This window comes from Paroedura picta, chromosome 2, assembly GCF_049243985.1.
Source record: "Paroedura picta isolate Pp20150507F chromosome 2, Ppicta_v3.0, whole genome shotgun sequence".
NCBI classification, from domain to species: Eukaryota; Metazoa; Chordata; class Lepidosauria; order Squamata; family Gekkonidae; genus Paroedura; species Paroedura picta.
In genome coordinates this window covers 38,047,286-39,200,718 of record NC_135370.1, presented here as the reverse complement: position 1 = coordinate 39,200,718, position 1,153,433 = coordinate 38,047,286, and the positions used below count along the sequence as shown (strand labels likewise).

Sequence of the window (1,153,433 nt, the reverse complement as noted above, 5' to 3'; positions counted from 1 at the left end):
TCTCCTGGGATTGAAGGTCATCTGCAAACCATAGAGATCAGCTCTACAGGGGGAAATGGCTGTTTTGGACACATGCAGCCAGCTGGGTGACCTTGGGCTCACCACAGCACTGATAGAGGTGTTCTGACCGAGCAGTAATATCAGGGCTCTCTCAGCCTCACCCACCTCACAGGGTGTCTGTTGTGGGGAGAGGAAAGGGAAGGTGAATGTAAGCCTCTTTGAGACTCCTTCAGGTAGAGAAAAGTGGCATATAAGAACCAACTCTTCTTCTTCTTGAAGGGCGTAAGAGTCCATTCCTTTCATTAATTAGCATTGATATAAAGATGAAGGAAGAAACGTTTTACAATATTTTTGAATAGAGTTTTGCAGAACAAGAGTGACAAGAGGTGACAATTTTTGGCAACAGGAAGTCACATATAGGTTTAGGGTATCAACTTTTGAGAATCGGGTCCTAGGGCTGATTCTCTGGATGGCAGGTTGAAATCTCAAGGCAAACAGTTATTCCATGCATTTATTGACTGTTTTGTTTTGGCCTGCTTGTGGTGACTACTTCCTACTGAGATAGGAGACAACAGACAGTCTGGCAGTAACAGCGTTTAGCCCATTATTAATATTAGCAGAAATGTTTTCCTAACCTTTTGCAAAGAAGGTTGTATCTAAAGGATTATTTCTGCTTGTGCAGAACTGAGTGCCAGTGTTAGATTATTGATCTTTTTTTTTTTGAAATTTACATTTTTAATTTAATAATGCAGTTATTTAATTCAATAATGCAATGGGGTCCCTGCTGGGGAAAGAAGTACATAAATACTTCAGATGATATAAATAGATTTAAGGGGTGGTATTTCAAAGAAGGAAGATGTAAGCCCTTGTAATTGTATCAAAACTGTGCCATGCTCAGAGCTACTACTCATGCATTGATCCATTGGTTAACAGAGCACTGCTTAGTTGGAGATTTAGGCTAATTCCATCTACTTTGGATTATGCACTTTTTACCACCTGCATTTTGCACCTGCATTCTACTAGAATTTATCGAAGGCAGCGGTTCTCAACCGCTCTGAGCTGGTAACCCTGGCAGCAGCGGGGTCAGTATGCGCACTTGCACGGGCAGTGTGCATGTGTGAGTGTGCCCTCTGGCAGGCTCCTCCTCCTCGGGCTACCTCCCGCCGCTGCCACCTACCACCACTTGTGGCCGCCACCCGCTGCCACTTGCAGCTGCCCCTCGCCGTCATCATTTGCGTTCAGTACTGCCTGCCATTGCTTGCAGCCGCTGCTGCCCGCCACCACTTGTGGCAGCTGCTGCCGCCCGCTGCTTGCGGTGACCGATGTTGTTTGCGGTGGCAGCCGCTGCCGCCACTCACCATCACTGCCACAGTGGCAACCAAACAGGGGACCCTCCAGAAGGGGCCAGATGACCCCAAATGAGGTCCCGACCCACAGGTTGAGAACCACTGATCTAAGGAATCCCTTCCAGTTTGGGGAATGGGTCTATTTATGTAGCCTTTGCCTGGAGGTTATCAATCTAACCTGCAAGTTTTTAAAAAATTATTTCATTCTAATTTATGCAAGAGCAATTAATGGATAAACTATCTCCTCCTTTCAAGTTTCAGCAGCAACTGTGTTTTTAAAGTCGGGTAACATTAAGTTTATTTCTTCAGGTCTCTTACAAAGTCGCAATAAATAAATTACTGGGTATGTGTGAGGAGAATGAAAGAATCGTAAGGCTCAGTGATTAGATATTTAATCTTTTGTCTCATTCTTCTTATTGGATGTGATTATCCCATAGATTATATTAAATCTACAATTATTACTTCAGTATATACAACATAAGTCCTTGGGGAAGAGAGTTATCAACACATGATACAAAGATTCAAACAAGCTGTCGGTCTGGCTTAACACAATTCATCTAAAATGTGCTAAAAGCCTTATTTGCTCCTGCCCTTTTCTACTCTGTATTTCCCATAAGTCTCAACGCATTATTCATATTCAATTAAAAAGCCACAAAATTATAGTTCTACAGATAAGAAATCTAAGGGGTGGGTGGAGACAGTTCTACAACTGGCCTGAAATAAGCACATGTGTTTCAATTGCAGAATTTTTCATGTTGCAGAATATTTTAGTGCAGTTTCCCATATGCCTTTGGTATAGAATATCCATTCTTCAGCAAGTGTCCTGAATTCCTGCTTATCTACTCCATCTTTTGCCAGCTTAAACTGAGACCTTAGAAGTCAGCTAGCCATAACTTCCCATCTTCATTTTCAATTAGAGAACAAAAATTATTTCTCAGTAGCAGGATGAAAGGCCCTCTCTGCGGCTCCGGTAACGAAGAAGAACGGATCCATCATGCTTCAATTACCAGCTGAGATGAAAGGTTCAAATAAACTAGGTACACACAGCGAGCCATAACTTCCTATCTTAATTTTCGATTAGAGAATAAAAATTATTTCTCAGTAGCTCTATCAAGGGCTCTTTCTGAGGTTCTGGTTGAGACAAGGGGTTCAAATATCGTTCTCATTCCTTCCCCCTACTTGATGCAGTGAGATTCCGGAGGAGATCAGGGCCCTGTTGTAACTGGCACAGTTCCACAGGGCCTGCAGGACAGTGAGCTTCCCCCAAGTTTTGGTTGGGATCAATGGCCGTGTAACATCTATGCTCCCCCCAACAAAACACCTCCAGTAGAGACACCCAGCCTGGGAAGATCCACCATCAGTGACTAACGTCTGGGTGGTAAAAGAATAACCAATCTTGGTAATTGATGCTCCTAATATGTAACAGATTTTAAATTGTTGTCATGTTAGTGCTTAGTGTTGTATTGCTGTTTTAATCATTTGTTACTGATAAACTGTGTATGTACACTGCCCTGAGTGAACAAGGAAGGCCTGTAGAGCTGGCTCTCAGTCAGCCACATGGAGCTTGTGTCTTGGGGGGGCGGGGAGTGACGGTAGGGTCCCGGCAGCAGCCCAGGACCAAGCAATGGGATCATTCCCAGGCTGGCTTGGGAGGGGGGGGGGTGGAATTCCAGGCTTCCACTCTGATCTACCTCATCCCTATTTAGGTGGGTTGCCACCTGAGTCTCAACCTCAGTTGGTTCTGGCTCACCTTCCCAACTTCCTAAGGATGCCAGTTCCCAGGTGGGACCTGGGGATTTCCGGGAATTATAGCTAATCTCCAGGTGACAGAGATCAGTTCCCATAGAGAAAATGGCTGTTTTGGAGGGTGGACTCCATAGCATTATTTTCCACTAGAGGCAAACCCATTGCACCCAAGGAAACAATGGACGGTAGGACACATACCTGCACTGTGGCCTTCCTGGGGGCTGGCTACATGGCAAAAGCTTCCACCCACCACTGGACTCTTGAAGTCCCACCTCCAAACCTCAAAGAACATTCCTCACCCCAGGGGTCACCAACCTCCAGATATGGCCTAGAAATCTCCTGGAATTGGAAGTCATCTGCAGATCAGCTCCTCCCCTGAAATTGATGTTTTGGAGGGGATCTCTGCAATGATAACTCATCTCCAGGCTCCTGAAGATAAAAGGGCCTTCTTGGGAGGAGGGGGAGAACTCTGTGGCAATATGCCCCTGAGAGACTGCAGGATACCAATCTCTACTTGGGACTTGGGGGTTTGCTGGAATTGCAGGTCATTTCCAGGCAACAGAGATCAGTACTTGGGAGGGGGAACTCTCTTGCTTTGGATCCCATGGAGGTGCAGTGATGCCAAGCTCCAAGTTAGAAACAAAAAGAAATGCTGTGTGGCAATAATTGCCAACAATCAACAACAAATAATTCATAAACTTGTCACAGTTTCTTTCTTCAATGAAAATATTTAATTGATAGCAAAATTTGCTTGTACTGAAAAACTTTCAGTCTGTACGTTCTTCAGTTCAGGTCAATAGCACAGTAAATCAAAAACAGTTGTATGTTACAATCAAACATGAAAACATTGGTTGGCAAAGAACTTATGGGGGGATTCTCAATTATTGCCTCTATGTCTCAACCTTTTTAACACTGAGAAACTCTTGAAATATTCTTCAGGCTTTAAGAAATCCCAGAAGTGGGATCTCCAGGCCTAATGCTACTGTTCAGGGATGCCAGCCTACAGGTGGGACCTGAAGAAATCCAGAATGAAAGCTCCTCTCCATACTGCAGAGATCAGTCCCCCTGGAGGAAAGAGCTGTTTGGGAAGGGGATTGTGGGGGCTGTGTAGCACTTCCCTCTATACACACAGAGACAAAGAGAGACAGAGAACACAGAAGACAAAAGCATTCCTCCTGTCTCAAATTGCAAAACCTATTAACCACACAAACACCTCTCCATGTAGGAAAGACCTGATATTTGCCCTCCTTGTGTTGCTCTGAGAAATCATTGGTCAGAAAGTCCACATGGAAGAAGAAGGAGAAGAGTTGGTTCTTATATGCCGCTTTTCCCTACCCGAAGGAGGCTCAAAGCAGCTTACAGTCACTTTCCCATTCCTCTCCCCACAACAGACACCCTGTGGAGTAGGTGAGGCTGAGAGAGCCCTGATATCACTGCTCGGTCAGAACAGTTTTATCAGTGTCGTGACGAGCCCAAGGTCATCCAGCTGGCTGCATGTGGGGGAGTGCAGAATCGAACCCGTCTTGCCAGATTAGAAGTCCGCACTCCTAACTACTACACCAAACTGGCAAAGAATACCATAACAGTCAATGAGCAAGTCAAAAAAGACTCACATCATCCTCTTGCAACAGTTTCTTCTGTCTGTGCTCCAGCTACAAATGGCAATTTGTACAGCTTGATGTAGTGGTTAAGAGCACCTGCTCCTAATGTATGAGCTGGATTTGATTCCCTGCTCCTCCACATGCTAGTCACAGTCCTGTTGGGCTAGTCACAGTCCTGTTAGAAACTGTTCTCACTTAGCAGTTTCTCTCAGAGCTCTCCAAGCCTCACCTACCTCACAGGATGTCTGTTGTAGAGAGAGGAAGGGAATCCTCAGACTCCTTTGAGCAGTGAAAAGCAGGGTATATAAACCTACTCTTCTTCTACAGGGAAGGTGTTTTTTTTACTGGAAAAGAATGTCTCCCCCCTGCATATGTCCCCATGGCCTCATGGTGCTTCTGTGTCCCGTTCACAGTTTCCCCATCTTCCATGCCGTTGGTCTCAGATTCGCTTTGTTGTGATGGTCTTGGAAAGACCTCAGCAAGACCAAGGTGGTATCTGTATGGAAAGAGAAAGTCTACATCTTCCCAGTCTCACCCAGCATTATTTTCCCTGCTGCAATTGGCTGTGATGGTTACCCCCAAAGCATTCCTCCCTTCTTTGATTGCAAAGTCTCACATTCTACTGTTGTGTCATGTTTTTTCTGCCTTTGCCCCAGGGTCAACAAAGGCAAGATCGACACATTTCTATAATCCAACACACTAATTTACCGGTTTGTCCAAAGCAGCTGCTTCATGTGCTTTTAATTTGTTTTTGTGGGGACTGTTACCCATCTTTGGAGGGGGATCCTCCAAAGTTTGTTGTGTAAACTATTCCCAAGAGTCCATCTGCTAGGAATGCCTCCCCAGTATATTTCACCACAATGTAAACCACTGGCTCTTTCCTAAAGCCCTGCTTTGCTTCCTTGCATAGGTTCTGCACGCCATGTGTGCCTTTGGAATAATTTGTCTCTCTGATCACTTATTTCTTATCAGAAGGTCAATCTGATGTCTGCCTGCCTGAACGTTATTGTTGACGCATTAGACAGCTAATGCATCCCGAATTGTCTGTCTGAGATATGTAAGAATGGCGCATGTTGAAAATAAAGAAAAATTATCACCACAAAGGGAGGGGGAAATGTAGAAACGATAGCCGTGTTAGTTCATTGCTATCTTCAGGTCCTAACTCGTTCCGATAATAGCGCCATTTATTTCTCTTTCTCTCTGACAGCCCGATGGAAACACTGCTTATTGAGCTTTTCAAAATCTCTCACATTTTCGACATGCCTGCAGATCCAATCTCCCTCCCGGCTTACTGCCAGCCTCACACCACCCTGCTCACAACGGGAATGGAAGCATTGTATTGAAGTCAACAGGCACGGTCTTTTTCTCCCTTCCCTTTCTTTTGGAAGCAAGGAACCCATTGTGCTGCTTTTAAAGTTTGGTTGTTAGAAAGAAACCTGTCCTGTTGGTCATAGTCATGCCCTTTCTCCCACCTACCCTTTGCCATTCTCAGTGGCAGAACCCAAACTGTGCCTGAAGAAGGTCCCAGGTTCAGCTACTAGCATCTCTTTGGAAAGGATCTCCACAGGGCTGGTAGGAAACGCTGGAAGAGATCCTACAAATTGCTGCCGGACAGCCTGAAACAGATGAACCCCTGCTCTGACTCATTATTAAGGAGCCTTATTATAGAGCCTCTTGTGGCGCAGAGTGGTAAGGCAGCAGACATGCAGTCTGAAGCTCTACCCATGAGGCTGGAAGTTTGATCCAGCAGCCGGATCAAGGTTGACTCAGCCTTCCATCCTTCTGAGGTCAGTAAATGAGTACCCAGCTTGCTGGGGGGTAAACGGTAATAACCTGGGGAAGGCACTGGCAAACCACCCCGTATTGAGTCTGCCATGAAAACGCTGGAGGGCGTCACCCCAAGGCTCAGACATGACCCAGTGCTTGCACAGGGGATACCCTTACCTTTTACAGCTTCATATGTGAGACTGACTGGAGATCTTGACCCTCCTCCGAAAGTTTTCCCTTGTAATAACATCATCCTTGGAGTCTACACAGGTTGGGGGTGGGGGGAAGAAGGGGGGGTTGTTATAATTGTTGAGACTGGGGCGGTGGGGGTTTTAATGTGTTTTTATGGTATTGTTTTTATCTGTTGTTATTGCTGCGCTGTTGAGTTGGTCACTTCTTCATTCCCAGCCGCCACGACCCAGCAAGCTGAGAGTGGCAGCCTGAAAGTACAATGATAAACAAGCCAATAAAAAAAAAAGAAATGAGCGAGTGTTTCTCCACTAATATCATAATCATGAATGATTCACCTATTGAGGTACGTCCAGTTTTGACACAATTTGGCTCTATAGGGCTGAATCTGCACTTTGTTAATTCCGTTGTGGATCCTGCTGAACCCAGATCAATTTGAACTCGGGCCTTCTCTATCCCCTCCCCAATTGAACAGAAAAGTATTCTGCGTGTGGTTAGGGAAGCTCAGAAGGGGGGGGGGGAGCCAACTGCAGCAGGAGCCTCTTTCTTTTCTTGAGGGGGGGGGGAGGATTGGAGACAGCAGAGGAGGGAGAAAAAAACCAAGAGGCAAATCTCTACCGAGAGAAGTTAGGGCTTCGGTAGCTTCTCCGGAGAGAAGTTAGGGCTTCCCCTTTAAGGCAAGCTTGCAGCCTGGGAACAAGGAAGCCTTTGAACTGAAGCCTTGGCAATCAGGGCTTTTGGAGGCTCAGCAGCAAGTTTGGAACTAGCAGAGAGCTGCATACTTTTCAAATATTGAGGGCTATATCTACTCTAGGATATTGCAGGGGAAAGGTAGGGTCACTCTGGGTCAATCATGCTTGTTGCAGTGGAAAAATTTAAATCGGACAAAATCAAAATGGAAATTGCATTCAGTGGAGACGGCAGGGACTGAATTATTCTGGGATTGGAATAAAAGCTCTGTGAAGATTCAGCCTAGTAGGTTGACCCTTGGACTGCTTCCCAAACATGTGTCCACAGCATGGAAAAGTTTTGATAGAATGGGTCACTTGTGCATGGCAATCTCACCAAACCCTGGAGTTTACTGGCTTCTGCTCTGCCTCCAGTTCCTATATTATCTGGCTACTCTTTCAGCACAGGTGTGTTCCTGACATCAATTTGTGGCATGCTTTATCTTGATAAATCAAACTATAATTTGTATCAAGATGACAGTATTGGGTGGGTGGAAAGTCCTTAGCTTGCTTTCTAAGCTACATCTACAAATAGATACCTGGAGCATTTTTCTTGTCTTGTACAGCAGGAGTTACAAAATTCTGAATCATGAGACAGCACAGATGTCAAGGAATCATGATCACCCAGGTTTGCCCATATGGTTAAGCCATGGGAGGTCTCTCAGAGAGAAAGATAATTCATTATTCAAACCATGCGGAAACTCTGATAGAGCTGTAACAATGTCTTTGTGGATTTACTTTGTGAGGTAAATTATGTATATGTGGAATGTCATCAGGCAGTAAGTTCTACATAACAAAGTCTTTAAAATTAATCTCTCCTGGTTCAACATCAAGTCAAACAAAAGAACTGTCTTAAATATTAAAAAGGGGTGGAAGTTATCTTTCACAGTACTTAAAGGTACTATAGAAAATTGCTCTCTTTTTCATATAGGCTTGGTAGGCATCAATCTTTAAAACTCCTTTGTAAGTCTGCTGCAATGCAATGGAAACACAAGACTGTGTGGGTTTACTATGTGATATTTGTGTATGTGGGGATGGATATAGATGCAATCACTGGGCTTTCTACAGATGGACTATTCACCACAAACATTGTTTTGCTAAGTGAAACCTATAAAATGCAGGGAACCCAGAACCGATATTATTCATGGAGTTGTGCTTGTTATGCATGCATGCATGCATGCATGCATGCATGTGTTGGGTTGGTTTGATTCCCCACTCCTCCCTCAAATGCAGCCAGCTGGTGACCTTGGGCTCACCACAGCACTGAGAAAGCTGTTCTGACCGAGCAGTAATATCAGGGCTCTCTCAGCCTCACCTCCCTCACAGGGTGCCTGTTGTGGGGAGAGGAATGGGAAGGTGATTGTAAGCCACTTTGAGACTCCTTCCGGTAGGGAAAAGCAGCATATAAGAACCAACTCTTCTTCTTCTTGGTTGCAAAAATAGTGGTGCAATCGTCTGCTACTCTGTAGGCTTTTGCTGTGGTATAAGACATGTGCTCTTCTGGAATAAAGGTCTACTGTCAACAGATTGGAAACTCTGGATCACCACAATTTCATTTTTTTAATTTAATATTGTATTTCTATCCCGCCCTTTCCCAAAGGACTAACCCAACCTAATCCAATCCATACAACGGAGATACATACATTGTAAGTTTCCAAGTGAAACCTTGCTTAATACATCTGAAGTGGGCACTAGCTCATGAAACGTGGCAATACTTGTTATTTGTTTGTTATTTAAATATTTATACACCACCATTCCTTTAGGAATAATAATAATAATAAGTAGTAGTAGTAGTAGTAGTAGTAGTAGTAGTAGTAGTAGTAGTAGTTGGATTTTGTATGCCGCTTTTCTTTACCCGAAGGAGGCTCAAAGCAGCTTACAGTCTCCCTCCCTTCCTCTCCTCACAACAGACACCCTGTGGGGTGGGTGAGGGTGAGAGAGCCCTGATATTACTGCTCGGTCAGAACAGCTTTCTCAGTGCTGTGGGGAGCCCAAGGTCACCCAGCTGGCTGCATGTGGGGGAGTGCAGAATCGAACCCGGCATGCCAGATTAGAAGTCTACACTCCTAACCACTACACCAAACTGGCTCTCTGGGGGGAATGGCCTGTAGGTGGCAATTCGAGGACTATGCTTGACAAATAGGGACATATGAAAAATGCATAATCCTTTAGATATATGGTTCCTAGGCCATAAATGGTTTTAAAGTTCATAAACAACAACAAATTAGACTCATTAACAAAATGATAAAACAGGAAAGCCCATCTCCTAGGTGTAAACTGCACGGAGCTTTTATTCCAACCCCAGATCGATTCAGTCCCTGCCCTCTACACAGAATGCGATTTCCGTTTGGATTTGGGGCGATTTTAATTTTCCTTCTGCAGCAAGAAGGATTGATCCGGAGTGACCCTACTTTTATTGAGAAATATCTTGGAGTGCTGAAAATCCTGAATAAAGAAAGCTCCATAGTAGAGAACCTCTGATAGGCTACACCTGGTCATGTGAGGCGCTTGCCTTAAAGGAGAAGCCCCTAACTTCTCTCAACTTCTGTCGGTCCTGGATTTTCCTCCCTCCTCTGCCTTTTTCGATCCTCTCCCCCTCCCCTCCAAGAAAAGAAAGAGGCTCCCTGCTTGGCTCCTCCCACCCCCCCTTCAAGAAAAGAAAGAAAGAGCCCCCCCCCACCTTCTGAGCCTCCCTAACCACGTGCAGAAGACTTTCCTGTTTCAATGGGGAGGGGGGGAAGAGGAAGACCCGAGTTCAAAGTGATCTGAATTCAACAGGATTGACAGTGGAATAAAGAAAGTAAGTGCAGACTCTGCCCTAGACTCTGGACAGTATTTGGACTGTTAGTCTTGAAGGTGTCACCAGATTCATTATTTTCCCTGCTAAGATGGCTATTCTTCTGGAATCTGTTACCATCCAATCTGCTGGGAACATTTTGTGCTCAAGCCCCATTAAAGTGTACGGAAGCAATGGAAGGGCTTATTAATTATGCAGCGCAAAGCATACATTCACATCAGCGGCTCTTACGGAACAGATTTTTTAGTTCCCTTTAGACATCAGAACGAATCCATATTCTATCTTATAATATCAGTATGAAAAAAACCACAGGAAGAGTATATTTCAAAGTAAAACAAGATTAAAGAACATTAATATTTCTTTCTTCCTTTATAATTAGGTTTTTGTACCACCCCCTCCCCAAGACAGGCTCAGGGCGGTTTACAATATAAAACAGAAACATCAATAAAAAGAATAAAACAATAATTATAAATAAGGCCCCTCCTGCCCCCTCCATTCACCACCAGGTTGGTTGTTTTGCTGGTGGAGTTGTCTAGTTGGGGGGCAGAGTGCCAAATGGAAGAAAAAGGGAGAAAGGAAGGGAAGGAGGAGGCCCATTCAATTATAGGCCTCCATAGCCTTAACCATAGGCCTGGTCAAAGAGTGCTGTTTTGCAGGCCCTGCAGAACTCTGACAGTTCTATCAGGGCCTAAACATCACCCGGCAACTCATTCTACCAGGCTTGCTCTGGTCAAGGCCAGATGGACATCTCTGGGGCCAGGGATCACCAGCAGGTTGATATTTGCACAGCGTCAAGACCTTCAGGAAGCTTATTGGGAGAGGTGGACCCTTAGATACGCAGGACCCAGAGCATGTAGGGCCTTGAAGGGCAAAGAAAAAATGCAGATAAAATATAATTATTGATATAATTATGGTTAGTTAATTATTACTGAGAGAGTTCTCTTATTTGCTTTTTTCACTATAGACCAGCTGTATTTATACAGATTATCTTTCTCCACCTTTAATTAATTAAAGATGAAGAACTGAATATATTGAAATATTTCTTGGGATGCCACTGGACTGACAGCAAAGCTACTTTTCCCATGAACAGGTTATGTTCCTAATCGCTATTTCTGCTGTTAGATTTCAATTCTTCAGTCATATGTTGGATTTGAATTAATCCCATTTAAGTCCCTGCTTTAACTGCATATCTCACTGATGCCTGTTTAATAGTAGAGAAAGCTAGCAGAAGCAGAAACATTCCAAGATTCAACAGTTCTGAAGTATGAATATTTTTAGCAAACTAAAGGCAAAGGCCTTTGCACCCAGGGAAACAACAGGTGCTAGGATGCACACCTGCAATGTGGACTACCTCGGGGCTGGAGACATGGCAAAAGCTCGTAACCACCCCTGGACTCTTGAGGCCCCACCTCCAAACCTCAAGGAACATTCCTGACCCAGGGGTCACCAACCCCAAATATGGCGTGTTAAGGATGGCTGGATCCTGCTCCATAGTCTGCATACTGTCCCCATTTGCTATGTTACCAACCTCTCGAAAGCAATTCCTCACTCTATAAATATACACGTGTGTGCGTTTTTGGGAACAGGTATGAAGAAGAAGAAGAGTTGGTTTTTATATGCCGCTTTTCTCTACCCAAAGGAGTCTCAAAGCGGTTTACAATCACCTTCCCTTTCTTCTCCCCACAACAGACACCCTGTGAGGTAGGTGAGGCTGAGAGAGCCCTGATATTACAGCTTAGTCAGAACAGCTTTCTCAGTGCTGTGGCCATCCCAAGGTCACTCAGCTGGCTGCATATGGGGGAGCGGGGAATCAAACCCACCTCACCAGATTAGAGGTCTGCACTCCTAACCACTACGCCAAGCTGGCATGGAAATCTCCTGGAATTGGAGGTAATCTGCAGACTATAGAGGTCAGTGCCCCACGGGAAAATGGCGGTTTTGGAGGGTGGACTCTACAATGACAGCTCATCTCCAAGCTCCTGGAGATGAAAGGGCTTGCTTGAGAGGGAGGAACTCTGTGCAACTGTGCCTCAGGGAGGTTGCAGGATGCGCCTCCACTGGGGACCTGGGGATTAGCTGAAATTGCAGATCATTTTCATGCAAAAGAGATCAGTCCCCCTGGAGAAAAGGGCTACATGGGAGGGGGACTCTTTGGCTTTGGACCCCATGGAGCTGCAGGGATGCCAGGCTCCAGGTAGGAAACAAGGAGAAATGCTGGTTGGCAGTAATTGCTAATAACAATCAACATCAAATAATTTATAAGCTTGTCACAGTTTCTTCCTTCAATGAAAGTATTTAATTGATAGCAAAATCTGCTTGACTAACTAAAAACCTATCAGTTTGTACATTCTTCAGTTCAATATCATCAAAGTAAATAAAAAACAGTTTTGTGTTACAATGAAACATTTGAAACATTGGTTGGCAAAGAACATATGGAGGGGTTCTCAATTACTGCCTCTATTGTCAACTTTTCTCGACTTTTTTACCATTGATAAACCCATGAAATATTATTCAGGATTTGAGAAACTCCAGAAGTGGGATCTCCAGGTACCTCCTGGAGGCTAGCATCCTCACCATCTGTCAGGGATGCCAGCCTCCAGGTGGGACCTGCAGAACCCTGGAATGAAAGCTCCTCTCCAGACCGCAGAGATCACTTCCTGGATGAAAGAGCTGCTTGGGATAGAGGGCTGTGAAGCACTCCCCTGTACACAGAGAGAGAGGGTAGAGTTGGTTCTTATATTCTGCATTTTTCTACCAGGAGTCTCTAAGTTGCTTACAATTGCCTTTCCTTTCCTCTCCGCACCACCAACACAAGAGCAGTGGCTCGTTAAGAGCAGTGGCTTCTAATGTCATGCCCAAATGATCCCTTCACCAAAAATCTCCATAATCCAGCCCAGTCTGGAAGAAATTCACCTACCCACAGCAGCAATTAGAAATTCCCTACATATGTAAGGAAGGGCCACAAGAGACAAACACTGGCACTTGCTTTCTGCCCACCCACTCATAATCTGCCTAAGATGACTATCTCACCTCTGATTAAAAACTTTCAAAGGAGGAGAGCTCACCACCTCCCGAGTAAGCATGTTCCACTGAGGAAACGCTGTCAGAATGTTTAGCTGAAAATTCTTTTGAATTAATTTCAACCCATTGGTTCTGCTCCACTCCTCCAGGGCAACAGCAAACAACAGCCCTCTGGGGCTACATCTTTTTATGGCAGCCCTTCAATATTTGATTTTCATATCACCTTAGTTGCCTTCTCTCCAAGCTAAACAGAACAAGCTCCCGCAGTCTTTCCTCATATGACTTGGTCTCCAAACCCCTCACCATCTTTGTATCCCTCCTCTAGACATGCTCCAGTTTCTCTTCAGTGGTCCCCAACCTTTTTAGGGCCAGGGACCGGGGGGGGGGGAAACGGAGGCCTGGGAACCAGGGGGGAAAGGGAGGCCTGGGGCAGGGGGGAGAGGGAGGCGTGGGTGCCGGCACACCAGTGGGTGCACCTCCCCCCTGCGGTGCGGCGCTCGCTGTGCCGTGGGGGGGGGAGGCGCGCTGGTGCCCACACCTCCCTCCCCCCGCCACAGCCTGATACCAAGGGCTCCATGACCCAGTACCAGTACGTTGCCCATGGGTTGGGGAACACTACATCTTTCTTCAGTTGTGGTGCCCAATACTGAACGTCATTGTTCTGGTCTTGGAAAGATTGCAGCAAGATCAAAGTTGTATCCATGTAGAAAGGGAAAGTCTACACCTTCCTAGTTCCACCCACATCAGTACTATTTTCCTTGCTGCAATTTTCTATGACAAGCTACCCCAAATCATTCTTCCCTTCTCAGATTGCAAATCTCACATAACTTACTCATGAGTAAACATTCCCAGGACAGAGGCTTTCCTGGCTGCCCTGGGCCCCAGAGGGCTGTCAGGGAGCCATTTCTGGGCCTCCCACAGCCCCCCCCCGAAAGCTGCCCCAGGAGACAGCTTGTTCCCCCTGGTGTCCTCTGAGCTGAAAGAGGCCCAGAGGCCATGGTAACGTACTGGCATTGAGGGATAGTCTGAGGCCATCTTCTCCACCCAGCAAACGTCTGAAACTGGCAGGAAATTCAAGGCGGAGAGCTGATCTCTTATTAGCCCTTCCTGGCTGAGGGATCCCTCCTGATTGGGGCTAGACTATCAGGGTGGGCCATTCCGGGATGAGGGCCATCTCCTATTGGGGGAACATTTCCAGGAGCAGCAATCAGGTAGGGAGTGAGTTGTCAACTTGAGCTTTATTATGTTTAGTGATAGTGATAGTCTAAAATTAGTGAGGAACTAATTTTAGTCTCTTTTAATTTAAGAATGACTTGATGGTGGAAATGGGTCTATTTAATCATATTTATTTATTTAAATACTTACACTCTGCTTTTCTCACTAAGGGAGACCCATAGTTGCTTACAATCATCTTGCAATATTCTCTCTTTATCCATTTTAATGCTAAGATTCCAGTGTCATGGGTTAGAGAATAATTGCGCCAAGGTCACTCTGAATATTTCTTTGTGGGGGTTTGAACCTGGACCACCCATATCCTAGTGCAACATTGTAGCCTGTCTGGGCTAGCATGATTTTCAAGTTAGTTAACTGAACAAAGTTGGAGTCCATTGGCACCTTTAAAACCAACAAGATTTTATTCAAGGTAAAAGGTCTTATGTGCACACGCGCTTCATCAGATACAGTGAAACAGAATATCCTCGACTATTACATAGAGGTGGAGAGATGGTGGTGGTTGTGGGATTAATTTCCAGGAAGGGCTAGCTAGATTAAAGATGCATAAGAAAGTGGGTGATAATAACTGAGATTGGATTAAGGCAGTAATCTGTCTTAATCCAAAGTAAGATCTGTCAGTGGCCACAAGTGTTAACAAAGAGACAGGAGAGGAAGTTTGATTGGCAGCCCAAGGGTTTGTGTGAGTGGGAAATCTGAGGGAATCTTGGTCCATTTGAATTACCTAAGCCTTGGAAGTGATATAAGGGGGGAAAGCTGCCACAAAACGACTCTTAAAAAACGGGTAAAAAGCAACTGGAAAACGAGCTGAGTGCTGAAGGGAGGAAAATAATGCAGAGCAAAAAAGAAAACTTTACGTACATGCATGATAAAAGTGAGGAATATGCAGGATGAAAAACTGCTCTTTAAAAATGGGTAAACAGCAGCTGGAAAGCAAAGGAATATGCAGGATGAAAAAGAAACTCGATGGACATGCACTGTGAAGTGGAGGAAACCCTGATCATAGATGACCAAGGATTCTACTATGTAATTTCTGTATCATTTTATGTATTGCTTTTAGTTTACCAAAACTAGGGTCCTGCTATGTAATTATGTGTCAGTTAACATGTGACATTAAGACATGCTTATACTTTGCTTCAGTTCTGTTTCTGGATTTCTGATTGGCTCTACAACTCTAACCTTATTGGATTGTTAAATGCCCCTTCTTGCCCATTGTATTGGTTCAAAAATGCCTTGAGTCCCAGTGGGAAAGGCAGGCTATAAAGGATGTATACAAATAGCAACAAAATTAAAATAAACAGTGAAGTGAACAACATTAGGTGGCATTTCACTTTAAATCAGCAGGAAATAAGGATTTTTAAAGCATTCTTCATGACTCTGTAACTTGGTATATAGACTATTATGGAATTGGTCCAAAGTAATCAGAGAATGGACAATTTGAAAAGTAGATTGAATTTTGTCCATCTTAATTTTTAAAGTAATTTAGCATCAGTAACAAATAGAATACAGAACACTTGTGAAATAAAATTCATTTAAAATAGCTCTGGTGGTTGGTGAAGGCGGAATATGTTTTCATTTTCTATCTCTACCCCAGACACTGCTTAATTTATGCTTTCTCCATCCTATTTCTATGGTAGGTAGCTGAATATCTCCTAGAGCGTATAATTTCCTGCTTCTATGGAATGCATAATTCATGCTGTTTCTTCTCTGCTGTATTTCTATTTTATAAGATTTAAAAAAACACACAGGGAGAAACCTCAAAGGGCTCAAAGGAAGCAATCCTATGTGTACTTTCTTTCTGTCACCGAATCCCCATTGTACTGGGAGTGGTATTCAAGACTGGTGTAGAAACACAGAAATCAAGTTTACCCACTGGTAGCATTCTTTGTCATGGTTCTGTGTTATGCTTTAACCAACTCTGAGAAATCTGCGTACTTCATTTATACTCATTTTTTCTCCCTCATTGGATCCCCTAGTTGCTTACAACATCTTTCCCTTCTCCATGTTATCTTCACAATGGTCACACCATCAGATAAATGTTTAACAAATTTATATATATATATATGTGTGTGTGTGTGTGTGTGTGTGTATTAATTAACACCCACCCATTCAGGAAACCCTTCCAGGGCAGTCAAGAAACCCCAGGGTTTCACAAAACCCTAGTTGAGAAAGCCTGCTCTAGGTGCTGAATCCTAGTTTCACAATATAGTTAAAATAAACCATGGTTTTGTGTTATGCTATAACCTAGCGATCGACAACCTGTGGGCCACGGACCACATGTGGTCTGTCGACTAATTGGAGGTGGGCCGCAAAGGACACCTTCCCCCCCCCCTGGCCCTTTACAACACACTTTGGGTGTCTTTGTCTCCCATCACTCCCAGATGGGTCTATCTTGTTGTCTGTATCTTATTTTGAAGGGATGTTTAAACATTACCATAGAGATTAGAGAGCGTTAGGGCAGTGGTTGAGAGTAGAGGAGTAAACTACCCCCCCACTGGGCCTCAGTAAAATTGTCAAGCGTTGAGTGATCCCCGGTGATAAAAAGGTTGGGGACCACTGCTTTAACTAACCGCAAGAAATTTATTTGCTTACTTCATTAATACCCATTTTTTTCTTTCTCATTGGAATCCCAACAACATCCTTCCCTTCTTCCTGTTATTCTCACAACGCCCTTTGAGATAGGTGGTTAGGCTGAGAGCTTGGGACTAGCCCCAGCTCCCCCAGCAAGCTTCCGTGGCAGAGTGGGGATTTGAACCTGGGGATTTAAGGTCCTAGCTGAACTATTTAACTGCTACAGCCTGCTGGCTCTTGCAGGCCAGCTAACTGGCATGCATGCATGGAAGCCAGTTTTCATGTAGCTGGATAAAGATTCCACACATCCACACATCTCACTCTGATCTAGCTGTTAGAGCTTCCAAATAGTAGGACTTTTTTTTTAAGGAATGGAAGAAAATCTATACAAGTTATATCATAATGAGATTTTATTCTGGAGAAAATTATTGATTGGCCCTTTAAAAAACTGCCTGCTAAAGTGGAAAACGTTAGCCTTAAATGCTGAGACCCTCACGTACAATGCTTATTGGTTTTTCAATTAGGTTTTTAACTAATGCATTTTGTTATGGGATCTGCTCACATCACAGAATAGATACATGTACTTCAGTAGCCCATCTGCCTGTAAAAACACAAGTTTAGCATCCATTTCTTGAGTTCCTCACCTATGGCCATGGCATCCATCAAGACTATGAGAAGCCCTGCTCTAGGTAGAGTGGCATTGACTGGGGGTGGTGTTAGGACTTTTGGACTAGACTTGGTCCTAGGTCCCTCCAGAAAATTAGAGCTACAGAGTAACCGAGCATTTTGAAAATATGCAGTTATTTTTGTGGACGAGGCACAGATCCAGACTCACAGTGCTTTGAGGTTTAAAAGAGAGATAGATATCATATTCGTCTACTTCAGTTTCTTTACTGGAGCAGAGTACAAAAGCTTAAAAGATAGCTACAAAGAAAAAAAAAGCCTCTATGGCTTCACTGCAAGCAGCCTACATGCCATACATCAGCAGAGGGCCTTAATGGCTGCTCATTGTGTCTGCAAAGCACACATTGATCTTTTTTTCCTAAGGGGGAGGAAGTGGGCAGAAACTGGCTCAAACAAAGGGAGCTCTTAAACCATGTACTGGGGTTTTTCCACAGCTCATGGCTGCAATCCTAGCATCAACCACTTGACACTACTAGTCAGCACAGAGGTACAGCTCAGCTGCTTAATGTTTAAGCAGCTGAGCTGTACCTGTGTGCTTGCTAGTAGTACACCCTTCAAGGCTGACTTACCAAATTACTTGCTGATTGCAATTCCAACAGGTGGTCCCAGAGAAATGTGCTGTAGGATGACACTCTGTCTTGTGTTTAATTCTGGGGCATAGTGGTGGAGCAGAATTTTTTTCTAAAAGCTTGCTGATTCCCATGACTAATGGAACCCACAAGCCAAGCAGTATCATGAACTGGTAACAACATTTAGTAATTAACAGAATAGGTTAAAGGCATGAGGCCTACAAGGAAACAGAGCTATCATTTGGAACAGATTGTCTCCGTTGCCAATATAAACTGGTTCACTTATACTCTGATGGGATTCTAACAAGAGACATCTGAGGCCTCTCTGGAATCCTGTCATATGCTGTCTAATTGAACGAGTATGAAGAGAAGGATGAAGAGGCTCCTGTATCCTCTCCAATTCTGGTAATGGGTAGCAATTTTCACTCCTTGTGAAACAGAAGGGTCCAGTTACATTCCTGTTGGAGGGTGGGAAGCAACAAAACAAAAGGGATACTCCGGTGAAAGTTTGTTGGGGCTTTTGGTATTTTGTATTTCCGAATGCCTCCTGCTTGGGCAATGTGCTTTGGATAAACAACCCTATATCTTTTGCATGAGCTAGTTGTTGCTTGTCTCATTGCCACGATTTTTATCCCCACTCCAAATCCTGGCAGTTGAAGTCTAATTTCCATGTCTGGATTCCCACCACCACGAAGTGCACTTCTGGTTTTCAAAGATAGGTACATTTGGGAAATCAGTTTCTGAAACTTAAGCACAGGTTGTCTTGACTCACTCCTAGACACTGTTAACCTAGATGCTAGGACATTGACAGTGAAATCCTATACCGAATTGCTCCAGTCTAAGCTGGTTTATTTAGAAGGACTCCGGGGAATGGTAGAGGACAGGAAGGCCTGGAGGATCATTGTCCACGGGGTCAGGATAGGTCGGACATGACTTTGCACCTAACAACGACAACAGAGTAGGATCATATTGGTAAGTTCCGGCAACATACTAGCTTCCAGGTACTTAGCATTATTTACCCTGATTCCTAAATCGATTTTCTCTGGCCGTACATATCTATAAGAACCAGATGGGAGTCTTAAAATACCCTTTTCATATGACGATGAATAGAGATGTGATTTACAGCCTTGGGACAAGCACTCTTACAAAGCAGTACCTTAAAAGAACTCTGTAATACTTCGTGTTTTCACTTTGCTTTTTAAAATTCTCTCTGTTTTTCTAATAAACAAACAAGCTTTCCCCGTACTGGTTTTTAAAATCATGCACACACCCGCAGCATACACAAACACCTGTAGAAAAGCATTTATTGGGTCCTGCAGTTATATTGCATTTACTTCCTAAGGTTGCTTTTCCAACGTTGTAAATTAAGTCACACTGTAGCTGTGGTTTTTCAGTTACTAGGGTAGCTCTAGCGCAGGTTAATACGATGCTGAAGGAGGTACTATAATGATATGCAGCATAGTATTATTAACAGCAATTCTCCTAGTTCCTCTTTCCCAGTTGCTTTTCAAAAGCCAACAACCTGTATTGTCTAATTCTTTTAAAGGAGTTTGGCATCTGTTTCTAATTAATTCCATTCTGATCAAATAAAAAGAGGTCCTGCAAAATGTCAGAATTTCATTCCCTAGATCAGGGGTAGTCAAACTGCGGCCCTCCAGATGTCCACGGACTACAATTCCCACGAGCGAATGCTGGCAGGGGCTCCTGGGAATTGTAGTCCATGGACATCTGGAGGGCCACAGTTTGACTACCCCTGCCCTAGATGCTTAGAGGCAAGCAATGTCTTCCCAAACCTTCCCTATCCTCCTGCTAAAGCACCACCCTGGGAACAACGGCAAGGGCTGAAATTGCAAAAGGGTACATTAGTTTCTCTTCAAACAGAGAAACATGTGGTCCGTTGACTAATTGGAGGTGGGCCCCGAAGGACGCCTTCTCCCCCCCCCTGGCCCTTTACTTCATCCCCCCCCCCGGCTCTTTACAACACACTTCGGGTGTCATTGTCTCCCATCACTCCCAGATGGGACTATCTCGTTGCAGAGAAACAAGCTCAGGGTTCCCATTGATTTGTCCTTGTCATGAGTTAAAATTCCCATGAAAATAAAATGTTCCTTATGTTCATTGTTGTGGCGTGTCTGTATCTTATTTTTAAGGGACTTTTAAACATTACCATAGCGATCAGAGAGCGTTAGGGCAGTGGTTGAGAGTAGAGGAGTAAACTACCCCCCCCCACCGGGCCTCAGTAAAATTGTCAAGCGTTGAGTGGTCCCCGGTGATAAAAAGGTTGGGGACCACTGGTGTACATGATACAACAAAATATAATGTCCTACAGGTAGGAGTACCAGCTCTGGGCAGGGAAATACCTGCAGACTTTGGAGGTGGAGCCAGGAGTGGGAACCTCAGTGGAGTAGAATGCTATGGAGTCTAACCTTCAAAGCAGCCATTTTCTCCAGGGGAACTGATCTCTTGTCACCTGGAGCTGGGCTATAATTGCAGAGGATCCCCAGGTCCCACCTGGGGACTGGCATCCCTGCCTACTAGGGATGTGCACCAGATAATAAACTGCTAGAATTTAGATTCAGCACAATGATTCGGAAATTCCTGAATCACTCGAACCACAGTATTAGTGCAGGGGTTCAGGTGATTCGAGTATAGTCGAATCAATTCGAATTCCTGGGCATTTAAAGGGATCTAGATATATACTAAAAAAACATATGGTGTGACACCACCAAGTGTGATCAGTGGAATGCATTAGCCATAAACTTAGCTAATAATTAGAGCAGCCTTTCTCAACTTTTTTACCATAGAGAAACCCCTGAAACATACCACAGGCATTGAGAAACCCCGGAAGTGGCATGATTATGCAGAATATGGTTGGGAAGCAGCTGCATGCCCACCGGGAGCCCCTCCCTTTCCCACCCCCTCCAGGCCATCATTGGCTATTGGGGGGGGGGTCAACATGACCATATATGCTCATATCAACCGATAAATGTTTCACAATTTTAAAAAATATATAAAACATTAATTAACACCCACCCATATGGGACACCCTTCCAGGGCTGCCGAGAAACCCCGGGGTTTTATGTAGTCAACCATCACTACAGTCGTTGTCCTTCACTGTTCCTAAACGTCATTCCATTGACCTTCTCAATCTTAAGTTGTCTACCCACCCTGGGCTCATAGGAATGGTGGACTACACAAATAAAGATTTATTTCTTGGTCCCTGGATACTTCGATTAAGCACCTATCGTAGGAGAATCAAGGCTTTGATGTACCTAAATTCAACGAACTCTTAATTGTTGATATTCTGTTGTTTCAGACTTCACGTCCAAGCTCCCCATATATCAGAGATGCCACCTGAAGGCCACAGAAATTCCTTATCATGAACTCTAGGACTGTCCACATCTAGTGATTTTTTTTCGTCCTTTTGAATACACATTTTATCCCAATGAACTTCATGTTGGCACACTGGATTGTTTTGTCCACAGCACGTCAAGAAAAGAATGAAGAAATGTCAAGCTTTTTATAGCGAAGATCATTATAAAACCAATCAATTATAATTCAGATGTTTAGTTCAATGAACACCTGCTGTCATAGTGAGACACTTGGATCTATTACTAACGTGATTACTTGTCTTTGACAGCCGCACAGCCTCTGCTTTGTAAGCAGGAAGTGGAAAGTGCCATCAAGTCACAGCTAACCTATGGAAACCCCACCTTTCTCAACTTTTTTTTTTACTGATGAGAAACCCCTGAAACATCCATGAAATGGATTCTCTTCAGGCTTTGAGAAACCCCAGAAGTGGCATGATCATGCAGAGTATGGTTGGGAAGCGTAGCTGTGTACATGCCCGCCCTGGGCCCCTCCCCTTCCCACCCCTTCCAGACCCATTGTTGGCCATTTTTGGGAGGGAACCGGGTAAACATAACCATATCTGGTCATATCTCCTGATAAATGTTTAACAAATATTTAAAAATATATTACAAATTAATTACCACATGCTCATTCAGGAAACCCTTCCAGTGCTGTCAGGAAACCCCAGGGTCTCATGAAACCCTGGTCGAGAAAGCCTGCTGTAGGGTCTTCACGGCAAGAGATGTTGAGAGGTGGTTTACAGGGCTGCTGAGAGAAACCATGGGCTCCTCGAGAAAGATTCCACCTGGGCTCCTTGATCCAAACCAAATATCTTCACAAATCATTTTGCTTGCTGTTATCCTGAATCTATAGTAATAAAAAAATCGGCCTGTGAGTCTGATGGCCCTGCGACCTGATAAGGGTCCTCAGTCCTACTGCAACGTATCCAATTGACAAGCTTAACAGGAAAATCTTTCAATGGATTTTTATTTTAAGCTGCAGCAAAAAAAAAAAATAGACACAGGAGCAGTCTCAAAAACCTGTGTGTCCAATACAGGGTTACACTGAATGTTATACGCCCACATCATGCCTACCTCATAGAGCCAGCCCAAAGGCCTAAGTCAACACTATAATATCAAATGATCTCTTCAATAGGAGACTTCCTGCTTGCCTCCAGAACAGCAGTTGAACAGCCAAATGACTGCAGACAACAGCTAGATGGTAAAGTCTCCATCTCCTTTTGTACACGTAGTTGTTTGTCTTCAAGATAAAACTATTTATTGTTTCAAGCAGCCTGCTGTTCCGCTCTCCCTGCATATTCAAACTCTGCCAACTATGCAGCCTCAGGAAAACCTTCCCCTGTGCCTGAATATCTGGAAATATAGTTTCTGATTGTCACATCAGCGTTATATTTACAAGCAAACATTTTTTAAAACAAAATCATGGAGCCGTTTTATGGGATTCTTATGGTTTTGGGAGGATTGGATATCACCTTTTGAGATGGGGGCATCAAGTGTGCTGGTGTTTAAATTGAGCAGTAAACACTCCCCAGGGTCCATAATGTATTTTCTCACTGGGATTGTTGCTTTTCTTTTACACATTTCCTGGAATTATGGTCTCCTGCTACATGTTCTCAGAGAGAAGGAGACTTATAGATAGAGCCCTCTTGCTTTCACATTCTGCAAAAAGAGAAAAAAAGAAGCGGAGAGAAAAAGCAGCCTTTGGTGCTGTGTAGTGGCTTTTGTGTTCTCAAGGGGGGTTTTGAGAGTCAGGAGTCTTCTTTATCCTTTGTCCATGAAGTTCCAGCCTATTCTGACATACTCCTGTGTCGCCATCCAGAGTGGCCTTTAGAGCTGCCCACATCACAATCTGTCTCCTACCCAGCCAAGTCCAACCCACACAATCTCTGCCTTCATTCAGATGTCAATAAACTTGTGTGTGAAAAACCAGAGGTAGTCTATGGAGAACCACTAGCTTTATACACCAGCAGTCTTGGCTTCAGGGTTACATTTGTGTGGACAAGTGCGGACTTGGGAATTGGTTAGTGTATTTATTTATTTTATTTATTTATTTCTTAGATTTTTATACCTTCCATATGGCTCAAGGCGGTTTCCATATGACATCATGGGGGATACATGGAATGGCCTAACATATAACATAGTCAAACACAACAACAATAATCTAACAGTGGTTCTGAATAACATAATTTCAGTGATCTTAAATAACAATAATATAACAGGAACGGTAACTTAGCTAAGGCCCCTGTAATAACGGGACCAGATTTCCAGGGCCACAAGGCGGGTGGCAGCAGCGGCAGGCGGGCCCCCCTCCCTCCCCGACTGGCCTCAGAAGGGCGGTGGTGGCGACAGTGGTGGTGGCGACGGCGGTGGCAGGCAGGCTCTCCCTCCCTTCCTCCCTCCTCGGCTTGCCTCAGAAGGGCAGGGATGGCGGCGGAGGCGGCAGCAGGCAGCAGGCAGGCTTTCCCCCGCTGACTGGCCTCAGAGCAGCAGCGGCCTGGGAAGAGCTGCCTGTGGCAGCAGAGCCGGCCGGGAAGCCCCCCCCCCTGGAGCCCAGGCACCTGCATGGGGGCCTCCTGAGCCTGGGCTGCCTGCTGGACTGCCTCCTGGGAACGCGCCCCCCCATAAATAAATAAATAAAAATTTGAGAACACCGCAGGACAATTAGAAAATGCTGCAGGACACGGGGCAAATGCCTAAAAGCGGGACTGCCCCACCAAATGCGGGAAGGATTGTCAGCTTACCCTGGAAACATGGGGGCCATAGCACATGCTACATGTGCTACATGGTTAAACTGGTCCTGGGACCATGCCCTGTGAGGCTGAGGGACTGGGGAATGCTCATCCTAGAAAAGAGGAAGTTGAGTGGGGCCATGATTGCTGGCTTTAAGTATTTGAAAAGCTGACACTTAGAGGAGGGTAGAGAGCAGTTCCTGTTGGCAACAGAGGATAGGACCTGCAGTAATGGGTTTAAATTACATGTAGAACAGTACCAGTTAGCTATCAAGGGGGGAAATGTCACAATCAGAGTAGTTCAGCAGTGGAATAGGCTGCCCAAGGAGATAGTGAGCTCCCCCTCACTGGTGGTCTTTAAGCAAGGGCGGGACAGATATTTTTCATAGATGCTCTAGGCCAGGGGTAGTCAAACTGCGGCCCTCCAGATGTCCATGGACTACAATTCCCATGAGCCCCCTGCCAGCATTTGCTGGCAGGGGGCTCATGGGAATTGTAGTCCATGGACATCTGGAGGGGCGCAGTTTGACTACCCCTGCTCTAGGCTGATCCTCAGTTGAGTAGGAGGTTGGACTATATGGCTTGTATAGCCACACCCAACTCTATGGTTCTGTGATTCTAATACCATATTCTTAAACAAAATACAATGCCATGTTCTTGAACAAAACCCAAAAAAGGCCCCTATTGCCCCAGTTGCCATGCACGAGCACAAATCCGCGGTGGGTTAGGTGCAACAGGCCGAATGCTCCACTGTGTAGGAGCTGGAAGTGGTAAGGCAACCTGCCCCAGCTCAAAACGAGGAGACAGCCTGACACGGAGTCTCCCACGTAGTAAAGGTCTGGATAACCTTGGCCCAGTCTCTTTCTATCGCACCCTAACCTGCTTCACTGGGTTGTTATGCTACAGATGAAATGGAGGTATGTGGAGGGGAAATGATGTTGTAAGTCACTTAGGGAAGAAACATTAGGTACAAAAACCAAATAAATATCTCAGAATGCCGGCTGCCACTTTCCCATTGCAAAAATTTGCTGACATCTGGGTTAACTTGTCCTCTGCCCCCTTCCATGTTGCTTTCTCTCAAGTCCGGATTTATATATTTGTTTTCCATGTTAAATGGGGAAGAAAAATTGCTGGGGGGGGGAGGTTTTCCCACTCTTCTTCTACCTGCCAAATAATCTATCGCCTAAACTTCTTTTTAATGGGAAAGAATCCCATGACCCAGAAGTCTAATGGCTCTTACACTCAGTACTTCAGACAGCAATGAAAGAAGAAGAAAAAGTCACTGATTCTAATACATCATTACTGTCAGATTTGATGATTTATTTCAGATAATTTTTGTAAAGGTGTGATTTAATCCCTAAATTATCCACATCTCCCACTTCCCCTACCATGTTCAAAATCCCGCATGTCTGAAACAATCACCATATAAAGCAGGGGTAGCCAAACTGCGGCCCTCCAGACGTCCATGGACTACAATTCCCATGAGCCCCTGCCAGCATTTGCTGGCAGGGGCTCATGGGAATTGTAGTCCATAGACGTCTGGAAGGCTGCAGTTTGGCTACCCCTGATATAAATGTAGCATTAAAAAGTTGTTTCCTCCAAAGCATTTTAAAAAGAAAACTTCCTTCCACCAGGTGGCAGTGATGTAAATATGTCAAAAGCAGAAAGGAGTCTACCCGGTGAGGAAACAGATTGTGTGATAGTTATGGGAAGGTGTTATTGAACTTGAAGATGAAGTTCCCTGTTGAAAATTATTCCTGTCAGATGGGTTTTAGCAGCTGCCTACACATTCAGGCGGCCATTACGGAATTAATTACATTTTTGTTCACATTAAAAACGTATTTTATGTCTTTTCTCAATCCATGTCAGAATCAACGTCACTTTAAGCAGGGTCCAGCGTGCAGAGGGCCCAGATCTCTATGAGAGAACCCAAAGGATCACGTCTCAAAGCAATTTCAGTGGCACGTCTTATTGCCAGTCAAATGGCCCTGTTCATATAATAATCAATGCTAAGCAAGTATATTGCTGCACCATAAAGATGTACGTGGTAGAGTGACCTCTCTTTCTGTGCCATATCCTGTCCTCCAAGTGGCAGCTTTTGAAAGCTTTCTTACTGTACGGTTTTAGCTCATAACAATATTTGCCGTTCTACCCCTTCTCATCACCCTCTGATTTAGTTTAAAAGAAGAAGAGTTGGTTTTTATACCCCACTTTTCACTGCCTGAAGGAGTCTCAAAGTGGCTTACAATCACTTTCCCTTCCTTTCCCCACAACCTCCTCCCCTGTGAGGTAGGTAAAGCTGAGAGAGCCCTGGTATTACTGCTCAGTCAGAACAGCTCTATCAGTGCTGTGGCCAGCCCAAGGTCACCCATTTGCTTTATGTGGGGGAACACAGAATCAAATCCGGCTTGCCAGATTAGAAGCCACTGCTCTTAACCACTACACCACGCTGGATCTACACCAGGTTAGGCCAAGTGACTGGCCTACAATCCCCCATTCAGCTTTGTGTCTCAGTAGGATTTGAGTGTGGATTTACCAGTTCCAAATTTTGGGCTTTAAGCACTATGCAGCAGTGGCTATCACTGTGGCAAAGCTTCCTTCAAACTGACCTATGAGTCACTATCACCCACACCATTTGTGATTGAGGCTGCATTCACACATTGTGGGATGTTCCATTGTCGGTGTTGTACTGCAATTGTTCATAACTGGGACTGATTCCGCACAAGGAATTTGCCCCCAGGACAGCCTCTCTTTGCTCTCATGTTTTAGTGCTGCTTCTACATGATGTTGGCAGCAACCGGGAGCTCTCGAGTGGTTGGTGCAAGTTTTAGTCACATTTGCTCTGTGATGAGGGAAATCGCCAAAACTCAATATGCCACTTCTTGCCACACAGGGGAGCAAACAAGGCCAAGCCTGTATGGAGGGCGAAATGCACGACAGTAGTGTTTTGCCCACACTCACACCCACCCTCCCCTTTCCATTTCCTGATTGTGATTTTATTATTATTATTATTATTATTATTATTATTATTATTATTATTATTTGGATTTATATCCCGCCACTCCCCGTAGGCTCGTGGCGGGTCACAGCAGTCCTATGGTGCAATGCGCATTGCTGTGGGACTGCAAAGCTATGTTCCCCATGTAAGAATAAAATGTTTTCCTCACTGTACATGGTCATTTTGGGATCAGGCACCCAAAACACATTCCTGTTTGCATTTTCTGATGATGGGGTATGAACAGGGAAAGGGGGGCGTGAGATGAAGCAGCCCTCTCCTGATCAGCTAGGCATTTGTGCTCTCTGTTTTTAAGCTTTACTGTGAACATACAATCACTAATTGGGGTCCAGCTACCATTGCCAGCCAAAGAGAAATCTACCCCAACATAAATAGAGACCAATACAAGCAGAATTCTAAAATACAGGGGAATGTTTAATTGTTGTGGCGTTTCTCCATTGCAACATGGAAATGTTAGGCTTTAAAAAAAAGTTTTTGTGTTGTGGCGTTTCTCCATAGCAATGCAGAAGTGCACTTTATTTTTTTAAAAAATTTGGAGCTCAAGGGAGGAAGGAAATTTGAGTCTTTGATGCAACTGCTGTGCAGGGATTGGCGGCTTGCGGTGACTGACAAGTCGAGGAGCAGGGGGAGATGTTTGCGTTGTTTTCCCTTGACACCTCATCGGGAGGCAAAAAGCCACAACAAGCTGGCGGGAAAATGAAGGAGGGGGTCTCCCATTATGACGTTTACAAACATGCAGCTTACAAACGTGTGTTTGCAAGCAGGAGACGGCGCAAGTTTTACGCCTTGGTGCAGAATCAGTCTGGATTATCTTGCCCACACAGGAAAAACCCAGTTGTGAATAATTTCTGTTAGCTCATTCATGATAGTGTTGTGTTCAGCCATGTGTAGATGCAGCCTGACCTTTTCTCAGGTCTGAAGGGTAGATGAGATCAGATGGTCTGAAATCACTAGTTCTTGCAAGCAGCAAATGAACTGCAAACCTGTTTCTTGGGGGTACCGTTTCAAACAGGGACTGCTGGGAAGGACTGCTACTGGACTCAGGAAGAAGTACAGGATCTTCTGTCTAACACTCTAGTTCCAAATGCAAACTAAGGGAATGGGGATTAACAACAGCACTTGGTCGTTGTCGTTGACGACAACGTCTTCTTCTTCTCCTCCTCCTCCCCCTCCCCCAGTCCGAGGAAGGTTGCTGAGCTGTAAAATCTTCCTGTCCTCATTGCCTCAGCCCCCCCCCCAAATCCTTCCTTCCCAACCTTTGTCTACTCCCTGTTCCCATCCCATTTCCTGTTCCCTCCCTTTCCTCGTGAGCCCAGAGAACCTGCCTTTTTTCACTTGGCAATAACACTCTCAGTCACTGGTCTGACTCCCATGTGTGGGGCAAAAAATGTCATTTCACATGGATTCCTCCCCTGATTTTCTTTTTAAACATCTACGCTTTATTGCCATTTCTCTGCTTCAACCGTACATTTTCCTCATCATTCAATTTCATGGAAAACTACTCATTGCTGTCTCTCGATTTAATAGCACACTAGATGTAACTAGTATTCTTGCCTTTGCCTTATTTTGCGTTTTTGGGCTGACATATTTATTTCCCCCCAAGGAAAAGTAGATTTTCTACATCTCCGCAATTAACTTTGTACTCAAACTGCCTGAACCACTGTGCTTATATAGTTATACTGAATTTTCTTTCACTTCAGTGCTGCTGCATGCATTTCTCTCTTAATGGCTTTAATTGATCTTCTTTGATCAGAATGCAACTCCTCAGGAATATTAACACGGAGGCGGCTAATCTGGTTTGGGCTGCCTACATCACACGGCTACAAAGATGGCTCAACAAGGAGAATTCCCTCAAGAGCTGGTTGTCAAGGCACATAAGATAGTAAGGTTTGGTCCACTAGAAGAGTTCACAGAAGGAGACAGGTTATCTTTCTCCCCCTTTCCCTTAGATAAAAATCATATTTTTCTCTGTTCCACAGACACAATCTGAATGGGAGAAGGAAAAATGGGAGATTTCTCTCAGTTTCCTCCTCATCTCACTTCCTCCTTGTCTCACTAAGAGCCAGCTTAGTGTAGTGGTTAAGAGTGGTGGCCTCTCTAGCCACTGCCTGGAGGCAGGCAAGTCTGGAGATGTAAAGTGCTTTACAGTTTACCCAAACGTCTAGGAAAAAGAAGAGGAGAGCTGGTTTTTGTACCCTGCTTTTTACAACCCAAAAGTAGCCTATGATTGCCTACTCTTCCTCTCTCCAAAACACACACTCTGTGAGTTGGTGAAGTTGAGAGAACTCTGAGAGAACCATGACTGGCCCAAGGTCACCCAGCTGGCTTCATATGGAGAAATCAAACCCGGCCCTCCAGAATAGAATCTGCTGCTCTTAACCACTACACCAAATTGGTCATTGGCTATGTTCTGCAATCCTCCACTGCCTCAGCCAGCCACTTTGTGGCTGCCTGCTTTAGACCTCCTTCAGACCTCTGCTGCTGTCATGCCCTTGGCCTTGGCTGCTGTGGCCTCCACCACCACTGGTGCTGCGGCCTCCGCTGGCACTGCCACTGCAGCCTTCACCCTGCCCCCAGCTTTGGCTCCTTCATCCTGGTGGCAGTGCAGCAAGTGGCGAGCCTCGCCTGCCCTTTCCACCACCATCCAACTTCTGAGACTGGCCTCAGCCCTGGCTCCTTTGTCCTGGTGGCCAGCTACCACCGCCAGCTATCTTCCTCGACTGGCGAAGAGTCCCACTTTTGTCGCTGGCACACATCTACTGGCATGCTTTCTAGGGTGGAACAACAGATATCACATCCATTATCATTTCCGTTACATGGAGTGTGACAGTAGATGTGTTTCCACATCAATAAAGTAGCTTCCCCCTATGCCAGTCTTGGCACCCATAAAACCTTGCTACCCAGAGACATTTCTGGGGGATTATTGAGACAAATGTGACTCAGTCAAGTTGCTCCAAACTGGTCTCTTGGGGGATGAATATGATTCAGGTGGTACAGAACACTGAAGCCACAGAGAGTCTTTCAAAGGGGAGGAGGGGAAATCAGTGTGTAAGTGGCTCTAGGACCTCATATAATTCTGGAGAATGGGACTTTGGGTAGGGATTTCCAAATTGATTCCCACCGCAATTTGGTCACTGATTGACGAGGCATGCCCACTTGATTCCAGGTTCTGATTACTAGGACAAGAAAGTTTGAATGTATGAGGGGGAGAGGGAAATATGCTGCCGTCATTAAGAGGTTTCCAGATTGCGGTCCTGTCATTTCCCCATACAAATGATGCCGTACTACAGAAAGGATTTTAAAGTGGTTAATTGTGGTGTTTTGTGTTAAAAGGCACGTTCCTACCACCATCTCTCATTTGGGCGATTAGGCAGACCGGGTGACGCTGCTTGTGCTCTAGCAAGTCAGTCAGTCATCTTGAATAAAATGCTGCCGGCGACGATGACTGTGGTTTCGATTATAGTAATTTTATGCTAATTGAGGATTTGGGTTCAAAGCTGCTGTTGGTGATAAATGTGTGGCAACTTCCAGGACAGCGTAGCATAAAAACAGACACTGTCTCCCAGCATCTGTCAAATAAGGATTAGCAGATTGAAATGAGTTTGCCGAACAACCGCAGCATCGATCATTATTTCAATTTTGTGGCTGAAGCTGAATGTAAAAAAAAGAGAGAGAGGGAGATGGAATATCAGTACTGTACTACTCTGATACTCCCGTCCTAAATAGAACTGTTAGAAGAAGAAGAGTTGGTTTTTATACCCTGCTTTTCACTGGCCAAAGGAGTCTCAAAGCAGCTTACAATCACCTTCTCCTCCTTTCTCCACAACAGACACCCTGTGAGGTGGGTGAGGCTGAGAGAGCTTTGACAGGAGTCAGAACAGCGCTATCAGGACTGTGACAAGCCCAAGTCCCCCCAGCTGGCTGCATGTGGAGGCATGGAGAATCAAACCTGGCTCAGCAGATTAGAAGCCACCGCTCTTAACCACTACACCACGCTGATAACAAAGTCACATTGAAATTAGAAGAAAACCTGGGGGGGGGGTTGTTGTTGTTCCCCTGCTTCTTATTACCTGAAGGACCCTTGAAGCAGTTTCCAATCACGTACCCTTCCTCTCCACGCAACAAACACCCTGTGAGGTAGGTGTGGACTAGAGAGCTCTGAGAGAACTGTGGCAAGCCCAAGGTCACCCAGATGGCTGCATGAGGAAGAGGACTGGGGAATCAAAACCGGTTCTTTGGATTAGAAGCAGCTGCTCTGAAGCACTACACTGAGCTACCTCTTTCAGGATTACAAAATCACGCTTTACCTTTACAGAATTATATTCTCATTGGAACTCATCAACTTGAAAGAAATCCAGATTACTGGCATGAAAATTTCCCAAAATATCCCTTTTAGGGTTTATTTTATTTTGTATATTTTAAACCGCTCTTTTAACCCAAGGAATGTAGAGCACGGTACGTCATGGTCCTTTCCTCCATTTAATCTGTGCAACAATTTTGTGATGCATGTGATTACAGAGAGAATGATTGGCCCCAAACCCTTTTTGTCAGTGGGGATCTGAGCCCAGGTTTTCCAAGCGCTAGTCCTACACCCAAAACGCAGCTGCAAACAAAGAATGAGGCTATGGATTGTGGCCTCAGTGGACTAGGAAACTGGTAGGAGGAGTTGTGGCCTCAGCTGAGGCAGCAGGGGTGTCTGAGAGGCCTTTAGCTGGAGCACACTGTGCACAGGACAATGTACATGATGGGCATGGCTCTGAGAGGCATACAGCTTTATATCTGGCATACAGCACCAACTCCTGACCTCTTCCTCCCTGGGCCAGCTTCAGAGCTTCCCACCTTCCCTCCATCCGGTTGTTATGCATTGGGTCAGATCCTTTGTGGGGGCAGACTGAGGCCTGAATGCTGTCTCCCCCAGCATGGGGGCCTCCATAAGAGGTTGTGTTGAAGGCCACAGCGGTGCTCCCCTGGCAGGACTGCCTAGTGGTTTGCATTTCGGGGTGGCAGGGGGAAACAAGCAGAGGCCAACGCCTGTGGAGTTCTCCTCTAACCTGCCACTCCCTGAATTGCCTGCAGGTAGTTAGCAACTTGGATTCAAGCAACGAATAAGTTGTTTGATTGCTCTAGCTGGTGGCTTCCTCGCAGTTGGCTGTTTGTGACATGGCAAGACCCGCCCCTTGCTGTGCCGACGCTCATCTTTAACCGCTCCTAGCGGAGTGGATAAAATAATTAATTAAGAGCCCCGAGGGGGGGGGCCTGTCCGTGATGAGGAAGGGTGCCAATAGCCCCCTTCCCCCGGACTGACAATCGGACAGCCCAATCGGCAGGCTCGAAGCGTCTGTCAATTGGGCCCTCCGATTGACAGTCCGGCGGCAAGGGACCAATTGCAAGCCGCGCGCAGTGCAGCTTGCAATTGGTCCCTTGCCGCTGGACAGCCAAATCAGGAAGCGCAAAGCCCCACCCGATCCACCCCCCTTCCTGCTTGCCCGCAGCCTCCCAGCCACTGCCAGGGCAGGTCGCCGCCTCGCCGCGCTGCCGCGGCCTCGCCTCCAGCGACAACACGGCCCCAGGTAGGCCGTGCTGTGGGGGGGCCGCATGAGCCGCGCCGCCCCGCCCCATGCCCGCACCGACCCCACCGACTCCCGAGCCCCGCTAGCGCCCGCTGCATTCAGAGTGCAGCGGGCTTATTTACTAGTTGCTATATAACCGCTCTGAGCCTTCAGTGAGGGTGGTATATAAATATGAATAAAATAAAATAAAATAAAATGCAATAAAGCTGTGGCCTATTTATTGCCAATGGTTTGGTGTTGCGTCTTCTTTTAGGCCTCCAGCAAGCACTATATGATGCTAACTATAGTTTGTGTGGGGATCTTATTGGCTCTTTTTGCTGAAACAAGGGATGCGCATAGTCTCTCCTGAGACATTTCCCCTTTCCCTTTTACAAGCGGCTGAAAAAAGCGCATGGAAGAGATAGATAATGCTGAATTTGATAGACCAGTGGCCTGCTATATAAAGCAGTTTCACACGTGCACTGTTTCCAGTCCCAATTATTGTTCTTGTCCATGATTCATCTTGGTCCCTAATCTCAGATTTTCTTGTGCTGCTTGATGCTTTTATTCACTGAAGGATGCATAATTTGTGTTGGCAGAGTTTCAATAAGCAAAGTAGCGCAGAACTGGCTGCTTAAAGAATAAATAGTTTCATTGAGAATTGAGACAACTTTGTAAAGAAAGAGAGGAGACTCCTATCAGTCTAACTGCTCTTGTTCATCTCAAGGCAAACAGGAAGTGTGCTCAAAGGAGCAGGAAGTCACCAGTTGAGCCAATCAGGACACAGAAGGATATTATTTGAAAAATACCAGGAAGTATCTAAATATCCTAACTGTTATGTTAGTGGATTTGCCGAGGACCAAGCTTGAGGTCCAAGGCAGAATCCAAGCAGACATGTAATTGACCAATGTGCTGTTATATCTCGTCTGTTAGATCCAATCGGTTTAAACCTTGATCTAACCAATCATGTACATTGGCAGGAAGATCCATTGTTTGCTTATGTACAAATGTTGGGATTTTCTCTGGAGTTTCTCAGTCTTGTTGTCTAGTTCCTAACGTCATGTACTCACACTGAGATCACAATAAAGAGTTGTTTGTACAGCCAGTGTCCTTGTTTCCTCCATGAAACCAAGGATATAACGCTAATTACACATTTCCGATGCTCCTTGTAGGATATTTTTCATATATGCTTTGAGTTATGCACACTACAGGTCTTGCCTATTTTCAACAGTCTGCACCCGCTCAGAGTTTCTAGATCCACAAACACAAATTCTTCAGACTGTGAGCATAGCCTTCTTGGTAGTCAAAGGTGGCTCTCTTCTTACTTTTTAATAGGGTTGCCAGCTCTGCATGGGGAAAGGCCTGGGGATTTTAGGGGTGGAGCCTGAGAGGGTGGGATTTGGAGAGGGGAGGGCCTTCAGGAGGATATAATGAGATGCGCTCCAAATCAATCATTTCTTCAGGGGAGCTGATCTTGGTCACCTGGAGATCAACTGGAAAGCCAGAGATCTCCAGTTGGTACCTTGAGATTGGCAACCTTACTTTTAAAAAGTAGAAATGATGGTTAGAGCCAACCCAGAGTGTTGTCATTGGGTCTCCTAGGCACGTTTTTGTGGCTTTCATAGCTGTGTGTGATGAAGAACCCTAACAGCCTTTGGCATGCGGAAGAAATCACAGAAAAGAAATGGGCAGTAATTTGGTTTTGAAAATCTTCTCTGCTTGACCAAGAGACTATTTAAGGCTAGGGGGGCTTTTACCTGCCTGTTCCATTCCTGAGCTGGCTGCTGCTGCTGAGGTGACCTGGAGCTCTGGTAGAGAGACAGATTCTTTGAGTCTGACTCTGAGAGACTGCTGGTCCTGGCTTGATGGTTGGCTGCCTTGCTGCGCTAAACTCTGGAGGATCATCACTGGATAAGACATCTCACAGTTTGACCGAGGGACTCCTCTCTTCTCTAGCTTTCTCTGTTCTTCTCCCTCTTCTCCCTCCTCTTACCTGACTTCTTGTTTTCCCTCAAAACTAAAGGTTTCAAGAAGATTGGACCAGAGGGTCCAATCCTAGGGGCTCCCAAAGAGGATGCCCCCATCTCTCCACGATATCCAACGGAGAGTCTGTCCCATAGGACAGTGGTCCCCAACCTTTTTATCACCGGGGACCACTCAATGCCAGGGACCACTCACCGGGGACCACTCAATGCCTTTTACTGAGGCCCGGTGTGTGTGTGGGGATAGTTTACTCTCTACTGTCAATCACTGCCCTAGCGCTCGCTGATCGCTATAGTAATGTTTAAACATCCCTTCAAAATAAGATACAGACACGCCACAACAATGAAGTGTGTTGTAAAGGGCTGGGGGGGATGAAGTAAAGGGCCGGGGGGGGGAGGCGTCCTTCGGGGCCCACCTCCAATTAGTCAAAGGACCACATGTGGTCCATGGCCCACAGGTTGGGGATCGCTACCATAGGATATAGAATTGGGCCCCTTGGCCCAATCTTTTTTGAAATTTGGAAAGAAGTCACTGAAAGTTTGGAGGCTGTATCTTAACCTCTCCGAGCCCCAGGAACGGCAGATAAGCCAAAATTCCCATTAAAGTCAATGGCGCCATTGACTTTAATGGTTGTCGAAGCTCTATGGACGCTTCTAAAGCAGCTTCTGCCAAAGCTGAATTGGTCCGAGGCGGCTTCAACCAAAGCCAAATCAGTCTAGATCAAACCTTTAGTGTACAAGCCTACTTCAGACACCACACTAGGCAACATTTTCAGGAGCAACCCCAGAGATGGCCCCTAGGGCTAGCACAAAGTGGCTTGCCCCTTGAACATTCTGTGTGATATAAATGGCAAATGACCAAGCATCTATCCGAAAAAGAAATGGACCAGTTCAGCTTTACTTCCAGTGTCTGGCTGCAACCGAAATCTAAAAACAGATTATTTTAATTTGCCTTCAGAATATTTCTGATTTGCTCTAGCGTGGGCACGATATCTGAATTTTACAATTTCATTAACATTTCCTGACAAATGTTTGCCACGGGCACCTGTGAGTGCCTCATTCGATTTTCGCAGAACGAAACTCACTGCAATTTGGGATATCTTTGGGTGCTGCTTGTGTATATTTCTTTCCCCATGCAATTATTGGAGGGCATTCTAATTAACCCTGATGAAGTCAAGGTAGTAATGAAATTGCTTGTAATAAAAGCATGCAATCTGAGACACCCCCCCCCCCCATAACTATCCTTTGTGAGAAGCCCCAGTTATGATTGCTTCGGAATATGCAGTTGTTGCCAATGATCAGAGAAGTATAGTTGTGCTGATCCATTTGAAGTCCTTCTCCTTTTCATTGTACACACACTTGTTTGCAAAAGACTGCTGGGACAGCTGAAGAGCCCTTCATGCAGAAAGGCAAGGCTGAGTTACTTGTTTTCAGAGTATTTTTCCATTTGTATTCCACTTTCCCTTTTTAAAATCCAAGTCACCATTAACGCGAGGTCCCCCCCCCCCCACAAAAGCTCAGTGAAGCAGCTTGCATGGACCAATAGTATTAGGTCAGCTATACCCAAGGACCTTTGATGGTCAAGTAGGGATTTAAAGTCTGGTTTCTCCAGCACACTGTCCATGTTCTCACAGTGGCTCCCCTTGTAAAGCTTGGTAAAAGAAAAAAATCCCCATAGGCTAAAACTAGCAAAGATACTACTGTAGGAGTCCTCAGCCTGGTGCCCATACCTTTCTGCCAACTACTAAGTGCTTTTAGAAAGTGGGCAGAGCCATGTGGAGCTTTTACCCAGCAAAGCTTCTGATTGGTCACTGGAGATTTGATTGGCTGTACAGATTTTTTTTTTTTAAGGAAACATTGCTTTGGTAGCTCTGCCATCACAACACAAAGATCTTTACTGTCTGACTGAAGGTAATGCTATGTCCTTAACAAATAAGGAGGCAGCAGTTTCAAACAGGAGCACAGTTCAACGGCCACTTCTTTCTCAGTCTGGAGCTACAGTTAGTACCACTTCCTTTCTCCCTGTTTCTGCCCACACCAAGTCCTGGAGTGGACTAGGCAAAATATTGGCCTGGATTGAAGGAACGGAGTTCTCAAACATCACATCTCTCCTTATCCCCCAGACATGAAACTGCATCCATAAACAGAACCACAGCAACTTAAGATATCCCTATGCCTATAACAAACTTAGTAACTAATACACACACAGAGAGAGATTAATTTAAAAAATACAACAATCTTCACAAATGAACCAAAGGCAGCTTGGTGTAGTGGTTAATAGTGGTAGCTTCTAATATGGACAGCTGTGTTTGGTTCCCCAGTCCTCCACATACAGCCAGCTGGGTGACCTTGGGCCAGTCACAGTCCTGTTAGAGCTGTTCTCATAGAGCAATCCTGTCAGAGCTCTCTCAGCCTCACCTACTTCACACGGTGTCTGTGGTGGGGAGAGGAAGGCAACTGTAGGCCGCTTTGGGACTCCTTTGGGTGTTGCAAGGCAGGGTATAAAAGCCAACTCTTCTTCTTCAGTGTCTGTGCAGAGAGAGTCAAAATCCCAAATATATCTCAGTTCACATGACATAGTCCTGGAGGTAACTTGGAGCATGACAACAGGTCCTTTATGAGGAATGATGAGTTCCTGTTTCTGGAGCTGATGGTGTTTCTGGATTGTGTACAATGGAAGTATCAGAAGGGGTGATATTGTCACTGCGGATGAAATCGCCGTCACCGTCATCTGCTATGTGAGCCAGAGAACTATGAAGTATTTTAAGGTGAGGCGCATTTCGTGTGACTTTACAGCTTCTCCTCTGCACTGTAATCATATATATCCATGGCTAGAAGGCTGGATATCCATTTATATCCAGGATAGAAGGCTGAATGTTTTTTTCAAGAACCACGTCTCCTAGGTTGAAAGATACTACTCTGGCTTGCCTGAGTTGGTCAGCATATTGTTTCATTGCGAGCTTTTCTTTCTCAACACAATGGAATTGGGAATGCATCTATGATGCTTTCAACCTCTGGCGTATAATTTTACCTCAGAGGTTTGATCACTGGACTCCCGAGAGTTTAACCCTAAGAAACAGAACTGTTAAAAACTGTTTTTAGATAAAGTAAAGATTCAGAATAAAAATCAAGTGTGAGGCAGACTTTGTTATTTATATCCCATCAAAATCATTTCATCCAACTGCTTGTTAGATTTTATAGAGATATTAATACTTTCTTACTATGGGGATACTTCACAGCCTTGAAGTAACCCCCAGTGGTAGAACTGGGTCTGGAACACCTTCCCCCCTCAGGTATATAAAGTTTCCCTCATGGCTAGAGAAAAGTCCTCCTTTGACACAATATTCAATCTGGGGGGTTCATTGAGACATGGACCAACAATTTTAGTGGAACCAGAAATTCTGAACAACAATTGAAACTGTGGAATTTATATACACTTCTGAGATTCTCACCAAAACATGTGATTTGGCCCTTAACAGATGCCTGTAATTGGTCCATAACGTTATGTATGGCATGCTGTTCTTTCCACAACCAGTAGTACTGCTCAACAGTCTAGGCTTGTGCCAAAGCCAGATCTTGCAAACCTGACAAGACACCGCTAGGGACTACTCGCTTCTTTGGCTTGTCCTTCAATACAGGTTAGGAATGACAGAAAACTGCCTGACTCGTGCATTGCTCTCCTCCTTCTCCCCCACTCCATTGTATTGCTGATCCAGTGGCCTGGCTAAAACCTGTTTGCTCAGGGGCTCCTAGGCAAACCTCTTTGTCTCACACATATGAATCATGCTTGGCCCCTCTGCCAGGGAAATCTCTTACGCAACCTCAGCAACTAGACCTATTGAGACATGACGGTTCCCTTTCTTAGACCCATTAGCTCCTTTGTCTACGCCCATCAATGCCCATCTCTGGGTGAGGCCAGGGCATGGCCCAACATCCTGCTCCATGGAAAATTCTATCATGTGGTCACCTGGGTTACATTACATTACACCTTGTGCTTTCTGATTCGGATCCCTTAGAACAGTGGTCCCCAACCTTTCTGAGGCTGGGGACCGGCAGGGCATCGGGCCGCGGCCTCGCGGACCACGGCCGCGCATCGGGCCGTGCCCGTGGGCCGCGCCTGCATGGGCCGCGCATGCGCGATGCGCGGCGCTGATTCCCTCTCCCTGCCCTCCCGCAGTAAGAAGCTTCCCGGGCTGCAAACTTGAGGCCTGGGAAGTTTTTTACTGCGGGGGGGAGGCGGAGAGAGGGAGCCGCAGCCCGGCGCCATGGCCTTCGCGGCCTGGCACCGGGCCGCGGCCCGCAGGTTGGGGACCACTGCCTTAGAAGACCACTACCTTGAGGACCACTGCCTTCACGCTGATCTCTGCTGCTGATCTCTGCCTCTCTACAAGACCGATAGCTATATTGAAACCTCTTTTCCCATGTTGTTTCTTCCTATCCGATTGATTGCTGATGTGTTAGATATACTTTTGCCTATTTTATTATTTTCCTTCTAATAAAGATTGTTACTGTTTTTACTATGTACATGGTGTCTGCCTTGAGTTCTTAAGGGTGTAATCACCTGGTTAACATTAGCAAACGATCCATTTTGCCACGTAAACACCTCTCGCTAAGCTTATTCCCTACTCTTGAATACATACGTGTCTCAGGACACATGTGTAAGTGTGCTTCTAAAGGGTGTAATCTCCTTATAACCATTGGCAAATGATCCATTACCACCTCTCTCCAAAGCTGAATATACACGTTGCAGGGCACGTACGTAAGTGTGTTTCTGGTAACAATACGTCTGTTCTGTGATTGACTGTGAGTCCAGGGCCAGCGAATCCCAAGCGAGGGCTCAGGATCACAGCCTTAGGTCCAAGCTCAAGGTTTCTTACAAGGTCCCTTGAATATCACACACACAACACTTAGGGGCTTTACGCACCGGGATCTTTGTAGCAAATTGGTCACTGAATGAAAAATCGCCATTTAAAATAGTGGAATTCGTCGTTATGCATACCTGCCTTTGTAGTGGAATCCAGTTGCGTTTTGTAGCGTTTCCCACAGGCTTCCGGTCTCGGCAGAAATCGCTAGAAAGGAAGCGGTATTGCCAAGCTCGTCCCGCCCCTGGCCGTCAAGCAGCCAATGGGCAGCCGTTAGCATGCTCCCAAACAGCCCCTTTCCCTTTAAGAAAGATTAAAAAAAAAAAAACAGACCCATTGCAACGAATCTGTGTAGATTCGTTGCAACGGAGAGACCCATCCAGCTGCCTAGTGTGTTTGAGCTGTCGTTTGATCGTTGCCACGCTCCCTCCGAATGAAAAAAAAAAATCCCCCCCCCCCCGCTCTCACGGGCCCGATTTTCGGCTGAATGAATGTGTAAAAAATAAAGGGAAAATACATCAGCAAACGGGCTTTTCTGTGGTTTGTGCTTAGTGACTAAAGGGGAGGGACTGAAGCCAGGGAAGCCTCTAAACAGAAAGAGGCTCGCTGGTGTGTTTATCCCCGCTCGCTCAGAGAAAAAAATATGGCGATCGCCGGCAGATCAGAGAAGAGAGCCAGGGGGAGGGACTTTGTAGAAACCGCAACAATGTTAACGCACAGGTCTTTTTCGCTAGTGTTGCAGATTGGTTGCAGGAGTGTATCGCTTTCCGGAGGGTGAATCCACTTTTGGGGATTTCCCTGAAAGCGCTACAAGGAAGCGCTTTTTGCAGATTGGTTTCAGGTGTGTGGCACATTGTCGACGACATTGTGCAAAACAGCAAATCAGTAGCGTTTTCAATTGGCAACCATTGTGCTATTTTGAAGGCGTGCAAAAAGCCCCTTAGTTTCTCCAACTAAACTGGTTTCCATAGTTCTAAATCCACCCTTCTTCTCAGAGTTATCCTCTCTTCCCTGAATTCAGACTGTTAACTCCTTAGAACCTGGGCTGGGAATTCTTCTTACCTCAGAAGACTATCCCCCTCTAGGCACTAGAACGTGGTCCTTGCCCCAGAGTCCCTCTCAACCTGCTATCAATGGTTCTCTTAAGCTTTTTAGTGCAGGTCTATTCTCTTTCCCTGAATTCAACATTTCTCCTGAGAGCTTTCACTCCACATTTTTACTGTCTCCCACCCTTCTTAGCCTGTCACTTAAGTACACAGACTCTGCCAGAAATTAACCCTTTAAAGGCAGGGATCTGCATTGACATACACAAACCCTGACTTTTTTGTTTCTTTTTATCTTTTGCTTGTTCCTAATCATTGCAGTCTCCTGCATCAGGTAATGTTTTGAAAATTTGGTGTACTTTGCCACCTGCAAAATGTAATGGTATTGTCGTTTTGGTAGTGCAGTCATCTCCTTTCATAACAAGAACTACATTTTCCAACCTTTTTGAGCCAAAATTCCCATCTGGGCATCAATGTACTGTTAGACTCATGGACTGGAAAATTCAGGAAACATAGGGAACATGTTGAAAACACAATTGCTAATAGAAAAGCAGTTAGAAAAATATTCTGTAGGTTGGACTGAAGCTGCTGAGACAGTTTTCAAAATGGCCACTGCAATACTCGGGCTGATTCAGTACAATCAAGTGTAGTCTGCACATACCAGCTTGGGGGAGTGGTTGGTTAAGAGAGTTCTCAGAGATCTCTCACCCCCACCTACCTCACAGCGAGAAGAAGGAGAGGCAATCGTAAGCTGCTTTAAGACTCCTTTGGGTAGTAAAAAGCAGTGTACCATTAACAAACAAACAAAACCAGCTCAATGATGTGAGTACATCTACTCAAAAAGCTTTTATGGTTGTCCTGTTGCCAACAGGGGTAAATACTTTTGAGTAAAGAAGCGCTCTATGAGAAAAACTGTTGAACTTTGCAAAAGGGAAAAATACCATGTTGTATGTTCTTCCTTAGTTTCTAGCGATCTTCCCCTTCACAGACTTCCTGTTCAATGAGGTTCAGAAATATCGTGGCACAGAGCCAATTGGGGCATTTTAAAAACTGCCATGAAGATGAGATTGCATTGTAATGCAATCCCACCTTCATGAAAACACCACCACTTCCAAGTGTGGTGGAACCTCTCTGCCCCAGCTGCCTTGTGTGGAGGCAGTAATCCAGGGCGGACCGGGTCCGGCGGGGAAAATCTCTCGTCTGAACCTGGGAAGCAGAGGGTCTAACTGCCCCATCGCAAAGAACTGGCAGCAGCCACAGTGGTGCCGCCAGAGAGGAATGGGTGTTAGAGGGGGAGAGTTTTTTTCCCCCTCCAGGTTGTTGGGGAATCTATTAGGTACTTTCTCTCAGTTCAGCCTGCCTCATTGTTTTACTGTGAGGACAAAATGGGAAAAGGGGGATCGATCTATGCTGCTCTGAGCTCCTTGAAGGAAGGGCAAGATAAATATGTACAAAATAAATAAAAAGATGCTCTGTGCAAGGTATCTGTTCCTTGTTTGCAAAGCTTGGCAGCCATGAATCAAGCCTAGGACAATATCTTGGGCCAAGTATCCACATCTGAATGACTGTATCAGCTTGCAAAGGTAGCCTGGACAGAGATGGCTTGGTTTCAGTTTCCACCGGACACCAAGCCTGTGTTATTTAAGACTAGTTAGACACCCTTGGCTCTATGGAAATGTGTTCATTTTGTTTATGTTACACCCCAAGGCAATGAGAATGTCTCATTCTTTAGCTAGTGTCAATGCCTGGCTCAGATTTCTTTCTCCTTTCTTAGCCTTCCAGGGGGTAAGTGTTTTAATGTCCTCTCGAGAAAACCTTTGCTTGGTTCAACTGTACACAACGGGAAAAGGGTTTTCATCACTTTCCCGTGCGGAGATAAAAAGGGACAATGATTCTTTGTTCCAACTAATTGCATAAGAGGGACTTCTGAGGCTAATTAATTTTATTTAAGCGTTATTCGTTTTACTATTTCTTTCCTAGGCTCACAGCTGTCTTACATAAATGAAGATGTTTTGTCAAACCCCCAAATTTCAGCCAAACTCAGTCCTTTATCTGTACTGGAAAAATCTTCCGGGAAGGATTAAAGATTTACGGAGAGTAAAGAAATGCTATGTTGAAAAAAATTGTAATAAATAGCCTCATCTGCTATTGTCGTAATTATAATGAAAACAAATTCGTGACATTTGCCAATGTCCATTTCTCTTCCTTAATCTGCCACAGCTGCCAGACAGAGGTCCAAGTCAGAGGGAATGGAAAAGAGATAGGGGATAATAATACTGACAGGGTACCTTTCCTCTCATTAAATCAAACCAATGATTGTGCTGACAGGAAACAACAGAGCAGTGTTGTTCATGGCCATCCTATGTTTCTAAAACTTACTCCCCATCCTCCAAAATGTAACACCTGACCCTGTTCTCTGAGGGTCCCTCAAAGACCAAGACCAACTATGTAACACAGGCTTTCTCAACCAGGGTTTGGTGAAACCATGGGTTTTTTTTGTTAGTCTTGGAAGGGTTTTCTGAATGGGTGGGAATTAATTTTTATATATTTTTAAAAATTTGTTAAACATTTATTGAGTGATATAACCATAAATGGTCATATTGATCTGCCCCCTCCCCCTCAAAATGGCCACTGATGGGCCTGGAGTTGGTGGGAAGGGGAGGCGCCCCAAGTAGGTGTGTACACAGCTGTACTTCCTAACTTTATTCTGCACAATTGTGACACTTCTGAGGTTTCTCAAAGTCTGAAAAATGTTTCAGAGGTTTCTCAACGGTAAAAAAGTTGAGAAAGGCTGGTATAATGGCTTTGATTGGGGCTCTTGTTTTCTGTTTTTCTTAATTGCTTCCTTTCTTGAATCCCTGGCAAATGATAGTATCTGAGATGAGGTGTTTCCCAAAGGACATTAAGCTCTAGCACTCAAAATCTACTTGGATCCCTAGCCCTAAAGAAATCCAATAGGCCTGGTAGAACACTCTGCTCAAAGACATCAGAGCCCTCCAGAACCTCAGATAGTTCCACAGGCTCGTAAGACAGAGTTGTTCTGCTGGGCCGATGGTTGAGGCCCTGAAAATAACATCAAGAATTCTGCTGGGCTCCCCACACAACTTGATCCAAACTGGAAGACTTTTATCACCTACCCCCTCCCCTTCTCTCTCCCCTAAGGAGGCAACACAGGCAAATTAGTTTTAGTTTTAATTTCTGGATGTTAACTTATAACATTTTAGATTCCATTCTTTATATTTCTGTATATTTAGTAGATATATATGATTTAATAATATGTAACCCACTATGAATCTTTGAGGAAGGGACGGATATGAATGAACGAACGAACGAGAGCACTAATACATTTTTGGTGGGAAAAGACCCCACTGTGCCGCAGTCCTCTTGATATTGATTTGAGAATTAATGAAGGAATATAGCTTATCCAGGGGTGGCCATGGACATCTGGAGAGCCACAGTTTGCACCTGTACCACCAAGCACAGCTGAGAAAGAGACCAAAGAAATATTTCTTTACTGACCTGTCAGTGCTTGGCACTGTTCATAGCTAGACACCCCTGAGGTAAATTGCAATGGAGTATTGAAATCACACACTCTGCCTTTCCTTGGTAAACCCCCAGATTAACCCCGTCTGCTGTAGATTTCCCGCAAAAGAAGATATATATATATTTTTTAAAGGTTCATTTTAGTGGGAAGGAAAAGTAGATTACGAATGCTTACAGTCAGCTTTATATATACAAAAGTATGGATAAAGTAAGGTATGGAGACACAAGTTCTTTTGAGGTGATGTATATTTTCTGAATGGAGAGAATGCCAATAACTGGCTTTGCTAGTTGCTAAGTTTTTTCAAAGGTTTCCTAACCTTGTAGAGCCTTTTAAATGCACGCCTCAGACTTCTTCTGCAAGACTGATTAGGCTCAGATCACCACCTGTCTTCTTCTCCAAGTTATGTATGGAATCAGGCTCGGTCCAAGGCAGTCCCAGGGCTGGCTCAACTTGCCCTCTCAGTTGCCCTGCAGCAAGGGAATGCAGAACTTTTAAAAACCATTTTACCATTGAGAAATCCCTGAAGCATTCTTCAGGCTTTGAGAAAACCCAGAAGTGGTACGATTGTGAAGAGTACAGCTGGGACTTGGGGCCCCTCCACTTCCCACCCCATCCAGCCTCATCATTGGCCATCCTGGGAGGGATGGGTGGGTTGACATGATCATATATGGTCACATCACTTGATAAATGTTTAACAAATTTTTCAAAATATTAAAAATTAATTCTCACCCATTCAGGAAGCCCCTCCAGGGCCTTCAAGAAACCCAAGGGTTTCACAAAGCCCTGGCTGAGAATGCCTGCCTTAGACTAACAAAATTTGTGGCAGGGTATGCGCTTTTGTGAGTCACTGCTCACTTCTTCAGATACAGCTAGAATGTGAATCCATCTGTCCTATATTTGGGTAAGTAGAGTGATTTTGGATGCTAATGGTACTAGCATTGAGAAATCAGCATTGGCAATGAGACAGGAAACCTAGGTCTCAATTCAGTCCAGAAGGATGCAATTGTCTTGAGCTTCATTATCATTTGGAATTCAGCAGTCTCTAATATTCCATTGAAATTTCGTTGTAAGAGAACTGCTACTCTCAGTTCAACAACTGAATGTTCTGGAAGATTAAAATATCCCTTCCCTACTGGTTTTTGAATGTTGTGGTTTCTAATGTCAGACTTATGTCCATTAATTCTTGGTTGAAGGGACAGGCCTATTTGTCCAATGTAGTGGGTGGAGGGGCATTGCTGACACGTGATGGCCTCAATCACATTAGAGGATGTGCAGCAATATGAGCCTGAGATGGAATGGCTGATGTTGCCAGGACCATTGACAGTGTTGCTAGGTTATGTATGAGAACAAAGTTGGCATCATGGTTTATTATGAATGAGAAACTGCTCTAGGTTAGCACAACATATTTATGGGTTCTTTATTGGCCTACTAAGGAAAGGGCACAGGAACCTCTTGTGGCGCAGGGTGGCAAAGCAGCCGACATGCTGCCTGAAGCTCTGACCATGAGGCTGGGAATTCGATCCGAGCAGCCGGCTCAACGCTGCCTTCCATCCTTCCGAGATCAGTAAAATGAGTACCCAGCTTGCTGGGGGGTAAAACTGTAATGACTGGGGAAGGCACTGGCAAAAGCACCCTGTATTGAGTCTGCCAAGAAAACACTAGAGGGCGACACCCCAAGGGTCAGACATGACTCGGTGCTTGCACAGGGGATACCTTTACCTTTAAGGAAAGGGCAGGATTTATTCCCTAAAACCTATGGTTTAAAGAAATGTTTGAGGAGATATTAGACTTAAGTAAATTCCTGATTTCTCCTTCTGGAGTGTCGCCATTTGGAAATCGAAGTAGGAGTTGTCTTTCAGAAGATGAGGGGATCTGATATGTTTATTACTGGATAGCAGACTGCCATTCATACGGCTCACTCTCAGAGATGTTAATGCTGCTTATCACCATAGAGATGTACCTGCCACATGAAGATTATCCTGCTCTGAGGTCACTTCAGCTTTTGCTTCATTTTACATGACATTTTGCCAGTAATCTCAGTGGAGATTAGTGCTGTTTTCTCTCCTCCTTGACAAAAAAACAATCTGTATTGGACCTTTTAAAATCCACTTTGAATTCACTAATCAAAAAAAGGCTTACACAATAATCACAAGAACAGACGAGCCCTACTGGATTGGACCAGTGGTCCATCTAGTCCAGCATCCTGTCTCATATATTGACCAACCAGTTCCTTTGGAGGACAAATGACAGGGCAGAGAGGCCAGGACCTTCCCCTGATGTTGCCTCCTAGCTTTGGGATGCAGGAGTTTAGTGCCTCTGAATGTGGAGGTTCTCAGTCATCATGGCTAGTCACCATAGACAGACCTTTTCTCCATAAATCTGTCTAATCCTCTTTTTAAAATGTTTATTCCTGTTGCTGTCACTATACCCTCTGGCAGCAAATTCCACATTTTAATCACTCTCACTTTAAAGAAGCATTTCCCTTGTCTGTCCTGAAACTACTGCCCAAGTTGGGGGTTCGCTAAAAGTGGGCAAAAAATCATTAAAAACCCAGTATTGGGGGCGGGCTGGGGTTGGGGCTTGGATATACTGAACTCCCAAAATATTAGTATTTTCTGATATTCAAGAATGTCAGTTTTTCTCAGCTCCTTTAATTGGCAGCAAAGGCTACCTGCAGTAATGGGTTTAAACTATGTGGAGAACAATACTGGCAAGGTATGGGGAAGGCGCTGGCAAACCACCCCGTATTGAGTCTGCCATGAAAACGCTGGAGGGCGTCACCCCAAGGGTCAGACATGACTCGGTGCTTGCACAGGGGATACCTTTACCTTTATAAGAGAGGGAAAATTCAGTTAGTGTTTAGCAGTGGAATCAACTGCCCAAGGACACCCCCTGAGTGCCTCCTCACTGACAGTCTTCAAGCAGTGGCTGGACAGATATTTAAACTGGATGTTTTAGGCTGATCCTACATTGAGCAGGGGGTTGAACTAGATGGCCTGTAGGGTCCCTTTGAACTATGATTTTATGTTTCCATGATTATAGCCTATAAGGAGACAATTATAGTCAATGGTCTCCATAGTGACCATAATGGAGCATCGATCTAGGGCTACCTGGGGTTAGAGGGGGGCTGTTTTTATGAGATAGAGGCACCAAATTTGCAGCATAGCTGCTGATGCCTCTTCTAACCACCACCACCCCCCAGAAAAAGAGTGGACCAGGATCCAATTCTATGGGCCCCCAAAGAAAGTGCCTCGATCCTCCATTGGAAACAGGAGGAAAAGGCATTTAAACTTTAAAGGGAATGCAGTCCCTTTAAAATTTAAATGTCTTTTGCAAGCTGCAGTGGTGGTGCAAGTGAACTCCAAAGGCATTTAAAGAGCCCTCAGTCTCTTTAAATGTCTTCTCCAAACTGAGATCCCCCGCCCCCAGAAGGCATTTAAATGCACTTTAACTATGACTATCTGGTGGTGGGCTCGGCAATTAGGAATGCTGAAAAAATATCAAAAAATATTTCCAACTGAAAAAATACCCCCCAAATACCAATAAGGTATTTTTGGGGATATTTTCTCAGCTTGGATTAGCTGACTGCAACACATCTATATAGCATGAATAAAGAAAGACGTCAAAAACTATCACTACATTCAAGGAAAAATAGGAACTGATTTGATATAGTCACTCCAGCAAGTATAGACTTTAATATTTGTTTGGGAATTTTTAAACCCACCATCCATTGTTCTAGATGGATGGTGTTTGAAAGGTTTTCTGTCATCAGCATTTGCAGCTTGTCAAACGGGAAGTGAAGTGAAGTATTTTGATTAGCGCTAATGCAGGCTGGCTACTTTTCCAGCTTACTAGAGCAATAAGAAGGGATCAGAAGATAGCCTTTACCCAAACTGAGTGTAAGCTGGGGAGGAAACAAATTGGCTGCATTACAGTTCTGTACAAATCTCATTAGCTGCAAATATACCCAACACCTTACAATTACACCTTTTAATCAGCTTCTGGTAAGAAGAAACAGTGGAATGAATCAACAGAGCTATATTTCATGAACCTTCCTATCTGTCATAATAATGAATGGGTGCTTCAGATATGAAAGAAACACCTAGATTTTATTTTTGCGGCTCCTGCAGGAACTTGGCACGGAGGCCGCAGATTCATTGCTTATGCAGTGGTTGCTTTTGAAGCTAGGCACCTTATTCTGTTGATAACTATATTTATCAAAATCTGTGACATGGTGAACAGCCTCCCACTATTCTCAGGATTATGCGTTCCCTCCCTTGTGGATGGAGCTGAGAAGGAAGAGTTACAGGTTTTAAAAGTCTTTGATCTAGGCAAAATTGTCTGAATTCAGGCAATTACACATGAAGCTGTCTTATACTGAATCAGACCATTGGTCCACCAATATCAGTATTGTCTACTCCAGGGGTAGTCAAACTGCAGCCCTCCAGATGTCCATGGACTACAATTCCCAGGAGCCCCCTGCCAGCGTTCGCTGGCAGGGGGCTCCTGGGAATTGTAGTCCATGGACATCTGGAGGGCCGCAGTTTGACTACCCCTGGTCTACTCAGTCTGGCCGTGGCTCTCCAAGGTCTCAGGTAAAGGTTTTTCATGTCACTTACTGCCTGATCCTTGTAGACCATAGAGACATGGAGTAGTGCAGGTGAGGAAATGAAACTGGCAACATGTAGAGGAGGGGTGGGCAGGTAATTCCCCAAGTATGTCCGCCTCCTGGCCCACATGATATGAACCATATGCCCAGCTAAGGGGAGGTGGGACTTCTAGCTGCCTCACCTTAGAGCCCTCCTCCAGCTCAGCCAAGTGGTTGACAGGATGTTGGCTGTATGGCCTCCTTCACTGCTCCCTGGAGCCCAAGAGCTCACAAAAATGGCATGGGGGAGTAAGTCTGAGCTGTGTTTCTTTAACTGGAGGTGTTGGAGATTGAACCTGGGACCTTCTGATCTTCCCGAAGTAGAGGCTCTTCCACTGAGCCAGATTGCCTCCCACAATTCAATCCATCTCCCAATTCAGTTTCTGTTCCAATTCAATAAAGTGGTTTGTTCATTGGCCATAAACTACAAGTCAGTAGTTCTCAACTTGGGAGTCTGGACCCCTTTGGGGGTCAAATGACCTTTTCACAGGGATTGTGGCAGGGCAAGCAGCTTGGCTGGGGAGGTGCCATCCACACAACAGCCTTGCGGGGTTGATCGAGATAGAGTGTTCGTCTGTCTGGAGCAGTGCAAAAGAGCGAGATCAGCATGGTGGGACAAGAGGCAGAACTGAACTGAGAAACCCCAGAGAAAAAAACAATTTATACACAATCATGAACAATAGATCTTCGCACCATTGGTCAGTTTCGGTTTAATTTCCAGATTAAGCTTAAGGTTTTGGTAATCACATTTAAGGCCATACACAGTTTGTGCCCAGTGTATTTGAGAGACCGCCTCCATGCCTATACCCCCCAAAGAGCCTTACACTCTGCCACCTCCAACTGGCTGTGGATCCCTGACCCCAGAGAAGCATGTCGGACCTCAACAAGGGCCAGAGCCTTCTCAGTTCTGGCCCCCACCTGGTAGAATGAGCTTCCTGAGGAGCCCGAATTTCCACAATTCCGCAGGGCCTGCAAAAGGGAGATCCTCCATAGGAATTCTCTTGAGGCTAACTGACTCTAAACATCTGCTGTTCCCCACCTCAGACACCCCTTCTATGACTGAACAATTTGATCTCCCCAGGGATATGTCAGTGTTGTTATTCATGTTATGTTATGATTGTTACCTGATAGATTGTTATAATGTTCACTGTAATTTTGTGCAACGTTCCATGTAAACCGCCCAGAGCCGTAGGGAAGGGTGGTATAAAAATCCAAACAAACAAACAAACAAATATTGTTACCATTTTAGCTGCTACTGGACTCTTACTCTTTTCTACTGTTACAGGCAAGTTAACATGGGTACCCATATTGACCCACAAAAAATTGTTGTTAGATCAAAAATGTCTTCAGCTAGTATAAATGGTATACTGCGCCAAAAGATACAGTAAAGGTCAATAAGAGCTATGATGGAGAATGTCGGAAATGTTATAAAATAAATGCATCATTTTATATGTGGTGGACATGTCAGAGGGCGAGTAAATATTAGATTCTGATTCATGATGAAATGCAAATATACTGAAAATGAGATTTACAATGAACCAAAATGTATGCTATTAACTATGGTATCAAACAGATTTAAAATGCATAGTGAACTTGTTAAAAAAGAAGAGTTGGTTCGTATATGCTGCTTTTTAATACCCAAAGGAGTCTCAAAGCGGCTTACATTCGCCTTCCCTTTCCTCTCCCCCCAACAGACCCCCTGTGAGGTAGGTGAGGCTGAGAGAGCCCTGATATTACTGCTCACTCAGAACAGCTTTATCAATGCTATGGCGAGCCCAAGGTCACACAACTGGTTGCATGTGGGGAAGCACGGAATCAAACCCAGGTCGCCAGATTACAAGTTTGCGCTCCTAACCACAACACCAAGCTGCCAGGATTTTATAAGCATCAAAATGGAAAAAAAGAATATTTCCCAGATCTTACAGAATCATTAAATAAAATGATGGAATATGGGAAAACTTACATATTTGATGCAAAACAGATCAATATCAGATCTTAATAGAAATTGGAGTCCAATATTAGAATATATGAATTGATGAAATGGGATGGAAATCATTAATTGATTTCTATGAGCTATATGTAAACAATGTAAATAGAAACTCGGGGGGAAATGTAATAAGTATTTTGAAAAAATGTATAAAATATATTGAAATATATCAGCTTAATATTCACATTCATAGTTCTGTAACTGAAATAAATAGTATCTATTTTATTTTCTATATTAAAACAAATTTCTTTAGCTAGGAAGTCTTTATTCTCTGTTCCACTCTCTAGAGGAGGAGAGAAAGGAAGGCAGAACCGTAATTACTAATTTTGCCCCTGAGGCAAGAATATAAATTGCACCCCCCCATACTTTAATAGTACTTTTTTTGGTAAAGATGTAAATGCGTAAATAGCAATAATAGTAATAACACAACATTCATTTTCGTAATTAGATCTGCATACATAATAAAGTACAACATAAATTAGTATTTAACTTACTGTTTAAAAATACAAAATTAAACTACATCAGATATAGCCATTTTTTACAATTGCATTTCTTTTGGTATTAACTTTATAGAGAGTTAATACGCATTTATTTTTGAAGTCCACTTAAACAAGGGTTCTTATTGGTATACTTATGGCAGAAGATAGCTAGGTAGGTGGGAACCTTGCCCACCTACGATCACCAGTCTGATTGGTGTAAACTGGTCCTCAGGGGAAAAATTAAAAAGACAAATGAGTCCTTGTCTACATGCTGTCAGTTCTGACCATAAAGTTCCTGCTGATTTTTAGAGCTACCCACAAATGACAAAGGTAGCCCTAAGAATTGCCAGGCTCTCTACAGTAATATTACCATACAGTTTCTCAGTTACATCGCTCCTGATTTGCCACCCAGATCTCTCAAAGAAACTTTTCCTCAGGCAAAAACATCCTCTGCACCTTTTCCACACCGATGGCACCGTGCCGGGCTGCCGCTGGGTGTTTGCGACGGGGCAGTTTGCCGTGCTGCTTCCCGCATCCTCATAGGGGACCGTTTTGATTGGTGCATCCTGTCCACTCAGGATTTCTGCCTCCAGATGAGCCAGCTGGGGCAGCAAAGTTCCACCATGCTCCATGGCAATGCGGGGTATCTTTTGTTCATTTTAAAGAAGGTGGGATTACATTTTTTCCCCTTCTTGGATGCCGTAGGTCAGGGGAGGAGCCGGGCCTGGATGGTCCGACTCTTCCCTGCCAGACAGGCCTGGCCCGGCATAAGCCCCAATGGCATCCGTGGCACGGAAGGAAACACAGGAAGAATCTGCATGGGGGAACTGAGGGCCTAAGTCAGTGCCTACCTGAGCCTAATTCCCCATGAGGGAAAGGTACTGCTTGGCAACCCAATCTTAAGAAGACAAGGAGGAGGAGCTGACGAGGATACCATGCAAAGGGGGGTGCCAGGCCAGGCCAGTTCAAAATGGTTACTTCCTGGGTAACCAAAGGAGTAACCAGATTGAGGCCTTCTGAAGTATTTGCAGCAAGGTGGAGTAAAGCCAGGATGAGTTGTTAGCTTTGCTTTGGGGAAGAGGTGTTTTGAGGACGAAGTGAGTGTATGCCAGGAAACACCTCATCAGGTACCATGATATCATGGATCACCTGGAATTATAGTTCATCTCCAGACTAAAGGAGTCCATTCTGCTGGGGAAATGGCTGCTTTGGAAGGCGGGCTCCATAACTTTATACTCCACTGAGGCCCCTCCCTACCTCAAATCCAGCTCCACCCTCAAAATATCCAGATATTTCCCAGCCCAGAGCTGGCAACTTTAAACGGCTGCCAAAATCCCTGTTTTATTCAACTGTTAAGGCCAAGGACCTCTGTCTTCCTTCGCATTTGGTCTGTCTGTGTTGTATGTAAATTGTCAAAAGAGTATTTTGTCTGACGCTGTGGGGTGAAGCTCAATAGTAACAAGACTTTATGTGTTTTATTCTGCAAACGCTAGAATGGTGATAGCATGGGGGGAAATAAGCTTTGATTAATTGATTCTGTCATTGTACAGTGTTGATTGTTTCCATTTTCTGCCGCAATGAAATGGCTGCTGTTATAATAGCTACTGTTTTAAACAGGCCTCACCAGGATCTCTCTCTTTTCTAGTCAGCTATTTTCTATAGCTCATCCTCTGTGCCAGGCAATTTACATTTGCATACATTTAAATGAATCAACATCTGCAAATGAGCAATCTCCATTTTTATAGGGTAGGAGAGGCAGTCACCCTTTGGAGCCGGTACGTTGTAATTTTAACCAACAGCTTCAACACAATGCGGCATTTGTGTTGATTTAAATTACTGTTTGGATGACAGAAATATACTTCTTGCTAAAGAAAGGCTAACAAGGAGGTTTGGTTTTGCACAACACCTTATTCTCTCCACTTTTAAAAGAATTTTTCTTTTGAGGCACCTTTGTGCTTTTGAGATTTCAAAATCTGGTTTAAATGTATGATATTTTAATGCATTTTCTGTCTGGTTATTCTGAATAATTTAGCTCAAAAGGACTAGAGCCAGTGCATATGACAAAAGAATATTAATATAGCCAACTCGGTATAGTAGAAGAGTTGGTTCTTATATGCCACTTTTCACTACCTGAAGGAGTCTCAAAGTGGCTTACAATTGCCTTCCCTTTCCTCCCCCTACAACAGACATCCTGGGAGGTTAGTGGGGCTGAGAGAGCCCTGATATTACTCCTTGGTCAGAACAGCCTTTTCAGTGCTGTGGCGAGGCCAAGGTCACCCAGCTGGCTGCATGTGGATGAGAGTAGGAAATCAAACCTGGCTTGCAAGATTAGAAATCCACACTCCTAACCATTATACCAAGCTGGCTTTCCAGTAGTGGTTAAGGGGGGTGGCCTCTAATCTGGAGAACTGGGTTTGATTCTACACAACCTCCACATGCAACCACTCACAGTTCTCTCAGAGCTCTCTTAGCCCCACCTACCCCACAGGGTGTCTGTTGTGGGGAGAGAAATGGGAAGGCGACTGTAAGCCGCTTTGAGCCTCCTTTGGGTAGAGAAAAGTGGCATATAAGAACCAACTCTTCTTCTTCTTCTTCTTCGAAACTCCTTCAGGTAGTACAAAGTGAGGACAAAAAACCAGGTCTTCTTCTTCTATCTCTCAGTGGTTGAGAATATTTTCTCAATGGGTGCTCATTGGTAGGAGATGGTCTCCTAGAGTTGTCAAAACTCTGCACTCAACTACTGAGAACATCTGGAGGCTGAAGGGAAGCATCAATCAACACTGTGGGGCTTTCCGCACTGGGATCTTTGTAGCAAATTGGTTGCTGAATGAAAAATCGCCATTTAAAATAGTGGAATTCGTCGTTATGCATACCTGCCTTTGTAGTGGAATCCAGTTGCGTTTTGTAGCGTTTCCCACAGGCTTCCGGTCTCGGCAAAAATCGCTAGAAAGGAAGCGCTCTTGCCAAGCTCGTCCCGCCCCTGGCCGTCAAGCAGCCAATGGGCAGCTGTTAGCATGCTCCCAAACAGCCCCTTTCCCTTTAAGAAAGTTTAAAAAAAAAAACACACCCATTGCAACGAATCTGTGTTGATTCGTTGCAACGGAGAGACCCATCCAGCTGCCCGGTGTGTTTGAGCTGTCGCTTGATCGTTGCCACGCTCCCTCCGAGTGAAAAAAAAAAATCCCCCCCCCCTCTCACGGGCCCGATTTCCGTGTAAAAAATAAAGGGAAAATACATCAGCAAACGGGCTTCTCTGTTGTTTGTGTCCAAAGTGTTTGTGCTTAGTGACTCTGGGGAGGGACTGAAGCCGGGGAAGCCTCTAAACAGAAAGAGGCTCGCTGGTGCGTTTATCCCCGTTTGCTCGGAGAAAAAAAAAATGGCGATCGCTTCGCCGGAAGATCAGAGGAGAGAGCCAGGGGGAGGGACTTTGTAGAAACCGCAACAATGTTAACGCACAGGTCTTTTTCGCTAGTGTTGCAGATTGGTTGCAGGAGTGTATCGCTTTCCGGCGGGTGAATCCACTTTCGGGGATTTCCCTGAAAGCGCTACAAGGAAGCACTTTTTGCGGATCGGTTTCAGGTGTGTGGCAGATTGTCAACGACGTTGTGCATAACGGCAAATCAATAGCGTTTTCAATTGGCAACCATTGTGTGATTTTGAAGGCGTGCGAAAAGCCCCTGACATTTCTTCTGGATTTTTACCCAGAAGTGACACCAGGAGACTAGAAATCCCCCAAACTTCAGTCAACTCCACTCCCCTCCCATTTTCTGTTGAGCAAGCAAGGGGAACATGAGAACATCCACAGGAGGTCTTCCAGTGGTTCTTTTCAAGTATCTATATGAGGACAGAGAAAGTGACATCGTCAAGTTGAGTGGCAAGGACAAGTGTGTGTGAAAGAGAAGAAAACAGAAGTTTCCATTTGGAAGTGAGAACAAGAGAGAGCTATGATTTGCCTGAAATATCTGGAAGGCCTCTTGTTTTTAAAATCCATGTTCCTCAGAGGAATTCAATCATTCCTCAAGCATTTTACCCAGGCATAAAACCTGGAAGTGAAGTGAGCCTGAGAGTTCCTGTCCTAAGGTCACATAGAGAGACCCCCCTGAGCCTCCTGGGGAAGGGTGGGAAATAAACCTAAAGCGAAAACAAATAAATAAATAGATCATGGGAATTTGAACTCCTTAGTTCAGCAGCTGGGGCCATATTGTCTGCATAAAGCAAGACTGATATTTTCTGTTGGCCTATAGGTAAAGGTAAAGGTATCCCCTGTGCAAGCACTGGGTCATGTCTGATCCTTGGGGTGACGCCCTCCAGCGTTTTCATGGCAGACTCAATACGGGGTGGTTTGCCAGTGCCTTCCCCAGTCATTACCGCTTACCCACCAGAATACTACTGTGGATTGGAGCTTTTAGAATAATAGAATCATAGAATAATAGAGTTGGAAGGGACCTCATGTCCAACCCCCTGCACTATGCAGGGCACTCAGAACTCTATCGCTCATCCACTGTAACCTGCCACCCCTTGAAGCTTCACAGAACTCTCTGTCAGATTGCTATCCACCCTCTGTTTAAAAATTTCCAAAGATGACCACTTTGTAGAAGGTACCCAATCTAATTTTTTTGCGGAAAACCTACGGGAAGCCAAGCTATGTACCTTATGCAGTCTTATGCTCTTTAGGCAGATCTTTTTCAACTTTCTTTACCCCTGAAACATTATTCAGGCTTCAAGAACCCCCAGATGTGACAGAGATGGTTGGGAATCATAGCTGTGTACATGCACACCATGGTCCCTTCCCTTCCCTTCCCCACCTCCTCCAAGCCTATCATTGGCCATTTTGGAGGGGATGGAAAATGGGTCAACATAACCATATGTGGTCATATTACCTTATAAACAGATTTTTTAAATATGCTAAAAATTAATTAACTCCATGCATTCAGGAAACCCTTCCAGGGTTGTCACAAAACCCTGGCTGAGAAAGCCTGCCTTACAATATTTTCTCCCTTCCCATCTGCAGTATGTGCAGTATGGGGACAATAATACTCACCATCCTTGCAGGGTTCTTTCAATTAATGGATACCAAGGACCACCAGAAAGACAAATAAGTGGGTTCTTGGTCAAATTAACCTTCAGTTTTCCACAGAAGCCAAAACGACTAAACTGAGGCACTCATACTTTGGTCACATCATGAGAAAACAAGTCTCACCAGAAAAGACAACAGGAAAAGAGGAAGACCCAACATGAGATGGATTGACTCAATCAATTAAGCAAGCCCGGTGTTGAGCTTATAGTAATGGAGAGCACTGTCAAGCCACAGACAATGTATGGCAATCCTTTAGGGTTTTCAAAGCAAGAGAAAAACACAAGACTTTTAACATTGCCAGCCTTAGCCAACCAATTCTAGATTTTGTTGGTGGTTCCATCCAAACACTAACCAGGGCTGATTCTTCTGAGATCTGAGAAGCTTCTGAGATCTGAGAAGACTAGTTTAGCCTGAACCATCCTGATCAGAGTGTCTGTCACAAAACAACCTCTCAGTAGCTTGGCAATTCTGCCTTCTGATGGGACAATTCAGATTCTCCTCCATTCTGTGGGGACAGGGCAGCCCTAGTTAGACTGCCATGACCTGAAGCGCTGGTAGAGAGTTCAGATTGTCTGGAAAAATCATCACTCAGCTCAAATATAAAACAACACCTTTACTACATCTAATAATGCCCATCCGCTGTTGACCAGATTGCTGCAATTAATTATTGCAGTTCCTTGGGGGTACAGAGGAGAATCAAGAAAACAGCTTCGTGCCTGACCATGTTTAACTTCCTTTATTTTTAAATTAAATCATTTGTTTACTTAATCGAATCATTTCAATGAGTTGCAACAAACCATTTAAACCAGAATAAAAGTCAGAAAGACAAGGCAACAACACAGCCAACAGTGACAGAATCGATGGATGACAAAGCAATAACCATCAGGAAAAAAAAGCAGGTATTCAATCAGTCTCTGCATTGGCAAAACAAAATTAACTGTTCAATAAAACCATAAACCAGAAAGAATAACTATTTCCAGATCAAGGAAACCAGTCCAACTCCCTGGATGGGAAAGGATCTCTAAAAAGGTTTGTTTTCAGAAGCTACTGAAATCTTAGTATGCAAACGTCCCTCAGCAGTTACCCTTGTACTAATGTTATCACCCCAAGGGTCAGTCATGACCCGGTGCTTACACAGGGGATACCTTTACCTTTACCTTAATGTTACAGAGAACCTGTGTGCAATCCATCTACTATGTACACATGGTTTTGCTTTCTGTACACACATAAAGTAAATCTTGCATTACAACCAACACTCGTATGGCTGAGCATCTGATTTAAATCCCACAAATGGTTCAGGTACTGATGTCTTGTGAATCCATATTACCACATTCTTACAAACTGATGTATATCCAAGGTGTGCGTGGATTCACTGTGACTTGAGTCCATTTCAGATGTTACATACCACCCTCTCTTACTGCCCTCGAGGAGGGGCATCAAAATGTTAGTAAATTGGATCTTAGTTGTGAGGCATTAGAAAGCTTTTTCAGAGATAAAGTCTTGTCGCTCCTGTTTACTGGGGAGTTCCCCGAGTTGTTGCAGGAGGCAGTGGCCTGTCCTCTACTTAAGAAACCATTGCTGGATCCATGAGACCCAGCCAGCTACCGCCCAGTGTCGCATCTTGCATTTCTGGGGAAAGTCATTGAAAGGGCTGCTGCGGACCTGCTCCTGGCATTGTTGGATCAAACTTTGGCACTCGACCCATACCAGTCGGGCTTCTGTCTTGGCCATGGGGTGGAGATGGCGTTGGTTGCCCTGACAGATGATCTCTGATGCCAGCTGGATCAGGGCGGTTTAGCCATCCTTGTGATGTTATCAGCTGCATTTGATGTGGTTGACCAAGAGCTGTTGGCCCACTGCCTCATCAGGATGGAGATATGTGGGACAGCCATTCAATGACTGCTTTCCTTCCTACAGAACTAGACACAGAGGATGGCAGTGGGGGATGAGTTATCGCACCCCTTCCAACTTCCTTGTGGGGTCCCACAGGGGGGCGTGCTTCCCCCCCCCCCCACACACACACACTTTTTAACATCTTTATGGGTCCTCTGGCTCAGCTGGTCTGGAGATTTGTCATCAATATGCAGATGACACCCAGTTCTACCTCCTCATGGTTGGCCACTCGGACTCACACCCGAAACTCTTAGCCAGATGTTTGGAAGCTGTAGCTGGGTGGCTGCTAGGGTCCTCACGGGAGCATCTTGGAGGGCCCACATCTAGCCTGCGCTGAGGCAGCTCCATTGGCTACCAGTTGCTGCCTGGATCAGGTTCAAGGTTTTGATTCTGACCTTTAAGGCCCTTCGTGGACTGGAACCCACATATTTGAGGGACCATCTGTTGTTCTATGTACCCACAGGGCTTTACACTCTGTGGGTATCAACATGTTGTTGGTTCCTGGTCCCTGAGAAGCTAGCCTGGCCTTGACTAGGACCAGGGCTTTTTCGGTCCTGGCCTAAACCTGATGGAATGAGCTCCAAGAAGAACTGAGGGTCCTGTAAAGATCCTCCTGATACAGGCACTCACAACTTTGACTGAACAAGGGTGATGGACATCTTTTGCAGGCAGCTAAGGGTTACAAGTGCAGCAGGACAAAATTGGCTAAGGAAACAGAAAATTCCTTTTTTTTTTTTTTTTTGCAGAAGGGCAAACTGTAAATGGGATGGTGTTTTTAAAGGTCAAACTAACAAGGATGCAACATCGGGTAGTATTCTTGCCAAAAAGGTTATCTCTGTTGTGAGTCTAAAGAAGAGTGCTTGCACTCGAAAGCTCATACCCTGACTAAATCTTTGTTGGTCTGAAAGGTGCTGCTGGACTCTGATTTTATTGTGCTACTTCAGACCAACACAGCTACCCACTTGAATCTGTTGTGGTCAGTCACAGTTCTGTAGATTAGCGATCCCCAACCTGTGGGCTGCGGACCACATGTGGTCCTTCGACTAATTGGAGGTGGACCCCGAAGGACGCCTTCTCCCCCCCCCCCGGCCCTTTACTTCATCCCCCCCCCCCCGGCCCTTTACAACACACTTCGTGTGTCATTGTCTCCCATCACTCCCAGATGGGACTATCTAGTTGCAGAGAAACAAGCTCAGGGTTCCCATTGATTTGTCATTGTCATGAGTTAAAATTTCCATGAAAATAAAATATTCCTTATGTTCATTGTTGTGGCGTGTCTGTATCTTATTTTGAAGGGATGCTTAAACATTACCATAGCGATCAGAGAGCGCTAGGACAGTGGTTGAGAGCAGAGGAGTAAACTACCCCCCCACCGGTCCTCAGTAAAAGGCGTTGAGTGGTCCCCGGTGAGTGGTCCCCGGTGATAAAAAGGTTGGGGACCACTGCTGTAGATCACAGTACAATAGATCACTTATATGACCCTTACTTCACTTAAGGTTTACTGTTAGAGTTAAGTACAACCTCAGTGCCTGCCATTTTGTTGTTGGTCCTGCGATTAGGGAAGTCATCTTGTGGTTGTTCCACCTCATGTGGCAGCCATATTGTGTGTGTGTGCTCACCACCCTGTGTCAAAATTCCAAAGGTGGCTGCAGGGTCAAAAAGTTATGGATTAAAACCTCCATAACAGATCAAAACCTCTGTCATAGTAGGCATCAAAATGACTAAACATACCAGGACTGATTCAGAAAAAAGATTTTTGCACCATATTGGATAGCTTAATGTAATGGTTAAGAGTAGCAGCCTCTAATCTGAAGGACCGAGTTTGATTACCTGCTCCTCCACATGCAGCAAGGGTGACCTTGGGTCAGTCACAGTTCTCTTGGAGCTCTCTCAGACTCACCTATCTCACAGGTCATCTGTTGTAGGAAGAGGGAAGGTAGGTGATTGGAAGTCACATAGGGGTTGTATAAAGTGGAGTGCAAAAAACAGCTCTTCTTCTTTCTGGAGAAAAAGAACCTGTTCCTCTAGAGCAGTGGTCCCCAACCTTTTTATCACCGGGGACCACTCAACGCCTTTTACTGAGGCCCAGTGGGGGGGGTAGTTCTCTACTCTCAACCACTGCCCTAGCGTTCTCTGATGGCTATGGTAATGTTTAAACATCCCTTCAAAATAAGATACAGACACGCCACAACAATGAAGTGTGTTGTAAAGGGCCGGGGGGGGGGGGGGGAGAAGGCGTCCTTCGGGGCCCACCTCCAGTTAGTCGAAGGACCACATGTGGTCCGCAGCCCACAGGTTGGGGATCGCTACTCTAGAGTTTTCTAACTATATGTAGACTTTGTTGGCCACCTGTTAGTCTCTGTTAGCTGCAATGCATACTGTGGGTCTTGGAGAAAGGTGAAAATGCCTTAAATAAATAGAATGAATAAATAAAAGCAGCCTGTGAGTCAGATCAGATATGCCGCAACTGTTTGCTTAATGCTGCTGCTGGAAGCCATCCACAGCGTCATGCTCCATCTTAAAGAAGTGCTTTGGCACAGGAGGGGGGGGGGAAATATTTTTCTTGGAGATATCCAGCTACATCTTATTCAGTTTGCCCTCATACTTGAATTATAAGCACAGGATGTGAACAGAGACAGGATTGTACTTGTTTGCATGAGTCCTTTGAAGACAATAAGAATAATATATATTTTTAATGGTGCTCTCTTTTTCTTTAGATGGCACATTAAACATTGGTTGTGATACCAGCAATGGCTTAGGGAGTTGAGAAGTATTTATCCTGGTTTGCCAGGGTTAGAGGTGAAAGTTAATTCTTCTATTCCGGTGACCAGTCAGGGCTAGATTTAGTCCTTTCATGTCTGTTGAATGGCTATATCTCGCTCCTTTTTTTTTCTCACTGCCTCGAGAGATTAAATTTTAAGAGAAAGGTAGCAAAGATAAGGAAGTAATAAGGATTCAGGAGAGCATCTGAAGGCTAGCTCAGAAGAACTGTTTATTTTTGTCTGTCACATATCCAAGGCAAGCTCGGTAGCTCAGCCAGAGTGGTTTGTATGCTTCCGTAAATTTCTTTTCATGAGCAAAGCTATTGTTCCTCAGGATTTACCCTTTAGTTTTCTTGCTAAAATGAATGGGGGAGATTCACTGCAGCATTGTTTCTGACTCCATCAATCCTGACTAGAGGTCCCAGCCTCCAGGTGGGACCTGGGGTTCCCCCAGAATTTCAGCACATCTCCAGACTACAGCGCATCTCCAGATCCTGCGTTGAGCAGGGGGTTGGACTAGATGGCCTGTATGGCCCCTTCCGTGATTCTGTGATTCTGTGATACAGAGATCAGTTCCTCTGGAGAAAATAGATTTTTTTGGAGGGTGGACACTATGGCCTTATAACCTGCTGAGGTCCCTATACTTTCCAGGCTCCATCCTTAAAATCAACATGAATTTCCCAGCTTGGCTCTCGCCACCCTGCTGCTCCATCTCCCACCACTGGCCAGGGGGGACCATGAAAAATGTCCACTGTGCTTTCTTGCTGTTACCTCCCTGTGAGTAACATAGCCGGGAGATCCTATAATTGCCTGGCAGTCAAAGGTTGTAGCTCTTTAGTATTATTCAGGGGACACCATGAGGAGGCAAGCTAGAAATACAACATCAACCAGTAATCCACAAACTAGGGATTAAAATATCAGTTATCAGGTCTTTTCCAAGTCCACGATGGAACTTTAAGAGGGCAAATTTAAAAGGTTTAATTGAAGATATGGATAGGTGTCTTGAATGGGTTTCCCCAATGCGTAATAACTATCACTGATTTAATGTAGCTGTTATATCTATGGCCAAAAGCACATTCCTCAAAGATATCAGAAAGAATATATTCCTGGCTGGAGCAGTCAGAGAGAGAGAGAGAGGCTATGTCAAAATTTCCTTGATAGCAAAGATCTATTTATTTATAATTAGACTAGCAAGAAAGCCCATTACAACCTGGAGTACACTGAGCGCTAGGACCCAGGCAGGCGCAGATCTCTCTCTCTCTCTCCATAACAGAAGGAGCCATAGGAGGTAATCAGTGCTGTTTGTAGCAGGGAATGAGGGCTCTTTTGGGTGGCTCTCTCTCTCTCTCTCAGCAGGATCGATAGCAGGTAAGCAGGGCTGGTATGCGGTTTGGCAGGGCTCTCTGTGTCTCTCTCTCACACACTGGCTTGTGCAGTGTCTGAGAACAAAGTGGCTAGCGTCCAGGGAGGGAGGGTAAGAGCTACAGGTGCAGGACCAATCAGGGTGCAGTCAGCTTTGCTGGCTGCATCCTGATTGGCCCTATTCCAACTCGGACTGCTAGGACATTCTCCACCCTCAGGGCTGTTTCACAAATATTAAGAAGAACAATGGATAAGGATTGCTTGACCGCACCCTCCTTGTAAGCAAGCTCTAGAAGTAGAGGATGAACAGTAGCCTGCACACAGACAAAAATGGACTCCAACAATTTCAAATTGGGTTTTCAGGTACTCCAGTAGGAAAGACTGGAGCCTGCTGAAAAAAAATAGGCGCAAGTCCACCTGTGCTCTGAAGAAATCTTGAGGTAACATCAAGCCAGATAGTTGTAACCCAGCACGAGCTGGCTAGCTGAGAGTGGCGGGAAATAGATTGAAAAAATAAATAAATAAATAATAGTTGCTTGACTGTTATTCCCATCCAGAGCTCCAAAAGATGGAGATTTTACAATCAGAATAAAGAAAGAAAAGAAGAACAGATTTTGATATGCATCTGCACCTGACATGAAGCTTTCAAGCAATATCAGTGCTGATGAGATTTCCAAGGCACTGAAAGATATCAAGAGTGGAAAGGCACTGGATTTTGATTGCATCCACAATGAGTTCCTCATCAGTGGCATATTCACAAAGCAGTGGCTCATGAAGTTTCTCACTGACATTGAGAACAGGAAGACTTTCAGGGGAACTGAAGAAAGCAATAACAGTTTTATGAAAGCCTGGTTAAGAAAGCCTGGTCTGGAGGGATGGCCTGTTGTACAAGGTTTTACAAGTTTCCCCTACAGAATATTATTTTGACTCTTAAATAAAATGCTGAATGATAGAATTTTCCAAGTAATTATGTGTCAGTCAATTAGTAAGCAGAACAAACTGAATAATGGTTTATTCTAGGGCTTGGTCCTTGCTACAATTCTTTTTAATCTATACATCTGATATACCTGAGCTGATACCTAGGAAGTTTGCTTATGCCAATGACATTATATTTTTTTAAATTTGTATAAGATTTTACATGTATTTAAAAAATAAAATTGTGTATTTTGCACTTGTAACCTGTTCTGAGCACTCAGGAAGGGAGGGCTAAAAAGTAAACAAACAAACAAACATCTCTGTAGTAGGAAGGAAATTAAATTTGTCTGGGTACACTTCTGTTTTAAAAATATAATAAAAAATGAGAGATCCCCATGCGTGTGGTTAAATAATCAGATTGGCTGTGCTGACCTTAAATACCTACATCTACTATGGTCCACATACATGGAGCAGCCCTTACCATGGACTCAATAGATTGCATACAAAAGTTTTATAGGCACATAAAGTAATTGGAATTGCACTAGAGAACATCACCCTCCCGGCATACAAATACCCCTGTCTCTCTCTCTCTCTCTCTCTCTCTCTCTCTCTCTCTCTCTCTCTCTCTCTCTCTGTTTCCGCGCAACAGACTAGGCTCTATTTTATATTTGTTCGCATCCGGTTTCCCCCCCAGTTCTGCATGGAATCAGGCCCCATCAAGTAGAGTCCCAAGATTGTCCTGACTTGCCCCCTCAGTTGGCCCGCATCAAGGGAATGCTGAGAAATCCGTGTTCCATTTTTTGGCATGGACTCCAATGGGGTGTATGTCGGGGCTGAACCATGTGGACACAGGAAAACTCAGACCATCCCCAGTTGGGCATTCCCAGCCATTTCCACCCCCCACCACCAGCATCACTTCTGTCATCTATCCTGGCAACCTCTCCCACCACCACCACCCTTTTTAAAAGAAGACTGGTCGCTTTGCAAGACAATTTCAGCATAATGATAATTTATTTATTTTTTGGAACAGTGGAGCTGAGGAAGAGCAGTGTCCTGTGCAGACAAGCTTCACCCCTTTCCCCCCGTTTGTTTGGGGGTTCTTTAGTCAGAGATTACGTTATGACGCTGCGGGTTTTGACAAGGAAGGATTTTTTTTTGGTCTTTGGAGGACTGAAAACAAGAAAAGTCAAGCCACTGTGTATAATTTTTTTCCCAAAACCAACTACTGCAAATCAATAACAATCTAAGACATAATAAAGGACAGATACAATACAGCAGGATTAAATACATTAAAAGTAACAGGCACATCGGAGTGCCATTTCGGCTTGTTCCTTGTGTTCTCTATTTAGCTTGCAGGACTTCACTCACAACTTCTAGAATGACACCGAGGACTCTGGTTTAGAGTTTCTTGTTTTCTTGTTTTCAGTCCTCCAGGGACCAAAAAAATCCTTGCTTGTTAAAACACTGCAGCGTCATAACGCAATAACAATGTTTTTTTTTGTTTGTTTTTTTTAGATTTCATACTTGAAGGGGGGACAGTCAAATGCAACAGAATGGTGCTGGAAGATGTTTGGAAATTTTTGCCGCTTGACAATGATTGATAGGCAAAGAAAAGAGTGGGAAGTTTTTACTTCCTGCACCTCAGCTATTGCATGCAGACACAAATCTTGGGGCAAACGGGGGGGGGGGGGCAGGATAAGTGTTCCCCATGTGGACATGAGAGAATATCGAGAGCAATACCAAGGCAAAAAAAAAACAAAAAACAGGTGACAGCATGACATAACAGCTGGATGATTCCCCCATGTGGAAACAGTCTCTGTGTGTGTGTGTGTCAGGGAGAGAGAGAGGCATTTGTAAATTGAAGGTCAGCTGCAGTAAAGGAAAAAAAACATCATTTTGTAGATGTATTTGCAGTTACATTATGTCAAGAAAGGCAGTTTCCTTGCCCGGTCCATTTTAAAAGCATCATTGGTGGGAAGTGTTTACAACTCGGCAGTTAAAATATGATTTAGGAAGAAGTTGCATCCATAAGCACTTGCTGATATTTTCCTCCCTACCAAATTTGGTTTAAATTGGATTGTCTATATTTTAATGAAACCATTTTGCAGGTAAACATAGTTTTCTGGCACCCGGGGGGAAATGGAACAGATCATTTTTTATGTTCGCCAACCTCCTCTCACGGACACTTTCTGATATAGTTGTTCCGTTGGCATATTGTTTCGATTTTTTTTTAAAAGAAAGCATGCCAGTTTGTGTGCTTAGCAATCACTATAGTTATGGTTAGTTCCTCGTTACCATATGCTCAGTGTTCATAGCTGTGAAAGAACCTCTGAATACTGATATATTACAGATGGCCTTCTGTCCGACTGAAAAGGTAATTTACTAATGGATAACTGGTTTCTGTATAGTTTCCAACCTTCCAACTGAGTCTTTCTATGCCCACTATGCTGATTAACATTTGGTTGTGTGCTAGGGAACCCAAAGGCTTATACACTGTCATGGACCACAGGAACTGCCTCTGATAAACCCTTTAGATTCTTCCCCAGAGACTTGTAGACTGTTTCCGCAGGATGGATTAGGCTCCAGTTTTTATTTGTTCACGTCTGTTTTTCTTCCCTAGTTCATCATAGAATTAGGCCCCTTCCAGCGGGGCCCCAGGGCTGGCCTCACTTTCCCCCTCAGTCGGTTCACATCAAGAGAATACTCAGAAATCCACATTCCAATTTTTGCCGCAGGATCCAATGGGGTGTATGTTGGGGCTGGGCCATGCAGAAGTGAGGAAAATCTGGCTAACCCCAGCCAAGCATTACCCACTATTTCTCCTCCTTCTCCAAGCATCACTTCCAACATCTGTCCTCGCAATCTTCCCTGGCCTTTTTCTTTAAAAAAAGAAGAAGGCTGTTTGCGTTATAACACAATTCCAATATAATGAAATAGCACCCCCCCCCAATGCCATCATGTTTGGTCAGCACCTTTTCTTCTTCTTTTCTTTAGAATTCCTCCCAGATTTCCTTCGCAAGGGAATTGTCTGCGATTGTACCTCCAGTATTTCACTTTTGAGAAACTCCCAAAGGGATTCTACCGAACAAAACTTTATGTTTGTTAAAATTTGCTCTCCTGAAGTCCAGCATGCATGTGTGACTACATAAAGCTTTTGTCTTCCCCGTAGTCATAAGATCCAAAATCACATGGTCACTACAAACAAGCACGCCCACAACTTTTATCTCATCAACCAGTTATTCCCTATTGGTAAGAATCAAGTCTAAAATGGAAGACCCCTGGTTGCCCCTTCCACTTTCTGGGAAATGAAGTGGTCAGCAAGACAAGGCAAGAATTTATTGGACTTTTCATTTTTAGCAGAGCAAGTCTTCCAATAGATATCTGGGTAACTGAAATCTCCCATGACCACTAGGTCTTGTCTCTCTGAGAACTTTGTAATCTGGTCTTGGAGCACCTCATCCAAGTCCTCTGCTTGGCCGGCTGTCTCTAGCAGACCCCCACCATAATACCACTATTATTTCCTCCTTTTATTTTAACCCAAAGGCTGAATTCTCATAAACACATATATTTTGTCATTATATATATTCTTAACATATAGTGCTACTCCTTCCCCCTTCTTTATTTGTCTGTCCCTTTTAAATAAATTAGACACCTCAATCCTATTATTCCAGTTGTGAGAGTTATCCCACCAGGTTTCTGTAATTCCTATTAGATCATAGTACCCTTCCTTTATTAGGACTTCTAGTTCTTCCTTCCAGTTTCCCATATTCTGTGCATTAATATTGAGACATTGTAATCCTTCATATGAGTACCCCAGGATTTTCATTTTTGAACTTACCTATAAGTTAATAGTTCCCTGCATATGTGACAATCCCTTAAAATCTGCGGTGTTCCCATCTACAGTTATCGTTATCGAACTAGGCTTTGAATGTATGTATCGCTCCCCCATTGGACTTAGTTTAAAGCCCTCCTGACCAGGTCTGCAAAACTCTTCACAAAGATATTTTCCCCACCTTCATGAGGTGCAAACCATCTCCTGATAGAAGAGCTTCATCACGGTAGCATGATCCATGGTCCAAAAACCCAAAACTTTCCCAATGACACCAATGATATAGCCAGACATTAATCTGCATCATTTTTCTTTCCCTTCCTAAGCCTCTATCATTAACAGGAAGAACTGATGAAAACACAACCTGTGCTCCCAAGTCCTTCACTCCACCCCCCACGCCCCAGACTACTTAGTCTGGCTTCATATGCTCCATACTGCACTGGGCAGTATCATTTGTTCCCACATGAATGAGCAGGAAGGGATATCTGTCCTTTGACTATACAAGTCTTTCCACCATTTCAGTGACATCCTTGTTTCTCACGCTAGGTAGGCAGCATACCTCTCGAGACAACCAGTCCAGTTGACATACTTTGGCTTCTACTACTCTCAATAGGGAATCCCGAATTACCAGCTTGCTTGTCCTAGTCCTAACACCTGGAGATGGCCTGCTATTACAGTAGATCTCTACCCAACCAAGATCAATTCCCCTGAAGTAAATTGCTGCTTTGGAGGATGGGCTCTATGGCATTATACCCTGATAAGGTCCCTCCCCAAACCCCATCCTGCCCAGGTTCCACTCTCCCAAATCTTGAGGTCACTTTCTCAGTCAGGGTTCTGCGAAACCCTGGGGTTTCTTGATGGCCGTGAAGAGTTTCCTAAATGGGTGGGGGTTAATTATTTTAATGTATTTTTAAAATGTATTAAACATTTATTGGGTGATATGCCATATATTGTCATGTGGACCCCCCCCCTCCCAAAATGGCCACTAATGGGCCTAGAGGGAGTGGGAAGGGGAGAGGCCCTGGGCAGGTATGTATGCAGCTGTGCTTCCCAATCATATTCTGAACAATCATGCCACTTCTGGGGTTCCCTGAAGAATGTTTCAGGGGTTTCTCAATGTCAAAAATGTTGAGAAAGGCTGCCTTTTCTACTGACCTGGCTGGAAATATCCACAGAAGCTCTGTATGTTCATCAAATACATGCCAAACTCTGGTCTGGTGGAATAAGTACTTAATCTTCAGCAGAGATTATAAAATTGGTTCCTGCTGGTCATCCTGCAGGCTTGTATGGAAGAACAGTTTGTTTATCCCCCCACTTTTCACCAACCAAAGAAATCACAAAGCAGCTTACAATCACCTCTCTCCCCGCCCCCATAGCAGACACCCTGTAAAGAAGTGGGGCTGAGAGACTTCTGTGAGAACTGTTCTGTGAGAACAACCGTACGAGAACTGTGACTGGCCCAAGATCACCCAGCTGGCTGCATGCGGAGAAGTGGGGATTCAAACCCAGTTCTCCAGATTATCACCCCACGGTGGCTCTCAGAATGCCCTGTGTTTGTTTGTATTGTGTAAACCTGAAACCATGGGAAATTGTGGCCATTTTACTCCCTGGAAAGAAATGTATCTTCCCATTTCAAGACACTCTCATAGTGTTTCATATTAATTCTGCCTTGGTTCCAGTAAATAGACCACATCTGCCTCTTCTATTAGCACCAGATTGTAATTAGAGTTGGTAACTCCCAGTAAACACAATACTGATATAGTTAATCCTCAGTGGAAGAAAACCTACAAGTTTCTGGCTGTGGTGAAGAATGTTGCTGCCCAAGCGAAAGAAGCTACACCCACATCACAGAAGGAAGCAGGGATAGAAGGTTCCAGAAGAAAAAGAAGCGCCATCAGAAACACCTCAAAAAGAGAAAAAGCTGTAAGAAAACATCAATAATAATGAGGCACAACAGACTGACATCAAGAGTTGGAGAGAAAAGAGAGCATTAGGCAAAACACTCAGCGCGTGCCCGACGTATTTTAAACTGACAAGTGCACCAACCGGATTTCATGTTGTCATCCATTACCAGAACAGACACAAATGAGACAGCTACATTTCCCTTCACTCAAGAGATATTGGTAATTCATTCTTTGTTAGCCCTACTGGAAAGGGCTCAATAGAGAGAGACGGCATGTGAAGGACAGCAGCTGCACAAACCAAAATAGAGCGTATTGTGATGTGTCCTGGCATGGGATTGTTAGCTGGGTCAGAATCCCCCCCCCCTCAAAAGCTGCCGTTTGACTTGTACAACCAAGGCAACAAAAAGCCTTGAAAACAAGACTCACCCCACCCGGCTGAATCCACCCACAGTGATTTGGAAGGGTTTCCGTCTTCTATTATTCTGTCTGCTTGAGCTTGTCCGTAAAACCAAGGATGTAAAAAAAAAAAAAACAACTCAAATCTGCGTTATTATTGCATCTACAGGAAAGAAAAAAATAGAGAAAGTCTTCTATTATTCATGAAATTGTACAGCTTTCCGAAAGAGAGAGAAAGAAAGAAAGAAAGAAAGAAAGAAAGAAAGAAAGAAAGAAAGAAAGAAAGAAAGAAAGAAAGAAAACCTGACTCCCTGTGAATGGCACATGGATTTGGAGTTTGATGGCTGGAAAGCCGACAATGAAGTGGCAGAAAATGTTTTCATGCCAGAATTCTTATTTTTGAGAATACTGAAAAGAATTACGCGAAGATCAAAGAACAAGGGTAATTATAGAAGAAATCGATGGATAAGCATCCTCAAGGCTTTAATGAATAGTTCTCTCTTCTAAAGAAGACATTAATAATGGTTCTCAGCCACTATGACATCTTAAACCCAAGCCAATCTCTAGACACCTTGGATTTCATTTGTTTATCCAGGTCCTCAGGCTAATCAAAAAGTAGAATGATAGTTCCCTTCTTGAGTTTATCCCAGTTTTGTGTTATGAGTAAAGTTCTATTTTTTAACTTTAATTATAAGATGCACCGATGTTTTGATTGGAAGTCGAACTGATCAATGTGGACTGCTTTGCTTTGGCTGTGGTGTAATTAGTTATCATTGGATGCATATTTGGCAGACTGTTCTTAGGGTGCCTTGAGGCTTTTTTGGGGGGGGAGAGAGGGAAGGTATAAATATATGGTTTCAGAAATGAAACTAATCCCCCAGTTGCTTTTCATGCAGCACTATACACAGAAATGTATAATCCGAAGCAGTGTTTCTCCTTCAGTCTTGTGCCTCTGCTTATCATGTTACAGAGAAGTGTGTGTAGCCACAATTTTGTTACACCTAAGTTCAGAATGTCAGATTTTTAAAATTATAGCCCTTCAGATGTGCACAGCTACTGCTGTCACCCTTTTTATTTAAATGATGGCTTCAGTTTTGTAAGTTGCAGAGATCTACTGGACCCCTGTACAGCTCACTCTGTCCCCCTCATACAACTCAGACCTGATTCAGCCATCATCAAGTCACATGACTGGGTTCCCAAGGGAAACAGGTCTGCTGGAATTTCGTCTTCCTAAATCCCATCCCCCCCTGCTTGCAGCCAGTAGTGGTACACACATCTAATAACTGGTTCTAATTATTACAGTAGTCCCTTTTCTGGAACCATTGGCATGATAGGTTAAGGCAGTGGGCCGCGGCCCGGTGCCGGGCCGCGAAGGCCATGGCGCCGGGCCGCAGATCCCTCTCCCCGCCCCCCCCCGCAGTAAAAAACTTCCCGGGCCGCAAGCTTGCAGCCCGGGAAGCTTCTTACTGCGGGAGGGCGGGGAGAGGGAATCAGGGCCGGGCCGTGCATCGCGCATGCGCGGCCCGCGGGCACGGCGGGCGCAGCCCGTGGGCGTGGCCGGGCCGTGCGGGCGCGGCCCGATTCCCTGCCGGTCCCCAGCCTCGGAAAGGTTGGGGACCACTGGGTTAAGGAACATGAACTGCAAGGATGGTGAAAATACTGGCAAGGAGTCAGAAAGCTGAACGAGGATTCCTCACAAGACACACTTGGCTCGGGGGTTAGATCTCGTGGTGCCCTTTCAAGGCACTGATCCTTTGACTTCTGTGAAGTATGGCAGGACCCCTGCCTCTCAGACTGGCACACTGTCTTCCACAACCAGTGGTACACCTCAATAGTCTAGGCTTAGGCCAAAGCCAGACACTATTTAAGTCTGCCAAGCCAGCTCAGACTCCATCTTAAGAGCCTGCTCTTAGCCACAGGTTCAGAATGGCAGCCTCTGCCTGACAAATGTATTGCTTTCCTCCTTCTCCCCCATCCCATTGTATTGCTGATTCAGTAGCCTGGCTAAAGTCTGTTTGCCCAGGGTCTCCTAGGCAAACCTCTTTGGCTTATAAACATTCTCATGCTTGGTCCCTCTGCCTGGGGAAATCTCTTCCCCAACCTCAGCAGCTAGACCTATTGTGACATAATGGCTCATTTTTCTTAGACCCATTAATGTCTTTGTCTAAGCGAGCGGTTCTCAACCCAGGGGTCATGACCCCTCGAGGGGTCGTTAGGCCCTTTCCTGGAGGTTGTGGCAGTGGCTCCGGAGGTGGCCGCAGTGGCAGCCATGGTAGCGGCATGGTGCTGGCCTCCTCTACGCTGCCTCGGAGCTCATGGAGGCTGTGAGGAGGCCAGCACCACAGAAGCATCGGCAGCCACATTGACGGTGGCATGGTGCTGGCCTCCTCCGCACCACCTCGGAGCTCACCAAGGCCGTGCGGAGGCCAGTGCCACAGGAGTGGCAGATGCATGGCCCTGGCCTCCTCCATGCCGCCTAGGAGCTCACCAAGGCAGTGTGGAGGAGGCCAGAGCCACGGCGAGCAGGAGCTGGCCAGGGCATTGCCCAACATCCTGCTCCATGGAAAATTCCATCAGGTGCTCACCTGGATTACATCACATAGCTCCCCCTCCCCAAATACATATATAAACAGTGGCTTCAAAAGCCCACTTGTGCTTTCTGGTTTGGGACCTATTAGAAACACCCTTCATGCTGGTTCGTGTTGCAATTCTCTGCTTCTGAGCTCTTCAAGATCGGTAATTATACTGAAACATTTCTTCTCCACTCCTTCTTTGCCATTGTGCTAGATATACTTTTTGCCTGTTTTATTATTTTCATTCTAATACAGATTATTATTTTTACTATATACCTGTTGTCTGCCTTGAATTGTTAAGGGTGTAATCACCTCATAAGCATTGGCAAACAATCCATTTTGCTAGGTTACCACCTCTTGCTAAGCCTACTCCCCACAGCTTAATATACACGTGTCGTGGGACATGTGTGTAAGTGCGTTTCTGGTAACACTTCCTTTCATTAAGTCTGCTTCCATTTCAGAGGAATTTTTTTCTGAGCAAGAAAACTCTTTGTTGAGAACAGTCTAACTGTTGAAAGAAGAGTTGGTACATGGGAGTCAAAGAATCCAAGTTGGCGGAAGGGGGTCCCATAGGATCGAATCCTGTAGCTTCATGAATCCAAACAGCCAAAAAACACAATCCATGTAGCGCATTTCATTGGAACTAGTTCAGTGATACAGAACAATGTGAAAACTTTTAAGTGCTTCAGAACTCTTCATCAGGACAGATGTTACAAAACTTTTACTTAATTACTTCATAATTATTTTTTTAAAAATAACTATGATAGCAATCAATGCTGCTACTGGCTATAGATGCTCTTTTTAAAAAGGTTTAAAATATTTTATTATATCATTGTTTTCATCATTCGGTTATTAACTGTATGATGGCTCCCGGGAGGGCAGTACAGAAACGGAATAACTATTATTATTCGATTATTGATGACGATGATGATGATGATAGATTTGGGTAACTCAAAAGCTTGCACACTGTTGTGCATTTTGGAGTTGGTGCTATTACATGAATTGTGTTTTCGGCTTTTCCGGACCAATGCAGCTGTAAACAACTTATCTAGTGAATGCCATCATTATCGCTGTTTTATCATTTTTATCTGCAAACCTTTGTGAAGAGAATGGCCACCAGCACTTTTAAGGGTTTCCTCTTGAAAAACTCCTCTACAGACAAAATTATTAACTATTCCTTTTATTGGACTATGTATTGTTTAGACTTCAGCGTAAATTATGATTAGAATTATGTCATGGGCTGCGTGCTACATTGATTGTGCTTTATACATTTTCCTTATGTAATATATTTTGCATTGATGATGTGCCTGATTTCAAATATTGTCTCCTGATGCATGTATGCTACAGGATAAATCATGGCCCCTAATTGTGCTGGTAAAAGTAAACAATACTTCATTATGTGTGATGTATCCATTTCTGCTGCCTCGATTATTCATCTTATGCTAATACACACACCTTCAGCCTTCTCACTTTTCTTACAGGAAGCTAATCCACACAAAGTGTCCACCAGCATTCATTTTGTATCCATGAATTGCTGTCACTGTCAGTATAACTTTTAACAAGCCTATTTTAATTCTTAAGAATCAAAAGTGTTCTCTCCAAAGAACATATCTTAACACAGCCCGCGGCGCGGGCGCCGCGGACTAAATAAAAGGATAAGGGCTTGGGAGGCGGGATGTGTCTGTGATGAGGAAGGGTGCCGATTGGCCCCTTCCTCTGGACAGACTACTGGAGGGACCAATCGAGAGCGCGGCTCACAGTTGCTCCTTTGCCCGCAGCCTGACGCGGCGAGAGCCTGACGAAGCACCTCTCGCGGCTTCAAGCCGCCGACCAAGGGAGCCCCGTGCCACCCGCAACAAGAGCGGCTCGCCCGACAGAGAGCAGGTCGCCACTTACGGAGCCTCCACGACTGGCGCCGCCACACCCACCAGGAGGCCGGAGCCGCCAGCCCCTGAAGATGGCTGCTTTCCTTACAGGTAGGCGTGCCTCCCAGGGGGGGGGCTGCAAGCGGCCGCGGGTCGCGTCCCGGCCCATGCGCACCCTCGCATATGTGCCCAGCGGCCGGAAAGCCGGAGACGCGCCCCGCCGCTATCGCAAGGCCCGCTAGCGCCCGCTGTATTCGAGGTGCAGCGGGCTTAGTTTCTAGTTTGGAGAATAAAGAATAAATCTTTTCCCCAGACAAGAGGGCTTGGGGGGTTAAGTATTCAAGTATTATCCCATGCAAAAATGTTCTATGAACAGTCAAGGGGAAACAGTCAACTCCGCCCCCCCCATGCTACTTCTCTGTGTTCATAGATATTTTTGTGTACATTTCAAAATGATTTCCTAACGACAACCCCAGGTGGTGCAGTATAAGAAAAACCATCCTATTTTATTCTACAGCAGGCTTTCTCAACTAAGGTTTCATGAAACCCTGGGGTTTCCTGATGGCCTTCGAAGGATTTGCCAAATGGGTGGAAGTTAATAAATTTTAAATATTTTTAAAATTGTTAATCATTTATCAGGTGATATGACCATATATGGTCATGTTGACCTCCTCCTCCCCTCCCTAAAAAGCCAATGATGGGCCTGGAGGAGGTGGGAAGGGAGGGGCCCCAGGTGGCTGTATACACAAGTGTGCTTCCCAACCATATTCTGCATGATTATATTGCTTCTGGGGTTTCTCACAGCCTGAATAATGTTTCCTGGGTTTCTCAGTGGTTGAGATAGGCTATTTTAGAGACTGGGTTGGATCCTGCCAGCTTTTTCATTCCATTGTTCACTTAATTCTGACCTAGTTCTCCAGACAACTCCAGTTCCACATCTTTCATAGTATAAATGCATTATGTGGGCACATGTGTAGTGTTAGGACACAGGAACATGGCAGCATGCAACCTCTATAAGGTTTCTTCTGTGACTGGGAACTTTGAAAGAGGAATTACTCCATGAAGTTTCAAGTTAAATGGCAACTAGGTATTGATTTGTATCCAGCTGCAGTGTTCCAGCCTTAGAAGGGCACTTAAACTTGAGCTTAAGGTACTATTCCTAAATGTCCCTAGAATTGTTTATTACATGTAATAATATTTGTATGTTCTGAACATTTCTTTCTGTCTTTTGCTATAACGACAACAAAAACAGATTATTACGGTATGATTTGTACAAGCGCAGGGTCAGTTCTGAAGATGCCTGCATGGTTAATGACCAAAATCAAAGAAGCCATAAAAGGCAAGAATACTTCTTGCTTGCATAAACAAGAAGGAGCACAAGGTGAGCAAAAAAAGAAGTGAAGGTTAGGAGAATTAGGAGAAGCAGTAAGAATGTTTAACACCAGGCAACATGATGTAGTGATTAGGAGTGGCAGTTTCTAAGCTGGGGTGCCAAGTTTGATTCCCTGCACCTTCACATGCAGCCAGCTGGGTGATCTTGGGTTCATCCGGCCTTTCTCAATTTTTTATACCATTGAGAAACCCCTGAACCATTATTCAGGCTTCCAGAAACCCCAGAAGTGGTGTGCAGAATATGGTTGTGAAGCATAGCTGTGTATAAGCCCACCCAGGGCTCCTCCCTTTCCCAGCCCCTCTAGGCCCATCATTGGCCATTTTTGGGGGGGAGGGGATGCAGGTTGACATGCCCATATATCATCATATCACCTGATAAATGTTTAACAAATATAAAAAATATATATTAAAAATTAATTAACTCTCACTGATTCAGGAAACCCCAGGGCTGTCAAGGAACCCCAGGGTTTCATAAAACCCTGGTTAAGAAAGCCTGGACTCATCTCAGGTCTGATAGAGCTGCCCTGACAAAGCAGTAATATCAGAGCTCTCTCAGCCCCACCCACTTCAAAGGGTGTCTGTTGCGGGGAGAGGAAAGGGGAGGCAAATGTAAGCCACTTTGAGACTCCTTCAGGCAGTGAAAAGCGGGGTATAAAAACCAAGTCTTCCTGAAGCAGGAAACTGCCCCGGGAGGCAGCAGGGTGGGACTTTTGGCAAAGTAAGGTGGAGGAAGATTGCTAAAAGATGATAGGGTGGTTCCTGAGAAAGTGAATGAATTAGCTGCATTGGTTCTCTGCTGCTTTCAGGAAGAATGCTGGCAGAACTGAAGAAGACGGAGATGAGGAGAGATGAAATTCTTACATTAATGAACTAAGTAGTCACTGGATCCCAATGACTTATACCCAAAGAATACAAGTGTGAAATGGTTTCCCATGAGAAAGACATGACCTACATTGCAATCCAGTGCAGTTACAGCCAAAGCACACTGAGAGCTTAAAGACAGGGTTGCATTACCAGTATAATAGTTTTAAAATGATATACGGCGCAATCCAGAGCAGAGTTGCCCTGTGCTATGCCCATTGACTCGAACAGACTGAGAAGAGTGTAATTCTGCTTGGGACGGCATTCTTCATTTATTTACCGATTATAATGTTTGTTATTTTAAAATCTTGTTTAATATAATAAATAATTTTAGTACTGGGGAATTTTAATGAATCCCAGGCAATAATCTCTCTCCTTTGAAAGTGGGGGGTACCTGGAGATTTTGGGGGTGAAGCGTGGGGTGGGCAGGGTTTGGGAAAGGGGGGACTTTAGTGGGGTATAATATAGAGTCCACCTTCCAAAGTGGCCATATTCTACAGGTTAACTGATCTCTGTCACCTGGAGATCAATTATGATACCAATTTCCAGCCACAACCTAGAGATTGGCAAACCTAGCCACCGTGTGCATGCTTGAGGAAGAATCTTATTGATTTGTTGCCCAGAATTCTGCTCAATAGTAAATTATTTCCCAGGGGGAATGCTTAAGAATCCTGCTGGTTTACCCTTCGGGCTGCTTAGCAGTGAGCGAGCTCGAAATGCAGGCGATATAAAGTCTGAAGGAGTTTTTGAAAGAATCAGCATGAAACAAATCTGCTGTCCTTTCCGCTTTGCTGTTCATCTGTTTCTCAGCTAATTTCGGGAAACTTAAGTGTACTGAGTGCTAGTTGTGTTCTCCTCCTGGCAGATAATAAAAGTAAGCCTTGTAAGTCAACCTACTCAGAAGTAGATTCCCTTTTATCCAATGGGGCTTTCTCCCAGGACAGTGTGCTTGAATGTATAGCCTAAATCAACAAAGCCCCACTTCCATTGGGTTGGGAAGTACCTGGAGATTGGAGTGGGGTGGAGCCTGAGCAGGGTGGGGTTTGAGAAAGGGGTGTGACTTCAATCAATGGGGCATAATGTGATAGAGTCCGCCTTCCCAAGTGGTCATTGTCTCCACAACCTGGAGATTGGTAGCTTTAAACTCTGTATGTGTGCATACTCTTAAGGTAAAGATATCCCCTGTGCAAGCACTGAGTCATGTCTGACCCTTGGGGTGACGCCCTCTAGCGTTTTCATGGCAGACTCAATACGGGGTGGTTTGCCAGTGCCTTCCCCAGCCATTACCATTTACCCCCCAGAAAGCTGGGTACTCATTTTACCCACCTCAGAAGGATGGAAGGCTGAGTCAACCTTGAGCCGGCTGCTGGGATCGAACTCCCAGCCTCATGGGCAGACAGCTTCAGACAGCATGTCGCTGCCTTACCACTCTGCGCCACAAGAGGCTCTTGTGCACACTCTTACTTGAGTGTAAATTCCCATTGAATTCAGTATAACAAACTTAAAGTAAATATATGTGAGATCTGACTGCATGTGAGAATTGGCTTTTTAATCATGTGCATGCACCATAGCCCATGAAAACTTTCCCATTGATTATTATGGCTTTTGTAACATCGATTCTTTTATGCGGTTGCTTTTAGGATTTTAATGTATTCCTTTTACTTTGCGAGCCACTTGGAGCACATCTCTAGAGAGGCAGCATGGATATTTTCCAAATAAATAAGCAGCTATGCAACCGTCAAAGGCCTGAGTAGGTTTTAACTGCAAAAAGAGCAATGCTTTTTTAAGCATACTGGTTACATTTTTATATCACACTAGTAATCAAGCCCGCTGTATGATTAATACAGTGGGCGCTAGGCACTTACATAGTTGTGGGCGCAGCGTGGTGGCAGGCTGTTGGCGGGGGCTCCGTCAGGCAGCGGGGCCTCCCCCGAGCGGCGGGCTTTCGGCGGCGGCGGCGGGCTTTCGGCGGCGGAGCCTGCCCCGGGCAACGGTAATTTCTGTTCGACGTTCTCCTCGGCAGTGTTTTGTCTTCGACGGGGGCTGCCCTGGGCAGTGGTCTGGCGGCAGCAGCAGACTGACGCAGCGAGAGGCGCTTCGCGCCTCTTGCCGCGTCAGGCCGGGAGCAACTGCGAGCCACGCTGCGCGCGGCTCGCAGTTGCTGGGGCTGGGAATCAGAGGGACCAATCAGTCCCTCCAATTGTCTGTCATGAGGAAGGGTCCAATCTGGACCCTTCCTCATCCCGGACACATCCCGCCCCAGGAGGGCTTACTGTTTTATTTAGCCCTGGGCGGTGGTCTGGCGGTGGCGGCGGCCTGACGCAGCGAGAGGCGCTTTGCACCTCTCGCCGCGTCAGGCCAGGAGCAACGGCGAGCCGCGCTGCACGCGGCTCACAGTTGCTGGGGCTGGGAATCAGAGGGACCAATCGGCAGACTGGTCCCTCCGATTGTCTGTCATGAGGAAGGGTCCAATCCGGACCCTTCCTCATCCCGGACACATCCCGCCCCAGGAGGGCTTACTGTTTTATTTAGTCCGTGGCGCCCGTGGCGCCACGGGCGGTGTACAGATAATTGACAGATATATGGGCCTAAAGAATATATCATTTTTTCTTATTACATTGCCAGAGTTTATACATTGGATTTTCTCCATTCCTATTACTGGCACAGAAATGTATTTGGATCAACATTTCCCAGTCTCTACTATTTGGCCAACTCTTCTTTCTCTTGTTGTTTTTAATGGATATGAACCATTTTATTTAGACTATGAGCTACCATCATGTTTTTAATGGAGATGAACCATTTTATTTAGACTATGAGCTACCATCATGACAGTGTGAATATAAAGCACTCGAAAGCTCACGCCTTGAATAAATCTTTGTTGGTCTTAACGGTGCAACTGGAGTCTGAGTTTGTTGTGATACTTCAGACCAACACGGCTACCCATTTGAATCCATTTTATTTAGACTCAGGTTTGTCTGCATTGAATACATTCTACAAATTTCCATTCTGTGCTGTCCTGGAAATGTCATTGTTTGAGGTCACTGTAAGGTTTGAGACGGAGATTCCATCTTTTCATGTCCAGCCTTACCTTTGCTCTGAAAATGAAATGATTGTGCGAGGAGGAATAAGCAACATCTGATAAACTGCAGTGGTCATGAGGGGAGTGCTTTTAACTTCTGGGTCATATATTTTTTTCCATCCTTATTTTTTTTTAAAAGAAGAAGAAGCTCAGATGTTCGCATGGCTGCATAGGTTTGCTGCTGCAATGACTCAACAGTCTGAGTATTTCCAAGGTAAGATCGATGTGTTTTGATCTTGGTCCCAGGTTAGCAAAAATAGGCTTGTAAATAAGCCTGGAACTCAAGACACATGTTCCTAGATTTATTTGTACTAACCCCGTGTGCTTCATACAACGCAACTGTTGTTTACAAGCCAACCTATTTATAATTGGAAAAGCTAAGTTAGGTTTCGTGATGGCTGGTGCCGTGCAGGCTAGGGAAGGTGGCTCCTTTCCATCAGTGGACATCCAAGTTGACCACGAACTGCCTGCTTTCACTTAAGTACTCAACCTCTATAGCTGATTACATTCAATTAATTTTGAAGTCTTTGTTCCTTAATTGTCAGTTATTGCAAGTAGGATAGGGAAAGTTTTTCTCTCAGGGCAGACAGACAGATATTTGTTTATTTATTAGATTTCTATACTGCCCTTCCTCAAGGGCTAAGGGCGGGTTTACAACATTAGGGGTCCGTGGATGGCCCACAGGAGGTTCTCCTGGCCTTGACCAAGGTACAGTATTAAGACTAGATGTCAGCAATTGCTGGATTAATTTCCTCCCTCATGCCTCCAATGCTGACATAGTCTGTCACCTGTTGGTCAGTTCAAAGACTGCCTGGTTCCCAGTTGCCATTCCCTCACAAGACTTGTTTTTGCCCTCACTTATAAAGTGACTAAGCTCCAAGCCCCAAGCTTCTATGTGCCGAGATTTGCCTTTCAGATAGTCTTTCTCATCTCGTTCTCCCCCCCCCCCCTTGACTCGCTCAGGAAAAGAAAAATAAACAAGCAACCTCATGCTCCATCCCCACTCCCACCCCCGGGTTGCTTTGGCTGTAGAGGAGATGGCAGGAAATAAAACCCTCTCCAGCCTTGTGCTCCTTCAATGACAGATGGAAGACCTGGGTTCAGATCGATCTGAATTCAGTAAGATTGACAACGGGGGGGGATGGATATACGTGTAGAACCAGCCCCAGTTTCAAACCCCCACAATGCCAAGGGAATATTCAGGGTGACACTAGAACAATAACTCTCTAACCCACTTCACTAGAATCATAGAATCATGGAAGGGGCCATACAGGCCATCTAGTCCAACCCCCTGCTCAACACAGGATCAGCCCAAAGCATCCTAAAGCATTCTAAAGCACTAGAATCTTAGCATTAAAATGGAGGAGGAGAGAATGTTGTAAGATTACTGTAAGCCTCCTTTGATCTTCTTTCGTGTGAAAATGGTATTGTTTTAATGGGTTTTTATGGGATATACTGTTTTCATGGTTTTATTCTATAAGGCACCTCAAGGCAACAGTATTGTGAGAGGCGGGGTACAAATTTAGAAATGGATGGATGGATGGATGGATGGACGGACGGACGGACGGACGGATAGATAGATAAAAATGTGGTGCAGACTCATGCAGCCACTGATTTGATGCAGTGGAGGAGCGGGTGAAGGAGAAAGTGCCAGGGACATTGTATGCCAGTAGCAAGTGTGGCATGCTATTGTGTCATGCCCAGCAGGGGAGAGGAGGCACAGGCCTTAGTGCCTTAAAAGGCACCATGTGAACAGAACCCAGTGTCATGTGTGGCTGTACCCCTGCCTCTTAGACTGGCATACTGTCTCCCACAACCAGTGGCACCCCTCAATAGTCTAGGCATGGGCCAAAGCCAGACACTGTTAAAGTTTGCCAAGTTAGGTCAGACTCCATCTTAAGAGCCTGCTCTTAGCCACAGGTTCAGAATGGCAGCTCCCGCCTGACACATGTATTAGTCTCCTCCTTCTCCCCCACCCCTCTGTATTGCTAATTCAGTGGCTTGGATAAAATCTCTTTGTCCTAGGCAAACATTTTTTGTCTTTCACATATGACTCATCTTGGCTTCTCTGCCAGGGGAAATCTCTTCCCCAACCCCAGCAGCTAGACCTATTGAAACATGAAGGCTCCCTTTCTTAACACCTTTGTCTAAACCCATCAACATATCCAGACCAGGTCAGGGCATTGCCCCACATCCCGCTCCATGGAAAATTCCATGTGCTTACCTGGGCCATATTACATAGCCCCCTCCCCAAAAAACATATATAAGCAGTGGCTTCACAAAGCCATATGTGCTTTCTAATTCAGGACCCATTGGAAACACCCTTCATGCTGATTTGTGTTTCATCTCTCTGCCTCTCTACTCTTCAAGACTGGTAATTATATTGAAACAATTTTTCCCCACTCTATTTTTTCCTATACAACTGCTTGCTAGTGTGCTAAATATATTTTTACCTATTATATTATTCTCCCTTCAATAAAGATTGTTATTATTTTTACTATATACCTGTTGTCTGCCTTGAATTCTTAAGGGTGTAATCACCTCATAAACATGGTGAATGATCCATTTTGTTACCACCTCTCATTAAACTTATTCCCCACTGCTGAATACACACGTGTCGTGGAACATGTATGTAAGTGTATTTCTGCTAACACCGGCCCCTTTCTCCTGGAGTTGCCATGGGAACAGCTTCGCTCCCACCCACCCTGTTATGTTGTTTAATACTCTTTGTGCTTTTGTTTGGCCTAAGTGTCGACATTTGTATTGCGATTTTTGTCACAGCTGGCTCTTTAGCATGGGATGGAGCCTGTTTGGGGGGAGTTCGGTCTGCGCATCGGACTCCCCGGATCAGAGGCATCCATAAGAGGTAGTAGGTCTGTGAGCAGGTACCAACCTGGTAGAGGAGGCATAGGGCTTTGAGTGTCAGATGGATGGGGGTGGGACCAAAAGGAGTTCTGCACCTTCCCTTGGCCCCCCAGGTAGAATACTTCCCTTGGATGGAATCCCAGCAGCAAGGGAACCATGTGGGTTCCCCAGGGTACTGCTGGGGCTGGGTTCTTGTGGTCCGCTGACTAAAAATTCAGGCTCCCTCTCCCATGCCCTGCCACTATTCCTTCTGGAATTAATAAAGCTGTGGCCTTATGTAAGCCAGTGAACATATGTGTGCATCATCTGTGGGCCCAATATGTCCTCTTGCTAGTCAAAAGCAGGATATAAACACCTAGTTGGTGTAGTGATTAGGAGTGTCAACTTCTAATCTGGTGATCCAGGTTTGATTCCCCGCTCCCGCATATGCAGCCAGATGGGTGACCTTGGGCTCACCACAGCACTGATAAAGCTGTTCTGACCGAGCAGTGATATCAGGGCTCTCTCAGCCTCACCCACCTCACAGGGTCTCTATTGTAGGAAGAGGAAAGGGAAAGTGATTCTAAGCCGCTTTGAGACTCCTGGTAGAGAAAAAAAGCATATAAGAATCAACTTTTCTTCTTCTAAATAGATATGTGACTAAGGTATCTGACTAAGTGTGCATGTACACAAAAGCGTACCCATTACGTAAACCTTTGTTGACCTTAAAGGTGCCACTGGACGCCAACATTGTTTTCCTGGCCTGTGATTCAAGTGACGTTGTATCAGTATTGTGGGCAACAGCTGCACATTCTGACTGTTTCTAAACACAAACAGGCAAGTTTCTAAGTATAAATTTTAAATAGACCTTGACAATCCCTGCAGCTTGCTGATAAACCATGTCTCCATAGCTTATGTAGGCAAATTTGAAAGAACTACGGGAGGAATAAGCTGTGATGTCTTATTAAAGGACACATTCGTTTTAATAAGAAGGCTGCATTTGCACATAAATACGAACCATCTATTTCCGTCTTGATCCCTGCAGCAAATTACTGTTCCACTGAGTTTCACGTACCCTAGGGAAACACAGCAACAATAGCTTTGCAGTTGAATACTGGCAACTCTACCTTTACTGACCCTAAACGTTCATTTCTTCACCTGGCATTACTTCCTGTAAATCAGGCTATTGTTTATTATGGGCTGCTGTGCTATGATGCTTATTTGGGAGCTCACTCCTGCACACATGTGCATCGAATTGGACTCTGTGTGAAACATCGTATCAGGATGGCAAAAGCCTTTCTCAAAATGATTCTCAGTGATTGGAAAGTATAAATAGCAGTTTCTGAAGAAATCGGGCTACATGGTTATGGGTGTGCTCACTTAGGCTGCCGTGGTTTCCATGGAAAAAAATTAAGCTTGCAATTTATTGCGCCTCTAAAGTGTGTGTGAACCTTCGTGCTCAGCTGTTTGGGGACCAAAAGCCAGGGGACATGAATGACAGGAAAAGGGTGGGGGAGGGGGGAGGGGGGGAGGAAGGAAAGGTAGCAGAATGTCGTATCTCTCCCTCTCCCTTCCCTTCCCCTCCAGTTACTGATGGATTTTAGAGCCCTCTCTATATGACATAGATTGCATCCCGAGGCTGTACAGGCAGCAACCAGGGGCAAGCCCATGTGGAGGAGAAAAGGTGTCTGTAGAGTTGTCCAGCCCTCACACCCACTCTCCCCTCTCCATTTCCTGCTCTGATAATTTTTTTTAATGGCATGGTCTGCAGGACCACAAAGCTACTTTGTCAAAGTTAAAATAAAATCTTCTGTATAGTGTCCATGGTCTTTTTAGGTTCAGGCAGGCAAAACACAGTCCCATTTGTGTTTTCTGAATGAACGGGGAAAGGGGGGAGGTGCGTGATGAAGCAGCACTCTTTGGATCAGCCAGGTGTGCATGCTCTTTGTTTTTAAGACCATTGTTAACACAAAATCACTCTTTGGGGTCCAGTTACCATTTCCAGCCTCTCACAAATCTATCCAGACATAAATAGAGTCCGAAACACCACGAATCCCAAAAAGAGGGGGAGGGGAATGCTTTATCGTTCTGGCTTTTCTCCATAGCAACACGGAAGTTTTAATTTTTTAATGAAAAATGCTTCCGTAGCATTACCACATAGCAACGTGGAAGTACCTTTGAAAATAATTAATTTCAGGGCTGGGGTGGGAGTTTGAGTCCTGGAGAGAACCACTGTGCTGTGATTGGTGGCTTGCTGTGATTGACAAGCCGAGGAGTGGGCGGGGGGAGAAAAGTTCAGCTTACAGACTCATTGGAGGGCAAAAAGCCACAATGAGGCAAAAAGAAAACGTGGGAGGGGTCTCCTGTGTGGAGGCTTGCAAACACATGGCTTACTACTGCATGTTTGCAAGCAGGAGGCAGCGCGAGGTTTGCGCCTCTGTGTGGAATCAGTCAATGATATACCTCGTTGCTAAAACATGGGAGGATTTCAGCATGCTGTCGTGAAAAATGAAGTCCTGGAAGGTGTAATTGTCATTGTAAAAAGAGAACAAACCACTTCGCCCCCATAACACACTCATACCGAAAGGATAATTGTTTGTAAAAGTGAAGAAAGACTTGTCTTTACACAGATTAACCATGGCTTCCAATAAATAAAGTTAGGTGGATCAAGAAATCACAGTGATATAAAAGGAACGTGCTGGAAATGTAAAGCAAATTAGTTTGGATCCAATCGGTATAGTAATTCTTGGGCGGTAGAAAGTGGTCGATAGCGATCTCAGTGCCTCTTATTATTATTTATGGCGCTTTTGAAACTGTTCAGAGCGCTTCACGGCTTCTATCTTGTTCATCCTTCCCATTTCCCGGTGATCTTTATCATTTCTAATTTATAGCCGTGCAGCTGCTCAAGGTTACTGGACAAAATCATGGCCGTGCTGGGATTTAAGCCCATTTCTTCCCTACGCAAGTACAACATGATATACACTGCATTAAACGTTTACAGCTGCAAACTGTTGGAATGGGTCCCTTGAGCCTGGAATCATCATGCACTAATAATAATAATAATAATAATAATAATAATAATAATAATAATAATAATAATAATAATAATAATAGCAACTTCTTAACTCTGTGCAACTCTTATGTGATTTAAAATCTTCTCCTCACTGAGCCTCCCTTTCAAGCTATGCTGGCTTTAGGGAATTATGGCTCATCTCCAGGCATCCAGTTCCGCTGGAGAGAATGGCTGCTTTGGCAGGGTGGACTCCAGAGCATTGTACTCACTCCTGACTCCACCCCGGGAGTCTCTAGCAGTTCCCAACCAAGAGCTGGCAGCCCTAGCTGGCTTGGAAGCAATCTTTGAAGCCCTCTTCCAAACTAATGAATCTTCCTTCAAGACTAATCTTGAGCTTCCTGTACTTAATGTATTCTTATCCCAGCCCTTCTCCAAGGTCAAGGTGGCACATGTGGTTCTCCCCTCCTCAATTTCATTCTCAGAACCATCCTGTAAGGCAGTGGTCCCTAACCCCCGGTCCGGGGACCGGGACCGGTCCGTGGATCAGTCGGTACCGGGCCACAGCTCCTCCTCGCCCTCATCCCCGGCTGCTGCCTTGGGGGTTGCCCTGCCACTCTGCCGCTGGCTGACCTTTGGTGCTCTCCAGCGGCCGCCATGACCAGGGCTCCCCCTCGGTGTAGCAGCTGCTGCTGGCAGCACCCCCCAGCAGGCAGCAGGAAGTCAGGGGCACCAGCAAGAAAGCAAGTGGAACAGGGGCTCAGGCGGTGTTGATGTCCCTCGGCAAAAGACTACCCCCCCGGGCCTCAGTAAAATTGTCAAGCGTTGACCGGTCCCCAGTGATAAAAACGTTGGGGACCACTGCTGTAAGGCATTGTAGGCCTAATGACAGAATACATTATCTTCTGCCCCTGCCATCTCTACCACATATCATATTTATCAGACATGCAGTACAAGATGGATGCTCAAAACTGAATTCCCAGACAGCATGGAGTGTCGCAATCTGCCGTGGTGCTGCAGTTGTGTTGAAAATAAAGCGATAAAGAATTGCCCCCCCCCCATTATTTAGTGGCACTGCCATTTCTGGTGAAAACCTGAATGTGACATCATGCCTCTCTAGGAATCACTGGACACTCCATGGTAGAACCTAGAGCAATCTGACATCTAAACATATTCAAAGTATATTATGATGGACCCCCGCACATTTCACCACTGAGGTACATTTTCCATTTGTATCCTGGGACTGGAAAGGCCAGTTGTTCTTAGCAATAGATTTTCTATCACGAAGCTTCCAGATCTACCATCATGGTTTGTGACAGACAGTTCGAACATTTTTCAGATTGGTGAAAATCCCCCATGCCCTTTGAGAGAGAAGAAATATCCTTCTACTCAGGGAACAAAGACTTTGGATTTATTCCATTGCTTCTAGATCTAGTCCAGTGAAGAATTTAACATTTATACTCTGGCCTCTCCAGAACAAAGGGTCTCCACTTTGAGAAATCCTTTTATTTTTTAAGAAGTACATTAACTATTTAACCACCATCTCTTGTAAGTACTGTTGTAATAGTTAAGGACATACTTTGATTACTTGTTCTATATTTTATAGAGAGCCGGAGGCGAAGTTTTCTATACAGATATAGCCATCAACTGATGTCATTTCTAATATTTCTAATATTATTATTATTTTTAATCAATGTTAAAAAACATTTTATGCATTTATGAGCTGGCTACATCATTGCAGCGCTTCAAAAGTACAGGCAGTCAGTGCGTAAGAATGAAAATTCCTTTTTATTCTAAGATTTTTTGCCCCGCATAGAAGGCAGACTATCCATAATAATCCATTAGACCTGCCTTTTTAAAGGAAGAATGCAGTTAGCTAGATGTAAAAATAATTTAAATACCTTTGGGGAAAATAAATCATGTCTTACCATTTGGTGTGCTTCATTATGTGTTCGATAGCTGTATTAGTGGCTGTTGAATAACAGAATCATAGAGTTGGAAGAGGCCATACAGGCCATCTAGTCCAAGGCCCTGCTCAACGCAGAATCAGTCTAAAGCAGGGGTAGTCAACCTGTGGTCCTCCAGATGTTCATGGACTACAATTCCCATGAGCCCCTGCCGACGTTTGCAAATGCTGGCAGGGGCTCATGGGAATTGTAGTCCATGAACATCTGGAGGACCACAGGTTGACTACCCCCGGTCTAAAGCATCGGTCCACTGGAGAAGATAATTTGAAAATCATCAGGAAGTTCTTATCCTGTCTGTGCTAAATAGACATCTCCTCTGATGCCCCCTGCAGGACACCCTTTATATCCCGCTCCATTAGGCACAATGCAGATCTTGCCTACTCAAACAAAATGCAGCCCACCTTAAATGAGAGCCCTAATCGGAACTATGTAAATAATTCAGAATGACGGCTGTGCCAACAATAGAAATGAGAAGAGGCTGCTCCTCAGGAAATTGGAGACGGCCACAACGTGGACAGCTGAGCTTTTAGGATGCTTTTGTTAGTTGTGGCATAGGGACAGCATCTGTCAGGCTTTTAAAAAGTGAAAGTGCTATGCTTTCAGCTGTTTTCAAGAAGACTGTTTATTTCCCAGTCCTGATTAATACAATCATTCATACACAGGTATTCAAAGTCATTTTTTCCGTCAAGTAAACAGTCGGACCATTTCCTCATGGAGAGGTAAAACGTGAGTGGCTTCCTGCTTGCAAATGTGGGATGGTAAACCTTGTGTTTGCAGCCCTCCTCATGAGGAAACCCTTCCCACATTTTCCCTCTGCCCCATTTCAGCTTTTTGCCTCCTGATGGGAGACTGCAAGGGAAAGCAAAACAAACTCCCTTCACTCTTTGGCTTGTCAGTCATAGCAAGTCACCAATCCCATAACAGCACTTTTCTCTTCCCCCCCAACCCTGAAATATATATATTTAAAGGCACTTTTGCCACAACACAGATGAATTTTTAATAAAAATCAACACTGCTGTGTTGCTGTGTTGCTATGGAGAATCTCCAGAATGATACAGCATTCCCCCCTTTTTGGGATTTGTGTTCCTTTACAGTTTATTTGTCTGGGTGGATTTCAGAGACACTGAGGGGCTTTTTGCACGGCTTCAAAATCGCACAATGGTTGCTAATTGGAAACGCTATTGATTTGCCTTAACGCACGACGTCGTAGACAATCTGCAACACTCCTGAAACCGATCAGCAAAAAGCGCTTCGTTGTAGCGCTTTCAGGGGAATCCCAAAAAGTGGATTCACCCTCCGGAAAGCGCTACACTCTTGCAAACAATCTGTAACACTAGCGATAAAGACCTGTGCGTTACCATTGTTGCGGTTTCTTCAAAGTCCCTCCTCCTGAGCCTGTCCTCCAAACTTCCGGCGAAGCGATCGCCATTTTTTTTTCTCCGAGCGAGCGGGGATAAACGCACCAGCGAGCCTCTTTCTGTTTAGAGGCTTCCCTGGCTTCAGTCCTTTACCTTTAGTCACTAAGCACAAACCACATAAAAGCCCGTTTGCTGAAATAAAGTCCCTTTATTTTTTACACATTAATTCAGCCGAAAATCGGGCCCGTGAGAGGGGGGGGTATTTTTTTTTAATCACTCGAGGCAGCGTGGCAACGATCATACAATCAAACGACAGCTCACATTAGGCAGCTGGATGGGTCTCTCCGTTGCAACGAATCTACCTAGATTCGTTGCTATGGGTCTGTTTTTTTTTTTAAAAACCTTTCTTAAAGGGAAAGGGGCTGTTTGGGAGCATGCTAACGGCTGCCCATTGGCTGCTTGACGGCCAGGGGCGGGACGAGCTTGGCAATAGCGCTTCCTTTCTAGCGATTTCTGCTGAGACCGGAAGCCTGTGGGAAACGCTAAAAAACGCAACTGATTCCACTACAAAGGCAGGTATGCATAACGACGAATTCCACTATTTTAAATGGCGATTTTTCATTCCGCAAACAATTTGCAACAAAGATCCCCGTGCGTAAAGGCCCTGAACATGGTCCCTGTAGCCCAAAAAGACATTTTGTGCTAATGGTTGGCTTAAAAACAAAATGCTCAGACTCCTATATAATTGGGAGAAGGCTGCCTGATTACCTGACCCTTCCTCCTTTCCCAGCTCATTCACCACCTCCAGAAAACAGAAAAGGAGTTGCGTTTTGCCTGTCTGATTCCATAAAGACTGTGACACTTTAAAGATTTTATTTTACTTTTAACGATGTAGCTTTGTGGACCACACCATTTAAAATTTTTAAAAAAATTACACAGAGAAGGAAATGGAGAGGGTAGGGTAGTGCGAGGATGGGACAAAGCTGCTGAGACTGTTGTGCATTTCCCCCTCCATATGGTCTTATCCCTGGTTGCACACCAATGGGACATGTGATTTAGGGTGGTGAATCCAGTTTTGCTGTTTTCCCTCATTGCGAGTTAAAAATGGCAAAATCTTGATCCAGCTCTTGGAATGCCTCAGGATGCAGGTGACATTTGAAGGCTGTCCAGGGACAGATTCCTAATGCGGAAATGGTCTACGGCTTTATCGTATTATGAAGAATAGATTTGGCTGCAGGAAAAAGATATTTTCTCTGTGTAATGTATTTTTATCTCACTGTTCCTCCAGAGAACTCATACATATTCAAGTGTGGATGTCCATAAACCTGTGTGTTCATGGGTATGGGGAGAAGGCTTCATTACTCTGTGGGTTAAATTCTACCACGTTTTTTTATCCCACCTATCCTCCAAAGACCTCACGGTATTTTCCACTTGTTACTTCGCACTTGTCTCATTTTATCCTCTCAACAACTCAATGCTGGGATGGGTCAAGAGGTAGTCATCACCTATTGGGCTTCCTTGCAAAGCAAAGATCCATGGAGTCCCAGCTCCTCAGCTGTAATAAATGAAGGTCTTATTTTAATACATAAGCCTTAGAAGACGTAGCTCGAGTTTTAGAACAGGATTATAATAATCGCCTTGTCAAGCCTGGTGGTAGTGTTTTGTTTTGTTTAACTCAATAAACAATATATCTTCTCCAGTCTCCAGATGGTCTGCACTTTCTCCAGAGCAAGGAAAAGAGTACTTAGGCGTGTTTGCTTTCTTAGATTTCTAGGCACTAAACGCTTATCAAAATTTCCACTGCCTCTTTACAACCCAAAAGCAAAGTAGACATAATATTATTAAATACATAGTACCGATTACAGTTTGTTTGAAAAAAAAACGCACAAACATATGTTATCGCTTTTTCGCAGAAGATGCAACTATCGCAATCACTTCCAGGCAGGCCCCTCAATAAGTCACACATTCATATCCAGCTGTTGCCGGCCTTGATGGTAATGGGCTCTCGGAAGAACTAATAACCAGCTAATTAAGAAAAAAAATCCCTTCTGTTTCCCTGAAATATTATTGCACGTACTCTGAGAAAGAAGCATCAGATTCTAGAACCACTTACTTTGAAAAATTTACTTCATTAGAGTTTTAGCCTGCTGTATAGACTAAGGAGGGAGAATCAGAATACCTTTATTAGCATAAAAACTAAGAGGAAGTAAACCAGGGACTGACGCTTCCTGGAATGGCCAGGAATCATGGCTGGATTTAGGGAGAAGTGACTTTGGTGAATCCGGGGTGCTGTCATGGAGTACTGACTCTGAAGAGGGGTACATTAAGTTGAGAGCCAGTTTGGTGTAGTGGTTAGGAGTGCGGACTTCTAATCTGGCGTGCCAGGTTCGATTCTGCACTCCCCCACATGAAGCCAGCTGGGTGACCTTGGGCTCGCCATGGCACTGATAAAACTGTTCTGACCGGGCAGTGATATCAGGGCTCTCTCAGCCTCACCCATCCCACAGGGTGTCTGTTGTGGGGAGGGGAATGGGAAGGCGACTGTAAGCCGCTTTGAGCCTCCTTCAGGTAGGGAAAAGCGGCATATAAGAACCAACTCTTCTTCTTCTTCTTCTTCAGCACCACAGGCAACCTCCTGGGTCACTTCTTCCTAAATCCAGCTTTGATATCTGGCCATCCCAGGAAGTTACTAGTCTATTGGCTCAGCCACCCACATAGCAGCTGAAGCATAAAAGCACAAATGAAAGGAGTAGTGTGAAGAGTCAGTGGCTGTAACACTATTGAGTATTGGCCCATCCAGTGCTGATGCACAGCAGAATTCCGTGAGGGCAATAAATTTTAGTTATTAAAAATAGAAGAAGATGAGATTTTTAATACGCCACTTTTCCCTACCTTTAGCAGTCTCAAGGCAGCCAAATGGCATAGCGGTTAGGAGCACTGGCTTCTAATATAGTGAACCGGGTTTGATTCTGTGCTCCCACACATGCAGCCAGCTGGGTGATCTTGGGCTTGCCACAGCACTGATAAAGCTGTTCTGACCAAGCAGGAATATCAGGGCTCTCCCAGCCTCACCCACCTCACAGGGTGTCTGTTGTGGGGAGAGGAAAGGGAAGGCGAATGTAAGCCGCTTTGAGACGCTTTTGGGTAGAGAAAAGCGGCATATAAGAACCAAATCTTCTTCAGTAATATCAAGGCTCTCTCAGCCTCCCCTCCCTTACAGGGTGTCTGTTGTGGGGAGAGGAAAGGGAAGGCGAATGTAAGCCACTTTAAGACTCCTTCAGTTAGAGAAAAGTGGCATATAAGAACCCACTCCTCCTCCTCCTCTTCCTCCTTCTATTCCTTTTCACCCATAAAAGAGTGCCTTGTAAGGCTGGTAGGAGTGATGAATAATGGTCACTGGCCCAAGGCCACTCAGCAGGCCTCATGTGTCTTAACTCAGTTTACAATCACCATCCCTTCCTCTCCTCACAACAGGTACCTCGTAAGGTAGGTGGGTCTGAGAGTTTTGAGAGAACTATAACTGGCACTAGGTCACCCAAAAGATGCCATGTGGAGGAGGAATCAAAGCCCGTTCTCCAGATGAGAGTCCACAGCTCTTAACCACTACACTATGCTGGCTCTCAAGAACCGTAAACATAAAATGGCATAAAATGGTTAAGACTTAAGAAACTATTAAAAACCAACCTGCGGCATAAGAACAAATTTTCAGCAGCTTACGACAAGTCCCATAAAACAAATCTCATACTAGAAGAAGGCTATTAAAAACAAATTTTAAGAAAACTAATGCCTTAATTAAAACAGATTCAGGTGTTGGTTTGAAATAACAGAACAAAATTTGAACCCAGTGGCACCTTTACAGCCAACACATTTTTATCCAAGGTCTGAGCTTTCAAGTACACATTTCCTCAGACAATGAAATAGGAATCATCAGACCACAGCTAGGAGGGGAGAGTAAATTAGCAGTAAATTAGTAAACCAAGAAATATGCAGCATAATGATTAGAAGAGGAAATGTTTGTTTTCATTTGTTTATCAGATATTTGTCATTTCCTAATTCAGAAACAAACGAAATCTGCAAACGTGCATCAAAGATGTGGAAGTAGGACACAAAAGAGGTAAAAACTCAAATCGTTAGAAAAGCTGAACCAATGGAGAAGAATGTCAAAGATGTTCCTACCCTAAAAATTCTTTTGGCTCTAGACTTAGGGGTGCAAGGTGTTACCCCATTGATGCCTGCAAGTCACCTGATTTTCTGCAGAACTAGAATCTTGTTAAGGACTTTCCCTCTGACCATCCACAGTGGTTGCCATGAAACCTAGCAGAGAACAAACCAGCATCTCCTCTCTTTGGCAAGTTCCAAAGTAACCCAGAGAAGAAGGAATCTCAGTTCTGTTCACTAGAGTCTCTCATATCATATCATATCATATCACACACACACACACACACACACACCCTTCTGTCTTGCAGAGGTATACTTTTAAAAGGCTTTTTAAACACATCGCTAAAACACTGAACTATTTATTAAAACAAATCCCCAACTGAGAAATTAACCGTACCTGCTTCACCCCCAGTAACAAACTTTGAACAAAACAGCCTAAAAGGATCATCCACCAAGTGGCCTCTCTAATGACATATGAATTCCATGTGCCCATCAGAGCAGATGCAAGGCTCAGCAAAAGGGGCCATCATCTAGAAACTAGCAACAAAATTTGAAAGCCATATGACTCACTATAATCTTTCACTTTCACATCTACCTTCACTTCAATCAGACTCTTCCTTGAAGAAACTGGGCTTGTGATCTTCCTTAAAAAACCACAGTGTCAGCTGTTTTATCTTTGAGTGCAGGCTCTCTGGAAATCTCAGCGACACGAGAGTTCTTTCTTTCCTCACAGGAAAGCTCTACGGACTATGACAAGGCTGCTGACATATTCAGTTTGCATGAAAAGTTAGACTCTTCAGGATTTATTTCCTGCACCTGGCTGCACACCTGTGGAGCACACACTCTGATTGCCCTAGTATAACGGATGGGTACCTAAGAATAACAAGATTTTATTTGCCCCACAGTACAGTGAAAGTTCTTCATGAAAACAGTACTTGGGCCAGGATGGGAGCATATATGTCCATGCAGGATAGAGTATGAACCTTAAGTAAGGAAGTCAGCTGGAGTGGTTAAGAGTGGCATTCTGTAATCTGGAGAATCGGGTTTGATTCCCCACTCCTCCACATACAGCCAGCTGGGTGACCTTGTGCTGGTCCTGTCAGAGCTCTACTTCCAGAGTAGTTCTTTCAGAGTTCTCTCAGCCCCACCTACCTCAAGGGGTGTCTGTTGTGGAGAGAGGAAGGGAAGGCCCCTTTGAGACTCTTTTGGGTAGTGAAAAGCGGGGTATGGAAGTTCTGATGACCTCCCTCCCCCCCAAAGTAGAAAAAGAAGAGATTTTCATCACCATTGGTGGATAGCCGGCGAACTGGAGATCCTGCTGGACACCGGAAGACAGCCTCAGGGGCTTTGGAGTTCTTGTCTCCAGGGGGCATTTTTAATGGGGTTATTATTGATGATGATGATGATGATGATGATGATGATGATGATGAAGAAGAAGAAGAAGAAGAAGAAGAAGAAAAGTTGGTTCTTCTATGTCATTATTGATGTTTTATGTGGGGATTATCTGCAACCCGCTGCAAGATGGCTTGCCGGGAGCGGCAGGATAGAAATCTAATAAATAAATTAAAAATTAAAAAAATATATATATATACAAATTAACTCCCACCCATTCAGGAAAGCCTATTCTACGCTGCCAGTTTGATACTTTTAGGGCTTTCTTGCTGTGGTTACCGGCTTCAGATTTCTCACTTCTGTCTAGCAAATGCTGCCCATCCCCGATTGACCAGCAACCACCCCAATTTAATTTTCTGTTATTCGTCCCTTGTAACAATTTGTGCTGCCTGACAAGGGAAGCCTAATGGTGTTGGAATTTTTGGGGAAGTTAAGCAGCAACAGTGCTGCTTAGTTGGGAAACCATCTAAGGTCTAGAGTTGTTAGTCCAGGGCTGTTAACATTTGTCTCTTGTCTTGAAAAACATAGAGTCACCGTAAGTGGGCTGTGAGTTTACAGCATGTTCCCCCACGAACAATCTGCCCTGATTTTGTCCATTTTATTTTGGGGGAGGAGAGAGGTTGATGTTTGGGGATGCTTTTGTACTTGAATTAGAATCATAGAGTTGGAAGAGACCTCCAGGATCATCTAGTCCAAGCCCCTGCAAAATGCAGGAATTCACAACTACCTGCCCACGCTTGGTGACCCCAATTTCATGCCCAAGTGATCCCCCCCCCATACACACCAAAAATCTCCAGAATCCAACTTGGCCCGGAGGAAATTCACCTACCATCCCACAATGGTGATTAACAATTCCCTGGGTATCCAAGGAAGGGCCATAAGTGACAAATACTGGCAGAAATACCTCCCTAAGAACAGCAAGCCAGGAAGGATCTTTTCCATCCTACATTGATCTTGTTACCACTTACTCCTTTTGACATCACTCTACACCAACGGTTCTAAACCACCCTCACTCCACAACCCCAACTGCGACAGTGGCAGTGGTGGTGGCACGCACACATGCGTGGGTGGCATGCGCAGGCCCACAACAATACAGAGGCGGCCAGTGCCATGGCTCTGCCACCACTGGCCGCCACCACCCACCTCTGCCCGCCACCCGCTACCTTTGTGGGCCGCTGCCGCAGGCCACGGACCACTGCCACTGCTACAACCGCCACTATCGCAGTTGGGATCGTGGCGTGGGGGCTGTTATTACTGATGAAAAAGAGTTGGTTCTTATATGTTATTATGCATGTAAACGCCCACAAATAGTAACTGCCAGGCCATTGCTTACCTGCCATCTCATGCCTAGCCAGACAGTAAATGTGTGCCAGTTGGAGCTCATTTCATCCTATGAAAACCCATTTTGAGAGCAACCATTTCTGGGGAATGGTTATGTTCAGTTTACTGACACTTCCTGCTCCTAAGCCAGTGCAAGGCAAGCGATTGCAGAGTAAATGAATGCAAAAGGCAGCAGGTGGAGAAGAGCCTTCAGCAAAGTGTGACAGAGTGCTCAGCTAGTGAACCTTGCTATGAAAATAAGTGTTCCTGCAAATACATAAGCCGCCTGGTTTTTATTGGCAACATGATTTGGACACATGCACGTATCTATACATTTTGTACATTGGCATGCTGTGAGCTTGAGAGGGGAAATGTAATACTTCCACATCTCCGTAAGATTGTTTGTGCTATTTTGCCATGTCAGTCCTGTATGTGTTTTATTTCTATGTTTTAATGTGCCATTTTAAATGTTCCTTGCTGCGAATCTAGAGAACGTAGGCCTGTACAATAAGAAAGAGGATGACTGGATGGGTGAGTGGTGTGTTATGATGGGATGGTCGCTTTACCCTTAGGAACAGGGTTGACACATGTGTTCAAAGAGAAGCGTTGTATGAGAGTTAGTGCTGAGCCGTTTTGTGTGTGTTTGTGTAGGAAGGCGCTTGAGTGAGGTACTATAGAAGGGCTGTGAGAGAAATCTGCCTTTCTGTGTGGAAGTTATTAGCCCAAGTGGCAAGGGAAGATAATTAGTCTGTGTGAAAACGATTAGCCTTTGGTGGCAATTTGGAAAGTCAATCCCTGTGGGAATCAGAGTCCAGTGGCACCTTGAAGACCAACAAAGATTTATTCCAGGCGTGAGCTTTCGAGTGCATGCCTGGAATAAATCTTTGTTGATCTTCCAGGTGCCACTGGACTCTGATTTTGTTGTGTTGCTTCAGACAGACCAACACGGCTACCCACTTGAACCTGTGGAAATTATGAGCCCGAATGGCAAGTGAGAAAATAAGCCTCTGTGGAAAAGCACAAGGAGCCATTTTACTCTGGACCTGTTATGCTTATTATCCATAAAGAAATCATTGCACTGTTTTACTTATACGTACATTGGCCCCCTCTTCCACACGTCTATGTAGTTAAACACAGTAACACATACTGAACACTAACCCACTAATGTAGCGCAGCAACCTGTGTGTGTTTTTTGAGACACCTTCAGCTCCTTCCATTCAAGAACCCACAATGCTGGGCTGAGAGCGGGCTGTTAGGGGCCTGTATAATTTCATCCTGTGTTTCTTCCATTATGTCCTACCTATCAATTAAAAACAAACCCTCTCTGTTTTCAAACATCTTGCCTGCAAGCAGGATCCGCATTTAAATAAAACATAACGACGTAGGACAAATTGCAAATTTTCACCTGGCCAGTCTCCAACTAGCTTGATTGGGTTGTTTGCCTACTACACTGTGTGCTGTACCTCAGTGGCCCTGCGTGCATTTAAATGATTAGCATATGCAGGTGCTCAGTGGTCCATTTTCCCTTCTGTGAGGTGTAGCCACCCCGAGGATAAATGATCACGCTGCGAAGAGAATTGCCTGAGCTCTTGATGGCATCCGAATAAAAATTATGCACATACTTCCCCCTTCAACCTGAGGAGAAGTGAGCAACAAAACCAATCAGCGTACAAGCAAAATAAAGAGATGAAAACGGAGAGACAGGTCGCTACATTCACTCATCCTCATCTCAAGGTACCTTTCAAAGCGCGGAAAATTTATTCCTCGCTCCACTTTGATTTGGAAATGTTAAGAATGAATTACCAACACGGCGTTTGGATTTTAAGGGCACCGATGGCTGTTCCCGTAATCTACTGTAGCAAGTATATTAATAAATCAGCGAGTCTCAAAAATTTACCCAAAGGAAATGGATTGTAACTCTCAGTTTGAAATTCTGACATTTTTGGACCCGAGCTTTGTTGTTTGTATAAATAATACATTTCCTCCTCGCCAGCCAGTGTTGTTTATCGCCTTTGTGTAGTCTTCCCTTTAATGCTAAATTCCTACTCCCCACCTCACTACAATATCCCGCATTCTGACGCCTCTTGCCAGCTCTGCTTTCATTGTGCTCCCCAGTCAGTGTGAATCTATAATGCTGAACTCTTTTGAAAGTCAACCACAGAATAGAAAAGAATCAACACCCAATCGTATCTTTATATTTTGTGAGGGATTTTGTGGTAATGAGTGCATCAATATTCACCGCGGTACCATCCACATAAGCATCAAGCGGCTGAAAATCCGTCCGATTTCTTCACCTCAGGATACAGGTGTCAAAAGGGAGCTGGTTCACAAGGCTGAATCATCACTGCCAGTAGCAGTGTGTTTACTCTGAAACACTGCTTCCACAAGGACAAGCTAAAAAAAAGTAGGGTTTTATACCCCGCTTTTCTCTATCCTAAGGAGTCTCAAAGCAGCTTACAATCACTTTCTCTTCTACAAATATTGCTTCATGAACCATTAACTGATCAAAATTAATAATGAACTTTAGTTCATGAGCCTGTTCCTGCCCATTCCTAGTGAATGGGCTAAAGAAGGATGACTCTGCTTAAGAAGGTGATGCATATCTCCCTTAGAAAATTACCCTTGTCAATTTTTAAGGGAGCTTCAGCTCACACTTTCGGCAACAGATCATCAGGGCAGACTGGGAGGGGGGCATGACGCTGGGTAAGACCTTCAGCCTGCTCCTCTATGACAGGAAAGACGCCTGTCTCACCAGCCCCACAGTGCACATGGTTTGGCCAGGAGTATTTTCCCCTGTACTATGCAAGGCAAGGGCTGCAGGCTGGTGGTAGTGGTAGATTTCACCCACACCAGGCATGGAGAGGGCCTCCCATGGTTTGGTGCTGGTGTTGTCCCAGCAGGGATTGTTGGCAGGGTTTAAATATGCAAAGAGGAGTAAAGCCCCAGGATGCTTAAAATAATAGACTAGTTTTATTCAGAAGAGAAACAATGTTGTAAATAAAGAGGAGAGATGGAGAGTCCTAGCTGCTGTCTAACTGTTGTTCTGCAGTCATTCAGTATGTTCTGGAGGCAACAGGGAGAAAGGAGCAGGAAGACTCCAATTGACCAAACAGGACACTGGAGGAGATTCTCTGAAAAAGAGCAGGAAGTTCCTAGTCTATGCTGAATACACATCTCCTCTGATGCCCACTGTAGGGTTTTATTCATAAACTTCTGAATCATGCATAACCCAGATCTTGCATATTCCTATAGAGAGTACCTCCCACAGCCCATAGTCCTACCAGGACTTGACCCGGTGCCAAACTGCCCCCTTTGTCATGCAAAAGGTAGCATGATTGAACATCCTCTCCCCTTTCCATGTTGTAACTTGAAACATGAACCCATCTATCCAAAATTGCACTTTAAATGATGGAGGTTGATCCATAATATTCATGTAATATACTGGCTTTCTGCTTCATAATATTCATGTAATAAACTGGCTTTCTGTTTTAAGCAATCACTTTGCTTATTGAAAAGTCTCTCCTTCTGTCTTGAACCATCATTGCACATGACTAATAACACTTCAGCTGTCTCCCTTTTATTTTATTTTGCCGTGGAACATTATTGCCTGGCTTCAGACTTCAAAGTTTTCCAAAATGTTGGGTTTTCAGAACCACTTACTTAATAAAGGAATTAATAAAGCATGTCTCCACTGATGGGCTATTTTGTAAAATTACTGTTAATCTCCGAACATGTGCTTTGAAGAATAGGTGGGATGTAATTTTCTTTCTTCATTAATTTCAGGGATGCTCAGTGACCAAAATTAATTTTTAAAATCCTTACATTTCCCCCCACGTTACTGAGATCTTTCGCTAGGCTTTACTGCTATAGTCAAAACATTTTTAATCTATAGCATTTTATCAGCTTTTAGTCTCTATTGATTTAATTGCTACTTCTCTGCACTGAAATATGATGATCTGGAAACTGTTTAATGTGTCTGTGTGTGTTTAGAGAGAGAGTGAGAGAGTTTTAGAGTAGAAATTAACTTTATTCAGTAATTATTAGAAATAATTATCTAATAAGGAAGATAAATTAGAATAAATAATTCATAATTTGAGGTAAATGATTACTAAATTGCTTGAATGGTTAGATGGGCTAGAAAACAACTTTGGGGGAAAAGAAACATTATGATCTGGTTGCAAAAGTTTTGTTGATCCTAGTAGAAGATATTAGCAATGATATGCAGAGTTACTTGAGAGTCTAAGCCAGGGGTAGTCAAACTGCGGCCCTCCAGATGTCCATGGACTACAATTCCCAGAAGCCCCTGCCAGTGAATGCTGGCAGGGGCTTCTGGGAATTGTAGTCCATGGACATCTGGAGGGCCGCAGTTTGACTACCCCTGGTCTAAGCCCACGAGTTCAAATTAGGGTTGCCGATTCTAGGTAGGGAAATTCCTGCAGATATAAGGTTGGCATTTGAGAATGAGAGGGACCTCAGTGGAGTATAACACCATGGAACAAAGGTCCACAATCTTTTTGAGCTTGGGACACCTTTGGAATTTTCATACAGCATGGTGGGTGCAGCCACAAAACGGCTGCCACAGGAAGTGGAGCCAGTCACAAAGTGGCTGCCGCAGCTTACTTTCAACTGTACTGTGAAGATCCTTGAATTGTGATAGCAGATGCAACTGCACAGCCAAACTAATTTCCAATCCCTGACAGCCCCACTTGACTTGGCCCCACATACTTTTTAAAAATACATGGTGGGTACCTTGCTGCCAATAGGAATCACGTTGGATACTTCTACCATAGAGTCAACCCTCCAAAGCAGCCATTTTGTCCAGGGGAACTGATCTCTGTAACCTGGAGATCAATTGTCGTTGTGGGAGATCTCCAGGCCCCATCTAGAGGTTGACAGCCCTAATTCTAGAATGGAGTAACTCTACATAGGATCACAATTACCAAGGGGGGGGGAGGCTGTATCGTTCTGGTGTTTTACCATAGCAACACAGAAGTGTTGATTTTTTTAAAATTAAAAATGCATCTTTGTGGCATTCCCACATAGCAATGCAGAAGTACCTTTAAAAAAATGGGGGCTTGAGGGGGGGGGAGACAGTTTCAGTCTTCAAGAGAACTGCTATGCTGTGATTGGTGTTTTGCTGTAATTGACAAGCCAAGAAGCGGGGGTTGGTTTTTTTCCCCTTTGCAGCCTCATTGGGACGCAAAATTCTTCAATGGGGCAGATGGAAAACTTGGGAGAGGTCTCCCGTATGGAGGCCTGCAAACTTGATGTTTACCATCCCACGTCTGCAAACAGGAGGTCTTGCGTGTTTTACCCCTCTGTGCAGAAACAGTCTGGATCCTCCTCTCTCCCTGCTGCCTTCAGCTTTTCCTAACATTACTGCCTTTCCTCACGACTCTTCTATTTTGTTAGTGTGACCATACTATCATAGCGTCAGTTCTGGGAGAGTTTAGGCTTCGTTTGACTTATGTGACATTAGTAACAGTATGTAAGCTGTATTTTTGTAAATCAGCCTTTCTCAACTTTTTTACCATTCAGAAACCTCTGAAAAGGTTTTCAGGCTTTGAGAAATCCAAGAAGTAGCACAGTAATGCAGAATATGGTGAGGAAGGATAACTGTGTACTTGTCCATCCAGGGCCCCTCCCCTTCCCACCCCCTCCAGGCCCATCATTGGCCACTGGTGGGGGGGAGGTCGACATGACCATATATGGTCATATCACCCAATAAATATTTAACAAATTAAAAATGCATTAAAATTATTTAACTCCCACCCATTCAGGAAACCCTTCCAGGGCCATCAAGAAATCCCAGGTTTTCATGAATTCCTGGTTAAGAAAGTCTGGTATAGATTGATTATCACTCTCCAATAGCACTGGACCGCTCTGATTTGGGAGATGACGAACAGGCTTAAAGGCCATCTTCCTCTTTACTAGATCGCCCAGATTCTTGCTTTCTGGCCCTCTCACATGACTGTCATGGGTATTGGGCCCTTGAGTATTGGGCATTTGAGACTGTGGTCATTGTGAGATAGATACACAGACAATGCATTCCCACTTGATCTAGTTGCAACGCAGCATTGCACATTTTTAAAAATCACTATATGATGGATCTGCTTTGCCTCTAAATAAATATCTATTTTTCATTCACTTTTCTCTGGAGGTTAATTCCAATTTCTCATGCTATGCATTGGTAAGCAAGCGGCTCACCACACTCTGTCCATAGGCATTGTGTCTTTTCTTTCTTCTTAGGGAAAAGCTGGGTTTGAGCCAAAAACCTGATACATCCCCCCAGGGCTGTGTCTTACTGTAATAAATTCTACAAGCAGTAGGGCAGTGCCGAGGGAAAGAGACAAATCAAAAAGACATCCAACCAAATCTGAAGCACAGTAGGATGTTCTCAGTTTGAGACTAGCGGGAGCAGTAACTTGCCTGCAACACAAAGAAGGACGTATGCTTGTGAACATCTGCAGGTGAAACAGGAATTATAACTAAGATTAAGAATGCAATGTGAAAATTCAAAGCTTGGGAAAGGGAGGATAATTTTATACACCTGTTGGAGAGGCTCCTAAATGTTGATTTTGAGAGGCGTTGGGCATCCTACCAAGCTTGTATTTGTACTTCCATCCCTGATTCCTCCTCCTACTTCAAAGATACCAATCACATTAAAATTGTATGTTTTTTACAGAAAGCTTAAGTAACACCATAGTACTCAGACGGAGAAAAGGACAATTATCTTTCTTAAAGATCTACCCTCCCTGGAAATAAGGAACGATGGGACATAAAAATGCTTTCAATAAAAATAAACAATAAAGGCTACTTCCAGTGGTACTATATTAATAAGATTGGAGTACAGATTCCATCAAACTATCAAAAGGGGTAGAATGCCATGCTGGGACTGTTTCCACAGGTGAACCTCCGATACGGCATTTCTCATGACCACCTCCAGATGACATGGGTGAACCTGAGCTCTATTGTTATTTTCTTGTTGTGATTTTTGTGATAACAACGAGGTGGGCTTTTCTTTTGTGTGTGTGTGTAGGGGGGGGGGTTGTGCAGTTCTTGTGAACTGCAACAGTGAATCCATGGAACATGAGTTTTCAATGCTTTCTTCATCTAATCCCTGGATTAAGGGATGATCATATCCTTTGCATTTTGTAGGCTTGTGTGACCCCAACTTGGTGAATAAATCTTGCAGACTATCTTGTAAAGCTTAGAATGGAGTGCACAAGCAGGTACCACTCCCGCATCACCAGCTGTGATGATAATACCATGCAGTAACATTAAAATTATATTCCAGTGGAAGTCAAAAGTTCTGTCAATTCCGGAGAAAGAGATTAGCAGTGAAATGCTATATAATTTGAAAGTCTAAATCCACTGATTCCAAGTACTGTTGCTGCCTCCATGTAGGGGAATTCCTGGAGATATGGAGATGAAGTCTGAGGAAGGCAGGGTTCGGGGAAAGGAAGGCGCTCGGCCACAGAATATACTCTCCCAAGCAGCTATTTTTTTTCCAGGCAAACTAATATCTGTAATCTGAAGATCCATTGTAGATATGGGAGATCTTCAGGACACATTTGAAGAATTCCAAGAAGAAAAATGGGATGGTTTGAAGTAATAATACAACTAAGGAAAAAGAACCTGTCCCCTGGCTTACAGCAATAGATAATAATATAATAAAGTTTTTCCAAAATATAAGACTAATTTTTAAATTGTATATAATAAAGATATGCAAAATGAGAAACTTTCTTTTCTTTTATTATGAAGGGTCCAACCAAAATGGTCTCTAGATGTGTCCCGTTTTCACGAAGTAATTTTCTTCAGTGGTTGCTCTCCCCACGTTTGTTCAACATAACTGATTCCGAATAAGGCTATATAACACCTTTATTAGGCAGTTAAATACGTATTAAGTATAATGTGACCTTCGGCTCTGAATCAGTATGGGGACACGTATGCGGACTTTTTGAAAATGGGACACATCTAGAGACCGCTTTGTTTGGACCCTTCATAATAAAAGAAAAGAGACAAACTTCTTATTTTGCATATCTTTATTCTGTACAATTTCAAAATTAGCCTTATATTTTGGGGAAAAAACGTTTATTATATTAATATCTATTGCCATAAGCCAGGGGACAGGTTCTTTTTCACATGTGGAGAATGGCAACCCCAATTCCAATGTCCTTAGGCTGAAGTCTAATGTCATTAGACTGGAGTAACTCTGCACAGGATTAGCTCTGCATAGGCTTTGCAGACAAAGTTTAAGCTTGATATAAACATACAAACCAAATTCTTTCATCATGATTCCCCCTTTCAGGAGGTGTGTATGTGTGTGGGGGGAATGGTATGTTGCTAATGCAATCAGGAAAGTTGCTCAAACAAGTTGAATTATCTATTTGAGGAACCCCAATTTTTTTCTGATAAAAGCTGGCCACACATTCGCTCATCATCCACCAGATATCAGTCTTCTGAGTCGTTCTCTCCCTTCACTCCCTGAAAAACTGAAAATAGACAGCAAGGCATCAGCATTGTAGGCTCTGATTGTTATTGAGGGGCATTCGTATTTGCCTTCAAAAGAGTTCTATGGATTTCACTAAACAACAGACATCACTGAGGATGGATTTACATGAATCGATAGCCGTCTGCACATCCCTGTTTATATTCTGCCTTCCTTTCATGGAAATTGAGGAGGCATAATAGGATTTTCAAGTGGAATGGCATCATGGTACTAACCAAATCCAAACCTGGGCCTATTCTGCACACAATAGATAATGCACTTTCAATGCACTTTAGAAGTAGATTTTCCTGTTCTGCACAGGAGAATCCAGCTGCCAAAGCACACTGAAAGTGCATTATCCTATGTGTGTGGAATGGGCCCTGCTTAGCTTCCTATGCTTTCAAACAATGCGCTGTTCTGTGACAAAGTCAAGCATATGAGCCCTGTTCACTTGTACACTTATGTTCATTCATGTGTTGACTCATTCTCATGTTACATTCAATGCATATACACCTGAATGCATAGTTTAAACTCCATATTTATCTGGGCTATGGTCCCAAGTTTAATTTGTGAAGTCATAGTGTGATAGCCATAACTCACAAACAAGTATAAACACACATATATGTGGCATGTCTGCTCATTGACTGTAACTCGTAAACAAAAGCTGTGGAGGCCCACAAAATCACGCTGGTGTGTGTGTGTGACTGCTAATCAGTATTTGATTTTTTTTTCATTAGTGCAAAAACTATATTTATGAGTTTCTCAGAAGAAAACAACTCTAGGCATACAAGTGGTACGCAGCAGTTTAGAAAGAACAATCAAAAAGTGATTATTATTGGTTTATAACTTTATTAAAAATGCATATGATTTGTATTCTCTTGCAGGGACTCAGCGCTGTTTAATTTCTTCCACTGTAGGCTTCCTACTGGTAAGCGGACGGATTAATGATGGGCTCTAGGACTCCCTATGGTACTGAATTGTATGGTTAGACTAATTATACTCGGCTTCCTCTTAGAGTGAGTCTTTCTTATTATTCTTTTTACTATTAGCAGGGATAGCATTACAAAATCATTATGTCGGCCTCCCAGCTGCATTGGAATTCTGTGTATGTTGGGGTGAGGGAGAGGACAAACTGCAGCCAGGGTTCCATTCATCACCATTTAACTTTCTGGATCTGGGAGTAAAATTTATCCAAAGCAAGTGGATAAATTGCAGCTCTAAAACTGTCAGAATCTCATTCTGAAGGCAACCATATCAAATCCACTTTATATGTACGCATGCGTTGTCAAGTTGTAACCAACTTAGGATGACCCCAGCAAGGGGCTTTCAAGGCAAGTGAAAAGCAAAGGTGGTTTGCCACTGCATTGTTCCAGTTTGGTTTTTTGTTTTCTGTTCCAGGTGTACTGATTAAAACCAAAACACAAATACACAGAACAGACAGGTAGCTGTGTTCTCTGCAGGGCAAGGCTCCTGGGCTAGAGGACCCTGACATGTAAGCCTGTTTTCCAGAGGCCAGGTCTTCCTTTCCATCCTGACCATCGCAGACAAAGGTGGGTCAGTCCTGTTCCCTGGATGGGCCAGCGGAATGCTTTGTGATGTCTCATTTTTCCTTTCCAACTGGCTTAAGGTGACTTGCCCTGGCCCCCAGAGAGATGTGATGGACCTCTCTGCACTCTTCTCATCTGTGCTTGAGTGGACTGAAAACTCAGACACTGGTATGGAGGGGGGATTTGCTTGAACTGTCAGCATGACCCTTGTGCCTTCTAGGCTGCATGTTTTGGATGGAGGTTTGCTTCTTATGTGCAACTCTGATGTGTGATCTCTAAATTAATAAACAAATCAACAAATGGTAGGTAGGTAAGTTGGTGAGTTCTGATTTATGATTTTAATCTTTGTACAAATTTTATGAGGTAAGATGCTTGAGCCTGCTGTGCAAGGAGGGGCAGCCTAGACATTTAATAATAATACACAGACAGCCTTCCTTTGCCCACCACAGGCCTCCTGCGATACAGGTGAGGCTGAGACAGCTCTGAGAGAACTGTGAGTGGCTTTGGTCACCTTGTGGGTAGCCTATGGAGGAGTGAGGGAATCAACCTGCTTCTGCAGATTAAAGACAGAAGACCCCAGCGCTGTCCAACATCGGCCAGCACTTGCACAAATTCCAGTTTTTCCAATTTTCCAAAAGATTGTCAGCTTGAAGTCTGATATCACCCTTTGCATTAACATCGGAATACAAATGACTGAGGACATCAGTGATAGAACTTAAACTTTCCAAAACTACTTCTGTTTTTCTTCCACCAGCCAGTATTTGACTTTTGACTTGGGTTGCAAAAAAGATTTTAGAATTGGCCATCTATTTGTGGAGGATGAACAGAAGGTATAAATTTCATTAATCATGCCTAAACAGTTCACTGCATCAAGGCAGCATTCAACAACTGAACAGCCCACCAAATTTACAGAGTGATCAGCGCATGGAATTAATTACTGAAGAGTTGTTTATAGCAGTGAGTTATGGCAGCATGTGTAAAAAAAGGCCTATGACAGTGTAAAAAATATTATTCACCTTGGCTGTAGGCCCCTTAGATTTTGAGGCCCTAGGTTTCAACCTACTTAGCCTATTAGTAAATTCGGCCCTGGATCTAGCTGACAAAAGTTGAATACTGACAATTTTGGAATTCAGCCCTATCTAACACAGACAGAAGAACTTGGGGGAAAGTTGGCAAAGATGAATGGGTAGTTAGACAGAGACTCACATTTGGGCCAAAGAAAACTGATAGATCTAATGAAAGGAGAATTTTATTACCCAATCAAGCAAGGAGTTAGTTCTATAGAATGCAGAGTAGGGATGTGCACTTCAGGCTGCCTCAGCCAAAAAAACTCTAAGCACAGCTACTTCAGAGACAGATGACCCCAAGATGGTCCGAAGCACCAAATCCCATTGCCAGACAGATCCAAGGCGGCCGTTCCAAGGCATACTTCGGGGTGCCTCTGGCCACCTTGGAGTGCTTTGGGGCAATCCGAGGCACTTTAGATGTGGTCATTTGCCTTTTAAGGAAAGGTGGGGATGCCCCTCCCTCTCCTCTTTCCTCCCTCCCCCGAGAGGAGGAGGAGGACAATGACGATGCTTCTGCCTGCCCCCTCTGCTCCCTTGCCCGCCGCATGGCTCACCCGGCAGCCGGGCTCTGCTCCAGCGCGCAGCAATCCACCTGATGGAGGTCCTGGGCTGGTACTTGTGATGTACCTGCGGAATCGCACAGTGCCCAAGAGCTGCCCATGCCCTGATGGCTAGGTAAGAGAGCTGCTGCTGCTGCTACCACTGCCACTGCCACTGCCTCCATTCTCCTCCCCTCAGCTCCATGGCCCTCTACTTTAATGGGCTCTGAAGCACCGCCTTGGAGATCAAGATTTCAGAGATCTCCCGAAGCAGTCCAGATTGTAAGGTAAATGCACAACCCTAGTGCAGATGTCCTGATCTGGCATGGTTAGAAACTGCCTTTAGAGACCTTCAAAACTCAAGACGAGAACTGGTATTTCAAGAGTATTGGAACTGGTGTTTAGGTACTGGAAAGAACGTACCAGCCTTCTGGAAACCAAAGAGTCAAAGAATACTAAAATAAAAAAACAAACCCCAAAGTGTAGTGGAGTATTTGGGAAAAGATTATAAGTCATTTGAAACAAAACATAAAAACTAGAATCTGTGCATGTACTGGTTTTACTTCAAAAATGTCAACCCTTAATTTTACCTGACCTTTCCTCTCTATGTTAAATGATATATTTTGTTATTTTTGAATTTCAAATGCCTCAAGTATCTTTTAAGTTGTAGTGTGCTCCTGATTCTTCCCTCAGGTTCTTAGGCTGATCCAACAGCCAAACTATTGTACTGTGACAGGATGGGACAGCCACAGTTCTTCAGGAAAGGAAACAACAGATAACTAGGGGAGCTCAGTGAGTAAAGGGAAAGCAGAGGGAAATTCTTGCCTCAGAGGGAGGAAAGTGGACAGCACCATCATAGCAGCCCACTGGACTGCATGGCTTTTTGACAGGGTTGCCAAGGGTAGAGCCAGGGAGGATAGAATTTGGAGAAAGGAAGGACCTCAGAAAGCATAACGCTACAAAGTCCACCATCCAAGGCTGACTTTTTCTAGTTTGGAGAGGAATTGTGATTCTTGGAGATCTCCAGATCTCACATGGAAGCTGGCAACCCTACTTTTTGTCTACATGGGACATGCACCCTCATACAATTTAGCAGTTGCTGAAGGGAAGCGGAGTCTGGAGAGCTCTGCACAGCAAGTACTTTCAGCTCACAATTTGTTGCAATAAACTGAGGGTTATGTCCTTATAATCTATTTGATTAAGAAATAAATGCGTGAACTAGAATGATTTATGTCCTTTCACTGCCTCAAGACTATAAACATGCAAATTCACAACTTTATATGTACATTATACAGTAAGCATTATTCTTATCCTTAGCTGCAGCTTTTCTGCCATTGTATTCGAGTTACTTTACAGTTCAAAATAGCACCACTAATATAAAACACACAATACAAAAAGAAAAGGGTACAGAAAAGGAAGAAGAAAACAAGCAAATCCAGCTATATGTATACAATTCTGAGGATCATTCAATTAACATAATAGCACTGCCAGGCACAGAGATATGTCTTGGCAACTAGCAGGGGATGGGGGAAAACTATGGGGGAATGTAATCGTGATAATCACCCCTGTGAAATGATACCGTTTCTGGCACAATCTGGAAGCAACAGTGTCATGTGGAGGTGACCAAAAAACTCTATAGTTTCCACAGAGTAGCATTAGTAAATGCTTTATTGTATGTCTCACAAGATCGGGTGGAAAGAGTATGTAATTATAAATAAATAATGGTCTACATTAGGCTTTCTGAACAAGGGTTTTGTGAAACCCTGGGGATTCTTGATGGCCCTGGAAAGGTTTCCCACATTTCGGGTGATATGGCCATATATGGTCATGTTAACCAGCCCACCGCCCCATCCCAATATGGCCAGTGAGGGACCTGGAGGGGATGGGAAGTGGAGGGACCTGGGTGGAGGGTGGAGGCAGCCTCAGAGGCATAGTGGAGGGGAGGCCAGCCCAGCAACACACAGCACTGTGCATTGCTGGGCTGGCCCCACCCCCGCCAGTCTCTCGAAGCTGCCCCTCCCCTCCAGAGGGTGGGGGCGGCTTTGGAGGAATAGCGGAGGTGGGGTAGGTGAGGCCAGCCCAGCAACACACACCGCTGACCCCGTCTCCGCCAGTCTCCAAAGTCTGTTACCACCCTCTGGAGAGCGGGAACGGCCTTGGAAGACTGGTGGTGCCGACAATGCCAGAGTATTGAGCATACCTCAGTGCTCTGGCGCCGCTGCCACTGTCCATCCACTGGCACGGTCCCTGAGGATGGGACTCTAGAAGAAGAAGAGTTGGTTCTTATATGCCGCTTTTCCCTACCCGAAGGAGGCTCAAAGCGGCTTACAGTCGCCTTCCCATTCCTCTCCCCACAACAGACACCCTGTGGGGTAGGTGAGGCTGAGAGAGCCCTGATATTCCTGCTTGGTCAGAACAGTTTTATCAGTGCTGTGGCCAGCCCAAGGTCACCCAGCTGGTTGCATGTGGGGGAGCGCAGAATCGAACTTGGCATGCCAGATAAGAAGTCCACACTCCTAACCACTACATCAAACTGACATCACATCCATAGACTTCCGTTTGGGGGACCGCACCAGTAGATGTTCCACATCAAAAAGGTGAGCAGACTGACAGAGATTATAGGAAAAAATTGGAAAAAGAGTCCACTATGAGGAAGAATGTTTGCCCCTAGAAGGGGCAAGCACAGTCCAAATGTAGGTGGGACCAGGGTATCCTGTTTGATTCCCATTGCTGTATGGTAGCTTGTGGAATCTCAGGGCAGTTCACCAGGCAGGGGACACAGCATTTCACCCAGGCCTTGATATCCACATCAATGCCAGGCCACCAAACATGGCTTCTCATGTGGACCCTCATATGAACGATCCCAGGATGGCCAACATGCAGTGCCACCCACACCTGGGACCAGAGTTTGAGTGGCACTACTACTCGTTTCCCCAGAGCCATTGGGCACTGACATTTCATTCTGCCTTCTTGCAAAAGGGGCAAAGTCCCCTGCCAGCTTGTCCTTGGGCCATCCCCTCCACATCCAGTTAAACACACACGCCAGGACCTTGTCCCTGGAGGAGGGAGAGGCAATGTTGGAAGCATGAAGGGGAGGCTATGGCAAGTCTTCAATGAGGAGTACATGCTGTACCGGTGAAGGGTCGGTGTCAATTTCTGGAAGCAGGAGGTGGCTAAGTGCATCAGCCTAACCCACAGCCTTACTGGGACAGTGCTGCAGAGAGTACTGTTAACCATTAAAAAAAATGGACCAACCACTGCAGCATTCGAGGCAAAAGAATCTGCAGGGTCTGTTTCTCCGGCGTAAACAGGCGAAGCAATGGTTTGTGGTCCGAATAAATAGTAAAGGGGTGGCCAAACAGAGAGTCATGGAATTTCTTCACCCTGGCCTCAATTACCAAGGCTGCCTTATAAATTTGAATGTAATTGTGCTCTGGAGCAGAAAGTGTTCTGGAATCTTTGGTGGTTTCCTGAGTCTTCCTGAAGTGCTAGACTATAGGTGCTGAGACTCAGTGATTTCTGATGCAACTCAAATACTTTCCCATCCAAAGTATTCACTGCTGGTTCTGCGTGAGTGACTGAACAAGCATGTCTTTGTTTGCTCATTTATAAGCAAACAAACAGATGGAATTACATCTTGGAATGTTGGAAAGAAAGTACCAGTACTTATTAATGATATTCTTAAAATTATTGTAGTGTTTATTGTATGTTATCACTACAACCATTTTATCTGATTTTATGTTTGTGAATTAAAAGAGTGGACCATTAAGGGCCATCAAGCAACGAGGCGGTTTGCCATTGCCCTCCACTGCACAGCACCTCTGGTCTTCCTTGACGGTTTCCTATTCAAATATTAACTACAGCAGACCCTACTTAGCTTCCAAGATCTGACCAGCTAGGCTGCTGTCTCCTTGTGTCTAGGTTATTTGGGTGGAGGGAGACTTATACATGTTTTAAACAAATCAGTAATCTTAAATAAACAGTGTTTTAAAAAGATAGTCTGGCAGGCTCCTCTGCATATGTCTGCAAAACTTCTTTTTAATAGGTGTTAGGGTTGAAATCGAGAATCTTAAATTCTTGCAACCTCTGCCAACTTCATACATCTTATGTGTATAATAAAGCAACCTGCAGTGTCAGTTTTCCAGATCTCAGTTTTCCAGATTTCACTTACTCCGTAAGACATTTTTGGATCAACTTCTTTCCTCTGACATCCAAGCTTAAAATAGTCTATGCTACATATCATAAGAATCCTAATTTCGACAGACAGATGGCCTGCTTCCACTCTGGCATATGTTGTTTCATAGGGGTTGCCAAAAGCACTCCTAGCAAAGATCTAGGAAATTTATTGAAAGGAGCTTCTATGGCTGAATTTCCATGCCCCAACACCACATGTGGTTTACAGGATGACTTTTCTATGGGACACACATCATTGTCAAGTAACATTAGCGACTCATCTTTAATAATTACTAAGGAGCTCTACCAACTTTTAACATAGTTGCAGCCAGATGGGGCTTGCACAGCCATTTCTCTGATGTTTCGGAATTTCTCCCCAATTACGAATTTAGCTGATCTTAAATTGTCCATGTCCAGGTCTTGGACATTCTGAACATTAGCTCTGAATAGAGCCTCAGCTTTGTCCATTTGGAGATTCAGGAGAAGGTTCCCTCACTGCCTCATCCAGGGATGGATTTGAAGGAAATACAATGTTGGACCCATACTCCTCATCCTTGCATTCAGACTCAGAAAACTATTCTTGATGAGGAGCAGATAACATGAAAAAGGGGGCATGCTTCATGGAAATGGAGGTGGAACCAGGTGAGCCAGATGTAGCTGGAAAATACGGATCCAACCATTGTTGTCGGGAAGGTGGGTACTCCCTTCAGGGTCCTTGTTAGGTAAGCGACTGACAAGGTGTCCTCTATCACGGCTGTAGGAATGACTGACGCGGAACTGAGGGAGCTGGCACTGGAGACACAGAAGCAGAAGGTGTGAGGATGGTAGCACAGGTGTGGTCATGACCTCACCTTTGGATATCAAATCCTCCAGATCTAAGAGGGGTAGCAATAGAATGTGCGGGATGGGATCCAGTTGCTCTTTCAAGACTGTAGGGCAACCTTTTTCAACCTTTTGATCATGGAGGGGCCCCTGAAACAATTTTTCAGGCTTCAAGCAGCTCTGGAAGGGAGGTCAGCTGGCCACACCTCCCTGCCACTTCCCCTGGAAATAACCAGCGTTAAAAGGCAGGCTCACGGAGGAATGACGGGGAAGAGACAGGAAGCAGCTTAAAAGTGGGAGTAAACATGCAGGCTCCACCCCCTCTCGAGTGCAGAAAGCAGGTGAGAACTCTCTCAGGCTCTGGAAGTGAGTATGTGTTGTGTGTGTGTGTGTGGGAAATGGAAGCAGCTCATTCCCTAGTTTGTGGCTGAGTCCATTAAGACAGTTGGGGAAAGGCTGTGGACCCCCTCTGGAGCTCCTGCAGACCCCTGGGGGTCCCCAGAGCCATGTCTGGGGATTCCTGCTGTAGGGTCTTCAGGCTTCACTGTTTGACTGATCTGAAGGTTCTGCCAGTGTTGGAACTGAGCGGTTATCGGTGTGTTTAGACTTTGACTTAGCTTTCTTGGGCAGCAGCTTGGATGCAGTACATCAGAGCCAGTGACTGTAACTAAGGTAGAAAGTTCTCTCAAGAGACAGGCCTGTGCATGTACAGTCCTAAATGTGGAGTGGAAGACCAAAGACGAACAGTACTTCTAGGTATCAAAATGGGCATCGTGTGAAACGTGGATGCAAATGAAATTCACCAAAATTCATAGGGGATCATTGGAAGGATAAGAACAGAATATTTGACACAGCAAAACTATGAATCAAATATAAAGTCTTCCCAGTGATCATTATCACAATCATGAGTTGGTGGTCTGCTGGTGAAGTTGTGGCCATAGATCTGTGAGCCATAAATGGAATCTCTCCTAGATCTTATTAGTGTAGTGATTTTTAAAAAAATGTCCAAAATGTTTTAGGCAAGTATCTGCCATTATTTGGTCCTCTAAATCAATGTTAAAACCTTTTGAGTTTGACTGAACACGTACCAGCATTTACCAGTGCTGCTAACCTGTGATAAGTTTTAAATATTCCATTTTCTGATACTTCAGTCATTTCTCGTACAAGCACTTTTGGCTTAGTTTGTCTTTAAAAGTCAGGCTGGAATATGTCGGCCTATTCAGCAGAATTCGCTCTCTTTTTGCCTTACATTTATTATCAAAGCACTAAGCTATTACTTATGCACCAATATTAAACAGTCCATTCAGCTATTCTTCTCCTTGGTGGCCTTCATGAAAGACTTTCCTTCAATGACCATAAACTCCCCTTCCAAACAGCGCTTGTCTAAATATTAATTATATAAGCCTGAAAGAAATTGGCTAAGAATAACACGACATCCAGCTCAAGTAACTGGAAAAGCTCATTGCTTGTCATTGAAATTAGGGCTCATCTGGAAACACCGCGAGATATATTTCAATTGTACAGCTTGCCTGCTTTTCTTTTGGATTCCTCTGCCCTTTATCATTTTTTGCCTGGGTTGGTTGGGAACTGGGAGGAACACACAAAAGCTTAATTGACTGGAAATATTTTTAAACATTACAGGAGATTTAATAGAATCTGTGCTCTGTAGTCAGCTTTGTCCAGGCTCTGTTCTGTCTTCATTAATAATGGAGACATATAGCAGGCTGTGCTCAACTTTGGGGAAACGTATACCTTTAAGGTTGTTAAAATCACCCTTTTGTGGGACAAGGAAAGACTTTAACCCCACCTCTACAGGAACCTCCATCCACCTTCCTTGTAGAAAAACCCTGTTCATTAACCTTGAAACACCAAGAATGTTTCTTGGAGTATAATAAAATCAGAGCCCAGTAGCACCTTGAAGACCAACAAAGATTTATTCAAGCACTCTTTGCCAGACACTCGAAAGCTCACGCCCTGAATAAATCTTTGTTGGTCTTCAAGGTGCTACTGGGCTCTGATTTTATTGTGCTACTTCAGACCAACACGGCTACCCATTTGAATCTATCCTCTTGGAGTATGTCATTTATCCATGCACCTTTCTATCTCAGCTAGGTTGCAGGTTAGGATTCAGTATCTTATTCAAAGGATAAATTGTCATGGACAAGAAAGCAGACTCTTCCCTCCATAGCAGGTAGGCAGGTTTGGGCCGAAAGAGCACTTGGACACAGCAAACAAGTCCACAGCTTGGGAGGGGAGCTGTCCTATTGCAGTCAGCGGACTGTTCAGGCCATCTGTTCCCGGAGTTCTTCTTGCGGCTGAGGCGCACATTCGGTCAGCAAGCAGCGCCATCCGGGAACCACCCTGGGGACGGCAGCTGTTGGGTGCCACTGGGCGTGAGCCTCTGAATGATCACCCTCCGCCATCTGGCATTGAGCAGCACTAGACCGCCCCTGCCGCGGCCGACACTGCTCAGTGTGCATCCAGACCTTTAAAGAGGCCCCCATTCTAGGCAGTCAGTAGACTGCCAGGCCCTCTGTCCCCAGATGCCTTTCTGGCCACTGAGTCACACACTCAGTCAGCCAGCAGCTCCATTCGCTTTGACCACCTGGGAACCCCCTTGGGAGGCAGTAGCTGTTGGTCGCCAGCAGGTGTGAGCCTCTAGGTGGCAACTCTCCGCTACCCAGTCCTGCTTGCCATCAGGCTGCCCTCGGGGGAGCAGATCTTGCTCAGCATGTGACCAGTCTCTTAAGGAGACTTCCTTTCCGGGCAGTCTGATTGCTTTAGGATGCTTTGGGCTGATCCTGCGTTGAGCAGGGGGCTGGACTAGATGGCCTGTATGGCCCCTTCCAACTCTGTGATTCTGTGATTCTATGCACAGACTCAGACTGCCCACCAACAACAGCTCTGTCCATGCCCAAAACACAATAAGGGTAACAAAGGCGCATAATAACCAGCACAATGAGTGAGGGTAGGAAGCATCGCCAATGGGCCGGCTGGAAAAGGGGGGTCTGGCACACGAGCGACCCCTGAAATAAGGGATGCTGTCCGACTCCTCCTCCCAGACCCTCCGCCAGCGTGAGGGTTGGCCCGACTCACTTGGCGTCCCTGTCCGCCTGTGACCCTGGTGTGGTTTCCGGAGGCCAGGTGCACATTCACGCTCTTCCAGCCTCACCCACTGCATACTCAATGGCACGGCTCCCGGTAAGTCAGGGCCGTCCTTGTCAGGCAAAGAGGTGATGAAGACTCAGACAAGAAAGGGCTGAGCAAATGATAAAGAAGGCAGTTCAGGGCCCTTCAGGAACTCCGTTTGATGTGTAAGAGGAACCCGAGGAACCCTCTCACCCTGGGATACAGCCCAGTCTTCTGACTCGAACCCTGATCCTTCTGCACTTGAGATTTCTTCAACTGACCCTAAGCCTCACAAAGTCAAGGACCTCCCCAACTCCATCATTGACAGGTATAGCGTGTTTGGGAAATACTAGTTTGCTCCTTGGAGGGCAGGGCTTGCATCTACACTTCCTCCTCGCAGATATATTTAAGAGTTGCCAAACTCGGGCAAGTACTCCATGTTAAAAGGAAAAGCAACCCACATTGTGCAACAAGTAACTACATTCTTCTTGTACAAACATTTATGAGAGCATTTATGGTTCCTCTTTATTTGCATAATTTATTCTGTCTTTCTTTTTCGTGGCCTGAGGGACTAGAAGGTTGCTGTTTTCTACAAATGAAAGTGGAACATTACATGGTGCTGATTCCTTTGCTAGGTTTCTGCAGCCCTGAAAACATCCTGATAAAAATGGAAGTATCAAAAGTGCAGGCAAAGCTTTATAAGTATTCATCTACAAAACAGTTTTCATTTAACTTTAATAGGACATGTTGCCATGGGTAATTGATCTTCAATTAGTACCTTTTGGAGAATGAAGACAGCACCCAATAAACCATTCAAATATTTGTGTTAAATAAAAATGCGTTCACTGGCATCAACCTTAATTACAAAATGCAACAAAAAAACAAGAGCAAAAAACTTCAGCTGGCAACGGCTAACGTTAAATTGGTTTTTTGAGCATTGTTCCTACGTTCATGTCGTCATCCCTTTTTTATATTGTGTTGTTTTTATTCACCAGGGAGACAGTTTTAGAACTTTGTTCAGTGGCAAGGGTTACAGTCATGTGACACTGGATGTGATGTAGGGGAGGGGTAGTCAAACCTGTGGTCTTCCAGATAAAGGTAAAGGTATCCCCTGTGCAAGCACCGAGTCATGTCTGACCCTTGAGATGACGCCCTCTAGCGTTTTCATGGCAGACTCAATACGGGGTGGTTTGCCAGTGCTTTCCCTAGTCATTACCATTTACCCCCCAGCAAGCTGGGTACTCATTTTACCGACCTCGGAAGGATGGAAGACTGAGTTGACCTCGAGCCGGCTGCTGGGATTGAACTCCCAGCCTCATGGGCAAAGCTTTCAGACAGCTGCCTTACCACTCTGCGCCACAAGAGGCTCATGGCAGGGGCTCATGGGAATTGTAGTCCATGGACATCTGGAGGACCACAGGTTGACTACCCCTGGTGTAGGGTTCAAGTTTATAATCCCTCCGGGGCCCATAACCTTATGACTCCAGTTCTGTTGAACAATGCCATCCTCCTCACGGACGACAGAATTTCCAGCTGGATACAACATAACAGAGCTCAATATTTATGTTCCTGTTGGATTAAAATGCAGATAGACATAACAATTGTCATCAAGCCTAGGGGGGGAAAGAAAACCAGAACTCTCCGGGTGGCTTTTCTCTACCACAGCAGACAAATGCATTTCAAATCTATGCTTCAGAGCATTTAGTTCTCTCGAAACCAACATCAGCAAAAAAATTTGGAGCTGCTCCACATGCAAATATTTTGAATGTTTTAATCAAGCTGAAACAATAATGTCCTCTGGCATAATGCTTCCCCCACCAAATACAAAACGCATGCAAAAATGTACCTTGGCCCAGGTACACAGACAAGTGAGAGTTACCACCGGATTGTGGCTTCTACCATGGCTCTGTAGGTTGGAGACACGCTTGACTAAAAAAGGTCATGTAAGTTTGCACTGGATCCCTAAAGTGCTGCCATTATGAGACCTTTTGTGCGTAAAGCTTATAAGTATCATAGACATCTTAAGCATTCTGCTGCTTTTGCAAAAATGAAGTGCTCTGCAGGAAACCTGCTTCACACGACAATTGCCTGCAGGGAACTTTGTCGCTTTTCTCTAAGTTCTGGAAATGAACTTTGAAACACAACAAAAAGTAATATCTTCTTGCAAGAAGGCTGCAAAAATGATAATACTTAATATTGTTTCATATTATTTGAGGGGCAACATTCATTCTATTTCATCCTCCAGTTGAGTTGGACATATATGAGCTGGTTTTAAAGTGTTTCACTTTGCCTGAGTGATGAAATCAAGGATAATGGACTTCTTTTTTTTTTAAGTCACCCTGCCAAACTTTGAAATACAATAAACACCATGCTTGTAACATTCCTACTCTCATGCCAAGGATCATATACTGTCTTACATATGAATGTAAGGAGTCAGGTAGGTGGTTTTCTGGCTCAGTGGTAGAGCATTTTCATACAGAAAGTTCCACATTCACACCTCTGCATCTCTAACTAAAATGTGTCACTAGGTGATATCAAAGACTTTTCTACCTGTGACATAAGTGTGCTGCTGCCAGCCAGAGTATGCAATACTGCCATTGATAGACCAAAGGTCTGACTCACTGTAGGACAAGTTCATGTGTTATCTACTTCTGTAATATTGTCTACTCTGACCTGCAGTAGCTCTCCAGGGTCTCAGGTAGAGAGTAGATTTTCTCCACACCTACTACCTGAGATTGTTTCTCTGGAAATACCAGGGATTGAACACAAGACCATCAGCATGCAAAGCACTGTATTATGCCCCTCCCTCCCCAGTGGCTCACTCTATTCTTGGCAGTGGGAAACATGCCATGAATGTACAGCTCTTCTCTATTGATTTATATTTTAAATAAGATTACATTAAAGCCTCCAGACCAAACCTGTTACGAGAATGACACAAACAGACCATTGCGTGATTAAATAGGAATTGTTTATTGATCAACTCCCCCAACTTTTTTTGGAATATCTAAACTATTAGAATACGCAGATGAATTACCAATATATGTCCAGCTGTGTCTTTAGGCTTAGAACAGTCCTGAAGCTTTGGGATGAAACAACAGTTGGCCACTCCCTGAGAAACAAAACTGCTGCGTGCAGTGTTGCACAGTGGTGGGAAAACTCCCATAAAGCATATTGTTCTCGTAAAAGACAACAGCTAGGTGTCTGTGCTTCTCGTTTTTAAGCCTTACTGTTCACACAAAGTCACTCATTGGGGTCCAGGTACCATGGCCAGCCTCTCACAAATCTACCCAAGCATAAATAGAGACCAAAACACCAAGAACTCAAAAAGGGTGTCATGCTTTCTTGTTGTGGAGTTTCTCCATAGTTTTTTTTTTTTTTTTGATGCTTGTGTTGTGGTGTTACTGCATAGCAAGGTGAAAGTGCTTTTTAAGTTAATAACTTGGGGGGGGGGAGTAAGTTTGAGCACCCCAAACAACCACTGTGTTGGGATTGGTGGCTTTTGGTGATTGACAAGCCAAGGAGTGAGGGGGAACGTTTACTATGTTTTTCCATGCCGCCTCGTCAGGAAACAAAAAGCCGCAATGAGGCAGAAGGAAAACACAGGAGGGGTCTCACATCAGGAAGCCTGCAAACGCATGGCTTCCAACCACGCATTTGCAAGCAGGAGGTGGCGTGAGTTTAATGCCTCCGTGTGGAAATGGTACAAGAGTGAACATGAACATTGCAGGGTAGGACACGTCTGTGAGGTAGACCCTGCCTAGTTTCTGTGTATGCAAGAGAGGGGGTTGTGGCAGTGATTCCATCCAATTCCCCTTCCTTATCACGGTGCTCCATGCAATGGGGAACACAGATTTTTTTGTGTTGTGGGGAAGCTTGGGGGTAAAGGGAAAGAAGGGGAAAATATGCCTCCATAAGCAGAAAGCTCATAGGTAGGGATAGGTGTGCATTGCCTTATAGACTAAAGTTCACAATGAATTTTTGCCAGTTCATAGTTTGTAAAGTTCATGTCAGGAATTTTGTACAAACATTCCAGCTGGATACATTTCCAAACAGTCTCTGCTCAATCAAATTGTATACCCAACTTCAAAGTAACATAACTTGGCAAGCAAACACCTCCAAGGCATTCTAGAGAGGACCTGTGTTGCTACAATCTGGACTAGTTACAATTTCCAGGTCAGGGACAAGACCACATATAGCAAATTACAAACACCTTTCTCTTCTCCACTCAACAGACACTCTGTAAGGTAGGTGAGGCCAAGAGAGTTCAGGGGTCCCCAACCCCCGGTCCGCGACCCGGTACCGGGCCGCAAAGGCCATCGGAGCGGGCCGCCAGCGGCCGCGCCTGCCTCCCCCCCTGCAGCGAGAGGGGGGAAGGAGGCCAGCACGGCAGCCGGCGCAGCCGCTGGCGCGCCAGTGACGCTAACGCGCACACTGCTGCACGTGCGCGTTTGCACCCCCTGGTGGCCAAAACGCGCATGCACGGCAACTCTGCGCATGCGTGTTAGTGCCACCTGGTGGCCGAAACACGCATGCGCGGCAGTTCCGCGCGTGCGCGTTTTGAGCAACCGCGGCAGCCGGGCCGCTGGCTCTCCCCTACCCCTGGAGGTGGTCCCCGACCAGATGAAGGTTGGGGACCGCTGCTCTAAGAGAACTTCTCTCTAATGACGGCTCTAAGAGAACTGTGCCTAGCTCAACGTCACTCAGCTGGCTGCAAATGGAGAAATGCGGAATCAACCCTGGTTCTCCAGATTAGAGTCTGCCGTTCTTAACTACTTCACCATGGGACCATTCTATTGACTACTGTATGTATCATGTAGCACACTTTGTATTATTATATTTAGGGCACATTCTGTGGCCCTAAAGTACACATTTTCCCCTCCATGAGTGAAAGTTTCCAAAAATATAAATATGTGTAGAGAGTGTATTGTGATGCCTATAGCACAGCCTGCAACCAATTCTTCCCCCAAGAGAGGAAAAAGCACCTCATAATGTGGAATGTTTTAATGTAAACCATTTCTCCCTCCAACTGGTTTATTTTATTCTTCAGCTGCTTCTTTGTTTTATTTATTTATGAAGTTGCAATAAAATCAGAAGGATGTCCTGAGTTGAAGGGGGCTGAACCAACGCTAACTTCTCAGATCCAGGCTGGACAGACATGTAGGTGTTATTTCCATGTATTTCTCTCCCTCTAGCTTCGCACAGTCTGTGATGGGAATTGTCACCTGAAACTTTGCCTCAGATGACTGGTAGTTGGCAGCAGGAGAAAGGAAACACACACTGTGGTGGCTTCAACCTCGTGTGCTGTGTGTAAACAGACAGAAAAACTGGGAGCAAAAAATGCCTTTCAATTTTAACACAGAGGCATGTTTTACAAACGAAAGGAGAATAAATAGCAGGGTGCGTTATACGCATTTCATGAAACCAGCTACAAAAGGGCCTAAAATAACTTGTAAAACATTCCTATTCCTTGGAACTTAATTTTCTTAATAAATCAGAGCCCCAGAGGGGTTTTATCTTTTCCTTTCCAGCCACATGAAGTTGCTTGGCCTAGCCTTCAGTTAGCTCCTGTTCGGGCCTACAGAGGGAGACCAGCAAGGCCCTTGTCAGGAATCACAATCTCCATGGCAACTATTTCCACTCAGCTGATGGTGCCAAGATTATTAGGTTGTTAAAAAATATATATCACACTGATTTGGTGTAGTGGTTAGGAGTGCAGACTTCTAATCTGACGAGCCGGGTTTGATTCTGCGCTCCCCCACATGCAACCAGTTGGGGGATCTTGGGCTTGCCACAGCACTGAGAAAGCTGTTCTGACCGAGCAGGGATATCAGCGCTCTCTCAGCCTCACCCACCTCACAGGGTGTCTGTTGTGGGGAGAGATTGTAAGCTGCTTTGAGACTCCTTCCGGTAGAGAAAAGCAGTGTATAAGACCCTCCTCCTCTTTCTTCTTGTCACATTCCAGTCCAATTTCACCACTGAAATTTGTGAGGCCTTCAGGAGCATCCTTGTGAGCGAACTAACAGAGCCAGCTTGATTTGAGAGCCAGCTTGGTGTAGTGGTTAGGAGTGCAGACTTCTAATCTGGCGAGCCGGGTTTGATTCCCCGCTCCCCCACACGCAGCCAGCTGGGTGACCTTGGGCTCGCCACAGCACTGATAAGGTTGTTCTGACCAAGCAGTGATATCAGCCTCACCCACCTCACAGGGTGCCTATTGTTGGGAAAGGACAGGGAAGGCAAACATAAGCCGCTTTGAGACTTCTTCGGGTAGAGAAAAGTGGCATATAAGAACCAACTCTTCTTCTTGTTCTAAATGGAAACCACTGATAGGATGAGAGGCAAATTCATCCTGGATTCAGCCTTAAACAGTGCATAGAATTGTGAAGGTGGGAAGGCATCTCCCTCCTGCCAAGGCAAGACTTCCACAAAACAGTCCACACAGATCAGTCCACAGAAATGAAGCAAAAGTGATGCACGGAAAAGAGAAATATCACCTTGTCATACAGTCAGAACAAATAGCTCCAGAAACATGGGACAGGAAAGTACCCACAGCTGATTTGCCACAAGTTGGAAAGTTTACAGTAAGGTTCTCATAACCCAGGGGTAGTCAAACTGCGGCCCTCCAGATGTCCATGGACTACAATTCCCAGGAGCCCCTGCCAGCTAATGCCAACGCTGGCAGGGGCTCCTGGTAATTGTAGTCCATGGACATCTGGAGGGCTGCAGTTTGACTACTCCTATCCTAACCACTGTTTTACCCTTTTATCCTTCCTACTCTTATTCCAACCAACATTCCTATTTTCTTTGTCAAGGGGGGAAATTGGTAAATGGGAAAGGAGTAAGCATCCCCATCTGCTACTTTTCCCATACGTATCATTCCTCTCATCATCTTGTGGTGGTGGAGAGCTGGTGGTTCGAATTCTCAGCACCATGGTTGCCATGCTGCCCCACAGACGGATCATCACCTGCTGATCCGACTTTGCATCCCGCTTGTGGGTCCCCAATGGAGAGCTGATTTTTTGCATTAAGTGCTTTTGCATACTGGCCAAGATAAAAGCCATTGAGGCCTCCTGATCAAGGCCACTTTGCATGCAAACAACAAGGTTCAATCATGTCCAGTTCACGTGGTTAGCACAACGTTGCCATTTTCTGACACTGCTACGCTAGCCATTGCTAACTTCATGAAGCACTCTTTCTGTTTATAAATATTTGCAAATTAGGAATAGACAAGTGGGAGCCTGTGGGACTCATGGGGGAGAGAATCCTATCTCTCTCTCCTCAACACAACTCCAGGCCCCATCACCCACCTCATGCTCACTGCTGCTGTGACCAGGCCCAGAGTCTATCCTGGTGTCCTAGGCACCAAGCTGCTCCTGGAGCACACTGACACAGTAGCCGTGCCCATAGCCACTCATGGAGAGAACCATCTTGGCGTAGCGGTTAGGAGCAGTGGCCTCTAATCTGGAGAACCGGATTTTATTCCCCAGTCCTCCACATGCAGCCAGCTGGGTAAACTTGGGCCAGTCACAGTCCCCTAAGAGCTCTTTCAGCCCGACCTACCTGACAGGGGGACTCTTGTGAGGAAAGGGAAGGCAATTGTTAACTGGTTTGAGACTCCTTCAGGTAGTAAAAAGCGGTGTACAAAAAAAACAGCTCTTCTTCTTGGCATTTTCCCTGTTGAAAAATCACAATTTCTCAGAGAAAGAAATGTACAGACCTGCTGAAACCTAGCTGCTATATTCCGCCACAGGAGAGAGACTCTCTGATACCATTAAATAATGACATATGTCCACTAGATTAAGTAATCAGCAGCTGAAATCAAAGATAATTTGAACAAACTGTTCATTTGAAAGGCTTTCTACCAGGACATAAATTCTAATTAGGTCCATAGTTTCTTTAAATATATATTTTTGGGCAGGAATATTAGTTCATGAATGCTCAAAACTGCTGTCCTCAGTTTAGCTGCGTGATAACCTGACAGTTGTCATCCTTGAGTTTCTTGTTTATTGAATTTAGCCATTTAAAAACATTTTATGCCCCCTCTCAATGAACCTGCCTGAGATATCGTACAATTAAAACAAAATATTTAAAAAACATTCATTAAAATCCAGCACAAAAGAAAACCTGGTCCAGCATAAAAATATACAGATAATAAAAAACCAGAACACAGACAGCTTAAGATAACACTTTCCAGACTATCTTCTGGGTTATTATCACAATCAATTATCTGCCTCCTATCCAATGCCGTTTTGAAGGACACTAGAGATGATCAGGATAAAATGCGAGTTTATAATCCTTTTTGTGTGAACTTTAATTATATCAGAGGCAACAAGCCCTATGATCTTTGCTACATTTCCTCGGTAATGAATGACTGATTACACTGGCAGCAGTAAAAGCAAAGCTCTTTGGTCACGTGTCTAGGGCTCCAGAAAGTGATTGATCTCAACATCCTTTATGCCATTGCTTTCATCTGAGCATCTCGTTCACGTCTTTTCTTAGCCCTTCATCTCACTGCAGAGATTGCATTTAAAAAAGTAAATTGTTATGTTCATGAATTTGGCCTGCCGAAATCAGCCAGTGTAGAACATGCTACTGCAAAGTAAAGGAATACAAAGTACGCTGGGCAAACAAGGGCCCTGAGCAATGTATCATACTGTGTGTTATGATTGCTAGCTCCAGGCTGGGAATTTTTTGGAGATTTGGGGGTGGATCCTGAGAAGGGAGGGGAGGGACCACAGAAATATGCCACGGAGTCTACTCTCAAAAGCAGTCATTTTCTCCAGAATGAATAGCTGCATTCTGGAGATCAGTTGTAATTCCAAGAAGTCTCCAGGATCCACCCGAATGTTGGCCACTGAGCAGAACTTGGTGTGAGAAGAAGGCCATTACATGTCTGTAGTTGCCAGTTCTCGGTTAGGAAATACCTAGAGACTTAGGGGGTGGAGCCAGGAGTGGGTGGGATTCAAGGTGAGGTGTCATGAACCCCTTGTTCCTGCCCCACCATCCTTCTTTAAATGCAGTAATTTTCCCCAGCACATCCGGAACTCATGCCCCGCTCTGGCATCTTTTTATGCCCCCCCTCAATGAACCTGTGAGACCCACCCCTCCCCTTGCCTCAGCTATGCATTTCAAAGGCTCATCCTGCTTCTGCAGCTCTCCGCTATCTCCCATCCAAGGCTAGTCTCTCCAGCTAGGCAAAATAACAGATGCGAGAAGCGCATTTGCACTTTCCCATATGAAAGGTTCCTCTGATCCTGTTTTCCTGTGTGAATGCCCGATTCTCACCCCAAGTAGTTTATTGCCCTTTTCCCATAGTCCAGGTATATATGCTAAGCCACCCCATTCCCTGGTGTCTCTGTCAAAGACTCTGTCTGTGAGCATATGCAAAGTGCTGACTCTGGATGCTGACTTTCCAAATAAAGACTTTTGCTTAACGCTTCATCCGAAAGCCCAATAGTGATGTCTTCAGTGTGAGTTTGCAGGGTCTCAACTGCTTGGTTCCTGACATGGGGAGAGAATTCGGTGGAGTATAATGCTATGCTGTCCACCCTCCCAAGCAGCCATTTTCTCCAGGGGAACTGATCTCTGTTACCTGGAGATGAGCTATAATTCCAGGGGATCCCCAGGTTCCACCTGGGGCTGACATACTGTTGGAATTGCAGTCAGCAAATAATTTTATGAAGTGAGCCTTGAAGGGCTGTTAAGCTGTGTCTAGGGGCTGTTATGGATCATACAGTGTAAAATTTACAAGACCACAACAAAGACAGCTAAGCAGCAAGAGGATTTATTTAGGATACATGTTTGCAAGCATGGAGAGAAAGCTAATTGGTGCATTCTCTGAAGTCTGCATCAGTGCAGCTCATTTTTAAGACCTTGATACGTCATCATGAGGTATCCTGACGCTCACTCCCTCACTGTCCCTTTGACCAATCAGGTCGACGACGAAGGGCGTACAATCTGACCTATCACAGATGGCTATATATCTTATTACAATTTTCTCGCTCTATGTTTCAAAGAATACATTCCTTTATATGGAGGGATGCTACATTCAGGAGCTATCTGCTTTTGACAAACTCAAGGTTACTTTGAGAGACAAAGAAATAACTATACACATAGTGCCACAATGAACTCAAGATACATTCTGCCTGACCTAAAAATAAACCATAGACAGACTGTGTCTAAAGTGTGTTCCACAAATCTGTATTTGTGTTCTCAATTGTGTTCCACAAATCTATATAATCTATATCAATTCCCCCCTTTTATTTTTTTAACTCTTCTTTGTGGAACACATTAACATTTTTCTTCTATTATGGTTTCTCCTTCAGTTGAATCTGTGTTAGAGAGTGGCTTGTATTCTTACAGGGCTAATATTTTGGCCTCTATTTGTCTGGAGATTATTCTGCACACACCACCACCACACACATTATTTGCAGCAAGCAAATAATTTAAAGCTAAGCGATTTTGATAAATTGGTCCCTTGGCCCCAGATCATCTGTCCCACCAGAGAGGTGTATCCCAAGAAAGTACAAAATAATTGCTTTTATATACATATCTCTTTGTATGTTTTACCCAACCTTTTGCATGTCCCATATATTTATCATTATGTATGTATGTCAATTCCCATGTTAATTCTTTACATATTCATCCACCTCCATTCAAGTTAGAAACAGGGGCATCCAGGTAATTATAGTTATGTTAATCAGTGTTCCCCATTGATGAGTTTTGCATTTCTCAAGCCAATACCTTTTGGGGCTTGATGTCTGGGTTGTAAACAGAAAATATGGAAATTTCCCTGGAATCTAGAATATAGTGTTCTATTATTCACTAAAGGGGGAGGTACACTGATAGTGTTATATACAAAATGATCTGGTTGATTCGCTTGTAATCTTATGGAAAATAGTATCAGATATCCCAAAAAGTACCACTCAGGGTAAAACAAATTTCTAATTTGTTTGCTTTCATTGTGTATGTTCCTGTAAACATAAAATCTTACCTTCCACTTCTGGTGAAGATTAGTGTTTAAAGAAAGAAAAACAACCCTTCCCCAATAAGCATAAATAGCTGGGTCTCTCTTGTAGTCTTTCTAGATTTTCCCAAAATAGAAAGAACAGAAGGTACCCTCCTAAATCAATTATAGCCCATAAAGAAATAATAAACAATTTTTAAAAGCTCCTGCAAAGATAACATAATGAGTCTCTGGGTCATCCCCTTGATGACTTCTCATGAGTTCTGTGTTACTCGACTGAAAGGTAGTTCTGGAGATGGGTGGTTTCGGATGTTTATAATTCCTGCCATCCCAAGTTTGCACTTGCACGTGCGTTAAAGTTTTTATTAGGCAGCAATTTGTTCTTCAGCCTCAAAAGATATTGCAGCAGCTCACATACGGTAAAATGGACCCATTGTCTCTGGAATCTATTTTGACACTCATTATCACCAGTCAACAATATTTGGAAAGGAATTTCCACTTCATCATCAGTTTTAGTAATCTTGTTTCTCAGGACTTCATCCATACTTGGTTACCTGGTTAAGAAATAAACTGGAAAGTCATAGAGCAAAAGTCAATTTATAATTAACTGTGTCCTAGATCTTTAAAGAATTCTTGAAAAATCCCCTAGTAATTTCCAATTGTTTTTCATGCTCACACACCTAAGCTGACAAGAGCTATGGAAAGCTCTTATCAGTTTTTCTAAGGGAAATATTACTCATTTTCCCTTTGATTTATTAACATAAAATCACAGAACAATAAAATCATAAAATCACATAATTGGAAGGGACCTCCTGGATCATCCAGTCCAACTCCCTTGTTAGAATGTTTTTGCCACATTTAACTTCAATCCAAACATTTAGCTTCAATCCAAACATCCCCTCACAAGAGATGACTGAGGAATAGTTCGGCCCACTCTGCTTTCTGGGACATGAAGCTATTGACAAAACAAGTCAAGAAATTATTAAAGTTTACATTTTTAACAGAGTTGGTCTTTCAGCAGATTTATTAACACCTAAAACATTTTATACTATTTATCTATTATCTCACCTCTGTTCCAATATAATATATCTAACCAGATCCTAAATTACTGTTTCTTTTTATGTATAGACTTGAAGAACTCAGAGCAGAATAAAACAAAACAAACACATACCTTATAGGTATAATTTTTACCAGCCAGTGTCTAGATCCAAACACCATCCAATTTCTCTCTCCTCCTGTTTTATTAATCTTTCTTTATATTAGTGAGGTACACTTTATGCCTAATTTAAGGCACTTAAAATCATTTTGTTGCCTTGCATTCTGGTTTCTTTTGGCCTTTTTCAGTCTGGTGCCTGGTGTTGGCCCTTACTCAGATCATGGCCACTTCTTCAAGGTGTTCCATAGCCTGGAATAACTTTTAACAAAATCTTGATATGTTAATTCAGCCTCATTTGATGTGAGGGACCCCTTTTGCTATAAGTTTTCATTTGAACTTATTAACCCATGTCCATACTTTGAGTCTATATAAATATTTTTTTTCTTACCTTTTTCTCAGGTGTAAGGCTTATATGAGAGCCTAAACCTCTGCGGTCTCAGCTGATCATGCAGGTGGGAGAGGGTTGACTTCCAGAATGTCATTGCTTGTGACAACATCATAGTTTGTGATCCACTCTCCATTTCTTTAGATCCAGCCCGACCTTGGTGTTCACATCAATCCTATACTATCTTAATCAGGGGTCAGTTCTGTCTCCAAGGAAAACACTGTGGCTGGGTTTAGCCAGTTGTTACAGCAAGATACTTTCATAGTCCAACAGTCTCGAATTGATTAATCATTGCCATGTGGACAGTAGACATGGAGGGGCTGTTCCAAGATACTTTTGAGCCCCCTCCATCAAGGTAACTGCAATGGCCCTTGAATCTTGAGGCCATCCTCTAGCCATGAGGTTTATCTTGACTAGCAGGTCCAGTCTTACCATCAGAACTAGGGCTGCCAGGATTACCAGTCAGATCCTTGGCTCCAGGGAGACCAGGTTCACCTGGGCATCCAGCTTCACCGGGAGATCCTTTGGAACCAGCAGGGCCAAGAGATCCATGTTCACCAGGGGGATCCTTGAGTCCAGCAATGACATCTGAGCCAGGGAAACCATAGCCTCTGGGAACACCATGTTTGCCAGCTGATCCAGGCAATCCCATCACACCAGCCTGATCTCTTGCACTAGGAGGAACAGCAGGTCTAGTGTGTCCATCTGCTTGGAAAAGTAAACAATAGGTTGTGCCTTACCTTTCCATGGCTGAGTCTAAAGTACTGCAGCTTTGCTTTGGTGTTTATAGACAAACAATTAAAAAATCTGGCGGGCCCCGGGTTGGTGCTTGTTATAAATCTCTTGTTTCAGTTTTTTTAAGGTTTTGATTTCTTCTGGATTCCTCACAAGGTTTTCTTGTGTTTCTGTAACACACTTAACATAAAGCAGTCTGGCCTTTCCTTTAAAATCGCAAAATCTCTTTTGTTTCACAATTTTTTAAAACAAACTTACAGTTGCTTGAATGCTGGAATCACATATTTTGTAGACAAAACCTTTTTCCATGGGTCCTGTTTCTGTAAACATCTGCTCAAAAATAAATTGAAAATCAACAAATCCTTGGGACAACACGGTCTACCTGTTGTAAATCTTGATACCTGTTTATTAGGTATTTCCATCTGAAAGCAAACAGTTTCTTGAAACAAGATTGTGTAAGAGAGAATGAGAAAAACGCCCTCCTGGGATTTTGGTTTCCAGGCAGGTGGTTTGAAAAATATATGGATCTGACAAATTAATATTACCTTAGCTCTGAGATTCTATACCAGTCTATACATTACCTGTATTTCTTTTATACAATGATCAATATTGGAACATTATAAAATAAAATTATGAGGCTCTTTCTATCCAAATGTTACGAGCCCAAGTTCCTATATACCTGGTAACAAGCCCAATCCTCTCTTCAATAGCATACAATTCTAACCATTTTCCTTTTCTCTCACTGGCCTTCCTTGTCTTCTTCTTCTCAAACTTTCTTATCTACATACAATAACCCATCTATACCCCCTTTAGTAAAAATATATAAGCATGTAATTTACTCAATAAATCTCTTCCAATCAGCACCAAAGAACAGTCAGGTATCAGCAAGAACGAACAATTTATTTCATTCTCCCAGAAATCTACACTGTCCAGGGTTGCCTCCAACCCTCAATATTAACATCTTGACTCCCACAAACCTCTTTCCATTTCCCTCTGCCAGTTTTCCAGCTTTACAAACCCTTCAACCAATATCACTCAGTTTACCAAGACCCAACATCCTTTTAACAGCATTTAGACATTTTCCCGGTACTTCCAAATTTCCTCTGCCATTTCCCCACAACTTTCCCACAACAGGGTAATGTCCAGTTTAAAATGTCAGAGGAAGATGGAGGCTTATACAAATAAAGTCCCTGTTTTGAGACTAAGCATTTATTTAAAAAGCATTACATTAAAAGACTTCAGTCTAAAACAGTTCTCATAGGGTGAAAACTTAAAAACCTTTAGATAACAGTTTCATTTGCTCCCATTTATATCGTGCTCAGCTTTTACTTAATCAAAACTTATATTTAAACCCATAAAGACAATAGGTTATTTTAGCCCATGCCAGAGCTAATGTGCTTCTGAAAAACGCTGATATTCCCCATTCTCTCCCCCCTCTCTTGGGCAGAACTTTTAACTTTCTCTTTCTCTCTTTTTTTTTTTTTCTACCAGAGAAAGGGGGAGGGTTGGGTGACCAAAAAAGAATTCCTGTGACGTGATAAGCCCCTGGTTGTTATCTCCCGCCTAGGATTATTTTAAAACAATAAAAAAAACTTTCACATTACAAAATTTATCTAAAAACAAGTTGCTTTTGGTTATATCCAACCTAATTTACAATATACAGACACCTTCATTTCTTAGTTGTCAAACATAAACAAACCGAACCTGAACAGACATAGTTCAAAGCAGATGATTCAATTTTAAAACCAAAACAACCCCGAACATTTTACTTTCTAATAAAAAAAGAAATTTCATTGCAAAGACCATTTTTCAATCTCCCGTTCTCTCCCCCTTGTCAGATTTTAAAATGCATCTCCTAGATACAGAAACCTTGAGATTCCATTCCATTGCTGGACTAAAACAGAGAGGGGGAAAGAAAGCCTATTTTGGCTTCACTGAGCCTAATAATTTTTACTCCATTTACAAAATTGGGGTTTCTCATATCTTATGGAAGCCAACTCTTTGGAGATTTAAGAAACTCCCATAAAACCCACTGACTTATATAGTGGAAACTAACAAAGGGCAAACAAGAACTGTGAGGGGAGGGGGAGAACAATCTTGTCTCCCAGCCGCCTTTCATTTAGCACACACATAAAATTATCTCTTTGCACCCAAAATAAAAAAAACACATTTAGTTCTTACCAATGGAAATACACATACTATTTACCGCATTCAATATAGAGCACACTTGTTCTCTAACCAGAGATTCTCATAAAAGCCAAAAACTTTTTAAATAACATGATGATATGAATAACTTCAAGACTTATCATGTAGAGGCAGAGTTAGAATAAACATTGCTCAGTTAATAACACCTTTAACACATCAATACATTATTTCATTTGGTTTCTTGTAATACTACAGGAATCACAAAGGGTGATATGTTAACAGAAGGAAAACCTATCAATTTTCCCATATTTCAATACAAATATAATTTTTTCTCACTTACCAATTATGGATTTTAAATCCTGTCCAGGGTATACTCCTTTTAGCCTGCCTAGATATTTATGAACCCGAAAAAAACATAAAAGCAACAGAACATACCGATCTCTGATTCCGCCACCCCTCTTTCGGTTTTCTCTCACTTTCTCTTTTAGCCTGCTTTGCTTGGGACAAGTCCGTACTCTGTCTCATGATTTCCCAGCCAAAACCCTTTCATTTTGTCCCTTCCACACTCCTTTACCAGTACAGTAACTCTTGTACTGTTTATATCATCAACTGTACCTTTAATTTCTCCTTTTCATTACCTTTATTTACCAGACTCCTTGGTTGCCTTGCTCCTCTTTCAATCCAAACTTTCCTAGCCTATTCTATGCCACTATTAACCACCTCTGCCAAAATGTTGAATTTCAGTAGGTGTGAAAAAGGAAGGTCCCAAAAGCCAATCTAAATTCTTCTGGGTCCTCCTGAATTTTGGAAGATGCCCCCTCATTCCCCGAATATCAGCAGAAGTAAGGGGCACCTCAACATAGCCAATCTGGTTATTTCCTTGCGGAACCTGGCGGAGAGGGAACTCGGCAGCCATGTTTAATTTCAGGGCAGAAGCCTTCACATCAATAGCTGGCTGTCCCAAGGCTGCCTGCATTGTTCCATCTCCCCAATATTCAGTTTGATCATAAAGATCCCTAAGCTCTGCCAGCCCAATGATGCGTGCAGAGGAAGGGTTACTTCTCCCTGTAGGCTCCAGAGCGGGGAGAAAACCAGGATCAACTTCCCCTCCCTGGATCCTCTTCCTCATGCACAGGACCATCGGGACTAGGGGGTTGATAGGGAGGGGGAGGAGAACAAATGAGCGGATCCCATGTTTTATTATTCTGCTTGGAGGGAGCAGAGGGTTTGACTATTTTGTTTCTTACTGCCATTCAAGAGATGGCCATTTTACATTTTCCACTCTGCATTATTTCACTCCACAGCAGAACAGAAGGGATTCCCTCCCCTGCCTCCAGGGACCCTCCTCCTTCAAACAAATAAACACACAAAAGATAACAAACATACAAAAGATAACAAGAGCCCAAAGGGGGCACTTACAATTATTTTTCAAAGCATATTCTGGCCAGTTTCACGGATCCATCTCCTTTAAATTTATTATCCCATATTTCACACACCTGTCCCACTGGACCATCCTTAGGAATTCTTATCTGACTGTTCGCAGAAAGACCGGGACTCTTGCACAGTCTGACTGCCAGCAGACGGGGCGTCCCCCACAGAAAACCTATTATTAGACGTCTTACTCCCCATTGTACAATGTTTCCTTCCAGAGCCTGTCGTCTGAGTCTTTCGGGACCACAGTCCCACGGCTGGCAGCCTAATGCTTCTTAGTAGCCAGTCAGACGCCCGTTGAAAAAAACCACCCAACAAAATCTTTGGTGTACTTCCAGAGCCTGTCATCTGAGTCTTTCGGGACCACAGTCCCACGGCTGGCAGCCTAATGCTTCTTACATGCCAGTCAGATGCCCGTTAAAAATCACACCCAAATATATTATTGGAGCAGTGTTCTTATTTAACCAATCTACTCACCAAGAAATCCTTGCCTGTTGCTGCTGGGTTCTTGACTCACTGGCTGCGAAGCAATGGAACTCATCCAGGGCTAGTCAAAAGAAGACCAGGGCGCCTCCCCGAAATTGAGACCAATAAGTTCTTCAGCCAGAGAGTCAAAATGATCCAAAAGCGGATCCCACTTCTGACACCAAATTGTTATGGATCATACAGTGTAAAATTTACAAGACCACAACAAAGACAGCTAAGCAGCAAGAGGATTTATTTAGGATACATGTTTGCAAGCATAGAGAGAAAGCTAATTGGTGCATTCTCTGAAGTCTGCATCAGTGCAGCTCATTTTTAAGACCTTGATACGTCATCATGAGGTATCCTGACGCTCACTCCCTCACTGTCCCTTTGACCAATCAGGTCGACGACGAAGGGCGTACAATCTGACCTATCACAGATGGCTATATATCTTATTACAATTTTCTCGCTCTATGTTTCAAAGAATACATTCCTTTATATGGAGGGATGCTACATTCAGGAGCTATCTGCTTTTGACAAACTCAAGGTTACTTTGAGAGACAAAGAAATAACTATACACATAGTGCCACAATGAACTCAAGATACATTCTGCCTGACCTAAAAATAAACCATAGACAGACTGTGTCTAAAGTGTGTTCCACAAATCTGTATTTGTGTTCTCAATTGTGTTCCACAAATCTATATAATCTATATCAGGGCTCACTGGTAGCATCAAGTGGTCACTGGTGAGGTTGTAGTGGAAAAACCCCAAGCACATGCTGTAGGGATTCCTTTGTTTAAGGTGGGCCCTGCCCACTTCCTCTTTCTTCAAGAAGAGAAGCTCCATGTGCTTTGTAGAAGCAAGGAGCAGCTGCCATTAGGCTTAGCTCACTCCATCTGCTGATGTGTGGGCATGTAACCTGCTTGCAGCACAACCATAGGGGCTTGCAATTTGCTGCTTTTGTAACTACTATCTAAGTTTTTGTACTCTGCTTCAGTAAGGAGACTGAAGCAAATGAATACGGTATATGTATTTGAAAATAATCTTTCCAGTAAATATTAGTCTATTTTAAACAAAAAGCACTGCGAGTCTGGATCTGTGCCTCATCCATAGACGTAACTAATAAGAGCATACTTTCAGAACACTCTGTTACTCTGCAGCTCTAATTCTCTGGAGAAACTCAGGACCAAGCCAAGTCTAAAAGTCCCAACATATCTTTATACATGTCCTATAATATGGTGCAGAGTGATAAGCGGCAGAAATGCTGTCTGAAGCTGTCTGTCCATGAGGTTGGGTGTTCGATCCCAGCAGCCAGCTCAAGGTTGACTCAGATTCCATCCTTCCGAGGTTGGTAAAATGAGTACCCAGCTTGCTGCTGGGGGGTAAAACGGTAATGACTGGGGAAGGCACTGGCAAGGCCACCCTGTATTGAGTCCGCCATGAAAACGCTGGAGGGCGTCACCCCAAGGGTCAGATGTGACTCGGTGCTTGCACAGGGGATACCTTTTACCTTTATAATATTGTTATACATTTGGCACGAATGAAGCTATCATCATAGCTTAGGCAATAATTGCCTTTTTAAACAGGAGCTTAATAGCCTTTAGTGTTTTTGAAGTTTGGAAAGCTAACAGAAGCAGGATAGGGATAGGTGCCAAGAGGATTGAGCAGAAATTAGCTAAAGGTAAAATGTCATTAGGGCGCAACTCTTTTGGAAATCTGATACAGGAATAGTGGTTGTGTTGCCTGTGTTACTCAACTTGTAAATAAAAAAGCGTTCGGGTACCATGAGTCTTTAATGTGTTCTTTCATCCAATGAAACTAAACTTGTTGTTGGATTCGTCCCCACTTAAGAGACTGGGGTACTCATTACACTATTTAGGGGTTCCCTCAGGCCAAGCTTTCTCAACGAGGGTTTTCTGAAAGTCCTGGAAGGGTTTCCTGAATGGGTGGGAGTTATTTAATGTTTTATATATTTTTAAAATTCGTTAAACATTTATCAGGTGGCATGACCATATATGGTCATGTTGACCCCCCCATTGGCCAATGATAGGATCGGAGGGGGTGGGAAGGGGCCCCGGTGGGTGTGTACACAGCTATGCTCCCCAACCATATTGTACACAATTATGCCACTTCTGAGGTTTCTCGAAGCCTGAAGAATGTTTCAGGGGTTTCTCAACAGTACAAAAGTTGAGAAAGGCTGACTTAGGTGTATGAAGAGGTAGGAGAAAAGTAAAGAGAGACTTATTTTGCCATTGATGGTAGCTTCTGTTTTGCTCTCTAACTAGATTTCTCCCTGATTTCAGAAGTTTGCCACAGATGGCTGGATTTCTCTCACCATGAAAAACTATGAATGCTTGTAATAATAATAATAACAAAAATAAACAACAAATCTTAAACTCAAAGACATTTGGGATTTTCACATACATTCACAGAAGTCAATGGGAAGAAAGGAAAACTTGTTTATTAAGCGAGCAGTTGAAGCTCCAAATCCTATAAGACACTTCTTCAGTGTTCATTATTTTTGAAGAATGATATAGAAGTCATGAAACTTCATACCCCTAAGGACAATCCTTCATGCTATTGATTTCACTGAGAATTACGCTTTAAAATGGTACATAGGTTTTGGGCGAAAGCCATATCCTTCACGCTAACAAAACTCTTCTCTCGTGCACACTTAATTAGCAGCTCCAGTATTCTGTTTCCACACCTCGTATATTGTCATCCATTTTTAAAGTTACTTGGAGAAAATACAATATTTTTTCACAGTTCTAATAAACTGTTTATTTTGAGCTTGTAAACAAGAAAAGCTGTTTCCTTGCCACGCTGCTTTGCTTAGACAGGGGAAAACAATATGGTTAACCCAACGGATACTATTAAGTGAAGCTGTGGAGGTGAAGGACCAATGGAAGGCCTCATTTCAGAAGGAAATTAGAGTTCTAATACTTATTAGGGGTCAGATTCTTATAGGTGTCACTAAATTCTGTGACTCTCCCAGTTCGACTCGACAGCTGAAGCAGCTATGGTGTTTTATTGGCATCTGGAGGTGAAGTGGTCATCTTTTCTTTTTTCCGACCAAAAAACTTTCAGTCCTAAAGCTGATGTATAAACGATGTTAGCACGCAGCATAGTAAAAGTGGTATAAAACTGCTGGATTAGAAAACAGAAACCTAAGGCAAGAAAACTAGCAAATAAACAAGAAATAGCATCCTTAATTAGTGCAGTGTAGTGGTTAAGAGCGGCATACTCTAATCTGGTGAACCAGGTTTGATTCCCCACTCCTCTACAGCCAACAGCTGGGTGACCTTGGGTCAGTCAGAATCCTGTTAGAGCTGTTCTTGCAGAACAGTTCTCTCAGAGCTCTCAGTCCCACCTACCTCACACAGTGTCGGTTGTGAGGAGAGGAAAGGAAGGTGATTGTAAACCACTTTGTGAAAAGCAGGGTATAAAAGCCAACTCTTCTTCTTGTAATAAACATAGGTAGGGTGCTGGCCTCTGTATGGGTCAGCTGCCAGTTGCTGCAAGGAGAATGAAAACAGATGCCTAACTCAATTCTTAAAGCCAGGGTAGGGTTTACTTGTGGCCCTTCCTTGCCCTTTAGTACCTTGTGCAGGGCAGGAAGGAGCTCGTGGTTACCGTGCCACATCTAGAGTACTGATTTGCCCTCCCTGAGAATTCGACTTCAAATGGTCTTTTAATTTTATGACATTTTCATTTAAGGAACGAGAGCTACTTTTTATCTAGCTTAAAGGGAAAAGGTAGCTGAAGCTCAATGCCCAAGTAGAACTCCAGTAGCTATTTTAACAGTGCTGTTTCAAAAACCACCCACCAGACCTACTTAGTTCTACAAATCCGGTGGATTCTTCAAGATCACTATTATCCTTAACCTTTCGTGATCTCCCTCGTAGAATCCAACCTGTTGCTTAGTGTAGCTTTCCCTGTTGCCTCCCTCATTTGGATGGTTTATACTAGCTTGCCTTTCAAGACTACACAGTACATGGAAAGCCCCTTCTCGTTTTTCTTAGGATGGCAGTGGTAAGAGGTTTTATTTATTTTTTTTGTGCCATCAGCAGTTAACATTAGAACATCACTTCCCCACACCTCTCCGTCTTTGCTGGGCTAAGTCTGCAGCATACTCAGCTGCTCTTGACCTTTGCCCATGTTTTCCTGGCACATCAACCCACCCCCCCCCCCAAGAGAGTTCCTGAATCCCTGACACAGGAAGAGTGAGGAAGGGCCAACATTTGCATCACCTACTCTGGTCCTCCACTGCTTTTTTGGTGAACTTGAGCAGTTCAGTTCAAGTGGTTTGCAATACAGCTTAGAGGAACTGTATTAAAGGGTCGCGGCATTAGGAAGGTTCATCTGAGCCGTATTGGAAACCATTCAATAAACTTGAACTTGAACTGAACTGCTACCACCAACATGGAGTCCCAGTGTCTAGGCATCACCAAAAGCAGTGGAGGACCAGAGTAGGTGAAGAACCCACCCAAGCTACTGGCAAAATTCCTTCTCAGCTCTCCAATAGGTGACCAGCTAATGTTCTCAACCTTCCTAATGCCGCAACCCTTTAATACAGTTCCTCGTGTTGTGGTGACCCCCCAACCATAAAATTATGCAAGTGTTCTTTTACAGAAATTAAACCAAAAACTGACTAATGGTGTGAAGATCCATTGTTCATTATTGTATATAAATTGTTTTTTTTCCAGGGTTTCTCAGTTCAGCTCTGCCTCTTGTCCCACCATGCTGATCTCGCTCTTTTCCGCTGCTCCAGACAGACGAACGCTCTATCTCTATCTACCCTGCAAGGCTGTTGTGTAGATGGCACTCCCTCCTTGATCCCACTTGGGGGACAGGAAGTGGCACACCTCCCTCAAGCATCATGAAGGCTTGGCAAGAAGGAGCCTGAGCCATATGTATGCTTAGAGCCAGGGTGGTCTCCCCTGTAAATACAGGGATGCACGAACAAAAGGAGGCCTGACTATTCTGTAACCCACTACTGCCCTGCACAGCATCATATTTTGGAATGGGGTTTTGGCTTGCAGTGACAGATCCCCTTTGATTAATATCAACCAATAAATAAAGTTGGCCTTTTTATTATGCAACAGAACGTGTCGGCTCTCCTTATTCCAGGTCTGCATGCAACGTACGTGTTATGCGTAAATACAAGAGCATTAGCAAGATAAACTGTGGCATTACTTTAAGGCAGTCTTTCTCATCCTTCTGATCATGGAGGCTTTTTTCAGGCTTTGAGCATACCAGAAGTGATGTCAGCTGGCCACACCTCCCTGCCACACCCCCTTGGAAGTGACATCACCCAGATGGAACCATTGCTTTATTATTTGGTTGAGGCCAGGATAGCAACATATCCCATCCAGGGTCCCCCTGAAACCTCGATAGCTGGACTCCTTCTGCTGATAGAAGATCGTAGCTTGAATTAACCGTGATTTATATTATCGGTATTTATACTTATGTATCATGTTGCTGCTGGGTTTTTTTATGGGCGGTTTTAATGCACTGATTTTACTGTATACTTGAATGTTGTGAGCCGGCACAAGCTGGCGACCCCGGGAGTAGCGACATAGAAATCCAAAGAATAAATAAACAGCCAATAAACATTAGCGAGTTTTCTGCCACAGGTGAGGCACAACGTAATACGACACCTGGAATCACCAATCCGTGTGAAACCCATCAATAAGTATCTTTCACGGTAAAGACTAGCTTTTTTGGAATCACAGAAGACTTTTTTGAGCACACCAGAGGTGATGTCAAATGGCCACACTTCCCTGCCACACCCCCTTGGAAGTGACATCACCCAGATGGAACCGTTGTCAGATGAAACCAAGGCCCAAAATAGGCTGCGACGGGCTCTAGGCTGCAGAAAGCCTGTCTCCCTGCCACCCAAGGCCCAGAGCTTGCAGAAGGCCCGTCTGCCTCCTTCCAAGTTAAAACAAAACAAAACACAACACCCCCCCCCCAAGGAATCGTTGCTTTAAGGCAAGGAAGAGCTTGAATAAAGACAGCATGTTAAGAGAGTGCTAATACACAGAGGAAATTATTTTCTACAGGGAGGGCAGGTTTATTCCATTGTATCGTAATGAAGAAGAGAACACAATAGTCATTCAATTCCTTGGGGGAAACTTAAGAGGAATGCAGCTCTATTTTTTTTTATACTGGCAACTGTTCCCCTGCTGGGCTCAATGTGTGTTGGTATCTAATTGAACACCCTCGTCACTGTTGGTTCTCGGAAAATTAACAAGAATAATTTAATAGGCATCCTTCAATGAAATTTAATATACCTGCTACTTCGAGTCAGGAACAGTATTAGCTGTATCTGAATAATAAATTCGTATAGATGAAAATCACCCAAGTGACTAAAAAACCGACTGCGTGTGTGTGTCAATTGAACGAACTTTCAGCTACAATAGCCGCTGGGTCACTCGAGCACATACCAATGTGACAACTTGTGACTTTGTTGTTCTTTACTTGACTTACTAAATATATGACCCCTCCCCTTTACATTGTTCTCCTCTCCTCCCTTTTGTTCTCATAACAACTCTGTGCGGTGGGTGTGGCAGAACCAGCCCGCTTCTGCCTTGCAGACCCAGTTCCATCCTTGCCCACCCCCTGTTCTGGCTGGTTGCCAACTCCAGGAGGCTGGCAAAAGAAACTCTCAGGGTAATCGCTGCCACTACCTGGCTAAAGTCCAGGGTCGCAGCTGGGAGAGCCAGGACCCCAAGTTGCCCCTTCCACACCTGAGGCCTCGCCTCTCTGGGGTCTCCCACAGCCCCAGCTCCTGAGCACTGTGAAGGATGCGATACTGCAAGGGTCCACCCTTCTGGGTCTTCCCTTTGCACTTCTGCTAGCGTTCCCGAGGTGGGAGAGAACCGTGTGTCAGAGAACCATGGCCCACTTCCAATTTATAAAAGACTTATTAAAATAACCAGGTTTAAAAAGCAAAATTTTAGCACCGCACAGAGTTAAGCAAAAGAGACCAAAAGAAACCGGATGAAAACGCAGTCCTTCTGTCCCTCCGCTAAACATATCCTCTCTGATGTTAAATACAGGGCAGGCACCTTTGCTTAAAGAGGTTCCAAATTCTCATTGCCAAGATGGCTGCTCACCTCTTCTTCCAAGAGTGGGCTCCTTCCCTGATGATCAGCAGGCGAAGACCAACAGCAAAAGCCCCAAAAGGCCTTCCTTCCTGTGCTCAGGATTAGATATCCTCTTCTGTCCCCTCCCACAGGAAGCCCTTCACCTAGGAATCCTGGGAAGAAGAAGCTCTCCCTCCCCCCCATTCCAAGGCACCTGCTTCCTGGCCAGGTCAATTAACATGTGAAAGGGAAGGTGAACAGCCTCTCCCCAGCCCAGAGGGGAAAAAACTGTCCTTTTGAAATAGCTAGGGAGGCATTTCCTCACAGTAGGTTAGGCTGAGACTGGTGAGGGTCACCCAGCAAGCTTCCGTGCCCTACTTGGAACTCCCCAACTTAATCGCAACCATACGCTGCCTTTCATATGACCCAAATCCTTGAAACAATACACTGGACATACATAGTTCAGAATCATCAGTTTAACTAGGCTTGCCAGCTCAGGGTTGGAAAACACTTGGAGATTGGGAGCTGAGAATCCCGTTTGGCTTTTCTAACTGGTCTCCTTAGGCACGGACCTATTGTCTGAGGAAGAGTGCTTGCATTCCAAAGCTCACGCCTGGAATAAATCTTTGTTGGTCTTAAAGATGCTCCTGGACTCTGATTTGATTGTGCTACTTCAGACCAACATGGCTACCCACTTGAATCTATCATTATTATTAGTTAACTCTCTCCCCTCCCCTTCTTGTGATTGAATAGGCTTAGCCGACCTAGTGTGCGCTTTGTGGTTACAGACCCAACTGCTACATTACACTTGCATGGCACTTGTTCTATAGAAAGGAGACAAAATGATTACAATCTTGTGCTCTGTGTCTTGCAACGTGAGTTCATGCATTCCTGAATCACTGGGGCAGGGTCAGCCCAAGCTGCCCTCCTGCCATGTCACTGGGAGGTGGGAAGATGGTGCCCGCCTCTTTGCCTCCCCCCCCCCAGGCTCCAATGAGAAGCCGCTGTCCGTTCTGCTTGTCTCCTAGCTACAGGGCATGTTGGTTTCCATCCTCCTCACTCAGCAAGGTGTGGTGGGAAGTCTCCCCCCCTCCCAAGGCCAGGAAAGGAATGCTCGAGGGAAGGTGGAAAAGGTCTGGCCCAGGCCTCTGCTTTAACCTCTGATGGAGGGAGTCAAGGAGGGAGCAGGCTCGCTGTTGGACCCCTACTGCAGCCAGGGTGACCATTGGGTCTGTGGGTGGCTGGCTGAGGGTCAGACTGGTTGTCCCCTCTGGTACCCTAGGCAAAACTTATGCAAAATAGTTGCCTAGCGCCACCCTAGACCAGGGGTAGTCAACCTGTGGTCCTCCAGGTGTTCATGGACTATAATTCCCATGAGCCCCTGCCAGCAACTGCTGGCAGGGGCTCATGGGAATTGTAGTCCATTAACATCTGGAGGACCACAGGTTGACTACCCCTGATCTAGACTATGGTGATTAGCTAGGATCTGTTTCATATTCTCTATTATTGCTAGACCCTACTGGGAAGTTACAGATGCTTCCTTTTGTCTCCGGAAACATTGGTTTTATGAAAAAAGTACAAATATTAGTTCGAAAAAAGGGTACTTTTTCAACAGTTATTTTGGAAAGAAATAAAGATGAATACATCATTCTAAATGTTTATCCCCATAATGAAGTGTGACTAATTAAATGCTATCATTTCTGTTCTATGGATTTAAGAGAAGAGGCTATCTGCTATCCTCAGCTGTTTTTTTTCTAATGGACAGCCACTGTCCCTTGAAAGCTAATGAGTGTTATTTTAAGTGGGAATGAAGCACTATAATCATAAAACTATTACTAAGACAGTTGTAACACATTCTTAACAATATGCAATCCAACTGCACTTAATTTTTTTTTTATTTGCAAAATAATTGGACATTGGAACATGGGATTCGAGGCTGCATGAATAATGCCCTGAAGTTATCTCCCGGATATTTTTAGTATGATGTTGATGGTCACCTGCTGTTCACACATTTCAAATGGAATTATCTGCGGTTCCAATTAATATGGTCTTGCTAATTTAAACACTAGCAATATTATGAAAACCTGTTTTCAGTTTTATTTGCACCTAAGTAATTGAGAGCAAAAAAACAACCCCTAAATTTTGTATTTGTAACAAGCAGCTTCTGACTCCTGTATGCTAACCCTCCTCTATTTTATTTTTGGGGAAATAATTTGTGATTTATGCACCACAGTTGCTTGGTTCAGAGAGAGAACATATGAAAACATAAGAAGAGCTTGCTACATCGGACTAGTAGACCATCTAGTTCAGGATCCTGTTTCACATAGCAGCCAACCAGGGTGTAAACTGCACAGAGCTTTTATTCCAACCCCAGATCGATTCAGTCCCTGCCCTCTACACAGAATGCGATTTCTGTTTAGATTTTGGGCGATTTAAATTTTCCTTCAGCAGCAAGAAGGATTGATCTGGAGTGACCCTACCTTTATTGTGTGATATCTTAGAGTGCTTTTAATGCTCAATATCCGGATCGGGAAACCAAGCTCTGTGGTAGAGAACCTCTGATAGGCCACACCTGGTCATGTGACAAACTTGCCTTAAAGGAGAAGCCCCTAATTTCTCTGAACTTCTGTTGGTCCTGGATTTTTCCTCCCTCCTCTGCCTTTTTCGATCTTCTCCCACACCCCTCCAAGAAAAGAAAGAGGCTCCCTGCCTGGCTCCTCTCCCTCACCTTCAAGAAAAGAAAGAAAGAGGTTTGGCTCCCCCCCCCCACCCTTTTGAACTACCCTAACCACGTGTAGAAGACTTTCCTGTTTCAATGGGGAGGGGCGGGGAGAGGAAGACCCGAGTTCAAAGCGATCTGAATTCAACAGGATTGACAATGGAAAGTGCAGACTCTGCCCAGTTCTCTTAGAAGGTAGAGTACAGAGGTCAAGGCTGCTGTCTCTGAGCACTGGTATTTAGGGAGGGCATGAACTGACTCACAAACAAAAGTTCATGATGAATTTTGCTCAGTTTGTGGTTTGTGAACTGAAGTTCATGGCAGGTCAGCTGGTCCAAAAGTTCAAGTGGTTTGTGGCAGTTGGTGAATGGATATATTTCCAAACATTCAATCAACCAAACATTCCAAACATTCCAAACAGATAGTCTCCATTCAATCAAAATGTTTACCAAACTTCAAAGCAAAAAGGGAGATATTGCAGAGGGGTGGGCAGCAGGGTGAGGCTCCCTGTCTGCTTGCACTTTTGAACTTGTGCTGGACATTTTCCCCCAAAGTGCTTTCTTGGGATATCTTCTTAGGGGGGGCGTAATTTGGACTCCCTAAGACAAATCTGCACATAACTTAGAGGGCATGTAGAGGAGAATGGGGGGGGGGGGGTCCCCTGCATGTGCAATGCCTCGAGCTTGCACAGGAGCCACTCAATATGCTCCTGATCCCACAGCCATCATTTCTCCAGAAAGCATTTAAAAAGGTAAAAGGTAAAGGTTTCCCCTGTGCAAGCACCGAGTCATGTCTGACCCTTGGGGTGACGCCCTCTAGCGTTTTCATGGCAGACTCAATACGGGGTGGTTTGCCAGTGCCTTCCCCAGTCATTACCGTTTACCCCCCAGCAAGCTGGGTACTCATTTTACCGACCTCGGAAGGATGGAAGGCTGAGTCAACCTTGAGCCGGCTGCTGGGATTGAACTCCCAGCCTCATGGGCAAAGCTTTCAGACGGCTGCCTTACCACTCTGTGCCACAAGAGGCTCTAGAAAGCATTTTGGGGGAGCATAACTCAATCCCATAAATCCAGTCCTCACCAAACCTCAAGATCGGGTAGAGAAGAGTCAGCCCCTGTCAGTTGAGTGTCTCTTACCCAGCAGGAGACATTCTACCATGCCACAAACTCCCCAACAGAGCTCCCATTGGCTAGTTCAAAGTACTGCCGCTCTTGGCTCTTGCATTGCTGGGAAACATGTCTGTGCTCTGCCTGTCACAAAGACTGACTCAAACTACATTTGGGTAGCAGTCTTGAATTATTTTCTAGCTTATGTGCAAGGCTTGTGGACATCGTCGTTTCCCTTTCTTTCTTTTACATGTTAATAAAGTTCTGAGGGAGGGACAGCCTTTTTAATGTTGCAGCATGCAAGGGCCTGGACCAATTGGCAATTTTGGGGGACAGTAGGAATTTCTACTCAGACAGCAGCACTTCCCTACCTTCCCCTCATGCTGCAGGCCAAAATGTCCCCTGAAATGCTGCTCCAGGAACAGCATGAATGGGAAGTTTGAAGGTCTGCAGCAGAGGGGAAGAATCCTGAGGGGCTTTTTGCACGCCTTCAAAATCGCACAATGGTTGCCAATTGAAAACGCTACTGATTTGCCGTTATGCACAACGTCGTTGACAATCTGCCACACACCTGAAAACGATCTGCAAAAAGCGCTTCCTTGTAGCGCTTTCAGGGAAATCCCCAAAAGTGGATTCACCCTCCGGAAAGCGATACACTCCTGCAACCAATCTGCAACACTAGCGAAAAAGACCTGTGCGTTAACATTGTTGCAGTTTCTACAAAGTCCCTCCCCCTGGTTCTCTCCTCTGATCTTCCGGCAAAGCAATCGCCATTTTTTTTTCTCCGAGCGAGCGGGGATAAACGCACCAGCGAGCCTCTGTTTAGAGGCTTCCCCGGCTTCAGTCCCTCCCCTTCAGTCACTAAGCACAAACAAGAGAAGCCCGTTTGCTGATGTATTTTCCCTTTATTTTTTACACATTCGTTCAGCCGAAAATCAGGCCCGTGAGAGGGGGGGGTTTCACTCGGAGGGAGCGTGACAACGAATAAATGACAGCTCAAACACACCAGGCAGCTGGATGGGTCTCTCCGTTGCAACGAATCAACACAGATTCGTTGCAATGGGTCTGGTTTTTTTTTTAAAAAAACTTTCTTAAAGGGAAAGGGGCTGTTTGGAAGCATGCTAACAGCTGCCCATTGGATTTTCAGCCGAAAATCGGGCCCGTGAGAGGGGGGGGGATTTTTTTTTTTTCACTCGGAGGGAGCGTGGCAATGAATAAATGTCAGCTCAAACACACCAGGCAGCTGGATGGGTCTCTCCGTTGCAACGAATCAACACAGATTCGTTGCAATGGGTCTGTTTTTTTTTTTTAACTTTCTAAAAGGGAAAGGGGCTGTTTGGGAGCATGCTAACGGCTGCCCATTGGCTGCTTGACGGCCAGGGGCGGGACGAGCTTGGCAAGAGCGCTTCCTTTCTAGCGATTTTTGCCAAGACCGGAAGCCTGTGGGAAACGCTACAAAACACAACTGGATTCCACTACAAAGGCAGGTATGCATAACGACGAATTCCACTATTTTAAATGGCGATTTTTCATTCAGTGACCAATTTGCTACAAAGATCCCGGTGCGAAAAGCCCCTCAAAATTGCCCCCACCCCCCATTTGCAGAAATCCTCTAGTGCAGCAGTTCTCAATCTTCCCACCACTGCGACCCCCGCTGCTGCCACTGCTGTGGCAGCGGTGGCAACCCGAAGGGGGTCATAGGGTTGTGCGCTCTGGCACGCTGGTGATCATGGAAGACCAAGGTGGCCAGCACTGTAGCGTGAAGGGGAGTTGACCTCCTTTGGGTCACTGAGGCTGCTGCCACCGCAATGGCAGCAGTGGCAGGAGCCTCAGTAACCCCCCTGAAAGGGTCGATCGACCCCCCTGGGGGTCAATCGACCCCCAGGCTGAGAACCACTGCTCTAATGGATGCAAGCCTGGATGGCCAGCAGTAGGGCAAAAACTGATACCTCATTCTAGAGATGCATCAAAGGAAGCCATCTGGATTTGTTGCAACCCATGGTACTTTTTATTGCATTAAAATAATGGCATGGAAGGGTTCCAGATCCCCCGCTCCAACCTTTTCTGTTGTGCCTTACTGCATTGTTTACGAGTGTGGCTTTATGTTTTACAACATCAGTCATATACTCTGTGGTGGATTCAAAGATCCCCTCAGCACAACTGGAAAATACTGTATACTTGTGGAGGCCACAGATCTCATATTGAACATGTTCAACATCAAAACTTGACATGTTTGGCCTTGTTGATCAGACATGAGCTGGCCACCATGCCTGCTCAGCACAGGACAGCACTGAATGACTTGAATGCCCTGCCAAGCAGGCTTGCTTATTCTCTCCCCCCACCCACCCCCACTAGCCGATGAATAAATGCACAGTGAATCCAAACAGGCAGCCATTAATGTTACTAGGCTTCATCTTGCAAGATCTGAGCAAGGCTGTCAAGGATAGTTATTCTGGAGGTCATCAATTCACAGGGTCATCACAAATCGGAAGCAACTTGACCTCATGCAATACAAAACGGTTACTAAGGGCTACTTAGACACCAAATGGTAGGACTTATCTTAAATGCAGCATTTATGACTGACTTGTATGTTTTGTGACCAATTTAATGTCCATTTGTACAATTGCTTTGCCGATGTGGGGGGGGGGGTAGAACTTGATCAGGATGTGTGAGAATGGTCATGTGAAAAAGGCTTATTGCTGTGTATGTGCGTCTACTGAGGGCCAAGCTTGAGGTCTGAGGCAGGATCCAAGCAGACATGTAACTCACCAAGGTGCAGCAAGGATCCAGAATGCCTGATTCTATTAGTTTAAACCAGGGGTAGTCAAACTGCGGCCCTCCAGATGTCCATGGACTACAATTCCCAGAAGCCCCTGCCAGCATTCGCTGGCAGGGGCTTCTGGGAATTATAGTCCATGGACATCTGGAGGGCCGCAGTTTGACTACCCCTGGTTTAAACTAATCAATGATAATCTAGCCAATTGTGCACACGGACAGGGACATTGTCTGCTTTGTGTTTATAAGTTGGAGTTTTGTGTGTGTGTGGGGGGGGGTATCAGTGCCATCTTGGTACAACTTCTATCATGTTCTGGCACCAATAAAGAGCTGCAACGATTCCAGTGTCTGTGAGTCACTGACCCACAAGATCTACCATGAATCTAACACTTATTGTACTGCGGTGCTCTGTGAGGATGGAATAAAGTGAATCCACTGGCTGGAGGGCCAAGAATTAATGCACAAACAGCCAAAGAGTCTTTTGATAACGTGGCTGCTCAGGAGAAGCAAGCAGGATGTGAACGCAGCCAGCAGGTCTTTGAAGATCCCTATTTATGCTCATGCAAATAGGGGGGAAGGGTCTGCTTTCTGTAGATTTCCCAGTCATGCTGCATGCTTTGCATGTTTCTCTTAGGCCAAATAAATTTCACAAACTGACTTCAGTAAGAAAGTTTATGTATACGCGCAGAATCATAGAATCATAGAATCATAGAGTTGGAAGAGGCCATTCAGGCCATCTAGTCCAACCCCCTGCTCAACGCAGGATCAGCCCTAAGCATCCTAAAGCATCCAAGAAAAGTGTGTATCCAACCTTTGCTTGAAGACTGCCAGTGAGGGGGAGCTCACCACCTCCTTAGGCAGCCTATTCCACTGCTGAACTACTCTGACTGTGAAAAATTTTTTCCTGATATCTAGCCTATATCGTTGTACTTGAAGTTTAAACCCATTACTGCGTGTCCTCTCCTCTGCAGCCAACAGAAACAGCATCCTGCCCTCCTCCAAGTGACAACCTTTCAAATACTTAAAGAGGGCTATCATGTCCCCTCTCAACCTCCTTTTCTCCAGGCTGAACATTCCCAAATCCCTCAACCTATCTTCATAGGAGCAAAGCTTAGCCTTCTTTGGTGAAAGCCAAGTCCTTACTCAAAACTTGCTAGTCCAAAGCAGTGTTTTATACAGTTCATCCAGGAAAATTCCATCAGCTGGCCCTATATGCCCCAAACATACAACCTCCATACATCACATGTGCATTAAAATGAGCTCTAAGTCCACACAGTGGTGGTGATTCTACTATGCTAATAAGCCTAATTATACTTCTGCACAAGTGTCCATATCTGTGTCTTATTCACCTTTGTCCTATATCCTTATGTTTTTTCAGCATCTTTCCTGTCTAACTTGTAATTTGAGCTGTCATTTGACCTTAGCTGATAATTGGTCATCTATCCTCGAAACCATCCTGTTTACTGTTCCTCTCACCCATCTTGTTATCAGGCAAAACTGCTTGTGGTATACTGCTAAACAAATTCAGCTTTGACCCTTCATTATCCAAATCACTCATGTGCATGCACACCTGAGTAGCATGCACCAAAAGCATCCTTCTGCTAGCAAAGAGGACACATGTGTATTGTGGTGTATTAAGTATTGAGATCATAAACCTATGTCTACCAGGGTCGAGGTACACACCAACAATTCCAAAGAGATGAAGGGGAATAAGCTGAAACAAGAAAATGTGTTGTTGTTAGGTGCAAAGTCATGTCCGACCCATCGCGACCCCATGGACAATGATCCTCCAGGCCTTCCTGTCCTCTACCATTCCCCGGAGTCCATTTAAGTTTGCACCGACTGCTTCAGTGACTCCATCCAGCCACCTCATTCTCTGTCGTCCCCTTCTTCTTTTGCCCTCAATCACTCCCAGCAAGAAAATAACAAGAAAACAAGAAAATAAACTTATTCAATCGACAGAAAGTCAGGTAAATAAAAATAGACTGCCCGCTGCTAAGCAAGAAAATGAAAGGGGAGAATCAAAGACATACAAACCTGCTTCCTGAAGACAGCCAGTGGAGTTCCATGGGCTCGATTGGCTGAAAATCACTTAGATTTGTATGAGGTCTAAATCGCAAGGGATGGTTCAGAGTACTGAAGGAGAGGCACGGCTTTCCACTACATGGGTCTGCCCTTGTCTTTGCTCCGGAAATTACAGCTGGTACAAAACGTGGCTGCTAGGGTCCTCACTAAGACACCATGGAGGGCCCATATTTAGCCGGTGCTTCGACATCTGCACTGGTTACCAGTCTGTTTCCTGGTCACATTCAAAGTATTGGTACTGACCTTTAAGGCTATGCACGGTCTGGGTTCCACCTGCAGGACCACTTGGTTGCTTATGCCCCTTGCAGGGCCCTTTGCTTTGTGGGTATAAATCTACTCGTCCCGGGCCCCCAGGATGTTCACCTGGCCTCAACCTGGGCCAGGGCCTTTTCGGTCCTGGTCCCAACCTGGTGGAATGAGCTCCTGGAAGAGCTGAGGGCCTTGCTGGAGTTGCCAAAATTCCGCAGGGATTGCAAGACAGAGCTCTTCTGCCAGGTGTATGGTTGAGGCCAGGGTAGACTCCCAGTATTCCATCTGAATGTCCCCCCCCCCTCCAAGCTTCAGCCAGATATGATGCCTCACTTCCAATGGAAGAAGACTTGGCCTCCGGCTGGACGAGGAGGAAAGGGATTGGGAGTAATCAGACGGTTTATGTGTGATCGCCTGCTGCCTTTGTTGCTATAAGGGAGGATTTTACGGGGTTTTATTGTATTTTAATTATTACTGTGAACTACCGCGAGACCATTGGGAGAGCGGCGGTATATAAATTGAAACAAAATGAATGAATGAATGAATGAATGAGTCCCAAAACTGGAGTCAGAGTCCAAGGTCTTCCCTTGATGTTACCCCCTGGTATTCAGCAGTCATCTTGTGATGTGCGAAACTCTGGCAGTCAGGTTTCATCCTGCTTCACCATCATTAGGAAAATATAGTGAGTTCATCTGCACCATTTTCCGATGAGGAGGGGATACAGCCCACAAGCATGAGTACAAATGAACATTCAAGGTCAAGCACCAGGAACCTTAAAGCAGAAGCTGCTGATTTAAGCCATATTGTGGTAAATGCAAAAGCACAATACTCTTTTAGGGGATTTTATTTTTAGTCATGTTTTCTAAAAGTGCTATGAAGTGAATCTTGGCCTGCCTGTCAGGAGTAGCACCACAGAAGTCTTTTTCCCAGCATCCAGCCTCTCAGAATACAAAAGCCATTACACTTTGCCTCAGTAGACCTGCTAATTTGGCAACTCGAATAATATAAATGAATTGGAAACAATGTTTTTCTTTTGTACAAGGACTTAGATTTGTCCTCGGAGGGTTTGCGGGCTCATTCAATGAAACAAGTCACTTAATTTCAACGGCACCGTCTACGGAATACATTTTTCTTCCCATTAAATGAGATCATCCACTGCGTCTCCCCAGGGCCGTTGAATTTTAGCCTATTAAGCCACATTTACTTAGGGTTAAATTTTTATTTTGAGGTTTTTAAATTATGTGTGTGAACTCCCAAGCCCCACAACCTAAACGAGCCATTCCAGTTTTTCCTCTCCCTACCCTGTCATCTTTTCCCTCCCTTTGAAACACGTCTGCTGAATTGCAAGCCATTATTTTAAAAAGCTGTCTTGAGTGCATAGGAAAGAGCATAAAAATGTAGTGATCGTATCATAAATAGTTCATAATATGCTTTCAAGCTCTGAAAACCCTGCTCGGCCATTCAGCTACAGGCCAGCTCTAGTAGAGATGTGACCAGACAGGTCTTGGACTATGATCCTATGCTTGTTTGCAAGACAGGATGTCTAACATGACGCTGTCTTATGCATAAATAGACCAAGGTCAGGCAAGGTCAGACTGAGAGAAGATCTCCAGGGTCACAGGTATTTACATCCCCTCTGACTGCATCCTTTTAACTTGGGGACTAAACCTAGGACCTTCTGCATGCAAGTAGGCATGGTGCCACTGAACTATGGCCTCTCATGTCTTATGCTTCTTAGTCCCTTTTAGGGATGCCACCTACTGGGTACTCATACTGGGAGTATCTGTACAAGCACATATTATCTGTACAAGAACATCTGTACAAGCACATATGTCATGATCACAATCAGTGGTTGGCTTTTGGAAAGAAGGCATACGAGGAGGCATGTATCCTGGATTATACATGTCGCTACAATTCAGTCTCTGCATCCCTGCTGTCTTTATTCTCCAGATTAATTTGGTTTTATGTGGAAGATGCTGTGTATATTGTTGTTGTCGTCAGCCATTTGGTTGTGTCTGACTCTTGGTGATCCCATGGCACAGTTGTCTCCATGATTCCTGGTCTTGCACCCCCTCCTTCAGCCGTGCAATGGTCTGGCCAATGTTCATCTTGATTGCGTCCAACCACTGTGCCCTTTGTCGGCCTTATTAGCTTTTTCCACTGACCAATCCTTGCATAATTGCGTTCTCCATTGAGTTGGATCACATGGTCAAAGTTTGTGAGCCGGAGTTTTATGATTTTGCCTACCAGTGATATATCAGAATTTATGCATTGTAGTATTTCCTTGTTTGTGACTTTTGCTGTCCATCAAACTATGAATATTACCTTCCTCTTTTCAGTTGCCATACGCAAGGACACATAATAGTAATAAGGACTTGAAAACCTAAACAAAGCAAACAACTCACTGACTAACATTCCTTATTTCATCATAGGACTCTTCTTGTACTCAACTATATTGAGTACAGCCTTCGGGGGGAGGCGGGGTATAAATCTAAATCTAAATCTAAATCTAAATCTAAATCTAAATCTAAATCTAAATCTAAATCTAAATCTAAATCTAAATCTAAATCTAAATCTAAATCTAAATCTAAATCTAAATATAAATATAAATATAAATATAAATATAAATATAAATATAAATATAAATATAAATATAATATATGCTCATTATGGTGAGCTTCATTCAAGTGAACAAATGTATGTGTTCACTTGTTAATTTTAAGGGTTGAGGTTTTTATGTTTGACTGTGGGGATTTTTATTGTAACCTGCCTTGAGCCGGCTAGTCTGGGAGTGATGGGAAATTGATTGATTGATTAATTAATTAGGTAGTGGTGAGGGGAACTCACAGATTATACCTGCTGGTCTGTTCCATGGTCCTGCGTGCACAGACCACCCTATATATGTCACATGCCCTGACATCAGTGACATAAGAAAACGCTGGCCTCTCTGCCTGACCTCCCCAGATTGAAAAAATTGGCACTAGAGCTTTGTATGCCTCCCCCTCTACAAAGAAAGCACAATGCTCAATTGCAGTTATTTAATACTGTATTCATTATTTTAAATCTGTAATTTTAGTTTACAGCAGTGGTCCCCAACCTTTTTATCACTGGGAACTGGTCAATGCTTGACAATTTTACTGAGGCCCGGGGGGGGGGGGGAGAGAGTCTTTTGTCGAGGGACGTCGCCGCCACCTGAGCCCGTGCTCCACTTGCTTTCCTGCTGGTGCCCCTGACTTCCCACCACCCATTGGGGGGCGCTGCCAGCAGCAGCTGCGCAGTGCCACACCGAGGGGGAGCCCCAGCCATGGCGGCCAATGGAGAGCACCAAAGATGAGCCGGCAGCAGAGTGGCAGGGCAGCCCCCGAGGCAGCAGCTGGAGAGGAGGACGAGAAGGACCGGGGTTGAGGACCACTGGTTTACAGAATTGTTTTTATGAGTTTTATAGCCATTTGCTATTAATTGTATGAGTTTTATAGGGATTTGTATTATATGAAATTTGTAATGCGCCCTGAGATTCTGAAGAAAGGGTAGACTATGAATCCAATAATAAATGAATGAAAATGAATGAGTATACAGTACTTAAACTGAATATATGGGGGTGTCAAAGACATCCCTTTTGGGGAAGCTAGTGAGGCTACGATTTTGGAAGCCATCAAACTGTCCAGTTAAGTTGTTTGCTGGCTTTTAATTCACCAACAAGTTGGGAAAATTCATTAAATAGGATTATTCTTCTACAGAATAAAGAACTGCATCCTTTTTGTGGTTTTTTAAAAATGAAATATATGGCAGATTTAAAGAAAAAATACAGATAAAAGCACAGCAGACTTTAACATTATTTCAAGCACATATGCTCTCTCTCTCTTCATCTCCCATTGATTCTCCCTCCTCTTTTAAGCTAAACGTTCATGGGAACTTTCCATGAAGTTTCACAGAACATGCTAGGATATTTTGACTCTATGGGCTTAAACAGACAGGGATGGCGTGATCTCCAAAAACTCCACAATCTGTTTTCAGAAATGCTGAGCAAGGCTGTCACGCACAGTGGAAACTTTTAAGTCCTCAAAAGACTAGAGTAGTTAGGACTTTGTGGATATCCTAATGTGTCATACTACAGACAACTATGACAAGATCCTACATCCATTTGAGTGTGTGTGCATAGTTCATGTTAAATCTGTGGTGGATCTTGTGGGTCAGTGACTCACAGACACTGGAATTGTTCCAGTTCTTTATGGGTGCCAGAACATGATTCAGGTAGTATTAAGACCGCACTGAGAAACCCCCAACAAACCCCCAACTTATATACAAAGCAGACAATAGATCTGCCCACCCATGCACGTGATTGTCTAGATTAGCGTTGATTGGTTTAAACTGATAGGATCAGGCAGACTGGAACCTCACTGGACATAGGTCAGTTCTGTTTCAGCTGGGATCCTGCCTCAGACCTTGGCAGACCCACATATACGACACCTGGATACCTTTGCTGATCGGCACAAAAGCAACCAAGTCCATCATGGTTTCATGTGTTACAGAATTTGTACCGGAATGGTGCTTGTCATAAATTCAAATATATGGTAGATACAGTTTAGTAAAACACATATTTTTGCCCTGAAAATGAATGCTTCAAAGTGCAGCCATTTCTGTGTTCAAACCACTTCGACCACAGGCACAAAATATGTCGCTCTTCACTTCTTTAGTTTCATGTTGCACACACTGTAAATTATAGCTAATATATTTTGGTTCCTGATGAGAAAATGCCCTCTGGGAGTGAGAGGAATTTAAATTCTATTATCAGGAGCATTTTTATACAGGTTAAGTCCTTAACAGCACATTGGACCTGGTTTGAAGAAACTACAAATTATGATTGTTATTGGATGGTTGCTTTATCTCTATGTATATGTTTAATAATAAGTGATTAAAATAACCCTGTAAATAGAAATAGAGTTCTTATAATGTTCAGCTCCCCCTTCAAGGATCGCTGCCTTGTTGTGGCAAGGGGGCTTGCGTAGCTCAGTGAAGCTATGAGCTATGCCGTGCAGGGCCACCCAAGACGGACAGGTCATAGCTGAGAGCTCTGACAAAAGGTGATCCACTGGAGAAGGCAATGGCAAACCACTCCAGTATCTTTGCCATGAAAACTCTATGGACAGTTCCAAAAGGCATAACGATATGACGCCGGAAGATGAGCCCCTCAGGTCGGAAGGTGTCCAATATGCTACTGGGGATGAGCAGACGGCTAGTACGAGTAGCGCCAGAATGAATGAAGCGGCTGGGCCAAAGCCGAAAGGACGCTCAGTTGTAGAAGTAACTGGTGGCGAAAAGACAGTCCGATGCTGTAAAGATTTTTATTCCATAGGAACCTGGAACGTCAGATCCATGAATCAAGGCAAGCTGGACGTGGTTAAACAAGAAATGAGAAGACTGAACATCGACATTTTAGGAATCAGTGAACTAAAATGGACAGGAATGGGTGAATTTAATTCAGATGACCATCAGGTATACTACTGTGGACAAGAATCTCGCAGAAGAAATGGAGTAGCCTTCATAATCAATAAGAGAGTAGGAAAAGCAGTCTTGGGATACAATCCCCAAAATGACAGAATGATCTCAGTTCGAATCCAAGGCAAACCATTCAACATCACAGTGATCCAGGTCTATGCCCCAACCACTGCTGCTAAAGAGGATGAAGTTGATCAGTTCTATGAAGCCCTACAACACCTTATAGAAGCAACGCCAAAAAATGATGTGCTTATCATCATGGGGGATTGGAATGCTAAAGTAGGAAGCCAAAAGATAACTGGGATAACAGGCAAGTTTGGCCTTGGAGTACAAAATGAAGCAGGGCACAGGCTGGTAGAATTTTGTCAAGAGAATACAATGGTCATAGCAAACACTCTTTTCCAACAACCCAAGAGACGACTCTACACATGGACATCACCAGACGGTCAACACAGAAATCAGATTGACTATGTACTCTGCAGCCAAAGATGGAAAAGTTCTATACAGGCAATAAAAACAAGACCAGGAGCTGATTGTGGTTCAGATCATGAGCTTCTTGTTGCAAAATTTAGGCTTAAATTGAAGAAAGTAGGGAAAAGCACTATGCCACTCAGGTACGAACTAAATCATATCCCCGACGAATATACAGTAGAGGTGACAAATAGATTTAAGGAATTAGATCTGATAGACAGAGTGCCTGAAGAACTATGGACGGAGGTTCGCGACATTGTACAAGAGGTAGCAACTAAAACCATCCCAAAGAAAAAGAAATGCAAGAAATCAAAATGGCTGTCTGAGGAAGCTTTACAAATAGCTAAGGAGAGAAGGGAAGTGAAAGGCAAGGGAGAAAGAGAAAGATACACCCAATTGAATGCAGAATTCCAGAGAAAAGCTAGAAGAGATAAGAATGCCTTCTTAAATGAACAGTGCAAACAAATAGAAGAAAACAATAGAATGGGGAGGACCAGAGATCTTTTCAAGAAAATTGGAGATATGAAGAGAACATTTCATGCAAAGATGGGTATGATAAGGGACCAAAATGGTAGGGACCTCACAGAAGCAGAAGAGATTAAGCAAAGGTGGCAAAATTATACAGAAGAACTATACAAGAGCGAGCTTAACATCCCTGATGACCACAGTGGGGTAGTTACTGACCTGGAGCCAGACATCCTGGAATGTGAAGTCAAATGGGCCTTAGGAAGTCTGAGCAACAATAAAGCTAGTGGTGGTGACAGCATTCCAGTTGAACTATTCAAAATCTTAAAGGACGATGCAGTAAAAGTGCTACACTCAATATGCCAGCAAATTTGGAAAACTCAGCAATGGCCACAGGATTGGAAAAGGTCAGTTTACATTCCAATCCCAAAGAAGGGCAATGCCAAAGAATGTTCAAACTACCGCACCATTGCACTCATTTCTCATGCTAGCAAAGTTATGCTCAAAATCCTACAAGCTAGGCTCCAGCAATATGTGGACCGAGAACTTCCAGAAGTACAGGCAGGATTTCGAAGAGGTAGAGGAACTAGAGATCAAATTGCCAACATACGCTGGATCATGGAAAAAGCTAGGGAGTTCCAGAAGAACATCTACTTCTGCTTCATTGACTATGCTAAAGCCTTTGATTGTGTGGAGCACAACAAATTGTGGCAAGTTCTTAAAGAGATGGGAATACCAGAGCATCTTATTTGTCTCTTGAGAAATTTATATGCAGGTCAAGAAGCAACAGTGAGAACTGAACATGGAATCACGGATTGGTTCAAAATTGAGAAAGGAGTTCGGCAAGGCTGTATACTGTCGCCTTGCCTATTTAACTTGTATGCGGAGCACATCATGAGAAAGGCGGGATTAGAGGAGTCACAAATTGGGATCAAGATTGCAGGGAGAAATATCAACAACCTCAGATATGCAGATGATACCACTCTAATGGCAGAAAGTGAAGAGGAACTAAAGAGCCTGTTGATGCGGGTGAAGGAGGAGAGTGCAAAAGTTGGCTTGAAACTCAACATCAAGAAAACAAAGATCATGGCAGCCGGCCCTCTCAATTCCTGGCAAATAGATGGGGAAGAAATGGAGATAGTGACAGATTTTATTTTCCTCGGCTCCAAGATCACTGCAGATGGGGACTGCAGCAAAGAAATTAAAAGACGCTTGCTCCTAGGGAGGAAAGCTATGGCAAATCTAGACAGCATCCTAAAAAGCAGAGACATCACCCTACCAACAAAAGTGCGTTTAGTCAAAGCTATGGTATTCCCAGTTGCAATGTATGGCTGCGAAAGTTGGACCATAAGGAAGGCCGAGCGTCAAAGAATTGAGGCTTTTGAACTTTGGTGCTGGAGAAGACTCTTGCGAGTCCCTTGGACTGCAAGGCGAACAAACCTGTCAGTCCTAGAGGAGATCAGCCCTGACTGCTCTTTAGAAGGCCAGATCCTGAAGATGAAACTCAAATACTTTGGCCACCTCATGAGAAGGAAGGACTCCCTGGAGAAGAGCCTAATGCTGGGAGTGATCGAGGGCAAAAGAAGAAGGGGACGACAGAGAATGAGGTGGATGGATGGAGTCACTGAAGCAGTAGGTGCAAACTTAAAAGGACTCCAGGGAATGGTAGAGGACAGGAAGGCCTGGAGGATCATTGTCCATGGGGTCGCGATGGGTCGGACACGACTTCGCACATAACAACAACAATGTTCAGCTTAGATTTCCTGGCTGTAAAATGGGGTGAACAAGCACTTTCACAAATGCTGAATAAAGTACTTTCAACCCACATTCAATGCACTTTAGACATTGTTTAAAAGTGGATTTTGCTGTATGTAATATTGCAAAGTACATTGGAAATAGACTGAAAGTGCATTATTCAGCAGGTATGAAAGTTACGTGTAATTTACTCCCCTTTACGGACCACCATGACTTCTTCAGTTGCCTCAGCCTACATTCTCCCTAACCCCAGGCCCTCAAATCTGTAACTTGTGGTTGGCAGGGATATCTTGTTGTCCCAGGTTTGAAGATCTTTAACTCTGGGATTAAATGATGGAACGCCAGGCACATGCTGTGAATGAAAATCGAGGATATTATAGTCCCAGGCGCCAATTCATTTCTTGTAAAGGGAACAGAAAAATGAGCAAAAAATTCAAAGGATTTCTTCACGTGAAAAACTTCTCTGAAATTTATCTCTAGATTCTCATTGACTTAAAGGGAGCAGGGCAGAGCCAATGACTGGAACCAGAAAATGATTGAATACTGCCATACTAATAACTCTCCACCTCCTGAATGTGACTTGAGTAAGAATGTAGGTCACACATTAAACATGACAAATTTAGTCAGACAAGTTGGCTGTAATTATGATAAGCCTAACTCCACTATTATTGAAACTGGAATGCTCTTAAATGTGATAGAAACCAATGGCTGATAGAACCCAGACAGTGCTCATCAGTGGTTCATCTTCATCTTGGAGGGAAGTGACCCGCCAATCCCCTTTCTCCATGCTTTAAGGGGCCTGCGGTGCCAGCTAATTTTGTTTTTAAAGTAAGACTTCTCCATGGAAACACCTATGCACCTAATCGTAGATGCATAGTGCTTTTTATAAGTCCATCCCTTATCAAATCATGAGTCTGGAATCTTAAAAGAATTAATCTTGTTCCTAATTGGAGGTGGGACTTTAGAGAGGTATGCTTTGTGTTCATACTGTGAAAACTGTGGGGTAAATTATTTTTTTGCTTTGCCTGCACGATTGAATGCCTATTTGTTGCTCCAGGCAGTTTACATAAAAGAAAAAACACAACCCTGTTCCCGGGAGAAGGGAGAGGGAGGGAGGTGCGAGGGTGGGACATTGGAAGCGGAGATACTGCTACTTCACATCCATATATTTCCTTAGCGTGTGGCTTGCTGGTTGCTCTCCTGTAGCTCGTGCTTTTTAGGCTGAGGAATCCACTTTATGCAATTCCCCAGCTAGCGCTTTAAAAATGAAGGCTGTAGCTGCTGGTTTACTGCTTGGACGCTGGATGTTGGTGACATTGTATAAAAGGCCAAAACTAAGACGTCTTCATAAGGTAAGCATTTTACTATATTTATCAGGTCCGTAATGGCCCCAAATATTTTTCTGCCTTCAGGTGGGACCGGGACCAGGGAATTCCCTAGAATTATAGCTCATCTCCAGATTAAAGAGGTCAGTTCCCCTGGAGAAAATGGCTGTTTTGGAAGGTGGACTCCATAGTATTATACAACACTGAGGTCCCACCCCAAATCTGGCTGACTCCTGGCTCTACCCCCAAAGTCTCCAAGTATTTCTCAGCCCAGAACTGGCAGCCTCATGACAGGGTCACTTAACATCTGAGCTGGCTAGAGTTCACTGTCTGTTTCAGTGATCCAGAGATTGAGAGTAGGGGACTTTAGGTAAAGCTTCCAAGGATCCTGATGAAATAAAGAGAAGTTAAGGCAGTGGATGGGTGTTTCTGTGTGGTGAGGAAACATCCCAGATAAAGAAAATTGGACTTGACAGCCTATGTGCAAGCAGGGAGAAAAACCAGTATCACACTCTGGCTGATGGAGCAGGGATGCTTATAGAAGTCAGCACAATAGGATGTCAAAGAAATGAGGGTAAAATACAAGAATTTGGGGGTGAATCCAGGATGAGTATCTATGGATTTCCTTGCTCTGACTGAGGTATTGTTGCCAGGGCTTCTCAGAAGAGTGGCAAAAGGTGATTGCATCCAGGTAGGGGAATATCCTGGTTGGACAAGAGGGCTGGCAGTGCAGAGCCTGTACCCATGGATGAGACAGGCTGGTAGGAGACATTCAGGCAAGGTCAGTAAAGGTCATCAAGCCATCAAGCCCATTTAATGGTTTGATAGTAATCAGACCTTGCCCTCAGAAAGACTTACATTTGTTGATAACATTAACATTACTTTGCATTATACTAGTCATAGTCACATTACAATCTACTTGTTTAAATCAGTTATTCAAATTAAGAAATAAATAAAATAAAGAGGACATCTGGCCTTTCCAAGGGATTGTTAAGAATGTAGATTAGCATATGTAGTGAGATAAGAAACCAATATCTTCCTTAGGTTACAGTACAGTCTCCTAGCTCAAATCAATTATTTCAAAAAAGAGATAAATTAAAATATAGAGGACATTTGGCCTTTCTGAGGGATTGTTAAGAATGCAGGTTAGCATACGTAGCGAGTTAATAAAGCAATGTCCCTGTTGAGTCCTGGGGATTCCATTGTTCTGGGTGTTATAATAACTTGCATTTCAGCAGTTTCTCGTTCCATTCTGTTCTTGAAGTAATTTTGTAATAAAATGGCTACTTTGAGGTCATCTATTGAATGTTTTGGAAGGTTGAAATATTCTTCCACAGGTTTATCAGTCTTCTGGTTTCTGATGTCAGATTTGTGTCCTTTGGCATAGGGTTTGCCCTGTTTGTCCTATGTAGAGAATGAAAGGGCATTGTTTGCATTTGTAAGGTAAAGGTAAAGGTATCCCCTGTGCAAGCACCGAGTCATATCTGACCCTTGGGGTCTCCCATGAGGAAGGCTACAAATGCAAGGTTTACCATCCCGCGTTTGCAGGAGACCACATGCATTTTACTCCTCCGTGCGGAAATGGTCATTAAGTCTTAAGGAAATAACTAGGCTATCATAAACACTGGCAAAAGCTTTAGATTTAAATCTTGTAGATGAACAGCTGTTTAAGTATTAAAATATGTCATGGTTAGTGCATTATTGAAAGCCCATGATACTATTGAAGCTTAAGAAAGTATCTTTCTCATGAGGTTATTGCCAAAGTACTCATTGAGCTGAAAGCAAGATCAGACCCTTTTACTACTAAGGATTTAAACTCCTGGCAAGTTCCATATTGATTAGAACTGAGTCGTCCTTGTAAAAAGCATTCAGCAATAACTCCGCATTTGCTTAACGCTTTCCCCCCTCTCTTTAGGTTAAACAGTTTCTACAGACTCCTTCTGCAAGTTCTTTGTCTCCATGGCCAAGAAAGAATTCTTTATCAGTTACACATGAACTGTTTCCTCATTGTCTGTGGTATATATGCTCACAATACATTAATAAAAGAGAATTTAAATGGCCTTGCTATTTCCCCTCCTCCCATTTAATCATTTTTATTTCATCCCAAACTTGCACTTGTTTAATCCTGGTAGTTTTTCATGCCTTTTAATGGTTTCAGAATTTTGTCAGCAATAAAAATAGCAAAATGAAGAGGCTCAGATGAAGCCCATTTGTAATGCCACACGGAGACAAACATCAAAATAACGGGGTGATTTATGTTGATCTACTTACTTTTCCTTTGAGGCATGCCATTGGGCCTGACACACTTCTGATTTTCAGCTGCATTATGGCGACAATCCTGAGGACAATGGGGCATAAACCTCATTGAATAATATGGGGGTTACTTGTGAGTAGATCTGCTTAGGATTGCCCTTGACATAAAACACTGGAAGGAAAGAATAGGATTCCTTACAAATATTAAGCAATTAATTTGAGTCTTCAGGTCTTTTTCTTTTTGCAAAATTTTTTTTATACAAATTAAAAAGGCACAAAAAGAAAAAAATAGAAAAGGAACAAAGAACAGGTATAACTTCAATTCAACAAGTATCATATTCCACTACCCCCTTTTCTTAATTTATAAACAGGGCCACGTACCCTGGCGTAAACAGTCAGTGTCAGTGCAGTAAACGTCCGTAATACAATGCCCTCAATCCCACGTATCTTTTTGTATGTATAGATTCTACAGTCCCCAGAGTTTTGGTGGATGTACTGATTCTACACCAGTAGCACTACTCTAGGCCACCGCCGCTGCATTGTGGAGGAGCACCATGCGCCACAACGTCCTGAGTCCCCACGGGGGACCTATTTCAGTGATGCACACCGTCCATCCTGGATTTCTGAGGCCCCACAATGCAGCTGGAAAGTTTCGACCATGTGAGAGGGGAAGGTGGGCTTTATGTGCAAATAAAAAATTGCCCCATTTGGCCCCATGGTGCTGTGAAGCGCTGCAGAGCTAAGGCATGTTCTGTCCCCGCCGGGACACCATAAGAGGGAGCCCTGGAAGCCTCGGTTCTTCCCCATCCACAAGGACCTGCGGCTGGATAGGCCCCATTGGCCACCATGGCAGACTGGGGAATGTGGAAACATCCATGTTCCTTTACTGCGGACAATGGATTGCCTAAAGCATGCCAGCCCTGGGACGGGGCTGCGCTGGAGCCAATGTCGTGTGGCCGCAGGGATTAGCCTCACTGCTGTATGGGTGCTGGCCTGACCTTTTCTGCCCGTGTGGAATCAGTCTCAAAGAGCACTTCCTCCTCCCCCTCCCCTTCTTTCAGTAACAGAAAAGGTGGTTGGATCAAAGCCAATTTATACTTATCCTAAAGGTTTTTACCTGGTTGATGGCTGGAACTCTCTGTGTACACCCCCAACTTCAACAGAGTTTGTACCTAATCAACTGTATGTTGGGCTTCAGTGACCACTCAGAGATCTTCCTGTAGTTCCAAGTATTCAGTGAAAGGTCAGTGATAAACCAACACTACAGAGAGTTCTGGAGCACAGGATAACGACTTAGGGCTTTCTAGGCAGAAGAGAGATAGTCCATGTTTACTTGAGTCATAACTTTTCTTAAGAGTTCATTTAGCTGAACCTCACTGTTATGAATTCTGGAAAACTGAAATATTTTACTGAGGAAGTTATGGCATATACCTATTGTGTCAGCTTACAATATAGCCATCTTATCACACCACATGGTTGTCTCCCTTTATTTGACAGCAATCGGTGATGTTGTTGTCAAAGTTCATAATTATCTAACATGATTTGGACCACCTTGTGATGCTTGACTTTGGTACAGGTTAAGTGACAATTCTGCCAAAGTGTTTATCACCTTAGATTGTTTATGACATACCCGTTAGGTTCTGCCTCTCCCAGGCTAAGAGTGACCAATGGGAGCTGACAAAATATTTGTGAGAGGTGGCAAGTAAAAAAAAAGAGTTAAGTGAGAGGGATAATTGGCTGAGGGAAGATTGAACAGTAGGCCAGTGTGTAGCAGAACAGCAGCTTTGGCTGGGAGAAAACCAACTTGTCACAAAAAACGTCCTAAATACCTAAATTGAGCTCAAAAAATTCAAAAATGCAAGTGTAGAAATTTTGTAGTTGTCTACCCCATTGTCTTCAATGTTGAGTTTAAACCACAAATGTATATAAATTAATTTTTAAATAATCCAATGTGGTCAGTGGAGGCATTGGTATGCATGTATGCACTGATTTTATTGAAGATATAAACCTTGGGTTTTTAATTTTAATAAATATTAGTACTTAATTTTAAAGTGGTGTTCTACCCTCTGTAGGCTTGAATTCATTTCCCTTGTTTTGACCTTTTATGGGTTCTTGACTTTGATTTGAGTCAGGACATTTTCTCCTTTTTGTTTTGGACAGAGCAGCTTGCAACATTTATGGAAAAACATAGTTAAAATTATAAAATTTACAACAATTGAACATTTAAGATCCTAAACGTTTAAAATCATAGGAGTGCATTGTTTTTCTTTCCGTATGGAGGTGGTGAGGGGGTAGAGTGCTACAGTGGTTTATTCAGTGGCATACCCATGATTATCCTTTCATATCTTTAAATAGGACAGGGTCCTATTAAATAAAAGAGTAAGGCCACCTGGGGAGGAGTTAGGGCGGGCCCTGTCCAGGATAAAAACTCAGAGGGCTCAATCAGGAGCCGCAAAGCGGCTCCTGATTGGGCCCTCTGAGTGTCCATCCAGGGCCAAGCAGCCAACAGGGAGGCACGCAAAGTGCCTTCCTATTGGCCCCTCACCAGGACAGACTAAAATTCCATTCACCCAGCCCAGTCTGGCTGCCAGTCTGCTCCTGACCACCGCAGGGAGAGGAGGTCAGAAGGGCTGCCAAGGGGGATGGGAACAGAGGCTTGGACAGGCTGCGCCAGCCCTTTTCGCCCCAAGGCTGTCCTAACTGCCACGTCCAACTGCAAATGGCCTCAGAACCCTGACAGAGCTGGCAGGAGGCTGCAGAGTGCTCCCCCTCCCCCCCTTCAGGCCTGCTGCGAAGGAGCCTCTGACAGGCCCTGACTGAGGGGAGGGAGGCCTTTCCAAGAGCAAATAAGGGGAGCCTCAGGGCCTTCCTTTTGAGGGGAGGGGGGACTTTCCCCTTCTGCCAAACAGTTGCCTGACAGGGAGGTCACAGAAAAGCCCCTTCTCACTTAAAATACTGCTCTGGCTGGGGGTTAGACACAGCCATGCCATGTGTCTTTCTTCTTTGCAACTCTCTGCAGATTTGAGGCCACTGCACAGCGTTATTCTGCAGAGGAAGCTGGCTCTTTTGTCTCCTGTTTCATCTGCACAACAACCCTGTGCAGTAGGCCTCAAGTCTTTCAATTCAACAACAACCTGTGTGGGAAGCCTTAAATGTTTCTTCTCTACCACAATCCTGTCCAAAGTAGCCCTTTCTGCCTGGGGAGCTGATCTTTATACTCTGCAAGTGAGCTGTAATTCCAGGAGCTCTCCAGGCCACACCTGTAGGTTGGCTACCCCTGGGTTGGAAATATTCCTGGAGGTTTGGAGGTGGGACTTCAAAATCATACAATGCTTCAGATTCCAGCTTTCAAAGAAGCCATTTTTGCCTGCAGTTGGTAGGGAGTGGTGCAGGAGTGTCCCTCCTGGCCTATGGGTTATGGCCAGCCCTTATCAGCAACTGTTTGTATTCTGGGGCGCAGACAGGCAGACCAGCATCAGCCCTGTGAGTCTGGAAAGTGCAGGAAGATCTAAATAAATATTTACAGCATGAAACTAAATAGAGAACAAGTAAATGTCTGGAGACACATCGTAACTGAAATAGTAACTGGCAAATAACCTTTGCCTGGCAAATAAAAAAACAGTATTAAAAACCTTACTAACGTCAAGACTGCTGTGCACAGATAGTCTTCCTCTTAGGGTTGCCAGCTTCCTTGTGAGGCTCGCTACCCCACCTCCCTCATGGGGAGTCTGCTATGGGGAGAGAAGGGGAAGACGATTGGAAAATGCTTTGAGACACCTGAGGCCTGCTGGGTCACTGCGGCCCATTTCCAGTTCTCTCAGATCTCTCACAACCCTACATACCTCACAGGTTGACTATTGTGGAGAGACAAATGGAAAAGGTGTTTGTAAACTGCTTTGAGACTCCTTTGGGTAGTAAGCAATAGGGTACAAAAAACCGTTCTTCTAAGGAGCAACCATGAAAGAAGCATGTGGGCACATAACATTTTACCAACAGTGAAAATATGGGAGACAGAAGGAACAGGGTGGACACCTTTGTACTGTGACTACCCTATGTGTATTAGGGCAGAGGGCATTTTGGTGAATGTGGCCTAATTCACACAAGAAGGGAAATGACGCAGAACTGGGGGGAATTGGTTGCCATGTAATCTTCCCCTAAGAAGAGTCTCCAGTCTGATTTTCCCTTCACATATCTGAGGACATGGCTCTGGAAAGCTCATCTGTAACCACTATGCCATAATTCCCAAAGGTCAGTCCTCTCCCACAATCAACGAACATTCCACACCACAGGTTCTTGACACCCATATCTCCACACCCATGGCCTCATTTGCCACCATGCCACCACGCCACCACAACCTCCCACACGAAACACATGACAACCCCATGCCCTTACAGACTGGACAACTCCTCCCCTTCCCCTTCCCACTGCCAAGCTCTAGCGCCCGTTGTATTCTTGGAGACAACGGGCTTTGCCCCTAGTCTGTATATATTGTGTGTTTGTAGGGAGGCCAGCTGATTCATGGTATTTTTTGTGGCCTTGACCATAGACCCTTCTTTGTTTGGCCCTTTCATTTGAGTGTTTCTTCCTTTGTCAGCTGAAGCCCAGCTATAGGTAACCTACAGTCCATAGCAATTTATAACATTGTCTTCCTATTTTTAAAAAAATCCTTTCAACCTTTTAAATATCAAATAGCGCCGATGACATATCTGTAAGCAACGTCTCTTTCGGTAGCTACAGCATGCCTCTGGGCCAGAAGCAGAGGTGATGATCATCTGTATAGCAGAGTCAGCACTGATTCATGGGGTCTCCAACCCCTTAGGTGGCTGGCTCCAAGTCCACTACAGGTCAACTGTGTTTTTTTCCAGGTGGCCAGCATGGCTTCTTTGAGCAGCAACTATTCTAACTCTGAGCATCAATTTAGGCACCGAGGGAATCAAAGTACAATGAGATCTGCAAGTCTCATGAGGCTGGGATGGGAGGAAGGTCACGTGGTTGCTTTTGGAGGGTTGTCCACTTGGGTTCGGAAACTCACCCTCCCCAGGCTCCACCTCCAAGATATCTATCTTGGAGGTGGAGCCTGGGGAGGGTGAGGTTTGCAGGAGGGAAAAGATCTCAGTGAGGTACAATGCCATAGAGTCTACCCACTTAAGCAGCCAGGGAAACTGAATACTGTAGTCTGGAGATCCCTTGTAATTCTGGGAGATCTCCAGGTCCCACCTGGAGGTTGGAAACCCTTAGGATAGGTGGTATCCCTGGCTGTCCCTTTATGGCTAAAGAGAAGGAAGGAGGAGGCAGTTGGAACAGAAGATGTCTAGGGGTGCTTGTTGAAACTTCTCCTATCAGAGGCTGGGGCTTTTTGGAGACCGAGAGTGGATTGGGTGAGGTACTGCATACACCCCCAGAGTTGCCATACTCTCAGTGGCATTCCATTAACCAGTGGGAGAAAGCAAATAACTGGGTAATACCAGAGCTTTCTATGATTCCTAAAGAGGCCTGACGTTTGTTCTGGGGAAAACCTGGATGGGATGTCAAAACTGGGATGGTTTTCCTGAAAGCAATATCATGCCATTGCTGCTGGCTGCCTTTCATTTCCCCACCCTACCTGGTCTCCTGCTGGTTTAGGTTTGCTAATCCTGGATTGGGATATACCTGGAGATTTGGGGGGAGGGGCTGGGAATGGGCAGGATTTGTGGTGGGAAGGGAACTCAGTGGAGTCTAATGCTATGGAGACCACTCTCCAAAGCAGCCATTTTCTCCAGGAGAACTGATCTCTTTAGAATGGAGAGGAGCCATAATTCTGTGGGATCCCCTGGTTCTACCTTGGGGACTGGCATCCCTACAACTGGTTACCAGGGCAGGCCTAGAAATGTTACCCTATATAGCTATGGTTTTGAGGCCTAGTGTTTCTTGAAGATTTATGTGCATATAGAGGCGATAAGGTTAGATAACGCTATGGGGCACTTCAGAACCATATATTATGAGAAATACGTGGTTTTCAAAATTCCACATACAAAAGTAGCAACAGATTTTCTCCTAATACAGCCAGCATTACACATAGTGCCAAGCTTTTGGGTCTCATTATGTGCTTCTGTAAGGCTCAGCAATGACAGGCAGAGAAGTGATTGAAAGCTGGTCTCCAGAAAGAGCGCTTGAGGCAAAAACATTGATTTCACAAAAAGGTGGGGCCTCGGGGGGCTGCTGAAAGCGCAAAGGTGTTTTCTCTTCAATGTCCTGAAGTATCCTGAATCCATCTTGTGAAGAAAATACATTTCAAATAACAAAGATTAAGCATAGGTCATATTCCCTGTTACAGGGACTGTATGTCTTCTGAAATTAGAAGAATGACGGAATTGTGAGGAAAAGACCATAAACAAACTTGTGGTCTGCTAGGTAGTGGATAAATCAGCAATTTAAAAATAAAATAAAATAATAAAATAAAATAAAATAAAATAAAATAAAATAAAATAAAATAAAATAAAATAAAATAGGGTAGTGGTTAAACTGTCAGATTGGGATCTGAGAGAATCAAATTTAAATCTCTACTCTGCCTTGGAAGCTCATTTGGTCAACTCAGGGAAGTCACATCCTTTCGGCTTAACCTACTTCACAAGGTTGTTGCTGTAATAAAACATAGAAGTGGACAATGTTGCAAGACAAACCTACTTCTCGCAATGGTCGTTGTGAGCATAAAATGGAGCAATGGAGAACCATGAGAGCCAGTTTGGTGTAGTGGTTAGGAGTGCGGACTTCTAATCTGGCATGCCAGGTTCGATTCTGCGCTCCCCCATATGCAACCAGCTGGGTGACCTTGGGCTTGCCACGGCACTGTTAAAAAAGCTGTTCTGACCGAGCAGTGACATCAGCACTCTCTCAGCCTCACCCACCCCACAGGGTGTCTGTTGTGGGGAGAGGAATGGGAGGGTGTCTGTTGTGGGGAGAGGAATGGGAGGGTGACTTTGAGCCTCCTTCAGGTAGGGAAAAGCACCATATAAAAACCAACTCTTCTTCTTCTGCATGTTGCTTTGGGTCTTCAATAGGTAGAATGGTGGGATATAAATAAACGAATAACCATAAATTCAACTGTTTGGGATCTGACACATCCCACAAGAACCATACTAGCAAACAGGAACGAACACACACATACTCACCGATTATATTCAAAACAATGCCCGGATACAAGACTGTAGCCCTCCTTGTGTTGGAAAACCTGAACATTGAAAGCCCTGGTACGGAGCACTGCCCATTTTTTCTAGGAAATATGAGTGGATGGACTTGCTACATTTATTTTAAAATTGTGAAAATAAGCCCCTGTCAAATTCTGTGTGTATACAGGGGGAGCATCATCTAAAATCAACCTCATGCTTGGCTAATACAAAGGCTGTCATGCTTTCCTGGATTTCTGCACTCTGTCTTACAGGAGCCATGACTTCTAATTAGCACTAGAGACGGATTCGAATAACTGTCAGCTTTTATATTTCAATGAGGAAGTGGCCGTTGCTTCTTGTCCCAGCATGCTATTGGGCAGCCTGTGATCTTTCCACTAGGCATGCTAAGCACAAATCTATCTGCAAACAGCTGTTTCCCTAAGATTAAAATAATAAGGCCATTTGGTAGCAAGGATCGACATTGGGGCTAATACTATTTAACATATTCAGTTATGTTCTGAAACTAAAGATGAGTAGTGTAGTGGCTAAGTTTGCAGACGACACAAAATTATTCAGGATGGTGAAAACCAAGACTGACTGTGAAGACCTCCAAGAGGACCGCCAAAAATTTGGTTGAGTAGGTGGCAATGTGGAAAATGAAGTTCAGTGTTGGGAAATGTAAGGTGATTCATGTTGGGACAAAAAAAACCGCACACTTCTGCTTGCTTCTCTACAGCCTCTTCTTTCCTCTGTTCGCTCTTTACCAGTCTGCCGGTCTACCAATCCCCCGCTCACTCAGTTATGCCAATAATGGTGTCTGAAGTCTGAGTCCCCCCTGCCACTCAGTAAGCTTGTCCACCAGTCTGAACAGTAGAAGCACCATTGCCACCACCTGCCACAACTATTCTCCTGCCTCAAGCAATAGGCATGGTGGCTCCTCTCTTGCCTACCCAGCTCATGTGGCAGCTTCTCTTCCTGATACTTTCCTGTCGATGCTTCTCTGCTGCTTCTCTGCACTCCTATACCTACCTACGCACTTGTAGTGATGCTGCCTTGGACATCGGGCACCATACGTGCAAACTTCACTATTTGGGGGGATTTTACAGTCTCTTTGTGTGCTCTAGTTTTTTAACGCAAACCTGGAGGGGTCCCCAACATTTGCACAAAAATGTCCCTAATTTGTACATGACCCTCATCCATGGGTTTATGTATCCACAGATGGGGTCATGTTGACTAATGACATTAAGATATATTGATTAGCAATTTGTGAATCGATGGTGTAGCAGTGTGCTCATACAAATGTACTTACACACATGGGCAGACACATACATGCACAAACATTTATATATGGGCTCATACACTCCTTGAACAATGTGACTGATAGATATAACATTAGCCATATACTGACTTGGGCAATTTATTTGTTTTCTGCTACTTCTCCAAGAACCTGAGGGCAGCATATATAATTTCTCTGCACCTTTGTTGTATCCATGCAACAGTCCTGTGAGCTACATTATTGAACTTTGTGGCTCATCCAAGATTTTATGCCAGACATCTTTGGCTTAAGTCCTACACACACTAACCAATATACCTCAGTAGTATTGACACTGCTGTCCTGAGCAGAGTGTCACCCTTCTATATCCACTGGAGTCAATTAGCTTAGAAGGGTATACCTCTGCTTCCGATTGCATCGTATTACATAACACTGAAACTGTTTAATTCTTTCTTATTTGGGATGGCGTCTAAGAAAAGAAAAAGGGAAAACTTCATTTGTCCCCCAAGAGGCACCTGGCATCAAATGTGTGTGTGTATGGGAGTTGTGTGCACAGGTGAATTCCAGTCCTTATCCTCTATTAAAATGCGCGCTTTGTTCCTTTCTCTGCAGACTTTTGAAACAAAAGATGCCGCCTCCAGCTTTTACCACCATTAAATGTAAGGTGAGCGCACGAATACAGCCCAGAGGTATGGCAACCACTGGGCTTCTTTCCTCCAGCCCTTATTAAATAATAGATCTGCAAGACGAAGCTATAGGGGATTTGGTGTCTTGTAGCTGCTATCAAATGTATGTCTCTCCTGCCGGCTGTTGATTAGTTAAATGAATTGGTGAGTTAAAAAAAAAACTTTTTTAAATACCGTTTTTCCTTCAACAGGTTCATGACTGCTGCATCTGTCACAAGAGGGGACGCTGGGCTGAAAAGAACTCGCAGTGGTAAGATAAGTCTATTATAAATATGTGGTTTAATGGATTTCTGGAAATAGGTTATCCAGTGCGGTGCCTGATACTGTTCACCTAATAAATGAGAATGAGGAGATAAAAAAATAAAATAAAATAAACAAGTGCCCAGGCTCCAGTTTACTCTTCATGAGTATGAATAATGCATGCCTTCTTGTCCTTTCCTATTACATGAAGGAATGTGTCGATTTTTGCACACAAGGTGTGCCGAATGCTAATTGGGAATTAGTGCCTTGGGGTGTGACGTACCTCAGGATTACAACTGCTACTAGTACGGTGAGAGTTAATAAGAGCCACTCAATTTCTCACAGTTTAATTCTGCTCCTTAAAGAGAGATATTATTCCCACACTTACGTTTGCATCAGGCTGAAGCGGGGTATATAAAAATGCCAATCTAAATGAATGCATTTTGTCAAAACAGGATTATTTTATCATTTAGGTTTTTCCTGTGCTACATTAATTTTTGTAATGGCTTCCCTCTACCTCCCTTTCCTGCCCTTGCTTGATGTGACTTACAGAAAGGAGGGGGGGATTTTTAAAGCAGTTTTTTTAAAATGTATATATGGAGCCTCTAATTAATCACAGAAGGACTGCAGCTTTTCAAGACATGTAGACCCAGGTAAATCAGAGGGATAAGTAGCTGAGAAATGTATTGGCATTAAGGGGTGAGAATAAGAACACTCAAATGGGGGTCCAGAGAAAAGCTGAGGTAACAAAGAAACAGCAGATTCCTTCATAATAGATGGCACTGAAGAAAGAGATCAGCTGCCTCCTGTCTCTCTTGTTTGCAAACCCACACCGGGGAGAAAAACAACTGAGAAAGAGGTGCAGAGGAAGACCAGAACAAGAAGAAAGTTTTAATTGGGTCCAAGTCTGCAGTGTATTTCCTGTAAAGAAAATATGATGCCAAAGTGGCCTAATACTTCTTGAAAGGTCCTATGTCAGATGAAAACTGTATTGTTCAGAAAAGTCATTCTGGGATGGATGGATGGATAGATGAACGGATGGAGCTGAGCTCATGGATCAAGGAATGATGTGGAGTCACAGTCCGATTGTTGAGGGTCGTCTTGTTTTACAAGCAGAGAAGTAAAGTCCCAAATTCACTTTTTACAAAATCCAAGCAATAAGGCATTTCAGACTCTTGAACAAGACCAGGAATTCATTTGGATTTAGTGTCAAGACCAGACTCAAGCACTCGGTCTATGGTGCCTCCTGAAGTCCAGCTGGAAAAATTCCGCAGACTGTCATCTGTATTATGGACTGATAAATGCAGTCCTCAGTAGAACTCAAATATCCTTCGTAGTTTAAGAAGTCTTGTGTTCTGCACCCTTTCCCAACAAATCCCCAGCAAGAATGAATATGAGATGTGCTAGAAGGGGTGCAATATGGCTCCCCCCTTTTTTGTATGGATTTGAATATTAGACTGCCGAGCTAAGTTGAATTATGGTTGTGTCGTTGTCTTCATATATACATCAGGCTGTGACTCTTGACTCATCAATGATAAAAAATATATAACTGGGCTATGGAAATATTCTGTCAAAATGCTACAGGTTTGCATGCTCTCAGGCTCTCTATTTTAATTAACTCAAAAGCCTGATTTCTATAACCGCCCCTCCCAGTATAGCCAGCTTGGGATGGTTTACAGCATTTAGAACCATACAAAGTTTACAATATCCATAATGACGCCAAACAATACGGTGGTGGAAAGGAATGCACTGTTTTGGATGGTAAGTAATGCACCTTGAACTTTTCTTCCCATATGAAACTTCATGTAAAAAGAAAATTAGCATAGTAGTTTGTCATCCCCTTCTTTGCTTGCTAGGCTGTTTTTCTATTTTGGGGAGTTTTTTTAAACACAAATTTTCATATGTGAACCTCCATAATTATCACTCTGCACCCTGATGTGGTACAGTCCATTGTGCCCCCTCATTCTCCTGCCCATGTAAATCCAGTTTCAGAGTCTAGAAGGACCAATGAGTTCTCCTCATGTTTACATCAGGAAACTTCTGTCATGGCTTGCTGATCTACAGAGAATTGACAGGTACATTCATGCCTGTCAAAAATAATTACCTGCCAAAAACTGTATTGCAAAAAAAGATACACTCTCCCACTTAGTTTATATTTTTAACAATTTGTACTATAGTTCAGTGAGACTTCAGTGAATGTTAGGTACTACTCAGTCCTTTTACAATAATAATTTTATCCTGGCTGAGGCATGACAATAATTATCACAATTGCGTTCTTTTAAGGAAAGATGTGACTAGGGCCATAATCCTAAATATACTAAGCATAAAACTCACTGAAGTAATTAGGAGGCTTTGGAGGGGGGGACTAATGAGGAGAGGGAACAATATCTGTTGTATTTGGGCAAAAACTCTATGGTATAATTGACTTCTAGGATAGTGTTTTTGCCCAAATACCAGAGCATTGCCAAAATTTTGCTCATGTAATGATGTCACTTCCTGTGTGGTGCTGACAACAAGTATAAGGCCTTCTTCTTTCCCCTGGTAAGTCTTTTTGTCTGTCAGCTGATTAGCAGCTGGAATTGAGCCTTGATGACAGGGGACCCCTGCCTCCATGAGGGGGGGAAGCTGGCCATCCTAGAATAAAAATAGGATTCTGCTGCATAATGTATTGGCAACTAAAATTTCAAAGTCTGAGAAACTGATTAAAGGCATCAACCAGGAAACACATTCTCCCTCATGGCTCTGAAATGGTCGTTCATGAATCACATGATTAATATGAAATCTTGTGTAAGGTTGATACGTTAGGCTCTGAGATGAACATATGGAATTGGGTGAGTTAAAATACTCCAAATACCGGCTGTTACTGTTTTTAATAATAATAATAATACTTATGCTGGAAATGACAGAGAAACGATAAAATGGTGAAATTGCATCTTCAGCATATCAATTGGCACTCTAATTCTCTCTGTTTCCTAAATAGGGGTCAGTATTTTGTAGAGGTTATGGTGTTGGACAATGATCTGCATAACCCAGGTTCAAGTCCCCACTCTCCCATGTAGCTGGATGGCCTTGGGTCATGCTTTCTCTTTAGCCTAACCTACCTCACAATGTTGTTGGGGGATAAAATGGGGTAGGGAAGAATGGTGTATGCCGCCCTGAGGTTCTTGGTGAAAGAGTAAGATAGAAATGTATAAAGCATATGGGTTAATCAATTCTGAGGGCCTTTCTGCACAAGGACCAATGTTGCCAACTGGTCCCGCAAAGCGGAAACGGTATTTTTACAAGTGCAATCTCGGTGTTACGCATACCTGCCTTTTTAGTGAAATTCAGTAGCATCTCATTCGTTTCCCACAGGTTTCCGGTCTCGCAAAAATCGCTAGACAGGAAGCGATTTTTTCTGTGCTTTGTCCCACCCCTGGCCATCAATCAAACGTACAGCCAATGGGCGGTTGTTATCATGCCCCGGGAATGCCCCTTTCCCTTTAAGAACAGGTTTTTTAAAAAAAGAAAAACACCCGTTGCAACAAATATGCCTTGATTCTTCCTAACGGAGAGACCCATCTAGCTGGCATGTGAGCTGGCGAGTCATCATTACCACGCTCCTCCGAGTGAAAAAAAAAATCCCCCCCCCCGAATGGGCGCGATGTAATAAAGGGAACTTGCAAACGGAGCTGTGTTGTGCTTGGGGACTTAGGGAAGCTTTAAAGCACTTCTGTGGAGGAACTGTAGCCGGTAAAGCCTCGCTGGGTGAATGAAGGCTCACTGGTTCGTTGCTTTCTGTTCGCTCCGAGAAAAAAAATTGATTAGCCAGAAGTTCGGAGGAGAGAGCCAAGGGGAGGGACTTTGTTGGAACCGCAACAATGGGAACGTACAGGCCTTTTTCGCTACTGTTGCAGATTGTTTGCAAGAGTGTAGCGCTTTTCGGAGGGTGAATCCACTTTTCCCGATTTCCCTTTAAGCACTACAACGAATCGCTTTTTGCGGGACTGTTTCAGGAGTGTGGCAGATTGTATGCGACGTTTTGCGGAACTGCAAATTAGTAGCGTTTACAATTTGCAAGCCTTCTGCTACATTAAAGTCGTGCGGAATGGCCCTGAAAATGTATTAACAAAACACAAAGCTCAAACAGCCAGATGGAAGCAACACACAAACATGGCCTGTAGCCATGATTGCCTGCCTAAGAAAATGACATATCAATATACAAACTAACATGTAGTTCATTATTGAAATACACCTTACTTAAAAGTGTCACATAAAGTTATTTATAAATAACAATGTTTAATCACAGGTTGTAAAAATTTGCAAATAAACCCAAAATTCTAATTTGGATTAAGACCAAAGTTAAAATATCTTCCTTGTCTTCATTCTGACGTTTCTCCCCTTCCAGATGCTAAGGCTTTGCAAAATTTGGGAAATAATTAAAATAAATGTCATGCTAAAATGTCAAATCTTCATCACATAATTGAAAATAAATCCCCTATTGCTGTTTTCTAATGATTTAAGCAGCTAGGAACAGATCAGGAGAGTTAAGATTATTATTGATGCAAGAACTGAAGGGTGCAAAGAGGTAAATGTTAAGATTTTAACTACCTTTTCTAAAAAATAAGGTTTCCTCAGAGCTTTTTTAAGTGGAGGAAAAATTTAACACACTGAAGTTCGTATCCACTTCAAAAATCGTTTTAAAATCAGGTCAAATACTATGGTCAGATATATTGTTCATGTAGGGCCTTAGAGACACAGTGAATTTGTCCTTCTAATGGACAGCCATGGTTGAATGTCAGATTTATAATTGCTTTATAATTAAACCACTGAACCAAATATCATTTGTGTATAAATATCATGTTCTGGTGATTGGAAGTCAAACAATTTGTAAAGCATTGTTCAGTATTAATTCGAGAGATGTCCTGTCAGCAGGCGTTGATGGGGAATCTTTTACCAGTTCAAGCATGGATCTGAAGGAGCCTTGTTTAGTCCATGCCCACACTGACCTACAGCAACCAGTGACTGCATATTTTCCCTTGCCAATAATTGTAGATCCATCTAATCAGTTTGGTGTTGGGGTTAGGAGAGTGGACTTCTAATCTGGTGAGCCAGGTTTGATTCCACACTCCCCCACGTGTAACCAGCTGGGTGACCTTGGGCTCTCTACAGCACTGAGAAAGCTGTTCTGACTGAGCAGTAATATCAGGGCTTTCTCAGCCCCACTTATCTCACAGGGTGTCTGTTGTGGGGAGAGGAAAAGGAAGGCAATTGTAAGCCACTTTGAGATTCCTTCGGGTAGAGAAAAGGGGTATATAAGAACCAACTCCTCTTCTTCTTAAAATTCAGGACTGTGTTTGCATACTGGCTTATTTAATTCACTGCACCTCTAGTTAATTTAAAATGTTTCAAGCAGTAGTTGATGCAAAAGACCTCTGTCTTACATGTTGGAGAACTTCTACAAGTCACAGTAGACCTTGATAGACCAAGCAGATAGACCTTGATAGACCAAGTCCTTTGGTCCAGACTGGGATCTCTCAATTTCTGGACACACCTTGCTCCCCAAACCAGAACACCACAAATTGTTTGTTTTATTTACTTTTGTATTTATATACTGCTCTCCAATTATTAATGCAATGGTACTGATGTCACCCAGAGCACTACCACTCAAAGTCCCTGACGTAACACCATTACTACCAGGTGTTGTCAACGCATTCCGTTATTCCTCCTTACTCCCAGAAATTACATTGCGTTATTCCTCCTTACTCCCAGAAATTGCCCCCCATCCCCTGCTTGTCTGTCAGCACCTGGCAAAACGAAGGCCAAAGATCTGGCAAAGATCTAGATTATAAGGCAACTTCATAAGTTCAAGATCCATTTCAGAAATATGAGAAAACACTGCAAAAATGAAGTTGGTTCTCTACACATTTGTGATGGACAGTGAAGAGAACTTTTGGCAGAGTTTAAATATGCAAAGAGGTTTAGAGCACTAAGCTGCTTAAAAGAATAAAATAGTTTTATTAAGAAGATAAAAGTTTGTAGAGAAAGAAAGGAGTGAGATAGTCTTAACCATCTGCCTAACTGTTGCTCTGCATATGTGTCCTGGAGTCAACAAGGAAGGAAGTGTTCTCAAAAGACAAGTCTCCAAATGAGCCAACCAGAACCGTGGAGGAGGCTATTTGAAAAATATCAGAAAGTTCCTATTCTGAGTATGCTAAATGTACATCTCCTCCAATGGCCCGTATTCTTGATATCCTTTTGAATCATACACGCTACAGAACTTGCATATTCCAACGAGAACAAGTGTGTTTTCTCACTGATTAAGAATGATATACAGCAGTATTTCTCAGACTAAGGTTGGTAGCCTCTGAGAGAACCCAGAGCAGGGGTAGTCAAACTGCGGCCCTCCAGATGTCCATGGACTACAATTCCCATAAGTGTCATGGGAATTGTAGTTCAAGGACATCTGGAGGGCCGCAGTTTGACTACCTCTGGATTGGACAGAGGATTGGACATGGCCTATGACCTCACATTAGAATGTGTTGGCCTCCACACACACACACCATGAAAAGGGCTAGTACATGCCACCAGAAGAGAACATAGTCTTCCTCCTACAAGTGCTGGTAGGGGAACCCGGGAGGAGGACCGCCAGAGAAACCGCCTGTCCCACCTGCACCGCTTCTTCCCGGGGTGTCAGGAAAGCACTTACAAACTTCCCCTCCCCACAGTCCAGCACGCTTTCCAGTGAGGCGACAGGTGGCACTCACAGCCCCAAAATAAATTCAGGTGGGTCACCCCATGGGTGCTAACCCACAGAACCAAGTCTGAGTCCAGTGGCACCTCAGAGTGTTTTATCCAAGGTCTAGGACAGGGGTAGTCAAACTGCGGCCCTCCAGATGTCCATGGACTACAATTCCCAAAAGCCCCTGCCAGCATTTGCTGGCAGGGGCTTCTGGGAATTGTAGTCCATGGACATCTGGAGGGCCGCAGTTTGACTACCCCTGGTCTAGGATTTCATCAGATAAGGCGACAGCGCATAGACCTTGAATAAAACTTGGCTAGCCTTAAAGGTGCCCCTGGACTTGGCCGGTGTCTAGTCACAAAATAAAGGCGGGTCTTGTTCAGGAAGAAATGCCCCCAAGCCAAGCATCTTACTCGAAGGCGCCAACGGAGCGCTTTCATGGGGAGCCCAGCCCGAGCAACTCCCCCGGGATTTCTTTCCTGTGAAAGAAGGGGGAAGGAGCGCGAGGCCGGCAGGGACGCGCCACCCCGTCGTCCCCGTCGTCCCCGTCGTCCCCCCTCGAAACCCCAAGAGACAGCCGTGGTATTCATGGGGCCGATCCAAGCGCCTGGAAGCGCCTCCTTATCGCGCCCATCTTTGCCTCTCTCCAGAGGCACAGCCCTAAAGAGAAAGGGCGCTGCCCGCTGCGAATAGGTGGACAGGGTGTGGGCGGGAGAAGCAAGCCCCGGCGGGGATGCGAGCTACGCAGGGCTATCGGCTGGGCTTCCGATGCAGCGTGGCTCTTCCTCCCAAGCCGGGCAGGGTGAGAAAAGGGCAGGTCTCGCCGGTCCTAGCTGCCACCGAGATAAGCTGCTCTACGGCGCGCCGGTCCAGCCCGCCCTCCGCCGCGTCAATCAGCGGCGCGGGTGATTCTTTGCCGCGCATTCTTCCTCCGCCTTGGCTAACTAGCAAGCGGGGACAGCTCTGAGGCAAAGAAACTGTCCGGAATGTGGCTGGCAATGGTGAGGAGAAAGGGGGAGAACCTGAGAGTCTGGAGAAATGTCAGTCAAAACAAGAGTCCCCAGGTTGACTAGACTTAAAGTCATCACCATAACGAAGAATTGGTTTTTGTTATCATGATTATTATTGGATTTATGGAACTCTCCACAAGTAGTGTTGGGTTTACAAAATAGAAGCGTTTGGTGGCTTACAATCGCCTTCCCTTCCTCTCCCCACAACAGACGCCCTGTGGGGGAGGTGGGGTTGAGAGAGCTCTGACAGGATTGCTCAGTCAGAACAGCACTATCAGGGCTGTGACAAGCCCAAAGGTCACTCTGCTGGCTGCATGGGGAGGAGCGGGGAATTAAACCAGGCTCCCCGGATTATCCGTGACACCACGCTCTAACCTGAGGTCGTAGGCCATTTTTGTACTCCCAAATCCATCCCTACTCCACTACTCCAGGGCTCGCTCTTCTTCAAGAGGCATAACAAATGAGATCCCTGTAATCAAAGCTGTACCATAAAACTGTGCCTGTATCAGGTTGTGTAATGTGGGTAGAGCAGATGAGGGAATCTACCTTCTGTATCAGGTGTCAAATGGACAGGAGGGGTAATCATTTCTACACACCTTCATTCCATCCTTCACAATGCTTAATTCTTACTTGTTTACTGTGAGGGAAGGGTGGCAAACGGCCGGACTAAGTCGTACTCCAAAAACCCAGCCAGAAATACTGGAGCCTTATGCAGAATATGAACCCATGCCTGTATACTCAATTTTCTTTGATAGCAGCTGTCTGAAGATCTTAGCAGCTTGATAAACACAGGTAGCCTCTCTGTTTGCTCAAGGGATTCATTAACTAATAAATACTCTCCCCCAAAAAGTTCATTTTGTTATCACGGTGAAAATGAATAGGAAATTAAAAGATGTTAATTAATTTAAGTTAATGTCTGTTATTCTGTTTACAGGTTTCTTGGATTAGAAAGGGCAAACAGAGGGGGGAGTCAAAATATTTCCGATCAACAATCTTTTTTGACAGAAAAGAGGTTTGTTGATAGGTCTTTCTTTTCACAGTTTTTACAACTGTCACAACCAGGAGAGGGCCAGGCACCAAACCCAATCCATATGCTATATGCTATACCTTTATTTTTGTGAGGGAGAGGGGGCTAATGGAAACCTCTTCCTTTAAAAGAAAATTTCCTTTCTCTTTCTTTCTGCTGGTGAGCTTTATGTACGTTCGCCCATTAGAGCTTTACTATATTTGTCCCACCAAATTCCCTTACTGTTATAGGGAAAAGCAGAATCAGCCTAAGGGATTTATTTATTATTATTATATTTGTATACTGTCCTCTCCTGCAGCAGGCTTTCTCAACCAGAGTTCCCCAAATGGGTGGGAATTAATTTTTAATGTTTTTTAAAAATTTGTTGGCTTACATCACCATATATGGTCATGATGACCTGCCCCCCCCCAATAGCCAATGATGGGCCTGGAGGGGGTGGGAAGGAGAGGTGCCCTGATCTGGCATTTACACAGCTATGTTTCCAAACCAATTGTACCACTTCTGGGGGTTCTCAAAGCCTGAAGAATGTTTCAGGGGTTTCTCAATGGTAAAAAAGGTGTTTTTTTTTTGTGGTACTATTTAATGCCTGTTCCATCATGTCCCAGAGGGAGTTTGGCCTGGAAAAGGTTAATAAAGGGGTGAGAGTGATACCCCTTCATTTCTAAAATATTGTTCTCAAAGTGTCTATAAGGCATCCCACTGTTTATTGCTGTATTCTTGTCTGTTTAATGGCTGTTCCGGCCTGTTTCATGTGTTCTGAAGGCATTTTGGCCTGGTAACAGTTAATAAAAATGAGGGATTTCTGCCTTTTCATTTCTAAAATATTGTCCCCAAGTGTTGCATCCCAGTGTTTTTTGTGGTACTTCTGTTTGTTTAATGCCTGTTCTGGCTTTTACCCAGTCTCGGCATTAAACAGTAATACTGCAAAAAGCATTGGAATGCGTTAAAATCTCTCCAGAATGATGGTTAGTTTAATGCCTGTTCCTAGAAGGGGTTAAGAGCCTCTTGTGGCGCAGAGTGGTAAGGCAGCAGACATGCAGTCTGAAAGCTCTGCCCATGAGGCTGGGAGTTCGATCCCAGCAGGCGGCTCAAGGTTGACTCAGCCTACCATCCTTCCGAGGTCGGTAAAATGAGTACCCAGCTTGCTGGGGGGTAAACGGTAATGACTGGGGGAGGCACTGGCAAACCACCCCGTATTGAGTCTGCCATGAAAACGCTAGAGGGCGTCACCCCAAGGGTCAGACATGACTCGGTGCTTGCACAGGGGATACCTTAGAAGGGGTTAATAAAGGTGTGAGAGTTCCACATTTTAGTTTCTAAAATATTGTTCTCTAATATTCATAATACATCCCAATATTTTGCTGTACTATTGCTTGTTTAATGTCCATTCTGGGCTGTTCTGGCTTTTACCAGAACCAGCCAGCTTGGTGTAGTGATCAGGATCACCGACTTCTAATCTGGCGAGCTGAGTTTGATTCCGTGCTCCCCCACATGCAGCCAGCTGGGTGACCTTGGTCTCGCCACAGCACTGAGAAAGCTGTTCTGACGGAGTAGGAATATCAGGGCTCTCTCAGCCTCACCTCCCTCATAGGGTGTCTGTTGTGGGGAGAGGAAAGGGAAGGTGACTGTCAGCTGCTTTGAGACTCCTGGTGGAGAAAAGTGGCATATAAGAACCAACTCTTCGTCTTCTACCCTGTCTCCCTTCCTTCCTTACACACACCAGGGCCTGGTGCAGCCTACCTTGCTTAGTCTTAATGTGGAATGCCCCCCTTCCCCCAACAAATCTGATGGCTTCTCTATCAGAACTATTGTTTACTTCTTCAGTCCAGCCAATTCCCTAAAGAAGAAAAGTTTGTGATGAGTTGCAGTAGGGTACATGCCTACTTTGACTTTATGAAGCATTTGAACACTGGAAATGCATGGGGAGTGCCTGTGCACTTGATGGGTGAACACACACGCTTTTATATACACAGCTCGAACTATTGGGGGAACATAGCATGTTATAGTCTGCTTCTCTCTTGTCCTGGCACAATTTGTAGGTGATATGGGAATGGTGCAGATATTGGAAATTTATTCCAGTATTGTACTGTTCTAACAAAAGAATGTGCACATAAATAGTCCCAGCAGGAAGGCTCTTGGCAGTAAGGTTCTTGCCTGGATGAAGTAGTCCAGTTGTTAATGGGGAGCTGGCTGAAGTTGAATCCATCCAAGACAGAGGACATGTGGCTGGGAGAGACGGAGATACCAGCTGGAGAGTCACTCCAGAGACTTAGTGTTGTCCAGCTGACAGCTGTAGACTCTGTAAAGAACCTCAGGGTCTGTGATATCTTTGGACAAATAAATGTCCATGGTAGCACAGTAAGTGTTTTTTCACTTACACCTATAGCCCTGTATCTTGACAACTGTTTAAGATGATCTGATGAGTCAATGGTTTGCAGCTGTCAAAGATGAGCTAATGTCAATTGGTTTGGCAGCTTGTCTGCAGTTAAAGCTCAGGTAATTGGCTTCAGGTGCTTCCAATTAACTCTTACTCCATTCACCTGGGGACCATTAGCAAAGATGTATTTCACTGTAGTGGCTTGTGGGTCCACATGAAGCAACAGACTGGATCCATGCAATGCAGGTTAATACACTGCTTGGGAGCAACATTTTCTGCCTGAGCTGATAAACATTTGGAATGGACTAAATGCATGGGGAGTTGTTCTGCATATTGTAATTACGTAATGCTATAAAAAAAAATGCGCCCTCGCCATTTCTTACCTCCTCGCTCTCTCACTTTTTCCCGCTGTCTGACACTTCCAGGCACTCCGCACGGCTGATTCAAATGGCTGCAGAGAAGGACTTGCAATACTAGCAAGTCTTCCCCTGCCTGTCAATCATGGCAGGCAGCCAGCCAATCAGCTTTCTCCTAGATTTAAAGGGAAAGCAATCTTTTTAAAAGTAAAACTTGTCCATTGCTATGCTTATGCATATAATCATAGATGCATAGTGCATAGTTTAATGTCAGCCCGTTTTGGGCTTGAAAATGAACAGAAGTAATTTTTTCCCCAACTTATTTCGGGGGGGGGGGTGTTGAGAGTCATGCTTTGTGTGCCAACTGGTGAGTGGGAATTTTTTCTGTTCTGCCTATTTGGACCAATGTGTATCCATTGCTCCAGGCAGCTTGCTACAAAAAAAAGAGAGCAAAAAAGCCCCATTACAGGGAGAAGAGAAAGGGAGGCAGGTATGATGGCGGGCGCTGGAGATGATCATGCTACTTCTGGCCACTTCGGTTACACACAGCCATTTCACTACTGTTTGCTGGTTGCTCTCCTCCCACTTGCACAATATAGTTGGGGGAATCCACTATGTTATTCCCCAACTACTGCTTTAAAATGGAGGATGTAGCTGCTACTTTGCTGCTGGAATGCTGGATGCTGATGATGTCATGTAATACATTAAAAAAAAGCGTCTGCAAGAGGTAACCCTTTCACTATATTTTCTGGGTGTGGAATGTCCCCATATATTTCAATTTTCACCAAGACCAGGAAATGGGACCCACTTTAATGATTGATTAATAGGTTCAATGTTGATCAGCTTAAGATCTTCTCCTATTTGGGGATTCTGTTCTTGGCAAATTAATTAAGGGGGGAACATATTTTCAGAGTCATGTTAGTTAAAAATGTTGGCTCAGCATATTTCTCTTATTGGCAAATCAAAATGTTGGGAGTATATTTTCAGTGTCATGTTAGCTGAAATGTTGGCTCAGCATATTTCTCTTATGGGCAAATCAAAATGTTTTCTTTGATCAAAAAACATATCCTAGAAACTGATTGCAGTAGCTTGTTCTTAAGAGCCTGCTGTGTTTGCTCACCCCTGTCTTTTGATCTTTCTTTTCCAAAATCTTTCCTTCCCACCTCCCCATATGTCCTCTCTTAGTATCCCATGATATTGCAGAGCTTTCTTATTCACAAGATTGAATATTATACCCTTAGTGGTTCTACAGAAGTTTCTGAATGTACTTTATTCTGCTAGAATTTGCCCTTGTGGTCTGAATAGGATTAATACATCTTTTCATGTTTTGCTTGAGGTTTTTTGAGAATATAAGGGGTCATTATCTTAAGCCACTAATTGATCAGAATGTTTAATGATTATAATGTAGGGGATGTTGGGAAGAAAACACATCCTGTTTTATATTTGACTAGTAGTAAAGCCCATTGCATGCTGAAATACTGTGGGCACTAGCTAGTCGTTCGGTAGAAGATCATGTAGTTTGTGCATGACAGTGTCCCACTGTGGGTGTGGTGTGGGTGTTTGACTGTTATGGTCAGGACTCAATGTTGTGTTCTCTCTATTCCTTCAGGGGAGCGTCTGTACTAGTAGAGCAATGTCTCATCAGAATTATTGTGTTCCTTGCTTTAGTTAGTTTTTGGGGTTGATTGGTGATAGTTTTGTGGCAAGGGAACAGAAGTCAAGGGTAGGAGAAGATAGTGTATTGAAGTTGTGGCTGTTTTCTAAGGACTCAGTGTTGTGCTGTGTGAAGTCCTACTGAGATTGTTCTATCACCCATTTTTCTTTATTCATTACTCTCCTATGTAGACATATTTATTGAGGCCAAGATGTTTGCTGTATCACTGAAATGCAAATGGTGGTTCGAGGTGGGTCACCAAACCCTCCATTTGGAAAGATGAATGGGTGGACTGGCTGGGCTGGCAAATAGTGTGCCAAGATCAACCAAAATAACGCTGACCGGTTATTAAACATTTTCAGTGAAGTTTTCCTCAGTGGTACAACATATTGTTTATAAATTTAAAATAAAGATAAATTACAAAAAGTGTCAATGGTCATTATTATGAGTTACTTACTCAAATAAATACTCTACAGCATGATCTGTTTAGCCGGGTATCTTTCTGGCCCAATGTTTGAAACAATCTATAATAAATAAAGATAACCAGTTACAAGGAACCAGAACAAGTTCATATACATTACAAGCAAAAAATAGTGCACGTACAGAAGCAAAAGCATTTTGTTATTAGAACATACCCTAACACATTTATTCAATAGAATCTTCTTCAATATTAAATGTAGTGAACTGGGGGACCAAGTAAACGTGGCCATAGCCTACTATTTTCATATGTCCACCAAATTAACAACCGTGAAATACAGGAATTCCTGAAGCTGCTGAATCTTTCTTAAAGGAACATTTACAAAAAGCAAGTCAGATCCATAGTGGATCAAACCTCCATAATTCATATTTTAAGTGGTCTTAGGGAAATAACTACATACACGAGCTAGTATTTTAAAAGGATGAAGTTAATGACATTTCTCTTTAACTTGCTCTTTATCCTCTTCCATAAATCCACTACCTCTTCTGGAATCCCTCCTAAATCTATCCATAACTCCTTATATTTATCCTGCACTTTCCCAATTCTACACATTTCCTGTATCACATCTAGACTTGTGCGCTTTGGCCACCAAAGCGGCCATTCATGCCTGAAGTGGCCAGTGCCATGGCACGGGGGGAGGGGTGGTGCTGGTGCATAAGTCGGCATGCGCATACAGATGCAGAGCTCTGCACCAGCATGCGGTCACTGGGTCACGCGCCGCCACTAGTGCCACCCATCCTCCCCACAGCGCTGGCCACTTCGGGCATGAACGGCCACTTAGGCTGCTGAAGCTCACAAGCCTAATCACATCATCATCTGTTTGAGCTGTTCTATGCTGTCTAGTCAATCTCATCCTAGGCAGAACCTTTTCCGAACAAGCTATTCCATCTCGCAAGTGACAGTATAATAAACGTTTGGTTGCTGACTCTGGCAAATCATCTCTTTAAACAGACTCAAATTCTATCATCAAGGTTGTCTTGCTAATCTCAACATGACCTGAGACATATAGTATTCCAGGAATAACAAAATCCTTCACACATTCTACCTTCTGTCTAGGCTTTAAAGAAGTTATCTCAGTTTTCTTCGTCCAATCGTCCACCTGTTCAATAACACTTCCTCTAACTAATCCTTTCCATGGATCAATCTGTATCCCAAGATACTTATCCGTCTGTCCTGGATTAATCACATGAAGCTTCTTCTCTCCAGTTCTCCAAATTGAATGATCATTAACCACAAATATTTCTTACTACTCAAGCTGATATAAAATTCATGGCATTTTAAAACTTGCATCCTTAATCCAGTAATCATACAAAAAGCATTCACCACCTTCATATTTTGATCCATAGATTCCCAATCCTTGCTCAATAACACTACGTCATCAGCAAAAGCCATTGCCAAAAGACTCCTGGATTTTAATTTATATCCATTTTCTAATTTTTCAAGTTTGTTAATCAATGGATCCATAGCAATACTGAACAGTATAGGGGGCAATGTTTAATTCCAGGCTGCAACCTAATAACCTCTGTTCTTTTATCCTTTGTTTGGAACCTTGTGCTAGCTCCTTCTATTGTACTTCCAATCAATCTTATTCTATGATAATCTAATCTGCTATTTCTCAAGGTCCATAAAACATGGTCATGTGGCACTGTTTCAAAGGCCTTTGTAACATCCACCAAGATTACTAGTTTTGCGAAGTTTTCTTTTAATTAAATAGTAACATCCCCCTGATCTGCACCAATTCTATCAGCTGTTAGGCCCTGGTTGAGGTGGAATGCCAATCTACCCCATCCCCACAGTGACCTGGTCTATCTGTTAGACTAGGTCTTCCCCCAAAGCAGCCTTCCACAGGGGGGAGACCACTTCTTCCAAGTCCAGTGGTTAAAAAATGTAAATTGATATCAATTCCTAAGGATTAATGAGAAGGATTTCTTAGAAATTGGAAATTGGCATCCACTTGATATTGGTTCTGCGATACTTAGACCAGGTCTTCCCCAAAGCAGCCTTCCACAGGGGGTAGACTTCTTCTCCCAAGTCCAGGTCTACCTACAGTGGCTCATGGCAGGTAGAATTGTTTTTCTAGTTGCCAGGACATCCCATGAAAGCCTATCAGGGGTAGACTTGTTGTCCACAGAATGTTGTGGCCAAGGCATAGTAGACCAGGCCTCTAGAGTGAGCACTTGGACCTGGAAAGGTAAACCTGACCACCTGAGGGTAGACTTGGCCACAGGAACTGACTTCATCCAGGAAACAGAGCAGGTAAATCTGGCTTCCTGATGAGATTTTCTGAACCAAGACCCAGTAAATCTGGCCCCTGGGGTTGGGACAGGTGGGCATGGGCTCCCTGGTGAAGTTCCCCCCCCCTCCCCCAAGCCACAGTCAAGTTTTGAGAGAGAGCAAGAGAGAAATGTCCCTCCCCCGATGGGCCGGTCCTCCCTTAGAAGTATATGGAATGGATCACAAGAAACATTACGTCCATTCACAAGATATATTAATCCAGACCATAAAACCATTACAATTGAACTGAAATATGACAAGAACAGCACCAATTTTCTAGATCTGATCGTTAAAAAAAAAAAAAAAGGTAACAGCATTCAAACAGACACTTTCAGGAAACTCAAAGATGTCAACTCATTTTTGGCAGGTGACAGTTTTCACCCATACCGTTTAAAAAAGACTCTTCCCTCCTCTCAGTTACGAAGACTGAAAAGGAACTGTAGCTGTGTATCTGATTTCATCAGTCTTAAATAGCTGTCCTGCAATTGGCTGGGAGAGCTTATTCAGCCAGAATGTCGAAATACACTCTCTATAAGGCTAAAGAAACGCATAGATCCACTCTTTTAGTTCCTAAAAATAAAACCAATACTACAGATAAAATGGTTTCTGTGTTAATATACAATAAACACTACAATAACATTAAGAATATCATTAGTAAATACTGGTCCCTTCTTTCTACCATTCTGAGATGTAATTCAATCCCTTTGTTTGCTTATAAATGAGGGAAGAACCTCAAGGATATGCTTGTTCACAGTAGATTCTCCATCCCAGGATCATGGTGAGTACATTAGATGGGAAAGGATTACCAAGTATTTTTTTCCTTGCAAGGCCTGCCAGTATGCTGAAAAAATGTATAATTTTAAGAGTTGCAGTAATGATAACGCTTCCTTCATCAATCAATACATTACATGTGCAACATCTGGGGGTTTATGTATATAGAGAGTTGAAAGTAAATACGAACAGTGGATAGGTTTCCTATCTAGGCCTCTAAGGATAAGAATTCTTGAGCATTTGAGTTGCGTCAGAAATCAGAGTCTCAGTGCCCATGGCCCAGCACTTCACGACGACTCTGGAAACCGCCAAAGATAATTGGTTTTATGGTAGTGAGAAGATTTCAGCATCTACTAAACACCACTTATCTGCCTGGAAAAGAAGAGAGACTTTGTGCATATTTACTCTCAGGACTTTCTGCCAATTCTGTTGCATCCTCCTCCTATAACATTAAATTCTCTCCCCGTCCCAGTCAGTTAACCACCTTACCTGCCTTTGTACATGCACTGATTTCATGGGCACACAATTGATAAACAAATTATTATAGTATTTTCATAATATTTACATTTCTTACAGGGGACTATAAACTGATAAATGGACATTTTTCATCAGATCAATTCATATTGTCACCTTCAAAAATAAGTAAACCTGATAATTATATAGTCTCTTTCATTATTTATTTGAGTTGTTTGAGCTTGTAACAATTATCCCATTCTGTTATTTATATAGGTTCTCATTATTTATTTATTTTACTGGCTTCTTTATGTATTTTATCATTATTTGTGTGTCATAATTAGACCTCTGAGGAAGATCCAGTGAGGGTCAAACCATGTCAGGTCTAAGAAGGTCTGAGACCTAAGATTGTACAGTGCGCAGGATAACTTTTCAACAGTGGCCTATGGGCTTTGTGTGTGTTTTTAACTTGAAAGTTTTTTTAAAGTTGTGAAAAATAAATGTTCACATGTTTATAACTTATTGTCTAGTTCACACAGATATTCAACCTTTTAGGTTCTAACTATTCCAGTTAGTTTTTTTGTCTTCTGTTCTGTGGTGACCAGGCCTCCTGATTAAAACCAAAACACAGAAACAACAGAAAAAACCTCACTTTTGGCAGGTAGCCCCATCCTCTGGAGGGCAGGGCACATGGCCTTGTGGTCTCTAACAGGTAGATCTGTTTCCCAGTGGCCAGGTCTTCCTCTCTACCAGTGGCCAGGTCTTCCTCTGGGGGGGAACAGTGCAGACATGGGTGGGTCAGTCCTGTTCCTTGGATGGGCCAGCAGAATGTGAAAAAGAGTTGGTTTGTAGTGCCTCATTTTTTCTTTCCAAGTGGCTTATGGTCACCTGCCTTGGCTTCTGGAGAGATGCAGTGGAACTCTCCACATGACGTCATGTCACATTGTCCGACAGCCAGCTGCCGCCTGCGGCATTGTCCAACAGCTGGCCGCTGCCTGTGCCACCGCCTGTGGCATTGCCTGTCAGCCTTCTGTTCTAGAAAGCGACTCCTTCCTGCCCTTCTTTATATAATGAGGTCCTGTCTTGTTCACTGCCAGATCCACAGAACTGGAGACTTATGTCATAGTTACCATAAACTGAAGATGGGGACTGGGGACAAGATTTGCTGACCAAATTGTGATACAGTCTCCCTTGCTCATTGTTCTTAGACAACTAAATATTTTCAGTCATATGGACACAGTTTGATTTCCTTGGATGAACACACATGTACGAAACTACAGCCTACAAGACTGTAGAAGCAGGTGCTTCTTTGCAAAGATTCCCCCCTGGACAGGTGTACGTAGCAGGGTATTGAAAATTTTGTGCCAGTGTCAGCTCAAGATGATTCAGTTAGACTCTGCCAGCAAAGCCTGGGAAATGTGTAGGGTTGTTTATCTGTTGGAGATGATGTCTCTGTAGCCAGTTTTGTTGACTTAATGGATAATTGAGCAGTTCAATATATTTGCACATTGTTGCAGTGGATATATATATAAATGTGGTTTTGTAATCTTTTGATGCCTTATTTGAAAGTTGTTGATGTTACAGTCTATATATCGTTCCATGTAAGTTATATAATGTTCAATGTAAACCACCCAGAGCTGCAAAAAATGGGCAATATAGAAATCTAAATAAATAAAATAAAATAAATAAATAAATAAATAAATAAATAAAATATATATTTATAGTAACAAATGGTTCCAGAGCAGAACACATTAGAAATGGGCTAAAGTGTGAACTTCTCTAAAAACACTAAAATGGTCTTATTAATGAAATTAATTTAATTAACCATGAAAGAATTCCTTGCTCCTTAACTTTTATACTTGACAGTTATTCTCTGCAGGCTTCAGAGGAGTGTAACTCCACCTAGAAGTGCACTGAATAGCCTTTTCTCGATTTTATTTTCTCAAAACTGAAAATCCTCTGAAGTTGCCAGTTTTCCTGATAGATCTAGGGAACAATCCTTAACAAGTCTACTCAGAATTCTAGACCTTTAATGGGTTCTACTTCCAGCCAAGTATTATTAAGATGACACTGTTATTTTGCAGGAACTCCTAGCCATGGAATAAAATATCCGAATGATGAAATGTTATATTACTTTCCAGGATGAAAAGAGTCATCCAAGAGACATCCAGAAAACCCACAGGCTGAAATCGTTAGCACTGGTGAGTCTGATATCCACTGGTGAGTCTGATACTTCCATAAATTTTGACTATCTTTTTGCTTTCTTCTTCGGTACCTTCTCGAACTGATGTAATATTCAGTTTAGACAGACTTTATCCTGCTTCAGACAGAACTGGGATACTAGTGATATATGGAGAATTCTTCCCCAGGAGTAGAGTAACTCTGCTGCTGTCCAGTACCACTGAGAATAACAAGATCCAAATAAGAAAAAGCTAACAGTGACTCTCCAGCGGCAAGAAAAGTTCTTGTCCCTTACAGCCTTGATCAGTGGAGAACTTCAGCAAATCTTCACCCACAAGAGGATAACAGGAAATCAGCATCTAGAACTGTCCATATAAGTTTCTCTAGCAGAGTCAGCATCATGAACAAAGCTCCTGTAAAGAATAACTCCCAGGTTGTGGTGTACAAAGAAGAACCTCCCGGCAACCGCCATAGGATTGAACGCTTTGATATTCCCTTGGAAGATCTGAGGAGCCGTTTTGAATCACCCGCAGCTGGAGGCAAGAAGGTAAGAACTGGGCTGTGGGTTAACAAGAATCAAAAAGGCTCTCTATTTTATATTCCTGCTAGGAAAATGCATCTATTCTTTTCACTTTCCACTTGTACGATGTTCTACGGGACTTGATACCCAGATACTGCTAGCAGAGACATCAATCCAGATGATAAGGCTCTTCGTTGTATAATTCCTTCTACCTACAGGTCATTCCATGAGAGTGGGCAGGGGGATGATGACACAAACAGTCCCAATTAGGAGTTCTGTTCAACATTGTCTTGATACTGTTCAATAGTACCGAGAACAATGAGAAAACCATTCACTTGCCCCGATCCACTCATCGCTGCGCTCCTGAGAGTAAATGTTGAACCAAGATGTGATGTCAGATGCAATCATGGTTTAATGAGCAAGTTGGGTTTTTTTCAGCTGCATGAAGAGTCTTGCTGCTTTAGAGACAAAGAATTGCTTCTTGTCAAATCTGTTGCCTTCTATCAAGGTACTATAACAGAAGAAAGAATCTACCCTAGTCTACAATAAACATTTAAAAAAATTAACAATAAATAGAAATAGAAATGTCTTATCTCTTCTTTTAATTGTCATAGAACAACCAAAACGGCCTCCAGATTTAAACTGTTTTCAAAGGTATTTTTATCAGTGGTTCTTTTTCCAACTTAGTATTTGTTGGTGAAGTCCTTCACTAGGATCTATTCTTCACAGAATTTAAACAATACATATATTGGCCTTTGGCTCACAAGGTACTATCAAGGTACCGGCATGGCTTCAGTGTGTTGAATGACGAAAGAACAGTAATGCCAGTACAGCTTCCTCTATTGCTAAATGAGAGTTGGTTACTCTATTCTATATGTCCATTGAACTCCTGTAGATGCTGGGAGAAATGGTTAATGAACAGTGTTTGGGAATCATACTTAGAGACATGCTCCATTCCATACATGTTTACCTATAAAATATAAGTTGTTCTTGTATTCCTAGATGCCTGGGAATCCTGAGACAAAGGGTGCTAATAAGCATTAGTAATGCTGTTCCTCAGTCACTTTCTTTTCCAGGTTGTTGTTTATTAAAGGTTCCCTTTCTCTAGAGCTTCCATCATCAAAATTTCCACATGGACTAAGCTCTAGAGACAATTCGCAACCCTTGGCACGTATGATGGAGGCACATCCAGGGCCTCTACCAAAACTCTCTAGGCACTGGCAATACTGCTGTGGCCAGCAGGGTTGGAGAAGGGAGAAGGCAGCAGGCATGGCTTATGACCATCATCAATTATCAGACCTATGCAGCTACTAGCAAAGTCCAAGGTGAATCCCGAAGACACTGGCAGCTGCCAGGACTTGGCTTTACTCCAAGAGTGTTTGGCCAAGACCATCTCCCACCCACTCATCTTCCATTTTGTTTTCCAGAATATCTCAGGTAGAGGTTGCATTTTTTGACACTTGGGTAGTGCTGCCCTAGACCTAAGGGAAGAGTGACATAGTATGACATTATAAATATAAGAATTGTCTTACCTGGTTGGAGTTTAGACTGCTTCTGGTGTGCCTAGGTGGTCTGCAGGGATCTTCTTCTGTTGTATCTTCAAGGGAGGGAAAGATGATATGCCAGGGTCTCTGTTGATGTGAATGGCACTGGTTTAATTCATACCTTCTGTTTTGTGGACCGAATGCTACATCAGTGGCTGCCATGGGGCTAGGGATGCCAGTGAGACCTGACGATGCCCTGGAATTATATCTCATCTCCAGACTAAAGAGATCAGTTCCCCTGGAGAAAATGGCTGCTTTGGAGGGTGGACTCCACAGCATTGTGCTCCACTGAGGTTCCTCCCTGTCCCAAATCCCACCCACTCCTGGCTCCTCCTCCAGAGGCTTCAGGTATTTCCCAACCCAGAGGTAACAATCCTATGCACAGATAAGTTCCCATGGAGAAAATGACTGCCTTGGAGGGTGGACTCCATATTCTTACACTGCACTGAAGTCCTTCCCCACCCCAAATCCCATTCACAACTGGCTCCACCCCCCAAAAAAAAATCTCCAGGGGGTATTTCCCAGCTCAGAACTGGCAACCCTCTGTGAGACTGATGTCTGAGTGATCATAGGATTCAAATTAACCCCCTCTTTTCCCCCCACTACCCCCTATGCCTGTTTTTGCCTTTGCACTGGGAGGTACGATGCTACAGTAAATATTTTCTAACCTTTAATTTTAATTCACCTTACTATAGGTTGGGAAAAGGTCATTACCAGTGCAATCCTAAGCTCAGTGATACTTTTGAAGTCAATGAGCTCAGAAGAGTGTCACTTGGTTTAGGATTCAACAGGACATTACCTACTTCATAGTGATACTCGCACCGTAGTATAACTTGGGTGCAATAAAAGTGCAACACTGCTGTGAGTTTGGGATGACTTTCCACTCAGGCAGCACTTGCAGGTATAGCAATCTGATTCTCAGTGAGCTGGCGTAGGTCATGAGTAGGACCCACCTGTTATGTTCATAGTTAGTGGAAAGAACACAAGGGCAGAGGGCGAGCCCTGAACCATTCATTCTAACAGATGACACACGCGCTGGACAGGTTGGTCTTGCCTGCTCTAATAAAAGGAACTGAATGGTTTTATTTAATCGCTTGTTAAGTCAGTGCAAATAACATATCATTAGAACACCTGAAGCACTGCACAAATTCACAGTGGGATGCCTTGGCAGCATAGACTCCAGCCGCACAGGCGTAAAGAAAAGTTTTACAGGGTACCATATAGCAACTCACATTGTTAACTTGGCCACTTTATTTATGGAACAGGACAGGATTTTCTTTTAAGCAGCTCTTTTGATAGCCACAGTTTCCCGTTGCGCTTTGCAATAATAAGCTCAGATACCATCAGCTCAGGGACTATGTAGTGAACAGAGCAGGTGCGCTGCATTCCACAATAGCTCATGTGTTGTATCAGCCTTCAGAGATTGCTTTATTGAAGGAAGCTGCATAGGCTATTTTAAGTACTTTTAAAAAATTCTCTGTGAAGTTCCGTGAGTTCTGTTAATTCCCACCTGGACTGTCATGGATAGAGGAAAATATATTCAGGGGAAAGATAAGTTCCACAGAAATGCCTTCATCTGCCTTTTTAAGCCCTGTTTTCAGCAACAAGGATTGCTAATTCAACTGTAAGTATAAAAACACTGTTATTAAATTATTCTTTCTTCATTAAGAGCCGACCTGTCCACAGACAATGCTGTTAAGACGTGAAAGTTTGGAAAGGATGTAAGGAGAGGAAAATAGAGATTAAGTTCCCACCTGAACAGAAGTCATGTTGCCTCGGTGATATAATTTGTTTTATAACTAGTGTAACGTAGTTTTATAAAAACGTGCCTTTGGATTACTAAAGAATAGTGTTTGCCATGTTGACAGCCTTGTCTCTGTTTCTCTCTCATATATAATACAAAACTTGGCCTTTATTTCAGCTAAACACAGACAGATTATAAATGTATGGCCAAAGTTCTTTGCGGAAAACATTTGCATAGTCTTTAAATCCATTGGAGGCAGCTGCAATCTCATCTCATTTAGGCCTGTCACGCTGATATACAATAATTTGAAATGAAGTGTCAGCCACCAAACAAAGAGGCAAGGTGCTATTGACTTGCTTTCAGCTGAAAAAGCTGCTGTCAGCTCATGCCAGCAACATAACAAGACGGGCTAGGGGCAGATCAAGCCTCCCTTGACAACATAACATGGTTCCCCTCTCTGCATTCACACTGAGTCAGAAGCGTTTTAAGGGTGAAGGAAACGTTCTCCATAACAGGAAGCAGCTAGCTTTGCAGTGGAAATGGCCTGGAGGAATTAGATAGCTCTTATCCTGCCTTCCACGATAGCGCCTGTTTTGCCTTCTGGGTAACCACTAGAGACTTGCCCGATTTTAAAATGTTTCTGTTGGGTTCCCCTCACATGAGCCAATGAGGTGCAGTGGCTAGCGTGCCAGGGACCCAGATCTGGACCCTTATTCTGCCAAGGAAGCTTATTGCACAACCTTGGGCTGCTCACAGAATCCCAGCCTTACTTACCTCACAGGATGTTGTGAGGAGAAAATGGAGGGAAGGATGGTGATTTAGAAATGAAGTCAGTAAAGTAAACAATGAGTAAAAATAAGTCGGAAGCTGCTATTGTATTCAGCTTGGACTCCAGGGAATGGTAGAGGACAGGAAGGCCTGGAGGATCATTGTCCATAGGGTCGCGATGGGTTGGACACGACTTCACACCTAACAACAACAACAGTTGTATTCAGGTGCCGTGTAGGTTTCAGTACTCGCTGTAACTCCTCCTACTGATACCACCCGGCTGGGCTTATATTTCTTAAAGAAGTAGGCCTCTGTCCCAAATTTTAAGCATATAGAGAGAAATATCCAAATGTTAGAGGTCATTAAAATTCTCTTTTGTGGAGCAGGCACACAGAGGCAAATTTTTCCTTCGTCTCTCCAGCCTCTAGGACCTGGGTGTCGAAAGGCAACAGGGCTATTTTAAAACTGAAATGTCAAGAGGTGCTGCAAACTCTGAACTCGTACATGAACCCAGTGCCTTTGTGCCACTTTAATTCCCCTCAGCATCTTTCTTCTAGCAGCTGATACTAAAGTTAACTGACTTCCTGATAGCCAATGAAGAGAATGGGGAAAAATTTAATTCTTCAGATAGCATCAAAAGATCTAGGCAGGAATGAATTATACTGTCTTTTGTGTGGATGCTTAGTTTTTGTTTTAAAAAAATAACACATATAGATGGATATGAGCATAACTGGGTTCTCCCACTCTTGTTTGGAATGAAGAGATTCCCTCAAGGAAAGATTGACTCCGCCCTTCTAGTTCTTGTGGTGGAAGCCTCAGTCGTCTTTGCTCAGCAGTAAACAATGGAGATTCTGCTGCATTCTAGTTAGGGCTATAAGGGATAACACAAACACTTCTATCTCTCTCTCTATCTCTCTCTCTCTCACACACACACACACACAACCACAACCACCATCGAGATGAATTAACTTTTCCAAATGTACCTTTTTAAGTAGAATTCAGAGAAAAGGGGTGTAAAACCTTTTTCCAGTTTGGACATTGTGATGTGTAAACAACTGCAGCAACTTACTACTTACAGTTTACTTTCCTTAAAAAAAATAATAAAAGCATTGGAGTAAAAAAAAAATCACTCCCAATGTGTACACTTGTAACATTGGGATACCTCTCTACCCTTTGGGGCACGAAAGCCTTTCCCATGTCTCTGCTCCCGTGGACTCCTGCTCCAAAGGACTGCAATACTGACTACTGTGTACTTGAGTCTAAGTAATACTCTGTTGTAAAATCAAACTGAAGAGGCAAACATCATTTAACAGTAGTTTGCAAGAAGGAAATGAAGCAGTTTCTTATTGTGTCATGCTTCCCTTAAAAAAAAAAGATATCTGTTGCATAAGATGGAATATTTGTTTTACTGACAGGATAAATTAAGATGGGGCCTAGAGTTCTCCCATAAACTGATTTCCAGGATTCTATATTCCTTGGATTATGTCAGCTTTGGAGGTTGAGATCTGTGACATCAACCCCCTGCTGAACTTCCTCCCAACCCTAAATTGCGTCTTTCCCAGAGAGTGGGGATGGGCATGAACAGGGAAGATGTGGTTTGGTTCATGGTTTGTGACGTGCCCCATTGTAAACCACAGACGGTTGTGAAATTTTAGCTAACTGATGAACCAGGTCACTTTGTGAGGTTCATGAAGCATTAGAATGCCTACCTAGGTATGTTAGAGACACTAAACTCTCAGGTGATCTCTGGGTGACTCTTCTTTACCTGCCCTCCACGTTTGGTGGAAATTGGAATGATGGGATCCAAGGTACAACCTCTTAAAGAAGGTGCCTCCAGGAAATTGTTCTCTGGGGAAACAATCTCACTGGTTATTTTGACAACCTTAGGTTCAAGAGGATATGGGGTGAAAGCTAGAGGGGGTCTGGTGAAAGCTATGGATACCAAACTTAGAGGGTGTGTAGAGGAGCATCCAGGTCTGCTGTGAGTTTGGTGTTTCTAGCTTGCATACAGTCTGTTCTACACAGTACTGAACCTGTGCCTATCAAAATTACCAAGGTTCAGGTGTGTATAGAATGGATCCTCCACAAGCTAGAGATGACAAAGTTGCTGAGGACCTTCCCTGAATGCTCCTCTAGATGCTTTCCAACTTGTTGCTTGGAAGTTGGGTAAACATTTTGATTGAACAGAGACAATCTGTCCTGAAATGTTTCTTCTCAGGAACCTCCATGAACAGCTTGAAAGTTCATGCCAGGTGATCTGCCACAACCTTGACTTCATGAAGCATGAGTCAGCTGAAATTCAGGAATTTTCCAAGTTAATTTTCCAAGTCTAACACAGGACTATATGAACTTCTATGCTGCAAAGTTTTTATTCTTAAGATGTAGTTTTCAGAAAGTAATGCTGTCCTCAGGGGAAAGATTTGCAAATTTTAGCAAAAGTGCCACCTCTGCTTATATGTGAATCATTGGACAAAACATAAACCCAACTCAGGTCCACCTGTCAAAGAGCTCAGAAAGTATGCAGTTATTTTGCATACAATACTCCACTGTTCCTTTCTCACAGTAGGTGTACTAGCCAGGACTCTATTCTCCAAGTGGGACAGCTTGACCATTGGTGCAGCAGTACAGAAGGACTAACTACATCATAATGTCATTGTTCTTGACAAACTCATAGAACATATTCTGTGCTGATTCTCACGTAGTGAGAAAATCTACTTTTTGTTAATAAGTTTTTGTTGTACAGGGATCTTGTCTTCAAGATTTTTTTAAATGTCAGATAGCACTGGCACTAAATCTTTCCTGTTGTCCTTGACTCTGCTGAGTTACAGGCAATTATTTCAGTATGCCAAATTCTTAATATGGCCTCATCTGTGGATACTTAAAGCCAGGGACTGGAGCCATGAACATAAAAGTTAGACATTTTTCACTCCCAGCCCCCATACTTTTTTCTTTGGTCCTTTTTTGGCAAATATTGGTGAGTCAAAAGTATGCACAGTTCTTTCAACAAACTTGATGGACACCACAGTAAATATGCATGAGGGATGCACAAGTGCCACGTTATGCTGGAAACTGACAAATTGTCAAACATATCTAAATGGCTGCAGCAACCACATCAAATAATTCATTGTCAATAGCCAAGCCTTAGTCATATCTGCTTCAGCCCCTCAGACAGAGACGCTAACTTGAAGGATCTACAGCTGGCATTTTTGCAACTGCAATGTTCTTCTGATATGGTGAGAAGGATGATTGGAAAGGCCAATATGATACCCAGGGAAAGGCTGATACAAGACAAGTGCAAAGAAAATGACAACAGAACACCACTGGCATTCACATACAGCTCATAACTCAAGCCAGTTCAATGTATTATTAATGACCTAGGACTCATGCTGGGTGGTAGCACTTCTGTCACGCAGGCATTTGGCTAGGCGGAACCTTTTCTTGCTTACAGACAGCCTGCTAACTTAAAACTTAAAACAACTTTTAATCTGTGATGATAGACTACTTAACAGTAACATGGACTCTGGTACCAAGGCCTGCAACGAACCAAGATGCCAACTTGGCTCTCATAGACCATATATGCACTGGAGGTTTCATGTCAGGCTGCAGGCTGGAGTTTTAGTTGTGGCAGGTTGCCCCACCTCTTCCTGCACTTACAAGGGAGAGCATTTGGCCCAGTGCACCTCATCTGCCCCCGATTTGTGCTCCTGCACAGGGGCTGCGGCAGTGAAGTTCCCAGTGCATAAACGATCATATAGATCCTAGCAACACTATCTGTAGTCCCAGCAACATCAACCATACCATCCCAGGTCCATACTTCTGCTCATCCTCAAATGTGATTGATGCCATCACGTGTCAGAAATGCCCTTCCACCCTTTACAATGGACAAACAGGCCGGTCCCTTCGACAAAGAAGTCTAACATTAGAAACCACAACATTAAAAAATTATGGGTCAACATTTTAACTTTCAAGACATTCAGTTGCTGACCTAGCATTCTATTACAAATAAATTTCAAAAGGACATTAGAAAGACAGATTTCTGAATTGCAGTAGATAATGAAGTTCAAGACAATGCATCCTCCTGGACTGAATCAAGTACTAGGTTTCCTATCTCGTTACCAATGTTGATTTTTCCATGCCTACAACACCTCTGCATATCTCAACTAATCTACCCATGCCTGCTATGATCATTTACTTGCTTTTGTCATTTGGCATATGAAATCACTCCATGCTCCAATTTATAAGGACAGGTGGACTCACATTCTAGCTGTACCTGAAGAAATGAGTAGTGACTCTTGAAAACTCATACCCTGCCACAAATTTTATCTATTGGGATCTTGTTCTTTTCTAGTGGTATAACAGACTAACATGGTTACCCATCTTGAGCTTTATTATTTATTTATTATTGATGTGTAAATGCATATACTGGTGCATTCCTTGTAACATAAATTAATACGGACATGCCCCCGTCCCTTACTCGTGGGCAGGGTGGCCAAGCTGGAGTTGCTTTGGGAAAAAAAGCCCAAGTGGCTTGAATCTGGGTGTGATGTGTCTGAAGAGCCCTGCCTCTGGGGCTAAGGCCTACCAAGCCCCACCCATTTTCTAAAAACAGCTGGGCACCCAGGAAGTTGTTGGCAGGCATTGTGGTGCCATGTTGGGGACGCCTGTTTTTAAGTTGGCAAAATCCAGATGGATCAATGTAACAAGGTGGAAATACACGCAGGAGGATAATTACAAGCAGGGAAAAAAACTGTGTGGGTCTTCAGATCTTATCATCAGATTAGATTCCTAGATAATTGTTAGTTTCAAGGGACCCTGTGCAACAGTACTGCAGTACTTTCCCTCTGTCAAAATCATTGCTCTTCTGAGAACTGCTTTGTCTCCTGAGTTCATAGCTGCTGCTGGCCTTGGACTGGGCACCATACTTCCCTTGTGTTTTCAGTGCTTTGGATTCCACACACCATTTACTATTTTTAAAAAATTTCCTACATCTATACTCTTCCCACTGGGGACTTCAAGCAGCTTATATCGTTCTTGTGTCCTCCATTGTATCCTCACAACACCCTTATGAGGAAGATTATGCTGAGAGTGTGTGATTGGGCCAAAGTCACCCAGCAAGATTCCATGGCAAAGTAAGGATGTGAACCTAGGTTTCTTGGATCCTAGGTCAACACTTTGACCACTGTACTCCTTCCAGAATCAGTTTGTTCCCACATCATCTGCAACAATCTGATTCTTGGAATTGTTTAGATTTTTATAACCACTGCTCTTGGCATAGCCATCTCCGGGTGGTCTACAACAAAATATAATATACAATCCTTTATCTTGACAATTATTTATTATTTATTTATTGGATATATATAACCACTTCGCGCACTCCATGTCATCATGCGGCCAAATCTGACTGGCCACCAAGTGCCTGGATGTCACTCCATTCACTCTGCCTCAGTCGTGAAAAAGCACTCACAAAAACAAGCAAAAAGAAGACCTGAGGCAGACTGAAGCCAACAATGATAGTGAACAGGATTTTAAAAAAATAAAATATAAAATAAATCGCAACCAATGGCAGAAAACGAAGAGGAACTAAAGAGCCTCTTGATGCGGGTGGAGGAGGAGTTGGCTTGAAACTCAACATCAGGAAAATAAAGATAATAAATACGGAACAGATGTCACCACACAATGGCTGCCACAAGAACAGGTTTTTTAAGAAAAAGAAATGGCTGCCATAGGTTTCTGAAACCAATAATAGAATGTTGTGAGGTTATAAGCCAAATGTCCTAATAATGAAGTAGGTGTTTCTGAATGGGTACTCCCTGAAGATACAAAGGTGATGATGCCTTTTGGGATCGTCTGATGCCAATGGGCCCCCAGTAACTCATCAGAAGGGACCATTGTACATCAGGAGCTGTGCTGGGAATTACTGTGATAACATCTCAGCATTTCCATGCAGTTGGCACACATTTTTATTTAGATTGTAAATTGTGCTAATATCACAGATCACAATAATTTGCATCTGGAGCCCCCCCAAAGAATACAACCCCAATTGAATAAGAGTTGGTTCTTATATGCTGCTTTTCCCTACACGAAGGAGGCTCAAAGCAGCTTACAGTTACCTTCCCTTTCCTCTCCCCACAACAGACACCCTGTGAGGGAGGTGAGGCTGAGAGAGCCCTGATATTACTGAAGAAGAAGAGTTAGTTCTTATATGCCGCTTTTCCCTACACAAAGGAGGCTCAAAGCGGCTTACAGTCGCCTTCCCTTTCCTCTCCCCACAACAGACACCCTGTGAGGTGGGTGAGGCTGAGAGAGCCCTGATATTACTGAAGAAGAAGAGTTAGTTCTCCCTCCGGGTCAGGAGGACAGCTGGATGGGTGTTTCCCATCTCTCCTTGAGGGAGGCAGATCATTTGAATATTTTGCCTTCCTGTGGGAAACGCCCCTCCGAAGCCAGTCTTCTTCCTGCCTCGCGAGGGAGCAGACGTGATTTAGGGTCCCGTCTGTTGTGTGAGCAAGGCAAGGCTAGTTAGGTTTTTTCAGGACAGCAAAGCCGGCATCGTCGAGCAGAGCTCCCTCTAACTGCGCCGGATCGGGCAGAGAGGTCGAGCTCCGCGGCGGCGACCGCGTGGTCGGCTCGAAGCCGGGGAGCCCGTTCGGGCTGAAAACTGCAGAGGCCGGCGTCGGCGGGCAGAGCTCCCTCCTGGCTGCGCCGGATCGGGCAGCGAGGTAGAGCTCCGCGGCGGCGGCCGCGTAATCGGCTCGCAGCCGAGAAACAGCCGTTGGGCCGCAGATTGCGGCGGCGGTCGTTTGCGGGTCGCATCGACGAGCAGAGCTCCCTCTAGGCTGCGCCGAATCGGGCAGCGAGGTTGAGCTCCGCGGCGGCGACCGCGTGTTCGGCTCGTGGTCGGCGGCCATTTTGGAATCGCGCCGAAATGGCGGCGGAGCGCCGCAAGGGCGCGTTCTCCTCAGAGGATGAGGAAAGCCACCTAGATTGCTCCCTGGCTCCCAGTGGGGTGGTGGCTGGCACGAGCGGGGCCGAATCGTCGCAGAAGGGGGCAGGGGAGCAAGGACAGCGCTCCAAGTCTGCCAGGCCCGCAAAACGTGCACGAGGCCCTCCTAAGCCGGCTGAACCAGCGGCTGCAGATGCAGGGCCGGACCAGGGAGCCTCCACAGCGGCCAGAAGGCAACCTGAGGCGGAGGCTTCCACTTCATCTACACACAGCGGCAGACAAGAGACTGGTAACGTTGAGGCCAATTCTGGCCAACTTCTTTTACCTCCTGAATTGCTTTCTATGGTCCAAACTGCCGTGCAGGCTGAAATAGCTAAGGTGTGCCAACATATGTTACCCGCTGTGGATAGGCCTTCATTTTCGAGGTCTAGGTCTTCATCCCCTGAGTCTAGAGCTTCCAGGAGGAGTAGATCGCAGAGGAGATCTCCTAGGAGGCCTCGCGCCAGGGCTCGCTGGCCCACTAAGGCAGCGCAGAAGAGGCTCCATTGTTCCCCACAACAATCTCCTTCCTCGGAGGAGGATTTGGAAGCAAGAGAAAGGGACGAGTGTGATTTCATTACTGATGAGGATGAGGTGGAGCCTATTCAGGTGCCTCAGCAAACTGAGCGTTTCTTTAATGCTGAGGATTTCCAATTTCTACTTAACAAGTCCATTTCTATTTTGGAATTGAAACAGACAGGTTCTGAGGAACCACCTAGCAAGCAGGCTAGGAAGTATTATGGACCGTGGGGCAGTGGTGAATTTTTCCCTAAACCAGAGACAAATCTGAGGAATTTTCCCATGCCAGAATCCTTTGAAAGGAAGATTCGAGCAGAGTGGGAGAAGCCCTTAGTGTCCAAGCAGTTCCCTTCGTTTATTCGGAAAATGTATGCTCTGCCTGACTATGCTGAGTCCTTCCTGCAGGTACCGGTGATTGATGGTCCAGTGGCAGCGCTGCAGTCGTCAGGTTTGGTCTCGGAGGATGGCGAAGGACATCTGAAGGATGTAATGGATCGCAAGTCAGAAACAGCTTTGCGTAAGGCGCACGAAGCCATGGCAATGGCTATCAGAGCGGCCACCACAGCATCCGTGGTGGCTAGGGCCTCTATGGCTTGGTGTAGGAAGTTACTTACGCTAATTCCGGAGTCAGAAGGCAGACTGCAGGAGGGGACGAATAGGATTCTAAAGGCCTCAGCGTTTAGTGCGGATGCCTCCTTAGACATTGTGGTGTTCGCAGCAAGAGCCATGGCATCTACTGCAGTGGCCAGGAGACTTTTATGGTTGAAGGCTTGGCCGGCTGACGCCCATTCTAAGACCACTGTTGCGGCTTATCCTTTTCAGGGCGACAAATTAATTGGAGATTCCCTGGATAGAGTTTTGGTAGAAACCAGGGATAAGAAGAAGGCTTTCCCACGGCGTATTCGCAGGGATGGGAAGCCCTTTCCGGCTGCCTTCCGGAATCAAGGGTCTGGTCCCAGGTTTAGACCGGAAGGCAGGAGAGGATCTTGGGGCCAGTCAAGGCAGTCGTTTCGTAGAGGGGCGTTTAGCGCTCGAGGTGGCAGGTTCCGACAGCAGAGATCGGGACGCGCAGATACCGATAAAGGAAATCAAGCATGACTCGCAGCCCTTACCAGTAGGGGGACGGTTAGCGCATTTCCAGCGACAGTGGATGGATCCCGAGATAGATGCATGGTCTCAAAGACTGATAAGATCAGGATACCACATAGAGTTTGCGCAAGTACCTCCGGACAAGTTTTTTCCTTCCCCGATGTCCAAGGTTCCCGAGAAAAGGGATCGCATGTTGAAGGCAATAGAACATTTAATTCAGATAAAGGCGGTAGAGCCAGTTCCTCAGGAGGAGAGAGGACAAGGAGTTTACTCCCTTCTCTTCACCGTACCCAAAAAGACCGGGGATTGGAGAGCGATCCTCAATCTAAAGTTCGTGAACACGTTTATTCCCCTAAAGAAGTTCAGGATGGAAACGCTGAAGTCAATTGCGGAAGCACTGCAAAGAGGGGAGTTCCTGACTTCCCTAGATCTCAAGGAGGCCTATCTGCATGTACCCATAGCGGCGGAACACAGGCGCTTCTTGCGTTTCTGCGTAGAGGGGCGGCATTACCAATACAGGGCTCTCCCGTTCGGGCTCTCCACCGCCCCCCGAGTGTTCACGAAGTTAGTAGTGAATATGGTAGCCATTTTACGACAGGAGGGCATCCATATTCATCCGTATCTCGACGACCTGTTGATCAGAGCGCCGTCGCTCGAGTTAGCGAGCCAGTTCACGGACAGAGCAATTTCAGTTTTCGAACACTTCGGTTTCTTAATCAACAGGGAAAAGAGTTCGTTAGTTCCGTCACAGAGGATAGAGCATCTGGGGGTGGTTATAGACACGGTTCAATGTGCACTTTTTCTCCCTCAGAAGAAGATGCTGAAAATGATTCAGTTGATGGCCCAGGTGGTCCAGGCGAGGCGATCCTCCTTGCTACAGCTGGCAAAGACTCTCGGAGTGCTGGTGTCCTGCACGGAAGTCATACAGTGGGCCAGAGCTCGAGCCAGGCCTCTGCAGAGAACGCTCAAACCATTTCAGGAGCGGATTTCGCGGAAGAGGGATCTCTTAGTGTCTCTCGATCGCCAGGTCAAGAAGGAGCTGTGCTGGTGGACGGTAAAAGCCAACTTGAGAACAGGCAAGAGATTTCTGCACGATCAAGTTCACCAGGTGTTCACCGATGCAAGTCTCTTCGGATGGGGAGCAATGTACAACGGAACACCGGCCCAGGGAACGTGGTCGCAGACGGAGGCCTCAGAGCAGATAAACCTGCTGGAACTGAGGGCGATTCGCCTGGCGCTGGAGTTCTTCTGCAAGTCGCTCGAGGGCAAGCATGTTCTAGTGCGTACGGACAACGTGGCCGCAAAGGCGTATGTCAACCACCAAGGCGGATCAAGGTCCGGGAAGTTGCAGAAGGAGGCCGAGCGTTTGATGCGTTGGGCGGAGAAGCATTTGGCATCCGTCCGTGCGGAGCACATACAGGGTCTGGAGAACACACAAGCAGACTGGCTGAGTCGTCAGGAGATCCAGGAGGCGGAGTGGTCGATCAGCAGGCAAGCTTTTCACCTGATCTCGGTGCAGTGGGGCCGACCGGTCATGGACCTGTTCGCGACTGTTCACAACCGCCAGGTGGACAGGTTTTGCAGCCGGTTTTGGCATCCGCTTGCGGAGTTGACAGACGCATTGACAGCAGTATGGCCTCCAGGTCTTCTGTACGCATTTCCACCGCTTCCCGTCCTTCCAAGGTTCTTAAGAAGGGTGCAAGAACTGAGGGCAGAGGTCATCCTCGTCGCTCCATGGTGGCCCAGGAGGTGGTGGTTCTCGACCATTGTGCAGCTAGCCGTTCGCCCGCACTTCACAATACCAGTGTCTCCGGATCTGTTGTCACAAGGGCCTTGTCTCCACCCTCGTCCAGGGTGGTGGAACTTGACCGCGTGGAGACTGAGCGGGCGGCGTTGAGAGTGAAGGGCTACAGTGCTGCAGTCATGGACACCATACTAGCTTCCAGACGAGACTCTACCACGAGAATTTATAATTGTTCTTGGAGGGCGTTCGTGAGATGGTGTCGAAGGAGGGCGGTGTCTCCGTCCTCGCCAAAAATTAGTAGCATTCTGCAGTTCCTGCAGGATGGTAGGGCAGCGGGTCTTCGATCGGGTACCCTGCGCAGGCAGGTGGCAGCACTCTCCACGGTGCTGGGGCTGCAAGGGGGGATCCCGTTGTCCAGGCACCCGCATGTGGTGCGATTCTTAAAGGGGGCGTCTAGTCTAGAGTCACCTCCCAGGCACTTGTTCCCTACCTGGCGGTTGGGGTTGGTGCTCTCAGCATTGGCGAAGGAACCCTTCGAGCCCATCAAGACAGTGGGGTTGCAGTGGCTAAGTAGGAAGGTCATTTTTCTAGTGGCAATCACTTCTGCTAGGAGGGTTTCCGAGCTGGCGGCCTTATCAGTGGATAGGGAATTGTGCAGGTTCAGGAAGGCCAGGGTCATTCTGAGATTGACCCCTTCTTTCCGGCCTAAGGTGGATTCCCGGTTTCACTTGGCCCAAGAAATTAATTTGCCCACCTTTTTTCCCAATCCGGTCACAGAGCAGGAAAGGCAGTGGCACATGTTAGACGTCAGGCGCGTTCTCAAGGTGTACATTAAGAGAACGGCAGAGATCAGGAAGACGGACTCGTTGTTCGTCTGTACGTCAGGGACTAAGGTGGGAGGTGCGCTGACCAAGGCAGCTATCAGTAAGCAGGTCAGGTCCTGCATAGTGGAGGCTTACAGAGCTGCCGGGAAGGAGGTTCCACAGGGCATCACAGCACACTCGCTGAGGAGTGCTGCGGCTTCAGCAGCGTTCGCTAAGAGTGCTTCGGTGGAAGAGGTTTGCAGAGCTGCAACCTGGGTTACTCCTTCCACTTTTGTCAGACATTATAAGATTCATGATAGGGAGACAGAGCAGGCGGCATTTGGCCGAAGAGTTCTGTCGCATGTGATGGACACAGTTGGACCCTCCCTGGGTTAGGGACTGCTCTTGTATGTCCCATCCAGCTGTCCTCCTGACCCGGAGGGAGAACGACCACTGGTCTACATACCGAGAGGGGTCCTTCTCCTCAGGGGTCAGGAGGACAGCTGGCCCCGCCCATAGGGTGGTCCATCACAGCAGCATTTCTCTGGTGCCTTGCATGTTCAAGTTCTATGTTAGACGGGATGTGAGTTTGTTGGGGGTCTGTTGTCTTCCATGTTGTTTGTGCAAGTTAATGCAGATTGCTTTGTAGAGCCAAGAAGGTGATGTCAAGCTGGACGCTCCGGAAGTTTTCGACTGGCTTCGGAGGGGCGTTTCCCACAGGAAGGCAAAATATTCAAATGATCTGCCTCCCTCAAGGAGAGATGGGAAACACCCATCCAGCTGTCCTCCTGACCCCTGAGGAGAAGGACCCCTCTCGGTATGTAGACCAGTGGTCGTTCTTATATGCCGCTTTTCCCTACACAAAGGAGGCTCAAAGCGGCTTACAGTCGCCTTCCCTTTCCTCTCCCCACAACAGACACCCTGTGAGCTGGGTGAGGCTGAGAGAGCCCTGACAGGCATGATTCCAAAATACAGCTGCAACAAGCCCCCAATCAGCTTTTGTGAAGACCTAGTCATTCCCAAGATCAGTCATTCCCAATATCACTCAAGTAATATTACTCTTTGCAATCTCATACCACACAGAAGATGCTGGTGCCATTAAAAGCTGCTCAAAAATTCTAATCAGGAAAAAAAAATGCTCCCAATACTGCAGTTCATTCTTTCTGCAGATGTTGCACTAAAATGACTCCAAGAGGACTTTGGTAATGGGAAGAAACTGAGAAAATGGTTGTGACACAGCATTCTCATTTGCCAGAAAGGATGGGGGGGGGGAGGGAAGTGAGATATATGGTCTGATTTCACAGAAGCACTCAGCTAAATTTGAATGATCAAAAGGGAGGGAACTTAAGCAGTATTTAAGCAGCACAAGAAAACACACTGTGACCGTTTATGCAGAGGAGGTTTCATGCTGGACTGCTGGCTGGAATTTTAGTCATGGCAAGTTGCCCCACCTTTTCCTGTACCCACATGGGGGAGCATTTGGCCTGGTGCGCCTCATCTGCTCCCTATTTTTGCTCCTGTGTGAGAGCTGGGGCAGTGGAGTTCCCAGTGCGTAAACGGTCTGTGCTGATGTTGGCCTGAATGCTGAATGTATGTCAGCAAAGGAAAGTAGGTCCATCAAGCGTGTTCCACTGACAGCAGATATCTTGCGACAGCTTCTAAAGGTTACCATGCACCGAGATATTAATGTAAACAGACAGTGACTATTAAAGAAATTCAGGATGTCCATCAACCTGTGGCTGGAATCAAATAACCTGGAATAAAAATGGTTCAGTGTTTGCATATTATAAATGTTAATGCTGATGCTGTATTAAGATTTTTAACTTTATTATTTTATTTAGTTATTCATTTGATTTCTATACCACCCCTCACTGCAACATCTCAGGGCAGTGTACATGGAACAGCAGAACTAGTACAGTTATACATGCATAACAATATGAAGAGAGGGTGTCATAAACAAGTACAAACCAACAGCAGTCAGAAGTCAGCACAGGGTAATAGATCAGGCCAGGGAGGAGACAACAGCTAGGTGGCAGCTTTAGGTTGGGGTGAGTATAAGAGTTGCTTGACGGGGGGGGGGGGGTTGAGGGAGGCCCCTGGCGCCTGTCTCAACCTAAAGCTTGTCGGAAGAGCTCCATTTTGCAGGTGCTACTGTGAGGTTCTGATAGGGCCTTAATTTCATTGGGGAGCTCATTCCTCCAAGTTGGGGTGATGGAGGGGAAGGCCCTGGCTCTGGTTGAGACCAGGCGAATCTCCTTGGGGCCATGGATCACCAATCTGTTTGAATGGATGAAGTGGGTTGCTCTTTGGGGAATATAAACAAGCAGGCGGTCCTTGAGATATGCAGGACCCTGACTGCATCTGGCCTTGAAGATGAGTACCAGTACCTTAAACCTGAACCGGCATTGAATTTTTCATTCATGCTTTAGACAAATTTCATAAGTAATTATTCAAGGATGTAAATTGACAAAGTTATAACAATTAGTTATAGGCATACGAAAAACAGCTCTGTTGGCTCAGACCTCAGGTCCATTTAGCCCATTTCCCCCAAGTGGCCAACCAGATATGCTCCCATGAGGAAAGCTTGTATAATTCAACATTAGTGAGGGCGAAACCTTTAGCCACTTGCAATTCTGACTTCATCTTTTTCCAGATAGGCTCTAATACATTATCACGAGATGCTGTACTAACTCTTCTTCCTCTGCAGTCCTCTCACTTGTCTTCTGTGTTATTCAGGATCGTGGTTTCATCTCCAAGAGCAACATTTCAGAGGGCATAGTGGGCTGTAGTGGGAGGGAAAGATATGATTATCCTACTCCATGAGCTCAGCTGGAGGCTTTTGTGGGATGCAAGTAAATTTGTGTTGTAATATAGATAGCGGCAAACACATAATGTGTATCCTGCAGATAGCTTGTTTGAAAATATATTAGTGTATGAAGAACTGGGCACTTCTCAGAAGCATAGATGCCCAACCCTATCTAGATATAAACTGTTAGAACTGGATTTCAAGTTGACTTCAAGCTCTGTTTATATAATAGACTTCATGTCACTGGATTGTATCCAACAAATTACAAGGGACTCAAAACTCACAGAATGGGACTGTCCCCTTCTCCACTCATGTTGCAGTTCATTGAACCCCCCTGGATTTCTGCTTTGAGAGGGGGGAAGGGTCTAAGGGCTTTACATCAAAATTATAAGATGTCATAGTCCTGCTGTATTCTGTATTGGTCCAACAGTACTGAAGTACTGTGGGCAGTTCTGGAGGCCTCACTTCAAAAAGGCTGTAGACAAAATTGAGAGGGTGCAGAGGAGAGCGATGAGGATGATCCAGGGCCTGGGAACCAAGCCCTGTGAGGAAAGGCAGAGAGAGTTGGGAATGTTCAGCCTGGGGAAGAGGAGGCTGTGGGGACACGATTGCTCTCTTTAAGTTCTTGAAAGGTTGTCGCTTGGAGAAGGGCAAGGAACAGTTCTGGTTGGCAGCAGAAGATAGGCTATAAACTACTTGTAGAGTGGCAATAGAGCCTCTTGTGGCGCAGAGTGATACGGCAGCTGTCTGAAAGCTTTGCCCATGAGGCTGGGAGTTCAATCCCAGCAGCCGGCTCAAGGTTGACTCAGCCTTCCATCCTTCCGAGGTCGGTAAAATGAGTACCCAGCTTGCTGGGGGGTAAATGGTAATGACTGGGGAAGGCACTGGCAAACCACCCCGTATTGAGTCTGCCATGAAAACGCTGGAGGGCGTCACCCCAAGGATCAGACATGACTCAGTGCTTGCACAGGGGATACCTTTACCTTTACCTTTTTAGAGTGGCAATCTTTAACCTGCACTGGACAGATACGTATCATGGATGCTTAGGTTGATTCTGCATTGAGTAGGAGGGTGGGCTAGATGGGCTGTATGGTCCCTTCCCACCCTGTCATTCTATCATTCTAAACACTAGGAGAAAGCTTGGATCTGTAGCAGGAAAGAAGAATTGGTGAAAATCGTGCCGCTCTCTGTTAACAGAAGGATTCTTCTGTCAGTAGGCACCAATTGCAGAATAGAAATCACCTCGCTTTTAATGAGGTGCTGCTCTTGAATCTGTTTGAACAAATGGCCACAACTCTATGGATGTGGGTCAATGTCATTTTCATCTATTGAGGTTGTCTGCAAAGCTGTGTTTCCACTGGCTGTCTTCAGTGTGTAGCTCTCACTGCTAACATGGCCCATGAATTCTCTATTTGCCAGTAGCCATTTGGCAACTCTGTGCTGCCCTGCAATGGCAGCCTCATTAACAAGCTTACAACCCATTCTGCTAATTACCTGCTTGCGAAGGGCCAGCTCTTTGACTTATTGCACTTGTCAAGATCAGTGACATCCTCTCCATCTGCATTTCTCAGCATAACTGAGGCTCCCCTTTATCCGTCATCTTCTACTCATTTAGGGAAACTGAAATCAAAGAAAAAGGGGGTGATTTACGGTAATGAAGTAACATTCTTCATTCTGCACTGTATCTAACCCTTCTTGTGCAGTCAATAGCTTTAATTTGGCACTAATCAAAGCATGCACATAAAATATGATTACCTGTGTGTATTATACTGGAAATGGTTGTAATATAGTTGAGAAAGCTCCAGCTGTTTCTAGACACATAGCAAACCAATATGTTTATTTTACAGAGGCCTTAACTGAAAGGACTGTAGTAGCCATCTTACAAACCCTACCCCTGCCAGTTTGGTGCAGTGGTTAGGAGTGCGGATTTCAAATCTGATTTGCCGGGTTCAATTCTGCACTCCCCCACATGCAGCCAGCTGCGTGGCCTTGGGCTTGGCATAGCACTGATAAAACTGTTCTGACCGGGCAGTGATATCAGGGCTCTCACAGCCTCACCTACCTCACAGGGTGTCTGTTGTGGGGAGAGGAAAGAGAAGGCGACTGTAAGCCGCTTTGAGCCTCCTTCGGGTAGAGAAAAGCGACATATAAGAACCAACTCTTCTTCATTTTCTTCTTCTTTGCCTCACATAGTTGCCAGCCAACTCCTAGGAAACTGGGGAAAGTGGGACTTACCTAAATTGCATCTGCTGATGATATGAACACTCTTTAGCATTTACTCAAAACTCTATGGTAAAAACCATAGTTTTGGCTGACATTTAGAGCATCCCATGTCAAAGTGGACAGGAAGGCCTGGAGGGCCTGGAGGATCATTGTCCATGGGGTCGCGATGGGTCGGACACGACTTCGCACATAACAACAACAACAATGTCAAAGTGACAGCATTGGAAGTGATGTCACAGTGTTGATGGATGCCATTTCACTTCTTGATTTCTCCCTGTCACCATATGGAGCAGAGGCAGGAGACAGAACTGAGCTGCAGCCAAAGTGGGCAGCCTGCCCTGCCTACTGTCTGCTAGGTTTGTGCATCAGGCACCCAAACCAGCCCGATTCGGCTTCGGCACCCATTAAAGTCAATGGCGTCATTGACTTTAATGGGAATTCTAGCATTTCTGCTTTCTCGGGGCCTGGGGTAGGGATTTCAGCTACAGCCTCCAAACTTTCAGGGTAGCTCCGGGAGGCTCTTCCCTGAACCCCTTCAGAATTTCACAGCAATTGGACCACGAGGTCGACTTCCAGGGGCTCCAAAAGAGGGTGCCTCTATCTCTCCATTCTAACCAATGGAGAGTCTGTCCCATTGGATAGAATGGAGCATGGGGATATGGTAGCCAGAACTGTACCCTGTATTCCAAATTTGACTACACCATGGATCTATACAGAGACCTTATAATATTGGCTGTTTTATTTTCACAGTCCCTTTCCGAATAATTCCCAGAACAGCGTTTGCCTCTTTCGCTGCTGCTTCACTCTGGGTTGACATTTGCATTGATCCTAAGGCCTCCTTCATTCCCAGCCTCAGCCCCTTCAGACCGCATTCTTTCCTTTGGCAGCCATACTTTTAATAGTTCATTCCCATTCACTGGTCTGTCAGTGGTTTGCTGTTAGCTAATGGAATCACTAACGAATGGAAAGAGAAGATTCTGGAACTGGTGTTCCCCTTCACGGGCCTAGCCTCATAGATGAATGCTATTTTGTAGGCATGGAAAGCCGAGTTTAAAGTTAAAATGTAATGGCCTTTGGTGTAATGCATACATTCATTGCTCCTTCTGGAAGAATGCTGAACATGACTTTTCTTTATACGAACAGTGAAATTATCTACGCAATTTAAGTTATTTCACTGACACTCAATTACTTAATATGGTTGCCAATAAAGACAGGTGTAAAACTTGACGGTGGTTATTCCGCATTTTAAAGGGCGCACTGGAGTGCCAATGATTTTAAAAGGGTCCGTAGATATTTCTGCACTGGCATGTTCCAGCAGTTTAAAAAACTGGGGTTGCTATTTCTCCCCCCCACCCCCAGATGGTGGTTTTATGCTGTGAACAACTATAGGGCAACTAGAGGTTCAGCAAGCATAAAGATTCAGTACATTGCAAAGTGGCTGGGTTTTGGCTTGTCATGCAGTTCTAGTGGGAAGGATTCTATCTGGGGGATATGTGGCAGTCCTGTCTAGGTGTGTGAGTAAGTGGCAGAGAGAAGTTAACAGGCTGTTGATTAGCAGGGAGGCAGCTTGCCAATGAAGACGCGACTTGTTTTCTGGCATAAACATGGCCACAGGCTTTTATTGAATGCCTCCCCTGGAAAAGGGGGGGCTGGCTTGGCATGCTTAGCCCGAGGGTTCAGGATGAGGCGGGTCTGCGGCCCGCCTCATCCTGACCAGGAAAGCGGGCCCTCGTCATCTGTCTCCCTCACCGGGCATCCACCTCACTTTGGTGCCCCGTGGTCGCTTGGCTACGAGCCCCTGGCTTCCCAACCAGGTAAATCGCACTGGCATCCCTGCTGATCTCGTTAAGGAGACCCCCAGACCCCAAGGGCTTCCAGTGTGCAAACTGGAGCCCTGCCAGCAGACCCCTGCCATGCCTAAACTGCAGCTGTGACAAGAAAACATGCAACCCACGCAATCCATGGTTGACCTTAAGGGCTGGAGCGAGGGAACCACTTGGCCAAAGGTCCAGGCCAGAAGACTTGGGCGGGCCGCATGGTGCCTAGACAAAGGCATCAGCACCCCGCCCCCAGCACGACGCTGGGCTACACGCCTGTGCTCATTTGCGCGCTCCTTGGCCCACCCCCCGCTGAATCAGTGGCAGCCGTAGTGAGTCACAGACGCTAATTAACACGAACGCTAGAAAGAGAGCAATGTTTTCAGTTAAAATAAATGCACTGTATTCGCTTCTTTGAAGGTTGTAGCCATAGGCAATGATGTTCCTTCCTAATTCTCACAGGACCAAATGGTCAGAGAGCAGGATGGCCAGACCAGAGTTTGGAAGGTTTCTTTTTCCTGTTAAGGTCAGCCATCAGGTATAACATAGTCTGGCGTATACACCACCATTGCCTATCTATCAAGAACAGTCCCCATTTTATGGTATTTATTTAGTTCAGACATATATGTATGAATATTGAAGAACTGCTGACCATTACCTGTCTTTAGTTTTACCTGCCTCCCTTAGTCTCTGGAAGTTAATTCTCTGGAAGGGGTGAAGAGCTGTTGCCACTTGACTATAGTCAATATGTTATTGACCAGCCTCAAATGTTCCATTCTTGAGCAAAGTGATTGCATGGGTAGTGGCTAGACACCTCCAAGGTGTCCTGGATGAGGCAAATCATTTTGGTCCCTTCCAATATGGTTTTAGGCGTGGTTATTGGGCTGAAACAGTCACCCTGATGAATGACTTGTGCCAGGAGATGGACAGAGTGCTGATTCTCTTGCACCCCAGGAACCAAAAGAATTAGCTTACTTTCTGAGTATTTGGCTCCTTACTTGATTGGAGGACACTGAAATGGATGCTGAAAGTGCAAGCTGGGACACAATTAATGTTTGCCTTGGCCAGGGCCTGTTTTTGAGAATGTAGAGGCGTCCATTTATTTTATCTGGCTTGCTGGTTCACATATGTGACTAACAGTCCACATGGTGTCCACTGTCTATATCTGCTAACATTCTGTCTACACAAAGGAGCTAATATATTACAAAATTAATTTTTTTGTATGCCGTATGTTTATATACGCAGAAACAAAGAGCAGAACTGATCTTGGCTGTATAATAAAAGTCAATCTTTTGGAAGTTTTCTTATTTTGTTTTATTGCAAGAACACACTCCAAACGCCAAAATGAGTTTCTGGACAATGTACACTCATTTTCAATTTTCAGCTTGGTGTAGTGGTTAAGAGCAGTGGCTTCTCATCTTGCAAACCAGTCTTGATTCCCTGCTCCTCCACATGCAGCCAGGTGGGTGACCTTGGGCTCTCGACATCCCTGATAAAGCTGTTCTGACCGGGCAGGAATATCAGGGCTCTCTCAGCCCCACCTGCCTCACAGGGTGTCTGTTGTGGGGAGAGGAAAGGGAAGGCGATTGTAAGCCGCTTGGAGATTCCTTCTGGTAGAGAAAAGTGGCATATAAGAACTTGACTCTTCTTCTCTGTTTATAAATATATCATATATAAGAACCAAAATCGCTTGTGTCTATAGTCAAGCAATTCTCACTTCTGCATACCTTTCAAAATGACTTTCAGTATTCCAAATTGGATATATTCTTCACTGTCACCTCTAGGGACAATACAAAATATGATAGTAGTAGATTACTAGGTTTATACACATTCATGTTAAAACATGTCATACAAACTAATGCAAAATATAATAATATGCAATAATTACAGAAACCTTATGGCATGCCATGGCCCAATGGCTCATCACAGTAATGGAGATCCAGATTGCAAAATACACCCAAACGGATCACAATGAAATTTAAAAAGTGTCCGAATAAAAGCACTCTGTGCCTCATTGCTAGTTAATCCCAGCTGTAGCTCATTAACAATTAATTAAAGAGATACCATACCATGATTCCAGAACTTCCAATATTTTTCAGTTACAAAAAAGATAAATCCCAGGAGGAATTTAATCCATGGAGAGTGTATTACAACTAAAAATATAGCAGCATTCATGTTGTAATAATCAGTACTGAATATTGATCCTCTGATACAGTCCAACACAAACCTATTCCAATCCCCCAAATGATAAATCTTCTAAAGAGTGTCCCATTCTTTCCCAGTGGTTAGTGAGATGAGCCTCAGATATATGATTCTTTATCCTTGAAATATATGCTCCATAAATCTCACTTTCAGTGGGCGTGTTGAAATTGTAATATTAAGAAGCTGGCACAGACATCTTGAAGGCATATATGACATTTTAAGATCCACAATGAATGAATGAATGAATATTAATTTTGAAACCATTGGTGGGCACAAAAAAAAATCTATTTCTAACATTGATTCACAAGCCGCACATGGTCCACGTTTACAATTGCCCATTGGCAGATTCTTTAAAGACACATCATCCTTTGTTACCTGCAGTGTTACTAATTCACTGATAGTATGGCTGTGGTACCATGCTAGAATTAGTTTTTCCTTGCATCCTGGTATATGCGAAATCAAGTGCTAGTGCCTAAAAAAAAATTCCCTTTAACTGATTGGAAAATTGAGATAATTCAAATGAACAGGTAGGATATTTGGTAGCTTCTCTTTTTTAATATACTAACATTACCCCGTCTACTGGCAACCCACACTATTTATCTTGCCTGATTGTCCATTCTGGATAACTCCTGTTCTTTAAAGCCGTATCTAATTGATTACTGGCAGTTTCAAAATGCTCATCAAGTTCATTAATTTTTCTCAGTCTTAAAAACTGACCTATTGGTAAATTGGTTTTTAAATATCTGGGATAATACAATTGGAAGTGTAAAAGAATATTGTTATCTGCCCGCTTCTTATACAAGGATGCACTTATTGTACCATCCAAACAGACTTTAACCATTGTGTCTAAAAGGCAAATTGTAGTTTATCCTGCTGTGACACAAAATGGATGGTGTGATGTTGTTGATTTGCCCATTGCACAAAGTCAAATTTTTTTATTTGCCTTTAAAAAAAAATCGTCCAAAAGACATGTGAAAAATATCATTTGATCAAAAAAAGGATTTACCATGAGTTACATAATCAGATTTTTTCAATCCATACCATAAACATATTGGTTACTATAGAGGTGATGGCTGCTCCCATACCGAGTCCACTGATCTGTAAGTATAGTTGGTCTTCATATTCAAAACAGTTGTTCTCTAAAATAATGCTCAATACTGCCAATAATCAGTGGATGGGGGGATGTGGATTTGGGTGTTTGTTAAGATACTGTTCAACCACTAATCTTGCTTCCTCATGAGGAATATTTGTATACAGTGACACAGCATCTAGAGCGGCTAAAATGGTCCTCAAAGGTACATTATTATTTTAGAAATTTTGCCATATCCTATTTTCTTATAATATCTCTCATCATTCAACTGTTTATACATTTTATTTATTTTTATTTATTTATCATACTTATATACCGCCCTCCCCGGAGGCTCAGGGCGGTTTACATCATAACAGAGAATGATACATAAAACAGTCTGTAACATGTATAACTGATAACTAATAATTGTAACCAAAATAACAGCACAATATAACGGTATAACAATATAGTACTACAAACAGGTCCAGGGCTTATTGATGGGATTCTGAGGGGGGTGGTTTATTTATTGAATTCTGAGGGGGGGTGGGGGGGAGCAGGGGCCCTTGGTCGCTGTTGATTACGTCTGGTCTCAGCCAAATGCCTGGTGGAGGAGCTCCTTTTTGCAGGCCCTGCGGAACTGTTTAAGCCCCGTCAGGGCCCTGATCTCTTCTGGGAGCTCGTTCCACCAGGTAGGGGCCAGAACAGAGAATGCTCTGGCCCTGGTCGAGACCAGACGGACTTCTTTAGGGCCAGGGATCCTTAGCTGGTTGGTGGTAGTAGAGCGCAGAGCTCTTTTGGGGGCATAGGCGGGGAGGCGGTCCCTCAGGTACACTGGGCCCTGACCGCGTATCATTTTGTCATTAGAATCAGCTTTATTCAAAATGACAGTACCCCTGTCTGCTGGTTTTATCATAATATCCTTGTCTCTCTGTAATGTTTCAACACTGTAAATTCCTCCTTACTCAGATTTAAAGAGACAGGTTTTGATCTACTTTCCATAATCTTTAAGTCTTTAAGTATGACTCTTTCAAAGGTAGATATCTCTGCCACCTCATTAGTGGGATTGAATTTAGATTTTGCCCAAAATGTGTCACTTGCTGCTATAACTTTATTAGAAAAAAAGTGTTTTAATTTCAGTTGCCCGACAAGATGAAAATTGTCCACTCTAGTTCTAAAGGCATTATATTGACGTGATGGAACAAATCCCAAACTTATTCAATATACTTAGTCCAGAAGGAGACAGGGCTCTCTTAGATTATAAAACTATCTGTTCCTGTTCTGCTTCTTGCCCCCCTGAAAACTTGCTTGATATCTCTGTTCTTCTGAATCCTTGAAAGAATACAAAAATAAAAAATTCATTTGGGACCTCGGGTTCTTATATATGATATATGTTTATTAACAGATACGCCACTGAGGAAGACAATTGAAAACGAGTGTGCATTGTCCGGAACCTTGTTTTGGCTTTTGGAGGTGTTAAACGTGTTCTTGCAATTAAAACATAATAAGAAGACTTTCAAAAGATTGACTTTTATTATACAGCCAATGTCGGTTCTGCTCTTCATTTCTGTACTTTTATGTATGCCAGACCACTGTTGAAGGCAGCAGTGTTGAAACACATTTGGTCAGTGGCACTGAGACATTCATACATTTATAGGATCGGATTTTATCTTTGGGTGTTTTAAAATTTAAATTGTATTATTTATTTTTATTTATTTATTTAATAGATTTTTATACTACCCTCCCATATGGTGGTATAAAATATTAATAAATACTGGTATTTTTATAATTACATTATATTTTAGAAGGTTTGTGGACAGTATTTTTGGTTCCAGGACTCTTGTTTGGGTTAAGATTTTTCTCCTTTTTGTTGGGAATTCTCCTTGACCCCTCAGAGGCTTTCAGTTCCATCGATCATGATATCCCTCTAGAACACAGCTCTGGGCTGGGATTTGGAAGCACTGTTCTGCAGTCGTTCCAGTCTTACCTGAAGGGTGGGTTCAGAAGGTGGTGCTGGGTGACTGCTGTTCAGCCCCTTGGCCTCTGAGTCCCACAAGGTTCCATCTTGTCCTCTGTGCCCTTTAACATCTACATTAAACCACTGGGGTCTTCTGGAGATTTGGGCTGGGCTTTCTCTAATATGTATATAACACTCAGTTCATCGTTATTGCCCTGTGGGATTCCACATGGATTCTGTGTAGGCGCATAGGCCAGCCACTGGAAGATTTCTAACTAGCCTAGCAACAGCAGTTGAGGGGACCCTCCAATCAGAGCACTGCAACCACTTCCCGCCTAAATGGTCATGTGATCTGGGAGGGGCCCCCTCTTCTCCCTCAGTTCTTTCTTTGCTGCTGCTAGGAGAGGATCGTGTTACAGCTAGCTCCAGCTATCTGTGCTGAGGAAAAGTAAAAAGAGTAAGAAAATTATTCTTCCTGAGGTTTGTTGCTGTTTAAAAAGTCTATGACTTGTTCTACAAAGATGATTCTTATGGACGAGCATTCAATCTGTCTCATGTGACTCGGTGAGGCCCATAATTTGCGGGTTTGCACAATATGCCAGCATTTTACTCCAAAGGCCAGAACTGACAGATCAGCATGTTTAAGGCTGACTTGTGGCAAAAAGCCCTATCTGAGTTAGCATCCTTGATTGTGGCAGCATTAACCTGAGCTGATACTGGAACATTTACCATGCCTTCCATACCTCTGGGGTACCAGTCAGGTCCTCCATCGGTAGTTTCTGTGACATCAGTTCCAGGGTCGGATCCGATTCATAAGGGGTCCATATTTATTTTTATTATTTATTTATTTTGATTTTTATATCGCCCTTCCATATTGCTCTGGGTTCTGGATATACCATATCTTCAGTTCTAGAGGTTCATTCTGTATTGGAACCTCCTCCTAAGAAGCACAAGGCTAAATCTAAAAAGCATCATGTTGCCAGGTCCGATCCGTCAGATCCAAAGGCATCTGATTGACTAAAATTGCCTCCGCCTTTGCAGTCTGTACCGGAATGGAGCATAGTTCCGCAGATGCGTTCTTCACAGTCTCACTCTCCAGCATGTTATCTTGCAGTTCCAGAAGTTATGGACAGGGATCTTAGACATTATTCTCCATATCCCTACCAATCTTGGTCACCTGCTCCTTGTTGTCACTCTTATTGCTACCAACAACCATCTGAGTATGCAGGAGACTCAGTTCCACTGTCTATGGATTTGCCTTCCACTGTCTATGGAGACTCTGCACCACTATCAGATCAGTTTGGTTCTGAGGGAGAACAGCATTTATCTGCTGCTAGTTCTAAAGTCCTCTTGGAACCACCACCTTGTGGGTAATCAAAATCCTATTTCACCCAATGAGGATTACAATTTTTTTTCCAGAACAGATGGTTTGGATGGGGGATACCCTGGATATTACAGTGGTAGTGATCAATAACAAGCCAAAAGACAAGATTTTGGGACGTCTCCACCCTGACACTCCAAGTTCTGTAGTCTTTCCTGTCTTAGAAGGCTTGATAGACTTAAATAAAGCTGTGTGGGTGAGACCATCCTCCATGCCACCTACATCCAGGAGAGTGGAGAACCTCTATAAAGTGCAGTAAGAAGGCTGTAAATTTGTATTCATGTATCCAGCAGCATCCTCTATGGTTGCCAAAGAGATGCAATCGAAATATAAGTCAGGCTACCACTTGACGGCTGCTGATAAAGGACATAAAATAGATTCCATTAGTAGAAAAATGTATCCCTCCAGCTCATTGAATTTTCACATTGGCAATTATGAGGTTATAATGGCAGCATATCATCTTTTTTGGGGGTGGGGGAAGTTATCCCCATACTTTGAACACCTCCCTGAGGAACAGAGAGTTGTGATTAAGGTAACTCATACTCTAGCATTAAGATTGTCCAGACAACAATGCTTCCATCAGCCATGGGATCTGTTATTTTGCTAAGCAGGCACGTCTGGCTGTGTTCAACAGCTTTGCCACCTGAAACTAGAGACAGACTTGAGGATCTGCCATTTGAAGGAGGTACCCTGTTTGCAGCCAAGATAGATGAGATTGGATATTCTCACTATGCACTGGAGATTTTATGCTGGGCGGCAGGCTGGAGTTTTAGCTGTGGCAGGTTGCCCCACCTCTTCCTGTACCTACACAGGGGAGCATTTGGCCCAGTGCGCCTCATCCAGCCCTGATTTGTACTCCTGCACAGGAGCTGGGGCAGTGAAGTTCCCAGTGCGTAAACGGTCTATGTTTGTTCTATTATGTTACTGTTGTCCTGTTATGACTCTTTCACTACTTTTCAATTTATCATGTTATCTCTACTGTTTTTATTACAATTCCATGTAAACCACTCTGAGCCTCAGGGGAGGGGGGTATATAAATATACTAAACAAACAAACAAATATTGAAAAATATCAAGGAAAACAAGAAGGCAGCCAAGTCTTTTGAAGTGACCCAGACACAGCCTTACCAAACAAGACCTAGATATGGTCAGCATTTTCAGCCATCATACCAATGCTACCAGTACCCTAACTACCGTCAACCTCAGTCTTCACAGGGTTCCAGGTGGCATTAGAATTTCAAACCATACACATCTGCAGGAACCCAAGCAGGGAAAGATGTTGTTCAACAGAGCTATCAATCTTTCTGACTGGACGTGTTGTCTGATCCTGCTCCCAGTTTTGGAAATGGTTTTATCAGGAAAAAGTTTTTCACAGTCAGAGTAGTTCAGCAGTGGAATAAGCTGCCTAAGGAGGTGGTGAGCTCCCCCTCACTGGAAGTCTTCAAGCAAAGGTTGGATACACACTTTTCTTGGATGCTTTAGGATGCTTAGGGCTAATCCTGCGTTGAGCAGGGGGTTGGACTAGATGGCCTGTATGGCCCCTTCCAACTCTATGATTCTATGATTCTGTGGTTTGTCTGCCTTCTTACATGAATTACAAACTATTACATCGGACTCATGGGTGCTACACGTTTTGTGTTGTTTTCACCATAGTTTGCAATTGATAAGATTCTTCCAGAGCTGAGAATGGAGTTAAATTTGTTGTTGGAAAAAGGTACAGTTGCACCAATTTGGTGCATTCTCCATTGGGTTTATTCTCATTTCTTTGTTATCAATTTAAAAATGGTGATTTACATTGCATTTTGGATTTGAGGATTTGGATTTGAACGTACATCTCAATATTTGAAAATTCAAAATGGTATCTCTGCAGTCAGTTACACACCTGCTACAGACCTAAAAGATGCTTCCTTCCACATACTGATTCATCCTACAGATGGGAAGCATTTAAGGTTTAAAGTTCAAGGAACCTGTTATGAATACTGTGTTCTCCCATTTGGACTTGTCACTGCTCCAAGGATATTCACAAAATGTATGGCAGTTGTGGTGGCACGGTTAAGAGATTAGGATACTCAGTATTTCCTTCACTTGATGATTGGCTCTTCACTGTTATTTCTGAACAGGAACTTAGAGAACAGTTATCCCTATCATTACACATTTGACACAATTTGGGTCTGCGCATAAATTGGAAAAAAATCTTGTTAATCACCTTCTAAGGTAACTCCCTTCATAGGTTCTGTTTTGGATTCTAATTTGGGCAGGGTGTTCCTTCCTGCAGATAGAGTTCAGTTTATAACAGGTACAGTTCATCACTTTATTGATACCAAACTATTCATTCCATTCAGAGACTCTCAGGATTAATGGACTCTACAATAGCTATGGTGCCGTATGCCAGGCTAAAAATGAGACACTGCAAAATTGGTTCTTACAAGTGTTCAACCCTGTGTCAGATTCTCAAAATAGATCGCATTCTATTCCAAGATCAGTTTTAGGTCCATTGGCATGGTGGTCAACAATGTCAAATTTATCGATTGGGATTCCCTTTGGGGTGATTGCCCATGATTTTGTCTTGACTACGGATGCTTCCCTCCCTGGTTGGGGGGCACATTATGAGGGATTCCAGATTTGAGAGATATGGTCTTCTCATGAATTTACTCAACACATTAATTTATTAGAACTCAGAGCTATTTGTTTGTCCCTTACTTACTTCTCAGATCGACTCTGCAGGAACAACGTTCCAGTACAGAGCGACACCACCACCACCACCATGTTCTTCCTGAACAAGCAAGGTGGAACAACTTCACATGTACTCTGTCAGGAAGCTACACTAGTTTGAGAATTGGCAATTCCGCACAATGTCTAACCAATGCTTTCCTTGTTGTTTTTATGTTTTGTATGCATTTAATCTCTTTTAACTGTTTTAATAATGTGCATCTTAGGGTGTTTGATGTGTTTTAAATGTTTAGCTGACTTGGTGGCCCTTGTAAGACCTTGTTGTACAAATTTTGGAAATAAATAAAATGTATTTGTACATGAATGCAGAATGCCAGTGCAGCTACCAAAGTAAGTAATGTTTATGAGTTTTTAATGGTACTTTTATGCTAGAAACTATTGGCCAGCAATATTCAGAATAGGTAGAAATTATTGACAAGCAATAGTAAAACAGGCTTATTTGGAAGGTGGTGGATTCTCCTTCCATGGAAGTTTTAAAGCAGAGGCTAGACAGCCACCTCACAGAAATGCTGATTCTGTGAATTTAGGCAGATTGTAAGGGGCTGGGCAGAAAGAATTGTTTCCTTGCTTGGCTCCTGTGGCCCTTTCTTGCATGCTCAGGGAAATGCCAATTGCCACTTTGAGGTTGGGATGTGAATTTCCTCCAGGCTAGAATGGCCAGGGATTCTGGTATTTTTGGAGGGAGGGCATCATCTGGGCATGGAATTGGGGTCACTGTGAATAGGCAAGTAGTTGTGAATTTTCTGCATTCTACAGAGGGTTGGACTAAAGGTAAAGGTATCCCCTGTGCAAGCACCGGGTCATGGCTGACCCTTGGGGTGACACACTCTGGCATTTTCATGGCAGACTCAATACGGGGTGGTTTGCCAGTGCCTTCCCCAGTCATTACCGTTTACCCCCCAACAAGCTGGGTACTCATTTTACCGACCTCGGAAGGATGGAAGGCTGAGTCAACCTTGAGCCAGCTGCTGGGATCGAACTCCCAGCCTCATGGGCAGAGCTTTCAGACTGCATGTCTCCTGCCTTACCACTCTGCGCCACAAGAGGCTCCTTGGACCCTGAAAGTCTGTTCCAACTCTGTGTTTCTATGATTCTGTTATTCTATAATAGTGTTGCTAAAGACCAAATTAGACGCTACCTTTTTAAGTTAGTCAAGTCTGTGTTCCCTGATTTGGGCCCAGATCATGGCATGGGAGGGAAGTAGCTTCAAATATAACCGTGAACCCCCCCCCCCCCCCCCGTTTCAGTTTATGACACAGTGATAAATTATACAGTGTTTGTTTAGTGGAAAGACAATTGCTTCAACATTATCCTGTGTAGATTTCACCTCATCCCCAACAAAGCACTTCAATTTGCAGTAGACTCTGCAGTTTTCTGACCTATCTATGGAATGTTCAGTCTCATATGAAGAAAGTAAACAAATAATTTGTGATTACTAGTAACTGATCTGCCTTGTTCTCCGAACAGATAAAGCCATTCATCTATAAAATTTATAATATCTGCTGAAATCATTTCGACTTGTTAATGTGCTCTTAACTTTGACTCAAGAGGTTGAAACTTGGTATTAAAATACCATGACTGTAACTGATTTTTAGAACTCAGTTGTTAAACTTTCTACTCAGAATGTTCTTAAATAACACTGACATGGTTCATAAAGGACGTGTTTCGCTCTGTCTCTGTCTTCCTCCCAAAAACATTAGTCAGCCATTGAATTGACTCTCACTGGCAAGTATTTATCTCCAGACAATGGATAAAACTATATTATCAAACGTCTCGCTAATATTTCCATTAGGAATTATTTCTAGACCTTTTTTGTTTGCATTTGGAGGACATGGCTATTCAATGTCTCTGCACTCCACCCTCTTAACAATTGACCAGTTTGAATAATACAACATGCCCTACAGAAGCAAAGGAGCAAAAGATAGCAAAGGAGGGGGAACATGCTTTCTCTTCCCATCTATCCAGGGTCATGGCCCCACATCTGACTCCAATAAGGCATCCACATGTTGCCATGTCATCTAGCATGCCTACCTGTGGCAATAAGATTCTACCTTTTTTCTCACTTCTGGGACTTGAACTATGCATACAAAACCTATGTCCTCCAAACTGGAGAATACAGCAACATGTGAATGCCCATTGGTGTCAGAGCTGGGCAGGTGTACAGGAAGTAGGACATATTTCTCCCTTCTCTTGCTGCCAATCATGTGTGTATCCTGTGTGTCTTCTGGATTCCATGCTATGCCATGAAAAACTGAATTCTGTATCCCCCCCCAAAAAAATTATAAAGTTTGGTCTGATGTACATTATTTTTCCTATTGGACATAATTTATTTTTTTGTGCATTTGATCTTGTGATGGCCTATGGCTTAGTGCAATGAGGTTTGCTGCTATAATTTATTCTTTACCTTTTTGCTACTTTCATTATTTATTCTTTTTGCTTATCTCGTAGAGAATCACCAATCACTGTGAGACACTGAAAACATGCCCTACCAATGGAAATTTTATTCAGCTACCCTTCTGGTATCTGAGATTTCTCTTGGAATTGTACATGTTTCCAGGCTTATGTTTATACCTGTATAGCCTAGAAAATTTCTCCACACCCTAAAAAGTAAAATCTTGAGATTCTTGGGGTGATGGATTTCACACCCAGTACTCCTTTGTACTTTCTGTCCTTCTGCAAAATGACACTATACACATACCCCTGACCATAACCCAATGTGGATGTGAAATGCATTCGCACAGTAGATATTTTAATGATAAAAAAGCTATTATAATTCTGAATTGTGCCAAAGGTCAAAGATTCAGCCTTCCAAATACTGCTTTTTTTGTTCCTGAAATGTACCATTTTCCTTTGAACTTAAACCTGGCTTTCCTATGACTATTCTGCTAATTTTCTTAGATTCAGAACCAGATTTTCACTTGCCTTTGTGGCTTCCCTTTTTGCTTTAAACTGCATATGCATTCAAAGCAACAATGGGGCTCCCATGCTGACTGGTATGGGGTTGTGACATTTTTCTGTCTCAAAGAGCTTGTTTCGTAGAGGAGGAGAGAGTTTTTTCTGTTGCTTGGTCATGGCTAAATAGTGGAGTTTCAATACACATCAGCCACCATTTGCAAGTGAATTTTGCTATTTCACACAGTGAAACCCAGTTGCAAAGGGCATTGGAAGCGGGTTGAAAGCGCATTATTTAGTGTGGGAAAGCACCCAAATTATACAGTTTGCTTCTCTAGTTATATCTGAAGTATCTCTAAGTATCTGCCCCAGTCTGCAGCAATAAACATTACTGTATTAATTTGATTTATATTTTATTTCTTGATTAACATTCATGAATTTTACAGTATTGTGTATTGTTTTTCCTAATTATATTTTGGCAGTTTCTTTGTTTTCCCATAAAGCTCCCGTTACTAAAATGCTTGAAACAAGCTGCTAGGATAAAGTGGAAGGGAAGACTTTGGGGTTAGATGAAGAAGAAGATGAAGAGTTGGTTCTTATATGCCGCTTTTCTCTACCCAAAGGAGGCTCAAAGCGGCTTACAGTCACCTTCCCTGTCCTCTCCCCACAACAGACACCCTGTGGGGTGGGTGAGGCTGAGAGAGCCCTGATAGCACTGCTCGGTCAGAACAGTTTTCTCAGTGCTGTGGTGAGCCCAAGGTCACCCAGCTGGCTGCCTGTGGGGGAGTGCAGAATTGAACCCGGCATACCAGATTAGAAGTCCGCACTTCTAAGCACTACACCAAATTGGCAAGTGGCAAACCACTCATGCTGCTATTTGTTTACACCTAATACTATATTGGTCAGTGTGATGTAGTTGTCAATGTTGGACTAGGATGCTGGAATACAAGGTCTGATACCTCACTTCACCATGGAAGCTCACCCTTGGATTCCCTGTATAATAACTCCACAGTGCCCCCTAAAAAAATAACAACTGAACAGACCTTTCCTAGAACATAAGCTAGGCTGGCTGTGGTCCCTGCTAGGCCATAACCAGCCAGCACCAGCAAACCACAAGACAAGGGAAATGAAAAACTAAAAACTAAAACATTGGATCATGTTCAAATAATTATACCATACAGTACAGGAATGTACAAATGCACAACTGCCCATGATATACTACTCTGGGCCATCGTATTTTCTGAGTCTAACTTGCCTCACAGGGTAGTTCTGTTGAGGAGAAACTAGAGCAGGGGAAAATAATATTATATGTTGGTTGGGGTCTTTCTCGGAGTAGAGTGGGGGAGATGGTGCTGCTTGAAGCAGTTTGACCTCATGGGATCAGCTTCACTAATTCTTACAGACAATTTCTGTTCCAGATGGATAAAAGTTGTTGAGAAGTTACAACTCCCACAGTCAAACAGCATCTTGTGTTTTGGAGAGCAACTCTCCCCCCCCCACAGAAATATAGAATACAGCCCTCCATGCTGATAGGGCACAGACTCAAATTTACCTGGCAGCAGGGAGCCATGGCAAAATTTTTGTCCTGGCAGAATACCTTTGCATCTTAGAATTCAGTAAGTAATGAAGAATATTCACCTTGGCCTGTGGTAATGCTTAACCTTTAGTTCTTCTTGTAGGGTAGTGGTTCTCAACCTTGGAGTCACAACATTTGTTCCTTATAAAAAGCACTGGGTCATGGCTGACCCTTGGGGTGATGCCCTCTAGCGTTTTCATGGCAGACTCAATACAGGGTGGTTTGCCAGTGCCTTCCCCAGTCATTACCGTTTACCCCCCCAGCAAGCAGGGTACTCATTTTACCGACCTCGGAAGGATGGAATGCTGAGTCAACCTTGAGCCGGCTGCTGGGATTGAACTCCCAGCCTCGTGGGCAGAGCTTCAGACTGCATGTCTGCTGCCTTACCACTCTGCGCCACAAGAGGCAATTGTTCCTTATACATCAGGCCAATTCTATCAAATTTTTTTCAGATAGATCTGACAAGTTTTTATATGTCCCTTCTCCTTTTAGATCACTCTAAGGAAACACCTTTCATGTGGCCACATTTTGTGTTTCACCTAATACTAATTAAATAAGAAAGCATCTGGTTAAATCCTTTTGTGAAATATGCAGGTAACATGGATATAATGACATTATTTCTTTACCATATGTATTGTATTTCCTTTTATGTGTCACTAACTTGATTACATTATCTATGATGCTAAAAACATTAAGTATTAAGTACAATAAATAAAAAGGGGAACACCATCAACAGCCGTGACTGCATCGGCAAAAATTCATTTATATATTCCTTTCAAGCATTTCCATTCTGCCTTTCTATTCTAAAAGGAAACAAAACAAGATTAAGAATAATAAGCCATTTCTACTTTAGATGGCAGGAATGCATTAGCGATCAGACTGCAAGCCGAAATGAAATTTTAAGCAGACTTTTATGTATGTAGCCCTACTGATCTTCATTTTATTATTGTTACTGATTTCTACAGGACCTGTTCACGTGGCAGTGCCTAATGGCGGTAATCCTCCCAGCAATTATATGGTACGGGAGGAAAAATGGAAGCTGAGAAACTATGACTCACTCAAAGCCACCCACAGAATGCCTGGCTGAGTATTTTGTCTGTTCCATTCCAGTTATCCCTTACACCTCCGCGCTGAGCAGCCTGCGAATTAATCTAAAGGATACCGTTAGACATAACACCCCCTTACTCTCATAGTGGGTTTGTTGGTCCCAACTTGCCAAACAGGCAATTGTAATAATCCAGTTCTCTGCAAAATTAGTCACGTTGAATGCTTAACTCCATTTGATTTGCTGCTAAGTGTAAGTCAGGACATCTAGGAATTTGAACTTATAATCCTGGGATGGGGAACTTTTCTGTGCCATGAAGCCACTGAAGCTGTGCAGAGCACTGATGGCGCACACCAGTAGATTTCCCAGTGCCCATTTGTTTCTTCTTTCAAAGCAACCACTCTATCTTGGTTTCCTTCTGCCTCATTGGAGCAAGAGAATCCAGAAACAATGGACAATAGCAGAAGGGTGCCTGGCTTGCAGTGATGGCACACACCAGTAGATTTCCCAGTGCTCATTTGTTTCTTCTTTCAAAACAACCACTCTATCTTAGTTTCCTTCTGCCCCACTAGAATAGGAGAATCCACAAATGATGGACTTTGTAGTAGAAGGATGCTGGGCTTGCAGTGATGGCGCACACCAGTAGATTTCCTGGTGCCCATTTATTTCTTCTTCGAAGCGACTACTTTATCTTGTTTTCCTTCTGCCCCACTGGAGAAGAAGAATCTAGAAACGATGGACTTTGTAGCAGAAGGGTGCTTGGCACCAGTATCTCAAAATTCTACAAATGTCCATACGCTGGACAAGATTAGGGACCCTGTCATTGAGCAATTCAATCCCAGGGATTATAAGAAATTCTGAGCTTCAGAAAGGCTCCACCAAACAGCGCAGTCCATTGGTACTCTCAGGCAGGAAATAGTTATCATTTCCCAGGAAAGGATGGAAGTAGCAATATTGTCTGGTGCTGGTTTTTGTCTGTGGCTTTTTGGACTGCTGATTGTGAAGAAGAAGGAGGAGGAGGAGGTGGAGAAGAAGAAGAAGAATTGGTTTTTGTATCCCACTTTTCACTTCCTGAAGAATTCTCAACGTGAATTACAACCAACTTCCCTCCCTCTCCTCCCAGCAGACACCCTGTTAGATAGATGGGGGTGAGAGAGCTCGGAGAGAAACTGCTCTGTGAGAACAGCTCTATCAGGACTGTGACTAGTCCAAGGTCCTTGAGATCTTGTTTCCCTTGAGATCTTTGGTTGTAGTCTGGCAATCTTTGTTTGTGCTTTTTCTGGCAATCTGACCCATACATTTCCTTCTACTCTCAGTTCCTGGTGCACCATTTGGAAAATGTTTGACTTCTGATGTTCTGGCTTTTGATCTTTGGACTGGGTCTTGACCTTGTCCCTGGTTTCCTATCCTGGAATCTACCTAGCTGCTGCCCATGCCATAACCCTGGCATTCATAGCCTAGCTTTCTCACTGAGACACAAAGCAGATTAAACAGTGTAAAACCATGCAATTCAATTGCCTGCAAAGCGAAGCAAGAAAAATATCAATGGATCATAACCAATGCAGAAAACAGAGTGATGGGAGTAGAAGAGTAACAATGTGATAATATATAGGATAAATAGTGCAATGGACTACCATTCTCTACCCCTTGTAAAAACAGCCTTTTGAACAATTCCATTCTACTACAATCCTGTTGCCTGAATATCGTTATATATATAGTATATTATATGTTATACAGCATATAGTATAAAAGAAATATGAGAACCTTCCCGACCTCTTCAGGTAGACCATTGGACAAGATGAAAGTCACAACCAAGAATGCTGAGTTATGGGCAGCCGTTGCTCTCACCTGATTACAGCGTGGCCCCTGTTAGAAGGCTTTGCTCCCCCAATGCTGATGTTGCTTGCTATTGTGAAGTGCCCTTTGTATTTTATTTGCAGTTTGTTTGGGTCGCATCCCTGGGATCTGTTTGGATCCAAAGTCTTGTGTCCCTTCTAGCCTGAGAACAATATGAGAACAAGAGCAAGTGCCTTCTCCACCTGCAGATTTTTGGGAAGTCATGAATCCCTGGATTCTTGGTAGGGATGACAGTCCACAGGTGGGACTTGGGAATTCCCCAGTTTTACAGCTCATCTCCAAGCGACAGAGGTCAGTTCCCCTGGAGGAAGTGGCTGCTATGGAGGCTGGGAAACTCCATGCTACATAGGCTTGGGAGGGGAACCCCTTACAGCATAGGCTGATAACATCACACTCTGGGGATCCCAGGATGGCTGCCCAATGTTTAGACAGTAAAGTTTTATGACAAATTGAGACGTCTTGTCTTCTAGTTCAAGAAATTTGGACTCAGTCAGCAAACTGCAGTCTTAAGTTCATGGACTGCACTCTGAATTCCAGAAAGCCTTCTTTCCCTTACATATTAGCTAGGAAAGCTACAGCTTTCTGTAGCTGCCTGAATTAAATCAAAGTGACAGAGGTCACCAGGTGCCTGGTATCGACCCAGACAGTCCAGTATTTTCACTGACAGTGGGGGGAACGACGGAAATACTGAACATTTAGTTGTCCGGTATTTTTGCAAGGGGGCTTGCGTGGTGTCAGAGCTTTCCTGGCAGCCCAGCTAGAAAAGAAAACAGCCATAGGAGGGAAAGCACCAAAAGATGGCTGCTAAGCAAAAGAGGCTGACAACATCAATTGAAACGCCAAAAATATGGTGTCTGCAAAAGGTAAGTGACTCACTATATTTCCTGGGTGTGGAATGGCCCCCATATTTGTACTCTTGTCTTGCAAAGATACCGTTTTTGCCTGAGTGAGAGGCTCTTGGTATTTCTCTAGGACCTTTCAGCTTTGGTCTGGTCAGCAACTCTTCAATGGATTCAGCCTCAAACACAAGTGTTTATTACAGAGCAGGGGCACCATCCTTATGAGCTAGTTTGGTGTAGTGGTTAGGAGTGTGGACTTCTAATCTGGCATGCCGGGTTCGATTCTGCACTCCCCCACGTGCAGCCAGCTGGGTGACTTTGGGCTCGCCATGGCACTGATAAAGCTGTTCTGACCAAGCAGTGATCAGGGCTCTCTCAGCCTCACCCACCTCACAGGGTGTCTGTTGTGGGGAGAGGAAATGGAAGGCAACTGTAAGCCGCTTTAAGCCTCCTTTGGGTAGAGAAAAGTGGCATATAAGAACCAACACTTCTTCTTATCCATTGTTCCTTTTAATATTTGTGAAACAGCCTGGGAGGTGGAACATGTCTGGGGTGTCCGAGTTGGAATAGGGCCAATCAGGGGGCAGCCAGCAAAGCTGGCCGCACCCTGATTAGCCCTGTACCTACAGCTCCGCCCTCCCTCCCTGGACGCTAGCCACTTTACTCTCAGATGCTGAGAGAGAGACAAAGAGAGCCCTGCCAAACCACTAACAAGCCCTCATTACCTGCTATGGCTCCTACTCTGAGGAGGCGAGAAAGAGAGAGAGATCTGTACCTGCTGGTGTCCCCTGGGTCCTAATGCCCATTGCATTCCTGGTTGCAATGGGCTTTCTTGCTAGTGTCACATAATGTATAACTACTACAGCTATATTCTTCCTTTAAATACAGAGTGGAGAGCTGCTTCAAAGAGAAACCCAACAGAGGTCCCACAGCTCAATGGTCAGGTATATGCTTTGTATACATTGAGGTTGCCAATCCCCAGTTGGGGCTGGGGGATCCTCTGGTTTGGAGCCTCTCCCCTCATTTTAAGGCTCTAAGTAATGAGGGAAACGTACCAGGTGTGGGAAGGGTACATCCAGGAAGTAAACACATCCCTGCATTACCAATGTAGGGATATTGGTGATGTGGTGTGTGTGGGGAGGCCACTCTGGTTTTGAGGGAGAACTCTATGGTCAGAAGCTAATTCCCTTTTGTGAACAGTTAAAGAGCTGGCTCCAAACAAAAGGCTTCCTTATCTTGCTAAACCAGAGAAAGAGAATTATACTTGGCATATTTGAACATTTCAGATCAGTTTAATCGGAGATAAACTGTTGTTAATTAAACACAAAGTTGACACACGATCAGTACAGTTAACCGTTCTTTTCTAATGTTAATATTTTGTTGAGCTGTGACTCACCATGGAGATATATGTGAAATATTAGCAGCTTGCTCCAGTTGGGTTTGATTGCATTAGATCTGGGAAACGAATCTCGGCACTTTGCAGTTTGAAGGATCTTTGAGGGACTGAGTGTGTGTTGCTAATGATGCAAAACCTAATTTTCTTCACATTATAATATGTAACTTTCCTGTTAATGTACTTAATTGCAAGGAGATCTAGAAGTAATCAATACTCTTTTTTTATTTTTAAGGAAGCTAAATGAGAATAGAGTTGTATGTTCTGACAGTTCATAGTTAAAAATATTGATGGCACTTAAGCTGGAAGCTTGATGGGGAATTGCAGCTATAAAAGCCTTAATTACAGGGGACGTAATTATAATGAACTGGTGAATAATGAAGACTATATTGTTTAAAAGTGTTTTTTTTTTAATGGTTCATGCAAGTTTGAAAAACAGTGTTTCTTGTTTGCAGGCAATTTTTAGTGCTAAGCTAAAATTATTACAGATTTCTAAACCATTGAGGTGAATGTACTTGGCTCTATGTCTGTAACTGGATCATCTAGAATGTAACAGGATGTTTTCGGTGAGAAAGGGAACTGTGGGAAGGTGGCTGCCTCATAAGAAGCAGGTTAGTGTTTTCTCTTGTTGCAGGTACCTAGGTCAGGCCATGGCTGTGGTTTCATATTTTTGGCATGAGCCAAAGAGCTGTTAGGGTTCAGTTCTCAGCCCAAGAGTCATAGCCCGGAGCAGAGATTCCCAAACGGGGTTCCACAGAATCCCAGTGTTCCTTGGCAGCTCCCCAGGAGTTCTGTCGCCTTTCCCAGAAGTTTGTGTGGCCACTGACGTCACTGGAGCTCACTTCCCTTGTTGCTCTAGTATGGGCAGTTTGTGTGTGTTAGCAGCCAGGCGGCAAACAATTTCTCCCTTCCTTTGCCGTCTGCACCTTGCTGCGGAGAGGCCTGGCCCCAGCCCTCCCTCTGTTTGGCATCACTGTTGCCAGTCCCTTCTCAGTTAGTCCCAGCCCCTTCCCTATATATGGAACCGGTATTGCACTGTATGCTAGAGGCAGAAAGGCCTGGTGGATGTCTCCTTTTAAGTCATGGGGCACAAGAGCAGTCACTGACAACAGGCATCTCCCCAGCTGAGGAGGCTGTCAAGGGGGACTTCTGGGAAAGAATGTAAGTGAAGTCAGGGCTTCAAGCATATGAGGGGTGAGAAAGGGAAGCTACCATCCTGTTGGGATTTTTGAGTGCTACTGTCTTCCCTTTACCCTTGGAAAGGCGGTGCCTTGTTCTTTTTCCCTTCAGCACAAGGATGATGGGAGTCAGAAATAGTCTGGCCAGGTGACCTCACTATGCTGCCTAGCACTTATGTAGAAGTAAGTCTCGCAGACTCAATGGGACTTGATATGGTACCCACTAAATTACATCCTTCAAAATTCACTGGGCTTAGAAAGGTGAGACTGTTTAAAATTGTGCTGATAGTTTTGAGGAAATGTGACCTGTTCAAAGACAGGGCATTTATAGGGATCGTTTATATTTCTCTAAAATTACCCATGGCTTCTGCTTTTTTACATGCTTTTAGGTTATTAATAGTTTGGCAGGAAAGGCAGTTTTTTTGTGTAAAGCTGCTTTTATGTTTGGGAGCTAATACTCTCGTTTTTAGATAAATGGTTCTGATTGTGTTAGAATGTTATTACTTATATTATTTAAAAACGTCTATGATGCAAATTCCTTTGAGGGACTGAGGAGTGACATCACTTCTGGAGGCATGGCAGGAGTGTGGCCAGCTGATATCACTTCTGTCGCTTTTTGGGTTCCTTGAAGCCTTCCTTCCTCCTCTGTTGAATGAAGGAGGGAGAGTGCCAAGGAAGGGGGGCCAATCCTAGAAAGAGCAAGTGGAAATCCTGTCTATCTCCTGCTCCTCTTCCTGGACTGCTCTTCCATGCGATCATTCATGGTAGGGTGAGCATGTCACAGTGGTGAGGACCAGCCTTGAGGCAACAAGGTGCCACTTGCACGTGATGTGGAGGGGGATAAGGCAGTGGTCCCCAACCTTTTTATCACCGGGGACCGGTCAACTCTTGACAATTTTACTGAGGCCCGGGGGGGGGGTAGTCTTTTGCTGAGGGATGTTGCCACTGCCTGAGCCCCTGCTCCACTTGCTTTCCTGGTTGCGGGAATTGATAAGGAATACATGGATCTGACTTCCTGTTGCCTACTGGGGGGTGCTGCCAGCAGGAGCTGCGCAGTGCCACACCGAGGGGGAGCCCCAGCCATGGCAGCCACTGGAGAGCACCAAATGTGAGCCGGCGACAGAGTGGCAAGGCAGCCCCCGAGGCAGCAGCTAGGGAGGAGGCTGAGGAAGATCCGCGGCCCGGTACCGACTGTTCCAGGGACTGGGACTGGTCCCCGGACCGGGAGTTGGGGACCACTGGGATAAGGCCTTGCTGCTTGCAGTTCCCTGAACAGGGCAGGAGACAGACCAGGCCTCCAGTTCCCTGGAGAAAGACCAGGTCTTCTAAGGGGAATGTTGAATCCTGTTACTCTGGAAGATGCAGGTCAGGCTTTGGATGTTACAGTTGTACTACAGCAGGTCAGGTGTCAACAGGAAGCCTTGTCAGGGTGTTTGGGCCTTGGTAACCGTGTGTGTGTGTGTTTGTGTGTGTGTGTAAAGTGCTGTCAAGTTTCAGCCTATTTACGGTGACCCCAACAAGGGGTTTTCAAGGCAAGTGAGAAGCAGAGGTGATTTGCCATTAGTTTCCTCTTCAGGGTCATCTTTGGTTGTCTTCCTTTAAAGTACTGATCCCATTTAGCTTCTGAGGTGTGATGAGATTGAACTATGCCACCTTACCTTCCCATAGATCAGGGTTTCTCAGCCGGGGTTTTGTGAAACTTTGAAGTTTCTTGATGGCTCTGAAAGGGTTTCCTGAACAGGTGGGAGTGAATTACGTGTGTGTGTGTGTGTGTGTTGTTGTTGTTGTTGTTAGGTGCGAAGTCATGTCCGACCCATCGCGACCCCATGGACAATGATCCTCCAGGCCTTCCTGTCCTCTACCATTCCCCGGAGTCCATTTAAGTTTGCAACGACTGCTTCAGTGACTCCATCCAGCCACTTCATTCTCTATTGTCCCCTTTTTCTTTTGCCTCGATCGCGCCCAGCATTAGGCTTTTCTCCAGGGAGTCCTTCCTTGTGTCTGTGTATAATTTGTTAAATATATTACATTTGTTCAACATTTATTGGCTGATGGGACTATAATATGGTTATGTTGACCCCTTCCCGCTCCCAAAATGAGCGATGATGGGCCTGGAGGGGGTGGGAAGGGGATAGGCATGCACATAGCTATGCTTCCCAACCATATTCTGTGTGATCACACCACTTCTGGGGGTTCCGGAAGCCTGAAGAATGTTTCAAGGGTTTCTCAATGGTAAACAAGGCTTCCTTCCTCCTCTGTTGGAATCCAAGTGGAAACCCTAGCTATCTCCTGCTCCTCTTCCTGGACTGCTCTTCCAAGCGATCATTCATGGTAGGGTGAGCATGTCACAGTGGTGAGGACCAGTCTTGAGGCAACAAGGTGCCACTTGCATGTGATGTGTGTAGCCATGTTGGTCTCCATGAAGCTGGTCTCCATGAATGAGAGTTATAACCTGGAGGTGCACCCTCTTCATTCTTGCCTCAAAATGCCTCTATTTAAAGCCCCCAGCTCCTTCTTTCTGTATCATATTTCATCCCTGTCTGCTTCAAGGATTAACAACAGCTGAATGAACAGCTGTGGGAGCCCCAGAAGAAGCCAGGTCCGAGTAAACCCAATAGGCTTCCAGTTTTCTCTCCTGATAAAATAATTTTCATTTTCCTTTGTAGTGGAAAGTCAGGAATTCTCAGAGAAGGACTGACAAAGTGATTGATTTTTTCTTCTTCTGATGTAAGTGGCTCTGTTATCCCATTACAGTATTCTATTGGAAAGGAAATGAGGGTCCTAATTTGGTAAACAAATGCAAATGAATTGCAATTTTGATGGAGATTTCTACACTAAAAAACGAATTAGAGAGCTGAAATTATCAATTGCTGTCATATGTGACTTGCAGTGAGCAACAGAGAAATCATTAGTGGTTAATTTCCAAAAAGGGCGTTTCAAATGTGGTCTATTCATGGTCTGAGATCCTCCATTATGGTTTCATCTCTTCCAGGGCTAATATTTAGATTGTACCTATACATCCAGTTTGAGCCAGTTTGGTGTAATGGTTAGGAGTATGGACTTCTAATCTGGCATGCCAGGTTCGATTCTGCACTCCCCAACCTGCAGCCAACTGGGTGACCTTGGGCTTGCCACGGCACTGATAAAGCTGTTCTAACCGAGCAGTAATATCAGGGTTCTCTCAGCCTCACCCACCTCACAGGGTGCCTGTTGTGGGGAGAGGAAAGGGAAGGTGAATGTAAGCCACTTTAAGACTCCTTCAGGTAGAGAAAAGCGGCATATAAGAACCAACTCTTCTTCTTCATCATCATCCTGCCTTTCCTCTTAGTCCAGGGCAGTCTACAAACCACATGCAAAATATAATCGTAGATGACCCATTTCTCCCCGCCTTCCCAAGATGTCCATATATACTCTGTTAAAAGTCACTCCAATTAATATTTCCTTGCAACACCTTCTGAAAATGTCTAAAAATGGCAATCCCCTGACCTTTGCAGGGAGTCAATTCCAAACATTGGGAGCTACTACCTGACTCCCAGTAGGCTACATTAAATGGAGGAGCATCCAGTAGACTGAGGACTGTTGTTGACACATGGATAAGGTTTCCAGTCTCCGGGTGGTAGCTGGAGTTCTTCTGGGATTACAGCTCATCTCCTGGCAAGAGAAATCAGTTCATAAACAATATAAACAAGTTGACGATGGCAATGTGCCAAAAGTTTAGTAGTTCTTTACCAAAGAGTCCCAGGAACTATGCTTTGTTTTCAACCAAAACAGTCTTCTTTATTCTAAAACCACCAGTTCTAGGTTATTTCTTCCAATATATAAGTCTAATAGTATCACATGGACCTTATAGGTTCATATAGTCTTCAAAAATGGGGATCAAGTGGCCAAAGCTACACAATTGGCCACTTAATCCCTGTTTATGAAGACTATATATGAACCTGTAAGGGCAAAGTGATACTATTAGACTGTTTTGGTTGAAAACAAAGCATAGTTCCGGGGGCTCGTTTTGACTCTTTAGTAAAGAACTAAATCTTTTGGCACATTGCCATCGCCACCTTGCTTATCTTACTTGTCTACTTCGGCTGATGGGTCTCTCTGGTTGTTTAACAGAAATCAGCTCATCTGTAGAAAATTGTTGTTTGGAAGGTGGGTTCTTTGGCATTGTACCCTGCTTAAGTCGCTCCCCAACCCCCACCATCCTCAGGCTCCACCCTAAAAATCTCAAGTTAATTCCTAAACTGGAGTTGGCAACCCTACACACAGGGACTATATAGGAGGAGACTGTCTAACAATGCCATGGTGTTGACATTTCTGAAGCTCAGACCCAACTCATGTAAAATCCTGGAAATCAAGTTATTTGGAAATTACCTTTCAGTGTATCACCGATATTTTCCCTTAGAACAAAATATGCTGTGTTATGGATCTGGCCTGATTTTTCTGAGAGACAGCCAAGTGCAGGGAGCACCCAGTGCATTAAGCCATCTTTGCTGAAGTGAACGTATTGGGTGTTTGCCACGGAGCCATGTAATTTGGAAATCTTATACCAAGCTTGAACACAGGATATAAGTTCTGAGTGGGGCTGGAATGGAAGCTTAATTTGACTTGCAGAAATTACATCAATAATCGGTGAGTTATTTAAGAGCGTAGCAACGCCATCTGGTGCAGTATTCACCGGACACAAATCTTCTGCGGTCTTAAATGGCAAAATGTATTATATATCAAGAACGGAGTCACACTGGAGTTCTTCAGAAATAACTTTAAGGCAACACCAACCAAGAAGAAGTCGCAACTGGAGAAATAACATGAACAACCCCTCCTCCCCTGGGTTTTATAACATATTTTTTCTACACATGGGGAAGCTTTCTCCACCTCCCCGCCACTTCCAACACTTAAAGGAACATATAAATTCAATGCACTACAAAATGTTCGCAGATCAAGGGTCGGGATGTTTCCATAGGGGTGTTTCCACTGGCTGCAGAAGGATTTCTATTTGTACATTGTGATTTTCCTGCCTCCACCTTCATCACCAGCCCAAAAGGCATTCTGGTCTTCTTTGAGAGGCGTCAACATTCTCTTGTGCAATCTGAAGTCCTTGCAATTGTGAAAATGCTGAATCAGAACCAAACTCCCGTGCTATTATTTTCAGAATTGTTCACCCAGACTATATTCTGCACCCAAGCTCTAAAAGGTCGCAAAAGAGGGTTACATTTGCTACGATATTAATAATAATAATATCTGTTGTGCATTTTGAAAAATCTCAGTGAGACTTAACAGTAGACCCGCAAGGCAGGCCAGGATAGCCATATACAGGTGGTGGCAGAGTTGGAGTTTCCTTATTTTTGGCAGATGAGTTGTCCAATCAGAAGTAAAAAGCTTATCTCCTATGCTTATACCAACTCTCTACTGTTATTGTTATTATTATTAATACTTATTTTACGCCATATCTTAAGTGACTCAGGGCAGATTCCATCAATAAAATCACAATAAAATCACATCAATGTAAGATATAGCAATAAAATATGAACTATTAGGTTAAATATCTTAAAAGCTAAAACAAATTCAGTTGTCTCTCTAGTAGTTATTGTCATACTATGAATAAAGGAGAGAGGAATAGGGAGGATCTTCCCAGCCCTAGCTGTTATATAATAAGGCATTGCTGGGGAGGCCAGCATAATCCAGATGTTAATTACTTTGGGCCTCAACCATACGCCTCGTGGAACAGTTCTGTTTTACAAGCCCCGCAGAACCATTCAAGGAACCATTTGGCCCCGTCCAGCGCTCATCCAGTTATGGAGCTAATTCCCACTTCTGGATGACATTGTCACGAGTCTGGGGCAGACCTAGGCCTTGCGCGACTCAGGCTCTCGCTTGGCCTACAACAAATAAATCCACATTCCCTTTCTTGCCATGAGCCTCATTGGGACCTATGTCAGGCTGGGGATGTCAGGAAGGGGAAAAGTTGGACTGTCCTGGCCCAGCTCCTCCCCCATCGCCCACAGCACTGCGTTCCAGAAAATAAACAGAAATGCCCCAGGTGGCTCAGCCAAGTGCATGGTGCTGCAGAGCCGCCTGGGGCATTTATTTTTAAGAAACTGTGCTACATCATACTTCTTAGAAATAAAAACTTTCTTAGAAATAAAAACAAATGGTGCATGCCACCCCACAGCATGGCAGAGCCTTGCCTCTCTGGCTGCCTTGTGCAGGAGCACGAATCTGGGGTTCCCCCGGGCAGCAGCATGGCACCACGTCTGCTATGTGGTAAGGGTCAAGCTCCTGCTGCAGGGCTCTGGTCTCATTTGGAAGAGCATTCCACCAGGCCAGAGTAGGGTTTCCAGCTCTTGTTTGGGAAATGCCTGGAGACTTTGGGGGTGGAGCTAGGAATGGGCAGAATTTGGTATGGGGAAGAACCTCAGTGGAGTCTAATACTATGCAGTCCACCCACCAAAGCAGCCATTTTCTTCAAGGGAACTGATCTCTTTAGTCTGGAGATGAGGTACAATTCCAGGACATCCTCAGGTCCCACCTGAGTACTGGCATCCCTAGGCTGGGGTCAATCTAATCTGCCTGGGGCCAAGGGTCCTGAGCAAGTTTTGCTTGCAAGACCTTAAAACTTTCTTGGGACATGCAGGAAAAAGATTGTTGAACTTGAAGATATAATGATTTGTACATGAAGAAAGAAGGGATTCAAATTCCTCTTTCAAAAGAGTTTTGAGTGATTAACAATTGATTCAGGACAAAGCAATTGAAATATTTAATGCAACAACTAATTATCTTATGGAACTCAGTAGCTCTAGATATCAGCCCTTTTCTGTAACTACTGTCAACTACACTTAGCATGATCTTCTTGATATATATGACCTTACTATATGAGTTAGAAATTGTGTCCTGAGATATCTCTTGCCACAGTCTGCAGGAAAAGGAGATTCCTTACCATATTCAGTGAGATAGATAGAAATATTGACCATTCACCTTATTGATCTCTCTGAGGCTGTCCCTTTAATGCTAGATTGAGTCACTTAGGGATGGCTTCCTGTTTCCCTGCTTCTTTTCACTCCTCTCTCCCTCTCCTTCCTGCCTGCTTGTAGCATGGTGGGTGCAGAGATGTGTCCCTATATCTTTCCCGATCCAATTTGCTAGATTAGGAAACTGTCATCGTACCTTTCCTATCTAGAATGGAGTTCTTTAATAAACAACTGATACATTTCTTTAATAGCACAACCAGAGTCTGTGCGCTCTTTCATTGATGATTTTGGCCTACATGCACTCAGGAGCTTGCAATGCCGTGCTGTGCACAACAGTTTAATTAAGCACTATGCTAACTTTTCTGGGTATGGCAGACCCACACCACGGGTCCTATCACTCAATATCCATCAATACGAACATGGTAGCCCTTCCATTTTCCTGTTTTAGTACAACTGATTGGAAATTGCAGGGGTTTTTTTTACAGTGCCTGTCTGCATGTAGTAAAGCTGGAAAAGGGTGTCACCCTAAGTGTCCTTAAAGAGGGAAAAGAGGGAGGAGAGAGACTATAGCCCTGGTCCATGGGGGGGGAGGGGCACCACGCAGGGCCTCTGGAAATCTGGGGCCCGTAGCACAAGCTACAAGGGCTACATGGATAAAATGTCTATTTGATTGGAAAGCACATTCTTAATCAAAGAACTACTTTAATGAGTTGAACTCGGAGCATCATTAGGGTTTATATTCAACTAAGGGTTTGCTCATAGGGCAGCAATTATATGTTTCCCTTAAAATACATTACAGCATCCCAACTGAGAGAATGATGTTGTACTTACTCTTTTAAGAAACCATTCAAAGAGCTAATTAAAACCCATCTATTTAAATAATCCCTGTATATGTTCATTAAACAGAGTCCTTTGCCGAAAACATCTGAACTGCTTCCAGAGAGTAAATAAAAGGAACAGATGTGTGACAGACTGCACTTGTAAAAGCTCAGAAATCCTGTATAAAGGGATAAAGGACTGGGAAGGGTTAATTCTTCACAAAGCCCAGAGGTCTTGAGTGACAGACTGCTCCAAGCAATCTGATTGGTCAGCATCAATTGAGCAGAGAGAGATTTCTGAACTGAATCCTGCGGCAGATTCAGTCTGATTTCAGTCCTACCTGAGAAGAAGAAGAGCTGGTTTTTATATGCTGCTTTTGTCTACCAGGATTCTCAAAGCGGCTTATATGCCTTCCCTTTCCTCTTCCCACAACAGACACCCTGTGAGGTGGGTGAGGCTAAGAGAGCCCTGATATTACTGCTCAGTCAGAACAGCTTTATCAGTGTTGTGGCGAGCCCAAAGTGATCCAGCTGGTTGCATGTGGAGGAGGAGCAGGGAATCAAATCCGGCTTGCCACTACTACACCAAGCTGGCTCGAGTATTGACAGTTTCGGAACTCAGCCCTGACTGAGAGCAGTTTAACACACACAGGAGAACTGGAGGAAAGTTCGCATAAATTCCCATTTGGGCCAAAGAAAGAGATGTTCTAATGAGAATTTGAGGATAATTTCCCTACCCAGTTAAACAGGGAGCTAGCTCAGAGAGATTCCTAGTGATCAGTATGGTTAGAAACTGCATTTAGAAACATTAAGACCTTTTCGGCACAGGGATATTGACCCCGGTCCAGAGCTCATCTGGTTGCAGGGCTAATACCCACTTCCACAAAACATTGGTGCTGGCTCAGGCCTGTCCTGATTCTGCCCCTCCATTGCCCTGTGGCAAGGGAACACAGATATTTCCGCATTCCCTTTTCTGCCCCGGGCGCCAACAGAGCCTATGCCAAGGCAGGCCCACGTATCGGGGAAGATCCAGACCCATCTCCTCCCCTGCCCTGGGCTGACTATGGTGTCCTGGAAAGGACACAGAATTCCCTAGGTGGCTCCACGGTGCTGCATAGTACTTCCAAGCTGCCTGGGGCATTGCTACCGCATTGCTAAACAGGAAAAAAACAGCTCCCGCCATCTCTCTGCGCCCCAGCTGCCTCATGTGGAGGCAGAAATCAGGGGCAGACATGGTGCACCGCTGGAAACGTTCCCCTGTGGAACCCGGGTCGACTCCTCCACTGGTTGAATCAGGGAGGTAAGGTGATATAACGCATAGTCTAGTCTTCTGATTGCCATACTGCGCTCCCTCATGAAGCAGGAAAAACACTGAAGAGGAAGAGCGTTTCCCAAGGGAGACAGGAATTTCTCAATTTGGACCTGCCTTCCTCAAGGATAGGTGGGAAACACCCACTAGGATGTCCTCCTGGCCTATGGGAGAAGCAGCAGTACAAACTGCCCTGTTGTAGGCACCTGGCGTCCACCCAGCGCAATGCTGCCAGAACAGAAAAGATATGAGAGTCAGTCAAAAACTTAAGATGAGTGCTGGTGTTTCAAGAAAAGGGGTTTGGGAACTGGAAAGAGTGTAGAAGCCTTCTGGGAAAACAAAAGAGAAAACTACAGAAAGTGTGCTGCAGCGTTTGGGGAAGATGCCGGAACAAAAGCCTCTCAACATAAAGATTTCAGTCACTGTGAAAAGATGAAGAAACTCGCAGTAGCCTGAAACATAAGAACTAAAGTCTGTGCGTGTACTAGTTTTACCTCAGAAATTTTCAGCCCCTGATTTCATCTGACCTTTCCCTGCTGTGTTCAATAAAATACTTTGCCTTGAGTGCTGTTTAAGTTGTTTTAGTTAAAGCAGGGTCCCGATCCTTCCCCAGGTCCCTGGGCTGAGCCAACAGCAAAATATCATACTGTGGCAGGGTGGGACAGCCAAAGTTCTTCAACAAATGAGAAAACACATCACCAGGGAAAGGAAAATGGAGGGAAATTCTTGCCTCTGAGGGAGGGAGGTGGATGGCACCATCATAAGATGTTTAATAAAGAAGATTGGGCCTGTTTTACAACCGTCCTCTTTCCTATCCTAAGCCTTGTGAGAAGCATTTATATTAAGTTGAATTTTAAACATTATAGTTTAATCTTAGGGTCGAGAGGAATCAACTCATTTCAGCGTTTCTCAAAACTTGCAGCCATTAAGGGATTCTCTTCACATCGGTATGCATATCACCCATTCATCCTTTCTCATTGCACAGGATTCTGGGAATTGGTTCTAGGATACTCTGGAACATGGCCAACATTTCTCGATGACTGGAGGCAAGTGAGCTTTCTTCCAATAAAGGTTCTAGCACACTAGTGATTTTCTCTTTCACAAATTCCTAAAGTGCTTTCTCAGTGATATGGTCCGTCCTGGTGATTTGGGGATAGAGCTTAGGATGGAGAGGGAGCTCAGTGGGAATTTGATACCCTAGAGCAGGGGTAGTCAAACTGTGGCCCTCCAGATGTCCATGGACTACAATTCCCATAATCCCATGCCAGCAAATGCTGGCAGGGGCTCATGGGAATTGTAGTCCATGGACATCTGGAGGGCTGCACTTTGACTACCCCTGCCCTAGAGTGTGCCCCCCCAAAGCTGCCATTTCTTTCAGGGGAACTGGTCTCTGTAGCCTGGAGATCAATTGTAATCCCAGGAGAATTCCACCCTCCACCTGAATGTTGGCAACTCTTATTCTATTATGGCAGACAACTCATCAATCAACTCATGGACAGCCAGCACAGGTGTAGTGGTTTAGAGTGATGGACTCTCCTCTGGAGAACTGGGTTTGATTCCCCACTCCTCCACATGAAGCCTGCTGGGTGACCTTTGACCAATCACAAGACTCCTTTGGTAGAGAGAAGCAGGGTCTAAGAGCCAAGACTTTTTCTTCTTCTTCTTCCCCTAAAAACCACTATCTAAACCTTCCCTTAACATTTGGCTGTAGAATTTCTCCAGGCAGTTTTTTCTCTATGATTCTATGTTACTCTGTTGTTAAACTGATTGTAGCTTTTTTCTGACAGTTTATTGTAGGGTGAGGTGTTTTTTACGGCCACAGAAAGTGGGGAAATATTTCTGAGTGAATTATTGATGCAAGGTCAGACTGGTGATCTTTCCAGCCCAGGCCAGAGTACCTTGTGATTCATCTAGGGTTGCCAGATCTGGGTTGTGAAATACCTGGATACTTTGAGGTAGAACCAGGAGTGGGCAGGATTTGGGATGGGGAGGGACCTCAGTGGAGTCTAATGCTATGGAGTCTCCCCTCCAAAGCAGCCATTTTCTCCAGAGGAACTGATCTCTTTGTCTGGAGATGAGCTATATTTCCCAGGGATCACCAGGTCTCACCTGGGGGCTAGTATCCCTAGATTCCCCACCTGTGTTGGTGACTGCATTTTACAGCCTCACTGTTTCAGCTTCAAATTCCCCATTTTAATTTCTGCTTTCACATCGTGCAGATCCTGAGTCCTTCGCTTTCATGCCATTTGCTGCCTCCTGTAAAATTTATGCTGCTTTTAACATGAGTTTTGCATCAATCAGGTATGATTTGGCATAAATATACATATATGGGGAGGGAGAATTCGAGCAAACAAGACGGTCATTAACATTTTTGAAGTGAAAAGATTCTCAGCAAAATGAAGAAGAGCATACCTATAAATCCCAAACACCCCAGGCCATATACTATACTGTCAGCCATGTATAATGGTCTGTTAGGTGCTTGGCAACCTTCCAGTGAAATCCCATGTAGAATTACTCCCCTTAAAGCCCAGTGGAATCCATGGGTTTATACTGGGATTACATTCTTTGTCGTTGTGCCAAGTGGGCAGGAAAACCAGGATTATAGTATCACTAGTAATCAAGCCTGCTGTACCTAAAATACAGCGGGCGCTAGGCATGGGAGCCCCCCACGGCTGCCGGGGGCTCCCTTGGTCGGCGGCCTGACGCGGCGAGAGGCCGCCGGGCAGGGAGCCCCCTGCTGCTGTGCGGAGCGTGACTGCTGGGGGCTCCCTTGGGCAGCGGCCTGACGTGGTGAGAGCCACTTTGCACCTATCGCCGCGTCAGGCCGCCGGCAAAGGAGCAACTGCGAGCCGCGCTCTGCGGGTTGGCCCGGCCGATGGTCTGTCCGGAGGAAGGGGCCAATTGGCACCCTTCCTCATCCCGGACCGAGCCCGCCCTAACTCCTCCCACAAAGCCTTTACAGCTTTATTTAGTCCACGGCGCCGCAGGCTGTGTTCAGATGATTGATGGGAATGTTTAGCTTGGAGAATTTCCTGGGTTGCCACCTCTGGGCTGGGAGTCATCTGTAGACTTTGGGGGTGGAGCCAAGAGTGTTCCAGATTTGGGACAGGGAGGGACCGCAGTGGAGTTTAATGCTGTGGAGAACACCCTTCAATGTAGTCATTTTCTCCAGGGGAACTGAGCTCTTTAGTCTGGAGATAATTCTAGGTGATCCCCAGGTCCTACCTGGACACTGGAAGCACTAAGAGTCAATACTGTACAGGCCTAATCTAGACAGAGAATGACGGCCTAAATTACAGGGCATCAGTTCTCAGACAAAGGCTCTTTCCCTCTTTTCAGCTTTGCTGATTGAAAACGTATGTATGTATTCATGATTTGTCACTTGGACAGCCTGTCTTTCTGGGGAGAAAAGGCACCCAAGGCATCTTATAAGAAAATAGCACAAGAGAAAAATTATTTGTTTAGTACTTTTGCATTATGGAGAGTCAGAGCAGCTCATGGGATTCTCCTCTTCTCCATTTTATTCTCACAACAACCCTTTGAGGTAGGTGAGTGTGATATCTGCTGGTTCGGTGAATACAGACTCAAATTTCTTCAGAAAACAGGTCTCCTTATTAGCAGTCAGCTCACAGCTCCCGGACAACCGAACAACACCACATGGGCAAACCCCAACTTATATACATTCTAGGAAGCCTGCCAAAATCCTGACTGGCTTGGTCCATAATAGTCTTTTAAGATTTTAGCCCATTTGTCACTTTCTCATTGGAGAAAATTGAATGCATACAGTTCCATTTTGCATACTGTTCCATTGTTTCTTATTCTGTCCGCATACATTACGGTCCGTATGAAAGAAGAGCTGAAGAAATAAACTGTTTTTTATACCCCGCTTTTCACGACCTGAAGGAGTCCCAAACCAGCTTGCTTTCCTCACAACAGACATCCAGTGAGTTATGCGTGGCTGTAGGAGTTCTGAGATAAATGCAAACATCTTTCCCTTTCTCTTCCCACAACAGACAACCAGTGAGGTAGGTGGGGCTGAAAGCAGAATTGCTCTGTGAGAACAGCCCTAAGAGAACTGTGACTGGCTCAAGGTCACCCAGCTGGCTGCATGGGGAGGATCAGGGAATCAGAGCACGCTCTCCAGATTAGAATCTGTCGCCCTTAATCATTACACCATGCTGGCTCTCATGACAAAGTCCCCTAGCAAGCTTCCAAGGCAGAATGGGGATTCAAATTGGGGTTGCACAGAACCCAATTCAACCCACAAATTACTATAACGCGCTGGCTAACCCTAGCAGTGAACTAAACCAGGATAATCAAAACTAAATAAAAATGGAATGAAACAAATCTGTGGAACTTAAAACCCTACGCCTCGATTTGTCACATAAAGCAAAACATGAACCAAAAACCCTCAATTAACTTTACCACAATGGTTCATTTAGTCTTCCTCATAGGTTCTCAGGGGAGGGAAAGGCCTTAAATGATCACCTGTCGATCATCAATGGGGAGGGGGGGTAAGGTGACCAGATTGTCCCACTTTTGGGGGGACATCTGGGGGTACCTGGCAAATTGTACCTATGTTGAAATTAATATATATATATATATATATATATATATATATATATATATATATATATATATATATATATATATATATATATTACAATACTATTTTTGCGTTCTATGTGTTCTATGAACATTTTTGTTGCTCCATATAGACCAAATTTTAATTAAGAACCACGCCCTTCCCCCCCCCTCCGGTCAGTGGTGTCCCGCTTTACCAATGTTGAAATCTGGTCACCCCTTAGAGGGAAAGAATTCTCAAGCTTGAGATTACTGTAGAAAAGGCCCTTTTCTGTATCCTGAATCAATGCACAAAATACGCTTGCCATTGGCCCATTGGGTGCTAGAAATCTCCTTCTTCCAGTTCCTGTTTTCTGGCACTCCAGCTGATAGCAGAAGGGGGGTAGGGGGAAGGTCACCATCTGACAACACCTTTCCATCACATCTGAGGAAAACTGCTGGAAGTGCCTGTTTAGGAATTTCAGAAACTCTATGGTACCATTTCCCTGCACTTTAGACTCCCACCACTGGCTGGCGGACCTAACACAAAGAAAGCCGTATTGCAGAAGAACTCCGGCTTTGGGCAGGTTATAAGGGTGTACTGAGACCCAAGGGTACCCTAAGATCCAAGGTCACTGAAGGTTCAACAGTGCCTGGAGCGGGGAGGGAATAAATTAATCTCCTATGCATCCACGCTTTAAAAAGCAACATGCTTTAAAAAGCAACATCCATGCTTTAAAAAGCAACAGGCTACCACTTGAAGCAGGGGTAGTCAAACTGTGGCCCTCCAGATGTCCATGGACTACAATTCCCATGAGCCCCTGCCCCTGCCAGCGAACGCTGGCAGGGGCTCATGGGAATTGTAGTCCATGGACATCTGGAGGGCCACAGTTTGACTACCCCTGACTTGAAGAGTTTTCCCCTCTTCCTGTCAAGGGTTTTGTCTGCATGTTATGCTGCTGGATTATCATTCATCATACATTGCTATTCTGTTTTTAACATGTTCAAAATCCTAGCTAGGCCTTTGCTACAGACAAAGAAAAAAAACACACCTCTCTTGAAACCACATGTATTCTTTAGAAACGCAATTGACTTTTAGCATGGAGTCCGTAATTGCTGTTTCCTAAGCACTGGCATTTCCTTTCTCCTTTCAAATGTCAACATTTCAGAGAAATCACCTTCAGCTTTCAAACAATCTTTAATTTCCTGTTCTTTAGTGTGCTGTTTCCCCTCCATCAGAGTGAGTCACTTGTCACAGTCTCACCCTCGGGGGGCATGCCCAAGTGAAAACTTACTGCTCAAGTTCCAAAAGTCATTGTTTGCTATCTGAGCATTTCCCAGATAAACTATATATTGCATAAGAGAAATAACCTAAAGGTGGTTTCCCTTCTAGGAACAGGGCCACGATGAAGTATTGTTATACATTAAGCTGTAACGTTCTTAAGACATAACAGAGAATCTGGGAAACAAGCAACTCTTTTGAAGTATGGAGGGGTTTTGTAAGCCACTTTGAGACTTTTGGGTAGTGAAAAGTGGCATATAAAAACCAACGCCTCCTCCTCCTCCCCCCTTCTCCCTCTCCTCCCCTCCCCCTTCTCTCCCCCTGCTCCCCTGCTCCCCCTCCTCCTCTTCCTCCTCCTCCTCCTCCTCCTCCTTCTTCTTTTCAGCCTGTGGGCAATACAAATAGTATCATGTCTGTCTAGCAAACTTCTTGGCTCCTAGTGGTTCTCCACATGCATAAGACTCTTGTTGGTACGACTGAATTTCTTTCCGAAAGGTGGAATGGGGAGCTGTCAAAGCTGCCTTCTGAAGATAAGGAAAAAGAGAACTTGCCTTTGAGACTTGACAGAGACAACAGTTCCCGTTGTTTACCACTAGGTGGCAAATGCAGCATAATTCTCACAAGCTATCCAGGCTTGTTATTGTGCGATTGTACTAGGTAACTCTGCTGTTCAATACTCGGTTAATTCCTTACCTAAGAAGATCCAAATATCCCAACTATTTATACTGTGTACATATTCAGACCTGTGGTTAATATACTATGTAGCAGATTGCATTGGCCTCTGCAAAATAAAACTGCAATCAGACAACGTTGGCTCAATGTTAAAGGAAGGACCTGAAAGTATATTAAAACCGATCCGCAAAACTTGGCTTTCAGGCTGTGAAAATGCTAGATTTTGCTAGGCTTTCCACAGACCTTGTTTGTCAGGCTCTGCTCGAATGGTTTGGGGTCCCAAGCATCATGGCTTTTCCAGCTTTTGCCATCTGTTCCCAATAAATTGGGTGTGAAATGATGTACAGCAAAGAAATGTTGTGGTGCAGGGTAAATGGTCAAGATCAGAATAGATCACTTGGAAAATGATGGGAGAATGGAACATTTTGTTTTGGTTGCTACCCTGGCAGCCTTTACTGTGATATGGAACAGTAATACCTTCTTAGCAAAAAAAGAAATTTTTTTTTTGCATGTTCCACTTAAGATGAAGAAGAGCTGGTATTGTTTATCCATTTTCCAAGACACTTAAAACACCATGTTCGTATTTCCTGTTTGGTTTATAGAGTTGAAAGTGGTGGTATTATATCCGGGGGTTCAGGGTGGACACAGACACTAGAAGGGATTTGAGCTCCTTATTAGGACCCCAGCATGGTACATGGCACTGACCCCCCCCCCCCAAAAAAAAATCCCCAGCTTATATAAATGCACAGACAATAGGATCTATCCACCAGTGCATATTATTAAAGATTCTCTTTTAACTGGCAGGCTCTTGCAGCTGGGATCTATCTGCTCATTGGCTAATTTCAGTGCAGACTTACGATCCTGCCTCGGACCTCAAGCTCGGTTCTCAACAGGTCTACAGACACAACAGGTAGTGCTGTGTGTGATTTGAGTGTGATTTGAGTAAGGCGAATTCAGTGAACACTGCGGGTAAGAAGAAGAGCTGGCTTTTTACCCCCCACTTTTCACTACCCAAAGGAGTCTCAAAGCGGCTTACAATTGCCTTCCCTTCCTCCCCACAACAGATACCCTGTGAGGTAGGTGGGGCTGAGAGAACTCTGACAGAACTGCTCTGTGAGAACAGCCCTGTGCCTAGCCCAAGGTCACCCAGCTGGCTGCATGTGGAGGATTGGGGAATGGAACCTGGCTCTCCAGATTACAGTCCACCACTCTTAGCCTTTACACGCTGCTGGTGTGATCTACGGAGCCAGTGTGGTGTAGAGGTCACAAGTGTCAGACAAGGCCCAAGAAACCCCAGGTTCAAATCCCCACTCGGCCATGGAAACTAGCGGAATGACCTTGGGTTAGTTACACACTCACATCTGAACCTCCCTCACTGGAGTTATTATGAAGGTAAAATGGCAGAGCGACCAATGTAAGCATCTTTATATCCCCATTGGGAAGAAAGGCAGGTGGTAAATGATGCAACAGATAGACAATAGTTCCTTTTAGATATTTAGGTGTGTGCAGGTTCACCTTGCATGCTCTCTGCATTTTATTTGGGGACAAAGGCTACTAGATGGTCATAAAGGATAGGGTTGACAACCTCAAGACGGGGCTGGAAGTTTCCCCAGAATTATGAATGATCTTCAGATTATAGATTTTGATTCCCTTGGAGATAATGGCAGCTTCAGAGGGTGCATTTGATATCAGCTTGCTCCCGCCAAGCACCCTTTCCTACTTGGAGTACTTTTTCATCCCACTTAATGAAATTGTTATTAGTATAGAACACCACCACCCCTTTTGCAGTGCCAGGGAAAGCTATTTATGAGAGCTGGTTGGAACCACTGAAGCACAGGGAGAGGAGGAGCTCCTTCCTTCTCCATGTACTGTTTTTATGACTCCTAATAGTAGAGTGGTGTGGGGGGGGGGCAAATACAGCCTCTGTCACTAGGGCTGCCAGTTCTGGCTTGGGAAATACTGGAGACTTTGGATGTGGAGCCAGGAATGTGCAGGATTTGGGGTGGAGAGGGACCCCAGTGGAGTATAATACCTCCAAAGCAGCCATTTTCTCCAGGGGAACTGTCCCTCATAGTCTGGAGATGAACTGTAATTCGAGCAGATTCCCAGGGGACTAGCATCCTTACCTGACACTGTGGTGGGTTGGAGAACTGGGCCCATTCTGTACATGTTGGATGATGCACTTTCAGTGCACTTTATAAGTAGATTATCATGTTCTGCATTAAAAAATCCAGCTGCAAAAGCACACTGAAAGTGCATTATCCTATGTGTGCAGAATAGGCCCTGGTCTGGAGTTGGGTTCTTACAGAGCTCTGAATCAGCTGTCACTAGCACTACTAAATAGAGGCCTATCCCTGGAGTGAATCAGGAGACAGAATCACACTTATTTTATTTATTTATGTTTCGATTTATCCCCATCACTCCCAAAACCAGTTTGGCTTGTGGCGGTTTACAATAAAATAATAAAATACAATATGCCCTGAGGAGTATTTTAAAGCATGTGAGGGGGTGTATTTACTGTATTTAATTCTTGCGGAGACTCAAGACAAATGACAAATCTATCACAAGAAATGGAATAAAACAGTGTCACAGAATTAGACAGTACCCTGTTGGACCATACTGAGTTCTGCAGGGTTGAGACCAAGCCCCCAAGAACATCCAAGATCCCCCCTCCCCCTTGAAACACACTCTGGTACCATCTTGTTTTGGCAACTAATGTGGGGAGCAATGTGGGTGACATAGGAAGATTGGGATGAGGATTTTTAGAAAAATGTATAGGGCTGTTTTTAACCATGATAATGTTATTTGGTGTACACCACCCCAAGATGGCTGGGCTGAGAGGAGAAGTCCTATAAATCCAATTATAGATAAATAAATGCAGTGGTACAAGACACACGATAAACTTGGGTTTTCAAAATTAGAAAATGATGTAAATAAAGGCACGGCATGACATGTCATAAAATGCAAAACTGGATTCCAACTTTATCAGTAGACACTGGGACTAGATCCTTCCTGATCATGGTATCTTCACTACCTACCCAACCCCCCTACACATACGCACATGCTAATTGTCTGGGGGGCTGCATTGAGCTGTTCCAGGAAATGTTACTGCACCACTGAATGACTGATAGAAATGGGCCCTACACTCCTAGGAGCCAATCGGCCATGTAAGACAATTGGCATTTTCACACAGACTAAATAATGCGCTTTCAATACACTCTGCGTTTTGAAGAAGAAGAGTTCGTTGTTATATGCCTCTTTTCTATACCAGGAGTTTCAAAGCGGCTTACATTCACCTTCCCTTTCCTCTCCCCACAACAGACACTCTGTGAGGGAGGTGAGGCTGAGAGAGCCCTGACATTACTGCTCAGTCAGAACAGCTTTCTCAGTGCTGTGGCAAGCCCAAGGTCAACCAACTGGCTGCACATGGAGGAGGAGCGGAAAATCAAACCCGGTTCACCAGATTAGAAGTCCGCACTCCTAACCACCACAGCACGCTTCATGGAATGGCAAAATTATTATTTTTATTATTATTATTATTATATTTATATTTATACCCCGCCTCCCCCCGAAGGCTCGAGGCGGCTTACATAAACCCGTCCCCTAAAACCATAAAATGACAATAAAAACCAATGATTTACAATAATTGTAACAGCGATGGCGTAGCCTACTCATTTGCTCTCCGCATCCTCATCTACGGTGGGGGGTGACGCTCTCTACCACCAGTTTGTGAGGGGGGGGGCTGATCTTCTTTCCGCCCGGCCTCAGTTATAGGCCTGGCGGAAGAGCTCCGTCTTACAGGCCCTGCGGAATGCTGGTAATTCCCGCAGGGCCCTCAGCTCTTCCGGGAGCTCATTCCACCAGGTTGGGGCCAGGACCGAAAAGGCCCTGGCCCTAGTCGAGGCCAGGCGGGCTTCCTTGGGGCCGGGAACGACCAGTAGGTTAGCCCCCGCAGAGCGTAAAGCCCTGCGGGGGATATAGGGCAAAAGGCGGTCCCTCATATATGCTGGGCCTAGACCACGGATGGCCTTGAAGGTCAAAACCAAAACCTTGAACCTGATCCGGAAGGCGACCGGTAACCAATGCAGCTGCCTCAGAACTGGCTGGATGTGAGCCCTCCATGGTGTAGCTGTGAGGACTCTAGCAGCCGCATTTTGGACGAGTTGCAGTTTCCGGATCAAGCCCAGAGGCAGGCCGGTGTAGAGCGAGTTACAGAAATCTAGTCTAGAGGTGACCGTCGCATGGATCACTGTGGCCAGGTGTTCAGAGGACAGATAGGGCGCTAGTAGCCGAGCCTGGCGAAGATGGAAAAATGCCCGGCTAGCTACCTGTTTAACCTGTGCCTCGAGTGTTAGTGAGGCATCGATGGTCACCCCTAAATTCCTGGCCTGAGATGCGATATTAAGTTGCGTCCCGGCCAGAAAGGGTAAGCGCGCTTCCTGATCTGCCCCCCTACGGCCCAACCACAGAACCTCCGTCTTGGAGGGGTTGAGTTTCAGGCGACTCTGCTCGAGCCATCCGGCTACGGCTTCCAAACATCTGGCAAATGGATCTGGGGGGGAGTCCGGGTGGCCATCCATGAGGAGAAAGAGCTGGGTGTCATCAGCGTACTGGTGGCAACCCAGCCCATAGCTCCGTACCAGTTGAGCCAGAGGGTGCATAAAGATGTTAAATAATGTAGGAGAGAGCACCGAGCCCTGTGGGACCCCACAAGGGAGCCGGTAAGGGCCCGATACTTCCTCTCCCACGGCTACCCTCTGTGTCCGGTTTTGGAGGAAGGAGCGTATCCAGCGTAACGCTGTACCCCTTATCCCCGTACCGGCAAGGCGGCTCGCTAGCAGCTCGTGATCGACCACGTCAAACGCGGCCGACAGATCTAAAAGAACTAGCACAGCAGAGCCACCTCGGTCAAGCTGGCGACGAAGGTCATCCAACAAGGAGACCAACACAGTCTCCACCCCATGACCAGGGCGGAAGCCAGACTGGTATGGATCGAGTGCCGAAGTATCTTCCAGGAACGCTAGGAGCTGGTCCGCCGCAGCCCTTTCCACCACCTTACCCAGGAACGCTAGATGCGCTACTGGGCGGTAGCTTGCAGGGTCATGTGGGTCCAGGGATGGCTTCTTGAGGAGAGGGCACACCATCGCCTCCTTCAGCAACTCAGGAAACTCCCCCAACTGGAGAGAGCAGTTAACAATATCCCTGAGCTGCTCACCTATCCGTCCATCCCTCCCCTTAAGGAGCCAAGACGGACAGGGATCAAGGGGGCAGGTGGTTGCCCTCATCCTCCCCAGCAACCCGTCCACTTCGGATAAAGAGAGCCGCCTGAAGCCATCAAACGTTACCTCCAAAGGCGGCCAACGGGCCTCTAGTTCATTAACTGTATTAACTGTAGCTGGAAGGGAGTGGCGGAGCGACAAGACTTTATCCGCGAAATGGCTCGCAAATGCCTCACAGCTGATGGTCAAATTCCTACTATTTTGGCGCCCATCTTCCAGGGCGGTAAGAGATCTAACAACCCTAAATAGTTGAGCTGGGCGAGAGCTAGCGGATGCAATTTCCGCGGCAAAGAATTCACGTTTAGCCGCTTTCACTGCCATCTCATACGCCCTCATAAACGTGCGATGAGATGTTCTTGTAGCCTCGTCACGGGCCTTCCGCCACACTCGCTCTAGTCGTCTCAATTCCCTCTTCTTCTCCCGGAGCTCCCCAGTATACCAGGGTGCCCGTTTGAGTCGAGGGCAGAGAAGACGTCTAGGAGCAATCTCGTCTATGGCAGCCGACAGGCGGGACTGCCAGTCCTCCACCATGGCCGCTAACGAGATGCCGGGAGGTTTCGGGTCCCGCAGAGCATTCTGGAAACCAATTGGATCCATGAGTCTCCTTGGGCGGGCAAAAATGCGCCCGCCGCCCAACTGGGGAGGGGGTGGGGTCTTGATCCGAGCCCGCAGGGCATAATGGTCTGACCATGGTACGGCCAAAGCTGTATCCAGAACCACCTCTATCCCTGCCCCAAAGATCAGGTCGAGGGTGTGGCCGGCCTGATGGGTGGGCCCAGCAACAAATTGCGAGAGCCCCAGCGTCGCCATGGCCGACACTAGGTCCGAGCCAAGTCCTGAGGGCAGCGCGTCCGCATGGACATTGAAGTCCCCCAAGATTATAAGCCTGGGGTACTGCAAGGCCCAGGCGGCCACTGCCTCCAGCAGGCTCGGCAGGACATCTGGTTGGGCGTTGGGCGGACGGTATACCAACCAGATGGCCAAACTCTCGACTGAGTCCAACCCAATACCGACGCACTCCACTCCCCTGATGTCTGGGGCCGGGAGAGCCCTGTAGGAGAAATCCTCCCGGACCAAGATTGCCACCCCCCCTCCCCTCCTATGGACCCGGGATTGGTGCAGGACCGCAAACCCTGGGGGGGCAAGTTCCTTTAAGGCGACTGTTTCGCCACCCCTCGCCCAGGTCTCAGTCACACACGCAAGGTCGGCCCCAGACTCCGCGAAAAATTGTTGCAGAGTTGAGGCCTTGTTGTTGATTGACCTTGCATTGCACAGGACCAAGACCGGGTCCACCCTTGCCTCCTCCCCCGTATATCTGGGGATGGGACGGAGGTTAGAAGGGCAGCGAGCACGCCTCGGGCGTCTGCCGTGTAACCACGGCTTGGCCCAAGGACTAACACAAGTGCTCTCTGACCTTCTCTTGTCTAACCTCCTCCCCCAGCCATATCGCCCTTGACCCATTATGGACGAGATCCCGGCCCCAACTTGGGCCCCCCCTCGTGGTGGTACCCCTCCAATCATACTCCCAGGGGAACAAACCCTCAGCTAACTAGCTGCCCTAGAACCCTAGCACTAATACTCCTAGGTTGCACTGAATATCCCACCCTAGCCCCCCCAACCCAATTCCACCCACTAAACCCACCCTAACCTCCCTCCCTAACCTTATCTCTGCAAGCCAGCAGTCCTATTTCACCAGCAGGCTAGGGCCTAGTCAGATCCCGCCTCGAGGGGGTTCTCTACTTGCAACCAGTCGCTGGAGTGAAAGAGGCAAATATCTCAGGGGTGGAGTGGTCCGGAACACACACCTTTCTCTATTTCAGCCTTTCTCAACTTCTTTTACTGCTGAGAAACCTCTGAAACACTCTTTAGGTTTTGAGAAACCCCAGAAGCAGTGCGATCATGCAAAATAGGGTTGGGAAGCATAGCTGTGCACATTTCCACTTGAGGTCCCTCCCCTTCCCACCCCCTCCAGGACCATTGTTGACCATTTTGGGAGGGGCAGGGCAGATCGACATGACCTGTTTAAGATGGCACTGTAATGAACAATCATCGGCTTATCGTGTGAAGGAGCCCTACTGCATTTGGGATTTGTGTAAATGTTGGTCTTGTCATTTGTCAGCCTTATTCTCAGCCCAATTAAGAGTTCCTACTCAAGAAATCCAAGCAGGTAGCCATTTGCATTGAACAAACAATTGCATTTTAAAGGTCACGCAACAAAATCTATAAATAATGGCATCACACTATATCTGAATGCTGTCTATGGGCCTATATTCTATTAACAGCTCCCTCATTTGCTTGAAGCTGGAACATGTAACAAAAGGCTAGGGAAAAGGCAGGCAAAAAGATTTTCATGAAGAAAACATGAAAGTAAAACTTAATAAACTTCTAGCTACACGTTCAATAAACTGAATTTTACATTCTACTCCCATACCTAGTAATGGAGCAGAAAGAGGCTTTTTACCTGCTTTTTTGATGGTGTTAACTTGGAAACTGATAGGATTTATGGATATTAGTTTCCGAAGCTTTGCATATAAATCTTTATGGCCACCTTTTGAAGCTGCTTAGCCCTACCAAGGAATATAGATATAAATCCTGAAATAAAGTAGGCAGAAGTACAACTATGTCACCCATTGTGAGATGGTTTTTTCCCCCCAATAACATAATGTTTGACAGTTCTCTTCTTGCAGAAAATGGGACTTTGCCCAGAAAGGTCTCCGAAAGATGTTAATTTTAGCTTTCATCTTTGAAAACTGGCAGGGTTAATACTTGATGAATAGGTTTGGCCTTTCATGATGAAAAACAGTCTTGGAAGTGCATTGTTTTGACTATTGGATTTGGGTGTGTTTCTGTGTGGCACATTCATACAACATGATTCCCCCAGCTGCAACTGACATTTCAAGGACCCTAAACACCTAGGTTTATTTAAGAATAAGTTGCGTGACTGATACATACTGCCAAAAATGTTTTTCCATGGGTAAACGTCCAAAGAAATGCAGTGTTTCATTTGAGACAGTCAATAGATATTTAGACAATTATAACAATACTAGCAAAAAACCCGTTGTATCCCTGCATGCAACGGGTGCTAGGCTGCTGCAGGCCAGCCAAGTCTTGGAGAGGCCTCGGTAAGCCTTTTCGGGGCAAGGGGAGGTGCTGGCGGGCAGTCTGTTCCTACTGCCACCCCAACAGTTCTACCAAGGCCTGGCAAAGCCATGGCTGGAACCGCTTGGGGTAGTGGGAGCTCTGGCAGGGCCTTCCTCCCCCCCCCCCAGCCCACAGATCCCGGCCCTCCCTCCCAGCTCCTGCTTACTGGGCTGGAACTTTTTCCATTTGGAGGGGGATGCAGCTAGGGGTGAGACATCCTTCCTGACGAGCCATTCATTGGACGGCCAGCCAATCAGGAATGGGACAGCCAACCTGATTGGTGGCTAGGCGGTGAGTCCCAGCTCCTCCCAGCACCCCTTGCTGGCTTTATTAATGGTTACAGATATAAAACTTTTCATCTTTCCATGATTTGCACCTTCTCTCTTCCCAGCAATTCTCCGTTTATCTCTATTATACATTATTTCTTATTCATCTGAGACAGTCTTACATAGCTTGAATATTGTATGGTTATCACCTCAGTTCATGATTAATTAATAGGCAGATCAATATGACGAAGTCTGACTCAAGTATTTCAAGATTATTTTGCAAATTGGTTTGAAAAGGTAATTATCGACCATTAATAGGAGCTACTTTCCTTCATTCATGATCTTACTTGCAATAACCTAATTTGTGAAAAACATACAAATTATACTTTCAGGCTGCGAATACACATAGCGTACACATCTCCATAGCTGGGCTGAACTGAGAGGTCATGGCTCAAAAGAAGAACAAGTGTGTGGTGTTTTGCCCTTCTCTTGGTCTTGGCAGCAGCAAACATGATCTCCAGTGCTCCAGGGTATCAAGGCTTCCTGCCCATGCACTGTTTTGGATAACAGTGTATAGCCAATGAGATCTGGCTATATGGCAATGACCAAAACCTTCATATCGGCATCCTTGGTTAAAAATGAAGTGGAAGGAGTGGTGCCCAGCCATGATTGTTGCCATTGGCAATTGGGGGGGGGGGTATTTCACCCTTTTTCACATTCCTCCCCCCAACTGAAAATAGAAGGGTCCTTCTTGGCAGCCAGATGTGTTTCAGCCCATTCCAGTTCCATGTTATAAATAAAATTAAGGAACAAATACTTTTTAAAATGTTTACAGAAGTGCAAAATCTTGCTTTGATAGAATTCTCAGGCATAAAGCAGTGTCTGTAATTCCACAGTTCAAATCTGAATACCGTTGTTGTTTTTAACTGAGTACTGTTATTTTCATCTGCTCTATACTGAGGTCCATTTCATCCAGTTCTTCCACAGAAGTCTTGGTTCAGCAACTGATTGGACCGGGGAAATTTACCATGTTGACTGTATACGGTGATGTTTCATGATCATGGGAGCTCTCAAAAATGCTCCTGGGAGAGGGAAAAGGTGACTGTCATGTCATACCACCTCACAGGATAGTTTCTGCATGCCATTGTGCGGGTCTGCACATTTCTAGGCGCCGCAAAACTCTGGGGAGGTGATACAAGACAGTTGGAAGGATTCTCGATTGCTCAGTCAAATTTGTTTACAACTCTAAGGCTGAGGGATGTGTCTCTCAGAATATCTCTTCCCTTTATAACTTTTGTGCCACTGAGCCTCTCACTGGATATTACTTTGGTGAAGCATAGTTGGTCAGGCATTCCCACCTGAAGATGCAATCATCAAGTACTGCATTATTCAGAGGAATAGAAATGAATTCATATATTCTTCTGGGTAGTCAGAGAAAAGACAATTTGCCACTGAAGTTGCTGCTTCAAAATGCAGACTGAACAATTTTCAGGAATGACTTAGTACGGCTGCTGTTGCCTTTTTTAATGTCATATGTTGGCACTATGATCCACATCTCTCCTTTTTTGTTGCTGTAAGGCTATTTTTGCCATTTATACCTTATGCACCATTTACACATCACTGATAAAGAAATGATGTTGGAATGCGTTTATCTTAACAGGAAAAATTGAGAATGAGGAAAGAAACCATTATCAATATATCTAATTCTCAAGGCAGCCCCATCTGTGGATACTTAAATCCAGAGACTGGAGCCATGAACAGACAAGGCACAAATTCTGCAAACCTAAGGAAAATCCCCAGGTTTTCGGAAAAATTTGGAAGTCTATAAAACAGAAACAAATACTCCCCCCAAATGACAGAAACAGCCATTGTGGCTTTAAGAAAATCGTATACTCTTAATGCCTGTTACTAGGCAACTGAAAGCATATGGCCAGCCTTTAAACTTTGGTTTCTGCCAATAAAAGATGGAACTTTTCCACCAGACTTTTGGTTAGAGCCAATGACATGGTAACATATAACGGGCCCCACCCACCAATCACTTATTTTTATTTTACCACCATCATTAAAAGCCTCAGTCTATATCAGGGGTAGTCAAACTGCGGCCCTCCAGATGTCCATGGACTACAATTCCCATGAGCCCCTGCCAGCAAATGCTGGCAGGGGTTCATGGGAATTGTAGTCCATGGACATCTGGAGGGCCGCAGTTTGACTACCCCTGGTCTATATCCTAACTTCAAAGAAAATACAGGAAACCCTTCCAAATTGGGTTATACCACTGAGTTAGTTGCCCTGTCATTAACCAATGCTTTAAATTAATTTTTTTCTATCTTATTTAATTTTACTGATTGTATTGTTGTACACCTCCCTGAGCCAGCCCTGCTTGGAGGGCAGTATAGAAATGGAAGGAAGGAAGGAAGGAAGGAAGGAAGGAAGGAAGGAAGGAAGGAAGGAAGGAAGGAAGGAAGGAAGGAAGGAAGGAAGGCAATACAGTGAAAAAAACCCTTGACACCCTCTGCCAGCTACCCCAGATTGGAGATGACATCATCAGATGAAAATAAACAAGTAGGAGTAGCCAAGAGGAAGTAGATGGAAGGAATACTGTTAAGCTTCAGATTGCTCTGGTCTCAATTGTAGGCTAGGAGCAATACACTTGTTCAAGCATCTGTAAATGATTCATCTGAATGTATGTGGAAGGTGCAAAGGGAATCTTTCTTGGGGTCTCAGAATGGTAGGAATGGCAGTAAAAGGGAAGAGCTGCTTTCTCATGAAGCATAAGCCGTCCTGAGTCTGGGGTTCTAGACAGCAGCCAAGAATTGCACTCTTCTTGATGTGACCTTCTGTCAGCTAAGAAAGACTGCACAGGAAAATCCAGCTACAAAGGCACATTGAAAGGGCATTATCCAACGTGTGCGGAAAGGGCCCGTCAGCAAAAAAGCTTTTGCTCACTTTTTAGTCTGTGCTTCGGACTTTGTCTTTCCCTCCTCACCACTGTGCTGCATGGCTGCACTTCTGTTCATCAATCAGAAACAATAGAAGAGAAGACTTCGTAGGGCGATTCTATACCAGCAGCACGACTCCGGGCTGCTGCTGGTCCATTGCGGCAGAATTGCATGCTCTGCGGTATACTAGTATCAAAGCCCACTTTTAAAATGGGCTTTGAAAGGGGCGGCAGGCAGGAGGGCATGAGCTCCCTTTGGTCCACAAAGCGGTCTAAAGGGAGTGGAAAGCCCCCCTCCCCGTTGGTGGCGCTGCCGCAGGAGGCTTCCTTTGGCCTGGCAAGTGCTCTAGCCGCGATAAGAGCGCTTCCCGAGCTAAAGGGAATGGAAAGCCCCCCCCCTCCCCGCCAGCCGCAACAGGGCATTGCGACACACAGGGAGGCTGCAACCCCCCCCCCCCAGGGCTCCTTCCCAGCAGGAGCATACCTGCAGGCCGCAAAGGCCTGTCGCTACCTCTCTCCTTGTGGGCAACAATGGAGGCTACAGCCACAAGGTTTCAAGCAGGCAAGGAGGGAGGGTGGGAGTTGGAGGGGGAGGGCCAATCAGGGTGGATCTGGACGGACAGGGCCCCGGATAGTCTCCTACCAGGAGGCTGTTTCCCAAATATATAAGGGAGCGAAATAGTGTTAAGGATTTATAAAAAGGTAAAGGTATCCCCTGTGCAAGCACTGGATCATGTCTGACCCTTGGGGTGATGCCCTCTAGCCTTTTCATGGCAGACCCAATACGGGGTGGTTTGCCAGTGCCTTCCCCAGTCATTACCGTTTACCCCCCAGCAAGCTGGGTACTCATTTTACCGACCTCGGAAGGCTGAGTCAACCTTGAGCCGGCTGCTGGGGTTGAACTCCCAGCCTCATGGTCAGAGCTTCAGAGTGCATGTCTGCTGCCTTACCACTTTGCACCACAGGAGGCTCGAAGGATTTATATATTTATATTTATTTGTTAATTAAATTCATAAACCACTCCTCCCGGACCAGCTTTCTTTCTGTGTCCCCATGGGGGACACACTTTTGTGGTGGACCTGGTTTGCCCCAGATTTGTGCATCCTGACAGATGCAACTGGGGCAGAAAGGTTCTGCCTTGGGGGGAGGGGACCTGGAGGGGGGTTATTTGCAAATTTTTAAAATGCCCCATTCGGTCCTGTGGCACTGTGAAATGCCTCAGGACTGACTGGGGCATATTTTGGCCCTGCCAGCACACCATAGACTGGGAGGAGCTGGGCCTTACATGTCCCTATGGGCCTCCGCCAGGCTAGGCTCTGTTGGCTCCCAGAGTGCCTAAGGGAATGTGAAAAGTGGGGCAACAGAGGCCTAACGTGCACCAGATGTAGGAGAGGCCCGCCTTGGTGACGATGTCATGTGGAAGCAGGGATTAGCTCTATTGCTATATGACCACCCTCCCAGCCTTTTCTGCCCGTGCAGCATCGACCATTTATCAGATGACTAATCCATGATGTATAGGGTACTATCAAGGAAGCAAAGCCAAATTTTATTTCCCAGCCCCATGTTGTAGATCTTTAAATGCATGTAGGATCACAGCTGTAGGCTTAGTATGTCCAGGTAAAGTGACATCTTGTTCACAAAAGATGTCTTCAGACCTGACAAGTACAAAGAACCACACATATAATCACAGGCTTTGTCTTATGGGGTTTGATTTAGAAAAGAAGAAGCTTGTAGATGTCAAGAGCTTGGTAGAATTCCAGAAGCATTAGATGAATCCATAAGACAGACAGAGAGCCTAGGTATATAGAACAACGAAGGTGAGAGCCAATGAAACTGAATTGTACATTAACAAGTTTCATCAGCAATCAGAAGGTGGAGTTCAATTTGAGAGAGGGAGGGTTCTCCTTGAAAACAACTCAGGCAACAAAGGACCTTACAGGGTTCAAGATGAAAGTTGGATTCATTTATGATGGTTATAGCTTGGTATCTTTTCTGATGCCTGTCTTTTAGGCACAAGAAGTTTTTTTTGTTTTTTTTCTAATTAGGGTATCAGGAACTGTTTCAGAAAACAACAAAGGATAGGGTCATTTGGAAATTTACCCTTAAGCAATTAGCTCAAGATATTTTTGTTCAAGTGATTGCCTGTGATCTGCACAAGGTAATTGAAATACTGGTGGGAAGACTGCAGTGTTCTTCTGTATTTTCTTTGTTTTGTTGTTTTGTTGAACTTGCACAGGAGAGTTTTCTAGTGCAGTGGTCCCCAACCTTTCCGAGGCTGGGGACCGGCAGGGCATCGGGCCGCGCCCCCGCGGACCGCGCCCGTGCGGGCCACGCCCGCTGGCCGCGCCCACGCCGCGCCCGCGGATCGGGCCGCACCCGAGCCGCGCCCACGAGCCGCGCCCGGGCCGCGCCCACGGATCGGGCCGCGCCCACGGGCCGCGCCCGCGGATCGGGCCGAGCGGGCGTGGCCCGCACAGGCGCGGCCCGGCCCTGATTCCCTCTCCCCGCCTCCCGCAGTAAGAAGTTTCCCTGGGAAGTGTTTTACTGCGGGGGCGGGGCGGGGCGGGGAGAGGGAGCCACGGCCCGGCGCCATGGCCTTTGCGGCCCGGCGCCGGGCCGCGGCCCGCAGGTTGGGGACCACTGTTCTAGTGGACTAAGTGGTTAAGAGCGACAGACTCTGATCTGGAGAATCGGGTTTGATTCCTCGCCACGTGCAACCAGCTTGGTGACCTTGGGCAAGTCACAGTTCTCTTGGCTGCTGCTGCTGCTGCTGCCATGGCAAAGCACCGTGGAATCTTTCTGCCCCGGCTGTATGTGTGCACACAGAAATCCATGGCGGACAATGTCTGCCGGGGAAAATCTTCCCCCATTCATACACAGGAAGCAGGCCCCGTGGAATGCCGAGAGCTCCCATAGGGCCCGTAGCTCCTCCTGAAGCTCATTCCACCAGGCAGGGGCCAGGACCGAAAAGGCCCTGGTCCTATCTATACATTCCCTACTCCACTGAAGTTCCTGTCTGCTTTAAATCCCACTCACTCCCAAAATCTCCAGGTGTTTCCCAACCTAGAGCTGGCAACCCTCCTTGTCAGAATGCACACAAGCACATTCATACGACTGGTGGTGGTGATAGTGGTGGAAATTACCATCAAATTGCAGCTGATATATGGCCCCACATGGGGTTTTCAAGGTGGCTTGCCATTGCCTGCAGCAACTGTGGCATTCCTTGGCGGTCTCCCATCCAGGGACCCCCAGGGCCAACCCTGCCTAGCTTCTCCCAGTGAGATTGGGCTAGGCAGGGCCATCTGGTTCCGATTTGAAGGGAACATCAAAGGGTGAAAATTCATGCTAGGAATGGCACAGGAATTCATAATAAAGCAGCAAACATGAAAAGAAAATGCGTCAAGCATTCCCAGCACAATTAATAGTAGCATAGTTATTTGCAAACATTGCAGGGAACTTGACAGTACCTTATATTCCCTGCAAATATAACGAACACTATAAAATTCCATTTCTAAAATTAAAGAATTGTCTGTTGTAAAACTCTGGTTGGCACAGGGCTGTAAAATTTAGTCGTGGCCTTTTTACCCTTCTGATGCAGTAAATTTCCTGGAGATATTCAATTTTATTGCGCCACAATGGTATGGTTGGAATAGTGATGTTTTAACCTTTAGCAGTGCAAATGTTTATAAATTCATATGATTTAAACCTGATAAAGATGAGAAGATGGCAGGTCCCATTTGGCTGAAATGTCAGGCATATTATCCATGAATTAAAAAAAGAAAGAAACAGAGGGGGAAGCTACAAAAGGAAATCTTGATGTGCATTTTCTTTCCATTCCTTGCAGTCAGGGTGGTAAGCTGGTATTTCACATTGCCTGAGGCCGGGCTTTTGAAAACAAGATCTCTGGGATCATTCTTCACTGCCTCTCACAATGGCTTACGCAGCATTTCTGCCACTTCTGAAAAACAGCCCGAAAAGTTCAAGTACGTGTCTCTTGACTGCACCAAACAAAACGCTGACCATTTTTTTGTGGGGAAAGAATTTACTACCATAGTTCACGTGGCTTTGTATTTTACTGAAATCGAAGGGCGTACAGATTTCAAAGCCTTGTCTCCCCACTCTGGTGTATAGATGTTTATTTGTTTCCCGTTGATTATAAATTAATGCTTTCTTTGCAGTAGTAACAATTGCAGTAGAAGATTTATAGCCATGTTCACAATGGGTTTTAAACTCCTGTGGATCTCTAGTGACAGTTCAGACTTTGACGATATTCCTAGCCGACAAAGGCTGTAAACAGTAGTGTGTAAGGGGCAGATTTTATGATCGTGTATACTGTTTTCTGAATAGAGGAGATACAAGCCGAGACATTTTTGTGCTCTTCAAATTCCTTAGGCACGCCACTTAGAACAGGGCCAAAATTTGTTTTCTGCCACTCCAGTGGGCAATATTTCATAGGAGGAGGATATAAGAGGATAGATAGGAGGTTATAGGAGGATAGATTTTAGTCAAGCATCAGGAGAAATTTACTGATGGAAAGAGGAACTTGACAGCAGAAAAAATTCCTGGGGGTGGGGAGTCTTCTTCACTAGAGGCCTTCAAAGAAAGGCTTGGTAGCTTCTTGTTGTCAAGTAGCAGCCAACTTGTGGCAAGGTTTTTATATCCTGCAAAGCCTCATCCAAAGAGATATTCATCTATAATGAGGTCACTGAAGAAAGATTTGTTTTTGAAAACGAATGAATTCTCTGGATACCGTTTTGGCTTGATCTACTTTTGAATGAACTATAATAAAAAGGACATAAGACTATACAAGAGACTATCTGATATATATTTTTTTATTTGCAACACCGTTGAAGTTGATTATTTTCTTCTTTGTTGGATCTGCTACTACACCAAGATCTGCTACTACACCTCCGAGAAAACCTGGCTGTGGCTAATCAATTGCTGAGACACTGATAGAAAAAAGGAGATGGACATGGGATCATAAGCCGACATTGATGCCATTTCCAATAAAAACTGGAAGTAACATCATGATTTGGGTTGCACCCTAGAGTTTTCCAGAAGCACCATAGAGTTTTTGCGACTCTTAGAGTGCCCCCAAAGTCATGATATCATTTCTGTTTTTTTGTGTGAGAAGTGATGCCAGCATGATTGTCACCACATCCATCTCTGCTCCCAATTTGCTCCCTGGGATGACAGGCCTGGTAATCCTGAGCAGGTTATTAGCAGAATCCTAAATATCATAACTATTTCTTAGATCAGGGTCTTTCAACCAGGGTTTCATGAAACCCTGGGGTTTCTTGATGGTCCTGGAAGGGTTTCCTGAATGGGTGGGAGTTAACAAATTTTAATATATATTTTAAATATTTGTTAAACATTTATTGGGTGATGTGACCATATATGGTCATGTCAACTTGCTCCCTCTATCCCAAAATAGTCAGTGATAAGATTGCACAGGGGAGGAAGGGGAGGAGCTCCAAGTGGGCATGTCCACAACTATGCTTCCCAACCGTATTCTGCATAATCATGTCACTTCTGGGGTTTCTCGAAGTCTGAAGAATGTTTCAGGAGTTTCTCAATGGTAAAAAGGTTGAGAAAGGCTGTGTTAGATTGTGCTGCAGACGGGATGGATTGTACCGGTGTCTTCTTAACAGGGCCATTTAGTTATTCATTTCACAACGGCATCCTCGGTGATGAATCATAACTGGAGGATTTTGCCAGTTGATTGTACTGATGCTGCTGCATTTATAATAACGAACACAAAAGAGAGAATTCAAAGCAGTCATTTTCCAGCTGCTAATGGGTGATACGCTGATCCAAATGAAATCAATGGCAGTGTTTTTTTGTTGACATCAATTAAAACAAGGTTTCATTGATTTCACTGAGGGCAGGTGTTAGCCCTTGTGTCCTAATGACTTTAAGCCAGGCTAAAAAGAAATTCGAATTCTTTGGAGCCAGCATCCATTTTTTTTGCTACCAGTCTGACACTAAGGGATTCTTCATTTTAAGTACTTTGCCCCCCCCCCCCGCTCCCAGTCCTGATTTTAAATTGGAATTGAGCTGCAGTCCTGACTCTATAGAGGTGAGAATCTAATCAACAATTTCGGCTGGTCTTTAATTAAGGAAAAGACAACTGTAACATTTTTAGATAGTTGGAAACTTTTTATGGACTCTCTGTTTGATACAAACAAAAATGAAATGATGGTCTGTGGCTCTGGGGACTAAGGGGGAGAATAGGAAAGTACAGAAAAAAAAGAATGATCTTAAATGTTTTATATACTCTCATAGTTTCCTTGATGACAATGTGATTTATAGTAATTACTAGGGGCAAAGCCCATTGTATTTTAAAATACAATGGGCACTAGCATGGGCGCTGGTGGGGCCGGGGGGCTCGCTGGGCTCCTTGCGGGGTCCCCCACTGCGGCATACCCGCCGGCACCTGTCCTCACCCCCCCCCCATTTGGTGGCTTTGGTGCGGTGACAGGAGCAGGCCCGGCGTGTCTCTGACATGGCGGGCCTGATGTTTGTGCTGTGGCGAAGCCTTTCCAGCCCCCCTCCCCCCCCCAGGATCGGCGCGGCGAAAGGAGCAGGCCCGACGCGTCACCGAGGTCCTGGCTTTGGCGCGGCCAGAAGAGCAGGCCTCGTCTTCTGGGCGCGTTGAAGCCTTCCCGTCACCCCCCTCCCCACCCAAGGTCCTGGGCTCGCCGCCTGGCGGCAAACCATCTTCCCCAGGCCCACTCACCTTTCCCGGTGGCAAAACCTCTTCCCTGGCGTACTCACCTCGGAGTCCAGGATGGGCCAAGTGGCTGCGGCTCCCCATTGGCCACTTGGCCCCGGAGTGACACTCGGATGGGCAATCGGGAGCTGCTTTGCGGCTCCCAATTGGCCCCTCTGACTCACCCCGCCCCTTTCTCCTCCCACCTAACCCTTACTGTTTTTTTTTCCTGGCCCGCAGGAGCGGTTTACAGATGGATTGAATTGGAAGCTTCTCTATTCCTCTTCCTTTATTTCTCACTCTTACTTCTTACTTGGTATTTGGTAACTTTCTTTTTTCTTGTCCATATTGTATTTTCCGTCTCTTCATATGACCATTTACCTGCAGTAATGTGAAAGTTCGTAAAATCCGACTGTTGGTGTCTTTCCTTATTTGTTTACAGTGTCAATCAGTGGCTTTCATGTAAACTGGGCATAGGGCTCTTTGTGATTCAAACTCCCAAACATTTAAGTGGATTTTATTTTTTGCTTATTTAATGCAGCTTATTTGTAGCCTGCCTTTCTTACTGAGATTTATGGTGGATTACAGGGTAAGAGAGAAGAAAATGTAATCATTTGAGATATGACATCCAATGCAATAAGGCCAGGACTACAAAATCCCAGCCTTTATTAAGTTTAAGAAAGGGAATAACAGAAAGAAAAAAGAACAAAAGATTATAATTCTATGACAAGTCAATTTACCCTACTAACTTATTAATACTTATTAATACATATATATCTATCTAGCTAGATATTGTGAGAAGTACCCCCAATGTTCTTCAAATTCTTCTGCTGGTCTACTGTTAACTAGATTGGTAAACTTTGCCATTATGGTCAGTTCTACCAGATTTTCAATCCAGTGTGTTATTTTTGGCATATCTTCTTGTCTCCATCTTCTGGCGATCACCATCCTTGATGCCATAGTTGCCTGGAAGAAAAAAACACACGCTTTACAAGGGAGATTGTCCGGGGGCACACTCATCAACATGTATTCAGGACATAATGTGAATTTAGTATTTAACATTTTTTCTTATACATCATGCACTTTCACCCAAAATCGATGCATACTTTTACATTGCCACCACATATGAAAAAAGAAGCCCACTTTATCATTACATTTCCAATATTTGATATCATATTTTTTTGAAATATGATCCAATAACCCAGGTGTTACATACCACCTATAAAACATTTTGAACCAGTTCTCTTTCAATTGCTGGCTCTTTGTATATTTTGCCATATTTTTCCACATAGATTCCCACTCCTTCATTGAAGTATTTCAACCCAGATTCAACATCCATTTCACCATAGAATTTTTAACCTGTTCAGATTCAGTGTCAAATTTCAACAATAATTTTTATATCTGGCCTTGTAAAAGTGGTTTCATTGAGGACAAAAAATTTTTAAATTCAGACAAAGTTGGGCCAATACCAATCTGGTGCTGAAATTGAGATTTGTATCTAGACAAGAGTTGCTGGAGTTATTCCCTTTTTGTTATTCCCTTTCTTAAATTTAATAAAGGCTGGAGCTATCCAGCATTAAAAAAAACAGGACTACAAAATCCTGAAGGAAGGGATCTGTTCCAATCTTATTGTGTCTGTGAAAAGAGCTAATCTGGATGGAATTTCCTCTCACTGTACGGAGTAGATCAATCTGTGCTGGGTAGGTCAATCTGTCCTTTTCCTGACATTGGTGCAGTTGTTTTTAGCTCCATTCTTGCTTTCAGCTTCCATTTATCTGGGTTCATGAAGCATGGGGGACAGGCAATGAGGGAAACATTTATTCATTATGTGTCTGACAGGCACGCCATCCAACCAGACTGTTTGACCCATGTTCACACCACATAGGATTATGCTCAAATTGTGTTCCTGTGCACACTGTTTCTTCCATTACGTTGTGGAATCTCTGACACAGGGAAGGCTCTTAGAAAGCAATCCTAATAAAGTCTATTCAGGATCATATTCAGTGGGGCTTACTCTAAGGAACATGCTTTGCAGTTTGTTAACTGAGTTGCTTTTTGTCTGAGCCATTCTGGTTCCTGGATAGTAGCCTGGTTGCAGGAACAGGCATATACTTTTCTTTTTTGAAAGAAAGGCTCTGACCTCAATAGGTGATCCCATCAGATCTTGGAAACTAAGCACAGCTGACCCTGGCTACTATGAGCCAGAGTGGTGTAGTGTTTAGGAACATGGACTTCTAATCTGGCAAGCTGGGTTTGATTCCCTGCTCCTCCTCTGCATGCAGCCAGCTAGGTGACCTTGGGCTGGCCACAGCACTGATAAAGCTGTTCTGACCAAGCAGTAATATCAGAACTCTTTCAGCCTCACCTACCTCACAATATGTCTGTTGTGGGGAGAGGAAAGGCGATTGTAAGCCTCTTTTGAGATTCCTTTGAGTAGAGAAAAGTGGCATGTAAGAACAAACTCTTCTTCTACTACTACTACTATTTGGATAGGAGGCCTCCAAAGATTTGTGTGGTAGCTCCTCCAAGGAACACTAGGGGTCATGACGTGGAGGCAGGAAATGTGAAATCACCTCCAAATGTCCATTGCCTGGCTGCCAGACAATCCTCAGATCTCCAAGCTGCACTCTGCATGCCATGCAATAAATACATAAATAATGAAAAATTCTGAAAGAAAGTAAAGAGAGGATAAAGAAAGAGGACTGACTGTGCTCTTATTAACCTCTCCCCTTTGCCATTAGGGAAAGTAACAGCGGTTTTATTTGTAACCCCTTTTAGGCTGAAGGGCAGCTGTGATTTGGGAAAACATCAAAGAGCCGGTCCTCTTCTCCATTCTTCGCCCAAAATAGGAAGCCCACTTACTTTTCAGAGGCTAAGGCTTGTGTGGGCTAACAAAAACAAAAGAAGCAGGAACATGCAGGATGAAATGATCAGCTCTTTCAACATGAGAGGGTCTGTTCTAAACACAGCCGTGGAGGGGGTTGTTCGATGATTAAGCTTAAATCTGTCCAGTCCCATGTTAAGCAAGAGGAGTCTTTGTTATTAAAACAAAGCCTACCGGCAACGGGAGACACACATTGTTCCTCCTCTCTTATCTTGCTGCCCTGAGTACTTTGCTGTTTGAAGTTCTTTTTTGTCCAATGCATCCTGCAAGAGAGAATTTCAAATGCCTTTAGGATAGCTATTAGAAGCCTTAAGAAGGCAGGAAGGGAGGATCCCACTGGTGAGGGCTAGAATAGCTGAGAATTTCATCCCAGTTGTTTGCGAGACATATAAGCTACCAGTGGAGTTGTCTTTTCAATTGAAAGCAATTGTCAACCTGGATATGATGCCTCTCAACACAAGCCATAAGGATACTGAGGCACACAAACAACGCTAGCTATTTCTGTGCGCAGTCATAGTGGCTGGACTAGAAGTGCAAATATGATCTATCCAGCCAGACTTGCACTTGGCATCTCTAGTTCACACATACCAGACAAGCTGCCTTGTCAGGGACTGCCTCTTCCAGACTGACTCCCAAGCTGCATTCAGTTTGGTGGGCGAGTCATTTTCCAGCCTCACAGGACAAACAGGAGAATAAAGTTTGAGTCCCATGGCACCTTTAAGTCCAACAAAGTTTTATTCAAGGTATAAGCCTTCAGAATCATAGAGCTGGAAGGAGCCAGTAAGGCCATCTAGTCCAGCCCCCAGCTCAATACAGGATCAGCCTGAAGCATCCAGGAGAAGTATCTGTCCAGCCATCGCATGAAGACTGCCAGTGAGGGGGAACTCATGAGCTCCTCAGGTAACCGATTCCACTGCTGAACTACTCTGATTGTGAACATTTTTTTTACTGATATCTAGTTGCTATCCTCTAAGAGCCTCTTGTGGCACAGAGTGGTAAGGCAGCAGAAATGCTGTCTGAAGCTGTCTGCCCATGAGGCTGGGAGTTCGATCCCAGCAGCTGACTCAAGGTTGACTCAAGGTACCCAGCTTGCTGGGGGGTAAACGGTAATGACTGGGAAAGGCACTGGCAAACCACCCCGTATTGAGTCTGCCAATAAAACGCTAGAGGGCGTCACCCCAAGGGTCAGACATGACCCAGTGCTTGTACAGGGGATACCTTTACCTTTTTAGTTGCTACCCATCTACACATAGTTTAAACCCATCACTGTGGGTCCCATTCTCTGTTGCCAACAGGAACCACTCCCTACCCTCCTCCAAGTGACAGCCTTTCAAATACTTAAAGTGAGCAATCATGTCCCGTCTCAACCTCCTCCAGGCTGAACATTCCCAAGTCCCTTTTCTCATAGGGCTGGGTCCCCAACGCCGGATCATCCTCGTTGCACTCCTCTGCACCCTCTCAGTTTTGCCTCCATCCTTTTGGAAGTGAGGCCTCCAGAACTGCACACAATACCCCAGGAGAGGTGTGCATTCGCACGGAAGCTTATACCTTGAATAAAACTTTGCTCGTCTTATAGTTGCCATGGGATTCAGACCTCATTCTGCTGCTTCAGACCAACTCAGCGACTCACCTGAACTTATCTGCGGTGTAAACAGGAGCTCCCTTTGAACACTGCCAGTGATTTCCAGCAGCGGTGGAAGATTTGGCATTCCCACTTTCCAGGCAGGAGCACTGATTGTTTCCCACACCAAACGAAGAGCCAATGTGGAATAGTGGTTTTACTAGGAAATGGAGGATCCAGGTTCAGTTTCCAACTCACTGGAAGACCTCGGGCCAATCTTTCCCTTCCAGCCTAGCCTACTTCACAGGGATATTGTTTGGAGAGGAAAAGGAAGAGGGGCAGAATGATACTGTAAGTTGCTTTGGGTCCCCATTGGAGAGACAATAGGGTATAAATATTTAAATCATGGCTGTGAAGATTCAAGGGGGTAGTAGGTTAGTGGATGAGCGATAGGGTTGTGTGTGTCCTGCATTGTGCGGGGGTTTGGACTAGATGACCCAGGAGGTACCTCCCAGCTCTGTTATTCTATGATTCTATGATTCAATGAAATGAGGCCCATATTACACAGATGTCCATGCATTAGAGACCTTTCCTTTCTCTAGGGCTTATTCTGCACACAATAGATAATGCACTTTCAATGCACTTTAGAGGTAGATTTTCCTGATCTGCACAGGAAAATTCAGCTGCCAAAGCACACTGAAAGTGCATTATCTTATGTGTATGGAATGGCCCTAGGACAGCCTTTCTCAACCAGACGTTTGTGAAACTCTGGGGTTTCTTGTCAGGCCTGGAAGGGTTTCTTGAATGGGTGGGAGTTAATTAATTTTTACATATATTTTTAAACATTTGTTGAGTGATATGGCTATATATACCCAATGATGGGCCTGGAGGGGGTGGGAAGGGGAGTGTCCCCAGGTGGGCATGTCCACAGCTCTGCTTCCCAACCGTATTCTGCACAATCGTGCCACTTCTGGGATTTCTCAAAGCTTGAAGAATGTTTCAGGGTTTCTTAACAGTTAAAAAGTTGAGAAATGCTGCACTGGGAGAACTCCCAGTTTCATCGGTAGAGATTTAAAGGAAAAGTGCCTGTCACCCTCATTTTCCATTTAATAAGGTTGAAATGTCAACATATTATGGCAAACACCATTGCCCTTTGTGGTGCAGATCCACTCCCCAAACTAAATGTTTGGCAGCAGCATCTGGGCCCTTTTCTTACTGGAGGGTTTAATATCCTTGCCTTAATGTCTAGGCGAAAGCAGAATTTTGGACTCGGGGTATATCCTTCTCTTCCTATTATAATTCATTTTGGTTAATGTGTCTACAGCCTAATTTAGCAGGCAATTTTCAGAGCCCCTGCAGATCACTGCTTCCAGCCCTCGTCAGCTGTTCAATGTCCTTAAATTGCCAATCTACATATTGGACTCATTTACAATGACTAAAAGGGCAGGTATGTCTGGGAGCCAGAGGTTGGAAGGATGTCAGACAAGCTCTAGAAATCTACATTTTTTTTCCCCTACAAAGAGGATGGGGGAAATGCTTTGGGAGATGTTTGAGCAGGGCAAAATGGTGCATTGCAGAGAACCAGCTAAAGGTGCGCTGGAATTTCTCCTCTGAACATCATGCTCTGCCCTTCTCACTTTCTATGCAGCAGGTGTTACAGGCACTCCCCTGTAATAGACAATTTCTGGTGCTTGTAGTCAATCTTCATAATGCCCTCTGCATTTCGGCAGATGTTCGACACGATTCTATGCACTCTGTGAGCAAAACTGCAGCAGGATACATTTCTACCATGTTTTAATTAACAAAGCAAGTCACACAGCAAGCAGCTTTTCTTTGTTAGCACACCATTCTTGCAAAGGGCTTCTTCTCCCTTCTCCTCCCTTCTCCCTTTTTAAGGTACAAGCTGCTAACTGGGGTGTCTTGTTTCTATTCAGTCCTGGTTTTATAATACATGACTGTGTGAAGAGAATCTGTGGGCTGTCGGGCTTTCACATGAGCATCGTATGGCTTTTCATGCGTTCTTTAATTCAGCGCCGTGGCACTGTGAATTAGGATGCGTGATGCCAAAATTGGTCTGATAAACAGGTATAAAGCAGGATCCTCATGGAAAGGTTTTTTTTTTTTAATGCTCACAAAATGCTTTATTACAGCAAAATTAGAATTATTTGATCTGCCATTATGCAGTTCACCAACTATTATCTAAACAAAGCCAAAGGGATGAGGGGGAAATTGGAAGTAATGTGCTCATTATACATGAAAGGAAAGAAATCCAACTATGGTAGATAAATTTTAAAAATAGAGTGATGTAATGAAAAGGAAAGGTTTTTAAAAAAAAACTATGCTGGGTTTATATCTCCATCATAAGGTGCTTTACGACTATTCAAGGGCAGGTTTCCAATGGATGGGCTAGGGGGATCAAATTCTTAGGATCTTAGTCCCCTTGGGAATCAATGGGTGAAAAAGGAAAGAATAAAGGTTAAAAGGTGGGGCTCTTCCCAATGTGAATTCTCTACACCAGGCTTTCTCAACCAGAGTTTCCTGAATGGGTGGAATTAATTTTTAATATATATTTTAAATTTCATAAACATTTATCATGATATGACCATATATGGTCATGTTGACCCACCCACCCCTCCCAAAATGAGGGACCCGGAGGGGGAGGGAAGGGGAGGGGCCCTGGGTGGACAAGTACCAACTATGCTTCCCAACCATATTCTGCATTAGGGTTGTGCGCTCCAGTGTGGTTCGGCCATTTTGGTGATTGCCGAAGTGGCCGAACCATGCCAGAGCGCGCAACCCTATTCTGCATGATCACGCTACTTCTGGGATTTCTCAAAACCTGAAGAATGTTTCAGGGGGTTCACAATGGTAAAAAAGATGTGAAAGGCTGCCCTATGCAGTTGACAAGAACAGAATTAGCAGCTACCTGGGCTGAAGAGTCCTGAATCCTGCTTTTTAAAAAGTCTGCAAAGGGGGTTGCGTGTGAGTGTGGAAAAAATCATGTTGGAATAAAGCAGAGAAAATGAATAATAATAATAATAATAATAATAATTATTATTAGATTTATTTCCCGCCTCTCCCGATAGGCTCGAGGCGGGTCACAACAACTAATCCCATTAAAATTCCCATTAAAACATCACTCTACTAACATGGCGGCTAAAAATCCCATCCCTCCCCCAATTATTAAGAGGTGAAGAGGAAAGGATAGGGGAGTAGCGTACACTCCAACTCCTAGGGGGGGAGCGATGTCCCTGATTTGCTGACCCCAGCCTCAACCATAGACCTGGTGGAAGAGCATCCGTTTTACAAGCCCTGCGGAAAGCTGACAAATCCCGCAGGGCCCGCAGATCACCCGGGAGCTCATTCCACCAGGTAGGGGCCAGGACTGAAAAAGCCCTGGCCCTGGTCGAGGCTAGGCGCGCTTCCTTCGGGCCGGGGACGACCAACAGGTTCTCACCCGCAGAGCGTAAGGCCCTGCAGGGGGCATAGAGCGGTAGGCGGTCCCTCAGGTATGTGGGTCCCAACCCGCGTATGGCCTTGAAGGTTAAAACCAAAACCTTGAACCGGATCCGGGCAGCAATTGGCAGCCAATGCAGCTGCCTCAGCACCGGCTGGATGTGGACCCTCCAAGATGTTCCAGTGAGGACCCTGGCAGCTGCATTTTGTACCAGCTGTAGTTTCCGGATCAGGGACAAGGGTAGGCCTGCGTAGAGCGAGTTACAGAAATCTATTCTGGAGGTGACTGTCACATGGATCACTGTGGCCAAGTGGTCAGGGGACAGGTAGGGCGCTAGTAGCCGGGCCTGGCGAAGGTAGAAAAATGCCTGGCCCGCTACTCTCTTGACCTGAGCCTCCATAGTCAGGGAGGCATCAATGGTCACACCCAAATTCCTAGCTTGGGGCACGATGGTAAGTTGCACCCCCGCCCCCTTCCCCCCAGCCACAGGACCTCCATCTTGGAGGGGTTGAGTTTCAGGCGACTCTGCTCGAACCATTCTGTCACTGCTTCCAAACATCTGGCAAATGGTTCCGGGGGGGAGTTCGGGTGACCGTCCATTAGGAGATAGAGCTGGGTGTCATCAGCGTACTGATGGCAACCCAGCCCAAAGCTCCGTACCAGCTGGGCCAGAGGGCGCATAAAGATGTTAAACAATGTGGGGGAGAGGACCGCACCCTGAGGGACCCCGCAAGGGAGTCTATAGGGCCGCGAGAGCTCTTCCCCCACAGCAACCCTCTGGGACCGGTTCTGGAGGAAGGAGCGTATCCAGCACAAGGCTGTGCCCCGTATCCCCATACCGGCCAGGCGATGGACCAACAGTTCGTGGTCCACGATGTCAAAGGCCGCCGATAGGTCTAAAAGGACCAACACGGCTGACCCGCCTCTATCCAGCTGGCGACGGAGGTCATCCAGCAGAGCGACCAAAACCGTCTCCACCCCGTGGCCAGGGCGGAAGCCAGACTGATATGGATCGAGTGCTGAAGTTTCCTCCAAGAAAGCCAGGAGCTGTTCCGCTGCCGCCCTCTCCACCACTTTGCCCAGGAACGCTAAATGCGACACTGGGCGGTAGTTAACAGGGTCCAGCGGGTCCAGCGATGGTTTCTTCAGGAGAGGGTGGACCACCGCCTCCTTGAGCCGCTCAGGAAACTCTCCCGTACTCAGGGAGGAGTTGATGATGTCTCTGAGCTGGCCTCCTATCTTCTGGCCACCTCCCTTGAGGAGCCAAGAAGGACAGGGGTCGAGGGGGCAGGTGGTCGCCCTGACTGAACCTAGCAACTTGTCCACTTCAGAAGAAGAGAGCCGCCTGAAGCCATCAAACCTCACTACCAATGGCGGCCAACAGGTCTCCAGTTCATTCACTGTATTAATTGTGGAGGGAAGGTCGCGGCGGAGTGACAAGACTTTATCCGCAAAATAGCTCGCAAATGCCTCGCAGCCGATTTCCAATTCTCTAGTGTTTTTGCGCCCCTCAAGGGCGGTAAGTGATCTAACTATCCTGAATAATTGGGCCGGGCGAGAGCTTGCGGACGCGATTTCCGTGGCAAAAAACTCATGTTTAGCCACTTTCACCGCCATCTCATACGCCCTCATAAGCGTGCGATAAGATGTTCTTGTAGCCTCGTCACGAGTCTTCCGCCACACTCGCTCCAGTCGTCTCACTTCCCTCTTCTTCTCCCGGAGCACCCCCGTGTACCAGGGGGCCCGTTTGAGTCGAGGGCAGAGAGGACGTTTAGGGGCGATCTCATCTATGGCGGCCGTCAGGCGGGACTGCCAGTCCCCCACCATGGCCGCAAGTGAGTCGCCAGGAGTCATCGGGTCCCGCATTCTGGAAACCGAGCGGATCCATGAGTCTCCGCGGGCGGGCAAAATAATGGATGAACAACCATGTACTCCCCCCCCCCAATACAATTTTTCTGGCTATGGGCCTGGCCAGAAGCAGGCCTGTGAGAGCTGAATTGCAAAAATTGAATTCCTGTGGTCAGACTGAAGCTCAAGGTACAGGCTTTGATTAATGGGCTATCATTTTAGGAGTGCCATAGGAAGAAGGGTCTGGAACTAGTGAAGCCTAACTAATTAACAGGCAAACACAAAAGGTCTAGTTCAAGACTCATCCTGGGAAGTCAGTTATCATTCCCTGGCCTGACTTGGATAAAGCTTTCCAGTTCACCTGCCCCACTAAGGTAAATGGTGCTGTTAGCTGCTTGTCCGGCCAGCTTTTGGAAACCACCAGGGCTGAGACGGAAGTTGCTAGCTCTAAATGCCTTCAGCATTTGCCTTTAACCTTGTCTACATAGGCCCATTGTTGACACCTGTATTGTCATTGCAGAAGGGAAGAGAGTGGGACATAGTGCTCTCTCTGTCTGTTTTGGAACAGGTTGTTGTGGTTCTTAAAAGATACCAGGAGGTGTCTCCGTACCTTTCTGTTCAGGTTGAATATATATCACAACATAACTAGCCTGCATTAAGAAAAACGGTGTTGCTTCTTTGTATTTCATTCTCACGGGGAAAACCCAGAGACCTCTTCTAAGTTCAGCTGAGCACTTGAGTGAGTCAAAAGAGTAGTTTAAGGATTTGCGAGGTCCGTAGCACCAGAGCCAGTTTGCAGAGTATAATTGTGGCGGAAACAGAAGGCAGAGAAAACCCCAAACACAGAATGGAAAGGGGTGTCATTCCAAGTGTCCTTAAAGAGGGAACTGGGGGGAGGAGACAGGTTACAACCTTGATCCATGGGGTGGAAGGCATGTGCTGGGGCCCACAGCATGTGCCGTATGTGCAACATGGATAAACCAGCCCTGGGGTGCATCTAGAAGAAGCTATGGATTTATTTTCCCTTTGAATAGCTTTGATGATCTTTTTAGACTCACCCTGTTCTTTTACCAATAACATGACCTACAGCAATTCAGCTGATGAAGTTCCCCCATAAGGCTAAGGGTTGACAACTCTAGCCTGAGAAATTCCTGGAGAATTGGGGGGCAATTCCTATGGGACAGAGAATTTGAGGGAGAGGTTTCATGTAGAAACTCTGGAATACCATAGAGTTTTCCCCTGGAGCTGCTCTTTTTTTCCCCCAGGGGATTTATCTCTGCAATCTGGAGGTCAGTCCTTATTCCAGAAATCCAGACCTCACCTCAGCCCTGGCAGCCCCAGCTCTGTGCCAAATTTCTGTTAAAGGGGGGAATTTTGGAAGCAGCTTACAGTGCTTTGAATTCTGCAGAGGTCACTGGCTCTGAGGTCTGGGCAAGAGGCGGGGTTGCCAGTTCTGGGTTGGGAAGAGAGTTTGGGGGTAGAGCCTAGGAAGGGGGGAATTTGGGAAGGGGGGAATTTGTGTGATATCAGTGTGATAGAATGTCATAGAGCCCCCTTCCCAAAGCAGCCATTTTCTCCCGGGGAGCTGATCTCTGCAGTCTGGAGCCCTGTTGTAATTCCAGCCACCATCTAGAAACTTGCTTTCAGTGTTTATAAACCTTCATCAGAGAGGTGCACCTTCAACACCTCCTTTCTAATGGAGAGGGTTCAAATCGATAAATGACAGCACCTTTGTGGCTTGACAAGTTGGGAAATTGCTTCAAAAGAAAAGAAACTGTTTCAAACATTGAGTAGTTTTAAATATAATATTTATCATCAACCCCAGGACTGCCAACCCAGATATAGAACAAAATCACAATGGCTATGAGTATAGTAACATTAATGGGACAAAATCTTCAGTCTCCTTCCAAAAGGGTGCATAGAACAGAACCAATGCTAACAAACACTGGAAGAAGAAAGTCCAAACTTGAACTTGAACTTACAGAAGTGCACAGCTGCTGCTTCTTATCTGCCACTCCAGGAGCTGACTTGATGCTGCTGCTCAGGAGTTCACTCCCTGGCTTAGCAGTTTCTCTGAGTCAAGCTCTGGGCCTTCTCTCTCCTGCTGCAGGGCCAGACTGCTGGGGGGGGGGGGGAGTCTTACTGTCAAACACTACAAAACTGAAAAGAGGAAAAGGGGGAAATTATAAGGTAAGGTGACCAGATTTTAACATTGGTAAAGCAGGGCACCATTCGGTCTATATGGAGTAACAAAAAGTTTCATAGAATGCATAGAACACAAAATAGCATTGTAAAATATATTTTTTACTTGCAACGTAAGTACAATTTGCCAGGTGCTCCCAGATGTCCCTCCAAAAGTGGGACAATCTGGTCACCTTATTATAAGGTGCAATCTCCCCCTGGCGGTTAAGCCCACCAAGTACCTGCAAAAGAATTGGCAGTTTCCCCGCAGTCAAGCTCCAGGCCTTTTCTCTCCAGCTTGCAGGGCCAGACTGACTGAGGGGTGGGGCTTTTGCAATTAATAAGTGAGCCACTGAACTTACTGCTCATGCTCAGTAACCTTTGGCTCCCTAGGCCTAAATCCTAAACTGATGGAAATTATTAAAACAAAAATGACATGGGTTACAACAGCATAATATAATTGTATTTTCCTTCCCCAAAAGTGTGTTCTATATATCAGTCCACCCTGTTTGTGAGACGACAGAAGGGTCTCCAGAAACATTGAGAGCTCTGTGTCGCCTTGATACTAGAAGAGTGGATTGATATATAGAACACATTTTTGGGGAAGGAAAATACAATTATATTATGCTGTTGAAAGTGCACCACTGATGAAGGTGCATAAACATCGAAAGCTAGTGAAAGCATAATGTGGAGCATCATTTTGGTTTTGACATTCCTCACGATAAAAGGACTGAGGCATATATATGAAAATTTGATTTTTATTCATTCTGCTGGCCATATCTTCGGACCTTTCTTTCGTTTTGGACTTTGTGGGTACGATCGGAGTTCTTTGTTGGGCCATCTAAAAACTGGCAACCTTAGGAACGGGTTTTCTCTGAAGATCAGAAAAAACCCGCTCATGGCATCCTGTGTGAGTGTCAGGTATATGGCCTGTGACTACAGCAGCTAGACCATAAAGTTTACCTCCATTAGGTTTGCTTGTGAAATCACAGGATCTTAAAAGCGCGGGGAAATAAGTAGGAGTGTGGCTGTTTCTTCACCCTGCCAATTAAAGAGAGGCTTTTTGTGTTACTGGAACTCCTGCTTACAAACTAGCCTTTATTCTGTCACCAGGTTCCCTCCTTCTGTCCTCAGCTGTACTTAGGGAAAAGATAACAATAATTTGATAAAGCATTTCCCTCTATTTTAAGCCTCATGTGTCCTGGCTTACTGACCTCTAGATGGGCGGTGGGTCAGATAACAAGCAGAAAACCCGCTATCTAAATGAAGTGCACATCTAGAAGAGGCTGTTGAAATGGGGGGGGGGGAACTATCTTTGGCTTATTCTGAATATAATAACTTCATATTTCGTGACCTACAGTGTTTGGATACTTCATTTTAAAAATTGCTCCTAAGGCACTTAATGAGGCATCTCATATCGGAAGATGAAAAATAAGCTTTTGTTTAAAGCCCTTCCTTCAAAGAGCAGGGGGGGAAGCAGATCTACGCTTAGAGAAACAGCCCTGAAAACATTTTAAATGGTACCATCTCTATGCGGCAGAGAGCCCAGCGTCTCTGCTTAACGGGGACTTTCTAATGAATCTTGCTGAGATTAAGTGACTTGCTTCTACCGACAGAAGACAGCATTTCATAGGCACTCTGCCGCACAGAGCTTTAAAAGAAACCCTTTAAGGAAGAATAAAAATAATCCTCACTATCTTCTTTCAGACTTCTGCTTTGCATCTTTCTCTCCCCCCCCCCCCTTTCCCAAAATGGGGATCTAGTATGAAAAGGCCACTTTGGTCTGTCTGATTTTGCTCTGTCATGACGTTAGATCTGATGCCAAGTTTTCTAGCCTAAGGTAGTAGGTATCCTTATTTGCCTAAATAAACTCCTTTGAGGAAATGCCATCCATAGGTAGCCCTCCTGATTAAGGATGTTCTGTTTTTTAAAAGACAGAAAGCAGTTTTCATCCCATGTTTCAGGTCACATCATGCTAATTGAAAATTGATCCTGTGAAAGCTACCCCTTGAGAAGCCCTTGAATTGTCGCCAGGGTCAAAGTGAGCCAACAGAAAAGAAATGCTTCTTTAAATTTCATTGAGTACCACAGTGGGGGGGAGGGGGGAGGTCTGTTTGTTGTTGCTGTAGTTAGTACTATTTCCAGACCCCTTAATACATTGATGAACACTGTGGCGGAAGGAAAGGGGGAAAATCTACTATTAAAAAGCTGTATTTATGTGTCATGAAGCAATCTTATACAGCCCACACTGTCTATCCTTCCTATCCAACGTTCTTAAAGAGCCCCAGTCCTTTCAATGAACACAAATATCGTACTATGGAAATTTATTTTGTTTGCCCTAGAACAATAAACCTTGAAGGATCTGGTCAGTGAAATCACCGTGTTTACTATAAATTGGAGAGATTATAGTAAATGAAATGCTGGTTTTGAAAAAGGGAATTCAAGGGAGCCAGGAAATTATGGACCAGTTAACCTAATGCTAAACTGCTGGATGTTAGATGTATTGAGACAAATGTATTAAGCATTCAGAAGAAGAACATTTGCTGGAAAGCAGGCTCAGTTTACAAATGGAAGTCCTGCCTCTTTTAGACTGCAAAGTTTCTGGTGGCCAGAGGGGTCCTGGCAACTTAAGCTGCCAGTCATAGACTCCACAGGCAGAGCACCAAAATGTATCCCAGCAACACAGGAACGAATCAGAGAAGAGCCCTGAATCAGCCAATAGGAGATATGTACCAGGAAGGGTTGAATCTGATGGGAGAATTAATCATAAACTGGGTTTAGGGGTAGTCAAACTGCGGCCCTCCAGATGCCCATGGAATGCAATTCCCATGAGCCCCTGCCAGCAAATGCTGGCAGGGGCTCATGGGAATTGTAATCCATGGACATCTGGAGGGCCCCAGTTTGACTAGCCCTGGGGGCTGAGTGCTAGAGGCCAGAAGTTTAAGTTAGAGTGTAGGGTTAGGTGTGTGTGTGTGTGTTAAGTGCCAACAAGTTGCTTCCAAGTGACAAACCTATAAATGACCTCCAAAATATTCTTATTAACAGCCTTGCTCAGGCCTTGAAAAATGAAGGGCTGTGACTTCCGTTATGGAAACAATCCGTGATCATCTTCCTCTTTTTCCAGGGGCCTTCAACTTTCCCTAGCAAGCATCTGGTTTAAGGGCCCATCACACCTAACAGGTGTGTGGAGGTTCTGGGGTGAGGTGCTCTGGGAGAGGAAGGAGCAGCCTTGAACCTGATGAAGTAACCTGTCCAAAGTAAGGGGAATCAAATCTTCCCTCAGGGGTTGTTGACTTTACTTGAGAACCAGCTTTACTTTATGTATTTAAGCTACCCACACATCGTATTTTCCTTATTACATACTTTGTTTTCTGCTAAATAGACCTTTGTTGTTCATTTCTCTCTGTGTCTCATCTTCCCAGTCACAAATCTAAGAAGCAAGGGTTTCCGTTTACCTCACGTACAAGTTCAGCCTTAGTCTAGCAGGTTTCCAAATAAGAGACCTTTCATGCTATCAATCTGTACCATCCTCCTTTTAAAAATTTGTTTGTAGGTGGTTGGGGTTTAAAGAACCTATGGAAGAGGCCCGAATTGAGGCCTGGTATTCTTCCATTGCCCTGCCTCCATGTCATAACCTCCACAGATGGGTTAAGTTAACAGGTTTGAATTTAAGACCTGTAGAGATTTCAGATCTTAGGCTAATTTTCCATCTTGGGAACTGAAGCTAAAAGGGTGTTAGCAGAAGGTCAGCCAGGTTTGCTGTGTTTGGTTTGTGACCTGATTGCAGGAGAGTGCTATATTTTAATGATATAAATGTAGTTTAAAGCCTAACATCCCACAACTTCTGGTTAAGGATTACTATGCCTCTGTGGTATTCTTCTTTGCGAATAAGCTTTTTCCTTCTTTGCTTTAAACAGCAAATCTGAGTTTTCAATCCAGGCTTAAGCGAGTATATACCGAGGCCCAGATTCTCTCCCTTCAAAGCTTTTGAAATTCCCACTGGGAGCTCTTGTACAGTGGGGAAAGGGGGAAATTGTGATGGGCAGAATCCTGTGGGGTGGTGTCTAAACCCCAGAAAATCCATCCCAGACTCCAAAACAAAAAAAAACTTTTGACGAACTCCAGCACCAACAGGTTTCTAAGTCCACGTAGCAATCATGAGTCTGTAACTGGTTAACAAGAGGGTTAATGGACTGTTCTCAGCACGGAGTGAAAGATGCAAGGGTGTTCTCTGAGAAGCTCTATTTGGACAACAAAGAAACAAAAATGTACATTAATGTTTTAAGAAGGAGCATGTCCAAAGCAGTAACGTACATAGAAATGTATACCTTGGAAAGAACAAAATATGTACTTAGAATCATAGAATCATAGAGTTGGAAGGGACCTCATGAGTCATCTACTCCAACCCACGGCACTATGCAGGACACTCACAACACTATCACTCATCCACTGTAACCTGCCACCCCTTCAAGGTAGGCCTGAGGCTGCATATATAAAATTCTGACCTAATAGTAGTGTTCCTTCCGATGCACCAAGATATGTTACTAGTACCTTAAATATTGCCTGTTGTCATCATCCAACTGTTCCTCTTTGTCTTGCACCTCTAGGTTAGAGTAACCTTTGGCGTTTGAAGCCCTGTACCTTTACCAGCTGCATGAGACATTCATAGGGTTAACTATGAGTTAGGAAATTCCTGAAGTTTGAGGGCGTGGAGCCGGGAGAAGGCAAATTTTGCAGAGGAGAAGGTCCTCAGGAGGGTATAATGCCACACGGTCTACAATTCAGAGCGGCCGTTTTCTTCAAGGGAATGGATCTCTGTATTCTGGAGTCCAGTTGTCATTTCAGATCTGCAGGTCCCTCCTGAAGGCCGGCAGCTTCCCTAGCAGGAGATGCTTTCCCACCAGAGTACTGACATTCTGCTTAGGGATGGTGTCCATAATTTTTACACATTGTTCATGTGTTGTGGACTCTGGTCATAATGATTAGGAAGCTTGTAACAAGTGAACAAATACATTTGGGGGAGAGATGATGGCAGCGGCCATCTATGCGCACTGTAGAAACAAATATTGTCTCCGTATAGTTAGTACATGGGCTTGTTTGCATCATCATGGATTCTGTTTATTTTGGCAATGATTTCTCATGCAGGGCGCAGCACCAGTTCCACACAGCACAGGTCTGTTCACACAGACTATTGAAGACATCTCCTACCCCCTACATTGCTTCCTCCTTCCCCTCAAATATTTATCACTCCGTGTTGCATAGGATAAAAGGAGTTCATTTCAGCAGCGGCGGCAGCAGCAGCAGTAGCTTTTGTGAGTTATTCCTCATAAGAAATGTTTTCAAATGAAGGCAGGGTTTTTTTCACCCCGAGGGCAGAAATAGGTGCCTGAACAAATTATAATCAAGCCTAGCTTCAGTTTCAAAAATATGTAGTTTTGTTTGGGAACAAAAGATTCCTGGAGGCAGATAAAAGCAACTTCAGGTGAGCTTTTTTTTTTTTTTGAAGCAGCTAATAAAGATAAGAGGGTGAGCTGTTTTTGTAGAAATATAATGCATAGTGGAGTTTTGTTGGTGGTCCTCACTCTGAACCCTGAAATTGTGATGTAGGATTATAACGTGCTGTAAAGTCCATTAGGCAATATCGATCTGTTTTCTAACTCAGAGTGGGCAGAATAGGAGAGGTAGTTATGACTGAGACTGCCTAGCTTTGCAGGAAAACACTGGGGGGGTCAAAACACTCTCCTGGTTGAGGAAAGGGAGCATTACTCCTGCTATTTCTAATGTAGGATTATAAAATCATACAATCATAGAGGTGGAAGGCTCCATAAAGGCCATCTAGTCCAACCCCCTGCTCAATACTGGATCAGCCTAAAGCATCTATGGTAAGCATCTATTGCCTCTGCTTGAAGACTGCCAGTAAGGGGGAGCTCACCACCTTCTTCAGCAGCTTGAACTACTCTGTGAATATTTTTTCCTGGCACCATTCTACACATAGTTTAAACCTGCAAGTCCTATCCTCTGCTACCAACAGGAACCACTCCCTGCCCTCTTCCAAGTGGCAACATTTCATATACTTATAGAGAACTGTCATGTTCCCTTTCAATCTCTTCTTCTCCAGGCTGAACATTCCCAATTCCCTCAGCCTTTCCTCCTAGGGCTTGGCCCCCAGGACTTGGATCATCCTCTTTGCTCTCCTTTGCATCCTCTATTTTGTCAATGACCTTTTTGAAGTGATGCCTCCGGAATGGCACACAGGACTCCAGGTGCAGTCTGACTAATGCAGTATACAGTGGGACTATGACATCTTGCAATTTTGATTTGATGCCTCTGGTGATACAACCCAAGGCTGCATTCACCTTTTTTACCACTGCATCAAACTGTCTGCTCATATTTAGCTTAGGCGGCCACTTGAGGAGATTTAAAATAAGGAAACCTTGTGTGACCAGGAGAGCTAAACTACAAAACTGCCCTGGGGAAGTTATTTGCCTAATTGGACCTACCAGGTATCCTGCTATGATATAGGGTTGCCACATCCCCTCAAATGTAACATGTACTTTGGTCTTAAGAAAATCGTGCATTACCTGCATCACAACTTTGCTGTTACTTTATTAAATATCCTATCCTTGTCCTGTATTAAAGTTAAGGGTTTTTTACCTTACTCCTCCCAGTTAAAGTTGTTGTACTGCAGTGGCAGCTGCCGCCAAAGTAACACATTCAAAAATCTGCAAAGTCATCTCCAGTGTTTGATCAGAAGTCCGGCTCATCAAAAGCCCCATTTTTAGAAAATCCATTTTCTAAAAACACAGCAAGGAACTATGGGTCCCGCAGGAACCATGCTGAGGACTCCTGGTCAACAGCATAAAATAATCAAATCATATAGTTGGAAGGACCTTCAGGCTCATCTAATCCACCCCCCTGCAAAATGCAGGAGACTCACAACTACCTGCCCACCCACAGTGACCCCAATTCCATGCCCAAATGATGCTCTCCTGAAAAAACAAGAAAAACAAAGTAGAATCCCTGGCCACTCTGGCCTGGAAGAAATTCAGCTCCCAACCCCAATGTGGCAATCAGTATTTTCCTAGGCCTGCAAGAAAGGGCCACAAGAGCGAAGCACTGACACAACTGCTTCTGCCTGCCCGCTCACAAGCATATTGTGAGCATACTGAAAACATGTTTTCTTACATAGGAGGGGGATATTATAGGCCAGTAACCTTTCCCAGTTATACTGGGAAGGCATTCCCATTGCACTAGAAATGGACAGATTCTATTTTCCTTTGCCTTACTTTTTCTGCTAAACCTCTCCAAGTTGAACCGGGGGGTGGGGAGAGGATTACTTACAGGAGAACAAATATACAAACATGTCACTTCTCATTTTTTGCTGATGGTTCCCAATTCCATGGCTCATTATGCAGTTATTTTGTTTGTTTATTAGTTTCATTTCAAGCAGGGAGGCCTTGGGTGCGTTGAGACGTTCTGAACTCTAGAAACGCTTGTGTGCATGTGTATGTTCAGTGTCTCAAGAGGCGATGCCTTTTAAAGGAAAAGATGGCCTTCAAAGCACACTGCGTAACAGCCCGTGCATCAACAGGAATACAGCAATCAGATGAGCACTATTAATCTCAGAGGGTCAGTCCAGAAGAGCTCGGAAATTACTGCAGGGTAGCTTATGGATAAATCAGAGTGGCATAGATCTTTGATGGTTCTTTATGTTTCACAGCTTGGGGTCTTCTCTAAATAACAGGCCTGGAAAGTTTTTTCTCCCTCTCATACTTGAGTACAAGGATAAAACCCTTCAACCATCTGCACCACTCTGCATATGCATATTCCAGTTTGTTGCTGGGCGGAGTGATGGACCATGTAGTGTTGGAACAGCTCCAGGGGATGTTGGATTAAACTAACAATCTAGATCAGGGGTAACCAAACTGTGGTTCTCCAGATGTCCATGGACTACAATTACCATGAGCTTCTGCCAGCATACTGGCATGGGCTCATAATAATCGTAGTCCATGAACATCTAGAGATTCACAATTTGGCCACCCCTGCTCTAGATGATGATTATGATTTATTAAGTTTATAAATAATCCTTACCTGTCTAATATGTCTGAGCTGGGAGTGAAAATAGCTTTAATATGATGGTTGACAACCTCTGTTCAACAACGAATTGGGACAGATGTAGCCATATACATTACTCTGGGACTTTCAGTGGCTTGTGATATCAACCTTGGTCCTCCTCTGCTGTCTGGCGATGTTGAACATTGGTGGCAGGTTTTGCGGTAATTCCAACTTGCTGTGTCCCACATTATTTAGTAATCCACCACTCTACCTGCCTATTGTCATCTGCATACCATTGCAAGATACTTATAATTATTTCTTCCTGTTATGCCAGCCCCGATGATTCACTCCAACCCATAGGGAATAATCTTGATTTGAAGGAATGGGTATATAAATTGACATCACTTAACTGACTTCACCTCAAGCACTCAATCAAAATTTGCCCCGTACAAAAGGATAAAGGAAGCTCATTCTCTGGTTGGTATCACTACTTAGCATATTATATACAGCATTACACTTTATGGAAATTCAGTGGAGGGTCTTCTCCACTGTGTTTTTCCTTGTCCCTTAATCTCATATCCCAGAGATAAATTCCTGGATGTGATTCCAACTACCATATCCTCCTTCTATAATTTGGACAAATTAATCTATTATATGACATTGTCCCTTCTATTTCTTATAAAGTCTTTGCTCTAGCTGCTGGGAAAATAAGAGCAAATGCAATCCCAAAAAGTGACTATTTAGTTTAGATCAGCCTTTTTCAACCTTTTGACCGTAGAGGAGCCCTTGGAATAATTTTTCAGGCTTTGAGGAAGTGATGCCAGCTGATCTACACCCCCACAAATTTAATGTAACTGTAAGTGACATTACCTCCTGCATTAACAGGCAGTCTTGAGGAGGACTGAGGGGGGAGAGATGGAAATGGTTTAAGGCGGGAATAGGTGTGCATGCTCTGCCCCCTACCCGGCAGAGAAACCACAAGAGAACCCACTCATACTTGGGGGGGGGAGCAAAACGACCAGTTCCCTAACTTGTGGCCAAATCCATTAAGACAGGAGGGGAAATGCCACGGATCCCTCCAAAGCTCCCACAGACCCCTGGTTGGGAATCCCTGGTTTAGACCTTACCTTTTATGTATGTTGTTAAATGTTGAATTTTAATAGAGATTTAGAATGTTTCAGATTTCTTTGGTTTTAACAACTGCCATATTCTGTGTTTTTTTAAAGTAGTGATGACCTATGGCTGCATACAATAAACTACTTCGTATAATTACTAATGGAGATTACAGTTAAGACAATGGATGGGGGGAGAGAAAAGAGAAACCTATACTTTTGCAATCAGTACTTTCAGTGATGATGGTAAATAGATGGATGAATGGTAGGTAGGTAGATGGACAGACTGACAGGTAGATAGAGGCATTTTTTCAAGGGGCATGTGCACACTCAAAGGTCTACTTCTGCTTTTATTGAAGCAATTCCCAGTAATGAATGCTTTTTATGCAAAAAAAATGACCCTTTTCTGTATTGGAGTGTTTGAAAAGCAATTTGCACTTCAGGGGTTGGCTCTGCAAATTAAAATTGAGATGAAATGAGTTGTGTGCCTCCTGATCATAGCCTTGGTTTACCGTCACAATGGCAGGACATATTAAGTGAAAGTAAAATCTGTCATATGCAAATTATCATTGAATAATAATGTATCACAGTGCAAAGATTTATACTCTGTTGGCCTGCAATTTGCATACGTAAGCTCCAAAGAGTCCCGCAAGGATGCTTAAATCACCTCTGAGTATATGCATGGGATCCAGCCAATTTTTGCTTCTGTCTACAGCATCTCAGTGCTCTTTTGATCTGACCCCCATCAATGGCTGCTCAGAAAGGTGGTAGCTACTCTTGGGAGCCCCAAAAGACTCAGTTCAGGCAGCAAAATGTCTTCTGCTTCTTTGGAACCAGGTGTGTATAAATATATTTGTAGAATCTCTGTGCTGAAATGCCAGGTTTTCCTTTTTCCTTTTCATTCCACCACTTATTCAGAAACATGCAATGTTTAGATATTTCAGTGCAGCACTGTGACTCTCAAAAACAGTGTCCAGAAACTGCAAATTGATGCCAAATGCTGCAACTAGAAGTCCGGCTGGAATGGTTCATGGGGATCATATCATTCAAGTTTTGTTCCATCTACACTGGCTTCCAAGTTGCTTCTGATTAAGAACCTGCAGGGCCCTGATCTCCTTCGGGAGAGTGTTCCACCAGCCTTGGGCTAGAACCCAAAAAGCCCTGGTCCTGGTTGAGGTCAATCTCACTTCCTTTGTGCTGGGGATCCTGAGCAGATGTTCTTTGGGAGATCATACTGTTCTTGTTGTTGTGAAGGGGTAAAAGTTAGGATTTCTCACTGCCACTTGGAAAAGCCAGTCAGACAAGTGAAAAATATTTGTAGGGAAATCTGTCATTACCATTCTTCTAAGACTTCTGTTAGCCTTTCCTGAAAAATAATAATCAGCTTCAGGACTTCTGTTTGAGTCTGTCTACATGCACAGTTCTTTCCATTTCTCTCACCGTCACTTATATCAGTTTGTAGAAAACTTATGGGATGCGTGAAGCTCACCCTAGTTTCCCTCCATTCTGCCTGGAGGGTAAATTAGCTGAGGGAGAAAAATTTAGGCAATCCAGATGTAAGCTTTGAACCTTATAATAGTCAATTTCTTGCTGCCCTCCATTTAAAAATTCTCATGCCCCTTCTTGAGGAACCGCCTCTCTGACTATATCCCCCGATGAACACTGTGAACAGCTAACTCCAACCTGCTCGTGGTCCCTGCCCCCAAAGAAATGTGTGGTGGAAGGAGTTACCAGCAGTGATCTGGGCCTTTTCGGAACTGTCAAAGTTCTGAAGGGCCTGCAAAATGGCACTCCTCCACCAGGTGTACGATTGAGGCTAACATAAGGTACATAGTGTGCTGCACAAAGTAACATTGACACAGTCTCCCTTCCCCCTTCACCATCATCATCACCATTATTAACCCTACTGTTGGAGTCCAGATCTGGACCCTAAAAGAAATTTGGAAACTGAATTTAGTGGGAATATTCCGAGTGCTGTCTTTTAAATTGAAATTCATTTTTAACTGTTCAGGTTTTTATTGCTTTAACCATATGTGTGTGGCCTAGGGTTGGGTGCTTCGGTGCCCCAAGTGGCCGGTCGCTCCCGACGCAGCTAGCGCGCTGGGGGGGGAGGGGAGGCCCGGGCGTCAGCATGCCAGCGGGCACACACACGCAGGCGCGGAACTCCGCCGGCGCTCTGATGCCTGCGCCTCCCCTCCCCGTTGCGTGGCTGCAACGGGAGTGACCGGGTGCTTCGGACGCCAAAGCGCTCAACTCTAGTGTGGACTTCCTACCTGTGGTTAGCCTCCCTGAGACTTTTGCGATAGAGGGGTGGGTTATAAATTCAATTAATACAATTAAAAAAAAAAAGTCCTACCAGTCACTGTGCTCAATTGCGGAACTGGTCCACTGGGGTTGGGCTTCTCAGCCTGTACAGTTGGGCATAGAACGGGATGGGGAGGAACAATGACACAAAACTTGTCTGATCTGTTCTGGAGCATTTGTAAGTTCAGAAGCAAGGAACTTACTTCCTTGAGGAGGGGCCACAACTCAGTGGAAGATCCTCTGTTGTGTCTGCAGAAGGTCCCAGGTTCAGTCTCCGGCATCTCTAGCTGAAAGCACCGGGAAGTAGGGGAAGTGAAAGGTCTCTACCTGAGCTCCTTGACCGTCACTGCCAGTCTGAGTGGACAATACTGACCTTGATGGACCAATAGTGCAGTTCAGAATAAGGTAGCTTCATGTGTATGTGTGTGAATGGCTTCTCAAGCATATCTTTTCTCCCTACCACAACAGAAAAGAGTTGATCCAAATGATTTATTTATTTAGTATATATTTATATTCTTCCTTTTTCCCCAGTGGGGTACTGAAGCAACTATCAATAAAAACCAACCAGCCAATTAAACAAGATAGGGAAGGGATGCTTCTGATAGGGAAGGCAGGTCTTCTTCTCTCACCTGGCTGATCTCCTGCTAGGCCTGACCTTCAAGCTAAGAGCTGATTGGCCACTAGGTTCTGAAGGGTCCCTGAGACTCTCATGGCAATACTTTCAGCTGGGTATCTGTTCGTGGGCGCCTCCAGCTACTTGGTATGTCCAACAGTTGTACAAATCCCGACTTTAAAAACACAACCAGATTGACAAGCAACATCCAACCATATTTGAGAAGAGCTGTTTGCTAAAAATCCATGATGCGCTTAGAGTTTTTTCAAGAACTTGGCTATGAATGGCAAGAAAGCATATGAGTAGATATTAATTTTAGCCGTCATGCTTAGCGCTGTCTCCACACCTCTATTAACCGTCGAAATAATACTTCAAAATGTCACTGTGTTGTGCATATTTCATTCCTCCCTCCTTTTAATTGTCCACAATAGGCTCTCGACTAAATCTCCACTCGCCTGGCATTTTCACAGGTACAGAGATGTGACAGCTGCCAGAAATCTTTTGGCTGCAGTCCTCAAAACATTATTGAAGAGCTTTTGATGATCTGCCACGGCAGTGTTGTGAGGGTCAAGTGTTTGGCGGGATGTGGATGCTGCCTTTTTGAACCTATCAGCTCATAGTAGGGGAAGCAGGGAAGTGATACAAAACTATGAGAACCGTGGGACACTTTTCTGTAATTGTGAGCCAGCCTAAGTTCAATGATAGTAAATTAGCCATGATCAATATCTGCACAGACACAGCTGCTCAAGCTGTATGGTGGCCAGTAGAGCTCTGTAACCTCTCCCCTCTTAAGCCCAAGTCCATGTATCACAACAGGACATTACTGTGACAGAAGATTTGTTCATGTCTCATCTTGCCATCCTTCTTGCTCAGAACTCATGTCAAAGTTGGGGAAGGTAAATAGGGCATGTTTTGACTCTATGCTGTTCCCTTTGCATGTGGGCAAATACCAACATATAATAGATTAGAATGGCAAACTTTAAAAAATAGATAGATTTTTCGTTGTATGGGAGGGTAGCCATTTCCAAACACTGTTTTTTTGGGATGCCATATTTGTAACTTCATGAAAAGAAAGGGACGGTTCAAAATTATTGTAACAGAAGAAGAAGAACCTATCCCGGGCGATATTAAACAATTTAACAATAAATACAAATAAACGTTTCTTATCTCTTCTTATATATTTATGTGTATAAGCACAACCAGAACGGCCTCTAGATTAAACCGTTTTCAATTTTGTTTTCCTCAGTGGTTGTCCTTCTTTAAATTATATTATATATATGTGGCCTTTGGCTCTCAGGTTTGGGGAGGTCTGTTCAGCATTCCAGTTGAACTATTCAAAATCTTAAAAGACGATGCAGTAAAAGTGCTACCCTCAATATGCCAGCAAATTTGGAAAACTCAACAATGGCCACAGGATTGAAAAAGGTCAGTTTACATTCCAATCCCAAAGAAGGGCAATACCAAAGAATGTTCAAACTACCGCACCATTGCACTCATTTCTCATGCTAGCAAAGTCATGCTCAAAATTTTACAAGCTAGGCTCCAGCAATATGTGGACCGAGAACTTCCAGAAGTACAGGCAGGATTTCGAAGAGGCAGAGGAACTATAGATCAAATTGCCAACATACGCTGGATCATGGAGAAAGCTAGGGAATCCCAGAAGAACATCTACTTCTGCTTCATTGACTATGCTAAAGCCTTTGATTGTGTGGAGCACAACAAATTTTGGCAAGTTCTTAAAGAGATGGGAATACCAGAGCATCTTATTTGTCTCTTGAGAAACTTATATGCAGGTCAAGAAGCAACAGTGAGAACTGGGCATGGAATCACTAATGGGTTCAAAATTGAGAAAGGAGTTTGGCAAGGCTGTCTACTGTCGCCTTGCCTATTTGACTTGTATGCGGAGCACATCATGAGAAAGGCGGGATTAGAGGAGTCACAAATTGGGATCAAAACTGCAGGGAGAAATATCAACAACATATGCAGATGATACCACTCTAATGGCAGAAAGAGAAGAGGAACTAAAGAGCCTGTTGATGCGGGTGAAGGAGGACAGTGCAAAAATTGGCTTGAAACTCAACATCAAGAAAACGAAGATTATGGCATCCGGCCCTCTCAATTCCTGGCAAATAGATGGGGAAGAAATGGAGATAGTGACAGATTTTATTTTCCTGGGCTCCAAGATCACTGCAGATGGGGACTGCAGCAAACAAATTAAAAGACGCTTGCTCTTGGGAAGGAAAGCTATGGCAAATCTAGACAGCATCCTAAAAAGCAGAGACATCACCCTGCCAACAAAAGTGCGTCTAGTCAAGGCTATGGTATTCCCAGTTGCAATGTATGGCTGCGAAAGTTGGGCCATAAAGGAAGGCCGAGCGTCAAAGAATTGAGGCTTTTGAACTCTGGTGCTGGAGAAGACTCTTGCGAGTCCCTTGGACTGCAAGGCGAACAAACCGGTCAGTCCTAGAGGAGATCAGCCCTGACTGCTCTTTAGAAGGCCAGATCCTGAAGATGAAACTCAAATACTTTGGCCCCCTCATGAGAAGGAAGGACTCCCTGGAGAAGAGCCTAATGCTGGGAGCAATCGAGGGCAAAAGAAGAAGGGGACGACAGAGAATGAGGTGGCTGGATGGAGTAACTGAAGCAGTAGGTGCAAACTTAAATGGACTCTGGGGAATGGTAGAGGACAGGAAGGCCTGGAGGATCATTGTCCATGGGGTCACGATGGGTCGGACACGACTTCGCACCTAACAACAACAATATTTGTAACTTATTTAAACATCTAATGCATAGAAGATTCATCCCAATGTGAAACAGAACATAACAGTTTTGCAGGCAAAATGCATTAAATGTTCATTTGATTATACATATTGTCCTGTAAAAGTATTATAAAAACTACTTTTCCCATTCAGTATATATAAGAGCAGAGGAGAGTTTTTTAAAAGGCAAGGAGAGGGAAATTATATGAAAAATCTAGATCAGGGATCCCCAACCAGGGCTCCCTTGAGCCCTGGGGCTCTGTGAGAGCTTGTTGCGTATATTGTATAATTAAAAGTAGCAGAGTTAATATATAAATGATGAGACCAGACAAGGCAGTATTAAAGTATAAAAAAGTATTTTACTAGACTACCAGGGTAGGGGAACTTGGAAATAACACAAAGAAATATAACAAAGAAATGCTTAGCTTCCTATAGCCCATGGCAGAGCTATAAAGCTTAGCTGTTACATGGTTGAACTCCAAAATGGATCTCCCTCTCTGCCCAAAACAGTTCCAGAGAATCAAAGGCAGGAAGCTGAATTACTTCTTTTCCGGTCACTTATGTGCATGAGAACTAGACACTTATCAACGGGGTAAATACTTTGCATACCAATAAACATATCACATGACCCATTATACCTGTTCCCACAGCAACAAATGTCAACAAAACTGTTAACCCTTTTCCTGACAGTCAGTGGCCGACTCTTGCTAAAAGACAAAATCTAACAGATCTCCCCAGGGGATCCCCGGCCTTTCTACTATATCCTGCTGTAAGAGATCGGCCATGCTTCTGGCCTAGTTCCAGGACTCCTCAAAGCCTGAAGAATATTTCAGGGGCTCCTTCACAGTCAAAAGGTGGGGAAAAGCTGATCTAGATCATATGTACATTAGACCAGCGGTCCACAACCTTCCGGCTACCGTGGACTGCGGCGCCGGAGTGGGGGGAGAGGGCGGCCCAAGGCCCCGCGCACAAGCGGCAGCCCCAGCGCAAACGTGCATGCGCAGACTTGCGCAGCTAGTAAGTGATGTCTGAATCCATGGAGAGCCTCTGCCAGTCAGAGCAGAAAATGTTGACTTGGATGGACCAGGGGTCTGATTCAATAGAAGATGGCGTCTTGTGTTCAGGATTGAGATGGTTAAACAGCATGCAGAGTCTTCAACTGCATAAGAGTCTGACGCTTAATTAAGCCCTACGGCAAGGATAGCCAAAGGGAGGCTCTCCAGAAGTCCACAGACTACATTTTCCATAACCCCTTGCCAACATGTTCTGGCAGGGGCTCATGAGAAATGTAGTCCATGGAACCTGGAAAGCCACCATTTGGCCACTCCTGCCCTACGATATAGTTGAAATTAATGCAATGATCACATTACTGGTGGCCCACAGTGTTCTTACTCCCTTTCCTTCTCCTGCTGGCTTATTCTTTATTTTTCCCATCTCCCACCATTGCATAATTTTGTCGTGCTGATTGCTAGAGCAACTTTGGCTTCTCAAAGAATCTTGCATTTCAGGAGCTACTCCATAGACAGGTAAAGGTTTGACTTGTTATTCATTGTTTATTCATAACTGGCGTGAGGTAAAAGAGAATTTGCTGCAATAAACGTCAGTGGGAGTGTTTTGTTTCTTTAAGTATTGTTACTCATATTCAACCATTATACCGGTATGGTCTGACAATTTCAATGTCCTCTGTGGGATCCTCAAGATTAAGAAAAACAGATTCTTCTCTTGCTTCCAAGCTGACCTTTCTGATTTAACATTCAGAAAGGCATTTAACTAGTACTCATTTTCAAACTATGCCATCTGAGTATTTTACAGCGCAGATATCAAAAAATGCCCGTGGAACCTTTGCCTTTGTGGTTTTAATCAGGTGGAAGTTGCTATGCACTGCGCTCCACATTGCTCCTTCTGTGTGTCCATTCACGACAAATGAATCAATTCCTTGTAAATGTTTCGAGCTCGGATGAGGAATGTATTAATTTTTATTGGCTGATGCGATTCCTTTTGTTACCCTCAAAGTGGCTGCTTTTATCTTTTTATCAATAAATATAAGGAAGAAATTAGTATCCGCTGATACCGCAAGAATTTTAGCTAAACCGTAACTCCACATTGTATTTATTTCTTACCACCTTTGTCTAAAACTTTATAAGTTTTATCCCTGTTATATAAAAATGTTATAACCTTGTTGTTGCAATATGCCGTTATATGTCGGGGTTTATGTGATGATGTTATGGCCTATGGCTGCAACAATAAACTTCAACTCCCTATTTCTTTTAAAAACGCATGAAACCAAAATGTGGAGAACACTTACAGTTTTGGTTAACAGCCCCCACCTCACAAAACCATAAATGTAAAGTTGATTATAGTCAACAGGCTTCAAAAGTTCTGCTCTGTTACATTTTGTGTCTCAACTGCCTTAATTTCAGCATGTAGAAGAGTTCAACAGTGAGTAGTACAGCTTCTCTGTCGTTACTGCAAAGATACCTGTTTGTTATACCATTGCTGAATAAAATATTTTTGTAGATAGAGACTTTCCCCAGCTTGGTATAGCGGTTAGGAGTACAGACTTCTAATCTGGTGTCTGTTATGGGGAGAGGAAAGGAAAGGTAATTGTAAGCCGCTTTGAGACTCCTTTGAGTAGAGAAAAGCAGCATATAAGAACCAACTTTTCTTCTTCTTCTTCTTCTTCTTCTTCTTCTTCTTCTTCTTCTTCTTCTTCTTCTTCTTCTTCTCCTCACTCAATATGTCACCAGCCTTTGTGACTGCAACTGGTTTTGCTTACTTAATACAAAACATGTGTTCAAGGTTTTTCTTGAGAGAGCACCTGATGTATATGCCTGTATATGTCCTAGCTACCAAGTCAAGAAGATAACAAACATCCCTCTAGATTTAGTAGGACAGACAACCTCTAGGTGGGAGCTGCAGAACGCCTGGAATTCCAACTGATCGCCAGGCTACAGAGATGAGTTGCTTGGAAAAAGTGGCCACTTTAGCAGGTGGACTCTAAAGCATCCCAGAATCCACCTTCCTCAAGCTCACCCCAAAATCTCCGAGAATTTCCCAATTCAGAGACGGCAGTCCTACTGATAGCCATATTGTTGTTTTAAAGGACTGCTTAACTACTGGTATTCTGCATGCCTGTGAAGATTACTGTGTGATTACTGCATGGAAGGGTAATGGGTTTCGGGTGGTGGTTAGTAAACATCTCCTTGGAAACAACAGGCTTTCTTAGTTGATTAAAAAGCCAACCGAAATATGTCCAGTTTCCAAAATCATCCTTAGATTGTGTCATGTATATTATGTCAAAGTGGTTGAGACGTTCTCCCAGGGCTTTGGCAAAAAATGGAATCAGTTTACACAGGTCCCTTTTGTGACTCTTACTAGCAGTCCTTCTTTTCTGGGAAAGGTGAAATGCTCCTAAAATAAATGCCAGTTGAGAACAGCAGCCATTGCCCACCTTCTGTGTGTCGCAAACGTAACCTGATTGTAAATGTACACTTGCAGCCCTCTAGTATGATATTATAGAGAGCCACCCTGAAATGTGTTGGAAAACATCAATTGTGTAATGGAACCCCACTGCTCCCTCCCTCACCTCCTCCCCCGGACAGCCACATCTGTTTCCTGCTGATAGCTTTTAATACACATCCCCTTAATGTCTCCTAACAGGAAGCAGAAATTGAGAGAAGTTTGCGATCGCCAGCGTTTAAGAATCAGCTCGGGAGCCTTTCCATCATTCCTGCAAAAGAGCCAGAAGGAAAAGGGGGCAAGACGTTTTTTGACAAGATGTCATCGGAAAACACTCCGAACAACAGCTTCGAAGGTTAGCAGACCACTTTCCCCTCTGATTTGTCGCTTCTGTACCGTAGACAGAGCAAGTAAGAAAACTTTTATTATGTGGCAATTCCTTTTCATGAAGATTTGGAGTAAAGTGGGGGATGATAATGGATAGATGAGCTGCTGAACAGAACGGCGTCAGCTGCTATAAAGCAGCGATTTATTTGATGCTCTTGTAACTTTCCAAAGGCAGTTGTGTGCTGGTGGAAGAAGTGTTCTGCAAGGAAGCGCAAGCAAGAGAACTAACTCTCACCACTTAAAGATGCCTTCCCTGGCGTCAAAGAAAGCATTACATTAATTTCTTCACCGATAAACAGTGCAGGGTATTTTTCTCTCTCTTATTCATTAATATATCTCAGGAAAATCATGATATAAACAAAGGTGCATTCAATGGCAGAATAAAATGTGCTTTTCAATTGGGGGAGGAAGGCAAACATTTACCTTAAAGCCTATTTAATGATTTCCAGCCGGAGCACGATAGAATGTTATCGGACTTTAGGGAAACTCTGGCTGGGCCTTATTTTCGTTTATTAATGCTCTGAAAGTGTTAGTTAAATGTTAATAGCTCAATTGCATCAAATTGTGGGATTTTCTGTGCACTTCAGTGTCATCAAAATACAAAGGCTTGATATGAAGGGCAGAGACTAGTTAGCATTTCTAAAGGGGCCCTTTCAGGATTTCCCGTTCTGTGTTTTGTAACCAGCAATGTGTTTTTCAAAACTCAGCCATTCCGAAAAAGCTTCTTGTCGTTTCTGTGAGCTCACAGATCTGCTTATAAACAGATCGTAAATACATTGTACATCCAAGCCACACAATTTTTAAGCCAGCTGTTTAAAAAGTCAGGGAAGTTTAAATGCCCCGTATGAATATAATCCAGCATTGAACGAATGCTGCAAAATAATAGTGCTGCGATGCTTTACCTAGTTAGATAAGCTTCTGTGGGATTTTGGGTCATAACTAGCAGCAAGATGCCCATTTCCATGGCGCCAAATGGATTGGAGCCTATATATTTGCATCTCTCCCAGGGAAAGGCAAACTTGAAATTTGGGAGCCAGCTTGGTGTAGTGGTTAAGAGTGGTGACCTCTGATCTGGAGAACCAGATTTGATTCCCCCCTTCTCCATATGGAGCCAGCTGGGTGACCTTGGGCTAGTCACAATTCTGTTAGGGCTGTTTTCACAGAGCAGTTCTGTGGGGAAAGGTGATTGTAAGCTGCTTTGAGACTCCTTTGGGTAGTAAAAAATAGGGTATAAAAACCTCTTCTTCTTCTTCTTCATTTCTGGGAAGTATTTAATTTTTCTTCAAGAGCCTTTGGAGCTTCTAGTTAAAAATGGCAGCTTGTTGAGTACAGTTGGTCACAAACAATTGGTCAGTGAGGTGAAGCCAGAAACAAAATGGTGGCTTGTAAAAATATGACCATATTCAGAGCAGGTCTGCATTGCTTGCCCGGAGAAACCTTTCCTCATCTATTTTCCCAAAGTCAACCACAACCAACAATGCTTCCCCAAACTGTAACTTGCCCTGCAGGAGGTAAAGACACAGCTATTTCTATATGTTCCCTAGAAGAGGCAAATGGCAGCTTTGGTGCAGGGGGAAAGAGTCCACGATATGCCCCTTTCTGCTTCAGAGTAGAAGTATTGTGTGCACATATGAAGGAGAAGGAGGAGAGGCAGGTGGGAAAGGATACTGGTGCCGTCCTTTCCCCCGTCCTAACCAAAGGCTCGAGTGTGCGTGTCCTCCCACTGTGGTACCTTCAACGGGAAAGATAAGGATGTGATTGCACCAAGACTGGAGGAAAGATGGAGAGCACTCTCAGTTGCTTGGAGAGTGATGGAGTAACCTTCTGGGTATCCCTGCTTGGTTCCAGCAATTACACTACCTGGCTGATACAACAGGTAATGTAATGGGATAGATAGAGCTGGGAAGCTTGAAACCACCAAGGGGCAGTAAATAATGGATGGATGTAAAATGTAATCATAATTTATTAACCAGTTTGGCAGCAGACTTGCGTGGTTGCAAAATACTGTAGGCCCTTATGTTGGCTTCAAGTGAGGGCATCTGCTTGCCGTGCGAAAACCCACAAGAACCATCCTTGGCGCCCTTGGCTCTTATGGCCATTCCTTGCATGCCCAGGAAAATGCTGATCACCACTGTGGTATTGGGAGACGAATTTCCTCCAGACCAGACTGACCAGGGATTCTGTTGTTTTGGGGAGGGGCATCATCTGGGCATGGAACTGGGGTCTAATCACACTCTGTCTTTGGACTAATCACACTCTCTCAACTTGTGGCAAAGATAAAATGGAGAAGAGGAGAAGGATGTGACTTGGTTTAGTTCCCACTAGGGAGAAAGATAGGGTACAAATGACTTAAATAAATAATAACAACCATGATGGGCCGATGAAAGAGCATTAATCATGGGAATGATTCTGTAGTCCGCTACAAAATATACAACGTGGTATATGTGAATGCGGGTACTTATGATCAGGTGGCTTTAGAGCAGGGGTAGTCAAACTGCGGCACTCCAGATGTCCATGGACTACAATTCCCATGGGCCCCTGCCAGCAAACAAGGAATTGGAGGGCCGCAGTTTGACTACCCCTGCTTTAGAGAGACGAGCATCAGAAATAGTTTAAAATCCTAACAAAGTGGAAATTAACAATGTGTTAAACATGAGATGAAGTTGTGCTGCTATTGGCTGATGATTGTCTCTCATCTCCAATTTGCATGTGATGTAGTACTTACCATAAGTAGGTATGATTAGAAGTCTTCCGAGAAACCATCAAATGGATGGTTTAGAGTGGGGGTAGTCAACCTGTGATCCTCCAGATGTTCGCAGACTACAATTCCCATGAGCCCCTGCAAATGCTGGCAGGGGCTCATGGGAATTGTAGTTCATGAACATCTGGAGGACCACAGGTTGACTACCCCTGGTTTAGAGGATGAACCTGAGAGTTCTACACCAAATATGGTAGGTAAATTATTTTCCCAGCTTCACAGACGCCCGAGGTTACCAGAATTTTTACCAGCCCACACACACTGTCTTCCTGGAGAGCCAGCATGGTATACTGCAGCTGTCCCCAACAGTCGGTACCAGGCCATGGCTCCTCCTCGTCCTCCTCCCCAGCTGCTGCCTCGGGGGCTGCCCTACCACTTTGCCGGCGGCTCACCTTTGGTGCTTTCCAGCGGCCACCATGGCTGGGGCTCCCCCTTGGTGTGGCACTGTGCGGCTGCTCCTGGCAGCACCCCCCAGCAGGCAGCAGGAAGTCAGGGATGCCGGCAGGAAAGCAAGTGGAGCAAGGGATCAGGCGGTGGCGGCAATGTCCTTGGCAAAAGACTACCCCCCTGGGCCTCAGTAAAATTGTCAAGCGTTGAGGACCACTGGTATAGTGGTTAGGAGTGGTGGCTTCTAATCTGGTGAGGTTGGCTTGATTCCCCGCTCCTCCACATGCAGCCAGCTGGGTGACCTTGTGTTAGTCACATCCCTGATAGTTCTGTTCTGACCGAGCAGTCCTGTCAGAACTCTCTCAGCCTCACCTGTCTCCCAGGATGACCATTGTGGAGAGAGAGGAAGGAAAGGCGAATGTAAATCTCTTTGAGACTCCACTGAGCAGTGAAAAGTGGGCTATAAAAACTGACTCTTCTTCTTTTCTTCTACTCTGCATAGTCCTGAAGGTTAAGCAGTTGAAAACTTACAATAGAGCTGTACCTAATATGTTTGTCATTATCACTTCATATGAGGCAAAGTTCCTCAGAGATTAAGTCTGCTTCTGGTCAATGCCAGGGCTTCAGACATCCAAAGTATGCAGGTAAAGGAGACAGATTCCTTGTTCCTGTGCCATTCCTTGTGAGGAAAAGGCAGCTTTGGATACTCTTTGGCCCTGTAATGGAGAAATTATTGTTGACACAGGCAACTCTTATATGCCTGGGATTAGGGGAAGTGTGCTTCACTGCCTCTCATCTTAGAAGTCAAGGGCTATAAATAAGTGCCAAATAAGCTTAACTGGAGTCTATTTGATTTGTTTGCTCTGTTTATACACATTTGTGAAATCTCCAGATCAGCCTTGATCCATCATCCTTGAGAGAAGCACTATCTTTTGGCATGAGCCAAGTAACTCTTTAAGAAGCAAGGTGACATGAATGACATGTGTGAACTTTGCCTTCTGTGTGCTTTCGCCAGAGCAGGCTTCGCGGCCGTGTGAAGAGGCCGGCTGGAATTTCCAACTGAGGGAAACATGTTTTTCTCAGAAATATGCTCTAAAAAAGATATTTTTTGCTGCATTTTTCCACAAGCCAGTCTCATAAATCAGAATTGCGAACAGCTCTAATGGCCTCTCTCACATTAATAACTGTTAGACTGTCAACAGCTGAGGGACGATAATGCACATTTTTAGCCAAATGATTTCATATGATGTAGCACAGAGGATGAAATGCACCCTGGTAACAATCCATTTTTCATTCAGCGGTAGGCCAGGCTGGACAGTTCAGTTGTATCGTTTAAAATATTTTTTATATACTCCTCCATGTTTCTAAGTGTTATTACCGGGGCCATTGTGTCGAGGGATTGGAACTGTTTTCCCCTTCAGAATTAGTTTAGTTGTAGCGAGTCAAAATATACATTTATTCAGTTTCATTTGATTTTGTCGACAGGCCATAGCTAAGTTGAAATTCTCAACTGCGTCAGCTCATATGTGAAGTTTTGCAGAAATTCTTCCTTTCATACCTCTTTCTCTTTCTCTCCCTTTCAACTTCCTAAACCAGGGGGCTTTACGCACCGGGATCTTTGTTGCAAATTGGTCACTGAATGAAAAATCGCCATTTAAAATAGTGGAATTCGTCGTTATGCATACCTGCCTTTGTAGTGGAATCCAGTTGCGTTTTGTAGCGTTTCCCACAGCTTCCGGTCTCGGCAGAAATCGCTAGAAAGGAAGCGCTATTGCCAAGCTCGTCCCGCCCCTGGCCGTCAAGCAGCCAATGGGCAGCCGTTAGCATGCTCCCAAACAGCCCCTTTCCCTTTAAGAAAGGGTTTTAAAAAAAAAAATAGACCCATTGTAACGAATCTGTGTAGATTCGTTGCAACAGAGAGACCCATCCAGCTGCCTAATGTGTTTGAGCTGTCGTTTGATCGTATGATCGTTGCCACGCTGCCTCGAGTGAAAAAAAAAAATCCCCCCCCCTCTCACGGGCCCGATTTTCGGCTGAATGAATGTGTAAAAATTAATGGGAAAATACATCAGCAAACGGGCTTTTCTGTGGTTTGTGCTTAGTGACTAAAGGTGAAGGACTGAAGCCAGGGAAGCCTCTAAACAGAAAGAGGCTCGCTGGTGTGTTTATCCCCGCTCGCTCGGAGAAAAAAAAATGGCGATCGCTTCGCCGGAAGTTTGGAGGACAGGCACAGGAGGAGGGACTTTGAAGAAACCGCAACAATGTTAACGCACAGGTCTTTTTCGCTAGTGTTGCAGATTGGTTGCAAGAGTGTAGCGCTTTCCGGAGGGTGAATCCACTTTTTGGGATTCCCCTGAAAGCGCTACAAGGAAGCGCTTTTTGCAGATTGGTTTCAGGTGTGTGGCAGATTGTCTACGACGTCGTGCGTTATGGCAAATCAATAGCGTTTCCAATTGGCAACCATTGTGCGATTTTGAAGGCGTGCAAAAAGCCCCCAGGTTTCCCGAGGCAGGAGCATCAGTTTACTTAGGGCAGGCTTTCCCAACCAGGGTTTCATGAAACTCTGGGGTTTCTTGACAGCCCTGGAAGGGTTTCCTGAATGGGTGGGAGTTAATTAACTATGCTGCCCTAGCTGGCCACACCCGGTAGCAGCTGCCTCGGTGAGGCCTGGGCGGCCAGCCCAGATGGAGATAACGTTCAGTCCAAGTCACCGGGAGCTAATAAGAACAACGCAGAGCCAGGCAAAGAGTAGTCAAACAGTCCGAAGGTCTGAGTCCAGAAAGTCTGAGAGTTCACCAAGCCAAATCACTTTACCAAAAGCCATCGTCATGTCCGAAGTCAGGGGGTCAAGGATTAACCAGTAGGTCACAATAGCAGAGCCGGTCCAGAGGGTAGTCACATAAATTGCTTCCATGCTGGATAGCTGTTTCTGTCTCCCTAAATGCTCTCTAACGAGCTGCACCTGCAGGATGACTCAGCCCTCCTCTCCCGGCGTGAGTCCAGCTGAACCCCATCGCTTCTGACAGCTTGCATGTAATCTCTGACTCCTTCTGCGTTCTGTCAGCCCCACCCTTTGGCTTCGTCTCAGACGCACAGCCACTTCCTCTGAATCTGAGTCTGAGTTAGACTCCTGTTGAGGTCTGTTATCTGCCAGCTGCCAGGAACATCTCTCCCCCGGGTCCATCTCATCATTCAGATCTGGCTGGGCTGTTGACCCTGGTTGCTCCGGCAACCCCAGGGAGCCAGGAGGCAGCAGCGGGGGTGTGACATTAACTTTATACACACACACACACACACACACACACACACGTTAAACATTTCTCATGTGATATTACCATATATGGTCATGATGAGCAGACCCCCCCCCTTCAAAATGGCCAATGATGAACCTGGAGGGAGTGGGAAGTGGAGGGGGCCCAGGTGAGCATGTCCACAGCTCTGCTTCCCAACCCTATTCTGCATGATCATGCCACTTCTGGGGTTTCTCAAAGGCTGAAGAATGTTTCAGGGGTTTCTTGACAGTAAAAAAGTTGAGAAAAGTTGCTTTAGGGGGATAATGGAAAGCCGGAAGAGACCAAAAAGGACATGAAGGCAACAGGTAGTTTTTAGGCAAAAAATTTATTGGAGTAAGAACACAGAAAATCTGAGTGGCTGAGAATTCTGTGCAGGCGAGGATTATAGATTTCTATCTATATCACAAGTAGAGAGGGAGACAAAACTGGATTTTTGAAGGTGAACCTTATTGCAAAAGAGACTGGGTACATCGGCTGTCACCCGCAGTAAACCTGTCAACAGCAGAACCCGGAAAAATTAAATTCACTCTAGATATGAGAAGACTGCTGGCTCCCAGGTAGAATGATGGTCTTCTACAGAGCAATTGCTGTGACCTCGTCCTACACATGTTGGATAACACACTTTCAGTGCGTATTTGCAGCTGGGTTCTCCTCTGCAAAACAGGAAAATCTACTTCTAAAGAGTATTGAAAATGCATTCATCAGCGTGTGTGGCATGAGCCTGGAGGGCACAGGATAGCCTGATCTTTTCATTTCGCAAATGTTGGCTAATGCACTTTTGATGCACTTTAAGAAGCTGATTCTCTCGTTTCACACTGGAAAATCCAGCAGTCAGAGCACATTGAAACTGCAAAGTAAGTGCATTATCCAACATGAGCGGAATGAGCCGTGTCAGATCTTGGATGCTAAATATGGTGGGTCCTGGTGAGTTCTGAAGCTGCTTTAAAAGCCAGCACATTTAATTTGGCCCTTTTAAAAAATCCACATATGAACAAATCTTTTATTGTGTATTCTTAAGTTCTTAGATATTGTGCCCCTGTATTAATTCGCCTGCTAGATTTCCCTGTCAATACTCCATGGATCCTATTGAGGCTGGTCTCTCAGAAGGCAAGAGGAAGAATAATGGCTCCTCGTACAGAATACTAAAAGTGTCCCTGATCCCTCTGGGTCTGATTTCAGACATTCTTTTGATGTGTCATAGGTAGGAAATGGCCATCAAAACGCTTGCAGGGCTGGAACATATTTTTCAAGAGGGAATTTAGAAGATAAATGATTAAGGAGGGACATCAAAGACCTTGGTAGAATTCACCCTTGTAGCTCCCTCTTTGTAGGCTGACCTGCCAGAAGAGGTTGGGAAAGCCTCCACACTTCTCAGTGTGCAAAACATCAATGTTCACTGAGCATTATTATAAATGCTCAACATTGCTGTATAATGGAACAGAAATCAAAATACAGTGGAAAGGTATTTCCATTCAGAGAGGGCTATAGACATGAAACAAACGCCGTAAAATATCAAAACAGCAGTCTATTTGACACAAAAAAATCAATAACAATATATCATTATCATATGCATTGAGTGCCTCAGAATTTACATTCACGGCCTCTCCAATGACAGCCTCAAGTCCCAAAAGATTATTAAAGCGCACAGTGCATCAAACAAATTGAAAAGTTTGCAGGGTCTTTTTAGTAAAAGCCAAAAGGCACTGTCCTCTTATTATGTCAATTCTTACCAATATTTTCAAAACACTTCCTGTTGTATAGGTCCTTTTTCTTCATAATGCAACATTCCACAGGCAATTTCTCTCCAAAGGCAAAATATGCAATCATGTATTCATGCAAACTCAGGCGACAAGAATCCGGTTAGTTTCTTATTTTGCTCAAGCTTTCTCCAAAGCGTGCTTTAAAAAATTGTTTTCAAATGCCTCAATGCAGAAAATTCAACTACTGGTCAAAAATAATCAGTGCCAACTTCTGCATCTATCAACACTTCCAGCTGCGTACATGAATCATGTTTGTCGAATTCACCATTGTGGCTCCCTCTTTGTGGGATAACTTGGCAGAAGAGGTTGGGAAAGGCTCCACATTTCTGAATGTGCAAAACACCAGTGTTCTCTGAGCATGTTTGTCAAGGGATCTGAAAATTGCTGTATAATGGAACAGGCCAGGAGAATGCATTTATAATGAAAATGACTTGCAATTTATTGCAGAATTGATTACTTATAGCATCTTGCTTTCACTGTACTGTCCAGCACCTTGTTAATCCCCCCAGTGTTGATTCATGGTCCATGCCTGAGACAGTTTTCTGCTTGTGTTGTTGCCTAATTTCTGTCATCCTATACCTATTGCATTGTTACTCTGCTTTTTGCATGAATAGTTTTTTTGTATGTTGTAACCTGCCTTGAGTCTCAAGGGAAAAAGCAGAAGTAAATGAAACAAAGACATAAGGGAGGAATCATAGAATCATAGAATGATAGATTTGGGAGGGAACTCCTGGGTCATCTAGTCTAACCCCCTGCATTATGCAGGACAGTCACAACCCCGTCGCTCATCCACTGTCACTTGCTACCTCCTTGGTCAATGTGATAAGGACGGTGCTGAACCAGATGCCTCCTTGACAGAGTTGAGATAGAGGGGGAGAAGAACTGGTCAAAGGAGTCTCGTTGTGGCTTATAATCACTCACCCTGGTAGGTGAAGCTGAGAGAACTCAGAAAGAACTGTGACTGGCCCAAGGTCACCCAGCTGGCTGCATGTGGAGGAGCAGCTCTCTTATTTTCCCTGAAATAACTTGCTGTTTCTAGCCTCCAACACTGTAGAAAAGCCCTGATTGGCCAGGGCGTCAGTTCAAAGGCTTCCTCATTCCCAGGTTGCAAGGCTTCCCTTAAAGGGGAAGCCCTAACTTCTCTCGACAGAGATTTTCCTCTTGTTTCCCCCACCTTTTCTGCTGTCTCCAATCCTCCCCCCCCCCCCAATTCAAGAAAAGAAAGAGGCTCCTGCTGTGCTTGGCTCCCCCTTCCCTTATCACTTGCAGAACACTTTCTGTTTCAATGGGGCGGGGGAGATAGAGGAAGACCCAAGTTCAAATCTATCTGAATTCAGCAGGATCCACAATGGAATAAACAAAGTAAGTGCAGATTCAGCCCTTCTTAAGGAAGTTTAGAACATGCTCCCTCCCCCAATCCCATGAAGGAATTTTATGGGCAATATTGGAGTTTAACTCAGACATTTTAATTTAAATCAGATTTTATAATGCATTTTAAAATGGTATGTGCTTTTAATTAGGTCGTGATCTGCCCCGATTCGGAGAGAGGGTGGAATAAAAGTTTAAATAAGAAAATAATAAATGTATAGGTGGGAGGGGAAAAAAATATTTTTAATGTTTTAGGTTACGATAGACTCAGTCTGGAGGGTAAAGTTCCCCCACCTTAGAGTCTTTTCGTTGACCCCATTCTGTTTAATGTCTAATGGACTTCTGCCCAAGTCCCTCTTCCAGCTGCCAACACGGCCTTTCCCTATGTGTGATAGAACCAGGCAGCTGTCAAACAGCCAAGCCTAAAACCGTGAAGGGCATGAAAGGTTAAAAGCAAGGGTGATTTTGATCTGACATATTGCTTAATAAAAATGAAATTTTATATTTATTATCTCCCAGTGACTTTTGAATCAACTTGCTCAGATGTTCTCTTTTGCTTAAAGGGAGACTTTGTTAGAAATTAGGTCAGTTTGAAGATTTTTTTTTTAAGAGCACCATCCACCTTCCTTGGAACCAAATAAGGCACTTCACCCCTTAATAACTTTGGGGTCATCTAATTTACTTTGAATGGATGGATATTTTTCTAGCTGTCCTTTCCAGCACTGCCCAGCATTCATAAAAACAATAGTTAAGTTAAAATACATACTCTAAATTATTCCAATGTGCCAAACAAGGAGGTTTTAATGTCAAAGAGCTGATATTTCCATCTCCCAGTGGTTGGTTAGATAGATAGGTAGGTAGGTAGGTAGAGAGAGAGGGAGGAAGGACTGAAGCCAGGGAAGCCTCTAAACAGAAAGAGGCTCGCCGGTGCGTTTATCCCCGCTCGCTCGGAGAAAAAAAAATGGCGATCGCTTCGCCGGAAGTTTGGAGGAGAGAGCCAGGGGGAGGGACTTTGAAGAACCAGCAACAATGGTAACGCACAGGTCTTTAGCGCTACTGTTGCAGATTGGTTGCAGGAGTGTATCGCTATCCGGAGGGTGAATCCACTTTTCTGGATTCCCCTGAAAGCGCCACAACGAAGCGCTTTTTGCTGATTGGTTTCAGGATTGTTGCAGATTGTCTACGACGTCGTGGGTTATGGCAAATTAGTAGCGTTTCCAAATAGCAACCATTCTGCTACTTTGAAGCCGTGCGAAATGGCCCTAACTGTGAGCAGGAATCAGTAGGGGCCGTTCCGCATTCATCCAAAATAGCACAATGGTTACTAATTGAAATCGCTACAGTTTTGCCATTATGCACAACGTCATTGACAATCTGCAACACTCCTGAAACCGATCTGCAAAAAGCGCTTCGTTGTAGCGCTTTCAAGGAAATCCCAAAAGTGGATTCACCCTCCGGAAAGCGCTACACTCCTGCAACCAATCTGCAACACTAGCGGGAAACTAGGAATTACCACACCCTCTTCCACAAGCAATTCCATTGGAGGAACTGTGTCACAGGAGTTCGGGACCTTTCAGCCTTGCTATCTTCTAATTCTGTTCTAGTCAATTGCATAGAGCAGGGGTAGTCAACCTGTGGTCCTCCAGATGTTCATGGACTACAATTCCCATGAGCCCCTGACAGCGTTTGCTGGCAGGGGCTCATGAGAATTGTAGTCCATGAATATCTGGAGGACCACAGGTTGACTACCCCTGGCATAGAGAATTCACACTGAGAAGATTTTTGACAGGATTCAAAGCTTTTCACCTCGGCACCTTCCTTTTTCACACGCAGAGAATTTACGCCTGAAAGACTTATGACAGATTTCACACCAAACCTGAATGCTGATCGGGGGGGCATGGCCCTTTTTTGTACCATTGTGACTAGGCGCCTGTACAGGCATGGCTGTTTTGTCTCTCCAGATATTGTGATGTTGCTTCTGAGGCTGACTGAAAATAAGGCCTTGGCAATAGGCTTCTGTTGGTTCTGATAACAGGGGCCACTCTACACGTATTCCACTTCAATGCTGACAACAGTTAAATTACATGTAGCTACCCTGGCTCACTATTAATTGGAATCTTGAGCGAGAAAAATAATGAAGCTCAAGGAGGTAATATACATTTTCGTCTATTAACAGGCGAGTGATGCATGGACATTTTGAAATGTCACAATCACCCTTAATAGAACCCACAAATTGGAGCTTGCACCATTCACAAGGCTCCTGATTTGTAAAATTATCATTTCATGTGAGGAGAGCGATGCATGCATTTGTTATGTTCTGTATCAGTTTCTAGGTGTCATATATTCTTCCGCCAGGTTTATGGTTGAGGCTGGGGTCTGCGAGGTAGAGTGTTGCCCCCCCCCCGGGAGTCTGAAGTATACATCATCCCCCCCATTCTCTATCGCCTTAGTAGGTGGGAGTAGATTGTGATTGGCTGCCGCCATGTTATGTTATGATTTTTAATGTCTTTTAATGGGGTTTTAATTGGGGTTTTTAAGAGAATTGTTACCCGCCACGAGCCTACTCAGGGAAAGGCGGGAAATAAATATGATAATAATAATAATAATAATAATAATAATAATAATAATAATAATAATAATAATAATAATAATAATAATAATAATAATAATTTCTAAGTGCATATAGATGATGATGATGATGATGATGATCATGATCATGATGATGAATTACATTTCTAACCCATACTTCCAAGACCGGCTCAGGGCAGTGTACATGCAGTTAAAAACAATAAAACATTGAACATTAATGATTCATTAACCATTAAAACCAATTAATAGATTTGGAGTATGAGTAAGAGCAATGTATCATTAACAGCCAAAGGTTTATCATTGCCGATAAGTTTATTCCAGGCCGTGTGTTACTAGAGGGTTGTGTTTTTGTCAGGGAGGCCCATAGATGTTATCGAATCATGTATGCACCATCAAAATCTGTGCCCTCAAGTGCACGAATCAGGAATGTCATGGGTAGTGCATGTTCCTGTTATTGAGCCTCTGGTACTAGTGGTTGCAACCTCGGAGAAGGGCCCATGTTAACAGTACTCTTTGAAAGTAAGTGGTTATTATTTGGGATTTTAAAAAAATCCTTAGTTCTATAGGAGCATGTCTTTTATTGACCTTGATACTCTACTTGTTGAGAGTATATAAACCGTAAGGGATATACAGTGGCACTAGATCCTAGTAGCTTCTGTCAGATTAACATAATTTGATAAATGTGAATAGTCAGAGATGGAGTTCACCTTGCACTTATGTTGGTTTTTATAACAATGTCACGCCAGAGTGATGGCTCATTTATACCACTTTAAGTGCTAAAGGACTTGTACTCTTCCAACCTATACAAGGGAATTTATATCTGCAATATACAATTGCATGTATTTCTTTAAACCTGACAAGTATTTGGAGAGCTGAAGTCACTGCACGGTGCTTGTTCCTTGTCATATCTGTAAATAAGATTAGGAGGGGTTTTTTTGGGAGCCCTCCTGCCTGACATTTTATTTGCGGGAGAGATAGAGGTGTCCTTTTCCAGATTATTTTATCTCACCATGTTTAAATTCTGCATTCAACCAATTTATCATCCTTTTTTACGATAGGGGTCTGATTCTTCAGCTAGTGCGCAGCTCCTGCAGTACAAATCCTTGACTAAAGGGATACTAGAACACGGCTGGTTGGTTTGTTTTGCACGTCAGAAACAAGGGCTTGGTGTTATTCGTATGATAATTGCAGCGATCCCTTCCAGAAACGGGTGGAAGTGCTGTAATCAGGCAGCATGTGATCAGTCAGTGCGGATCATTGCCTTTAATTACTTCAGCCTTTAATTGCTTTAATCGCTTCAAGCAAATATCTAGAAGCAAAGCTTGTCAGGCAAAATGCATACCTAGCACATCCTGGATAGGGGCCGTATCACATGCCTAAGAACCTTGCTGAATTGTAAACACTGTAGATACTATTTAAACTCATGGTGTTGGAGTATATCCACACACACATTGGATAATGCAGTGTCCGTGTACTTTTCCAGCTAGATTATCCTGGGTGAAACAGGAAAACCTACTTCTAAAATGCACTGGAAGTGCATTATCCAATGTGCGCGGAATGACTGCCTTCCCCTGAGTGAAACATCTTGCTCACGAGGAAGAGATTCTGTCCTCCAGATCAAGACACCTTCCTCTGGAGCAGGAATTCCCAACCTTTTTGAGCCAGCAGGCATCTTTGGGATTCTTACACTGTGCGATGGGTGTAGCTGCAAAATGGCTGCCACAGGAGGCAGAATCAGCCATCAAATGGATGTCAAATCTTACCTTCAGCGTTGATTCTTGAGTTGTGGGGGCAACTATCCCCAAAGCCACATTTTAAATTTTTTGCACAGCCAATAAAATCCCCAATAGGCAATCAGAAGCCTTTGCAGGCAAAAGCGTCACATGGCCCTGCTCACTTTCTAAAAATGTCAGAAAAGGTGTTGGCAGACTCCAGAGTGGCCCTGGGCTCTCCTTTAGGAACCCCTGCTCTGGAGCAAAGCTCACTTACAGGAATGGAGTCAAGGATGCTTATAATTAAGGTGGCCAGATTTTAAGTTTGTTAAAGAGGGGTACCATTGACCTGGGGTTGCCAACCTCCAGGCACAGCCTGGAGACTAGCTTCAAAGCCCATTTATGGGGGTTGCCAACCTCCAGGCCCAGCCTGGAGACTAGCTTCAAAGCCCATTTATGGGGGTTGCCAACCTCCGGGCACGGCCTGGAGACTAGCTTCAAAGCCCATTTATGGGGGTTGCTGACCTCTGAGCATGGCCTGGAGACTAGCTTCAAAGCCCATTTATGGAAATGGGCTTTGAAAGGGAATAAGGGGTAAAGGAAGGAGCCCCCCCCCCCCGCGCAGCTTACCTGGCAGGTCCTGGCGGTTGGAGCGGCGGCCTGGAGAAAAACCCAGAAGCAGGAGGAGTAAAGGTCAATGCCATGTGGATGGTCTCAAAACTGCACTGCACAATGGAAGCCCAAGGCAAATCAAAACATCCCAGCCAGGAGCGGTGCTTGGCTGAAGGCATGTGGGCAACCTGCAAGGACTTATAGGAGGGCATGTCATTTACTCTTCCTTCTCTATATCCTCTCCTGAAAGCTCCCAGGGTCTCTCCCCTCTTCTTCATTCTCTGCTTTCCTCTCACCAACACACACACCTTTATCAGCACCCCAGTGTAGTTATCCTCCCTTTCCACCCACCCCCCAGCCACTCTTCAGGAGAAGTATGGTCCAATTGTGTGGTGCTGGCTGAGCTGGGCCTCTTTGCACTGATGTAAAGGTATCCCCTGTGCAAGCACCAGGTCATGTCTGACCCTTGGGGTGACGCCCTCTAGCGTTTTCATGGCAGACTCAATACGGGGTGGTTTCCCAGTGCCTTCCCCAGTCATTACCGTTTACCCCCCAGCAAGCTGGGTACTCATTTTACCGACCTCGGAAGGATGAAAGGCTGAGTCAACCTTGAGCCGGCTGCTGGGATTGAACTCCCAACCTCATGGTCAGAGCTTCAGACAGCATTTCTGCTGCCTTACCACTCTGCACCACAAGAGGCTCTGATGTTTGCACTGATGAGGAAGCTGCAAACATTTGCAAGGGTACTTCACTTCATCCTGCAACCCCCTCCACATTATTCCCTCTCTGCCTCACCCTAACAACTTCTATATCCTCACTTTTCCTTGCTTCCTTCTCTGCACGCCCAACACCACTCTACCTTCTATGTGCCTCTCCTCTTATAATTTACTGTATTTATATCTTGCCTTTCTCCACAATGAGGACTCGGTGCAGTTTACATCATTCTCATCTCCATTTCACCCTCGCAACTACTCTGTGAGATAGCTTAGGCTGAGAACGTGTAAGTGACTCAAGGCTCCCAGCAGAATGGGGATTCTAAATTCCAGTCTGAAACTCTGACCACTATACTATATTGACTTTTGTGGGGTGACTGTAGTTCAAAAGTAGCAAGCATGAGTCATTCCTTGGTGAGTCACGCAGTTTGGGTGGTATCAAGTTGCGTGGAGATTGCTGTTGGTCCCCATGAGACCTGTCTTGATGGCTAAAAGAGCCCTGAAAATGCACCTGCCTTCTTAGCCTTCCATTTATTGACAGAAACCAAGCCTAGAATGCTGACCAAATTGTTGTGGTTGCCTAGCAGCAGCCAGTGAGAGCATCTGTTTATTAAAGCTACAGATGCACCTGTAACCATTTTGGGGTTTTTGTCAAACCACTTTTTTTTTAGAGGTTTGTTGAAAAATCTATCTTGTCCATTCAGTGCTCCCAACATGAAGGAAATGGTTTCTCTAACATTTGAAACAGGGTTGGCATCAGTATACCTTCAGGTGAGGCAGTTCCCAAGTGCCGGACTTCTGGTAGGGCCTACTGCTGCCAGACCCCGCCATATCAATTTTCTGCCAGCTCACGTGCCAGGTTCTGCCTGTTTGACAGTGCCCTGTCATGGTTGTTTGGGATTATTACCAGTAAAGTATTGATGAGGTGCCATCTGTCAGTGTATGGTCACTGAAAGGGGGATCGGGGAGCAAGCCTGAAAAAGTCTCACACTTTTCAACCATCTTTATTGTTTTGCTATTCTTGTTATGCCATGTAATCTAATGCTACATAGGAGGAGGGTCTTGGAACGTTATCAGATGAGCCTGGGTTTGGTCAGTTTGGCACGAATGATGTAGTGTAGCGATCCTCAACCTGTGGGCCGCGGACCACATGTGGTCCATCAACTAATTGGAGGTGGGCTGTGAAGGATGTCTTCTCTCAGTAAAATTGTCAAGCATTGAGTGGTCCCCGGTGATAAAAAGGTTGGGGACCATTGATGTAGTGTACACCTGGATGCAAGGTTAGTTTGCACACTTTTCATGGGAATGGCGGAAGTCTCCTCTCCTTCCTTGGGAATGGGGTGTGTTTATGTCTGTCGGGGGTGAAGACTCGGGTTATAGGAATCAATGTGTTGCCTCTTAATATAATTTCAGCAACAATGCTCACAAGCTTCATATTGCCACTCCAATAGACTGCTTTTGTAAATATGCCAAGTCTGCTACTTGGAAATGTCAGTGCACATCTGACACCATGTGGCATACGCTGCCTAGTGACATCAGGGAAAGGGCTACAGGCTATTGTAGGCATATGTGAGCACAGGCAGCTGGGGGGGCTTGTGTACAGGGCGACCCCTGGGAACTGCCTACTCCCCACCCCCATAATCTGGAATCAGCCCTTCTTTGAGGCACCAGGAGAGTGGGGAAGGAACACCAGTGTCTTCACTTATATGGTTCTTGTGTAGCTAGTTGGTTGACAGGTCACCCACCTGTTGTCCCAGCCTGATGCCAGCCTATGCAATAGGGATGAAAAGGGACTTTGTGCATGCTGCATGTGGTATGCACATACACCCTTTGATACCTCATATGTACAAAAGAGAAATGTTAAGGAAGTTCTAGGAGTCTTGGCCAAAATAAAATGTCAGGTTCAATTGGCTTTGCGCTCTTGCATGTCTCATGCTGTCTGGCATGTCTTAAGATTGCCTCCATTTTATGGTTTCCAGCACAATCTGAAACACATCTCTTCATTCTGGCCTTAAACACCTAGTTTCCTCCATGTGCTATTCTGCCACAGGGGGGAAGGAGGGAGGAAGAGAGGGAGGCTATGTTTTTTAAATGCTTTAATGAATTTTGGTCTGTATTTGTGACCCGCCCTGGGATTTTCGGGTGATATAAATTCCTTTACTGGAAGTCTTCAAGCAATCACTGGAAGTCTTCAAGCAAAGGTTGGATACACACTTTTCTTGGATGCTTTAGGATGCTTAGGGCTAATCCTGCGTTGAGCAGGGGGTTGGACTAGATGGCCTGTATGGCCCCTTCCAACTCTATGATTCTATGATTCTATGATTCTTTAAAGATAAATTTCTTGTAACACCGTGCCATTACTGAAAATAAAGTTCCCTGCTATACACACGTGCACACACACACACACAAACATACACATTAATCTAGTGTGTACAATTAAGTACACGGGATAGAAATGCTCATTTAAAGCGTCTTGAGCATTGGTTTTATTTATTTTTTTAAACCGAAGGAGGCATGAATAGAGGCTTAGGTAAGTGACTGCTTGATTGACGGAACAAGTGGTTAGTGCCATACCTAGAGATATGACAAAAGGACACCATAAGATCGGCTTTACTAACAAGTTTCTAGAACCAGTAGTTGACTCAGCCACTGGCTTGGCAGGCCTCAGTCCCTAAAAATAGGTGCCAAGTGCCATGTTGTGCATGCAGGGCTAAAATAAAATCAGCTGTCCCGATTGCCTTGCTTGAGAGAAAGGAGAGATTTCAGTGGAGCTGGTCTCCACTAGTCAATTCAGGGGACTGGGAACCTTGTCTTGTCAAGAAGAGCGGTTTTTAAAAGCCTGCTAAGACAGAGGGCTGGAAAGAATCTCCCCTCGCAAATGTGGCCCCCGTCCTACAACTCGACGCTGAGGAATTCGGAACGGTTAGAAAGGCAAGTGTTCGTTCGGCAGGGTTTTCTGCATTCGCGTGAATTCGGAAAGGAGTTCCCGCTTTGAGCCATAAAGAAAAGAAACGGCTAATCTCTTAAGGCGTGCTTTTTACACGCGTATCTTAGAATGTGTGAATACAGCGGAATGTTTGCGGAAGAAAAACCATATATGAGGCATCTTAGAAGCCTCCTCGAATGCTGCTTCAGGATGCAGAGGGGTGTGCTGTGCATGTTTCTTTTGGATTGTTCACCTGGGTGTTTTTTGTGAGCGTGTCCTGACTTCCAGTTGTGGTGCTGGGAGTTCAGTTAGGAGCCAGCTGCAGCAACAGACGTTCTGAGTAGTTGCACTTGGGACCAAAACTCCCCCCCCCTACTTTCCCTTAAAGATTACCGTATGAATCCTGCTTTCTGAGAAGTAATCCTCACCAAAATCAATGAGACTGCAGCTTGAATTGCTGAAATATAACCCACCATGTTATGCACGTGAATAAATGCCATCAAAGCAAGTAGTAGCTGCTTCTCAGATAACTGTATAAACTCTTAAGGAATTTAAATTTTTAAGTGTTTTAACATTTAAAACAAAAACAGAACACTGAGTTTTGTGCCAGCTTCAATTATTGAAACTGTAATGGCTATTTAAACATTCTAGCAGTCTAATCCCGTACAGAATTACCTCAGGAATAGACTGAAGTTAATTCCGCATAGGTTTGCCCTGTAGGCATGTTGTGGATTTCTTAACTTTTTCCAGCTGACACTTGGGTGATGTCACATGTGATCCACTATCTCTGATCTGACAGGTTAAAGCAAACGCCTTGTAAAATCATTCAGGCAAATCTGGAGCTATATGAATTGGTATATAATGCCTCTTGGTTGTTGGACACAATATGTTTTCCAGTGGCGTGTGGATCCAAGTGGCTAGCTCGGGCTTCGAATGGCAACCTAATTGTTAGCTCCGTGGTATATTTTCTTTATGATTCATCTTGGCAGTTCCGGGATCATCGCAGTCTAGAGCTGGTTGCGTTAGATAAATGTTATTTGCTTCCTAGTGATGGCTTTACAAGGTAACCCGATACGGTGATCCATTACACGTTCCTTGCTCCTTTCTATGAGATCACCTCTCCTCGTTTTGCCATCTTGGCTAACGGGTTGATAAGCTATTCCGCTGCAGTGTGACAGCTAAGCCCTTTAGTACAGCAAGTATTTAAAGACTATTCCTGGGTTGCAGTCATTATAAAAATAGACACGCGTAAAAGAAAGAGGTTTGGCCACTCTCATTTATATAAACCCAGCAAGGTGGTACTTTACAATTAGTGCTGCAATGAAAATCTGGGGAATCGGGCTGAAAAATTGCTGGTGTCAATTGGTACAGGTGCTTTCCCGGAGTATTCGGCCTGGACTTCGAAAGTTTAATTAAATCCGAAACTGGCTGTGGTCGAACCCAGCACTGAGGGCCATTTCCTAATGGGATGATCCGTTTTTAAGATTGCATTTTATTGTTCCGGAAGCCTGTTCGTGCCGACAACAATGGATCATGCTGGATTGCGCCCGGCCTATGATAGCGCTGCTGGAAGCCGGCATAGCAACGGATGATGAAAAGCTGTGACCACCATCGGCCAGAACAGCCTGTGGAACACTTAGGCCTTTTCTAGTTCAAAACTCTATTAGGAATATGATATCCCCCTCACAGTGGGAACGATTTCTCTGTGGAACAGGCTTCCTCGGGAGGTGGTGGGTTCTCCATCTTCGGAGATTTTTTAAACAGAGGCTGGATAGCCATCTGACGGAGAGGCTGATTCTGTGAAGGCTCAAGGGGGTGGCTGGTTAAAGTGGATGAGCGGTAGAGTTGTGAGTGTCCTGCATAGTGGCTGGTTAAAGTGGATGAGCGGTAGAGTTGTGAGTGTCCTGCATAGTGCAGGGGGTTGGACTAGATGACCCAGGAGGTCCCTTCCATCTCTATGATTCTATGATTCTATGATAGCTGTCCATTGTAAACAGTTACATAGCATTCTTGGGAATGGGAGTTTGAGACTTGAACAACCTTTCATTCGATGTGTGAATATGGCAGACTGTCGTGGCTCAACAGAAGAAGCTTTGCTTTGCATACAGGAATCTCAGGTTCAGTCCCCAGTACCTCCAGTTTAAGAGGGGGTGGAATTGGGGAGTGATATGAAAAACCTCTGCATAAGACCTGAGAAGGCCACTGCCTCTCTGAACAGAAACTACTGATGGGGTTGCCAACCTCCAGGTAGCACCTGGGGAATCTTGCTTATTACTATTGATCACTAGACCAGGGGTAGTCAACCTGTGGTCCTCCAGATGTCCATGGACTACAATTCATGGAATTGTAGTCCATTGACATCTGGAGGACCACAGGTTGACTACCCCTGCTCTAGAACAGAGGGTGGTCTACAGCACCTGCAGAGGGTGGGGTTTGGAGAGGGAGCCTGCAGAGGGTGGGGTTTGGAGAGGAGAGGGACTTCAGTGGGGTATAATGGCATGCCGTCTACCTTCTAAGCTGCTGTTCCAGGGGAACTGATCTCTGTTGCCTGGAAATGAGCTGTAATTCTGGTGGATCCCCAGATCCAACCAGGAGGCTGGCACCCCTAACTTTGATAGACTAATGGTCCAATTCAGTATAGGCAGCTTCATGCATGTTCATGGGTGACCTTACTACTATAACGACGACTACGATGACTACTACAATTTTATTTCTATCCTGCCCTTCCCCAAAGGCTCATGGCAGGTAGCAAATCTATAAAAACACTGATAAAATAACAATTTAAAACATTCTGCATACCATTAATTCCAGACTCCTCTGATTTCCCAATGGGAGAGGCACCAGTGTCAGTGTGGTGAAGATTTGGCTGATGTTTTCGGCAGGGAGGCCAGAACTTTGGTGATATTTCTGACCTCAACCATAGGCCTGGTGGAACTGCCCCAAGTCCCACAAGGCTCGGATCTCTAGGGAGAGCATTCCTCCAGGCCAGAGCCAGGACCAAAAAGATAAGATCCATTACTAACACGCCCTTTTCTTCTTTCCTTGATTCACTAGGATTGTATTCGTTATGCATTAGTATGTGTCTGTTTAAAGCATTAAAATGCAAAAATTAAAAAAAAAACTCATTCTAAACCAGTGGTGCACCTGTCAATGTTTGGCATTCCGCTCAGACTTTCCATCTCATTGGGACTGACATTTGCAAGGCCGGATGATGAAAACAAATAGGGAAAGTGAAGTTTCATACCTTTTAGGAAAACCTCTGCAGGGGAGGTGACTACTTTCCCATCCCTGTCTTTCTTTGAAATCTATCAGCCTTGCTTCCTGCCTAGCTTCTCACATGTCCTGTTATTTACAATACATCGTCCAGTAGACCCGTGTGTCATGACCACCATCACTACCATGAGCTGAACATTGTTGACCACAAGGGTTTATTTTATACCGCAAGGGTTCCTCTTTATTTATGAACATGTACAGTCCACTGATGTCACAATCAATTTCAGGATTACTGCTCAGCCACTTAGAGCAGCATTGGGATATAGTTTTAGGTTACTCCAGGGGCAGATTATTTCAGGCCGTGTGCCTATCTGCAGTTTGCATTCTAATCAAGTAATGCTTGGCACCATGACACATCTGACATTTAAACTGTTCATAAGTTATCCTGTTTTCTTTCCTCCTTATCAGAGGACACTGAACCTCTTAATGTCAAATTATCTAAGGATCACAAAGAAAAGACATGTCATGATGCTAAAATTGGACGTCAAAAAGTTTTGAAGAAAAGGGTCAACTTGAAAATTTCATTTACTTAATGGGAAAATCATGGGTTAAGAAGGGTTGCCGGCTCTGGGTTGGGAAATTCCTGCAGATTTGGGGGACGGGGCCTGGGGAGGGGGGGTGAATAAGGGAGGGGTAGGCTGACCATATGTACCCTTGGGAAAAGAGTTCTTTTTTCACTTTCCCCAACCATCCCCTCATTTTAATTTTTAAAGAATCAGTTTTGCCCCCTTTAAAATAAAAGGTATATACTTGTTTTTGTTTTTCCTGTATGCTGATATAACCCATGTCATTTTCATCTGATTTCTATTAAACAGTTAAAATTTGGACCTAGGGTGCAAAAGATCATGGTGTTGGTAAACTTGCAGCTGCATGGGCCACACTCCCTCGGTTCTTCATACCTGCAGAGAGAGAAAGAGAGAGGCCAGGCCTTTAAACTGTTAATTTATTTGCAGGTGTGTCATGGGCCCAATAAGCCAGGAGGAAATTCTATTTTAGACTTTCCTTTTAGGGGCTGCTTTAAAAAAGGTTTTTTGTAATGAAAGATATGGTTAAAAACCCTTTCTCCTAGCTGAGATGTTCTGGCCTACAGAGAGAGAGAGAAGGCCAGATCTTAAACTGTTAATCTATTTACGGGCCCAAGAGCAATGGTAATCTCAATACATTTATAAAACTTTTTAATATCTCTTTACATTCATGAATACAGAATATTTAACCCCTGGCCCACTTTTGCTATCCCCTTGTATATCAAGGAAATATGATCAGCCTAGGACGGGAAGGAACCTCAGTTCACCTTCCAAAGCAACTGTTTCCTGCAGGGGAACTGATCTTTGTGATGGGAGACCAGTTGTGCTTCCCACCACTACTTAGAGCAGCCTTTTGACCATGGAGGAGCCCCTGAAATAATTTTTCAGGCTTTGAGAAACCCTGGAAGTGATGTCAGCTGGCCATGCCTCCCTTCCACGCCCCCAGAAGTGACATATCACTGGCAGTGACATCACCACCCATGTTAACAGGCAGGCTTGAGGAGGACTGGGATGGGAGACAGGAGGTGGTTTAAGACGGGAGTAGGCATGTGGGCTCTGCCCCCTCCCAGGGGCAGAAACCATGAGAGAGCTCACTCACACTTAGGAGGGGATGGGGGGGGGCAATGGAAGTGGTCAGTTCTCTAGCTTGTGGCCAAGTCCATCAAGGCAGGAGGGAAAAGGCCGTGGACCTCCTCCAGAGTTACCCAGGGCATCTTTTGCACGATGGAGAAGCTGATGAAAACTCACTTAAAACATTGTGGTTTGTCTGATCTCTGCACCGGAGAATGAATTTACTTTGCAAAACAGATTTTGCTCTGCATGGTCAACTGTGTCTTTTTTGCTTACAGCGTCTCTTCATCGTCAAAAGGCTAAAATCGATTTATTTCTCTCCTGCCTGCCTCGGGTGCTCTATTAGTCATGCAGAGTTTCCTTGGTTATGCAGATTAGTGACTGCATCAGAGAACAAAGCATGTCACTGAGTTTCTAATAGAGTCTAGCAAGTGGAGTTGGCAAATCGATAATGGGCAGGGCTATGAATTGTTCCATGCAGAAAGCATTGCAACGTAGTTTTTCAACAAAGTATATTCAGTGCAGAACAACGATTGTAGCGTAATAAAACGGTCTAAACTGGTTGTTTTTTTAAACTGTTTTATTTGGCTCCATGCAAAATACCTCCAAGGTTGGGAATCCCTGACCTAGAGATTGACAGTCCTACCAGAATGATATGCCTACCCTCCTCTAGTTGGATATAAAATAATGTCAGTGAAAGGGGCTGTAGACATAGGCTTGGTTCTTGTAAAATATTTTTCTAAGAAAAGAATTTCCATCAGTGGAGTAGTTCTCTGTACCTAGCTCCCACAGCCCAAAATGCCTTTTCCCCCGTACTGTTCCTAGAAAAGAGAAACCACAGGGCCAACATAGGATGTAGATCTCTAACTTTCAGGGGTATTGTGATTGTTTTACGGGGTGTTTTGAATTGTTAGAGCCTCTTGTGGCGCAGAGTGGTAAGGCAGCTGACATGCTGTCTGAAGCTCTGACCATGAGGCTGGGAGTTTGATCACAGCAGCCGGCTCAAGGTTGACTCAGCCTTCCATCCTTCCGAGGTTGGTAAAATGTGTACCCAGCTTGCTGGAGGGTAAATGGTAATGACTGGGGAAGGCACTGGCAAACCACCCCATATTGAGTCTGCCATGAAAACGCTGGAGGGTGTCACCCCAAGGGTCAGACATGACTTGGTGCTTGCACAGGGGATACCTTTACCTTGATTTGTTATATGATGTTTTATTGTTAGCCGCCACGAGCTAGCTTGCTGGGAGTGGCGGGATAAAAATCTAACAAATAAATAACTATGAAATTTGATGATCAGAACATAGATGGATATTCCAAATGACTTGCTTAGGTACACAAATTTGTTCCCTCTCATTTGTGGGGTGACTGTAGTCCCACTGTGACAAAAGCGTTAAAGCAGTGGTTTTCAACCTTCCTAATGCTGTGACTCTTTAATACAGTTCCTCATAATGTGGGGACCACCAACCATAAAATTATGCAAGTGTTCTTTCACAGAAATTAAACCGAAACTGACCAATGGCATAAAGATCCATTGTTCGTGATTGTATATAAATTGGTATTTTCCCGGGGTTTCTCAGTTCGGTTCTGCCTCTTGTCCCACCATGCCAATCTCGCTCTTTTCCGCTGCTCCAGACAGATGAACGCTCTATCTCAATCTCCCCCACAAGGCTGTTGTGTGGATGGCGCTCCTCTGGCCAAGCTGCTTGCCCTGTCGCGACCCCTGTGAAAGCATCATTCGACCCCCAAAGTGGTCCAGACCGCCAGGTTGAAAACCACTATTAGAGGGTCAGGCATGAAATGAAGACTTTTTCAAGATGCCACTCCCCTCACCCCTAATTGTTAGAAGACACGGAGGTAGAATCATTAAATCATAGAGATGGAAAGGACCTCCAGGGTCATCTAGTCCAAACCCGTGCAGAATGCAGGAAATTCATAACTAGGTTCAAATCTGCTCTCAGCCATGAAATCCATGAGGTGACCGGGCCAGTTACGCTCAGCCCAATATACCTCACTAGGTTGTTTCAGGACAAACCAGGGAATGGCGTTCACTGCCTGAGCGTCTTGGAAGAAGGTTAGGATGAAAAAGCTTACGCCAGAGCATCTGTAACAGGATCGGAGTGCAGGTGCCCTGGGGCCTGTGGATCTCGTAACCTTAGCTACGCTTCCCACAAGTGAGACAAAACCCAGCCCCATGCATGTTGCGTTTGGTGAAGAAACACCAAGTCCCTCTCAGCATCTCATTCAGTCCCCTGTTTATTCATGCCCATATGACAGATGATGCCGTCCCCCATTATTCATGTTGTTTTCCACAAGTTTTAAAAATAGGCCCGTTCAGGGAAAATGAAATCTGATCATGTGAATAATTAAAGCTGAAAATAAAAGAGATGATTTATTTTTTACCCCTGGTATGCGCTATAGTCTGTCCATAGCCCATGTTACATGAGCCCTGCTCTCACAGCGCCTCGTCACTGGGACACGGATCATTTTTCACAGAAGATCTTTGGAATGCCTTAAAAGAGCTTTCCAGATGACTGGACTGAAACAGGACGTTTGGTGATTGCCTGATCTGCCCCAGCAGTGAGATGTGTCCATTTATTTAAAAGGCAGATGCTGAGCCCGAGGTCGAAAATATGTCTGGTCACAAAATTAATCCCAAAACGGTTTTATTTTGGGAGATTGCTGTGCTGGTTGCAGATCAGGTGGCACAGTCCTCAGAGGCCTTCCGTTCTGTATGATGATGTGTTGGGCTGTAAAAGTGCAGGTGACCTATTTCAGTGTGTGGTCCCTTGTTGGAATATGAGTTTTACATAAGCAAACAAAACAAAAGGAACCAACCCTGTACTGAAAGAAGAAGAGTTGGTTCTTATATGCCGCTTTTCTCTACTCGAAGGAGTCTCAAAGTGGCTTACAGTCGCCTTCCCATTCCTCTCCCCACAACAGACACCTGGTGAGGTGGGAGAGGCGGAGAGAGCCCTGAGATTCCTGCTCGGTCAGAACAACTTTATCAGTGCTGTGGCAAGCCCAAGGTCACCCAGCTGGCTGCATGTGGGGGAGCGGGGAATCAAACCCAGCTCGCACTCCTAACCACTACACCAAGCTGGCTCCTAACCACTACACCAAGAGAAGGAATGGGTCCTGATTATGGATGGTTGCTATAAACATTTTCCCAACCCAGAATGTCCTAGGGAGAAGATTTTGCTCCAGTGGGGAAACTTATGCGCTGCCATCCGAATACAGTACGTTCCTATTGGGGCAAATAGCACACCTGCCGTTTCCCATTGGGAGAATGATGCATGAAGGGGAAGGTTTGATATAGGGTTGCCAGGTCTCCCTTGGCCACCGGTGGGAATGGGGGGTTAGGGTGGCTGGATCCAAGTTGGGAGACTCTTGGAGACTGAGGATGGTCCCTGAGGACAACAGGGATTTCAATGGGGTACATTGTCCTGGAGAAAATGGAGAATACAAGTCCCACCTGGAGACTTGAAAATCAAGATAAAGTAAAAATACACATGGGAGGATATGAACAAATGAGGGGGGGGGGGGAATCTGCATGTCCCAATAAATCCTGTAAGTTTCCGAAAAATTTGTTTAAGCTGTCATAATGCACTCTTATATTTCAACGGGAGATCAACATTAAGCCAAGCAAGAAGAAATATATCTTGTCTTCAATATCTTTAATAGAAATAATCAAGTTCAACCCAGACTGGTTTCCCAGGTATAAACTAGTTTCATTGGACTTCCTTAGTTATATAATAATTGCCCATGACTAATAAATCCAGGCAGAGCTCAAAATCTCTTGATCTCCCGTTGTCTATAATATTATGCCAGTTGAAATGAATTCTTTGGAAACGTTCAGGATTTATTCAGCTGAGTGGTTATTTTCTTGTTTGTGCCCACCAGGGCACAAACATCCCTAGCTTGAATGCATAGAATCATAGAGACTTCCGTAGCTTGAATTCACAGAATCATAGACCTAGCAGGGCCATACGGGCCATCTAATCTAACCTGCTGATCAATGCAGGATCAACCTAAAGCAGTGGTCCCCAACCTTTTTATCACCGGGGACCACTCAACGCTTGACAATTTTACTGAGGCCCAGTGGAGGGGGGTGGGTGTAGTTTACTCCTCTACTCTCAACCACTGCCCTAACGCTCTCTGATCGCTATGATAATGTTTAAACATCCCTTCAAAATAAGATACAGACACGCTACAACAATTAACATAAGGAACATTTTATTTTCATGGAAATTTTAACTCATGACAATGACAAATCAATGGGAACCCTGAGCTTGTTTCTCTGCAATGAGATAGTCCCATCTGGGAGTGATGGGAGACAATGACACACGAAGTGTGTTGTAAAGGGCCAGGGGGGGGGAAGGCGTCCTTCGCGGCCCACTTCCAATTAGTCGATGGACCACATGTGGTCCGTAGCCCATAAGTTGGAGATCACTAACCTAAAGCATAAGTATCTGTCCAGCCACTGCTTGAAGACCACCAGTGAGGGGGAGCTCACCACCTCCTTAGGCACTGATGGACTGCTCTGACTGTGAAATCCCCCCCCCAATATCTAGATGGTACCATTCTACATGTAGTAGAACCCTTTACTGCAGCTCCTATCCTGTGCTGTCCACAGGAATCGCTCCATGCCCTCCTCCAAGTGACAGCCTTTCAAATACTTAAAGACAGCAATCATGACCACCTCCTTCTCCAGGCTGAATATTCCCCTTTGCCTTTCCTGATGGGGCTTCATAAATAGATAAAACAGCCTTATACTGAATGAGACTATTGGTCCATCAAAGTCAATATTGTCTGCTCAGACTTTGGCAGCAGCTCTATAGGGTCACCTTTTACCTGATCTTTTAGCTGGAGGTGCCAAGGATTGAACCTGGGACCTTCTGTATGGCAAGTACATGCTCGATCTCTGAGTTCTAGCCCCTGTCCTCATGTGCCACAATCCCAGCCTGACCTGAGTGTTCCAAGCAGGAGACTTCCTAACCATGTGTGTGGACTGAAACATGTTAATCGGCTCTCTGGATAACCTGCCTCACAGGTTTGCTCGGTGGCCAAAAAAGGAGAGAGGGAAGAGCTATGTGCACTCTTTAGAGGGTATTGGGACATAACATTTAATCAATTGTTGGCTGGATTGTGGAAAAAAGCTTGAGGATGTGGTCTTAGCGACCTTTATGTGTTAACCCCATAGGCTTTTTCCTGCTTGCAGAACCAATTCAGTTCTGTGAATTATTGCAATGCCTTTAGTTTGGCCCTGTAGACCACATCCTCAGTTGAAAAGGAGGGTCTTAGTACACTTGGTTGCTTCCTTCACTTCTGCAGAGGTCTGCATGCTACTCTTGCCTCTCTCCCCACTGCTCTTCTTCTGTTGTCTCTCCCCGCTGCCCTCATCAAAATGTGGATTACGAACTCCTTCTGGTAGGTATGTTCTTTTTTGTGCATTCTTGTTTGCAGCTTTTGCAAGCCATCTAGAGTCCTGGCAGAGTACGCAAAAATGTTTTGAAAAGCATAATGGAATAATGGGGAAGAGGATCATAAGCTTGGTATTCGGTGACAGAATAAGAAGGTTAATTGGCTTGGCATCATTTCTCATGAAGCTTCAAATCCCAAACGGTAGATGTCTTTTACGTTTGAGTAGGACTATGGCTGGTTATTAACCGTGATGAATAAATGGGGCTTCCTTGTTCAGAGGCGATCTTGAGTTGCCACCTCTGGGTGGCACCTCTGGGTGGCAACTACCTAGAGATTTGGGAGGAAGACCTGAGGAGGGTGAGGTTTGGGGAGGAAGGGACCTCAGCAGAGTATAATGCCACAGAACCTACCCTCCAAATAAGGAAGCCAGACCCCTACTGGGACTGGGGAACCACTGCTTTGGCATTGCTCCCCCACTTCGTGAATTACAGAAGTTGGGGGGAATCCCCAGCAAAACAGCTGCTTTCATGGTGATCCTCACCCTTACCAGACCTCCCCCCCCCCGACACTCCCTGGGACCACGAAGAATGTTCCAATGTACTGACATCACCAGTGATGTCAGCACTTGGGGGTAATCGGGGGGGGGGGTGATGCTCTGGGTTTGGGTTTGAGGCTGATTATTTACCGTAGAGTTTTCCCAAAAGCTAGAGCATCACTCCTGACATCTCCGACATCACCTCCAGGTGATGTCAGCATGCCAGACACTGTTCTGGTTTTGAGTAAGTACGGGGGAGCTCCTGGAGAGTGCCCCTCCACCACTGACGGGGCAGCAGCACCTGGAAATCCTGCCTCCAAAGCAGCCATTGTATCTAGGGGAACTAATCTCTGTTTACAACTAATGAGCTGTAAAAGTTGCACCTTCGGAGTGCCCAACTGGTAGCCCCTCCAGGGAAATCTGGTTGGTTGTGTAAGAGAACGGGGCCTGGATTGACTTATTGGTCTGATTCATGACGGCTGCTCTTATTTATTTATTTATTTTATTATTTATTTATTTATTTAGATTTACCGCCCTCCCCGAAGGGAAAACCCAGCAAAACAGCTGCTTTCATGGTGATCCTCACCCCCACCAGACTCCCCCCCCCCGACACTCCCTGGGACCACAAAGAATGTTCCAATGTACTGACATCACCAGTGATGTCAGCACTTGGGGGGCATCGGGGGGGGGGATGCTCTGTGTTTGTGTTTGAGGCTGATTATTTACCATAATCATTTACCATATTTATTATTTACCATAATCTTACATTTTCATGTCTCTTATGTGAATTACCACTGCCACAAACAAAACCAATGTACTTTTTTTAAAAAAGGAGTTTTAACCACAAATCCTTCCTCCCCCTTCCCCTTCCCCCCAGTTTAGAAACATTCAATTTCTGGCAGGGAGCAGAGCTGGCCAACAGCCCAAAGGTGCTTGTTCTGCTTTCGGTATAAACAATTTTGCAGGTTTAATTTCCCCTTGTTTGTGTGGTGCCTGTTGGACGTTTTTGGCAGTGAGCTATATTGCATTATAGGAGGTTCATAGGTTCAAAGCAGCCTTTCTATTTTTAATCTGCCCTGGGAGTCTAATTCCCATTCTTTCGTGCCTTTTAAGTGCTACAGTGATAATGACTTAAGTGATCTCCTCGACACATGTTTTCCTTGCACTTTTAAACAGGTGGAGCAGCGCTCAGCATACATGAGATCGCAACATTTACATCTCAGGTTGTTCCCTGCAGTTTAGCTCCGCTGTCGTCATAGACTGTAAGACCAGTGGGACATATTTTATAGAATATGTTTAGAACGAGGCAAGGAAAAATTTAGATAGATTGTGCAAAAGATTTAGACTTACAATGCAGATCAGATACATTTGGCAGCCCTATAGTTTCCCTCCTCTGCTGGACTTAATGATTCACTCATATGCAGGATTTTTTTCAATACTGCATGATGGGGTTTGAAACAGAAATGAAAAGAAAAACTAATTTTATAAAAAAATAATAAAGGAAAGCTGGGGGGGGGAGCATTTGGTTTATCTACCATTGCCCATGTAGAAAGTATTGATTTCCCTGGACTCAAAACGGTAATTGTGGCCAGTTTTAAAGCCAATCATCTCCTTGCTAATCCTCCCATTCCACGGAGGTCGGTCATTAAGGGCAGCCTGTTCAAAATGGAAAAGTATTCTAGCAATGCAATTGATTATACCAGTGGTTCTCAACCTAGGGGTCGGGACCCCCTTGGGGGTCGAACGACCCCTTCACAGGGGTTGCGGCAGGGTGAGCAGCTTGGTGGGGGAGGGGCACCACCACTGTTGCTGCTCCTCCTGAAGGCACCCACCAATTTATATACAACTTATAACCAATTTATATCCAATCATGAGCCATGGATCTTCACGCCATTGGTCAGTTCCGGTCTAATTTCAGTGAAAGAACACTTGCATAGTTTTATGGTTGGCGGTCACCACAACATGAGGAACTGTATTAAAGGGTCGCGGCATTAGGAAGGTTGAGAACCACTGGATTACACAGTTCCAGGCCCATGGACTTGAGTAGATTTAGGAAGGTGTCCCGATCCTTAGGATGGTCCTTTAGGACTCTAAGCTTTATCAACCGATGGTCTGTTCCCATGCAAATACTAAAGCTGGTCACAAGATGCTTTTCCCAGTGGGGTTCTGTGTCCCTGCAAGTTTGGGGTTGGTTTTTGTTTGTTTGTTTTTTGCATGTGTTGATTGAAAAGATCAAAATTAGTAGAAAGACTCAACTTGTGGACTCAAATTGGTAGAAAGACTCAACCTGAATGTTGACAACATAGCTGCTTCAGACATGGGGGTCCCCAGCCTCAAAGAGGTAAAACTGGCCTTGACTGCCCTTGTGGAGTGCTCTGCCGAGTAGAATCAGGGATCTCCGTGACTTTAAACCAAGGGTAGTCAAACTGCGGCCCTCCAGATGTCCATGGACTACAATGCCCAGGAGCCCCTGCCAGCGAATGCTGGCAGGGGGCTCCTGGGAATTGTAGTCCATGGACATCTGGAGGGCTGCAGTTTGACTACCCCTGCTTTAAACAGTTCAGGAGAGCCTGCAAGACAGAGGTTGAGGCCAGGAAATAGCATCGACACACACTGGCCTCCCTGCCTGAGAACCTCTCCACCAAAAAAACTCAAAACCCTCTGAGCTCTGACTAATCCCTCAGTAAGGGATGTTAAGTCTAAATGTTAAGAGGAGGCAGTTCTTAACGTTTTTTAAATGTTTTAGTAATCAGATTGTACGGCTCTTTAAAAAGCTTGTCGTTACCCGCCCTGAACCTACCAGGAAGGGCACGATACAAAAATAAAGTTGTTACTACTAGAGGATCCTAAACTAATTGGGACGGGATGGCCGTAATCCCAAACCGACATGCCTTTTGCCCCTTTGAGAGCTCTGAAATAGGTCAGAATCCAATGAGTGAGGATCTTCCACCCCCTTTCTCACAACAGTTGCCTTTCCAGACATTATGTTCCTGGCGCTGTGGCTGCACATACCGAATGAACAGGTTACACGGGATCCTCCCAGCAGGGCCGCTTCCCATTGCCTCTGAGGTTGCCCCTTTCAAAAGAAAGAGTAATCGTGGGTTATTGGTAAGGCTGCGTTGAGCATGTTTTCTCATGCAATGTAATGACTGTGTGACGGGGCAAATGGCACTTGCCATTGGGGAAACTGTGCCTCTCCCGGCTCCCTTGGAGGATTTAAGAGGCCAATACCCTGACCCTGCTAAGAAATGCGTTCCCTCCGCAGAAATTATCAATCTCTGCCTGCCGGCGGAGAATGTCATTGCCGTGCGACCCTCTCTCCCCCGCATGGTTTGGATCCAGCTGATAAACATGAGAACTTGGCAAGTATTCCTGTACGTCCGCATAGGGACATTTAAACAGAATGCCAAGTTCGCATTCATTAATTTAAAAGGCGCCTTCGGAGGTTAGGAAATGTTTGGTGACCCTGGGAAATAAATTCAATCCGAGTCAGGCTGGATTTGAGAACCACAAAGCCATTAAAAAAAAAAAGGAGCAGTGGTATTTTAAAAGCTAGCAGGGGGACGCGCTGTGGTTCCATCCGAAAGCGTCTGTGTGGAATGCAGAAAATCCCAGGTTTAAACCCAGGTATCTCCATTGAAAAGGGCCAGGTAGTAGATGTCGGGAGAGACCTCAGCCAGAGAGCCCCCTCTGTGTAGACCAGGGGTAGTCAAACTGCGGCCCTCCAGATGTCCATGGACTACAATTCCCATGAGCCCCCTGCCAGCAGTTGCTGGCAGGGGGGCTCATGGGAATTGTAGTCCATGGACATCTGGAGGGCCGCAGTTTGACTGCCCCTGGTGTAGACAATGCCGACCTTGATGTATTTTCATGTTCATGTATGTTCACATGTGCTTTCCCCCTGTCTGTTTGTACTAATTGATATGCTACTAGGCTCACCTGTGTTGTAGGCTGGATTACTCTTGGGGTTGAATATTACACTGTGTTCCCACTTTATGTGCCATTTGAGTACACTCAACTCTATCAATTCTTTCCCAGTAGTTCTTCTGTCAGAATTTGTTACTTCTCTGGACTTAATTTATAAAAGAGGAAATAAAAGGGAGCTATAACGGCTCAAGAGATAGAGGCTTGTGGAGGGGAGAATGCCTCTGTTGTAATGGCGAGGAATTTGTGATGGATGAAGTTGTATTGATTATGACATCATGTATTCTCCCCTTCCCCCCCCCCTGAAGTTAAAGCTGAGTAATTCAGACGCGGTTATTATGGGAATGAGAGGCTGAGTAGATGCTAGTTTTGCAATCAACGCATCCAATTTTCAGTGGTTCTATTTATAATAATAAATACCCCCTCATTAAGTTAAGGATGGCTCGGCAACATTATTTAATGCGTCTGCACTTATGAGGCATAGAACACAAATGCTTGAACAACGCAATCACAATTTACAAGTTAAAAGATGAATTATAACACTCTTAAAATGCCTTTGAAGCTGGGTTTTGTTTTGTTTTTTTAATCATTTGCTCCTATTCTCAGATATCATTTCCATTTTTCTGTTTCACTTACAATTACACTTACAATTACAGGGATTTTCTGTCTAACTTATAATGGTTTGACCATAAAATGCCATCCGAAGGAGAGTTATGCATTCTTAGACAATTGAATTCAATGGGCTTAAAAGAGTAAACTCTACTTGGGGTGCCAACATAGTTTTTGTTTTCTAAATTAATTTATAATATAGAAGAAGATCCCCAAAAGAGTCTCAGAGGCCCATTATGCATGGAGTGGAAGGTCCACATTCAGGGTGGAATAGCGGCAGCTAAAACCACCAATTATGCATATTGCAGGCGGCAACCGGGCGCAGAGTCAACGTGTGCTGCCGAAAAAGCCGCGTTAGCAAGATGCGGAAGAAAGTGGAGCTTCCTGGGACCAGGGCTCAACCAGAAGCAGCTCCGGATTAGCCACGTGCATAATTGGATACTTTGGGTTTTGCTGCCATTGCGTTCCATCCCGTGCGTAAGCGGTTTGCTTTGCTTCTTCCTCATCCGCATTCTCCATGCCGCCGTTTCAGCAGGCATGCATAATAGGCCAGTGGCTTACAATCACAGTCCCTTCCCCTCCCCACAACTGGAATCTTGTGAGGTGAGCGGTGGCTGAGAGAATTCTGAGAGAACTGTGACTGGCCCAAGGTCACCCAGCAGGCTTCATGAGGAAGAGTCGGAAATCAAACCCAGGCCAATTCCACGCACAGAGGATAATGCACTTTCAATGTGCTTTGGCAGCTGGATTTTCATGTGCAGAACAGGAAAATCTACTTCTAAAGTGCATTGAAAGTGCATTATCTAGTATGTGTGGAATGGGCCTCAGTTCTCCAGATTAGAGTCAGCCACTCTTAACCAACACCATGCTGGCTGTCATATATACAACAAATATATACAGTGAACACATGCACATTATGATCTCACTGGCTCCCTAGCTCAGTTTGGCCTCCCACAGACAAGGAAGGGGCTTGTACATACTCTGGGGACTCCCCATATGAGTAGAAGAAATAGGACTGTAAATTAAATAAGAAAAAAAACATCTTTCCTAGTAAGGATAGAATTTGCTCTGGTAGCATGAGCATTGGGAGCACGAACCATTGAAAGGGGGGAAAGGGAAGAGAGATTCACATCAAGAAGCATGGAATTTGTGCAGAGCTACCAGATTTTCCACTCCCACATGGGTGCTACCTTGTCTTGAGTAAAACTATACCTATTTCCACATCCCTTCAAATATTTTCCCAAATGCAACAGCCCATTCATTTAATGAAGTATGACGTAAACTTTTGAAAAGGAGGATTTATCTGCAAAAAGAAACTCTAGTTTGTTTGTTTTTTCTCTCTCTCTTTTGTGCATGCCTTTTGAAAACAAAGAGGCTAATTGGGTAGAGCAGATATTGATTGATGGCGAGGAAGTAGATTTCCAGTGTGTTAAACCAACCCTTTTAGCGACTGCAGCTACCTGAACAATAAATGCCTGGCGAGCTATTGAGACATGGCCAGATGCTAGTATATGTCCCAGGAGTCATTCTTTAAAACTAAAATTATATGGTGTCTAAAGCATCACGCTAATACCTGTTTAAAATGCAGGCCAAAAAGGACAGATTGTTGTGCACATCCGTGGCCAGTGAATTAAATTAGCATCTTGATGGATTGTTTTGGGATCTTGCCCTCACCCCCAAGCAAATGCAAAGGTCTAGGCTGGCCTAACGATTTCAACAGGGTGTCTTCTTAGATTTGCAGAGATCCCTTCTACCAGCTGCTCAAAGCGTTGACATCCCTATCATCCCTCTGGGGCGGGGCCCATTTCCGATTGTCGCTTTCTAATCTAAAATATATGGCGATGGGTTGAAAATGGCATGTCTGCATTGATCTGTTGCCACCCCACCTGGCCCTGGCTAACGTGCCGCGATGCACAGAGCCTTCTAATAGCTCCGGGAAAACCGTCAGCCATGGAACGTCCACACAGCAGCCCCCCTTAAAGGGAGCGGGAGATCAGTTCGGTTGGGTAGAGCTGTTAGCATGGTCAATCCACATGGGAAATAACAGCAAAGTTCTGATGGAGTATTCCAGTGAATTGAGAAAACGCAGGCTTAACCTTTCCTGTTTCGGAAGACCGCATCCTGTTTATAGGAATGGCACATTACTGGATCAGAGTTTCCACAAAGTCGTGATCGGTGCCATTCTCTATGACCGTCAGCCGTGGTGTGTGTAGGGGGAACCAGGCAACTGTTTCTCAACCCATCGATTATTAAAGAGCCGCAGGATGTTCACAACCCCGTTTTTCCCCCCAACTGCATCTAAATGAAGAGCCAGGGTGTTCGTGACGATGCTTTTATAAGGCATCCTGTGAATTATGTATGAATAGGACGGAGGAATAAGGAACGTGCCCACAGAAGCCTGCTGGTGGTCACATGTGAGTTCTTCTCTTCCCAGCAAGCTGCAGGTGGCTTTATACAGATTCCCTGTGCCACCAGATCAAGGAGCATACATTAGCTTTGTATATGAAGCCGAGAGGAGCTGGAATATGGGCTGCATTCTGCTGTACCTCACATTTCTCTTTCCCTGGCTGCCGCCATTGTTCTCAAGGAAGCCCTATAATTTTAAGGAATGGTATGCTGTGGACACATCTAGTCATAGGGACGCAGGAGTACAGCTATTTATTTTTTAACAGTATGCAGCAGAAAAGGGTCCTTTGCAAGAATCCCAATGCTCTTCCAACATTTTTTTCCAGTGTTCTTTATTCAACACTATGACTAATTGGGATTTTGAGCAAATCTTTCACCTCCAGTCTCACTAATACAGAAGAAATTCCAAGGAAACTTTTCCCCAAAGGAATTCACTGTGTGTGTGTGAGCAAGAGAGACAGAGAGAGACAGAGAAAGCACAAACACACACCTGGATGTACCTGTGTGTATGTACATCCTATGGGCCACTGGAACATCATATTTCTGAGAACAAAGTCTGAGTCCAGGGTCACCTTTAAGACCAACCAAGTTTTGTTCAAGCTATGATATGATAGAACAGGAATTCTATTAAAGTGCCCCTGGACTCAAACTTTGGTCTGCTGCTTCAGACCCATACGGTTATCCACCTGAATCTCATCTCAACATCAGTTATTCATTTTTACCACTTTGTTCTGCTGCTTCAGACCAACCCGGCTACCCATCTGAAATCTGTCCTATTCCTCAGATAGCTGTAGGAGAGTCGCCACCTGCTGGTGTGTTTCAGAACCCCACCGTGCTGTCCTATCAGCACCTCCCAAGACCTGTGTTTTTTAAGCACTCGTCTTCAGAGTACCCAACAAGGGATCCTTCAGTGACAGTTTCTTGGGAAGGAGTAAGTACATGGCTTTCTCACAAGGGAAGTTTGTTGCCGTATATTAAACCATATTCGAACCATTGTAGAATAATGGACTTTGAGCCTTTATGACACATTACTTAAGAGCAATGCAGAACCAGGTCTGATTCTCTGCTCATGCACATGCGGTCTGCTGGGTGATGTGGAGCCAGTCACAGCTCTCTCAGCTCTCTCTCTCTCAGCCTCACCTATCTCACAAGGTGCCTGCTATGAGGAAAGGTAATTGCACTCCACTTGGAGACTCCTTAAGGTAGAGGAAAAGTGGTATATAAAACCAACTCTTCTTCTTTGGTTTGAACTGACATTCTGCAAACTGAAGGTAAAGTTGTGGCCCAGCTTTGTAAGCCTACAAAAAAGGACGGGGCTTGTTTTGCTACCTTCTGGACTTCATCTTAGCAATATGGCACATATCAGCAGTTCCCTGCCTCTTGAGACAATTGACAGTGCAATCCTAAGCAGAGTTGGACACTTCTTGCTCAGTTGAAGTAAATGGGCTAAAAGGGGGATAATTTCACTTAGGTGTCTGCTTTGCACTGCTGTAGTTACCATGCCTAGGGATGATATTTACATTTGTTGTTTGCACTGTCTCTGAAGACCTAGGGCAGAATTACATCAAGATAAAATGCATACAAAAAATAGACTATGCCGATAAAATTAATTACTAGTTCAATAAGTTTTAAAATAATTGAAAATATATTTAAACCACGGATTACCCAATTCTTCTGTTGACTTGAGAGGTGGTGGGAGAGTCATATGTACCCTTGATTAGCGGTCCCCAACCTTTTTCCGGTTGAGGACCGCCTTCGGGGTTGAGGGAGAGCTGCCGGCCCGGCCACGCACATACACGTTTTTGCCAGCAGGTGGCGTTAATGCGCACGCAGAGTAGCCGCACATGCGCATTTGCGTCCGCTGGCATGCCGGAGGCCGCGCCTGCCTCTTCCCCCCCTCTCACAGCAGGAAGCTAGCCGGGCCGCGAGTGAAGCGGCTGCTTTGGCAGCCGCTTCACTCGGGGCCTGGCAAGCTTCTCGCAGCGGAAGAGGCAGGCGCGGTTGCTGGTGGCCCGGTACCAGGCCGCGGACCAGGGATTGGTGACCCCTGCCCTAGATGACACGTAAATTAGGAGGCATTTGACTGCGGGCCCAGTGGGGGAGGGAAGCCTCTGCCAGTGCTTGTCCCTGCCAGGGGTTACCCCCGCCAGCACTCGCCCCCACCCCGATCAGCCACAGCTGCAGCCTCACCAGGCCTTGGCAGTGCTGCCAGCGGGAGAGGGTGAGCCAGTCCCCACCAGCACTCCCGATTCCCTGAGCAGCTCTGGCTGCAGCCTTCCCTATCCTTGGCAAGGCCGCCCAGGCTGCAAGGAAGGAAGGAATCTCTGCCAGTGCTACCCCTGTCCCGAAAATGCCCATCCAGGCCTGGAGAGGACTTGGCAGGCCTTTTGGGGGAGGGGAGGGGGTGAAAGGAGGTCCTGCCAGTTCTTCCCCCACCTGAAAATGGCCCGCTGAGGCATGTTCAGGGCATGGAGAGAAGGAGGAAGGGAGATTCCTCCAGCACTCCTCCCGCTCCAAGGCAGGCCCACTGGAGAGGCCACAGAGAGCCTTTTCGGCGTGGAGGGGAGAAAAGAGGGGAGTCCCACCTGCATTCCCCCCCTCTGAAAAGACCCACTGTGGCCTCTCCAGGCCTCAGCTGGTCTGCCCAGGGCAGGAGGAGGAGCCTAGCACCCGTTGTATTTTTACATACAACGGGCTTTTCTGCTAGTAATATTAATAACATTATTTAAAACTAAGACAATGTCAAATTTTAAAAGTTAAACTCAGCAGTGTATGGATACGGTTTGAGGAGTGGGAGTGGGTTAGAGCAGGAGGCCAACAATAGAAGGCAAATCCTTCAAGTAAAAGTGAGTAAAACAGCCATAAGCCTGTTTTACTCACTTTTACTGGTTTTAAAGAACTGAAAGAAGTCCTTCAAGGCCCAGATCTCAGTGGGCAGAGTGTTTCACCAGGTTGGGGCCAGGGCTAAAAAGGCCCTGACCCTGGTTGCAAAAATGCGCACTTTATTTGGGCCAGGGACCACCAGGATGTTCGCTGTTTGAGAGTGTAAAGCTCTAACAAGGGTATATGGGGAGAGGTGATCTTGATAATGGAGATTCTTTGCTATATATTACAAGGTAAGGTTGAAAGAGCTTGGTCAGTTTAGCCTGTAGAGAAAGCAACTAAGAGGTGATATGATATCCATCTTCAGGTACTTGAAGGGCTTTCACATAGAACAGGGGTAGTCAACCTGTGGTCCTCCAGATGTCCATGGACTACAATTCTCATGAGCCCCTGCCAGCATTTGCCTGGAGGACCACAGGTTGACTACCCCTGACATAGAAGATGGAGCAGAATCGTTTTCTGTTGCCCCAGAGGGTAGAACCAGAACCAATGTGTTGAAATAAATTCAAAAGAATTTTTTAGATAAACACCCAGAGGTTCCTGACAGAGCAGTCCCCCAGTGGAACAGGCTTCCTCAGTTGGTGGTAGGATTTCGGCAGATTGTAAGCAGCTGGGCAAAAGGGATTGTGTCCATGCTTGGCTCTTGTATGCCCAGGGAAATGCCAATCAGCACTTTGAGGTAGGGAGGTGAATTTCCTCCAAGCCATATTAGCCACGGATTCTGGGTTTTTTATGGGGGGGGCATCATCTGAGCATGGAATTGGGGTCACTGTGGGTGGGCAGGTAGTTGTGAATTTCGTGCATTCTGCAGGGGGTTGGACTAGATGAACCTGGAGCTACCTTCCAACTCTATGGTTGTGTGAAAGAGGCAAAAGTTATAAAGCAGAGATGAGGCTATTTGGCAGGAAGGAAGTGGACCGATAAAGGAGGAACACAAAGGAACTCTAGGTTACTAGTTCTAGATTCGATGCCCCTAGCAGGGGACCTCTGTAGTTGTGCCTTCAGCTGTCATTGTGGCATTGAGACCCGGTAACCCAATGGAGCCAATGCAGGACAGGAAGCAATAGGTGGCAGTGGGAGGCTTGAATTTCATGCAATGATTTTCAACCAACCACCTTTTGGCTTCAGGCGTTCACTTACTGTCTATCAGGCAACACCCTCTGGAAGTGGGCTGTTCAGGAGTAATTTTTCAAGAACGTTTAAAAAAAGCAACAGAATGTTGTTTCAGTCTGTAAAGTATGGAAGCCACAGTGTGGCTGGCGGCATAAAAGAAAAGCTGTGTACATTAATCAAATTTTGAGTGGTTGCTACGTGACTTACTATAAGTAAAAGGTTCAGAAGCTGTTCACCAGAGCTTGAAGCCCAAACTTGGGTTGTCACATTTCCCCCTGGCCAACAGCAGGGGATGGGTGAGGGCAATGTTTAAATATGCAGAGAATGTGGAACACCAGGCTGCTTACAGAACAAAAAAACAGAGCCACAAGAGAATGTGGTAAATACATGTAATAATTTTTTTAAGTGTTTATTCAGAAAAGAAACAACTATGAATAGAAAGGAGAAAGAAGAGACCTAGCCACCTAGGTAGCTATTGTCTGCAGTCATTCTTCATTCAATTGCTGTTCTGAAGGCAAGCAGGGAGGACATGTGCTTAAAAAACCCAGGAAGACTCTTTTTCAGTCAATCAGGACACAAGATAATTTGAAAATCATCAGGAAGTTCCTGTCCTATCTATGCTAAATATACATCTCCTCTGATGTCCCCTGCAGGCCACCCCTTATATTCTGTTCAATTATGCACACTGCAGATCTCGTATATGCCAACTATGGAGAGGTACGGTTGCCATTTCCAGGTCAGGAAACTTCTGGAGATTTGGGGATGAAGCCTGGGGAGGACAGGGACCTCAGTGGGGTACAATGGCATCAAGTCCACCCTCCGAACCATCAATGTTCTCCAGGGGAATGGATCTTTGCAACTGTAATTCTGGGGGATTCCCAGGTCCTATATGGAGGCTGCCATCCTTAGCCCAAAACTGTCTTTAGATACCTACAGTTCCAGAGTGCTTTTGTTTCCATTGGAAGTAGGATTGCCTCTAGATCTGAAAAAAGACAGTCTACACCCCAATCCTTTAACAATTTATATCAAACCAATATCTGCATTCTGCAATGGGAACAATGAATCTTGAGTTCAGGAAAGTTTTTGACTATGGCCTGTGTGCTATTCATCTAAAAAGACTGTTAATCAACAACCAGGAAGAAAAATCCATGCTCGGTTATTAGAAATACCCCAAAAAGTAACATGGAATGGATTTATATCCACTATTCCTGTTCAGCAGACAGCCCTTACAGCAATCACAATATGATAGTCTGAGGACCCTTAATATACGCAATTTCTGGAAAGGGTGCTAAATTACTGTGGAATATGTGGTATTGCTAGAGGGTCCAGTCCACATGGGGGAGGGCTGAGCAGAGATGAAAGACCTATGATACCTTATGGAATCTTCATGTTACCTATATGGCCAACCTAATCCTGTTCCATGGTCAGATTGTAATTCCCAGGTGTGTACAAGGCCCAATTTGGATGACTGTGACAAGCCAGTTATTAGGGGTGTGCAAAAAAAAGTTGTGTTTTTCAGGGGGTTAGAGCCAAATCACCCCCAAATTAATACAGTAAATCTTGAATTGCTGGTTTGGTAGAGTGCTTCAGGTATGTTGAAATTCGGGTTTCTCGAATCAATTTGTCTCCATCGAAATTGGAGGGGGGGGATTGAGGAGAAGCTCCAGCTGTAAATTTAGCGCCTCTACCTCAAACCCTGCCCCACCAGAGCACTTAATAGATAAGATAGATTTCCCACAGACTTACCTAGGTTATAAAGGAGCCAAATTGATCTGGGAATGCTGAATCAAAAGCTGAATTGATTTGAGAAACTTGAACCAAGGATTCGAGAATCCTGAATCAAAAGCTGAATTGATTTGGAATTTGGGTCTCAAAAAAAAATCTCAATTCAGGTAAAAACTAAACAAACAAACAAAAAACCCAACCCAACCCTGAATCAGTATTGATCTGGGATATTTTTAAGTTTATCCAAACCGAATGCACACACCTAATCAGATTGGGATTTTAAGCCTGCCCCCCACCACACCACTGCAGAGCCGCCTCAGAAGTATGTTTTTCAGATACTTAAAATTCTGAGTATTTTATGAACTAGATCTAGCTCTGATGTTAACTAACTTGTTTTTTTACTAAATCAAAGCTGTGATTCATAACTCAAAAAAAAAGTGCGGGTTAAGAGATGCCAAAAACACTGTTGGGCTCCCAGTAAACCAATGAATGTCATAAATCACGGCAAGACTAACAATTTCCCAGCCTCACACTGCCTACTGTGATCAAAGCCGAAGCAACAAACAACACATGAAACGAAAGGATTTAAAGCAAATTAATACTGAGTACAAATCACTATGACCTTCTCATCTGCAAGCTTTATAGAAAAAGGAATGGAAGTGGCATGTAATCTGGAGTCATTTTTTTTGTTGCATAAGAAATGTCTTAAATTCTAAACTTGAGTCTGGGTCTGCGTCATCTCCCCCCCCCCCCTTCCTGTTTCAGCCATAGAGTTTTAAACAGTGTTAAACGTATGGATTGAATTATTGAGCACAGGCGTAATTGAGAAGGTGGTTTTTGTTAAACACACAGGTGCATATTTTTCTCTTGTCCTTGGGCCAAAAGGTCATACTGCAGTTTGGCTAAGAGTTTTAAAACGGTGAAGTGCAGCTGCAAATAAAGGAAGTATATTTTGACAAGGAGAGGCTCGCATTTGACAGGAATATTTTCATTTGTTGCTGCTTGCAAAGGAAATTGCTGACCTGGCTGTCAGGTTAATGGAGGAAACAATGGATGTTTTGCATTTTTACAAGCAGTTTTGCAGAATTACCAGAGGAACCTCTGGACGAGGGAGTATTGAGCCATTACACCGAGACTGTGTTTTGCAGTGTTCCAGGGGGAGATGAAAATAATTAACTGTTGCTAAGGGTTTTAAAAAAAATCACACTAGAGCATGCAAAATAGTAGTACATGATTGCTGTATGGACAGCAGCATATTATTTATTTATTTACTTTATTATAGACCACCTGTCTCGCTAAGGCTTGCAGTGCATTACAACTAAGAACAAGGCAGTAAGATGCGTGCACCCAGCGATGACTCCCCTGTGACCATAAACAGACAACATGGCATTAAAAATACAAAATAATACAAGCAATAAAGTAGAAACTTCATGAATGGAGACCAGTGCAGCAAAACATTAAATTGCATGCAATAAACCATGTAATAACGTGGGCCTACGGAATTTAGAAAACAATACAATAAACATAGCATAATCTGTACCATGAAGCCTGCCTTAAATTCCACTCATGTATCTCAAGATTGCTTAGGGGGCCATGGCTAGGCATTAAGGCAGGATGTGTTGTACTTTTTCTGAATGTGCATTTATTATATTGTGCCCGTCTGAACTCATCTACCTTCATCATAACCACTGACATTTTTGGATCATGCATTTGCAAGGCAGCACGGATCTTGTGGTGGGTTGGCAATTATCGCCTTCTCGGCACACATCTGCAAAATATATAGGCACAGACCAGTCACGCACATAACAGGGTGGATCCAACCATTCTTCAACAAGCATTCCTCCAGTCTTTTTCCACCCTAAGTGGCTTTTCTTCCATCTGAGGAAGTCTCCTTAGGCTGGAGGAAAGCTTCAAATTTTGCTCAATGGAATGGTGGACTGAGGGATGCTACGACCCCTGCCAGTTCAGCTCACTTCCCCTCCACCACTGGTGATCAGGCAGCTGTTTAAACAACAGGCTGCTTGCAACCTGTTTGTGTATTAGCAAGAACAGGCTGCATGTCGGCATCATGAGCTGACTCCCAGATGATGAGAGATCAGCTGGGAGTCAGCTTCTGATATCCGGCTTTGCTCTGTACCCAGAAAAGCTTTTTAGGAAGGGAGGGAAATCAGAAGGCAACTCCTAGGTGATCTCTAGTCTTAGAAACTTTGCTGTCTCTCAGACTTGTTAAGATGCAGTGAATGGAGCCCCAGTTCAGAAGCCCAGTTAAGTTTCCGTCTCTTCTCCCTACCCAAAGCTGTTGGCTTGGGCTTCAGAAGAAAGGAAAAAACCTTGCTCTTCCCATCTTCCCTGTTGCAATGCATCCATTAAAAGCATTGCTTCTGTCCCCATCCAGCTTGGAGGGGAGGAAAGAGCTCCTTTTTGCAAGTTCACTGTGCAGCCATTTTGCTGAAGGGGGGGGGGATAAGATAAGAACAGACTGCAACCTTCTTCCCCAATCAGCTGGATGTAGGCAGCTGTTGGAGTTGCTCCATGCCCATCCATGGGTGCTGAAATAGATTTGCCAAACACATTCACTGAGAATTCCCAGCATTCCTGAGTAGAATATGGGTAGGATATACCACAACGTGGCTGCCTCTTAAAGTTGGAGTTTACTGTATTCTTGTTTTATTTTTCTAAATGTCCAATCTAGACTTTTCCTCTACTTCAATCCAGTTCTGTTTGCCTCCAATTTATCTTTTTTCCACTCACTGATCCAAAAACCAGATTATCTGTTGATCATTTATTTGCATGGAGAAAAGACCTGGATATCTTGCACCTTACTCAGAGGCATAACTATGCACAACAGCAGCCATGAGGATTGGATGCAACATAACCTGAAATGACGTGTAGGAAAACGTTAGAAAATACTAACCTTGCTTATTTGCAATAGATACAGTTGACTTTACTAAAGACAGGTCCTTTTGCTTATATCCTTTTGTTCTCACTTTTTAGCTCCTGTTAGCTGTCAGAAATCTGCAAGTGGACATTCAAAAAGAAGGACTAACCAGAGTGATAAGGTGCCCCTGGAGTGCCAGGAGCTTGTCTCCCTGAAGGAAAGGATGGCCTTGTACCAGGCGGCAGTGACTAAAGTCGAATCCAGCAATGCCTCTCCTAACGTAAGATATCCATATTTTTCATTAAATTGTTTTCCTAATATGTTGGCAGCCTTTCCACTTCATATTTGTACAATCAGTTAAAGGTGTAGTTAGATGTATATAAGTGATACATTCTCTATACTGCAGCTCACTTTTCATTGGTGTGCCCTGGATTCGCATCAAGAAGGCATATAACCAGTCCATGACAGAACTTTCACACATCCAAGTGGTAAAGTAATGCATTGGCTTAATCCAACTTCTGCTATATCCTGCTAGTTTAATTTACATATGTAAATTATCCCAGTAGACTGAAGGTCAGGAGTGGTTTAAGGATTCGCAGGGCCCTAGCAGAGTACAATTGTGGTAGGCACAGCCAGACTGGGGCCAGAGGGGCCCCCAACAGTGGAAAGGGGTGTCACTCTGAGGGTCCTTAAAGAGGAAAAAGTGGAGAGGAGAGAAGCTATGGCTCTGACTCATGAAGCAAGGAAAGTAAGACATGGGGCCCATGGAAATGTGGGGCCCGTAGCATGTGGTACATGTACTGCATGGATAAACTGGCCCTTCTGAAGATCATGCTTTACATTGTTATAGACTTAACTTCAGAATATTGTTCCTGGTGCCCACAAAAAAAAAAAAGCAACCCAAATAATATAAGCCACACTGGACCCCACTCTTCTGGACAATTCAGTTATGCTGTGAAAGGGTAGCTAATTCCCAGGGAGCTCAGGAAAAAAAATAAATTGCTCTTCACAGAGATAATAACGGTGGTCAGAGGGATCACCATTACATACCCACTTGGGGTGCCTATTTTCCGCTCCAAGATGCTGCCTGCCACTCTCCCAGTAAGACAGCATACTCTAGAATTAATTTGTGCTAAGCTATGAGAGCTCACACCCACCCCGCACTAAACGAACTGGGAATAATTTTTACCTTCAGAACCGGGACCCTGTTGGGTGAAAACGAAACAAAAGTCAGAAGAAAATATAAGAGGCGTGTAAGGCTAACTCAGTTCGTAACTCAATAGTTGGCACTCAAATCAAGGGCCCTTCAATGAAATAAAATCAATAAAATGTATTCGTATTTAGCTCGTGTCAGAAAGTTCTCAGGGACTGTTTCCGCACTGGGAGCTTCACTGCCCTGGCTCCTGTGCGGGAGCACAAATCTGGGGCGGATTATGTGCACTGGGCCAAATGCTCCCCTGTGCAGGAGCAGGAAGAGGCAAGGCAACCTGCCACAAATCCAGCCTGCAGCATGAAGTCTCCAGTGCAGAAACAGTATGGAAACCACGGACTCACTCTGTGGTGGAAAGGCAGTTCTTTGTGTTCTAGTTTGCTTTTCATTGTTAACTGCTGGGTTTACATGGAAAAAAGATGTAACTAATCATGATAGGCCTTCCACAAAGTCAAGAAGCGCATCAATGCACTGTCCTAATCTATCATCTGCCAGAACCCTGCAAGTTTAATTTGCTGATGTAATTGCACGGGAATGAGGATGCAGTAGACGGGGGGGGGGTCGTTGCTTGTTGCTCAAACACCTCGTTGCTGACTGATTAACAGACCTCAGTGATATGAGGAACCCATGTCTGCACCAGGTTCTACAAAACTGTCGGCTGCTATGAGCTTGCACAGTGACAAGCGAGATATTTGCATGAAATTGGGGTCACTGTGGGTGGCAGGTAGTTGTGAGTGCAGAGGGCTGCACTGGGCAGAAAGCTGTATGGAATTCATGTGAACTCCAACAGAGTATTTATGTAGCCAGCTTGGTGTAGTGGTTAGGAACGCCAACTTCTAATCTGGTGAGCCGGGTTTGATTCCCCAATCCCCAACATGCAGCCAGCAGGGTGACCTTGGGCTGGCCACAGCACTGATAAAGCTGTTTTGACTGAGCAGGAATATCAGGGCTCTCTCAGCCTCACCTACCTCACAGGGTGTCTGTTGTGGGGACAGGAAAGGGAAGGTTGTTGTAAGCTGCTTTGAGACTCCTTTGGGTAGAGAAAAGCGGCCTATAAGAACCAACTCTTCTTCTTCTTCAATACTTTATTACCCAACATGGGTTTAAATAAAACACCTGACAGATAATAATGTATATTATGGATTATACCGCTGGCCTTTTGCAGAGTTTCTTTGAAGTTCGATATATTTTGTTTTTCCTCCTTGCTGCTCTGCAGCATACCAAAGCTGTTGGAATCGGCTTCGTCCGTGTAGAAAACAAGGCAGAGTTTCCGTGTTGTCGCTCGATGAACCAAATGCAAAACAGGCAAATATGAACATTTCTATGCCAGCAGCAGATTTTAAAATGCGTAATAATAATGAAGATGATGATCAAAGAGTGTGCTTTCTTCACCGTTTGCTAGTTAATCAATGGCAGGGTTTGGGGAAGCCTGCAGTACAGCTACGGCTGCCTTTGGCTGTAAGGGAAAGCAACGGGAATGTTACACAGTCATTAGGATAAATATTCATTTGTAATGAAGATGGATGTCCAGGCTCTGTGGGAGCTGTGGAAAACGTCATGCCTGCTACTTCACAAGGAATGACACTTGCAGGTCAGAAGCTTGCACTAATATAACCCACCAAAACAGAGTATATAAACCAGGGGTAGTCAAACTGCAGCCCTCCAGATGTCCATGGACTACAATTCCCAGAAGCCCCTGCCAGCATTCGCTGGACATCTGGAGGGCCGCAGTTTGACTATCCCTGATATAAACAGTAGTTCCTGCATTGCTTTTGATAAAAGAATGGCCATCTCATGCCTGCTACTTCACAAGGAATGACACTTGTAGGTCAGATAGGGATGTTTCCAGGCGGGGAGGGGGCTACCTACCCAGCCTATTTGATCTGCAGTCATGGCATCCAGTCCTGCTTCCATTTAGGGTTCAATTGCGGATTCTCCAACTTTTTTTCTGAAGTGACAGGAGGCCATTCTGAGTAGGGCAATTCTCTTTTTGCATTTGCATGGGGGAAGAACAGATGGGCCATTTTTCTAATCACAGTTGCAGTTCCAGTTGGTTTTTTTGTCCCTGGTGCAAAAGATACAAGTTCCCTTTTTTCCTTTCTGAGAAGACAAGTACCTTGTGGCCAGTTGTTTTCTGAGGGAAAACCACCAGCAGAGAAAGAGTGAAGCAGTTCTTCCTCTGTAAACACCCTTCTAATCTCACACCCCCAGAAGTGGGGGGATTTGGGCTGCATCTATCCAGCTTTTTCATTCAATCTTGCCCCTCCCCCTCAAAATAAAATTCCAGTCTCTGCCCCCACATTTGTTACATGCATATTCTATTATCTCCAATTTGTAATCTTACTGAGTTAGGGCCCTCCTCCCTTTTTCACCAGCAGAAAAGTCAGTTGGATCCAACCCATTGGCTATAGTTGCATTCACTTAACCTTATCATACACAGGTTTGGAGGCGTGGATTGTCACTCCCGGATTTCCACCAACATTTAAAACCGATGAAATGAAAAGCAGTCATGAGATGCCAGAGACCAATTGTTCCCATTGTACAGGGGTTCCCATCCTCCATGTGTGACCTGGAAATCTCTTGGTATTACATATGTTGTTGGTCTGGAACAGAGGTAGTCAAACTGCAGCCGTCCAGATGTCCGTGGACTACAATTCCCATGAGCCCCTGCCAGCAAATGCTGGCAGGGGCTCATGGGAATTGTAGTCCATGGACATCTGGACGGCCGGTTTGACTACCCCTGGTCTGGAAGGTGGATTATATGGCATAATAGCCTTCTGAGATCCCTCCCCTATCCAAACTCTGCCCTCCCAAGGCTCTGCCCCCAATTTCCCAGAATTTCCCAACCTGGAGTTGGCAATTTTACCTTGTGCCGATCCCGCATGCAAAACCCCACCTTCCCAGTTGCTTTGCAGCCAGGATTTAAAATCCAGAAGCTTGCACTAATAGAACCCACCAAAACAGAGTATATAAACAGTAGTTCCTGCATTGCTTTTGATAAAAGAATGTCCATCTCAGCCTTCTACTGCATCAGTGTGAGAAAAGTCAGTGGACTCAAACTCATCCAGCATTTTCCATGCGATTGACGACAAGCATTTATAAAACCACGAAGGGCATTTTCCCACCTCTTCAGTTCTGGTACCTAAGTTTGAAATGTAGCAGGAAATATCTTTGCTGAGGGTTCTATAAAACCAGTTTAAAATGCTAGAGATTTATTTTAATCAGACACAGCAAATTTTTAATTGGTGAGGCTATGAGGTAAGGGCATAGTTTTTTTCCCAGTGTCTTTTTTTGATGGTACTGGCCAGCCTCTGAATAAAGAATGAACTAGAAAGACTTAAAGATGGCCTTCCTTGTTCCAAAATGAGTAATTTATGTTTTAATGGACAAAAGTTGTAATTCAGTGTTCTCACAGAGCAGTTCTCTCAGAGCTCTCTCAGCCCCACCTATTTCACAGGGTGTCTGCTGTGGGGAGAGGAAAGTAAAGGCGTTTATAAGCTACTGTGAAACTCCTTCCGGTAGTGAAAAGCAGGATATAAAAACCAACTCTTCTTCCTCTTCCTCCTCCTCCTCCTCTGAACATGGAACCTGCCTGGACAAAAGCCACGGAGTGCAGAGGCTGAAATAAGGAGGAGAATTCGGAAAGAGTGAGAAAAAAAAGTTGGTGACATCACATCCAAATTCTTGCTTCAGTTGATGTCCCAAAACATCTGGAAATGGAGAGGGGAGGGTGAGTGCGAGGGAGGACAAAATGGTAGTGAGACTGTTGAGCGTTTCTTCTTTCAGACAGGCTTGCCCCTGTTTGTGCCTTGTTGTGCACCATGACAAGAAAGTGGAAGTAGATTCTATTGCTTTCCCTCATCATGAGGCAAAGGGGATAAAATCTCGCACCAACCACTGGAAAGCTACGGGTTGCTGCCGACATCATGAGGAGGCAGCATTAAAACCTGCGATCAATGAGAGGCTGGGCAGGGGCAAATTCCTTGTGCGGAAATTGTCTGGAACAGGCTTCTTCAGGAGGTGGTGGGCTCCATCGTTGAAGATTTTTAAGTAAAGGCAAGACGGCCATCTGACAGCAATGCTAATTCTGTGAATGTAGGGAGATCATGAGAGGGAGGGCAGGAAGAGAAGAACCAGTGGTCAGCTCTTGTGGCCCTTTCTTGCATGCTCAGGGAAATGCTGATCACCACTTAGTGGTCAGGAAGGGTTTTTGTTCCAGATCAGCCAGAAATCCTGGGGGAGTGTGTGTGGGGGGGAGATGGTTGTGAATTTCCTGCCTTGTGCAAGGGATTGGACTAGATTACCTTTGTGGTTCCTTCCAGCTCTATAATTCTTTGTTTTTAACCATAAAAACCAATGAAAAATTGAACTAAAATCCATATACAAAACAGAGGGCAGAAGATAGAAAGAAGGGATCACTGAGGAAACACACCCTTATTGTCCTTAGGGATAGATTGGTGTTTCATGTATGGTCAGCCATTGTTGACCACCATTTTGTATCTCATGATACTGTCAGGAGGGCCCATGACATGGAAGGAAGCCAAGCAGGTTTGAGTGTAGTCAGTGGATTCTGGAAATTTTATTCATGCTTTTTTTAATTCTGTGAGGGAAGAAAACAGGGGGGGGGGGGATATATAGTAAACATAATTAATTTTCCCTTATATTTTTCACTTGGAATAGATTATACAAGGGTTTTTGTGTGACAGAGATCTTCTATAATTAAAAAGGGGACTTAATGGAAACCTGTAATCTCTCTTAAAATGGAAGAACTATATTAAGAATTCTAGATACCTATGCATTATAAATTAACTGAATATTGAATGTGCTGTGCCACTTAAAGACTCCAGACATAGTCCAATCTAACGCTGAAATCGGTGTGAGTTTTGCTCGAACACAATATCTGAAAAGACCGGGGATATTTGCCAATGGCCTTTATCTAAGTAACATTCAGTGGAGAGCTTAAAGTGTGTGAGACTAGAATTGCCCATCACAAATCATGGGGAATTCACTGGCTTGTGCTAGGCATGCATGAAATGGCCACTTGCTAATATAACTGGCTCTTCACATTTGCTCTGCCAAAACATAGATCTTCAAATATAACATCATGTCTTTTGCATCCTTTGGAAAGCAAGACTGTTTTGTTAGGACATGCCTAGTTGCTCCTCAGATATATGTACTAGCTACCCAAAATGACTTGGACATTTCAAAGAAATTACATTCCCCACCAAATTGCTAGCTGCTAAAGTGTTTTTAAGAAATATGTCAGATCCTGGTGTCTTCAGCTGTTTACTGCCTTATTGTGAAAACCTCATTGGAAGGAATGCAACAAAAAAACTCTCCACTCTAAGAAGAGAACAGGGGAGGGGAAGGACACCTTGACTTTGATGACTTCCAACAGGAAAAAAAAAAGCTACACTGTAACTTTCATTAGCAGATAATGACTATCAGCCTATGTTTAGGGGATGGGTAGAATTCTCATGAATATTGTGCTGGGCTTTCAAGAAGGTTGCTACCTCTGGGTTGGGAAATACCTAGAGACTTTGTGGGTGGAGGTAGGGCATGGTTTTGGGACAGAATATAATGCCATAGAACCCACCTTCCGGAGTAACCATTTTCTCCTGGGGTTCTTGGTGGTCTGGATACCACTTGTAACAGAAGAAGAAGAAGAAGAAGAAGAAGAAGAAGAAGAAGAAGAAGAAGAAGAAGAAGAAGAAGAAGAAGAAGAAGAAGAAGACTTGGTTCTTATATGCCGATTTTCTCTACTCGAAGGAGTCTCAAAGCGGTTTACAGTCGCCTTCCCTATCCTCTCCCCACAACAGATACCCTGTGAAGTGGGTGAGACTGAGAGAGCCCTGATATTACTGCTGAGTCAGAACAGTTTTATCAGTGCCGTGGGGAGCCCAAGGTCAACCAGCTGGCTGCATGTGGGGGAGCGCAGAATCTACCCCGGCTCACCAGATTAGAGGTCCGCACTCCTAACCAAACTGGCTCCAATCCAGCGAGCCAGGTGTGCTTCCCCACTCTGACCCATATGCAGCCAGCTGGGTGACCTTGAGCCAGTTCACAAGTCCTGTTAGAGCAATTCTCACAGAGCACTTTCTCTCAGGGCTCTCTCGGCCTCACCTACCTCACAGGGTGTCTGTTGTGAAGAGAGGAAGGGAAGACGATTGTAAGCCAATTTGAGACTCATTCAGGCGGTGAAAAGCAGGGTGCAAAAAACAACACTTCTTCTAAGTAGAGTCATCAGAAAACAAGACATGTTTTGTAAGTCACTTCCTCAGCCTTAGACCTGTGAAGTCCCTGAGTGATCATATTCTGGCCCAGAACACAAAGAGCTCTGAAAATAAATCATTTCCCGGCCATTCTAGAAAATCAAAGGCACAATGGACATTTGTAATGTGAGCATTCATCTATTTTTCATCGTTTTAATATACAAGGATGTGAGGACCCGGCGTGCAGATTTATGAAACTTGTATTACAGAGTCAAACAGACACGTCAACCCCGCCTGCCCTTCAGTTGTTATTAAACAACAGAACAGTATGTAAGAAACAAACAGTATGTAAGAAACAAATATACTCATAGGCAGAATATATACTACACTACTGAGTGAAACAAACCTAGCTCTCTCCTGAAGAAAAACAAAGAGGGACACACACACACAAACACACACCGTTCAGGGGCATCAAGACAAGGATGAGTGAAGCAGCCACCAGAAAATGTGGGCTTCCTCATCAGGAGCATATCATTCAGTACAGGTTTGATTTTGCCACATATTTATTTATTTATTCGTTCGTTCATTCATTCATTCATTCATTTATTTATCGCCCTAAACCGGCTCAGGGTGGTTTACATCAAACTGTACAAATAACTCAGTGTATAATAACATAATAATATAACATTATGAACATTAGGTTTGTCTAAGCTGTATTGCACACCATTCAATAAACTTGAACTTGAACAAGGCAGAATCAGGCCCATAGACAGAATTTTTTTATGGGGGGGTGAGTACGTCAACCATCTTTATTTATCTTCTCTGCTTCACATCAGCATGATTTTACACCTCTCCCCCCCCCCTCCACCCCTGCTTTTTAAAAAGCTGGATTCCGGACTCTTCAGCCCTGTCAACTGCTAATTCTGTTGCAGTCAATTCCAAAGAGAATTCACATGTGGAAGACTTAAGACAGAAGTCACATCTTTTTGCCTCCGCTTCTGACACCAACCTGGAGCGCTGATTGGAGGGGCATGACAAAACACATGGGGCCCAGCCCCTTTTTTCACCATTGTTGCTACAGGGCTGGGCAGAACATCTGTGGATCTTTCGCCCTGCAACAGAACCAAGCCAGACTAGTAGTAATCTATACAGGGGTAGTCAAACTGCGGCCCTCCAGATGTCCATGGACTACAATTCTCATGAGCCCCTGCCAGCATTCACTGGCAGGGGCTCATAGGAATTGTAGTCCATGGACATCTGGAGGGCTGCAGTTTGACTACCCCTCATCCAGAAGATGGAGGCTTTTATAGGTAGAGAAAAGAAGAAGCATGTGAGAGAGCCAGCTTGGTCTCATGGTTAAGGGCAGCGGCCTCTAATTTGGAGAACCAGGTTTGCCTCCCCATCTCTCCACATGAAACCTGGTGGTGTGGGCCTATCACAGTTCTTTCAGAGCTCTCTCAGCCTCACCCCCTTCACACGGTGCCTGTTGTGGGGAGAGGAAGGGAAGCTGATTGTGAGCCATTTTGAGATGCCTTATAGTAGAGAACCCCCCTCCACGCGCAATTAATTAGTGGTAATTAGTCATAATTAGAACTACGTAGCTTCTGATGCATTACAGATGGCCAAGGTCTGGAAATGGAGGTTTTCAGGATCGCCTTAAAATCTCCAGTTTCCAATTTGTCAACGGAAGCTTGGCTTTTAACTTGCTTTGTGACTCTGTGATCAGTGCCTGAACACAGTTCTTCCGAAACACCCAGTAAGGTCTGCATTATTGTGCTAATCCTTTAGCATTATGGAAGAGGCCTTTGAGACCTTGCATGTTGGTTTTGAAACGAGATTAATTTATAGCTATATAACAACAGAATCTCCTCCTTGTCTCTGAACACCTGATGGTATAAAGTTGTTAATGGCCCTGAAGAAGCTGTGGATTAGGGGATTCTGAAGACTGCTTATTGTTAGTATGCCTTTAATCTTTTAAATCAATGAGGTAATGATACCACAGTGAGCTCCTGAGAATGAAATCTTGATAATGTATCACCCATTCATATTTTAAGTATTTTGCTGATATTATTTTGCTAATGGGCTTTGCTTTGTTATAAGTTTGTCATGACTTATGGAGAAATGTATGCGAACACGGAATAAAATCAGTGACGTTGACCCAGAAAGTGGCTGAATCCACTTTACCCAAGGAGAACACATTTCTGAAAATTGCCTTATGGATATTTTCCATGTTTTCTTTTTGTGCACATTTTAATATTTAAAATGTTTTTGCAGCCTCCTGAAAAAAAAAGATTTAAAAAAACACCCAATAAAATGAAACCGCGCAATTGGTAAGAACGGGCACCATCAAGTTGTAGTTAGGAAAAATACCGAGTAACTCATTCATTTGCAAAGTGTACGGGTTGCACACATAAAAATAAATGCATTTATGAAAAATTAACAGGCATTCAAACACCAATGGCGCTCCGCGATTTTTTTTGACTACATTTAGTAAACAACTTTGTTTTGTTGATCCCACCAGGCTCTGGAGGAATCAGAGGCTTGCAGGATACCTGGAGGCTTAGCAAGCGTGAAGAACCAATTCGAAAGAGGAGAAAGCGTCTCGTCACAGAATGCACAGTTCCAATACCAGCATAAATCTGTACAGGTAAACTAGGCAGCGTTCATCATCATCACCATAATTAGTGGCCTTTGGGGTAACATGAATATGAAATCTAGTTCAGCCTTGGCTGTCCAATTTAACTCAGAAGTAATTTTATGTTCCTATTTGCGGTCATTCCGAGGCCTTCAGACGCACAAACACACCAAGTATAAACCCCATTGAACTACACCGGCTTCAGTACTTCCAGCATGACAACCCAAAGACCTCCCTCCCTCCAAATACACACAGGTTTTGAAAGGGAGGGAAGGAAGCATCATCATAATAATGGTTATGATAATAATATAATTTTATTTTTATACTAGATTTAAAGCCATTTTAAAAATGGGCTTTGAAAGAGGCGTCAGGCAGGAGGGCGTGAGAGGGTGGCCGTGGCTACCTTTGGCCCGCAAAATGGGCTAAAAGGACTGGAAAGCCCCCCCCTGCTGGCGGTGACAGGACTTTGTGGCTCGCAAAGAGTCTGCAAACTCCCCCCCCCCCCGGTTCCCTCCCAGCAGGAGTGTATCTGCAGGCCGCAAAGGCCTGTTGCTGCCTCTCTCCTCATAGGTGACAATGGACACCACAGCCACAAGGCTTCTAGGCAAGGAGGGAGGGTGGGAGCTGGAGGGGAAGGGCCAATCTGGGTGGACCTGGATGGACAGGGCCCCAGACAGTCTCCTCCCAGAAAGCTGTTTCCCAAATATATAAGGAAGCGAAATAGTGTTAAGGATTCCATTCTTCCCTGGCTCAAAAATAAATTACATACATACATACATACATACATACACACACACACACACACACACACACATTAATCAATTATGGATTTTATTTAACTTTTAAAAGTAAGGGGAAAAGAGCAGGGAAAAGAAATTCAGATTCTCTCACTTTGGAAAATATAGTGCCCTTTTGCTGCAAGAGGCAGTCTACTCTGACTGGATTCCAGCAAAGCATTAACACAAGCAATTAGAGAGGCTTCTAGCTGTTGCTGAAGTTCTGGGATTTCAGCCATGGTTCAGATCACTGGGCATTATGTGTGCTGTTCCCTTACTCTTGTATGAGAAGAAAATGGGGCAGGTGGACTACCTGACTTCTTGGACCCCCAGGACAATCTGACCCCCTGGGATTGATTTATTTTTACCTCCATGTCCCCTGCTCACTTCATTATCTGCTTCTGGTAAAATATTCAATGTTATATGATGTCAGCACATGGTTTAACAGTTACAGGGGAGTGAAAGAAAACTTCACACATACAGATCCATAGTGTTCAGGAGAAATCTAGCTCCCCCAAGTCTTCCATTTCAGTGACAGCTGGAGCTAGAGCCTTCACTTGTCTTTAACTAAAAAGGGATATGAGATACTTCTTGGCTGGGGTGTTTTCTTAGATATGCGTGCATACTCAAAATTTCTACTTTACATGCACCGTTGTATCCTAAGGTCAAACATCAAAATAAAAACACAACCCTCCGCAGCTCTCATTGCACAACACCAACTTACATCTGATCTAAAGCCTAAAACACATGAAAAATGTAAGCCGTATCTTTTGAATTATAATTCATTACAAACTATCTGTTGGTGTTTTGCATATATTTTACTCGAAGCGATGCTAAGCTGTTCTCATTGGGGAAGAGTTTGCTATTTCCTTTGTGTTTAAATTTAATCAGCTTCTCTAAACAGATCAAAAAATGGCACGGAAGAACCCAGATGCTACACAAAGCCGTAGAAGTGTAGTTTCCAAATGTTGGTTTAGATAAGAGGTTTATGTATTTTATTACTTCATTATCATGTATCATGGAGGGGGGAAAAAACAGTCGCAGCCAAGTTAATGATTTTGAGGGAGTACGTGAGGGATGGGGGAATGAAATTCATTGCATTCTCTATGCACTGTTCATTTTGAAAATAATAGTAATGGCTTGATAAACAACTACACTTACTTTAATGCTTGGTGCTCATCTATGAAACAAAACAATATTAGTCTAAAACTCTGCAAGCACAAAAATAACACCCCTGTGGACTCTGGGTATTTAAATCAAGGTCACCCACCCACAAGTTCACTGTCATGAGGATGTTTAGCCATTAGAGTCCACAGTGAGACAGTTAACTGCTTTGGGGTGACAAGGTGAGCAGGTTTTTATTTACATAGACAGAAATCTGTCTCCAAAGGGAGTGGGTTTTTCCCTCTTGTGTGTGAAGAATACATGAAGAATTAGAAGTAATCCTGGAAAATGCTATCTTTAATGTTAGGGGAATGTAACAATCAAATCATCATGGGTATGTAGATGCAGAATTACAATAAAATCTTTCACAGTCTGTAGGGAGGGGGTGTATCCCCACTGAAGTGTTATGTCATATTTCAAGGAGTGCAAACAGATTTTAAAGGTTTGGGAAGCCAAAAGAAGACACTTGCATACATTAATAGCTTTCAAAAAATGTTATATACTTCTGGTGGGACCCAGGAATCCCCTGGAATAACAGCTGATCTCCAGAAATCAGTTCCCCTTGAGAAAATGGATGTTTTGGAGGGTGGATTCTATGGCATTGGGCCCCACTGAGGTCCCTGCCCACCCCAGGCTCCACTCCCAAATCTCCAGGAGTTTCTGAATCTGGATCTGTCAACCCTACCCCCTCCATCTTTGGTGCACTGGGGGAAGGGAGGGAGAAAACCTATGTGCTTTTCCCCAGAATGTTTGCCTATATTTTCAACCATCTCAGTCTGAAGGCCTATCCCAAGCCATGACTGATCTTTTGATAACAAGCATTTTGGTATAAATTACAGGCAAGCATATTTGAATTAAACACTAGAAATACTTGTGAGAACCATGTCAAGTCTGAAGATAAAGTGCTTCCAAAAATATATCTTTAAGTATTTTGCATGAACATTTGCCTCAAACCAAATCTTTCAGATCCCCAGATGGAAACTCCTGTCAGCTGGGATAATACAATTAAGCCTTCTGACAGTACTTATTGACATGGTGTGACATTTCATAGAAATAAGCATTTAACATCATTTAGCAGAAGGACCAGGTGTGAGTTAACAGAGTTCACCACAACCAAGTGTCAATAGAATTCTTTATCCTAGGCTTTCAGAATGTTTAGAACAAGTTTTTAATCATACTGGTTTTATCTGAAGGTATTTTGTGCTCTTTTAGCAGTTCCCCTTTCCTGAAGGCCTACTACCACTTTCAACATAATTATGAATTTCATCTCTTGTTACTCTTTGGAGAGTAATCCGGCACTTAGATACGTATCTGAGGAAACTTATATATGGAGTGGCTTCTACTCCACAAATTTGCATACCATTTTTAATGGCAAAACTATACTACTTTTCTTTATAGTGTCGGGGCTCACAGATCGTGGGTTTTTTATAACATGAACCGCAAGTCAATGGGGTGTGGAATTCAGGTCCAGGAGACCCCAAGTTTGAACACTGCTAATCTAGAATTTATTATTCGATTTGGATTGGCCAAACAGTAGCCAAATCAGCCCTGATTCAGACATGAATTGGCCAAATCTTGTCTGAATTGCCATTCCCCACTAAGTTTTGATGGCCAAATCAACCTTGTTCAAATCACTGAATCGCAATTTGTCACGATATGTGGGAAAGAGAAAGGTTAAAGAGTTTCCCCTTTTGTCTTTTCTGGGCTCTGGGGGTGGGGGTTTGAGATAGAGGCACAAAATTTGCAGTGTGACTTCAGGAGCCTCTCCTCAAAAGAACTCCCAGGCTGCAAAAAGATTAGACCTATCTGACCTCTATTATTTCCTATTATGAGAATTTATAAACAGAACAGATAATCTGTTTTTTTTAGAAATAATGGAAGTCTGATGGGGCATCTCTTTGCGTACCCCTAGAATTTGATCCCCTGGTCCAATCTTTTCTCAAGTTGGGGGTTATTTTGAGAAGAGGCTTCTGAAGCCACACTGCAAGTTTGGTGCATCTACCTCAAACTCCTACCCCCACCTCAGAACCCAGAAAAGATGAAAAGAGAAAATTCCCATAGATTTCAATGGCGATTCCCATTCAGTGGAATCGATTAGACACAATTAGTACAAGCCATGAGTGAATCAGATTCAGTCCAAATCGCTTCAGGCTGAATCCAAAACACTCTGGATTTTTCTTCCTTGCACTTCCCTAGGGAAAGGCTAGCTGAGGATGTGCTGAGCAATAATGAAGGAACAGGGTTGCCAGGCAACATCATTTGCACTGCTACACCACATCCAAGGAAAACCTGGAAGTAATGTTGGGTAGCTCTAGGAATCACCAGAAACTCTATGATTAAACCTGAAGCTAAGGAAAATGATGCTGGGGGAAGGGTGAAGCCTCTTCTCTACATATACCACAGTCCTGATCTGAATTAGGCACAGTCTACTACAAGGTCTTGAGGAAGTCACATCTGCAACACAGAAGACAGGGTGGGAGCCCTGACCTGGATGCAACTAGTATACTCTGCAATGTGTAAATTAGCTGACAAAGTTCATGCAAGTAACCTGTGGATTGAGACAAGGGAGTTCACTTCATATTGGTGTGCATAAGAGAGTTCAGACGATTACTTGAGATGCCATTATGGTGATTCTCTTTCTTGTGGAAATCACAACAGAAAAGCAAAATAATTGACAGATTATAAAGTATGATGATTGCATTTAGAAAAATCTGATTGTATATTTATGTGTTTTAAGGCATGTATTTAAGCAGGCATTCATATTTTGCACATGTGCACACAAATATGAAAAGAGGATGATTACTTAACAAGGACGAGGCGACTGAACTTTGAGAAGGGTTGATAAAAATGTGAAATGATGGGCAGAGGTAATGCTACAGGGAACAGTAAAAGGAAGAGTCAAAAAAGGACACGAGTAAAGGATTGTGATAAGCACAGAAATGACCCTGGAAAACATGGCAAGAAATCAGAATTAAATCGATGGATGCAATCTTTACAACTCTGATAGGTGCCAACATAAATGAATTTAGGTGTATCACCCATGTCTGCAAAAATGACGTTTGTTGCCACATGTAGGATTACTTAACATGCTTACTTTTCAAAGGGCACTTTGAGGGGCTGTGTCTCAGCGGCAGAGCATCTGCTTGGCATGCAGAAGATGCCAGGTTAAATCCTTGTCACCTCTAGTTATCTGCTATGAACGACCTCTGCTAGAGATTCTAGAAAGCCACTGCTAGTCAGAGTAGACCATTCAGGCTGTGATGGACTAATGTTCTGATTCAGTACAGGGCAGTTTCATATATCCAGTTTGGTGTAGCGGTTAGGAGTGTGGACTTCTAATCTGGCATGCCGGGTTCGATTCTGCGCTCCCCCACATGCAACCAGCTGGGTGACCTTGGGCTCGCCACAGGACTGATAAAGCTGTTCTGACCGAGCAGTGATATCAGGGCTCTCTCACCTCACAGGGTGTCTGTTGTGGGGAGAGGAAAGGGAAGGCGACTGTAAGCCGCTTTGAGACTCCTTCGGGTAGAGAAAATCGGCATATAAGAACCAACTCTTCTTCTTCAGTAATATCAGGGCTTTCTCAGCCTCACCTCCCTCACTGGGAGTCTGTTGTGGGGAGAGGAAAGGGAAGGCGACTGTAAGCCGCTTTGAGACTCCTTCGGGTAGAGAAAAGTGGCATATAAGAACCAACTCTTCTTCTTCTTCCATATGAGTTTAATTTGCATTAACGGCATCTAGGGATGTGCACAAAAAACTGTATTGTTTCAGATTTGGCAAGAAATGATCCAGGGAAATACAAATAGCACAAATACCCCTTCACTATTTCAGATCAATCCAGCCAAATCAGGAAAATTGGGGGGGGGGGGGATTGTGTGCATGATTCTCTCCCTTCCCAGGCAACAGTGTTCACCAAACAGCTAATAATGACAGGCGGGCTGCTCCCTTTAAATCCCTCCCCAGCTGTTTTGCTTCTAAGTTGCCAACATGGTTTTAGTGGTTAAGAGAGGTAGACTCTAATTTGAAGAACTGTGTTCGATTTCCCCCAGTCCTCCACATAAAGCCTGCTGGGTGACCTTGGGTCAGTCACAGTTCTGTCAGAACTCTCTCAGTTCCACCTACCTAAAAACTCAGTTCCACAGGGCCTGCAAGATGTAGCTCTTCCACCAGGCACTTGGTTGAGGCCGGGCTAAGGGAAGATCTTGGGCCCCATCCTCTAATACCTGACATCTAGTGCCTACCTTAAAAATATGGCAGCTGGGGGGGGGAGGAATTGTGCAGGGGGGTGGATAGTTTTATGTTTAGTAAAGTTGTAATGTTTGTAAAATATGCTGTCATTTTAATTCCTGTATTTAATTTTTTTGTTGCTAACCACTGCAAGCTGGCTGGTCCAGGAGCGGCAGCCTATAAATTCATTCATTCATTCATTCATTCTATCTATCCATCTATCCATCCATCCATCCATCCATCCATCCATCCATCCATCCATCCATCCAACAATAACAGGTGACTTTTGTGGGGAGAGGGGGAAAGGAAGGCAATTGTAAGTCATGTTGGAACTCCTTAAGTTACACAAAAGTGAGTTATAAAACCCAACCCCTTTTCTTCTGCACCTTGTTGCCTCGAAAGCCCCGTGCTGGGGTCACCAGAATTTGGTTGCTACTTGACAGCACATAATAAATACATAATAAAATGTGACAGACTTCCAAGCCAGACATGCATAGGAACAGAATGCAGAATGCAGACAATCCATCTTCCAGGTTAATTAACACTAAATAAATAATATATATCTTTTTTTTCATTTTGACTGCCTCCCACGTTTCGAGATCCCAGCTAGAAAAAGAGAAACTTCTAATGCTATGGTTATTAGCCCTATAGGTAAAGTATTACTCTTAATGGGATTTATTCCTATGAAGCCAGCAGCTTAGAGATGAGAGATGCCTAAAGGTCCACTTTTTTTGGCTTTGTAAAAAACCTGTAGTATGCACGCTGCTTTCTGCTTTCTGATGCCTTTGAAAATCCAATTAAAATACCGTAATTTGTAGGGTAAAACTAATTGAAAGGAAGTCTCTTTTTAGTCTTAGATTAGAATTTGAAAGTATGCTGAAGTTTTTACTGGGCATCACTCATAGTTCATGCAATGAATTATGCAGCCAGATGAGGAGGTTTGCCATTTGATAGGAACTACCTCCATTCTAACCTTGACATTTTAAATCATTGCCTCTATTCATTTTTCATGCGTTCGAAAGAGATAATAGAAAGTCTATCTAAGTTTCCTATCCAAACACACCTCAATACCCAAAACTTACACCTCGCGGATGTTACATTCCACAGGTTGGCTTCTGATGATGTTGTTGTTGTCAGCCAATTCAGTCAAGTCTGACTCTTGGTGATTCCATGGCCCAGCTGTCACCACGATCTCCGATCCCCCCACTCCCTCCCTCAGCCGTGCCATGTTCTGGCCGGATCCTGATAATAGTTTCTACTAATGCAAGGCACTTCCATTAAGAGAATGAAACTTCTTTGCCTCCCGCCTCCCAGTGGAAGCCCCAGGGCCCATCTAAATTAGAGTACTATAGTGGAAGGGGCTGGATTGGAAAAATCTCTCCCTTCTCCATTAGCAGAAATTATATAATATGATATTAGAGGTTCCAACCTTTATCAGCCTGCAGGGACCTTTGGAATTCTGTGTTGTGGGTGCAGTCATAAAATGGCTGCTACAGGAGGTGGAGTCATACACACATCAGAGAAAGCTAAGCATGGTGAAGAAGAGGGGTAACTCGGTACACTAGGAAAAAGGAGTGAGAGACAGTCACATGAACCCTGTATTGGTGGGAGCCACCAAAGCAATCCATACAGCTGAATCAGGTCTTTGATAGCCTATCAGAAGGTGTGCTGGGCAAGATCCCCACCTGGCTCTACCCACTATCCAAAAACATTTGTCAGGCACTTGATAAGGGGTCAGCAGGTACCACAATGAGAATTCTTAAGAAGAGCCTGATACTGTGGATACAAGCATTTCTTTATTAGTATGGCAGAACACCTCGTTTATCCACTGACACCTGTTGGGCTGTCTGAGACACCTAGGTAGGCTGACCATTCGTACCCCTTTGAAGGGGACAGTACCCGTTTCCTCACATTTCCTGGCCTTATTTTAACAAAAAATGTCCACTTTGTCTCCTTTTAAATAAAAGGTACATAATCGCTGTACTGTTTTTGTTTTGCTTGTATGCTAATGTAACCCATATAATTTTCATTTTTTGATTTTTATTAAACAGTTACAGTTTGAACCCAGGGCAGTCAGTAAACTTGCATCTGCATGAGCCCTACCCCTTCCATTCTTGTGGCCTGCAGAGAGAGAGAGAGAGAGAGAGAGAGAGAGGCAGGCCAGACCTTTAAACTCTTAATTTATTGTCAGGTGGGTGATATGTGATTGGCCCAATAACTAGGGAAGTCATTCTATTTTATTCCTTTTGGGGCTGCTTTAAGAAAGGGCTTATGTGATTAAAGATATGGTTAAAAACCCTTTCCTCTAGCTGAGTTCTTCTGGCCTGCAGAGGGAGAAGGCCAGGACTTAAATTGTTAATGTATTTGTAGGCCCAGGAATAACGGCAAACTCAATATGTTTATAAAACATTTTTATTGCCTTACTTCCACAAATACAGAATATTTATGCCCTGTCCCATTTTTGCCATCTCAGCGTCCCCTTCCTGTATCAAGAAAATACGGTCAGCCTACATCTAAGCCCCAGTGACCATCTGAATCTCCTGGTAAAGCACTACTTTCCTGGCCACCTCAAAGGGGTTGGCTTTACCTTTTGCAGCACTGATGCCACCTACTAGCAATTTAAGGAACTAGCCACCAAGAGGGTTAGTGATTTCATCTTGCTTTCCTGTGTTGCCCATTAGGGGTGTGCATTTGGCTAATCGAAGCTGATTCAACCAAATATCTGTTCTATTTAATATTTCTGGTAAAAGCCAGGAGGAGGAGCTGGTCTCATGGCTTAACACCCACTCAGGGCAGCTGTCCCGACCCTGAGTGCCTCCTCCTGCAACCAGCTTGCCTGTCTGTCTAGCAGCCAGCCAATCACCTTCCGTTCCCCACCCCTGAACATCCCCCTTCTCCTTCCACTTCCCTCTGAGGCTCCAAGGCTGTAGATCTCTACCACGTGAGAGCTGCCCCTGCGGGTGAATTCCCTTCCTGGAGGCCTTCAGCCTACAGCCTTTCCAGGTCCTGTAGGGAAAGAGAGGCCATCTGCAGAGTTCTTCCACCACCCCCCCCCCAATCAAGTGGCCATTGCATTCCTGGATGCAGTGGGCTATGTCCCTAGTGTGTGTGTGTAGCCATTTTTTTGCTATTCAAAATGGCCAACCTGAAAAATCCCAAAATTAACATTGAGAATGCAATTTGTTTCCCTCTCTCCCATCAGAGAGAAGGTGGTGACTTGATATGGCTTTCAAATTAAATTAAGTGGACTGATTTTTGAAAAATTAATGTTATGTATATGGATGTGTTTTAAATTATGCATTTTATCGTATGCTGCGAACTGCCCTGAGCCTTTGGGGAAGGGCAGCATACAAATCTGAAATAAAATAAAGATGAGTATGTTTTTATTCTTGCACAAACTTTTGTGAAGCCCATTTAGGACTCTGAGTTTCTCTAAAGTGAGGTTCTCCCTGATCAGGATTAGAGGAATCTTCATTTCAAGTCATAACTCTGATCATTGGGCCATTGCAGAGGGTCACCCAACACATCAGGGACCAGTGTAGCTATTTTGTAAATCCATTAATCTTTTAAAGGTATCCTACTAGGGCCGGCATTCATTGGTATGCAGCATAATCTTTCCATAGTAAAAAACGCTCTTATATTTCAGCATCAAAGCTGTACTAATGCTCTCTCCATGGACACTCAGAACACTGTTTATGTATCTCATTGTTAATCAATGTATGCATATATTTCTTTGAGTGGTGTTATTACTTCAGTGTCCAAGGGTGAAATGTAAAAAGCATGGTCGCATCCACTCTAAATTATTGAAAAAAATGTGTTTAAAGTGTCTTATACAGAACCATGCGATTGTTATTTTCAAAGGATGTTCAAAGAGCCTAGGAATTGGCCTTCAGTAAAGAGATTAAACTACATGTGTTGTTTGATCTTTCAAAGCAGCCATGAAGGAGGGGAGGGCCATATGAATAGTGGCTGAAGTGAATCCCAACTTGGGTTGCCCACTATGAGTTAGGAAATACCTGGAGGTTTTTTGGGGGCGAGGTGGGTCCTGGTTTGAGGAAAGGAGGGACCTCAGCAGAAAGACAAGAGTTGGTTTTTACACCCCGCTTTTCATTACCCAAAGGAGTCTCAAAGCGGCTTACAATCACCTTCCCTCCATTCCCCACAACAGCCACCCTGTGAGACAGGTGGGGCTGTGAGAGCTCTGAAAAGATTGCTTGGTCAGAAGCATTATTAGGGCTGCTATTGGCCCAGGGTTACCCAGCTGCCTGCGTGTGGAGGACTGGGGAATCAAACCCAGCTCTCCAGATTAGAAACTGCTCCTCTTAACCACTACCCCAAGCCTACTCTAATACCATAGAGTAGGTATTCCAAACAGTCTTTTTCTCCAGGGGACTGATCTTGGTTGTCTAGAGTAGTGGAAGATCTCCAGTTGCCACCTAAAGGATGGTAACATTTACCCCCACACACTTGCCCACAGTTATAGATTTAAAAACAAGCATAAAGAGAAGAATCAGGAAAATATGTGATGCTGGTACAATCCGTGGCTGTTTCTGTATGGAACTTAAATATGGTCCTCAACTACTTACGTTGTCATGAGTCACTATGGAATCTCACAGCCTGTTCCTGAATCTTATGGATTTTTTGCAAGGTAGCCAGTTCTCATCTCACCACCACACCCTCACACTTGATTCTTAGAAGGTTTCCACGTTAGGAGACATACCTTGCTTTAGCCTCGTTTTGGATTTACTTTGGATGCTGCAAGTGGAGTCTAGTGTTTCTGCATTTTGGCTTTCTTCCCCTATTTCCCAGTCTGAGATTCGCAACATGCTTTCTTCAATTAGTCTGATGGAGGCAGCCTCCCATTGTGCTTTGCTCCCTTCCGCTTTTCTAAAAATGTGTTGGGTTTTTTTGGGAAATGGGACCTGCTTGCACTTTCATTTTCATTGAGCCCTTAATCCCACCATTCTGCACCCTTGATTGCATCTCCCCTTCCCCCCACTCTCCTGAATGTGCAATTTGAAAAAAAAAACCTGGGTTATAACGTTATAACATTAACATTATAATTGACGTTATAACATTAACCACTGTGCAAGACTGCTAGACTGCTTTTTAAAAAATCTTCGAAATAGTGTTGTAACGCTATCGCCCCTTTTTCTTAAAAGGCTGATTTTCAGAACAAAAGGGAGAGGGAGGGAGGACAGCAACAATAAAGGGGCGTTCTCAAACGATTCAAAATGGCGGGCACGGGAAAAATCCAATTGCATGCATTTCCGCATTGGGCAGCCCCAAATTAGTTCCCGTTAGACCCTACTTGAAAGATTAAATCTGGTTTTCTGGAGATTCCTTTGCTGTGGGGCGAGTGAGGAGGTAATTTGGGATTGTGCCTGATGGAGCAAATTTTAGTGTGGATGTGGCTGAAAAAGTCAACTTAAAAAAAAATGCAAATCTGAACAATGTCACTAGGGCAGAAACTATCTTAGTCCCCATCTAAAATATTTGACTACATCAGTATGATAGAGTGACTTAGAGGCTGGAAGAAGTGAGGCAATTTCCTGAATTCAGTGGTTCCCAACCTTTTTATCACTGGGAACCAGTCAATGCTTGACAATTTTACTAAGGCCCGGGAGGTGGGTAGTCTACTAGAGCAGTAGTCCCCAACCTTTTTATCACCGGGGACCGGTCAACGCTTGACAATTTTACTGAGGCTCAGGGGGGGTAGTCTTTTGCCGAGGGATGTCACCGTTGCCGCCTAAGCTCCTGATCCACTTGCTTTCCCGCCGGTGCCCCTGACCTCCGGCCGCCCAGCTGCACAGTGCCACACTGAGGGGGAGCCCCAGCCATGGCGGCACCAAAGGGAAGCCGGCAGCAGAGTGGCAGGGCAGCCTCCGAGGCAGCAGCCAGGGAGGAGGACAAGGAGGAGCCGTGGCCCGGTAGCAACTGATCCACGGACCGGTCCCGGTCCCCGGACTGGGGATTGGGGACCACTGTACTAGAGGACCCGTCACTGGATGGCGCCAGAGGGACAGGCTTAGCTGGCGGCCGCTGTGGCTCCTCTGATTGAGCAAATGGACGAGAAGGACGGGGGAGCAAGCTGATCTCTCTTTCTTTTCACCGTGGGCGCTGAAGGCAGCAGGCAGGAACCTCGTTGCCATGGAGTTGTGTGGGCTGCCCTGGGAATAAGGCATTCCTGGACGTGAGATGAGGGGGTTCTAGTCAGAGCAGGAATGGAGAAGGGGAGCTTTGTGACCTGGACTTCTGCAAAGTTGGGTCAATGTTACTGGGCTGAAGCACCTAACGTTTTAGACAGAGCTGCGGCCCAATACCAACTGATCCCGGGACTGGGACTGGTCACCGGACCGGGGGTTGAGGATCACTGAACTAGATGCCCCTGGGATATACCTTCAAACCCTTTGATTCTATTATTCTAAATCACCTCTTAGCCATAATGTTTGCTTCATGACCTCTAGCTAGTTGCTTGCTCATTTTTGTCAGCCTAACCTAACTCATGAGGTTGTTGGGACAACTAAGGGAGGGAGAGCAAATTTTAACAAACTTAAAGTTATGTTGGGTAGAATCCCATGCTCAGAAAAACTTCAGATGGAAATCCAAGAAGGTTGGGAGTTTCTCAAAAGTGAAATAATGAAAGCGCAATGGCAGACAATTCCCTTGAGAAGGAAAACTAGGAGGAACCTAAAGAAGCCAGCGTAGCTTCATAAACCACTTTCAAAAGAATTGAGTAATAAAAAAGACTCATTTAGGAAATGGAAAAAGGACTTTATAACCAAGGAGGAATATAAACAAATAACCAATGCATATAGGGAGAGTGTTAGAAAAGCTGAAGCTAAGTATGAGCTTAGGCTAGCAAGAAAAGATAAAAATAACAAAAAAAGGTTCTTTAGTTATATTCAAAGTAAGAAAAAGAATAAGGACATGGTAGGACCATTGCAGTAACCAGAAAGTGACCTTGTAACATGATGAAGAGAGAGCTGACCTGTTCAATTCGCACTTCTCCTCAGTCTTGTGAGGGGAATCATGCTTAACATGGCAAAATCATTTCACGGGATTAGAGGCAGTAGTTATGGCCTAGGGTCGCTATAGGGGTAGTCCATAAACACCTAGTTTCTTTAAATTAAACCATATCCTCTGGGCCAAATGAACTGAATCCAAGGGTACTAAAAGAACTTGCAGTGTTTGTCTCTTGTGGCCCTTCCTTGCATACCCAGGGAATTGCTGATCACTGCTGTGTGATGGTAGGTGAATTTCCTCCAGACTAGGCTGGATTCTGGAGATTTTTGGTGTGTGTGTGGGGGGGGGATCATTTGGGTATGAAATTGGGGTCACCGTGGGTGGGCAGGTAGTTGTGAGTTCCTGCATTATCCAGGGGGTTGGAGTAGACGACCCTGGAGGTCCCTTCCAACTCTCTGAATCTATGATTCTAACTGCCTGAAAATCCTTGTGGACCTCAGCCATGTATCTTCTGAGCCTTTCTTTGATTTGTCCTGTGCCATATTTCCCTTTGGTTACATCTGACATCATAAATAATTCACATGCTTAGTGAAAAATAGGGGCTTGCCGTATGACAACATTGGTTGGCAGTAATGTACTGCACTCTCCCTAGGTGCGGTTGCAACCAGGACTTCTTCCTTCTGCATTAAATTCACTGAGAATACACCCAGGGCTAAAAATAAGTGCCTATTGAAACACATGTGGTAGCTTCATCCCTGGAGGCATATGTGACACATGCAGAGAGAGAGTTGCCTCCAGTCAAAAATCTAATTTATGCATTAACTCCTCTCTGCTCCTAAAACTGCTTGAGTTGGGGCTTTGTGTCCATGGAACTTCCAACACCTCTTAAGGGAATCCATATCCTCTTTTGCCATCACAGGAGATTATTCCATTTCTTTTAATCAACGTGACACTTTCCCCTTTTGAAAGATCTCAAGCAAATATAAAAAAATTGAGATTGTGTTTCCCTGTTCTAAATCAGGCTTCGGATACCTAACGTGAACAGGAAATCCAGACTAGTACTTTGTCCTTATTTGACTTCTTATTTTGTGTTCTTCTTATATTCTTTTGTTTCTCTTTTATGAATTGAAGCCACACGGCCTTTATTTCCATGCTATTTTGTTACCTTGTATTACATTCTCCCACACATCCCATACAGATAAAATCCTAGTAAAAGCCCTAGCAAATAAAATGGCCTTTGAGTGGCCCCTAATAGTTTTCAGGGATGACACCACCTTCAGAAAGCCCTCAGGAAGGTGGGAGCCATATTGAAAAGGACCAAGCTCTAGCAGATGTCACATGGACAAACTTAAGTGTGTGTGTGTGGGGGGGGGGAACAACCAGAAAGTGGCAGCCTGAGGATCACAGTTAACTCACAGGGACATACGAGGAAAGACAGTTCTTCAGATCTGGGGTTCTGAGTATGCAAAAGGCTTTAAATATTAGGATGATTGTTGATGAACCAGATGCTGCTGACAGACAGATTTCTTGGCCAGAATGCCAGTCTGCTTTTCCAGCAGCAAGTCTGGGACCATGAGCACCTCCAAGCTCTTAAGCAGTTTGGCAGATGCCAACTCTACTGCATCCAAGATAAGTGGATCCAATCCCTGTAAAGCATCAGCCACCCCAATCAGCATTACCCCTTTATTGTCTGGATCCATCGCCAGCTACTTCAGCCTTAGGTATGTCATATACTGAACATACAGGCTGCATAGAAAGGTTGTCTTTGTATACATTGAGTACAAATTGCATACAAGAAACAAATCATCAATATGAGCAATAAAAATGGGTAGGACAAAGTAACTGACAATAACAGCATACAAAAATATATGAAAAATGATACTAGGTCATTTCAAAATATTAGGTCATCCTGCCTGTACTCCTTAACCTTTTGAACCTGTTACTTTGACAGGTGTAGGTAGGTTCAGGAGTGTATATAATGCATCCTATGTAAGCTACAGTCATCAACCCCACAGGGGATCTCTGGCTGATTTTTTTCTAGCTGTTCTCCAATTTTGGTGACAATTGGATTTATGGGGTCTGATTTATAGCCTCCCAAATGTTTTCCCAGGAAAGTGCTTTCTGGGTAAATGGTTGTCACAGGTGGTCATTTTGACAGATGTATAGAATGGATCCTGTGCAAGCTAGAGACATCAACATCCAGGGTACCTCCCCTGAATGCTCCTCTACATGACCTACATTTTGACTGAGTGGAGACAGACTGTCTGGAAATGTAACTATTCACAAACTGGAATGAAACTTGAAAGTTCGTGGAAAGTTTGTACTGATTGACCTGCTATGAACTTCACTTTGTGAACCATGAGCTGGCCAAAATTCATCACAAAGTTCAGTTTGTGATCCAGTTTGTACCCATCCTTAGATGGGACAGTCGAGAGGGCTGTCCCTTGATCCTAATTCTGACACAGGAACATATGGGAGAAGACAGTCCTTCAGATACCCAGTCCCAAGCTATGCAGGGCTTTAAAGGTCAAAACTAGCACCTTGAATTGGCCTTGGGAGTGGATTGGTAGCCAGTGTAATTGCTATAAATAACAGAGTTGAATGTTATTGATAAATGGCCCTGACCAGTAGCCTAACCATAGCATTCTACAGTAGCTACAGCTTCCAAACACTCTGCAAGGGTGGCTCCTAGTCTTGTTAGAGTTATCAACTCTGTCTTGGCAAATGCTATGTCAAGGGAGTATAGAGTTTGAGGAGGATGTGATGTCAATTCTGAGTGATACTCTGAAGAATTCCCCTAATCTCTATGGTAAAGATTCATACAGACATGGGGAAGTTCCAAGACAGTCACTATGGAGGCCATTTTCCAGTCATTTCTTTCTCTTGCTCTTCATTTTCTCAAAGTCAGTGGTTTGAGACTGGGGGTTTACCCGCTGCAAGCAAGCAATTTACAAGCCTGTATCTTACAGCAGTAGTCCCCAACCCCCGGTCCGGGGACCATTCCTGGTCCAGGGATCATTTGGTACCGGGCCGCAGCTCCTCCTCATCCTCCTCCCTGGATGCTGCCTTGGGGGCTGCCCTGCCACTCTGCCGCCGGCTCAACTTTGGTGCTCTCCAGTGGCCGCCATAGCTGGGGTTCCCCCTCAGTGTGGCACTGTGGAGCTGCTGCTGGCAGCGCCCCCCAGTGGTCAGGAGCGCCAGTGGGAAAGCAAGCAGAGCAGGGGCTCAGGCGGCGGTGATGTCCCTCGGCAAAAGACTACCCACCCCCCAGGCCTCAGTAAAATTGTCAAGCGTTGACCGGTCCCCGGTGATAAAAAGGTTGGGGACCACTGTTTTACAGCACATCTATAAGTTAATTAAAGGAGCAAACCTAAGAAGGGCACTATCTGTGCTCACAATTTTTTTTCTGCTGAAGTTCCTGCTGAATTCTGATCCATCTGATCCTGGATTTTGCAACAGATCTGCATCATTCCTTTTTCCCAACTGGAAACAGCTTTTATTAACATGCTACATTCTGCATTTGAATCATTCCAATTTTCAATCTTCTCTCTCCTTCCTGCTTGATCGGGGTGGAGTGGGGGTGGCCACATGCACTTTCATCTCCCTTCCCAGCCAGTTCTGAAGCTAGAGTGCAGGGGGTGGGGGAGAGCTTCGGCTGGCATTGAAGGGACATGAGACTGGAGAGGGCTTTATTTCCAGCCTTTTGTCCCCTGACTCTGTAGCCAGATCAAGCTGGGGGGGGGGGGGAGTCTTCTACAGTCTTTGAATTGACGCCCTGACCAATGAGTAACAGATTATTGTGCTACGTCAGCAGTGAAGGTTCAGAGAAGAGGGTGGAAGATAAACAGACATCTACACTTGTAATACTGGGCTTTCAGAGTGTATTTCTCATATTTAGCGGATAACACCTGATCCCAGATAGCCCGGAGAAAAGGTGGTGCCACCACAGAGTCAGTCATGGACGTTGCAGATGGAAAATTTAAAGCAATCAAAATCAAAATGGAAATCAAAAAAGGTGCAGTTTGTTTTTTATAATCTGGGCTGTTAGAGGATAAAGGGTCCAATAGAGATAAGACCCAGGTGTACTCAGAATTAGGTCCCATTCAGTGAGGGCTTACTCCCAAAATGTGTTCTTGGGATTTCAGCCTTATTATGTGGGGGATGCTAAAACCCACAGCTACTTCCTAACAAATCTACATATGTATTTATTTCCTTTTTTTTTATCCCACTTTCCTCCCTCCAGTGAGCCTTATGGCTGAGTGGAGACTTAAACCCAGGTGCCCAATCTGGGTCTTGGTCTTAAACTCTGACCACTATATCTCCCTGTTTGCCTGCCATAAATCAAATTAACTTTAAGGATTTTTAAATACCATTTGGTAAGGAATTTTATAAATAGATGAGAGCAAACCACAAAAATGTGAAGTGAAGGAAGAAGTTTAGCATTACAAAGCAACTGAGAACCAGAAGAACATAAAGATGAGAATGGATTCTTCTGAAAATTTCTGCAGACTGAAGTATTTCTGTCTGAGGAGCATGACTTCTCTACCCCCTTGTTCTGCTGCATCCCAAACTGCTCCTGGGAGACAGCGTGAGGGGAGATTCAGAAGAATGCTATGGAAAGTGAAAAACTGTGACTATCCCCCTTGGATGAGCAGAAGTAAACAGTGGAAGGCAAGCATGGAGATATCAGAGATGAAAAATGAACAGAAGGTATCAAATAGATCTTTGATAAAGTAACCAGTGAAGAGAAATCAGTTGATAGAATTCCAAAGAAAACCAGATGTTCAATGTAGGAATAAAGAAGAACGATAAAAATGTTATCACAATAATCCAATATGTTGGTACAAAATAAGAGCAGTCCAAAGTATGGACAGAATCAGCATCAAAGAGTATGAATTTTAGCTGACAACTGAAAATAGCTTTGATAATGATGACATCTCAGAGGAAAATTGATCAGAAATATAATACCAAGATTGTTAGCTTGAGGAAAAGGAGAAATGATAACATCAGCATCACTCAAAGGAATAGGAGGAATGGGAAGAGAAGAGACTGGAGGAAAAATAAGAAATTCTTTCTTTGAAAGCTTTAACTTCAAAGATCAAGCAGGCAGCCATGAGGAACGAAAGAGCAAGGAGACCAGATGAAAGATCAACAAAAGAAGATGACAGATCAGAGAATAGTGGAATATCATCAGATAATAATGAATGCCAAAAAGTTGAATGGAAAATCTGCAAGATAGTAATAACAACTGAGAGGCAAAGGCCAAGAGCAGAACTTTGAGGAACCCTGGTTGGCTAGAAATGGGATAAAGTGATGGACAAACCGGTAGCAGAAACACAGTAAATATATTTAGCAAGATAAGATGATAAACAAGGTGCCGATCAGAAAAATGGTGATTTCACAAAGAATAAAATGTTCCAGTGCATTTTAAGCAAGGGAACAGATCAAGAGAACAGAATATGGGCACTTAAATTAATTACAAAAGGCAGGTTACAATTGTTGAATGATAAACATAGACTTGGATCCAGCATAGCATTTCCATGGACATATACTGTTTCTGTCCACAAAATGTGCCTTGCTCACCTCCACTCTCCCAGAAGAAATTAAAGAACAGAATCAGTAGCACAATAAGAATCAATTGCAGAGAGACTGCCTCCTCTATTGTCCAGCCCTCTAGTTAAGATCCTTTTCCCCAATCCTGTTTTCTTTTTCCCTCCTTGTAAATAGTAATTTGATACAGGGCTTTTTTTCACAGTGACACTTCATCTTTGGAATGTCCTTCACTTTGAAGCCAGGAATCAACCCTTACTGTCATTCAGTACCAAAATGCTTCTTTTGACCTCAGTACTTAACTGACATGTTCCATCTTTTAAAAGCTGTTTTATGGTCTGTTTGAGTACTGTTTTTTTAATGTTTGTTTGTTTGATTTCTATACCACTCTTCCATGGGGCTCAGGGCGGTTTACATACGATCCATGGAATAAATTAACATATGACATAAACAAATACAACAACAATAATAATCTCAATAACACAATTTCAGTGATCTTAAACAACAATATAACAGGACCAGGAACTTAGCTAAGGCCCTTAGAGAGGTCAGGTAGCTGATGGATTTGTGCTATTTATATGTCCCTGGCTTGTGTTTATAATTTCATAATCATAATTTCTTATATATTGTTGTTTCTATGATTTTATTCTTTTGTTTATTGTTAAGCTTTTACTTTGCTGCTCTCCTTGTGGCAGGCCTTTGGAAAGACATTTTCCAAATAAATATTAAATATTAACAATAAACACGTATTTTTGGATGGAATCAGGAGAATGAAAAAGCCATCCAGAGAAAAGGTATAGAAAGGAGCAAAACATGCAAGAGTGTGCATGCGTGTTTGTGTGTATGTAGTGTGTCTGTCTCTCTATATAGAGACAGACAGAGAATCTATAGAATACCCAGAAATGAACAGTAACTGGTGTATCATGAAAAATAACTAGCCAGAAACCAGTCTGAATTACAACCGGAGAAAAGGAGGAGTAGAAGATGTAACAAGGAAAAGAGAGATGTCAAGAAAAACAATGAAAAGGAATCAATGTTGGAAAAGCAAGATTGTTTAGCAGACTAGATGGCAGACAAAAATGAAGCAATTGTAAACTTATGGTGTATGAAATCAAAGATCCCTTGAGACTTTGCCCCATTAATTCTCAGCAACCCAAATTCAGGAACAAAGTTAAGACCATGAAGAAGAAAACATGGCGAAAGGCAATACAAATGAAAAGAGAGAGCAGCAGGGAAATCAATTGCAGAGTTAAAGGGTGAAACGGATTCTGTGACAAAGAAGGAATGGTGAATGGGAAAGTAACAGAGATAATTGTGAAGCAAAAAAGGAATAAAATTCCTAAAGCGATCACGCAGTGTACAATGCAAAAGAGAGAAGTGGTGATTCACCAGAGATGAATGTGAACAGCAAAAATGTATCCTATTCAATGTGTGACCTGCAGAGTAAGCAGTAATGCTGAGACAAAGGAATCCAAGAGGAGTCACTGGACTTTCTAAACATCAGACTGAAAAGTCCGAATATTGAAATCACTTAGAATTAGAACATAACAATCCAACAAGAAAGAAAGCCATTGTTCATGGGACCATGGGGACCATAAATCACGGAGAAAAGAATACGAGGACAAGTTAAATGAGCAGAGCAATAATACTAAAGAGCAAGAGAACATGATCAAGAGGATAAAGAAACAGGCAACATGTCAAAGGGATGATAGAAGAAGGCCTATCCGCCCCTGCCCCCCCCCTCCAGTTCCCTGAAAAATGTGACTAAGAACTCACAAGGAAACTCACAAGGAAAAAGGTGCTGGAATTCAATGATGAGATCCAAAGCTCAGGGGGAACCGTAGCCTTAAGAGTCCGGTGACAGGTCAATAGAGTGCCAGAAAGCAGAGGGACAGAAATCGAATTAAACACTCAATGGAAACTAGGTACAGCAGAGCCTGGATCCAGAGAAACATCACTCACTGGCTTCAGCAGGTGAGATGGATTAATGGCCAATGGAAAAGGACCAAGCAAACAGTAAAAACAGATTCAGTCAAGGCAACCAGTCATGATGACAAACCCCATCAATGTACAAGGGGGCGACTCTCCTACTTGAGTGTTGCATAGGGCTGGGTAAAAGCAGGGAAGCAGCCGATGGCTAAATCTCGCTGGATCGGCAGCTGCTGAAAGGATGTGGGATTGATCCTGACATGCTACAATTAACTATGGAAAGAAGCAGCTAGTAAATATTGTTGTCCCGTTGTCTCCCCAACACTATGTTGTTTAGGACCAGGGCTGATTCCAGATTTTGGGGGCACTGGGCAGACAGTTGACAGGAGCCCCTAACTACCCACTCACCCTGTCTCACTTCCTGCCTGTGCACCCTGCCCACACACCCACCCATTTCCTTACGGCCACTGACACCACCCATAGCCCTTTCCCTGATTTTATTTATTGTTTGGCTTATATAGCACCCCTCTCAGCAGGGCTCGGGACAGTTTACAGCAATAGAGTAAATCAATTTATAAAACAATTAAAATATCAATAGTAAAAATGAACAAAGTCACCCCCTGCCGTCTTCAATCCAGCCTGCGTAGTTGGCTAAAGGCAAGGTAATGTATACCATGCAAAAGTGGAAGGAGTGAGACCTGAGGGGGGGGAGGGAGGTCCGCATGATATTAAGCTGCCTTGGCCTCATGGCGGAAGAGGGCCATCTTACAGGCCCTGTGGAGCTGTGCTAGCTCTGTCAGGACCCTGATCTCAGCTGAGATCAGCTCATTCCACCAGTGATGGCACTAGACATCTAGAGAGCCAGTTTGGTATAGTGGTTAGGAGTGCGGACTTCTAATCTGGCATGCCGGGTTCGATTCTGCACTCCCCTACATGCAACCAGCTGGGTGACCTTGGGCTCGCCACGGCACTGATAAAACTGTTCTGACCAAGCAGTGATATCAGGGTTCTCTCAGCCTCACCCACCCCACAGGGTGTCTGTTGTGGGGAGAGGAATGGGAAGACGACTGTAAGCCGCTTTGAGCCTCCTTCGGGTAGGGAAAAGCGGCATATAAGAACCAACTCTTCTTCTTCTTCTAGACACTGCATGTAGCTGGATGTGTGTGGGGCATATTGCGGGAGGGTCAGTAACAGCGGTCCCTCCCAGAAGCCTTGGATCCTGGGGGTATGTTGATGCCAGCCCTAACACCATCACTCCAGTCTGGAACACCTGCAGCCAAAATCAGTGCCACTGTGTTCAACAGTGCAGACTTCCAAGTTAATAGCAATTCCAAAGGGTTGGGAATTTGAATTGTAGGAAATTTTAAATTTCGATTATGAATGTTTTAACTTGGTGGCCAGCTTGGTACAGTGGTTAAAAGTGGCAGCTTCTCATCTGAAGAGCCTGCTTGATTTCCTGCTCCTCCACGTGCAGCCAGCTGGGTGACCTTGGGCTCATCACAGTCCTGTTAAAGCTGTTCTCACAGAGCAGTCCTGTCAGAGCTCTCTCAGCTCCATCTACCTCACAGGGTGTCTGTAGTGGGAAAAGGAAGGGAAGCCATTTTGAGACTCCTTTGGGCAATGAAAAGCAGGGTATTAAAAAACAATTCTTCTTCTGTTTTGCTTACTGCTTGTGGAGAGGAGAGGTCTATAAATCCAGTAATAATAATAATAATATGATTACAGCCCTCACATATGAGATTCCATGGGTGCACACAATGCTGCCTTCAAGGGACGCTATACTGACATAAAGCCCACTTCTGTACATGTTTACTTCATGTTCATCGAGGCAAGCTACAAAGGCTCACACCCCTCATAGATCAGGCACTGTAGATGCTATGCATGCCAGCCCCATTGCTGTAGAGCAGGGGTAGTCAACCTGTGGTCCTCCAGATGTTCATGGACTACAATTCCCATGAGCCCCTGCCAGCAAATTCTGGCAGGGGCTCATGGGAATTGTAGTCCATGAACATCTGGAGAACCACAGGTTGACCACCCCTGTTGTAGAGGGCACAGTTGATACAAGTTCATCTCCGTGGTTTCTGTGCAGTTCCACATGGGGTCTGTGTTTTCACAGGCCTGCCATGGAGAAGAGCTAGCAAGCTTAAAACTAGTTTCTGGAAGCTTCCAAGAGGGCTTCACCCCTCCCCTCACAGAGGGTGACTTTCCCGCCCAAAGTCACATGATGTGGGAGGGGTTAGCACTCTCCCCTCAGTGCCGATGATATCTTTAGGGAAGGAGGGTGGCCAGAGCCCGAACTGGCAGTGACAGCCCCAACCACTTATTTAGGTCCATGTGCATCCATTCAACTCACTGTGGGGCATAGCAGTCACTAGGGCCCCCGTCTTTCCCTCAGGAGAAACACAAACAAAGCAGGACTGTGCTTTGTTTGAAACTGGAAAGAGCCTTTTCTGTTCTTGGAGGGGAAAAATAAGTCTCCGAGACAACCTGTAAATTGATTCTGAAGGGAAAGCAGTCCAATCAGTCAATACCACATAAACCGGGCTGTCAGAGACAAACACCGTCAAGACAAAAGAGCACCCGGCTTTCTTCATGGAAAGGGATAAATGTAATACAAGCTGAATTCTTATAGACTGGAGGACACAAAGCCATAACAAAGAGCATCAACTGATATGAAGTTTGGCTCATCATAAAGGCACCAGAAAGCCCAAGAAAATGGATTACTGCTAGTAAAACCAGGGAAGTGCACCTGGGTCACTGCTGAAGAATATGATCGTTGCTCCCTTCAGAGAACGCGAGCTGTACATCTCTGTGGAGGATGTGATTATAAGTATTGGTCCCCAGCATACAGGGATCATCTATTCTGTTTAAGCTTGTGTTTGAAAAGGATTGGCAGGGTCTTTTTTTACCAGGGCTGTACAAAGACAACCTCAGACGGCTCGATGGGCCAACAGACATGGAGGCTGAGTGACAGATACTGCCCCTGAGGCAAACAACAGTGATTACAGATGTGGTTCACAAAGGAGTTGGTGGTTACCCATGCTTTTTAGGCTAATGTTTAATATGTTTTTACACAGAATTGTTTCAGCGTGGCCGTCTTTACAGAAAATAATATCTAGGCAAACCAGTTGAACCTTGAAGGCTTCTTATTTAGAAGAGTTGGTTTTTTTTCTACCCTGTTTTTCTCCACCCTAAGGCATCTCAGAATGTCTTAGAATCACCTTCCCTTCCTTTCTCCAAAGGCACTTTGGCAGGGAGGGAGGTGAGGTTGAGAGAGTCTGAAGAGCCACTGGCCCCAGGTCACCCAGTACGTGTCATGGGGTGGGGAAGTGAGGAATCAAATCCTGTTCTCCAGATTTGAGTTCACTGCTCTTAAAATTTCCACTACACCACACTGGCTTTATTTATGTTCTATCTTTTGACCTTCCACATTTTTAAGGAGTTTGAAAGCCACTTTTGTATAAGAAGAAGAGCTGGGGGAGGAGGGGGTTACACCTAGGGCCTTTTCGCACGGGGATCTTTGTTGCAAATTGTTTGCGGAATGAAAAATCGCCATTTAAAATAGTGGAATTCGTCGTTATGCATACCTGCCTTTGTAGTGGAATCAGTTGCATTTTTTAGCGTTTCCCACAGGCTTCCGGTCTCGGCAGAAATCGCTAGAAAGGAAGCGCTATTGCCAAGCTCGTCCCGCCCCTGGCCGTCAAGCAGCCAATGGGCAGCCGTTAGCATGCTCCCAAACAGCCCCTTTCCCTTTAAGAAAGGTTTAAAAAAAAAAAAAACAGACCCATAGCAACGAATCTAGGTAGATTCGTTGCTACGGAGAGACCCATCCAGCTGCCTAATGTGAGCTGTCGTTTGATTGTATGATCGTTTGCACGCTGCCTCGAGTGATAAAAAAAAATCCCCCCCCCCTTCTCACGGGCCCGATTTTCGGCTGAATTTATGTGTAAAAAATAAAGGGACTTTATTTCAGCAAACGGGCTTTTAAGTGGTTTGTGCTTAGTGACTAAAGGTGAAGGACTGAAGCCAGGGAAGCCTCTAAACAGAAAGAGGCTCGCCGGTGCGTTTATCCCCGCTCGCTCGGAGAAAAAAAAATGGCGATCGCTTCGCCGGAAGTTTGGAGGAGAGAGCCAGGGGGAGGGACTTTGAAGAACCAGCAATAATGGTAACGCACAGGTCTTTAGCGCTACTGTTGCAGATTGGTTGCAGGAGTGTATCGCTATCCGGAGGGTGAATCCACTTTTCTGGATTCCCCTGAAAGCGCCACAACGAAGCGCTTTTTGCGGGTCGGTTTCAGGATTGTTGCAGATTGTCTACGACGTCGTGGGTAATGGCAAATTAGTAGCGTTTCCAATTAGCAACCATTGTGCTATTTTGAAGCCGTGCGAAATGGCCCCTAGTTTTTCATTACCTGAAGGAGTCCCAAGACTGCTTACTAACACTTTTCTCTTCCTCTCCCCACAATGTGAAGTAAGTGGGGTTGAGAGATCTCTATCAGAACAGCTCTGAAAGAACAGTGACTGACCCAAGGTTATTCAGATGGCTGCATGTGGAGAAGTGGGGAATCAAACCCAGTTCTCCAGATTAGAGGCTACCACTCTTTAATCTCTACACATTCAAATTTCAACATTCAAACCAGCACCAGATGAACTATATTAAAGGGTCACAGCATTAGGAAGGTTGAGAACCACTGCACTAATCCCTCATGGTGTTTTGGGGGATTCCCATGCCTCCTAGGAGAAGCTTTTGAGGCATTTTAGGGTGCAGTAAGAGAGGGAGGTGAGAAAGTTACTGTACAAGAGAAGAAATGGTTCCGTCCCTGGCTATTTTCACAAGCTCCAAGATAATAAGATCTTCAAAAGTGCCATGAAATTAGAAATAATACCGGCAACATCTCAGCTGGATAAAAATAAATAACCCTGCTTACTTGTGATCAGGAAAAGGAGAAACATATGCACACACACAGTAAGATCAAACCAACAAGACAACATAAAGAGATCAAGTAAACTTGTACATGAAGAAAATGTTTTTACCTGATACCAGAACCTCAGGAGTGTCATAGCTTGCCAGCTCCTGGTGTCAGGTTACAGCATCATTTATTGTTCTTTAGAGAAAGTAGCAGAGGAAGGTTTCCAAAGTGCAGAGTCATTCCCTTATGAAGTCAGGCTTCTAGAAAAATCAAAGCAAAGTCATTGAGTCCAAAGGTCAAACAAGGTGGTAACAACAATTCATCATCTGCTGTATACAAGGTTTCCAAACCCTACAGTGTCTCTTGGGAGGCTTTATAGCTTCATACCAGCTTGTTAGACATAGTCCTGCAAAGGCTCATCGCTATTGGCAGATAACTGATGTTAAGCCAGGAGGCATGCACTTTGCCACCGAGCTTGTAATTTCACTCAGAACCTTCTTTTGCATCTCAATCATACCTTAATTAGCATTACAGATAAAAAAACAGAATAAAAGGTTGATCGTGGAACAAAGTATATGATTGATCGAGGATTATAAAAACGTTTGCATAAAAAGCAAACTACAGCTGCATAAATAACTATCATTTTAAATTGTGACCAGGTGCTGATGGTCAATGACAGCAGTATTTTTTAAATAGTAAAAATGGTATGTATTCAGGGAAGTAGAAACTACATATTACATAGTATAAAAAAGAAAGACACTACACATTACATTTGTTGTTGTTGTTAGTTGCGAAGTTGTGTCTGACCCATCGCGACCCCATGGGCAATGATCCTCCAGGCCTTCTTCAGGATCTGGCCTTCTAAAGAGCAGTCATGGCTGATCTCCTCTAGGACTGATCGGTTTGTTCGCCTTGCAGTCCAAGGGGCTCGCAAGAGTCTTCTCCAGCACCAGAATTCAAAAGCCTCAATTCTTTGATGCTCGTTCTTCCTTATGGTCCAACAGCCATATATTGCAACTGGGAAGATCATAGCCTTGACTAGATGCACTTTTGTTGACAGGGTGATGTCTCTGCTTTTTAGGATACTGTCTAGATTTGCCATAGGTTTCCTCCCCAGGAGCAAGTGTCTTAATTTCTTTGCTGCAGTCCCCATCTGCAGTGATCTTGGAGCCCAGGAAAATAAAATCTGTCACTACCTCCATTTCTTCCCCATCTATTTGCCGGGAATTGAGAGGGCCGGATGCCATGATCTTAGTTTTCTTGATTTTGAGTTTCAAGCCTGCTTTTGCACTCTCCTCCTTCACCCGCATCAAGAGGCTCTTTAGTTCCTCTTTGCTTTCTGCCATTAGAGTGGTATCATCTGCATATCTGAGGTTGTTGATATTTCTCCTTGCAATCTTAATCCCAATTTGTGACTCATCTAACCCCGCCTTTCGCAGGGACCCCACCTTTCTTGAGGGACTTGGGAATGTTCAGCCTGGAGAAAAGGAGGTTGAGAGGGGACATGATAGCCCTCTTTAAGTATTTGAAAGGACACTTGGAGGAGGGCAGGATGCTGTTTCCGTTGGCTGCAGAGGAGAGGACACGCAGTAATGGGTTTAAACTACAAGTACAATGATATAGGCTAGATATAAGGGGGGGGGGAAATTCACAGTCAGAGTAGTTCAGCAGTGGAATAGGCTGCCTAAGGAGCTGGTGAGCTCCCCCTCACTGGCAGTCTTCAAGCAAAGGTTGGATGCCCACTTTTCTTGGATGCTTTAGGATGTTCAGGGCTGATCCTGCGTTGAGCAGGGGGTTGGACTAGATGGCCTGTATGGCCCCTTCCAATTCTATGATTCTATGATGTGATACAAGTTAAATAGGCAAGGTGACAGTATACAGCCTTGCCAAACTCCTTTCACAATTTTGAACCAATCAGTGATTTCCATGCCCGGTTCTCACTGTTGCTGCTTAACCTACATATAGGTTTCTCAAGAGACAAATAATATGCTCTGGTATTCCCATCTCTTTAAGAATGTGCATCAACTCTATGGGCAGTACCAAAAGGCAAAACACATTACATTTACAGAATTATAAATATTAGGATGACATTTCACAATATATTATTTTCTTTTTGCCTCATCAATACTACCGCAAAGTACCTATTATACTTTCCCCTGAGTTTGTGTGTTTCCATTGTTTACGTATACCTCATACAAATCAATTATTTCCATCTTACTTTATCAATCAATATAATCTAATATTGGATTCAATTTTCTATTAAAATATGATATTGATCTGTCGTGCATCAAATATGTTAGTTTTGCCATTGACCTGTATTCATTCAATTTATTTAACCCATTTACAAGAGCTGGTAAGGATTTCCCCCCCCCCCATCTTGATGCAGATAAGATCCTGGCAGCTGTTACCATATATTCACCAAGCTCACTGTACATTTTAATACTGTTTGGCACTATATTTAATAGCATACATTTAGAATGCATTGCAAATCTGGTTTATAATATCATTTGCATTCCATCATCATGAATCATAATGCAGTATTCCCTTGCTCTCTGACAAGTACACCACATGTGATAAAAATTATGCATTTTATTTAACTATTATTAGACTTTTATATCGCCCATCTTGGCAAACCGGCTCTGGACAGTGTACAACAGAAGGTGTAATACACAAAGATAACATTTAAAATTAGATTGAAACAGTTCAGTTAACTTCTGATTTAAAAAAAAATCATTGTTAGCTATTTGGGATGGTAGCTGTAGTTAGCAATGTGCTCTAGGCCTAGGGTTCCCAACATTGCCTAAGCAGCTACTAGAGGTAGGTAAAGACCATAAACTGTAGGACATCCAGGCCTCTGCTATCGCTCTGGGCAACAGTGGGGAAATGGGTGCAATTTCTGATTAAGGTGTCACTTCTGATTAAGGGTGTCATTTCTGATTAAGGATGTCTGTCCTCAGGTGGGGCCTGGGGATGCCTGTCCTTAGGTGGGATCTCTCTGTCATCACCAGGTGCTGCTTTGGAGGGTGGACTCCATAGCATTATACTCCACCAAGGTCTCTCCCCTCCTCAAATCCCACCTACTCCTGGCTTCATTCCCAAAGTCTCTGAATATTTCCCATCCCAGAGCTGGCAACCCTACTTCTGATGATGAACAGGAAGTGACATCATCATATCAGGGTGACACTCCAAGATCTTGAGCTGAATTTGACAACATTATCTCCGTGCAATGACATCACTTCCAGTTTCATGCTGGAATTCACATTGCATCCCAGCAAATTTCTTGCCACTGCCTCCTCTGAATTATTCAGCCTGGGGGGTGGGGAGGGGTGGGGGGGTGGAGGTGCTAGGTGGGGCTATCACCTCTACTGTAGAAATGCCCAGAGTGTTGGTATGGATTTTCCTCCTGCTCCTCAGTTTCTCAAGGATGGGAAGTGGGAACTGGGCACAGGGAATTGGGAAGGCAATCTAGGCCTACTTCTCTATCAGCAGTTGTTCTCTAGTTCTGACAGTAACTTAATCTTTCAGTTTCAAATGAAGTCAATTGAGGCCTCATGTTATATGTATGCGTGTAGCCAAGCACTTAATACCTTCTTCCCTCCTTTCCCATATGTAGCTGGGCTGATGAAATTGCAAAGGAGAGGGAGCAAAAGGGAAACAGCAGCTGAAAGACTTGCCTGACATTGCTGAGCCTCTGCTATAAAGCTTTCGCATTTTCTCGCCTCTGCATTATGAACATCTTTTTCATTCCTCTGGGTTATTATTTATTTAAAACATTTATATCCTGTCTTTCCTCTTGGCTCAAGGTGACTTACAATAATAGTTAAAACTTGCTCAGCTATCACCAAGGGTAAAATAACAAGCCCCAACGCTCCTCCTTTTAAAAAAACATGTCTCCTCTTCAGACCCCCCTCAAAAGCCCTGGCAAATAGGCAGGCCTGGCAGCTAATGAGTCAAGAGAAATTCAAATTACCCTGCAGTTCTCAGGGCATTTATAATCTTAAGCGTACATGGGACCTTTGTTCAAAACATGGAAAATCTTACGCAAGAGACTGTATTTAAGAAGCGTCGCCTGGGGGCACGAAAACGGAGGGGTTACTTATGAACACGTCCAACTGATACACCCGCAGTAAAGTTTATTTCATTAAGGAATCCAACTGGCTAACTTTCCCCCAGGATAGTCTCTTAAATATGCAGATTTATATCTGGATACTGGTGTGTTGTTTTTTTTCTCACAAAGAAGATTGTTATTCATTTGATCTAATGAAATCACTTGGGCTAGTGGGCCTTAGATTTTTGGTGTTTTACAAATGTAGCTGTTTGCTGCCCACAAAATGCTCAGCCTAACCCTAGCAGTGGGGAAAGCACCTTAAAGTAGTAACCAACTGGGGGCTATCCATTATTCATTCTCTGTATATAAGGCATATTGTTAAAGGGAGATGTGTATTAAGAACAGGAAGAGTGCCTAAGTGCCAAAACCCTCGCCAAATATATGTGAAAAGATTCTGGAGATACAGATTCCGGATCCCCCGGAATTACTGCTTATCTCCAGACTACAGAAATCAGTTCCCTGGAGAAAATGGATGCTTTAGAGGCTGGGTTCTGTGGCTGATGTCCCTTTCCCCCTCAGGTTCCACCCCCAAATCACCAGGAGTTTCCCAACCTGGGCAGAGTCTGCACTTTCTGGGCAGAGTCTGCACAGAGCCAGTTTGGTGTAGTGGTTAGGAGTGCGGACTTCTAATCTGGCATGCCAGGTTCGATTCTGCGCTCCCCCACATGCAACCAGCTGGGTGACCTTGGGCTCGCCACGGCACTGATAAAACTGTTCTGACCGGGCAGTGATATCAGGGCTCTCTCAGCCTCACCCACCCCACAGGGTGTCTGTTGTGGGGAGAGGAATGGGAAGGCGACTGTAAGCCGCTTTGAGCCTCCTTCGGGTAGGGAAAAGCGGCATATAAGAACCAACTCTTCTTCTTCTTCTTTATTCCATTGTCAATCCTGTTGAATTCAGACCGCTTTGAACTCGATTCTTCCTCCCACCCCCTCCCCATTGAAAAAGGAAAGTCTTCTGCACGTGGTTAGGGTAGTTCAGAAGGTGGGGGGGAGCCCTGTATCCCGGCATTGGCAATAAAAATCAACTTCCACAACAGTGTGATGTTACTTATGGGAAAAACCCAGAAGTTACATCAGTCCTCTTTAGGAAACACCAGAAACTGTTATTTTACGACAAAGTATCCGTGAATTCTTAGAGAGAGATTATATCACTTCCAGATTTTTCCCTGAAGTGACATCACACCATTGCTGTTGGTCCCCATCCTCCCATGGGGCAATCCTAGTAGAGATTTATTTAGTTAGTTATTGTATGACATGTGTAGTGTAGCCAGGAGATCCCAGAATTGTCTGACAGCCAGTCAAGGAATGTTGGAGGGTGGTGGTTTGCCATTGCCTCTGCATCCTGACCCCTAGTGCTCCTTGGAGGAACTCCATCCCAATGCTTGGAGGTCTCCCATCCAAATACTAGCCATGGTCAGCCCTAGTGGAGAGCCAGTCCTGCACACCAAGCACACTGATCTGGTATGCCACAGTTCAGCACACATTGCCTTTGTCACAGCTGTAGAGTCCTCCAATCACTCATAGTTCCCTTGATAACAGGCTGAGCAAATAGCCCGCCACAAACAAAAAAAACTAGCATTGGCTACAGTTAACATATGTGGGCTATAACTGTGCCTTAAACTATCTAAATAATGGAACCAACATTAAGAAAGAACTTACATTTAATGCCATATAAGGTTGTTAGAACTCCCGCATGGAGTTTTTGAGAAGACAATTGACAATGCTGTCCCAGTCTTCTTGACCAAGCACTTGCTCATTCCCTTCAACTATTCTCTGCTGCAGAGAATTCTGTATGTAAAAATCAATCTTCGGCACTTGTTAACATCCATTCTTACCTGTGGGACATGCATTGATTTTTCTGCATTTGCTTTCTTCGGCGCGCTATTCTTATGTGAAACCCACTCTCCAACAGCAGCCCCACAATTACTGTTAAGAAAAAGACATGTATAAGTAATTCCGTCCATTCTTCCAGATGCTGCTACCCACATGGGCTAAGCTTGTTCTTCCATATACATGAATATATAAAGCTTCCTTATACTGTGCCAGAGCATGGGTCTATCAAGATCACGATGGTCTGCTCTGACTGACAGCAGCTCTTCAGGTCTCAAGGGAAGGTATTTCAGGTCACCTACTATCAAATCCTTTTAAATGAAAATCCTGAGTATCAAATCTAGGACCTTCTGCATTGCACAGCAGATTATTAGCCTACCACTGGTTCTTCCCCTTTTATCCAGCGGCTATTTCATTTTATGTAACTCAGTCTTCTTGACAGCCCTGGAAGGGTTTCTCGAATGGGCAGGAGTTAATTATTCTATCTGATCCACTTAATATTTCTGGTAAGGCCTTGGAGGAGGAGCATGTATCATGGCTTAAGTGCCACTCAGTGCTTAACACCCACTCAGGTCGGCTGTCCCGCTCCTGAGTGTCTCCTCTTCCATCCGGCTTTCTCGTCTGTCCAGCAGCCAGCCAATCACCTTCCGTCCTTCACCCCTGACCACCCCCTCCTCCTTGCACTTCCCTCCAAGGCTCAGAGGCTGCAGATCTCTGCCACATGAGAGCTGCCCCTGCTGGTGAGTTCCCTTCCCAGGGGCCTCCATCCTGCAGCCTTTCTGGGTCCTGTAGGGAGGGAGAGGCTGTTTGCAGAGTTCTTCCACTCCACCCCCCTAATTTAGCATCCATTGTATTCCTGAATGCAATGGGCTTGGCCTCTATATTTATTGGGTGATATGAGCATACAAGAGCCTCTTGTGGCGCAAAGAGCCTCTTGTGGCGCAGAGTGGTAAGGCAGCAGTCATGCTGTCTGAAGCTGTCTGCCCATGAGGCTGGGAGTTCGATCCCAGCAGCCGGCTCAAGGTCGACTCAGCCTTCCATCCTTCCGAGGTCGGTAAAATGAGTACCCAGCTTGCTGGGGGGTAAACGGTAATGATTGGGGAAGGCACTGGCAAACCACCCTGTATTGAATCTGCCAAGAAAACGCTAGATGGCCCAAGGGTCAGACATGACCCAGTGCTTGCACAGGGGATACCTTTACCTATGAGCATATATGGTCATATCAACCCACCCAAAATGTCCAATGATGGGCCCGGAGAGAGTTGGAAGAGGAGGGGCCCTGGGTGGGCATGTACACATCTGTGCTTCCCAACTATATTCTGCATGATCACACCACTTTTGAAGTTTCTTGAAGCCTGAAAAATGTTTCAGGGGTTTCTTAATGGTAAAAAGGTTAAGAAAGGCTGATGTGACTACTACAAAAGCAATAATTTGGGGAATAAAGAATGGTACGTTCCCCCAGTTCACTTTTTTTACTTTCCATAATGTCTATAAGGAAAGGAAACTAAGGAATATCAACAAAGGGCTAAATACTTTCATGAAATTTTATTCCCTGTTGTGGGTTTTGAGGATTGTGTGTTGCAAAGGTCACCATTTGTCGTCAACCCCTGGTCTACGGCCCACTACCGGGCTGCAAAGGCCTCGGTGATGGGCCGCCACGCCTGCCTCCCCCCCCCTGCAGCTAGAAGTTCACCAGGCCGCGAGAGAAGCAGCCGCTTTGCTTGCGGGCCGGCTAGCTTTTTGCTGTGAGGGGGGGGGGGGGGGCTAAATAATATCAAGTGTGCTAGATCCTTCAGAGTTTTCAAATACGACACTGAAGCCTGCTAATTCCATCTGTAGAGCCAGGAAATAATGCACCCACTTGCCTGGAAACATTCTGGCTGTCTCAAGGCTCCTATAATCTTAGTGGGTACGATCCGTTCGCAAGCACTTTTAAGAGATACACCGATCTCTACACTGTGTTACACTCTACACCGATCCCTCCGTAGTTAGAGGGTAGAGTGTTTAAAAGTATTGGACTCATCTCTGGAAGACCCAAGTTCAAAACCATGGACTGGTCTTGGACTGGTCACACTCTCTCAGCCGAATCTACCTCACAGGGTTGTTGTGAGGATAAACTGGAGGAGAGGAGAATAACGGAAGCTGCTTTAGGTCTCAACTGGGTAGAAAGGCAGGGTACAAATTAATCAAATCAAAAAATAAAATAAAATAGTTACACCCATCTATGCTCATTGACTTCAGGGGACTTAAAGGGAAAGGGAAAGGTATCCCCTGTGCAAGCACCGAGTCATGTCTGACCCTTGGGGTGATGCCCTCTAGCGTTTTCTTGTGAGACTCAATAGGGTGGTTTGCCAGTGCCTTCCCCAGACATTACCGTTTATCCCCCAGCAAGCTTGGTACTCATTTACTGACCCTGGAAGGATGGAAGACTGAGTCAACCTTGAGCGGGCTGCTGGGATCAAACTCCCAGCCTCATGGTCAGAGCTTCAGACAGCATATCGGCTGTCTTAATATCCTGCACCACAATTCTGCTTAGAAACATACTGCTAAGCATCAATGGGGCTTTAGCTATGGCTAGATTGTGCCATAATGATTTCATGTGTACATTACCTTGCAGTTCTCAAAAATGGGCATATTCCTCTTCCCCTCCAGTTGCCCTGAAGGCAAATGGGTGTATCTCTTCTCCCAGCCATTGCCCACCCAACTGGCTTTAAGTAATGTATTTGCAATCATCCCCCCTATATATTCTGGTCAAGTGCTTGCAAGTAGACAGGGGTTTGTGTATTGAATCAAAAGAGCTTCCATTAAACCCTAGGTCAGTTCTTGTATTCAACTTCCTGCATTCTCTTATTCTACTTGAATTCGTAAGAAACATCTTGCAGATGCATAGTAGTAAGGAAAGCAGAGTGTATGTTGCAACAACTGGTAAGAGCAGAGGGAGGAACTATGCCACGGGGTAGAGTACTTGAGATTCTGAAGAGCTGTTGAGAATCAGAGTAACAATAAATAGAGAATAACATTCTAACATAGTGAACACTCTAACAGGCCCATAACTAGTCAGATCTGTTGCATGGGTTCAAGGGAGGGGGGGATTGGGGCTCAGTAGGTGTTGTTTGCTTTTGGTTGACCTCAGCCAAATGCCTGGTGGACAAGCTCCCTTTTGCAGGCCCAGTGGAACTCTTTTAGTTCTTATTTGTTTTTTTTCATCATAGAATCATAGAATCATAGAGTTGGAAGGGGCCACACAGGCCATCTAGTCCAACCCTCTGCTCAACGCAGGATCAGCCCAGAGCATCCTAAAACATCCAAGAAAATTGTGTATCCAACCTTTGCTTGAAGACTGCCAGTGAGGGGGAGCTCACCACCTCCTTAGGCAGCCTATTCCACTGCTGAACTACTCTGACTGTGAAATTTTTTTTTCCTGATATCTAGCCTATATTGTTGTACTTGTTCTTTATTTATGTTTTTACCTGGGGGAAATAAGACTTTTTTTATTTTAAAAATTATCATAAAGGTGCAAACATAAAATTGATGGGTTTTTTTTTTGTTATTTCTTTTTAGAAGGTGACAAACAGAAGTCACGCCAAGGTGTCAAGCAGTAGCAAACAAGCCAGCCTAAACGAAGAGACTTCTCAAGCAACTCAGGTGGAAACCATTCAGTCAGAAATGGTAACTTCAAGTCACAGTTATGTCAGTGGGGCCTTGTAAGGAGTTCTGATGGGCTTGGGTGTGCATGTTGTGCTCATGGAAGCCATTCTAATTTGGAGGCCGGCAGTTGTTTTCGAAAGCAGGTACACCACTGCTGTCCTCAGTAGAGTTACGGCCTTCTGGCTTCAATAGGAGCATGTAGGTCTGACAAGGACGAGCACTGTTAATATCTCACCACTCAAAATGAATTGCCTCGAGCTGTTAGGAACATTTGTGGGCCTAAATAATATCAAGTGTGCTAGATCCTTCAGAGTTTTCAAATACGACACCAAAGCCTGCTAATTCCATCTGTAGAGCCAGGAAATAATGCACCCACTTGCCTGGAAACATTCTGCCCCAGAGACATTCACATAGCAAGGCAGAGTAGACATGATTTAAATCAATAAATAAGCACATCGTAGTGGAAGCAACTTTGGGGGATGCAGAACTCTTTCGGCGGGGCTTGATCCCTTATGGTTGTGTCATATGCAAATTACCCCCTGATGTTGCAGTACTAAGAATATTTATTCATTACCAAATGAATACAAAACAAATCCCAGCACCCAATGGATTTTATTCATCAAGAGAAATGAAAACAAAAGGGGGGCATAGGCAAAATGCCCTGTCTTCATTCACTGCCTTCCTATTTCTTCTTCGTCTCTCTCTTCTCTAGTTATTACACTAGTTATAGAATCATAGAATCATAGAGTTGGAAGGGGCCATACAGGCCATCTAGTCCAACCCCCTGCTCAACGCAGGATCAGCCCAGAGCATCCTAAAGCATCCAAGAAAAGTGTGTATCCAACCTTTGCTTGAAGACTGCCAGTGAAGACTGCTATTACACTTTACCTGGGAAATATCCGAAGATTTTGGGGGTGGAGCCTGTGGAGGTTGAAAAAGGGAGAGGCCTCATTGGCATAAAATTCGATATAGTTCACCCTCCAAAGCAGCCACTTTCTCCACGGCAACACTCTTTGTGGTCAGGAGATCAGTTGTAATTCCAGGAGGTTTCCAGTCCCCACTTAGCAATCCTGTCTTAGCTCCTCTGCCAAGCATTTGGTTGAGATCGACCAGAGCCGACAACACTGCTGGGCCCCCAAACTCCCTCCCATGAATCCATGCACCTGAACTGATCAACCATTGGATCTGTTTCATTGTTACTCTGTTAAAATGTTACTCTCTTTGTTATTATTATTATCATTATAGCTATTTCTATCTGAAATTACTAAGTTTGAGGTATTGTTCACCTACATTTCATGTGAACCGCCCCAAGCTTCAGGGGAGGGTGGTATATAAATATAATTTAAAAAATAAATCAGTTTTACCTTGATAGAGGCAATTGCTGCTTTTCGCCTGGCTTTTGGCATTAATGGTGGCAAGTCAGGTAGGCAAGAAGATGGCCAGTAGGAGAAACAAAATTCTTCTCCTCCTCCTCCTCTACCACTCAAGGCACCACAGACAATGTTATTGAAATTAGCCAATGCCTCAGTGCATCATGGGCATTTACTCCTTACATAGTAGTAGACAGGCACATTAAGGACTACATTCCCCAGACTTGAGACCGCTTGGGAAAACGTAAGGCACCAAGGGATAGGTTTTCCTTCTCCATCCAAGCATCTGCCAACTAATTGGCAGTCTACCTGCCTACCTATCTGGGTATCATTGTCATAGCCAGAAGCAGAAGCAGCAGGATAGCAATAGAGAGAAAAAAAGGGAGACATTCCTATAATGGTAATGAAGAACTGAGCTCAAAGTCATGTAATGGCAAATGAAGCATAAATGAATTAAGAACATGCCCACTTGTAGTGAATGTGTGTTAGTTTTGATCTTTCCACGTTAATGCTGTGGCTGTTATCACATATGAGCATTGCACTAACGTGATATATGCTGCATTCCTAGAAAGCCTTTTCAGTGTAATCTTGAACATACCCATGTAGTTGTAGGTGACTTCGTTTATTGCTGAATTACAAGTGTGAGAAATGGGAAGAAGGGTTGGCTTCTGTCGAAGTCTTCCGTGCACACAACTGTCTGTTTGTACTAAGCGGAAGTGATTGTATCCCCACAGTCTTCTGTATGCACAACATATAGCACATTCTGTGACATTTTCAGCACAAATGAAGCAAAGTAATGCATATGTTCCCTTGCTCTCATGTACATTATTGTTTTGTTAAGAATTATGTTGAGGTGCTGTGTAGCAACCGCACTTACAGTTTGCACAAGCGGAACTATACCAAGCACATTATTTGGCTTTCCTCACGCAAATGGCTGGGTCCAGCCCAGTGTCTTCCTTGTGAGCATGACATTTGAACTGGTTCATAGAAAACTATAGCATGATGGGGTAGAGGTTAGATCAGGCTTTCTCAACCAGGATTTCCTGCCTTCCTGTCCTCTACCATTCCCCAGAGTCCATTTAAGTTCGCACTGACTGCCTCAGTGACTTCATCCAGCCACCTCATTGTCTGTCGTCCCCTTCTTCTTTTGTCCTCAGTCGCTCACAGCATTAGGCTATCTCTCTCTCTCTATCTATCTAATTGTTAAACATTTATTGAGTGATACAACCATGTATAGTCATGCTGACTTGCCCCCCCCCCTTCCCAAAATGGCCAATGAAGGGCCCGGAGGTGGTGAGAAGGGGGAGGGACCTAGGGGAGGCATGGACTCAGGTATGTTTCCCAACCATAGTTGCACCACTTCTGGGGTTTCTTGAAGCCTGAATAATGTTTCAGGGGTTTCTCATTGGTAATAAGGTAGAGAAAGGCTGGGTTAGATGAAGCAGCATCTCTGCATCCCCAAATTTATAGAGCCTAAATCTTGACAAATTGTTGATTTATATATCATATTAAAATTGCATTTTTTGCACAGGTTTCTCAACATGAGGAAGCTTCCTTTGAGGTTAACGAGGCTTCTAATGTCACTCAGTTTGTTGAGGAAACAGGTAAGTGTGGGCATGTAACGGTCTGTCTAGTCCAGCAATCTGTTTCCTATAGAGGCCAGTTAGTTGCCCTGGAGGGCCAACAAACAGAGCATAAAAGCCCAGGACCCCCCTCCCCATGATTTTGCCTCCCAGCACTGATTTCAGAGGTTTAATGCCTTTGTATTCTGCAAGTTCCCTTTGATCAGCATGGCATGGACAGGCCCATTCTCTATGAATACATCGAACCTCCTTTTATAGCCATCTGTGCTCTTAACCAACGTAATTTGATTCTAGAATTATTTCCTTTTGTCTTCTTGGTGCAAATGGAATATTATTTTATAAACTATCCAGCTCTTAGTGGAACTTCTGTTCTGTGAGACTGTTGTGCATCCACATTTGACCACACAAGTGGAAGAAGCACCCTTGAATCCCTGTTGAAGGTAGTTTTCTTTTATATTCCTGTGGTACCTTTTGTTGCCTTGACCTGGCTGGCCCAGGCTAGCTTGATAGCATCATGTCTAGGAAGCTAAGTGGTGTCAGCTTTGGTTAGTAGACCACCAAGGAGATCACCAGGTTTTCTACACAGAGGCAGGCAATGGAAGGCTACCTCTTGCCTTGGAAACCCTACGAGGTTGCCAAGGTTCCACTACTATCACATTTTGTTAGAAAGGGTCATAGAATCCTAGAATCCTAGAGTTGGAAGGTACCTCCAGGGTCATCTAGTCCAACCTCCTGCACAATGTAGGAACTCTCAACTACCTGCCCACTCACAGTGACCCAATTTTGTGTGTTGTACAACACCCCCGAAATGTCCAGTTTCTGAAGCATCCAGTGGGGAAGCATTAGCAATTAGGCAAATAATACAATCATCACAAGTGCTTTCTTTTGCACAGCAGTACAGCATGAATGGAACTATGATTAGCTCATCAACAGTGCAGTTGTATGCACAGTCTCTCCAGTCTTAAACCTTCTGACTTCAATGGATGAAGACTGGAGTAACTATGCGTAGGATTGCGCTTGAGATATTCTGTGTGCACTATATAAGATCCAAGCTGCAATGTTTAAGAGTTTTTCATAGTTAACCAAATGCTACAGCAGCTTCTTTTCTTTTTTTACTGGAGTGATTCCCGTGACATAAGTACAAATATTTATACATAATAAATATGAAAAGATATAATTACCCGTGTACTGAATGGCTATGCAGGATTTAATAATGACTCAGAATCACAGTTTTTACAGTATTCCATCCGCTCCAGTCTGGCCTATGCCTGAGAAGCTACTATGTCAGTCTGCAGATAAGTTGTGATTCATTTTGCCTCCTGTTTACATTAAAGTATTTCCATTATGCAAAAGTATTTGTTATTAATACGGGGTAGATCATTTGGTATAAATGAGAGAATCACAAAGGCTGCCCTTGAAGCTGCTCTGGAAACTTCAACTAGTTCAGAATATGGCTGTGCGGGTCCTCACAGGGACCCAATGGAGAGCAGAAACACAACCTGTGCTCCTCCAGCTGGCTCCAGATTGGGACCAGATCAGATTCAAAGTTTTGGTTCTCATTTTTAAAGCCCTAAACCATCTGGGACCTTCATAGCTATGGGACCACCTCTTCAACTATGTCCCCCAAAGTACGTTATTTTCTAGCAAACAAAATTTTCTTGGGACACCCAGTCCCAAGGAAGTCAAACGAGCCTTGTCCAGGTCCAAGACCTTCTTGGAATGCTCCGCCAAATGAGATCAGGGCTTTGCGGGATGTTAAAGAATTCCTTAGGTCCTGCAAGACAGAGCTACTCCACCAGGCCTATGGTTGAAGCCTAGGAAAAACTTTAAAAAACACACCCCACTGAAGTCCATCTGAATTATAGAATCATAGAATCACAGAGTTGGAAGAGGCCACACAGGCCATCTAGTCCAACCCCCTGCTCAACGCAGGATCAGCCCAAAGCATCCTAAAGCATCCAAGAAAAGTGTGTATCCAACCTTTGCTTGAAGTCAACATCTAACTCTTCCCCCCTTTTTACTAACTCATTTATTTTTGAGATTTCTAAACCACCCCTCTCCAAAAATGGTTTTGGGGAAGGGGAAGGCTGAAACCAATTAGTCTAGCATTAATATTTGACCGTTATTTTATTTTTAATTCATTGTCTATTAATACATTAATATTTAATTTAAAACTCTTCTGTATTTAAATTTTAAATTTGTTGTGTATTTTTTTTAAAAATGTAAGCTGCCCTGAGACTCTGGGGAAGAGTGTGGTATCAATGTATGACTGAATGACTGACTTACCGAACAAACAAATGTACAAACTAATGAATGAATGAATGAATGAATGAATGAATGAATGAATGAATGAATGAATGAATGAATGAATGAATGAATGAATGAATGAATGAATGAATGAATGACGGCTACTGCTGGTTTCACTGTCATCAGATACAACCCAGTTTCCAATGGCAGCATCTTCTGTCCATTAGTAAACTAACAGATTGTAGTTATGGCTACAACACAAAGAATTCCATGTGCCCAATGAGGCTTTGGACTTTGGACTTCTTAAATAGCAGACTATGCCCACCCCCAACCCTTGTGCCACATGTTAAACTTTCTTTGAAACAAAGAGGATTTGTCAAAAGCAGGTTCTGGGAACTATGGAGTATACTGGTAAGAGCTCTTTCAATTTTGGCCCATAATGTGTCACTAGGAGAAAAGCGCATGCACCGCCTCTCCAAGAATTCTTGCAGGACAGACAAGGACATTGTCATGAACCTAAAGATGTAAGGTGCTTTGAAGCTCACCAGGAACCCTGACAGCTGCTTGCCTTCCCAGGGGAAAATGACAGAAAATGCACCAAGGGAGTAGAGATGCTTTTCATAAAGGACTGTTATACCTGTTAGGAAGGGCAAGATGGATAGCTGACATAAAACATGATCTGAGTATTGAATGTGGGCTTCACTATTTCCTGTCTCCGTGGCATGACCCCCTACTGTTCCTTGGAGGAATTACTACCCAAATCATTGGACATCTCCTATCCAGATACTAGCTAGGGTCAGCCCTGCTTAGCCCTGAGATCTGATGGGATCAGGCTTGCTTCACAGGATAGAGAGCAGCCAGCATTTCAAATTCCACCCTGATCACCTGGCCCCCATTAACACTGACACACACACAAAAAGGGCTAAAGTAACTGGTAAACTCTGCCCTTTGTACATGTTTAGATGCCACATTTATTAGCAATCCACAGCCACTGGTAATGTGAGAGGCTACTGTTGGCTTTAGGTGGTGGCACCAAAGAAGAACACTTTCATGCCTTTGAAGACACTAAAGGTATCCCCTGGGCAAGCACTGAGTCATGTCTGACCCTTGGGGTGACGCCCTCTAGCGTTTTCTTGGCAGACTCAATACGGGGTGGTTTGCCAGTGCCTTCCCCAGTCATTACTGTTTACCCCCCAGCAAGCTGGGTACTCATTTTACCGACCTCGGAAGGATGGAAGGCTGAGTCAACCTTGAGCCGGCTGCTGGGATGGAACTCCCAGCCTCATAGTCGGAGCTTCAGACAGCATGTTGGCTGCCTTACCACCCTGTGCCACAAGAGGCATAAAGACACTATGCACATGCAAATGCACATAGACCCAAGGCAGGTTCGTGATAATACATAACCCAAACAAGACAGCTTCATGCTTCAGAGAGATTCAGAGCGCCTCCAAGGTCACTAAGCCATAAGTAAAGCTGGTTCATTGGGATAACATATATTTGGGTTTCTTTAATAACGTCATATTTTCATGCCACAGTGATCAATGAAGTTGTGGATGAAGAGGTTCCCAAGATCTCTACACAATCCTTAAAGCAACATTTTGAAAAAACAGCCCAGGGAAAGACATTTCACTCTGGCAGAGAGAGCGGAACACCTGCAAAGCAGATCAAGGTCTGTGGTTCTGAATGACTCCTCCATTTGTGCCATACTGAAATTGTTATAATTTTAATCACAATGCTCAAGTACTTTTTATAAGCTGCCATTAGGGGTGCACATTTGGTATATCTGACCTGGAAAAAGATGGCTGAAATATACTTTATTGGTTCTTTTCTACTTTTTTTTTTAAGCTGAATACACAAAGGTGTCAATTTTCAGCTGTCCTGAAGAATCCCCAAAATATTCAGGATTATCTGGGATTGTTGGATAGCCACAGTTGAAAGGTGTTTAAAAGGTTCGCAGTCTCTTTAAACACTCCTTGGATGAAATTACAGCTTGCAGAAAGTGTTGAAAGCAACTGTGAGCCCTTTAAAAGCCTTTGGTGGGCTTCCAATCCCCCCTTGCATGGATTGTGAGTCAGTATTTTGTGTTCCAGATACTTCCAGATAGATTCCCTATTGACTATAAGGGGGAGGGGTATAATGGAGCTGAAAACATTCCTGAAAAATCCCATCTCCAAATCCCATACTAGTACTGGAATGCAGGAATATCAGGAATGCCCATGTTTTCCAGGTCCAATATACCCAGTTCCAAAAAAATACTGATATTTGTGTGTGTTTATGTGTACACATGCCTCTAATTGCAATCGTTCAGAATATGCATATTTTGTGACATAGGTGACACTTGTAATGCCATTTTAGATCTGGATTCTAAAGCTGTGTTTGGCAATTGGATGATAATACAGTACAATCCTGAGCAATATTACTCCCTTCTAAATCCATTAAAGTCAGTGGGCTGAGAAGGGTATAACTATATTTAGGATTGCCACATACTCCATTCCTTTAGGATTTCTCTAGCACCCATGGAATAAACAATGATTACTGCTTAAGTGTCCTTTGATCTCTTGCAAGCAGAATAGAATCTGCGGCTCAGTATGCTGGATTTTATTTCATGCGAGGTATTGCTAAGAAAATGATAGCGTTGATTGTCCTTCCTGTACTAAAGGCTTGGTTCTGATAGCCATTGAGGCGGGAGCTCTTGTGGCAGAGTTAGAATTGTCCCATGAACTATTGTGCCTGCAGAGTGGTTCATAAGATTGAGCTTCTTGTATATTAGTTATCCATAGCATAAATAATCTTTAATATTGTGTTTCTCTAAGTTTCTTCTATGAAACACAGTTATATCTACAGCTTTTTCTTTTCTTTTCTTTTTTTGAGCATTTTTGTCTGCCTTTCTAAATCCAGTTTTTCCTTGGCCACCTCCTCTGCATTCTTTTCCCAATTCATAGAAGAAAGATTAGTTTTTCTTCCAAAATCTTTGACTGGCACATCTGTTAATGCAAGATAAAAAGCGGACACCATCAAGATTATCTCAGAATGGAATGTGACTAAAATGCAGATAAATGATACGCTACGAGTAAATTAGTTTGTCATGGAAGCAACGGTTATGGGTGGCTTGCACCCACTATAATTGTTCAATCACCCTGTCACACTTGAGTTCTAATTGAGGGTAGATGAGAACCTCTGACTTCCTTTGACATTCTGTTGCTTAGCTTTTCTGTAGGACCGTATCAACCTTATCAAAAGTACCACCTGTAAAACAATGTATTTATAATTACTAATTTTGTCCCCCAAAGATTGAAAATGAATACCAACAAATGGCCCAGCCTTCGGCAGCCTTTTCTTCTTCCGCTGTCAGATCTGCTTCAGCAAATAGACAACAGGATATGTACATGGCAAGAAAAACTGACTATGCGTCTGCGGCCTCAACCACAACCTACAGCAACTCTTCTAAGTATGGGAGCACAGAGGAGTTTCCTCCTCCACCCTCTCCAGACTTACTACAAGTTCCATCTGAAATGACAGAGTTTTCCCAGTCCCCTGAACCCTCCCCCTCTCCATCGAAGCACACCGTCCCCAAAGATTTGTATTCCAAGCAACGAAATCTCTATGAATTGAAACGTTTATACAAACACATTCACCCAGAATTGAGAAAAAATTTAGAAAAAGATTATTTCAATGATATTTGTGAGATTGTGTCTAGTGATGTAGAAACCAGTAGCTCAGTAGCAGGAGATGTACGTCAAGCCAAGTACCTCTTTGAAAACACAGGAAGCAGCCCACAGAAGTGCATGAGTCCAGAGAGAGAGTACTTGGAATGGGATGAAATCCTAAAAGGAGAGGTTCAGTCCATGAGGTGGATCTTTGAGAATCAGCCTTTAGATTCAATCAAAGATGAATCCCCTGACCCAAGCAACGTTAAAAGCATTGCGGATCAAGAAATCATCGCAGGTGGAGATGTGAAATATACCACATGGATGTTTGAAACACAACCCATAGATGCGCTCAGTGCGCATTCCTCAGACAATACAGAAAGTGAAGACAAAATTCCTGAATTGGCTCGAGGAGATGTCCGCACAGCCACCTGGATGTTTGAAACTCAGCCGTTGGATTCCATGAATAAAATTCACCTTGAGAAAGAACATGAATCTGATGAACTCACCACTGAGGAAATTGCTGGTGGAGATGTCAAAACAGTGAAGTATATGTTTGAAACCCAGCATCTGGATAGACTTGGGCAGCTGTACTCGGTGGATGAAGCCAAGTTGCTACAGCTGAGGTCTGAGCTAAAGGAGATCAAAGGTGAGGTGAAGAGATGCATCAGACATTTTGAGACTCTGCCCATGTATGTTATTAGGAATGATTTAGGCCAAATGCTCGAGATTAAAACTGTTCACAGAGAAGAACTTGAGAGAGGAGATGTCAGAACAGTGCGCTGGATGTTTGAAACACAGCCGCTAGACACGATTAACAAAGACTCTCTGGAAATCAAAGTTGTCCGTGGAATCTCTATGGAGGAGAATGTCAAAGGTGAAGTGGGCAAGGCAAAATGGCTTTTTGAAACGCAGCCTTTGGACACTATTAAAGAGGAGTCTGAAGTCTCTGTGATGGAAAAAGAAGTCATTGTAGGTACTGATGTCTGTGGCAAATGCTGGCTTTTTGAGACTCAGCCTCTTGATGCCTTGAAAGAAAGTGAAGATACAGCTCCCTTGCAGACTGAAGAAATAATAGGAGGGGATGTAAATACTACTAAACACTTGTTTGAAACATTGCCAATGGACATGCTAAAAGACAGCCCAGATGTTGGAACACTTCATAAAATGGCTGCCACTGAGGAAGAAAAAGGAGATGTGCAGCACCAGAAACTGATTTTTGAAACTAAACCTCTAGAACAGATTAGAGAGGAGAGAAAAGAATTCATAAGAACTGTGAAACTGGAGGAAATCGACAGGGGAAATGTGAGCAGCTGCAAGCATGCCTTTGAATCTTGTAAGTTAAGCAAACGTGATGACACACACAAAATCCATGTTGAAGGTGTGACAAGAGGGGCAGTCAAATTAAACACAGATGTATTTGAAACAACTCCACTGTATGCAATACAGGACAGACTTGGGAAATATCATGAGGTGAAAACAATTCGACAAGAAGAAGTCTTAAGAGGGGATGTGAGAAACTGCCGGTGGCTCTTTGAGACCAGACCCATCGATCAGTTTGATGAGAGTACTGAAAAAATTCAGATTATTAAAGGAATATCTTCCCAGGAAGTCCAGTCAGGCGACGTGAAGACAGCAAAATGGCTGTTTGAAACTCAGCCTCTTGACTCTATTAAATACTTTTCTAATGTGGAAGATGATGAGAGCCAAACTCAAATGGATTCCACAGAAGTTGTCAAAGGGGATGTCAGAATGTGTAGGTGGCTATTCGAGACCCAACCCATGGAATCCTTGTATGACAAAGAAGAGGCAGTGACTGATGATGAAGAGATACACAGAGGAGATGTCAAAACCTGTACCTGGCTCTTTGAAACTCAGCCTCTTGATGCAATAGGAGAAGACTCGGAAAGAGTCATGAAACTGCAGACAGTGAAGCAGGAAGAAATCCAGGGTAGTGACGTCCGCACTGCGTGTTTCCTTTTTGAGACAGAAAACCTAGAGAATATACAAGGAGAAGAAAGTAAGGAACTCAAGCAAATTGTAGAAATTGATATCCAGCCTGGAGATGTCTCCACCATGAGACATAAATTTGAAAACCAAACATTAGACTCTATAAACCTCAGCACAGAAGAAGTACTGAACAAAATTAAGACCATGCAGCGTGAAGATATACAAAAGGGGAATGTTTTGCATTGCTGTTGGCTTTTTGAGAATCAGCCTATCGATGAAATAACAGAGAATCACGAGGACAGGACATCCATTAAAACGGTTACAGATGTGCAAGGTGGAAATGTGCAAAAGGGTTGTTTTATCTTTGAGACATTTTCTTTGGACCAGATTAAAGATGAATCTTCTACAGACATAAGCACCAAGAAAACAGTAAGCGAAGAAGAAATAACAAAGGGAGATGTGAAAAACTATAGAATGCTCTTTGAGACCCAGCCACTTTATGCGATTCAGGACAAGGAAGGGTATTATCATGAGGTGACTACTGTTAAGAAGGAAGAAGTGATTCATGGGGATGTACGTGGAACTCGGTGGCTGTTCGAAACAAAGCCTCTGGGGTCAATAAACAAATCTGATAATGTATATGTTATAAAATCAGTCACCCAAGAGGATATCCAGAAAGGAGATGTTAATTCTGTCAGATATAGATTTGAAACACAGCCGTTGGATACAATTTCTGATGAGGAAAAATTAATCATCCCCACAGTAGACCACGTCCAAGGTGGTGACGTGAAGGCCAGCAAGAAGTTGTTTGAGTCTGAAGAGACCAAAGAAGGCATGTACATAAGAACAGTGAGTGTCAGTGAAATACAACAAGGCAACGTCAAAACATCCACTTGGTTATTTGAAACACACACCATCGACGAAATTAGAGGAGAGGGGTCAGAGTACAAAGATGTTAAGACAGTAACAAAGGAAGAGGTAGAAGAAGGCGATGTTCAGCATGCAGTGTGGCTTTTCGAAAACCAGCCTTTAGACTCCATCAAGGAGACGGATGAAAATGATGCGAGGATAGCTAGGGAAGAAATCCCACAGGTAGATGTCAAGACCACAACATGGCTTTTTGAAACCACACCTTTCCACGAATTCAATGAAAGCAAAATAGAAAAGGAAGAAGTCATTGGGAAAAACGTGAAAGAGACTTTAAAGGAACTGTATTCTCACAAAATGGTGGAGTCTCATGGAATTATCTTGGAGGCAGATGAAATTGGAGATGTCCGAATGACAAAGTATAAACTGATGAATCAAGAGGCTCCTGAAATACAAAAGGAAGAGATTATTAGAGGAGATCTGGCCAACATTATGATGAACTTGCTGTCCAAAAGCAGCCCGGTCGAAAGAGAAGCGAAAGTCAGTGAAGAAGAAAAGGGCAATGTGAATTTGACCAAAGAGCAGTTGCTGAATAGGTCCACAGATATTCACATTGACAAGGAAGAAGTGGTAAAGGGTGATATACAGGAAGCCATTAAAAACCTGTTTAGTAAGAGCAGCTCAGCAAAAAGTGGGATTTTAATTCAGGAGAATGAGAGAGGTGATATTAACATGACAGTATATTCTCTCTTTCACAAAAAGGATAGCACTAAAATCCAGCAAGATGAAGTCATAGGTGGTGACGTGAGGCGTACGATTCACAGCCTCCTGTCCTCTGCAGTGAATAATGAAATAACAGAAAGAGCTAAAATAGATGATTCAGAAAGAGGCAACGTTCAGTTTTTCACAACATGCATAGAAGCTGGGGCTCTGGACTATCTGAAGCAACTCCAGACAGGGGCAAATGAAACATTTACCAGTAGGAATCAGGACGAGGAGGAAGAGGAAGAAATAATCGGTGGCGATGTTGAAGGTACGAAGCTGTTACTTAAGAAAAAGAAGTCTCAGATTCAACGCACAGTTAACGAAACCGACATCATCCCTGGAGATGTGTGTAATGCAGTCAAAATCTTTATGACCGAGCCGCAAAATTCATCTTGTCATGTATGCAAAGAAGAAATTATAAAAGGTGATTTGAAGGCGGCATTAAATTCTCTCAGTCAGGCCATAAATCAAACCACTGTCACAGAGAAGGAAGAAATTATAAAAGCTGATATCCTCACAATTCTCAAGTCACTTGAAGAATCTGCTTATCGACTGAAAGAAACGGAAAAACCTGATGTCATCCCTGGTGATATTAAGCAGGCGATTGAATCTCTGGAGAAAGCAAGACAGGCAAAAAACGAAGTCCTGAGAGAAGAGGTTGTTCGAGGTGACCTTGAGTCCACCTTATGGTCTTTAAAAGCAGCTCAGCAATCTTTCCAGGAGATAGGCAAGGAAGAAATAGTCAAAGGAGATACTCAAGCAGCTTTAGAGAGCTTCCAAAGAACATCTACAGGAAGAAAAACAACACAATACCAAGTGGGAGTATGTGGAGATGCGAAAAGGAGCACTGATGCTGTCTTTGAACCTTCTCAGCAGTTGGCCAAGAACCAGGTTAATGTGATTGAAAAGCTACAAAACCATATTAAATCCCATGAAGCACATCATCAAAGAATTGAAACTGAAAGCAAGAGCTTTCTCAGCAAAGACAGCAAAGCAATCCATTTAGATCAGAAATGGAACACAAAGGCAGATGAGTCAGATAAGAGAAATGTGAAGGTCTTATCTAATTCCCAACACAAGGTCACTGAAAAAGCAGATAAAGCGATGGGTAGAGTCAAAGTCCAGAACACTGTGAAAAAGGAAGCAAAGACTCGTAGTGATCACTCTGTAGTTACTCAGTCGGCTTCTTGTAGTACTGTTCAGAAGAATGAAAGAGGAGAGAAATTGGAGGCAAGCAGAATACTGAGTAAGGACAGCATATCAAGTGTGGAACCGTCTATAAAACAAATGCCTGACACAACTGGTCAGAAAGAGATGAGAGGAAAAACAAAACCATACAGCTACACTCATATGAACCATCATAGAGGTGCAGAGCAAGTGGTCAACATGTCAATGGGCATCATTTCAAAGGCGACTGGTCATTTTCAAAATCAAGAGGTACACCAAGAAAGAAAACAGTGTTCAAAAGAGGTTTGTGAAGAGAGAAAAACCAACATTAAAGCAAACCAAGCTGCAGTTTCCATGGCATCGGGACAAAATCTAAAAACCAATCAGAAAGTCAGAGTCACACAGGAAACGCATGGCCAGTTTCAAGAAGCCAAAAGGAAGCAAAACTCAAATGTTATCCAGCAACATGAGAAATCTATGGCAAGGTTTAGGGGAAAGGAAAAGGGGGACTTGGCTGAATACAACTTCAGAAGTCTGGTGAAAAATCCTCACAACCCAAACCAAAATGCTGGAAATCTGGACAGATCCGAAATTGATTCTCCACCTCCACCTCCACCCCCACCTTCACCCCCACCCTCAGTGACTTCATCTGAAGCAGATCTTCCTCTACCACCACCTCCTCCTCTAACACATTTAATGATGTCTTCTGACAGACAAAGCTTTCCTTCCCCACCACCACCAATAGGACAGGCTAAAACAGAGGTTGACCATTTCCCTCCTCCACCACCCTCAGTAGAAGACAAATCTGAAAGTGAATCAGTGTCTTCTTTGCCTCCTTCCCCTCTTCCTCAGCCGTCTGTGATTCCTCAGCCAAAACAGAAGAAAGAACACTTCTTAAAGCACCTAGACAAAACACTGCAGCAATCAATTCAAGCTCATGCTGGCATTCGACCCAGTAGGGTTCCGTCCATTAAGAAACCTCCACCGAAAAGCTTTACAAAACAGTCAGAAGAACATCCACTTGATATGCCTCACGAAATTGAGCCTGAGGATCAGATATGCAAAGGGAGGGATGTGACAAAGACTGTGGAAGAAAGCACCATGGTGACTAATGTTGCTAGTTGTGAACAGAAAGAGCAAAGAGCCTGCACAAGAGCAGACGAGGTTAGGCGGCCTTCCTCAGTCACAGATGCTGTCAAGCCAGAGACCTCACCAATGAAGAAAAGAAGTCAATTTCTACTGGTGAGATCTCCTTCCCTCCCATCAGAGACAACACAGGCGACGCCCAAGACATATGTACGAAAATTTAAAACCCCTTTAATGATTGCAGAAGAGAAATACAGGCAACAAAGGGAGGTGATGGAGAAAAAGCAAGTACAAGAGTCTTGTCAACTCACTGCGAGACGAAATAGTGAAGCTTCTGTAAGCTCAGTTCAGACAGAGTCAGCAGCATCTCTGCTGGAACCCAAACCATCTGGGCAGTATCAATCCCATGTTCAAGACCCATTGACCTCTGCAGCTCCAGAAAGGACTATGCCTTCTGAGACCAAAGATCAGGACAAACTACAAGATGTGGTCCTGTATGATCATGAGCCACAGCCCACTTCACAGATAGCAGCCACCAGACAGTCTCAAAGCATCCTCAAAACCTCAACAGAGGAACAGATTAGAAACAAAACTACATGCGATATGGAAAGCCTGACAAAATATGAAGCATCTTCTAAGAAGGTGCACTCTCACAAGGAACAGGTGGTGTGCAAGACTGAGCAACACGAGGATGAGGAGTGTCAACAAATGTCCAAAAACAAAACGGCATCCCCTACTTTCAGAATCCGAACTATCAAACTTCCCACTTTGGATCAACGGTTTGGTGAAATGCACACGGACACCCTGACACAGAGGGAGCAAGAGGAGCACAGCAGCCTAGCTGTCCGCAAACAACACATTCAAGAAAAACAGAAGGGAAACAGAAGCAGCTCCATTAGCAAAAAAGAAAGCCTTGCCAAGGCAAACAGTCAGGGGCAGGTTGATGAGAAGGTGCAGCTGGAAAATCCACTTCTGAAATTCACTCAAGACAGGCACAAAATAACCGGCAAAGAGTCCAGTGAAGTGAAACAAAGGTTAGTTCAAAGGAAAGAAACAGGGAAAGAAGAAATTAAACAACAGAGTGTCTCTCAGGCTCTGGGAGGAAAGCAGAGCCAAGTAATTACTTTTCCTAAAGAAGAGAAAATAATAATTCAACGAAAACAAGAGGAAGTGAGCAATAAATCAGAAAAAATGGTCAAGCAAAAGGTAATTGACATGCATGAGAGCACACAGGCTTCTCAACAAGAGAAAAACTTGAGTCTGGAAGCAAAATACTTGTCCCAGGAAACCAGGAGTCTGGAAGGGAAGGAGTATGCTGGAGAAAAAACCCTGCAACTCAAAAGGGGCCCTCTTAAGACAGCAGAGCCAAAACAAGCAATTGTCCAGAAAAAAATAGCCCTGTCTAATTCCCTAGGAGGAATGCCACAGAATCATGAGAAAAGCCCAGGAGATATCTTAGAGTTCTTGAGGAAGCGTGAGGAAGTTCATCAGGTCCTGTCCAGAGTGAAGCAGTTTGAAATGGAACCCAATAAAAATGGGATCCAAACTTTCCAGGTGTTCTTAAGTGGTATTCCAGAGTGGCTGGTCAAACAAGAGATGAAACAAAAGTTGACTTCTATTGCACAGGAGAATAACTTTGACAAGATGAAGGAAGAGCTGACAGTCATTAAAGACCAGGGTGCTCAGATACTTCAGTGGTGTGAAAATGCAATCCAGACAGCCATGATGTCCACAAAAACCATGAAACCTAGGAAAGGCTCCCTTAATGTTGGAGGATCATCACAAAATATAGCTGAGCTGAGCATTGGCTCTAGTAAAAAACGACCTCAGGTGACCAAAGAGGCAATCAAAGAGGCAGAAGCACATCAGGAAGTGAAACTTATCAATGCACGTAGGCACACCGAAAACATAACTACTTCTTCATCTTCATTAAGGACCCGGGCACCTTCACCTACTTACATTACAATAGAGTCAAGGCGTATTGAATCTCCCCTCCGGGAGCCTCTGTCTCCTGCCCAAAGGGAAACGACTCCAGTCCCACCATCGCCACCGCCTCGATCTACCACACCAACATCTAAATATCAACAGTCGGTGGCCTCTCCCTCTCCCTCTCCTTCTCCACCAAGACAACGTTCAGAACAACTTGCCAAGCTCAAGGATACCACTGTGAAACTGTCCCAAGGAGCGACCCCAAACAGATCAGTGACCCCCATTCCCATTATGGAGAAAAGGTCTGAGATCGTTAAATCTCCCGCAAGTCTCCGTCGACAAATCAAGCTTGAGCCAAGGCAATCGGATAGTTTGTCTTCGAAGATGTCGCCTATCAAGGAATCGCAAATAACTGCTGGTACAGTGAAGAAAAGTCAAGAAATGCACAGAGAACTGGAAACAAGCAAGACGCTTGTCAACAAAAAGACAGGATACATTCCAGAAGGCTTCAAGCCACAAAGAGCAAATGCGGACTTTGTTTCTGTTGCTCAAAAATACGAAGCTCCTAAGGTTGATCCCAAAGGACTCGTGCCTCGGTTTGAAGCATCTGAACAGATGATTCACACAGGAAGAGAATCAGAGGTGTCTGAAAGATCAGGCCACAGGAGTGAAGATAAAATAGGTATACTGTTAGAAAACGTTGATAAACCAGTAGCAGAGGTGAAATCAAAGAAAAAATGTGTTGAAAATGGTGTGATTAGTGGGAAACTCAGGGAAGAGAGGCGCCGGTTTCGAAGGGATGAAACGGGCCAAGCTGCTCGCGGAAGGGAAATGCAAAAAGAAGGTTTCCAAAAGACTGCAGGCAAGTGGCAGAGAGAACCAAAGGAAAATAAACCTTCCACGCAAAAGCAGTGCGCAGTCAAAGAGTGCTCCTTTGAGCCCGTGGCGTGCTTTGATGCCAAGTCTCGCGGTGAAGGCTCTGCTGGCACGGAGACATTTGAGAACAGCACTGTGGAATCGAGGACCGCCGCCTCCAGATCACGACGTGCAGATGGGCTGCAGTCCGGATTTGGCTTCAAACGTGCGCCTCCAACGTATGAGGATGTCATCTCAGGACACATCTTGGATATCTCCGCTGCAGAGTCCCCCGAAGAGCTGCTGAAGAATTTCCAAAAGACTTGGCAAGAAAGCGAGAGAGTGTTTAAAAGCCTGGGCTACACGATGTCTGACGCCGCGGAAACAGAAGTGAGAAGTAGCTTCCATGAGGAAGCAGAGTTTCTCAGTGGTAAATAAGCATGCCAGGTGTGGAGAAAGAGTGGTTTTTTAACAGCTTTTGACCAGTATGACATGACGGCGATGAAAATTTTTTGCACAACTAATACATAATGGAAGTAGGGTGATGTGCCATAACTGCAATTAACTTACCTTCACATACGCTTTGTCCCCGTTCTCTCTTTCTCCCTCTCCCTCTCCCTCTCTCTCTCTGAAACCTTCGTTCTTGCTTTTCCAAGCTATTCATCTTAATATGTGCTAAACGCGTGACTAATGCCATGGCTTTGTCTGACAAAGGTAAATGCTACATTTGAGTTGTTTGTGACACTTCGCAAAATGTGGTTTGTTATTTCCTTCGGCTTGAAGTGGAGCATTGCTGTCTTTTTGCATAATTTAATTGGATCCTGGCTAGAGTTGGGTTCTTTGGTGTTCGAAGTGGCCATTCCTGCCCGAAGCAGCCAGCACCGCAGCTGTGCACCTGCGCATGTGTGCCAATTGGTGCACCAGCGCCCGCGCCTCCCCTCCCTCCCCGTGCTGTGGTGCTGGCTGTTTCAGGCGGGAACAGCCGCTTCAGACACCGAAGCACTCAACCCTAATCCAGGCCTTTGGGGTGGTAGTATGCCAAATGAAACATGGTGAGCTGGATGGCATGACTTCACGGAAAGTTGCTGTCTCTCCTTCCTACAGCCTCTTTTGTGCTCCTGAGAATCTGCTACTGGGGAGCTGAGATGTCTTTTAAAAACACTGAGGGATGGGTGCATGAGGGACGAGGGAAGAAGTGGGAAATTAGACCTAGGAAGTCACTCCCAAATACTTCCCCCTGCACCTCATCCCACTCCTGTTCCCAGTTCTCCAGAGTCACTCAGAGGGCACAAGAGGAGGACAACAGGAAGGAAGAAGGTGGAGAGATCCGTTCCGTGAACTCATTCTGTTCATGCATCGTTGGTTCAGTGCCATCTTGTGCAGCTCCTGTTCACTTCAAAGGGACTAGGACAACACAGCTTCTGAGCAGATGGTGACTGTACCAAGTACATAGGCAGTGCAATCGTCAGCAGACTCATGCCCTTTTGAGCTTATCGACTTCCGCGGAACTGCTTAAGATCGCACTGCTTCCATTTCAGTTTATTTCGATACGAAATCAGCCTTAGATCCTGCCACAATGCAACACAGTACTCAGATCAGCAAACCAGTTTGGAGATGTCATTGTAATCCAGCCTTGTGGACTTAGCCACCCGCTTGAGCACGCTGCAAAATCGCGCGACGCTGAGTGTCATTTCTGAAGCAAGGCCAGAGAGGTGTAGAACTGCTTGGAACTTCCTGGGGAATTGACTAACCCTGGCGGGATCTCTTGTCAGCCAATGTCTCTCCACTAGGCGGAGGGCAAGCTCCCACAGAATATCACGATGCAAATTCGCCATAAAACCTGGGGTTAATTATGGGGTGGGCAACATTTCAAAAATGATTATTCCATCATATGACAGGATGAATGATAGCTTGTACCAAGAACTGACCCCCCCACCTCCTCCCTATTATGACATTTTAAAAAGTTTTCATTCACACATTGCTAGGAAAACACTGTGGGCCACGAAGATAATAAGAAAAAAACAGGAAGTTATGAATATAGCCAAGGATGTAATAAGAGAATGCCTGGATTTCAAAACCCTCTGCTCAAGTATAAAACCAAAATAACTTCTTTCTACCCTTGCTTATTCGATTCCCTTCTTTCAGTATGCTTATTTCTTGCCATGCTGCCTGAAATGTGATAACTCAAGGGCACCAAAAAACGCTAAGTTTATTATTAAAAACCAGCCACACAGCACAGGGAAGAGGAAACGGTGCCCAGCTGCAGTGGCGTGCCCACATGCTGTTTGCCTGCCATTCCTATTTATTCAATTAATTAATTTAGACCATTTGATTATCTCCTCTCCAGATATTTGCTCAAGAAGGCTAGGGCAAAAAGAAAGAAAGCAATCCATGCAGATTAAAAGAGTAAACAGTTCATTAAAACCAACCCTGGAGCAATAAAAAGCATCCTACCTGTCAAAAACCAGAAGCCAATAAAACCAACAGCATTAAAGAGACAGAGAGAGAGAGCCAGAGAGAGAGCGTGAAGGCAAGTTATAAAATGTCAAGAGGTGGGAAGCCCAGGTTAGCATAATCAAAATAAGACTGCTAAAAGGATAAAATTTCAATAAAAAGCCTAGATGAACAGAAAAGTTTTAAACTGGTGCCTAAACAGAAGGTACGGCAGGGGCCAAGTAAGCCCCAAGAAAAGGGCATTCTATTAGGGATGCCAAGCTCCTGGCAAGGCCTGGAGATCTCCTGGTGTAACAATTGAGCTCTAGACTAATGAGATCAGTTCCCATTGAGAAAATGGCAGCTTCGGAGGGTGGGGGTGGCTTTGTACCTTGATGAGATCTCTTCCCATGCCTGTTCTGCAAACTCCACCCTCAAAATCTCCAGTTTTTTTGCGACCCAAACTGGCAACTCTACACTTCCACACATGAGTTATTATGACTGCAAAAGCCCTGTCTCTGATTGCCATCTAACAGTACTCTGCTGGTGGAAGCATAGAGAGCATGGGTTTAGGGGTAAGACTTTAATTGTTGGACTGGACCATATGGAAGGAGGTAGTCCTTCCTGTTCCCTAGCCCTAAACCATTTCGGCTTTCAAGGTAGCCCTTTAAATTGGGCCCAGAAACAGACAAGGAACCAATCAGATTCAGAAGATTTTTTATTGGCATACAAAAAGAAAACAGAAGAAATACATCATAAAGCATTGATTGTACTTCAATTACAAGATGTCGTTGCCAGCTATAGAAACCTGGCAACCAATTTAATTACTAGAGAGCTTTTGTTTCCTAGTAGGAAAATGATTGGAACCAGTTCAGATCATTTGACACAGAGAGCCTGGCCATCATATATGGAACCAGTTGAAGTTTCTGAACAGTGTTCAAAAGCGGCTTGACATAAAGCACCTTACAGGAATCTTAACTGCAAATACCAATCAGGCAGTTTTTGAGAATTTGAGAATGCTGCTCAAGTCTTCTGTGTTGGGACTTTTGGACTTGATTCAGTCTTGAGTCCCTCCAGAGAAATAGAGCTGCAGAGTAACAGAGCATTTGAAAGTCTGCAGTTATTAGTTACCTTTGTGGATGAGGCACAGATCCATACTCACAGTACTTTGAGGTTTAAAAGGCAGAATCTTTACTAGGAAAGATTTACAAATATATATCATATTCATCAGTTTCAGTTTCCTTACTGAAGTAGAGTACAAAAGCTTAAAAGATAGTCACAAAGAAAACACATTGCAAGCCCCTATGGCTGGCTCAAGTAGACTATATGCCTACACATCAACAGATTGCCTTAATGATTGAACCTTAATGAAGGGCAGTGCTCTTTGCTTCTGCAAAGAAAACACTGTACATCTTCCTGAAGAAGCAGGAAGTGGAGCCCACCTTAAACAAAGGAATCCCCACAGCACATGGCTCAGAATTCTCTGCAACATCAGAGTGACCATTAGGTGTCACCAGTGAGCACATAGGTACTGCTCACCTGCTTAAGTACCTTAACAGCCTTCAAGACTGACTTCACCAAATTATTTGTTGATTGCAATTCCAATACTCTGCCTCATTTATTTATTTAGTACATTTATATTCTGCCATTCCCAGCACAGCTGGCTCATTGGTTGGCCCTCTCCTGCAATATGCTGTGACCAAGAGATCTGGAAAATGAAAAGAGCACATAGTGGCACCAATCCATAAGGCCTAAAGACAGAAGGTTCATAGAAGTTATTTTGGGTTTGGAGGCCGGAATTGCAACAGAAGTAGCATATAAACTGTTTTTGCTATCTAGAAGTCAACAACTATGTAGTATTTTAAAAGGCATCAGCTAGGATTAGGATACCTCATTTTTTCATTTATTGAGATATATGTTTATCCCTCTTCTTTGCAATGTGAAGCCTGGAGATTACATACCTAAGGCCTGTTGAATAATGGCGCTTATAATTTGCTGTCTTCCATGACCAAGCCTTGAGGCTGATAGGCTAGAAGGAAGAGCAGGCTAACCAGGAACAGGAAGAATTGGGGAAAGGGAGGAGAGAGGTGAACAACAGAAACAAATAGCAGAAAATAGAATCTTCTGGGTCATAACAGCGTGCGAAAGCCAACAGCTGCCTGAGGAGTCTGTAAGCTTTCGGACTCCCCTGATAGTGTCAGGTAGATTGGTTATTGACAAAATATTAATAAACTGTTGACTGCACTAATGAGGTATGTGATGGACTTAGCATATTAGGGATGAACAATAGTCAGTTATCTACCCAAAGGATCAAAGCAGCTTGTGAAAAGCACATCTGATTCACCAAAGTAAATAATGTAAAAAGTCTGTATTATTGATCAATACTGTTGATTCAGTCCTTTTCAGAACTATATGATCTTCTGCCAGGATAAAATTCCCCAATGTAGTACAAAAAAAAAAAAAAAAAGGAAGCTGGAGTAGTTCTCTTGTAACATAAAATGGGAAACATAGACACCCTGGTACCCTGTCCCCTATCAAAATATTTGTGTAGGAGTGAAAGATTTTTTTTAAAAAATATGTTATTTATCTATTTGATTTCTAAATCACTCTCCCTGCAAGCAGGCCCAGAGTAGTTTACAACAACAACAACAATAATATAGTTAAAACTAGTACCCTTCTACTTCTCCTCTTAAATACCCTCCCTTCAACTAAGCTGACCAGACTTGGGGTGGACTCAAATGTTGGGGGAGGGAGGGGCAGCCATGGCCTCAACCATAAGCCTGGAAGAAAAGTGCAATTTTGCAGGCCCTGTGGCTCCATCAGGCCATGGATTTTAACAGGCAATTCATTCCACCAGGTCAGGGCCAGGGCCAAAAAGGCCCTGGCTCTGGTTGAGGTCAAGCAAATGTCTCGAGGGCCAGGGATTACCAACAAATTGGTGTTAGTAGAGCACAGTGCTATCCAGGGGACATATTAGGAAAGGTGGTCCCTCAGATGCACAGTCCACCTTCCTCACAGAGGTATGTGGGTTCTAGCTGTGAAACCTCTCATTTTGCACATTAGGGCAGAGGCCCCAATACAGAGGAAATGCGAGATACTTCCATTTCCTCTTGCCACCTCTCTTCCTACTTGAGTATGAATCCCTAGCCTGTGTCTTCAAAGTAAATATATGTTCTCATTGCAGCATGACTCTCATTTGACCCTATAAACCGGAGGCTTAGGTGTTAATTATCTGCGAGCCAAGTATTTCAGCTTGCATTGTGGCGATGAAACATTCTGTGCTCAGCCCGAGGAAAAATAAAATGAATAATAACATATGGCACTGAGACCTTGTCTCATTTATTTCTAGAAACTGCACGTTCAGGGAAAGGAAACCTGCCTACTTTGTCAAAAGAGAGTTTATCCAATGGAGTGTCTGGTGGCCGACAAACAGACCTTTCATAAATCATGCTTCCGGTGTCACCACTGTGGCAGTAAATTAAGGTAAGACGAAGTGAACAATTAAAGCTTTGACATGCAAATAGTATCATGACTGGCATCCACTTCCATATGAGTGATGGGTCCGAAGATCAAAGCTCAACAGGCCTGGTTTCCCAATTCAGTTCTGCTGCAGGTCGCTTACATTAGGTCTGGTCTGGACATCTCCCTCCAAGGAATAGTGGGGAGTCGGTTCTGGGTGTTTTTAAAAACTATTGATTTTTAATGTGAATTGTGATATAAATCTTATCGCTAGAGTCCTCTTCCCAAAGGCAAACATGATTGATTATTTACCCTTTAAGGTGTTTTTTTTTTTTTTTTTGCAAAATAAGTTTAGTTGGCCACTAATTATGTCTAGTCATCTGTGGGAACAGTAGAAGTGTCTATAGCTGAACAGTGAGGAAAATGTGTTGTGGGTGGGTGGGGGGGCAAGCCTTGACCCTGGGGAAAAGAGAGACTTTCGAGCAGGCTTTCTTAGCCAGAGTTTCGGGAAAGCCTGGGATTTCTAGATGGCCCTGGAAGGGTTTCCTGAATTGGTCATCTCGACCTTCCCCTCCAATGGCCAGTGATGGGACTAGAGGGGATGGGAAGGGGAGGAGCCCTCAGAAGATGTTCGCACAGAGAATTCTCTCAGCCCCACCTACCTCACTGGGTTCCTGGTGTGGGGAGTGCAAGGGAAAGGTGTTTGTAAGTTGCTTTGGGATTCCTTCAGGTAGTGAAAAGTGGGGTATAAAACAACAGCTCTTCACTAAATCTGAATGGAAGCTTCATAGAAATATAGCTTCATAGAGCACTCTTGTTCCTTGCATTTGCTTAGCAATAAATTAACTGCATCTGAAGATGCATTCTTGCTTATGCTTAGCAATATGTTCACTGCATCTGAATCTTCATGTGGGAGCACCAGAACTAGACTTAGAAGTAAGACCGGCACCTGCTTTCCACAGTTCAGGAATAATACATGAGGGGCAGGGAAGTATATGTGGACTGAACGGGGGAAGATATAGGAGGTACCAGGTTTTAGTAAAGTTTGGCAAGTTACTATAAGAGTATCAGAAAATTAGCCAGCCCATCCTGATTTAAATAAGCTTAACTTTGGACTGCACCTAATATTGGTCCAGTCTAACATTTTTTTTTTGTTTTAAAGTGCCAGGGGGGGGGGGAAATCCTGTTTTCCCTTGTCCTATTTCAGATAATAAATATTTAATCTAGGGATGTGGCCCATTGGTCACCTGTGTCCCACCAAGAGCACTTATCTGATTAATACTAATTAACAGTAATAGTAATTCAATCAATTAGTACTAATACTAATAAATTAATACTAATACGGGTTTTTTTGCATTTAGATGATTTATGGTACATGTGGCCCAACCAAATGTGCCCAAAAAAGAACTTTGTTGGGACATTTTCTTTAAGGAGGTCATAACTCAGACCCTGTAAATTTAGAATTTGGTAAAGCTATTATTCTAAGGGGCCATTCCACCACCTCACAAGCCTCACAAATTTGTGTTAGTGTGTGATACACAAACATTGTGAACTACGAACCAAACTGCATTTTCACAGTTCATTCCCATTAGTGATATGATGTTTGTTCTTTTCTAAAGTGGTAGGAGTCAGGACTATATTTATAGATGCTTTTATTTATAGCTACTTAAAATGTCAACTACAAATAAAATATTTTTGGAGCATTTGTGATAGATAGATGCCATAAATCATTTTTTTTCTTTGATTTGACAGCTTGGGTAATTACGCTTCTCTCCATGGAAAAATATACTGTAAACCCCATTTTAAGCAACTTTTCAAATCCAAAGGAAATTATGATGAAGGTTTTGGACACAAGCAACATAAAGAATTATGGATTTCCAAAAATCAAAAGAGCTCTGTTGGTTCTGGCCATGCTAAAGAAGTTAATCCAAGGGGGTCTAGACCCACTGATCGAATGTTGCATTCTGGCAGTCAGGAAGTCCATTGTGAAACTTTGGGAGACAATTTGAAACAGAATACAGAGAGAAGCAAGTTAAACATTACCTGGCCTCCTTCCATAGAAACTCCAATAAAATCCTTTTCTATAGAGGAGGAAGTTAAAGTGAATAAACCAAAATGGCCACCAGAATGTTTTGAACAAGAGACCACCGGAACACAAACGGGTGACAGAAATCCGCCTCAGCTGTCAAATGGAAGTAACTGCTGGGAGAGCGAGGAAGAAAAGAAAGATGAAGTCATTGATTTGCAATCAAACGCCCAGTCATCTCCCACTTACGCATCTAAAGAGGAAGAATTTGTAAACAATAGCAGGGTGAAGACTGGTGAAGCAGATAACAAAGAGAAAAACAGTCAAAAAGAATCTGTGCGAAGGAAAAAGAATGAAAATGAAGTATCCCAAAAGAGAGAGAAGGGTGGAAAGAATGTGAAAGAATGCGACAAGGTAGCTGCACAGTGTGCCGAAAAGCAAAGAGATGGGAAACTTAACGAAGCAAACGGTGCGGAGGTTTTACAAGTTACGAACACTGACGACGAATCTGTCCTGCAGGGTAGTAATAAAGGCGGCCTCTTCAACAGCAACAACAACAATAGCAATAATTGCCGTCAAATGCCTTTCCCCCATCAAGACATTTATTGGCTGGAAGAATATACCGAAGACGGGCAATATTCGTCAACAGAATCAAATCATGCAAAGATCCCTCCCCTGGAGTATGCATTAGAAAGACAAGTTGTAAATTTAGAACTTCTCAGTATAACTGACTGTGAAGCTGGTTGTTCCACAGAGGCCCTAAATCTTGCTGGTGATGAAGAAAGCATCAACAGGAAAGGTACCATTACTTCCGACAGTCATGTTCGACACCCTAATAAAGATGCCCCCTGTCAAAAACCACGTACTGGCAACGTCACGTTCCAAGAGGTCGCCAGTACAGAATTTCTTTGGGCGAGTGAATTCGAAAGCATTGGGGAAGCCATCAGGCCCGTCAAGAAGTTGAATATTATTTCACCTGATAATGCGGAGGCCCTTCCTTTGCCCGGCAAGGACAGGATTGGTCTATTAGGCGCTGCGCATGCCGTTAAAACGGTTTCCAACCTGCATTCGAAAGACTGTGTGAATTATCCTATCAATACCTGTCGAGAAGATGAAATAATGGAAATGTTGCAAAATGACATGAGTGCAGGTTTAGAGTCACTGAGGTCAAGGCATGGAGCTGTCCCATCATCTCCAGAAGATGACGTCAAGGCAAAGTTGCCAGCGATCGGCGAGCGAATTAAACGAAACAGATGGTGTGATGAAAATGCATAAATGCCGTCCCATCAGCCCAGGCTCAATGTGCAATTTACTTGGATTAATGTGGTTAAAGTGTTTATAGTTTGTGGGATATGCCTATGAAATCCAGTTGTCTAACTAAAAAATTTTTAAAAATTAATTTAAAACGCCCAGAGGTTACAAACCATTATTATAATTTGTACTGAATTTGCTCAGAGTATTGTGGAAATCTGTATACCTCAAGAATGAGAGTTGTTTCATCTCTTCAAAAACCAAATAATCTCTCTTTTTGCTTTTCTTTGTGTTTATTAAGGGATGAATACACGTAAGGACATATCCCCGATTATTCAGTGCTTAATATCTCATGGCTGAGTGTGTGGGTTGCAAAGTATGTGTTTTGAAGTGACATTGGGTGATGTGATATTTTGGGGTGCTAGGTCTCTGATGGGTTCATTCATCCATGCAAATGATCACTTATTGCCGAAGCCATCAAGCGACAAGTGCACACGTACTGAATCAGCAGGCTACATTACAGTTCTCTTCCCAGTGCGCTGTTCAATGGTGAAGCTTTAGCTATGGAAACAGAGTAGATTACGCACCTGGTGTGCTCTAAAATAAAGACAAATATTTCTAAAGATATTTTTTCAACTATTGTTATTACTGTAAGTACACGAGCAATTGCTCCGCAATATGATATGTACATTGGCTTTTTTTTTGGCTTTTAATAGCAGCTTCTCTCTTTTTAAAAAGAGAGATCCCATTTTGGAGTTCTTGGTTTGAAATAAACCTTGAAATGCACCAGAAATCCAGCCTTTTGCATATTTAGGGCCCTTTGTTTTTTTCTTTTCGGTTTTTTGCCCCCTTCAAGTGTGGTGTTTCCTCCCCTTTTTTGATATCTAAAATGAACATAACATGACCTGGTAACCGAAAATTAGGGGAACGAGTCAGTAACAGTTAAGCATTATGCAGCCCTATCCAATTAACATTTCCTTCGAAGAAAATACCACTGAGTTCATTGAGGCTCATTCTGAATCAAGCATGCACAGGACCTCAACCTTGAAACGCCCACCCCTAGGAGGTCTATTCGGAAAGGATCCATTGCAGTGAGCTACTCCAACGTTCCACATGTTTCAGTGGCAGAGATTTTAAGCTTGCAGGGCAATAAGACTTCAGTGCGTTTTAGCTGGATGGGATAATAGCCAAAGTATGTCAAAATGGTAATGAAAAAGCCTGAAGAGGAGGAATCCGAGGTGGCGAGCAGGTCAGACTAGGGCCGGGGGCCCCCGAATTCAGATCCCTACTCAGCCACGAATTGACTTGGGTAATTTTGGGTCTGATGCTTTGTTTCGTCCTAACCTACCTCACAGGGTTGTTGTAATGAGAAGGTGGATGGGGGAAAGACAGTTCTCTTTCGCCCAAACCTCTTTGGAGGAATGGTGCCTTAGTCAATGAGACCATCATGGCGATTGCCACGGAAACGGGGAGTGAATGGCTGATGTTCATCTGCGTGGTTGTTCCGAAGTGATCAGAAAGTGAACCAAGGACTGTTGCAGTTTTAGAATGTGCCCTCTGAAGTCACATAGTTGATGCCTAACTTTATGTACTGAATACTAGTGATTCTCTCCCCACCCCTTTAAGTTACCATTAGTTGAGCTTGCATGAAAGCACTTCACTGAGCAGTTGACAATGCCTAATAATAAAAAAAAAAACAAGAAAAGCACTTTACAAAATGTAGTTTCTGGATTTATTTTTAAAGGCTGATGCTCTTTGAAATGGTTGATAATAGCACATTATTATAATAATTTTAGCATAATGAATCACTTCACAGTGAACGTAAAATAAAGTAATGGGGTACTGAAAACATACAAGAGCTGAAAGTTCATAATCGTTCCCTTCTGGAAGCAACAGCCTGCATTTCGAACAGGGGTCCCCAATTTGGTTCTCATGCAGGGGTTGCCAAACTGTGGCTCTCCAGATGTCCATGGACTACAATTCCCACGATCCCCTGCCAGCACACTGTAGTCCGTGGACATCTGGAGAGCCACAGTTTGGCCACCCCTGTTCCCATGAGTGCCATGGTGCCTGCTGACACCATTCCCGATGCCCACCAAGTGCTTTTCAAATGTGGACGTGGCTTGGTGGGGATTGGCTGTGCAGATTAAAAGGCATCCCATTAAACACAACTTCTGCCTGAAATGTTGAATGTTAGAATCCAATATAATCAACTGTGTCGTTGGTGCCTCCTCCTATGGCAGCCATTTGTGACTGGCTCCACCTCCTGTGGCAGCCATGTTGTGGCTGGGCCCACTGCCCTGGTGGCAAAGTTCCAAAGGTGCTCACAGAATGTTGGGGACCCCTGATCTGAAAGAACAGACATGGCAAGACAAGTGTGTTCCAAATATGAAATCCCAAAGGGAATGAATGACCTTCAATCCAAGTATATCCACACACAAACATCAACTAGGATCCATCTGATCAGAAAACCAGAAATCACATTGATTGGTCACTTGGAAGAAGGAACATTAAGTTAGACTTATTTTTCCCCTTCCCAGTGAAACTCCCTGGCCCTAATGGTGGGCATTTGCATGCAGTACCAACTGCTTAAGAAAGTAGATGTGCAATACTAATCAATGGGCACCTAATTCTGGTTGCGCAAGCCTGAGGGGACAGGAGCATGGCATATCATTCTCAGGGGTCCTCTCCAATCCTTAGCATTTGTTTAAAAGATTTTGGCACTCCAAGGGGCACATGAAGCTGCTTTAGAGTGAATCCAAACTAGGTCCATCAACGTCAATATTGACTACTCAGGCTGGCAGCAGCTCTCCGGAGTCTAAGGCAGAGGTCTTTCCCCCATCATCTACCACCTGAACCTTTCGACTGGGAACGTCAGGGGTGGAACCATGGACCTGCTGCATGCCAAGCAGATACTCTGCCACTGAGCCAGAACCCCGCAGGTGGGTCTCCTGTATTGCTGGTGCTGAAAATGAGCCAAGCCCCTGCGTGTCACCCTCACTGTGCCATCCAAGCAGCTCAATCACAGCTGTTAGCCTCTGGCAGCAAAGGGCAAAGAGGACTTCTAGGAGAAGAAGAGAAGAAGTGTTGGTTCTTATATGCTGCTTTTCTCTACCCGAAGGAGTCTTACATTTGCCTTCCCTTTCCTCTCCCCACAACAGACACCCTGTGGGGTGGGTGAGGCTGAGAAAGCCCTGATATTCCTGCTCGGTCAGAACAGCTTCATCAGTGCTGTGGCGGGCCCAAGGTCACCCAGCTGGCTGCACGTGGGGGAGGAGTGGGGAATCAAACCTGGCTTGCCAGATTAGAAGCTACCACTCCTAGCCCTACACCAAGCTGCCTCTCAAGGAGGCAGGGAAGAACCATTTCTCAGAAGTCCTTCCCCACATGGGAGTTTGGCTCCTAGGTATTTCATTTTTTTAAATAGTCGTACAGTCTTAGACCAGAATATAAAAACATAAAGGATAAAAACAGAATTCTTTGTGATACTCAAGCATATGAAACATTTTATGGATGTATTAAAATTAAGCTAAAAGATATCATTATGAAAAATTAATAGGGAGAAAAAATTAAATGTTTAAGAGACTAAAAGTTCAAAATCATTCAGTCTATTTCTTGTCCTTCAGGCGAGCTCCAAGGTTTTCGTTCCCCCCACTTGTAAGCATCCAGTCCTGTACGGTCCCCATGACAAAATGCTGAAGATTGGCTTCGAAAATGTATCTTCCTGCATATTCTTATCTTTGGGCTGTCACTCATGTGTATGAGTTTTGAAGAAGAGGTTGTATGAAACTTGTATCCATTACCCCCCTCATTAAAATAAGCGCAGCATTACCACCTGCTTCTACTTTATTGGCCCAAGTTGGGATTTTGCACGTATAAACTCTACAGCATCCATGATTACAAGCCCACATCGCCTGCTGAAAAGCCTTTCCGTATTTTTCCCCCCACCGCAAGGCAGTCTAAAACTTTAAGCAATGCTCTAAATCTTCCCTGAAGGAAATAAAAATGAGGCAGCTCATCCATACCAGAAATGAGACACATGGATCACTTGCCTAAATCCCCATCAATTTTGGGGGAAGAAAAGGGACGGGAGGAAAGTGAATTCTAAAATAAAGCCAAGCCCCAGCAAGTGCAAAGCAGCTTTTAGCTCTGAAAAAAAGCTGACGTCAGAGAGATCAGGGGAAAAGGTATTCATATTGTACCGACCTTGAAGCTAGCCAGCTATCCGAGAAAGGAAAAGCCTTGCAGAGCTTTGGGGAAAGCAAAGGCAAATATGAGTTCTCTGGAATATCAACGGTATGCCAAAATGAAATCTTAAGGAGCAATGGAAGAAAAGTAGTTCTGAAAGCTGAAGAGACAGATTACACCTCTGGAAATATATTTTAGGATTTGCATGTCAGAGATTGCACAGTTTATTTGGGTGGAACAAGTCATGCTCACTGGGCCTATTTCCAAATTCCTTTTAACAATCTGGAAAGCCATCCTTGATGGGAAAAGGGTCAGGCTTCGATTTTGCTGTGCAGAACAGGATAATCTGATTCTAAAGTACATTGAAAGTATATCATTCCATGCGTGCAGGGGTGAATCTGCACTGGGCTTTTTATCCCCAGCGACCCCAAATTAAAGAAAGTAATCTACACATTATTCGATTTCCATTTTGATATTTAGCGCATTAAATTATCCCTCTGCAACATCTATGATTGATCTGCGGTGACACTGCCTTTCCCCTGCGACATCCAGGAGCAGATATACATTGCTACATTTGAGGAGACCACTCCAAGAGCCCAGTATCAAGTGTAGATGTTCTGTGTTTTGCCGGATTAACTTCCTGCTCCGTACCTCCAATGCTGACGTAGTGAAGCAGTATGTCACTGATTGGTCAGGGTGTCAGTTCAAAGTCTGCCTGGCTCCCAATTGCCATTTCCTTGAAAAACTTATTTTTGCCCTCATTTTGGGATCTGTTTTAAAGTAACTATGGTCCAAAAGTGCACACTTCTATAAGCAGAGATTTGCCTCTTGGATTTACTTCCCCTTCCTTGTTCTCTGTGAGGTTGCTGTCTCTCCTCTCCTCCCTCCCTCCCCCCCTCCACTGCTGCAGGAAAAGAAAGATAAACAAGCAGCCTTGTGATCCACTCCCACCCCCCACCCCTGGCTTGCTCTGGTTGTGGACTCGGGAGTCAAAAGGCAGGAAATAAAGCACTCTCCAGCCTTGTGCTCCTTCAATGCTGGCTGGAGCTTCACCCAACCCCTCCCCCCAATCAAGTGAGAAGAAGACCAAAAATTGGGACAATGCAAATGCGGAAGGGCAACGTGTTTAAAATTGGGGGAAAGTAAGGCTGTAGATATAGGTTCAAATCAACCAGGATTCAGCATGATTTACAGTGGCAAAAAGGGAGAGTGCAGATTCTACCCAGGATGGGCTCCAGATTCACCTTTTCAACCATGATGGAGAGCAGAAGTCCACAGTGGGAGAACACATGAAACAACCTGTGCTTGGGCTGCAAGGCTTCTGGGGAGGGTGGGGTTTGGTGTGGAAAAGTTCCTCACTGGGGTATAACGCCATAGGGTCCAACCTCCAAAGCAGCCATTTTCTCTAAGAGAATCAATCTCTTTATTCTGGATATGGATTGTTGTATCAAGATATCAGTATCCCTAGGCAACATGTCCTGAGGCTTGGAGGGGAGTTAAATCTTTGGGGGAGAGCCTCCCAACTCAAGAAAAATCTATTTATTTATATTAGGGTGGCCAGCTTTGGATTAGGAAATATCTGGAGACTTTAAGTGGGACTAAGTGGGATTTGGAGTGTGAAGAGACCTCAGTGGATATAATGCTATGGAGTCCACCCTCCAAAGCAGCCATTTTCTGATCTCTTATCTGGAGAGAAGCTGTAATTCTGGGGGATCCCCAGGTCCCACCTGGAGGCTGGCATCCCTCTTGGGTATACATACATGCATGTAATGTCATCAGGCCAGATAGTCTTCCTGGTGATGTCATCATGCCAGATGTGCCTTCCAAAAAGTACCCTCATTCCCTGCCAACAGCACAGCAGTGCGTGACAAACCTACTTCTGTGCATTGGTGGAGTCCCAATTTAAAATTAACTCTTGTTACCCCTTAATTATGAAGGCGGATTCTTAGCTTAAGCAGAGTGAGGGCCATTCCACACCCTGAAAATAAAGTGTGACCCTTACCCCCTGCAGACGCCCAGCAGCAATCTGGCAGCCACATCCTCCAGGTTAATTTGCTAGTTGGGGAATCCACAAAACCCAGCTTTGTTGCGTGTGCAGGAAGAGAGCAACCAGCAACCACCAGCAAGTTAGCAGTGCATAACAACGTGGCCAGAAGTAGCGCAATCTCCATCTCCAGCACCCACCCTCGTGTCCACCTCCCTGTCCCTTCTCCTGGAATGGGGCTTTTTTTCCTTTCTTTTTTTCCTCTTTTTTTTGGGGGGGGGGGGGCAAGCTGACTGGACCAACGAATACATGTTGGTCCATAGAGGCAGAACAGAAAAAATTCCCACCCACCAGTAGGCACACAAAGCATGCCCCCCCCCCAAAAAATCAGGAAAAGAATAACTTCTGTTCATCTCCAAGTGTCAAATTTCCAAAACAGGCTGGCTAAACTATGCACTGTGCATCTATGATTATATGCATAGGCATAACAATTGAGAAGTTTTACTTTTTTTAAAAAAGATCACTTTCCCTTTAAAGCTAGGAGAAAGCTGATTGGCTGAGACTCGCTGGTATTGGGAGTCCCTCTCCACAGCCATTTTAATCAGCTGTGCAGAGAGCCTGGAAGCAAGAGAAAGCAAGAGAAGAAACCGAGTGAGTGATGAGGTGAGAAATGGTGGGGAGAGGGCACATTTTTTTATAGCGTTAAACAATTGCGGTTGCTTAACACTAAGTTTTTAGAAGTACAGAATGGCCCTGAGTTTTCTCTCCATCTCACGTCATTCTGCACTGGAGTCAATTCAAGTTTAGACTCCTGATTTATTGGGGGGAGGAACTAATTCCGGTTAAGCCATAAGCTTTCAAGTGAACTCATTTTAAACTTGAATCCTTTTGTTATGCATCACACAAGAAGGGGAGAGGAGAGGAGAAACATAGTGTTTGTGTGAGCCCAATAAGGCAAGGTTTGTGCACATTCAGGCATGACAACGTCTTGGTGGGACATCTAATCCAGCGTAGCTCTTCTTATTTATTCAGTCTCCTAAATCTTGCCCCAGTGAATCCTTGTGTCCAACGAAAAGCATGCGGCAACCTCACTAGTTCAAACAAAACTCTTGATTTCACCAGCACTTTTGTAGAGTCTTGTCTGAGGAGCACCCTCCACATTCCCAAATTCACTTCCAATTTTGCTCAAGGCAGCGTTATCGCTGTCAAGCCAACCTCCAAATCTAACAGAACATCTGCAAAGACGTACGACGCCTGCCACAAGCAGTTTGCAAATCTGGAGTTTCCACGCCAACCTCACTTTTTTATCTACAGCTATGAAACTGTTCTTTTGGCATCCCGGCGCTGCCCATGATTCAGAAAAGTCTGATGAGATGGAGCAGAGGAGAAAGCACTGCTCAGTGTCCTTGGTGACTAAAAGCCACATTAAGGCACATTAAGTAGAAAAGTCAATCTGGTACAAGAGAGATAAAAATCTAAGACTCTTTTGTAAAAATGCCATCCTGGGACAGTTTCATTTTCGGCTTTGTCAGACCCATATTTAACTCAGAACGAGCCTCTGCCAGACAGCTACAGACCACAACAAAGAAGCAAAATAGCCCTTGAAACGGAGTTTTGAAAAACTTTTGCTAGTGGCCATTTAAAGGGAAAATCACCTCTTCCCTAAAGCTTCTAGGACTGTTTGTTAAATATTTCAAAGTTGATGAGCTTGACATCATTTCATCAAAATATAATGTGCTTATAGTTTTCCTAATGCTAACTAGATCGTTGCTGCCATTTCTATCAATATCTTAATTGGAGAAAAATATGATAAAATCTTTGTGAAAGCTAGCTAACTTCCACTAACTTCCCAGATAGAGTTTATTCACCAAAATGAGGGAAATTGTGTATTATAGCTGCCAGGTGACAAGAGCTCTTCCTTGGCTATTTTCTTCTTATCTGAAAATAAACTATATAGTCTTCTTTAGTAAGAATAAATATCTTTTTTTACATACTAGTAAAACGTTCAAACATAAAGCTTCAACAGCTAACTTTCTTTTGAGGTAAAACTGGTTTTCACAGATACATTTTTTTTTGTTCATATCAAATCACAATTGGTACTGTTGTTTCCTTTTTGATGTTCACAACATTTTACATTTTCTGAGTGACTTATAAACATGATCAGAGACTCACTGACTCTCAACACACAAAACAGTCGCTAACTGTCAAAGCTAACAGAAATGGAATTCTCCCATCATGCATCACTTCAGCGTCTCTGAGTGTGCATGCAAGGATGTACAAACAAAAATTCCAACAAGGGAGGGGATATACTCATACTTAGCCTTGAAGCAGAGGTCCACAGCCTTCTTGAACCTGCAGTCTCTTCTGAATTTGGGTGCCACAACAAAATGGCTGCTATGATGTTTTGTCAGTTGGAGAGTTCCACAGTATGTTTGGAGATTCTATGCCAAGCATTCCTATATAATTGAGGCACCAGTTTCCAATGAGTGCTCTCTACACATCCAGATCTCTACAGAGTGCTCTCTACAGACTCTTCTGAAGGCCGTCCTACTCCAAGGAGGCAGAGGAAAGCCAGGATTAGCTCTTTACAGGAGAGAATCCTCAGGGGCAAAGCAAGTGGGCTCCAGGAAACATATTGGTGAGTTCCCCATGGACACCACAGTGGGTATCATAAACAACTAAGCAACTTGCATGCATTCAGCATCTTCACTGTGCCTGCAGTCCATCAACTACCACCTCTACAGGGCTTTCATAGGAATCTCCCCTCGGTATGTATTAATTTATGACAGAATGGATGACAGAGCCAAATTGAGACATTCAAAAGCTCATCACCACAGAACAAGGAAAAGTCAATAATAAGTTACAAACAACAATACAAGTTGTGGTAGCGAGCTTTTAATCCGTTTGATTAGTAGTTTAATCCGTTAAAGCATTTGTTGATTCATTTCAGTTGGGGAAATTTTGTTGAGAAAAAAATATTGCCTTTTCAAACAATGAGAATTAGCTTCAGTTTATAACCCCTTTTGTATCTTTAAAAAAAAACATTAAAGATGGGAGGGTGCAAAACTAACTTTATGAGTTTAGAAGTAACAGTCAACCGAACATTCTATAACCGGCTCACAATCCTAGTAAAAAATCACCACTGATATTTTTCACAATGGCCAGAAACACGCCCTGGGAAGCTCACAGACAGAACAAGAATAAGCAATTGCATCTTTCTACCATCTTCTCTCAGCAAAGCACCTCCATTCAGTTCCATTTTAGCTATCATTTTTGAGAGATGTCCTTTCTGTGATTTTTCCCCCCTCCTGCTCTTGGACAGCCATCTGCTCTAGTAGCTCTGAAGTCCATCAACTGCGTGTTGAGTGAAGAACTTTCAAGCTTGAATCCACTGCCTATGAATTTCATTTGGTGACCTCAAGTTGTAATGATATGAGAAAAAATCCTCTCTTCTCACTTTCTCCACAGTGTGTCTAATTTTATGTAATGACCTCTAGCCAGTCCTCTCGTGTCTTTCCCCCTGAAACAAAACTTTAAAATCCACAAATACTTCAGCCTTTCCTCATTTGGAAAGAGTCTAAACCCCTTAATTATTTTAATAATTCCTCTTTTAGTCACATTTTCTAGCTCTCTGATACCCTTTTTTGACATAGATTCAGGATAAATTATTATTATTGTTGTTGTTGTTGTTGTTGTTGATATTAGATTTGTAGGCAACCTTCCTCCAAGGACTCAAGGCCGTTCATGTAAAACAATCTCCATAAAAACCCCAATCCCCTAAAACCAAGTCCCTCCCCAACATACCAAGATGGAAAAAACCTCCTACCTCTTTCAGCCATCCATTAAGGGGTTTGCTCAATGGTATAGCGGAAAGTGTGAGAAGATAAGTATACTTTAAATAAAACGGGGACTTCACTGCCTGGGGGATAGAGTGATGGCCACAAATAGGGGTTTAGACAGATTTAAGGAGGACAGTTCCATCAGTGACTATCGGTGACTAAAGGGAACTTTGGATTCAGGGGGGCAGCCATGTTAGTCTGAAGCAGCAGAACCGAGTCCAGTGGTACCATTAAGACTAACGAAGATATATTCAAAATATCTGAAGAAGTGCGCATGCACACAAATGCATTTATCTCAAATAAAACTTTGTTGGTCTTAAAAGTCCCACTGGACTCAAACACTGCTCTAAAGGGAACCTTGAAGGAATCAACAGCTGAATTGGTGAGCTAGGTGGCAACATCAGGGGAGGTCTTTGGGTTCTACAACTTGTGTGTTGTTGTCCCTTCACAGCAATTGGTTGGCCATTGTAGGATACAGGATGCTTGAACAAAAGGCCCTGTGCCTGATTCAGCAGGGCTCTTCTTAGGGGGTGACCAGAATTTTATTTATTTAAGATCTTAATTAGATGGGACATTTCACTTTGAGAAGAAGTGTGGTGCAGTGCTCAGAATGTTAGACTCGGGTCTGGGATCATCTGAATGAATGTTAGACTCAGTTTATGGCTCTGTCTTGTGGCTGACTCGGTGATGCTGAGTTATTATTCAGCACAAACTACCACAAGAATAATAGAGGACTAGCTGCGTTAATCTGCACCAGCAATTAAGAAAAAACCTCAAATAAAGTTGTGTCCGTTTGTTTCTGCCTTTAAGCTGCCACAAGACTGGTTTATTTTTGGTGCCTTGCCTGGGAGGTATGAGAATAAGGGGGGGGGGGGGGAGTATGCATGGATGAATGTTGAGATGAAAATAATAAACACATCAATTTGAATTATTTCCTGATAATCCCTGGCATGCAATTGGCCTATTAAAACTGTCACTAACTGACCCCAACTCCAAAACACTACTGGCTCACTGGTTCCAAATTCCAATTGATTTAATAATGGCTGGATATTAGCAGATTCACTTTTTGTGTCATAGAGAGAGAAAAAAGAAGAAGAGGAAGATGAAGGAGGAGGAGATTGGTTTTTATATTCCGCTTTTTGCTGCCCAAACAAGTCTCAAAATGGCTTATAATCGCCTTCACCGTTTACGCACTGGGAACTTCACTGCCCCAGCTCCTGTGCAGGGGCACAAATCGGGGGCTGCACCAGACCAAATGCTCCCTCGTGTGGGTGCAGGAAGAGGTGGGGCAACCTGCCATGACTAAATCTCTAGCCTGCAGCCTGGCATGAAACCTCCAGGGCATAAATGGTCCTTCTCTTTCTCTCCCCACAACAGCCACCCTGTGAGGTAGGTGAGGCGGAGAAAGTTCTAAGAGAGACTGCTTGGTCAGAACAGCACTATAAGGGCGGTGACAAGCCCAAGGTCACCCAGGTGGCTGCATGTGGAGGAGGAGCAGGGAATCAAACCCCGTTAGCCAGTTTAGAAGCTGCCGCTCTTAAACACTACACCATGCTGGCTAATGGCTGAAAATTAAACATCCATGCTGTTTCAAAAAGCTGAGAACCTTTTTGGAACTCTTAAGAAGAAAAATAGCAGTTTAGTGCCTAGAGCAGGCTTTCTCAATCAGGGTTTCATGAAACCCTGGGGTTTCTTCAGGGCCCTAGAAGGGTTTCCCGAATGGGTGGGGGCTAATTTTTAATATATTTTTGTTAAACATGTATGGGTAAACATTTATTTGTTAAGCATTTATGGGTGATATGACCATCCATATATATTTTTATTTGTTAAACATGTATGGGTGATATGTCCATATAAGGTCATGTCAATCTGCTCCCCCCCTCCCAAAATGGCCAATGGTGGGCCTGGGAGAGTGGAAGTTTAAGGGCCCCAGGTAGATGTATACATAGCTCTGCTTCCCAACCATATTCTGCATGATCGCACCACTTCTGGGGTTTCTCGAAGCCTGAAGAATGGTTCAGGGGTTTCTCAGAGGTAGAAAGATTGAGAACGGCTGGCCTGGAGAATGGGTTGTTCTTTCCTAAAGTACACTGAAGAAAGAACCTGAGTGAATGTGTCCTTAACCGACCTCTAAGTTTCTAATGTTCAACTTTATGGGACTTGTAAATCTATAGGTTGTCCTCTGCTGCTTCATTAACATAGTTGGCATCCAGGCCAGCTAGGAACAACAACTTGAATTCTTTTCAGTGCTCTTTGCCAGTCCAGTCAGGTGCCTTCTCACAGCTATAAAGAGAAACGGTGATGATAAATGTCCTGGAGAGTTGCTGTACTTTCCGTGGGTCAAGAGACCACGGAAGGTGTAAGCGTGACTATCGCAAACCTCCATTAGTATTGGTGTTTTCTGTGAAACATTAACCTGCTGTATGCATGGTGGTGTAACACACACACACACACACACACACAGAGTACCATAAAAGCACACAGAAACTGTGAGTGATGACTGTAAAGTCAAAGGCTGAAATTTCTGCTCCAGGAAAGATGGAAGCCAGAAGGTTCAATGGGGTTAGGTCTTAGGCCCTGGCTCAGGTGGAGAAGAGATGCAGAACATAGGAATAAAGTCCAGTGTGACTAATCTCCAAAGGAATCTCAGAGGCAGGGAAGTAAAAGTTAAGAAATATCTCCTTGACTGGAAAAGGGAAATTTCTCACTTTCATACAGTGTATCACAGTGTCAGTCCTACCTCCAACACCATGTGATGGGACAGTGGACCATCACTTCCAGGAAAGGCAGCATCCAAAGCGAGGCTAAAAGAAGGTATGTTTCCTAATGCGGGAATGGTGTAGGATCGCAACATGATAAAAGGCTCAGATCTGTCAAGGGGCACCTACCCAAGGACAAGACCAGTAGAATCAAGGAATGGAACTCACTAGGGTCAAGGGTCCCTGTGTCCCTAGGGAAAGAGAGGCCCAAGGTTTTGCCAGAGAGCCAGTTTGGCGTAGTGGTTAGGAGTACAGACTTCTAATCTGGCATGCCAGGTACGATTCTGCATTCCCCCACATGCAGCCAGCTGGGTGACCTTGGGCTCGCCATGGCACTGATAAAACTGTTCTGACCGAGCAATGATAATCAGGGCTCTCTCAGCCTCACCCGCCTCACAGGGTGTCTGTTGTGGGGAGAGGACAGGGAAGGTGATTGGAAGCTGCTTTGAGATTCCTTTGGGTAGAGAAAAGTGGCATACAAGAACCAACTCTACTTCTCCTTCAGTAATATCAGGGCTCGCTCAGCCTCACCACCTCACAGGGTGTCTGTTGTATAAGAACCAACTCTTCTTCTTCTTCTTCTTCTTCTTCTTCTTCTTCTTCTTCTTCTTCTTCTTCTTCTTCTTCTTCTTCTTCTTCTTCTTCTTCTTCTTCTTCTTCTTCTTCTTCTTCTTCTTCTTCTTCTTCTTCTTCTTGCATAGTGGAGCAAACTGCAAACACCCATATCTGTTTGGCTGCAGCCCTCTTTTTTAACATTAACTGTAGGGCAGGTAACTTGGCTACTGGAATAAGGAATAATATATAACTAAGGTGATTGTACAGCTGTAGACCCCTGGTTCTGCAGACTCTCAGAGACCGCCCTACTCCTGCAGACTGCTGACAGGGAGATTGAGGAGCACTGAGTCCCTCCTACTGACATGCTTGCTCTGAGACCCCCTAAAGAAGCAGCACACAACAAAAGGACAGAGAGATATGTTCAAAGGACAGAGTCAGACAGAACATCCTAAAGCATTGCCTAGTAATTGATTGCAGGTCAAACTGATATTAAAGGGACAAATTTAAATGCTGACAGCCCTTTTGAAGAGCTCTCGGGAAGAAAAGAGGTCCAGACAATACAGCAGTAGTGTTTAAAACAGCAGCTTTTGAGGCACAGGAATGCTTGAGCTGAAAATGAACGTTTGACTGCAAGCCTAATGTTGCACACGTCTCAAAGATACGGCATTTCCACTCTGTCCTTAAAGTAGCCTTTCTCAACTTTTTTTCCATTGAGAAACCCCTGAAACATTCTTCAGGCTTTGAGAAATCCCAGAAGTGGTGCGATTCTGCAGAATATGGCAGGGAAGCATAGCTGTGTACATGCCCACCTGGACCCATTCCCCTTTCCACCCCTCCAGGCCCATCATTGGCTATTTTGGGGCAGGCAGGTCAACATGACCATATATAGTCATATCACCCAATAAATGTTTAACCAGTTTTAAAAATATATAAAATATAAATTAATTGCCATCCATTCAGGAAACCCTTCCAGGGCCTTCATGAAACCCCAGGTAGATGTGTCCTCAGCCTTGCCTAAAGGCACTAAACATACTCATTTGCCATCTGGCCCGTAGCAGGAAAAATCGGTTGGGTCTGTAAATAATGGTCAGTTGGCAAATAGTTAGAGCTACTAGAAAATGTTAAGTTCTACCACGCTTTCACCATAATATTCAGGGAAAATCCAATCATACAAGCCCATCCTTCTCTAGCTAGACACAAAGCACTTCCTGCAGGATTTGGGCCATAAATATTTATAGTCTGACCTTGGTTCCAACATGGAGGATAATTACAAGAATTACTTACATAATATTTGGGTCACTGAAGTTAACTTCCAACTGGAAGATGCGAATACAAGCCTATTAAATTATTACTGCTAATAAAAACAAATAACAAACAAAGCAAGACACAAGACAGGGGGAAATACCAGATTTCTAATTATAGGGTTCTAAATCCAACATTTTGCGTGGACAAACAACCTACAGTTGTGACTGGAAATTAAGTCAACAATGATTAGGTTGCAAAATATTTGGGGTGTTAGTTTATTTTTTTAATGATTTTATGAGAAGATTTTGCAGGAGGTTCCTACTCCCTTTGCTCTTGAATCCACAAAGCAGCCTCTGTTTTTATGCCATTCGTAGAAGCCTGACATGAAAAGATTAGCTGGTGAAGGTTTTCCTGGCATGGTGCTAAACTCAGGTTGTCAACCGAGCAGCAGAGGTGGTTTAGGGACCGGGTCTATTCAAACAGGCGCAGCACCAATCACATCCAACAGGAAACAGGAAGTTAGTCCATCATGAATTTGTGGTAGATCCCCCCCCCCCCATTTTGAATCTGTTTGTGAGTCATTTTCAGCCTGTGGAGTTCTTTTTTAAAAGGCTCCTGTTCCTTCCAATAAGTTCCGCTCCAGTTTTTCGAATCTTTGAAGGAGGAGGCGGGCATTTGGAAGCCAGGTTCTCTGTGGAAAAGGCAACTCTGTCTGGAGTGGGGGGAAGGTTAATCTTCCAGGAGGATAAAGAAAAGGAAGGGTGAAGGGGCCAGGTTCAAGGGCAAACGGGCTGGTTGTTTTCTTTCTCTAAGGTAAAGGTTACATTTGTTACTCTGCCCGTTCATGTTACCGCCCTCCCCTCTTTTTTAAATTATTCTGGATGCTCTTTTTTGTAGTTTAATCAATCAGCTATTGTGGGGGTTTTGGCCTCGTGCTTCTGTTACTTTGTTGAATGACTAAATCAAGAAAATATCGGTTCCAGGAGCCAGTTAGCTGTTACATGCCATCCCACAGCTGGCTGGGCTACTAGGACAAAGGGAAAAAAAATACAACCACTTATATTTTCCCAGGAGTGAGTACAATACAATACAATACCTTTATTGGCATAAAGCAGATAAGCAGGATAAACAAAGTTAGACCGGATAGGTCAGACAGTTTAAATTTAAAAACTGAGGACAGAAATTCAGCCATATTAAAAGTGACTGTAAAGTCAAAGGCTGAAATTCGGCATCCTTATCACTCAGTAAAAATTGGCAAATCAGGTCTCTTGAATGGTTTCTCCGTTTTGGTATGAGAGGTATAATATGCCTTCTCTGTTCAGTGAACAAGGGACAGTCCAGTAAGATATGTTGGATGGTGTCAGGAGAACTTGATTCACAGGTGCATAGTCTGTTTTCGAAGGGGATCTTGGCAAATCTCCCTTGGTTAAAAACTCCTCCTGGTTAAAAAAGGAGGTGCCATTCCCTCTTTCCTTTCTGTTAGCATAGGGGAGAACTCTGAAATGAGACCATTTTGTGGTAAAAAAATTACAAAAAGATTATACAGTTAGCAAAAAGGCAGTTGTTTGGAGCAGGGGCCATCTGTCTCCTGAGGGATTCTGGGGAGAAGAACCAAGAGATTGGACTATGTCAGAAGTGGTTGCAATGAGGGCCTTTAGGCCGCAGTTGAGTTAAAGAAAAACACTGAATTCTTCCCCAGGAGGCTCACTGCACGTCTTTCCAGGTCCCTATTCAGTCAAAAATGTCTCCTTTATTAGGGTTGCCAGTCTCCAGGTGGTGTCTGGACATCTCCCGGCATCACAACTGATCTCAAGATAGCACAGGTCTGTTTCCTTGGGAAAGTGGTGGTTTTAGAGGATGCCATCTAAGGTATTATTTCTTGCTGAGATGAAATTCCTCCACTCTAGGATAGCCAGGCCTCCCTTGGCTAGCAATGGGAGGATGGGGGTATGGTTGCCAGCTCTAGGTTGGGAAATCCTGGAAATGTTGGGGTTGGAGCCTGAAGAGGACAGGGATCTTTGTGGGGTACAATGCCATAGAATCCACTACCAGGAAAACTGATCTCTGTCATCTGAAGATGAGCTGTAATTCCAGCAGATTCCCCGGCCGTACCTGGAGGCTGGCATTCCATCTCTAGGCTTCATCCCCAGAACTTGAAGTTAGCAACTGTACATCAAGTCTCCACCACATCCGTTCCAACTCATTCTCTGACATGAGGGGACCAGGCCTTATTTTATGTTTTGAGGACATTTGATCCCGGTTTTTCATTAATAAGAAGATTTTTTAAAATTAAAATAATCAAACAATGATGAAACCTGTACATCTAAAAAAACCACTAAGCCATATCAACCACTGTAAAATATCTAGGGCCTTTCCTCACGCCATAAATAGAGTGAAATGCTTATCTGGTGAAAACACTACATTTTTGGCATTTTGCATGACGTCGCCATCCTGGCAGCAAACTGCTAGGTACATCTTCCATTTTAAAGTGCTTGCTGGGGAATGGCATAAGGTGGATTCCCCAACCTAAAAAGCGGGAGCTACAGAAGAGCAACCAGCAGGCCACACGCTAAAAAAATGTGTGGAGGTGAAGAAGTGCTATCTCTGCCTCCAATGTCCCACCCTCGCACCCGCCTCCCTCTCCCTTTCCCGGGGACAGGATTTTGTTGTTGTTTTTTTAAAAGCAACTTGCCTGGAGCAATGAATAGGTGTACAAATGTGCAGGCAAAGCAAAAAATATTTTTCCCAAGTTGTCACATAAAGCATGCCCTTCTAAAGTCCCCCCCCACAAAAAGATTTTTTTTCAGTAACAAGACACATGAGTCTGCATAGATATTTCAATGGAGAAGGGTTGAATTGGAAAGTAAATTAACAGGCAACGTGGGCCCATTAAAAGGTTGAGAAAGGGGATTGGTTGCCTGGCTTGATTGACAGGCGGAAGAGAATCAAGGGCATTGCTCTCTTCTGCCATTTCAAGCAGGCATACAGATTGTAAGGAGCATGAAAAGGTGGCAGACAGAAGTGAGACAGGAAGAAGGTGAGGAATGGGTGGAGGTGCAATAATTTTTAGTGCTACGCCATTATGCTGGCGTAACATTATTTTTTTCAATTTTTTTCAATGTACCCTTAGAATAAGGAGAGCTTTATACTCTTCTCCAAACAACATACCTTACAAGTAGCGGGACATGGGGATCCCCTAGAATTACAGCTCATCTCCAGTGAACAGAGATCAGTTCCCCTGAAGAAAATGGCTCCTGGGTGGACTCCATGGCATTATACTACACTGAGGTCCCTCCCTGCCACTTCTGGCTCCACCCCAAAGTCCCCAGGTATGTCCCAACCCTGAGATAGCAGCCCCATTGCCATCAGAATCTCATAAAATAGATTTTTACCTCAGTATCATTTTTCCCTCAGTATAATCCCTGGCTGGTTCATATGGGGAAAAGAAGAAGAGTTGGTTATTAAACCCCACTTTTCACTACCTGAAGGAGTCTCAAAGCAGCTTACAATTGCCTTCCCTTCCTCTCCCCTGTGAAGAAGACAGGGCAGAGAGAACTGCTCTGTAAGAACTGTACTATCAGGACTGTGAGTAGCCCAAGATCACCCCAGTAGGGAATCAAAACTGGCTTGCCAGATTAGAACCCCAAGATGATCAAGCCCACTGGACCCAAGCCATTCTGGTCTTTAAAAGTTAAAACTAGCATTTTGCCTGGGGTTTGGAAACAAACCAGGCGCAGTGTAGTTAATGCAGTACAGATGCAATGTCTCAAAGTGGACAGGCCACAGAGCACTAACGGATGAAATCAGTTAAAGCAGGAGAAATGAAAAAACATTAACTGCACGCAATCCAGCCAGACATTAGCTATTCCATTTTCAGTTTTACGAGCCTCGTGTACCCTATGGTGAAGAAAGATAAGGAGAAGGATTTCATGTTTATGCCCTCAAGAATTGTGTGTTTAGAACACTCTGGCTTTATTTTCCATGTGCCTCGCTTTGCTGAGCTGTTGTAATTCATCAGCATGGTTCTTGGTTCCCCCCCCCCTGCCCACAAAGATCCTAGCTGTGTTTTTGCGAGTGGGGTCAGTTCAATGAAATATTTTTCTGTCTGCTGGGCAAGGCTGTTTAGGTACTCAGGGAAAAAAGAAGCAAAGAGCAATTCAACACACTTCCTGGCTATCTATCTATCTATCTATCTATCTATCTATCTATCTATCTATCTATCTATCTATCTATCTATCTATCTATCTATCTATCTATCTACCTACCTACCTACCTACCTACCTACCTACCTACCTACCTACCTACCTGATTTTTAGCTCTACTGTCAGTCTGCTGTAAAACAGATGCCGTCTGAGCCCTGCTTGTGGGCCAAAGACCTGGAGCTTTTTAGCAGATTTCTTCAGAAGCAAGTCACCCGGCCATCCGTGCTCGATTAACCCCTCTGAAGCATTGCTAAAGGCACCATATGGTTAAGCTGGCAAAGGGAATACAAAAAAAATAATAATGTTGCAACGAAATGATTCACAGTGGAGCATACTGGTGGTTTATGAGGCCTTAACACATGTGCATATGCTCTGAAAATGAGGTTGGAAAGACATCCGAAAAATCAACGCACAGGTGAGGAAAGTGCTCTTTCTTGGATTCAGCAAATGTCACCTTGTAGTGAAAAACGGGCTCTCAAGGTGAGTTTGCTCTTGGATTACTGCAGATGACTCTTATCATGGTGGGAATTATCAGAAGAGACACCTGAAGCCTTTGGAATGTTTATGGTGGTGGTGGAAGCTTCCAGGATGGGTATTTCACCTGCCGGGGTGGGATCTGAAAGGGAGGCTTGGGAGATTTGGGATATGACCAAAAGGAGTTGGGAAGCCTTTGAGTTCCGACCCAAGAGGGACACAAGAGAGCCAGCATGGTGTAGTGAGAATGTGGGGTAGAGAGCCTGCATGGTGTAGTGTAGTGGTCCCCAACCTGCGGTCCACGGCCCGGTGCCGGGCTGCGAAGGCCAGGGCGCTGGACCGCGGTTCCCTCTCCCCGCCCCCCCCCCCCCCGCAGTAAAAAACTTCCCAGGCCGCAAGCTTGTGGCCCGGGAAGCTTCTTACTGCGGGAGGGCGGGGAGAGGGAATCAGGGCCGCGCATGCGCACTGCGTGGGCAGGGCTGTTGCCCTGCCGGTCCCCAGCCGAAAAAAGGTTGGGGACCACTGGTGTAGTGGTTAAGAGTAGTGACTTCTGATCTGGTGAGCTGGGTTTGATTCCGCGCTCCCCCACATGCAGCCAGCTGGGTGACCTTGGCCTTGCCACAGCCCTGATTGAGCTGTTCTCACAGAGCCATTCTCTCAGAGCAGGGATAGTGAAACTGCGGCCCTCCAGATGTCCATGGACTACAATTCCCATGAGCCCCTGCCAGTTTCACTACCCCTGTCTCAGAGCTTTCTCAGCCCCACCAACCTCACAGACTGTATGTTGTCGGGAGAGGAAGGGAAGGCAATTGGAAGCCATTTCTTCAGGCAGTGAAAAGCAGGGTATAAAACCGCACTTCTTCCACAAAGCATGAGGTAAAAAATAAACTAGAATCTTGTGGCTGTTAGAAAAAAATTGCTCTTGGATTATTAACCAACTGTTAGAAAAAAATCCAGCATTTTGTTGATCTCCAAGATGCCTCCAAACTACGGTTTATTTTTGCTGCCGTAGATTAATATAGCTGGATATGATCGAGATTAAGATAAGAATTGGCAGATGGCGGACCACTCAGTTTGGATACCTAGGGTGCCAACCTCCAGGTTGGGCCTGGAGACCTCCCAGACTTACAACTGATTTACAGACTACAGGTATCAGTTCCCCTGGATAAAATGACAGCCTCTGACAGCACATCATACCCATCCCCTCCTCAAATTCTGATCTTCCCAGGCTCTACCCCCAAATATCTAGGAATTTCCCACCCTAGAACTGGCAACCCTGTTCCTCTCTGATACAGGGCCTGCAAGATGGGGCTCTTCCGCCAGGTCTATGGTTGAGGCCGGGGCGCGGAAGAAGATCTGGACCCCCCCCCCTTGCCATTAAGCCCTATTGGGGCTATTAAGGGCAGATTAAAAGGAGAGATCAGCCCCTCTGTCCACCCTGAGGTTTTTAATAATGATTAGTATGGTTTTTTTTGGCTGCTGAATGAATGGATGATTTTTAGTTGATTGGCTAGTTATGTAGGAATTTTTTCTTCACTCCTTCTCTCTCTCTCTCTGCCTCTGCCTATGCCAGGGGTGGCCAAACTGTGGCTTTCCAGGATGTCCATGGTCTACAATTCCTGAGAGCCAGTTTGGTGTAGTGGTTAGGAGTGTGGACTTCTAATCTGGCATTCCGGGTTCGATTCTGCACTCCCCCACATGCAGCCAGCTGGGTGACCTTGGGCTCGCCACGGCACTGATAAAACTGTTCTGACCGGGCAGTAATATCAGGGCTCTCTCAGCCTCACCCACCTCACAGGGTATCTGTTGTGGGGAGAGGAATGGGAAGGCGACTGTAAGCCACTTTGAGCCTCCTTCGGGTAGGGAAAAGCGGCATATAAGAACCAACTCTTCTTCTTCTTCTTCTATAGCATGCTGGTAGAGGCTCATGGGAATTGTAGTCCACGGACATCTGGAGAGCCACAGTTTGGCCACCCCTGGCCTATGCTCTCTTGTATAGATGTCAATAAAACAAACATCACAAGTTTTTCCAGAGCTCTTTCACCTGAAGGCAATTGAAAGGGGCTTCCCTGACCCTGGAACTTGCCCTATTTGGGGAAGTGGGGAACATGTGATGGAACGTCAGGTCTCACAAGTTTCCGAGAGCCACAGCTCCCCTATGCATAGGCACTCCCATCTAAGCTTATTTTCTATGGAAATAAAGATGTTTCACCTTCCAATATGTCCATTAAATAGTTCTAAGCCCTGGAGGATCTTTAACACTTCAAAGAAGCGGCACATTTCGGTATCAAATGGCTATTTTTGAACATTTCCCCCATTTATTCTACTTATTTCTGTCCCTTTTTGCTCTGCACAGCTGGAACACGAAGTTGCCCGATTTTAAAAGCCGAGTTCTGGCAATATAGTGCAATAAACCCCGAATGCATCTCTTAAAATAAGTACATACATTGCTAAAATGGATTTTTCGCTAATGTGTGTACGATATATAATAAGGCCTCCTGTATTAGTTCATTGGCTCCGTAGCTGAAATGTCAAAAACAGGAAAGTGGCTTGCTCACTGCCAGAGAGCTCCAGGCCCAAGCATTCACAGATCTGCTTGAGCCAACAAGGTTCCTTTCCGTCTCCCAGAAATCTATCGAGGTATCTAGTTTATCACTATGTTATCAAGAGATCTAGCTTACCATCTGTGCTTCCTAGCCTCTGGATTGTAGCTTTTACAGGAATTGAACAAGACTGAGGGCCATTCCGCACCTGATAAAAAAGTGAAATACTTACCCTATGCAGATGCCATATTTTTGGTGTTTTCCATGACCTCGTTAACATCCAGTGTTCCAACAGCAAACCGGCAGCTACACCCTCCATTTTAAAGCGATAGCTGGGGAATCCCAAAAAGTGAATTCCCCCAACCATGTTGAGCAAGCGGGAGGAGAATAACCGGCAAACCACACACCAAGGACATGTGTGTTACCAAAGTGGGCAACGTAGTGTTATCTCCATCTCTAGTGCCTACCCTCAAGACTGCCTCCCTCTCCCTTCTACCCGGAACAGGGCTTTTTTTTGGGGGGGGGGGAGCAAACCGCCTGGAGCAACAATTACTCATTGCTTAACCTAGGCAGATAAAAAAAAAATTCCCCCACCAGTTCACACACAAAGCATGCCTTCCAGACCCCTCCCCAAAAAAATTGTGAATTTTTTTCTTGAGCTTCAAGGCTGGAGGGGTGGCATTTAAATGAGCACTGTGCATCTATGAATAGATGCATACGCGTCTCAACGAAGAAGTTTCACTTTTAAAAAACCACTTTTATCACCATCCCTTTAAAACAGGGAGAAACATGATTGGCTCCCTGCCATGAGGGACAAGCGGGGGGAGAATCACGTGAATTGTGTTTCCCTCTCCCCTGCTATTTCAGGCAGCCGTGCTGAGTGCCAGGAAGCAGCAAAAAGTGGCAGAGGAAAGCGGGAGCGCATGAAGGGAAGTGACAGGGAAGGTGCAATTTTTAATAGCGTCACCCAATTTCGCTGGCATGACACTATTTTTTAAGATGTACGGAAAAGTCCATCTCCTTGCTCATGAGAAATCCTTAGTCACTACCAGCCTGAAAGACAGGTCATATATGGATTACTATAACCTGTACAATCATCATTCATGCCAAGATACAACCGTGGTTTTGACAGATGGGCAAATAGCACAAAAATGTCTAGTTCAAGATCAGAACATTTGAGAATACAAGCCATCAAACGTTGATTCTGATTAGGAGCCCTGTTCAGGACATGTGAACACAGAAGTAAGACTTGCTGAGGTCAGTGGAGCATACTCCCTAGTAAATGTGACCTTCCCCCCCATAAAATCAATGGGAATCAACCAAGTCAAAGGCCGTTGATTTCAATGCAACCAAAATACTTTTTTTTTTGTTGACGCTGTGATTTCCCCTGCAAGATGTCTGGTTGGGTCTAAAAAGAGCTGCAGGTCAGTGGACTCATGCAGGGGTCAGTGACCTTTTATAATTAAAGCGCCAAAATGCAGCAAAATTTGAATCAAGTGATCAACAAAGAGCCAGTCTCAGAAAGCCTATTTGTATAAATGAAAATGTCAAACCTAACATTACTGATAATTCATATGCTGGTTAATAATCCATGACGTTTCTGCAGCTCAGAAACAGGAGGTCCTTTACTGACTGTGTAAGAAATATGCATGGGAGTACCAGGGGTGGTTTATGGATTTGCAGGGCCTGGAGCACCAGAACCAGTTTAAGGAACCACGGGGCCCTAGCAGAGTACAATTGCAGCAGGAGCAGCCAGAATGTGGGAAGAGGGGCCTCCCACAATGGAAAGGGGTGTCACTCCAAGTGTCTTTAAATAGGGAAGGGAGGAGAAGAGGGGCTATGGCCCTGTTCCATGGGGGGGAGGCACCGTGCAGTACCCCTGGAGGTGTTGCATGTGCTACATGGATAAACCAGCCCTGGGGAGTACCTTGCACAATTGTTCTAGTGTTCATATATTTGTGTTTGGTTTGCACTTGGGTTAATGGCGGCCGTTCACCTCTATTGCTTCACTTACTGTCAAACCTCTCTGAAAAAAACCTTTAGTCCCGTAAAAACGGTCGCCTTTTACTCTCTTTGATGACAAAACCCAAGGAGGTCCCTTTTGGGGAAACAGGAACATTTACAACCTCCCAACCTCTTGCCCCTCAGTTAAAATATACGACAGCCTGTCCAAAATAGAAGGACCACTACTGTGAGGTAATTTTTGTTGAGTGATAGTAGGTCACTGAGATCTCTGAGTCAAGAGTTGAAAAGGACAGCCAAGGCAGTTTATTTATGTTAAAGTTTTTTGTTTTGTTTTTTTAACTTCACTGGAACACAGTGTCATCTTCATCTCTGGCCCTGCCAACGGGGTGTGACTCAGCCTGGCTCCTGTAAGGCAGGGGTAGTCAAACTGCGGCCCTCCAGATGTCCATGGACTACAATTCCCAGGAGCCCTTGCCAGCATTCGCTGGCGAATGCTGGCAAGGGCTCCTGGGAATTGTAGTCCATGGACATCTGGAGGGCCGCAGTTTGACTACCCCTGCTGTAAGGACTCCACAGTCGTGCTAAGGCTAGCTGGACCCTGAGCTGCCAACCTTCTGCTTCACAACCACTCCTGCAAGATGGCTGCTCGTAGGGCTCATGAGGCAAGGGGGTGAGGCATCTGGTCCTGGGACTCCTGTGACCGGCCTGATGCCAAGAGACGGGGGGACCTCAGCACTTCTTCTTGGTTGTGGCTCAGAGTCTGAGTCTGCCTGCATTTCTTGAGCCTCTGAGCCTGGTCCTGCAGAGATACTTGGAGGTTCGGGTTCTGATCCTGCAGGTACAGCCTCAGGTTCTAGGTTGGGTCCTGCAAATACTCCCATTTCTGGCTCTTTTTCTGAGGAGTCCGTGGCTCTGTGTGGCTGGGCCATAACGCTTGGTTGCAGAGCAGAGGTTCTCAGCCAGGGTTTCATGAAACCCTGGGGTTTCTTGGTAGCCCTGGAAGGGTTTCCCAAATGGGTGGGAGTTAATTAATATTTTATTTCTTTTTTAAATTTGCTAAACATTTATCTGGCGATATCACCATACACGGTGATTTCGACCGCCCCACCTCTCCCAGAATGACCGGTGATGGGCCTGCAGGCGGTGGGGAGGGGCCCCAGGTGGGCTTGTACACAACCAAGCTTCCCAACCATATTCTGCACAATTGCACCACTTCTGGGGTTTCTCAAAGCCTGAAGAAAATTTCAGGGTTTCTCAATGGTAAAAAAAAGTTGAGAAAGTATGCCCTAGAGCCATTGGTTGCAGATCCCTGCACTAGAGAAGGATTTAGTTAAGGGCTGTAGTTGGAAATGAAACCAGGCAACCTCTCCCCTTGCAACTGAAAGGACATTTACATGCGCCAGATTGTCGGAGTCTCACTCAATTTTGGTTTTTAATAGACTGTTCCAAAGTACTTGGTTCTTATCTGGCAAAATCACAGTGCCGTGGGAAAGAGAACCAGGTTACCTTCTCAGCATTATTAAAAGCAATTGTCAGCTTAATGGTTCGAAGCTGTTGATGGTAAATTACACGCAGAATAATAAATAAAATGGAAATATTAATCATGATTAAGCAGAACCACAGATTTGTGCCAGCTGAGATCAGAATCTTCTTTCCATTGCTTAATCCCGTTCAGAACTGGATTATAATGCGGTTGTTAGTTTTTTAAAAATTAACATTATCTTCCTGTGGTATAACTGTTTCTTGAAACAGATGGCCTGTTATAGTGGGGGACAGCAGAGCTATGCAGAAATTGCTTAAACTATCTATTTCTCAAATGTCTGTATTTAGCTAATTTCCCCTTTAAAATACGCATGAACTAAGGCCCAGGCATTTCTCAGAAAACGCTTTCATGTATTTCACATTAACCCTTGGGAAGAAATCACAGTGCTTTTTATATATTTAGTTTTATTTCTTAGATTTATATCCTGCCTCTCACGACTTTTGTGGCCTCGAGGCGGCTAACGATTAAAAACCATAACAATGCCCCATAAAACCCCCATTAAACAATAACAGTTCACATAAGGACCCACAAGATGGTGGAAACAAACTATCACCCAACATAGAATCATAGAATCATAGAGTTGGAAGGGGCCATACAGGCCATCTAGTCCAACCCCCTGCTCAACGCAGGATCAGCCCAAAGCACCCTAAAGCATCCAAGAAAAGTGTGTATCCAACCTTTGCTTGAAGACTGCCAGTGAGGGGGAGCTCACCACCTCCTTAGGCAGCCTATTCCACTGCTGAACTACTCTGACTGTGAAAATTTTTTCCTGATATCTAGCCTATATCGTTGTACTTGTAGTTTGAACCCATTACTGCGTGTCCTCTCCTCTGCAGCCAATAATCTACTAAATCCATAATCTACTAACATAATCTACTAAATCCAGCTGGGCAATCAACATTAGTTCTTATATATTACAAGGGATGCTCAGCTAGGGTGGGACCCCAGATCGAACTCCGGTCAACCCCCCTCCCGGCCTCAACCAAATGCCTGGTGGAAGAAATGATTATTGTTGGTCTAAAAATGCCCCATCCTGGTATCCATGGTCATGATTCTTGGGGAAGAGGATGTGCTTCGAAGTATGCTGTGGTGTCGCCAATAAATGGTAATGTAACGTATTACATGTGGAAGTGTTCAGAAGGGGCGGAATAATTTTATAGTAAATTGTGATAGCAACCCATGCATTGTTGGTCAGAATTAGCCTTTAGGCTTCCAATTGAACCGCTGTCTCCTTACCAACAGGTTCGACATAAAGCAGGCCAGAACTCAATAAAACGATACAATGAGAGTTACGAATGAAAATGTCTGGATTTTAGAATAAGCTTTATCAGAAAGCGTCTCCACGGGAGCACCAGGGGATTAACTCCACAGGAGCACCAGGAAGGAAGGAGAGAGGATACGAGTCATTTTCTTTGGTATGTTTTGACTTTCTGGCTCACTTTGATTTATTTAAACCAGCCTTTCTCAACTTTTTTTACCCTTGAGATAGCCCTTGAGATACCCCTTTTTTACCCTTGAGAAATATTCTCCAGTATTCCTATCGCTCTTTTCTTTTATCAGGGGTTCCAAAAGGGAGGGGGAAATATTATATAAATAAATATTATAAATATTATAAAAAATACCTCTTGGGCCAGTCCCGATCCCATTGGCTAGCTCCAAAAGAGCCAAGAGACCTCTGAATCATACCCAAGAGCTTGTGCCCAAGCCTTGTACAGTATCAGAAACAGGGAAGGAAATGACAGTCCTCCACAATGATGGCGAACAGATGGCAAAAGACAGTCCTCCCACTCCTTCCCCTCCCTGCCAAAGAGTTTTCCATAAAGGATAATTCAATAGATGGGTGACTTCCAGCTCCACATTGATATGGACAATACTGGTGGTTGACCAAAGTCCAAATGTAGCCGTAGAAAACTGTATTTGAGGGATTCTGTTTGATACCTCAGCAGCCCTTAGTCATCCCAATGAAAGGGGATGTCACTGAATTCTGAAGGCCACCTCCTGGTGGAGATCTTATACTGCTGAAAACAGGTTTTGCCAGTGCTGTAGTTCGGTAGTAGCAAAGATACCTTGCAGTCACATCTCATAATGCCAGAATTATGAGCTATAATACTCCAAATAACTCAGAGATTATTAAATGTAAGCAACTGCCTTAAAAAACAGAGTGTGCCCAGGACAAGATAATATACAACCTTCTGAGGATAGGATGTTATCTTTTGCTGAATTTGGCTGAGCAGAAAAGCATTTGGGAACTTTTATATATATATCGTACTCATATATATCCTGCTTCATCTTGCACTCCTGTATACCCTGCTTTTCTTTCCAAGATTACCCCAAATGACTCTGCTCTGGTTCAGCCTCACTTGGAGTACTGTGTTCAGTTTTAGGCACCCCAGTTGAAGAGGGATGTAGACAAACTGGAGCGTGTCCAGAGGAGGGCAACAAAGATGGTGAGGAGTTTGGAGACCAAGACGTATGAGGAAAGGTTGGGGGAGCTTGGTCTGTTTAGCCTGGAGAGGAGACGACTGAGAGGGGATCTGATAGACATCTTCAATTATTTAAAAGGCGACCATGTAGAAGATGGAGCAGAGTTGTTCTCTCTTGCCCCGGAGGGACAGACCAGAACCAATGGGATGAAATTAATTCAAAAGAAATTCCGTCTAAACAACCAGAAGAAGTTCCTGACAGAAAGGTTTCTCAGTGGAACAGGCTTCCTTGGGAGGTGGTGGGTTCTTTGGACATCTGGAGAGCCACAGTTTGGCCACCCTTGGACTAGGCTTACAAAATTAGAAGTCCATGCAAAGAAACAAAAAGTCTAAGAAATGACAATGATCAATACAGAAAATGGGTGATGAAAGGTAGAGAGTAAGGCAAAACAGGGCAGCAGGCTAGAGGTCTATTCCCTTGTAAGCATGTCCCCCCAAACCATTCAGTGTACTACAGTCTTATTCCCTTTATTTGTATTGCCTGAATATTTAGGTTGCACATGTTCTGCAGAACGATAGATGAGTGGGAGCTTTCCTGACGTCTTCCGGAAGGCCATTCCCAAAGGAAGGCTGTTCCCCCACAACTGAGAACGTGTGGTTCCAAACAACTGTCGATCTTATCCTCCTACTGGATAGCACTTTCAGAACACATGGATCAGTTGAGCAAAGCTGTTGTACCAGAGCATAGCAGGAGAGGAGATCCTGTAGATAATGTGCATCCAAAGCCATGGTGGGCTTTGAAAGTGATAACCAGTACTTTGAATTGAACCTGATTGGTCACTACAGGAGCCACTGCAAAATAGGTATAAAATAGGTATAATATGCCCTCAATAGTAAGCAATAGATATGCCCTCAATAGTGGGTACAAACAACTGTCGATCTTATCCTCCTGCTGGATAGCACTTTCAGAACACATGGCTCAGTTGAGCAAAGCTGTTGTACCAGAGCATAGCAGGAGAGGAGATCCTGTAGATAATGTGCATCCAAAGCCATGGTGGGCTTTGAAAGTGATAACCAGTACTTTGAATTGAACCTGATTGGTCACTACAGGAGCCACTGCAAAATAGGTATAAAATAGGTATAATATGCCCTCAATAGTAAGCAAAGGTATAATATGCCCTCAATAGTAAGCAAAGGTATAATATGCCCTCAATAGTAAGCAATAGATACAATATGCCCTCAATAGTAAGCAATAGGTATAATATGCCCCCAATAGTAAGCAATAGGTATAATATGCCCTCAATAGTAACCAAGCTGTGGCATTCTTCTACTAACTGGAGTATCTGAACAGTTAGATTCAAGAACACCTCACAGACCAACACTAGTTTCCTGGTATACGCTTGCATGAGTCAAAGCTCTATCAGACATGTGTCTATTCTTGTCTGATTAAGGTAACGTTGACTCTTAAAAGCTCAAACTCGGAGAATCTGGTTGGTCTTTATGGTGCTACTGGGCTCGAATCAAAATGTTCTACTGCAGACCAACACGACTCCTCTCTGAAACTAGCTTCAGGGAGCTTCTGAGTAGACTTAAGGGGGCAGACCCATGTAGAGCGCGATGCAGCAGTCTATCCTTGAGGTCCCCATGCAATGTAGGCTCCTAGCTATTTTCCCAGGCAGGGCTTGTCTTTTTGCGCCCTGCATATGGGGTGGTGCCTTAAGTAAGGGGTGGTGGTGGTGGTAATGAGAAGAGACAGGGAATACTAAACAAGAGGCATACAACTGATGTGGTTTTTCTCTTCCAATGGTATTCTAATTGTTTCTTTTTATCCATGCCTCCATCGAAAGAGTCTTTCCCGGGACACTTTGGGGACCATCTGCAACAATATAGCCGCGGAGATGTGATAGATGGCTTTTGTATTCCACCCAAATGGTGCTTAGTTATCTCCAGCGCTTTTGATGAATTGGGTGAGACAGATAACTGATTCTGAGTAGGTTGAGGGCTGGCGTTTCTGGACAAGGAAATAGCTTCTATGCACACCAGAGCTATTATATTATGGGATGAAACGGCAGCGGAATGTGGAAACTTGAAGGTTATTTTTATGAGAGAACCAATATTGTCCAGGAGGAATGGCTGAAGGTTTTTTGTTTACATTTGCAAGTGATCGTAAAATATATTTCCTAGTTACCCAGAAACACCTAAGCATAAAATCGACCCCCCCACACACACATCTTTCCTGGCTTAAAGGGGTTATAAAAGCCAAACAATAAAATCTAAAATGCATTATATGTATAATCGTAAACTTTAAATATTTATGTGCTGAAGGCAACTAAAATTTCTACAGCTAAATATCTCCCATATCCTCACACACAACACCACAGGCTAGGTTGACGATGTTACCTGGAAGGCTGGGGTGACTGGCAGCTGGTAATTAAGCTCCTCGGCCTACGTGGTTGTATCTGAACTATCAAACATTTAGCTTTGCATTGCGCTTTCAAAAATGTGATTTATGCCTTAATCAAGAGCTTCTTGGGGGCACGAGAGGTAGGTGCTAGAGTCCCTTTGTGTTATTATGCCTGTGCATGGAAAGAAGACTGAGGGTGGCCACGGAGGGTTTACAAGGTCAGTGATTGAGCACCGGTGGGTTGCTATTGCCTTCCTTTACTGAGTCTTCCTTGGTGTCCTCCCATCCAAGCATGAAGCACTGACCCTGCTTAGCTTCTGGGATCTGATGAGACAGAGCTGTGAAAACACCATTCCACTTTTCCCACCCCACCCCGTGTTATTATATTTCGCTAATTGCCACCATTTGGACTGGGGCTGTAAGGGTGAGTTGGGTTTGATTCCCCGCTCCTCCTCCAAAGGCAGGCAGCTGGGTGACCTTGGGCTCACCATAGAACTGATCAAGTTGTTCTGACTGAGCAGGAATATCAGGGCTCTCTCAGCCTTATCCACCTCACAGGGTGTCTGTTGTGGGGAGAGGAAGGGAAGGTGAATGTAAGCCACTTTGAGACTCTTCAGGGCAGAGAACAGTGGCATATAAGAACCAACTCTTCTTCTTCTTCTACTTCTTCTTCTTTTTCCTTGTAATCTTCATCTGAAGTTTTCTACATAGAATGTAAGAGGTGCCCTGCTGGATCAGACCAATTGTTCACAGTTTACAGCAGGGGTAGTCAAACTGCAGCCCTCCAGATGTTTATGGACTACAATTCCCATGAGCCCCTGCCAGCATTATGGGAATTCTAGTCCATGGACATCTGGAGGGGCGCAGTTTGACTATCCCTGGTTTAAAGCCTGCAGGATACTCCATATCAAGGGAGGGCTCGGGCCTCATGAGAGCAGCCATCCTGGGCTGGTTTGCACAACACCGCCATGTTTGGCATGCAACACTGGGGGGCAGGGCTAGGCTGGCTGGTCCTTTAAATTTGGCCATGCAATGGCTCCCAGCCTCCCTTTGCTTCTTTGGCTTTAACCCATCCCACCCTCCCATTTATTTGTTTATATGCAGTCTTTCCATTGTGCCTGTATTGTTGCTTTCATACTGTTTTCTTCCTAGTGGTCGTTGCTCATGGGGTAGATTGGGCGATAAGCACATATATGGTCATGTCAACCCACCCACCACTCCCAAAATGGCCAATGATGGGCCTGGAGGGGGTGGAAGGGGAGGGACCCCGGGTGGGCGTGTCCACAGCGCTGCTTCCCAACCATATTCTGCATGATCACGCCACTTCTGGGGTTTCTCAAAGCCTGAGGAATGTTTCTGGGGGTTCTCAATGATAAAAAGTTGAGACAGGCTGGTCTGGACTTGGAGGCAATCAGGAAGTAGTAAGCCCTGGATCTTCCTAGCTAGGAATTTGATATTCATAGCTCTAAATGTACCCAATAATGACTCAGTCGCAGATGGGCTCCTGAGGTTTAGAGATCAGGAGGTTAGGAAAAGTAATGCATTTTTTCCGCACAGCAGGCCGAGGTTGCAGGCAGCTGAGCTTGCCAAAAGTGAAATCCAAGCGCAAAAGTCATATCATGCTTTTATTGCGGCTGGTATTAATAAAAGGCATTACGTGGCATTTGCTCTTGTATTTATTCTCAGGCACTCTGCTTTGGAAACATGCTCCCCTTATGTTTTAACGTTTATCTCCGACAGAATAACGGCGGGGAAATTACTTTTATTAAAAAAAACACCTGGGACTGTGAGGCAGATTCATACTGCACAACAAAATCGTGGCAACGCCAGGTTGGCTTGCATGGCATTGCGGTAGAACGCCATTGACGCGGAGCCAAAATAGACTCAGTTGCCAGCCATAGTACAGCCACTTACTGGTTCACTTCCTTTACAGCAGTAGTTCTCAGCCTTCCTAATGCCACAACAACCCTTTCATACAGTTCCTCATGTTGTGGTGACCCCCAACCATAACATTACTCAGGTGTTCTTTCACAGAAATTAAACCGAAACTGACCAATGGCGTGAAGATCCATTGTTCATGATTGTATATAAATGTTTCTTTTCCTGGGGTTTCTCAGTTCAGTTCTGCCTCTTGTCCCACCATACTGATCTCACTGCTCCAGACAGACGAACGCTCTACCAACCCCGAAGACTGTTGTGTGGGTGGTGCCCCCCCCCCACGGCCAAGCTGTTGCCCTGCTGCAACCCCTGTGAAAGGGTCGTTCGACCCCCAAAGGGGCCCCGACCCCCAGGTTGGGAACCACTGATTTACAGCCTGCTAGACTCCAGGCGGGTTACAAAACATAAAACATATTTAAAAATCTGAAGCCAAAGGCATTAAAACATCCACTAAACACTGCAGTAGAACCACCGTTGCTATTCCACAGTTCCACTAGGCTAATATGTTGTAAACCATCTCGAGTCTCTATGCAGAGAAGGGTGGTCCATCAATTCGATAAAAATGGTATTAGCAAACAAACTAACTAACAAAAACTGACTAAGCCATGACTCACAAGAATGCAAAAAAGTGAACGACGGAGGTAGAAATGTCCCCCTGAGCAGTTCCATTCTATTATGGTCCTGATACCCTTAACACTATTTCGCCCCCTTATATATTTGGGAAACAGCCTCCTGGGAGGAGACTGTCTGGGGCCTGTCCGTCCTGATTGGCCCTCCCCCTCCAGCTCCCACCCTCCCTCCTTGCCTGCTAGAAGCCTTGTGGCTGCGGCCTCCATTGTCGCCCACAAGAGAGCCAGTTTGGTGTAGTGGTTAGGAGTGCGGACCTCTAATCTGGCATGCCAGGTTCGATTCTGCGCTCCCCCACATGCAGCCAGCTGGGTGACCTTGGGTTCACCACAGCGCAGATAAAGCTGTTCTGACCGAGCAGTGATATCAGGGCTCTCAGCCTCACCCACCCCACGGGGTGCCTGTTGTGGGGAGAGGAATGGGAAGGCAAATATAAGCCGCTTTGAGCCTCCTTCGGGTAGGGAAAAGCGGCATATAAGAACCAACTCTTCTTCTTCTTCTTCTACAAGGAGAGAGGCAGCGACAGGGCTTTGCAGCCCACAGGTATGCTCCTGCTGGAAGGGAACCGGGGGGGGGGGAGTTTGCAGCCTCCCTGTGGGCTGCAAAGCCCTGTCGCTGCCTCATCCGACAGTCACTGGGCTATGGATTACGGTTAAGGGCTTAGTGTTATGTATGTGGGTCCTGAACTGCACTGAACTGTATGTACAGCTATCCTGTTACAATGGGTGGCCTCCTCCCATATTAACCAATGAACTGTTGCCTTCATGGTTCAATCACAGGGCTCTGTTAAGGACCAATCAGGGTCCTTGGCATCCCTACAGTGCAGAGCAAAAGGCCGGGGTATACTTTAAAGCAGGGGTAGTCAGCCTGTGGTCCTCCAGATGTCCATGGACTACAATTCCCATGAGCCCCTGCCAGCATTTGCTGGCAGGGGCTCATGGGAATTGTAGTCCATGGACATCTGGAGGGCCACAGGCTGACTACCCCTGCTTTAAACAATTTCATTTCATAGAGGTATTGAAGTACCAATTCATTTACAAGTGAGAGGAACAACCACTGAGGAAAATTTACCTTGAAAACGGGAGAGATCTAGTTTTGGTTGGATCCTGCAATGAAGCCACACAGAAAGAAGAGACCTTTTATTTAATTTTCTTTATTCTGTATAAAATCTGCAAACATTGCTAGTAGCCTCGGGATAGGTTTTTCTTTCTTTTTGGTTGTATAGACTACAAACCGTCCCTTTTGTCTATATTTGATATTGTGAGGCAACATGCTGAGCTTTGAGGAGGAAACTTTAGCTGAATGGGATGTTTGCTGCCTCTTTAGACCTTAGGAAACAGCTGCCGCTCTTAACCAAGCTGGCTCTCACTACACCAAGATGGCTCTTTCTCACTTTTCTTCTCTCCCACATTATCATGGTAGGCCACTTGTCACACTGTGGAGAAGCTGTCTGTTCCCAGTCACTGATTCTGATTTGTGAGCTTCAATTCTGCCTATGGTGAGAGCCTGAACAACTTTTGCTTATGAAGAAGAAGAGTTGGTTCTTATATGCTGATCCTGAGTTGAGCATGGGGTTGGACTAGATGGCCTGTATGGCCCCTTCCAACTCTATGATTCTATGCTGCTTTTCTTTACCGGAAGGAGTCTCAAAGTGGTTTATATTCACCTTCCCTTTCCTCTCCCCACAACAGACACCCTGTGAGGGAGGGGAGGCTGAGAGAGCCCTGATAAAACTGAAGAAGAAGAGTTAGTTCTTATATGCCACTTTTCTCTACCCGAAGGAATCTCAAAGCGGCTTGTAATCACCTTCCCTTTCCTCTCCCCACAACAGACGCCCTGTGAGGTGGGTGAGGCTGAGAGAGCCCTGATATCACTGCTTGGTCAGAACAGCTTTATCCGCCGTGACGAGCCCAAAGTCACCCAGTTGGCTGCATGTGGGGGAGTGCAGAATCGAACCTGGCTTGACAGATTAGAAGCCACCGTTCCTAGCCACTACACCAAGCTGGCTGGTTATTCGAAGGGTGGCTGGTTGTCAGTAGTAAGAAACCAGCACTCCAATACAGGTCTAGTCTGTTCATCCCTCTTCTACAACTGTTGTTCATCCCTCTTCTACAACTCTGCCGCTTGCTCCTTTTATACATCTTTCAATTGATATCTCCCCCCCCCAAAAAAAATCTGATACCCAGGGGTAATTAACCCAAGCAATGTTGACATTCAGACATGGATTTTATTAGCACTTGAATCAATGCGTCGCTCCTTAAGTGTTTGGCAGCCGGGGGAATGTATGTAGGGTGCTTAGATTGAGGCAATAACAACAGAGGCTGAGGGTCCTTTTCTCCAAGCTAGCTGGTGGTAAAAGTATCTTCAGTACCAGTGGCGGTGGCACATAGCTTTCCGCAGACCTCTGTGGACCGAGAAAACACATAGACATCCGTTGTGTACAGCTAAGATACTTGTATTTTAATAAGCAGTTCTACATAAAACCAAATTGGCTGCCTTATGTCACCTTATTCAGATGTGAGTCTTCTTCTGCTCTCTTGGACTTTTGTCATTTCATGCACATACAAAAACATCCCCCCCCCCCCAACTCCCGGCATAGATTCCAAAAAGGCAAATTGTTTGGTTTCAAAGCTGAACGGGTTATCTCCCTTTGGCTTAGCTAATAAAGCAGTCCTAAACAGATTTATATCCTTCTACGTCCAGTAAAGTCAATGGGCTTTGAAGACTATAATTCTGCTTAGGATGCGGTACAGTGGGCAGACTGTTGGACGAGGATCTGTGAGACCCAGGTTGAAATTCCCCCTCTGCCATGGAAGCCTGCTGGGTCACTTTGGGACGGATGCACACTGACTGTTTTTGCACCAGCAATATAGTTCGGATTTGCATTTTTAAAGGGTCGACTTTTTTGTCCATTTCCACACTGAAATGTGCTTCTTCAGGCACAGGCGCAAATTGACCCCTCACATACTCTGCAGCAAAGGAATCCCCAGTAAACCGGATTTCATCTTTCCAATTGGGGTCTAACGGGGTCTAACTCAGGGCTGCCCAATGCGAAAATGCATGCAGTTGTGGTTTTCCCTGTGCCCGCCATTGAAAGTCATTTGGGAATGCCCCGTTATTTGTCACCGTCCTCCCTCTCCCACCCTCCCTCCTGAAAAATATGCCTTTAAAAAGGGGGGGCTGATCACATTACAAGCAGTCTTGCAGAACAATGTTATAATGTCATAACATTATAACCCAAGTTTAAAAAAAAACACATTCAGGACACTTGGGGGGGGAGGGGGGAGGGGATCAAGGGTGCAGAATGGTGGGATTAAGGCCACAACAAAAACAAAGCAGGCACCCTTTTGCAAAGAACACATGTTTAGAAAAAGGAAGGGAGCAAAGCATGATGGGAGGCTGCCTCTAGTCTGCTGGACGTGTTGCGAAAACATGTCACAAACTGCAGCCTAGGAAATAAGGGGAAGAATGTCCAAATGCAGAAACCCTAAGAATCAACTCACAGAGGAGGCCCAAGGTCACCCAGCTGGTTCCATATGGGGGAGTGCAGAATAGCCCTACCTTGCATACCCAGGGAACTGCTGATCGTTACTGTAGGATGGTAGAATTTCCTCCAGGCCTGGCTGGATTCTGGAGATTTTCGGTGGTGGTGGGGATCACTTGGGCATGAAATTGGGATCACCATGGGTGGGCAGGTAGTTGTGAGTTCCTGCATTGTGCAGGGGGTTGGACTAGATGACGCTGAGGTCCCTTCCAACCCTGTGATTTATGATATAGTCCATTGTCAACTGATGTATGATACACTGAAATGCATCTTTATACATGCTGTTGTACAATAATATTGATGTGCAGTAGTGCAAATTAGTGTACACCTTCTAGTGCGCTGTACTATTTTAAGTGAGGTGAGCCTTGCCTTCTTTATAAGCTCTTTCATGGTGTGTTTATTATTTGTTGGGTGTCACAGACATCAGACGGATACAAGTGCATTGTCAGATTCACATGACAAGGGATTCAAAGATACCTATGCAGTCCTGAAATGAAGTAAATACGGATGCACACCCCAAATGTCTGCACTGCATAATCTCAGTTCTTCTCAGGCACTAATTCACTGTCATCTGCTCCAGACAGTATGGTTTAGATCTCTTTAAAAAAAAATTTAATGCCATGAAATATGGGAGACATTCTTCCAAGGTGTGCTTGGAAGATACTTTGTACCAAGAGTGAGATTGCAGACAAGACAACTGTGTATAGTATGCACTATCTGCTTGCTGTAAGACCTTGTCTTGTTCCTATCACATTGTCCTCTGTTTATGTAATACAATATTCTAAACAAGATGAACAAGATTCAAGTCTACCAATTGCTTGGTGTAGTGGTTAGGAGCGCCAGCTTCTAATCTGCTGAGCTGGGTTTGATTTCCTGCTCCTCCACATGCAGCTGGATGTCCTTGGGCTCCCCACAGCACTGATAAAGCTATTCTGACCAAGCAGTAATATCAGGACTCTCTCAGACTCACCTGCCTCACAGGGTATCTGGTGTGGGGAGAGGAAAGGCAAGGAGATTGCTTTGAGACTCCTTCTGTTAGAGAAAAGTGGCATATAAAAACCAGCTCTTCTTCTTCAAGCAGGCTTTCTCAACCAGGGTTTCTTGAAAGTCCTGGAAGGGTTTCCAGGATAGGTGGGTTAATTTTTAATATAATTTAAAAATGAATTAAACATTCATTGGGTGATGTGACCATATGGTCATATCAACCCTCCCCAATGATGGGCCTGGACGGGGTGGGAAGGGGAGGGGCATGTACACAGCTATGCTTCCCAACCATATTCTGCAGGGTCACATTGCTCCTGGGGTTTCTTGAAGCCTGAAGAATATTTCAGGGATTTCTCAATGGTAAAAAAGTTGAGAAAAGACTAACAAGATTTCCAGATAATAAGCTTCAGAAGGTCAACGTTCTCAGAAACCTTTTTGGTCTTTAAAATGCTACGGGATTCAAATATCACTAATTCTCTGCAAGGTTCAACATGCCCCGTCTAAATAACCCTTCCTCAGACACTGTGAAATTAAAAGATCCCTTTCATTGCTCTGAGGAAGTGTGCATGCACACGAAAGCTTGCCCCTTGAGTAAAACATTGCAGGTCTTAAAGGGGCCACTGGACTCAAACTCTGTTATACCTTGTTGAATACTTTTCACTTTGCTTGAAATTTCTGTAAGCCTACTCCAATTCTGTTGCCTATTAGGTCGCATCCCATTTCTTGCATTGATTTACACTGGATAATCCACCTTAAGCCCCAGTGAGCAAGGGGGACTATGACTCAAGGAAGTGAATAAATCCCCCCCCCCCCCGGTTCTGTTTTATTCCATGGGTCTCACTCTTAAGGAAAATGTTGTTAGGGCAGAAACTTAATGATGGGCTGCCTGGCTGTTCTCTGGGTGTGTGCTTTGGCCCTGCAGAGAATGGCAAGCAGACCCCCAATGTCGAGTTTCGTAGCCTTGGTTAGGCTGCACTGGGGGGAAATGCCCCTTCCAGCCCTACCATCTCTCTTGAATTCTTACTAACCCTCACGCTCCATGGATCCACATCACCATTTCATTTTAAATAATAATAATAAAGGCATGGACGTTCCCAAGGAAACTCTCTTTGAAGAAAAGGAAAGAAACTGGAGAAAAGGCTGTGGGAGGGAGAGAAGAAGAGCTGGGTTTTTTAATACCCCGTTTTTCACTACTGAAAAGAGTCCCAAAGCAGCTTAAAAACACCCTTCCCTTTCTCTCCCCACAACAGACATCCTGTGAGGTGGGTGGGAATGAGAGAGCTCTGAGAGAACTGATCTGTGAGAATGGGTCTCAGGGAACTGTGACTAGCCAAAGGTCATAACAGTAACGGGAGCTCCTGGCATTCATTCATTCATTCATTCATTCATTCATTCATTCGATTTTGCTGGAGACCAAGTTTGACTGGCAATCTCAGCTGTGCATCTTTTTGCTGAGCAACAGGGCTCTGGAAGGCAGTTCTTGCACATGTAGCAGCATGCCAGTGAGCCGTTGTGGTGTGGTTAAGAGAGGTGGACTCTAACCTGGAGATTTGGGTTTTTCTCTCTTCCACATGCAGCCAACTGGGTGACCTTGGGTTGTGCACAGTTCTCTCAGAGCTCTCTCGGCCCCAGCTACCTCACGGGGTGTCTGTTGTGGGGAGAGGAGGGGTAGGCGGTTGTAAGCCGCTTTGGGACTCCTTCGGGTAGTGAAAAGCGGCATATAAGAACCAACTCTTCTCCTTCTACCTTTGCCTTGTCTTCACTTTCCCTCTTTTCGGCTCCTACCACACACCTGCCAGTCTGATTTCCAGAGACCTCTCGCTCTCTCAATTTTTTTCCAAAAAAGCCCAATAAACCGGCTTTCCGCTGCCAACCACGCCTCCAGCAGGCGCTCCTCGCCCTCCCCGCGGCGCCCCCGAAAAGCGCAGGCTCGCGCCCCCCTCGCTCTCGCCCCGGCGAGCCGCCTTCCCACCCGCCCGGCAGCCCAGCGGCCGAGCCCAGGCGCGGAGGAGACCACGGGGCGGAGGGGAGGGAGGCGGAGCCGCTCTCGCGCTCCCATTGGCTGGCGGGCCCTCTCCCTAGGAGCCCGCGGAGACGGCGATTGGCGGCGGCCGCTGTCACTCGGCGAGGGCCAAGTTCCATTGCGGGCTGGGCGTTCGGGGCGAGCTGCTGCTGCTGCTGCTGGCGCGGCGGCGGCGGCTGGTGCAGCTGCGGGAGGCTGAGCGGCGGCGGCGGCTGATGGAGAAGTGCTGCTGGCGGCCGGGGCGGCGGGCAGCGGCAGCAGGAGCCGGCGAGGGCGGCCAGCGGGAGCCGCGGCGCGACCAGCCGGGCGCAGGCAGCCCAGCCCTGCCGGGAAAGGTACCCCCCGTTCCCGCTTGCTGCGTGCGACGGGTCCGGCTCCGCGCTCGGGGGCCGCGCTGGGCAGCCGTGGGCGGGAGGGTCGCGCTCCGGGCCGGGGGCGGCGGGCGGCGGGCGGCTGGCATGTGCGCCGGAGGCTTTCCCTGGCGGTGGCTCGGATGCCCTTCACAAAGCGCCGCCGACGCCGCGAACGCGAGAGGGAAGCGGAACCCACCGGGGGGGGGGAGGGAGAGGGCTGGCGCGGTGGAGCCCCCCGAGGTGAGGGCGGAATAAAAGGGGGCTCCCCGCTTGAACTTTCTTGCCCGGTGAAAAGAGGGGCCAGCCCCAGATGGGTGGGTGGGGGCTTGGTGTGGGGCTAGCCCAGGGGTGCCCCCCCCGGAGCCGGGCGAATGGGGAGCCTGCCAGCGTTGCTCCTCCAGAGCCCAGCGCAGCAAGTTTTCTTGGGGGAAGGAACCTCCGGGAAGTTCTTCTCCTGCTGGAGGCTTCTGCGGGGCTTGTGGGGAAAGAAGTAGGAGATGCTCAGGATCCCTCCCCGGCACCCGGTGCCCCTCTCCTTCTTGGAAGTTTTAGGAGCAAGGGGGCAGAGATAACCCCTCGGGTATTCTTTTTTTTGGGGGGGGGGGAAGAGCTTCAGAATGGTGTTTGGCTTTGCATCTGTGGTCCAGAGAAGAGAGGAGCCCAGAGGTTTCCAGCTGTGCACTGTTTCCCCATACTGGGATGTCGGATCCTGTGTCAGCCCCGCTGTTGCTTTGCTTTCCAAGAAAAGGGCAGTGAGATTTCTGGTTTAGTGCTTTACAACTAGCAGGACTGCCCAGTGAAGAGATGGGTTGAACCTGCTGCTCTTGGAAACCAGTCCCGAAGGGGGTTTCTTCTTCTTTTGACCAGGGGGATCAGAAGGAATGAAAACGGGGGAATCGGGAGGAATGAAAATGCTTTTTTTTATGGACAAAACTCTGCAGACGGGATTTGCCGGCTGGCATCTTGGAGCGTTACAACTTTGTGAAACGGATGAGACCGCCCCTATTTGTTTATTATTTCATACCGTGAGCTGCTTATGGGGGATGGGACAAGAGTCCTTGCCTAGGGCACCTTTCCAAACGTCCACACTTCTTGGGGATTAGTTTTGGGGGTTGGAAATGTGCCTCTCCATTTAGGCAAGTGGCCTCCAGCCTGGGGAATCCTGAGCTGCAGTCCATGCTGGAGCCTATTCAGGTACTTCCTGTCCCTGGATATTGAATCACCTTGTGGACTTCTGCTGGTCCCTCGAGGAGTGAAGGAAAAGCTTAGAAGAGGCAAGGCTGCAGATTTGCTCCCAGGTGCGAGGGAAGGGGAAACAGTCGCTCTCCAAGGGAGAACCCAGAACAGCAATCTCAGGCTCATGAAGTTTTCTTAGCAATCATTCCCCCCCCAAAAAAAAAACAATCAGGATTTGACAACAGTAAGTGAAACTTTTTTCCAAACTGTTTTGGGGACAGGTAAGCTTTCTTCCAGGTGGCTGAATTCATGGAAAGTTATCATGATCAAGTGGCCGGATTGGGTTCCGGAATGCAATGAATCCAAAGCAAGCTTCTCAAGAGCATCTGGTTTGCAGTAATTTAGGGGTGGACCTTTGCCAGGGAGGGAAGCCCCCCTCCCCCTTAAACTTTGTGGAACTTGAGTAAACCAGCCTGTGTGGTAACGGTAGTGTTTTGAAGGCTGGATCTAGGGTGGGGTTGGGGGTTGCCTCAGCATTGAATGATTTTTCTCATGGGTTAAAAAAAAAGAATGACTGGGTGGGTGAAAAATTTAGTCTCTAATAGAGCAATAGCTGGACCTCATAGTTCTGAGATGGGTCTTTATTTCGGGATGATGTGCTTCATGGTTGGAAGCGCACCTACGTGTTGTACCATTGATGTCATTAACTGCGAGACGGAACAAATGTTCACAGATTGGGGGGGAGTGTGTGTGGGGAGGTTCACCTCTCTGTGATCCTGCAATGTGATATGAAATCTGGTCTACACGGTGTACGAATAGTCATCCTCAATGTTTAAAAGTCTGTTTGATAGATTCAGATGGCATTTTGATCCTTAGTGGCGTCTGCATAACAGAGGTTGTCTGGGAGAGAAAATGTGCTGAGAACATAGCCGAGCTATCCGAAATCCGCCACATGGGTGGAAATTTTATTTTATCTGTTTTTATTTACGTCAATAATTTATAGACTGCCTTTCTCACTGGAATGTCGGCCAGCTTATCCAGAGTGAGCCGATCCAATCAACAGGGTGGGTCGTTTCAGTAAATGATGAAATAGGATTTGGGTTGGCAGAACCAGCCAGAACCCCAGAACTGAAGCAAAGCAGATTGTTAGCAGACCATGCACAATAGTATAGACTGCAGTCCCCAATAACTTATCCACATAACTTTGGGAATCATTGTGTACATGTGGCACATGAGGACTAGTAACTTACCACAAGTTTGCATGCCCACCTTTTCTCTCTCCGTGCTTCTGGTATTTGGGACGTGTCCACCATTTCCATGTTTTACTTGATTTCAGTAACTCCGGGTTAGTACTAACTTCCAATCTACGGCTGGGAAGCCAGCTGTAAATCAGGGTTTCAGATCATATTTTCAGGTGGGTAGCCGTGAGACTTTGTGGCAGCAGAACACGATACAAATTCAGAAGCACAGTGACCAACTGGATAAAACCTGGGCTCAAATTTCCTTCTGCGACTACGGACTTGTCAGATACAAGACTGGAGTGTAATTTGCTCAGATATGACAGTAGCAGGAATGAAAGAGGGGTGGTGGGTGAGAATTGGTGAGCAAGAAGGTAAATGGTATCCTGTACATTTGGACCACATTCCCAACCCACAGTCTAGAGCAGGGATTCTCAACCTGGGGGCCGGGACCCCTTTGGGGGTCGAACAACTCTTTCACAAGGGGTCACAGGGGGGCAAGTAGCTTGGCTAGGTGGGGCGCCATCCACACAACAGCCTTGCGGGGTAGATCCAGATAGAGCATTTGTCTGTCTGGAGCAGCGGAAAAGAGCAAAATCGGCATGGTGGGACAAGAGGCAGTACTGAACTGAGAAACCCTGGAAAAAACCCAGTTTATTTACAATCATGAACCATGGATCAGTTTTGGTCAGTTTTGGTTTAATTTCTGTGAAAGAACACCTGCATAATTTTATGGTTGGGGGTCACCACAACATGAGGAACTGTATTAAAGGGTCACGGCATTAGGAAGGTTGAGAACTATTGGCCTAGAAGATGGTGAAATTTAGATTCAGGGTAAACAAAGAAGACATTATAGGAATATTCTTATTATGTTTGCATTTATTCTCTACCTTTTCTCGGGAGAATCAGGGCAGATTACAACAAAAGTAAAATTACATAAAATAAAATACAACAAAGGAAATTAACTTCAGCTCAATGAGTTTTGAAACATTAAGTGTTAGATCCGTGGGTGCATGGAAGGAAACCAGGACTGCTGGGTGTACGAATAGCTCTTTTATTGTGATCTCAGCATGAGTGCAAGGTGTAGCAAGCAGCAACAAGACCGAGACCCCCCCCCTCCCCCAAGAAACCTCAGCATATATACAGGCAGCAGACAATAGATTTTCCCGCCAGTGCTTGCGATTGGTTAGATCGAGGTTTAAACCAATTGGATCTAGCAGCGCATTGGTCAGTAACACGGCTGCTGGGATCCTGCCTTGGTCGTCAAGGCAGATCCACAAACACAACATTAAGATAAAAATTAAAAGCTTCAGTTGCTCCGTTATCCCCATCGTAGTGGAAAGAGGAGGGTACTATGAACCCTTTAGTTGGAATCTAATTTGGTGGTTTCTGACAGGGAGGCCTATGGTTTCAGGTGTTATTTCAGGCCTCAACCACAGGCCTGGCAGAAGAGCTCCATCTTGCAAGCCCTGCAGAACCATTTAAGGTCCCACATGACTCTGGTCTCATTCGATAGAGTGTTCCAGAGGAGCGTGTCCAGAGGAGGGCAACAAAGATGGTGAGGGGTTTGGAGACTAAGACGTATGAAGAAAGGTTGGGGGAGCTTGGTCTGTTTAGCCTGGAGAGGAGACGACAAGTATTTAAAAGGGTGCCATATGGAGGATGGAGCAGAATTGTTCTCTCTTGCCCCAGAGGGACAGACCAGAACGAATGGGATGAAACTAATTCAAAAGAAATTCCATCTAAACATCCGGAAGAGGTTCCTGATAGTTAGAGTGGTTTCTCAGTAGAACAAGCTTACGTGGGAAGTGGTGGGTTCTCCATCATTGGAAATTTTTAAACAGAGGCAGGATAGCCATCTGACGGGGAGGCTGATTCTGTGAAGGCTTAAGGGAGTGGCAGGTTACAGTGTCCTACATAGTGCAGGGGGTTGGACTAGATGACCCATGAGGTCCCTTCCAACTATGATTCTATGATTCCAAAAGAGCTGGGGGGGGGGGATGCCTCTTTACACAGTGGGTGATTAAAATGTGGAATGTGCTGCCAAAGGATGTAGGGATGGCCACAAACATAGACACCTTTAAAAGGGGATTAGATAGATTCAAGGGGGATAATGGATATCAGAGGTTACTGTCCTCTAAAGGAAGCAACATCAGGGGAGGTCCACACTGGTTGACCAGTGTGTGAGGCAGCGTGTAGACTAGATGAGCCACTAGTCTAGGCTGCCCTTATGTTAAAACAGAATCACTGGGTTGAGATTGGTTCGCAATAGAAGAGAAATTTAATTTAGTTGATGAAAGTGTCACGTTGATACCCCAGAGTTTGAAGTAGTCCTTTGAAATATGGCAGAACAGTCAGTCACTATCAAATCAGGCTGCCATTAATATGGGCTGCTGTGTACCGATGAAGCTTTTATAGCCGGATTGTAAATATTATTAAGTGCGAGTCTTATACCTTCATTACTAATATAACACTGTTCTCCTGTCCCACTGTATACTTATCAGAGTAATGTATTCACTTGCCGAAACCAGAAATGAAACTGTACCTTATCACCGAGATATATGCTTTTTTGTAATATTAGGTTAGAAAACTGCTTCCCTCTTATGATATAGTTAATAAAATCAGTATTTTGTGTTATATGCGGCAGTAGGTACGCCACAGAGAGCTGTGCGTTTAACCTGTTCCTGCGTGCTTCTTCTACTTTTTGCTTGCCTGCACCAATAAGGAACAGGTAATATATATAAAAAGGTGACAAGGGAAAATATTACCCTGTCAAAAGATGAGGTTGAAACCACCAATCTCTTTTGCTTGTCACTGTCCTTGTATATTAGCAGGTTAAATCTGTTGTTAATCTATTTGAACCGTGTGCCGTAGCAGTTGACGTTTCAGGCTAGAAATAGGTTGACTCGGAGCTCAAACTCACCTCCCAGCCAACCCAAGCTCAGAGGGTGCTTGGAAGGATAATTTTAAAAATGTGTTTACTTGGTTTATATCTAGCCTTTCCTCCTACATTGTTCTCTCCTTTTTATCCTCAGAACGCTGCGAGGTATGGTAAGCTGAACGTGTGTGACTGACCCGAGGTCAGCCGGTAAGCTTCCATGGGGATCCGAACCAGATCCTAGTGCAGTACTTCAGCTGCCACACCGTACTGAAAGAAAGGGTGCTCTGACCTTCTTGGAGGAAGGTCAGGAGAACAACACATTAGATCAGGGGTAGTCAAACTGCGGCCCTCCAGATGTCCATGGACTACAATTCCCAGGAGCCCCTGGGAATTGTAGTCCATGGACATCTGGAGGGCCGCAGTTTGACTACCCCTGCATTAGATTATTACTTACGTTCCGTATAGATTGCCTCTTTAGGATTATTCTTCTGAGCAGAAGTCCAGACGGTTGTGCCTTACGCTCTGCGGGTGAGAATTTACTGGTCGTTCCCGGCCCTAAGGAAGCGCGCCTTGCCTCAACCAGGGCCCAGGCCTTTTCGGTCCTGGCCCCTTCCTGGTGGAATGAGCTCCCCGGTGAGCTGCGGGCCCTGCAGGATTTACCAGCTTTCTGCAGGGCCTGCAAAACGGAGCTCTTCCACCAGGCTTTTGGTTGAGGCTGGGGTCAGCGAATGAGAGCCATCGTCCCCCCCCCTTGGGGTTAGCAGTTATATCACGCCCTCCACTCTTCCTACCGCTCTGATAGCGGGGGGCGGGAACAAGACTGTTTTTTCCGTCATGCTGGGATTTTAAAGTCTTTTAATGGGTATTTTAATGGAGTTAAGACTGCTGTTACCCGCCACGAGCCTCACAGGGAGTGGCGGGAAATAGTAGTAATAATAATAGTAATAATAGTAGTAATAGTAGTAGTAATAATAATAGTAATTAAGTAGTAATAATAATAGTAGTAGTAGTAGTAATAGTAGTAATAGTAGTAGTAGTAATCGTAGTAGTAATCGTAGTAGTAATCGTAGTAGTAATCGTAGTAGTAATAGTAGTAGTAATAGTAATAGTAGTAGTAGTAGTAGTAGTAGTAATAATAATAATAATAATAATAATAATAATAATAATAATAATAATAATAGAAGTACCAATGGTCATGGACTGCTTTTATTTGTTAGTTTATTTGGCTTTCATGTCTAAAAACAGTTGCATGCCAAACCTGGGATTAAAACACCCATGAAAATATCAAATCATAGTAACGCTTAACCCAGCCTTTTTCAAACTTTTGACCATGGAGGAGCCCCTGAAATATATTTTTATGCTTCAAGGACCCCTGGAAGTGATGTCAGTTGGCCACGCCTTTCCTGAAATACCCCCTGGAAGTGGCATCACTATCTGTAGCCTTCACCCTTATTTCACTCCTCCCCCCACCTTTACTACTACTACAGGGGCTTTGCTTCACGTAGCCCAGAAAGAAGGGAAGGAGCTGAGAAGACAGTCTGGGCCTCCCATACCATACCTTTGATTTTTACACCCATGGCCATCCCCAAGCTCCCCAGGGGGAAGCAGTCAGTTCACTGGCTTGTGGCCAAGTCCATTTAGGCTGAAGGAAAAAGGCTGCTGACCCCTGGTTGGGACCCCTGGCTTAACCAAACAGCTTATCATTCAAAGGTTCAATGAGAAAAGAGTGGTTTTACTAGCCTTCCAAAAGGGTCAACGAAATAGAACTGGTGGGTCTCTGTTAGGAAGGAGTTTTCCAAACAGGGGCCAACACCGAAAAGACCTTGTTGGTAAATATAAATATTTAAACCAATAAAAATATGTTATAGTATTAGGATTTTCTCCTCTTGAAAAATGTAATTTCAGTCACAATAATTTAAAGCGATCCCCGAATAATTAGAAAAATATGATTAAAAAATGCTACATCAAGTACCTTACTTCTTTCTATGCTTTACCATCATATGTGAGGTTGTATTACCATACCTCTGTAAATTTTTCAATAGTTAAAAGTTTATTCAATTTGTATTCTGCCTGCTGCACTGCAAAAGAAGAACATAAGTTTCCTCGTTTGAAAATATATCTAAATCTAATTAGCTGGATAATTAGCAAACAACAACCATATATATTTTTGTATATTTTTATATATTATAAAAACTGACAAAGACCCTCCAGCATTTCCGGATTGTGCAGACTGCAATGATTCTCTCAGGAAGACATTTCTAAACAATAATAGCTTGGGTAAAAAAATCTGGAATGAAACCGACAGTCATTTTAGCACATGCCAACCTGCTGCCTGGTTTAATTGCCCAAATAAAGATGATATCACTGCAATAAAATATCCGTGGTGAAATCTGCAGCGATAAAGTGACTTACATGGATACGGCAGGAGAAAACAAGGCCCGGAATGTTCATCCCCTTAAAAAAAAAAAAAAAGGAAACATAGAATATTGCAAAATTTTAAAGAGGACACTACCGAGGAATCTCCATTTAAAAGAAAATTAACCCTTGCAAAATGTCTTACGATAATGATAGAGGTTGTCATCTGCTTTCAATTGCAATTGACTCGTATGGGCTCAAGGAGGTGTCTTTTTCATAAACATTGGTTGTTTGTCATTCTGTAGCCCTGTCACAGCACATCAGGCCATACTCCGCTGTTTCCTTTAGTGTTCGAGGTGGTCTTTGCAGCACATTGGAAGTATCCTGGCTACATCTATGTGACACTGTGGGTAATCCTAACTTCTTAAGCAGGTCTTCTCAAAGGAAGTCCTATTTTATTCAACATGGTTTCATCCCTGGGAAAGTGTTTTTGAAGAATCCAAAGAATTCCAGGGAGTAAGCCCCAGTGGATAAGATGGGGCTTCCGAGTGGACCAGGGGCATTCAGTGGGGTGTTCTCATGGCTGCCCTTCAGCAGTCCAGTTCTGGCCTCTGATCTGGAGTACTGGGTTTGATAGAATCATCGAGTTGGAAGGGATCTCCAGGGTCATCTAATCCAACCCCCTGTACAATGCAGGAACTCATAACTACCTGCCCGCCCACAGTGACCCCAATTTCATGCCCAAATGGTCCCCCCCCCCCACCAAAGATCTCCAGAATCCAGCCTGGTCTAGAGGAAATTCACCTTCCATCCCACCATGGCAATGTTTGTCTGCCAGTGGTGACCTTCCCTTGCAAGGAAACGTGAGATACCTTGTTCTGGAGCCAGTGTTGAAGAAACCATCAGAAGATCAGGGCAGTGTGCAAGACCAACAGATTTGGGGACTGAACAATCGTCAGTTTGAACAAGCATAAACTTTTCTCCCAGGCATTCGATCACGTTTCTACAATTGTAGATGCATCATTTTTACTGCAGCTGGAGGCCAGTAGCCTTTCCTGTGAGCATTCATCTCAAGCTTGTTGTTTTAAGCAAAGGAGGCTAAGTTAGGTTCACAGATCTATTTTCCAGGAAACCAATTAGCTTGGCGCGATGGAAGAAAGCAAACCTTCCCTCTGATACTCAGACAGCAAGACATTGTGAATAGAGTCTGGCTGGCTCAAGGCGTGTCTTTGGCGAAGAGCAATACGCTTGAATGGAGCCAGGGAAGAGCAGAAGGACTCAGAGAAGGGCTGTTTCAAAATATGAGATTGTACATATCATCAGGCGGAGGACTTTAGACTTCACAGTAAATGCCACTGACCATTCAGTGCGTGCCTAGCAATTAAAACTGCAAATGTTAATTAGCATAGTTGGAGAACTAATTGGTTGAATAAGGCTGTCGTCGGCGTTAAAGGAATATTTGTTTAGCATAGGAGGCCATTTTGGTTCTGATCATGGGTTTTGAAGAAGAAAACGGAAAATCCTAAAAATATTCCTTTCTTCTAACCGTCAATGGTAGTCCCCCCCTTAATTGGACAGTAAATCATCTCATTGTTTTTTCGTTACATCAGAAAATTGCCTATATTCTTAATATTGCGTACATTCATGCAAAAATAACTGATGGTTAAAAAGCATCTCATCCAAAGAAGGGGAACTTGTTGACAGCCGTGCCCGCAATGTATTAATTTCTTTAAGTATCTGTACCCTGGTTTCCCCCCCCCCCCTGAAGGGACACAAAGCAGCTTACAACAGACAAAATTTCCATATAAATAAATCAGTAAATGGCGATTAAACAAAAAGTATTCCCTCTATCTCAGGTCAGTCCTAAAAGCTGGTCTGAAAACACAGGCTCTGTGATTCATGACGCAAGAGCCATTTGGCCTTTCCTCTTGTGCCCAAGATCTCATTCTATGCCCAGGCAGGAATAGTTTTAGGGATTCTGCAGGCCTGGGCAAAAGTTCAGGATGGGATGTCAGAATCAGGGTGTAGTGGTTAAGAGCGGTGGCTTCTAATCTGGCAAGCTGGGTTTGATTCCCCGCTCTTCCACAGGCAGCCAGCTTAGGTGACCTTGGAGAGGTGGAAAGAGAAAAGAGAAGGCGATTGTTAGCCACTTTGAGACTCCGTTGGGCAGTGAAAAGCGTGGTATAAAACCAACTACTCTTCAGGGCCCACCACCAGCTCCTCTTGCCTTGTGTGAGGTGTGTAGGAGATTTCACCGGAAGCTTGCTACTGGAGCCCCACACAAAACGAGTGAAGATAGCTGTTCTGGTAGGTGGGTGAGTGGTTGGACCCTCTGTCGACCAGTGGCTAAAATCACCCGTGTCCAAGGTACCTGAAATGGCTAAAGGGAAAACAGCTCTCCACAAAGAAGTTTCTCCTAATTCTTCTCTGAATATATGTGCTACATATAACCTCAGCAACACAATGTGGTGCAATATGGACCCTTTCCACGTGGCCTTTGGGCTACAGCACCACTGGCTGCTTCATTCTATTCCAGTCCTATGAAGGACTAGACAGCAGATTTCCTGTCTGCAACAATTTATTATGCTTCTACAAAACTCATTGCGCATTCCCCCTTAGAACTAGGGAAGTAGCTCTTCTGACCAAGAATAGCAGTGCAGATGAATTTATGATGAATATAAGAATATGTAGTAGTTTTATCACTATTTCATGAGAGATTTAAAGACAGAGGTTTCCTGAAGGCTCCCATAGTGAGGTCTATTTGGACTTGAATCAGATCTTCTGCTGCCCAATTTATCACAGTGTTTATTATACCACTCTGGCTTTCACTGGCATGTTCGTTGTGATATTATTTTTTTAGACTTCATCAAAATGCACAATCAGGACCTCACCTGGGTGCTGGAGGATCCATCTTGCTTTAACACACACACTGCTGAAGACAAGGAACTGGGAAATGGTTCAGATGTTTTTTGACCAGCTGAGGCATCCCTCTAGCCTGGGTTTTGTTCTTTTGTGGAATTCTACCAGGATGCCCTTTCTCTGTGGCTGCTGAATATTTAATAGTCGCAAATCTCACAGCAGCACATTGCCTTTGAAGACTGGGCTCTGAAGAGACTCCAGAAAAAGAAAGAATAATTCTTCTCTCTGCACCTCCATTTCTTTTGGAGTCTTCTTGCCATGGAGACCCATCTTAGTGCTAGGGAGTCTGAAAAGTCTATTATTGTCCTCGTCTCTGTGGAGGGGAAATGCTTCCATAGCTCTCTGGTTGCTCACATTCATCACATTCTCCTTTGTTTTCCCACATGAATTCTGGATCTATGTGGAGTAATACTGGAGGTTACTTTTCTGGAAATAAGCTAAGGAACCTTTTCTGGAAGTAAGCCCCATAGAATAACATGTGAATTTCTTCTGACTAGAACTGGTTGAAATTTATTAAGGTGTTTACACCTGACTTTTCTTCCCAGTGGGGACCCAAATGAGCTTGGAACACTGATTTTTCCCTTCTTCCATTTTATCCTCAGGGTACCACCTTGGTGAGGTCGGTTAGACAGGTAGCATTTCCACACTAGTGATAACGTTCAGATTTGTCTTTTTAAAGGGCTGACTTTTTTGTCCATTTCTGCTTTTTCAGGCACAGACCTGAATTGCCCCCTCACTTACCACACTATTAAGGAAATCCCAGTTATAGTGATTTCATTTTTCAAGGCGGAATCTAATTCAGGGCTACCCAATGGAGCAATACTTTCATTTGGGCTTTGGCCCCATCTACCATTTTGAGGCATTTGTATATGCCCCATTCTTCGTCATCCTCCTCCTTTCCTCTCCCTTGCTCCCTCCTGAAACATCTGACTTTTAAAAAGGCATTATTGCATTATAACGCTGTCTCTAAGTATAAAAAATAGTGACAGTCTTGTTTGTTACGCTGCATCAGCATTGTAACGCAATAACGTACATGGGTTTTTAAAAATCACATCAGGTATACTTGGGGGGAAGGGTGGGAAGCAATCGAAGGCACAGAATGATGGAGTTAAGTGCAAGTAGGCATCATTTTGCAAAAAAAAAAACTTTTTGGAAGAAGGGAGCAAAGCATGATGGGAAGCTGCCTCCTAACACAGACAGAGATGACCTGTCAGCTGAAGATGAATAAACAGAAAGAAATTTCCAAGCTGGCGATGGCAAAAAGCTTTATTCAGAACGAGTTCCTAAGTATAAAACCTCGTTTCGTATTTTACTTCCTCAGTAACCTTATTTCTTAATTGGTTTTTTTTTCAGGGATACAGGCAAAGTCTTCAACCCACTACCTAATTCTTATATTTTATATACCTTATACTTGATATTGTAAGCCATATAATTTTGGTCTATTAGTATCAAAGGTCCATGAAGGTAACTATCTTATAAATGACCCTCTCAGCATACAAAGGAAATCCAAAACGGGGCTAAAACAACATATAGCTCAAGTGCAGGAAAGCTCTGAGAGCATGTGCCTGGCCAATGGTCACCACCAGGTTTCCATGACAGACTGGGGAATTGGATCTCTCAGACCCTTTTCTGACGCTGACCACTGCATTACAGTGTGTCTCTGTAAATGTATGTGGGGGCTTACACCAGCTAGAAAACGTATTATTTTTTGCTGTAAGAGGACCTTTTGATAGTTTAAAGAGACACTTTAAATTATTAATTAGTGGTTGCTTAATAAAAGCAGAACAAATTACACTCTGTATATAAGAAAAGCTTCAATTCAGAAGCAAACAAACCGTCCACTTCCAATAGGAAGGCGTTCTGTGAAGGCTAATTTGGCTGCAGCTAGTATTCCTTTCAAATCCAAATTGTTGTTTTTCTTTCTTTCTTTTTTTTTTAAATTCTGACCTCCATTTTACTTTGCCAAATGTAGCTTGGTGATGCATAACACTACTGAAAAATGATGGGTGTGCAGGTTTTTGCATTGGCTTTGAAAGGGAGTGGTTCTGAGGCCGTTTGAGTTCCAAAATCAGTCTTCATAAATGTAAAAGAACGTGATGTGTCTGTTCCTGAGCTAAGGGAGATAAAAACAGGGAGATAAAATGGATGTGGGACCAACCAGAGATGCTGTCTTGACTTCCTTGGAAGAAGACAAACATGTAAGGAGTAAAAAATCAATAAATTTGGAGGCATACTGCTGGATGCCATGTATGGCATCAAGGATATGCATAGTAACTTTTCAAAAATGGTGGGGTAGATTCTACCCCATTCCACAATCCCCGAAACAGAGTCGAACGCCTTCCTCTATCTGAAGGAACCTTCTTCCAGCTTAAGTGGATCTTCTTTTGGACCGTTTATGCATTTGGAACTTCACTGCCCCAGCTCTCTTGCAGGAGTACAAATCGGGGGCAGATGAGGTGCACTGGGCCAAATGCTCTCCTGTGTGGATGCAGGAAGACGTGGGGCAATCTGCCACGACTAAAACTCCAGCTTGCAGCCTGGCATGAAACCTCCAGTGCATAAACACTCTTGGAGAAAAAGCTGGTTACACTGGAGTCATGTTTCATTATAGCATCACAATTTATGGCATTTATTTATTAATTTTGATATACCACTGTTCCTTGCAAGCAGGCTTGGGGCAATTCATAACATGCATCACATATACATCATATGTAAAACCACAGTTAAAACATTTTTAAAAAGTACAGTATTCTGTTGCTTTCTACTCTGTTTCACGGACAATATGATATTCTAATTTGGTGGAGGGGATAGCCTGGAGATGAATGGAGGAAATCCCATAGATTTTATTGGCTGCTAGCTAGTTATGGCCTCAACTGAAGGCCTCATGGAAGAGCGCCATTTTACAGACCCTGCAGAACTTTGGTAGTTCTGCCAGGGCCTGGGTCTCGACTGGCCTCTCATTTCACCAGACTGGGGCACCAGCCAAGAAGTCCCTGGCTGAGTCAACAGGCACATCCTTTGGTCCTGGGATTACCAAAACGTTGGTATAAGAAGATCTGAAGGTTCTTCTGGGAAGGGTGGTCCCTTAGACATGTACCTTAGGCTGGAGGAAGTTCCTTCCGCCTTAAGAACCTTCCTGCTACTTAAGTAGTTTTCCTGTGGGAGGAAGAGTGATTGAAGTTGGAGAACAATTCCATAGGCTGGAGGAAGGCTGATAAATTGACAAGCTGTGTTAATGAAGGTAAAATAGCATGGGTGAAAATAGCACGCAGGCCTGGGTGATATCGTGGTTAGAATGTCAGAGTAGGATCTGGAAGACCAAGGTTTTAATCCCTGCTCTGCAGTGAAGGCTTGCCAAGTGACCTTGGTCCAGTCATGTGCTCTCAGCCTAAAGTACCTTTATAGTTGTTGTACAGAACTATAGATGAAAGGAAGTAGAGGCAAATGTTGTGAGCCACTGTGGGTCCTCCTCGGGGAGAAGGGTGGGGTATGTATGAAGTAAATAAATATGCAACGTGGAAGTGATGAGAATTGTTGTCTTTGCATACAAGCAGTTCGCACTGCTAGGGGCAGAGAGGATAGCAGGCAGATAGAGCATTATGGTTTATGTTCAAGCTTAGTTGTGAAGTCTTATGGGCGGCTTCCTAGAGCAACAGATGAGAAGACTGCTGGAGATGGATGGATAGATACAACATTTATGCTAAGAAAAGCACCATTTATGATGGTGGTGATTCGTATTCACTGCAGCGGGCAGTGGTTCCCAAGGGATGGTTAATATGTTTTATCATACGCATATGGTTTCTGCCAAAGGTTAGGGATGTAGTAATAGCAACTACATTTAGGACAAATGAATAATTGGGTTGTTCACCTGATTGGTTTGGATCCAGTCTGTTGTTTTGTACCATCTTACCCAGTTCCTCTTTTAATGACAGCCCCAGTCCCACATGGCTATTGGCCATCCAGGTCCCACAATCTCCAGCATGGACTTTGTGGTGGTGATCAAAGGTGGCACCCTCCTCCCCATTTCACTAGTGGAAAAACTGGGTTGGATTCAACCCATTAATTATTCTCCATTGTAGAGTAATTTTACAGTGATTGCAAAGAAACAAGGCCATCGTATATCCTTATCCATTGTTCCTCTTAATATTTGTGAAACAGCCCTGGGGGTGGAGAGTGTCCTAGCTGTCCGAGATGGAATAGGACCAATCAGGGTGTGACCAGCAAAGCCCTGCCAAACCGCAAACGACCCCTGATTACCTCATATGGCTCCTGCTGCAAAGAGAGAGATCTGCGCCTACAGGTGTCCCCTGGGTCCTAGCGCCCATTGTATTCATGGTTGCAATGGGCTTTCCTGGTAGTTTCATATATAATCAGTAAATATTAACACTGATTTAACAGTTTGCTTTGGCAGGTCTTGGATTCATTTAACCTCTGTGTTTGAATTCAAAGAATGTACCTTTGAGGCTACAAATAACATTTGGTTACCTAAGAGAAATATTAAAAACCGCTTCAAATTAAAATCGAAATTGCAGTTCCCCCAAAAATGAATGGAGGATATATTCCTCTCTTTTTTTGTTCTTTATTTTCTCAACTGAGAATTCATAATATGTCCTGTTTTACTATTGTCTCTTTTTAAACACATCTTCTCCCTTCTACCTCCTGAACCAGTGCAGAAAGCAAAACAGCTACTAAACAAAATACAGTAATTAGTTAGTTTACTGAATTTGTTACAGTCTTTGCCCAGCATAAACAATACAGTCAAAACACATAATTATGTAACAAGGGATTGATAAGAATTGTTGCATATATGCAGCTTGCCCTGCCAGGGGCAGGGAGGTTAGCGGGCAGAAAAAAACATTATGGTTTATGTCCAAGCTTGGTTGTGACATCAAGAGATCTTTAACTCTACCCTGCTGACTTAACCCTGAGTTCTAAAAGTTAACCCAACAAATCAGCTTTCATATAGTTGGATGTTGGAAACTGCCTTAAAGATGCCAGGGATTGAACCTGAGTCTTTCTCTGTGTTAAACATATACCTACCCCTGAGCCACAATGTCTCCACTCAACTGCTTTGTCCAGCATTCCTAGAAATATGACAAGATGGATGACTGAGGTTGACAGTGGAGTCACAAATGGGTTTGAGTAGGGAAATTTTTGGAGACCTGATCCACGGGTTTGGGTGCAGAAGGAATAAGAGAGCAACATCTGGTGGAATGAGTGGCCAGTCGAGATCTGGGCCCTGACAGAACTACCAAACTTCTGCAGGGCCTACAAAATGGCGCTCTTCCACAGGCCTTCGGTTGAGGCCAGAACTAGCTAGCAGCCAATAAAATCTATGGGCTTTCTTCCATTCATCTTTGAGCTATCCCCTCCACCAAATTAGAACCCAATTAGAATATTATAGTGTCCGTGAAACAGACTTGAAAGCAAAACTATGAATGCAGCATAGATTGGTGGTACCCCCATATAACGTCTAACAAAGGATTTTTCTTACTCTCGTTTATCCTAAGAGTTTCAAGCTCTTAGGATGTTGATGGATTTAGAGGGGTGTAACTCTGTTTTAGATTACAGGGTAAATCACATGCCTTGTTTCTTAAGTGTCATATATGTTAAGGCAACTTTTTCTTGCATTCCCAGTGATAAAGGCGATCTGAGCCATCTTGGTTTGTTTACTTACTGGAGCTATCCGGTGTATTATACCAATCCATTTTTCAGGACACTTCTAACGCACCTTCGTATTTATGGTTGTCACCTTTTATCTGCCAGATTTCATTCCCTTTAACATTTTTGGCTGGGAGAGCATACTACCTTCACATCTTTATTCAAGGGGCAGCTTTCCCTATTGAATTTCTGAAGGACAAGTCTGAACAAGACACATCAGGAAGGTTTCCCATTACTGTTATGTAAGCAGGGGTGGGGGAGATATTTTACTTACACTTGAAAATTATACATAGGCAAAATCTTCAACAGAATTCTTAATTGGAATTTGGATCAAAGTTGCAATCCTATACATGTGTAGTTAAATGCAAATCTTGCTGAAATCAATGTAGCCTTATGCTGGTTAAATGTGTTTAAAAGTAGAGAGTTAACTTGAAGAAAAAAGATGGTCCATTTTTGGAATATATAGGTGGAGCTATATTCCTCACAAGGTTTCTCTGTTCTGTTCTCTTTTGGAGGAGGCATAGTATTGTCAAAAGAATCTGCCACTGTCTCTATAGAGGGATATTGCCATTTTTTCAAGTTGTTTATATTGTAGTTTTAATTTTATTTTAATATATATTTTGGTGTCTTGTTTAGCCATCCACAGACCCTCCCTCCCTCCCTCCCTCCCTCCCTTCCATCCATCCATCCATCCATCCTTCCTTCCTTCCTTCTCCACTTTGGGCTTTCTTCTTGTGCTACAGCCTCCAGTTTTGTTCCTGGAGGTCAGCAGACCCTTGATAAGGGCATAGGGGCAAAATGGGATGTAAGAGTTGGCAGAAATGGATGCTCCCTCTCCTATAACTCTTCTATAAACTGAAAGGCCATTCCCTCACAGAAACAGTGTGAATGTTTATGCATCTTCATTATTTGATTTTGGAGCCTTTTCATATTGATGAGCATAGAAGTATCTGGGCTTTTGGGGATTGATGAGGGTTCCCCCCTCCCCCCATGATATGTGAATTTTCTGTTGACAGGAAAGTTCGCATGTGTAACATCTGCTAACAGTTTAGATGCTCATGGTTCAATTAACGCTCGATTTTTAGAGGTCACAGCTAGAACCAGAACATATGGCATAACCTGAGACTCCTTGAATAGCACTCCAGCAACTATCTCATTGTACAGTGATGTAGATTCTATTGAATAGTTTTGTTGACAATTTTTAAAATTTCGAATAATATTGGTAAGGCAAGTACAATAAGCAGTAAAATCATGTTTAACAAGTTGGCAGCATCATACTGAATTGGAGATATTAGAGGATGAAATTAGATTGCCATTGTGGGGCGGGGGTATTTTTGACTATACATGTTCCTCCACAATTAATGCCTCAGAACAGAATCAAATGCTGCTTTAAGGTCAGTAAGTGCAACACAAGATCACTCAAATGGGCAATCAAAATATTTTGACAGGATGGTGTAGCACCCCTCTCCAGTGATCTAGAGCTGAGTGATGAGACCCAAGGAGCCAGCTTGGTGTTGTGGTTAAAACTGTCAGCCTCTAATCTGGAGAGCTGGGTTTGATTTCCCATTCCTCGACCTGCAGCCAGCTGGGTGACCTTGGGTCAGTTACAGTTCTCTCAGAACTTTCCCAGCCCCACCTACTTCACAGGGTGTCTGTTGTGAGGAGAGGAGGGGTAGGTGATTGTAAGATGCTTTGAGACTCCTGAGGGATGTAAAAAGCGGGATACAAAAAAACAGATCTTCTTCTAAAACAGCTCTGTTCTGATGCTCGCACATCAGTTGCAACCATTCGTGCCTCTAAATTCCGACCCCACTTGCTGTGTTAGTGCATATTGGATGAAATCTCTCAGATTATTTCTACCTATGGCTGAACATTCCTTTATCACAAGAAGCTCTTCTGACAAGCAGCTCTTCCGCCAGCAGAAGTCTCCCTGAGCCAGGGAAACTGCTACGGTAGGATCCACCTACCCATCAGCAAATTTGAATTAAGATGGGAATTATCTTATTGTTTGAAATACTGTCCTGGTGGAAATGGACTTTGCAGCCAACTAGCCAAAGATCCACGCAAGCCCAGCCCAAATTCGTGAGCCCCAGCGTTTGCCTTGCCGCCCTGATTTTGGAAATTCCTGCCATTTTCTTCTGTTGGAAGAACAGTGCCTTATCTTCAGAAATCTAGAGGAATACGTTCTTGCTGTTAATGCACAAAGTGCATCATGGTGATGAAGTAGCCTCGTGGTGAATCCCAAGGCTTCAAAATACATATAGTGACAGTGTGAATTGCTTTCGCGGAGGCTAGGTTTCATTTGAGTAACTGTCACCTGGCATGTAATTAGAATGCCTACATCCTTGAACCATAAAAGCTTTTTAGTTGGCAGAGTGCTAGTTTTATTTGAACCCCAGTGGATCAAGTCTGCTTATATCGACAGATGTGTTCAGAAAGGTTGGGAGAAGGGGGGGATATTCTTGTATGGGAAATGATTTTTGATGGTACAACACAAAGGTGGGACGGAGTACGTCTTCACAGTTTGTATAAAGCGTCCTCCTCCCACCACTTGTGCTTTTTATACATGGTGTGGACTTCTGGCTTGTCAGGCCGTTTAACTGACATGGATCGCTGCTTGAAATGCATTTTTGAACTCCATGTCAATGATAAGAATATTGAAAATGGACAGTTATTGCCTGATCTGGCCAGCTGATTTACCCCCCCCCCCCCGCTGCCACCTCCTCTTCTGTACAACAATCACTCTCCAACTCTCCCTCTTCAGCTTGACAATCCAGGCAATGAGGCTCCTTGCCTCAGTCAAAGCCGGTGGGTAAGAAAAGCGCCAGAAGTACGTGTGTAAGCTCTCTGCGTGAGCATTCTCCGGCAAGTTCTCTCACACTCAATTCAGGGGTTTTGCCAGCAAAGCAGGGGCAGGGCCCCTTGCAGGCCCCATAGTGCCTGCCCCAAGTGCTACATGGATAAACCAGTACAGTTCTGGGCACTGCCCCTTCTCAAAATCCCAAAGGTGCCAATTGGGTCAACAAGCTTGGGAGACCTCTAGGTCTAAGATATAATAGGTGATTCAATAAGGTAAAGGTATCCCCTGTGCAAGCACCGAGTCATGTCTGACCCTTAGGGTGACGCCCTCTAGCATTTTCATGGCAGACTCAATACGGGGTGGTTTGCCAGTGCCTTCCCCAGTCATTACCGTTTACCCCCCAGCAAGCTGGGTACTCATTTTACCAACCTTGGAAAGATGGAAGGCTGAGTCAACCCTGCGCCGGCTGCTGGGATTGAACTCCCAGCCTCATGGGCAGAGCTTCAGACTGCATGACTGCTTGCCTTACCACTCTGAGCCACAAGAGTCTCTAGGTGACCCAATATCATAGTGTAAATTTCATGCTCACATGGTGTTAGGCCTACCTGTTGTCTGCCCGTGGTAAAGGAAATGGAAGGGGTGCATGCAGTAGCAAGTGAAAAAAGAGGGGAGAACCATAGTATCTGTGCTACTATAGATATTTCCCAAAATCTCTATGCCTGCCCACTACAGGTTGGGAAATTTCTGGAGATTTGGGGGCGGAACCTAGTAGGACAGTGTTTGGGTGTTAGGAGAGCATTTGGAAGCCACTGTATTCTTTATTACCTGACATCTCCTGTTTTTACTTCTAATGGTTCCGTTCCTGTGGGCATGGTGTCCAACATTAGGCCAAGGAATTAATAAAATGAAATGCTCAGGAGAGAAAGTGAAGGGTTACAGACAATGGGAAGTCGGGGCTGCATTTGGGGATTACGGTGGTCACATTACACGTTGTCTTCCGTTAAATGAATTAGGTGACTCCGGGTTCTCCCAACAGGCTGTTCTCTCTAGCATAAAATTGCTGCAGATCACTTGACACAATTGAGTTACATTCTATTAAAAGTATGCTCATGCCAAAAATAGATGTATGGAAGGACTGTTAACAGTGGCTGAAGGGGGGCTGGGGGAGAAGAGTATGGACACATCGTATTGAGCTGTGTAGCCTGCCGTGAATCTTAATTGGGCCTTCATAGGGCTCTTTAAAAATAATATTTAGTAACACAAAGCATGATAAAATCTCGCTGTCTGGAAGCTCCCAAATAAAATTATTTTTTTTACAGGGTGGGAAAATGCGTTGAAATATTGATACTCTGCTCCCAGATCTTTCCCCTGGAGGCTGAAGATTTGTCTTCTCTGCATTAACATGAGAATCAAAGACCGTATAATGTTTTTATTGGCTGTGGCGAAACATTTATTTTCCTCTCCATAGTCCAGACTTTTGTTTCTCATTCTACTCATGCGCATGGTGCCCTCTTCGTATATTGTCACCGTTTGCATTGGCTGTTAGAGAATCGTTGCATCCTGGAAGGAAACGTTCCACATTGAAGAGAGAACCTATAGAAATCTAATGTCATTCCACAGTGGAATACGACCAGACAGACAGACAGATTCTTTCCGGTCTTCTGAGTACCAATGTGGCATAGTGGTTGGAGGGTAAGGCATTTCCTTGGGAGATCTGAGTTTGAAACTCTATTTGCACAGATTAGTGAATTCCTGGAGGTCTCTAGGCTACATCTAACCATTCACTGATGGTCCTTGGACACATCATCCTCTCTTAGCTCAGTCTCCTTCACAGGTTAGTATACATTGAAATGGAAGAGAAGAGAATTGTTTCTGTTGTCCTAAGTCCCTTGGAGCAAAGTGGTGACAAAAATATGAGTCGGTAGATGGCATGGCACAGGGGTGGCCAAATTGTGGCTCTCCAGATGCCTGTGGCCTACATTTACCATCAGCCCCTACCAGCACATGCTCACAGGGCCTCATGGGAATAGTAGTCCATGGACATCTGGAGAGCCACATTGGCCACTCCAGCATTGCTCGTTCTTGTCAGATCACAGAAGCTAAGAAGGGATGGTACTTGGATGGGGGACCACCAAGGAAGACTGTGAAGAGAAGGCAGTGGCCTGCTTTTCGCTTGCCTTGAAAGCCCCTTTCTGGGGTCATAAGTCAATTGTGACTTGACAGCACTCAGGGGTTGACAAATAGCTCGTCTGAGGTTGGTGTTGCAGCCAAAATGCCAAAGTTGCTAACGGGAGGAATGAATGGGCCGATTTGAATGTGGTGAGGTCTTTTAGAGACCACCCACACTTTTTAAAAGGCTTTCTGTACAATCCTGTCTCCCAGGCACGAGATTTATGTGCAGAGATGTATTATGCAAATTGGGTCCGCCTATGCTAGGTTTCCAAAAATGGTCACAGTGGTCATGAAAGTCGTCGTAGACTCAAAGCATATACTGCCCATGCTCAGGCCAAGTTTCCATACAATCCTAAACATGGCGCAGCAAGTCAAGTGATAGGGATGTCAAGTGATAGGGATGCTTTGTCTGTGGTATGATAGAGCCAGGACGTTAAAAGTCCCTCCTTATGCTTTGCATCTGTAGCTTTTCTTCGTGGAGACTCTTGAAAGGACTTGTCTGAAATAGTGCCTCTCTCACTTCTTTTCCTCTACTTCTGCTGCATCGTAACACTTTTGTTTGAATGTAAGCAAGCCCTGTGGCCGTGAGCAGCCAGCAGGTCAAAACAGCATCGGAACGAGCTCCACACTGTTAATGCTGGCAGTTAGCGCATAAATTTCAGTGCAGTGTGAAGGAACCCGAATTAGTGTGCTCTTGGGGGCCTGATTAATAACAGGGAAAATTAAGGGAAAACACAGTTCTTTGTTTTTAAGGACATCTCTTAATTTCTTTGACGCTATTAAGGTCAACGTTGTCTAGGCCTCTCAGACAGGGGCATGCCCCAAGCTGAGACCAGCCTGTTAACAGCAACTATTAACAACGAGAGTTTGTGTTTCCTTCATTGCCTTCATCAATCTTGGTACATGCGCCATGAAGAAGGAGAGTTGGTTTTTAGACCCTACTTTTCACTACCCAAAGGAGCCCCAAAGAGGCTTACTATCGAGTTCCCTTCCTCACCACCCCAACAAACATCGTGTGAGGGAGGTAGGGCTGAGAGAGCTCTGAGAACTGTGACTGGCTCAACATCATCCAGCTGGCTGCATGTGGAAGACGAGTGGGGAGTGGAACCTGGCTTTCCAGATGAGAGGCCACCGCTCTTAACCACTATATTAGGCAAAAAAAAAATCCAGACCACTTTGGATTCGGCCTGCACCGATTCAGGCCAAATCTGAAGCCATCTTCACTTCTTCACATTCAGCTGAATCTAATAAATGTTGTGTTTTTCCCCCCCAGTGCTTCCCTTCATAGGCAGCCGGAGAGCATCTACGACAGGGGTAGTCAAACTGCGGCCCTCCAGATGTCCATGGACTACAATTCCCAGAAGCCCCTGCCAGCGAATGCTGGCAGGGGCTTCTGGGAATTGTAGTCCATGGACATCTGGAGGGACGCAGTTTGACTACCCCTGATCTACGATGTAATGAGAGGACCCACCAAATAGCTGACTTGTTTGGTGCGCCGCTCTTTAAATGCCTCCCTATCCCTTTGCAGGCAGCGCCGCCAAACAGCTGATACTGGCAGGTGCGGCATGCCTTTTAAATGCCTCCCAAAGCTGTCAGAGCTCTTTTAGCTCAGCCTAACTCACAGAGAACGAGCCTCTTGTGGCGCAGAGTGGTAAGGCAGCCGTCTGGAAGCTCTGCCCATGAGGCTGGGAGTTCAGTCCCAGCAGCCGGCTCAAGGTTGACTCAGCCTTCCATCCTTCCGAGGTCGGTAAAATGAGTACCCAGCTTGCTTGCTGGGGGGTAAACGGTAATGACTGGGGAAGGCACTGGCAAACCACCCCTTATTGAGTCTGCCATGAAAACGCTAGAGGGCGTCACCCCAAGGGTCAGACATGACCCGGTGCTTGCACAGGGGATACCTTTACCTTTACCTCACAAAGTGTCTGTTGTGGAGAAAGAAAGCATAGGCAGCCGTAAACAGCTTTGAGTCTCCTTCAGGCCATTAAAAGTCGGGTAGCAAAATACAGCTCTTCTCTATACTTGAATCTTTGCAATAATCTTAGCAGAAAAGCTGCATCAGTGCAGTTGTGTAGAACTTGTGTTTATGTGGTTTAATTACCTCTCTCCTTCAACCCCTTCTTTGAGAACAGTGCAAGAATTTGTGCCAGCTTACAGGATGAGAACTTCCCAAAGGAAGCAGCCGTGGTTTGTGTGTTGGTGTGTAGACGGAATTCTGCTTGTGTTCACCCCTGAAGAGGGGAAGGATTTATATTTATTTATATTTGGATTTTTATACCACACATTCTTTACAGCTCTTGGCGGTTTACATGGAACATTATGTAACTTTACATCGGACATTATAATAATAGATTAATACATTATAATAATAGATTATACAAGTTTCAATACAACATCACAACAATCAAGTAACAAATCACAACACAACATAAATAACAACACTGGGGAGATCAAATTATTCAGTCATGGAAGGGCGTCTGAGGGGCAGCCCAGCAGATGTTCTGAGTCGGTCAGCCTCAAGTGAATGGCTGGTGGAGGAGCTCCTTGTTGCAGGCCCTGCGGAACTGTGGACGTTTGGACAGGGTTCTGAGCTCCTCAGGGAGCTCGTTCCACCAGGTGGGGGCCAGGACTGAAAAGGCTCTGGCCCTTGTTGAGGTCCGACATGCTTCTCTGGGGCCAGATATCTGCAGCCAGTTGGAGGTGGGGGAGTGCAAGGCTCTTTTGGGGGTATAAGCAGGGAGGTGGTCTCTCAAGTACACCAGGCCCAAACCGCGTATGGCCTTAAAGGTGGTTACCCAAACCTTAAGCTTAATCTGGAATTCAACTGGGAGCCGGATGAGTTGTAGGAGTACCAGCCGGATGTGGGATCTCCATGATGTTTGGGTGAGGATCCGCACCAGCTGAGCCAGAGGACGCATAACGATGTTTATTTTTATTATTTATTATTTGATTTATAAACCGCCATTCCCCAATTAGGTCTCACGGCGGTTTACAACATAAAACAGTTAAAATACAATAAAATCCCCAGGTTACACCATATCATACATCATGTTGAATAAGATAGAAGAGAGGACAGCTCCTTGAGGGACTCCACATGTGAGTTGGTGCCAGTTAGATACTCTCTCTCCTATCACTACCCTCTTTCTGTGCCCCTGGAGATGAATGGATAGGAGACTCTGGTACTGCAAATAAGGTCATCACTTGAACCTCTGCTGGGAGCTGGGTGGCTATGCGCATGCACAATGCCTCAGCTCTGGCCTTGGTATCTCCTGACATTTTCTAGTAAGCCTGGAACTAAATTTTCCCTGAAGCACAGGGACCAAAGCTAGTTACCATCTGCAGCTGGCAAATCATTGGGAGGGATTAGGGGGCAGGTATGCTGGCATGATGCCAGCATGTGACATCACTTCCTGTGCTATATTGGAAGTGACATCTCCATGATAGGGGGAAGTCTAGAATTTGCCTCAAGCTCTATGGCCAGCATACTCCCCATTTCTCCTCTTAAACTTTCCCCTACTGGCCTGTGAAACACCAACAGGGACTAGAGGAATTCCTGGGAGTCCTTTCACTACAGCAGAAGACTTGGCTGTCTCAGTTGGAACAGAATCTCCCTGCTGACACAGAAGAAGTGCAGAGGATGGCCATAGAGGGACAGGGGGATTTTTTTCTTTGTCTAAAGATCAATAACCCATCTTGTTGTCGAATCCTAGAGGCTGAAAGGTTTCATATTTAAGTGCATGCCTAAAATAAATCAGGGCATAGATGAAGGGTATCTGTGAGTGAAGTCTTGCTGTTCAACTTAAATAAGAAGCCAAAGAGATGCAGCTGGCATTGTATCCAATGTGCTCTTCCACTGATGGACAAGTAGTCTAGCTGAACTTTTAAGTGATTGTTTATTTTTACAAAGCCCAGAAGGTTGCAGGTTGCTTGAGAAATAGTTTCCAGGAAGATTGCTGTCATGAACAGATAATGGGTCACACAAGTCGGAGGACTGTGGGCTGACTCACCAGGGCCTCCTTATGCAGTTATGGCCTTGGCAATATTGAATGGGAATAATAGGAAGCCAGAATGAACCTGAACCCTACGTTTTTTGTCAGCTATGGGAGGAAAGAAACCATTTAAATTTGTGTGTTTTTTTTTTAAAAAGCAATCCTTGCAAAAATGGTCATTTGTCCGAAATTGTCATCACTTGCCATCTTTGTCAATTCCCCTCAGTGATGTTACCAAATCCAGTGGTTTCATTTAATGACTAGAAGTGAAGCCCGGTGCGTCCAGGAATGTGCCAGGCGCTAGATATGGGCTTGGGGGGGTGGGAATGATAGGAAGAGAGCTGGTGCTTTGCAGTGGCGGGGGACTGTTGCAGCCAGGCAGCGTCCCTCCCCAGCAGGAGAGGCGCTGCCCAGCTCCCTGTCCCCTCCTCTGCTGTCATGGCCGCAGGGTGCAGAGAGCTTTCTCTCTGTACCCCACAGTGGAAGGGGACTTCTCCCAGTGCGCCGAACATTCAGAAGGCTCCTGGTGGGTGGGGTTCGCTCTGGAGCCTTTAGAACGTTCAGCACGTCGTTGGAAGCATGAACCATTCTTCATGTATATAAGATGTCTGGTGAAGACGTTGCTTCAAGTGTTGTTTTTGTGCTGTCCTCTTGCCTGTGATTATTGAATGGCAGGATCACTGCGGAATAACGAGGGACAAAGAAGCAGCAACTGGGGACAACAGAGGGTGCCGAAGAAGGAGCCACTCTATGCAAGCGTAGTGTCGAAACAGACCACGAATAGGTCAACAATATTTTCACAAGTGCTTATGTTTAACAGAACATCAGCCATGGTGAAAGTATTCATTCCACCGTTTTAAAAAAATGATCACAGATTAATGTTCCGTAGAGTTCCAGCACAGTTCACCCCCCCCCCCGAGTAAAAGTGGAACCTGTATGTTAATGAAGCATTGAAATACCTAAAACAATCTTCTTGCCCTCTCTTAAGTTGTTCAGTGGATGTATCTAGTCTCTCAGAATTGTGTATTGTTTAGTGTGTCAGATTAGGATCTGGTTGATTTGGGTTTGAACCCTCGCTCTGCAATGGAAGTTTGCTGGGTGTCCTCGGGCCGTTTGCTCTCTTTCAACCTTACCGACATCACTTGAGGGCGGTCACATGGATGAAATGGAGGAGTGGAGAAGGATGCCAGCCACTTGGGCTCCCTGTTGGAGAAAAAGGCAAGGTATCGATGAAGCAAGATATTCTTTGAAACCTAGCCCGAAATCTTCACAAGTGACCAGATTCTCATCCGAACAATTCAGTCTAATTTCTGCTTGTGTTCAGGCTCCATATAAATGTACATGTCATTTATTTTGAGGCCAGACTCTTAATCCGGTACATTCTATGTGAACAGTCCGTGAACTTTAAATTTGTTGAAATGAGATTTCAAGTTCCAGTATGTCATTATTACTGCTGGTTCTTCCTACTTGTTCTCCCTTTACAAAAAAATGACAGGCTGGATCCTTGCCAGTGGTTGAAGAGCGGCAGCCTCTGATCTAGAGCAGGGGTAGTCAACCTGTGGTCCTCCAGATGTCCATGGACTACAATTCCCATGAGCCCCTGCCAGCAAATGCTGGCAGGGGCTCATGGGAATTGTAGTCCACGGCCATCTGGAGGACCACAGGTTGACTACCCCTGATCTAGAGAACCTGATCTGATTCCTCACTCCTCCATGTGCAGCTAGCCACAGTGACCTTGGGCTAGCCACAGTTCTCTAAGAGCTGTCCCAGCCTCATGGGGTTTTTGTTCTGGGAAGAGGAAGGAAAAGCAATTGTAAAAGTGGGATAGGAAAACAGCAACAACTCTTCTCGCCAAGGTTTCCACAAATGCAAGGACTCCCTCCCATAAAATACAGCCCCCCACCCTCTGAAATATCCCCTGAAATCCTGCTCGAGAGGGGAACCACCAGCAACAGGATGGGGGAAACCTTTGGAATTGCAGTGGCAGCAGATGGGGAGGAGGAAAAACCACACACCACAGGTGGAAGTAGTTTTCCTCACAGATAAGTCTAGTTGGGATGCAAGCATATATCGGTAACACTCTCCCCCTCCTTTTTTCCAAAGAAGAAAGGTTTGATGAGGGGGCGCTAAGGACAAGATAATAACTGCATTGCACACATTCATGGGTTGGATCCCATGGACTGTGCTGATTTGTGTCAGAAAGGTCAAGCTACAACAAATAAAAAAATAAGAGTATTCATTGTATAGTGTACACATATAACATTAAAAACAGTGGTCTGAAGGTCAGACTGTACAATTTGCAAACGTTCCTGTTGGATGAATGTGCTCTATGAATGACATCCAATAGGAAATACTCATTCAGTAGGACACATTCATCCACCAGGAGTGTTTGTAAATAGGACAGCCTGATACACAGACCCCCTAATGTTTTTAATTTTATATGTGCACAGTATACCATAAACAAACAAACAAGAGAATGAATTAATTTGTTGTAGCTCGACCCTTTTGACACGAATTGGAAGATTTTGGGGTGGGTTTGTTGTCTCTCTTTTGTTGTTTGCTTAGCTTCCCATGGGCACAGCGGTCCTCTCTCCAGGGGAAACGCCAAGGTCATTCCTCAGTGTCTCCTTACGTTAAGCGAATGTGATTGTATCCCCAGCTATCTTTGCCAGGCACCTGTTGCGCCTCCCACTGCTCTGCAGGTACACGCTTGCTTTGTTAAAAAGCATATTAAAGCTCCCTGTGTGGCTGCAGTCACTGTGCTTCTGCTTGTGCGAGTTCAACTGTACTAAATACATTTTCCTTTCTGCTCAAGCGTCACCAGATCCAACCCATTATTCAAGAGCTAGAGGGGGTGTTGCGTTTTTGTTTTTATGACACTGTAACTGCCTGCCCCTGTCATTGAGAAAATGTTCCAGATCCTCTTCTGAATATTTTTAGCTGTGATTCACAGATGTGTGCAGATAATGTGAATAGTCAGTGGCACAATTCCATCCATCCATCCATCCATCCATCCATCCATCCATCCATCCATCCATCCATCCATCCATCCATCCATTCCCAGAGGCTCTTGAGAGGCTTTATGCTTGCAAATGGGGTGTGTATATTGAAACTGGCAAGACCTGTCTTGAAATTGACAAGACTTGTGTATGCTGAAATTGATAAGACTTGCTTCCAAACAGATACATGAAGAGTCAGTAAAATATGTTTCCAGTGCAATGCTACAAAAACTTTTCTGGGAGTAGAACGGAATTGGAGTCCAGTGGCATCTTTAAGACCGACAAAGTTTTATTCAAGGTGTGAGCTTTCATGTGCACGCACTTTGCTCACACCTTGAATAAAGCTTTGTTGGTCTTAAAGGTGCCATTGGACCCACATTTTGTTCTGCTACTTCAGCCCAACACAGCTACACTCCTGAATCTAACTTTCCTGGGAGTAAGCAGCACTGAAAAGACATTAATAGGATTTTTAATGTCGGAGGGCAGGTGGCATTGCACAGCTCAAACTTGTCAGATCTTAGAAGTTAAGCAGGGTCAGTACTTAGGAGTCCAAGAAAGAATCTAGAGTGGACAACCATGGTGAACCACCTTGGCTTCTGAGAGCTGAGACTTGTTGGCCTTTAACACACAGAATTGCTAACTGTGAGCTGGGAAATTCCTGAAGATTTGGGGTGGAGTCTGGAAAGGGTGGAGTTTCGGGAGAAGTTACCTGTGGGTCCATAGAGTCCACCCTTCAAAGCAGCCATTTTCTTCAGGGGAATGAATTTCTGCGGTCTGAAGGTCAGTTGTTATTCTGGGAGATCTCCAGGACCCAACTGGAGACTGGCAACTCTAGTTCTGGCCAGGTATGTTTAGGCACAGGGATGACCATGAACCAACTAAAAGAAGCGGTCATTGACAGAGACGCGTGGTGGAAACTTTCCTATAGAATCGCCGAGGGTCAGACACAATTGAAAGGATGACATCATCATTATCATCATCATGTTTAGGATTGCTCCCTTGGGATCTTTTTTTTTTTAATATATGGTGATCAGGCAATGAACAAAGGTAACTGAATTAATCCCTGTTGTCCCTTAAAATGTTCATTGTGCCATCACTCATTGCTAACAAGCTACCCAAAGGTTTACAGCATCCTTTTTCACTACGAGGCATCAAATTATGAGAAAAATGGCTAAGGTAGGAAATCACGGTTATGACAATCCAGTCATAAAACCCTACGACTGTTTCAGTCAAGAAGTTTCGACTTAAAAAAAAAATTACTTGAGAAATATTACTCGACCCGATGTTTCCTGAACGGAACACAGTGACATGTTTACGAAGTAATTGCTTTTTCCATTTGTACAGCCAAATGTTATATAATACATGGTACCAATCTCCACTAAATAAAAATTACGAGATTTACACTGGCGATAACATGGGCAGCAATTTAACCATATCCAGGATTAACAGTGCAGCAGAATCTTGAGTAATGCAGAAGATGGTATTAAAAAGCATGACTTTCTGTTAGATGGCCACTGCTTGTTTTGCCATGTTAAAGAAAGGTTACGCGGAACATTTGAGGAAACAAATCATCCGACTAAAGGGCAAAAAGTTTGCTAATTTCAAATGATCCCAAAAATTGGATGCTAAACCCAGCCCATTAAAATATGATAAATAGGCAGAGAGAGAAAATAGAAACATTCAGCCCAGGTGGGCTGTTTTGCCAATGGGCCCAGAGAATGCACAGCGACAATAAGGTAAGTTTCTCAGCCTGGAGTAGTGAGGAGGGATTTCTCAGGCTCAAATTGCACATTATGTTTTCTTTCATGGTTATTTTAAAAGAATGTTTCTTCCTCCGATTGAACTTCTGTGGCTTCTTATGCTGGGAAAGCAAAACACAGAGATTGGGGGGGGGACCCCTTAACCTTTCCTCCCCTGCCATAATCTGCTGGAAAAAGTTCCCTCCAAGCTTCCTGTGCTCCTGAGGAAGGAGTGTGGGGGAAGTGGGGGTTGAAACCAGTCAGTGGGGAAGAGCCTGTTCTCTGGCTAGCAGCACCTGAGTAAGATCTGGCTGAGTTTGTCTTCTGATCACAGGTATTTAAGGCATGCCTACAGGAACTAGCAGAAGAGCTGTTCACCTAGGACGGTCAACCTAGAGATGGGTGGATGATGTTGCATGAGTAAAGGATAGAGTTGCCATCTCTGGGTTGGGAAATACCTGGAGATTATGGAGGTGAAACCTGGAGAGCAGAGTTTGGGGAGGGGAGAAACCTCAACAGGGTATAACACCATAGAGTCCATCCTCCAGAGCAGCCATTTTCTCCAGAAGAACGGTTCTTGATCATCTGGAAGTGGTTAACAAAGAAGCTGACAAACAGGCTACAACACATCAGTCCCTCTGAGGAAAGGCTGAGGGACTTGGGAATGTTCAGCCTGGAGAAGAGGAGGTTGAGAAGGGACATGATTGCTGTCCTTAAGTATTTGAAAGGCTGTCACTTGGAGGAGGGCAGGGAGTGGTTCCTGATGGCAGCAGAGGATAGGAGGATAGTAATGGGTGTAATAGGAGGATAGTAATAGGAGGATAGTAATGTGTGTAAACCTACATGGAGAACGATATCGGCTAGATATCAGTAAAAATAATTTCACGATCATAGTTCAGCAGTGGAATTGAGTGCCTAAGGAGGTGGTGAGCTCCCCCTCACTATCAATCTTCAGATGGGTTCTCCATCTTTGGAAATTTTTAAACAGAGGCTGGATAGCCATCTGACGGAGAGGCTGATTCTGATAAATTTCATTCATGTGGTTGGTCACATTCTTGGATTCCCAGTGTGCCTTGTGTCTCAATTCAAAATATTTTACCCAGCTCCATTTCTGCCTCTGCTTCTGTTCCCAGAATTGCAAATTGAAACCCAGTGGAATAACAAAACCATAAGGCGTTGGCAGGCCTCATCAAGTCCGGAATCCGAGCAGGGAATTCTGCACTGAACTCGTCCCACTGTGATTCTGATCCGAGTTCCTTGAGAAGCTTTGATGATAAGAGATCCTAGAGGTTTTCCGGACAACATGTTCAGTTCCCTATCGGTTGTTGTTCAATCTGTCCGTGGGGTGTCATGATTCTCTGCTCTTTTCTCCTGGAGTTGAGGAAGAATAAGTTGGATTTTATATCCTGCTTGATGCTATTGCACTACCCGAAGGAGTCCCCAAGCGGCTTACAATCACCTACCTTTCCTCTCCCTGCTACAGACACCCTGTGAGATAGGTGAGACCAAGAGAGCTCTGAGAGAACTGTGACTGGCCCAAGGTCACCCAGGTGGCTGCATGTGGAGGAGTGGGGAATCAAACCCAGTTCTCCAGATTACTGCTCTTAACTATAACACCACACTGGCTCTCAAATCTGGATATGAGAATGACCAGTTCTTTTAGGCTTTTCCTTTCCGCCAAGCGAAATGATCCATAAAGAAGGTGCAAGTGCCTCTCTCAGTGGTGTTGAATTTGAATTGTCCTGCTGCAATTGGCAATCTTCACTGTCATATACGCTTGGCACCCCCGTGTGTAGGTTTCCCATAGATATTTCACCTAGATGTTTTGATACCATTTCCCCCCCCCCCTCCTCCCATTTTCTCCTGCCATGCCCAAGCTGAGTGGCAACGGTGGAGGAATCAAGCTGGCCTTGTGTACGGGAAATGCATTCACATCATTTTAATGCCGTTTCTGTGTACACGACAAAGCAAAACACATCGGGAAAGTGCTAATTCTAACGGGGGAAATTCAGCCTGAGGACAAACAGTGTGGAAATGAAGACGTGTTGGCCAGCTTGTGAGTTGTGTTATGCGTGTGGACTGATGTGTTTGGACAACTGTGACTGTTCAAGTCAGCAAGAATCATAATGTCTGAAATTGCTCTCAAGTGTATACTGGGTCCCCTTTTTTCTAGTGGGATTTGGGATGCGGTTTGGTGAATGCTGCGATGCTGGCCAGCATACCTTGACAGTCATCTGCCCAAATGTTGATGGAAATCAATATTTGTATGTGTTTGAACTGGAAACCGAAATTTGGGAGCTTAATGAACAGGAACAGCTACGTGAGTTTTTCACAGGAAGTGTAGATTTTCACTCGCCAAAGGAAAGGTTTAGCACAGGGGTAGTCAAACTGCGGCCCTCCAGATGTCCATGGACTACAATTCCCATGAGCCCCTGCCAGCATTCGCTGGCAGGGGCTCCTGGGAATTGTAGTCCATGGACATCTGGAGGGCCGCAGTTTGACTACCCCTGGTTTAGCATTTCAGTCCCCCAGTTCACACGTGGCTCCTGAGTGGGTGATGCTTTTCAAAGAGAGAAAGATACTGTTTAAGATTAGACGGAGAGCTAAATAGTGTTCATTAAAAAAGAACTGTAGGGACTTCTTTTGTCTTCAGTTAAGGCGGCCTTTCTCAACTTTTTTACCGTTAAGAAAATCCTGAAACATTCTTCGAACTTTGAGAAACCCCCGAAGTGGTGCGATCGTGCAGAATACGGTTGGGAAGCATAGCCCCTCCCCTTCGTACCCCTTCCAGGCCCTTCATTGGCCATTTTGGGAGGGGGCGGGTGGGGTTGGCGTGACCATATATGGTCATATCACCCAACAAATGCTTAACAAACTTACAAAATATATTTAACATGAATTAACTCTCACCCATTCAGGAGACCCTTCCAGGGCTGTTAAGAAACCCCAGGGTTTCTCAAAACCCTGTTGGAGAACAGCTTTGTTAAGGGCTTTCTGCACATTTAGCAACCTTGCCCCTCAACACCAAAGCAGATGGGGCGCCACGCCTTCCTGACTCTGCAAAACTCACAATACTTAAGGTTATTTGACGTGTTTACATAGTAACACTGGAAGGCAAGTTCTGGCGAAGAGGAATTCTTTAATTGCCTGCATCCGAAGGGCACTTTCATATGCTTTATTCTTGATTTTGTGGCGCTTCCTTGCTCTTAACGAGGGGCTTTCATCTCTGTCTTTTATCTATCAAAAGGGTGAAATTTGCATAAAAGTAGAATGGATAGAAACGGAAAATGGCATACTCTTGATTTGCTGGAAGGCTGTTGAGGAGCAATTGCGAGAGTGAGACGGCCACGCGTTGCGTTTGTGTTTTTAGGAAATGTTCTCGACTGCACAATTTATTCATCCTTTGACGGTGCAGGAATCAAGCATTTAGTCAGGCAAATCCTCTTAAGTCGTTCCTTCTTTTTGTTAGCTGTTTCCAGTTGAACTCCTTGTCTTGCCCCATCAATACTAGACCTTCTGGGTCTATTCTGTGAGCAAGTAGCAAAATGTCGTCACTCCAACAGTATAATACTGTGAAGAGTTACTCTAGTCTAAGCATAAATTGCAGCAGTTGAATAGCCCTTCCTAGACAAAGGATGGAAACGAAGCAGAATCAGCCATGGCTTGTACTTGAATGGGACACCACCAAAGACTGGGGTTACTATGCAGAGAAAGGCAGTCAATCCATCTCTGCTCATCTCTTTCCTTGTAAATCCCGTATCCTGGAGTTACCATGATCGTACACAGGTATAATAATAAAGTCTCATGGAATTATAGAGTTGGAAGGATACCATAGAGGCCATCTAGTCTGACCCCCTGCCCAGCGTGGAGTAGTGGTTAAGAGCAACGGCTTCTAATCTGATGAGCTGCGTTTGATTCCCCCCCTCCTCCACATGCTGCCAGCTGGATGACCGTGGGCTTGTCATAGCCCTGAGAGAGCAGTCCTGTCAGGGCTCTGACAGCCCCACCTACCTCACAGGGTTCCTGTTGTGGGGAGAGGAAGGGAAGGCTGTGGTCAGCCACTTTGAGACTCCTTCAGGAATTGAAAAACGGGGTATAAAAATAACTCTCTTTTGACGTGGAAACATCTCTAGCTGTGGTACAGGGCGGGTGTGCAACAGAAGTCTACGGACGTGATGTTGTACTCCTGTGCCCTCCCCCGGAACTGAACAGAGCGGGAAGGGTTAGGGGGCTGCTGTTTGTATACTGCATGCCTTCCGAGGGGGAGAGTGGCAGGGCTGGCCAGGAGTAAACATTCCCCTCCCCTCTCCCCCAGTCCTGTAGTCATGCCAGAGCAGGGTGACATCCTGCCCGCAGCAAAGCAATGCCCACAGCCTGCTGGGGAACACCATCCCCAGGCATCCAGGGAGGGAGGCTGCCTGCCCACCCAGCTCCTACTGCCTGCATCAGCCATTCGCTACCTCTACATGCCCTTGATGGGGGGGCCAGGCCGGGCTGAGCTGGGGCATGTCACGGGTAGGTAGGGAGGAGCTGAGCTGAGCCAGGGTGGGTGGAGGACATTAGAGGAATGGCGGGGCCTGGGCAGGCAGGGAAGGAGGGAGAGCCTGACCAAGGTTCTCCAACACAGGCTGACTACTCCGTCCCCAGCATGGCTCTCCAGCCAGGGGGCATGCTGGGCAGAGGGCAGTGAGCAAGCAGGCAATGTGAGGCTGCTGGTCAAAGTTAAGGCTATATCCCTCTGAGCACCAGTCCAGGCCCTGGCTGTGTGGCCAGCCAACAGGTGACCGTGCCACAGCAGCCCACCTGACTTGCTCCCAACTCTACGGCACACTGGAGTTACTCGCCATGATTTCAAGCTGCTTCCCACAACGTCTTAAGTAGCTGGTGTCACTTCCCCCTGCACTGCCCAGGTGGGGAGGGAGAGAGGGAGGAAGGGCATGCCTGCCTTGCCTCCCCTGCCTGCGACTGAGCTCATTTGCCCAAATGCAAAGCAGCTCCCGGGTCTCCCTTTGCCACCCTCGAGCCTGTGCGTGCGCATATGCCTCCCTCTCTTCGTTGGTTGCTCGATCTCTCCCCCCTTTCTGTTGGCGCTGGGGTGCTTCTCTGCCTTCCTCGTCCCAATTCCAGTCCACGTTGCTGTCAGTCTGCTGGGGAGAGGAATAGCAGCAGCCTGTTCAGGTGACAGGGTGCACCACTGGGCACAGAAGGGGAGGAGGCAGATTGGGGTCAGAAGGACCCAAGGAAGTCTTCCTTCCTTCCTGCCTGCCTGCCTTTTCCTTTTCCTGTCTCTTCTTCCCTCCTGTTTGCTTTCTTTCATTTTCTCTCCTTGTTACCTGGAGGGTGGCAACCCAGTGGCCCCCCACCAAGATGTTCCCACATAGATTTTGTGTGGGAATCAGATGCTTGTATGTATGTATGTATGTATGTATGTATGTATGTATGTATGTATGTATGTATGTATGTATGTATGTATGTATGTATGTATGTATGTATGTATGTTTCTGTGTTTCTGTGTTTCTGTGTTTCTGTGTTTCTGTGTTTCTGTGTTTCTTCTTCTTCTTCTTCTTCTTCTTCTTCTTCTTCTTCTTCTTCTTCTTCTTCTTCTTCTTCTTCTTCTTCTTCTTCTTCTTCTTCTTCTTCTTCTTCTACACTGTAGAAAACAGGTGACAGTCACTTTAATCACAAGATGAACAGTGTGATTATTTTGTGGTTTGTTATTTAAAACGATTGTAGTCCAGTTTGGGATAGAGTGTTTTCTTTTCAGATATTTTATGTTCAGGAGAGGCTTGTACCTGACGGCTGGTCTGGGCTGTAATTTAGCGGCAAAAGCGTATCAGATCAGATTCAGCCTCTTCAGAGAACAATTCTGCCAATATTAATTCTTGCGAGTTTATGAAGTGTTATTAAGTATTATTAAGCACAAATCAAAAGGAAATCGTTGTTCTTTTAAACTAATTACAATTGACTGTAATCTTGAAGAAAAAGTTCTAGCATTCATGAATACAATTCCAACTTCATAAAGTCAATATTCAGTTTGATGTTTTACAGTTGACTGTGATCTATGAGCATGGCACCGTTCCCAGATCAAATAATTGATTATTTGTCTCCCAATTGCTATGCTTTATCTAGTGTAATAATATCTTTAAGGCAAGCAGTAATGTATGTTGGAATGGGTGCACATTTTGTGGCTGTTCGTATGAATGGAGGGGACAGCTGGTGCAATCCAGCCAACCGTTATGCTTAACTTTTCCCATTTTAAATTAATAGTTTTAGAGTTCTTCGTTAGGACTGGATGGGATTATGCTCAACAGCTTTGCAGCATCTCATCTGGGACTATATGCAGCTGAAATTTCAAGCTTGCTAATCACAATTCCAGCAAAGCTTAGTTAAGACCTGTGTCCCTCCAGTAATGCTACGTTTGAACCATGTCAGACTGAACTTCCTTTGGCTACATGAATATTCGTATAGTCTTGGTTGCTTGGAAATGCCGAGGCACAATGGCCTTTGTCAACACAGTAAACGAGTGTTTGCACCAAGAAAGGAATGTACGATGGGTGGCCACGTGGATAGGAGGGCCTTAATATTTACATACCAGAAAGTTCCTTATAGAAATGCAACTGGAACTAGCCAGCCTGTAGCTGAGTAATTGGAGTGTTAGTCTAGGGCCTAGTCTGCACACAATAGATAATGCACTTTCAATGCACTTTAGAAGTAGATTTTCCTGTTCCACACAGGAAAATCCAGCTGCCAAAGCACATTGAAAGTTCATTATCCTGTGTGTGTGGAATGGGCCTAGATTTCAGACACCCAGGTTGAAGTCACCTTGGGCCTATGACTCAGCCTATCCTGTTGTTGGTGCTTTGACAATAAAATGGAGCTTAAGACAACCATGTACTCCCCAATAAGCTTGTTGGGAAAAGACAGGGTAAAACACCAAATAAATACATAAAATAGACTTTGAGATCTGTACACTCTGATGATGCAGAAGCCTGCCAGAGCAGTGAGAAATTCCATGCATGCTTCTAAGTCCACATATATGCAATACCTTACCTGAACGGGCCACGAAGGCCATGGCGCCGGGCCACGGTTCCTACTCCCCTCCCCCCCCACAGTAAAAAACTTCCCAGGCCGCAAGCTTGCGACCTGGGAAACTTCTTACTGCGGGAGGGAGGGGGGAGGGAATCATGGCCACGCCTGCGCGGCTGAAACCATGCATGTGCGGTACTTTCGCGCATGCGCACATGCGCGAAAGAGACGTGCATGCGCGATTTCGGCTGCGCATGTGCAGCTGCGGCTGCGCATGCACGATGTGCGGGCGGGGCAAATGCCCTGCTGGCCCCCAGCCTAAAAAAGGTTGGGGACCACTGGGCTAGGTTCAATTCTAAGATGTAAAGGTCATGTATATCTTTATATATATATATATATATATATATATATATATATATATATATATATAATGTCAAATCAAATTGGCCCATTTCAATCCAAGTAACATAATGGATTATGAATTACATTGGAGGGTGGATGGGGTGGTGGTGGTGGTGATGGCGGTGTTAGTGGATTCCCCAGAGCAGCTGAATTTGTAGGAGTGAAGGGACATCTGACTGATTTTCTATTCTTCCAGTCCATATTCCCGTTCGAAGCTTGGGCGTGTATAGTTCATCCGTCGGAGCGGTGCTTATGCATGTACAACTGCAAACAGGATCCAAACACAAGTGACTGTAAATTTCAGCGGGAGCAGCTAGCTTTGACAGCACCGAGACAGTCTGGCACGAGGGAACCAGCTACGTTCCATCTTCTTCGCTTCCCAGGAAGGCTGTCTCCATCTAACTCACAGCGCTGCTATTAATGCCATATATTAAATATGAAATATTATTTCACTGTAGGGCAATAATTAAAACATTTTCCACTGTAGGAGCAATCCTCCAAGTACTTCCACAAATTGAATTTCCCTGTTCACTGGTTCTGCGCTTAATGTATGCTGGTTTGGTTCACTGGAGAAAAAGCGTTTTAAGCAAGAATCTCTAATGCTAAGCTTTCGGTTGACATCAATTTAACTTCATCTTAATAGGGATGAACCTGTAATGAAGAAAGGAAATTAGTCTCCTGTAAAATAAATATATCTTCTCTGCATTCCTTCTGTTGGAGTACCCGGGGCTCTTTGGCAGGGTGGGAGGATTCATTGTCCCTGCACTGCAGACGAATGACAGGAAGGGTTTTTTGGGGGGGTTAAGGGAATTGTGGATTTTAGAGGGGGGCGTTTGAATTTTTAAATGAATAGTTGTGATCGGATTGAATTAAAAATGGGGTTAATTTTATAGCGCTGAAGGAAGCAGATGATTCTGAGCTGTGTTGCTCTGGTATATGGCAAATATTAGCCATTAGCAGAATATGTTTCCCTCCATGACTGCTGTTGTATGCCAACCAGCCTGGAAGGGAAAACTAAGTCCCTTTAATAGAGACTTGATGTGAAGAACTGGGCAGCTGAGGCTTTTCGTGATATGGAGGTGAATAACATCGCCTGTTAAATAACGATCCATTAAGGCTTTATTTGAAGGGAAATACATTTATTCTCTAGACTTGTTGACAACCGTACGGGTGGGGATGTTCATGTAGAGATACAGGCCAGACCTTGTTACTGACAGAATCTGCATTCCGCAACACTTAAACTGGAATCTAATAAGAGAGAGAATACAGGCAAGTAAAATCTGGACAAATTTGAACTGTTTTCTATGGCTCAGAGACATCCCTGCCAGTGGGTGGCGCTGTTGCATATCTGAGTGGGTTAAAGCATGCCTTAAATTAATTAATACCAATACTGAAAGAGCTCCATATCTATTATTGTTGTTGTTGTTTTTGTTGTTGTTATATACCACCCTCCAACGTAGCTAAGGTTAGTGAACAACATACATCAATAGAACATGAATAATTAAAACTTTAAAAACAATAAATAAATCAGAAAATTAAAGTCTTAACATCACAGCAGTTTTCCAATCCTGACAGAGGGCATTCTCCATGGGGGGGTTGTCTGGGGAAAGGCCCATTTGATATTATTGGAATCACTGGCCCCAACCAAATGCTTGGCCTTGTTTCTTCTTGTAGGCCTTGTAGAACTGAGACAGCTCCAATGAGGCCTTGATCTGGTGTAGAGCCAGCTTGGTGTAGTGGTTAGGAGTGCGAACTTCTAATCTAGTGAGCTGGGTTTGATTCACCGCCCCCGATGTGTGCAGAGTAGATCCAAAGGTTTATTTGGAACGACTTGTGTTTAGACTTTTCACTCTTTCTCATGGAATGGCTCAAGTCTCAACCATTTCCAAAATATCTTGGTGCGTAAAACAATAACAAGAAGCCTCAGGGAAAACAGACCAGACCTCTCATTGGAAATCAGGATACCTACCACCGAGGGCATTCTTATAGCTTCAGTCTCTCCAGTGAAGATGACGGAACTTCCAAGTGGTTGAGTCACGATCATAAGCTCTGTTTTGATTTTTCAGGCCTGGGGATGGGACTTCAATACAGGCAGGTTTGAATCAGGCTGTAAGCCAGGGCTGAAGTACCTTTGGACCAAAGGACCTTTTCTGCGGCTAGGTGTGATCTCAGATTCTTCTGGTGGTGTCCAGCGAACCGCAATCTAGTTGCCTAGATTGCCTAGAGAGCCAGTTTGGTATAGTGGTTAGGAGTGCGGACTTCTAATCTGGCATGCCGGGTTCGATTCTGCACTCCCCCCACATGCAGCCAGCTGGGTGACCTTGGGCTCGCAACGACACTGTTAAAACTGTTCTGACCGGGCAGTGATATCGGCTCTCTCAGCCTCACCCACCCCACAGGGTGTCTGTTGTGGGGAGAGGAAAGGGAAGGTGATCGTAAGCCACTTTGGGACTCCTGTGAAAGTAGTGAAAAGCGGCCTATAAGAACCAGCTGTTCTTCATAGCAGAGCAAAGAGTGTAACTATATTAATTACAGAGAGATCATCATCAGATAACAGAAATTGGAATTTTTCAAGATAAGAAGAAGAAGAATGGAAAGTCGCTAAGATCTTGTCTAGAAATTTGGTTCTACGTTCAGATGGTTCTACGTTCAAGCAGCGGCTGGGCAGCAGAGGGTTGGACTAGATGGCCTGTGGGTCCCCTTCCAACTATGATTCAAACCATTCTTACTTCAGAGATCCCTCCACTAGCGGCTTGTGTACGAAGAGATCTGTAGGGAAAACCTGTTCTTTTAAAAAGAAAATGTAATGTTTACCTTTACATTTGCTGAATCAGAATAATGGGTTCAAAGCAATACATATTCCCGATTTGAAAGAACTCGGCAATCACTCTTGGAAAGAGAACAAAAAGGGTGTGATCCTCCTCCCTCTGCTACAGTTGCTAGGGAGCTTCAAGCTGCATGCGATCTGTTAATGGGAATTAGGTGTAAAACACACGGCACTGATAATGTTCCTGAGACAGGTTGGAGTGTTGCCTTCAAAGGCCTCCTTCTAACTTAAAAATAAGAAAATAACAAGGACGGAGATAGGAATGTCTGATAACACAGTCATAGCAGTATGCAAGACACGGAACATGGCTGGGGAGCTGCCACAAGCATAGCATTTCTCAGTGATTTACCCCAAAGCTGCAAAACCAGGTGACCAGAAGATGAATCCTTTATAAGCATTGGAGGACAGTTCAATCAGCTTCACGTCCCATCATAAGAGATACGTCATTCTTGTTTGGCATTGAATGGAGTCCTCCTTTGCAGTCTTCTTATTTGTCCTTTTGGTCCCATTAGCGCCTCGTGTTTTTGCCAGGGAGAAATCCTCTTTCCCCTTTGGAAGTATTCTGTTTGGTGCCAGCTGTGAAGCGAAATTTGGGGCTGGAACGTGGAGCCTCTAATGAGGGCCGTTCCATCCTTCACAAGCTAGCTTTGGGTGTTGCTCGAAATGAAACCCCTTTTTAATTGCATATTCTTTCTGAAGTGCTTTGGCGGTTCGGTGTGGGGGACGAAGTTCTGCCAAGAGCAATAAACAGAACCTTTTATTCATACTGAACCCATGTGGGGTATTATAATAATGTATATATTTGCTGTCATTCGTGTGAATGTTTAGGGCATTGGGCCCCAATGAGAGAAGAATCGTTAATTCTGTGGATTGTATTTTGGTTACCGCTGTGCGTGAGAATGCCATGGCAACTTTTAGCCTTTACCCTTGCAGTCTCAAAGAGAGCTACATCCTTCCAAGCTAGGGCTGCCAGCTCAGGGGTGGGGATACTGGGAGGTTTTCGGGATGGAGCCTAGGAAGAGAAGAGTTTCGGGAGGGAAGGATCTTCAGCCGGGTACAATGCCATAGAGTTCGTGCTCCAGAGAATCCTTTTTGTCCAAGGGAACTGATCTCGGTTACTGTAACAGCGGATATCTCCAGGTCCCACTTGGCAGTTGGCAATCCTGTTTTAATCCCACAGATTTTGAAAGTTATCAACATGTTTAGGATTGTGCTATAGATAAAATAAATAAATCTTTCCTTTTATAACCTGACCTTCCTAAACGCTCATGGCGGGTAACAACATGCGATACAATCGCTAAGAATATAAACTGATGTAAACGTCTACTTCAGCCTTTCTCAAGTGTTTTACTGTTGAGACACCCCTGAAACATTCCTTAGGCTTCAAGGAACCCCAGTATTATTAAATCATGCAGAATATGGTTGGGAAGCATAGCTGGGTACAGGCCCACCTGTGGCCCCTTCTCTTCCTACCCTCTCCAAGCCTATCATAGGCAATTTCTTTTTTTTTTGGGGTGGGGGTGGGCGGGTCAACATGACCATATATAGTTATAGGTAAAGGTATCCCCTGTGCAAGCACTGGGTCATGTCTGACCCTTGGGGTGACGCCCTCTAGCGTTTTCATGGCAGACTCAATACGGGGTGGTTTGCCAGTGCCTTCCCCAGTCATTACCATTTACCCCCCCCCCCCAGCAAGCTGGTTACTCATTTTACCGACCTCGGAAGGATGGAAGGCTGAGTTAACCTTGAGCCGGCTGCTGGGATCGAACTCCCAGCCTCATGGGCAGACAGCTTCAGACAGCATGTTGCTGCCTTACCACTCTGCACCACAAGAGGCTCATATGGTTATATCACCTGATAAATGTTTAACAATTTTTTTTAACAATATATAAAACATTAATCAACTCCCACTCATTCAGGAAAGCTTTCCAGGTCCATTGAGAAACCCCAGGGTTTCATGAAACCCTGGTGGAGAAAGCCTGCTATAAACAAACTTTGTGTTTAACCAATATGTGAATTTTAAATTTAAGAGTGCATGGGTCGCAAAACTGAGAATCTATTTAAGTGCACCTGATTTATTTTAAGGGCATGGCTTTGGCTGAATGGTTGGGCATCTGCTTTACACGTAGAAAATTCTACTTTCCATCCCCTACGTCAGTATTCTGCATCCCTATTTTAAAGGCTCAGGTAACAGATGATGTGAAAGACCACCACCTGAGACTCAAAAGCTGCTTCCAGGCAGAATGGGCAAGATGAATCTGCATAGATCAGTGGTTTGATTCCGTCTAAGGCAGTTTTTATGTATTTAGGAAGGAGGAAGGAGTTGTTTTTTATACCTCATTTTTCACTACCTGAAGGAGTTTCACCATCCCTTCCTCTCTCCACAGCACACACCCTGTGAGGAAGGTGAGGCTGAAAGAGCTCTGTGAGAACAGCTCTAACTGAACTGTGATCAGCTCAAGGCCACCCAGCTGGCTGCGTGTGAAGGAGTGGAGAATCAAATCTGGCTCTCAAGATTAGAGGCTGCCACTCTTAACTGCTATACCAAGTTGTATACTACTCTACCCCGCCCATTTGATTCAGGGTGTTTATTTTGGCGCAAACAATGCTATCTTTTTGGAGAAGAACAAAATTTTAGTTTTCTGTCTAAATTCCCTACATATTTGTTTTGCATCAGATCGGTCTATTGACAAACCAGCACTTCCTTTCTTACTTGAAATGCTTCTAATCTCAATAGCGAATTCAAAGTATCGTTAGAAGTGCAAGCCAGAAATCACATTAAGAGTGCTAGAACTAAATATTTGGCTGCCTTTGTTGTTCCAGTATCATCTCCTTTCCACTTGAGATAAAACGTGAGGAAAATGCATTCAAATAGCCTAAGGAGGGTGATAGTTTTGCAGTGGCATGAGCATGTGGCAAAATTAAGCATTTTGTCTGCCCCCAGCTTATTTAGGCTTACGATAATAAATCATGATAATTTGTCGCATCAAAAATGGTCCCTGCACGGACTCTAGAGCAGCGGTCCCCAACCTTTCTAAGGGGCCAATTGGAAGGCGCACACTGTGGGCCTTCTGATTGGCCCCTGTTTCTTATTCTGGACTTGGCCCACCCCCCTTAGCGAATTATTTATACCACTCCCCGGGCAGTTTACAGATTGCTTGGATTTCTAAGCCTCCCCTCTCCAAAAAGGTCTCCGGGCGGCTTACAGCAGGAGGAATAATCTTGTAAACTTTACAATCTTAAAATTAAAATAAACTTTACAATCTTAAAATTCAAGTAAAACACACTGCAGTCCTCCCGTCAGTTAAACCTTCCCCTGGGCCTGATGTTAAAACTGATCATCAAAATAAGATAATTGGCCCAGCTTCGATGGCAGGGAAATGGCTCAGTCAGGAGCCTGGGTGGGGAGGTTAGGCAGGGGGGCCCTTTCAGATGGTAAGGGCCCACTTCAAAGCCCATTGACTTCCCTGGTCTTAGTGGTTGACCGTGTAACCCACAGCCGAGTTGTGCCCTTCTCACTCTGAAATTGTGGAAGGAGTAGGAGATACAATTTTTTTCTGGCTGGTAGGTTCACAGAGGAACCAAACAGGATGCTTGTTAATTTTACTAACTTTCTTCAGGTAGAATCATAGAATAACAGAGTTGGGACCTCTTGGGTCATCTACTCCAACCCCCTGCACTATGCAGGATATTCACAACCTTATTGCTCATCCACTGTAACCAGCCACCCCCTTGAGCCTTCAAAGAATCAGCCTCTCCGACAGATGGCTATCCAGCCTCTGTTTAAAAATTTCCAAAGATGGAGAACCCACCACCTCCCAAGGAAGCCTGTTCCACTGAGAAACCGCTCTAGTAGATCATATTGTTGCAATACAAATACTCAGACCGCTCAAGCTGTCATTATTGTACTCTTCTATTTTCCCTCAATCTGGCCGTGACCAACATCCTCTACCAATCTATATATTTTCTAGAGCAGTTGTGAATGCGGAGTGCAATTTGACCTCGATATATCTCAAAAGACTTGAGATCACCTAGCAAAAGTCTGCGCAACAGACTATTACTGCTCAGATTGAAGAAGCCAACAGAGTAATTCTCTCTCTCTCTCTGCCAGAGAAAGCAAATATCTGGGGTTCTTTTTAGATAAGGTTGTGTCTGTTCAGTTCTCCCATCGAAAGCTTTTTGTTCCAATGTGCAACAATTAATGTCCGTTCTGTATGGTCTCAGTTTTGCACAAGTCCAGTTTGCCTCCTGTTCTCAATTATATGGGCAAGAGTGTCCAAAATCTTTTCATCTGGGGCTCACACTGAAATACAAAAAAAAAAAAAAAATTGTATTTATTGTGAGTCTTAGATCAAAAGGTTTGGCTGGGTTGGGGTTAGGGGTGAGCTCTACACAAATGTACAAGGACCGTTGGCCTAGAAAGTATTTCGTTCATCTGTCCGTCTGTCCATCCATCAAGTTTTTCTTTGGAGTTCTGATTTTAGAGGGCAAGCGCAAACTGGTTTGAATTTAACCACAAACGACACTTTGTCACAACAAAGAGAGAGCCTGAGCTTATGCGGAGAGGGAACAGCAGACATTGAGTGTGTGAGCCTGAGAGTTTTGTGCTATATATGAGCCAATTGTAGTTCAAGGGTTGGATGAAGCCAGAGCTTTCCCCTCAGTGTCACTCAGTTCCCCTCCAACCTGAAGCTCTCCACCCCCCGTTCTACTTGGGACCTTCTGGATATTATCCTCAAGATTCGGGAAGCAAATGGGTGCTTGGAAACACATCATTGGGACCCCTGGGCACCACTTTGAGGATCACTGGTTTAAGAGAACGAGCTGTATTCTGTTCCAGTCTCATTTCAGACTAAAATTCACTGGATGGCCCTAGCCAAGCCCTCTGTTTCTTAACCGGTGTCTGTCTCCTAGAGATCAGTTGTAAAAGCAGATCTCCAGAAACCACCTGGAGGTTGGCAACACTATACCCAGGTCATACCTAGTGTCTGGTATCCCTGCTTCATTGCTGTCCAGAAAGTACGTTTTCTCTATCAAAGGTATTTTTTCCTCTTTGATCTTCAAGCAGGTTCCCGTAAGCTTACCCTCAGTTTACAAATGCAACCAGACCAACAAGCTTGTGCTTTGGATATGTGTGTGTGTGTGTCTACGTCTTAGTCATAATGGCACATAACTGTTTTGTACAAATAGCAGGCATTGCCTGACGGTTTTGGAAAGTACACTCTGATCTAATTGTCTGGTAAACACTATCTTGGAACTCTGGCCACAGTACCTGAGTTATTGTGAGAAATGAAATTACAAGGCAGTTAAGATACATAAGCTAAGGAAGATTGTGCCGCAGTGTGTTCTGTAATGTTATTTTTTTGCATTCCCTATTTGCAAAATTTGGGTAATTTGAAAGCTAATTTACTCATAATAGTACCTCAATAGAATCAAGCTCTGAAGCCCCCGCTAACTAAATAAAGCACCTACAGGGTCTGTGAAAGTCCTCTTTATTTAACAGACGGCACTGAAAGGAAAACACAATGCTTACGTGTACAGACGTATCCCTGTTTGCCGTCTGGATGCTGGTGGATAATTTTAGATTGTGCAGAAATACTGTAGTTCTTCTGGTCTGGCTCATGGATTTGCATGGACTACTGATCTGTATTTGTAGGTACATTTAAGGGTACCTACGTACGTTTCCTACACAGCACCCCCATTGAAGTCAGCCAAAAGCCACTCACTGAAACCAGGTCAATGCACAAAGGAGTTCCATTTTGTACAGAATGAAACGGCAATCCAGTTGTACCCTTTAAGGCTAACAGAATTAAATCACACATAGGCTTTTGTCCAGAGGTCGCTTTATCATATGCACAGGAGAATGGATATACACAACAGAAAGGGAGGAAGAGAAGGTAAAACAGAGAGAAGCTGGTTCTTGCTTTGATCCATGGATGGAAACATGCTTAACTCATATACGGTTGACTGGTGATTCTTGATTTTGATGTATGTGAAAGCAATTGCATGGATGAAAGCAATTGTCCTATCAGTTTCTTTATATCATATTGGTTGGGCTGGTTAGCATATTTGCTTTCATGAAACTTGGGGGCCAGTGAGTGATAGATGACAGGAGGTCTACTTGGGCACCTTCTATAGACACAGTGTATGGAAAGGTTCCTTTGAAAAATAAGAACTGTTTCATTAAATCTGGTACAGACGTCTCATGCATTTGACATCCAAATGAAGTCCAGACTTACGAGTCAAGACAAGCCCCACTTGGAGCCTGTGCGTACATGTTGTGATAGGCCTTTTATTCCAAAGAAAGTGAAAAGTGAAAAGGACCCCACATTTGCATATTTATTTTGGGGCTTGTGACTTCTCTACAAAGAAGCAAACATTAAAAGCCAGGTCTCCAAATCGTGTGTGAGAAACTCCGAACTCTCTTAATAATAAGACTGCATTCCAGAAAAAGAAAGTGGATTATCATAGAATCATAGAATCATAGAGTTGGAAGGGGCCCTACAGGCCATCTAGTCCAACCCCCTGCTCAACGCAGGATCAGCTTATCAAAGAGAAGTGATTAGTTCAGCCAAAAGTGAGGAACCCCAGAAAAGATTCCCCTTATCAATTAAAAACTCCCAGCCCCTCCCAACACCAAACAGTTTTAGGTGCGAATACAGTTATTGATGGATGAATGCAGTTCGAGGACCAGGGCTCATAGTAACCCTAGCAACAGGCTGGAGCCTGGCATTTCACACCTAGTGGTTGACACAGGAAGATACCAGATGCATTTCAAAAATGCAACAATGGAGGGGCTGTGGGAGCCTCCAGCTAACAGGGCAGTGAGACAAACCAGGGGGTCATAAAATGAAGCACAAAGCACTACAAAGCAAAGACATGGCAAACCTCAGGCCTGATTTTGACATCATGACCTGCAGCTCGTTTTTTTGCTTTGAGCATAAACAGACATCATCATTCACAGAACCTTGATATATTTCTTTTCCCCAGACGTGTTGTGATCCGATTTGTTGTGTGTTAGGCATTCTTGACCTAACAGAAGTGCTTTCTTTGATGCTAAGAGAAAACTTAACTTTTCTAAAAGGAAAAACAAAACTTCTTTAGCCTTTTGTCTCTCTGGCTTTGTTCTTAGCCCACTCATATCAAGGAAATTTCATATATTGAACAAAAGGTTCTATTCTAGGGTAGCTGTACTTGCATAATTTTGCATAATTTGACTTTTAAATTAGTGGTTCTCTGTATCTATTGCTCTTTTTTTAAAAATCTGGGATTTTCCATCAAAGCAGCTTACAAGTTAAATAGCTACCCTTTCACTTTCTGGATCTGATTACAAATTTGAAGACATGATAAACATGGATAAAAATAGAGAATGCCTGTCAGGTAGAAGTTCTAAGAGCTAGACCATAATGTGGGGGGGAAAACACTATAAAAACAAGAAGAGAATGACCTGTTTTTTTCATACCCTGCTTTTCACTACTTGAAGGAGAACTTGGGATCCATTTTCTATGGTGGTGGCTGTACCAGGCTGCCTCCAGATTCTTGTGTACCAATGGAGAAAGATTTCCCAGCTGGACACAATCCGCCCTGGATTTCGGCATGTACACACATCAGCCAGGGCAGAAAGGTTCTGCCACATTTCTCCACTGTGCCAGGGTGGGATGGGGCAGGAGGTTACTTCCATGAGGGTGGGATTGGCTGACAATGCAAACCCACCTTTGTAGAAGGTAACAAAAGTTCCCATTTGGCTATGAGGCGCTGTGAACCAACCGGGCCATTTTCTGTCCCTGTTGAGACACTGTAGGTAGGGGAGGAGCCGGGCCTTCTTGTCTTGGATATAAAGTATGGGGTTGAATCCCATCTCCTTTTCCATTTAGCCTTGTCAGTTCCATTTGCCTTCTACAATTCCTATCCCACATGGTTTCGCTCTGTGCAGTTCCCCTGATTCACATTACAGTATTCTTGTTATATCCAGAAGTGACATCATAACACTATATGAATGCCTGGAGATTTGAACACCTTAGAGATTTGGAGGGGATGATGTCCTATAGTGTCACAATGTCTTGTAGGTACTGTTAGATTGGTGTAGTGGTTATGAGTGGCAGCTTGTAATCTGGCGAGCTGGGTTTGATTCCCCGCTCCCCCACATGCAGCCAGCTGGGTGACCTTGGGATCACCACAGCACTGATAGAGCTGTTCTGATCGAACAGCATATAAGAACCTCCTCCTCCTCCTCCTTCTCCTCCTCCTCCTCCTTCCTGCCAAAGACCTCAGGCTCAGGTCTCAGGTCCTTGGCAGGCCTGCATCCACAACAGGTATCACCCAAAGTGATGTTATGAGAGTCCCTCCCCACCCAGTAATTTTCCTCCCAGTGAAGTGAAAACCCCTGATAGAGCTTGGATCACAGTTGTGAGAGTCCTTGCAGCTTGTTAATGGTCTGCCTCTGAATTTTATGAATGGTTTTGATGCTGTCCAATGACTTGTTAATATGGAGACGTTGTTTTAACTATAATCCCTCTCAAGCAGGACTCTGAAGAGGCAGCACCGAAATATCCTAAATAAACAAATTCTGTGCAACAGAGAAGCATGTGAGGGGCATTGGGCCATAGCCTTGGGTTGCAACCGTGACCGTGACTCCGTGCATGGTAACGCCATACAAATCGAGGGGAGCTTTGAGGACTACTGAGCAAGGCCTTTCGCCTCCATGCAGACATCCTGCTGACTCTCATCCCCAAGCTAACGATGGCCGAGGGCCCAATGACACTTTTACATTTAAGAGTAATTTTTGCTGCTCCAGCTGCACAGAATACTCCAAGCAGAACAGCAGAAATGGGGAACCAACTCCTACGGCCAGTGCTCTTTCCACTTAGGAAAACAGAAGGGGGAGGAGAGTCAGGAGCCTGTCCTCCCCCCCTGTGGCACTGCTCCAAGCCTGTTCGCCCCCCCCCCTTTAAAAAGGCCATTCCTGAAGCTCCTGTGTGGCTCTTTAAAAATACAAACTTGTCCTTAAGCCCCGGGAGCTCGGAATGCAGCATCTATCATTGATTCCTTAGCTGTTTATCTAGTTGTGATGATAGATTCTGATGACAGATGAGACAATATTTGGAGTCCCCTTCCATTCCGCCTGTTCGCACTCAGGGTTTATGGGCTCTCTGTCTGAAGGATACTCTTCTCTTCCCAACACATCTCCGTTGGGCAGCTATAAAATGCTTATATACTGGCCCGGAACACTTGATGCTTGATCACATCCCCCACCGCCACCCCCAGCCTCCCCATAAACAATCAATACCTGTACCAATAATGTATTAGCTCATGTCCACCCAGGATATTTGGCTGTTTCCTTTGCTTCCTTTTGAGAAGATTTTGGACGGCTGCCATTCCTCTCTGGCCTTAGAAAACATTTCTCTCCTGGGAGGGAGGAGGGGGGTAAATGACTCCCTCTGTTGACTTGAGTGTCAGCAGTAGGAGAACTTCACGGTTGTCATAGAAGTCTGATATCCAGAATATTGATAGTCTGATATTCTGAACTTAGCATTGTCAACCTCCAGCTATGGGCGTGTGTGGGGCAGTGGTGGAGATCTCTCAGAATTAGCATGGATCTCCAGACTACGTAAATCATGTATTTATTTAAAATGGTTATTTAATTTCTCTATGCGGAAATGGCAATCCTTTCTGAACACGCTGTTCTCTTTAAGTATCTGAAAGGTTTTCGCTTGGAGAAGGGCCGGGAGCAGTTCCTGTTGGCATCAGGGGAGAGGACCCCCAGTAATGGGTTTAAACTACGTGTAGGACGGTGTTAGGTAGATATCAGGTAAAAATTTTTCGCAGAGTAGTTCAGCAGCAGAATCGACTGCCTAAGGAGGTGGTGAGCTCCTTACTGGTGGTCTTTAAGCAGTGGCTGGACAGATACTTATCCTGGATAATTTAGGCTGATCCTGCATTGAGCAGGGGGGTGGACTAGATGGCCTGGATGGTTCCTTCAGACTCTGTGATTCTACATTAGAATTACAGTGGCTTTGGGGAATAACACAAACCTACAGAAAAGCAACAAACTTGTCACTCCCAAAAGCCTTAGTGTGAAACACATTTGTATTATTCAAATGCCTTTCACACCAAGGCTGCTGAGAGGGATTTTTTGGGGGTCACCATAGCTACAAGGAGAAAGGAAACAAGCTAGACAGGGAGGACTAAGGACTTTGGTATAAGCCACTGTGGAGGGAAATCTGCCCTACCTCCTGGCTCAAGTTGGAATTGACCCACTAAATATCGGCTTGGATTCTGTATACTCTTTCCGGTGTATATGACAGGCTTTTTCTACTGACTGACGGCCTCGTATAATTTTGGGGGACCGTGTTTGTTTAGAACTGCAAACCTTCCCCTCAGTTCCGTCTGTTCTTAAGGTAGCCGATGGGAAGGCCTTGGGCTCACTGCTGTGAGGTAAATTTAGTGGTGAGCAAGAACACGGAGATTAATGAGGCAGGACTTTATTTATTTACAAGTTGTTTTAAAGCAACACATCGGCAGTGGTCTCCAGACGGTCAAAGGAGAGGCTTGACTGAGGCCCATCAGTCTGAGCTAGTTTCAGCTTCAGAGTGTTGTTTGAATTCTCTTTAATGCTTGCCGGTGCAAAGCAGCTTTCACTGAACAGCCGTTAGGTCGGATCCTTTCACGCGCACAGGATTCAACCCACACTAGCCTGCCCTTTCCCAAGATTCAAACTAAATGCTCACCACAAGAGACAGGCCTCACAACGGAGCATTTTGTCCTCTCCCAGAGAAAGAATTAAACCATGCTGCCACACTCCCCTTGAAATGCATTGCTCTTTTGCTGGGGCAGACTCCGAGCTATTCGTGCACCCTCCCTGAGGCAGACGTGAACTCATGTGCACTTGACCAAACTGAATTGAAAAAATACCTGGAAAATACTCGTATTTTCTTTAATCTGATCGGCTACCGGTATTTGTTGTTGTTGTTATGTGCGAAGTCGTGTCCGACCAATCGCGACCCCATGGACAATGATCCTCCAGGCCTTCCTGTCCTCTACCATTCCCCGGAGTCCATTTAAGTTTGCACCTACTGCTTCAGTGACTCCATCCAGTCACCTCATTCTCTGTCGTCCCCTTCTTCTTTTGCCCTCGATCACTCCCAGCATTAGGCTCTTCTCCAGGGAGTCCTTCCTTCTCATGAGGTGGCCAAAGTATTTGAGTTTCATCTTCAGGATCTGTCCTTCTAAAGAGCAGTCAGGGTTGATCTCCTCTAGGACTGACCGGTTTGTTTGCCTTGCAGTCCAAGGGACTCGCAAGAGTCTTCTCCAGCACCAGAGTTCAAAAGCCTCAATTCTTTGACGCTCGGCCTTCCTTATGGTCCAACTTTCGCAGCCATACATTGCAACTGGGAATACCATAGCCTTGACTAAACGCACTTTTGTTGGCAGGGTGATGTCTCTGCTTTTTAGGATGCTGTCTAGATTTGCCATAGCTTTCCTCCCCAGGAGCAAGCGTCTTTTAATTTCTTTGCTGCAGTCCCCATCTGCAGTGATCTTGGAGCCCAGGAAAATAAAATCTGTCACTATCTCCATTTCTTCCCCATCTATTTGCCATGAATTGAGAGGGCCGGATGCCATGATCTTTGTTTTCTTGATGTTGAGTTTCATGCCAACTTTTGCACTCTCCTCCTTCACCCGCATCAACAGGCTCTTTAGTTCCTCTTCACTTTCTGCCATTAGAGTGGTATCATCTGCATATCTGAGGTTGTTGATATTTTTCCCTGCAATCTTGATTCCAATTTGTGACTCCTCTAATCCCGCATTTCTCATGATGTGCTCTGCATACAAGTTAAATAGGCAAGGCGACAGTATACAGCCTTGCCGAACTCCTTTCTCAGTTTTGAACCAGTCAGTGATTCCATGTTCAGTTCTCACTGTTGCTTCTTGACCTGCATATAAATTTCTCAAGAGACAAATAAGACGCTCTGGTATTCCCATCTCTTTAAGAACTTGCCACAATTTGTTGTGCTCCACACAATCAAAGGCTTTAGCATAGTCAATGAAGCAGAAGTAGACGTTCTTCTGGTACTCCCTAGCTTTCTCCAGGATCCAGCGTATGTTGGCAATTTGATCTCTAGTTCCTCTGCCTCTTCGAAATCCTGCTTGTACTTCTGGAAGTTCTTGGTCCACATATTGCTGGAGCCTAGCTTGTAGGATTTTGAGCATAACTTTGCTAGCATGAGAAATTAGTGCAATGGTGCGGTAGTTTGAACATTCTTTGGCATTGCCCTTCTTTGGGATTGGAATGTAAACTGACCTTTTCCAATCCTGTGGCCATTGTTGAGTTTTCCAAATTTGCTGGCATATTGTGTGTAGCACTTTTACTGCATCGTCTTTTAAGATTTTGAATAGTTCAACTGGAATGCTGTCACCACCACTAGCTTTATTGTTGCTCAGACTTCCTAAGGCCCATTTGACTTCACATTCCAGGATGTCTGGCTCCAGGTCAGTAACTACCCCACTGTGGTCATCAGGGATGTTAAGCTCGCTCTTGTATAGTTGTTCTGTATAATTTTGCCACCTTTGTTTAATCTCTTCTGCTTCTGTGAGGTCCCTACCATTTTGGTCCCTTATCATTCCCAACTTTGCATGAAACGTTCTCTTCATATCTCCAATTTTCTTGAAAAGATCTCTGGTCCTCCCCATTCTATTGTTTTCTTCTATTTGTTTGCACTGTTCATTTAAGAAGGCATTCTTATCTCTTCTAGCTTTTCTCTGGAATTCTGCATTCAATTGGGTGTATCTTTCTCTTTCTCCCTTGCCTTTCACTTCCCTTCTCTCCTTAGCTATTTGTAAAGCTTCCTCAGATAGCCATTTTGATTTCTTACATTTCTTTTTCTTTGGGATGGTTTTAGTTGCTACCTCTTGTACAATGTCGCGAACCTCCGTCCATAGTTCTTCAGGCACTCTGTCTATCAGATCTAATTCCTTAAATCTATTTGTCACCTCTACTGTGTATTCGTCGGGGATATGATTTAGTTCATACCTGAGTGGCCTAGTGCTTTCCCCTACTTTCTTCAATTTAAGCCTAAATTTTGCAACAAGAAGCTCATGATCTGAACCACAATCAGCTCCTGGTCTTGTTTTTATTGACTGGATAGAACTTTTCCATCTTTGGCTGCAGAGCACATAGTCAATCTGATTTCTGTGTTGACCGTCTGGTGATGTCCATGTGTAGAGTCGTCTCTTGGGTTGTTGGAAAAGAGTGTTTGCTATGACCATTGTATTCTCTTGACAAAATTCTACCAGCCTGTGCCCTGCTTCATTTTGTACTCCAAGGCCAAACTTGCCTGTTATCCCGGTTATCTTTTGGCTTCCTACTTTAGCATTCCAATCCCCCATGATGATAAGCACATCATTTTTTGGCGTTGCTTCTAGAAGGTGTTGTAGGGCTTCATAGAACTGATCAACTTCATCCTCTTCAGCAGCAGTGGTTGGGGCATAGACCTGAATCACTGTGATGTTGAATGGTTTGCCTTGGATTCGAACTGAGATCATTCTGTCATTTTGGGGATTGTATCCCAAGACTGCTTTTCCTACTCTCTTATTGATTATGAAGGCTACTCCATTTCTTCTGCGAGATTCTTGTCCACAGTAGTATACCTGATGGTCATCTGAATTAAATTCACCCATTCCTGCCCATTTTAGTTCACTGATTCCTAAAATGTCGATGTTCAGTCTTGTCATTTCTTGTTTGACCACGTCCAGCTTACCTTGATTCATGGATCTGACGTTCCAGGTTCCTATGGAATAAAAATCTTTACAGCATCGGACTGTCTTTTCGCCACCAGTTACTTCCACAACTGAGCGTCCTTTCGGCTTTGGCCCAGTCGCTTCATTCATTCTGGCGCTACTCGTACTAGCCGTCTGCTCATCCCCAGTAGCATATTGGACACCTTCCGACCTGAGGGGCTCATCTTCCGGCGTCATATCGTTATGCCTATTGGAACTGTCCATAGAGTTTTCATGGCAAAGATACTGGAGTGGTTTGCCATTTCCTTCTCCAGTGGATCACCTTTTGTCAGAGCTCTCAGCTATGACCTGTCCGTCTTGGGTGGCCCTGCACGGTATAGCTCATAGCTTCACTGAACTACGCAAGCCCCCTTGCCACAACAAGGCAGCGATCCTTGAAGGGGGGGCTACCGGTATAGCTGACTGGAATAAAAGCAGGTGTTTTGGCTTTTATTCAGGAATATTCAGATATGCAGATCAGCTGATTCACTCACGTCTGCATGTGGGGGCGAGAGACCTCACCACAAAATGCAGATTCTGGGCACAACTTTTGCTGTAAGGCAGTTTATAGTGCCTCAGAGCAGAGGCCCCCTGAGGAGGTCTGTGTGTGGTGGGGAGATCTCTCCTACCCCACACAGATCCCTGCAAACATCTTCTGGTACGCAGCTCTGTTTAAACCAGTCTGTCCAGCAGACCCAAATCCAATCCTGCAGGGAGAGCTCTCTCTGTAGGGACAGCTGGTTGGTGGGCTCTGCTGGGTGGCCTGGTTTAAACAGAACTGCCCAGTTGTCTCCAGACCGAGCCTGTGGGGAGAGCTCTCTCTGCAGGATCAGCTTCACGGTGGGTTCTGTCGCACAGCCTGGTTTAAACTGGGCCACGAAGCTGAGCCCCAAGCCAAGCCTATGGAGAGAACTCTCCCCATAGGATCATCTGCTTGGCAGGCTCTGTTGGGCAGTCCAGTCTAAACTGATTGTGTGATGTGGTGATAAAAAAGTCAAATAAGGTCTTTTACTATATCAGCAGAGGCATCACATCAAAATCACAAGATGTCACAGTCTTGCTGTGTCCTGCATTGTTCAAACCACACCTGGAGTACCATGTGTAGTTCTGGGGACCTCACTTCAAATAGGACATGGACAAAATGGAGAGGGTGCAGAGGAGAGAGACGAGGAGTGACAAGGATGAGCCTGGGGACTAAATTCTATGAGGAAAAGCTGAGAAACTTGTTTGGCCTGGGGAAGAGGAGACTTGAGAGGGGACATGACTGCTGTCTTTAAGGATTTGAAAGGTTGTCACTTCTTCCTCAGCGTTTTTGGCCCAGGTCTATTGGACCCCCCAAAATTTGGGATTTCCAACAAATCCCAGATCCGAATACTCTACTGGCATTGGGATCTGGCCTTTTTGAGTAATCCTGAAATTTGTTCAGGTTCAAGAGACCTGAAACAAAAAATACCGGGACTAAACTCACCTCTCTTGGTGCTTCCCTCAAATATTTCACCCCCCCCCCCCTTTTAAAGGTGATTGGATGCCGGAGCAGTATTTCAGGAGGCTCAAGAACAAAATGGCTGAATGGCTGTTTTTCCCTTCAGGAGCAGGGCAGCCTCCTGTCGATCACAACTGTTTCCTCTGCCTGTTGCAGGGGTGATCTTCCACGGGTGGTGAGGACACAGAAGTTGCTGAGAATGTGGGTAACTTACTGACATGATGCCCGTGCTTAGAAAGGTTTTTCTTTCCAATCCTCTGAGACTTCCTGTGCTCTTAAACGCCGCTTCTATCATTTGTTGTGCTTTCCCGAATTCCCTCAAGATGCTGTTTCTTGTCCTCACCATCCGTATTTGTGAGACATGCTTGGTCTTTTGACCGCCGTCCCATGTACGTACTGTGAGGCCATGGTTTCCTTTCATGAGGCACATGAGAACGGTCACTGCCCTGTGTCCCTCCAATTATCAGTGAGTTCGTATTTAGACTGGTAATAAGAGTATGTTTGGTCTCCTTCTGAAAATCTCATCTGAGGCTGTACCGGTGATTTTTGATTCAGTTTGAAAGACGATGTATTTGACACGTCGCACTGTTATGTTGCCCCATGTCTGGACTTCCTTTATCTGCTTCTTCTAGCTGGTTTTATACCTTCCTTTCTTGCGGGGTGCCCGTTCTGATCTCTCGGCTTCTGAAGCAGCGAGGCTTCTGTGAATCTTAAAAACATTAATCATTTGACGAATCCTTCTCCCTTCTGATGACTATCAGTGGATCCCTTTGAAGCTCTCAACCTCAAAGAGACTTTCCCATCTTGCTTGAAGAAATGAGCTCCTTGCAAAGTCAATGGAGCTCAACTTTTATCTAATAAACATCTTTCGTTATGTTTAGTTACAACCAATCAATCAGTAAGGTGTGCTGGTGTATCGTAAATGATCTCCATGCTGTGTCGTCCAGGAAAAGAAAGACCAACAGAGGAGAGAGGGCAGTATTATCTCTCAGTTCCATTTCCCTCCCTGGAGAACACTGTCTCATCTCTAAGTACATCTCTGTTCGGTCCTTCCAGTTTTAAATCTCCTCTTTCATTCAACTGATGAGGGGAGCTTTTAAGTAGAATTTCGAATGCAATCAGAACTTCAGCAAAATGGAATAATATCTGAAGCTCACTGCGGTGACTGATTCACAGGGGGGAAAGTTCTATTACACCTCTCGCCCATACCTACAGGAGCCTCTAACACCTCTCCCTCTTTACATTAGCTGCTCTGTCTGGTACTGTGGAAGCGATTCTTACCTTTGTGTAGGAATCCAGATTCGTTCATGGATTTATACGGTCCAAATCAAATCCTAGCAGATTAATACAAGTTGTGTGAACAAACAAGTTATTTCTTTAACCCTCGAATTGGGTACAGATTGGAGCGATGCAGAGGTGAATTTTGCTCCGGTTTTACAGATCCCAGGTGCCAGTGGTGTGGAAGTGTCACCAGTTTGTGTATTCCTTGGGTTTAGGAGATCAGCCTTAGCACCATTTCATTTTTGTTTCCACTGTGAATCATCACAGACCCGCATTTCCCCCCTGGCTCAGATGATATACCTTAGGCTATCAGTTCCTTTACTTCCCAGACTCCACCCCAGATCTCCAAGAATTTCTTAACCCAGAATTGGCATCCCATCTCCAAAAGTCTCATTCCTTGGGAGGCTGGAAAAGCCTTCTCTTGCTTGCTCCTGGCCACATGATTTTTCCTTCCTTCCTTCCTTCCTTCCTTCCTTCCTTCCTTCCTTCCTTCCTTCCTTCCTTCCTTCCTTCCTTCCTTCCTTCCTTCCTTCCTTCCTTCCTTCCTTCCTTCTTTTCCAATGAGGACCCTAAGTGGCTTTTACAAATGACTTTTACAAATAATCTTTTTTCCCCCAGACTAAAATATGGTCACTACCCAACAAAAAAGAAGTGTAGACAATATAGTGTGTTTTGAATTTGCAGTAGACTTCACAACAGGAAAGAGATGTATGTGTGTGTATGAGAGAGAGAGAGAGAGAGAGAGAGAGAGAGAGAGAGAGAGAGAGAGAGAGAGAGAGAGAGAGGAGCACTAAGGATGTGGCCTGGGAGCCAAGGGGGCAGCAACCCCAAAAGGTTTGAGAACCACTGTTTTACATGGTCTTCCTTTTCTGTTCCCTCCCTTCCCCTCCACAGTTTAATAGCTGCATCCAAATTGGCACTGGGCAGGTAGGGACCATGACCCTCAAAAGCCTATTAAATGTAATTTATTGATTTATGGGATTTCTATCCCGCCACTTTTCGTAGACTCGTGGTCGGTTACATAAAACAGATAAAACCCCCAATAAAACCGATCAAATCCCCTTAAAAGGCATAAGAACATAAGAAGGTGGCATAATCTCCCTCTAACTTCCCCCATCTTCAGCCACTTGCCAGAGGGTGGGGTTTGCGTGAAGTTGCAGTGTTGCCTGGAGGAGGGGCCCTAAGTGTTCCTGACCCCAGCCTCAACCAAAAACCTGGCGGAAGAGCTCTGTTTTGCAGGCCCTGTGGAACTTAGACCGTTCCGTCAAGGCCCTCAGCTCTTCTGGGAGCTCCTTCCACCAGGTTGGGGCCATGGCCAATGTTATAAGCTCCAAGGACTACATTTCCCAGGTTACCCTTGGTATGCTGTGGGTGCTGCCAAAGCCACATCCAAGTTAATAGGAGGAAAGCAAGGGTGGTCCACGAAGCAGATATCTCCCCATCCATCAGTCTACCAGGAATCACAGATTGACTAAAGGGACAAGGACATGTGGAAGATAGGTAATGTCTCTTCAGTGCCTCTCTAAGTATGGAAGTGAGTTGTTTGGGAAATCCAAACCATGTGTGTATGTTGCAATGTAGCTTGCTTTGATTCCCACCCCACCCCCGCTGAGCTACTTCTTGGCTGAGCTGGGAGATGAACATCTCTTGCTTGTACCGGATTGTGCCCAGACTCGCCATTCAAAATAGGTCATTGTTAATGGCTCATGCCATCAAACTTGGTGGCAGCTCTTGGACAAGCGTATCTCAGCCTAACTCACCCTATAGGACTGTTGTGAGATTAAATTAGTGCATGGGGGTGTGATGTACACTTGTCCTGAACTACTTGGAGGAAGGGCAGTATGAAAAAAATTGGAAGGTAGACCACCTGAGGCCTTTAATTTGGAGACAGCATCAAATGCATCATATTTATTTGGGGGGGAGGGGGATCCACCTCCTCTCCCTGCAAAGAAAACGATACAAAAGGAACTCAAGTTTTAAAGACACTTCAAATGAAATGGGCTCATTTGCTTCTTAGTAAATTGAAACACCTCAAATATGCTGAGTTTGCAGCATCTGACTAATGAGAAAACAGGAATTGGCTTTTTGGATAGCTTGGCTTTATTTAATAAATACATCTCTCTTATTTGTTATGCCGTTGGAAATAGCACTATTGTCAAAATCGTTCATCTCCCAAACAACTGTTCAGTGAATAGAAAATTAACATTCTGTATATGGTTGATTTAAATCGTCCCTTGTTGATGCCTTCCAATGGAATATATGGGGTCTGTTTTAATGCATTGGTTCTTGGTTAGGGTGAGCCCAGTCTGCTGAATTCCTTTGTTGTTCTCATGTGACCATTTCCCCTTACTAGTTCTGCGTACCATAGCCTCACGTTGGCAATATGCATACCAACCCAAAAGCCAAATATTATTGCTGTGGAACAATTACTACCCTTTCCCATTGATTAGCATAAACTGGGAAGGATGTTAACAGTAATGGCACTAGTGGGAACATTAGCAAACTCTTTTGGTTGGATAGTGCTCCTGTTAGACACATACCTTATGAGGTAGTCACTTCCTCTGTCCTGCTGCCACCTCATGTAACTGAAGCAGAAAGTATCAGTGAGGTGGTACCAGAGAATGTATAGATTTTATTTACCAGACTAGTTATTACAGAACCCCTCTTGTTATTTCTGTAGTTTACTTTCTTATTGCTATACGGTTTGAATGCCTTATTGATAGCATCTGTTTCAAGCTGGACTTTTGATTACTTACCTAAATCGACACTTGTGGTAGAATTCCCAATTCATGATATCAGCTTCCCCCCCCCCCCATCACTGAATTTCAATCTAATTGTTAGTCTGCTTTTCACAAAGATTTATTTTGAAGAGTTGTTACAGGATGAAACTCGATTAAACTGCAACTTGGGAGATGACAGCTTGTGCATCCTTGAACTTTCTTAATTACATGTCCTCTGGTAACAAGAAGCATCCCAGCTGCCATCTCTCTTTGATAGATTTTGGTGTAATTTACATGGCTTTTGGTGAACAGAAAGTAAAATAAAGCAAAACAAAAAAGCTCCAGTAATAAATAATGCAAGGTCCTGGCAAGGCAAAACGGAAAGGGAGCATGGAAGCAACATGTGAGAAGAAGGAAAGTTCATGCTGTCCATCCCTTTATGGGTTCATATATTTCCAGAGTTCCAATCCTGCAGGGTTTCCATTAGACCTACAAATTTCTATGGAGTTTAAGACGCACATTTTCCACACATAAGGTGTAAGCCAACAGACTGCTTCGGTAGACAGAAGAATTTCTGCCTGTTGAGCACAAGTTCCCTGGCCAAATGTAGGATGGGGTGAGAAAACCTTTGGATCCAAGCCATAGAACCCACCTGTTTTCATATGACTCTCGTGCCTGATTTAAACACTGTTTGCTCAGTGCTTCGGTGTAATAAAAGAATGCTTAATTTTTAAATAGTTTCTCCTAGCTTGTTTTACATATTTTGTAATGGATACTTACCAAGAAATCTTCCCTTCCTGGACTGTTGTCCGATGTTTAATTTTGAAAGTACTGTAGTACTGTTCTGTCTCACACTCTTTCTGAGTATACTTGTGTGTCTTTTCCTGGTCAACAAAAGTCAGGAACCTTGACCTGTAAGTGTAGATCCTACACCAGGATTTCTCAACCAGGGTTTCGTGAAACCTTTGGGTTTCTTGGCAGCCCTGGAAGGGCTTCCCGAATGGGTGGGAGTTAATTAATAGTTCATATATTTTTAAAATTTGTTAAACATTTATTGGCTGATATTTGGCACCATCGCGCCACTTCTGGGTTTCTCAAAGCCTGAAGAATGCTTCAGGTGTTTCTAAATGGTTGAGAAAGGCCATCCTACACAAATCTAAGCAACCTATAAGGCCAATGTGTTTTGCTGGTTGGAGTGTTGGTCTGGGATCTGGGAGACCCAGGTTTGAATCTCCACTCTGTTGTGGCAACTCTTGGGGTTGGTTTTGAGGCTGGAGGCTAAAATTCCAATCCAGGTTTAAAATCCTGCCAGGGTGTTTACATGTTTCAGAATTGCTCCTTATTACATGGTGCCCCATCCTTATAATAAAAGGCATATTGCTAAGTGAAAAGATGGAGGACCTGGCTTCTTCTAAGGCAGTAACTCCCTGAGCATCAGAGGGGAAACTGGTAACTCCAGCAAGAGGTTTTCAAGGCATATGAGAAGCAAAGGTGGCTTATCAGTACCTTCCTCTGCAGAGTTTTCTTGGTTGTCTCCCATATACATGCTGGTTTTGCTAAGCTTTTGAGACCTGATGTTTTGGAGCTATTCCATGCTATGCCTTCCCTCCCTGTTGAGTGAACTTTGCTAGAAGTTATTAGTGGACTGTCACCTAAGTTTTAAGACAATGTCAAATGGAAACATCAGAATATGAACAACCTCCCAGTAAAGAGGAATGCCAGGTTCCCAGTGGGGCAGGGATCTCCTGCTCCCAGTTTCCATTCCCTGCCACCACTCTAGTTGTTGGTGGAGGAACTTTTTAAACAAAAATCACTATTGGCACAATGGCTTCACTTCTTGGGAAAGCCCAGAAGAGATTTCAGTAGGAATATCCTGAATCTCTGTGGTGGCCATAGGACTGACGTGAGTCAGGGGGAAGAAATGGGGGCACCATCAGCATGACAGAACCACATCAATTCTGAATGCCTGACTGAAGTCAATCCACTCTAGGAATTGGCTTAAACTCCCTTGAAAATAGCCTGCAACCATAGAGTTTCGGGTGATTCCTAGAGTGGACTGACATCTGTTCCAGGTTTTCTCTATAAGTGATGTAGGTTCATCAGGTTTATGGAGCCCCTATTCCCTCCTCCCGCTGGTTGCTAGTTGATGGCTGAGAACCTCATCTGTAAATGTGAGGAAATTATAAGTGCATATTATATGTGAAAGCGCTGCTGAAAAATCAGTCAAACCACATCCAAAATACACAATATAATGCGTACATTGGGCTTGGTGCCCACACAAAAAGTGGTTACATAATCACAGCATGTTTGAAGTCAGTTAGCTATAGATGAATTATTCCGCAATGTTTAAGGGGCCTCAGACAAACCTGGATGTTCACCTTGAATTTTCCTGAAGGGTGTTCGTGTTGACTGCTTTTCCACGTCTCTCAGTAGCCTGAAGGAAGAGGCTCTTATTACTCTAGAGCTGTCATCACATGCGTCACAAAAATGATATACGACACTCACAATTCACTGTAGTACACAAGGAACTGAGAAGCGGTAAAAACACACGTATGCTGCTTCCTCTGCCTGCTTTTGCCTGAGTTTCTTGAGAGCTTGCAAACAGATCTGTAGCGTAGAGTGACTTATTCAGTTTTAGTAAAATCTTCTAGGTAGCATGCTCAGATATGTTTTAAGGGAGAAAATGGACATGTGTACGGTGGGGAGCCTTGCTCAGTGAGAGAATATCTCCTTTGCCTGCAGAAGGTCTCATGTTCAACACCCACAATCTCCATTTTCTTTTTAAAGGATCAGGTAGGAAACATGGTAGCCCTCTGCCTGAGTCCCCAGAGAGCCACTCTATCAGTGAGAGGAGGCCATGCTGACCTTGATAGATTAATGATCTGTCTTATTATCATTGGCAGAGTTTAAATATGCCAAGAGGAGTAAAGCACTGGCCGTTTAAAGAATATAATAGTTTTATCGAGATGTGAAATACGATTGTTAGTAAGAAAGAAGAGAAAGACTCTTGTCTAATTGATTAACTGTTGTTCTTCATTCTATTGGTTCTGGAGGCAAGCAGGGAGGAAGTGTGCTCAAAAGAACAGGAAGTCTCCAATTGATCCAGTCAGGATGTTGGAAGAAGTTCCTATTCTAACTATGCTAAATACACAACTTCTCTGCTGCCCCCTATAGGATATTCTTCTCATGCTTTTGAGTCATGCACACTGCAGATCTTGCGTATTCCAACAATTATAAGGCAGCATCTTGCGTTCCTGCCATGATGATGGTCATTGGCGCTCTGCCAACGCATATTTTGCTGGGCTTATGACTCGCTGTTGGCTGATAAGGTCAAACGGAGAATGATGCCACTTGTGACTCTTTATCAGTGGCACGCTTTCGATCACAGACTTTAGCTTCCAGCCACACCTGTTCCCACTGTCCCGTGCTGTAATGGATTTAAGCTGTAGCCGGGGAAGCAGAAGAGCGCTCTTGTGGAAAGCATCAGCCCCTGTGAAGTAAATTGGATGGAACTAAGGAGCTCCACTTAACTGCTATTTACCGTGGTGTTTTACACAGCGACATAACACTGGCCTTGTGGAAGTACATTGGATGTAGAGAAAGGCTACTGTTGGTGGTGGACCCCTCCCTCTGAAGGAGCAGAGCTGCCTTGCAGTCCCAGAGCAAGAAGGGAGGTGTTCCCTGGCACGAGCACGGAGAACCTTGTGCCAGTTTCCCATTTTTATTTCATTTTATTGCCGCTGCTCAGTTGAGCAAGCGATCTGAGCCGTCAGTCTGTCTGCCAGCTCCCGGGGTGCATGTGGGTGGGTACGCATCTTTGAAAGTTGTCAGAGGGGAGGGGGGGAGATCTAAGCTTTGGCGTTTTGTGCTTGGAGGATTGTGGAATCTCAGCTTCCTTGCTGAGATGCTCTCAGAAACATAATTAATTTCAAAGGGAGCACAGAGAAAATAAAGAAGCAAACCTATCATTTCCGTAGTCTGCGTTTCTGCAAGCTTAAAAAAGAAATCTCTACTTCCTGTTCGGGTTTTTTTTTTTCCTAACTTGGATGTTTCTCATGCAACTGTGCTGTTAAATATCTGTGCGATTGCCACCGTTGGTCACAGTAGTCCCCCTACAGATATGATCCTTGCATCTCCTAGGCTTCAAGGGGGCACGCTAAAAAGTAGAACTGATTTATTTATACATTTATACCACACTTTCCTCCTCAGCGGGGACCCAGACTGGTTTTCAATAGTGTTCTCCCCTCCATTTTATCCTCACAGTAATAACCCACTGATGAAGGTTAGGCCAGAAGTAGGATTGCAAGCGAGTGGTTTGGATCCTGTGCCTCTTCTGCCACTCTGCTGAGCGCAGTTTGTTAGTTAAAATACTTATACCCCACTTTGCCGTTTGAAGAAGAGAAGAAGAGCTGGGGTTTTTTATATTCTTTTTACTACCCAAAGGGGTTCCAAACAAGCTTACCAACACCTTTCCCGTCCTCTCCCTGCAACAGACACCCTGTGAGGTAGGTGGGGCTGAGAGAACTCTTAAGAGAACTGTGACTGGCCCAAGGTCACCCAGCTGGCTGCACATGGAGGAGCGGGGAAGCAAAGCTGGCTCCCCAGATTAGAAGATGCCGCTCTTAACCACGACACCATGCTGGTTTGTTTGGTTACTTGGAGGATGATTAGATCCCCCCCCCATTGGCTGGAAGTCAGCAGGAGAGGAAGGGCTGGGAAATAATACTGTGCTGATGGAGTGTTGTTGCTTCTGACAAATGCCTGGAAGTGACATTGCTGTGCCAGTGTGGTGTTCTGGGATAAAACCATAGAGTTGTGGCCAGATCACAGAGTGTTGGACTAGTACAGTGATTTTACTTCTGGTTTCCCCCCGAAAATAACAGTGATGATGATGATGTTAGCCATTCAGTAGAGTCTGGCTCTTGGAAATCCTATTGTTGTCGTGATTTCTGATCTTGTGCCGCTTCTTTTAGTTTTGCATTGTTTTGGCTGGTGTCTGTTTTGATCGTATCTAGCTACCTCCTTCTTTGTCGACCTGGTTTCCTTTTCCCTCTGACCAATTCTAGCATAACTGTTTTTTCCATTGAGTTGGATTGCATGAGCTGGCCTGAGTGAATGAGTGAGTGAGTTGGAGTTTTGTGATTTTTCCTACCGATGATATATCGGCCTTTTTATCTTTGTTTGTGACTTTTGCTGTCCATGGAATCTGCAGAAGCCTTTTCCAACACCAGGGTTAAAATGAATCGAAGAGCGAGCTTGGTGTAGTGGTTAGGAGTGCGGACTTCTAATCTGGCCAGCCGGGTTTGATTCCCTGCTTCTCTCCCACATGCAGCCAGCTGGGTGACCTTGGGCTCCCCATGGCACTGAGAAAGCTGTTCTGACTGAGCAGTGATATCAGGGCTCTCTCAGCCTCACCCACCCCACAGGGTGTCTGTTGTGTGGAGAGGAAAGGGAAGGCGATGTAAGCCGCTTTGAGACTCCTTCGGGTAGAGAAAAGTGGCATATAAAAACTAACTCTTCTTCTTCAGTAATATCAGGGCTCTCTCAGCCTCACCTGCCTCACAGGGTGTCTGTTGTGGGGAGAGGAAAGGGAAGGCGACTGTAAGCCGCTTTGAGACTCCTTCAGGTAGAGAAAAGTGGCATATAAGAAATAACTCTTCTTCTTCTTCCTCCTGTCCTATTTTTAATCGTCCAGCTTTTGCAGCCATAAGTTGCTATTGGAAATATGCTAGATCCAGCTATTCTACATTTAGTAATCAGTCTTATGTCTTTACTTTTGCCAATGTTCCCCAGGATTTTCTCTTTCCCATCCAGTTGTGTGGTGGTGGGCAGAGCAGGTGGAGGGCAGGGTTTCCTTTAGCTGTGAAAGAGAGAGCCACTGGCTTAAGGTCGTCCAGCAAATGTCCAAATGCCTGAACCCTTGTCTCATAGATCCACATCCAACACTCTACCACATGGGCTCTTTTTTGGGGTGGGGGGGGCAATTTGCTATCTTTTCCCTTCTTGTTTTACTGTCATTTTAGTGGCTGGCCAGAATGCCAAGACTGGGTTAACATTCCAAATGACACACTTCTGCTGTTGTGCATGGGCTTTTAGCTTTTTGCAATACTGGACGGGGACTGGTCTTCAAACGAAGCCCCCTTTTCGTGCAGCTCGCTTACTAACAACGCAGTGCTGGAAATGTGCCACTGTCACCACCGGAGGGGAAAGGAGCTTGTGCCAGCGGAACAATTTGAGGATCAGAAAATGAACTCTCCTTGAAAGGTTTAAAGTGTTTAGCGGAACTGCTGCCTGAATCTGAGAATCTTCGAGCTTGAAGTGTTAATGGCCCTTATCATCCCTGACTTCATAAAAACTAATTGTCTCTCTTCCTGGGAGACCTCTTTTGTTTTTGATTTTTTAAAAGTAGCATTCCATCCAGTCAGAAGGCTTCATATGTTGCTACCTCTGATTCTTGGATCTTCACAGGCAGCACTTGAATTGATGAAGACAGGTGAACTGCCTGGATGTGGTCCTCCATTTAGTCCTGTTTGCCCCCTTTGTATACACTGGAAAGGGAGTAAACAGCTATGACTCCTTGGGGAAAAAATCCACACACTGTGTATCATTTTAATAGTGCAGCACCAAGAGGGGTGGAAATATGAAGAATGTGTCTTGATGAATTAGGTCATTTTGACCTAACAGTGACCCTGAAGAATACGACACCGAGAATTTAGATGTTAAAAAACTAGGGCAAGCCACAACATATGCAATGCAAATGTAACCTATTGTGGTAAGAAGATATGCCTATGATCCCATAGTCCGCAGAAAAACCTTAGAAGCAGCTGTTTTGCAGGTGCAAAGCTGTTTGGAATGGAGTTTAATTTAATCTTCCAGCAAAACATGGAGGCAATCAAGAGGGCAAACAAGATCAGCAAGGTATTGGAGCACCTTTCCAATGTGGAATGGGTCTGGGACTTTTCAGCTGAGAAGAAAGGCAACTAAACGTGAGGCATTATCCAGGTTTATAAAATTGTGTTATGAGTGGAGAATTTGTTTATTTACTTCCATTATGCTGGAACTTGAGGGCACATATTCAACTGGATGATCGATAGGTTCAGGATAGACAAGAGAAAATACTTCTCAACTAGATAAGGGCCCTGATCACCAGGTTGAAGACAAGTCCGACCACAAATGATCTTTCATCCAGGGTTCTGGGTCAAAGTTAAGCACCTGGGTTCAGTAGCACAGTCCAGAATGAAGGTAGCACGATCCCTAGAGCTTAACCGAGGCAGGTAACTAGTAGGTAGGCTGGTCTTACTGTGTGCAGGAAGGAGACTATACTGATGTTCCGCAACGGTAATGCCCATGAGACCCAGAAGTGATTCCATCACATCCAAAACTGGTTTGGGGGGAAAAAAACTCTATGGTAAATTTAACTTCTACCATAGTTTTCTCCCCAAATATTAGAGTCATTCCTGATGTCCTGGAAGTAATGGAGCTACTTCTTGGTCACGTGGACAGTGATGTAGAATGAACCTCTACAGAGGCTCCCGCTTTTTCTGGGTAGGTTTCGCTGCTGATTGGTGACTGAGTGGTGGTTCCTGTCAGCAGGGGACCCCCACCTCTACTGGTGAGGTCTGGCAACTCTACTAGTAGGACTGTCAACAGGGTTGCAAGCAAGTTGATTGCACGCTGGCTGCAGCCTTATAAAGGGAGTTTTCTTATGGGTATCGCCTGGTTCCACATTAGTGTTCTCACAAGCTGAGTCAGTTCCAGTACCCATGAGGAATACTAGACACCAGAGAAGATGAAGAAGAAGAGTTGGTTCTTATATGCCGCTTTTCTGTACCCAAAGGAGTCTCAAAGCTGCTTATGACCGCCTTCCCTTTCCTCTCCCCACAACAGACACCTTGCATGGTAGGCGAGACTGAGAGAGCTCTGAGCTCTATAGGTTGTGAGATGAGCCCAAGGTCTGGCTGCATATAGAGGAGCGGGGAATCAAGCACGGCTCGCCAGATTAGAAGCCACCGCTCTTAACCACTACACCAAGATGTCTCTCCTAACATTTCTTCAGCATAAAGGAGGCCTCCAGGCACACACTCTTGAACCTGAAACATGCCTCAATCTGAGTCCTTTGCCTGTTCTGCTCCTGGTCATTTAAAAGACCGTGGTGAGTCTGGCGAGTGAGTCCATGCTGGCATTTCCAGTCTGAAGGTTCTGCTGGCTCAGGAGGGGGGAGGTGCTTCCGGCGTTGTTTCAGGGTCCCTTAGGGGAGATCTTGGAGTTTATCTCAGAGGGTCTGCCAAGACAAGTTGTCCTCCTCCTCCAAGGACTCCCCTTCCCATGATAACCAGGATGGTCCACAACAATGTGTAATTAAATTGTGGCATTCTCTGCAAGTGAGTATAATGATAACCATGAACAAAGATGGGGTTAGATGGAGGTTAGACCAGACTTTCCCAACTTTTTTTATCATTGAGAAACCCCTGAACCATCATTAAGGCTTTGAGAAACCCCAGAAGATCATGCAGAATATTGTTGGGAAGCAGAGCTGTGTACATGCCTACCTGGGGGCCCTCCCCTTTCTACCCCTCCCAGGCCCATTTTTGGTCATATGGGGAGGGAGGGAGGTCAGCATGACTATATATCAGCATTTCTCAACTTTTTTACTGTTGAGAAACCCCTGAAACATTCTTCAGGCTTCAAGAAACCCCAAAAGTGGCACGACTGAGCAGAATATGGTTGGGAAGCATAGCTGTGTACATGCCCACCTGGAGCCGCTCTCCTTCACACCCCTCGAGGCCTGTCCTTGGCCATTTAGGGAGGGGTGGGTGGCACAACAGGACCATATATGGCCATATCACTCAATGCCTAACAAATGTTTAAAATATATTAAACATTAATTAACTTCCACCCATTCAGAAAAACCTTCCAGAGCTGTCAAGAAACCCCAGGGTTTCACGGAACCCTGCTTGAGAAAGCCTGCCATATATGGTCATATCACCAGATAAATGTTTAACAAATTAAAAACAAAACATATGCAATTAGTTAACTTCCACCCATTTAGGAAATCCTTCCAGAGGCATCAAGAAAACCTGGTTGAGAAAACCTGAGTAAGACAGATTAGTATAGGAGAGGTATTTTCCAACTTTCTGCAGGGCCTGCAAAACGGAGCTCTTCCACCAGGCCTTTGGTTGGGGTCAGCACTTCCTTTGGAAGATCGGGCCCCCCTTCCCCTCTCAGGGCCATATTCGCAGTGATCCCTGGTCTCCTTCCTGGGTGTGCCACCGCTGTCATGTAGTTGGGTTAGATGCTGTACCTGTTTTGTAGGACGCTTTCATGTATTAGGGGTTTTATGGGGGTTTATGTCTGAGAGGAGTGGCAGGCTATAAACTGAAATAACAACAACAACAACAACACCGTGGCAGCAAACCTCCCAGCAGCACTGGGAGTTAATATCAGGGGAAGGCTATGTTTATTAGCCTTCTATGGCAGCTGGTTGGCCACTGTCAAACAGGATACCTGTCTACATGGACCACGGTTCTGATCCAGCTGGCTCTTCTTAAGTTCTTACATTCTTAAGCCAAGAAGAAACTCAACTTCCTCAGAAATTATCTGATTGATGATGATCTAAGATTGCCAGGGAGTGTCAAAACCAACAAGAGTGTTGTAGGGGGCCTCAACATTGGGGGAAATTAAAAAAAAATGCAGCATAGTGTACTAACTGGAAGTTTGTACAGGAAGAGAAGAACGGGTACTTCTAGTAATCAATGGAAACCTTGCAATAAAACCATAGTAGTTCTGGCCAATTTGAATGTTACCTCTTACCACTTCCTGTATAAACTGGTAAGTATATAAGGCTGCTTAAAAACAATACTCCCACTGCATCGTGGGTTGGCAGCAGGTAATGGGACCGAGGTGGGGAATGCTTTGCCCCTTCCAGGGGATTGGCAGCTCTATTAGGATCCCTTTCAGTGGCCATTGAGTTGGCCTCTCAGTTGTTAGTGCCCACCCTCACAACATCTGTATGAGTTGACTATGCCCAGTCCATTAAAGACCCCATAAGAACAACTCCAGAATGACTTTACAGCTGGGGTAGTCAACCTGTGGTCCTCCAGATGTCCATGGACTACAATTCCCACGAGCCCCTGCCAGCATTTGCTGGCAGGGGCTCGTGGGAATTGTAGTCCATGGACATCTGGAGGACCACAGGTTGACTACCCCTGCTTTCTAGAACATATCCATTAAAAGAAATGGCCCCTGAAAGGAAATCTGTCGGCAAGCACAGGTCGGCCGTGTCTTTCTTTTCTGAGCGTGGCGCTTTCTTTCCGTAAACGTATTTGTTCCCGTGACTCTTTTTCTCAACCGTATATTTTAGCCTTGCTTATGTTTAAACGCGGCCGGGATGGGTTTTGATTTCCTTTAACGGCATGCCAAGATCCCGCCGAGTCTTTGCAATTACATTTTTAAAGAAAGTAATTCCATTTTTTATACCCTTCGAAATTTACTAGCCAGACCAATCAATCTTCCTGGAAGCATTAGTTTGCCATTTTCTTTCCCAAGCAGGACTCAAAGTAACGCTGCCAGACCTCCTAATATCATTCATTTTTATATAGCTGTCCTTTAAAAAAAAAAGAAAAAGGACAGGAATTCCCCAGAGCTTCAATAATAAGGTGTAATTTAATACCTTTTCTCTGGTTGTATTTTACTGTGGTTTATATAGAGACTTATATAAATACAGGATTGGAAACAATCCAGCCAATCTCTGTCTGGCATACCCAATGGGCTTTGCAGTTTTGTCTCCTTTCCAGACTGTATTTATGCAAAACCTTTCACCGCATTCACTAGGGCATTCTTCCATGGACGCGTATGTAGGACTGCATCCTTAGCCGAACACCTCAAGATTACCTACATGCTGGCAACGAACCAGCCCCGTGATACTTATTTCCACTTCCCGGCCATACAGCGTTGGCACGCTTTATCGGATACACAACATCTGTAGGTTTATAAATTTATAATTGGAGTATCTGCAACATTTGCAGGTTTCCAGATGGCGTTTCATAGGTGGTCTCCCAGTGCAGGCATTTTAATGTACTGAACAGCTACGAAGCGAAACGGCGGGAGAGCCATTGCGGAAATACTCCCATATCCATCAGGAGAATCCTCTGCAAAACCCATGATTTTTTTGCTGTGAAGGTGCTGGCCCGCTTTTGGGAAGTGAGCTTGTATGTTGCTTTGTGTTTGCATAATTGGATCAGCGCTTTGCCTCTCTGCCTCTAGAGGAATCGTAATTGTGAACTGAGAATGTAAAGCTGTTGAGAAAGGGATTAAAAAAAATAACACAAAATAATATATTTTTGGTCATGACCCAAATTTAATGTTCAAAAGTTGTGAGTTCCCTGTTATGAGCTAAAAATGCATGAGTCAAGACATTTAAGAAAATATTCCTAGATTTTTTTTTGTTGTACTTCTAGTACACACCAGGTAGAACTTCATGGAACACTTTCTGGACAAGGGAAAGAGACTGGGATTCTGGGAACACCTCTTTGCTAGCCAAATGAATCTGAACTTAGCTGCTATTCTTACTCTGTTTAAGGAATTTAACCTGAGTGTGGATAGATGTATGAACCTTTGGCATGGGTTGAAGGACCAAAGAGGTCATGGCCCTTGGCTTCAGTCCATCACTCAAAGTTTGTGGCTCTGCGGACCCAGGGCCATCTCAAGACTTGGAGTTGTGTTGTGTGTTTTTCCTTCTTTGGCCTATTATGCATGGGCATTTACCCTCACTTTCACCGTGCATGTTTGTTGTTTTTTCTTTTTCATTCTGCATTGTCCCTCACTTTCATGCATGTCTGTTGTGGTTTCTTTTTTGTTCTGCATTGATTCTCCTACCCTTCAGCTCTCAGTTCTTTTTCTAGTTGCTGTTTCTCCATGTTTTCTGAGAATGGTTTTGTGACAGATTTCCCCCTTGCTTTGCTTCTAAGCCAAAGGTAATTCAGAAGCACACAGATTCTCAGCCTTTCCCGTCCACCCTCTTTGTGCCCCAATATTGAAGGGTTCCTCTCACTCTATACCTTCCGCTGTGTCCCCACCCCCCTTTTCATCGGTGTACAAGTGCCACTATTGCTTACTTTTTCTATCTAGCAAAATTAGTCTAGATGATCTGGGACCAAGTCTAATCTCAGTTCAGTAGAAAAAAAGTGACAGGGAAAAAATGAACTTCTCCAAGAAACTTCTTAGCATGCTCTGAAAGGGAGAAGGGAAGGACTGGGGGTGAAAGAGGGGAATGGCGGAGTGTGGCAATTCTTTTCCAACAGAAAATCCACTAGAGTTTGGCAGTAAGAAAAGGGAGCTTCCCAACATCTGTCATCCATTCCCAAAATGGTCGTTCCCAGCCCTAGGGAAGCACGCCTGGCCTCGACCAGGGCCAGGGCCTTTTCAGTCCTGGCCCCTGCCTGGTGGAATGAGCTCCCGGGTGAGCTGCGGGCCCTGCGGGATCTTCCATCGTTCCGCAGAGCCTGCAAGACGGAGCTCTTCCACCAGGTTTACGGTTGAGGCCAAGGCCCCCCCCGGGACTCGGGACTTGGGATTGGGATTAGAGATGGGTACCACCAATACCCCCTCTCCACCTGCTAGTAGGGGAAAAGGGTAGTGGATTAGCCAATCTTGCGGGGTTAGCTTGCTAACTAATAATTGCTGGACTGTAGTTGTTTTAACTGGATTTTAATGGATTTTATGGGGTTTTAGAATGTTGTAACCCGCCACGAGCCACAAGGGAGTGGCGGGCAATAAATCGAATAATAATAATAATAATAATAATAATAATAATAATAATAATAATAATAATAATAATAATAATAGTTTGGTCAACTTCAGGAGGTTTCTGTTTAACTTCTGCCTGCCTTCATTTGTGATCCTTTTCATTCAAGAAACTGGACCATGAGGAAGGGGATTACTTGATGCTACGACATAGCTCCAATAGGGCAGTTACTAAAAAAACCTCCAAACTTGGGATGCCACCCCACACACATCACAAGTGATAGTCCCTCCCCAAGCAAGTTATGTGCAACCTTATTACTGGGAAGTAATTCTGATCACGAATTAAAAGAGGACTGTGGTCGTGGATTATGAAACATCTGTAAATTGTTGATGCCAAGAAGAATACAACTGAACTAGAACCAAATTGCAAATAGGCCAAAACAAGATCTTTGTGATTCTTAGGCTGGTTTAGAATATGTTCTCTAGATTGGAAAAATCTTGAGATCATTGGTTGTTACTGCCCTGAGAGAGAAAGTTAAATACTTGTCCCAAGAAGACCTGCATTCTTTCCCAGGCTGCGCCTTGACTGTTGTACATTGTTCTGCTTTTTCCCATCACAGACGAGATTTCAGTCCTTTCTCTTGCCTATAGATATATTTCAGCATGCTGATAATTCCTCTTCCGAGATTTGCAGTGCAGAGAATATAACCTGGACACAGCAGGCTTGTTCCATTCTGCCTTTAGTCCCCTCTGTCTCTTCATCTTCTGAGGCCAGAAGACCGATGGACTGGTAGGACCAAGATTCCAAACATCTCCGCTACAAAAACCTGGTTGTGTTAGGATTGGGTTGTTAGAGGCATCTTCCGGGATACCTCGACAATTCTTGTAAGAAATTTCTCACGAGGGGACACTACATACCCAGTAGAAAATGTGAGCTCTTTTGGTTTACCTGTTCCTTGCTTGGAAAGAAGAAGAAGAAGAAGAGTTGGTTCTTATATGCCATTTTTCCCTACCCGAAGGAGGCTCAAAGCGGCTTACAGTCGTCTTCCCATTCCTCTCCCCACAACAGACACCCTGTGGGGTGGGTGAGGCTGAGAGAGCCCTGATATCACTGCTCGGTCAGAACAGTTTTATCAGTGCTGTGGCGAGCCCAAGGTCACCCAGCTCGTTGCATGTGGGGGAGCACAGAATCGAACCCGGCATGCCAGATTAGAAGTCCGCACTCCTAACCACTACACCAAACTGGTGATCTTAATGCCTTCAGCTCAGTCTTCGTAATAAACAGGCGTATGCTCTTACCTGGATGGCCCAAGCAGCTTGATCTTCTCAGACCTCAGAAGCCAAGCAGGGTTGGACCTGGCAAGGAATACCAGAATCATGATGTGGAGACAATGACAAATAATCTCTGAATGTCCCTTGCCTTGAAGACCTCAGCAGAAAACCCCCTTAAAATCCCAGAGAACAAACACCAGGAGAGATTTATATGTTTGGGGATTGATGCGGATGCTTGTCAAGTCTATGTTCATCCTAAAATCCTTGTGATGTCATAGTAACGATGTGGGAGAGGAGCAAATCTCAAGGTAAGAATCTGCATGATAACAAGTCATCTCCTCTTCCTGCCCTCACCCAATTTTTTTTGTTTAAGGAAAAAATTGCATGGATTTAAACACCGCATGCCATGTGGCTTTGGATTGAAGCACTATCCTTTTTCCCCCCTGGAGCCCAAAACATTTTCAATATTGAGCACGTCTGACCTGAGCAAATTTGGCGTAAAGATAGTGATTTGAAGAGGGATCATTTTTTATCTCCACCCGTAGCAGTATATGTCAAAAAGCCAATCAGTTCTGTCACGGGCCAGGGTGGTGGTTAGGAAATGGAAGACCCCTCCACTGGCAGGTTCACTATTCATTTTTGATGTCTGGCTGGTGTAATATTTTGCAACTTGACATATCAGAGCTGGCAGTCCCAGGCAGATTTCGATACATTTGTCATGCAACGTTGCATTCATTCTGGACATTTTGGGCAATGGGCCAACACCTGGGCCAGCCAGGATTCTCACCTGCCCACGGGATTCTTCTTCAGAGACCGAGAGCTTGCTTATTTTGCATGCCGGGAATTTTCCTCCTTGGAGAAATGCTTAGAGCAGCCCCCACCAAAAGCTCCCACACTGTTAGACTTGAGTCCTGTTTGCAGTCTGGCCTTTTCTCCCCATTGTACTTGGAAAGAGTGAGTCCCTCCTCATCCCAGCTCTTAAAACTAGACTCCTGTCATAGCTAAAACCTGCAAAGAGAAAGTTAGGACAAAAGCATTCTAAATAGATAACAATACAACTCATTGGATTTGTATGAAGCCATTGTACAGCTCATTGTACAAGTTGGCGAAACGCTCTCAACAACCAGTAGATTTGGACTCTGTCCTTTCCATGGCGTAGTGGTTAAGAGTGGTAGACTCTAATCTAGAGCAGGGGTAGTCAACCTGTGGTCCTCCAGATGTTCATGGACTACAATTCCCATGAGCCCCTGCCAGAAACCGCTGGCAGTGGCTCATGGGAATTGTAGCCCATGAACATCTGGAGGACCACAGGTTGTCTACCCCTGATCTAGAGAACTGGGTTTGATTCCCTATTCCTCCTGATGATACCTGCTGGGTGACCTTGGACCTCTCACAATTCTCTCAGAACTCTGTCAGCCCCACCTACCTCTACAAGGTGCCAGTTGTGGGGGAGAGGAAGGAAAGGAGATTGTAAGCCGCTTTGAGACTCCTTCGGGTTGAGAAAAGTGGGACATAAAAAACAGCTCTTCTGTTTTGATGAAAACATGCAACAAAGAGTTGAACACACGGAGCTGACCATCAGTCCATCAAAGTCAGTATTGTCTACTCAGAGTAGCAGCTTCTCTCCAGGGTCTCAGGCAGAGGCTTCTCACATCTCCTACTACCTGGTCCCTTTTAACTTGAGATTCCAGGTACTGAGCCTGAGATCTTCTACGTCTAAAGCAGTTGCTCTTCTACCAAGCCACAGATTTCCTGAGCTGTTTTTTTCACAGCTGTTTTTTAGCCCCCTCTCTTCAACTAAGCAGGTTGTACAAGAAATGCCCTCACTAAGCTAGTGTAAACTAAGCTTGTGTAAGAATTGTCCTCACATTCAGAGTCTGAGCTTCTTCTGTTTATTATTATTGTTGTTGTTGTTGTTGTTGTTATTTTATTTATTTATTTATTTATTTGACTCATGAAGAAGAAGAAGAAGAGTTGGTTCTTATATGCCACTTCTCTCTACCCAAAGGAGTTTTAAAGTGGCTTGTCTGTTGTGGGGAGAGGAAAGGGAAGCCAACTGTAAGCTGCTTTGCGACTCCTTTGGGTAGAGAAAAGCGACATATAAGAACCAACTCTTCTTACATTCACCTTCCCTTTCCTCTGAGGGAGGTGAGGCTGAGGGAGCCTTGATATTACCGAAGAAGATTTGGTTCTTCTATGCCGCATTCATTCATTCATTCATTCATTCATTCATTCATTCATTCATTCATTCATTCATTCATTTACCGCCCTCCCTGGGGGCTCCCTCTACCCGAAGGAGTCTCAAAGCAGCTTACAATTGCCTTCCCTTTCCTCTCCCCACAACAGACACCCTGTGAGGCGGGTGAGGCTGACAGAGCCCTGAGATTACTGCTCGGTCAGGACAGCTTTCTCAGTGCTGTGGTGAGTCCAAGGTTACTCAGCTGGCTGCATGAGGGGGAGCGCAGAATGACTGCCATCCTGAAGCGGCTCAGGGCGACTGAGCTTTCCAGGGCCTCAGAAGGATTGTCCTGCTCCTTTGGTGGCCTCACTGCCCTCCCCTGGCATAAGCTCAGCATCTGGATTGTCATTGCTTCTTAGCTTCCCAAGCACCCGTATCCCATGAGACATCCACAAGTCAGCTGACTGGGTCGCTGGAGAATCCGTGAGGTCGGTTGGCCACCGAACTGAGTCACATGATAGTCTGGTAAATCAGCTAACCACATGCATCTGCTTCTCAGTTGTGAATTTCAAAACTGGTTCTGCGGGGGCTTGTTATATGGCATTTTGCAAAGTTCCTTGAAATGAGGCTTTTAAGGAATAGGAAACATCTGGCAGCATTATTATCTCTATTCACTTGGCGTATAAACAAAATGCTACAAGTCTATTAGTGCCGCCGATTCACATACCCAATTTGAAGGAAGATTCCTTTTTATGTAAGAATTTGTTAGGCTATTATGTGGCATTCTTTAATGGCAGCGGCATCTCAAATTAAATTACAGCTCGTTTTCACCTACAAATTGCTGCTTTGCTCAAAATGACACCCCAAGCATTTCATGATTTGTGGTTTTAGATGAAGCAGCAACTTGGTTTGTAAAAAGTAACAATGCTTTTATTTTTAATTTTAGAGGATTTCATCCTATTTCTGGGTGTTCCTCCCCTGTTGCATTTATATTGTGCCCCTTAATAGGTTTTGTCTTTATCCTCCATAATTAACATGTGCATTATTAATACCCCACCTGCCTCCCCATAAGGGACCCAAAGCAGCTTACACAGTCCTCCTCTCCTCTGTTGCATCCTCCCAACAGCCCTTGTGAGGTCAGAAAGACTGAGAGTTTGTGATTGCACAGCAAGCTTCAATGGCAGAATGGGGATTTGTACCTGGTTCTCAGATATTCTAACCTGATGCTCTAGCCCAAGCTTTCTCAACCATGGTTTCATGAAAACTTGGGGTTTCCTGGTGGCCCTGGAAGGGTTTCCTGAATGAGTGGGAGTTAATTCATTGTTTATGTATTTTTGAAATTGGTTAAACATGTATCGGGGATATGACCATATATGGTAATCTTGCTCTAAGGCTGGGATGAGTTGCAAGCCAGTCCTGCAGTCCCCTTTGCTTCTTTCCCTTTGGGAAATGGGGGAAGTGAAAGGGAGGGTTTAAATGGCTGCCAGCTGCCATTTAATGGTTGGCTGACTGGGCAAACTGTTAAGTTGAAATGGTTGGCATCCATTTCAGGGTATAACTGTTGAAAATGTAGCTTTTATTTGGGCCAGCTATGTCAGTAGCCGAAGCAGATTAGAGAATTGGCATTCAGCATAGATATACCAGAAATACCAGGGTTTTTTTCAGTTCAAGGGAACTGAATGCACATGCCTACGCACATGTACCAATCCTAATAATATGCATGATTGCTATTTTATGTGGATGAGGCAATAGGCATCCTCCCAGGCCCCTGTTTGTACTATTTTATTGTAAATGAATGCATACTGTTTGTTAACAGGTAGCAACAATGTCTGGGAGTACCTTTCACCAGTTTTAGCTGATGAGCCAGCTGTGGTTATTTCTGGGCAGGAAAAATGGTGCACGTCCTGGTAAATTGATATTGCACACTCTGTGTGGGGCTGCCCTTGAAGACTGTCCAGAAGCTACAATTGGTACAGAGTGCTATAGTCAGAATGTTGACTGGCATAGGTTTGTAAGGACCACATCATAGTTTTGTTTCATCTATCCTGTTTCTCAGTTTGCTTCTGGGCTCAGTTCAAGTGCTGCTATTGACCTTTAAAGCCCTATATGGCTTGAAGCCATTACACTTTAAGGATTGCTTTTTCCCATATCATCTTTGGAGTCCCTCTTCACATGGCCCTTCCATCTGAGGCTATATAGGTGGCAACCTGAGAAAATACCTCCTTGATCATGGCACCAAAACTTTGGAATTCCCTTCCCAGGGGGATTTATCTGTCTATTGTTGTCTTCTGCCAGTGAGTGAAGGCTTTTTGGCTTAGCCCCAGTAACTATTATTGGCCCTCCTTATTGTGTGATATGTGTGTTTCTATGTATTTTAATTGTTTATTTTTGTAGCTTTTATTTGAGATTTATTTATTTTAGATGCTGTTTTAAGAATGACATCTTCTAATGTTTCAACATGCTACCTATTTGGGTGGAAAGGGGATGCTGAAAAGTTTTTAGCACATAGATAAAATAAATACCAAAGCATAAATACAAAAATCCAGAACTTGGGGAAATTACATGCATTGCCAGATTCATGGGAAGAAGAAGCTTTTTATACCCCACTTTTCACTACCCTAAGGAGTGCCAAAGCGGCCTACAAACACCTTTCCCTTCCTCACCCCACAAGGGACACCCTGTGAGCTAGGTGGGGCTGAGAGGGTGCTAAGTGAACAGCTCTAATTGAATGGTGACTGGCCCAAGGTCACCCAGCTGGCTGCATGTGGAAGAATGGGAAATCAAACCCAATTCTGCAGATTAGAGCTCCCCACTTCACCACTAGGCGACCCTGACTCTCCATGAGGAAGTTACTGTGCCGAGATGTTTGCAAGTGTGCCCATTCCAGTGACTCATGGTTAGAGCACAATGGAACATCCGCAAAAGATTACATCTATGGGAAAGAGAAGCCCTGAGGCTGTGAGCCCCTCCATGCATTCACTTGGCTTGCAGAAGTTGGGAACGAACAGGGATGATAGCAGGATCCCCAGCGTACATCTGCACAATTGTTGGTTTGGCAGCACTGTGCCTCCCCATGGGGGAAGTGTTTACATGTGTGCTCCCTCCCCAAGATCTGGGCAACACTCCTTTCACAACCTTCCCTATCATAGAAAGGAAGCCTATTTCTGTGTACTTCCTCCATGCACAGGCTGATGACCCAGTGCTCCCATGGAGAAAGGAGGTAGACCAATGCAGTGTTGCCCCCTTGGCCTCTCTGCCCATTGAATGTGCAAAGCAGTTGTGGGCTCTTGTCACTGCACGTTACAGGACAAACTGTAGACAAATTGGAGCGTGTCCAGAGGAGGGCAACAAAGATGGTGAGGGGTTTGGAGACCAAGACGTATGAGGAAAGGTTGGGGGAGCTTGGCCTCTTTTGCCTGGAGAGGAGACGACTGAAAGAGGATCTGATAACCATCTTCAAGTATTTTAAAGGGTGCCATATAGAGGATGGAGCAGAGTTGTTCTCTCTTGCCCCGGAGGGATGGACCCGAACCAATGGGATGAAATTAATTCAAAAGAAATTCCGTCTAAACATCCGGAAGAAGCTCCTGACAGAGCAGTTTCTCAGTGGAACAGGCTTCCTCGAGAGGTGATAGGTTCTCCATCTTTGGAAATTTCTAAACAGAGGCTGGATAGCCATCTGACGGAGAGGCTGATTCTGTGAAGGCTCAAAGGGGTGGCAGGTTACAGTGGATGAGCGATAGGGTTGTGAGTGTCCTGCATAGATAGTGCAGGGGGTGGGACTAGATGACCCAGGAGGTCCCTCCCAACTCTATGATTCTGTGATTCTAGGAGATCTGGGGAGCTCTTGACATGGGGATGCTGTTTCAACATGAAGCGAACCGAACAAATTTCCCATCGTAGTGCCGCCTTGTGCTGTGCGATAATAGAAGGGTTCCCCCTTTCTCCTCACTCCATTAGGATGAGGAAATAGTTATTTTGTGGAGCCAGCACAAAAAAATTGCTTTCCGAGATACCACAGCGACTGTGAGAACCAACAAAGGAGAGGAAACACATTATTAAGTTGAGGGAATTTGCTCAAAACCAAGCCAAAACACCAAGCGCGTAGTACTGTAATCTGTTTTTGGACAGAAAATAAAATTGCGTGTGAGTAAATGAACTTTAAAAATAACTCCATTTCGGAGGAATAGCTTGTTACCGTGTGCTGTCGCCGGAGTGCATTAATTTGGAATCAGTTTGACTCGACTAATCCGAGCATTCCTGTGTTTTTTTCAGGAGGGGTGCAGGGTGCACGGAAGGAGAAAATTGCAGTTAGCAAGGAGTGCTTTTAAATACGTTTGGCAGAAGGAACAGCAATAAATATTTACAAACCGCCTGTTTTCAAGATTGTGGAGGGTACCCGAGCAGTTTGAGCAAAACACACGTAGAATCCGTAATCTGTGCTCTGCAGTTTAGCTGGGAATTGAAGGATTCAAAAGAGAGGGGTCCATGGACTGAATGTGATTCATCTTCTCTGTTTGCTCTTTGTCCTGTGAGATTTCTCTGGACCGAGAAGTCTTCAGAAACTTGTGAAAAGGGAGCCGAGGTCCTGAATTGGATCGTTGCTCGGGTAGCTTGCCAGCAACCACTTCAAACTGGCCAAATTAGTCCAGTTCTTTCCATGGTAACACACAATGTCTCTGTTAGAAAACTCTCTCCTTGCGCCTTATGGTGCTCATTCTCCCTGCCCGTATGGAACAGATTTTACATTTGTCTGTACTGTTAGAAAAAAATAATATTATATGATCGCTTCCCTACTATAGTTCTGTATTTATTTATTTACTTCACTTATGCCCTGCCTTGCTGAGCAAGGGGGACCCAAACCGGTGTATATTGCTCTCTTCTCCTTCACTAGATCTCCACAGCACTCCTAGGAAGTAGGTGAGGCTGAGAGTGGCAGAGTGTGGATTCAAACTGTGTCTCCCAGAACATTGCACCCCCTCCCAAAGTGGCCAATGGTGGGCCTGGAGGGGGTGGGAAGGGGAGGGACCCCAGCCATTTCCTCTCAGTTCCGGGGGGGGGCATGGCAAGGGGGGCATGGCCGGCTGACACCACTTCCTGGTACCTCGAAGCCTGAAAAATATTCCAGCAGTGCCTCCATGGCCAAATGGTTGGAAAAAGCTGCTCTAACCACTGCACTGCACTACACTACCCTGGGAAAGAAGGCATGCATTTTTCACAAGAGGTTGCTAGGCAAAGGAAAGCAATGACCAAGTATCTCTGCTCCTCCCTTGCCTTCTACACCCCATGGTTGGGGTTGCCAAGAGTCAGTTGCCACTTGCTGGCACATTCTTCTTCTTTTGTTCCTTCACCCTTGTGCTTTGCATTAAGGAAACGGAGGCTGGTGGAGAGTCACAATCATAGTCACTAGCAACAAAAAGAACCACGTGAGAGCTGGATGCCCGGGGCCTCACTCCACCAATGAGTGACAATAATAATGACTGTAAAAATCCCCAGAGCCCAAAATGAGAAGATCCATCGTAGTATGTGAAAGAATAAGGTGTGGCCCCTGCATTAAGGTCTGCTGTTGTTGAAGACGAAGAAGAGTTGGTTCTTATATGCCGCTTTTCTCAACCCAAAGAGAGTCTCAAAAGCGTCTTACATTCCCCTTCCCTTTCCTCTCCCCACAACAGACACCCTGTGAGGGAGATGAGGCTGAGGGAGCCCTGATATCACTGCTCGGTCAGAACAGCTTTATCAGTGCTGTGGCCAGCCGAAGGTCACCCAGCTGGCTGCATGTACAGGAGGAGCAGGGAATCAAACACGGCTTGCCAGATTAGAAGCTGCTGCTCTTAAATTCTACACCAAGCCGTTGGTCAGTGAACACAGATAGACTTCACTATGCTTCCACGATGGCCTAAGTTATGCTTTTTTAATCCAGTACAGGTCCAGGTTGAAGTTTGTTGCTTGAAGTACAGTACAGGTCCAGGTTGAAGTTTACAGAAAGGAACAGACCTGGATTCCATTTTGACAGAAGTCCTAAAGAATAAAGAAACAAGGAAAACCACAAAAATAGGACATTTTTCTTTATTTATCGTATTGCCAGTGGATAGGTCTGTTCCTCTCTGTTTGCTTTAATTATTAGACAATCCCTATACTCCAGGTTGAAGTTTGTTGCTTGAAAGCATGCACTTTGAGTCACCCCTTTCCAAAGTGGTGTGCACAGGCTCTTGAGGGGCCTTTCTTCAGTTATAAGCTCTCTCTTTTACCAATACCCAATAGTGCTGCAAAGCAAGTGCCGTAATCATAATATTCTAGAAGAACATTTTGTTTTCAAAGGGATCCTAATAATTCACAATATTTCTGCACCCTTTCTGTGTGGGGGGAAAGCTATTTTCATAGTAAATCTTTCCACTGTCGGATATATTTGATCCTTTCACAAGAACTAGTGGATGGGTTGTTGTTCTTTTGGGGGTGGCCAAGCAGGACACTCCGCACAGCTTTAGCGTTGCATAGCTATTTTATGCTAATAGGCAACATCATGGGGATGAATTTTAAATAATTGGAATAATTTTACCTGCTGCACCACCGGTGACATTTTCTAAAGAGCAAATCTTGAATAAATGAAATAAATGTTGAATAAATCCACACCAAATGAGGCACTGGAGATATTGTCTTTCTCTGTCAGCAGCGCTAAATATGAGAGGGATGTAGAAATGACTGAGATACAGGAGTAAACAGCATTCACCCTGAGATGGAAAATGTCCCTTTGCGTGTGTGGGGTGTGTGTGTGTGTGTGTGTATAGAGGAATGCCCAATACACTGCTCCAAAGAGGGACACACACAGAGGTCCCTTTCTCATTACCAATCTAAATTGGGTCCAATCTAAATTATCTATTGTTGGCCCAGTTCCGAGTAAAGAGTGGCAGGGACAGGAGTTCCACTCAGCAAATTTCATTCCATGAATGAGCTATCCTTGAAGTGATCTGGCCATTTCAAACAGCTGTGTGCTTCCCCCCTCCCCTGTCCACTTGCATGGTTTTTTTATTGGTCTAGTGCAGGCTTTCACAGCAGAGGTTTCTTGACAGCCCCAGAAGGGCTTCCCAATTGGATGTGAATTATTTATTTATTTGGATTTTTATAAAAATTTAGTAATCCTTATCCATGGTTCCTCTATATATTTGTGAAACAGCCTGGAGGGTGGAACGTGTGTGGCTGTCCGAGTTGGAATAAGGCCAATCAGGGTGCAGCCAGCAAAGCTGCCTGCACCCTGATTGGCCCAGCCTGTACAGCTCCCACCCTCCCTCCAGCAGAACCCAACACGAGTGACAGAGAGAGACAAGCAGAGACAGAGAACCCTACCAAATGGCAAATGGGCCCTGCTTCCCTGCTAAAAACAACCCCTGATTACCTCTATGGCTCCTGCTGGGACAGAGAGACACAGAGAGAGAGAGAGATCTGCCAGTGTCCCCTGGGTCCTAGTGCCCATTGAATTCTTGGTTGTAATGGGCTTTCTTGCTAGTTTTATATATTTAAAAAAAATATCAGGTGATATGACCATATATGGTTATGTCAATCCATTACCTGCCACCCACAATGGCCAATGATGGGTCTGGAGGGGGTAGGAATGGGAAGGATTATAAAAACCATTGCTGGCTGAGGTTCATCACACATGGTACTGACTGGAGACCAGAGAGGAAAGAACTCTCATTTAAACTTAATTGTCCCGGGGGGAGAGGTGGCAGGGGGGGGACAGGGCAGTGGATGCCTGCCCCAAACCTTGTTCCCAGCCCAGTGGTGTAGGCTGCTGGGCCATTTCTGGCATTGGTGTGTGTGTGTGTGTGTGGGGGGGGGGTGATGGAGCGTGATGTCACATCCAGTGGGAGTGTCTGGGTGATGTCACTTCTGGTGGTATATTACTTCTGGGGTGTGGCAGGGAGGTGCCAGCAGCTGACATTACTTCTGGGGTTTCTCAAAGCCTGAAGAATGTTTCGGGGGTTTCTCAGCAGTAAAATGCTTGAGGAACACTGGTCTATTGCTACAAACACTCATCTTAGAAATTTAAAAAATTTTTTGAGGAAGATTGCATGGTGAAATAGGGTGGGGAAGAGAGTACGGTGCTATTGGAAGTGCTGCAGACATTAAAAACAGCACAGTACAGTGAGTCAGAAGCACAAAGGTGAGAACGGAAGAGAGCAGTTTAGCTCAAGAACAGCTCAACCACACTTTGCTAACTGGATGCAAGGTAAATATAGTCCGTTAGCAGCCGGTTGTGTCTGAAATGACACAAAAACTTGTAAGGAATCAAAACGGATAATGAAGGCCGTCTGAAAAGGGCTTAGATGTTTGTATATTAAGGGTTAGCAGCCTTATGTAGAAGCTATGAAATGTGTAATATAGAATATAGCGATGCAAATTAGTATCTAAAAATAGGCTTGTATAATGTGAGGACTGTGGTAAAGATTCTGGTGAGGACATTGGGAGGAAGTGTGTGTGTGTGTGTTCTATATATCTTGCAGTGTACAATATCTTTTGAATATTATTAGAAGATTTATAGACCACCCCTTTCTGCAAATAAACACACTAATTAAATTAAACTGTGACCATTCATAATCAGATTTTAAAACATCTTACAGTTAAAACTCCTACCCCAAGCCCCCTGCCATCTCACCACACCCATCTTCCATCTGGCCGGTAGATTGTCTATTGGCCAGGAACATACGACTGGCCAAGAAAGGGGGGGTGGCCTGGAGAGGAGAGGTTGGAGGCCCACATGCTGTGGCCCTGACCGAAGCCAGGTGGATCTCTTTGGGGCGAGGGATTGCCAACAGATTGCCACGTATAATTTGTTATATAACCCCTTTTCTTTTTCTCTACTTCCACCTACATCGAGTTTCTACTTTATTTTCTTTCTTCCTCTTTTTAAAAGATTGACCTTGATGGACAGATGGTTTGATTCAGTCTTCGGCCGCATCAAGTGTTTGTGTGGCCTTTCTTATAGGGCTGCCCTGAAGATTGGCAGAATTAGATGTATGGAAAAGTAAGAAAGAATCAAGAATTCTCAGTGTGGTGTAGTTGTTAGAATTCCTAACCAGGATCTGGGAGATGTTGAAGGGTTGGACTTTCTTTCTCAGCCTCAGAAGGTATTGTTAGGTCGGGCAGAGGGGGGACTAATTCCATATGGTGCCCTGAGTTCTTTGGAGGAAGGACAGGGTAAAAATCTTCTAACTAAATAAATAACAAAAATAGGCAGGTTTGCGAACTTTAATATGTACCGTTTCAGTGCTAAGGCAGTGGCTGTGCTAAAGCTGCTTTCTGCTAACATTTTTAGCGGTAGCAAAAACTACCCTTTCTGCTCTTTTTGATAATCCTTTATGAAAATGTGATCAAATGAGGGAAAGTGGCCAGATTCAAAAGATGGTGCCGAGTGGGATCCATTGATGGCTAACATTTGCACAGTGTGGGTTTTCAGAGCCAATCAACACACTCCTTATGACCAGCAAATTTTAAAAAATCCAGAATCTGCATTACCCTAGTTAAAACTTTGGGAATGGAATTGACATTTCTACCACCAAAGTGAGAGTTTCACTGAAATTCGCACTTTCAAATGTTTCAAAGCTGGATCAATGGAATCGAATATTTACTAGACACCAAAAGAACGAAATATATATTTTTTCTTGGTGGTAATAGACCTCTATTGGATTGTGGGTTGAAGAGAGCAGGGTGGATTTGGAGCCTCTAGGTTCTGTATTGTAGGTTTTTAAAATATATATGTTTTTCTGACATGTACTTTCTGACCTTTCAGTCACATTTTGTGAGCCAGCGGGGCCATAACGGGGAAGAAGGGATATAAATATTTTAATTTAAGCAAATAAATAGAGCAGAACAACAAAGAAGAAAGCTGGCAGGGCTTAGGTAAGAGGCGCGATGGAGACTTCACTGTATGCACACCCTCCCAATCTTATTGCCAAATATATCTGCCATAGACATAGCTTTGGCTGTGTTATTAGAAGTGGCAAATCACACCGGTGGTAAAAGCTGTAAGCATTAGAAGTAAATGGAAGTTCACTAAAATAATAGTTGTGTAAGAGCCTGGATGGCCCAATCTAGCCTAATCTCATCAGGAATCAGAAGCTAAGCAAGGTCGGGCCAGGTTAGTGTTTGGATGGGAGACCACCCAAGAATATTGGAGTTATTAAGCAGAAGAGGCAATGGGAAATCTCCTCTGAACATCTCTTGGCTTGTAAAACCTACGAGGGTCACCATCAGTCAGCTGTGGCTTGATGGCACTTTCCACCACCAAGAGCCATGAAGTCAACTCCTACACTGGGGATGGAATGGGGGAAAATAATGTGTATACATGAAGCAATGAACTTCATGATGGGGATTTTGGATTTGCCCATTTTGAGCAAGTACCAACTTGCCATTGAACCTCGGGTGGCTTCCTTTTTGCCAGCTGATGTTAGTCATGCGGTTACATGAACCATCGCCAAATTCTTGTCTATTATAATAACTTTAAGACATTCTCCTGCTAGGTGCTAACATTCCATGATTTTGCTAGTGGCGTAATTTTCTTTTAACAGTCATTCTTTAACTGCTATTGGTGTTTGAACTGTGGTTTTGTTGTATGGCTCAGTTCCTCTGGTTGAAAAATCTTACCGTTCATAAAGGAAACCACTATTTTGAACCACTATTTTACTGAGTTAGACCCTTGATCTAGTGGAGTTGTTGTTGTTGTTGTTAAGATTTATATACAACCCTCCCAAAATCAGCTCAGGGCGGTATACATCAGATCAGATATAAGATACACAAATAAATAACACTCTGATTAATAACAGTGTACCTGCCTATACCCCCAAAAGAGCATTATACTCTGCCACCGCCAACTGGCTGGTGATCCCTGGCCTCAAAGAAGCACATCGGTCCTCAACGAGGGCCAGAGCTTTTTCTATCCTGGCCCCCACCAGGTAGAACAAGCTCCCTGAAGAGATCAGGGCCCTGCCTAAACTCCCACAATTCCCCAGGGCTTGTAAAAGGGAGCTCCTCCACCAAGTATTTGCCTGAGACCGACCAAACCCAGTCAATAACCATAGATCCCCTTCCTCAGACATCCATGCCCTGAACCAGTCTGACCTCTCTGGGGGCTTATCTAAGTTTTCGTTCCTGTTATACTGTTGCCGATTAAGATTCGGAACCACTGTTGGATTATTGTTGATGTTATTTTTGACTATATGTTAGATCGTTCCATGTATCCCCACGCGACGTTGTGTGTAAACCGTCCTGAGCCGTATGGAAGGGCAGTATTAAAATCTAAATAAATAAACAAATTCGCAATTAGATTCTAAAGCAGTTGTTAAAATAATTTAAAACCATGTCTAATAGTAGCTGGAGAAGAGTTGTAATAGCAGGAGATGTCCAGCTATTACCTGAAAGCTAGAAACCCTAGTACTCGGTATCACCAGGAACTTGGGAAGCAGAGCTGCACAAGGGTTGTTTCCAGTCAAGGTAGGAAAAAAAGCAAAGAGAAAAATTACTGGGCTAAATGGACTCTGTATGAGGCAATTTCATGTGTTCACCTGAATCAATATTTCAGCCATCAGCTTAGAAGTCACCTCTTAACAATACTCAGCCACTTTTCTGGATGCCAAGTCTGAGTTGGGAGCATTAGCAAGAAAGAATTAGAGGTGAAGGCCGTTGCCCATTTAGAGGAACATGAAATAGCATCATTAATCTCCTGGTGCTACGATCAATAAAAACTCAAACTCAGACACATCTGTGGCATCACAAAAAAAAAGCCAGAACTAATGAATGTAATGCTGCTTGGAGTAGGAATGGAATGGAATGCCCTGTTGGGTTCAGGTACCAGATGGAGGGAAGGTTGTTCCAAAAGGGCTGGAACTTGTCCCAAACACTCCGCAGTGATTCTTAATTTAAAAACCGAGATGTTCCGCAGAAGGTTTGAGAGTGATCCAGCCCTGGATCTTCCTTGCCCTTCCTCAAACATAAAACATTTGTCTTCACATAGTTACAGTGTCAAGTGTGTGCTGATGGTTGCGAATGTCTGTCATCTGCAGGCACAGAGCTCTGGGTCCATTTTGGAAGACGGGAGGATGACTCCAGGAAACATCTAAACCAGTGGTTTTCAACCCAGGGGTCAGAAACCCTTTCATAGGGGTTGCAGCACGGCAAGCAGCTTGGCCGGGGGGGGGGGGGGGCACCATCCACACAACAGCCTTGTGTGGTAGATTGAGATAGAGCATTCGTCTGTCTGGAGCAGCAGAAAAGAGCGAGATTGGCATGGTGGGACAAGAGGCAGAACTGAACTGAGAAACCCCAGAAAAAAACCAATTTATATGCAATCATGAACAATGGATCTTCACGCCATTGGTCAGTTCCAATTTACTTTCTGTGAAAGAACACCTGCATAATTTTATGGTTGGGGGTCCCCACAACATGAGGAACTGTATTAAAGGGTCGGGACATTAGGTTGAGGACCACTGATCTAAACGGTGACGTTCGCTCCCTTTTCCTTGCCATTCCAAGCCCTGAAGTAGGAATCTATCCTCTTTTACGCACACCGTGTAGAATTTCTCAAGGCAGTTGAATATACCTAGAAGAGTACAGCATCCTGACGTAGAAGGGACATGTCAACGTTAGGAACCCAGTGTAGCTTCCACCCTGTCCGTATGATTCAGAAGGTTCATGCCCAGATTTGGAACTCCGTGAACTATGCGTAGTTCTCATGATGTATATGGCGAGTAATGTATATGTGCAGTCCACATAGCCCGCCCAAAAGAACTCATATCTGTCTGTAGCTTTAGCATTCTGGATAATGTATGTGAGAAGACAGATGCACAGCTCTTTTCCCCAGAGGAAACGTAAAAAATCCCATCTTTCAAGAAGTGTGTGTAATCCTTCCTACATTATGTCCCCATGAATCATAAGATGCTATGTCCAGAGGTGAGCCAGGAAGCAGGGAGGCAATCCATCAGTGAAGCATGGGAAAACAGAGGGTTCACTGAATGCATGTGTGATGAGATAGGAGAGTCATACAATCAGAGGCGTGTGTGTTTGTTTGGAAATCATTTAGACTTCAGAGCCCCGCTCAAGGGTGGAACACAATTGTCTCTTTGCGGCAAGCAATCCTGAGGAATATTTCCTCGGAAAGGAGCCATGCCGAATAATACGGGGCTTCGTTCTGAGTAGTTTAGGATTGTTCCCTTCATCACCTAATCCCTGTTGAACAGGGAGATGGAGTGCCATTTTTGGCCGATTCCCAGGGGTGATCCTGAAACTTGAGAGAAAGCAAGCCAATGACTTCTCTGGCAAGCTACTACAGCACAGTGGCGTACCTCCTGTATTTTGTGCTTGGGGCAAGCGGATGGATGGGGCTTGTTGACACAGTGGACAGGGCCTCCACAGAGAAATGCCCACCCGCAAATGGCCCCCCTCCCTGGCACTCAGTGTCCCGCCATCCCCATGGAGGGGCCAGTTCTCTTGAGCCATGAGTCCCTTGGCTCATCCCTGGGGAAGGGATGGGGCAGGGGACTGGCAGCCATTGGGGAAGGGGTGGCCTACACTGACTCCCATGACAGATGAAAGGCTGCAGGTGTTGTGCCAAACAGCATTGTCCAACATGAGTGGCCACCTTGCCCAGCCTCATGCCTGGGGAGTTGGGCTGTCCACAGCCAGTGCATGCACCACCAAGCTGTCCATTGCCCACCAGGGCAGATGCTACTAAGCGTGGGCTGTTTGTGGTACACAGCTCCCACCACCTGGGCGGGGCTTGATGGGGCCAGGTGTGCCCGCATCAAGTATGGTGCCTAGTCTCCATACTGTAAATATACCATAAATATGCCGTAAATATCAGCAGTGCAAATCATAAAGCAGTTGATACAAATGACAACATCCTTGTTTGAGATCACACTTTACATACTACCGTGGAGGGGAGTACCTATGGCTTGGAGCTCATTATTAATAGGCCAGTCCCAGTTCAATCCCCGATACCTCCGGTGAAAAGATCTCAAGCAAGCAAGTGTAGGTTAAGACCTTTATCTATCCAAGATCCTGGGAAGCTGCTGCCAGAATAAGTGCTACATTGGCTACAACAGATGAGAGCTGACATGGTTTAGCAGTTAGAGTAGCCTTTCTCAACTTTTTTACCATTGAGAAACTCTTGAAACATTCTTCAGGCTTTGAGAAATCCCAGAAGTGGCACAATTATGCAGAATATGGTTGGGAAGCATAACTGTGTACATGCCCACCTGGGGACCCTCCCCTTCCCACCCCCTCCAGACCCATCCACTGGCCATTTTTGGGGGGTTGACATGACCATATATGGTCATATCATTTAATAAATGTTGAACGAATTTTATACACACATACACACACACACAATTAACACCCACCCATTCAGGGAACCCTTCCAGGACTAGCAAGAAACCCCAGGGTTTCCCAAACCCCTGGTTAAGAAAGCCTGGGTCAGAGTGTAGGACTAAGACAGGGGACAACTGGGTTCAAATCTGTCTCTCAACCATGAAAGCTTTCCAAGTGACCTTGAGCCCATAACAATCTCTCAGCCTAACCTATCCTTGCAAGATCATTTTTGTGAGAATTTGGCGGAAGATGGGGGAAAGATTTGAAATGTCACTTTGGCTCCCCCGTCAGGGAGAAACATGGGATTTAAATTTCCAAAAAAATATAGTAAATAAGCTGTAGTATAATTTGGTAGACCAATGACCTCACTTCCTGTGATGAAAGGGAAGCTTCCTTTGGCTGAAAGGCATCATAGTCTGTTTAGCAGAGCGGCAGGGTAAGACCATTTACGCACTGGAGATTTCATGCTGGGCTGCAGGTTGGAGATTTAGTCGTGGCAGGATGCCCCACTTCTTCCTGCCCCCACATGGGGGAGCATTTGGCCTGGTGAGCCTCATCCACCCCCAGTTTGTGCTCCTGCACAGGAGCTGGGCTAGTGAAGTTTGCAGTGCGTAAACAGTCTAAGGGAGGGATCCAGCCCATTACCTAAATAAGGCTGCATAATTGTTCCTAGGATTGGACTACATGGTTGGATTCTTTACGGGGCGAGCACTCAGGTAGGGGAATAAACGTTGTGCGATTAGGCCCTTTGTCACTCAGATAGCATCACGGAGATCTTGGAATACCTCACAGCTTCCCGGAGACTATTTTAGCTGCAAATGACAAAGGCGTTGATGATTACGCCACTGTAATTTTCTGTTAATGAGAACTCTTGAGACTTCTAACACGAACTGTGAATGTACAAATAATTTCTTTTTCAGGACTCATGCCATGAAGTACCATTTAATTAGGTCACAACTGGAAGTGTTAGCTCATACCTCAGCCAGGGACATAACTGTTCCCATTTAATAACGTATATTTCAACACAAGAAAGTAAAAAAAAAATTCTCTTGAGCCATCAAGTTCGCTTTACCTTAAAACACGAGCCTCACAAATTAAACACTGATTCCATTTTAGGTGATTTGACTCAAAATTATTTTTCCTGTCAACAGTTGTTGTTGTGTACTATAGGCCTGGCGGCAAAAAGAACAAAGTGTAATAAAAGACAAGGACACTGATTTTGTCTCTTGTCATTTTCAAAAAAAGCAGCATCTATTAGGAAAGGTTTTCTCGTGTGTGTGTGAGAGAGAAAGAAGGGCAAAAGGTGGCTAAAAATTAATTGGATGGTGGATGGAAAGTCTTTTCAAGTTGGTGACTCAAGTTGACTCATGGTCACCCCCCACCCCCCACCATGAGGTTTTCAAGGCAAGAGATGAACAGAGGTGGTTCGCCATTGCCTGCCTCTGTGTGGCAACCATGTACTTCCTTGGTGACCTCCCACCCAAGTACTTACCAGGTCTCACTCTGCCTAGAGATCAGGTTCATCTGAGCCAGCCTTCCTCAATTTTTTTACCATTGGAGAACTCCTGAACCATTCTTCAGGCTTTGAGAAACCCCAGAAGTGGTGTGATCGTGCAGAATATGGTTGGGAAGCAGAGCTGTGGACATGCCCACCCACCCATGGCTCTTTCCCTTCTCCCCTCCATACCCATCAGCCATGGGGAGGAGGTGAGTTGGCTTGACCATATCACCTGATAAATAGTTAACAATCTTAATATATATATATTAAAAATTAACTCCTACCCGTTTGGGAAACCCTTCCAGGGTCATCAAGAAACCACAGGGTTTTGTGAAACCCTGGTTGAGAAAGACTGGTCTGAGCCATCTAGGCAGAATTAATTGACACAATATGAAATCATTCGGCATTAAATGGTTTAATTTGCACTAACAGTGCTCCTGTGCTTTCATTGTGTTGTGTGGCAAAATTGTTTTTTTTAATTAGAGTAAAATTAAGATGCTTTATTTTGAGAATTTTCTGACCCCCACCGATCCTTGAAACAATCAGCAAACATCCCGCACTGGGACAAAACCAGGGCTGAGAATCAGTAGCCCTTTATAGCCAATGTTAGATACCCTGGAGAGGTTTAGATACCTGCTCACCAGCAACGACATTCAAGTGCTAATGTGAGCCCAGAGCTTCTGCACATGGGTTTCCTTGACTATGATGTGCAGCTCTCGAAAAGCAGTGGTCCTGATCGTGAGGGTGGGAGATATCTGAAGACATGTACATACCTCCTAAGCACATACATTCTGTGCTCAAAGCAAGCAAAAATGGGGATGGGGTGGGAATGCCAGTCTCCAGGTGACCTGGGGATCCCCTGGAATTTTAGCTCATCTCCAAGATAAAGGGATCAGTTTCCCCGGAGAAAATGGCTACTGTGGAGGGTGAATTCCATAGCATAATACTCGACTGAAGTCTCTTCCTGCCCCAAATCCTGCTCCATCCCAAAGAGAAAGGTAGGTAGGCTTTTTTTTCTCCTTAAAAAAAAGTCCTGGTATTGCTAATTAGCCACAAAGCCCAAGTTTCTCATCAGTAACAGACGGAGATTGGTAATTTCCAGTATTCTGCGCGGGGTTGGACTAGATGACCCTGTAGATACTTCCCAATTCTATTATTCTGTGATTCTAAGTCTGGCTTTCTCAACCAGGGTTTTGTGAAACCCTGGTATTTCCTGACAACCTTGTAAGGGTTTCCCAAATGGGTGGGAATTCATTAATTTCAATATATATTTTTAAATTTGTTAAACATTTGTCAGGTGACATGACCATATATGGTCACATTGACTCGAACCTCCCAAAATGGCCAATGATGGGGGTGGGAAGGGGAAGGGCTCCAAGTGGGTGCATACACAGCGATGCTTCCCTACCATACTCTGCATGATCACACCACTTGTGGGGTTCTTGGAAGCCTGATGATTGTTTGAGGGGTTTCTTGAGACCGTGATCTGTGCACTTTCAGAGATTAGTTTGTCGCTGGGGTATTACTGAAGGCCACACTGTGGAATTTTGAAAAATCCTGATTTCAGACATGGCTTCTCCCCACTTGGCATGAAGGTGCATTCATTTTTTCCAAGTGTACTAACAAACAAACAAACAAAAAATGAACACCTGTTCTTGCCCCCGTTGTGAATGATTAAATGTCACACATAGGTGAATTGGGAACAGCAGTAGCAAGGGGTTAAATGAAAAGATTCTCAGCAGTAACATGCAGAAGAAAAAAGCTCTGCTAAAGGGAATATTCCCTCTCTCCCAGTTTGCTACTGCAGCGTTGTGAAGGCATGGTGTGTGACCTGCTGTCAGGGGAGCGCGAGGTAAAACGGCAAATATGTGCCTTTCTCACAAGCGCAGACAAAAGAACAACTGACACTGTAATATTTAGCACATCTCAATGTAGGTTATACGGGGCTGATTGCAATGTATGCAAGTCACTTGCAGATAATTTAGAAGGGCCTGAGGTCATAAAGTTAAGAGCTTAGCCCTGATTTATTTTTCTCTGGTGAGACAATACCTTTTTTAAAAACGCGATTTACAAGCCCTCAGTGACAAGGCCGGCCGGATGGCATTTTCTTTGCAGCCCATAGGATTTCAGCATCTCCTTTGTTGCAGCAACGATGATTTTCCCTATGATGTCGCCAGTTCAGAATGGGTTCTTTGGGTGATTCATGAGCCCCCTGATCTCTTCATATTCTGAAGAGATGGTTCGACAAAGTAATATCTCAGCACTTCCTGAACTGGAAAAGCCCATGACAGAGAAACAGAATCCCTTAGGGGTGAGGGAGGAGGCGTGTGTGTGCCTTTTGTAATAAGAAGAAGTAGGTAGTCACATCATTTTGTGGGTCATTATAGGCATCTTGGTCAGGGGTAGCCAAACTCTGGTGACAGGGCCTCATGGTAATTGTAGTCAATGGACATCTGGAGAGCCGCTGTTTGGCCACCCTCAAACTAGGCCCTTCCTCGAGGCTTGCCACCTCTTGTGGGCAGCCACCTGACCCCTGCTACTGCCACAGAATTGCAGCTAAATCGTAGAGTTGTGGGATGTAATTTCTCAGTCCAGTCCAGAAATGACATAATGGCATTGCCGTACTGACACTCTGCCATGTCCTGGCCACACCTGGTGGAACGAGCTCCCTGAAAAGATCACTCCCACAGTTTCGCAGGGCCTGCAAAAAGGAGCTCCTCCACCAGGCATTTGCCTGAGACCGACCTTAGGACCCCCCTCAGACATCCCCTCCATGGTCAGAACCAGTCTGACCTCTCTACGGGTTTTAGCTGAGTTCTTGTTATGTTGTTGTTGTTGGGATCACTTGAAGCTGTGATGTTTAGAACGACTGTTGGATTGTTGTTGTTGTATATTGACTATGTTGTATGTTGATTCGTTCTATGTATCCCCCCGTGATGCTGTATGTAAACCGGCCTGGGCCATATGGAAGGGCGGTATAGAAATCAAATAAATAAATAATACGTAAATAAATGTCTCCGCCTTCCCAGTCTCCTGCTAGGTGATTACCTTTGGCTGACAACCTACTTCCTTCTCTGAGGTTGAGGCTGATAGCTCCTATAACTCTAGTTAGAAGAGCAAGGTCTTGATTGGGAGAAGGCCTCAAGTCTTCAGACAGGGTTGCAGGGGGTCAGGTGGGGTTGACATCTGTATAGGATTGTCAGCTGCCCACTTATGGCAAACTTCTGGAAATTTTGGCCTCTGCATGCCATTGCTGAGCAGTTGGCGGTGAGGCTCTTCCACCAAGCTTATGGATAAGACCAGCAGATATAGAGTTGGTTCATCAGATCTGGACCTCCTTTGCCGCCCCCTCTCCCTCCTCCTTCAACCCTCCACGGGCCAGTGTTGTTAAACTGTTTTTTAAAAAATTGTTCGGTGTTTTAATTGTGCTTTTCCTGAATATTCATGCATTTTTATTTTATACCAATGTGTTGTTGGTATAGGCGAGACGACTTTGTTGTGAGGGAAATATAGAAGTTTTTAAATAAATAAATAAGTTTCAGCTCTTTCACTTTCTTCCAGGGGTGTCTGCAGAAGCTATTCTCAGCTATGGGACGCTTCCTGTCACACTGATCAGTGCTTCACTAATTAAAAAGGAAAGGAAAGGGCCATCCCCGGAGAATGTGAGATGAATCACACACACACAAGGGCTTTCACCCTCAGGCAGAAGGGATCTTAGACTCGCTGACCCAAATTCATAAGTGTATTCCCAGAGCGTTGTTACTTTTTCGTACCTCAGATAAGGTTCTTTCCTGTTTGCCATATTATTTATTCCACGGATATGCCACTTTTTTATGGAGTGCTTGTAAAAAACCAGGTAATCATTAAGGCTCGGGTATCCATTACAAATACATACTTAAATCAGTAATAGCCCTCAGGCAGAACTGAATTTCATTAAAGCTCTAACTCATTTGTGATCTGGGTTGACCTTCTTTCTCCTGAGAAGGAGCATAGTGGTTAACAGGGCAACCGTAAGCAGAGTGACACGCTGCAAAAACAATGGGAAAAAATGGGCTTAGGCGGGTGGAACTCCGCTTAGGATGGCACCGAAAGGGATTGAGCCATGAAGCAGAAAATGCACGGCTCAAATCCTGCTGCTGCCATTAATTCTAGGGGTCAACCTAGAAAACCCACTGCTGTGTTAGCCTCAGCCCATCACAATATGAGGATGGTGATACTGTAGGACAGACTTTCTCCATCAGGGCTTCATGAAACTCTGGGTTTTCTTGGCAGCCCTGGAAGGTCTTCTGAATGGGTGGGAGTTAATATATATATATACACACTAGGGGTCAAGCCTGTTGCATTCAGGAATATAATGGGCACTAGATTAGGGGGGTGGAGTGAAATAACTCTGTGGATGACCTCCCCCCAGGACCTGGAAAGGCTGCAGGCAGCTGTTAGGGAACTCACTGGAAGGGGCAGTTCTCACACAGCAGGGATCTGCAGCCTCCAAGCCTCAGAAGGAAGTGGAAGGAGGAGAGGGTGGTCAGGGATGGGGGACGGAAGGCAATTGGCTGGTCACTGGACAGACAGGCAAGCTGGTTGGAGGAAGTGGCACTCGGGTGGGACAGCCACCCTGAGTGGGTGTGGCACTTAAGCCATGAGACATGCTCCTCCTCCAAGGCTCCTCCTCCAAGGCCTTACCAGAAATATATAGTGGTACAGATTTTAAATATTCGTTAAACATTTATTGGGTTGATGTGACCATTTATTGGGTTGATGTGACCAGGTGTTGTCGACCTGTCCTGCCCCCAAATGGCCAATGATGAGGGGATGAGAAGGGGAGGGGTCCTGGGTGGGCATGTACACAGCTGTGTTTCCCAACCATATTCTGCATGACCACCCCACTTCTGGGGCTTCTCAAAGCCTGAAGAACGTTTTAGGGGTTTCTGAATTGTTATAAAAAGAAAGGTCTGCTGTAGGAAGTCCTTTGTCGGCTCTGAGCAACTATATGAATGCTGAGAATTATTGCCCCAATTTGCAACTCTCAGGTAGATGGAATCCTAGCAATATAAGGATCTACAGAGGATTTAGGACTTGGCTGCGGCCATCTTGTTACGAAGCTAAAGCACGTCGCTTTGGAAGCATGGCTTGGGTGCCTTGTACAGTTAAGAACCTGTCACTCCAAGAAGTGTCACTGGCAGTTTTCTAGCTTTTCAGTAAACTCACCCGCACATTCTGCTTGCTTACCATAATCTTGGGAAGGAGGAACAAGGGTTTCTACCAATGAAAAAAATAGTAGAGAGGATAAGCTGTGATATTTCTTCTGAAGGTGAATCCTAGGTTACATAAACAAGCAGATATGGAAAGATTTTAAAGAGACCAGCAGTGTTTCAAACAGATGAAGAGAATTTCCTTTTGTAGTGTGCAGCTTTCTTGCTTCACCCTTCCCACGGAAGGGTGGCAGTGGTCAGAAATGTGCCACAGGAGGAGGGGAAATGAGGAGTCATCAACTCCCTCTCTTCTGTCTTGGTAACATCTTTCCTGTGTTCAACTCACTGAAATACATATTTGAAAATGTTGAATGCGCTCTGTGAGCTCCCAATACAATTCTAAGTACATACATAAATGTATTCAGAGCCCTGAGCTATATGGCCTGGCCTAGCCTGGCCTGATCAGATCTTGGAAGCTAAGCAGAGTTGGCCCTGGTTGGTACCTGGATGGGAAAGTACCAAGGATTTCCTGGGTCACTATAAAGAGGCAGGCAATGGCAAATCAGCTATTGTCTTGAAAACCTGCAAGGCTGTCATAATTGGTCATAACTTGATGGCACTTAACACTGTCTAGGGACGCAACCTCCGGAGGGGGGGACCTGTCCTGTTCATCTCCGGACTAAAGAGAACAGCTCCCGTGGAGAAATGACTGCTTCAGAGGGTGGACTCCTTAGCAGTATATTCCATTGAGGTCCCTCCCTGCCCCAAATCCTGCCCATTACTGGCTCCATCCTCACAGCCAAGAACCTAAAAAGGCCAGCACAAAGGACATGAACTTGAGCCAACACAGGGTGGAACACAATTTAAAAATATATGTTGTTGTTAGTTATGAAGTCGTGTCCGACCCATTGCGACCCCAAGGACAATGATTGTCCAGACCTTCCTGTCCTCTACCATTCCCCGGAGTCCATTTAAAAATATATAGTACCAGTATTTATTAATCAAATGAAAAACCCAAGGCTTTTAGCATAACCTCAATAAAATCAGTACATACCTACATGCTAATTTCTCCACTGACCAGATGTGTTTCGGCATTATTGCCTTTATCAATGGTCAGGCATCAAATAAAACCAGCATACATAAAACATACAACAAATACAATAATTGTTATAGCCAGTTGGCTCCTTTACATTAAAAAAAAAACACATATATTCGGGACACTATGGACCTATAGAGATTTCTGAGGCTCAGAAGGCCAGATAAAAGTTTGAGGCCTCTCCTATTTCAAAACCAGGCCCTGCTCAAGGCAAGCACTTTCAATGTCCCAATGAATATCTTGTAATGGGCAGCTCGCAACATGTAAACAACATTAACCCTGGTTTAAAATGATAAAACCATTTAAACTTCTTAACCTTCATCACCCATTCCGTAGCCTCCATGTCCCTCTAATCATTTGGAAAGGAAAACAGAAAGAAGCGCATGGAAAAAGCGGGAGCCAGGGAGGCCAGTCAATTTGGCACACCTTGTGTTCTGTGGAGAACATGTATTCTGCGTGCTTCCTGTGAGTTGTGGCTGTGCAGGAGTTTTATTTTGTCAGGAGGGAGTCCCTGCGAATGGCCTTCTAGCGTGGTGTCAGCGCGTTGTGAATAAATTCACAGACAGTGTTTGCGTAGTGAAATCTGTTGGTCTAGAAGGTGATTTTAAAGGCAGCGGCGAGACTCACCTCAAAAGATATACTGGCAATAGTAGCTTCTCCAGGGTGAGGGATCGCTGCATGTGGATGGTAATTTTTTTTTTTGCTTTGCTAGTAAATTCAACGCTGATGCTGCCTGTGAAAAAGAAGGCTATAACTTGGGGACTGGAAAGACCTTCGAACCTGCCTGGCATGACTGTATATGAGGATGTAAGCATCTTTTAATTCATTTGATACCTTTATCGGAGTGTTATAAACATAACAAGAGGAAGAAGAACAAGTTTAGCATTACAAAGGGAGAAATTCCCCACCAGAGGATTTTTAACTTATGCTCCCAGATCCTCGTAACAATTAGAAGATACATTGCTCCAAAATAAGTACTATAAGGGCTCTGATCTGACAAGCTTCTCTCATCAGGATATCTATGAAATTTGCTCAGAAGGAGGCTCATTACAAAATTCTGTCATTTGCCACTGAAATCACAACAAAGTAAAAGATGGGATCCAGATTTGGGCTTTCTGACCCTTCAAGGCCTTTCATGACAGGGAACATTTCCAAATCTTCCAAAAATATGGCGGTGATGATGATGGTGATGGTGATGATGATAATGATGATGATGATGATGATGCTGGCCATTCAGTTGTATCCGACTCTTGGCGATCCTGTGGGTCAACTGTCCCCATGTATTCAATCTTGCAGCGCCTCTTTTAGTTTTATGATGCTCTGGCCAGTGTCCATTTTGATTGTCTCTAACCGCCATGTTCCTTGTCATCCTTTTACCACTGACCAGTCCCAATTGCTCTCTCCATTGAGTGGGAGCACATGATATGGCCAAAGTAAGTGAGCCAGAATTTCGTGATTTTGCCTTCCAGGGAGACATCAGGCTTTATGCACTCTAATATTTCCTTGTTTGTGATGCTTGCTGTCCATGGTCATGTTGTCTTCCAAAAATAACCACTTTAAAAATCTTGTGAGCGTAAAAGTTGGTTGTAATCGCGTTGTTAAGTGCGAAAGGATGCTAGAACCCCGTGATCAGATGTAATTCCAAACACCTGCAGAGAGCATGTCTTGTTTGCTAAAGAGCAGAGGTTTTTTTTTCAATATCCAAAGGTCTCTATCTCAATCATCTAAAGCAGCGGTCCGCAACCTTTCGGCTGCCGCGGACCACTGCTCTGGAGTGGGGGGAGAGGGCGGCCCGGGGGCCCGCGCACGTGCGGCAGCCCCAGCGCAAACGTGCATTCGCGGACTGCCAAAGCGGCCAATTAGCTTGCAGCTCGGCAAGCTTCTCTTCCCTCCCCTCCCGAAACAAGAAGCTTGCTGGGCCGCGAGCTAATCGGCCACTTTGGCAGCCGATTTGCCCGCGGCCTGGCGAGATTCTCGCTTCGGGGGGGAGGGAAGAAGGAGCCACGGCCCGGCGCCAAGATCGCGGGTTGGGGACCACTGATCTAAGGACTCGAGATTCTTCTAACATAAAGAGAAAATGGTGAGGAATACCAGCAGACTGTATTTTTCTGCAAAATTAAACACAGCCAGTTAGTTGGGGAGGAATCAGACAGCGTGTACAGCACATAGCGTGCAACCACAGACATTCTGCACTTGGGCCAAATTAATGCACATTTATTGCAATTGCTGTCCAACTATTATTGGACTCAAAATTTACTTCCAGGTATTTATTTAAAGTGTTTCACTTGTTCAATCCTTTAATTTTTAGTTGACAAAAGAACACAGGGACAGGCCAGCTACCAGGATCTGCACAGGGAAGCTCAATGAGCACTTGAGGGAGATCATTTTCTGCAGTTGTTCCCAATGCCCCAGACCAAACCAGTCTGCAGAGTAGGGAACAGAAGACTTGGACAACTGAGGAGGCAAGGCCATAGAATACAAAATCGTTCTGGTTCTGTGGGTTGATCAAGAGCCCTCTTCCATTTTGGGCTAGAGCATCAGAATATGAGGCTAGGCTAAGATATGACTTTAATCATACAGACAAGATGCAGGACTTTCTAGCCTTACATAGTAACACCCCAATGCACACTAACCAGGTCCTATCCAAGCACTGCATGAGTCACATGACTTCCTTGACTCTCTTCATTTACAGGATGACCAGAATTTAATTCCCTTAGCTCCTTCTCTGCAGTTCTGATTGAAAGGGGAGAATAGTTGAGGGGAGGTAGGAAAGTTGCCCGCTCATGCGTTTAAGGTATCCAGGAGAGAGAGTTTGGCTGGGAGGGATTTTCTTCTTCTTCTTCTTCTTCTTCTTCTTCTTCTTCTTCTTCTTCTTCTTCTTCTTCTTCTTCTTCTTCTTCTTCTTCTTCTTCTTCTTCTTCTTCTTCTTCGTCATCGTCATCGTCATCGTCATCGTCATCGTCATCATCGTCAACATTAAATTTGTTACCCACCACTCCCGAGCCGGCTCCTAGAGTTACAGACCTCCAGTTAAAAGCCCCATTAAAACCCCATTAAAATGGACACAAAAATATAAGATACAATAGACCAACAACATGGCGGAAACACCCCCCCATCCCCACCCCACCCCTCCCTCTAGATGGAAGAGGAAGGAGAGATGAGATAACCAGAGTTGCAGCTTGACCCCAGGGTTGCTTCTAGGGTTGCCAGCTCTGGGTTGGGAAATACTTGGAGACTTTGGGGGTGGAGCTAGGTAGGATTTGGGGCAGGGAGGGACCTCATTGGAGTCTAATGCTATGGAGTCCACCCTCCAAAGCAGTCATTTTCTCCAGAGGAACTGATTTTTATTGCCTGAAGATGAGTTGTAAATAGAGGGAATCCTCGGGGCCTACCTGGGGGCTGGCCCACCAGGTTGCTTTTCTGGGCTCCACCTGGAGGTCTGATTTGATCCAGGATGAAGTCTGTTTCCTGTTACCTGTCCACAGTAAATCACCACCCCTGTTTTGCAAGCTTTTCTTTTTAGGAGGTGATTTTAGGCTGCTTTTACAAAACATTAATGAATCGCCAGTCGATCTTCATTGCGTGAGCAAAAAAAAAAAAAAAAGGCCTACAAATTAAAATAAAAATGTCCAACAAGATAAGCTTAGAAAAATAAAGTATTGGACATTTGTACAGAAAGTATTATAGCCTCTTGTGGCGCAGAGTGGTAAGGCAGCTGTCTGAAAGCTTTGCCCATGAGGCTGGGAGTTCAATCCCAGCAGCCGGCTCAAGGTTGACTCAGCCTTCCATCCTTCCGAGGTCGGTAAAATGAGTACCCAGCTTGCTGGGGGGTAAAACGGTAATGACTGGGGAAGGCACTGGCAAACCACCCCGTATTGAGTTTGCCATGAAAACGCTAGAGGGTGTCACCCCAAGGGTCAGACATGACTCGGTGCTTGCACAGGGGATACCTTTACCTTTTTTTTACAGAAAGTATTAAAACCCAAAGCCATTATTAAAATATTCCCAGCGACAAATTACTAATGACAAGAGTGGAGTAGTCACAGGTCAGATGTTGCTAGTTTAACTTATTGCTGCTGCCTTCCTTCGGAATTTGGTCCCTTCCCCCGCGTTTCTAGGAGTTGAAGCTCTCAGTTGGGGGCATGCCATGCCATGCATCTTACTGTCAATTCTTGCATGAAGACTGAGGCACTTCACGGAACGTGGCCTGCAGTTTCACACGTGCCCCTGAGGTAGCTAGCAACAATCTGCATGATAACTGATTGTGACACAGTGACCGATTTCTACTCAGTTGGTCACCGAGAGAGCTCTTGGGGAGGGGTTTAAAATCTGCCAAGGACAGGCTGTTGCAGAGCAAAGAAAAAGTTGCAGGCGGGACAGAGCCCCTAGTGGAGGGTGGGTTAATGTGGCTCGGCGATGTACAAATATCCCTGTTTTTTAATCAGTGGAACATGCAGGGAATTGGGCACGGTTCCCAGAAGAATTGAGCTGGGGGAATCAAATGTTTTAATTCCGGCCTTGATGAGGGGAGGGATTTAGCAGTGTAACCGAGTGGTTTTTCATCGTATGCACGGTTGGGGAAGATTATGGCTGTGTTTGTGAAGCAAGATCACTGATTAAGACTCTCTTCAGTTAAAGATGGACTCAGAACCTCTCCCAGGAAGAATGGGATGTAATTCTTTAGTGACTGTGGAGCAGTCTGTATCGCTCTGTATCAACTGCTTTCGCAAGGGAAGGAGCTGATAAAAAAGCTCTTCTCACACTTAAAAGCTGTTTCAAAGGCCCAAAGAGACTTTGAATTTTATTAATCTGCCTCCCGTCCTTTCTTCATCCAGACCAAACTGACTAGAAGGGCAAACCAGTTCTTCAGAGTGGGGTTCACGGTAAAGAATGGCCTTAGTAAGAGTTCTTATCCTGCCAAGTTCTGAAAGAAATCCATCAGTTGCCTGCTTGAGTTCAGCCTGTGGCCTTAACCTTATATGAGTACCTTAACAACAACCTTATATGAGTGTTTATAAGAGTTTTGCCCCCTGCTTTGTTCTTATTAACATTTCAGTGCTAGTTTACTTATGTGACTTCAGATTTTATACTCGTGCTTTGATTTTATTGATTTCTGTTGTATGTGGGGAGGAGGGGGGTGCCAAGATCTTTCCACTGCCAAGATTTTTAGAGTTGGAATAAAATTGGAGGTCATCTAGTCCAACCCCTGCACAGTGCAAGAATAAGCAACTTGCAGTGAATTCCACCAGCAGCTAGTACCCTTAATGTAACTAAGTCTGGATTTAATGGTGAGCAAAATGTGAATTGACATGTCGGTGACCCTAAAAGGCAGAATGCAGGAACATCTTTATCTTTATCTTTATCTTTATCTTTATCTTTATCTTTATCTTTATCTTTATCTTTATCTTTATCTTTATCTTTATCTTTATCTTTATCTTTATCTTTATCTTTATCTTTATCTTTATCTTTATCTTTATCTTTATCTTTATCTTTATCTTTATCTACCGTCTTCCCTCGAAGGCTTACCTATCAACGAGTATTTATTTATTTATTTGTTTGTTTTGGGGATTTTTATCCCGCCACTCTCCGGAGACTCATGGCGGGTTACACAAACGACAGAATTAGACCCCAATAAAATAAATCACAATCCCCATTCCAGAAACCCGTATATGACCCCTAAAACCTATAACATGGTGGCATATTCCCCAAACCTTCCCCAATTTATAGTCAAACCACCACAGGTACGGGATTGCACAGTGTAATAGCACTGGCTGGAGGAGGGGCTCCAGTTGTCCCTGAAACACGGCCTCAACATTGGACATTGGTCAATTACAGTGCAGGTTTACAATTCTGCCTGGGACCTCAAGCTTGGCCCTCCGCACAACTACAGGCACAGCAGTTGCCTGCCCACGTCTTTCAGTGCTGTGACTGGTTGTGACCAATCCTGTGTTGGTGCTGCACAATCAATCCTGTGTTGGTGCTGCAGATCCAGCAGTAGCATCCTAAGCAAAGTTACACTCTTCTGAGACCATTGAAGTCAGTGGACTAGGAAGAATATAATTTTCTCTGGGACTGTACTGCAAATCACTGCTAAGTATATCTATCATTGCCCACACTGCAAATCATGCCTCCCTTTCCCTAACCAAATGGCTGCACATTGATTGCGTGCTTGGCTTCATCATATAACAGTTTGCACAACCAGTCAGCACACAATTTGGACTGTCTGGGGAGAAAGTTCTCTCTCTCTCTCTCTCTCTCTCTCTCTCTCTCTCTCTCTCTTTCACACACACACACACACACACACACACACACACACTGTTGCGCTTCTGGAAAGCCTGAGTTTCTTTGTGGATGAAGCCTTTGAAGAGCTGAAATAGTGCAAAAATATCAACTAAATATCTATAGACGCTACTCAAAATATGAAGGGTATTGTTCCAGTAACGCTAACAGCCCAGGCTAGATAGATCTTGTCAGAGCTGGGAACCTGAGGAGGTTTAGCCCTGGTTAGTCCTGGGGTGGGAGATATGACCTTGACACATTTTCCCATTCTGAGGTAAAACATTTTCCTTAAGAAAAAAAAAAATCCCTCCCAGGCTGACCTATAGGGCCTATAAAACGGAGCTTCATGTTAGGAAGCTCACTGTCACAACCTGTTGCTGTTAGCTCTTTTTGGCTTTACTCAGCTCTAGAACCCTTTTGGGAAGTTATAGAGGCCTTTTTCTTATAAGCCTTTATCAGAAAGGCATGGAGACATTTTTAACAACAATGTTGTTTTATTTTACAGAGAGGAAAAGAAGGTTTTTTTTAATATCCCACTTTCCCCAAAGCAGCTTACAAATACTTTCCCCTTCCTCTCCCCCATCAGACACCCTATGAGGTAGGTGGGGCTGAGAGAGTTCTAAGAGAAGTCCTCTGTAAGAACAGTCATAAGACAACTGTGACTAGTCCAAGGTCATCCAGTTGGCTGCAGGTAGAGGAGTGGGGAATTAAACCCCGTTCTACAGATTTGAGTCTGCCACACTTAAACCACTATACCACGCAGGCTGTCACACCTTGATGGCTCTTAGGGTACCTGGAATGAGGAGTCAAACCTTTTCATATAAATCAGATTTTTCTTTTAGTTAGAAGCTCTTAGTTACAGGCTTTTGAGATGTTTATAGGCTTATTGTTAGTGGCTGAGATTTCTTTAAAACTGAGAGGTTTTATTATTGTGTTGTTGCTAAAACACACCTGTTTTTCTTTTTTTAATCTTTTTTTGATTAAAACTCCCCTGGCTTGTGGACATTCTTGCTAATACCACCATTTTTTCCTTTCCTAGTAGTACCAGTATTCCACTGCCTACTGAGGAGTCAGAAGCACACACACAAATCTGGGAAAATACTCCTGATTTCCCCTTTCTAAATGGACAGGGATCCTCCTTCTCCTCAAAGAAGAATTCTCCTTCCAATTTGGCCCATTTTGAGAGTTAACACTTCACTGCCCAAATTCCCAGTGCCAAATATCTGCCCTAGTTGTCCAGGCACTGTGTAGATCACCTGGCAGTAGAAAATTCAGTTCTGTGAGTTTCTCCTCGGAACGAATGGTCAGATAAAGATCTGTCAGACTGCTCTTTGAATCAGTATCCAGATCAAACTGAAATCTCACACATAGCCACAATATCTGCTTACTCTTAGCTGTTGCTGCCCAATCAGAGCACTCAGAGTAGCCTGTCGCTCTGGTTTCCTATGCCTAGTGAAGATTTTTCACCCTTCACTTGCTGTTGCTGTTACTTCAGCACTTAGAACTTGACTTTAAATGTGCTTTATGTCACAGGAGACTGCTAAGGAAGCCTGGAACTGCTATGCACAGGAAGGCTATTACACCCTGCCTTGTTTTTGAAAGGTGGAAATTCATGGGGCCACAATGAGTGTGTTGTGATTCAACAGCTCACTTTACCTTACCGGGCTCTGCATGGGCCAGAAATTATTAACCCACAAAACCCACCCATAGAATATTCGATATTCTTTGTAGTATCAATTAAATTCTTGGACTTGTGGATTTAACTTCCAAAATAATCAGAAGGGTGTCCCCACTATTCAGTAATAAAAGTATCATTTTGTAGGAGGCAGGTATTTTTGATGACCACTGAAGTTGCTCAAGGGAATCGTGGATGAATCATAAATTGCTACACCTTGGAAACTGGCCTCTTGCATTAGCCGTTAAACACATTAAGCTTTTGTATATTTAATAATGCCCTAATATCCTTGAGAGGCTCTTTAAACCGGTTGGATTTCCCTCTTGCCTATTCATGGGATTCTAATTTCCCTTTCAGGAGGCTGCAAATGGCAGGACGGAAAATATTACTTGCAGATAATTAACAAGAGCTGGGCAAGCAATTTGCTGTGAATCATTTCACGCGTCTGCTCACTTTGCTTACGGTTTATCTATGAATCTCGTATAATTGTCCCAAATTTATTTGTTATTCATGGAAATCATTTGGTGGTTAACTGGGAATGGGAGGGACAATGGAGTTAATGCGTCCTTGTGGATGGAGCTCGGCATGGTGCCAAAATCCTATTCGGAAGCCTGTTAGGCTTCAGTGTTGGAGCTTCTCCTTTGCAGGTAGAAGATCTCAGGTTCAGTCCCTGGCACCTCTGGTGAAAAGGAGAGGTAACAGGCAATGTGAAAGATCGAGACCCTGCAGAGCTGCTGCCAGTCAAAGTGAACCATACTGAGCTTAATGGATCAATGATCTGATCCATCCATCCATCCATCCATCCATCCATCCATCCATCCATCCATCCATCCATCCATCCATCCATCCATCCATCCATTCATTCATTCATTCATTCATTCATTCATTCATTCATTATTAGATTTTTATACTGCCCTCCCATATGTCTCAGGGCAGTATAAAGCAACCTCACACGTAGGTGTGTTCCTTAGCAGCTATCATCAAATATATTTGATCTGTGGGCTTCAACTAGGGTTGCCAACTGTGGGCTGGGTAATCCCTGGAGATTCTGGAGGTGGAGCCTGGAGAGGCTTTGGGAAGGGAAGGAGTCTCAGCAGGGTCAAGGCCATTGAGCCCACCCTTCAAAGCAGCCGTTTTCTCCAGGAGAACTGATCTTTGCAGCCTGGAGACCAATTGTCAAAGTGGGAGATTTGTAGGCTCCTTCTGGAAGTTGGCATCCCTAGCTTCAACCTTTCCAGAAGCTGGCACCCAGCCTACATGGGATTCACTTAAATGCAAACATGTGACAGGACATTAAGTAATGTCACAGAACAGAGCTGTAGAACAGGAAGGTGAGGAACCAGAATTATTACCTCGCCAGGGTCAAGGCCAGTATTGTGAGCAGCAGAGTAAGAGAAGAAGAGTTGGTTCTTATATGCTGCTTTTCTCTACCTTAAGGAGTCTCAAAGTGGCTTACATTTGCCTTCCCTTTCCTCTCCCTACAGCAGACACCCTGTGAGGTGGGTGAGGCTGAGAGAGCCCTGATATTACCGAAGAAGAAAAGTTGGTTCTTATATGCCGCTTTTCTCTTACCTGAAGAAGTCTCAAAGCGGTTCACAAACTCCTTCCTTTTCCTCTCCCCACAACAGACACCCTATGAGGTAGGTGGGGCTGAGAGAGCCCTGATATTCCTGCTCGGTCAGAACAGCTTTATCAGGGCTGTGGCGAACCCAAGGTAACTTGGCTGGTTGCATGTGGGGGAGTGCGAAATCAAGCCCGGCTCACCAGATTAGAAGTTCGCACTCCTAACCACTATACCAAGCTGGCTCTTAGTGGTGAGGACAGATGGCCAAGCCAAATATCATAGAGACAAAGTCAGGTCAGAGGAATCCTCTCCACTGTAGAGTGAGTTGGCCTTGCTGGCCTGCTTCTCTCAGCATGCCATTAAACAGAGCTAGGTGGTACTACTCTTTATGCACCTGTAGCAGAAGCACCATCTGAGCAATCTTTAACAATGTAAAGGTATTAACTGTCTAACAGGTAATGAACCAGGGTTTAGCACCGACGTACACTTGCTTGCTTAAATTATGACCGTGCTTCTTGTTAACGTTTGACTTGTGCATTTATAATTTCCTTGTTTGAGATCATTCCTTTCTGGAGATTCTGAGCTTGAAATATAATATGTGACCAGTAATTGTCACCTTCCGGGCCTGTAATTATATTCAGATGCGCTGCAGAGAACATCCTGGGGCTGAAGTCCACCATTCTGCATGCGCCTAAATTTGCTTCCTCAAATTTGGTTGGTCATCGTTGGGTTACAAATCCTACAGCTTATGGGGGAGGGGGGTGTCATGGCAGAGCCTCTTCTAGTCCTATCTTAAACGAAGCAAGGTTGGTACTTGGGACGGGAGGCCACCACAGAAGACTCTGCTTCTCACATGCCTTGAAAACCACTTGCTGTGGTTGCCATAAGCCTGCTGTGATTTCATAATATTTCTTGTTAGGTTCCATCAAGTCATTTCGGCCTCTTGGTAACTTTATGAACAAAGGGCCACCGTCCAACTCTGTCTACAGGCATTTCTTTAAGTTTGTTAAGGTCCGTCCACTTATGCCTCCATCTTGTTCTTGGGCTGCCTCTTTTTCTGCTTCCACCAATTTTACCAAGCGTAATCATTTATTTCTCCCTATCATTTGCACATATTCTGTGACCGAAGTATGAGAGTTTTTGTTTACAGATCATTACCTCAAGAGCGCAGTTGGATTTACTTTGGTCCCGAACAGATCAATTTGTTCTTCTTGCAGTCCATGTTATTTTCAGTAATCGTCTCCAGGTCCATAATTCAAAGGCATCTCATAGAGTCATAGAATCATGGAGTTGGAAGGGACCTCCAGGGGCATCTAGTCCAACCCCCTGCACAATGCAGGAACTCACAACCACCTGCCCACCCACAGTGACCCCGATTTCATGCCCAAATGATCCCCCGCACACACATGAAAAATCTCCAGAATCCAGGCTGTCCTGGAAGGAATTCACCTTTTTCCTTTTTCTCTCATACTTTCCTAGGATCCAGCACATGCATATATATAGAGAGAGAGTGTACAGATTTGAACTTAAAATATATGTAGAAGTAGATGGCTGAAAAATAAATTGAGATTTACCTCCATGTAATGTGACAACAAAACTTTTAAAACACATGTTCATGAGCTGCTGCCTGCTGGTTGGACATCAGACAAGTTGGATTTAATCGTGAGCAAAATGTGAATTAACTTGTTGGTGACTTTAAAAGGCAGAATGCAGGAACATATACACATCTATCAATGAGTATCGATTCATTGTCTCCTGTCCTGTTTGACTTTTTCATAAACAAGTATCCTAGGAATCTACTTTGGCTTAGGTGAGCCAGTTGGGCTGACAGAACAGGGAGCTGCAGCTGAAGACTGGGCAGAAGAATGAGGGGTTTCTGCAACTACCTTGGAGTCTAAGCCTTGGCTCAGTTTCCTCTTGCTGATCAGAACTCTCTGCTTGTTGAACATCTGGTTGAGCTAAGCTGTCATCCATCTGAAGCTCGGGTGAAGCTAGGAGCTCCTGGCAAGACTCTTCCTCACAGAACATGGACTCACAACACCTTTGAGGGATGGACTCTTCTTGTAATGCACCAGTGAATTTCTCTTGGCTGTGAAAAAGAACCAGCAGACAGCTAGATCTTTGTGTGTTTCCCTCAGCTCCAACCATAGACAATGGTTCTCCCGGAGGCAGAGTGGTTTTGCTACCCCTTAGGGGTCAGAAGCAGTTCCACCAGCAGTCAGTCATGTATCCTTGGCAACTGTTTCAGCCACCCTCCTTTGCAAAAGGAAAGGGTACATTCAGTGGTTACTCGGGCTTATCACCTTGACTACGACTGTAATACTATTAGTGAGACCTTGCATGTGAACATTGCAGATCTGATGCAATTTGGTTTCTGCGTTCCTCAGGTCGCCCTAAACATGGATGCCCAGTTAGAAGGTTGGGAGAACACATTGTCAGCCATTTGCCTAGAAGCAGTTGTAGTATGCTATAAATATAGGGTCATTCCCAAAGCCATTCAGCTTGGTGTAGTGGTTAAAAATGGCAGCTTCTATTCTGGTGAGCTGGGTTTGATTCCCCACTCCACATACAGCCCGCTGGATGACCTAGAGCTAGTCACAATTCTGATAGAGCTGTTCTCACAGGGCAGTCCTGTCAAAGCTCTCTCAGCCCCACCTACTTCATAGGGTATCTGTTGTGCAGGCAAGAAGGGAAGGTGATTGTAAGCCGCTTTGAGACTCCTTTGGGTAGTAAAAATGGGTTATAAAAACCAACTCTTCTTTTTCTTTAAACATAAAGGTAAACAAGCTGAGCAGAGTATATCAGACCAATTATGAGTGGTCTATCCATGACCAATATAGCAGAGCAATTTTTAACACCTTGGGATACCTTCAGGTGGACCTGTTTACCATGGCTGAATCTAGAAAAGCATCAGAATTCTGCTCCCTGGTGGACAGTGACCCAGTTTCTCTGGGGAATCCATTCTAGAATCTTCAGTGAGACAAACTAATGAATTTTCTCTTTTCCCTCTTCTAAGCAAGATCATAGAAAAAAGGATAGCAGATTGAATGCCAGATCTGGTCCTCAGAGCTACTATGCCTAGTGGGCAGGATCTACATACCTCCTCATCAGATTTGCTAACGCATGGCCCACTTGGTATAGTGGTTAGTTTGGTGTAGTGGTTAGGAGTGTGGACTTCACATCTGGAGAGCCCGGTTTGATTCCGCGCTCCCCCTCATGCAGTCAGCTGTGTGACCTTGGGCTCACCACAGCACCGATAAAGCTGTTCTGACCGAGCAGTAATATCAGGGCTCTCTTAGTCTCACCTGCCTCACAGGGTGTCTGTTGTGGGGAGAGGAAAAGGAAAGCAATTGTGAGCCACTTTGAGACTCCTGGTAGAAAAAGGCAGCATATAAGAACCAACTCTCCTCCTCTTCCTCCTCCTTCTTTTCCTTATCATGATGTAGCAAGACTCCATTTAACAGCATGGAGGATCTGGCCCCAGGGCACTCCTTTTCCCAGGGACTTTACACACTCTACTACAAAATCTTAAACTTTGACTAGGTAATCCTATTATAGGAAGTGGACCCATTTTGAGGCTTGGGCTTCTGCAACAGGGGACTACCCCTTGTCCATTGTCATCAGTATTAGAATATATGCAGTCGTTTGCAGAAACAAGTTTAGTTGTGTCTTCAGTCAAGTCACACCTGCCATCCATTGCTGCATTTCATAAAGAGGTACAAAAGGGTTCTCCAGTGTCATTCTCCTTATGCCACATCTTATTCCACAGAGGCCTTTATATTTGGCGTCGGCTAGCCTGATGAAACCTTCCTTTGAGCCTTTAGCCTCCTGTTCCTTAGCGTTGTTCTCTAGGAAAGTAGTATTTTTGGTGGTCATTGCCTTAGCCATTAGAGTTAGCTAACTGGTGGCCCACCTTTTCTTAAGATATTACACCTGAATTCAGACTTCTTCCCTAAGGTAATTTCCAAATTCCACATTGCACAGGAAATTGTCCTACTGATTTTCTTTCCCACTCCCAGCTTACAAGCATACCCTTGATGTTAGGAAGGCTCTGTTATATTATTTAGAAAGCACAAGTTCTTTTTGTAAAGTTAAAGCACTATTTATTTGTTATTGGGTCCCAAAGAAGGGCAAATCAACATCAGCCCAGTCTGCATACAGCTGAGTGTTGGTTCCCATTCACCTCTGCTACAAGGCAGCTAAAGAGACATGTTCTCTCAATGTGAAAGTGCATTCCACCTGAGCGCAGGGGTCATCAGCTGCTGTTCATCAATGGCTTCCTCTTCTGGACATCTGCAAGGCATCAACCCGGTCAACAGAAGACACATTTATAAGACATGACACTCTGAACCTGAAGGTGAGAAAAGAAGTGAATGCAGGAAAAGCAATTCTGCAAGTTCTGTTCCAGTGAGAGATACTGCACCTTCTCCGTTGAGTAGCTCACTAATGCTACCAATCTGGGCTACACTAAAAGAAGATGGAAACAGAGATTCACTTACTGGTAACTGTTGTTCATTGATGTCTTCTAAGCAGACATACATTCCCTCCCTTCTGCCCTGCTATGAGCTTTCATTAGATCCATTGGGGGGTCCATAACAGTCTAGTGGAAACTGAGGGAAGGGGGCACCTGGTGGAGATTTCGAGCTAGAAACAAAGGGTTTGTAGTTGTCCTGTGCAGACACAGCCCTAATGTGTGTGTGCACAGGGAATATCAATGAACAACAGTTACAGATAAGTACAACTTTGTTTTCCTCCACCTGATTTACTGTTCAAAATCATCCCTAATCTCCCCCAACTGCTGTTTCACCATCTGCAGACGAGCTGCTGAATAGAAAAACATCAGGAAGTAGACAGAACTCTGGCAGAGTTCTGGATGTGATTTTGTTTACAAAGGAAGCTTCTTGGCGAAACTACATGTGATTTAGTAGAAGGCCTAATTTGAGCCTGAGAGAGGGAGCTGAGAGCCATAATGCCCTAGGTTCCAACTTCAAAGCAGCCAAAAATTGATAAAATGTCTTAGAGTGCAGAGAACCTTTTCACAAAAAGAATAAGTAGGCTTCACAGTTGTAGTTAGAGAAATTTTTAGGGATGAGGTTTGGGAAATATGAGGTTTGGGGTAGGAGGGAAGCTCAGCAAGGATGTGAAGTCACACTAGGACAGGGGTAGTCAAACTGCGGCCCTCCAGATGTCCATGGACTACAATTCCCATGAGCCCCTGCCAGCGTTTGCTGGCAGGGGCTCATGGGAATTGTAGTCCATGGACATCTGGAGGGCCGTAGTTTGACTACCCCTGCTTCGGGGACTTCAGTCTTTCCCCTAGACTCTATGGTATTCTGTAGGATTTCATCCCATTTTCTCTGGTGATCAGTTGGACTTCGGGAAGAACTCCAGGCTCCGCTTTGAGGCTGGAAACCTTAGGAATTATGTTAACTGGTGCTGAGTAATTCCTTTTAATTGGACCTAACTATTGCCAGGCAGGATTGGACTAAGTGCCTTATTCGTCACAAGAATCTCAGCAAGTAGCAGGCATCAGAAAGTTGGCAGAAAATGGGTCAATAGTTCATTCCTGCCAACCTATTGTAGTTGTTTTTCGGCTTCTGCTATCCCCTCTCATCTCTAGAGATAATGATATTAGCTTCCCTTAAAGGACTGTAGTAGAAATGATTGAAGTTATTTTGCTCCCTTGAAATACACTTGGCACAGATGGGGTGTCACAAGCTCTTCTTCCCCCTTTTGGAAGGGAGGCCACACCGAACAGAAACTGATTGGGTGACAAGCCTCAAGTCTCTCTGCAGACTGCGAAATTTTGTGCCTACACGATTCAAGCCTGCCGGAAGGAAACCGAACACCTTTTTTTAATGACTAATATTATTCTGCATCCCCCCCTCAAACTTGTTTTAAAATCCTAATGTTTTATCATGTCTAATTTTTATATCCTGCTCTATGAACGAACGAACAAACAAATGAACGAATGCACAGTAGTGTGTATCTAGACCACTGTTACTCTAGTTTATCTGCTCATACTTCCCTTTAGAGAGCCAGTTTGGTGTAGTGGTTAGGAGTGCGGACTTCTAATCTGGCATGCCGGGTTTGATTCTGCGCTCCCCCACATGCAGCCAGCTGGGTGACCTTGGGCTCGCCACGGCACTGATAAAGCTGTTCTGACCGGGCAGTGATATCAGGGCTCTCTCAGCCTCACCCACCCCACAGGGTGTGTGTTGTGGGGAGAGGAATGGGAAGGCGATTGTAAGCCGCTTTGAGCCTCCTTCGGGTAGGGAAAAGCGGCATATAAGAACCAACTCTTCTTCTTCTTCTTTATTTTATTCTTCTTTTCTACCTGTCAGTGATATCCTGGAAGTTTCTCTGCCACCCTGACTGTTCTTGGCAAACCAGTAGCTTTAGCACACTTTACAGAATGCAAGTCTGTTTGTAGGGGACTGATTTATTTCTCCAGCTCTGCTAATCAAGGGCAGGCCAACGCAGGCTTGCAGGTTCTAATATTCATGTTAGTTCAGATTAGGCAGACTGTGTCTCCCACTATGGTGCGACACCTCCTGCCTTTGGGCTGTGGGCCCCTATTGCTGCTACTTGATAGTTGAGTCAGAACAAACTAAGGGGAAAAACAGTGTTACTGTGACATCACTTCTGGTTACATACCCAGGAGTGATGTCATAGTGATGCTCTAGGAATGCTCTAGAAATGTTGTTAGCATAAAGATTTGTGAAATTCCTAAAGCATAGCCACGACTCTGTGATGTCAGTCCTGGGGGCATAACTGGATGTAGCATTGTTAGGTCATGCGCTGCAGTTTCCCTCCCTGTCAAAGTTCTGGGGGCTTGCCAGTAGACAGCCAGCAACTATTTCTGAAATGTGATATCTTTTTATGTGTGTTCTACAGCTGAGCATGTCATAAAGCAGGGGTGGCCCAGCTGTGGCTCTCCAGGTGTCCATGGACTACACTGACCATGAGCACATGCTGGCAAGGGCTCATGGTCATTGTAGTCCGTGGACATCTGGAGAGTCACAGCTTGGCCACCCCTGGTATAAAGCATGCAGTTAGGGAGACTTGTGGTGGGGAAATGGAAGGGGGCAGCTGTTGGCAATAGTGTGAAGAAACAAAACGAAAGGACATCATGCAATTTGCTTGACCGCCATTTTTAAACATTTTTCTTCTGCCACTGCTCTGAGCAGTAATAGAGACAGCAGGAGAGAATTCCCTGCCTCTGCCGGGGGTCTGGCAACCCTGTCCACAGCCACGAATTCTTCCGGTTGTATTGACTTCAGTAAGATAGACTGTGATGAACCATGGGAGTGGGAGAGCTTCCTGGCATCTTTAGTCAGGACTAAGAGTGCTATAACGCCATCACTTTGATACCCGTCCTCCAGAGATGGTTGAAAGCACCATAAATTACAGAAATATTGATGAATGTTAAATAAATTAAAAATGAAAGACAACGATATGGAGGAGACTATAGGTTGTGTTAGATCTGTGCGGGTCCAGAGAGCAGGACACTGGGAGTTTATTTATTTTACATTTATATCCCACCCTTCCGTTTCAGCTCTTTATTGCGACCCCAGCATGATGGTAAAGGTAAAGGTATCCCCTGTGCAAGCACCAGGTCATGTCTGACCCTTGGGGTGACGCCCTCCAGCGTTTTCATGGCAGACTCAATATGGGGTGGTTTGCGACTGTACCGTTTGAGGTGAGAAAACACCTTGAACCCTGCCCTGTGGGCAACCAGTAGCTCAGAGTCTTAAGATTCATTCTGTGGCCGTCCCATCACATAGGCAAATGGCTGAAGCAGTTCCATGCCCCAGCTGCCATCCCTGAATGAAACGGGAAGCTCCTTTGGAAGAGAGCATAGAGATGTTGCTTTGTTTCATTATTGATATTCTGTTATGGATCTTAGCAGGCAAAATGTGCATACCTCTTGGAGCGAATCAACCAAGGCGAGTCATCTATAACTCTAACAATGCAGATATTTAAGGGTTCCTTAGCATTATTACCTTCTCTGGCCTCCTCTGCTAAATATTATTGGAAAGCTGTTATGGTAATCCGTCTGCAAAGCACAAGTTCTAGGGGGACAGCCAATTGTTTAAAAAACAAAACGAAATAAGAACACTTTTCTCATATCATTGATCTGACACGAACTGCAAATTACTTTCAGCTTTTTTCCCCCACTTGTGTTCCGTGTTGCATTCGTATTAATGACAGAGCAACAAACAGTAATTTGAAACAGACCTTTTTTTTTCTCACTCCAGTCACCTTCAGAAGCTCAGATTAGGGTTTGCAGCTCCGGGTTGAGTAATACCTGGATTCTTGGGGAGTGGAAATTGAGGAGAGTGGGTTTGGGGAGGAAAGGGGAGGGGAGAACTAATGAGAGCCAGCTTTGTGTAGTGGTTGCAAGTGGCAGCCTCTAATCTGGAGCACCGGGTTTGATTCCCCGCTCTGCCGCATGGGTGGCTTTGAGCCAGTCACAGTCCTGTTAGAGCTATTCTCAGTTAGCTCTCTCAGTCCCACCTACCACACAGGATGTCTGCTGTGGGAAGGGGAAGGCCAGCCATAGTTCCCTCCTTCTGTAGAACTGAGGACAGAGAAAAAAGTGGTAGTGTAAGAATTTCTCCTATTCTCATTGGTAAATACCATAGAGCAGGGTAGTCAACCTGTGGTCCTCCAGAGGTCCATGGACTACAATTCCCATGAGCCCCTGCCAGCAAACGCTGGCAGAGGCTCATGGGAATTGTAGTTCATGGACGTCTGGAGGACCATAGGTTGACTACCCCTGCCATAGAGCTTAGAGGAAAGTCCTGAGGCATCCCCTGGTTGTTACATCAGTTCCTCCCCAAAGTCTGCTCTCCCTAGGTGCTGCCACCTTTGGCTAGATGGTACCACATTCTTTTTAACTGGATGCTAAGATATTTTGGATCGCAAGAGCCAATGCAGGCCATGCTCGAAAGCCAGAAAGAGCCATTTCCGTCACTGCTGAAAAGAATCCAGATGCATTTTTGTGACATTATTTTGTTTGCTTTAACAATTCTAGAAAGAGCTACCTAAAAGATACATACCCTGCCTTTCTGAATCATTTCATCCCGTATTTCTTTCTTCATTCCCTATTACATTTAGGCATGGTAGAACTATCGTCTTTCACAGGCTGTGTGTGGTTCTCCCCCCCCCCCACACACTACTATTGTGTCGGCTTGCATAGACTAATGGGCCACATAGTGCTTTGCGTTACTCAGGTGTGAATGATTTGGAATTGGAAATATCTTGGGCTGGAATTTATTACACCCCAAAAGCAATGTTTTCCCTAGCTTAACCGGAACATCTTCATAACTTCAAGGTAACTGGAGTCTCTGTGACCCTGAGTGAAATGAGATACTGAATATGATCCAGTATAAATCACGAGATGTACAGAAAGAACAAATAAGAGAAGGGAGCCTGAGAAATGTGTCTGAGTTTATTACCGGATTATTCAAAAAGGGAAGATTGGGGGGCGGGGGGGGGGTGGAGGAACAGTGGCCAAAAATCGTAATCATTTGACCTTGAAAGGAATGTATATAAGAAACAATTCTCCTTGGGCATCGATTTTCATAAGGCACATGCTAGACTTCAGGTCAGTGTAGAAACTTTTTAACACAATGATAATCATACCAGGATTAACCCTGATTAGTGGTTTTATTGGCAACTGAATTTCGTTGGGTAGAAGCCTGCATAACTGCTTAAGAATTAAGATCAGAGTAACCATCTGCAGAAGGCATGTGGATTGATTTAACACTTCTCCCCCCCCCCCAAAAAAAGGAAAGATATTTCAACAAACTGTTCCTGTTAATCTGAATCTTGTTCCCAAATCTGGAAACACACAAACAAACAAAGTATATGCCTTCCTTTAATCTTTTGTGGACCCATGAGCATTCACTGCTGGCACATGTAGAAAAATGAACATTGTGTAGTCTCATAAATATATGAATTCCTGCCATATTTAAATTAAAAAATATATTAAACATCTACTTTAGTCTTTAAAATGTTCCAACATAGCCAAATCTGCATCTCAGCAAATCCTAATATTATATGGAACCGAAGTCCTTCAGAATCAATTTCACAGTAGGCCCAGGTAAAGGTACACAAGAATAATTTGGTGGCTATGTCTCTTTAGGGCAGAGTCTGCACTTACTTTGTTTATTCCATTGTCGATCCTGTTGAATTCAGATCGCTTTGAACTTGGATCTTCTTCTTCCTCCCCCCTCCCCATCGAAACAGGAAAGTGTTCTGCACGTGGTTAGGGTAGTTCAGAAGGGGGGGGGGGAACCAAGTCTCTTTCTTTCTTTTCTTGAAGGGGGGGGGGAGAGGAGCCAAGCAGGGAGCCTCTTTCTTTTCTTGGAGGGGGGGGGGGAGATGATTGAAAAAGGCAGAGAAGGGAGAAAAAATCCAGGATCGACAGAAGTTGAGAGAAATTAGGGGCTTCTCCTTTAAGGCAAGTTTGTCACATGACCACCTGTGGCCAATCACGGGTCCTCTGAGAGCCCAATATTTAAACAGCCTTTAAATATTGAGGCTTAAAAGCACTCTGGATCAATCCTTCTCGCTGCAGAAGGAAAATTTAAATCGCCCCAAATCCAAACGGAAATCACATTCTGTGTAGAGGGCAGGGACTGAATCGATCTGGGGTTGGAATAAAAGCTCCGTGCAGTTTACACCCAGGATTCAGCAAAGGAAAGAAAGAATCTGTCCAGTGGCTTAATTAAAGATTACAGTTTAAGAGTATGTTATATCTTTTATTTACACTTGGACTCTGCCAGAACAGTCTCTCTAGATTGTTTTCCATTTTCAGTGCTTTTGTCAGTGGCAAAAAGAGTCCGTTCTTGTTAATCGCTTGAAAATATAATTAGGCTAACGCTTTTCTGGTGTGGAGAGTCAAGGCTGTCTCTTTAGGATTCGGAGCAATATTAGACCGAATAGCGTGCAAAAGCATTCCCACAAAACTCATGATGCTGTGACTCATTAACAAAAATTGCACACACAACAGTATACAGTCCTTTACTTTCATGGTACATCTCCCTGCCAGGCAAACATCTCGGCAAAGTAAGGTCACGCAGGACTCCGCTGATTTTCATTTGCCCAATGGATTTTCCACAGGAACATGTCGCTTGAAGCTGTGGAAATGGAATTGACAGAATTCCTCCTGTGAGTCCAGCACACGACTAAAAATAAGACTTTTACTGCGAGAGAGGTTTGTTAAAACGTACTTGCTTTGGCATTCGCCACCATGCACATGTCTGAAAATAGACCGCATCATCCACTTCTTTAATCTTTAATCTAATTTCTTAAGAGTCAAGCTGAAAGATGAGGCTTTCTAGCCCATAGTTAGTTCAAGATTTATGGGATGGATCTATTCATGGAAACAAAGCCTTCTGTTTCGGGGTGGATGTAAAGGGAAAGTTTCCTTGTGATAAACGGAAGAAAAAACACCTATACGGGACGGATGGAAGATCTCAGAAGTAAAATCTTCATTCTTGAAGTGGAAGGGGCATGTATCATTTTTATCTCTGCTTTCAAAACACCAATAAGTCGAGGTTTCCCGGAAGATATTTCGTTTGATGTCAAAATCTTTTCCTGTTCCAGACAACAAATTTAAGCTCCAGATGGGAGAAAGTATTTCTAGTGAAATCTCTCTTAATCGCCATTCTTACAAGATGGGATACTTCCACTGAAGTTAAAGATGACAACAACCGGCCAGTTTCATTTATTATAATAATTATTTTTATTATTACATGTTAACCCCATCCCTGCTCCAAGGTACCTGGCAAATGTAATACAAAGTTCTCACCATAAGGATGGGGTTTTTTTGCACCCTGCTTTTTACTACACGAGGGAGTCCCAAAGCATCTTACAGTCACTTCCCCTTGCTCTCTCCACAAGAGACACTCTCTGAGGTAGGTGAGGCTGAGAGAACTCTCAGAGAACTGTGACTGGTCCAAGGTCACCAGCTGGCTGCAGTTGAAAGAGGAGTGGGGGAACTATAACTGTCACAGAGCTGTTGTTTTGGAGATAAAATGAAGGAAGGAGAAGAAGGTTTTGTACCCTGCTTTTTACTCCCCGAAGGAGTCTCAAGGCGGCTTACAATCATCTTCCCTTCCGTTCCCCACAACAGACCCCCTGGATGGGGAGGACGGGGAGTGAGAGCTCAGAGAACCATGACTGGCCTGAGATCACTCAGCTAGCTGCACGTGTAGGAGTGGGGAATCAAACCTGGTTCTCCAGATTCAAGGCTTCCTCTCCTAACCATGACGCCAAGCTGGCTCGCCCTGTGAAACCCTCTATGAAACAGGTTTGATGAAGGCAAGGTGACCATCCAATGATCTTGGTTGCTGCCTTATATGCCATTATAAGAGTTTAAGCAAGTACATCTGCTACCACCACATGCATTTGAGCCTTGGATCCAGTGATGGCCAGGAGAAAGAGAGGTATACAAATACTCCAAACAAATAAAGCAGAAAGGAGTCATGTTCTGGAACCCTGTGGTCCCATGGGCTCATGGCCAGGGCATGCACCATAACCAAAGAGAGTATGCCCCACTGATGAATTTCAAAAACATCTTGTACCAGCTGAAAGGCACATTTTCCCTCCCTGGATAGGCTTCCAGGCTTCCTCCCCCTTTGGCTTAGAGCTGTCTCGAAATGCCCGCCTTCAAAGGGAGGAAGAATTTTCCCTTCCTCTCCATTTCTTGCTTCGGAATCAGGCTCAGACAGACTAAGCTATGTGTCGAGGAATTGGTATGTAGTTTTCATTATCCTGCATTTGATTCCAAATGCTTGAGCCTGGTGGAACACCGTGGCACACCCACTGTGGTCGCTAGGACCATCATGAGGGTTTTTGATTCCCCTCCATTATCCTTCCTCTTTCTTCACAGCCCACCAGACTTATCTGCTGGGAAGGGATGCTGTGGTGGCAGCGGACCCCTGAACAACAACAACAAAAAAAAAAGGGGGGGGGGTTCTTGCTGTCTCCCTTGGTTGTTCTTCTCCTTTGTGACAATTTATAGCAGGGGTGGCCAAACTGGGAGAAAGGGGGAGATAACACGTGAATTAAATACAATTAAATTAGATGCAAGCAAGCTAGCGTTCAATGGGAAAATGCGTGCTGCCTTTAATGCCAAAGGCTGTACTTATTCACCCTTCCTTTAACTGCAGCTGTTTGCTAGCACGTTTACCTGGAGCCTAAAATGATTGCATTGGTCATCCCAGCCAGTGAACACAGTATTAATTTTAACTGTGGCTTCCATAATTTTCCGCTACAAGAGTGCTTTGGAGAGACCATGTCAGGTTCTTTGCAAGAGTAATTCTCTTCCACTTGCCTGTACTAGGAGAGCAAATGAGTCAGAACCACAGAGTGAAATTCTTGCTCAGGAAGAGGTACAATAAGGCAATTTTGACTCTAGACTTAATGGTTTTCTCTCCCCCCCCCAAAAAAAAAAGAGGGGCATGTCTATTGCTTTACTAACTTCAAATGCACAGCTTACAGTGACATTCAGCAAGAAGAGTCTCCTGCAAAAGGAACTCAACACTAAGCTGAATATAATCTTGGAGATAATTCATAGATGTTCCTTTTAAAAATAAATACCCTGAACAAAGTGGTATTCTATTTATTTATATAGTTATTTATGCCTCACTTGCCTTTCTCCCTCCGGGGAATACCCACAGCAGCTTATCATACATCCTTTCATCCTCACAAGAATGGCCAGTTGTAGAGGATAAAAGCAGTGGCTTCTTAACCAGTAAGAACCGGGTTTGGAGAAACAGGTTTGGAGAGCCAGGTTTGCTTCCCTTCTGCTCCACAACCAGCCATCTGGGTGACCTTGGCCTAGTCACAGTCTGGTTAGGGGCTGTTTTGACCCAGCAGTCCTGTCAGAGCTTTCTCAGCCCACCTACCTCGCAGGGTATCTGTTGTGAGGAGAGGAAGGGAAGGCGATTGTAAGACACTTTGAGACTCCTTCGGGTAGTGAAAAGTGGGGTACAAAAGACCAGCTCTTGTTCTTCTTCTACTGAGTGAAGTTGGTTAGACTGCAGGAGAGGGACTGGCCCAAGGTCACATGTTGGGGTTCCTTGGCTAAATGGGGATGTAGACCTGGGTCTTACCACCATACCATACTTACTACACATGGCTGCCCTCAGGATGTGCTTCCACATAAATGTGCAGGATCAGGCAGATAGGGTTGCCAGCCTCCAGGTGCCGGCTGGAGATCTCCAGAGATTGCAAAGGATCCCCAGGTGATAGAGATTTGTTTCCTTGGACAAAATGACCACTTTGGAAAGGCGACTGAGTGGTGTGATGCCTACTTAAAGTCCCTTCCATCCCCTAACTCCAACCTCCTCAGATTTCACTTCCAAATCTACAGGTATTTTCCAACCCAAAGCTAGCAAGCCTAGGTGAAAACCCCATTTAGGACCAGCTAGACATAATAAAATAATCAGCTAACTTTTGAATTTTGCAGAACTGTTCCTCCGTCTCGGTGGTAAATAAACAGGAATAGCCACATACCCTTCAACAGCTAAATGCCATCCAACTAATTCCATCTCCACTGTTCCATTTCACTAAAGCCACATTTTATGAGAAAAACTTGGAGCAATATTGATTTTATAGCCTAAGAACCAAATAAGAGGGCAATAATACTATTGGGACATAAGCTCAGCAGAGTCAGTCCAATGGTCCATCTAATCCAGAAACCTGTTTCACAGAATGGCCGGCTATTTCTTGGAGGACCAACAAACAGAAGAAAGAGGCCAAGCTTTCCCCAATCCTGCCTCCGAGCCAATGGTATTAAGAGATTTACTGCATCAGAAGAAGAAGAAGAAGAAGAAGAAGAAGAAGAAGAAGAAGAAGAAGAAGAAGAAGAAGAAGAAGAAGAAGAAGAAGAAGAAGAAGAAGAAGAAGAAGAAGAAGAAGAAGAAGAAGAAGAAGAAGAAGAAGAAGAAGAAGAAGAAGAAGAATTGGTTTTTCTATACCGCTTTTCTCTACCCAAAGGAGTCTCAAAGTGGCTTACTGTCACCTTCCCTTTCCTCTCCTCACAACAGACACCCTGTGAGGAAGGTGAGGCTGAGAGAGCCCTGATATTCCTGCTTGATCAGAACAGCTTTATCAGCGCTGTGGCGAGCTCAAGGTCACCTAAGCTGGCTGCATGTGGGGGAGCGGGGAATCAAACCCCGCTTGCCAGATTAGAAGTCTGCACTCCTAACCACTACACCAAGCTGGCAAGATGCAGTCTTCCTTCAGTCAAGCTGGCCAAGTAACCACTGATGGGCCCATCTTGTATCCACGGATGCTGTACCCATTGTGCTTTTATTAAAGAACACACAAGAAGCTTGATGGGACCTGATCCTGCTGTTCCCTCTACATTCCTTAGGTGTCTGGCAGAGGAATTCGTTAAGTTACAAGCCAGGTATTTGCTATGTATTCCCAAGACATGATATAATATTTAAATAGAAAATAATTGGCCAAGGTTATTGTACCAAGTGAGCTTTTTGTAGGTTTGTTGGGCATGGTGTGGCAACCAGCAGGAGATTGGGAGAATATAGAGAGTGTCTGTTGGCAACAGCATGATGTCGCTTCTGGGAATACCTGTAACTGACATCACACATCTCTAGGGATTTCGGTAAATATCGTAAAACCATAGATTTTCTGGTGATTCCTAGAGAGGATTGACACCACTTCCAGGTTTTCCCCAGAAGTGATACGTAGCTACTGGCTTATTTTTCTCCCAATAGTCTGAGCCAGGGGATCGACCACCAGGGAACTGCAACTCTAACTTGATAACAAAAAAAAGGGATTGGAACTCAGCTGTCCTCTGATGGAACTCAGAAGACTACTACATCATGCTTTAATCAATACAGTTGTGACTTCATTATCCTGCTGAATATCTGTTTACTGGTTTTTTTTGGGGGGGGGCTTGATCTTTGCGGATGCAATTACCCTGTAGTTAGGCAGAACTAGTTAAACTGAAGTGGTGGGTAGATTGAAGTGGTGTATTTGGGAACCTGTGCAGTATAGCGTACGGATTGTTGTATTTTAAAGGCAGGAGACCCAAGTTCAAATTCCAGCCAACTGCAAATGCTGCTGTAAAAAGAAATCCTCTTAATTCCCCTTTGCCCAATTTCTCCCTGAAATCCAATCATCCATCCCCCCCACACACTTTTAAAGGAATTTTGGAGTCTGTTTCCAACTTATTCCATTTTGATCAAAGAGAAATTTGAAGAGCAAAGGGGCACAAGTTCATAATTTCATTTGGTAGATGGTCAAAGGCAAGCAATGGCTTCTGAAACCTTCCTGTCCTGATCAACATACCTGAAGGAGTGCCTAGTCTTTTACGAATCTACTCAGCCATTAAAGTCATTATTGGAAGCCCTGTTTCAGGTGCCCCAGCCTTCTAAGATCAGGTGGGAGGCAACCAGGAGAAGGACCTTCTCAGTTGCAGCACCAAAAGCTATGTTACCTCAGAAAGATTCAGCCGTCCCATTCTGTTGCCATCTTCTGCCAGCCGCTGAAGACGTTTTAGTTTCATTTGGCATTCCCACAGTGCTCCCCCCTTCCTGCCCAGTGATCCTTACTTCCTGTTTTAAGCGTTATTTTTATGCCTTTCTATGTATTTTAGCTCTGGTTTTAATTGCTTTAATCTTGCATTTTCTCAGTTGGTTTTAATGGCTTTAGACTGTTTTAAAATGTGGTAGCTGTGGTTTTAATTGTTTTAGTGGTGCATTTTATTGGTTGGTTTTAATGGTTTTATAATGCGGTTTTGTTACGCCTATTTTAATTTGTTAGCCACCTTGATGGCCATTGGGATGGCAAAAAACTGAGCTATGCACTTTGAAATATTCAGTCTGAGCTGTGCTCAGTATGCTTCAGGCTCTACAACTCTGCAGCCTGCATCTGTGGCCCCGCTTCTGGGTCCCAATGCATTTTGATGTTGGGCTTCTGATGGTGCTCTTGCACTCAGGCCTGGTCAATGAGAGTATTCCTAATATTTCTACCCAGGGAAACCAAACATCCCTCTGGCATAAAACGTTTTCGTGGATTTTCCTCATACTGAAAGGCACAAAGTATTTCTCATTGAGCTGGGCCTTGTTAATTAGAACACGCTGCACATGTGCCAATAATAGAACGGAAACAATTTGGATTTTGTTCATAAGTCATGTGCAAATATTAATTTTTTAAAAACTTTCAAGGTGTTAATTAGAGAAACGGAATCCTTATGTCATGCTTCCGAATTTTCATAAAAAGATAACTGTGGTTATTACCTTTTTATTAGTTTTTTTGCAAATAGTTCTGACAGAAGGTGATAAAGAAGGTGGCTTTCTAATTAATTTCAGAACTCATTTAAACTAGTCCAGAATTTGCTTTAATTAAAAAAAGTTCTGACAGAGGTTTGTTATTGATGAATAATGTATGAAATGTGATCAAAACATCATCTTTGATAGGCAGGGTTTTCTTTTTTAAATTAAGTTGCATCTTGATCGGGAAAAAGATGTTCTAAGCAACATAGTTTTCCTGAACCGGAATGCTGTAGCACAGGATTAATTCAGAACAAACATGAATCCCTAGCGTTGAAACAAAATGGTGTAATTATGAGGCAACTAAAAGCGCAGTCCTAAAAACTACTTCCCTGGGAGTAAGCCTTCTAGAATAGCCCATGGAACTATGTCTCAGTGGCGGAGCACTTGCTTTATATACAGACAGTCCCAGGTTCGATCCTTGCCACTGACAGCTAAAAGGACAAGGCTCTAGGGCAGCGGTCCCCAACCCCCAGTCCGGTGACTGGTACCGGACCGTAGAAAGTCAGTACAGGGCCGCAGCTCCTCCTCGTTCTCCTCCCCGGCTGCTGCCTCGGGGGCTGCCCTGCCACTCTACCACCAGCTTACCTTTGGTGCTCTCCAGTGGCCACCATGGCTGGGGCACCCCCTCGGTGTGGCACTGCACAACTGCTGCTGGCAACGTCCGCCAGTGGGCGGCAGGAAGTCAGGGGCGCCGGCGGGAAAGCAAGTGGAGCAGGGGCTCAGGTGGCATCATCCCTCGGCAAAAGACTACTCTCCCCCCCCCCCCGGGTCTCAGTAAAATTGTCAAGCGTTGATTGGTCCCCGGTGATAAAAAGGTTGGGGACCACTGCTCTAGGGAACGTAAAAGGCCTTACTATCACTGCAGGTATGACTCTAGAATCTTTAAAAAAAATTGAGCCCATGTGATTAATTATTTTGAGGCAACTGACACATCTCTGTAGCATTATAACAATTTATCTGTTAGAACATCAGAAGGTGCAGCTTTTTAAAATTGTTTTAGATTCCCTAGGATCCTTCCCCCTGCTCTTATGCTAACCATCAAAGGTCACATATTGAGCTGGTTTCGTCCATTCTGTACTTTCCGCCATCCTTCCCCTGTCGTCGGTGCATGAACTCCATTTAACCTCATTAAAAAAATTTTTTTTTGTTACAAGCCACATGAGTCTAGTGATGAGACTATCTTGGATTCCTAAATTAAAAAACAAAAACAAAAACAGGGAAAGTTTAAAAGACGCTGCATGAGGTTTAGTTCCCTGCTGGTATTGACTTGAAAGGGGGATTGGAGAGAAGGCAAATGATGGAATTTCCAATACCCCCCCCCCCAAAAAAGCATTTCAGCGCTGCATGCAAAGAAAATAAGGGGAGGGAATTGTCTGTGTGGAATTAAGGTTACATGGGATGGAGAGCGAGACAGAGAGAGAGAGAGACAGAAAGGTGGGAAACCTAAAGCTTTGACAACATTTTCCCCTTTCATCCTTTAGAGAACAAATGTGTTTTTTTGGTGTTGGTGGAGAAATTGGCAGTCCCTGGAAGCCTAAAATTAAAATGGTGCAAAGAAGGCTAGTCAGATTGCTAGTTCAGAAAATGAGAAAAAAAAAAAACTCCTGCTGAACTTAATTCTGCTTATTTTTATTTTGTTATTCTTTTAAATGTTCACAACTTGAGTCTCCCTTATAGGGATGTGTTGATTTTTCCAAATAATATAAAGTATGAACCAAACAAAAATAACCAAAACAGGTTCTGGATAAACTATATAATTCTATTCCCCCTTTTCAATATCTTAGTTCTTCAGTGGCATTTATTTTAAATAAACAATGAAATTCCACCTACTCCAAATATAAAGTGCCTCTAATTATCTTGGAGTTTTTGAATCCTGTGAGCCCTTACAAAACCTCCCAGAAGGTTTGAGCCTGTCAGGATATTGTATGGTAAGATTTCGAACATTTATGTATGAGTGTAAAAAGGTCAGTTGATAGGTATTACACTATGTTGATATTATATATTTTATTATATATTATATAATTTTATTATACCTTTGGTGCCATTATATATTTTATTATGTATATTATTTTTCTCTCATAGACATAATTGAAAGAATTAGAGGCGCTTTATATGTGAAGCAGGTGGAAATGTCATTGTTTATTTAAAATTAGTACAGAGAGCATCAAATACTAATATGTAGTAATATCATTTTATAGATAAAATTAGCAAGAAAGCCCATTGCAGGCAGGAATGAAGTGGGCATTAGGACCCAGGGGACACTGACAGGCACAGTTTTCTCTCTCTCACAGCAGGAGCCATAGGAAGTAATCAGGGCTCCTGTAGCAGGTAAGCAAGGGTCGTTTGCAGTTTGGGGCTTGTTTGCAGTTTGTCTCTGTCTGTCTGTCTTTCTCCCTCCCTTGCAGCAGGAGCCATAGCAGGTAATCCGGGGTTGTTTGTGGTTTGGCAGGGCTCCCTATGTCTCTGTGTGTCTCTCTCAGGTGTCTGAGAGCAAAGTGGCTAGCTTCCAGGGAAAGAGGGTGGTAGCTGAAGAGGGAGGGCCAATCATTGGCCCTATTCCATCTTGGACAGCCAGGGCACTCTCCACCCCCAGGGCTGTTTCACAAATATTAGGAGGAACAATGGATAAGAATAAGGGAGTTTTAAGATATAAACGTTAGCTGAGCCACATGGACCTACTCTAAACTGTCAAACATTAGAATGTCTTGGGTTCAATCCCTTCGGAGTGCAAAACCAGATAAATTTGTAAGGAAGAGCAATAAATTAGTGTCAGGGCATCACTAGGGCATCAGTTGAAATCCCCTCCACACGATTTCGTTTTTCAATTTAGTAGCACAAAATTTTAAAAGTGCTCCAGAGCTTCTGCCCTTTTTCAAATTGTCCGATAACACAGCAGAGTCTCCTAGTGTTGGGCAATTTGAAAAAATGGGGCTTCACAGCTGCTTGTCAGTTTCAGAAAAGGTCTGGTCAGTTTCAACTGTGAGTCTTTCTCTCCCCCCCCCCTTGCCTGTGTTCCTTTCTGTTCCCTTTCGTTCAAGGTGCTAACACTAAAATGTATGTGCAAAACCCGAACTGTGAGGATTTTTATGGAAGGCGCTTTCTGGATGCTACTAAGCAGCAGCCATAGGGCAATTGCATAAATATTTTTTTAGACTTTCAGTGTGCCAACCTACCCCACACATTCAAACCCCCCCCTCCGGCTCCAGAGTAGGTATATTTAGGAGTGGATGCACCACTGCCTGCGTCATGGCAGGAATGACCATCCTGCCTCTAAAGGAGGTGTCCATGTATACAATTTTTATTTTAAAAATTTCTGTGCTGCCATCCCATTCAGAGCCCCCAAGGCTGCAGTCAGTCATTATATGGAAACAGATTATAAAATGCCTGTTTGTAAAACAGTAAAAAAAAAAATCAACAAAACGCAAATACATAAATGCATAAACCGGGAGGGGTGTCAATGGTCACTGAAGAAGTGCCACATGGAAGAGAAAAGTTTTCATCTGCAGTGGAAGACAGTGATAGAGAGGAGGAGGGAACCCTGGAGAGGGAATGCTGTCATTTCTGTGCAATGACTGACAGGTGATCTACATGTTGCAAGTGAGCACAGAACCATCTGCCTTGCCCTGGAAAGCTCAGGCAAGCCTGATCCCATCAGAGTTCAGAAACTAAGATGGGCTAACCCTGGCTAGTATTTGGATGGGAGACCTTCAAGGATTTGGGTGGTAGTTCCTCCAAGGAACACCAGAGGTGATTGCTGTGGAGGCAGGCAATAGCCAGCCGCCTCTGAACGTCCCTGGCCTGGCTGCCAGACAATTCTCGGATCCCTTGACTACACAACGGGTGCCGTATGATGAATGAATAAATGAATGAATGAATGAATGAATGAATGAATGAATGAATGAATGAATGAATGACGATGCCATTTTAGATGAGAATTCAGCAGTCTAAGAATAGCACCGATTGTGAGCAGGACGGCAGTGCAGCAGCAGTGTGCTATCTTCTCCTCCACCTAGAATAATAGAGTTGGAAGGAACCTCACGGGTCATCTAGTCCAACCCCCTGTGCATTTCCAAGTGCTGAAAGAGCCCCTCACAATTATTTTGGCACTTCAACAGGTGCAAGGAGAGGGATGAGGTCTCATGGCTCTGCTGCGCCAGGGGACCAATTAAGTTCTGGTCCTTGCTGCAGTTTTAACATATGACATTCTTGTTTAACATGGCGTTGACGTCCATGGGTTGTCCTGTGATGTGTAGTCTGGCTCTGAGTAGGCCTGGACTCCGCTTGCCTCCCATCTAACCTCACCTATTGGAGACACCTGATGGAAAGTCTCCAAAGATGTCCCCAGTGGTCAGATCAGTTCATATGGGAGTAAAGGTAAAGTTATCCGCTGTGCATGCACCAAGTCATGTCTGACCCTTGGGGTGATGCCTTCTAGCGTTTTCATGGCAAACTCAATACGGGGTGGTTTGACAGTGCCTTCCCCAGTCATTACCGTTTACCCCCCAGCAAGCTGGGTACTCATTTTACCGACCTCGGAAGGATGGAAGGCTGAGTCAACCTTGAGCCGGCTGCTGGGATCGAACTCCCAGCCTCATGGGCAGAGCTTTCAGACTGCATGTCTGCTGCCCTACCACTCTGCACCACAAGAGGCTCATATGGGAGTAGGCAGTCCATATTGTATATACTGTAAGGGTGTCACATATATAACTGAAGCATCTCTGGTCTAATTAATCTGATCTAATTATATAATAGATGGTTCTTAATTTTTACAAATTTTAAAACTTAATTCTTAATTTTTTAATGCATTTTAATCCTCCGTGCCTTTGGGTATAACTGCAGAAATAAATGCAATAAAAGGAAAACATTACATAAATGAAAATCTCTATTGAAATTATCTTGTTCTGGGAAAGCCTCAAATGATTTTCCACACGATACCTCACATTGGAGATTACTTTTCTCAGCGGTTTTAGGAGGAAATTGCCTGACACAAGGACTATAGATCGGCATTTTAATACTGCCCCATCCTCCAAAGGACTCTGAACTTTGATCTGTTCCTGTTATTCTGCACCCTCCCTGGAAGAACTTCTCTTGCATTTTTCACAACTGTGGCCCTTTCAAGACCCAAGGACAGATTTTTGGCTGCAGTAGAGTAAGTGTTGCAGTGATTCTTCCTCAACTGCAGGTGTAGCCTCCTGTGATCCATAATTTGTCATTCCTTTGGCAGATTAGTTCTCACTGGTGCTTCAGAAAGTCTGGACAATTTTCAGAATTTTTTTTTGAAGCAGAAGTGAATAAATGTATTTAAAAGCCAGCTGGTGTGCCAAATACGCCTCTATCAGCACCCTTTCAGGTTTATATGGCAAGAAAAAAAATTAATTAAAAAAAATCTAAACAATTGTGTCTCCTCTAAAACCAATAAAGCATAAAGACATTCATAAAGTTTGCAACATTTAAGCATCAGTTTTTATGTCACTCTAGCATAGCCTTTCTCAACTTTTTTTTTCATTGATAAACTGCTGAAATATTCTTCAGGCTTTGAGAAACCCCAGAAGTTGTGTGATTGTGCAGAATACAGCTGGGAAGCATAGCTGTGTACACACCACCTGAGCCCCTTCCCACCCCCTCCAGGTCCATCATTGGCCATTTGGGATGTGGGCAGGTAGACATGAGCATGTATGTTTAATAAATGTTTAACAATAAATGTTTAACAGATTTTAAAAATTTGTTTCTGCTCCCCATGAAAAGTGGTGAAGAGCGGAAAGCAGGGGTATAACAGCTGAGCAGCGGGGAGATCATTACTGCTCTGCTATTTTTCATGATGAGCAGAAAGCAGGGGTTGAAATGGCACAGAGCCATTTGTACCCATTTCTGGCTCTTCTGAAATCACCATGAACTTCATCAAATTTCTTGGAAGTTCGTGGTGCCTCTTCAACTCAAGCACATCACTTTGCAAATCACAAACCAGCCAAAATGTATGATAAACTTTAGTTCATCAACTGGTTCATCCCCATCCCTATTCACCTCTTTCATAATTTTGTCACTTACCCAGTGGAATTACAGGGTAAAACACAAGAAGGACCTGAAATACTGACCAACCAATGAAATTCTCACACATCCCTCACAGTAGTTTCATATCGCCTCATAACGTGGACCTCAGCAAAAATGGATCTGGAGTCATTATGGCTCAAGTGCCAACCAAAGCATTATTCTTGGTTGTGGTGTAAAGTGCCATCAAGTCAAAGCTAACTTATGGCAACCCCGTAGAGCGGTGTTCCCCAATCACCAGGCTGCAGCCCAGTACAGCCCCCCCCCCCCGTGGTGTGTGCTTGCTGCACTGGGAGCGATCGACCACCTCTAGGTGCAGTGAGCACCGCGCTGCGGGGGGGGGGGAGTGGCACGGGCGCCTGCAAATGTGCAGGCGCAGACCTGCTGCGCCTGCGTGTTTGCAGGTGCCAGTGCACCGGCACCCGTGCCTTCCCCCCCACAGCGCATTGCTCGCTACGCCGGGAGACAGCCGATCACTCCTGGCGCAGTGAGCCCCGTGCCGTGGGGGGAGGGAGGCGTGCCTGCTGGTTTGTGGGCCCTGTGCCTCCCTCTCCCCCCTGGTCCCCAGGCCTCCCCCTCCCCCCCGGTCCCCAGCCTGAAAAAGGTTGGGGCCCACTAGCCGTAGAGTTTTCAAGGCAAAGAGAAGCGCTTTGCCATTGCCTGCCTCCACATCACAAACTCGGTTTCCCTTGAAGGTCTCCCCTCCAAACACCAGCCACAGCTGGCCCTGCTTAGCCTCCAAGATTGGGCTAGGCTGGGCTATCCAGGTCAGGGCAATAAGGAATGAGTCAGGGTTGACCAAGATGGTGGTGGAAAGTGCTATCCAGTCCCAGCTGAAGTATGGTAACCCTGCAGGGTTTTTAAGGCAGGAAACGTTCAGAAGTGGTTTGCTATTGTCTGCCTCCATGGACTTCCTTGGTGGTCTCCCATCCACATATATTGTTCAAGGCCAACTCTGCTTAGGTTCTGGGGCTTTATGACACTGGGCTCCCTAGGGCCATCCAGGCCAGGTCGTTATCCTTGGAGTTCATGAAATATGCTCTTCGTATAAGCCACTGGAAACCCGGACTCAGCATCCCAGCTTTGTTCCTGAGTTGCTTCAACCATAACATATCCTCCCTCCTATTCAAAAGACTAACACAGAAACTCACTCTTGTGTGTGGGTTCTGTGAACAGAGCTCAGACTGGAAGGCATCCATTATTTTTCACTTAAATACATGTACTCTACTCAGTTAATTGAACAGTGAGCTGGCTAGAATGGGAAGCGTCTTTTTAATCGCTTTGCCTCCATTTACAAAATGAATGAGTAATAAATCCACAGGGTTTCAGATGTATTTTTATGCAAATGGGGGGAAAAATGACAAGGAAGGTAGAAAGTATTCCAGGTTTTCATACTTATACCTGTGAGCTAGAGCTAAATTCTAGCCTTGCTTGTCTCCCTGTACAAGCATGCCCACCCCTTTAGATCTACTGAAGGTATTCTGGGATACAGAATTGTAAAACAGCCGAGGGATTTGGGGAGGCAGTGACTCAAGGAAAGTGGGCTGTAATCATTGTGGATGGCTTAGGACTTTATGATGAAGAGGCGAGGCAATATAAAAGCTGCTTTCCAATATTCTGTCTCAGTTTGGCATGATGGAGAGGGGCGGCCTATAAATCAGTCAGATCAATAATAATAAAGAACAACAAATAGAACTCAGGAGAGGGCTGTGCACACGAAGGGGTGGGACTTTGTAAATAGAAGCAATGGGTTCTGGAGGCCTCACTTCAAAAAGGATGGGGACAAAATGGAGAAGGCGCAGAGGAGAATGACGAGGATGATCCGGGGCCTGGGGACCAAGCCCTATGAGGAAAGGCGGAGGGATTTGAGAATGTTCAGCCTGGAGAAGAGGAGGTTGAGAGGGGACAGGATCTTTAAGGATTTGAAAGCTTGTCACTTAGAGGAGATGTTACCAGAAACTCACTTATACACGTGTCTTGTGACATGTGTCTATTCAGTAGGGTTGCATGTTCCGGTGCGGTTCGGCCATTTCGACAATCATTGAAGCCCGAGGTGGCCAGCACATGTCAGCACACAGAGTCACATATTGAGAAGTTGTGTTTTGAGAGGTAAAGGTCAGCAGTGTGGTCCATCATTATAAGGGATGCCCTAGCTTGCCTTGACACAGTTCCCATCACATCCTGCAATGCACTGCCTCCATGAGTCCACTCCATCCCACTGGTTTCCCTTTGTTTTTGCAGTACATAAGTCACTTTCCTCCACTCCCCAGATGCACCTTGAAAGGAACAGTTTGGTAGGATAGGGTTCCTCATGGACAGAAACACGAGGAGCCTTGTAAATCCTAGACCAGGCTTTCTCAAACAGGGCTTCATGAAACCCTGGGGTTTCTTGATGGCCCTGGAAGGGTTTCCCAAATAGGTGGGAGTTAATTTTTTAGTATATTTTAAAAATGTGTTAAAGATTTGTTGGGTGATACGACTAAGCATGGTCATATTGACCCACCACTCCCTCCCAAAATGGCCAGTGATGGGTCTGGAGGGAGTGGGAAGGGGAGAAGCCCTGGGTGTCTGAAACACAGCTATGTTTCCCAACAATATTCTGCAGCATCGCGCCACTTATGGAGTTTCTCAAAGCCTGAAGAGTGTTTCAGGGGGTTCTCAATGTTAAGAAAGTTGAGAAAGGCTGCCCTAGACCTTCCCTGCCCACCAGCTCATGGCAGGACATCTACAGTCAGAGAATCCTCAACAGTGAGCTGCCTCTTCTTGAGGACATCCAAGGAAAGAGATCACTTGCTCCTGTCCTTAGATAATTTGTATGAGCAATTAGTTACAATTAGCAGCTATAGCAATTAGCAGTACGAGTAATTAGTTAGAATTGATAGCGATAACAAATGAATATGATAGTAATAAACGATGACAAAGCTAGAAAGTATCAGTCACAGTGTAGTAGGGATGTATTATGGAATGTCCCACGCAATGTGGTCAATGAATTTAGCAGCCAGTAAGAGGATGACTCCATTAAAGGCCTAAATCAGTGAAAAGCACAAAAAAAGCCCCAAACACTTTTTCATTTGTTGTGAAGTAGGATCTTTCCAGACTAGAGATCCCTGAACATTTGGAACTTGTGGCCACCTTTGAGATTCTTGACATATGGTGGAGGGTTTCGCCACAAAATGGCTTCCGCAGGCAGCAAAGCGACCCCCATCAAGGCAGCCCAAGTGCGGAAGGGAGGCAGCGGCTTTTGCCTGAACTATTTCCCCGCCATCAAAGCCAGGCCGATTATTTTAACCTCATCGAATTTAACATCTGGCTTGGATGGCGGTTTACCTGACAGGGCGATTATAATGTTTTAAGTTGAATTTTGAGATTCTAAAGGTTTTGATTGTAGAATTATTTCTTATCTCGTAAGCTGCCTCGAGACATTTTCAGAGAGGGGTGGCCTAGAAATAGAAATCCATTCATTCATTCATTCATTCATTCATTCATTCATTCATTCATTCATTCATTCATTCATTCATTCATTCACTTTAGGAATTACACTGGGAAAGAAGAATGAGCGAAAATAAAAACAACATTGGTCACAGCCATTTAATTTGAGGAAGCTCATGCCTTGAACAAATCTTTGTTGGTCTTCAAAGTGCCATTGGATCCAAATTTTGTTGTACTGTTTCAGACCAACACGGCTATCCACTTGAATTGGTTACAGCCACCACTGAAACAACATTATTTGAATCTACACCACCAATCAAAAGCCCTGCCACAGCCCCTTCTGAAAACTCCTGCTGGGTGCCAGGAAAAGTGTCAGCGCCCACCGTGGCACCACGTTGTGGACCCCTTGTTCTAGACCTTTAGGGCTGTGAGGAGCACACCTTGTGATCTGCCAAAGCAACATATGAGATCAGAAAAGATGGGAAGAGGATCTAATTGGGATAATAGTAGAAAAAGGAACATCCAAGGGGGAAACACAAGAGTACTTCCGTAATTGATTGCTATAATTCAGTCTCTATTATAAATTTCTGGACCGTGTTTTGAGAAATAACGCCTCCAAGGAGAGCACGTCTCACGAAATATAATTGAGCACGTTACAAATTTGACTGCAGTGGCTACTGCAAAGCTGAGATATTGGAACCATTTGTCAATATGTCTTTTAACTAGTTGTTTACTCCTCCCTCCAATCGTTCATGGCTTTGGAGGGGTTGCTTGTGGAAGGACGGATTCTGCCCTGCCATGTGGGTAGATTTAGTTACAGCAGGGCTTAGTCGATGCGAAAACAAGAGCCATGTGGAATCAAATTCTTACGTACAAAATGGCACAATTCTCCCTAGCATCCTGTGGATTGTGTGAATTATCATGCTAACTCTATGGGAAAATAGCAGCAATTAAAAGGGTATTACATCCAGAATCCCAGCTTTTCTTTGTAGTCTACAGCTTCAATATGCTGACTAATAACGGAACGTTAATGTGGTTGGTTTAGATTTGATTACAGTTTTGCACATGGGTTTCTGCAGACCAAAAGGAATCATCGGCTTCGGAAAAAGGGAGTTAGGGGCTTTTGGAATTGGTGCTAATGAATTTAATTGTGGTTGTTGAGTGGGGTGGGTGTCACAGGACAGGGATGCAGAATGCACATGGACCCTAACTGCTTCTTTTTTATATAATAATTTTATTGTTTATTATTATATGAAGCATTTACAGAAAAGTTGTAAAGAGAAAGCGACCAGTTGATATGGTTTGCCATCTCTTTTAACATAGATATTTAGTTCTCATCACATATTATTCCTAGTCTAAAAGTTTTTACCATTTTTCTTAGCCAAGTGATTGTTAGTACATATGAGATCTATTATAGGAATACATTCTGTTATTATCTTAAATGATATTAGGTCAGTCTCCTTCATAAGTTGGCCCTAACCCAAGAATTACTACTGTTGTCTTGTTAATGCCTATAAAATATGGTTTGTCATCCTCTTTTGGCATACATATTAACATACATATTCAATTCCCATCGCATATTAATCCTGATCTAGGAGTTATTACCATCTTTCTTAACAGAGTAGTTGTTGATACATAGGAAGGTATAATCTATTATAAGGATATATTCTATTATTGTCTTAAGTGATATAAAGTCAGTTCCCTTCATATATTAGACCTGTCCTAAAGGTTGCTACTGCTTTTTTTTTTTTTCTCACAAGAAGCCAGGAGAATACTCCATTGTTCAGCTCATCTTTCAGGTGGTCGCAGAAAATGAAATTGTATTTTTTTCCATAGTAGAGTGTTTCTGATTGTCCTTCTGTCAGAGCCAGAGAAATCTCTTGCTTGATTCTTGTTTGTAATCGCCTTTGAAGGGGCTCTGAATCCTTTGTCAATCTGGATCTCTTCCTCTGGTCGCACAGAAGTATCTCCTGATAGCTTCCTAGTTGCTGTCGCTTTTGAATAGACTCTTTTTATTTTGCTGATCCAAGTCATTTCCTGCTCTGAATAGACTTCCAGGTTTTTGGTGCTTTCCTTCCATGAATCTGTTTTCCCAGGTTCTTTAAAGATACTTTGGGTTTTTACATCTCTGGCACTCTCTCCCTCCAGTTGATTAACTTCCAGACATTGAAGTTTCACTTGATTTACTGTTAGCTGAGCTGCGTCATCAGCTGGTCTCTCCGGATCTTGGGCTCCATCCAAAAGCTCCCCCTTAGTCCCACGAATTTCCTTTTCCAGCTTATTGACTGCTTTCAGTATCTCTGAGTTTCCTTTGCATAACAAATGAAAAAGCTGTGCCTTAGTTAATTCTTCCATAGTTCTAGGCAGTCACAAACTATAAACAGAAAGTCTCGTGAGGTCTCGCGGGAGCACGAGCGATCCCAAATTATCAGTTTGTCGATCTCCGTGTCAAGTCAAATTCTCTCACTGAACGTTCACCCATAAATCTTCATGGCACTCTCTTTGTTTGGTTAATGGGTGTAATTAGCTGGGAGTCTCTCACTCGGGAAAAGAAGGAATTCGCTTGTAAATTGGTTGAGGGGGGGGAGGGAAGAGCTTGTGAGAGGAGAGAGAGAAAAGCCAGAAAGCTTTCAATTCTTACTGTTGTAGGTTCCAGCTTCTGTCAGGTTCTGCTCCTATCGATCTGGTAAATGATGATCTGGGAAGAATGTGAGGTCGGCTGGTCGTTTCAAGCTTGTAAAGTTGTTTGCGACTAAGACGCCATCTTGACCTTGAGCTCAAGCCGCTATTAATCCAGGGAGATCTTGCTTCTCCCTACGGATCTGTAGGACCCTCAGGTCACCGTTCCCGGTTCCTGGGGCGACCGGTGAGCAGATTTGCGTATCTGTTCAGGTCAGCCAGGTGCATAAGCCCCTGACCCTCGGCATGGCTTAAGAGCTGAACTGAAGTCCAGCTTTCTTTATGGCGCCCCTGGTGGTTCTCGACCCTAACTGCTTCTTCAGCATCTCTGTGCCATCCCCACCCAACCTTAAAAAGAGGGAGCTGTATTTGTTTTCTTGGAGCAACCTGACAAAGAAGCTGGAGTAGTGAACAGCAGCAAGATCTTGCCAAGGGCTGCTTGTAAATGTCACTTCCTGGTGACAGAGGGCACGCTCTGGGTCGCCTGCCTGAAAATTTGTGAGGACAGAATGTTAGAAGCCAGCAGTTTTATTTATTTAAAGGACTTCTGTTCCACTTTTCTCCATGGCAGTTACTCAAAGCTGCTTAGAATAAATGCCCAACTTTAATGTAGACCGGGGGTGGCCAAATTATGGTTCTCCAGATGTCCATGGACTACAATTCCCATTGGCTCCTGGGAATTGTAGTCCATGGACATATAGTCCATGGGAATTGTAGTCCATGGACTTGGTGGGTTCATATACGCCTGCCATGGACATCTGGAGAACCTAAGTTGGGCCACCTCTGAATTGCAGACAATAATAAAACAGAAGGAAAAAAGGACAGCCCAGTTCCAGCTCTAGGACTGACCGTGGATTCTTTTGCCAAACTCAGGACCATGCGCTGCAAATAGGATTGTTAGTGCCAGCTTTGGAAATTCCTAGAGATTTGGGGGCACAGCCTGGGGTAGGGAGAGAGTTTGGGGAAGAGAGTAAGGTTGTCAACCTCCAGGTGGAAGCTGGAGATGTCCTGCTATTACAACTGATCTCCAGCCAATCGAGATCAGTTCACCTAGAGAAAATGGTATACTCTATGTCTGACATTACACCCCATTGAAATCCTTCCCCTCCGCTAACCCTCCCCTCCCCAGGCTCCATCCTCCAGATCTCTAGGTATTTCCCAACCCAGGGCTTGCAACCCTAGAGGGGAGGAATCTTAGGAATTGGATGTCAGAGAGCAGGAATGGCCAAACAATGGTTCTCCAGACATCTATGGACTACAGTTACCACGAGCTCCTGCTGGCTCATGGTAATTGTAGTCCATGAACATTTGGAGAGCCACCATTTGGCCACCCCTGGTATAGAGTTTATCCTTTGAAAGTTGCCATTTCCTCCAAATAAAGGATCTATACTCTCTGGACATCAGTTGTAATCTTGGGAGATCCCCATTCTCCTTCCTGGAAGATAGCAACTCTAGCTTAAAGTCAAAGGCTAGGACTCCTTCGACCCTTGGCTTTCTCTGCAGAGTCTTCCTTGGTGTTGTCCTATCCAAGTACTAATTGTGTCTGACCCTGCTTAGATTCCAAGCTGCAAGTCAAGGACTCGGAATGTTATGGCTCTTGCCCAAAGCCTGAGCCTCCAGGGAGGGTGGTATATAAATATAATATAAAATAAAGGTTCCACTTTGGCTTAAACGCTTATAACAAGGAGGGAAGCAGGACCTCAGGCCAGATCTCATTCAGCTGGCAGAAACATTTCCAAGATTTGCCTCATCTGTGCCATTCTTTGTATAGAAGTCAGACTTGGATAAGTACCATCCTCAGCTACCATCTAAGATGTTTTGAAGAGGTACACAGGGAGAAGTGCAAATCCATCTTGGTTTTGCTGATAATGAATTCCACAAGGAAAAACTTTACTGCTGCTGGGGTACTACCTGGGGTACACATCTTTTACAAATCTCTGTCCAAATATACAGGGAAGCAGGGAAGCACAGAAGCTGTTGCAAATCTTCAGCAGTACTTCCTCCCTTGCCCTGGCAATTTCCTCCCTCCCCTGATTTTTCCTTTATTGGTTTGCTATGAACTTGTGCCCTTTTTCCTTGTTCATTTGCACTAGACAACCCCCCCCCCCAGGGACCCTTGGTTTGCCTATGCCCCCCCCCCCCAGAGCTCATTGCTCATTAAATACCAACAGGTTGGTAATCCCGTGTCCTCAACCAGAGCCAGGACCTTTTCATTCCTGGCCCCTACCTCATGGAATGAACTCCCAGAAGAGCAAAGGGTCCTACAAAATTATCTCAGTTCCTCAGGGCTTGCAAGACAGAGCTCTTCCACTGGGTGTTTGGTTGATGCCAGGCTATGGTTACCATTCAATGGCCGCTCCTCTATATAACAGCGATATATTTATTTATTAGTATAAGTGACTGATGCCATATTGTATATTGTAAGTAAATGGTTTTATTGGAATAGTTTTTCTTGATTATACTGATTTTTATTCTTGTGAGCCGCTGCGTGCCAGCTATGCTGGGAGCAGCAGGATAGAAGAATGAATGAATGAATGAATGAATGAATGAATGAATGAATGAATGAATGAATGAATGAATGAATGGATGGATGGATGGATGGATGGATGGATGGATGGATGGATGGATGGATGGGTGAATTAATGAATGGTAATCTCACTCACCCCCTTCAAGGATCGCTGCCTTGTTGTGGCAAGGGGGCTTGCGTAGCTCAGTGAAGCTATGAGCTATACCGTGCAGGGTCACCCAAGACGGACAGGTCATAGCTGAGAGCTCTGACAAAAGGTGATCCACTGGAGAAGGAAATGGCAAACCACTCCAGTATCTTTGCCATGGAAACTCTATGGACAGTTCCAATAGGCATAACGATATGACGCCGGAAGATGAGCCCCTCAGGTCGGAAGGTGTCCAATATGCTACTGGGGATGAGCAGACGGCTAGTACGAGTAGCGCCAGAATGAATGAAGCGACTGGGCCAAAGCCGAAAGGACGCTCAGTTGTGGAAGTAACTGGTGGCGAAAAGACAGTCCGATGCTGTAAAGATTTTTATTCCATAGGAACCTGGAACGTCAGATCCATGAATCAAGGTAAGCTGGACGTGATCAAACAAGAAATGACAAGACTGAACATCGACATTTTAGGAATCAGTGAACTAAAATGGACAGGAATGGGTGAATTTAATTCAGATGACCATCAGGTATACTACTGTGGACAAGAATCTCGCAGAAGAAATGGAGTAGCCTTCATAATCAATAAGAGAGTAGGAAAAGCAGTCTTGGGATACAATCCCCAAAATGACAGAATGATCTCAGTTCAAATCCAAGGCAAACCATTCAACATCACAGTGATCCAGGTCTATGCCCCAACCACTGCTGCTGAAGAGGATGAAGTTGATCAGTTCTATGAAGCCCTACAACACCTTCTAGAAGCAACGCCAAAAAATGATGTGCTTATCATCATGGGGGATTGGAATGCTAAAGTAGGAAGCCAAAAGATAACCGGGATAACAGGCAAGTTTGGCCTTGGAGTACAAAATGAAGCAGGGCACAGGCTGGTAGAATTTTGTCAAGAGAATACAATGGTCATAGCAAACACTCTTTTCCAACAACCCAAGAGACGACTCTACACATGGACATCACCAGACGGTCAACACAGAAATCAGATTGACTATGTGCTCTGCAGCCAAAGATGGAAAAGTTCTATCCAGTCAATAAAAACAAGACCAGGAGCTGATTGTGGTTCAGATCATGAGCTTCTTGTTGCAAAATTTAGGCTTAAATTGAAGAAAGTAGGGAAAAGTACTAGGCCACTCAGGTATGAACTAAATCATATCCCCAACGAATACACAGTAGAGGTGACAAATAGATTTAAGGAATTAGATCTGATAGACAGAGTGCCTGAAGAACTATGGACTGAGGTTCGCAACATTGTACAAGAGGTAGCAACTAAAACCATCCCAAAGAAAAAGAAATGCAAGGAAACAAAATGGCTGTCTGAGGAAGCTTTACAAATAGCTAAGGAGAGAAGGGAAGTGAAAGGCAAGGGAGAAAGAGAAAGATACACCCAATTGAATGCAGAATTCCAGAGAAAAGCTAGAAGAGATAAGAATGCCTTCTTAAATGAACAGTGCAAACAAATAGAATAAAACAATAGAATGGGGAGGACCAGAGAGCTTTTCAAGAAAATTGGAGATATGAAGAGAACGTTTCATGCAAAGTTGGGTATGATAAGGGACCAAAATGGTAGGGACCTCACAGAAGCAGAAGAGATTAAACAAAGGTGGCAAAATTATACAGAACAACTATACAAGAGCGAGCTTAACATCCCTGATGACCACAGTGGGGTAGTTACTGACCTGGACCCAGACATCCTGGAATGTGAAGTCAAATGGGCCTTAGGAAGTCTGAGCAACAATAAAGCTAGTGGTGGTGACAGCATTCCAGTTGAACTATTCAAAATCTTAAAGGACGATGCAGTAAAAGTGCTACACTCAATATGCCAGCAAATTTGGAAAACTCAACAATGGTCACAGGATTGGAAAAGGTCAGTTTACATTCCAATCCCAAAGAAGGGCAATTCCAAAGAATGTTGAAACTACCGCACCATTGCACTAATTTCTCATGCTAGCAAAGTTATACTCAAAATCCTACAAGCTAGGCTCCAGCAATATGTGGACCGAGAACTTCCAGAAGTACAGGCAGGATTTCGAAGAGGCAGAGGAACTAGAGATCAAATTGCCAACATACGCTGGATCATGGAGAAAGCTAGGGAGTACCAGAAGAATGTCTACTTCTGTTTCATTGACTATGCTAAAGCCTTTGATTGTGTGGAGCACAACAAATTGTGGCAAGTTCTTAAAGAGATGGGAATACCAGAGCATCTTATTTGTCTCTTGAGAAATTTATATGCAGGTCAAGAAGCAACAGTGAGAACTGAACATGGAATCACTAACTGGTTCAAAATTGAGAAAGGAGTTCAGCAAGGCTGTATACTATCGCCTTGCCTTTTTAACTTGTATGCAGAGCACATCATGAGAAATGCGGGATTAGAGGAGTCACAAATTGGGATCAAGATTGCAGGGAGAAACAACCTCAGATATGCAGATGATACCACTCTAATGGCAGAAAGTGAAGAGGAACTAAAGAGCCTGTTGATGCGGGTGAAGGAGGAGACTGCAAAAGTTGGCTTGAAAGTCAACATCAAGAAAACAAAGATCATGGCATCTGGCCCTCTCAATTCATGGCAAATAGATGGGGAAGAAATGGAGATAGTGACAGATTTTATTTTCCTGGGCTCCAAGGTCACTGCAGATGGGGACTGCAGCAAAGAAATTAAAAGACGCTTGCTCCTGGGGAGGAAAGCTATGGCAAATCTAGACAGCATCCTAAAAAGCAGAGACATCACCCTGCCAACAAAAGTGCATTTAGTCAAGGCTATGGTATTCCCAGTTGCAATGTATGGCTACGAAAGTTGGACCATAAGGAAGGCCGAGCGTCAAAGAATTGAGGCTTTTGAACTCTGGTGCTGGAGAAGACTCTTGCGAGTCCCTTGGACTGCATGGCGAACAAACCGGTCAGTCCTAGAGGAGATCAACCCTGACTGCTCTTTAGAAGGCCAGATCCTGAAGATGAAACTCAAATACTTTGGCCACCTCATGAGAAGGAAGGACTCCCTGGAGAAGAGCCTAATGCTGGGAGCGATCGAGGGCAAAAGAAGAAGGGGACGACAGAGAATGAGGTGGCTGGTTGGAGTCACTGAAGCAGTAGGTGCAAACTTAAATGGACTCCGGGGAATGGTAGAGGACAGGAAGGCCTGGAGCATCATTGTCCATGGGGTCGCGATGGGTCGGACACGACTTCGCACATAACAACAACAACAATCTCACTCAATGGTCACTTTTCTAATTTAATGGTCACTTTTCTACTTTAAGCAGACCTGTCCTGATCCTCTGTAATAACACAGTGGTAATGTTTCCCATCAGCTTCAGCAGCAACCCAGTTTGGACTTGGTAGGTTCATATACGCCTTCAAAAAAGAGAAAAATACATTACTATTCTGTTGCCAAGCTGTGAACTCCCATTCCCCCCATTCCCTTTAACACAGCCGAGTTGGAATTCAAACAGCTGAACATGCAGTTGGCTGAAAGATTAGCCTTGAGAATGTGGATACTTTAATCACTTCCTTTTTAAAAGTAAAGTTGAGATGTGGGGAGATCTTCAGTGGAGAGAAGAGTGTTGCCCAAAGTATGGTAGTGGATTTATTACATTATGGCCGACTGTAGTCTGCAGCTAAGAAGTTAGAGTGTTCTTTCCCAGAATGGAAAAAAAAAAGATGATCTACTTAGTGTGGATGAGGATGGGGTAGGGAAGGAGTTAGGAGAGGGCTTCGCCTCTACTTCTTCCACTAATTTCCCTCTGCAGGCTTCAGAGCAGCAGTAAGAGTTTTGAGGCCGTAAAAATGAAATGGGGAAGAGGCAATTAAGGCCCCAGACATCCTCCACAGCATTTTGTAATGTGGTGCGGCACTTATAAAGCTGCGCTTGCAAGAAGAACTGTTATCAAAGAGGAACGATTTTCCACACATACACACTGACTAATGAGACTGAAGTGTAAAAACCTAGTCTTGGGGAAGATGAACAAGAAATTGTTGTTAGATGTATATGATACTCCCGTGCGCTTCCCTTCCTCGGAGGCAAATTTTCTCTCTGTTTCTCTTTACTGACTGACGTGCCCTGGTAATGTGTTTTCTTCTTGGCTGAAGAATTCTGGCTGACCCACTCTGTCACAATACGATATTTTGGCTGTTGGCTCAGCCCAGGAATCTGAGGGAAGGATCAGGAGCCTGCTCTAACTTAAATGGCACTTGAGGCATTCTGTAATTCAAAAATAACAAAATATTTTATTTAACAGAGGGGAAAGATCAGGTGAAACCAGGGGTTGAAATTTCTGAGGTTAAACTAGTATATGCACAGACTTCAGTTCTTATGTTTCAAGCTAATGAGAAAATTTTCAGCTATTCAGAGTTCAGAAGCTTTAGTTCCAGTGTTTTTTAAACACTCCAGGGTACTTTCTTTGAATATTCTCTAACTCTTTTGGTTCCCAGAAAGCTAGTACACTCTTTCCAGTACCCAAACCCCTTTTCTTGAAACACTAGCACTCATCTTGAGTTTTTAATTGGCTGTTAAGTTCTCCAAAGGTTTCCAAACCAGAGATCTCTGGAGAATTCAGAGCTAACTCCTTGTTTGACAGTATGAACATTCCCTCACTAGAAGATCTATCCCTTCTTTGGCACAAATGGGAGTTTTTGCTTGTTTTCCCAAACTTCCTTGCCAACTTTCCCCCAGTTCTCATGTCTGTGTTAAACTACTCTGAGTCGGGGCTGAATTCTAAATCTGTCAGTACTGGACTCTTATCTAGAGGTGAAATCAGACTGAACCCTCCTCAGTGTCCAGTTTAGAAGTCATTCTCTGCTCAGTTGATACTAAGTGATCATATCTCTTGGAGCAGCCTGTCACTTAACACTCTCTGGCTTTTAAAAATGCATTCTGTCACAACGTAGTTCTTTCTTCAGGCTGAGCCGAATTAATATGACTGTCAAATGGGGAAAAAAGTATTTGCCTCTCCAAATTGTGAAGAGAAAGGATAATGGTAGAAAGGGAGAGGGCTGTATTTTGTAGTTAAAAATAAGTACTGAACAAAGAGCGCTGATTGCTCGCAGACTTGCCAGCTAAGAAAGAACAAGGGCTTTGGAAAAGCACATAAGGCAGCTTGGAATCCATGGGGAGAAGGGGAAGGAGAGCCAATGTGGTGTAGTAGTTAATAGCCTCTAATCTGGAGAACCAGGTTTGATTCCCCACTCCTCCACATGCAGCCAGCTGAGTGACCTTGGGCCAGTCACAGTTCTCTCAGAGCTCTCTCAGCCTCACGTATTTCACAGGATGTTGGTTGTGGAGGGAGGGAGGGAAGGCGACTGTAAGCTTCTTTGGGGCTCCTGCAATTAGTGAAAAGGGGAGTACAAAAACCTAATGTGCTCTTTCTGTCTTGCACGCTTTCTCTCTCTCCCTCAGCTGCAGAAATATCTTTGTGATCTCTAACCTCTTAATGATATAGAAAGCTGGGTTCATTATCCGGTTCCTTTACACGGCTGCTTCCAGTCTGCTGAGCTGAGATCTGCAGTCTTATTACCCAAAAGAACAGAAAAAGGAGAGTCAAAAGCAAGAGCTGCATCCAATCCCACTGACCCATTTCCATTTCTATCATATTCGGCTATGACAAGGCTGGGAATACAGTGCCTTAGAAAAGAGCTCTTGCCCTCCTGATATAATTAGATGCAATCTACACAGATACGGTTCCATTACTATCAATGGTAAACACATAAATCACATAAGAACAATCTGTCCTGTCAAATGGTTACAAAAATGTTCACATCCATAGAATTCTGTAACGAGCAATATTTATACACCGAAAGTATTTAACACCACAGTTAATGATCAATCTCTCTCTAGATTGTCCAGATTTTGCGGTGCAGTTTAGATGAAATGTGTCAGGAACTTGTTCCAGCAGAATCTTTTGTGATTAAAAATATTTAAAAAATTTCCCAAGGTGAGGGTGGAGAATTTTTTTGAGGGGGAGATGAAAATATATGAAGTACTTAACGATACAATACAAAAACCTTTAATGGCATCCACAATGCAAAACAATATACAAATCAGTTCTGCAATACAAGTCAAAAAAGCTGTCAGGAAAATTACAGCAGGCAAGGGAGCAGCAAACACAGAAAAACAAAACCAGTGACGTCTACCTCTTTTAGTATGAAGTACTTACTTTCCTGGTGGAAAAATATCTTCTTTTACTGATTTTACTAATTGATTAATACCAATGCATCCTAATTTAGCATGACAAATCCTGTTGGGCAGATTTATGTACATATGTGTCATCGTTGCAACGCATGTACGGCAAGCCCAGCAAGAGTTCTTCAAGGCATGTGAGATGCAAAGGGTGTTTGCCACCCTTCCTCTGCAGAGCCTTCTGCTGTGATCTCCCACCCAAGTACCAGCCCTACTTAGTTTCTGACTTCTGATGCATTTGGGGCATAGGGATCCCCAGTGTGATGCCTGTGGGTTATTCTAGCAAGGAACTATCCAATCTTCCAAAGAAGGCTATTTTTCCTTTGTGGAATTTCTCTATTCCCTGGGAATCAGTAACAATTGGGGAAGATCTCCAGGGCCCACCTGCTGGTGGCAACCCTATCCTTATAGGCACTTGTAGAAAGTGAATCTCACTGAATGCTGATGGACCAGCTAATGGTTAAACATGCACAGGATTCCGTCTTTAGTGGACAACCAAGGGCCCTCCACACACTCTATCCGTCCTTCTGTTACAAGTCTTCTGGGAAACGTTTCGTCCTGAAAGGAAAAGTGCTGAGTCTCGTGAAAGTGTTTTGTGAATTGTCAGAGCTGGCCGCATTACCCACCTGTCATCTCTTTGTTAGTGGATGTCCTGACTTGCATTTCGACATCATTTGCATTTTGATGTCTGGTTTTATTGCCGCTCTTAAACGGGGTTATTTTCCCTCTTGAGCGTTGTAATATCAAAATACGTGACTCTCACATGAGTTTCATTCGCCCCATACTGTCTTCAACCTCCGTGTGCCTTTGGGGGGCTTCTGTGTTGCTGTAGATAGGAGGAGGAAGAGGGAGGAAAGAGCCATATCACAGGTAGATTGAGACTCTGAACATCTAAAATAGGGGATGGATGGCACATTTTGCAGAGTGCTGGAGCAGAAAGAAAGAGTGTGGATTCCGGTGTTTATACTTTTTCCTATGATAGATAACAGTTCCCAGGCTGTCTGTATTGAACTGAAATTCACTGTAGTCTGAAGCAGAATTGGAACAAACAGTGTGTGGCTATATGCTATGGAAAACAAAGCTATCTGCTAGGGATTCCAGCCTCCAGTTGGGAATTGGGGATGTCCTGGAATTAACGCTCCAAAGGTAGGAGATCAGTTCCCCTGGAGAAAATGGCTGCTTTGGAGGATGGACTCTATAGTATTATATTCCATTGAGGTCACTTCCTGCTCCAGATGCCACTCCCTGACCCATTATGCACAGAGGCAGCCACACCGGATGCTGCTGGGCTAGTGTGTCAGGGCAGCATGCCCAGGCACTTCCCATATACGCACAGGGGAGCAATTCCTCCAGCGTATGCGGGCTGCCCCGGTGTAGCGTGCACATGTGCAAAACACCAGGGCTGGAATGCCTGGTGCGCATCCCGGAGGTGGCAGCAGTGGGAGGAGGAGTGGGGGGCATGGTGCCCCCACCACACAATGGCAGGGAGCGGGATGCCGCTCTCCCATGAAGGAGGGGGTGGAGGGACTCTCCAGACAGCTCTGCAGCTCTGCCGTTTATGCATGGCACCGGCATGACCCAGCCTCCGCTGGCATCCGCGGCATCCCAGGGAACCTGGAAGATTCCACGGTACCTTAACACAGGCCTTCCAGGGTGCTGTGCTGGGCCAGGGCAGCGTTGTGCACAATCAGGGCTATCCTGCCACCACCACCCCAGATTAACTGCCCCATGCATAATTGGTCCCTCCCGGCTCCACCTCCTGCCCTACCCTCTGCAGAGGTGAGTAGTGACCTACTCAGGGCACCGTAGAATTCTCTCCCCTCCCCCTTGGGGTTTTGGGGATCTTCTGGAATCATAGTTGATCTCCGGATGAAAAAGAAGAGTTGCCCTTATGGTTTCCCGCTTCCTGTTGTGGACAGGAAGTCCTTTGCTTCCAGCTCTTGTTGCCTGCTATGGCTCAGCTAGGCGGCAGGAAAAAAATTCCTGGCGAAATTCTGGTCACAGTTGGCATCCCCATTGTGATGTAGCTTCTGGCACGACCCAGAATTGACATCATCACACCAGGTGATCTTCTAGTATTTGTCCCCAATTTTTACGGTAAAACTATAACCATAGAGTTTAGGGCAAATGCTAAAGCATTCCTCCCAGCATCATGATATCACTTCAAAGTCACACTGGAAGTGATACCATTGTGCCAGGGAAGCTGATCACCCCACCCTCACCCCTACCAGTGCACACATGCACACACACACACACACACACACACACACACAGAGAGAGAGAGAGAGAGAGAGAGAGAGAGAGAGAGAGAGAGCACAGTCCCCTTCTCACCCTTCTCCTAATAGTTACTCTTAGGGTTGAATATTCCTGGAGATTTGGACATAGATGCTGGAGAGAGCTGAATTTTGGAAAGAAGCAGTGATGCAGTGCCATGGAGGCCGCCCTTCAAAGGTTATTAACATCACACTAAACACCTGCCAGCCACCTCAGCTCTGCTCCTGCAAACACTCCTCCTCATCATTGATGTGGAGCCAATGATGTGCTGCCAACTGAGCACTGTGCCTTCTGTCTTGCAGTTCCCTTCTTACCTCCCTCTTATGTTATGCCCAAGGTTTTGTTGACAGGGGAGGTCAAATGGCTGTCGGATGACTCTGTTGCCAACTCAGGGCTGAGTGGCCATTGGACTGGTATCTGGCTGCAGATTTATGTCTGGTTCCTCTGAGACTATGTCTCCTCCTACAGTGTTTCTCTCACCGGCTGTGGTGCAGAATCAGATCTGCTGACTGACTCTTCCTCAGAGGAGTCCTTGGCATCGCTTGGTTCTGCCGGGGTTGTCTGGACCACAACAGTGAGGTGGGAAAACGTGACCAGTTTTGTGATTACAAGACCTTATATACCTAATTCCACTCTTGGGAGGGGGAGTGGGCTGTGATTGTTTTTGGAGTCAAATTAAGTTATCTGATTTGCTTGTTTTCAGGCTTCAGGAAACTTACTTCTTGGCTAATAATTGTTTGGGAGCACAGCTAAACGTGACCCGAGATTGTGTCGATATCCTGCTTAACTCAAAAACAATGATTGGATATTGGCTGACAGATCTGTTGGGACTCAGTAGATGAGTTTTTGGTCTTATCATTTACTAAGGAATGGAGGCTGATTTGCATATTGTCGATGTGTGAAACCCTGACTTAAAATGTCTCGCATGTCTCCTTTCATATTTGCCCCTTGTCATCACGCTCCACCCTCATTGTTTCTGGCTTGGGTGTGAAATTATCTTAGCAAGTCAGGACTGCATGCTTCTGGGATAAGTTTTCTTGCAAAGGTCCTGGGAAACCTTGTTTTGCAGCCTAACGAATATGGGCATTTCTGTCTGCCGAGTCCGATCAAGCGGCTGTCGTCCCATTTTCAGTTTGTGTGTTTTTTAAAGTGGCAATTTTGTGAAGTACCTGGCCACCTCTACAGCTACAAGTAGAAGCACCAATTCATGCAAAGAATGCCTCCGGCAAGCCTGAAAACCTTGGCAGCTATTTATGCTCCCAATGTGCTTGACCGACGGCTGACAGGAAGCGTGAGCCATTGTCTAGCCCTTATGAAATCTTCATAATACGCTTCATCCGTCACGCGTAAAGCATTACCGTCCTGCTTTTTGCGTTCTTGTGGATTGCAAGCAAACCAATTTTCTAAAACCTGGCGGTGCAAAGTCTCGTTATAATAGATCCGTGGCAAAGTGATTGGCTTCTTGGAGGGGAAAGGAAGATGGCGGCTCGTGGGTGATAAAAGAAACCCTGTGGGCTTTAATTTATTATTAAGAGGAAAGTGTCAGACTCGGCCTGTCCTAGTGCTCTGCTTTGTAATAACAGGCGTAAAAGACGGAGTAGTGCTGGTAGCTTCTCTGCATTGGTATAATTGGCACATTTGACAATGCGGGAGAGGGTTTCAATTGATACCTCCACCTGCGGATCTGAAAGCACGAGAAGTGATGCTGACAAATGAATACTTCTGACATACAAATTACAGCCTTGTTTTGTTTTTTTTTTGTTTTAAAAAATACACGACCAGCAGGATTCCTACAGCTTAAATGTGTGTAGAACAGACTACTCAGTGTGCGGGAGGCAGGTGGAGTTACAGGTTCTTTTCTCTGCTGTTAGCAAAACTAATAATACCAGCCATCCCACTTTTTGTCAGTGTGACCTGAAGGTAGATCAGACTCCTAACGAATCTTCTCTGTCGTGGGGGAGAAGAGTCACTGCAGGGAGCTGTCTGATGGTTATTTATGTACAAGAATTCCGGAAGGTTACACGGTACTGTAGGAAGAGACAGAAACCATAGATATCAATTCACAGGCAAGGGGGCTGAACACTTGTGTTTTGAAGGGCTTTATTTTTATCTGCAACGTCAGGCTGGAGTGTAAATCAGAATTTCATAGATCTCATCCTTCCAACAACCAGTCTTTGTAAAAAAAAAATCAATTTACAACTTTAAAGAGATGGCGGACTCGGGATTACAATCTTGAGAGTCCCATAAGGAATTGAGGGAAGGGGAACGATTTGAAAATCCTACATCAAAATCTTCCCATCTAGGATCTTCTAGGTTCTCAGAGGCCAGAGAAGGGTGTTTTCTCCCCCTTCATCACTTTAACTCAGCCTTTCTCAACTTTTTACCATTGAGAAACCCCTGAAGCATTTTTCAGGCTTCGAGAAATCCCAGAGTGGTGCGATTGTGCCGAACATGATTGGAAACATAGCTATGAACATGCCCACCTGGGGTCTCTCCCCTTCCCACCCCCTCCAGGCCCATCTTTGACCATTTGGGGGGGGGGAGGGTGAGTTGACATGTCCATATATGGTCATATTAACTGATAAATGTTTAACACGTTTTTAAAATATATGAAAAATTAATTAACTCCCACCCATTCAGGAAACTCTCCCAGGGCCTCCAAGAAACCCCAGGGTTTCTGGAAACCCTGGTTGAGAAAGTCTGCTTTAACTGGTAATGTTCAATCCTATATAGTGTAATCCCAGTTTGAACACACTGTAGCTGACATCAGTGGGTTTAGCCTGGATAATACAGTATCATGCTGTTGGTTTCTCTAAACCAGGCTTTCCCAACCAGGGTTTCATGAATGTACCTAGCTCTGCTTCACAACCATATTCTGCATGATCATACCACTTCTGGAGTTTCTCCAAGCCTGAAGAATGTTTCAGGGGGTTTATCAATGACAAAAAAAAAAGGCTGCTGTAAACCCTCCATACCTTCTAAATCATCTTCAGTCCCCGTTAGGCTGCCAGGAGCTTGGAGGTTGTGTGGACATGGTGGGGGGCCAGCATTGTAGGTGTCATGACATCACTTCCAGCAAGTCCTAGTGTGGTGTGACATCACTTCTGGGTTTTTGGCAGAAGTGATGTCACGCTGCACATGACACCAACATTAAAAATATATATATTCTCATGCTGCTGCTCAGAGAAGTAGTAGGCAACATGAATTGCCAGCATGAGGTTTCTTGCCAATGTAAAAGACCTGGTAAACGTACTGAGGTATTTTAATGAATGCTAAAAAAAAAGTATTCTGCCAGTTAATTTGTAGTGTTATAAGGCTATACCCTGTGCACTTTGGTAACCTCCCACGTTAGTACAGGTGTCTAATTGGTCAGTGGGTGCCCCAGTGTTCTTAAGTGCCTTGTTCTCATGGGCACAGTTTGGTTTACTGTTAGACTGAACGATTTGTCATTGGACAATTAAGACACACACATACTTAGTCCATTACTACCTTTTTGCCTGTCACCATAAATATGTCCGATACACTTATTTCTTTGGGTTCCCAGAGTCACATTGAAAGGACTACACAATTGTGATTTGGATAATTGTAGGCCTCTTGTTATTGGCAGGAGGTCTCCCTCTGGGAACCCCCTTTTCTTGCTGCTGCTGCTATGGGCAGCAGCAGGTGAGGAAAAATAATGACATCACTGACTTTGCTACGTCATTTCCAGGCTACGCCCGGAAATGATACAAGGTAGTTCAAGGAACCACAAGAAACTCTATGATGATTGCTAGAGCTACCCTATATCACTTCTGGGGTTTTTCCTGGATGTAACACAGCAGCTTTGGTGCATGTCCCTATCCTGAATCCCTCTGCCAATATGGTGCAGTGGTTAAGAATGGCAGCTCCTAATCTGGTGAGCCAGATTTGGTTTCCCGCTCCTCCTCCACGTGCAGCCAGTTGGGTGACCTTGGGCTTGTCACAGCCCTGATAGTGCTGTTCTCACAGAGCAGTCCTGTCAGAGCTCTCTCAGCCCCACCTACCTCACAGGGTGTCTGTTGTGGGGAGAAAAAGGGAAGGTGATTGTAAGCCCCTTTGGGGCTCCTTCAGGCAGTGAAAAGCAGAGTATAAAAACCAACTCTTCACTTGACAGACTCTCAGACTTCTGTCTGAGAAGAACTTCTTAAGCTTGCTTTCTCTACTGCTCACATTCTTAGCAGTGATATAACAGCACATCTTTTTAAATACTAGTTTCTTTAGCACTGTTTGTTATGGATGGATAAACCTAAACGTGAAGGAACCAGACTGAATCCCTCAAAGCACAAATCCCTCAAGGTCCCCCCCCCAACAGGTTACTTTTAAAGAGTGGGTTCTTAAAAATATTGCTTTTACTTATCCGTTCAAGAATGAAAGACAAGAGCGAGGGGTATCCAATTTATTATCCTATCAGTGCTCTCCCAGCCCCACCTGCCTCACAGTCTGTCGGTTGTGGGGAGAGGAAAGGACGGAGATTGTAAGCCGCTTTGAGACTCCTTCAGGTAGAGAAAAGCAGCATATAAGAACCAACCCTTCTCCTTCAGTAATATCAGGGCTCTCTCAGCCTCACCCACCTCACAGGGTGTCTGTTGTGGGGAGAGGAAAGAGAAGGCGATTGTAAGCCACTTTGAGACTCCTTTGGGTAGAGAAAAGGACCAATTCTTCTTGAGGAAATTTCCTCAAGAAGAACCGATTCTTCTTCTATCTTGCAGAAACCTGGAAAAAGAAATCTCTAGAATAATGAACTAGAGCAAGCCTTTTCTGAAGGCTGCCTGTGATGAAGCTGTATGGCAACCTGGCTTACTCTCCGAGTCACCTGCCTGAAGATTTGTGAGGGCAGAATGTTAGAAGTTAGGAAGGCGGCCTACTGTACAGCCGCTTGAAATACACTCTTGCAGAGCCCTCTTGGAATGTAGCCCTTTGTCGCTCCCTATCCTGCTTCTTCCTCTAAATCATTACCCGCCAGCTTAACAGAGTGCCCTGGGTTAACACATGCAATTGTGGCACTTAATTTAATAAAACTGGATGCGGCAAGACTGCTGGGAGCCGAGACAAGGACAGGAATGTATCAATAGTGAGGTGAAAGCCGAAAGAATCACCGGTGACATTTGGAAGAACAATACCCCAGCCTTTTTGCGCTCCTAGGGCATATGCAGCTTCTGTGTGCTGCTCTCCGTGTGTTCTCTGAAACAGCATCTCAGAGCCATGAGAGGTTTCTGATGATCTCTTCGACAAACATTTAACCTTGGAATAGAGTTAGGCAAGAAGATTGGCGTGGCTGCATTCACAGATCATGAACGGTCCACCATCTGTTCGTGGCATGAAGGAGGAAGAAGAAGAGCTGACTTTTTATACCCCGCTTTTTGCTACCTGAAGGAACCTCAAAGCGGCTTATAATGTGAGGCAGGTGAGGCTGAGAGAACTCTGAGGGAATTGTGAGTGGCTCAAGGTCATCCAACTGGCTGCTTGTGGAGGAGTAGGGAATCAAACCCAGTTCTTCAGATTAGAGGTCATTGCTTTAACCCTGACACCAAGCTGGCTCTCATTCCCGGAGTCATTTCCTTCCTTCCTTCCTTCCTTCCTTCCTTCCTTCCTTCCTTCCTTCCTTCCTTCCTTCCTTCCTTCCTTCCTTCCTTCCTTCCTTCCTTCCTTCCTTCCTTCCTTCCTTCCTTCCTTCCTTCCTCCCTCCCTCCCTCCCTCCCTCCCTCCCTCCCCCCATCCATCCATCCATCCATCCATCCATCCATCCATCCATCCATCCATCCATCCATCCATCCATCCATGAGAAAAGTTAAAAACTGTTTTAAAAGTTTTTAAAATTCCATGGTAAAGCTAAGAACTGTTTGTCCTCTCCAGTGGAATATTTTCTTTCCTCTGTAGTGATTTGTTTGAATTCAGGATGTGTGTAGTTGCAATGAAGAAATGAATAACACAAGATAGTTAAAAACATTCAAAGCAAAAGTTTACTGAGTTGGCATACTGAACATAAAGAATACATTTAGATGGGCAACTGTGTGAATCTGAAGCAACAAATCAGAGTTTGGGTCCAATGGCCCTTTTAAGACCAACAAAGTTTTATTCAAGGTATTTGTGTGCATGCACACTTCCTCAGATAAAGTGAAACACAATTTCCTCAACCATTGCATATATGTAGATCAGGCTTTCTCAACCAGGGTTTCAAGAAACCCTGGGATTTCTTGATGGTCCTGGAAAGGTTTCCTGAATGGGTGGGAATTAATTTTAATTTTAAAAAAATGTTAAACATTTCTCAGGTGATATGACCATGAATGGACATGTCGACCCACCAACCTCTTCCCAAAATGGTCAATGATGGGCCTGGAGGGGGTGGGAAGGGGAGGGTCCCCTGGTGGGTGTGTACACAGCTCTGCTTCCCAACCATATTCTGCACCATTGTGCCACTTCTGGGGTTTCTCTAAGCCCAAAGAATGTTTCAGGGGTTTCTCAACAGTAAAAAAAGTTGCAAAAGGCTGATGTAATAGGTGGAAAGTAAATTCACATACAGCAGAATGAAGATGTTGAACAGATTCCAGAACCAAACATGAAAAAAAAAAATAGAAACAACAGGCTAAGTTTATAAAACCATTTGTTTGGGATAAATTTCAGGGTGGGGTGTTTGGAAATAGTGAAGGAAATAAACATGTCAAAATTGGGGATTAGCGGGCAGATGTATCTTTCATTGTAGAATGCTGACAGTAATTAACCGAGACCCTGCCTTAATGCTCCATGCATCTCCTTAGAAGCATGGACGCATCTTTATAGCATCTTCTTCTTTGAATTGGGGTGATTAGCTGGAAAGGTAGTTCAGAAACTGGTGTGTCCGAAAGGATCCGAACGCTAGGCAGAGGTTTTGAGCAGATCCTGGCATACGTGTTAAGAAGTGTCAGTTTTGAGTCAATGCTGGAAGGAGCAGCAGGGTGAACGGCATGTTCCATGTTCAGGTGAACGGCAGGTGACAGCATCAGGCACACAAAGGATCATAGGGTTATCTGATGCCTGATGGGACCTAATGCTCCATGCCAGACACTACTCATTACGACGAGAGAGGGAACTTTTCCCCCCTTCCTGTTCACTGTTTACCTATTAGTTGTCACTGGAAGAAAAGCAAGTTTACAGGAATGTATAAATCTATCTGGCAGCAAATAGGTTCTCTCTTGCCGCTCTTTTTCGTAGATGGCAGCTGCTAAAGAGTGAGAGAGAAAGAGAGAGTTGTAAACGCTGATACATTTTTCCAGGTTGTAAATTCAACTGCATGAAGGCAGAAATGTATTATTTTTGCCTCAGAGTTGATTTGCTGGCCAGGAAAGGGTTCATATCCTTCCCCTTTCAATTTGGACCGCATTTTCTGTCTATTCTAATGCCATCGTTTTTTCAAGTACCTCAGTATGGCATAAGGCAGGCTTTCTCAAATGGGGTTTCTTGATGGCCCTGGAAGATTTTCCTGAATGGGTGGGAGTCAATTAATTTTTATACATATTTAAAAATTGTTAAACCTTTATTGGGCGATATGACCATATATGGTCATGTTGATCTCCCCTCCCCAAATGGCCAATGATGGGCCTGGAGGGGGTGAGGAGGGGCCCCAGGTGGGCGTGTCCACAGCTCTGCCTCCCAGCCATATTCTGCATGATTGTGCCACTTCTGGGCTTCTCAAAGCTTGAAGAAAGTTCCAGGGGGTTCTCAATGGTTAAAAAAGTTTAGAAAGGCTGCCATAAGGAGTTCTGTCCTTGCCACCTTTTACCCTCCCAACCACCGTATTCTAATGGAAAAGAATGGCAGGCCCAAAGTCTACCAGTCAGCCTCATGGATGAGCAGAGATGAAAACAAAAGATTTACCTCGTCTTGGTTAAACACTTCAACCTCTACATCACAGCACCTTACTTGTCAAACACCACCGAATGACACAATTAAAACATGTAGTCTTGATTTAGAAATGGAAAATGGGGCAGTCAGGGGTTTAAGAATGGTGTGTGTGTGATTGTCACCCTGATGCAGTGATGCAACTTCCAGTGTGACCAGGAAGTGACATCATCACTGGGGGGTGACAGTCTATCACTCACCCCAAACTCTATGCTTTTAGGTGGAGATTTGTTGGGATTACAATTGATTTCCAGGCAGCAGAGACCAGTTCACCTATAACTGCTTTGTGGCATTATACTCCACTTAAGTCCCTCCCCTCTACAGACCTTGTCCTCCTCAGTCTTCCACCCCCCAAAAAAAACAACAACAACAAACTCCAGGTATTTTCCAACTGGAAGCTGACCACTTGGCTCAGCGCTAGAGTGTCACTCCAGGTATGATAACATCACTTCTGGATTGCTCCAAAAGTTGCATCTTCACATCAGGAATGGCAATCCCCCCCAGTTGAGCAGTGCTGGGGGAACGGGGGGGGGGGGATGCAGGCAATCTCCTTCCATAAGCAGGAATATGGGAAGCCTACTCAGAAGCTTGACAACTCTGAGGTCTCCTTTCTAAAAAGCTACTTTCCGGTGTTTAAATATGTGAATGTAAGAAGCTACCTTATCTTAAACCAAGGCTTCTTCTGATCCATAGCGATCTATTCTGGCTGCACAAGTAACAGTGGGGCCCTCTTGCCAGGGATAGTTGGAACTGACAGCTTTACTTTTCTGAAAACATTTCTCGAACCTTGGTGGGACATGTAAGTGCAATGGCCCAATATCTAAGGGAACCATCACACACGTATGGCTTGTAGTCCGCATGCATGCTCAATGAGCAATGTGCATGCTCAGTGACTAACACAGCATTATGCCAATAAAGATAGTCTTGAGTTACTAACAGACCGTGCATATTGCCATTTTTTTTCCTTGTGGTCCATGAGCCGCATAGGTATGAAGACCCCCTAACAAGCACAGTGTGAAGCCTCCCTAGCTATATAAGCACTGCGGAGCCCCTGGAACCTTGGGACCTGTAGCACATGCTGCATGTGCTACTAGGATACACTGCTGCTGATTATGGTTTCCTAGAAGGGCATTCCATCTTTGGAAATTTTTAAACAGAGGCTGGATAGCCATCTGAAGGAGAGGCTGATTCTGTGAAAACAAAGGGGTGGCAGGTTACAGTGGATGAGCGATAGGGTTGGGAGTGTCCTGCATAGTGCAGGGGGTTGGACTAGATGACCCAGGAGGTACCTTCCAACTCTATGATTCTATAATTCTATCTGACTGCCATTAATTCTCATTGCTTCCAGAGCAAGCTTGGCCTGAGCAATTTTCTGTCTTCATTTCCCACTTCCCAGAAACTGAGCATAACACCATCTGTGTACAAAGTATGTGCTATACTGCTCACCTTTGTGGGATTTCCCTTTGCGTGTGTCTTCCCTTCCCATTTAATGTTATTCCTTACAGAAACCAAGGGTTGTAAATGCAGCAAATATGCCTGGTGTGGTAAATTGGGAATTATCCCTGATATAATGGGAGATGACTTTGAGCCATATGGCTGTAATGGATAGAGGGGGAAGGGCCGATGAAACAGCTGTCAAAGGACGCCTGAAGCACTTCTGCCAGCTACTGCTGCCTCGATGCAGAAGAGAGCAGAGTTAGCGCTCATGAAAGATCCGGCTTGCACGGCTGGTGTCCCTGGCCACTCGGATTCTGCTTTAATTGACTCGGAAATCCTGCGAGTTGAAAGGTTCCTTATAAATTTAACCGGATGTGATGATTGACAACCTAAAATGGCAGGTGGTGTAACCTATTAAACCTTCCTCTAAAATACTTCACAATCCGTGCTGGAGGATGCGGAGAAGAGCCCCTTGGAGTATGTAATTTTTCAGGGTTGCCATAATGACCAAAAACCCGAGTCTTAGCTGGATTCTGAAGCATCGTTTACCGGCACAAACTGCTGAACGGAATACCAAGTTCCACAGGATCCAGGAGAAGATTTCAAGCATCAGAGCTAGGCTAAAGGCAACCAGTCATTTCTACTCACTAGTAAAGCCTGTAATGACAAGCAAAATAGCATTGTTCTTAAGCTGGCTTTTGCGAGGAAACTGTACTAATGTATACCATTGTGCCAGGTGCAATAAGGTTTGGAACTATCAAGCTGGAACCTGGAATCCTAGAAATGTGCTGTGAATTACAGAGATCCTGTTGCTGTAGGTGTGAATATGAAGATAAGAGAGCCATCTTATATGGAGTTATTTAGGATACCTTAGTCCAGTGTTCCCCAGCATGGTGCCTCTGGGCTTTATGTCAATATCCACTATGATTTCTGGAACCTCTGGTTTCTTGCCTAAAGCCAAGACCCCATTTCCTCTACCTCATTGTAGCAGAAGGCCCTTCAGAAGAGCCCAGGGGGAAGAGCCCTTTGCATCTGCAGACCATTGATTCGGGAACAGTTGAAGACAACTTGCTTGCCTTGAACTTCCCAGTGCTTCATGACTGCTCCCAGCACCCATGGCAGCCATTTTGTGGTAGTACCTACTTGGTGTTCTCAAAATTCCAGAAGCGTTTCTAAGTTCAACAAGGCTGGAGACCTCTGACAGCCTGTATCATCAGGTGGATTGGGGTCTGGTCAATGGGGTAGTAATTATCCTGGAGAACATGAATGATTTTTGCAGTCCCTTTCAGCAGGCTAGAGAGAGTGAAAAGGTGCTTACTGTGCCCAAATGGTAATTTTGGCTACCTGTTTATTGCTTTCAGGGTCCTTTAGAGTGTTTTTGAGACTGATCAGGATCAGATGAGATACATAATCTCAGAAATGATGCCATGATGACCAAGGGTTAGATGGCAAGGTCTGAGCTGAGCTGAAGATACATGTCTTCTTCTTCTTCCTCTTCCTCTTCCTCTTCCTCTTCTTCTTCTTCTTCTTCTTCTTCTTCTTCTTCTTCTTCTTCTTCTTCTTCTTCTTCTTCTTCTTCTTCTTCTTCTTCTTCTTCTTCTTCTTCTTCTTCCTCTTCCTCTTCCTCTTCCTCTTCCTCTTCCTCCTCCTCCTCCTATGCCAGGTAATGAAGTGGAGAAAATATCTGCTTTGGAGGGTGGACTCCACAGTGCTACAGTCCCCTGACGCCCCTCCCTACCCCAAATCCCACCTATTCCCATCTCCAAAGTCTCCCAACCCAGAGCTGAAGATATTATGTCGTTAACAGCCTAGTTCAGGTCTTACAAACTCAGGCTTGTCACTTCTTTGTCTGAGCTGATCCATCTCAAGTTGGGCCTTTATCTTGTCCAATTTATTGTGAACTGGTGCAAAGCACTAAGACATTCCTTGGCTTGATGGAGGAAAATCAGCGATGAGCACAACTGGGCAGTTGTCAAAACGCCAACTCAAATTAGCAAGAAAAACCCAGTGGCCTAGTTTGCACAAACAGTTGATGAGGTGCCAGTCCTCCTTAGCCAACTAATATTAATTGTGTGAGGGTTGGGAGAGGGAAGACCCGGGGTGAAGAATTCTATATATCTTCTCTCCTATGGCTGAGTATTTGTAGATGTCCATGGCTGGTCCAAGACCCTTAACGATAAAATTGCCGCGTGCTGAAGAAGCGAAGGCTGATGACAGAATGAGAATGCTGAAATCTCCTGCATTCAGACTTGAAGAGGGGAAGGAAGGCTCTATGGTTAGAAATATGGCCCAGTCTGTACCCAACTGGTGCGGAAGCTCTCTTTCTCCAGCAAGCACTCTTGTCGCTTTAGAGAAATCCTGGTGTCAGTCGTCCTTTTCCCCTGGCAGCTGAAGAGACAGTTAAGAAGGCTTCCTACTGCTCCCTTCCCTGCTGTGTTCGGCATGTGGTAAAAGCAGGGATAAAGCTGGTTGGGAATTATGCAGATTAGGCAAGCTAATTTAGTACATCCAAATTGTGTAATTAGCTCTGTTACTTTGCATATTATGTAGATTATGTGACTTGGGGACAGGGTGGGGGGTAAGGCCCTGGCAACCTTAAATCCAATCATGTCCTTGCGTAATATTTTAGGAGCAGTAATGCAGTGAGTCAAGGAGAGAGGTCCCACTGATTCTCTTGCACTTCTCAGAGGCTGATACACAGTGGTATCTTTTGGATTGCTTCACCGGGTTGAGAGTGGCAGATGTCATTGTTTGCTGGCTGTAGGGTGCAGTACCTTTGTGGTGCCAAATACGGTCCACAACAGTTATATGAAAGATTTCTGGGGAAAATATCCTAGGACAGTGGTCCCCAACCCCCGGTCCAGGGACCGGTCCCGATCCGTGGATCAGTCGGAACCGGGCTGCAGCTCCTCCTCGTCCTCCTCTCCGGCTGCTGCCTTGGGGGCTGCCCTGCCACTCTGCCACCAGCTCACCTTTGGTGCTCTCCAGTGGCCACCATGGCTGTGGCTCCCCCTTGGCATGGCACTGTGCAGCTGCTGCTGGCAGTGTCCCCCCAGAGGACGGTGGGAAGCCAGGGGCGCCGGTTGGGGACCACTGACCTAGGAACCTGGGCTGAGGTGTCATCAGATACAGATGGTACTCAGCTCTCCGGCACTGTACAGTTGACCCAGATGTGGAAGTGTTGTGTGAAGGCTTGTAGAAGTGGAAATCAGTCACTTCAGACTCAGTCTTAATAAGACAAAGATATTGTATTCAAGAGGCTGGTCAATTAAGGAGAGAATTTTACTATTGTCATTGGGTGACATTCATTTAGGATGTTCCTAAAGGATGCTTTTTTAGAAGAGTATCCTTGGATCCAGCTCCATACCTAGAATTTTATGTTTGTTTGTATACATCAGCCTTTCTCCACTTTTTTATCATTGAGAACCCCCCAAAACATTCTGCAGGCTCTGAGAAACTTCAGAAGGGGCATGATCTTGCAGGATATTGTTGGGAAGCATAGCTGTGTAAGCCCACCTGGAGCCCCTCCCCTTTCTACCCCCTCCAGGCCCATCATTGGCCATTTAGGGAGGCAGGTCAACATGACCATATGTGGTCATGTCACCCAATACATATTTAACAGATTTTAAAAAATTCAACATAATTAATTATCTCCCACCCATTTGGGAAACCCTTCCAGCACCGTCAGGAAACCCCAGGGTTTCACAAAACCCTGGTTGAGAAAGCCTGGTTTACATGCTCCTTACTTATAAATAGTACAGAATAAGAAGAGATTGGCATGAAAAAACAGTGAATGGCATCATCTTTGCCTGTAATAAGGTGCCTTTCAGTCACTGACTACATCTTAATAGATGGGGTGGATTATTGATTGGTATACCATACAGCATGAGGCCAAACAAATTCAGTAACTATAGTTTGACTCCAATGACCTTTTTTGTTTTATCCTGGCAAATTCTCATCCTTATTACAATCTCCATCGCACATTATTTTGGCCCATGCAGGTCCCATGATCCTTTTCTGGAGATCAAAGAAGACTTTGTTTAACATCACTGGAAAAAAAAACTGGTTGGAACCAACTCATTGTCTTCAGCAAGCGGTCCCACTGAAGTCAGCGATCACACTGCCATGTTTTGATGGGGCAGGATGGCCGCCTTGGTGGTAACTCTGTAGTCCACATCAGACTGAGAAAGGTATAGAGCTTATGCATTTAAATAGCCTGCCTCTTCCCATGGTCTGAAATCAGGTTACAAGCAATATACTAGTTTGTGAAGGCAATGAATGAAAGGCATGATAACGTGTGTGGATGGAATGGGCATGAGTGGTTTAAGGATTTGTGGGTTAGTTTAAGGATTAGCAGAGGACAATTGTGGCAGGAGAAGCCAGCCTAGGGGTCAACCCCCCCCCCTCCAGTAAAAAGGGGTATCACTCCAAATGTTCTTAAAGAGGGAAAAGGGGAGAAGAGAGAGAGGCTATTCTGGGGGGGGGGGCTGCACAGGGACTATGGAAGCACAGGGCCTGTAGCACGTGCTACATGGATAAACCAGCCCTGAAAAGAGGTATGTGACATTCCCTTGAGCCTGGGGGATGACAGCTTTCTCTCTCTTTATGCATAGCAAATTTATTTAATACAGCGCTAAAGGTAAAGGTATCCCCTGTGCAAGCACTGGGTCATGTCTGACCCTTGGGGTGATGCCCTCTAGCGCAGGGGTAGTCAACCTGTGGTCCTACAGATGTCCATGGACTATAATTTCCATGGGCCCCTGCCAGCATTTGCTGGCAGGGGCTCATGGGAATTGTAGTCCATGGACATCTAGAGGATCACAAGTTGACTACCCCTGCTCTAGCGTTTTCATGGCAGACTCAATACGGGGTGGTTTGCCAGTGCCTTCCCCAGTCATTACCGTTGACCCCCCCAGCAAGCTGGGTACTCATTTTACCAACCTCGGAAGGATGGAAGGCTGAGTCAACCTTGAGCAGGCTGCTGGGATCGAACTCCCAGCCTCATGAGCAGAGCTTTCAGACTGCAAGTCTGCTGCCTTACCACCCTGCTCCACAAGAGGCTCTTGTAAATACAGCACTACAGCCAGATAAAACTTGTGCATAGCTGCTGTGCTCATCATTTTGCCTTCCCGTAGAAAGCCTCACCCGTGCAATGCCTGGCTGCACGGAGAGTGAAATTGATTCATTCTTCTCTTTCCGGTTGACAATCCTTGCTAACAACAGTATGGTCTGTTTGCCAGGTGCCTCAGAATAACGTAGCCCCATGCTTCTTGTTTTACTCACTTGTCTTCTGAGTTCCTTGTGAGAGCCCTCCTCTCGAACGAGAGCAAATGACCATTTATCGGCCAGCCACAGGCCTGTTTGGAACGTCAGGAGCTTCCGGTGAAACATTCAGCAGGGAGTTGCAACGCAAGCAGCCCAGAAATGCTGGCCGCTCCTCGGGGGCCTTAATGAACCGCTCAGCTCCGTGGGTCAGCGATCCATTCTTGTCCAGTTGAAAACAGTTAGGCTTTGTTTGGCTCCAGCGGAGAGGACAGGCTTTTACTTCCTCCTCGGAAAGCCGACTTATTTTTTTATTGATTTCCATTAAAGTAAGGGAAGCGACGATCCAGAAACAGCTCATGAATCGCATTATCCACTTTAATTAGAACGAAAGAGGAAATTCCACCGTAGACTTGAACAGTCAGCATTCAGCCTCCGGTGCAACTTTATATCAGGTTGGCAGTAGACTGACGGTGCTGCCAGCGCCAATTATTACAGATATCCCCCTCTGTTTCGACAGTTTCCCCTCCCCTTTGTCTTGTGAGCTCCTAAGAGCCACTCACACCGTCTCGGGCAATCCGGGAACAGGAGAGGGAGGCAGCCCATTTGGGCCTGCAATCTATTTTTTACTTAAGGGTGTCAAGCTCGGGGAACAGGGAATTGCCAATCACATTTGGAAACGGAACTGGGCTTTTTACTGTCCTCTGCTTTTCTGATCCTTCCCGGGAACTAATCCAGGGGAGGGGAATGGGCAGCCAAGTTCTAGAGTGACAGGAACGTGATGAAACGTAGCCGTGCAAAGAGCCGGGTCGTGCCTTCGGGAGCAAACGATCAATAAGCAGTTTTGGTGGCTGGCTGGAGATTTGCCGGTCAGAAAACGGCAAATGGAGAAAAGACACCGGGAGCACAGATATAGACTTGGAGTCGCTAATAAGGTGCAACCTCAAAGGTATGGATGCCAGTCCACAGGAATTATGGCTCTGGAGAAAATGGCTGGACTCCATTGAGGTCCCTTCCTGCCCAAAATCCCGCCCACCACTGTCTCCACCCTTAAAGTCCCCAGGTAGGGGTGAGTGCTTTGGTTCGACCACCTTAGCGGCCAGCTCTGCGGTGCGGAGAGGAGGGGCGCTGCCACCGCCAGAATACCAGCCGGTGCCCCTCTGCACCTGCATGTGGGCACCAGCTGGCAAGCCGCCACCGCTACCCCTCCACTCCACACTGCAGTGCTGGCTGCCTCGGGCTTCGGTGATCACTGAGGTGGCTGAACCGCACCGAAGAGCTCACTCCCTATCTCCAGGCATTTCCCAACCCAGAGCTGGCAGCCCTACTCAAAGGAAAGAATGTGGTGGATCCAACCAGATTATCTGCTAGTGAGAGGAGGGCGTCCCCTTTGACAACCAAAATGAATGTACTGAGAAGAACAAGAGCTGGTTTTTAAGCCCCATGTTTCACCACCCAAAGGAGTCTCAAAGCATCTTACAATCGCCTTCCCTTCCTCTCCCCACAACAGACACCCTGTGAGGTAGGTTGGGCTCAGAGAGCTCTGGGACTGGCCTCAGGTCCCCCAGCTGGCTGCATGTGGAGGAGTGGGGAATCAAACCCTGCTCTCCAGATTAGAAGTGACCGCTCTTGATCTCTGTACCAAGCTCTCTCTCCCTGCCTATGGGACCTGTAGGCCTAAAGCAGGGATTGTAACGAGGAAGGGAATTGAGTGAGTGGTGGAAAATGTTGGCAGGACCTCGCCCAGTAAAAACCATATGATCATTATGTGAAACATATCCAGAATGGATAAGAAGAAGAAGGGGGAAAAAAAGCTGCCAGTAAGATTTTCTGTCTTTACCGCATGATTTCTGTCAATCATTATTTATTTATTTTACAAGCTTTTACAATCATGCCTTTCAGCCTGATCAGGGCAACTGAAGTGGCTAATTATTAACAGCAATGTTCCCAATACTTCTGGAGTTTTTCACAATCCAATTCCCAGTATTCCAGAATACCTGAGTATTGTTCCATATATCTGAATATATTTGAAAACTAGGAATCAAGCCCGCTGTGGTGAAAATACAGCGGGGGCTAGGTGCGGGTGGGTATGGTGGTGGGCGGCTGGGCGGGTGGGCATTGCTGCGGGGGCGGCGGCGTGTCGCTCTGGGCCCCCTCCCCGGTGGGCGAGACTCACCGTGGCAAGTGTGCGCGGCAGGACAATGGCTGGTAGTGGGCGGCGACGGCTTGTCTCTCCGCGGCCATTTCAGCAGCTTGCCGGCGGTCTCGGGGTGGCGGCGGCCATGTTGGCGCCGGCCAGCGAGGGCTGGGTGGGCCGCTGGCGGCAGAGCGGCTCAGCAGCGGCGTCCTTGTCTCGGCATGGATCCAGGTGTGGAGTACGCGGCGACGCGGCTTGCAGGAGGCGGCGACGGCTGGGGTTGCGGCAGCCATGTGAGGGGCTCGACGGCGGTTTGCGAGTGGCGTTGGCCATTTTCGGTGCGGCGAGGGTTGGGCGGGGCGCTTGGTCGGGGACGGCTCGGCTCGCTGCGGCTCGACGGGGGTCTCCTGGTGGTGGTGGCCATTTTCAGGCGGGGCGGCAAGGGCTGGGCGCGGCGGTTGTGTTCGTGTGTCCGTGGAGCGCTCTGAGGCCGTCGGAGCGCGAGGGGTGTCCGAGGCGGCGGGGAAGGCCGGGGAGAGGCGGAGAAGCGGCTAACAGCAAGGTGGGGGGTGGGAAAGGTGCTGCCGGGGGCTGCCGGCGGCGGCCGGGGACGGACGTTCGGGGTGGGGGTGGGAAGGGGGCGGGTAGTGGCGGTCGGGGAGGCATAGAAGTCGGGGAAGGGCAGTCGTTGGGCAGAGGGGAAATGATTTTCCCCAAGGCCCGTGACGTGGGGTGAGCCTCCTCCCTGGCAGCCATCCGTGTAGGATGGCGGCTCGGGAGGACTGGAGGCTGTGGTGCGGCATCTGGGAGACGGGCCAAGTGTCCAACAGTGTCCAACTTGGCCCTCTCCAAGTTTTTATCCCGGACAGGTCCCGCCCTAACTCCTCCCCAACAGCCCTTACTCCTTTATTTAATCCACTCCGCAGGAGCGTATTAAAGATAGAGAAGATGGCTATCCCTTTAGAACAGGGGTAGTCAAACTGCGGCCCTCCAGATGTCCATGGACTACAATTCCCATGAGCCCTTGCCAACGAATGCTGGCAGGGGCTCATGGGAATTGTAGTCCATGGACATCTGGAGGGCCTACCCCTGCTCTAGAATTCCAGGACAATCCTAATTGTCCTCAGATGGCACTTTTTTGTTGCTTTAAATAATTGCTTAATTTACTCCGCAAGCTCAACAGGGCTCAATACAGAGGTGACTCCTGAAAGAAAAGAAAAAAACCTTTTAAATCTCAACATCTTCAACAACTTTTCCTAAAAGAAAACCTGTACTCCTTCCTCCACTCAAGCTGCCGACTATTTTTAAAATGACTTCCCCAAACAGTGGGAAGTAACGGTTGCATTATTAAAGTGTGATTTTTTTATGTACAATCAAGGACCTATGGGCCGAAGGTTCAACAAACTCTTTCCTTTCTCTGTCCCCTTTTCTGCATTGTTTATCCCCAGAATCTTCCTTTAGCTTTTGGCTAAAGAAGAGAGGGGTGAAAAGTAACTAGTAAATGCATCTAATTAATATTTAACATTGGTGTGTCTTGGGGGGGGGGGGCGGGGAGAAATCAGCAAAGTCCTTTAAAAGAATTTCTGTTATGCCAGTTCCTTTGCATGACTCCATAATTTATGCAGTCGGCATCAGACAGTGTGTACATAAAAATGTATGGTAGGGAGTGGTGTCACCGAATTAAATTTTTAACAGCCGGGGAGGGGGAGCCCCAGGAAAAAGTGGTGTAACGGGTCTTGACAAAACAAATAAAAAGGAGAATTTAATTCGCTACCTGTGTGCCCTTAGCACTGGAGAGGTTGGACGTTGACAGAACTGTCTGCAAAATGAGGCTCAATTGTATGGCTTGCTCTGTTTAGCTCTTCCAATCCCTAAGGACAGATTGAATGATGCCTCATACATACGGAAGACATACAATCAGCGGTGTGGGCATTTGAGATAAAGAATGGCACAAGTATAACCGGCAATAAGCTGTCCACGAGTATGTCTCGTCTCGAGACAAGGTCCACAGTCTGTAACCTGTTTAATTCAAAGCGGTCCTGTTCAAGTCAGTACTCAATTAGTTTTGGGTAGGGGCCCAGCGATTTAGCCATGAGAAAGGTAAGAGAGCATAGCTGGTGGTGACATTGTTAAGACCTGATTGCCCTGCAGAATCCGGAAAGGCAGCTCTGCTCTTCCTTCATTTAGCGGAGATTCCCAACCAGAGTCTGTGGACCCCTCGGGGGTCCGTGAAAGCTCTGGAGGGGGTCCTTGGCCTTTCCCCTCCTTCCTTAATGGTCTTGGCTACCTCTGCCTGGGTGTAAGAATCAAAGGGGGGAGGTTGGTTATGGCAGGGATCCTCAACCTGTGGTCCTCCAGATGTACACGGACTACAATTCCCATGAGCCCCTGCCAGCATTTGCTGGCAGGGGCTCATGGGAATTGTAGTCCATGAACATCTGGAGGACCACAGGTTGAGGATCCCTGGGTTATGGTATGGGGGGTTGGGCTATCTTTTCAGCCCCTGCCCTTCTTTCCGATCTGTTTGAGACAGAACCAATGTAACATTAGCAGAGGGAGTAAAAGGAGGGCAAAGGGTATGTGTTCAATAAATGTACATTTTCATCGAAATTTAAAAGCTGCTAATCCTTCAATTATAATTTATATCCTGGAGGTGCTGACTGTGTTGAGAAATTTTTCCTTTGGATGGATGCATGTTCAGGTAGAGGGCCTGTGTCTATTGATTTTATTTCCAGGCCTCAACCATAGGCCGGCCTGGTGGAACAGCTTTGTCTTACAGGCCCTCCAGAACTGTTTCAAGTCCCAGAGGGCCCTGATCTAATCAGGAAGAGCATTCCACTAAGCCGGGGCTACGGCTGAAAAGGCCCAGGCTCTGGTTGAGGCCCGTTTTACCTCTTTGGGGCCTGGTGGAAGACACTTCCTGATGAGATCAGAGCCCCCTGAGACTCTAAACGCTTCTGGAGGGCTTGTAAGACAGAGCTGAGTAAGTTTTGACTATTTGATTGTAATACTCTTTGGTGGACCTATGGAGAAACATTACAGCAGGGGTAGTCAACCTGTGGTCCTCCAGATGTTCATGGACTATAATTCCCATGAGCCCCTTCCAGCAAACGCTGGCAGGGGCTCATGGGAATTGTAGTCCATGAACACCTGGAGGACCACAGGTTGACCACCCCTGCCTTACAGAACAGGAATCCATTGAGTCTCTGGACTTTGATGGCTCACAGGCAGCCGCTTTCCCGTCTGTGAGATGAGGCCCTTTCTACTGTGGGTGAAGCTAGAAGGGCCAGTCCCCTCTTCTCTTTGCTTTGGCACATTGTCATGGCCATCTTTGAGGAGGACTTTATTTTTTTCATCTTCACTGACTAATCTTTGACATGCCCTATTTACGCAAAAAGAAGACAGCCTTGAATGTACACTTTGGAAGGTAGCTGTGATGGTTGGCAGTAGGATTGCCAGGTTTGCGTTCAGTGGCAACTTAAGAGACTAGCAAAATTTCCAAGGTCTAAGCTTGCAAAAGCCAAGGCTGCCTTCATTAGACATGAGCAGAAATGGAAATGGCTGGCTCTTTATATGCCAGCTGGAAGGGGGAAGCTGGTGGGTGTGGGGGGGGCATGTTGCAGAAAAGAAACGGAACATGCAAAGGTGCAATGCAAGTTGATTATAATATGCATTGTACCTTTGCAGGTGGAGTTCCTTCTTTACAACGCCCCGCCCACCTTCTGGCTGGGATATGCAGGCTCAGGGATCTCCATTACTACTTGTGTCTGACAAAGAGAGCTTTGGCTCTGATAGAATTGTAGAGTTGGAAGGGGCCATGCAGGCCCTCTCGTCCAACCCCCTGCTCAATGTAGGATCAGCCTAAAGCATCCAGGGTCATTATCTGCCCAGCCGCTGCTTGAAGACCACCAGTGAGGGGGAACTCACTACCTCCTTAGGCAGCCAAGTCCACTGCTGAACCACTCTGTGAATTTCCCCCCTAATATCCAGCAGGTACTGTTCTACGCGTAGTTTAAACCCATTACTGTGGGTCCTGTCCTCTACTGTCAACAGGAACCCACTCTGACAACCTTTCAAATACTTAAAGGGAGCAATCGTGTCCTGTCTCAACTTCCTGTTCTCCAGGCTGAACATTCCCATGTCCCTCAGCTTTTTCTCATTGGGTTTGGTCCCCAGTCCCTACATCATCTTCATTGCTCTCCTCTGAACCTTCTCAATTATGCCCACCTTTTTGAAGTGAAGCCTCCAGAACTGCACATAGTATGGTACACGCTTGAAAGCTTCTGCCCTTAAAATCTTGTTGGTCCCTAAAGTGCGACTGGACTCACATCCAATCTTGAATGCAAGGTGACCTTCACCTCAAATATTATATGCAACGCATTTTTATTACTGGATACATCTGTAATCTGCATGTGAATATAAAAGATCACTCTATTTTGTTTGATGGCATACCTGTGAAAAACACCCAGATCTTCCATTTGAGTGTGTACTGCACATGGCACATTATGCCCTTCTATCTCAGTTATCTGATATATGCCATTTATCTGTAGCTTGCACAAAAGGAACATGGCTAAATGAGCTGGTTTTAATAGGCACGAGGAAAGAGGAACTGGTGCAAAAAGACTCCTAGTTTTGCTTCCCACAAAGAAGAAACCAATTCAACCAGAGAATTATGCCAAGCGTCTTCGGAAATTTGGCCAAATCCTTACTGTTACCTGGAGATGAGCTCATGCCTTAGTAGAGAGCCAGCCTGGTGTACTGGTTAAGAGTGGCAGCCTCTAATCTGGAGAACTGGGTTTGATTCCCCACTCCTCCTCTGCATGCACCCAGGTGGGTGACCTTGAGCCCAGTCACAGTTTTCTCCAATCACAGATCTCTCAGAGCTCCCTCAGGCTCACCTGCCTCACAAGGTATCTGTTGTGGGGAGAGGACAGATAGGTGATTGTATGCTGCTTTGAGACTCCTCTGTGTCATAAACAGTGGGGTATAAATAACAGCTCTTCTTCTTTTAGCCTGACCCAGTGACAATTGGATCGTAAAAAGAATGGTTTTTTGAAGGGTGTAACTCTGTTTCGGTTTGTAGAGCTGTAAGCGAGTCGGCAGATGCAGAATATGCCATGGATGTGGTACGCTCTAGTTGTGGCTTTGTTTCTGTTTGTCTATTTAAAACGTATTTTTGTAAAATGTCTTTGTTTCTTTGTGGGGTCCCTACTGGGACAAATTGAGATAGAAATACTGAAGTGAAACGGAGACACCAGGGAGCGAACCTATGCTCTTGTGCATGCAAATCATACTTTGCTATGGCCTTCGTTTTTTTGTGTGTTTTTGTGTGTGTGTGTTTTTTTGGTTTAGGTTTGTTTTCCAGCATCTCGGCGTCGTACAGAGAATTACTTTTGAAAACCACAAAAGCATTTAACTCTGCGTGAGAAGTACAGATTACCTTGTGATCATCTTTTAAAACATAAATAAAACCATCTGCGCCGCAGAAATCTACAGGCGGGGGAGAATAGCGTCAAGCACATGATCGCCGGCAAGGGGAAGATCTATAGGCAGATAGCAAAAAGCCTTGCGTTGCAGCCGAAGTTGGGCTTATTTTAAATACATGGTCACTGTTCTCAAAGCATGGGGGCCACAGGGGGAAAAAATGACTCGCACAAAGCAATACATTTGTAATGGCACAATGTAATGTGACAAGAAATTACTTTGAACTTGCCCTGAGTGCTAGGAGCCTTGTTCTCCTTGAGGGGTTGAAGCAAATAGCAAGGGGTTGAGACAGCCACATGATAGATTCAACGATATGTTGTGAAGGCAGAAAGAGAGAGAGATTTTTTTTAATGAGAAAAAAGATTCAGAGAGAAGAATAAAAAATGTCACAACAAAGAACGGGGACGATTAAAAGAGTCGTCAAAAAGAGCTAATAATATGCGACAGTGATGATTGGAAGCTTGCTGATGCTCTTTGGCATGGATATGGAGGATGTATATCTCAGTGTCCTGGTTGAGAGCAGAGGACTCTAATCTGGAGAACTGGGCTTGATTCCCCACTCCTGCTCCAGACGCAGCCAGCGGAGTGACCTTGGGTCAGTCACAGTTCTTTCATAGCTCTCTCAGCCCCACCTACCACACAGGGCGTCGGTCGTGGGGAGAGGAAGGGTAGGCGATCATGAGCCACTTTGAGAATCCTTCAGGTAGTCAAAAGCAGGGTGCAAAAGCTCTGAGAGAACTGAGACCGGCCCAAGGTCACCCAGCTGGCTGCATGTGGAAGAGGAGTGGGGGAATCAAACCCAGTTCCCTAGATTAGAGGCCACCACCACTGTTAACCATTGCACCAAGATGGTTCAAACAAAGACGAGTCAGAAGGTTTTGTTGACATCACATGTTCCTATTTCCTTCTGCATTGACACAGAATGGCAACCACTAAGACTAAAAGCTAAGAATTAATGGAACAATTGCAGTCAGTATGGTAACTAGAATTGTAAAATGGGATTTGTTGAAGCTAAAGCATATGGCATGTCGGGTTGGAACTTACTGCCTTTTTTTTACTCCTTTTTAGCCCCATGAGCCCCTGAATACCCTTTTGGCCAGTCATAGACAACTCCCTCTTCCTCCTCCTTGTTTCACCAATGGAACAGTGGTGTGGATCAGGGGACCTTTGTGAGTTTGGGCATGCCAAGCTGCCATGCATTTGTTTTAATTAATGAATCTTATCTAATTAAGTTAATTAATTTTGAATTTTAACAAACTCAGAGGCAATAAAATCAACAGCAATACATGCAATTAGAATTTTTTTTATTTATTAGATTTTTTTTAAAGCCCCTGCTCACCCAGCAGGTCTCATGACAATTTATAACATTAAAACCAATAAGGTAAAACAACATAAGCCTGAGCCGTATGGGAGGGAGGGCGGTATAAAAATCTAATAACTACATAAATAAAAACAAGAAACAAAAATAAAATATTAAGATTAAAATATTACATATTAAATTATTAAAATACATATTTATCACCATATCACTATTATAACAGCTCAGATTTATGGTTACCTTCCAAAGGCCTGCCTAAACAATTGAACCTTGCATGTCCTGTGGAAACTAAGCACATCTGGCAGGGCATGGGGATCATTCAAAAGTGCATTTTACAGGGTAGGGTCCAAAACTGAGAAGGCCTGGTAACAGCTAATGGAGCCATCCTAGGGGCAGACACCTGCAAAAGGCCCCCTAGATGATGACCGAGGGGAACGCCAGGGGCGGAGTTGTATCGATAAACACAATCAATAAATGCAAGATTAATCAATTAATCTTGGGTGCATAAAAGTAAAGGTATCCCCTGTGCAAGCACGTCTGACCCTTGGGGTGACGCCCTCTAGCATTTTCATGGCAGACTCAATACGAGGTGGTTTGCCAGTGCCTTCCCCAGTCATTACCATTTACCCCCCAGCAAGCTGGGTACTAATACGGTAGTCTAAATGGTAACAATGATAAGCAGATCATCACCGAAAAGGATGTAGTTTTTTTAACCCTAGTTGGAGGCTCTTGGGGAAGGGCCTTTGAAGAAGATTGTAATTCATGGGCAGGTTTGTGTGGGAGACACTCTGTTCCAAAACAGTTTTCTGGTTTACAGATTTAATATCCGCAACTTTAATTATGCCTGGAAACTATGAAGGTCTTTCAGCTCGGGGGTGATACGGCCACAACAGCATGCTCCAGTCGACGGCTTTACTGCGTATTTTTGGGTCTGTTGACGTTTCTGAACACTTTTCAAGGGCACCCCAAGAATAATATATTGCAGTAATTGAGCTTGGCTGTTACCGTAGCATAGCTAACTGTGACCAGATCACCCCTTCCTGGAAAGGGAAACAGCTGGTTCACCAACCATATCAGGTGAAATATGCATGAAACGGCAGGCGATGCCCGAGCATCTGTATGCAAACGTGGAACTATAAGCACACTCATGATGCGAAGCTGATCTTTAATGGGAAGTGCATCTAGAAGTGATTGAACACCACCACCTTCATGGTCCGAAGATCGACTCTCAGCTTTATCTGAATTGAGCTTCAGTTTATTTGCCATCCATCAAGCTATTAGTGACTCCAAGCACCACTTCAGGAATCAGGTCATCCACATCCACTCTTGGGAGAGATGGAAAAGGGAGAAAGACTCGGATGCCTTCTGTTTCACGCTAGCTCTGGCACAAAGCTTGACAAATTCTGTTGTCAGAACATGCAAAAAATCACTGTGTTCTTGTTTTGAAAGCATTTCTAGTTCCTCGCGAAGGCTAGATCCTGGACCTTGTTGCCAAACTTATCAGGAGGCCTCCATGCTTATTCTTAGAAGAAAGCTGTTGTAAAGGAATGTGGTCATATTGTATTCTTGGGCCGATCGAATGATTCAGAAAAACAGAATACTGAATTAGGTATCAGGAACAGAATGCCCACTGGTTTGGTGAATGGGTCATGATGACTGGGATTGTGCACCTCTTCCTAGTTCATTTGTTTGTTTTTCGTTCTACCTGGGTGTAACGGGGATGCAACCAAGCCTACCTTACTTCAAGTATGTTGCTTCCTGCTATGAGAGATCAAAAGCTGGAATGTGAATTATTGGTAGACATTTGACAGTTCAAGGTTATCATTGCATAGCAGGAGGGCACAACACAGTTCTTGGTTTTGGCATTAAATGAGGGCACAGCTTTATTAAAACCTGCAGCAGGAACGTAGGCGCAGCATGGGTGCATCTTGCCATCTTACAGTCAGGAAGGAAGCCCCGCCCCAGTGGAGCTGCTGTGACACTTGGTTTGCCTGGAGCATGGCTTCCCCAGCCAGCTGGAATCCCTGGAGGATGGCAAGCGATAGGGGAACCCTGCAGATATGAGCCTCTCATTGGTTCACCCACTGCCACCTGGAAACACGATCCAGCCGGGCCTCCCCAGCAGGCTCCATGGCTCCGTATCCACACAGCCTCTTATGAAGACGTCCAGTATGGCAAGTCTGGTGTGCAGACTCAAACTGCCCTCAAATGGATTTGCCCATGCCCCAAACTGCCAGCTGCAATGAAGTCACAGCATAACGAAAGCAGAAGCAACAGTGTAACGGAATATAAAAACAATGTCCTTGCAACTTCCCCCATACCCAACAGCTCAAAAACATGGTGGGTGGGTGAGCGCGAGGCCACGTTTGTTGCTGAAGAACAGAGGAAGTCAGTGTAGTGTAGTGTTAGAAGTATTGTACAGGGAGAACTTGTTTCAATTCCCCACTTACCCATGAAGTTCAGTGGATGACTCTGGGTCAGTGGCTTTCCAGATGTCCTGGCAGGAACTCATAGTGGTTTCTTCATTGTGGGAACTGTAGTCCATGGACATCTGGAGAGCTACAGGTTGGCCATCTTATAGGTTCTATGCTAATCAGTTAAACAAGTAAACAAACAGTTCAGCTCTTAGAATCCTAGAATAACATAGTTGGAAGGGACCTCATGGGTCATCTAGTCCAACCCCCTGCACTATGCAGGACACTCACAACTCTATCGCCCATCCACTGTAACCTGCCACCCCCTTAAGCTTTCACAGAATCAGCCTCTCTGTCAGATGGCTATCTAGCCTCTGTTTAAAAATTTCCAAAGATGAAGAACCCACTACCTCCCGAGGAATCCTGTTCCACTGAGAAACCGCTCTGTCAGGAACTTCTTCCGGATGTTTAGATGGAATTTCTTTTGAATTAATTTAACCCATTGGTTCTGGTCTGTCCCTCCGGGGCAAGAGAGAACAACTCTGCTCCATCCTCTATATGGCAGCCTTTTAAATACTTGAAGGTAGTTATCAGATCCCCTCTCAGTCGTCTCCTCTCCAGGCTAAACAGACCAAGCTCCCCCAACCTTTCCTCATACGTCCTGGTCTTTTTCATGACTCAAGATGTTGACACTTGCCATTCCAACAGGAACTCGGTATGAACTGAGTCAGTTCATACAGTAGTTTGTATGAATCAGACTTGTCCCACGTTAGTATAGCAGAGTCGGTCTATTGGCAATTGCAGTAGCTTTCCAAGGTCCCAGCTAGAAGTCTTTGCCAACTTTACCACCAAAGTCTCTTGATAGGAAATTGCATGTGGTCTTAGCGATAGACAGGTATTTTAGTGAGACGTGGTTTTGACTGATGGAGTTCAGTTAGAACAAGTGCCCTATGCCAGTCTAGGGGTTTCTTGTGCCTGAGAATTGGCTGCCACCTGTGTTAATCCCCATAAATCCTATATATACCACTGTTTGTTTCTACTATTCCAAACACTCCCATCATTCACACTAAATCCTTAGGCCAACACTAGGGGAAATTGGAGTAGTAAAACATTATCAAGCCCAGAGTGTGGTAGGCTTAGCTGTAAGCATTCTTTGCTAATCAGATTTATTTTTATATTTCAGGTATGTTGTAAAGCAGGCTTGCAAAATGCTGGGGGAAAAAATTCTTGGTTGCAAGTTCCTTAAAATAAGGACTCTTACAAAATGTCTACCTTGCAGACAACATCGTATATAGTATTCTGTGCAGTAAGTTGCTCACTCCATGAATTAACTGCTACCACAAGGTTTTCTGTATGTTACAGCAGGGCAAGTTTGGAGCAGATCATGGCCTTGGTGCAACTTTAAGAGGCATCCAGTTAGCAGCCATGTTGTGTAATCTGGAATTTACTTTAAAGACTTTTTTGAGGGGGGATCAGTTTTGTGAAAGAAGGAATGGTACTTGATAGAAATGGACGGAAATTAGCAAGGTAATCTTTACTACCATTGAGCATTCCGTTGTTTTGTTTTGGTGGACTTCGTCTTTCTGTGGTTCACCCATATCTTTCCTGTTGTCTTCCTTTTCCCACTCAAGTTCCTGAAGTATTAGTCTTGTTTCTGTGTTGGGCTCTTTCACTGTGATTTGATTATTTGCTCTTAACATTCATTATACCTTCTGTGCCGATGATCCGATTCTCTGCACCTTCTTCTTCTAATACAGCTTCTTGTATTGATGCCATTCCTGATTGCATGGCTTCTTTAAGGTCTTTATCTTTGATATACATCTGGGTACCTGTTATGCTTGGTGCAATGCAATCTTTTTGTGGTCCCTTGTTTAAACTCATCTCTGTAATCGCTCCTATGTGGTGAGACACCTTTTCTTACAAAACTCTGGAAGTTATGTAAAGTAGCATTATCCCAGGAGGCATGTGATAGCTAACTGATGAGTTGGATCCAACCAACTTTTCTGCTGTTGACAGGGGGATGAGGTTTTCTTCGACTGCAAAAAGGCTATGTTGCGGGAATCTGCAGGGACAAAAGCAACCTGGAGCAGGGACTGTAGTAAGGAGGAGAATTGGATGAAAACTTAGTGTTTCTCCTTGATATGTATACTTTGTCTGATGCTGAATTACATTCTGGACTTGGCAACTTGGATAATGGTCTTTTGATAGTGAACTATGAAATTGTTCATCTCGTCGTGCAAAATGAGTATGGATGACTTATTAGTAGGGTTGACTGTGTGGGTATTTTTGCTCCAGGTGTGTAACTTTATTGTTATTTATTGATTTGAATAGCATAACAATGAATTCTGTCAATCCTAAATTACACCCAAGAGCTCTTTAATTGTCTCATCTTGTCTGTTCTTTCTGCCTGTTCTCCCTGCTTTCTAATGCTTCCATTCTTCTTCTTCTCAAGCATGGGACCCTTAGCCCACTGTGGAAGAAGCACTCAAATTGGGTTGCAGTGAAAAGAGCATCCCTTGGCCGTCCTCCACAGGAATGCCTTAGAATGCATGTTCAGTGTTTAGGCAGAACCTTAAAATATATGTTCAAATGAGTAGCCGTGTTGGTCTCAAGTAGCACAATAAAATCAAAGTCCAATAGCACCTTTAAGACCAACAAAGATTTATTCAAGGCGTGAGCTTTCAAGTGCTTGCAGTCGAAAGCTCACGCCTTGAATAAATCTTTGTTGGTCTTAAAGGTGCTACTGGACTCTGATTTTAAAATATGTGTGTGGTTTTACCCATTTGATTGCTTTTTCTCTGTCTCTTCTTGTCTTCATGCTACAATAAAACTTGTATCATTTCCCACTTTTAAGCATTGGCGTTCTGTTCTTTTGCCTATCTCCATGTCACAGACATTGTTTTATTCTTTTCCAGTTTTAATTATATATTTTTTTGTTTTACTCTCTTTCTCAGTTTCATTGCATTCTCCATTCTTCTGCCTGTTTGGATTTTTTCTTCCCTTTGTCACATTTTGCTGGCATTTCTTCTTTTGTTACTCTCTTCTGACCAGCTCCCATTTCCTTTTCCTATTCTGTTTAAGTGACTTTTTCAGATCTTTGGCTCCTTCCTATTTATGGTTCTCTTCTCCTGTTACTGTTTGCCTCCTTGTTCACTCTGCCGATGTGCTGTTTTTGTCTAAACCTTGAGTCCCTTCTCTTTCATCCTTTCCCTCCTGGCCCTCTCTCTGCAGCTCAGTGACCCCTGAAGCACCACACGCCTCCTTCCTCAGGAGTGCATGAGCCATGCCTAAGAAGACAGCTCCTCTTTCAATGCTTTGTCATTTCACCTGGAGGCCTCCTTCTCTTCTGTTTTTCATTTGCGTCTCTTCTCCCTTCCTAATGGCCTTTAAAAAACAAATCCCGGACCTCGAGGCTGGGATGGCTCCTGTTAACCGAATTACGGCACAGCCCCTACTAGTGGAGGTGCCTCATAAATAATAAATGGGATTGTTATTGTTGTCTCTAAGAGATAGCCCTTTATTGGATCGCGATTAAAGGCAATAAAATGCAAATCTAATAGAAGTAGCAGCAAACTGACAACATCATTTCAAGGGGTTATTTTGGTCTCTTTTCACCTGTGGCTGCCAAGCTCTCATCAACATGATTGCTTCCTCTCAGATTTCCCCCTTTCCTGGTGGAAAGAAGTGGCAGAACATCTGTAAAAAATAAAGATGTGCCTGGAAATTTAAATATATACTAGATTATCCCAAGCTTCATCGCGGGGAAGATAAATGGTTATTTGGAACTGAAATTCAAAATAAGTAGTTAGTAGTTTGATACTGTGAATATGGACTGGGAGACAGAGAGCTACACAGGAGGACTTTCTTTCTCATGCTATAGAATCATAGAGTTGGAAGGGGCCATGCAGGCCCTCTAGTCCAAACCCCTGCTCAATGCAGGATCAGCCTAAAACATCTTTGAAATGTATCTGTCCAGCCACTGCTTAAAGACCACTAGGAAGGGGGAGTTGACCACCTCCTTAGGTAGCTGATTCCACTGCTGAACTACTCTGTCTGTGAATCCCCCTCCCGATATTTAGCTGGTCTTGTTATCTAGCCAATCTTTAATCATCACCCCAGTCTTTGCCTGGAAGAGTCTACTGAGGAACAGATTTCGTGACTTTTTAAAAATCTAAAAATAAGGCACACAGGAGTGGTTTGTATCAGAAGAGTTGCACAGTTTTCCTGACCTGAAATGGCCCCAGGGAGCTGTTGTTTGTCCTCCTGTGAAGAGCATACAAAGATAGGAGTCACTGGGGGCTTTCACACACAGTAAATAACACACTTTCATTCCACTTTCAGTGATTTCCCAACTGAGTTTTTACTGCGTGAAATGGCTACGTTCATTTGCAAATGCTTGCTGAGGTGGATTGGAATGGCATTATTTTGTTGTTGTTAGGTGCGAAGTCGTGTCCGACCCATCGCGACATCATGGAAAATGATCCTCCAGGCCTTCCTGTCCTCTACCATTCCCCAGAGTCCATTTAAGTTTGCACCTACTGGAGCAAGCGTCTTTTAATTTCTTAGCTGCAGTCCCCTTCTGCAGTGATCTTGGAGCCCAGGAAAATAAAATCTGTCACTATCTCCATGTCTTCCCCATCTATTTGCCAGGAATTGAGAGGGCCGGATGCCATGATCTTCGTTTTCTTGATGTTGAGTTTCAGGCCAACTTTTGCACTCTCCTCCTTCACCCGCATCAACAGGCTCTTTAGTTCCTCTTCACTTTCTGCCATTAATTATTATTATTCTGGCATTATTTAGCTTGGGTGAAAGTGCCCATAGCGTGGTACTTCCTTTTTCAACCTTTTGACAATGGAGGAGCCCCTGAAATAATTTTTCAGACTTCTAGGAGTGCCAGCCTCCCCCTGTTTTTACTACTACTATGGTGGCTCTGCTTCATGGAGGCTGGAAAGAAGAGTAGGAGCTGAGAAGACAGCCCCTTCCCCTAATACCATGCCACTTCATAGTTCTCGCAGACCCCCTTCAGAGCTCCCACAGACCCCCAGGGGACCACGGACCCCTGCATGGAAATCCCTGGTATAGTGGCAGAATTCCTGCTTTACATGCAGGAGGTTTCAGTTATTCAGTTAAAAAGATCAATGTGATACAGAGGTTATTATAGTGTAAACGTGATGGTTAAGAGTGGCAAACTGTAATCTGGAGAATTGGTTTTGATCCTCCACTCCTCTGCATGCATCCAACTGGGTGACCTTGGGCCAGTCACAGTTCTCTCAGAGCTTCTTTCAACTCAGCTACCTCACAAGGCATCTGTTGTGGGGAGAGGAAGGGTGGGTGATTGTAAGCTGCTTTGAAACTCATTCAGGTAGTGAAAAGTAGGACACACAAAAAAATAGCTCTTCTCTTCTATAATGTTGGAATAAGACGTGGGGGATTCAGGTTTGAGTCCCCATTCTGCCATGGAATACTCCACACCTGGAGTACTGTGTGCAGTTCTGGAGGCTTCACTTCAAGAAGGACGGAGATAAAATTGAAAGGGTACAGAGGAGAGCGACGAAGATGATCTGGGGCCAAGGGACCAAGCCCTATGAAGATCGGTTGAGGGACTTGGGAATGTTCAGCCTGGAGAAAAGGAGGTTGAGTGGGGACATGATAGCCCTCTTTAAGTATTTGAAAGGTTGTCACTTGGAGGAGGGCAGGATGCTGTTTCTGTTGGCTGCAGAGGAGAGGACACGCAGTAATGGGTTTAAACTTCAAGTACAACGATATAGGCTTGATATCAGGAAAAAATGTTCACAGTCAGAGTAGTTCAGCAGTGGAATAGGCTGCCTAAGGTGGTGGTGAGCTCCCCCTCACTGGCAGTCTTCAAGCAAAGGTTGGATACACACTTTTCTTGGATGCTTTAGGGTGCTTAGGGCTGATCCTGTGTTGAGCAGGGGGTTGGACGATGGCCTATATGGCCCCTTCCAACTCTATGATTCTATGATTCTATGGAAGCTTTCAGGATAACCTTGGGACAGTCACACACTCTCAGCCCGAATAGAGTTTTTCTGGGAACAAATTAGGGAAGAGGGGGATGATGTAAGCTGGTTTTGGTCCTCACTGTGGAAGAAGGCAAAGGTAAAGGTATCCCCTGCGCAAGCACTAGGTCATGTCTGACCCTTGGGGTGAGGCCCTCCAGCGTTTTCATGGCAGACTCAATACGGGGTGGTTTGCCAGTGCCTTCCCCAGTCATGACCGTTTACCCCCCAGCAAGCAAGCTGGGTACTCATTTTACCTACCTCGGAAGGATGGAAGGCTGAGTCAACCTTGAGCCGGATACTGGGATTGAACTCCCAACCTCATGGGCTTCAGACAGCATGTCACTGCCTTACCACTCTGCTCCACAAGAGGCTCTTATTGTGGAAGAATGGCAAGGTATACATTATTATGTAAATGAATCAGATAACAGTTGATATGGAACACCTCTGCCTGAGACTCTGGAGGGCTTTTGCCAGTCAGAGGATACAATATTGACCTTGATGAGCCAATAGCCTGACTCTGAGGTTGCCAGGCCCAACCAATCAGGAACTAGAGGGACATATAATATCTTTCTCCATTTATTTATTACATCCAGTTGAATCTCTTATGCACTCGTTCTTCGAATAGTGGAGAGAGACATTTTTTTAAATGGCCATCAAGTTGATGCCATGAATGTCACTTTCAAGGAAAGCCCGGAAGTGCTCATGTCTCTCTAGGAATTGCCAGAAACACAGTGATCACACTATTGAGTTTGGGGTGATTAGTAGACAGGTGTGCTGTCATGTCAATCTTCTCTGGTAATCATCCAAAACAGTTTGACCATTGAGTTTCTGGCAATTCCTAGAGAGACATGACTGTTTCCAGGTTTTCCCCGAAAGTGGCATTATGGCATCAATCTGATGGCTATTAAACAAATGCCTTTCCCCACCACTCCAAGAATGAAAGTACAAGAAATTCAATTAGATGTAATAAATAAATGACGAAGGGCATTATCATATCCATTTGTATCTCTGATTCTCCCAGATTGATATGAATTAACTTTCTGAACCAGAAACTATTAGGAACCCTCATGAATGCTATATAGAACTTTGTTGCCAACAGAATTACACGTGGGCCTACTTATATGCATTTTGTATAGGAGGTTAATCTTTTCTACCTTGATGGAGAGAAATTTTTTTTAAGATCATGTTAGGAATATAGTATTGTATTAGACACCCCAGCTTTAAATCTATTTGAATCACAGTCCGTGGTTGATCTACATGTTCAATTTCCTCCTTCCCCTTATGAATTATATAAAATAGAGTGAAGTGAGGGCAAGGCATTATGGTTATTTGTTTCTGCAGCCAAAAATATCTGTTTATGTCGTTAAATTTTTCAGTCTTTAAAGGGCTCCAAATACAGTCTGTGCTTGTAGCCTTAGAAAAACAGAGGACAAAAAAATTAAGTTTGCATTAGCCAGCACTTCCGAAAGAGAAAGAGCTGTTTCTTACATCTCAAGGATATAGGTTTGCCAGGTGTCTCGGAGCAGTCAGAGGGAGAAGGGGGTGCACTTATTGGGGGTAGGGATATCAGGGGGAAATGGCCAGTCTTTTTATTAGAATCATAAAGTTGGAAGGAGCCTCCAGGGTCATCTAGTCCAACCCCCTGCACTATGCAGAACATTCAGAACTATATTCCTACGTGACCCGGAAGTGATGTAGGTATGTCAGGGATATTGGGGGATGACATACTGGCATGACATACTGATTTTGGGGGAAACTCTATGGTAGGACCTAATTCTGCCACGGAGTTTTGCCCAAAGGCTAGAGTCTCTCCCCTAACATTCCCAAAGTGCCTGCATCACTTCTGACTCATGTAGGCATGTCATAAAGTGTTCCTCCCTTTGTCAAGTGTTCCTCCCTTTGTGAGGAATAATTCCCCCTTGCTGGCTAGCAGTGGAAAGATGAGGCCTGGCAGTGGAAGACTGCCACTCCCACAGGGGGCTGGGATGTGTGTTGGCATCCCTACAAAGAAGCAATGGCAGATTTAGGATTTGAGAGGCTTTGGGTCTCTCAACCTGGAAGAGGCAGGGTAGGCAACTGAGACCTGCATCTGACCATCTTAGATGTTCCACGGAATGTGGACATGGGAGGATGTTTGTGGTGGGCTCTCTGTTAGTCTTGGGAAAGATGGGAAATGGACAGCCTTGCCACCTTCTAGAGTTGGCCCTCATCACATGGCATAAATGTTATCTCTTTGTGTTTACTGAGTAATGTGAGAAGAAGCATTGTTCACCTGCATTTTCTGTAAGGTTGAAGCGTGTGAATTACCAGTAGGGTTACCAGCCTCTGGCAGGGACCTGGAGATCTCCTGGAACTACAGCTGATCTACAGATGACAGAAATAAGTTCCGAAGGAGAAAATGGCAGCTTCAGAGTATGGACTCATTCATTCATTCATTCATTCATTCATTCATTCATTCATTCATTCATTCATTCATTCATTCATTTATGTGCACATGCCTACCATTGTTTACAAAATGTGAAGCTACCCTGCGAAGAAAAATATTGCAGAGGCACTTGGCTCCCTTAAGAATCACAATGACATGTGAAATGTTAACTGTTTTAAAAATTCTCTCCCTAATTCTGCATCGCTAAGTGCAAGTATGAATAGCTGAGTTTATCTAAATCTGTGTTGAGAATGTTAAGGCAGGATACCTGCCAGCAACATTCATACATTAAAAAAAAAAATCAAATTCCCTCTACATGCATAAGAATTTCTCTTCATGCAAGCAATTTCCCCGTCAGACTTTAGTTTATATTGGAATAGTTTTACATATTAAAAAGAGAAGCATGATGCAAGAAAAAAAAACCAGCACAAATCTCTGCATGGGTCAACAATTAAGCATCCTAATGCTTCAGTCAAGTAGAAGGGTTTCAAGCGGAGGGGAGCAGTGCCCTCTGTGTTTGTGTACGTGTGTGAAAGCCGGGCCTGATGAAAACATGAAGCTGGTGAGACACGATAATTTATGGAGGAGACTCTGTATTCAAACACTGTCTGGTTTAAACAGGTCTGCGAACCACGGAAAGCCACTATGTCGGTGCAGCACATCTGCATGTTTCCCACCTGGGCTATGTACCCCTGGTGTGCTAAATAAGCATGTGTGGCTGGTTTGTGTGGATCAGGGGTAGTCAAACTGCGGCCCTCCAGATGTCCATGGACTACAATTCCCATGAACCCCTGCCAGCGAATGCTGGCAGGGGCTCATGGGAATTGTAGTCCATGGACATCTGGAGGGCCGCAGTTTGACTACCCCTGGTGGCCCTGTTAGAATAAGAAGCTTTGCACTTCAAAAGACCCACAAGTATGATTGCCACTTGTGGGTCTGGAAGTTCCTGGACTGAGTGCTTAAGGGAATGTGTGCCCTTAAAGTGGGGCAATGGCAGCCTAATGCATGCTAGGCCCAGAAGGGGGCTGGCCCAGCGGTGACGTCATGGGGAAGTGGGGATTAGCCTCGCTTCCACATGAGCGCCATCCTGGCCGAATCGGCCGAGGAGAACTGGAGATGTGAATTCTTCTACCTCGCCGGCATCGCATTTCCGTCAGGCCTGAGAGACGAATGGGCAGAGACAGAGAAAAAGAGGCCTCGTAACAACTAGAGAATAACCACTTGAAAGCAGGAACACAGTGAAGAAATAAACAACACTGATAGTCGCTTTCCTGAGGGGAGAAACGTCCCTCTTAGAAAAGAAAATTCCGTCTCCCTTTTCTTCTGTCACATCCTCCCGGATGCTGAAGGAAATCTCCCTCGGCCTATAAATATCACCTCTCGGAAAGAGCTCGCTTGTCCAACAGCATTACTCTTTATAGCAACTGTAAAGCCAGGAGAGCTTTCTTCCCCGAAGTGCCACCGCTACATCATTTCCATTGTCCTTCATATATTATGTCTGAATTAATAATAAGGATGTGATTATATACCTTGGTTTTACCTATGATGTAAATGTGGCCTCCTTCCAAACTAATCATGTCCCATATTGAGCCATCTATGGTCTTCCAACCAAGAATTTATGGCCCTTTTGTTCTTTTAACAGCTCCCGTTCTTTTTGTCAATTATTCATTTAAGGCATGGCTGCACAAGGAACGGATTGTGGCCATTTTATTGTTTATTGCAAGCCAGACCACGAAGTTTTGTGAACTTCTTACTGTTGTAATCCACCAGTACATCCCAAAAGGGCCTATTTTCTTCTCCCCATCTCTAGCTGTCTATCGTTGTTGTTTATGGTGGAAAAATGTAATCGAACTACAGCATGTGGGAAACAAAATAGACTGTAAGAAGGGCTACTGAATATTAGGGGACTTGGGGGGCTAAATTCTTGGGATGCTGGTTGACCTGGACTCCTGAATAGTTAGGCAAAGCACCACTGATTTGCTGCAGTAAATTCAGTAGCTGTTTTATTTAGGGGCAGTCACTGTCTCTCAGCCCAAGTTTATTTTGAGCCTATCTTTAATTGAATTTTTATTTTTTTTTATTTATCAGATTTATTTGCCACCTTTCCCTGATGGGGCAGAGCGGCTTACGTCAATTCTATTTACAATAATGTAAATTCACTTCAAACATTTAAAAATAATAATTTACATTAAAACAGTCCACTTATCCATGGCCATTTCTCTGTTTCCAAGTGAGGGGAGAATAGAGTGCTATGTTGTTACAGTTCTTGAGTGTGTATTCAGTTTTTTCTAGTGATATCCAGGCATTCTTCATTTCTGTAGGAAGGCCAGCTCCTTGATGGGATATATATTTTTTGCCTCAACTACAGGCCCTGAAAAACTGTTTTAGGTCACACAGGGGCTTGATCTCGCTTGACAGAGCGTTCCACCAGGTTTGGGCAAAGGCTGAAAAAGCCCTGGCTGTGGTTGAGGACAATTTTATTGCCTGGGGCTGGGGACCTTGAGCAAATTCTGTTTGCTCGTTCGTCATTGTCTTTGAGGGGCGTAATGAAGAAGGCGGTCCCATAGGTATGAAGAGCCCAGACCGTTTAGGGCAGTGGTTCTCAACTGGGGGGTCAGGACCCCTTTGCAGGTCGAACGATCCTTTCGCAGGGGTCACGGCAGGGCAAGCAGCTTGGCTGGGGGGGCCTCATCCACACAACAGCCTTGTGGGGTAGATTGAGATAGAGCACTCGTCTTTCTGGAGCAGCAGAAAAGGGCGAGATCGGCATGGTGGGACAAGAGGCAGAACTGAACTGAGAAACCCCCGGGAAAAAACCTATTTATATACCATCATGAACAATGGATCTTCACGCCATCTGTCAGCTTTGGTTTAATTTCTGTGAAAAAACACTTGCATAATTTTATAGTTGGGGGTCACCAACTATAGAGGTTAAACCCAACTCCTCCTCCTCCTCCTCCTCCTCCTCCTCCTCCTCCTCCTTCTTTGTTTACCTCCTCTCCCGGACAGGCAGCTTGAGATGGTTTACATCAGAGTAAAAGAGAATAACAATAACAAACAACCCCAATCTTCCCAGGGCCCTCTGCAACTCAAAGACTACCTCCAACCACCTCATGCCTCTAGGTGGGGTAAGGAGGGACCCACATGATGTTCTAGCACCTGGCCTCATTCAGACCCCTGGCGAAAGATCTTTGTCTTACAGGCCTTGTGGAACTCTGGAAGTTCTGACAGGGTCCGTAGCTCTTCTGGGAGCTCATTCCACCGGGTTGAGGCCAGGGCCAAGAAGGTCAGGTGCACTTCTCAAGGGGCAGGAACCGCCAGCCTCGACTCTGGGCTCCTTGTTCTAACCTGTTTTTGCAAATTCATCACCAAGACCAATTTTCTTCGTTCTCTATCTGGGCAGTGCATTCTGTGCACATGAAATTCTACCAATGATAATTTTGAAACATGCTAATCCTACAGAGAATGGTCCAGAATTCTTCAAAAGTTCCCACATGAGAAGTTGGGTGCCAGACAGTGTTTGCACCATTACAGTTTTCTTGAACATTAAAAAGACAACTGCAAAAAACAGACATGTCACAATAGCAATTGATGGCGAAGAGATCAAATGCATTCAGTAATTCATTTTTCTGGCATCACGAATGGATCAGAGTGGTGGTTGCAGTATAGTATTTAAATGTCAAATTGCTCTGGCTCACATAGCAATGATAAGCTTTAACCAAGCATGGAAAAGCAAGGACATAAGCCTGATTACCAAATGTACTTCAGTTCGATCTATCGTATTTCCGATAGCCACTTATGGCTGTGAAAGTTGAACAGTGAAGAAATCAGACAGGAGAAGAGTTGATTTGTTTGAACGCTGGTGCTGGAGAAGGCTTCTGCAGATGCCATGGATAGCTAAACAAGGAAATACTAGCGTGCCTAAAGCCTGGCATATCATTAGTAGGCAAAATCACGAAACTTCGACTCACTTACTTTGGCCATATCATGCGATCCAACTCAAGAGAGAAAGCAAGTATGCTAGGACTGATCAGTGGTAAAGGAAACCAGGCCGACAGAACACGGTAGTTAGATATGATCAAAATGGACACTGTCCAGAGCATTATACAACAAAAAGAAGTAGTATGAGATCAAAAAATGTGGCAACAGTTGACACATAGGATCACCAAGAGTCAGACACTACTTAATGGCCAACATCATCATCCATTACACTGTGTAGAATTCCTGATGTATATGTAGACTTGTGGATGACAATGCTTGATGAGATCTAAGTATACATTGGAGTCTTCAGACATGCTCCCACAATGTTGGATTATTGTGGGTGTCAAACTGCGTTGAACAGGGGGTTGGACTAGATGGCCTGTATGGCCCCTTCCAACTCTATGATTCTTTTCTATTCTATTCTATTCTATTCTATTCTATTCTATTCTATTCTATTCTATTCTATTCTATTCTATTCTATTCTATTCTATTCTATTCTAACTCAATGAATAGAACAGCTAATGAATAGAACTAGATGGATTGTTGTGGGTGTCAAACTAAATAGAAATATGTTCCATTGAAGTGATACTATTGCGTGTGGTTCCATTCCAGCATAGATGTTTTCCATATTTTACTTATCAGGGCATTCTGTAGTTTACTCAGTAGATTAAAACGACTTAAAGGAACTCAATGAATAGAACAGCTTTTGAGGAGGCAAAGATGTGTCTCTCGGGAACCTGAATGGGAACAAAGACCATTTGCTGCTTATATCTGTTCGTACTCCTTAAACATTAACATTAACAGAAGATTAACAGCTCAGAAGATTGTAGCTCATCTGTCAAAGTCAAATCAAGAACGGAAAGCCGGTGTTCCGCTAACTAATTGAACTTCCAGTATGTGACATCTGAAATATCTTGTGGGAAATGTGACTAAAAAACTAATCTCAGCCTCATACTATTTATTCTAAATATAGAAAACAAACAAACACTGTTCTTTCTAATTATTAAGGCTCTGTGTTAAAAATAATAATAATAATTAGCACAATCAATGCAGTGGTGAGAGTGATATAAAAAGTAGGTTAATTATCTTCCAACTCAGGCATAGTATGTGAGCCTCTGCTCTTTCCCCTACGGTGTACAGATTATTTGAATTGCACAAAAGAGATTAAGTCTACATAGTTTCCTCTTTTCTACATATGAAGGATTTTGTGTTAGAAAGAAGCCAACCTTACAGCTTCTCTTAAATGCCTTTATAATTACATTCCTGCAATACAAACAGTGTCTTCACAAGCAGGTCTACTTAGAATCCACTCTGACCTGGATAGCTTAGCCTGGCCTGATTTTTGTCAGATCTCAGAACCTAAGCAAGGTCGGCCCAGGCTGGTATTTGGATGGGAGACGTTCAAGGAATACCAGGGTTGTCTCCCAGGGGCAGGCAACAGCAAACCACAGGGCTTACTCCCAGGAAAGTGTTTTTTACGATGGCATTATTAATCAGAGTTATCCACACCTAACCATTTTCACTTTTTCCTCCGTCAGTGCACGCTGGATTCAGAGTAATAAGCAGCAATGTCAAAAATCTGTGTAATATTCTTGTGGTCCATTTTGCTGGCTGCTGTGTCAGCGGTCACTGTAGATTTACAATGTAGTCATAGAATCATAGAGTTGGAAGAAGTCATATAGGCCAGCAGTCCCCAACCTTTCTGAGGTCAGGGGGTGAGGGGAGAGCCGACGGCCCGGGTGCCGCACAAACGCGTACGCACAGTTGCTGTGCATACACGTTTTGGCCACCAGGGGCGCTAACACGCAAGTGCAGGCATGCGCGTTTGCGTCGCCGGCGTGCCAGCGACCACGCCTGCCTCTTCCCTTCCTTCTCGCTGTGGGGGGGAAGGCAGGCGCGGCTGCCGACGGCCCGGTACCGTGGCCTTCGCAGCCCGGTACCGGTACTGCCGCACATGCGTGTTTGCGCCCCCTGGTGGCTAAAACGCATATGCACGTTTATGAGCAACTGCGGCAGCCGGGCCACTGGCTCTCCCCCACCCCCGGAGGCGGTCCCTGACCAGATGAAGGTTGGGGACCACTGGTTTAAACCCATTACTGTGGGACTTGTCCTCTGCTGCTAACAGGAACTGTTCCCTGCCCTCCTCTAAGTGACAACCTTTCAAATACTTAAAGGCAGCAATCATGGCCCCTCTCAACCTCCTCTTCTCCAAGCTGAATATTCCCAAGTCCCTCAGCCTTTCTTCATAGGGCTTTCTCCCCAGGCCCCGGATCATCCTCATCGTTCTCCTCTGCACCCTCTCCATTTTGTCCACGTCCTTTTTGAAGCTTGCAGCAGAGAAGTGTTGTTGTTGTTGTTGTTGTTGTTGTTGTTGTTGTTGTTGTTGTTGTTAGGTGCGAAGTCGTGTCCGACCCATCGCGACCCCATGGACAATGATCCTCCAGGCCTTCCTGTCCTCTACCATTCCCCGGAGTCCATTTACGTTTGCACCTACTGCTTCGGTGACTCCATCCAGCCACCTCATTCTCTGTCGTCCCCTTCTTCTTTTGCCCTCGATCGCTCCAAGCATTAGGCTCTTCTCCAGGGAGTCCTTCCTTCTCATGAGGTGGCCAAAGTATTTGAGTTTCATCTTCAGGATCTGGCCTTCTAAAGAGCAGTCAGGGTTGATCTCCTCTAGGACTGACCGGTTTGTTCGCCTTGCAGTCCAAGGAACTCGCAAGAGTCTTCTCCAGCACCAGAGTTCAAAAGCCTCAATTCTTTGATGCTCGTTCCTTATGGTCCATCTTTCACAGCCATACATTGCAACTGGAAATACCATAGCGTTAACTGGACGCACTTTCGTTGGCAGGGTGATGTCTCTGCTTTTTAGGATGCTGTCTAGATTTGCCATAGCTTTCCTCCCTAGGAGCAAGTGTCTTTTCTTTGCTGCAGTCCCCATCTGCAGTGATCTTGGAGCCCAGGAAAATAAAATCTGTCACTACCTCAATTTCTTCCCCATCTATTTGCCAGGACTGAGAAGTGTACATTCACACAAAAGCTTATACCCAGAATGAAACTATGTTGGTCTTAAAGTTGCCACTGGACTCAAACATTGTTCTGTTGCTTCAAGTCAATGTGGCTCCCCACCTGAATCTGTCCTGTGCTGAGTCACTCCAGGGATCTCAGTGGATTTAGAGTGGAGTGACTTACCACAGGATTGAATTGTTTCTTTTCAAACTCTGAGATGAATTTATTCTTTTTCTCACTGAAAGAACATTTGTGTGAAATGCTCTCGGGATTATGCTTGAATCCTGGCTTGTTTTTAATATTGAAAATGTGTGTTGTTGTTCTAATGATTTCCTGGTATTCTTACTTGGTAGTTGCCTTGAGCGGGTCTTAGGAAAGATGGAATAAAAATTCTGTAACTAAATGCATAGGTAGACAATACAGAAAGACATCTCTGATTAAAAAATCAACAACAGAGTGGTGTAAGGCTCTAATCCAGAGAACTGGGCTTGATTCACCATTCCTCCACATGTAGCCAGCTGGGTGACTTTGGGCCAGTCACAGGGCTGTTCTCACAGAGCAGTTCTCTCAGAGTTCTCTCTGCTCCACCTACCTCTCAGGCTGTCTCTTATGGGAAGAAGAAAAAAAAGAGTTGGTTCTTATATGCCGCTTTTCTCTAACCAAAGGAGTCTCAAAGCGGCTTACAAGAAGAAGGGAAGGCGATTGTAACCCGCTTTGAGACTCCTTTGGGTAGTGAAAAGCGGAGCATAAAAACCAGCTCTTTTTCTGCCCATTTCTGTTTTTGTAAAAGCTCAGTAGACCATGAAGTCTTCTGCCAACGTTTAAAAGAAATGTTTCATTTTGTCACCTGGCTCATAGTCATAGCTATCCAGAGGCCTTCTCAGCTTCAATCCAGATAAAATACTGTTCTAGAATGATTACAAACAAGAAGATTTCAACTTGTGGTGGTAGGCAGCTTCTCAGCAGGTGCCGGTTGGGGCATTTATTTCACTTCCATGCAGGTGGATTGCATTGTCACACAATCCTACCCTCCTAAAAGTAACAACACACACCCCCTCGCCACCATGGCAAAGCTTGGCGGAACCTTTCCACGCTGGCTGCGTGTGCACCTGCAGAAATCCGGGGCGGATTTCTGCATGTCGGTCTTCAAGGTGCTCCTGGACTCTGATTTTATCTTGCTACTTCAGAACAACACGGCTACCCATTTGAATCTTCTCTACTGTCCACCAGGGTAGCTAGAGAATATTGGACTCTCTAGGCTAGCTGCTGGTTTATTTGGCTTTGCACAATGTACCCAGCTCCTGAAAACTGCATCGTGTAGCTATTTCCTGAACATGGCTTGTTCAGTGATCGCCTGCCTAGTTTCAGTAATTATTTCCAACTGTTTCCCTCCTACAATCCTAAACAAAGATAGTGCACTTTTATAAGGAGTGCATTAAGAGACTCTCAAGGGGTAATTCCTTAGAGACCAAGACTCTCAGGTTATAAGTTTGGGGGAGTCAAAGCTCCCTCTTTCAGAACTTACATCTACTTTTATCTGTTAAAAGGACCTTTGGTTTTCAAAAGCTTGGTGGAGTGGTTAAGAACGGCGGCCGCTAATTTGGAGAACTTAGTTTGATTCCCTGCTCTACCACATGCTGCCAGCTGGGTGACCTTGGGCCAGCACAGTTCTCTTAGAGCTGTTATCACAGAGCAGTTCTGCTAGAGCTTTTTCAGTTCCAGCTTCAACACAGGTGTCTGCTGTGGTGAGAGGAAGGGAAGGGTGTTCATAAGCCGCTTCGGGACTCCTTTGGGTAGGGAAAAGTGGAGCACAATAACCCAGCTCTTCTTCTCTTACACTCTGAAAACCTTGTTGGGTTCTAAGATTGTACTGGCCTTGAATCTAGCTCTTCTACTGCTGAACAACACAACTCCCCTCCTAACGCTGCCCTCGGGCTGTAGAAGATCTGGAGGGGAGCCTACATCATGCGTTCATCAGTTCAGTGATGATGATAATAGCAAATGAATGATGAGAAAAATCTAGAAAGAATAATTTGGTGTTGCATGTCCTTGCGGATTTCATGCTGCCTTTGAACACCAGGCCATGTTCAGTGCATCAAAACACTGCTGTCAATGGACTTAGGTTTGTCTAGCTCTGCTTAGAACTAGGCTGGCTGGCTTTAAGGGTTTGGAAAACAGCTCAAGATTCAAGTTAGTAAAGTAAAATACATACATATTATGAAAGAAACAGGAGCTCTTAAACCCATGGTCAGTCACTCCCCAGTTCCGCAACTGGGAAGACATTTTTAATCCCTTACACTGTTCCTTTCACCCAGAGTTGAACCTAAAGGGGAAATGACCTTACGGCCTTAGTTTGTTATTCGTGCAAGGCCTGTGTATCTGGTAAACACCTTCATTATGCTGTGCACTAATCCATGAGTGACTTTCTCCTTATATATGGGGCCTGGTTATTTCCATTTCATTGTCTGATGAAGTGTGTTGTTGTTATTATTTGCAAAGTCGTGTCTGACACATCGTGACCCCATGGACAATGATCCTCCAGGCCTTCCTGTCCTCTACCATTCCCCGGAGTCCATTTAAGTTTGCACCTACTGCTTCAGTGACTCCATCCAGCCACCTCATTCTCTGTCGTCCCCTTCTTCTTTTGCCCTCAATCGCTCCCAGCATTAGGCTCTTCTCCAGGGAGTCCTTCCTTCTCATGAGGTGGCCAAAGTATTTCAGTTTCATCTTCAAGATCCAGCCTTCTAAGGAGCAGTCAGGGCTGATCTCCTCTAGGACTGACCGGTTTGTTCGCCTTGCAGTCCGTGTGTCGTGTACATGAAAGCTTACACCGTAAAACTTAGTTGGCGTTCAAGTTGCCATTGTTCTGCTACTTCAGACCAGCATGGCTCTCTAGACTCCAAACCCAAACAGAGTTAAGGGGGCCCATTGAAAGCCCACTGAGTGAGGAAGCCCATTGAAAATAAGGGGGTTAAGTGCTCTCAGCTGTATATTAAGCCACTGGTCTGAGTAGTACTTGTGCAAATAGATAACTGTGTATAACTGTGGCGTTAATGTTTGTGTTCATTGTGTTGTGCTTTCAAGGGGTGTTGTTTTTGAAATAGCTACGAATATTTAAGGAAACCCGCTCAGATTGAGGCATTCCACAAGCACATTTTTAAGTGAGGTGAAAAGGAGAGAGAGAAAACACTCTTGAGTTTCCTGTTCAATTTCAGAATCTAAACTTGTGTAGAAAACATGAACGGCACCATTAAGCATTTAAACATGTTCAGATTTTACCTAGGTCCCTTAGGCAGTTCTGTGCGTTTCGCAGGAAAATGGGATTTCCTTGTGAACGCTGAGATTACTTTCCCCCACTGAAACTGCTTATTGCCAGCCGAGGAGCTCTTAAGTGACAATTACTTCCAGCATGGCCCAACCTCTGCACGCCTGCCTTTCTGTTTATTGCAGGGCATAATGACCACATGCTGCGCCATGCTTTTGGTTTATGGGCTTTTTTGTAGCCAAGATGCTCCAACACAGCAGACATCCCATCCCTCCCCCACCATCCCTCCTGTCCTTTTAAAACCTTGAAAACACTTCCGTGGAATTAGAAGAGTCTGTAGGATACTGCTAAATAGTGTACTGGTGCCTTGATTAAGAAGCTGGGTTTTTAATTGTATTTTTTTTCAAAAAGAAATGCTGGTCTTCGTATGCCTTTGCTCTGACCTGGGTGGCCCAGACTAGTCTGATCTTATCTCAGAAGCTAAGCAGGAACTTCTGGGGTCTTGATGCAGAGGCAGGCGTAGCAGTCTACTTCTGAGCATATTTTGCCTTGAAAATCCTACAGATTTTGCCATAAATTGGTTGTGATTGGACCACCCTTTCTGTCATCATATGTACCTTTGCTGCATCTTAACCCTCAGTGGATGGAGCACTGGGCCAGATTTTCTAGACCAAATATTTTCTTTCTTTCTTTCTTTCTTTCTTTCTTTCTTTCTTTCTTTCTTTCTTTCTTTCTTTCTTTCTTTCTTTCTTTCTTTCTTTCTTTCTTTCTTTCTTTCTTTCTTTCTTTCTTTCTTTCTTCCTTCCTTCCTTCCTTCCTTCCTTCCTTCCTTCCTTCCTTCCTTCCTTCCTTCCTTCCTTCCTTCCTTCCTTCCTTCCTTCCTTCCTTCTTGTTTATTCGTTTATTCGTTTATTCGTTCATTCGTTCATTCGTTCATTCGTTCATTCGTTCATTCGTTCATTCATTCATTCATTTGGAAGAGTTGGTTTATATACTCCGCTTTTCTCCAACTGAAGGTGTTTCAAAGCAGCTTCCAATCTCCTTCCCTTCCTCTCCCCACAGCAGGCACCCTGTGAAGTAGGTGGGGCTGAGAGAGCCTTAACAGGGCTCCTCTGTGAGAACAGCACTATCAGGCCAGTGAGTCCAAGGAATCAAACCCAGCTTGCCAGATCAGAAGCCGCTGCTCTTAACCACTACACCAAGCTGGCTCTTAAAACACCTTTAGCCCTCCTTTATCCAAACAGGGCCCTCAAGATGGCAAACATCAAATCATTTAAACATAAGAATAGCAATTCAAATAATGTATAAATTAATTCCGTAAAAAAAAAAAAACCCAGCACATAAACACACAACACATAAACCAGGGAGGAGTGATTAACACTCCTTTCTTTTGTTTGGCATCCCCTTGCTCATTCTCATTGAATGAGCAAGGGGATGCCAAACAAAAGAAAATAGTTTTGGCAGAAGACAATGGTGGAGGGAGACTGATGAACCCCCCCATAGGAAAGGAAGTCCAAGGTTTTGGCCCTATGACTTAGAAGGTGCTTTCTCCAATTACCACCCATCTAACCTCAGATGTCAGGGCCCTCAAAGGTGAACGGAGTGGATGGATGGGTCTCCTTGCTCATGATACCTGGGATAGGGTGAATTTTGCAATGTCCGCAAAGTATCTCCTACAGGAATCCTCTTGTTTTTTTGATCAAACTGAATGCCTCACAGAGCTGCCTAAATTATTCATGTATTTATCATTTAAATGTTTGCCCTGACCCTTTTCCCCCTACCTCCAGGAGGCTGATCTGCCAACCGCTCAAAGTGAACCAGCCTTCTGACCATCACTGCATCTGCTTAGTAAGGGCATCAACCTTTGGCATGGTAACCAGATGGCCACTGATGGACACGAGGGCTGCAATTGGCTGGAGTTTCCCAACATAAGAGAGCCAGTGTAGTGGAGTAGTAAATGGGTTTGATTCCCTACGTGCAGCCAGCTGGGCAACCTTGGGCCAGTCACAGTTCTCTTAGGGCCAATCTCGCAGAGCAGTTTTCTCAGAGCCCACTCAGCCCCACCTACCTCATAGAGTGTCTGTTGTATGGAGAGGAAGGGAAAGGTATTTGTAAGCTGCTTTGGGCCTCCTTCAGGTAGAGAAAAGTGGGGTCTAAAAAAACAGCTCCTCTTCATCATAAGTGGGCAAATGAGACTCTTAACCAACCTTAACCTCCTGGACTATTGTACGGGCAGTTGTGATCATTTTCCATGGCACCCCTGGAGTTGATTTTTAGGTGGGGTATTTTAGTTGTGTTATGTCGTCGCATATGTCTTGGATGTTGGTTTTTGTCAGGATATTGTTGTATTTTTAGGGGTATTTTATTGGGTTTTTTTAATTGAATGTAAGCCGCCATGAGCCTTCTGGGAGTGGTGGGCTAAAAGTCAAATAATAATAACAACAACAACAACTCTGGAAAAGGTCTTTTTGCAGACAGAGTACAGGGTGCCATTACCTTTCTTTAGAATACAATTTTATTTAAGAATCCTTCAGCAGAAGGAGCTGGCCAATGAAGATCTCTCCTTCTCGCAGAAAGTTGATTCTTTTGGGCAGATAACATGTGACTCATGTGGGCAGATAACATGTGGATCAAAGGATAGGCAAAATTTTCTTTTTTTCTGATAGGAAAATAACATTTGAAGAAGAAGAAGAAGAGTTGGTTCTTATATGCCGTTTTTCCCTACCCGAAGGAGGCTCAAAGCGGCTTGCATTTGCCTTCCCTTTCCTCTCCCCACAACAGACACCCTGTGGGGTGGGTGAGTCTGAGAGAGCCCTGATATCACTGCTTGGTCAGAACAGCTTGCTCAGTGCTGTGGTGAGCCCAAGGTCACCCAGCTGGCTGCATGTGGGGGAGTGCAGAATCGAACCTGGCATGCCAGATGAGAAGTCCGCACTCTTAACCACTACACCAAACTGGCTCTCAAGAAGAAGGAAAGGGTGATTTTACCCCCTTCTGCTTATTGCAATCCCTCCACCCACCCACCCCATGACAGTTTCCTGCATGAGTCCCATAGCCTTCAGGACTTTCTGCGGGTTGGACATAATTGCTGTGTGGAAAAATCCATGTTCCTTCTGACAGATCACCTGATCTAATCTATTGTGCCTGACAGATGGAATATGTACTTGCTAGCATTATAAACAAACAAGAAAGAGAAATAATAGGCATGCCCACATATTTATATGACATGTACGTGATTCTGGTCAGTTTTTGGCTGCTTTGGGTCACTACCCCAGTTCAAAATGTTCCATTTTGAGCCTTCTATTACTAGGAAAGTTCACCAGAAAACCTAATGTGCACATATGACTCCTTGGGAATGGAGAACTGTTTACATTGAGGAAAGGAAAATAAAATGTTAAGAGCCAGCGTGGTGTGGAGAGACAGTGTGGTGAAGTGGTTAAGTGCGGCGGCTTCCAATCTGATGAGCCGGGCTTTGTTCCCCACGCCTCCACATGCAGCCAGCTGAGTGACCTTGGACATGTCACAGCCCTGATAATACTGTTCTTACAGAGCAGTCCTGTCAGAGCTCTCTCAGCCTCACCCACCTCACAGGGTGTCTGTTGTGTGGAGAGGAAGGGAAGGCGATTCTAAGCTGCTTTGAGACTCCTTCGGGCAGTGAAAAGCAGGGTATGAAAACCAACTCCTCCTCCTCTTGTTCTAAATACATGTTGGAATTGGTAAGTGAATGATGCATAGTCTCTTAAATTAGGCGTTCTTATGGCAAGCCTTTGGTAATTTGAAGCACTGAGCTATATCTTCACTTTTGCAATCACAAGAGTCTCTGCTGAACACCGCGAAAGTCAAGAAATTTTCTTTTTTGAAGTGAGCAGCCCGGCTCAGAAATGTCTGCAAAGCACTTCGATATAGCCATGGAGAGCAAATTGAGTGTACGCATTAAGATTAGTGGCTTTTGTTCAGCTTCCCTCATTTTTCTATGGCTCATCTCCTTGGTGACTTGATGAAGGCAAGCTCTCATTTTAACTACTGTTAACAAGGGAGCTTGGAAGAAGTGGTAGAAATGTTGCAGGAAATAATAGGAGATGTTAGATTTAATTGATCTAGGAAATGGAAGCCAGTGGGAAGAATGGTTTTCAAAGTGACCCAGGAAGACCATATTGTCACCTCCATCCATACATGCTGGGTGAAGATTTAACATTCAGGGCACTTCCTTCTCTTCCATATTTCTGCTTTGCAAAGTCTAATTACTTGGCTGTACTGCAAATTTATTGTACCATCCCATTAAAAAGACCCATTTATTCAGGGAGAAATTAAAGTCCTTTATCCTTCATTCTAGTTTTTGTTGGAAATGCTTAATTTCCAGTTCTTAAAAATTGATTGCATCATGTGACATTTCATTGTACCTGAACTCAGCTGCCAGATTTGTGTCCAGTAGCCCCTTTGAGTCCAATAGCCAGGTTGGTGTAGTGGTTAGGAGTGTGGACTTCTAATCTGGCAAGCCGGGTTTGATTCCTCACTCTCCCACATGCAGCCAGCTGGGTGACCTTGGGCTCGCCACAGCACTGAGAAAACTGCTCTGACTGAGCAGGAATATCAGGGCTCTCTCAGCCTCCCCTGCCTCACAGGGTGTCTGTTGTGGGAGAGGAAAGGGAAGGCGACTTTAAGCCGCTTTGAGAATCCTTTGGGTAGAAAAAAGCGGCATCTAAGAATCAACTCTTCTCCTTCTCCTTTTTTACTTCTTTGACCAACAAGAATTTAGGAGTATGAGTTTTTGAAAGTCAAAGCTGCCTTTGTCAGAACTGGTAACCTTCAAAGTCGACTTACCATATTTACATATTATTCTTTTCAAGATCATTTCCCCTACTATAAAGTTCATCTAATTCATCAGTGAATACAAATTAATAATTAACAGCACATCAGATGCCCTTCATACCACTCAATGGAATTTTAACCAAGTCCTGCCTTCAAAGGTTTTTATATGCTGAAGGAAATGAAATAACTTGTAAAGGATATGGAATTCCATAATATTCGTGGCCAGATGTTCGGTCGTTACTTTGTAGGATTCTTCTAGCAGTTTTTAGAGGTTGTGTTGATAGATGGCCCAGGCTACCCCAATCTTGTAAGAAGCTAAGCAGGATCAGTCCTGGTTAATATTTGGATGGGAGACCTTCAAGGAGATCCAAGGTTGCTATGCAGGGGAAACACAATGGTTGGCCACCTCTCTTGCCTTTAAAACCCCACAGGATTGGGGTTTCAATGCCATACAATGACAATTTACACACACATGCTTACAGTTGTGAGACTGCACAACTAGATTTGCCAGGTCTCCCACTACATCTGGAAACCTCCTGCCTTCGCCTGCACTACTGTTGCTCTCTGAAGCAGTAGGAACAAAACTAAAAAGAAATTCAACAAAAATCAACATTGTGGCAACTCTGAGACCTTGCTTCCTACACAAACCTGGAAGTCATCTCACCATGCTTGGGTGAAGCCCTAAGATTCACCCAAAACTCTATGGTAGCCCTAATTGGCAACTCTAGTAACAGTTGTATAAGCAGGACATGAAAGCTTAAGCAAGGCAACAGGGCACACAGTAGGGTTGCCAAGTTCCCCCGACCCCCAATTTGGGATAGAGGGTAGTGTTGCCAGATTCAGGCTGGGATACCCCCCAGAGAATTGAGATGGAGCCTGGGGATGTCAGGGACCTCAGTGGGCTACAATGTTATAGTGTCCCTCCTTCAGAGCCATTTTCTCCAGGTGAACTGATCTCTGTAGTCTGGAGACGAGCTGGAATTCCAGGGGATCTCCAGGTCCCACCTGGATGTGGCATCCCTAGAACACAGTGACTGGATGACAAGTGATGGGCAAGAAAGTAGGGGCATTTGAATTCCCATCTATATATTTAAAACCATTTTGGGTGTGAGTCAGTGTGGGTCGCTGGAGCCTACTCAAAAACACAAGTGGTATTTTGAAGTCAAGCTCGCATCTTACAGGGGGCTTCGACTGTCAAAAGCTTATACCTGAAAATCCCTATGGTTTCTAGGGGGCTACTGAATTAAAATCTAACCGTTACCCGTTAAACTGTATCTCCTAAGTTATTGCATAGCAATCAATAATGTAATAAATATTTATATTTCATTTAAAAAATTGGAAACATTGAGGGTTTCCAAGAGTATAAAATCTTTGCGTTTGTGTTTGGTTGTTGGCCCATAATGTATGCTGATTTCGACTGGCAATTTCCATTGGCGAACTCTAATGTTCTGATTGAGTTGTGTTTACTTATTTTAAGATTCAGGGCATGAACCATTTAGGTGTTTCATAATGAAAATGCAAGGGCTCCCTTTAAGGCAGTCATTTAGTGACTTGCTTCTACACAGCCACAATGGGCAACAGCTCAGGACCTACAATAGCTTTATATTCGAGGCACCCAGCAATAGAGCTTGACCACTGCTGATAGTTTTCTCATTCATTAATTACCTCATTATTCTTTGTTTTTGCTGCACGTTGCCTAGGTTGACTGTTAACATTCCAAAATTTTTCCGAGATATGGCATATTTGAGACGCTTGCCTCCAGCTGACTTAATTTTCACACGTGTAATTTGGAAAATGTTAATACATTTCCTCCTCCCCCTCCTCCTTGTGAAAGGAAAAGATGTGAATGTCAAATATTCTCTAGAGCCAGCATCGACTTCCCTTTGGCTGATCCTGTCCTTTTTTCAACTTTTGCTTCTCTGAACAGTTTTTTTTTCTGAGGTAAAATTGTGCAAGGTGGGCTTGGAATTTTATATGAATAATAAAAAAGCAAAGAGCTGCATTTTTTAAGTGCACACTTATCACTTTTGACAGTTAACTCTTTGCAAGTCATTTGTATAAGCTTACTATTGTGGGTAGAAGTTCACGTGAGTAATTTTGTGTGTGTGTGTGAAGGTGCAGTGAAATAATAATTTTGCGCCTGGAACAATATGGTAAAGGTTTAACTGTCATCAGATTCTGCCTAATGACTAAAGACAGATTTCAGGAAACTCTTGCTCGTGTGAAACATTGGCAGATATTCTGAGAGTAGTTAAAGGAATCAGCAGGAGGAGATTCCAGAAATTTCTGTGGTGGGTCACTTACATCTGTCAAAATATTGCATGTAGTAAAGTTTGAAATAAATTCAGAGTGTCCTGACCAAATTAAACATGTCAGAATTTTGAAGGATATTGGATGAGGTATTTGATTTGATTTATTTGATTTCTAATACCGCCCTTCCATATGGCTCAGGGCGGTTTATATACAACAAGATGGGGGGGATACATATAATGAATTAATATCTTTAACCGCTCTTGCAGAGCGGATTAAATAAACCGGTAAGGGCTACCGGGGAAGTAAGGGCTACCGGGGAGGAGTTAGGGCGGGCCCTGTCCGGGATAAAAACTCAGAGGGCCCAATCAGGAGCCGCGAAGCACACACAGCGAGGCTGCTCCTGGGGCCAGGAGAAGGCCACGGGTTGCTGCCGGGGGGGGGGGGTGCCGGCCTTCTCCCGGCCCCGAGAACAGCCTCGTCATGTCGCTGATGCCAGGAGAATGCCCCAGGTCGCGGGCGGGTGTCCGCGGCTTCCCAGTCCCCCGGGAAGCCTTCCCCCTGCTAAATTCTAGTATAGCATAAACAAATACAACAACAACAATATGGTATGTTAAATGAATATTGTTGGGAGTTTTTTCACATAGCTCTAGTGAATGGCTAGTCTTGCATGGTGGTGGAAAGTGTTGAGAAGGGACAGCTAACTTATGGCAACACTGTGGAGTTTTCAAGGCAAGAAATGTTCAGAAGTGGCTTGCCATTGCTTGTCTATGCCTCACGACCCTGGTATTCCTTGGTGGTCTCACATTACTAGTCAGGGCTGATCCTGTTTAGCTTCTGAGAAGTCGTTTTCAAGCTGGCAATGGCAAAAACAAGATTGGGCCAGCCTCTACTAACCAGGGCAAGGTGATAAATGCATGCTCCTGAATTGCTTGCGGTAGCTCATTTCATAACTTTATGGTGGAAAATTTTGTCTTTGAGTCCAGTAATATGAAAGTTCTGGCTGCAGTGATAGGCCTGTGACAGCTATTTCATACAGTAGCATGCTTTTCAGCCACAGAGAAGGCACACGGAAGATGACAGTGAACGCATGAAACTAGACACATTCACTGAATAAAAATCTGATATTTTTTTATTCAGCCTGAATCAATTCAGCCTAAATCCAAATCAATCGAGTAGCCATTCACTGGTTTGGATTCAGCTGAATCAATTCGGGAATTTCCCCCTTTTTGTCTATTCCGTGGTCGGGGGGGGGGAAGGGTTTGAGATAGATGTGCAGCATGACTGCAGGAACATCTCCTTGAAAGAACCCCTGATAGTAAGAGGACCCTCAGCCAGCAAAGGCTTAAATGGCCAGAGACCCTCCCTCCAGGCCCATCATTGGCCATTCTGGGAAGAAGTGGGTCAACCTGCCCAAATAAAAGTAGAATTTTTTAAATTAAAAAAAAACTTTTTCTTTCCTCTTCATTCATAGCTGGAAATGGCCAGCCACCATTTTGAAAAAATCAAATCCATGGTGTCACTGAGCAGCCTTTGCAGCACCATAGAATATCATGGTACCATGGTTAGAAAACCCTGCTCTATGGTGACGGCATAAGCAAAAAAAATCAAACCGGATACATTCAGAGGGGGAAAGGTAGGAAAAAACGAGAAAGCTGGAAGTACGTTGGGGGAAAACCTTATTAATTAGCTTCTCGTTTGGAATTAATGAAAGGCTTTAAAAGACAGTTTTGCTTACAAAATGCTTTCTAAGGACTATGGTAGTAGCAGAGACGACCTTTCATCCAAAGATGCGTAGACAGAAAGAAGTCGTTTTCAAGCTGGCGATGGCAAAAACTTTATTCCAATAATATAAGCAGAACAGCTTCCTAGGTACAGTCTTGTTTTCGTATTACTTCATCAGTGATACTTTATCAGTGTTATGTTGTATTTCTTTAAAGTTGGTGTCTACCAAGATTACTATCAAAATTAGTCTTCAGTAATCAGCCTTTTGGGGAAGGCTCTGGCAAACTACCCCATATTGAGTCTGCCAAGGAAACGCTAGGGGGCGTCACCCCAAGGGTCAGACATGACCCGGTGCTTGCATAGGGGATACCTTTACCTTTAATCAACCTTTTATTTTAAGACATATATCTTATATATCCAAATTCTCTTTTATATTTAGTATCTCTCAGAAATAGGTCTACTAATATCAATGGTCCAACAAGGTATCTCTCCTAGAGGACAGTATCGTGGTATCATGATATATGTCTTCTAAGGACTATGGGGCATAATTTTTTGGGGGTAGGCAACATTGGATATCGATAATTCATATGTATGCTGCAGGCTTAAACACAGAACACATTGCTGCACCTAGAAAGTTAGGGATACCAGCCTCCAGGGGAGATCTGGGGATTCCCTGGATTACAGCTCATCTCCAGACTACAGCGATCAGTTCCCCTGGAGGATATGGATGCTTTGGAGGGTGGACAGTAAAGCACTATACCTCTCTGAAGCCTCTGTCCTCTTCAGGCCCCATTCCTATATCTTCACAATCTGGATCCAGCAGCACATCTTCTCAGTGGCCAGGGAGGACCAGGCAACCCTAGCTAGGGTTACCAGCTCTGAGTGAGGAAGTATCTTGAAATTTTTTTGAGAGTAGTGTCTGGGGAGGGCAGAGGTTGGGGTGGGACCTCAACAGAGTAATGCCATAGAGCCCACTATGCAAAGCAGCAATTTCTTCTGGGGATCTGATCTTAGGGTTGCCAGCTCCGGTTTGGGACATAACTGGAGACTTGGACATGGAACTGGGAGTGGGCAGGATTTGTGGAAGGGAGGGACCTCAGTGGAATATAATACTATGGAGTCCACCCTCCAAAGTAGCCATTTTCTCTGGGGGAACTAATCTCTGTCGCTTGGATATGAGCAGTAAAACCAGGGTATCTCCAGGACCCACCTGGGGACCGGCATCCCTATGGCTGTCTAGAGATCAACTGTAATAGTGGGGGATCTCCAGGCCCCACCTGGAAGTGGGAAGTCTTAGGGGGATGTTACCATGAAGGAGCAAATTGGGCCTTCTTTGGCATTGGCCTTCTCCTGGTGACCTTTCCTCTACTTGAATGAAGATGATAGAAACCAGAGCTTGAATCTGCTGGCCTGTTTATGGCGTCTTCTTCTCATACAACTAGATTGGTGCAGATGGGACTATTTATGGCAACTTTTCTCAACTTTTTTACCTTTGAGAAACACCTGAAACATTCTTTAAGTTTCAAGAAACCCCAGAAAACGGAGCGATTGTGCAGAATATGGTTGGAAAACATAGCTGTGGTCATGCCCACCCAGGACTCCTGCTCCACTTTCCACCCCTTCCCGGCCCATCATTGGCCATTTTGGGAGGGGTGGGTGGGTCAGTGTGACCATATACGGTCATATTGTCCAATAAATGTTTAACACATTTTAAAATATATTAAAGATTAATTAACTGCCACCCATTTGGGAAACTCTTCCAGTGCTATCAAGAAACCCCAGGGTTTCACAAAACCCTAGTTGAGAAAGCCTGATGGATTGGTGTCAGGTGCTCCAGCACCCTCAATGGTTGTGTTCCCTTTCCTGTTATGTTATTTATCATCTTAGCCTCTGCAACAGAAAGGCAGCCCTTTTGCAATTCTCATGTAGGAAGAAAGGAAAAATCGGATTGCCCTATTTTATGTTTATGCTTCACACCTGAATGGGAGGACAGAATCTCTGCTCATGACTCAAAAGTCAGCATAATGACTTGAGTTGTCTTTTCAGTGGAAGGGTATTGCACCCTTTCATTCCACAAGTACTGTTTCTGTGTTATTCAGTATTCATCGCGTGTTCTGAAGAGCTGCTGAATAAATAACACCATAAATTAGGGACACTCTAGAGCAGGGTTACCTCTTAAAACGGATAGGCATGCATGCCTGTGGAGATATGGCTATCAAGGGTATTTATTCTGCTTGATGGAAATGTGCCATTCTCAACAAAGGGATGTCCCTCGAATTAAGGACATCTGGAAACCTATCCACTGAAGTGGCTAATTAGAGTCCAAGGATGTTTTTTGAAGTGGTGTCCCCAGCTTTTAGAGCTCAAAATGAATTAATCTTTATTATCTGAAAGAACATCTCCATCCCATGCTATTAAGACACAAGGCACAGTCTACTTTAACAGCCTTTATTTCCCTACCACAAGCCCCATTGGGATGAGTTAGCCTCACTGCTCCTGATCATTTTCCTTTCCTTTTGGTGGGGGTTGCACAGGAAAAAGCCCCAATGTTCTGTGCCCAGAAAACCATCTTGTAGAGGAGCCGCAGCAGTCTCAGTGCTGTGCTCAGATGTTCCATTTAGGATTTCAGTTGTGAATTTTTTTTTTTTATGTAGCACCGATATGTCTTGTTCTGACACAAGTAGAAATCTGTGGAGGAGATGGCTCCATGGTAAGTCAATTACTACAGTCAAAATATAGGAAAGATGCAATTCAAACAATAGTGTGGAGGAGGAACACAGTAAGAAGAATTGGGGCTAAAAAGAGCCCATCAAGGGACAGAATGGCAGTCAGAGCAGCTTGCATTATCCCAGCCTTTTGCACAGCCTGTTCCATACCTCCAGCCACTTGTTTGTGCAGCCCAAATTCAAGACCTGATGGTAGGCCCGCCATCGAGTCTCCCATAGATTATAAGGGACCCTTTTCTCTTTGGACCAGTGTGTCTTTTCCCCCTGAGCCTCTGGGTCAATCAAATACCAAGAGACCCTTCTTTCTTCTTTAGGTGTTCTTCAAACGGAGCCACACGGTTCTGGCGTAGCAGCAACTGATACAGTTGGACCAAGTCCTCTCCTTTTACTGCTCCTGTTCCCATAACAGTGCTCACCGGTACCTTTAGGTCCTTCATGTCTTTCACCAGCTCTCTCATATAATCAGGAAGCCCTTCCAGATTGGCTGCCGTTAGTTTGATCCATCTGCCCTCCAACCGTTCCATGAGCCACTGGTTCTCCATGAATTTCTCAAACCAGAGTTGGCGACTCTAACCACACTATTAGTACCCCATTTTTCTAGCTGCAATGTAGCACTATCTGATCTGCACTTGAAAGATAGTGAGCAGGATCTGCAGGTGTAAGCTTGATTATGTTACCTCCACCACACATGGCTCTTTTTTTCAGCAGAATCCATGAAACCCATTCAGTCATGTGATATGCAAATATGCCGCTGGGAACCGAGTCAAGTCTACCAGGTTGACCTATTTAAAAACAAAAACATATTTCACATCACCTGTTCTTGATGATTTGCTAAAATGGGGACATATTTTGAAGAGCCAACAACAGTGACCATTGAACTGTGTGCTATGAAAGAACAAAACTTCTCTCCGGTCCATTTCCAGGTTTAGGCAAACTTGTTTGTTCCTTAACCACCGTGTCCTTCACTTTAAAATTGGGATAAATATTCCTGCAGAAGACACAGTGAGGGCGGGGATCTGACATTATACAAAAGGCAAGCGAACATGCAGACGGGGAAAAAAGAACTGAAAAACATATTGCCGCAAAAATAATTGGAAGCATTTGGAATAAATTAGGCATAGATGTCATAATTCTTGACACCACTTTTTGACACGTTCTATTGTGTTATGCTGTTATTACTTTAATTTCTCAAATTATACTCTCACTGAATTTTCAGTCCTCGCAAATGACACAAAATGAGGGCGCCGATGAAAACCCAGCCTTCATTCCGACATAATTAACAAACATGGTTTGTCATTAGGGAAATGAGCCCAGGAAAACCTTGGGCTTCTGCACGCCTTGACTCTCCTTCATTTCTGTTTAACTATTATTCTAGTTCCAAACTTTTGAAATAGCACATTTTGGCTTGGAATACGCCAAAACTAACCATAGCTTAATGGATGCATCCAGTCTGGACATCAGAACAACTGTGGGCTCTTTCGATCCAGTTGCCTCCCTGAAAGAGAATACAGCCAGAGCTCCAACCATAAATCTGGAGCATATGTAATGCAGGAGTCCTGTGGCCCAGCACCATACCGATGCCCACCCTGTTTCATCAAAATTGTCTGATTTGTCACTGACAGACACAACTGCTGCTAATGCCCTGGAAATATTGTTTTCTGTTGGCCTCTCCCATCGCCTAAGAGTTAATTTTGCTACTAAAAAAACCAAAACCAAACAACCCCACGTATTCAGGACATGAATATGTAACATCTGTGCATCTACCTGCTGTGCTTAATTTCAAAATGAGTGTTGTCATTAGTGCAAAATGATTTGCTCTTTCGGAAAAGTATGCTGAAAACAAAGGGTACCAGACAGGTTCCGTGGTATCTGGGCTCAGTCAAATGTCTCGACTGTTGCCTCCAGCTGTTGGGTACACAGTTGCCCAGCACTTCTCCTCTCCAGCTTTCTTCCAGATGTTAAAAACTGGCCGACCAACAGTAGGCGTGCTGGCCCTCTTGGAAATTAGCATGTCCCCTTGTGTCCTTATCCTATTCCAAACCAACAGAGAGCCAGTTTGGTGTAGTGGTTAGGAGTGCGGACTTCTAATCTGGCATGCCGGGTTCGATTCTGCACTCCCCCACATGCAGCCAGCTGGGTGACCTTGGGCTGGCCACAGCACTGATAAAACTGTTCTGACCGAGCAGTGATATCAGGGCTCTCTCAGCCTCACCCACCCCACAGGGTGTCTGTTGTGGGGAGAGGAATGGGAAGGCGACTGTAAGCCGCTTTGAGCCTCCTTCAGGTAGGGAAAAGCGGCATATAAGAACCAACTCTTCTTCTTCTTCAGTACATTTCCCTTACGGCAAGTGAGCTAAAACCAGTGAGTAGCAGGCGGGCCCCATTGCTGAAAAGTGAAAACTCTTCTCTCTTTTGCTGTCCGAAGTTTTTCGAGGGTTAACAGATGGTTTCTGCAAACTAATCACTGATAACATTGGAGTTTTTTGGTGTAGTACATGGATTTCCAGGCAAATCATGAACTGCTTTCATTTAATATTCTCACTGTGAAAAGCTGGACACTTTAATGGGATGTGGCGTGCTCTAAAGAAATGCGTCGGAGACCTCAAATTACATTAAGGCATGATTAATCGCCGTGCTCTGTGAGGTGTAATGCAAAAAAAAAAAAAAAGACAAGCATCGCTTGCTGGTTTGGAATCAGGAGTTCTGGGATTTGTGAAATGCTTTTTGGAGATGTGGGGCACGAGGGGGGGGGAGATATCTTTATTTCTGAAACACAATTAGCAGGAACAGATTTAATACTCTGACCCTGCAGTTTGTTTGTGCTACTTCTTGAGAATGACTCATGTGCTACTGTGCGTTTCTCAGCAGGAGAAGTCAATGTTTTGGAATTAGAACCAGAGGGCTGGGAGAGTGCATAAAGCATGCCTCCAAAGGATTGCAGGTTAGCCAGGGGCAGGGGATTCTCCGTTCCCATGCCTCTCTCCCTGGCACCAATCAGCTGGCCAGTGGGGGACTTACTGGCAGCAAAAAGAGGCTTCTGCCATAGAGTTTTTGCCCAACTATTTGAGCAGCCCTGGGTCACCAGCAATTAGATGATGGAACTTCTGGTGCGCACAGGAAGTGACATCACTGTTTTGCCAGCCACATTCGCCTTGGCCTCTCTTTTCTCCCAGTAAGTCTCACCCTCATCCCCCTCTGGTTGCCAGAGGAATACCTGAATACCTGGCAACCCTATGGCTGAGTCATGCTTTGAAAAATCATTCCAATTCATTAGAATAGCCTTTCTCAACCTTTTGACTGTGGAGGTACACTTGAAAAGTTTTAAGGCTTTGAGGCATACCGGAAGGGCTGTCACCTAGCCAAGCCTCCCTTCCATGGCCATTCAGAAGTGACATGTCACCTGGAAATGACATCACTCAGATGGAACCATTGCTTCATTAGCAAGCTTTCTGCCACAGATGAGGCGCAATGGAATAGAACACCTGGTAACACCAGTCTTTCACTGTAAAGATGGGGTTTTGGGGGAGGGTCATAAAAGGCTCTTCTTCCCACTACCCAAGGCCGAGAGTTCGCTAGGGGCCTTCTGTGGCCTGGCACCTGGTTGTGGGCGGGCACTAGGCCACAGAAGGCACCTCTCCTCATCACCAAAGGCCCACAGCTTGTGTAAGGCCTCCCTGTCACTCCCAAGTTAAAACAAAAACACCCTCAAAAGACCTCCGCAACCCACCCACCCCCAACAACAAGGAAGGACTCACCTTACTGGGCTCTAGCTGCCACTGACAACATAAGTCGATGAAGTGGCAGGAGCCTCGACTGATAAAGGCTTGAATGGCCAGACCCCTCTTCTTCCCATTCCCTCTAGGTCCATAATTGGCCACTCTGGGAGAGTGCAGGTCAACCTGCCCATGTAAGGGAGTGTTTTTAAATTTAAATAATAATTAAAATAATTTTAATTTAATTTAAAATATAAAATTAAAAAAAAACCAATTTAAAACAATTTAAAACAATCCCAACAAACAGGCATTTGGTTGAGACCAGGCACAACCAACAGCGAATGAAGGGCCCCCGCTCCCCCCGCTCCCCCCTTCCTCCCAGAACTCCACCAGAGCGCTCTGGACCTGTTGTGGTATTGCAATGTTGCATCGTTATACTATTTATTATATTGTTATACTGTTATATTGTTATACTGTTATTAATTACTGTATGTTTTTAACAAAGACTGTTTCATGTGTTGTTGATTAGTTTAATGTAAACCGCCCTGAGCCTTCGGGGAGGGCAGTATATAAATCTAAAAAATAAAAATAAATATAAATAATAACATTCCTAAATTAGAAGCAACCCTGCGTTAGAAGCATCTATAATTTTGTGGCTACCTGTTCTGTGTTCTTTTCTACCCCTCCTTACCGGTAGATCAGGGGTAGTCAACCTGTGGTCCTCCAGATGTCCATGGACTACAATTCCCATGGGCCCCTGCCAGCCCCTGTGGTAGATATCGTGTAGATTTGTAAAACAAAACTGGTGCAAACGGACGACTTTTCCAACCTTCCCAAAAGCATGCACGCCATCTTCAACTGCTGAAAACATGGGCCTTTTGAAGAAACAGTTTGTGGGGTTGTGCGCTTTGGCGCGGTTTGGCCACCCTGGTGATCACTGAAGCCCGAGTTGGCCAGCACCGTGGTGCAGAGAGGAGTGGCAGGTGCAGTGGCGGCGTGCCAGCCAGTGCCCCCATGCCGGCGCACAGCTCTGCACCGGCATGCAGCCACCGGCTGCTGTGCCACCGCGCCTCCTCTCCACCCCGGTGACCTCGCTTCAGGGTTCGGTGATCACCGAGGCAGCCGAACTGCGCCAAATTGCACAATCCTAGTTCCCAGCTTTCATCTCTAGTGAAGCCTCCATAGTCTGTTCAAGGGATGGAGCTAATTTTCCCTCTGGTTATTTAGTGTCCTCAAAGTGATCATCAATACTTTCACAAAGTTTCACTCAGATGTGTACCCCTCCCATGAAGAGAATCGGCCACAGACTCTATAGCCATGTGACTCTGTCCATTGGGGCATCTATTTGATGGGAAATTCCTGGACTTGGAGGGAGGAGCCTGAGGAGAGTAGGTTTGGAGAGGGGGAGACCTGAGTGGGTTATTGCGGAGGGTACCCTCCAGAGGAGCCATTTTCTTCAGTGGAACTGATCTCTGTCATCAGGAGATCATTTGAAATTTTGGGAGATCTCTGGGCTTCTATTGGCAACCCTATACTATTATGAGATTTTAATATATTATCTAAAATATGGAGAGTTGTTCTTTTACATATACGCTACATATCTCTCTTTTTGTTTTCAAATACAGGTTCAGCAAGATGCTGCCAAGTCCTCTTTAGCAAGTGGGACAGAAATAGTGGAGAATGGCAGAGAATGAAACACGATTGTCAGCATGGGTGTGGTGAAGCCAAGGCAATACTCAAGATGTGTAAATCAGAAACCAGAAACACGGTATTTTGAAAATTTAGGTAAGTTCTTTTGAAAGCTTTTTATTTTTGGAATGCCTGATTTGCCCAGCAACAAGGTAACATGCTTTATGTGACACCAATATTCTATTTGATCTGTGTGAACATAAGCAGTAAGATGAACATCGAGTCATTGTATGTACATCTATATTCTGCACATAGTTTCTTGTGTATTTTCAACACTTCACTTCGGCGTTTTTGGTGTGTCAATTATCTCTTGACAAATTCTCCTGATCCTCTAAACCTGGTATGTAGCAATGCCTAAGCTTGAAATGAAGTCTGGTTAATATTTATCCACGTGGTGTAGCAGATGCTTCAGAAATCAGCAGAATATATAGAGAGGAAACCCCACCCCCCCAGCCTCAGGGTCTCCAATTTACTGATTCCAATTGACTAAGGTCAGTGGACAAACAAGCTCATTGCTCCCAACTTTTGACCTTCATATTAAGATTCAGCAAGCAGAATCTGCTCAGGATCCCTGCCCCCAAAGAGGTTAAACTGGCCTTAACTAGGGTGGGGCCTTTTTGGTCCTGCCCCCAGCCTGGTGGAATACTCTCCCTAATGAAATCAGGGCCCTGCAGGATCTCAAACAGTTCCTCGTGGCTTATATTATAAGACAGAGCTTTTCTGATAGGCCTATAACTGAGGCCTTGAAATGACATCAAACCTGTTGGTCTCCCTCCTCAAAATCTTCCTGATCAGCCATTGAGATATATATCGCACACCCCTTTGTCCCATGAAAAAGAGGCAGCTTTTGGTAAACTAGCTTTAATTATTGTTTAGTTTAAGAATTTTAAAATGTTTACTTTTAATATATTTATTGAATCTGTACTTTGGTTTGATGTGATACCAATCGGAGGGAGAGCCCTCTAAGGCCCGGCCTCCGTGTGCCGTGGGAATTCTGAGGGGAAATCCCTCCATTTGGGGGTGCCTGGAAGATTCCTTGCCACAGGTTTTAATGTGGGACAAAACAACTGGGGGAGGGAGAAGAGCAACTCTAGTGTTGGTCTCTGAGAGCCATTCTGGGGCCACATGTAAAGAACAGTGGCCCCTAACCTGGAGAGCCAGGTTTGATCCCCCACAAGCAGCAGGCTTGGTGACCTTGGGATAGTCCAAGTTCTCCCAGAGCTCTCTCAGCCACACCTCCCTCACAGGGTGTCGGTTATGGGGAGAGGAAGGAAAGGCGATTGTAAACTGCTTAGAGACACCTGAGACCTGCTAGGTGACTTTGGGACAGTCAAAGTTCTCTCAGAGCTCTCTCCGCCACACCCTCCAAAGCTGGTCATTATATTCTAGAGCTGAGCAGTGATCTAGAGATGATGGTAGAGGCTTGCAGACTGAGGTTGGGGTCGAGTAGTGCGGGTGTGCCCCTTCTGGGCTAGGGGCTTTAGTCAGCCTTTACCAGCAACTGTGTATTTTGGGGTGCAGACAGACAGACAGATCAGATCAGCATGGTTCCTGCGAGTCTGGAAAGTGCAGGAAGGTCAAGAAAACATTGCAGAGAGGAGGTAAGGTTGCCAGATTGGTGTAGGTTCATGTTCTGGAATGCCACACTTCCAAGCTGTGTGTAAACCTGACTAGGGTCAAGTCTGCTGTGCACAGAGAGACCTCCTCTACCTCAAACCCCCACATCCCCAGAGTCTGGAAAAGACTCAAAGAGGGAAATCCGTATAGAGTTGAATGATGCCGTTGTTTTCAATGGTGCCAATTCGATTTGACCATATCCAAATTTTTTCAGTTGAATCAAAACTATAGTGATCCGGTCCAATCGAAAATGGTCTAAAACTTCTTTTACTTGCACATGCCTAGGTTTATTGCTAGAAGCTGGAGGGGAACCTTCTGAAATTAATTCCTTCAATGTGCTATCAAAACCCAGTGCACTGTAACAGGAACAGTTTAAAGCAGAAGTCCACACTTCTAAGTTCTTAGAACTCAGTAACCCTGCTAAGAATTCATCTGTACATCAATTGCTCTTTCAAGGACTAGGCCTTGGAAATGCAAGTTATCCATCAGTAATATCATTGTTGATGTTCTGCTTCTGGGGGAGGCCAGTGAGAGCTGTCCTCTTATGGCAGGGGAGACCCTTCTTGTCGGTAGCTTTATTCGTTCAAACAGGCCTCAACCTTAACCCTGGCAGAAGAGTTCTGTCTTCCAGACCCTACGGAACTGTGATAGTTCCGTTAGGGCCCTGATGTTCTCCAGGAGCTCATGAGAAGATCTCCATGCAACCGAGATCAGTTCCCCAGGAGAAAATGGCTGCTTTGGTGGGTGGCCTCTATGGTGTTATACCCTGCTGAGGTGTAATGTGAATGAAGGGCAGAGAGACATAGCTGTGCTCCAGTGATTTTGAAACTGGCATCCTTTTCCTAATGTCCTCCTGCTCAGAATTCAGAAGCAGGCCTCTGGAAGGATGCCTACAGAGTATGAAAAGCAGAACTCATCGCTCAGTTAGAAAAGTCAGTAATCATCAGCTACGAACGGCACGGAGCTGCGGCTGATCCCATTTACCATCTGGCATGATATTACTTATTATTTCCTCTGGGAACGCACAAAAGATGAAAAGAGAAGTGAACGTTTTCAAGGTGCACGGAATGATAATCCAAAGTTGCATCCTGGCTGATAATATCAATGTGATGTATAATTGAGATACGAGCAGGGTGGAGAAGCAAGATGCTAAAAATTGCCAAGTGCTGATGAGGTCCTTTCAAGACTCAGTGCTGAACAGACAATGTAATCCTATTAGGGACGTCAGAACAGGAAGAAATCTCCAACTATTTATTTAAAAGCCCCCTCAAACAAATCAAAAGTAATCAAAGCCGAGAAATCCCAGGCTTTTCAACAATTGCAACACAACTGTGCATCAGATTTTCTAGGGTAATCTCCCCAAAATGTTAATCCAATAATCTTCCAAAGGAGATTCTCCATATGCATAGCTATAGCAAATATATCTACAGGCTGTGCGTGGAATTAACTTTAACCGAAAGAAAAATTCATTTACTAAAAGGGATTAAAGGAAATGATTCTTAAATTATTTCAAAACAAGGACTTATTGAGGGAGGGGGCAGGACGGGTTCTTTCCCTCCCCCATCCCCCCGCCCCCGCAATTGTTAGGTTAAATCCAGTGTGAAAATTCTGCAAATCTAATTAAAATTTGCATATGGCTTTTCAATGAAACAGTTGCATTAAAGTTAACTAACACTGAGCAATGTGAGTGCGTAGTTGATATAGTTTTGCCTCAACATCTCTCCTGGTGTACCATCAACAGCTGCTTAGCAATTGTGCCTTCAAAAAAAGAGTGTTTTCCTACAAGCAATTTTATTTCGTTCTTGAATATTTCCAATTCTACTCTTATCAATGTTGCAACTTTCCACAGCTCTGTTAAGGAAACTTAGCATGTCTGTCAGAATTTGAATTCTGAGCATGCCGTTGGTTTAGAGCAGGGGTAGTCAAACTGCGGCCCTCCAGATGTCCATGGACTACAATTCCCAAGAGCCCCCTGCCAGCAAATGCTGGCAGGGGGCTCTTGGGAATTGTAGTCCATGGACATCTGGCAAATGCTGGCAGGGGGCTCTTGGGAATTGTAGTCCATGGACATCTGGCAAATGCTGGCAGGGGGCTCTTGGGAATTGTAGTCCATGGACATCTGGAGGGCCGCAGTTTGACTACCCCTGGTTTAGAGCACTGTGATATACACAAGCTGGCTTTTCTGTTCAGTCAAACTCAGGGAAAGTCTGTCTCTCCCAGGCTCCACTCCAGGAAGAGTTCTAGCCTGGTAAGTGTAGATGGAGTGAGCCCCCAGCTATTCCCATTTTAGCCAGTGGGGTGTGGTGGTTAGAATGTCAGAGCAGGAACTAGGAGACCTAGGTTTCAATCCCCATTCTGCCATGAAAGCTTTCTGAGTGGCCTTGGACCAATCTCACCCTGATTTACTTCACATTGGTTTTGTGAGAATAACATGGAAGAGAAGGGAATGATGTCTGCCCCTTTTGGACCCCATTGTGGCAGAAAGTCAGAGTATAAAGGAAATAATAAATAAATAAGACGTATTAACAAGAAGAAGAGTTGGTTTTTATACCCTGCTTTTCACTGCCCAAAGGCGTTTCAAAGCGGCTTACAGTTGCCTTTCCTTCCTCTCCACACAACAGGCTCCCTGTGAGGTAGGTGAAGCCGAGACTATTTCTGCACTAGTGATATCATTCGGATTTGCATTTTTAATGAGTCGAATTTTGACCGTTTCTGGGCTAAATTTTGCTTCTTCAGTTGCAGTCCCAAATTGCTCCCTCACTTGCCCTGCAGCAAAGTAATCCCCAGAAAACCAGATTTCATTTCTTCAAGTGCGGTCTAATTCGGGGCTGCCCAATGCAGAAATGTGAGCTATCAGGTTTCTTTCCGTGCCACCATTTTGAGACATGTGAGCATGCCCTTTTCTTCCTTGTCATCTTCTTTCCTCAAATGCCCCTTCCTCTCTCTCCCTCCCTTCCAAAAACTCTGCTATTTTTTTTAAAGTGCTGTGTGTGATAACGTTATAACGCTGTTTCTAATTTTTTTTAAAAGCAGTCTTGAACAGCAGTGTTTTAATGTTATAACATTATAACTCAGGGTTTAAAAAAATTACATTCAGGACACTTGGGGGAAGGCGGGAAATGAACAAGGGTGCAGAATGTTTAGATTAATGGGCGCAGCGAAAACAAAAGTGCAAGCAGGCACCATTTTGCAAAAAAGCACATTTTTTTTTTAAAGGGGAAGGGAGCAAAGCATGGTGTGTGACTGCTTTTGTCAGTGCGGAAAGCATGTCACAGATTTCAGCCTAGTAAATAAGGGGAGGGTAGCCCAAAATAAAAATACTAGAGTTGACATACAGCATCCAAATGAAATCCAAAGAGAGGCTAAAAGAAGGTATATCTCCTAATGTGGAAACGGTCTGAGAGAGCTCTGACAGGATTTCTCAGTCAGAACAGCACTGTCAGGGCTGTGACGAGCTCAAGGTCACCCAGCTAGCTGCATGTGGAGGGGCGGGGAATCAAACCCGTCTCACCAGATAAAAGCTGCTACTCCTCACCACTATGCTAAGCTAGCTCTTAATGTAGAGGGGTGAAAACCTGGCAGGAAAAAAGCCCAGAATGTTTATTTTTGTTAATTTCAGTCATTTATTAGCCTCACATGAATACAAAATGGCTTACAATGTAAACAACAATAAAATGCATAAATTACATAAACCTACTAATTTAAAACTCAGTATGTTAAACCTGCCAGTAGGCAAAATAGCTAAAATTAATTGCATGCCATCTTGGGTAAGATCGTCGTCAGCTGCCTCCAGAATTTTGGGAGGATGGGGAAGGGTTCTCCTTTTATTCTCTCGCCACACACATTTTTCCTCCCAACTAGATACCTGGGATAGCACTGGGTGGAAAAAATACTTGTGAGTTTTCAATATGTGTAGCATGATTATTTTTATGTAAGATAACACAGTCTACAGCTTCAACTAATAATTCCTGTACGCACCATAAATATGCACAACATATTTCAAAGCATATGGTTATTGATGAAAGGAGCTAACTTGGCAATAATTAATATGCTATCCTGTATTTGATTACTTTTCATGGTTGAAGAGTGTCTTCAGTACTATAAAGTCTACCTCACCATCCGAGTATGCTGCTTGTCATATTGTGACCGTTTCTGTCCAAGTAATATACTACCTCTTGTTCATTAATTTTTGCCTTTATTTTTCCTGTGTCTCAGCTGGCAAAAATCATGATCCATGTGCTGAATTAGTACAGGGCCAGCAGTTTGCAGCTCTCTCTCAAGTCCTGGGTACATTTGTAATTTTGCATGTCAACAACCAAGGCATTGTATACTTTTAAATTCCATATATATGCCGTTGAGGCCTTTTCCAATACTGTTGTAATAGAAATTGTAGGGTTTCACGGTCACCGGAGGAGAACAGGAATGGCATCCACCTCATCTGTCCCACTGGAAGTAAGGGACATATGGACGTCCAACCGTGTTCACAGGGTGACCATCCCAACTTCACCAGGAAGCTCATTGGGTGAATTTGGGCCGGTCAGTTCTCACTGCCTGACGTCTCTCTCAATGTCATTGTAAGGAAATGATGGGGAAGAGAGAACCACATACTAGACTTGTGCTCTTAGGTCCGCCGAAGTGGCTGTTTGATCCCAAAGCAGCCGGTGCTGCGGTGCAGGGAGGGGCGGCGCTGGGGGCAGGTGCAGAGCTCTGGCTGCTTCGGGCTTGAATGGCCACTTCGACGGTAGCACACAAGCCTACCACATACTGCTCTGAGTCTGTGGTTCTCTCCCCCCTATGTTTTTATCCCCCCTTTCTTCAAGGTGTTCAGAGCTCTGCACCTATGTGCATGCGCTGATTGGTGGGCCGCCACTGGCGCTGTCCCTGCCCCTTGTGCCATGGCACTGGCTGCTTCAGGCTCGAACGGCCGCTTTTGCGGCCAAAGCGCACAAGCCTACCACATACTGCCCTGAGCATCTTGAAGAAAGGGGGGGATAAGAACATGGGGGAGGGGGGGAATAGCTTCCACAGCACCCAAGTCAGAATGCACCTGTCTAACAAAAATATGCCAAGTTGTTTTGACATTCAGCAAATGTCAACAATGACATTTAAAGGAACTCAACTGCAAGAAATTAAATTCCATTGATTACCATCCTCTAATTCCATAATTGGAGGAAGTTTTACTGTTAGGCAACCCTAACTATCTGCCTTGGATGGTACCTCCATCGCAGAGGGGAGAGAATTTCCAATCCCTCGGAACCTCAGGAGTCGAAAAAGGGAAGGAATAACCAAGCAATGGGCAGAGAATAACACTGACGATTGTTGTTACATGGAAAAGTCCTTCAGACCCATGATCAGGTCTCAGGGGCATCAAAGTGAGGATCATAGGGTCAGGGGGGACAGTATCCCAACAATATGGTGCTCGGGTAGAAACGGCGATACTGTTTTCATTCTTTAATGCAACACGTAGAGTGATAAATGAGTAAGGCTAGCCAATGGTTTAGGAATATGGTTCTTGCTTAGGATGTCAGAGGTCCTGGGTTCACATATAAAACAAGCCTTTCATAGCTAGCTAAAGGGAGTTTACTTTTTGTGGAAGGCTATGGCAGCGGGGCACTTATTGCACAGGTAGGAAGTCCCCAATTTAATTCTCATTGTCTCTAATTAAAAGGCTTGAGACGGTACTGGATCAAACAGTGATCATGGCTTTAGTATATAAAGCTCCCAATTGTTTGCGGAAATCCAGGCAAGGGCTCCTGTGCACTGCTGGCTGCCCATCTTGCTGACTGATCGGGATCATCGGGAGTAAGAGGGACTTGAGGCAGCAATTGAAGTGGGTCTTTGGAGCCATCTGTCACAACCAATGAAGTAAAGACAGACACGAGGCTTCCTTCTCTCTCTGTGCTAGCCTGCTCTGGAGCTCGATAGCTCTCTCGCTTGAGCTAGCTTTTTATTTGTTTTACAGCTCGGGAAAAAAACTTCACAATACACATGTCAGTGGACATAGAAGTTCGTCAAAGCTTATGACTATGTATACATTCCATTGTTATAATCGCAAGACGCTGTATATCTTGATCTTCACAGAGAAAGGTTTCTCGAGGTCAGCTGTTTGCAGAAACCCTGTATTTCTGGTAATTACACAGAGACCAGAGACTGATCTTTCGGCCCCGCTCCTGCCTGGGTGTGCCCAACAGAGAGACCGGATTTGGCAAATCTCTACAAACCATGCTTGGGATGCATAGGATTGCCAATTCTGGCTTGGGAAAATCTGCAGTTTCTTGGGTGTTGCTTGGGGGTGTGGAATTTAGGGAGGGACGTAGCTCAGTAGGGACATAATTACACAGAGACCAGAGACTGATCTTTCGGCCCTGCTCCTACCTGGATGTGCCCAACCGAAAGTCTGATTCTTTCTCATTCAATTGGTCAGTTTGTCCGCATGTGTTTCCTTTGAGCATATCTCCACCATGGGCTTTGTAGTCTTAAAGCTGCCTCTTAAGATCTGCAAAACTTACTTCAGAGCTTGATTTGTCCTCATTCAATCAATTGGCGTTAGGTTGAAGGATTATAAAATATTTAGAAATAAAGTACTGGAAGAAATTGATTTGATTTGTTCCAGAGATGCTATATTACTTCATTCTCAGAGACTGAATTATTCACTCTAGTTTCTTTTTGCTTCAAAATCATATTGTCCTTCTGCAGAAGAATAGAGCTGGTGGGCTATAGCAAAAGCAGCAGTCTTCGCCATCATCAGATTGAGTTCTTTACGTTCTGCGTGAAGACTATTTGTTTCTAAAACACTCTAGTGCACTGCAGAGGCATTTCATGGCATGCATTATTTAAAAGTGCACTTTTAGAAATGAGAGGTTGTATTTTCAATAGAAAGCTTTGACAGTGAGTCATTAGATGAGATGCGGGGAAGACTGGCCCATTAGGTAAGCTGGCCCATTCCTCGACCAGGCTTTGCAGTGTACCCCTAATTCTGGAGACCAAACCAGGCAATTCCCCAGTCTCCAGTACCCATGGATGCCTGAGCAATGGGAGGAAAAAACAAAAGAAGGAAATGATGCCATGCAATGCTACAACATCACTTATTGGTCAGTACCCAGAAGTGACTTTGTACAGTTTTTACCATAGAAACTGGAGGAATTCCTAGAGATGTATACTATGAGATGATTAGAGATGTGCAAAAAAAGGGTAATTTTGGGGCTTAGATATATTGAACCCTCCCCCCCAATGGTATTTTGTTACATTCCCAAATCCTTACTGGCATGGCATTCAGATTCGGGATTTTTCAGAAATCCCAGTTATTTGTTTGTTTGTTTATATATTGCTCCATAACACTCTATGAGGTCATGGGGAATCGATCGGGTATAATGGGGAATAAATCTGGGATTATTTGGTCCTCTGAGCATATTTTTTGAGAGAGAGATATCAAATTTGCAGCATTGCTGCTGCTATCTCTCCTCAAAACAATGACAACAAAAAAACCCCAAAGTTTCAAAAAGATTGGAATAGGGGATCCAATTCTATGGGAAACCACGAACAGTACCCCCATCCTCCATTGGTTTCAATGAAGGCAAAAAAGCTGATTAAAGGGATTGTAGTCTTTTTAAATGCCTTTTCCTAACCACAAGTGAACTCTGAACTTGCAGTCCCTTTAAACACCCTCGCCAAGTGGCAAGTTCATCCAGAAGGCATTGAAAGGGACTGCAATCGATTTAAACCCCTTAACTTTAATTTTCTGAAAACCCTGAAAAATCCTGAATATTTTCAGGATTTGGAGAACTTGTCCATTTCACATAGCAAAATCAAACCACACCAAGGTATTTTCCAAATTTTTCTCAATTCAGGTATAGCCAAATGAACAGCCCTAGTGGTGACACATACATCTCTAGGACTGGGGGAAATTTTAGAGACTGAATGAAGTGGTGATGTCAATTCCAGGTCTTGCCCAGAAGTGGCAACACATCTGCCTCTGTCCCTCACCCCCACCCACCCACCCCCATTGCCATCAGTGTGGAAGAGAGGAAATTGTATGTACTTCCATGAACTCTTTAAAGCAGTGGTCCCCAATCTTTTTATCACCGGGGACCACTCAACGCTTGACAATTTTACTGAGGCCCGGTGGGGGGTAGTTTACTCCTCTACTCTCAACCACTGCCCTAACGCTCCCTGATCGCTATGGTAATTTTAAACATCCCTTCAAAATAAGATACAGACACGCCACAACAATGAAGCCTTTGGGCCAGTCACTGGGTGAGGGAGAACCACTTCTCTGAGCTTCTGAAAAAAGGGATAAACAGAATGGATAGATTGCTTTACAATGTCATCCAAAGCTCTTCCAAACCTATTGTCTTCAATGATGTTAGGATATAAATCTGTTTAGAATGGAACAGATAGAATGATGTTGCTTTTCTAGTAGCTATATGAGCTAATATGTACACACACTTTTCTCCAAATTTGGGCAAGTGTGGTAGGTGAACAGAATCAACACCTATATGACAGCAGCAAATTTTAAATTTTAGCCATGTTTTTCAGTATTAAAAATGCCCAAATGCTGGACAGGTGGTAGTAGAACTGCTTTCCTTGATAGCAAAACCATAATATTAGAAGAATAAATACTGCAGGTAAATATTTAGCATAGATGCTCCAAGTTGTACATTGGAATAATGAACAATCATACTTTCAGATCCAGAAAGATGCCCAGATTATGGGCTATTGCCCAGAATCGATTCAACTCCTTTGATTATAGACTGTTTGCTATCTTTTATATTTGAACTAATTCCTAACAGTCCCCGATCATACCCAAATTCCTCCCCCCCCCAAAAAAAAGAACCCCATGGACCTTTCTCCATATTTCCCTCCCAAATGCTTTGTTAGCTGAGGTTACACTGAAAGTCAGCTTAACATAATCACAGGCAAAACCATTGCCATTACTGATTACATATTAGTTGTGTAATAGGCTTTCCCCCCCTAAAGCGTAAGAGGCCGGAAAGGTGCCTTGAATCACAGCCAAAAGTTCAAATGTATTTAGCTGCGGGTGGGAAGGGAGGGGAACACAATACACTATGATTTTGACTAATACTAGAAGCAATTAAATAACCGGGAGCTACAGATATGATTATAATGTCCTGATAATGGAATTTTAAGCAGGATCAGATCCAAAGAGCTGACCCATTTACATATCAGGTTTCCTATTCAAGGGACATTTTCAAACAGCATAGCTGCTGTAGGACTTGAGAGGGAGGAATACTAATGGCGGTAGACTGGAGCCCTATGAACTACTCAGTGGCACTTACTTTTGAGTAAGCATGCATTGGATCATATGCTCAGGCTCCCTCCCAGGCAAGGTAAGGACTAGGAAAAAAACCATCAGACCAGCTTTCTGGATATCATATCGAGAGACAGAGCAGGACCATAACTAACCTAGGTGGGTTTCAAAGAAATGAATGGAAAATCAATATTGCATTAGGACCAAAGGAAAATTGTATAAATATTTGATAGTATATAAGCTATATTGGGGGGAGGGGGTGTATATGGTATCTGCAGCAGGATGCATTTATTTTTTAAAAAATCAAGAAATGTATGATCCTGTTGCCAAGCCAAAATTACATGGCTATTGTGTGTGTTAAATGAGAAGGAAGTTTTGAAGATCAGGGGTATTCCCCTCCTTATAATGAGCACCTTCCCTAAAGAAATAATCCTTAACCCTTGCCACTTAAACACCCTGACGTGTTCATGGGCATAGTAGATAAAGGTTGCTTGTTTTAGGAATCCCCTCCGTGGGGGTCTCACTGATCCTGTAATATTCTGGCAAAATCTACCCTGAGACTAGAAGAATCTGGTACTGGAAGCACGAGGTGGTTGGAGTGTGAACACTAACAATTTGTGAGGTACCAGGTGATTAGGAATGTTCCTAAATATTTCATACAAGAAGTTGTTAATCTTCACATAAAAACTGTCATGCCATCAAAGTTACATGTCTGGTTTTTTTAAAGTATTAGATGAGATGAATCTGCGATCCAGGAACAGCTGTCTACGTACCAGCCTAAGGGAGAGATTTACAAGAATCGAGAGATGATCACAGTTGACTTTGATAACCAAACAAAGTGGTCCAGAAATATTTAAGACCATGGGTGGGGGACTCTGTGAATGTAGAATTTTTTTTTTCTGTAATGGGATTGCTGGAAAAGACCATTCTGGAAAAGATATTACAGATTCAACCCACTTGAATTTGGAACATAGAATAGATTTGACTCTACATACAGTGCTGTTAACTGTGCCGCTTAACTCTTATCAGCTGTACTGGAGATTAATGTTTTGGCTACCGTATTAGTTTGCTGTGAAACTCTGTGGTCTGATACTGAACGCTCTAACATGGATCTCTGAATAGCTAAGAAAAATGTGAGCTTTTGTTGAAATGAAGAAATTAACTGAAACTGCCTGGAGAGGAATTGAAGGTCATTTTTTGCTGGAACTGGCAAGCAAATGTATTAATATGTTTGTGTGTTTTAATTACTAGAACACACATTGTAAAGAGATTCCAATGGAGTAGCCTTTTTGTTGTTGTTGCTATTTCTTAAGCGCATGAATGTTTTATTTCTGAGGCTGCCTTGGACTTTTCGAAGCAATAGACCATGTCTGACTTTTGGCAACGTGGCCTATGAAAGCCCTATAACTATTTGTCCATGGAAACTGGTGGAGGGGAGTTACCAGAATTAAAGGGTGTTGGGTGGGTCAGTGAACTGAGGGACTTCCCAGAATGCTTTGCAGATTTCATGGCATGGTTTTGACTTGCAAGGTGTTTTGCATTCTTGATTATACTTGTTCTCCCCGAATGCCTGCGAAGTAAATCCTCATTGTTGTTGTTGTTGTTGTGGTTATTGTAGTAGAAGAGGTCTTGAAGAGAAATCCTAAGTGGTTCGACTCAGTGGGGCTAGCTCCCAGGAAAGTTTTTAAGACTGCACTTTAAGGCTAGGAATCTGTTTGAAAAGTGACTTGTCAGATGCCACACAGAGTTATGCAGCATGTTTAGCAACATTGTATAGGAAGAACCCAAGCCCACAACTTCCAGGTTCCAGTCCACTTGATCCTGCATGTCGTTAAGAATTTAATCTACCAGCTTTCTTGCAGGCCTTTTATTTGTTCACGACATTTTGCAAATATTTATCTCTATTCTCTGAAAAGCCACCTGCAGATTTATGCATAGCTGTTTCAGAGCAGAAGAATAAAATAAGCTTCTTCTTCTTCTGGTTACTGGGCAACCCTACAGAACAGGGAGGTTTATGAAAGCGCTAGACGTTGTTAAAACCAGGCAGTCTTAGCATATGAAAAGCTTATCATCTAAAATAAGGTGGATGCGATGATTTATGATTTTCCCTACCTCTTTTCAGCTATTTTGGCAACTGCCCAAGGCTTGGAAACTTTGATCTTAGTTAGCCATCTTTAATTATGATATCAGATGTGCCAAAACTGCCAAAAAGTGGGTGAGATTAAGCACTGTACAGAGATGAGCAGCATTGCTCTAAATAGCCCATTGACTTCAATTGACTTTGAAGACCATAACTCTGTATTGTCTCATCACTCTCTTATGCATGCCTACTAAGTCCCACTGGGTTCAATGGTGCTTGCTTCTGATTGCACCCTTAGATTCTACATTAATAGTTGGTGCCAGTTACTGGACCCATCTCAGACACATCCATTGTGTTTTCGACTCTTGGGTTTAATGCATCTTCAAGACGAGGCTTGCTGGATATCTTTTATTTATTTGTTTGTTTCTTTGTTTGTTTATTGGACTTATATACCATCACTAGTAGACCAACTGGCTCGTGGAAGTTTACAATAAAAACATAACAATAAAAGTAGAATATCCCCATACTACCGGCAAGACTATATCACCCCAATGACAAAACTATACAATAGATGGTGGCGACAAATTTATTTTTTACCAAACACCTCAATACTGTGACTCTTTTGTTCGCAGTTTTTAAAATTTAAGTAGGTATCACCAGGTGATGACCTCCAAGATTACCTAGTGAGGGCCTGTGCAGCCGCATTCTGTACCAGTTGCAATTTCTGGGTCAGGGATAAGGGTAGGTCTGCATAGAGTGAGATGTGTATGCAAAAGAACAATGGTTCACCACTCATGTTAAGTATGGGTAGCTTGTTCGGATTCAAGAACAAATAGATCAATAATATGAAAATGTTAATTATCATATATGTTTTTAAAAACCCCAACATTAAAACATTTAAACATTATTTAGCATGTATGCGGATTATAGACTACAAGCCTTTAGTAATTTAAGAAAAAAATAATCTTTACATCTAGATGTGTATGCATTGAACTGGCATATTCCATATATGTTTGATAAATATTGTTTGGAAACTTGGATCACTTCAGTATGTAATCAATATTGAAGTGGGACACCAGTTTTAATCTTGGGTTCATCACCTCTGTGTCCATATCCTTTGGAACACTCAGCTCTTCCAAAGATTATTCTCAACACTGACTGATTGAAGGAAGTTTTCCGTCGCACTATTCTCATGGAAGCAATTTATAGCTGATCAGACTTACATGCATTGCACGTATGTATAAGAATAAATAGACGTGCATCCGTATTTAATTCTTCTGGCAGATAAAAAGTACAAGATATGAATATATAACATTTTTGTATATTTTGTATATTCAGATATAGCATGGGCACATGCGTGCATTTGATATTTGTTATTAGAAACAAGCATACTGAAAAGAAATAACAGGAGGAAGAAAAGGTCTGTTAAAGGGTAAGCCAAACATAAACTTCCAGAATAAGGAGCAATTTAGTTTACATATTCAAATATATATCCCTTCTCCCCCACCCCCCATGACAGGCTAAAAAAGAGGGCAATCTTGTTTCCTATAATTTGCATCACAATAGGTGATTGGTGAGCTATTAATGAATCATCTCATTAGTGTGAAGGTCACATCTGATTGGTTTAGACCAGTAAGGATGGGTGACTAATGTCCCCCTGTATGCTGATGGCAGTCTACCATGTCTTGTTTGAGAATGTTCTGTATACATCCTTTGTCTGTCATCAGCCTCCCTAGGCAATGATAGGCCAGTCATTTCCTTTCCACTGAAGGGCTCATATATATTTTCATTATCAAGAATGTTGTGGATGGCTGTCCCGGTTACTTAAATCCAGAGACTGGACCCGTAAACCCACAAGGCAGATCTTTTTACAGACATGAAAACCACCCCATGTTTGCAGAAAAATCTGAAACCTTAAAACAACACTGGGAGATTAAAAATCCCCAAAATTATAAAAAGGGAGCCTGTAGCTTTAAGAAGCAGTTGCCCTCTGTGGCTGTTGCCTGGCGTTCGCAACATTTTCCCAGCATTCCAGGCTTGGTTTTTGTCAGTAAAAGGTACGGGAGGGGACATGGCTGTTTCCAAGGCTGCATGGGCCTTCGAGGGAGGAATCATTGGCACCAAGCCGGGCAGCAATGGCTGAACAACTGGCTATACTCTAACCATCATCATCTAGGCCAGGGGTAGTCAAACTGCAGCCCTCCAGATGTCCATGGACTACAATTCCCAGGAGCCCTTGCCAGCATTCGCTGACGAATGCTGGCAAGGGCTCCGGGGAGTTGTAGTCCATGGACATCTGGAGGGCCGCAGTTTGACTACCCCTGATCTAGGCCTACTTGCTTGTTACTGCTCAACAGCACCTTCCCAATGAATGCCAGTATGGTGTAGTGGTTATAGTTTCAGAGTAGGGTCTGGAAGACCCAGGATCAAATCACCAGTCTACCATGGAAGTGCACTAGATGACCTTGGGATGTCACATTCATCCTAATCTCCCTCACAAGACTGTTGTGAAGGGCAGAAGTAGAGAAGAATAATGTAAAGTGCTCTGCTCCCCACTGTGGAGAAAGGTCAACTGTAAATTATTAAGTCAGTAAATAAAATGGGAATAAAAGGTACCATAGGTTGATGAATGGCTCAGAATATGAAAATGAGGCAGGGATAGGAGATGGGACATGGGGGAATTCCCAGAAGCAAAGAAATAGGGATTAATGCATGGAGGGAAACAGAGGTTCCCCCTGCAAGTCCTTCTCTACCATGCAAGTAGACCCGATCCAGTGCTTAACCCCACACAATTGGGCCACACTTGTCCCAGACAGAAACTGCTGTGGGAAGGGAAAGCTGAAGATGGAGTATAGATAAAGGTAGGTTGGGTGTTTGATAGAAAGGAAAGAAGGAAGCAGAGACAGCAAGAGGTTATGGGAGATTTCAAAGAAGGGAAAGAGAAAATAGAGCAGAAGGGGAAAATAAGATAACCCTACACACAAGTCTTTGCAAATCCCCTACTTGTCTTATAAAGTAGTGGTGATTATAAAATAATGGAGGGAAGCATGATCACTGCCTTGGGCATCATGGATGAAGGCTTTTTCTTGTATCGTAGAGCAGTGGTCCCTAACCCCCAGTCCGGGGACCGGTCCCAGTCTGTGGATCAGTCAGTACCAGCTACTGCTAGCAGCGCCACCCAATGGGAAGTCAGGGGCGCTGGCAGGAAAGAAAGCGGAGCAGGGGCTCAGGCGGTGGCGACATCCCTCGACAAAAGACTACCCCCCATGGGCCTCAGTAAAATTGTCAAACGTTGACCGGTCCCAGTGATAAAAAGGTTGGGGACCACGTAGAGCGTAGCTTCTTTAATGGACTAATTCACTGCTCCACCTTGCAACTCTCTGTAGCCCATCTCAAGACCGCTGTGAAAGGGTAGCTAGAGAGTTTGCCTGGGGCAGCCCAGGTTCAAGTTTATTGTGTAATTCACTAGACAATCCTGGGCTGTTGTTCTCTGTCAGCCTGACCAACGTCACTGGTTGTTGTGAGGGTAAAACGATAGAGAGGAGAATCGCGTGTGCTGTCTTATGCTCCTTGGAGGAAACATAGAATGAAAATGTAGTAATAGTTTTTTTTTAAAAGATCCTCACAACGTTGGTAAAGAGAAGGCAACATTACTCCAGAAGAATTAGAGAAGTATTTAAAAATCAGAAAGCATCACAGTCCTTTTAATTAGAAAAGATCTCTGCTCATGACTTAAAGATGTCACGCACATCAGTAGACGTTCAGTGTTAGAATCTTAAACAGAACTATTAAGATACGGTATCCTTTAAAAAATTATATATAAATGTGTGTGTATGGGTGTAATTAAACAATGCTGCCTTTGATTAAACCAGTCTTTCTCAACATTTTTACCATTGAGAACCCCCTGAAACGTTCTTCAATTTTTGAGAAGCCACAGAAATGGTGTGATCAAGCAGAATATGGTTGGGAAGCATAACTGTGTACATGCCCACCCAGGGCTCCTCCCCTTCCCACCCCATCACTGACCTTTTGGGAAGGGAAGGGCAGGTCAACATGACCATCCATGGTCATATCACCTGATAAATGTTTTAAAATATATTTTTAAATTTTTTAAATATATCAAAAATTAATTAACTCCCACCCATTTGGGAAACCCTTACAGGGCTGTCAAGAAACCCCAGGGTTTCACAAAACTCTGGTTGAGAAAGCCTGGATTAAAATGTGACAGTATGAATATAGAGTCTAAATTAGTCAAAGGCAGATGAAAATATAAACACAGAGCAAGAGCATACAACAGCAAGTGAAACTTCTCATAATTGTGAAAAATAACATGTTTTAAAGTGACATGATTTCCCCAACAAAAGACCCTCTGATTTGCGTGAATCACGTTCCGCCACAAGAGGTATACATTTCTTTTTTTTCCCCTTCAGTGTTTAGAACTTTATTGAATTTTGTTTGACACCACAGATGACAGTAAAAGTGATTAATTGCCGCTCATAATTGGAGTTTCATTCCAGTGGTTATTGCTTGTCAGTATCAATTAATAGCTCCACGAAAACCTCATTCATTTCACAATATTAAAGAATGATGGCTTGTGGGAATTATACTAAACTAGCATTTTCAATTAGGTTTTGGATTTTATAGTGTAATGAATAATAGTTTACTGTTTTATAATAGTTAGCAGTGATGGGTTATTGTCGTATTGTAATCAGCCTAATCACATATATATGTTTCTTGGCAAAAATGCCATTATTGAGGCATCATATTAAAAAAAAAAAAACAGAGGCCTTTGTATATAATTTTCTGCTTTGAAAAATAACACTTTTTTGAGTACATACAAGAGAGAGTTTGGATATTTCAATTAGAGAGCTTTGTTTCAGTAATCAGGGAATGAGTACTGTTTTGAGATAATGTAATGGAGCCTGTGCATTAAAGGGGGGGGGGGAGTTTCATAACTTCTTCAAGATACGGATTGGGACTCACGGACGGATTACGCACGGGGCAGAAAGGCCAGGCTGGTGGCGAGGGAGCAGCAGGGCTAATCTCCACATACGCACAAGATCACCACCATCCTGGCCCCCTCCCACCACCATCCTGGCCCCCTGGTCTAAATCAGGGCCATGGATGGCCTGCAGCAATGGAACGTGGATTCTTCCATATTCCCTGTTTTGCCACAGCAGCCAGTAGAGGCTCAGCCAGGTCAGGCCTGTGTGTAAAGGACACCTACGGTGGGATGTATACCCTGATCTAGCATTAATGTGAGTGGGAAAGCTTAGCCTTTCAAGCTAGAATTGGCTAAAAATGGGATCCAGACTTATGAAATGACTTGGAATTCTAATGCCAGTGCCGCATCTACTGGAACAGTCCTGGTGTATGTCTGACCACAACACACACACATATGAAGAAGAAGAAGAGTTGGTTCTTATATGCCGCTTTTCCCTACCCGAAGGAGGCTCAAAGCGGCTTACAGACGCCTTCCCATTCCTCTCCCCACAACAGACACCCTGTGAGGTGGGTGAGGCTGAGAGAGCCCTGATATTACTGCTCGATCAGAACAGCTTTCTCAGTGCCGTGGCGAGCCCAAGGTCACCCAGCTGGCTGCATTTGGGGGAGTGCAGAATTGAACCTGGCATGCCAGATTATAAGTCCGCACTCCTAACCACTACACCAAACTGGCTCTCTTATCTACTTGGAGCAGAAGTTGGCATCCGGGAGTTCTGTCTAGGCTTTTCCGCAATGCCCCCAAAAGATCATTAGGATTGAGGAAACAAAATCTGCTCGGGGTTCCCAGCCCCCAATCTGGCCTCAACCAGGGACAGGACTTTTTTGGCGCTGGCCCAAGCCTGTTGGGATGTTTTTCCTAGTAAGATCAGGGCCCTTTGGTACCTTAGACAGTTCCAGAGACGTTGCAAGACAGAGCTATTCTGTGAGGCCTATGGTTGAGGCCAGGAAATAACACCGTGATGATGCTAGCCTCCCTACTCAAGAACCCACCCAGCTTTCCACTGATTAAATATCAATTAACCTCTCTGTAGTTTAAAACTGTAAAGGAGGCAATTTTACACTTGAACTTAGACAAAAGGCCGAGAAGCGATAAAAGGAGGTAATTTTAATATGATTGTAATGATATTAACATTTAATTACTTTAACCGTTACTGTAACGTATGTATTATTTATGTTTGTATTCTTGTTTTATCTGATGTTACCCACCCTGAATCGACCAGAGAGGAGCAGGCTATAAATTATTATTATTAAGTTCACATATTAAAATATCCTGTTTTTCAACGCACACACATCCCTACCCCCCTAACGCCTTACACCATGGGTAGTCAAACTGCGGCCCTCCAGATGTCCATGGACTACAATTCCCAGGAGCCCCTGCCAACGTTTGCTGGCAGGGGCTCCTGGGAATTGTAGTCCATGGACATCTGGAGGGCCGCAGTTTGACTACCCCTGCCTTTCATAACATCTCAGTTTAAAAGCCATAGGTATTATTAACTCCAATAAGAGTTTATCTGACACCTGGGAAACTTTTCCATGCCCTAGAAATATCTTGATGTGAGAACGTTTCAGATACTCCCTTGCAGTCATTCAAATGGGTCAAAGTATTGGTGCCATTGTTTTTATGAGATGGTGGATTCCAATCCTATCTCAGAAGTAGCTTCAATGAAGCATGGTAAAGGTAAAGGTATAGGTAAAGGTAAAGGTATCCCCTGTGCAAGCACCGAGTCATGTCTGACCCTTGGGGTGACGCCCTCTAGCGTTTTCATGGCAGACTCAATACGGGGTGGTTTGCCAGTGCCTTCCCCAGTCATGACCGTTTACCCCCCAGCAAGCTTGGTACTCATTTTACCGACCTCGGAAGGATGGAAGGCTGAGTCAACCTTGAGCCGGCTGCTGGGATTGAACTCCCAGCCTCATGGGCAAAGCTTTCAGACGGCTGCCTTACCATTCTGCGCCACAAGAGGCTCTTGATGAAGCATGGAGAGGGATCTAAATTGGCAATTTACCTCAGTCCCCCCTTCCGGCTGCAGCAGAACCCCTTCGTAGTCTTCCCCAGGGGGTCCCCTCAGAAGCAGCCTTTTGTGGGGACCAGTGGGCTGCAGTGGGAGAAGGGAAGGTGGGAAAGTTCCATTCTGTCTCTTGGAAAATGTAGCCTGGATCTAACCCATTGGACACAATAATATTTCAACATATTGCATTTATTATGTTGCATTCATTTCAATTGTTGATACAATTGCCCATCATTATGCCACCTGTACACCACCAAAGTCACCGTTTCTCATTATTTATTGTCTCCGTTTCTGTCAACAGCTCCAGGGAGGGAAGAAACTTGAGGGGGTGGGGGTCAGCGGGTCAGCTATATTTTTTTGTGCTAGATGAGGCAAAACTATCCAGGCCTCAGTGGCTTTTTGAGTGACAGTTGTTTGTGAGGAGACAATGAAGGTTTTAAAAAATAAAACAACCTTCGGTATCCACTGGATTGTTTCTCCCCCCCCCCCCATACCTTCTTATTCTCAGCTTTGAAAACAAACACAGAGGCAGCCATTTCAAGTGCTGCAGGATTAGCGGGAAAGTTGGGTTTTCGAAGAAGCTCCGGCTGATTGTCTTAGCATGTTGCAAAACCTTCGTGCCATCTGGCCTGTGGTCTGAAGGGGCTTGTAGGTGCCAGTCCATATGTGCCCTTGAAAGCTTTTTGTTTCCGTTTCCCAATGGAAAGCTGTACCTGCACAAGTCACAGCCTTTTCTTTTTTAACCAAGGAAAAAAGGAGAATTTTAGGATGTTTTTTGCAGAGGGGAAATGAAAGGGCTGTGCACAGAAACTTCACATTCAGCAGGGTTTTCTCCCTCAACATTTCCTTCAGACCGGTTTGTTTTGTGAGAGCATGTGTTGAATCATTGCAGTCAGAATTGCTTATAACTGGTTTCCAGTGAAACAAAAACTCACCACCAGTTTGAACAGAAATCAGTTGATTTTTAACCTGCCACCTAAATAGGATTTTAAAAATTTCAGAGCCCATTTCCTTCACCCAGTGGATCCATGGACGACAATACCCATGAGCCCTTGCCCATATGATGCTGGCAAGGGCTCATGGGAATCGTAGTCCGTGGATATCTGAAGAGCCACAGTTCGGCCATCCCTGCGGCAAACTGTCACAAAGATCACCAAAGGACCAGTCACTGGCTCCTTGGAGGCCTGGCTATAAGCAATCCTTCCACCTTACAAAGTAAACAAGTCTTTGTCTCTTTCTTCAAAAGTGTGAAACGGTGGGCCTCGAAGGAAACTTGGATGAGGCTGAAATCTCTTCCTCTACCGTCCTGGTTTCTCCCAAGAAAACCTTTTCTTCATAGCTGTAATGCCCCTGACAAGCATCACCCCTGCTCATATCGAGATGCATTCCCTCTTGCTGTTTTTTTCCAGGTTCCAGGCTGCTGAGCCAACTAGAAATGTTTTTGTAGGAAATTATGGTGACAGATACACCACCCGTGACAATGTTATGGGGCGTGAACAAAGGCTGAAATTCTTGTTGGATACCGTGCAAGTCAGACAAATATCAGGCTTGTCGCTGTCTCCCTACGTTGCCCATGCCTCAACTATGATTGTCAGTGGAGGGTGGGAGTTGAATGACAGCCTATGAAAAAGGCTACCATAAACCATGTTTATGGGCATCATGGCATCACCCCAAAATTTGGCCCAGGCTGGCCCAGTCAGTTCAAATCTGAAAGTTGGTGGAAATTTCATTGGGATTAGCCACCCTTCTAAGGGTAACAAATTGAGTCTTTTGAACTCTGGTGCTGGAGAAGACTCTTGTGAGTCCCTTGGACTGCAAGGCGAACAAACCGGTCAGTCCTAGAGGAGATCAGCCCTGACTGCTCCTTAGAAGGCCAGATCCTGAAGATGAAACTCAAATACTTTGGCCACCTCATGAGAAGGAAGGACTCCCTGGAGAAGAGCCTAATGCTGGGAGCGATTGAGGGCAAAAGAAGAAGGGGACGACAGAGCATGAGGTGGCTGGATGGAGTCACTGAAGCAGTCGGTGCAAAGTTAAATGGACTCCGGGGAATGGTAGAGGACAGGAAGGCCTGGAGGATCATTGTCCATGGGGTCGCGATGGGTCGGACACAACTTCGCACCTAACAACAACAACCCTTCTAAGGGTAGCAAAAAGGATGTGTTCAGACCTGATTTGATTACTTTCTAAAAACACATCTTAAGAAAATGGTGCTAATGTGTGGCTGCAATTTTTTTGGTAGGTTCCAATCCAAAACAACTTGTAGGTTGATGGGGCAAGTGTATTACATATGAACCCATGAAGCTGCCCTCTCCTGAATCAGACCCTTGGTCCATTAAAGTTGAAGCTGCTGTCCAAATTCTCTGGCAGAGGTCCTTCATATCAACTCCTGCCTGGAGACTCCAGGGATTGAACCTTCTGCATACCAGGTAGATGATCTACCACTGAGCCATGGCCTTTCCCCATTAGAAGTTGTATTTAGTTTTCTCTCCAACAGAATTGAAAATAAAGTTTAATGTACTGTTTTGCGGGGGGGGGGGGACAGAGTAAGCCATCTATCGATCAACTGCATTTCAATTTCCAGGTTCAGCTTGACTTTCCTTGAAACCACTGTCCTTAGAAATATGACAGCTACTTTCTGAGTGTCAAGGAAAAAGTAATCTGCTTGTCATTAGGGACTTCACAGCTTTGCTCTCGAGGGAAGAAAATGGCTGTCTCTACTTCTTTGCTGTCTCTTCTACCGTCTTCCTCTGCTACTGCTTCTGAAGGTGATCTGTTAAAAATAAGAAAGGGTTTTTTTCTTTACCAGCTTTCTCCCTAATTGATATATCGGCAGGAATTCTTATGCTGCTCCTAACAGTGCAGTGGGGAACAGTAGAGCACCAAGTATTGGGGAGGAAATAGCCAGGTTCTCAATTCTGGCTTGGGAAATTCATTGGGGGGGGGGGCAATAACTGGGAAGGGCAGATTTGCAAAAGAGGAAGGAGCTTAGTAGGGATGTGATGCTGTAGAGTCCAAAGCTGTGATGTGTATTCCAGGGGACTCTGGATCTCCAGCGTACTCTAGAGATCAGATGGAATTCTGGGAGAACTCCAGGCCTTGCTTAGAAGCTGGTATTCAGTTGCAACTAGGCCTGTAGTCCAGCAAGATGTATGGAAGGTTGCAGAAGGGGAATTCAGTGACAGTGGGAGGAAGCATTTCCAGCCTGAGGCTGGCAACCAACAGGGAACCTACCTTGGGAGCGTCATGATCAGGTCATGTTCATATGCATCCATATTCAGGTATGTGACTGAGACAGCGTTTTTCCATCTCCTTCCCCAAGCTCTCCTGGCCTTTGATTTCTTCCACTTACGAGCAACATTGGTAAAGGTTCTCTGTGCCTTGGCTTGCATGTTTGCGTGAGCACCTAAGAATGCGAAAGGCACTTTGTGTTGGATTTTTTGTGCGTGTACATCCTTGCATGCACACTCACAGATATTGAAGTGATACATGATGGGATAATTCTGTTTCGTGTGTTGAGAGTGTTATAGTGAGACTCTTTGGTTGTGTTTGGTCAAGTCAGAAAATGTAAAAAAAACAACCCTGCTTCTGTTGTGAATGTTAAACAGGAAACTATAGCAGAACCAGACTGTAACCAGATGTACACAGAAAAGTAAAGGAAAAAATGTATCTCTGAAACCAGTTTTACCTGTTGAAGCGTTATGTTTGAACGTTTTACTAGTGTGTGAGTAAATATATAGTTTATTTTCAAATAAGAAGAAAATAGCCATAGAAAAGCTGTTGTCACTTGGCAGTTATAATATACAATTTTCCTTGTTTTGCTGAATAGACTCTGGGAGGTTAGTGAAAGTTAACTACTTTTCACAAATATTTTGTCATATTTTTACAATTCATATATTGATCGAAATCAAAATCCAGTATCACCATCAATATTTGCCATTAAAGAAGACTGTGAACACAGTCCACTTTCTTAAAAAGTTGACATAAGTTTACAGTCTAGACCAGGGGTGGCCAAACTGTGGCTCTCCAGATGTCCATGGACTACAATTACCATGAGCCTCTGTAAGCATGCTGGCTGGGGCTCATGGTCATTGTAGTCCATGGACATCTGGAAAGCCACAGTTTGGCCACCCTGGTCTAGAGCACATTTCACAGAGAAAATGAATCCCATACACAAAGGACCGTTGCAGATCTAAGGAAGAAAATAAAAAGGCATACATTAGTCTAACTTTAGAGTCCCAAACTTTACCTCAGCATCCATCCTGGAGTGCCATAGCTCAGATGTGCAGTTGGAACAAACAATTGTGCCAGCGCATGACCACTGATAGCTGGGTGTCCACATCTAGTAATTATTCATGCCCCACCTGGTTGGACGTCCTTTACCCTCCAGGGCTCCTGGCTCTTCCTCCCTAATCAATTGGAGTGTACATTTTACAGTTCAACTCACAGTTTGAAATAGCCATCCACCTCCTTTCTTCCTGATAGTTGGGCAAAAAGTTGTTTCCTTGCAAGAAATTTGATCTGCTAGCAATTTGAGCATTTTTATGACCTCCTTCCCTGGGAAAGAACATTGTTCCCAGCGCTTTGGGGACCCTTGGGTGAGGTTCTAAGCACTGTACATCTCTTGGGAGTTCAGCCAAACCAGATAAAATATTGAACAATTTTTTAGCCAATTATAGATTCTCTGATCTGTGTTGGGTACCGATATAGCCAACCTGAATACAAGCCGATTTTTCCTGGCTTTTATTCGGGCATATTCAACTATACTGATCAACTATCTCCCCCTCCCCCTCCCCCTCCCCCTCCCCCTCCCCCTCCCCGCAAGGGGAAATGAAATAGACTGCTGAATTGGCAGGCAACCATTTAAACTTTCTGATTTCCTTCCCTGAAATGGTTTTCGCTTCTCTCCATTTGGTAGGAAATAAGCTAAATAGGTCGCTAAAATGGCTGCCAGCCGTTTAAACCTAGCAGCCCATCTGCTGTTAGGTTTAAATTGTTGGCAGCTCCCCTCCTCAGATGGAGGGAAGCTTGCAGCCATTTCAGTGGTCCGTTTTGCTTCCCTCCACTTGAACTGCCATGCTGCTAAGCTAAAATGTCTGTGAGCCATTTAAGCCAGGCCGAGATCGGCCCATACAGAAGGAACTGACAGCACTGCCTGGGCTAGGGCTGGCTCCATTTGCAGTTAATTTTAAAGTGAGCTGTAAAGGAGGGCAGACCAGAATTGACCCAGGCAGCAGGAGCTGCCATCTCCCAAGCAGCCTCGGCTCAGCTAGTAGCAGGAGGGACTGGTCCCTTTAAGTGCTTCAGTTCCCTCCAAGCCGCACACTGACTTGGCTTGGAGTACTAAGGCAATTAAAAGGATCTCAGTCCCTTTAAAAGCCTCAGGCTCATGGAGCTGAAAAATTCAGCATTCCTGATTATTTCTGAATCCCAATCCCATACCAGTATTGTGATTGGGCAATACTGAGAAATACAAATTATTTGAGGGTTCAGTATACCCAAATCCCAAAAATACCAGCAACATTGTGATATCCAGAGTCATGTGATGATGTCATGTGACTCAACCTGAAGTGATATCAGAGCACTCTTTGCAAAGCTCTAGCATTTTTTCAAAATTCTAAGGTTTAACCATAGTATTTTGAGTGAATGCCAAGTATAATTGGGGGGTGGGGGGAGATAGAAGGTGTACCACTGAAGCAGGATCCATGGGGACATCAGAGACATTATTCTTCCTCATTATTCTTTTTAAAAACATTTTACAAGTTTGTATTCCTCTAGAGATGAAATTCAGAGCAGGTCTGGGCTACCAAGCTATTTTAAAACATGGGTCCAGCTCCCCTAGTGATCTTGAGATCTCACTTATTTATTTTACCTAACTTAAATTAATATGTGCTTTTAACCTTATTCATGATTGTATCTCATTACTTGATGTTACCCGCCCCGAGGCTTGTGGGAAAGGTGAGTTAAAAAATTGTTATTATTTTATTATTATATTACTTGTCTTTGATACTTGATATATAACCTCTTTCTTAATTTGACCTTGTGTTGTCTTCTATTGTTGTATTTCTTTCTTTTATCTTGGCAATGGTATTTCAGTCTCCCCAACCCACACGTTCACATATGTGCCAACTCAGTGCTCTAATGCTGAGAAAATATAAGCAAGTTTCCTTCAATGGCAACTAAGGGAAGTCTCTAACTTTAGGAAACTGAGCACTGTGCCAATTAAACCACAGGTTGACCATCTGGACACAGGCACATGCTCGGTACCAGCCTATCAAGCGTTACCAGATGAGATTATGACTAAGCACACTTTTTGTTGGGACACCCTAGGTCATTCTATCCTATGGCTTTCATAAAAACAAGAACACCCATCTAAGACGATTAACTGTAATGGATTTAGAAGGGTATAATTCTGTTTGGGATTGCATTGCCTGTCCTCCGACTGTGTTTTTAGATGTTTAAAAACAATACCACAAAAGAGTCTTACGGGAGACTCAAAAATTCCATTTCTTCCATCTTCTTGGCTGTTCGTTCCTAGGCACACCTGAATGTCAATACCATCTAGCAAAGGAAACAAGAAACTTCCCTGATGCTTAGTAGCACGAGGTATATATAAATAGCTTACCAGCCTTCAGTAAAAAGCATGGTGGGAAGTGGATGATTGTTCACCAATGAATACCTGTTCTTAGAGAATGACTGTAGCTGTCAAGCTGACCTGCTGTGGGGAGCAGAAGGATATAATAATACACAGAAATGTATTGTTACAAGGCTAATTACAACAAATTGTTGCTAATTGAAGGCAAATTATTATATACAAGCTTGCTCCTTTAGAGCTATTGATTGGATTTACTTGTCTTTCAACAAAGAAAATGGTCCCCTGAGTAATGCCCCAAATTGCAGAACTCTTGAAACGGTTTATTATTTAGCTAGAAAACTTATATGATGCCTCTCCGGAGACCTGATCAAGGTGACGAAAGTAAAATAATACTGTGTCATTAAAATGCAAACATAATAAGACTAAGCCATAAAATCTAGCCCAGGCATAAAAAGAGCATAAACCAGTGGTGGCCAAACTATGGCTCTCCAGATGTCCATGGACTACAGTTCCCATGCTGGCAGGGATTCATGGGAGTTGTGGTCCACAGAGCCACAGTTTGGCCACCCCTGGCATAAACCAACAACAGCTCAAATGCAGCTGCGAATCTCCAGGTGGCTCCTGAAGGTCTGCTTTTACAGTTGATCTCGACAACCAAAATTACATCCCCTGGAGAAAACGGCTGCTTTAGGGACTGGACTGTACGGCATTATACCCTGCTGAGGTACCTCCCCTTCCAAAACTCTGCCCTCCCCAAACTCAGCCCTCCAATTCTCCAGGTATTTCTCAACCCAGAGCTTGCCACCCTCATAAAACAGTCCTTCGCCTACAAGCAGGAATGAAGGAAACTTCACTAAACATAATAAAGCTCAAATTGACAACTCACTCCCTACCTGATTGACGCTCCCTGGGGGTGTGCCACCAACAGAGAGAGAGAGGGCCAATGAGGGCCAATCAGTTCAAATTGCACTTTGCCAATGAGGGCTAATCAGTTCAAATTGAATGCAGACAACTCACTCCCTACCTGATTGGCCCTCCCAGGGGGTGTGCTGCTAATAAAGAGAGTGTATTACCAATGGGGGCCAATAAATTCAATTTGCACTCTGCCAACGAGGGTCAATCAGTTCAAATTGCACTCTGCCAATGTCGGCCAATCAGTTCAAATTCCATGCAGATAAATCATTTCCAACCCGATTGGCCCTCCCTGGGAGGTTCCACCCACAGAGAGAAAAAGAGCACTTTGCCAATGAGGTCCAATCAACTCACATTACATGCAGACAATTCACTCCCTACCTGTTTGTCCCCTCTGGAAATATTCCCCCAATAGGAGATGGCCCTGATTCAGGAATTGCCTTCTCTAGTAGTTTAGTCCCAATCAGGTTGGAATGCTCAGCCAGGAAGGGCTAATAAGGAGTCAGCTCTATGCCTCCAACTTCCTGTCGGTTTCAAAAGTTTGCTGGGTGGAAGAGGAGGCAGCCTCAGAGCAAGCCCTACTACCAGTAAGTTGCCCTGGTCTCCTGGTCTCTTGCAACTCAGAGGATATGGGGAGGGAATGAGCTGCCTCCTAGGGCAGCCTCTGTGTGCCTTCTGGAGGGGGGGGGCTGTGGGAGGTCCAGAAATGTGCCCCTGCTGGACCTTTGGGACCCAGGGCAGTCAGAAAAGGCCTGTGCCTTGGGAATGTTTATTCATGTGTAAGTCTTGTCAGGTTTGCTTTGGGCTAGCCATCACAGGTCATTGCAGCAGGGAAATTAATGCTGATGTAGGTGGGACTGGGAAGATGTAGACTTTCTGTTTCCATATGACTACCACCTTGGACTTGCTGCAGTCTTTCCAAGACAATCACAACAAAGCAAATTCGAGACCAATGGCATGGAAGATAGGGAAAGTGTAGACGGGGAACAGAAGCACTACAAGGCCATGGGGACATGTGGAGGGGGGAAACAGTGTTTCCCGGTAGCACCTTCCCAGTAGAAGAAGAGTTGGTTTTTATATCCTGCTTTTCACTGCCCAAAGGAGTCTCAGAATGGTTTATAATCACCTTCCTTTCCCTACAACAGACACCTTGTAAGGTAGGTGAGGCTGAGAGAGCTCTGAGAGAAACTGCTCTGTGAGAACAGTGTCTAACAGGACTGTGACTCACCCAAGGTCACCCACCAAGTGGAGGAGCAGAGAATCAAATCTAGCTTGCCACATTAGAAGCTGCTGCTCTTAACCACTACACCAAGCTGTACAAATTGCCATTGCCTTAATTGCTAGAGCACAGGCAGAAGAAGCTATTGCAAGAAGATGGTGTAAGTCTTTCTTTGACTTGCTCATTGACGGTTATAGGAGTCTTTTGGACCTTCTAGCCAATGGCTTCTTAGGACAATCCAAGGAGGGAGATACCCATATTCATTGGAATGCTGTCCTGGGTGATCAAGTCTAACCTGATCTTGTCAGCTCCCAGAAGCTAAGTAGGGCTGGCCCTGGTTAGTGCTTGGATTAGGAGACCATCAAAGAATACTGGGGTACAATGCAGAAAAAGGCAGTAGAAAACTACTTCTGTTATCTCAATGCCACGAGAACCTCACAAGGTCACCATAAACTGATTGAGACTTGATGGCATTTTCCACCACTCCATTCAGCCATGTGAAATTGCATGGAAATGGTACATTACATAAATTGCTGGGCCAAAAAGAGATACTAACAGCTGATTGTAGTGTATACTCCAGACCAGTGGTCCCCAACCCCCCGGTTTGGGGACTGATACCGGGCCGTGGATCAGTCGGTACCAGGCCACGGCTCTTTCTCATCCTCCTCCCCAGCTGCTGCCTCGGGGGCTGCCCTGCCACTCTGCCACCAGGTCACCTTTAGCGCTCTCCAGCGGCCGCCATGGCTGGGGCTCCCCCTCGGCGTGGCACTGTGCAGCTGCTATTGGCAGTGCCCCCCAGCAGGCAGCAGGAAGTCAGGGGCACCAGTGGCAAAGCAAGTAGAGCAGGGGCTCAGATGGCAGCGACATCTCTCGGCAAAAGACTACCCCCCCCCCCCGGGCCTCAGTAAAATTGTCAAGCATTGACCGGTCCCCGGTGATAACAAAGTTGGAGACCACTGCTCTAGACCAACCCTGGTCAAAGCCAAGATACCCCACGTGCCATAAGAGATTGTTGCATCTAGCAACTCAGACCAAGCTTTCTGCATTCACCAATGTCTCTCAGGGTAAGGAAAAGAAATTTTATTTACTCGTCAGGAAACTGAATGGGAAGAACATCGAGTAATTCACCATAACGTTGTTACGATGCTGGAGAGCGTACTGAAAGAGCAGACAACAATTATCTTCTGCTTATAAAGCTGCTTGGAGTATTCTTTTGTGGTTAGATATCAGTCATAGATGGAAGGAAGTGAAACATTAGACAAGACAGCCTCTGGAGATTTCAACGTCTGGCTGCATGTAAACCCCAACGAAGGGACAGTTACTTAATGCAATTCTGAATCCTGATCTTACACATTTGTTTTCTTTCTACATGGAAAAGACTGTCACAACTTTATACAGAGGCAGCATGGTATTGTGGCTGAGAACGGTGATTTCTAAAATGGAGAACTGGGTTTGATTCCCCATTCCCCAGAGTATTTAGAATAATAGAGTTGGAAGGGACTTCATGGGTCATCTAGTCCAACCCCTTGCACTATGCAGGACACTCCCAACCCTATTGCTCATCCACTCTAACCTGCCACCCACTTAAGCCTTCACAGAATCAGCCTCTCCATCAGATGGCTATCCAGCCTCTGTTTAAAAATTTCCAAAGATGGAGAACCCACCACCTCCCGAGGAAGCCTGTTCCACCGAGGAACCGCTCTAACTGTCAGGAACTTCTTCCGGATGTTTAGACGGAATTTCTTTTGAATTAATTTAATCTCATTGGTTCTGGTCCGTCCCTCTGGGGCAATTTAGCGCCTCCGAGTCTAAGATATATCCAAGCCTCAGCTGAAGATCTTACCTGGAAATTAAAAAAAAAAACACAGAAGGGCATTCATGTTGGCCAGATGTTCAGCTCTCCCCTCTGTGATTTTAGAGGGTCAATATGGGGAAATCCTTAGAGCTGAAAGTATCTGCCCCTGTAATTCTGGAGAGTTGGAGACTGTATTCAGATGTCCATTCTATATTCCAGCTAGAGCTTGTTTTACCTGTCCATTACTCAGTAAGACTGGTGCTACTTCAGAAAAAGGAAAACTCACGTTCTTCCTGTGGCAAGAGAAAGAATATACTTTCAGATGAAGTTGGCATTAAAGCCTGGCCAAGTTGTCAGTTATTACCAAAGGAGGGAGGGGAACTATTGAGAGAGGGTTATTTTTGTCTTTACCTTTCTATAAGTTTTTGATTTATGAGGTTAATAAAAGCTGCAATTTCTAAACATATGAAGAAATGCTCAGCTGTTATAAGAGGCTGATACCCTTTCCCCTTCCCTGCTCTCGCAGATACCAACAGAATCCAGTCTCTCGTGCAGATTATTGAATGATTATATCAGTATGATTTCCCCCACTGATTTATCTATTCCTGCTGTTGTCCAGATGCTATCTCCTTGCATTTCATGCAGTGGGTTGTTTTGTGCTGTGGCTGGAGTCTCCTCCAGTCTTCAGGACAATGAACGTCTTGTGGTGATATTCCATAGTACAGTAGGAGTTTCATCAACAGGTTTCAGAACAGAATTTGAGCACTTCTAAGTGCAGTGGCACTTTTAAGACCAAGTGGCACTTTTAAGACCAACAAAGATTTGTTCAAGGTGTGAGCATTCGTGTGCTTGCACACTACCTCAGACCATGAAATAGGAATCATCTAGGAATGGATATAAGGAGAGTGTAAATTAGCAGTAAATTAGTAAACAGCATCATGAAGATATCCAACTTGAACATTTTCCTAAAAATCACCAACCTCTGGGTCTGTTGAGTTTCTAGCACTAGAGGACAATATGTTGCTCATATTGCTGATTTGTTGTTCTGCTGTGTTATAAAAGGGTGTTATAAAGGAAATAATGGGTTTATATTGATCTGTTTTTTGTTTTCTTCTATATTACTCTTGCCGTGGTTGGCAAAGTTGCTTATTCTTATTGTTGCTTTTGATTTGTGATTTATGCGATGGCTTTTTTAAAAAATGTATAATATTGTTTTTGTATTGGCTTGTGCTGTATGCTGCACTGAGATCCCAATGGATGAAGAAAGCAATAGAATTGATTGCTCAGTTTTATACTATTCAAATTGTCTTGATGTCTTCCAAAGAATCTCAGAAACTGTAGTTGGCCCACCACCTTGCTGAAACAGGGCTACGGGGCACAGCTTTGTGCTGGATATGCTCCTTTCTCCAAGACCAGATTCAGAGGGTTGAAGTGGGGACGAATTGTCGTGTTTTTGCTTACTCCCATGTGGTGTTCTGCAGGGTGTAGTACTCTCCCCTACTCTTTTTAACATCTTTATCCGCTCTCTGGCCCAGCTGGTCTGGAGTTATGGACTGGTCTGCCATCAGTACGCTGATGACACCCAGCTCTATCTCCTTATGGAAGGCCCCCTGACCTCACCCCGCAACCCTTTGTCAGATGTTTGGAAGCCATGACTGAATGGCTTGAGCACAGTCGCCTGAAACTCAACTGCTCTAAGCCGAAGGTCCTCTGGTTGGGAAGGAAAGGATTAGATTAAGCAGTGTGTTTGCCCCTCCTGGCAGGGATGCAACTGTCTATCACATCACAAGCCAGGGGTGACCTTAGATGCCTCAATATCTATGGAGGCACAGGTCAAGAAGGTAGCCTGCCAGACATTTTTTCATCTTCACCAGGTTCGGGTACTATCACCCTACCTTGCGCCTGAACACCTAGCTACAGTGATCCATGCAATAGTCACCTCCAGAATTGATTTCTGTAACTCACTCTATGCGGGCTTGGCTCTTGGCTGGTGCAGAATGCGGTTGCTAGGGTCCTCACTGGAACAACCTGGAGGGCCTATATCCAGCCTGTGCTGAGGCAGCTGCATTGGTTGCCAGTTGTGGCTCGGATTAGGTTCAAGGTCTTGGTGTTGACCTTTAAGGTCCTTCACAGTCTGGGACCCATATACCTGAGGAACTGTCTTCTGCCATATGCCCCTAGCAGGTACCAACTTACTGACCATGCTCGCCTGGCCTCGACCAGGGCCAGGACATTTTCAGTCCTGGCTTCTACCTGGTGGAATGAGATCTTGGAGGAGCTGCGGGCCCTCAGAGAGTTTACTGCTTTCTGTAGGGCCTGCAAAATGGAGCTCTTCTGCCAGGTTTATGTTTGGGGCTAGTGCTAGAGCTGGTGATATAGGTTCCCCTTGCCACTTGCCATTGGTTCCTCGACATCTGGTACCTAACATCTTACCTCCCCCACGCTGTCTCGCTAGGGCCTTCCTTTTCTAAGGTGGGACATGGGATCTTTTTTCTGCCACCTGTTAAGTTTTTATGTTATGAGATTAGGTTTTAATGGGTTATTATTGAATTTTATTGTCTGGATGTAACCCGCCGCGAGCCGATTTCGAGAGAGGTGGGCTATAAATCCAATTAATAAATAAAATAATAATAACAATAGTTGGATGACAATAAACTTTTAGCACGCTCATCAAAGAACTACAGTTCTTTTGGTGAAAGGAAAGGCATTTCTGTATAATAGATCTGTAGTGCAATCCTAGCAGCAGTTTCTTGGGAGTAAACCTCTTTGATTAAAATGGGACTCACTTCTGTGTAGACCTTCGTAGGATTGCTTACTAAGTAGGTATTGATAGACTGATATTTATTATATGGGCAATCACCAGCAAGTCATAAGTTTCAACAATCAAAGATTCACATTACAATGTTAGAGTAATATAACAAAGTCTATTTATTGATTTGTTTGTTTATTTGTTTATTTATTTATTGGATTTATAGCCCGCCACTCTTGAAGCAGGCTCACAGCGGGTCACAACAATAATCCAACAAAAAAACCCAATAAAATACCCATTAAAACCCCTGGGTTAGGATAAACACCATAAAATCATTAAAAAGGTAGAGGTATCCCCTGTGCAAGCACCGGGTCATGTCTGACCCTTGGGGTGACGCCCTCCAGCGTTTTCATGGCAGACTCAATACGGGATGGTTTGCCAGTGCCTTCCCCAGTCATTACCGTTTACCCCCCAGCAAGCTGGGTACTCATTTTACCGACCTCGGAAGGATGGAAGGCTGAGTCAACCTTGAGCCGGCTGCTGGGATCGAACTCCTAACCTCACAGACAGACCGCTTCAGACAGCATTTCTGCCGCTTACCACTCTGCGCCACAAGAGGCTCTCTCTATAAGTTCAAAATTATATAATTTTTATCCGAGCCCTGGGTTCACTATCAGTCAGCGAGTTTTATAAGCTATGGCAAGAAACTTTGCTACCGGGGCTGTAAATTGCAGGTTTCCATCTTCTAGTAACTGCCTGGTATTTTCCAAGTTTGAGTGACGATTATCCAGCGGAGGGATAATTGCAAGCCTCAGCTTATTGCAAGCCTCAGTATAAAACAGGCAGCTAAGTAGGTACTGTCCATTCCTAAAGGATTTATACCTTTCAGGCCATTGAAATCAATAGGCTTAGAAGGGTGTAACTCTGTTTAGGATTGCACTATTAATTGTTCCTTTCCCCTCCCAGGGAATTCTAAAAACTGTTATTCATTGGTGTTTCTCAGCACCTTCCCCAAACTACCATTTCAAGAATACCATAAGTAGGGTTGCCAGCTTTTGGTTGGGAAATATCAGGAAATTTGGGGTGGGGTGGGGCTGGAGCCTAGGTAGTGCAGGGTTTGCGGAGAGGAGGGACTTCAGCGGAATAAAACGTCATAGATTCTGTCCCCCAAAGAGGCCATAGGTACAAAATCCATACATAAGTTTGTCCTTTTGAGGGCTTTTACATTGGTAGTGTAGGTAGCATAAAGGTAGCTCAGCTGGCGTTTTCCCATCTACGCTGGGTGAAGCTACTAGTACCCTCTGTGTCCCCAGAACACCTAGCCACAGTAATCCACACAATGATCACCTCTAGGCTAGACTTCTGCAACTTACTCTACATGGGCCTTCCCTTGACCTTGATCTGGAAACTACAGCTTGTTCAGAATGCAGTTTCATGGGTCCTCATGATGACCCCATGGAGAGCGTGTATTCGGTCTGCTCTCCAGCAGCCGCACTGCATTCCGGCGTAAATTCAAGGTGTTGGTTTTAACCTTTAAGACCTTACATGGCCTGGGACCTGCATACCTGAGGGACCACCTCTCGGAATATGTCCCCCAAAGAGTGCTGCACTCTGCAAACGCCAACTTACTGGCAGTCCCCAGCCCCAAAGAGGTGTGAGTGGCCTTAACCAGAGGTGGAATGAGTTGCCGGTCAAGACAAAATTCCGAAGGGCCTGCAAAACGGGCATGCAAAATTCCGAAGGGCCTGCAAAAACTCTTCCACCAGGCATATGGTTGAGGCCAACGAGATACGATAACATTTATTGTATACAGCCAAAGGCCATTACAAAGCATAATTAAAAACCATATGGTACAAATACGAATAAAACAATATTTCTCCAATATTGCAGGTTGAGGCCAATGTAAGTACAATATGACATCAATAAGACACACACCCCTTCTCCCTCGCCTGCTCTCCCTCCCATCCTGAAATCTGAACATAAAATCGTTGTTAGAACTACTCTGACACAAGTGGGCAGCTTCGGGGCAGTCAAGAAGGTTTTTAGATTAAGAATTTTTAAAAAATTAATAATGAATGTATATGTATTTTTTTATTAATGTTAGCCTCCCCAAGCCTATTTCTAGAGAAAGGCGGCCAATAAATCTAAATAATATATAATAATAAATAAATAATATTCCCTCGGTATTTGGATAGAAATGTGGCAGAGCAGACAGAGTTCTCTCTCTGTCTCTCTATCTGTCTTTCTGTCTCTCTCTTTCTCTCTCTCTGTCTCTTTGATGGAAAAGAATTTCTCTGAGGCGAAGACTGGATTTCTCACTGAGATTTGGTTTAGGATGGGCATTCCCCTCCGGCCAGAACTTGTTGGTGTCTCCAGGATTATTCTGTTACAGTGAACGACAGGGAATATTTATTTGAGTCACCCAGCTTTGCATAATTTAATGCATTCATTCTCCTATGAGCATTTCTGGCATGGGAACCTCCTTGCCTGTCCAGAATGCTACGTTCTTTGTGCTTCCCTATAAGCCATCAGATCCCAGACTGCCACGTTTGATTTCATGGAATAAACCCTCAGGCATGTTTTGAATGCGGACACAAGTGGAACATAAACCCCAAACCAGCTATGTTATCTACTACGAGCAAGATGTGTGGTTGAAGGGGGGAGTGGAGGGAGAGAAGCACATATGTAACGCTGATTGACATTTTGTTTTCACATTGTAACATCTTAAAAGTCAATTTTGGAGGAAAAATTGGAGGATGTGCTTTTCACATCAAAACTGAACTCATTTTGAAGAGTGGTACCTCTGAGACCCATTAGTTTTGCTGGCGTGTTGGCTCAGAATGTTCACTTGCTCAGGGGACAAAAAAGTTGGAAGTCCAGTGTCTATGAAAGGAGGGGAAAGTTGGCGGGATGTGCCTGACCATCGCTGGTCCTCACAGAGTGTGGAACTTCCCTGCTTTCTGGTGCTGCTACTGCAAAGTGAGCTCCTGGAAATTTTGTTCTTGGAGGTCTACAGACTCTCAGGAACAGGGGAAGGGGAGTAGAAGGAATGGGTAGAATTTGCTACACTTCTCCCCCCCACACACCAAAAAAAAATTGAAATGCCATTCCATCAGAGGAATTGTGTGGCTTGGCACATTCTAGTTTGCTAGGGATTACAACTGTTGAAATCAGGGAGATCTTCAGTGTGTATGATTCTACAGCAGGTATGAAGAACTTCCTACAGGGGGCATTGGAGATGTGTAGTTATTTTTTATTGTTGTTGCGGGTCCCCGTTGCAACATGGAAGTTTAATTAAAAAATAATAATTTTAGGAGTCGGGGGAGACAGTTTGGGTCCCCAAAAACATTGCTGTGAGGGGATTAGTGCCTTATGCCATGTCCCATTGATTGCCAACCTGAAAAGCGGGGAGAAACCAGTGAATTGTCCACACTTCCGGTTTCTCCACCACCTTGTTGGGAAGCGAAAAGCCATGACAAGACAGTGGGATAAGGTGGGAGGAGTCTCCCGTCAGGAAGCAGCCAGATGCTCCATTTCCCATCATGGCTGGCAGCTCACATTCTCCGCCTCCATGTGGAAACGGTCCCAGTATCCTGATTGGCTCAGCTGGCGACTTCCTACTCCTTTGACCACCTGGAATCCTGCTGGCATCCAGTATTAGGCTATACTCAGAAAATGATTAAATACTCCTGTAGTTAATGTATTAGTAACTGTTTAGCTTTGTGTTTTTGCAGCCCTAAGTGGTGGCAGCGGAGCTGGAATGTACAGATTGATTTCAACTAATCTGCCACCAGTGCCATCCTGGACATATTCATATTCTTCCACGGCCTTTGACTTCAGTGAACTTTGATGGCTGTAACTCTGTTTAGGATGGCCCTGCACTCCTTTGGCTACCATCCGCCAAAGCGAGGAATGCTCCTTAAAGAGAGCTGGAAAAAGTAACACTTTTGCATAGAACTCTGTTTCTCAAAAGTTCTCCCGTAGAGAAGAGTGTCACACCCTTGGCTGCTGTAGTATGAATAGCAGCACTTCACCAAAGCAGCATTCTGATTTTGACGAGGAATTGCTTGAGATGAAGAAATGAAGCAATTGCAGCTCTTATGAGCAAATCATCCTCAAATGGAACTAATTATAGCTGATTACACTGTGGTTACCTACCTGCATCCCTTGCTGGGTATTAATCCTGGTGGATTTTTCTCATCAGGTGTCAGCATCTTACATTCACCTTGTTTCCACAGAGGAGGAGCAATCATGGCCACTCTCAACCTCTTCTTCTCCAGGCTTGAACATTCCCAAGTCCCTCAGCCCTTCCTCATAGGGATTGTTCTCCTGGCCCCGGATCCTCCTTGTCGCTTTCCTCTGCACCCTCTTAATTTTGCCCGTGTCCTTGAAGCCTCCAGAACTGCACACAGTACTCTGGGTGTGGAAAGATGGAGGCTCCATGAAACACACTCAGGCCGTACTTAATGAATTTTTCATGGAAAGCACTCAAACTCTTTGGTGAGGGCTGGAAATAAGAACCCTGAAAGAAAGATGAATGGGTGCCTTTAATTGCAAACCGTGTAGCAAGCGATACATTATGTCATTTTGCTTCTGTAATATTCAGGGAGAATTCCCTCCCCCCCCCCCGCCCTTCCTTCAGTCTCAGGTATTTATTTATTTATTTTTAGATTTATATACCGCCGCTCCCCAGCAGGTCTCGCAGCAGTTTACATAATAAAATATTAAAAATACAATAAAAACCCCATAATTTACTCAGTTAACAGTAAAAAGACCAATATAACAACCAGCAGTGGACAGGGGTAGTCCACTATAACAGGGGTAGTCAACCTGCGGTCCTCCAGATGTTCATGGACTACAATTCCCATGAGCCCCTGCCAGCATTTGCTGGCATGGGATCATGGGAATTGTAGTCCATGAACATCTGAAGGACCACAGGTTGACTACCCCTGCTCTATAATCTATTCTAATCCCATCTTGTTCAGCCTGAGGCCCTACCATCCCTCCAGTGAGAGAGGGAGCTGGTCCTGGGATCCAAGTTGGAAACCTGGGACTCTACCCTGGCCTCAACCATACGCCTGGTGGAAAAGCTCCATCTTGCAGGCCCTGCTGAAAGCTGGTAACTCCGGCAGGGCCCTCAGCTCTTCCGTGAGCTCATTCCACCAGGTTGGGGTCAGGACCAAAAAGGCCCTGGCCCTGGTCTAGGCCAGGCAAACGTTCCGGTGGCCCGGGGCAACCAGTAAATTCGCTCACAGAACAAAGAGCTCTGTGGGGAGTATAAGCAACCAAGCGGTCCTGCAAGTAGGCAGGGCCCAGCCCGTGTATGGCCTTAAAGGTTAATAGCAATACCTTAAACTTGACCCGGAAACAGATTAGTAACCATTGCTGATGATGGAACAGCTGCATTCTGAACCAGCTGTAACTTCTGGGTCAGAGTCAACGGTAGGCCCGCGTAGAGCGAGTTACAGTAGTCTAGTCTAGAAGTCACTGTTGCATGGATCACAGTGGCCAGGTGTTCTGAGGACAGGCAGGACGCTAGTAGCTGGCTTTGGCAGAGATGGAAAAACCCTGTCCGGGCTACTTTCGTGACCTGAGCCTCCATAGAAAGGGAGGCATCAAAGGTCACCCCCAAATTCCTGGCAACTGGTGCAGGTGTTAATTGCACCCCATCCAGGCATGGGAGATGTTCTTCCTGATCCTGTCCTCGTCTCCTCAGCCACAGGACTTCCATCTTGGAGGGGTTGAGTTTCAGGCGACTCTGCCTGAGCCATCCAGCCACTGCTTCCAAACAGCTGGCTAATGTATCGGGGGGGGGGGGGCTATGTCCATCCGTTCATTAGGAAGTAGAGCTGGGTGTCATCCGCATATTGGTGACATCCCAGCCCATATCCCCAGACCAGCTGGGCTAGAGGGCGCACATAGATGTTGAAAAGCATGGGGGAGTATCGCCTCCTGCGGAACCCCACAAGGGAGCTCGCTAGGGGCAGATAACTCATCTCCCACCACAACCCTCTGTGTCCGATTCTGGAGAAAGGAGACCAGCCATTGCAGTGCAGTCCCCCTAATTCCAGTTCCGGCGAGGCGGTGAGCCAATATCTCGCGGTCGACCACATCAAATGCACATCAAATGAAGAAAGAGGAGCCAGGAAAAAACACAGCGGCTTTGTTTGAAACCCTTTCTCGAGCTTCCTTTGCACTGACTGACTTGACACGATGGTATTACGGATCAAGCATCTGGGCATTTTGTATTCCGCAAATCATATGCTTGGCGAGTAAATGCCTAATTCTGTCGCAGGCCCCCTTCTGTTTGACGTTCCACTTGCAAATCAAATTTCCCTGTGTATTCTTCATGTCTGCGCTCCGGAGTGAAATGGTATAATTTCTTTCTTAGCAGCTGCCAACCATTTCGGAGGGAGCCGGGCCTTTCTGTAACATATTTCAATACTCCTACCGATTAATAACACAGCAGCGGGAAAAGACATGTTGAGCAGAGTTCAATTATCCTTCCATCCCAATTATACTATGACATTAAATCGTGTGACATTTAATAAGAAAGGGCATTTCACCCATGGCTACCTTGAGCGCAGACAATTTATGCAACTGCGTTCCCTCGGAAGAATTTTTTTTTCTTTTTAGAAAACTTTAAAAAAAAGAAAGAAAGAAAGAAGGCAGCATCCGGACATGCTGCTTTATCTACCGCTCTGTGTTAATTAAATGAGATGTAGTGAAGTTGTTAATATTGAAGTTACCTGATACTTTAGACAAAGAGAAACAAATGAATTAACCATACCGGGCTTTGTAAGTGTCTAAGGAAAAAATGACAAACAAACCAGGGATTCAAATAAAGACCGAGGAGAGGTGTGTCTCTAGCTCCCTTTTGTTTTATTCTCATGGTTGTGTTTGTCGTTAAACCTGCACTGTAATTGACCAATGCGGGGCTAGATCCTGTTGGTCGGATCTAGTCACATAAAGGGAAACTGACCAATAGCTTGCACGTGTGGGAAGATCTATTATGGGGCTTTTGTAGATAAGTTGGGGTTGGTTGTGGGTTTCTTCAGTTCAGCTTTGGCTCTTGTACTGTCTTGCTGGGTCACAATAAAGAGCTGAAACCAACACCCAGTGTACTAGGACTATTCTGCATACAATAGATAATGCACTTTCAGTGCACTTTAGAAGCAGATTTTCCTTTTCTGCGCAGGAAAATCCAGCTGCCAAAGCATATTGAAAGTGTGTTATCCTATGTGTGCGGAATGGGCCCTTGTCTCTAAACCCACACGGATCTAATACTCACCCTTCCTCCAAGAAATTCAGGCTGACAGATGTGGTTCTTTCTCCCATGATATCCTCTTAACCACCCTGTAGGTAGGTTCGGCTGAGAGAAAGTGTCACAGAGAGCTCTTGGGTAAGAGTGGAGTGTCCTAAGTCACCCCTGCTTGCCACTATGCCTTAAGTCTTCAGGAGCACAGGACCATTTCTATGACGACTGTTGCTTACCCAAAATGAGATTTCCCATTAAATTAGCAGTCCATGCACAGACATTCAGAAGCACCATCTCTTTTGTAAGCCGCTCTGAGGCTACTTTGAGGAGGAAAAAGCAGGGTATAAAAAGCCCAGCTCCTCTTCTTCTGATATTCAGGTGATCCAGATCTGAAGCCCTGCTTACACCATAGACGTTCTCCAGATGACCTTGGGCCAGGCACAATCTCTCAGCCTAAAATGCTCCAGAGTTGTTATAAAGACAAAATGGAGAAGAAAAATATAAGCTGGCTTGGGTCTCCCATTGGGGAGAATGGGAGGGAATAAATGAATTAAATAAAAAATCATTAAATTCCTGGAGAGTCTGTTTGTGAGAGCTACTCATCCCTTGATGATAAAAAGAGTCCAGTAGCACTTTTAAGACAAACAAAGATTTATTCAAGGCATGAGCTTTCGAGTGCAAGCACTCTTCCTCAGACTATGAACTGACCATCAAAACAGTAGGAATATATAAGCAAAGGTTAATCCTTTGCTTATATATTCCTGCTTATATATTCCTACTGTCATGATGGTCAGTTCATTGTCTGACGAAGAGTGCTTGCACTCGAAAGCTCATGCCTTCAATAAATCCTTGTTGGTCTTCAGGGTGCTACTGGACTCTGATTTTGTTGTGCTACTTCAGACTAACACGGCTACCCATTTGAATCTATCCCTTGATGATGTTAGCCACTCAGTTGTGTCCAACCCTTGGCGATTCTATGGATCAACTGTCGTCACACTTTTCAATCTTGCTCCATTTCTTTTAGTTGTACAATGCTCTGGCCAGTGTCCATCATGATGATATCTAACCACCATGTTCTTTGTCGGCGTGGTTTCTATGGAGCCACCCGAAAAGTATAGCATGGCTTTGTGCACTGACCCCTCACTATGCAATGCAGTGTAACAATTTTTGTTCCATGGCCCAATGATAAGTAATGTCTGCTCCAAAAATAGTCTAAATAACCTTTCCTTTTAATGCAAAAAAAAAAAAAAAAAGCATTATGCAGCCTTCACTGATTTGGATCAAGATTTGATTTGCATTTATGTATAAATAGGGGCCAAGCCCATTGCATTCAGGAATACAACGGGTGCTAGATTGGGGTGGGGGTGGGAGATTTCTGCAGACAGCCTCCCCCTCCCCCCAGGACCTGGAAAGGGTGCAGGCAGCTGTTATGGAATTCACGGGCAGGGGCAGTTCTCATGCAGCAGGGATCTGCAGCCTCCAAGCCTTGGAGAGGAAGAGGGGGTGGTCAGGGGTGGGGGGCGGAAGGCGATTGGCTGGCTGCTGGACATACAGGCGAGCCAGTTGGAGGAGGAGGCACTCAGGGGCGGGACAGCCACCCTGACTGGGTGTTAAGCACTGAGTGACACTTAAGTCATGAGACATGCTCCTCCTCCAAGCCCTTACTAGAAATATATTACATGAAACAGATATTATGAATAAAGGCTGCGTTGTGGGGTCCAGGTAACATCTAGACAGCTCAGTGTGCGGGACTGAAAATTGGATCAAAATCTTCAGTGTAGGTGAGAAATTTCATTTGCTCTGCAATCTCTTGCTTTTGGGCACGGCCTCCTGTTACTTCTGAGCAGCAGCGTTTTCAGTTGCAAAAGGAAGCAGGGTTGTGCTTCCTTTGAAAACAAACCTACAGAGGAAAGTTTGTGTTGTCAAAGTTTACACTGGGAAGGCTAAAGCAGAAATGGAAGGGCATTCTGGAACGTTTCCCAGCAGTTCTGGGATATCTTTAAGCCTCTCCACATGAGCCACTTGATGGTTTTGTCAAGTGTGACTTGTGTCACATGGTCATGTCTTGTGCGGGTTAGATTAACATCTCAGTTGACTAGGCTTACTGACAAATACCTGGCTCCTGCTGCAATCTGTTGGGAGCTGTGTGCCAAACTCAGCAAGCAGTTTTGGGAAGGAGGCTTGGCTTTGGGATCTGATAATGATCCAGCCATTCTAAGAATATATGTTTGACGCGAGACATTAACAAAATGTCGCATGGTGCGTAAAGATGACGTTACTGGCAATGACGTAACACTGGAATTTGTAGCTCGAGGCAGAGCGCAACTAGAAGAAGAAGAAGAGATGATTCTTATATGCCCCTTTTCTCCACCTGAAGGAGTCTCAAAGCGGCTTACAGTCGTTTTCCCTTTCCTCTCCTCACAACAGACACCCTGTGGGGTGGGTGAGGCTGAGAGAGCCCTGATATCACTACTTGGTCAGAACAGTTTTATCAGTGCTGTGGCCAGCCCAAGGTCACCCAGCTGGCTGCATGTGGGAGAGTGCAGAATCGAACCCTGCTCACCAGATTAGAAGTCCGCCCTCCTAACCACCACACCAATCTGGCTCTAGAGAAAGCAGTGTAACCACCCAGAATGTACACAGCTAAATTTGTTTGGATATCTTAAAACAGCCCCCCAAACAACCAGCTCTGTGCTCCCAACTGGTGAGCGAGACACGGGTTGAAGCAGTGGGTGATCAAGCATGTCTACCTTCATCCCTTTCACTCTGTAGTTGGGGAGGGCGGTGCTGAGAAATAAGCCAAGCTGTGGGTGTTCGGGCGCACATCATTCGGAACCACAGTTAAGAACAGCGGTGGTTAATAAACCAGCTTCAAATCACAGTTTGACAGACCCTCACTAAAATAGTTTGTGAAATGGGGAACTGCTTAATGAACCCATTGTTTTGTGTCGACCTGAACCGAAACCATTCCCCTCTCCCTTACGCATACCATAGTCATAGGGTAACAAAACCTTGTCTTGTTGTTGTCTCTTTTCCACCTAAGAGTTTGGGCATGGCAACGTGAAATCAAGAATCACTGGTAAAAGGTACCGCTGTGAAGAACACGTTGAGAACAGCAAAAACAGGGAATCCCAGAAGCCAAATGGATGGGTCAGGGAGTTAGTTGCAGGATTCTCTAACTACTTTAGTTGGTTTGGCTTGTTTTCCGGAACGGAGTTCTGCCTTTGCCTGGGGAGTCTTGACTTCACGTTGACACATCAGGGATGCTGTCCTCACTGCTAAAATGGCCCAGATTGTGGTACATTAAAAATTAAAATGGAAGGAAACTTTTCTGAGCAGCCCAGGAACAAATTGTCTCTGTTATGGAGAAATCGCACTCACAGTTTATGAAGGAGAAAAACCCACAGTGAAGAAATTCCACAAGTCTTGCTTCTGACCTGACCTTACCCTCCCTGGATTAGGATTGTGTCCAATATTAACCATGTTCTAGCAAAATAAAGTGCTTTGGGGGATGAGGACAATATCTTTTTCAAAGCCCTCTGAATGATATGTTTATCCATTTTTACTGCCCTTGTTTCCTTCTGTTTCAGGTCCTTTCTCTTTCTTTAGGTAAGCTCAGCCAATCAGGGATCACAGAGAGATGCTGATGATTCCCTTGCTGCGTAGCCAATCAGATTTGTGCTGTACAGCAAAAAGATTAGTCAACACAAGCATATGGACAATTTAACATGCACCTTAAACTCGAGAATCAAAATTTTCAACATATAAACGGTGCCCAATTGGTAAACCGTGCAGGCAGAGATGGCACAGTATGGAATTAATATTAATTATTTCAAATGGGTAGCCGTGTTGGCCTGAAGTAGCACAATAAAATCAGAGTCCAGTAGCACCTTTGGGGGACCTGTGGGGGACTAAAAGACTAAGAAAGATTTATTCAAGGTATGAGCTTTCGTGTGCAAGGACTCTTATTAATCAAGTGTTCAACACAAAACATTTGTGGAATTTCTTTGCTGATAATTGCTTGATTGGATGCTATACAAACAGTTTGCCCATTCACCTATCACCAACTATCAATACATACATAGGCTATCATTGGGCCCCTATGCTTGTGGTGCACCTGAGCAATGGCCTAGCATGCTCAAGCATTAAGATAGCCCCGAATGGCACCATTGGTGGGCATCCGGGTACCCCTAGGCATCACCCACAGTTATCACTGATCTTTCCTTCATGTTGTTCAATGGTTTGGTGTGCTCCTCATCCCCATGTAGGCCATCCGTAATGATCCAGCCTGGGAGGTTCCAAAGTCATTTGCCATCTTCGTAAACACTAAAATCTACCCCGCTCTGCACGGAATGGGCTGTTTAACAGATTGCTTAATGTGGAAGTGGAATGCTGATGGATTGCCTTAACGTGCAACATTACTTGGAGGCAGCTGATAAAAATGTCTTCATATATAATCATTAACAGTGGAACTTTCCGAAAAGCGGAGGGGGGCAGCCTGGGAAGAAGCGGGACGGGGAGGGGGGGGGATTAAACTATCAGCATACATCAATATGCACATACATCATTTGCATCCATTGACTTATTGAGAACTGTAAAAATGGCCAACGTCACGAATGAAAAATCTGGGCTGCTTTAGAGAAGGCTGTAAAAGCCAATTCCAACGTTCAAGAATACATTTCATGCTGTTGTTGAGCTATTCAGTATAGATCCAGTGGCCCAGGGCATCCATATCTAGCAAATAATGCCTGTGTAGGGCATGTCTCTGATAAAATACATGGACTCCACACAGACACCAGTGCTCTAGAGCAGGGGTAGTCCGCTGGCAGGGGCTCATGGGAATTGTAGTCCATGGACATCTGGAGGACCACAGGTTGACTACCCCTGCTCTAGAGTTCACTTCCATTTCAGAAGAAGAAGAGTTGGTTTTTATACCCCGCTTTGAGAGCCAGTTTGGTGTAGTGGTTAGGAGTGCGGACTTCTAATCTGACGAGCTGGATTCGATTCTGCACTCCCCCACATGCAACCAGCTGGGTGACCTTGGGCTCGCCACAATGCTGATAAACCTGTTCTGGCCGAGCAGGAATGTCAGGGCTCTCTCAGCCTCACCCACCTCACAGGGTGTCTGTTGTGGGGAGAGGAAAGGGAAAACGACTGTAAGCCGCTTTGAGCCTCCTTCGGGTAGAAAAAAGAGGCATATAAGAACCAACTTTTCTTCTTCTTTTCCCTTCCAGAAGGAATCTCAAAGCTTACATTTGCCTTCCCTTCTCTCCCCGCAACAGACACCCGGTGAGGGAGGGTGGGACTGAGAGAGCTTTAAGAAAACTGTCCTGCGAAAACAGCCCTGTGACTAGCCCTAGGCCACCCGGCTGACTGCCTGTGGAGGAGTGGAGAATTGAACCCGGTTCTCCAGAGCAGAGGCCACCGCTCTTAACTACTACATTAATGTTTGCGTGTGGTGCCAGCCCAGGCTGTAGTGTAGGGCAGGCTGCCAGATATGCTGCAGGCTGCTCTGGGAGGGGGGGGGGAACCCAAACAGCCAGACTTTTCTTTTATGGCAGGAAGAAATCCACAGCTCTTTTCCTTCTGACATTTCCTGAGGTGGGTGATCATAGAGTGTAGGACTCCCTGCTGTGGATAGCCTGAAACGATTGATGGTTGTTCGTGACGGAACACCGTGGTGCGGCAGAACAAGCATCGCGCTTCTTCTCCGAGCTCCATTTTTGTTGTTATTGAAAACGTTAACCTAGGGGTAGTGCACGCAGGCTGGAGGAAAGAGGACTGATGCGTCGAGGGACGCAAGCAAAAGCGATAAAAAGACCGAGAACCAGTGTTTTGGAATGCGTGCATTGCATTCTCAGATCCTAGAATCCTACGTGTTGACGTTGTGCCTTTTAAAAGTCCAGCCGCGGTAGACCGCTGTTACTATGATACCAAATGTTGACTTATAAAACACTGCTGATGGGTAGAGCATCTCAGTGGGGTAGAGCATCTCTCAGTGGTAGAACCTCTGATTTGTATGCAGGAGGTCCCAGGTTCTGTCCCTGGTCCCCCAGTTTAAAGGATCAGGTGATATGAAAGGTGATATGAAAGTCTCTACCTGAGACCCTAGAGCAGGAATTCCCAACCAGGCTTCCAGGGAACCCTGGGGTTATTCTAGAGCTCCCCAGGGGTTCCACAGACTTTCTCAGAAGTTCAGATGGTGGCTGACATCAATGGAATCCACTTCCCCTGTTGCTCTAGAGGCCTAGTCTCTTTCTCCACTGTGGAAATGGTAAATGCCCAATTGATTGATTGGCTGACTCCCACATCCTCCTTCCACACCAACTTCTTTGAAGGGCCCTGTCACCATTTGTGGGGTTCCTCGAAGCCTCGAAAATCTTCCAGGGGTTCCTCCATGGTCAAAAGGTTGGCAAAGGCTGCCCTACAGAGCTGCTGAAAGTAAGTCATATAGTATAAAGCAGCTTCATATATATCATTGACTATGTGACCTTTCCAAGAGAGGTAATTCACATTGTTCAGGTGGTTTCATGTTATTCCTCTTATACAGCCTTTGTTAACTTTTTTTACTGCTGAGAAACCACTGAAACATCATTCAGGCTTCGGGAAATCCCAAAAGTGACGCGATGGTGCTCAATATGGTTGGGAAGCATAGCTGTGTACATGCCTAACCAGGGCCCCTCCCCTTCCCACCCCATTCAGGCCCGTCATTGGCCATTTTTGGAGGAGTGGGTAGGTGGGTAGACATGACCAAATACGATCATATCACCCGATAAAACATATTAAAATAATTAGCTTTCACCCATTCCGTAAACCCTTCCAGAGCCGTCAAGAAACCCCAGGGTTTCGTGTAATCCTGGCTGAGAAAGCCTGCTCTAATGGCATGAAGTCTAGTTGTACCTTGAGTCCCATTACTATTTCCTTTGATACAACCTGGGATTACCTCTTGTCAGGCAAGAAGCTTGAGAAACATATACATTTCAAATGCCTCCTGAGGATTTGCAGCTTCTCGAGAGCGTAGTTGTACAAAATCAGCTGCCACACCGGCCTGAGCCGCCTGCCACTTCTGGCTGTGGTTTAGCAGATACAAAACTTCTCTTCCACATCACTGTTTGAACCAAACACCAAAATGCAGAAGGATGAGGGACTGGCAGTAGCACTTGGGGAATCTAGGTGGCTAACTAGGTGGAGAGTAAACAAACTCAGAAGGTATGATATTTGGCTCTGCAGCACAATGCTTCATACTCCCAATGGTATGCACAGAAACAAAATGTTCCCCGCCCAAAGATATTGCATTTGAACATTCATTCTCAGTGGCTTAGAAAAGTATTTGGAAAGGGGGAAAAGACAATGATCCAGGCTGTGAGATAGCAGTCCTAAGCAGATCTACCTAAAACCCTACTCAGGTCTGTTCAATAGGGCTTACTCTCAGGAAGTTCTTAGGAGTGCACTGTGAACTTTCAGGACCTTTCCGCACCCGTTAATTATAGAGAAATCCTTACCTTAGATAGTCATTATAGTCTGGGCGCACTGCATGACGTCGCTCACATCCAGCGTCCAGGCAGCAAACAGCTGGATACATTCTCCATTTTAAAGTGCTAGTTGGGGAACTGCATAAAGTGGATTTCCCAAACTAAAAAGCACCAGCTAGAGGAGAGCAACCAGCAGGCCACCAACCAAAGTGTGGAGACGAAGAAGCGCTATTTCTGCCTCCAATGTCCCACCCTCACACCCGCCTCCCTCTCCCTTCTCCTGGGGACAAGATTTTTTAAAAGTGAACTGCCTGGAGCAACGAATAGGCATACAAGCATGCAGGCAAAGCCAAACATAAGCATGCCTCTCTAAAAGTCCCTCCCCTCCCCCCAAAAAAATCAGGAATGAGATTTTGTTTTTTAAAGTAAAAAGACATGTGATTCTGTAAGGGGTGACTAAATAAAAAAGCACTATGCATCTATGATTTGATGCAAATGTGTTTCAATGGAGAAGTATTGAATTAAAAAAACGAATGGGCATAGCAGGATCTTTAAAACATTAAGAAAGGGGATTGGCTGTCTGGCTTGATTGACAAGCAGAAGAGAGTCACGTGTAAAGTGCTCTCTTCTGCCATTTCTAGAAGTCAGTGTGGTGTAAGTAGCGTGAAAACGCAGCAGACAGAAGCAAGACAGCAAGAAGGTGAGGAATGGCTGGAGGTGCGATAATATTTAGCGTTACGCCATTATGCTGGCATAACAGTATTTTTTCTATGTACGGAAGTTCCCTCAGATCTGAATATGAAGAGTTTGTTTTTATACCTCACTTTTCACTACCAGAAGGAGTCTCAAAGTTATTTATAATTGCCTTCCCTTCCTCTCCCTAGAACAGGCCCCCTGTGAGGTAGGTGGGAATGAGAGAGCTCTGACAGAACTGTTCCATCAGGACTGTGTTTGGCCCAAATTCACCCAACTGGCTGCATGTAGAGGAGCGGGAAATCAAACCCAGTTCAAATCAAACCCAAGGGGGAGCCCCAGCCATGGCGGCTGCTGGAGAGTACCAAAGGTGAGCCGGTAGCAGACCTCAAGGCAGCAGCCGGGGAGTAGGATGAGGAGGAGCCGCAGCCCAGTAGCAACTGAACCAAGGACCGGTACCGGTCTCCGGACCGGGGGTTGGGGACCACTGATCTAAACTATAGCCCCCTCTTATGCATACCAAATTCAAGAAAAATAATATAAAACAATTTTTCAAACTCTTCCATTCATTTTTGACTCTTTCAAAGGCTTGTGAACTATAATGCTTCTTTCTCCCTCCAATAAAGCTCTCCCAGTTTAAAGGGGAAAAATGTAAATGTTCCAAAAAGATGAGTACTATTAATATTTTGATATCATATTACATCTGTCTGCTGGGGAATGAAAATTTTGGAACAGAAAATGCTAAGAAAACTGTGAGTTATTAGAATATTAAAACCCCCATAAAAATGCTCTCCTTGGCCAAAGCTCTATAATGTTTAATATTGCATGATAACGCTAAATATTGCATTCTACTCCTTGTGTTCTACTTGTTAAGGGAAAGATCTATGTACTGCTAATGCTTAAGCTTGACAGTAAAACGAAATGATTCTCTATTACTCAATTTGTCAGTTTCCTAAATGATGAAATTACTTATGGTCACGTTACAGTGGATATGTCGCCTGGCCACGGGATAAAAAGACAGTTGGAGAAAGCTTCCTTGAAGGAATATAACCACCCTGAGTCACCCATTAGGACCTGGCCTAGATCATGGAGTTCCCTAGGTCCACAAGAACTTCCTTCTTCACTGTAAGCAAGGGCACCTGACCTTCATATCAGGCGATGTTACCCAACATGGTGCCCCTTGATGTGTTTTCTGGTGACCCCTTGTTTCGTCCCCATGGGAAAGGGCCAACCCCAGCTTTTCTTCACACTACTGGAGCAGAAGGCTCCTGAGAGGCCTGCTGCTAAGTCTGAGGTCTGTGGGTATCCACATGGCACCCTCTGTTGATGATGGCCCACCCAACACAGGTAGATTTTGTACTGTTATCTGTATCCTGAATTGTTGACCACTATCCAGCCACTCCAGAAAGATAGGATACAATGCAAGAGGTTTTCTCGGCCATAGTAAAATCTGTCCCTCTCCCTAGTCTGTGCATATTGCATTTCCACAGGGTGTAGCGATGGCCCTTCCTGCTTAATGTAGGTTCTCCTGTGAAATGAAGTGGTTGAGTTTTCTAAGACTCATTCTGCACACATTGGATAATGCACTTTCACTGCACTTTAGGAGCAGATTTTCCTGTTTCGCATAGGAAAATCCAGTTGCAAAAGCACATGGAAAGTGCATAATCCAACATGTGCAGAAAAGGCCTAAATAAAAGAGTTCCTGCCTCAAGGAGGTTCTGGTCAATGGGTTGGATCCCATGGAAGAGCTCCAAGAAAGGAAGCAGATAGAGCAGGTCTTTCCCTGCCTTACCTAAGGAACTTGGACTTCATCTCTGAGGCCTGGGAGACAGACAACATCCCCAAGTGACAAGTGGGAATCAGCTGAGATTGTTTCTTTGTCTTCTGCTGGCCTCAGCGGAGAAAGGAAAGAGGCGATTTGACCTTATTTGCCTTGTGGTTTTAGCATCCTGTTCTGTGGTGGCTTTTGCTTGTGAGGCTCTTCCATTTCCCAAAGGAGCATTGGGATTACTGGTATCATGCATGAGGAAGGTGGAGAAAGATCCACAAGGCCACCTGCTTCTGTAAAAAAAAAAATTTTTTTTGCTGGATCCAACCTTATATTTTGACAGACCAGGGCAGAGAGGCCCTGACTTGGAGGGTCCAACCAAGCCTGACCTTGTCAGATGTTGGAAGCCCCAGAGGGTTTTCCGTGGTTAGTGGGAGACCACCAAGGAAATCCAGGGTGACACCACTATTTGTACCTTGCCAAGCAAACCCTTTTGTTTGAAAACCTTGCAAATTGATGGTGCTTTCTACCACCAGGGCAGAGTGTAAGAAAAACTGAGCAAGGCAAAAGTAGAAACCAGAACGGGAGCAGAGATGGGGCAATCAGAATTCTTTGTGCGTTAAAGGTCATGTTGGTAGTGAAATGTACTCTGTCGATGTATGTTTGATATAAACAGATGCAATTAAATATATCTCTTCCACACCGCCCGCATCGCTACAGCATATGTACGTGTAACATGTCGTTCTGTTGAAATCCGGCTTTTGAAAAGTGAATTTTCTTCACTCCTGGCACTGGGAATTCCCCTTCTCCTCCTTATAAGCTATTTTAATATAGAAGATGTAGATCTAGGCTTGGGTACTCTTAAGCCAAAAGGTCAAAATAGCTTAAGTGGATATCATCAGACTCTATAATGGTCTATCTTAATGTGATGCATGTGGGAGAAGCCCATGGTATCAACTCATATTCCTCAGACATTAAGAAAGGTAAATGGGCGATTAGATCATACGCTCTTCTTCCTGGCAATATTATGTTTTCAGGGAGCTTTCTGCAAGACAAATACATTTTATTTGGAAGAAGTCATATCAGGATACTGGTGATGGGATGTGATGTAACAAGCGGAGGCTACCGATAGGAAAGTGTTGGTTTATTGAAAGCAAATTGAGTGGACACAATAGGGATGGGAGACACTGTGCATTTTCTGCGATCAAGCAAACAAATGTTAGCATGACGGGGGATACAGCCAATATTTGATGGGATTTTTGAAGGTAGCATCACAGAGGAATTGGTTTGATTCAAACAGTGTGACCCTAAACAGGGTTACAGCGCTCTAAATCACGGGTAGTCAACCTGTGGTCCTCCAGATGTCCATTGTAGTTCATGGACATCTGGAGGACCACAGGTTGACTACCGCTGCTCTAAATCATCCACGTCAGTGGGATTAGAAGAGAGTAACTCAGTTTAGAATTATAGAGGTCATAGAAGAGGACTTCCTGACTTTCCCGCTCCAGACACAGTTTGTCCTGACTCCCAGAATTCTGTGCTCATGGATTGGTGGTCTTTTGGGGCAGCACTTGGTAATGAAGTGGAAGTCTGCAACAAGAAGGGTGGAAGGGCTAAAATTGCCCATCCACAGCAGTTGGAAGTGTTTTCTGCAACCAGAGAAGGGAGCTAAAGATCTAAAGCAGCCTTTCTCAACATTTTTACCACTGAGGAACCCCTGAAACGTTCTTCAGACTTCGAGAAACCCCAGAAGTGGCGCAATCGTGCAGAATATGGTTGGGAAGCAAAGCTATATATACATTTTTCATTATTACTATTTTTATCTCCTACCCATTCAGGAAATGTTTCCAGGACTATCAAGGAACTCCAGGGTTTCATGAGAAAGCCTGATCTAAAGGATCTAAATTATCCATCAGCAGGTTTTGCAGATTTTCCCATCATTTGCAATGACAGAGCAAAATAAATATGTCAGCCTGCTATGGGAAGCCATGGTTCTCTCAGACTGCTTTCAACCCGCTTCACTGTTGCCCGTCTCCAGAGACGAGTGTGGGAATGGAGCTCGCATGCCAGAATGGGAAGGTTAATTGGAAAGATTGCTTTAACAGAAGAGTCTGCCGATGAAAGCAGTTCAGCAGACCACGAGCGAGATGCTACTAACCAGAGACAGTAATTAACCAACGATGTCAATACAATACCATATAGCAGATGAAGAGGCCATTAGGACAACAACTTCAATAGCCTTAGAACTGCACCATCACTGCCCATAAAATTAGTCCTCTCTCCTACATGAGAGAAGCAGAACATTCTGTAAGGGCTAGAGAAGGATCTCTGAACCTTGTTTTAAGCCAGACTTCCTAAGGACGGGTTTATACAGATGCGGACATTGCGTGTGTAGATGGGTGTGCTGTAGTGGTTACTGTTTCAGGCTAGGGCCTGGAGTGGCCAGGTAAGAAGAAAAAGAAGAGTTGTTTTTTATACCCTGTTTTTCACCCAAAGGAGTCCCCAAGCGGCTAACAAACACCATTCCCTCATTCACCTCACAACAGGCATCCTGTGGGGTAGGTGGGACTGAGAAAGCTCTGACAAGACTGCTCTGTGAGAACTGCTCTGACAAGACTGTGACTAGCCCTCTGACTGCACGTAGAGCAGAAGTGAGGGATCAAACCCAGTTCCCCACGTTAGAGGCTGCCACTCTTAACCGCTACACCACGCTGGATCTGTTGCAAGCGTAGCATGGGAAGTGGCCGCTGGGAGGGGAGAGTGGCAAATTTCCTTTCTTGATTGTAAGCAACAGTGTGGCTGCATTCTGACTGCACAATGAGCAACATTCGATTCAGCTCCGTTTTGTTGCACTAGCCCTAGTCAGCTCCCCGGACAGGTCCCAGCCCCTAGTTCATTCATAAACCCTAATGAGGCTGCTGCTTGCCTCCTATCCAGCCTCCAAGGGATCTCTGGATGCTCTTCCTGGCATTGTGAGGTAGTTGGCAAGGCTCACGGCATGTGCCACCTGCTGCTGTAGGCCAGTTGCAAAAAATTAGGCATAGAAAAGGCGAGGCAACTTTGGTCAAGTCCAATCTAAGCCAACCCTCCTCCTCCTTGAGCTTGGCTAGGTTTCATCATTCTTCTTCTCCTTTACATCTAGCTCAGCCTTTCTCAACACTTTTTACCGCTGAGAAACACCTGAAAAATTCTTCAGGCTTCGAGAAACCCCAGACGTGGCACGATTGTACAGAAGATGATTGGAAAGCAGAGCTGTGTACATGCCTAACCAGGATCTGTCCCCTTCCCGCTCCCTCCAGCCCCATCATTGGCCATTTTGGGAGGGGGGGTCACCATGACCACATATGGTGATGTAACCATAGAAATATTTAACAAAGTAAAAATATGTTGTAAATTAATTGATTCGGTGATTGCCGAAGCAGCCAAAGCGCACCAGAGCACGCAACCCTACTCTGGGGGGCTGTGGGAGCTCTGAAGTGCCGTGGTATGTGGGGGGAGCCCAGGTTGTCTTCCCAGCTCCTACTCCTACATGAGGCAGAGTCACCATAGTAATAGACAGAAGGAGGGATCAAAAGGAGGGCTCAGGGGGTCGGTAGTGATGTAACTGGCAGGGGGCATTGCCATCTGACAATCTCTGGGGCTCTTCTATGGTCAGAAGGCTGAAAAAGGCTGGTTTAGAACCTCAGTTTAGCAGCTAGCATTAGATAGTAAACCGGAGTTTAATAAAACTATGGCTTACATAAAACCTGAATCCGTGTTCCTTTAGAACTGTTAACATATAATCAGTCTCTTGTGCTGTTATCTAAGGCAGGGGTAGTCAACCTGTGGTCCTCCAGATGTCCATGGACTACAATTCCCATGAGCCCCTGCTAGCAAATGCTGGCAGGGGCTCATGGGAATTGTAGTCCATGGACATCTGGAGGACCACAGGTTGACTACTCCTGATCTAAGGCATTCCTTGGCTACAGTTCGCAGCAGAATTTGCAATATCGTAAAGCGATATATTCCAGCCTTTCTGCCGAACTGGAAATCATTATTTTATGTTATGAAAGAGGTTCTCTCTGCTCTCTTCCCCAAGTTATCCACTGACAAACTGTTCAGGACCCTGTCTTTCGATGCTTGTCATGTCCGTAGAACAAAATTGATATTCAATAGAGAAACACAAATGACAAACCTTTATGGCCTGGAGGGATATTACTGGAAATGACCCATAATTGCTCCTTTTAACTTTTTATAATAAATCTGACCGAGTCATTGTCCTAAGGAGCGGACAATCCCAGCTGATCAGCCAAGCAATGGTTTTCCATCATATTAAAGGATTTGCTGTCATTTAGGCCAAATTTTGTTCTGTAAAGAAAAGAGGTATGCCTCTAAGAACAAAGCCCCCCCAAAATGAACTATAAAAGCAGGACAGGTTACCTATCCTCTCTTCAATTTGCACATCTCCTTTGTGAGGGATGTCTTTTTAATTTCAGGAGCTTTTCAATTAGGTGGTGAATAAGAGCCTGTGAATGGCTCAGTCATTCCATTTCAAGCTAAGCCTGTTTGTCTGCTGTAAGTGTACAGACTCCTCAGTTGCTTACAAAAGGCCACAAAATGCCATGGATGTAAAAAAAAAAGAAAGAAAGAATTAGATGAGGTAACCTTTCAAGCAGTATTAACGGCTGTGACATTATTGTGTCATTAGTGTTCTTCCCATTAGGCCCTTTATTCGTTTAGCATAACTTATTTCCCGGTATTTTCCATTATTATCTTAACAATGAAGGAACCATTGCTTTCATCGATATGTCAAATCCGACTTGTCTTTAGAAGGCTAGTTTGTGAGGAATATCTTAACTTGTTTGCTGGTCCAAAAAAGAAAACCATGCAAGGGAGAACCCCCAGAAGTGGCACGACCATGCAGAATGTGGTTGGGAAGCATAGCTGTGTACACGCCCACCTGGGGCACCTCCCCTTCCCGCCCCCTCCAGGCCATGTTCGGAGTGGGGGTCATATCACCTGATAAATGTCTAACAACGTTTGACCATTTTATAAATTAACTCACTCACTGCTGTGTAAAAGAGAACTGCATTCGGGTGAACGAAAGACTCAGTTTCTTTTGACATCCCAGAACCCTGATATAATTGAACCAGTAGCAAAGTTTTTACAACTTGCCATGAGAAATCGTGAATGTATCATGTCTAAAGCATGATCTTTGCCTTTGTTCTCACTAGCAGTGGATCCTTTTGCACTTTCCCTTCTTATATTGTACTTTTATATGCTATTAAAGGCTTGTGGTTGTTGTAACAAAACGTCAAATTAACTCTCACCCATTCCGTACACCCTTCCAGGGCCATCAAAAAACCCCAGGGTCTCACGAAACTCTGGTTGCAAAAACCTGGTATGATGACATAAAGTACCTTGAATCCCATTACTAGTTCCTTTGATACAACCTGGGATTACCGCTTCTCAAGAAGAAGCTTGGAAAACTTATTTTATTTATTTATAGTGAGATTTATACTACCCATGAGATTTATACTACTGCCATTCCCAAGAACTGGCTTGCGGTGGTTTATAATATCGTCATATAAATCATACCTAGTAATATATCCTCATAAAATCCCATTGAAAAAACAACATGGAAACATAATACTAAAATGTACATTTCAAAATATACATTTCAAATGCCTCTAGAGCCATCAGGAAACCCTAGGGCAGCGGTTCTCAACCTGGGGGTCGTAACCCCCCCCGACAGGTCACTTGGCCCCTTCCCCAGGGTCGCCAGGTTGCCTGCCGTGGCGGTGGACAGCTGCAGGTGGTGGCAGGTGGTGGTGGCAGCGGGCAGAGGTGGCAGAGCCATAACAATGGCCGCCTCCACGCCGTCTTGATTGTTGTGCACCTGCGTGCGCACGTGGCCACCGCACCAGGTGCCGCCGAAGTAGGGGTCGTGGCGAAGAAAAGGTTAAGAACCGCTGCCCTAGGGATTCAAAAAACCCTGGTTGAGACAGCCTGGCGTAGCAATGTCAAAGCAAGACAAACAGATGTGGTGTGCCGTTGCCTGCCTCTGTGTAACATCCCTGGGCTCCTTTGGTGGCCTCCCATCCAAATAGTAACCAGGGCTGACCTGCTTAACTTCCAAGATTAAGCAAGCCTGGGCCACCCAGATCATGGGGAAAGCAAGGTAAACAAATCTGTATGCCTGTGGATACGAGCAGTTCTTGTCTGCTCCTTCTGGCGCACACACATTTCAGCCATATTTGAAGTACAGTTTTAATTCTACTTCCAGCTGTCTTTCGATTGACGCTTCCTGTCAGTGGACGTAGATATAAAAAACCTCCAACAGGCTGTCAGTTCCTGTGTGGGTCTGAGAGCAGCTGCACTCCAAGACACAGTTGCTTCAAAGGCCCACTCAGCAGATGCTATTCTAGGCAGCCAGAATCCACGTTGTCACGAGGAAGGCTTTGGTTAGAAACCCTCGGTCCAGATCTAAAAGATCTTGAGGCCTCTTTTTTTACTTGAGTAAAAAAAAAAGAAAAAAGAAAGAGCAAGAGATAGGCATCTTAAAAATAATTTCCCCCTTCTTCCTCCTTGTAGAGCACTTTCTTTTCCTAAATTTGTTTTCTTTGGGGGGAGCCTAGTGGGAAGGGAGGAGACACGCAATCCTACTGAGGTCAGCAGGGCTAATAATTTGTCACACTGTTTGATGATTCTTTCTTAATCGTCCAGGTTGAAACTAATTTATGAGAGCTACAGAAGTAGAAGACCACTGTCTTTCTCCCCCTGTCACCTTAAAATCTGCTCTGCAAGGGCAATCAAATTGAAAACTGCAAGAACTGGGGAGCCATAATATACACCCTGCCCTGGGATCTCATAGGAACATCTAGAGGTGAAGAACATGTCCCCCAAAGAATACCGAGATCAAGCAAACAGAATCTGCTCAGGGACCCCAACCCCTAAGAGGTTAAATTGGCCTCAACCAAAGCCAGGGCTTTCTTGCTCCTGGCCACACCTGGGCCCCTCCCCTTCCCACCCCCCTCCAAGTCCATCATTGACCATTTTGGGAGGGGTGGGTGGGTTGATATGACCATATATGGTCATATCACCCAATAAATGTTTAACAAATATAAAAAGTTATTTAAAAATTAATTTACTCCCACCCATTTGGGAAACCCATCCAGGGGTGGTTGAGAAAGGCTGCCTCAAACAGTTCTGCCAGGCCTAAAAGAAGGAGCTATTCCAGCAGGCCTGTTCCTGGTGTGATCCACCTGGAACCTTTGGGGAAGGGCGGGCTGCAGTTGTAAAAATAAAGAAATAAATAGCTGCAGGGAAGCAGAGAAGCCATTCAGCATTCTTTCCCCCTGATGCCAATGCATGAGTCTACCTGTGCACACGAAAGGCACAACCTTCCACAAGAGTCGCCATGAATTTCTCCATAAATCTGTTCAATACAAGTCAGCTTTTTTGCTCTCTTAGACAAGTAAAAGACACAATGTTAACTGATCAACAATTCCAATTCCAACCATTTAAAAGATGGAATTTCTGAATATCATAAGATGCAACAACATATATAATAAGGTATCAATCAATCTTTACACCTTTATTGGCAATATACAAAGAATGTCCTGTTGACAAGGCATATAACAGCAGACATACGATGAACTTTCAGTTAATACCATAAGTGCCCTGGTGAGTAAACTGAATGATCTGTAGAAATCTAGCTACCTTCTAGTTCCATCAGGCACTGTGTCAACAAAAAGACTATAAAATCTTATTGAATCAGAGGGATTGGTCTTATTGAATTAGAGGGATTGATATTATATATATTAAGGTAAAAATATACATAGATATTCACATCGACGTGAATAGATGTGAATGGTGGACTTGGGTTTCAGTATGTTTATTCGGTCAATTGACCCATATAAATAATGCATCCATAGAAACTTCAATCAATTGCAAAAGTTGATCGATATGTGTCGTGAAAAAACACAAAAGTGTTGCTACATAAAAATATTAAGATAATAAATCAATGTATTGTTGGAAACAAATAATATGTTATTGTAGGTGGGGGGGAAGGGTTATGACATGTAAAGAAGAAGAAGGGGGAAGAAACCTCAAGGAAGTTAACTGCAGGGACAAGGAATCAATACATCTTCTCGAACAGTCCATTAGCCCAAGTGATAAGATGGCCTATCCATTACTATGGTTCGGACATTCTTTTCGATCTGATTCAAGTAGAGATGTAAAGGAATTTTGCTACCATGTTGGAAATAAGTGGGTCTTTATCCCTTAGCAGGAACTTAACTAGAATGTCACTATTATGGGATGATAAAGACGAATGTCTAGTGTAGTGGGATAGTAAAGGTAGGATTAGATATTTTTGATGCTTTCATAAAAAGGACAATATAGTAAGATATGTGAAATTGTCTCAGGCCGGGCATTGTCACAGGGGCATACACTTAGCTCCAGTGGACGATTGAGAAACCTGCCCCCGAGGGAGGCAGAGGGGAATGAGTTAAAACGTGCTCTTGAGAAGGCCCAATGGTATTTTACCATTGAGATGTTTGTGAGATATGGAGCTGGAGTATTCCCTGGCCATCCTTTCAGAGTGCTGTAGATTCTAGGAAGAATTGAGAATTCCTCCTGAGAATCTATATCAGAAAGACGTTGCCGTACGACAGCTTTGGCTGTTTTAAGGCCAAGTTCTATTCGATGGTTCGGATCAAGGCCCAGAATTTGGATTTTTTTCAATGATTGTACTATTCTATGGGAATTGTGAGGAGACTGCTAAAAATCTTGGGATTAGTCCCTTCGGATGGAGGTAAATTTTTAACCAGTAATTGATGGTTATCAGCCAGGCAACCTTCTACCTTCAGAAGGCCAGATTCTTGGTGTAGAACAACATTTGGTGTGCAGTTAGGTATTTTATAAAGATCTCTCAAAAATTTTGATTGCTCTCCTTCAAACTTGGGTTTTTATCTGCCCTTCCTTACCTTCTTTTTTTTGGGGGGGATAGAATTGGGAATTTTATTATTTCTTTGCCGCATCTATTGTCTCTTATCTGCTGTGTTTCATGTCCGTGGTTTTAAGGAGTATTTTATTGGGGGGGGGGGTTATAGAGACATTTGTAACCCGCCATGAGCCGTTGGGAGTGGCGGGTAAGAAATCTAATAAATAAATAAACAAACAAACAAACAAACAAATAAATAAATAATAAGGTTCATAGATATAATATTTTAGCTATATATTTGGATCTGTTATTTCTTGCAGTGCATATAGACACTTGTCTTGAAATAAATGAGTTTTCATCATAAAGTAACGTTTCAAGGTAAGCCTGGGTATTTATCTAATGGGAAAAGCAAAATTACTCGGTAGCTTGTTATAACAAAAGCAAGGAGAAATATGTGATTCAGTGATTCAACCGCTCCACTAGTGCAAGGACAAAATCTTCTCTCATACACAATCCCCTTCTGTCTACCATCCAATGCAGCCAACAGAACGGCTGCATATCTGGCCCAAGTAAAAGCTCTCCTGAGAAGATACACAAGTAAAATGTATGAGATATAACACCAGAAACATAACATCCCTGCTTTTCCAAGGGTGATCTTGGCAGATCGTACTGACGGTCCAGATCAGTGAATCTTTTCAGCAGTTGGATGTATCTTTTCAACACTTGTGATCGTACTGTGAGCTGCCCAGGGATACGTTCCGATGGCATCAAGCAATTCAAGCGGTTGCCGAACAAGTTTGCAGACGTCTGTCGGCTGGAAGCCAACTCCCAAATGACTGGAGGATTAGAAAAATAGTTACACAGTGAAGCAATGCTTTTGATCATCCCGTTGTAGAAGGAAGACGGGAAAGAGATAATCTCTCCCCCCCACACACACACACACAGTTAGCCAGGGACAGAAGAAATGCTTTTGATATCCACATCACAAAAGGGAAAGGAGAAGGATATCTTTCTCCCCCTTTTATCTGCAGCCCATGCACAGCTTGCATTGGGGAGGAGGGGAATCAGCTGGGCGTCTGATCACTCCCCACCCTCACCACTCCTGCTAAATTTGCTACATCTCAGGAAGCCTGGAATGCTGCAGGTTCTGGGAGGAGAGAGTAGAAGATTTCTAGCTGATTGCGTGATGTTTGGTTCTGGATCCTCCCCAAACAAAGGGGGGGGAACGAAGTACAGAACAAAATTTTCCCAGCAAGAGATCAGAAGCTGAATGATGCTTGCAAATAATCTGCTTTTGCATATAGAGGCCAAAAGGCAGCAATCAGCAATATAGCCCGTTGATTAACTGGCTGCCTGTGTACTGCTGGTGAAAAGGAAGTTAGCCAAACTGGCAGGTGTTTGAGCAGCCCTAAATCCTCACCTGGTTGCAGAAGTGCAAAAGACCCTCTGTTCTTGTCCATGTATTAAAATTAGCATATCCACACCAGGCAGCTGGCATGAGCTTCAGCACCATGGACAGCTCACTGGTTGCAGAGAGCAGATGGCTGTTCATTTCCAGACCAGAGAATTTCTCCAGCTATCAGTCTGAACAGAAAGGGCCTGTTCCAGGTTATGCCTCTTCTACAACAGTAACCTGATTTGTGAGACTCCAGAGGACATAGAATCCTAGCATCATAGAGTTGTAAGGGATCTCCAGGGTCATCTAGTCCAAACCCCTGCAGTATTGCGGGCATTCACATCTACCTGCCCACCCACAAGTGACCCCAAGTCCATCCTTTTAAAACAAAATCAGTCCAGTGGCACCTTTAAGACCAACAAAGATTTATTCAAGGCGTGAGCTTTTGAGTGCAAGCACTCTTCCTCAGACTAGTCTGAGATGGCCTTGAATAAATCTTTGTTGGTCTTAAAAGTGCCACTGGACTCTGATTTTGTTTTGCTTTGCTGCTTCAGACCAACACAGCTACCCACTTGAATCCATCCTTTTAGTAAGCCTCGGTGGTCCCCAACAAGATTGAGGAAGGGAAAGTTTGTGGTGTCCTCCAAGCCAGAATATTGATTTGGAAACTGTCGCCCCACAAAAAGTAAAGAATCTGCAGAATGTGAGCCAGTAAGAAAAGTTAGGTAATTTGGATTCTGCTGCAGTTAGAAGGACAACTGAGTATTCAATTAGACCCTGAACCTCATCCTCAGATGGATTTAATTTTGAAAATAATATTAAAATTCCTGATCCTCTGACAGATGAAGCAGAGGAAGGAATCACTAAAAAAGGTAGCATTTATTTGCTTCCATATATCGTTTCCGTAGCTATCGAACAAAACCTAGCTGTCTGCTTATATACAGGGCTATTCCCTTCTCATAAAAGAAACTCGATTTCTCCTTGATCAGTAATGCCAGATGTCTTCTTGAACAAAGGCAATATAGTTTTAGAATTGAGTGATGCGTAAAATGGACATCTGAAGAAGACGTGCTCCAGTGACTCCAACTCCCTCTGCCTACACAGGCATAACCTCTCGATTTTTGGAATTTTCCTTAAGCGCCCCTCCAAAATCGCAGGTGGTAGAACATCACCCCTTGCTAGTGTGAAAGCTCCTGTTCCTCAGGATTCATTGTTACAACCATCAGGAAAATTCATCCATCTAAAAAAGGAATGCTCCAAGGGCACAGATCCAGTGTTAGAATTTGTACAGGTGTACAGATAAATCTGCTAGAATTTGTACAGGTGTACAGATAAATCTCAGTGAGGCCAGGGCATGACAAACTGATATTCCTTTATGACATATTTCTTGGTTCAAGGTCAGGGCAAAGTCATAACACTATGCCTCTGCCATATTGTACAGCAAAAGGTTTTTAAGGCCATCTGCGGGACCACCTATCTCTTTATAGCTTTATGGCTTTTTGCTTTATAGGTTTGAATCGGTTAGTTGTCCCCAGCCCTTGGGAGGCATGCCTGGCCTTGACTAAGGTCGGGGTCTTTTCAGTCCTGATCTCGACCTGGTGGAATGAGCTCCCAGAAGAGCTAAGGGCCCTGAGAAAGCTATCACAGTTCTGCATCACCTACCTTACAGGGTGTCAGTTGTGGGGAGAGGAAAGGGAAGGCAAATGTGAGTCGATCTGAGACTCCTTTGGGTAGAGAAAAGTGGCATATAAGAACCAATTCTTACAGTTTGGTGTAATGGTTACGAGTGCGGACTTCTAATCTGGCATGCCAGGTTCGATTCTGCGCTCCCCCACATGCAACCAGCTGGGTGACCTTGGGCTCGCCACGGCACTGATAAAACTGTTCTGACCGGGCAGTGATATCAGGGCTCTCTCAGCCTCACCTACCCCACAGGGTGTCTGTTGTGGGGAGATGAATGGGAAGGCGACTGTAAGCCGCTTTGAGCCTCCTTCGGGTAGGGAAAAGCGGCATATAAGAACCAACTCTTCTTTCACTTCTTCTTCCATGGGGAAATGGTAGTCACATTAATATACGCTTCCTGTAATATAAGAATAATCCCACCATGCCATGGTTTGTTGTTTGCTCCTTATACGCTTTGTAATACTCCTTCCTGACATATACCTAAATGGTCCCAAAATCCTATCTAAAGATAAATGTATGTTTGAAAGCTACAAGCTTTCGCCTTGCAAACTCATAGAAAGATAAGTACATGTATTGATAGCATATATCACTCAAAGCCCATGATCCTCAAGCCATTCTGAAGAACGCATCCATAAACACTTTGCTCTCTGGCCCTGTTTTCAGGTAGCTATGCTTAGGGTTGAGTAGGCAGTGAGATTACTCTAATGACTATGACAGCATGTCAAAAATGTTGAAACTCCTTATTTCGTAGCGTTCATCTGACTTCAAAAAGACAAGCGCTGCATCTTTAGTTTCAGGTTGGCAGATTGAGGCTGCCAGACTTGCATATCTTTGTTACGATTTCAGTACTCCCCGCTAGAAATTCCTTGGCCTCGATATATGCTCAAATGTGGATCAAGGTGTGTCAGTTCAGGAAACATGCTTCTAGAATGGGCGTTGGTCAACAGTGCTTTGAAAAATAATTGTTTTGGTAATCCTTCCAATTCATGTCATTAGCCTTTTTAGATACTGCATCCGGATGCACTAGGGATCCAACAAATGCACATAGAATCATAGAATCATAGAGTTGGAAGGGGCCATACAGGCCATCTAGCCCAACCCCCTGCTCATCGCAGGATCAGCCCAAAGCATCCAAGAAAAGTGTGTATCCAACCTTTGCTTGAAGACTACCAGTAAGGGGGAGCCCACCACCTCCTTAGGCAGCTTATTCCTCGATTGGTATGATTACCTTGCTTGTGAAAACATTGAAAAGTCATGTCTTCTGCTTGCAAATACACATTTTCGAGAGGCAAACCAACCACTGGATTTCATTGGCAGTTCTCATTCACTCATTCCAAAACAAAAGACATATGTTGCCCATGTCCACACAACATGACAATTATGTGTGTTGGCAGTATAGATGGGCACGAACCAAGTCACATAATTTTGTTTGTGAAGAATTTTGGCTGGTCCATGGTTTGCAAAGTTCGTGAACTGCAGCTTGTCCACAAACGTCCATGAAACTTTAAGGCAGTTTGTGGAAGTTCATGAGCAAAAAGCAGTCACTTGAATCTCTGCTTTCGCCTCCCTTCAAAAGCCACCAAAACAACTGAGTAGTAGGGCAGGTTATTCCACTGGTGCAGGGCCTGACTCCTCCCAGGAGGTGCCAGGTGACTGGCCCACACCACTGTCCAAGAAAATCCTTTAAAAAGCTGAGCCACATGTAGCACTTAGCTCCATGCAGCATAGCAGTTTAAAGGGGCTTGCTTGGGTTCAGCTCCAAGCCATTTAAACCAAACAGTTTGGCTTAAATCGAGTTATTTAAATCCCTCCTTTCTGCTCCTCATGAAAAGCAGCAAAGAGCAGAAAGCATGGGTCACAGAGTATGTTTTTATTTGGCTCACAAATCCACATGAATTGGTTCAGTTCACAAATTAAGCTCTCGGTTCATATGGGTTCATGTCCAGCCGTAGTTGGAAGCATCACAGGTCATGCTTGCTTCTGATATTTGTAGTTGCCACAGGAACATAATGTCTGAAAAAGGTCTTTAATGAAAAGTGAAGCACAGGGTACAGACTGGCATAAGTAAAGGCCCAACTTTTATCCCAAGTCAGTAGGCTTATAGGCTCTTAGCATTTGTTGAAACTATAGTTCATGTCATGACAAGCATCTATATGGCTGGATCTATTCACACCTCTGGGTTCTGCATTTCATCCATTAAGCCTATTGTAAAATCACTGAATAGAAGCAGATGGCGGTTGTATAAACCAAGGTGAAACGGCATATAAAATCATTGCTTTAAAACATTTAGACCTTTTAGTCTTTGCAAAACGTGCTCAGCAGCAAATTTTACAGATGAATAACTTTGTAAATAATCCATTTCACCAGGCTGATGTTTCCCTTCTAACGAACTGCGCCTGAGCAAATAATTGTTCCCCCCACCTTCCATATTTATTTTTTGTTTGGCAAATAAATCCCGGCTCGCAGCTCACTCAGCACTTTGCCGTGACTTTTGCAAAATGTGGCGTTTGTCTGTTTCCCTGGAACTTTTCTGGGCAAATGGCATGTTTACCCCATGTCCCTGGCATGTTCGGAGTTGTGCTGTGCAGGGTGCCATTGTGGGAAATGCCAATCGCTATCTGGCATGTTTTCCTCAATGACTCATCTGCCTTCCACTAGCCTCGCCTAATTGCCCCAAAAAACATTTTGAACAGGTACACTGAGCAAACAGGCATTGCCACTACTGGGCACTGTGTGTTGTTTATATATTTTGCTTCCAAGCATTTTTCCACACACAATTTATCCACAGATGAATGCTTTTAATTGCATGTGCGCACCATCTGTTCACACGAGTAGTGTAACGTCTGAACAAGGAAGCTATGCAAGAGCATCAACGTATAGTTGGCTCTTATATGCTACTTTTCTCTACCCAAAGGAGGCTCAAAGCAGCTTACAATCGCCTTCTCTTTCCTCTCCCCACAACAGACACCCTGTGAGGGAGGTGAGGCTGAGAGATATTACTGCTTGGTCAGAACAGCTTTATCAATGCTTTGATGAGCCCAAGATCACCCCGCTGGCTGCATGTGGGGGAGCGTGGAATCAAACCCAGCTTGCCAGATGTTTGTGTGAATACAGGCATCATGAGGAAGAACCCATGGCCTGTTATATATAAAAATTTATTTGACCAACCACACTCCAGATATTTAATTTATTTTATTTGTTGTAGGTTGACCCTCTTGACAAAATTATTACTGTAGGTACAAGCAGACAATGATTCTTGATGTTTTCATTGTTAGCTAGTTATTTAGAGCAGCTGTCCCAAACCCCCGGTCCGTGGACCGGGACTGGTCCGTAGATCAGTCGGTACCAGGCCATGGCTCCTCCTCGGCTGCTGCCTCGGGGCTGCCCTGCCACTCTGCCGCCAGCTCAACTTTGGTGCTCTCCAGTGGTCGCCATGGCTGGGGCTTTGCCTCGGCTTGGCAATGCGCAGCTGCTGCTGGCAGCACCCCCAAGTGGGCGGTGGGAAGTCAGGGGCGCCGGCAGGAAAGCAAGTGGAACAGGGGCTCAGGCGGTGGCAGAGTCCCTCAGCAAAAGACTACCTCCCCCCCGGGCCTCAGTAAGATTGCCAAACATTGACCAGTCCCCAGTGATAAAAAGGTTGGGGACCACTGATTTAGAGCAAGATCTTCTGTCAGACCACTGATTTAGAGCATAGGCATGCTGCCTCTTCAGAAGCTGTTTGAAGTAGCTGACAAGAATAAAAAACATGCAAATTCAGTTTTAAGAAGGTCAATAAAACATGCTAAGTCAATATAGAACACGTCAGTTAAAAACATGCCAAACTGATGAAAACAAGTCAATAAAAGCAGGCCAATCCAGTTTTCAGAAGGTTAATAAAAACATGCAAGGGCATCAAAGTGGCATAAAATAAACAGAGCAACTAAACTGATATTGATAAAACAGGCACAGGGCAGACCTTAAAACAGCTCAGCAAGGTGGGTTCCCTTTGTTAAAAGCCTGGGTACAGAGAAGTGTTTTGGCCTGCCCTGATGCCTAAAGGTATGTAAGGTAGTTACCAGGTGAATTTCAAAAACGCTGCATGCAAGGTGCCACCACTAAAAAGACTCTGTCACTGATCACCCCAGATCTTCCCTCCGTAGGCAGGGAAATAGAAAGGAAGACGTAAGAAGAGGATCATAACAGGCAGGCAGGGCAATAATCTCAGCAGGATCAGGATTCCTCTTGGCTTCAAGTCCTATACATCATAACTAGAAAAGGCACTGAGACACCCATTTATATATTATTCTATTATCTAGGTGGGAAAGCATAAGAACAGATATAAGAAGAAAAGCTGGGGTTTTGTACCCCATTCTTCACAACCCCGAAGGAGTCTCAAAGCAGCTTACAATCGTCTTCCTTTCCTCTTCCTACAACAGGCAGCTGTGACGTAGGTGAGGCTAACCGAGCTCCAAGGTCTCCCAGCTGGCTGCCTGTGGAGGAGGAATGGGGAATCAAACCCAGTTCTCCAGATTAGAGGCCACCACTCGTAAGCACAACACCCAACTGGCTAGTTGCTCTCCTTCAGACTCACCTACTTCATGGGGTGTTGATTGTAAGAATAGATGGTGGAGGAGGGAATGGTACTATAGACCACTTTGATTCCCCACTGAGGAGAAAAGTGGTACTTAAATAGCGAACTGAATAATACAAAGACTTTACTGAAGGAACTTAGAAGCAGGAATCAAAGGTGTAAGCTCTGCTCGTTTAGCTGCTCCTAAATCCAACCATTGATAGATCATAGATGCCTTAACTCAAGGTGACCAGATTGTCTCATTTTTGGAGGGACAGCTGGGGGGCACCTGGCAAATTGTACTTATGTTGAAATTAAAATATATACATGACAATACTATTTTTGCGTTCTATGCATTCTATGAAACTTTTTGTTGCTGCATATAGACCAAATTTTTAATCAAGAACCAAATTTTAAATCAAATTTTTAATCAAGCCAATGGTGTCCTGCTTTACCAATGTTGACATCTGGTTGCCTTATCTTAACTACTTGCTAAGTTTCATTTGATGGGATGGCTTTGGACAACAAATAAAATGCAATACAAGTAAAATGCACAAAACCACCCAAGTCCTCAACCCCAACAAGCTAGCCATAAACCAAAAACCCTCCCTTCCCCATCTACCAAATTTCCAGGGATGAGGTTACCAATAGAAGACACTGGAGGAAAGGCAAGATCTTCTGTCAGTCCAGCCTCAACCAAATGCCTGGCAGAAGAGCTCTGTCTTGCAGGCCCTGTGGAACAGAGTCCTTAGCTCTTCTGGGAGCTCATTCCACCAGGCAGGGGCCAGTTCCAAAAAAGGCCCTGGCTTTAGTCAAGGCCATGCAAGCTTCACATGAGTCAGGGATCACCATCCTGGGACTGCAAAGGGCTGATGAATCTGTAGCAAAGACTCAGGGGGAGAAACATGTCCAAATTTCTACAAAGAGGCATATTGAGACCCGGCTGAGACCTGCAGAAGAATGTTATGGTAGAATTCCATAGTGGTAGACTATTGTAAAAGTTCAGACTGCAGATAAGGAATGTTCACCCACATAAAAACCTCCAGTAAATAACCACCATAAAAAATATAGGAGCACAACTAAGAGAAAAATTCTAGGCCAGTCTGCTCCCTGCTGTACCAATTTTCATTAAATGAAAGGTGCACAAAGAAGATGGTGTGTGTTTTTTACACAAGGCAACAGATAAAAATGTGCCACACACACCTCCAAGCCTAAGTGACCCATCTGTTCTACCCCTGCAGGACTCTTCCATTTCATTACCACTTCATTCAGCTACAGTCTTCATATCCTGGGAGATGCTGGGATTTTTCCATTTGCTTCAAAGGTGCAGAAAATCACAAGTTCTGCTCAGGATCGCAGTAAATATACGGCAGTGAGCACTAGACGCGGTTAAGGAAGTTGCAGCCGTTTGGAGCATCACAGTATTTGTGATTGGGAAGGAAGATGGAGGCTTGCGAAACATTTTAGCAATGCCGTTTTGTGCAGCCAGGATGTGGCACACAAAACTTGCAGTGAATTTGACCAAACACAGTCCAGAGCCCTTTCCAGAAAGCTAATTGCCTGGTAATGAAAGGAGTGAGGGTAATGAAGAGATGGCCACAGAAGTGAGTGCTGGCAATGGCCACCATTCCTTCTGTGCAGTCTCTTCCAGCAGAGCTTGTCCAAGGCTGATCCTGCATTAAGCAGGCCTCTATGAGTCCATTGAGCAGTGGTGGTCCCATCTACCTGGTGCTTTAGAATATTCCAAAGCAGAAAACTGGATAAAGTTGTTCTGCTCCATTCAGATCTGGATTCCAGGCACAGGGGCTAAGGCAGAGTCTGTCCAAAGCCTTCTCTTGTCCAGTATTGTTGGATGAGCTTCAGGTGTCAACACACAAGGCTAACACCAAGAGCCAGCTTGGTGTAGTGGTTAGGGCTGCGGACGTCTAATCTGGAGAGCCGGGTTTGATTCCCTGCTCCTCCTCCATGTGCAGCCAGCTAGGTGACCTTGGGCTCACCACAGCACTGATAAAGCTGTTCTGACTGAGCAGGAATATCAGGGCTCTCTCAGCCTCACCCACTTCACAGGGTGTCTGTTGTGGGGAGAGGAAAGGGAAGGCAAATGTGAGTCAATTTGAGACTTCTTTGGGTAGAGAAAAGCGGCATATAAGAACGAATCTTCTTCTTCTTCTTCTTCTTCTTCTTCTGGCAATGTATTTGGAGTTGCTGCTTGGCTGTCCAGTTTGGGCTGGCGAAGGCCTGCTGGGAATGGTTATTAAACTCCATCTTCAATATAGCGGATGCATCGTTGCATAAAGAACTGACACCAGATGTCCTTGAAGTGGTAATTTAAAGATGTCTTTCTAATTCCTTCCCTTGGGATTAGGAAATATCAAACCGATTCTATTTTGTCATTTCTGGCCAAAAGCATCCGATCGCTTCCAGATGATTCTGGACAAGACTAAAAATCCAGATCTGCTATAGTCTGATTTCCAGATGGTGTTCAAGGTGGAATCAATCCAAGTCACCCTGGTAGATGGCCAGTGGGAAGACATGTTGTTTGTCCAGGATTGCTCCATAGCTTCTCCTGACAAAATTCTAGTTCAGTGATTAAGATCAACAAAATTCCCTTTAAAAAAATTGGTACATGACAAAGCTTTTTCTGACACACTTGGGAATGCACTGGTGATTGAGAGCTGGGCAAAAGCAGATTGTGGTGGCCTCTGGAAGTGCATATTTTATCAGAAATCAGAAAACTTTGCATTAGAAGGACTAGTTGGAGCAGCACTTAACAGATGGTTCTTTGCTAGCCCTTTGATTTTATGCACAAGTGCATTTCTCATAACAATTTGACCACTGAGGAAGACACCTCAGTGTCAAAACGCATTTGGTCCGTTCTATCTTGGTTTATTCCATGTGTAGTTAGAAATAGGATATTTTAAAATTATGATGACTATGTTTTTAATAAGTTGAATTAGTGCACTTTATGTAATAATTTTTTTAATTAAAAATTCTTTTTGCAGCTCAGTCTTTGGGTTCCTAACTTTTCTGGCTGGGTTGGGTTTGGGTTTCCCTTGTTGGCTTTGCCTTCCTTGAAGGAGCAGCCTGGGTAGAGTCAGAGTACCTTTACTGGCATACAAATGGCAAAGCGCAAAACTAAACTTTTAAACAGTTTCCATTACAGATCCCATAATGGAAAGATTTTCATTTACAATGGCCGGCAAAGACTCAGCTACTTTGGTGCCAGTTTGGTGTAGTGGTTAGGAGTGCGAGCCAGTTTGGTGTAGTGGTTAGGAGTGCGGACTTCTAATCTGGCATGCCGGGTTCGATTCTGCACTCCCCCACATGCAGCCAGCTGGGTGACCTTGGGCTCGCCATGGCACTGATAAAACTGTTCTGACCGAGCAGTGATATCAGGGCTCTCTCAGCCTCACCCACCCCACAGGGTGTCTGTTGTGGGGAGAGGAATGGGAAGGCGACTGTAAGCCGCTTTGAGCCTCCTTCGGGTAGGGAAAAGCGGCATATAAGAACCAACTCTTCTTCTTCTTCTTCTTCTTTTACAATTATGGCCGAGTCCCTCACATTTAGTATAGTTTTAAACCAATGTTTCTTATTGGCACAGAAAGATCTCAGCTTCTTCAAATATGCAGCTAACGGACAACGATGCAGAGCAAACGTGGGGCATCCCAAGAGTATGTGGAGTAACATGCCAGGGACATTACACCCATGCAAACAGTGTCTCCCCTGAGGAGGGATCTTCAAACATCTGTCTTGCATGACATTTGAGGGAAAGATGTTCAGGCGAGCTAGTAGAAATGCTCTTTTTTAATGGGGAGCAGCCAGTGTACACACAGCGTTCCTATTGAAAAGTAGGCAGAGAATCATCAGTAACAAACAGAGCGCCTTGAGGGCAGCTAGAATTATAGGATGGAGAGAGGGATTTATTGCACGCTCTGAGGTAATTGAGTCTCGGAATCCGCTGGGCGTCCTGAGCCCCAGTGAGGAAAGCGGCAACCTCATCTGCTTAGCTCCGCCCCTTCATCTGCATAGCCTTCCCCCTCCCCCATTCTTCTAGCTCAGGGGTAGTCAAACTGCGGCCCTCCAGATGTCCATGGACTACAATTCCCAGAAGCCCCTGCCAGCATTCGCTGGCAGGGGCTTCTGGGAATTGTGGTCCATGGACATCTGGAGGGCCGCAGTTTGACTACCCCTGTTCTAGCTTGATCTTGCCAGTTATTTAGAAGAAGAGTTGGTTTTTACTACCAGAAGAAGTCTCAAAGCGGCTTACAACTGCCTTCCCTTCCTCTTCCCACAATAGACACCCTGTGAGGTAATGAGGCTGAGAGAGCCCTGATAGGACTGCGCTGTGAGAACAGCACTATCAGGACTGTGATGAGCCCGAGGTGGCTTCATGTCGGCGAGCAGAGAATCAAACCGCCTCAACACATTTGAAGCTGTCACTCTTAACCACTGCACCATGCTGGCCTCTGTTTATTTATCATGTGGCGTGTAGCCAGGAGATTTGAGGGTTGTCTGGTAGCCAGGCTAGGGATGTTCGGAGGTGGCATGCCATTTCCTGCCTCTATGCCATGCCCCCTAGTCTTCCTTGGGGGAGGTCTCCCATCCGAATATTAGCCAGGGCCGATCCTGCTTAGCTTCTGAGATCTGTCGGGATGAGGCTTCCCTGATCTTTCTGTTGTCTGATGGGATGTGGAGCCTGGCTTTTATTAGACAGCTGTAGGAACAGCTGTATAAAGGCAAGAGGGCTTTTCCACTGTTATTCCATTACACTGCCTGAAAATTATAGTCATTATAAAATTGAGACAATTTATCCTGCTGGCATGGAATTCAGCACAGAGAATCTGCCACAGGACAGGCATAATTGTGTTAAATTTCAGAAAGATCAGCTGGAGTGGAAGAGTCAGTGCAATATTAAAAAAAAATAGTGCTTCGATGTGCAAACTTCTTAGATTGCCAACCCCGAGCACACCTTCAGGTTTCCACATCCTGATTTAAGTGCTGTCAGAAATTCAACACGTTCTTTTCTGCATTCATGAGAATCTATTAGGTGTGCATTTTCTGCTGACACAGCATGGTGGACATTTTGACATAAATTTCCCTTGCCTTTTGTTTGGTGCACAAATAAACATTGTTATAATTATTTTAATACGAACGTGGATTATTTATTTATTTATTTATTTGGCCCTAGAACATCGGTTCTCAACTGCTCCCATGCCATGACCCCAATTGCGGTTGCGGCAGCGATGGCGTGCACATGCATGCAGATAGCATGCACAATCATGCAGGTAGCATGCACACACGCGCAGGCAGCATGCATGTGCAAGCGTGCGCATGCGCACAATGGGGAGGCAGCATGGAGGTGGCCATTGAAATTGCTTTCCTGCTGCCCGCCCTCACCCGCCGCCCGCCTATCACTGCTGCTGCCTGCTCCCAGCTGCCGCCCCCGGCCGCTGGCCCAGCCACTGCTGCTGCCACCGCCCTGGCTGCCGCCCCAGCGGCGGCAACCAACCAGAGGACCCACACCAAGGAGCCAGGCAACCTCAAATGGGGTTGCGACCCCTAGGTTGAAAACCACTGCCCTAGAATGTGAATAAAGAAATGGGCTTCTCAAAGACCAATTATGCACGGCAGCAGCCACACGAGGCCATTGCCAGAACGTTGTGGTGGAGCACCATGCTCCACCATTTATGGGCGATGAATGGGAGATGCAGTAAAGTGGCTCAAGCTGCTTTCTGCATACCTACAAGAGACACATTTTGGTGATGGACCAGCTCTGTGCTGAAATGTGTCCCCCCAGGGAACGCCACTGCATCGGAATGGTTCAGCTGGGGGGAGCAGCGGGGGGGGGGGCAATTCCACCTTCCTGCAAAATAGCACGCAAAGCCCACATCGACCTCATTGTACCATGCAATGCTGTAGAGATGAGTGGGGCATATTTGTCCCCCCCCCTCCCCAGCCACCATAGCACAGGAAGGAGCCGGGACTCGAAGGCTCAGTTCTTCCTGTGTGCATGGGCCTGCCAGAGCTTAGTCTCTGATTGTGGCCACGGCAAAAAAAGGAACGCTAAAAACTCAGCGTTCCCTTGGTGCAGGCCATTGGAAACCCTACATGGGGATGGGGCCAGGATGGCGGCAACATCATTCATAAGCAGGGATTAGTCCTGCTCCATGCCACCGCTAGCCTGGCCTTTCTTCCCCATGCATAATTGTTCAAACTCTCCCCCCCTCCACCATTTGAAGAAGAGAAGGAGGAGGAGGAGTTGGTTTTTCTATGCCACTTTTCTCTACCAGAAGGAGCCTCAAAGTGGCTTAGAATCACCTTCTCTTCCTCTCCCCATAACAGACACCCTGTGAGGGAGGTGAGGCTGAGAGAGCCCTGATATCACTGTTCGGTCAGAACAGCTTTATCAGTGCGTGGCCAGCCCAAGGTCACCCAACTGGCTGCATGCAGAGGAGGAGCAGGGAATCAAACCCTGCTCAACAGATTAGAAGTCCGCACTCCTAACCACCATACCAAGCTGGCTGTTTTGCTAAAGTTCCAGAACAATTTTCTTCCTTGGAAGGTTCTGGCTCTTTTATTCAAAGGAATGCCTTTTAAGAAATTATTTTTTTCCCCAATTGTTATATCATTGTTTCCCATGCTGCTTTTGTTTTGTTTTTCAAACTGTCATTTGGAAATGGCTGAGAATCTACGTAACAAAATGGGAATCGAAGCCAAATAAAGCAGTAATCGACAAAAAGAGAGAGAGAGAGAGAGAGAGGGGAAAGAGATTCTTCTTCATCTGAAAAAAAAACATTAGGATCCCCAGAATGAGTTTGGGTGAAAACTCCGCATTTCACATTTCATTGCTTCTGTCGAAGCCTATTCTTCTGCCGTACATTAACAGTTTCAGGTTTAAGCACAAGTGATTCAATACAGAATAAAGAAAGACTTTTCATTTCTTGACAAGGGGCCATTGGGGGGAAGGCGAAGTTGTTGAAGTTGTACCAAATTAAATCTTGCAAGCTGTTTACTAACAAATAGCTTTTTAAGTGTTTTTCTCTTGGCATTACCTGTCTGTGCGCCCCACACTCCTTCCCCAGAGGCATGTGATAGCACTGATTCAATGGTTGTCGCTCTCCCCCTAGTTCCACAGCTGTCTAAGTGGCCTTCGCACCTGCCGCTTCTCCTCCATGTGGGAATCTTCCCTCAGGTTCCTCTTAATGAATTACATTAAAAGCGGATTTTGTATTTGCCGAGAGATCTGTATAGGCAGACGGCTTCATTTTCCTGCGGGCTGGGAAGCAAGGGAGATTCACCTTGGCAATAGAAAGGTTTCTGGGGCATGGGTCCTAGTGACCCTTCCAAATGCAGAGCGCACAGAGCCCAGTACGTAGCATTCTGTAACATATAGCCCAGGGGTAGTCAACCTGTGGTCCTCCAGATGTCCATGGACTACAATTCCCATAAGCCCGTGCCAGCATTTGTAGTCCATGGACATCTGGAGGACCACAGGTTGACTACGCCTGATATAGCCAACCGTGTTTGGCTTCATCGTAGGGCTACAAGCGTACATTGTTAACAGTGAACTTTCAAACACCCATTAGATGACTTTCCTCCACTCTAGAGGCATTTCTGGTGGGTGCCTTCCAAGTCACAAAAGGGCAAAATTTACAGCAGCTAAGTTTTCTCGAGATGCTGCCTTGTTCAGCGCAATCATCTCTGCTGCCGACCTCTTTATTGACAGCATGGATGCCGAGCCACGCTGTGAAAAGAACCTGGCCCATGCTTCTGAAAAAAAAAAAAACGAAGTCTGTGCCAACGTCCGCCAAAAGAGAATTTTGTGATGTTCCAGCAGAGATGAGGTCAAATAAAATTCCATTGAGACGACTGGACATGCTCTCCTATAGAAGAAGAAGAGCTCGTTTTTTTATACCCTTCCCCAGGAAGTCCCAAAGTGGCTTGGAAGAAGAGTTGTTTTTATACAATTGACCACTACACCATGCTAATTACAAACACCTTTTCCTTCCTGTCCTCCCAACAGACACCCCGTGAGATTCGTGGGGCCAAAAGAGCTCTAGAAGAACTGCTCTGCAAGAATAGTTCTAAGTGAACTGAGATTAGCGCAAGGTCACCCAACTGGCTGCGTGTGGAGGAGGAGCGGGGAATGAAATCTGCTTCTCTTGATTAGAGCTCACCGTTCGTAACCGCTAAACCAAGGATTCCCGACTAGGGGTCCATAAGAGGTTCAGAGGGGGGTCCGTGGCGTTTCCCTTCCTGCCTTAATGGACTCAGCCACAGGTAGGGAACCAGCCACTTCCATTGCTCCCCCCCCCCAGCATGAGTGAGTTCTTTCGTGGTTTCTGTGTCTGGGAGGGGGCGGAGCCTGCATTCCTACTCCCGCCTTAAACCACCTCCTGTCTTTCACCCCCTCAGTCTTCCTTGAGCCTGCCTGTGAATGCAGGTGGTGATGTCCCTTCCAGGGAGCATGGCAGAGAGCCATAGCTAGCTGATATCACTTCTGGGGCTCCTAGAAGCCTCAAACAGTATTTCAGGGCTCCTCCATGGTCAAAAAGATGGACAAGGCTGCACTACATCATGATGGCTGACAAATACAAATACTAGAAGAAAGCATCAGAATAAAGAAATCTCTGCTTCAAATGTCCATGCTTGCCCCTAGACATGGTACTTTGGCCCAGATCCCACATTGAGGACAAGTCTATATATTGTTAGAAAAGACTTCGTTTGGGTTAATCACAGCATCATTCATGGCCATAATGCCTGTTCAGTATTTACCATCAATTCCTTTTCAGGGTAGTCCTTTCCATGTCTATTGAGCTGAGATTCAGCTGTGCAGGGCAGGAGAGAAAGAACAGAACATACCTACAGCAAGGGCAACACGACCTTTTCCCAATGTGTTCTGCACTGTGATTCCCTTGCTACAGTTTGGCCACCCACTCTTAGGCCACAAATTCTTGTAAATGAAATTTACAGCCACTACTGGACATGAAGCTAGCCAGCCATGTGTTGTAGTCCACTAGAGGCTTGGCAGGCAATGAAAAATCTGGATTGAAATTAATTCAAACGAATTTTCGGCTGATATCCGGGACAGGTTCCTGACGGAGCAGTTCCCCAGTGGAACAGGCTTCCTCAGGAGGTGGTGGATTCTCCATCTGTGGAAGTTTTAAAGTAGAGTCTAGATAGTCATCTGACAGAAGTGCTAATTTTATGAACTTAGGCAGATTGTGTGGGGGTGGGTAAGAAGGGATGTGCCAGTGTTTGTCTCTTGTGGCCCTTCCTTGTATACCCAATGAATTGCTGATCACCACCGTAGGATGGTAGATGAATTTCCTCCAGACCAGGCTGGATTCTAGAGATTTTTTTGTTGGACGGATCGTTTGGGCATGAAATTGGGGTCACTGTGGGTGGGGAGGTAGTTGTGAGTTCCTGCATTGTGCGAGGGTTGGACTAGATGACCCTGGAGGTCCTTTCCAACTCTGTGATTCTATGACACCCATTGACTGAACATTGGGGAGCTGTTGTGCATTGCCAGTTACCTACCATTGATCTTGCAGGTCACTTTGACAGATAGGAGGCTGTCCCACCCATAAACTCACGTGAGCCTGTGAGAGTTGTACTGCAGCAACCAATCACCTTTGAGAAGGGAGGTGGAATGGTGGAGAGAAACACAGCAGGAGTTCCATTCAGTTCTGCCCCAGGTTGAGAGCAGGCAGAGCAAAGGGGAGCTCTGCTTGGTAGTGTGGCAGAGGGGTTGGCTGTACTTCTGACAGAGAACAGAGTACCCAGTGGCTAGGCCTGTTTCTGGCAATGAGCAGGCCTCATGTCATTTAGTGTGAGTCTTGTGGAAAGGACAGGTTGGTGTGAGTGGAATCCTGGGTATGTGTGTGGGAGAGAGGACCCAACCTAGTTCTGCTCCTCGCTATAGGCATGCCTTTAGGGTAAGGGCCAGCTTGTGTGGTGGGTAGGAGTGCAAGCCGGGTTTGATTCTGCACTCCCCCGCATGCAACCAGCTGGGTGACCTTGGGCTGGCCACAGCACTGATAAGGCTGTTCTGTCCAAGCAGTGATATCAGGGCTCTCTCAGCTTCACCTACCTTACAGAGTGCCTGTTGTGGGGAGAGGAAAGGGAAGGCAAATGTGAGTCAATTTGAGAAGGGGACTGTAAACCGCTTTGAGACTCCTTTGAGCAGAGAAAAGTGGCATATAAGAACCAACTCTTCTTCTTCTTCTTCTTCTTCTTCTTCTTCTTCTTCTTCTTCTTCTTCTTCTTCTTCTTCTTCTTTATATCGTGCCCTGTCAGCAAGCCAGCTCAAGGGCAGTGTACAGCATGGTATGGCATATAACACTGATTGATTGAAATACAACTGGCAGTCACTGGCAGTCTTCAAGCAAAGGCTGGATACACACAGTTTTCTTGGATGCTTTAGGATCATTAGGGCTGATCCTGCGCTGAGCTGGATTGGACTAGATGGCCTGTATGGCCCCTTCCAACTCTGTGATTCTATGATTCTACAACAGTAATTCATTAAATTAAGATACAATTAGTAAAACTTATAAAACTACTTGAAATAGCATTTAAATCTGACTATTCTCATTGTACTTCTAGAACACGTGCCAGGCATCTGTTTCCTTCTAGTATGGGATGCCTTCATGCGGGTCCCTATATTAATGCAAGGTCCATATCAGGAAGGTAGTCAAAATAGACAACATGGCATACCTTGTCTCAACCTCCCATCCTTGAACAACTGGATGTTGGGTTGTAGAGCTCATTGTATTTTATAGGCAGGAGTGATGTAATCAATCTACATGCTTTTTTACCCATAAACCTATTTTAGGACATTTTTAGTAATGCACAAAAGATAAGGAGAAAGCAGTATATAAACATGTTTGGCTCAGTGTGTGTGAGTACGAGTGTGTTACGCGCCATCAAAATGCTTCTGAATTATGGCGACCTCATGCATTAGAAAAAGAGAAGAAGAAGAGTCGGTTTTTCTATCCTGCTTTTCACTGCCCAAAGGAGTTGCAAAGTGGCTTACCATCGCCTTCCCTTCCTCTCCCCACAACAGACACCCTGTGAGGTAGGTGGGGCTGAGAGAGCTCTGAGAGAAACTTCTCTGTTAGAACAGCTCTAACAGGACTGTGAACTGGCCCAAGGTCACCCAGCTGGCTGCATGAGGGTCAGAGTGGGGAATCAAACCTGGCTCTCCAGATTAGAAGCCAATGCTTTTAATTACTATACCACGCTGGCCTCCTAACCCTTTGTTCGGTTCTTGTAGACAGAAGGATGTGGCTTCCATGGTTGAGTCAATCCATTCACAGTTGGGTCTTTCTCTTTTCCTGCTACCTTCAACTTAAATCCACTTCTAAACGTGTAAGGACAATTTCTTAAACAAGACCCCTTTAGAGCCTTTTAAGCCCTGTCCCTGTGCAAAAGTACCAAAAACTGGAGGATTGTGGGGAACATGACTGCCAGCTGTAACAACTAAGCTGAGATTTCCTTTTATTTTGGGTGCGGCCAGAGGCGCAAACCAGGTTGTGTGAGATAAAGGAAAAGAATCAAAAGGTTCTTGGCCCTTGATTTGCACTATATGGTCTTGGAGGAGCTAATCCACTGGATCTGGGATTGGGCCCAAGATATAAGCAATGGCTTTTATTTGTTTACTTCTTTTAATTTGCACTGCCCCCCCCACCCCCACTGTCGATTGATTTGGATCCTTTCAGGGAGAAACCTAGGGAATTAAATATCTGACAGAACTTGTGGAAGCATAAGACTAACATATTAATTTATACCTGGTTAAGTAACATCTGTAGAGTACTACTTACATAACTGGAGTAAGTTTACATCGGGACAATAATTGTGGGACTAAACAAAGGGTTGATTTATGGTCGGAGAGCCACGAAGAGATGGATTACCAAGAAAGGCTGCTGACCTTTAGATACTAATTTAGAGAACTGGAAAGAATGAACGGAGTTGCTAAGGAAACAATACAAGAACTAGAGGAATGTAGCCCAAAATATGGCTGGTTCTTCTACATCCACCTATGAACCCCAACCTTCCTACTTCTACAGCTCTGGACTTTCTCTGGTACAATTCTATCCCATTGTTCTCCAAGGAACTCACAGTAGCATGCATGATTCCCCCTTCATCCGTTGGTGGCCAGAAACATATCTGCATTCCCCCGTAACAACATTTGAGTCCAATGACACCTTTAAGACCAACAAAGATTTACTCCGGGTGTGAGCTTTCATGTGCCTGCACACTTCCTCGGGCAATGGAACAGGGATCATAAGAGTACAGATTTAAGGAGAAAGTAAATTAGTAAACTGATGACATCCAAATAATGCAGTATGATAATTCTTTGCTAAAAATGCTCATCAGTCCTTTGGGTTCAGCTGTAGTTCATAAAAACATACTAGAAATCAGCCAGTTCTTGTCAGGGAAGGGCCATAGCTCATAGAATCATAGAGCTGGAAGGAGGCATTCAGGCCATCTAATCCAACCCTTGGCTCACTACAGGATCAGCCTAAAGCATTCCTGAGAAGTGTTCTTCCAGACACTGTTGAACTACTCTTATTATCCAGCCAGGTCCTTTCCATCTGTAATTTAAAACCGTTATTTCAAATTCTTTCTTCTGCTGCCAACAGGAACAGTTCCCTGCCCACCTCTTACAGACTTTCAGATACTTAAAAGATCAGTGGCAGAGCATCTGCTTGATGCAAGAAGTCCCAAGTTCGATCCCTAGCTCTCCAGTAGAAAAGACCAGGTGGTATGTAAGACAGTGGAGATGTTGCTACCAACCTGAGCAGACAGCGCTGCCCTTGATGGATCAACAGACTGATCCATTATAAAGGCAGCTTTATACAAGTACGTCTGGCCTCAACGAGGGCCAGGGCCTTTTTGGTCCTGGCCCCCACCTGATGACATGAGCTCCCAGAAGAGCTGAGGGTCTCATTGGAGCTGACCCAGTCCTGAAGGGCCTGTAAAACGGAGCTCTTCCGCCAGGCATTTGGCTGAGGCCAATAAATTCCTGCAATAATCAAATCCATACCATCATTGGTCTTCTCTCCATAACAGTGGTTCTCAACCTGGGGGTCTGGACCCCTTTGGGCCAGTTCAGTTCTGTCAGAGCTCTCTCCACCCACCCTACCTGATAGAACGCCAGATGTGGGGAAAGGAAGGGAAGGAGGTTGTAAGCTGCTTTGAGACTCCTTTGGGTAGTAAAAAACAGGGTATAAAAAGCACCTCTTCTTGTTTACAATATATATTGCTGTATCCAAGAAAATAAAATGGCAGCTTTGCTGTTGAGTTTCATGGCTGTATCTCTTGAACCACCATCCTGCAATTAAATGGCCCTTCTGGCCTTAGCATTAGCTGAACAAATCAGTTTCTCATGCAGTTACAGTGACACAAATGAAATTAGGTATACCTAACACAAGAGTTACGTTTCCATTCTCCATCATACCTTAACAAGGGTTAGCTAGTCTATACGACGCAAGGTATGCTGTGGTGGTTATTTAAATGATAATTCCATTTTTCCTAATCTGATTGGGAAAGATAACCTGCAAAAAGATTTTGGGTCCCAGGTAAAGCTTGCGTCAATTTTTCCTCCCCCAAATAATTACGCAGCGAATCTTAAAATACGGTATAACTTTCCCCAGCAAATACAGCATGCTAATTTACAAACTTCTTGTTGGCACCTGTTCATCAGGATGGAAATTCACATCTGATTTAGCGAGCAGCGATATTAAAAACGCATTCCCGGTTCAGAGGCAACTAGCGGCTGATTCTCATGGTTGCTAAGTAACAGGCACTTTATGGCAGAAATCTGCATGGAGCACATTCTTGCAAGGAGATTCAACCCGGTACTCTATCAGGACGTGCGCCAGCAAGGCACAGATTGTGTACAAATGTAACATTTGCAGAGCCAGTGCCTCCCCCTCCTCGATTGCTCATAGCACCCTGGTTCTGCTTCATGGCTCAGACAACTTCACAGTCATTTGTCCACCAAACATGGACATCCAATAGGTCTCATTTAGCAGTGGAGTCTCATCACATCAATTGGAATATCCGTAGTCCACATTGGTGTAGTGCAAATTCATGCAGGACAAAAAAAGTGATGGTAAACCTGAGCCTTCGGGGAGGGCGGTATATAAATCTAAATAAATAAACGTTACAATTGTTTTTTTAAAAATCCATATCCATAGCAATGAATAAACACTAGATTCCTTGATACAATGCACAAACATAATTCATAGAATCGGAAGGTACCTCCAGGGTCATCTAGTCCAACTCCTTGCAGAAAGCAGGAAATTCACAACTACCTGCCCACCCACAATGACTCAAATCCCAGGCCCAGATGATGCCCTTTTAAAAATAAACCCAGAATCCCTGGCTAGTCTGGTCTGGAGGAAATTCGATTTCTGACTGCAAAAGGGCAATCGTCATTTCCCTGGGCATGCAAGAAAGGGCCACAAGAGCCAAGCTCAGACACAATCCCTTCTGCCCACCCACTCTGCCTAAATTCACGGAAGCAGCATTTCAGATGACTAGCTAGCCTCTGATTAAAAACTTCCAAAGAAGAGAACCCACCGCCTCCCGATAAAGCCTGTTCCACTGAGGAACCGCTCTGACTGTCAGGAACTTCTTCCGGATATCCTTCAGATACCCTGGTCCCAGCACCTTGCTTGGTGCTTCCAAGGAGCCTGGGGAGGCATCCCAGCAGGAAATGTACAATTCCATAATCAATGCAAAAATCAATGCACTTCCCAAATTCGAGTCCATCCTCTTTTTTATTTAGGATACTGTGTAAAATGTTTGCCACTCAGACGGTCGCTCCCAAGTCACCAGCCGCCTGAAGGATGCTGCAACTTGTTGGATAATTTAGGTGTAGATAAAAGAAGGCAATTAGCGTAGTGCTGGCACTAATGAGCCAATTAGCACTGACACGGTTACAAAGAACTCAGTTGCGCAGGTAGCTAATCAGCTCTCGAGAACTGTCCGCGCTCAGGAGTTGATAGCCGGCAAGATAAAATTTTCATAGGCTAGCCGGCACGCAAGATCCGGTCGCAGTGTGAGATAGATGACGCTCGCTCGACAACGCTGACTCACATCTGTATTGTTGGAAGGGATTCTCGAACTTTGGCAGCGTTAGAGGAAGGGGGGAGGCGCCACAAATGGAATGCAGCCTAATCCAGGACAGAGTGCTCATCAGTCATACGGCTGAGGCCAACCCAACCGAAAACATTGCAGCCTACTCTTGCCCTTCCATCATCCCATCCACTCCCCTCCTTCGGGACCATCTCAAATAATCGGGATGATTTTTCCGACAGAACCACCTCAGATAATCTAGTTGCTGATTAGAGCAGGTGTTTTCATGGTTTTAAGATTGTGTATAGAGCGCTATGTGGTTTTACTGCTGTCATTGTATGTTTTTTAAGCCTGTGAATTGCCCCGAGATGACTGGTTGGAGAGGGGCGGCGTAGAAATTGAAATGAGAAAGAAATAACCAGGGATTTTTAATGCTCAAAGTAGACACGATGCCAATCGAAGATGAGACTTGTACGTTTCTGTTCATGAAACGTAATCCTTGGAAGCCACCGCACTGGTTACAACAGCTATTTAGGAAATGGGGGTGATTCAATTTAATTTCTGCACGGCTTTTCGCCATCAAAAGCATCTCTCCCGGATAGCGTTCTCCTAAGAAGTAGCGAGACGCATGTGCTTCTTTGAGAATGCAAAAACAACAGATTCACCCCCAATTCCCATTCCCTTCATTGGTTGGGTCCGTGAAAACGGACAAGAGAAATAGCAGATGAATAAATGACTCCCTTCTCCATTTCCCCTGTTCCCCCCTTCCCAATAGTTGGGCCGAGGATACCTGTGATGACCCTGTGCTTGTAGCAACCGTGCATACAGGTGGCCAGTCAACAGGTGGGGGAACAGGAAGAGGACCCCAAATGCACACAAATGCACATACACCTTCCCTGTCACTCTGCTTGCTTTTTCAGAAAGCTGACATTATTGTTTCTGCAAATTGCCATTGTAATGTGATCATGTTCAGTGTTTTTTTAAATACAGAGGGGAGGATGAGGGTGGGAGGAGAGGCAGATTATTGATGTGTCATCGCTTGAGGTGGGAGTGGAGAAGAAAGCAGACTCAGATCCTGAGTTCCTCATTGGATAACCATGAATTCCCTCCTGGGGAGGGGGAGAAATCATGTTTTGTGAGGATTTTCAGAACACACGGCTAACAGGGATTGCATTCGGAACTGCAACTTACAAGCCCGGTGTTTCAGTGAAAGGTTTGTAATTACATAGCACTTTAGGGTGGCCACTGCAGCATTTCTGCCTCTGCAGGAGCAGTCTCTGTTTTAAGAAGATTTGCTGTGCAATCTTAAGCACTAACATGCTTCTAAAACCATTTACTTGAGGGATCCCTCTCTGCTTAGGACTGCACTGTTCTTCACCTCGGTTATGTGTTACTGGCCGTGACCTGGAGTGCAGGTGGCTTACCTTGCACAATTCACTTTAAGTCTTAGTGAGGGTCAGAAGACAAATTTCCTCCACACCAGACTGACCAGGGATTCTGTGTGTGTGTGTGTGGGGGGGATTAACTGGATATGGAATTTGGGAGGACCACAGGTTGACTACACCTGATATAGCCAACCGTGTTTGGCTTCATCGTAGAGCTACAAGCGTACATTGTTAACAGTGAACTTTCAAACTACCTGTGGGTAGAGAGGTAGTTGTGAATTTCCTGCATTCTGCAAGGGATTGGACTAGATGAACCTGGAGGTCCCTTCCAACTCTATGATTCTATAATTTTATGACGTAATAAATAAAATCAGTTCTGCTGCACAGGTGCAAAGCTGCTTGGCTTGACTCTGGAGGTGAATTTTAACAGAAGCCACGGTGTTCCGAAGTGCCTGCCTTACCTGAGCGAGACTAATTCACCTGGTGACAGCGTTATCATCTAGCTTCTCAGCATATCTGCTTGCACCTCAACACCCGCAATCCAGAGGGAGGCAGCGCCAAATCAGTCCCTGCTCCTCCCCCTTCCCTTCAGTCTGCTCCCTGCGTCGCACAAATGAGCAAAAAGACAAGAGAAAGCACAGAAGCAAGTAGCTAAAATAATCAAATCAATTTGACACTCTCAAGAGAGTTAGCAGCAGAATCAATCTCTTCTGAATTTCTCCCACTTGTTATTCTATTGGGGGGAAAAAACTCCCTTAAATCGGACTTATGGGAGATTTATCTGCAAGGTATTAGACTTTCTAATCATGTTTAAGGTTTATGCCTCCCTCTGGTATTACCCTTGTTTATAGTAAACTAACGATAGTATAAATCCAGTTTCATGAGTGTGGTGTGATTGTTGCAAAGATTAATTATGATCAGTAAAGGGTTTGTTTTTTTTTTAAACCGAAAAAAAAGAAAAAGAAAAGAAAAGCCATTCTAAAGTTCTAACTTCTAGGCTGGGTTTCGCTTTAACTGATAGCAATTTACACATTCATAAATTCCCCCAACCTCTTAAATATTTATAGTAAGACTAAAATTATATTGCCAAGATTCTACATTACATTCTATCAGTACCCTAAGGATAAATGCCTTGTTAGTCGCCTTGTTTTAAATTACACCATAACAAGTTGACTTTATACAAAGAGATTGGTTGTTTATCTCCAAAGAATGTCAATTCTGTAATGGGAAACTCAGAAAAGGGAAGCAGGGAGGCATTTGGGTTTAGATTCTGCCAGTCATATGAATGATACATTAGGCAGAGAGAGTGTAGTGGCCCGAGATCATGCACTGAACTCGCACGACAGAGTCAGGATTTGAACCTGAGTCTCCCCCTCCCAGATCCTAGTCCAACATTCTAACCATTAAACTATTTCGAATCCTTGAATACATTCCCCAGAGAGCACTCCATTGTAGCAACACCAACCAGCTAAGGATTCCTGGCCCTAAAGAAATACGCCAGGCATCAACCAGAGCCAGGGCCTTTCTATGTTTTACAAGGCTTCCAAGACAGCTCTTCCGCCGGGCAATGGTTGAGGCCAGTTGAAATACTATCTAGAACAATAAATTGGGCCTCCCATCCCCTACCTTCCTTCCTCCAACCACTTACCTCGCAGCATGTGGGGGCAATAAAAAAAAGGAAAAAACCCTCTGTGAGTAAAGTAGTAATACAGTGGTGGTCACCCATGTATCATAAGGAAATTTAAGTTTACATTCTATACTACAAAACCAACAATAAAAATATAAACTTTAATTGCAATGTCATTATATCTGCAAAATGTCCGCTATTCAAAATATTACATGTAAAACAGGCAGCAAAACATACAAACATACATATGCAAATCTTATACACAGTAAGTTGCCAAAAAGTCAACAGGTTACCACATAGTAAATAGACAACAAAGTAACCAGACAGAACATCACATTGTTGATGAAATGGCACAGTGGTTAGATAAGATGAGTCTCTGGTAACTCCCAATTTTGGACTGGCCTTGATCAATTATCTGCAAAACTGGTCCTATTAGTAAAATAACATACTAATAATAATGTTTTATTAATAAATGTTTTTTAAAACACAGCCTGCTGTACTAATCTACTACTCACAATTTCTCTGTAGAATCAAGCCTCAATGTACACCAATGGATCTCAAAAGTGCTAATGATCTCAAACTTTGTATGACAAACAAAAAAGTTATTATAATATATATTCTTGTGAGAGTCTGACTATCACAGGGTATGTAGAACACATACCTGCACTGAGGCTCCTTGGTCCTGGCCCCCTTCCCTCTCTCGCTCACACACAGACAGACACAGACTAATTCCCCTCCACTCACCCGTTACCTCGTGCTTCCCTGACCTTCTCCCTGGTCCCTTTCCCCTCCCTCTCTCTCAGACACACAAACACACACACAAAGACATATACAGACACAGACTCCTTCCCCCCACTCCCCCCTTGCCTCTCCTCATTACCTCGTGCTTCCCCTTCCTGGTTCCACCCCCTCCCTCTCTCACACAAACATGTGCACACACACCCAAACACAGACTCCTTCCCTTCCCCCTCCTTATTGTGGCAGGAGGGCTGCCATGTTCTGCCATCCTCCACCGCCTCAGGTGGTTGGAAGAAGAAGAAGAGTTGGTTCTTATATGCCGCTTTTCTCTACCTGAAAGAGTCTCAAAGCGGCTTACATTCGCCTTCCCTTTCCTCTCCCCACAATAGACACCCTGTGAGGTGGGTGAGGCTGAGAGAGCCCTGATATCCCTGCTTGGTCAGAACAGTTTTATCAGTGCTGTAGTGAGCCCAAGGTCACCCAGTTGGCTGCATGTGGGGAGCGCAGAATCGAACCTGGCTCACCAGATTAGAAGTCTGCACTCCTAACCACTATATGAAACTAGCTTTCAGCTGGCAGCTGCATAGCACCTTTGGGGCTCTGACAGCACTGAGGCAGAGCACTGAGTGGGGCTCAGTGCTGGTGCTTGCTGTTCTGCCATCAGCAGCTCCATGTCCCATCTTCCAAGGCCAGTCCCGCACTCCTGAGGGCAGGACCAGCCTTGGAAGACCGGTGACAGTGGCGTCAGAGCACTGAGTGGGGCTTAGGGCTGGACCTCACTGCTCTGGTGCTGCCTCCACCATCTACTGGCCCACTCCCCGAGGTGGGTCAACAAATGTCATGTCCGTTATCATTTCCCTTACAGGGAACATAGCAGTAGATGTGTTCCACACCAAAAATATATTTATCTTATATTCAATGTAGGCATTTTAGAATTATACTCACAGGTCTTTGTAGGGATTCTAGCCTTACAGACTGACATGAAGTCTAAACTTATGCATAATGAATCTCCACTAAATGGCCCAGTAAGACTGAGTTATATTTCTAAATGCCTAACTGATAAGGTGCAACTGTGTGTGTCATGTTCACATTCTTAGAGACATACAGAAGTCCAGTAAAATTCTTGATGCCCTATAAAAAATGCTTATTTTTAGAAGGATCTTGTATGTGGTATCAAAACATGGTTCCAACTCATTGTGTTTGTCACAGGAAACCTTAAGTGCAAAATAGTATTACATGTATAAACGATCATATTACTGTAACACTTCTGGTATAATTGCTCAAGGCAAACCCTAGATTACCTTTTTAAAGTTGAAATATATCTTATTTGTGTTATAATTCTGCTAAACTTTCCCTGGTTCCTAATGCAACTATATCTAAAAAATCAAAAATGTAAATTTTACACAGTCCAGATTGACTCAAATAGATGGGGTTTGCATTATATGCATGTGGAGGAGTAGGGAATCAAACCTGGCTTGCCAGATTAGAGTCTGCTTCTCTTAACCACTATGTCAAGCTGGCTCTCTCAGTGGCCGCACAACAATATTTTCAGCCTTTAAGGCTTGATTTCTGGCAGTTAAGGAAATGGCCAGGCCTTTCCAGGGCTGTTTTAGTCATTGAGATTAAATTTGAACCAGTGGTTCAAATCCCCACTGTCCCATAGAAATGCACTGGATAACCTTGGGCCCATTCAACATTCTCAGCCTAATTTATTAGGATGAGACTCATGTAAGTTTCACTGGGTTCCTATAGCAGGGAAGGATGGGATATAAATGAAATAAATAATAAAATTAGCTGAAGATGGATGGGGAGGTGAACATAAATGGGTGGGTGGGAAGGAGAGAAGGAAACGGGAAAGTAAGGATACAGGGGAAAGAGAAAATAGGAGATCATGGCGAAAGAAAGGTACCCCCTGCAAGTCTTGTGAGTTCCCCACCACGCAATTGTGCCCAGTGGCCAGCATGGAGCAACTGAACCATGGTTTTCCAGGATAGAAGCAGCCGGGGGAGGGAGGGAAGGAAAGAAAGAAAACTGAGGGGCACACAGAGGCACGTTGGCAGATAAGTGGGGAAGAGAGAAGGAAGTATGGAAAGTGAAGAGGCTTTGGGGCATTCAGGGAAGGGAATGAGGGAATAGTAGGCAACAGGAAATTTACACACACGGCATTGCTGGCCTCATGTGTCTAGTTCTTGTAGTACATTGTATTGGGCTGGATTATGGTAGATGACAGTTAAGGTACTGCATCATATGTGCCAAGCTGCCATATACTTCAGCCTTTCTCAACTTTTTTACTATTGCGAAACCCCTTAAATATTCTTCGGGCTTTGAGAACCCCCAGAAGTGTTGCAATCGTGCAGCATATGGTTGGGAATCAGAGCTGGGTACCCAGGGCCCCTCCCCTTCTTATCCCCTCCAGGTCTATCACTGGCCATTTTTTTTTGGGGGGGGGGAGACCAACATGACTATATATGGTCATATCATCTGATAAATGATTAACAATTTAAAAAATATATTAAAAATTAATTAAATCCCACCCATTCAGGAAACCTTTCCAGGGCCATCAAGAAACCCCTGGTCTACTTGAAAGCCCTGTCTGCTTGATTTAGAATTCCACCCCTGATGACCTGGAAGTTCCAGGTTCCAGTCCAGCCAAAACCCCATCGGGTTAAATAAGGTAAGCAGCTCTCAGTGTGGTCCTAAATAGGGTTAGAAGACAATAGGGTTAGAAGGCTACAACTCATCGGGTTCAACCCACTTCACGCCGTTGGCCTTCCACACATTGTTGTGACTGCAATAGTGTATGTGAAGCATCCCTGAACACTAAAGAGAATGCGACATAAATCCTAAGTCACAATCTTTTATGTGTTGCAGACTGAATGAAGTCCCTAGCCAAAGAAATGACATTTGCATTCATTATAACTGAACACAGCAGAAGGTAAGGCAGGACTGCCTTTGACGTACAATTTCTTTTTTCCTGCTCAGGACCACTGGTCCAGAAATTGTGTTTTAATTTAGTTGTTCATTGACTGGGTTGTTCTTTTGCCAGCCAAAAGCCAGTGGGCAACGCAGTTCAATTACATCTCCTGCAAAGCTTCTTTGCATCGTCAGTTTGAAAGGCATGGGGCCATAAAATGCAGAGTCAGGGGTGGAGGGATGAAGAGAGTTCCATAAACTCTTTCTTGCCGTGTCTGTAGTGGATCAGGCATAAACTTAACTTAGAAGCACTGCTGTGAGATACTCTAGAAACTGAAGTTGCTCCGGAGGTTAGGACTTGTTTTTCTGAACCTCCAGCATTTCCTCATCTCTAGAGTCTTGAATAAAGTGGGACTTACTTCCAAGTCGACCTGCCTAGACTTGTTGAATCTCTGATGGTTTATGGTCTGTGCACTGACAACAAAAGCATGAGATCCAGTGTAAGGTTCAAGAACCATTGATTTCGACAAGAGCACAGTACGGTACAGTATTGAATGGAAAGGTTTTTGTTTTTTTGGTTTCCTTGCTTATTTGCATCTGATTTTCAGGGTTTTCAAGGCAAGGGACATTCAGAGGAGGTTTGCCATTGCCTCTGGGTAGCCACCCTGGACTTCTTTGGTGGTCTTCTATTCAGGTACTAAGTGGGCCTGACCTGTTTAGCTTCCAAGAGCTGATGAATCAGTTGAGCATGGCCTATCCAGGGCCCATTCCACATACATAGGATAATGCACTTTCAGTGTACTTTGGCAGCTGGATTTTCCTGTACAGGAAAATCTACTTCTAATGTGAATTGAAATTGCATTATCTATTGTGTGCAGAATATGCCCAGGTCAGGGCAAACATAGCTATACACCTCTAAGCCCCTTGACCCTGTTTAGACATCTGTTGCTAAGCGCTCGAGACTGATGTAGTGAAGGTATCCATTTGATTGCTATAGTTCATTAAAATATTGTACAGTGACCTCCACAGTGAAGGTCAAATGCCCTGTTTCTGGGAATTAGTCAAGCCCCATCTTTGTGACAAAAGGTATTTGGCAGGTCATGCTTTAGCACCAGAGCTTTTAAAAATCTGTGTCTATAAGACTTGCCTCACAGATTAACCTACAGCGAGATTTTCATCCTCCAGGCTGAACTTTCATCCCCAGTCTAGTCTGCTTTATCCAGAGGATGTTGTAGCTTTGTCCTGTACCGGAGTGGGGCCTAAAGCACAAGCTTCATGCCGTGTCAGACATCTGTAAATATAACCAGTTCACAGTCGCTTATTCTAAATTTAAGATTTTGGTATTCCAGAAGCCTGGCCCTTGTAAGTTTGAAACTCACTAGAGGAATCTAAAAGGTCACCTTAGCAAATAGGTTGCATTCATTTTTTTTTTAATTAGAAAACCATTTTTGGTTACCAAAAAAATAGACTAAGCACTATAATTAAGAGCTTGAGAAAATTAAAAATTCACCTGTCTGCAAATTTTAAGGATTTTTCCCCCCATCACATTGGCATCCAAGATATTCCTGTGGTGCTTGCAGTACATCATGCTGACATCTTGTCTCTCTTGCTCAGTGGAGCTCCTTTATGGGCATTAGCGATATCTGCTCAAGAGGAATCGGCTCACGTTTCCTTCCGTCATGCCTTTCTGTAGACCTCAAAATGCATTTTGGATTCCAACTTGCTTTGGGAAGCAAGCTGCCTTTCCATGTCATGGAAGCCTTGGACTGTTGCAGTTAAATTTAGATCCCTTTTTGTTAGATTATTTGCCAGTTTTACTACCGTGGTCACAGTAGGAATCCCCACATGTTGTCTTGGAGCATCTGAGAAGATACAAAGTTAAGAAGCACTGGGGTAGCTTTACCACCCTCGTCTTTGTATAATCCTCACATTAGGTAGAAAACTCTTGAATTACACAGAACAGTTTGCATTAGGCAGAAAACTTAACCAGGATGCTAAGAGTTTGTTCTGCACTTTTTGGGGGGCTTTCCAGCTCCCTTTCCTGCCCAGCAACAATATTTTAACCTCCTTACAGCACCAACATATTGTCAGCTTTTCTTTTTACACCAGGTAAACGTACTGCCTTTAGCTGAAACTTTGGGCCATTCTGCTGAAATCTCTCTAGCCCAGCCTTTCTCAATTATTTTACCGTTGGGAAACCCTTGAATGTATAATCATATTTGCACAGGTGCATTAGTACTAACGCTTATAGAATGCCCTCATGACCCGAGAAAGCATCTCCTGCAAGTACTGCCATCAGATACAGATAATTTTTGAACTAGCAAAGTAGCAAAATTTGCGTGGCTAGCTTTAAGAACGAGGGAAGATAGGGTCACTGATGTATAGCCATTATAACCTTGCCGATAGGTCCACAGAACTTCTTATGTTTCTTGGTTAGTAGGTTTTATGCTACGTCTCTTAATCTTGTTTTTTGTTTTATCTTTTAACAGCTTTAATAGTTTTATTGCTTTCATGGCTCATTTTATCCTTGTAAAATAGTCAATGGTATTTAATGCTTTTAAATGTTGACTTTTATGGTGGGGAAGTTTTTAAGTTTTACTGTTGATGCATTTTTAAACTTTTAATGTATTACCTTCCCATTTACAAACTGCTATTGTATAGTAATGCATCTAAAATTTTGGTCTAAATGACTGTAAATAAAGATTGGTTGGGAAACCCCTGAAACATTCATTGGGCTTCAAGAAACCCCAGAAGTAGAGCAATCTTGCAGAATATGGTTGGGAAGCATAGATGTGTGCATGCCCATCTGGGGCCCCTCCCCTTCCCACCCCCTCCAGGCCCATCATGGTCCTTTTGGGAGGAGGGGGCAGGTCGACAGGTCCATATATGGTCATATCACATGATAAATGTTTAACAAATTTTAAAAATTAATGAACTCCCACCCTTTCAGGAAACTCCTCTAGGGCCATCAAGAAACCCTGGTTGAGAAATCCTGCACTAGCCCAAAGATCCTGCCTATGGTTAAGAGCAGACATGGAATTACTAACTCATTTCTTCATTAATTGTGGTTTATATTCCACTGAAAGAACTTGATTTTTAAGCTCCTCCTGTTGCCAAATTTTCCGTCTTCTTGCATGATTTTCACCTTTTATTTCTATTGGCTGGTAGCAATACTAAAGTGACACGTTTTGTAGTTACATTTATTCTTTCTGCTCTTGACATTGGGAGTCTGTATGTATCATCTGAACCAGGGGTAGTCAAACTGCGGCCCTCCAGATGTCCATGGACTACAATTCCCAGAAGCCCCTGCCAGGATTCGCTGGCAGGGGCGCATGGGAATTGTAGTCCATGGACATCTGGAGGGCCGCAGTTTGACTACCCCTGATCTGAACCCTGGATTCATATTTAAAAGTTTATGTATTTATTTTAAATATCTAATAATTTGAGACTTGTTTTGCTTAATTCAACCAAGTGCTTTGGCACATAGGCCCGCAGATTTCAGAACAAGAATAGGATATTGTTTAGTGTGGCTAAATCACACCCTTCATAAAATGGGGGACACTAAGGCCAAAGTCTGATAAAACGGCAAAACTCTAAATTTTAAATACATGTTGAATTCTGCAGAAAGGGGAGGTGGGTTATATTAATCTGCCTTGTTCCAAACGGAAGCCAGTATAAAATAAGAGGGAAAATGGAAAAGTGAAATGTTGAAGACAGTACCAAGAAAACAAGTGTTAAAATACCAGTTTTCCCATTGTTCACTGGTGAAGACATGCTGTCAAAGATTTAGCAGTGCTACCCTTAATAGATTTACACTCTTCTAATCCACTGAAATCTATAGGTTTAGAAGGCTGAAAATTGGCTTATGATTGGTCTGTAAGTTACACAAAGTACATAAAGAGATCAGAAGTCTGGTAGCCTTACACTTCTCAACTTGAGGAAGATGAGGGGCCAAAATGACTATATTTCAGTGGGCTAAAAGATGGACAACTTAGAGACTTATGAAAAAAATTGGTGGTTGGTCCCTTAGATGGTCATTAACTGGACCTTTTATGATAACGATTCACTTTGGTCCTCAGTTGTTCAGTAGAGTCTTGATTCCTAATCATAGTAGCAAATAAGTGATTTGTAGGGAAGATTGGCAAGCTCCAGGGGGAGGGGGACGGGAGATCTTTTGACATTACAAGTGATCTCTACCCTATCGAGATCAGTTCCCCTGGAGAAAATGGTTGCCCTGGAGAGTGGATTCTGTACCAGGGGTGGCTAAACTGTGGCTCTCCAGATGTCCGTGGACTACAGTTCCCATGAGCCACCTGCTGGCATGTGCTACCCTTAATAACACATGCTGGCTGGGGCTCTTTGGAATTGTAGTCCATGGACATCTGGAGAGCCACAGTTTTGACATCCCTGTTCTATGGCATTATCCCCAGATCACTCCTCTCCCCAAACCGCAGAGTTCCCAGGCTCCAGCCCTAAATCTCCAGAAATGTCCCAGTCTGGAATCTGCAACTCCATTCCTGGGTCATACTGTATCTCTCTAGATCAGTTTGTGGAAACCTTTTCTACTAAAGCTCATGTTTCAATTACACAGATTCCCCCCACACAAGTCAGCAGAACAGAAAATTAGCTGAGTACCAGAAATATATATGTATCATCCAGAAAGACCCATCTGATTTTTAAGCATGTAAAATTGTTAGTTGAAAGCTTTGATTTTCTTTTGGATGCCTCTCTTCTTAAACCCTTTACTATTTCCCCTCCCTTAGAATCTTCTGGGACCTTTTAAGCAGACCTCTTGTTTGGCCTGATAACTCTGTAGGCTTGAGAAAAACATCTCCTGTAAGCAAAGCCCTTTGTTTGGTGGAAGCAAGGGGCTGGGAAGGGCACATTTCTTCCCTCTGAGGTTTCAGGCTGCTGTAGACCAAATGGGCAGGACTCAGAGATTCATGGATTCTGAGCCAAATAAGTTATTTTAAAATATATATATATATTTATTTGTTTTCAAAATGAGAAATTAGAAATAGAAAGAAAATACAGAAAAGAAAGATTATATTTAATACGAATATAACATATACATAGGAAGCATTATTGACAAAGTACATTCCCAGTTGTGTTGAACAGCTAAACAAAATATCACTCCCCAGTGTCTTCTTTGTTGTGAACTCAACTTCAAATATTCCTCTTTACTAATTATTATTTTTTATCTAACAATAAAAATAGGAGACATAAAAAATTACTTAATGACTTTATTTGTCCATGATTTCTAAAAGAAAAGTTGCATCTAAAATTTTGGTCTAAATGACCGTAAATAAAGATTGATTGATAAAAGAAAAGCCCCAACAATCATGGAATTCTTCTGGTGGCCTTCTGCTTACTAGGTTAGTTAGCGTTGCCATTATGGCAAATTCTCTAAGCCAAAAAAGTTCTGATCCGTTGCAATCTTTATATCCAGAACTGGTACTTGGGATGATTATGGTGGGACTGAAATATAAAATTACATGCTTTGTTTTGAAGATGCGCATGGCAAGGGAAATGAATTGCATGGCCAGTTTATAAATGCGTGCATTATGACATGTTGTATGATTAGGAGGAATGTCCCAGTGAGATTGCTGGGTAATTGTATTGATCCCTTGGAGCAAGTAATGATTTAATGACAGACAGATGATGCTCCTTTTGGAGATTAAATATGTATTTTTCTTATTAATATCAAATTCTGATTTCTGATGATGTGGCATGCAGAGCCTGGAATGGGCAATTTTGCAGATCGTTTATTTGCCAGAGCCACATAGACATAACTCTGGACAATTCATTTGCCTGACCAAAGCAGTCCTGCATATCTACCAATCAAAAGAAAATCAAAATAGAAAACTCAGGTTCTCTGAAAGACTGAGGGCAATTTAAGTCACAACGATAAATAGGAATGTATCACCTTGGCACACCTAACGTTAATTCAGACTGTACTCAGTGGGGCTTACCTTTGAGTAGCCATATTCAGATGCTTGCTTGCTTCTTCCCAATATCTGCCACAGAGGAAGGAAGCAGAAGGAATGGAAAGGTAACTTTTGAGTTTAAGGTATTTCACGATCAATCGATATAGAATTTTTAAAAATATATATTCCCAATAAATATTGACATTTGCAGTTTCCAAGTGGGAACACAGTAGCATTTCAGCATTCCACGGGGCCTGCAAAACGGAGCTCTTCTGCCATGTCTATGGTTGAGGCTGGGGTCGGCAGGGAAGATCGATGCCCTCCCCCAGGGTATGAGTAGTAAATTGAATCATCTTGACCTCCTTCCTTGCTCCTCCAGTAGTGGGGATGGGGGGGGTTTCTGCCATGTTCGGTGATTTTATGTCTTTTAATGGGGGTTTAATGGGTTTTATTGGACATTGTAACCTGCCACGAGCCAGCTTCGGAAGTGGTGGGAAATAAACCTAATAATAACAAAAACAACAACAACAACAACAATAATAATGGTTTTTATCAGAAAAGATGCAATATTCTCATTACAGCAACTACCGTACTTGAGACAAGTTGAAAACTGCATGATGGCCCTCTCAAACAAGCTAGCTCTGGTGGGATAGCCCATTGCTTGGAAACAAGAAAGTAATTGGTTATTTGAGAGCAATACTTGGTACTTGACAGTGTCACCCTAAGCCAGGCTTTCTCAACCAGGGTTTCGTGAAACTTTGGGGGTTTCCTGAATGATGATAATGTCATCCGTTTAGCCGTGTCCAACCCTTGGCTCAAACAGGGTTTTGGGGGTTTCCTGAATAGGTGAGAATTAATTTTGTATATATATATATTTAATTTGTTAAACATTTATTGGGTGATATGGCCATATATGGTCATGTTGATCTGCTCCTCCCCCCCAAAAAAATGATAGGCTTGGGGGGTGGGGGTGGGAGGGGCAGGGTCCCTGGATAGGTATGTACACAGCTTGGTTCCCCAACCATATCTTGCAGGATCGTGCCACTTCTGGGGTTTCTTGAAGCCTTCAGAATATGCTAAGCAGACTTATACCCATTGACTTCCGGAGAGCCAGCATGGTGTAATGAGAGAGCCAGTGTGGAAGAGAGTCAGGGTGGTGTAGTGGTTAAAAGCGTCAGCCTCTAAACTGGATAACCGTGTTTGATTCTCCAGTCCTCCACATTCAGCCAGCTGGGTTCACCTTGAGCTAATCACAGTTCTCTTAGCACTGTTCTCGCAGAGCACTTCTCTTAGAACTCTCTTAGCCCTAAGGAAGGAAAAGGTGTTGGTAAGCTACTTTGAGACTCATTTGGGTAGTGAAAAGGAGGGTGTAAAGAAACGGCTCTTCTTCATCTTCCAAAGACTTAGAAGTGTACGACTCTGTGTGGGAATATACAGTGAATCTCCTCCGATGGAAATGGTAGCGAAGAGCAGCAGTGTAACTTTTGGTTGGACATGTAATTTAAAACACATTGATCATAATTAAGTTTGGTAAAGTACAAAGTTAATTGACCTCGAAAGCTGAATCATGAGCAGTCTGGCAGTGGTCATGGAAACCAGAGTCTGGTGAGGCTACGGCATCAAATAGCAGAGGAAAATCAGGCAGCATCAACAGCTAAACAGGTCAGAGGCTATTGTTATGAGATACGGAACAAAGTCTCGGATCTTATATGTTTTTAAGTAGATGTTTCCCCATGATAAGCCCTGAGAGATATGTCTCCCGTAATGAAATACATCAAACATGGCCAAACAAGTGTTTTCAGAAGTCCTATGAATAAAATTAATACAATTATATTTCTACAGTATATTCGAATAATATGGACTCCGGGGAATGGTAGAGGACAGGAAGGCCTGGAGGATCATTGTCCATGGGGTTGCGATGGGTCGGACACGACTTCGCACATAACAAAACAAAAAATTCGAATAAGAACAGTTTCTTCATGTAGAACAACACCTTAATATATAATGGGCTGTTCTGCTGGTGAAAAGGGGAGGGGGAGGCGTCTGTAACAAACATTGTGGGCGGTGCACAGAGGAATATAACAATAAGCCCGGTGGAATGCCAACAGAAACGTGGGCCCTTATGGAGCTCCTGAGGTTCCGGAGGCCTGCAAAATGGCACTCTTCCACCAGGCATTTGGTTGAGATCGGGCTGCACCCCAACTATCCATCTGGGCCCCCTGCCTACCCTCACTTTGGGGAGGGGGGTACTATTGGAAAAGCATCCCCTCATCGGGCCAGACATCTCCAATATATATATATTCCAACCTGTTCCTGACCCACTGGTAAATTTTGTCCAGAACGAAACGGGATAGCAGGAGCAAGTGACATTACTTTTAGTCTGATTTTTAGATTTTTATCTGGACAAACAAACAAATAAATAAATAAATAAGGTAAAGGTATCCCCTGTGCAAACACTGGGTCATGTGTGACCCTTGGGGTGATGCCCCCTAGCGTTTTCATGGCAGACTCAATACAGGGTGGTTTGCCAGTGCCTTCCCCAGTCATTACCGTTTACCCCCCAGCAAGCTGGGTACTCAAATAAATAAATACATACATACATACATACATACATACATACATACATACATACATACATACATACATACATACATACGGGACAGGAGTTGTAGCAAGGAGATGAATTGGGTTAGATTCATGTTTGAAAGCTAGCTGGATCCAACCCAATATTGAATAATGTATTCAGGATTTCCCCCCCCCCCCTCCTTTGGCTGAAGAACCCAATAGAAATTTGTTGAATTTGAAGCTATTAGACATGATACACCCAAGTAAGGATTTTAAAAATGTGATTGTTCCAGTATATTCAGGATAAATTGTACTTGCTATTTAAAAAATAGCCATTTCTTTGCCATTGCTAAGAAAAGTTTGCCAGGGAAATTCTATTCTTGGAGATGGGATTAGCTCCTTCACCTTCACATTTAGCAAGCTGAGCAGCCAGTTTAGCACCAGCTGTTGGTCAGAAACTAACTCAGCTGGCTCGGGAATCAGCTGGAAGTCAGGTTCTTATCCCACACACTCACCCCCTCAGATAAATAGCTGCACATGAAGATACGGGGTCAGAAGCAATTTCTCACTGCAAAAAGGGAGAGAAAAGATTGTTTCTCTCCTTTTTTCTGCAGAACCAGCCAATAGCTTGGATAGAGGAGAGAAAAGCTAATTATTTCTTTCTCCCAGCCCCAAACTTAGAGCTTAGGCTGGGGAAAACAGGAATGATCTCCTCCTTTTCTCCACAGTCCAAACTGATAGCTTGAGCTGGGGAAAAGAGAAGGAAAATTAGCCGGCCTTCTGCTCACCCACTCACCACTGAATTTGTTGTATATCAACAGGTCTAGAATGTAGCAAAAATGTCTGGGTAAGAGATCAGAAGAGCCTGGCTTCCAGCTGTTGAGCTAGGAATCGGCTCCTGATTCTTCCTTCCCTCCCTAAAATACATTGCTGGGCACAAAGGAAAATTTCCTGGCAGGAGTTTAGATCTGATAGCTGCCAGCAAACTCTTCTTGTGAATGGTCACAAACAGATTGCAAAGACCCAAGTTTATATGGCTGCCTGATCACCACTGGTAAATGGGAAGTGAGCTGAACTGGAAGGTACTCAAGAACCCTTGTATGATTGAGACTAAGTGGCCATTTTTGGAAACAATGAATAAGCTGTCAACCAAAGAAGAGCTGATCCCCAGATTTGTTCTATACTAGTCAGCTTGGTGTAGTGAGTAAGAGCAGCAGCTTCTAATCTAGAGAGCTGGGTTTGATTCCCCACTCCTGCTCAGACAGGCAGCTGGGTGAGCTTGGGCCAATCACAGAGCAGTTCTCTTAGCCTCACTTACCTCACAGGGTGTCTGTTGTGGGGAGAGGAAGGGAAGGCATTTATAAGCACTGAGACTCCTTTGGGCAGTAGAAAGCGGGGTATAAAAAACAACTCTTCTTCTCTCAGTAAAAGAAACTTGTCATGGTGTAGCCATAACCAACAGCACCAATATTTATTACAACCAAAAGATCAGCAGTTTCACAGTCTGGTTGACATACAAGTATAAAATGAATATGCAGATATTAAAGTGCATAGCCTTATTGTCCTGTAATTAATTATACATAAAAGTTATTTAGAAATTTGGAATACCTGTTTTCTTACGGACAAAGTCACAGTGCAGAATTTGGCCGCTATAGGTGGTCTCGTTGGAGCAGTCTGCAAGGAGAAGATACATGTAGAATTTTCCAGATCTTCCTGGGAGCTTAGACAGAGTAGAGATGAGAGATGTGGAATGGATTTCCTTATAAAACGGATACTATAATAATACGTGTTTCACTGTTCCGATTCCGTTCAATTGGTAGCAACACAGATATTGAGGGCAGGGAATATGCTACTATCACCTTTCCAGTAGCGTTGAGGGCAAGCAATTTAAATCAGGCTAAGGTGAAAGCTCTGCAGTATTTGGAGGGGATCCAGAAGGGTAAAGATAGTTTGCCAACCCAAATTTGGCTTTGGGTCGCTACCACAGGATAGAGATGAACCCATACTCTGTCTCCTAGATTCATTGTTTCAGTATTACTTAAACTCCCAAGGACCCACAATGGCATGATATACGGTAATGTTCAGGTGATATGGAACCAACTCCTGGGTCCTGCCAGTGTGATTCAACAGCCATGCGTTACTAGGGCAGCATGGGGAAAACCCATCCTGCTAACCATAACATATGAATCAGTCCTCTGGTTGCAATACCATAGTCAGCAGCATTAGTCACAATTACGTGGGTTTGATTTTTGCCATCTGGCTGAATATAAAGTCCCCGTATCTAACTCTAAGTATTATTACCTTTTAACTAGGCAACACTTTGTTGTGTTACACTACTATGTAGAAATGTCTTTTGTGGAAATGAAATGTGTTCAGTGAAGATAGTGTAATGGAATCAACCTAATTAGTCTTCTGTAAAGTTAATTGTGGCTCCATTACTTGTTTACTTTGGTTTTCCATACAATGAGCATCGGGTTTGAAATAGGGTAAAGGATAAATGCATTGTACTGTAAATATGAATTTCATTTGCAGAATATAGAACTCACTGTAGCGTTGCTTTGAAATTAATGAACCTTTTCAGTTCATTACAGATAAAAAATGTTACCCTCCCTCCTTCTCAATACGATGGAAACAGTGTGTTGATTATGTAAACAACTCCTGGTTTCCATTGGCGAACCATTATTTTGTGGGCATAAAGCATCAACGGCTCGACTTGATTTCCCCCGATGCGTCTCTGAACTTTCTTCTCAAATTTGTGAGATATATTGAATAACCAGTGAACTCTGACTCCAGCAGAAATCCCCAAATGCATTTTAATTAGGTCTCCGGATTTCCTTTAATGAAGATTTAAGTACTTTCTTTTTCATCCTACCCTCGGCAGCTTGTTCTCACTCGTAGCGACTGCGGAATTATAATGATTTATTAATTAAAAACTCGATATCAGGCTAAGTGTTGTTGTTGTATCTGTAAATTAGTTTGGACTTTCAAAGAGCCCCTCAGTGCCATATCAGATAGCAAGAAAATGGCTCTCGGAGTGGATGAAGAAAGGAATTAAGGACCAGTATAAAATGGCCATCTGAAAACGCTTCTGGATAAGAGCTATTTTCTATAAGGATCATGATACAGAATGGCCCACTTAAGGATCATTGGTTATTTCTCACAATCTTTTTTTTTTTTTTCCCCAATCCTCAACGTGAAGCTTGCTGGACTTGAAAACTGCATTTCAGGGGAGGAATGCGAGCCAAGTGGAAAACAAAATGGCACCCACAATGCAAACCAGGTGCAATAACGATAAAACAAATGCAAAATGACAGGAACAGAAGCAAGCGTTTTATGAAGTGCGCCTGCCTGCACATTCAGTTTGCTCAGACAATCTCGGGAAAATGGGAATGCATTCACAAGAGATGAAATTACAGGCTAAGAGCTTAAGGAAGTTTTAATGAGACTGTAAAATATTATGATAAGCCCTTGTTCAAAATATACTCGGCACTGGTCACCGCAGTATTAGAGAGATAAAAAGTTACAGAGACAAAGAGCGGCATAATTACGAATCCGACAGAGAGGTTGCATTGCTATGATAAACCTCTGTCAATAACCCAGGCAGCTGGAAATGGAACTATCATAAAGCTCGGCCCTAATGCAAGTCCATGTGCTAATGATGTGAATTTGCAACCTCTGTTGGTCTCAAGAAAAGTAATTTACAAGTAAGTGTGGTCCCTAGGGGTGGGCAAAATTTTTTTTTCCCCCAGTTAAAATCTAATGATGGCGTTAGCCATTCGGTCCATTTTGACTCTTGGCAATCCTGTGGCTCAACTGGCACCATGATTTCCGATCTTGCACCGCTTTTTTTAGTTGTATAATGTTCTGGCTGGTATCCATTTTGATCGTGTCTAGTCACCGTGTTCTTTATCGGCCTGGTTTATCAGACCCCCCCCCCCAAAAAAAATCCAATATTTCCACACACAAAAACTGGGTCCAAATACCAGCATGGTATTCAGATCTAGGATTTGTCGCACACACATACAATGCCTTTGTTGGCATAAAGCAGATTAACAAGATAAACAAAAATAGTCAAGATACATCAGTCAGTTTAAATTTAAAGACTGAAGACAGAAATTCAGCCACAATAAAAGTGACATCAGCATCCTTATCACTCAATAAAAAATGGCAGATCAGGTGTTTTGAATGGTTTCTCCATTTCGGTATAAAAGGTATAATATGCCTTCGCTGGACAATGAACACGGGACAATCCAGTGAGATATGTTGGATGGTGTCAGGAGAATTTGATTTACAAGGGCATAGTCTATTTTCGAAAGGAATCTTGGCAAATCTCCCTTGTAATATTTTGGAAGGGAAGGGTGTTGTCAAAAATCCTGATTTCTTTTCATGTCCAGTAGACCCGAGCAGAAAAATACTGATTTTAAGTAATGCCAGCCTGACCATGGGACTTTCTTGGCTTTCCTATAGCATGGCTTAATCCGTGCTGCAGGAGCTGTCCCCTTGATCTCCATGCAGCAAGGAAATCTCTCACTGCTGGCAAGATCAGCTGGCAAGGCAGAAGTTGAGAGCTCCACATCGCCCTGGCCAGTCCTGGGCTGGCTCTTCTTGCAGCTTAGTTTAAACCCAGCTGCAAGAGGAGACAGCTCCAGACAAGGCAGCATGGAGCTCTCAGATCCTGCCACCCCAGCCGATTGGTATAATATCCCCCAGCAAAAAAAAAAAAAAGGTTTATTTGGGCTCAGCTATATCGATAGTCAATCAGATCAGAAGATCTGTAATCATCAGTTTAAATAATACCTGAAAAATACCAATAAAGTATCCTTGGGTATTTTTTTATCCAGCATAGTTAGTAGCACTGTGGCAGGGGTGGTCAAAACTGTGGTTATTCAGATGTCAATGGCAAGGCCATAGACATCTGGCGAGCCACCGTTTGGTCACGCTTGTTCTATGCAGTCTGAAAGGGAGAATCAACACATGATAGATGAGAGCAATCCATCATTCTCCTGTTCCTGCCCTTTCTTCTGCAAATCATTTGTGTAATGGCACTTGATATAACACTCACGCAATTTGTATGCTACAATTTTGAGATGGGCTTTTATGCAAATGTGAAGTTCGGACCGAACTGGATAGCAGACTATTGGGTGTGACATTTACACCGCAAACTTCTTAATAGGGCTTATGCTTATGATCATTTGTGGTAATCTGGATACAGTCTTGTGACAATTTCCCTACAATGCATTAATAGCTGATTAAAAATCAGACCAGGGTCAGGTGATACAGCAAGATGGTCCAGGGTCAGGTGATACAGCAAGATGACGCCAAATTATTTAGAGTATGGAAAAACCCAAGCGGAATGTGAAGTGCTTTCCTTTAAACTAGGTGTTACCAGTCCTTTCCCTGCCTGAAACCTTGAGAGCTTTCCAAAAAATCAGAGATCAGAGGATTAGTTTATGAAAATTAAATCACAGCCAACTGTTCCAAGTCATCAACATAATAAAAGCACCGTTTGTAGGCAGATCTGCAAATTAGGGAAAAATTGCAACTCTTAATAGTACTAACAGCCGAAAGGTTTCATTATCAATGTCTGGGTTTTTTTATGTGTTTGTTTGTTAATCTATAAATCAAATAATTTGGCAACTGTACTTTGGTCTGTGGTTTAAGAGCACCTGTATAAAGCACCAAAGTTCAAGTCAAACCAGAACCAACACCACCCATCCCGTCAAAAACACTCCTGCATCCCTACTGGCTTCCAGAAAAACGTTATGAAGTTGGCTGAAAACTTACATCCAATTTGTTGTTGTTGTTTCATTTGAACCTCGGAAGAACACAAGAACTATTTATTCTAACTAGAATAATGAGAGTTAGCTTGGTGTAGTGGCTAGGAGCGTGGATTTGTAATCTGGCGACCTGAGTTTGATTCTCTACTCCTTCCCCACATGCAGCCAGCTTGATGACCTTGGGCTCGCCACAGCCCTGATAAAGCTGTTCTGACCGAGCAGTAATCTCAGGGCTCTCTCAGCCTCACCCACCTCACAGGGTGTCTGTTGTGGGGAGAGGAAAGGGAAGGAGAATGTAAGCCGCTTTGAGCCTCCTTCTGGCAGAGAAAAGCAGCATATAAGAACCAACTCTTCTTCTCTTTCCTGCAGTGGGCAACCTGGTAGAGACAATTACCGGTTGTTACTCTTTAGAACTGGTGACCAAATGCACTTGAAAGTGGCACACTTACTTATTCTTGCTTATTAGTTATTTATTTAAAATATTAATATACTGGTTTTCTGGCAGCACTCAAAGTGGTTAATATCATGGATTGTAGCACTATCCTCCCAGATTTTGTATGAACTGTTTTAAAGCTGTGCCAGGGCTAGTAGCCGTCACTGTATCTTGAAGCAAAGAAATTCTTTAGTCACAGTGCGATATTATTTATTTATTTTTGTATTTATTCCCCACCCTTCCCTTGAGACTCAGGCCAGCTTACAGATTTTAAAATAGGCAACATTAATAAATAGGCTTTCAATCTCTAAAATTCATAGTTCAAATTAAAATCAAACCTGTTTATTTTCTCTTCAGGCCACCTCCTTCTTTATGGGAGTTAGATGGTCACAGAACTGGGGGGGGGGGGGGGTCACAAAAGTTCCTAGCGGATATTTTTAGGGTGGACTTTCAAGCAACGTGGCCGGCATCTCGATGTTATTTCTAGACCTCAACCGTAGGCCCGGCGGAACAAGCTCAAAAGAGTTTAGGGACCGCTGGTGTCGGCTTCGGTTCTGATTACTCCTTGGGGAGTATACTGAACATCCACGTACACTGGACACAGATGCCTAACTTTATTATTTCGTCACAATTGGACTACTAGATCAGGGGTAGTCAAACTGCGGTCCTCCAGATGTCCATGGACTACAATTCCCAGGAGCCCCTGCCAGCAAATGCTGGCAGGGGCTCCTGGGAATTGTAGTCCATGGACATCTGGAGGGCCACAGTTTGACTACCCCTGTACTAGATGCTGAAAGCAATTTCCAAGGCCTGCATGATCCCAGAAATGACCTGGCGGTGCATGTGTTGTATGAAAAAAAGCCAACATTCACTTATTATTCAACTTATATTTCTTTGTTTGCTATCCGGCATGCTGGGACCAGAATTATCATGGCCTGTGGAGTGCAGTAAACATCCGCTGGTTCAGGAATCTGTGACTGTTCTGCACCTTTAAAGCCCTGACTAGCGATCGAGGCTGGGAGGGAGGGGGAAGGGGGCCGGTATGGATAAACAGGTCTTCCCGCCAACTACGGGCACTGAGGAGGTCTGCCACATTTGTTGCCTAAATCCGTCTGACATCCCCTGTATGAGATGAAATTCATGCTTATCTCTAAAAGCCTGCCACAGTTCCCTTTGAGTGATACATTGTTTATCGCACGAACCACAGAGAAAAGCTCCTTCACAGAAAAGAAATGGCTCTGTACGAACAGATTTAATTTTTTTCCCCCTTCCCCTTCCTCTGTCCGGCCTCTTTCATCTGCTAATTTCCTTCATACCTTTTACATCTAATAGTTTTTTTCCCCCCTCTGCTTTCCTACCCAATCTTATTAAACTCTTCCCCCTTCTTTTCCTACCTGTTTTCTTTGTCTTTCTTTCTCTAAATTTGATATCCACCATCTATTGGATCTTCATTTCCATTTGTGTATTGGGGGAGCTGTTTTTTTTGTGTGCTTCGTTAATGATTCATGTTCACTTGCTCACCATAATTTTCTTATTTTTAACAGCCATCCTCCCCTCAGCTTTTTCCATTTATTTAGATAAATAAATAGAAGATGGGCAGGGCTCAGTGGTAGAACTACTACTTGGCAAGTGGAAGGTCCCAAGTTCAATCCCCAGCATCTCCAGTTAAAAAGAACAGGTAACAGGTAATGTAAAAGACCTGTCCTGCCCCTTAGTGCCTCCTCCTCCAACTGGCTTGCCTGTCTGTCCAGCAATCAGCCAATCTCCTTCTGCCCCCACCCCTGACCACCCCCTCCTCCTTCCACTTCCCTCTGAGGCTCAGAGGCTGCAGATCCCTGCTGCATGAGAGCTGCCCCTGCCAGTGAGTTCCCTAACAGCTGCCTGCAGCCTTTCCAAGTCCTGTGGGGAGGGGGAATCCATCCGCAGAGTTCTTCCACTCCACCCCACTAATCTAGCTCCCGTTATATTCCCGAATGCAATGGGCTTGGCCCCTAGTTTGACATAATGTTCAAGTAAATTTGTACATGAGGGCCTGCTTCTCCTTCTACATACTAGTTCATCAAAGAGACCCCAGTGCCTCAATGCAGTCTTGAACAGAACCCGAAAGACATAAGAAATAGCTCTGAGTTAATTTGTACCTTAAAGATGGGAACTGGATCTGAAGAGGAGGACAGAGGAGGATAAAAGCAGCTGGCCGGGTCTTCAAACATGTTCTGAACGATGAGCAATCCCTGTACCCACTCAAACTGCTCTTTCCTTTGTGCAAACACAAAGGAAACATATGCCTGAGGAACGGATCCTTTGTAAAAATACCCAAGGGAACAAAAGAACTGCTTGAAGCGCTGCCCTCTTCTTATGCAATCCATTTGAGTAGGGCTTGCTGAGAAGAACTTCCTAATGGCATGGACCTTATGTCCAAGAGTGAGGGAAGTGTGCCAAGATGGGCTATAGACATTCTCCCATTAATTAAGGACTTATATCCACAAACAGGTCCCATATACTTGGTAGCACACTGAGACCACCCAGTCGGCTCAGACTTTCACAAAGATCTTCATTGTCAGATGCATGCAATTGTTTCATTGAAACATGGTCCCAGCTTTGTGAGAGCCGCTGTGAAATAAGCAGCTAATGGAGAGCATCTCTAAAAGGCATCTCAATCATAGTGCTGACCCAGAAAGCACAAAGGAAACTTAAGTCTGAGAACTTACGTTTCAGGTATATTTTCAGCTGAGGTGTATCCATAACCATAGTGACTTTAAAAAAAAGATAACCAAGGTGAACTTTGTAGAGCAGTGGTCCCCAATCTTTTTATCACCGGGGACCGGTCAACGCTTGACAATTTTACTGAGGCCCGGGGGCGGGGGATCTTTTGCTGAGGGATGTCGCCGCCGCTGCCTGAGCCCCTGCTCTACTTGCTTTCCCACCGGCGCCCCTGACTTCCCACCGCCTGCTGGGGGGTGCTGCCAGCAGCAGCTGCACATTGCCACGCTGAGGGGGAGCCCCAGCCATGGCGGCCGCTGGAGAGCACCAAAGGTGAGCTGGCGGCAGAGTGGCAGGGCAGCAGCCGGGGAGGAGGACGAGGAGGAGTCACGGCCCGGTACCAACTGATCCATGGACCGGGGGTTGGGGACCACTGATGTAGAGGGAGATGTTTTTTGACTCTGCTTTTCTCAAACTGGTATTCCTTGCCTCTTCTCACAGCAGACAGCTTGTAAGGTGGGCAGGGCTGAGAGAGTTTTGAGAGAACTGTGACTGGCCCAAGATCACCCGTCTGGCTTCATGAGGAGGACTGGGGAATCAAACCTGATTCTCCAGCTTAGAGTTCACCAATACACCATACTGGGGAATTGTAACCACAGTTCATTATTCTTTGATTAAGGTCTGAGCTGTAAAACAAATGTTTAGGTCTATCCAGTTCTCAGATTTTTAATTGATTATATTTAACTGAATGTGCATATTATCATAGATTCAATATAAGTGCCTTTTGAATGGATACCGGAAGAAGTGTGAAATCACTTAAAATTTAATAAAGAAAAGCAGGAAAGGCTGGTTTTATTTTATTTTCCATATCTTACAGGAAAAAAATGCCAAGATCAAAATGGCTTTATGGCCCCTTCAGGCTTAGCCCATTTAATTAAAATTTCACCCACTGACTGATCAGCTAAACTTCAAATTTTATACAGGAGTACATTTCTCTTCTGGCTCAGAGAAAGCATCTTGAATTCTGTAATTTCTGATTGTATCACCCTGAACCTAAATTGCTTAATATTCATTGATGTAAAAACATTACCTTCTCTATGAACTATAATTCAATAAATATAGATTCAAATGAGTAGCCGTGTTGGTCTGAAGTAGCACAATAAAATCAGAGTCCAGTAGCACCTTTAAGACCAACAAAGATTTATTCAAGGCATGAGCTTTCGAGTGCAAGCACCCTTCATCAGACTATGATCTTCTTACATTCCCTGTCAATAAATAGTTTGGGATTATCTAAATTATTGACTACTAGATATTAAGCCCACTGTAGGCAAAATACAGCGGGCGCTAGCGGGGTGGGAAAGAAAGAAAGAGAGGGAGAGAAAGAGGCTGAGAGATAGAGGGTGAGAGAGAGAGGCAGATAGGGGAGAGAGAGAAATTAAGGGAGGAAGGAAGGAAGGAAGGAAGGAAGGAAGGAAGGAAGGAAGGAAGGAAGGAAGGAAGGAAGGAAGGAAGGAAGGAAGGAAGGAAGGAAGGAAGGAAGGAAGGAAGGAAGGAAGGACAAAGAGAATCCTGGGAGGAAGAACGAAAGGAAGGGAGGCAGGTAGGAGGTAGCTTGAAGAGAACGGGGCAGGGGTTGGAAGAAGGGTATGGGGAAGGTACTTTTTGGGGAGGGTGAATTAGCAAAGGGTGGGTGGGTAAGTGCATGGGCTGGGAAGGGGCGGCAGAGGGTAGCGCGAAGGGGGGTGCGGGCTTGGCAGAAGGGGGGAAGCCTTTCCCCCAACCCCCCCCCTGAGGTCTGTGCCTCGGCGCGGCGAAAGGAGCAGGCTTTGTGAAGATTTGGGAGGCAATGACAGGCATAAACCATGCCTGTTGCCTTCTCTTGAATTATTAGTTCCAGCAGTACTGCCTGTGTCATGGTTGCTTGGATGGAGGTCTGGTGCTGGGTAAAAAGCAAAATACCCTAGTGTGCCACTGTTAGCACATGCACCACAGGTTGCCTAGCCGTCAGTTACAAAGTTGCTGAAACTCCCATAGATCTATTAAGAAATAGTTAGGCAATCCCCAGTTTTGTAGTTGTTGCATTACTTAAGCTAAGCATATGTCAGGCCGAGGGAAACTCTTAAAAAAAAACTGTTCCAAACTTCCCAAAGAATGATTGGGATATCATGTTTCTGAACATTTTTATTCATTAAAACAACAACGCACCAGCAATTCACCTAGGTAGTCTGTAGCATCTTAGACTAAGACACTGATCATGGCATAAGCATTTGGCCACAAGGCCTTTTCTCTTGTTTTCGTTTAATGCAGTGTTGCTTTCTGAACTGGCTATTTCTAAAGTCTTTTCTCCCCCTGTATTTTCTTGCAGTTTCTCAGTGCAGTCTGGTCTGGTTATTTTGTTGTCCTGCATTTCACCCTCCTTTCCAAGCAGACGTATGTTGGATTTTTTTTTCTTCCGCATTGATTTCCCACTCTTCAGCACACATTCCCTTCACTGATTTTCCAGGATTTATGAGTTCTTTTGCTGCGATTTATCCCATTTTTACCCCCCCCCCCCAAGTCAAAGCAAATTGAATAGCAGAAGTGTTCTGTCGTATTTTTTGCCCCTGCTGTTCTTCTGCCCCTGGGAAGTTGGTCCTCCACTCCTCCCTACCCAGCTCACCTTGCCTTTCCTCACCTTCCTCCTGGCCCACAGAAGTAAGGCAGAGCTCCATACCAGCAGCCTACTATGCCTGGGTGGGACGCTGAGGCCAGGCAAGAAGCACCAGACTGCCAACATTGCCATCTGGCTGCAGGAATTATTATTATTATTATATTTATATTTATACCCCGCCTCCCCCCGAAGGCTCAAGGCGGGTTACATAACCGCCTCAAGCTCTACCTTGCTTCCACAGGCCAGGAGTAGGAGACAAAACAAGGTGAGGATGGGAAGGGAGACGTCTCCAGCTGCTGCAGCTAGGGAGGCAAAGCTGAGCAAGAGTTTTGTGGGGCCTGATGGTTTGCAGCGGACCCAATGCCAGTATTGACCACTGCCACCCAAATCCCCCCACAATGTTTCAGAGCTCACAAATATGCTTCCCAGGATATCAATTCAGGTCCACGTCACCTTGAGTGGAACCTGTAAACTGTTCTCATTAGAAGTCTTTTACAGTGATTAAAGTTTGAATTTGTTTTGTGATAATCATGGTTTCTTGCCAGAGCAAGACATCTTGTAAAGAAAGATTTAGAGACATTTAATAGACGTTGAGATGTTGCTGAGATTTTACACCGAAACAGGGAGAGGGTGAAAGCTATTTTGTCCTGCTTAGAATCAAACTCATGGAATGAAATAGCTAGCTGTGTTCCTCTTCCAAAGAATACACCCGCAAGAAAGCTGACCAATCAGGAGATTAATGACAACTGTGATGTTCTACCTACAAAATTTTCCTGTGATGAGCCAAAATCCAGCTTTACAGTTGACATACAGAGAAATCACTATGCAAGTCCGGTGATAAAAATCTCATGCTCAAAAAATGTGTAGAGAGCATGCATGACATTCAAATTAAGGCATACCCAATCAAATTCAATTAAAATTCAGAGGAAGCTATGCATGCAGAAAGGGCCTAACCTTCATTAGATAGAGAATGCAGGCGAAAGTACTGGGCTTTTAAACCCCAGCACTTTTGTGAATGTTGATTCTTGCACAAAAGGTTCCCAACTGGGTGGGTGCAGAATAGATTGAGCTAACCCCATTCGTTTTCTTTATTTAAAGACCAATGATTTGGAGCTGGAAACTTTGAAGCCATTTATCCTCACACCTGTCATGGCTTTCTTTGTTTATTTGTTTGTTCATTCCTGTATGCCAGATCCCGGGTGTTTCTTGACAATTAACAACTTTTAAAGAGAAAGGATTTATCTGCTTTACGAAGGGTACCAAGGGATAAAGTCACCTTCCTTTGCCAGCAGATGGGAAATCTCTGAGGAGTTTGACTGTAAACATCACTCACATTTGGAGGCAAAATTTCAGATGCTCCTGCAGTTTGTATATATGAGCTCACTTAAAGTTAATCAGTCAATACACAATTAAGCCAGGCAGAAAAAAGGGAAAGGGAAGAAATCAGTGCTGGCTGTTTCAGCGCAGCAATTATCATTTGAAGCTGATATGAAGTTTGAGTCTTCAAAATGGAGATGAACATTTTCTCTCACAAAAAAATACCTCATCTTGTCTAGATGGTGAAGTCTGCCAATCTTTTTAAAATTCTTTTTACAGCCATAAAAATAATATATCTTAATATGTTTAAAATGTGTTTTGGACATACAGCAGTTAAATTTCTGACACTTCAACGCCTTAAAATTTCTGAAAACATCAAAAATGGAAAGGAGTGAGTGCCATGAAAGAGCATAATGCACAAGCCAAAGCTGCAAAATAGAGGGTACAGAATGAACGCAAGGCATTGTCCATTAATTTGCTTTTTCTCCTCCCCACCAGGTCAGATTAAAAAAAATAAGTTGCATATTTCTCCACTTAGTTCCTAAAGTTCTAATCTTTGCTCCCCACTTACTGGTTTTCAGCCCATAAATTTCCCTCTCCCTCCACAATAAGACAGTATATAGACCCGGGGGGGGGGGGTATTATGCTTATACCGATTTTCACCAAAGTCAGTTCACAGACCTTTTAAAATTGTCCTTTTAAAAAACAGACCCACTTATGCATGTGCTCTGATACTGTGTTGGTTTGTGGAGGGGGGGTTGCATACAATTATGCATTTGAAAGAGTTACAGTGGCAAATCCTTAAGTGGGGGGGGGCACTTCCTCCTTGTGCTAGATGCTCATTGGCAGGCCATAGTCAGATGCAATGTCACCTGACTGCCACTCTGGCACATGCTGCTGGCAGGACCTCATGGGAATTGTAGTTCATGGACAGGGAGACATCAACAAGAAATTTCTGTGGGGGCACACAGCCTTTTGTAATAGAAAGCAAAGTCTGGCCATTAAAAGTTCATGCCACAGTCTTCAAGGTGGCATAAGACTGTGATTAAATATTTCTTAATTCCATTGCATAGAGGTCTACATCCTTAAGCATTCTGAATATCTTGAGATCTGCCAAATTTGTCAAAGCTATAGTTATATAATTAATTCAAATGTTGTATCAGAGCAACTAGTAGATCCCAGGCCTGTTTCTCTTTGGAAAAAGTTGCAGGGGAAAGGCTGAAGCTGCTTCTACCTGCCGTAGACATGTCTGGACTCCGAATTAAGAAAGGTATAACTCCCATTGCACATCTGTCTGCTACCATGTCCTTGTGACACCCATGACAACATTGCATGGTGTAAATCAGTCCTTGGTCTCTGTGGGTGAACTGGGCAACTTCATTTTTATTGATTCTGAATCTCGACTCTCTCTTCTTTTGTGCTATTTTTGTTGTAATTGTTTTATTTGAAGTATGGCTGCAATTTAAAAAAAATACTTCTTTAAACAGTGTTGAGCTATGAAAGAGCAAGATAAAAAATCCAGAAATAAAAAAATTCAGACCGATAACGGTTGCTGCATGGCAGAACCTCTATTTCTTATAGCATCATGATGACTGCTACTTTGTTTTAAAAAGGTTTGGCTGGGTAAAGAGAAATCTGTCAGGTGCGGTCAGGTTTCTCCTTGAAAGCCATCTTATTAAGGGTCATCACCTCTGAATTCAAGATTTGCTTAGCACAGTTAGGGATTTCTTCAAGAGGCAGTGGAATCACAAGCGTAATCCATACTATGAGTTACAAATAACTGGGAAGATTTCATCTGTGTTTGGGGAGGACCACACTGGGTTTTCAGATTCGGTTTACATTGCGGGGCAAAGTAAGTACCGTATATACTCGTGTATAAGCTGAGTTTTTCAGCACAGCCTGCTCCCAGCCAATCATTACATTGCTTTGCAAACCTCCTGCAAGCTGAAGCTTGCTTTCTCTGACTGCTCGTAGGACAGCAACAATTTGACTGAGGGACTCTGATCATTTTTTTCCTTCTGCCGTCCCTTCTTCTAAACTATTTTTTGGTTTCTGTAGGGTGGGGTGAGGTGGGTTTTGGGGATATTTTGGGATTTACTGTTTCTCCTGGTGTTTCTCCTTTTATCTGGGGGGCAGCATTGTTTGCCTTTTCTTCTTGGGGTTGTGTTTCTTTTAAAATTTGGTTTTTTCCGTTCTTTCATTCAGTGTTGAGTTTTACAGTCCTTTATTTCAGTGTTTTGTTCTTGGGGGGGGGCACTGCAGTTGTGGTTAGCGTAGTCGATTCTCCCAGTTTGGTAGCTGTTGCACTTGTTGTAATAGGTTGCCAACTTTGGGTACTGTTGTTCTGCTCTGGTTTGCTGGCCCTCTTTTGCACTTACAGAGCTAGTTTACTGTTTTTCTTTGAAATAAATATTCAAAAACATTTAACCTACTGGTGCCTCAATTAATGTAAATTTACCAGTAACTGCTGCATTTCCCACCCTCGGCTTATATGAGAGTCAATAAGTTTGCCCAGATTTCGTGGTAAAATTAGGTGCCTCAGCTTACATGCGGGTTGGCTTATATGCAAGTATATATGGTACCACCAGTCTATTCAAAACTTAGAGAGGGTTGTTTTATTTTTAGGAGAGGCACTAGCAGCTATGCCACAAATTTGGTGCTTCCACCTAAAAAAAAAAAAAGCATACCCCCAGATTAATTCTCCATTATACCCTATATGTCTGCAATGGCCCACATAGGGTAAAATGGAGCTGGAAAAAATTGGAGATGAATATGCCAGTATTGGGATTTGAAAAAATTGAAAAATACCAAATTTGTTTTGTTTCAATATACCCAAACCTAAACATTCTGGAAAAAAACAGAACAATATTCATCTTCCATGCTCATTGAAAAAAATTAAGCAAATATTTTACCCCCTACCAATGCTTCACCTTCACTGAAGCAAATTCCCCGCAGCAGAAAGAGGAGGCAATCCCAGTCCAGTTTTCTACCAATAATCATATTTAAAGAGAACTAAAACAAAAAGACTTTAAGCTAAATTGAAACAAAGAAATAGGGCCCTGGGGTGGGAAGAAGTCTGGCCTGTTTGCAACTTCTGTTCCCCTCATTCCTTCGCCAACAATCCAGACCAAAAAAGCTGCCATATTTCCTTTTATATCTCCACAACAAAAAGGCAGAGCTAGAAAAGTATCTTTTTAAACAAAATGAAAGTTGATGATTTAGGAGGGCACATGGCAGTCTACAGGACTGCATTGCATCCACGTAGGAAACTGCTTCCATGCATACCATCATACATTGAGTGCATACTCTGTTTCATAACAATCACGTGGATGAAGATTGCAGTTGGCTATGAGTTTGCCAGGCATACCCATGCACAGAAGAGATGCATGATATGAACTACAGTATTTGCTGGCGTATAAGAATACTTTCCCCCCCTGAAAAACATGCCTCCAAGTGGGGGGGTCATCCTATACACCGGGTGCACTTCAGTTGGGATAAGACATAGCTGCCCACAGTGGCCCATAGTACTGTATTTTGAGTGGAAATGTTGGGGGGTTGTCTTATACGCCCGGTTGTCTTATACGCCAGTCGTCTTATATGCCGGCAAATACGGTAGATAGTTTTGCAGCTATAGTTGCTAGACAGATACTGGCCATCAATGGAAGCCTATTTTTTTTTGGAGGGGGGTGTTCATTGATGATGTTGTAACATCACCATTGGCATAGGGACCATCGCTTTGGACACAACCCCAAACTGATGTCATTGCACGGATAGCAATGCTTTACGATCAGCCCCAGACTCTATGATTTAACCATAGACTTTGGGGCAAATTCTAGAGTGTTGTCCGGAAATGACATCATGATAGCTCCTCTGATTTCTCCCTGCAGCTTATTCCCATGTCCCAGGCTGCAGGTAAAGCTGGGGGTGGGGGGCAAGAGACTTGGACTCCTTGCCTGCAAGGCTTGTATACTGTCCTCTGTTCCCGAAGCCATAACCATGAATGAAATCCGGCTGTTGTGAAAAACTAAAGCGGAGAGTCCCCCCCTCCCCCCGTTTTACCTCATTGTACGGTAAAAATTGATCTACGAGAATGTGGGAAAGCCAGAAGGCTTGCCAGTTTAGCTCTTGGGGCTCGTCTTAATGATTGTTTTATTGTACGATAAATGCACAGCTGATCATTTGTTGCAGAAGTTCCAATTCTCTTTCCCTCAACGAACACATTCGTCTCTAGGAGACATTTGCTCAGCGCTTAAACAATATGCTGTTGATGAGGGAAAGGAATGTTCCCACCAATTGAACTTCGAGCAAGAGGAGAAGCCAAAGGATGTATGTACCACAAACAGCCACAGGGCTTTTTTCCACACCGTGGCAGAAATATATAGTTTCCCCAGAGACACTGTAGCTGCCAATATAGTAGAACAGCAGTGAGGCTTCCACGTTCCAGGCTACCATATAGTTCCCCACCCACACTACTCCCCCAACGGCACCTATTCCCTCCCGTACTTTAAAAAAATCAACAATTTTATAACAGCTCTGAATTTCCTTTTTTTTTTTTTTTTTGAGTGTCTTCTCTTTTTCATTGTGGAATTATGCCTGTTCATGTATATCTCCACAGCAAAAGGGAACAGAGACTAGCTTTTCTTTTTCTAGAAACCTGGGAACTCAGAGAACCTCTGAAACATTTTGTTGTTATATATTTGCTATTGTGTAGATATAACAACAGATCCCTTCACACGAGGGTTTCGTGAAACCCTGGGGTTTCTTCATGGCCCTGGAAGGGTTTTCCAAATGGGTGGGTTAATTATTTTTAATATATTTTAAAATTTTGTTAAATATGTATCTGTGATATGACCATATATAATGTCAATCTGCCTCCCTTCCCAAAATGGCTAATGATAGGCCTGGAGAGGTGGGTGGGTGGGAAGAGGAGGGGTCGTGGGTGGGCATGTACACAGCTATGCTTCCTAACCATATTCTGCAGGATCGCACCGCTTCTGGGTTCCTTGAAGCCTGAAGAATGTTTCAGGGGTTTCTCAGTGGTAAAAAAGCTGAGAAAGCCTGCCTCAGACCGACAGCAGCTGGCCATGGTCTCAGACTGAGATCTTTCACACTGCTTTCTATCTCATCCTTTGTCTGGGTTTTTCTGCACACAAAGGAGAATTCTGACCAATTTAAAATCATTTAAAATATCTTCTGAACCTTATTACATCTGAATGGGTATTTAATTGTAATGCATTTGGAGAATTATATTTGGAGGCTATTAAAAAAAACAAAACTGGTAGAAAAGCTGCTTGCATTTCAACCCAAAATCCCTCTGTGTCTCCAAGCCTATATTCCTTTTGTAGGCATGGGAACTGGATGATAAGCTGTTATCTAGATAGAAGCTGGAATGCATCTGTCCAACCTGTAGCCAAACATCTGTGTGCACTAAGCATAGCTCAGATCTTGAGAGTACTTTGCAGAGCCTCGAAATAACGGGAGCTGACGATTTCTGCCCCACGTAAATGCAATAGAAAAGAAAATCAAGAATGGAATGATTCATCAGACTTCAGGGGGAAAGGATTGTTCTTACCTTGTAATTTTCCATACACTGTCATTTTAACTGTATCATATTATGTCATACTTTGAGAGAAACTCTGAGGGACAGATGGGAAGCAGGGTTGCAATGCAAAGAGGAAGTAATGCAACAGCCATCTTGTACCAATTTCCAAAGCATTGTGGACACAGTGTTAAAGAGAGACGAGTGTGAACTATTCATGTTCTTGAGAAAAGGGGGTGTGAATTACTGCCAGAAAGTTCAGTCTTCCCAGAGTCTCTTTCATAAAGTGACTGGGTTTTTTTTCTTCTCTCCACTGTTTGAAAAGTACCTGTCAGTCAAGACAGTTCTGAGAAGATCTCATTTGCAGACATTGAAAAGGTTGAGTAAATGGATTAGGGAAGAGTTTTCAGAATAAAGCACGATGAATAAGATTAATGGAATTTGATATGGAAATTGGATCAAATGAGCAATATGAAAGAATTTAGCAACATGAAAGAATCCACTAATTGAAAAAAATGCAGTTGGAAGCGTCAGGAGATGGGGAGTCGTGTGAGGTCAAACGTGAGAAAGGTCTGGAAAGTAGCAACCGCAATGCAGTTGTTCATTTGGATTAATAAATTTAGCATTCGTTGATGAGGAGGGAAATCTGAGACAATAGGATGTCTCTCTTATTCCATGAGTGTCTGGCTGCCTCAGGCAGAAAATTGCTTCAGGTGCATATAGATCTTGCACCTAACAAAGCTGGTTACCACCATGGTACAAAGAAGGAAATAGGGATGTAGGAAGGACCATGAGTCATGTCACCTGAAGAGATTTTTCTTGGCTCCTCTTCAGAGAGATGAAGTGGCTCTGTGCAGGCCTCAATTAGATTTCAGTAAGCCAGAGATTGGACTCGTGCTGTTATAGCTGCAAGTTTTTTGTGGAGAAGCATCTCCTCCGTATCATTTAGCAGGATGGTACAAATAAACAAACTAGGCCAGAGTTTATCCTGAGATAATTTGATCACGAGTTTCACTTTAGAGCAGGGGTAGTCAAACTGCGGCCCTCCAGATGTCAATGGACCACAATTCCCAGAAGCCCCTGCCAGCATTCGCTTCTGGGAATTATAGCCCATGGACATCTGGAGGGCCGCAGTTTGACTACCCCTGGTTTAGAGCATATAAATGACAACGGTTAAGAGCAGCAGCTTCTAATCTGGCGAGCCGGGTTTGATTCCCCACTCCTCCACATGCAGCCAGCTAGTTGACCTTGGGGTAGTCACAGTCTTGATAGTGCTGTTCTCGCAGAGCAGTCCTGTCAGAGCTCTCTCAGACCTACTTACCTCACAGGGTGTCTATTGTGGGAGAGGAAGGGAAAGCAATTATAAGGTGCATTGAGATTCTCTCAGGCAGTGAAATGCAGGTATAAAACCAACTCTTCTTCATTGCAGGTCAGCTATCAATAACAACACTGAGCCCTTTTTCCAAAATACTCCAATGATGTCAAGAGTCAAGATAAAACAAATAAAATAAAATAAAATAAATATTTATTATATAGTGTTCTCATATAAAATTAAAAACATTAAGGGTCTGAATATCAGACAGTACAATTTTCAAGCATTCCTGATGGATGAATATGTCCTGTGCACCAATAAAACCAGACCTATTTCAGCTTCTACAGCCTTCCTCAGTGGTCAAAAATACCTAAAATATACAGAACAAACATTTAAAGAATATTAGATATTTTTTCACAACCAGGTGTTGTTCCCTCCTATGCTGTGTGGTTAGGGAAATATTCTTTTATATGGGTTCTGACTCATGATACCTGTACTTACACAACTTCAATCTCATAAGGAATTTCTAGTAGCTGATAAGGGATTTCCTGTAACACCAACCAGTAGACAGAATTGAATTCATGATACTAAATATCATTCATGAACTATGAAGAACACAATGACTTGAGATTTTTTGTATTGAACATCCCCTCATTTCATTAAAAGATATGGCTCCTCCCCCCGTAGGAATGTTATTCCCCCACTCTGTACCTGACACCATCCTTGTGTATCAGCCCAATACTATTATATTTCAGCCACTTGTTAATGGATTAATTCTCCCTCTAGGTCTATTGCTTTTTGGTCTTGTTATGGTTTGATATTAATGTTCTTGTTTGATACTGCTGCTGTCCTAGTCAGTCTGTACAGTTTTTGATGTGGAAACACATCTTATGGTGTGCTTAGGAGAATGGGAAAAAAATCACAGACGTGACATCCATCTGTGCCACTCCCTGAGTGCGGCATAAGAGGCAGGGAGGCAGCCAAGGGTGGTGGTGTAGGGAGTGGCAGTGGGGGAGGCCCTGGTGGCAGTGAAGGCTGTGGTGGGAGCAGCAGCCCTGGCAATGGAGAAGGGTGGCAGTGGCAGTGCAGAAAGCTGGGCTAAGCACATACGTGGGCCAGGGGTGGAGCCAGGTACCCAAGATGGGTGGCGGCAGACTGAGCAGGGCTCAGCAGGGGGCCCTGGCCAGCCACTGTCATGCCTATTATGTGGAATGAATCTGTTTGTCACTAAATGTTTCTTTATTGTTTTGGGCTGCGTAGTTATTTCTGTTTTCATTGACTTTCAGACTGTTATATACTTGCGAGCTGTTTCATTCCATTGCAAATCGCCGTGGGCACGTTTTTTTGTGAAGAGGTAGCCCATAGATTTTTCAACTAAATAAGTCAATTAAGGGTTAGGAGGGGCAGACTTATAGCAATCACAGGAAGGAGCTCTTAAGCCAAGTGAGAAGAAGTGGTGGTTTGCCATTGCTTTCCTCTGCAGGGTCTTCCTTGGTGACCTCCCTTCCAAATACCAACCCTGCTTAACTTCCAAGATCTGATGAGTTCAGGACATACCATGCCAGCTTCCCTCCCACTGCATCACATTAACATAGCCTTTCTCAACTTTTTTACCATTGAGAAACCCCTGAAACATTCTTCGGGCTTCGAGAAACCCCAGAAGTGGCACAATCATGCAGAATATGGTTGAAAAACATAGCTACATACATGCCCACCTTTGGCTCCCCCCCTTCCCACCCCCTACAGGCCCATCATTGGCCATTGGGGGGAGGTCAACATGACCATTTATAGTCATATCACCTGATAAATGTTCAACAAATTTTGAAAATATATTACAAATTAACTCCCACCTATTCAGGAAATACTTCCAGAGCCGCCAAGAAACCTCAGGGCTTCACGAAACCCTGGTTGAGAAAGCCTGCTTTAATACACGTTTAAGAAATAAACAAAACTCATTTCCCCCATGACAAATTGGTCATTGTCTTCAATTGTGGTTTCTTTCTAAGCCAAAGAGTCAAAAACTAGGAGTTCCCTGAAACATTGGTGTTTTTCTTGACAACATATGAAAGTGAAGCTGCTGATAAAACCTGACAAGGTTAAGATGAGTCACTATCCAAAAGAAATCCATTTCGTCTGAAAAAGAGTCACAGCTTTTGATCACATCCACAGTGATCACTGCAACGTATCAGGAGCAAAACACTTCTGTAACATGGATGGAATTGCACTGCAATATTAAGGACACTTCCCTGGAATTAAACCACTGAAAATGTAACAAGCCATTGCAATAACCGAGTTGCTAGAGAGTTTGATATTAAATCATGGTGGGGTTTATAATGTGAACCTGTAACTGCAACAGAATAACTCTCTACCTTCCAGCCTTACGAAATCCATATTGATATTTTGAGAGTAAATTATTCTTCTTCCTAGATAAAGTTAGGAAAAGGCATTGAATTAGATGACTTTGAGATAACTTCCAGCTCAGGTAACTTGCATTTTAATCAGTAAAAACAAGATCAAGTCATCCATCTTCTCTAGCACGAAAATATTTATTGTAAATCAATTAACCATAGATTGATTCATCTTCTCTCGCTCCAGTCAACACATAAAACACCTTTATTGCAAATCATTTGTCCAGAATATTTTGTCCATTTCCTTGCTCCAAGCGCAGCACATGTTTTTATGTTTACCTTAAATTTAATTTCATAGATGTCTTGACACATGATCGCATGCTATACAGTTGTGTCCTTTCTGCCTGCTGGTTCCCCAAAACAGCATGCCATTCTTTACAGGAGAATATCAGAAAGTCTGCACCAACAAAGAGAAATATGCATAGTCATCATAGGAACCTGACAACTTTGACTCTGATCTAAGCAAGGACTCCACCCTGCCCTTTGTTTTGAAGTTCATCCACAGGAAGCTGGATCTTCACATGCAGTGTTAGGTAGGTCCTGGAGAGGCTGTAGGATGCAGGCAGAATTTTGATTTTTTTAAAAACTTGTTTTTGTTCATCTCAAATCGAGATTCCTTAATACTGCAGGTGTCAGAAGTCCCAGCCCTGCTTCCCTTCCCAGAACTGATGAGACTTCACTATACTATGGTGTCTTCCCTCCCATTGCATCACATTAGTACATGTTTAAGAAGTGATCAAAACTCACCTTTCCCTCATGGCAGATTTGGTCATTGTAAGAATCTAAAAGTTTAGTTGATGTAACCATTGCTTTTGTTGAGAAGTAGAATTCCCAGCATTCACGCTGGGGATGAGTTTGCCTTGGTCCACTAGAATAATAGAACCATAGAGTTGGAAGGGGCCATACAGGCCATCTAGTCCAGACTCAATGCAGGATCAGCCTAAAGCATCCGGGATAAGTATCTGTCCAGCCACTGCTTGAAGACCGCCAGTGAGGGGGAGCTCACCACCTCCTTAGGCAGTCGATTCCACTGCTGAACTACTCTGACTGTGAAAATTTTTCTCTCTGATATCTCGCTGGTACACGTAGTTTAACGCCATTACTACAGGTCCTATCCTCTGCTACCAACAGGAACCTTTCCTTGCCTTTCTCTAAGTAACAACCCTTCAAATATTTACAGACAGCAATCATGCCCCCTCTCAACCTCCTCTTCTCCGAGCTGAACTTTCCCAAGTCTTTCAGCCATAGGGCTTGGTCCCAGGCCCCAGAATATCCTCTTCACCCTCCTCTGCACCTTCTCAAGACCTGTCAACCTGCCTTGTAAAAATTTTGCAAAGAAAGTCCTATGGAACAGCTCTCAAATTATAACAATGACTGTCACAGAGCGGAAGCCTTAACCTGCTCTGCCCATTGGGCAGGCTGCTTTTTGCGCAAGAAGAGGCACTGGCCACTGTCACCACCAAGACTGTTTATGCACTGGAGGTTTCATGCCATGCTGCTGGCTGGAGTTTTAGTCGTGGCAGGTTGCCCAACCTCTTCCTGCACCCACATGGGAGAGCATTTGGCTTGGTGCACCTCATCCGCCCCCGATTTGTGCTCCTGCGCCGGAGCTGGGGCAGTGAAGTTCCCTGTGCGTAAACGGTCCAAGAAGCACAATGTGTTTATGGTAAGGTGACCAGATTTCAAGATTGGGAAAGAGGGACACGACTGACCGTGGGGCTTGCCAACCTCCAGGCATAGCCTGGAGATACGGAATAACCTAGGGCCTGCACAGCTTGGAGACACCGGGGGTTGCCAACCTCCAGCTGCGGCCTGGAGATCCCGACACCCTTTGCAGAAGAAAACTCCTCAAAACGAGCGTTGCACTGGGGCTCATTCTGGCTTGCATTACTTTCATTAAAAGTTGTATTCTGAGCCTCCATCAGCTAGTCTCTTCTTAGCAGATTTTTACAGCTCTTAACAGGACTGTGACTAGGCCAATGTCACCTAGCTGGCTGCATGTGGAAGAGTGGAGAATCAGACCTGGCTCTCCAGGTTAGGCTGCCGCTCTTAACCCAGCATAAAGCTCAGAATTCACAGGAGAACAGGGACTTTTGTAGGTATATAACATCATAAAGACCAGCCTCCAGGATCAAGGTGCACTGTCCCAAAGGTAGCTATTTTAAATTAATCAGGTACATAAATCCTACCAAATATTGCAGAGAGAAGAGGAAATTTCCCCAAACTAATCTGGCAGAGCCTCTTGTGGCGCAGAGTGGTAAGGCAGCCGTCTGAAAACTTTGCCCATGAGGCTGGGAGTTCGATCCCAGCAGCCGGCTCAAGGTTGACTCAGCCTTCCATCCTTCCGAGGTCGGTAAAATGAGTACCCAGCTTGCTGGGGGGTAAACGGTAATGACTGGGGAAGGCACTGGCAAACCACCCCGTATTGAGTCTGCCATGAAAACGCTAGAGGGCGTCACCCCAAGGGTCAGACAGGACTTGGTGCTTGCACAGGGGACACCTTTACCTTTACCTTTAATCTGGCAGAAAATTTACTTTCATATCTAAACAGGGTACTCAGGCCTGAACATAAACAAAAATATAGTCACCACAGGAAAGGGGGCAACCCATCTTCTTCCAAGAAGACCTTAAGCTTGGAGCTGCTTGGTTAAAACTGTGTGGTAAAAGGGAATAATGAAAATAGAAATCACTTAAGACTCGGGGGACTTTAACTTTATTTGATGGTCTGGGCTGTTTAATTTCAGTATGCCTCAGTTTGCCACCTATAAAATGGGACTTACCTGACACGAGTTTCATAGGCAGTCTGTGAAAATAAATGCAAAATTGCCTGAGAATTATAACAGGCTGCCTAAGGCCAGCTGAGATAGGAGAGTCTCTTTCCACGGTCTACAGTTATTATTTTTCAGACAGCTTTTTATGAGAATGATTTTCCATAATGTGCCTTTTTTCTCTATCTTTCTTTTTCCTCCTTTTTTATTCTTTATAATATTTTCTTTAGAAATCACTTCAAATACACCTTTAGATTAGACGCTGCTATAAAACATCCGAGGGGAAATGAAAGTTTCCACAATTAATTCAACATACTGTGCAATAATAAGTGCCCAACTTACTGTACTTACGGCCAAAAAAGTCTCAGAAAAGCTGTTTTCTCCACTGATATCCGGAGTCTGGAAATCAGTTATCATGCCAGGAGGACTCCACAGCCCATCTGGATTTTGGCAACCCTAGCAGAGGATGCAGGATCAAAAACATGGGATCAGCCTTCTGCTTGGATCCCTTCCAGCCTCCCCCCAAGCTGCCTCTACCTTACCCCAAGAAACAGGAATGAAAAAGTACCATGGAGTGGGTGCGTCGCCACCTGACCTCCTTTTGGATCTGGACGATAGAGGCAACTTCACTTGGATTTGTTACTCTTCTGAAGTTAACAAAAGTTTACATTAGATTTTTGTTGAAAACACCTGCCTCGTGGACTGTCCTATTTCAGCCTACCAGTGCGGTTTCCATTTTAAACCTGCCCAGGTTTTAGCCTGTCCCGTTGCCTGCTGTCTCCGTTTTATATTTGCAGAGCATTCTTTTTTTTCTTTTCTTTCTCAACATAGAAGAGCATTCTAAATGGTATAGTCCTCTACCCTTTCACGGCTCTACTGCAGGCTTTCTCAACGAGGGATTGGTAAAACCCTGGGGTTTCTTGACAGCCCGGGGAGGGTTTCCCGAATGGGTGGGAGTTAATTACTTTTAAATATATTTTTAATTCATTAAATTTTTATCGAGTGTTATGACCATATATGGTTGTGTTGAGCTGCCCCCCTCCCCCAATGGCCAATGATTGGCCTGGAGGGAGTGGGGAGGGGAGGGGCCCCGCATGGGCATGTCCACAGCTCTGCTTCCCAACCATAATTTGCACGATCGCACCACTTCTGGGGTTTCTTGAAGCTTGAAGAATGTTTCAGAAGATTCTCAATGGTCAACAAGTTGAGAAAGGCTGCTCTACTGCCTAGTTTTGTTGCAAGGATAGATCCAGCCTCTCATGTTTGCAAACAAGGCATGTGAGTGAGTGACTCAGCCATTCCCTTGCTCCCTTTTGTATGCAATCCCTTTAAGTGTGTTTTTTTTAAAGCCTAAAATAACATGGGAACAAAAACTAGTGATTGCAAAGTGAGTGCTGCTTGCTAATCGCCTATAAATACATCCGACGACTTCTGCCCCGCCGACATTAATTTTAACCTAAACTTTGGTTTTGCCGGTGAATTGAAATTAGAGCTATCTTAGCGCCGGCTATCCCCTGACCTATAAGCCGCCGCTTAGTAGCCCTTGCGGCTTCTTCATTTTCAATCAAGTCCACCCTGATTGTTCCGTAACAGCAAAAATTGCAGGTAATGAAAATTCTTTCTTTTTGTTTTGCCCCATCTGGCCTTCCCTTGGGCCCATCTGTTACTTTCACTCAGTGTGCCGGAAAGAATCTCGCTTCCTGAAACAGAATCTAAACCCCTGCCATAAGCCCTGCATCAGTCACCCAACCTACGCCATGGCTAAGTCTTCCCAAGAGTAATCACCATCCCCAGAGGTCAGCAGATTGGTTTGCCTGTGTTGTATGTACACCACCCCTCATAAACAGCCTTTCTCCCCCTAAAACATATTTAGAATGGGTTTCCTTATTAAGAAATGTTCTCTGGTTTCAGCGGGTGATGTCTTTCTGGAAGGGGAAATGGTGTCACGGAGCCCCGTTCTTCCAGCTCAGCGTTTAACCCCACGTGGGAGATTTTTGCACCGACTCCTGCTTGATGCTGTCATCTGAATGGTAAGTAGTTCTGCACAACTGTTACACCAGCCAGTTATTTGGAGAAAAGGCAGCTTAAAAGCTGCAATATCGACAATAAACTGCTTGCATGTGTTCTGTGGCTCTTTCCCCCCTTTCGGCTACGTGACAGTTAATAAGTTCAGCGCTTGATTATGCCGCGATGGTGCCACGATCCGACACTAATCCCTGGTCTTGTTTATTGCGTTTCTTTACACCCTGTAATGTCAGTCCCCTTGTGGCTCACAAGGGCAATTCATCTGTTCCTCCTCTTGGACTTATTAAACTACGGGGAGTGAATGCAGCTTTTATTTAGAAGCTGACAGAGTGCTTATTGGGCATGATCCAGCCCCAGTTAAACGCTATTGATTTTGCTGGTAGAAATTTACACCCCAAAGTGCTTCACTGTCACTGGATCGTGCATTTTGAAAGGATATCTCTCAGCGTTTATGTATTCCTCCACTTGGGTATGTTTATACTATATAGATGTAAGTCTTTAGGTTAAATGTAGTGGTTCTTAAGTGGTGCTGCACTCAGGTTGCCAGATCCCCCCTGGCTACTACTGGGGGGGGGTAGGGTTATCAGCTCCAGGTGGGGATCTTCAGGTGGGGATCTCCTGGCACTTTGGGAGAGGAGCCTGGGAATAACAGGGACCCCAGTGAGGCCCAATGACTCAGAGTGCCCCCTCCAAAGCAACCAGGGGAACTGATCTCTGTAGTCTGGAGATGAGCTATAATTCTGGAGGGTTCCCAGGTCCTATCTGGAGGTTACAACAAACAAAGAAAAACTGGGGTACACAGTAAATTGTACACAAATTTACAGTATTGTATGGTTATTACTCATGGTAGTTTTCATGGTGCCTTATAAATGAATATTTTGCACTTACGGAGGCATTATTTACTACTATTACTACTACTACTACTACTACTACTACTACTACTACTATTATTATTATTATTATTATTATTATTATTATTATTATTATTATTATTAAAGTTAGTTTTATTTCCTGCCGCTATCAGCAAGCCAACTTGCGGTGGGTTACAAAGAAGCTAAAACCCCACATAAAAATTTAAAACATCATCAAACCCCTCCCAATTGCACTCACAATTCATAAAACCTCTGAGCCAAAAATATAACAACCCCTCCCTCCACTTTCCAGTCACCCCTCTCCAGTGCTTTGGTGAAATCCAGGGGTGCTGTTGATCGTAATTTGGAGGGGCCCCTCAGATCTTCCGTGCCCTGTTGATTCAGAGCCACTATTACACAGCCCCTCCCCCCTTTTCTGGTATTTCCCACCTGGAGTTTGGCATCCTTATGTATCCTCCATCAGGAAACATCTGATAGCAGCATATGAGTGATGTGCGTGCATGTTTACTCAGAACAAAATCCCTCTGTGTTCAAGGGACATTACTGTCACATCAACATGAGCACAGGTAGAAATCTTAATGTGAAATTCTGAATATGGTTTTTCCAGTGCAATCTTTGGCAAAGATACACCATTGTGTTGCCCTCAATGGGAACTTTGGTAAGGATTGCACTGCTTATTCCACAATGATCGAGTAGGAGGATTAATTTAGGATCTCCCTGGCATTAGCTCTCTCTTTCTCTTTCAACTTTTTCTTTTTTTGCTTAAGAGCCTTGTGTGGCCATCAGAAAAAGTATCATTTTTAATTCCTGGCCCCGCAGAGGTGACGCTGCAGCAAACACAACCGTATTTTAAACGATTTGCCATTATTTCCAAGGTAGTCTCTGAAACACTACGGCATTAATTAATTTAGCACACAGCTGGGGTTATCCTCGCGGACATTCACTTGGCAAATGATTATTTCTGCCGCAGAAAATTAGACTCGAAATCAAACACTTTAGTAATGCATTCTCCTCCTGTGATTCCCAGCAATTGAAAGTAATGAATTGCTTCCCCTTTTGACACACGAAGGAGCTTTTATGATGTGAGAAGAGTTAAAATATATATATATATATATATATATATATATATATATGTATGCAATTTGGATTTAACTTGGAAATCAAAGCACTTCCCTGCGATGAAAATGGGACAACACACACACACACACAATCACACAAATCTCTCGCAGTAATGGCATTAAATGTACTAAAAGTTCCATCAGGAGATCAATGATGGGACTGTGGGCTACTTTATAAAGGTAAGGACAGTGATTTTGAAAGCTTTTATGTGTACATTTCAATAGGCATAAACCATATATTCATTTAATGGCAAAAGCTCAGAGTCTTTAAACATGAAAGTAAATGCTTAATGGCTTATATTAATCATAACCCCAGCACACACACACACAAACACACAATCACCGTTTAAAGCTATAATTAATCTCCATGAAAGCCGGAGCAAGTTCGAGCACGGATTTTTCTGACAGGTGAATAGCACAGCTAACTCAATTTTTTCAGTCCAGCCTTAGCAGTCACAGTATGCATTGAATTGGGGGTAGGGCATGAGAACCAGCCTGGTGTGGTTGTTAGAATGTCAGACTAGCATCTGGGGGATGTTTGAATCCTCACTGTCATGACTGTTTACTGGGTGACCTTGGACCATTCGCCCTCTCTCAGTGTAACCTGGTGGTTCTCAACCTGGGGGTTGGGACCCCTTTGGGGGTCGAACGACCCTTTCACAGGGGTCGTGGCAGGGCAAGCAGCTTGGCCTGGGGACACCATCCATACAACGGTCTTGCGGGGTAGACCAAGATAGAACGTTCGTCTGTCTGGAGCAGCGGAAAAGAGTGAGATCAGCATGGTGGGACAAGAGGCAGAGCTGAACTGAGAAGCCCTGGGGAAAAAAATTTTTTTATAAACAATCGTGAACAATGGATCTCCATGCCATTGGTCAGTTTCGGTTTAATTTCTGTGAAAGAACACTTGCATAATTTTATAGTTGGGGGTCACCAACTATAGAGGTTAAACCCAACTCCTCCTCCTCCTCCTCCTCCTCCTCCTCCTCCTCCTCCTCCTCCTCCTCCTCCTCCTCCTCCTTCTTTGTTTACCTCCTCTCCCGGACAGCCAGCTTTTTTGTGTGTGAAAGAACACTTGCATAATTTTGTGGTTGGGGGGTCACCACAAGATGAGGAACTGTATTAAAGGGTCGTGGCATTAGGAAGGGTGAGAACTCTTTGTCACAACCCCGGAGTGCAGTTCCAAAACCTCTCAAGACAGACACACAGAAGTCCCAAGCACTGGGAAAACCTAAGGCAGTGTTCATTTAGGACAGGGGTAGTCAAACTGCGGCCCCTCCAGATGTCCATGGACTACAATTCCCATGAGCCCCTGCCAGCGTTTGCTGGCAGGGGCTCATTGGAATTGTAGTCTTTGGACATCTGGAGGAGCCGCAGTTTGACTACCCTTGATTTAGGAGAAGGCAGCACCAGAAGGAGCATCACTGTCTGATTAACATTGTCAAAGACAAGATGCAAAAGAAGGCTGGGCAAGTTATACCTTTGGACCCCACGTTCCCCCATTGACCAGAGTTTGGGCATGAAGACACTTTCCCACATTGCTAGCGTTTGATCTACCAACGTGTGAAAATACGAGACAGTTTGTCTAGCTAGAGGCCAGGTGCAAGAGGGAAAATGGGATTATTATGCATTCCTTTCAGGGACCTGAGATAAAGCATTTATACTGCAGAGACCCTCCGAAGTACAGAGCAAAGGAAGGCCAGATATGGTGTGAGGGGAGGGGAAGGGAACACCTGAGGAGTACAACTCCAGGCAGGGAAAAGCGAACCAATTTGACCTGAGCCAGACAAGGCACATTGCAGTGTCCACATGGTTGTTGTGACAATAAAATGGAGATGGAACAGTGCTCTAAGCCACTTTGGTCTCCATTGGAGAGAAAAATGAGCCTAAATACCTTAATAAATAAAATTAGGTTTTAGGTTGCAGGCTGCAACAGGGAGGTAGCTGGGGTTACCAGGCTGAGACAGCAATCCTAAGCAGGTGTACTCAGAATCCCACTCAGGTATGTCCAGTGAGTCTTATTCCCTGAAAAGTGTTCTTAAGTCTGCAGTGTGAGTCTGGCAGCTGGCAGAAGGATTAGGGCTGGGAACATTCACTAGAAGTGAAAACCCAATTGTGACATAGAATAGCTCTAGGAACCTCCAGAAACTCCATGATAAAACAACAGAATTTCTGATGATCTCTAGAGCTATCTGTCATTTCTGCCATTAGTCCCAGATCCTCATATCATGTGCAGTGCAATGTCTGGAAGGGGTTGGGGTTTGACCTCTGAACCCCCACATTTTGGGGAGCCATTGGCTTTGGGGGAGTAGAGACTCAGTAAAGTTCCATTAATAGAATTTTCCTCACAGTTTATTGGATACAACTCAATAAAAAACATGGTGCTGAAGTAAAGTCTGCACACACTTTAGAAGTTGATTTTTGGCACAGGACTGTCCAACTGCAAAAGCACACTGAGAACCATATGGAAAGGCAGTATACAAATCTAATCTAAATAAATAAAGTGCAATAGCCAATGTGTATGGAATAAGCCCGAGTTCCAAAGGCCTTTTGGAATCAACAGAGTTTATTTCTCTGGCTTATGAGAAAGGGGGGCTGAAAATGTTCTGCATAAAATCAATCCATCAGTCAATGCAATTTATGTATTTATGTATTTATGTATGTATGTGTTTGTTTGTTTGTTTATTTATTTATATACTGCCCTCCCCAAAGGCTCAGGGCGGCTTACAGGGAACAAGAAAAGATACGGATAACATATGGTAACAGGTGATAACAGTAATAACATTATAACAATAATAATAACTTCACATGATCATAACAATAACATTAGAAAATAGAAATGACAAGAGCCTCCGCTCAACTCTTACTGGGACCCAGTGGGTTAGGCAGATTAGTGTCCGTCGTGGTGGGGGAGGAGCTTGGGGGGGCGATTGGAAGCAATGGTTTGGGTTGACCTCAACCAAATGACTGGCGGAGGAGCTCCCTTTTGCAGGCCCTGTAGAACTGTTTAGGTTCTGTCATTTGAACAAGACGTGAGGAAGCTAAAACAGAGGGGGGGGGCAAATGGACTTAAGGGGAGCACAAAGCTTTGCTATCTGGGGGCCTCAACAGAAAAGGCCACGAAGAAGATTACCACCAGCCGGCCTCCAGCCTTTTGCAGATTCCTATGTAAAGAAGTGATCCTCAAAGTCTTCAGGGTCAAAACCTTCACTCAGAAGCAAAAGAGAACTCCAGTCTAGTAGACTGGCACCACATTCCCAGAGGATCTTAGTTAGGATCGTAGCTGCCACATTTAAAACCAAATAAACCTTCTGGATTTTCTTCAGAATCAGTCCAGCCTCATATATAAATAATATGAGAGTATGTGGCGGTTATAACAGAACGTCTGGCCTCCACACCATTTGTGGAAAAGGATCTTCAGTCCAATTAGTCCCAAGTGGAGAGAACCAGAGCACAAATGCCAAGGTCATTTTGTCCCTTTAACCCAGAACACCTAATGAGCACGAAAGAACCATTCTTATGAATTTATTTCTGAGATAATAAAGTTGCTACGCAGTGATGTTATGACTCCAGTTTTGGAGAGTGGCAAATATTTTGTTTGAATATGCCCTCATGTGGCGAGTGGTGGCATTTACCACTGAAAAGGTCTCACCTTGAGGAGAGCAATACTTCCGTGGACCATGAGACGCTCTATTTGGATAAAAACTTTCCCACCCCAAAGTGACGGGATAAATTGATTCTTAGGCTGCGCTACCAAAAAGTGAGGGCCTTCCCCCATCCTTTTGCGCAAGATTTTAGTAGATCAGATGAACACTTTTGAATGAAGTCTACAGTATTCATATTAATAGAAGAAGAAGAAGAAGAAGAAGAAGAAGAAGAAGAAGAAGAAGAAGAAGAAGAAGAAGAAGAAGAAGAAGAAGAAGAAGAAGAAGAAGAAGAGTTGGTTCTTATATGCCGCTTTTCCCTACCCGAAGGAGGCTCAAAGCGGCTTACAGTCGCCTTCCCATTCCTCTCCCAATATAGAATATTTATTGTTTAGATGAGGTAGATATTAGTATTGTTTTGGGACCCATTGGCCGGAAAGATGGGACATTATATCCAAATGATAAGCAGGCCTTATCATTTATGTATGATGCTGCACCTTAAAACCCAACACATCTGTGATTTCAGTTACTTTTCCTTTCAAAGAAAAACCTGGACAGAGTTCAGCTGCCACGAGAGAAAGCAAGATGGAACTCTTCCTTTGTCTTGTGGTTTTTCAGTGGGGTTGATTATTTTCATCCCTGCCAGGTTTTCTGGGCCTAATACGTTGCTGAGTAAACCCAGTGTGTGAGCAAACTCCATTTTGGGCTCTCGGCTTTCTGTTTGGCACTGAAATGCCGCGCACCCTCCATGACCAAAGACAATAACTCCCCTGACAGCCCTGTCACGTTGCTTGGCTGCTTCTGCTGAGTTCACTGTGAAGTGGAACAGGCCTACCGATGTCATCCTGGCAAATCCGCAAATACACCACGGAGCACAGAGAACAAAATCAGTAGTCGAAAATAAAAGGCAGAGCGCCAGTGCCGGGCACTTTCCTGAGTAGACGGATTGCCAAGCTGCAAAGTACATTTTTTAAAAATGATCCAGAATTTGCTTTCTGGTTTCAGATTTGGAATTAGGGCCTTTCAGATTTGGGATTCAAAATTTGGAAAACTGGGATTTCTGAATATCTGGAACGCCATTACAAGTAATATAAATAGCTATTTTTACTTGGGGGGGAAAAAAGCACAACCAGGCAAACCACCTTTTGCATGGTTTCCCTCAGTCCTCTTTTCCCTTCCTTTAGGCTAACCCTATGATGAGTAGGAGGTTGGACTAGATGGCCAGTATGGCCCCTTCCAACTCTATGATTCTATGATTCCCGGTCCCAAGAGTTGAGCTATGACAAGTGCACCCAGTCCCAGCCAATATAGGCAGGCATTAGAAAGTGACTGCAACTTGGGCATGAATCTTCCATTCCACACACGTTGGATCATGCCCTTTTAATGTGCTTTTGCAGGTAGATATTCCTGTGCAAAACAAGACAATCTACTCCTAAAGTGCATTGAAAGGGCATTACCCAGGAAGTGCAGCATAGCCTCTTTATCAGTGCAGATGTGACCGGGGCATAGGACAGCTGGTACTGAGAAGTTGGCAATTACTCTGAGCAACACCAGCAGGCAGAGCCACCGACAGACAGGAGTGAGCGGACGTAACAAAACAGCAATGGGCACTGCACAGTTGAGTGAGCGAGCACAGTCCTGGAGTAATAGTTAGAAGGGAATGGGTAGCAGGAAGAATCTGTAGACTGAAGGAAAGCTTACTCGCTACTGTGAATTGGAGTAGGCCATTTTGTTAATGAAAAGGCACCTTGGGAAAGCCCAGCAGAGGGTAGGTCGCCCTTAAGAGCCAGCGTGGTGCAGTGGTTAAAGCAACAGCCTCCAATCTGGAGACCCTGATTTGATTTCCACTCCACCTCCACAGGCAGCCAGCTGGGTGACCCTGGGCCAGTCACAGTTCTCCCAGAACTGTTGTCGCCGAACACTGCTGTTAGAGCTCTCTTAGCTCCACCTACCTCACAGAGTGTCTGTTGTGGGGAGAGGAGGAGAAAGGTCACTTGGGAAAGCCAGCTTAGTGTAGTGGTTAGGAGTGCAGACTTCTACTCTGGCGAGCCGGGATTGGTTCCACGCTCCTCTTCCACATGCAGCCAGCTGGGTGACCCTCTTCTTCTTCCTTTAGTTAGTGAAAAACGGGGTATAAAAAAACAGCTCTTCTTGCTACCTGCTCATCTGCCTCCCTGCTTTTCTCAGCGTACCGCCTGCCAGCTTACTGCCCCTTCAAAAGAAGGAAGCCACTTAGCCACTTATGCCCCCCAAATAAGGAAGCCACGTGGCTCCTCCCCAGCTGCAGTGCCCTGTGCTTCAGTTGGCCAAGATGCCAGGGTCAATCTCAGGCCTGATGCCATCCTTCTCTGGCACGTCAGCCTCTTACATGAGAGGTGTCTCCCTCACGCTCTTCTTTGGCCCCTCACTCTGGCTGGCTTGCACACAGCGGCCACTGAACATTCTGGGGGTCCACTCAACTCTGCCCCCGCTGGAACCAGCAGCCTCCCTGCCACCTCCTTGGCAGACATGTTGTGCCACTGCGGGTTTCTTTTGCTAAACAATGCAGCCGTCTGAAAGATCGCTCAGTCTCTCTCTCTCTCTCTCTCCGTCTCACACTCACGGCACCTAAATTTCATATAAATTATCCTTATTAATCTACTTAATGTGTTATTATGCCTAATGTACGCTAAAAGGGAAAGAGAAAAATCAAATGTGGGTTGAGGAAGAGATGGTTTCAGCAGGCAGAGCATTAATCTCAGTAAATGGGAAGAAGAAGAAGAAGAAATAGAGCTGGTTTTCATACCCGCTTTTCTCTCCCCCAAAGGAGTCTCAAAGCAGCTTGCAGAGGCCTTCCCTTTCCCCTCTCTGCAACACGCACCATGAGAGGCCGGTGGGGCTGAGGGAGTTCTGAAAGATTTGTAACTGGTCCAAGGTGACTCAACAAGCTTCATGTGGAGGAGGAGTGGGGAATCAAACTCAGTTCTCCAGATCAGGGTCCACCACTCTTAAGCACTAGGGGTGGCTAAACTATGACTCTACAGATGTCCATGGATTACCGTTCTCCAGCCAGGAGGAGCTCATGGGAATTGTAGTCCATGGACATCTGAAGAGTCACAATTTGGCCATTCGGCTGGCTCTCTTCTCGAAGGATAGAAGGGGAATTATATAAGCGGCTGTTCCCCCCTTTCATTTGGAAATGGCTAATGTGAAAGTGCCTTCTGGTGTCTGCAGTGCTTCACAAAAAGTGCAGATTCATGTCACGCACAACCTTTGCTCTCACTCGATTAATCCCTCTTGTTGAAACCATGGCAGCACCAATAAGGGGACACTAAGTTCTCTGCTCCCGCCCCCTTGGTGCCAGGTTGTTTGAGGCATGTTTTAGTGTCATGTCAGAAAAAAGCCAGGACCAACTGTCCAAAGACCTGGCTTCTCTTGCCTCCTCTTGCAACCAGCGTAGCCAGTTTTCTACAAGAGCCAAATGGGACTGTATAGCAGGAATTACTCCAAACACCCAGAAATTAAAAAAAAAAATCGGAATGATTTGTAACTACTCTAAATATAGCATTGTTCCGTGCCTTTGAATATTTCTGAAAATGAACTGCCCATCCCTAATGTTAAAAAAAATGATGAAGACCAGTTAGGCTTGCCAACTTCCAGGTGGTAGCTGGAGATCTCTTGCTTTTACAGCTAATCTCCAGACAACAGTGATCAGTTCACCTGGGGAAAATTTGCCACTCTGGAAGGTGACCTCTATGGCATTATACCCACATTGAAGTCCCTCCCTCCCCCAACCCCACGCTCCTCATGCCCCACCACCAAACCGGCCACAACCTGGAACTGGCCATCTTAAGACCAGCCAAAAGATTTGTCATTCCTGACTTTGTCACAAGTGTGGTCTACTAGTTGTCACCATAACAGTGGCCTTCAAACTCTTTGATGGCAATTACATTGCTCACTGTTGACATGATTCTCTCAGAGACTAAGACAGTTCTTCTCTTTTTTTTTTTTTACTTTGCCTCTCTTTGGAATATTTAGCGTATTCATTTGCTTTGATCAGTCACTGCAGAGGGAGTTTATTCTCACATTGCTTGTGCAATCAGCTAGCTTTGAATTCTGACTTCCATACATAATCAGATATCTTCTTTGAGAAGTGCTACAACAAGACAAATGAATGCAGGTCTTATAAATAAGTGCTAGTCAGTGGTTCAATGATCTAGAATAGTTGGAACAGAATTGCACTCTCTGGGTTTAATAATACAGCAGAGAGGGGAGAAATTTATTAGGCCTAGATTAAAGATCTGCTTCTGCTATATATCAGCTTTTGGTAAATATAAAATATTATTTTACAGAATTCTCTTGGTAATCATGACTAACACCAGTAGTGAATGATAATGTCACCGTGAAACAAATGAGTTGGTTGAAGGCAGATTGCCATTTCCTAGTATTTGGTTAGTCCAAACGGTAAATTGTTGTTCAATCAAGTATCCAGTGCTGAGTTTTCTCTATGCGGTGCTCTTGAAGACAAAATGATATCAGCTTTCTGTTGTTTTGCTTTGCTTTGAAGTTTTTTGAATGTTACATGGGGGAATGTAGTCCATGAATTTAGTCCATGAACATATTATTTTTAAAATATTATTTTATTTATACACCGTCCATCACTGCGACATCTGTGAAATTATCAATTTTAGCCTGCTGTTGATGCTTCAGCCAGTTCTACTTCAGGGTAAGAAGCAGCAAAACAGAAGCAAGAAGCTGAATTAGAACCGACAGCTTACCAGCAGTCCTGTAACCACACAGGAGCAAAACCTGTGTGGACATTGACTCTCTGTTGCCACCTACAGGCTGCGGGGCTGAGGGGCCAGTGCATTGGTACCACCTGTGGATCTGTGTCTGGCTGCTCAGCGACTGTCTCTTCTTGCAGTGCCTCTGCTGCAATCTGTGGGTTTGGGCCAGGTCTGCTCGCTGCCCCTTTCACATAGACGTCCTCTGCATCTATTGACTCTGCTGGGCTTGGCTGGTCCACAAAAGACATTTGGATTTGACCTGCCTTCATATCAACACCTACCAGCCACACATACCAAGGCTGGTAGGAAGTAAATTAAGGCAGAGTGCAGAGGAGATGTGCAGGTACCACTTATCCAGAACTGGTGGTTCAACTCCCATGTGTGGCTCGGAAGTCCCCAAAAGAATCCCTGGCATGAGCAAGATTTAGCTCCATTGAACCTTATAGCAGGGGATGGGCCACTAATGCTGATTGTACTTTACATGCCCTTGATTTTGGTCAGAAATCCCACACTATCTCCTTGCTCTTTTCAACAAGACTATTACCATCTGCAGCTCCTATTCATCCCAGCACTCTTTACAGGCCATTCATGCCCAACCCCTCCCTGTCCTGCAGGCTTATCAGACACCATCAATGAGAGTATTGAGGATATTTCTGTCTAGCACTTCCTATGTAGTGCTTTTCAAAGTAGATTTTGACTTTGTAGTAAAACGACAACTATGCCATGAAATAGTACAAATGCAATGAGACGGTCAATTCAAAAGGCCTAAATCTAATTAAAAGCCGCATCAGCGTGTAAAAATGCTGCAGTCTAAAAACCATAAATATTCATAAAAGCTACTGCGGCATGTGTAAATATCATATATTTTAATAGTCAACAGGGAATACTTAAATCTATGGATCAAGGCACAAACAAAACCAGATTTTTCTGCAAACTTCGGAGGTCCTCCCCAGTTGGCAGAAAAAAATTAAAATATTAAAAACAGAGGTGGAGGTTAATTTCCCCCCACCCACCCCAAAAATAATAAGAGCACTGTCTGTATAAGCACTGACAATATATTTATTTATTTATTGGACGTATAGCCCGCCACTCCTGCAGGGCTCGCGGCAGGTTACATATAGTAAAAACGCATAAAACCCCTAATACAATAAAATCCTCATAAAATAACAAGCCCAATCAAGCAATTCACCCGGTTCAAGTGGCGGCGAAAATATACAACTTGACCCAACCAATGGGAAGGAATAGCGACCGCCAGAGTAACCCTGGTGGGGGGTCCCAATCTACCGTCCAGGCTCCAGCCTCAACCATAGACCTGGCGGAAGAGCTCTGTCTTGCAGGCCCTGTGGAAAGCTGGTAAATCCAGCAGGGATTCCACCAGGTAGGGGCCAGGACCAAAAAGGCCCTAGCCCTGGTTGAGGCCAGACGCGCCTCCCGGGGACCGGGTATGACCATCAGATTTGTGCCCACTGAGCATAAGGCCTTAAATATAAACAAACAAACAAACAAATAAAGGTGGCCCCGCAATTATGTGGGTCCCAGATTGCGAAGGGCCTTAAAGGTTAAAACCAAAACCTTGAATCTGATCCGGGCAGCAATTGGTAACCAGCTCAGCACAGGCTGGATATGGGCCCTTCAAGATGTCCCTGTGAGGACTCTAGCAGGTACATTTTGCACAAGCTGTAATTTCCGGATCAGGCGCAAGGATAGGCCTGCGTAGAGCCTTTTAAGGCCATGCTGGGCAGACAGCTGGACTGGAAAGTCTCCCCCACCCGTGTTGATGATGCAAAGCATCTGGGCAGGCAGGGGAGTTTGAGTTGGGAGGTCGAGCAGGCTACTGGTTCAGAAAGTGCTGGGTGGCCAACAGAGTCATTGCCACTGCTGCCACTGAGAACACAAAGGGGGAGGCTAGGGAGTTGACTCTTCCACCCCTTCTGAGACAGTGACACTGCAGGTCAGATGGCCAGGCAAGTTAGTCACTGCTGTCACCCCTGAAGTAGAAAGACAAAGTTATGGGAGTGAGTGAGGAAACAAGAGACACAGAGCATGATGAAGTGAGGGAAGCAGAAAGAGATTATGCTGGTTGCCTTGACAGATAATCTCTGAGGCCAGCTGGATAGGGGTGGATTAGCCATACTCATGATGCCTGATCTGTCAGCCACTTTTGATGTGGTCGGCCACAAGTTATTGACCCACCAATTCACTGGGACCAGGATTCGGGGAACAGCCCTTCTAGGACGGCTCCTTTCTCTGGAACAGGACATAGAGGGTTGGGGGAAGAACTGTCGTGCCCCTGTCAACTCCCTTGCAGGGTGCCACAGGGGGCAATACTCTCCCGTACATTGTTTAACATCTTCATGTGCTCTCTGGTCCAGCTGGTCCAGAGTTATGAGCTGGGTTGTCACCAACATGCAGATGACACCCAGCTCATTCTCCTGATGGACAGCCACCCGGACTCCCCCCGAAATGCATTTCCCAGATGTTTAGAAGTTGTAGCTTGGTGGTTATAGTAGAGTTGCCTGAGACTCAACTAGAAGCAGATCGGGAAGCGCACCTCCCCACCTTAGCTGGAGTCCAGTTTAACATCTCTACGCTAGGAATTTCGGTGTGACCTTGGATTCCTCCCTGTCAATGGAGACCCAGTTCAGGGGAGTAGCTCAGTCAGTGTTCTTCCATCTTCACCAGGCAAGGCTACTAGCTCCCTATCGGTCTACGGACTGCTTGGCTACAGTGATTCATGTAACTTGGTCTACACAGGCCTGCCCTTGTCCCTATATTTAAATTGGAATATACCAATATGTACCTTCTTGCATGTTCTTGCATGTTAGTAAATATGTGTCCTTTTGATCCAATTAGAACAGGGGTAGTCAGCATTCTGGCAGGGGCTCATGGGAATTGTAGTCCATGGACATCTGGAGGGCTGCAGTTTGACTACCCCTGAATTAGAATGTGGACACTGCCATACAGGCTGGTGAAAGCGGAGTAAACATTATGGCTGGCACAGGCCTCAGTTCCAGGGGCAAACTCTGTGGAGTCCAAACAAACTTCCTACTTTGTTCAAGCTATAGCCTGACCTCTCCAGACCTTCATTTTTATCTTTACCGCACAGACCATTGGCCAAAAGGCTGGCTTTAAATGACTCCTGAAGATGAGCATTGATTTAGAGCTGATGAATTCCCATTTATTTGCTCTCCTGATTTATTAGCACTATTCAAGAGAGCTTTGTTTACCTCATTCAGAATTGTTAAACCTGGGGGGGGGGGGAGCACTCCAGAGGGCTTCAGGCCTTGAATTTCCTCTGATGATGTTTGTTAACCTTTGTGCCGCTGTAGAACAAGAGCTGTAATTGAAAACACAAAGTGAGCAGCAGCAAAAAGGAAATGGTGTCACCCAGCGTTCACTGTATAGGTATAATAGTCACCACGAGGCACTTAGTTAGGGCAGATACAGAAATCATCCCCCTACAGTTCCTTTTCTCATTCTAAATTGGAAAAATGCACAATCGAATTCTAGTCCAGCTCTCATATAACATTGGCTGAACCTAGATCAGGATAGGTATTCAACCTGTATCAAAAAATCTATCTGGTCTCTTAAATGAAGACCGGATAGCATTGTAATGCAGATGAGATGTGTATCCAAATATGCATTTGCACCAGCCTTGTGTGCAGTTGGCTGCTTCTGCTCATATGACTTGCTTGTCAGGATCAGGGCATTTGCCTATATCATACAAATTATGAGCCTCTTGTGGCGCAGGGTGGTAAGGCAGCCAACATGCTGTCTGAAGCTCTGCCCATGAGGCTGGGAGTTTGATCCCAGTGGCCGGCTCAAGGTTGACTCAGCCTTCCATCCTTCCGAGGTCGGTAAAATGAGTACCCAGCTTGCTGGGGGGTAAATGGTAATGACTGGGGAAGGAAATGGCAAACCACCCTGTATTGAGTCTGCCAAGAAAACGCTGGAGGGCGTCACCCCAAGGGTCAGACATGACTCTGTGCTTGCACAGGGGATACCTTTACCTTTACATTTATCATACAAATTATACAAAAGGAGACTGCAGCCAAGAAATCAGAAGGTGACTGAGACCTTTCCCACACCTCAGTTGGATCTCCAGTTCGTGCACCAACTCCGTGGCACCCCTTCCATAAAAGGTCATTTATTTCAGGGAATTTTTTCTTGAATTTGGATCTGACCCTCCCCGTGTGTCCTGCACTTCCTTTGAAAAGGGGTTGTGCAGCCATGTTGTTTTCATCAGTGACAGAACTCCCCATTCTTTGCACATGTGCAGTAATGTTATAACAACATTGGTTTTGAAAGGCTGGGCTATATTGTGAGGAACAGCATGGTTGCTGCCATTTCAGAGGTCTCCTGCTCCTCCTTAGTCATCCATTAAGGAAATGGCCAGTGAAGATTCCTACAAAATCCTAATGAAAACTGTAATCTGTTCATGATCATCGAACTGGATATGCCTATCCATAACACTGTTATTCAGTACTTACAAAGCGTGCTAAATATTAAGTCTGTGGTTTTGGCAAGACACAGATACAGTTTCTTCAAATCTAGCAGCTCTTTATTCAACTCCAATACCAACTAGAATGCCAAACAGTGAACATAGGAACTCCTGGAACTTATATACATTTGAGCTGACCTGCCAAGGAACCTGATTGGCCCTCAGCAAAGCCATCTGATTGGTCTATAGCAGAGTTCTAATATAAGCCACTCATTGGCCACCTTAGAGTCCTTCATTAGCATGCTGCAGCTCTTGAGCAGACTGTCCACATATACAACATTAAATGTGTCCTCACGTACTTCATCTACAACACGAAAAAACAGGCGGTTCTGAATAAACGTACCAACAGAAAAAAGAGAGAACCTATCCCAGGCTATCAGAATCAGTATACAATATAATATTTATACAATACTCCTTAATAAGATATTAAATCCAAAGTCAAAATGTGTCTTGTCTCTATTTTGATAATCAATGAAGCAACCAGAACAGACTCTAGATTTGTTCCGTTTTCAATGTTGAGCTTTCGTCAGTGGTTTTTTCCTCCTATGATTGTGAAACTTCACCTAGCAAGTTTCCAATATTTCAATATTCAATATTCATCCAACTCAAAGTTGTTGTATAAACTTCGCGAGCTGAAGGCCGATGTTATGTCAGTAGAGTCTGGTTAGCCCAATGGAGGGTATTTAAGAGGATGGGAGGGGGTACTGCTTTAAACTTCTTTCCTATTGTTGTAAACCGCCCTGAGCCCACTTATGGGATAGGACAGTATAGAAATATATATAAATAATATAAAGCCCTACATGGTACCTGTATTTGGACATTTGTCAGAGTATCATGGAAAGCTACTTGCAATTAAAAGTGGAGCCAGCCATTCAATCTGTCCTCTAAACATACAGCTGTCCCATCCCGTAAGTGGGCTCACGGCGGTTGACAATGATAGGAAAGCAGTTTAAAGCAGGGGTAGTCAACCTGTGGTCCTCCAGATGTTCACGGACTACAATTCCCATGAGCCCCTGCTGGCCATGGACATCTGGAGGACCACAGGTTGACTACCCCTGCTTTAAAGCAGTACCCCTCTTCACTTGGGCTGGCGGGGAACAGCTGCTGTGGCTCTGATAAAAATCAATAGGCTATGGAAAACCTCAAGTTCTGAGCCAATGGAAGGTACCTGAGCTAAGATAAATAATGAAGGAAGCCTTTAAGGGGACATGAGAGAATACATGTCCCCAAAGTAATGAAGAAGAGAAAGTAGAACTGTAAAGATTCAGGTTTGAATAATAATCTTTTTAATGGAAAGTTTTTAGTAAAAAGTTAGTTTGGAAGGAAGGGAGGGAGGGAGGGAGGGAGGGAGAGAGAGAGAGAGAGAGAGAGAGAGAGAGAGAGAGAGAGAGAGAAAGAAAGAAAGAAAGAAAGAAAGAAAGAAAGAAAGAAAGAAAGAAAGAAAGAAAGAAAGAAAGAAAGAAAGAAAGAAAGAAAGTTAAGATTCTACCACTGTTTAGCTTTCACAACTGGAATCTTTTATTTAAGGGGTTAGAACCAGGAAGGATTTTACTAAATTAAGACAGTAATGGTGATTGAACTGATAAGATCCTGGAGGCAAGAAATTCTTTTATTCTTCAGAAACTGATACTTTCCTTTTACAAGAAAAGAAAAGCGTACTTTGTGGTACAAAAAAGGACTTTCATTTTCAAATCTGTTTCTATAATTTCTTCCCAGAGGGTGAATAAGCCAGGAGCCTTATCTGGCAAACACTTGCTTGATGGTTACGAGACTTTCCCTGCGGATAATACTCCATTCTCATTCGAGAGGGGGAAAAAAAACATTGGGGCTTAAATAGAAATTAGAATACAGTTTTCAATTGTCCCCAGACAAAGGATAACAAATAGAGGCTTCTGGGATGTAAGAGGAGATCTGTACTTAGCATCACAAACAAAACTGTGCCTTGGGAGCCGAGATACAAATAATGCCGCCTTATTGTTTGTTCCTCCGGATTCATCCATTGGTAGGAGGGCTGTCAGGAGGAAGAGATGCTGTCCTGCTATTGGATTCGTGAGAACTTTGGAAAAGAGACGTTTGGCTTCCTTTAATCCCAGGCAAGTCTCCAAACAACAATCCACAGTAATTCCGGTTCAACGAAGTTGAAATGTTATCTTTTAACCTACATTAAGATATGGCAGCATGTCGTTATAGAATACAAAAGCCAGGAACCAACTGGATTGCCAGGACAAAGCTATGGCAACGTGGAGATAAAACTGAGCTGCTTTGGGGGGCAATCCTAAACAGAATCACACTGTTTTCTTTCCAGGGATGTGATCCATGCCCAGTTAATTTTACTGTTACCTGAAGGGGGACTAGGGGTTTCTTATCCCATGTATATGCGATTAGGAAAAGAGAGGGCCATCTTCAGTTTGCATACAAGTTGCTGTTAGGGAGAGTAATTTTTTAAAAACTGCATTTATTCATTCGTTTTTTATTTGATTTATATACCGCTGGAAAAAAAAATTATATACCGCTGAAGGAGCCTCTTGTGGCGCAGGGTGGTAAGGCAGCAGAAATGCTCTCTGAAGCTGTCTGCCCATGAGGCTGGGAGTTCAATCCCAGCAGCCAGCTCAAGGTTGACTCAGCCTTCCATCCTTCTGAGGTCGGTAAAATGAGTACCCAGCTTGCTGGGGGGTAAACGGTAATGACTGGGGAAGGCACTGGCAAACCACCCCGTATTGAGTCTGCCATGAAAACGCTAGAGGGCGTCACCCCAAGGGTCAGACATGACTCGGTGCTTGCACAGGGGATACCTTTACCTTTACCTTTATACCGCTGACAGTGCGACGGTTGGTCTGTTTAGCCTGTTTTGATTATTTTATTTACAAAATTTATATCTCACCTTTCTTCCCAAGTGGGGCCACCAAGGTGGCTGGCAGTTCAAAGCAAGACATAATAGAACAAAAAGTAAAAGCATGTATTTAAAAGCCTGCCGTAGGAGAGCAGTGGCGTACCCATAACCATGTTGCCATAGCAGGGGAAGAAAGAGATCTAGAAGCACGTTGGCTTCAACTGGTGGGGGGGGGGGGGAGAAGAAGAGTTGGTTTTTATACCCTGCTTTTCATTACCCGAAAGAGTCTCAAAGCAGCCTATGATCGCCTTCCCTTCCCCACAACAGACAGCCTGCGAAGTAGGTGTGGCTGAGAGAGCTTTGAGAGAGCTGTGACTGGCCCAACTGGCTGCATGTGAAGGAGGAGTTGGGAATTGAACCTGGCTCTCCAGATTACAGGCCACTACTCAGGGGTGGTTTATCCATGTAGCACAGCACATGGTACGGGTCCCACACTTCCAGGAGCCCCACACAGTGCCTTTACCCCCATGGCTCAAGGCCCTAGCCTTTCTCCTCCTCCTTTTCTCAGGACACTCAGAGTGACACCCCTTTCCGCTGTGGGGGTCCCCCTGCCCCTAGTCCGGCTACTCCCACCAAAATTGTACTCTACTAGGGCCCCACCCCGCAAATCCTTATGCTGGCTCTGGTGCCACAGGCCCCACAAACTCTTAAACCCCTCCTGCCGCCGCTCTTAACCACAACTGGTTAAGGAGGTCCTATCCTGTGTCTTATTTACTAGTGTGATAAATCAAGCTTAGGAGCAAGTACTGCATGCGCAGGCAACTCTTCCGTACCACTTTAGGGAAGTCCTGCCTCTACAGCACATTTTCAGGGGAGGATTTTAAAACCGCCGCAAAAATGCCAATCAGGGATAACCTGTCTTTCTCCGTGTCTAAACAAATCCCCCTAGGCTGTCGTGTCTTGCCTGGGATTGCAGCATCAAGACTCATCTAAGATGACAGTAATTCTGGGGTTGATTTAATCAATTGCAGGAGGAGTATGCAATTGTTCATGTCCTGCCAACTCTTCTTATTTCATCTGTGCTATCATTTTCGGGGAGGGGGAGGGGAGAAGCACCTTTCCGTCTCTTGACAAAGTATTGTGCGGTACAAAAAAAGTGTGTGAGGCATACTAATGGGCTGCTAGGGGAAAGCAACGCTGGATCAGCAGTTTCTTCCAAAGTACCTGCCATTTCTAGAATTACACAGGTGCCTGTTCGGAAGCCGGGATATAAATTGGGTTGAACCTTAAAAGGGTTTGTCTGCTGGTTATAGAATTGGAAAATGAGGGAGAAAACTACTCAACTTTTTAGCCTAACTCCATAATCCTCAGGATTAACTCTGCTGACAGGTTTTTTGATATCACTTCTTTCTGAGGGCATCAGTCTGAAAAAGAAGTGACGTTGAATGGTCCTGTCCAGGGCCGGCAGCCTTCCCTGTCTTAGCCCCCCTCCGACTGGGCAAGCCACATACAAAAAACAGTGGGGTCAAGGGACCAAGCCCTATGAAGATAGGTTGAGGGACTTGGGAATGTTCAGCCTGGAGAAAAGGAGGTTGAGAGGGGACAGTATAGCCCTTTTTAAGTATTTGAAAGGTTGTCACTTGGAGGAGGGCAGGATGCTGTTTCTGTTGGCTGCAGAGGAGAGGACACGCAGTAATGGGTTTAAACTACAAGTACAATGATATAGGCTAGATATCAGGAAAACATTTTTCACAGTCAGAGTAGTTCAGCAGTGGAATAGGCTGCCTAAGGAGGTGGTGAGCTCCGCCTCATTGGCAGTCTTCAAGCAAAGGTTGGATACACACTTTTCTTGGATGCTTTAGGACAGTGGTCCCCAAGCCGCGGGCCGCAACCCGGTGCCGGGCCACGAAGGCCTTGGCGCCAGGCCACGGCTCCCTCTCTCTGCCCCCCCCCCACAGTAAAAAACTTCCCAGGCCGCAAGCTTGTGGCCCGGGAAGCTTCTTACTGCGGGAGGGGGGGAGAGGGAATCAGGGCTGCGCTCGCGCATTGCACATGCTCGGCCGGGTCTCGCATGCGCTCATGCGCCATGCGAGGCAGAAATCGCGCATGAGTGGCACTTTCACGCATGCGCAATTTCAGCAGCGCATGGCACATGTGCACATGTGCAGCCGCACATGCGCAGCGCGCTGCATGCGCGGGCAGGCAGTTGCCCTGCCGGTCCCCAGCCTCAAAAATGTTGGGGACCACTGCTTTAGGATGCTTAGGGCTGATCCTGCGTTGAGCAGAGGGTTGGACTAGATGGCCTGTATGGCCCCTTCCAACTCTATGATTCTGTGATTCTATGATTCTAGTGTATTGCTGCCAGGAGGCAGCAGGGAACCTGGGAGCAGTGACAGGCTGAGCCAAGTAGTGGCTCTGAGCACTGATAGAGAGGGATCTGGAGATCTGGGCGGCCCAGCGGTGGCTTGTAGAGGCAGGCAGCTGAGAAGAGTCAGGGTAAAACAAATTGTAGGGAAGTTGGGCCTGACCCTTTAAAGCCCAGGAAGGAGAACAGACAACCCTACCCATGGATATCCACCCTGCTTTTATCGCTTCCAAGAAGAGGTGGTGCTGAACCCTGATTGGAGTGAAAATCCTGTGCCTGAGACCAAGGGTGGTCTACAAGGGCAATTTCTAAGGAGCCTGGAGAGGAGAAGTTGGGTGGGGTGCTGAATTTAGGTGCTTTAACCACTTCTGCCTGTTCTGAGCCAGTACAACAAAGGAGACACCTTGCAGGTCCAGTGCTCACTGTATGAGCAATAAAGCATGTGTGAATGTGCTCTGTAATTCAGAGGTGGGAAATCAGCATTTTGGCCTCTGGGTTTCTTTTCCTAGCCCAGGCAACCTTTTCCGGGTCTGCTGTTGGCTCAGCATTAACATGCATGGTTTATCATTAGAACAGTCTATGTCTTGAATTTTGAGCCCCAAGGAGTAATCAATCAGAGAGGGATGCACAGCTGTCCTTTATATGTGGGTGGGTGGGTGTGTTCAGCAAGAGGATGAGGAGAAAAGATTTAATCATCAAAAAAGAGCGTGTGTGTTTCAGAACACGCACATTCTTTCACATACATTATTTCAGCAATGTTAACCACAACCCTGTAAACTAGGCCAATATTATCGGATTGTAAATGGGAAATGAAGCAAATTGGTTAATAACTCGCCTAAAATCTAGCACCTGACAGAGCAACTTGAACCAGGGATTTCTGGGGCTCCCAAGCCAGTTCAAGCACCCTGAAACCAATCCTAAACAAGCCTAGCCAAATCCCACTCAGATCTATTGGATGGGGCTTAGGAAATTGTTCTTAAGATTTCAGGATATGCTGCTTAGATTTCAGGATATGCTGCTTTACATCTCAAGACATTACTGCTTGTGGGGAGGAAAGGAAAATAGCCATCTGCAGCGCTGCAATTAGCAATTGCAGCTAAAAGAGTCAGGAAAAGAGTAGATGCAGGTGAGATGCCTGAGATTAGTAATGAGGATTCGTGAGCCCTCAACAGTTTTAATTTCCTTTTCAGCAGTGGAGGATTGGGCAGAGTTAACCCTTTCCTCCTCACTGCTTTCACCCTAGAAATCAGTCGCTGCCTCTCCTTATTCGTTCCACCATGGAAAAGGGCAGGCAATCTCTATTGGTTCATTCAACGAAACCTTAGGGTCAAACCAGACATGATGGGAAGACCCAGGTCCCCTGGTTTGGTCCCATTTAGGACTTGATTTTTCTTTATTCCTGTGTATTTCCTTAAAAACTTCTTTTAAAAAACCTTGATGAGCAAAATCCCAAAAGTAAAGAAAGAGCAGTTCTCACCTCTTTTCAGCTCTATTTCATCTCTATCCATCCCCCCCCCCCAGTGTTCTCATTTAATAGCACGTTGGAGAATATTGTAGCTGTGGCTCTCTAATAAATATTAAAACCATGTCAACTTAGAGCACATCCTAATATGCACCAGAGAATCCCACTGAAATATTTGGAAAGCCATAGGCACACTTTCCTTTGACCTCAGAGTTGGAGGTCCCAGAAAAGCATGAGCATGTGTCCAAGACTGTCTCCAAGACTGATGGACATTTGCACACAACAAGAATATAGTGTTTTAACCTCCCTCTTCAACTGTTCCTTCAAAACAAAGGTGGGCAGGCAAGGGCTGACAACCAATGGAAGATGGGGGAAGCAAGTCCTCACTACTGGGGGTGAGGGGTGAGCCATTGTTGCTGTTTGATGACATCATAAGTGCCTCCCAGAAGCACTGGCCTTGCCCAGGATCCTGACATTCATGCCCTCCCCATCTGGCCAGCCTCTCTCACCCTGTGAGCAGGCAGTGGTCAAGACAGCTGTGAGTTTGCCCACCATAAGCAGATGCCTGGTAAGCTTATCCATGAAGCAGGACACAATTCAAGGAGCAGTTTGAGAAGGGGACTTATCTGCCAAAATGGGTCCCACTTCACTGTCATCCCTGTATATTTCATCCAGGCAGACTCACTTCTAGCAACAAAGCCAGGCTGGAAGAAAAACCCTTCCAACGCTGAAGCATGGTAAGGTACATAATATAAGTTAACTAATGCGTCCTTGGGACCTCTCAGAGGGTGCTTATAAAACCAGGACACTCTTCTGTCTCCCTGAGGGTTCCATTGGCAGTGAGTTCAATCCACAAGAGTTTCATTTCAATTGGATGACCGTCAGAGAATTCTGAACACAAATCCCAACTGAATGATTAAGACAAAGAGCCCCAAGTACTTTAATGAAGCCAAGTCAAGTTTTTAAAGGAGTAGACCATCCAAGAATTAAAATGTAACTTTGTGCTGCCACCTTGTCTGAGGGGAGGGGCTTATGCCAGGAGAAGGCTCTGTCCGCCATAGGAGGACCCCACCCTTAGTGAGTGGAATGGTAGGCTACAACACCCCCATGGGCTGCATTTCCCCAGAAGAGTTGGCAAGGAATGAATGGAAGGACTATTTCTCCACTGGCCCCTTTCCCAAGCAACCCATCCCCAGTCCTGAAATGCCTCTCTGAGAATCAGCTGAGCCTCACCAGCAAAATGCTTCACAGACTCGGGTGGGCAGCAATGAGGGGGAATCAAGTCAAGATACCTCCCCTCCGTTTCCATTCAGGACTTGCATCTAAGGAACAGTGGGGAAAGGGGGATTTCCCCCTTTATGTCCGTCCCCCGTTGCCTCCATCCTCCAGTGTATTTTGTTTGTGTGGCTCTGCTAGGGTCGCCAACCTCCAGGTAGCCTCTGGAAATCTCCCTCTCCTAAAATGGATGACAGAAATCAGTTCCCCTGGAGAAAATGGCTGCTTTGGAGCGTGACTTCTGTGCCATTATATCTTGCTGAGGGCTCTCCTTTCTCCAAATTCTACTCTCCCTAGGCTCCACCCCCAAATTCTCCAGGTATTTCCCAACCCAGAGCTGGCAACCCTAGGTTCTGCCAATCATCAGAGAAGAGTATAAAGGCAGGCAAGCAAGGAGCTTGAAAAGGATGGGAAAAGATTGGTTCTGCAACCTCCCCCTTCTTATGTCCAAATTATGTTTCAGCATTAAAAACCTTTGCCAGGTAGTGTTTGTTTTAGAGTCCAGGATAGAAGAGTCATTTTTTAAAAAAATAATATAAAGAAGGGAGAAACAATTGAATACAGCTGCTTTGATCTTAAGTCCTTGCTAGTTTTTGAACATGTCCCTGACCATCGGTCTTGGTTTGATTTCGCTCCCTTAAATCACAGAGACTATTTCAGCTGCACCATTAGATAACAGTATCTGCTTAAATATCTGAACATTCCCACCACAAATAGCAACAACAACAACAAAAAATCTTCTCTTTGAAAGTGAGCATGGGCATTTTGCATGAATAATGGCTGTTTGCTCACATTTGCGCAAGAAGAAACTTGCTGAATCGAATGAAAGGCGATAACACAGAGGGGATCTGTATCAAATAACTATGCAAAATAGTCAAAAATGGTGGGAAGTAATCCCTGCGCCATATGCCAGGTTTTCAAAACATCTAGAACAATCTGGAAGTTTTTAGTCTTTGTATGCATGAGATATTGAAAATTCCGTCCATATCTGCTAAATATCCCACTCTTCTCTCTTCTCCACAATAGGTATCCAGTGTAGCTTTCAATAGTATATGGGGGGTGGGGGGGAGAGAGGGAGAGACAGACAGAGAGAGAGAGAGAGAGAGAGAGAGAGAGAGAGAGAGAGAGAGAGAGAGAGAGAGAGAGAGAGAGAGAGAGAGAGAGAGAGAGAGAGACTGGTCCAACCTGGTTTTTCCAGATCATAGTCCAACATTCTAAGAACATTAATAGAGCATTTTTGGATCAGATGAATGGTCTATCTCAGACTTTCTCAACTAGGGTTTTGTGAAACCCGGGGGTTTCTTGACAGTCCTGGAAGAGTTTCCCAAATGGGTGGGAGTTCATTAATTTTAATGTATTTATAAATTTTGTTAAAGATTTATATAGTAATATGGTAGGCCATGTTAACCCACCCATCCTTCCCAAAATGGCCAAAATATGGACCTGAAGGGGGTGGGAAGTGGAGGGGCCCTGGGTGGGCAAGTACACAGCTCTGCTTCCCAACCATATTCTGTACGATCATGCGATATCTGGGGTTTCTCAAAGCCTGAAGAATGTTTCAGGGGGTTCTCAACAGTTAAAAAGTTGAGAAAGGCCAGCATCCTGTCCCACACAGTGGCCAACCAGTTCCTCTGGACACCAAACGGCAGGGCATAGAGACTAAAACTTTCTCCTGATGCTACCTCCTGTCTCCTGTCTCTGGCTTAGTGCCTCTAAATGTGGAGGTTCCCCTCAGCCATTATGGCGAGTAGCTAGGGAAAGGACACGCAGTAATGGGTTTAAACTACAAGTACAACGATATAGGCTAGATATCAGGAAAACATTTTTCACAGTCAGAGTAGTTCAGCAGTGGAATAGGCTGCCTAAGGAGGTGGTGAGCTCCCCCTCACTGGCAGTCTTCAAACAAAGGTTGGATATGCACTTTTCTTGGATGCTTTAGGATGCTTTGGGCTGATCCTGTGTTGAGCAGGGGGTTGGACCAGATGGCCTTTATGGCCCCTTCCAACTCTATGATTCTATGATTCTACTTCCTTTAAAAAATAATCTGAGCTATTGAAAGTGTATATAAGGTATCTTTTCATGTGCTACACCTACTTTTTTCAGCTTTATGTTGTGGAAACCAACAACATACTAACAATATAACTTCTAGCAGTAATAACAATTGTCAGTTGTGGTTTTCCAAAAGCATGAATTGTTACACCATTGGTATCTCAAGCAGGTAGGATTGAGATCATGGTAAGACCCTGGCTACTAAAGACCCAAATTATACTCAAGGCTATTGATAATTAATAGCAAAGAACAGCTTTTAAATAGGGGTGTGTATTCACATTAACTGATAGGTATTTCTCAAGTATTATTTCAGCCATATTTCCCCCAATTTTTCAGCTATCAAAAATGACTGAGCCTGAAAAATCCTGAAAATATACAGGATTTTTCGGGACCACCAGACAGCCACTGATGAAATGCATTCAAGGGGCTCTCATTCCCTTTAAACATCTTCAAACTGAACTGTCAGTTTGGAGACGGCATTTAAAGCCCTTTAAATGCCTTTGGAGATCACTCACACCCCTGCTGCAACATGCAGATCGTATTTAAATTTTCAAAGGACCTCAGTCCCATTACAGTAAGTGCCTTTCCCCCCTCCATTGAAAACAATAGAAACCCCTTCTTTGGGGACCCATAGAATTGGATCACCTGGTTGGATATTTTTCTTCAAACTTGGTGGGTTTTTAAAGAAGAGACACCAGCAGCTATGCTACTATCTTGGCTGCTATGCCATGTTGTTGGCTCTCCAAGAAGTTGGCCACTGCATGAGACAGGATGCTGGACTAGATGGGCCACTGGTCTGATCCGGCAGGGCTCTTCTTATGTTATTATCTGTGTCAGACGTTGCAAGAACTCACAACTAACTTCTTAGAAATAGAAAGTTTATTGAGAAGTACTTCTACTTCATACACCTAGACTAGAGAAGTCAAATCTGCCTGAGGACAGATTTACTTCTCCTTATCAATACAATTCTCCCGCCCAAAACTTGAAAGTTCCCAAGGGAGGGGAGGAGAGAAGAGGAGCCAGATACAATTAAAAACAGTGTTGCTTTCACATGTCCTTGGCTGTCTACAGGTTTAGATAAGGTATTATGGTTACCAGAAGCTGGCCCAGCTGAGAGGCCTCAAAATAAAGAACATTCAAAGATAATGGCTACATCAACATAGTTTCACTTTTAACAAGCATGCATAATATAGGGGCCTGTAGCTCCCAGGCACAGAGTTCACTCTAACTGTCATGGAGATACTCAGGCTAATTTATGACAGGATTTTCTAACAAACCTGACATCCTGATGTGAGGTGAGTCAATACTAAGGATTTGAGGCTGTTGGGTATCCTATTGCTGCATAAGCTGATGATTCACAGATTAAAATGGCACCCACACTTCTATAGCATCTGAGCTATGATTTATGGAGAGGTGTCAAAACCAAATGAACTCAAACAGAATGCTGGTGAGCACAATGTGAAAAATTCCTTTGCTCCCTTGAAATCTGTCCATGACTTATTTTCAACAGTGCCAGGAAATATCTAAGAAAGGAGAATGGGCCATTGCCAGATCAGTTATGTGAACCCCCAGCTATTACCTTGAGCCATTGTCTTTAATGGCTTATCTGAGGGACCGTCTTCTGCCCTGGGTCCTGTGCAGGGCCTTGCACTCTGCAGGTACTAACTTGTTGATTGTTCCTGGCCCCACGAATGCTCACCTGACCTCAACCTTTTCAGTCCTGGCCCCTTCCAGTGGAATGAGCTCCCGGGGGAGCTGCGGGCACTCAGAGAGCTTTCTGCCTTCTGTAGAGCCTGCAAAATGGAGCTCTTCTGCCAGGTTTATGGTCAGGACCAGTGCTAGAGCAGATTGCATGGGTCCCCCTTGGCTCTGTGTTGGCCATTTGGGCGCCTGATCATCATGGCACCTGTCCATCTTGGCACTCCACCATTTTGATCCCCCCATGCTGCCCTCGTAAGAGCCTTCCTGTTTTGGAGGGCTATGGTTATTTTGCCATTTGTTGGGATTTATGTACTTTTTTGAGGACAGGAAGGCCTGGAGGATCATTGTCCATGGGGTCGCGATGGGTTGGACACGACTTCGCACATAACAACAATAACAATGTACTTTAGTATTGAGGTTTTTAATGGGTTTTATTGTATTTTTATTGTTTGGATTATTTATATGACCTGTCGCCAGCTGGTTTCTGAGAGCAGCAGGCTATAAATCCAATTATAAATAATAATAAAAAAATAATGATGTCTGGTGGGCAGTGTAGTCATGGTATAATATCCTATACATGTGCATGCAATCCCTTGTTTGTTTTCTGAAAATGGATTTTCTCCTTATGAGCAGCCATTGGTGTGGGTTGATCAAAATATCCATGTGCAGAAACTAGTCTTCATCAGAAGATCCCCCTTCAAGGGTTAGGAGTGTTTAAGCTGGCAACCGATCCCTCAAAACATCCAACTGATTTAGCTCTAACAGCAAAATTGTCATTGAATAACTTGAGTGTCCTTCATACTAGGAATGGCACCATTCCACTGTATGTGGGAAAGGCTGGCAGTCAATGGCTGAGAACCTCAAAGCTGCAGAGCCCCAGACTGGATTCTGTTTCTTGTCCACATTAAAGTGGAGCAAAACATTCATTCATTCATTCATTCATTCATTCATTCATTCATTCATTCATTCATTCATTCAGTTTGTATACTGCCCTTCACTATGACGTCTTGGGGAAGTGTTCATAGAAAATAACCTTGTCATACAGCCCTTCTACTCGGTCTCTCCATTATATACCTTTCTGATGCATTATAGGAAATAGCATCACTGAAGCTATGATACTACTGTGATACTACTACTTAGATACTACCGTATCCACACTGGGAACTTCGTTGTTCTGGCTTCTAAACAGGAGCAAAAATCTGGGGCAGACGAGGTGCACCAGGCCAAAAGCTCCCCTGTGCGGGAGCAGGAAAAGGCGGGGCAACCCGCCATGGCTCAAATTCCAGCCTGCAGCCTGGTGTAGAGCCTCCAGTGCAGAAACAGTTCAAGTGAACCTTAGAGATTGCTGGAAATGCCAAGAGATACAAGAATATGGAATTCAGATTTCGCTATTAGTGGCTCGGTCTACTGAAGCCAATGGGAAAATGTGTTACTGTGAAGAGTCTGCAGGATAATAACACCGCCCCCCCCCCCCTGCAGTGTGCTTGTTTTCTTTATTGTGCCTTCCGATCTTTGTTTCCATTTCTTAATTAAAGCCATGCTCAGAATGGGTAATGTAGTCACTTAAACTGCCTTTACGATGTCGTTCTCGAGAGCACAGCTCTTTAATGTTGTAATTAAGCTATCATTATAAATGCAACTCTTTATTAGGTGGGGTGTAATATACTTGTGGGAAGAAGTAAAAGAGGTTTTAAATATATCGCTGCGTTCAGAATTTCCCAGCTTCGGGAGAAAACCGCATTGTACTTTATCCTTCTGAACAAGCTGAGTACTTTATGTGGCTGAAAATCTCGAAAGAGAGAACAAGGTCTACAAAACATCAGTTTCTCATTTGTTTTATACTCTCCTCGGCTTCTTCCATCAGGAAGAATAATGTTAAGTCAAGCTTCAGCCCTTTTTTGTTGGGCAAATAAATATAGGTCCTGGCACTGATTTATACCGAATTTTCTGGACAGAGCTTAAAATGCACACTCTGACCATATTTTGAAAGGTTAAGATGTGTAAGTTAAGTATGACACTCTAAAAATGGGATTAGTTCTAATTAAACAGTTTCATGGTGATAACAGGCAAATGTCAAACTGTCTGAATATTTATTATCAGATAACAACCGCAACTGCTATATAATGATGTTTGGGGGGGTGGAGATCTGTGTAGAAAGATTTATCCTGTCTCCTGATTTCATACTATTGCCTATCAATTCTCCTGGAACTTTTTGCTAATAGTGGGTTGGGTCCACACCATAGGGTTGGATCCAAGGGTGTCCTTACCCTCACAGGAAGCGTTCTTTGATTTACTGAAAACTCTTTCCATGAATAGGAAATATATGTTTTGACCCAACACAAGAGGTTGGATTCTTTGTAGTGGAATCTGTACCATGAATAGTTCAAAAACAAAGGAGTTAGTATGGAAGTGAAAATTCAGTTGCTACAAGTACAAAGAGTCATAGAACCATTGAGTTGGAAAGGATCTCCAGGGTCATCTACTCCAACCCCCCGCACAATGCAGGAACTCACAACTACCTGTCCACCCATGGTGACCCCAATTTTATGCTCAAGTGCTCCCCCCACCAAAAATCTCCAGAAAACATTTTTATAGAACTCCAGGGGCCCACCTATATATACACATATACCTGGAGCAGCTCAGGAAATAGAATTGCAAGACTGCAGGTGTGGCCTGGCATACCCCTGGGATGACCACAAATGCCCAGTCTACATAGATCATTTCCCTTACAGAAAATGGCAGCTTTGGAGGGCAGAATCTATTATATACCATAGAGTCTGGGATAAATGCAAGTCCTAGAGTAACACCACATCCCCACTGAGCTCCCTCTCTAATCTCTGCCCTTTCTAGTCACAACCGCCAAATATCCAGGGATTTCCCATGCCCTTGTTGGATACCCTACTGGAAAGGGAAAATGGCACTGGAGCAGGTTAAGGTGAACTTGAACACCAGCAGTATAGGACCACCCAGCTCAGTAGGGCTGACAGTGAGCATTAGCTTCCCACAGTATCATCCCCCAGACTGAAAGCCATGCAGGAGGATACAGTTGATGGGCTGACACTAACAACCATTGCAGATAAGGAGTCCAGGCCAAGCAGCCCCTGGGGCTCAGGCAGAGTAGCTGGTGCTTGGGTCTGCTTGCTTCTGGCCACTAGTGGCCCCCTAGGGCAATGGCCCAAAGGGAAATTTCTCTGTAACTTAAATGCCCAGTCTACCCCAATACACATCAGGTCTGATTCTACTGAAGATAACAGTGGACATGTAGTCCATCTGTTGTATAACTGTCAGCTTTGGGGTATATATTTATGTATCAAGTCAGTAAATCAAACATGGGAGCATCTGTACCAGGCCGGGGCAGGAAAGGTCTGCAAAGGGATGGGAATGCCTTATATTCTAATGGATGTAGTCCAGAACTATGGTAGAAGAAGAAGAGTTGGACAATATACCCTGCTTTTTACTACCCAAAGGAGTCTCAAAGCAACTTACAATTCCCTTTCTCTCAACAGACACTCTGGGAGAGCTCTGAGAGAATAGCTCTAACAGGACTCTGACTAGCCCAAGGTGTCTTCTTCACAGTTGGCTGCACGTGAAGGAGCCGGGATTCACGCCCAGCTCTCCAGATCAGAAACCGCTGCCCTTAACCACCACACCGAAATGGTAGTGATGATGTTTTCCCACTGAGTTCAGTCCAATATACATTTTGTCCAGTAATTTCACTTTTGACAAGCTACACTAAACTCAGGATGGAGAAAATTATTCATAGGGTTTTGGAATAAGCGTTTTCATTGCTTGAATTTCTGATGGTTTGGATGATTACCCGAACGCAGGGGTCTGTTTTGCAGTACAGACAACTTTTTCTTTTTCTTTTAATGACACCCTGCTTAGGAAGAATGTTAGAGAAATAAAACAGGCTAGCAGATTTAACTTAGGTGCCGATTAGGGGTGCATGGATTGGATGAGGACTCCCAAAGCTCAGCTAGGCATAGCCGTTGCTCGAACACTGCCGAAAGTTCTTAACAGACAGCTGAGCAAGCAGTTCCTGTTAAAAGCACCTGAAATGCAGCCATGAACTCACCTGGGCACAAAACTCTGACAAAGGTGACAAGGCATTGCTAAATCGGATGTGCCACCCCTCCCCCCTTGCTCCTTTTGTTTGATGGAGCCGAGACACAGGGTTTTAATATCAAAGAAAAATAAAACCCAAAATACTCCTTCCTGCTCCAAAGGCGACTTTAATCCACGAATGGAATACCAATGTGTTGATTGGGCAAAGATCCGACCTGACATCTGGTAAAGCGAAATTACCTTGGCCTTTTAAAGGAGCAATGGGGAGAAAAATACATGTGCCAACAATACATGCGCTACAGGTATTAGGCTGTGGCTTAGAGTAGAGCACACGCTGTGCATACCAAAGGCCTCCGATTCACTCTCCAGGGAAAGAGTATCAAGTATTCCAAAAGACCCTTAAGAGCCTGAGATACTGGAGAGAACATTCAGCAAGAGTTGACAATATTAAGCTGCATATGTTTGTATCTAGGTACTGTCCGAAGTTAGCTGGAAATATGTACTTATTTTATGTCTTCCTAAGTTTGTGTTGGAGATACACAATGCCCAGTAGCCTTCTCCGTCCCAGCACTGCCGCTCAAGTTTATGACTGTTATTACTTATCCACGGATAATCCGATTGCTCGGTCTTCCCATCTGTTGCACCATATTCTTATTAAAAGATTCGCCATATGTACAGTCCTCCCCAGTTAATGATGTTGATATAAAAATAATCAACAAAATGCATAATCCATTTCAGATGGTACCCTGAATACTACAGAAATGAATGCGCAGCCCTATCTGAGGAAAGTCAATGAAGCTACACTTTGTGAAGCACAGTGGTACAGTGGGTCCCCCCCCCCATCTTTTTGTACAATTCTCCTTTAAAAATCCAAATGTATAATAATAGTAAGGCAAGGTGCAGAGGCTTTGGGTCCTGTGACATTTTTTTAAAAATTATTTTTCAATTTATAGACCGCCACTCTTGGCCCAGTTGTCTTGTGTCGGTTTACAAAACATAGAGATCAGTACAAATCCCAAAATATGAAACGCATAAAAAAACCCTTTACAATTGTTGGCAGCATAGTCAATGTCCTACTCCCTAGTGGACTCACTGCTCTGCTGCTCCAAGTCTTTGGTTTCGTCAAAGATGACCCTTGGTGGTGTGAGCCCTGGGGGCAGGGAGGGATCCACAGATTGGTGTGTGTGACTGGTATCACACACACGCCACTTTAAAAGAAGGTTGTGGAAACACAGAGTTTATGAAAAAATGGCCCATATGAAGCACAATGCACCTGTTAGCCAAGAATGGGAATTTGTCATAAAGGGCGCTTGCCAAAGACCAAGGCCAAGCAGTTTTAAAAAGCATGAGAGCATGACGGACAGTGTGGCGTAGTGGTTAGAGTGCTGGATTAGGATCTTGGGGGCCCACGGTTCAAACCCCACTCTGCCAATAAAGCTTGTTGGGTGACCTTGGACCAGTCACATATTCCTTATGAGAGAAGAGCCATACATAAGTTTGCGTTCCTACTGGGGGGGAAATAAAGAGTATAAATGAAGTAAATCAACCACCCACAGTACTGTATCAGAAAATATTAACAGTTCTTGACAAAACCTGCAGAATTGAAGCAATATATCAGTTCTTATCACAGTATAGCTTAAATATACCAATGGTCTCAAGGTCCTGGCTCTGCAATCCTGGCGAATTTGGGTGGCTCTGAAACTTTGAGAAAGACAAGTGGGCACCACCATAAAATGGCCACCATGGAGTGTGAACCCAGGCACAAGAAGGTGGGAAGTTGTTAGCGAGGCATCCTGGTACAGTTGAAGCCACTGTTTCTGAATAAGTGCTGTCTGCACACACAAAGTTGTTGTTGTTGTCATGTAGCTCCGTATTACATGCCATGGATTCAGTGATAAGTGAACCAGAGCCCTAGGAGCCACTAGTTGTAAAACTGTAGATTTTGCTTTGTTCTAGCTGTGCTTTGAAGAAAAAAGCTCTTCTGCCATGAGAATTGCGTGGGAAAGTGGGGGATATCTATATGTGCCCCAAAGTTGGCCAAGCCAATTGTTCTTAGCAGTAGCCTTCTGTCATGATACTTTCAGATGCACCATCTTGGATTTAATAGAGCAACTCTGAACTCTTTTTTATAAAGCATGCCTTGGTTGTCTTGCATCTAGGGTTGTGTGCTTCAGCATAGTTCGGCCACCTCAGTAATCACTTAAGTGTGAGGTGACCAGCAGTGCTGTGAGGGGGCGGGCGGTGGCAGTAGTACACCAGCTGGTGGCCGTATGCAGGCGCAGAGCATGCCACCTCCTTGCCGTGCCACTTCGGGCTTCGGTGAGTGCCGTGGTGGCCAAACAGTGCCGAAGCTCACACCCATACTTGCATCTCATGAGAGAGTTGCCTTGGTTCATGACCATGGTCTACCATCTTTTTCTGAAGTACCTCTTGCTCCAGTGCTGTGAAGGAAAGCCAGGACTGGAGGGGAGAGATGCCTTTGGGAAGAAGCAAAATCGGTGTTAGGGAACCCATTTATGGGCAGGATGTTACCCACAGGCACCACATTGTGGGAAGAAGAAAAAGAGTTGGTTCTTATATGCCCGCTTTTCTCTACCCAAAGGAGGCTCAAAGCAGCTTACAGTCTCTTTCCCTTTCCTCTCCCCACAACAGACACCCTGTGAGGTGGGTGAGGCTGAGAGAGCCCTGATATTAATTACTGCTCAATCAGAACGGCTTTTTCAGTGCCATGGTGAGCCCAAGGTCACCCAGCTGGCTGCATTTGTGGGAGTGCAGAATTGAACCCGGGATGCCAGATTAGAAGTTCTAATTCCGCATTCCTCACCACTACACCAAACTGGTCCTGAGTGCTCACCTTTGAATATAAGCTGAAGCCCCAATGGAATCTGTTAGCTTCCTGTGAGATATTGATGCCCATTCTGTCCAGGAGGAATTGCACATTAAGCAGACATGCTCAGCAGATTTTCTTTCCTTTACAGAGAAATCAAAAGCTTTGGTTTTTGTGTTTCCAGTTAATATGAGACCAGAGAGCTCTTTGCTCATTCCCATACTAAAATATCTAAAAGCAACCTTCAGCAGTATTGGTGGGGTATCAACAACCCACTCAATATTTTGAGACCTGCTATGAAATTTTAAATAACAGAAGACAGGTGTGATGATTAATACATCAGTTCTAGTTTCCGACCATATGCTGTTTTTCATTGCTGCAGAGCTCACGGTATCTGTCTCTCTTGCTCGCTGGAATACAATATGTTTTTCCTGATTTCTGACAGCATTTCAGGCTCATGGTGAGTTTGAAACTGGTAGGGAAAATGTATAGCACTCTGGGAGAAATGTAAACAACCGTATAAAGATGAAATAAACTCACTGTATGTACTCTGAGCCAAAAGTATTTAAAAAAAATACTAATTCTGTATGAAGATAACAGAAATGATCTACCATGGAAACTCTGATGCTCTGTTCTGTTTATATGAGGGAGAAGACCTCTCTCTTGAAGCCAGAGCTGATCTTAAGGATCCCAAGGGCAGAAATGGGTACATCGAGACTCCCAGATGTGTAGCATGGCCGTCTTATGAATCTGCATTATGGTGAATCAGATTGTTAGTCCCTCCGGGTCGGTACTATCCATTCAGATTGGCAGCGGCTTTTGAGAGTCTCCAGTAGACATCTTTAATGTTGCCTTCTACCTCAGTGGTTCTCAACGTTTTCTTCGAAGCGCCCCCAACTTTGATGGTGGCTGGTGCAGTGGCATCAGCAGCGTGTGCCCACATGTGCTCATAGGTGGTGTACATGCTTGCGGGCGGCGTGCATGTGCACAATGATCAAGGTGGTGTGGAAGCAGCCATTGCCATGGCTCCTCTCACCTCCACCGGCCGCTGGCCACCACCTCCCCCCGTCTCTGCCCGCTGCCACTGCCCTCTGCCGCCATGGTGGCAGGCAAGCTGGCAACCCCGGGGAAGGGGCCAGGCGACACCAAATGGGGTCCCAACCCCAAGGTTGAGAACCACTGTTCTATCTGATCCTCTTTTAAATGGGAAATGCCAGGGATTGATCATGGAACCTTGAGTGTGCAAAGCATATTAACACTGAGCCTGGCCCTTCCCTTACCATGAACCCTGCATTACTACAACTGATTTCATCCCCAATTAGTCTTCCTTGCCCCCACCACTGTTCCTGCCCCCCAGATCGCGCTACATCCACACTATCAAAGAACACATTTAAAAATCATTAGGGATTTGGGGGGGCTGGGAGTGCTCACAGTGGTATCCTGACCAAAGTTACGGCCCTCTAAGCTGCCTCCTTCAACGGAGTTAGAATGGCATAATTTAGCATGGTCTGTGGCTCTCGGCCTTCCTCCATGAGCCGAATTCACCATGAGATGGGTTCTTACGATCCCTTGAGTGCTTGGTGCAGTCTGAACAAGCAGTCTGAACAATCAGGTGCAAAAACCCGGGAGAAATGATCTAACCAATGCAGGATGCACCCACTTGAACAGTTGGCCGGGGCGGGGGGGTCCACGCACAAAGGGGCCCCATGCTAATCCATGTATATATTGATAGTTTGTGATATGTGATTAGTCAAGCTGTGCTGATTTATCTTTGCTGTACAGCATGCTTGTAAATATTTAAACACAGATTTTGTTCGTGGTACCGATAAATATAAGCAATTTTATGGATAGTTTACATTTTTTTATTCCTGTGAGTGTTCGTGTAGATGGGGCCCAGCTCACTGCTTTGCCCGGGGGTCTCTAATGCTGTTAAGACTACCCTACTAGCAGTCTCGTGCTTTCTGCAAGTCAGTCGAGGAAATGATCCAAATGACCGTGCACAGGACACAAGCTGCTACGGCCAAGCAGATACCGGGCAGGTGCAAAGCACAGCACTGGCCTTGTGATGAATTTGACCAGAGAACGTCCAGGTAAAACCAGTCAGCGGCTCCCTTTGCGGGGAACTGAGGAGCTCCGGACAACATATGTTTGGCTTGTGGTGGTGTAGAAAAAAAACAAAAACAAATCAGATATAGCTTGTGCTTCCGCACCAGAAATGCACGTACTTGTTTCTTTTCTGCCATTCAGCATCCAGTACACCGTTTTTCTATACACAAACAGGTGAAAATGGTGTAAGTTATCCGCGCGGCAAATGAACTATTCCTCACAATCGTAAGAGGTCAAAGAAAAGGCCTCTGATTCCGTATTTGCCAGTGCAGAACGTAACGTGATAGTCCTGGAAATGCCATAGCCCTTCCTAACAGCAGCAGTGGTGTAACTGTTCCCTGTGCCATGTGGGGCCGGCTAGTTCTGCAATAATCCGAACCACCAGAATGTGCGAAGTAGTGAAGGGGAACGTAGGTTGCAAGGGTAGCAGGAGAGAGAAAAACATAGAGAACTACCATTCTGTTACTCCCCCCCCCTCTCCCAGTCTTTGTTGAATTAGGATTTCCTCAGAGGGAGGGTGACAGGGAAGTTCTCTCCAGATCTCCCTCCTGCTGCAAACCTCTGAATCTACCCTCACATTGTAACTGGAGGTTCCTCCTCCCACAAGATCAGCATTGTAGAAGACTGCAGTAGGAGGGGGAGGGTGGAAATGGCGCTCCAGGAGTGATCATTGGTGGCCATTTCAAGGGCAGAAAGGTAGGGTGCAAATTTTGAAAATAGATCTGCTTTCAGCAGGGATGGAAGCTATTCGAAATGCAGACATTTTAACCATTATCTCCGCAGACCCAAGTGTTTGTAATGTTTGCCGTTAGCATTTTTTAAGTTATACATTCATTGATTGTTCATTCTTATAAATATAACAGAGCTGTTGAGAGAAAGGCATCCAAATCTTCAACATGATTATGCATTTTTTCAGTGTATACCTCTCTGCTTGTAGCAACGTGCCCATTTCTTCAAAGTCTGCTGCATATGAACTTAGAAATGGTATTTCCCTTTCAAGAAGCAGAAAAGATTTTTATACATTATGAAGAATCACAGAATCATAGAGTTGGAAAGGGGCCATACAGGCCATCTAGTCCAACCTCCAAGAAGAAAAGAAGAGTTGGATTTTTATAAGACCCAAAGGAGTCTCAAAGTCACTAACACTCACTCCCCTTCCTCAAAGTAACTATCACCCGCCACAGACACCCTGTGAGGTAGGGGAGGCTGAGAGAACTGGCCCAAGGCCGCCCAGATGGCTACATGTGGAGGATTGGGGACTCAAACCCAGTTCTTCAGATTAGAGGCCACCTTGCTGGCCTGGTCTTCTGTAGTGATAGACAATCCTTTAGCCACAAAGATCGCCAAAGTTAATTGCCTACTTGACCAATTAACTACATAAGATTAAAAATATATATTAAGCACTCTGAAGATAAATATATTGGTAGACAATTAATTGTGGTTATACTAACAATGTCCTATTGAGTGGTAGTTGAAGAGATGAGGAAAGGTGTTCTGCAATATAGGAGATCCCATTGCAATCCTAAATAGTGATGTAACCTTCTACATCCGTCATAATCTGCTGGCTTAGAACAGGCTTTCTCAACCAGGGTTTCATGAAACTCTGAGGTTTCTTGATGGCCCTGGAAGGGTTTCCCAAATAGTTGGGAGTTTATTAATTTTTAATATATATTTTTAAATTTTTGTTTAACATTTATCCAGTGATATGATCATATATGGTCATGTTGACCTGACCCCTTTCCTCCAAAACAGTCAATGATGGGCCTGGAGGGGGTAGGAAGGGGAGGGTCCCTGGGTGGGTGACTGCACAGCTGTGCTTGCCAACCATATTCTGCACCATCACCCCACTTCTGGGTTTCTTGAAGCCTGAAGAATATTTCAGGGTCAAAAACAATGTTTCTCAATGGTCAAAAAGTTGAGAAAGGCTGGCTTAGAAGGACAGAGCTTTGTTTAGGATTACACTACAAAGGAATTCTTTGTATTATCCTCATTATGCTTCCAGCTGTCTTCTTGCAGTTTTGGCTCTTGTTCACAGCTCTACGTGCCGTACTAGCCCCGCCATTTGACTATGTTTCAATCCATGAAAGCTTTACTATTGACTTTGATGTGTGTGAGATGCAGCTAAGATGTATAGGCCCTGACCTGGGGTAGCCCAGGCTAGTCAGATCTCATCAAATCTCAAAAGCTATGCAGGTTTGATTCTGGAAGGGAGACCACTGAGGTTGCGATCCATCTCTGAACATCTCCCACCTTGAAAACTCCATGACTTGACAGCCTCCCCCCAAAAGAGATAAAAGAGTTGCACAGATGGCAGAAATATCCACCCCATTTTCCAAACTATGTATATTTTGTGATATGCACATGGAATGGGTTGATTACCCCAGATCAATTCTCACTATCTGTTGCAGCGAAGAAGAGTTGGTTCTTATTTGCCGCATTTCTCTACCTGAAGGAGTCTCAAAGTGGCTTACAATCGCCTTTCCTTTCCTCACCCCACAACAGACACCCTGTGTGAGGGAGGTGAGGCTGAGAGAGCCCTGACATTACTGCTCAGAATAGTTTTATCCGTGCTGTGGCAAGCTCAAGGTCACCCATCTGGCTGCATGTGGGGGAGCAGGGAATCAAACCGGCTCGCCAGATTAGAAGTCTGCACTCCTAACCACTACACCAAACGAGTCCCCTAACAAGTGGATTACTTTGTTTTGAGCAATATTATCTCCCGTGTTTGCAAGAAGAGGATCCTAGTTCAGTTTGTACAAAAAGGGTGTGTGTGAGTGAGACAGGCAGGAAATTAGATCCAGTGGATTCCATGCTCCCCCTTTTCCTGTTGCAGGCCCACCCCCGTGAGGATGCTCCTCCAGTGGATGGCAGTTGTGGGGAGTGAATGTCTGCCACTAGTTAAACTGGGAAGGAAACATGGTTTCCAGCCACTGGACGGGGTTCAGAGATCTCCCAGTAATACAGTTGATCTCCAGAGATCAGTTGCCCTGAAGGAAATGGCATTTTCAGAGGGTGGGATTCTCAGCCTGGGGCCCAGCAGGGCCTAGAGTGAGTTACCCAAAAACACACCAGACTTCTAAAAAATTTTTTAACTGCACTGAAAACAATAGTCAGAGGGAATTCATGTGCTTTAAAACCTCTGCAAAAAATAAGTTCCATAGGATTTTGTACCTGTTCCAAAGGAGCTGGCTATATGACCTTCACCAGTGTTACAATTCCCCACTCTTCATTCTGACTCCAGGACAACCCACAAAGTCTCCATGCCAGCTGTGGAGACTCTGGTGTGGCAAAGGGTCACTGAGTCAGCCCTCGTCCATGGTGATGATGATGGTGGTGGTGGTGGTGAAGATGATAAATATTTTATTTCTAGCCCGCCCTTCCGGGTTGCTCAGGGTGGATAACAACATTCATTGAAACATCATTATTACCTTAAGACATTATTAATCTAAACATTTATTGCCCCCAAATTAATATTTATCCCAGGCAGGGGGTTTCTTAGGATCAGGAGCTGGTCTGTCTTTCTCCCCAGTGACAAGCTTATACTAAACAAGGCATATTCCAAAACAATCTTCTACTTCTGATGTTAGCCTACACCAGACATTGTTCTATTAAGGAGATAAAGTTACAGCGACCCGAAATCTTAGTCTAAATATGCCAGGGATATATGCAGGCAGCTTTTGCCATAATTCTTTAACTCAGTGGTCCCCAACCTTTTTATCACTGGGGACCACTCAACGCTTGACAATTTTACTGAGGCCCGGGGGGGGGGGTAGTTTACTCTCAACCACTGCCCCAACGCTCTCTGATCGCTATGGTAATGTTTAAACATCCCTTCAAAATAAGATACAGACACGCCACAACAATGAACATAAGGAACATTTTATTTTCATGGAAATTTTAACTCATGACAATGACAAATCAATTGGAACCCTGAGCTTGTTTCTCTGCAACTAGATAGTCCCATCTGGGAGTGATGGGAGACAATGACACCCGAAGTGTGTTGTAAAGGGTCGGGGGGGGGGGTGAAGTAAAGGGCGGGGGGGGGGGAGAAGGCGTCCTTTGCGGCCCACCTCCAATTAGCCGACGGACCACATGTGGTCCGCAGCCCACAGGTTGGGCATTGCTACTTTAACTTATCTATATTCGAGCTGTTCTGTATTCCACAGCTATTTATCTTAAATCAGTGGTATGGGCAAATTCACATTCACTTTCCTTGTCAGGGTATATAGCAGGGGTGGCCAAACTGTGGCTCTTCAGATGTCCATTGACTACAATTCCCATGAGCCCTTCAGCAAGGGGAAAGAAACACTTTGGCTTCTCCGGATCTATCCCATCATAGCCCTGCTGAACTCCCCACCCCTCACCAGACTCCATTCTCCCCAGGCACTGCCGCCAAATCTCCAGGATTTTCGAAGCTAGAGTTGGCAACCCTAAAAGGGAAACTGGGGTGAAAGAAGGGTTTGAATAGCTTCAACACCACTTTAGAGGGTTCATTTTAAATCACAACACGAGTTGGCCATTTATAAAACTTTGGTGTTATTGTCTCTGGGCTGCTTTCCCAAGACTTCCTTATAAAAGTTGGAAAATCAGATACAATTGCTAAATGTAAAACATGTTGTTTGCAACGACACTTTCTGAATGCAAAATTAAACTCTGTGCTGCAGGAAGGAACATCCGCAGGATATAATTCAACAGAATTCACCCTCCATTTTCTCCTTAGATTGGAGATCAGTTTTAATTTCTGGATGTCTCCCGGCCCCATCTGGAATTGGGCAACCTTATCAGGGTATGACTTCAGCTTGGGAATTTAGGGCCCTGGTTCATGAGGTCACACTGAAAATTTGCAGCCATTCTCAACGAGGGCCCCCCAGGGGAAGGCTGGCACATTTGAAAAGGGCCACAGACTGAAAAATGTGAGAAGAGGAGGCCAAAGGGTTTATTGGGGGCCGGACCAATGTCACATGTGATATCATTAATTTCTACGAAGTTTGACCTTTAGCATGGTGTTGTGGTTTAGAGTGGTGGCCTCTAATCTAGAGAACCAAGTTTGATTCTCCAGTTCTCCAAATGTAGCCTGCTAGATGACCTTTGGCCAGTCACAGTCCTGTATCATCTGTTTTCACAGAGCTCTCTCAGGCCCCCCTATCTCGCAGGGCATTTGTTGTGGAAAGAGTAAGGGAAAAGTGACTCCCCGTTTTGAGACTCCTTTGGATAGCGAATCATGTAATCCGTTCCTTTTTGTGTGCTTGAATTAATGCATGCAAGAAAAAAATTGAGCACACGAGCTTCTCTTGGTTGTTTGTTTGTTTATTATTAGAGTTTTATGCTGCCCTCCCATATGGCTCAGGAAGGTTTACATATAATGTCATGGGGTGATACATGGAACAATACATAGGCATATCAAGATGTCTATGTGATACATGGTTGAAAGTTCTAGAAATGTGTCTCATGTTTATATAACCAAGGTGTGTCAAGTACAGTTAGTTCATTATTATCTTTGGCCTTTTTTTCGCCTAGATCAGCTTTTTGAATGTGGAGGAGGCCCTGAAATAATTTTTCAGACTTCAAGGAGCCCTGGAAGTGATGTCACCTGGCCACGTTCCCTGCTGTGCCTCAGAAGTCACATCACTAACTATACCCTTAGCCCTCTTTTTCTTCCTCCTGCTCCCAGAACTACTATCATGGTGGCTCTCCCTCATGTAGGCCAGAAAGAAGAGTAGAAAACAGCCCAGACCCCCCACTACCATGACACTTCAGAGCTCCCTTGGACCCCCTTCAGAAGCCTCACGGACCCCCCAAGGGTCCACGGAGCCCTGGTTGGGAATCCATGGTCTAAATCAGTGGTCCCCAACCTTTTTATCACCGGGGACAGGTCACCGCTTGACAATTTTACTGAGGCCCGGGGGGGGGGGGGTAGTCTTTTGCCTAGGGATGTCGCCGCTGCCTGAGCCTCTGCTCCGCTTGGTTTCCCACCGGCGCCCCTGATTTCCCGCCGCCCACTGCGGGGCGCTGCCAGCAGCAGCTACCATGCCGAGGGGGAGCCCCAGCCATGGCGGACAACGGAGATCACCAAAGGTGAGCTGGCGGCAGAGTGGCAGGGCAGCCCCCGTGGCAGCAGCCACGGAGGAGGACAAGGAGGAGCCGCGGCCCAGTACCGACTGATCCACGGACCAGTATCCGTCCCTGGACCAAGGGTTGGGGACCACTGGCCTAAATCATTGTGCAAGCAGGGTTGCCGGCTCTGGGTGGGAAAATACCTGGAGATTTGGGGAGTGGAGCCTGAGAATGGCAGGGTTTGAGGAGGGGAGAGACATCGATGGGATCTAATATCACAGAGTCCACCTTCCAAAGTGACCAATTTCTCCAGGGGAACTGGAGGTCAGTTGTAATAGCTAATGATTTCCAGCTACTACTTGGAGGGTAGCAACGCTAACACACACACACACACACATACACACACACAAAGGTGCTCTACTCTTTAAGGCAGGGGTGGCTGAATAGTGGCTCTCCAGATATCCATGGACTAAAATTCACACACACTAAATAGCACATTTTCCAGTCCACTGTCAATGTACTTGGCAACTGGATGTTGCTGTGCGAATTGACAAAATCCACTTGCAAATGGGCTCTGTGGTATTCCGAGACTGCCCTATTTAGCATGTGTGAAAAGACCCTGAGTCAGACCTGGGGTCTTTCGAAATCACATCCAATATTTGATTCCTCGACAGGCTTGGCTGGAGAGGAGAAAAGGTGTGTGCGAGGGGGTCAGAGTGAGCCTCAGCGTGAGAAACACGGAAGGGATTAAGAAAAAAATAAAAGCAGAAAATGGTTTGGGCCTAGTTCAAGAAGCCAGCGGTTTTCAGCCCCGTGAAAGAAGAAAATGTTTTTGCCGAAATTAATGTTGGGAAGCTGGAAAGCGGCTTTCAGGGTCACCAAACTGCTTTGCGCGACCTCTGTTTGCAGCCTTTCACGCCGGCAGCTCTATCTTCAAGGTTTCGGCACAGGAGGCAGAAAAGGAGAGCAAGGCCTAGACCAGGGGTAGTCAAACTGCGGCCCTCCAGATGTCCATGGACTACAATTCCCAGGAGCCCCTGCCAGCGAATGCTGGCAGGGGCTCCTGGGAATTGTAGTCCATGGACATCTGGAGGGCCGCAGTTTGACTACCCCTGGCCTAGACAGCCAAAGAGCTCCACAAATAAACGCGGGCAGCTCAAACCCCCCCCCCCCCCGCTGTCCTTGCAGGTGAATGTCTTTACTGCACCGTCTTCTGCCTGAGTGCAATAATGGCAGCTAAGTCTGTAAAAGCCGCGTGCGTCTTTGCTCTGTGTTTTATTGTGCACCACAAAACCTGCTGCTTAAACAAGCAAACCTCATGGAGTGTGTAATCTTTAACTCTTGTTCATGATTATGTCCATTTTTCCCAGGCTATAACAGATCCCAGATGCAGCCTGGAAAGATATCACCCATAATGTGTTTGGCAATGACAGTTTGCCACTGAAATCAGTGAGATTGTTACCTGACAAATGATTTGAGGAATTTGATCTAGGCTCTAGATCTGGCTTTCTCCACCAGGATTTTGTGACACCCTAGAGTTTCTTGATGGTCCTGCAAGAGTTTCCCAAATGAGTGGGAGTTAATTAAGTTTTTATATATTTTTTTAATTTGTTCAACATTTATTGGGTGATAGTATCATATATGGTCATGTCAACGCACCCACCCCTCCTAAAATCGCCAGTGATGGGCTTGCAGGGGGTGGGAAGGCGGGGGGCATTTGGACATGTACCAAGCTCTGCTTCCCAACTATATTCTGCAGGATTGCACCACTTCTGAGGTTTCTTGAAGCCTAAAGAATGTTTCAGGGGTTTCTCAATGGTAAAAAATGTTGCAAAAGTTGTCCATCTGATTAGGTATTAAGGATTAAGTCTGGTAAAAAGAAGTTCTGATGTTGACACACAGGATCGGTCTGGTTCCCACATGCATGTATCTCCCTTAATTAGTCTGCACCTATGAGTGGCAGCTGAACGTGGGAATGGTCCTTGTGGAAGACTGCGGCATCCAAAGTGATGTTAGGAGATATGTGTGTTTTTCTCTAGTTTGAGACCTGTGGTGACCTGCAACTGATCGTTTGATGTTGCATTCCGCAATTGATAGGCCTGCATGTGTAAAGCTGTTCTTAGTCACCCTTCCTTCCCAGAGGAGGCAATGAAATGCAGCTTCATCCATTTTGAGAGCTAGATTCTTGTAGTGGTTAAGATAGGCAGCCTCTAATCTGGAGAACCGGGTATGATTCCTCACTCCTCCTCCACATGCAGCCAGCTGGGTGACCTTGTACTGTTCATAGTCCTGTTAGAGCTGTTCTCACACAGCATTACTGTCAGAGCCTCTCAGCGTCACCGACCTCATAGGGTGTCTGTCTGTTGTGGGGTGGAGAAGGGAAGGCAATTGTAAGCTGCTTTGTGACTACTTTGGGTAGTGAAAACTGGGGTATAAAACCCAACTCTTCTTTTTCTAGTGGTTAAAATCAGCAGCCTCTAATCTGGGGGACTGGGTTTGATTCCCCACTCCTCCATGTGCAGCCACCTGGGTGACCTTTGGCTGGAGTTCTCTTAGCCTCTCAGAGTTCTTTCAGATTTGGGCTCAAACCTCCGTCACCTCATCTACCTCACAGGATTTCCATTGTGGGGAGAGGAAGGGTAGGTGATTATATGCCACTTGGGACTCCTTCAGGTGGTAAAAAGTGGTATACAAAAGGAAGAGTTGTTTTTATACCCTGCTTTTCACTGCCTGAGTCTCTAAGAGGCTTACAATTGCCTTCCCTTTCCCCTCCCCACAACAGACAGCCTGTGGGGTAGGTGTGACCAAAAGAGCTCTGACAGAACTGCTGTGCGAGGACAGCACTATCAGGGCTGTGACAAGTCCTAGGCCACCTAGCTGGCTGCACATGGAGGAGCAGGGAATCAAGTCCGCCTCGCCAGATTAGAAGCCGCTACTCTTAACCACTACACCACACTGGCTCTTCTATTTTCTAGTGGCATAAATGTTTGCAGAACATGAGAGGTGGGTGACAATAAAGGGAAAGCTGTATTCGTTTGCCTTAGCAGCAGCAACATTGTTCCCTAGACAACATTCCCTACTGACATCCTAACCAGAATTCTGCTTTTCTAAACCTTCTATTCTCTCTGGAGAAGGCCATTGTTACTCCATTTAGGATGGCATTATGGTATTCGTGAATGAACGTAGGAGGAGCAAAATCAGAAACATCATCCTGTGTACATTTAGACTGCTGTGGGGAGAAATCCTGTGCATGTTCGAGCACATATGTGCTGGTCCAGAGGTTCTCTTTGCAAAATCCATTTTGTGAAGAGAGCCTATTCTTCTAGGTGGGAGCTGGAGTTGTCTTGGAATTGCAACAGAGCTCCAGATTATCGAGATGAGTTCTTCTGGAAGAAAGGGCAGCTTTGGATGGCAGGTTCTACAGCAGGGGTAGCCAAACTGTGGCTGTCCAGTTTGTGGCATCTTGCTGGCAGGGACTTATGGGAATTTGTCTTTTGTGTTTGTTTCTTGTGGCTCTTCCTTGCATACCCAGGGAATTGCTGATTGCCACTGTGGGATGGTAGGTGAATTTCCTCTAGGCCAGGCTGGATTCTGGAGATTTTTGGTGGGGGGGATCATTTGGGCATGAACTTGGGGTCACTGTGTGTGTGCAGGTAGTTGTGAGTTCCTGTATTGTGCAGGGGGTTGGACCAGATGACCCTGGAGGTCCCTTCCAACTCTATGATTCCGTGATTCTAATTGTAGTTCATGGCCATCTGGAGAGCCACAGTTTGGTCACCCCTACCTAGGGCATCACATTTCCTCTCCGCACACTCTCCTCTTCTCAGATACTGTCCCCACATTTCTAGGAACTTCCTGAACTAGACTTGGCAGCCCTGCCTATTTGTTTACTGCAGCTTTAGAGACTTTAGAGACTTGGAGCAATGGATTCAAATCATGGGAAAGGAGATGCTACTTAAATATCAGAGTGCATTTCTTATGGTGAGGGCTTTTTGTACATGGAATATGCTGCCCCGGAGAATGTTGAAATCTTCTTTGTTGGAAGTTTTCAGGAGGAGATTGGATGAGCACCTGTCAGGAGTGTGTGATGTTCAAGTCCTCAAGAAGGTGTGGGCTTGGAATGGATGATCCTTTGTAGTCTCTTCCAGCTCTATGTGATTCTGGATTCTAACCTGCATGTTCAGTATGTAAATAGGCTTTGCTGCCCCTGTAGAACAAGCATACCTCTGTGTTTATGGATGGAAGCTCCAGATTGGGGGTGGAGCCTAAGGAGAAAGGGGGTTGGGGGAGGGACTTCAACAGAGTCTGCCTTAATAATTTTAGAGTTATGAGTGAGGCTTGTTGCTGCAGTCTCTGTATGCACCAAGACTCTTAGGATGGATAAGTGTAGTTACAACTGGCTCGACCAGGGCCAGGGCCTTTTTGGTCCTGGCCCCTACCCGGTTGAATGAGCTCCTGGAGGAGCTGTAGGCCCTCGGAGAGTTTTCTGCCATCTGGAGGGCCTGCAAAACATAGCTCTTCCTCCAGGTTTATGATCAAGGCCAGTGCTAGAGCAGAAAGGTTGTGTCTCCTTGTCCTATTGGTGCCGAACATCTTGGTTCCCACCCCCCTACGCCACCTTCATAAGGTTTTGTCTTAATGTGATGCTACAGTTGCCATCTATGGAAGTTTGTATTGTTGTATTTAGAAATTGGGGTTTTAATGGGGGTTTTAAGGGATTTTATTGTATTATACTGTTATGGATTGTAGTGTAATCCGCCGTGAGCTGGTTCCTGAGAGCGGCAGGCCATAAATCCAATTAATAAATAATAAATATTGTTTGCTGAACCTGTACCAAGCAAGTAAGGGAGTGCCATCTCAAGCAGAGAGGCCTCCTCTGTTCATTGACATTAATGGGTTTTAGAAGGTTATAACTCTCCTTAAGATCCCATGTAAATCAAGTACTAGACTATAATAGACTTTTCTGGGATTTAGAGATTGCCAATTAAGGAGGGAAAATGTCCAGTTCCTATCCTCATTTCCGTATTTTTTTTTCATCTTCTGAAAACCCTTTTCTTTCGTTCTTGCAATGTCCACTCTGCTACCAACTCTCTCGCTTTAAAAAAGAAAGACAGGGCATCGGATTTGGATCCAAAATATGCATCTCCTGACACCCATTAGACAACAACAGCAACTGGCTATAATGGATTATGGAGATGGCCTGGCAGAACAGCCAGAGTCTACTAGAAACTTGTACTCCCCTTCAGAAAGGGAGATGACAATAAAACCACAACACAGTAAGCCATTTAGAAGAGATGGGCACATTTCCCCTACTCTTCATTTCCAGGCCCAATCATCTAACTAAATGAAGTGTGAAATAAAGCTCTGCCTAAATCATTAGACAATGCCACAGTCCTCCCCTCAACTGTCTCCTGAGCATTTGAGGCTTTTCCATCCAAGGCTGATTCCTAACAAAATAGTTCAGCAAAAGTCTCCTGCTCAAAGTTAGCACAACAATATGCCATGGCAATTTCTAAGCAGTATACAAGGTGCCCTGGAAGTCCGCATAGGGATTTATTCCCAACTAGGGACAAAGCCCGTTGTACCACAGGATACAATGAGTGCTAGGATCTCCAGGTGGGGGAAGGGAGGGAGGGAGGGAGGAAGGAAGGAAGGAAGGAAGGAAGGAAGGAAGGAAGGAAGGAAGGAAGGAAGGAAGGAAGGAAGGAAGGGGGCAAGGAGGGTAAGGGGGTAAGGGGGGAAAGGAGAGAGGAAGGGCCTTTTCAGGGCAAAGAGGAGGGCTTATGAGGAGGCCCGGGGAGAAGGGAAGTGCTGGCGGGGACTCAGCTCCTCTCCCCCCCCCCCAGGCAGGCTCGTTGAGGCTGGGAAAGGCCATAGTGTGCCTTCTGAGGGTCAGTGGAAGGAAGGAGGCTCGTCCCAGCCAGGGCTTCTGCTGGCCCCTAGAAGGCCTAGCAGCCAGGGTCTGCCTCCCCTTCCCTCCCAGCTCCAACCCGCTGGCTGCCAGACCACCCAACCAGGACCTCCCAACCAGGAGGAGATGGCGAGCCCAGGGATGGGCCAGGATTTCTAGACTGCCTCTCCCCACAAGCTGGTTCGGGGCATCTCTCAATATATAAAATCACATTTATAAAACATAATAAAACAATTTTAAAAATTGCCATCTCATATGAACAAGCATGCACGTGGGAGAATATACTCGGATACACTATCATATCTAGCTTGTCCCTCTAGCTCTCCAGTCCATCAGTGTGCAGCTAATTGCGCATCAGTGTCATTTCTCCTTCCCCTTTTCTTTTCAGCTTTATGCTGAACTCTTGTGCTGGTACATCTGTAAGGGGCAAAGTGAACCATCTCATCCTAAAACAAACATTTATACATTGGATTCCCGTCAGACGTGTTCTTGCACATCAAATGCACAATCCAGTATCATAAAAAGGATCATTTCAGCCATGCTGGCCATTTCTTTTAAAGCACTAAATGGCCACATTTGCCACACTGTGCTGATCTACTTTGTGATGAACGGCGCTAAATTAAAGATGGGCTTCTGCGAATAAGGGCCACACGATACCAGCGATGTCATAGAAACAGTGGCATTCTTAAGCAGAAGCTATAGATCAAATTGCTAATTAGGCTCACCCACCACGGACACCAGCCTTTAATGTTCGGCTTCACTGAGCAGCAAACAGTGGCATTTGTTTCCTGCCTAACAGCTCTGAGCATCCTTAAAAACACCAAAGTCAGTGGAAGCACTCCAAGCACAGAGAAATGGTTAGCAGAGGATCATATCTATTTAATTTAATATCATATTTCTATCCCGTCCTTCCCCAAAGGGCTCAGGACAGGACACAGCATACCAGAATACAGACATTTAAAACATTTACCCCCCAAAAAAAGGAATTTAAATACACAAATATTAACCTTTAAATCACACTTTCTCTAAAATTATGTTTTTAAACCCTACTACGCTGTATGGTACATCCTTACTGTAAAAGAGAGGAGAGAGGCTACATGAGAGCTAGGGCCAGAGCCAAAAAAGCCCTGGCTCTGGTTGAGGCCAGTCTGATCTCTCTGGGGCCAGGGATCCTGAACAGCTGTTGGTTGCTCAATCTAAGAGTTCTTTGGGGGAGCATAACAGGAGAGGCAGTCCCACAGATATGATGGCCCCAGTCCATTTAGAGCTTTGAAGATCATAGCCAACACCTTGGACTTGAATCATAATCTGGAGCCAGTGCAATGGGAAGAGGTTGAATATGTGCTCTTTATTGGACCCTTGTAAGGATCCATGCAGTCGTCTGCTGGACCTGTTGAGGTTTCCAGAATAGTCTCAAGGGCAGCCCTGTGTAGAGCAAGTTACAGTAATCTAGTCTGGAGGTGACCGTTGCGTGGATCACAGTGCCTAAGTCGGACTGTGACAGAGAAGGGACTAATGGTCATGCCTTGTGAAGGTGGTAAAATTCCCGGTGAACAACATCAAAGACCTGTACTTCCATAGACAGGGAGGAATCCAGAATCACCTCCAGACCCCTAGTGGTCACCAAAGTTGTTAATTCGACCCCATCAGGGTCTGGGAATTATGTGATAGAGCACATAATTATTCCACTCATGTTCTCTTTTGTGTTGTTTTTTTGGGGGAAGGGGGACTATGGCTCAGTGGTAGAGCAACTGCTTGGCATGCAGAAGGTCCCACATTCCATCTCTACTTGAAAGGACCAAGTAATAGGTCATACGAAAGACCTCAGTCTGAGATCCTGGAGAGCTGCTGCCAGTCTGAATAAACCGTACTAACTTTGATGGAACAAGGGTCAGGTTCAGTATTAAGTAGCTTCATGTGTTAACATGTCAGTGGCTGTTTAGCTTGCATATACTGCTGGTTCCTTCACATATTGTGCTATTCCACATCTACGACAGACATTCTTGACAACAGATTGCAGCAACCCAAGGGATTTCCAAGGACCAGTTAAAGACTTGAGAGGCCTGATAGGATCAAGCCACTATGCCTGAGCTTAACCTATATTTTCGGGATACAGTTAGGGTTGAATTGGATCATGCACGCAAAAAATGGGGGGGGGGGTAGCTGCCCCAAGCTCCTTGGAGAAAGGCAGACAAGTAAATATGTAATAGGTTGGTGTGAAATTCACACAAGTGAACAAGAATGACTCTCTGGTAGACTAACTTGATCCACTGTCTCTATGCAAGATTTACTGCTTTTCAGTGCTTTCAGAGCTGGGTGACCTTGGCTGACTATTCTGACCAAGCAGTAATATCAGGGCTCTCTCAGCCTCACCTCCCTCACAAGGTGTCTGTTGTGGGGAGAGGAAGGGAAGGTGACTGTAAGCTGCTTTAAGACTCCTCTGGTAGAGAAAAGCAACATATAAGAACCAACTGTTCTTGTTCTTCTTCTTCTTGTTCTTCTTGTTCTTCTTCTTGTTCTTCTTCTACCTTTCTTATTGGTGAAACATTAGCCTCTAAAACTACCAGACCGCAGCCACACAGCCTGGAAAACCCACAACAATTCAAAAGAAAGTTGGTTGAAATCAGGCAGTTATTAGGCGAAGGCATAGCAAAATTTCATTTCAGCACTCCATCTTGGTGGGGGGCCTTATTGTATGCAGTTTTATAGGCTTATTAAATTATCATACCTCCTGTTATGACATCTATAGATATAGATGCTAGTGTTTCTAAAAATCTATGCATTATAAACACCGATTTCCATTTGGCATGAGACAGTTTTTGGTTAATGATGCAAGAAATGCCCTATTCATCACTGTATTCTGAAGGATTTCCTCTAATGGTTCAGCTCAGACATGCACACACAAATTCTTTGGCTTTTCCTGTAAGTATTAAAGATGGCACTGAAGAAAGATTTCAGAAAGGAATTTGCCAGGTGGAATGTGTCCATTGTGATGCAAATGGAATTCTAAATTGACATCGGCAGTGTGGTACCTGGCAGCTACCCTTTTGACCAAATCCGCTAAGGCCTTTCAAATATTATGTTACAGCTTACAGCCGGACTGGCCTCAGATATGGATTTTGAAAGATTTAATCATGATAATGTCATAATTGTGTAGCCTCACCAAAGTCATCTTATCTTAAAGATGCATAAAAATCAGAGGCTTACAATCTAAAGACACAAGAATGATGAGGAGAAAGGGGGGAATTAAGCAGCTGAAGAAATATGATTGAAAATAAAAATCTACAGCAATGTTTCACCTTTGAGAAAATACATTTTTTTTCCACTCAGCATGCAGCACGTAATAGTATTTCTTTTAGCAATGTCATTCTGCTCCGTGTTGGGATATATATTTATTTTTTATTAAGTAGCAACCGTATGTTAGTGGTGATTATCTTTGACTAGGTTATGTTACTCTGTGGTGGCATGTAATGTATTATTAAGATGTAATGCACATCCCTTCGTAATTTGGTATTTGGTACTCGGGAACAAAAATAAATCTGCATCAATTCATTTCATAATTGGATGATATAGTAGATTCAACCAAGAAGATACTTCTCATTGGTGCTTTAGGCTGATCCTGCATTGAGCAGAGGGCTTGACTAGGTTAAGGTGACCACAATTTAACATTGGTAAAGCGGGTTTTCAAGTGGGGGAGATTTCTCTGCTTTTTTGAACCCCTAAAGCAGGAGTGATGCCAAAGCTTGGATTCCCCCAGCTTCAGCGGGGTTCGGGCATCTCTAGTCGTGATGCAAGCAGTCTCTATTACATCACCAATAATGGCACCCTATTATTAGCCATAAGCCTCTTGTGGCGCAGAGTGGTAAGGCAGCTGCCTGAAAGCTTTGCCCATGAGGCTGGGAGTTCAATCCCAGCAGCCGGCTCAAGGTTGACTCAGCCTTCCATCCTTCCGAGGTCGGTAAAATGAGTACCCAGCTTGCTGGGGGGTAAACGGTAATGACTGGGGAAGGCACTGGCAAACCACCCCGTATTGAGTCTGCCATGAAAACGCTAGAGGGCGTCACCCCAAGGGTCAGACATGACTCGGTGCTTGCACAGGGGATACCTTTACCTTTTTATTATTAGCCATAAGCCTGCATCCTCATGCTCTTCTGGAGTTTAGAGAAAAGGAACTACACCGTTGATTTCCTGGAGTTTAGGTCTGCTTTAAATATCTCCAGGAGTGTTGCAGTAGCCACCTTCTTTATAGTTGCTGCCACACTTCTCTGGGTAGAGTTTCCCTCCCCATAACTACATTAGCGACATGTTATATGTCAAAATGCAATCTAAACATCCTACCTTTTATTTGTTTGTCAAAGTATTGATATGAGACACACTTGGTCAAACTGGCACTCCAAGCAGGCTAATACCTCACTCGTTCCAGAATCCTTTTTGCGAGGACGCCTAAGCTAACTCGCCTTTTCTTCGTGATTCAGAGCCCTGGCTTCTGTGAATATAGCAGTGTTTGCAGTTGAGAACTTTACTTCCTCTTTATGCAGATGCCATGCCCTGGATATCCTGCCTTCAGGGTTTGGTGGACCCCTCAGAACAGCATAGAGCATGGGTGGCCGAACTGTAAGTCCCCAGATGTCCATGGGCTATAATTACCATGCCTGCTGTCAGGGGCTCATGGAACTTGTAATCCATGGACAATACAAAAACTTGTGTGACTGTGAAAGACTTTCTCCATGCAGAATGACTACGCTAGGGTTTCTTTTAATTTTAATTTTATTTATTCATTTGATTTATATACTGCCCCATACATCTCGGATAACTTGATGGAACTGGAAGGTTTCCCAAATGAGTGAGAGTTAATTAATTTTGTACTACAGTTTTTAACTCTGTTAAACATTTATCGGGTTATATGACCATATATGGTCATGTTGACCCACCCACCCCTCCTCAAATGGCCAATGATGGGCCCAGAGAGTGTGGGAAGGGGAGGAGCCCCAGGTGAGCGGCTACACAACTATGCTTCCCAACCATATTCTGCACGATTGCGCCATTTGGGAGGTTTCCTAAAGCCTGAAGAATGTTTCAGGGGGTTCTCAATAGTAAAGTTGAGAAAGGCTGTCTTTCCCATCCCTTACACATCCCAGCATAACAATATTATACTCTGCTCTGACTGAGTTTAACTCTTCCATCTTTAATCATATTATACCATCCTCTGAACTAGAGTTGCCAACTTCCAGGTGGGGCCTGAAGGTTTCCCAGAATTGCAAGTGTTCTCCAGACTATGCACACCAATTATCCTGGAGAACCCCTCCCCCTCCCCAGGCTCCACACCCCAAACCTCCAGGAATTACCCAACGAGGAGCTGGCAACCGGACAGAGTCAAGAGCAGGGATGTGGTTTCCTGTTTAAAGTGAAGTGATGCTCAGGTCATCTTGCTTATGGGTAGATTAGCCATTAGTTCAACCAGGCAACCGAAACAATGGATTTTTAATTATGTGCAGCAAGCCATGGCCAAATATCATGCATTATGTTTTTCACCGAGTGCCATCAATCCATAAAAAAATGTCAAATACATTTGAACAACGTTGGGAAATCACAGCCTAATTACTAGTAGTATGTCAGCAGGGAAACAGAGGGGCTAAATTCATCAAATAAATTATTCCTCATGAATTATTTCCTTCGCTCGAAGCATTATGAGTATGATATACATTGATGAACTCCTGATTTAGCGTCTTCTTTTTTTGGCACATTATAATGATGTCAATTTTCCTTATTTATGTAGTCATTCTTCACGGTGGCACTGTTCAGGCCTTGCATAATGTACTACAGGTGCAGTTACTCGCTAATGAACTCAGCATTTGGCAAAGACAAAAGAAAGCACTCATTTCCTCAGAATGAGAAAACAACAGTAAGAAAGCTTAGCTATGCAAGTGCTTTTTTTCCCCCCTTTTAAGTTATTCTGTGATTTTAGATTAGCATTTGCCTTGATAGCCTCCTAATGGTAGTTTGTGTGGTTTACAGAGCCCATAAAACTCTCTGAAATGGATAACTATAGCTCTGGGAACATATATGAGGTGATTCACTCCCAGGTCTCCAATGGCCCCTTTTAAATACCTCATATATATTGATCAAGGCAACTGGACAATGAAGACATAGAGGTTGGATCGCATTTGGGAGACGATAGCATAATTAACTTCAAGAGAAAGGAAGAGGGAAGGTGGAATGCATGTTGCTTCCTCAGACATTTTCTAGACACAGTCCAGATTTTATCATGGAGGCTTTTAGCTAACGCGGTGTGGGAGCCGGCGTGGTATAGTGGTTAAGAGCTGAGGCTTCTAATCTGGCAAGCCAGATTGGATTCTCTGCTCCTCCACCTGCAGCCACCTTGGGCTCATCACTGCCTGGATAGTACTGTTCTGACCAAGCAGTCCTGTCAGAGCTCTCTCAGCCCCACCTACCGCACAGGGGGTCTGTTGTGAGGAAAGGAATGGAAGGCGAATGTAAGCCGAGACTCCTTTGGGGAGTGAAAAGTGGAGTATAAAAACCAACTCTTACGAAGACCTTGAATTTTTTCTGCACTTCTCTGGTTGGTTGGTTGGTTGGTTGGTTGGTTGGTTGGTTGGTTGGTTGGTTGGTTGGTTGGTTGGTTGGTTGGTTGGCTGGCGGGCGGGCGGGCTGGCTAGTTGGTTGGTTGGTTGGTTGGTTTAGGAAAAATGGGTGTGCTGCCTCTTCACAGAGCTGCTCAGGGTGGCTCCCAATGACAGCAATTCAATCCTGCCAAGCAGCCATTAAAAACAGAGCAGAGCATAGTAACTATCTATGATAAACCTTCATCCTCACCCGCCTTTTCAGATGGTGGAAAGTTCTGTCAAGTTACAGCTGATTGATGGTGAACCCTTGGTGTTTTCAGGGCAAGGGACAAACAGGTAGTTTCATCGAATGATAGACTTGGAAGGAGCCATATAGGCCATCTAGTCCAACCCTCTGCTCAATGCAGGATCACCCTAAAGCATCCAAGATAAGTATCTGTCCAGCTTGTTGTTTAAAGACCACCAGTGAGGGGGAGCTCACCACCTCCTTAGTTTGCCATTGACTGCCTCAGCATACCAGCCCTGTGTTTCCATGGTTTCCCCTTCAAGTAGGAACCAGGGCTAATCCTGTTTAGTTTCTGCGATTTTATATCAGATAGCCTGCTTGACATCAACCCAGGATAATCGTGTATCCTGGCCTTGCTTATTGTTCTATTGAAAGAGGATAGAACATTTAAAACATCAGGCTTGCTTAGGCAAATCTTGTCTTGCGATGTGCAGCCCATTCATTATGTAGGTATTATCCCAGGGAATACATGATGATCCCCACCCAATCCTGCTGTTCACCTGAAGAAGCCTGTACATTGCAGACTGGTCAGTTTTCTGACTAGCAGGGGCTTTCTAGGATCTCAGAGAGTGATGTTAGAATTGCAATCAGTAAGTAAATTAGTGAAGCCCTGGAGGGCTGTTGTTAAGTTGTTTAAGTAGCTAAGCTGCTCCTGTGTGCTCATTAGTGGGGCTGAGTGGCCAGCATTGGGAACTGCAGCATTGAACATTGGAAAGTCCCCAGCATGTGCTCTGGGGATCCCTTTGTTTAAGGTGGGCATCCATCCACTTCCTACTTCTTCAGGAAAGCAGTTCAGTGTGTGTCCTTTGCTGAAGAAGGGAGCAGCCATCAGCTCACCCTCCATCTGCTGATGTGGGTATGTAGTCTTCTTACATCCTAGGCATAGAGGCTTGTAATATGGTTTTATGTAACTACTCTTTAAAGCTTTTGTACTCTGCTTCAATGAGGAGACTGAAGCAGATGAATATGATATATTTTGTAAATAATCTTTCCCAGTAAAGATTCTCTTTTTAAACCTCAAAGTGCTGTAAATCTGGATTTGTGCCTCATCCACAAAGGTATCTAGTAACTGCATACTTTCAAAATGCTCAGTTACTCTGCTGCTCTATTTCTCTGGAAGGACTCAGGATTGAGCCAAGTCCAAAATTCCCAAGTCGTTATCCACATGATCTACTACACTACCATTTGTCTGGAGATGATGAGGATTGAACCTGGGACCTGTTACGTGCCAAACTGAGCCACAGCCCTTTCAGCAATGCCATTAAAATGAGCAGATCTGGCTGTCCTAAGCTTCCTTGTATTACAACCAGAAAGCATTTATTTCAAGCAGAAACCTTTTGCACAAAGGGCAGGAAGTTGTTGAATGGAGGGTTGGTCAGATCAATGCCCATAGACAGGGAGACAGGAAACCGAGCTTGATTGACATCAAGTTCTTCTCGTAAATAACAGCAGAATCAACTTTTAAAAAATAACCCACAAAGATATATAGTTCTGGATTTTTTACAGTTATGATTACAGATTTTCTTTTGTTATGATTGGGTGTCTACAACAGGACAGACTGGATTTGGGATATCAATATTATTCTACCAGTTCTCATCATTCGACAGGCAATTTGGTCTGTATAACGATTCCTGTACTAATTAGATTTATGGTCATGCCACGTCTTCCGTTCTGGGAAGCTCTTGGAGGTTCTGATGGATTTCAAGAGCTGAATTTGGCTTCCATGGCCTAGTTGTAGTTTTTCCAGGGGCAGGATGTTGGACTATCAGGGGTGGCCAACCTGTGGCTCTCCAGATGTCTATGGACTACAATTCCCATGAGCCCCTGCCAGCATGATGCTGGCAGTGACTCATGGGAATTGTACTCCATGGACATCTGAAGAGCCAGAGTTTGGCCACCCCTGATGGACCATTGCTCTGAGCCGCTATTGCTTCCCACGTTTTCCGAGAAATTTGCCTAATGGACCAAAACCCAGCTCCTCTCCAAGAGTTTCCATCCAGCATTGCCTAGAGGCAAACCAAATTTAAACTGACTGGCTTCTAGTGTGAGCTGAAAAACACAAAAGCAGCACTACCTTGTGGGATTCAGACAGGTTTAGAAGTGCCAGCATCAAGATGTTAAAATTCTTCATACAAATGAATAATACAGGTCTCCCCTGTCTTATTTCATTACTCATGCAGGTGGTTGAATAAAGTTTCACTGGCACCTATGACCGTCTTGAATTCATTCGACAACTTTTATGATTTACATAATGGATTTCTTAAAAAAAAAATAATAACAATGTATAATCACACATGTTCTGGGAGGTGAAATGATAAGGACGATGTACCTGCCCAGAGTTGTGTGAATAAATTATATTGATTCCTTATGAGACTTAAATAGGTCTAACTGCCTGTGGGCTTGTAGCAAACCGCACAGTATAACACTATGTGTCTGTGTGTCGTGGTTTTCCATTCTTCTCATCTCTAAAGAAATATACCCACAGAATTCCTCTATGGCATTCATAAGTCACTTCCTTCGTTGCAGAAGGTAAATGAAAATCTCTTCTTCTCCCTTGCTTGCAAGTTTTGGAGCTTCTACGTTCCTGCCAATTTTTTTTTTTTTAACCAGTTGGGACAGCCCAGGCAAATTCAACCTCGTCAGATCTTGGAAGCTAAACAAGGTCGGCTCTGGCTAGTATTTGGAGGGAAGACCTCCAAGGTTACTGGAGTCATGAGGCAGGAGATGGCAAATCACCTCTGAATGTCTCTTGCCTTGGAAACCATAGGGGGTTGCTCAGGGTCAGCTGTGACTTGGCAGCAAAACAAACAAATCTCCAATTAAAGAGTCAGGCGCATACTAATTCCGTGGTTCAGACATTCGTTCTTGAAAGAAAACTAACAGGCAGAACCAACCCTCAAAGAGGCCTTGTGTTTGACATTCTGGAAGTCAAGCCAAGTCAATTGTATTGACCGTCATAGGCCAATAAATTACAAAATACAAATTGTACAGGTAAAACGCAATGACGATAATAGCAAACAAAATATAAAGGCTAAATACAAGATAAAAGGACACACCATAGAGAGCTGGTAACCTGGATAAGTATAAACTGTTAACCTACCAGTGTAAGTAGGTGGTTATATATTAACAATCCAGTTCTTTCTAAGTCTAGAACAGCCTTTCTCAATTTTTTTTACTGTTGAGAAACCTTTAAACATTCTTCAGGCTTTGAGGAACCCCAGAAGTGGCTCAATTGTGCAGAGTATGGCTGTGAAGCATAACTGTGTACATGCCCACCCAGAGCCCCTCCCCTTCCCACCCCCTCCAGGCCCATCATTGGCCATTTTGGAAGGAGGAGGCAGGTCGACATGACCTTATATGGTTATGTTGTTGTTATCCGTTCAATCGTGTCCGACCCTCGGCGATTCTATAGGAAAGTCTCCACCATGCGCCCCTGTCTCTGACTGCTTCTTTTAGTTGGTTCATGGTCATCCCTGTATCGGCTTTGATCGTGTCGAGCCCCCGGATCCTTTGGTGACCACGTTTCCTTTTGCCGCTGGCCATGCCGAGCATTAATGATTTTTCTAGTGAGTTTGATCACATGATGTGTCCAAAGTAAGTGAATCTTAGCTATAATATCTTCCCTTCTAATGACATAGTTGGTTTGCAACTCATATGGTCATAAAGGTAAAGTTATCCCCTGTGCAAGCACCGGGTCATGTCTGACCCTTGGGGTGACACCCTCTAGCGTTTTCATGGCAGACTCAATACGGGGTGGTTTGCCAGTGCCTTCCCCAGTTGTTACCATTTACCCCCCAGCAAGCTGGGTACTCATTTTACCCACCTCGGAAGGATGGAAGGCTAAGTCAACCTTGAGCCGGTTGCTGGGATCGAACTCCCAGCCTCATGCACAGAGCTTCAGACTGCATGTCTGCTGCCTTACCACTCTGTGCCACAAGAGGCTCATTTCATATGGTCATATCACCCGATAAATGTTTACAAATTTAAAAAGTACATGAAAAATGAATTAACTCCCACCCATTCAGGAAACCCTTCCGGGGCCATCAGGAAACCCCAGGGGTTTCAGAAAACCCTGATTGAGAATGCCTGAGAAGTCCCTCATTCTACCTCTTCTGGGAACCTTCTCACCAGAGATACTGGGGATTATACCGGGAACCTCTGCTGTTGAGCTATGGGCAGTTACAGTGCTTCCTCTGCACCTTTCAGACACTGCTAAGGTCTAGACTGGAGTAATAACCTGTGGAATTTAGAATCCTTTTTGGGAGGGAAATTGATTTAATCTTTTTCATCTGCCCTACTTTGCATCAAAGACTTGTTCTTGAAACACGGATTTAGTCCTCTTGTGTTTAATACTGGCAGCCTTCAAATATTCCTCAACTTTATAACCCAAAAGTAAACTGACGTCTTGCGGTGAACTTAATGAATTTGCACTCTATTCAAACAAATCCGATTTAACGTAACATTTTAAGAATAGCTTTATTTAGAATATTTATAACGCACGTGCTGAAGTTCTTTATTTGGTTCCGCCAAGACAAAGGGGAGCGGAGAAGTACAGCTCACTGCTGCATTTCAGATGAGAAATGGGCTTTAGAATTCCTTTCTAGCACTTTGCATACCATTATTATTCAGACAGAGCCTCTTATGGCGCAGAATGATAAGGCAGCAGACATGCAGTCTGATGGCTCTGCCCATGAGGCTTGGAGTTCAATCCCTTCCTTTTAGGAGGCAAGCCAAAACATTTCTCTATACCCAGATTTTAAATAAGGGGATCTCTTCCTTCCTTCCTTCCTTCCTTCCTTCCTTCCTTCCTTCCTTCCTTCCTTCCTTCCTTCCTTCCTTCCTTCCTTCCTTCCTTCCTTCCTCCCTCCCTCCCTCCCTCCCTCCCTCCTTCCTTCCTTCCTTCCTTCCTTCCTTCCTTCCTTCCTTCCTCCCTCCCTCCCTCCCTCCCTCCTTCCTTCCTTCCTTCCTTCCTTCCTTCCTTTTGCCAGACAGCTTATACCGTTTTGGTGCCTGAGCTTGTTTTTACTGACTTCATTTTTTTTAATTGCTTGTTGTGATTGTTTTATTGTTTCCGCAGCGAGTTGCCTCGGGCACATTCTGCAGAAGTGACGCACACCTTTCCTCAATAAAATAAGTAAATATGTACGTATCACCCTTTCATCCTGGAAGTGGTCCAAAGGCAATTTAGCATAAATTTAAAACTCAGAAAATACACTGTATTCATAAAATGGGAAATGAGGGCCTGCCAGAAGAGGAGCTATTCATTTTCTTGAGAAGCAGAGAGAAAAATGAACAGAAGCACATGAATAGCATACATCATTTTTCAGCAGTCACTTTGCAGCAGGGACTGCTAAGAATTTACCAGGGACTCCCTGCAAAACGTCTCTGACCCTCCTTCCACACACCACCAAGACCCAGCCAAAGCCTCGTACCAGAGTAGGGTGGTCAGCAGGCCTGGGGGGAAAACATCCTATCCATTTAATAGAGGCTTAATGTGTAGAAATGGGCATCTGAAGCCTTTTGTGGCACGTGTCCAGAGGAGGGCAACAAAGATGGTGAGGGGTTTGGAGATCAAGACATATGAAGAAAGGTTGGGGGAGCTTGGTCTGTTTAGTCTAGAGAGGAGACGACTGAGAGGGGATCTGGTAACCATCTTCAAGTATTTAAAAGGGTGCCATATGGAAGATGGAGCAGAATTGTTCTCTCTTGCCCCAGACCAGAACGAATGGGATGAAATTAATTGAAAAGAGATTCCATCTAAACATCCGGAAGACGTTCCTGACAGTTAGAGCGGTTCCTCAGTGGAACAGGCTTCCTCGGAAGGTGGTGGGTTCTCCATCTTTGGAAATTTTTAAACAGAGGCTGGATAGCCATCTGACGGAGAGGCTGATTCTGTGAAGCTTCCAGGGGATGGCAGGTTACAGTAGATGAGCAATTGGGATTTGAGTATCCTGCATAGTGCAGGGGGTTGGATTAGATGACACATGAGGTCCCTTGCAACTCTATGATTCTATGATTCTGTGGGGGCAAAGAACATCACCTGGGCTGATTCTGCACTTACTTTGTTTTTTCTGTTGTGGATCCTGCTGAATTCAGATCTATTTGAACTCGGGTCTTCATTTTCCCTCCACCCCACCCAATTGAAACAGAGAATGTTCTGCGCTCGATTGGGGGTATAGGGTTGGGTGCTTCCACGGCCATTCATACCTAAAGCACTCAGCGTTGCGCCGTGGGGGGGGGAAGGTGCGGGCACCAGCGTGCTGGCGGGTGCACACACGCAGGCGCAGAGCTCTGCACCTGTGTGTGTGTGTGTGCCCACCAGCGTGCTGACACCCACGCTTCCCCCCCCCTGCAGCACAGCGTTGGCTGCTTTGTGCGCAAATGGCCGCTTTGGACACCAAAGTGCCCAACCCTAATTGGGGAAGCTCAAAACAGAGGGGGGAGCCAAGCACAGCAGGAGCCTCTTTTCGTGAATGGGGGGTGGGGGTGGGGAGAATTGGAGACAGAAGAGGAGGGGGGAATAACAAATCCCCTTCAAGTAATTCCTTAGGTTTTCCAGCCCCCCAGAGGCAGCATTTCATGGACATCAGTGGGCTGCCATGAGAGGGGAGACAGAGAGCTCCATTTTGATACTGGAAAACTTAATCTGGTGGCAACCCAACATTCAGTGTCGGTAGCGACACTGCGCAGCAAAAGCTAGGTTGCATATGTGGAGGAGAATCAGGTGTTTGTGTGTCACTTGTTCAAGTTCCTATTGTGTCAGTTTTCTTTCTAGGTTGACGTTTATGCCTTTGCCAACGTTTCAGTAAGACTTTAATTACAAGTGACAGTCTGTTGTCTTAATGGCAAGATGTATAGAAACAGGGCTTTCATGCCAGGATTGCCTTCTGAGAAATGAAAGTGGGGGAGAGTTCGATGCAGGCAATTGTTCTAGTTATTTTTATCCTTTTTCTTGCTCCCAAAACGGCAACCACACAAGCTGTTAAAACAGTCTTTACGAACATATTTGCCCCGCCAGTTTTTGAGGCAAAGCAGAAAGAATCCTAATAGGTTCCGTTTATTTTTAAAGCAAGGTCAGATTCGTGTGACTCGAGATGAGCTGATTTGGCTGTCATTCTTTTCATTTGGATTTTTTTTTCCCTTTACATTATTGCAATTAACTTTCATTTGCTTCCTTTCCTTGGCATTGTTGACTTCTGTCTTGATACAGTTTGTACACAACTGGCACACACACAAAATGGCTTACATTTCCGGAGTTTCCGGAGCGGCTTAAGGAGGCGGTGGTCTTCCCGCTACTGATAAAAACATCGCTGGATCCATGGGACCCGACCAACTACCTCCCGGTTGCGCATTTAGCATTCCTGGGAAAGATAGTTGAAAGGGACGCAGTGGACCAGATCCTGGCGTTCCTGGAAGAAACTTCAGCGCTCGATCCATACCAGTCTGGCTTCCATCCTGGCCACGGGGTGGAGACGGTGCTGGTTGCCCTGAAGGATGATCTCCGTCGCCAGCTGGATTGAGGCGGCTCTGCTGTGTTAGTTCTTTTAGATCTGTCGGCAGCATTTGATGTGGTCAACCACGAACTACTAGCATGCTGCCACGCCAGGATAAGGGATAAGGGCCATAGCATTACGCTGGATATGCTCCTTCCTCCTAATCTGGACCCAGAGGGTGGCGTTGGGGGATGAGCTATTGAGCTCGTTTGGGCTCCCCTGTGGAGTACCACAGGGCTCAGTGCTTTCCCCCACACTTTTCAACATCTTCATACGCCCTCTGGCCCAGCTGGTCAGGAGTTATGGCTTGGGTTGCCATCAGTATGCTGATGACACCCAGCTGTATCTCCTGATGGACAGCCTCTCTGATTCCCCGCGGATCCATTTGACAGATATTTCGAAGCCATAGCTGGATGGCTCGAGCAGAGTTGTCTGAAACTTAACCCTGCCAAGATGGAGGTCCTGTGGTTTGGGGGGACGGGAGCAGACCAGGAAGCACGATTGCCCACCTTGGCCGGGACACAACTGACCATCGCACCCCAGGCAAGGAATTTGGGGGTGACTTTGGATGCCTCGTTAACACTGGAGGCCCAGGTCAAGAAGGTAGCGGGCCAGGCTTTTCTCCATCTTCGCCAGGCCCGGCTACTAGCGCCCTACCTTCTCCTGACCACCTAGCCACCGTGATCCATGCGACGGTCATCTCCAGAATAGATTTCTGTAACTCACTCTACGCGGGCCTTCCCCTGCGCCTGATCCAGAAATTACAGCTGGTACAAAATGCAGCTGCTAGGGTCCTCACAGGAACAGCTCGGAGGGCCCATGTCCAGCATTGGCTACTTATTGCTAGCTGGATCAAGTTCAAGGTTTTGGTTTTAACCTTTAAGGCCCTCTGCAGTCTGGGTCCCACATACTTGAGGGACCGCCTGGTGCCTTATGCCCCCCGCAGGGCGTTACGCTTGGCGGGGACTAATTTATTGGTGGTTCCTGACCCCCGGGAGACTCATCTGGCCTCGATCAGGGCCAGGGCCTTTTTGGTCCTGGCCCCCGCCTGGTAGAATGAGCTCCCGGAGGAGCTGCGGGCCCTGCGGGATTTGCCATCCTTCCGCAGGGCCTGCAAAATGGAGCTCTTCCGCCAGGCTTATGGTTGAGGCTGGCGCTTCCCCTTTTTTCATCGCCCCCCCCCCTCTACATCAGCAGTGACCCCTGGTTCCCTGGATAGTTCCGCCGCCATCAGGTGGGGTGGGTTGGGGACTGGTTTTAGGGGTTTGATGTATTAAGGGTTTGATGGGTTTTTTACACGTTGTTACCCGCCGCAAGCCTCAGGGGAGCAGTGGGTTAGAAATCTAATAATAATAATAATAATAATAATAATAATAATAATAATAATAATAATAATAATAATATAACAGGAAAAAAAACATGGTAAGGGGGGATAAAGCCTCACATTTCTCACATGGAAGAACCGATACCAAAATGGAGATATTCAAATAAACCAAGCCACGTTCTAAATTTAGCCTCTTCTCTATTTGTGACTCCAGGAAGTGTGGTGAATTGTTCACTTTCCTGATCTGTGTTATCAACATATGTGGAGAAATGTGTGAGAGAAAAGTAGACAGGGGAAATGACTCTGGGACTCAGGGAAAGATGGAGAGAGAGATAACAGCTACAGGAAGGGACTCAGCAGAGAAGAAAAAGAGAGAGTGAGTTCAAAAGAGCGTTCACGACTTTCGAGCAGATTTGTTAATAGAAACTTTTATATATTATTCCAGCCTGACTCTCAATTCATTACTCTCCCACTTGAAACAATCTGATTGTCCTGAAAAGGACCGCCTGAAATTTCCATCCCAGCCCAAATCTGTAACATTACAACTGACAGATCTGTAGCCTGAACTCAACAAGCTCTTTCGATGGGCCTCATATCTCTTCCAACAGCATGAATATTAAACTAATATAGAATAGGGGGTGTGCATTTGGTAGGTTTGAGCCAAAAAAATATAGCCCAAAATTACCTTACTGGTATTTCTTGGCTATTTTTTTGGCCAAATATCTGAAATGGGTGCCCCCACAAAATCCTGAAAATATTCAGAATTTTTCAGGAAGGCTAGGTAGTCAAAATTAAAAGGCAATGGATTGTGGTCCCTTTAAATGCATTCCAGCTAAACTCACCTGTTGCAGAAGGTGTTCCTTTTAAAATGCCTTTGGAGTTCAATCATGGCTTGCAAAAGGCATATTAAAGGGACCGTGTTCCCTTTAAATGCCTTTTAATGCCTTCCTTTGAACCCAATGTAGAGTGGGGGCACAATCTTTGGGGGCCCATAGAATTGGATGCCTGGTCCAATCTGTTTGGAAATTGGTGGATTTTTTTAGGATAGGCACCAGCAGCTATATGGGGCTCTACCTCAAGACATGCCCCCTCAGACCTCAGATACACCTGGATCGATTCTCCATTATATAGTATGGGGATTACTGACTATACTGGCCCCTATAGGGAATAATGAGGCCATAAAAATGGGTTTCTCAAATATTTTCCAAATTCTAATTCCTTACCAATACTGGGATTTGGGAATATCAGGAAATACCAATGTTTGCAGGATCAGTATACCTGAACTTGAAAAATACCTTGCATACCCCTGATACAGAACAGATATAAATCATCCGTGTAGATCAATTGTTCTCAACCTGGGGGCCGGGGGACCCCTTTGGGGGTCGAATGACCCTTTCACAGGGGTTGCGGCAGGGCAAGCAGCTTGGCCAGGGGGGCACCATCCACACAACAGCCTTGTGGGGTAGATCGAAATAGAGCATTCGTCTGTTTGGAGCAGCGGAGAATGAGATCAGCGTGCTGGGACAAGAGGTAGAAATGAACTGAGAAAACCCAGGAAAAAAAACAGTTTATATACAATCATGAACCATGGATCTTCACTCCAGTGGTCAGTTTCGGTTTAATTTCTGTAAAAGAACACTTGCATAATTTTATGGTTGGGGGTCACCACCACATGAGGAACAGTATTAAAGGGTCGCGGCATTAGGAAGGTTGAGAACCACTGATTTAGACCATCCCAATCCCCTCCCAGCTGTAAGTCTGAAACAGCCCAGTTGTAATTACCCGAAGTCCACTGGGAGCTATTGTGGGCAACCTCTTTGCCTACATTGTTCTGTTCTGAACAACCACTTCCATGGGGGGAAATGGACATATGGGCTGGATCTAAGAGAAGTTCATTAATAGCATAACATACTTAGGGTCATCTTCCTTGGGCATTTCCAAAGAACCGTCAAAAGACAACTTAATGTAGCACCTGGCACAGAAGTGAAATCCCAAATAACAAAAACAAATGTACAGCCTGCTGTTTTCTATACATCAGTAACCCATCTTAATTTCTTGCTGTCCGAAGACACACCATCCGTCACAACACCCTAGCCTAGAGCGAATATGGATTAATGATCACATATGCAAACAGGCTCATTATTCAAAGCATTTATACCTCCATAGTACTCCTCAGACATAAATGCTCTGCGAACCAAAATAAAACCTTTGGCGAACGTTATTTGTATCCAATTTATCCAGTTCTGCTGCCTCCATGCTATTGGGAATTTTGTCCATGTGTGTGTTGTTAGTTGCGAAGTCGTATCCGACCCATTGCGACCTCGTGGACAATGATCCTCCAGGCCTTCCTGTCCTCTACCATTCCCCGGAGTCCATTTAAGTTCACACCCACTGCTTCAGGGACTCCATCCAGCCACCTCATTCTCTGTCGTCCCCTTCTTCTTTTGCCCTCGATCGCTCCCAGCATTAGGCCTTTCTCCAGGGAGTCCTTCCTTCTCATGAGGTGGCCAAAGTATTTGTGTTTCATCTCCAAGATCTGGCCTTCTAAGGAGCAGTCAGGGCTGATCTCCTCTAGGACTGACCGGTTTGTTTGCCTTGCAGTCCAGGGGACTCGCAAGAGTCTTCTCCAGCACCAGAGTTCAAAAGCCTCAATTCTTTGACGCTCGGCCTTCCTTATGGTCCAACTTTCAGAGCCATACATTGCAACTGGGAAGACCATGTGTGTAAGAGATTCCTATCCATCATCACCACCACCCCAGTCGTTCTCTCGATAATTATTCGTCATTTTGATACGCTCTGAGAAATGGACCAAACTGCAAATTGTTAGTAGACTGGATATGCATTAGAATTGATGCAAGGCTGCTAAAATTCTCTATGTATATTTCAGTGCACACAGATCCTTTGCAGTATAGCAAAGATGTTCAGAAAGATTTTGCAGTATAGCAAGATGTTCAGAAATCCTGAAAATAAACGAGAATCCTGAAATCCTGAAAATAAACGAGAATTAGAGGTTAATCTGGGGAATTCATGCACAGTGGCTAAACGCAGATCACCTATTCCTTTACACCATAATTCCTGGCTTCAATGACTCATCCTGAGAGTCTTGCAAGACAGAAATGGTGCCACTACAGTGAGCATTAGTCATGCACACCCATGCACAAAGGTTCACATAATCACAGCTGAAATGTTCTCACTAATGAAAGGAATTTCTCTCAAGTCTCCTTGATCTTTCACAGCCTAATCCTAGGTATATTTATTCGTACATCAGTCCTGCTTTATTCAAAGGGGGGGGGGGAGCTTACTTCCAGATAAATGTGTGCAGGATAAGCAACTTTAATATTATGAGCTAGCATTAATGGTCAGCATGACATGGTATCTCATTTCTGACCGTGGCCTGTACCAAGCGTTACACAGGAAATGTTCCTAAGCATAAACTATTTCAGAGTGTTCCAGTTGCAGTAATATTGTAATTTAAGCTTCGGTAAGATTCTAAAGATGGCTATGCATTATCTCAGCAGTTTGTCTCGGGGACTCGCTTCTCTTCATTTTGTTCTGTTCTATGGTCAGCCAACACCACGTTATGGGGCAGAGAATTCATACGCATGGAATGTGTGAAGTGGTTCGGCAGTGAAATTGAGAGGGGACATTTAGGGGACGTTATTCCGATCTTCAAAAAAGGGAGGAAGGATGACCCGGGAAACTACAGACCAGTGAGTCTGACCTCTGTTGTGGGGAAGATAATGGAGCAGATATTAAAGGGAGCGATCTGCAAACATCTGGAGGACAATTTGGTGATCCAAGGAAGTCAGCATGGATTTGTCTCCAACAGGTCCTGCCAGACCAACCTGGTTTCCTTTTTTGACCAAGTAACAGGTTTGCTGGATCATGGAAATTCGGTTGATGTCGTTTACTTGGATTTTAGTAAAGCTTTTGACAAGGTTCCCCATGATGTTCTGATGGATAAGTTGAAGGACTGCAATCTGGATTTTCAGATAGTTAAGTGGATAGGGAATTGGTTAGAGAACCGCACTCAAAGAGTTGTTGTCAATGGTGTTTCATCAGACTGGAGAGAGGTGAGTAGCGGGGTACCTCAGGGCTTGGTGCTCGGCCCGGTACTTTTTAACATATTTATTAATGATCTAGATGAGGGGGTGGAGGGACTACTCATCAAGTTTGCAGATGACACCAAATTGGGAGGACTGGCAAATACTCCGGAAGATAGAGACAGAGTTCAACGAGATCTGAACACAATGGAAAAATGGGCAAATGAGAACAAGATGCAATTTAATAAAGATAAATGTAAAGTTCTGCATCTGGGTCAGAAAAATGAAAAGCATGCCTACTGGATGGGGGATACGCTTCTAGGTAACACTGTGTGTGAACGAGACCTTGGGGTACTTGTGGACTGTAAACTAAACATGAGCAGGCAGTGTGATGCAGCGGTAAAAAAGGCAAATGCCATTTTGGGCTGTATCAACAGGGGCATCACATCAAAATCACAAGATGTCATAGTCCCATTGTATACGGCACTGGTCAGACCACACCTGGAGTACTGTGTGCAGTTCTGGAGGCCTCACTTCAAGAAGGATGTAGATAAAATTGAAAGGGTACAGAGGAGAGCGACAAAGATGATCTGGGGCCAAGGGACCAAGCCCTATGAAGATAGGTTGAGGGACTTGGGAATGTTCAGCCTGGAGAAAAGGAGGCTGAGAGGGGACATGATAGCCCTCTTTAAGTATTTGAAAGGTTGTCACTTGGAGGAGGGCAGGATGCTGTTTCTGCTGGCTGCAGAGGAGAGGACACGCAGTAATGGGTTTAAACTTCAAGTACAACGATATAGGCTAGATATCAGGAAAAAGTTTTTCACAGTCAGAGTAGTTCAGCAGTGGAATAGGCTGCCTAAGGAGGTGGTGAGCTCCCCCTCACTGGCAGTCTTCAAGCAAAGGTTGGATACACACTTTTCTTGGATGCTTTAGGATGCTTTGGGCTGATCCTGCGTTGAGCAGGGGGTTGGACTAGATGGCCTGTATGGCCCCTTCCAACTCTATGATTCTGTGATTCTATGATTCTATGATTCTATGATAGCCCTCTTTAAGTATTTGAAAGGTTGTCACTTGGAGGAGGGCAGGATGCTGTTTCCGTTGGCTGCAGAGGAAAGGACACGCAGTAATGGGTTTAAACTTCAAGTACAACGATATAGGCTAGATATCAGGAAAAAGTTTTTCACAGTCAGAGTAGTTCAGCAGTGGAATAGGCTGCCTAAGGAGGTGGTGAGCTCCCCCTCGCTGACAGTCTTCAAGCAAAGGTTAGATACACACTTTTCTTGGATGCTTTAGGATGCTTTGGGCTGATCCTGCGTTGAGCAGGGGGTTGGACTAGATGGCCTGTATGGCCCCTTCCAACTCTATGATTCTGTGATTCTATGAGATGAGTGGCAGGAGATGAAGCAGAAGGTGACAATTCTAATGACTGGAAGAGGTTGGGCATCTTCATGGCTAGGAAGAAGGGGAAAAGTGGATCTGTGTTGGGGCAGGGGCATCCTTTCCAGCTGTGAAGGAGAACACGCCAGCCCGTGGATGACCTAACACCTCTGGATTGGAGGGTCTGGATGTGGCAGGCTAGAGACCTGAAGCATAGTACCTGGAAGTCCCTGGAGCACACGTGAGATTGAAGACTGAAAAGGGGAGCAGTTCCTTTGTTTTCCCTGCTTCCTTCTGGTTTTCAAGCTTGGCTCCCTCTTGGCTGGGAAATTCCCAGGAGTGTGTGCTTGGGCTTGAAGGACGATGGGAGAAATGATGTGAAAGGGTGAAGCAGATGCGCCGCGGCAGGCAGATCAGATGCGACCCCGATAGCGAGTAATTTAATGTATTTCTGTTTATTTTTCGCTGGTTTACCTTGATATTGACCTTTGCAATATCCTGGGTTTCTGCCATGCAGAAATAAAGTGGAGAATGTATTAATGTATTATATACACTGGAGTATTGTACTGCATAGCATTCATTAATGCTAATGGAGACTGGGAAAGCATCGGAAGAGTAAATGACGGCTTTCAGGTTGATCCTGTGGCTGACAGCTCAGAGGGAAGCCCCACTCAATTCAGTGGGGTTTACTCCCTAATAAGCAAACCCAGGAACGAATGCCTGGGTCCATCCCAGGAGTAGCATTTTTCAAATCCTTTTGGGCTGTCATGGGGGAGGGTAAGTGAGTGGTGCTCCATGCAACCACAGTGTCCTTTTGTCGCAAGTGCTCCATTGGATCCTAGCTTTGATTTTCAGCTGGTGAAAGTCTTAAGTTCACCAAAAGGCCTCACTGAAACGCCCCAGGCTGAATGTCGCATCGTGTTATGTATTATATATATGGAACACAAGGGGTAAAATGTCTCAAAAGATCTCTTTCCACAAGACAGCATGTATCCTTTAGTGCAGGAGTAGTCAACCTGTGGTCGTCCAGATGTTCATGGGCTACAATCCCCATGAGCCCCTGCCAGCATTTGCTGGCAGGGGCTCATGGGAATTGTAGTCCATGAACATCTGGACGACCACAGGTTGACTACCCCTGCTTTAGTGCCATCTAATCATGAGCTAATTAATAATAATTGTGTGCCGTCCAATTTCAGACTGACTCATGGTGACCCCAAATAAGAGAGGAGCAGAGGTGGCTTGCCATTGCCTTCCTCCCCATAGCAACCCCAGTCTCCCTTGGTGGTCTCCTGCCCAAGTACTGGCCATGGCCAACCCTAATTTTCAACCTTTTCAACCTCTGATGAGATCGGTCTAGTCAGGGCAATTCAGGCAGCGAATTTGCTAATTAGCAGCTTACAAAATAGATTTTACCGTTTTAATATGTAACCAAGTGGGAAAAAATAACAGGTTTGATTCCCCACCCCCACCCCCTCCTTAGGTTTCACCATCAAGGTACTGGCAGATTTGATTCCAGAAGCCCTATAGATCAGCTTAGATATAAACATGTTCAGGCCTGTGTTTGCGGGGGAAAGGGTGTAGTGGTTAAGATAAGCAGCTTCTAATTTGACAAGCCAGGTTTGATTCCCTGCTTCTCCTCTACCTGCAGCCAACTGGGTGACCTTGGACTCATCACAGTCCTGATAGTGCTGTTCTCACAGAGCAATCCTATCAGAGACTCTCTCAGTCTCACCTCCCTCACAGGGTGTCTGTTGTGGGGAGAGGATGGGAAGGGGAGACTCCTTTGGGCAGTGAAAAGCAGGGTATAAGAGGAAGAGTTGGTTTTTATATGCTGCTGCAGCTTCATGTATATACCCTGAACTAAAAACTTAGAGCTGTTTCCGTCACAATTACCCCATTTGTGACAGAAAATGTGAGGAAATATAATTGTTTAATGTGTGACTGTTATTTCTGCACATTTTCTGGGGAACTAAATAACATGGTTACCCATGACAACTCAAAAGATTTTTGTATGATTGCTTTATTCCTTCCTCCCTTCAAGGAACTGAGACCAATTTACGCTGTCTTCTGTTCTTCTAGTTAACACACAACACCCCTGTCAGTTCAGGATGTGTGAGAGACTGACTGGCCCAAGGTCACCTGAGGAGTTTCATTGCTGAATGGGGATTTGAAAAAGAGGTCCCTTGATCCCCTGCTCCATATTGCTGTCATTTTTAAATAGGGCATCTTCCATGCAAGGCACCTTGCAAACTAACAGAAAGAAACATTAATGTCGCCGACAGAAAGGAACAGGAAAGGAAGAAGCAAGAGAAAAGGGCTACAAGACAATATAGATTCAGTCTAAAATATGGAACCCATTAGAAAGACCACCGATTCACAAACACGGAATGTTTGGTAATGGATTAAACAGAATATTAGACCGAAAGCTCAAAACTATTCCCCATCCATCACCAGGGAGTAGGTCAATATTGTAAATCTTTTCCCTGAAAAGTATTGTGTATTTTCTTCTCATTTTACCATTACATATAAGAACACCAGTCTCCTAGAAATACCCTCTTGCAAATGATGAGTATTCCCATGCCTGCAGTTTGTTTCCATTGTTGCGTGTGTGTGTGCGTGTGTGCGTGTCGCTCCTGGTGATAAGTATCACTTGCTAGCTAAGAACCACTTACACTATGTTAATTCAGTGGAGAACAGCAGGATTACTAAAGTGTAAATGCTTAGGGAATCAACAGCCCTCTCTCTGCATGTCAAGAATAGCACTGTAAATGAAGTGACCAGTTACGTGTATTTTTACCAGAGAGGTTGTTGATTTGTTTTTCTTTTCTTTTTTTTAAGTTTATTAGTAATTTTATTAGTAACTAGGCTTCAAAGCCCGCTCAAAAGACATGGCGGGCCTGCTCTGAGGCCCGCAGGGAAGCCTCCCCGGCCGCCCCCCTCCCCCTCCCTGCCAAGTGCTTCGTGCCTTCCAATTGGCCCCTCACCCAAATGGCTGGAATTCTTGTCAGTCTGGGTGAGGGGCCAATTGGAAGGTGCTTTGCGCCTACCGTTTGGCCCCTCACCCGGACTGGCTCCGCCCCTTTCTCCGCCCACTTACTCCTTAATGATTTGTGAATAGGGAAGATACATTTCCAAGTTAACAGCAATCTTGTATTCCAATTTTACAGGTTTAAACTTCCAGTACCACTTTATACAACTGATTGTAAAATTTTCACACACTGATACGTGTATTATTGATTAGCATATTCTCTCTAAATTAGAACAGAAGAATCAAAGGTTTTTATATCCTGCTTTTCTCTGCCTCATGGAGTCTCAAAGCAGCTTACAATTGCTTTCCCCTCCCCCTTCCTGGAGGAATAGAGAATCAACCCAGTTCTTCTAAATTAGAGGTGTAGTGGCTACTTGTGAAAAGGACCAAAACTCGTTTACTTCAATTTTTTAATTTTTTATTTCTTTAAATTTTTGAACTCCCCTCTCCCAGACCAGACTTGGGTGGTGGACAGCGTGTATGCAGAAATCCAGTTTAATCAGCCAGAAGTATAAAAGCCAGAACCTTGGGTGGGAAGCAACACAGGCCCATCTGATGTTAATATAGACGTTAACTATTTTACTGATCTTGACCATTGGCCTGGTGGAAGAGCTCCGTTTTACAGCCCCTGTGTAGGAACTGTTTTCTGGGAGTTCATTCCATCAGGCAGAGAAGGCCCTGGCTCTGGCTGAGGCCAGTTGAATTTCTTTGGGGCCGGGGACCACTAGCCTATTCGTATTGGCAGAACCCAAGGTTTTTTTGGTGACATATTCAGGCCAAGACTGGTTTGGTGGAGTTTTATGGAATTATGATGATTTTGAAAAGGAGACTTCTTTTACGTCAGCAAAATGGCTTACCACTAAAAATAATTGGGCCTCTGGCCATTCCTCACCGTCTGGCTCTCTCGCTTTCGTCTGCTGCCTTCTCACACTCCTTACACTCTGCATGCCTGCTTGAGATGGCGAAAGAGAGCAAAGTGCATTACACGCCACTCTCTTCCCCCTGTCAATCAAGCCAGGCAGTCAATCCCCTTTCTCCATGATTTAAAGGGCCCGCGGTGCCAGCTAATTATTTTTTTTTAAGTTCTCCATTGAAACACCTATGCATCTAATCATAGATGCACAGTGCTTTTTATAATGCCACCCCTTATGGAATCACGAGTCTGGAATCTTTTTTAAAAATTAATCTCATTCCTGTTTAAACTGTGGAGAATTTTTTTTTGCGTTGCCTACGCAATTGAAAGCCAATTCGTTGCTCCAGGCAGTTTGCTTAAAAAAAAATGTCCCCGGGAGAGAGAGGTGGGTTCGAGGGCAGTACATTGAAGGCTGAGATGGTGCTTCTTTGCCTCCACACATTTCCTTAGAGTGTGGTTTGCCCCTGTAGCTCGTGCTTTTTAGGCTGGGGAATCCACTTTATGCGATTCCCCAGCTAGTGCTACCGGTTGGATGTAGCTACCGGTTTGCTGCTTGGATGCTGGATGTAGGCAATGTCGTGCAAACCCCCCCAAATATGGTATCTTCACAAGGTAAGCATTTCACTATATTTATTGGGTGCGGAATGGCCCTTAGAGTTCTGATGCATGAAACATAGTAAAATATGAAAGCACAATAAAGCACGAAAGTCTGACAAAAGAAGTAAATAGGCCTCCTCAACAACAAATTAATTTATGGTCTTTCAGACCAAACTGTAAAGATACATTTAAAATATAAGTAAATGGCAAGAAATGTGTTTACAGGAATATATTAAAACCAACTGTATAAAACCTATCGTTGAAACACCGTGTGCAAAGTAACGAGTCAGTTAGATCGGAGGAGATACTTTCTGTCCTATATATATACTACACAATTTAATAGGAGCAGCACAGGGCTTAGCATGTGGAGAGTTGTTTGACAATTTCATTGTTAAATAGGGTTTTAACTTTATCAAGTGAGGAAAGACTGGCTGTATTAAATTGCCTCTGATGGTGTTATAAATAGGACAGTGTAATAATACACGTTCTAGCGTTTCTGTCTGGCCTCCATAGATTTCATGAGGCCACTACAGTAGGAATCAGCCCGATGTGTCACAAGCATAAAAAATGTAGAAATACATGCAGAGGGAATAATTCTGTAGTCTTTTTAATTTTGATTTAAAGATGATCTAGAACACACATTATTAAATAAATTGAAATTCGTGTTCTAAATAATTCTGTGGTTAACCATTAAAGGTTAAATACTGAGAACAAAACACAAATTTAAAATGAGACTGCACGATAATAATACCTAGATAGCCTGTGCCCACCTTTTCAAATAATGGGGGGGGGGGGGAGAGATGCCTGCCTTGCATTTGACTCTTCTGACCTGATAAGAAAATTTCTTAGTGGCATTTATAAAATAGAGCTTTGGCCATCTGTCTATGCATTTTCATTAGTTTTCATTCATGCCCATCTCTAGTATGAAGTGCACTGATTTCACACCTGTCCGGCTGTCTTTAATAAGGTCATTTGTCTGAGCAGTGTATTCCAAGACCAAGATGTAAAATTCCCCATCTCACTCTATAAATGTAAATCAGTGGCTCTCAACCTTCCTAATGTCGCGATCCTTTAATATAATTCTTCATGTTGTGGTGACCCCCAACCATAAAATTATGCAAGCGTTCTTTCACAGAAGTTAAATAGAAACTGACCAATGGCGTGAAGACCCATTGTTCATGATTGTATATAAATTGGTTTCCCCCCCCGGGTTTCTCAGTTCAGTTCTGCCTCTTGTCCCACCATGCCGATCTCTCTCTTTTCCACTGCTCCAGACAGATGAACACTCTATCTCGATCTACCCCACAAGGTTTTCGTGTGGATGATGCCCCCCCTGCCAAGCTGCTTGCCCTGTTGTGACCCCTCTGAAAGGTTCATTCGACCCCCAAAGGGGTCCCGACCCTCAAGCTGAGAACCACTGATGTAAATGTTTATTTTTAAAAAGAGTGATTTGCATGCCAAAATGCTACAGTGGATATTTTACTTTGTTTATTATACTAGTCTAGTTTCGAAGGTGCTACTTATTCTTTGCTACAGATGCTAATTTGGACTTTTTAATATTCTACTTAAGAGCACTAACTTTTATTTAAGAGCATCCTCTTCACAGGAATTTTAAACTACTTGCATTTTAACAGCCTTGTGATTTTGTGACACAGTTTTTGACTGGGGTCACCAGCTCTTGGTTGGGAAATACCTTTGGGGTGGAGCTGGGAGTGGGCAGGATTTGGGGAGGAGGAGGAAGAAGAGTTGGTTTTTATACCCTGCTTTTCATGCCCAGAGGAGTTTTGAAGTGGCTAACAATCACCTTCCCTTCCTCTTCCTACAACAGACACCATATGAGGTAGGAGGGGCTGAGAGAGCTCTGAGAAGTCTGCTCTGTAAGAACAGCTCTGTGACTAGTCCAGGGTCATCCAACTGGCTGCATGTGGAGAATCAAACCCGGCTCTCCAGATTAGAGGCCACTGCCCTTAAGCACTAGAGCAAACTGGCTCTCCTCCATGGAGTATGATGCTATGGAATCAACTCCAAGGCAGCCATTTTCTCCAGGGGAACTGATCTCTTTCACCAAGAGATGAGCTATAATTCCAGGGGATCCCCAGGTAGCTGGGATCATGTCAGGGATGGTCATCTGAACCTTAAAAGTTAACACTTGACTTCTAATCCCTAGCTTCCGACTTAAATGTCCATGTATCACCAAATTAGTAGTCAGTAGCAAAGCGATCTTGTTGACCTTTGTGTGGATGTGTTGTTTGTCCGGCTTCTGTGATGACACTTTAGATTTTCTTGGCTTCAGGGATCCCCCCGAGGAGAAGAGTTGCAGGAATAAATGTGACAGGATATTCGTTCAGCTAGGGTTCTCATTTTCTGTAGAAGATTTATTGATTTGAATTCATCATCCCGGCTAAGGAACAGAAGAAAGTAATGAAGTATATAATGGAGAAAACAACTTTTTAAAAGAAATTTCTTCAGAAAATCATTAGTTGTCTTTCTCCTTTGGTGCTCTCTAAAAAACAAAACAAAAAATGGTTAATTTTGTCATCTCAGTCGTGAAACAAATGTTTAACAATTGCTGTGTAATTTCTGCAATTTGGGTGGCTTTTCCACCTATGTTCTTATTCCATTCAAGCAAGAAATAATATATTTATTGCCAATTCTTAAAATCTCTATCAACAATTGAGTCTTCCCAGTGCCTGCCCCCCAAGGATCTGTTAATAATAAATAGTAAATTAAGTTGAAGAGGGATGTAGACAAACTGGAGCGTGTCCAGAGGAGAGCAACAAAGCTGGTGAGGGTTTTGGAGACCAAGACATATGAAGATAGGTTGGGGGAGCTTGGTCTATTTAGCCTGGAGAGGAGACGACTGAGAGGGGATCTGATAACTATCTTCAAGTATTTAAAAGGGTGCCATATGGAGGATGGAGTAGAATTGTTCTCTTTTGCCCCAGAGGGACAGACCAGAACGAATGGGATGAAATTAATTCAAAAGAAATTCCATCTAAACATCCAGAATTAGTTCCTGACAGAGCAGTTTCTCAGTGGAACAGGCTTCCTCAGGAGGTGGTGGGTTCTCCATCTTTGGAAATTATTAAACAGAGGCTGGGTAGCCATCTGATGGAGAGGCTGATTCTGTGAAGGCTTAAGGCTGTGGATGAGCAATAGGGTGGTGAGTGTCCTGCATAATGCAGGGGGTTGGACTAGATGACCCAGGAGATACCTTCCAACTCTTATTCTATGATTCTACAATGACCTGTGACTAGAATATTTAAAGAACTGTCTTCTTCAGCATATCCCTGCCTAACAGTTCAGATGGGCAAGACTATGATTCTATGTCTGTGATTACTGCTTTGACCAAAAAGGGAAATAATCCACATTCCATAGACCATATTTTCAACAGTCGATAATTATTTTATTTATATGTTTCATTGTTGAAGAGATTAGATACCATTTCTTAGACAGTCTACTGTGAGGTAGGTGGGGCTGAGGAAAGATCTAAGAGAACTCTGTGAGAACAGCTCTATGAGAACTGTGACTAGCCCAAGGTTATCCAACTGCATGTGGAGGAGGAATGGGGAATCAAAACCAGTTCTCCAGATTAGAGCCCACCACTCTTAACCACTGCACCAGGCTGGCTTGGACCCCATTTTTAAAAGAACAGTATTGTAAAAGAGTATCCGTGAGGGTTAATGCAGGGTTTTGTTTTACGTGAACATTGTGGAGAGAGGAAGAGAAAGTACATCTAGGACTAGTAGAATTCATTGCCATCTACGAGAGAGATAGAACTGAAAATAATAGATCTAGTCTGATTAAAAATACTCATGGTCATATATCACGAGGCCCATTCCAGGATCAGGGAGCTGTGTTTATTAGGGTTTCAGAAGAGAAATATTTCCTGAAGAATAAACATACATTAGCTCAGATTTGTAGCGGTTGCCTCTTTTTTCCTCCCCCTCTCCATAGTGACAGCATTACTCAAACGAAAGAAGGCAAACTAGACAATTCATTTTATAGGAGAGGAAGTCAGAGGACAAGAGTTCCAGTGGATATTTTTGTACTGTGTGCAGAAGGCCCAGAATGAGTAACAACACTTATATACTCTATATGTCTTAATCCAGTTTCTGGGGCTGAATGCTCCGCATCCCACAGTCTCTTCCGAATGTTAGGTTCAGTTTAACAACAATAATCAACCTGTAACCTATAGCCAATATAGTTATGAACTCCATCTTTGAAAATATTTGGACACTGAGCCTGTGTAGATTTGCAAGCTCCAGATTAGGAAATACCTGTAGATTTGGGGGGGCCTGAAGAGGGCAGAATTTGGGGAGGGACTTCAATGGGGGCATAATGCCATAGAGTCCACCTTCCAAAACAGCCATTTTCTGCAGGTGAACTGATCTCTGTTGCCAGGAAATCAGCTGTAATCCTAGGAAATATCCAGCTACCACCTGCAGACAGGCGACCCTACACCTGGGGAAGAATGGGGGATGAGGAAGTGAGGGAGCTCGGTAGGGAAGTGAGGTCATAGAAGCCACCTGCTGAAGCTGCCATTTTCTCCAGGGAAACTGATCTCTGCTATCAAAACCAGTTTGGTGTAGTGGTTAGGAGTGTGGGCTTGTAATCTGGCGAGCAGGGTTTGATTCCGTGCTCCCCCACATGCAACCAGGTGACCTTGGGCTCGCCATGGCTGATAAAAGCCGTTCTGACCAAGCAGTAACATCAGGGCTCTCTCAGCCCCACCTCCCTCACAAGGTGCCTGTGGTGGGGAAAGGAAAGGGATGTGATTGTAAGCCCCTTTGAGACTCCTTAAGGCAGCCTTCCTCAAATGTTTTACTTTTGAGAAACCCATGAAATATTCTTCAGGCTTCAAGAACCCCTAGCAGTGGTATGATTGTATAGAACGGTGGTCCCCAACCACTGGGCTGCGGCCTGGTGTCGAGCCGCGAAGGCCCTGGCATGGGGCCGCAGCTCCCTGCCTCCGCAGGGCTGGGCCGCGCATGCAAGTTTGCGCTATGCGTACCCACAAATGCACATGTGCGGCACTCCCACGCATGTCCACATGCACAGCTGGGTCGTGCATGTGCATGTGTGGCACTTCCGGGACCCGGCTGCGCCTGTGCCGCGGGAGTGCCGCGCATGTGCGGCCGGGCGATTGCCATTTCCGCTGCCGCCGGTCCGCAGCCTGAAAAAGGTTGCGGACCACTGGTATAGAATATGGTTGGGAAGCATAGCTGGGTACATGCCCATCTGGGGCCCCTTCCCGGCCCATCATTGGCCATTGGTGAGGTAGGTTGATATGACCTGATACAATATGAGGATTTTTGCTATATATTCCCTGTCATGTAAGGAGATCATACTCTGAGGAAGAGTGCTTGCACTCGAAAGTTCACGCCCTGAATAAATCTTTGTTGGTCTTAAAGGTGCTACTGAACTCTGATTTTATTATGACCATATATTGTCATAGCTCCCAATAAATGTTTAACAAATTTAAAATATTTATTAAATATTAACTCCCACCCATTTGGGGAATCCTCCCGGGGCCATCAAGAGAAAGCCTGCCTTAAGGTAAAGAAAAGAAAGGTATAAAAACCAGCTCTTTCCCCTACCTTGTGGTTGGTAAACTGTGTGGTCGATTCATTCATGCCAGAGGTCTATGTTTGCTTCGGTAGCCAAGCCATACTCAGCATCCCCTGGGGGGAAATGAGGGGCAGTGCTTTGACCGGCATGCTTACTATCATGTTTGTCCCTGGCTCATGCCATTACGTGATTAACAGACCAATTAAAAGAACTCTCAGCATCTTTAATCTGCTAATTGTGCGTACTGAAAAGATTTTAAGATGATGGTGGAAAGGGTATGATGGGGCAGCCCTGGCATGGGGAAATGACTTTCCATTGGGTAGTTGCGCTAAGAAATCCTTCAGGCCGGAGTAAGAACTCCATGCCGACAACTGTGCTGATGTGACTTGGGCCTTAAAAACCCCGGCCTGATGCTCTTGCTTGCAGACGAAATCAATTACCAAAAGGTCCAGGTTTTGGATAACTCTCTTGATCTCTTGGGTCTGCAGCACTAGCCAAGAATGTTATGAAACGACTTTTATGAAATACATTTTTCATCCAAGCCGCATGTGGGGGAAACTACAGCGCATTTTTGCTTTCCCAGACGAAACGAACCAAAGGCTCATAGATAAGCTGGGCTCGTTTTGCACTGAGCTAACATGTCTCTGCAAATTGGGATAAAATCCACAGGTTGGATCCTGCCAGCTTTTCCATGCAGTCATCCCATTCCCTTTCCTTTCACAGTTCCTGTCCCACATAGCTTTTGGGTGTGCAGATCTTATGATCCTCAGAGTAGCCTCTCTCCTCAATCAGGATTCTTTCCTCAATGTTTCACCAATGGAAAAGCTGGTTGGGCCCAGCCCAGTATGTAGAGCAAAAAGAATGGGAATTCAAGACAGAAAAATTGCACACATAAGATTCTGTTTGTGCAGTTAGATTGCATGTTATGATGCCAGAAAAAGAGGAAATATCAAATACATGGATGGGAGGAATATTTGACTACAGGCTGGTGCAAATATTAAGCTAAATATGGTTAAGAGGTCAGGAACTTGACATGTGCTCTTCCTTTTCTGCCCAGCATTCGTGTTATGGTTGCAACAACTGCAGTTATCAGGTCCAGGGTGGAGACTTTGGGAGGTGGAGCCTTGAGAAGGTAGGGTTTGGGGTTAGACCTCAACAGTGTTTAACGCCATAGCATCCACATTCCAAAGTGGTCAGGTAAACTGATCTGTATTGTCTAGCGATCAATTGTAATCCCAGGAGATCTCCAGTCACCACCTGGAGTTTGGCAACCCTAGCAACAGCACTGGCCAGGATTACCTTTTATTTAGGAAAGAACTGTGGGACTCAGGTGGGCCAGAGAAGTAAGGAATGCACTAGCTCACAGCACAATAATGCTAGATCACTAGCATAACTCTCTGCATATGCACATCCACGTGGCCTGCAGTAGCCATTTCATTTGTAGTTACAGAAGGAGATGTTTGCATTGTTCATTAATGTTTAGAATTTCTGTAGCAGTTCCAAACACATGAAGTGTCTGATGTATCTATACTTGTTTATGAGGTCCAAATGTAGTCACTTGAATCGGATTGTCAGCTCTGTGTAAGGAAATACCTGGAGACTTTGGGGGTATAGCCAGGAGTGGGTCGGATTTGGGGAGGGGAGGAATATCAGTCTTGTATAATGCTATTGAGCCCACCCACCAAAGCAGCCATTTTCTCTAGGGGAATGGATCTCCTTAGTCTGGAGATGACTTGCAATTCCAGGGGGACCCCCCTAGTCCCACCTAGGGACTGGCATCTCTACACTTTTACAAACTGGGCTTTTTGTCCCCTTCCAAAATTAAGGTTGCAAATAAGGGTGAAATATGAGAATATTGGACCTATATCCTGTCATTGTGCTTGCAAAGTCTTAGGTGTCTCTCCTGCCTGAAGAGTCTTCTTCTAACTTGCCTAGTTCTTCAGAAGGACTCTTTTCATCAGAGCAGCACTCCATAAACTCCAGGGAAGCTCCACATTTTGCTGAGCAGAGTGGTCGGATACACGTCCAGGATTCTGGGTTGTTGTTTGTGCACCAACCCAGTTTGCTCAAGAGCTGAAATTCTCACCGTCTGTGGTAGAACAAAGGCTTCCTAAAAGGAAATGTGCAGATCCACATGGGGTTGCATAAGCTTTACGGTAACCCAGGTTTGTTTGGTGTTTGTTTGTTTTGTGTGTTTGTGACATCAGAAAACAGTTCAGGGAACAGGGCCTTGACTAAGATCATCTACTTACTTTACAGCAGAAGTTCCTTGGTCATTCTCTTAGCCTCTTTAATGGACTTGCAGCTTCCTCTCTCCTGCTAGTTCAAAATGCCTCTGAAACCTGCTCCTTGGGGACCCCCAAAGAAAGGATTTGAGGGGAATTTCAGGATGCCGTGGAAGCATGAAAGTAGGGTTATTAGGTCCCCCTTGGCAGGGAGTGTTGGAATATGCAAGATCTGTAGTGTGCATGATTGAAGAAAATATCAAGAGTCTCCTACAGGGGGCATTGGAAGAGATGTGTATTTAGCATAGTTAGATTAGCAACTTCCTGATATTTTTCAAATAGTCTCCTGATTGCTTCATTCGGAGCCTTCCTGCTCGAATACAGTTCCTTCCTGCTTGCCTCCACAACAGACAGAATGAGCAGAAAGAACAACAGTTAGACAGACAGGTAGGACTTTCTCTCCTCTCTCTTTCCACCGTTGTTTCTCTTCTAAATACAACCGTGTTGTTCTTTTAAGCAGCTTGGTGCTCAACAATTCCTTTACTTATTTAAACCCTGCCAACAGGGGATAGGGTGTGTGTGGAGTTGCCAGATCCAGGTTGGGAAACTTCTGGAGATTTGTAGATGAAGCCTGGGGAGAACAGGAGCCTCAGTGGGATACAGTGACATAGAACCCACACCCCAGAGCCTCCATTTCTCCAAGGAAACTGATGTCTGTAGACTGGACATGAGCTGGAATTCTGGGGGATCCTCAGATCCCACCTTCAGGCTGGTATCCATTCATGAAAGTCATGCTGAGGCACATGCAATTGGCATTCATTCATGAAGTTTATTTACTGGGACGTCTAAAAGGCACAGGTAACTGAAAGCAACAATGAGGGTTACAGGAGATAACAACCAATTTAAGCAGTACAGATAGAATGGAGCCAACAGATAAACAGAGAAGGAAAGAAACCCAGATTGAGGGCCCTTTTTAAAAGGATGTGAAATACTTTGAATATAATTGACCTTGCAGATTTGGAAGGTGAGGGAACTATTAAAGCTGAAACATTTTACGTTAGAGTGGAATCGCACACTGGGGCATAGGGGGTATAATCAAAACACGCTTGCCAGCTGAAATGCTGGCTTTCTAAATTACGTTATTCCTAATGCACATTGCTCTTTGTGAAGACGTGCCAAAGGATGTGAATATTACTCAGATTGGAAAACTGTAATAGCATTTAAAACATTTATAACACATTTGTAGGCTGCCCCCCCAAATCCAGCGGCTGTCATAAAGAGCTCACTTCATTATTTATTTTGAACTGTGCAAAAGTATTGGTGCTGGAGGTAAGCAGATACGGCAAGAAGTATCTCCCACTATGCTCAGCCAAGACAGACTGGCCGCACTCAGCCAGCCCATAAACCAGTTTGCCGCAACCTGTAGGAGCTAGGGTTCGGAGATACCTGGAGACTTTGGGGGTGGAGCCAGGAGTGGGCAGGATTTGGGGTGGGGAGAGGCCTCAGTGCTGTGGAGTCCCCCCTCCAATGCAGCCTTTCTCTCCAGGGCCCATTATGCACGGAGTGGAAGGTCTGCATTCGGGGTGGAATCGTGGCAGCTAAAATAACCAATTATGCACGCTGCAGGCGGCAACCGGGCGCAGAGTCAACGTATGCTGCCAAAAAAGCTGCGTTAGCGAGATGCAGAAGAAAGTGGAGCTTCCCAGGACCAGGGCGCAACCAGAAGCGGCTCCGGAGTAGCGGTGTGCATAATCAGATAATCTGGGTTTTGCCACCGTTGCGTTCCATCCCGTGCGTAAGCGGTTTGCTTCGGTTCTTCCTCCTCCGCGTTCTCCATGCCGCTGTTTCAGCGGCCACGCATAATAGGCCCAGGGGAGCTGATCTCTATCGCCTGGAGATGAGCTGTAAAACCATTGGATCCTCAGGCCCCCCCTGGGGACTGGTATCCCTAGTGTGAGCTCAATTTGCGTGTCAGGCCTTTGCCCCCACCTTCCTCTTTCATCCTCCCTTTTGATGAAGAATGAAACAAACTCCACTGTGATATGCAAATGCAGACAACAGGGTGAGTTGGAATATGACTACTGTCTGCAAGCTAGGATTTCAAAACATCATTAAACTCCATCTTAGATTCCCAATGGTGGAAGGAGAAACAAACCCTAATTCTTCCATACTCTGCATCCATAGCCAACCATTTCCTTCAATGAAGCTCTGTTTTGCCTTATGATGTGCTGCTACGCGATGCCATACCAAACTCAGGGTAAATTTATTTACAGAATCACAAACAAGTTTGTCCCAGGTTGGAGAAAGGAGAACAGATCAGACCAAGGAGGGTCAGCCTTCATTCAAAGGAAAGGGCTTTCGATGGCTGCAATGTAGCTATAGCCATTGGAGGATTGGGAGGAATGATAAGCCCCCCCTTTTTAATCCCTCAATCTTCCTTTCTCCCTTCTCAGCCTTTTCTTTCTTTATTTTCACTTACATCACTCCCTTCTAGGGATGGGCATGAACCTTTAAAAGGTTGATTGGGTTTGGGGATGACACACACACCAAACCCCCAAACTGAGCCAACAGTCTTTCCTCCCTCCCCTAGAAAAAGTGAGCTGGACTGGTTAGTTCAGTTCCTTTGTTCTCCCAGCCATAGTTCACCATGGCCAGGAGAAAGGGGTCAGGGACCACCCTGCAAGGTTTAAACGGCTGTCAAACATTAAACCATTCAGTTTTTCTCCCCACTGCTTTGAAAGGGGAAGAGTGAAACCAAAGGGTTTAATGGTTCCCAGCCATTTAAACTTAGCTTCTAAGCTGGTCCACTAGTCAGGAGTTAGGCTTAAATGACTGGCAGCCATTGACCCTCCCCCCAACAAAAGAGGGAAGCAAAGCTGAAGGGTTAAATGGCTGGCAGCCATTTAAATCTAACAGATCACTAACAGACCTCCTCAGTGGTTTGATTTAAATGACTGACAGCCATTTAACCCCTTGGCTTTGCTTCTGCCTATTTCAAAAGAGAAAGGAGTGAAACAAAAGGTTTAAAGGCTTGTCGTCATTTAAATTAGGATTATGTGATTCAGTCTGAATTGGGCAGAATCTGTCCAAAGTGGCCCTGATTTGGAGACAGATCGCTTCAGGTGATCCGAATTATCCCACCACCACCACCACCAAAAACCTGGAGCTGAAGCAGCAATTCAGACTGCTTCAAAACAATTTGGCTGCTTCAGACTGGCGGCCTTTTAAAATTTAAAGAGACTTCCCATCCCAGCCCTGGCTGTTCCTGCCCGGTCTTCCCACCCATTGCCCGGGCCTATCCAGGGCAAAGGGGAGGATGGAGAGTCTCTGGGAGACCAATGGCCTCCTACAGAGAGACCAGCCAATCATTGCAATGCATTTGCTTCTGCAAATGCAATTGCAATGATGGGCCTTGCAGCTTATAGAAGCTTGCTTGCTGCAAAAACAAAACAAAACAAAACAGGTAGGTGGAGGTCTGGGGGGGGGGAAGTTAGCCAATAGGGAGGCAGGTTGGGCAAGAAACATTTATTGGCCAATCAGAGAAGGTTTTTCCTTTTTGAAAATCTTTGCATGGCCAAGAGACTATTGAAGGCTAGGAGGTCTCTTATCTGCTCTGTTCTGTTCCTGGGCTGGCTGCTGCTGCTGAGGTGACCTGGAGCTCAGATAGAGAGACAGATTCTTTGAGTCTGACTCCCAGACCGCTGGTCTTGGTGGCTGGCTGCCTTGTTGTGCTGAACTCTGAAGGATCATCACTGGAGAAGACATCTCGTGGTTTAACCAAGGGACTCCTCTCTCCTCTAGCTTTTTTTGTTCTTCTCTCTCTTCTTGACTTCTTGTTTTCCCAAAAAAAAGTATTCTCTTTGGGTTTCTGTGGGTGGGGTGGGTTTGGGGTCCATTGTTGTTTTTGTTGTTACTGCTGTTGTTTGGGGGGCAGGGGCAGGGCAGGGCACCTGCCTGTTTTTTTTGGGGGGGATGCTGCTATGTTTGTACTGGAGTTTAAGGAAGGTTGTTTAAATTGTTTTTTCTTGTTCTGGTTGGGGAGGCAGGGCAGAGTTTGTTTGCCTGGTTCAAGGGGTGCTTCTGTTCTTTTTAAAATTGGTTGTTTAAATCCATTTATATTCTAGGCCAGTGGTGGTGTGGTTGTGGGGGGGGGGGGGGCAGGGCGGCAGTGTTTGTTTGCCTGCTTGGTGGTGGTTCTCTTTTTACAGCTTAAGACTTAGTAGTTCATTGCAGTTGTTGTCCTTGTTTTTGTTGGTTGCCAACTTTGGATACAGTTCCCTGGGTGGCCTTTGTTGTACTCTGGTTGTGGTGCAGAGATATTTCCCCACCACCACCTTGGCAGGCACCCCTGATTTCCAGGGGAACCCAGGTGAGCTCTGAGTGGACCTCAGTGGATCTTCAGTTCTCACCTGGAGGCTGACACCCAAGCATTGCTTGGGCAGCCAGCCACAGCTTTCCCCTGCAGCTCTGACATGCCGTGTCCCTTTTCCCACAGGGAGGTGATGGGAATGGGAAGGAACTGCTCTCTGCATGATGAACAACAAATCCTGTTTGTTGCCATCATCTCCTGCCTGGAGGGTGGCATCTGAATGCGAGACCAGATTGAGAGAGAGTCCCTCCCCTGTTTTGGGGATTTTTGAGGTTTCCACCTTTCCCGTGGCCTGGGGGGTGGTGGTTTAAGTCGCAGCCTTCAAACTTGCAGGGTAGCTGTGGGAGGCTCTTCCCTGTATCTCCTCCAAATTTCAAGAAGATTGGACCAGGGAGTCCAATTCTAGGGGCTCCCAAAGAGGGTGCTCCATCTCTCCATTATATCCAATAGACAGAATGTCCCATAGGATATAATGGAGCGGATGGGGCACCCTCTTTGGGAGCCCCTAGAATTGGACCCCTTGGTCCAATCTTTTTGACATTTGGAGAGACATCAGGCAAGAGCCTTCCAGAGTGGCCCTAAAAGTTTGGAGGCTTTAACTTAAACCCCCACTCCCCCAGACCCCAGAAAATTCAGAAAAGCCATAATTCCCATTAAAGTCAATGGTGCCATTGACTTTAATTGGTGCTGACGCACTTTGGCCACTTCGGCTGAAGCCAAGGTGGACTGAAGCAGCTTTGGCCAAAACCACATCGGTCCAGATTGGACCTTTAGTGCATATCCCTAATTTAAATCTAATGGCCGAGCAGGTCCGCTGGCCAATTGGCTGCCAATTACTTAACTCTTCTATTTTATTTCCCCTTCTTTGAGGAGGGGAATATCAAAGGGGTTAATGTCTTCCCACCATTTAAACCTAACCACTGAGCAGATCTGCTGGTCAGCTGTTAGATTTAAATGGCTGGCAGCTATTTTGCTTCCTCCCTCCTTTCGAAGGAGGCAGACTTCATGCTTCATGCTGTTAGGTTTAACTGGCTATAGCCAAACAGCCAAACCGAACTAGCCAAAAGTTTGATAAATTTTTAGGGAAGACATCTTCCTTTTGGTTTGTGAGCCAGTTCATTCCCATCCCTGCTCCCTTCTTCTCTTTTTCTCTCCTATGATTCTTTTGCATTCAAAGAGGAAGGTATTTCATTAGGTCACACCTCCTGTGGCAACCACCCCTTTCACCATTGCAAATGTAACCACAGGATTACAAATCTTAGAGACCCTTGTTCATTGTTATTAAAGGATTTAGACTGGAATAACACTTTGTTTGCAAAAGGAACGGTGCTGTTGAACTGGCTTTCGAGCATCTTCTGCAAAAAAAAATATTCATTTCCACAGGCTATATAGATTTGGATGCTGCAGCTTTCTGGCTCCTACTGTTACGAGCTGTTCTTTTTTTAAACTCTCGTTGCAGATGTCAAATGGTTAACTCTTCACTAGCTATCGTGGCTGATTTTGTAAAAGGTTCTTGTGTCTTCCATTTGCTATGTAGTGCCAGTCTTTGAATAAATGTTTAGCTTTTGAGCAACACATAAAAACACATAATTGATTGAAGATGTTTGGTATGCATTATACATCCAGAAAAGATTCATTGTTCAAATATCGCTGCTTGAACCAAACCAATGCAGAATACTCTGGAGGCCAATGATATTCTTGCAAGCCAGTTGTTTTCCCTGAGAGTCCTTGAGATCAGTAGCCTTATCCCATCCCGTATAGGAGACAGAGCTGGCGTTAGCATTCCCTGAGGTGGAACAGCTGCCAGGGCCCATGACTTCTGATGGGGTCCATTGTTGCTCACTCCCTCCCCACACATCTTCTCTGATGCCTGCAGTCACATCCTTCCACTCCCTGCAGCACAAGTCCCTAAAGCCTCAGCATTCCTTGGTGCCATGATAGTGGCACTCCTAGCTGCACCTACCACATACCACCATTGATGAAAGGAGATACAAGCCATGTGGGCAGCTGTGACAGCAGATGGTGGGCAAGAAGAGGAGCCTAGTAGTAAATGGTCCTGGGCATTCTCCATCCAAGGCCTTCCAAAAGCTGGCACTGACCCAGCCAGGAGAATCTGATATTGGACATGATGTGCAGGAAGCCCAATCAAATTAGGTGGTGGGGGGACAATTAAGAGGTTGAAAAGTCAACATAGTAAACAAAAACGAGCACCACTCGTGGGTCGCCTTCTAAAGAAGGCCTGAAGACTCTCTTGAGATGGCCTCCATTAACAGAAGTCTGCTTCATCTGCACTCATCTTCTTGGTTCTGAGGTGCTAACTAAACGTGAATCTACCCCATGAAAAACAATGCCCAGAGCTTAAATTTAGAAGTCCACAGTTTCAAGAAAGTCAGCCTATTTAAAACAAACAGAATTTTAATTTAAGACAAACAAAGCCCATCCATGCATTTCACTGTGCTTTAGTACTGTGTTTTGTTGTGCTTTTATTATTTTATTGTGGTTTTATTGCTATGAACCACGCTGTGCCCATATGGAGAGGGGCAGTATACAAATTTAATAATTATAATACTGACAATCTTGTGGCCATGTTGCATTACCCCCGTGCAGAGTGCTCTGTGAGTAGTCCAACACATATTGAACAAATCAAATTGACACTCTTGCCACCAGCTTAGGACACGCAAGAGAAGAAGCATTTTGAACTGGTAACCATGGCAGTGCCAAGCATTTTTTTTTAAAATCAATGACAATCTGCCTCCTGGTTTTGATTTAAAGCTGTGCATCAGCTAACATTTGGGGATTTGGTTTCTAAAATATGTATACAGTTGGACCCAGATGCATTTCAGCTGTTTTGTGCTTCACCCTGAACACTTTTCTTTACAGCAAGACATTTTAAAATGAACACTAAAAGTTCACAAGGTTATTGCGGGGAAATTTTTTTACATGCACGGGCACCAATAAAAGACACGTTTGTTTTATTTTCTCCTGTCCAGATGGTAACTTTGGCTACCATTGGTTTTAAGAACGTAGTATTAAAACCAGATGTGATGCAAAGGATACCTAATGCTTCAATCAGAAGTGCCCTTGGTACACCCAGAAGTGGTTTAAGGATTCATGAGGCCTATAGCACCAGAGCCAGTTTAGGGATTGGAGGGGCCCTAGCAGAGTACAATCGTGGTGGGAGCAGCAGATTGCAGTCAGGGGGGTCTCCCACAGTGCAAAGGGATGTCACTCTTAGGCCAATTCTGCATGGGTGGAAAAGGCCAGGAGGGTGTTCATACGGAAGCTGGGATAATCCCAGATGGGATTTAGACACACATTGGTCAATTTCTTGCTGGCTTGGATCCTGCTTTGAAGCTTGGTCCTCAGCTGGGCTACAGACAAAACTATTACCTAACTTTTCATTAGGATAAATTTATTTCGGTCTGGATTCAAGCCTGCAAGGCTGACATAAACAGGAGGGACAATCCAGCAATCCATTCTGCTCACCAAACTTCACTCACAGTTCTCTGGATCCAAGCCATTATTTACAAGGATAGTCACTGATTTATCTTGCTGAAGCGACGGTTCAAAACGCCATTTTCTGTAACACAGCTGCCATGAGCTGGCAAGAACATCAGAGATTTCATGTACCCATCCTAGTTCTGTTATGCCCCTCCATTTGTAATGTTCCTGCAGGATAATCCATCGACCTTTTATGGGTTTTTTTTGTGTGGATTTCATTATCATCACCACCATTCTGTTGTTAATATCTTTGTTTTCCCGTTTCTGCACCTCTCTTTGACTTTCTTCGCTTCTGTTCTACTTCTCTGTCTGCTCCTAGCTTTAAACTCTTCTCCTTTATATTTCTTCCTCTTTTCCATCATAAAACCATCCTTCAGTTTGTATTTCCTTGCTGCCCCAAAAGCTTAATTTGTACTAGGACTCTCCAGGACTCTGTTTTCAGTGGCAGGAATTCATCTTGTAAGGAATTAATGAGATATTAATTTCCATTAGATTTCTAATTTAAAGACCATGTACAGACAAGATGAAAACCATTTCATTTCCCCAAAGCTGACTGAGGACAAGTTTATTAGACTGATTCAAACATATATTTTCACCCACATACACACAGTGTTCCTATCCATCAATTCAGGGAGGAAAGGAAACAGAGTAAAGGTTCATGATGTATTTCATTAGGATTTCTTGTTATGGGGCTATGTTGATTCCCCCCAGGATCCCTTTATATTCTTCTTAGCTGGCCAGCCCATTTTCTTTTTTCTTTGTTTTTCTGTCTGTCTCATCCCATTACTTAAATGTATATAAATATATGCCCACCCAGTCTAAGGATCTAAAGGACCAAGTACAATTATTTTTCCTTTATTTGAAAATGGCACACGAGACGCTGATGGTAATTCAAAACAAACTCTTTTATTTTAATTATATGAGGGGAAATGATCTGGTAGGTAGTAGGTTTGGGACTTGTAAGGTGAAAACGCAACAGGAATGAGGTAATTTGAAATCTAAACAAAACAGTTCATCACAAACTCTTGCTGCTTAGTCATACAAATCAGTTTTTAAACACTGAGGAGAGAGATTTCTTGGCTGTCTCTGCTTAAATAAACAAGCATAAGTTGCTTTGTCTCAAAGACACTTCAGCTGGTGAGGTCAGAAATGTTCAAATTCCAATTTCTCTTCTTAACTACTTAATAGGGATCCCAGGCACCCTTTACTGGGAGCTATTTCCCTCAAGCTTGAATGGGGATCCTTCTCAAAACCCCTCACTCTCTTAACCTTCCCTCTCTGTCAACTGTCAGTTCTTAACTGTCATTCTTAACTGCCACTCCCAACTGTAGACTTCCATTTAAATCTCCTTTCACTCCGAGTTCTCAGACCAAGTTTATTTACCATTTACTGTCTGATTTTTAAAGTAGAGTGAGAAGAGTAATGTTGGGGGGGGGGGGTCAAACATGAAAGAATATTTGCTCAGGAGAAGGTTGAGTCAGAAACTATACATGGGGGGGGTGTTTAGAGTCCTGCTCCCTGAACCCCCAGCATCAACTGACTATCTCCAAGTTGCTCCAAGTGAAAATAGCCCACAAGAGAAGATTCTTGCAGGAAAAAATGTTTTATCTGAAGTTCATATGAAAACATTCTAGGGTACAATCCCCAGGATAAAAGGTAAAGGTATCCCCTGTGCAAGCACCAAGTCATGTCTGACCCTTGGGGTGACGCCCTCTAGCGTTTTCATGGTAGACTCAATACGGGGTGGTTTGCCAGTGCCTTCCCCAGTCATTACCGTTTACCCCCCAGCAAGCTGGGTACTCATTTTACCGACCTCAGAAGGATGGAAGGCTGAGTCAACCTTGAGCCGGCTGCTGGGATTGAACTCCCAGCCTCATGGGCAAAGCTCTCAGACAGCTGCCTTACCACTCTGTGCCACAAGAGGCTCTAATCCCCAGGATGGGTGAAGAAATTATAAAGCACATTCCAGAGGGGAGAAGCTCTAGTTATGTTCTAGTCTTAAGGTTGCCAGGGTCCCTATATAGCAGGAGGTCTCCTGGTAATTACCTTTAATTCCTGTTGGTGCCGCAAGCATTGGCGGAAGAGCTTGAGTGGAAAGACAGGCCCAAGATCCCAGTGGTGTGCCAGTGGATTAAATCAGAAGTGGCAGAGGACACTCGAGGATTCAAAAAAGCCCTATATAGTCAAACCATATAGTTTTGTTACAAGGCTAGCATCCCCAGTGAAACTCCAACACCACTTCCAACACCACACAGGGAATGGCATCAGTGCATCACTGGCAATGTCATTACATTACCGCCTCCCTCCCAATAACCCCAAGAGAGACATACACTCTGCCTACTCCAACCAGCTGGTGATCCCTGGCCCCAAAGAAGCACATCAGTCCTCAACCAGGGCCAGAGCTTTCTCTTTCCTGACTCCCACCATGTAGAACGAGCTCTCTGAAAATGTCAGGGTCCTGCCTGGACCCCCACAATTCTGCAGGGCCTGTAAAAGGGAGCTCCTCCACCAGGCATTTGGTAGAGGCAGTCAGACCTAAAAGCATCTGCTCGTCCTCCAGACATCCCCCCACACATGATCTGAACACAAGCCGACCTCCCTGTGGATTTATATTAGATAGTTATTGTTGTATTATGAATTGATATAATCTCTGCTGTACAACTTGGACTGTTTTTATGTGACTGTTATTATTATGATTCTATGTATATTCTTCACGTTTTGTGTAAACCGCCCTGAGCCTCATAGGAGGGCAGTATAGAAACATAATAAAATAAATAAATAAACAAATCACCAGTGAGAACACCTGTCCACCCAGTAAGTCTCCCACCAGTTGTTTGGCCATGCCTGGCATCCTTATCTAATCTACTTGTCATTCTAATACAGGGATCTTTTATAATTAAGTACTGCCTGATCAACACAAGTTATGCCTGTCTTGTGCTTTCTTTCTACTTGGTTTTCTGAAGTTGCATTTGTTTTCCTTTCTGCATTTGTCTTACTTTTGGTTTCAACCATGGCAGATCTTTCCCCATTGACTGTAGCTTCCACCCACTATGCATTATGTTCCTTAGTCGAACCACCTCGCATTGGTGTTCCGTAACATTCGCTTGGAGGAACTGACTGTATTAAATCTCTTCAGAAAATTCAAGCTGCACATGAGAACATATCAGAATCTAATTTTCCTGAACAAACATGGGAACGTGGAGATCAAAAGCATGTTGTTGGTTAATGGCATGGCATAGAGTGTCTTTCTGCATGCAGACTTTCATGCTCACACAGGTTTTTGTTTTGTTGATGCATTGCACTAAAGAACTACATGAGAAATTTGAAACTAAATCCAGAATCAGTTTTTAACCTGCAAGAAAAGGTCTGTGACCCCTTGCTTGAGTGACACCACTCACAACGGCTGTACAACCTATGTACTCTACCGCTATTTATTTAAAACCCTTTGAAACCACCTTTCCACTGAACTTAGCGTTCGCAGGCAGCAAACAATAAACGCATTAAAACAAAATTTAAAAAAACAGATAAATGTAGAACAACTATAGAAATAGTTTGAAACAATTTTTAAAACAAATATAAACATGAACAGGAGGAAGGATTGATGATAAGTATCAGTGAATGAACGCCCAACTCAACTGAGAAGCCTTTCCCCATTGGCAGAAGACATTGATAGAAGTGAACAAAGGAATCTCTTGGAGAAGGAATTTCAGAATTTTGATGCCACATCTTAGAAGGCGTCAAAATTAGCATCCAAATTGTGAACAAACAACGAAAACTGTTTCCTTCTGTTCATTGTTCTTCGGCTACGACACATAAGTATTGAGATTGACTCCCAGATGGATGATAGGTGGAAGCATAAATTGCCAGTTTCCCAGGAAAGAAAAGATACATATGCATTTTCTCTCTCACCTTCTTTTCCAGGACTTGGTTTCTTCCTTGGTTCTTGTTACTTAGCAGCCTCTGCTCACTCACTGACTCACCCCTCCACAACTGGCTTCTTCTTGCAAATCTGATTCACCTTGGTTTCCATTCTCATACAAAGACAGCTACTAATTTCTTTGACCTGTATTTTGTGTAGCATACTTTGAGTTGACCCCTGATCTATAAAAGGCATTATATATGTCTCTTATAGATTAAATGCTGATAAAACATAGCCCGATAAACAACATGGAATGGAGAAGAGGCCAGAGTAGCAGATTAGAAGGACGATGGTTTGGAACACTTAGGCGTACGGTGCTCTTGAGAGAAAATAAAGTTCTTTCCACTCATTCCCCAAGGTCTACGAGATGCTGGAATCCTTGGTCTTTCAGGTGTTCTGCCCACAGTAACATTTACATCCCAGCCTACACCTTGATACGTCTAATTGTCATGGCCATTCTTGACAGTGAACAACAAAAGCCAAAGAACAGGGAGAATGGAATAACTGCACTATATTTCCTTGGACCAGGATAGGAAGGTATTCTGTTAGAATACCACTCCAGACATGTGTATTTAATTGGGGCAGAAGTTTATCAATACTGATTGATTGATTGATTTTATATCCTGCCTTGTCTCAGGTGACTCAGGGTGGCTCACATTTAAAATTCCGTACAGTATAAATTAAATTTAAAGCCTGTTTTACGTTTGAAATCAAAGTGCAATTTATACTAATATTGCCCTTAAAATATTAGTTTGGGAGAGCATTTGGTAGGGCCACTCAGCTAACTGGTATAGATCTGAGCATAGATGGGGAGGGCTGGATATTAGATCTAATTGGTTCTCAATATTAATCTAATTGGTTCTCAACCAATTCTTCAAGCTTGCTGTAGTGATTAAGAGTATCAGCTTCTATTCTGGCAAGCCGGTCTTGATTCCTGATTTCTCCTCCACATACAACAAGCTGGGTGACCTTTGGTTTATCACAGTCCTGATTGTGCTGCTCTCACAGAGCAGTCCTATCGGGGCTTTCTCAACCCCACGAACTTCACAGGGAGTCTGTTGTGGGGAGAGGAAGGGAAGGCAATTCTAAGCTGCTTTGAGACTCCTTCAAGCAGTGAAAAGCAGGGTACAAAACCCAACTTATCTTCCTGCAAGCCTTGCAGAACTGTCATAGGTCCCACAGGGCTCCGAGTCTCCTTCAACAGAGCGTCCCACCAGACCAGAACCTCTGAAATGCTATCTCAGCCTTGGGGCACATATATTATAACAATTTAAACTTGGTCCAGGTTTTAGAAGCTATCGTATTACTATTGCATTGTCTAGAGCAGCCTTTCTCTACCTTTTTATTGTTGAGAAATCCCTGAAACGTTCTTCAGGCTTTGAGAGACCTCAGAAGTGGCACAATCATGCAGAATACCGTTAGGAAACATTGTTGTATACTAGGGTTGGGCACAGCCAGCACCGGACCGCAGCGGGGGGAGGGGAGGGCATCGGAGTGACAGCGGGTGCACTCACTGGCCCGCTAACGCCCGCTGGCCCGCTAACACCCGCGCTTGCCTTCTAGCCCCATGGCACAACGCTGGCTGTCTCAGGAGCGAACGACCACTTCGGGCGCCAAAGCACCCAACTCTGTTATATACATGCCCACCTAGGGCACCTCCCCCTCCAGGCCAATCAGCCATTTTGGGAGGGGGCTTATGAGTTGACATGACCATATATGGATGGCCATATCATCCAATAAGTGTGTGTGTCTGTGTGTGTGTGTGTGTGTAAAAATAAACCCTTCCAAGGTTGTCAAGAAACCCTAAGGTTTTATGAAACTCTTATTGAGAAACCGTGGTCTAGAGCCATTGCATAATTACTATGGCTGACCGCTGAAGAAGGCCATTTGGCCGAAATGTGTATGGTCAATGTCACATCAGGTCTATATTTGATATACTTGCATGATTTCATTCTGATTTCAGGCTATTATTTGGGCCTGTACGTATTAATTTATAATAAACACATGTATTTTCCTATATTTTATTTGTTATATATCGAGTTACAGCATTACTGGGCACTCAAATTTGGCTTTCTTGAACGTTCTGATTCATTCTAGGCGGTGTTCAATAGGAATTGAAACTAGGTTATTAGAACCTGTTGTCTGTGAAATTACATCTTGTTGCAAGCAAAAAAAAAAAAGCCAATGTTCTTTAAAGCATCTCTGAAATTAGACAAAGGAAGTAACAGCAGACATTATGTGGAGATACAAGGTTCACAGACGTCTTGTTAATTCATTCAGGGTAATGCCAGTGTTCAGTAATCTACAACTATCACCTCAGCTCCCTTGCTCTGCGTAGGATGATTATTTTTGCAATTGAAGGCAAAGAGTTGGTGGGGGCTACTCATATAGGAGTAAAACTGAGTTGTTTAAGGACTAGGACTTGTTTGGACATCTGCGAAAAATCTTAGACCTTTGTGTGTTTTAATCTTACATTTTTTTATTGGGGCTATTATATATGGTTTTGCATTTCATTTGGTTCTTCTAGTTTATGATTTAGTTTGATTTCCTTGTTAGAAGCTAAGCAGGGCCAACCCTGGATAGTGACAGTTCTCTTAAGAACTCTCTCAGCCTCACCTACCTCACAGGGTGTCTGTTGTGGGGAGAGGAAGGGAAGGCGATCGAAAGCCACTTTGAGACACATGATGTCTACTGAGTGGCCTTGGGCCGTCACAGTTGTCAGAACTCTCTCACCCCACCTACCTCACAGAGTATCTGTTGTGGGGAGAGGAAGAGAAGGCAATTATAAACCACTTTGAGCTTCCTTTGGGCAGTGAAAAGCAGGGTATAAAAACCAACTCTTCTTCTAAAGTGCAATATTCATTCTGATACTATGGGGCTTTACGCACCGGGATCTTTGTAGCAAATTGGTCACTGAATGAAAAATCGCCATTTAAAATAGTGGAATTCATCGTTATGCATACCTGCCTTTGTAGTGGAATCCAGTTGCGTTTTGTAGTGTTTCCCACAGGCTTCCGGTCTCGGCAGAAATCGCTAGAAAGGAAGCTCTATTGCCAAGCTCGTCCCGCCCCTGGCCGTCAAGCAGCCAATGGGCAGCCGTTAGCATGCTCCCAAACAGCCCCTTTCCCTTTAAGAAAGGTTTAAAAAAAAAAAAAACAGACCCATTGTAACGAATCTGTGTAGATTCGTTGCAACGGAGAGACCCATCCAGCTGCCTAATGTGTTTGAGCTGTCGTTTGATCGTTTGATCGTTGCCACGCTTCCTCCGAGTGAAAAAAAAAATCCCCCCCCCTCTCACGGGCCCGATTTTTGGCTGAATGAATGTGTAAAAATTAATGGGAAAATACATCAGCAAATGGGCTTTTCTGTGGTTTGTGCTTAGTGACTAAAGGGGAAGGACTGAAGCCAGGGAAGCCTCTAAACAGAAAGAGGCTCGCTGGTGCGTTTATCCCCGCTCGCTCTGAGAAAAAAAAATGGCGATCGCTTCGCCGGAAGATCAGAGAAGAGAGCCAGGGGGAGGGACTTTGTAGAAACCGCAACAATGTTAACGCACAGGTCTTTTTCGCTAGTGTTGCAGATTGGTTGCAGGAGTGTATCGCTTTCCGGAGGGTGAATCCACTTTTGGGGATTTCCCTGAAAGCGCTACAAGGAAGCGCTTTTTGCAGATTGGTCTCAGGTGTGGCAGATTGTCGACGACGTTGTGCAAAACAGCAAATCAGTAGCGTTTTCAATTGGCAACCATTGTGCTATTTTGAAGGCGTGCAAAAAGCCCCTATGAGTCGTTCCAAAAATGTTTGTGTCTTCAGGGAACTATGTGAATCTTAGAAGGCGAAGAGTCAGATAACTGCACAGACATGTGCTAACCTAGGGGGGTGGTTGACTCTTTTCCCTTTGCTCAGCTGACGCACAGCCACAAACTCTCTGGAAATCCTCTCTGTTTCAAAAGTAGTTTGCCCTCTGGTGTGGAAGCCTGTGATTGCAGAAGTGCCAACCATAAAAACCCCCTTTGGATGCTGGCACTGATTGTGCATTTCTTTGGATCATCTTCAAAGGAGCTTACACTCTGCCACCATCTGTACTGAATAACTCGACCCATGCTGAAGGACATGAAATCCAGCATGTAAAACATCCTTACTGCATTGCACAAAATATGTCAACGGGTAATTTTCCTTCCGGGGTATTCCAAATATTGAAACTCGATAAGAGCGTAGACCACATAGCGGAGACGGGACATAACTGATTCATGATAAATGTCCTTCACTGCTTTCCAGAAGTCTATTTCCATGTTTGGTGGCAGATATTATGAAGAAGAAAGGAGGAAGAATTTAGTTCCCGGCCTGTTGGTCTGGGTGGCGTGTGGCATGGGTCAGCGGGGTGTAGTAGTTAAGGGCAACGGCTTCTAATCTGGCTTCTAATCTGGCAAGCCGGGTTGATTGATTGATTGATTTGATTTCTTACCCGCCACTCTTGAGAACGTCTCACAGCGGGTTACAAAGGAAAATAAAAAGCTCACATTGATTAAAACATTAAAATGTTAATACATTAAGATCATATACGCTGACAGCGATGAAATTAAACCCCATCCCATATCCACCCTCCACATGGAATTCCAAGAAGCATTGGAGTGGGGAGAGAGAGGCATGCTGGCATCACACCAGCATATGACATCACTTCCTTGGCAAACTGGAAGTGATGTCATGACATCAAGAGGTACTCTTGCATTCTCAAAACTAGTGTTTTAGACACACACACACACACCCAACATCATGTTACTACTTCAAGTTTTCACGGGAAATGACATTTCAGCCTGGAGAAGAGGAGATTGAGAGGGGACATGATTGCTGTCTTTAAGTATTTGAAAGGTTGTCACTTAGAGGAGAGCAGGGAAAGGTGTCTGTTGGCAGCAGAGAACAGGACCTGCAGTAATGGATTTTAACTATGTGGAGAAAGATATTGGCTAGATAGGGGAAAAATTTTCACAGTCAGGGTAGTTCAGCAGTGGAATCGGCTGCCTAAGGAGGTGGTGAGCTCCTCTCACTGGTAGTCTTTAAGCAGAGCCTGGACAGATACTTTTCATGGATGCTTTAGGCTGATCCTGCATTGAGCAGGGGGTTCGACTAGATGGCCTGTGTGACCCCTGACAACTCTGTGATTCTATGATTCACATGTCAATACAATGCTAGCATCTTCCCCCCCCCCTTCGTTTGCCACCTTTTCCACCCACCAGCTTTTCATGCCCCACCAGGCAAAAACTGGGGATTGCCTGTAGGTCTCTCAGCATATCAAGAGACCTGGCAACCCTAATTCCAGAAGCCTATTATTAGTGTTGCCAGCTCTGGGTTGAGAAATACCTCGGTGGTGGAGCCAGGAGTGGGCAGAATTTGGGGCAGGGAGAGACAGCAGAGGGACCTCAGCTATGGCGTCCCCTGTAGCCCTATTCTCCAGGGGAGATGAGCTATAATGCTAGTGGATCCCCAGGCCCTACCTGCAGGCTGGCTTCCCTACCTGATAAACTAGAGAAGTCCTGTCTTTAGGCACAGCCAGATTTACATACAATCTTAGTAAAGTGCATCTTAGAACTTCAGGTGTTGAGGGGTTCTCTAAATACAAAGAAAATACACAAAATTACTATTATTGCTACAGTGCCTCTTAAACTGGACATCAACTTTTTTACTGTTGAGATAGCCCTGAAATATTCTTCGGGCTTTGATAAACTCCAGAAGTGGTGCAATGGTGCAGAGTATGGTTGGGAAGCATAGCTATGTGCATGCCCGCCCAGGGCCTCTCCCCTTCCCACCCCCATCACTGGCCATTTTGGGGGAAGGCAGGTCAACATGATCATATAAGGTCATATCACCTGAAAAATGTTTAACGCATCTATAGATATTGATTACTTCTCCTGCCTCCTCCCTCTAGAGCAGGGGTAGTCAAACTGCGGCCCTCCAGATGTCCATGGACTACAATTCCCAGGAGCCCCTGCCAGCTTTTGCTGGCAGGGGCTCCTGGGAATTGTAGTCCATGGACATCTGGAGGGCCACAGTTTGACTACCCCTGCTCTAGAGGTAGGGGTAGGGGTTGGGGGTAGAGGGGGGTTTTCCGCCATGTTGTTGGTCTACTGTATTTGTATTTTTTGTCCATTTTAATAGGGTTTTAATGGGGGTTTTAACTGGACATCTGTAACCCACCACAAGCCTACTATAATAATTAAACACACACACACACACACAAAATTAACTCCCACTCATTTGGGAAACCCTTCCAGGACCATCAAGAAACCCCAGGGTTTCATCAAACCCTGCTTGAAAAAAATCTGGTAAAAGGTCTCACCATGTCTAAATCCAGCCCTGGATAGAGGGGGAGAAAGTCACCCAAGATCCATCTCCCAATTCTCTTTAGTTCCGCTGCTCTGCATTCCAGCCCACGTGCTGCATCCATCCATTGTGCTTTCCTTTACATATTTGTACTGCCCTCTGCTTCAGTTCATTACGGATACAGAGCACAGGCCTAGTGTTTATTTTATTTTTTGAAAGAGCTTCTGCTTCAGCCCCATCTAATTAGTGCCGTTCATACCACGTATTGACGTCTGCCTTTCAAAGCGAAAGCAGAAGTTGCTTCTGATGAGCGCTCTGTTCCTAAGAATAGAATAGAAATGTTCGTTTTCATTCCCACTGCGGCACGTCAATGACACTTGGTGAGCAAGTCTATTTAGCTGCTTCTGAAGGGGCTGACAAATTATCTCTCCGCTCGGTTTGGTGTCTTTGCTGTTGAGAAGATGTAGCGGCTACTATTCATTCCGTTCCTCCGCAAATTCAAAGTGTCTGAACCGACTGAGGGCTCATGGCTGGATGGAAGGGCATCTGCTTTGCACGCAGGAAGTCCCAGATTGGTCCCTGGCCTCTCCGGCCAAAAAAGTATCACGCACTAGGTGATGTGGAATAATAATACATTTGTTTTTAACCCGCCCTTCCATAACTCTCAAGGCAGGTAACAACATATAAAAGCACATGCAATTAAAGTGACACATCGAAGAGAAGAAGTTGGTTCTTATACTCTGCTTTTCGCCGCTCAAAGGAGTCTCAAAGAGGCTTATAATCACCTTCCCTTCCTCTCCCTACAACAGACGCCCTGTGAGGTAGGGAGGGCTGAGAGGGCTCTGACAGAACTACTTGGCCAGAGCAGCTCTGTCAGGGCTGTGATAAGCTCAAGGTCACCCAGCTGGCTGCATGTGGAGGACTGGGGAATCAAAGCCAGCTTGCCAGTTTAGAAGCTGCCCCTCTTAACCACTACACCACCACATTGGCTGAATGTTCCTCATTTAAGACCCCCAGACACAGTGTGTTTAATAAGGAAGTTGATCTTCCGTCCTCTCCTCCTCTGGCAGTGAGGTTAGCCTTGTTAGTGAATGTTTTATCTTTAGCCTCGGCCATAAGCTTGGTGGAATAGGTCTTTCATATAGGCCCTGCAGAACTGATTTAGGTCCCCCAGGGCCCTGATCTCTCCCAGAAGCATGTTCCAAGCCCAATTTCACCTCCTTCAGGCCAGGGACCTTGGCAGATGTTGATCCATAGATCTTAGTGCTCTTGGGAGATACGGTCACATAGGTATGCTAGTCCCAGATCATTTAGGGCTTTAAAGATTAGTACCAGCAACTTGAACCTGATGCGGTCTCACTAGGACACCATGGAGGGCCCATATCCAGCCTGTGCTGAGGCAGCTGCATTGGTTGCCAGTTCTGGCCTGGATCAGGTTCAAGGTTTTGGTATTGACCTTTAAGGCTATTCATGGCTTGGGCCCAACCTATCTGAGGGACCGCTTGTCTGTTTATGCTCCCCGCAGAGTTCTTTGCCGTGCGGATACTAATTTGCTGGAGGTTTCCAGCCCTAAGAAAGTATGACCTGGATAGACCACTGGTCCGACTCCTTATAAGGCAGCTTCATGCATTAATTTATATCAAGGTCTGATGGTATGCTGTCAAGGCCTCCCTTGCCAGTGATGACAGTTCATCAGATGAAGCTGAGGATCTGGTTTCTCAAAGAATGGAAACAGCAAGGAGCTCAGCAGATGAACAAATGCCCCCGGCCATGTCAAAAAAAAAAAAAACACTGATGAGGCAGAGCCCCAGCCAGGAACTTCAAGCTGTGCCCCTAGAATCACCATGCCTTGATTTACCCAAACCAGCCAGATGCTGCCATCAGACTTAGGGCTGTGCTGCACAAGAGGAGATGGTTGGCAAGCTTAACGAGTGGCCAGTGTACAGAGGATTCTGATGGCAGTGAGTGATGGCAAGATGATTCCCAGGCAGACTGCTCAGTCTGATTTAAGGAATGGCCATGAAGAATGCAGTGTAGATGCAATGTGGATAGTTTCGAACAAAGCCCTACTCCACACTTTTGTTCCCGCTCTCCCTGACAACCCTGGATTAGCAATGACTTTGACCCTGGACATTCCCTGTTGTCATCTTGACTTCTTAGCTTTGACTCTGGACATTCCCTGTTGTCATCTTGACTTCTTAGCTTTGACTCTGGACATTCCCTGTTGTCATCTTGACGTCTTAGCTTTGACTCTGGACATTCCCTGTTGTCATCTTGACTTCTTAGCTTTGACTCTGGACATTCCCTGTTGTCATCTTGACGTCTTAGCTTTGACTCTGGACATTCCCTGTTGTCATCTTCTTAACTTTGACTCTAGATATTCCCTATTGTCATCTTGAAGTCTTAGCTTTGACTCTGGACATTCCCTGTTGTCATCTTGACTTCTTAGCTTTGACTCTGGACATTCCCTGTTGTCATCTTGAAGTCTTGGCTTTGACTCTGGACATTCCCTGTTGTCATCTTGAAGTCTTGGCTTTGACTCTGGACATTCCCTGTTGTCATCTTGACTTCTTAGCTTTGACTCTGGACATTCCCTATTGTCATCTTGACTTCTTAGCTTTGACTCTGGACATTCCCTGATGTCATCTTGACATCTTAGCTTTGACTCTTCAGTGTGTTCTAGACTGAGTGTCCCTGATCTGGTAACCCTCTGGCTTCTGACTCCTGTCTTGTTTATGACTGTGACCTTGATAATTCCTTTCAGTGCAGCAGCCTCCACAGCTGCAAGAAGTTCCAACTTCAGTTAAGACTGTGCCAAGCAGCTCTTCCTGCTCCAGGCTTCCCTTCTGACCCAGCATTGTGCTGCAGTAGCAGCACATCTGACCATACCTGGCAACACAAAAAAACCTTTGTTGACATGGCCTGAAATCAGGGCCTACTGAGACTTTAAACAGTCCCAGAGATCAGGGCCCACCGGGACCATAAACAGTTCCTGATGGCCTGTAAGACCGAACTGTTCTGCCAGGCCTGTGGATGAAGCCAGGAAATAACACCATAAAGATGCTGGCCTCCCTCTTCGAGGAACCCACTCAACCTTCACCGAGTAAACAGCACAACCCCTCAGAAGGTTTAAAAGTATAAAGTAGGCAGTTTAACATAAATTTCATATAATTTTAATAATTTTAAAGCTGATCTCTGTTATATATTTGTTGTATTGCTGTTTTTAACTGATGTTACCTACCCTGAGTCACCCAGAGAAGGGCGGGATATAAAAATTTAGAGAGAGAGAGAGAGAGAGAGATTGATATTTATTATTATCAAATACCGGCCCAATGTTGTCACATCTTGGAAAATGAGCACGGTAAACCCTGATCAAGGAATACCAGGATCATGAATGTCTCTGAGTGTCTCTTCCCTTGAAAACCCCTCCAAGGGCTTTCAGCTGTGACTTGACTGCAAAAAACAACAAGGGAATCAGGGACCCATTCCAGAGATAACATTTAACTGCCTCATACCGCTTCACACATGGCTCTAACACCAGAAACCCAGGCAGAGTCTGCACTTACTTTCTTTATTCCATTGTCAATCCTGTTGAATTCAGATCGCTTTGAACTCGATTCTTCCTCCCCCCCCCATTGAAACAGGAAAGTCTTCTGCACATAGTTAGGGAGGCTCAGAAGGGAGGGGGGAGGCAAGCCTCTTTCTTTTCTTGAAGGGGGGGGAGAGGAGCCAAGCAGGGAGCCTCTTTCTTTTCTTGGAGGGGAGGGGGAGAGGATCGAAAAAGGCAGAGGAGGAAGGAAAAATCCAGGACCGACAGAAGTTGAGAGAAATTAGGGGCTTCTCCTTTAAGGCAAGCGTGTCACATGACCAGGTGTAGCCTATCAGAGGTTCTCTACCACGGAGCTTTCTTACCCAAGCTGTATATTCAGGCTTAAAAGCAGTCTGAGATATCACACAATAAAGGTAGGGTCACTCCGGATCAATCCTTCTTGCTGCAGAAGGAAAATTAAAATCGCCCCAAATCCAAACAGAAATCGCATTCTGTGTAGAGGGCAGGGACTGAATCGATCTGGGGTTGGAATAAAAGCTCCGTGCAGTTTACACCCCAGACTTCTCCACTAGGCATTTGGTTCATTCAGCTCTGCCAACAGTGATCACCTATCTGGAAGGCACATGAGGAGGCTTGGATCCAAGCCTCCATTTCCGCACAAGACTTGTTTTTGTCGTTGATGGACAAGAATGAAGAGGAGAAATCACGTCCAAATGGGATCATTCAGACAACACGTAGCCCTCTGAATGGTGGCGAGCAGGGGCAGTATTGCTCCTTATCTCTTCCATCAGCCCTCCTACCATACTTCTTCCACTTCTAACACTGCTGGTTATTCATATGAGGAAGTAATGATGCACATGCTCAGTGTACACCGTTAGTTTCTCAGAGCAAAGTGAAGAATTAACTGGCTAATCTGAGCCTTTTTGCACTTGATCGAGTCCTATTCAAGCTATTTGTCCATCATAAGGATGGTCTGTGGTATAGGAACAGAGGCAGCTACACCAGGTTGGAGGGAAATTAGGAAGCACTGTTGTTCCATGGGTAGGGGTGTGCATCAGCCATGGATGTTGCACGTCGTTTCCTAGTTCAGTGTGTGTAATCCCGAGTGGTAGATAAAACCCTTTCAGAGAATGCTGACACAGAATCCTCTTACATATGTAATTCCAGAAGATGCCTGAGCAGAAGATTGCTTCTGCATGCACATCCCCTGTACTGCATCAGTGCACCCAGAGATACATTTCAGTGTCTGTATTTGTGCCATAGAATTTCTTTCATGCATGCCAATAGCTATAATTCAGGCATAGTGTCTTGGTTGTTCGGGGCATTTATTATTTAAGGAAGCTGTATCTCATATCCCCACCCCTTACATATTCACAATCATAAAAGGACAAAGCAATAAAAAGATTAAAAGTTATCTCCCAGCCTCTCAACTTTTCTGTATTCACAGCCTTATAGTATGGTACTTTGTTGATAGACAGACAGACAGACAGAATGATGGACATCCATCCCAATTTGAAGTCTCAGTTCAAAGAGTGAGCATAATGGAACATATGGTATAACTCACAATGCAACCCTGAAAACACTTTCCTGGGAATAAGCCTCCTTGTATACAACCACATTTACTCCCGAGTAGACATTTTTGTATTTATTTATAAAGTTTCTATCCTGCCCTCCCAATAAGACGGCTCAGGGTGATGTCCATCATATTAAAAGCACCATAATAAAACATCATAAAATAATTAACCATTAAAATTTCTGGGGAAAAAATAACATTTAAATATAATATTAAATTGAAGCAACTATTTAAGTTAACATCAGCAATCCTGGGCTGGGACATCATCAGATCTTCCGGAGCTATGCTCAGGATTGCTCCCTCAGTTCCATAACTAAGGTGCCACGATGTTCTCCCAGGTGACAACTCACCCTCCTCATTAGTAATCCCCCTACCCAGGCAGGACCTGGGGATCCCCTGGAATTATAGCTCCTGTCCAGACTAAAGAGATCAGTTCCCCTATAGAAAATGGCTGCTTTGGAGGGTGGACTCCTTAGCATTATATTCCACTGAAGTCCCTCCCAGCCCCAAATCCCACCCACTCCCAGCTCCACCCCCAAGATCTGGCAGCCCTATTACTTCATTAGGTGGGGGCATATGGATAAAGTCCTGCCCATCTGAACTGTTAGGCAAGGATATGCTGAAAAAGATAGTTCTTTAAGTATTCTGGTCCCAGGTCATTGTAGAATCATAGAATAACATAGTTGGAAGGGACCTCCTGGGTCATCTAGTCCAACCCCCTGCACTATCCAGGACACTCACAACCCTATTGCTCATCCACTGTAACCTGCGACCCCCTTGTGCCTTCACAGAATCAGCCTCTCCATCAGATGGCTATCCAGCCTCTGTTTAAATCTCCAAAGATGGAGAACCCACCACCATTGAGAAACCGCTCTGTCAGGAACTTCTTCCGGATGTTTAGATGGAATTTCTTTTGAATTAATTTAATCCTATTTGTTATGGTCTGTCCCTCTGGGGCAAGAGAGAACAATTCTGCTCCATCCTCCATATGGCACCCTTTAAAATACTTGAAGAGTATTCAGATCCCTTCTCAGTCATCTCCTCTCCAGGCTAAACAGACCAAGCTCCCCCAACTTTTCCTCATACGTCTTGGTCTCCAAACCCCTCACCATCTTTGTTGCCCTCCTCTGGACATGCTCCAGTTTGTCTACATCCCTCTTCAACTGGGGTGTCCAAAACTGAACACAATACTGTAGGATTTTAATGCTGATGATCAACATCTTGAATTAAGCCTGGGAGTCAGTTCTGTCAGGACGAGCTCAATGTGTTCTCTGGAGCACACCAGAGATGGAGTCCTGGCCGCAATATGTTGTACCCATGGAAATTTCCAAACCATTTTCAAGACAGCCCCATGTAGAAGGCCTTTCACTATTCCAGTCTGAATGTCATCAGTGCATGGATAGCTGTAGAATCATAGAATCCAGTTGGAAGGGACCTCATGGGCCATCTAATCCAACCCCCTGCACTGTGCAGGACACTCACAACCCTATCGCTCATCCACTGTAACCTGCCACCCCCTTGAGCCTTCACAGAATCAGCCTCTCCATCAGATGGCTACCCAGCCTCTGTTTAAAATTTTCCAAAGATGGAGAACCCACCCCCTCCCAAGGAAGCCAACTTATGCTTGCTGAGACAAGCCTAAAACTGGGCAAAGACCCTCCATGTCACAGGAGGGTATCTACACCTCCATCTGTAATTCATGATGTGAAAGCATCCCTATTCTTCAAAGCTGCTATTTCAGAGAGAGGGTGGCCCCCATTCGGACGAGTCTCATATTCCTCCACTGATTGGGCTGTCCATCAGCAACAGACATTGGGGGAAATTATTATTACATACTTCTTGACTTCAGAAGGCAGCTTTTTAACAACAAAAAAGATCAAAATTAGAGAAAGCCACCTGTCAGTTGAGACTAACTGCCAATTACTTGAAAATGCTGTACAACTATACAATGCTGCAAGCTACTACGTCCATGGGTTCTGTCTGAAAAACTGCCTTTGAAAACTTAGTGCTGCACTCCCCAAATGTAAAAAATCTAGACCAGGGGTAGTCAAACTGCAGTCCTCCAGATGTCCATGGACTACAATTCCCAGGAGCCCCCTGCCTGCTAATGCTGGCAGGGGGCTCCTGGGAATAGTAGTCCATGGACATCTGGAGGGCCGCAGTTTGACTACTCCTATAGACATTTATACTATCAGACTCAATCAAGGGATAAGAACATAAAGTAAAAATACAAGAAATATTAACCACTGCCATGAAAAAAAGTGACAACCAGAGGCAGTTTCTCAAAAGACTGCAACAAAACTTTAAAAAGGAGGGGGGGGGGACACTTTCTATTGATTGGGTTTCAGGTGAGACTTCAGGTAGAGGCCCTTCCAGGAGGGCATGTAGTTATCCATGCAGATTTACCTGAAACCCCAGTCCTTAGATTCCCACTGCAGCCTTTTGCACTATGTTCGCTTCTCTACTTAACCTCCACTGATGAAAAGGTCTGGGGCATTTTGTTATCTCTCGGTCCCATGGTTTTCTGGGGCAGGGGTAGTCAACCTGTGGTCCTCCAGATGTTCATGGACTACAATTCCCATGAGCCTCTGCCAGCGTTTGCTTTAGGATGCTTTGGGCTGATCCTGCGTTGAGCAGGGGGTTGGACTAGATGGCCTGTCTGGCCCCTTCCAACTCCATGATTCCATGATTCTACCATAGGTTGACTACCCATGTTGTGGGGCATCCTTGTTTGTTAGGTTAAACATCACTCTTTCCATCATTTTGCAGGGCAAATTTGCAAGCCAAATATTCTAACAGAATGATGCCTCATGGCCTGCAGATGATCAGTACACCCTTCTATATTTTGCTCAAGTTCCCTGTATTTGCAGTGCTAAGGAGCCACTATATTATGTCCCTATTAAACTACCACTTACCTCCCTTCTCTCCAGAAACTGTTCTTATTCAAAGATATAATGATCTGAAAACTGACTCAGGTAGGGCTAAATATGTATCAGTCCTTCAGCTCTTGGTCCCAAATAGAATTCCTAGAAATTGTCTGTGGCTCAAGTTTGTATGTCCATGAGATTCTAGGGTGGAAAGGAAAGGAACACACTTCTGGCCATGCCTTTCAAAACACATTTCCCACTGTGCTCCTAGGTACAGTGTGGGCATCCAGTGAGAAAGGAGGCGAAATGCAGCAAGAAGCACCAAAAAACCTTCAGAACCTAGGGAATTAGAGCAAACATGCCCCAGCTTTATGGATTACAGCATTCAAAGCATTTGGCCCTTTTACTGCACATAGGCTGACCCGACAGTCAGTCAATAAACCACATCCCAGCTCGGGTGCTGGGAAAAACCAGGAGAGAGAAGAAGGTGGTCCCACAAAGGCACCAGCCCCTATGTGCAGCCCTTGCCCCCTGGGAGTGGAAACAGGCAAGTGCTCTCAAGCTAGGCATGCTGCTACCCGACTCCGCCCTCCAAACCCCAAAAGGGGGTCCCCACCAAGGAGGCAGGCACAGTTCTCCCACAAAATGGATCCAGCCCAATGCCTAAAACCACCATGGGTTCATAGCAAAGAAGTGCACATGAAACAATAAAACGCAGTAGTTCAGCAGTGGTATAGGCTGCCTAAGGAGGTGGTGAGCTCCCCCTCACTGGCAGTCTTCAAGCAAAGGTTGGATACACACTTTTCTTGGATGCTTTAGGATGCTTAGGGCTGATCCTGCGTTGAGCAGGGGGTTGGACTAGATGGCCTGTATGGCCCCTTCCAACTCTGTGATTCTATGATTCTATGAAACCAGGGGAAAGGGGAGAGAGGGAGGGAGTGTCCAAAGCAACAAGCTGGCACAACCCTGGGCTTTAAGCAGGCAAGATGCGGGGCTGGGCAGCCAGGATGCTCACCCAAGCCTGCTCCCTGCACAGCCCAAGGGAAGGAGCCAGCGAAACAGATGGTGATAGTGGTTAAGAGTGAAGGCCTCTAATTGGGAGGCCTGGGTTTGATTCCCCTCTCCTCCCTATGCAACTAGCTAGGTGACCTTTGGCCTGTGACAGATCTTTCAGGGCTCTCTCAGCATCACAGTTCTTTCAGAGCTCTCTCAGCACCACCTACTTCCCAGGGTGTCTGTTGTGGGGAGAGGAAGAGAAGGCGATTGTAAGCTGATTTGAGTCTTCTTTGAGTAGTGAAAAGCGGGATACAAAAACTAGCTCTACTTCTTTCAGGGCATATCCAAAGGAAACCTAATAGAAACAAAAGGTTCTTCTTGCACAAGGTACCTTGCTCAAGGTACCTTGAGACTCCTTCAAGTAGTGAAAAGTGGGTTATAGAATAAACAACTCTTCTTCTTCGAAAGAATAATCACATTTCCTACTGGTCTGTTGTTGCTTCTCCATATGCAGGAACTTTCCTTTGTTGTTATTGGACACCTCCCGATGAAAAATCTAGTCTTCACCAACTCTCCATTGATTTCAGTAGGATTTATGCGTAGATAACTGGAGGCCTGCTGCATGCTCATAACGCTGTGGAACAAATCATTGTTTCACCATTTTGCAGAGAGACAAATGAAGCGGAAGCGGCAACGTCCCCCAGACAACTCAGCTAAAATTTGAAACTGGCCTCTCCGATCCATAGCGAACGGTCAGCTTGACGGAGAACACCATCCGGCTTACAGCTTGCCTTCTTAACAAATGCTTTTCACTGCCGTTCCATGATAGGTATTTTCTTTTGTTTTCCGCGTGCCTTTCCTCTGTTTGAGGGAATTATTTAGCCTTTGGTTCTTCAGGCCATTGTTTTATGTCCTATATGGCTCAGCTTCTTGGGTTATATTTAACCAGCCCCATGTCTCTGGAGAAAAACAACCCAATAGCCCTTTTCCGTGTTCCGTTCCTGGAGCTCCCATCGCAAGTGCCAAGGCTCTAAAACAGCCATCCAAACTTTTTTACCATTGAGAAAGCCCTGAAACATTCTTCCTCCAGATAGCATAAGGATCACTGCAACAGGACTTTGTCTGGACCAGCATTGTATCCTCCATGTATGCTCTTTACTTTCTAAAACAGGGGTAGTCAAACTGCGGCCCTCCAGATGTCCGTGGACTACAATTCCCAGGAGCCCCTGCCAGCATTTGCTGGCAGGGGCTTCTGGGAATTGTAGTCCATGGACATCTGGAGGGCCGCAGTTTGACTACCCCTGTTCTAAAACAAAGGATGCCAGGATCAATAAGAACTGTACTTTCTGGCTTGGAAGGCTTCCCCTAATTCCAATTTGAGAAATAAATGTTTAGACCAGTGTTTCTCAACCTTCCTAATTCTGTGACCCTTTAATACAGTTCCTCATGTCATGGGGACCCCCAACCATAAAATTATGCAAATGTTCTTTCACAGAAATTAAACTGATACTGACCAATGGCATGGAGATCCATCGTTCATGATTGTATATAAAAAAATTTTTTCCCGAGTTTCTCAGTTCAGTTCTGCCTCTTGTCCCACCAGGCTGATCTTACTCTTTTCTGCTGCTCTAGGCAGACGAATGCTCTATCTTGATCTACCTTGCAAGGCTGTTGTGTGGATGAGGCCCCCCCCCCGGCCAAGCTGCTTGCCCTGCTTCAACCCCTGTGAAAGGGTCGTTCGACCACCCAATGGGGTCCCAACCCCAAGGTTGAGAACCACAGGTTTAGACTGAGGCATTCTTCGATTATGTCAGCCTTTTTCAACCTTTTGACCATGGCGGAGCCCCTGAAATAAATTGTCAGGCTTCAAGGGGCCCTGGAAGTGATGTCAGCTGGCCCCGCCTTTCTGCCACGCCCCCAGAAGTGACATATCACTGGAAGTGACATAACCACCCACGTTAATAGGCAGGCTCAAGGAGGATTGAGGGGCAGGAAGTGGTTTAAGGTGGGTATGTCCCCCCCCCCCAGGCACAGAAACCATGAGATAATTCACACTTGGGAAGGGGCAGGCTTCTGGCCAATTCTATTTAGGCAGAGGAGGAAAGGCTGCAGACCCCACTGGTGCTCCCACAGACCCCCTCCAGAGCTCCTGCAGACCCCCAATAGGCTATGGACCCCTGGTTGAGAATCCCCGGATTCCATAAATAACAAATCACGAGAGAGGATGTACATATGTGAGGACAGGGAGGATTTCATTCACCTGCTATAACCCTGTCAATGCTGAAGAACAAAGGAGCTATCTCCGTTTTGTATCTTTAAGAGACAGCTTGCTGGGAAGGCCTAAAAGAGTCACACCTGTGTCATCTGGTTCAGCTGGGCTTCATTGGTTGGTCAGTTTAATTGTCCTGATTGTTACATCAAAGGGCTGTCAGGCTATAACTGCCCCAGAACTCTGCTGTTTGGTGCCTTAGTATCCAGCTGCAAGGTTTCTGTGTCGGGCAGCTAACCCATGGATATTTGGGGTTAGATTCCTGGAGTCAATTAGATTTTTCCTCTCTGAAGTCTGCCAGCATCAGTGGGAAGGCTTGCTAAGATAGGGACAGCTATTTATTATATTTATGCTGCAGTGTTTTATCTTTGCCGCCTATGCTTTGGCTCAAAATATCTTTTATGCAACGATGTTTTCTATCTAGCTTGGTCTGTGTGAATTCGTTTGGCTCTCTTTATCCTGTAAGAACCCAGAGGGGCTGGGCAGTTTTACCCTCCCCTGGCTCGGAGAGTTCTTACCCTACATTTTTAGGCCTGCCCTAATTCTCGAATCACATTTCAGAGCTGAACTCAAGTCTCTCTTGAGGGGGCTTTCGTCTGCCTCATGAGGCCAAAGCTGCAGACACAGAAATAGTGGGGCTAGATAGCCAGCTGTCCAAAAGCAAAGTTACAGTTCTGTTGCCTGTGAGATTTGCGTTTTTGTGCCTGTTGACTAATTCTGCTGCTGGTTTCATGCCATTTTCCCCTTGTTTATTTCCCTCTTTATGTTCTTTACCACATCATCCAAACCGGTCAGTCAGGGATTCCATAGTGAACATGATCACTTCACTTGGCTACCAAGCAAGTCTCATTCAGGTATATGAGAACACTGCCAAGAAGGAAAATAATGCTAATTCAGAATGAATTCATTGTTTACTTCTCTGGTCACATCCATGGCCTCAACCCATCAAATAACCATACTCCCGTTTCATCAGAGCCCCCTTAAAATTGCTGAAAGGTAGGGTGGGTTGGTTTTGGTGTGTGTTTTTTTTGCCACTGCTGAAATATGTTTACAAAATGCGGTGCATGCATCTGCATGGCAGGTCAGCCCTAAACATTATGTGTTCGGGATTGTTTGCATTCGGGGTGGGGTTAAGACAATCCAACTTGGAAATGAGGTTTATGTCAATTATTCTGTATGGAACAGAGGAATACCGGCCTTCCCAGAAAGATGCAGATCTTAGTGCTGATTTTCCAAAGCAAAACTAGGCATGCTTTATGGAGTGGGTGGACGGAGACTTGTGAACCACTTACAACCACCACCGCCACCCAGTTCAGTATATGCACCTGTTAGTAAGACCTAAAATAGCATCTTACATAAGACTGCAATTGACTTTTCTTGACTGGTTATGGAACTGCTTCCACTATTGATCCCAGAAAGCAAAAAAATATGCTCCCTTTCTTTCCTGCCGCTGCCTTGAACTCCCCTCCCTCATCTGTTCCTTCCCCCTCCCAAGATGTTTAGCAAAGTGGCAGATGGTGTTAGTCATACAAAGTGCATACTCATTGATCTCACATATGGAGAAATAAATGTGTTTACGAAAAAAAGGATCCAGAATAATGGGCTTCCCTCCTCCCCAAGACCAAAGACATCGGAAAATAAGAAATTACAGTGTCAGGTTTATATAGGTTTATATCTCCATGCCAAAATGTACAATATGAAATAACAACGCAATGCACAGATCTCTTATTTGTCTTCCAATGGAATTTGTTGTATATAAATGATTACTCAGCATGCTCTATCATTGCCTGTCATGGTTTTCCAAGTCCTCTTCCCCCCCAGCCACCATGGACAGAGTTACTGAGTTTTGATTCTTGTAGATCAGTCTTTCTGAATTATTTTACATTCTTCAGGACTTGAGAAACCCTAGATATGGCACAATGGCTTGGGAAGCACAGCTGTGTACAAGCCTACCTGAGGCCCCTTCCCTTCCTACCCCCTCCAGGCCCATCACTGGCCATTTGGGGGGGGGGGCTGACATTACCATATATGGCTATATCACACTGGATCCAAACTTCATATCCAAGCTAATATTCTCCTTGCTGTGTCACCATGACTCTTATGGGACCATTTTTGTTCTCGTGGAACAGGCAGCCCCCAGAGCAAGTTTCCATACAGTTGACAGTCATTCCTTTCTAGGAACCACTTGGCCACTCATGATGAGGACATCAAGGGGCACTGAATAGTTGCATGTCTGATTCTGTGAACTCAGGCAGATTGTGGGTGGGCAGAAGGGATTGTGTGGGTGCTTGGCTCTTTTGGCCCTTTCTTGCACTCCCAGGGAAATTCCAATTGTCACTTTGGGACCAGGAAGCAAATTTCTTTCAGCCAGGCTGGCCAGGGATTCTGGTTTGGGGGAGCATCATCTGGGCATGGAATTGGGGTCACAGTGGGTGGGCATGTGGTTGTGAATTTCCCGCATTGGACTAGATGACCCTGGGGGTCCCTTCCAACTCTATGATTGCTATGATTCTATAATTAACGCTTTTTACACTCCACTTTTCACTACTTGAAATAGTCTCAAAGACGCTTACGATCATCTTTCCTTCCTCTCCCCACAACAGACACCCTGTGAGGTAGGTGGGGCTGAAAGAGCTCTGGAGGACTGTGTCTAACCCAAGGTCTCCCAGCTGGCTGCATGTGGAGGACAAGTGGGGAATCAAACCCAGTTCTCCAGATTAGACGTAGCTGCTGTGTTGTGGTTAAACACTAAACTGGCTCTTCAAACAGAAAGTGAGTGCCCGGATAAACACAATACATTCCTCAGTCAGATCACTTTCCTTTATCATTTTTATCCAGCCTCCCCCCAAGGCACTTAAGGCCGTATCTATGATTTACCCTTCTTTCCTTCATCTTCATGACAGTCATCCTGTGAGGTTATTTAGACCCCAAGGTCACCTAATGATTTCATAGCTGTGTAGAGATTTGACCATGAGCACAGGTCTCCCTAGCTCTGATTTAACATTATACCACACCGTCTGTCCTTAATGTAGAGTAGTGGCTTCTCAATTACTAGCACGTGTTCATATGCATGGGATTGATTGGTACGGTAGCAGAAATGTTAATTATTCCCACCCTTTAATGTTCACGGGTGAGATAGATTACTGATCCATGGTCAAGGTTATGACTATGGATTATTCCGGATTAGGGGTTATGTATCCCATATGCTCTCCAGCTCTAAAACCCGTTAGGGCAAGTATGTTTGTTTGTTTTTCAGGGACAACTGGAAGAAATGGTGCCTAATTCCTTGTGCAAACAATCATTGAGAGAGAATTTCTAACCTCTTGCCTACATGGTGTTGTATAATTAAGGACATACCTTGCAGGAAAGACAACCCTTCCTCTAGGGGCCCAAAGTTTGCAGACAGGAAGGTCTACCGACTCCAATTATTGTGTGAATCGGCAGTCACATTGGGCCTGTTTCCATTGTTATGCTCTCCCCATGTAAAAACCCACAAATGTGGGTCTAATATGCGAGAAGTCTTAATGGGGGTGAGGAGAAAACATCGAGGCTGCTTGCTGTACCTTGCAGAGAAACAAATCATACAAAAGAAAGACCTAACACAGAGGGGTGAAGCTCAACTAAAGGGCTTTGTCCAGCAGTGAGTATTTGTTATGAACATAATGATGTAGCTGCCACACACACACAAAGGAAAGAAAGGAAATTCGGGGTAGCATGACTGATCACAGATCGCTGCCCTCCAGAAATGTTCATGCTCCCCAAATTAAAAAGTGAAGCCATAGCTTTTGTATGGAGTGCCTAATGAGATAAGAAATAAAATATAGAATAGAAGAGCACCTTTGAGTCATCTAGTTCTCACAACATATTACAGGCTGGTGTCATTATTAGGTACAAGAAATCACAGCCTGAAGGCTGCCTGAATTTTATTCATGAACTTTGGAAAGACTCAGGAAGCTCATCCTGTTTATTTTAATAAAAACTCAGGGATAAGAGTCACTTCTCTTCTGGATTGGCCTAAAGTTCTTCTTGAAGTACAGGGAGAGCTGCTGTAAACTTTTAATGTTATTTTGTAATTAACAATGCTGAGATTTTATATGTTTGGAAGATGTTACCTCTAACGTTTTTTTAACTCGCCCTCGGGAAAGGGGGAAGGGGGCTAAAAGTCTGAAAATAAATAAATTACATAAATTTTATTTTAATTTAGGTTGTGTTTAGTTAATGTTTTTTTGTTTAAGTGGTTCCTGGTCTTCTGTCATTAATTCTTGCCTGATTACAAACTGGCATATTTTTTCAAAATTGCTTTGGTCTCTAATGGGGGGAAAAGCAAGGTATAGATAGATTGCCTTGACCTGGGTGGTCCAGGCTAGCTTGATCTTAACAGATCCCAGAAGCTAAGCAGGGACAGGCCTGGTTAGTATTTAGATGGGAGACCACCCAGGCCTACCAGAGGCAGGCAATAACAAGCCTTGGAACATCTCTTGCCTGGACAACTCCACAGGGTCTCCATGTCAGCTGTGACCAGATGACAAAAGGGGAGGGGGAAGATAGGTGACTTCAAGTAAGATTTCTCTTCTGGGCTATTGAACAAGGATCAGACATGATCCTAGTGATGGGTGGGGGCTATCAGCTTCTGTCGGGACATGCAAGATCTGTTGGCATGATTCCATAGCTTATGAAGAATACCCTACAGAGGGCATAAGAGATGTGAATTTTACATATTTAGATTAGAAACTTGATGTTATTTTTTTAAATCTCCAGTCTCCTGATTGGCTAAATTGGAGACTTCCTGCTCCTTTGAGCACATTTCCTTCCTGATTGCCTCCTGACTAATAGTTAGTCAGTTATAATATTAGGACGCTCTCCCCCCCCCCACACACCCAATTTCCTCTTTATGAAGTTTGTTTCTGTTCTAAATAAAACTATTTTATTATTTTAAGCAGCTGGTACTATACTTTCTTGCATATTTAAATCCTTTCTTGCATATTTAAATCCTGCCAACAGCCTCTAGGTGGGGCCTGGAGTCTTCCCATAATTACTACTGATCTCCATCCACAGAGATCAGTTCTCCTGGAGGAAAAAACAGATTTGGAGGGGATATTGTATGCTATTATATCTCCATTGAGATCCCCCCCCCCAACTCTGGCCCTAAATCTCCAGGAATTTCCCAAGCAGGTGGGACAAACTTAGGGGGAAAGATACCCCTCACCAGGGCCTAGAGCAACCTTTTTCAACTTTTTGACCATGGAGGTAGAGCTGCAATATTTTTCAAGCTTTGAGCTACCAGGAAGTGATATCAGCTGGCCACGTCTCCCAGCCACATACACTCTAGGCTAAGGTGACCAGATTTTGATGGAGGTAAAGCGGGACACCAGGGGCAGCGGAGGCAGCCCCTCCCTCCTTCTGACTGGGCTCACTGTCCTAGGACCTAGGAAGAACCACTCCAAGGCCAGCCAGCTGGCCAGTTTCTCCCTCCCAGCCTCCAGGGAGTGCATGCACCTCCACTCCATCACCAACTTGGCACAAAGTTCCGGCTCCAGCTGCAGGAGGTAGCAGTCAGCGCCGGGGCCAGGCAGAGCCGCATGGAGCTGGCTAGCCGCGGGACTTCTGAAGACTCCAGCGGGACTCGGAACTTCCCCCAGAAAAGTGGGAGTGTCCCGCCAGAATCGAGACATCTGGTCAGCTTACTCTAGGCCAAGGAATCCTGTGCTAGTGCCTAGGGAAAAGACTAAAATGGCATGGCACCACATTGTTAGAGGTGGTCCACCACATTGTAAATCAGTGGTCCACAACCTTTATTAGGTTGTGGACCGGTGGGGGGGAGGGCGATCTGGCTGCCTCGCATGCGTGGCAGCCCATGCACAAACGTGCATGCACGGCAGGTCCGCGCATGTGCGTTTGTGCCATGCGCAGCTGCGAACGTGCATGCACGGTACTTCCACGCGCACACGCATTCGTGGCAGGTCCATGCATGTGTGTTTGCATCATGTGCGGGCACATGTGCGAAAGTGGCATGCATGTGCGTTTGCGGCCTGGGAAGTTTCTAACTGCGGGGGGGGGGGGGAGTGAGCCCGGCATTGCCCGTCACCGGGCCGCAGCCTGGTGGTTGGGGACCACCAGTCTAAATTACCTCTACAGGACACAAAAATGATAGACAGCTTACCAATTAACAGAATGTTATTTAAGTCTGTGCAAGTTACTATACTTAAAAAAACAGCTCTCCAGAAGCCATTAAGACCATGCCTGTTATTAGGAGACATTCCGTATTGTTCAAGATGATGCCCTCAAGTAATAGATAAGTCAAAACAATTTATATTTAAAAAAACAATCTCCATGTACTTCATTATTTTGAACATAATTGTTAAAATAAATCGCAGATCATAATACCCTGGCCTCTCAGCACAGGTTCCAGAGAGGACAGTCGATGAAGTTAATTGGTGCAGACAAAACAGAAATCATGTTATCATCTTGAATGCGCTCGCTCGGAAGCAAGATTGCTTATCATAAAAATCATCCACACCGAACACTTTCCAACCTATGATGAAATTATTCAAAACAACTATCTTTTTTTGAGGTGAGGGGGAGAAGAAATTTGATTAATGAACCATTTCACTTGATATATTAAGGATTTTATCTCTAAAATATGTTCAGAAAGTACTTTACATTCGCTTTTTGAAAGAAAAAGACAGCTGGTAGAATGCAAAAATAATAAGGATGTATAACAATCTGAACAGGAGGCAAATCTATTGGATTTTCTAGCCTGAAATATTATATTTTTATCACATGGAGACAGTGCTTTCACTGATACACAATTTATGTGGAATTTAGCTTTTTTATTTATTCATTTCATTTGTTTCCCTCCTCTCTCCCCAATGGGGACCCAAAGTGGTTTCCATCATTCCCATCCTGTAGGTATTATATGTAGCATTTATTCTTTTACTTATACCTTATATACCATTTATACTCATAATTGTACATGTATAATGTAAAGGATGATTTATTAATGCAGAACCTTTTGAAAAAGGCATACATTTTAAAGGGTAAAAAATGCTGGCAGAAATGGAAATGACACAAAGAATTATGGGTTCAAAAGCAGAACAAAATAAAATGAGATATTTGTGGACTGACCAGAGGGCTTGGTAATTTTGGAACTTCTAAGGGTTGGATCCTGTCAACTTTTTCTGCAGGTGTATGAGGGAGGAGCAACTCCTAAAAAGGCTATTCCAGGGCCCACAGGGACAGAAAAGTTTGCCCTGAGGATTGGGAATCTAATGAGATCACCCCTCCTCCCTCTTGCCCCAATAGAAAGGGTATTAGTGACCAATTCAAATCATTCCTAATAGAAGCAGCATTTAGTTGTGAGCCACTTAAGAGTTGGATCCAGTCATTCTTTCCCACTCAGCTGGGCTTTTTGGCTCCCCCTTGGCCATGTCTTCCTCCAATGGAGAAAGAGTTCCTTTAACAAAGAAAGGTTTCCTCTGGAGACAGTGGCTGGTTTGAAGGGTGGACTCCATAGCATTATACTCCACTGAGATCCCTTCCCACCCTAACTTCTGCCCACTCCTGGCTCCTTCCCCTAAGTCTTCAGGTATTTTCCAACCCAGAGCTGTCAGCCGTAGGCAGACGGTGCAATACAGGCCATTAACAATGCATGTTATGCTTGCCGTTCAGTGCAAACCCCTTTGGATTTTCCGGAAGAAAGGTAAATGCGAGAGGCAGGCTTACAAATAAACCTTTTATGAGCCACTCCTGTAGCTGAGGATTGTAAACTTGTTGGGCATTTATATTTATGAAACTTGGTAAATTAACAATGGCAGTGAACAGCTTGAAGGGCGAGCCCAGCAACAATGGGACAGTAATTGACATTCAGATATTACAGGAAATTTAGCTATGGCAGTGAAGGAAAGTGTTGTCAAGTCACAGCTGGTTTATGGGCAATCCCATAGGGTCTTCAAGGCAAGAGATGTTCAGAGGTGGTTTGCTATTGCCTGCCTCTGCATTGCAGTGCTGGACTGCCTTGGAGGTCTTCCATCCAAATGTTAACCAGGGCTTGAGCCTACTTAGCTTCTGAAATCCAATTAGGACAGTCCAGCCTGGGCCATCCAGGTCAAGGTAACTTGGCAGTGCCCAGTGGATTTTTTTTCACCTCTGTATTTCATGGGATTTTAAATATTGCTTATTGAATCCTCAGCCTAACCAACATGGCACACATATTGTTGTCATTATTGTTATTGTTATTATTATATTTTATTTTTATATCCTACCCTTCCCTTAGAGCCTCCTGTGGTGCAGAGTGGTAAGGCAGCAAACATGCAGTCTGAAAGCTCTGCCCATGAGGCTGGGAGTTCAATCCCAGCAGCCGGCTCAAGGTTGACTCAGCCTTCCATCCTTCCGAGGTCGGTAAAATGAGTACCCAGCTTGCTGGGGGGTAAACGGTAATGACTGGGGAAGGCACTGGCAAACCACCCCGTATTGAGTCTGCCATGAAAACGCTAGAGGGTGTCACTCCAAGGGTCAGACATGACTCGGTGCTTGCACAGGGGATACCTTTACCTTTACCTTTACCCTTCCCTGGTTGGCTCAGGATGGGTAACATCAGATTTAACCAAGCAAAGTAAATTACATATATAATAAAATGTCAACAATGATAAATATAATTTGTGTTGGATCCAAAATGTGTTATTAAATATGGTACCAGATAATGTTAAAATGTCGAAAGAACTTGTAACATATATCATAACAGCTGCCAGGATACTGTATGCATCAAGATGGGGAAAAGATTCATTACTAGATCTTATGGATTGGTTAAAATACAGGACAATGGCAAAACTTAAGTATATGATACACAACAAATCAACACTGGAATTCAGAAGAAAATGGAAGATAATATTAGACTATATTGGACAGTAAACTCAAAGGGCTGGAAGAGCGGCCTTTAAACTGTATGTTTTAAGTATGAGATTAATAAAGTATCTTATCGATAACTTCTAGACAATGTATTATGAATATTCTGTCTTCTAAATAGTAGTTGTAACATATAAATATAAATAGTATTTCTTCCTCTTTTCTGTATCTTTCTAAATAAATAAAATATTTTTAAAGCATAAATTTAGGTTTTAGAATTGGAATTGAAAAATACTTCCTCTTTACAGTTAAAATCTTTCTGAGGATGGTTAGTCTGTGTTTGGCCGGATTAGTTGGCTGGCTGGGTTCTCAAGCGGGGAGGCTAGCATCTTCTTCATGGTATTCTCTGGCCTCAACTATTGGCCTGGTAGAACAGCTCCACTTTGCAGGCCCTCTGGAACTGAGGGTGTTTCACCAGGGGAGGGCCAGGGCCGGAAAAGCCCCAGCCATGGTTGAGGTCAGTTTTACCTCTTTGGGGCTGCTATAACTGATAGAGTTCCTCTAGAGAAAATGGCCACCTTGGAAGATGGACTCTATACCCCATTGAAATCCCTCCTCTCCCCAAACCCTGCCCTCCTCAGGCTCCCGCCCCCCCCCCAAATATTTCCAGGTATTTCCCAGTCGGTAACTCTACCCATCACCCATATTCAAAGGAAGAAATTCATGCATTCTCTACCCCAACGGTTCTCAAACCCCAACTGTTGCACCGGCGCATGCACGCGTGGGGGCAGCATGTGCAGGCACATGGGTGCACAGGCGCAGAACAATCTGGAGGCAGCATGGAGGCGGCCAGTGCCATGGCTCTGCCACCTGCCTCCACCTGCCACAGCCACCTACCGCTGCCACAGCCACCAACCTGGCGACCTCACTTGGGGTCAGGACCCCAAGGTTGAAGACCACTGCTCTACCCCCTTTTGAATGGGAATGAGGTTTTATTGTGAGAGAGTCTGGATTTTGACTTTCTTCTTCCCACCCAAATGTAACTAAATCCACAGGCATATTAACCACCTCAGTGCCTGGAACAGGCTTTTTATCATGGGAGAAATGTATGTACGGCAGCTTTTGTATGAACCTTGTTGGGTTGGGACTCAGCTCTTTCAAACGAAGTTGCCTAAGGATCTATGGAAGCATTGACCACACAGATATTTTTACTAGCCCATTCCCTTCCTGATTCATCAAAGTCTTGCAAGTCATTCTAGATTATGTGTGTTGAAGCCACAATTCTCATTCATGGCAGAGTTTGGTTACCAGACTTCCGCACAGGAAATACGGTGTGTTCGATATAGATGACTCGCTGGAGGCAAAAATATGCATCTACTTAAAAGCGCAGCTGGCTGATTAAGAAAATTTACAACTACTGTCAATGTGGCTGTTAAATCTAGGAAAGAGGAAAAAGTGGAGGCTGGAGTTAAATTCGTTAAGCCAAACAGCTTAACTTCCATGCCTCTGAGGCAAGATTTTCCCTCCAGTTTTCTTTCTGTTTTGTGACTGAGCCACCATAGTTACCTGTTTTATTCTTTCCTGAAGAATTCTAGCTGTCTCACCTCACAATAGTACCATATTTAGCACAATAGTACCATATTTTTGCTCGGCCCAGGAAACTGATAGTAGGAATGGGAGCCCCCTTTAACTTCTGTGGTTTAAATGGCCCTCAAGAAGTTTCCGATGTTATGAATTACACTGTATTATCCCTACATCTTTTGTAAACCACCCTGAGCCTCAGGGGAGGGTGGTATAGAAATAAAAGAAATAAATAGATATAAATAAATAAATATATTCCAAATTGATAAAATATTTTATTCAACATAATGGTAACTCGATATAGAAAATTCTGATGCAAAATCAGTAGATGCATAGACTTTAGTTATATTTCAGGCTAATAAGAGCTTCTTAAACTATTCACAGTTACTTAAAATCTTTATGTTGAGAGTCTTTTGTTCCGGTGTTTTCCCAAACACTCTAGTACAGTGGTCCCCAATCTTCTTGTAGTCGGGGTCTGCCTCCGAGGGTGGGAGAGAGCCGGCGGCCCGGCCACAGCAGCTGCACGTAAACGCGCACGCACAGTTGCTGCGCATGTGCGTTTTCGTCACTAGGTGGCGCTAACTCACACGCGCAGAACAGCCGCACATGCACGTTTTCACCAGCAGGGGGCGCAAACACGCATGCGTGGCAGCTCCGCGTGTTTGCGTCGCTGGCGTGCCAGCGGCCGCGCCTGCCTCTTCCCCCCCTCTCGCTGCGGGTGGGAGGCAGGCGCGGCCGCTGGCGGCCCGGTACCATGGCCTTAACAGCCTAGTACCGGGCTGCAGACGGGGGGTTGAAGACCCTTGCTCTAGTATACTTTGAGTATTTTCTGCCTGGTTTCCGGAAGGCCAGCACACTCTTCCCAGTATCCAAACACCATCTCTTGAAACATTAGTACTCATCTTGAGTTTTTAACTGATTCTTAAGGTCTCTAACCACACTAAATTAGGGATCACTCTTCAGAACTAACTTCCTTTTTGAATGGATAGGGAAATTCTCCCCTCACTATTTCTATCTCCCTTCTTTGGCACAAACAGGAGTCTTTGCCTACATCACAAACTTCCTTGCCAACTTTCCCCCAGTTCTCCATCTGTGTAAAATTGTACTCAACTGTTCTTGGTTGAAAGTAGATGGAATTCTCCTCAGCATCCAGAGATGTGATGCTAACCAATCAAATTGCTTGGAGCAACCTGTCACTCAAGGCTCTCTGTTTCTATGAAGAATTAGCCCTTCACAGTCCTTTAGTTGCTTGTACAGCACTTCCAAGCTTCTTAAAAGTGCAATATATCACAACAGCTATGCAAGGAAGAAAAAGAAAAAGCCATTTATTACAACAAACTGGAAAGTTCGGGATTCTTCCTCATTTAAAAAAATCCCCAAAATTAGATGACTCTCTTTGAAATGTTGTAGTTCTTCTTAAACTACTATAGCGCAAAGCTGGATGTATCCCAAGGAAATACAGTTCTTCTTCCAGGATGTTTATGTGATCATAAGAAGCCAGCCAGGCATGCCACCACTTTGGGTTTCTCCTGTTTTTTTTAGTAAGAATACAGTGTGTACCTGGGCTTTGGTTCTAGAGAAAGAGGCACAGATCTCAAAAATCTGCAAATCACATCCTCAGGTATAGAAGTTCTTCTCACTAATCTCCGTGACTTTAGGAAGCCTACCAATTTAAAAGAAGCATGGGGAAGAGGAAAGTCAAGGGAAATACCTTCTCCGCCTTTTGAATAGCAGATGCTCAGAAAACACTGACCGATGTATCCCTCCCAGGAGAAAATCTTGGTCTCATGCAGGTGTCTGAATCATTCAACATATGGATACTGGAGGTGGTTTCTAAGTGGAGAGCACGGCATATTATTAAGTGATAAAATAGTACTGATCTTGAGCTCAGAGGCAACATCAGGGGAAAGTCTCAGCCTCTATGCTCTTTTGTGGGCCCTCCAGAGGAACTGGTTGGCCACTGGATAAGACATGGTGCTGCACTAGAAAAACCACTGGTCTGATCCAGCAGGGCTCTTCTTATGTTGTAGAACAGGGGTAGTCAAACTGTAGCCCTCCAGATGTCCATGGACTACAATTCCCATAAGCCCCTGCCAGCATTTGCTGGCAGGGGCTCATAGGAATTGTAGTCCATGAACATCTGGAGGGCCACTGTTGGACTACCCCTGTTCTAGATCCACCCCTGATGTGTGCTTAGTTGCAAGATAAATCCAATCCATTCTTTTGGCACTAAGCAGCACTAAAGACATAGAATCATAGAGTTGGAAGGGGCTATACAGGTCATCTAGTTCAACCCCCTGCTCAATGCAGGATCTGCCTAAAATACCCATAAGTCCAAGCTTGATTCACAGTTACAAAGATGAGTTTGTTTTCCATAATAAAATAACTGTTGTTCTCGGGAACAAGTCAGCCATTCCAAATTGCAATTAGCTGCCACTGAAATCAGTGTCGCTTTAAGCATTTAAGCAAAGCCAGTCTTTGACTCTGTTAAATTTCATTGCAATGGGGAAGACAGCATGAGAAACACAGGGCTGTCACCTCAAAATGGAACTTCACTTCAGATGTCCACCCATTCTGTAACTAAGTATGTATTAAATTGTATGCCAGTTTCATAACATCGGCTGTTTTAGTGTCCCTGCCAGCCAGTGATGTGGAGGAAGGATGGTTGAAAACGATGTGAAAATTGTTTCAGAGGATAGCAGCGTTGGTCTGCAGTAGAACAGTAGTCCAGGAGCATCTCCAGAGGTGGCTAAACTATGGCTTTCCGGATGTCTGCGGACTACAATTCCCATGAGCCCCTGCCAGCTGAATTATTGAAATAATCATTGACTATCTTGGAAACTGCTCTAAGCCAGCTTGCTGGGGGGAGTAGTCAAGAAATCCTAACAAACAAATAAATAAAGTAACTACGTGTTACACAAGGTATGGATTCAGTCCAGGGGCTGCCATATCCCCTCACTGGCAGTCTTCAAGCAAAGGTTGGATCCACACTTTTCTTGGATGCTTTAGGATGCTTTGGGCTGATCCTGCGTTGAGCAGGGGGTTGGACTAGATGGCCTGTATGGCCCCTTCCAACTCTATGATTCCATGATTCTATAGACCATGTGGCCCTTCAGTCTTCCTTACCTTTCTTGTTTGGTACCTTTTTTCTGTGGATTAGAATTTACTCATCCTGGATACTGAGAAAATTAATCCTTCAAAATCTTTGGAGAGAAAGGAACTAAGCACACCTGGAAAAAAAAGCACAGCCTAGTTACTCTGAAAGGTGAACTTGAAAACCCCTCTCAGAGTTTGCTCCGTGAATGCTGAAGGTTCTGTTGTTTATAGTTTGTTGAGTTGCTAACTTGGTGAGTTATGGGAGACTGATTCATTATCCGGCTCAGTGAGTTATCACCCCAGGCATTCTGTGTATGATTTCCGATGTCCTCGTCTGCGTTTTAGTAGAAGTCCTTCTCATCCTGACACTGATGAATTGAACAGCCCCGCCACCACAAAGAGGGGCTTGTATGTAATCAAGGCCATGGATAGATTCATTCTGGAAGTCACCGCGGCAACGCTGCTGCATAACAAGTATCCTCAGGAACGTTAAAGGAAAGAGTGCGACACGGATGAAGACAAGGACCAAGGAAATGATCTGTTTGTAATACTCACTGTTGACTGTGAGGTAGCAGATATTGACGGTAGAGTTATCTGGGGACTAACGAAGAGTTTGTTCAGTGGCAGCGAAAGTTGGACCCGCGCGTGAAAAGAGAAGAACTGAGTTCTAAGGAGGTCTCTCTCTGTGCTGACCTAAAGTTTTCATTAGTTGCAACTGTAAGTGATTTAAAAGAAGCAAAGAGGACGGGAGCCTTATGAGAGAGCCTAGCGCAAGAGTGAGAGGCCATAATTGCAGTGGCTACGGTAATTGAAGGTGAAATGTGTTATTTGCATCGGTTTATAACCCACCCGGGATGCAATTTTCATGCAGTGGGTGTAACGGAATGTGATGGATGTAATCACAGACGATCTGTCACTACATGAAGCCAGTGAAGGTTCTAAAAACCATTCTGAAAGGTAAATGGAAGGGAAATGCAAAGATCTGGCACTTGGAGAGGGGGGAAATATTTCCGAGATATTCCACTCTGAAAAGGCTGCACTGTGCATGGCTTGTTCCCCACGTTTCCGAGCTACCCCCCATTTTTGTCAAAGAATTGTGTTTCTCATAAAAGGTCAGGCCTGAATCTTCTACTATTCAGTTTAGTGACAAAGCCAATACACACAATTGCGTCTGTCTGCAGGCAGATTTTCAGCTTTCCGAATCAGTTTCTGTTAAGGAGGTCGGAGCCGATGGAAATAAACTCAAGCAATAAATATGAAAGATGAAATGACATTTAATCAATTCCAGAACAGACAGCTAAATCTACACTCTACACAGGTAGAATCTCTGCTTGGTGAAGAATATCAAGGCTACTTGGGAATTGGACATATGTGTCATCTTTAAGGCTAACTGAGTGTATTCCTGCACAAGCTTTGAAGAGTCGAAGAAGAGCTGAAGTTGTGAGCTCTGAGCCATCAATATTTATGATGGAACAAATTTAGTCTTGAAGATGTCACTTGAATTCTGTTGTACTTTGCTAGAACAGGCTAACACTGCTACCCTTTTGAAATGACTAACATAGGGGCAATGGGAATTCTTTTGAGTTGGATCTTAGAATCATAGAGTTGGAAGGGAACTCCTGGGTTATCTAGTCCAACCCCCTGCCCTATGCAGGACACGCTCATCCACTGTAACCTGCCACACCCTTAAGCCTTCCCAGAATCAGCCTCTCCATCAGTTGGCTATCCAGCCTGTTTAAAAATTTCCAAAGATGGAGAACAGCCTGTTCCACTGAGAAACCGCTCTGTCAGGAACTTCTTCCGGATCTTTAAACGGAATTTCTTTTGAATTAATTTAATCCTATTAGTTCTGGTCTGAAGACTTATGTGTGTGTGTGTGTGTGTGAGAGAGAGACAGAGAGAGAGAGAGAGAGAGAGAATCCAGGCTGAAATGTTTGTAATCCATTAAAGTCCAGGAAGAGATGTACTCCCTAATGCGTTCTAAATACGGTGGCATGCTAATTCAGCCTTTCTCAACTTTTTTTACCATTGAGAAACCCCTGAAACCTGTGCTAATTATTGTATCTGTTTGCACAGCTATCTTTTAACTCAGAATGGTGCTTGAAGAACCGAATATGGTTAGCTTTCAAAAATTGCAAGCAGAAGACTGCCTGTCCAGACTCCAAGTAGGACCTGGAGATCCCCCGTGATTACAGACTACCTCCAAACCACAGAAATCAGTTCCCTTGGAGGATATGGGTGTTTTGGAGTGTGGTGTCTATGGCATTGTACTCCACTGAAGGCCCTGTCCTCCACAGGCTCCACCCCTAAATCTAAAAGCGACATTCCCCATTCCCAAAGATTAAGGAAATTTCCGTATAAATATTCCAAAGAGGGAGGAGGAATCGGAGGAGCTGGTTCTTATATGCCATTTTTCTCTCCCCGAAGGAGGCTCAAAGCGGCTTACATTCGCCTTCCCTTTCCTCTCCCCACCACAGACACCCTGTGAGGTAGGTGAGGCTGAGAGAGCCCTGATATTCCTGCACAGTCAGAACAGCTTTATCAGGGCTGTGTTGAGCCCAAGGTCACCCAGCTGGTTGCATGTGGGGGAGTGCAGAATCGAACCCAGCTCGCCAGATTAGAAGTCTGCACTCCTAGCCACTACACCAAGGAACTGATGCACACACAGAATAAAATTGGCAGCTTATAAACAGGGCTCCTCTGGAGTGCATGTGGAGTGCCCCTGTTTAAAGAGGCTGCAGTCAACCTGTGGTCCTCCAGATGTTCATGGACTACAATTCCCATGAGCCCCTGCCAGCAAAGGTTTCAGATTCTCTATGGTACACATTGAAGAATAGGTTTTAACTAGACTGTACTCACATATATATATTTGGGGGGGGGGCATCTAGTCCAGCAGGGGTAGTCAAACTGCGGCCCTCCAGATGTCCATGGACTACAATTCCCAGGAGCCCCCTGCCAGCAAACGCTGGCAGGGGGCTCCTGGGAATTGTAGTCCATGGACATCTGGAGGGCCGCAGTTTGACTACCCCTGACTAGAGTCCCATTGAAAACAAAGGGGCTTGATTCTGATTGGATCCTTTAATTTCAATAGAATACATTTGTGACTAATTCTAACTAGATAGGGGGCTAATTTTTAAACAGCAAGTTCTAACTCACAGTTTGAGCATATTGTTGAAATAAACAAAAAAGGGAAAGAAAGCCAAAAATGATCTGACATCAAAATTAGTGTTAATAAGGCTTTCCAGAGTTTTCTGTGAGCATCAGCAATTCTGGATGTCTATTTTTAGCATCAGGGATCACATTTCCATGCGAGCGCCTTTATTAGTAAAGAACAAAGGCGAATTTAAAACATCATATATAAGCAGATTTATTTCACTTTGGAGTGTGTTTAAACATTTCTTTAAAGCCCCCACTTCTCTTTAAAAGAAAATGGCTCATGTTCCTATAACCCTAGACATTTCAGCTATAAAGAGAAAATATACATTCTGGTATGGATTGAGTTGAAAAAAGCATATTCCCTCTTCCCTGACAACACAGGCTCTTGTTTCACAAGAAAGGAAGTTTCCAACAAATTAAACAAGATGTTAAACAAATTAACATCTTCCAAAGTAAGTCCCCAGTCCCCATTGTTTCCAGCTGTATTATGGATTACTGTCAGAGAAATGAAAGTCTCAATATATTTTTCCCGTGGTCGAAAGGAAACAGAATGGCACAAAAATTTGCTAACCTATTGATTTATTTTGAATGTATGAAAGGGTAACTCCCAAGAACAAAATTTGAGTCCAGTGGCACCTTTAAGACCAACAAAGTTGAACGTAAGAGATAAGCTGTCTTGTGCATGCACACTTTTTCAGATATAATCATAGAATCATAGAGTCGGAAGGGGCCATACAGGCCATCTAGTCCAACCCCCTGCTCAACGCAGGATCAGCCCTAAGCATCCTAAGGCATCCAAGAAAAGTGTGCATCCAACCTTTGCTTGAAGACTGCCAGTGAGGGGGAGCTCACCACCTCCTTAGGCAGCCTATTCCACTGCTGAACTACTCTGACTGTGAAATTTTTTCCCCTAATATCTACTTGAAGTTTAAACCCATTACTGCGTGTCTTTTCCTCTGCAGCCAACGGGAACAGCATCCTGCCTTCCTCCAAATGACAATGAATGGAAATTACCAGTCCGTACATATAGGTTGAGGGGTGAGCATACAGCATAATGGATGCTTAACACATTCAAGGACTGAACAGGAATAACAAGCTTAGTTTATATGGTTACAATTTGTTTGGGTAATATCCCTCTTAAATCCTGGGGATACCATTGTTTGGGATATTGTAATAACTTGTGATAACTCAGTAACTTCTCTTTCTAGTCTGCTCCTGAAGTTCCTTTGCAATAAAACAGCTACTTTGAGGTCACCCACTGAATGTCCTGTACAGTTGAAATGTTCTCCTACAGGTTTCTCAGTTTTGTGATTCTTTTTGTTAGATTTGCATAGGGTTTGCCCTCTGTAGAGAACCAAAGAGCACTGTTGCCATGTAATGGCATATACAACGTTTGAAGACAAGCAAGTGAATGAGCCTGAGGTGGCTGTAGTTGATGTTGTTAGATCCAGGGATTGTGTTGTCTGGGTATATGCCGCAGCAAAGTTAGCATCTGGGATTATTGCAAAGTCTAGTACCGGTGTCCATGTTGAAATTAGAGATTGCATTATTGTTTGAGATTGGGGGGGCTGTCTGTGTGTGTGGGAAAAACGTTTGCTTCCCAATACTTATAAAAGAGAACGGTTGTTATCCAGTAGAGCGGTGGTCCCCAACCACCGGGCCGTGGCCCAGTGCTGGGCCATAAAGGCCCTGGTACTTGGCTGCGGCTCCCTCTCCCCGCCCCCCCCCCACAATAAGAAACTTCCCAGGCCGCAAGCTTGCAGCCCAGCAAGCTTCTTACTGTGGGGGGGGGAGAGGGAAGCAGGGCCGCGCACACGCAATGCTCATGCGCAGCCGGGCCGCCCATGCGCGGCCACGCAATCGCCCTCCTGCTGCCGCTGGTCCCCAGCCTGAAAAAGGTTGGGGACCACTACAGTAGAGAATGTAAGTCTCTGATGATGCATTGAACAGTCTTGAATTGAGAGCTGTAGATAATCACTAGTGGTGGGTTATATTGTCTCTTTGGGGGCCTGTCTTGAAACAGGTTTTCTCTGGTTCCCATTCCGGCTTTGTTAATCTGTTTCTTGACTTCATCTGGTGAATACTTTAGTTCCAAAAAGTTTTGTTGTGGATCCCTCAGGTGAGAATCTCTGTCTGTAGGATTGGAGCAAATGTATCTGTACCGTATACGTTCTCTGTAAATGGTCTATATGCTTTTTATGTAAACCGCCCAGAGCCGTAGGGAAGGGCGGTATGAAAATCTAAATAAATAAATAAATAGAGATGTATACCATCCATCCATCCGGAACGTAAAATAATACATCAAACTTAGTTTCTACAGAACATATGAATGTACTACAACAATAGTGACATTAACATTAGCAACTATAATAGAGGGTAACAGTCCATCATTTTGAACAGGACCAAGCTTCAGAACAGGTGTATGGATTTCTGGGAGGGAGGGGGTGGGGGCCCTGTAGATGTCACTGATTTTGGTCAGACCCAACCAAATGCCTGGCGGAAAAGCTCCCTTATACACGCCCTGCAGAACTGCTTTAGTTCCGCCAGGGCCCTGATCTCCTCTGGGAGCTCATTCCACCAGGTGGAGGCCAGGACAGAGAAAGCTCTGACCCTGGTTGAGGCCAAGTGAGCTTCTTTAGGGCCAGGGATCCTTAACTGGTTGGTGGTGGTGGTGGTGGTGGAGCGTAAAGCTCTTTGAGGGCATAGGCAGGGAAGTGGTCCCTCAGGTACACAGGGACCTGACTGCGTATGGCCTTAAAGGTAATTACCAGAAACTTTAGCCTGATCTGGAATATGACTGATAACCACTGTAGTTGATAGAGGATGGGCTAAATCTGCTTAAGCCACCTTGTCAATGTTTCTGGGGCAGAGACAGGGTGGCCATGCATCAGGAGGAAGAGATGAGTGTCATCTGCATATTAATGACAACCCAGCCCGAACCTCCATACCAGTTGTACAAAAGGATGCATGAAAATGTTGAATAAAATAGGAGAGAGGACCACTCCCTGTGGGATTGTTTGCTAGGTTTAGGATGGTAGCTGGAAGCATGTAGGTATGTTAATGAGTCAGTAGGTTTCTGGTATATGATGGTCTATGTATCCATTGTGTATTTTTACAGTAGTGCCCAGCTAATGTATTTCTTGCATCAATTGGTTCATTGTCAGTTTGATGGTGAGGTGAAAATCATCAAATGCCTATTGTAATATGTCCAGGGCTTCTTTATCCTGTGTGCAGGCAATAAAAATGCCATCAATGTATCGCAAGTATAAGAGAATTATGAGTGGGTGGGAGTTTAGGAAGCATTGCTCCAAGTCAGCCATAAAGATGTTAGCATACTGTCAGGCCAAGTGAGTGGCCACTGATCTGAAAGACGTTGTCACCAAATCTAGTGTGGTTATGGTGAGAACAAAATGTCACACTTTGGTGGCAAAGTCAGCTGTAGTGTCAGAAATCATATTCCTTATGCCTTTTAATCTATTTTTGTGTGGGATTTTGATATACATCCATGGTGGCTAAAATAGTTTTCTCTGGAAGGTTGTACAAAGATTTCATTTTCCTCAGAAAGTCTGCGTGTCACAAAACTATCTAGGAGCATTGACGGTATATTCTGACACTCCTATAGTTATAGTGCCTATTCCTGAGATAATGGTTTTTTTGGGGGCTGCCAGGTTTGTAAATTTGGGACAGAAGTCCAAAGTTATCATTTCTGAGCAACCCAAAACTGTAAAAGAGTACATCAGAAAAGAACATCAGATTGTATCTGCTTTATTGTTCGGTTCTTTTTTTAAGGGAGGCAGAAATATACTTTATGTGCTGTGCAGTTAATCTTTCCCTGGGGTTATTTTTTTTAAAGATACATTTCTATTTTACCAAGTGAGAAAAACCAGCAACTTGGAAGGGTGGCAGCTTTTATCCAGAAAATATACAAAGAGAATGAGTTCAGTTTCTCCTTCCCTGCAGTTGCTTGCGCCTTTAAATTGCAGCCACCACAATAATACTCTTGAAACAAGATGATGGGACAACACATACTTTCTTGAACACCAGTATGCTTCAGTAGGTGGTTGAGTGTCAGACTAGGATCCGGGAGACACCCACGTTGCCCATCCTCAGCTTAATTTACCTCGCAGGGTGATTGTGTAACTTCTAACTTATTCAAAGAGAAATATCAAATAAATATGTATTGTTATTAAAGAACTGGGAGATCTCACATTTATGACAGTGTGATCCCACCTTGTGACACATATTTATGAAAAAAAGCAGTAAACAAACTTCAGAAGACATAATATTTGGAACAGTAATTAAATATATGCAACAACAATCAACATGTAACAATGCAGGCCTGAGCAGAGCAGGGCCTTAGATTTTATGTCTAGCCTAGGATTTCTCAGCCAGGGTTTTGTGAAACCCTGAGGTTTCTTGATGGCCCTGGAAGGGTATCTCATGTGGGTAGGAGTTAATTAATTTTAATACATTTTTTAAAATTTGTTAAACATTTATCAGACAATATGAGCATTCATGGTCATGCCAACCCACCCACCCCCTCCCAAAATGTCCAATGATGGGCCTAGTGGGGATGGGAAGGGGAGGGGCACTGGGTGGGCACATACACAGGTATGCTTCCCAACCATATTCTGCACCATTACTCTCCTGGGGTTTCTCTAACAGTTTCAGGGTTTTCTCATCAGTAAAAAAAAAAAAAAAGTTGAGAAAGGCTAGTCTAGCCACTCCCTTAATGATGTACCAGCTTGCTCTGCACTGGGATGTCCTCTGGTAGGCCTAGAATCTTAATATTTTGTTTTATAGAAAGGAGTGCTTCTGAGGTGAGAGTGCTTCTCTTAGACCGTTTATGCACTGGAGGTTTCATGCTGGGCTGCAGGCTGGAGTTTTCATTGTGGCAGGTTGCCCCACCTCTTCCTGCATCCACACAGGGGAGCATTTGTCCCAGTGTGCCTCATCTGCCCCAGATTTGTGCTCCTGCGTGGGAGCTGGGGCAGTGAAGTTCCCAGTGCATAAACGGTCTTAGGGCTGCCAGGTCCTTAGACACTGCTGGTCGGGGATTCCGGGAGTGGGAAGGAGCACTGCAACATTCTGAATCCTCCCAAAAGTGACATTGGGGGTGTCAGGGGAAATACTCTGGCTATTGGTTAAAACTCTATGGTAGAATTTAATTCAAACCATAGAGTTTTGTCCCAAAACCAGAGTGTCTCAACCAAACTCACACACAATGACCCCAGTGTGACGAAGTCACTTCCAGGTAACATCACATTGTAATGCTCTTCCAGGTTCGGGTAAATTGGGGGGGGGGGAGTTCAGGGGGCATAGTGAATCCAGAAAACAAGGGACCCCTGCCCAGACCAGTAGACCTAGCAATCGTAGTTTTTCTCACCAGTTTCAGACCCTCCAGTCCTTCAGGGAGTATTGGGCTTTTTTTTCTTTATAAGTGATATCCAACTCTTTACCCCTCCCTTACTGGATTTATGGTTACAATTATGAAAATAAAACGGAGGACAGGAAAACAATATATACAATATACCCATTGGGGAGAAATGCTGGGTACAAATGAAACTAATAAATTATTATTATTATTATTATTATTTCGATTTATTTCCCGCCACTCCCAAATGGCTCGCGGCGGGTTACAATATCTTAAAAAACCCATAAACACATAGGTTCATCTGAAAGCCTTGAACTTTCAGGAGATAGAGCTAAGCACATTTCTTCTTATTAGTCTGGCTTCCTGACCGTATATGGTCATACCACCTGATAAATATATAACACATTTTTAAAATATATTAAAAATTAATTAACCCACCCATTCAGGAAACCCAGTGCTGTCAAGAAGCCCCAGGGTTTCAACTTCTTTTAAAATCGGAAATTAGATACTACTGGATATTACTACAAATTAGCTTAATTAACTCTTCTAGCTTAATATATATGTATTATGTAAGGATTTGTATATAAAGTCCATTTCCCCCAAAATAATTGTTCAGGTTCTTATAATATATTTGACATTGCTCAATCTCTGATAGCACAAGAATTTTCAAAATGGAGAGACCACATAGTGTGATGGTTAAAGAGTGAGAGACTACTCTGGAGAACCGGGTTTGATTCCCCAGTCCTCCGCATGCAGCCAGCTGGGTGACCTTGGGCCAGTCACAGTACTGTTAGGGCTGTTCTTTCAGAGCAGTACTCTCAGAGCTCTCTCAGCCCCACCTACCTCACAGAGTGTCTTTTGTGTGGAAAGGAGGGAAAAGATTTTTATAAGCCACTCTGGGAGTCCTTCAAGTAGTGAAAAGTGGGGTATAAAAAACCAACTCTTCTTTAAACGTATATATGAGGCTGATGCAAAGAAGCAATTTTATGTTTATTTTTAAAAGAATGGCAAGCTCATCCAATCTGTGGACTGAATTTTTCATGCAGATGATAGATAAATGCATGTCTTATAGCTTTCTGCTTAAGAACATGCTTCTCCATATAGCTTGCTTAGTTTCCACACACAATACTTTTAATATCATAGTTGATCAATTTGTATTTTGATTGAGTTTATAATAGAATCCATATATGGAACCATGAGTACCCAGCTTGCTGGGGGGTAAACGGTAATGACTGGGGAAGGCACTGGCAAACCACCCGTATTGAGTCTGCCATGAAAACGCTAGAGGGCGTCACCCCAAGGGTCAGACATGACTCGGTGCTTGAACAGGGGATACCTTTACCTTTACCTTTTTATGGAACCATCTCTGATATAATCTGGGTTCCGTGTTAAGAGAACATGCAATATTATCATACTGTACGTGGTAATCAAATCCTCTGCCTGTATTTAAATGAATATCACCAATTCCTAAGTTGAAGTACCCTAAATATGTTAAGCCAAAAGATCCACTATACCACTCTGAGATAAAATGTTATCTCGGTTGGCTGAAATCAATTGTAGGTAAACCAAATAAGGGGTGTTACTTCAGCCAGCGTTTAAAAGGTGGTTCCCTTAGCGATCATCAGTGACCAGCTACTGATAAGGAATAAGTTACACTTGGGTGACAACTAGCACTGGTCTGATTAAGAGCCGATATTGGGTGCACCAAAGAAAAGTGCCTCTCCTAGTTAGCTCCCTGACAGCTTGTTTACTCACTTCTCAAAAGTTGTGGAACCCTGCCAAATTCCACAGGGCCTGCAATATGGAACTCTTCCACCAGGGCTATGGTCGAAGCCAGCCTAGAAGTGATACCATCTAAATACCAGGCCTCTCTCATGTGCCCTCATGTGTTCCAGTCAACATCAGAAATGGCTAACATCATTACCAATCTCAGTGACAGCCACTAGTGCTGATAACACTTTTTATCAGTGCTTTAAAATGCATTATTTGATCTTAAAGTGAATTGATTGTATTGTTATTGTTTTTATCATGTTATCATTAATGGTTGTTCACCCTCCCGAGACAGCAACTCCAAGAGGGGCAGCCTGTAAATCAATTAATAAATGATAAAATAAAATGTAACAATTGAGCATCTTAAATGCTTGCATTTTGATTATTCCACCATCAAGGGCACACTGATACAAATTATTTTCCGCTTATGCTTTTCAGGGGGGAGAGATCTTCAAACAAAATGGAGGCTACCGCTGCAGAAGGAGAACGATTGCACCTCAGGCTTAAAACCCTTTCATTGATCCATGAACCATTACCGGGTTGCTTTCCTACGTCAAACTGTCAGGACTGAAAAATAACATGCTGCCTCAGTGGGACAAAAAGATGCTAATGGTCAGAAGGCTTTTTATTCACACGGCTGAATAGAAGAGTTCCAGGAACAATGGCTTCGAAAGTCTCATGCCTGTATGTCCTCACAGTGGTTTGTTGGGCAAGTGCGCTTTGGTACTTAAGTGTAACACGCCCCACTTCGTCCTACACTGTCCACAGAACTTACGACAGCGCCTCAATGGCCAGAAAAAACGTCTCTTTTGGCAACATAAGGACTCGACCAATCAACCCCCATTCGTTCGATTTCCTCATCAACGAGCCTCAGAAGTGTGAGAACAATGCGCCCTTTCTCGTTATTCTCATCAGCACCACTCACAAAGAATTTGACGCAAGGCAAGCCATTCGAGAGACGTGGGGAGACGAGAACAACTTTAAAGGTATTAAGATCTCCACCCTCTTTCTCCTGGGGAAAAACACAGACTCGGTGTTAAACCAGATGGTCGAGCAAGAAAGTCAAATTTTCCACGACATTATCGTGGAGGACTTCATTGACTCCTACCATAATCTGACTCTGAAAACCTTAATGGGGATGCGATGGGTGGCCACGTTCTGCTCAAAAGCCAAGTATGTCATGAAAACAGACAGCGACATTTTTGTAAATATGGACAACCTTATTTACAAATTGCTGAAACCCAACACCAAGCCTAGACGGAGGTACTTCACTGGTTATGTCATCAATGGAGGGCCAATAAGGGACGTCCGTAGTAAATGGTACATGCCTAGAGACTTGTATCCGGAGAGTAACTACCCGCCATTTTGCTCGGGCACGGGCTATATTTTTTCAGCTGATGTAGCAGAGATGATTTACAAAACCTCCCTCCATACTAGACTTCTTCATCTTGAAGACGTCTATGTGGGACTCTGTCTGCGGAAGCTTGGCATTCATCCTTTCCAAAACAGTGGCTTTAATCATTGGAAGATGGCCTACAGCCTGTGCAGATATCGACGTGTGATCACAGTGCATCAGATATCTCCCGAAGAAATGCACAGAATTTGGAATGACATGTCTAGCAAAAAGCATCTCAGATGTTAGACTTTTTACAGATGTAAATAACTTTTTTTTTTCATCTGGAGGTATATTATAATTGGAAACTGGGATATTAACTTCCGGGGGTGTCCTTTATATGTTTTGTTTGGTTGTTCTTTACAACGGTTGGTTTTGCGAGGTGCAAGTTCTATTCAGAACGGTCTTGTTGCTAGCACTCAGAAAGGTTAGAACTACACCTGTCTTCTTCAGTTGTGCGACGTTATACATGAGAGGACAGGTGTATAGCTATTCTCTTACAATTATAAGCTAGGAACCTTAAACCTAAGAGTGTACAGTATGAGGCTCCTGGGGCTCTTTCATCTCACCTGGAAGTACTTGATGAAGTGGTGGACATCCCAGCTATCTAAACAAAAGGTCCCTTCCTGAAGACTGTGATTAATTCAAACATGCATTTTTATTGTGGTCCTGTGTTCCAAGTTTCATTCCAGTTTTGTCTCCATCAGAGATCTGTTTTGAGTGCACAGTTTATAGCTAGCACAGATAGAACACGATAGCTTGATAATTTCAGATTCCAATGAGCCATAGGCAGGGTTTCCCCATACTTTGCTTAGAAACAGTTCCATCCCAAACTCTACGGGAGCCTCCAGAACAACATCCAAAGAAACCTGTGTTGGAAAGACTTGTACATGGACGAAAGCACTATAAGAACATGCATGAAAATGTGTTAGATGTGTCCATAAGGCTCCTTGGATTGCACTCATTCCATCATGCATCCATGCAGCCTATCTCAGCCATCATCATACACAGCCCACCATGGGAGGTCAAGCCGATTGCTTTTCAGAAATGTGTTTTCATCTTTCCCGCACACTAGCAGTACAATCCCGTGCAGGCTTGCTCCAGTCTACACTTATTGACTTTAAAGGACTTAGACTAGAATAACGCTTCATAGGATTGTACTCTAAATCCAAAACGAGGCTTCAAAGGGTACTAAAACCCCACTGTTAAAATAAAAACCAGAAAGAATGTGCTTTCCTACCCCTGAGTAAATTTGGTTGGATTGTGTGGATCCATACAACAGATTGTGGAACCTTCTTTTTTCCCGATGAAAAAGAATGTTGTTGTTAGTTGCAAAGTCGTGTCCGACCTGTTGCAACCCCACGGATAATGATCCTCCAGGCCTTCCTGTCCTCTACCCTTCCCCGGAGTCCATTTAAGTTCTCACCAACTGCTTTAGTGACTCCATCCAGCCACCTCATTCTCTGTTGTCCCTTTCTTCTTTGGCCTTCAATCGCTCCCAGCGTTAGGCTCTTCTCCAGGGAGTCTTTCCCTCTCATGAGGTGGCCAAAGTCCTTCCTTCTCATGAGGTGAAAAAGAATACTGTGCAGCTAGTGAATGGATTAATAGGGTTCAACCCATTATGAGAGACAAATTACAGTCTAGGGATGCCAGTCCTCAAGTGGGGCCTGGGATTATAGCTCCCCTGGGATTATAGATCCTCTTCAGGTGACAGAGATCAGTTCCCCGGGAGAAAATAGATGCTTTGGAGGGTGGACACCATAGCATTATACTCTAATGAGGTCCCTCCCTGCCCCCAAATCTCACCCACTCCCACCCCCAAAGTCGCCAGGTAGTCGGCAACTCTAAGACCCATTCTGCACTTTCAGTGTGCTTTTGCAGCTGGATTTTCCGGTGCGGAACAGGATACTCTACTTTTAAAGAGCATTGAAAGTGCATTATCCAATGTGTGCAGAATGCCATCTAACTTACACATATTAAAGTTGCAAGGATACTAGGAAGCATCCGTGACCTTTTTTGCAAGGAACACATCTATTTTTAAAAAGCATTGAGATTCGTTATACAGAGAGAACGGCAGAAGCGTACTGGGCAGGCATCAACATAATTTATTTGTTTTTTCTGGCAGATTAAAAAATCCTGTGTGTTCAATAGAGAGCCAAGTCAGAAGGAGGCTGTTCTTATCATTTCAATTGCCCTCCATTCCAGCCTGCCTGTCATTCTTGTGCTACTAAATTATAAGTGATCATAACAATCTGACAAGGAACTTTGACAACAATAAAAACAAAGATTAGTTTAAAAATCTAACCTAAGAAAAATGTTTTTTTTTTAATTAAATACCAGTTTGCTAGCAGACAGCATCAGAATTTTTTTTTCCTGAATTGTATCAGCATTTTTATGGATTTCCCCGTAACAGGAACATTTTGCCTTTTTTTACTGGACAGCAAACTAGCATCCTGGTGACAGGAGATGATAGTAACTCCCTGAGGTTAAGAGAGTACCATTCGGGCAGTAAATCTTCAATTTGTTCTGCTCTGTTCAATGCCTTAGAGGGAACGGAACCTTCCTATATCAACCCTCGTTTTTTCTCTTTCACTACACCCAGTGATGTAAAAAAATGGGCCCGATGGCACCTTAAAGACTAAAAACATTTTATTGCAGCATAAAGTTCTGCAAGTCAGTAATCACTTCCTCAGAGGTGTGAAGGGTTCATCCATAAGCCAGAACATTAGGGGGTTCACTTGTGCAACTTGGGATGCCGGGCTCCAGGGGGGGACTTGGGGATCCCCTGGAATTCTAGCTCCTTTCCAGGTAACAGAGATCAGTCCCCCTGGAGAAAATGGATGCTTTGGAGGTTGGACTCCATAGCAATATGCTCAGGCAAATGCCTGGAGACTTTGGGGGTGGAGCCAGAAGTGGCCAGGATTTGGGGTGGGGACCCCCGCCCCAAATCCTGGCCACTTCCGGCTCCACCCCCAAAGTCTCTAGGCATTTCCCTACCAAGAGTTAGCAATCTATGCACAACTGAAGTACAGTGCAGTTCAATTAGTTCAATGCAACTAATCAAGTGAGCTGCGATTCCCAAAAGCTTATGCTGAAAGAAATATTATTAGTCTTTAGGGGGGGGGCGGGGTCACTGTGCTTCTTTTAAAATTTGTTGCTACAGAAAAGGCAGCATAATACAGCCTGATAAGCAGGGTTAGGACTTGGGTGGCAGGCCACCAAGAGAAGGCCAAGCACCGCTGCTTCTCAGTTACCTTGAAAGCCTCTTGCTGGGGTTGCCCTCAGTCAGTGGTTGTGACATGATGGCCCTTATGCCCATCCGGAATTGGTCCCAGTATTTGTAATAATGAATCCAGAAGTTAGATCCCTTTGTAGAAGTGCAGGCTGCTTCTCTTCTCACTACAGTGCTCACATACATATTCTTCTCCTGATTCATTATTGACTTGCACGCTTCACTGAAAGACAGCGCAGCCCTAAGCAGAGTCCAAAGGACTTAGAATATGAACTTTTGAGTCCAATGGACTTAGAATACTGCTGCGGTGCCTAAGATGGCGCTGTTGGGCACCTTCGATGTTTATAGCTGGTTCTGTGTTCTGGCCTCTGGCTCTTTTGAGAAGCAAGGTCCGCTGTCTGACATACAGGCCTCAAAGGTGTGACTCACCTCGATTCAACCTCTTAAGCCTTAAGAAGATATCAGTCCTCTTGACTCTGACCCCACCAGTCGTCTGTATTCAGGAGGAAGAGACGCAGGTGTTGTGTGCATTGTACATGGGACATTAGGTCCCAGATCAACCCAGGCAGCTGTCTGCCAAAATGACTGTCAGACCTTACAACCCCAATCCTCCGCTGCACCAAGGAAAGTGGAGTTCACTGAATCTAAAAGTGATACTCAGCCTCTGATTTGAAAAGCAGACGCGCGCACCTTCCAGGAGCACCGTCTCACACGCTACTTGTGAATGCATGTGCTGCCGCAGTTTGAGATGTGGCATGGGAAAGGGAGGCTGCTATTTGAGCACAATCCTCCCCAGGGCTTCATACAGATGCACATCAAAAGGAGACCCACAGTGCTGTGGACATGCTTTGAGCTCTTCTTGAGAATGCAGCATCTAAATAAATGAAATGCCAGTCTGTGATAAGGCCACTGGCTTTTCTGTAATTTGGCCCTCCAGTTCTTTGGCTCTCATGTTTTCAGCCGAGGATTCCCAGAGGGGTGAGGAAGTAAACTAGCAGGTTTGGTTTTGAAAGACAGGATGGAAGGAAGTATTACAGCAGCCTCATATGGTACCGTTCTTAATTTGGGTTTTTAACTAGGAAAATATTTACACTGGGAACATTACACAGAAATTTTGGGCTGGATCATGATGCTCAGTCACCTGTCATTGTTCCTGTTATTTATTTATTTATTAAAAGAATGTGGTTCTGCTGAAATGGCCACCTTCAGCAGAAGACCCATGGGGGAGTGGGGGGCATCTGTTTAACCCTGTCCCTCTGGCCATTTTTTAAAAAAATCAAAACCATTCTGCCAAAGCTCCCTAGACAGTTTTTGGAAGAGCTGCGTAGTTTGCATGAAGCTACTGAGAACACTGATATCATGAATGAATACTGCAAACAGTCTCCGTTTATAAAAGGCCCCAGCCGGATCAGAGATTATTCGGGTTTTATTTCTGTTACGCTTATATTGATGATAAGCATTTTGAAATAAATACAGAAACCCTATTATGTAGACCAAGAATAGTGGAAAACAGGGAAAAAAACAAATTACTACTTCTAAGTCACTGATGCTCATTTGATAAATAATGTGATGAATAATCCCCCCCCCCCGTTTTAAATAGTAGTTAAAATCAAGCAGATCAAGGCTATATTTTAACTCTAAATTACTTACAGATCTTTGTCTGATAAAGGAATTGGCCAATGGAGTCCGTGGTAGCAGTAGATTTCACAGGTTTCTATCTCAGCGTTGAAGAAGGGGAAAAAATGTTCCAATACTACTCCAGAGAGCCAGTTTGGTGTAGTGGTTAGGAGTGCGGACTTCTAATCTGGCATGCCGGGTTCGATTCTGCGCTCCCCCACATGCAACCAGCTGGGTGACCTTGGGCTCGCCACGGCACTGATAAAACTGTTCTGACCAAGCAGTGATATCAGGGCTCTCTCAGCCTCACCCACCCCACAGGGTGTCTGTTGTGGGGAGAGGAATGGGAAGGCGACTGTAAGCCGCTTTGAGCCTCCTTCGGGTAGGGAAAAGCGGCATATAAGAACCAACTCTTCTTCTTCTTCTTCTTCAGAGTTGCACATCTTTTTCTTGCATGTGCCTATTATGGTCCTGCCCTCTTGGAACATTTCTGAATTTTTCAGATATTTCAGGCAGCAACCAAAAAAAGTCCAAAGCAATTAATAGAGACTAATCAGAGGTACATCTCTCTAAGCCAGTCAATTTCAACTTATTTAGAAGGATGTAGCCCTTTAATGATCACTCTGTAAGATCAGTTGACTTAGATAGGAATGTGGATTGTCCCCCAGATTGTCCACACCTGCAAATGTGTTCGTCTATCAAATATACAACTTTTTCTCCACTGGAGAGTCCTTTAGAAATAAGATGCCATCCATTCCCTTAATCATTGCATTGCTAACATAAGGGCACTTAATCACTCTTCTCCCCTGGCGGAGAAGAGGGCAATTTCTCTCCTCTTGTTGCAGACTCATATTTCCCTCCCATATTGTTTTGAAGGTTCCCCAATCTAGTAAAAGGAATTCAGTGGACTTGGGTCAGAGGTGAGAAAGCCCATTACATGTTGGTAGCACTTTGGATCTAGCTCATTATAGTCATAGCGCTAGTTTTTAACCATAAATCTGCATAGATTCCGACCTTTCATCCGTTATATCTTTTCCCATAAGAATGTAGACGGTGGACGTTTCCCATATGCGTCCCCGAAGAACCATGGAATTGGATTTTGATGTAACTGTCTGAAGTCCCACAGTTTTCACCGAGACACTTGCTTTTGCTAGATTTCATCCAATGTTTTCACTGTCAGACAAGTTGAAGTCACAACTCCGATAGTGCCAAATCCCAAAATGAATGTCCTCATCATCTGAGATAGCGAGTGAGATGTAGGAATGTTTTCGCTAACTCTTGGACATAGTAGGCTATGCTGTGTCCTACGTGATAAAGCAAGAATACGAAATTTTAAGTAATTTTCAGTGAGTCTAGCAAACAAGGCAGTCAGTACGACGTTTCTACGTCTCTTAGGCAGTTAATTGACCTTCAAGAAATATTCTGGTATTCTATGGACATAGCGAGCACTTAATATTGCGTGCTGTCCAAGTGGCCCAGGAATCCAAAGTCTCTGCTCATGATCTAGTGAACTGTAACAATCAAAGGAATGGGTGGTCCATACCTGACCACACTTTCTGTTGTACAACGCAGGACAAATCAAGGACCTCTGCTAATTAACAGCCCAGCTCTAATTGCAAGCACTGATACATGGATGCAAGGGTACCCGTGTACAGTAAAATGTTCCAAATGCTCAGGAATCAGTGGGGAGAGAAACGACATTCCAAGTCACAACAAAGCTGCCGCCTTCACAACTCACTTATTTGGACACTTATGTAATCCTTTCACTTTTACAGGCTGGAATGGTTACGATCATTCTTCTCCTCCATGCCTTGGTTTTAGAGCAACAGATACTTAGAGGTACCCACCCCACTGCCCACCCCAAAGATTGATGGCCCCTTTACAACCAACCTGCTAGAAGCCACATGCAAATGTCCCTTTTGAGGGAGCCATAAAAGGGCTTCCTGTATTTCATCCCCTTCACTGCTTGGATAAGAGAACGTGAACAGTTGGTGCAGAACTGTAAAATCTTAAAAACTCCCAGCATCCCTTGGTTGTTCGGCTTTAGGAGCCCCGCCTTCACATCAGCAGATAGATAGCGAGTGGCTGAAGAGCCTTTTGCAGTCAAATTATCTGCCAGCGGGAGCCTGCAGGAAGCTGCCATAGCCTACTGGCCTCCCAAGGTCAGTATTGCGTATTCAGTCTGGCAGCAGCTTTTTAAGGTCTTCCTTGGAGGTCACATAGAATCATAGAGTTGGAAGGGGCCATTCAGGCCATCTAGCCCAACCCCTTGCTCAACGCAGGATCAGCCCAAAGCATCCTAAGGCATCCAAGAAAAGTGTGCATCCAACCTTTGCTTGAAGCCTGCCAGTGAGGGGGAGCTCACCACCTCCTCACCACATGACCTGACCTTTTTTATTTTTAGCCTAGAAATATCAGGGTATGAACATGGGGTCTTCTGAAAAGCAGATGCTCTGTCACACAGTTCCATTGTTAGCACTTCCCACCATCACAAACAGTCAAGGGGGAGCCTTATCATGTGACGCGAACCCTAAAGCAAGAGCTAATCCCACTATATGTTTCAGCATTTAAGATTCTGTATTCCATTCTTCCAAGGTGCTGGCTGGCTTTGCAAATGGTCTTACCAGGGTCTCTGTGGTAGGGAAAGGAAGGGAAGGGGGTTGTAAGCTGCTTTGAGATTCCTTCAGATAGTGAAAAGCGGGGTATAAAAAAACAACATGATAATTGTTGTGAGGACACAGTCAAGGGGTACAATATTGAATCATTTAGCAATACCCAGAGATGCAATCAGTAATCAGTGTTAGGGAAAACAGTACAAGAAAATGCAGTAGAAACCAAACAGCTGGCTACAAATATGGTAGTAAAAAATTAAGAAGGGCAAAATTGCCCAGGGGGGAAAAACGTTTTCAGCAGCGAAAACGTAACATCTGCCTGAGCGGGAGGCTTCTTTTTTAATTTCCCCCAGTATTGCATTCATGTTTGGCACTGTCTTTTTGTGGGGGGGGCATATTTGTAAATATTGGCCATGGGAAATGCTGTAAATATATATTAATATATATAGTTTGAATCAACTTCTGTATTTCACAGCCTATATCTGTAGAGTCAACTTGCGATGTAACATTTTGTTATGCATGGAGTGGCAATCAGGCTGTCAGTGTTTTAAGAGCCTTAAGCATGAGTGCCCTGGTTTTTGAATGTACAAGCCTTTTAAAGGATTAACCGGTTTTATACTTTTCTTAACTATTTTGAGCAAACTGGGGGTGGGGTGGGAATGAAATTGCAAGAAGAACAAGACAAGGAGACATGAAACCTGTATCTGTTTCTTCACCTGGAAGTGTTTGGTCAGAGTAAGATCGTAAAGAATCAACAGCCAGTATTTGTTCTGGATTTTCTTTTGAGGAACACAGGTTGTCTTTCTTTTTAAATTATTTGTTCCGTGTATATAAAATTATTTGGATTTTTTCACCATTGTAACCCTATTCTGAATTTTTTCTTTTTTTAATGGGCTGGATCCAAGCAAGTTTTCTGCTGGGGCATATAAAGAAGAGCCCAGCCCTTCCAGTGTTCAAACAGGTTGTGCTGAACAGCCTGAGATATGTACAGGGGGAGGGGGGAAAGTCACATCTGTTAGGGGTTGGCATAAGGAAGGCGATTATGGGAGGCAGAATGAAAATCTGGTGATATCCAAACCCAAGATTGTTTGTTATGTAAATGCAAAAAAGCACATATTGGCAATATGCTTTCAGAAGGCTTAAATTTTGAAGAAATATCTCATTATAGATTTCCCTACTGGGTAACTTCAGCGGATTCTCGAATCATTTAGATTCAGGGAAGGAAATGATCCCTTATCGGGATTCGACCTGTACAGCTACCCATCGAAGATACAGAGAGCCGAGATAATTAGCCAAAATAACCTGTGGACGTTATCTAAACTTTAGGTGTACCATTATATACAAATGGCTGTATTTATATATTTATTTGTCAAAATTGTATAGATTGTTTTATCTACCGTAAGTGTCTAAAAGTGCTTTCTTCTAGTTGAAAAGTATTATCTAGGGATCTGTGGGGTGCCAGCCAAGCTGCTAATCATTTTTTTTAAAAAAATAAATGTTTAAAGAAGGATAAAGAACAATCAAAAATGTCCTGCAAGCACTTTTGTCTTCGTTCTTTCGCCATTCTTACTGAAATGTAAGCTAGCCTCAGATACCACCAAGCTAAACGATAGCCACATTTCTCATGCGGAAGAGTATTGTTTGGCTTATTGTTTATAAACAGAGGGGGAAATAAATTAAGGGAGGAAATCTTGTACCTAGTGGTCTTTCCCACGGTGTTTATTATTTGTTTATTTCTTAGATTTTTAGCTCACCACTCTCTGGGGACTCGTGGCAGGGTACAATATAAAAACGGCGGGGTATAATATAAAACCCCCATAAAACATGATAATCCCCCCATCACATTGCAGAACAACACAGCATAAGCTAAAAAGATAAAAGATTAGCGGCATAGCCCCTCCCTCCATCCCCACAGCTGTCCACTCCCCCCCAGACTGGGGTACACTAGATGTTTCCACGTAGGGGCTCCCGTTGAGGAGGGGCTTCCGTTGTTCCTGGCTCTGACCTCAACCAAAGACCTCAGAAACACACCAAGGTTCTTGTTTTAAATTAATATCTATAGTTTTAGTCAGGCTTATTCGATACGCAAAGGTACAGTTCACAACGGGTGCCATGTTTCCGTGCAGTTACTGGAAGCACCTTTCAAATCTTACATTCTACCACTTGGAGGCCTGTTGACAGAAGAAAGTTACAGTGCAGTAACTAATATAATAACTTCAACTATGCCTGGGTTGGCGCTGAATATATTCGAAAGTGCCTCATATTAACAGTACTTCAACCAGGAACAGCAAATTAAATGTCATTCTGGAGTTCGCCGTTCGGTAATTTCTTCCTGATGTTAAAGCAAATTAAAGTCTTGGGAAGGATTCAGAGAACTGCTGCAAGATCAGCACAAACTAGGGTTAGCAGCTCCAGGACGGGGAAAACCTGGAGACTTCGGGGGTAGAGTCTGCATAGGGTGCGGTTTAGGAAGGGGATTTCAGTGGGGGTATAATGCCGTACTTTCTGAGCAGCCATTTTCTCTGGGGGAACCGATCTCTGTTGCCTGGAGATGAGCTGTTACTCCGGGAGATCAGGGGTTGCCAGTTCTGGGTTGGGAAATACCTGAAGACTTTTGGGGTGGAGCCAGGAATGGGCAAGATTTGGGGGCATGGTGAGGCCTCAGTGTTGTATAATGCTATGGAGTCCACCCTCCAAAGCAGCCATTTTCTCCAGGGGAAATCTTTTGTCTGAAGATGAGCTGTAATTCCAGGGGATCCCCAGGCCCCACTTGGAAGCTGGCATCCCTGCCACAAATATAAATGATAACAGGACAATTGGTTATCTATCATCTCAGTGCTTGCATAGGACATGCTTGTAGGTATTCAGCTGATAGCGAGACCATAAGAAATATGTTTAAATCAACGGAGCGTAAGGAGAAATATTTTGAGAAACGGCTCAACCGGTTACATTAGAGAGCCAATAAAACTGTTGGCCTGGGTGATATTTCAATCCCACATCCAGACAAACATGTCAGAATTGCTTTGCGCGTCCAGCACGTGGTCAAGCAAGGTTGCATCCCTCCCCACTATGATTATTTGCACCCCAACAATAGGATTTTACCTTGGCTGAAGACCACCTGAGAGGCTGATTTCTTGGCCTGGAAGCTTTTACTGTTTCATACCCTTGACAACTACTTGGTCAAGAGAGAAATGTATAACAAAATAAAGGAGGCCCCCCCCCCTATGGCTAGGAAAGCACAAAATCCTCACATCTGAGATCATGGTTTATCGATGTAGCATATGCTACAGGCCCCATGCTTCCAGCGGTCCAATGCAGTGCCTTCCCCCCATGTATCTGGGCCCGGCTGCAGTCCGTTTTAAGTCACCAAGCACAACACTGCCCCGTTTGCTGGTTTATTTTCCGTTTATTTTTCCCTTTATTTTCTGGTGAAAATCGCGCCCGTGCACAGGGGGGAGGGAGGGAGGGATTTTTTTTCCACTCAGGGGAGCGTGGCAACAATGAAACGGCAGCTCACACGCCACCTGCTAGCTAGATGGGTCTCTCGGTTGCAACGAAACAACGCAGATTCGTTGCAACGTGTGTGTGTTTTTTTTAACCTGCCTTAAAGGGAAAGGGGCTTTTCGGGAGCATGATAACGGCCATCCATTGGCTGCCTGTTTGATTGACGGCCAGAGGCGGGACAAAGCTCGGCAAATATCGCTTCCTGGATAGCGATTTTTGCCAAGACCGGAAACCTGTGGGAAACGATAGAAACGCAACTGGATTCCACTACAAAGCCAGGTATGCATAACGACGAATTCCACTATTTAAAATGGCGCTTTTTCGTTCCGAAACCAATTTGCAACATTGATCCTGGTGCGGAATGGCCCTCATTTGTTGTGCACCTCATATTACCTAACATCAGCAAAGTTAAAACCGTTAAAATTCACTTTTAAAATATAAATAGAGAAGCTTTAAAACTGAACAATAATTTCATAGAAAATAATAATCCTATAATTGATTTCCGGCGTGTTTTTCGCTTGGGTCTCCTGAGTGCTCACCCCTATTGCAAACCGAGAACCAGGAAGTTCTGAGCACAAAGACAGGAAAGCACAAGGAAGCCGTTAATTGGACGGAGAACTACAGGAGGAGGAGAATGGCGAAGAACAGTGGCACCTTTGCTGAAGAGGCTTGACGTCTACACAGATGCATTGTGGGAGCTTGCTCTCTGGGGATGGCTTTGTAGGGAGAAGAGGTAGTCAGCCCTCCCCATTCAACTTGCTGTCGAATGTGGAAAATGGAATGGAGCAGTTCCATGAGGCCCAACGGCATTGCATCCCAGCATTTCCTCTTCCAGTTCTGGCTGCCCACCAAGTCCATTCCCATTCTTTTATTAATGCTCACAAATTCACAAGTCCTCAGGGAAACAGAAAACAGAAATACCCAATACTATACAGACAAACGTTAGGCTATACCAAAGTGTGGACTTCTAAGGGAACATATTCATTAAAAGGTAATACCATTCATGCCCTAGTTTTAAAAATTTTGCAACTGCAAGAGTCCCAATTGGGTCAGTGTCGGCTAACAGCTTGGCTGCAATCTTTTGCTTTGCGGCAGGCCTCCATTTGGGGATGGAAGTTGTGATCCACTTGTCGCAGGCAGTATTGTATTTATTGCAGTCGATAAAGAAGTGCCAGATGGTGTCTAGAATTCCCGTTTTGCAAGCACAAAACCGCTCAGAGAATGGAATCTCTGAAAACCTGCCTGCTAGTTCCCCTAGTGGTAAGATCTTGTCTTAGAAAATAGCATGGCATATTTGGGAACTGCTGAAAACTTGCAGTACATAGTTAAGAATATTTGGGATTGAATGACCCAAATAATATACGGAACATACCCTTTGAGCTCCACAGCAAGTGCTCCATTTATCTGAGAATTAATAAACTTATTTGCGGAGAGATATTCCATTTGGTTAAAAAATCTCAAAGGAGAAGCCCATCCACTTTAACCTATCTTTGACTAATTTCAGCCATGAGCTTTGAAAGTCATTATTTGCAAGATGGTACCAATAGCTACTATGTCTAGAGAATAAAACATCTGTAAACTGCTCTGGGAGCAGTATAAATAAAGCAATAAGGGGGGTTGGGGTGGGCCCAGTCCGGGATGGGGAAGGGTGGCCCTTGGCCCCGAACTGACAAGTGGAGGGGCCAATCTGGAGGCGCAAAGCGCCTCCCAATTGGTCCCTCCAATTGTCAGTCTGGGGCCAAGAAGCCAATTGGGAGGTGCGTGGAGCTTGTCCCTGCTGTGCACCTCCTGACCCACCCACACCCTGCTGGACGCGTGGGTAAGGAGGAGGCGGTCAGAGGAAGCGGTCGGGGAGGAGACATCGACAGGAATGGGGGCCAGGGGCTCAAGGCTTCGGGGAGGGCAAAGGAGCATAGGCCATGCTACTTTCCCTTCCCCAAAGCCTGCGAAGCGGCAGGGAGGGGGCCGGGGGCTAAAGGCTTCGGCCCGGGCAAGCCAGAAACACAGCCAGGAGGGGGCCGGGGGAGAGGCTGCTAGTGCCCGCTGTATTTTGCCTACAGTGGGCTTAACTTCTAGTTTTAACATAAAGAACAATGTTGCTATCCAAGCTTTAGCCTCCAGAGATGGTTCAACAAACTCCAGAAGATGGATGCATGGGCTAGAGATACACTTTGGCAGGTTGGCCAATGAACGTCGAAAGGGGGTTAAACAAGAATCATACTTACCTGTGACCTTCCCCTGAAAGGCCCATATGGCAGCAGGGACACCGTTACTTCCTGAGGTTTGAAAGAATCTTAGGAGAGCTGATGAACGTGCTGATGCTAACTTCTTAGCAGCAGTGATATGTCTCCCCCGGAAAAAAAGGACACCAAGATAAAGAAAGCTGTTTACCTGATTGACCAAATGGCCATTCGGAGACCAAGTTAAATGGCATGATGGAGCACCTATAAAAAAAAAACAGCTTTGGTCTTTTGATAATTTATATTTAAGGTCTCCTTTGAGCAGTGAAATGCAAAGGCATTCAATAAGTCAACACAAGATTGAGATAGCAGCATGGCATCGTTGGCACAATACAGATTTAAAACAGGTCTTTGAGACAGATGGAATGGATGAAAAAATTGACCAGAAAGATGATTGTCAATATAATTTATATAGAAGTTAGAGGGAGGGAACCAAGAGGGAACTTGTCTACTATGATCTCTTTGGTCAGATGACCACTATTTCCACATCTCACCCACCAAGTCATTTTTGACACTTCTTCAACAAATCATCACCTACCTTTATCCAATTCAGAAAAATCTTATTATTCAAGTAAGATGCTTGGCCTCCCACAAAATCCTTCCCATGAACTTGATTTCCAGACATTAGCAACCAAATTTCTTTTAGGTCACCTTTGTTGGAATGAATTGTTCCATTCTTTCTCCAAAAGAAGAACAGACCCGACTTCCTTCCTACTTCCTCTTTTCTTAATAACCTCCACATTGCTGAAAGGGCAGCAGCTGCAGGGTTCAAGAGCAACAAAGACTGTCTGCCCAGCCTAGCAGCAGCATTTGAATTCACCATTTGCCCACATTATCATTGTTTGGAGTTTGCCTCATCTGAAGTATATTGTTCCATTTAATGTTATGTTGCAGGAGGAACTGTGGCTCAGTGGTTGAGCATCTGCTTGGCATGCAGAAGGTCCCAGGTTCAATCCTCAGCATTTCTAGTTAAAAGAACTAGATCAGTTATTCTCAGTGGGGGGGGGGGCACATGGTACCCTGGGGGGCCCTGGCGCATGTGAAGGGGGCCACAGACTGAAAAATGTGAGAAGGCCAGAGGTTTAATTGGGTGGGGGCTAGTAACTAAACTGATGAAACCCTTTTTTGACATATATGATGTCATTAATTGCTAGAAAGTTGGACCTTCGTCAAGGGAAAGAAAAAGGAATTGTGTACACCATTCATTTGAGTGTACTTGAAATAATGCATTCAAGAACAAAAAATAAATGCACACACTTTTCTTCGTCGAATGCTCTAGAAATCTGGCTCATATAGATATAAGACAAGGTACATCGAGTATAGTTAGTTCACTCTTAGCTTAGGCCTTTTTTAGCCTAGCTCAGTGGTTCTCAACCACACAAACTCCGCGTCCCCAACTGTGGTGGCAGTGGGGTCAGCACATGCATTCACACATGCATGCAGGCACACCACAGGCAGAGTGGCGGGGAGATGGCCATTGCCATGCCTCCTCTGCCGCCAGCCGCCACCACAGCCTGCCACCCGCCTCCACCCACTACCGTCGCCTGCTCTCTACTGTCACCTCTAGGGCCGCGCTGTGCTGAGGTGACAATGGCTGGAAGCAGCGGTGAGCAGCAGGTGATGGCGGCAGGCAGCGGGCGGTGGGTGGCAGAGGAGGAGGAGCCATGGCAATGGCCACCTCCATGCCACCCCGTCTGTTGTGTGCATGCACATGACATGGCGCATGACAGGTGCACAACAGTTAAGGCGGCATGGAGCCATTGCCATAGCTCCTCTGCCGCCGGCCACCACCACTGCCTGCCACTGATGCCTGCCGCTGCTTCCAGCCCCTGCTTGTGGCTGCACACTGCCGCCTCGGCAGCAACCAACCTGGGGACCCCAAATATGGGTCCAGGCGACCCCAAATGGGATCACGACCCCAAGGTTGAGAACCCAGTGCACAAGCAGCCAGCCTACTGCAGAGGGCCCTGGAACTCTTGAAGAAAATGGTGAGGGGTTTGGGGACCAAGACATATGAGGAAAAGTTGAGGGAGCTTGGTCTGTTCAAACTGGAGAGAAGATGACTAAAATGGGGTATCTTCAAGTACTTGTAGGGCTGTCAGATTAGCGATCCCCAACCTGTGGGCCGCGAACCACATGTGGTCCTTGGACTAATTGGAGGTGGGCCCCGAAGGACACCTTCTCTCCCCCCCCCCGACCCTTTACTTCATCCCCCCCAGCCCTTTACAACACACTTCATTGTTGTGGTGTGTCTGTATCTTATTTTGAGGGGATGTTTAAACATTACCATAGCGATCAGAGAGCGCTAGGGCAGTGGTTGAGAGTAGAGGAGTAAACTACCTCCCCACCACCGGGCCTCAGTAAAAGGCGTTGAGTGGTCCCCGGTGAGTGGTCCCCGGCGTTGAGTGGTGCCCGGTGATAAAAAGGTTGGGGACCACTGACATAGAGGATGGAGCAGAGTTTTCTGTTGCCCCAGAGAGTCTGCCTGGAACCAATGGGATGAAATTAATTCAAAAGAATTTTCGGGTAAACATCCAGAAGAAGTTCCTGACAGAACGGTTCCTCAGTGGAACAGGCTTCCTCTGGAGGTGGTGGGTTCTTCTTTGGAAGTTTTTAAGCAGAGTCTGGATAGCCATCTGACAGAAATGCTAATTCTGTGAACTTAGGCAGATTGTGAGTGGGAAGACAGAAGAGATTGTGTAGGTGCTTGGCTCTTGTGCATTTCCTGCACCCTGTAGGGGGGTTAGACTAGATGACCCTGGAGATCCCTTCCAACGCTACGATTCTATGAAGAGCTCCCAAAAGGAACCAAAGAAAAATTGAGAATAACTGGATTAAATGTGAAAGACTTCTGCCTGGAACCCTGAAGATCTGCTGCCCATCTGAATAGCTAATACTGACTGTGTGACTCAGTATATTGGCTTCTGATGTGTTCTTGGGGGTGGCTATCCTGGGTTACAACTGTTTAATGATTATTCCCTCACATGAGCCCACTTCTGTGCAAACACAGTTGCCATTTCCATTGAGTGGACAAGCTCCCGGCCCTAGGGAAGCACGCCTCGCCTCAACCAGGGCTAGGGCCTTTTCGGTCTTGGCCTCAACCTGGTGGAATGAGCTCCCAGAAGAGCTGCGGGCCCTGCAGGAATTGTCATCATTCCGCAGGGCCTGCAAGACGGAGCTCTTCCGCCAGGTTTATGGTTGAGGCTGGGTACAGCGAGGTAGATCCACGCGTCCCCCCCCCTCCAGGTATGAGTATCCAGGTATGAATATCCATCTTATCTCCTTCCCCTCCCTCTAATAGTGGGGGTGGGGAGGGGTTTTCCACCATGTTGGTGATTATGTTTTAACTGAGCGTTTTAGTGGGGATTTTATGATATGTAACCTGCCATGAGCCAATTCGGGAGTGGCGGGAAATAAATCTAATAATAATAATACAAGAAGAAGAAGAAGAAGAAGAAGAAGAAGAAGAAGAAGAAGAAGCTGTTGTAGGCAAGCATAGGTAGTGCATGGACAGTGGTGACTAACTCTACTGAGGTTTCCTTTGCCTGTGGCTGAGCATGCCATATAAAGCAAGGACACAATAAAGCCAGAGGTTCCTGTTAGAATGGAAGTGAGGCAAAGAAGAACCTTTCTCCTGCATCATTAATGGTTGTGCAAAAAGGAATGCCAACAGTTTTAGATTTCCTTCACCTGTATGCTTAGCTACGCCTGCTTTTCTTTGCTCATCTGCATGACCAACCATAGGGCCAAAGCCCAACTTTCCCTAGCTCCTATAAAAGGCATAAAATTGGGATTTTTTGCACACCTGGTAGGGCTACAGGGTACTTCTGGCATTTTCAGATTCAGAAGCCCTTGTGACCCCTTGCATGAGTCAGCCTCCCAGTAATACAACAGAGCTTGAACAAAAGATCAAAGATTTAAATGATCAAACAGATGAATGCCCCAGAGAGAGGGACATGGAATGTGTCTTATTGGACAAGGAGCAGAAATCAGAAACAGGAAAAGGAAGATGGCAGAACTGGAGATAAATTTTATCGGCAAGAAGGCCAAGGTTTCCCCCTTCCTTCTGGGACATATCCTGCCATCACAATGGTCAAAACTGACAACTGGATAGTGGCACTCAGTGGAAGATAGAAAAACGGGTTATAATTTGTATTATGCTTTATTGTTCTAAATGTTTCATCCTTGTTGTAAGCCACTCTGAATCTGCTTGCAGGGAGGGGTGGTTTACAAATTAAAGAAATAAATAAACACCTGCCAGGGGCCACTTGGTGGTGGCACGAAAGTGATGCAGTTATCCAAGTCAGGAAAGAAACACATCAGCAGCCTGGCTACTTCTGCAGGATCAAACCATGTGGGAAGTGCTGCTGGCACCTGGACCGCCTACAATGGGCAAATAACAGTCATGAAAGCCCGCGATTGCTTGATACATATTAAAAATCTTTAATATGCCTAGTGCCTAGTGTTCTCCTGTCCCATCCCCCCCGCAAATATTGCCGGAGGGTGACTGCAACTGTTACCCGAGGTTTAATTAACGCGCAGCTTAAAGCGTCTTGGTGATTTGTATTAGTGGGGTGGGTTTCTCCGTGCTTGATGATCTTAATCACAAGCCCTCCTTTTGCACATTTCTTTAACTGTCATAGCTCTTCAAACGGACCCACCATGCTGTAGCAGAAGCCAATATCATTAAAAAAAGAAAAGAAATCCTGAAACTAGGATGGCCTGAAGAAAAGGTGTATGTAGGGAGAAGCTTTGTCCCAATTAAATAGCTCCATGCCTTCTGATGGTTTAAAAGAAAATGTGTGAAAAGGAAGAAAAGACCAGGTGGGATAAGGAAGGCTTTCTTATTGATTCCACCGCAATCAACTCTGCACTGCACAGCTGTCTTTTCTGGGGGATGTACCTCCTACGTGAGAGTGGAGAAAAAGCTACTTGCAGTGCGATGCTAAACAGAGCTACCCCCTTCTAAAGCCACTGACTACAGTGGGCTTAGAAGGAAGTAACTGTACTGAGGATTGCACCGTAAACTTTCCGGCAAATATCTGCTAGTTCCTGTATTATTCTGGCTCTGTAAGTATCCAGTGACCTGTGCCCTTTAGGTCCTGGGTTCTGAGAACAACAGATGATTCACGGAGGGTTCTTCTAAAGGTTTTTTGCTGCAAGCAGAGTCAGCTTTATGTCACTCGCGGCTCTATGGAAATCTGTGGCATTGACAGCTATTTCGAGAAGAGTTGCCAACGTCGGGAAAACGGCAGAAAATACACGCTGTCCCATTGAAGCCAAGCCAAGGCTCCTGTAACACGGGGAAGGGGATCTCATCAGGCCTCTCTTAACCTCACAGCTCTGCGATACGACCTATCAAATTTCACTTTTCTGTTCAAGCATTAAAGGTACAGGATGTTTCTCCTTCACGGAATCACAGCGACCTGGCTTGACGCACCTTCTTGTCCTTTCCTTTTTATAGGCTCCCCATATAGCCTCTAAATTTCAGCTTGAGACATCTTTTTTTCATGCAGCGCTTGTTATATTTAACTTTTAGGCTGCCTGTCTCCACTGTGGCTATTTTTACTCCGACAAACAAAGCAGCGTAAGCTTCTGAGTGAAGCAGCAGATCGGTGCCTGGCTTGTACCATGTCAGACTACAAATGGAGGCGGATAGGATCGAAGGTTGCCTCACCAAAAAAAATGTAATAAAAGATTCCAGCCCAAAGAAGGTAACTCTAGCAGGGAGAAGTCAAGGTTAGGACTCTTCTGCATCACACCTTGAGGGCTTCCTTCCTTCCTTCCTTCCTTCCTTCCTTCCTTCCTTCCTTCCTTCCTTCCTTCCTTCCTTCCTTCCTTCAGAAGTCACAGTTTATAATCCCTTCCTTCCTTTCTATCTATGTAAGGGAGGGATACAATCCAGGTCCAGGTTCATTACAAGAAAGAAGTAGGAATTACATTCCTTAGAAGGCCAGATCCTGAAGATGAAACTCAAATACTTTGGCCACCTCATGAGAAGGAAGGACTCCTTGGAGAAGAGCCTAATGCTGGGAGCGATTCAGGACAAAAGAAGAAGGGGACGACAGAGAATGAGGTGGCTGGATGGAGTCACTAAAGCAGTCGGTGTGAACTTAAATGGACTCCAGGGAATGGTAGAGGACAGAAAGGCCTGGAGGATCATTGTCCATGGGGTCACGATGGGTTGGACACGACTTCGCACCTAACAACAACAAATCACATAAGACGATATAAGGGTTGGGATTCAGTGTAGGATTGGGAGCTTCGATCACGGGGATATGGCAGAACGTGGCCTTGTGTGTATTAAAATGCTTCAGGATCCTCTGTAGTTGCCGGGATCCTTTCTAAAACTGCCCATCCTTCATGCTAGCCTCTCTTTTCCTTTGCATCACCAACCACTCACAGTCATGAGAATAGGTGACACATGTTTATGATGAAGCATTCGTAGCACGTAAACTGCATCCCTGACCCCTCCCCGATCTCTTATTCAGACACTGTTATAACAATATTGGATGTATTGATGTGGTAGACTTTGTTCTCCTTTTCCTATATATTTGACAACAGATAAATCACGGGGGGAGGCAAAACAGCACATTTTATTTAGCAGAAAACAAGAAGGTATTCAGCAGAGCAAGTATTAAGTGTCAAAATGTTTCCGCTTGTAAGGGTAAAGAGTCTCTCCGTTGACGCCCAGGAGTTACAGCCGTTCTCCCGTGACTGAATTCTTCGTATTTGGGCCCAATTCAATTAAAGACGCACTGAGAAGAGCTCCTTGCTTCTTTTCCTCAGAAAGTTTACCTCAGCTTAGGAGGTTTACTGGATCTGGTGTCCATGGCAAAGGTTACCTCAAATATTAGAACACAGTCTGAGCCCAGTGGCGCCTTTAAGACCAACTAAGTTTTAGAATGACAATCCTGAATCACAACATGTATTACAGAAAATATGAGCACCCAGTCACTTAGCATGAGTGAAAATCACTATGGATTTGCAGCGTTTAAACTTGATGTAGTAAAAGCAACTACTTCAGACCGTTTCCACATTAGGAGATATACCTCAGTTTAACCCCGCTTTGGACTTCGAATGGATGATGTGAGTTGGCAATCTGCTTTCTGCATTTGGGATTTCCTCACCTTTTTATAGGCTGAAATTCACCATGTGGTTTCTGCATTGGGGTTGGAAAAAGGCAGCCTTCCATAATGCTTTGCTCCCTTCCCTGTTCCAAAAGGATTGTTTTTTTGTTTTGTTTTTTTGCAAAATGGTGCCTGCTCATTCATTCATTCATTCATTCATTCATTCATTCATTCATTCATTCATTCATTCATTCATTCATTCATTCATTCATTCATTCATTCATTCATGTATTTGTTGACCACCACTCCCAGTCCAGCCAGCTCATGGCAACTTACAATCTTTCTAGCCCGGCCTCAACCAATCTTTCCAGCACGGCCTCAACCAAATGCCTACCAGAAGAGCTCCATCTAACAGGCCCTGCAGAACACTGATAGCTCCATCAAGGCCCTTCTGGGATCTCATTCTACCATGTCGGGACTGGGACCGAGAAGGCCCTGGCCCTGGTTGAGGCCAGGAGTGCCTCCTGGAGACTGGGGACAACCAGCTTGCACCTTTATTTTAATTGTACCCCTTCATTCCATGTTCCCTCACCTCCACCTACTCTCCAAGGTGTTTTTTAAATAGGGTTATCGCTACAACGCTGTGGCGATGAAGAAATGGGTGTGCCCAAGCATTCAAAATGGCAGGCACCGCAACAAGCTAAATACACACATTTCTGCATTGAACAGCCCCGAAATAGACCTTGTTAGACCCTGCTTCAAAAAGTGAAAACCAGATTTCTGGAGATTCTTTTGCAACGGGGCAAGTGAGGGGACAATTCAGGCCTGGGCCTGAAAAGGCAAACCTCAGTACAAAGCTCAGTACAAAAACAGAGAAAAAACTCATCCCTTTAAAAATGCAATTCCAAATGATATCCCTAGTGCAGAAACGCTCTCAGCAGCCACATCTGTTGATACTGGAGACCAAACGACACCTTTCTTCAGAATATCATGCACACTCTGAACAAGAAGGAAATACAACATGTAAGGGAATTGCCACACATAGTGCACACATGACACTCCTACTGATCTCTTGTGTTAAAATAATAATAATTTTTTTTAAGTATTAGTTTCTGCTGTGTTTGTCCTCACAGGTCACCTGTAAGATGAGCCCATGTCGTTCTCATTTTGCAGGACAAAAATAGTACCTTCCTAAACAGAGTTACATCCTCCTAAGTCCAGTGACCTCAATGGACTTAGAAGACAGTAACTCTGTTTAGGATTGCACTGCATCTGACTCTGAGCAGCAGTCAGTTGCCTGAGGCCACACAGTGAGCATATGGCAGAGGTGGACTTCCTGTTTTCAAGCATGACTCGGGCATGACTTCCTATCCTAAAATGAGGTAAACTTTCTGAAGGAAACAAACCATGTACAAGCAGAGTATATGGCAGAGACAGACTTCCTGATTCCCTTGGTATTCACTGCTGTGAACTTCTTTGAAGAAGAAGACCTGGGTTTTGGTAGCCCGCTGTTTACAATCACCTACCCTTCCTCTCCCTACAACAGACACTCTGTGTGATACGTAGGGCTGAGAGAGCTCTGAAAGAACTGTGACTGGCCCAAGGTTACCCAGCTGGCTTGCCCAAGATGAGCAAGATACAAACATAATATATTATGGGTATTGTGCATCCTTTACAAATCAGAACAGAGGGAGAAAGTCGGCAACCATTTAAACCAGTCGAGCAGAAAAACATATTTGGGCACCATGATTATGAAACTCATCCATAATCAATAAATTTCTTCGGTGCTGTGTGAATCTCCTGCATTCACCTAGTGATTTACTGCTTGTTTGCAGAAACTACTTTGGTGGCACTTCTCAATGTGATGTAGGTGGCAAATGGGCTGTGTTGTATAGACATCATGAGAATTCACTGGCAGATGCACCTTCAAAATGCCACCATAATCCGTGAGATACTGTTCAGCAGATGCCAAGGTGGGGGATCATCTGGTTAAAGTGGCCATTAAAACCCTCCATTGTTTACCACCTTGTTCCTTGGATTCAGCATTTCTGCACTTGCGAATAAAACTAATGGCCCAGGATATGGAATATATACTGTGAACCATTTAAATTGTGTAATTTATATGTAAATAGACCCGGTCAAAAATGGTATATAGTCACACACTGAATACATACAGTATGTGTTTTAATTTGTACTGCAATTTAGCTGTTGCTTCCAACAGATGGGAGTTTGTGCAACACTTCCAACTCATTTAATTACTTATGTAAAATATTGGCTTGTGTTAATTAAGTTCAATAAATTACATAATGGTGAAGAGATTCCACGAAGGGAGACTTTTTGTCAACGATGGTCCATTGGATGACTTCAGGCTGAGTAACCCAGCAGAAACAAAACACACAAAAAAATCATACACAAACCCCAGCTTTGGGAACATTGATTTTAATATTGTGTTCTTTATAAAAGTATAAAATTTATGATAAACCTCTATTGAACAAAGTATTAATGTACTCCGCAGACATTTGCCTTAGCAGTTAAACCTTGGCGAGAAAGTGTGGTTCTACATGAGAAACTCTTATGAATACAGATTGCCTTCACTATACATGTGTGCATGGAGCCATTTAGAGACACAGTTGTCTGTATTATCTGCCGATCCAGAGAGGCATCTTTTGACATCTCTCCACATCCCACATACTTGAGTATTAGAATAAAAATGAAGTGTGGTACGGTAGTTAAAAGTGTCAGGCGATGATGTGGGAGACTCACATTCAAATCCCTACACCAGGGGTAGTCAACCTGTGGTCCTCCAGATGTTCATGGACTACAATTCCCATGAGCCCCTGCCAGCAAATGCTGGCAGGGGCTCATGGGAATTATAGTCCATGAACATCTGGGGGACCACAAGTTGAGTACCCCTGCCCTACACCATGGAAGTTGACCATGGAAGTGGGTCACAGGTTCATCATGTTGTTCATGGTTCATTCATGCGCCATAGCCCCTTGGTGACTGACAGAGAGTTATTCCTTGCAACAGGGGTGGCAGTCGAGGTACTAAACTTGATGCACATCTCTCATAAGGAGAAGACTGAAAAGCAGTCCTTCCTGTTCGTTGAGGTAGAACAAGAGTAACCAACTGGTCACCTTACAAGCTAGCAGCAGCTCATCCGTACCCAAAGAGTAGCTCATTTGGCCCACGGGTGGACTGGCCATATAAGTAGACAGCAACATTCCTGGTGATATGAACTCTGCCGGGTTATCTTGGGCCAGGCTCTATTCTTTTAGAGCTATCTCAGCCTCCCCTTGGGGATTATAAGCCAGTTTGAGACTCCTTCAGGTAGTAAAAAGCAGGGTACAAAACCCCAACTCTTTCCTTGAACTTTCCCCCTAACCAGAGCCCCTCCCATCCTATTCTCCCCTCTTCTGATCTTTGTAGCCCTAATGTTTTCCCTCTTAATAAAACAGTAAGGGGTGTTGGGGTGGGCTCAGTCCGTGATGGGGGGGCAACAATTGGCCCCTTGGCCCTGGACTGAGAAGCGGAGGGGCCAATTGGAAGGCGCAAAGCGCCTTCCGATTGGCCCCTTATCAGGACAGACCAAAATTCCATTTACCCAGCAGAGTCTGGCTGCCAGTCTGCTCCTGACCACCGCAGGGAGAGGAGGTCAGTAGGGCTGCCAAGGGGGATGAGAACAGAGGCTGAGCCAGCCCTTTTCGCCCCAAGGCTGTCCTAACTGCCATGTCCAACTGCAAATTGCCCCAGAACCCTGACAGAGCTGGCAGGAGGCTGGAGAATCCGCTCCCTCTCCCTCGCCCCCTTCAGGCCTGCTGTGAAGGAGCCTCTGACAGGCCCTGACTGAGGGGAGGGAGCCATTTTCCTTCAGAGAGCAACGCAGGGTAGCCTGAGGGCCTTCCTTTTGAGCAGGGGGGGCTTTCCCCTTCTGCCAAACAGTTGCCTGACAGGGAGGCCACAGAAAAGCCCCTTCTCACTTAAAATACTGCTCTGGCCGGGGGTTAGACACAGCCAAGCCATGTGTCTTTCTTCTTTGCAGATTTGAGACCTACTTCACAGCATTATTCTGCAGAAGAAACTGGCTCTTTTGTCTCCTGTTTCATCTGCACAACAACCCTGTGTAGTAGGCCTCAAGTCTTTCAATTCAACAACAACCTGTGTGGGAAGCCTTAAATGTTTCTTCTCTACCACAACCCTGTCCAAAGTAGCCCTTTCTGCCTGGGGAGCTGATCTTTATACTCTGCAGGTGAGCTGTAATTCCAGGAGCTCTCCAGGCCCCACCTGGAGGTTGGCTACCCCTGGGTTGGAAATATTCCTGGAGGTTTGGAGGTGGGACTTCAAAATTGTACAACGCCTCAGAGTCCAGCCTTCAAAGGAGGCATTTTTGCCTGCAGTTGGGAGGGAGTGGTGCAGGTGTGGCCAGCCCTTACCAGCAACTGTTTGTATTCTGGGACAGGCAGACCAGCATCAGTCCTGTGAGTCTGGAAAGTGCAGGAAGATCTAAATAAATATTTACAGCCTGAAACTGTAAATAGAGAACAAGTAAATAGCTGGAGACACATGGTACCTGGAATGACTTATTGGCCTGGTAAATAACCTTGGCCTGGCAAATTAAAAAATAGTATAAAAAACTTTACTAAGGTCAAGACTGCTGTGCACAGAGAGTCTTCCTCTTAGGGTTGTCATCTTCCCTGTGAGGCTCGCTACACCACCTCCCTCATGGGGAGTCTGCTATGGGGAGAGAAAGGGAAGACGATTGGAAAATGCTTTGAGACACCTGAGGCCTGATGGATAACTGCGCCCATTCCCAGTTCTCTCGGGCTTCTCACAATCCCACATGCCTCACAGGTTGACTATTGTGGAGAGACGAATGGAAAAGGTGTTTGTAAACCGCTTTGAGACTCCTTTGGGTAGTAAGCAATAGGGTACAAAATATGTTCTTCTAAGGAGCAACTATGAAAGAAGCAACAGTGAAAAAATGGAGAAGAAGGAACAGGGTGGACACCTGTGTACTGTGACTACCCCATGTGTATTAGGGCAGGGGGACATTTCGGTTTCTGTGGCCTAATTCACACAAGAAGGGAAATGATGCAGAACTGGGAGGAATTGGTTGCCATGTAATCTTCCCCTAAGAAGAGTCTCCAGTCTGATTTATCCTTCACATATCTGAGGACATGGCTCTGGAAAGCTCCAGAGTGACTGGTGACACCTCAACCTCACTCTCCCCCACTACCAGCTACCAGGCTGCAGCAATGTGGAGGAACCATTAGCCAGAACATCACAGGTACATTTTCAATATTTTTCCAAGAAAGGAATGCTTCACCCGTTGAATTTCTGCCTCCCACAATCAGTTGAAACCAACACAATCTGCCGGTCATTTCTGGAGTTCGGTGGACACAAAGGACTACAGTAATATCCACACAGCAGCAATGAAAATGGCCACCCTATTTGGTCCCATCGGTCTCTGCAAATCTGCCTTTCCAGGAATCAACAGCAAATCCAAATGAGAAATGTGTTTGACTGACAAGCACCATCTAAGTCCTTTCCAGTGAAGAGGTGACACCGGTTAGAACTTGAGTCATGGACCTTTGAGTTGAGGCCGAGTAGAATCAACTGCCTTCTGAGAGCTGACCTCATAGGACGTATAAAGACAACGCAGACGTTTTACGTAAACTTTTTAAAAATCTAGCGGATTTATTGTGGCTTTCACTGTACTGTACAGAGGCCTGTGTGGTGCTCCACTTGTTGAAAGGGGGCTGTTCGGCATGGCTGGCAGGCAAAGGACGAGGGGAAGGATGGGGGGGGGGAAGTTCCATGAAAATGCGGATCAAAATGAGCATCCGTGGGTCTCTAGGACTTCTGGCCCGCTTCAAGGATTGGGAGTGGGTGGGCAGGAACAGGCCTAGCTCCCAGCCACTACTGCAGCCTGGTATTTTGGTCCTCACAGTGAGCAGAGCAAGCTGCCACTCTTTAGCCAGGTAGAGTTGTGTGTGTGTGTGGGGGGGGGGGTTGGTTGTTGTTGTTTTTTTACTCTAGGTGAGTGGGTGAGAGGGAGAGAGAAGGGGCGACCCCAGCCTCAGGCTCAACCTGGCAGAACCCAGTGGAGCAGGAAGCTGGGCTGCTTCAGGGCTTCGCTGTGGGTGGGGACTGGGGCCTAGAACCACAATTCTAGAGTCACTAGAAGCCATTTAGTTGGCTTGGCAGTCTCATTGTGAGGTGGGGCAGTCTCACTGTTAAGGACACGGCAATCCTTGTCCTGACTCCTCTCTTAGACTACGTTTTGTGTTCTCTTTAGTGAACAACTTAATGGGCTACATCGGCAGGTCCCCAAGTCCCTGCTATCCATTTTAGGGCTAGTGCAACAAAGTTTTCCAGAACACAACTAAAATCTCTTTTGGTGTGTTTATAAATGCCAGGATAAAGAAAAAAAAAAAACAGGAAGCCAATGACATATTAATATCATAACTAAACATTATAAAGTTGAAGTTGCATGCAGACAGTTCACTCCCTACCTAATTGGCCCTCCTTGGGGGTGTGGCACCAATATGGAGAGAGCACTCTGCCAATAAGGGTCAATCTAATCAAATTGCACTCTGCCTGTGAGGGCCAATCAGTTCAAATTGCATGCAGACAAATCACGCCCTACCTCATTGGCCCTTCCTGAGGGTGTGCTGCCAATAGGGAGAGAGCACTCTGCCAATGGGGGCCAATCAGTTGAAATTGCACTCTGCCAATGAGGGTCACTCAGTTCAAATTGCATGCAGGCAACTCACTCCCTACCAGATTGACCCTCCCTGGGGGTGTGCCACCCATAGGGACAGAACACTCTTCTAATGAGGACCAATTGTGAAGATTGCTTGTTCTCTTCTTCCTCTTCCTGCTGCTTGCCAGATGGAAGAGGTGCTGGCCTCTCTGAAAGGCCCTGCTGCTGGTAAGCTGCCCCATCTTCAGCCTCTTCCCACTTTCCATCTCCCCCAGGCAAGGGAGGGAAGCCAACTGCTTTCTTTGCCTCCTGTGTTGGTCTCAGACTTTAGCTCTCTGCTGGAAGGAAACATACACAAGCTGCCAAGAAGGCAGAGAGAATCAGCATTTCAAAAACAAGAGGAACAGACAGGATGCAATGAATTTCTTAACTCAGTCCAGTGAGTCAAGGATTCACTCAGGCAGTCCAAGGGCATCAGCACAAGGAACAGTTCCACAACCCAGGCCTCCCAGCCTCAACCTAATGTAGGATGTTAACAGCCTCTCAGTCCTCACTCTGTAATGACACACAGTGTTCTGAGTCAGCAACTGTCTTGCTAAGATGGTGTGATGCCTTTTAGGCTAGAACTCTCTTCCAACACACAGCTGGAATTGCTTAATTGGCTCATGTGAGCCAGGTGGGCTGACAAAGCAGGAAGTTGAAGCTGCAGTTGAGCTCTCTGCCTGTTGAACATCTGGCTGGGCAAAGCTCTCATCCAGCGTGGAAAGCAGGGGGGGTGGAGGGTAGAGGGCCAGAACCCAGGTATATGTTCTAGTGCCCGTTGTATCCCTGGTGGCTTTGCCTCTAGTAGTTGTAGTAATAATAATTAATAGCAATAATTCCTGCATGAAATTTTGTGAATCTGAGCTTACTTCATCAGGCCCATTCTTTTTTCTTTTACCCTCAAACCACAGTACATATTAATCATTATCAATTTACAATAAAACAACCAGAAAACTTGCTGCCTTCTCTCCAACAGGAGGGAGATGTATTGGTGTTCACTACTGAAAGGTGTATTGATGTTTCTCATTTGAGGAAGAAGAAGAAGAGTTGGTTCTTATATGCAGCTTTTCTCTACCAGAAGGAGTCTCAAAGCGGCTTCCAATAGCCTTCCCTTTCCTCTCCCCACAACAGACACCCTGTGAGGTGGGTGAGGCTGGGAGAGCCCTGATATTACTGCTCGGTCAGAACAGCTTTATCAGTGCTGTGGCGAGCCCAAGGTCACCCAGCTGGCTGCATGTGGGAGAATCAAACCCGGCTCACCAAACTAGAAATCTGCACTCCTAACCACTACACCAAGCTTATTGATGGTGATTGCAGGCCTCAGCCATAGGCCGGTGGAACACTTTGGTCTTACAGGCCCTGAGGAACCATTTGAAGTATCACAGGGCTCTGATCTCACTCAGAAGAGCGTCCCACCAAGCCAGAGCCAGGACCAAAAAAGCCCTGGTTGAGGCCAAATTGATTTTTCTGGGATTGGGGATCTTGATTGTAAACTGGGCGGGGAGGGGGCAGACTGTTTAGGACTTTAAAGGTAAGCACCAGCACCTTGACCCTTTTTCAGTCTTTATTCTAGAGCCAGTGAAGCTAGGAGAACGCTGGTTGAATATATGCTTTCCACCTGGTTTCTGAAATCCAACAAGGCCAGTCCGAGCTATCCAGGTCAATTCATACCAGCTTTTAAATATTTAAAGCTACAAACAAAAGAACAGGAAGGGGGAATCGGGGAGATGTTAAAGTGAGGTCAGTGTAAAATACGAACCAATCTAGGTATAATCTACTCAGAGTAACAATAACTCCTAACTGTTTATTTTGTAATATTCACTTCATTTATACCTCGTTTTTCTCCCCAATAGAAACGCAAAGTGGCTGTTCATAGATAGTTACAGTAGGATTAAAATAAAATCTAATTGTGGTAACTATACCATAAAATGGGTTAAACAGAGTCAACAGGGCAGGGCAGAGACCATATAACAGTGCAGTTGAATTAGTTACTATTGGTTAAGGGTGGGTCATGCTGAGACAGTAGAATCTATAATGGGCAGGGAAATTAATGTCCTTATTCAAAGATTCAGCATCCAGGAAGGTGTAAAACTTCCAAATGGAAAAAAAAAAGGCTTTTGAAGGACTAACAGGAGATGTCAAAGTCAATTAATATCCATTTTCCTGTCATTATGAATAGCACTTACTAATACATTGTGTTTGATAACTGAACAGAATTATTTAGCTTTCTGTACTCATGAAAGCTACGTGCCTCAGAAAGGAAAATCTGTATGTGGGACTCAGCTTCCATCCATGGGTTCTTAAAAAAAAAAAGATGTATTTTTATTAAGAAGTTTTAATACAAAAAGATAAACATTTCAAAAAAGCAGCTATAAAAAGGAAGAAGATGAAAAACAAAGAAAAGATAAAGTAAGATAACAACAGTAAAACTTTTGAGCTTCTCGGCGACAAAGACATAAACAAGATTAATTATTCTAAAATTATCTCAAAATTCTAACAAAAAATCTTTTTAATCTCTAAAAAACTCTATCCTCAAATCCCATGAAATAGATTTCCCCCCTTCCCTTATTTCCTTTAGTCCTCAAAGCCACAAATCGTGAAATCTTTTTTCCCCCTTTCATGTAAGAAATCCATAAGGGGTTTCCAGTTAGCAATGAATGAAAATATTGGCTAATCAAAGAAGGAAGTTTAGCTTTTTCTGCAACTTCCAACATCTTCAACAAGCATATGGATTCCCTTATTGAATTAGAAAGCAACTACTGTTTAGATTTCTCACCCATCACTTGAGACAGTAATATCCTCCCCAGCTTACTTATCACATTTCAAAGAAATATACACAAGATGTTAAAAGTATAATGTAATATCCAAGCACCCATAAAATTACGCACAACAAAATAACGGGTGGCAATAACGGGTTGGCCTGAAGTAGCAGATGAAAATCAATATTGCACGGCTCACAACAAATACCTTACATCTAGATACAGGCACACTCTAAATCTAGCCACACTATACCACCCTTTTATTGAGTAGGACTGTATCAGGATCTGTTCACCAGGCCATTGGGACATCCCCTGGTCTTATAAGAAGAAGAAGAAGAAGAAGAAGAGTTGGTTCTTATATGCCGCTTTTCCCTACCCGAAGGAGGCTCAAAGCGGCTTACAGTCGCCTTCCCATTCCTCTCCCCACAACAGACACCCTGTGGGGTGGGTGAGGCTGAGAGAGCACTGATATCACTGCCCGGTCAGAACAGTTTTATCAGTGCCGTGGCGAGCCCAAGGTCACCCAGCTGGTTGCATGTGGGGGAGTGCAGAATCGAACCTGGCATGCCAGATTACAAGTCCGCACTCCTAACCACTACACCAAACTGGCTCTCAATCAATGCCCCTATAAATCAATGCCCCTATATCTGCAACTGTTAGATGACTATTCCCTTAAAAGGGCCTTTCTCCTTGCGCGCCTAAACACCTTTCCTTCAAACCTATCAAGAGGACGTTTCCTTCAAGTCCCTCAAAATGAGAGAAGCTGTCTGCACGGGTGCAATGTACCAGATTCCTTTAGCCACCTATTATTCAACTGCCCCCAATTTCAGATGTTCCATCATTATCGGGGGGGGGGGGGTTATGGGAAAACTGAAGTATCTGTGCAGCGATGAGAAACATCTAGTGAAGATGTTGCTGAGTGTAAAGGAACCTTCTCAGATAGTGGACCTCGCAAAAATCCTGTCAACTATCTCGAGAACTAATCTATCGCTGCTGCACATCGGCTATACAACAACATATTATTATTATTATTATTATTATTATTATTATTATTATTATTTGGATTTATATCCCGCCACTCCCCGTAGGCTCGTGGCGGGTCACAGCAGTCCTATCCCCATTAAAATACCCATTAAAAGACTTTAAAACAATCCCAACATGGCGGAACTTATTATTCCCACCCCTGCTATCAGAGCGGCAAGGAGGGTGGGGAGGAGATGCTAAGTCTGGGGGGGGGGGGATGTTGGCACTCATTCGCTGACCCCGGCCTCAACCAAAAACCCGGCGGAAGAGCTCCGTCTTGCAGGCCCTGCGGAAAGCTGGTAAATCGTGCAGGGCCCGCAGCTCACCCGGGAGCTTGTTCCACCAGGTAGGGGCCAGGACCAAAAAGGCCCTGGCCCTGGTCGAGGCCAGGCGCGCTTCTCTAGGGCCAGGAACGATCAGGAGATTCTCCCCCGCTGAGCGTAAAGCCCTGCAGGGGATGTAGGGCGGTAGGCGGTCCCTCAGGTATGTGGGTCCCAACCCGCGTATAGCCTTAAAGGTCAAAACCAGAACCTTGAACCTGATCCGGGCAGTAATTGGCAACCAATGCAGCTGCCTCAGCACAGGCTGGATATGGGCCCTCCAAGGTGTGCCAGTTAGGATCCAAGCAGCTGCGTTTTGCACTAGCTGGAGTTTCCGGATCAGAGACAAGAGTAGGCCGGCATAGAGCGAATTACAGAAATCTATTCTGGAGGTGACTGTCGCATGGATCACTGTAGCCAAGTGGTCAGGGGACAGGTAGGGCGCTAGTAGTCGGGCCTGGCGAAGATAGAAAAATGCCTGACCCGCTACTCTCTTGACCTGAGCCTCCATAGTCAGGGAGGTATCAATGGTCACCCCCAAATTCCTGGCCTGGGGCGCAATAGTAAGTTGCGTTCCTGCCAGGGTGGGTAAGCGCACTGCCTGGTCCTGCCGTCTGCCTCCCAGCCACAGGACCTCCGTCTTGGAGGGGTTGAGTTTCAGGCGACTCTGCTCGAACCATTCAGTCACTGCTTCCAAACATCTGGCGAATGGTTCCGGGGGGAGTCTGGGCGGCCGTCCATGAGGAGATAGAGCTGGGTGTCATCAGCGTACTGGTGGCAACCCAGCCCAAAGCTCTGTACCAGCTGGGCCAGAGGGCGCAGAAAGATGTTGAATAACGTGGGAGAGAGGACTGCGCCCTGCGGTACCCCACAGGGGAGTCCGTAGGGACGCGAGAACTCTTCCCCCACCGCAACCCTCTGGGTCCGGTTCTGGAGAAAGGAGCGTATCCAGCGCAAGGCTGTGCTCTGTATCCCCGTGCCGGTGAGGCGGTGGATCAGAAGGTCGTGAGCCGATAGATCCAAAAGGACCAACACGGCCGACCCGCCTCTGTCCAGCTGGCGACGGAGATCATCCAAAAGGGCAACCAACACCGTCTCCACCCCGTGGCCAGGACGGAAGCCCGACTGATATGGATCGAGTGCCGAAGTTTCCTCCAAGAATGCCGAGAGCTGGTCAGTCACAGCTCTCTCCACCACCTTGCCCAGGAACGCCAGATGCGATACTGGGCGGTAGTTGGCAGGGTCCTGCGGGTCCAGCGTTGATTTTTTTAGGAGAGGGCGAACCACTGCCCCCTTTAGCCACTCAGGAAACTCCCCTGAACTTAAGGAGGAGTTGATGATGTCTCTGAGCTGGCCTCCTATCCCCTGGCCGCCTCCCTTGAGGAGCCAGGATGGACAGGGATCAAGGGGGCAAGTGGTCGCCCTGACCAAACTCAGCAACTTGTCCACTTCGGGAAGAGAGAGCCTTATTATAAGGCCTTATTACTGTTGTCCATGTGTCTATGTCCAGAATTTGTTTCTGTTTTAAATTTTGTTTTACATATATCAAATCTTATGCCAATAAAGGTATTTGAATCTGAATATGAGTAGGACTGTATCAAAATCCATGCAATGTTTCAGAATTTTAAGACATTAAAATTCTACCTGAAATGTTTCCTGGTTTTCTAACAGCAAAAAGGATTAAACAAGAGAGGGCCATTCCGCACCAGGATCTATGTGGCAAATTGGTTGTGGGACGAAAAAATGCCATTTTAAATAGTGGAATTCATCGTTATGCATACCTGGCTTTGTAGTGGAATCCAGTTGCGTTTCTATCGTTTCCCACAGGTTTCCGGTCTCGGCAAAAATCGCTAGCCAGGAAGCGATATTGCCGAGCTCGTCCCGCCCCTGGCTGTCAAGCAGCCAATGGACGGCCGTTATTATGATCCCAAAAAGCCCCTTTCCCTTTAAGGAAGTAAAAAAAAAAAAAAACACGTTGCAACGAATCTGCGTTGATTCGTTGCAACAGAGAGACCCATCTAGGTAGCAGGTGGTGTTTGAGCTGCCGTTTCATCGTTGCCACGCTACCCCTGAGTGGAAAAAAAAATTAACCCCCCCCCCCCGGCACGGGAGCGATTTTTGGCCGAAAATACAGTGAAGAATAAAGGGAAAATAAACCAGCAAACGGGGCTGTGTGTTTCGTGCTTGATGACTTAAAACAGCTCTGCAGCCAGGGGAGCCTCGCTGGGTAAATGAAGGCTCGCCGGTGCGTTGATCTCCGCTCGCTCGGAGAAAAAAAAAATGACGATCACTTCGCCAGAAGATCGGAGGAGAGAGCTAGGGGGAGGGACTTTGCAGAAACCGCAACAATGGTAATACATAGAACTTTCCCGCTAGTGTTGCAGATTGGTTGCAAGAGTGTAGCGCTTTCCCCACTTTTGGGGATTTCCCTGAAAGTGCTACAACGAAGCGCTTTTTGCGGATCGGTTTCAGGAGTGTTGCAGATTGTCAACGACGTTGTGCATGACAGCAAAACTGTAGCGATTTCAATTTGTAACCATTGTGCTATTTTGGACGAGTGCGGAATGGCCCAGAATCTTAGATGCCTCCCACGTGGACCTTTTGTTCAACTTTCCCTCCCTGGCTGTTTCCACATCACTATACTCCAGCTGGTACAGAAGGCAGCAGCTAGAATGCAGCAGCTAGGGACCTCACTGGTTCATCTTGGAGGACCCATATCCAGCCTGTGCTGAGGCAGCTGCACTGATTGCCAGTCATTGCCAGGATCAAGTTCAAGGTTTTGGTTCTGATCTTAAAGGCCATTCGTGGCTTGGGTCCAGCCTGAGGGACAGCTTATCTGCTTATCCCCCGTACAGCTCTTCGTTCTGTGGATACTGAACTGTTAGTGATCCCTGGCCCTGGAGAGGTATGCCTTGACTCGACCCGGAGCAGGGCCTTTTTGGTTCTGGTCCCAACCTGGTGGAATGAGGTTCTGGGAGAGCTTGAGAGCCTTGACAGAGCTGTCAGTATTCCGTAAGGCCTGTAAAATGGAGCTCTTCCACCAGGTCTTTGTTTGAGGCCGGGTTACTTAAGAATACAAGGGCTGGTCACAAAATATTCAGAGGTTCTAACCTGTTGAGAGTTCCCTTCAGATTCAAAGGTGATACCTCTTGTTCTCCTGCTCCAAAGATGCTGAGGAAACACATCAGCAGGTGCCATAACACTCACAGGCACAATTTTGGAGATCACGGGCCTAAAGGCCTACCTTAACATTAAGATTTCCATGGAAGGAGATCTGTTACCAACCTAAAAGTAGATAACCAAATAGAAGAGCCACAGGAACATCTTGAAAGTAAGAACTCTTCCAAATCAACTGAATTTCAGTTTCAGAAACATAACCCCCCCCCCCCCCCCAAAAAAAAAGAAAGCATTGAGTCACTCATTGCATAGCACAAAGAAATCCCCGGGGGTCTGAATGGAGATTACCAAGATATGGAAGTTTTAATTTCAAGAAAGGATCCATACTAATGGTTTGTCTCTCCATGGGAGCTAGTAAATGAAATTCGGGGGAATTCTAATAAAATACAAAGACTCTAATGAGAAAATTAAATTGGCTATTATGGAGAATCAGGCAGTGGGGGAATGGAGGAAGGAATGACAGGAATGAACATTAGATTTAATTTCTTACACACAAATTCAAGAACTACCAAGTAAGTATTTCTGAAAATCGGAGTCATTTTATGCTTAGACTTGTTTTTAATGGCTTGTTTTAATGGTTTTAATGGCTGTTTTATTTTATTGTTTAATTTGTAAGCCGCCTCAAGCGCGTCTCTGCAGATAACTTTTATAAATAAATAAATAGGAAGAAACTGAAGTAAGGCATTATGGCTTAGTTTATCACTGAGATGGAAAGAGTGAGAGACTGCCTACCAATTGCCTGTGCAAACAACACAGTTAACTCATTTATTGTATTCTATGCCACTGATTCTAATGGTTTACAACAGTGCCCAAAAAGCTGCACCAAAATTTGATGAGTAGGTAAAGCACAAAACATGCTAAAATAATTGCACTTCAGCAACATAATGTTGTTAAGGTCTGCAAATCGCTTGGGAAGCCAGCATTCTGATTATTTTGATGTCCCTTACGTGTGTGTTTTTCAATTAAAAAATGTGTGAAACACAGGGAGATTAACCGTTAAGGAAGCACAACTCTGTGTGTGTGTCTGAATAAGATTGATTCCTGCTGCAGCGTTTCAGACCACATGTGAGCATGCCTCAAATGCACACATGCTTAGAATAGAATCACAGAATCATAGAGTTGGAAGGGGGCATACCAGCCATCTAGTCTGCTCCATGCAGGATCAGCCTAAAGCATCCAAGATAAGTATTTGTCCAGCTGCAGCTTGAAGACTGCCTGTGAGGGGGAGCTCACCACCTCCCTAGGCAGCCGATTCCACTGCTGAACTGCTCTGGCTGTGAAAAACTTTTCCTGGTATCTAGCTGATATCCTTCTACACATAGTTTGAACCCGTTACTGCAAGTCCTATCCTCTGCTCCCAACAGCAGCCTTTCCCTGCCCTCTTCAAAGTTACAGCCTTTCAAATACTTAAAGAAAACTTGCTTCTTGGTCAACTCAGTCTGTGAGGGAACGGTATTTTACTTCAGTGTGGGGAATTATGTAGGGAGCTCATCATATATAGATTGGCTCCAAATCATGAAAATAATTATAAGGCTTTCTATAGACACCCCCCGTCCCCAGGTTCTCCATTGGAGTTGAAAACTGACTGTGGAAGAGAAATGGATCAGCAATTAGAGTGGAAAAGGAAAAAAGAGAGTGTTTGTGTCCCAGAGTTTCCTGTGGTATCTGAAATAAGTACAACCTTGAAAGCTCTAAGATTACTTTGGCCAACCTTTGGCTTCCGGCCAACCTCCAGGTGGTGGCTTCAGACTTCCTAGGATTACAACTGGTTCCTAGGCAACAGAGATCAGTTCACCTGAAGAAAATGGCTGCCTTGAAAGGTAGACTCTGTGGCATTACACCCCGTTGAAGTCTCTCCATCTCCAAACCTTACTCTCCTTAGTGAATACCCCCCAAACTCCCAGGTATTTCCCAAGTTGGACTTGCCAACCTGAGGTAGCTGGAGGTCCAATTACTTGTAAATGTCTCCTCTCAAATGGCACAGGTCCCTTGTTGGGTGTGATCTTGGACCCAGGCCCATCCCAGGTCAAGCAGGTGTCAGCTGTGAATTGTTGTTGTTAGGTGCGAAATCGTGTCCGACCCATCACGACCCCATGGACAATGATCCTCCAGGCCTTCCTGTCCTCTACCATTCTTCAGAGTCCATTCAAGTTTGCACCTACTGCTTCAGTGACTCCATCCAGCCACCTCGTTCTCTGTCGTCCCCTTCTTCTTTTGCCCTCAATTGCTCCCAGCATTAGGCTCTTCTCCAGGGAGTCCTTCCTTCTCATAAGGTGGCCAACGTATTTGTGAATGGGAATGCCTTTTCAACAACTTTGACTGGTTAAGGTTAATGAGTTGATGACACTGGCAGATTTCCTTGCTCGCAACTGCTAGTGGTAGTATAGGTTAAATAGTTCAGCTAAAAGCAGTTATCTTGGTGGAAGCATTGATTGTGAAGCTTTATGGAAATGTTCCTAATACCAGGATCTCAGGTTAAAATAGATGCGGCACCTGGACAGTACTTCCTTATAGCTGTGATCCATGACTCAAAGACCTCATGACTAGGGAGAAAGAATTAGACAACCATATATTTGCTTGGCAAGTAAGACACATGGAGCCATTGTGACCGAACCAGATATTTTTGGATGCTTATGTCGAGGGGGTTATCGATGTAGAGGAGGTTATCAATTCAAATCGAGTTACAAGTTGCAACCAATGACAGATTCTTTTTTCATAAAATCATAAAGTTGGAAGGGGCCATGCAGGCCATCCAACCCCCTGCTCACAGCAGGATCAGCCTAAAGCATACATGATAAGTATCTGTCCACCCGCTGCTTGAAGACCACCAATGATGGGGAGCTCACGACCTCCTTAGGCAGCCAAGTCCACTGCTGAACTACTCTGACTGTGAAAAATTCTCCCCTGATACCTGCAATTTGTTGTATTTGAGCTGTGGCCAATATCTATGTCGGCTTTGCTCGTTGTGCATCTGTCCGCAAAGCTCACTTTGTTTTTCTCCTGCTTTCAACCTTACCATGCAGGCATGGTAACCGGAAAGTGGCAGAGGGACAGAGAAGGGCCTGACCCCCACACCATCAGTCTTCTGTAGGAATCTCCAAGAACTCTATGGTAGAATCAAGTTTCCTAGAAGGACTGGCATCACTTTGGTTTTTTTTGAGGAAGCACCATCAAGCAGTCAAGCTGATGGCCAGGTTTTGTATATTTGATGCATAACTGTGCACAACCCTGACATGTGATAAATAAATGTTTATTTTTCTTTTGCTCCTATTCTCCGTGGTGGGGGGAAATGGGAGCTGGGAATTGACAGTCCTATTACAGCTGGAATTGGAGAACAGACTGAAAAACCCTTATATTTTAAGGTGAAAAAGGCCTCACTTTTATTACATCACTGTTCTTTTTCTTCTTTTTTCTGAGACGATGTGGAAATTTACAAGGCAGAATGAAATAGTTTCCCCTTAAAGTTACTTACTTCTAGAAGCCCATAAAAAAGCCAAGAAGCAGAAAACACCGGCAGAAATATGGCTGCTGTCGGCCTTCCACGAAGACAAGTGCAGCTCGTGGCAAATGGGAAAACAAAACATCCCCTCTTGTTTTTTGCTGCTGTCAGGCCCAACCACAACATCCCTGGTTGGGCAAGGGAAGGCAGACAGGCCCAATTCCACAGTATAAACCAGGAGGAAAACTGTCTGCCTGTTTTGCTTTCTTTCCCGAGGTCTTGAAAGTTTGCAGAATTGCTTGTTTAAAAATAAAAGCTGGGGACCCATCCCAGCTATTGGCCCAAATGGGCAACAAGTGTCATGTGTCAGGATTCCAGTTAAAATCCAACCAGCCCAAAAGACAATAGGTAATCTTAGGGATCACTTTCCGGGTGCTTTCGCTGCAGGATTGCTTTCCGGGTGCTTTCGCTCTGGTTACCACATTTTCTCTTGCTGCCAAGTGAGTGCAATCCTCAAGCCCACTAATTCTGCTGAAGCAACTGCTGGCTTTTTCAGTAATTCTTCACCTCAGGGGGAGGCTCTGTTGACGTAGGGCCGTTCCGCATTCGTCCAAAATAGCACAATGGTTACTACAGTTTTGCCGTTATGCACAACGTCGTTGACAATCTGCAACACTCCTGAAACCGATCGGCAAAAAGCGCTTCGTTGTAGCGCTTTCAGGGAAATCCCAAAAAGTGGATTCACCCTCCGGAAAGCGCTACACTCCTGCAACCAATCTGCAACACTAGCAGGAAAGTTCTGTGTGTTACCATTGTTGCGGTTTCTGCAAAGTCCCTCCCCCTGGCTCTCTCCTCTGATCTTCCGGCGAAGCGATCACCATTTTTTTTCTCCGAGCGAGCGGAGATCAACGCACCGGCAAGCCTTCGTTTACCCAGTGAGGCTTCCCCAGCTGCAGTCCCTCTGTTTAAAGTCACTAAGCACAAGCAACAAAGAAGCCCGTTTGCTGGTTTATTTTCACTTTATTTTTCACACTGTTTTTTTCGGCCGAAAATCGCGCCCGTGAGGGGGGGGGAGGTTTTTTTCACTCGAGGGGAGCGTGGCAACGATGAAACGGCAGCTCAAACACCACCTGCTAGCTGGATGGGTCTCTCCGATGCAACGAATCAACGCAGATTCATTGCAACGGGTGTTTTTTTTTTTTTTAAACCTTCCTTAAAGGGAAAGGGGCTGTTTGGGAGCATGATAACGGCCGCCCATTGGCTGTTTGACGGCCAGGGGCGGGATGAGCCCGGCAATAGCACTTCCTGGCTAGCGATTTTTGCCGAGACCGGAACCCTGTGGGAAACGATAGAAACGCAACTGGATTCCACTACAAAGGCAGGTATGCATAATGACGAATTCCACTATTTAAAATGGCGATTTTTCATCCCGCAAACAATTTGCAACATGGATCCTAGTGCGGAATGGCCATAAGCTTCCCCATACCTTTGAGCTAAAGGCCAATATATGCATTGTTAAAATTGAAGTGAAGAATAATAGATCATAGAATTAGTGAAGGACTAGATCCTCAGCACATACTAGTTGGATACCTAAAGGAACAATACCATTCGATGACTTTATGCTCATAAAATAGTTACAGGAGGAAACAACCACTGATGAAAATACCACATTGAAAACAGTACAAATCTGGAGTCCGTTTTGGTTGTTTGATTATTATTAAAAGAAGAGATAAGATAAACTGCATTTTTATTTTTTATTCATTGTTAAGTTGTTTAACTTTTAATTATAGCCTAGGGTAGGTTCTTTCTTCTGCTGTTATAGGCTAATAGCAGCAACAAGGTTCTCTCTTCCTGCTCTCTGGAGACCACTGGAGGGCTGATTTGACTTTCCCTCCTTCTCTTAGAACGGCACTTTTGCTCCCCTTTCTTTCCCACCAACGATGCGCCAGAGTGCAGCCGTGAAAAGCAGACAATGAACAGTCATAGTTACAGTCCTTTCCAACTATTGCTGAGTGCTGTTAGTTTTGCATTACTTACATTAAAAGAGATTTGATGCAGAGTTTTGATTTGTTCACTGCATGCACATCCTAAGTGAAGTTTTAAGTGGACTACTGCAGAAGTCATGCTGGGCCATTAAAGCTTTTGTGTTTTTTTTCATAATCACCTTAACATGTTGTTATACTAGAGACAAAGCCCGTTGTACCCAGGAATACAATGGGGGCTAGGATGCACACCTGTACTGTGACCTTCCTGGGGGCTGGATACATGGCAAAAGCTCCTGCCTACCCTTGGACTCTTGAGGCCCTGCCTCCAAACCTCAAAGAACATTCCTGACCCAGGGGTTACCAACCTCCAGCTGTGGCCTGGAAATCTCCTGGAATGGGACTAAAGAGATCAGCTCCAAGGGGAAAATGGCTGTTTTCAAGGGGGGACTCTACAATGAAAACTCATCTCCATGCTCCTGATGAAAGAGCTTGCTTGGGAGAGAACTCTTTGGCAGAGAGGCTGCAGGATGGGAGAGGTTGGAACCTGGGGGTTTGCTGGAATTATTTATGTATTTGCTTATTATATAGTCTACCTTCCTCCTTGGTGGGACTCAAGGTGGGTTACAAAAAAGCCCATAAAATCCCCAATCCTTAAAAACCATACACCTCCAGATGGCAGAAAGAAAAGACAAAAAACCTTCCACCACAACCATCCACATTCAGTTGATGATATAGTGAAGCCTGGTGGGGGACCAATGCTCTTAAACAACCCAGCTTCAACCAAAGAACTGGTGGAAGAGTTCTGTTTTACAGGCCCTGCAGAACTTTGACATTAGGGCCTTCAGCCCTGATAATTGCAGGTCATTTCTAGGCAACAGAGATCAGTCCCCCTGGAAAAAAGCCCTGGCTTTCAATCCCGTGGAGATGCAGGGATGCCAGGCTCTGACATAGAAGGGGTGAAGGGAGAAAGGGGAGTAAGAGAAGACTGCCAGATAAGAGGAAGGAGTACAAAGGAGGAAGGGACCTTTGACAGAGAAGAGGGGAGAAGGAAGGAAGCAAAGAGGAATGCCTCCTCTTGTTTCTTGCAGGTCCTGTGATCTAGATGGTCTGAATCAACTAAGCAGAGTGGACATAACCATAGTTATTGCTGATATGTACATCATAAGGCCTCAACCAGGCCTCCATCCCAAAACAGGAACAATCAGTTCTCCCCCCCTTCCGCAGACTTGCCCAGTTATATCCCCTAACAAGGACTAAGTAGGCCAGTAGGTGGCAACAACAACTGTATGTATACTATAGGTCCCCAGTTGTATCATTATATCACCCTAATGCAGGGGTGGCCAAACTGTGGCTCTCCAGATGCCTATGGACTACAGTTCCCATGAGCCCCTGCCAGCCCCTGTAGTCCATGGGCATCTGGAGAGCCACAGTTTGGCCACCCCTGCCCTAAACTGTGCCCTTTTTCCATTGTGAAGGAGAGGAATGGTCCTCTGTCATAGAGCTTCCAGTATAAGGTACTTCCACATCTTCAAATACAGTGGGCTTCAATAACCCCCAAAGCTTCTATGCCCAAACAAAATGGCTTCACGGAAGCAGAAGCAGGATCCAAGCGACAACTGCAACACAGATGGCTAGTTTAGTTTCCGATGAGTCACCGCTTGGGTGGAAGTGGATCATATACCAATATGTTGGAAGAAAGAAATGATTTATGGTATGTGGGTTTACAGAGTGTTTTAGGCACACCTTCGTCGATGCTTTGATGCTGTGTTTCAGGTATGCATTGATATCACTCAATGGGTGTCACTTCTGAGCCATCAGCCATTTCATGAATCCATGTAGATATTTTACAAAATATGCCAAAAGAGTCATATTGCAATTAAATGGCTGTAGGAAAAAAAAATCTTTAATGCACGTTTATAACTGAAATCTAGAGGAGATCTTTGGTGGGACTGGATGCTTACAGCAAAAGGCCTTAAAACCAGGGGTGGAAATGATCTTCAACAGGCTGCGAAATTGGAGAACAGAGAGCATATTTGTCAATGCCAAACCCACACATGGATTTTATTTCAGGGGGAAAAAGAGCTTGCTTACCTGTAATGGGTATTCTTTTCAATAGCCTCTATATGGCCACACGCTGGAGAATTTGTCTGCATAAACCACAAGCCGAACCATGGGTGTGTCCTGTGGGTCACCAAGGTCCCTGGTGACCTTCATTGAGGCTCATGACCTGTCAGAAGTCTCACCAATGACCCATCTTCTCCTGCCCATAACAGGAGATCCCCGGTTCCCCCATATCACACAAACACACAACGTTATTGAACTGCTGGGCAATCTCCCATTTCATATTGAGGGAAGAAAAGGAAGGAATGGTGGCCAAGTTTTTGAGTTACTTTGAGCTTTGCAAACACTGGCATGCCTTTAAAGGTGCACAGAAGAGGCCCATGCTGGTCCCTCTCTGCAGTTACATTTCTTTTTAAGTCAATGTTCTAGGGGTTTCCCAAGGGCCCCCCTTGGGAAACTCCCCCCTTGAAGAACACTGGCAACAGACTACACTTGAAAGAGATTGCACTGATACGCTGAGATGTTTGAAATATTTTAATGCTGTACACTGAGATGTGTTTTAAAAGCTTTCAATGTTTTATTTTTATTAATGTTTAATGAATCACTATTGTTATAAGGCCACCTCATGAGAAGGAAGGACTCCCTGGAGAAGAGCCTAATGCTGGGAGCGATTGAGGGCAAAAGAAGAAGGGGACGACAAAGAATGAGGTGGCTGGATGGAGTCACTGAAGCAGTAGGTGCAAACTTAAATGGACTCCAGGGAATGGTAGAGGACAGGAAGGCCTGGAGGATCATTGTCCATGGGGTCGCGATGGGTTGGACACGACTTTGCACCTAATAACAACAACATCGTTTTTGTACCGTTGTTGTACACCACCCGGAGACGCTAGGGAGAGTGGCATATAAATTAAATAAATAATTATTAATAGAATTGCACTGTGATAGGGCAGAAGTCTCAGCGGGGAAGGATACTGGAAGGCGCCTGACACCTAGAGCCGGCCCTAAGCAGAACCATTTTGACAACTCAGTGTGTAAGAAAGCTCTAAACTTTTCCCCATCTTGGCAAAAAACAAGGAGATTTTAATGGGAGAGCCCCCAAAAATCGATTGCTAAGATGAACTTGCTTACAGGAGCTGAACAGTGTCCAGGTGACTTTGTTGCTCTCCTGTTTACAGGTCTTGAAGGCCTGGCAGAATCAGAGTTATTGGCTAGTAGGAGATGAAATGGGGAAGCTTGCTAGCTGGTTAGAAGCCGAGTCACGTCTAGCTGAACAACAAAAATTGAGTCCAATAGCACCTTCAAGACCAACAAAGATTTATTCAAGGTGTGAGCTCTTGTGTTTTAGTCTGTTCTTGTTCCTCTGCAATAAAACAGCTACTTTGAGGTCCCATGTTGAATGTCCTGAAAGGTTTAAGTGTTCCCCCACAGGTTTTTCATTCCACAGGAACAGGGAGATTGCAGAAATGCAAGCTATTACAACACTCAAAACAATGGCAGAACCTGGACTCAACAAGGACATATGTTTTTTATCTATCACCAATTATGCATGGGGTAGACTGCCTGAGCTGGTGGTGACAGGGCTTCGGGGCAAATCCTCGATTATGCCCGATGTTGCCGCCATCCTGGGCACCGCTGAGCCTTGGCCTGACCCAAGCCTTCGGAAGGCCCTGGTAGGCCCTGGTAGGCCCTGGCAAGGGCTAGGTCAGTCCTGCCTCATGTATAATTGGAGGAGCCGTGTGTATGACCTACAGTGTCCCTGCAGGGATGCCTCTAGCCCCTGTCAGCTTTGCGGAGCTGAACAGGGCATCCCCTCACCCCCACTGTGGTGGGAGGGTGGCATGCCGCTCCCCTGCCAGTGAGTGGTGGGGCCCCTGTGCCCCCCGCCCCCTGCTCCTCCCCTCCCCACTGCCATGGAGTGCACCTGGTGCTTTCAGCCCCATGTTGCACATGGCCATTACAGCTGGGCAGACAGAACATTTATCTTTAATGTATTTTTATCATGGACTACAAATAGTCTTACAATATATATTAAGACATAGGTATCCCATTGGAATCTTCCTCAGCCTTTAGCATTCTGAATTGAATCAGGTTTAGAAACTGGGCAGGTTAGAAATGAACCAAAGAAAATGCCTCATGGTATAAAAATCTCAAGGAAACAGCTGAGTCAAAAGTATTATTATTAAAAGAAAGGTCTTTGATACACCAGAAAAAATCTCTTTCTTTGTTGGGGATTTTTGGAATTCCTCATTAAAACATTGGCTTATAAATTGACATTGTCCTCATTTGCCTTCAGTGACATCATCATGCATCAATACCTGAAATGCAGGGAAAGAGCTTATCTCATCTTAGTCAAAGAATCAAGATCCCTGATTGGCTGGAAGAAGGAAGAGGCAGCATGCAGTGGAAATAAGGTAGCAATACATGAAAATATTGCTATTTTCCAAATATTCCAAAAATTTCCAAATATCAATATTTTCCAAACTGGAGGCAATTTCTACTTCACTGAAATTGCTAGTTGCTACCGAAAAGTTGAAAGTAAGAGAATATTGGGCGTGGTTCTAATTTTGAATGATAAGTGGTTCATTTCATTGCTTTTCCAGAAAGACCCAAAGCCAAGGGGAAATCCCCTCTACCGTTAGCAGCTTCCAGCAGAACTGCCTCTTTATAAACTTACCTTCCAAGAGAAGGAGATCGGAAGCCACGGAGGGCTGACAAGGACAGCGCCTTGTGTTGTGAGGATCCTTGGTGGCATCTGAGGTTTCATACATAATTTAAAATGTGTGTTGCTGTTCTAAATCATAGTTTTCAATCTGTATGATTAAGACAAGCATCTCCAGCAGCAACAAATGTCCTTGAAACTGGGGTCTCTGCTCCCTGAGTCCTCCCCAATGTTCTTCTCCGATACAGTCACTAGGTTCCCCCTAACCACTGGTGGGGAATGAGGGGGTAGGGTTGCTAGATCAAGTTTGGAAAATACCTGGGGATTTGGGGCTGAAAAATGGGAAGGACAAGGACCTCAGTGGGTGCAATGCCATCCAATCCACCCTCCAAAGCACCCATCTTCTCAAGGAGAATTGATCCCTGTAACCTGGAGATGAGGTATAACTCAGGGGGATTCCCAGATCCCACCTGGAAACTGGCATGCCTATTCTCCCACTACATGAGTAAGTTTGGGGAGTCTGTTGCTCAGTTCAAAGCAGGCCCAGATGCTTGGGATGGGGTACTGCTGACCGCTGATAATTCATACTTTGTGAGTTTCCTGCGTTGTGTAGGGGGTTAGGTAGCTGTGAGTTTCCTGTGTTGTGCAGAGGGTTGGACCACATGACCCTGAAGATCCCTTGTTGTTGTTGTTAAGCGTGAAGTCGTGTCCGACCCATCGCAACCCCATGGGCAATGATCCTCCAGGCCTTCCTGTCCTCTACCATTCCCCAGAGTCCATTTACTACTTCGGTGACTCCATCCTGCCACCTCATTCTCTGTCATCTTCTTTTGCCCTCAATCACTCCCAGCATTAGGCTCTTCTCCAGGGAGTCCTTCCTTCTCATGAGGTGGCCAAAGTATTTGAGTTTCATCTTCAGGATCTAGCCTTCTAAGGAGCAGTCAGCCCTGATTTCCTAGAGAAGATGCCTTAAAACTCTATAAGATCCCTTAAAACTCTATAATTCTATGAATTTGTGATTCTGCACCACACTTCCATTTATATGTTATGCATAGAGGAAGCAGGTCTTCTAATTACAACAAACACACCCCAAAGTACATGTGCACTTTTTTCTTTCTCTTGCATTCCATGACTGGTTTGGGTCCTTTAATCTTACAGCAAAAGATACCAATTTAAAAGTAGCAGAGGGGCTTTAGAGCTGTCTTTTGGGCATAGCACGCCCAGCTGCCTAACCCAGCATGCTCTCTCTCAAATGTCTCAATAACACAATCCGTAGACACTTCAGTTTCTCCTCGACTCATTAATTTGTCCCAGCTCCCACACAGTTTTCTTAAAGTGAGGATTCATGATTTATCCTTAAGACAAGATCTCCTCTATAAATCATGACTTAGCACTCTTCATTACCTCTTCGACTATTTTGAATATCTCAGATGGAAAGCCAGGACCACGATGACCCAAATGCAGATAATTCTCCAGTTTACCTAAGTTTCATTTTAACTTTTAATATGGTCTTATTTCCAAACAAATTAGAGCTGGAAAGCAAACCTGAGGATTCAGGATGAAAAAAGAAATGTGACTGATAAACCTTTGGGTCCACATTTGAAGGAGAAGGGGCTTTGGATGAACAGAAGAGTCTCTGCTTGGCCTGCATAAGGTCCCTGGTTCAATCCCTGACATCTCCACTTGACCAGGCAGTAGGTGATGAGAGAGCTTTACTTGAGACTTTGAGAGCCACTGCTAGTCAGAGTAGAAAATACTCACCGTGGTGGACCACTGGTCTAATTCAGTATAAGGCAGCTTTGTATGTATTGAACAAGAAAATTAAAGCCATTGTATCCATAATCATCCTGACCTGGGTCTATTACACACTTACCAATTTCCACAGAAGTCTGACCCTGTTAAATCCCCCCTTTTTAAAACATTCCTGATTATGCATGTGCACCGATACTGTGTTTTTTCTTCCTACTATAGTAGACTGAAGTAATGATTATGCAGTTGAGAAAGTTATTTCTAAGTGGGAGGGGAATTTCCTCCATTGTATTGGGGGCTCATTGGTAGGCTATGGTCAGCAATGCCACATGCTGCTGGCAGAGCCTTCTAGGAATTGTAGTTCATGAGCTCTGCATTCAGCCATTGGTGTAAGACAGCACAGGGGAGGAGACAAAAATCATGGACACATTTATGCATGTAGAAAAAGGCATCCTTGGAACCATATTAAAGGAAAATTGGTAGCAAAGAAAGTTTACAATACTGCGAGGAAACGATGTGGTAAAGGCAAGTTTGTTCCTATGAGGAGTGAGTTACATGCAGAATCAAAAATACAACAATGGGGCTTGTGTGGAGAAAACGGTCTCACATGCATAAACCAGAAAAACAATGTGTTTTTTTTGCAGAGTATTTGGGAGGTTCTCCCCAGTGCATAATACCCCCTGGATAGTCCAGGCAAGCCTGATTTCATCAGATCTTAAAGTTAAGAAGAATTGGCCCTGGTCTTTATTTGGGAGACAGGTGAAGAAGAAGAAGAAGAAGAAGAAGAATTGGTTCTTATATGCTGCTTTTCTCTACCCGAAGGAGTATCAAAGCGGCTTACAGTCGCCTTCCCTTCCCTCTCCCCACAACAGACACCCTGTGAGGGTGGTGATGCTGAGAGAGTCCTGATATCACTGCTCGGTCAGAACAATTTTATCAGCACCGTGGCGAGCCCAAGGTCACCCAGCTGGCTAGATTTGGGGGAGTGCAGAATCAAACCCGGCGTGCCAGATTAGAAGTCCACACTCCTAACCACTACACCAAACTGGCTCTCAGTTACCAAGGAATACTAGGGTCATGATGAGAAGGCTGACCGGGGCAAACCACCTCTGAATGTCTCTTGCCATGAAAAAACCTTCAGGGTCATCATAAGTCAGGTGTGACTTTGACAGCAAAACAGACACAAAATCCACACATCACTGGCTGTCTACAACTGACCCCGACAAACTCTTTCTCTGGGGGACATTCTCATCATTGATGTCAGCCTACCCAGGGGGCAGTTTGACCACACATCAGGTGTAGCTTTTGTGATAGAATGGTGGCCCGTATCCATATTGTCCAACTCAATTATCATACAGGCACCTCTGTGAAGCTGCCTTATACAGAATCAGTGGATTTCGCAATGGATTTTGCAAGCATAAAGGAATTGCAATGAAAATGTGCTTATTGGAAAAGTGAATAAGATAGGCAAGAAAACAGGTGGGTGGGAGGACTGGGGAGAAAACACTCGAGCAAAACCGAATGGCCTCATCACTCCGTGTCATCACATCAGCAGCCCAAATGGCCTTCTGTTACCCATCTGAGGGGATGCAATTTTCAAAAGCGTGTTCATTTACTAGATGAAAAAGGACATTTCACATGCAGTTTTTTTAGAGTGAGGATGTCAAGAACTCTTTCTTTCTTGTTAAAGCTTTGCCTTCTGGGGGCTAGTTTTTCGGAAAGGAAGCTCTGTAGCGTCTCATTTGCATGATGATCCAGCACTGCCTTAACCTCCCATAATTGTGGAGTTTTCAGTTTAGCTCGGTTTGAGTCAGCCAGGCTGATTGGCTTGGCTACGCGTACAGCTTGACAAGTAGCAATCTACCAATCATAAAAACAGCAATAACCCCACCCTTTTATAAAGTACTCTGTAAGGTTGAGTTTATTCACAGTGGCAAAGTGAATTACAGAGATGTCACAACACTCAGCTATTAAAATCTGGACAACTAATCAGGCGGGCTCCTGTGGAAATGAAAGCGAAGTAAAAACAATAGGTTTCTGGAATTAGGTAAAAGTCTCCCTCCCCCACTGTATTATTATTATTACGACTAGGGGCAAAGCCCAATTTATCCAGGAATACAACAGATGCTAGAGCGTGGGGGTGGGAAAAGTAAGTGGAGAGGTGTCCAGTCTGGAAGGATATGTGACTGCAGGGGTGTGTTGTGTGGGTTGTGGTGGCTGGGAATGAGGGTGTGTGAGGAGAGAGATGTGTGGCAAAGATGTGTGTAGTAGAGTGTGGAAGAAGACTGACCTGTGGGAAGTGTGGCGTGGCTGTTGTGTGTCGATCAGAGGAGGATCTCACGGTAGATGACATTCTTTGTCACAATGCGGTCAGATTGTGGGAGGAGCGTTCCCTGCTCTGCCTCAGGGGCAACATGGACCCTGAGGCCTGTGAAACGTCTGACTTGTGACACAGTAATATATAGTTGGCCGTGACTGAAGGCGGCTGGTCTGGATCTCGTAGTGTAATTGAGGCATTGGACCATTTTAAAGTCCAACCTCCAAACCTCAAGGAAACAGTGAGGCCTAACTCCTCCTAGGACCCCCTTACCATCTTTTAATGCTAATGGTGGCAGGGAAGGCCCTCCTCCAAACCTCTAGGAATATTTCCAACCCAGGGGTAGCCAACCTCCAGGTGGGGCCTGGAATACTCCTGGATTTACAGCTCATTTCCAGATTATAAAGATCAGCTTCCCAAGCGAAAATGACTGCTTGGGAAGGTGGACTCTGAGGCATTGGACCATTCTGAAGTCCCACCTCCAAACCTCCAGGAATAGTTCCAACCCAGGGGTAGCCAGCCTCTAGGTGGGGCCTGGAGAGCTCCTGGAATTACAGCTCATCTCCAGACTATAATGATCAAAACTCCCCAAGCAGAAAGAGCTGCTTTGGAGGTTGGACAGGGTTGTTGTGCAGAAGTAATATTTAAGGCCTCCCACGCAGGTTGTTGTGGAGTTGAAACACTTGAGGCCTACTGCACAGGGTTGCTGTGCAGATGAAACAGGAGGCAAACGAACCACTGCGACAGCATCCATTTTCATCTGCACAACAACCCTGTGTCGTAGGCCTCAAATCTACAGCGTCAAGAAGAAGAAATACACATGGCTTGGCTGCGTCTTCCCTCCAGCAGCGAGGCTGTCCAGAGCAGTATTTTAAGTGAGAAGGGGCTTTTCTGTGGTCTCCCTGTCAGCCAACTGTTAGGCCGAAGGGGAAAGCTTTCCCCCCTCAAAAGGAAAGCACAAGTATACCCACAGACTCCTCTGCATTGCCCTCGGAAACGCTTCCCTCGCTTGAGTCAGGGGCAGAGAGTGCCCTGCCTCAATTTTATGATGCAACCAGGCATCTTCTGACAGAATCCGTGCAGCAAGAGATGCTGAAAAGGAGAGGTACATTGTAACCCCCCCCCCTCAGCCACATGGAGACTATTTGATCAGATTTGCCATTTTGGCAAAAGTTTTCAAATTCAGTGAGAGGGGGTCCACCTCCAAGAAAGACCACGATCCCGGGAAAAGCTAATAAATTCATGCAACACGAGGGTTTGGCCGTTTTCTTCTGACCTTTATCCAAATCTTGATTGATTAAATGCTTATGCAAAGCAGCGGGGCCAAATCTTATCCTAATTGTGCCACAGTCTCATTAGCCTCAGCTGAACTGGAAACATGCTTGCAATTACCCCGCTGAGCTCCTGTCCGTGTTTTAGTCCTGATTGTCACTCAAGGGATCTAACCGTTATTCCACTTCACAGAAATATGCAAATCTGGCATTTGAAATGGCCCTGCGCTTCGACGTGCTTCACAGGTGTCGATCGCCGTCTCAAATTCTGGTTTCTTCCTCACGAGTTGTAGTGGTCCACGTTTCCTTCAGTCATAGTATGGAACATGACAGACAGAACATATGACCAAATGGCAGGAAAGCAGAGGATTATGGGGGCTTTATTGTTTTTAGTATAATCTTACTAGAATGTTAACATGTTGTAAGCCTGTTTGCGGAGAGGGGCAGTCTCCACATTCAATAACAAACAAACTGGGACAGATATTCTTCCACATCGATCTCTCTCAGTCCCACAGTGATCTTTCCAGGATGTCGGGGCTGGCATCAGAAACGCAGAGTGACACTCTGTGCATGCAGAGTTAGATAGGTGGCCCAGTCAGAATTCTGTGAATCCTGTTTTGAAAACGGAGTTAAAACGGATCCCTGGATTGGCAGGAGGTTGACGATCTCAGCCAAAGCTGATATCAGAGAGCTTCTGCACGTTCCTACAAATTCAGGCGCGCATTCCTCAGCCAGAGTGAAAATATGAATGTAGCCCTTGGGAGAAATTGAAGCCCATTTCATCAGAAGTAGCTGTGTAGCGGTCATTTGGCTTTTCAAATTATGCACATCCATAAGCTGTATTTCTAACAGCAACACGTGGGCTCAGTGGCTGCGCTGAACACGAAGAGGCCTTTGCGTCAAGCTGCTCGGCGTGACGATGCTTCCACCAAGTCAATCTTCACAATGGCAGAAGTACTGAAATTCTGAAGTGATCTCAGCAACAGCATTTGCACGTCAATGAAATAGCTGCTGCTCTGTGCACAACTGAATCTTGCCAGCTTGGTTTCTTGGGGGGGGGGGGGAAGGATCCAGCAGTACAAATGCAAACATGTCAAGGGGTTCATTAAATACGTTCAATTTTTTACGCCTGCTTGTGAGTGGGTGGAGCAAATGAAATCACCCCTTCGCCGAAGCCAAAACAGGGAGGGGTTAAAAAAAATTGGGGGAAAGCCCTCACACCTACTTTTTTTCAATTTACTGGAAGCTAGAGATGAACACTACACCTCCCCCCCAATAAAACCTGGAGTATGATTGAATGAAGAGTTTTGCCTAGTTAGCATGTTCTGCAGGAACAGATTCTTCAAAGTCCCCAGTCCTATTGAATGCAGTGGGGCTTGCTTTGAAGTAAAAATGGACCCATGATGGGATCAAGAAAAATAATTACTCAGCTACTCACATGGACTGAGCCCCGTGGCAATCAAGGAAAGGTCAAGAAAAGGGAGATCAAAAAGCTGGCTGAGGCTTTTAGACTTGTAAGGAGAAGAGAAATAAGCTGTGCCAATAGAAGTCTGTGTGTTTTGAAGGACTACGAGACAGACGAAAAAAGTGGTTAAAGGGTTGGAGAAAACAGGGTTAGAATCTCCACTTGTGACCTTGGAGCCATTGCTATTCCTCAGCTCTACATACAACATGGGACTGTTAGGATAAAATGGAAGAGGGGGTGATCACACATACTCCACCCTGTGCTCCTTGGAAGAATGGAACGGATACTAGACCAGGCTTTCATGAAACCTTGGCGTTTCTTGAAGGCCCTGGAAGGGTTTCCTGAATTGGTAGATGTTAACAAATCTTAATATATATATTAAAAATCAGGTGATATGACCATATATCTCCTCCCAAATGGCCAATGACAGGCCTGGAGGGGGTGGAAGGGGAGGGGCCTCAGGTGGGCATGTCCACAGCTATGCTTCCCAACCATATTCTGCACGATTGCGCCACTTCTGAGGTTTCTCAAAGTATGAAGAACGTTTCAGGGGTTTCTCACTGGTAAAACAATTGAGGAAGGCTGCCCAAGACAAACAGATTGGGGCCAGTGGCACTCAGAGAATCTAGTTTCAGAGTTTCCCAAGCGCCAGTAGCTACTTCTGGTATTTTAAGAGCTGGTGGTGAACACCGCAACAAAATGGCCTCTATGGAGTAGGCGGAGTCTGTCAAGAAACAGGAAGAAGTATGCCTCAAGCCAAAACACACTTTGCCAGGGATTTCGAAAATTCACAAGCTACTTCAGAGGGTGAGAGACAAACAGTTTTAGAGTGAAACATGCACCGAGAGACAGGATGAACCCTGGGTGAATCAAATCGCCATTTGTCCAAACGGTTCATGAGCCAAGATAGATGTCTCTTAACGTCAAGCTCAGACACCCTGAAAATCCTTATCACAACTTTGAGATAATTGGTCAGCAGCAGCTTGGCGGGACTCGTTTATCTGAGCCCACAACAAAGTCTGATTGGGTCCACAGGCAGGCCGGGTTGGGAACCAAGGGGGAAAGCTGTCAGCCTGATGTTCTAATGTGCACCAAGGGAAGAGCGCCAGGGAAGAAAGACTGAAGAGAGAAAACCTAGCAGTCAAGGGCTGAAGTCTGTCCCAAGAGCAGGGGCACAGTCTTTCTCAAGCCACAACATCCGTTTCTAGGAGAGAAATTCTGCTTTTTGATTGCTAATTCATGGGGTTTTTGGTCTTTGCTAGAATTCATACTTCATTTTGAAAGATCCTTTAAAAAAGATTCTCCCCACACACACAATCCTTAGTGCACTCTGTCTTCTTCTCACTCTCACCTATGCTGCCTAGTTACTTAACCATGCTGGAAGGCTAAGCATGGAGACATAGCACAAGCTAAAGGACAGCAGGGAGCTCCTCCTCATGTGCAGACACGCTAAGCTCCACCTTCTGGTGAACATGGGGGCAGCAAAGGGAGGAATCCGGCTCTGGTTGGTAGCAGGCTACAGCTTCCTAACTTCAGGATATCATCACATCAAAATCATAAGATGTCACAGTCCCACTGTATACCGCATTGGTCAGACCCCACCTGGAGTCTTGTGTGCTGTTCTGGAGGCCTCACTTCATAAAGGACGTGGACAAAATTGAGAGGGCTCAGAGGAAAGAGACAAGAATGATCCAGGGCCTGGGGACCAAGCCCTGTGAGGAAAGGCTGAGGGGAATGTTCAGCCTGGAGAAGAGGAGGTTGGTTGCTCTCTTTAACGATTTGAAAACTTGTCACTTAGATTTGGGCAGGGAGTGGTTCCTGTTGGCTGCAGGGAATAGGACCTGCAGTAATGGGCTTAAACTACGTGGAGAACGATATCAGCTAGATAGAAAGAAAAGGTTTTTCACATAGTTCAGCAGTGGGGTCAGCTGACTAAGGAGGTGGTGAACTCTCCTCACTGGTGGTCTTCAAGCAGCATCTGGACAGATATTTATCCTGGATGCTTTATGTTGATCCTGCATTGAGCAGGGGGTGGACAAGATAGCCTCTAAGGCCCCTTCCAATGATTCTAGGTGAGGATTGGAGAGGAAAAGATCTTTCGAAAGGGCTGGAGCACCCCCTCTTCATGTATTCCAGACCCCCCCTGGTCACACATGAGGGAGAATCAATGGAGTGGCATCTGAGAATGAATGCAGGACACGACCACTCACAAAATGGCGGTCACAGGGACTAAATCCGATCAGTCTCAAAACTGAGCCCTCAGGAAGGATGGTGTATAAACTTAATATAATAAAAAAGAAAGGGTCCCAAAAATGTTAGGAAGTTTCAAGCCAAGTATCCTCCTCCTATGATGGAGACAGCATTATCCAGTTGGGTGTTCTCCCCCCCCCCTCCATTTAAGTACCTCTTACTTCCAAGTGGGTGCTAGGAAACACCTTGGTGAGGGATGACTGCTGTAAGCCGACTCGTTTACTTACCCAGGCAAAGCGGCTGAGTTTGCCATTTCGGCTTAAAATCCTCCGAAATCATCATCCAAAGAAACTCAACGAGTTTGTGCAATACATTTTTATTTTCCTTTTACCTCTGCAGTCAGTCTTTTGAGTAATCATTGTGTAAACAATAGAATGGAATGAAATTACACTGAGTTGTATGCAAATGGCTCTAGAACACCTCAAACAGTTAGGACAAGGCATTATAAATAACTCTTAAATAACGTATCGGCCATTCTTTGTTATCCCTCCCGTATGTCAGAGAGAGTTGCCGTTTGTCTGAGTTTAGCGAGGAAGTGGCGGAACATGGCCAGATCCCAGAAATCCACCTTCCAAAAAGATATGCTTCAAATGAGAGAATCCGCCTAACAGTTTACTAGCTCCAAAGGATCTATGCCACAGGTTAAGCATGTGACTCCTTCCGTCAGAAGTATTTTTTTTAAAGAAAACCTGTAACCGTTTTGTTTCTTTTTTACCCTTAAGTCATTGCACAAAGCCCCTCCTTCTTTGCACTCCACCATGGTGTTCTGCAGAATTTCAAGTAAAGCTTAGATTCTCTTCAAGTTTTTTTTTTTTTTATTGTTATAACACAAAAAAATTCCTAAACTTTTAGAGAAAAGCCAAATCGGAGACGGGCAAAGTAAAGGCATTTCTTTTAAAGCTTAATGGCAACAGTTTTATAAGAAGTGTTCGGCTTGGAGACTCCCCCTCCCCTGCCCCCGACAAAGCAGAATTCAGGTCATATTTTGTCTCAGTCTTTCTCATTACTCAGGAGATCTCGACGGGGTCGGTCTGGAATTGAGATGAGCTCAGATTTACAAGGCTTCAGGCATAGATCAGTTAAGATCCACAAGGCACCTCCCACACCAGGGGTAGTCAAAACTGCGGCCCTCCAGATGTCCATGGACTACAGTTCCCATGAGCCCCTGCCAGCGGATGCTGGCAGGGGCTCATGGGAATTGTAGTCCATGGACATCTGGAGGGCCGCAGTTTGACTACCCCTGTCCCACACCCTTGACAACCAGATGATGGATCTTTTTTTTTAAAGACACACAAACCAAAAACGAAACCAAAACTAGAAGGCCTACCTCAGTTCAAAAACTAGGAGAGAAAGAGATCAAGGAATGCTTCATAGATGAACCTGAAACACTCTTTTTAAAATTAAAAACAAAAACAAAAATAGGTTACCTGTAAGTAGCACATAATCAAGGAAACAACAACAAAAAGATATAATCGGTTTCTTATAAGCTAGGCGGCATAATGCATAAATATAAGGAGAGGGGGGGGGGAAATAAAATTCACAGTTTGTGTTTTTTTTCCTTAAAACTAGAATTCAAGTTTGGCTAATAAATCCTAGCATTTGCAAATTACGTTCATTTCTAGCTACAACAGAAGAGAGTCAGTATTATCCCCTAAAATAGGCTGTTATTGTTTGTTTGTTTTGTCTTTTTAATTAAAGAAGAAAAAAGCTCTGATAGAAAATTCCTTTTGTAACCAATGGATGCAGCCACCTGAGTGCATTTCCCATTCGTCTGCTTTCACTTCAGGGAAATCCGAACTTGATTGCTAGAGAGACACATTTAGTAGTTTTTGGAATGGTAGCGACAGCAGTGGAGCGGTGGGGAGTTGTTTTGGGGTTTTTTTTTGCTTGTTCCAGCTTGGTGAATCGCCGTAGAATGAAGCAGAAGTCAGAGTGTGGTGCTCGGATTTTTCCTTCGCAAATGAAAGCCGGACTCTTTGCAATCTCGCCGTTCTGCTGGGGGTCAGGCGGTTGGCATCAGCTGACACTTAGCTGAGCAAAGCCAATCAGTTTTATCTCGTCAGGGATCTCGGTACCATCGCAGCCAGAAGCCTGGAAAGGCATGGGGAGGGGAGGGGAAACAAAGGTTGGTGATGTGTAAGGAGAACGTCTTTATAGCCATTATGTGCAGACTGGAGAACTACACATTAGGTTAGATCCTGCCAAAATTTACGACCACACAGTTGATCCCTAGGAAAAAGCCCGAAGAGCGAGCAATGCAATACTTACAGGGTCATGGAGAACCATCTCATCCCCCTCCCCGACAAAGAATCCCTCTGCTCCCCTCCAGACCAAGCCAAAATCATATAAAAACCAAAACCACATGACTTTCTATTAATATGAACTGGCTAATCATTCTTTACCAGATAAGCAATACACCAGGAAAAGGAATGTTTTTCTTTTTAAATAACCAGCTTTACTTGTTGGTGTTTTACAGTGCAGGCTGTAAGGCGAATGCACAGGCACGTTCTTGGAAACCAGTAGCCTATAAATATTCTAAATAAATTAATGACCCTGTTCCTATACCTCAAATGACAACCAGCTAGACAAGTCGACAAGGAACAGGCCAGCAGAGTCGGAGAAGCTGGCACCAGGAGCATCTAGCAGCGACTGAGATCGCCCTCTTAGTATGGCCTCTCAGCCCATTAAGTACAGGTTAGCTGCCAATGTCCTATTTTGGGATATGCTGCTCAATTGGAAAGGGACTGCTTAACTCCAAACGGTTTTGGATGAAACCCATTCTCTAGATCAGTGGTTCTCAACCTGGGGGTTGGGACCCCTTTGGGGGTCGAACGACCCTTTCACGAGGGTTGTGGCAGGGCAAGCAGCTTGGCCGGGGGGGGGGGAGGGGGAGCGCCACTGTTCCCGCTCTGCCTACAGGCAGAAAAGAGCGAAACGGCATGGTGGGACAAGAACTGAATTGAGAAACCCTGGGGGGAAAAACAATTTATACACAATCATGAGCCATGGATCTCCATGCCATTGGTCAGTTTGGGTTTAATTTCTGTGAAAGAACCCTTGCATAATTTTATGGTTGGGGGTCACCACAACAGGAGGAACTGTATTCAAGGGTTGCGGCATTAGGGAGGTTGAGAACCACTGCTCTGGACTCATTCCTTCCATGAATCCCAACCAGAAATAGCTTGGGATGACCTGGGGTCAAGAAGGCAATGGTGGGATTTTTGTGTGTCAGTTTTCAGCAACACCAACCTGACTACTGGTATTGGGAACTCTACACTCCAGTGATTCCATTACCCTGCTAATCATTGCCACAAAACTGAGAGGGTGGAGTTTTGTTTGGCATCAGGGCTATTACACAACAGCGTGGAAGAAGATTCAGTTCTTTCCTGCATCCTATTTCAGATCTACATGAAACCGCTGGGGGAAGGGAGCAGGAAATTTGAATGCTTTCCCTCTGAATCAGGTGGGGCTGCCAATGGAATGTATCAGTTTCTAGATAAAAAGCAGTAAAATGACATTCGGCCCAGGTAAGAATGACGTGGTGTTGGCCGGAGGTAGTGTTGAATCTGGAGCTAAAAGGCAAGGCATTCTGAACGGTTCGATACCCCTCCCTCCCTAAAGCAGGTTTATAACTTGGGGTCCGAATCTTTACCTGGATGCCTCAAATTTTGTCTGCACTATGCAATGCTGTTCAATCGACTTTAGCTGGTTCACAAACTGCAGAGTACCTCAAAGAGTATCGTCTAGTCTCAGTCACCCATATTCTAGTCCTTCCCCGATTAGATTACTACAATGTGCTCTACATGGGGCTGCCCTTGAAGACAGTTCAGAAACTTCAATTGCCCCAAAAATCAGGACTTCTAGCTGGGATGGACTACAGAAGCAATTCAGGGCATGGGTGCTGAATAACATATGGTAGCAGTAGGGTTGTCTGTTAAAAAAGGTTTTGACCAATGTATTCAGGTTTGTTTGATGGACAGAAATGATATTAAGCTGCTTACATTTGAGTAAGTAAGGCAGCATATTTAATAATATAAGATACCTTCTCCCTCCCATGCCTGCTCTAAGCAATTTCCTACTGAATACAACTGTGTTAATGCAGATGACCTTCATTAACTGTGAAGCGTACATTTATTTTATCAGGAAGCAACATCTTCTGATCAATACTGCTAATTAAATCAACAGCTTGAAGACATACAAGTCTCCTCTCCCTATTTAGGGCAGGTTAGCCTCCAGAAAAATAAGCCACAGATGTCCGACCCTCTAAACAGGGACTGATACGTTTGTCAAGAACATGCATTTAACACTTCAATTAGCTCTTCTCTGTGTGTATTGACTACCCCAGGAGTGCTAATATTGTAATTGTTCCGGGGATGTGGGCCTTTTAAAGCCTCTCTTAAGCAGACTACTTTTAGTCTGCAGGGGGAAAACACCATTTCCCGTTTTAAAAGCTGAGCTGAGAGACAGTAATCGTTGGGAGATACGGGTTCAAATCACTGTGCCATGAAATACGTCATTCATTCTCTTAGTCCAACCTTTCTCAACTTCTTTATCATTGAGAAAATGGGTGAGAGACATAGCTGTGTATACGCCCACCTGATGCCCCTCCCCTTCCACTCCCTCCTGACTCATCATTGGCCATCTTGGGAGGTGTGGGCGGGCTGACATGACCATATATAGTCATATTACCTGGTGAAAGTTTAACACATTTAAAAAATGTAAAAACTTAATTAACTCCCACCCTTCCAGGGCTGTCACGAAACCCCAGGGTTTCATGAAACCCTGGTTGAGAAAGCCTGCCTTTGTCTAACCTATCTCACAGGGTTGTTGTGAGGATAAATTGAAAGGACGAGGGGCACCATCTAAGCTACATGGAGGAAGGGAAGGGGGTTCGAAATGTACAAGGTGGGCTTGGATCATCCCCAAGATGTCTCTGCTCTTATTAGATGCTTTTCAAAAGCCTTTGCTGCAAGGAAAACCACTTTTTACAGCTTATATGACACTCTGAGAAAGTGTGTCTGTGTACATTTCCTGCTAAACTTTTTACAGGTAGGAGCTAGAAAAGGGAGAAATAGGTTTATTAGCAAAAGATTTTAAGAGGCCACATCCAGGGCAGCCCATTTAGGATATATATTGGTTACGGTGCTCAGTGTTTGTCGCAGCAGATGTGCTCTGTTTGGGTCTTCTGGTATTTTAATCCCTTTTATGTATACAAACGCCAATGGTAATTTACACATAACCACAGAAAAGTCTTGCAACAAAGTGCTGGGGGGAGCCATCTGTCAGAGGTTTAAGACCTCTTGTAGCTATTTAGTAGCTCACTGCCTCCTCCTCCTCGGGTAGAGTTTGCAGGACTCCATTTGGAAGATCTACTCCCAATTAATGTTTCATTAATACAGCAGCCCATTTCCCCCTGCAGAAAGAAAACAGCCATGCCGAAGTGACATATTGTCAGTCCACCACCTCTTCTTCAACCCCAATGCCTCAAAACACTGTATAGGATCCTATGAACTGCCAGGAATCTGCATTTGTAACTTGGCATTCCACCAAGTCTGGTACGACGAATTCCTGCATTAGCACATCTTTTGGGCAACAGCTTTATGCAGTGTGTGACAGACAGGGTAGGCCCCGCCTCTCCCTCAAAGCAACCAAAGAGAGCTGACAAAATGCTGGAGAGATGGTTGGAAAATGGCAGTTGAAGAGCAGTTGGAGTTAGCAGCTTAAGAGTGGGGCGGGGGGGGGGGGGAGCCCAATGTCTGACTGAGTGGAACTATGCAGAAGAGCTACTTAGAGCAGAGTAAATACAGTCAATTTATAACTGAATGATGGATCCCCGTTGCAAGAATAGGAACTCAGTTCAAAAGTTCAATGAAAGCGAAAAATTACTGAGAGAGCCAGCTGGGTGTAGTGGTTAGGAGTGCGGACTTCTAATCTGGCGAGCCGAGCTTGGTTCCCCGCTCCCCTACATGCAGCCAGCTGGGTGACCTTGGGCCAGTCACAGCCCTGATAAAGCTGTTCTGACTGAGCAGTAATATCAGGGCTCTCTCAGCCTCACCTCCCTCACAGGGTGTCTGTTGTGGGGAGAGGAAAGGGAAGGCGACAGTAAGCCACTTTGAGACTCCTTTGGGCAGAGAAAAGCGGCATATAAGAACCAACTCTTCTTCTTCTTCAGTAATATCAGGGCTCCCTCAGCCTCACCTCCCTCACAGGGTGTCTGTTGTGGGGAGAGGAAAGGGAAGGTGAATGTAAGCCGCTTTGAGACTCCTTTGGGTAGAGAAAAGCGGCATATAAGAACCAACTCTTCTTTTACCTCACTTTCATCAGTTTGCTCTTACCATAAATGAGAGTTAATTTCTTGTTTATTTAATGTATTCATTGTTTAATTAATGTAAGTTTTGCAAGCAGGTGGATGGGGCCTGGTGATGTGGGGGCTGAGGGTGGGGCATCTGCAGAGAAATGCCTGCGAACTGGCGCCCTTCCCTGGTACCCAATGTTCCCCCCCCCCCCCCGGGGAGGCTGTGGCATAGGGGCTGGTCACCTCAGGCCATGAGTCCCTTGGCTCATCCCCACCATAATAAAGGTGGGATGAGGAACTAGCAGCCCACACCAACGCCTGCAGCAGAAAGAAGGCTGTGGGGGTTTGTGCCAGGCGGCTGACGCGTATCACTCCATCCAACACAAACAGCCGCCATGTCCAGCCTCAGGTCTGTGGCGACAGGGGCCAGTGTTCCCATGGCCAGAATCTGTGCTGCCAAACCGTCCTCTGTCACTAGGCACGGGTCAGTTGGGGTGCATGGCTCCCACCACATGTGGGAGTTTAATGGGGCCCAGCGCGCCCCTATCAAGTATGGTGCCCATGGCGTGAGCCCTAATTACCATGTCCTAAAAACACCATTGTGCATGTTTAGGGCAAAGAAGCACAGAAACACAATTTAAGTTCTCAGATGAAACATACCTTATAGGATATGAATGAATTTTTTGACATCCTGTGAATGGAACAGTGTTTCAGCCTCAATCCCAACCACTGGGTAAGGGCTTCTTTTATTAAAGGGGCTAGGGCTACTCTGTCTCCAAGCATGAGAGAGAGGACCTGAGATGTGCCATGCCAAAGTCTCTCCATGTATTTTAAAAGAGACAAGAAGGGTGGCAAGTTTAACATGGTCTGGCGCAGGTCTGACCCCGTAACCTGGCAGGAAGGTTTAAGAGTGTGACACGCACTCTGTGTCAGTGGAGAAGGGGCATCATGGGGGCTAAACTGAGGCTATTGTACTTTGGTCATAGCATGGGAAGACAAGTGTCCCTGGAAAAGACAACAACGCTAGGGAAAGTTGATGGCAGCGGGAAAAGAAGACAAACACGAGGTGGATTGACTCTAGAAAGGAAGCAACAGCCCTCCGTTTGCAAGACATGAGCAAGTGACAAGACGTTTTGGAGGTCATTAATTCACAGGGTCGTCAGAAATGATTCGATAGCATTTAACAGAGAGAGAGAGAGATCACCGGTTAGTAAAAACCCCAAAAGGGCTATTTGTGTTTGCCTTTGCTGAAGTTTACTGCAGGCAGGATCTCACTCTGACTACTCCATCACAAGCTGTTTCACCAGCAGAAGATATGGAAGACCCAGAGGCAAGGAAGGGAGTAAGGTCAAGGAGGAAGATCAATGACACAAATCAAATTGAGGGGAAATGGATCGCAGCTTTTATTGAATACAACTGCATGAGTATTAGTGCAGCATGGGGACAGATCCTGAATCAGGCGGCCTTCCAGCTGTGTGATATATCCTTTCCTCACAGCCCTCCCGGCTGGGGAGAAGCTGCAGAGTAACAAGTCCTGGGATCCACATGAGTGCAGGCTGCTGTGGGGGTCTCTTGCCACCTGGTGGTTAGAGCCAGCCAACCGGTCACAAGCTGGACATGCTGCTGAAGGCACCCCATCCCAAGCCCCCTTTAGGGAGTGCCCAGAACTGGAGAGGCGGGAGCACAGGCTCAACCTCTCCCCCCCAAATGGATCTGTCCCAATGCCCAAACCAATCAATCAAGCTGTGATGAACATGTAGTGACACAAAAAAGAAGGCATACCGAAACGCACCGAAACGCATCTTGTAACAACTGAAAATGAAGGAAAGATGGAAAGGAGAGGCAGAATCAACTGATAGTGAGGCCCCAGCAACACCTTGACTAAACAGGGAAGGAGTGGAGTCCAGGTTCACCTGGAGGTCCGCCCCTCCCTGGCCAACCCAATGATAAAATGAAAATGGGCTGGTGCAAGGACCCCCTCTCCATGCTCCCTGTGGCTGGCTTGGACCCAGCAAAACAAGGCCTCCCTCTGCCCTCTCCCAGCATTGGACCACAAATGCAGGCTTTTGGTGAGTCAGGGCCATTGCTGCCCTGCACTTGTACTGGAAAGCTGCAATTGCTAAGGTAACTGACTCCAAAGCCTTGTGTTTATTTCAAGCAATCTGAATCTACTCTATACAAAGTTATTTCGTCAGCTCATCAATTATGGTTTACTGGCTCAGTCAGATTACTGAAAAGTTGCCTGGTCATGCATGACAACTGGTGTGTTGATGGCTTTGCTCACTTTGGCCGTTCTAGAATTGTTTACCATTGTGTTGACCAACTGCTCATTTATCTTCCGTGACTCATGCTTCCTTTCCACCTCTAATAGATCATAATAACTCAGCTCTACTGGGAAGCTTCATTAAAACACTGCTTGGGTCCACTTAAAATTCATACACATGGTAAGACTGTGCGGCCAGAGAGCAATATAATAGTTCTCAACTCCCAAGATTCCCGATTTCACTTCTTATAAAATGTAACACTGAAAAGGTTGTGTCACAGCAGGAATCCTTGCCTACACGACATTCAAAGGAAGCCAAGGAATGGCGCACCCAGTGAATTCTCAGGTTTTGTTGAAAGGAAAAGAAAATCCCATTACTATTTGTACTCCTCATCCAACGTGGAGTGGAATAGTCTGAACCCTACTTTCATCAGAGCCAAGGGCACTACTACTTCTTGGTACATACTGAGTTCTTCCATGGAGGTCAATGGCACAAATACAGTCAGCCTATCAGAGATACATCTGAACACTGTACACCAGTTGCAAGCATTGGGATTCATGTTCTTAACTCACGGCTGGTTAAAAGAAAGGATAAATGTCTCCAATATCGCAATTAAAGTCATAAAGAAATTCCAGAAGTGACTGCTGTTAGCAGTCGGACCCCTCCTCTCACAGAGCTAGAATAACAATCAACACTCTTCTTAAACTATCATCCTAAGATGTCTAAGTTCTGGACACTACCTGGTCCAAAATAACATAAAATGGATGTTAGTCAGGAACAAGCCTGGGCAAGTAATTTAGGAGTGTGAGTAATAACAGCTATCTACTGCCTCTTCCATGCCCTGTATAATTTGGGTCTGCCAATACCTATTGACTCACCCTTGGACTAACCCAGTCAACACCCAACCTTACTTCCCCTGCGCCAATTTACCTTCATTATGCAACAGTTATTCAATGCTTAATTCTATTCACCTCACCCCTTAGATCTCTTGAAGATTGATGGATATTATTCTTCCCTTAAAGGCTTTCCTATTTCCTCCCTAAGAGCCTCTTGTGGCGCAGAGTGGTAAGGCAGCAGTCATGCAGGCAGCCGGCTCAGGGTTGACTCAGCCTTCCATCCTTCCGAGGTGGGTAAAATGAGTACCCAGCTTGCTGGGGGGTAAACGGTCATGACTGGGGAAGGCACTGGCAAACCACCTTGTATTGAGTCTGCCATGAAAACGCTGGAGGGCGTCACCCCAAGGGTCAGACATGGCTCGGTGCTTGCACAGGGGATACCTTTACCTTATTTCCTCCCTGTTTTTTCTTAGTCAGCTCTTGTATGTGTTTTAGTGTGTGTATTTTCATCCATTCCTATTTTCTTTTCAATAAAAACCTTTCTGCTTGAATATCTGCTTGGTTTATTTTGAGAGTTCTCAAGGGGAAAACCCTGTTATACATAGGGGGAGAATCCCAGTTACCACCTCTCAATTTGTCACCTTAAAGCTAATTTCCCCAACTAATTAGGGTTCATACTGCTGTTTCATAAGAATTCAAACTTTGATCAACAACGTACAACCAAAGTATCCCCTTTCTAAGTTTATTGACTCTGATGTACAAAGAAGGAAGTAATCCTGCTTTGGACTGCATATAAGTTACTACTGGTGTGCGTATGTCTAAGGATGAGCAATGCAACCAAGGTTTTATCAAGAAAGTTATTAGTTAATGACAAAGTTATATTTTGAAACTACTTTGTCTCTGGTACATTGCCTAAAAGGAAAGCAAAGGATTTTTAAAGCTTGTATTTTTGTTCAAATAACATGCCAGTCTGTTTCAACTGGGAGCTGCATTATGCTTCCTACAATAGCCAATTATACTGAGGTCTTGGAATTTTACACATTTATTTAAATTATACTCTTTTGTCAGTCAAAAGAGAGGTTATCAGCTAAACACTATCTGGTCAACAACACAAATGTTGCACTTCTCACGTTTATAAGCTGGGTCTCAGAGCTGCTGCTTGTGATATGGGTGACTTTTAGGATCAAACCAGATGTTATGTTTTACACGTGATCACAAGTACAGGAAAGGCATCAGCTATGAATTCCTTGTGAGAATTCTATTCTGAAGCACCACAGGGGCCCAACTGAGATCATGACTACTGTGCAGGGGAGGAAGGGCTTCACCCTTCTCCCTGTATTATTTTCCTAGCCCCAAACAGCCACAGGGGACAATACTTGCTTTGTGTGTGTGTGTGTGTGGGGTGTACATGCAAGTGTTCACTACACATACACCCCATTAGGGCAAATAACACTCCATGTGACCTTTCAAGCATGGGGGAAGCTGAAGCTCCTCCCCACCCCCCGCAGTTCCGGTCTACACTGGGCCCCTGAAGCAATGCAGAACTGAATTCCTACAGAGAACCCACAGTTGCCATCTGTCTGCAAGTCCCCGCGAAGATCCACATTAAATGTAACAACTACACTGTGCCATATTTTGGCTTGAAAGGCATAAACTAGCTGAGTAGGTTGACAGCAGTTATGGGAACATCTAAGACTTGGGCTCTCGGGGCCTAATCAGCAAGCAGCTTCTATCCCATGCACATAAACATGGTTAAAATGACAACTCGCCATTAAGTGAGATGTTCCCTATTCATATTTATAATGACACTACATCATATTTATCTCGAAGGCAGTATATGCCTCTTTATATCTACTGCTGGGAATCAGGGACAAGAGGATGTTGCTGCAGTTATCCAGCTTGTGGGATTCCTCGAGACGGCTGGTTGGCTGCTGTGTCATCCGAACGCTGGACTTGATGGGCCTTTGGTTTGAGCCAGCAAGGCTCTTTTTACGTTCCGATTTCTAGGCCAATGGCTTCCAAGACGGGGGAAAGAGGTGGGAGATGCAGACTATAACCACAGACAAATATATGAAAGTGGGAAAGGAGAAGGGAAACATATGCATAGGAGAAAGAACAGAAACAAAAATTCAGCCACTTCTGAGAGCCGGCATGGTTATCCGTGGCACACTCTAATTTTAAGAAATGGGTTTGATTCCCCATTACGTCAGCTGAAACCTGCTGGGTGCCCTTGGGCCAGTCACAGTTCTCCCTGAACTCTCTCAGCACCACCTGCATTTCAAGATGCCTGTTGTGTGAAGGTCAGCTGCTTTAAGACTCCCTAAGGTAGAGAACAACGGGGTATGTGAACCAGGTTTTTGTACTGACTTCCGCACAACAAACCTTCAAGGACAGACTGCTCATCTAGGACTCCAGAGTTATTAAAAAAAAAAAGCCTTGTATTTATGGAACAGGGATCACCCTGGATAGGGTTTCTTCTGCTTCAGTCCAACCATGTTACATGCAGATGGTGACAATTCACATGCTCAGCTGAAAAATCACGCCAAGAATTCTATTGGGGTCATCTAGGTTCAGCACAGCAGCCAAGGGGGGAGGGGACAATGGGGACGGGTAACATGCAGCAGCAGGCATAGCATCAATGTGCTCGGGCCTTTACACAACACGCAGTACCTTCTGGAGTTTCTAGACACAGAGCTGTTTACACAGAAGGTTGTGTAGAGGCCAACACGCCGCCCCATGTAAGTTTTTGTTCTTTCAAGAAAATAAACTATCGCAGACCAATTGGCTTAAATGATCCCAATGTGAAAACCTTGCCTATGGCTATTCAATAAACTTGAGGCATCAGCAGTCAAGTGCAGCTGTTCAGCTTGTGGATGTGCAATACATCCCAGGCATCACAAACATGGCACAATCTGTTTTGCAAATTATTCTTTTCTGCAAGCATTTTTTTAAATTAAAAAAATGGCCATTAAAACATGGGTTTCTGCTTCAGACTGTACAGTGTAATAAAATGCTGAAAAAAGTCAATGCTCAATACCGCAAGGTGGCTAATAAAACATCAGGAGAAAAGCTGGCCCAAAAGACAGGTAATTCTGTTCTATTTACTAATATTACTTGGTTGCCAATGTCGCTTTACTTACCAGCTTAAAGGTTAATGTTTTCAAGGCCTTGGGGTCATCAACTATTTTTTGTAAATTAGCAGCAACTGTAGAAAACAAAGCATAAACAGAAATAGAATATACAGAAAAATAACACGAGATAATCAATAACTGAAGACCTATATTCACAAGAAGCAGAATAATGGGTATCTCTGTAATAAAGATGACAGCCCTACAAATAATTCAATTGTCCTTCAGGGGAAGGGAGCTAATAGAAATAGCCAGCTTTATTTTCTGGGATTCCTTGCAAGGTTTTTCCTCCACAGGGGAATGCTAGAGAAAAACAGATCAACATTCAAAATAAATCAGCCTTTTGCTCCAATTTTTTCCCCACAGGTGTTCCTCTGCTGGAATCTTTCCATAGTCAAGGATGTCTTCACATCAGCTCCACACCTGTACTCATTCCTTTCAAAATTATGATAATTTCTGTCTACTCAGCCGGTCATTAGAAACTTTACTCGACACGACAAACCTAGACGTTAAAAATACTTAACCGGGAAAACCAATATTCTCTTCAGGTAATGGCATATAATTCAGAAAAACTATGCAACGTTACAGTGGTGCAAAATGGTGGAACCTTATGAAAAATAAATGTTGACAGAGGAAGCATTACAAGACAATTGACCCTTTCCATTGAGAGAGAGGTAGAGAGTGAGAGAGATGGAGACCCTCAGTTGAATCCCCCCTGTACCTCAGAATGTCACTGGATAACCTTGGGCCAATCATCCCCTCTCAAGCCTAGCCCACCTCTTGGAGGTGTTGCTGGGCAGATAAAATTAAGGGACCTATTAGATATGTGTACAACTACTGAACCCATGGCAAATACAAAATAGGAATCCTTTGGGTAAGACTATATGTAATTATTATGCCCCTCTAAAGCACAGTCACACTCAAATGCACAAATATTACAAAAATTAAAGCAACACTATTAAAAGAAGCAGCAGGGAATCAATCATGAAACAACTGGAGAGACTGAAGAAGACCCTTAAATGTGTCTTAACGGCAAGTTAGCATTTAAAACCTGTCTGCTAATAGCAGAGTTGAACTAAATATCAATGCCATAAGAATTCTGAGGGGTCAGATCTTGGGTCTGGCTTCCCCAGCATCTTGTTTCCAAGAACAACTGGATAGGTCTCCGAGAATCCCAGAAGTGTGCATGAAGGGAATAAGCTTCTCCCTGTGGTCGGAAATTTGGAAGCTCAATTTAGCTGTCATGCAATACTAACATTTGGGGCCAACTGCAGACAACGATGGACTTCTGTGATTGGAACCAAAAGAATTATTTGGTCTTAAGTAGCTGCTGGAAGAAGGGAAGGAAAGATGTGTATCAGTACTACGGAAGAAGAAAAGTTTATCCCCCCCCCCCGCCCCGTGCTCTTTCTCCATTTGAAAGTAATCTTCCCCTCATATTACTTTCAGCTCTCATGGATGTCCATGCAACTCTATTGTGATGTTTTTTATAATCAGTTTAAACAATTTACTGCGTCCTTTGTTTTGCAAAGCTGACATCTGCTGTTATCATTGCTCTTCTGAATCTTAGCTTTCATATTATTCATTTTGAGTGCTTGTTCTTGTGCAGCCAGAATGTCCTTCCATTTCTTCAAGTGTCCATTTTGGAGCCACTTACAGGTATCTTCACTATCAATTTTGTTGCCTATATATTTTAAAAGTATTTCCCATGCAAGTGCTGTTCTTTCCTGTCAAAATGAGTTTTGATTTCAGGTTTGTTTGTTTGTTTGTTTTTTTGTAATCTTTGGTTTCTGCAATTTTAAATAAGTCTGTCTTGTACACTTCAACTAAAAGCTTCTCTTTGCTTTCCTTGGCACGGTCATTCATTGCTCGTTTTTTCTTCTTCAACTGCTTGCTTAATCTCTTCAACCTAATGTTCTTGGTAAGTAAAGAATAAACATTTCTTCTAGAGATTAGATAGTGATGTCACTGTTGTGAGTTTTGCAATCTATTGCTTCTAGTTCAACGTAGATGTGATTTATTTCCCTAGATAAAAGGGAAATCAAGAGATAAACCATGCACGTCTCTGATACCTCCGTTTTTTGTCTTGTTTTGTTTTGTTTGTTTTTGGTCTGGCCAGAAAGAAACTGAAGTTTTTTGCTGCTTCAGCAAAATGGGAGGTATATCAGATTTTATCTTTACTTCGTGCCACGTTTGCATTTTTAAGTCAGCCCAGACACATTTCTTATATGATTAACAACAGACTTAAGTGATGAATGGAGGTCTTATATATGATGAGAATAGATTTCTATGGTGAGATTTCTTTTTTTCTTGAAGTTAGAAATAAGCTCATTACTACTTAAAGATTTATGACTTATTCCATTGAAAGCAGATAGAAGTGTAAAGAATTTACAGCTTTTGAGACTCTCATTTTTCTAACAAGAGACTATTCCATTATGTCTTGTTTGGACTTTTCTAAAAATACACTTCAAAAGCTTTTTCTGATTGATGAATGTGCAGATGAATAATGAAGATACAATGAGTTGCTGAGAAATGCTTTTTGTTTACATTCTTGGAGTTCCAAACGAAGGTAAGTTTTCAAGGAGCTCTGTTGCCTTGGAAATTGTTTAGCAACAGAAGTGCCTAACACAACAATGGTTATACCATGTCTGAATTACTGTACCTTGGAACTGATTTGAAACAGACGTTTCATGGGATTTGGACTTGGACTGCAATTCTCCCCTTCTCCCCCCCCCCTTTCTCTCTGCTTTTGTGGACTTTATACAACGCCAATACAGGATTCTGAAAACAACAGGTGGATAATACTAGCTAATTTTAAACTGGTGAAACTAAGGTGAGTGGGGGGGGAATTCTGAAAATTTGAGATCTACCAAAATTATCTGATGAAGATACTGGGATTACTGTGGTTTGGTGTAGTGGTTAGGAGTGTGGACTTCTAATCTGGCATGCCAGGTTCGATTCTGCGCTCCCCCACATGCAACCAGCTGGGTGACCCTGGGCTCGCCACAGCAATGATAAAACTGTTCTGACCAAGCAGTGATATCAGGGCTCTCTCAGCCTCACCCACCTCACAGGGAGTCTGTTGTGGGGAGAGGAATGGGAAGGCGACTGTAAGCCGCTTTGAGCCTCCTTCGGGTAGGGAAAAGCAGCATATAAGAACCAACTCTTCTTCTTTTTGGGATCTGAAAATAAAAACTATGGACTTGGAAGAAATATGGACTTGAAAGGCTTGGAAGGCTATGGACTTGAAAGGTTCTGTACAAAAGGCAAAGGAAATTCTACACCTTGAAGCAGAAATGGAGAATGAAGAACAAGATCTGTGAGATCTACAATTATCAGTCTCAAGAAACGAAGACAATAGATGCTATGGAACTAGATGACATGGACTTGGGAGAATGGTTGAAAAAACCGGTAAATTACTATTTCAATTAGAAAATAACTATAGTATTTGTAACAATTTGGAAACCTTCTGTAGACCTCCTGCATGAGTTGAACAAGAATGAAATTATTGGTTTGAGGACTAAAGTGGAAAAATATGAAAGTATAGAAAAAAAGTTGTTTTAATTCTTTATGAACTAACATAGTGTAATAGATATCAATTTGATTTACAATCATCATAGGCATGATCAGAAGCCTCTTCATGTCTATATTTTTTGCTTTGTTCTTTTAACCGCAATTTAGAATTTCTAATATTGGAAAAAAATAATGATTGTGAGTGGTATTAGATCAACTACAAAAAGCAGCAATCATACTGCATGTCCTTGGAAAATCCCTAGTTTATTATTCTGTTCCACTTTCTTCTCCATTCACTATCATGGCATTTAATAAATAATAATAAATGATTATAATAAATAAATAAATAATAAATAAAAATTTGATAACTATTACTACAATTCTGCAGATGCCTATCATTTCTTGTGCTTTCAGAATCCATGTGTGAGGAAGCGAATCAAATGTCTTCTTGTAATGAATCCAAGCAACATTCAAGTTGATTTTCCAACTTTTACAATTTTGTAAGACCATTTAATTGATCATTTAGTGATCTTTAGTATCTCAGGATTTTTGGAACATTCCCTTTTGTTCATGGGACAAGACTGAATTGAGCTACCGATATCCTTGGATGGATATCTGTCAGTAGTTTAAAAGCTGTTGGGGGGGGCGGTAATGGGGGGGGGGAGTTGCTTGGCACTGCTCTTTTCTATCTGTTCTTCAGAATGAAAATGTCCTGTCAGCTGTTATCCAATCTTCTACAGCTTTGAAATGAAGCACATCATTAATCTGTTATACCAGTCATGGACAAAGTCTTGCCAACTTTTAAAGTTATTAGTTGTGGAATATCTCTTCCATGTGCTTTCTGGTTTTTCACTTTCTTCTGTTGCTTTGCAGCCTTTCAAGGGTTGTTCCCATGATTTTTATCTTGTAACCTGCCATGAGCCGGCAGGAATGGTGGGGAATAAATTCTAACAACAACAACAACAACAACATTCTGAGACATTCCATTTGCTTTTTTCCAGTTATCATCATCATCAGTCGGTGGGAGGCTGTGACAGCAGCTGAAGGGTGTGGAAAGGAGCTGCTTAAACCTTTTCCAAGCAGGTTTCCTCCAATTATAAGCCCTGTCCTCAGTTTTCTCTTTGCGAAGAAAATATATTGGGAACCATACTTTCCTTGTAGCTGGGAAAGCAACTGATATAGCAGAAATTTTGAACAGAAACAGCTACAGTAAAAGGGCAAACCCCTCCCTATACAGAGGCTGACCCCCCCCCCATATATAAACAAAGTTTTTACCTTTAAAAATTCAAGGGATTGTTACATGCCCTTGACTTTTAGCATCCAGCCTGGCCTGGATTTCCTTCTTCCAGGCTGCCACTGAAAGATCTTTTGACAATTAAAACCCTGACATTGAATACCTATTATATGTGTAAAAGAACGAAGACTGAGACAATGGAACACTAGGCAACTCACCCAGGTAGCTTTATCTAGCTAAGCAGCAACTTTTAATAAGGATACAAGAAAGTGAACAGACTCAAGGACGGAGTCATAATGTATTGAGATATGGAAAGCAACTCAGAAACAGCCTTTTCAAAAAGCAGTGTTTACCTATGACTTGTACCTTTGGCAACTGCTAACATCTTTCCTTAGTTGTAGCTCACATAGCTCATGAATCATGGTATATTTAGGAACCGGGATGGAAAAGTTGCATAAAGGATGTCTAAGTGCAACCTTCAACTTGATGAATGTATTGAGAGACAGAGGTGTGGAAGACAAGGGAATAAATAAGCAAAGAAAAGAATGATGAAAGTGAAAAGAAAAGGTAAGCCTTCAGAAGCTTTGGGATATTCTCTTGTGCTTAAACTACAAATGCCACTGCAAATTAGGGAGCGACTGCATGCAGGCTCTTTGATCTCCCTGTTTTTAATATAAAGCAAAACAAGCAATTCCTACATGTTTTGGGGGGGAGTGCAAAGCAAATCACAAAATAAGTCTCCCTGGGATTCTTCAAAAGAATTAAACATCTTAAAAAAGAAAAGAAGTGTCCTTAAGCAAGTTCATTCTTTGGCATCTGACTGACATGACCAAATGACTGCAAGTGATTTCTCTGTTCCACCCAGAAATTATGTTCCAGGGGGCTGTTTCAGTTAATCTTCCATGCATTTTCCGATAAAGTATATCAAGCCTCACACACAATTTCTCCTTACTCAGTTTTACCAGAAATCCATTAAAAAAAATCCCATAAAATATGTCAATGTCTCTCTTGCTTACTAAAGCATGGACTGGTATCTTGGAGACCCAGGTTTGACTCCCAACTCATGCTCCGGAATCTTGCTGGGAGACCTCAGGCTCTGCATGGACATTAAAGTCCCCCAGGATTAGTAATCTAAGGAACTGCAGGGCTGGCAGGACATCTGGCAGAGTGTTGGGCTTGTGGTAAACCAGCCAAATGGCCACACTCTCGATTGTGCCCTGCCCAAGGCCAACATATTCAGTTCCTGGAACTGATGGTGGAGGGAGTGCTCTGGAGGAGAAATCCTCATGGATTAGGATTGCCACCTCTTCCCCCCGTCCCACAGTCAGTGACCGATGGTGGACAGAGAACCTGGCAGGGGCTAGTACCTTAAGGGTGACAGCTTCCCCCTCTCTGGTCCAGGTTTCTGTCATGCACACCAGGTCCACTCCATGTTCTGCAAAGTATGCTTGCAGAGTAGAGGCTTTGTTGTTAATTGACTTGGCATTGCACAGTATCAGTGTTGGAGGCGGATTATTAACCTCTGCCTCTACCCTAGTGGCCCGAGAGATCAGGCAGAGGTTAGAAGGGGTTTGAACATAACCATTATCTCAAATCCCTTTTTTTTGTCCAACTTCCTCCCACTGATGTACAAGTTTCAAATTTTGAATATAAAGCCAGCTGGACAATTCCATTAGCAAGAGGCAATACTGAAGCACTCTTCTTCAAATACAGTCATATTGATTTTTTGCTGAAAACTCCTTGATTGTATGTACAGTTCTTTTGTTATTATTGTTGTTGAGAGGCATTTAGCTGCACTGGATGAGTTCAAATCCCCTAGTCCGGATGAAATGCACCTGAGAGTGCTCAAAGAACTTTCCAGAGAACTTGCACAGCCCTTGTCCAAAATCTTTGGGACCTCTTTAAGGACTGGAGATGTCCTGGAGGACTGGAAGAGAGCAAATGTTATTCTGATCTTCAAAAAAGGGAAGAAGGATGACCCAGGAAACTACAGACCAGTGAGTTTGACCTCTGTTGTGGGTAAGATAATGGAGCAGATATTAAGGGGAGCGATCTGCAAACATCTGGAGGACAATTTGGTGAACCAAGGAAGTCAGCATGGATTTGTCTCCAACAGGTCCTGCCAGACCAACCTGGTTTCCTTTTTTGATCAAGTGACAGGTTTGCTGGATCGTGGAAATTTGGTTGATGTTGTTTACTTGGATTTTAGTAAGGCTTTTGATAAGGTTCCCCATGATGTTCTAATGGATAAATTGAAGGACTGCAATCTGGATTTTCAGATAGTTAGGTGGATAGGGAATTGGTTAGAGAACCACACTCAGAGTTGTTGTCAACGGTGTTTCATCAGACTGGAGGGAGGTGAGTAGCGGGGGTACCTCAGGGCTCGGTGCTCGATCCGGTACTTTTTAACATATTTATTAATGATCTAGATGAGGGGGTGGAAGGACTACTCATCAAGTTTGCAGATGGCACCAGGCAGTGGGATGCAGCGGTAAATAAGGCAAATGCCATTTTGGGCTGTATCAACAAAATCACAAGATGTCATAGTCCCATTGTATACGGCACTGGTCAGACCACACCTGGAGTACTGTGTGCAGTTCTGGAGGCCTCACTTCAAGAAGGGCGTAGATAAAATTGAAAGGGTACAGAGGAGAGCGACAAGGATGATCTGGAGCCAAGGGACCAAGCCCTATGAAGATAGGTTGAGGGACTTGGGAATGTTCAGCCTGGAGAAAAGGAGGTTGAGAGGGGACATGATAGCCCTCTTTAAGTATTTGAAAGGTTGTCATTTGGAGGAGTGCAGGATGCTGTTCTCATTGGCTGCAGAGGAAAGGACACGCAGTAATGGGTTTAAACTACAACGATATAGGCTAGATATCAGGAAAAAAATGTTTCAGTCAGAGTAGTTCAGCAGTGGAATAGGCTGCCTAAGGAGGTGGTGAGCTCCCCCTCACTGGCAGTCTTCAAGCAAAGGTTGGATACACACTTTTCTTGGATGCTTTAGGATGCTTTGGGCTGATCCTGCGTTGAGCAGGGGGTTGGACTAGATGGCTTGTATGGCTCCTTCCAACTCTATGATTCTATGATATCATTCTCAGTGCCTATCATTATGGACAGGCATAGTTTTACAGGGGTGACTTAAACGCTTCTGTCCATGACACTTTTGTTTATGTCGTTTGTTTTATATTGGTGGTTCATAGTGATGTTTTTAATTATTTTATTGTACTTGCTTTGATTATACATTTGTTTCAACTATTTTTCCTATTTATATTTGTTTTTATTGTTTGTTTTTACTATATTTATTTTTACTTTGTTTTACTGTGTACTATTTTATTATATTGAGCTGGGCTCTTGAGAACCAGTATGCACATTTCTAAGTCAAGGGAATAAATATGTGAGCCAGGGCCCTGTCTGAGGTCACTGAACCTTGGGATCATGCTCTCTGGTGGTTTTCATGCAGCAAGAAATGCAAACCAAAACATGGTCAATAAGGTTCATCAATGGCACTAGAGCTGCCAGCCTCCAGGGGGAGCCCTGAGATCCCCAGGAATTACAACTGATCTTCAGACAGCAGAAATCAGTTCACCTGATGGAAACTGAAGGCTCAACTCTATGGTATTGGAGAGCTACAAGCTGCTACCAACGTCATGAGGAAGCAGCATTAAAACCCGCAAACAATGAGGTTGGGCAGGGGCAAATTCCTTGTGCGGAAATGGTCATGAATAAGAGATATGAGAGCAATGAATTGGAGCGATGAGAGCCCTATATACCAAAAGATGTAGGAGATGGTTTGAAAGGATTTGGGAGACACTGAAGATTAAATGTTTCTACTTCCTCTAAAATGAGAGCTTTCTAATTCGACATGCCCAATTTCCCAAGACTATTCAATATAACTTGGGGGAGGGGGAGGCTGTAAGATTCTAGGGATTCTTCCCAGGTAGGTTTGAAGAACTAATAACACAGATGTTTCTTTTTTGTTTTGATATGAGATTGTGGAAGAACAGTTTGACTCTCCTTTTTCTGAATGCCGATGTAGCATAAACTTTGCCGTGTTTCCATGAGCCACTTAAATTATTTTACTAAAAACTGTTCCTTCATTGTGGAATTATTTAATCTAGATAGACTAGACTATATATGTTACAGTGAATACATTCATATTTTGCACAGATGTCTGTTCCACCAGGTCTATGGTTGAGGTCAGGAAATCGAGGAAATGCTGGCCTCCCTGTGCAAGAATCCATTCCCCTTCTCAAAAAAACCCTATCTGCCCAGTATAAAATAGCACCCTGTAAGGTTTTAAGGAGGCAGCTTTTATTATAAGTTAAATGTATATTATGATTGTTTAATTCATGACATTTATATTATTTCTGTATGATTTTATTTGGTTGGTATCTGCACTTCGCCCACGGGCTATAAAAATAAAAGCGAATGGCAGGCTATAAAAATAAAGTTGTTATTATTATATTACTAGGGGCCAAGCCCATTGCATTCAGGAATACAATGGGCGCTTGATTAGGGGGGTGGGGTTGAAGAACTCTGCGGATGGTCTCCCCCTCCCCCTAGGGCCTGGAAAGGCTGCAGGCAGCTGTTATGGAACTCACCATCAGGGGCAGCTCTCATGAAGCAGGGATCTGCAGCCTCCAAGCCTCAGAGGGAGGTGGAAGGAGAAGGAGGTGGTCAGGGATGAGGATGGAAGGTGATTGGCTGGCTACTGGACAAACAGGCAAGCCGGTTAGAGAAGGAGGCAGGGGCGGGACAGCCGCCCTGAGTGTGTGTTAAGCACCGAGTGGCACTTAAGCCATGAGACATGCTCCTCCTCCAGAAATATTAAGTGGAACAGATAATACAAATTTTCCTTTAAAAACCCTCAAAAACCTGAGTATTAGTACATAGATAAATGTGCATTAAAAACTTCAAGACTATTAGTTGCCCAAAATTGGAAGCAGCAAGATGTACCAGGAGTGGCCACATGGCTGGATAAAATCAGAGAGTTTACCAGGATGGTTAAATTGACTCATTTGGTAAATAGAAGACCCCCAGAAGAACGTTATGAACATTGGAACAATCTGAATTATATCAACCAGTAGCTCTGATACATATTGTTTATTCTGGAGAGTGTAATAATCTACATTATGTAACCATTTTTTTCTTTTTCTTCTGTATTCTATTTCTCTTAACAAAATAAATATAATTTAAATAGTCAGTACTGCTCAAAATCTGCACAAAGAAAAATCCAATGTTTCCTGTCTGCGGCGTAGGTACAGGGCTTCTGTTTGTTCCTGTTGTATGGATTTAACCTATAAAGGAATTACAGGGAGGGAGACATCCCTAATTTAAGACAAGGTACATATCCCCTAAATGCACCACCCTTTCCACAGGCCGTGAAGCTGAAGGGAGGGGAGTTTTGCCTCATCGCTGAACAAAGGGCTCAAAAAATAGATTGTGAGACGTAGTGCTAGATGATGAGCACCACAAGACACAAAAGCATTTTAAAAGGAAACAGAATCCACAGTTATAATCTTATTACATAACGCAGCTACTGATGATTCAGGGCACTATAATTATTCATAGTGCCATCAGCTGGCTTTCTGCTTTACAGAGAAGAAAATGGGGGGGGGGGGAATAGGCCCTTACCTTTACAAACTTACGATCTAAAATTTTAATGTGAGACGCGGACGCAAAGTCAAGAAGTAATGAACGTGACCAAACTATAGTTACAAATGCTCTTTTGTCCTTGTGAGTTTATTTTCTGGGGATAGAGTGGCAGGCAAGGTAATATGTCTGTACCTCTTATTCTTCATTCCACGCCCCCTCGAAGTAGTGTCTAATAAGAGCTCATGCCAAATTAGACTTGGAGATGAAGCACATTCCTGATTAACATCACACAGGTAAGAGCAGGAACACATGGCTTTTAAACAGCTCTCAATCCATACAATACTGCTGGCTGAAGAACACTAGAAACTTGACCCACAACTTGAGTGGCTGATTTAAACATCAAGTGTGGTGCGGGGTGGGTGGGTGGGAAATCCTCCCCCCCCCCCCCACTATTACATCCCCTCTACCTGCTCACTTTTGAGATTTATTTTTTTTAAATATTACAGTGAATATAAAATCTCACGAGGCTTTTGCAGAACACAAGAGTTTTGTTTTCGCCCCCATTATAAACAGGCCAAATTTCTGCACGCTTCAGCTGAAAAGGCGGAATGTAATTTATCAGCTGCTTTCTATCGGGTGGGGAGGGAGCGAGCTAATGGAATCAGTTCCTCTCTGCAAACAAGGTTAACCCAGCTAATCTCTAAAGCCTTCCCGGTGTGAAAAACCTACGGTGAGGGGGAGAGGGAAGAGACATGTCAATAAATCAAGATATGCACACAGTAAGCGTGTGGCCTGCTGTTATTCAGTGTATTCTACATACCCGCTCCCCAAATCTGATTTGGCTTTTTCAGTTTTCTGGTCACCAGAGGTCAAACCGAAGTTCTACAGAGATACGTTTCAAACAAGTTTCATTTTATCAGTTTAAAAACTTGGAACCCATTTTCATTTTAGCCAGAGAGAGATTAATGGCTCCCAAATTGTTAAAGTGTATTGTTGCTGCTGTGGGCCTAGCTATACATAACAAAGATGTGACAGCGTGCCCTGACTTGCCTCAAGGATTTTGAATCAGAGGAATGCTATGAGTTCCAAAAACCCAATTTGGTTTGGGACCACAACATGCTGGAAGAGGGACCCTATGACTTCCCTCACACTGCTTTCCTCACCTGAAGTGGTCAATTTGCCCAGTTGGGGAACCCTGTGTATATTCCAGGAGTACAATGGGGCCAAAACCCCCCTCAATGGGGCCAATGCCCCCCTCCCTACATCACTGGATTGTGAAAAGTTCTGAGCACACCTGAGCACATTTTACGTGAAGTTCACTGAAGTCACAGAAACTGACTGAGCAAAAAGAGGTTACACTGCACCTTGCAAGGCCCATTTCCTTAAAAAAAGGGTCTCATTTCAATAATTTACTGGGGAGATGGGAGTGAGGTAATCCTGAACAGAAAACTTTTACATCTTTCTTTTTCTCACTTGAGACGGGGGAAGCAGAGTTTAGTGAAATAATATTCACCCCCTGCTCATCTCTGTTTCTACTTCTGTTACCTGCTAATATAGTCCTGGCAGAGACAATATTGATGCTCCTTGCTGCTTATTAGGTATTTGTTTCTCCTCCTTTTCACACACGATGCAACAAGGAAGCAATATTTCTTGCCCCCACTGACTGATTATGCACAGCAGCGGCTGTACTGGGACGCTGCCGGTGCCTTGCAGCAGGATACCATGCCCCGCCACTTCCGGAGGACGCACAGGGGAAGGAATCCCCCGGTAAAGAAGAAGAAGAAGAGTTGGTTCTTATATGCTGCTTTTCCCTACCCGAAGGAGGCTCAAAGCGGCTTACAGTCGCCTTCCCATTCCTCTCCCCACAACAGACACCCTGTGGGGTGAGTGAGGCTGAGAGAGCCCTGATATCACTGCTCAGTCAGAACAGTTTTATCAGTGCCGTGGCATGCCCAAGGCCACCCAGCTGGTTGCATGTGGGGGAGTGCAGAATCGAACTCGGCATGCCAGATTAGAAGTCCGCACTCCTAACCACTACACCAAACTGGTGCACATGGACAGCCCCAACATTGTGCATACGCATGCACAATGCCAGGACTGGAAGAGACCATTGCACTGTGCAGTGGTGGCAGCAGCGGGGGGAGCGGGGGGCATGGGGGCCCCTCCACACAGTGGCGGGAGAGCAGTGTGCCGCAACCCACCACTGTGGGGGTGGGAAACCGCCCTGTTCGGCTCTGTGGCACCGTGAAGCTGATCGAGGTGTTTGGTGTCCCTGCAGGGGACATTATGCACGGGGCTAGCCCAGCAGGGATGCGAATGGCGACCACGGCTCATAGGGAACATGGAAGTATCTGCGTTCGCTTACCACGGGCCATCCGAGGCCCTGAATTGGGCCAGGGCTGGGATGGCAGCCACATCATGCATAATCAGGAATTAGCCCCCCAGCCCTGTTTCTGCTTTCCGCCCCGTGCATAATTGGTCCCTATGATTTTTTTCCTCAGAGAGCACCACATCATCACCAAATCTTACTGGCTGGGTGGTGCACTATCATGAAGCCTTGTTTTGGGATTCTGTGAGGTAAGAGGCAGAGAAGGACATGCTGTCAAGTAACAACTAACGCATGGCAACCCCCATCCACAGGACACTGCAGGACAGAGACAAGCAGAGGTGATCTGCTATTGCCTTCCTCCACATAACAACCCCTGCCTACACGGACTGTAGCTGACCCAGCTTAGCTTCCGACTCCAATCAGCTCGGGCTGGGCTAGACTATTTGGGCTGCTTTCATAACGTAAAGAAGGAACAGATAGGGAAACCACCTGCAGGTGAGTTATTCCAGGGGCATTTTCTTCAGCTCATGATAAATTAAGGTATTTGCTTTCTGGTACGGGGCCATTTGTGACACAAGGGGTTGCCACCTTTGCTTTGGCCGCAAGAAAGGCTCGAGCTTGCCTTGTGGCAAATACTGGGGGCTAATGGGCAGAAGGTATGGGTTAAGTGTAATTTTTATTCTGCGTTTGTTTTTAACAATGTTATTGTTATCTGATCTTGCAATGGGCTATGGCCTAGTGCAATAAAGTAAAGTTTGACGTAAAGAAGGAAAAAACAGGGGAGCCCAGCAGTAGCAGTGAGCAGGACTGCCACTGATGCTAAGTGCAGCAGGCTTTCCCCTCCCTTTGGGGGAGGGAAAAAGACATCAAAATATCCCCTAAACATGCCGCCCTTTCCTCAGGCTGTGAAGCTGAAAGGAGGGGAGAGTTTGGGCTCATCGCCCAACAAAGGGCATAGCTATAGATAACGAACACCACAAAACACAAAAGCATTTTAAAACGAAACCGAAGCCGCAGTTATCATCAACGCCAAATGGCCAACGAAGATACTCTTTTTCCGCCTCACTAAAAGTATTGGCGGTAGGTTGCAGTAAATAGTTTCAAGTATGCCCCATTTCTTTTCGAATGAGTAGCTGATTCGCTTGTGAATAGAGGCAAGCCAAGGAAGATTCGCTAACAAGCGCCCTTTTTGCAGAAAGAGCCGAGGAGAGGAGATGTGAGTGGGCCCTTATCCATTTACCGTATTGCATTGTAGCAACAGCATAATTCCAAAATGAAATGTAATTTACCTATAACGACATCGTGGCCATCTACCAGCCCTGCAGAGAACAGCTCTTGAGAGACGCCATCTGCTGTATCTGTGCAAAAATGTGAAATGAATACATATACGTATCAGTCACGATCAAACTGGCAAAACAAAACAGAAAGATGTCAAAGCGAGGATTGTTGAGCGGGATACAGCCAACCTATAAACACGCATCATCATCGTGTGCTGCAGCCAAAAGATCCTTGGCTTTCAGATTCCACATGTTTCCCCTCTGTGGAGAACCATAATTTTCAATGCAGGGAAACCTGGAAGATTAATCTTTTCATTCTTTATGAATCCTGTGAAGCTCATTCATTTGGCCGCCAGACTGTCTCCTCGGCTTCGGAGTTCTTGCAGCGGTGCATGCAGCAATAAAGGAAGAACCTTAAAATAAACCGAGGATGCTGGCCACAAATTCTTCTCTCTTCCCCCACTTTTTATAGAGTCTTAAATTCAAAAGAAACATTTAGGCCCATGCTCATGAATACCTTGGGGGGGAAAGCATGACACCTCCGCCTCCCCAACCCATTCTGCATAAAATGTAGCATTGCATTCCCAGTGAAAGGGACAGTGTCTATTTAAGAAAGATCCCCTTCCAATAGGACGGGGGCTTGCCACTGGTGCCAATTAGCGGTTATAGGAACAGCAGATTTTTGACTGGTTAGTCTTTTTTTCCGTCTTCCCTGGTGTGTGCAATCCTTTCAAAGCTAGGGTATTTCAAGCAATCTCATCTGGAAAGAACCTATTTCTAAAGTGTTTTGTCCACATCCCTGCATTATTGTGATCACAGCGTGGCCAAACTTGCCCCCATATAAGTCTTCGGGCACAAACCTTTAAGGAACACTAGGCTTGTATAGAGGAGAGAACTGTGTATATGACTGTATCTTTGAACACTTGGGAGTTTTGGGGCCAGAGGAGCTCTGACAGCCAAGACGAAAAACTATTATTTGAGTTAAAAGGTGGGCTGGTCTTGTTGGCTGTTCGAACAGCTGCAATGATGGCTTTAAGAAAAAGAAAGGTCCAGATGCATGTATGGCATTTTTCCATGTCAACAAATCAACTTCTTTGGCTTGCAGTCATTGGGTTTTTCACATTATTATTAGTAAAAAGCGTAACATGGACAGCTCTGGATTAAAAAAAAACTCTGCAAAAGTTTAAATATTTCAATCTAAATTCCAGCTCAATACAATTTCCCTTAAAACCAGTCTTGTAAAGTTAAACTGCTGTTGGGACTCTCTCCCTTGTACTTAAAGAGTACCAGAGTTTCCATATGCAACACCCAGATTTTAACATTATTATTTTATTACGTAGTTATTATATGGAAAGCTTACATAGCAATCAGGCTTGCTCCATCCACCTCAGTGTGGCAGAAAATGCAAGGTAAAACACTGGGAAGGGCCGATATAGAAAGACATGGGTGATGCGTGACTTCTGCAGGCAAGATTCAGCGAGAGTTTTTATTCAAAGGATTCGTCTCCCCTGGCAGGTCTTTGTTCGGCCTTGATTGCTAGGCCCACAATACCAGAAGGTCCCCTTGTGAACATCCTCTTATGAAACTAGGGACACTAGAAATTATAATTAGTTATGGCTTAGACTTCAAGAAGAGCCTCTTGTGGCGCAGAGTGGTAAGGTAGCAGACATGCAGTCTGAAAGCTCTGCCCATGAGGCTGTGAGTTCGATCCCAGCAGCCAGCTCAAGGTTGACTCAGCCTTCCATCCTTCCGAGGTCGGTAAAATGAGTACCCAGCTTGCTGGGGGGTAAACGGTAATGACTGGGGAAGGCACTGGCAAACCACCCCGTTTTGAGTCTGCCAAGAAAACACTAGAGGGCGTCACCCCAAGGGTCAGACATGACTCGGTGCTTGCACAGGGGATACCTTTACCTTTACCTTTTACAGTTCAAGAGGGAAGTTTCTGACCATGACTTCTTGTTCTTGAGAGGAGAAAGCAGGTATTTCTCTCTCCCCTAAGAAGAGTCACTCCTTCTGGGCAGATGATTGGCTAAATGATAATTGGCTCCTCCACAGGAAGAGCTTCTATTATCTCAGTCGGACTGGCGAAAGCAAGACCACCACATTCCTGATGGTTAGTATGGGACATTGATGGGATGCTGTGCTTAACTTATCTCCTCCACCTATGCTGATATAGTCCAAGGGTGGCCAAACAGTGGCTCTCCAGAGGTCCATGGACTACAATACCCTTGAGCCCCTGCTAATATGATGCCGGCAGGGGCTCATGGAATTGTAGTCTACGGACATCTAGAGAGCCACAGTTTGGCCACCGCTGGTATAGTTCAACACGGAAGAAGGTATGGGGCCAGAAGCTGTTGGGACATGTTGCAGCCAGCTTCTTGCATCAGTCTAGTTTCTCCTAGGCATGCCTGGCAAATGCCAGTCTCTTTCCCCATTATTCACTGTGCCATTAGAGCCGTGGTTCTCATCCTGGGGGTCGGGACCCCTTTGGGGGTCGAACGACCCTTTCACAGGGGTTGTGGCAGGGCAAGCAGCTTGGCTAGGGGGAGGGGCATCATCCACACAACGGCCTTGCAGGGGAGATAGAGTGTTCATCTGTCTGGAGCAGCAGAAAAGAGTGAGATTGGCATGGTGGGAGAAGAGGCAGAACTGAACTGAGAAACCCGGGAAAAAAACCAATTTATATACAATCACGAACAATGGATCTTCACGCCATTGGTCAGTTTCGGTTTAATTTCTGTGAAAGAACCCTTGCATCATTTTATGGTTGGGGGTCACCACCACATGAGGTATTGTATTAAAGGGCCGCAGGATTAGGAAGGTTGAAAACCACTGCATTAGAGGAAATCACTCATGCTTTGTTCAATGCCCAAGAAGCTTCTCAAGGAAGTACCTTTGGGTCATGTGGACTATAAGCCAGCCATGGACAAAGTACCCTGCAGGATTTAGGAGAGGTGAAACGGCACATAAACCTCCCAAGACTGGAACAATCCAACCGTGTCCTAGTGAAGTCACTTACTAGGATCACAGCCACCAAAGCTACCGTCTGTTTTAAATTTTGCCTGCCGCTACAATTTCTACATAGCAGCCACTTACCGGCATGCCACAATAACTCAAAGGGTCTCCAACACTTAGATCCGCTTTCAGCAGGATTGCTTTCTACTCCGTATTTCACAAGAGGAAGACCAAATGAAACTGACAAACTGCCCTCTCTCAGTATACAGCACCCCCTCTGCCCCTCTCCCCCCCCCCAGTGGACAGAACACTTAATAACCGTGCCACTAAAAATTTAAACACTTGGCACTATTTTTGTTTTGCCTGAGGAGTGTAATGTAAAGCACTCGGTTGGTAGGAGCCATCTCATAGTGCTAATTTATATTAAACTATAAACAGAAATCAATTTCCAAATTCCATTTGGAGCCATAAAAGCATAATTTCAATTAAAAGTCTTACCTCTGCCTGGAGTAAACTCGAATCGTATGTCATTAAGTTCCTTTCTGGAATTCCTGGAAAGGGGGGGGGAAGAGGGGGAAGAAATGGAGCCATGGTAAACATCAAAATGTAATGAAGTGCTGCTTGCAGATTCTAAATGCATTCAGACTTCATAAATAAGTTGCTGCTAATATGCAGGCCATATTTTGTATCTTTATGTTCTTGTCTTTTCCCCAAAACGCATTACAAGTGCACATGGGAAAAGCCCCAGAAAGTTTACCTATACTTTTAAGACAAGCCTGCAATTGCTTTCACAGTTACGAGGGACAGCCGTAACTAATTTTTTTTTTAATGCATATAAATCTAGTCTGAACCTCAAAGACATTTTGACATCTTTTCTCTAAGGGAAAGAGAGCTTTTGAAGGTTACAAACATGGGCCTTTTCAAGCTTTGACAGAGTTTTATGTTTCTCACCTTCTGTCTCATCTCAGAGGCTTTTGTAGGTAAATACACTTAGAACTTCATACATACAAAGCTTGTACTGTATCCCTAAGTGAAGTAACACCTGCCACAGTAAGGGAGAACCCATGGGATCGCTAACTGAAGAGCAGCCATGACAATTCAGATCCATAGTCCAATTAGGGTCGCATTCTTTTTCACACCGTAGCCGACCAGATGCCCCCCCAGAAGGCCTATAAGGAGGGCATGTTACAAATCCTGACCACCAGCTGTTGCAGATGCCATATTCCCCAACACACCACCCCTTTTAAACTGATCCTGGTACTGAGCACTAATGTTATGAATTCCTTCCAGGGAATATTTCAGGGAAATAACCTTGAGATACATATGTGCGTTTTCTGTCACCAAGGAAAACACAAAGCCAAATTTACTGGGGAAAAAATAAGAACATTAGATTTAGCCTACCCTCTCCCAAATCTTTGTTCTGCCTCTTTAAGGGGAATCAATTTAAAGAAAGTAAAGCCCTGCTGGCAGCAAAACCAATGGCAAAATTTGCCTCCACCCTCTCCAACATCAACTGGTCCATCTCCTATTTCAAGGAAAATGTACTGCACAAATGCACACCAGGGGTCCAGGAAACACATAGAGCTACCCCTCTGTCATAGGGATGCGGATCTTGCTAATATGAAATAAAATGCCTGATAGTATTCTGGTTTGTAAATCATTTTCCCGGGAATAGATGGGCCCTTCTAGAATACGTCCCCTCCTTCCCCAGCGCCCTCTTTCCAATCAGATTACACCAGCTATTTGCTCTCTTCAAAGTTCACTTTTTCCATGCACCAGGAAGCATGTTTTTTTTTTAAGTCCACACAGGTTTTCCTTGAACCATAAATAACTTTTAAAATCTGACAAGAAGGGAAATCTACATTTCCGTCCTAGTCTTGGTTGACACTCTCTGCTGTCAACACAAGAGGCCAAGGGAAGATAACCATTTCATTTTTGGAAAGAGCAAGTGGGGCAAAGCCCAGATAGGGATGTAATTGCCTCAACACACTTTTCTTGCCCAGCGGATAGCTCAATCGACTTGAAAAGCTAATAGCAGTGAAATGTGTTTTGCGGTCCATTATTCTTCTGTTCTTCAGCCCAGAAATGGTTAGAAGGCTCATATTTCAGTTTGCCAGGCCATGAAGACTTGCTGTGGGGGGAAAACTAAATCCAACACCCGGGCCCGCTCAGCCACGACTACGAACCATTATCACTTGCTAAACGCCTATTAAGAAAATGTCATACACACACAAAAAACTCCAGGATCAAGCAAGAGCAACAAAAACAGATCAGCAAAAGCATCGGATACAAACTTCTACACACTGAGCTAAAGTGCACGGGCACGAAAGAGAGATCTACTCCTAAACTACCCTACCCCCAAAAAAATAAAAAGGCAAATTGATTTCTTGCCTTCCCATCTCTTGATTCCAATAAAACTGATTCCATAGAAAACGCCATCATGTGGCAAAAAATAATTATGCAAAACTGTTTTGACCATTAACTGTGCAAGTGGTATTAAGTTCCTTTGCTTTCCTCAGCAGCTCAGATCATTACTCAGAAAGCATTTGCATGTGACACAAAAGCACCGAGCTTAAAATGAAGTACCTGATGTATAAAAAGGGGGCATCTGCAGTGGTTTCTTCCGTGTTCCTCCTCAAGGTCAACTGCCAACATCGGAGCTAGTTAAGGACTTGAACAGAGGCAGACAGGCAAAGGCCCCCGTGGACATTCATAGTCCAGTTAGCTTGACCCATGGTTCTTTTCCAAGCCTATGTAATATCAACTGCCCTGTGAGACTGGGGCTGATTCTGCACTTACTGTATTTGCCGGCGTATAAGACGACTGGGCGTATAAGACGACCCCCCAACATTTCCAATCAAAATACAGTACTATGGGCAACTATGGGCAGCTATGTCTATCCCAACTGAAGTGCACCCGGCGTATAAGACGACCCTATCACTTGGAGGCATGTTTTTCAGGGGGGAAAAGTAGTCTTATACGCCAGCAAATACTGTACTTAGTTTTTTCCATTGTGGATCCTGCTGAATTCAGATCGATTTGAACTCGGGTATTCATTCAACCCCCCCCCCCCATTGAAACAGAAGTGTTCTGCACTTGATTGGGGAAGCTCAGTGGGCGGGGGGGGCAAGCAAAACAGGAATCTCTTTTCTTGAAGGTGGGGGAGAGGAGGGGGAAATAACAAGAGGCAAATCTCTGCTGAGAGAAGTTAGGCCTTCTGGAGTCCAGTCACTTCAAAACAAGCCTTGCAACCGGGAACCAGGAAGTCTTTGAACTGATGCCCTGGCCAATGAGGGAAGACTGCTTTGCCATCAGGCACAGAGAAGGGAGTTAATTAAAAAAAAGCAAACATCTGCACCCTACTGATGCTGGTTTTTCAAATATCGAGGTTTATATCCACTCCTAGATATCATGAGGGAAAGGTAGGGTCACTCCAGATCAATCATGCATGTTGGAGAGGGAAAATTTAAACTGCCCAAAATCAAAATGGAAATCAAATTCTGTGTAGAGGGGAGGGATTCATTCAAACTAAGAGTGATTAAAAAGCCCCATACAAAATGGATAGGGGGGTGGGAACAACCTAGACTGCCTTCATGTGGAAAAGAGTGCTATGCAAAACTACTTGTGCCTATCAAGTAAAGGGTAGAACCATAGAATAACAGAGTTGGAAGGTACCTCCTGGGTCATGTAGTCCAATCCCCTGCACCATTCGGGTCACTCATCCACTGTAACATGCCACCCCCTTGAACCATCATAGAATCAGCCTCTCTGTCAGATGGCTATCCAGCCTCTGTTTAAAAATCTCCAAAGATTGAGAACCCACCACCTCCCATGGAAGCCTGTTCCACTGAGAAATCACTCTGATGGTCAGGAACTTCTTTCGGACATTTAGACATAATTTCTTTTGAATTAATTTCATCCCATTGGTTCTGGTCCGTTCCTCCGGGGCAAGAGAGAACAACTCTGCTCCATCCTCTATATCAGTGGTTCCCAACCCCCGGTCCGGTACCAGTACAGTTGGCCTCCTGTCTGACTCCTAGTGTGTTTAGAGATCCACCCCGAACCAAGGCCAGTAAGAGGCATCCCTTCCTCTCCAGGCAACACAGGTGAACTCTTTATGATGTCATGCCAGTTGGTCTCCAGTTTCTCTTTGGAGGTTGGCCCCCTATCTGACTGCTAGTATGTTTAGAGATTTCCCCCACCCCCACCCAAGGCCTGTAAGATGCATCCCTTCCTCTCCAGGCAACTCAGGTGAGCTTTTTGTGATGTTATGGGAGTTGGTCTCCAGTTTCTCTCTGGAGGTTGGCCTCCTGTCTGACTCCTAGTGTGTTTAGAGATCCCCCCACCGTGGCCAGTAAAAGACATCCCCTCATCTTCAGGTAACTCAGGTGAGCTCTTTATGATGTCATGTCAGTTGGTCTCCAGGTTGTCTCTGGATGTTGGCCCCTGTCTGACCCCCTGGTGTGTGTAGAGATTCCACCCCCTCCCCCACCTAGGCCAGTAAGAGGCAACCCTTCCTCTCCAGGCAACTCAGGTTAGCTCTTTCTGATGTCATGTCAGTTGGTCTCCAGTTTCTCTCTAGAGCACTGGTCCCCATCCTCCGGTACAGGGACCAGTACTGGTCCGTAGATCAGTCAGTACCAGGCCGTGGCTCCTCCTCATCCTCCTCCCCAGCTGCTGCCTCGGAGGTTGCCTTGCCACTTTACCGCCGGCTCACCTTTGGTGCTCTCCAGCAGCCACCATGCCTGGGGCTCCCCCACAGCGTGGCAATGCACAGCAGATACTGGCAGTCCCCCCCCCGCTAAGGCCTGTAAGACGCATCCCTTCCTCTTCAGGCAACTCAGGTGAGCTCTTTTTGATGTCATGTGAGTTGGTCTCCAGTTTCTCTCTGGAGGTTGGCCCCCTGTCTGACTCGTAGTGTGTTGAGAGATTTCCCCCACCCCCCACGCCAAGGCCAGTAACAGGCATGCACTCCTCTCCAGGCAACTCAGGTGAGCTCTTTGTGATGTCATGTCAGTTGGTCTCCAGTTTCTCTCTGGAGGTTGGCCCCCTGTCTGACTCCTTGTGTGTCAAGGCCAGTCAGAGGCAACCCTTCCTCTCCAGGCAACTCAAGTTAGCTCTTTCTGATATCATGTCAGTTGGTCTCCAGAGCAGTGGTCCCCATCCCCGGTACAGGGACCAGTACCGGTCCATGGATCAGTTGGTACTGGGCCACGGCTCCTCTTCGCCCTCCTCCCCCGCTGCTGCCTCGGGGGCTGCCCTGCCACTTTGCTGCCAGTTCACCTTTGGTGCTCTCCAGCGGCTGCCATATCTGGGGCTCCCCATCGGCATGGCACTGTGCAGGTGCTGCTGGCAGCGCCCCCCAGTGGGCGGCGGGAAGTCAGCGGCACCGGCAACATCCCTCGGCAAATGACTTCCCTCCCCCTGGCCTCAGTAAAATTGTCAAGCATTGACTGGTCCCCGGTGATAAAAAGGTTGGGGACCACTGCTCTATATGGCTGCCTTTTAAATACTTGAAGATAGTTATCATATAGTTAATTAGACGTTGAGGAGGGGTGTGTGGTTCACAGTCAGTGGTAAAATATCTCCTGCACCTTGCATGATATTTTATGGTGCACATAGCCCAGCCTGTCAAAATGCCATTTGTGATGTATCTGGTCCTTGTAACAAGTAAGTTCAACAACCTTTGGTCTAATGTGTGACTCAGCAGAGTGCTATATTTACACATAGTAAGGCTGCCCGAGAGAAGGATTTTCCTTAGAGACATACCATTTGAACCATAAATCCCGTAATTTCTGTTTATGTGTTTAATTGTTACATCAGCTATGGATTTCTTTCTGACCAAATTTTACAATGCAAAGCATCTTGTTTCTATCAGTTTACTTTTCCTTCATTATCTCTCAGTTATCAATCCATATGTGAGAGGTGTCATACACAGGCACAGATTATATCACCTTGAATCTTCTGAAATGAATACAGCAGTGGTTCTAAACCTGGGGGTCAGGATCCTTTTGGAGGTCAAACGAACCTTTCACAGGGGTCACGGCAAGGCAAGCAGTTGGTCGGGGGTGTGCCATCCACACAACATCCTTGCGAGGTAGTTCAATCTAGAGCGTTTGTCTGTCTGGAGCAGCGGAAAACAGCGAGATCGGCATGGTGGAACGAGAGGCAAAACTGAACTGAGAAATCCCGGGGGGAAAACTAATTTATATACAATCACGAAAAATGGATCTTAAAACGATTGGTCAGTTTCGGTTTAATTTCTGTGAATGAACACTTGCATAATGTTACGGTTGGGGGTCACCACATCAGGAGGAACTGTATTAAAGGGTCACGGCATTAGAAAGGTTGAGAACCACTGTAATAAAGGGAACCCCAGTGTAGTGGGATATGTGAGAAACTGTGATGGGAGAAACCCTGTAAGATCGTATCTAGTTGCAGGAATCCCACTAACACTTTTCCATTCTATTTTAGTTAGGTAAGCGGTGCTGCACTTCTATTTATTTATTTTATTTATTATTTATTTATTAATTATATTTGTATACTGGCCGCTCCTGAGGCTCGGGGCAGTTCTGGGAGAACTATATTATTTACTCATCCTTTCTTTCAGATATTTGAGAAACTAATTCACCTGAGCTCGGGAAGAACAGTGTGCAAAAGGGATCATTTTGAAACACTGGGCCTCACCCTTTAACGTAAACGAGCGCAGCAGTACATAAAATTCAATGAAACATTTTTCTAAAAGGCCTCTAATTAAGTAGAAACAGCATAAAATGACTTTAGCCTTCATTTTGCCATGCTGAAACACGTCCCTGAATAATGAGATTGTTAACGGCCATGTCCCGGAACGGGATGCTATTTCAATCATTTCTTATGATGCAGTAAATATTGACCTTTTGTTTTGTAGGGTACACATGAGAGATCTGCTGTAATTGGCATTATTCTATAAATTGCACCATCATGGTTTAACTGCACAATATACCTGGATACAGGCCACTATAAAAGTGTTCTATAGTCTTCTATAACTAGAATTGCCAGCTCGAGATTGAGAAACATCTGGAGATTCTGGGGGTGGAGCTTGAGGAGGGCAGGGCTTGAACAGGGGAGGGACTGCAAGAGGGTATAATGTCATGGAGTCCATCTTCCACAGTAGCCATTTTCTATAGATGAACTACTGTAGATACTTGCATATAAGCTGACCCACATATAAGCCGAGGCACATAATTGTCCCAAAAAATCTGGGCAAACATATTGACTCGCATATAAGCCGAGGGTGGGAAATGCTCCATCATCACAGGCTCTCCCATCCAGCCTCCCCCCCCCAAAAAAAACAAATACAGAAAACTCAAGAGGATGAATAGCTGCTGGTTTTTGTAACCCGCTTTTCACCCACAGAAAGCAAAAGAATAGTTTGGAAGAAGTGATTAAGAAGAGGAAGAAGTAGAGAACGACTGAAGATGGTGTGTTAGCTCGGTCCGTGACGAGCTCTCGAGCCAAGCAGAGGGTCAGGAGCAAATGCACCTGGCAGACCTGAGCAGATGCGCAAATCTCGCTCGCTGGTCACCCCAGGAACCCCTGGTCACCTGAGGTTCCTACAGATCCGCGGAGACTGAGTGCTCCGGATCGCCGCTGCCTATGCTCAAGGCCACGATGGCGTCCTTGTCGTAAACAACTTTCTAAGCCTGAAACGACCAGCTGATCCTGCATTCTTCCCAGATTATCTCTTACTAGACTGACAGTCGGAAAAAATCAGCAACGTAAAGACTGTGAGTTTTCTGTTCGTTTTCTTATTCTTTAAAGCCAGGCACCAGTCCCCCTCCTTCCCCCCTAACCAATTTACAAGGGAATCCTTTCTTCGGACGGGAGGCAAGCCAGCTAAATACACTCGTTAAACAAACAAAGAAAGAGCTTAAAGAACAGAAAGAGTTTAAAGATTTGTTAAAGAGAGTTCAGTGGGGGACGCGGACTTAATACGGAGCTTGACAAACTGATAATTTTTGATCACCCTAACTCCCGCGAGACCTCACGAGACTTTCTGCTTATAATCTGTGACTGTTTAGAACTATGGAAAAATTAACTAAGGCACAGTTCCTTCATTTGTTATGCGAAGGGAACTCAGAGATACTGAAAGCAGTCAAAAAGGTTGAAAAGGAAATCCAAGACACCAAGAAAGAGCTCTCAGACAGAATCGACGGTTTGAAAAAAACAGCTGATGAAAACACAACTCAGCCAGCAACACATCAAATGAGAATTCAATGTCTGGAAGTTAATCAACAGGAGTGGGAGAGAGCTAGGAACGTAAAAATCAAAAGCGTCTTGGAAGAATTTGGGAAAACAGATTTAAGGAAGGAAAGCACCAAAAGCCTGGAAGACTATTTAGAGGAGGAAGAGATTTGGATTGACAAAATATACACAGTCTACTCAAACGCGACCGCACGCAGGAAGCAATCAAGAGATATCTTTATGGGACCTGACAACAAGGCGGCAAAAAATATTCCACCCAAAAAGCTTCAGATGATGCCGCTGAGCTGGGTGGATCAAGAAGCACAAATACTTCAAGACCTGCCAGCAGATACATCATGGAAAAGAGTACAATTCCATCTTTTGCGACCACCTGAAGAATGTGATGAACAGTGGAGCAATTACTTGGTCTCTCTTAGGAAAGGCAGCAGTAAGCTTTAGGTTAGGGCCAATATACGATGGGAACTGACTATATATTATTTGGGATAATAATAGATTGTATCCTTATAAGTATTAACAATTACTTGGCTAAGAAAGACAGCAGTAACTTCTAGATTAGGACTAACATGCGATGGGAACTGAATATGTTTTTTTTCTTTAATATAATAACAGACTATACTTTTACAAGTATCAACAATTACTTTTCTCAGCTGGTTGTTTCTTTTTCTCTTTCTTTCTATCTTTGTAAGCACTTTATATACAATAAAAATAAAAATAATTTTAAAAAAAAGAAGAGGAAGAAGGAAAGGCAAAATAGTTCCTCAGTCAAACCATTGATGTACTACAAGCTTCCAGAGCAACGACTGGCTGGCTGAAGCAGGCTTTTATTTCAATTACCATATATACCCACATATAAGCTGAGGAGGGCTTTTTCAGTGTGAAAAAGGTGCTGAAAAACTAGGTTTATACGCAAGTATATAGAGTATCTCTGTCACCTGGAGGTCAGTTTTAATCAAGGGATCTCCAGCTTCCACTCAGAGGTTGGTGATCCTGTCCATAACATTCTGTACTGTATGGGACAGTTACTATAGTCCCATATGGGACTGGTAAAGTTTCTCTTTCTCTTTTAACTTGGGAGCTGGGCTTGAAGAAAAATGGCTAAGATAGGCAAAAGGTCAAAATAGTACTTATTACAAGTTAGAAAGCAGCAGCAAACAATGTTCAGAATAATTGCTGCTTCAACTGCACTTGTCTGAGAATGCAATAATTTCTAATTGAAAACTGGTCCATCCTTTGCAAGGTGGCAGAAATGAGACATTTAGAGATAAAGGTAGTGTTTGTGGGTTTTTTTTTTTTTACATGCAAGTAATGTTTTTTTCATTTAGAAGCTTTTCAGTCCCTTCCACTAAAATAAATGGAAGGCAAATATAATGAATATGTTTATTTCTGAACTGTGCCAGAGAGGATAGGACTGACAGAGTGGCAAAAGGGAGCTACGGCAGGTCATGGAGATTTCTCTACAAACTTGAAGTCACAAAGTAGTAAGGAAATAATTCTTTAAAAACCCAGAATGTTGGGGAATTAAAACTCCCCCAGATAACAGAAACAATGCTGTTGGCTTCAAGAAAAGAATGTCCACTGAACTCTCAGGGTAAAGGAAGGGAACAAGAAAACAGGAAAGAGTAGAGGCTATGGGGTTGCCAGGGAAGGGGAAGGTGGATATAGCAGAAAATAGATGCCTCCCTCTCAGTGATAATATAAATCAATTATTTCGGTTTAAAGATCTACCCACTAATGCCATGCAGCCTACTGCTGGGAGGACGCATAGACAGCTTCTCTATGCCCCTCTGGTTTGGAGATGCTTCTCAGACTGCCTTATAAAATATCTTTCTATTCCTCAGTTTTACAGCTTATTTTGACATTGAAAAATGCACAGAATGCTTCATTTAATCTAATGTGTGCCAGTGGGGAGGGTGTGGGACACACTGTTGAATCCAAAACATCAAAGTAAAACCCATAATCTCTAAAGTCCATTTCAGTACATGAATCTGACCCCTGATCGAATTCGTTCAAAATATTACAACCCAAGATGATATTTATAGTCTACATTCTGCATTAAAGCTCACTGGACGATCTTGAGCCTAGTCACTTGGACCATGTCCATTGGATCAAGGGGTCCAATTTTATGAGCCCCTGAACAGGCTGTCCCTGTTTGTTCTCCATTTTTTCTTATAGAGTGGGAAAGGGGGGAATGAAAAGAAAAAACAAACATCCTCCCCAGTTGCTTCCAGGGTAAAAAGCCATGCTAGAAGAAGAAGAAGAAGAAGAAGAAGAAGAAGAAGAAGAAGAAGAAGAAGAAGAAGAAGAAGAAGGAGTTGGATCTTATATGCCGCTTTTCTCTACCCGAAGGAGGCTCAAAGCAGCTTACTTTTGCCTTCCCTTTCCTCTCCCCACAACAGACACCCTGTGCGGTGGGTGGGGCTGAGAGAGCCCTGATATTACTGGTCAGAACAGTTTTATCAGTGCTGTAACGAGCCCAAGGTCACCCAGCTGGCTGCATGTGGGGGAATGCAGAATCGAACCCGGCATGCCAGATTAGAAGTCCACACTCCTAACCACTACACCAAACTGGCTCTTTGGTGAAAGTAGCAATCACTGAGAAGAAACAGCAAATCCTAAAGAACCATTGTAGAACTCAGAAATTCCAGCAGAATCACAAGCCACTGTGCCAAATGAAACACAACTAAAAACTGAGAATCTCCGCAGTGGAAACGGGAGGGGGAGGATTTTTCCAAAGCCCAGCAAAACTTGCTGCAATGTACAGATTACCCGGTGCCAAGTGCAACTTTATCAATGCAAGCAAAACAGGAGTGACTGCAAACCAGACAATCTCTGCAGTACAAACTGAAGGTGTGGGGAAACATTCTGCAAGCTCTGTGAAAGCCAAGAAAAGGGGAACACAAGGCTGGCAAAGAAGGAGAAAAATCTCTCTCAAAACTTGACAAGACTTATTTGAAATTGACCAAAGCAGTGGGGAAGCCCTTAGAAACTCTAGAGACACAGAAACAAAGGAAGAAGAAGAAGAGTTGGTTCTTATATGCCGCTTTTCCCTACCCGAAGGAGGCTCAAAGCGGCTTACAGTTGCCTTCCCATTCCTCCCCCCACAACAGACACCCTGTGGGGTGGGTGAGGCTGAGAGAGCCCTGATATCACTGCCCGGTCAGAACAGTTTTATCAGTGCTGTGGCGAGCCCAAGGTCACCCAGCTGGCTGCATGTGGGGGAGTGCAGAATCGAACCTGGCTTGCCAGATTAGAAGTCCGCACTCCTAACCACTACACCAAACTGGCTCTCAGGAGGGGGGGAAGCAGAAAAGGAAAGGAAAAACAGACCCTGGGAGTCTGCAAATGCAATCATCCATGCAATCATCCATGTAATTCTTAATATTTCTGAGATTTTGGGGGAGAAATTATTTCATTTTTCAAAAAATAAATCCTGGATATATTTGGGATTCCGAAGAAACATGGAAAATACTGATTTTTTCAGAAATATTTTCAGCTCGACTGTATCCAAGTGCACATCACTAAGGGTGGCCTCGTAATAAATGAAAAATTCCATTCTACTGAGCTCAAGAGTGATGTAGAAGAAAGTGTTACTAGGACAGTACCATATGCGGACGATGAAATATTGAGTAACAGCTGCGTTGTAATAGCTCATTTCAGCTTGATATCAAGAGCCTAATGATTTTCAGGGATCCGACTTTATTTTAGACTGGCTCATCTGTCCCCATTTTTTAAACTGATCGAAAAGAGCTTTCACATGTAACGAAGTCTAGAATTCGTGTTCATACTTCAAAGTAACAGAATCTTTTCTACCCCAGAACAGCTACGCTTTGGGCAGCACAGTTCTACAATAGGCCTGGAGAAAAATGTTCTGTCCCTTTAATAGAAGTTTCATGTGTAGAAAACTTCTTGTAGTATGGAGGAAAATGACATCACTTGGTAAAAAAAATATCCCATAAAGCCTCTATTAAATGGTCCTTTTTTCTCCAGGCCAGCCTTTCTCAACTTTTTTCCCATTGAAAACCCCCTGAAACATGTTTCAGTCTTCGAGCAATCCCAGAAGTGGTGTGATTGTGCAGAATATGGTTGGGAAGCATAGCTGTGTACATGCCCACTCAGGGCCCCTCCCCTTCCCACCCCCTCCAGGCCCATCATTGGTCACTTTGGGAGGGGGTCAACATGACCATATGTGGTCATATCACCCATCACCAAATATATATATTTAACAAATTTTAAAAGTATATAACAATTAATTAACTCCCACTCATTTGGGAAAGCCATGGCCATCAACAAACCACAGGGTTTCATGAAGCCCTGGTTGAGAAAGCCTGCTCCAAGCAGTTGGCAGTCCCAGGCATATTACTGTTTTCAAGATTTCAAGTCGTTCTTCCATTCATTTTTATTTATTTACAAAATTTATATCCCACCTTTTGGCCTTTACAAGGGCCACCGAGGCAGCTAATGATTTAAAACATGATAAAATCATGCCCCAAGTAGAGTGCATTGCAGTAATCTAACCTAGACATAATCAGGACATGCATCACAATGGCTAGATCTTTTCCGCCTAGCAATGTTTGCAGCTGCCTCTCTACTGAAAGCTGATAAAAAGGCACTTCTGGTGAGAGCTGCCAGGAAGTCAAGAGCACCCCCAGATTAGGGTTCTGTTCTTTCAAGAGGAGTGTAATCCTACTCAACTCCCAGGTCAGACCTTTTGCCCACCAGTAGCACTTCTGCCTTGTCTGGATTAAGCTTCAGCCACTCCAAAACTGCCTGTAGGTACTGGTTCCACGTACCTACATTCTCTCTGGGATCAGCTTGAAATGTGAGATAGAGCTGATAGTTATCCACATATTGCTGACATCCTAGCCTAAATCTCTGGGTGACCCCCCTCCAGTGGTTTCATGTAGCTATGAAAGAGCACAAGGATCTTGTGGGACCCCACAGGTCAAAGGCCAAGGGTCTGAGCAGCAGCCCCACAGCACCACTTTCTGAAACCTAACCTTCAGTTAGGACTAGAATTACAGCAGAACAGTGCCTCCCAATGCCAGGCCAGGAGGATTCCATCATCAATGATATCAAAAGCTGCTGAGAAGTCCAGGAGAATCAACATTCTCCCACTGTCCATCTCCTGGTATAAGTCACCCACCAGGACAACCAAGGCTGTTTCAGTCTCAAAACTAGACCTACACTCAGACAGGGGTGCACAAACATATTCTACTGTATAACCAAATTACTTTGCTTCCATATCTTCCATAAACAAATCCTCACATATACTGGACATGTACTCTCTGCATGCTGAATACCCCATTTCTATTGAGAGTCCTTTACTACATAGGAATAATCTCCCAGCCTTGACCTGAACTATGATGTTTAAAACTACTTCCTTCACATTGTAGTATACAGAAAGCACAACTGACCTGATTTCATTCCTTGCCAAAGTTCGAGTGTATTACATTTTGTTTCATCTCCTCTTTGTTGCCATTGTCCTCTTTGTTATTGTCTGGTGTTTACACATTCCTTCGCTGTCTACTGTCTTCGTTTCTTTCTTGTGATCTGATATGTGGTTATGAGCCCTTGCCAGATATGTTCCATCAGAGACTCACAGTGCTGTGATCTATAATTGCACTGCTGGCTGACCGCGTGTTTATTAGGCTATGTGGCTCAAAACGGATGGATGATGTTTCCTCAATGGATGCTAATAGTTCAGAGATAAAAAGACCTATCAGGGGAGTCCTAAAGGAGTAAATATGTATAGAACAGAGAAAAGATGGTCCCTCCTAGCTGAAGGGAAGCACGAGTGGATGCCTGTGTAATGGATGAGTATTCCGTCGGCAACTGATAAAACAGAAGTTAACCATGCCATGTTGATGGAATATAAAATCTTTGATGCCTAAAAAGACCTAAGTTGTTTTCTTTAGAAAGTACTAAGAGAAGGATTGCATGCAAGGACTCAGCCTGGACTGGAAGAGGAGGCTCAGTTCACTACAATATCCAATAGGGATGGGCACAAACCTAATAAGGGTGGTTCTTTTCGGGGCACCGCACAAACTGAACCCCAAAGTGAATGGACCCCAATGAGCCTTGCTCAAACCAAACTGGTCTAGCAAGTTCAGTCCCCCCTTTCTCCTGGCTGCAGCTTGCCACTGTTGGGAGGAAGGGGTCAAGGACTGCCCTGAAAGGAACTTCCTTTCCCCCAGGCATGACTCACTGCAGCTGGAAGAAAGGTGACAGGGATTGCTCAGGAAGGCTTAAATGGCTGGCTGCCATTTAACCATTTGGTTTTGTTCCCCATTACTTTGAGGGTGGGCAGGGAGTGAAACTAAAGGGATAAATGGATCACAGCCACTTAAACCTAACAGCTCAACAAGTCCACAGCAGAGTTGTTAGGTTTAAATCGTGTGAAACGTTTAAACCTTTCGTTTTTCTTTCTCTCCCCCCCCCCCTCGAAGAGGGAGAGCAAAACCAAAGGGCCAAACGGATTGCAGCCATGTAAACCTATCAGCTCAGATAATGTGCCATGGAGCTGTTAGGTTTAAATGGCTATGAGTCAGTTAAACCTACGGTTTTGCTTCTTACACCACTTGAGGTCTCCTGCTGTCCTGTTAGGTTTAAATGGCTGACCCCAAACAGTTGAACCAAACTGGCCAAAATTTGGGTAAATGTTTGAAGCAGTCACCTTCCCCAAACACTGCTTCCTGACCTCTGAACAGGTCCACGTTTGTGCTGAATTTTGGCTTGTAAACCTGCATGTGCCCATCCCTAAAATCCAATGATACCTACAGTAGAGGGAACTCAATAATCGTTCACAGTTGGATTCTGGGGGAAAATGACTTTGGGAGGGATAAAAAAGGGTCCTTTAAGGAACGCCAAAGAAACAAATAATTTACGTTTTCATACATCTAAAATGAGTGTCTCTTTCTTCCATTAAAAATCATATAATGTAGGCCAAAATACACCATTTGTGGTTGAATACAGTACGTAGATACAATCCTAATCACTTGAACTCATTGGGATAAACTACAGAGCAAACAAATTTGGATTGCACTAAACAGCATCAAAGGAGTATCAATCTTCCCCAACCCAGGAACTAGCAAACTATGTGAATGGAAATCTCATTATATCAGAGCCCTGCAACAGGAGTTGGGAGACCTGGAGTTACAACCTCACCAGTGTAAAGGCCCAAACAATAAACCACAGATCAATAAAGCTGGAGGTAAGAAACACAAGCGTACTAGGAGGTGTAATGCAGTGAGCGTGAGTCAAGGATCACACAGCCATGGAAAAAGCCTCATCACTGAGAGACCTTTCCTCATTCACCTGCTGTCCTTATCAGTATGAACGCCAAAAGAAGCAGGAAACGTCATACCCTACCTCTCATTGAGCAGGTCCTTCCAAAAGGCTTCAAAAATCAGCTCTAAAGGGATTCTTGATCCATCAAGAGAGGTTTCACACCCACCTGAAGGTTTTGACCCAGAGGCTGGAGACCATTGTGACAGAGGAGAATTCATTAGCATGGTGAAGGTAATATAATGGTGCTTGCTGCAGAACTGTTTGGCTGCAGAAGTATAAAGGGTTTTTTAGTACCTTGAAACCTATTAGAAACAGTTGCGAGGGAGTAAATGGAGGTAAGCACAACAGAGACAATAAAGCTTCTATCAAGTAACCTTCAACTCTTACACATGGCTGTCTGTCTATCTGAAGTTTTTTTTTTTTTACCAGATTCTTCATATAATAAATGAAATATCTAATTTCATTTATTATATGAAGAGAAATATCACAGAAATATCTAATAATTAAAGCAGGGGCAGGGGGGACTGTGACTCTCCAGATGTCCATGGACTACAATTACCATGAGCCTCTTCTTTTTCTTTTTTTTATCCTTTAGCTGGCGATTGGTGGAGCAGGTTGTCCTTTCAGCCAATACACTACGTTAGGTGCCACTGGATTTTTTGCCTTGTTTATAATATGTTTCCACTCTTGGCTCTCTCAACCTCGCCTACCTCACACGGTGTCTGTTGTGGGGAGAGGAAAGGGAAGGAGAATGTAAGCCGCTTTGAGACTCCTTCTGGTAGAGAAAAGCAGCATATAAGAACCAACTCTTCTTCTTGGCAACTGGTGGCAGTAGTTTTGGCCTTGTGGATAGTCGATTGCTGGTTTCTCAGGTCTTCTTTGGCGCCAGTCATTGGATCTTCCATTCAGTTGGTCATTCTCGCCAGATGAATTTATGAGGCAGTCTGCTGGTGTTCATTCTGGTTGTCTCATTTTGTCCAAATTGTCTCATTTCAATTATGATCACATAGACCGTTTATGCACTGGGAACTTCACTGCCCCAGCTCCCATGCAGGAGCAAAAATCAGGTGGATGAGGTGCACTGGGCCAAATGCTCCTCCATGTGGGTTCAGGAAGAGGTGGGACAACCTGCCACGATTAAGCTCCTGCCTGCAGCCTGGCATGAAACCTCCAGTACATAAACGGTATAGAGAGACACCAGGCACTGTATTTGGAAGATCTTGAGTTCGTTTACGTCAGGTTTTAGTTAAAGTCCATGTTTCTGATCCATATAGGAAGATAGGCAGGGTTAGTGTCCGGAAGAGACAAACTTTGGTCTTGAAAGAGATGTTCATCTTCTTCCAGAAGCACCATTTGAGTGTGGCAAATGCTGATACTGCTTGACCAATTCTATTATGGACTTCAGTGGTAGATGACAATTTCTTTTCTTTCACCAATGAGCCTAAGTATTTACATGATTTGACTTGCTCAATTTGGGCTCCATTGAGGTATACATTTGCTGGTGATTCATCTGTAGTTATGACTTTGGTTTTGTCTACATTTATTTTTAAGTCGTAAGATTGGGCAATGCAGGCAATGAGTATGTTAGCAGCCTCTGCATCTGTCCTGGCAAATATGGCACCATCATCTGCAACCATTAGATCCATCACAAAGTTGTTTTGGCCATATTGAACTCCATACCTATTCTTGAATACTTTTGTCATAATAGCATCAACTATGATGTTAAATATTAGAGGAGAGGCCATATCTCCTCAGCACACTCCAGCCTAGATGGTGAACTCCTCTAAAAGCTTATTTTGAATTCGCACTTGGCTTGTTGAACTGTTTGGAGGATTGTGATTATTTTCTAGGGCACATTTTCAGAGGCCAGCGAACACAGTCAAAAGCGTATTTTAAGTCAATAAAGATGATCACAGTTCTCTTTCCTCGCCTAATTCTTTCCTCTGCTAGTTGAGGGATGGTGAAAATTTGATCAATACAGTCACGATGTGGCCAAATCCTGCTTGCTCCTCTCTACTAGTCTGTTCATGATGTTCCTGTAGCCTTGCTTGTATAATCTTCATGAACACTTTGCTAATAACTGACAAGAGGCTGATGCCATGGTAATTCTTACATTCTCGGTTGTCACCTTTCTTCAGGATTGGCACTATGATGGCTTTCTTCCATGTTGAGGGAATGCATTCTGAGGGCCATATGAGTGTTAAGAGAGTGTGGAGCTGTTGTAGTAGAATGTCTCCCTCCCTTTAATCATTTCAGCAGTAACTTGGTCTGCTCCAGGTGCCTTTCCATTCAATGATTTTATTGCACTTTTCAGTTCAATGAGAGTTGGTTCACTGCTGATGAATATATCTAGTGCATCTTGGAGCTGGATGTAAAAGTTGTTAGCTGCATCTGTGCTTGTTTCAATAGGGGCATAGGTGGACAGGATGTGGGTCTTGATCATACCATTGATGGGGAGGACAGTCAGGTGATCTAATATTGGCAATTATGCTCCTAGCAGTCTGTCTGTCCACCATGAAGCCAACTCCAGCTTCTTGCTTTTCTCCATTGGAGTAATTGTTTCCTCAATCACTGGTCTTTTGATAGTCAGCATTCCATATCCAGTGAGGCACAGGTCAGACAGTGTGGCAATTGAAATTTTGCATTTTGACAATTCCATAGCTATGATTTCCTTTTGTCCAACATGATGTGCAGTTCGTACATTCCATGAGTCCCTAACAGAAGTATGGAGAGCCACAGTTTGGCTACCCCTGCATTAAAGGCTTCACTTTCCCCACACCTAATATAAAAGCAGAGAGGGAAGACTCTTTAAATCTGTGATGAACAACACGGCATAGTGACTACACATTTCATTTGCAGTACACCATGTCTCTACAAGAGCAGACCATGTATGCAAAAACCGACAAAACAGCAACTGCATGCCACAAAGTGTTACAAAAACAGCAGCAAACATTCCTGGTGTGCTAATTCTATCTTTCCTGTTTGAACTTTTATTATCCGTTTTAAAGAAACTCCAAATAAAAGTAAATGGGGGGACAGGACGACTGCATTATTTTAATAGACAGGATTCATCAATAGACGGGACCACCCGTTAAATGTAAAGCTGTGTTTGTTATGAATCTCTACTCGTTAACTCACTCGCCCAGTTGGAACCCATTCCTGTACCGCTGTGATTAAGCCCATCAACAATGGTAGCCACAGCACCTCAGGACTGAAGAAACATTACTCCCAGCGCAATTTGTTTCTGCATTGCTAATGCAAAGACACAGGCAAAGACAAAGATACTGCCCTCTTATTTTGTTTTGGTTGAACAAACTAGGATGGGAAAATGGATAAAATTTTAAAATCTATATATCCCTTTGCAATGGAGGATTGAAAGTGGCCTCCAACAATGCTTGTCTTGGGCTCATTTTGGGGTCAAGGATAAGCAGCCTCAAAAGAAAACGCTTTATGGTCATCTCCCCAGGGAGGCAGCTCCAGGATACGACAAGTGAGTCAATAAGCTTTTCAGATGTATTCAAGCAGTACGTCTCCCATTTAGCAATTTCGTTAGGGCGGAAAGATACATTAACTGAGACCCTGAACCGTGCTTCCGCAATACGTATCCTAACATTCTGCATGCATGCTCATGATTTACCAACGCTGGTGGCTCAAAAAGCATCTGCATAAGTAAATTCGAAGGCAATATAAATTGTTGCCTTTTCTTTACTGAACTTGAAAGATCCAGTAGTATCCAAACCACGGTCACAAGGGTTTATAGCGAGATGAACATCCCAGTGTCACCGTCCATTTTGCTTTACTATATAATAGTACGGAAGTTTACAGCCCCGCCTCGATCAAAGGCCACAGATCTCTAAAAATATCATTGAGTCTAAAATTTAAATCTAGAATTAGGTTAACATACAAGCTGCTTTATCTGTATATAGAATTGGGATTCTGAAGAGTCTCTCTTGATGGTCTCCCAACTGAGTACCAATTCTACTTGGCTTCCAAGCTTTGATGACAGCCGGCTCTAGGAATGCTGCCTTCCCTCTCCAAAGATGTATACATAAACAAAATATTTTAATGAAGTGATTTCCACCCCATTTTTCTACTTAAGTAGGATTCAGGAACAACCAAAATCATTAAAAAAACCAAACAAAGTAACAAAACCAAAGTAATAAATCCAGCAATAAGCCACTTTTCAGAAAACTGTTGCCCCTAGATGCAATTAAGAGAGAGACAGAGAGACCAGCTTAACGGATATCAGCAGTGACCAGAAGACACCCATGTAATAAATACCCAGGTAAGGATGAGTAGGTAGGGAATTCCACAACAAATGTACCTTGCTCTCTGGGATAACAATTGCCTAACTTCAGAAAATGGAGGTCCTTTGAGCAGGTGGATTTCCCACTTCCAGTATGTCAGAAGTCAAGCTGGGTAAGGCTAGCACACACAGCTTTGTAGGAGGCACTTGTCCAATTGCCCTGTCTGTTTCACCTAGTTGCAACAACTGAAATCCATTAAACACACAGTGGGCTCTGGGCAGTTCACATCCCTGTGCCAAAATTGGTGCAGCATCTCAGCTAGACATTCCTCTGAAGAATACTAAGCATGTAAGTCAATCAGGTTACTCAGGGTTCTAGCTGGTCTTTCTGGGGTCTCTCTGAAAAAGCCTGCAGCACTTGAAATAGCTTTGTTGGACAGCACTGAAGAAAGGCAATAGAGGCAGATTTTTTCATTGCCACTGTCTCCATGCAACAGGTTTACAAATGGGCTCTCAATGGTTTTGGGTTAGATTCAGTCTTCCTTCTATTGGAATTTATCTGTCCTATCTCTGTGGATTACCTTGCAATAAAATTCCATCAATAAAGTTAAATACAAAAATAAAAAATTGAGTTAATAAATTATTAAAACAAAATTAAATACTCCATTTGCTCATTCTCTCTTTCATGGGAAAAGGTTTGGAAGGGCCACATAAAACCCTTTAGTTTGAGTATGGTTTCGATGGATATCTGGCAGGGAGGCCAGATGCTTCAGATGTTATTTCAGGCCTCAACCATAGGTTCTAGCTGTGGTCCCTATGGATCTGTGTTTCTGTTACTGGTCTCACTTTTGATGAGAGAGAAGCAGCCCCAAGCCTTCTAACAATTGCTTGTGCTCCTTCATTCATTCATTTATTTTATTTATAACCTGCTTTTCTCCCAAATGGGGACCTAAAGGAGCTAACTTTTTTTTCCTTCTATTTTATCCTCACAATTTCCTTGTGATGTAGGTTAGACTGAGAAGTGACTTGCCCAAGGTCACCCAGCAAGCTTCCACAGCAAAATGGGATTCGAACCCGAATCTCCCAGACTACTCCAAAATGCTAACCGCTGTACCACAAACTGAAAAGACAAGTAGATTTTGGAGATTTTGTACCAACAGCATATGTTCAGTACTGTATAACTTTCACTCTCGCCTAGGAATTGTAGTTCTTTCAGGAGGACCATGATATCCAGAAGACCTGGATGACTCATTGACACTGGAAACGACGCCTAAGAAAGGGTGCGGTTAGCTGTGGCACTCTGAGTGAAGCATCTGCCGATGGAGTTTCATATTTCATCTCGGTCTTCTCATGAGACAAGTCTCCCTCACAGGAATAGTCTGCACTCATGCATAATACAGAGCCTCTTGTGGTGCAGAGTGGTAAGTGTCAGAAATGCTGTCTGAAGCTGTCTGACCATGAGGTTGGGAGTTTGATCCCAGCAGCCGGCTCAAGGATGACTCAGCCTTCCATCCTTCCGAAGTCGGTAAAATGAGTACCCAGCTTGCTGGGGGGTAAATGGTAATGACTGGGGAAGGCACTGGCAAACCACCCTGTATTGAGTCTGCCATGAAAACACTGCAGGGCGTCACCCCAAGGGTCAGACATGACTCAGTGCTTGCACAGGGGATACCTTTACCTTTACCTCACACATATTACAACACATTATTTAAGACTGAGAAATAAGACCAAATCTGGTCCTGCTTTGGGTGCTCCTACTACTTGAAAGTGGGTGGGTGGCAACCGGAGAACAGCCTTCTCAGTCAAGGCACCAAAATAATGGAAGTAAAGACTTTTCTGGTGTTTTGTCACTGATTCTCACTGATGCTCCATTCCATTAAAGTGCCTGTTCTTTAAGTTTCTTTATCTGTACGTTTAAGCTTGTTTTTATTGTTCACCTCCTTGGGAACCCTTAAAACATTTTAAATCAGTAAATGGTTTCCTGAGCCAAAGGAGGACCTGAGAGACAGATAACCCTTTCCCCTCCAACCTTGAGGCCAAAAGGCTCTCTTGGCTCAATTCCAAGCAATAAACACAGGAGGTTGGCTCTCAAAAACTGACATCCCTGCGGACAGAGGCTTTACTTAGGAACACAATTTGCCTTGCACCAGAGATGCGGGTAAAGATCTCCTCTCTCATTCCTGACCTCTTGACGCTGAGGCAGGTTTTGGTGGGGAGAGAGACTAGTGCAATTCCTGGGACAGTAAGGGCAGAGGATGGGTGATTCATGCTTGGAGCCCTTGCTCTTTTCTTTGCTCTCCCCCGCTGCAGAGGCTTCTCCCCTAGAACAGCAGGCACCAAACTAGTAGAAAGGCTTGGTTGTGACAGCTGAGTCGTCGCCTGCAGCGATCTCCCTCACAGAGCCAGTTTAAGCCATCTGGCTCTGTCATCTCTCATTTTGGGGGCTCAGCGCTTACAGGCAGCACGGCCTGAGGTAGAATGTGCTTCCCCCAAGCATGAAAGACAAGCTGAGTGCCCATCGGATTGAGCCATCTTGGCACCACTCTGGCCACGTTTCTTGAATAAAGCCATCAGAAGAGTAGGAAGCGTTAACAACTACAATTCCTTATATCAATTAAACTAATAACTACTTCTGTGTTGTTGTTGTTGTTGTTTTAGGTTTCTCTCATCAAGATGAAATCACTGAGGTAAATTCCACTCACTAGCTAGCTAGCTAGCGTCTCTCCCTCACGGCAGCAAAAAAAGGACTGAGGGAAGAGTGCTAGCCCCTCCCCCTTCACCTGACTTTAGGCGGGAAAGTCTCTCCTCATGAGGGGGGGAGGGGATGAGCACTCTTGGGAGCTTCTAGAAATTTACTAAGCCGGCTAGTCCTTTCTCTGTGGCAGGCCCTGCGTCAGAGGCAGATCCCTTGTGGGACAAAGATTTTTCACTTTCACTTAGCGCATTTCCTAGAATCGCTGATTCCCTCATCAAATATTTAGGAGACAAGTCTATTTCTGGTAACGCTTAAACCCCTTCAAAAGTCCTTGCAAGCAGGCAGGTCTTGCAGTGCCTCCTAAAAGTCTCCAGAAAGGGTGCCCCGCCCACCTCTTCTGGAGTGGTCAACTGTATTACAGCCTACTGAGAGGTCCAAGGGCCTTTGATACAGTGCCACTGGCGAACCAAAAGAATCTCAGAGTATCATCCTACACTACTGACAGAATCAGAACCATGGAGGAGAATGCTGTTTTTGGCATATGTCTACATTCTAAACAGAGAGAAACAGACCTATCCAATGGCAATGCAATAAATATATTCATAAAGGAAAGAATAGTGTCCTTTTCTGTAGTTTTCCTTATCTGTTTGTTCTGTAGGACTTCTGTCAAAACGGAATCTTTCATCAGTGACAAGTCCTCTGAGTCTTCAATATTTTTATCAATTTTATAACTATCGAGAATTTAAACCTTATATGTAGTAGTAGTAGTAGTAGTAGTAATAATAATAATAATAATAATAATAATAATAATAATAATAATAATAATAATAATAATAATAATAATAATATACTGGCCAAAGGCTCACATAGGTATGGGGATACCGGTCTGTATTGACCTTTGTGTATATATTCTTGCGTCTCTCATTGAAACAAAAGCCTTTGTGAATAATCACAAAAGGCTGCAGCAAACTTACTCTCATTCTTCTTCATCATCTGGCCCTTACAGCCATTCCAACTTTTGGGGGAAAAAATATTCAGCCCAAGAAGTTCTAATTTCTCTAAATCATTTGCTTATGATGATGGCTGTCCTCCACAATTGAAGGTGACAGATTGGCCCTGGATATTATATTGGCTTGCTCAACAGTGCTAAGATTCCATAATGCAGGTTTCAATATCATTTAGCCTTGCTCATTTTTTAAAAAATGTTTAAAATGTCTTTTTAATCAGGCCATCCTAATTTGGCACCGTCAATGACCAAGTATTACATCCATGGTTTGTTATGATGGATATCACAGCACCCTGCCATCTTAAGTATCTCCCAAATCTGTGGTAGACCTTTGGCATTTACAATTAGTAGCACATCTATCTTGTTCGAACAGCTCTTTGAGCAACTCCCGGGTTTGACGCTGCTCTTCTTGGGAAGTATTTTGCTTCCTTGTTCAGAAATGTAACATCTCAGCCATGGTGGCAGTCAACAACCTCCACAGTAACAGAAACTGCGATGATGGAATGATGAAATCAAGCTTTTGCCAGCATTCCAAGTCAAGATGTACACAAGCAGTTTCAAATCCCATTAGTAAAGCAGTAAGCAAGCTCCATGAAAAATAAATGATTGTATGATGCTGCTGCATCATGCATCCCATGAGGAACTTGGGGAATTCAAAGGAACCTACATGTACAAGGAAAAGCCAGTGTGGTGAGAATAAGGTCTGGGAGATGCTGATTTAAATCCCTACTCTGTCATGGAAGCTTGAAGGATGGCATTAGGCCAGTCATACGCATGCACATAGCCTAAACTCATAAGGTTGTTGTGAGGGTAAAATGGAGAAGTGTATAATGCAAGCCACGTTCCCACTGGGGAAAAGGCAGAGTATAAATGAAATAAATAAATGCCAAGAAGATGCAACTTCATTTGTTATCAGTGAAGAAAAGAGATCCTACTTGTCTACAATACAACTTGGATATTGATTTTAGTGACTGACTAACCTCCTTAATGAGGTTAGAACTGAAACCTGAACCACCATCCTCTTCCTTCTTCCAGGAATGGGCAGAAACATCCATCAGCTACAAGGCAAGAGAGCAACTGCATACCACTTAGAGAATTCTAAAGTAAAGGGTGTTTCCAAACATATAAAATGTACTACAACATCACAACTAGAAGAAGAGTTGGTTTTTATATTCCACTTTTCTCTACCTAAAGGAGTCTCAAAGTGGCTTACATTAGCTTTCCCTTTCCGCTCCCCACAAAAGACAGCCTGTGAGGTAGGTGAGGATAAGAGAGCCCTGATATTACTGCTCGGTCAAAACAGCTTTCTCAGTGCTGTGGTTCTTATATGCCACTTTTCTCTACCAGAAGGCGTCTCAAAGTGGCTTACGGTAGTATTCCCTTCCTCTCCTCACAACAGGCACCCTGTGAGGGAGGTGAGGCTAAGAGAGCCCTGATATTACTGCTTGGTCAGAACAGCTTTATCAGTGTGTGGCCAGCCCAAGGTCACCCAGCAGGTTGCATATGGGGAAGTGCGGAAACAAGCCCGGCTCGTCAGATTAGAAGCCGCCACTCTTAACCGCTACAGCACGCTGGCTCTCTGCATTACACCACAACTAGCCCAATCTTAACGATAAACAGGATGCTATTTGTAGGACATGTGTTTTGTAGCCCCTACTGCCCCAAATACCTTGCATTCCAGCAGGTCTACGCTGCAGCAGTCTAAATTAGCCCTGCAACTGTTCCCCCCCCCTCCCAGAAAAGTATTTAAGTTTGGGATAAAACACTTCTGTTTAAGAAAAGAGTTGTACATTGCCATTGTAAGTAGAGATATACATTTCCAAGTCCACTGACTCAACACACTTAACAAGGTACAACTCTGCTTAGGAAGGCTCTGTTATTTTTGGCAACACTCCGAAAGAAATCACACTAATTGTATTCTGAGGCTTATATCTTCTCCAAGCTAGACTCCAATTTGTCTTGGAGCTGAAAAATGTCCCCGTGCCATAGAACGTTTATTTGTGGTGGCAGAAAACATTGTTTTTTTACAATAGCCAAACCACTATGGTCTGAAAATACACTTTCACATAAGTGGGAATAAAACCTGCTATAATAATACCTTTTTTTAATGTATGCTTTGAAGTTAGCGTAGGTTTTTTTCCTACCCCCCGAATCATCTCTCTCTGTGGTGTGGGAGATGTTATGAGGGATTCTCTGAGCAATTCTGCGCAGAAACATAAAACGTGCAACGTCTCCTGCTTGCAAATGTGCAATAGGAAATCGCACATTTGCACGCTTCCTGACGGGAGACCCCTCCCTTGTTATCCCGCCATCTTGTCGCAGCTTTCTGCCTCCCAACAAGGTGGTGGAGAAGCAGGAAGCATGGACAACCCAAAGTTTCCCCCCAGCTTCTCTGGTTGTCAATCAACGCAAGCCACTGATCCCTTCACAGTGGTGGCATTGGGGACTCAAACTTCCATCCTCACTCCCGAGTCCCAAAATAAATATTAAAAAAAATAACTTCCACATTGCCACGGAGATATGCCACAACAGTAAAACTTAAAAAAAAAAAACCTTACACTACCACGTTGCTAAGGGACCATGCCACAATAAAACATTTATTTAGATCTCTTTTCGGGATTCTTTGTTTAATGGCCTGTCTTTATGTTTGGGTAGATTTGTGATAGGCTGTTGATGGACCCCAATGGCTGTGCGTTCACAATGAAGATTTAACATACAGAGCATGGACGCTAAGCTAATAGAAAGAGGGCTGCTTCATCACACACACACCCTTTCTCCGTTCGTATACCACTGCCAGAAAACACAACAGGAATGTGTTTTAGATTGTAGTTTGACTTTTTTGTTGCTGAAGGAGGAGGAGGAGCAGGAGCAGGAGGTTCTCATATGCCGCTTTTCTCTGCCCAAAGGAATCACAAAGTGGCTTACATTCGCCTTCCCTTTCCACTCTCCACAACAGACACCCTGTGAGGGAGGTGATGCTGAGAGAGCCCTGATATTGCTCGGTCAGAACAGCTCTATCAGAGCTGTGGCCAGCCCAAGGTCACCCAGCTGGCTGCATGTGGAGGAAGAACAGGGAATCAAACCCAGCTTGCCAGATTAGAAGTCCGCACTCCTAATCACTACACCAAGCTGACTCTGGTTCAATGGTTGCTGATAATTACTGATATTTGTAAACTGCTTTTAATGTTTTTAATTAATATTATGTATTTGATTATTTTAATACGAGGACCTGATGTTTACAGATTAAATGCTGTATGTTGCCCCGAGATGACTAGTACTGAGAGGGGTAGTAGCTATAAAGCACGGTAAGTAGAAGCAATGAAGGACGCAGTGGGTTGGATCCTTATTTGAGGGGAACCAGATCCTGATACCCACCTTCACTTCTTCCCCCTATCAATCCACCCTGCCTTGGTCATTACCTGTTTTGGATGCTTCAGACTACCACTCTGTCAAAACAAGGGTCAAAATAAGGAAAATGTGCTCAAGCATCTATAGTGTAGAACAGGGATAGTCAAACTGCGGCCCTCCAGATGTCCATGGACCACAATTCCCAGAAGTCCCTGCCAGTGAATGCATTCGCTGGCAAGGACTTCTGGGAATTGTGGTCCATGGACATCTGGAGGGCCGCAGTTTGACCACCCCTGGTGTAGAACGTATGTACATTCATACTAATGCCTCCACTGGCCAAATGTGTTTTGGCATGGCTGCCTTTATCAATCGCCACCTGATGGGAGCTGAGTGGATTAACAGAGCGCACCCCGATACTGACTGCTAGCCTTGCATACGTGAGTGAAACCCTGGAGTCTGCAGGGATAAAGATATGGCGATACCTCCAGTTAGTGTGTACTTTTCCCGGCAAACACAGAGGTCAGAGTCTGGCTGTGACAAGAGTGTGGAATGAAGGCTAGTGTGTAAACGAAATGTTCTGAATAAAGCCTGGGGTCGGGAGAAGCCCCGGGGAAGAAGATTCTTTTTCCTCCAGATACCTGTGTCGTGTGTGTGCTTTCATCCCTACAGCCAGCCATAAATAGAAAATTCTGGAAAAGAAATATGAGCCTATCGGGAGAGGTGGGAAATAAATCTAATAATAATAATAATAATAATAATAATAATAATAATAATAATAATAATGAAATATACACTAGGCTCATTTACATACCATGATATAAAATGGGCCAGATTCTATGGGCCAGAATGCCAGATAAAATTCTTTGAGGCCTCTTATGTTTCTAAAGCAGGCCCTGGTCCAGATGAGTACTTCCAGCATCCAGGGAGTGTCCTGTAGGAGCCAACCTTTCTCCCAGGTATGCTGAGATCAGGCAACCCACAAGTAGCCTTTTTGCCACAAGGAAACTTTTGTTGTCTTCCAAGTTAAGAGTTCCTTTAAACTTCATTTCTCCTTCAGTTTTCCTAAACACTTAGTTGCTCCCTCTTTAAAATTCCCTTCCTCATTGCAGAAATAATTGCCAAGTTAAATATAGCCCCCCCCCCGTTATTACCTAACGTTTGTGGGGGCAGATTAATGCATTCAGCCTTGGATGTTCAAGAAAAGTCTTCTCCCTCCCAAGCACAAAGGATGGGAAAATATAAAATTAATCTTTTACAGTTCTTCCGACTTCTATTTCAAGGCTACCATAATGAGTTCACTGTCTCCATGCATGGTGATTTACTGACGGAGTGTCACAAAGTCAATTTTACCATAAGATATGTTAGCCAGGTTTGATTTAAGTTTTACTGTTCGGGGAAACCTTGATAAAAATGATGCAATATACCTGAAAGCGAATGGGAGGGGGGAGAAGAGGAAGAGAAGAGTCCAGAAGTCAAATAAAAGTACACGGAAAACAACTGCATCACACTCATGAAGTTGCTAATGGTTTGTGTTATGATGTAACAGTTGTGTAAAAGTTACATAAATGTACATGGCAACAAAAGTATTTCCTCTTGAAAATGTCAGTGAGCTATAAGGGCTAACCCAGTGGTTCTCAACCTGGGGGTCAGAACCCCTTTGGGGGTCGAATGACCCTTTCACAGGGGTCACGGCAGGGCAAGCAGCTTGGCTAGGGGGGGCGCCATCCACACAACAGCCTTGTGAGGTAGATCAAGATAGAGCGTTCATCTGTTTGGAGCAACAGAAAAGAGTGAGATCGGCATGGTGGGAGAAGAGGCAAAACTGAACTGAGAAACCCCGGAAAAAAAACAATTTATATACAATCATGAACAATGGGACGGTCTGCATGTTAAGCTACTGCTTTCCCAACTGAGTCACGGCCCTTCCCTCTTAGCATGACAGAGAAGCTCCTGTTCTGTTAGGCCAGTGGTGCTCAACCTTCCTAATGCCTTCCTAAACCCTTTAATACAGTTCCTCACGCTGTGGTGACCCCCAACCATAAAATTATGCAAGTGTTCTTTCACAGAAAGTAAACCGAAACTGACCAATGGCATGAAGATCCTTTGTTCATGATTGTATGTAATTTCCCCCCCCCCCCCAGGGTTTCTCAGGTCAGTTCTGCCTCTTATCCCACTGAGCTGCGCTGCCACCTGGAGGGCCTGGCAGGATACTGCACTGCACTGGAGTCACTGCTGGAGCGGCTGGCGGCTGAGCGCAGGCGCCTGCAGGAGGAGCAGCAACAGTGGCACTGCCCCCCCCCCTCAGGCAAGCTGCTTGCCCTGCCGCAACCCCCGTGTAAGGGTGGTTCGACCCCCAAAGGGGTCCCGACCCCCAGGTGGAGAACCACTGTGCTAGGCCTTAAGAAAGTGTAGGGAAGAAGAGGGGGTTTTGCACAAGGCAGGACTCTTCTTGTAATTTTAAAGCATGTCTTGTTATCCAGTGTTTTCACCGTTCATTACCTTATTGGAAGCTGAGAAAGGCAGGATATATATTACATTGAAGTGTGATTTTATTTTATTAAGACACCAGAACTCTGTCTTGTGTGTGTTTTGCTGTCTCAGTCTAATCCAGCTATTCCAGGGGGGTTTGTAACACACTGAAGTTTCCAAAACTTTTCTGGGGCTTAATGCATAAATCAGACCGACTCTTTCGAATGCGGAAAAACTGCAGATCTTAAAGTTTTGCTACTTCTAAGCTTCAACGGAAGCATATTAATTATAGGTAGAACTTTTTTATTTAAAGAGATCATTCTCATTATGAGAAGCACTGGGTATGAGCATTCTCCTGATGAAGAGGGTTTATTTTTAGAAGCACTCAGAGATATTGACCCTAATCAAGACAAGCGAGGGTGCTGGAGAACAGTGCGTTATCCTAGCAATAATGAGGGTACCACAGGTTCTCCTCTAGCATTTGAAGGAGGATTTAGGGAATGCGAAAGGGCTTAGAACACCTTTTTGCTAAGACGATATCGGCTGTACTGAAAAGGATTGTTTCCCTGTATGGACTACTCCATAAATTTTGACCCGAGTTAAACTACATAAGCGCACATTTCATTTCAGTGGGTGCTGACACCAGGACTCATTCTGCACATGGAGGATAATGCACTTTCAATGTGCTTTTGCAGCTGGACTTTCCTGTGCAGAACAGGAAAATCTACTTCTAAAGTGCATTTAAGGTGCATTAACCCTTGGGCGCAGAATGGGCCTAGGTTAGCTCCAAAGTTGACCTTGTGCAAGGAGAAGGCCCTTTGTACCACAGAAAAGGGGCACCTGTCATTGCCTTGGATTTATATATTTTTTGCACCTAAACACAAACCACCACACTTCAGAGCAGCTTTTCAGGTGGTGTGGGTGGCTGCTAAGACCTCAGCATTACATCGCTAAGCCAGTCAGCAATGGTCTAAACATCGCCTGAAAGGGACCAATGACCTGGCAAAACCACTAATTCCTATGGTGTAACTTGCCTTTCAATCAAATCCCAAAGATGTTTAGACCAATAATTAGAGGCAAAAAGAAGCTATGCTGCATGAAATCCAAAGGCTAGTTGCTGCCTGCTGTGAACGCAACACAGTGAACAGCCTCAGCTTTGACAAAATTTGAGTCTAATGGCACCTTTAAGACCAACAAAGAACAAAGTGCAAGCACACTTCCTCAGACAATGGAACAGGGATCACATGAGTACAGATATAAGGAGAATGTAAATTAGTAGCAAATTACTAAGCAGCATCGTAAATCCAAATAATAATTCTTTGCTAGAAAAGCAAATCAGTCCTTTGGATTCAATTGTTGTTCACAAAAATACTGGGGCAATAAAAATTTAAAGTTAGTGATTAATGGCAAACACTTCCCCAGTTGTAAAAAGAAGTCATGAAAAGCAACTTGTTGTTAGCCTCATCCATCTCCATCCAAGCATGGAGGCAACCCCACAAGTGACAAGCCCTGCTGAGTTTGTTATTCTATCCTGAGAACCAAGAGTTAGGTTCTAAATAGCATTACATGCTTACTTACATCACACAATAGTCTCATTGTCCCAATAGAGGGGATTGCAAGGAACGTGGATATAAGAGTTGAATGAGGTTATCACACATAGTGAGATACGAATTGAGTCCTGGGGATCCCATTGTTTTGAGTGTTGTAATAACCTGAAATTCTGCAATCTCCCTTTCTAGTCTGTTCTTGAACTTCCGTTGCAATAAAACAGCTACTTTGAGGTCCCTTATTGAATGCCCTGGAAGGTTGAAGTGTTTCCTACAGGTTTCTCACTCCTGTGATTTTTGATGTCAGACTTGTGTCCATTTATTCTTTGGCGGAGGGGACTCTTTTCATTCCTGTTCCATTGTCTGAGAAAGTGTGCCTGCACACAAAAGCTCACGCCTTGAATAAATCTTTGTTGGTCTTAAAGGTGCCATTGGACTTAAATTTTGTTATGCTACTTCAGACCAACATGCCTATCCACTTGAATCTAGTCTCAACTGTGAGCCCTATAAGGGTCTTTAGGAGAGCATGACACCCTTAGTACTCTGAAGGACAAATTGATTGATTGATTGATTAATTGCTTGATTGATTATGTTTGTTGACCGCCACTCCCGGTCCAGCTGCCTCATGGCGGTTTACGTCAGGTTTAAAATACAACCACACAATACCTAACAATCCTAAGCCACCCACCCTTCTTCCCTCCTGTCGAACTCAACGGGCCCCACCAGACCCATGCCGTAGGGGAGAGGTGTTCAGATGAAAGACCCAAGAGATGTTTTCCAGCCCAGCCTCAACCAAATGCCTGGTGGAAGAGCTCCGTCTTGCAGTCCCTGAAGAACAGTGATAGCTCTGTCAGGGCTCTCAGCTTTTCTGGGAGCTCAATACACCAGGTGGCCAGCCGTATTGGTCTAAAGCAAAATTAAATTTTAGTCAACTGGAACCTTTAAGATGAACGAAGTGTCAATCAGGTTACAAGCTTTTGTAGTATACACACACTTCTTCAGATACACTGAAATAGAAGTTATCAGTCTATGTATATGGGAAGAGGATAAGCAGCAAATTATCTTAAAACATAATAAAGGTGTCTAACACAGGGATAGTCAACCTGTGGTCCCCCAGATGTCCATGGACTACAATTCCCATGAGCAGAATATACAGAATGATGTCAGCATATATAGTGAAATAAGAAACCAATACCTCTATTATGTCCTGGGGGTTCCATTGTTCTCTGTGTTGCAATAACTTGTAACTCAACAAGTTCCCTTTCTAGTCTTAAGAGGAAACAGATGAAACATACTAGCAAGGTCTCAGTTAATTACTCTCAGCATCCCACAATTTAGAAGCTTAGAGCTGCCCTTCAATCTCCGATTTTGATATAATTATTCCCTTCACTATATCCCCTCCCAAATTAAAACAAAACAAATTGTGACCATACAAACTAAGCTTGTTATTTCACTTTGCTCCTTGCATTTGTTAAACATATTTATTATGCTGCATGCTAATTCGCGTCTCATCCTTTAGCCTACATGCAAAAAGTTAAAGGTATCCCCTTGTGCAAGCACCGAGTCATGTCCGACCCTTGGGGTGACACCCTCTAGTGTTTTCTTGGCAGTCTCAATACGGGGTGGTTTGCCAGTGCCTTCCCCAGTCATTACCGTTTACCCCCCAGCTAGCTGGGTACTCATTTTACCGACCTCGGAAGGATGGAAGGCTGAGTCAAACTTAGGCCAGCTGCTGGGATCGAACTCCCAGCCTCATGGGCAAAGGCTCCTAACCTATATGTACAGACAGGTAATTTACATTCAATGTATCTTAAGTAGTGTGTGTACATGAAAGCTTATATCTTGAACAAATCTCTGTTGGTCTTAAAGATGCCACTTTATTCAGTTATCTGGAAGTAACACTTGAGCCTGACATTCCAAATTTTATTAGACCACCAAGCCATTTCCCAACAACCTTTGCTGTGCATGTTAAGATTCATCACAGCACCAGATAGATTGTCGGGAGAATGCAGTTTAGCATGCAGCAGCTGACCTGTTACTCTCCAGGAATCTCAGAGCTCATCGCCACGGCCCTTAGAACCTCCTGCAGAAATTGTCTGATGCTCTCGCGGTCATATCAACAATCAGATTTAAAGTGCAGCACTTTATTGTATTGTTATTATTATTTTAATAGTGGTGGATAAACAAAGCCAGCAGTCCCGAGAGGCATTTTCTCCTTCTATTTGTCTTAATATGAAAACTCAAAGCACATTGCAAAAACAAGCCACGTACAATTGAGAGATCAGACCCTTCTCTCTAGTCTATGCAGAATGGAGTGACGGAAGCCAGAGCCATACTGAACGCATTTTATCGAATAGTTATCTTTTATTGTGCTCCCAGCTTTTGTTTGTGGCAAGGAGATTTAGTTCTGGGTCTTTTTCTTTCTTTCTTTTAAAGCAGGCACTAAAACCAATAATATGTGAACAACAAAACAAAACAAAAACAGGCATGGCCGTTCTGCAGTACTTGGTGCAGTTTAAAAAAAAATGTATAGAAAAGCAGCACAAATAAAAACCCCTTATCTTGGATGACTGTTATAAATTCTGCTGGAAAAGAAAGATCGCCTGCCCTTTCCTGCCAGGAAAAGAACGTACACAGAGTTCCACAGAGTGCCTGTCATTTGTAATAGTCACAAAGACTGCTCCCATAAAAATTAAAGCTCTTTCGGCCGCTCAGATTGTCTTGATGCTGAAGGGGTAAAGTAAGTTGAGAATTGACGACCAGCTGGAGACCCAGCGTGGCACAAAGATTTAACTGCTGAACTTGAATGTGGGAAGATGTGGTTTCCGGTCCCTGCTGTATTATAGAGCGAGTCACAAACATTTAGACTGGCCTCCCTGAAGAGGTTGATGTCCAGCTCAAACTCCACCCCAAGCTCTTTAGACCTGTGGTTCTCAACCTTCCTAATGCCGTGACCCTTTAATACAGTTCCTCATGTTGTGGTGACCCCAACCATAAAATGATGTAAGTGTTCTTTCACAGGAAGTAAACCAAAGCTGACCAATGGTGTGAAGATCCATTGTTCATGACTGTATATAAATTGGGTTTTTTCCCCCCGGGGTTTCTCAGTTCAGTTCTGCTTTTTGTCCCACCATGCTGATCTCGCTCTTTTCCGCTGCTCCAGACAGATGAACGCTCTATCTCGATCTACCCCACAAGGCTGTTGTGTGGATGGTAGCCCCCCCTGGCCAAACTGCTTGCCCTGCCATGACCTCTCTGAAACGGTTGTTTGACCCCCAAAGGGGTCCCGACCCCCAGGTTGAGAACCACTGTTTTAGAAGAACTTTGGAAGACAAATCTGACAGTAAACATACATGGCTGGGCCTGCAGCCACCTCCTGCTCAAAGAACAAGTTGGACACATCATCTCAGGTACAAGGTTGGGCAACTGGTCTCGGTAATTATTGCCATTACAGACACTCCAATGGGTTCCAGACAGACAGATTTGTCCATTTCAGTCTGATACAATTCAGAAAAGGCCTGTTTTCAAACCCTATGGAACAGGGCTGATTCACTGAATAAGAAACCCAACTGGTTGCTTGCACGGCCAAACTGCCAAGGGTATTGTTCACAAGTCATATCCTGAGTGTAAATCCTGCTGAGATTAATGGAATCCTATAAACCCCAGTGACATGAATGGGAAAGGTACAAACCACAACTCATTGCATCGATTTGGCTGTCCACAGTCTTCCTCGCTCCTGTATCTTTATGGTAATATAAGCTCCAGTACGTAACATTCTCTGTATTCAACTTTGCCTACCTAGCTGTGTTTACATTTTCTTAGATATTTTCGCTAAAGAGCTATGCCCCAGTTTGGTCCTCAAATTAAAATGCATGAACTTAACACAAGCTCTCTTTGTTGAAAACAAGCACTGGGGAAAAAAAAAACCTTCTTGGAAAGGAGATTTTTTTTTTCTATTATGCAAGTCATGCATTAATTTAATGTGCAGCCTTTTTTCCTAGATAATTAGGTCTTTGCAGTTGTTACACAAATCCACATAGGAATTTTGAACTTTGGCTTCAGTTGGTACTGAACTAAATTGCGTACGGCAGACTGAAAAAGGAAAAGAGAGAAGGGTGGGGAAGGAACGCAATAAAGACTTGACTGGTGCTTCTTGTAACTTTCCCACATTCCATCTTGGAGTGTCCGAAGGAAGCAAGTGCTCTTTCCCTGCGCATGCCCCTTGGCTCTAGCAGGCTGCTGGAGCCAGAAGAGACTGGCCCTCTCCACAAGCCGCTATGACCATGGAGGGAGGGGGGTCCTGTTCCCTGCTGAGTTAGCCGGGGCACCAGGTTCAGCTAGCTATGAGACTTACTACTGAGACCTTCCTTTATCCTTGCTACTTAACCTTTGGCAGCCTCATTGCCTAAGAAGACATGGGCTTTTCATAAAGGTTAGAAAGAACATACTGGTTTACAGGCACCACAATGGCTGCCTGTAAACACATGGGCCTTTCCTGGACTGTTTATGCACAGAAAATGGTGGAGGTGGAGATAGTGCTTCTTCGCCTCTGTACATTTTTTTGGCATGTAGTGTGCAGGTCGTCCGCTGGGGGAAAGCACTTTTTAGGTTGGTGAATCCACTCTCTGGGATTCACCAACTTGCGCTTTGAAATAGCATATTTAGAGTGAAGTTTGCTGGCTGGATGCAGGAAGTTGGCGATGTCATAGAGTGCCTGTCTGCAGGGAATAAGTATCACGCTAAATTTATGGCGTGCGGAAGATCCCAAACAATTAATCCATTGAGGTTGTCACTGTCTACTCAGACTGGCCACATCTCTTCAGCATCTTAGACCGAAGCATTTCACATCACCTAAAAATAGAGATTGAAGCGGATCTTCTATGTGCCCAGCAGATGTGCAGCCTTTTCCCCTAGATAATTAGGTCTTTGCAGTTGTGGCCCCACAGAGCTATGGCTCCACCCCATGATGGCAACTTCCAATTCATTTAATTGCCTACCTTTCCTCTATCACAGAATGGCAAATAGAAGCTTCTCAGGAGGCTCTCCATCCAGGCAGTAACCAGATGCCCACCTTCTTAGGTTCAGCAAGGTTACTGAATCAGATGGCTTCCAGCCATACCTTGGGACTTAACAAAGTTAGAATGAATTGTTGATGCCGAGGTGGCAATGCTGAGAGGAGAGTGCTCAACTTTCTCACAGCAACAAATTAGGATGTTAATGAAGAAGGACGAGATGCTCCTTCCTTCAGATGACAAACGTTAATCTTTGAAGATGTTTTATTCTTTTAAAAACATAGCTGGTGGGGGGGGGGAGCCCAGGCTACGACTACACGCAAAGCATGTTAAAAACGAAAATTAATTAGGGCTCTGAACAACGTGATATCTGGGAACCAATTAACAGGATGTAAACTCACTTTATTAGAGTGGAAACCAACTTTTGTCTAGTGCCTGAGGAACGATGAGGCTTGACAGTGCATTTGTATCATTTCCTAAAAGGCTGAAAGTTCTTTGAAAAAATATATCAGTCACTTTCCCCTGAGCTGCTGATCAAACCTGCCCAGTAAAATGTTCTGAGCTGGCAAGTTGTAATACAGCCATGGTTTATTTCTGTCAGAGGTTGACGGGTGAAGCGTGAAAGAAACTCATTAAAAACTCACTGTGATCCTGCAACGGAATGGAAAAGGAAGGGGGAAAGAAAAATACTTAATGAAGGGTCCCCTCAGCCTGAAGCTGCATTCGTATTCCTTGCATCTTTTCCCCACCCTTCTGTTTCAGTAAGCAATTAAAAGGCAGCAATTAGTCACAAGAACACAATGGCTACTGGTCACATTGGGAGACTGATTATGTTTATACGTTTCCCCCTGCCCTGCTAATATCATGGAAGTTGAATGAAGGGGGGGAGAAATAACAGAACTGACAACATTAATAGATGAAGTTTCTTACCTTAATCTTAAAACAAGATTCACAGCACACGGAGCGTCACTGTATTCATTGCAAACAGCTGTTCGAGTCTGCTTTGGGAAAAAAAAGGACAAACTTGTTAGAGATGCAACACATCGTTGTTAAAGCGATAATCATAAAATGGCAAAAGTGTCATTCTTGAAAGGTTATTCTTTGTAAGAGTGCTATTTTGGTCTAGATGACCGTGAATAAATATTCATTCATTCATTTTCTCTGTAAGATTCGTAAAGTTTTTCAGAATCAAGCAGAATCAAGAGTCTGCTTTGGGGGGAAAAATACACACTCGTTAGAGATGCAGCACATTGTTCTTAAAACGATAACTATAAACTGACAAAAGTGTCATTCTTGAAAGGTTATTCTTTGCAAGAGTGTTGTTTTGGTCTAGATGACGAATAATTCATTCATTCGTTCGTTCGTTCGTTCGTTCGTTCATTCATTCTCTCTGTAAGATTCGTAAAGTTCTTCAGAATCAAGCAGAATAACTTGAAACACAAATGCAGTAGTAGTATCAAAATCAAGAACAACACTTTCAGAGCCACTGGGAAGCGAAATCCAATATGCAGATGGTATACACCCAGATATTTTAATGTTTGTGTAGTTCCTTCTATTTGTTTTACAGGCAACACCGCTGCTCCATTTTCTCCCGTAACACAGTGACATTGACCAAGCAGCCAACTGGTTTAACAAGAGCACTGAAATTGAGGAGAAGCCTAAAAAAATGGCATTGTTGATGTCACAATCACACACACACACAACTTACAAAGAAACCACTGTCGAAAAACCACCACAGCTAATTGTGTCTGCCAGTGAGGGGACAGAGAAAATAATAAGAAGGAAAAACACTCCTACTCCCTCTGTACCACTGCCCATTTTGGTCAACATCATTCCACACAATCCAACCTTGAGCAGATAGATTTGAGTTCTACAAGATTTGGGGGTTTTGAGACTCAAAGACTTTGACTCTTGAGAGATGATGGCCCCTCCCCCCGCCCCAAAACTTTCAAATCTAGCTGATCTGCTGAAGATCAACATGGCTACCCTCTGAAACCAGCTTCACAAGGTTAACCTGCAGAGTGATCTGGATGATGTATTGAAGAGAGTATGCTGTGCCACATACATTCGCAAACAGATTAGCTGGCAGCATGGTAAATAGGGACATAGCAGCAAGCTAGGGGTTATGGGGAAAGTTAGCATGAGACCTCTACGCTATGTTATGCCTGGGTCAGAGCCATGTTTCATGTTTGCCATGCCTCGGCTTTGTAGTCTGTTTTATGACCCCCTAGTTAATATCACTGCCTTCTTAGATGGATGTCCCCATGGTTCCTCCCGTATTGTGTTTCTGGAATGCAACCGGAAACTTCCTGTATCAGCCTCTAGGTGCTAAAGGCTGAGTCCTAGCTTTGTTGCTAGGGTTATTATCGCTTTTGGGTCCTTGAACAGCATTAATCCATCCACATCTGTTTTTGTGTCCTGGGCCAGGGCCTTTTCGGTCCTGGCCCCTACCTGGTGGAATGAGCTCCTGGAGGAGTTGCAGGCGCTCGGAGAGCTTTCTGCTTTCTGTAGGGCCTGCAAAACGGAGCTCTTCCACCAGGTATATGGTCGGGGCCAGTGCTGGAGCAGGTGGTATGGGTCCCCCTTGATGTTGGCACCAGACATCTGGACACGGGTCAGTCTCCCCTATGCCGTCCTCGTAAGGTTTTTCCCATAAGAAGTTTTGCCATCTGTTGGGGTTTATGATACTGTTGATTGGGGTATTTTATGGGGTTTTATTGTTGGATTATTTGTTGTTACACGCCACGAGCCGGACTCAGAGTGCGGCGGGTTATAAATCCAAAAAATAAAATAAATAAATAAACTGTTTGGTGTTAGGAGGGTTAGGTTGGTCATTTTGAGTTAATAAGGAGGGGGGGGTACTCTGTGCTGAGCTATTTGTCTCTCTTCAATAAATGACTTTCTTTCCTCAAATGAAGTTCTCACACTTCCATTCGGTCCACGGTCATGTAACATGGCCCTTAGATCCACACGCATGCTCCCACACATGTACCTGAGAACCTTGTAGAGACAGATTCTGTATCTGATCAGGGACGTTTCTGGAATTCATAGAAATCTGTTAAAAGAAAGGCATGGAGCCCTTTAAATTGCTTTATTATACAAGTGTCATGACTTCAAGGAAGAATTGCTTTGTGAATGACAATGCAGTCAAATAAAACTCAGTGAGAACTCATTGGCCACATTTGTCTACAGTTCGGTGGAACTCCCAGTGAAGCCTCATTAATGTTCACCCCTTACGGCATGCTGTTTCCCTTGCTCTCAATTCAGAAAAGAATGACGTTCTTTAAAAAAAAAAACCCAGCCTTACATTGAATATTACAGATTAAGATTACAGGGTTGTGAATTACTTTTCATTCACTTCAAATAGTGTAAGTGCTCTCCCTTAAAAGAATCCTTCTTTAAGATGACTCATTCTGAAAAAAATGGAGTACAATAATGGAACACTGTTTCTCTACTCCTTCCCCACCCCCTCAAGTAATAATAATAAATAATAAATAATAAATAAATAATAATAAATAAAATTAAAAGTCAGCCTTTTCATGGCTTTTGCCAATGTTCCGTGTATTATGGTCCTCTTCTGTACAAGGGTCAAACAAATCTAAAACTCCAAAAAGAGGAATTAACTTTCAGAGAGACATCAGACAACGCTCCCACCACCTCAACATGCAAGATAAGTCAATGTAGCTACTTACCTCTGCGTTCTCCTCTTTTACTCTTCGTGACTAGAAGATAAGCATCAACCATTACCACTTGGATATTAATAGGCATCAACATTTTGAAATGTTTATGCAAGTCAGAGAGAATAAATAGTTGCGTGCTTTCCAAAGCAAAAACAAATTTAAAAAATTACCTTTTCTTGGGAAAAAGCAGCTTTGGCTTCTTCACTTTTCTCATCCATTTCGTCATCGCTCCACTCCCAGTCTCCATCTTCCGTCTTGTGCAGGTGGCCGCTGGAACCGGGGACTCTTCTAACCTAACGAAATCACAGCAGCAATAACAAGGGACCTTTTATTATACAGGACGTTCCCTGTTTCCTTCACTGGGTGAGCAGTAAAAGCCAACTAAAAGCATTCTTCATTACCTTGCAGGCTCTTTCCACGGGTTACAACATTGATTTACTCTGCCCAGACTACCAGAGTGCAAATTCCTAGCCTCTTCAACCATCTAGTTCCAAGTCCATTAAAATGAATTATAAAAGAGTCAGGAAAAGCTGTACAACTCACTACTGCTGGAAACTCAGCCACGTACCAGGTCAGCATCTTACAATTGACACCACTCACTCACCTACCCTCCCACCCACCCAGAGCATAACTAGCCAATGGAACCTTTTCATCAGGCCTTCAACCTGCTTAACAATTTGTTGGGAGTCACCAACCTATTAGACTGCAGCACTGGCTGGTGGGCTGATACTTCAGGAAAAGGGTGAAACTGTTTGAAGGCCATTCAGAAGCCTTTAAGGCCATCTGCAGTCTGGGCCTGGCCTATCTGAAGGACCACCTCTCTGAGTACGTCCCTGAAGTGCATTGTGCTCTGCTGGTTCCAGGTGCAACTTGGGCCACGAGAGGTACACCTGGCCACGACTAGGGCCAGGGCCTTTTCGGTCCTGGCCCCCACCTGGTGGAACGAGCTCTGTGAGAAGACTAGGGCCCTGTAGGAGCTTACTCAGTTCTGTAGAGCCTGTAATACTGAGTTCTTCCACCAGGCATATGATTGAGGCCCAGCTACCAGGAACATTTAATACCCCTCCCCCCAAAACAGTCTCTCACCATTTAGCTCTGTCAACCAATGGGGAGGAGCAATGTGGGTGATAGGAATGTATGTGACACTGATTGCATAGATTTTTACAAATTTTCAACTATGTTGATTTTATTTGATGTACACTGCCCTGAGATGGCTTGTCTGAGAGGGGCAGCTCTATAAATCTAATCAGGGAGGAAGGGAGGGGGAGAGAGACAGACAGACTGATAGAGCTGGATTTCCAAATAATTTTGAAGTCATTGTTGAATACTACCTCTTCCAGTTTTCAGCACTGGATACGCAACAGAAATCAGTGTTTCTTAACCTATCAAGCTACCCTGATCTTTTCCACACCTGGAAAAAAGGCACAATTGCTGTCTTAATGCTCCGTGGAATTACAAGCATCCCACGCAAAAATCTTGCCATTCAGGCACAAGGCCAAATGCGCTCTCTGCACCGTTTGGGAATGCTGCTAAAACCATTTCCCAGCCCTGTCCCAGAAGAGGGAATTCACAATAGCCTAAAGTGCAAGCTCAAAAGAGTCACGTTGGCATCCTCTGCCGTTTCCCATTTCAGACTATGAAGTTTCAGATCTAACAATACTATGTGTTATTATGCATGCTCAAATAAAAAAAGGGAAGGGAGGCAAGGCGGGAGGTGAGGCCGCCCACTCTCCTGATGCAAGTTGAAAATGCAAGCCGCGAATGGACTCCTGGATAGTGCCGGAGAAAACCACTAGTGCAGAATGCTAGGCGCAAATGTGAAGTCTGCATTCAGAATTCAGTGCAGTGAATGCATGCCAGCAAATAACAACTGCAGAATCAATCTTTTTCCAAGCCTAATGTTCACTATTCTGGCAACAGCGTGCAAAAACGGTTTTGCTCCTATGTAGTTAGTATATAAAAGTGCCCAAATCTTTTAGCCGGAGAAAATCACAGCTTAATATGCCAGCTTGGTGTACTGGTTAAGAGCACCAACTTCTAATCTGCCAAGCTGGGTTTGATTCCCTCACATGCAGCCAGCTGGGTGACCTTGGGCTGGCCACAGCACTGAGAAAGCTGTTCTGACCAAGCAGGAATATCAGGGCTCTCTCAGCCTCACCCATCTCACAGGGTGTCTGTTGTGGGGAGAGGAAAGGGAAGCTGACTGCAAGCCGCTTTGAGCCTCCTTCGGGTAGAGAAAAGTGGCATATAAGAACTAACTCTTCTTCAGTAATATCAAGGCTCTCTCAGCCTCCTCTACCTCACAGGGTGTCTGTTGTGGGGAGAGGAAAGGGAAGGTGAACAAAAGCCACTTTGAGACTCCTTCGGGTAGAGAAAAGCAGCATATCAGAACCAACTCTTCAATTATCTGAGTTAACTAACAAAACAGCATGATTAACTGTATCAAAAGCTTCAGGTAATTGCAAGTGGTCCAAAAGGGAAAAAATTACTTTAATCAAGTTTTAATCCAAGATCACCTATCACAACCACCAAAGCTGTCTTAATTCCAGAATCAGGTCTGAAGCTAGATTGAAATGAGTCAAGGGCAGATCTATTATTCTTGCAGTTGTTTTGAACTGTGCTTGATCACCTTAGTCAAGAAAGATAGATTTTTCAAAACACTAGGTTGCTCACAGCATACTTAAGAGGTTTTAGGAAAACTCCCCCTATAATCTACTGTTACCAGACTCAAATCTTGCTTCTCCACCGTAGACCAACATGGCCAAATGATCTCACCACTAAGCCCATGAAACCAATTTTGGCAGAGGGGACTTTAGTCTTCTCCATGCATGACTTCACCCATCAGCAACAGTAAGTTCTCTGCGAATGAATTCAGAGGCCGACAGACTGCCCCAAGCCTGCCTAGAGAATTCTGACTAATGCAACCTCACAACACTTCTTGGCCAGGATTTACCTTCCACCTGGCATCCAGGGCAGACCAGATGAGACAGATTTTTTCAGCAAATCTCACAAAATTACCACAGCTAATGGCTGAATTACTTTTGACAAGAAGTGGCCAGGTCTAGACGATACCTTGCTTTTCATTACCTAAAGGAGTCCCAGGGCAACCAACAAAGACCTTTCCTTTCCTCTCCCCACAACAGATACCCTGTGAGGTAAGTGGGGCAGAGAGAGAGCACTGCTCCGGGAGAACAGCCCTAAGAGAACTGTGACTAGCCCATGGTCACTCGTTGGGCTGCTTGCGGAGGAGCGGGGAATCAAGCCCAGTTCTCCAGATTAGAGTTCTTCACCGCTACACCACGCTGGCTCTAGCTACTAAAACATTACATGATTTGAGATGGTTACAGCCACAGTGCTACTTCATATTGTAAGAGGAGGATCATATTTTGGAATGATCCGTGTTAAAAAAATTAGCATGGCAGAGGGAACGTGTTTGTTTTCTATTTACATGGAAGTGTTTGTTCGTTTTTAAGGCAGAAGAACACTCAAAGCTAGAACCCACCACCTAAAATTTGATACAGTCCATTCTGTCATTTCTCTTCTACCTCACTCTTCTGCACCTGTGAAAGAAGCTTTCTCTGCTCTAGTCCTCTGCTGCTTCTTCCTCAGCGCCTATTAACCCTTTGGCTGTTGACAATCTGTCCATCCTACGCAGAATTACACCCCTCCTAGCTTTCTAACCTCAATGGACTTGGAAGAGCGTAAGAGCTTTGCTTAGCATCGCACTGTAGATTGCCAAAAATTCATCAAGGGTTAAGCTACAGTTCCCGTGCCGGTATTTAATCTTGCTGTCTTTTGTTTCTTCATGAACAAGTACACAGAAAGAAATTCATCTTGAAGCATATCTTAAATGTTTCTGCATTACGCAGAAATTAAAAAAAACAAAATTCCCAAGTGGCTTCTCTCTATGCTTCTACGTTTGCACCAAAGGATCTGTACCCTGAACAAAATGTTTTACAGATAGTAAAAATGGAACACGAGAAAATGAAGATCACAAGGGTACAATAAAAGTGTATTAAACAGTGCTTTGACTTTTTTAGATGAGTTGTCAGGCACTGCAGCACCGCTGGTGGGAGATAAGAGTGCTCCCCGGAAGCACATACACACAGACACACATCCCCGAACCCAGAAGAGCATCTGGCATGCTGACATTGGCATATCAGAGATATCGGCGGCAATGCTCTGGCTTTCTGGAAAACTCCATTGTAAATAACTGGCCTCAAACCACAGAGTTTTGCCCAAAACCCAGAGCATGCCCCCCTGATGACCCCAACGTGCTGACATCACTTCTGTCAACACATCAGGACATTCTTCCGGGTCCCAGTGAGTGAAGGAGCGAGGTCCAAGGGGAAGGGCCATTACGAAAATGGCTGGGTTTTTTTTTTTTTTGCGGGAGGGGATTTTCCCCCTGCTTTCTGATAACCCCAAAACTGGGGATGAACACCAAAGTGGAGGATCCCCCCCCCCGCCCCAGCTTCCATCTGGTATCCCTACAGATGAGTTTATAACTTCATAACCAGCGGCACATGATGTTCAATGTTAAAACAGATTCATTCATGCAAAAGAAGACCCACAAAAAATACACTACTGACGGTGAACTCACAGAGATACAAGAGGTAGATACAAGAGGTTCATCCCCCCACCCAGTTTCTTGAATTCTTATCATGATAAGTTTCTATTGGAGACATAAGCAGATTTTGGAGAACACAACCAATTCCAACATGAGAACCATATTGTCAATAATCCATCTCTAAATAAAATCAGAGTCCAGTAGGACCTTTAAGACCAACAAAAATTTATTCAAGGCATGAGCTTTCGAGTGCAAGCCCTCTTCCTCAGACTAAGTTCTCACGCCCTGAATAAACCTTTGTTGGTCTTAAAGGTCCTACTGGACTCTGATTTTATTCTGCTACTTCAGACCAGCACGGCTACTCATTTTAATCCATCTCTAAATGTGTGACTTTCTTGGGTGCTGTAAGCATTTTGATTAATTTCTTCATCCATAATTCATTACGCAGACCTTCATCTTTGTCTGCTCACTAAAGTTTTGCAATTCTTTGTTTGGGATTTTTAGTCTAATCCTCACTCCAGTATTAGACCCGTGGCCACCATAACGTCTAATTCAGCCCTTAGCCCGCTCAAACCAAGTCCAAAACAAGGCTGCTCTTGATTCTCCCCAAACTCCCCAAAATGCACAAGAGTCCCATCAGGAAGAACACTGCTTAACAGTCAAGACACACACGGGCTTTAATTTTAATTACTCAACATTAACAACAGTAACCACAATATTCCCCCTAAAACTGGATTCCTAAGAATCCAATTTAAGTTCAATACTTTTAATGCTACCCCCACTAGCCATAGAGATGACTGGTTTGCTTTCTGATTTGTTAAATTTTTTGTGTCATGTTTTCATCATGGCTTTTCACTTCACTCCTTCGTATTGCCAGTGTTCTTGCCATGTTTCTTACACAGCATTTATAGACAATGGGCGCCAATTTTAATAGTAATATCTCTGTTGCATTTTATTAGTATGGTCAGGGAGATACGAGTGGTTTCAGGATTTGGGGGGGCCTGTAGCATTAGAGCCAGTTTAAGGATTTGTGGGGTACTCACAGAGTACAATTTCGACGGGAGCCCCGAGATCAGGGAAATCACTTCAGGTGGAAAGGGGAATCACCTCAGGTGTCCTTAAAGAGAGGAAAGGGGGAAGAGAGAGGCTATGGCCCTGATCTATGGAGAGGAAGGCATTGTGTGGAAGCGCAGGGCCCATAGCACGTGCTATATGGATAAATTGGCCCTGCAGGGAGGGAAGAATACACTACTGGTTTGCCATAAGTTAAGAGAACCCATGACAGAAACTAGAATTTGCTAACAGAGTATATCCCCAGGATTTAATACAATTCCTAATAAGAATTTAGAATTCAGACAAGATCAAGAAGACCCCAAACAACTACTAGAGCCAGTTTGGTGTAGTGGTTAGGAGTGCGGACTTCTAATCTGGCATGCCGGGTTCGATTCTGCCCTCCCCCACATGCAGCCAGCTGGGTGACCTTGGGCTCGCCACGGCACTGATAAAACTGTTCTGACCCAGCAGGAATATCAGGGCTCTCTCAGCCTCACCCACCCCACAGGGTGTCTGTTGTGGGGAGAGGAATGGGAAGGCGACTTTAAGCCGCTTTGAGCCGCCTTCGGGTAGGGAAAAGCGGCATATAAGAACCAACTCTTCTTCTTCTTCTAGAAAAAAAATACTTGGAAGAGTCACTGGATGCACTTTGTTGATACAGATAGATGAGTGAGACGCTTTGAGTTTACGATAACAGCCATCCTCTTCCAAAGTTAAACACACTGAGTTCAGGTTTTGCAATTTTTTAAAAATCATATCTGCTGTTCTTTGCTGAAGAATCTCAACTATCCCACCATTATTAAAGCGCCCCATGTTTGAACTACAGTGGATCATGATATACCAGCACTTCAGAAGCACAGACAGGCCCCAAAAGAGCTTAACGTAACCCACTTCTGTTTACATAAACATAATTTGGCTTCATCTACTGCTCCTTTCAGCTCAAGGCCTTGAAATGACAAATCAACTTCCATTGTCCCCTGGCAGCAATTAAGCATTTCTTTCCCATCCTCTCCCCTTTAGTTGGGAAGCCTGAGTGAAGTTTAAATATTCCTGATAGTTTTATTTGGGATCATTGCTGCAATGTTTCTTATCTCTACAGTGGACCTCGGAAAATACTATCAGGCTAGGATGTCCTGCCAGAGTAACGGAAGAAAAACATGTTTGATACCGTGGAAAACTAAAATGGAACCAAGGAGGAATCACAGAATCATCTTTAACCACTCCTTGCGGAGCAGAATAAATAAAGCAGTAAGGGCCCCAAGGGCGGGCCCTGTCCGGGATGAGGAAGGGTGCCGATAGGCCCCTTCCCCTGGACCCTCCGCTTGTCAGTCCAGCCCCAAACTGCCAATCAGCAGCTGTGCGCTGTTTGCCCGGCCAACAACCCATTGTTGGCCGCCCCACCCCCCAACAGAGCTTACCTTCGCTCCACGGCGGCCATTACTCTGCTGGCTGCCGAGAGCGAAGGTAGGCTCGCTGGCCCCCGCCCCGAGAACGGCTCCCTAGACCCCGGGGAGGCGGCTGGCTGGCTTCGCTGAGCCGCCCAGCGCCCTCCCCGGGGCCTGGGGAGCGTTCGGGGAGGGAGGCAAAATTCTCCCCAGGCCCCAGGGAAGGCGATCCGTTTTTCCGATGTACCAAAACGCTCCCCAGGCCCCTAGGGCCCACTGTATTTTTTTTACAGCGAGCTTTACTGCTAGTAGAATAATAGAGTTGGGACCTCCTGGGTCATCTAGTCCAACCCCCTGCACTATGCAGGACACTCACATCCCAATTGCTCATCTACTGCCATCCTCTTGAACCATCACAGAATCAGCCTCTCCGTCAGATGGCTATCTAGCCTCTGTTTAAAAATTTCCAAAGATGGAGACCCCACCACCTCCTGAGGAAGCCTGTTCCAATGAGAAACCGCTCTAACCGTCAGGAACTTCTTCCAGATGTTTAGATGGAATTTCTTTTGAATTAATTTAATCCCATTCATTCTGGTCTGTCCCAGACTCAGAGAACAGGGAGGGGCACTGCCTGGGAATACAACTCAAGTCGGGAGGTGAACCCAAAGACTGACATGACCAAAACGTGGCACGTGACACTAATGTGGCTTTTTCTTCTGCCTTGAGTGGTTGTTCCAGACAAAAATGGAGGACAACCGCTGAAGTATGGGTATCTTTAAGGCATGTACTTCAGTGAACTGCTCTCTTTGTTCCACCGCTAATATAGATACCAATTTTCTTTCTCCAAGTACTACATAACATGGCTGTTAGGCAACTGTTCTCTGATTTCCACTTTCAACCCGGAGCTAAACAGCCACTAAAATCGCTGTTACGGGACCAAGCAGAAGGCGCCCCTGGGTGCCAGCAGCTACAGAAAATGGAAGTTGCAACAAATCCATTTCAACAGGAACACAAAGGACTGCAGCATCCAATCGCACACACACGGACCAGCTCTGGAAAGCTCCCCTCCTTGGCGTTTTGTTGTATCATCAAAAGTAGCATCACTCTGATAAGAGACGGGGTGGGGGGAGAGTTTCTAATTTGGGTTCCATTGTCTACCAATAACAAAAGGCCGTTCCCTGGCATGAATGCCCAACTAATTTGTAACTTTTAACTAATATCGGCAACAAAGAGAACCTTCCGTCTTACAAAGACAAATGGAGACGTATTAAAAGACTCATTTCGCGTGAATCGCAAAGAGGTGTACAGGTGATGAAAAAATGAATCTGAACGGCTGACATTTAAACTGTACCAAGCACAAAAGCCGGTGCGGCACACTGTAATCTACAGCGGAAAGCGGTTCGAGGGAAGGGAGAGAAATTAACAAGCGACTGCCAACACAGCCGCAGCTGTGGAGGAAGACAATATGAATGTCAGCTGGGAAGAGAGAACGCAGGACAAATTAGAGGGTGGAAAAAAGCCCTAGATGACAGAAAACGGCAAAAAGCAGATTACTCATCGGCGGGGGGTCGGGGGGGGGGGATGGGGACGCATCCAGTTTCCACTGTGAATGGATATGTTGTGTGGTCTTCGTATTTTGGTCAGCGCCGAAGCTATTTGCCTCAGAAGATGCCAGGAACTGGTAGGCCATTTTTAAAACTTCAGTGCGGGGCTTAATTCAAGGAATAGAATGAAAAGCCGATAACAACCTAGAGGGGTCAGTAGGACGGCAGAGGACGCGCTTAAGAATGCACAAAGGCCAGCGGAGGGTTTACGGCCTTGTAGGTCCAAAAGTTTTTGAAAAATCCTAAAAGCCAAGAACACAATCCAAGGAAAGCCCAATGATGGAATAGCATGTGAGTTCTTGAGGTCCTCAGAAATCAGCCCCTACATCAGAAGCTCAAACAACAGAGCAAATAGTAACAGCTTAAAATGCCCGATTGCTTGGCCATCTTGAATTGCCTCCCAATGCAAGCTCAAAGATGTGCCTACTGTTACACTGCACACCTTCACCAGTGTGGTGAAGTGGTTGAAGAGCAGTAGAATCCAATGTGGAGAAGCCGACTGGATTCCCAACTCCTTCACTTGCAGCCAGCTAGGTGACCTTGGTTAGTCACAGCTCTTTTAGGGCTGTTCCCACACAACAGTTCTCATACAGCTCTCAGCCCCACCAACCTCACAGGATGACTTTATTATTATTGCTACTGTTGTGGTGGTTATTATTGGATTTCTTTACCACCTCTCCCCTCCATTGGGGATTGAAGCAGTTTCAGGGAGAGGGAAGGAAAAGTGTTTGTATGCCACTTTGGGACTCCTTTGGGTAGTGAAAAGCGGGGTATAAAATACTAGCTCCTTCTTGAAGCTACTTTGAATTTTGGGGTACACACACAAGCAGACATCACAGATTCTTCCATACCTATAGAACAGGGGTAGTCAAACTGCGGCCCTCCAGATGTCCATGGACTACAATTCCCAGGAGCCCCTGCCAGCAAATGCTGGCAGGGGCTCCTGGGAATTGTAGTCCATGGACATCTGGAGGGCCGCAGTTTGACTACCCCTGCTATAGAAGTATATAAGTTGTTAAAGGTAAGCAGCATACATACCATGGGAGAGAGATAAGCCTGAAATAAAATGTGATAATCCAGGACTGCAAAACCTGTTTCTCCAGATTTAAATGACTGAAATTCAATTTAAGAATGTACACAAAATTATAGCCAATGTTGCAGTACCACAGTCTCATCAAATATTCATTGTTTCAGTTACAACTAAATACGTGTAATTACCATAAGAGAGTTTTATAAAATATACATATATCATCCAATTTAATTAGGGCAATTAGGAGAATTTATAAGGAATGGGTAAAAATGCTTTAGAAGCTGTCTTGATTTTTATTGATCACATCAAACAAGGATGCTTATTAATAACTACAGAGTGGGAAGCAAGCTATGATTTCCCCTGCACTTGTTACCTTAGTTGTTTGGAAATGAACCTGAAATATGGAAAGCGAAACAGCTGAACCCTGAGTCTTGATCATAAATCACTCAGAATGCATTAGGGTCAATTCATGTTATAAAATAGATCCTCCTGCAATTTCTGCAGGTAGAGAACAATGGCAGACAATGTGACAACAATTACCATGTTTCCCCGAGAATAAGACACTGTCTTATATTTATTTTTCCTCAAGAAGACACACTATGGCGTATTTTCAGTGTCTTATTGATATTTTAAAAAGTCGGTGCCATCAACAAAGCTGTTTGTGTGGGGTGAGAGAGACCCATGGACTGCTGCTGGTCAGTGCTTTGGAGCAGCAGCTTTACTGGTGTTTGTGGGGGGTGAGAGAGACTGGGGCGGCCAGTGCCATGATGCAGAGGGGCACTGGTGCTGGGGCCGACCCTCCCCTCCCCTCTGCGCTGCTGGCTGCTTTGCAACCCTACCATTGTTGCTGGTTGCTGCTGGGGGAGAGAGACCCACAGTGCTGAGTAAAACGGCAGCCACAGCTTTACTTTTATGGCTTCCATTGCGCAAACGCTTAGAAATCCTGCTATAATATCAGTTTGATGCTAAGGTAACACTATGGTCCAATTCAGATTTTAAAAACAATAAGTCTTTTTTTATGGAAGACTTAGACCCAGCTTGGTGTAGTGGTTAGGAGAGCTGGCTCCTAATCTGTCGAGCCAGGTTCGATTCCCCGCTCCCCCACATGCAGCCAGCTGAGTGACCTTGGGCTCACCACAGCAATGATAAAGCTGTTCTGACTGAGCAGGAATATCAGGGCTCTCTCAGACTCACCCACCTCACAGGTTGTCTGTTGTGGGGAGAGGAAAGGGAAGGTGACTGTAAGCCGCTTTGAGACTCCTTTGGGTAGAGAAAAGCGGCATATAAGAACCAAAGTTAGCACAACGTGCTGAAGCTGCATTTTTAACGAAATGCCTTAGAAAATGTACCTGATCCAAAATGTTTTGGCTAGGGTGTTGATAAGCACCCCATGCAGTGGAGCATGTTATTTCTGTATTGAGATATTTTGATTGCCTTTTAGTATATCATTTATTTAGAATCATAGAGTTGGAAGGGGCCATACAGGCCATCTAGTCAAACCCCCTGCTCAACGCAGGATTAGCCCTAAGCATCCTAAAGCATCCAAGAAAAGTGTGTATCCAACCTTTGCTTGAAGACTGCCAGTGAGGGGGAGCCCACCACCTCCTTAGGCAGCCTATTCCACTGCTGAACTACTCTGACTGTGAAAAATTTTTTCCTGATATCTAGCCTATATCGTTGTACTTGTAGTTTAAACCCATTACTGCGTGTCACCAGAAACCAGAAACAGCCACCAGAAACAGCATCCTGCCCTCCTCCAACTGACAACCTTTCAAATACTTAAAGAGGGCTATCATGTCCCCTCTCAACCTCCTTTTCTCCAGGCTGAACATTCCCAAGTCCCTCAACCTTTCTTCATAGGGCTTGGTACCTTGGCCCCAGATCATCTTCGTCGCTCTCCTCTGTACCCTTTATTCTGTACCCTTTATTTATTCAATTTGTATACCACTTCTCACTGAAGTGATGGTTTTGAGCACTAAAGCCCATAATGGTTTGGGGCCAAGATATATGAAGAACCATCTGCTTCCATATTGTCCAGCCAGTTCTGGTCATTGAATACATCTATGGGGACTGTGCTCTTTGTGCCTCCAATGAGTTAGGGGGAGGTGAGATGGGGGAGAGCTTTTTGAAGGTGTTGTGTGATGATTCTGGAATAGCTTCCACTTACAGGCTTAGTTGGAGCTGAAATTTCTGTTTCACTTAGCATTAGTGTATTGTTGATGTATTGTTATGTTGTTGTCCTTGTTTGGATGTTCTTGAGTTTAATGTGTATTTGTTTTATTTGCTAGGCATCCCTCCTTAACATCACCTTTTCTCTAACTAAGATGAGATGTTTTGTCTGTATTCCAAAACCCCTTTTTAGAAGTAGTTTTTATATAAATCCTGTTTTTCACTATCTGAAGTAATAAAGCAGTAGTAAAGCAATAGTAAAGCAGTAGTAATGTGATAGTAAGGCAGTAATAAAGTGACAGTAAGGCAATAGTAAGGCAATAGTAAAGCAATAGTAAGGTGGCAGTAAAGTGTTGGTGAAGTAGTAGTAGAGCAATAGTAAAGCGGTAGTAAAGTGATAGTAATGTGTTAGCAAAGTAGTGGTAAAGTCACAGTAAGGCAGTAGTGAGATAGTAAATAGTAAAGTGGCAGTAGAGCGGTGGTAAGCAATAGTAAAGTAGTAAAGCAATAGTAAAGTGGTAGTAAATCAATAGTAAGGTGGTGGTAAATCAATAGGGAAGTGGTAGTAAAGTAGTAACAAAGTGGCAGTAAAGCGGTGGTAAAGCAATAGTAAAAAGTAGTGATAAAGTCACAGTAAGGCAGTAGTGAGATAATGATAAAGTAGTAGTAAAGTGGTAGTAAAGCAATAGTAAAGTATTAGTGTAGTGGTAGCAAAGCAATAGCAAAATAGTGGCGAAGTAGTAGTAAAGCAGTAGTAAAGTGGTAGTAAAACAATAGTAAAGTGGCAGTAGAGCGGTGGTGAAGCAATAGTAAAGTAGTAGTGAAAGAATAGTGAAGTAGTAGTGAGGCAATAGTAAAGTAGTAGTGAAAGAATAGTGAAGTAGTAGTGAAAGAATAGTGAAGTAGTAGTGAAAGAATAGTGAAGTGAAAGAATAGTGAAGTAGTAGTGAGGCAATAGTAAAGTAGTAGTAGAGTGGTAGTAAAGCAATAGTAAAGCAATAGTAAAGTGGTAGTAAAGCAGTGGCAAAGTGATAGTGAAATAGTAGTGAAGCAGTAGTGAATTGATAGTAAAGTGGTGGTGAGGTTGTAGTAAAGCAATAGTAAAGTAGTTGTAAAGTAGCTGTAAAGTAGTTGTAAAGTGTTGGTAAAGTTATAGTAAGGCAGTAGTAAAGCAGTAGTGAAATAACAGTAAAGTAGTAGTAAAGTGGTGGTAAAGTAGTACTGAAGTAGTAGTGGTGCTAGTAGTAGTTGTAACAAGAAGCTATGTGGCTTTAACTGGAAAGTGGTATCTGTCCACCTCTTTCAATTTTGCATTAATGGAGCAAGCTGTACGAATGAAGCTAAAGCTTGCATAGGGCAGGCAGTAGGGAATAGATTTGGAACAATATGAGCTTTTTGTAGCAGCCCACTTGTACGACATGTTGGGAGGTCCCCCTAATCTTAAGCACTAATTTTTCCATTGGGTGCATGATTTGCTGTTGAAACTGGTTGCCACGATCTTGCTCCATTCACAACCCACTGAAAATAAATTTCAAAACTAATTATTGTAGGTCACTTAAATGTTACCATTAATACCTTTTCTGTTCAGACAATTCAGAATCTACAAGTTATTTGTATTCATTACAGGCATACATTTACGTCTAGTTGTAATCAACAACAACAACAACCACAACTCCTCCTTCTTCTCAATCAGGGTGAAACAAGGACAACAACATAACCCTAGGGTTTCTGAGCAGTCCCAGTAGGGTTTCCCAAATGAGTGGGAGTTAATGAATTTTAATATATTTTTAAAATGTGTTAAACATTTATCGTGATATGACCATAGGTGGTCATGTTGACCAACTCACCCCCTCCCAAAATGGACAATTATGGACCTGGAGAAGGTGAGGGGCCTCAGGTAGGTGTGTACACAGCTATGCTTTCCAACCAATATTCTGTAAGATCACACCATTTCTGGGGTTCCTCAAAGCCTGACAAATGTTTCAGGGGTTTCTCAGTAGTAAAAAAGCCGAGAAAGGCTGGCTTAGACCGATAGGGGGATTTTTAGTTTGGACCAATTAATAGACTATAGAAACAAGCTTTTGTTTCCTCCACTGAGATCTAGGCATGACCTGTCAACATCAGTTGAATGGCAATACTTACAATTTCAACCTCTGTTGGTGTCTAAATATGGCTGTGTTTCAGCAGTTCCCTTACTCCTCAAAACTCTCTTTGAATCCACGCCAAAAATGAATCCTTCAATATTTGTTCATAAATATTTGATGTAAGTAACTAAATATATGAAGAGTCTCAGAACTGACTGGAATAAGGATCTAGATCAGCAACAGGATATAGCCCTAAATTGCCTATCTGTTGTTTTTAGGTACCTTCAACTATAACTTATCGAATTAAAAAAATGTATTTTGCATGTACTGGATACCTTTTAAAAGTAAAAGTTTAAGCAAATTATTTAACTGCTGGTGCTGTAATTTGCAGGATGTATCTCTTAAACATGTCCTTTGAGCATGCCTAGTTATTTTGTCTTTTTGACAGAAACTTATTGATTTTATAATACAAGTATGCATTGATCTTTACGGAGACTCACAGATGATCAATGGAAGTGGATCCCCCATGTCCTCACTGTTGTTAAAAGAAATGTATGTATGTACACGTACGTACAAATGAACGAATATTTTTAGGCCACCCCCTCCGAAAGTTGTCTCGGGGCAACTTGTATCAAAGTATAAAACATGTCAGATATGGATGAAAGTAAAATGAACTTTATACTAAAACCACACTGTAAACCACAGTGGAAGCTCAGATCATACGAATAGCCCACACGGCATTTTTCCTATTTAGTGCCCTATCTGTCCTTGGGCCTGCTTGGCCACAGTCATCCATGCAATGGTCACCTCCAGATTAGATTTCTGTAACTCGCTCTACGCGGGTCTACCCTTGTCTCTGACCCAGTAATTGCAACTGGTGCAAATTTACGTTCTGTGTGAACCGCCCTGAGCCTTAGGGGAGGGCAGTATACAGATGTAATCAATCAATCTTTAATGGCTGCTAGGGTCCTCATGGGAACATCTTGGAGGGTCCATATCTAAGCACTGCTGAGGCAGCTGCATCGGCTTCCGGCAGCTGCCCAAATCCGGTTTGGTTTTAATCTTTAAGGCCACCCGTGGTCTGAGGCCCACAAATCTGCGAGCCCACCTGTCTCCTTATGCCCCCTGCAGAGCTCTCTGCTCTATGGGTACAAATCTGTTGGCAGTACCTGGCCCAAGAGAGGTTCATCTGGCCTCGACCAGTGCCAGAGCCTTTTCAGTCCTGGCCAAAACTTGGCGGAATGAGCTCCTGGGAGAGCAGAGGGCCCTGATGGACATTTCTGAGTTCCACAGGGCCTGCAAGACAGCTCTTCCACCAGGTTTTTGGTTGAGGCCAGGGAAAGATATGGGACCCTCCCTGTGCTATGGGCCCCTCCCTGTGCCCCTCCCTGTGCCAGGTCATCAGCCCCTCCCTGTGCTAGCCAGGTCAGCCACCGAGGTGTGTCCTCCTGGGGGCTAATTTTGTCATCTCTGAGTGGGGAAGTACAGGGTTATATCACTATCTGATGATGTCATCGGTTCCGGTGTGTCCAACCCTCAGCGATTCTTGGACACGACTGAACGGATGACATCATCAGATAGTGATATAACCCTGCATCACTATCTACGGGGCTTTAAAAAAGGGGTTTTAATTATTGTTGGGGTTTTATAGGGAAATGCTGCTCCCTGGGAGTAGCAGGATACAAATGTTAACTATAATATAATAATATTAAATAATTGATTAAATAGCTATAATCACTCCGTCCCAGAAACCACCCAATGAGCCAAGCATACCAACTGTAAATACCTATGGTGTGGTCTGGCTCAAGATGGGGGCTCACTGCGGGGGCATAAGCAACCAAGCGGGCCCATAGGTAGGCAGGACCCAGGCCGTGTGTAGCCCCGGACCAGCTGAGCTAGAGGGCGCATATAGATGTTGGGAGCTCGCAGGGTTCCCATAACTCACCCCCCACTGCAACCCTCTGTGCCCAGTTCCGGAGAAAGGAGACCAGCCATTGTAGAACAGTGTCTCTTATACCGGTTCTGGCAAGGCGGTGTGCCAATATCTCGTGTGCCAATGTTTAGCTTCGATTAGGGGCATGCAAAAAAAAATCCCCAATATCTTCTGAGTTTGGGTATACTGAACCAAAATTAAATAAATTGGTATTCCCTACTATTACTGAAAGAGCCTCTTGTGGCGCAGAGTGGTAAGGCAGAGTGGTAAGTCTGAGAGCTTTGCCCGTGAGGCTGGGAGTTCAATCCCAGCAGCCGGCTCAAGGTTGACTCAGCCTTCCATCCTTCCGAGGTCGGTAAAATGAGTACCCAGCTTGCTGGGGGGTAAACGGTCATGACTGGGGAAGGCACTGGCAAACCACCCCGTATTGAGTCTGCCATGAAAATGCTAGAGGGCGTCACCCCAAGGGTCAGACATGACTCGGTGCTTGCACAGGGGATACCTTTACCTTTACCTTTACCTTTACTATTACTGAATTTTCCCCGTAAGCTATTCAGATTCTGTAAATATTCAGGACCTTGGGTCAGCCGCACAATCTCAGCCAAACCAGGATAAAACGGAGGAGAGGAAAATACGGTAAAAGCTGCTTTGGGTTCCCTTGGGAAGAAAGGCAGGGAATAAACGAAGTAAATAAATAAAAATCAATCCTATCTTTAAGAAACCACAGTGTCATAACAAGCCAATATAGAAGACAGAGACTCCAATAATTCACAGTCTTTCTCAACTTTTTTACCGTTCTTCCGGCTTTTACATTCTTCCGGCTTTGAGAAACCCCAGAACTGGCACAATTGTGCAGAATATGGTTGGGAAGCAGAGCTGTGTACACACCCACCCGGGGCCCCTCGCCTTCCCGCCCCCTCCAGGCCCATCATTGGCCATTTTGGGTGGGGGGGAATTGGTTGAAATGACCCACTAAATGTTTAACACATTTAAAAAAAATTAAACTCATTTTTGAATGTATACCCTGCCTCTCTCGACAAAGTCGCCTCGAGGCGGCTTATAAAACAAAACCATAAAACCAACATAACCCACAGAATCCCATTAAAACATAATACGTTCATCATCAAATCAGCAGTTATAAAGATGGCAGTGCAAAACAGTTCCTCCCAATCTAACCCAGCTGGTCCCAACCAAGGACCACGTCAACATTTTAATAGAATGGGTACTGGTCCTGATCTCACACATTCAGCATGGGGTGCACAGAAAATAATTAACACCCATCCATTTGGGAAACCCTTCCAGGGCTGTCAAGAATGTCCTGGCTTTCACAAAACCCTCGTTGAAAAAGCCTGATATAGTATATAATGACTGATTATTAAAATAAACAAAGAGGTAGGAGGAGCTTGAATTTAGTGATAGGCTTGGTGGAAGAAAGTGGTCTAGAATAGGGGGGGGGCTGGTCAAGGGTGGTATGTTCTTTACACCTCTTTTGGAAAGCAAGCCCAAAAAGGAGGCTGTTACTTCTGAATATGCTTCTCTGCCCCACTGCCAAGTCAAGAGCCTAAGCAAGATGGGCCAAGGGAAGAGATCACCCTCTGAACGTGCCTGCATCGATATCAAATTTAAAGAGTCAAACTGCACACAACTTCCCTGAGCTACACGACAGCAAGGCATCTCTTGTACCTCTTTTTCCTGATCTTTTATGACAAACACTTCATCCAGATTTACCCGGAGGCAGAAAAGCCTCCAGTTGTCAGGAAGTGATCTGTAAGAGGCTGTAGTGCCCTAGAATCATAGAATCATAGAGTTGGAAGGGACCTCATGGGTCATCTAGTCCAACCCCCTGCACTATGTAGGACACTCACAACCCTATCGCTCATCCCTGGCCAAGCAACAATAGGGGTGTGTACCCCAAAATGCAGCTCACACACAGCACCTCATGGAGCACTCCCTCCAACCCTTCCACTTTAAACCCTGAAATGCAAGGTGTTGCTAAGGCAATGCAAAAAGTGTCATTCAATATGTTGATAAAGGATCTTTTTTGGGGTGGGGGGTTTAACTGGCAGCTGCCTCTGACAGCTTTACCGTTAAGTCAAAAAGCTGACAGATGCATTTGTAGTGCGACTATTCCAGAAACCAGAATCAAGACCTTGAACATTTTTTTTTCACCCAGAAGCATTAAAAATCTTCAATGCCAAATGTTAAGTCTTCAGATACCATACCTGTCAAGATGCAAAGACTTAAAAAAAAAAAAGTTTAACTTCATCGTTCAGCAGGGATTCTACCACTGAGCTCTTCTTATTTGACTCATCACAGAACACAAAATGCCCTTAAGCTGATCTTAAGACCTTGTTTATTTGCTTCCTTTTGCTTTTTTATAGCAGCTATGTCTGCGGAGTGCATGTAGCCATGCCCCAATAACCTCTATGAGGCATAACCATGAGCCAGTGTGAGAATGAGGGGAACAAATGAACCTGAAAGGGAAAGAATGGGAGGCGGAATTGCTTTTCACCTATATCAGCATCTTTCTGGTTGGAATAAAAGGAAACGGGGGAAAAAACACCTGAGGCAGCTTCTGAAATTATGCATTCCAACTGCCCCCTCTAGTGGTGAATGTAACGACATCTTCATGGTTTTCTTCAGCTGAAAAAGAACAATGGAACGGAGGCTGAACACAAGCACACATGTTGAAATTTGGGGAACGTAAGACAGACAAGAATGGAAAATGATTACTACTACAGAATTCCCAATTTTGCTTTGCATTACATCGATCAGAACAGTAAAAACTGCTGTATATTATTATTGAATAGATTCACTGAATATTGTATAGCAGTCCAATCTCTCTATACCAGACAAGGTCATTTGTAATCTTGGATAAATACTTTAGCACGGACACTGAGTATAATCAAGAGCATCTTATCACGGAGGAAAGTGTCATGAGGTCACCACTACACACGCACTGGATTATGCACTTTCAAGGTGCTTTTGCAGCTGGATTTTCCTGTGTGGAACTGGAAAATCTACTTCAAAAGAGCACTAGAAGTGCATTATCTGGCATGTGCTGAATGGGCCCAGTTTTCTTGCAAGTGAAAAAGGAGGTCACTATGACAGTTACTGCTCGACACCCTTCCCCATACTGAGGTAAATTTTCCCTCCCAAAATAAGTGGTGTTTCACACAGAGGCGGAGTTAACCTGGTCATGTGGTTTTCCTTGTCATGTGGTCTTCCTTGGTATAAAAGGCATTTCGTCCCATCCCTGACACTGTTAAGAGTTCGACTTCATTCAGCCCTGGAACCTTTTAGGAAACTGTAAGGCCATCTTTTCTTAACAAGCCCTTTGTCAGAATGGCACTGAGGTGATTTTCCTAACAAAGTCAAGTTTTTGTTTGCAAAGAGAGAAAAGGGTAGTCGGTTTGAGGGAATCTGTTTCTTTTTTTAAAAATCAGTTGTTTCACAGCTGCTGCCAGGGGTGGCCAAACTGTGCTTCTCCCGATGCCAGTGGACAACAATTCCCATGAGCCCCTGCCAACATGTACTCACAGGGGCACGTGGGAATTGTAGTCCATGGACCCTTGGAGAGCCACAGTTTGGCCACCCCTGTAGAGGTCTTAATTACAGGCTTTTAAAGAACTTAAGTTTCCTTTCACTAAGAGCTTTCTTTATCGTACAACAAAAATTGAGTCCAATAGCACCTTTAAGACCAACAAAGATTTATTCAAGCCGTGAGCTTCTGAGGGCATGCACAGAATGGGGGCCGTAATCAGGTGGGGTGAAAGATTGGGCAAAACAAGGTGGGGTGAAAGATTGGGCATTGAATAGTAAAGTGAGGGAGAAAGGAAAAGAGTATCTTAGGTTCATTTTGGCTGATCGTAATAAAGGTTTTGGTGCGATGTAGCCAAGTATTCATCGCAGGTGAGTGTAGTAAACGGTTATATAAATAAAATATTATCGGCGTACAATCGGGCAGAATGGGAGGGGTGGGCATGTTAAATTTAACCAAAGTTAGATTGGAACAACAAATGATTCAATTCCAGTCTGGAAAAACATCCAGTCCTCCATCCCCTCTACTGTTCATTTGAACCAATATGAATGCCAGGAAAGGGCACTGCTGCCCTCTGCTGGACGTTTCAGTTCCCAGTCACTCTTCACGTGTTGTTTCACTGCAGATGGAGTGCGTAGCTTTGCAATGGGAAACTTCTCTATTCTGTGCAAGTGGAAATTGGCTTTTGCGATTCAAGATTAACCGTGTCTCCATGAGTCCGTTAAATGATTTACAGCAGTTTAGATTTGCCAGCCGGCAAGGCTTTAAGCTAATGCATCTTAAAACGATTACAGAGAGGCGGCCGTCTCTGCAGCAAGCAGGGGGAAGCACGGGTGGAACGCGAGATACAGTTGGGGCTCATTTTGCCAGCTGCGGTTAGACACATTCAAAATTACTTAATGACAGTGGACAACCAGCGCCTGCAGGCTTGATGCTCAAAAAGTTTATTTGAAAGCTGTACTACGGAGCCAAAGTGAAACAAGCCACTATATTGCCAAGTAGCTTTAGAGGGGTGATACAAAAAGATCCTCTGTGGATTGAGGGAGATAGAAACTATGGAACATGTTCTTCTCCATTGCCCATTTAGCAAGAAAAGCCTTGTTCCAAGTTGATTCTTCCCTCTCTTATGTAGCCTCCCTTGGCAATCAGACTCAGCGTATGTGAAAATGTTACTAAGAGATGGAAATCCACAGGTATCAGGATTCACTGAAAAGTTTTGCCTGGCAGTTTTTATAATTCACCAACTACCAATGACTTAAGTTTATTTAGACGATGTGGTAGTTTAAACTAGAGGCCAAGCCCGTGGCATTCAGGAATACAATGGGCACTAGATTAGGAGGGAGGAGTGGAAGAACTCTGTGGACAGCCTCCCCCTCCCCCCAGGGCCTGGAAAGGTTGCAGGCAGCTGTTAGGGAACTCACAGGCAGGGGCAGCTCTCATGCAGTAGGGATCTGCAGCCTCCGAGCCTTAGAGGGAAGTGGAAGGAGGAGGGGGTGGTCAGGGGTGGGGGACAGAAGGCGATTGGTTGGCCGCTGGACAGACAGGCAAGCCGGTTGGAGCCACTCAAGGGCGGGACAGCCGTCTTGAGTGGGTGTTAAGCACTAAATGGCACTTAAGCCATGAGACACGTTCCTCCTCCAAGACCTTACCAGAAATATGTAGTGGAACAGATGTTCTTTTATTTAGTGTCAAGACATAGTCCCATCTGAGCATGAATCTCTCGCTGAATTTTATCTTATGCACAGGACGAATTTATATTATGTTCTGATGGAAGCTGCTAAGATTTGTGTTGGTCTGTGACCGTAATAAGGACTGGTTGATTGACTCCCTTCTCTTGCATACCAACCAACTTGCTGCTACTGTTCCAGGGGACTAGAAACTGCCATTCTGAGCATCAATTAAAAATAAAAAGCAGCGGCACCTGCATGGTCAGATCAATTAAAGCTGACAGAGATCTAAAAACCAGGAGCACTTAGGAGCCTGGGAAAGACTCTAGGCCTTGCTACTACATGCCACACTGGGCACGTTGTCTACATCCAGCATGTTCATCAAGAATTACAAAGCTACTAGGGCTCATTCTGCACTGTTTTTTCTCGTTGTTGATCCTGCTGAATTCAGATTGATTTGAATTCGAGTCTTCCTCCCCCCCCCCCCAATTGAAACAGAAAGTGCTCTGTACTCGACTGGGAAAGCTCAGAGCTGAGAGGGGAGCCAAGCACAGCAGGAGTCTCTTTCTTTTCTTGAAAGGGGGGGGGGGAGTGGAGAGGATTGGAGACAGCAGAGGAGGGGAAATAAATCCAAGAGGCAAATCTCTGCTGAGAGAAGTGTGGGTTTCTGGAGCGCAGGCACTTTAAGACAAGCCTTGCAACTGGGAACTAGGAAGTCTTTGAACTGACGCCCTGGCCAATCAGAGAAGACAGCTTTGCTACGTCAGAGTTGGAGGCACAAGGCAGGAAGTTAATTTGCAAAAAGGAGAGATCTACACATTTACAGTTGCCAATTTTTGAAATATTGAGGTTTATATCCACTTCTGGATATTGCGGGGGAAAGGTAGGGTAACTCCGGATCAATCATGCATGTTGTAGAGAGAAAATTTAAAGCACCCAAAACCAAAATGCAAATCGAATTCAGTGTAGGGATTTATTTGAGCTGGCAGTGGGTAAAAAACCCCGTCTAGACAACACCCAAGTCAAAGAAGCTGAGAAGGACAAACACCGGGATGACCAAGTTATCAACATTACAAGCGTTCGTAAATTATTTTTCTTATTATTATTCATTTGACTTATTTGATCTTTGTACTGCCCTCCCAGTGAAACTGGCTCTGAGCAGCGTACAGTGTCATACATATCTAAACACCGCCCGCGGCGACTAAATAAAACGCTAAGGGGTTCTGGGGTGGGATGTGTCCGTGATGAGGAAAGCTCCGGATTGGACCCTTCCTCTGGACAGACAATCGGAGGGACCAATCGGCAGGCGCAAAGCGCCTGCCAATTGGTCCCTCTGATTCCCGGCCCCAGCAACTGCGAGCTACGCGCAGCGCGGCTCGCAGTTGCTCCCGGCCTGACGCAGAGCGCGGCTGCCGGGGGCTCCCTGCCCGGTGACCTGACGCCATACACAGCCGCCGCCCCAGAGAGCCGCCGCCCCAGAGAGCCGCCGCCGGGGGACACGACAAACTGTGAATTGCTAGCGCCCTCTGTATTCCTCATACAGCGGGCTCTATTACTAGTAAATACAATAATTAAACAGTTCAGCTAATAGAACTAAAGCCTACTTCAAGGCATTTACAGAGAATGCAAAAAGAAGTATCTTCTCTAAAACCAGAGGCCAAAAACCACTTTGGAAAATGGCAGTCGCCATATGAAGCATACAAAAGCTTTTTTGCTCTGCGATTCAGAATGCAATTTTTCATAACATCGTACGGTACGAGTTGGCTAAAGATAATTACATCCCTTGCTCACACTGCCAATTCCTACACAATAGCACAAGATTCCTTGTCTTATTAAGGTCCGCAATTTAACGCCCAACCCACTCAACACTGACATGAAAACATTGAATGTTTTCATAACCAGGCCCAGGCTAACAGTTTTCTCCAATGGCCTATTTACCCATTTAATGTGTGGTAAACACTCCAAACAAGGGTTCTTTGGCAGCATTCCCATGGCCCCTTGAGATTTAAACTGGCCATTGGGAACTGAATGACAAAGACCAAGTTTGGGGCAAGAAAGCAATCCCAGATCTTCATGTATAGCTGTCAAGTCTAGTTCGGAAAATTTTGGGGCAGTGCTTGGAGAGGGCAGTCTGGGAAGGGGAAGGAACTCAGCAGAGGAGGGACACCATAGAGGAGGGGTGACCAGACTGTATCTCTCCAGATGTCCATGGACTACAGTTAACATGTAGTTGGCAGGGGTTCATGGTAACTGTAGTCCATGGACATCTGGAGAGTCACATTTGGCCACTCCAGCCATAGAGTTTGCTCCCTTAAGCTGCCATTTCTCAACTTTTTTACTGTAGAGAAATCTCTGAAACATTCTTCAGGCTTTGAGAAACCTTGGAAGTGGCACAATCATGCAGACTATGGTTGGGAAGCAGAGCTGTGTACACACCCACCTGGGGCCCCTCCCCTTCCCCCCCTCTAGTCCTTTCATTGGCGGGTCGACACAACCATATTATGGTCACATCACCCAATAAATGTTTAACAAATTTTAAAAATATATTGAAAAATTAATTAACGCCCACCCATTGGGGGAACCCTTCCAGGGCCATCAAGAACCCCTGCTCTGGGCAAATGGAACTCTGTAGCCTGGAAATCAGATGGAATTCCATGAGAACTCCAGGCCCCACCCACATATCTCAGTATGGCTGGCCCAAGTCTACACGAGATCCAGAAAGGTATAAAAAGATGTTTGCATTCAGCTAAAGTGTCTGGAGGGAGGCCGTACAAGGGTATACCAACTGGATTATCATTTCCGCAGGTCATGAAGTTAAAGCGAGCCCACATGGCTCCATGGTGAGAGGATCGGTCAAGGAGTGAGGAGACCAAAGTTCAGAACCACAGCCCGCCACTGAGTGACCCTGGGCCAATTCCCTTTCAGCCTAACCTACCACACAGGATTGCTCTAAGGACAAAACAGTAAGAGAAAACTATGTATACCACCTTGAGCTTCAGGGAGAAAGGACAAGATAAAAACTACTGGGCTGAGCAACTCAACATGACATTGGGATGCACTGCATCACTCTAAGGCAGTGGTTCTCAACCTGGGGGTCGGGACCCCTTTGGGGGTCGAACGACCCTTTCACAGGGGTTGCAGCAGGGTGAGCAGATTGGCGGGAGGGCACTGCCACTGCTGCTGCTCCTCCTACAGGTGCCCGCGCTTGGCTGCCAGCTGCTCCAGCAGCGCCTCCAGCACAGCCTCCTGCTATGTGCTCCAGGTGGCCCACAGATCGGTGGGACAAGAGGCGGAACGGAACTGAGAAACCCCAGAAAAAAAACAATTTATATACAATCATGAACAATGGATCTTCACGCCACTGGTCAGTTTCGGTTTAATTTCTGCAAAAGAACACTTGCATAATTCTGTGGTTGGGGGTCACCACAAGATGAGGAACTGTATTAAAGGGCCGTGGCATTAATAAGGTTGAGAACCACGGTTCTAAGGCTATATAGTTATCTCCTTGAATAGGATGCTTCTCTTTTCTTCACTTGGGAGCTGCCCCCCCCCCTACAATACACACAAACGCACACACACACTTTGTTGTCCACCCCTCTCTCTCTGCACATAGCCTTCCATGTCTCTTCAGGTCTCTCCATGCCCTCAAACATGATGCCAGTCAAGCTGGCCATTTATGGCAGGGAGGGTACTCTTTAGATTAAGCTTCTCTCTCTCTTCTTCTGGCTGCATCCTGAATGTGAACCGAATCTATTTGAATTCATAGGTTTACCCCTCTCTTTTTTTGCAATATACTTTTTGGGAGATTTACCGACTGCATTCCATAGCACAGTTCTAAGACGGAGTCAAAACTGCTGTATTAGCCAAATAGCCCAATTAAAAAATGACAGAGAAACGCAAAGGCGCATCCCATTTCAGCCTTCAAGAAACCGCTCTGAAGCATACCTCTCAGAAGGCACACAGGATTCTCCTCTGGGTTTCCAGCATTTGAAAGAAAGGAGAGCCCAGCAATAATGACAGATAGCTGGTTTCCTTTGCAGGCCTGAAGTCTGCACCACTGGGACCATTATCTTCCGGACTTTATTTATACAGTCCCTGTGGGACTGCTGCATGCAACATTTCTATTTACTTTCTGATGAGATTTCTTTGCAGTAGAAGGCAGGAAAAGCGCACACAGCTTCCAAAACTCTCACGCACAGAAACGTAATTCAGTCTTTTAAAGGGAAGGAGAGAAATCTTAAACAAAATCTAGACATTTGCAACTTCATTTGCATTTTTACTAGTTGGAAACTCCATTTAGGATTTTTTCCCCTTCCAATTAAGACAGCACTTAGCAAGCGTTTAAGCAATCCGCTCGTTTCTATATCACTCAGGGCCCCAAACTTTAGCCTGCCTAATTTATTATTATATTATTATTTATTTGATTTATTCCCTGCCACTCCCTGACGGCTTGTGGCGGGTTGCAACAACTGGGTAAAAATCCCCTAAAATCCCCAATTAAAATCCCAGAATAAAAACACACACAAATTAATCAACCACAAAAAGGATACAAGGTGGAAAAAAACATGTAAACTGCCCTGAGCCTTCAGGAAGGGCAGTATATAAATGTGAAAAATGAATGAATGAATGAATGAATGAATGAATGAATGAATGAATGAATGAATGCCTCAAATCTCAGTTATCCCAACATCTTAAGGAGGAGTGGGAGAGAGGAAGGTGCAGATGTTATTAGCAACCATCACTTCCTGGAAGGGGGACCATATAGATCACCCTGTCCATACTGACCTCAACCATAGATCTGGTGAAAGAGCTCCACTTTACAGGCCCCGCAGAATGCAGAATGCTCCCGCACTTGAACACACTTGAGGGATATGGCTTTTTAAATTTCAGGAGTAAGTCATACCTGAAAAGCAAGACTAGTGGTGCATTCACAAGAATGAAGTAGATGGACTTTCTGTGGACCCCTGAAGAAAATCTCCATCTGGTGAAATGCAGCTTCCTGCCTGCCAAACGTCTATTTAAAAAAGTGAGTCTTTTATCGGCATGAGAATATCCCTGCTGGATCTGACCCTGGGCCTATCTCAAGGGTCTCCGACTTTTCTGTGCCTGTGGATACCACTGCAGTTCTGACACAGGCTGGCAAGTACAACAACAAAATGGCTGCTGAAGGAGGTGGGGACCATCGCAAACTGCGCAAAATTTCAGGCAGAAGTTCTGCTTAGCAGGATGCCTTTTAATGTGCACAGCCAATCAGAGCCCTAGAAAGCCTCACATGATCCTGCCCACTTTGTGAAAAATGTTTGGCACACACAAGGAAAGGGGTCAGCGGGGACCACAGTGCCCACAAGCTCAGCATGGGGCATCTTGTTTCTGACACAGGCCAGCTAGATGCCTCAGAGACAGACATAAGCAGAGCCCGAAGGCATCACACCTCCCGCATCACCTCAGCAACTGGCCTATCAAGGCTGAGCTGGGGAGGCTCCACTGAGCTATCAAGGCTAATAACTCACTAATTGGCTGAGTGACCATGGGCTTGCCACAGCACCGATAAAGCAGTTTTCTCCTATCCTCCGCTACTTGTTCCTTAATCAGTAACTGCCCCCCCAAAAGGATGCACCACCTTTTCCCATGATCACCATGTTGGCGTAAGGAGTAAAGAGCCTTTGTCCATCACAAAGAACAAACCTGCTTTTGTCCTTCGCCAAGTTGAATAAATTCTGGCTTTAATATTGCTTTCGATCAATTTGCAAATTCCAGAAAGGAATGAGGCTATTTACTGTAATTTACTGATTTCCTTCACAGATCACTGTGTGTGTGTGTTTTTTTTTTTAAGAGTGTTGCACAGACCTTCCTATTCTTCAGCAAGAAAGAAGAGCTTAGGGATAACATGCATTGTTTCTATTAGAAGATGGACAAATTTCACACTTGCAGTTCTTTTGAAAACGCTGGTGCCCCCGCCATCGCGATTCAGTAATATTACTTTTTTAATTTGCCCTCCTCTTTCACATTGTCACCCTTATTTGGCCTACTTTATCAGATGTCACCCACTATCAGCTGGGGGGCGGGGGTGTCATTCTGTGACGGGCCCAACAACTTTTCCAGGAAGGAATGACAAAAATTAGTTGAGCTTCTCTGCATTCCTGCTCCCATAACTAAGTAGAAATGAAGATTTTACTGAACTGATACACCAGCTAGGTAGTGTGTGGGGGTGCTGGTGGGGGAGGGGCATGTGGGACACCCCTCTGGACAATACAAACGAATCGCAGTTTGCTATGCATAAATTGACAAGCAATGTTCATGAGCGGCCACTAGAGGGAGTGGAAAAGGGCTACCGTGAAGCTAGGAAAGGAGAGAGGGGAAATACATCCTCAACACAGAAAGAAGGAAGAAACTCAGCTCATGGCAGGATTATACGTGGCCTTTCCCCAAAAGTACAGCTATAACAATATTTAGATAGTTTTACATTAAAACACTGAGATGAAAAATGTCAAAATCATAATTTTCCCCTCTCAAAATTTACTTGCCAACTAACCAACATACCTCTGACCATTAGGGCTCTGTTTTCTTTCCCCCATACACTGGGCTTTTCACTCACTGTCTCGCTCGCTCGCTCGCTCGCTCACTCACAGAGAGAGAGACAGAACTTTGCAAAATGAATAAGTAAAGGCAACGTTTTCCTAGCAAAAAGAATTACCAGAACACATGTGCCATTTCTCTCTCCCTCTCTCTCTCTTTTTTTTTGAGTGGATCAAGCAGATCCTTGTTTCTGGCTTGCTTGCTTTTTGTTCTTTTAAATGGTCAGCCATGCTGCCTGCCTGAATTGGCTAATTGCCCAAGCCAGACCACACCAGCCTTGTGAAAGCTGCAACAGCTGTCGAGTGCTGCTACTAAAAGACTGAGTAGTTCCCTCCTTCTCTTATCCTGGCTGCTCCTCCAACCAGTAGGATTGCTCTGTAAATGGCCTGGTCTTCTCCCTCCAGCCCCGTCAATCCTCCAATGGCCTTTAGGGAGAGCCAGTGTGGTGCAGTGGTTAAGAGCAGCGGCTTCTACTCTGGAGAGCCAAGTTTGATTCCCCGCTCCTCCACTTGTAGCCAGCTGGGTGACCTTGGGCCAGTCACAGCTCTGATAGTGCTGTTCTGACCAAGCAGTCCTCTCAGGGCTCTCTCAGCCCCACCTCCTTACAGGGTGCCTATTGTGGGGAGAGGAAGGGAAGGCGATGGTAAGCCACTTTGAGACTCCTTCGGATAGAGAGAAAAGTGGGGTATAAATCCCAACTCTTCTTCTAATAGCTGCCATAGACTTTCCCATGCTGAGTCCTGAACTGCAATCACAATATGACCTACATACTAGGCATAACACGACATGCTCCTGCGTTCCCCATTGTCTACCCAGCACTAAACCGTACAAGGAGCCTTACCTTTTTTGCTCTTTGTGCGATGTCGGGAGTCTTTGTGAGAAGCTTTTCAATCAAATATTCTCTAGTCTGCAAAACCAACGTTATAATTAAAGCCGGCCTCAAGAAAGCAGGGGCGGGGGGGGGGATACACATCAAGCTTAAGAGAACTCAGTAAGAATATCTGCTGTTAAGTATTTTACCTTGGCTTTCTGGAAGAACTTGCATTTTAAAAGTTCTGCTGCCGTGGGCCTGAAAGATCAGGAAGACGTTATAACAGAGCAGACAGCAAAAGACAAGGCCTCATTAGTACCACTCAGGAGGCTGCGATCCTCCAGAATTTTTCACTTAGACCTTTCCAAAGCCACTCCAATCGCTAGCGTCAGCATTTCTGCATTTCAGCTGACACCTTGTGGTGTCAGCTGAAATGTACTCCTTGTGGAAGTGCAGTATCCCAAATGCGCTTATAAACCAGAACACTGCCGTTTACGGTAGGGGCAGGGGTTATGCGTGCAAACAGCGGTGCACGGGAATATGTTATTTGGCATCAAGGGCAAGATCTCTAGCCAAGCCACGGAGGCCCTGGCAGCACTGCTGTGGCCAGTGGTGTAGGGGGAGGGAACAGACACGGCTCACGCCTGTCATCACCACCCTGTCCTACACAGTTTCCAGCTGTCCAAGGCAAACCCCTCCGATACTGGCCGTGTCACCGTAGCTTGGCTTACTGCAGGTGTGGCTGGCTGAGTACAACCCTCCCCTCCATCCAGTTTTGCTGGAGGCGTGGCAACATCTCCACCCGTAGATTTGTTTGTTTGTTTGTTTCGGCACTTGGGTCAAAAAAGGCTGCCCGTCCCGAGTTTATACGGAGGATCAGAAACCGACATGGCCAAGATAAATGAAAACTCGAGAATGCCCTAAATACACGTAGTTTAACGTGTTAGATACGGAAAATGGGTTCTTAAAAATTAACCACGTCCTATTGGTATCATGGTTAAAGGCAGCAGCTTCTAATCAGGAGAATACGGTTAGATCCTGCCGGGATGGGTGCGTATTTGAGGAGAGAACAGAGCACAAGATTCAAGAGCCAGTTTGGTGCAGTGGTTAAGACTGGCAGTCTCTAATCTGGAGAACCATGTTTGATTCCTCCCACATTCAGTCAGCTGAGTGACTTTAGGCCAGTCACAGTTCTCTCAGAGCTCTCTTAGCCTCACCTGTCTCTCAGGGTGTCTGTTCTGGGGAGAGGAAGGAGAGCCGATTGTAAGCTGCTTTGAAACTCCTGCTTTGTAAGCTGCTTTGGGACAGACAGTTATTGGGAAACAGCAGACACCCATGTGTCTTCAACAGATCGCCAATGGCAAAAGAATCACAGAGTTGGAAGGGGCCATACAGGCCATCTAGTCCAACCCTCTGCCCAATGCAGGATCAGCCTAAAGCATCCAGGATATATATCTGTCCAGCCTCTGATTGAAGACTGCATAAAATCCTCAGAAGGAACAAAGTGAGAATGGGAACCGTGGACCAGCCTGACAAAAAACACCATCTGAGTTCTGATTCACCTCACTTTAACTTGCAATTCTTAGAGCTTCTTAAGATAAGCCAGATACATAAAGGTAGAAGGGCAACTACTACCGAAGAAGGTAAACATACTAGCTCACAATGGTCTATGCAGGCCACCAACTTTAGCCATTAGTAAGGAAGTGGAAGCCCTATAGATATATGAAGCAGCCTTATTCCCAATCCAGCTATTGGTATATTTTAGTCACTACTATCTAGTCTCACAGGCAGTAGATCTCCAGGTGTTTAGGCAGAAAAAAGCCTTTCCAAACTTCTACCTTTCCTAACTTCTTGAGGGACCGCCTGATGGCCTATGCCCCCTGCAGGACATTATGCTCTGCGGGGACTAACTTGTTGGTAGTTCCCGGCCCCCGGGAGGCCCATCTTGCCTCGACCAGGGCCAGGGCCTTTTTGGCCCCTACTTGGTGGAATGAGCTCCCGGAAGAGCTGCGGGCTCTGCGGGATTTACCAGCTTTCTGCAGGGCCTGCAAAACGGAGCACTTCCACCAAGCTTATGGCTGAGGCCGGCGCCACCTGATGAGATCGTGTCCCCCTCTTCTGCAGTCCTTTCAGGCTATCCCTGGTCTCCTCCTTGGGTAATGTCGCCGTGTTGGGTTGGTTGATGTGTTTATGTATCAGGATGGTTTTTTATGTATTAGGGGCTTTTATCATGGGGTTTTATATGCTGTTACCCGCCACGAGCCTTAGGGGAGTGGCGGGCTATAAATCCAAATAATAATAACAACAACAACAATAACAATAACAATAATACCTGAACCCACTTTAAATAGAAAGGGCAGTTGAACCTCAGAACTTTGTGTGCTTTAACAATGTACTACCCCTCCTAAACATCTTAAAGGACATGTTTTGCAAAGGATTTCTTGATCCTTACCCTACTAGCTTCCTTGATCTTCTACTTATCAATCACAGAGCATCCGTGTGAAAAATTGAGAAAGAAGGTGTGCGTGGCTATGGGGCGGTGTATCAGTTTGCAGGCACTGAGAAATCGTAGTTTTAGAAATGGTTGGTCCAATCAATTCTTCAGCAAGTAGAAATATACCTCCCCTTTCTCTACAGAACAGTCCAAATTGACTTTAAAAAAGAAATTAGCTTGGAGCTTAAGACGTGATTGTGCCAGCCATTTTTAAAATTACGAATCATTTGTAAAATCCATATTTGCAAAATTACATAAAATTAGGTAAAATTACAAATTATGCATGACTTCACAAATGATTAGCCCACTGATTCCTAAAACATTCAATACGCAATATGTCTGCCTGCCTTTCATGCCAATAAAGGTATTCTGATCCTGTTTCTACGTCGGCCTGCCTTTCAATAACTGCTCAAATCCACTTTTCACAGCAAAGAAAAGTAGCTTTGTTGGAAAAACTGGGACTGGTTTCAACTCAGACACATCCTGTTTTGTGATTACCTAAAGCCACAACATTCCTCAGCCACTGGCACCTCCTGAAGACACAAAAGGCATTCTGAGTGACTGAGAGGGCAAGGAGCTCCAAGGTCTTGCAGCATTTATCTGCCTGAAGTGCTGGATTGTTAAGGCAGCCTCAGGACTTTGACCACATCACCCAAGCAAAATGAGAACAGGGGCCATTTTGAGGCTAGGCATGACACCACAGGGGTGAATAAAAGGAGAAGTTCAGCCAGGTTTCAAGAATCACCTAGCACACAACACACTGTCATGCTTTGAGACTATAACATATGTAATAGGCTCGTAAGAATTGGAGCTCTGATGGTGTTTCCTGGAGTTAACTGTTCACCTGGGCCCATTCCGCACACATTGGATAATGCACTTTCAATGCACTTTAGAAGTAGATTGTCCTGTTCTGCACTGGAAAATCCATCTGCAAAGGCACATTCAAAGTTCATCATCCAATGTGTGCAGACTTCATCCTGCTCTAGTTCAATCAAAGAGCAGAACAGGAGACTGGTTGTGGTAGATTTTCTGGGGTTTGTAGCCGTGGGCTGGTAGTTTTAGCCCCTGATGTTTTGCTAGTAACTGTGGCTGGCATCTTCAGAGGTAGGATACAGAAAGATGAGACTCCCTCCATGCCAAAGTGTGGAATGGGTGAACGGTTGCTGGGCCTTTTATCTACTTCTCGGGATGGGGGCACACAGCCCGGAAAAACCACAACCAGCTGACTCTGGCCGTGAAAGCCTCTGACAATTAACAGAACAGTTGCCTGCTCATATTCCGTATGCATCTTGATGAGAACATGTTCTCAAAACATGTCAAACTAAATAGCACAGTTTTTTTTTTTGTTAATTTCCTGCCTCACTGTAGACCTTTGCTTAAAGCACGTGCTTTGGGAACTTAAGAATTAATGAAAAAGTAATTGGTTTATAATTATCTTGAAACAAATCACAGAAGAGGAACGGACGTGGCCAAAGAGATGCAAAAGGTTAATTTAATTGTATGCATTCATGGTTCAGCTGTCAATTTTCAGCATGAAATCATGGCCTTGCAATTGTTGCAGCAACTACCGTATTTGCCGGCGTATAAGACGACTGGGCATATAAGACGACCCCCCAACATTTCCACTCAAAATATAGAGTTTGTTACATTACATTACAGTACTATGGGCCACTATGGGCAGCTATGTCTATCCCAACTGAAGTGCACCCGGCGTATAGGACGACCCCCCCCCCCACTTGGAGGCATGTTTTTCAGGGGGGGAAAGTAGTCTTATACGCCAGCAAATACTGTACCTCATATTGACCACAGAACAAGAAATGTAACAATTCATGGTTTGATTCATTCGTTTCATGGATCTTCCCAACCCTCCGCATTCTGCTGCTGATTTCTAACTCCACCTTATACTATTCCTGTGGGTACCCTGCCTCTCGGAAGCAGCATTTTGGGTGCATCTGGCATGGTGGTATGAGAGGAGAGGCGGGGAAGACTCTTGCTGTGGAAACAGTTTCCCTTCTTTCTAGATTCAACCAATCCTAAAACATGAAATGGATATGCCCACGCAGGGTGCTACTCTCTACGGGTTGGAATTTGTTGGCTGTCCTGGGCCCTGGGGACGTCTGCCTGGCCTCAACGAGGGCCTTTTTGGCCCTGGCGCCAACCTGGTGGAATGAGCTCCCAGGAGAACTACGGGCCCTGTCAGAATGGTCAGATTTCCGCAGGGCTGTAACCAGGTACATGGTTGAGGTCATGGTGAGTCCTGGAGTTTCCATGGGTGAATCCCTTCGCATTGATAAATCTGGACCCTCACTCCCAACAAGAAAGAGCTCTTGGCCCTCTATAGTTGGACAGAGAGAGTGGGGGGGGTTAGAACTCTGTATCGCTTACCTTTAATGCTCATATTAATGTTAATTTTAAATGGGTTTTAATGGGATCATACTGGTTTTTATTGTGAACTGCCGCAAGTCCGAACAGAATGCGGTGGTATATAAATACAAAAAATAAATAACGCAAAATATTAAATCTGCACTAGGTCAACAGACAACGGCACACCATTTCCTCCTCCTTCTGCAGAGGGATTAGGTGCTGACAGAGAAATATGCAGCAGTTAGGCCACTGTTCTTAATTAGTTTAATGTTTCCTCAAGAATAATAAGCACACACCTTTTAGAAGGGTCTTTTTGAAGACATAATGAAATTAGTTTCCTAAAGGACTTGCCATACTTCTTGGTCATTTCTTTATCTTCCACCCCCGTTTCCAAGGTTGGAGGGTCGTTTTGCAATGTCAGCATTAACACCTATACAGAAACCATACAAGGGACATGAAAAAAGAGTTTGTCAAATAAATCAAATACTAATTCACCCCTTAATAAACACATCATCATGAACAGTTACTATAAATTGAGAACATACTAAATGGGGGGTACAAAGTTTGGAACTCGATATAGGGATATTTAAAGACAAACACCACATGGCCATTAATTATTTGTGAGATCAGATGTTAAGGGGGAAACCTTTTAAGCATGAAGGATAACATCAGAAATCCACAATGAGCCAAAGAAGTAGTGCACCACAGCATGGCCCTTGTGTAGAATTCACTGCTGAATAATGTACTACCTCCAAAATGCATTCTTTGTCAGACCCTAACCTTGGATGGGGCTAGCAATAAGTCTCTTTTAATAACTTCTTTTCACAACTGGGAAAGGATCTGCCATTAATCACTAACCTTAACATTTTTATTACCCCAGTATTTCTGTGAATGACAATTGAACCCTAAGGACTGATTTGCTTTTCTAGCAAAGAATTGTCATACTGCATATTTTAGATGTTGTGATGCTGTTTACTAATTTGCTACTAATTCACTTTATCCTTATAGCTGGACTTTTATAATCCCTATTTCATTGCTATTTATTATTCTGAATCAGACTTCAAATCCTGAGCTGATGACATAAACCTTAAGACAGGCCAGCAGGGGGTAAGAAAACCATCCTGGAAAAGGAAGAAGTGGGCAGGACAAAGGAAACATGTAGTCTTACAGGCCATTGTGTGAATTTGACCAACCCCAGCTCAGCCCCCGGTTTACATGTCTTAGCAGTGTGCTATTAATATAACATGCTGTGGCAGACAGCACTTTTTATAAGCTGAGAAGTGCAAATAAAGGACTTTGAAGGGTTAATTCTTTACAGAGCCTTGAGTGACTGCTTCAAACAATCTGGTTAGCATCAGCTGAGCAGAGACAGACTTTACAACTGGATGCTGAGGAGAATTCAGTCTTCTTTCAGCCCTAACTGAGAAGAATCCAGTACTGACAGTTTCAAAATACAGTTCTGACTGAAAGTAGTTTAACACAGTCAAGAGAATTGAGGGAAAGTTGACAAGGAAGGTTGGAAAGTAGGCAAAGACTCCCATTTAGGCCAAAGAAAGGGGATAGATCTTAGTGAAAGAAGGATTTCCCTGCTCATTCAAACAGGGAGTTGATCTGAAGAGTGCAGAGATCCCTGGTCCAGTGTGGTTAGAAACTGCCTTGAAAGACCTTAACAGTCAGTTAAAAACTCACGACTAGTACTGGTGTTTCAAGAGAAGGATATTGGGTACTAGAAAGCATATACCAGCCTTCTGAAAACCAAAAGAATCAGCAATTACTAAAGAAAGTGTACTGGAGTGTTTGGGAAACACTGGAACAAGAACCTCTCAGCATAAAAATGTAAGTTATTGAAAAGCTTAAGAAACTCTCATTAGCCTGAAACATAAGAACTAAAGGCTGTGCTGGTTTTACCTCAAAAATCTCAACCCCAGATCTCATCTGACCTTTCCTGTCTATGTTAAATAAAATATTTTGTTATTTTTGAATTTCAAAATGCCTTGAGTGCCATTTAAGTTGTTTAAAGCGGGTTCCTTATCCACAGGTTCCTGGGTTGAGGCAACAGCCAAAATATTGCACTGCAACATGGTAAGACAGCCAGAGTTCTTCGAGAAAGCAGAAAAGACAACAAGAGTGGCTCAGTAAATAAAGGGGACAGAAAAACTTGTGGAAAATCTTGCCTCTGGGGGAGGAAAGTGGTCAGGGACATCATACATGCTTATCAATTTCCTGAAACCAGGGCCTATTATAACTCTTCATCACCTCTATAGAAATGTTTTTTTACTCTGCCATTATTGCTACAAAATGAGGAAGTGTATTAATATTGGATTCAGATACCTAAAGACAGACCTCCCAGGGGGGACAGGCCATGCACCCACAGCTCCGGGGCGAGCTGCGGGCCCTGCGGGAACTCTTGACGTTCCACTGGGCCTGCAAAATGATTGAGGCTGGGGGCAGAGAGGAAGATCGATGCCCCCCCCCATGTTAAGCAACAACTTATGTCATCTCAACCTCCTTCCTCCCCCTCTAGAGTTAGGGCTTGGTGGGGTGATATTCTGCCACGTTCTCTTTTCTATTGTGATTTTATGTCTTGGGTTTTGTGTCCTTTTAATGGGGGTTTTACTGGGTTTTTATCGGACATCTGTAATCTGCCACGAGCCAGCTCCAGGAGTGGTGAGGAATAAATTTAATAAATTTAATAATAACAATAACAACAACAACAACAACAATAATAATATTTAAGACTGTGGGTCTCAGAACTCAAATTACTGTATTACACCTGTGCACTAGACTTCTTCCTAGTTATCCAAGGCTGAATCTTCAGAATTCAGAATTATTATTCCCAGTCCTGTGAAACACACAGGAGAATGCAGTACCTATTTCAACGTTTCTTTCTTTAAAGAACTGGCCCAAGAAAGCATAAGCATAAGCAGTAGAATGTACAAAATATCTATTGGTATCTTGGCTTATTACAGTACTGGATTTAAAGCCCGTTGTATGCTGCAGCCCAGCTCAAGATCCCCAGCTCCAAAAACAGTCAAACTGGCCTCAACCAAGATCAAGTTTTGTTCAGCCCTAGTCCGGCGGAACGCTCTGCTGAATGAGATCATGGCCCTGAGGGACCTTCAACAGTTCCACAGGACTTGTAAGACAGAGCTGTTCTGCCAAGTCTATGGCTGAGGCCAGGAAATAACAACAAAAGTCTGACCTCCCTACTTAAAACACCCAACTTATAAGTTAACATCTACCACCAAGAACTATGGATGCACTTCATGTGCCCCTCTCTCTCAAAAGAGAAAGAGGTGGTCTTGTCTGAAACGTTGAGATTTGCTTTTAATGTTAGGCATTTTGAAGACTGATGATTTTATTGATTTATGTGATTTTATGTAATTTATTACTCTCGTCAGCTGCCCTGAGCCCTCTAGGAAAGGGCGGCATAACAAGCAGGGGGGGAAATAATAGTAAATAATAACAAAGAACGCAAAAATGTGTTGGTAGTTCACTTTATCTTTCAGTTTAGTACAGAAATCCTTCTCACATGGATTAAAAATGTGTCCCAATTAACACTTCAGTTGTACTTTGTGAATAAAATTTCTGTTTTTAACTCTCCTACAAGTCAGATGCTCAGATGACTCAACAGTGCAAAGCCTTAAAAAAAAAACCCAACCCCCAAACACCTATTTTCTAAACATGACTTGCATTTTTGGTTACAAATGGAAATCTAGGACAACCTCCACAGTATTCTTCTGAAACTGGTAACTTCCAATGCTAATCTCCACCGACATATGAAGCCTCATTTATTCTGCTTGCCAATCCCTCAACGGCCTCAATTTCCTGCCCTAAGTTCCAGTTGCTGACTTTTTAATACATATTTTACTTTTTGGGTTACCTGATTGTTATAATATTTTTTAAAACATTATGCTTTTAGTTGTTAGCCACCTTGATGCCCCTGTCTGGATATAAAGGCAGGATATAAATTTTATAAATAAAGGAATACATGTGCAGGCACACAAGATGAACAACTGGCTGCAGGTTTTAAAGGCCTTTGAGCTCAGGGTATCCATGGGCTACTCCATTTCAGCTCTTTATCCTGGCCCTCCAACTGAAGCTTGTATCCTGGCCACCTCGCATCCCCTTAGCCCCCACTGTACCAGGGCATCAAAATAAGGCACAAGAGAATCCAACTCCACTCCCCCTGGCACAGCTCCTCCCAGGATGTTTGTCTATTTGGCCCATTATGCACGGCCGCCGAAACGGCGATTTCGGGTCACATGGAAAATGCGGAGGGGGAAGATGCAACGCACACCGGTTATGCACGGGGCGGGGTGCGACGGCGGCAAAACCCAGAGTTTATGCACGCGGCGATCCTGGCGCCGCTTCTGGTTGCGCCCCGGTCACCCGGAAGCTGCGCTTTCTTTCGCATTTCACTGACGCGGCTTTTTTGGCAGCATGCACCGAAGCTGCGGCCGGTTGCAGCCGGCACCGTGCGTTATCGGTGATTTTAGTCGCCGCCATTCCACCCCGAATGTGCGCTAAAACCCCCGTGCATAATGGGTCTTTGAGAAGAAAACAAACCACAGGATTCAGGAGCCAGCTTTGGGTAGTGGTTAAAGAGTGATGGTCTCCAATCCAGAGAACTGAGTTTGACTGCCCACTCCTCCACATGTAGCCAGGTGGATGACCTTGGGCCAGTCACAATTCTCTCAGAGCTCTCTCAGCCTCACTACCTCACAGGTCTGATGTGAGGAGAGGAAGGGAAGGAGATGGTAAGCCACTTTGAGACGCTCACAGGTAGTAAATAGTGCAGTATAACATAAAAACAGCTCTTCTCTCTTCTTCTTTTGTGCTTGCTTCCTCCACTGTGATAAGTCATTCTGTTGGCCTGGCATGTCCAACCAACAGGGGGCCTTCTATCAGGCCCGTGGATCTTAGCAAATGCCCACCCATGGTGACCCCTAATATAGGACCTGGCTCTGTACAAAATGAATTAGCCTTTCCCTGCAGTAACACTCTAACCCAGGGGTAGTCAAACTGCGGCCCTCCAGATGTCCATGAACTACAATTCCCACGAGCCCCTGCCAGCATTCACTGGCAGGGGCTTGTGGGAATTGTAGTCCATGGACATCTGGAGGGCCGCAGTTTGACTACCCCTGCTCTAACCCATAGATCAGTCTCTCTCAACAACCCTGGGGCTTCTTGATAGGGGGGAGTGAATTAGTTTTTTTAATATATATTTTTAAAATTTGATAAATATTTATCAGGTGATGTCATCATATATGGTCATGTTGACCTGCCCCCCCCAGAATGGCCAATGATGGGCCCAGAGGGGGCGGGAAGGAGAGAGGCCCCGTGTGGGCATGTCCACAGCTCTGCTTCCCAACCCTATTCTGCACGATCGTGCCACTTCTAGGGTTTCTCGAAGCCTGAAGAATGTTTCAGGGGTTTCTCAATGGTAAAAATACTGAGAAAGGCTGCCATAGATTGAGGGGAAAACTCAAGAGCAGAGCACTCCGGTGTTGCCTCCAGAAGGAGATCGGACGGAAGGCGGTGATAAGAGCAACCTCATCAGACAAACAGTGAAGGCAAGGATAATCTAAAAGCCATTTTTAATCTGAGCAAACAGATCCAAAGAACACACAGGCTACTCTGGAGACATCGCTCACTGAAAACTGTGCCAGGCTTTTAGACTCCTGCTAGGTCCAGAGACAAAATACACACCCGGCTGGCACCCAGTAGGCCTGGCAGTCACACAAATCCCAGATGACAATAAAAACTAGCAAAGCTGTACAACCCAGAAACACACAGCTCAACATTCACATTCCGGGTTTTTAAACCAGGAAGGGCTGGAGTTTTGCTTGGTAACTTGACAAGATGTGTCGCAAAAAGATTCAACACTGGGTTACTATATTTTTGCAATCAAGTTTCCCCAAAGAAGCTCATGTTCCTCCACCTTTGGGGGGGGGGGGGGGGAATGAAATCTGCAGTTAGAAATCCATAAGCCCTTATTTTTCTCCTGGGCTTTACACTAGTGCTCCCTTGTCATACAGTTTATCCTAAAAGTTAACCACGTTTTCGATTCCTTTTTTTAGAAAGCCAGACAGACACTCCTCTATCATTTGATGATCAACAGAGAAGACCTTTTATGTCACATTAGCACAGCGGTTCTCAACCTTCCTAATGCCACAACAACCCTTTCATACAGTTCCTCATGTCGTGGTGACCCCCAACCACAAAACTATGCAAGGGTTCTGTCACAGAAATTAAACCGAAACTGAACAATGGTGTGAAGATTCATTGTTCATGATTGTATATAAATTTGTTTCCCCCCCAGGGTTTCTCAGTTCAGTTCTGCCTCTTGTCCTGCTGACCTGCACCGCCACCAGGAGCCCCTGGCGTGAGACTGTGCTGGAGGAACTGCTGGAGCGGCTGGTGGCCGAGCGCGGGTGCCTGCAGGAGGAGCGGCAACAGTGGCAGTGCCCCCCCCCCAACCAAGCTGATCACCCTGCCGCGACCCAAAGGGGTCCCAACCCCCAGGTTGAGAACCACTGCATTAGAAGACGATCTGCTTATGCTGTAAATGTTATTACTTTCATTGGAGGATATTTGTGGTAAGGTGCAGCTCCAGTTGCTAGTTCAATGGCTGTTATTCCAAAGCTCCAAATATCGGCCTTGAAGTCATAGCCTCTCACCTATTCCACAGAAAAGAGGGGGGGGGAATTAAATTAGCACGGACGTGTTTAATTCAATGTAAAATACGAGAGCCATAAATCCACTCTCCACATACCTGTTCCATGACTTCAGGGGCCATCCAACATGGCGTCCCGACAAATGTCTTCCTTACTTTGTTACGGGTAACATCCCCTCCTGTGGCTAAAAATGCACTAACACCAAAATCTAAGGGCCAGAGGAGACACGAGAGAAACAGAAGCCACTTTTAGCATTTGGTTGGTGTACTGAGGGAAATATGCTAATCTTAACTCAGATGCTACATAAAAAATATGATGTTTCTATTTAAGCAAAGCTGAAAATGTAACATTCAGGAGGCGTAATACCGCAGTTTGTGGAACAGTTAGGAGTCATAAGATGCCGCTCCTCCTTCATAAATCATGCTTTTAAGAGAAAGCCGTATTTACACTGAACAAGAGGCCTTTCATTCTTTTCAGACTGGCATCCCAAGCTTGCACTTTCCATGCACTTCGTAGAGAATTTAAGAATACCCGTTCTTAAGATACACTTTCAAGAAAGTATGAACAAACAATGAAATGGTTTTCCAGCTATTTTGCTTTGAGTTACTTTAAGTTGGTAAGAGACCAAATCGTCTTCTATAGCAGTGCTCCCCAACCCCCGGTCCGGGGACTGGGACCAGTCCGTTGATCAGTCGGTAGCAGGCCATGGCTCCTCCTCGTCCTCCTCCCCAGCTGCTGCCTCGGGGGCTGCCCTGCCGCTCTGCTGCCGGCTCACCTTTGGTGCTCTCTGGCGGCTGCCATGGCTGGGGCTCCCCCTCGGCATGGCACTGTGCAACTGCTACTGGCAGCGCCCCCCAGTGGGCAGTGGGAAGTCAGGGGCGCCAGTGGGAAAGCAAGTGGAACAGGGGCTCAGGCGGTGGCGACGTCCCTCGGCAAAAGACTATCCCCCCCTCCCCAGGCCTTAGTAAAATTGTCAAGCATTGACTGGTCCCCGTAGATAAAAAGGTTGGGGGCCACTATTCTATAGCACAACATTTATGGTGAGAATATTGGCATAGTATGTCAATCAAGTGTCAATAGCTGGGAATCCTAAACATTTCACCCCAGATTAAGATATGTCACTACTGTAATTGCGTGTAAAAAGCTTACTGGGATATTTGGTAGCTGCTGTTTCCTTGTGAGTCAAGAAGGATCCAGGAAAACCTAAGCACTGGTTGACAAATGCCTGTTAATCACAAGTGATTATGTACAGGTGTGAAAGGGTCCTGAGATCAATCACAGGCAGAAACTTTCACCTCAACTTCGCATAGCTCAGGCTAAGCCTTTGCCATGGATCCAGTTCACAAGTAGATTTACCTATGTACAGCAACGAATCTGCAGGCTTGATTGTTTCCTAATAATCCCTACTCTGTCTTGCTTTTGGAAAGTTATTTGGAACATGGGGAGAGGCATCTTGTGACATTTTTACTGGGAGGCAGGATTAAGTCAGTCTCATGGGATGCAGCAAAATACTGCTTTTTAATCTCTAGGAAAAGGAAAGTTTTAGCTAAGCAAACCCGCCAATTTTACTAGCATGCTGTATTAATTTCTGTCATCAAAGAGAGCCAGTTTGGTGTAGTGGTTAGGAGTGCGGACTTCTAATCTGGCATGCTGGGTTCGATTCTGCGTTCCCCCACATGCAGCCAGCTGGGTGACCTTGGGCTTGCCATGACACTGATAAAGCTGTTCTGACCGGGCAGGAATATCTGGGCTCTCTCAGCCTCACCCACCTCACAGGGTGTCTGTTGTGGGGAGAGGAATGGGAAGGTGACTGTAAGCCGCTTTGAGCCTCCTTTGGGTAGGGAAAAGCGGCATATAAGAACCAACTCTTCTTCTTTTTACTTGGTGGTCAATTGTGCATATATTTTTGCTAGTCATTGACTGTATTAATAAACTGAACTGAACTGAGTTGGCAAACCTGGTTGGATACCCGCTAGGGGATTTGAACCAAACCACGGGGGTGGGGGGGACACTCATAAAAGGGGGAAAATTAGCTGTCAACACATAAGTATGCACAGCCGTGATTTGTGCAATTTATATACCGCCCTCTCAGCAAGCCAACACAGGGCAGTGGACAACATCATATTCCATTTCAACAATACAGTTTAAAACAATAACATTTTAAAACCACTTAAAATCAGCACCTGTATCGAACAGCAGCATCAGCTGTGACAGTTATTTCTAGCATTCCCCATCAGTAGGTGTTTTCCGGTTGATGTTTTCATGCAGGTGTTTTCATTGGGGAGGGGGGTCCCATCAGATGTTATAAAATCACCGACCCCAACCAAAAAATTGGCGGAAGAGGCCCGTCTTGCAGAACTGAGCCGGTACTTGAGGATGTACTAAACCAACATAGTTTCAACTCAAGTCTGTTGGTGGACCTGCTCTGAAGGAAGTCTTCCACCTTATTTTATTATTATTTATTATATGATAATCATGCATTTACAATGGTTTCCGGTCTACCCTGGCCTACAGTTTTTCATTCTGGCTACTAAGCCAGAAGAGCAGTCAGGGGATTCAGTGAGAAACACAAGAAACTTAGGTGTGACCTTAGGTTCAATTCTCGCCAGAATGTTAAGGTTATGTAATATTGATAGGACAACGCACACACATTTTCTAACTACATGACCCAAAGAGTCACATAAGACAACTCTCAAGAGGGAAGCCATCTTAGATGAAAACTGCAGCTAAAACTCTCATCTTCTGGTACTCTGAGTGCTTGCATGTGTCAGCTAACTCCTCCCCAGTTATTTACCAAGGTCATCTTGAGAGCTTGTTCACAGTTCAGCTGTGAATCTGCTATTGGGGGTGGAGACTTGGTTTCATCCCAGAAAGTTCCATAGAGACAACCCTGAGATTGGTTGGGAAAGTCAGGAGGTTACTGCTAACATTATCGGTATTATAGACCAGTGGTAGTCAACCTGTGGTCCTCCAGATGTTCATGGACTACAATTCCCATAAGCCCCTGCCAGCAAATGGAGGACCACAGGCTAACTACCTCTGTTATAGACCATAGCACAGAGAGAGAGAACTCTGAAGCATCTCAGCCTTAAGAAATGTACCCATGAACTATCCCTCGCAAGCAAATTCAAAAGCCTATTTGGAAACAGCTCTGGTATGAACACACATGAAGCTGCTTTCTACTGTCAGACCATTTGTCTACAAATGCTGGCACTGTCTTCTCTGCTTGGCAACAGGTGTCCATGAAGTCCTTCCTGTCACCTACTACCAGAACCTTTTAATGGGAGATGCTCAAGACTGAACTAGGGACCTTCTGCGTGCAAAGCGGATGATCTGCCACTCACCCACAGCCCTACCAAGATTGCTTCTGGCTCCATGGATGGGAAGATGGATGAAGGGTTGTTTCTGCAGCCACACTGTGCTTTGGAGGTGTTTGATGGAACATCTCAACACAGTGTCAGACACATGGCCCACCCAACCCAAAACCGGTCATGGCAACCACACCTTTTGGCAAGTTACTAACACTGTGGAGTCTTGTGTAAGAAACTATTAACTCTACACTGTGTAATATTTGCCACTTTAGGGGAAAGGGTTTTTTAAAGAGCAATCTCTGTCTACACCAGGCTTTCTAAAACAGGGTTCTGTGAAACCCTGGGGTTTCTTGATGGCCCTGGAAAGGTTTCCTGAATAGGTGGAGATTAATTTTTAAAATTTTAAACATTTATTGGTTCATATATGGTCATGTCACTCCCCACTCCCCAAATGTCCAATGATGGGCCTGGAGGGGGTGGGAAGGGGAGGGGCACATACACAACTCTGCTTCCCAACCATATTCTGCATGATTACGCCACTTATGGCGGTTCTCGAAGCCTGAGGGATGTTTGAGGGGTTTCTCAATGGTAAAAAAGTTGAGAAAGGCTGGTCCGCACAGTTTACACAAACATGTGCTCTGCCATTCAAAGAGTGCTCTTGTAAAAATACTCATGCCCAAGGATATACCACATTTATGAAGACATGGGCATGCCTTGTTTTCAGCTGAATGGCCTAGATTTAGCCACAGGATTTCATAGCGAGAAGTCGCCTTCAAGCAGAACCGAAACTGGAGAGGGCATGAATTCCAAGGACATGATAAAAGAATAACACACAACCCCCTAGGAGATAAAAAGCAGCTTTGTCAAGAGATTCTTTGTGAGCCCTTGATCCAAAACAACACAACTCACTTTTACTGGGGGTAGAGCATCTTTATCAGTTACTGCTTCTTTTCAGCGTCTACTAATGAAACTGCTCTGCTTTAACCACAATCAAGCTCATGGATTCTCCAAATTCTAGCGGTTTTCTCTACTTTGCAAGCCTCTCAATTGATCCCTAATTTTTAAATTTAATTTTAAATTTTTCTGCTAAAACAGCAATAGGCATTAAGAAATTAGGACTAAATAGGGGGGGGGAAACACATGCCATTTCTACCCTGGTCATAAACAAATTTTCCGTTATCAGAATTGTAACACAGCAATGAAGACTCTATGCCAGGGGTAGTCAACTTGTGGTCCTCCAGATGTTCATGGACTACAATTCCCATGAGCCCCTGCCAGCAAATGCTGGCAGGGGCTCATGGGAATTGTAGTCCATGAACATCTGGAGGACCACAGGTTGACTACCCCTGCTCTATGCCACCACAGAGCCAATGAAGCTTAGTTTTAAGCTTCTATTCAAACTCCATGTCCCTAACGATTTATTTCATTGGACAGGATTGGAACCAAAGCCACACCTTCGAGCAGGCTTCCAGGGTTTCTTGAACGGTTTTCAGAATGGGCGAGAGTTAACGTTTAATGTATTTTTTAAATTTGTTAAACATTTATTGGGTTATATGACCATATATGCTCATGTTGAACTGCCCCCCCCCCATCCCATGGTCAATGATGGCCTTGGAGGCGGTGGGAAGGGGAGGGGTCATGGGTGGGCGTGTCCACAGCTATGCTTCCGAACCATATTCTGCACGATTGTGCCACTTCTGGGGGTTTCTCAAAGCTTGAAAGAATGTTTCAAGGGTGTTTCAACAATTTTAAAAAGTTGAAAAAGGCTGTCAGAATGGGACTTTACTGAGCTCCACTCCGTCAGCTGCAGCCCACTGAGTCCATACCTGCCAAATTCTGATCGCTTGGGACAAAGGATCTTTATGAACAGTGTGAGGAGCATTGTCAGTAGTCTGCAGTAGAAGGGGGGAATTAGCAAAAACTGCCTACCCTTCTTCCACTAACACAAGTACTGTTCTACTGCTGAACACCTTGGGATCCAACCTCCAGAATACTGAAACCCCCGGCCATTCTGCAAGAGCACATTCAAAGACTCACAGAATATTAGAAATGGCATTTTTAAATATTCACAGGGGGTGTAAAAAGGTACCCCAAATATTAGGAAGGCTTTGTTTTAAATTAATATTAAACCTTAAGTCACCTGTATTTTAATTCAGCCAAATCTGCAGTAGGAGGAGAACATGCAGCCCTTCCATCAGAGCTGATTTTGGTCAGTTTTCTTTCACAGATGTTTCAAGATGTTTACAGCAGGGGTAGTCAACCTGTGGTCCTCCAGATGTCCATGGACTGGCAGGGGCTCATGGGAATTGTAGTCCATGGACATCTGGAGGACCACAGGTTGACTACCCCTGGTTTACAGTTTAAAAAGTAATACTGAGGCAACACAGGACTCACACTCAGATCAGAGATAGGAGGCAGGATTTTATTCCAGAGCAGGGGTCAGGGACTTGCCCCTTCTTCACCAACCATTGCAGCAAGATCATTGAACGAGAACATTTCTGGACTGGCCACGTGCATGGTTTCTCGAACAGAATTTGGCTTCATCTGCAAGTATGCATCGCTTTCCTTATTGTCAAACAGAATTAAGTCATCAGATGATCTGGCAGCTATTCAGAGTTAACCTTACAGAAACTTTTGACAATGAAGCCACTTCTATTCATTACAAAAAATAACAAGAACTAAAAAGGAAAACATTATTATCACCCCCCTCTTGCAAAAGAAGGCGAGGGAATGGTTTGTTTAAGTCTACTTAGTGAGTTCAGGACAAGGGAGATTTAATGGAAGACTGGCAAACTCATGTTTTTAGCCACTGCCACACAAAGGGCTAGAAGGCACAGATAAATTCTGCTTGCGCAACAGGGAAAAGCTCTGCAACCTGCCCTTGTGCTAAGTCAATTCAACCATGTCCCTTTTTGCATTTCTGCTTGCACAAGCCATCTTGCAAAGTATATTTCAGCACCTCCACCCCATTATGACCTTCTTCAGTCAAGCCCTGTCATACCTCAAACGTCAGATTTGAATGACAGGATCAAATAGCCTTTTGATTGTTCGTCGCAGCAACGCCAATGGGAACTGGAAAAAATCGGTGCCCGAACTTACAATCGCTCTTGTGCCAATGGAATTGCGTTACACGGAACACTTATCAGATCACATGGCAGGACCCACCTCAACAGCTCTACGCTATGTAAGGCTGAGGGACACACCGTTCAGAAATGTTTTGCTGAGTACTTAGGATGCGCCATCAATGAATATTCTTGCTTTTAAAAAGAGTTAAAATTCAATGGGATCTCGACGTACTTCAGATTGTCTCCCCCACCCCACAGACAAAAACTTCAATGCTCCATTTTTATTACCTGCTATCTGTACTGAGCCATCTTCACCCAAAAGAATATTACCCGCTTTTAAATCCCTGCAAAAATGAACAAATAGGAAGCATGTCAATTCAGGCAGCAGAGATACCATCACTCTTGATGGAATTTTCTTTACTGAGAAACGTGCCACGGGATAAATTAAATGCTACTCCATGCATGCCGATTACATGATCATCTCGTTAAAAGGACAAATTGCCACTTTAAAAAGAAATTGGGGGGCGGGGGGGGGCAGCCGCGGGGACTGGCGTTTTTCCACTCTCAGAAAGCTTATTTTAGACAAGAGACTGTCCAAGACTTGAACCCCCATGTGGAACGCAAACTCTCTTCATGTTGCACCCAGCCAATCAGATCAAATAGAAAGCTTGAGGCAGGCCCAGGACGTCCCCCATTTTGAGATAACGTGAGGAAATCTATGTGACCACCAGGAGAAGAAACTTCAATCCTTCTTAGCACTGCCACACCCAACAATGAAACATTACGTTTTGGGAAATCACCAGGAAAAAAGGAGCTAAAGTACAAAAAGAAATTTAGCTGTGGTTGTTTCCACACATTACCTGTGAATTTGCCCGTTCCTGTGTAGATAATCTAAGCCTTCCAAAACCTCTTTAAGAATTGTTGCTATTATTGATTCTTCAAGGACGCCATTCTTATGCTCGCCTCTGTTGACAATGTACTTTATTATATCCAGCATTGATCCTAGAATTTAAGATTCAAGGTTACAGGAAACAAAGGAGGTTCTCCTTCAGATCATCCAGAAAATATTTGTGCCTAACTCAGAAATATAGGAAAGAAGTGGCAGCCAGAGAATTTGAGACCAAGCATGAAGGAAGTTGCAATACCACATTGCCTGATATGGCTACATTACAATGCTGCAAAGCCTGTAGTGGCGGGGGGGGGGGGGCAATTGCCCCCGAGACTGAAGAATGTTTAGTCCCCCCACTCTGGCCTGTCCTATAGATCAGGAGTAGTCAACCTGTGGTCCTCCAGATGTTCATGGACTACAATTCCCATGAGCCCCTGCCAGCATTTGTTGGCAGGGGCTCGTGGGAATTGTAGTCCATGAACATCTGGAGGACCACAGGTTGACTACCTCCGCTATAGATTCTTTAAATCCCAACCACCTACAATCAAATTAAAAAGTAAGACACAAGCTTTGAATTAAAGGACTGGTAGTGTGTAAGCTATATGGGTATTTACCATATTTTATTGGTTTTATATTGTGAACCTCCCCGAGATGATTGATTGATAGATAGATAGATAGATAGATAGATAGATAGATAGATAGATAGATAGATAGATAGATAGATAGAGAGAGAGAGAGAGAGAGAGAGAGAGAGAGAGAGAGAGAGAGAGACAGACAGACAGACAGACAGACAGACAGACAGACAGACAGACACATAGATAAACAAATAAACAATGTTGATATAGAGCTGTGTAGTATCACACAGTGAGAGAGAAAAAACTTACCTCCACTTAACAGCTTCATGACCAGCCAAAGCTCATCCTTGACCACAAAAGATGTATAATATGTAACTATGTTGGGATGGCTGCATTGACTCATGGCTTGGATTTCTTTCTATAAGAAACATAAATATGACATAAGTATTCTGGCAAGGGAACGACAGATCGTCTATCAAAGGCAGTCAATTATTCAACCTAAGAGAAGTTGTACGTTTGGATATCACGCCTACCCTTCCTCCGAGTCTACAATGGCCACCGCTTAAAAACGAGTACTTCATATTTGCACAATACGTACACTGATGTACATGCACACCTCTATTTTTTAAAAGAAGAATGGGCTGTATCTCATTTAACATTTTCGCACACACAAGGAAGGGAATGATTTTCATCAATCCTCCCCTTCCATGGCAGACTTGTGATTCCCCTCCATCAGGAGCAACATTTTTGGAGGCAAATTGGGCTACAAGTCAAGTGGGAGATGGGGAAGTGTCCTTCCGGGGATGGGAGTTCATGGATCTGTGGGAAGTTTAAGCAAGATGCAACCCATTGTTCTGAAATTGAATGGGACCATTCCCATATTTGTGCAATCCTCTGCATGTGCTTTTTAAAACCGTGAAAAAGGAGGATCAATGATGTCTCCCAAAGCTGCTTTTAAAAAAAAAAACCTATAACTACATAATAACCCAATAACATACAGTATTTGCTGGCGTATAAGACTACTTTCCCCCCCTGAAAAACATGCCTCCAAGTGGGGGGGTCGTCTTATATGCCGGGTGCACTTCAGTTGGGACAGATATAGCTGTCCATAGTGGCCCATAGTACTGTATTTTGAGTGGAAATGTTGGGGGGTCGTCTTATACACCGGCAAATACAGTAACTGCAGGCATTTTGTTTAACACTTCCCCCCCCCCCCAAGTATTTTGCCTGCATGCCATTTTGGTTGGTTTTTTTTTTTAAGGTTGAATAAAGATACAGGAAACTTGTTTTGAAAGATGATAGACGTAAAGGCAATAGTTTATTTAGAAGTTCATTAGAACATTCTCGGGAAATAGTAGCTTATGTCCACTTTTTTGGCAAGTTTTCAGAATGTGGAACAATAGCTAGCCGATTAAAGAATTCGGTAAGTAACAGCGGACCGATTGGTATTATTCCTTTGCTAAGATGTGGCGTGACATTGCATTTCGCTTTATAAAATCTGGGAAAACTATAGAATTTTTCTTAGGTTGAAGGAGAACGAGGCAGGGAGGGGAACTTTTTGGTGGTCCGTTTGCAACTGCACTATAATGCAATCATCATTAAGTCAAAAAATAAAATTAGAAAGGGGCTGCAACAGAAGTTTGTGGGGGGTCAAGGGAGTCACAGAGTGCTTCGGATAGGCACGAGGGAGTGCACAACATGGCGGATGAAGACAGAGGGCCGAATTTTTACAATGGCAAACTGGCGACATCTTCTTGGTAATGCGATAATACAAAAGGCACGACCCAATTTAAAAAAAACAAACAAGCAGAAAAGCATTCCGAGATGCAGCCTGCTTCAGAGTCCAATGCTGAAAACGCGTGGCATGTTCAAACAGGACAAACGTCAGGAGAAAAGCCCTATTGTGGAAAGCCTGGTGTCAACTCATGGCAGCCAAAGGGAAACCAGACCCCAGAAAACACAAGATTAGGCATTAAGTGCAGAAGGGTCTGGATGCTGGACACTGAAAGCCCCTTCAGTTTGAAGAATAAGACAACTCTCTTAATTATAACTGAAAGTCAATGAAGACATATAAACAGGTTCACGACTGCATCATTGGATGAAAGATGCTGAATGGGCAATAACGTGTAAAAGACTCTGTTTTTAAAAAGGAAGATACGTAACACACATCTAATGCAAGCCTATTTTTCTTCTTCTGAATTCAAGTGAAGGATTCCGGTGCAAACATGATTATGCTTCCTTTAACAGACAGAAAGCTTCTCCCGATGCAGTCATTTCCGCAGGACGAGGGATGCAGCCTATAAATGATTTATCCGCGTGATTTACAAAACAAAATGTGCATGCAAGATACATTATAATAAATGACGATGAATTATGCCATGTTAAAAAAAAAAACGACTTTCAATTTTGTTTTATGTTTGAAGGTTCGAGGTACTCCCTAAAGATTCACGGTCCCCCTAAACATATAGAATCTCCAATTTAATATATCTGGATTTTTTTCTTACACTCCAGAACTGGATTCTCCGCAGCCCCTTCCCCTTGCACATCTAAAGGCCCACGTGAAGCTCCCATCCCCCTCCCTTATAGAAATAATATCCGCTGTGAAAGAGAAGGAATGGAGACTGCCTCTAGAGAGGAAGGCCGCCAAAATATTTAACGAGCAGTGGAGCCAGTTAGCAAGTGGTTTCACTGTTTTCTGTCCATCTCTTGGGTAAAGCTCTGAAAAATGAGCCCTCCACATATTTACAGCAGAGGGTCGCCTGTACAGTGTTGATATCTCTGCCTCCCCTCCCCCTCCATCCCCCCACCCCCCGGGATCCAGAGACCTTTCCCGACAAAATGTATTTTTAAGGTGGGAAGGGGCCATGCAAACTGGGCAGACTGCCTCAGTACACCACCGTGTACTGAGACACAAGACTGTTTCATAGCATCCAGATTCTGTTTCAGGTGGCAAAACTGGAAGGAAGCAGGGCTCATCATGCGAGCAAAAGGACTGTCTTTTAAATGTTAGGCCTGAACCCTAACCCTAACCCTAACCCTAACCCTTCACTCTAAGATGATACTAGCCTTCTGTGTGAGGAACTTGAGTTAATAATAAGCCTAAAGTATGACTGCATGTCATAAAAGGGAACACCTCCTTGAAAATCAAAAGGTTTCCACCTATTAGTCAGAAGAAGAATTGGTTTTTATACCCTGCTTGTCTCTGAAAGAGTCTCAAAGCAGCTTACAATCACCTTCCCTTCCTCTCTCCACAACAGACATCCTGAGAGGTATGTGGGGCTGAGACAGCCCTGATATTACTGCTATGTGAGATCAGGGCTGGGACGCGCCCAAGGTCACCCAACTGGCTGCATGTGGGGGAGTGGGGAATCAAGCCCGGCAAGGCAAATTAGAAGCCGCGGCTCTTAAATGCCACACCAAGCTGACTTAGCTAAACACGGCACACCTGAAGATAGCAAGGCAGCAGGCCAGTGCTTCTCAGACCCTGAACAGTGAAGGATGAGATGCAGATCTGAAGTTGAGGGAAAGAGATCGGCAAAATTCCCACCCCACCTTCTCTTAGTGCAAGTCTGTTGCCAGTTCCAATGGAGTGTGGTATGTGGATCCAGTGTAAACTTAACGTCACTCCAAAGAGAAGCAAGGATGTTTACACTGCAGCAATAAAAGCTGTCATACTGATTACACCTCTATTTAGAAATCCTGCCATATAGCAGGCATACAAAGGTAATGCCAATTAATTAATTAGGCAAGGCAGTCAAACGTCAAACAGAATTCCAAGAGAGACGGGATCAAATTAAAAACAAGTCCTGCTGAAAGAACGGTAAAGCAGTTACGGTTTCCAATTCATTAATAAGACAGGCAGTACAAAGGCCCATTATGCACGGGCCATAATGCCTGCGCTGGCGGTGGCAGCGCTTCGGGGAAAATCCCCAATAATGCTCGCCGCCAGCGCAGGCGAATCCCGGCCCAGGGCTACGGAAGGCCCGCATTAAGCAAACGGGGGAACTTCCGCAGCTTCCTCGGTACGCCGGGGGCCGGCAGGGGCCGAGGCGGGCCGGCGCTGTGCATAATCGCCAGCGCCGGGTCGTTCGGCCCACACAGCCCCAACCTGCGATGTCCTTTCTGGGACACAGCACGCCCCTGTGGGCTCCGGTGGCAACCTCCTGCCCCCACCAGTGTGTGTGGAGGGGGCCTGGCCCCCACCACTCCCCCCGCCGCCACTTTGCTTGCCTCGGCCAGAAGTGATGCGGCCCTCCTGGCCCTGGTGTAAAGCACACGCGCATGCGCTATGCTGGGGCAGCCCAGCATGCCCCGTCCCCGTGCATATACGGGGAACGGCGTGGCATTGTGCCCCACCGCAACAGCACGGCGGCAGCACCGGGTAGCTGTCGCTGTGCATAAAAGGCCAAAGAAAGGCATTTTTCTAAAATAGGACGTACCTGGTGCTTATATGAAGTGGTGTTTTTTTTTTAATATAACAAACACACACAACTCAGGCATCTAGAATCATAGAATCATAGAGTTGGAAGGGGCCATACAGGCCATCTAGTCCAACCCCCTGCTCAACGCAGGATCAGCCCAAAGCATCCTAAAGCATCCAAGAAAAGTGTGCATCCAACCTTTGCTTGAAGACTGCCAGTGAGGGGGAGCTCACCACCTCCTTAAGTAGCCTATTCCACTGCTGAACTACTCTGACTGTGAAAAATTTTTTCCTGATATCTAGCCTATATCGTTGTACTTGAAGTTTAAACCCATTACTGCGTATCCTCTCCTCTGCAGCCAACGGAAACAGCATCCTGCCCTCCTCCAAGTGACAACCTTTCAAATACTTAAAGAGGGCTATCATGTCCCCTCTCAACCTCCTTTTCTCCAGGCTGAACATTCCCAAGTCCCTCAACCTATCTTCATAGGGCTTGGTCCCTTGGCCCCAGATCATCCTCGTCACTCTCCTCTGTACCCTTTCAATTTTATCTTATGTCCTTCTTGAAGTGAGGCCTTCAGAACTGCACACATATGAGGGCAGTGGGATTATGGAAATTACACTGTATACCGCTCAAATTCATTTGGAGGACAGATGTGATTTAAAAAACTAAACAATACACATACTTTCCCCCTAACCAAACAGGACTACTTGAGCTCCAAATTAATAGTTTTGCATGATTCAAATGTGGAAAATGAAATCCTGTATGTTCTACTGACTTACCAGCAATTCATCCATACTGGTCTGGCATTTTTCTAAATTGATTCTCTTTATTGCTACGCGTTCTTGTCTGGGTTTGCATAGCGCTGCCTGGACAACAGCTGTAGCACCACTACCTGAAAGACACAAAAGAAATGAAAGCGTTCAACGTTTCAGGGATTTCTCAATGGTCAAGAAAAGTCGAGAACGGCTGTTTTAAGCAATCCATTATTAACTTAAAAGTTTTAAATTTGTGGACATAAGTAGTCTCGGTGGAACCATAGAAAGCAAAAAGATGCCACCATGGCCTTGATTCAGGGGTAGTCAAACTGCGACCCTCCTGATGTCCATGGACTACAATTCCCATGAGCCCCTGCCAGCATTCGCTGGCAGGGGCTCATGGGAATCTAGGCCTACTCTAGGATGCCGGTTGGTTCAACATAAGCAGTAAAGGTCACACATTGTTAATTAATTTCAATGCATCTACGCCACACTGATCTAATTTTTATTTGTCCAGCACAGACCCATTATGCACGGGGGTTTTAGCGCACATTCGGGGTGGAATGGCGGCGACTAAAATCACTGATAACGCACGGTGCTGGCTGTAACCGGCCGCAGCTTCGGTGCATGCCGCCAAAAAAGCCACGTTCGCGAAACGCGGAAGAAAGCGTAGCTTTTGGGTGACCGGGGCACAACCAGAAGCGGCGCCCGGATCGCCGCGTGCATAATCGGTTATTATTGGTTTTGCCGCTGTCGTGCCCTGCCCCGTGCATAACCAGTGTGCATCGCGTCTTCCCCCTCCGCGTTTTCCATGTGACTCGAAATCGCTGTTTCGGCAGCCGTGCATAATGGGCCACAGTTAGGTAGATGCTTTTATCCGATGCTGTTGGAATTTGCTGGTCAATAGACCATAAATATACTGATGGTGATGATAAGCAGTAAAGCGGATTTTACAAATCTGAATAGTTCTTTCTGTGGACAAAATTCTCTAGAACTTTCCAGACTCGCTGTAAGATGCAGGGGCGCCATGGCAGCAAAGCCGATGTGGACAGAGCCCAGAACTTCAAAACCTATGTTACAACATATAAATATGCTATGTAGAGAACAACTTCGTTATCAGATAAAGATATTATTCCTACCTGTCTTCGAACTGATACATTTGAACCCTGCCATCAAGCTATTTCCTTTCTAAAACAGCGATTTGTAGAATTTCTACAAACTGGACACTGCTGGAATTTCTACAAACTGCACACACATGTACAAACTAGACACACAATCCCATACACACATGTGTGCACACCCCACTCCACCCCACATTTTTAATCTCACTGTTCTTCCTTCTTCACTCCTCTCCCGTAAAACAAGAAATGAGGCTATCAATGAATGACAACTAAAACAATACAAAACAGCTCAGTTGAAAAGTTTATACTAAGCAAGCTTATTTGGGTAAACTCTATTCCCTACAGTTTGTCAGATTCTCACTGAACCTTTACCAGGTTTACCTGAGTGAGAGGGTTTGTTTTCAAAGTTACACAACTTCTACCTCTTGGGTTGCATACTTTGTCTGAACTTTCTCACCTGCGGTTTCACTGACACCCCTGGCTACACATCTCCTTTTCAACTCAAGGCCAGCAAATAAAAGAGTGTTTTTAGCTTCTCGACCATCTGAGAGGTGACAGGCCAAGAGTTTTTTTTTCTGTTATCAAAACCGAAGCACTGATGAGAACATTGATTCCAGTCTCAGAAATGTGGGTGTTATTTTGAAAATATCTGGTGACAAAATTCAGAGCCTTATTTGTTAGCAGACCACTATATCTCCATTTAATCTGCCCTGAAAGCAAGGCCCTCAGGGCAGAATAAATGGATGCCTTTCAGCTATTAATTCATAAAGGCAGACTGGAATTTCTATTCCCACTTTAAGCCCTCAGCCTCCTCTAGGAATAAGCCCAACTCTAAACCACAATAAAAGCTCTTCAGTACTCCTCCACACAACCACTTGGTTCTTTCATGGATCAGAATGAAAACTTGGTGTTTGCAGTGAACCCCCTCCCACCCACCTCCCAGCTTCCTTAAGTTTTAAAAACCAACTGATGTGCTACCAGTGCAGTCAGGCAGTGTACTTGGGAGATGTCCCAGCTGGTCTTCTCAAACGCTAGGCGCCCAACCTGTCTTTGAAGCTGGCATGCCCCAGCCCCAACACAACTAGCACACAATCGCACACAAAACGGCCTTTTGTTACAAAGCTTGACAATGGGAATTCAGTTACGTGCCTAATCCTGAACAAAAGGCCGCTCTTCCCTCTTCCCTCCCATCTGACAACAGAACTGACACAATACCCCATGACTGGACGTGACTGTCTGCATTTTAATTGATGTTTGCTTACTTCTTTAGAAGGAGGGTGTTTTGTATGCAATTTGCACCCTGCAGTGCTTTAAGGACAAGCTCTTAGTTCAATGATATACTACCATGTTCATACAGCACACACACACCCCCCACACACACACACACAAACACACACACAGCATAACACAGCATTAAGTGCTTTGATATACCTTGATTATACCACACGATTTTGCCCCCCGTGATCTTTAAAGAAATCCATGTAAGAAACACAGGCCACCATGCCTGTCAGAGTAGTATTAGTGGCACACTAAAATGTCACTGCAAAGCTCCCAACAATTCTTTCCATCCCGGTCTAGCCTAAACGCCATGACAGGTCCACAGATCAGTGGCCCATGACAACATAAATGCATTTGGGATAGCAAACCAAAGGCCTCTTAATGGGATTTTCCATTTCGGTATCTGTACCCAACACCTCGTTTAGAAACAAGGATCGCTCAGTTGACAACACACCTCAAGTACTGAAGAGCTGTTTTTTACACCTGAGTTTTCACTACCTGAAGGAATCCCAAGAACAACACGAAGAGTTGGATTTTATATGCCGCTTTTCTCCACCAGGAGTCTCAAAGCGGCTTACAATCACCTTCCCTTTCCTCTCCCTACAACAGAGACCCTGTGAGGTAGGTGTGACTGAGAGAGGTCTGACAGGACTGCTCAGTCAGAACAGCTCCATCAGGGCTGTGGCGAGCCCAAGGTCACTTAGTTGGCTGCATGTGGAGGAGGAGTGGGGAATCCAACCCAGCTCGCCAGATTAAAAGCCACCGCTCTTAACCACTACACCAAGCAGGCTCTCTTAATCACTATGCCAAAGGGGCTTACAAAACCTTTCCCTTCCTCTCCCCACAACAGATGCTCTGTGAAGTAGGTTGGGCTGAGAGAGCCCTAAGAGAACTATTCTGCAAGAACAGCTCTAAGAGTACTGTGACTAGCCCAAGATCACCCAGCTGGCAGCATGTGGAGGAGTGGGGAATCAAACCCAGGTCTCCAGAGTCCACTGCTCTGAGTCCACTTCTGAGATTCCTTGAGGTAGAAAAGTATGGGGTACAACAACCTGCTCTTCTCCTCCTTCAGTGCCTAATTCCCAACCCCAAAACTCAGCTCATGGCTTAGACCTCTCACTTACAACAGCTGGACTTTAGAAGCCCCTCTTTCTCATCCCCCAGCTGTCCTATGTTCAGAGTGGAATTCCCAGTTTTGGGGGAAAAAAATGTCAGCCACGTGGAATATCTGCAACAGAATTGGCACTACGTTCAAGATACCTTGTTCTAATGGTTAATCTCGCCAGAATACGGATGGTGGATACAAATTCCATAAGCATCCCAGTGAAAAGAGCAAATGCTTTTAAACCTTGGAACAGGTTTTAAAATACATTGAGATTAGGTCCACACATTTTCTTGCCAAGAGTGGGGTGATGATGATACAGAACAGTGATAAACTGATGAAGGCTGACAACTATTTCACTTGCTCAGTAGCTGTGCCATTCTTAGATAGTGAGAATCAAGCTCTGTGTATAGGCAACGTCACAGAAACACCGCAGCATTGGGGGCAGGGGGGGAAGCTTAAATGGATTTCAATGCACTGATGCACATAAATGCACAACTAAGAACGAGACACAAAACTCTGCATAAACTGGTTTCATTAACTTACATTTGAGAGGGAGCAAAAAAGCATTCCGTCTGCGCCTTCAAAGAGTCACAATTCATTCAAGAAAAATGCCAACGTGGATTATTGTAGTAAGTAGCAGTAGGGCGAAATTCTTATTAAGTTAAATGTCAGGAGAACTTTCTCCACAAAAGGGGAGCTTGTGAAAGTAATTCTAATTGTTCTAGGCTATTAATTTTTATCGTGTTTTATTAAATGATGTGAACCGCCCCAAACAGGTACTACTGAAAGGGATGGTATAGAAATGTAATTATAATTATGAATGGAAATATAAAATATCAAACCATTAACTCTTTAATTCTGAACAGAAATGCAGATTTTACAGAATAACTCCACAGTGCAGGTTTTAATAGCAAAACACTATTGAGGCAGACCGGTGGGTTGGATCCATTGACCCATCAACAGGAAGGGCTGATGGAAAACCAAGCAATTTGCCCCCTTCTTCTTCCTGACTGGACCCCACAAAGGGATGGAAGCAAAAATCTATGATCCATATGCAGACAGATAGATAGATCTGGGTTGTTAATTTATTCTGTTGCTCTGTTGCTTTGTTTTGAAGTCAGTGGTGCAGAATGGTAAAGCAGCTGACATGCTGTCTGAAGCTCTGACCATGTGGCTGGGAGTTCGATCCCAGCAGCCGGCTCAAGGTTGACTCAGCCTTCCATCTTTCTGAGGTTGGTAAAATGAGTACCCAGCTTGCTGGGGGGTAAAACGGTAATGACTGGGGAAGGGAATGGCCAACCACCCCGTATTGAGTCTGCCATGAAAGCGCTTGAGGGCGTCACCCCAAGGGTCAGACTTGACCCGGTGCTTGCACAGTGGATACCTTTACCTTTAGCTTTACCTTTAGGTGATGCAGGGGTGAAACGATTAGGGAATCTGCTCAAACAAAGATCAAATCCCCCAGACCACAAGGAACTGTTTCTGAATTCTATAAAACTTTTGCTTAAGTTCCAAAGCTCAACAAAAGGCAATAACGTAGAATCTGTTTTAGGCTTGAATATATTCCGTATCTTGGAAGCAAGCCAGGATAGCATTAGTTCTAAAACCAGGAAAGGAGCCTAGGATGGAGGGTTTAATAAAGGCCTATTTCTTTAGCAAACATGGATTAGAAAATTCTGACAGATGCTGTTAGGAACAGATTGAATGAGATGCTGATGAAATATATGAATGCAAACCAGACAGGGGCTTTTTTTATTAAAGAAGGATATTATTTATATTATAAAGAAAGCATTCAGTATTAAAATACTCAAGCATCAAATATCATAGAAGCCCTTGCAGAAGGAGGGAGGGTTGGATGCGGAGCTGGAGAGAAGATGTTGCAGGCGGAGTGACCCCTCACCCAGAGGGGGGGAGAGGGTGGCCACGAGCATAACATAATGGGAAGTTCAAAGGTAGACACGTTACGGATTTTTGTTGTTTTCTTTCCAGCTCACTGCCTTGTTTATTAACCCAATCTAATTTAATCCATCTTTGTTATTACCAGATCTGTTTAATAATAAATTTTTTGCATATTAACAAGCAGTGCCAGTAGTAAAGTACCTTTTTTCCTCAAGCTAACAGCAGCTATGAGGTAAACTGGGCCACAAGCAAAAAAGGTTGAGAACTCCTGATATAGGAGATGTAGCGTTGAATTACCATTCTTCCATGGCAGCTTGCTAGGTAACCCGGGCCAGTGACACATTCTCACCCTCACCTACCTCATAGGGATGTTCTAAAGATATAATAAAATAAGCTCTCTTGATCGTGGTCAGAAATGGACTGATGTTATTTTAAAAAGAAAAATGCTTTGGAGGTCCTTAATTCATAGATTCATGGAAGCAACTTGATTGTACTTAATGCAAACAAACCATTTCACACATATACTAACAATTGTCCATTGGATATATATTTATTTATTTTTTTTGCTAACAGACCAAGTTGAACCCTGGTTTTTAAAAATTCTCACACTATCACCACATGTTAAACAATAGAGATAGAGCCAGTCTGGTGAGGGGGTTCGGAATGCAGACTTCTAATCTGGCGAGCCAGGTTTTATTTCCCATTCCCCCACATGCAGCCAGCTGGGTGACCTTGGGAATGGCAGGGCACTGAGAAAGCTGTTCTGACCGAGCAGGAATATCAAGGGCTGTATCAACAGGGGCATCACATCAAAATCACAAGATGTCATAGTCCCATTGTATACGGCACTGGTCAGACCACACCTGGAGTACTGTGTGCAGTTCTGGAGGCCTCACTTCAAGAAGGACGTAGTTAAAATTGAAAGGGTACAGAGGAGAGCGACAAGGATGATCTGGGGCCAAGGGACCAAGCCCTATGAAGATAGGTTGAGGGACTTGGGAATGTTTGGCCTGGAGAAAAGGAGGTTGAGAGGGGACATGATAGCCCTCTTTAAGTATTTGAAAGGTTGTCACTTGGAGGAGGGCAGGATGCGTTTCCGTTGGCTGCAGAGGAAAGGATGCGCAGTAATAGGTTTAAACTACAAATACAACGATATAGGCTAGATATCAGGAAAAAGATTTTCACAGACAGAGTAGTTCAGCAGTGGAATAGGCTGCCTAAGGAGGTGGTGAGCTCCCCCTCACTGGCAGTCTTCAAACAAAGCTTGGATACACACTTTTCTTGGATGCATTAGGACAGTGGTCCCCAACCACCAGGCCACGGCTCCCTCTCCCCACCCCCCGCAGTAAGAAACTTCCCAAGCTGATTAGCTTGCGGCCCGGCAAGCTTCTTTTTGTGGGGGGGGAGGGAAGCAGGGCTGCTGGCGCAAACCTGCATGCGCGACAGTTTTGCGCATGCGTGGCAGTTTTGCGCATGTACGTTTGCAGGCACACATGCACGTTTGCAGCTGTGCACGGCGCAAACACGCATGTGCGGACCGACCACGCATGCGTGGCATGCGCGGCCGCCGGATCGCCCTCCCCCCCACACCAGTCCGCAGCCTTAGAAAGGTTGCGGACCACTGCTTTAGGATGCTTTGGGCTGATCCTGTGTAGAGCAAGGGGGTTGGACTAGATGGCCTGTATGGCCCCTTCCAACTCTATGATTCTAAGGCCCCCTCAGCCTCACCTACCCTCACAGGGTGTATGTTGTGGGGAGAGGAAAGGGAAGGCAACTGTAAGCCGCTTTGAGACGCCTTTGGGTAGAGAAAAATAAGATCTGATTTTCGAGTTAAATGGGTACAGACAGAGAGCAGACAGGTCATGATTATACTCTATGGCAGGGGCAGCATTCCTATCGGGCACTCTTGAATTCTTCTCCTTCGGGTAATTAAAAGAACCAAGTTTGAGTCCAGTAGCACGCTTAAGACCAACGAATTTTAACTCTATGTATACACTTCCATGTGCATGCATGCTTCATCAGATACACTGAAAGAGACTTCTTCAGGCCTTCCGTAGGGGAAGGGGGGAGAGTTTCCAGGAAGGGCTAGTTAGAATCAAGATGTTTAAGTCACTGAGCAATAAATATAGCTAAAATTGGATTAAACAGATGTGAGAATTAAGTTTGAGCCCACTTAATACTTCTGGATGGGACAGCAATATAGTGGCAATTTAAAAATACCCAATTAATTCACAGTTTGGTTTTAAGAAAAAGAGACACTTGATACTTGAGTAGAAAGATTCATGAAAAATATCACACACAGTACTTAAAATGAAATATTTGTTTACTTGCTTGAATTGTCTTTGTGGGCTTAACTGATAGCTCAAGAACAATCCAGAGTTAACAGGTGGTTATTAAATTATTTTTATGGCTTAAGTAAACATTTGCCGCTATATGGTAGCACTATACAGAGAGCAATTAATTAAGGGTATTTCCCAATTTGATGTTTTAATATAAAGATATCCACTTCCCGGATTATTAGAAAAGCCAAGACAAAAAAAAAAAAGGCATGGGTATCAACCGGAACAATGTTTGTTATATGTCCCATATATTTATTCACCTGAATAAACAGGAAGATAGTAGGTTTATGCTTGAACAAAAGGTCATTCCTTATCAGTTATTAATCACTAGGACAAAAGAACAGAAAAGAGTTATCCTCCCGCAGGAACTTTATAATCAAGGGATAGTTTGCAGATTTTTCTGAATAGGAAACATACGTTCCATATACTTATAATAGCATATATCATAAATACAGCCTTGCAAAACCAGTCTCTCCCAAGAATCTTGATGACAGAATTCAACAGCATAGGAAGAAACAATGATTCTAGAAGGACTGAATGATCCCTCATGTTTAATACAAATTTTTAATAGCCGTTGCTACCATTTCCTGTTGGGAAGGGGATCTAAACTTGGCAAGTCCGTGACGAAAACCAGTCCAAGGCCTATAATTTGATTCCAGTTTATCAGTTTGGCTCACTGTACAGGAAGCATAACACAAGTTAATGTTTCACTGGTTTTTAAGCTCAGTATATAAACCAAGATATTTTGTCAGACAGAGTTAAATGGGAGAAGTATTCAATGGCTCATGCTAACTCATTTTCCTGCTCGGTAGACTTGAAGCTATAATAAGATGACCAGAATTTAGGGACTGTAAGGCGTGACGCGGTGGCAGTGCAGCGGCAGCAGTGGCGGCTCCCTCCCTCCAACTGGCCTCACCTCGCCTCCCGCGCGCCTCTCCCATCTTGTGACCCTGCGCGGCGTCGGCTCCGGCTGGCGGGACTCTTAAGGACCCTGGCGGGACCCGGGAAGAAGACCAGGAAAGCGAGCGTGTCCCGGGGTTTTTGGGGTGGATGGGCAGCTTAAGCTATAAGCCAATATCTTGGTCTTGGATACTGTCAGTAGACACTCATGTTAATATTGGGAAAGACTCAAGGATCAATTTATCAAATCTCAGAAAATTATCAGATGCCTACTAAATTGTTTATGCCCATGTCGAGAGGATTAAGGTATTGGAATCTGCCGAAACCAAGATGATCATTAAAGATGGTTTAAAGCTTACTGTTTGAATGAAAAGGTGTGCGTTTTCTCAAAACTTTCAGAGGAACTCTATTGAACAGTCTCCCTCATTATGTTAAACATGCTTCGATGGGGCAAAGACCGCTGAATGCAATGGCAGGAAGACAGTAAATAAAAGTTTTTAAATAAATAGATTGTTCCTATTTGCCCATCTGCACGGCCCGCTATCGCTTCCGTCTCTGTGTTTACCATACATATTCAAAATCACATTGGGCAAAAAGAGGTCTTATGCAGAACGATTAACTAGAGATGAAGCAATAACCACAGCCAGGGAAAGGAAGCCACCCGTAGTCTCCTGTTACAGAGATCAGTACACATTTTGAAATAATCTAACTGCCACACGGTAACCATAAGGTGAGCTCACATCTGTATTCACCCCCCAGCTCAAAATGCAAGCTGTTTTGGTTTCTTAGAGCTTTGTTTCCAAGTATTTCTGGGCAGGAAGGTTTTATTCATTGGAGAAACCTGAACATCCTCAGTTTTACCCTCTATCATCTTCAGCACGCTACCTCTTTCTAGAAACTGACTCAAGCATTTTCCTCCTCCACTATCAACTGGTGACCCTTCTTATCCATTCACCATGGATACCTTACATGTTTCTTCTGCACTCTTTTAGTAGAAGCTGTGTGTGCGTGGATACAGGGGGATCAGGATCTAAATACCCTATTGCAGGGGTGGCCAAACTGTGGCTCTCCAGATGTCTGTGGACCACAATTCCCATGAGCCCCTGCCAGCACTGGCAGGGGCTCATGGGAACTGCGGTCCACGGACATCTGGAGAGCCACAGTTTGGCCACTCCTGCCTTACTGTGTTCACATTACTTAGGGAAATGGGTGAATATACAATCTGTAAGCACAAAAGCTCGGTACCTATTGTAAAAAATACTGAATTTCAAGAATAACCAAACATGGATATAGCATGTGTATAGTCTGTAGGCCCCTCATGCTCATACGAGGTGAATGCATACAGGCTGGAGGGCAAACTTAGTGTGTTTAGTTCCAGGCAAAGTCAGTATGCAGAGTCCTGGGACCTCTATGGCCATTCCCTGTACCCAGTGTCAGACATACAAGGCTGAACACCAGGGTGTAATCTGCACGGAGCTTTTTACCCATTCCCAGTTCAAATGAATCCCTGCAGTCTACACTTAATTTGATTCCCACTTTGATTTGTGGAGCTTTAAATTTTCTCTCTGCAACGTGCGTGATTGATTCGTTGTGACCCTACCTTTCCCCCACAATATCCTGGAGTGGATATAAGCCTCGATATTTGAAAGACCACCATGATTAAATATGTAGACGGCTCCTTTTTGCAAATTAACTTGGCTGGGAGCAAGGGAGTCTTCCCTGACTGGCCAGGGCGTCAGTTCAATGACTTCCTGGTTTCAAGGCTTCCCTTAAAGTGACTGCACTCCAGAACCCCTAACTTCTCTCAGCAGAGATTTGCCTCTTGGATTTTTATACCCTCCCCTGCTGTCTCCAATCCTCCCCCCCCCCTCCATTCAACAAAAGAAAGAGACTCCTACTGTGCTTGCCTTCCCTCCCCGTTCCCTCCCCAATCAGGTGCAGAAAACTTTGTTTCAATAGGTTGGGGTGGGATAGAGGAAGACCTGAGTTCAAATCGATCTGAAATCAACAGGATCCACACCGGACAAAACAAAGTAAGTGCAGAATCAGCCCAGGTTAGAGTTGAGAGCTGGCATGGTTAAAAGCAGTGGCTTCTAACCTGTAGAGCCGGGTTTGATTCCCCCTATGCCAGCTGGGCAACGTTGGGCTCATCACAGCCCTCACAGTGCTGTTCTCACAGAGTAGTTCTGTCAGGGCTCTCTCTCAGGAAGGTGATTGTAAGCCACATTGAGATTTCTTCAGGCAGTGAAAAGAGGGGTACAAAAACTGACTCTTCTTCTTCTATAGCTACAGCACAGAAGAGACTACAATCCCTAAACCCAGCCCCATCACAACTTAGTCCCACACATCTTTCTCAGCATCGTATATCAACTGTATTGGAGCATACATTAGTACTTGTGAGCAACTGCCCGAATTGAGCATTATCTTTGGGGAAAGCAGATCCAACTTGGTATGTGTAAGACAAGATGTAGATACAGTTCAGCTGGTGCTTGTAAAAGAGAAGAGACAGCTGTCCCAAAGGGGCATGAACTTACAAGGGCCCACGGAACATCTTTCTCATCTCAAACCTGAATCTACTCCCAGACCCCAGAGCTCTTGGGCAACAACAGAAAAGGTAGATGAAGTTTGCAAGAGGCAAGTGCTAAACCAGGCTTTCTCAACCAGGGTTTCCTGACAGCCCTGGAGGGGTTTCCCAAATAGGTGGGAGTTTTTAAAATATTTTTGGAAAAAATGGTTAAAACATTTATCAGGTGATATGCCCCTATATGGTAATGTCAATCTGCCCCCCCTGGCCAATGATGGGCCCGGAGGGGATGGGGAGGGGCCCATGTGGCCGTGTACACAGCTATGCTTCCCAACCATATTCTGCAGGATCGCACCACTTCTAAGGTTTCTCAAAGCCTGAAGAATGTTTCAGGGTTTTCTCCACAGTAAAGAAGTTGAGAAAGGCTGTGCTATACTCTAGTGGGCCAATTGCCCTCTACCTGGAAGCAACTTTCCTACTTCCAAGCCTTAATCTTCACATAGAAGCAGAATTATTGTTTTCACTTCTACTCCTGCAGAATCCACCTCCTCATATCATTCTATGCTTGCTCCTCCATCATATAGGATGATGTAAGGAGAACCAATTAAGGGTTCAATTACTGAAGGAGCAATGCCTTCAATTGGGACACAGGCAGGTCTCTTGTCTGCAGAGTCCATAAAATACCTGGAGCTGACTCAGTGGAAGATGGCATGGTGGTATGGATGGGGCCAAAATGCCCAGTTCCTAGTTCCGTTTATCATCCCGTCAACAAAACAATGAGTCTGCCTTGGAACCCGGTTTTCAAACAGCCCGATATACTTTCTCAACATACACCCCCCATTCTAAGCTATTGAACTATGTGCTGACCTGAAAGAACACACACACACAAACGCCCAATTCTTAAGAAGCAGGTGCAACAAGAGGATTAACTGGCTACATATTCCACCTTGCAAAGCACAAAAAGAACTGTGCTGGCACCCCACCAGGGCCAGCAAGGAATTAGGCCATTATATAAACAAACCACAATAGGTTACTGTTCATCAAGACTCTGACAATTAAGTCTCGCTTGACAAGGAAATTCCCAGAAAGTAAGAGAGCTATATTACTTGCGTCCGCCTGTCAGAATTTTTTTTTAAAACACCATACTTTGTTCATGGTATGGGTGGACACAGCTATTTTGTTATATGTTTGCACCCAATGTTTAGTGAAAATCCTCCTTTATGTTCAGCAGGAATCTACAGCAGACCAAACTCCTTGTGATTTAGCAGGCCTACAGAGGCAACAATTTCAAAAGGAGACTTGAAAGTGAATGTGATTCTTTTCTGTTCCATCCCCACACACCCAACAGCCCACTCAACGTGAACAGGTGTGAACACGAGTGTGATTCTTTTACGTTGACTAGGCCCGTTGCTTTTAATCTCCACACCCACAGGAGGTACACATATTTAAATAGCAGTGTAAAGTGGATTGTTTTTCATGCTCCGTGATCATACTGATGAAGCACAGCAAATGCAGTCTTGGGCTGACTCAACAGAGGCATCGCATCAACATCACGAAATGTTATAATCCCACTGTATACTGCCTTTGGTCAGACCATACCTAGAGTACTGTGTGAAGGTCTGGAGGCCTCACTTCCAAAAGGACATGGAAAAAATTAAGAGAGTGCGGAGGAGAGCGACAAGGACGAACTGGGGCCTGGGGCCCAAGCCCTAGGAGGAAAGGCTGAGGGACTTGGGAATGTTCAGCCTGGAGAAGAGGAGGTTCAAAGGGAACATGATTGCTCTTTTTAAGTATCTTTTAATCTGGTGAGCTGGGGTTGATTCCGCCCCCCCCCCCCACATGCAGCCAGCTGGGTGACCTTGGGCTGGCCACAGCACTGATAAAGCTGTTCTGCCCGAGCAGGAATATCAGGGCTCTCTCAGCCTCACCTCCCTCACAGGGTGTCTGTTGTGGGGAGAGGAAAGGGAAGGTGACTGTAAGCCGCTTTGAGCCTCCTTCGGGTAGAGAAGAGTGGCATATAAGAACCAACTCTTCTTCTTCCTTCACTGTCCCACATAGGTCATCCAACAAGCCACCCCCTTTTGCCCATTCCTTGCAGTTGGGTATCTCCTTTTGGGAAATTCCTCTTTGCTCAAATGGCAGTTTAATGCTTACCTTCTGGTCCCCTGGCTGTGATTCAAAGCATCTTGTACATCCCTGTCGCAATAATGCCAACAGAAATTATATTGCCACCAAGATCTTTGTTTGTACCATATAATTCCTACTACCTTATTTAGAACTTCTATTGTTCTGTGCTTTTAGGGGAAGTAGCAGAATCAAGCAACGAATATAAACGCTTCAGTGATTTTCTGCTATGGTCCTTTTAGACCTCTCCATCTTGCACAAGTTGCCAAACCTTAGGAGAAGGAAGTGCCTTGGGAAGCTTTTAAGTGCAACAAAAATCTCCAATCTGTTTGCCAATGTACAGGCAAGTCCCACAATAAACAATGAAACAAATATTTATTCAGAGAAAGAGCCAAGCACTTTATCTTCTGTCTTGTGTAGGGATATCCTAGCTTTATAGGAAACAGTATGTTTGCTTGGCAGAAGGTTTAATCATTTGTCCTCATGCTGGTTTTCCACTCAAAATTACAAAGGGATCAAAAACAAAAAAGAGAAATCATAAGTGCCCCCAGACACTTTAAATTTAATTTAATTTTTAAAATATACACAAAATGTCCTCAAAGTAACAAACATCAAGCATTTATATAGCTATAAAACAGGGACTGCTTAGCTAAAAATATCCTCCAAAGGACATTACGATGGTCCAATTCCAACAAACTGGTGATCCCTAGCCCTAAAGAAATACTTCTGGCCTCAAAAAGGGCAAGGGCCTTTTCAGTCCTGGCCCCAACCTGGTGGAACAAGCTCCTCCAACAGCTGGCTCATATTTAAAGGGCCTGTAAGACGGAGCTCTTCCGCCAGGCATTTGGTTGGGGCCAATCAACAACACTACAACAAATTAGCTGTCATGCTTGATTTTAAAGGTTTTAATGATTTTACGTTTTAATGTTCGATTTAATGCTATTTTTGGATGAATTGTATACACGGTTATCTGTGTGATTTTAAAATACCGAAAGCCGCCTTGAGCCAGCTTGCTAGAAGGTATAAATCCGAATATAAATAAATATGTATAAGTAAACAATGCAGTAAAACCTAGAAGATAGAAAGATAAAAAGATAAACATACATACTGTCAGGGAGGAGGGCCAGTAAGTATTTACTAGGGGTATGCCAAACTGGCAAAAGAAAATGATAAAGACAAATCTCCCTGGGGAGGGAGTTTCAAAGTTTTGGCACCACACTCAAGAAGGCCCTTTGCTCAGTTTTCCTTCCTTCTAGACCAGGGGTAGTCAAACTGCGGCCCTCCAGATGTCCATGGACTACAATTCCCAGGAGCCCCCTGCCAGCATTCGCTGGCAGGGGTTCCTGGGAATTGTAGTCCATGGACATCTGGAGGGCCGCAGTTTGACTACCCCTGTTCTAGACTAAGATGGCAGGGTCACATGACGCAAGATCTCCAAAGATAACGAGTGGATGAACAGCTTACTGTCTTTACCTCATCAGAGAGCTGATGTTCTTTTAATATTAATGGGATGGAATTGGCACCTAGATTCAGCTCTCCCAGAAACCACTGTGGGATGTTATAAGCTGCTCTCAGCCTCCAGGTAAAGGCAGCATATACATTAAATAAATAAACCACGTTATGGACCGCAATTGGGAAAGGGGGGAGTGGAGCAGCTAAATATATCTTCTATCCTAGAAATACTTAATTTGGGCTCCACTCCCATCTAGCAGCTTGGCTTAAAGACAAGCTTCAAAGGGTTCTAGGGGGGAAAAGATTCACCATAACAAAAAGCATCTGTCAGGTCACTGTATGTGGAATTGGATTATCAGTCACTTCAACTCCCCCACCAACAAAATGGTTAGCTGGACTTAGTCCTGGACTTAGTCAACTCCTATTGAGACAGGCAACTTCCTTTCAGAGGAGAGGAGGGGGACCGGGCTTCTGAACCCCTTAAAGAAACAAAGGTGCAAATGCATAGATGAATGAATTTGAAGGATGTTTGATTATTAGAGGCTTTTTTGTAGGAGGTTTCAAGGAAGGGATGAGGCATCTTGCACATGGAAAGAGTGTGTGCATAACCCTAATACAATACACCATGGACAGAGGAAGGACAGACGGAAAAGGCAATTCAAGAATTGGACCGTAAATCTACTACTCTCCACAAATTGTCAACCATCTGGGCTCCAGAATTTATAGTCTCTATGGTGTCTCTTTTTTTCTGCAGGTCCTAGATTAGGATAGGGCAGTATGACGACTGATCCCGATAAAAGGTACAGATCTGAAGTGGTCGATAAATCAAATTATAAATAAAAATAAATAAAACATACTATTTTTAATTCTATTCTCCCTGTATCCCTGCAAAGCAGGTCAATTTGAGAGCCTCTGAACCTGGGGCTCCCAGATTCAGTCCAACACTCCCAAACACTCCACATTGTTTTTTTTATACAATAGTGCCACATGAGAGAGACTTCTGCAAGGTAATCATTATTAGTGATGCCTAGTGTTAGTTGAGAATCCCTCAAACCATAGATGGGTCCAAAAGCTACCATGGAACCAAGAGAATGGTGAAGTATAGAATCATAGAGTTGGAAGGGGCCATACAGGCCATCTAGTCCAACCCCCTGCTCTACGCAGGATCAGCCCTAAGCATCCTAAAGCATCCTAAAGTACTTAAGCTCGGCTCTAAATGTATACTTGCTGCTCACTTCAGAGTCCATCTATGGAAGTGGCAATCGTAATCCTTGTCTGTGCTTGAAACAAAAGGCCATGCTGAAGAAAAAGAACCCTTCTGGCCTTCAATAGTGCTGGGAAATTGCCACAAGGTGATGGATTGAGGATGCTGTTTCTGCGACATGCTATGAGCTAAGCATTGGCAAGGGGGTTGGGCGCACAGATAAATGGAAAACTGGTTCTGAGTAATCAAGGCAATCCCAATAGAGTGAGTCAAAAAATAAGGTGCAGGGGGCCATAGGCGTAAGTGGTCTGTTGTCTCCCAGATGGACTAATGAGAAACAAAACTCTGTCCAACTTTACTGCCACTGCATTCCAGTATGACATCCATAATGTAATGTAACTATAGGGGCATCCACCAAATGATCCTGTAAAACATTCTCAGCATAATTAGGCAGAGAAAAAATATATTCTTTTTAAATGCTTGAAGCTGGCAATTGATCATAGGACTAGCCCACCCCGATTTTGTCTTTTGAATAATTCAAACAGAGGGGAAAAAACCTTGAGATGCATCTAATCTAGGGATGAGCCCTTTATTTCTTATGTAAGTTCCTGTTTTGTATACCATAGCTGGCCCAGGAGTTTCCTTGTCCCCCAAATCTGGTGAGGAGAAAGGGATGAAGGGCCACTTGCCAGGGGTCTAATAAAGCCTGCAATGTCACTTTGCCAGATAACTGGAAATACCTTCCTTCGTAGTCTGCTTTAGAAAGGGGTGAATTCTGGTTGCAAACATTTACATACCAGTTTGGACATCAAGACGGCTGATGTCTGTCTGCATTCCAAAGCTGAATTGGCTTGCAGCAGCCCTGGGTGTTGGGAGCGATCAAAATGGCCATTGAGAGGATTCAGCCTTGCAATACTGAGCGTTCAATGATGGTATGTCTGCCACATGCTTTCTGGCATGCTCTTCTGGCTCTGTGTTTTGCACCGTACCTTTCTCAGTTCGGTTGACCTTAGAGAGTGAGCCTGCCAGCATCATCTGCTCCCAACTCCCTGCTGTTAGTGGCACAATACTAACCACACTATTCTACAGGGTTCCTATAAGGTTACTCAACGTGAATGGCTCTGAACACTCAAAGATGTATTATTAACATAAGATGTCGCTAGAGCTTCATCTTACACAGTCTCCTTCCGTTACTTGTCAGTATTTTAATCAGACATATTTTTTAAAACTTTTCAATAATAGGCAGCATTAAAATCTATCTTTGAGAAATCAGTAGATGCAGTCAGTGAGAGTTTTCCTTGTTGCTAAGCCCTTCCTACTTGCTGATCTGAGCATTTATTTATTTATTGCATTTTTATGCCAGGTGCTCAGGGCAGTTTACAGCAGCTGTCCCCAACCCCCGGTCCGGGGACCGGTCCATGGATCAGTTGGTCCCGGGCCGCAGCTCCTCTTCCCCGGCTGCTGCCTCGGGGGCTGCCCTGCCACCGGCTCACCTTTGGTGCTCTCCAGCGGCTACCATGGCTGGGGCTCCCCCTCGGCGTGGCACTGCACAGCTGCTGCTGGCAGCACCCCCTGGGGGGCAAGCGGGAAGTCAGGGGCACTGGCGGGAAAGCAAGCGGAGCAGGGGCTCAGTAAAATTGTCAAGCATTGACCAGTCCCCTTGATAAAAAGGTTGGGGACCACTGGTTTATAGCATGAGGAAGACAATGGATAAAACCGATAAAACATTATATATGCAGCATATAAACATTATATATGCAGCATATACAAAATTAAGCTATTAAAACTTTTATACTTTTTTAGGTTTATTAAAATTGTTTCCTGTAACACCATCTCTCAAGGGATAGGAGCAACTACTTACAGCAGTGCTGAAGGGGATAAGGTGGTGAGCGGAGTGTATGATGGTAAACTGGCTGTGTAAAATGTACATTTTATACGCATTCAACATGAACACTTAGGGAGACCAGATTCATTGGTGGATTACATGTCTCAACCCAGCAGAACATCCTGTGGAATTGTTTTAGGTCCCACAGAGCCCTGATTTCAACTGGAAGACCCTGGCTCTGGCTGAGATCAATTTTACTTCTTTGGGCCTGGGAACCTTTAGCACAGTGGTTCTCAACCTGGGGGTTGGGACCCCTTTGGGGGTCGAACAACCCTTTCACAGGGGTTGTGGCGGGGCAAGCAGCTTGGCCGGGGAGGGGGTTGCTGCCACTGTTGCCACTCCTCCTGCAGGTGCCCACCAATTTATATACAATGTATAACCAATTTATATACAACAATCATAAGCCATGGGTCTTCATGTCATGGGTCAGTTTCAGTTTAATTTATGTGAAAGAACCCTTGAATAATTTTATGGTTGGGGGTCACCGCAACAAGAGGAACTGTATTAAAGGGTTGCGGCATTAGGAAGGGCAAGAACCACTGCTTTAGCAGATATTGCGTGTAGATATGAAGGTGCTTTTTTGGCCCCAGTTGAAACAAGATATGTTCTGGCCCCTGCCACTTATCTGTCTCGGCTGGTAACAAGTAAGCAAAGAAGGGCATTTATCCTTGCAAGATGCTCCATCTTGCCGTCAGCTCTTGTTGAGGGTCGCTAGAAGAACATTTCCCTTACACTGAGACAATGTTTTTGTGGGAGTGGCAAAATTGATCCAAGAGATGTAGACATTCGTAGCAACTTGACTGAACCACTCCTTAAAAACTTGCCAGAGCATCATGATGTAGATCAAGCAAAGAGGCTGCTAAGTGATGAGTCCCCCCGGGTGACAACTCAGCTGGCTAAGTTTTGTGCCGCCACCATAAAAATCCGATGCTCTAAAGTAGCATAATTTTAAGTTCTATTTTATGATCTGTTTTAAACTGCATTGTATCAAACGACCATATTCTTTTGGTCTTTTATGCATTAACTTCATACAAGTTGGTCTGAATGACTGTAATAAAGTTTGAACTGAGCCGAATGAAAGTGCTTGCAAGCCACCTTGAGACTCCTCCACATAGCGGAAAGTGGGGAACAAAAACCAGCTCTTCTTCTATGCATGTATTTTAAACTTCTTTTATGCCGTATCCACTTTAATCTTCAGTTATGTATCTGCCTGCTTAATTTTACCTGTTTTATATGCCAGTAAAAAGGCTTTGGCCAATGAATGTAGCGATGGAAACAGAAAGTTGCATTTGTAAGAAATTTAACTCTGCAAGAACTAAGTTATGTTTCCCCTTTTCCTGCCTAGACTGAAGAGCGTTGTGACAGAAACCACGTTTTGACCGTCACGTAGCGCTATTTTGCTTTCCTACTGTCACAGCTCAGGCAACTTATGGTGACTCCCATACGGTTTGCTAGGCAGGATATGCCGAGGTGGCTTGCCACTATCTGGCTCTGCGAAGCTCTCTTGTTACTCCTTGGTGGTCTCCCATCCAAACACTGATCAGGGCCACCCCTGCTTAGCTTCTGAGATCCGATGAGATCGGGCTAGCCTGAGCTAACCAGGCTAGGGTGCAGCATCTCTTGCCCTCCTTGAAAACTGGGCAGGGGAGGAGGCGTTTTCCTCACAGGGGCAGGTTTGTGTGTTCCTTTTTCACTGGTGCAGCTGCTGACACACTGCAATGACAAAGGGACATCTAGTCTAGCAGATATATATTTGAACCTAGATACTACCCAAAACCTACTCCAGAATTTTAACTGCTAAACCACGCCAACTATCCAAGTGCCAAGGATAAGAAGATGTCTGGTGGACACTTCTCTTGCCCCAGAGGGAAGGACCAGAACCAATGGGATGAAATTAATTCAAAAGAAATTCTATCTAAACATCCGGAAGAAGTTCCTGACTGTTAGAGCGGTTTCTCAATGGAACAGGCTTCTTCAGGAGGTGGTGGGTTCTCCATCATTGGACATTTTAAAACAGAGGCTGGATAGCCATCTGACGGAGAGGCTGATTCTGTGAAGGCTTAAGGGGGTGGCAGGTTACAGTGAATGAGTGATAGGGATGTGAGTGTCCTGCACAGTACAGGGGGGTTGGACTAGATGACCCAAGAAGTCCCTTCAAACTCTATTATTCTATGATACTATGACTTGGATTTTTGTTTTGTATTTGCTGTAGAACAGAAACAAGGTATACTGCCCTAAACAGTGGCCTCTTGGTACATATGACCCAAGCCCCACCCTACGCCCATCAGCTATTTCCTTCCAGTAGAGCTGGGGTAGTCAACCTGTGGTCCTCCAGATGTCCTTGGACTACAATTCCCATGAGCCCCTGCCAGCATTTGCTGGCAGGGGGCTCATGGGAATTGTAGTCCATGAACATCTGGAGGACCACAGGTTGACTACCCCTGTAGTAAAGGACTTCTGCTCTGTCCCAAAAGCAAGCCCTTGCCAGGACACATCTGTATGCAGATCCCCAAAAAGGCCAAAGAGAGAGATCGTTATATACCGGCGTGTACACTGGCAAGTCTTCGGCACTGAGGTCTGCTGTGCAGTGATCCATTAGCAAAACGCTTCCGCAAGGTCCGTGTCACTTTCTTGAAGTTTCACTTAAGAAGCAAACATCCTGCACCCAATGTTTGCTTTCCGCTATTTGCTTCCAAGATTAAGCAACATCAGATCTAACCCCCACCCCCACCCCACCGTCTTCTCTTTAGAAATCTGGACAGAAAAAAAAGTCCAAGGTACACAGAAGTTCTACACCCCCTTTTCTTGACTTCTCAATTGTAACAGAAGAGCAGATTCAGAAAAATACTTGGGTGAATTGTTTCAATCACAGGTGCTGCCTTTCCAAGCAGCCTACATGCAACTTGCCACTGCTATGCCCACAAACCACCAGTGAGCATACTGTGGGAATCGTTGTCATGTCCCTTCTCAAGCCTCCCTAGAAAGCAGCCCTGAAATTGGTTAGACTGGTGGGCGTAAAACTGCAGCCAACAGTCAAACAAAATGCTTTGGCACATTGCTACTCAGCAGATATCCCAGTGGTTGGTTGTCCAGGGTTGCTCTTTAGCCTAAGCACTAAAAGGAACACGGAAGTTCCAGGAACAGGCAAAATGATGTGACATATTAGACCTTTGAATTCTGACATCTAAAGTAGAAATCCATTACCTTCACGAAAGACACAGACACCTTTCTCCCCAAGGGCAAAGAGCTGGATATCCTATCAAATAAGCTAATGGTGCAGCAGAATTAACTATTGCCTTGCCATGCCTTTGTGGCCTCATTCTGCAAGTCTCCCTATAGGATGCTCACACTTCAGGTATACAATTAAACACCTTTCCACAAAAGCTTTTGGGCAAAATACATTTGTTAGCCTCTTAAGGTATTCTCAACCCTGAGGTTTCTTGACAGCGCCAGATGGCCAGTTATGGGCGTGGAGGGGATAGGAAGGGGAGGGACCCTGAGTGGGTGTCAACACAGCTATGCTTCAAACCATATTCTGCACAATTGCATCACTTCTGGTGTTTCTCAAATCCTGAAGAATGCTTCAGCAGATCCTCAATGGTTAAAAATTTGAGAAAGGTGGGGTTGTGATATTATGTATAACTGTGTTTGCAGTAATTAATGTTGATATTTGTTTATTATTTGATTTTTATACCACCCTCCCAAAGCTGCAGGGTAGTGTACAGCAAAAACAATAACAAAAAATATAATTTATTTAACCATTTTAAAAGCATTAGACGTTAAAACCTTTAAAACACATCTCAAGGCAGTACATTAAAATTTTAAGCATGACCCAGTGCCATCAGTGCAGTCTCATTTCTGCTGTAGTCTACTGATAATATGGATCTATTATAATATGAATTTATTGCTACTTCTGTAAAAGCACAGAGGGCCATTCTGCACAAGGGGGGAAAGTGAGATCAATTCCTGGTGCAGACGCTTTATTTTCAGGGTTTCAGATGACGCCCTCAGCCTCCCGCCTCCTCCCAGTGCTGCTCTCACTACATCTTCCAATTTGTAGCGAGAGCAGGGGAATCCCAAAAAGTGGATTCCCCTGGGGAAATCCCGTTAGCTGCCGCAAACAGCCAGCCAAGGGAGAATCAGGAGGCGAGGACAGTCGTCATCATGTAAGGAGATGTCCCGCCCTCACTACCGTCCTCCTCATTTCCAGGAGCGGGGTTTTGCTGTCTTTTTAAAAAAATGGCAGGGGCTGGAGCAACAAACAGGCGTTCACGAGGCTGCAGGATGGTTTAAAAACATGTCCCGGATCGCGCTCCTCCCACGCTCTCTCTCTCCCCCGAAGTTAAATAAACCTATGTGACAGTTTCCCTTTCTTGAGTCACAAGCATGACCTGGCCGCAGACGCGGAAGTGAGACTTTAAAATGATTATTTCCCATCCAACCAATGCGTATGCGAATAAACTGATTCTCGTTTCATCGTATAATTCATATATTTTTTTAAAAAAGAGTTTGCTGCATGCCATGGGGGTTTAAAATGCCATGCTGCAAGGTGATTGGTTGTCGGGAATGATTGACAACGTGAGCTGGTGGAGGCGCTAGAAGCTCATAGCATGTTCCTCACTCCTAGGGAGGAGGTGAGGAACGTTGCAAACCCTATGATGGCAGAGAGAAAAGCGGGAGAGCTCCCTGGTGTAAAATGAAGGTAGGATGCTACAAAATGTCGCGCTGCCCCATGCAGCGCCGATCATGTTTCTTTTTTCCGTTGTGCAGAATCAGCCTGAGTATCTGCATTTGCCTGCTGTGCGTATGAATTCTGCTCCCTCCCTTCATTTTCTCTGGAATATTTTTTGGGCTACCTCTCTTTTGGTTACAACTCTGGCAACACTCCAAGGAAAAGATGTTATATTAACCCAGAAGTCCTCAAATAGTGCACACCTCTCCTGGGACTTACCAAATGTTTTTAGAAAGTTAGTAGAGCCAAGCAGAGCTCTTATCCAGCAGGGCTTCTGACTGACTGTGCAGATGGAAATAATGTTTCAGAAGCAGTTCCCATCAGAGATTGTTTTATTCTCTCTTTACCAGTATATATTTTAAACCAACTTTCTTCTCCCTTGCACTTGGGCTTTTGCTAGGTGGTTGGCTCCTTCTCCTGCAGCAGCCATTTTGTGGCTGCCCCCAGCACTCCTTGTCAGCATTCCAAAACATTAGGCGCCAATGTCTTAAGCCATGCCCACTCTGATAGTTTTCATGCCTTTTGCCAAACCTTTGGCTCCTCAAAGTACAGGAACACACGAAAAACATCACACACAAAAAAACAGCTTCTGTGTGTGTGTGTATGTGTATATGTATATATATACACATACACACACACACAATAAGTTTAAAATAAAGAACTATAATTCCTGTTTTCTTCCAATCCTTGTAGAAAAATTCCTCAACAATGCACACTGAACAGGAGTCCGGTACAACAAAGCCTGTTTCATTACTTTCTTCAGCCGCATTAATAAAATATCAGGACATAAGCTCTCAGTGGAACCCGGCTCACAGTGACTTGTGCCTCAGTCTTTAACTAAGCGAGTATAGGAGATACTCTTATCCAGCAGGGATATAGGATACTCCTATACTACTTCTTATGACTTCGGATCCTTTGGCTAACAGACATTCTCTCTGACCTGATTGATCCGATCCTATCAGACCTCAGATGCTAAGTTATCAATATTTGGATATTTTGATGGAGGACCAGCAAGGAATACCAGAGTCGCTACACAGAGGCAGCCAGCTGAAAATTACCTCAGTATGTCTGTTACCTTGAAAACCCTATGTGGACTCCATAAGTTGGTTGTCCATTGTCATCCTTCCCTCCTCCCAAATTGTCATTCATCCCTTCTTTACCATAATTATCGATCCTTCCATGACTGAAGAATCCGACCTACCCAAGGCTGTTTCAATGTTCCTGTTATAATATTGTTCTAGTTGATGTTATGTTATGATTGTTATACTTGTTATATTCATTACAGTGTTCTATGTAGTTACCCCATGATGCTCTAAGTAAACTGCCCAGAGCCATATGGAAGAGCGGTATAAAAATCTAAATAAATAAATAATACATAAAATGTCCCTGCTATCAATGGGATACTTTCATGAGCATTACTGACACAAGACTCTGGATGAGCAGCTCATGTTATAATTCTAACCTTCAACAGATAATTACTTCTCTCCAAGACCCTATTAGTTACCACGTGGCATACCTAAACAGACAAATAGTGTGATTTGTTATAAGCAGTGTTCACCTATTAAAATTTCTTTGAAAACACGAACTATTCTTCAGCATGCTCCAATAGCTGCTTGTTCATAAACAGGGTAGTTCAAACAAAACAGGGACATGAAGGTTTTGAAGTCAAAATGCAACTCTTACAAGATGCCCCTGCATTCCAGGTGTCAGCGTCAAGAATGCTTCCGGGATACTCCTATGTAAGTTCATGAAACATGATGTTCCTCAGCGTGTGGGACTTAGGCACTCTCCAATTCTTCAAATAGACGATAACAGCACCGGAGTAAGGCAAGCCTTCAGGAATTGATCCTAACACTCTTCACTTATGCCAGTGACGCCTGAGTGAGAGCTTTCACTCAGACCAGAAAACACTAACATGGCTTATTAGACAAAGCCAGGACATGAAGCTTTGAAGTTGTAAGGGAGAAAGGGAGCTTGATGCTCAAATTCCGTCACATTCTGTTCTTTCCGTCCGACAGCTAGCACACAAAGCCCATTTGTCTTTAACAGTTACTGTTCTTGGAGGGGAAAACAACAAAAAGAAGCAGTCCTAAATAGGCTGCTTTATTAATCTGGGGAAGAGAAAAATCACCACCACCACCCAGTTACAACTTGTTTTGAGTTCCTCTGAGCCTCCCTATTTGCTCTGGCAATATCTCTACTCTCATCTTTCCAGGTCTCTTTAATGTTTAATCAGACAGGAAGATTCCTGGAAGAGCAAGAAGAAGAGTTGATTTTTAGACCCCGCTTTTCATTACCTGAAGAAGTCTCAAAGCAGCTTACAATCGCCTTCCCCCACAACAGACACCCTGTGAGGGAGGTGGGATTGATAGAGCTCTGATAAGACTGATTGGTCAGAACAGCGCGATCAGGGCTATGATGAGCCCAAGGTCACCCAGCTGGCTGCATGTGGATGAACGGGGAATCAAACCTGGCTCTCCAGATTAAAAGCCGCCACTCTTTACCACTATATCACACCATACCCTTCTATGTACCATGGAAAGTTTGTCATAAAGCTATACATTCTAGACTACTTGAATGCCAGGTAGGTCCTGGACACACTGCTCTCTATAGCTCAGAAGAAGAAGAAGAAGAGTTGGTTCTTATATGCCGCTTTTCCCTACCCGAAGGAGTCTCAAAGCGGCTTACAGTCGCCTTCCCTTTCCTCTCCCCACAACAGACACCCTGTGAGGTGGGTGAGGCTGAGAGAGCCCTGATATCACTGCCCGGTCAAAACAGTTTTATCAGTGCCGTGGCGAGCCCAAGGTCACCCAGCTGGCTGCATGTGGGGGAACGGGGAATCGAACCCGGCTCGCCAGATTAGAAGTCCGCACTCCTAACCACTACACCAAACCGGCTCAGGACAGCTGCTCTTCCACATGATGGAAATGGATACAAGAAGAACTTATTTTTGGATGAAAAGGCAGGTTCCAGGTTGCCACGGAATCTGCAATCACTCCATACTTCAAGCATTCTTCACAGACCATGACACTCGTAGGGTTTTCAACTACCCGGTAAGACCTGAAGATTTCTTAGAATTAGAACCGATCTCCAGACTGCAGGGATTGGTTCGCCTGGAGGCTGGACTCTGCGGCATTACATCCCACTAAGTTCCCTTCCCAAACCCCACCTTCTACACCCAAATCTCCAAGAAATTTCTGTCTCAGGGCTGGAAATCCTATGCAACAGGAAGGCAAGAGCAAGCTCAGAATGACAGCAGCTTTTACTTAAAAAGAAAAGAAAAAGTCAAGTCACAGTACTTGAAGGCCTAAAGGAAAAAGCAGCTCTAAAGAAGCAGTTAGATACAAATCATTCCTGTAAATATAATACTGAAAATACACATGGTTGAACATTATCTCAGCATTTATTGTTAGCACACCACTGAAATATGGGCAATATTTGTGAGTTTAATTGGACTAAGGGGCAATATGTACTCTTTTATGTACCGTAGAAAGATAGGTTCGACAATAAAGCAATATCCATGTCCTTCTAGACTACTCAAATGCAGGAGGGGATGTGATTTTTTTCCCCAGTAGGACATAACACACATTCGGAGAGCCACGAGAAGATATAAATTCAAGATCGACTCCCTCAGCTTATACCATATGTAAGGTCCACCACCTCAACTTTACTGAGGAGCATAAAAAAGTAGAGTGGCATCTTTATATCCTTAATTCTATCATTTCACTCCAAAAATCTCAGTCATGTCTAGAAAATATGTAAAAACTCTTATTCCTTTGGTACCTAAGGATGGGTTATAAAGTACATTATATACATAAGGTAGGCTTCCTCAACCAGGGCTTCGTGAAACCTGGGGTTTCTTGACGGCTCTAGAAGGGTTTCCCAAATGGGTGTGTGTTAATTCATTTTTTATATATTTTTCAAATTTGTTAAACATTTATCGGGTGATATGACCATATATGGTCATGTCAATCTGCCCCCCCCCATCCCAATACGACCAGTCATATTCCTGGAGGAGGGGAGGGGCAGGACCCTGGGTGGACATGTACACAGCTATGCTTCCCAACCATATTCTGCATGATCGCACTACTTCTGGAATTTCTTAAAGTTTCAGGGATTTCTCAACGGTAAAAAACTGAGAAAGCCTTCTTCTGAGAAAGATTCTTAGGGTAACAGGCATTCTCTCTGACCTGATTGATCCAATCCTATCAGACCTCAGATGCCAGCCTCTTTGTAGCAAGCCTTGGATTCCATGGTGAGTCCATCCAAGGACTCACCAGGACCAACCATGCTTAGCTTCCAAGATCTGACAAGACTGAGCTAGCCTGGGCCATTCAGGTCAAGGTCTCCAAGTTACAGAATGAAGGGCGGGAGGGGAGTTAATAGCCCACCTGTCTTCTTCACAAAGACAATATTCAGGGTACAGCAACAAACACAAACACAAACTAACAGCAACAATTTAAAGCTGCCAGAAGCTATCCTTACTCAAGTTAGCTCTTTAATTTCTCAGAGAGGCGGTACAGTATTTCCAGTGTGTAAAGGCTATGAGAAAACAGCAGAAAGAACAGTGAAATTAGAACAAGAGGGAATAAAACTGATGTAAGACTGAACAAAGCAAGCCCATGAAAAACAGGACTTCACAGAGAATATGCAAAAATTCCTTTGAGTTGTGAAATTCGCATACCGACTACAGCGTGCCTACAGACTGAGAAGCCTATAGTGAAGGTGAATTAATTAGCTTGAGATCAGATAGTCTGGCTCATGCTCCGTTTTCAATCGTTTAGCAATTCGTGAGAGGATCTATCAATGGAAGCATGTTGGTTAGACTGTTTGAAATTCTGAGCAAGAAAGTGCTGCCACGGGGGAGCTACACTAAGACCGAAAGGCAAGCCATCCACCAATGGTTTACTTCCAGCACTTGCTTTTCCAGGACACGTGTTCTTAGAGCTTCAAGTAAGTCAGGCTTTCACAACAACGGTTTTGTGAAACCCTGGGTTTCTTCACTGCCCTGGAAGGGATTCCCAAAGACATGGGAGTTAGTTAATTTTTTATTAAAATGTGTTAAACATTTATTGGATGATCTGAAAATACATGGTTATGTCAACACCCCCCCCCCCATTGGATTCATTGGAATGAACAGGCCTGGAGGGAATGGGCCTGGAGAGGTTGGGCCAATGATGGGCCTGGAGGGGTTGGGCCAATGATGGGCCTGGAGGGGATGGGACGGGGAGGGGCCCTGAGTGGGCGTGTACACAGCTATGCTTCCTAGCTATATTCTGCAAGATCGTGACATTTCTGGGGTTTCATGAAGCCTGAAGTATGTTTCAGGGGTTTCTCAATGATAAAAACGTTAAGAAAGGCTGACATATAAAAATAAAACACATTAAAAGTTACATAAGCACTCTGTCATCCCACCAACCACCACTGTCTAGTTGGCAATTTTGTGCTGTTTCAGTGGTGGGATATCTCGGAAACGGGGGAATCTTGAACTAGGGAAAATATAGGAAAGAAGAGGAGGGAGGCCCCCCTAGTCTCTGGAACACCCCCCCCCCCCACCGCACATCCAGTCTCCACCATAGGCCTGGTGGAAGAGCGTCATTTTACAGGCGCCGTGGAACTTTGACATAAACCTGTTGAGAGTATAATATATTAAAGAGGATATTATGTTCTGCATTAAAAGGAGGAATGTATGTTGAGCTAAGCTACAGGCCATGCACAAACGGGAAAAGAGCAGATCTGCATTTTGCTGACCAAAAAAGAGATGGGCTATTCCATTTGCATTGACCCAACAGTTATCACATCCTCCCTGTGAAGCGTTTCAGCTAGGCCATGTGTGCAACTGCTCCATTTCATCGGCTGCTACCGAACGCCTTGCTGGGTTTTCATTTTCTTTCTCCAGACTTCACTCTTCAGAGGAACTGCTGAATGTAAGAAATTAGCTATCTAGGAGCAGACTGCATAAGCCTTTAATGCAACAGGAAGCTAATTCAGTTTCTGCCAAGAGAGGAAAGACTCATGATTTTCAGAAGGGAAAGTTTTATGCTGGGCAGACACTGGATCTGCTATGAGTAGACCGGTTTATTTTCAACAGCCTCTGATTTCTTGCTGGCCAAGAAAAGGTGGACCTCTCATTTGAACTCTTGTTTGCATCTGCCCTCGTCAGTCTGAGACTGTTTCCACACTGGTGATATTCCTCGCTTTTTACTTTTTAAAGTACCAAACTCTGTGTATGTTTCAGCACCTAATTTTGCCTTTTCAGTCACAGACCCGAATTGCGTGCTCACTTATCCTGTGGTTTAAAATTCCCTGGTTACAGCAATTACAATTTTTAAGGCAGATGTTAATTCAGGGCTGCCCAATGGAGCAATCCTTGCAATCAGGTTTTTCCACCTGACCACTGTTTTGATTTGTTTGTGCACACCCTCTTCCTCGTTGCCATCCTCCCTTCCCCCCCCTCCTTTCTTCCATCCTTAAACATCTGACTTCTTTTTTTAAAGGGGTGATCGCGTTATAATGCTATCTCTAACCATTTAAAGAGACAATTAGTCTTGCTTATTATACAGAGCAGGATTGTAATACTATAAGCTAAGGGTTTTTTTTTTTTAATCACATCTGGCATACAAGGAGAGGTGATCAGTAAGTCTGAGGGACAGTGCAGAATGGTGGAATTAAGGGGCACAATGAAAAGAAAGGTGCAAGCAGACACCATTTTGCAAAAAAACCCCACACTTTTTTGGAAAAGGGGAAAGGCAACAACGCATGATAGGAGACTGCCTCCTTTCAAATTAGATGTGGAAAACATACAGCGATTTTCAGCCTGGAAAACGAGGGGTGAAAGGCCTAGTGTTGACTCGCAGCATCCAATGGAAAGCCAAAACGAGGCTACAACAAGGTATGTCTCAAATGCAGAATTGGTCCAAGTGAACTTATTTGTAGCATGACAGCTAAGACAACATTGAACACTTTGGAATAAGATCTCATTTGAAAGAGAGATGTCATACACACAGCCAAGGCCCAATTTTATGTCTATGGTTGCATGAAAGTTTTCACGTTTTCCCCCTGGGCTGCCTTTCCTCACTTGCACAAAATATTCCACACTTCATCTGAAATATGAGGAAGAAACAAATGCTTACCTTATGCAGGAAGGCATTCCACAGCAATGGGGCAACTGCACTGAGGGCCCTGCTCTTAACCTCACAAAGGCTAAACATTTATTAGATGATGTGAACATATATGATCGTGTCAACACGCCCCCCCCCCCCAGTGGCCAATGATGGGCTTGGAGAAGGTGGGAAGAGGAGGGGCTCTGGGTGGGTGAGTACACAGCTATGCTTCCGAGCCATATTCTGCAAGCTCGTGACACTTCTGGGGATTCTTGGAGCTCGAAGAATGCTTCAGAGGTTTCTTAATGGTAAAAAAGTTGAGAAAGGCTGAAATAAGTGATGTAAAACACAAAGCCTGTGTTTGAACAGGTAAAATGGAAATAAACTCACAACTTCCTATACCTGAAACCTGACATATATTCATTTACTACCCATTTCTGCAGGCTTACTGACCAATATGCAGATGCAGTAGTCTGAAGTACTTCAAATGAGCTGAAGTACTTTGACAGCTGATATTGATTCCACATTGTTTTTCATTAAATATTGCTTCAATAAAGGACAAGGAAAGGGTGCGAGCCATTTTACCCCATCCCATCACAATTGTTGCACAGCCACTCCGAGGGCAGACGTGAAATGTGGGTTTCCCTTGATCTCTGGACATCTGACCGCAACATGGCGCACCTTTACCGCAACCTCACCACTAAAACCAGGCACACCTGGATGTACTCCCAGTCGCTCAAGGCTCGATTCCTTGCCAGGCGGAACACTTGTCTAATAAATCAAAGTACTTTCACCAGCAGAAACAACTTGACATATTAATGTTAGGGCAAAAGGGTAAGTAAAAACTGGGAGTAGATGAGAGTGGAACAGGCAGTGAAGTTAGGGAAGCAGTTTTCCTGTAAACAGTATGAAGCAAAAATAAGGGAGTTGCTGAACTAATTATACACCAAAATAACTTCCACCACAATATTATTACACTATAAGGAAGACACTAACTTCCTCTTTCTCTGTACCACACTCCTTTTTCACATGCAGAGAGAGAGAGAGAGAGAGAGAGAGAGAGAGAGAGAGAACGCACCCTCGTTATATAATATGTATAAGGGTATCTTGCACAGAAGGGAGGGCGAGATTATTTCTCCCAAGTCTTGCCCATTTATCTATGTATGTGAGTGGTTCTCAACCTTCCTAATGCCGCGACCCTTTAATACAGTTCGTCATGTTGTGGTGACCCCCAACCGTAAAATTATGCAAGTGTTCTTTCACAGAAATTAAACCAAAACTGGCCAATGGTGTGAAGATCCATGGTTCATGATAGTATATTAATTGGTTTTTGTCTGGGGTTTCTCAATTCAGTTCTACCTCTTGTCCCACTCTTTTCCGTTGCTCCAGACAGACATACGCTCTCTTGATCTACCCCACAAGGCACCCCTCCCTGGCCAAGCTGATTGCCTCGCCGCAACCCCCGTGAAAGGGTTATTTAACCCCCAGGCTGAAAAACACTAATGTATGTTGAAATGAACCAAGACATAAGGCACATATAAGAAGAGACCTAATGGATCAAACCAGTGGTCCATCTATTCCAGCATCCTGCCTCACATAGCATCCAACCAGTTCTTCTGGAGGGCCAACAACAGGGCATAGAAGCTGAGACCTTCCCCAGATATTGCCTCCTGGTACATTCAGAGGTTGACTGCCTCTGAAGGTGGAGCTTTCCCTCAGTCACCATGGCTACTAGACACTGAAAGACCTATCTCCATGACTGTGTTGACTCTGACCATGCAACTGAGATAGCCCAGGCAAGCTTGATCCCATCAGATCATGGAAGCTAAGCAGGGACAACCCTGGCTAGTACTTAGATGAGAGACATCTGGGGATTTGGGTGGTAATTACTTCAAGGCCATGACACAGAGGCAGAAGGGCAAACCACCTCTGAATGTCTCTTAATTAGCTGCCAAACAATCCTTGGATCTCCTGACTACACCCCTGGCCGTATGATATAATTAAATAATACGTAACTGAGAATCCTTTAAAAGCAGCCGTTCCCATGGGGCAGAGAGATCATGCGATAACTACCTGAACTCCCTTCATCTTGCTTTTTACACAATAAAGAGGTGAATCAGAAGAGAAAAATTAGCAGAGGGTAACCTTTCGCCCAAGCAGGATCAAATGACTCATCCTAGGATGAAAGATAAGTGAATACATTAACAGGGCTCTCTGTCTCCTGCTTTCTCTCCCTCTCTCTCTCCCTCTGGTGATGTAGTTTGCATTTCCACAAAGAAAAAAACGTGACCTAAGAATGACTCAGGAAACATCAAAGATGAAACAAGTAAGACATCCTAAAACTCCTACACCTTTTCTCAGGAGATGGGGTATTAAGCTCAGATTAACAAGCCTCAACTCTAAAACTACAAAACTATATAAAATATATTAATTATATCAAATTGTATTTCATATAACTTTGTATTCCAACCTGAGCTGGCTTTGTTCGGTGGGCGGTCTAAAAATATAATAAATAAATAAATAAATATCTATGGCCATGTCTAAGAATTAAACCTTTGGAAACTTGTAAATTTTAAGGTCCCCCTCCCCTCCCGACTTAACTTTTAACTAACTTGTGAAAACATTAGAATGAAGCAACAATTAAATGTGTAATTCGGAAATGCTGGATTTTTATTAAATTTTACAAGCCAAGCAGGCCTTATTCCAGCCCATTCACTACAAATGCTTTTTAACCTTTAATCCACTACTCCTCACCACTATGCAATGTTATCACTGAATTATCATCCAAACAATAAAATTAGGACATGAAAACAAGCACTCAGAGGTCAAACCAGGCAACAGTACTTATACAGGCAATCTTACGATGTATGCATACAAAATACAGACCTCGGGCACGGGTTCAATGAAAACTACATAGATTGGGAGAGGATCTACGGCTTTATCTTCAAGGCAGGACAAGCTTTATAAAATAACTCTTATCTGCCAGCTGAAGGAATTTTATTATTCTCTTTGGCAGCTTTTTGGTAGCATCTATTAAGTCATGCGAACAAAGAAGCTATGAAGGAAGGAGGCGGACAGAGGCCTTGGAGGAGGAGCTGGTCTCATGGCTTAAATGCCACTTAGCGCTTAACACCCACTCAGGGCGGCTGCCCCACCCCTGAGTGCGTCCTCCTCCAACCAACTTGCCTGTCTGCTCAGCGGCCAGCCAATCGCCTTCCATCCCTCACTCCTGACCACACCCCTCCTCCTTCCACTTCCCTCTGAGGCTGCAGATCCCTGCCGTGTGAGAGCTGCCCCTGCCGGTGAGTTCCCTAACAGCTACATACAGCATTTCCGGGTCCTGTTCACAGAGTTATTCCACCCCACCCCCCTAATCTAGCACCCGTTGTATTCCTGAATGAAACGGGCTTGGCCCCTAATAAAGTCATAAGAGACAAGTTTATCGTTTTTAATCACAATAATTGCCCCTGAATACTTTCCATCTCTAGCGCACAGTTAAAGTCCCAGGCTATGCTTGGGAAATACCAGAATTGCAGGTGAAGTCTGAGGAGGGTGGGTTATAATGCCATAGTGTTTACCCCTGAAAGTGGCCATTTTCTCCAGGGGAACTGACCTCTGTAACACGGAGACGAGTTCTGAGAGATCTCCAGCCAACACCTGGAGACTGGCAACCCAACTCACACTGGACTTGTGCCAAGCACACAGAAGAAGGGCGGGGAATCAGCCCACACAAAACCAATCGACAAAGAAAGCCAAAATTAGTGTATTAACTAAAGAAGTGAGGATTCTACAGTGTCTTAACAACAGGACATGTACTTCAGCAGTCTTTCTCAACTTTTTTATCACTGAGAAATCCCTGAAACATTCTTCAGGTATCAAGACACTCCAAGAGTGGCGCAATCATGCAGAACATGGTTGGGAAGCATAGTTGTATACATGTCCAGCTGGGGCCCCTCCCCTTCCCACTGTCCCCAGGCCCATCATTTGCTATTTGGGGACCTGTGGGGCCACAGGTCAACATGACCATATATTGTCATATCACCCGCTAAATATTTAACAAATTTAAAAAATTTATTTAAATTAATTAACTCCCACCCATTCAGGATATCCTTCCAGGGCTGTCAAGAAAACCCAGGGTTTCATGAAACCCTGGTTGGAAAACCCTGTCTTAAAGACTAACAAAAAAATTTCCACATAAACTTCTGTAAGCTACAGCACACTTTCCCAGCAGAAGATGAAACTCTGCCTCAATGAAAATTCACACTGGAGCATATTTCATTAGTCTCCAAGATACAACAGGACTTCTGTTTTGTTTCACTGTTATACACAAACATGGCTACCCATTTCAAATACCTATAATTATACATCTGAAACACAAATAGCTGCAGGTTGATTATTTTAATCAACACCCATTTATTTTGCATTAACCAGGGGAGGGGACCCTCTAACAACACATAAGCTTTGCTCCAAACATAATCTGATGTGTATATGCTCAAAATGCACTGGGGGCGGGGGGAGTGAGTTTCACCCAGAGGACCAAAATGACAACTGTGACAGGAAACATTTCATGATGAAGGGTAGCCTGATGAGAAGGATACACAATTAATCAAGGACGGCCTTCCCCGTATTCACATTTAAAAGCAGCTATTTTATACAAGTCCGGTTTGGGTTATTAACCACCCCATGGTTTTTTGGGTGGAGGGAAAGTTAACTAGACATGTTTACCAGGTTTAGCCAACCTGTGGTCCTGGCAGGGGCTCATGGGAATTGTAGTCCATGGACATCTGGAGGACCACAGGTTGACTACCCTTGAACTAGGTAATAGATTTCCTTTTCTTGTATTCTTGGAGTTCCTGAGAGCAATCGACAACCTAAACAGCATGAAAGCCCTGCTCCCATGGGATCTGTCAGTTCACAACATCCTACTACATCAAACTCTCAACATATAGACTTATTTCTCTTCCCCCGGGGGCTCAGGACCATTTACCTACTTTCCAGTCTACATCTCTTCAAAACATCATGAAGATCTCGTTCTTGAAGACAATGGATTCCCTGCTGCCAAGCCTCAGGAAACATTAGCCAAGTTGCTTGATATATCATCCCAAAGAGAAGGGTGAAATTATTGATTTTTGAATTATTGATTTTAGGCACCCGAGCAACTAAGTAAATGAGCAGCTACAAATGAAGTACCTTATAAAATCATGCACATTAATAAAGTTTACTAACACTGGCGTTTACAAAAATCCACGCCTCATTTTTAATTTGCAGTGACGTCTGTCCATTAAATGCAAGGAGTTTTATTAGGAAAACGTTCTTGAAATAATGTTTCCTTTATAAAAACTCGCGCTAATGTCGTTCTCTCTCCATTCCCCTGACAGAAGCACTGGAAAAATACTAGCCCCTCCTTTGGTTAATTAGCCTTCTAGGCTGACTGCCAATAGAAGCCTCCTGCTTTCTTTCACTGGCATGGCTAAAAGAGCATAAAACGCACAGTTAAGGTGGCAGGGGACAACTTTCTGGAAACGAAAAATTCTGACCCTTTTCTGTTAATCTGAGTCAATAAGAAGCAACCCACAGTCTCTCCTCCCATTAACGAGGGTGCTCCAGTTCCCAGTAGAGAATTCACTGTAGCCCTCAGTCGCCAAGTTATTTCAGACAAGGCAGCCCACAGCAGAGAATTTCTTGAGAGAAAGACTGAGTGAGCATCGTTAAACAGAACTGGCCAAGAAAAAGATCATTTAACGCCAAGAGCGAGCCACCGTCCACACCAAAAAATATGGGGTTAGGGGAAAATATGCCCCTTCAGTACAGCTTTATATATTATTCCTTATACAAGTTGACAGGCACCAAAGAACAGGAAGTGAAGTGACGCAGCCTGATCGTTAGTCCCTCCCAGGAAGTGTTGTCGGATATTCCCTTCTCTCTGACCAAGCACGGGCTGAAAAGCAGTTTACAAGTGTAGACCAGACTTCACAGCTCCCAGGCAGACTTGATACCCAACAGTCCACATTTTTAAAGTGACGTTCTGGGTGCTAACAGAGGGCTTATTCTAAGCAAGGGGCATACCTAGCTTCTTATAACCCACTGCCCTGCACCTTTATTACCAGGTGACCACTCACACAGCTCTCAGCGCTTCCAAGAAACCAAGTCAAAATGGCTTTGACTGAAGTAACACCACGCAGGAGCTGTTTAACTCTTTTTAAAGTTTATCATTTATTTATTACTTTGATTTTTATCCCACCCCTCCCGGGAATGCCGGCCCGTGATGGCTAACAAGTTTTAAACAAAATTAAGAACTTAAAAATCCCATAACCTATAGAATCCTCCAGACAGCATCCTACACAGCACTAAATAGCAATGCCCAACCAGCTCCATGATCTCTCTATCAATAGGGGGCATTTTGATTTAATGATGACTGTTTTTTACACTTGTTATTATAATGGATTTTATAATGTATGATGATTTTATTTAAATGGCCTGATAATGTCATTTTATTAACTATCTTGTAAAATGGTTAACTGCTTTGGCAGCCCTTATAGAAGCAGAAAAGTGCTATATAAATTTTGTAAAAAAAAATAAATGGCATTAAGTTGCTAATGTCTTATGAACAGGTACTGTTGCTTTATAAATCTTCGATTGATACCCAGATTAACAGATTGAATTGGCCACAGAAAATTTCTTCCAATGACCAGCAAGGAGGTCTGAAATTACTATATAAAGATAAAGGTAAAGGTATCTCCTGTGCAAGCACCAGGTCATGTCTGACCCTTGGGGTGACGCCCTCTAGCGTTTTCATGGCAGACTCTATACGGGGTGGTTTGCCAGTGCCTTCCCCAGTCATTACTGTTTACCCCCCAGCAAGCTGGGTACTCATTTTACCCACCTCAGGAGGATGGAAGGATGAGTCAACCTTGAGCCGGCTGCTGGGATTGAACTCCCAGCCTCATGGGCAGAGCTTTCAGACTGTATGTCTGCTGCCTTACCACTCTGCGCCACAAGAGGCTCTTTAAAAATTACCATATAGTTTTAGTAATAATAGTAATTTCCACTCAGGAAGGGATGTATCAGCGGAGCCCAACACTCCTGCGGTCCCTCAACTCTCAGAACAACCTCAAATACTACTCCCAAGGAATGTGAGGGGGGAGCTGTAGATCTCCAGCGTGTGCATGGGGTGGGGGATCAGCAAAAATCACTCCCTCTGCCTGTGAACATTCTTTGCTGAATCCAGCCCTGAATTGTTTCAAGCAAACGGTATCTTATTTGTATGAGAGGAAAAAACCACCCAAAGGTACTGAAGCTCGCTGCTTGGCTGTATTTTCACCCCAGTGTAAAATGTTTGCAGTTAAGTGGTCAAAGCAACTCTTGGCTTCATGCTTCCATTCCAGTTAAAAGATCAAAACAGGTCAAGGTTAACAACTGCACTACAATGTTCCAAACATCACCTCTTGAAATCTTCTAGGGACTTGGAAGTTTCATTTCAGATAGGCAGCTAAATAATTCTAGCAGCCCTGAGAAATTAAAGTGCTGCTTATTCAGAGAACTTAAAAAACTATCCAAACTAGCCTCATGAAAATCAAAGTATTTAAAAGAACGAGAGAGGCAAGACTGTCGCAAAACACTAATTTTTTGCCCAGCGTAAGACACAAGAACCATTAATGGCTTAATCTCCTTGCTTCTTAATGAAAGCCAGTCTTATTCTGGTTGAGATCCAGGTTAGGTAATATTAAGAAGGGGCTCAACCCAGAGGGGGGGAGAGGGAGAGGGAGAGAGAGGGGGGTGCGATTTCTCCCTTCTATGCCAGGCTCAGTTGGATGGAAGCACAAAAAGGCATGCTTGACAGATGGACATTGTCCCATCAGAGATTTTCTGCAGGATCCAAGCTGATGTCATCTAAAATGATTCAGGCCTCATTCTTAAGCACAAATAGTTATAGCACTGAATTCCATGACGTTACCTACAAATCTGAAGTGCTCCCACAGACTCACATTGGAGATCTCCTACATTCTCACACTCTACACTGTTAGAACAAGAGTTGGTTCTTATATGCCGCTTTTCTCTAAATGAAGGAATCTCAAAGCAGCATACAATCGCCTTCCCTTTCCTCTCCCCACAACAGACACCGTGTGAGGGAGGTGAGGCTGAGAGAGCCCTGATATTACTGAAGAAGAAGAGTTGGTTCTTATATGCCGCTTTTCTCTAAACGAAGGAGTCTCAAAGCAGCTTACACTCACTTTCCCTTTCCTCTCCCCACAACAGACACCCTGTGAGGGAGGTGGGGCTGAGAAAGGCCTGATATTCCTGCTCGGTCAGAACAGCTTTCTCAGTGCTGTGGCGAGCCCAATGTCACACAGCTGGTTGCACGTGGGGGGAGTGCGGAATCAATCCCAGCTCCCCAGATTAGAAGTCCACACTCCTAACCACTACACTAAATTAACAAAACAGCCTGACATCATACTTGCATGCATCAGCTTGTATATCCTTTGTATGTTTTCTGTATACCTCATATAGTACTACTATTCCATGGCAGCAATACCTTGTTGCTACACACGATACAAGCAGATAAAATCAGAGTACTGGAGCACCTTTAAGACCAAGATTTATTCAAGGCGTGAGCTTTTGGGTGCAAACACTCTTTGAATGGACCATCATATATAAGCTGTGACACATTTTACTAATGTAACAGGATTAACATTTGCTTATATATTACTACTGTTATGATGGTCAGTTCATAGTTTGAGGAAGAGTGCTTGCACTCGAAAGCTCACGCCTTGAATAAATCTTTGTTGGTCTTAAAGGTGCTCCAGGACTCTGATTTTATTGTGCTACTTCAGACCAACATAGCTACTCATTTGAATCAATACAGGCATATAAGTATGCCATGTGGCGAAGTTAAGGAAGAGGTAGTGCCAGTAGCACAACACCCCACTGCAGTTGATGCTGATCCCCACCATTCACTCATATTTGTATTTATTTATTATTATTGTTGTTGGATTTTTATCCCGCCATTCTTGGGAATGACACATGGCGGGTAACAACAGTTAGATAAAAACGCCATTTAAACCCCCCACACAGCACCAAACACAAGATCAGTAGCAGTATCCCCCCCTTGCCCCACCCAGCCTGTCCAGACAACCCTCCACCTCGGGGTAGGGGATTCACCTGATGTTCTAGGGCAGCCTGAGGAGGGGGGCCCTGATCTTCCCAACTCTGGCCTCAACCAAAGACCTGGCGGAAGAGCTCCATTTTACAGGTCCTGTGGAACTTTGACATCTCCCTCAGGGACGCAAGGCAAAAAAAAAAAATCAAACTGACACCTACCTGTTCTCCTAATAAATGTGGGACACATTCACTGATGTCTGTCAGATCCGTCTTTTCTAATTTGCTACTCACAGTGGTACCCAAACCCTGCTGCCCAAGGATAATCTCGCATGAATCTGCTTCTCTGTACTAGCAAGCTGTCAGAGGTGGATGGCACATTCTTTCTACCAGCTCTGTGCTAACAGATACAAAAACCACAACCTTTGGCATTTTGTTAGAGGGGATGATAGGGGTATATATGTGCTGTGGGTATCTATTTAAGTACACACTCTTTAGAGCCAGTTTGGTGTAGTGGTTAAGAGTGGCGGCCTCTGATCTGGAGAGCCAGGTTTGATTTTCTATTCTTCCACAAGCGGCCAGCTGGGCAACCTTGGGTCAGTCACTTCTCTTAGTGCTGTTCTCCGAGAGCAGTTCTATTAGGGCTCTCTTAGCCCCACCTACCTCACAGAGTGTCTGTTGTGGGTAGAGGAATGGAAAGGTGTTCCTAAGCTACTTTGGGACTCCCACAGGCAGTTAAAAACTGGGTAAAAAAACCCAACTCTTCTCCTAAAACAGAGGCCTTTTCATTAATGTCTGGAAAAGCCCTTGAAGCTAGCTTTCTTCCCAGCATACGTGTTTCTCCCAAAGCACCTGGCTTTTGAGTCTTATCAGAATGTTCACAAGTCAGCATCTGTCCACAGAGTATTTGAGGTGTAATTAGTTTAATGAGATGATTCACAAGTTGGCATTAATCATGCAACAGGAATAAAACCAATATTAATTCAGTATGCAGGGCACTCTAAGCAGTCAAGTCAGGTCAAATATCCAAGGAAGAAAGCGTGGCTGTGTTAACACCATCAAGGCCATAAAAATTAATCTGCCACCTAACTGATTCGTCACTGTTTCACGCCTTCACTCAGGGGTCTTCCAGAATACTCTAAAGCAGCCTTTCTCAACATTTTTACTATTGAGAAACCCCAGTAGTGTTGTGATTGTGCAGAATATGGTTGGGAAGCACAGCTGTGTCCATGCCCACTTAGGGCCCCTTCCCCTCCCACCCCTCCAGACCCAACATTGGCCATTTTGGCAGGGGGGACAACATGACCGTATACGGTCATATATGGTTGGGAAGCCATATGACCGTATACGGTCATGTAACCCGAAAAATGTTTAACAAATTTTAAAAATATTAAAAATTAATTAACTCCCACTCTTTCGAGAAACCCTTCCAGGGCCGCGACAAAACCCCAGGGTTTTACGAAAACCTGCTCTAGAGAATACTGAAACAAGAAGCGATGTTTATTTTTAGATAATGGTGACAGGGTTTCAAATGTTATATTATTATATATTACATGATACTGTATTAGATTTTAACCACTGTGAGCCACCCTAAGCCACCAGGGAAAGGTGGCATATAAATACAATAATAAATAAATAAGCCATTGTGGTAAGGAAGTAGTAAATCAAGGAGGTAGTTCGGTTGTTCCAAAACATAGCAAGACAGCCACACAACAGTATCTGATAGTGTTCCAGATTGGAAAAGTACAGGCTGCTGACAGTCTTCAAGCAGCAGCTGAACAGATAATTATCATGGATGCTTTAGGCTGATCCTGCATTTAAAAGAGGGTTGGGCTAGATGGCCTCGATGGTCCCTTCCAACTCTATCATTCTAGGATGTGAACAGTTTCCTGTACAATTCCACCTGCATGAGCCCTACTCTGACCACTGCTGGCAGAGCCTGACAGGAAAGTCACCAAATGATAACACAGTGACCAGCTTCAGATGTTATTTAACTTCATCTCCAATGTCTACTCCAGCCTTGCTCAATTTCTTTACCATTGAGAAAACCCTGAAACATTCTTCAGGCTCTGAGAAACACCAGAAGCGGCACAATCACACAGAATAAGGTTGGGAAGCATAGCTGTGGACTCGCCCACCCAGGACCTCAACCCTTCCCAGGCCTATCATTGGCTATTTCAGGAGGGGGGGACGACAAAATGACCATATAAGGTCATATCACCCAATAAATGTTTGACAAATTTTAAAACAAATATAAAAAATGTACTCCCTTACATTTTGGAAAACTTTCCACAGCCTTCAGGAAACTCTGGTTGAGAAAGCCTGGTCTACTCAAACAGAGGCCAAAGACATATACTTTCTATCCCCAAATTAGAGCTGTTCTTGCAGAGCAGTTTAATCAGAGCTCTCTTGGCCTCACCTACCTCACAGGATGTTTGTTGTAGGGAAAGGAAGGGAAGGTATTGTAACCCACTTTGAGACTCCCTCAGGTAGTAAAAAGCAGGGTAGAAAAAACAACTCTTCTTCTACACAATGGCCTTTCCCTATCACCACCACTGGGTTTCTACCACTACCACCAGCATTCCCCAGTTACAGATTTACTGCTTAACCTTGAGGTAAACTATTTGCCTCAATTATGTCATCTCAAAGCTATTATTCCGAGACAGCAACTCCTGCCTACATTAACAATGACTTACACGCTTACTGGGTTTTTTAAATTGAAATATGGATACCGAAACGCAAAATTATAATCAGACCTCAGCTTGCATCAGTGAACATAAATGCATTTTAAGACATTTATCACCAAAATGCACAAAGACAACTCTCGGTGAACGACTGGGATGCCCCCCTGCTAATGTGCATTTTGCTGAAGAAAGAAGCAAACCAAGGCAAGCACTGCATTTGTGGATACCCTGCAAAAGTCAAAATAAGGTTCCCAACCAAGTACTGGCTATACCCAGACCTGAGTAGTTTTACCAGGGCAGCTGCAACATATGTCCTTCAGATCATGCCTGAGGACAGGCTTTCTCAATCAAGGATTCATGAAACCTGGCGTTTCAGAGAATCATAGAATAATAGAGTTGGAAGGGACCTCATGGGTCATCTAGTCCAACCCCCTGCACTATGCAGGACACTCACAACTTCACAGCCATGGGAGGGTTTCCTGAATGGGTGGGAGTTTATTAGTTTTTAATATATTTTAAAAATGTGTTCAACATTTTTCAGGTGATATGACCATATATTGTCACATCTACCTGCCCCCCCCCCCAATGTCCAATGATGGGCCTGGAAGGGCCCCGGGTGGGCGTGTCCACAGCTATGCTTCCCAACCACATTCTGCACAATCACGACCCTTCTGGGGTTTCTCGAAGCCTGAAGAATGCTTCAGAGGTTTCTCAACAGTGAAGAAGTTGAGAAAGGCTGCCTTAGGGCCCGGTATTCACCTATGCAAGGTGCATGCAGTATTTTGCGATTGTGGCCTTATCCAAATACAAGTTCAAAATCACCACCACACGGCAGCAGCCCACAGTCACATCCTCTACTTTGGGCTAGTCAGACTTCAGGTGCTTCTTTACAGTGCTTTGCATGCCACTGCCTAGTGACCAGTGTCGTTTTACACAGGGGAAGGGGAGAAAAGAGAGAGAAGCCACGGATCAGCATAAAAGTAAAGAGACAAGAGACGTGAAAAAGAATTTCAAATGCCACTTCTACTATAGACTTTTTGGAGATCCTTGGGTAGTCAACCTGTGGTCCTCCAGATGTTCATGGACTACAATTCCCACGAGCCCCTGCCAGCGTTTGCTGGCAGGGGCTCATGGGAATAGTAGTCCATGAACATCTGGAGGACCACAGGTTGACTACCCCTGCTTTAGCACGCCCACCTGCCTCTAGAACCAACTTGGTGTAGTGCTTAAGAGCAGCTGCCTCCAATCTGGTTTGATTTCCTCACTCCTCCACAGGCAGCCAGCTGGGTGACCTCGGGTCAGTCACAGTTCTCTCAGAGCTCTCTCAACCCCACCTACCTCACAGGGGGGTCTGTTGCAGGGAGAAGAAGGGTAAGGGATTGTAAGCTGCTTTGAGACACCTTTGGGTACTGAGAAGCAGGGTACAAAAAAACATCTCCTTTTCTCCCTTCTAATATGGGAGCGATCACGTGGCCTGCCTTTGTAATTCTAAGAATGACCGAGAACTATCCTAAACTTTCTACAGTGCTCCAGAATGCTCGGAAGTGAACATGGGCAGCTCAAGCAAATTCAGAAGGGCAGTTGTCTCAATCATCCCTCCTCTAGAATATCACTGGACATCCACATTTCTACTCCCTTCCAGGTAAAGTATTTCTCAAGCACTTTGCAGGATGACACAAACCACCAAGCTTATAAGAGAAGTCACTGGAGATCAGCCACCTGGAGGCAAAGCAGAAATAATCCACAGGAAAACTACAAGAGTGATTAAAGCTCTCGATTCCAGAACCCCATCTGGCTTCCTCAAACAACAGAATTAGTAACAGCGCTGCAGCTGGTTGCTAAAGCAGCTGTCCGGAAGAAGCAGCCTGCATGGCCAGCGTCAGGCCTTGCAAAGCCAAAACTGCTCCAACCCAACAAGACTCACGCTTCTTCAGAGGCAGGATCTGCAGAAGCTAAAAGCTCGGCGTTTAAATAACCACATCTGAACAGTGTTAACTGCCTACATAAAACACAAGCGATGTTAGTTGTGTCAACAGCCCAATCAGTCAAAGTTGAACATATAAACTGTAAAATCCGTTCTCCTGGTCTTTATATATCTACTGCATGTGCACTAAGAGGAGGCATTTTGCCCACTGGGTCTAGTGTCCTGGAGGAGAGTTTCAGCTTGTACATTTTGATTTCAGTTCACAGCGATTCAAGGGATATGTGGGAGGGGAATGCGGGGTTTCATGTCTTCATCCAAGGAGTTATTCCCTGTTAGGAAATCCAATCCTATAAGAGGAACCAAATATACAAGACAAGTAGCACAACCTTCAGAACAAGAGAGAGCCGTCGGTCTCAAAGACACACTGCATTGCTCTACCTAATACATGAGAAACAGTGTGGCGGGGTCAGTTTGGTCAGACTAGGATCTGGAGACCCAGAGTTTGATTCCCCATTCTGCTGTGAACACTTGCTGGGTAATGCTATTTTTTTTCCATGTGCGGAACTGCCCTCAGTCTAACCCAGTGGTTCTCAACCTGGTGGTCGGGATCCCCTTTGGGGGTCGAACGACCCATTCACAGGTGTCGCGCCAGGGCAAGCAGCTTGGCCACGGGGGCGCCATCCGCACAACAGCCTTGTGGGGTAGATTGAGATAGAGCATTCATCTGTCTGGAGCAGCGGAAAAGAGTGAGATCGGCATGGTGGGAGAAGAGGCAGAGCTGAACTGAGAAACCCCGGGAAAAAAACAATTTATATACAATCATGAACCATGGATCTTCACGCCATTGGTCAGTTTAGGTTTAATTTCTGTGAAAGAACACTTGCATAATTTTATGGTTGGGGGTCACCACAACATGAGGAACCATATTAAAGGGTCGTGGCATTAGGAAGGTTGAGAACCACTGGTCTAACCGATTTCATCAATTGTTGTGAAGAAAAAAAAAGGAGAACTATGTAAGCTGTTCTGGATGCCCATTGGGGTCAGACTAGGATCTGTGCGGAATAAGTGAACAAAATACCTACTTAACAAAATAAAGACTTCACTATGTGTAACTTTTCACACTCTCATTCGGCAGGCATCAGCCTTACTCAAACCAGCTTTTCCGTTGTTGTTTTTCCAGATACAAAGACAGCACCTGGAAATTAGAAGGGCATCTATCCTAAAGTTTTAAATCTGTACAACGCAAAAGTTAAGATTTCTCACAAACATTACTAGAATACAAAGTGGAAAGATGCCTTGGTTAGATTTTACAAAATGGCAGCTCCTAGACCGTTTATGCACTGGGAACTTCACTGCCCTACCCACCTATCAGGAGGACAGATAGGGGGTGGATGAGGTGCACCAGGCCAAATGCTCCCCCATGTGGGTGCAGGAAGAGGTGGGGCAACCTGCCACGACTAAAACTCCAGCCTGCAGCCCAGCATGAAACCTCCAGTGCATAAACGGTCCTAGAGGCAGAAGACCAGGGCCACACCTTGACCTGCAAACCTAAGTACATTTTCCTTCTAGTATGATCTCTCGCTCTGACACACACACATCCCACACACTTTTCAACATCTCACCCCCGAATAGTCTCAGGGATAAACCTAATAGAATTCGCATCACAGCGGTGCCATCTGCTCAGGGCAAAGAGCAAATGAGTGTCAACCTGTACATCCACCCTCCAGGCATTGCAGCAACATTTCCTCTAAGTGGAGAAAGAAAACTCAGCACAAAGGTAGTTGGAGTCATGATTCTCTCTCCTTGCCCTTGTGCCTCAGAAGCGTAGGGTAGCAAAGCAGGATCCTAGGACAGCAAGAGAATTTTTGTGGTGGTATTCCTCAATACTGAGTATCAGCATCGTTTCTGGAAGTTCCCCAAAAGTCAGAGCCAGCTTATTGAGACCCCAGCAAGGAGCTTTTGAAGCAAGGGAGAAGAAGAAGTGGTTTGCCATGGCCTTCCTTTGCCATCTTCCTGGATGGTTCCTCTTCCAAGTACTAACCCTACTAAGCTTATGAGATCTGGCGAGAATAGACTGCCTTCCTTCTTGCAACCTTATACACTGATACTTTCTTTTTTTAAGCATCATATGTAAATAGTTGCAAATTATTTTTTCAGAACCTTGACGGAATGCATCGGGATCACAAGATTCCTTCAATAACAACCAGACTAGATTCACAGCACATGTTCCTGAATAAGAGAATACTGCGTTATACTCCGCTGGACAAACTTACTTAGTACTTGTCCTGTTCCAAGGCTTGACCTCATCTTTGAGGAGAAACGCACACCTCAGCTCCTCAATTGCTTGTTTACATACCCAGAAAAGAATCTGCTCCATCCCTATCTAGCAGGCCCCATTATAAGGCTGAAAATATCCTCTAACGAATCCTTATAAATCTTCACTGTACTCCATTGATGAACATAACCGGCTGGGGGAGAGGGAGAGAATATATAGCCAGTATTAATCTAGCTAATAATGCAATGTAAACAGCAAAGATTGAAGAAAGCTCTCTTGAACTGCTGGTTCAAATATATGCAACACTACTTCCTCCCCCCCCCCCATGAACACAACCTTGCCTACATATCTATCTAATACACTGGATCTCAACCTGGGGGTCGGGACCCCTTTGGGTGTCGAATGACCCTTTCAAAGGGGTTGCGGCAAGGCAAGCAGCTCGGCCGGGGGGGGGGGCACTGTTTCAGCGAGATCGGCATGGTGGGACAAGAGGAATTGAGAAACCCCAGGAAAAAAACAATTTATATATATATTTTTCATTTATTCCCCGCCACTCCCTGACCGGCTCGTGGTAGGTTACAACATCTTATAAAATCTCCAATAAAACACCCATTAAAATACATCAAAAAAACTCAACATGGCAGAAAATCCACTCCCAACCCCCACTACTAGAGGTCTAACTAGTCTAACAACGTACTGCTCAAACCCCGAGGGGGGCATTGATCTACCTTGCTGACTCCAGCCTCAACTCTAGACCTGGCGGAAGAGCTCCGTTTTACAGGCCCTGCGGAACGCTGAAAGATACCATCATGAACAATAGATCTTTACGCCATTGTTAAGTTTCAGAATTGGTTTCTGTGAAAGAACCCTTGCAAAATTTTATGGTTGGGGGTCACCACAACATGAGGAACTGTACTAAAGAGTCATAAGAACCACTGATCTAATATCTCCCTCTTCCTCCAAAGAATTCAGGACCGGCCTACACGGCTCTCTTGTTCTATCTTCACAACCACATGCCGGCTTAGGCGGTGTATGTGTGGCTGGCCCAAGTTCACCCACTGAGTGTGTGGCCACGCAAAGGATGTGGACTCAGACCCTAGTCCACCATACCAACCCATACCTTCACCCTTCTCCACAAAATGCAAAGCCTGCAACTTGAACCCATTTCCTGAAAACAAAATAGCAGTCCATTTTCAGCTGTCATTATCCTAAAGTCCACAGAGTTGCAGCCTTAAACACACATTTTGCCCCATAAGGGCTGGCCCCGTTCCAATGTACCAGAGCCAAGTGCTGCCTGCAGTCCTAAAGGACTGCTGTCAAGCATGCAGCTTGGAGTGTATCGCAACTCAGAATACGTATTGGTTGACAGGTAATCTTCCAGCCCCAGCTTAAACACAGGTGGCAGAGACAGCTGAATCATTCCTCCCCCCCCCCCCCCGCCATCCCAGTCACTGCTGTGTGTTTAACTAAAGCTTGAAATAGCAGAGCTGTTGCCTCCTATTTAAGCTGTAAGTAACCTATGAGTCCGCTAACTGTATTAACAGCTCCCTAGGAGACATGGTTTAATCCACAGGAGAAATCACTAACTCTTCAAGTCGCTACAGTGAGCCACACTGAAAAGGAACTGTTCCTGTTCAAATGGGAAATTATTGGAAAAGAACAACTTGAATTTCTGCAGTGCTTTTCTGAGTCTACAAAGCGGGACCCTTATTGCCTCGGCGAAGGAGCTTCAGTTAGAGCCCCACTGCATGAAGACTCTCCCCATTTTCTGCAGACCACTAAAAAGGAACCTAAAGAACAGCTCAAAAAAACTTGCAAGAGTTCTGGGTACTGATAGACCTTTTTGCAATTGTTAGTTAAGAGGCTGAATGTGCTGCCAGAGGGTGTAGCTATGGCCACAAGCACCAACAGCCATTAAACCGATGTATGGAAGATATAAAGTATAGCAGTGGCTATCAACAGCAATGCTGACTGAAGGGAACCTCCACATGTAGAGACAGTCAACTCGCAAACCAGTGCTAGGAGGAGGAAACATCAGGGGAAGACCTGGGCCTGAATGGCTTATTGTTAACCCCTAGAGCAGTGGTTCTCAACCGGGGAGTCGGGACCCCTTTGGGGGTCGAACGACCCTTTCACAGGGGTCACCGCAGGGCAAGCCGCTTGGCCAGGGGGGCGCCATCCACACAACAGCCTTGTGGGGTAAGATCGAGATAGAGTGTTCATCTGTCTGGAGCAGCGGAAAAGAGCGAGATTGGCATGGTGGGACAAGAGGCAGAACTGAACTGAGAAACCCTGAAAAAAAAAAAAACCAATTTATATACAATCGTGAACAATGGATCTCCATGCCATTGGTCAGTTTCAGTTTAATTTCTGTGAAAGAACACTTACATCATTTTATGATTGGGGGTCACCACAACATGAGGAACTGTATTAAAGAGTTGCAGCATTAGGAAGGTCGATAACCACTGCTCTAGAGGAACTGGTGCAAGGCAAGATGCTGGACTAGATGGACCACTGGTCTGATCCAACAAGGCTCTTCTTATGTTCAGCAAGGATTGGTCTAGAGGCTCTTTTGCTTATGTAGTTATCCAGTGATGTGGTTATTATTCTGCTTGCTGGAGCAGCCTACAGAACAGCCTTTCTCGACTTTTTTACCACTGAAAAGTCTCTGACACATTCTCCAGGCTTCAAGAAACCCCAGAAATGGTGTGATCCTGCATACAATATGGTAAGGAAGCACAGCCATGTACAGGCCCACCTAGGGCCCCCCTCCCTTTCTCACTCCATCCAAGTCCATCATTGGCCATGGGGGGGGGGGGAGGTCAACATGGCCATATGTGGTCGTATCACACAATAAACATTTAAGAAATTTAAAAATATATATATATAAATAAGTCCTTAACTTCCACCCATTCAGGAAGCCCTTCCAGAGCTGCCAAGAAACCCTGGTTGCAAAGGCCTGCTATAAGTATCTTCCCAGGTTCGCTTGATACCTACCAAAAGTACAGAGGTATCCCAGTAATTGTTCCTTCACCACCACCTGCCACTGCATTTAATCTAGTAAAGTAAACAATGGGTAGAGCTGCACGACTTTCACACAAAAGGTTACCCATGGAAAATGTATGGGCCCAGAGTAAATGCTAAAGTTACCGCTCACTGACATGCTGTATACAAACTGCGTGCTCTCATTTTAAGTAACAGGGCCTGCAAAATGGAGGTCTTCCACCAGGCGTTTGTCTGAGGTCAGGAGGTGGTCCAGGGGGTTTAAGATCAGGCTCCCTTCAGAGCCAGGGCCAGTACTAGACAGGCCTTGATCTACCCCTGTGACACCAGCCCAACTATTCAATCTGCCCATATTTGGACCACCCAGTGGCCCATGTGGGATGCATCTTTCACAAAATTATATATCGCCATCTATTGTGAATGAGTTTTAGAATATTGTTTTAATTGGGGTTTTAATGGGGGATGTTAATGTTTATTACTTTATGGATTTGTATTATGAAAAATGTAAACAGCCGCGAGCCAGTTCTGAGAGCGGCGGTCATATAAGTCCAATTATATCAATAAAAAATAAGATATTTTAGTTAGAATATTGTGTATTCTAGGTCTGGCCATATACCCACCAACCATGACGCAAAATCGGTGCAAATTGTCATATGTCATCACACAAGTAGCACAGGCAACCAGTTCCATAAATGCTATCTGGATTACACTTGTACGAATTCGATGTTTCTTGCACGTTTACCTGTTAACCATTATTACAGTAAATTATTACAGCAAATGAAAGCTATTCTGCCAGGACAACCGCTTTCACAACACACGGCTGAAGTGCCCTATGATGCACAGGTCTGTGTTAAGAAGAAGAGTTGGTTCTTATAGGCTGCTTTTCTCTACCCAAAGGAGGCTCAAAGCAGCTTACAATCGCCTTCCCTTTCCTCTCCCAACAGACACCCTGTGAGGTGGGTGAGGCTGAGAGAGCCCTGGTATTCCTGCTCAGTCAGAACAGTTTTATCAGGGCTGTGGTGAGCCCAACGTCACCCAGCTGGCTGCATGTGGGGGAGTGCAGAATTGAACCCGGCACGCCAGATTAGAAGTCCGCACTCCTAACCACTACACCAAACTGGCTGCAATGCTCATTCCAAGCAACATCTTTCTCCTGTACTAAATTAAGAGTCTGCTGGAAGACGCTGTAAAAGCACACAGTCTGAGGAGATCTACGTGGATAAGTTCATGGCGACGCCATTAGTGCCAGACGTCCTTTCACAAGACGCTGCTTCAATTAAGCGCCAATTAAAAATCCACATTTGATCTGCAATTAATGAACTGATTAATCATACCACTTAATGCTTTCAACCCCGGCGCCTATCAGAACATCAGCTCGGTACAAAGAGCTCCGTGGAGCGATGAAAAGTAGCATCGTGCTGAGAACTCCTGAGTGAGGAGAGATCAACAAGGTCTGATTTATTCAGATGGCGTCAGGATTCCTTGTGCCACGCGCCCAGGGCTGTCCTAAGCAGAGTTAGGTCCTTCTAAACCCCACTGCTTTCAGTGGACTTGGATGGGTATACTTTGTTTAGGAGGGCACAGTTCCTTGCCCTTTATTCTTGCTAAAGATAGATTCTGCACGAAGAAAACCTTTTACGTTGCAAGGAGTTGAGCAAAGCACACAGAAAGTTAGACTTGGCTTTCCCTTACCGGTAAAAGCAATCCATCAGAGTGGATAAATATGGATTTACTTTTGTTTTCCCAAAATGTTACACCAAGTGGGTCGGAATTAGGCATGCCAGTCCCCAGGTAGATCTGGGGATCCCTTGGAATTTCAGGTCATCTCCAGGTGACAGAGATCAGTTCCCTGCCCCATCCCAAATTCTGCCCATTCAATTCCCAAATCTCTACGTATTTCCCAACCCAGAACTGTTAACTCTTGTTGGAACTGAGCCAGCTTGGTGTAGTGGTTAGGAGTGCAAACTTCTAATCTAGTGAGCTGGGTTTGATTTTGTGCTCCCCCATATACAGCCAGCTGGTTGACCTTGGGCTTGTCACAGCACTGAGAAAGCTGTTCTGACCGAGCAGTAATATCAGGGCTCTCTCAGCCTCACACACCTCACAGGGGGTCTGTTGTGGGGAGAGGAAAGGGAAGGTGAATATAAGCCAATTTGTGACTTCTTCGGGTAGAGAAATGCAGCATATAAGAACCAACTCTTCCTTGTCTTCTTCAGTAATATCATGGCTCTCTCAGCCTCACCTACCTCACAGGGTGTCTGTTGTGAGGAGAGGAAAAGGAAAGTGAATGTACGCCGCTTTGAGACTCCTTTGGGTTAAGAAAAGCAGCATAAAAGAACCAACTCTTCGTTTTCAGTAATATCAAGGCTCTCTCAGCTTCACCTACCTCACAGGTTGTCTGTTGTGGGGAGAGGAAAGGGAAGGTGAATGTAAGCTGCTTTGAGCCTCCTTCGGGTAGAGAAAAACGGCATATAAGAACCAACTCTTCTTATTCTTATCCCTTCGTAAAAGATCAGGGGGACTGGACAAACAAAAGTAAGGGGGGCAGAGGCTGTGATAAGTATAGAAACTGAGTGGCATTGAGCAAACAAGCTGGTGGGATCCAACCCATCATCCTTAAAGTGGTGCTATTGAAAACAAAATCTGAATTTAATACAGGCACAAAGTCTCGATTCATAAAACTGAATCTGCATTTCTCTATTAAACACTGAATTAAAGTCAGTGTTTCTTCCATTAAGCCATACTTTGAGATCATGCATTTTACATACAGCAATGATTGCATTGTATAAGCAACGAAAATTCAGATTTATGCTTTCCATCCTGTTATGAAATAATGTGCAATCTAGTAACTCCCACTCTTGCTTCTGGAAAGTACTGGGCACATAAGTCTACAAATAACTGCTCTCTGCATAGTGTCCTTGCACATGGAAAGTGTCATTAATTTTCATTAAATCATTAAATCATTAATTTTTCAATTGCTCCCAGTAAGCAGATAGAAATCCTGGAACACGTTTAGGTTATAACTTCTAAGTTGAAGAATCACTCTACTTAGTCACAAACTGGCCTGCTTTTAATGGTTACAACAACCAATTAATATGCATGTCTATCCAAGAAATGAGTGAATTGGAAAGCTCGAGGCCCAGCTAAAACAAGATGTTGGAGATCTTTGGCTGGATACAGCTAAAGGGACCCCTTACCAATCTGGGCTGGGGCACTGCCATTTCCCTGGTTGGCTACACAAAAATATTACTAACCCAAAAAAGGGAAACAAGGATCCTCCCAGAACGTTTGCCTTTCTTCCTTGCTAATAACACAATGGAGAAAGATGGCAGGAATTCACTTGGAATGCAGTATTGGCGGAGAGTTTTACAAATACCAGGGACCACAAAGAAAAATAAGAACATTTTAGAGCAAATCAAGCCTGAACTCTCCTTAGAAGTCAAAATGACTGATCAGGCTGATCAGAAGACAACAATCAGCGGAAAAGGTAATATTGTGAGGAAAAGTTTAAGGCAGCAGAAAACGGGGAGACCCAACATGAGATGGACAGACTCAACCAAGGAAATGGTGACCCTGCATTGACAAGATTTGTGCTAGGCTTTTAACAATAGGATATTTGGTAGGGCACAAATTCATAGCATTAATGTAAGTTGGAAATGACTTGAAGCACTTAACACCCAAGAAACCCAGCATGGTGAAAGGTTCTACTCATCTGCTTTCCCTCAAGAAGCTGGTCCCACTTCTTATTTTTGTACACTAATAACCCTGTGAGATAGGTTAGGCCAATGTTTCTCAAAAAGGTTGGGGAACCTCTAGTCCAGCCTTTCTCAACCTCTCGCCGCGTCAGCCCGCCGCCAACAAAAGAAGCCCGCCGCCGCCGCCGACCAGCCCGCCGCCGCCGACTACAGTAAGGCCCTAGCGCCCGCTGCATTCCCCTGCAGCGGGCTTGATTACTAGTACAGAATATATTTGGGAAGCATAGCTGTGTAAGTGCCCAGCTGAGCCCCTCCGCTGACCACGCCCTCGAGGCCCTGGCCATTTTGGGAGGGGGGGCAGGTCAGCATGACCATATATGGTCAAATCACAGATAAACGTTTAACAAAATTAGACAATATATAAAAATTAATTAACTCCCACCCATTTAGGAAACTCTTCCAGGGCTGTTAAGAAACCCCAAGGTTTCATGAAATCCTGGGTTAGGCTGACAAAGAGTGGGACTCCCTGAAAGCCATGCTGTGAAATTTAATCAGAATTATGGATTGTGACTTCACCACTCCACCGCACTAGCTCTCAAACAGAAATGGGTTGCATTCCACGTGCATGCTAACTCCCAGTGCTGTGACCCTAGCCTAAGGTAACCAGATTGTCCCACTTTTGGAGGGACATTTGGGGGTACCTGGCAAATTGTTGAAATTTCAATATATATATATATATATATATATATATATATATATATATATATATATATATTTTACAATACTATTTTTGCGTTCTATGCGTTCTATGAAACTTTTTGTTGCTCCATATAGACCAATTTTTAAATCAAGACCCCCCCGCCCCCCCCTGGCCAATGGTGTCCCGCTTTACCAGTGTTAAAATCTGGTCACCTTACCCTAGCCCCAACCTTACAGGACAGATCAGGAGATCAGCGCACCTGATGAAGTGAGTTCTGATTCAGAAAAGTTCATGTGGGAAGAAATTTTGTTCTCCTTTAATTTACCACTGGCCTCCTGTTTTCATTTGCTCCTAAAGCCCCACACAACAAGAAACCTAGGGAGCAATCCTAGGCAGAACTACTCAGAAGTAAATTCCATGTTATTCAATGGGACTATATCCCCCCAGCTCATAATTCTTGAAGAAACTTCAGTTAAATCAGCATTTCTGTTGATTTTAACTCAATGATTTAAAGTTATTCCACAGGAACCCATTCATATCAACACAACACACAACCAAATCTTGTCTTGTACTTGAATAAGTCTGCATCCTATAAAGCTTACTTCCAAGTGAATATAAGACTGCATTCTTAGCTATCTCAGTGCTGGCCAGCTGCTTTAGAAAAATGTTGGGTGGATCATCATCAATGAGAAAATAAGGCAGGGACTGAGTTTTTGCAGCAGTACAGAATCAAGCTGTTCAAGTTACACTGTGACAAATGTACACAGTTTGTTGATTTCTACCACACGGCCTTTCTTTTCCACTTCACAGGAGACATGTAGGTTCCAACTGGTGCTAGGGATCCACACGCAGCTGTCTTGGTCCCTTCCCCAAGGCAAATCCTCCATTTGCTTCTCTCTCCTTGTAGTAACTTCAGAGCTTCTACACAAGGTGAAAGTCTAACCTGATTAATCTGCCACGGCTTTCTCCATGACCATTTTTAGACTGAAACAAGGAATTATTTCATGCACTCACTCAGAAATATATTTCCCTCCCCCCTTTTTTTTTTAATACCCAGCCTGAGGAAAAGTTTTGCTTAGCTCAGAAGCATGTATGCCACATTCTGAATACTGACTGGTGCTAGTAAAAAGGTATTTTCTTTGAATTCTCTCTCCTTACATTCAAGGCACATGTTTATGTACCGTTGTTGCCGGACAACTTATTCTGCGAGACATTTTAAAAGAAAAGAACACAGGCAAACACTTTTCACAAGGTGTTCTGCTCCTGTTCTCTCATGATAATGCTCCAGGAGCTGCCAGTACATAAAACTCATCTGACGAGCACCCTCCCCTTCAAGGAAGAAATGTTACAGATTCCCCACAGAGCAGAAAACAGACTCATTTAGATGCCTTCCATAGCATTCTTCAGATATCTGAGTGTCACTGTGGGAAGGCAGACAAAGAATATGAATGAGATAAAATAGTTTTAGTTTTTTTTTAAGTATTGTTACAAAAAAATTAAAGGGCAAGTTGTAGACATTCAGCGTGAACTCCATGAGGAAAATACATCTTTGTGCAGGTCAAAGCAGCACAGAGAAAGGCCAGGTCTCCTTTTCAATATGCCCTTCTCAGGCTTTCAGCAGCTGGAGGCCATCAATATTAAAACAACTGCAAGATGAACCTGAGGCGAGGCTACCGGCTACTGCTGCGGGATGAGGCCTAGCTCAGCAATCAATCGGCATCAGTCCTGGGTTTTTAGTCTCAAATTTCTGCTACATTTGTGGTTTTTTCAGCCAGGTTATGCGCTAACTGGCTTCCAACCTAATTTGCGCACAACATGCAGCGGTGACTGGGCGATCCCCTCCTACTGTGCTCATCATTAAGTGATACTTTGCATCCCCTCAGAGCAACCCAGGCAAACCAGGTATTTAGGCCCCTTGCGTTCTGCCTACAGCACTTCACCACCCATTAATTCAGTAGACTATGCCGATAGTCCTACATTAAACTGTGAGGCAGAGAGGTGAACTACAACGCAGGCCAATAAAGGCTTATTGAATTTAAAATGGTGAACTACATTTTTTTTTAATGTTCTGAGTCCGCAGATAATAGGGCACCATTTGAGGGCTACTTTGACAATCGACTGGCATATAAATTAAAGCAAGGGGGGTGGGGCGGGGATTAAAAGATTTGGAGGTTGGGGAAGAGACAAAACCCATGGCAAAACGGTGATGTCGAGAGATTTGCCGGAGATTGTAAAACTAATCAAAACGGGATCTACGGTCCGGGGTTAGGAGCACGCTACCGCTGCGAGAGAGTTTGTGGCATGTTGCCACTGGAGGGTGACCAGAAGAGCACGGAGGAAAGCGGGAGGAGGCGAAGGCAACACTTCGGAAAGACCCACCAAAAGTGCCGCGGCCACTTGGACGCTACCTGGCGCCGGGCCGCCGCACTGTCAGGGGCATCTCCGGGGCAGGGGGAGCTGATGCAGCATCCCTGGAGGGGCAAGCGGACCTCACCCCGCCGCCGCCGCCGCCGCCCCCGCCCCTCCACCCACCTTCCTCTCTCGCATTGCAACAGAGGAAGCAAAAGCGCTCTAGGCAAAGAGAAGCGGCCGCGGCTTGCGAGAAGAAGAGGAGGAGGAGGAGGAACTCAAGTTTGCAGCATCGGGCACTGCAGTGCCGGGCGCATCCGCCGCAATGAGAGCCTCCGGGCTTGAGAAACACACGGCACGCCGGTAGGCCCCAAAGCCGGCTGACGATGCATCCCTCCTCCTCCTTCTCTCGCCCTCCCCATCCCTGCCTGCCTGCCTGCCTGCCTCCCACCCGCCAGCCAGCCGGCCGCTCCCATCCCGCCACTGACCGATCACCTCCTGCAGTTCATAGGTGTCCCTGCAAATGGGCCAGCCGACAGCCTGGGCGGCGGGCGCCGGGGCCGGGGCTGAAGCCGGCGTGGGCTGCTGCTGCTGCTGCTGCTGGGGTGGTGGCGGCGCCGGTGCCGGTGCCGGTGGGTGCTGCTGCTGCTGCTGTTGTGACGGCGGCGGCGGCTGCTCTTGTTGCTGCTCCTGCTGCTGGACATGGACGGGCGAGTCGTTATGCTCCGCCATGATGCTGCTGGAGCGCCCAAGCGGCGACCTTCTTCAAAGTTCCCTGCCGGCGGCACCTTTAACCCTCATCGGCGGCGGCGGCTCCTCTCTCTCTCTCTCCTCCTCCTCCCTCTCTTCTCCTCTCCTCCTGCCAGCCAGCCAGCCGGCGCACGGCGGGGGAGGGAGCGCACCGAAGGGGCGGAGGCTGGAAGCAGCAGCAGCCGCGGCGGCAGCAGCAGCAGCAGCAATAAGCCGGCTTCTGTATGCGGCCGGGCACGTTAACCTTCCAGTAGGGGAATGAGTAGGCTTTTTGCACACGCATTGCAAAGAGTAGGGAGTGCGCTGCTGGTGGAGACTCCGGTGTGCTGGGGAAGAAGGTGGCTCTCTCTCGAGGAGGGAGACCCACCATGTCCAGCGGCGTCCTGCGTCCGGGCTAGGGTTGCCAGCTCTAAATGAGGAAATAGCGGGAGATTTATTTTTTGAGAGGGCAGGTTTTGTGGAGGGGAAGGACTATGGCAGGGTGCAATACTGTCAACCCTCCCAAACTGCCTGGAGGTCAGTTGTAACCGTGGAAAGTCTCCAGGCCTCGCCTGGAAGTTGGCAAGCCTAGTCAGGTTGCCGAGTAGCACTTGCTCCCCAGCATCAATTAATTGGGGGGAGGGGCTTGCAGAAAACGGGTGCTTGAAGACCGCCGAGGCTACCCCGAGGGTGCATGCCCAGGGTCAGCAAATG

General features: G+C 44.6%; 3 protein-coding genes and 5 long non-coding RNA genes across 21 annotated transcripts; 3 read left to right on the top strand and 5 right to left on the bottom strand.

Annotated features, from left to right (window-relative positions):
* Positions 1 to 158,851: 158,851 nt before the first annotated feature.
* Positions 158,852 to 161,453, bottom strand: LOC143828641 (uncharacterized). The gene is made up of 3 exons (XR_013227784.1): positions 161,373 to 161,453; positions 160,274 to 160,427; positions 158,852 to 159,406 (listed from the first exon to the last, which is right to left on the bottom strand). It is a non-coding gene; the product is annotated as an uncharacterized LOC143828641 (long non-coding RNA).
* Positions 161,454 to 183,200: 21,747 nt separating this feature from the next.
* Positions 183,201 to 216,935, bottom strand: LOC143829272 (uncharacterized). Of its 2 annotated transcripts, XR_013228047.1 has the most exons (5): positions 216,716 to 216,935; positions 213,188 to 213,240; positions 208,915 to 209,040; positions 190,954 to 191,052; positions 183,201 to 183,268 (listed from the first exon to the last, which is right to left on the bottom strand). It is a non-coding gene; the product is annotated as an uncharacterized LOC143829272 (long non-coding RNA). The 2 variants fall into 2 exon arrangements; XR_013228048.1 differs by lacking the exons at positions 183,201 to 183,268; positions 190,954 to 191,052 and adding an exon at positions 206,485 to 207,397.
* Positions 216,936 to 266,052: 49,117 nt separating this feature from the next.
* LOC143829270 (uncharacterized) lies at positions 266,053 to 277,751 on the bottom strand. Its single transcript, XR_013228045.1, has 4 exons — positions 277,691 to 277,751; positions 277,250 to 277,427; positions 268,576 to 268,664; positions 266,053 to 266,483 (listed from the first exon to the last, which is right to left on the bottom strand). It is a non-coding gene; the product is annotated as an uncharacterized LOC143829270 (long non-coding RNA).
* An 18,156-nt stretch (positions 277,752 to 295,907) lies between these two features.
* XIRP2 (xin actin binding repeat containing 2) lies at positions 295,908 to 411,054 on the top strand. 3 transcript variants are annotated; one of them, XM_077319813.1, is made up of 9 exons: positions 295,908 to 296,160; positions 340,734 to 340,897; positions 350,561 to 350,686; positions 385,697 to 385,804; positions 388,685 to 388,757; positions 392,519 to 392,652; positions 394,274 to 403,679; positions 409,032 to 409,165; positions 410,894 to 411,054. In XM_077319813.1, exons 1-8 carry the CDS (start codon positions 295,938 to 295,940, stop codon positions 409,124 to 409,126), a joined length of 10,329 nt encoding a protein of 3,442 aa, XP_077175928.1. In that variant the 5' UTR covers positions 295,908 to 295,937; the 3' UTR covers positions 409,127 to 409,165; positions 410,894 to 411,054. The 3 variants fall into 3 exon arrangements, with proteins under 3 accessions (XP_077175928.1, XP_077175929.1, XP_077175930.1); XM_077319814.1 differs by having other exon boundaries at positions 295,939 to 296,105; XM_077319815.1 differs by lacking the exon at positions 295,908 to 296,160 and adding an exon at positions 314,083 to 314,260.
* Positions 358,271 to 420,965, bottom strand: LOC143829271 (uncharacterized). Its single transcript, XR_013228046.1, has 4 exons — positions 420,907 to 420,965; positions 382,141 to 382,231; positions 376,320 to 376,455; positions 358,271 to 358,402 (listed from the first exon to the last, which is right to left on the bottom strand). It is a non-coding gene; the product is annotated as an uncharacterized LOC143829271 (long non-coding RNA).
* On the top strand, positions 419,226 to 923,483 carry B3GALT1 (beta-1,3-galactosyltransferase 1). Of its 11 annotated transcripts, XM_077319820.1 has the most exons (7): positions 419,226 to 419,253; positions 438,958 to 439,130; positions 550,495 to 550,589; positions 661,383 to 661,542; positions 785,497 to 785,615; positions 807,841 to 807,902; positions 920,206 to 923,483. In XM_077319820.1, exon 7 carries the CDS (start codon positions 920,429 to 920,431, stop codon positions 921,407 to 921,409), a length of 981 nt encoding a protein of 326 aa, XP_077175935.1. In that variant the 5' UTR covers positions 419,226 to 419,253; positions 438,958 to 439,130; positions 550,495 to 550,589; positions 661,383 to 661,542; positions 785,497 to 785,615; positions 807,841 to 807,902; positions 920,206 to 920,428; the 3' UTR covers positions 921,410 to 923,483. The 11 variants fall into 11 exon arrangements, with proteins under 11 accessions (XP_077175935.1, XP_077175933.1, XP_077175932.1 ...); XM_077319818.1 differs by lacking the exons at positions 419,226 to 419,253; positions 438,958 to 439,130 and adding an exon at positions 451,771 to 451,993; XM_077319817.1 differs by lacking the exons at positions 419,226 to 419,253; positions 438,958 to 439,130; positions 550,495 to 550,589 and adding an exon at positions 451,771 to 451,993.
* Positions 923,484 to 975,887: 52,404 nt separating this feature from the next.
* Positions 975,888 to 1,152,913, bottom strand: STK39 (serine/threonine kinase 39). Its single transcript, XM_077319812.1, has 18 exons — positions 1,152,479 to 1,152,913; positions 1,096,623 to 1,096,735; positions 1,091,729 to 1,091,837; positions 1,090,816 to 1,090,957; positions 1,090,244 to 1,090,299; positions 1,083,678 to 1,083,787; positions 1,083,481 to 1,083,582; positions 1,077,196 to 1,077,329; positions 1,072,251 to 1,072,299; positions 1,072,072 to 1,072,137; positions 1,043,789 to 1,043,911; positions 1,043,631 to 1,043,660; positions 1,042,931 to 1,042,993; positions 1,040,869 to 1,040,936; positions 1,004,583 to 1,004,635; positions 1,001,142 to 1,001,210; positions 987,194 to 987,258; positions 975,888 to 976,749 (listed from the first exon to the last, which is right to left on the bottom strand). The coding sequence occupies exons 1-18, from the start codon at positions 1,152,720 to 1,152,722 to the stop codon at positions 976,675 to 976,677; spliced, it is 1,671 nt and encodes a 556-aa protein (XP_077175927.1). The 5' UTR covers positions 1,152,723 to 1,152,913; the 3' UTR covers positions 975,888 to 976,674.
* LOC143829265 (uncharacterized) lies at positions 989,711 to 997,110 on the top strand. The gene is made up of 3 exons (XR_013228044.1): positions 989,711 to 990,592; positions 991,109 to 991,194; positions 991,696 to 997,110. It is a non-coding gene; the product is annotated as an uncharacterized LOC143829265 (long non-coding RNA).
* Positions 1,152,914 to 1,153,433: the final 520 nt, after the last annotated feature.

What these genes read in the sequence shown, in the direction of transcription:
- XIRP2 (XM_077319813.1), top strand. Translation starts at nt 295,938, where the DNA reads ATGTCTCCTAACAGGAAGCAGAAATTGAGAGAAGTTTGCGATCGCCAG. An exon ending in CCAGCAATGCCTCTCCTAAC is followed by an intron (nt 340,898 to 350,560) that starts GTAAGATATCCA and finishes TGATCCCACCAG; the next exon opens with GCTCTGGAGGAATCAGAGGC. An exon ending in TCAGTTTGTTGAGGAAACAG is followed by an intron (nt 388,758 to 392,518) that starts GTAAGTGTGGGC and finishes TTCATGCCACAG; the next exon opens with TGATCAATGAAGTTGTGGAT.
- B3GALT1 (XM_077319820.1), top strand. Translation starts at nt 920,429, where the DNA reads ATGGCTTCGAAAGTCTCATGCCTGTATGTCCTCACAGTGGTTTGTTGG.
- STK39 (XM_077319812.1), bottom strand. Translation starts at nt 1,152,722, where the DNA reads ATGGCGGAGCATAACGACTCGCCCGTCCATGTCCAGCAGCAGGAGCAG. An exon ending in AGGAACGGGCAAATTCACAG is followed by an intron (nt 1,090,300 to 1,090,815) that starts GTAATGTGTGGA and finishes TCATTTTTGCAG; the next exon opens with GGATTTAAAAGCGGGTAATA. An exon ending in CCCCTGAAGTCATGGAACAG is followed by an intron (nt 1,083,583 to 1,083,677) that starts GTATGTGGAGAG and finishes TCTGTGGAATAG; the next exon opens with GTGAGAGGCTATGACTTCAA.